Source organism: Lepidochelys kempii, chromosome 11 (genome assembly GCF_965140265.1).
Source record: "Lepidochelys kempii isolate rLepKem1 chromosome 11, rLepKem1.hap2, whole genome shotgun sequence".
NCBI classification, from domain to species: domain Eukaryota; kingdom Metazoa; phylum Chordata; order Testudines; family Cheloniidae; genus Lepidochelys; species Lepidochelys kempii.
This window is the reverse complement of record NC_133266.1, coordinates 16,841,167-17,778,046: the sequence shown is the minus strand read 5'-3', so window position 1 is coordinate 17,778,046 and position 936,880 is coordinate 16,841,167. Positions and strand designations below refer to the sequence as shown.

General features: G+C 41.2%; 3 protein-coding genes across 26 annotated transcripts; 2 read left to right on the top strand and 1 right to left on the bottom strand.

Moving 5' to 3' along the window:
• The first annotated feature begins 133,905 nt into the window (after positions 1-133,905).
• Positions 133,906-758,424, top strand: NCKAP5 (NCK associated protein 5). 22 transcript variants are annotated; one of them, XM_073305275.1, is made up of 21 exons: positions 180,043-180,240; positions 206,368-206,483; positions 211,738-211,866; positions 359,023-359,096; positions 433,566-433,629; positions 469,769-469,902; positions 545,930-546,020; positions 571,377-571,526; positions 616,489-616,557; positions 623,876-623,914; positions 635,351-635,470; positions 661,943-662,047; positions 665,142-665,333; positions 669,645-673,495; positions 674,394-674,571; positions 679,535-679,613; positions 714,103-714,417; positions 717,808-717,947; positions 719,987-720,116; positions 723,111-723,298; positions 756,917-758,424. In XM_073305275.1, exons 3-21 carry the CDS (start codon positions 211,798-211,800, stop codon positions 757,196-757,198), a joined length of 6,270 nt encoding a protein of 2,089 aa, XP_073161376.1. In that variant the 5' UTR covers positions 180,043-180,240; positions 206,368-206,483; positions 211,738-211,797; the 3' UTR covers positions 757,199-758,424. The 22 variants fall into 22 exon arrangements, 21 of the variants coding, with proteins under 21 accessions (XP_073161378.1, XP_073161376.1, XP_073161379.1 ...); XM_073305276.1 differs by lacking the exon at positions 180,043-180,240 and adding an exon at positions 197,766-197,864; XM_073305277.1 differs by lacking the exons at positions 180,043-180,240; positions 206,368-206,483 and adding an exon at positions 133,906-133,968.
• A 1,974-nt stretch (positions 758,425-760,398) lies between these two features.
• Positions 760,399-786,443, top strand: LYPD1 (LY6/PLAUR domain containing 1). 2 transcript variants are annotated; one of them, XM_073305273.1, is made up of 3 exons: positions 760,399-760,692; positions 762,276-762,413; positions 783,810-786,443. In XM_073305273.1, the coding sequence occupies exons 1-3, from the start codon at positions 760,593-760,595 to the stop codon at positions 784,046-784,048; spliced, it is 477 nt and encodes a 158-aa protein (XP_073161374.1). In that variant the 5' UTR covers positions 760,399-760,592; the 3' UTR covers positions 784,049-786,443. The 2 variants fall into 2 exon arrangements, 1 of the variants encoding a protein (XP_073161374.1); XR_012154213.1 differs by lacking the exons at positions 760,399-760,692; positions 783,810-786,443 and adding an exon at positions 760,881-761,724 and having other exon boundaries at positions 762,276-762,347.
• On the bottom strand, positions 783,037-908,685 carry GPR39 (G protein-coupled receptor 39). Of its 2 annotated transcripts, none has more exons than XM_073305271.1 (2): positions 907,347-908,685; positions 783,037-784,925 (listed from the first exon to the last, which is right to left on the bottom strand). In XM_073305271.1, exons 1-2 carry the CDS (start codon positions 908,212-908,214, stop codon positions 784,420-784,422), a joined length of 1,374 nt encoding a protein of 457 aa, XP_073161372.1. In that variant the 5' UTR covers positions 908,215-908,685; the 3' UTR covers positions 783,037-784,419. The 2 variants fall into 2 exon arrangements, 1 of the variants encoding a protein (XP_073161372.1); XR_012154212.1 differs by lacking the exon at positions 907,347-908,685 and adding an exon at positions 823,824-823,877 and having other exon boundaries at positions 784,838-784,925.
• Positions 908,686-936,880: the final 28,195 nt, after the last annotated feature.

Below are 936,880 nucleotides of genomic sequence, written 5' to 3'. Positions count from 1 at the left end.
CAGAGAACATCAAGTTACCAACACGGCCAAAGATTGCTCGCAAACTGCGAGTATAAGTACTGTCGGGGAGAGTGCACAGCCATCAAGCCTAAGAAACAAACATCTGCAAAGTATCAGGCTGCCTGATTGTATCATGTACAATAATCTAGTCCAACTAGACATGGTCCACCAATTGCCAGATCAATAAAGGACTGTGTCCAATAAGGGTGTAACTAGAAGCCATCTGCAAATTCACATCTCCACCACAGACTGCACAAAAGCAGAGACTGTCTGCAAGCTTCTCACCTTATCTTGTCTCAAATGCTCCCCTTAACACATGCTGGCTCTGGGGATGCATACATGAATAGGTTTGGCCCACTGGGATACTAGGAGGCCAAATCCTCAACTGGTGTAATCCACTGAAGCTGGGGGGAGAGTTGGCTCAGGGCACTCTGCTGCTACCATGTTTCCCATCCTTCGGAGGCTCCCCAGCCTTTCATTAGCTGAAGCATCTCTTGCAATGGATTTGTGTATTGGCAACTCCCAAATTCACTCAAGCCACCTTCCATCTTAGAATTTTAAGGCACTTTCACTTTCCTGAGATGTAAAGATTACACTCTCCCTTTTACAGATGAGGTGCAGAGATGTGACATGACTTGCTCAAGTTCATACGCTGAGTTGGTGTTAGCTCTCCCAATATCTTGGAATAGCCACAAGCCCCTTCTTGCCCTCTTTTTCTGTCTTCCTTTTCTCCTCTCGTTGCCAGTCTCTCCCCTCTTCTTTATTTTCTCCACCATTTTCTTCCTTTTTGGTCAACCCTTGATCCTTTCTGCCTGCACTTTCCAGTGGTCCTCTACTCTTCTTATGTTCCAGTCTCCTCTCTCAATCCTTTTCCTCCTCTGCATTCCTTTCTCACCCATCTGGTCTTTCACCATCATCCTGTTCTCACACCCAATATTCTACACCCGCATCATGTCTTATCTTCCCTATTGACATATGCACATGACCCCTTCCAGGGATGACAAGGGCCACTGCAGCTGCTGCTCAGAGCCTGGTAGTATGAGCATGAGGCTGCAAGTTCTGGCCTCTTCTGCTTCCCCATTCTCTGTCTCTCTTCTTTGCTGCATGAGCCACTTTCCATGCTGCATGAGAGCTACCAAGAGATTAAGGAAACCAGAAAGTGACAAAGACAGGATGGAAGCAGTTTCCCCTCGTGTTTGTTAGAAGGACCTACATGAGAACCTTGTTCCCTTGCTACAGCCATGAGTTATGAGTTATATTTCAGCTAGGATGCATGATAGTGGGGCAAATTTTTGACTGTCACACTGGGGGAGTGATAGTTGGCAGATATAGACTTACTACCACTATCTGCTAAAGGTATCACTTTAAATTCATTTGTGTTTGGAGATGGAGATGTCTCCCAAAATGTGTGTGATAGTGGTTGGGACAAGATTTTGCCTGTGATAGTAATCGTGTCTTTTGTTTGCAGGATGTGGATTAATTACATCAGCTAACTTTTTCTAAACATTACATAATGAAGAAATATTTACAGCACAGTATATTTGTCTGATTTTTCATTTATTAAGTTGTTTATAAAATACTGTTTTTAAATTACTAAAGTGCCTAGTCTAAGCTGCAGTGTTTGGGTCCATTAGTGCAAAATGCTGTAGTATATTTTTATAAGGGAGGAAATGAATAAATTGTGAGTGGCTTGACAGACTCTATTTAATGCAGCCATTAGAGGAGTGTATCTGCATGCACATATCTTAAGGGAAAGCAAATAGAAAATGAGTGACATCTGGTGGCCAATATCACTCAAATGTTTCATAGGAATCATATGCCCTTTAATAAGGAGTCTAATGTAAAGTTTCTAATTCTGGTTAATAACTGTACAAGCTAACATAAGACTACAAGAAGAATTTGTACAGTTTATACGTTCTGCACACTAAAATTCATACTCTTGTGTAGAGGTCTTCATGTACTGTGAACTATCAGAGACTAACCACAGAAATTAAACAAAATTAAATCACATGCAAATGGGTGTCTTTTTGATTACAATACAAAAAGTCTTTGCTAGTATTTAATACTATCCAATATTTTTTCCAAGAGATAGAAAATTGTTGTTCACACAATGCATGCTGAAGGGCACTTGTTTATAACCACAAGCATCAGAGCCATCATCAACAATGATGCTGTCCGACATGGAGTTTTACATTTTATTGAGTATTATTCTGCGATCATGTGTTGCCAGTTGGAAAATCTCACTGAGATTTAATGAGAGGTTTGGGATTTGAAATTTTCCTAGGCATCCAGTGATCAAAGCCCTGGACTTCTTCCTGTGCAAAAGATGAGTAGGCTTCTGAAAAGTTCCACGATGATTTGCACTGAGGCTCTCATGACAAAGAAACAAAATAGGTAAAATAATGATGTCTGAAACTCTTTGATTTTCTTCTGTTTGTTATGCTTGTAAATTAGGAAACTCACATCAACTGGCTGACCCCAGATTAGTCACTTTCATGGCAGAGATGAATCCGATAAAGTGAGCTGTAGCTCACGAAAGCTTACGCTCAAATATATTTGTTAGTCTCTAAGGTGCCACAAGTACTCCTTTTCTTTTTGTGAATACAGACTAGCACGGCTGCCACTCTGAAACCTGTCAGATATTAAAATACCATTTCATCGAACTGCCCATAGCTGCTTAAAACAAAACTCCCAGTAAACCTGTTACAGAGGGCAAGGGAAGATCCAGTGGCCCCTTGTTTATACAATACAATTTATGAACCAGCTTTATCATCCATCTGTAGAAAATACATTACAATACAACTTCATACTGTAGAGTGTGTATATCTCAAAATGTTTTACAAAGCTAAATAAAAGAATAAAGTAATAACAGAGAATTAACTAGGCAGATGAGAGTTGGGTGGGTTGCTCAGCCATTACCAAAATAGGGGAAAACTGGAGAGAGTGAGAAGGGAAGAGAGAAGATGAAGGTAGAAAGTTAGAGTCAAAGGGAGAGTTAAAGGATGGGGAGGGTTAAGGATGGGGAATGTTGCAGGGCAAGCTTCCCCTTTTATTTGTTTATTTTTTATTGGCATGTATAATAAACATTCAAATATAGATTTTTCATGGTGCTACATGCAGTAATTTCCAAGCATTTTTTAACCTTTGTTTTCTTGTTCCCTTGAGTTTCTTTGGCACATTCTTTCCTGTTCTATTGCTGGGAAATTTCTGAAACTTAAATAAATTTCTGAATCAAATAATTTCAGATACAATTGTCATTTCTTTACATTGTAATAATTTAAAAACAATGTAAAAACCTACACGTAAATCTAAGACTGAGGGAATGGAAACATATGACTTCAATGGAATTACCTCAATTTACACCAGCTGAGGATCTGGCCCAGTAAATGCAAGCAACAAGAATCTTATGTAGTGGCATAGTCACACATTAAAAGTTTCCATAAACTGGTGCTGTTTTTCTGTTTAATTATTTTTCTGCTCCCCTGAAGTTGCTGATACAGTCTTGTCATTGATGGATCATAAAAAGTCCTGTGTGTCAAATCATCAAGGGATGGCATTTCCTTGCCAAGGTCAGCCTCAGGTTCATGGTGGAGACAAGCAGCCAGGATAACAGTGTCACATCCTCATTAACCTGCATGGGCTTATGATGATGAAGTTCTGGCTCATTTAGCATAAAGGACAGAAGTACTTGCACATCTGTGGGCTAAGAGTAGATGCTGGAGCAGATATGGACTCTCTATGGTGTTGTTAAATAGAATGGGCCTTCATCAGCTTTTCAGATCTAAGTGGCTTGATTCTCCATTTCATCTTTTGTAATCATTAACTAATCAGAATGGTAATGTTTTACACCCACTTTACACAGGTGTGCACAAGGCACACTGTATTTTTAAATTTGAATACAAACTAAAATTGCATTTTTATCATGAAACAAGATAACATTCACAACAGATTCAGGTTCAGCTGAAGCAACGGCAGGTTTTAGTCCAGGATCACAACACAGAACCTAGCAGATAAGGAGTCAGGCACCCATAGCAATGAGCAGACAATGACCATTACTTGCTGGGTTCATATATAGCTGGCATGGGCAGTCTCTGGTGAGCAGTGACTAATAGGGAGTAAGCTATATTCATTTAATCACATGACCTACACAGGCTGCATGAGTTCTTTACAGCTTGTGTTGTTTTATTTGGGTTTCTTTTTAAAAAAAATCTCTTTGGCCCAAGAGGAATTAGGCCTCACTTGAAGTCATGACTCAGCTTGCATTGAAGACAATGGAAAGACTCCCATTTATTACTGTGAGAGTTGGAGATGAGGCCCTGTGAATGTGCAAGTCTGAGTTTAGGAGCGGGTATACATTTTCCACCCTGGTTGGCAAAATGGTGAAGGTTGCTCCTGGGTCCTATCCTTTCAGTTCTTTCACGGCCTCCCATGCAGCTCAGGGTTTAACTCCACAGCTCTTAATGTTCTCATTGGTTCAACCATTCTGGAACTTATCATCTGCTTATTTAAAAACAATGAGTGTGAGCTTCTCCCTTGCACTGGTCCTGCTGTACAGAATTGACAAAGCTCCTGCACACTGACTTCTAACACTATGAATACTCTAGGATTTTACCTCAGCATCTGAGGGACACAGTCCCCTTATGCAGTAACTCCCTCATTTTCTGTAGTTTTGTGCTCCCTATGTCTGTTGTCCATTTCTCATGTTGTTGGTCTAACTTTAGATTGTAAGCTCTAAGGGGAAGGCCTTATCTTTCTCTTTTGCTGTAGAATTCCATGAACATCTATGATGCTATACAAAAAAGAACAATAAATGATGTTAAGCTTGTGAAATGGTATCAAATACTCATTTAACCTCAATGAAAATCACAGCAGTAATCGCAGCACATCTCGTAGATGTGCTGGAAAATCCTGACTCAGGGAAATCAAATTCCACTTTTATTTACTACTGTGCAAGCTCAATGATGTCAGTGGTGTTGTACCAGTGTAACAGACAGCAGAATTTAGCCCGGGATGTCTAATTAAATCTCTGTGACAATATTACCAGTACATCAACGATCTCTAGCCTGATGTTCTAATCAACAACATGCTCTCTTCTAAGGCAAGTTTGGGAAATAAAAAAGAAAGTCTTGAATACTACGGTCTATTCAGTAAATCTCTGTACTCCTAATGTTCTTTGAGATGCACAAAACCCTGAATGCTGGAGTGGATGCTGGAATCTGAATTTGGGTGCAGATCCAAATTTTAGGGCCAGCCAGTCCCTATTGCTATAATTAGCCAAACCAAAATCCAAGCGCCTATTAATCCCCTGAACTTTGACGGGGTTCAAAATCTGAACGTGAAAGTTGTGCCCATCTATAATTATTATTAAGCTGCTGCTTTTTTTTTTTTTTTTAATCTATTTGATGAATGTCACAATTTACAGTGTAGACTCTAGGAAATATAAGACAGGTAGGAGCAACTTTCACTCATGCTAAATGCATTGCCAGCAACAAAAGGTTAAGAAAACATGTCATATTTCGAATAATTGCAATTGACATGTTCTCTTCTTCAGAATAGCCAAGTGACGTATGACTTATAGTAGGCATTAGGTTCTGGGTTTAAAGACTGATTTGTTTTACTTCAAGCCTCCTTAAAAAGGAACTGCTGTTACTATTTTGACAGGTTTCAGAGTAGCAGCCGTGTTAGTCTGTATTCGCAAAAAGAAAAGGAGGACTTGTGGCACCTTAGCGACTAACCAATTTATTTGAGCATACTCTTTCGTGAGTTGCATCAGATGAAGTGAGCTGTAGCTCACGAAAGCTTATGCTCAAATAAATTGATTAGTCTCTAGGGTGCCACAAGTCCTCCTTTTCTGGTTACTATTTTGGTAATTAAAGTTTTAAAATGGAGGCATTTGATTTATAGCACCAGAGACTACTTTTTAAGCTAAAAAGGACTGATCCCAGAACTTCTCAGAAGGGAACTGATGCTTTCTACTGTAATCAATGGCAAAACAAGAGCTTCACTGGGAGCAGGAGTGGGATCCTGTTATGGCTGAAGATGAGCAGAAGTTGCAAGTTTTGGATCAGAAGATCTTAACATCTCCAAAAGAAGAGGTATTTTATTCTGAGATTTTGGTTTGGGTCCATCTCTGATTATAATCTAACTCCATGTCTGCAATGCTTGAATGGGAGTATGGGAGATAATAAATCTATGTCTGTTGGTTATAAGGTGGTACACAGTGACAAGGTATCTGGCCCTAGGACCCTGCATAGAAGTGCAGAGCTGTTCATTTGACTCAATCTGCAAGCAGACCAGATGAGTCCCATTAGCTCCAAGACAGAAGTAGACAAGATTGAGAATCCCTAGGAAAGTTAAGATCACGATAAGGATTAAGTTTGTTGTTATTTAATTTAATAATAAAGGAAAATACCAGGATGGGAGTAAGTTTGGACAATATCTGGCATATGTTTGCACTGTTGAGAGTTGGGTGGAAATGATACCAGCATACAGGCAACTGTGGAGTTTATGCCTTACAATCATCTTTCTAGTTTACCCTGAATTACATCTCAGATATGAGAGAGAGAAGATAGGGGAAGTAATAATTTTTATTGGACCAGCTTCTGCTGGTGAAAGCAATAAGCTTTTGAGTTTACACAGAGCTTTTTTCAGGCCTGGGAAAGGTACACAGAGTGTCACAACTAAATACAGGTCAATAGTCAAGGCAACCTAAAACAATAAGCTACACACTGGTAAGGCAGTAACTTTGTTACCAAATAAAGCAGCTATTGTGCACTCAACAAAACACTTGGCCTTATGCATTGGTAGTTACCTGCCAAACCCAAACAGAGGTGCAAAGGGAGACACCAGGAGCAAAAAGAACTTATGAAAGCTTATGCTCAAATAAATTTGTTCGTCTTTAAGGTGCCACAAGTACTCCTTTTCTTTTTGCGAATACAGACTAACACGGCTGCTACTCTGGAACCAGGAGCAAAGGCATTTATAGCTGCTGACAAGACAGGCTGTATTGCAGTGGGTGCTCAGACAAAACAAAATAAAACAACAGCAACAACAAAAAGCCACCATCGGCATTGCATGAGCTTCCTCTTAGTAAAGGAAAATGGTTTATCATATTTGATAGTCTGAGGAAATCTCTATCCTGCACTCCCCGGTAGATAGACATAGCTCTAACTGGAGCCCTGGGTGATGTTTTATTTACTTAGAAATGCCTACCACTTACAAATCTTCAAAAAACTAAAACAATTGCCATCAAATGGGCAGACAGATGACCTGTCTCTACTACCATCCAACCTCACTCTTGCCCACTGACAATAAGTACGCTTCTAGACATAGAACTTAAAGGCAAAAGCAAAAATCATTATATTAATCTTGCATTGTATCCTAAGGGCTGCCAAACTCTGACTATGCTGGATCACAAGAGGGAGTTAATTGCATATCTGAAGACCTTTTGCAGAGAATCCTCCCACCCCCTCCCCGCCGCCTTCTGGAAGAAATGTAGCACTGTGGACAGATAGAAAAAACATTCATCTCAATGGCAGATTCTGTGATAGAGCTCACAGGACAAGGATGAGCTCTAAGATAACTAGATCTAAGATAACGCTTTATATGTGATAAATAACTACCTTGAATTGAATTCAGAAGGGAACTGGCAGCCAGTGCAGGTCATGTTATGTGCTCATGGCAGCCTGCTCAGTTTAATGGACATTATTTCACACAAGAAAAGGCTAGTAGGAGACTGAGCATATATTATTTGTGCATGAAATTCACATATTGTAGTCTATGGATTGTAGAAAACAAAGGTGAGGGTAAGAATTTTTTTAAAAAGCTATAACTTTATTTTATCTTGCTCTTTGCCATTGTCATATGATGGATCAGCAATGACTGACATAGCACACTCTTGGTGTCATCTCTAAATCCAGCTCCAATGTGGCAATGTCACTAAATTAAAGCGGAAGTTGAGTTCAGCCTTCAGTATGTCTGGCTTTTCTTTCTGCTAGCATTGTCTCCCTCAGTTCTGGAAATCCAGGCTGCTCCCCTCCTCTTTGCAGCTCATGGAGGTGGATCAAAGTTTTAGCACCACACACTGTGGCCACACCTCCTCTGCTCCCTCTTGTTGTCAGATAACAGCTGCAAAACTTGTAAAACAATATTAGTAACATACTCCAGACCAACTATGTATGGTGGACCTCCTCCTAGGCCCCCACAAAATCACATGGTAAAGTTCCCACTCATCATCGGACCCTTGGGCCATTCAGGGAGTTGTGGAACACTTTGCTAGCAGAAAGGAAATTATAGGTAAGAAATTTTCTGTTCTGCCTCCCAGTGTCTCCCACATTCTGTCTTTCTGGGAAGTAACAAGCAGTAAACAGATGTAGGGAGGGTTATAGAAAAGATCAGAAAGAAGAGAGAAAAAAGATGTTGTCCCTCCCTGTTTATAGGATTTGCTCAAAAGGCAAAATTATTTTTGGGCGACTGCCTGCAGCACCTTGCTGCCAAAGAAAGCCTGACAGGGAGGCCACCTGTGAAGACCAAGACTATAACAGGGTAAAAAAAGAACTAGATAAGTTCATGGAGAATAGGTCCATCAATGGCTATTAGCCAGGATGGGCAGGGATGGTGTCCCTAGCCTCTGTTTGCCAGAAATTGAGAATGGGCGACAGGGGATGGATCACTTGATGATTACCTGTTCTGTTCATTCCCTCTGGCATTGGCCACTGGTGGAAGACAGGATACTGGGCTAGTTGGACCTTTGGTCCTATACAGTATGGCCATTCTTATGTCCTCATGTTCTCATAGTGCTTGATAAACGTAGTAGCTGTTGACCAGGTGGCTGCCTTGCACATTTATAATGCGGATGCACTTGCTTTTTTGTGCCCATAACACTTCTAGGGATCATGTGCAGTGTAGGGTGAGTCCCTCTGGGACTGGAATCAGTGATGCCTTGGATGCAGTCACAATGCATAGCCCAATCCATCTAGCAATGGAAGACTTGGAAGCTTTGAGTCTTTGGCATTTTGGGTGAAAAAATATGCAAGGTGGGAGGGTATCAAAGCCTGAGTCTGAACATCTACACAACAATTAAGCAGCCCTTTATCCTGAGCCCCCCAAGCCCTAGTCAGCTGGCATGAGCCAGCTGTGGGTGTATAATTGCAGTGTAGACATACCCTCAGCCAATGCTACACAACACAGAAGCACCCACAGTTACATCGCAGGTGGTGACACAACCCCTCACTGGTCTGAGTGAACCCCAAAGCATCACACTTAGAATGTACAAGTAGAAAATTGCTTAATGGACCAGGCAGACTGCAGAATCCAGCCTTCTGTATATAGCAATAGATTACTATTAACTTAGTCACGGTTTGTCATAACATTAAAGAGCCTTTCTCTAGGCTGACTAAGTAATTCAGCAGTTTAGCAGGCTATGCAGCAAAAGGCAGAAATTTAAGTAGACCAAGTGCTTCTTTGTTAAATATGATGTAGATTTGTGGCTTACTGAATTGGTCCTTTAAAGCGTCATTGGGGACCAGAATCAATGGCAAGCAGAAAAGGCAAACTTCTGGACAGAAGAGTCAGAACTTAGAGCATTGTGATTTTTTTTTTGTTAGTGTTGGTAGAACAGGGCGTTAGATCACACCATTGTTGGATGGTGCCAGAAAAGAGAATATTGTGCATATGATTTAACACTAGTCATTGTCCTCAAAGTAGTGAGTATTGAGTTACATAGGTATGTCAAATCACACAGTAAGATAAAATGTCAACAACCTGCTTTCAGCAGGTCTAAACTTGCTCTTGCCTGCTAAAGCTGAAGCTGGAGATGGAGAAGAAGGGTCGTGTCAGTGGTGCAGTCATTTTTAGAACTGTCCTACCAGCAGTACCAAGTTTACTGCCGGACCCACACTGGGAAGGGGCCCATTACAGACCTGTCTAACCCATCCACACAGGTAGGTCTGGCCCCTCTTTTGGGGCAGTCCAGCACCCAGGCTTTGGTGTGTGAGCGGCTCCAAGATAGCAGTCCCGCTCACCTTTAGGGGGCTCGCTGCCCAGCAGCTAGACTCTGCCATATGGGCTGGGCAGGGCTGCTGGCCGCGGTGCTGGTGGGCGTGGCCAGGGCAGGTGAGCTCTCGGAGGTCACGTCCCAAGGATCTGCCCTGCTCCCAAATGCAGCTCCAACTCCAAGAAGTCTCTGCTGCCTGGCACCTGTGGGGCCCCGCCCACCTCCCAGGGGCCAAGCCACCTGGGACTGGTGCAGAGGTCAGGCCAATCTAAGCCAGTGGAAGGGGGGAAGCAGGGCAGGGGGGAGTTCAGATGGGCCTCACCAGGCAAGTGGGCCCTGAGGGAGCCCAGCTCAGGAAGGCCCTGATCCTGCTCCGACCTGGTTGATCATGCCACTCCCAAGGGGCCGGAGAGATCTCTGCCTTGGTGCCAGCCCCGGCCACGCTGCCAGCTCAGCCTGGCAGACACAGTCACCTTCCAGTGGGGCCATTGAGTGCGGCCTTGGGGCAAGGCGTGGAGAAGTGGGTCTATGGGAGAAGTCTGTGGGGGCCACTGGGCTGTGGGGGATTGGGGAGGTCCATGTGGGTTGGGGTCCTGGGCAGTGGGTGTCTGTGGGTGGGGGAGCTGGGCAGGGGAGGGTTATGTGGATGGGGGGCACTTGGCGGGTGTGATGGTGTGCAGGATGCTGTGCAGTTGTGGTGGAGGGTCTGTGTGTGGGGGGTCTCTAGGAGGGGATGCGCTGGACATAGTGAGTCTGAGGGGTGCTGGACATAGGGGTCTGTGGGGGTCTCAGTAGGGAGGCACTGTGCAGTTGTGGTGGGGGGCCTGTAGGAGGGATGCGTGGGTGGGGAGGGCTCTGGGTATAGGGGTTGGTGGTGCACTGGGTGGTGTGGTGCTGCCCGTGGCACAGGTCTACCCCTCAGGGGAAGGGGCATGCTGGGAGCACAGGGCCGGATGGGCCAGGGTGCATCTGGCAGCTGCCGGTTTGTAAACAGTGCCTTGAGCTGGGCTGGGCAGAGCGGTGCCTCCACACCGTGCCCCATTGCCTCCAGCCGGCCCCTGGCTCTAGGGACTAACCCCCCCATCTGCACCATGCCTCATAGCCCCCCCGGGGGGGCCCACAAATATGTTTGGTGCTGGGCCCACAAAAGGTTAATCTGGCCAGGCCTACCAGGTGGGGCAGGGTGAGTAGAAGTGTTCAGGGAGGAATGCATGGGAGGGTTCACTCTGCTGTTCCTTAAAAAAGAATAAGTGAAAAGACCACACCCCAGGCAATAGATTTAGAAGTTATGATGTGTTGGTGGGTGTGGTCGCAGGGCTCCCTCCTAGCTCTCTCTTGAGTTCCTGATTCCTCTGTTGTTGCATGGATGCCCACAATTGACTCACTCACCTTTTAGTGCACCCACATAACCCAGGCACTGACCCGCCATATAGCTGTCTATTTTATTTTGATATTGACATATCTGGATTTCTTTTGCTGTGTCAGAAAACTCAAGAATAAAACCAGAGATGTCTGGTTAAAATGTCCCTTGTATAACCAACAACAAAAATGGGGACACAACTTACATCAAACTCTCTTCCTGAGGGTCCCTGCATGTTACCTGGTCATTGTGGGTCAAGTCCTGCAGACCTGGGGTATTTTTCCCTTCATAAGGACTGAGTAAGGATTACAATATTTGTCTGTATATTTGTATATAAAAGTGTTTTTGAAGGGTCCACTTCAATTCCCATTGACCATAAGGTCACTGGTCGTGCCTGTCACCTTGCATGATCAGATCCTCATTTAGATCCATGGGCCAGCTTAATGCTTCATTGAATTAAAGCACACATGTTGTATACCCTAAAGAAAGCAACTCAAATGATTTCACACTTTGTTTCTTCTCTTCATGTATTCCTTCTTGCTTACAGAAGGAAATACTCTGGGGGAAAAGAATCCAGCACCAACATTTAAAAAACAAACAAACAAACAAACAACTGAATAGGGAACGTAGCAAACCAGCACCAAATCTTACATTCCTTAAAACATCAAAACTCCTGCTGACTGTATGATTTGGCACCAAACATCAAGCCTGACGTAGCCAGCATGAGCCTTTGAGAGTGATATTTGAAAAAATGATATTAAAATGCTGGCTAAAGTTCATTATGAAATTTGTAGTATGAAATTATTATGATGACAAGCATATGTAGCCTGTCATCTCTTTCAGGTAGAGACAGTTATAGTAATCCCATACTCATACAAAACGTAGTATGTGTGTGAAGCATCTAGCACAGTGGAGTGTCAATCCTTGATTGGGGCTGGCAGGTGCTGCCACAGTCCAAATTAATGTTAAATAACAAAATAACTACCTCAAAAGCATATAATACAGTTTTAAAGAATGGGAAGAAAAACACAGATTAAAAATCTCTTTAAGGACATAGGGAAATAATAAAGGGAAGGGTAAACCCCTTTGAAATCCCTCCTGGCCAGGGGAAAGCTCCTCTCACCTGTAAAGGGTTAAGAAGCTAAAGGTAACCTCGCTGGCACCTGACCAAAATGACCAATGAGGAGACAAGATACTTTCAAAAGCTGGGAGGAGGGAGAGAAAGAAAGGGTCTGTGTCTGTCTGTAGTCGTCTTGGCCGGGGATAGACCAGGAATGGAGTCTTAGAACTTTTAGTAAGTAATCTAGCTAGGTATGTGTTAGATTATGATTTCTTTAAATGGCTGAGAAAAGAATTGTGCTGAATAGAATAACTATTTCTGTCTGTGTATCTTTTTTGTAACTTAAGGTTTTGCCTAGAGGGGTTCTCTATGTTTTTGAATCTAATTACCCTGTAAGATATCTACCATCCTGATTTTACAGGGGGGATTTCTTTATTTCTATTTACTTCTATTTTTTTATTAAAAGTCTTCTTGTAAAAAAACTGAATGCTTTTTCATTGTTCTCAGATCCAAGGGTTTGGGTCTGTGGTCACCTATGCAAATTGGTGAGGCTTTTTATCCAACATTTCCCAGGAAAGGGGGGGTGCAAGTGTTGGGAGGATGGTTCATTGTTCTTAAGATCCAAGGGTCTGGGTCTGTAGTCACCTAGGCAAATTGGTGAGGCTTTTTACCAAACCTTGTCCAGGAAGTGGGGTGCAGGGTTTTGGGAAGTATTTTGGGGGGAAAGACGTGTCCAAACAGCTCTTCCCCAGTAACCAGTATTAGTTTGGTGGTGGTAGTGGCCAGTCCAAGGACAACGGGGGGAATATTTTGTACCTTGGGGAAGTTTTGACCTAAGCTGGTAAAGATAAGCTTAGGAGGTTTTTTCATGCAGGTCCCCACATCTGTACCCTAGAGTTCAGAGTGGGGGAGGAACCTTGACACACAGGGAAATATTTAAGAACTGGGTTCCTTCTTTCAATTACTAGGACTCTTGGATAGTCAACCTGGTTACAGGGCACTGTCTGTTATTCACTTTGCAAATATTCACCATGTTTTAAAACTTCTATTGATGCAATTTGCCACAAGCATTTGATGGAGATATTTCCTATCTGATGCAACTGCTTGTTATTCCCTTTTACATTTTAGCTGACTCAGTCATGGCTTCATGTCAGATTGCTCATGTTACACCGTGACTTCTTGTCCGATCACATGAGCTGAGATGTTTTCATGTATGCCGCATAAGATCGCCTGTTTTGGGGAAGAATATATATGAAAATCCTGTTGAAGAGTAGGATTTGATTTGAACTTGTTCTGGCAGATATTTGGCTTCAATAAGAAACAAAAAAACCTGTAGCTTTCATCCCTGTGTTATAGAATATGATAATATTGAATCTAGATGTAAATGTGTTTAGAACAATAATAAATTTGAAAAAGAATGGTATGGCATGTTTTAAATGGATTAGATATGTGAAAAATATATCACACTATAGCACAAATGTATCATGTAATCTGGTGTGATTTGTATTATTCTTTCCAGTACTTTTATTTCTTCATCACTTTTGTTTGCACAAAAAGATCCACCACTTAGATATTGTTTTTGATTCTTACCAATAAAAATAAAATACTTTTTTACATAGCACCTCAAATATCCATAATGCATTATTGTATGGATTTGTGACACCAGGAATGATCATTTCGGGCTAAATTCTGGAAAAGATGGACTGTGGTTAAGGCATTGGCCTGGGTCTTAGAAGACTTGGGGTCAATTTCTGTGGTCTTGGGCAAGTCACTTAGCTCCCGATTCAGCAAGATACTTAAGTAGATGTGTAACATTTAAGCTAATGGATCTACTCATGTGCTTATACTTATGCATATGCTTACATACTCTCCTGAGTCAGGGTTTTATTCACTCAGTACCTCAGTTTTCCCTTTCTTTTACCCTTTGAGCACACCTTTCTGTGTGTCTGAACAGCACCTAGCACAATGGAGCCTTGGTCTCAGATGATCACTGTAAAGTGCTACTGTAATACTAATAAAAACTCATAACAAATCCTCCTGAGCTTATTCAGATTGATGGCAATTGGACCACTTCCCCAAATAAAGTGACCTTTGTAATGCTTATGGAAAAATGGTAGTGTTCAAGGAAACATGGCCTGGTGCAATGAGAAAGACATAGGTTTGTTCTTGAGTGTGGTTTCTTGTTCCTGACTTCTGCATGAAAGGACATCCATTTTTTCAAATGTCTCATGCCTCCACTACAAATGAGAGAAAGTAAAATAAAGAGATTCAGAGCTGTATTAGAAACTGCAGAAACAATTCACGGAGATATCCATTGCTTTAAACAACTGTGTAAGCAGAGTAATTGGCCACCAGGCCTTTAATGACCTCCTTTAAAAGTAAAATCAGTTACAGTAGTGATGTCTTTTGTTTGTTTTTGCTACCTCGTTATCTGAATCACTAAAATGTCCACCAAGCGGGAGGAGAGTATTTTAGTGCATTTTATTTTATTGATGTATGTGCACTATAGAGCACCACAGAGCTTGCAGAATCAAAGCATCCTCAGCTAATGAATGAATGTGCAGCATTTTGAGCAGGTACTATAGAGCAGTGCTACTCAAAGTGGTGGTCCGCGGACCGGTGCCGGTCTGTGAGCCATTGGCTGCGGGTCTGCGCACACACTGGGAAAAAAAATTGCCGGTCCCCCACATCAGATAGCTTGAGAAGCACTGCTCTAGAGCATGTGTACATGTTATGTCATAGTAGTATTAATGCAAAAGCAGAAGGAAAATCAGGAGTTACAGAGCAATTTCAGACTCCATTAAAATTAGAGACTGGTTGAATTCCAAATGTTAAGACGTGTTTGAAATCTGAGCCCAAACACAGATCTGAGTTCTATTAATGGTTTCTACCCCTTTCTTATCATCCAGCCTGAAACTCTGTATGAGAAAACCCTCCTAATTTTGGAGAGGTCAGCAGCACCTGTAGCCTGAGCCCATCTTGATTAAAAGCACCGATTAGTAAAAATTCTTTGCACATCTATCTGTCTAATCTAATCTATGTAATAGAATAAATATGGGTTGTGCCTTTGGAATGAATAGTGGATGGAACCTAACTAAATTCCCTTTATTTTCTCTGTGGCTAGGAGAAAGGCACCCATCCTTCCTACCTCAGCAGGTAATTTGTCTTTGTCTAGTGACACTTCACCTCTGCCTTTTTCCTCCTTCCCTGGTCCCCTTTTTAAAATAGTTCTGTAACCAGCTGGGATTTTTGCCTAAACCACTCCACTCTGCTATCTGGTGTGGATTCTGCTGGGAAAAGTTAAATGGGCTCTTCTGACTCACTAAGGCAGGTCATTCATTGTTCCAGCTGGATGTGGATATGAGAGGTATGAATGGTTCTCTAGGGTGGAGAATGAGTACTTTGGGGAACTGTACGGGCAGTCAAGACTGGGGAGAAGATTTGAAGTGATGAAGCCAAGCCCCAGAAAAAGGGGTTGAGTATAGACTTTACCTATGGTGTTTGTAAAGCAGTGTGGGACATGTGCCTGCTTGTAGATTCTTCATAGCAATATAACCAGCTTTATTGCCTTTAATATATTCTTGGCTTTAAAAGAAAACAAAAGTACAGTAAGTCCTGATTCTGCAAGACCTATGTGCACTAAATGTTAATTGAATTCGGTAAAGTTGTGTTGTCAAGGACTTGCAGGATTGTGACCATACATACAAAAAAACAAAAACAAAACCATAACAGCACAAAAGAGAGAGACACCAGACAGAAGCACTCGCTTCAAAGCTTACAGAATATTTTTATTTTGCAAACAGAAAATTCTTGCCACTCTTTTTTTGGGTTGTTAATATATTAAGCAACCTTGAAAGATCAGACTCTTCAGGCTTCAGTACAAAAACATTTCTAACTGGAATATTTCATTCATCAAGAGTACTGTAGTTTAACCTTGTGATAATGTATTTGTTGTTATAAGTGACTGAACTGCACAGTAGAAAAAAGGAAGGGATGCAATTAAGACTTAGAAACACAGAGGAATTGAAAAAAAATTAGACAAGTTTTCTGGCATTCTCCTGACACTGTAGCAATGTTTACAGTACATTTTTGCTACTATTATGGCTGACCAAGGTAACATCATTCTGTGTTTCCTTACAGGCCCTGTATATAATCATATGCCTATCAGGGACCTCATCAACCATGCCATTTTTATCTAGGAATTTTAATCCATTAACATTAGGAGTTCTTTCTGCCATTGGATCATCTGTTCTTGTCCATACCACGGATGGATACTAATATTTCAATCTTGTTTGGTGGATCAGACCCTTAACTCCCTTTATTTTTCTCTATAGTTCTTCTCCCATCCCCTGCCTCAACACAGGAGCCAGGTACAATCTCAGTCTTTGTGCGCCCTTGAATATAAGGAATGTTCCCAGGTAGTACCATTTTCAGCATGAGCTTCTCTATACGGGACAGGGCCATAACCCAGGCCTTCTTCTTGCCACCTAGCTCCATGAAGGAATGGATCCAGCACCCTGTGAAAGGGTGTCAGAGCAGTTGCACTCCCCTGGTCTCCTGAGGCCAAAATGCCTCTAGGAGGTGGGGTAGCTCACAACTGACCCTACTGCAGACTGCAATTTTAAGACACAACTAAGCCCTGAGCCTATTGTGCCACAAATGCAGCCCTAAATGAAGCACTGTTTCTTTCATATACGAAGATAAATTCTACTTGGCCAGCCATAGCTCTTTTTCCTTCCCATACTATGCTGGTGCTGCTAATCCTAATCATTGTGAATTTTTCAAAATGCAGTTTTGGTTGATACAGATCCCTTAATTAATTAAACTCTGACAAACTTTAATTCTCTCCTTCACACGTTGGCAGTATTGACATAGAGAAGTCACCCTGCTGTCCTTAAAAGCATCATGAACAACATATAAATGAGAACCTTCTCATCTCTGAAAAGCCTGTAGTTAGGTGACTCAATGTGGATTTGTGTACCTAGTTTGAAAATTTTGGCTATTGCTTCTAGAAAATAAAAAGGGAGGGGGGGAACTCCTCACTCCAAGAGTCTAGCTTTTGCCTGGCATATGGTCACTTTATTTTAAGTTTCATTTATAGAGTGGAGTTCTACACAGGATATCTAATCAGATAACTTACTGTAGGAAAGCTTCAGTCAGTTCTGACTGAAGTACTAAGTATTCACAAAAAGGGCTTTATTATGGCCTGTGGCAGACCTTCAAGGTTTATGAGGGGAAGGTTTTTGGACCAGTCTTACCCTGTTTGTGGAAAAAACAAAAAACTGTGGGTCAGAATACGAGGTCACTGAGTGGGGAGGAGGTAATCTCCAGGAATCAATCTGGTAGATGCAAAGTACTCTTGATTCTGGTTTTCGGGTCCAAAGCTGGAGCTCCATGAGTGGAATGGGCTGGAACTCTTCTTTCTCCTCAATATTGAGGGAAAAGTCCTGGCTCAGGTTGGTTCGTAGCCATTCTTTTTTAGACCCAGGAGAGCAGCATTGCTGGGAATTATCGTCTCTCTTTGCAACCATTTTTGCAGTCCTGGGTTCCAGCAAAGCCCTACTGGAAAATGGGGGCAGATATATATTTATATGTTACCCTTTTCCCACTCCAACCCAGCCTGCTTGTTCAGCTCATCCACCTGTTTATGTTTTGTCTGTAACTCTTTGGGGCAGGGAATGTCATTCATTGTACAGCAGTCAGCACAACGTTGCCCTGGCTTATTGTGGCCTTTAGACACTACAGTAATAAAAATATTAAATAGTAATAATAATGTAAGAACTACACCCTCCCCAAAGACCAGGGAGAGGCCTGATAAAAAGCAGAGATTGATTGGTTTCTCCTGGATGTCATAGGCAGATAAGCACACTGGCTTAGCAGCATGGCAACAGCTAATGCTCTCACAGAGAGCTGTCCTACGGCCAGTGTTACCCAGATGATACAGTTCAGCACAGTAGCAGGCTTAAAAATGGCAATTGTAATTTTAAACTTTGTCATAAGGCAATTCTGAATTTGTCCCTGGTGGGAAGCATCTTCAGAGTTCTTAAAATTTTGGCCTGCCCATTTCTTCTGGCAGCCTGGGAAATAGTCCCAATGAAGACCTTTTTCATTGCCTTCTATGGCTCCCCAGAGGACATGCAGTCTATATATATATATATATATATATATATATATATATATATAAGATGATAGAGGCAGCTTTTTCTTGCAACTTTCTATTCAGGTTTCTTTTATTTCCCACGTATCTTGGCTAGGTGCAACCCCACCCAGGAAACACAAAATAGGTACCAAATGTGTGAAGAACCTGACTTTTATGTCTGTCTCTACTGTAGCAGAGCTCTTCATACCATCAGACGCTACTGTGCCTAGTGTCACTGTCATCTGAACCCTACAGAGATGGGTATTAATAAATCACAAAAAATATCTAAGAGCTAAGATGGATAGACAGACCAATGCTTATTTGGTACTGTGCTATATCTATATCTACATACTGTGCTAGGTCACTTCTGTTGAGTGCCTTGTAGAAAATAGCCTTTTATGGACATCTTCAATCTGAAAGAGTGAATTCCAGAACAGACAGCACAGCCATTGATAAATACTAGGTCAAGTGGACCATGGAGTATCTTTAAAAGTATCGTCATCTGTTATGCTGATAGATCTGGGAGGGATACCTGTGTTATCAGTGGATGAAACACATGCACCATCATCACTCACAAGACGAAGAGTGGCAGCTGCATGTCATTGGGAGGCCACATCTCAAATTATTTATTATTGTATTGTAATAGAGCTTTGAGGTCCCAGTCAGAGATTAGGACCCATTCAGAGACTCCAAACCCAGGATGGCCCATATGATATTCTAGTCTGACCTCCTGTATAACACAGGCCATAGAACTTTCCCAGAATAATTCCTAGGGCAGAGCTTTTAGAAAAACATCCAATCTTGATTTAAAAATGGCCAGTAATAGAGACTCCACCATGATGCATGGTAAATTGTTCCGGAGGTTAATTACTCTCACTGTTAAAAACTTACACCTTGTTTCTAGTTTGAATTTGTCTAGCTTCAACTTCCAGCAATTGGATCATGTTATGCCTTTCTCTGCTTGATTGAAGAGCCCATTATTATGTGCTTATTATCCACATAGGCACTTACAGACTGTGATCAAATCACCCCTTAACCTTCTCTTTGTTAAATAGAGATTGAGCTCTAAATAGATTGAGCTCCGAGAGTCTATCACTATAAGGCATGTTTTCTAATCCTATAAGCATTCTCATGGCTGTTTGGTGTTGGTGTTCAAGTGGTGTTGGTGCTCAAGTGGCTCAAAGTCAGATTTCCAGGTCATGTCTGGAGTGAGGGTCAGACTCCAAATCAGAGAGCCAAAGTCAATGCCAGGAGTTCAGGAGTAGGAAGCAGAATCAGTCATGGTAGCTCGCTGGGGATCTACATAATTGCCTGAAATCTGCCTGGCCTTATATGAGGTCAAGGGGCTGTGATGTTGCACCCATAATGCTTTATAGAAATATGCTTATGAGTGTAAATATGACATAACTGGAATATGTTTTATGCTAGATATATCACATAACATATCTTTGCAAATGGTATGATCTATTGAATATATGCATCCTATTTGTTTGCATGTATATTTTAATATCTGAAGTTATCAATATTGGCTATGTCCTTGTTTGATTCTAAGTAGCCTCAGTGAAGCATTTGGTCTGCTTGAGAAAGGACTATTCTCAGTAAGTGCCCAGTCAAGAAACACTGAACTGACAATGGTCTTTGGGAGATGCCAATCCACATCTGAGCTTTCCTGGGAATGTTCAAACTAACATATAAACAATGGCATCGGCCTGGAAAAGCTGAATCATTCATAGACATGTGACTTGCCCAGGTGACTGCAAACTCCATCTTGTTGAGGGGATTTTACACAGGAGTACAAAGGAGTTTCCACCCACAAGAGAGAGACAATATAAGGCCCTGGAAACCCCTCCTTTTTGTCTTCAGCTGGCTCAAGAGATAGCCTCTCCACCTCAAAGAGATGCCTGAAAGAAACTGGAACAAAGGACAGTAACTACAGGGGTATGAGTGATTGTTGGACCCAGACTAGGAAGGAGTCTAGTCTGTCAAAGAAGCTTATTGGAACATCTCTGAGGGTGAGATTTACCTGCATTTAGTTTCCTGCTGTACTGGGATTAGACTTGCATGTTTTTGTTTTATTTTTCTTGGTAATTTACTCTGTTCTGTCTGCTATTACTTGGAACCACTTAAATCCTACTTTTTATATTTAATAAAATCACTTTTTACTTATTAATTAACCCAGAGCAAGTAATTTAATTCCTAGCAAACAGCTGTGCATATCTCTCTATCAGTGTTATAGAGGGTGAACAATTTATGAGTTTACTCATATAAAGCTTATACAGGGTAGAACGGATTTATTTGGGGTTTGGATCCCATTTGGAACTGGGTATCTGGGTGCTAGAGACAGGAGCACTTCTTAAGCTATTTTCAGTTAAGCCTGCAGCTTTTGGGGGAGGTGCTCCAGACCTGGGCCTGTTTGTAGCAGGCTAGCATGTCTGGCTCAACAAGGCAGGGTACTGAAGTCCCCAGCTGGCAGGGAAGATGGGCTCAGAGGTAGTCCCAGTACATCAGGTGGCAGTTCCACGGGCATCTCTGTGACCCAACCCATCACAAGGGCCAATTGGGAACCTCCAGGGTGGCTGCCAATTCCATCTTTTGAGTGGAACATCCCATAGTGTATGTCTGCTGTAGTTTGCAGGGAGCAGCCTATTCATAGATGATGCCAAGTGGTGACGTCTGTGGCCTGGTGACTCTGTTGATGCAGGTTCAAGTTCTGCTGATCCTTACAGTGGCTCTTCTCCAAACCTTCTCCAGTTTTTCAACATCCTTCTTGAATTGTGGACACAGAACTGGACACACTATTCCAGTAATGGTCGCACCAATGCCAAATACATAGGCAAAGTATTCACTCTCTTCCTACTTGAGGTTCTCCTGTTTATGCATACATGGATTGCATTAACCCTTTTGTCACAATGGGAGCTCATGTTCAGCTGATTATCCACCATACTCAAATCTTCTTCAGAGTCACTGCTTCCCAGGACAGAGTCCCCCATTCTGTAAATATGGCCAACATTCTAGTTCCTAGACGTATACATTTACATTTAGCCATATTAAAACATATATTGGTTGCTTGCGCTCACCTTACCAAGCAATCCAGAGCACTCTGAATCACTGACCTGTCCTCTTAATTATTTACCACTTCCCCAATCTTTGTGTTGCCTGTAAATTTATCCATAATAATTTTATGTTCTCCTCCAGGTCACTGATAAAAATGTTAAATAGTGTAGAGCCAAGACCTGATCTCTGCAGGACCCCACTAGAAACACACCCCACTTAATGATGACCTCTCATTTACAATTACATTTTGAGACCTATCAGGTAGCCAGCTTTTACTACATTTAATGTGTGCTATGTTAATTTTATATCATTCTGTTTTTTTTAATCAAAATGTTGTGTGTTACCAAGTCAAATGCCTTACAGAAGTCTAAGTTTATTACACCAACACTATTATCTTTATTAACTAAACTCAAAATCTCATAAAAAAAGACATCAGGTTAGTTTGACAGGATCTATTTTGATTAGCATTTATTGTATTACCTCCTTTTATTCTTTGAGCCCCTGCCAACTGCTCTTGGCGCAATCTCTCTAGGTGTCCCAGCTTTCTCCAAACTGGTCCCCGTCAATTCACCTACATTTAGACTAGTCCATACATTCTTAACCTAAATTGAATTTCAGCCCTTAATCTCCAGGGCTTGCAGTCTTCTTTTGTCTCCTTGTCAGTTTCTTAAGAGAGAAGCCTGACACAGGGCTGTTCTACCCCAGGTCCTTCTGCCTCCCTTTTCCTCTCTGTTTTCCCTCCTTTATAGCTGGGCTTGTTTTCTTTAATGGTCACAGCTGTGGGTGCTTGCCTCCATGATTGGCAGTTCTAGAAGCTGTGCAGGGATGTTATCAGCCTGTTTGCCTGTGAGCAAGGAAGACTCTCCTCTCCCTTCTGTCCATGTTCAGTATGGGGTCTGTAAACACATTACAGTTGCGTAACAGCTGCTCCATTATCATGGCTGGGATTGATGTCAGTCTGACAGACCTATGATTATCCAGGTCATCCCATTTACCCTTTTTAAATATTGGCACAACTTGAGCTTTCTTCCAGTTTTCTGGAAGTTGCCCAGTGTTCCAAGACTTGTTGAAAATTAACATTAATGGTCCAGTGAGTTCCTCAGCCAGCTCTTTTAAAACTCTTTGTTGCAAGTTATCTGGGCATCCCAATTTAAAAATGTACTAGGCGCTGTACAAACAAAATGGGCCATTCCCCAATAGCTTGCAATCTAAGTATAAGATGAGAGACGACCAATGAATACAACAACGAGACAAAGGGAGCACAAGGTAACAGTGAGAACCTCAAGTTTATAGATTTAGACTTTTAAAGACAAAATTGTTCAGCTTAGAACATTTACAGTTCCAGAGCCTTAAAATTCCACTTGTCCTGATGGTGGAAGGTGTCTTTGCCTTACAGGAATTCAATGTGTTTCAATGGAATATATCCAGAAGGACCAGTTGTCTCATGCAAGATGGGAGAAGTTTTAAGGTGCAGGCATCCATAGAACTTTTGTTGTTGTTTTTAGGTCTGATTTATTAAATGATAAAACTTCATGTCTATCTGCTTCATTATCTGGATATTTAGCATGTTTGCTAGGGTCCTTGTGTCCTGATCTTACTAGGTTGCATGGATGTTCTCTTAAGAATTGCCACTGAGGTCTGGCAGCCAAAGAGGTCGAGTCTTATAGTTCATTTTGTGGCTTGTTGGATGTTGAAAGGACAGGGGAAAATAGACATGAAAGCTCTGTTTGTTTTTTATTCCTTTCAGTTACAGTTGTAAATACCTGGATATCCAGTCTACAGAGCTTCAACATGGAATTCCAAAATCTCTCCTTTTCAGCAGATATACAAGGTGGATGGAAAGACAGAGAATGCAAATGATAAATGTAATGCATCACCTAATCTTGTCACATAATCATTCATCAGAGGAAAAATACAAAGAACTTAATTCTGTTGTCTCTGTTTTGCCCTGGATTTTTTGCAATCCTAGACAAGACAAAAACATAATCTCTCAACTCATTGTTTCCTTCTAGAATGGACTTTAATAGATAGCAACTTGAGCATGATTTGAAATGACTAAAACAAATAAAGCAGAGAAACAATGCTATCTGCACAAACAGTTCAGGCTGGAGACTGAAGTGAAGCTTGCATTGCTATAGATTAATGGGATATACCTGAATAGGTAAAGAGATTTAGAACGGAAATACACTCCCTCCTTTGTGAAAGAAAATATACAGTGCACAATACAATATGGCATTAATGTTCCTGCCCTTGAATGGCTCTGAGTGCATGGATTACCTAGATAGGAAAACAAAATCCTGCATGTATTGCTGCACGTAGCATCTCTTTTGGGCCTTTATTACACTAGAAAATATTAATCAGAATCCTGGAAATACAGACATAAGCAAATCCCTAAAGACTTATTTATGTTGTTGTTGTGGATGGTACTTTCCTCAGTAAATGGAGGGTGAGGAGGGAAAGAGAGACTGAGTGAAACACTGGATGGCTATTCAGTACACCTATCTGTTCCTTATCTATGCCAAGAAGACAATTGTTAGGAATTACTGTGCACAGCTGAATTGGCAACTGTCAGAAGGACGTGGCTATTCAGGAATGTGACCAGTGTAGGAAGCAGTGCTGAACACTGATCACTTAAGTATCAGCTAGCCTGTTTGTTTGTGTTGGTTATACATAGAGATTGGGAAAACAAAGACAAAGTTAGTTTTTCAGCACAGAGCTGAAGGATAATTAACACAAATGTTCAAGATTCACTGTCTAAACCCAAAATTTTACTGCTTTAGAACTCTGCACATTTGTATAGAGGAACTCTGAGTAATCCTGAGCCCACCTAAGTTCAACCTGGTTAGCAGATCACTAACATTGGTACCAGGCTGTGTTCTGATGTAGGATCCTAACAACTAAGAGTTGGCTCCCTTGCCATTATACCATTTCCAGGCTGTAGTGTTGTTTGGCCAAGTAGTTTTCAATATTTTTTCATTTGTGAACCCCTACAAGGCTTCAAATGGAGGCATGGACCCCTTTGGAAATCTTAGACATAGTCTGTGGACCCCCAGAGGTCTGCAGACCATAGGTTAAAAACCATTAGACCAGTGGTCCAGGTAGCCTGGTAATCTGCCTTTGGGAGTGAGCAATGCTAGGTGCTTTAGAAGAAGACCTGAAAACCCTTTAATGAATCTCATTATGCTATACTAAATATATCATGGAGGGTAATGTCCTCCTGTCCTCACTTGGTGTTCATAATTTCATTCCCTGATGTCCTAGTAAATTTATCGTAGCACAACTGAAGATACTATTCTTATATGTAACAGTGTTTAAATCTTACTATGCTTTAGTTCAGACATGGGATGACCCGTGGTATCCAGCTCATGAACCTGTGTTTTCCTCCAAGCTCTCTAAAACATGCTTTGCTTTCAGCTATTCTGAGCCCTTGGACTTTTGAACACATTCTAGGTTATGTCTCAGTTCCTTACTAAAACAGTCTAATTTACACAGTGATCAGGATAGGATGTTTTGAGGTGCTGCAGATATATATTAGCACACTTCATAAGCTTTAGCTTTAGATGTCTAAACAATTACAATTGTTATCACTGGTTCAAAGGGCAAATCCTGACCTACCACAGTATAAAAATATTGAACATGTTACCAGGCATTTATACCATAAATATCCATGCTAATTAGTAAATATAGAGCCCTGCCTTGAGGCATTTATGATTTCACAATGCTGACAAGACAAATTACAGGATTACAGACAGGTAAGGAATGGAATACAAAGACCATAAAGGAGGAGCTTAATTTAGGAAAGAGCCTTGACAAAAATGAGTTTGAAGGAGCTATTTTAAATGGATATTAAGGAGGAGAAAGAGATCACATGGCAGAAAAGAAGTGTGAGATTGTTCTAACTGTGGGGTAGAAGAATGACATGAAAGAAAGCACAAAACCAAGTGTAAGAGAGAGACTGGGGATTAAATGAGCTGTAAAAAGAGAGGACTGAGAGGAGCACAGTGTGTGAGAAGGGGAGTGCAAGAAAATGAGAACAGAGCTGTAGATAAAGAAAATATTTCATAGGGCCTTGAAGGGGAGGGCAGGGAGCATGACATAAAAACAGTGAAGGAATTACAGAAAGTAGTTGATGTGGTTGAAGGGAAGGGAAGGGAAAGAAAGATGACTTTTGTAGTAGTATTTTCCAGAGTGTATTGGAAAGAAATGAGAAATGGGAGATCCTGAGAAAAGGATATCAGGTAAACTTTTCAAACACGTCTAAGTACTTTAATCACTTTTGAAAATGGAACTTAGGGACGTTTGAAAAGTATGCCCTGAATGCATAGGTTGATTGAAATAGTTTACTAAATGTATTTAGTTTATAAGCATATTGCACAATCGAGTTGACAATTTCTCCTGTAGGCACCTTCCAAAATTCCAGCCTAAATTCTTAGTATGCTCATACTTACTGCGGCATATTGTGCAGAAATGCATTTTTATGTCAAATGACGTGTGAAATCAGTCTTCATATTGTTTGTACTGTGCACTATAAACTTTTTTCCAATTGCATCATGAAACACAGTTTAATTTTTTTGTGTGGTACAGGACAGGTCATGTTTTTCCCCCTCAATCTTAGCCGCAGATGGAGGCACATGTCCCCAAGCAGTCTGGTTCATAATGCCAGTGGCTCACACAATGCAGTGAATTGTTTGACTTAACAAAGAATCTCTAGCCTGTGTGTGTGCTGGCAGCTATATCTGATTGGCTAGGTGAAAGGTAGTGAATTGATAGGTTCAGATGTTCTCTGATTATTTCTCATTTGGAAACAGACATTGCTTATGCCTGCATATGTCTGCAGAAGTTGCTTTCAGCTGTATAAGAGAATCGGGTGCTTTGAACCCAATCTTTATAAAAATGAATTCCAATTAAAATAAAAACAAACAAACACAAAAATACCCTAGTACACTTTCCAGGTTTTGTGCTGTAACTATAGTGAGGCCATCTGTTGTTTTCAGAAACGCACTTAATGTTAGTATATGCTGAGCTATTACCAGTTCCTGTTGGGATAAGAGGGATGTTTAAATTTCTTTTTTTTTTTGGCATTTGAAGAGGGCTATAATACCTGTCTTTTGGCTTTAAGCATATGTGATGAGTCACTGCTGGTGGTCATTTTAGTTGCATCTAGAAAAGGACATAGGCATGAGACAGATTAAAAGAAAAGCAATATTACGTAGTAGCTATTCTGGACTCTAAGTCTCCAGTCAATGGATATTTCTTGCCTATTATACTCATAGTAAATGTTACTTTACAAATACTCTGTCCTTTGAAAGCACAGTAGTTTATTTTGAGTTAATGGGTTGGTGGAAGTGTCAGTCGAAATGGTGCAACGTGATTAGAGAAGACATTCTTCACACAAAAAGAAAAGGAGGACTTGTGGCACCTTAGAGACTAACCAATTTATTAGAGCATAAGCTTTCGTGAGCTACAGCTCAGCTGTAGCTCACGAAAGCTTATGCTCTAATAAATTGGTTAGTCTCTAAGGTGCCACAAGTCCTCCTTTTCTTTTTGCGAATACAGACTAACACGGCTGTTACTCTGAAACAATTCTTCACACAGAAGCATCAATGATTCACAGTGTACTCACACCTTGGGAAATGAAGAAGAATGGACTAATTTGATAGGAAGCTAGTGTACACAGTCAACAGGAGCAAGAAGGGGAAGGAAAACACGCACAACCTATATCTATAAAAATGTACGTGCTTGTGCCTACTGTGCTACAATGACTATAGCACTGCACAGAAATCATTTGCAACCTACACTCGACAGAGAAGCCTTGGAGAACAATTATACATTCTATGGGCTAGATGTCAGACAGTATTGCTAAAAGACCTGAAACAATTTATATAATTCTGTAGACTAAAAAGCAGCAATGAGAACTTTGATAATATCACACTACAAAAACTTACAGCACAGTGGGGGGAAGGAAAAATTCTTCCATTCAAAACCCATAGGATAGATCACTGTAAAGATGCATGACATGCATTTTCAGAACACTGATCAGAAAAGGAATCAAAGAAAGAGTTTTATGACTCCTTCAGTAATTTGCTACCAGTCTTTTTAAAGTTTTGAAGTAGGGCAGTCAATTAATCAGTTAACTTATGCAATTAACTCAAAAATATTAATTGTGATTTAAAATATTAATAAAGATTAATCACAGTTTTAATCACACTGTTAAACAATGGAATACCAATTAAAATGTATTAAATATTTTGGATGTTTTTCTTTACTTTCATATATATTCTGTATTGTAATTGAAATCAAAGTATATTATTTTTGATTACAAATATTTGCACTGTAAAAATGAAAAATGAAAAATAGTATTTTTCAGTTCACCTCATACAGGTAGTGTAGTGCAATCTCTTTATCGTTAAAGTGCAACTTACAAATGTAGAATTTTTTTTTGTTACATAACTGCACTCAGAACCAAAAGAATGTAAAACTTCAGAGCGTACAAGTCCACTCAGTCCTACTTTTTGTTCAGCCAGTCGCTAAGACAAACAAGTTTGTTTACATTTACAGGAGATAATGCTGCCCTCTTCATATTTACAATGTCACCAGAAAGTGAGAACAGGCATTTGCATGGCACTTTTGTAGCTGATATTGCAAGGTATTTACGTGCCAGATATGCTAAACATTCATATGCCCCTTCATGCTTTCACCACAATTCCAGAGGACAAGCTTCAATGTTGATGACACTCGTTAAAAAAATAACGTGTTAATTAAATTTGTGACTGAACTCCTTGGGGGAGAATTGGATGTCACCATCCCTGTTTTACCAGTATTCTGCCATATATTTAATATTATAGCAGTCTTGGATGATGACCCAGCACATTGTTCATTTTAAGAACACTTTCACCACAGATTTGATAAAACAAAAAGTACCAAAGTGAGATTTCTAAAGATAGCTACAGCACTCATCCCAAGGTTTAAGACTCTGAAGTGCCTTCCAAAATCTGATCGGGACGAGGTGTGGAGCATGCTTTCAGAAGTAAGTCTTAAAAGAGAAACTACAGAACCCGAACCACCAAAAAAGAAAATTAACCTTCTGCTGGTGGCATCTGACTCAGATGATGAAAATGAATATGCATCAGTCCACTCTGCTTTGGATTGTTATTGAGCAGAACCCGTCATCAGCATGGACGCATGTCTTCTGGAATGGTGGTTGAAGCATGAAGGGACATATGAATCTTTAGTGCATCTGGCACATAAATATCTTGCAACTCCAGCTACAGCAGTGCCATGTCAATGCCTATTCTTACTTTCAGGTGATATTGTAAACAAGAAGCAGACAGCATTATCTCCTGAAAATGTAAACAAACTTGTTTGTCTGAGCGATTGGCTGAACAAGAAGTAGGACAGAGTGGACTTGCAGGTTCTAAAATTTTACATGGTTTTATTTTTAACGCAGGTTTTTTTGTATATTATTCTACATTTGTAAGTTCAACTTTCATGATAAAGAGAATTCACTACAGTACTTGTATTAGGTGAATTAAAAATCCTATTTCTTTTTTTTACAGTGCAAATACTTGTAATCAAATATAAATACAAAGTGAGCACTGTACACTTTGTATTCTGTGCTGTAATTGAAATCAATATATTTGAAAAAATAGAAAATATCCAAAAATATTTAAATAAATGGTATTCTATTATTAACAGTGTGATTAATCGCATGATTAATCACGATTAATTTTTTGAATCCCTTGGCAGCCCTACTTTGAACAGATTTATTCACTCTTCAAAGACAGTCAGTGGCAGTACAGTATGTCAGAGCAACACTGTAAATTAGCAAGCCTATACAACTAATTACTAGAAAGCTACAGTCCAAAACACTTTATCAGTCAGTTTTACAACACTTGCATACAAGAAAATGGGTGAGCACCCTCAGCTTTCACTGAAGTCAATGCAACTTGAGAATGCTTAGCACCTGCCATGGTTTTATATTGCTACCTAATCACAACAATATCTAAATGTCTTCTGTGGAAATTAGATAGCAATCCTGAAGTCCTAGTGGACTTCACGGAGTCACGGGAACTTCTCCTTTTTCGGGGTCAAAACTCTGCTTGGGTTGGGGTTTGTGTTTTTGATTGTATGTTTTTGTTTGAGGTTAATTTGCTTCAAGGTTTTGGTTGTTTAGTTTTTTTCTTCTTGGCTGAGATTTGTCCTATAGAACGATTGTCAGAATTGGGGTTAAGAGGTAGCAGAGTGTCACTGTTGTGAGCATCATTCTTATGATGGAAAGGCATTTTTGTTGTTGTTGAAAAGAAAGGTTTTGCCATGTTTCTAAGGATGGCAAGATTTTACATTCATCTGATCTGCTTTAAAAGTTTGTTGCATAGTTGGAACCCCTTAACCGAGAATGCTTTATCTCCAGTTCTCATTCGCTTTCTCTTGACTTTTTGATATGCATTGTCCCAGAGAAGCACAGGTGTCTCAGTGGTTCATATAACAAAATCTGGTCTTTAATGTAGCCAGGGCTTGACCCATTAATTATGTTGAAGATTAGTTAGGCTAAGATTTGAAAAACTGGGGTGCTTATTGAAACGTAGTAGGCCTTTTTTATGTCTTTCTTCTTTCTCTTCTCCACCTGTGTTGCCACCCTCCCTCTTTTCCACTCAGCCAGGTACCACTCTGTTACTCTTCCTCTCTCCACCCATTCTTCTTCGGCTAACACCAGGGCCAATCAGAGGGGGGCCAGGAGGGCCATTTGGCCTGGTCCTCAAGCTCAAAGGAGGCCTTAAATTTAGACACTTGTTAATTTTTTGGCATTTGATAAGTTTCACAACTTGTTTTTGTGCACATCCATATCAGACCAAAATGTGATACACTCTCTCAGCTTAGAGCTGCAAATTTAAGCAAGTAAGAGATGTGATTTGGTAAAAGACATAATTTTTTTGTTAACTTATTTTGTTTTCATGTATCATTTTTTATTATAGCTAGGGGCCTCAAAAGCTGGAAGTGACCCAGGCCTCTCTGGACCTCTGAGAGGGCTTGGCTATCACCAACTTCTTTCCTCTGATCCACCTCCTTTCCCCTAGCCACAGAAAGTTTATTTGATGGAGAACACTCAACAGGAGTCCTTCATTCCAGTGGCCACTCCTTGTTAAAGGTTACAAAAGTACCAATCTGGTCCTGGAAATTATGAGCCAAACACTGTGGCTGTGGCCTTAAGCAGGACCCATGCCCTTCTTGGTGATTAAAAAGCAATCAAGGAAGTACTGCGTCCATTGTTTGAGATATAATAAAGACTCCCAAAGGGAGGGCAAGTGCCAGCTTCCTTGAAACAAGAAGCTGATAATCTCTTGTTTGATAAAGAACTTCCTAAACTAGCCAACTCCAACCCTTTTTGTCTCCAACTGTACTTTTTTACAGCAGGAAAATAAACAATTGTGTTTGCTGAAGCCAATGAAGTTGTCAGCAGTGTCAGGTTAGCACAGGACCAAAGGAGACAGGTTGACTAGCTGCAGCAGGAAATGTGGAGGGGCTAAGGATGTATGAGGGAAGATGGCATATTGCTACACCAGGCCTGGAGACTTAGGGCCAGATTTTGTCCTCATGAACATTTCTAGCTCCCATTAACTTCAGTAGAAGCAATGCATGTGTCTGACAGGGCAGACTTTGGACTGAAGAATGTAGGTACAATGATGAAGCCAAGTGCTAATGCAGAGTTTACATTTCACCATTGTGTTGCCTTGCTTTGTGTTTGTGGCTATGCAGCTCATTGTACTAAATTATCATACTTATTAATGGTGTGTATGGATGACCGTGAATAGCAGACTATCACGGTCTCCTGGAGAGACTAGAATATTAACTACTAGAATGGTGCATCTTAATAATTTCAAATTTATAACAATTTGCTTTCTGTGGCACCTGCCACTCAGTGATGTCAAAGTGCCTTTAAAGCAGTAGTGAATTAAGACAAGGACAGTAGTGTATAAGACTTTCATATAAGAAAAGATTGAAAAGCGTAGTATGATTCAATTTAGAAAGGAGATGAATAAGGAGAATGATAAGAAACAACGAATGGTATAGAGATGGTAAATCAAGAGCACATATATATCCTCTCACAATACAGGAACAAGGCGATAACCAATGAATTTGAAAGGCAACCAATTTAAAACCAACAAAAAGAAAAAAATATTTAACCATTGCATAATTAACCAGTGGAAATCACAGCCACAAATATCAACAAGGTCCATTGTTTCCAAAAAGGAATTAGGTATGTGTCATGGGGCAAGTACACCCCATCATCCTTTGGGATGGGGGAAAGGGGCATAGCCCTGTGGTTGAGTCCAAATGACCACCCTTAGCCTCAGGGTAGTAAGGTCTAATGGCCAGAGTCAATAAAGCCGCTCTCCCTCACAGGGCCACGCTGCTTAATGGCAGGAGTCAATATGGAAACCCTCCCTGGCAGGGCCACATGGCCTAGTGGCTGGAGTCAAAATGGCAACCCTCCCTTGCCACTAGGTCAGTGGGAATCTGTCTAAAACATGGTGCCTTTGTTCTGGTTCCACAACTGGACCAATGTCTAGCTCCCCTGGGTTATTTCCTACCCTGATTTCCAGCGTCGATATCCACAAGTTTTTTGGGCCTCTAGGGTCGTCAGCCTGCAAATCTCCTGACAGCTCCATACCCTTTTGTGCTTCCACAGGTGGCTGGGTATCTGCCTAGGTCTCAGCATGTTTGGGCTCCATGGTTTGCAGGTCCAGCAGCTCCTGGGAGGGAGCCTGCAATGTGTGTCATCTCTTCTCGGCTGTCAGCCCCTATGGAGCTGGGCTGCTCCCTTTTATACTGAGGCTCCAGTTCAAGCATGCCCAGCAATGGCAAGGGAAAATGGCTTCCTCTGCCCTCAATATGGGGTTAACCACTTCTTGTCCAGAGTGGGGCAAGTACACCTTGTTACAGTATGTCACACTGACTTGAGTGGCTGACGACCATGAGTGCCTACCTCAGGGCAGATTGTCAAATAAGGCAGACACCCCAAACTAGTGATGTGTCCTATAATTAGATTTCATCAAGCCAGTGATAAAGGTCAACTCCTGGATCACTATAACAGTCTTACCCTAGAGTCACAAACAGTCCCTTTAGACCTTCCAATCTATCTTGCCACCCAGACAAACTGGACTTGGTGATAAATGGCCACTTACACCAAAAATCACACCACATTCAGGTTGCTTCCAGTCCCAAGAAACCAGTCACTTATCCCGATCAATTGGCACCTTAGATCTTACACCAAAGACAACGTTTTTAGCCAATCCTGTAATAAACTATTAAAGGTTTATTAATTAGGAAAAAGGAATAAGAAAGTTATTTACAGGTTAAAGCAAGCAATCATATAAAGTAAACACTAATGAGTTACCATCTAAATCCTAAGAGTCATCTGTCAATTCAAAGTGTCTTTCAGGGTGGACCCAGAAGGAAGCCCCTGGGGATCTCTGGCTTCAGTTTAGAGTCTCTGGCCCTTCAGAGGTCAAACAGCCAAAAAGATGGAAACATTTCCTGTGGCTTTGTTCTACTTCTTTAATTCAGCTTCCAAGCCCATGAAATGCACTTCCTTGCATGTAGCATTTCCCAGGTGCGATAGGGCCATTAACCAATCCTTTGCATTGTGATGATCCTTGATGACCCATCTGATTTTGATAGTCCTTTTGGGTGGGCAGGGGCAAAAATTTCCATGCCCAACTTCACAAGTTCAGAACAAACATTTTCAAAGTTATAAAGCAAAACTTACATATTTTCTTACAGCATGGAATATAGACATTGCAATGAATGCAGCAACTTAAAAGCATGTCATAGTCTAAACACTGACTATATTCTTATAAGACTAATACCTAGTTTGAGCAAAACTAATATACAGGTGAACTGGTCTGGGCTCTAGCTATGAGTTTGTTAGTTCTTAATTATGGTATAATTAGGAATTAAGTTGGGAAATAAATATTTGATAATGGGTTCTTCAATCTAGCACAGAAAGGTATAACATGATCCACTGGCTGGAAGTTGAAGGTAGACAAATTCAGACTGGAAATAAAGTGTAAATTTATAACAATGAGAGTAATTAACTAATGGAACAATTTACCAAGGGTTGTTGTGGGTTCTCCATCACAGGCAATTTTTAAATCAAGGTAGGATGTTTTCCTAAAAGATCTGCTCTAGGAATTTTTTCAGGAAAATTCTATGGCCTATTTATATAGGAGATCAGACTAGATGATCACAATAGTCCCTTCTGGCCTTGGAATCTATAGAAAAAGTGTTTGTCTAGAATGATACTCCTGGGGGAATTCTGCACCACTGCGCAAGTGCAGAATTCATGTGCCGCACAGAATTTTTTTTTCTCAGTCTTACCCAGCACTAACTTGCAAAGAAGCAGGCAAGCCTTCTTAACTGGCCTGCTGGCTCTTGATTGGTCAGTAAGTCCTCCTGGCCCTTTTAGGCCACTAGTGAACTGTTTTGTTGGTAACCTGGTCTAAATGGGTTTTCCTTAACCAGGGGTGTCAGGGCTCTGATGCCTCCACCAGGTGGCAGAGATAGACCCCACCACAGTGATACATACCATCCTTCCAAACTAAACCACTAGGATCTGGGCTACAGCTTCCTTTACATACATTCTCCCTGGAACCAGCACTAGGGTCAGCGACAATTGCAGCAGGGACTGTTCCCTCAGAACACTTCTGTGACTGCAAATTGTCATGGTCCCTCTTCCTGGCTTGGAAAGGCCCCTGGCATGAACTGCACACACTTGGGAGAGCAGAGTCTATATATCTGAAGGAATGGTTGTGCACTTGGGGGAGGTACAGTGCCTCCTGACACACACAACTGGGACTGTGCAACAAGGTATAATTTATTCCCTCTCTCCCATTTTTTATGCTACTTCCTTACAACACATGAGGGTTCTGTGGAAGTGTCCCATTCAACTACTAAACAGGCCCAACTCTGCTTAGCGTTTTTGAAATCACAGCTCAAGGAGAAAGGCTTGAATTAACTTAAATTTCATTTCATGGGGTTTACTCTCAGAGTAAGGTGAGGACAGGCATCAGAATCTGTCCTTATGTAAGTAACCCATGTGACATCAATGGGAGTGAGTAAGGCAAGTAGGATTTGCCCCACATGATCAGCTTCACATGCCAATTTGGTTTATTTACCATGGGTGCGCTGTGAGGATTGTCCGCTGAGAGAGCATGTGTGAGGGAGAGTCCACAAAAATCATGAGGTTTTCTCTATATTTTTATTGCCTCTCTATGCCTTTGGGATCCTTTTACTATTTTCCATTCTGCTTCTGCTGCAGTTGCTGAATGCTAGGCCATTACTGCAACTAGAGGCATTTATGCTGAGGAAAAAGTCTGATTATTCATTGTGAGTTTCCTAAGAGAATATGGGGGAAGCCACTCACCAGTCCTGAGTCTATGGATTAAGGTAAATAATGTTGCATACTATTTTTAGTAGATGTCCTTACAAACCAATATCAATAGAGGAGGAGAACATATATTCCCTGGCCGGGAAATTAAAATTACTGAACAGGACATTTCCTTGGTTCCCCCTTTATACATAAATCAGTATCAAACAACTAACACTCTTTTTTGCTAGACATTTACCCATCGGATATGTCAGTCCCTCTACTTGTCTGATCAAAATACATTATGAGTAGGGCTCTGCCAAATTCATGGTCCATTTTTGTAAATTTCACAGTGATAGCATTTTAAAGTTTTCAGTTTTATGGTTTCACATATTTAAATCTTAAATTTCACGGTGTTGTAACAAATCATGAATATGTATTTAAAAACAGCAAAATATAAACATGTAAAGCCCTTAAGACTCAGCATTTCTCAAGCTGGGGTCCTGACCCAAAAAGGGATTGCAAAGCTATTGTAGGGGGGCTGTAGTATTGTCACTCTTCTGCACTGCCTTCAGAGCGGGGTGGCTGGAGAGTAGTGGCTGCTGGCCAGGTGCCCAGCTCTGAAGGCAGCACCCACACCAGCAGCAGTGCAGAAGTAAGGGTGGCATGGTATAGTGGCAGCAGTATCTGAGGTGCTATCCAGCAGCTGCTGCTCTCCAGCCCTCCAGCTTTGAAGGATAGGGTAAAAATAGACAAGAAAACAGATTTCATAGCGGAGACTAGATTTCACGGTCTGTGACGTGTTTTTCACGGCCACTAATTTGGTGGGGCCCTAGTTATGACATAGGGCTATACCCAAAGCTGTGCATCTGCACACCTGCAAATTCTGGGTGTGGTCAGACCGAGAGCTGCAAAGTTTAGACCACATCTACTTTCAATTTACACAAATGATCCTGCTCCCACTGGTATCAATGGCTAATTTATTGGTTTCAGTACTGCATATCAAGTCAAGTCTGTTGACTTTAATCAGAGCAGGACTGAACCCACAGTGCTGTGCTGTGCTATTTAGTAACTGTGCTATGTTTTTATGGAGTATTATCCATTGCATTTTTAAAGATCTGCAAGAATTGATCTTTCAAGCAACACGACTGGGAACTAAAATAATCTTTTCAGTATCCCTCACTTCTCCTCCTCCCCCCTTCCACTCAAGATTCAAATCAACAGTGGAGTTCAAATATCAGTACTCTTTGCCCTGCCTTGCCTCTTTGCCTTAGATCTCCCTGCTCTAGAAGTCAGGACAACATGAACCCATAAAAGCCAGGAACAAAGTACATGAGTCTGGAAAAACAAGCTTATACATTAATGATCAATTATAGTGATAAAGCCTAAGGGAGATAAAAAGGAAAGTGCTTTTTCCTGCACATTTTAAAATAGTATACAAAGCACATCAAAGTTCTTAGGTGTAATTAAAACCATTGTTTTAGAACTTAATGTTTTAGCTTAATGTTTGAGCCTTTCTCCTCCTCCCCCCCATTAAAGACAATGGGGCTTGGCAAAACTTTGGATCTTTTGCTTTGTAACTTTTTTGTGTCTAAACTGAAACTGCTAGTGAGGCTTGATTATTTCGTGATGATTTTTACACAGAAGAATTTTTCTCATCTTCCTGAGGACTAAATCCATTGTCATTCATTGGCCCCACTAAAAAGGCTGAGTAAGGACTACAGGGTCAGCCCCTACCTATATTCAATATTTTTAATACAGTAATAGATTGCACTACTGAGTTTTATGTAATTTAACAATCATTTCTGTTAACTTTATGAATAAAAGAGCAGCAACTGCCTTTTGCTTATAGCAACCCCCTTCAAAATTGCTACTGGGAGGAGTATTTCTTAAAAGCTTATCTGTGTTGTGCATTTAAAACAAGAAAATGATCACCAGTAACTTGGGTCTTTTACTCAGAACTAATCTCTTCATGCAACAGCTCTAAAAGCTTTTCCCTAACATTTCCCAAAAATCATTACATAATAGCAGTAAGATTTTAAAGAGACAGTACTTCTTTTAAAGGGAGACCAATTGCATGAATTTTGCATCAAAAATCAGTATTGGGTGTGTTGAGGGATATATTGATTCCTTCCACACTGAAGATACACCAGACTAGAGCATGTCACATTGTTTTTGAGTTGAAAGATACCCAGAGGACTTTGTCCATGTGTGCAAAAGAAAATTTATAATATTTAAAAATTACAATAAATAATATTGTTCCGCATTCAGACTCTAGATCCTCTAAGTCTAAGCACGAGAGCAGTCCTACTGACTTCAACGTGCTTAAATTACCCACACACTTAAATATCTTGCTGAACTGGAACCTACTGGTTTTATGGCATTTATTATCTTATGCACTAATACTGTTGATGAATTGGGTGAAACTTTGTTATAGGTTGAGTTAAAACCTCCTTAAACATTGATGTGTGAACACAGCCTTCATTTAAGAGAGTATTAAGAAACACTTAAAAGGCCACATGCAAACCAAGGCCTAATATAATCTGCCAAGAAACTAGCACCATGTGTACAGGGGATTCCAGTGAGTATTATGACCAGGTGTGTGTGCGGGAAGCCATACACATAGTAACTACAAACAGTCAAGAACAGAGAGACTTGAGAGAGGCAGAGGCAAAAAGCAATAAAGCCAAGTAGTAGCTGGTGAGCACAGTATGACCCTGTAAAAAGCTAGAGACAAAGTTTTTGGGTCTGTTGGCCAAAGAGACTTGGGACTGTAAACTAAGAAACTGCTCCTTTTGTTCCTGGTTCCTCCTATGCTCAGAGAAGCAGGGCTTCATACATTCCTTGTAAATAAAACTGCATCAGAGAAATACCTCACTGTGATGGGGTGGATCACAGAAACCCCCTTGGGGCTACCAATTGATGTGCCAAGACTACTTCTGCCCTGCCTTCCATGCCAGCTTGGGACTCCAGCACCCTGTCTTGCTGAGCCAGACATGCCAGTCTGCTCCAACACAGACCCAGGGTCTGAACCACTTGCCCCAAAGCTGCAGACTTGACTGAAAGCAGCTTACAGAAGTGTTCCTGTCTTTAACACTCAGACGCCCAACTCCTAATGGGGTTCAAAGCCCAAATAAATCCATTTTACCATGTATAAAGAGTATACAAGATAAACTCATAAATTGTTAACCCTCTATAACACCAATAGAGAGATATGCACAGCTGTTTGCCCCCCCAGGTATTAATATATACTCTGGGTTAATTTATAAGTAAAAAGAGATTAAATATAGAAAGTAGGATTTAAGTGTTTCCAAGTAGTGACAGACAGAACAAAGTGAATTACCAAGCAACATAAATTAAAACACACAAGTTTAAGTCTAGTACAGTAATAAAACTGAATACAGATAAAATCCTCACCCAGTAACCTTCCTTTTACAGACTAGTCTCCTTCTACTCTGGGTCCAGCAATCACTCACACCCCCTGTAGTTACTGTCCTTCGTTCCAGTTTCTTTCAGGTTTCCTTGGGGGGTGGAGAGGCTCTCTCTTTAGCCAGCTGAAGACAAAATGGAGGGGTCTCCCACAGGCTTAAATAGACTTTCTCTTGTGGGTGGAGACCCCCTCCTCTCTCCTATGCAAAGTCCACGTACAAAATGGAGTTTTGGAGTCACCTGGGTAAGTCACATGTCTATGCATGACTGAGTTCCTTACTAGCCAAGCCACATTCCTGGGAAAGCCCAGATGTGGATTGGCATCTCCAAGTTCATCGTTGGCTTAAGGGCTTCTTGATTGGGCACTTACTGAGAATAGTCTTTTCTCAGGAAGCTGACCAACTGCGTCACTAAAACCTACTTAGAATCAAACAAGTATGCAGCCAATATTCGTAACTTCGAATACAAAAATGATACATGCATAAAATAGGATTAATAGATTCAGTAGATCATAACCTTTACAGAGATATGTTACATGGCATATGTAGCATAAAACACATTCTAGTTATGTCATATATACATTCATAAGTATATTTCCATAAAGCCTTATGGGGGGGAACCGTCACACTGACCATCATCAATTTCTACTCCAGTCTGGAACATCCCCAGAACCCCAAACTTTCACTGGCCGCTCAGGTTAAAAAGGGGCAATGATACTATATATAACATATAGTTTAGTTCTTCAGTATTGTCACTTATCTCTTCCTTCTAGCTAGATTTGGAGAGGAAACTACTGCAGTACTACTTAAATCTCTCTAATCTTTTGGCACTAAAACAATTATATATCGGGCATGGCATGGATTTCTTCCCTATGACTTTTATATAAAGACCTTAGTGCACTTTTCAATTAGTAGAAGATAGAATGCCTATATTTAACCTATCTATTCTATAAAAGCAGTGTTAAACTCATAACAGTGACCCATCTGAAAGTGGTACTGTGTGGTTTCATGTTTATCCTTCAATAATTTCATATTCGGTTTGCTCAGTATACAAACTGTTATGGAGCCACAGGATCAGTGCCCCCAGCTTTGGAACAGTCTCTAGGAAGAAAGGTGCTAGACCTGCAACAGGTTTGATTCTTCCTGCACCAGCTAGGCCATGTGGCCTCACTGCCTCCTTAGGCTGAACCTCTGGGCTCCAGCACTCCTTTTTCATACCATAAGCTCTGTTCACTGAGTCCAACTGAGGTGTACTCCTAATAGAGACCTGTACACTCCTCAGGGATTAATGCACCTCATCAAGCATTTGCAGTGACACTCAAAAAGCATTGCCCAAATAGTAGGGTTTGTTAGTCAACTGGAACACAGCATAGGAAGTCCTTAGGTTAGCATAGCGATAGGAAGGTTAAAGCATAGAACATTCTGGTAAGCCCAGAGCCCAGCCAAGCTGTGGTAAACCCCATTGTTCAAGCTCTGTCTGTATTTCAGTCTGATCTTCTTTGTCAGATCCTGGGTGAAAGCCCTGAATCCTTCCAGCAGCCAACTCTTATCCCCCCACCTCATGCCTTCCCAGTCCTCTGTTCATGAGCTGGGAAATATTGCTCAGCTTCCCTTCTGAGAGGTGGGGAAATCATCTCCCTCTGGGTGGTTGGTTGCTAGGTGTCAGTGTCCCAGTAATTGGATTTGCCATTGTCTTCTTGGATTCTCCACTGACATGAGATTGACCTCAGCCAGTCTTTTTCCAGTGACCCGTGTTGGGAGCACTGCAAGAACGTCCCACCCCAGCTAGAGATACAGCAACCATCATGACTAACTTGAACATGATGCTTCCGAAAAGGTTGGGGGAATATGTCCTCTGCATTCACCCTTTTAGAGGCTGCCGTGGGGTGGGACTGGTGTAGGGAACATAATCTTTTCCTCTCTGGAGAGTACAGTGCTGCTGCAGGTACTAGCCTGGCATAGTCCCTGTGCTTAAGGGAACATAAGGTCAGCAGCTGTGCACAGCTCTTTCTGGGCCCTTTCCTTCTTTCTTGTGCATCTGTGTAGCAGCAGGCACAATCTGATTTGTCTTTTGTAGGTCCTCTATACAATAGTGAAGTTGTTCTCCAATGATAGGCACAAGACCATCCTTCCTAAGACAGTGGCCTCAGACTCAGCAGAAATATTCCCAGTCACTCTCTGTGAGATCTTGGGTAAATCACTTAGGCCTAATTTTTTTAAAGGTGTTTAAACATTGCTGCACCCAGTCTTGCAATGCTCAAAGAATTTAGGATCCTGACTGTCAACAGGATTTAGGCTCCTAAGTGCCCAAATCCCATTTGAAAATGAAATTTAGGCTGTACGTCAGTTAAGCGTTGTGACACTGAGCACAGCAGTACTTAAATACCTTAAAAATCTAAGTCTTAATCTCTGTACCTCAGTTCCCCATCCCTGAAATAGGGCTTAATACATTTCTGTACCTCATATGCATATTATGAGAATATATTCATTTAAGGTTTGTGATCTGCTCAGATACCATGCTAATGAGTGCCACAGAGAAGTCTATAAATGAGAAACTGATTTACACATGATGTCCTTTTTAATGGGAAATTGGAACCCAATGTTTTAAACGGTGTAAGTGTGAAATGGAAACTTAAGGTATTCACAATTATTTCTTATTGTGTGTCTAATCCTGAATCCCTTACAGCAGAACTCACATCAACTTCTAATGGGATCGAGAATTTTCAGTGCTATTCAAATTTGCCATGGCTATAAGGGTATACCATATCATTTTAAGCCCATGGTTTTCAGAAGGAAAGGGGAAAGAAGGAGGCATTCATGCTTGATGCTGACTGCAAGCCTGTGGGAGCTTAATGACACTTTGAAGTGATTGTTCGAGGAAAGATGAGAAAAAAAGGAATGTAAAAAATGCCTGGAGAGATTGATGTTCTCCCATAATTGGAATAAATAGAGCCAGTGTGGTTTGTGTGACCTTGGTGAGACCTGTCAGAGGTGCTAATAAAGGATTTCAGTGAGCAGGAAAATGTAGCTGGAATCACAAGACTACTCATTAAATCCAGTATGAATCAATAGATAAATCACAACTGATTGATATAAATTGTTTGAAGGGACACTATTAAATAGTTGGGCTCCTAATCTTTCCTACCTTAAAATTCTTCTACTCTAGAGTAAGGTGGATGACACCTAGAAACTGAGGATCCGCTTCTCTTGTCATGCCAGTAAAATGACAGTGGGTGAAATCCTAGCTTTGTTGAAGTCAATGGAAATTTAGCTGTTTACTTCAATGGGGCTAGGATTTCACCCATTGACTCTAATGCATTAATTCCTGATTTATAACATGGTGAGAGAAACATCAGGCCCTGAGGGTCCTGAAGGACGGTTGGGATCAGTCACAAGAGTGAAATACCTGCAAACTGCGTGGAAACTTTTTTTTTAAAAAAACCACCACAATAGTGACTCAAAATAAATGTTTACCTCCAAATTTAAAAAAATAGTAGCACGATGAAAAAAAGATGCCACCATGGCTAAACAGAGTAAAAGGCAGTTAGAGGCAAAAAGGCATCCTTTAAAAATTGGAAATCAAATTCCACTGAGGAAAATAGAAAGGACTATAAACTCTGGCAAGTCAAGTATAACAGTATAATTAAGCAGGCCAAAAAAGAATCTGAAGAGCAACTAACAGAAGACACAAAGTAACAGCAAAATTAAGTACATCAGAAGCAGGAAGCCTGCCAAACAATCAGTGGGACCCTGGATGATTGGGGTGCTAAAGTAGCACTCAAGGAAGACAAGGTCCTTGCAGAGAGGCTAAATGAATTCTTTGCATCGGTCTTCACTGCAGAGGAAGTGAGGGACATTGTTGATAAATGCAAATCAATACACAACAGAAAACATAATCCCAACTATACAAGCAAAATTATGGGTTCTAAATTAGCTGTTCTTTCTCAAGAAAGAGATTGTGGAGTCGTGGATATTTCTCTGAAAACATCTGAGTAATGTGCAGTGGCAGTCAAAAAAGCTAACAGAATATTAGGAACCACTAGGAAAGGGGTAGATAAGACAGAAAATATCATAATGCTACTATATAAATCCAAGTTACACCCTGACCCAATATAGTGGTTTCCCTTTAACTATCACAAAGTTTATCAATTTTATTTGATCTTCTACCTCTCTTCCACCAGCATAATTAAAGCACCCCAATGAGCGGTGGTAGCTATGTTGGTGGAAGACACACTCCCCCACCAACATAGCGCTGGCCACACCAGTGCTTTTTTTGGGGAAAATGTCGGTCGGGGTGCGTGCTTTTCACACCCTTGACTGACAAAAGTTTTGCGGACAAAAGTGCTAGTGTAGACAAAGCCTTAGTTGCATGCTATTAAAGACGTCAACTGCCTCAAGTCCTGCAATGTTTGAGGCCTGGTCTACACTTGAAAATTAAGTTGGCTTAACTATGTCATTCAGGGGTGTGAAGAATCCATACTCCTGAGCAGCGTGGTTAAGCTGACCTATCCGCCAGTGTAGACAGTGCTAGGTCTTCCATTGACCTAGCTACCGCCTCTCATGGAGGTGGATTATCTGCATGGGTGGGAGAATCCCTCCCATCGGCATAGGTAGTGTCTACACTGATGCAGTGCAGGTGTGCTGCTGTAACATTTTAACTGTAGATACACCCCATGATTACTATTTTCTGCTGCTCTTCTTTCTCACCAAAGCCAGCTGCTTGCTTATATACATTAAAACTGTTTGAATCGCTTCCAGGAGTCTGTTGCATTACTTGAGAATTTCAGTTTCTTCGTAGCTTTCAGTTGTTTCATCTCCAAGATGACTCCTTTACTGCTTCACCACAGTCCTCTTTTCTCTGTCCTCACTTCTACCTCACTCTGGTACCATATGTTGTCTCGTGGATTCATAGGAAGGAGGCATAGTCTGGACTCTTAGAAGTTAGGCTTTATTTGAACTCAAAGAGTTACATAAGACAAAGGAGAGCCATGTTCTTCTAGCTGTGTATCTGGTAAAGCTGACTTTAGACTGCTTCCAGATAGTTCTTCCTAGCATGTACTTTGCTCTTAAAGTAAACCTGGTTATGTTAGGAGTACGTACTGTGCCTTTATTTGAGTCCCAATAAGCTCAAAAATAAAGTCTCTTCCTTCTTGCTGCTCAGCTTCTGGCTGTCACTCAAGCTCCTCACCACTCCTGCCCCTGAGTTAGGAATCCTCAGACCTCCCTCCCAGAGCTGGGGCTCAGTTTGGTCTTTACTTATATTCCCTGCAAACACTTTCTCCAGCCAGCTGTAGTTCCCCAGGCTTCTGTCATTTCTTGGAGTTCCACTCTCTTAGGGGAGTTCTTCTTTCCAGGAACACACCTTCCAGGCTCCTTGCTCTAATGAGCTTCCTGGCTTTAGGCTCTCCTCCTGCTCCTTCCCATGTAAGCTCTGGTAACCCTTTATCAGGCTCCTTAGCTAATTACCTGCCACCAGTCACCTAGGAATTTAATTACTTCCAAGTGTGTCTGAGTTGGCTCATTCTTCCTCACAGGTAGGCTGGTCCCTCACTGCCTTAAAGGGCCAGCACCTGTGATAGAGTGAAAATTGGCACCTGGAGAGAGAAGTAGGATACAAAGAAGGCCTTTTGGATTTTTTTCTCAGATGGTTTTTCTTCATCTTTGTTTTTACCTTGATTCATCCAGAATATCTAGCTTTGGGTTCTCTACTTGTGCTGACCGTCTTAAAAACTAAAGTGGGAGCTTTGTGGGCCCTCAATTTAAGAGGTAGGTGCGTGTATAAACTCTTACGAAGAAAGCTTTTATCCCAAGTGTGTGGTAGGAGTGTGAGCTGCATAGGTGTTTAAAACAACAGCCCTGGAGTTTTAGACAGCGACTAAAAATCCAGTTTCCAGAACCTGCTGGAAAGACTCCCATTGACTTGAATGGACATAAGAACAGGCCCTGAGTGGCTCACATTTCCGTCGCTTATGATGCCTTAGTTACACCTGTCCGCCAAGGAATCTTCCAGCAAAAACATAGACGGTAAGGCCTTTTATTTCTAATGTGCAAATAAATAAATTGAAAAAGCAGAAAAATAAATTGATTTGCTTAAAAAAACCACCAAGTTTTATTTTCTTTTGTCAATAACCTTCAAGTTCTGTAAAAAGTGTGTGTCAGAGCAATTAAAAAAAATAATCAGGTGTTTGCTAGATGGGCAATGGAAATATTGAGGGAGAGGGGAACTGTAGTTTCCAGCTTCTCAGAAGAGGTTAAAAACAATGCTGAGTATCATCAATGTTAAACCAGTAAAAATACTTCACTTTTCTAACCATGATAAAATATTCTCTCACATCCTGATATCTCAGGAATCCTCTCTAAAAGCTGTTTGAAAATATTTTCACTCACAGCAAAAGAATTTTTTTTTGTCTCATAAGATGAAAAATATTTTTCATTTAATAACTCCATGATATGCATATTATGGTAATTACAGTACATTTACAGATGAAACCACATGCTTTTGCTAAGAGGCAGGTTAATCATTTAAGAACTCCCAGTTTCAACAAAGGCTTTTATGGTGTTTAGAATCGGATGAAATACACCTGGGAAGAAAGGGGCTGTCTGTTCTTGGCAATAAATCTGTGATCAATATCTCTGTCGGCAATATTACAGCAGCTTTTGTACATTTTGGCCTTGATGTCTGGCACCCACACTTTTAAAACACTGGCTAGTTTGCTATTTGTAATCAACATGAAGGAGACTTGCTAATCAAGCTACCTAAGAGATTGGGGTTTTTTTAGATTGTTTATCCTGCTGTATAAGACTTGAAATTTCTCAATGCCTAGTACTAAATACTGAATGTATTACAGCTTATAGTTTGGAGCTCCTGAGTGGTTGTGTCCATATTTATTGGCAAATAAATGCTCTTTTCTCTTTTTTATGACACATTTTACAGTGACATCTAGTGGTTAGTTGGGTGAATCACAAACATGTATTGGAAATATATTCTCTTCTGCTCGTACCTCAATTTCTGTCATTCATTTGGACTTAAATGAACTCTGTCACACACAGAACAGATGAGTTGGTTTTAGTTATTGTTCTAAATTCTATACTTCACATATAGACTCACGAAACAAGAAACCGAAGTCAACACTTTCAAATTGGGTCCATATCTAGAGTAGGGTTGCCAGGCATCTGTTTTTTGAGCGGAATGCCCGGTCGAAAAAGGGACTCTGGTGGCTCTGGTTGGCACTACCAACTGGGCCGTTAAAAGTCCACTCGGTGGGGCAGCGGGCAACCAGGGCTGAGGCAGGCTTCCTGCCTGCCCTAGCTCCACGCAGCTCTTGGAAGTGGCCACCAGGTCCTTGCAGCCCCTCGACGCATGGGTGGCCTGGGAGGCTCCGTTCGCTGCTCCCGCCCCGAGGACCAGCTCTGCAACTCCCATTGGCCATGAACTGTGACCAATGGGAGCTGTGGGACGCTGCCCGAGGGCAGCGCCTGGAGCTTCCCTGGATGCCCACGTGTTTAGGGATTGCAGGGACCTGATGGCTGCTACCTGGGAGCTGCGGTAAGCGCTGCCAGGACCCTGAACCCTCTCCCGCACCCCTGCCCCAGCCCTGAGTCTCCTCCTGCACCCAAATACCCCCCCCCAACAGCCGAACACCACACTCTCAGCTGGATCCTTCCCCTCCCCCCCCGCATCCTAATCCCCTGCCTCTGCCCGGAGTCCTCTCCTGCACCCTGAACCCCTAATTTCTGGTCCTACCTGGAGCCTCAGCCCAGAGCCCATACCCCCACACCAAAATCCCCAGCCCAGAGCCCTCTCCTGCACCCCAATCATCTGCCCCAGCCTGGTGAAAGTGAGTGAGGGTTGGGGAGAGCGAGTGATGTAGGGAGGGAAGATGGAGCAAGCAGGGGCAGGGCCTCAGAGAAGGGGTGGGGCATGGGTGTAGGGTTTTGTGTGATTAGAAAGTTGGCAACCCTAGAGCCATATCTATGAACCCAAGTTAAAAAAATTTGGTTTGAGGTGATAGGAGTTATCAATTTCTTAAGCACTTATGACCCCATACCACGTTAACATTCCTTCTATAGTATTCTTTATTTTGGGACTGAGTAAGCAAGCAAGTTGTATCTGTGTATATGAGATATATAGAAGTTCTCTTAGGCCTGAGTGACATAAGTTACACCGACAGAAGTGCTGGTGTGGATAGCGCTATGTCAGCAGGAGAGCGTCTCCCACCGACATAGCTACCACCGTTTATTGGGGGTGGTTTAATTATGTTGATGGGAAAGCTCTCTCCAGTTGGCATACAGCAGCTACCCAGGAGATCTGACAGTAGCACAGCTGCATTGGTACAGCTGTGCCCTAGTAAGCTCTCTAGTGTAGACATGGCCTTAGACAGAGAGGCTGTCACTTCCCTGAGGCCACAGACAACGTCAGTTCTTAAGAGCCAGGTTTTTGAACTTGGGACTTCCTGCTGACCGCCAGCTCCATGCAAAAACAACCAGTCAACACTGTATCCAGTGGAGAATTTAATGAGACAGAATGTAATTCCCGGTATCATGCTTTGCCCAGGACTCTAGGGTTAACTTGAAGTGTGAATTTCATGAGATCTTAAATGACTGCAAGCTGTGAAGTACGTAGCTCTACTGATGATCCTGAAGACTGCACTAGCAGCACCAGTGAAGAATGGGCCCCCATTGTACAGTGCCTAGCACAAACACAGAGAAGTGGACTGTTCCTGTAAATAAGAGCTCATAATCTAAACAGATACAGCAGACATAGGATGAAGAAAGAAGTAGAACATACAAGCTGAGTAAACTGTGATGTTGGCAAACGTTACGTTAGTTCCATGATTTATTTTTTGGGTGGGTCTAGTTAGAAGAGAATTGGCTGAATGGAAAGGGAAGGGAAGGGGTGAAGCAGACAGGACAGGGGAGGAGGAGCAGGTGCAGAGTGAAGCTGAGGTGAAAAGACTTGAGGGAGGGGGAGAGAGGTTTTGGAGCAAACAGCCAAACAGCACAGGGCAGACAAAGTCCAGGTAAACTGTAGAAAGTTGTCTGAATGTCCGGGGGTCCCTGCTTAGGGTTGCCAACTCTGACTGAAGCTATTCCGGGAGATTTTTTTCCCCCCAACATGATGTAATGTTATTTTCTTTAAATATCCTATTAAAATCTCCTGGACTGCTTTCAGTAGTCACCGGGAGATTGATGCCGATTCCAGGAGACCCAAGGCCAATCCAGGAGGGTTGGCAACCGTATCCCTACTTTGGCTGCTTCTGCTCCTACCAGTTGCTGTCTCTCTGGCTTTTCTCTGCAGTTCTTTCTCAAGGCCACATTTGAGGTCCCATCTGGGTCCTAGTGCCCACAGAGTGTTGGAGTCTTTCACAAATTTCTATGTCCAGGTGGTGCTGGAGACAGAGGTGGACCTGGCCAGACCCCATTTTACCCCTTCCCCTCCAATGCCACAGTCCCTGCTTTGGCCGCTTCTGCTCCTGCCTGCTGGAATCTCTACTGGATCAGAACTGATGCAGAGAAAAGACTGCCACCTACTGAATCACCAAGAGTCATTCTGGAATTTCCTTGAAGTTTCCCCATCCAAGTTTTGACTGGAACTAACCCTGCTTTGTTCTGTTTTGAGATTAGGGTGCTAAGCAGAAAGGGTATGTTTTGTCTTTAGATATCAGATATCCTGGGCTGTAATTACATCTGTCACACTGAAGATGCTAGGCCAAATTCAACAGTCTTTAATAAGAATAAAACTCCCACTAACTTCACTGGAAGCAGGATAGAGCCTGGCGTAATGACTATATAAGGCAGGGGTGAGCAACCTTTCAGAAGTGTTGCGCCAAGTCTTCATTTATTCACTGTAATTTAAGGTTTTGCGTGCCAGTGATACATTTTAATGTTTTTAGAAGGTCTCTCTCTATAAGTCTATATTATACAACTAAACTATTGTTGTAAGTAAAGTAAATAAGGTTTTAAAAATGTTTAAGAAGCTTCATTTAAAATTAAATTAGCATGCAGATCTCGTCAGTTTAGTGTGATCTTTGCCCTTGCTTTTCCTTGCCGAATTTTGCAATGTCTAGCATGTACTTTAAGCTGCACATAGACTTTTGAGTGATCAGTTGTTAACCAGCTCCGAGAGGGACAGAGGACAGGTTTCATGTGTGAAAATATCTATTCACACAGGTATGTGGATTCAAATGCTGAAAACATTGCAAATGCAATTTTCTTCAAACAGTTAAATTTCATTGGCAGGGATGTCCAGCAGGTCAGAATAGAGGCCCTATGATCTCTCTCGGTAGCTTCAAGTGCACGCCACAGATCTCCAAACTTTGATGCCCACAATTCTGAGCTTTTTAACTGAATGAGCTGCAATTTGAAATCTTCAACACCCATCCACTGAAATACAGACAAATCCAAGTCGCTTTCGTTGAACTTTTCAGGTTTAATTAGAAAATAAAGCATTGGGCCAAATCTCTGGAAATCTTGAAATCTGTCAGAAAATTCTGATTCCAGTTCTTGCATGTACATTCCAATTTCATCGACACTGATAGTGCAATGTGTCGATAGCTCTTTTATGTGTTGGAAGTAGCGGAAAGTCAAAGTTCAACTATCCCAAGAAAAAACTGCTAGTTTTACAATAAATGCCTTCCAGGAAGATCCAGAACCATTTGCCCTGGAGACAGAGGTTGAGTTCATTTAGGTGAGCGGTGATGTCAGTTAGAAACATGAGCTGACACATCCATTTGTCATCATCCAGTTCGGGGTAGTTTTGTCCTTTTTCTGACAAAGGCCTTGATTGCATCAAAACAATTTAAAAAGTACACCAAAACCTTGCCACAACTTAGCCACCCAATGTTGCTGTGAAGTGGAATGTCGTTATAAGCACTGTCCATCTCTTCTAGCAGTGCTTGAAACTGTCTGTGAGTCAAAGCAGATCAAGCAACAAGGAAATTCACAATTTGCACCACTGTATTCATCACATTATTAAGCTCTGAATTAGAAATTTTAGCACACAGGTTTTCTTGATGGATAATACAGTGAAATTTGACTGTCAGGCAACTAATTTGATCTTCAAGTAACTTTACAAATCCCTTCTGTTTTCCGACCATGGCAGGAGCACCATCTATTGTCACACAAAATATTTTTTTGATGTCAACGCCTCATTCTTCAAAATGGTTTACAAAACTTTCCACTATATCTTCCCCTTTTGTTGTGCCATGCAGGGGTTTTAGGCAACAAAGTTCCTCTTGGATTCCATCGGAAGCACAATATCTTGCAACAACTGCCAAATGTGGAACGTTGTTTATATCCATGCTCTCATCAGCTGCAACGCTAAACACTGCTGTGTCTTTTAATGCAGTCGTCTGCTTTTCGTTAATGTTTTCTGCCATTTCGCTTATGTGTCTCTCAACTGTTCTGGCAGAGACAGGCAGTTCTTTTATTCTAGATATGATTGTATCTTTATTTGGCAAATCATTGAACAAAACCTCCGAACTGAGAAAAACTTCTTTTATATATTCCCCATCTGTAAACAGCTTTCTGTTTTTTGTAATGCACTGTGCAATCTTGTAACTTCCTTCTGTACCTTGATTTTTACTTACACTTAAGCATTTAAAAACACTGCTTTCCTGCTACTGCCTTTTTGATTGATTCAGTCTTGTCTGCTTCATCAAGAAAGGTTTTCTCATGCTTCGTTTCAAAATGTCGTCAAACACTTGATGTGCGACAAACACCACTTTCACAACAGAAAGCACAAACAGCATGGTCCTTCTTTTGAATAATGTCTGAGAAGGCTGAAATGAACGGACATCTAATTTTGCTTTCTTAGGAGCTGCCATTTAGTACCCCTCAACTCACAGTGGGGGAAAATGGGGACAGAGGGCACGCACAATGACAAACACAGTGTGCTGTTCCACGCGGCCTGATATAAGCAGCAAATCAGGACTTAAAAATATCCCAGTGGTGCTGGAACAATTTTGAAGGTGGGGTTGCTGAGCTGTGCCCCCTCTTGCCCCTGTCTTCACCCCTCACTGCCCCAGGCTGGGGCCAGTGGACCACAGCTGGGGGTGGCTGCAGAGTGCCAGGTTAAGGCCATGAGCAGAGCCCCGGGCCAGTGGCCAGGACCTCAGGCCATCAGCAGAGCCCCCTGGACCGGTGGCCGGGACCGGCAGTGGGATGAGTGGGGCCAGCGGCCGGGACTCCAGGCTGACAGCAGAGTGCCACTGAAAATCAGCCTGGATGCTACCTTTGGCACACGTGCCAGAGGTTGCTGACCCCTGATATAAGGTGTAGTCTGTTGTTCCTTTAAGAAGCAACTTGTCCTTCTCCAGCTCCCTCTGCATGGGAGAGAGTCTTGTGAGGGTAGAGAATCAGGAGATGGCTTTCAAGTTGAGCAGAACTCTGTGTAGTCTACTTCTTTCAAACCTGAGCCTGACCCCCCAGAGACACTGTAAGTATATGGTTTTGTGTGGCATGTCTCCTATAAGTAAGGGGTGGCTGTGTCCAAGTGTAATTCACATGCCTCATGGGGAGATATCTCTTTAAGAGATCTATTGGGGGTGGGTGGGTAGGAATGAGTTGTGTCTGGGTTGTTGTTGCTAGGCAGATTTAGCACTTCACATCTAGAAGTTTCTGGAATTGGATGTGATAGTTTTGGGTATGCTCAGTAGGTTCCCGGTTGTTGGACTCAGACTCCATGAGGGCAAGTAGTCAAGGCAGCTGCTTTGCAAAAGCCCACATGCACTGTGTGTGTTGGGAGAAGCTGAGCACCAGGAGCAGAAAGTGGGCTGTTTTCCCTAACTCTGAAGCATTTTTACTCCTTGGGGAATTCTGCACCACTGCCCATGCTCAGAATTCATGCTCCCCCCCACCCGTAGAAAATACATTCTGCCGAAGAGGTGCTACAGTTATGCCTTTTGCCCACCAGGGGCTGCTGTGGGGCCAGAACATAGGGTAGCCAGTCACCAGAGGTTGCAGTCAGCAGCCAATAGGGAGGGGTCAGAGCAGGTGTGGGCAAACTTTTTGGCCTGAGGGCCACATCTGGGTATGGAAATTGTGTGGTGGGCCATAAATGCTCACGAAATTGGGGGTTGGGTGCAGGAGGGGGTGAGGGCTCTGGCTGGGGATGCGGGCTCAGGGGTAGGGCTGAGGATGAGGGGGTAGGGGTGCAGGAGGGTGCTCCGGGCTGGGACTGAGGGGTTTGGAGGGCGGGAGGGGGATCAGGGTTGGGGTGTGGGAGGGAGTTAGGGGTGCAGGCTCTGGGCAATTCTTACCTCAAGCAGCTCCTAGAAGCAGCAGCATGTCCCCCCTCCGGCTCCTACGCGGAGGTGAGGCCATGTGTCTCTGTGTGCCACCCTGTCCGCAGGCGCGCTTCCCGGCGGGAGCTCCGGGGCTGGAGCACCCAAGGAGAAAAAGTGGGTCCTGAGCACCCACCAGCAGCCCCCATATCATCTTCTCCCCTACCTCCCGGCACCTCCCTCCCACTGGCGGGCCCTGCTGATCAGCACTCCCCCTCCTTCCTCCATCTCTGCGCCTCCTGTCTACCGCAAACCGCTATTTTGCAGCATGCAGGAGGGACGGGGAGAAGTGAGGATGCGGTACACTCGGGGGAGGGGTTGAGAAGGGGGTGTAGTGGGTCGGGAAGAGGCAGGGTGGGGCCTTGGGAGAAGGGGGGGAGTGGGGGCAGAGCGGGGGGTCAAGCACCCCCTGGCACTTTGGAACGTTGGTGCCTGTGGGGACGGGGCAGATGTGCCTGACTGAATGGGAGAGGCTAGAGGTCAGCCAGGGTCTGCATGCAGGAGGCTTCCCAACTCCCTAACAATTCCTTCCCCCTCCAAAAAGCCTATTGTATACCTTTCTCACAACCCTCCAGGTTTGCTCCCAGGCTCCTTCCCAGAAATTACTTCCCTCTTCCTCAGCTCCTTCATTGCTCCTGACTCCCCCCAAGCCTTTGCACTGCTTCTGAGGGCTGCTGGAAAAATAGGTTTCTGTATTGTAGTTTAAATGAATTATTATTCAAAGTTCTGTATTCATTTAACCCTCCAATAAGGAAGCTAATTACAGGAAGGGAAAATTGGGAGGGAAAAATACTTTGAATGTTGCTTGATTTTAGCCAGATTGTTTTAGATAAATTGTCTCAACTAGTATGATTCATAAACTTTTCTTTTATTAAATGTGATAATGCAGGGGAAGTCATTTATTTTGCTATTCTCAGTTTTGTATTTTTCTTGTAACAGGGTTTTAAAAACATCTATATACTTAGCTGAGTGGCTGGTTAATTGCTTAGCTGGCGAGCTAACTGAGTGATTTCAGCTGGAATCAATGCAGACTCTTCCTCCTCGGCTGAAAATTTCTACAAGCAAGTGGAGGGAAGATGTTGCTTTTGACTCAACAGACTGTAAATATTTGGTGATCAGAGACTAACTGGGACTCAGGTGAACTCAATCTAAGCTTTTGGAAACTTGAGTTTCTTCTCACTGTATTTCTGTGGGGACTGACCTGTTTAGATTTAATGTGTTTCCTTTATTTATGTTTAGGTATAAATGTGAAGATAATGTATGTGGATTACAAAGTAGACAGGTTATGTTGTAAAAATTAAGTTGTCGTGATTTCTTTCTTTATCATAAAATTTTATAAAGTTGGTACTTAAGAATTAAGTTAATTCCTTTTGTTCTTTTGGACTTGAATGAGATTGACCCTGTGCAATCCTTACTGAAAATCCTTAGAGATTGAATTCTGGGTTTCTCTTTCCAGGTGCTTTTCTATGGGAGTTGGGCTTTCTTTAGGCACTGGAGAAGGGCAATGAAGTAAACTCTAGCCCACCCAAAGGTTACACAGGGAACCCTGTAAATGGTAAATCTGCCAACCAGCTACCTTTTTTGGTCTTATTTAAGCTTTGTAGTCATTTATTTATTAGAATATGTTTTAAAATGACTATCCAGTCCTATTTGTGGTACCACTGAGGGGCTCATAGAATCATAGAATATCAGGGTTGGAAGGGACCCCAGAAGGTCATCTAGTCCAACCCCCTGCTCGAAGCAGGACCAATTCCCAGTTAAATCATCCCAGCCAGGGCTTTGTCAAGCCTGACCTTAAAAACCTCTAAGGAAGGAGATTCTACCACCTCCCTAGGTAACGCATTCCAGTGTTTCACCACACTCATAGTGAAAAAGTTTTTCCTAATATCCAATCTAAACCTCCCCCACTGCAACTTGAGACCATTACTCCTCATTCTGTCATCTGCTACCATTGAGAACAGTCTAGAGCCATCCTCTTTGGAACCCCCTTTCAGGCAGTTGAAAGCAGCTATCAAATCCCCCCTCATTCTTCTCTTCTGCAGACTAAACAATCCCAGCTCCCTCAGCCTCTCCTCATAAGTCATGTGTTCCAGACCTCTAATCATTTTTGTTGCCCTTCGCTGGACTCTCTCCAATTTATCCACATCCTTCTTGAAGTGTGGGGCCCAAAACTGGACACAGTACTCCAGATGAGGCCTCACCAATGTCGAATAGAGGGGAACGACACTTATCCTTATTGAACCTCATCAGATTTCTTTTGGCCCAATCCTCCAATTTGTCTAGGTCCTTCTGTATCCTATCCCTCCCCTCCAGCGTATCTACCACTCCTCCCAGTTTAGTATCATCTGCAAATTTGCTGAGAGTGCAATCTACACCATCCTCCAAATCATTTATGAAGATATTGAACAAAACCGGCCCCAGGACCGACCCTGGGGCACTCCACTTGACACCAGCTGCCAACTAGACATGGAGCCATTGATCACTACCCGTTGAGCCCGACAATCTAGCCAGCTTTCTACCCACCTTATAGTGCATTTGTACATACATTTGTACAATAGGCAGCATGTTCAATCATGTCTCTGTGGACAGAGATGTATGTGAAATTCAGTAGAAATATAAAGCAAATGTAGAAAAAAATAGCAGGAAATATAATCTAGGCAACTATTCAAGCTTCATCAAATTTGCTTCACTGAAAATCTTCAGGCCTAATACAAATTAGGGTAATGCACTGCAGGTTTTGACAAATATTGATCTTTCAAAATAGATAAGAATGGAGGCAACTGATCAGAGACTTTTTCCAATACTGTATCAGCTTATGAATCTTCTGACCATTGGTTATAGAACTAGTGACTTGAAAGACTAGCTGTGAGATATTTACTAAAGAACATGAAAAGACAAATGCTATGTATCAGAACAGAGTGGAACGTACCCCTAGCAGCGGGTTAATTTCTGTTTCTTAATGTTCCTGAACATGTAGCTTATTTTTGCAATATGCAGAATTTGAAAGGCATGAAATAGTCCTGATCTAAAAGAGCTTAAAAATAATTAACAGTTAAATTTCATATTTTACTTTTCATTTTTTTATAATATTTCTCCAAACTACAGCATTTTCTCCTGGCAATTTTCATTGTAACTATTTAGCAAGCACTATTTTTTCTTTTCCTTGACTTTTCAATGAAGTTGATTTAACTTTTATAAAACAATGATTTGTTAACTTTATATATAGTTAGAGGAGACTGTAATGAAACCATGTGTTGTAGAAAACTAACAAAGTTACTAGTTAAATCACATCGGTACCTGCAGAGGAGCATACTTAAAAGGGAAAACACAAAGTAAAAGGGTAGATTATTAGCACGTAGGCACCCATTTCTGCAGAGACATGTTAAAAACAATGGGACTATTCAAAATTTAAGCATGTGTGTTAGTCTGACTGGGGCCTTAAATACAATGATTCTATGAATGTACCACCCTTCTGATAATTGAAAGTACTGCCTGCTTGAACCAGACTTCAGATGACCCATCAAGAGCTCTGTAATTGGGTAGTCTGCCCCTTAAGGGTAGGATCAATCCCCCCTACCATATGGTCTGACCCTTTAAGGTTTTGAAAAGTCTGATATATACAAGAACCTAGGAAATCTTGGTGAGAGGAAGTGGTCCCAGGAACAAGTGGTGTTTGGGAGAAAATCCCATCACTGGTTCTTTAAGGGCCCTGGGACCAGAAGCCTTGCAGAATGGGTAGGGCAAGGCTCCCTTCTCACCCAACCAATTGCGTGAGCTTTGGGAAGGGGACCAGCACGTATGCTGCCTTCTCCTTCAGAGCAGAAAACCACTAGCAGGAAAAGGACTAACTGCTGCACCTTCCTAGCTGGAGGGTGAAAGAAAGGACTAATTGCAGGAAAGGCACTGTTAGACGGGAAATTGTCTGAGGCTCTGCTTTGGGCTTGAATTATAACTCCAGCTGGAGGACAAGGAGGACAGCTGGAGCCTCCTGTTGTAAGGAGGGACAAAGGAACTGTGGGAAGTACAATCCAGCTCTTGCAGAAGGGCTGGGCCCCCTGAATAAAGGTAAGGAAAAGCTACCTGGATTCTTATAGGGACCCAGAGTGGGCATTAACTTGAGCAGCTAAAGAAAGTAAGTTTACTCTGTAGAAACAGTTAATAAACCAGACCCTGTGAAGGCGATATATGTTTTTGTAACCCCTTTGGGGGTTAGAGAGCATGGCCCCTTTAAATCTTTTTCCTGAGGGGGGAAGTGCTAATTGTTCCAGAAGGAGAATCATAGAATATTAGGGTTGGAAGAGACCTCAGGAGGTCATCTAGTCCAGCCCCCTGCTCAAAGCAAGATCAATACCAACTAAATCATTCCAGCCAGGGCTTTGTCAAGCCGGGCCTTAAAAACCTCTAAGGGTGGAGGAAGTGCTGTTGGGGGGAGGGAAGCAGAGAGACAGGTGAGAGAACAGGGTGTGTGTCTGGTGCTCCAGACAGAAAGGCTACAGTAAGCAGGTCCTCACAAAGTGAAGCAGCCAAGAACTCACCTGAAGCCAGAGAGGGACAGAGCAGCTGACTGGGGACATCCCAGGACAGAAGCCAGGAGGAGCACTGTGCCAGGGAGGAATCGCCCGAGAAACTGGAGCTGGACCCAGTATCACTGCGGCCCAGAGCTGCACGGGGCTGTGAATACCGGGGCTTGTGACTTTGTATTGGGAATAAGGAGGGAGGCTGCAGCTATTTAAGTGGGGAGGTTGTCGCTGTGTGTGGCTTTGCAGAGAGCGGCAGAAGAGGGCACTGGAGGGGTTTGTTGGGGAAAATTTACTGGTGCCAAAGATGACCAAGAGCACCCAAGAGTCACCATTGGACTGGAACTTTGGCCAGGACTTCTGAACTCTTTGCAGAGACATTGCTCGGTATCTGCCCTTTTAGACTGGTACCACCATACCTGTGGTGGGGCCTTGTGTTGAATGTAACCCTGTTTTACTGCTCCCACTATCTTCCCCCCTGTTGTTTTTCCTCCATTCATCACTCTGTGAATAAATATTTCCCTTTCCTATATTAATTGTATTCTTCCTCTGTGTGTGTGTGTGTGTGTGTTCGTTCACTCTAGGGGGCTTGAAACAGGTGCCCCTGGGGTGGAAGGGACTTTCACCGCTGAGTTCCTGGGCGCGCCTTCTCTTGGCCAGAGCTGCCTGCAGAGCAGACTCCATCTTGGCCATCAGGGTGCTAAAGTTACATTTTGAACTAATATAGTCTGGGTAGTTGAATGAAAGATCCAGAGTGGGTGCTGTGAGGAATGTACCTGCAGGGCCACAAGGGGGTGTGCTCAGTGACCACACCCCATTACGATCTCCAATAACTAATGCATTCGGTAATGCTGATTGCATTAGGTCATGCTGAAACAGAAGGACACCCCAGGACACAGGTATTCTGTCCCAAATATGGCAACTTGGTGACGATAGCTTTCATCATGATAATCAGCACGTCACATCCAGTATGCATAGTTAGTGTTGGAGTAATGTCCTGTGTTGTGACAGATGCCTTCGTTCTCAGGAACTGCTGTAAGCATAACATGAGTGCAACCTCATACCAAAGGGAAATCCAGCCAGAGAGAGTTGTTCCAGCATTCCATCACTTACAGTTTAGTGGTTTTACTGCAAAGTGTCTGGAGGTGATGTACGTATATAGATAATTGGGTAGGCTAATGTCAAACAGGAATTGTATGAAGCATGCTTGAATGAGGCTAGTGCTAACACATGCCACACAGAGAGAAGGCACTGGTTATAAGAAGGCCAAACGGTCTCTTCAGTTTATCCTCTAGTTATATGACAACAATGATCAGATGACAACGCATGGCTGCATTCTATTTGTGAAATGCACTCTTGCCTATTACTTTGCTAAACCACATTATAGTAACACCATTCACAAGTTGGCCAAGACAATAGTTTTAGTCTGAAACATATTATACTTGCCAGTGTGAGAAACAATCAGGACAGCATTGTGTTGACTTCCCCACTGACAGCTGCTTACTGTACTCAGTTTAGGGTCATGATCTTAGAATAGGATATAATGACAAGTGAGCAATACTTCTGGTATTTAAAGATTAAAAATACAAACTAATAGCTTTATTGACTGTAAAATCTCAGAAAACAGCAGGAGGCTATGTAGGGAAGTATACTTATTTATCTCTTCAAATTTATAAATTATAACTAGAGATGCCCAGCCCAGGCCTTGGATGCCATTCTCATCAATGAAAAATCACATCTATGGATCCCATTACAATAGTAGCAGAGTATCACACAATCTTTAATACCCCTTTGAAGTAGGATTGTCTCCATTTTACAGATGAGCGCAGAGTCACAAAGAGGCCAAGGCCTAAATTTTGAAAGGTATTTAGGGATTTTGGAGCCAAAGTGCCTACGTCACTTTTGAAAATGAGACCTAGGCTCCTAAGTCAGTTAGGCTAGGGGATGCTGTACTGCTCAGCTTTTTGGTGGTGATTAGCCAGCTTTTTCTTTTCCCTGCCTTGGCTGGTGAAACTGCTAGGGCTGTTCTGTCTGTGACTTGCCCAAGGTCATGCAGGAAGTCTGTGGTTGATCAAGGAACTGAACCCAAGTTTTTTGCAAAACTCTAGGCTAGTGTCCCAACCAATGGATCATCCTTTTCTGGAAAAAAGATCATCAGCAGAGGACTGTCCATAAACATTCTCAGCAGTCTTTGAGAAAAAAGATGTACTTTGCCAAATGCCTGAAAACTAACAGATGTGGTGAATCAAGGTGGGGAGTGATTTCCAAAACTGAGGACCTTATACAGAGAATGCCCTGCCAGCGGCTATCTCTTGTTGATGCTGAGGTAGTTCCAACTTGAGGACCTGTGATGGGGTGTACTTGCCCCACACTGGCCCTGCAGGAGTTAACCCCACCCTGTGGTCTGAGGAGGCCATGACTCTCCCCCTTGGTGGACATGCTCCAACTGGAGGCAGACTATAAAGAGGGTGTCCCAGCTCAAGTCAGGGCTAACTGGGGAGGAGAGTGGATGTGTGTTGGAGGCTCACACCCAGAAGCTGTCAGAACTCCAGGCTGCAGAGACCAGCCAAGTCAAGACCCCGGCAAGTACCCGGCTGTCTACGGAGGCCCATGGTGGGAAGGAGTTGCTGGAAACCACACTTGCTGAGTCCCACAAGGAGTCGTCGGACCTACAAACTATGGAGTGGAGAGACCAGGGTAGGAAGTAGTCTGGGGGACTCAGACATCGATCCGGTTGTGGTACCGAGAATGGAGTGAGCGTGTTTTTGTGGGATTCCCACTGACCCAGCACAACTCGCCACTGATAGCCCTCTGGACTGGGACCTGATGGAGTAGGGAGGACCTGGATCCTTCTACACCTGGCCACCAAACCCAACACTGGATGGCAGCCTGCTTCCCTTTGGGCCACAAGGCTCAAGTGTTCCCCAGCCAGGAGGCTGTGGGATCCTAGATGGTGTGGGCTGCCTGCCCTGCTCTATTGACTTGGGCCGCTAGGCCACGCTGCCCAGCACCAAAAGGGTAGCCACCTTGATGCCGTCCCGACACCCCGTGACAGGGTGTACTTACTCCACAACAATTCCTCTGCTGATCTTGCCTGTGGTAGTGTATAGGACAGTAGTGTATATCTACAGATATATCCATCTCTCCTTTTCCCCAGTAACAAAAGGCTGAAGAGTACCGTGAGTATGAGATTAGCTGCAATTACATTTACATGCAGTTTTCACTGTGAGCTACTCTGCAACATGTAGAATCTGTACCTTCACATTGTGACATTGTTTTCTATTGAAATATTATGGGATCTGTGGTGCTGGTGTAACCTCTGCAGAGTGGAGGTAAGTCAATTTATTTAGCAATTCTGTGCTACAGAATTCCTCTATCTGACTTAAAGTATTTGCACAAACCATGAATTCCTATCCCTGCAAGAGACTACAGCTGGATTTTCTATAGGAACCCTCTAAATACTAAAAGTGGAAATTATAATAGGATTCACTTTCTTCCTCTCCTTAAGAATCTAATACCAGGGTTTAACCAAAGACAGTTACGTGTACACACAGTTAATAATTTGAAATTCCTTTTTATGAATAACACTCAACCCCCGCCTCTTACAGCACAGCAGTTACAATGGACCCTAACTAGACTAACATCACTAACTAGAAATATATTTCCCTTTAAAATGAAGAATATAACACAGGGCCTGGACACCAAAATATATATATTACCTTACAAAATAGATACAGGGATTGGGGCTTCTGACAATGGGAGAACTTCTGTTTTCAGATAGGTGCGCCCTGGGTGTTATATTAACAAGTATATAAAACATTTAGTTGTGTAACATACTCAATTGTTTCAGCATCCACACTATTAAGCACCTACCCAACTTCAAATAAGATTTTAAAAAAAAACTTGACAGTGACTGTAGCTGTTTAACTCACACAGTATCTTTTGGGTCAATGGTGTAATATACCTCCCGAAGGCATTTAGCCTCCAGTCTGCGAATCTTCATTTGATGGTGTTTTCCCAGTCTCAATCCCAATGATTTCTTTGTCTTCTCCCTACAGGATTGGGCTGGATCTAGTGCTAAACATGGCTGTTAGTTTGTACCCTGACAGATCTCACTACTGGTTGGCCAGGAGCTTCCAGCTTCTAACTAAGGGGCAGGGAGGGGGAAGTGTTCCCATGCAGGAATGTTTTCCCTAAATGTAGCCTTTCTTACAGCTTCAAAACAGCTACTGAGCATGGCTAAAAACTTCCAGCACACTACAGAGAGTGCAGGATTAGCAACTACTTCTTTGCAGTCACTCAAGGTTCTATACTGCCATCTTGTCTGGAACTATTTCCATATCAACCCCCAGAGTAAATAGAAACAGCAGCTGTAATTATAGCAAAATGTGTTTGTGGCTAAACTAGGGTGACTATATTTCCCAAAGGGCAAATGGGATGCTGTGTAGGGCTAGCCTGAGTCTCCCCCCCCCCGCCCCTGCCCGCCATAGGGCTGGAACTGGCATCATTGCTTGCCCGAGGCCTACCTGCCCCCACATGCGAGACTGAGCTGCCATTGCAGCTTGTTCAAGCCCTACCTCCCCCCTATGCACAGGGCTGGCATCATAGCTCACCTTCCCCCTCCCCGAGATGTTCCTCTGCACCCCACGTTTTTTTTACGAAAGGAATGCCCATTTTTGTCAAAAATATTGGGACATCCTGGATAGGTCTTAAAAAAAGGGACTCTCCTGGCCAAAACGGGACGTATGGTCACCCTAGTCTAAACACCATGAAATAAGAAAAAGTAAAGGGGGTTACACAGGAGTGGGTAGTGTTCCTGTTGAATCAAAGTAAATAGAAAATATAAAGTTTGCATGTATACAATCTGGGTGTGCGCTCTTAAATTGCTGTAGGATGATGTCAGTTCGGGGCATAAAAGTGGTAATCTCTCCCAGTATATTCACTGGAAGTGGAGATTTCATCTTCAGTCATCCTCACTTTGCCTCAGTGGTAATTGCTAAGAGCTACCTGGCTACTACTGGAGCTGGGTGAAACATTTTGGATGGAACATTGTTCTGCTAGAGAATCCTGATCTGATTTAAATCAAAATATTTCAATGAGGTTTGAAGCATGATAAAGTCTAATGTAATTATAAAAGTGGAAATGATAAAGTTGTAACAAAATGTTTTAACCTTGTTGAAACAAAATGTATCAACAAGGCCAAAATGAAATTTCATCCTGATTCAGGATGACACCGAATTTTGAAGGCTTAGAATTTCCTATGGGATGGAAATTCCACTTTTCAACCTGCTCTATCTATCGCTGTTATCTGTGTGATTAAACAATCAGTCAGCTGGGGTTGCTGCCACAGAGAATATTGGCTTCACCCCAGCTATATCTCTGCTCTCTGTAGAGATCAATCCCTGTAAAGGTGCTGTGGTACTAGAATGCTGAGACATTTTTGTGACATCTCTAATTTTGAGAGATGTAGGTTGTCAAGTTTGTTTTGCAACAAAATATTCAATTTGCACCTTTTTAACCCCAAATGGAATTTTTAGTGACTTGCTAAGTTCAGGCCAAGTTCTTCATGTAAATGTCTCCGCATAGGCTGACATTGTTCCAGTTAAGTAGCTAAAAATACTGTATCAATCCTGTCATTCCCTCCATCCAGTCACCAAGAGATTTCAACTTTGACACTAGTTTAGATCCAGCTCCTTCTCATGCCAAGCTTTACACATAATTTCAGAAGGAAACTTCAACTTCACTATTACTTTTAAGACGTGACCATGGAATCCAATCTCTCTGAGTTAATGTCTTTGCTGATATTGTCATTCTCTGAGATGTATCAGTCTATTTAATTATCTGTCTACTCCTATGTCAATGTCTGGGTGTCAGGACATAGCAGAAGAGTACAAACACTCAGTCACCTGTCAGCTCTGTTGGCTGATGCTGTAACATGCATTTTGTATATATCGTGGGCTACATTGTGCCTGCTCCTTTTGTGGGAGTGATTGTAAATGTGTGTGGCGTCAAAGGCAAGGCACACTCAGTCCCTTTGCTTAGAAGAGCACAGGAACTATTCCCGCTTACTGACCTCAGAGGCACAATCTACTTGAAAGGCAGCAGGAAAGTGGGACAGCCCTGGCTCCTGTACATCCAGCTAGCACTCTGGCTAGGTGTGGAGAACAGCTCATGTAGAATAGTGCCTACTGGTCTGGGAGCTGTGCTGCCCCAACAGCAGGGACATATAGCAAGTGCACAAAAAAAATCATGAATTTTCTGGTGAATATTACAAACCAAGAACCCTTGCTAGGGCAGACATGGCACAAGCAGGTGCAGTGCAAACACCCTCACCCCCCAGCAGTTTCTCAGCACCTAGACTCTAGGTGTTTTCCAGGGAGTTTTCTAATTGTTTTACAGTGAGAGCTGATGTCCCTAATGCATCGAAGTAGCTCCCCATACAATTCCATAAAACCACTTTTCATGGTCTCTGTGTGTATATAATGTCTACTGCAGTTTCCACGGTATGCATCCGATGAAGTGAGCTGTAGCTCACGAAAGCTCATGCTCAAATAAATTGGTTAGTCTCTAAGGTGCCACAAGTACTCCTTTTCTTTTTGCAAAGACAGACTAACACGGCTGTTACTCTGAAACGTGTCATAAAACCACTGTTATCCTTCTTAAAACATACCTCTGTCATCAAATGTCTCCAAAGTACTTGACTGTGTCTAAGCAGCTGGTACACTGTAATTGCTCTTTGTTACACTGACGGTAATTAGGGTTGTCTGGAAACAAGAATTTCAGTTTGCAAAATAACTTGATGTTTTGAATTTTGTTTTTGTGCTCCATCAGAATGAAACTGAGACCTTTCAGAGTTTTTTGTGGGGAAGAAAATAAGGCACCCCTCCCCCACCACCCAAAAAAGCCCATAGACTGCTGGTTAGGGCACTCAGCTGGGATGTGGGAGATCCAGGTTCATGTCCTTGACCTGCCTGTTTTTTCCCTCTGTTTCTTCTGGCCCAGTGAATATTTAATTACTTATACAAAACCAAACAGCTCAAACTGACTCAGGTAGAACAGCGACTTAAACCTGGGTCACCTACATCCCAGACAAATGCCCTAACCACGGCGCTATGACATCAGTTTTTTCCTGCATCTGTTTGTACCCACCTGATGTCTCTCATCATATACTTACTGTATGAATATTCTGAAGCGTTTTTCATTGTGTTGAATGCCTTGTCCAATGGGGACCCAATACCTGACAGGGCCACTAGATATGGCTGCAGTACAAATAATAACTGGGGTCAAATTAATGCCTAGTGTAACTCTATCAATGACAAGGGATATATTTTGCCTCAGATGACTGCTTTGTGTTTTGTGGCCCGTATTTCCCTAGTCTTGGGAAACTCAGCACAGATTAACCAAGGCTGTTGGAGAGGTTAGAACTTCTTTCCACCAGTTTTCTAGCTGGTTGGAAAGAGGTCAATGGAGGGTAAGTGGCTCCCTTTCTTTCAAGCATAGATTTGGGCTAGATGAGAACCAAGGCTTTTCTTGGCTTGGACTTCTTTACTTTAGCCCAACAAATATGGATGGCCCTGGTCTGGCCTGAACTGAGTTATGTGAGGCACCAGTGAATGAATTTCTAGGGTTTATTTTTTTCATCCCAACATGTTCCTTTCTCCATCTTGTCTGGTTTTCTTTTCTTCCAGCTTCATGGAAATGTTCTTTTTTGGCAAAAGAAATGTACTTTCTAAAACAGTGACTAGCTGTTTTCCCCCCACCCTTGTCATTAAATAGGTGCTGAGATAATACTGCTGTCAATAACCCAGTGCCCAAAGAAATACAACATGTAATAAATCCATTGCACACTACGTTGCATGGAGACATCTGTTAAACCACACCCCAGTGGCTTTTGGATATGGAACTCATGTTCTTCTGCTCCAAGTGTACATTCGTTTCTGTTGCTCTTACTAAATGAGAGTCCCAACTAGCTGACATAGCAAGGCTCTCATCCTTTTTGCACGTCACCCACTTAAGCAGGCAGGATCGCACACAACTAGGCAAGTCTCAGGCCACCCAGCAAAGAGAGCTGATACCAATACTCAGTAGCCGGACATTGCAACAGCTGGAAAGTCAGCCCCATTTACCTGCTGGCAATCGTTCTAAACAGGAAGGGCCACCATTCTTTGATATCCGTACCAAAAGCAGCAGCTTCCAAAGATGGCAGCAGCAGCAGTTAATTAATATCTTCTGCTGTAGGGTGCAGAGTGATGAAAAACCATTAGTTTATTATTTATGTAGTACTAACAGTTTGCTCAAACAAAGAGTAAGTAAAAGACTACAGCCCTGGCCTCAAGGAGTTTTACATCTCTTACTATTTATTTATTTATTTATCAACTAGTTAAATTGGTCCATAGATGTACATGGTTCTTGGGTTGTGACAAACACGAAAAGACAAAAGGCAATATCCTGGCCCGATTTAAGTCAATGGCAAAACTCCTACTGAATTCCACGGGCCCAGGGTTTCATCCAAGATCTCTACCCCAAGGAGTTTATAATCTAAGGATTGGAGTGTGATTGGCCCTTACACAGGTCGGCAGGGGACAGGGTATGAAGCCAAGTCCCTCCCTCTTTGCAAAGCTCATGCTAGGGCTAGTCATATCACACCCGTGCCTTATGTGCACCATAGATGATGCATGTTGCCTCCTAAGGGGGCAGAGAGGAAGGAGGACAATGGCCTTGCCCTCTCCATACTAGCTCCCATTCTAATGCACAGCCTGTGCAGTGCCGTGGCCCTGTGCCCCAGGAAGCTTGTCCCTTCCTCACCACTCCTGGCATGGCTCAGTTCTATAACCCTCTGCTCAGAGCTGTGCCTTAAAGGCACAGTCCATACTAAATTAGGCCAATTGTTGGGATGCAGGAACCACAGAATGGCAAAAATAGGAGGAGAGACAGGGGATACGCTGGGGTATGCAGGGTTGTGAAGTCCCTCACCACTACCTGCCCTTAGTGGGAAGCAGTGTTGTGTGTGATGTTACTGAAAGGCTGGCTGGAAAGACCAAATATCTTACTGGAAGGCAATTGCTTCAGCCTCTGAAGAGCCTTTCCTCATGTTGAAGGTGCTTGGAATGGCTGAGACAGTCACTGATGAGGTAATACATGTGCTACAGGCATTCATATGCTAATTTTACCACTTGAAGATTAACATTATGACACTCGCAGAACTATGTTTGTGGATCTTTTCCGAGAAGCAGATAAATGGAGAAAAATTGCCACCAACAAGGGGTGCATTTATTCCTGATATCAAGAGGGCAAATGAGCAAGTAATGGAATGGTTTCAGGATGACTGAGTGCATCCAAAACTATCCTCTCCTGTCAGGCATGATGGGTCTTGGAGAATGGACTTATCACATCATTTGTGTGTGAAATACTAGGCACTCCCGAATCAATCCTTCAGGTAATCAAATACTTGTGTGCAAAGTGCAGATGCTTGCGACCCTGCACGTTTTGCCAGAAGCCTGCCTTGTACAGAGATGTGCGAGTGCGACTTGAACAAGGATCAGTATGACAATGTGTCTAGCAGTGGTGCCCTAGACTGAGATGACACTGATGAGGACTTTGATGAATACATGTTTTCAGGCCTATGTGTCAAGGCTAACTTTCCTAGGATTTCAAAGACCAATGGCTTTTTTCAATGTAAGCAATGCATTCATGTGTTTAAAGTATAATTCAAACACATTGTTTTTTTAAAACTTTCTCTAACATATATCTACATAATTGTTCTAGGTTTGCTATGCTTAGTACCTTTGTATTTGTGGGAGAAGGGGCTTTTGAGTGATACCCAACTTGACCCATCAGGATGTATTATCAAAATTCAACCAACTGGAGGGTCTGGAGCTGGGTGCTTGGGGATGGAGAGACACTAGCGAGTCCCCTGTTGCATGCTGCAGAGGGTGACAGCATGGAAATTACGATTCTGTAATCAGATGACACCTCCCTTACCTTTCTATCACTAACTTGCCCACGGAATGAGATTTTACTACATTGGGCTCCCAGACTAGTAACTCAGATTCCTGAAACCAACAGCCTCTGGTCACACAAGTACTTCCAGGTGTCTGCAGACCTTGCTGTCCCTCTGCCGGCTATTGATATGCACACATTAACCTCTGGTCCTCGGGGTGCTCTCTGAGTGTCTAGCTCTTAACTACTGGGCACACAGAGAAATTACCAGGTAAGCTGCTCCCAAAGAAAGAGTGCACACACCAGTTTGATTGATTTAACCTAGGATCAGCTCCAACATAACATCACAGCACTGAGATATATTTATAGGTTTATTATCCAAGGCTAAGATTTAAGAGATGACGACTAAGGATAATGATGGAAATAGAAATGGTTACATATAAAACAAGAAGTATAACACACTTCTCAGAATCTAAACTTAGCTTTAACAGGCTAAAACCCTTTGTCTAAAGCAGCTTATCTCACCTAAAGCAATCTCCTAGCATTTCCAACCAACATGGCTGGGATCTTCCTTTCATTAACAGAGAGCGCTGTCCTTTTTGCTTCTTCTGTGCAGGATAAAATGATGCACTTTTTGCCTTATTATACCCCCAAAGTTCATTGTTTTGTCCCCAGAGTCAGGATTATCCCCCTGGGGTTTATCATCTGGTGTCTTCTTTCCTGCTGACTTCCCAACCGCCTCTTGAATCAGTGGTTAATTTGTGCTGGGGCTTTCCAGGGCTGAACCCTGGCACCTCTCGGCTTAGCAGTTCATAGCCCTGGCACCTCTGTGCTTGCTGTGTCAGTTATGAAAGTATTGCATGAGTCCCGACACCTCTTTCATTACAAATTAAGCACTGTGTTGAATCATATGCAAATAGGGAGGGACAGGTGAATCAACAGCTTCTGTCTGCCCCATAAGATGTTTGTCAGCTCTTTCTGAGACACAGATTTAAAAAGATATTTTCAGTATTTATACACAACTTCTTAAATATCATCCGTACCTACAGTTTGCAGTGATTATGAGAATCAGTATGACATAACCTTTTATTAGCTATGTCACTTGACCCTCTTTGGATCACTATATGCGATGCACATGTGAGAGAGAGGCCCTCTTTGGATAAATACTATGAAAGCAATGCATTGGGTGTCATGAATTTGTCTGGCGTGTTAGGAGTTACTGATACAGAACAGTGAATCATTTGCCAATTGGCATTGAGGAGTTCTTAGGGGTCACAGATTTTACTTTATTTCCCTTTATCACTAAATGTTTGTCATTTAATTATTGCTTTGTGCTGAATTTGCCCTCCTCCCCCTACCTGTAAATATAGGTCTGTTAATCATGGACAAGCATGGGAGTGTCATTAGGAAGTACTCAAACAGTGGAAATCCAGCCAGAAGAAGCGAGTTTTGAGAATGGATATAACGAAGGAGAGGAAGAATGCATGATTATAAAAGGAAAGGTACTACAGGGGCAGGGAGCTGCACAGAATCATGAATTGGGGAAAGAAGACAAATGGAAAATGTAGGTGAATGATGCAGAGGCATAAACAAAATAGTCCAGGCACATATAGTACAACACCTTCTGCTTCTGTGAGTTTGGAATCTGTGGTGGTAGATATGGAAAGGCTTTTTTGGTGGAAGAAACCAAGGAAAATATAGAAAACAGTTCTGAAGAGCGATCTGAATAAGGAGATGGAATTTGTTTGGCTCATAAGAAGGAAACAGTATTCCCGGTCGTAAAGGGCAATGTGGAGGGTGGCACCAAAATGAGAGTAGAAGCAGGGAAAGCAAGAAAGAAAGAGTGCTCCTTCTATTTAGTGTGGATAAAAATATACCTGACCAACTGGTAGGTCTAGCCACCCCACCTCTTATTCTGAAATAACTGGTTTCTGTCGACTTGGCTTGCCTTAAATCTAATTGTTCCTCTTATTTTGTGTTTCAGAAATTACCTTTTAGTAGTTTACTCTGACATACCTATTGGAAATTGAGCTATTCCATTCTTTTGTACTGCATTCACAGAGAGAGTTACATACTCGGGCATGAACGCTGGCAGAAAACAGGAAGTGAAACAGCATTAAGCTGCTGCAAAGACTCAAATGTGTAATACAGACCAAAAAGGAAGATCACAACATTTTAACGCAGGAAACTTAAAATGCTGTGGGATGTAGCCTCTTGCTGTAACTCAGTCTTTCTGGCACCTCCATTTCTTGACTTTATTTCTGATGTAAATATTCTTCAGTGGTAAAAAGGAAGGGAGGGCAACAAATTCATGTGCAGCATAGGTAACTTTGGGCATAAAAAGAAAGGCATGACCAGCTTAACTAGCTCGATGTATTTGCCTGGACTTTAAAACTCATAGAGAGCTAGAGCAAACTCAGACTTTTACAATGGGACTCTCTCTACCACCTTTACTTTTTCCTGTCACTCCTTTGGCTAAAGCCATAGAAGCTCAGCAAAAGACAGCTGTTCAGATCTCTTAGCTGGGAATCTCAGTGAAGGCGTATCTGTAGTCTTTTGCGTGAGTTCAGTCATGCCCATCAGGTGCAATGATATGGTGCCAGTTTCCCAGTTGGTTGGATATTTACCCTAGAGCACAAGTGCCAAGAAATAATGGGTTTAGACAGGAAACTTGTAAAACACTGTAGTGCCATTTCTCCTACAGGTTTCAGAGTAGCAGCCGTGTTAGTCTGTATCCGCAAAAAGAACAGGATTACTTGTGGCACCTTAGAGACTAAGAAATTCATTTGAGCATAAGCTTTCGTGAGCTTCAGCTCACTTCATCGGATAGTGAGTCCTGACTTTGTTCCAACATTCCTATGTTGTAGCTACTTGCATCCTTGCACTTGATGATTTTTAAATGTATTCATCAGGAACAACTGAAGGTAGAGCTGGTCAAACATGTTCCGTCAAAACCTTTTTTAGTGGAAAATGGCCTTTTTTTTTTTTTTTCAAAATAAAAACTTCTATGGAAAATTTTTGTTTAATGTGAAATGCTCTTGTTTTTAAGGGGAAAAAAAAGAAACACTTTAGTTTTTTAAAAAACTAAAATTCTTCAAAATTTCTTGCAAAAGAAACAGGTGGCATTTTTTGACTAGCTTTCCATTAAGTATTTTGGTTAAGGAGGTTGTTTAACAAAACAAGTTGTCCTGCAGCAGATGCCTTAGAAAATCATGATTTAGGAGAATACAGGGTACAGAAACCACAGGGCTGATTCTGGCTCCAGGTGACAAACCATACCACAAAGTGAATGAAGCAGATCTCAAAATACAAGTTGAACATTTGGCTTAGGGGACTGGCAGTGAGATGTGCAACCTTTCACTTCTGGATAAAAGGGCTATGTCTGGCACATACTGAAATAAACCATAAATCCATTAAAGTGCTACAGTATTTGGTATCAATATAAAATGCGTTTTGTGGTTTCTGTCCAATTCCTACTGCACAGATGACCACATTACAAAATCACCTTCACAAATGGCACCATCACCAGCAGTCTCAAAAAGTGAGAACAAAAAATGGTGTGATCTGGATTGAGAAATACATCTCAGAGTTAATTCTTTAATAGTCTATACACCAATGCTAGGAGACGGGGTAAAAAAGAAGGGGAATTGGAATTGTTCACTTATGAAGCCTGGTGGGATGATTCGCCCAACTTGAATGTTAAAATCAACCTATTTAGGAAAGACTGAGTGGACAAAAAGGGAGGGGGAGTGGCAGTCTATGTCAAAAATGGTATAATGTGTTTCTGAGTCACTGAGAACTTGGAAAAAATTATCTTGAATGCTTACAGATCAATGTCCTAACAGATAAAGCACAAGATGGGGCACTAGTTGGTATCTGCTATGGACCACCAAATCCCGCTAGGGCACGGGATGACTGGCTCCTTATGCATCTATCGATAAAGTGTAGGAGAAAAAGCTGTGTGATAATGGGGGATTTCAATTTGAGTGACATATGCTGGAGATCTCATACTGCCAGTATTAAAACATCCTTGGAATTTCTAAATGTTATAGATGACAATTTAACTCAAAATGTGTATCAAGTAACCAGGGGGGAAGTCTATGTTAGACCTAGTCTTCTCAGATAAAGAGAAACGGATCACAGAACTAAAAGTTAATGGTAGCTTAGATACAAATGGTCATGACTTTATCACATTTATAAAGTCCAAACCAGTAATATGTATACTTGGTGCCTTAAAAAGAACAATTTCACAAACCTGAAAACAGTTATGAGCCAAATCAGCTGAAAAGAAGAATTTAATCAGAAAACGGTGAATGATAATTGGGAATTGTTTAAAACACTTTACTAGATTCCCCAAAAGCCACAAATGAAGAAGGCCATATGGGTTACAAAAAAAAAATTGACCTTGTTTAGAGGGGAAGTGAAGGAAGCCAATAAAAATGAAAAAGGGGTATAGCAAATGGAATAAAGGGGAGGTTGATGATGAAGAATATAAATTAGATGTTAGGAACTGTAGAAAATTGTCAAGGGAAGCAAAGAGATGCAAGGAGACATCTAAAGACAGCAGAATTAAGGAAAATAAGGAGTTTTTTAAGTATATCGGAAAAAAGTATCCTGACAATGGTATTGGTTCATTACTAGATGGAAATGGTAAAATTATTAATAATTCAGAAAAGGCAGAAGTTTTCAATAAATATTTCTGTTCTGTGTTTGGGGGAAAAACAGATAATATGATGATTGTTGATGATAACATTCTTTCCATTCCACTAATATCTGTGTAGGATGTTAAATAGCAGTTACTGAAGTCAGATGTTTTAAAATCAGCAGGTCCAAATAATTTGCATCTATGAGTTTTAAACAGCTGGCTGAAGAGCTCATTAATGTTGGACCATTAATGTTGATTTTCAATAAGTCTTGGAGCACTGGGGAAGTTCCAGAAGACTGGAAGAAAGCTAATGTGCCAATATTTTAAAAAAAAGGGTAAATGGGATGATCTAGGTAATTGTAGGCCTGTCAGTCTGACATTGATCCCAGGCAAGATAATGGAGCCACTGCTATGGGACTTGATTAATAAAGAATTAAAGGAGGGTAATATAATTAATGTCAACCAGCATAAGTTTATGGGAAATAGTTTGATGGGATCTAACTTGATATCTTTTTTGATGATATTGCAGGTTCGTTTAATAAAGGTAATAGTGTTGATCTAATATACTTAGATGTCGGTAAGGCATTTGACTTAGTACCACATGACAGTTTGATTAAGAAACGAGAAAGATATAAATGAACATGGCACACAGTAAATGGATTAAAAGCTGGTTAACTGATTGGTCTCAAAATTTGTAAATGGGGAGTCATCATTGAACAGGTGTGTTTCCAGTGGAATCTCGTATGGATTGGTTCTTGGCCCTATGCTATTTTACACTTTTTTATCAATGATTTGGAAGAAAACATAACATCATCACTGATAAAGTTTGCAGATGACCTGAGATTGGGGAGTGGTAAATAATGAAGAGGGATATGTTACTGATATACAGAGTGATCTGGATTGCTTGGTAAGCTGGGCGGAAGAAAACAATTGTCATTTTAAAACTACATCTAGGAACAGGATCGGGGACTATATTTGAGGAGGCAGTGACTCTGACAAAGATTTGAGGATTATGGTGGATGATCAAATGAACATGAGCTTCCAGTGTGAGACTATGGCCAAAAGGGCTAATGCAATCCATGGATGCATAAGTAAGGGAGTCTCAAGGAGGAGGAGACAGCTTACGGTACCTCTGTATTGGCACTGCTACAACTACTGCTGGAATACTGTGCCCTGGTTGGATGTCCACAGTTTAAGAAGGATGTTGATACATTAGAGAGGGTTCCAAGAAAAAGCCTCGGGAATGATTAAGGGATTAGAAAACCTGTCTTAGAGTGATAGACTCAAGTTGCTCAGTCTGTTTATCTTAACAAAGAGAAGGTTAAGGGGTGACTTGATTACAGCCTAAAAGTAACTACATGGGGAATAAATATTTAATATTGGGCTCTTCAATCCAGCAGAAAAAGGTGGAACACCATTAAATGGCTGGAAGTTGAAGCTAGACAAACTGACTGGAAATAAGGTATTCATTTTTAACTGTGAGAGTAATTAATCATTGGAAGAACTTACTAAAGGTCATGGTGGAGTCTCTATTCCAGGCAATTTTTAAATCAAGATGAGATGTTTTTGTAAAAGATATGCTCTAGGAATTTTTGGGGGGAAGTTCTGTGGCCTGTGCTATACAGAAGGTTAGACTAGATGTTCACAATGGACCCTTCTGGTCTTGGAATCTATGAACCTGTAAAGAAGGTTGAATCTGCAAGATACAGAGTACTCTTGGCCCTGATCCAGCAAAGTACTCAAGCAGGTATTTAACTTCAGGCATCTGAGTAGTCCCACTGATTTCAGTGAGACTACTTGTGCGTAGAGCTGAGCAAAATTTGAAATATCTGTCTCATAGGAAATTCCAACATTTTAACATTTGTTTTTAACCCTGAAAGGGGATGAAAAGTTGATATTTCAAAATATCATCAAATGGAAATTAAAAAAAAATCCATTTGGAAATGTCAAAACATTTTATTTCAACACTTTCAAAGACTGAGACATTCTTGAAACAAACAATTGTTGAAATGACTTGAAACACTTGGTTTCAAGCCATTTTCACATGAAACTGCATTTTTCTATCTTCACTCATTGCCATATGGATGTTGAAGTTGGGGAGCCTGATGCCCCCAGTCTTCCCTATGGGCCAGGTTTATTCGTCCAGGTTTGATGCACCCAGAGTCATGTAATTTCCATGATACACCACACAACTCAGTCAGAGGATAATCAGCACATTGCCTTATGAGAGATGTAGTACTTCAAGGAGCCTGGCTCACAGGAGAGAATTGGGGTCAGAACTACAACTCCCATAAGACAATGTCATAGGGAAGTGCAGTTTAATGTTTTGTTGTTCTGATTCAAAACTAAATATTTCAAGTCATTTCAAAAATCAAAATAGTCCAATTTGGGTCAAACTGACCCACAATGAGATTTGGGGAAATCAGTTTTTTTTTATGGCAAACTAAAAAGTTTTAGTTTTCAGAAAATTTTGAATTTTGTGGAAACTGGATTTTCCATTGGATAATCACACCAATGGAAAATTCTTGATCAGACGAATTTTTGCTGGAATGGGGCCCAGATTTCTTTGTCGCCTTTCATTTGCACTAAATTTACTCAAAAATTAACACTTCTAGATTACCCAAAATAGATACATTTTAAATGATTTTGCCCATTTTTTGGTGCTTAGGGATGCGCCCTGATTGCGTTATATGTGGTATAGCCAAAGGAACAGTAGAAACAGAACACAGAACCCCTGATCATCATTCTGCTCTCACTTACTAGTGTAATTCCCTCTACTTTGTCAGCGCTACTCCTGATTTACCCAGGGTTAATGAGAGCACAGTCAAGCCCTCTGACTGCAAGTCAGTCAGATGGTAGTTAGTAACTCACTGGGCCAATTTATTCGTGTGTGAAGCAATTATGGTGAACATGTAAAAGCCTCTTAGTAAACTCCTGGCATTTTTCATTCAGGATCAGAAAAGAGACTGAAAGTAAAATTAGCTAGTTACATTGTATGTTCCATACATACAAGAGAAGAAAAATTTAAAACAAAGAGATCCATACTATAGACGGGCAAAGTGTGAGGGAGGTAGAAATTGCGGTTGCTGCCTTGAAATGAAAGAAGTGGTAGAATTCTATTCTTACCCATTTGCGTATCTGAAAAGAAGGGTTTGTAAGTGGAAAATAGCTAATAGTCACTGTCCACTGTGTAATTCAACAGATACAAAGAACCATAAGATCTAATCAAAGGCTCTGAGCTAAATTCAACCCTAATGTAACTCCACCTGAATGACTTGGGATACATTAAGCCCTGTCTTCTCTTGCTTCCAAGCTCTTCAGATCTGGTGGTGATGCCAGTCTGCCTCTGACAACCCACAGTTTGATAGCACTTTCTCTTTCAGTAAAGCACCTGATATCACCAAGATGCACCACACAACTGTGGTGTGGCTTTGTACTAGTTGGGTTGGGGGTTTCCCAGCCTTGCACTTAGAGTAGCATAGGAGCAGTCCAGAAAAAAAATAATAAACAATCAAGACTAGACTTAATGGCAGCTGCATGTATAAAAAACCTGCGTGAATCTTGCTTGCCCAAACTGTGGAAGTCTAATTACTGTATATCACAATAGACCCTGTATTTACTAAGGAGCCTTATTAACATGGATGCATTTCTAACATTGTATTATAAATTATTTAGTTAGGGTTCCAATGTATTCTCTTCTCCCTGAACATGTGTAGCTTCTATTGATGGAAGTAAAACATACTTATCAAGAGGGGAACAGGCCCTCTTGAACAGCCGAACATTTAGTGTTTAAGGAAATATCAAAATTGTGTCATGATCATTATTTTCCAGCAGATGGCAGTACATGGCCTCTGAACGGCAGCAGTAGGAGGTAAACATATTCACTGTTAAGACACAGAACAACATAAATGTGATGGAGATGATACCAGTCTTATTAAAACACAGATTCTAAAGTATTTATCATCTACTTCCCATTTTAAAATACATGAATACCTATCTCTGCATGTATTCAGTGATAATATTTTTATTTCTGCTTTAAATGCAAGTGGAGTATTATAAGATTTGTGGGTTTTGGGAACAAAGAAAATAGGTTGTGCAGTGTGGTAACCCTGTGTTTTACATTATAAGTTTAATGAAAGCTTATGCTCAAATAAATTGGTTAGTCTCTAAGGTGCCACAAGTCCTCCTTTTCTTTTTATTATAAGTTTAAGTTATACAAACTTTCTATACAGGTACTATTCTATAGTAATCCAAACAGGTTCTTGCTGCTTGACAAGGAGAAGAAGGAGCTGGATCAACTGGTACTGAATAATTGCAATGGAATAAAGTACATTTAATAACCTACCAACGCAGCTGTAATGAGTTAAACCTATGGAATGACTTCACTACTACGTTAGGGCTCCTCTGTTCAAGTCATAAAAGAGAAGCCACACAGTGATCTTTAAAATCTGCCTAGTAAACTTCCTAATGCTATTTCAAATACTGGAAACTCTTACTTAAAAGGTCACAGGTGGCTGTTTAATACCCCCCTTCCCATCATTTTTAATGAAATGCAGGTCCCTTCTCTCCGTATTAAAATAACATTGAGGTTTGTTGTGACCCAAAGCAAGAAAAGGTAGAATGGCAAATGCTCGCCTTGTGTCAATAACTCACTTGGTTGTAAAACTCAAGGTACAACTGTGCAAAGGAGCGTCATGATATCACCTTTGCTATGAGATTCTTGGCTATTGTCGGCCTCTGTCCAAACATTAATGGTAGTATATTTATATATAGTTTATATATTTAATTTCCACATTAAAGAGGAAATCTATTCGTGGAAAATTAGAAACTGCTCACTATTTACCCCTGGGCTCAAACCTGCTCTCCCACAGCTGTTCCAGTCCCTGTGTAAATTTATACTGAACCTTTTAAAAAATTACATAGCTAGCTAGCAACACAGTCAGTCAAATTGACAGGTGCTTCTCTGGAGCAATTCTGAGTATACTTGTGTATTCAAGCTAGAATGCAATTGAGAAATGGCCTTGTAAGAGCTGTTCTAGCCTACAGGGTGAACATGTATTTACAAATATGCAATTTTTTAACCAACAGGCCATAGTGACTTTCAGAAATAAGTAATACAAATAATCAGAAAGTTATTACTCTGCAGCTAGCATTCTAAAAGTTTCCGCAGCATTCACAGCAAATAGTCATATTAGTGGACATGAGTGATAACCAATACACAATGCATATCCACTTATGTACTGGATCAACTTTCATTCAAGGATCTCAAGGCACTTTACAAACATACATTAATTAAGAATCACACTCCTATGAAGTTATATCCATTTTACAGATGGGTAAGGAGAGAGAAATTACTTATGCCAGTGAAAGAGTTCGTAATAGAACACAGGAATCCCACCTCCCAGTTCTCTGCTTTAGACACTAGGATTTAGACACTCATCCTCTCCCTGTTGACATCAATGGTATTTACTTCAACTTCATTACATTTTTCTAAAAAGATTTTTAAAAAAACCCAACCTCAACAGAAACATTTTGTTTTTCCCGAAATGAACTTTTTTCAATTTTTTAGGTTTGCCAAAGATTTGTTTTAAAAATTGTTTTGGGTTGACCTGAAACAATTTTAAAAAAATAACTTATTTTAAAGTTCATCCACTTAACCAAAAAATTAACCAACAGCTCTACTTGGGACTATAGAATGCCCTGGTCTGGAGTTAGATGTATGAATCAAGCACTGTTTTTATGCCTTGGAGTCCAATGTTGCGCCTTTCATGTTGTGCACAATTGTCTTACTTAATGAGTGACTTTCCAGCTGGGGAAACTTTCAAGAGTAATAATAAGATCTGGCTCTGATCTAGTGATTTTTCATCCATAAATCTCTAAGTGCTTTAATAAAGGAAGATCAGTATCTTCCCCACTTTACAGATGGGGGGACAAATCACAGAGAGGAAAATGAGTTGCCCAAGGTCACCAGCAGAGATTGGAATAGAACCCAAGCCTCCCAGGTCCCAGTCCAGTTGTCTAGCCACTAGACTTCAGGCAAAAGCTCATTTACCTCACTCATATTTTTCAGGATTTTTATCAAGTTTACTAATCACTGGAGATATTTGTATTTAAACAGGAACTCATGCTTCATTGGACCCTGCAACTGACCTTTTCCTAAAGAGATTTTTGACAATAAACAAGAATTAATGGAGTCACAACTTAAATTTTTTCTTTGGTTTCAATTTTAAACCTCTAATAGCTTTAAGGCCCTGGGAAGAAGGCTGATTATAACAGGGTTGTAGGGGCAAGTTCTTCCTATTTTTCCCATAATCTCTCTTCCTCTTGTTTCTATTTTTTCCCTTTGCATTGACCTCATGAAGATTCCCATGTGCAAGCTTCTGTCTAACATCCATTTCAGTTACAATGTAAGTGAGACGGCCAGTTCAAGTGGTTCCCTTGCTTAAGGCACTTATGGTATGAAGTGCCAAGCAATCTTAACTCTATCTTCTGGTACAGGGAGCCCAGGCAGGCACATGTAACTTCTGCAGGGGTAAGTCCTTTATTAGGGCTCAATTGTGAATAAGGGCAAACACCCCCTGACCTCTCTTTATTATTTCTTATTTGTATTACCATAGCTCCTATGAGCTCTGGCCATGGACCAGGACCCGATTGTGCTAGGCATTGTACAAACACAGCCAAAAAGATGGTCCCTGCCCTAAAGAGCTTACAATTTATAATCCTTTGTGAATTGTCCACATCAGTCTATGTGAGGGACTGCTACTCCTCTTCCTGTGCAGGTGAATGGGTGGAGTCTTGGCTGCGTCATGACAGAGGGGCAACCAAGCCAACCCTGGGTGATTGGCACTGTTACCTGGAGCTTGCCACTTCCCCTGCTTTTACCATAACCACCAAACTATCAGAAGGCTGTCTACAACCTTCCAGAAAGTCCAACATTTCCCTCTCCATCCCAGGTTGAGAACCTCTGTTCTAGATAAGGGAGGGGACATACTGAAGTTTTGCCTCTGGTGATAATTTTCTTGTATATCACATGCTCTGTCTAGTCCAAGGAAGGTGGGGTTGTCCACAATTTCTGTATTGCACAGGGCACCAAAATCTTTAATCTGGGACTGATTGACACTGATGCCAAGAAGAGGTTTAGGGCACCCAACATTTCACAAGATTGGCTCTATAATCATCCAAGACAGATTTGTTCTGGCCATTCAACTGAGGAATAAAATAAATTCTAGCTGCCCATCTCTGATAAGAAGGACCTGTGGAAAATTGTATACAGAATTGCTGTGGTCATGTCATACTGTTGAAATTTGTGGTAAATTGCAGGGGACTTTTTGTAGGCTATTTCATTTTACAATTTTGCAACTTACTGTAATGGTCACTAACTACTAAATCTGTCACTGTTGCTTTACAATGATATTAAATTGTATTCTCAGGCAAATAAGGGCTTGGCGAAGTAGCAGCTAGGGGTCTCTGTGTAGCTGTAGCAGGCAACAAAATAGGAGGCCTAGATGTATATGAGGTTCTGCATTTTACGCTGAAAGTTTGTAAACACTCTACTTTGCAAAGGTATTTGCTGTTAATCCAGGCTTTGTGATTCCACAGCACCTCCTGCTCTCCTGCTGCTGTTCTCCCATTGACTCCTTTCCTTTTGTGTTTCCCACTCTCACATCTCCTAGAAAATGCACATCAATGATAGGAATATGATACTTTTCCCTTTTTCCCTTGGGGTTTAAAATGCTGCTGCACAGATTGCTTAACAAAGTGGGTCAGGGTCCTGATATATATGTGTCTCCTATTTTTCTGCCTGCAACAGCTACTCAGAGACCCCTAGATCTGTTTTACCTGAGAATACTATTTAATACTCCATGAGGACTCAGAATTTGGCCCAATATTAATGCTTTGCAATACTCCAGCCCCTTCTGGTGCTTTCAAATCATTTGAGGTAAAATCACAGCACCCTGAGAGATAGGTAAACGTTGTTAATTCCATTTCACAGGTGGAGAACTGAAGCCTTGTGATAAGGTGTCCACCCCACACAGGACTGACAGGGGTTAAGATGGCCAGATAGGCCAATTAACTCCACAGGCTGCACCTGGAGAAGGAGCCTGGTAGCAAGGAGCTAATTGAAATCAGGATCAGCTGGGCAGGAAGGCCGGGGGGGCGGGGGTTGCCTATAAAGCCAGGTAGTTGGCAACAGGAAGGGCTGCTGCTGGGAAAGGCTATAGTTGTTCCCTGGGAAGAGGGCGGTGTGTTTGAAGGCGTCAGAGACAAGTTGCCTTAAGTCCCTCCCTGGAAGGAGGGAGAGAAGAGACTGGCTAACTCAGACGTGTGGGGAAGGCCAGGAGGTATGGAAGCAGCTCAGGGAAAAGCAGCAGCGTACAGGGAATGCCTCTTGGCTGTTGTGTAGAGAGTCTCTGATCCAGAAGCTGGAGTAGATGGTGGGCCTGGGTTCCCTACTAGCCTGTGCAGCAGTGATACAGTGAAGCAGACCTGCCTGATGGTGCTGGAGAACAGGAATTTTGATGCACTTCCCTTCCCTTCCCTCCCCCGCCAAAAGGTGAAATCATAATGGGGACCTGGCTGGACAGCAGAGTCATGAATAGGACAGCAGAGGCTCCTGAGAGTGAGATAGGATGACTTGCTTATGTCATGGTGCAGTGCTGTAGTACATGAGTAGCCCCACTTTCTTCAGTGGGACTGTTCATGGAGTATAACTCCTCCTGTATAGCAGTGGAATAGTTTGGCCTTATGTAACTTGTTCACATACTATTTCTGTGGCAGAGCCACAAACAGAACCCAGTTCTCTGAAGCCCCAGTTCTGAGCTTTAAACAGACAATGGTTCCTTTCCTCTAATGGACTTGACATAATAATTGGTTATATTTTCTTAATTTTAAGTAAATTGCACAAGAAACTGTGATGTTAATAAACTGTCAGAAGACAGAGGCATTCTGCCCAGAGTGGGTAAGGGGGCCATATCAGTCTGATGGACTGGTTCAGTTCCCTATGGCCAGAAACTTTTAGGTCAAAGAAGTGGACGAAGTTATACAACTAGAAACATGACCTCTCCAAAACGCAAGTTGTTTGATTTTATTCATTTACAGGGTAGCTGACTCACAAGGGAGTGAATGATGTGGGGGTTTCTTTGTTTAGAGCTGAAGATCACCAAAGTATCTCTTTGAAGAATTTGCTTTAGTTAAGGTTATTGATAAGCAGCAGGTGGCTTGTGGATGCTGATGTGGTAATGATAATTCTTTAGGGTACTTTTTGCCAACTTAGAGTATGGGGTGGCAGTTTATAAATCTGCTTAGTTGATTAAAGCACAATTTTACCCCCTTAGTCTATGCACTGATACAGCTGTGAGCTCTCTAGTGTAGCAGCTCTAAGCAGACAGGAGAGAGCTGTCCTGTCAACTTAATTAATCCACCCCCAATAAGCAGCTATGCCACTTCTCCTGCCAACATAGTGCTGTCCACTCCGTGCTTAGGTCTGTGTAATTTATGTCACTCGAGGGTGGCTTATTCACAGCTCGGGGCACTGTAAGTTATACTGACTTAAGTGGTAGTGTAGACATAGCCACTGACTTCTGGCCTTTATAGATAAGGGACCACCATGACCAGCTAGTCTGACTTCCTGCACATTGCAGGCCACAGAACCTCACCCACCCACTCACCTAATACTTCAAATACAGTCTGAATATTTTGATCTAGTTTAGAAATTAATTCTGAGGCTGTATCAAAATGTGCGTGACAATATGAAGAAGCAGCCCACTTGCATGCTCTGTGCTCATAGTCTACTGTATATAAACCACAGGATGTGGCAGAAATGGCAATCTATCATTCTAAAATTAACTACTTTGGGCTTTGTCCACAAAGACAGCCACATCAACAACCAAAAATGTTTTCAGTGTTATGTATGGCAGAACTGATGATCTGTACAGAAGCTGTATGTAAAATGATCATTGTTAAGGAATTTTAGCCTCTGGTTGCCGGAAGCTGGGAATGAATGATAGAGGATGGATCACTTGATTACCTGTTCTGTTCATTCCCTCTGAAGCAGCTGGCATTGGCCACTGTCGGAAGACAGGATACTGGGCTAGATGAACCTGGGGGGTCTGGCCCAGTATGGCCATTCTTATGAATTGTCATCTTGGCATCCATTATGTACCTGAGGAAAACACGCCTGTTGTAACAGGACAATCTAGATAAGGGTCAGAGCCTGCAAGGAGTTGAGCAACTCCTACAAAGTGCCAAGTACTCCTCAGTCAGTCTGTGGAGTCAATGGGATTTGAAGACACACCACACCAAGAATTTAGCATGTCTAATCAAATATTTTTAATGTACCCATTGCTCTGCAGGACCATTTTTTATAGGGAAAAAGAGCAGTGATGACTGACATTTTACATGCAAAGATAGTTTCCATAGCAATGTAGCCTGGTTGCTTTGAGCATCAGGAAGCATTCACTCCCTTATGGCTCTTGATAGGAAATAAGTCAGAGAAGTGCGCAAATGTTGCTCTTCCACGTACAGAAGACCATAGAACACATAATGCTAACCCTTAATGTTGGTAAGCAACCTACCAGAGTGGGAGGATCCAGAGGTCTAGAACTTAAGTCTACTGGTTCTTGAATGAGTGCCACATCCATCCTGCCTTTTGACTGATCTAGTAGACCAGTGATTGACAGGCTGTGAGCTTTGTGGGCCTGAGCACCACAGGTTGTGCTGCCCACAGAGGGCCTGATGTCAATGCTCCTAGACCCCTGATTGGTCCAGGTTCACTACTTAAACCTGGAGGGAACACGTGGGAGTTGTCTGTGTAATGAGGTGGATACTCAGCTGGCTGCTATGATGGACCCTACTTCTTTTCCTTGTTCTGATCTGAGTTCAGCTCTGACCCTGAGTTCCTGATCGCTGGCTCCACCCGCTAGGCCTGGCTTCGGCCTCCCCTACTAGGGCTGACTACCCATGCCAAGGCTGTGACGCAGTTTGCTGTGGAGCTCCCAATATTTTTTTTTTAGTTCTGATTAGACACGAGTAGGCCTTACCATTCTCCCACCAAAGTTAACAGAATTTTTGTTGCCTTTGGTGGGATTGAGTCCAGTATCTGATATTTTATGAGATTCAGTGAGAGACGCAGATTTTAAGGCTAGAAGGGACCACTATGATTATCAAGTCTGCCCTCCTGCATTACACAGGCCAAAGGTGTACAAGTACATATACGGTACCATCTCTGATCAGTGGCAAACTCTGCTATCCCTGTTAATCTCCACCAGTGGGACCTGTGTATGTGGCTCAAGGACATTGTGCATCTCTGAATGCTCTCATTAACTGCAGTCCAAAAGCTTCCCCCACTGTTGTGTTGCTTGGGAGAAGCAGATGGCAACCTGAGTGCCAATGACCACCCTCCCCCTTCCTTCTCCTTTAGTACTCAGGGCCCCACCCAGAAGCCAACTGGTGCAAACCTGTCTTCCCCATCCTTTGTCCATTGGAGGATTGGGGCTCTCCCTGCATTAGCAGCTGAGATTGTGATCCTTCCCTGACACGCAAGTTGGCTTGACAGAGAAGACACAGGAGACGTTTTCTTCTAGCCCAGACCAGCAAAGTCACAGCTTCCACATTTGCCTGGAAATCCTAGCAAGGCACATCAAAGTAAATATGATTTTATGACTCTGTAATTATCAAAATAGCCACTGCAGCACATGTGGCCAGACTAAATCCACTGACTGCGGGGTGATATTACAGCAGGGATGAATTTGGCTCACTGTATCATTCCTTTTTGATACACCAGGTAAACCGTATCAACTCTATGTTCATCTCAATATAATTACAAAAGTGAGCAATACACTGTGCACTGAATTCTCCTTGCTCAGGATTCACATTGGGTACAAAGAATATTTTACTGCATCCAGGGAGCACAGAATGCTGTGGCTGTTTGTAACATAGTAAAATGAAGCCGCCTAGGTGCCCTGTAAAAAAAACAAAACAAAACCAAAAAAAAACCCCAAAGTCTCACTGGTCATAACAAAAACTACCCATCACATCCTTAAGGTTAAATTGGAGAACATATTGTGAATGTTGAATATATAGCAATTTACATGTGTGTAGACATCCAGCACTAATCCTTCTAGAATAAATACACAATGGATTCTGAGGGTTTAGAAGCAAGAGATTAGAAAAGTCACATGCAGAGAGTGAGAGGGAAACAGACCATTTATACAGTGTCTGAGACAGAGTAGTATTTATTAATAAAAAGAGACATGCATACAGTGCTAACTGCTAGCAAGTAGGCACTCCCATGGAGTGGGTGCAAGTTTCCCATGGAATTAATTAAATTATGTTTAATCCCATTTATTATTAAACTAAATGGCAGAGTAGTGGGAAACCCGCATTATCTCCATAGGGGCCCTTCACTTTTTAGTGTTTGGCACTATATCATGGGCTGTGAGTTAGGCAGAAAAAATCCGCACAAACGTTATCCTGTGTTTTAGGGCACAATTGCACCACTGTACATTCCTTGTAAGAGAGCCTACTATTGCCTATTGTTGCTTTATTCGCTCTGCTCAAGAGAGGAAAGGAGCGAAGGCAGACAAAGGACTTTTAGGCGAGATGGACAGACAATACTACCAATAATTCCATCAGTATTGGAGGGCCGCTTTCAAAGATTTCTCATCTCGGAGAAGGAGGGTAATAACCTACAAAGCCCTCCTTTTCTGGACTTACACAAAGGTAGGAACTAAGCACTGGTACAGATTTGGCTCCCGCTGTGCCATGCTCTAGATCGGGGTGGGCAAACTTTTTGGCCCGAGGGCCACATCTGGGAATAGAAATTGTATGGCGGGCCATGAATGCTCACAAAATTGGGGTTGGGGTGTGGGAGGGAGTGAGGACTCTGGCTGGGGGTGCGGGCTCCAGCGTAGGGCCAGAAATGAGGAGTTCAGGGTGCGGGAGGGGGCGCTGGGCTGGCCTGGGGAAGTGGGGTGCAAGGGGGGAGGGATGGGAGTGCTGGTTCTGGGGTGGGGCTGGGGATGAGGGGTTTGGGGTGCAGGAGGGTGCTCTGGGCTTGGATCGAGGGGTTCAGAGGGTGGGAGGGGGATCAGGGCTGGGGCAGGTGGTTGGGGTGCATGAAGGGGTGCAGACTCTGGCTGGGGGAGCTGGCTCTTGGGTGGGGCTGCATATGAGGGGTTTGGGGTGTAAGAGGGTGCTCCGGACTGCGATCGAGGAGTTCAGAGAGTGGGAGGGAGATTGGGGCATGGGGAGAGGCTCAGGGGTGCAGGCTCCCAGTGGGGTGGCGCTTACCTCAAGGGGCTCCCGGAATCAGCAGCATGTCCCTTCTCTGGCTCCTACGTGGAGGCGTGGCCAGGTGACTCTGCACGCTGCCCCATCTGCAGGCACTGCCCCTGCAGCTCCCATTGTCTGTGGTTCCTGGCCAATGGGAGCTGCAGGGGCAGTGTGTAGAGTGGAGTCCCCTGGCTGTCCCTACGCATAGAAGCCAGAGGGGGGCCATGCCGCTGCTTCCGGGAGCCATGTGGATCGGGCCCCAGCCCTGCTTCCCGGCTGGAGTGGGGCAAGCCCCAGACCACGCTCCCCAGCGGAAGCTCGAGGGCCAGATTTAAATGACTGGCCAGGCCAGATCCAGCCTGCGGGCCATAGTTTGTCCACCCCTACTCTAGATCTTCTCAGGGTGTGTTAAATGATGTGATAAAGACCACATTAGAAGCTTGTAATAGGGTGTCTACCCCACATGAGGCCTGAAGGGGTGAATTAGGCCAATTAACCTATAGGCTGCACCTAGAGGAAAACCAGGGAGTGCCAAGACCTACTTTGGTGATGAAGTCCAGCTGGGAGAGGAGTTGTGCTGGGCTTATCAAGCCAGGAAGCTGGCATCAGAGAGGAGCTACAGGGAAGTAGGCTGTATTAAGTCCCTGTGAGTTGGGAGGGGTGTTTGAGGCTATCGGGTTTAGTTATCCCCTGTGAGGAGGGAGTTTGAGCTGGTACATGCAGGGGTGGAACGGGGAGCTGTAGGAAAGAGAAATGGGGTCTGAGCAAAAGCCGCAATTGCCAGGTACAGGGCCCCTGAACTAGAATCTGGAGTAGTGGGTGGGCCCAGGTTCCCCTACTGGCCACTGGGGAAGTGGTACTATCAGGGCACTGCCAGAAAAGACTGCCTGAGACCAGTCATGTGGAAGGTCTTTGGTACACTGGCAGGGGGATACATGGTGAGTCACCTGGCTGGAAGGCTGAGTCACGAAGCGAAGGCTGCAGCTTGTGGAGAGATAGAGAGAGAGAAGTGGAGAAATGGCTTGCAACTGGGGATAGGGGTGTTGAGCTATTCCCCAGAGTGACCAGGAGGAGGCACCATCCTAGCGGTCAGCGGAACACTCTGTCAGACGGCTAACGTCTGCTCTTGGCGATAATCATGTAAACTCAAAGTAATTCTTTTTGACTTGAATAAAGTTATTCAGGGTTTACAGTGATATGACTGAGAGTGGAAACTGGCCCTAGATCCTTTCACTAGTGATAAAAGTACAGTATATAAATATTGCACTATATAAAGATAAGGAGGCATCATGCTTATATTTATTCTTACTATCTCCCTCACTCCACAAGGGGCAAAAATAAGAAGTGTTTATCTTCTGAAATAAGGTTTCATAAGAAATCAGGGGTCCTAACAAGGTCTAGTGAATAGAATCAATAAACAGGACCTCCGTATGCAGGTTGTCTGTAAAGTTCGCACCACCACCATGAACACCTTAGTACAGCAACCTTTAATTAGTTTTACAGGTTTTCAACATAGGTAGTTGAATATTCTCTTCTGTTCCCCCTTCTCTTCAATGTGAAGGCCAGCTGTTTGGGACAATGACCAACTTTCACTGGGATGAGGGTATGGTGAAAAGTGCACAGTAGAATGGGACCCCAATTCCTGATTGGAGCTTTTAGGTGGTATTGTAATGCAAATAGCAATAATAGGCCATAGGAGATACTGAGATACCTGGGCTGCACTGCCATGTACATGTTGGGGACACTCAGCTCTACCATTCCTTACCACAGGATAGGCGCAACAAAGAACATAACAGAATGCCACTAGCTGACACCTTCAGCCCCCAACTAAAACCTCTCTAGTGCATCATCAAAGATTGGACAACCTATTCTGAAAAATGATCCCTCACTCTCACAGATCTTGGGAGACAGACCAGTCCTCGTTTACAGACAACCCCCCCCAACCTGAAGCAAATACTCTCACCAGCAACCACACAACAAAAACACTAACCCAGGAACCTATCCTTGCAACAAAGCCCGATGCCAACTCTGTCCACATAATGACAGGTTTCAGAGTAACAGCCGTGTTAGTCTGTATTCGCAAAAAGAAAAGGAGTACTTGTGGCACCTTAGAGACTAACCAATTTATTTGAGCATGAGCTTTCGTGAGCTACAGCTCACTTCATCGGATGCATGCCGTGGAAACTGTAGCAGACTTTATATATACACAGAGAATATGAAAAAATACCTCCTCCCACCCCACTGTCCAGCAGTGTGGTGGGAGGAGGTATTTTTTCATATTCTCTGTGTATATATAAAGTCTGCTACAGTTTCCACGGCATGCATCCGATGAAGTGAGCTGTAGCTCACGAAAGCTCATGCTCAAATAAATTGGTTAGTCTCTAAGGTGCCACAAGTACTCCTTTTCTTTCTGTCCACATATTTATTCAAGTGACACCATCATAGGACCTAATCACATTAGCCACGCCATCAGGGGCTCGTTCACCTGCACATCTACCAATGTGATATATGCCATCATGTGCCAGCAATGCCCCTCTGCCATGTACATTGGCCAAACTGGACAGTCTCTATGCAAAAGAATAAATGGACACAAATCTGACATCAGGAATCATAACATTCAAAAACCGGTAGGAGAACACTTCAACCTCTGTGGCCACTCAGTAAAAGACTTAAGGGCGGCAATTTTGCAACACAAAAGCTTCAAAAACAGACTCCAAGGAGAAACTGCTGAGCTTAAATTAATATGCAAACTAGATACCATTAACTTGGGTTTGAATAGAGACCGGGACTGGCTGGGTCATTACACATATTGAATCTATTTCGCCACGTTAAGTATTCTCAGACCTTCTTGTCAACTGTCTAAATGGGCCATCTTGATTATCACTACAAAAGTTTTTTTCTCCTGCCAATAATAGCTCATCTTCATTAATTAGCCTCTTACAGTTTGTATGGCAACCTCCACCTTCTCTGTATGTGTATACATCTTACTATATGTTCCATTCTATGCATCCGATGAAGTGGGCTGTAGCCCACGAAAGCTTATGCTCTAATAAATTTGTTAGTCTCTAAGGTGCCACAAGTACTCCTTTTCTTTTTGCTTTCTCAGTTCTTGGTAAATTGTCTGTCTGGCAATTAATCTGGACAACATTTAGGTGATGATGGTAGTGGTGCTGGAATAGTTTTTAAAGTGGGGGTGCTGTGCCCCTCTCTTACTCTTCTCCATGCCCCCTGCTGCCCCCAGAGCTCTGTAAAACCTGGGGGTGCTGCAGAAGCAGGGGGGCACAGATGGGGCATGGGCCGGGGCCTGGGCCAGTTCCTGGGGTGGGGAGGGAGAGCCACCCAGCTCCACTCCTAGCCCTGACTCTGGCTGCTGGCCCCAGCCGAGGCTCCGTTACACCCTGAGCTATGACCCTAGCCTCAGCCTCCTTATTCCTGTCCACATCCACCTGTCCCAGAGCCATGGCCCCACTCCTGGCTTCAGCTCTGCAGGGGGAGGGCCTGGACAGAGGTAAGGGGGTTGTGAGGTGTAGTTTGGGGACCTTTATGTCCTAGGTTATTTCTGGTTTCCCAGGTAGCAGGAGTAGTTAGGAGTGCTGTTTTCTGTCTGTGTCTGGTTAGGAAGTTGCAAGTTTTTATCTTGAATGTATATCATGCCACAGTTATCCTTGATTTTTTTAACCTCAGAATTGGAGGTAATCCTGAAGGTAACTTTTGCATGGTACATTCTGTTCTCTGTGTATTGCACCAGCTTTCTTTTTTGTTTCCAAGTAAAATTCTAAGTACTGAATTTGTAAAGCCTGTAGCATTAGAATTCTGGCTACCTTAGAGGATGTCTCTCTCCTTTTACCATCTCAACAGAACATCTGTGAGTTCTCTGCTAACAGGCCTTTGATTTGAACTCCGGAAGGAGGGGAGGTAGGGCCAGGCACAGGGAGCAGGATGTTCTCAATGAAATAATCCTAACTCCTTGTTGGTCTGACCAACCAAAACCCATGTTTGTTGACCTTTGTTTTCAAGGGGTCAACACATACGTGGGCAAGGGATATAGTACACTTAGATATCCAGTGAATATAGTAGACTTAGATTTTTCCGAAAGCCTTTAACAAGGTCCCTCACCAAAGGCTCTTAAGCAAAGTAAGCAGTCATGGGATAACAAAGGTTGACGTGTGGATCAGTAACTGGTTACAAGATAGGAAATAAAGGGTAGGAATAAATGATCCATTTTCAGAATGGAGAGAGGTAAATAGTGGTGGTTTCAGGGGTCTGTTCAACATATTCTTACTTGGTCTGAACAAAGGGGTGAACAGTGAGGTGGCAAAATTTTGCAGATAGTTAAGTCCAAAGCAGTCTGGGAGTGGATGACAGAGGATGGATCTCTCAACAATTGCCTTTTCTGTTCATTCCCTCTGAAGCCGCTGGCACTGGCCACTGTCAGAAGACAGGATACTGGGTTAGATGGACCATTGGTCTGATGCAGTATGGCCATTCTTATGTTCTTAAGGCTTGTCGGTTTGTTCAATATTTTTCCGTAGTCAGGACAGGGAAGAGATGTGGGCATCCATGTTTGCACTGGAAAATATTCATGCTTTTGTTCACTCAAACGGGGAGGCACTTTATGCTTGTCTTCTTACATGGATAGTACAAGAACAAATTGCCTGTATTTCCATAGCTGCTGCTGCATTGCCATGGAAACAGATATGGTGTGTTGCATCAATTAAGTGACTTAATGGATAAATGGCACCTCTAGTCCATTTAAACAACACTCCTGGCATATCTGTAAGTCTGTTCACACTCCTTTACAGTTGGTACTCAGTTGCTCTTTTCCAATGTAAATATCAGACTATGCTTTTTGTTCATTTTGAGGCTGGTGTCTGGGCATAGAATGGTAAATAAGACTTTACTGTAATACTACACTTCAACTGTAATTCTTTTACTAACAATGACTATTTCTTATGCACAGAACAGTTTGTGCTGGCCAAGGCACAAAAAGAAGACAGTCTTTGTCCTGAAGAACTTAAAATCTAAATGCTCTCAGAGTCTACACTGTGTAGTTCTTAATTTGTCAGAGTTGAATAAATATATATTAGTATGAGAATGATCAAAACTCCCAGGGCATTGAGCCAGTCTTGCATTGTATTGTTTTGTTCTTCTAAAATCTGTTCATCTTTAAAGAGCAAGAAATAGGGCATTCTTGATGTCTTTTTGGCAATGGCTTCTGTGTAGAAGGAACTATATTCGTAGCTTAAGCACTGACCTTCCCGTGGAGCATGTTAAGGTTCCATCAGGCTTGTAGGCTGCTATCAAATGTCAGGTGGGAGTTAGTTTGCCAAAAGGGTATGGCAGAGGCAGAGAACTAAGTTGGATCATGATTCTGAAAGAGTCTATAGGTCAAAATGAGCATCTTGTTCAAGTCATATGCTGCTCAGAATCCTCAAAGCATCATGTTCTCTCTCTCTTACCTGTGACCTCATCTTATCTTATTTTTTTCCTAGTGCTCTTCTGTCTAGTTAGGGTGACCAGATAGCAAGGGTGTGAAAAATCAGGACAAGGGTGGGGTGGGGGTAATAGGAGCCAATATTAAAAAAAAAAAGCCCCAAATATTGGGACTGTCCCTATAAAATCAGGACATCTGGTCACCCTATGTCTAGTTTCCCTTCTTTTCTACCTTTTTAGCTTCTTTCTAGCATCCTCCTCTTTCCCCAATCCTTTTTTTTTTTTTTTTTTAAGTCTGGATTCTGCCAGTTGGACCATTCATTTTCCTGCAATGTGCAGAATTTCTGCTACCAAGCCAATTTCCTGTGCTGCCATTGCACTGTGGTGGGGCCAGGAGCAGTTCTTTCAATAGCAGTAGACAAAATAACTGGTTTCAGAGTAACAGCCGTGTTAGTCTGTATTCGCAAAAAGAAAAGGAGTACTTGTGGCACCTTAGAGACTAACCAATTTATTTGAGCATGAGCTTTCGTGAGCTAGCTCACGAAAGCTCATGCTCAAATAAATTGGTTAGTCTCTAAGGTGCCACAAGTACTCCTTTTCTTTTTACAAAATAACTGGTTAGTCCTGTAAGTCAATATTAGGTAAGAAAACAGAATGCAAAATGCTATCCTTACTCTCTGCATTGGTAAGGTTGCCATGTACTCTTTTTAAATGATCACACACAGTCTGAGTAACTTGAGGAGGAAATGTATAGCAATTCCTTGCAAGTTTTTTCCATGTAACCATACTATGTATTTCTCAAACAGTGCTCTGAAGAGGTGTCCACAGTGTAAGATAGATGTGCTTTTATTTTATAAATTGGACTTATAATTCATAATATCTGTAATATTCAGGCACTACCTAATTTAAATTTATGTACTTAAAGTGAAAAAGGTCCTTGAAAGTGTTTAGTTTATGCATATATTTTAGTCTCATTTACCTCTACCTCTAGGCTAGGTAGACTATTACTGTTATCTGAAATGTTACCATGGCAACAGTTTTATACTGTCCTTCCTCTTCCTCATTATTTCTCCTAGACAGCGTCTGTCTTTTTAAAATCTTGGCATTGCTGAAATAGGAGTAAAACCTTAATTATTGAAGACTGATGGCTTTATCCTGTAAAGTGGAGTAGCGCTGAAGTCAAGGGAGCTTATGCCAGTTCGCAAGCAGGAGAGGATCTAGCCCTGAATGTTCATCCTTTTTTCTCCCCAAAATTAAATATAAAACTGCTTCAGGTTCAAAACTGCATTTGTGAAGCACAGGTTTCCAAAACAATGGACTCTTTTCAGCCATGACTGATGCATTTTTTTCACCTTATTATTGTCCCCGGATAGTGTTATTGGTTTGTGCAAACAAAGAACTGACGGGAGGTATTAATGATTTAATTTATCAAGAGACTTTTTTTTTCCTTTGAAGATTTCATCAAAAGTTCTAGCTCATGCAGTAGTGAAGTGCCTGCATGTATACACCCTCTCCATCATGGCACTGAAGTATGAAGGTCACTCACTGAATTGAAAATATATCAGAAACATGGGTACATAATTTGAAGACATCAAAGAAATAATAGATGGCAAAACTCATTGAAGGGGAAGCGTCCTGTCACATTATTACAGCTCAGATTTCAATGAGGAAATAGGCTGGAGCTAAAATGAAAGAATCAAGAAAGATTGTGTTCATATGATCTTTTATCTTGCAGGTGAACTTTCATCAATGTCTGAGAGCTATACGGTGACACATCAGGAAAAGGTAGGGATTATATGTTAGCAAAGTGAACTGCTAACTTTTAAGACTATTTGACAGAAAGGAGCTGTAGTCAAGGTGACAGAACAGAAAATGACTGTTATCAGTTCAATATTCGATCCTCTCAGGAGGAGCAATATCCTTCTCTTGTAATGACTGATCAGGCAGCAGCACCTGTGGTAGAAAGTGCAATCATGGTATTCTAAAAGCTATTTGTTTTATATTGATCCAGTACTGACTGAATTGCTATATCAACATAATTTTCAAATAACTCGCCAAACACTAAACGCATGACTTGAGGATATATATATTATGTCACCACTCTTCTTGACTGAATTTAATCCAGTTTCATGCTTACAGAGGTCTGCTCAACCAAAGTGATGTGGTCCAGTGTTTGGAGCCCATGGACTGGGAGTCAGGAGACCCGAATTCTAATATTAGCTTTGCTACTGACTTAGTGTGCAGGTTGCTTAACCTCTCTGTCTACTTTCGTCATCTGTAAAATGGGGATAATACCAACTCCCCTGTTATAAAATCCACCCTTTTAAAAGCACTTTCCAAGTGCTCTATACATTTTATTAAAGTTTTATATCCTGTGGGATAGATTCATCCTTCTTGTTGTGAAGGGCCTAGGCCCCTTGCTGATGAAAACTGTTACCCTGCAAATGGAATGCATTGCATTGGTGACCTTTAAAAGCATGCTTAAGACTTGAAACTCCCCAGAGTACATAGCCCACCATGTTTGAAGGGGGAGGGGAGGAATATTTTTTAATTATGTAAATAGCACCCATCTTGCTTCAGTACCTTATAAATGCATAGAATAGCTACAAAATGAATAATTGCATCCTATGGGAAACTGAATAGGATGCTTGATGTGACTAGTATATTTGCCCCATCTCATGACTGACTGGGAACGCCCCTGGCTTTTGAAGGACCACAGCTCCCTAATCTCTTATTTGTGTATGAGAGAGGACTTTGGGCCTCCTTTTCTCTCCGTTTTCAAATACTTATGAGTATCAATTTTTTTAAGCAAACACATCTCACACTGCCTCATGTGTGGGCCAAATCCTGTGGCCCTTCCTCAGGTAAAAGTCAATGGGGATCAAATGACAGCCACATTTGGCCCATGTTCTTCAAGATTCTCTCATAAAGCTTCCTAGGCATGTGTGTTTCAAGAAATTAAATAGGATCCAATTCTGCCTTCAGCTATGTATTTATTAGTTTTATTTTCTTTACTGACACTAATAATTTCTGCGGTAAGTATGGGCTGCATGTGCATGTGAGGGTCCCGTTTGGCCTGAAATCTCCTGTTTATTTAGGCTTATAGCAATAGCTGACACACAATGTTTACCAAAAACATTGCACTACCGCACCACGTCTATAGTGGGGTTGCAAAAAAGTTAGCTTTTACCATTATTCTCTCCCCACACATATGTTAGATTTGTGCTGGAATTGAATGGAAATATTATAAATACAGTTTTGGTGGGGCCAATTTTAAGACAATGCTTTGAAATTTTTTTCAAAAGAAAATTAATCCCGAGCAGTGCAATTAAAGTTAGCCAAAATAATTAAAATATAGATGACAGTATGGGGCTATATCCACTCATGCACAATATTAAATGACAAGAATATGTAAGAAATCAGCAAATTCAAGGATTAGGAAAATAATATTCTAAAAATTCAGCAAATCAGTCATTAAGGTAAGTTTCTTTCATCTTTTTCTGGCTATGCCTATTCATTTAAGCCCCTATCATATATTACAAACTTATTTGTATGGTTCAGCATGCCTCAATTAAGGTTTTACTGGCCCATCATAAAGCTTATCACAGACTAAGTTTTTTCTTTTCTTCTTCTTTCTGTGATGTATGCCAGGTTCTGTACCAGCTGTCAGTCAGTGCATTATGCTTAGTGCCTGAATAGACACTTGTTCAAAATCAATTTGTTCCCAAATTTCCCAGAGTTTTCAGACCTTTTACAACCTCGGCTATCTTTTAAAATCCCAACACAGAGCTTTTCAGTCAGAACTGATATTGCCACTGTGCACTGAAACATCATCTGACAATGGACAGCCAAAGAAAGGGGAAGTACATCTGACTATGGTGCTTATCAGAAATACCTATCATTTAATAGGTATACCTAGTCCAGTGTGTGGTGGGGTGTGGTTTTTTTTTTTTAATAACCATTAACAGCTTGAATGCACAGACCATCGTTCTCATCCCTCCCGCAGCACAGCTCAAGTTTTTACTTTTAAAATACACACATTATTTAAAAACTGGATGGATAGGGCCTGATTCACCATTGCCAGCCATACGTATAACAAAAGTGTGACACACAGGAGTGCAAGTTAAGTGTGGCTGAACTCTCTCTGTCTTGGCCCCAGTGACCTGCATGTGTCAGAGTTACAAAAGGTCATGTGACACTAGTCAGGATCAGATGTGGGAGACTGACCCAAAATAAAGGACACACAGGCATTCTTGCAGGAAACATAAAATGATGCAGGATTCTCTCCGTTAGAGTAAATAACTGCCTGTAACTTGAGTTGCATAATTCTCTCTTTCAGGTGCCAATAATTTTCAACAATAAAAGAGGAGGAACACCAAATTTTTGAGGCTCATAGGTTTCTTTGCAACTTAACTGTGTGATGTCCCTGAACCAGGGAGGCCGTTGAGAGGTGTGCATGGAGAGTTTGCAGGATCAAGCACCTTATTTATAGAAATGTCTGCACATGGAGCTAGGGGTGTGACTAGCAGCTCACGTAGACCTACTCATGCTAGCTCTCATGGAGTTAGTATGCTAACGGCAGTGGTGTCGCCTAGCCACCCTGAATATGTACACAAGTGGCCAAAAGACTTTGTACTCAGGGAGGATTGCCTGTGCTACCACTCACCATTGCCCACTGTACTGTGCCTACCCTACTATTTTCAGTACACTAGCTTGATAAAAGCTAGCACAAGGGTGTCCACTGGAACTGGGAATCACACCCCAGTCTCCAAGCATAGAAGTAGCCTAAGATTAGAGGGGAGGTTTTCAAAAGCCCAAAGGGCAGTGAGATGCCTAAATCCCATTCCTGCCTTTGGAAATCGCTGCCTGAAAGACTTTTTAAAAAAACAAAAACAAAAACCCAATAACGGTTTAGGTTTAAAATAATGTGGTGTACCATGGAACCATTCAGCATTCTGGGAGAAATGACTTGTGAAGGCAGAATTCAAACCTCTTCTGTACTGTGCAAGAATCTTAAAATGATTAGAAAATGAGGAGTAAAATGATTCAGTTCCTTAGGAGGAAGAATGGGGTCTGTATTAATTCTTCTGATGAACCGACAATAATTTTCTCAACCCTTTCTCCCGAGATATGATATTGCTACATGGACAAACAATGTCTCTGAACCCAATTTTTCTGTGTGTGGGTGCTAATGGGTACTACCAACCAAATGACATGGGCTTAATTTAATACCTATGCAGTTGAAATAAATTAAGCAATTTTAAAGTACTTCTCTTCATTATTTCCTTTTTGTCTGCAATAAATCTAGTCATACAAAATACTTGGTTCTGGAATACATTTCATCTTGGTTACAAAAGAAGGAATTTCAATATGAAAAATGTTTTTCTTGTAATTGAGGTGACAAATTGGGCTTAAGAAGGTTAAGCAGTGAGACAGGAAAGAAAGGACACTTCACTGTGAATTGTTCACACTCTCTGAAGCCTCCATGGTATCAGTGTCTTGCCTGGATTGGATATTTTGATTTCATGTTTTGTGTCTGATACACTCCAGGTGAAAATCAACTTCATTTTAAATACTGTAGATCAACAAAAAATTAAAACCTTGCTTGGCTTTTTGGTCACCGTCTCAATGAGAGATTCACGATGGCTCTATTGAAGTCAAATGGGAGTTTCTGCCACAGACTTAAGTGGGCAAGGATTTCACCCATAGTGTTTTACAACTTTTTACTAGTCTTGTCAGCTAAACAAATTCAGATGTGGGGTAAGAAGGTGCACCACTATACGTATACAATTGTGTATGTACACAAATACTTCACCTGTTTTATAGATTGTTCTTGGGGTACCCAGGGACCACAATTATACCTGGCCCTGTATGAGAGCATAAAAGATAAGACTCCTTGTGCCATGCCCTTTTTGGGCACCTGCATGAGGATCTGTCTGAACGTGCTTACCAAGTGGCAGAGGAAACAACGGATATTCATGTGACAATGACAAGAAATATGAAATAATCATTACAAAATTTCTCCAAGTCACCCTATAAGGCTGTGATCCCTGCTCTCACATTCCACACTCAGATAAAGGAAAGAAAAGTCCACCAAAATTCGTAGAATGGGTTTCATATCTCATGATCGCATTGAACAAATATTCTTCACTTAAGTGTCCCATTTAAAAAGGAAAGCAGCCAATGGTAACATTCTCACCCTCTTCCAAAACAAAACCATTTCCCCACTAAACTGCATCTCCAAGTTTCAAATTCTTCATTCTCTTCTGTCTCTGGATCTCTAGCAGAGGAATTATTAGACAGTTTATCATTCTTATGTTTCCCTATGAAAAATCAAAGGACTGATCAGGGCCAAAAGACATCAATGCCACCTTATGAAAAACAACTTGACATTTACAAGGGGACAGGAGTTTGAAATCACCCTAAGAGAGAATTCTACTTGGCTATAGGCACCTCCTAAACCCTGTACTGAGTTGTGTGTGGAGATTATAGCAGTGCATGCTGGGAACCCTCCACAGTTCATGTGAAACAACGAGGGGATGTCCCCATATGGGCCAAGGAAAAGGTGGCAATTTTGATGGGTGGCTGGGCTGAAGGGATCCAGAAAAAGAACCAAAGGATTTATGATTGTGTATCCATATTCCAGCACTCTGAGCAAGTGACATGGAGGGGCAATGGCAGGTATTCTCAGTCATAAACTGGAATAGTAGCTGCTGATGAGCTGCATGGCCACAGGTTGGGTTGCATTCTACTCCCCCGACTCCTGCATCCTTCTTCCAATTACAAGGGCTTTATATTGGTGCAGTGAATCCTACGCTTAATACAGTGAAGCCACAGGACTAAGGGGAGAGCTTTACCCTTCTTTTTCTTAACCTCTTACACTTTTGTTTTAAATCATGAGTAGTATTGAAATATCTTGCATAAAGTTGCAATGCAGTTCCATTCAGTCGCTGGTAACTAGAGTTGTTTTAAATTTTTCAAATGGGGCAAACATGTTTTCACTGAAAACACTTTTTTCAAAAACAAACGTTTTGGTGAAAAATTGCTGACGTTTCATTTTGAAAAAAATGTCTTTTATTTTTCAAAAACACCAAAACATTATTGAAAATGTTACAGAAATATTTCATTTGTTTAAAATGTTCTTGATTTTGATAGTTTTTTTTCTTTTTCTTCTTTTGTTAGCCTTTTCAATAAAATATTGGGGAGAAAATCTGCCACAGCTGTGTGGTTTTTTTTTAAAAAAAACAAACAAAAAACAAAAACAAAAATACAACCCCTGAAAAAACGTACTTTTCATTCTGAACACTTCAAAGTGAAAGCAGCTTTGATATTTTAAGGTTTTTCATGAAAATGTCCCCCCCCACTTTTTTTTTGACCAGCTTTCATACTAACAAATCAGATTTTATTAGACTAGACCATATCCTAATATAACTCAGTGGTAGACGGGGATGGATTTATCTTATACATTTACAGACTTCACTTACAAATCCAAATGCAGTTCTGAAAGTGTTTACATCTCTGTAATATCAACAATAGATCATCCCAGCAGTTTGGAACATGTAATGGATGATGAAGAATTTGAGGTGCTGGTATGAGATGAATATCCTTGATTGGACAATTTCTGTCTACATTTTTTTGAATCCTAATGCATGAAAATGACTAAAGTTTGCATTTGACGATTTGAGGCATGCTTTATTTTTATATTATAAATTAGCTGAGGATTTTAGATGCAGTCTCTAAAGATTAATGTGAATAGGTTTTTAATGTCTAGTGCTATATTTTAAAAACTTTGGGATGGGAAAGTAGATGTATCTTAAATGGCTTAGAGAACATCTTGTGCAGTTAGGCTGTGTGACTAGTGTGCATAAATCTTATATTTCCTTTTGCCAATAATTTTTATATATTGGCTGATTCACACTGTAAAACAGATGCCAAGACATTAGTAACATAAATCATGATAATGGAAAAGCTGCATATGTGATAAGTATTTACACAAGTTATATTTAACTATAGAAGAATATATGTGACTAACAAAGTGCAGACTTCAGAAGGTGATAGTAGATTAACTCATTCTAGTCTTCTGCATATAGAGACTTCTATTTAATAAATTAGGTTTAATTAATAACTTAGGTGAAAGACCGTTTGATCACATTTCTGTCAGTGGATAGTCTACATGTCAGAGATAATGCTGTCTGTACATACAATAAAAAGAAAAGGAGTACTTGTGGCACCTTAGTCTCTAAGGTGCCACAAGTACTCCTTTTCTTTTTGCGAATACAGACTAACACGGCTGCTACTCTGAAACCTGTACATACAATAATCATTGGATTCAATCTCATTAGAACCTTACAGCTACACTAGCTTGTTTGATATGGGTAAGAACTAGACTAAGGCAGAGCTGTATGGGGAAGTTCGCATAACACTTGCCTGGACTACAGATAAAATCTAGCCACTTTTAACCAGACCTAACCTTGAATTTCCTTCTTATTGCACACCAATGAGCAGAAACAGGACCACCCTTATGAAGAAGGAAAATATGCAGTCAAGGGACTGGCTGGATTATGTGTTGGGTGAGAAGAAGGGAAAAGGGAGAGGGAATATTATGACCATGAAGGAGGGAGAAGGTATGAGGAATATCATGTAGGAGGAGCTGGCGTCAAATCCTGATTTCAGCTAAGGTGCCAATACACCAAAGACTGTCCATGGTTCTGGGGGGTTCTCCCCCACACACATTGTATCTATCAGAAACAAACTGATCTTTGACTAGTTGGGCAAAGAACCTGAGTGCTTATGAGACTGTTTGGATAACTCTTGCCTTCATTATCATAAAGTCAGAGATATGGCTATAGAATGCTAATCATACTTCACAAACTGTACACACAGCACTTTGCATCTGATGCCTGTCACATAAAGGTTTGGGCTAATTACTGACCCTATCATTGGAGTTGACTGTGAGTCATGTAGCTTTAAAATGGAATTTCCTCCTTTTAAGCAAACATTCCTGTCATGGTGACCTTTATCTGCTTTGTTTAATATTGTATATTGATGAACCCAGACCAGAAACCATCTCTCATTTAAAAAATATTTTGCAAACATTTGTAGGATCACATTTTGGCTTGAGACTATTTCAAGAATGGCTTGAATTAGCCAAGACCGCTTCCTGCATGTATCAGCTGTGAATCAATGGGGGTGGGGTGGGGGAATGTTTTAGTTCACCTGGTGTAAAGTTTAAAGAGTGAATAATTACAAATTTGTAAGTAACAAAATAAAGCAGAATATTTGCCACCAGGATGTTTATAAATAAATGTTACTATTATATAATATATATTTTTAGTAAAACAAATAAGAACTAGACCATTTCAAACTGGAAAGAAGGAGCAAACTTTTAACAGTGAGGGTAATTAACCACTGGAACAGTTTACCAAGGGATATGGGGGATTCTCTATCACATGAAGTCTTTAAATCAAGATTGGATGTCTTGCTAAAAGATATACTTGACCACAAGCAATTGGGCTTGATGTGGGAGTTACTGAGTGAAATTAAGTGGTCTTTGTTATGCAGGACACCAGACTAAATGATCATAATGGTTCCTTGTGACCTTACTATCTGTGGGTAAAATCCTAGCTCCACTGATGTTAATGGAAACTTTGCCAATGACTTCAATGGATCTAGGATTTCACATTAGATCACACTCCCTCTCAGTAAACTCAGTGTTTGCTTGATTTTTCTTTTTTGGGCTTAATCTAATGAATCTATGAATTCAATCTATTTAACTTGTTCATGCAACTAGTTCCATTAAAGTCAATAACAGGATGGATTCTGATCTCACTTACACCAGTGTAATTCCAGAGTAACTCCCTTACTTTGGTGTAACTACTCTGGATTTAAATTGATATAACTGAGATCACAATCTGGTCCAATTAAACTACTTGTAGGAGTAAGGCAAAAAGTATTTGGGCCTAAAATTTGTAAGAGAAATATTGATGATATGATCACCACATTTTCTAAATAACTAGAAGCTAATAGACAGGGCCTCCAGCCACTCTACCTTTCTTTGGTTTTGGAAACCTAGAGAAAGAACATGTTTAGTATTGAATGGGGGCTTGTGATGTTTATTCCTTGTTCCTGCTACCCTTTCCTAGTTGGTATGTTGGTATTTCCTTTTTGAGTGGAAAGGGAACCCTCCTTATCAGGTTGCAGTTGTCCTGGCTCAGTCTCTCTCTTTCTCTCTATTCATACCTCAGTTTTCTTTCCCTCAAGGACATCAACTCTGATTGTGGCTCCTATAAACACATTTAATATGCTCTGTGTCGCTAGTAAAATTTCAAAGTATGCAGCAGAACAAAAACAGAACTATTAAACCCTGACTCTCCCACGTACACTCCCTGTACAGTGCACAGGAATCGCACTGAAAGAACTATTATTAAAAGAATAATTGCATGTGTTGTGCAAAGTTAAAAATACATATATCAGAGAAGGTGTATGCACAACACCTGTTATGGTCTCATCTGACCGTTTATTAGCTTCAGACATTAGCTGGTAAGTATTGGAGATGGGTAATTGTATCCATATGTGCATATTGCCAAACTTTCACAAATCGTGTAAGTTCTACAGTGTATTTGAGAATTTTGGCCTCTCCTGGGTGAAAATTTTTTCAAGTAGTTTGGTGTGATGAATAGCAAGGACCTTTATACTCCCCTTCTCCCAAAGGTTCCTACTGATAAATCTCCTGTTCTCTGAGACCACTGGGCCAAACACAGAGATCATGTGTCAGTGCCCTGACTTACATGCTGTTAAGCAGGTATAGTGAGGCATAAAGGAGTATAAGTTGGTGTAGCTTAAGTGCTGAGGAGCAAGAAGATATATATTAAGCCAACTTAGTTTCCCTTAAACTCACCTCTGAATATGTCCTATTGAGTCTAAGTGAAATGCCAAAAAACTAATATTGACAGACATGGCAAATGATTAAATTCTATAGTGCACAAAATACTCATATATCCACCGTACTTGCCATATGTAATACATTAAAGCTCAGTGCCATTCATCAGAGGGTGTCACTCAGGATGTGCTCTGATACTAGTAATGCGGGCGATACAAGTTCTAGGTGTATTCATCATGCTCCATGAGTTCTCTCTTTGGGTTTCCAAAACTACCTGACAGCAGCTGGGCTGTGGGCCTTTGCATATATAGGCTTGCCTGGTTAGAGAGGTACTTTAAATCTAAAGGAGAATGGATACATATTCAAAAGTGCCTAGGTGCCTGACTACCATTTAAAATTATGTCTCATCTGCCATTGGTTTCAATTGGAGTTAGGCACCAAAATATCTTTAAAAATCAGTTGAAGGCCCATTAAAATTACCACTGAAGCACCTTAGGGATTTTTGGCTCCTAAATCACGTACCTGCTTTTGAAATTTTTCCCAATTTCTGTTTCTTTAAATAAAGTAGGTTTCCAGTCCTTGTGCGAATGGCCTTGCGTATGTAAATGGATCTCTGGAATTGAAAGGAACATGCTTACTAACCCCAAACCTTTTGGCTTTCCTCTTGTGTAGTGGTGGTACCATGGTGGACAGAAACTGTCTATACGTGGAAGGAGGAGGGTAACAAAAATGGTTTTCTAGACCTGCCCAAAACAGTTGAGTTGTGACTGACAGGTCCCTTCTGTGGACTGAATGGGGACTCGCTTTCATTCATTGTCTGATCCAAGTTGTTTAAAAAGAACCATGTGAAACGTAAACATTTGCTAATAACAGCAGAGCTAGTTAGTCTAAAATCTCCTGTTATATCTGGTTTCAGGAATATATTTTTTCAGGGGATAATTTACCCTTAATCTTTCTCCTGTTGATATAAAAATGTATGCTTACATAGCATCTTTCAGTCTAAAGGATATAAAAGCGGAACAAACTGCATACTTGTCATCATTGAAATGCAGCCATCTCCCATGGAGCAAAAGATGATATGCCAAGGATACTGCTATTATGAAAAGGGATATGAGATCCTTAACGCCCACACATCACTGACAGGACTTGAATGTTTAAGATCTGTGTCCAGAAGCCCTGATAGATTATACTCACACCAAGGCTGTCCCAATTCTATACTGGGCAAATTGTACCTTTTGGGTGCTGCCAGCTCTCTTGTTACACCTTACTCTTTCCTGAATTTCTAGTTCATTGCACTGAGAGAGAGCAGGACATAACCAGAAAACTAACGGCAACTCAAATTACACTGGACATGGAAGTGCATTTGTGTGAGAGAAGAAATATTTCCTCCTAATGATGAGATCTCAAAGGGTAGGTGTGGGAAAGATTTACCATTCTGTTTTGTAAATAACCATTTTATGAGCTCCTCTCCAACTGTACTTCACAATTGACTCTGTGGAACTTGCCCAGTAGAACACTTTTATTCGGTATAAATGGTTTCAAATATCTTGAATACTAAATGAATCAAACAGCACTGAATATTACTTGTGAGCAGCTAGATGCTTGCATGCTCTCTCTCTCTCTCTCTCTCTGTGTGTGTGTGTGGTTCTCTCTGGCTGAACTTGCTGATAGGGGCCTGTTAGTCAGCTGGGGAGCCATTCAGAGGGGCAAGAGACAAAAAATTGTAGACCAGTGAGCCTAACCTTTATGGTAGGCAAGGTTCTAGACATTAATAATGGATGAGATCACAAAACATCTGGAGAAATATGAGCTTACAAAAACTAGCCATCTTGGATTTATAAAGGCTAAATCTTGTATGACAAAGCTGATAGATTTTTAAAGGAGATAATGCAGAGGGGAATGAGGCAGTGGACAAAATCTAATGCTCTCTGAAAGGCATTTGACCTAGCATTGTAAAGGAAACTTATGCATAAGGTTAACAAGCACAACAGTAGAAACAACTTCACAGTCATGTTCAAAGAGAACTGGACAGGCACATTAATAAACCACCCATTCATTAGTTAGCTGCTGTAGCAGCTTTGGACCTAGTGGGCTGCTAAGCCTTCTTTGAATTGATAATATTCCTCTCTCCTACAGTAATTTCCTAGGATACCCATATAGAAGAAAATAAATATTGAAATAGCATGAGAACAACAAGCCCTTGATTACTCAGTTGAATGGAGGAAAAATTGTCCTGACAGGGAACTTTTGGGGTGGTGGTTTCATTTTTTATTTAGGTCTGTTTCCCCATGTATGGCACTATATTAAGATTGAGTAACTCCCTGGGCCCCAAACTACAAACAAACAAAACCTTTTGGACATGGCCACATCACAGAGGAAAATAAAATACTGAGACACACAAGCACCAGTCTTCAGAGGAGATCATTTCTCCTCCCTGACAATGCAATGCACTGCGAGACCCTGTCGGTTGCCAGTGCCATCCTGGCAATATCAAACTTGTCCTCTTCTCTCTATCCTGACTTCCCATCAAATTTCAATTTAAATTCAAAGTCTCAGTTCTTATCTTCAAAGCTCTCCATGGCCTGGGCCCAAGATAAAAGATTGTCTGATGCTCTGGGATGAAGACCATGGTTGACAACTTTGATCCTCTGGCAATATGGCATTCTCTACAATAAAAGTAAAATTTGTCTGTGATGGAAATGACACTTTCTCTAGGGGCTGGTCTGAAACCATGGAATGAACTAAGGACTATCACAAATCTCACCACTTTCTGCTCCAAGTGCCAGGCATGGTTTTTTGACCTGGAGTTCTCTAACATCGACATATAGAAATACGTATATTTAAAAAACAAAACAAAAACAACCCTATATTCTACCAACACAATACACTTGACTGCACATACTTCTCTCACTAGAGACAGGATGAAAGAACAAACAACACCTGACAGTTGTGTAGTCAAGTTCCTTAATACGCTACAGGAAGGTGCGCAGATATTGTAGGTATGACCATGGTATAAGAATTTATATAGAATAGAAAATATATTAACTCTCTCTTCATCTTGCAGTTGCTCTCAATGGAAGGCAGAGAGGCTTGAATTATTGTCTGATGCATAAAACAATGAAATATCAATACAGAGTTCTGTTTATAGAACAGGTACAGGAACGATCTTTTAGAATCATTAGAGAAACCACAGTGTCTCTCAACAGCTTTGCCCAGGTGGAGTATTCACCTGTTTTCTTCCTGGCTGGCACATAGTTTAGACCAGGCTGCACAGAGGTTTTGAGGAGGTCCAAGGCAAAATCTGAAACTGATGCCCCCTGACCTTCCAAAAAAATTACCACTGAGGGGAGGCCAGGAGAAAGCGGGTGTTGGAGAGTGAACCTGCATCACACTCTCCCCACAGTAGTTCCTCAACTCCTATTCCGAAGGACTGTACCCAGCTCCCTGCTCCAGGCATTATGACCTGGCGTGTGGGGTCACAGTGCCGCTCAGGTATAGCCCAGCTGCCCCTCTTTCATGACAGAACTGCCAGGCCAAATTTAAGTGGTTGGGTCGCAGTACCACTTGGTTTCGGGGACCATCTGAAAAGGGGGTCTGGGGCAAACTGCCTTCATCTCCCGCAGGCAGCTTTAAATTTAGAACTAGACTGACTAGGCCCAGAAGGATCTGAATAGGGTCTGCCAGCTGGGTAGTTTCCTGATTCTTGAGACTGGATTGGCCCCCAGATAGAGCAGACTCATGCCATAGGAATTCTCAGAGATTCAGTAAAGCTCTTAAGTGTGTTTATATGGCCTTCTAAATAGCTTTTCTGAACCAGGACCTTAGGACAATTTAATGGGCCTACAGTTCTGGCCCACTGTATTCACTTGAAATTACTGGAAGAGACTGGACTCTCTCGTTACTGGAGGTATGCAGACATGCACCTTATCTAAAATCTAAAGGACACGTCTCAATGGGATTGTGCCTGAAAACACAGTTGCAGATTTTTTTTCTAATTATGCAGTAGTGTGACTTCAGTGAAAACAGAGCCACTTCTAGATGAAAAAGTAAATAAATAAAAATTAATTAAAACCCAGCCTATTGCAGTGGGCCTCACAGAGCCTTCTGCATCAAAAGGAAGTCCATGGTGATGCTATGCAGAGAATAGGGGAACTGCTGGGTACTGTTGAAAAGCTGCTTTCCCTCTCCTCAAAAAAGCCTGCATATATCAATGGTGGACAAACAATCTTTTTATATCCCTTACCTACCTCAGAAGGGTGTTATGAGCCTGAATTTATTTGCTCATGTTATTAAGAGTCAATGTTTGCAAAGTGTTTTGATATCCTTGCGCGAACAGTGCCATAGAAGGTCAAAATACTAATAATTTTTGTTTAATATGGAATTTTTAGAATTAACTATGTACACAGGCAACATAATATCACCATGTGTCACCCCTATTCTTCAGGCAACGATGCAACTTCAGGAAGATTTATCCTGGTGTTCTTGTACTTTTTCTGGCATGAACAATTAGAGTAGATACAATATGATATTACATAACACAGATATGTACATAATTTCAACATATGAAAGTACTTAAGGGCCCGATCCTGCAAACACTTATTACAAAGCATAGTGTGATTTCTGTGAATACTAATTCCAATTGATAGGAAGTGTTTGCAGGATCAGGCCCTTAGTGCTGTTGGACACAACCTAAAAGGGTTGGATTGTGCTCCATTGAAGTCAATGGCAAAACTCTAATTGAGGCCATTGGGACAGGATCAGGCCATACTGAGCACTGACTTTAATTTTAAGACTAATTGGCAGCATTTAGAAAATGGGACCAAATCTAAACACCATGTCCCTGAACAGTGGAGGAGTTTGGATCTGGATCCAAAGCTTCATGGCTTAAGCCCATCTCTAATTAACTTGTTGCTTATCTTGTTTGCTTTGGCTGAATCCATTTTTCACTAGATATGGCAGTGGGTGTAATTCCTTGTCTTTATTAAACTTTTCCCTCAGAGAGGCAAAAGCCTGAGCATTCTAAATTGTCCTCTTATTTATACTACAGGAAACCAACATAGTTATGCAAAGCCATAGCCAAAATAATCATGCGCTGATGTATAGAGATCTAAACTACCTCATGGACAAATAACTCCAATCTGGAATTCTTCCCAAAAGTGGGATTCTTAATGTTCCGGCAACTGAGGGTAGACAAAAATCATGTCACAAGATATACATTTGAACTGATGGTAAACCCTTTGGTAATGTGATATCATGTAAAATATGTAAGACATTAACATAAATGCTCTTTTAAAATATTATGCCTTGGTCACAACTACAGAATAGATAAATTAAAATGAAATTTGATTATAAATTTAAAATGTTCTATAGTTTGATAAATAAAATACAGCCAAAATATGTTTTCTTAACCTTGTTCTCCCTTGCATTTTAAAATATTTTTCTGAGTACTTTAGAATGATCACACTCAAGAAAGATGCCATGGATGTTGTGTACACCAGAATGCACAGTGCATAAATTCTGCACAGACTGACATATTAATAGCCTAGGATGGGAATCAAGATCCAAATACTTAACTGAAATTATGTCAAAAGATAATTTGGTGTGAAACAACATAGCTCATTGAAGGAGGATCTGGCCCCTGGATTCATATGTTAAAGTGTGTGATATGGACACACTTTTGTGGTTAACTGCTAGGTGTCAGCAATTCTTGTCAGGCCTAATATTCTCCTAACACACAGTTGTCATGATATATACTCAAAAGGTGGCATGTAATATATCACTGGAACACTAATAGCTCACCGATCATGAATATTATTGCCTGATGTATGTACAGGGCAAGTACATAGAGTTATGGATATGTGCTAAATTATGTTGTTAAAATGTATTTGGCAAGTAATACATAAGCCCAGTCTGCCTTAGACAGGTTTTCCCCCACAAAGGATGGAAGGGAGTTATCTTCCTTTCTCCAATGACCTTAAGCAAAGTGTGAACAAAAACAATGGAAGACCCATTTACATATGAATGAGCAAGGGGTTGGGAAGTCCAGAAGAAGGGAAGAACAGCATGAGGTTATCCTGACACTGGGGACAAAACAGTGAGTTTGGGAACATATAAAGGGAGAGAAGAAGCTATCTTAGCATCTAACACTGGACAGACACAAGGGGCCAGAGATTTTGCAAGCTGAGAAAGATGGGCCCTTCAGGCAAAGTGGTTAAAGTCTTTGGGAAGTGAATATAAGTGAAAAATCTGCTTAGGCAATGATCTTTTACCTAGGAAGACAAGGGAAACTTCTGCGGAAGATCCTGACTAAGAGAACTTCGGCTATGGCTGGAAAGAAAAAGATTGATAAGAAATCCACCTTAAACTAAGGCTGTAGCTTGTTGAGTTAAGTCTTAGCCACTAAAAAGCGTATTTTACTTTTATTTGGTTGTAGCCATTTGGTCTTTATCCCTTGTACTTGAACTCACTTAAAGCTGATTTCTTTTTGTTAAAAACTTTTTACTTTTAATCTAAAACAACTTAGTGCTGTGTTTGAATTGAAGTGATTAACTCCAGTTGAAGCAACTCGCTGTTGTGGCTTTAAAGCAACCAGCTGTTGTCCCTTTAAAGGAGCAGTGGACTTGATTGTACCTTTGAATGTTCCAGGAGAGGACTGGACATTTCAGGGCAGATGGTTTTGGGGAAATTCAGGACTGGGAGTTTGTTGGGGTCCTTTGGCTAGTAATAACCTACGCTGGTGGAGACCAGAGTGTGACTATGGTATAACAAGCAGGTTGCTGGTATCAGAGTTGCTGAAACAGGGCTGCTCAACACAAAACACTCAGCGCATGCTTAGATGCTGTCTGGGAGCATTGACAAGGGGAGGTATAGCAGCAGAGCATTTTAAGATACCCAGGGTTACAGGATGAGCAGTGATGCAAGCTCTCACTAGTCTGAATTGCATCCCAAAATCTAACTGGGTGACACTGTGCCTAATTACAAATTCAACTCAGTATGGGCATCTGGGATCAGATTCTCAGCTGTATACTGTGGAGCTATTACAATTTATACCAGCTGCAGATCTCTCCCTAAGTTTAAAAATATACCTTGCACAATGAACACCACCATTGGCACCTAAATTGCAAACACATCCTACTTATGGCAAACAGTCCCAAGTTAGGAAGAGGTGTTGTGACAGTACCGAAAGACACACTTATTAGCACCAGAATATGGATTGGTCTTTTCACAGTAGTCTTTGTTGTGCTCTACAGCCTAATCTTTCTAGACAGATAAAAGAGAAGGGCTTGGTGGTAGAACACTACTAAGTGGAGCAATACATTCTCTCTCTCTTGATGTCTCACGATCAAGACCGAATGCCTTTCTGGATGATATGTTTTAGTTAAACACAAGTTACTGAGCTCAATGCAGGGGTGAGTGAAAGCCTGTTAGTTGAACCATCTTTTAAAATTTTGTTATAGGTACCTGTATGCCAACTGTATGGCAACTTCTTTGTATATTTTGTATGTTATATGTGAACATGGATAGCTATTTTTTCACAGTAGGGGAAGTGGGAATGCTTGTATTCCTGCACTGCTGAGGTAACCTTTGACTTTATATTTGCATGTCTTATGAAAAGATACTAGGGAGATGGGACTAACATCTGTCTTATGTCACCTTTCTTGGAATCAATGGTTTCCAGCTAATTTGAATTCATTCATCTCGTCAGCAAAACTTTCACACATGGAGGAAGTCAAAGTTGCACTTTTGATATCTCTGGTTCATACTGGAGGATTGTTGACTGTTCACTTTTGGAGATCATCACCCTTATTAAGAACAGGCCTAGAAACATTTATAAAAGTAGCACAGCATAATGGTGTGATTTGTAACCATGGATAAATCATCAAATATATGCTTGCCAGATAACAAGTATTACACAATACATTGTATATGCTTGGCACAGGAGCCAGCTGGCATTGTATCTGCAAAGCAATCTGGAAAATGTAGGACAGCTTGTGGGTAACAACGCTGACATTTGAAAGGTTTGTAAACCTCCTACTCAGTTTTAACCATTTATTATTTATAGTTGATAATAGCTTTCTGGAAAATACTTTGCTTATGAGCCGGTCCACTGATTATGATACATCAGCTCTGCATGAGACAGTACAATGTGGCATGCTGTGTCATTCAATCTGTCACTGAGCTCTATGAATAGTCTGCTTTTTCTCCTTCGTACAACAGATAGGATCGGGTCTCCAGTGTATAGGTGCTGCTGAGCGAGACTGTCCTTCTTAGAGACAGATGCCATTAAGGTATGATATACAGCATGCAATATGGCTTGTTGGGATTACAACTGCGGCAACATTCAAAGGCTATGTATAGTGATCTCATTAGTCTCTAGATTGCCTCCTGCACAGTCTGTTGGAAATCTTTACAAGGGCAAGCTCATAAGGAAAAGTAACATGTCACGTTTTTATATGCTACTCCAGTCTTGAAAAACAAGCAGAAGATCGGCTGTCTGGGGGAGCTACCAATTTAAAAGAATAGGGAATGTCTCAAATTGCAGGTCTACTAAATAGCTTAAACTTACAATGGACACTTGGTATAATCTTCTCAAGGTCCAGAGCGTCCAGATAGGGACTGAAGACATCTGGAATCTCTGGATTTTTTCAGCCTGAGATGTTTATCTCCTTGCTTCATAATCAGCCCCCAACAGATGTTCATCTTCTGTCAGGAATCCAAATGGAACATCTGCAGAGTTCTTAGGACTTTCAGTTCAAGATATATCTGTGAGGGAAAACATATGACATGGATGATATTCTGTTGTATTCATTTCAGCTTTATATCCCCTCTTTTGGTTGAGGTTTGCAAATATTATTAGCACAGTGACATTCTGAATGAACTAGGAGCATTTTCTAATGAGGATCAGTTATGGGGAAACCTTCTTTTAATCACTGCATTCAAGTGACCATTACATTGAGCTCTATAAGAAAGCAAATTTGTCTGGTCTAGACATCTGCATGGAAGCAACGTCCTCATTTTCACAAGGACAGAATGAGTTGTGTTTGACAGTTTTTGAAGACTTGGTAGAGTTTGAAGCCTGTAGTTTTAATTGTTCTGGCCTAGTATACGTTACCAAGTTAGAGCAATGCAGTGTGAGTGTAGACACTGCATTACTTATGTCAACCCTAATTGTCCTCCAGCAGCTGTCCCACAATGTCCCCTACTGATCACTCTGGTCATCATTGTGAACTCCACTGCTCAGGTCACTGAGACTGGAAGCCCCCCTCCAATGTTTCCTCTAATTTTTGACAGGTCGTGTGCACAAAAAATTTCTTCTGTGCAAATTATTGTGCTTCTGTGCAAATTTTTGTGCATGTGGTGTTTCGCCGTGTGTGCGGGGTTTAGGATCTGTGTGCGTGTGCACACGCGCACAGCATAGAGGGAACAGTGCCCCCCTCCCCTTAACGCCCTCTGAATTTTTGAAATCCTTTTCCTGTGCCCAGCTTGGCGAGCACCCTTAGCAGCTCTCCATTGTTGAGTGCAAGTGCCCAGCTGACCATGTCAGACGTGCTTCTGCTAGGAGTAGACAGGAGATACTGGATCTCCTGGGAATGTGGAGAGAAGAGGCTGTGCAGGTCCAGCTCCAAAACCGCCTTAGAAACATTGACATCTACGGGCAGATTGCTCAGGAGATACAGGAAAAGGGATACCAGCGTGAACAGTGAGAGGAGAAGGTGGTGGATGGGGGACTGGCAACCGGGGGATCCAGCAGTGCCGTGAGCCAGGACCTGTTTTTGACTCTACAGCAATCCAGCCAGTTGAGCATGGATGAGGCTGATGCAGGGGAAGAACCTCGGGTGAGGGTGCGTGTTAGGGGGCTTATTCCTTCACCCACTTACTTCCCTGGTCCTTCTCGCATGAACAGAGAGCAACAATACCCGAAGTCCAAAGGTGCAAACAATTCGATGTTTATTGGGGTGAACTTCCAGCAAGCATGATTCCAGTTTCCTTCCTTAGTATCCTCCTTCCCAGCTCTGACACCACAGAGCCTTACACCTGTGTCCCTGTTCCCATTCCTACCCTTAGCCAAACATGATTCCAACTTCCTTACTCCCATTCCCTGTTCCCATTTCCCCCTTTAGCAAAACATGATTCCAATTTTCTTACCCCCATTCCCTGCTCCCATTTCCCTCACCCCCATCCCCATGCCCATGCCCACCCCCACCCCCACCCAGTCACTTCCTCATTGACTACAGATTATATAGTAAAACTTGAGTTCTGCTTAGCTATACCTTAACCAATCATTTTCCTGAAATTTAACTAACCAATCCTAACATATTGTAACATGATTATGTAACCAATTATATCCCACCACCTTAATTAGTTTACACCCAGCAAAATTAATTATACAGCAGACAGGAACAATCACTGAACCAGACAGAGATTATACAGACAAACAATAGCAAAGTGGGAACTACAATGACAAGACAACACAGAAGCGAGGATTTCACATCCCAGCTATTGATAAGTGAGTTCTTGCCAGACAGGATGCTATCAAACTAAGTTTCCTTTTACATTTTCTAGGCACTTCCCTTTCTCTGGAGGTGATAGGAATACAATCCTGTCCTGATAGTGCCTAACAGCCCAATAGCACCTTATTTCAATGTGACTAGTTTGGAATGTGAGGATGTGACTGTTCGCTTCCTAGCTTATGGCTGCCTCTGCTGCTTAGCCAAAGGCCTGAGCCTAAGCACAGGGCCACAAACTGTCACACTAAGAGAAGGCCCTTACACCAGCAGACAGTGATTTCTTTCTTTTATACCTCTAGAACTAGCCAAGCGATAAGAATACACCTAAATTCTTAAAGTACAGGCCTTTGCAGACAGGCCTGAATATCTATATCCTAACAGTGCGGATAGATTTTCAGTTACAGGAATGGCACCCCCAAAGTAGCAGGCCATATCTTTTGACTTTTCATTAATTTACTCACACTAGAAAACATAATGGTACAACCAGAAGACAGAGAGTTTCTATCTGCTTTTCATTCCCCTCTAGAGCTAGGCAGGGGGTAGGGGGCCTGCGGAGCACTTTGTTTATGTATACAGGGATGTCTTATTTCTTCTTCCGCAGTGGGTCACTTTCCCATGCCACTCAGCGATAACTTTAGCAGGCACCATTGCAGTATACAAGCTAGCAGCATATGGGCCCGGGTCGTGTCAGGACACCAGCAGCAGCTGTGCTCTCTGCCTCTGTTACCCTCAGGAGTGAGATCCCCTGAAATCACTACCACCTGTGGAAAATGGTGCCAGTATTCAGTCCCAATGCTCTATACTACTAGAATCCATGCAACCAAGCAATTCCCTCCTCATTTCTCCCACAGGTCATACTCCCCTTGGCCAGTGTTGTGACGGCAGTGCACAAGCAATCCCAAGCAGAAGTGAGAATGTAGTGCTTAAAACTTTAGGGGAGCAAGGGGAGTGAGTTCAGCATCTTGTTTTGCTTTCTGTAGTGAATGCGCCGACAGGGATACCACCGTGTATTTTATCTTCAGATGCTGCCTTTGCAGCCTTCAGGGTCTCCTCCTCCACACCTGTGGAATGCCTGATCCAGATAAGGAGGACAAAGAGGAGGACTTGGAATGGCATGTTCAATGAGATCCTGCAAGCCAGTGCTGCATCAGACTGTGAGCACAGGGCCTGGAGGGTGAACACTGCAGACAGCCTCGAGAAGAGTGAAGAGGAAAAAGTCCCAGCAGGAAAAGGAGAGGAAGATGCACCACGACATAATGGGGCTTCTCAGGCAACAAACACAGATGCTGCAGACTCTGGTGGACCTGCAAGTTCAACAATCCCAGGCTCCGCTCCTTCTGCAGCCATTGAAAACTCAATATGGGGACCTCCTTGTACCTTCCCCCGCAACATTCCACAGGGCATCAGGAGTATTTTCACTACCCCTGCCATTTCACCCCACGGAACATTAAAGACAATCACAACTTTATATACGCTGACCTGTGAGAGCCGTGGTTGGAGTATGTATAGTATATATAGACATGAATGTTCTTTTGCGTAAATTCTGTTCTCTTAATGAATTAAGTTTTTAATGTATTTGTTTTAAATTGCATGGATTTTTTTTTTGTACACTGATTTTGTTACAGAATAAAATTCTATTATGGAACATAATTCATCTTTATTAGTTCACAACATATGCTGCTGAGTACTCAGCAGTTCTGAAAGCAACCAATTACCGCACAATGTCATACAACTCATAGGATCTTTCACTAACAAAATTAGCAAATGCATTGAAAATGTTATATTCCTACATGTACCACAACCACCACACGATTCCTACCAGGCCTCTAAAGAGCAAGGACAGGTACAGCACTCTACAACAACACACACAATACTCTGGCTCTCTGTTAAAATTGTCTTTCAAAGTCACCCTTAGCCATATAGTCTACAATGAGCTCTTCTAACAGCCCTTGTATCTGGCTAGTCAAATTCAGTAGACAGCCTCTGCACCTCCGCCCTCCACCCTGGTGGAAACTTTCCCCCCATTGTTTCACAGATATTATGCAGGACCCAGCAAGCAGCTATAGCCATTGGGATCTCTTTCTCACTGAGGTCTAATCTTGTGAGTAAACAAAGCAAGTGACCTTTCCGATAACCAAAAGCATATTCAACTGTCATTCTGCACCTCTGAGCTGGTAGTTGAATCATTTCTTGGTGCTGTTGGGGTGGCTGATGTACAACTTCATGAGCCAGAGGAGCAAGGGATAGGCTGGGGCCCCCAGGATAACTACTGGCATTTCAACATTCCCAATAGTAATCAGCAGTTGGGAAATAAAGTCCCTCCTTGTAGCTCTCGGAACAGTCCTGTGTTCTTAAAGATGTGAGTGTCATGCCCTTCCTTGACTGGCCCATGTTGATGGCAGGGAAGCGCCCCCAGTAATCCACCAGTGCTTGCATAACCATAGAAAAGTAGCCTTTCTGTTGATGTTCGCACCAGCAGGGTTTCTGGTGCCAAAATAGGGATATGCATGCTATTTGGGAGCCCCATTGCTGCAAATCGATGCACTATGTCCTGCACATTGCTCAGAGTCACAATCCTGCATAGCAGGAAGTGATTAATGGCCCTGCATACTTGCATGACATTGGCCCCCATGGTGCATTTCCAGACTCCAAATTGATTCCCCTTCTCACCGGTAGCAATCTGGTGTTGCAAGTTTCCATAGTACGATCGCCACTTGCTTCCCTATGGTCAGTGCAGTGCTCATTTTGGTGTCCCTCTGCTGGAGGCCTGGTGTGAGCTGAGTGCACAGATCCAGGAACATGGCCTTGCAAATCTGAAAATTCTGCGGCCACTGCTCATCACCCCAAACCAGCATCATGATGTGATCCCACCAGTCAGTGCTTGTTTCTCAGGCCCAGAAGTAGTGCTCCATCATCTGGAGCTGCTCTGTGAATGCCCCTAATATCCTTGCATTGATTCTCACTGTTTCCCACAGCAGTCTGTCCTCCAAGGAATCATTATGCTTCCCACTCATTCAGTGCTACTTGTAGCTCTGCAAATACTCCAGGATCATGCGTCCTGTGCTTGCAATTCTCATAATAGTGCAGAGCTGTGCAGGCTCCATGCTTCTGTGAAGATGGCAGACAGCGAGAAGGGCTGCACGCGTCTGTGGGATTTGGAGAAAAAAGGCATGAACTTTATGGGATAGAGATAGTTGCAAACCGCTGACCCCATGTGCCCAGTCACCCCTCTGTGCCTTGTTTTGGCCCCATCATGCATTGCCAAAACTTCCCAAAAGACAGTGCATCTGACAGCGGTGAGTTGCGCAGTGGGATATCTACTTGTGGTGCACCACACCCTGCATCGATACAAGCAATCATAGTGCACATGCACACTGCTGACACAAGAAGCCAAGTATGCATGCACACAAGCAATATACTAACTGTAACTAACTGTATGATGACATAACTTGAGTTGACTTAAGTCTGTAGTGTAGACATGGCCTAACACTGTGACTGCTTACCTGCAGCTGGGTAGCACTCAAATTATGCAGAGCAAAATTGTCCCCTGTTTTTGAAAAACCAAAGCAGCAATAAAATCACGTCTAATCTGATTGCTGCAGAATAAGTTACGAGCAAACATTTGGGCACAAATGAAAACTGGTGTAGGAAAGTAAGATTATATACGCATCGTCCACTGATAACTACAGACAATAATCAGTAGAACCAAACACCACCATGTAGGGAATCTATCCTGTTTATTTCTACTATCCTGCTGTGTCTTTTCCTGACGTGAGATGATAACTTTCCTACCTGCTCTAAAACTCTGTCTGCAAACCCTGTGAAGGGCTGAAAACTCACCCCCTTCCTTGGGGCTTGAATTTATTAATGAACAAATAAGACAACGTATGGTCCAGCCCAAAAGTTCTCCTTCAGTTTGGCTGCTCCCAGGGTTTCTAGTTCAGCCCTCCATGCAAGATCTTCTCTACTTCAGACATAAGATCTCTCTATCAGGGCAGCATAGCTAGGAAGCCTGCTTCTCCTTTTTCACTTTCTCCAGCACAAGGGCCTTCTCTCCAGGCCTTTTATTGCTGGTGAATGCACTTTTAGACCATCTCCAGGGCAGATCATTAATCCCTTCAGCCCTTGTTTCAGGGTAGAATGTCTACACTCAAATGCACTGTCCCTATTCCTTAATTTGGGGGTTCTCCAACTGTGGTTCACGAGGTTATTACATGGGAGGTTGCAAGCTGTCAGCCTCCACCTACAAACCGCAGTTTGCCTCCAGCATTTATAATAGTGTTAAATATTTTTTTAAAATGTTTTTAATTTAGAAGCGTGGTCACACTCAGAGGCTTGCTGTGTGAAAGGGGTCATCAACACAAAAGTTTGAGAACCACTGCTAAATGAAAACTTCTCAGTCGCCTGAACTTAGGCACTCAGTACAGGAAAAGGGCGTGGATATGCCCCCAAAAGTCTTAGTGTCACTGACATGAGTGCAGCACCAATGTGGATGTAGTAATTTGCCGTGTGGCTGCTCTCACTCAAGCTAGGCTAACTCAGAGAAGTAACTAGAATGTAGATCACTGCAGAGTTAACCTGAGTTAAGACATAGCCTTACACAATGCAGCTTAAGCAAAGCAGTTTCCCTGGCTTACCTCCTCTGGCCTGTGCATGACCACAGCCTTGCCCATCCCATTCCTGAAGGCTAGAATCATTGTATATTCTAGCCTCCAGCGATTGTTAGTCATTTATATTACCTCATTATTTCTTTATTAGGACAGAGAATACCATAAATTCCATTGTAATAAGGAAATAGGCAAAAATTGTAAAAATTGACATGGTGATGACACGCTAGTTTTTAATCAGTCTGAAAAACATTTTGGCTGGGGAACAACTAGATATGTGATCCTGCTCCCATTGAAAGTCAATGGAAAGACTCCCATTGAAGGACAATGAGAGTGGAATTGGGCACTAAAAGATGTAAAGGTGAGCAAGACCTGCCATTAATTGTTATAACTTTCAGGACTATTCAGTGTAAAGATTTAAAAATAAACAAAAAATGTATGACATGTAGGCTGATTTTTGTTTTCTCTTTACAAATTGTTTGCATGGGCTTGGTATGCATGAGAAGTGCCATTTATGGTAAGCGGTTGTGGTACTCCCCCCCCCCACTCCCCATGATTATAAATAAGCTATATACTGACATTTAAACAACTATAGTATTTCTATAACCAAATGAATATAATATGCACTCTGATAGCGTCATGTTTCAGGTCTCTTAAATCACCACTGCATCTTGTTATGAGGCCTAGGGGAAAGTCAAAGGTTGTGTTCTTTGCTTTCTTTTATAAATATGTTACAGTCCATTTCATCCAGAGTCTGGCTCTTTTCACAGCTGGTTGTAGAGTCAGATCTATAGCCTTTATTATGGTTTAAATCGCTTAACATCATACTTTGTTTTGTTTTCTGAAATGTGAAGAACTCTGGCCTGTAATATATATAAAAGTACTGTTTGTTTGACTGGACACCTAAATCATTGTTGTTTTTCCTTTTTGTAACTCACATATGTAAAGGGAAAATGTTTTTGTTCAGATCCATGTATTTTAAAAAGTTTTTAATAATGATTAAATGAAATAATTCCATGATTGTTTATTTTGTATCAACATATATTTCTTACTTGCATAGACTCTCTTTTTACCTGATGGATGCTGGATGCAGTATTATGAGAAGTCAAGTATGACAAGCTTTGCTGATTTCAGAGGAATAAATGTCAGACTACTTTTCCTGTCCTGTGATATCCATACTATTAGATTATTCCTGTTATGTAGTGTCCCTCAGTGGAATCTAGGAGACCTGGACACTCACTTTGTAATTAAACCACCTTGTAGAGACCCACAAAATAACAGCAGAGAGTGACCTTGACAATAACATCCTATATTGGTGCAAACTTCATTATTTAAGCTGGTTGGGAATTTTATGTCAAAATATTTTTAATGAAAATTTTGTTTCCATAGAATTAAAATTTTCCATGGGAAAACGTAGGTTTTTCAAAAAGTTTTTGCTTTTCTGTTGGGAAAGTCAAAATGAAATATTTTGTTTTAGGTCAGATCAACTTGAATTGAAACATTTTGTTTTGCTGAATTGCATTAAATGTGTTTTTGTTTCAAGTCCTTCTGACACTAATCAGTGTCTGCCTGAGCTACCACAGTGTCTCAGGGGGATTGTAGTTCAGATGTCTCCAGGGGTGTTTGCAGAAATTTAACATTGACCCCTTTGGGGTTGGGGAAGCATGTTCGGTGTCCGCCCTGGCCTTAGGAGGAGCTTGCTCTTCCCTCCTCCCCATCGCCCAGTAGGAATTCTCTCTACCCTCCTTCTCTCCCGCACCCTGGCTTCAGCAGGAGCTCGCACTTCCTTCCCCCATCCTGGCCCAGCAGGAGCTCACTCCCTCCCCTGTGGCTCCAGGGCTGGGAGGACCTTGCTCTCCTCCTGTCCCTACAGCTGGAGGAGTTCTGTGCCCCCCCTGCTTCTACCCCCTTGTCCCCGCCCTTGGTTGCCTCATTCCTCCATTCTTCCCAATGGCTAGACTCCCTACTTAGAAGATTTAGTCTATGTATTGCTGTCTCCTTGGTTGCTGATCCACTGTAGTGTATGATGGGAGTTCTATAATTACAGTGCTGTCAAGCTGTCCTACATGAAACTTTGGGCAGACTGTTAAGAAACAGGGCACAGATTTCACATTGGTTGTGGGTTCTAGACTTATTTTCACCAACCAAGTGTCAACTTCTCCAACACTGTAACAGCCTTAACATGAAGTCAGACAGTCCTCATAGGTCCTTCAATCTATCTTGACACCTGGATAAGATAAGATGTCATACCAAAGACATTGCTTATAACCTATTCTATAATAATCTATCTAAAGATTTATTAACTAGGAAAAGGACATAAGAGCGTTATTTACAAGGTTAAGGCAGGTAAACATATATACACACAGATAAGTTCCAATCTTAAGTTTCAAAAAGTGATAAGTTTCTATAATAAGCAACATCTATATGTCCTTTAGAACTAACCAAGCCAAGCACTGTGAATCTTTTGCTTATGCTTAGTAATTCTTGCCCCTCAGAGTTCAAGCAGCATACAAGATACAGTTCCATCTTCTTACGGCTTTTTATTCCTTCCCTTCTTTAGCTTTCAGTTGCAAATTCAGCTGTGGGGAGGAATTCACTTGTCTCCTCATCATGTCCAGGGCAGAGCAAACTACAGTCCCCTAATGTTCCACAATATTTTGTCTGGTGTTGATGGCCTCCTTTGTTGGGCATGAGATAACACCTGTTGGAAATTAGTATTTCAAACTTGCTAATGCTTCTCTATGTGGTGATTTACAGAGCAAACACTTAATTACTACTGTATAATATGGGATACAGGTATTTTAAATGAGATAAATACATGCAGCACCTTTCAAGCATTTCATAAACACTAAACATATTCTTATGTGTTTCTAACACCTATTTTAACAATACCAACACATAGGTGAGCCCAACTGGTTCCTGCTATGTATTTGTCAGTGTTCAGTTGAGATCTAGGGGCCTTTGCATAAGATGGCACTTGGTTTGCTGGCATCACAGGTGCATCATAGGAAAATGGTGGATGTGAGGCAACCAAACTACAACTCTCATGAGGCGATATGGTGGCTCAAGCAGAAGCAGAGATTAATATTAAACTGAGCTGAAACTAAGTATTTTGATTTGTCATGACAAACAAATGAAACATTTCCATTTGGAAAGTCAAAAACACCATTTAAATAAAAATAGCAGAAAATAAATATTTAGACATTTCTGAATTAAATGTTTGGACACTTTCATTTGATGAAAAATGATGATATTCTGACTTTTTGTCCCAATTCAGGATGCAAACAAATATCTAAATATTGGAATTTCCCACAAGATGGAAATTCTGATTTTTGATCATCTCTATTCACAATGCAATATCATGACATTCTGCTATGCTTATTTTGTCTCTGTGGCTCTATTTAATAATTATCTCCTCTCCCTTTCCTTTCTTCCTCCTTCCTCTAAGCTATCACTGTGTCTGTCTCTCTTACCTTCTCCACTTTCAGGCACTTGAAGGGGTGGAAAAAGTTTCCAATAGCATCATTCCATTTATTTGGATTTCCTTTACATATATGAAGCTCATATGGAAGCATTCTTGGTAATTTTCAGTCTCACTACACCTGCAGCAAGGTATTGGAGTCTTGGACCAGATTCTGATCTCATTCACATGTGAGTAACTCCATTGTTCACTAGTGAAAATTCTTTTTTTCCTTACTTTGTTATGGCAGGTTCCTGCAACTGTGGTAAGTGTCTCCCAAAACAAATGACAACAAAATCCTTGCTGTGAAGAGGACAGTCTAATTTTGACACAAGACAACCAGAAGGTAGAGGGGAAGAGGAAAGGAAGTACAAGGGTGGCATAATTAACTCACCTAGTAAGTCACAGACATCTTGAAGTTTTAAGTCAGCTTTCTTCCTCCTCTCTTTTCACAGACTTCATGGCAAAAGTGAGTTTCTGGAAGGGATTTGAATGAGGTGTGGGACGTGTCTTGACAAATGTGTCTGGGGAAGATGTTCCAACCCTAGGAGGATCATAGAAAGGGCATGGAGACACCTGTCAGAGGAAACCTACATAGTGTCAAGGCTGCATCATTTAAAAAGTGGAGAAGATGAGAGGGAATATGAAAGGAAAATAGTTTAGTGAAGTAGACAATGCCTGATGTATTGGCATGAAGGCAAAGATAGTAAGTTTAAATTCGATCCATGGCACAATGGGGAATCAGTGAAGTGACTCAGAGAAGGGTCTGACTGCTACAGCAATAACTGTTATTCTGGAGGGACTGGAGGAGGGTTAGGCAGCATAAAGAAGAGGATATTGCAGTAGTCAAGAAAGGTGATACAGGGGATTCATACAGGGAAGTCAGAGTAGACAATCACAATGGTCTCTCTCGGCTTAAAAAAAAATCTATGACCCTATGATGAACAATTTAGTCATCGAGATACAGATTTTAGAAGTGTTTTGTAGGTAGAAGTGGCCACCCTTGGTCATGGGTTGCATGTGGGAGTAGAAGGAGAGGGAGGAGTCAGAGAGGACCCCCAGGTTATAGGCCTACGTGACATGGATGAAGATGTCATAACTGATTATTACAGAGACTGGAGATTAAGGAGAAGGTTTGGGAGGTAGGATTTTTAGTTCAGCTTTGGTCATGTGGAGTCTGAGGTGACAACTTGCTATTCAACATGAGACAGGGAAAGCTGAAAGGTTGCCCTAAAAAGTGATGTTTCTGCTCTTTTATGAAACATGGCAAAAATTAACAACAAAAAACATACATGTTGAAAAACATCCTGGCTTTACTTGTGAGATTTCACAAAGGTTTTGGAAATGAGCCCAACTCGAGATGCTATGGGTTTTTGCAAATTAGGGCCCTATTTTATCCAAACACCAAAACTGCAGGTGTTTAGAAGGAGGAGAGAAGATAAAAGCTTTTTGTTTTGGCCCCCCTCTAGCTGTTTTTCAGTGCCTGAGCCTAAATATGCAGCATGTGCCCTTCCTCTCCACTGGTGCAAGTTCATTCTTGATTTCTTTCTTCTTTCATTTTCTTGCCTGTGGGGTAGGTGGATCTGCTGCATTGAGGAAAGATGAGTAAACTTCACCTGAAACGTAACAGATGGTAAATGTTCTGGTTGCAATTGAATACTTAGACTTCAGTTCTAATTATTAAACCACATCTGTCAACAAATCTGCAGTGACCCACATAAACTTCATGGACTGCATTGGGAAGTGAGTGGGAATGGACCAGTATATGAAGCCAGTCACTTCATCATGAAGCCATTGTTAAAGAGCTTATGTTCCTTCCCAACTCATCTAACATAGGTGAGTTTCTTCTGAGACCACAGCTTACTCCATTTTGTTGGTGGGTGTCACTTGGCCCATTCTTCTCTGATGGCACTTCCTCCTGGTCACTTTGGGGATAAGCTCTGGCCAGATGTGCTCTCCTCTGGCAGTTTCTCTCCCATTATCCTCTTGGCCTGCAGACCCCTTTTGCTCTGCAGCCTCCTCTTTGTGACTCAGCCCTCTGGCCAGGTCGCTGCATGGTTTCCCCTTCCAGGAGTAGGGGAGGGGTACCAAGGTCTCCATGGAACAAAAAGTCCCAGGCAATCCACTGTCCTTTACCTGCTCTATGCCATGTCCGCAGTGACTGGTAGGGGAACCTAGGTCCACTCTCTACTCCAGGTTCCAGCTCAAGTGCCCTCCACTCAGCAGCCAAGGCCTGCACAGTCTGAATGGAGAGCCATCTGAATGGAGAGCCAGTAGACTCTAAAGTTTTGCCACTTTCACCATGTTTATTGTATGAATCTTGCTTTTTTTAAACTCACATTTCTGATTTCTAAATCCTGAACAGCTTTTCTGCCTCTTGTTCTTCTATAAAATCATAATATAATGAGTTTCATGACATGAATAAACACTTGGGTGAAATTCATCTCCTTTTCTTCCATTCTGCACAGTCTGAATAAACAGATATCATGTGGGAAACTACATGGTGGATGGAATCCATCCCCCTAACGTGACAAGCATGAAGACAGTCCATAGATCCTCCCTGGCCAATATTCCAGCTCTATCTGCAATAAAGTTGCAAGATCTGCACTACGTACTTGGTGGTTTGTAGCCCCTAGATCTCCATAAGCATGGACCCAGTGGCAAGATCCCACTTCCAAACCCTCTCTGTCCTATATAGAGCTGATATGGAACATGGCTTCTCCACACACAAGGGTTGCTCAATCCTGCATTCACACTGTTCAGCTGCTCAGAGCTCTGCTATACCTTGGGCCTTCTGTAGCCCCTTCCCCACTGTAGGAGAAACCTCCTTTGCCTTCTACAGTCTGATTTACTGACATTACCAAGGTGGATTCCCTCTACGTTTTAGTATAGTTTGCCCTTTGGAGTTCAGAGGGTTGTGTCAGGACTTCCTCTCAGTGCTCATGTGGAGATTTTTAACTGGGGAAAAGTCTTTCTTATTATTTCATTGACAAGTTACAGCATGGCTCTAAAATCACAATAGGACACCAAATATTTCAAACTTGCTAGGAGTCTTCGGGCTGGTAGCCAAGAGCTTTGTTTTTAATCATTCTCTGTGTGATGAAAGATGGGAGGGTTTTGTTATTGTTTTGGGGTTTTTTGCTATTCCTTGCAAAAATGGCATCAGAGCATTAACCTAATTTTTGGAAGTTCAGAAATTAAGCATCCTGGTTTTAGGATGCTTTTCTTTGGACTTGTACACCACCCATCTACCTGCAGGTGTGGGTGGTGTACAGGTCCAAAGAAAAGAGTCAGCAGCAAAAGAACAATGACATGCCCCCCATGTGCTTCTGTGGTATTAGATGAGTCAATCCATCAAGAACAATCCATCTAGCATCAGGGAGACCCAGAGGGATCACGTTGTGGTTTTCCTGGATCAGCAGTAGTGTTTCTATTGTTGCTTTTTTTAAAGTTATCTTCAAGTGAGGCCTAGTGCATGGATTGAAATGCTAGTTATTGCAGTTGCTGCGGAACAATCAATCATCATGAGTGATTCGAGGCAAGCCTGATTCTGGGCTCTTTTGACATTTTCCGTTGACTGATAGTAATTGTTAGGACTATACTCAGTGTTTTAAGAGCTAACAGGATGATTGTTTGCTATTTCTTTATGAGAATCATTTACTGAATGGTAGAGAGAGAAATTTCATTGTGATTGTAATTGCTCAGTGTGGAAATGTTTGTTCTTAACCAACTAATTCCCAGGCATTCCTTCATCCTAGTTAGTTTGTGGTTGATCCCTTTGCAAATATAAATTCTTATGGATTGTTTTTCAAGGGCATCATTGGGTGTGTTGAGCATTCAAGCATCCATGCAAAGTTACTGCACATGTATCACCATAATTGTGATGAATCATCATTCCTGTTGTTAAAGTTTTACAGCAAGACTTTAGGCCAAACAAGAGTGGGAGAGATTTATTTAGAAGTCAGAAAAACAACACCCTGAATGTGTTACACAGGTGGGTTCTTTGCCTCAAATATGCAGTTCATTTAATTTTAATAAGACCTAGTAGGAGAGTACATTTCAAATGCTAAATGATGGTGATAGTCCAAAGGTCTATGAAAACACATAGGGCGATATTCACTGTGAGTCTGTGCCAGCGTAAGACTCCTGCATTAGCAAGTCTTCTGAAGCAATAGTTTGCAGCCGTACACAGCACTCTCAAACACTGCAAAAAATTCCTCAGAACCTGGGGATTACCACACTTCAATCATTCCACTTGCATCTGTAACGCTGAAACACAAACCATTCCACCCCCCCCAACTCAAACTTTTTCAAACTTTTCTTCTTGCTTGCAACATTTTTCTCCTCCACCCTACCTCCCTTGTTCAGTTCTAAGGTGACCAAAATTCCCTTATTCTGGGTGGCTTGCCCTACTTTTCCCAATCCCTAATCTATACACGTGTTCATTATCACTTACTTGCGTAACTGTAACTACCTCTGTTCTGCTGCATCCTAGCTATGCTCTCAGCTTGTACAAAATTCAGCCACTTAATTATTCACTTGATGCAGGATAATTGACCATATCACTGTCTTCTGTACTGAAAGAGCTTTACAGGCTTCTGGTAAAAGAGCGGATCAATTGGAAGATCCTGCAGCTTATGTCTGGCTGTGCCCTGCTTTATCTTCATGACCTTAGCTCAACTCCAACTTGCTTCACCAATAACACTGTAACCCTTGGTCCCTTTCATATCTCCACATACATTACAAACAAAGACAATACTGTTGAAACATTACTTAAGTTCAATAAAATGTAGTATATTTAGTGCCCTTAGTACATATTTTCATAATGACATTTAATATAGTAATGCACTTTTTCACTTCTATAGTGACATCCATCTCTGGCATCTCAAAGCTCATTATTAATATTAATTAAGCTTCACTACTATGTACTGTAACCCTGTAAGGTAGGTGGCATGATACCCATTTTACAGACCGCGAAACTAATGCATAAATGGGATTAAGTGATTTTCCCTACTTCTGGAGAACAATTAGAGCTAGCCATGATCTGATTCTTGGAAATTTAACCTCTAAAACAAGAGCTTTCTGGGACAAGCAGCTCATTCTTCAATCTACCTTTGGTGGCCTGAACCTGTCATCGTGCCTCTGCCTGGGAGTAGCAGAGCTCTTTGCTGTGGTAAAACTGGGACAGGGAGTGTCGTGGCCACCAGAGGGACCTTTCTAATGGCAGCAGCTGTTCAGCTCCTCGTAGGTAAGTTTGAGATTCTGAATAGCAAAGGCTGTACATTTTCTCTAAACTGTTTGATTAGTTATCTATTATTGACTTATTACCAGTGCTGAAAACACTAGTTGGTAGCTCCTCTCCCTGAATTCTTTATTTTTAGTTGACACATGAAAAAAACAAAGTACAGGGTTGTTTCCCCCACCCATCCTGTAAATTTGCTTATCAGTGTACAAAACAGAGTCAGACACAGTCTCTGACTCAAGAGCCCACATTCTAAATCATACAGATGTTAGGCAATGGGTGTTATACCCCTTTTACAAGTAAGCAAGTGTGACTGAGAGAAGTTACGTGACTTGGCCAAGGTCACATGATCCTGCTGTTGGTGCTGTGCAGATGGATCGTTGTGTCTATGCAAAACTACATTACAGTCAACATAGATCTATGTGGGCTCACGGATCTGTCCATGCTAATTTGATTGTAGGATTAGGGCTGGTATTTCTGGAGAAAAATGGGATTCTTGACTCCCAGTCCTCTGATCTAACCAACAGGCCATGGTTTGTTCTTGGTTATACCAGAGTAAATCCTGACTAACTCAGCTTAAATAAATTCAAATAGCTGGATTCATAGTGGTGTAAATGCAGAATTTGGCCCCACATGTGCTAATTGAAATGTACTCTTTCTAGTCAGAGTAATAATAGATATTAGTCTTTTGAAAGACATTACTAAAAGTATTTCCTTTTCTCTCTTCTGCCGTACAGTGATATTAAGTTGTGCAATCTTAAAGTAAAGACAATTTTAGACTCCTTTGTACTCAGGCTTAAGTGTACAGTAAGTTATGTTTTACCTGTCTATCTCTGTGGAAGAAAAGCTTTAATTTACATCTCAGTTTAATTATGTCCCATGCACACTGTACCTCAAAATGCAGGATGAGATGATAACATTTCTTACTTATCATGCTTACCTGCTTTATGGGAGGAGTTAGAGGCTGGATCTGCTAATGTCTGTATGGAATTTTGAATACCATTATTAAAAGAAAATGTGAAACAAATTTTTTAATAAATACATTGTAATAATAATTGCTGAGCAATTATCGTTAAAAGAAGGATAGTGTACACAGGCAGAATTTAAACCCCAACCTGAAAATGGAACCCCTGTGTCCACGTAGAATTCAACTGACATAAATGGTGCTCTGTGGCGGGATCTGGCCACATGTATCACTATACTATTGTTAGCAAAAATCAAACTTTAATCTGCACTGTCTCATGGGTAGTGTTAGGCAGTACAGACAGTACAGTGACGATCTAAAAGGTTACTGAAAACCAAGTGCGTGAGAGTTGTCATGAGTTTCATTAAACTAATGGCAATTCCATGGTTATACGTTATAATTGGTAATGCTGTCCTTGCAGTGACTTCCCAGGAGGGCTTTCTTACAGGCTCTGGGTGCCCAATAGATTGAATGGAATCTGAATAAACAAAATACTCAGCTTTATCACAGGCCCCAAGGCTCTGGCTCCACTGGTATCCCTGGTTTCCTTGCTTGATCCAGTCCTTGTTGCATGCACAGCTGAAACCTTAACAACTACAGTAGGATGGGAAAACGAAGCTATAGAATCTGCAGAGCTCACACTGAGTTCCCTTAACAGACTATTTATTTATTTTACTTCCACTCTCTCCCAGATAAGCGAGACTGTGTGAGTGGTATGAAATATTTTAAAATTGCTACATGAAGATACAACACCTTAGCTACATGTTCTGGAAAAGACTGGCACAACATCACGTTTTTATCTCCCTTTTTTTTTTTTTTTAAAGAATGCATGCTTTAGAGTTGTTACCGCATGACACACAAATCATATACTGTCCAGTTATATGTCATCTCATCAGACTGGCCATAAGTATGTAGCAACTGAAAATGACATATTTGTCCTGGTGCATCCAAGTGCTCATTTGAAGCTGAAAACATCACCTCAGGGTAGCAAGTTCTGAGTCACATGAGGGGTGATGTTTATCTTGTGCAGGTAGATGATTTTAGACTATTTTGATTCCACCCTTGATTTCTTGTTTTTATGTTGTCTGGATGGGTTCCCTAGCTGATTCATTCTCCTGTAATCTTCAGTGCCCTCTGCGTGTTTACTAATCCTTCGTCTTCTGCCCTGAAAACTTGATCCCTCATTTATGTAAATTTCTACCCTCCTCATTTGTTAGTTCAGCAAAGCAAAACAATTGGTAAGCTATTTTCTTCCATCTTGGTGGACACTGTCAGTCTGATGCAGTTATTCCAGCAGAGCGTGACTGAAGTGAGACTCCCTCTGCAAATTATACACCCACCAGGGTGAAAAAACATGAATGGTATGCATCAGGGTCTTTAGTGTAAAAATCCAGGAGCAGAACTAGTGCATTCATGGATGTGTGGAGCCCAATTGGCATTATGTGCCACACAGAAGGTACTTCTAAGGACCATTCCTCAGGCTTGGCCAGGAGTTACTATGCAGCTGTGGAAGGATAATGTTGCTGATAATAGGGACATATGGCATGTGTCCTGGCCATTCCACTTCTCAGGCAGATTACTATTGACCCTGGCAGAAATAATCGGCATAGGAGAGAGTACTTGGGGTTGCAGCCAATCTGAATACAGATCCCTATTTAAAACTGCTTTTCCCCTTTTTGATCTGATTTGAGGAAAAGGAAAAACAATGCCAGTGCAAATTTATGGACATAATATCTGATGAGAGAAATTGCAAACTGATGTTAATAAGTCCGAGGGCATTATACCCCAGTGAACTTGCAAATTGATGTTAATGCAGATTAATGTGCTCTCATGCCTGAGCTAAATCTGCTCAGGGCATGAATTTGGCCTTAAACTCAGACTATACTCATTTATTTTTTGAAAAGGTTTCTCCTCCATAAAGATGTTAGTGTTGTGTGGCCTACTCATAAAGAATCATATGCCACTGCAAATACCAGAAGAACAGGAAGGTATGTGATAGATAATGGTACAACATGTCAAAGAACGTCTATCGGCTTTGGTATTTCAGTAACGTGTCCTATGCGGCAGCCCTGTATTCAGAGACATTGCTCCAGGAAGGTAGGTCCAGGAAAGCGATACTTCAGGGGGTGATATTTGAACTCTCAATGGAATTGACTGACGTGGAGACATATTTCTCAGGGTGCTGTTTCTTGTCAGACGGTTTGGAGCTAACTAGAAGGAAGCAACATGAGACACTAGATAAAATGGGGTATTTGGGAAATACTTCTCAGGCCCAGCTCCAGTGTCTAAGGAAGGCTAGCGTCTTCCTTGGCAATCCCACCATTGTTCAGTGTAACTGTAAATTATGAATCATTATATTAGATTCAGACATCTTGTTTCTGCATATTATTGCATACAAGTCCTTGTGCTTCCCACAAATGAGTGTTTATCAAACGATAGCTATCATGCTTGGCAACCTTGCTTAGGACTAGATTGCTGTGGGTAGCCACAGCATGGGGAGGGGGTGCAGAGGCAAACTTCTATAAGTAGGGCCTTACCAAATTCATAGCCAAGAAAAATGCGTCAAGGACCCTGAAATCTGGCAGATTTCACGGGGGATACTAGGATTTCTCAAATTGGGGGTCCTGAAATCAAAATGTTTTGCAGAAACATCTGTTTTGATGATCATTTTGTTGGGAAGTTTGAGAGAGACCAATTCATCCACCCCAGACTAGCAGAGTTTGGACTTGAACCCAACTTTCCCATGTGTCACATGAGTGCCTTAACTACTGGGCTATCGTCTATTCTGTGCATCTGTGTCTGTCTGTCTGTCTCCTGCCAACAGCAGGAAGGCAGTGAAGAATTCCCATTAGAGTTGGAGGAAGTATTCTTTGCTTGTTGCTGTTGTTGCTTTTGAAAGATTGATTATCTTTTCTTTGATAATGCCCATATTTCTTTCTCTCTGTTTTTGAAGTAATGCTTTTCCTTCTCACTGTGCTCAGGGCTATTAACTGGCTTAATAGGAAGCGTTTCAAATGCTTACATTTTGTCAGTGCAAAGATTCTTCTTGTGTAATAGCTATCAGAAAATCAGTTAGCATAGAGCTTTTCTGAGGCTTATTGGGGCTGTGACTTGAATCTCCCATAAGGCTCGTGAATAAACCAGACCCTTCTGTGAAAGTTTGTTCTTACTGTTCCTTTGGAAATTTTAGCCAGTGCCTTAAATTTAATTCATTTTAAAGGCAGCTATTGAATGGAAATAAAGGCTGATTGTCCCCAATGTCCTGTAACAAATCAGAGGTTACTTAGGACTTCAGGTTATCATTCATGACACTGCGCACCGTGATCCCAGGAACAGCAGACATTAGAACTCTGATCTTCCTTCTGCTAAAGCACAGGCCTTGACGACTTGAGCTAAAGGTAGGGCTGAACTGGGGTGCTGTGCAACCTGCCATTAGCTATCTTCAACCCCCCTCCTCCAAGCCTTCTCACCCAGCCACCCACTTCATATTTTGCTGATAAGATTAGTTTTTCCCCAGTAGAAGGTTACAGTGCAACAGTTCCACCAGGGAGTTTTCCCATTTTACAAAAAAATCCCACAAACAAACTACAAGCTTGGTGTGAATAATGATATTCACAGTGCATCCAGGGTACTTGTGATGGTTTAGGAATATCCTCTCACTTACAGTATGGATGCCAAAAAAAGCTATGCTGCTCTCTCTTACGTATACCACTCATGAGATGACCCATTAAAGGCCTTGGGAGTTTTGTCATGCATTTCAGTAGGAGAATGGATGACATTGAAGGTCTCAGGAATTTTGTCATGCATTTCAGTAGGCTGCAATGTAGGGACAGCGGGTGGGACAAATGTTGCTTTATGTAACCTTTTCTGCTGCCTGTGTTTTCAGGATGTTGAATGATCTTGCCTCGCCCTTGCCAATCATCAGCGAGACAAGTCTCAGAACTGCTCTAAGTGATGTTCTGGTAGCAACAGTGGCTTAGTGTGATGGTCAGAGTAATGCCGACAGACCCCAGTTGTCGGCAGGCAGGATCGAACCTGGGATCTCTGGAGCTTACTGCATGAGCTAAAAGCCACCTGCATATTAGCTAAGGCTGTAGAGCAGACTCAATCTCTCTCTCTCTCTCACTTTCTAAGTGGTCTTGGTGACACAAGATGGGACAGAACACCACACCTGGAAGGTGTGTGGGTTACATACTTCCCCTAGCTGAGGAAGCACATCCCGAGCTTCAGAGACTTCCCAGTTGAAATCCCCAACGAGACCCCACTTGTAACGCTGACAGACCTCAGTCGTCAGCAGGCAGGATCAAATCCGGGGCCTCTGGAACTAAGTGCATGAGCCAACTGGCTCTTAGTTAAGGCTGCAGAGCAGATTCATTAATCTCTCTCTAAGTGGTCTCGGTGCTACTATCTGGGACAGAACACCACCCCCAGGAGATGTCTGGGTTGCAATGGGACTTAGGAAGGTCTGGTTTCAAGTCCCAGGTTGGTCACAGACACCCTCTTTAAGCAAGTAGCTCAGCTCCCTTTTGGTTTTATGAAAACAAAACAAACAAGAAACAATTTCTCTCTTTACAGACATGCTGTGAGGGTAAAATACATGAGTGATAGTGATGCACTCAGATACTGTGATGATGAGCGCTGTATTCGCACCTAGATAGGGTTTGTCAACCAGCCCAGGATAGATCGGCTGCAGCTTACTTGGCTAAGCCTCTCTAATGTATACCTCTTTTTGTGCGGACTAGGAGGGGGCCAGGGTAGAGCTGTGTTGGCAGCTTTCTGCTGTTCAGGGAAGGTCCCTTGATAGGAGTAAACCTCAGGGGCAGTTTCTATCCCTTTTGGATTCCTTTACACCTCTGGAGGACATAAGGGGCTGAGGTGGAACAAAAAATTGGGCACAATATTTGGAGTATCATTAAGAGCTCAAATCTACATTCCCTCTGAATGTGGTACTTCCACTGAATTCCATAGAAGTTCAGGGCACTGAGGGCTGGCAGGCCAAGGCCCTCTGTCCTTACAGATTTAGGGTACAGAGGTGCACATTTCCAAAATGTTGTATGGAGTCAAAATATGAAACCATGTGACTCATGGTTGGTATAATTAGTCCTTCTCCTTTTCAGATGGTGCTCTTGAAATGCTGTTTTTTCTCTGTAGGTGGCAATTATTATCATCATTCCTCTGAGAACTGTTCACCTTTAAACAGTCTTCATTATTCTCCTGCTCGAGAATAATCCTCTTTATCCTGACTGATACATTGGTGATAAGCAAACTGTTAGCAGTTACAATTTCATAGGCGCTTTCCGAGGCTGCAGAACACTGAGTTTCTCAGATGCCATGTGTTCAGTCAGACAGAGTTTGGAAGTGTCTCAGTGCTTTTAAACCTGACTTATTAATGTTTCTACATTAAGTCTAAATATTGTATTTTACTGTGTGAATTCTTGTGGGTTTTTAATGTCTTCCCATTTTTCCATGCTGCTGTGAGCCCTTAAATCTCTATATTACAGAATTAGAAAATACACGCTGCACAATTAGATATGGGATGAACTTACTCATTTAAATAAAACTGCAGAGTCCACTTATTATGTACATATTTAACCTCTTAGGCCTGGTCTACGCTATGCGGTAGGTTGAATTTAGCTGCGTTAGGTCGATTTAAAAATGACTGCATCCACACAACCAACCCTGTTCCGTCGACCTAAAGGGCTCTTAAAATTGACTTCTGTACTCCTCCCCAACGAGGGGAGTAGTGCTAAAATCAACCTTGCTGTGTTGAATTTGGGGTAGTTCAGATGCAAATTGATGGTATTGGCCTCCAGGAGCTATCCCAGAGTGCTCCATTGTGACCACTCTGGACAGCACTTTGAACTCCGATGCACTAGCCAGGTACACAGGAAAAACCCCGGGAACTTTTGAATTTCATTTCCTGTTTTGTCAGTGTGGCGAACTCAGCAGCGCAGGTGACCATGCAGTACCCCCAGAATCGTAAAGCATAGAATGTTTCTACGCTCCCCCTATCATCTCCGTCCCTGAGGTTATTGCAGATTAGAAGGCGAAAAAAATGCACTTGCAATGACATGTTTTCTGAGCTCATGCAGTCCTCCCACACTGATAGGGCACAGCTTAATGCATGGAGGTATTCAGTGGTAGAGGCCAGGAAAGAATTAAGTGAGCACAAAGAGTGGAAGCAGGATGTGATGCTGAGGCTAATGAGGGAGCAAACAGACATGATGAAGCATCTGTTGGAGCTGCAGGAAAGCCAAGAAGAGCACAGACCCCCACTGCATCCACTGTATAACTGCCTCCCCTCCTCCCCATGTTCCATAGCCTCCTCACCCAGACGCCCGAGAACGCGGAGTGGATGGCTCCGAGCACCCAGACACTCCACTCCAGAGGATGGCCGAAGCAACAGAAGGCTGTCAGTCAAACAGTTTGATTTTTAGTGTGGCTACAATAAGCAATGTGGCCTTGTCCTTCCCTCCTTCCCTACCCCACCTGGGCTACCTTGTCTGTTAACTCATATGTTTTTTAATTAATAAAGAAAGAATGCATGGTTTCAAAACAATAGTTACTTTATTTTGAATTGGGAGGGTGGTTGGCTTACAGGGAATTAAAATCAACAAACAGGGTGGGTTTGCATCAAGGAGAAAAACACACAACTGTCACACCGAAGCCTGGCCAGTCATGAAACTGGTTTTCAAAGCCTCTCTGATGTGCAGTGCACCTTCCTGTGCTCTTCTAATCGCCCTGATGTCTGGCTGCTCAAAATCAGGTGCCAGGCAATTTGCCTCAACTTTCCACCCTGCGATAAACATCTCCCCCTTACTCTTACAGATATTATGGAGCACACAGCAAGCAGCAATAACAATGGGAATGTTGGTTGCGCTGAGGTCTGACCTAGTTAGCAAACAGCGCCAGTGAGCTTTTAAACATCCAAAGGTACATGCTATCACCATTCTGCACTTGCTCAGCCTATAGTTGAACTGCTCCTTACTACTGTCCAGGCTTCATGAGAGCATGGGAGCAAGGGGTAGGCTGGGATAGGTACGACCACATGGTGCTGCCAGCTGGGAGAGCAGCCTTAGGCAGAAGCCTCCAGCTCACATGATATTCCAGGCAGGACTGAATCTCCATGAGATGAAACTTAAAGAAGAGAATGACGTGGAGTCTCTGGCTCCCATTCGGTGCCCTAAGAGGAGAATAGCCATGTCTGTCCAGGCACCCCTGATTGACCTCACCGAAGTCTGCCAGGAGCACCCAGGAGACTTACGATGGCTATTAGTCCTATTGCACCATCTGCAGTGAAGGCAAGGAGCTGCTGCTGTGTAGCAATGCAGTACCGTGTCTGCCAGCAGCACCCAGGAGACATACAGTGACGGTGAGCTGAGTGGGCTCCATGCTTGCAGTGGTATGGCATCTGCACGGTAACCCAGGAAAAAAGGTGCTAAACAACCATCTGCCATTACTTTCATGGAGGGAGGGGGGCCTGATGACATGTACTCAAAATCACCCGCGACAATGTTTTTGTCCCATCAGGCATTGGGAGCTTAACTCAGAATTCCAATGGGCAACGGAGACTGCAGGAACTGTGGGATAGCTACCCACAGTGCACCGCTCTGTAAGTCGATGCTAGCCATGGTAGTGAGGACACACTTTGCCGACTTAATGCGCTTAGTGTGGACATACGAAATCAACTGGATAAAATTGGTTTCTAAAAATCGACTTTTATAAAATCGACCTAATTTCATAGTGTAGACATACCCTTAGGTAACAAAACATAAAGAAAAGGAGAAAAATAAGCAAATGTTAACAACACTAATGGAGACTCAAACTTTTGTTTTTTACTATAGACTTGTATTCTGTAGTATCTCACACACTAGGTACTAGAGTATATCATACCAAAATTCAAATGGATAAGTCTTGTTTGATCGTAAATATGCACAGAATCGCACAAGTGACTCACAAAAGAACTTAAAAATGGGGAGACAGTCAGTTTCTAAGCACCTCATCATAGCACCTCTTGAAATCTCCAAAAATCGAATTGTCTTTGAAAACAAGAAGTGTAAAGCTACAGCCCTTTCAGTAAATTTGTTTCCAGATGAGGACTTTTTTTGCTTCCAGATTAATTAAGACCTTTAACAGAAAATTATTAATTACATCATCACATCTATATAATAGAGTTCACTGTAGTAATGTAGGAGTCAATGGTATTCAAACGACATCTTTTGATGAAGTAATCGGGCTGCTTCTGGGGCCTGTTTCAGCTGCTATGGGCGTGCTTCAAATGCAAATTACTGCCAAATGCATTCTTTCTAAATTCCAGCCAATTAAAATACATTTAAAGTGCAGCTGGTGGAAAGCAAAAGACCTACAATTGTGCAAGAAACTTTAGGGCACTGAGATAAAATCCCCAAGTTTGGCTAACAAGATTATTAAATTATGCATTTTTGTAGAAGTGGAGAAACCAAACAAAGAGCTCTCCTAAGGTCCAGTCAGAAGCAACGATGACACTTTTAGCACTACCTTAAAAGAGACAAAGCAGGGAGTGTGTTTGTTAGGGTGTCAGTTTTCTACTCGTGGCTCTTTAAACCATGTAAGTTTGGCAGCTTGCCCTATGTGGTGCTGCATACAAATATTGACAGAACACAGTGGTATTTGTTAAACCCGTTCTTGAGAAGCGAGTGATTAAAACTCTGAAGGAAGATCTGAGAACCTCAGACATTTTTTGTCCTCAATAAAGTTATAACATTTACAGAATGAAAGAGAAAATACTGAGTTTGGTAAATTGAAAACATTGACCTTCAATTTCTGCTTTGCCTTGTAGGTAAGGACAGATTTTTGTTTCTTTTAAATCTTTTTATAAAAAAAGCTTACATTTAGCACACTGAAAGGTGCTGTTAGCACTTTTAATTTAATCCTGTGATTTGGGACGAAGCTGTGAGACAGTATGTGTAAACAGAAGATGTTACCTAGTAACTACGTACCATCAGCATTCATGTTACCTTTTTCTCAGTACTGTTCCAGTGTCTTAAAGGTGCTTGAATCTTTACAGACATCTTTATATACATTTATAGTTTAATGTCTGGTACTTTCCTGACAAGTTCCCAGCTGCATTCTCTCTAGTTGTATTAATAGGGGGATTTCAGAATTTGCTGCATGTACCGTACTTTTGAAAAGTTATTCTCTCTGCTATGTAACTGATCATTGTCATTCTAGTTTTCAAATGCAAACCAAGGACTTCTAAAACTGTGTCACGTGCTCTTTCTTTTAACTTTAATGAGTTGTTTTATCTGAGAATATCGTCTTCATCTTTTCTGGTATTTTAAAAGAAACAGCTGAAGTTGCATTAATGAAAAGTGTATATTACACAATTTAAGATGTGTAAATCATAATACATCATATCTGATTTCATTTATTACATTCTGATGTATTGTAAAGATGAATGTCTTCAAGTTCCTGCAGACAGTATTGGTTTATACCCATCATTTCATCTCGGCACTTTAAATCATCTGAAATTACAGATTGATGATTCCTATTTCAACACATTGTGGTCAGTACTCTTTGGCTTCGCTGTTGCTAACTATGAGCAAAGAATCTTGCACATTTCATGGTACGGAATCATATTTCAGCAATAGGGATTCGTTAAATGTGCCTTGTTAATTGCTAATGTGCAAGTAGCGCTGAGCACATGCCAAGCTGAGACTTTAAGAAAAGCTTCATGTGCCTACTGACAAAATAAATGCTGGTTAGTCTATGGAATAATAGTTTAAATGTATTTTGCAACAAACTTCAATGTATGAGTTCAGCTATCACAGGAAAATAAGTCTGGTGAAGTAAAAATCAAGTACATTCAAGAAATACATATTCAAATTCCCTACATTAAGGGCCTTGTTTTTTCAAGCTTTACTTATGAAACTAGTCCCATTGAAGTGGATGGAACTATTTATTTGGCAAGGTACAACACATCATTAATAACTACTACAGAATTGGGGTTCAAAGCATGTGTGTAAATAATAGTAGTTATGGGCTATAGTGCGATGTAGAAATATATACTATTAAAAAAACCCACAAGGCCCCACATCCTGCAAAGACTAGTGCACATGTTTAACTTTAGGCAAGTCTTTGCGGGATTGAGTGAAAGTCTTTTTGAAGATAAAATGCAATTGAAAAGCCTTGAGAGAGATGGAAGGGTCGGTGGGGGAATGGGTCAGCAGCTCATTTTTTAAAACAAAAACCCAAACCCACCTCTGGTAGCACCAGCATACCCAGATCTCTAATACCACAGCAAAAGCCACTACATGCTGCCATCTTCCATATTTACCCACCTCCCTAGAGTCTACTGAGATGCTAAATATGATTATGGTTATTGTTAAAGGACAAATTGAAAAAGCAACTTTTTAGGGGGGTTATGAAGGATAGTTAGGAAAGATGCTGAGAAGCTAGTACATGGATACCTGAAAAATGGGTTAATTCCTCTGACACTTGGATTGTCATTATTCTCTTTACTAGGAGTCTCAGAAAAGACTTGTTTCAAACTGAGAATTTGTCCCAGAAAAAGAGGCTTGATCCAGTTAGCATAAACCAAGAACTGAATTTAGCCCTTTCTATGTAAATGCTTTTCTTGTCCTGGACTTTTCTGTAAATTTCCCTTACACATATGAAGTCATTGGTGTCTCTGGCTTTGATTCTGTATACTATATTTTTTCCTTCAAGGGGAAAACAGAAAGAGTTGGTTAGACAGTGTAGAGACAAACAGGTAAGAGAGATCTATTGCTACTTCTACATTCCCTGCTCTACCTTCATATTATACTAGCCATTGGCCATGGTATTAGTATCAGAGATCAGAGCCCCTGTCAAGGTTCCTCCCCCACTCTGAACTCTAGGGTACAGATGTGGGGACCTGCATGAAAAACCTCCTAAGCTTATCTTTACCAGCTTAGGTCAAAACTTCCCCAAGGTACAAAATATTCCACCCGTTGTCCTTGGATTGGCTGCTACCACCACCAAACTAATACTGGTTACTGGGGAAGAGCTGTTTGGACGCGTCTTTCCCCCCAAAATACTTCCCAAAACCTTGCACCCCACTTCCTGGACAAGGTTTGGTAAAAAGCCTCACCAATTTGCCTAAGTGACTACAGACCCAGACCCTTGGATCTTAAGAACAATGAACAATCCTCCCAACACTTGCACCCCCCCCTTTCCTGGGAAATGTTGGATAAAAAGCCTCACCAATTTGCATAGGTGACCACAGACCCAAACCCTTGGATCTGAGAACAATGAAAAAGCATTCAGTTTTCTTACAAGAAGACTTTTAATAAAAATAGAAGTAAATAGAAATAAAGAAATCCCCCCTGTAAAATCAGTATGGTAGATATCTTACAGGGTAATTAGATTCAAAAACATAGAGAACCCCTCTAGGCAAAACCTTAAGTTACAAAAAAGATACACAGACAGAAATAGTTATTCTATTCAGCACAATTCTTTTCTCAGCCATTTAAAGAAATCATAATCTAACACGTACCTAGCTAGATTACTTACTAAAAGTTCTAAGACTCCATTCCTGGTCTATCCCCGGTAAAGACTAGCATATAGACAGACACACAGACCCTTTGTTTCTCTCCCTCCTCCCAGCTTTTGAAAGTATCTTGTCTCCCCATTGGTCATTTTGGTCAGGTGCCAGCAAGGTTACCTTTAGCTTCTTAACCCTTTACAGGTGAGAGGAGCTTTCCCCTGGCCAGGAGGGATTTCAAAGGGGTTTACCCTTCCCTTATATTTATGACAGCCCCATTGTACTGTGTACTGTACAAATACAAAGTGCAAGTCAGTCCCTGCTCTGAAGAGCTTACAGTCTAAACTTATTCTGAACTCAAGAGTGCATGTTGTAATTTTGAGGGGGACACAGTGTAACTTTGTGCATAACTTAGGCGCTGAATCCCTGCTTTACATGCAAAACACAGCTCATCCTTAACTATGGAGTCATGACTGGCACCATCTTAATACACAAGACAGACACAGAGCAGAAGGAGAAGCAGAGGCATGAAGAGGTACAGAGAAGCAGAAGTTGGTAGATGCTAGTATTGATCCTGCACCTCAGACTTGGTCCAACTCCAATAGGAATTTGGACTGTGGAATCAGATCTTATGTTTATAATAGCAAGCAGATGTGATCTTACTCCTTTCTGGAGCTTATCCACTACTTCTTCATGTCTTTGACAGACCAAACATGAAAGCCCTCATGTGCGAACATATCTTCCTTTCCTTTATCAAAAGACTAGAGCTATGAAAAAATGGTCACGTTGCAGCAGGACAGATGCACTGCTTTTCATAATTATGAAAAGGAAAACATTATTCAGAATCAAGAGTTATTATTTTATTTTATCATCTGTTTAGTATTTCAATGCTGACAATATTCTTGGTATTGTACAGCACACAGATAAACAGGCCCTGCACCAAAGATCTTATGTAAAACAATGCACTATGGGCGTCATATCCCCTTCTAATGGCTGGTCCATGTTAGAGGATAAGGGTGAAATCAATGGCAAAACACACATTAACTTTGGTGAAGGAGGATTTCACCTTAACTGCTAGTAGTTAACGGAGTTGCTTCTTTAGCTCTAGTGATTGAGGCCTATGCTTTTATTGTTGAATGTGCTAGGTTCAAAACCCTGCAGATGACTCATGCTGAAGGTCCATACACTTATAGGTTCAAAGCCAGAAACAAATAAACTGAGATGAAATGGGAGACCCAGAAGATGATATTAATTTGGAATACATTTTGGGATTTTTTAATGGACTTTTGTTTACTTTCTTTAGTGCTTAGGATTCTGTTTTATAACGAGGAAAGAGGATGGTGTTGAGAGCAGAAAAGCTATTGTTAGAGTAAAATTTCCCACCATAACTGGCCAGGTTTTGCTATATTTTTTTCTAAAGTAAAGGTGTAAAAATCTGTGGTGTTTGGTGAAAGATGGCAAAATTCTACTTTGTAACAAAGGCTTACTTCATGAGAATTCGATACTTCTGGAAACTCAGAATTGAAACAAAGTGCAACTGCTGAATTGTACATTCTAGAGGGATAGATTGCTAGAAAAACTTTTGGATGTGATTTCACTTACAGCACCGCTAGGATACAGCATTTCATAAAGATAGGTTATGTGCATAGATCGCCTTAGTTGTGCACCAGTACTAACCTATAATCGACACATTGATGTATCCAACATTTTTCTTGTAAACGGAGCATTTTAGTTTTGAGTACCTCTTAGTCCCCTGACAATCCTGCTCTCTACTGAATTTTTGGTAGCTGCTTCAGATCCTCCCATATTTTTCAAATTGTTCTGTTAGGACACTGTGGCTTAGGTTGTGGTAGAAGTTATAAAGGCAAGGCAGTCACCATTTCAAATTCAGGGAACCAATGAGCACATGGCCTCCTATGGAAATACAAGCAATTTGAAATGCAGTTTTACTCCGAAAAATGGCTATATGAAATGTCGCCTCCTTTGTCTAGGCCCATCCCCGTGTGGTATTGAGTCCAAAATTCTGACTCTAGTAACACGTATATTATCACTAAGGAGCCAATATATCTATGTGAGATAAAACTGTGTTCCTGTTCACACATAATCAATTACATTTCACACAGCCTAGGTGTGAATGGCAGTATCATTTGACCTATAGAACCTTTACTACTGGTAGTTCTGAGGAATAAGGAAAGAACCTGGCTTGCTTTTCATATTCAGGGTGTTTTTTCCAGAAGTCTGGAAAAATATATTTTTGGTTTTAAATGGAGCAAATTGTGTATGGAATCACAGTGAGATACAAAGGGTTTGTCTACACTAGAAAATCTTGTGGTTTAAACAATACAGGTGTACTGAAATTTCAGTATTTTCCGGTAGCAGTAACAAACACTGATGTATGAGAGGGCATATCAATTAAAGGAATGTGAAAAGCTTTGGCAATCAGTGCACATTACTGTGGTTTGCTAAACGATACTCACGCTTTAATGAAATTACTGTTTTTACTCTGTGTGCCCTGCCCACACTGCCATAGTTATTTTCCTACCCAAAGCCAAAAAGTTTTTCTTTTCTCTGTGGTGGGAACCACAAAATAGGGATACAGAATCTTTTTAAAATGACTACTTCCGCGGTAACCCACATGAATGTTGGGTTTGTCACTTTATCCCAAATGAATCCACACTCGATCTTGCAGCTGGCCACATTACGGTGAGCTTTGTTTCCCCCAGGCTTTAGCCCCGTGCCCCAGCAGGTACTGTCACACAGGGCATGTTGTGTGTGTCTTGCTCAGAGGGTCAGTAAGTTTGGCCGCCCCTGATCTAAGTGATGTCTGTAGCTGCATTGCCCCAGACGGAGCCCCAGCAAAGAACTGCTACCCCCTGCCCCATGTTCTCAATGGGGAAGTAATCTGCTACTGGCCCTTACCAGATTATCTTCTCTCCATCCTCTCACCCATGCTGGCCCAGCTATGCTAGCCAGTTTGTTAAGGAGGAAGAGGCAAAGATCCACCTGTTTGTTGCTCATTACCTTCCCACCTTCATGGGAGGGGATACCAGCTGTGCCACCCCTGCTTTCCCCCAACATATCAGTAGCTGAGATATGGGAACACAATACAGGGAATTGTGTGTACATAGAGTCTTACCACTCTTTTGCCCTTGTAAGGCTGTGTAAGGCCAGGCCACAAGTTGACCCCTTGCAAATAGCAATACTTGGTTGTTGAAACAAGGAACAAAATGTGTTGTCAGCATTGTGTGCTCTTCCAGTAACGATGCTCTTAACCTGTGTGACCACTTTATGTCATGGCAAAGTATAAGGAGCAGCAGCTGTTAACTTTGAGCTGCATCTGCATTTGGAGCTGAGGGTGTGATTCCCAGCCTGAGCTAGCGTGCTAAAATAGTACTGGCAGCCACAGCAGCGTGGGTAGCGGCAAGTGGCAGCAGAGGCTAATTGCTCTGAGGACATGGCCTACAGGGGCTGGGCAGGCGGTCAGGCCATGCCACTGCTTGCCATTGCCTGTGCTACTGTGGCTGGGCTACTATTTCTGTAGCCTTTCAGCTCAAAGAGAGCTAATGTTCTGTCTGCTCAAGCAGGGAATCACATCGTCAGCTCCAAGTATAGATGTAGCCTTGGTTTATACAGACTAGCTTTTAAGGATCAGAGGGGTTGCCATGTTAGTCTGGATCTGTAAAAGTGGCAAAGAATCCTGTGGCACCTTATCGAGTAACAGACGTATTGGAGCATAGGCTTTCGCGGGTGAATACCCACTTCGTCGGATGCATGTAGTGGAAATGCCCAGAGGCAGGTATAAATATGCAAGCAAGAATCAGGCTAGGGACAACGAGGTTAGTTCAACCAGGGGGGATGAGGCCCTCTTCTAGCAGTTGAGATGTGAACACCAAGGGAGGAGAAACTGCTTTTGTAGTTGGTGAGCCAGTCATAGTCTTTGTTTAATCCTGAGCTGATGGTGTCAAATTTTCAAATGAACTGAAGCTCAGCATTCAGAGTAGCAGCCGTGTTAGTCTGTATCTGCAAAAAGAAAAGGAGGACTTGTGGCACCGTAGAGACTAACAAATTTATTTGAGCATCAGCTTTCGTGAGCTACAGCTCACTTCATCGGATGCATGCAGTGGAAAATACAGTAGGGGGATTTTATATACACAGAGAACATGAAATAGTGGGTTTCAGAGGAACAGCCGTGTTAGTCTGTATTCGCAAAAAGAAAAGGAGTACTTGTGGCACCTTAGAGACTAACCAATTTATTTGAGCATGAGCTTTCGTGAGCTACAGCTCACTTCATCAGATGAAGTGAGCTGTAGCTCACGAAAGCTCATGCTCAAATAAATTGGTTAGTCTCTAAGGTGCCACAAGTACTCCTTTTCTTTTTATGAAATAGTGGGTGTTACCATACACACTGTAACGAGAGTGATCAGGTAAGGTGAGCTATTACCAGCAGGAGTAAAACTATTTCCCCATGTTTATTTTTCCCCCCTACTGTTCCTCACACGTTCTTGTCAACTGCTGGAAATGGCCCACCTTGATTATCACTACAAAAGGTTTTTTGTTTGTTTGTTTTTCTCTCCTGCTGGTAATAGCTCAACTTACCTGATCACTCTGATTACAGTGTGTATGGTAACACCCTTGTTTCATGTTCTCTGTGTATATAAAATCCCCCTACTGTATTTTCCACTGAATGCATCTGATGAAGTGAGCTGTAGCTTACTAAAGCTGATGCTCAAATAAATTGGTTAGTCTCTAAGGTGCCACAAGTCCTCCTTTTCTTGAAGCTCAGCAGTTTCTCTTTGAAGTCTGGTCCTGAAGATTTTTTGCTGCAGGATGGCTACCTTTAAATCTGCTATAGTGTGTCCAGGGAGGTTGAAGTGTTCTCCTACAGGTTTTTGTATATTGCCATTCCTAATATCTGATTTGGGTCCATTTATCCTTTTACGTAGGGCCTGTCCAGTTTGGCCGATGTACATAGCAGCGGGGCATTGCTGGCACATGATGGCGTATATTACATTGGTGGATGTGCAGGTGAATGAACCGGTGATGGTGTGGCTGATCTGGTTAGGTCCTGTGATGGTGTTGCTGGTGTAGATATGTGGGTAGAGTTGACATCGAGGTTTGTTACATGGATTGGTTCCTGAGTTAGAGTTACCTAACTATGGTGCACTATGGTACGGTGTATAGTTGTTGGTGAGAATATGCTTCAGGTTGGCGGGTTGTCTGTGCGCGAGGACTGGCCTGCTTCCCAAGGCCTGTGAAAGTGTGGGATTGTTGTCTTTTAAAAAGAGTTATTCACGTGTTAGTGCTATGGTGAAATGCACCAGCACTGTTTAGTCTCTTCTGTATTCTGCTAATTTTATCATTTGTATATAGAAAACAATGTACAATGGCTTTTAAATAAGGGCTGGGTTCTGGTTTTGAATGTGTATCTATAGCACAGGTATTTTTAAGCCCAAAGCATGGGATTTCCTGGTTTAAAAAAGCTTGTAGCAATATTGTTTTGTGTTGTAATCAGACCTGATCTCACAAGCTAAATTGCGGTGGTTGTGGTCTGTAACGGGAGGTTCCAAGGATTACCTAGGATGCTAAGAGTAATGGTGTTTGCGATTCAGGGCGAGGCACTTTTCCCTCCAACTCAGTGTGGTATATGGGGGCATGTATATACAGCTGTATATAAAGTATGTGTTTTAAAGTGCTTTGTGATCCTCTGGCAAGAAATGTGCAATGCAGACATAAGGTATCACAATTAATAGTAACAATTGAGTGGATATTTTATTAGCTGTAGCTCTGAACCATAGAACAATAAGAGAGCTGAAAGTGGCAAATCGCCCTGTACCCTACTTGGCTGCTGAGGAAAGCACGAACAAGAGCCATATGTGAGTAATTTTGAAACTAAGTGTCTGTAAATGGGTTCTTTGTTTATTAAAAGGAGACAGAGGGGAAAAATCTATAGGCTAGATCTGACATGTCATGGCTTTGTGTAACACAAGGACTGTGCAGGGGTCTCATGTACTAGAAAAGGATCTTGGTAGAAGTACCCACCATTACAGGTCTCCACTAGAAGTTCTCCAAGAACACATCAAACTGAGGGGCTATAATTTCCTTCCAGCCTCATTCTTCAAGATAACCATTTCCATCTGCCTACAGGAAATTGTTAATGAGAGGCAACCCTTTCCTCTGCCTCGTGAGAGTTTTACATATTTGTACCCAGACTGAAGAAACAGTTTCTTTATTGGTAAAACTGGGGCCTACTGAGAGTGATGCTGGCCCTACCCTTCAGCAGTAGAATAGTCTGTTGAACATGACTTTCCACTTGTGATTGTTCAAAACAGCTTCCTTATGCACCCATTTAAAAAAAAAATCACATAGAACAAATGTGAGCCTCCCACAATATTTGCCATTTTTATGCTTTTAATTTAGTGCTCACCTTACTCACTTTGAGTAGTGCTTTCGTCTTCAAATAGACTCACTAGGGCAGATCCTCCGGTGTTGTAAATTGTCATCACTCTATTAAAATCAATTTTTGAACTTCAGTGAACTATGACAATTTTCATAATCTGAGGATCTGCCCCTCTGGTTTTAATGAGAAATAGGGTACTACTCAGTTAATATTAGGGTGTCTGACTCAAGCCACAGAGATTGTTGTTCCTTTTTTTGGGCGGGCAGGGGAGGAGGGGGTGGGGATCATGGTAGCACCAAGATCAGGGCCCCATTCAGTAGGTCCTGTACAGACACATAGGACCCATTCTGATATTCTTCCTCAATTAGTACCTCAATCCTCAAATAGTCCTGTTCATTCCAATAGCACCATTATACCTGGTGGAAGGGAATTGGAATCTGACCCATAGTTATAGATAGTCCCTGTCCCAAAGAACTTACAGTTGAAATAGACAAAATGGGCAAAGGGTCCTCAGAAAAGGAGCATTTTTGCAATTAACAGATGGTGAACGGAAATGCAGACAAGTGATTTACCCAAGATGTCACAGGGAAGCAGTGGCAGAGCCAGATACCAAACCCAGATCTTCTGAGCTCTAGTCTAGTGTCTTAATAACCACAGAACAATCCTTGCCCTGGTTGTGAAGGCTCTTAACTAATCTTTAACATGCAGGTGACAGATGTTGTCCTGGATCTTTTTAAAAAGATGAGCATGATCTTGTCTTTTGAGAGTTGGGTAGATTTTTTTTTCTTTTCGATAAGATTCATGGAAATTGCTCTGTAAAGACCTTTGCTTTCCAAAATAAGAATTTCAAGAAGGGAATGCTGGTTGCATGCTGGGTATAGTTGTATGCCTCTGATTAAACCAGTCAAGCTAAAAGTAGTGGACAATGAAGTTTAAATAACCAGGACCCAGATTTCAGAGTAACAGCCGTGTTAGTTTGTATTCGCAAAAAGAAAAGGAGTACTTGTGGCACCTTAGAGACTAACCAATTTATTTGAGTATAAGCTTTCGTGAGCTACAGCTCACTTCATCGGATGCATACTGTGGAAACTGCAGAAGACATTATATACACAAAGACCATGAAACAATACCTCCTCCCACCCCACTCTTCTGCTGGTAATAGCTTATCTAAAGTGATCACTCTCCTTACAATGTGTATGATAACCAAGGTGGGCCATTTCCAGCACAAATCCAGGTTTTCTCACCTTCCGCCCCGCCCCACACAAACTCACTCTCCTGCTGGTAATAGCCCATCCAAAGTGACCACTCTCTTTACAATATGTATGATAATCACGGTGGGCCATTTCCAGCACAAATCCAGGTTTTCTCACCCCCACACCCGTTAATGTGCTCTGTCAAGCACTTCTTTTTTAAGGAAAAAAATGTTCATTCAGTCTGGCATTTGCCACAGTGCAAACAGCCCATATAACTTATTTTGCGCCATGGAATTCCTATTTACGCCCCGTGGTAAGTGATTAAGTAATTTGGGGTTAATTTCACCTTTGAGAAGAGATTTATGCTTTCAATTTTGGAGGGAAATGATCACAACTTTCAGGACCAGGGGTGTGTTATTCCCATTGACTTCAGTGTGGCCAGGATTTCACCGCAGATGCAAAACTAATGCCAGTCTGAGTGGATACTTACTGAAGAAACAGAATACCCCATAGCACTTGGCTGAAGACCACTCTGTCAACAAAATGAGTTTTGAGAACCAAACTCTGTGAGATCTATTGCTGAGAACACATGGTTGTTGGACTCTCCCTACACTACTATCACCTAATATCTTTTTGCAAAGCAAAGGTGCTAAGATACTATGGTGATGAGGTCATATAATTACCTGCATAGATCAATAGACAGTGCCATTTTGGTATCCTTTATTATGAAGAAACGTGTATAAAGCCCAAACTCTTCTGTAAATATAGTAGAGTTGTATAAACACAGAACCTACTGTTGTACTGCTACCAGTATAGAAAAATTGACAAAAAAAACTATTAATATTATTAGAACTGAATATTTGGATAAGGTTTAAAAGTAAGGGCTAGGTCCTCAGTTGGTGTAACTTGCCATCACTCCATCGAAGTGCGTACGGAGCAGTGCTGATTTTTCTTAACATTCTTTATTATAAAAAGGAAACCTATCTTGTAAAGAAATGAGCCACTCGTCTGGATTAGATGTCTTTTCATTGAAAAATACTGGAAGAATCTTCTGTGATAATATTTCTGACTCATCTTAAAATGTAATTTCTTTTAGCTTGGTATTCCTGTCAGAGAATTATGTACGGCACATAGGACCGTCTGAGCTGTAAAATATAATGCTTTTGAAGCAATTATTTGTTTGGAATGATACAGCGGTCTTGCAGGATTGGGTCCTTACCTATACAAGTAGTCCCAGTGAAGTCAATGGATCTACCCACATGAGGAAGGGCTTTCAGCAGTGGGCCCAAATCATAGCTTTTTGGATCCATTTCACTATATGGTATCTTACTGACAATGTGACATCAGTTTGTATTAGCTCACCAGCTTCATAATGTGGTAGTGTTCCTGTTCCCCCTGAAGTTAATGGCAAAACTTCCTGGAACCCCGCTTTTGATTCACATAGATTAATTAAGAAAATGCTGTATTGACAAACCACTATACACAAAAATCCAGATTGTGGCATGAGGTTTTATCTGCATAAATTCCATTGATATTAGTAAGAGCTGAATATAAATTCTTGTTACTGAGTGAAGAGTGTTTTTCTAAATATTTGGCATAGCTTCAGTGTCCCACTGAGGTATATTCCCCAGAACTTCTACCAGTGCAGTCCAAAGCTGACCTTATTTAATAACATGGAAGATGAGAACCAATGGAGTCTCCTACAGGATCCAATTTAGAATATTCCATCTTTGTCCAAGCATATTGGCTTTTTGGATCAGGGATTCTATACACTTTGTGTGCTGCAAGCCACTTCATTAGACAGATTCTCATAGATGATTCTCATCCTCCAATGCCCCAATACTTGTTACTTAAAAAAGACAGTTCTGTTTGCCACCAAGAAGGGATCTTTGGACCGTTGTTGGACTACAATCTGAGAACTGTTGAGACAGAATATTACATATTTTGACTTGTTTCCAGAAGCTGCTTTATGTGCAGGCTTCAAGTCCTTTGCAAATGCTCACAACAAAGCTAAGTTGATAGTTTGCGTACTCCTGCTTTAGAGAGACAACAGTTCAATAATTATTCAGAAAAAATATCTGAGATTTTTGAGACGCTCTTTCATATATATTTTTAAATATAGCTACCAGTTATACAACTTGCCAGACAATAAACAACAGGAAAGTTTGTCTCCATAACCAAACTAACCAGAGTGGAAAAAGATGGAATTCTTTCAACAAAATAAATTCTGTTCTTCTCAGATGTCACGAAAATTGATGTCACTTCTAATTCTTCTGCAAAAATTGCTACAGTTTGCAGCCAGTCAATGCAGTCCTTTTCTCCCTGACCAATCTATAAAAAGACATTGTATACAAACTTCTATTTTCTGTGCCAGAAATGCATTCCTAGAATATAATGGTGGCCTTTTTGTTTTGTTTTTTGTTTAGAAATGTGGATAATACTTTCTCCATGAACTTTGATAACATTTATTTACTACTATAAACAACTAAACTGAGCTCTTTTGGCAACCCAAAGTGGAATCCCTCAGCAATAAACTTCTCATTATTTATTCTGTAAATATTATGCTGAAAATAGTCTTGCCTGACAGCTTTACATGAGTAGCATAAAGCTTCATATCTATGAATTCTAAGGGCTCTGTCTATAAAGTGAGGGAGGCTTTTAATGGACTGAACAAGAAGAACCCTTTCTAGGTTCAGATGGCAATCCAACCTTTACAAGTATGTATTATTCCGACTGACATGATTGCAGTGGTTCAGACCATAAGCTCTTCTTTGCTGATGAGATCAGCTTTACTGCTGTGGTGTCCAGGAAGAGTCTGCTTCCATGGAGCTTACATCCAAGATTCTGGAAATCCCTTTCAGACTACAGGAAGTAAAAAGCCATAATTCACTGAGATGACTGTGAATGAACAGTGGTGCACACTATGAGTGTTAAGCTTACCTGATAAAATAAAAAGATTAGAAACGTTGGCATATGAGTGACAGCTCTGAGTCAGATGGACTCTACTCTTGCACAGCCATTCAACCTTCCGGCTAAACACACTCATTTTTGGTTTGTGTGTGTCTGCTCTGCTAATTGCCATTGATAGACCTATTTGCAGTCAGCTGTGCCAGCCCTTGTTTGTTTAACACGACTGGCTTGGTGAGTAATGCTCTATTCTCTTGTCTGCAACCATACCTACAACGCAATGCATCTCCTAAGCTGGCCATCTCTCTCTCTCAAGAAAAAGTGCATGGATGTGTCTTGCTCAGCTGGATATTTTTTTCTTTCCTTTTTTTGATTTCTTTTGTTCCCCTGGTGTCTTGCCTTTGCTCCATGGCTGCAGAGTGTACTCTTCTGGTTACTGACAGCAAGTCATGAATGCTGAAGGTGATCAATGCAGTTCAAGTTGCGTGGTTTATTTTTAATGATCTTCTCTACCATATAATGGTGAGGTATATCATTGTGTTAAAATCAGTGTGGGGGCTGGAGGAGGAAGAGAAAGACAAGACAATGCTCAGTTGCTCTGAAAATCAAACCACTTCTGCTTAGTTGCCTAAGTATGGATTTAGTCGCCTGACTTCTTTTTTCTTTTCTTTTTTTTTTTTTTTTTGGCAGCAGTGCTGTGCACATACAACTCCCGTTGAAGCCAATGGCAGAGTGGGAGTGGTCAGCACCTCTGAATCTGGCCACTCAGCTCAACTTTACGTACCATAGAATCATAGAATATCAGGGTTGGAAGGGACCCCAGAAGGTCATCTAGTCCAACCCCCTGCTCAAAGCAGGACCAATTCCCAGTTAAATCATCCCAGCCAGGGCTTTGTCAAGCCTGACCTTAAAAACCTCTAAGGAAGGAGATTCTACCACCTCCCTAGGTAACGCATTCCAGTGTTTCACCACCCTCTTAGTGAAAAAGTTTTTCCTAATATCCAATCTAAACCTCCCCCACTGCAACTTGAGACCATTACTCCTCGTTCTGTCATCTGCTACCATTGAGAACAGTCTAGAGCCATCCTCTTTGGAACCCCCTTTCAGGTAGTTGAAAGCAGCTATCAAATCCCCCCTCATTCTTCTCTTCTGCAGGCTAAACAATCCCAGCTCCCTCAGCCTCTCCTCATAACTCATGTGTTCCAGTCCCCTAATCATTTTCGTTGCCCTTCGCTGGACTCTCTCCAATTTATCCACATCCTTCTTGAAGTGTGGGGCCCAAAACTGGACACACTACTCCAGATGAGGCCTCACCAATGTTGAATAGAGGGGAACGATCACGTCCCTCGATCTGCTCGCTATGCCCCTACTTATACATCCCAAAATGCCATTGGCCTTCTTGGCAACAAGGGCACACTGCTGACTCATATCCAGCTTCTCGTCCACTGTCACCCCTAGGTCCTTTTCTGCAGAACTGCTGCCTAGCCATTCGGTCCCTAGTCTGTAGCTGTGCATTGGTTTCTTCCGTCTTAAGTGCAGGACCCTGCACTTATCCTTATTGAACCTCATCAGATTCCTTTTGGCCCAATCTTCCAATTGGTCTAGGTCCTTCTGTATCCTATCCCTCCCCTCCAGCGTATCTACCACTCCTCCCAGTTTAGTATCATCCGCAAATTTGCTGAGAGTGCAATCCACACCATCCTCCAGATCATTTATGAAGATATTGAATAAAACCGGCCCCAGGACCGACCCTTGGGGCACTCCACTTGATACCGGCTGCCAACTAGACATGGAGCCATTGATCACTACCCGTTGAGCCCGACAATTTAGCCAGCTTTCTACCCACCTTATAGTGCATTCATCCAGCCCATACTTCCTTAACTTGCTGACAAGAATACTATGGGAGACCGTGTCAAAAGCTTTGCTAAAGTCAAGAAACGATACATCCACTGCTTTCCCTTCATCCACAGAACCAGTAATCTCATCATAAAAGGCGATTAGATTAGTCAGGCATGACCTTCCCTTGGTGAATCCATGCTGGCTGTTCCTGATCACTTTCCTCTCATGCAAGTGCTTCAGGATTGATTCTTTGAGGACCTGCTCCATGATTTTTCCAGGGACTGAGGTGAGGCTGACTGGCCTGTAGTTCCCAGGATCTTCCTTCTTCCCTTTTTTAAAGATTGGCACTACATTAGCCTTTTTCCAGTCATCCGGGACTTCCCCGGTTCGCCACGAGTTTTCAAAGATAATGGCCAGTGGCTCTGCAATCACAGCCGCCAATTCCTTCAGCACTCTCGGATGCAACTCGTCCGGCCCCATGGACTTGTGCACGTCCAGCTTTTCTAAATAGTCCCTAACCGCCTCTATCTCCACAGAGGGCTGGCCATCTCTTCCCCATTTTGTGATGCCCAGCGCAGCAGTCTGGGAGCTGACCTTGTTAGTGAAAACAGAGGCAAAAAAAGCATTGAGTACATTAGCTTTTTCCACATCCTCTGTCACTAGGTTGCCTCCCTCATTCAGTAAGGGGCCCACACATTCCTTGGCTTTCTTCTTGTTGCCAACATACCTGAAGAAACCCTTCTTGTTACTCTTGACATCTCTGGCTAGCTGCAGCTCCAGGTGCGATTTGGCCCTCCTGATAACATTCCTACATGCCCGAGCAATATTTTTATACTCTTCCCTGGTCATATGTCCAACCTTCCACTTCTTGTAAGCTTCTTTTTTATGTTTAAGATCTGCTAGGATTTCACCATTAAGCCAAGCTGGTCGCCTGCCATATTTACTATTCTTTCGACTCATCGGGATGGTTTGTCCCTGTAACCTCAACAGGGATTCCTTGAAATACAGCCAGCTCTCCTGGACTCCTTTCCCCTTCAAGTTAGTCCCCCAGGGGATCCTGGCCATCCGTTCCCTGAGGGAGTCGAAGTCTGCTTTCCTGAAGTCCAGGGTCCGTATCCTGCTGCTTACCTTTCTTCCCTGCGTCAGGATCCTGAACTCAACCAACTCATGGTCATTGCCTCCCAGATTCCCATCCACTTTTGCTTCCCCCACTAATTCTACCCGGTTTGTGAGCAGCAGGTCAAGAAAAGCACCCCCCCTAGTTGGCTCCTCTAGCACTTGCGCCAGGAAATTGTCCCCTACGCTTTCCAAAAACTTCCTGGATTGTCTATGCATCGCTGTATTGCTCTCCCAGCAGATATCAGGAAAATTAAAGTCACCCATGAGAATCAGGGCATGCGATCTAGTAGCTTCCGTGAGCTGCCGGAAGAAAGCCTCATCCACCTCATCCCCCTGGTCCGGTGGTCTATAGCAGACTCCCACCACTACATCACTCTTGTTGCACACACTTCTAAACTTAATCCAGAGACACTCAGGTTTTTCTGCAGTTTCGTACCGGAGCTCTGAGCAGTCATACTGCTCCCTTACATACAGTGCTACTCCCCCACCTTTTCTGCCCTGCCTGTCCTTCCTGAACAGTTTATAACCATCCATGACAGTACTCCAGTCATATGAGTTATCCCACCAAGTCTCTGTTATTCCGATCACGTCATAGTTCCTTGACATCACCAGGACCTCCAGTTCTCCCTGCTTGTTTCCAAGGCTTTGTGCATTTGTATATAAGCACTTGAGATAACCTGTTGATCGCCCCTCATTGCCAGTATGAGGCAGGAGCCCTCCCCTCACAGACATTCCTGCCTGTGCTTCCTCCCGGTATCCCGCTTTCCCACTTACCTCAGGGCTTTGGTCTCCTTCCCCCGGTGAACCTAGTTTAAAGCCCTCCTCACTAGGTTAGCCAGCCTGCTGGCAAAGATGCTCTTCCCTCTCTTCGTAAGATGGAGCCCGTCTCTGCCCAGCACTCCTCCTTCATGGAACACCATCCCATGGTCAAAGAAACCAAAGCCTTCTCTCCGATACCACCTGCGTAGCCATTCGTTGACTTCCACGATTCGACGCTCCCTACCTAGGCCTTTTCCTTCCACGGGGAGGATGGACGAGAACACCACTTGCGCCTCCAACTCCTTTATTCTTCTTCCTAGAGCCACATAGACCGCAGTGATCCGCTCAAGGTCATTCTTGGCAGTATCATTGGTGCCCACGTGGAGAAGCAGGAAGGGGTAGCGATCCGAGGGCTTGATGAGTCTCGGCAGTCTCTCCGTCACATCACGAATCTTAGCCCCTGGCAAGCAGCAGACTTCTCGGTTTTCCCGGTCAGGGCGGCAGATAGATGACTCAGTCCCCCGGAGGAGAGAGTCCCTGACCACCACCACCCACCTTCTCCTCTTGGGGGTGGTGGTCGTGGAACCCCCAACCTCAGGACAGCGCATCTCATGCCTTCCAACCAGCGGAGTCTCCTTCTGCTTTCTCGCCCCAGACATATCATCTGGTCCACTCTCCGCAACGATACCTGTGGAGAGAACATGAAAGCGGTTAGTTACCTGTGTCTGTGTTACTGGAACCCGGACATTCCGCTTACCTCTTCTGGAGGTCACATGTTGCCAAGCTTCTTCACTGGCCTCTTGGCTCCTCTGTGCAACCTGCTCTATATCTGTAGAGCTTACCCAGCTTTGGCAATCTTGGCCTTCGATATTAGAGAAGGACAGCAGAAACAGTCTATGTAGATACAGTGTGGTTGATGGTAATGTGTATCTAGAAATGGAAATGACCACATCTGAAGTGGAAGAAAAACATAAAGGGCTTAATGTGCTCAGATCAGAGGAATCAGATCACTTCCACCCCAGAATGCTGAAAGACATGGCCCATGAGACTTCCAGTCTGGAAGCAAGGATTTTTAATAAAACTATTTATTCGGGGGTAGTACCATATGAATGGAGAATAGTTAATGCCGTACCTATATTTAAGAAAGGGGGAAATTATAGACCCATTAGTCTGATCTCACTAGTATGCAAGGTTTTAGAACAAATTGTGAAGGAAAGAACAATTAAATTCAGAGACGTAAATGGTAAAGGGGGATGCAATGAAACATTGGTTTACAAAAGGTAGAACGTGCCAGACTGATTTCCTTCTTTGAGAACAGACTTTTTTAGACAAGAGAAATGCAGTAGATGTAATATTCTTGGACTTCAGTAAAACCTTTGACATAGTGCCAAATGGGAAATTATTAGGTAAATTAGGAAAGATGGGGATCAATACAAGCATTGTACGGTGGATAAGGAATTGGCTAAAGGGGCGAAGGCAGCAGGTTGTGCTGATAGGTGAATTATCAGAATGGAGGGAGGTTATTAGTGAAGTTCCTTGAGAATCAGTCCTAGGCCCAGTCGTAGTGACAGAAGAGGAGAGAGACCTGGGTGTGGGTCAATCACTATGAATCACCAACGTGATGTGACTGTGAAGAAGGCAAATGTGAACCTAAGCTGTTTTAGGTGAGGTATTTCTAGTAGGGATAGAGGTGTATTAATGCTATTGTGCAATGCACTGGTAAAACCTTATTTGGAGTACGGTGTACAATTCTGGTAATCTTTGTTCAGGAAAGATTAATTTAAACTGGAACAGGTGCAGAGAAGAGCTATTAGGATGATGAGCGGAAAGGAGGGATTCTTTTACGGGACGAGACTAGAAGAGCAAAAAGGAAGCGGAGAGGGGATATGATTGCTCTCTATAAATATATCCGGGGTTAAATACCTGGGAGAGTGAAGAGTGATTTAACCTACAGGACAATGTTGGCACAAGAACAAATGGATCTCAACTGGCCACGAACCAATTCAGGCTGGACAGTAGAAGAAGGTTTCTAACAACCGGAAGGGTGACGTTCTGGAACAGCCTCCCAATAGGAGTCATAGGGGGGCAAATAACTTACTTGGTTTTAAGAGAGCTGGACAAATATTATGAGTGCAAGTGTATGACAGGATTGTTTGTGATGCTAGGCGGCGGGCCGCAACAGCCCTGGGGCTCATTTCAGGTTTATGTCCTAAGTGCATGCTTCAAGGTTTCAGCTGGCCACTGGCAGGGGTCAGGGTGGGATTTTCTGCCTCTGAAGCACCAGGAGATGGCCATGGCTGGAGATGATACATTGTGGGGGTGGGCCAGTGCTCTTTGGTGGCACCAGGCATTCTCTCTCTCAGGTGCTTGGCTGGCTGGTTCTTGCTCACGCACTCAGGGTCTAATTGATCGCCAGGGGTCAGGAAGGAATTTTCCCCCAGGCCAGATTGGCAGTGACCTTGGTGGGTGGGGGGGACTGATGAGACCTGCCTTCCTGTGCAGCATTTCGGTGCGAGTCACTTACCAGCATCATCTGGATATATCTCACTTAATTATTTCACAGTCACTGAGGGGGGCCTCAAGCACTGGTGCATCTTGGTTCCTTCTAGTCACTGTCTGTGGCACATAATAGTCTAATCTCTGGTGGGTGAAATACTTTGTTTTCATTTTGATTGTTGGGTTTAGTGTGTGGATGTGGGTGTGTTTGTGGGGGGTTATTGGCCTGTGCTATACAGGAGGTCAGACTAAGCGCAAGTCTACACAAGGCTGTCCCTAGCTATTCTGGGGCCCTCCGCAGCCCCTCCATGGGGGGAGGTACGGGGGGCAGGCCTCTGCAGGGCGGGGAGGGGCTGGCCCCAGGCCTCCGCTGGGGGGGGCTGGCTTGGGGGGCAGGGGGGATCTGTCCCCCAGCACTCACCAGCAGCACAGCTGAGCACGGGTGAGTGCAGGCCCAGTCCTGCTGCAGTCCTCAGGGGCGGGAAGAGGCGGGGCTAGGGCGGAGCAGGGCGGGGGCTTTGGGGAAGGGGTGGAGTGGGGGCAGGGCTGGGGCAGAACAGGGGTGGGAAGAGGCGGGGTGGAGGCGGAGCAGGGGCCCTGGGGAAGAGGCAGGAGCAGCACGCAGCAGTGCAGGTGCCCCAAATTTCCTGGTGCCCTGTGCAGCTGTGTACTTTGCGTATGGGTAGGGATGGCCCTGAGTCTACACTTAAAATACTGCATCAGCGCTGCTGCAGCACTTTAATGAAGACACTCTATGCCGACAGGACAGAGCTCTCCCATTGGTGTAGGTAATCCAGCTCCCCGAGAGGCGGTAGCTATGTCGGCGGGAAAAGTGCTGTCTACATAGGAGGTTAGGTCGGTATAACTAAGTTGCTCAGGGGTCTGCATTTTTCACACCTCTGAGCGACGTAGTTAAACCACTATAGGTCTGTAGTGTAGACCAGACCTAAATGATCCAGTGGTTCCTTTTGGCCTTAAAGTTTATGACATTAAGTGATCAGCAAGCACCAAGATCACAGAGAGTTGCACATATTAAGGTGATGATTTTAAAAGGTATTGTATACTTGCCAAGGGCATCCAGTGTAAGAGCAGGGGAAGAAGTTAAGAGTAAGGAAAAAAAATTTAAAAGCCTCTTTTACTGATAAGAATCGTGTGAGGCTTCAAGTATGATTAAAATATTGATTCAAGGATCTCAAGACTTGGAACTTCATTGCCATCCTACAACTGCTGTGTAATTAAAGTTCAAATAGACAAGAGTAAACCAGATTTCTGAGTTAGTTTAATTCTTATTTTTCCAAATGCCTCATATAATCTTTAGCTAGAAGTACCATGAGTATTATCACCTATCGCTTATACTTACAGCACTTTTGGCTGGAAGCATGACTGATTTTGATATGATCAGAGGATGAAAGCATTATTTCAAGTGTTTTGAATGAAATTCTTTGTTTATCATAAAAAGAAAAGGAGTACTTGGGCACCTTAGAGACTAACCAATTAATTTGAGCATAAGCTTTCGTGAGCTACAGCTCACTTCATCGGATGCATACTGTGGAAAATACAGAAGATGTTTGTTTTTATACACACAAATCATGAAAAAATGGGTGTTTATCACTACAAAAGGTTTTCTCTCTCCCCACCCCACTCTCCTGCTGGTAATAGCTTATGTAAAGTGATCACTCTCCTTACAATGTGTATGATAATCAAGGTGGGCCATTTCCAGCAGAAATCCAGGTTTTCATAAGCTATTACCAGCAGGAGAGTGGGGTGGGGGGAGAGAAAACCTTTTGTAGTGATAAACACCCATTTTTTCATGATTTGTGTGTATAAAAACAAACATCTTCTGTATTTTCCACAGTATGCATCCGATGAAGTGAGCTGTAGCTCACGAAAGCTTATGCTCAAATAAATTGGTTAGTCTCTAAGGTGCCACAAGTCCTCCTTTTCTTTTTGCGAATACAGACTAACACGGCTGTTACTCTGAAACCTGTCCTTGTTTATCATCAAATGCAATTTATAGCTGCTTTTGCTTTTGCTTTATGAGTTAGTTCCGTAGCTCTGTAATATGGTCCCCCAAAGAACTTGCCTTTTCTCTTTTAGGCTCAAAGTTTGATTTAATTGAATTGAAGTTTTCCATTTACTTCAGCAAGACATGCGGTCCTTAGGGTCTGATCCAAACTCCATTGAAATCAATGGGAGTCTTTCCACTGACATCAGTAAGGCCCTTGAAGCAAAATTCTCTCCCTCTGCCCTGAAAGTACATTACATTAAGCTGGGATTTTCAAACATACCTAAGGGAGTAAAATGTCCAGATCCCAATGAATTCCCATTCAGTACATAACCCCTTTAGAATCTAGTGGAAACAAAACAGAGGGTAGGTAATTCCAGTAAATGTCAGAATGTCAGCTTGAGCCCTTGCTAGAAGTAGAAGATGTTCAATAATACTCCTATGAACATCTAATTCTTCTCACTTTAGCACTCTCAGACTACTAGGAAATCAGCAAGGAAGGTTATTGTCCACAGAAGAAATCACAACTGTACCAGCTAGGAGCCCACTCTAATATCCTGCACGGAAAACATCATGTACTGTAACTTCTCATGACATTGATGGGGAGAGGAATGACCTACAACACTTCTCGCAGCATGGGAACAGGCATGAGTTTGTCCTGCTAAAATCAATGAAGCTTATTAGCGCCCAGTGGTGGAAGAGCTTAGAAAAACAGGAAGGTGTATTTTTTTCATTCGGTGGTATTGCATGTAATGAGAAAAGTGACTTTTCAGATTAAAAGAGACAACTGTCTTCAGGGAAAAAAAGGCGCCAGAATAAAAACGGCTAAGAAATTATTCAGCATGTTTGAGGATTTAGATTCAGTTAGGGCACTGATCACAAGCCGATTGAATGCAATAGAAGGATCCTCATTGATTTCATTCGGCTTTGGATTGGGCCCTTACTACCTGAGTTAAAAGTATGTAGGCCCAAATCTTCAAAGGTATTTAGAAACCTAACTCCCTTTGAAATCTTTGGGGATCCTAGGCTGTAGCTCATTTGTTCCTCTAATCAATTTGTATTTAAGGACATGAAAAAACATTAACCTCTCATTCACCATAGTTCCTTGCCTTTCAGAGGGAGGTGTACAATTTTAAGCATTGAAACTGAACTGTGGGGATTGTTTTGGTGCATATCCCATTCTGATGTTCTTATTGCATCCAATGACCCATGGGGCCAGCTGTGTAGCTGTCAACTTACCTGTGCTCCTTTTATCTCTGAGCTTTATCTTTTCAATCCAGGATCTCTCTCTACTGATTTATAATAGTCTTGAAGCACTGAGAGCCCTGGAGGAGTGCTATTCTACATTTAAATACACACATCTGTATGTGTTGTATGTTACTTCGTACTGCACTGCTAAAATGATGCTATGAATTTTTTTTTAATTACAAGTTATATAAAATACACATATTTATTTTTAGGGAGATTGGTCACCAGGGCTTGAAAAAAAATCTGCCATCTCCAGTGGGCCCAAACTACTAGCCAGGGAAATATCTTTGGCCTATTGTTCCTCACAAAGGCTGGACCCTATTTCCTCTGAGGCCATGGCCCCTGCATTTCAAAGAATGATAGTTGCGTACTGTATATAATTGTAATGTATTATCAATCTGTTTCTTGTAAGATAATTTACTACTGGGGCCAGTAAAATAGCAGAAAAAATAGTCATTTAATGTAATTGATGAATTCTACTAGTAGTAATCTAATAATATATGTGCTGAATAAGATCTGACTGACTGTAGAACTGGGTGACTATAAAATAAGTGTTAATATGCTACTTTCTCTGTCAAGCTGTCTCAAGTGGTTCAGGACTGTGACTACCAAGTTCAGGGAAGACTGTCAAGAAACGGGGCATACACCCAAATTGGTTGTGAGTTCTATAGTTAGATTTCACCAACCAAGTATCAAGTCTGAACTCCTCAGGCACTAAAACAGCTGTAATATGGAGTCACAGAGTCCCCTTGGGTACTGTGATCTACTTTGCAACCCAGGCAAGTTTGGCTTTGTGATAGATAGTCCCTTACATCAAAAATCACAATTACTTCCAGTCTCAAAAGACCAGTCACTTACCCATTGTACCTTAGATCCTGTACCAAAGACACCGCTTGTAGCCAATCCTGAAATAAGTGAACTAAAGATTTATTAACTAAGAAAAAGAAATAAGAATTATTCACAAGGATAAAGCAGGTAAACATACACACACACAAATGAGTCATGGTCTTAAATTCCTAAAGGTAATAGAAGTTTCTATAATAAGCAAGCTCTATATGTCCTTTAGGATTAACCAAGGCCAAGCAAGGGGATCTTCTGCTTATGCTTAATAATTCTTGCCCTTCAGAGTCCAAGCAGCATAAAGATGCCGTTTCTTCCTGTCAGAGAATTTTATTCCCTTCCCCCAGAGTTCAAACAGATGAGACAAGTCTCCATGAAGATCTCCTCGTCATGTGTGCAGGGGAACAATCAATAAAATCTTTTGTCCTCTGATGTTCCACAATGGTTTGTCTGGTGTCTATGGGCCTTCTTTTGCTGGGCAAGAGAGAACACCCCCTGTGGTAAACTATTATTTCACACTTGCTTAATACTTCTGTCCTGACTGGGCGGGGGAGGGTTACAGTTTCAAAGCAAAAACTTTTATAGTGCAAAAACTTAAATATTACCTTTATAATGTGGGATACAGATATAGTGAAATTACTGCATGTAGCAACTTAAAAGCATTTGATAAAATCTAAACGCATTTTCATAAACCTAATATCTGTTTTAACAATACCAACACACAGGTGAAACCAGACTGGTTTCCAGCTATGTATTTGTCAGTGTTCAGTTGAGGCCTACAGGCCTTGGCATGAGCTGGCCCGTGGTCCACTAGCATCACAAATATATTTGCTGAATATTGTCTGACTAGCTATAGAACTGGTTGACTGTCCAATAAGTGTTAATACACAACAATCTCTAATGAATACCGGAGACAGGGGATTCAGTTTGCTGACTACCATCTAACCAAAAGGTTTGTCAGGCTGTTCTCAATAGGAGCTGCTGAATGATGAGATTTTTTTGAAAAATCTGGCTCTTCATGTCCCATCTAGTCTCTTGTGTGCCCTAAGTGCAAGGTAACATGAATGTTCGTCGGTTCCTTTATAACTGGATGTCACAGCATCTGGGAAAGTTAAATGGCAGCTTAATTTTCATATTTAGAGGCTTCTCATTAGCACAGCTTCCCATAACATCAGTTTAATCTGTGTATTGTTCTATTGCATTATGGAAAATCATAGAAATACATATCTGCTAGAACTAAGCATATACGTTTTTGTAATCAATCCCTGACAGCATCTGTCTAAACAATGCAGGAAAATCCTTGGGCTTGGTTTGTTATTAGAGAATGGGACTGTTTGTTTATTCAGTAGAAGGAATAAAACACATTGAGAAGAAGCCAACAGAGAGACACTGACTCAGTTATAAAAACTTCCAACTTGCAGCTACAGGATATTTCAGTTCCAGCATTTCACATCAATAATAAACAATCTTCATGGGAATCATGAAATAAGAAAATGAATTGAGGGCTAGGATCTATATATTTTTTAATTTTGTGCTTGCTGTAGTTACATTAGGTTCGATTTGGAGATTGTAAAGAAACATGTTCCATATCACAAAAGCCTGAATTTAAAATGGTTTCAGAGTAGCAGCCATGTTAGTCTGTATTCTCAAAAAGAAAAGGAGTACTTGTGGCACCTTAGAGACTACGTGAGGCATTATCAATAATTCATCATCCTAATTCTTCTGAGATGATCTGTTGATGCAAACCGTTGGCGCACATGGTACTAATATGAGCATTTATGTGATTTACAGAGCTACAAAATAGCAAATAACTAGAAATTTCTTTAAGTGACAGCCTGGATAGGCTCTTGAACATCAGAAATGGTGTTTGTGACTGCCTCAGTGTAGTATAAATCATGCTTGTCTTTTCTAAGTGGCCTCTAGTGGTCTCAGGGTATAAGTAAATGCACTTAGACTGGCATCTTCATAGTCCATGTCCAATACCTGATTGACAGGTTATATTTTATATTATTATGTGTTTTTTTTTTTTTTTTTAGATCTTTAATAACTCCTTAGTCCCCTGGATGTTTGGTGCTCACAGCAGGACATCTTGGAAAGGGGTGTTAATGTACTCTATAAGGTGTGTCCTGACACTCACTGTGTATTGGGCCTGTTTTTTCTTAGAAAGGTGTGCCTCGCGCAGCATGCAGCCAGTTGTGTTACAGAAGGAGATAATGTAAAATCTTTCTCAACCCTCTGTTGGGTAGTAAACCTAGAGTAAACATACCAATCCCACAGCTGCAGCTGTGATTTGCCCTCATGTTTTGCAAATTTAGGTGACAGCCATTCTTTGTTAAACATAGGTTTATTTTAACTCCTTGTCCAGTATCTATGACAGTGCTTATGTATGTATGTATGACATATGCACGCATGCTCACCCACACATCTGTACAACACATACCCATTTTAAAGGGTGTTTTTGAAGATTTATTTACTTCAAAATTGATGGGATTTGTAGATTTTTGGGTGTATTGTCAATGTTATGCACCCTCATGTGTAGTCTGAGAGTCAAGCTTGGTTCATTGCTCCAGTGCCATTAGGAGCTGGGAGAGCTGAAAGCTCATCCTTAGCCCTGGAGAGCTGGGTGTGTTTCATATAATTGTCCGGGAGCCAGTCTGTTAAAGGAGCAGTCTTGCTGTCTGCTAGAAGTCCCTGCCAACCTTCCTCTGTTGGAGGGATGTTTGCCATGATGTACCACCTTGAGGGGGATGAAAGAAAGAAGAAAAATAAGGTAAATCATCAGAATTTGGTTGACCTGGGAGAAGCATAGATGGGATTAAATACAGTGTTTACTGCATGTATCTGCAGTCCTTTCTGTAAATCAATGCATTCTCTCAGGGGTCTTTTGTGTGATTTAAGAGTGTTGGAGAGTAGTAAAGGGAGGCTGGGTGGATTTGTCACAGTAGATGTAAGAAGTGTCCTAGTTTATAAGCCAGAATATGCAAAATACATGCCTAATGTAACTCTCTTGACTTCAGTGGAGTTAAACCAGGGATGAATTTGATTCCATGTATAAAACAGAAGTACATACAATTATTTTGGACTCAAAAAAGAAGATAATTTTATTTTTCTCGTAGCTTACAGTGTGGAAGAGGAATTAAAACTTGATAGTTCCTATTCACAAATGTATTTCTGTCCCTTCTAAGAGAATGATGTAGACTGGCACTCATTTTGCATCATTTTATGGGCAACAGTTGGCATCCCCTAGCTGAAACTCAGTCAGCTCCATGAGTGACTGAGGATTTGAATAAGCACTGCCACAGTTCATTGGTTTTGTGGTTTTGTCCTGAGACAAAACGGATTTTGTGTGCGTTCTGCAATATGCCATCACTAAAATGTTTGTCTGCTTTTCCGCAGAGGCTGAGAGGCTTGCTGTCTGAGGCACAGCTGTGTGCAATGGATTAGCCACAAGCAGGGAAGAACTGGTCCTTGTGGTTTTTGGTCTTGGTTTTGGATACTTGATGTAGGAACTCTCTCTTGGAAGCTTTCAGCACAATGGACCCCACTTCTGGCCTTATCCAAAGTCTACTAAAGTCATTAGAAAGATTCTCATTGACATTAATGATGTTTGGATTAGGCCCTGAATCTGGACCTGGACTATATGGACAAATGCTAGTTTCTGAATAATTATGATGTCACACATTGATAAACAAGTCTCTGTGTACTTCTCTGAAGCTTGATTTCAGTTCTGTGGCAAGGCTCTTGCATTTTGTGGTACTCCACTACAGCAGTTTGGCTATTCTGTGGCAACTTCAGATTATTGAAAACTTTCGTTTTTTAAAATTTATTTAGATATAAAAATAAATACCATCAAGAATGATAACGTAAGAAAGCTGTTTCAGGTACCACATGCTAGGTAATGATAATAATAATAATAAAAAGAACCCCAGGCTTGTAAATTTAAACTGGTTCTTTATTAAGAGAACAATTTACAGGGATGCCGCAACTGCAGCCAGCATTCTAGTCATGTGCACACAGATTGACTTCCTGATGCCTCTTCCAAACTCTTCCCTCCTGCAACCTGTGCTCCTCTCTCCTGTTTCCATGATTTCTGAAAAACTCATCTTATAAATTGATATTACATTACATTTATTTTATGCTGTCACTACATGTTAAATTTTCAAAATGTCTCAGAATTTTGTATCGAGAATACATACATTCAGTTTCAGAGTTGCTGGCTAGCACTAATAGTAGGAAAGTTGGCATTCCAAAATGTAATTATTAAATTTCAGAGTTAACATCCCATTGAGAAGAATAGGGGCATCCCCACAGAGCTTTGTCTCGGAGCTATTTTCTCAAGTTTTGTGCAGATTCAAGAAGAAAACATTTCATTGGCTAATATTTTCTGTTCAATGTTAGGCAAATTTTCTTCTCAAGCATAATAGCTAGAAATGTATTTTTTGTTTGTTTTGTTTTTTAATGTAAGCTTAAATTGTGGAGCACAGCTCTGTAACAAGGGGTGGACATTCAACAGTTGTGCAATTCCAGCGTATAAGAGGCCCAGTTTATGAAGTGATCATCAAACTAATGCTCACGTGAGTGACCCATTAGGCTTCTCTGTGGCTTATGCTATCATTTCAATAGGGTAGAAAATCCATGTTAGACTCACATTTATTCCCTGATAGCCTCTCTGACCTTCTCCTATTCCTTAAACCTGCTTTGCTCTGCCCACACAGACTTCCCAGCCAGTTCCCTACAAGACAAAGATTCTCCAATTTTTGCCCACATAGAACAGATACAGAGTAACTTGAACAAATTGGGCTGATGGCCTATTTGCACTATTGCTGATGGAAAGTGAGTCAGCTTCACAACTGCAGCTGGGTTGATTTGCATAAGCATCCCCATAATGCCTGGTTTTGCCTAAGGGAGAAGAAACCTTTGAGGAACACTAGAGCACCACTGAAAATACACTCATGTATGTGCATGATGCATGACCTTTATTTTGTGTAATTTTAAAACTGTACTGACTGGAAAAGCTTTAGGACACACACACATCTCCCTTATATGATGGTCTGATGTGGATGGCAATCATACAATCATATCCCAGCATACCTATGTACAATACGAATAACATAACGCAAGTTGGGTGTTGACTCTAACTCAGCGGACAAGAATAATGACTAGTCAGATTCAGTTCATTTTTTGAGCATTTCTTAAAACCAAACCAAGTATGTAGGTGCCTGCTTCAGTGGAACAGGCAGCTTGTCCCAGGTCTTTGGAGTGGTAATTTTAAAAGTTTGCCTGCCTTTTGTAAGGTCTGATCCTACTCTTCTGACTTTAGTGAGAATTTAGTCTGAGTCAGGACTGTAGGGAAGGGCCTGTGGGTATAAGGCTGCTGTCGCTGCAGGGGAAATATTGGAGGAATGAGAATAAGTGTAGATTAGAGAAAAAAGAAAAGGAGTACTTGTGGCACCTTAGAGACTAACCAATTTATTAGAGCATAAGCTTTCGTGAGCCACAGATCACTTTTGGCAGGAAGAAAGAGCAGTTTGCCTATAACACCTAGTCAGGGGTGCTCTGTGGGGGGGTGGGGGGGGAGGGGGATCAGGAAGGGTGGGAGGCCTCCCCCTGCCCCTGAGTTTTGTACAGGAGGTGTGCAAGCTCCCAGGTAGAGCTCTTAACTACAGCCCAGCATTAGTGTGAAATGTAAGTTCTGCAGAGAAGAGGTGCCCCTGGGGCGGGAATCAGTATTTTGTTTACAAACAGAGGCAGGGTGAGTAAGATAAGAAAGGGTTGGTGATTAAGTATCTGGAAGTCTAGCCTGTAAAACAGGAATCCCTGAGGGGTAGGGTGGGGGGTGGGGTTATTTTAGAGAGAACATAGGGGACTCAAAAAATACAGCCAAGCCCTGTGAGCCAAGGTTACATTCAGAAAAGGGGGAGGTTTGGGGGTATAGGTGAAAAGAAGGGGTCAAAACCCAGGGAAGGGATAGCAGTGGTACAGAGAAGTTCCCACTCTACTGTGGTACTTATGTGGCCCCATCAGCATAGTATCTGTGCACCTCACAAGGTCTAAACCAGGGGTAGGCAACCTACGGCACGCGTGCCAAAGGCGGCATGTGAGGCGATTTTCAGTGGCACTCACACTGCCCGGCTCCTGGCCACCGGTCCAGGGGGCTCTGCATTTTAATTTAATTTTAAATGAAGCTTCTTAAACATTTTAAAAACCTTATTTACTTTACATAAAACAATAGTTTAATTATATATTAAAGACTTATAGAAAGAGACCTTCTAAAAATGTTAAAATGTATTACTGGTACGCGAAACCTTAAATTAGAGTGAATAAATGAAGACTCGGCACACCACTGCTGAAAGGTTGCCGACACCTGGTCTAAACTATTTCTCCTCACAGCCCCTTGCTGAGGTAGAGCAGGGCTGTTGTCCACAATGTACAGTGGGGGCACTGAGGCACACACAGACTAAAGGCCAGATTTTCAAAGGTATTTAGGCACCGAGTGGGATTTTCAAAACTGCCAAGAAGGTTAGATGCTTTGTAAACCCCATTAGATGCCTAGCTGCATCTTTGGGTGCCTAAAAGATTTTGAAATTCTGTCCATAAGGCAATGGCTTGAGGTCAGACAGGAAGTCCATGGGGGGCAGTGCGGGGGGAGTGAGTAGAACACAGGTCTCTCATGGCTAGCTTCCTATCCAACAGACCAGCTTCTCTCTCTGCTGCATGCTGGGGGAAAAAAAAGAACACTCTGATAGATGGGAGCAAAACCAAGGTGGCTAGGTCTCTGAGATGCCAGCAAACAGTCCCAGGAAGTTGGGATGCATGCCATGGTTGACTGTATGAAAAGCAGCACAGAAGTCAGGAAGGATGGAGAATGAGAGTCAGATGAGAAGACATCACTTAATTCCCTAGGGGTGGCAGGTTCTGCCCCAGGCTGGGTTGTACAGCAATAGCTGCTGTGCAATTTTACATCATTTTTGTTCTGAGTTCTAGAAAAGGAAGGAACGAGAAAGTGTCATATGAGTATCAGATGTGTTTATGCCTCAAATTCTCAGGATTTCATCTGTATCCAGGCCAATTCCAGAACAAAGAATAGAAATTGCATCCACCGAGTCCATAGAGTCAACGATTATTGACATTATATGTATTTGTCACTGGGCACCATCTGTGTGCTCAGCACTGTTCAGAATATGGCAGAGAATGTAGTTCCTGGGCCAATGTGTATAAAATGTGTAGCCCTGGATAGGATGGCTCAGATATTTAAGTATGAAGTGTATAGTTATTGACCACACATGTTATCACGTGTTCACTGTGATGTTAATATCTATCACTAATGGCGATAGAAGTTTTACTTAATTAAGAACTAGAAGATTTGACCCTCCAACTCTCTTTCAAGAGGAAAAACTGCTCAGAGCTCCTGTGCCTGTTTATTTTCCTTTCCTGCCTGCAGTGGCCCTGATATACCTCAGAAGTCTCTGTTTTTTTCCTCGGCTTTAAAATGTGGAATTTTTTTGATGTTTGGTTTTAAATATTTTCCTGTGAGAACTGCAACTCAATCGCTGTAGTGTTGTGTTTAGGAGCTTTCTGGAAAGTAACTAGCCTTTAAATAGAACTAAAAGCAATGTTGCCAACTCTCATGATTTTGTCATGTGTTTCATGATGATCATTGTTTTCCTTAAAGCCCCAGCTCCTGGAGTCAAGTGGATACATGATGATTTCAGCCTTCATTCTTAAAGAAAAATGAAGTTTCTAGCCCTAGTGGCTGTGGAGAAAGCTTCAAAATGTGACTCCAGTGTACCCTAAAGGCTCAAAAAGCAGAATGCAAATAAAAAGATTACCAAATCAATTATTTTTACATAATCTCATGAGTTTAAAGCCAATCTCATGATTTTTGGTGAGCCTGATTCATGGTTTTTGAACATTTGGGATTGGCAATACTGTGAAAGTGACTTTAAAGTGTCACTTTCACTCTTGTTTAATGTCAGTTTCTAGTCTATTTTTTGTAGTGGGGTAACACCCCTACAGCCCCAGACAGTTGCAGTATAAACTCATGGGGCCTTGCCCTAGTAGGATGTTTCCAGAAGTTAAATGATCTATTCCAAGCTTGGTGAACTGCAAAAAAGTGATAGAAAGTAATCGAGATTTTTCTACAAGTATTTCAATTGTGGTATTCAAGAGTTAGTAACAAAATAAGAACATATATTAAAATTTTAAATCTAACCAGTATCCCTTAAGTGACTTGACACAAGATGTGAGAACATGTTAGTATTAGAGCTGAGTGGGTCTAACATTTATTTAATTCTCTTTTTTAATATAGAAATTAGATACAGTGCTCCTATCAGCTAATTTCTGAGTTATTATCTGCAAAAAAACCCCTAAAGTTTTCAGGTGCCTAAGTAGCCCTTGGAATCACGATTAAAGTTGCCCCCCTGACCCAAAATCTGAAATGGCGCCCCTGCTAGGTGTACTTGAATGTAATTACATTTAATTTTAATTTTCTAGTGTTTACAGCCTTTGGTGTCTATTCTGCCCTTGATACATTTGTACAACTCCCATTAATGCAATGGCAGTTCTTTATGTGCTGAGGGAAGTGCAGACCCTAATGCAAACAGTTATAGTGAATACATTCTTGGAGTTATCCGTCATTCCAAAAAAAACCCCAACAAAATTCAACTTCCCACCCTCTCTTTTATTTAATTACTGTTGTCAGAAATCGCATTATCTTTAAAAAAAGTTATAATATTTAACTATAAACCAACATCTGGCACTATATGGACCACTTCTGCTTTCTGTGTACATAATCCACATCAAATTACAGTTATAATTACTGTTTATCTTGCCAGCTACTGTGAACCATTGAATCTTTTTAAAGAAAGCAAATAAGGAGCTCGCTTGCTTACAGTTCACCAGTGTTGTCTTTACCACACATTAATAGCTACTGACTCAGCTTATTCCTGTTTGGAAAATATTTCTAGTCTGTTATCTGTGTTTCGACAGATGCTTATTAGAATGACTACAAGTGAAATTTGGGGCCTGATTCTGAACTCTGTTACACGAGGGGTAGAATCAAATATTTAATCATGGTGTTAAATGTTGTAGATTGGTCCCCAAGTCTTTACTGCTAGAAGCAGAGTATTCAGGTCCTGGCCCCTAATTAACATTATCTCATTGAACACAAATCTCCTATCTTTTATTTCTTTCGAGATTTAAAAGACATGTGTTAAAGAAACCTCTATAACCTTCCCCATATTGCCATTGTCAAGAAATCCTTAACTGAATACATCTGTAGCCTAAACATTAATATATTTTCAAGGAAATTAAAATATATTTCTTAAGTCTGCACAGATCTGATTTTCTCTTGTAAATCACTGTTTGTGGTTCGTAGGTGCTCCCATAATAAAATCAAGGATTGGGTCTCATTGTGCCAGGCACTATACAGAAAAATCACAGAGGATGGTCCCTGCTCCAGAGAGTCCAACAGTCAGACAGGTTGCAATCGAGGGACTAAATAGATAAACATGGTGGGACTCTTTTGGAGGAAATCTCAGGTCACCACCTGCCCACTCAAAATCATTTAAAATATCAAATATTTTCTACAAACAATTCATGAATAAGTCACAGTCCAAGAATTATCACAAACACCTAAAGCACTTAATGGAGTGGACCTGCTTTAGGTGGTTTGAGATGTTACCTTTCTTCCATTTTCACATGAGTAGCCATATTGAATTAATGGGATATCTGAGTAGGCTGAGCTTGACTCATGTTGCTTCATAAAAAATAAATAAAATGTTACTCTAAAATAAAAGCCATCTTCAAAAAATGAGGTTGCTAAAGGCACAGACACCTAGTGCAGGAACGTTACTCTGGTTTGAAAAATATGGGGGTCTTGGTGTTGTCACTGAACATGTAAGGTAAAACAGGTTATAGGAATACATGAGATTTTAATACACTACAAAAAACCAAGAACCTTATTCAATACACCAGAATGGCTCACTTAATGTATTTTTGGATAGATTATGTTACATTCAGTATACAGTTATATTCAGATTAGGTTGTAAATGAGCAAATCAACACCATGTTTCTGGCTCCAGTCCCAATATTTTAAAAGTCTTTCAGTGGCAGAAAAAACACTGCTATTAATTGGATGTCATTGCAGAAGAAACAAGAGCTCTTGAGTTATTTAGATATCCTAAGGCTGCAAAACAGTAAATTGCATTTGTTTTATTACACATGCCAAAGTCAGGGACACTGGAGAAATAAACTACTTTCAAATTGTTGGGATGGTTGGAAGAGGTGGTAGAGACTTAATACCTTGCACGTCTAGAGACATGGATTCATACAGTACTACTCTAAGCAGCAAACAAAATGTGTTTGGCCTCATTCAGATCCCTAGGGGGCATTCATACCCCTATGGCACCATATAAATATAACATGAATTAATAATTCGCATCGTACACAATACAAAACATTTCAGCATGATGGAAATTCTCTTCTCTGAAGAATCCTAGTGCTAGCAAAGCGGAAAAGGTGCAGTGCAGAGGTCAGGGACATTTGCAGAGGTGTGCTGGAAAGATTGCAGCATGCTTGGGTTATTTTAGTCAACCAGGGATTGAGCACAAGGAGTTCCAGAGCTAAAAGCATCAACTCTACAGCTTGAATTAAAGAACCAGGCTCGCTCTGAATCTGGGGCCTTTAATAGACTCACATTCTCTGTGGATCAGGATGTGTAAAAAACACTGACCAGTGGGTTATACTTGGTTCTAGCCAATGATATCCAATCCCTACTTTCATGAACATCTACATACAATACAAAGGGGAGAGTGTGTGCATGTGTGTTTAAAGAGTGCGAAGAAGAAAAAATCCCATTGGTTGAACTAAGGTGGAAGTAGCACAATGAACATTCATGTGACTTTTTAAGATCAAAGGAAAGTGGGGTGGGCTGCACTGCTCAGTGTGTACTTGAAAAGGTTTTTGATATTTAGCAGATATAACAACAGTCAGTTAACTAGCCTGAGACTTAAATCTTCAGTTAATTACAAAACATGTTATTATTCAATGTTTCAAACACATTCAGTGATCATAGAATCATAGAATTGGAAGGGACCTTGAGAGGTCATCTAGTCCAGTCCCCTGCACTCATGGCAGGACTAATTATCTCTAGACCATTCCTGACAGGTATTTATCTAACCTGCTCTTAAAAGTCTCCAGTGATGGAGATTCCGCAACCTCCATAGACAATTTATTCCAGTGCTTAACCACCCTGACACTTAGGAAGTTTTTCCTAATGTCCAAGCTAAATATGCTTTGCTGCAATTTAAACCCATTGCTTCTTGTCCTATCCTCAGAGGTTAAGAAAAACAATTTTTCTTCCTCCTCCTTGTAACAACCTTTTACATACATGAAAACTGTTATCATGTCCAGACTAAACAAATCCAATTTTTTCAATCTTCCCTCCTAAGTCATATTTTCTAGACCTTTAATAACTTTTGTTGTTCTTCTCTGGACTCTCTCCAATTTGTCCACATCCTTCCTGAAATGTGACACCCAGAACTGGACACAATACTCCAGTTGAAGCCTAATCAGTGCAGAATAGAGCGGAATAATTACTTCTCATGTCTTGCTTACAACACTCCTGCTAATACATCCCAGAATGATGTTCAATTTTTTTGCAACAGTGTTACACTGTTGACTCATATTTAGCTTGTGGTCCACTAAGACCCCCAGATCCCTTTCCACAGTACTCCTTCGTAGGCAGTCATTTCCCATTTTGTGTGTGTGCAACTGATTGCTCCTTCCAAAATGGAGTACTTTGCATTTGTCCTTATTCAATTTCATCCTATTTACTTCAGACCATTTCTCCAGTTTGTCCACATCATTTTGAATTTTAATCCTATCCTCCAAAGCACTTGCAACCCCTCCCATCTTGGTATCATCCACAATCTTTATAAGTGTACTCTCTATGCCATTATCTAAATCATTGATGAAGATATTGAACAGAACCAGACCCAGAACTGATCCCTGTGGGACCTCACTTGTTATGCCCTTCCAGCATGACTGTGAACCACTGATAACTACTCTCTGGGAATGGTTTTCAACCAGTTTTGCACCCATCTTGTAGTAGGTCCATCTAGGTTGCACTTCCCTAGTTTGTTTATGAGAAGGTCATATGATACAATATCAAAAGCTTTACTAAAGTCAAGATATGCCACGTCTATTGCTTCCTCCCATCCCCAAGACTTGTTATCCTGTCAAAGAAAGCTATCAGGTTAGTTTGACATGATTTGTTTTTGACAAATCTATGTGACTGTTACTTATCACCTTATTATCTTCTAGATGTTTGCAAATTGATTGCTTAATTATTTGGTCCATTATCTTTCCAAGTACAGAAGTTAAACTGACTGGTCTGTAATTCCCTGGGTTGTCCTTATTTCCATTTTTATAGATGGGCACTCTATTTGCCCTTTTCCAGTCTTCTGGAATCTCTCCCGTCTTCCTTGATTTCTCATAATTGGAGATGCTGGGTAATATACCGGTAACTTCTTTTTATTTATAATGTGTGTTAAGGATTTTGTTTAGCTTGAATTGAGTGGGTTATATTAGGCTTTCATCCATATGATTTTGCCAGCTTGTTCTGGTTTTCCCTTACAATATAAAGATAAAGCATTCTCTTCCTTCCTCTTTCTCCAAGCAATGCCTTGCATGCTGAGTAATCAATTAAACTCATGATAACTGGCTGTAAAATGTTACCATTCTGATTTGGTAGCAGTTTATACCCATTTTACACGTGTAAGTGCAGGGCAGTGCAGAATAGAGCCACAGGATATTATTCTGGTCTCCGTTACACTGATGTACATCTAATATAATGCCTTTGATGTCACTTAAGTTATATTGTATTTGCACTAGAATAACCAAGCAAAATTTGAACCGTGGGCTCAAAGTGTTCTCTGAAAGACATGCACACAACTGCCATTGGCTGCAGTGGAATAATTTCAGGGGAGGACTTTGGTGGAAAATATGTGCATACATCAGAACAAAAGTTTGGTCAGTAATTTTATTTTGATCTAATAAATTATTGTGGAGCCAACTACATCTACATATATTTTTCTCTTTTGTTTTTTGTTTAATACCTATTCATGGATTAAAGAAACAAAACAAAAAACAAGAACATTCTGGCAGCAGAATTGTTCAGTGGTGTTTTTTAATGTACAACTTTATGTAAGCGGGGGGGGGGGGGGGCAAATTGTCCTCTCAAGCAGATTGACTCACTTTACATGTGGGGAAGAGACAGCTGAACAGCCAGGAGGGAAATCTGCCAATTCAGAAAAAGTATTGTAATAAATCTACACTGAGACTGCGTGGTTTGTTTTGAATGTTAGTTTGCGTTTGATGGTTCTAATCTAACTGAAGTCTTTATCATGTTGTTTGAAATTGTATCTTCAGGGCTGAGATGATCACTGAAACTTGCAAAGGCATTTGATGTTTATTCCGTGTTGCTCAGTGCATTTATATCGCTGCACAAGGAGTTTCTCTTTCTTTATAGTGTTCAGTAAAATCTTCAAGAAATATAGCAGAGAACAGTATGATAAGCCAGAACAGACCATCTCTTCACTGGGTACTTTCTACCAAGACAAGAGGAGGGGAGATTCTTTGAACCTTTTGAAGTAGGATGACTAGGGAAGTTTTCTCTTCACAAAAATAATAATTTCAGAGCTGTTTTAACATTGTTTCAAAGGTACAGGTCAATTTTCCCTTTTTGATGAAGAGTCTCTAACCAGCTGCTGTGAGGAGTGTTTATATATATATATATATATAATCAATCAGATACAAAATAATTAGGCCATATGGTTGAAATTCTGTTGTGTGCATAGGCACTGACTCTGTGGGTGCTCCAGGGCTGGAGCACCCACGGGAAAAAAATAGTGGATGCTCAGCACCCACCGGCAGCCCAGCTGATCAGAACTTCCCCCTTCCTCCCTCCCACTGCAACCAGCTGTTCAGCAGCATGCAGGAGGCACTGGGGAAGGGGGAGAGTGAGAGCAGGGCGCGCTATGGAGAGGTGGCAGAATGGGGGTGGGAAGAGGCAGGGTGGGGCCTTGGGGGAATGGGTGCAGTGGGGCAGGGCCTGGGACAGAGTGGGGGGTTGAGCACCTCCCAGGGAAGTGGACTGTCAGTGGTTGTGTGCAAAAATTTATCACTGCATTTCCATGACACTGTGACACTTTCCAAGAGGACTGCAGGGTGGATCCCTGGAGACTTGCTCTGAAGAGCCTGTTTTTTAAGCATTTGAGAAAATGGTGTTCCCCAGTTGTTGAGACTGGGAGTAGGAATTCCTGGACTTTAATCTACCACTGACTCCTTCTCTGGCCTTGGGCAGGTAACTTAACCTCTATGTGTCTTAGATTTGTAGCATGGAGCAAAGTCATCCCTATATCTTAGGGCTGTTATGAGAATAACATATTCATGTCTGTGAAGTACCTTGAGAGGCTCTCAGAGGTGTTATAGGGTGCTGTATAAGTGGACATGAAGTAAAATGGGAAGCTTTGACTGCAACAAGAATACATTACGGAAGAGAGGCTCTGGATATTTCTAAAATGATGCATATTATTATTTTTGATCACTTAAATAGTGTCAGCAAGGTGGTAGATGCTTCACAGGTATTGGCTCTTCACTAATCTTGGTGAAGATAGGAGAAAGCTGGGAGATAGGAGGAGGAGCACAAGTGACTTTAGTCTCTGTCAATGGCTCTAGGGCTGTTTAACATGCCCTATTTGTAGAGCCTTGGGAAAGGATGGCTCTGATTTTTGATTGCTGATGCAATCATTTACTTTTGCTGGTGTATAGTGATCTGAATCAGGCCCAATGCTTCTTGACTGCTGCGGGAATGAGTAGCTGTAGTGACAATTTCCAATGGATGCAGTGGTTCTTCTCTGGGACTACTGCAGTCAGCAGCCACAATGTTGCAAAATGTCATAGCTGCTGCTGGATCTTGATTGAATCTGTGTGGGTGTGTGTGTGGGTGTGTGGGTGTGTGTGTGTGGGTGGGTGGGTGTGTGGGTGGGTGTGTGTGGGTGGGTGTGTGTGGGTGTGTGGGTGTGGGTGTGGGTGGGTGTGTTCTCGTGCGTTAATGAGATTGCCTGCGTACTGTGACTGATCAAACAGTAACCTGATCGTACAAACACAGAAGCTAATGAGAACAAGTACCATGGCAGGTTGTCCTTGGTCAGGATCATGGTGGAGTGATTGTGTTAGGAAATCCACATTGTGGCTGGAACAAGAGTGGGCAGAATAGGAAGCACTGAACAAATGGGCCTGGAGATGTGAAAGTCACTGGCTCCTTCCCGAGGGAAGATGCTGCATGGTGAAATAGGCAGGCTGTGAGGTTTGTGAAGGAGCCAAATGGAGTACAAGTCCAGCAAGGGAGAAATTAAACATGTATAGTTGGCAACAACAGTTTTCCCCTCCTGCACAGAGAGAGAGAGAGAGACACCTCATCCCTTTATGATGGATGACAAAAGAGGGAGGGAGGAAGAGGGAAGAAACCGTTCTTCCTCCAAGCAGTGAAGGGAAGAATAGAGGAAGAGAGAGGCTCACAGGTGGATGGAGACGGGAGGTTAGTAACACTGATGGCTTTATCTTTTCTTTAGTCTTCTATGAGAGGCTCGTTCTTCCACTGTGCTATGCCAGTGTATGTATGTGGATGGTTTTGGGAAGGAATCAGTGCCTTTAAATATTATGTAAATACATACATAAAATAAACCAATCTAAGCAAAATTAATTCTTATTAGCATAATCCACTTTCCTCTGGAGAAATATTTTTTTAATGAGTTGATATGGAATTATGTCTCTGAAACACATTGTAAGGCTGCATTTTCCACCCTGATGCTCATCTCCATCTGGTGTGTGCGTGTGGGAAGACACTGTGCATAAAGCTGTCTGAATAAAATAAATTCCTTGTTTGCTGTGAGCGGCTCTAATCACTCTCTTTTAATAATGAAGGAGCAGTGAAGTTTCCAATGGACAGACACGGAAAGATGTTATAGCAAATATTCCCAATTTGGGTGGATGGCCCTTCCCACCACTACAGGCGATTGTTGGGGTCCGTGAGCTTTGCCTACATAAGGGTGTCAGGATTGGGTTGAGCATGTTAAACAATGAGTTTGATGTGTAGGGATGTGGGGTGGGAGGACCATGTGTAAGAATCTGCTCTCAGACACATAGAGAAATGCAAGTGATTAACTCCATTCCAATGTCCAGTTCATTGAGTAAAAAGGTAAATGGGCTCTCATCCAGGAATACAGGGTAGTCCAGACAGCAAGACCATTTAGTCACCTGAAAGAACAGAGAGCCATCACAGCTGCTGTGGAACCTGTCACAACCGGGTTGCCAAGAAGCCAGATGCCTGCATCTGGAGGAATGTGGGTTTTGCACTGTAACACCTATGCTTTTTGACAGAGAGCGATATATCCAGAAGGGAGGAGTGTGAGCTCAGATCAGTCAGTGTTCTCATTAAGGCCTCAGTTGTGCTGTCACTTAAACACATGCTGAGCTGTAGGCATCTCAGCACTCCCATTGGAAACAGACTGTGCGGGTACCATTCTAAGACTCATGGCTTACTAGAGACCAGTTACAACAGCCCCACTGGGACTGCTCCTGTGTGTGACAGATGTCAAGCTCTGCCTAACTCATTTTAGGACTGGAGCCAGGGTCCTGAACCTTCAAAGACTTTCACGTGTGCTTAACTTTGCACCTGGGCATAAACCTTTGCAGGATTTGGGCCTTGGAATGTTCTTTCTTTGGGCCTGACCCAAAGCCTAATGAAGTCATTGCCATTAAGTTCAATGAGCTGTGGATCAGGCCCTTGGTGTCTGAATAATTGTAATAGTTCCAGGGACAATGGGGCGGAAAGGAAAAGAAGAGGGTTTAAACCTTTAAATTACCCCAAACCAGTTTTGTATGTTACCTGCATTTAATTAAACATTAACATGAAAAAAAAAAGTTTTTGATTGCTGTTGGGTGTGGAGGGGGGAATTGAAAGTTCCACTCACTGCCACTGTCATGAACCATGACACAAATAGAACTCTCAAGCTTGGCTTAAAACTTGCATATTCTTGTTGTGAGTTTACAATGAGGCAGCTTCACAAAAAATCTTATTGTGAAAGCAAATGTTCTTTAAGGGTAATGGTCATGATATTCTGAGCCAGACGATCCCTGTCACAAACAGGAAGGCTCTCAGCACAATACTATGGTAGCAGTGGTGAGGGAGCCTCACAGAAGTGTTTGAAATTGGTTGCATATCACTGTTGTAGCTGGCAGAACTAATAGGTTCATTTTAGATTCCCTAACGGCTAAAAATATTGGAGGAAATCTTTCATATTAGCCCTTTATGTTTCATGACAGTATCTGCTTTCAAGGCTTCATCTTTGTAATTAAGGATAAGATTTTGGATGGTGCAGGAATTGAGTTGGAGGAGATATTCTTGCACAAATGCACCTTTGCATGATGCACTTTATGCTGAATCACCTTCTAAGGTACTAGAGAGGTTAATAAAGATCTGGGGAATGCACAGGTCATCCCATAAAGCTGTCAATCAAGTACTGGAAAGACTGTGGAGATGCCATTCTAAGTGCATGTACTTATCCCCCGAGTTCACTTTGAGACCATTTACCACAGACAAGCTAGATTTATGCTGCACTATGACTCCATTAGATTGTGGAATAGCCAATCAGAGGGCAGTTTACTGTTATTAAATATTGTTAGCGGCTTTCTCTGCAGTCTGAGGAGAAATCTATTGTTTGTTACAGCAAGAAAGCATTGCCTTGCTAAAGACGTCTCTTACCTCTTCACTTTCCTTGGCATGCAAGGGAGGTAGAGTGAGCTTTGAAAAATCACCCAGCAGGGAAAACAACAAAACTGTCCTGGTGATCAAAAGCTTCCAAGGCTGATCATACTGTTTCAAGTGAAGATCAGGTGTTAACAATGAGAATTTAAGGAGATGCATATCCTACTCCCACATACCTTTTTCACATATTTTCACTCCCTTGTTTGTCCTGTCTGCTTGCTACACCCCAGCTAGTAGGCTCCGAAAATATTTACTGTGCGAACGTGCTAGGAACCAAGGTATGTTTAGGCATTTGTATTGTCATGCTGTTCAGGACTTATTTATGTTGGCTAAAGTGAGTGTTCAAAAGGTTTTAAAATGTAGGACCAAATTCTGGCCTCGGATGCTACCATGTAAATCTGGGGAAAGTTCTTTGATTTCCAGGAGGCACTCCAGGTTTCCACCAGTGTATGAGAGAGCCGAATTTGACATATTCAGGAGAATCCTTTTGTCAATTAAGAAAGAAGCACCACCCATTCAGTGGTCTCGGTAAATGTACATTTTGTATGCAGCCAGTTAGGAATAATGCAGCCAGTTAGGAATAATGTCCAGCAGCGTAGCCCTCTGAAACGTAACTGCTGCTACTGCATCCACTGATCTGCTTGTCCTGCCTCACCCCCAGGAATAGCCTGGGGAACAAATAAGGGCTTGTCTTTACTACCACACTGAATCAGCACTGCTGTATCAATGCAGCCGTGTCAATTTAGCATGTCCGGTGAAGATATGCTATGTTGATGGGAGAGCATCTCCCACCAACATAGCATGACGTAGACACCGCTTTAAGTTGATGTAAGTTACGTCACTCACCGGGTGGTTTTTTCATTCCTGAGTGATGTAACTTACTTGGACTTAGGTAGTACTGTAGTCAAGCCCTAAGATTCTCAGTGTGACCTAAAGGTCAACAAATTTAGGCTTTAATGAACCAAAGCAGGATGCATGTGCCATGGTTGAGGATACCTCACTGAAAATGCTCTCTGTCCAGTCTTCTTACTGGTGGTTTGACCACCAGGGAATCTCAGCTGTCAGGGTACTGCACTGGGAGAAAAGATGGATACCTAACTAACCATTGGGGATGACGTGTTGGTAGAAAATGGGTGTATGTATGGAATTTAGTACTGATGTGTTAGGTATCTGGGCCTTTTAAATGTGTATGTGGTTACATGGACCTTTCATAATGCCTCAGGAGCTTTTTGTGGTGCTAAAACATCTTGATCTGCTCTTCTCATGGTATTCCAGTCCCTGAATGGTGGCAATACAATGTGAAGACCAGCTTTTGCTTTATTTTGGCTTCATAAAGGGCTTCCTGAATTTAAAACTAACACAGTCAGTGAGATATAAGGGCTTATCAGAACACACATGGGTTGTAACAGAAGCTGAGTATACTGTGATAGGGAAACATAATTGATGAGGAGTGCCTAATACCTGTGTGAATTGAGTAATTTTGTTGTCTCACCAGTTTTTTGTACATAAATCCCCCATTTCCACTGGCTCCCTACAAAGCAAGCTATAATAAATTTGCTTCTTAGATGTGTGGATAGAGTCTGCCTACGGTGTATTGGTTCCAGTAGGGACCACTATTTTTTAACGACCTTAAGTATTTCATCTTCTGGTAGCCAATGTTTAGTTAGTGATTGAATTTTAATCTGTGAATCTTGTTCTCTAACAAATCCTGCTGCCTTTGCACCCAAACAAGCTTAGATGGCTGTGTCTTGTGGCGTCATAGAACAGAAATTAAATTGATAAATGCTGTGACAGTGCAAAATGATTTTTAATGGTTACTCCCCTAGAAAGAGGTCTAGCTTGTCTCCCCTGGAGCAGAAACATGCACAACCCTAACTTACATGGAAAATCTCTTCCTGGTCTATTTAGAAAGGATAGTCTGGTAGCTGAGCACAGGAATAAAGAAATCTATGTTCAGGCTTCACCTCTGCTGTTGGCTTTTATCTTGGGCAAGTCAAGTAGTGTCCAGTTGTGAAAGATGTTGAGGTGGAGGGTCTAAAAAAATTGGGGTCCTGTTCTGCCAGGGCCAACCTATTCCTGTGGAACGGGGAGGATCTGACCAATGGATCCTCTGCACTGCTCTAGTTGGGGAAGTGATCTGGTCATGTGTGCCAGTATCTGACTTAGAAATGCTCTAAAATTTCCTAGTGAGTTGCAAATTTCCATACTGTAAAATGTACAAGAACTAGGTTGAGCAACATAAATATTCATTGGGAACAGAGTCTTGTTCTGTAAGTGCTGCCTTTTGTGTGTGTGTGTGGTTTTTTGTTTGTTTCATGAGATTGTAACTGTATCGTGAAAATATAATGACAGGTTTCAGAGTAGCAGCCGTGTTAGTCTGTATCCGTTAGTCTCTAAGGTGCCACAAGTACTCCTTTTCTTTTTGAGAAAATATAAGTTTTTGATCATTTCATTTAGATGAATAAGCATTTGAAAATTATTAGTCTTAATTTATGAAATGCTGATTCCCTCTTTTTTCTATTGGTCCCCCTTTGTGTCAGTTTACAAACTGATTTTGTTTTCAAATGTGTAGGAATTTAACATGTGTTTTACAATTTTATTAATGCATATAAATCTTTGCAACGGAAGGGCCAAGTAACGGAGAAAATCACATTGTAAATTAGCATCAGATTTACAGTAAATCTAACCCCTCCAGATTACGGATGGGTTTGTTCCTGTTAGAACAACATAAGGCCTTGATTAACAGACCCATGCAGCCGTACAGAGTCCTATTAACATATGCTTCAGTGGAATTCTTTGCTATACCACCTGCAGGCAGGGCTGGGGTGTAAAGTTGTCTTAGGAGTTGAAATCCATGTACTTTAATTATGTTGTGTTGTAACACTTCTCATTGAAGCACATTCATCTTCAAAGTGCTTTGCAAATATTATGAGTCAGATTGCGGGCTTTGCACTGGTGAGCACTTGCAAATTGTTCCATTGGCTTCAGTGGGACTACTCGTGTAACTCCCTGCCCACTATTTCAAATTGGGACCCGCCCTCCTTCCATTAAAGTCAATGGGAATTTTGCTCCCTGACTTTAATGGAAGCAGGCTTGCAATGACACCACTGTGAGGTAGGCAGTAAGTAATACCATTGTAGTAGAACTGCTAGTGCCTTGAATGGTAAGGAGCTGTACAGACACACATGGAGAAATTCTAGAGAGACTTTACATCAATCACCTCCATTTTCAGGAGGAGACCACCCTGTCTTCTTGTTCCAGATCTTCTGTCCTAGGTAAAACGGTGCATTAGAACAGACAACAGAGCTTACCAGGTGTAGTCCTTACCTCTGTGAGCAGTCCCTTTGACTTCTACTCAAGATAGCAAGATACACTGCTGTTGTGTAATCACTAAACCCAGGGGTAAATATTGGCAAGAGAGAGCCCTTTCATCATTAAGGCAGGCCAGGGGCCAGATCTTTAGCTGGTATAAATTGGCATATCTTCTCTTAGCTGGTGTAAATTGATATAGTTATACCAACTACCACCAGCTGAGGATCTGACCCAAGTTTTAGTCTCTGAAGAGATGCAGGAGTGTAGGATGATTGCTCTACTAATCATGGCTGAGAAATTTGCAAACAAAAATACTACTTTAATTTGGTTCTAAACAGTTCTTCAATCTTTCAGTCTGTGGTTGAATCTGCATTTTTGTTTTCTGAAGAAGAATCAATGTATACTTCCAAATATTGAAGTTCCTCCCTGTTGAAACCTAAACAGATTGCAGATATAGTGTAGACAGATGCAGTTCTTACACAGTGCCCTTCCTGTGTCCTAAGTTCTGACGTGAAAAGATCAACTTCTGAGAAACAGGAGTCAAGGTCCAAACTTCCTGCCAGTCCTGTTCTAGACTTCCCCTTTAGCAGGAATTCCCAAGGAAAAGGCGTTTGGCCAAAGTAACGTCAGTGCTAGTTTTGTGATGTGTGTTCTACAGACTGGGGGGGACTGACTAGAATCTGTCGCACTCATTTCACTTTTAAAACACTGTTTTGTTCCAAACCACAGTCCCCAGAGAGAAAGGTCAGTACTTTAGGTCCTTACCACCTAGTATTGACAGACTAGCTGCCTTTGCCATTCAACTTCCTTGCTCTTTATATTTTCACCTTTTAAAAGTGAGGGATTAAATAGGATTTTATGAAGTCTTTAAAAAAGTCAATGAAACTACAAATGAAACTATCTTGTAAGTCATGGTGTGATCAAAATAAGTGATAAATAAAGGAAAACATCAGGGCTGACTATGAAAGTTATTTTTCTACAATGAGAGTTTAGCTGAATATTCGATTTCAGCCCAGTACTGACATGGACTCTAGGTTTCCTTTTATATGTGTGCCTGTGTGTAATTATATATGCACACACATACTAGAAGTAAATCCTGATAAAGTACTGCTTTCATTTAAATCTCTCTCTTTCCATTGTGTAAGTTGATTAGGATGTACTCAGTTTTCTGTTTTTCATGCACACACTGACTACTGGTCATAAGAAATCGTAATTTGGGTAACTAGAAGTATTTACTTATGTAGAACTGAAGCTCCTACTAAGATGCAAATTGTGCTGCAGGGGAGATAGTTGTGCTTTTTTCCCTCCCCTTCTCTTTTCTTTTTTGACAGTCAGTTAATAAAGACTCAACAATAAGCAGCTGCCAGTGATGTCATTTGGGACTTTGTCCACAGAGCTTGTATTTACAAGTACCGAGCAACTACATAACAGCAGAAAAACCAACTACCAGCAAACTTCATGTCTGCAGTTACTGTAGGACTTTGTGGATAGTCTAGAAAGCTAACCCTGTTCTTCTGACCACAGAGTTTTAAAGCTTGGTAAATAACCACTGGATAAACTCAAGAGAATTTCTGGACTGCAAAGACTTCTTATGGTTCTCATTTCTCTAGGACTGTGGCATGTTTTAATTGAACAACTGCAAGTAAGGCTTTTGCTGTTTTAGTGTTTTATCATATCTGCAAAGCTTCTTTTCTTTTAAAAAATATTGCATTGTGTTTCAGTATTACTAGTTGTGGTAAAGGATTCCTTATAACAGCAGCAAGTACGCAGTTAATAGCAGGAATTACAGTCAGACATCTGAATCCGTTTCAAGTGTGGCTAATAGTCCCATATAGCAAGGGTAATAGAAAAATCACAACTTTAATTCTAAATTTTATGTTTGCATGTGATGGTTATGCTAACTTGACTTTTTTCAGTGTAACTGCAAAATTACACTCGGATTAGAAAACAAAGAAAAATCATAAATATTTTTCATCAGTTGGCTGATGAAGTTTTTATGGTGGTTCCCAAGTTAGTGTCATTTTAGGACAATCAAAATTCATTCAAATAGTTAACATAGTTTCCTTATGAAGTTGTATTTCCTGCTCATCTATACTTACATTGAGGGCAAAATTAGTCTGGTTTGACTTTTAATCTCTGTAATGGCTCTGGAAGCATAGAAAGTTTAAAAGTTTGTAAATCATCCATTGAAACCATTCATGTAAAATGAGATGTATTCTACTACAACAGGGACAGTAGCATTTTTATTTTATTTATTTCTGTTAGCTGTAAACAACGAATGATAAATAACTGAACCGCTACTGAAAGGGGCTGCCCTATTAAGTGCTATTAATAATACATTATATTTCTTTAGTGCCTTCCATCCAAGGATCAGAGTGTGCTTTACAATCACTACTGAACTCAGCTTCAAACAACCCTGTGAGTTGGGAATTGCATTGTCCCCATTTTACAGAGGAGGGACTGATGCACAGAGGTGACCTTCCAAAGACTGCGCAGGTGCTCTGTTGAAAGGCTTGGAACACATCCCAGATGTTCAAGTTCCCTGTCCCCTGCCTTAAGCAGAAGACCACCCTATTTAGTGTAATTTCAGATATACTGTCTATTCTCCAGAAGAGCCACCTGATCACAATACTGGCCATAAAAAGCTGGAGACATCTTTTTTTTATTACTACCTTCCTCTACTTAATGATGTATCTCCGTTGGGAAAACAAAGCACTCTTCCTGCAGGAGGAGGCGGAAGGAAGCTCCTGCTGTTAAACATCTGAGGGTAGGTCAGCATATACCACATCTGGTAGCAGCAGCGGGGGCCGGAGCCCCGGGCCCTTTTAAATTGCCTGCCCTGGGGCAGCTGCTCCTTTTGCCTGCCCGCCCCCGTTTGGCGGCCGGGGTTTGGGGGCAAAAGGGGCAACGACATTAAAGCGCTGCCATGGCAGTGCTTTAACATTGCTGCCCCTTTCGTGCCCCCACCGCCACCCCCCGTCGGTGGCCCTGGCCTGTACCGGTACACTGTACTGGTATGCTGTACTGACCCATTCCAACTTACTTTCACCCCTGCTGGCTGGATCCATGCTCAGGATTGTTATCCTAGGGCTAGATTTAAAGGAGGCTATAGGCATTGCAGCACTAAGCACCGCAGGACCTAAGTTTTGTGGTGCTTTGCCACCTACTGGAATGTATAGCCCTAAGTTAGACATCCAGGCTCCCTAGCACTTTTAGAAGGACGACGCCTAAACTAGACGGTAGGAAATATGGAGGAGAGGGGTATGGCCTACACCACAACCCTCAGAAAGAGTTAGGCATCTACATCTGATTTGGAGGGAGGCACCTATCTGCAGTCATGATTCACAGCCATGGGTCCTCTCCTGCAGATAAGCACCTAAGCACTTCCTTATGTTTATTAAAAACAAGCAAACAGACTCCAGGAAGAAGCAAGTGGTAACTTCCCCTCCCTTTATAACAGTTAGCCCAGTGGTTACAGTTCTCACTCAGGATGTGGGAGAACCAGTTTAAATTCCTCCCTCTGCCTGATGTGGAGAAGAGATTTTAATATGGGTCCCTCCCTCACTGGAGAGTGCCCTAACTACTCAGTTTTGGGGTATTTTGGGACAGGTGCTCTAACCCAGTGTTTCTCAACGACCAGTCCATGGTCACTGAGATCTCCTTGACACAGTTTAGGAACTCAGCAAGCTGTTCCCTGGTATCAAAGAGGTTGAGAAACACTGCTCTCTAAACATTGGGCTAAAAGCTACAAGGGGGTACCACCAGCCCCCTCTTCCTCTGGCTCTTTTGTGTGGGTTTATGCATAAGTGCACATGAAAAGCCCCATTGATTTCTATGGGGCTACTCACCCACATAAAATCACTCCTATGTGCAAGTGTTTAGACGATTGGAGTTTAAATGAGCAGAAACTGAGACTCATCAACACTTACGAGAGGTCCAATCCTATTTCCATTGTAGTCAATTGCAGAACTCTTAACTGATTTAAACAGGAGCGGGATCAGACGCTAAAAGCCTTGAGAATTTGGGGCCATTTTTCTTTCATTTTCCTTACCTTAGGTTGGCAACATAATATACGGTCCTATTTTATATTTCATTAAACCAAATTAGGATACACAAGAGACTCCCAATCGTGTAGATACAACTTTAGTTGGATTTTTGCCTTGGTAAGGACTGCAGGGTTGGCCCCTGAAAATGTGCCCGGGGATGCCATATGCATAATCATCTATCATTTTAGTATGGTGTGAAAGTGGACAATTGCCAGCAACATTTCTATTCTTCAGGCTCTTTTTCAATTTGAAAAGAAATGCAGTAAGTGCAGACTTCAGCCAGTCAACCTGACAGGAGGGACTAATTTTGGACAAAAACACTGTACAGTTCTGCAAAGGGAGCAGCAGAATTATCTAAAGACTTAAGCACTCTTGTTACAGGGACTGGTGCTGCAAGATGCTCCACAACTCCCACTGATTTCAGTGGGGGTTCAGGGAGTTCTGCACCTTGCTGGATTAGGACCACGGTAAAACAAAAATGCTAATCTGTCTGTGGAAGTGTTGAGCTTCTAAAATGCAGTTTTATTGTAAGCTCTGCTGACTTTATTACATAGAATAAAATACTTTTACAATAGAAATAGGACATTAGTCATAATGCCTACAATACCCTGATCCACACGTGTCTAATGATGTGTGGTATGCAGAAACCTTGATTACTTTAGATATTTCCTGGTGGTTGAGTAAATTAATCAAGGTATTTTCAGGATGAGGAACGGGCTCGCTATAATCTGAAAATTACCTAGAAATCTCACTGCGATTTCTTTGACTGGCATTCAGTGAGTCATGCTAATATGGTTTGTATCGCAGCAGAAGGTGCTAATAGTTGTCAGTAAAATTGTCTATAGGCTATGGATGATGTGAACTCTGTGAAAAGCAGCTTGGATACTAAAACAGTGGATAAACATTATGTTGCTGAAAGATGGGCTATTAGCATTGAGACGCTGAGAGAACAAATGCTGTTGTTGAACGGCATGTTTGATAGGCTTGCCATGAAATGATACTGTTTGTTTTTCCAGAGCCAGCCTAGTTTTGGATGGTGTGCACATACAATAGGTCTGTGCAGCATCAAATACATCACCCATTATTTTCTTTGATCACACTAATTGATTATAATAGTTCATCCTTATCTAAATTGTTAAATACAACAGTTCACCGTGTCCTTTTCTTTCTTTGTCACTCACACATAATACAAATAGGAAGACTTAATTACTGCATGCAACAATAGAGGCAAATTTTATTGCTTGCCTTATTTTGATTGCAGCAGCACTGAACTGAGAGTGTGGATATTCGGGAAAGGAGAGAGGCAGAAACAGCTCTGCTTAGCTGATTGTTGTTAGTAATTAGCATTCATACTTTGCCTTTCTCATACTTAGGGACAGATTGATATCCTTACCCATGCTAAGTAATACTATACTCCACGAATAGTCTCACTGAAATCAGTGGGACTACTTGCGGAGTAAGGTACTTCTCAAAATGAATAAGGGTCTCACAATTTGGCCCTCGATGAATTGTTCTATTCAATTAGTCTTTATCTTCAGTGCAGAACTGATATCCAGAGTTGCATTTGCAGAGTAAAGAAAGTAGTATTCCTGGCAAAGCAACTTTTGGATGGGATAAAATAATGACCCAATTTCTTCTCCTTCATTATTTTCTTTTTGCTAGTTTCCAGAGCTCCCAGGTGTATCTTTTTAAGATATGAAATAACTTGGCTATAACATGTGCTTATAATAAATACTCAGTTCCTGGAATCTTACAAAATGGTTCACACTGATAATTTTTTGGGGGGGGGGGGCGGTGTTTTTGCCAGTAGAGGGCCCTCTTAAACGGAATAAAATAATTGCTTGCTGGACTGACATTTTCACTGAGTAATGCTGCTTAAAACATGTGGACATTTTCAAGGGCAAAATTTGGGGTTTATTTTGGAAGCTACTGAATGATTAATTTTTTAAAATAAGACTCACTTCCCTCTAACAGCACAATGCAGTTATATATGGGACTAATTAGACTGAAATTCTTCCCTTTTTTTAAAAAATCAACATGTGGATAAAATGTATTTGAGACTGTTCTAAATTTATAGATACAGCTTCAATAAGTCATTAAGTGGCTGTGATATACAGCAATAGCATGTGATTTCAAGACAATGAGACAAATGAGAAAAATATTGTTTTTCAGAGGTACAATTATGCTTGCATTTGATTTGGGGTCCAAAACTTGCAGTCATGATATAGGCAAAACTCCAGGATGCCCCAGTGGGAATATTGCCTGAATAAGTGCAGCAGGAATTGACTCTTGGCAAAATACTTTGTCCTCAATCTTTTATATGCAGCTTGTGTGAACTCTGCACAGCTCATGTTTTGCTGATTGCATTTAGAGGGTCATTCATTGTGCAGTGTTGTCTGTCCTTACAGCAGATGTTAAAGGATCCCCCTTTAAAGGCTACTCCTCCACAGCATCTAATTATAACCTACACAAAAGCTTAACAGATGTTATAATTGTCTTTGCTCTTTGATTAAATAGTTTCTGCATGATTTGCTTAGAAACCCCTCCCCAGTTTCTAAGTCTTTCTGGACAATTCACGTGTGTCTTCAGTTTGTTGGCAGTGGTTGTTGTTTTTTTTGTTTTTTTTTACAAATTTGTGATTTTTGTTTTTATTGTTAATATTTAACACATTTTTATGTACTGTTGGGCCAAGAGAAAGGAACAAAAACACTGTGATTAGCAAATGTACGCTTGAATGAATTTGCCTCTTGCACTTAGAATCTACTGTTTCTAATGCACAATAACTGAGGTTATTCAACAGCATATGCATTAGCACATATCATGTGCCATGAGTGCAAAAGAAATTACCAGTTGAGAAAAACAGTTCAGTTAAATTCCCATCTGATTTTATCTGTGTGATTTTTGTCCTCTGTCTTGCAAATTTTACTGATTTCTTCAGGGGGGATTGAACAATTTTGGTTGTATTCTTAGGGCTGCATTGGGCCCAATAGACACAAGTCTACACTGATAGTGGTGTGATGTCAGGGTGAGCTCAAAGAAGGATTATGTCTTGGAAAGGACACATTTTCACCCAGATCCCCTGCCTGCAGAAGGGCACTCTTGGTAAACCGTGAGATGCTGGGACCTGTCCTTCCTTCATGGCATGCCCAGTCAGTGTCATGGACTAATGTGCGGGGGGAAGTGGCCATGATCCCACCTTTTCTCATCCCTTCTGGAGCAATTTGCACTCATGGGGGCACTGAATGGATTTCTCACCCTGCTTTACTGGAGGAAAGATGATAGAGCTCTGGAATCACTGAAAGGAATGATCATCTATGGCTCTTTGGTGATCATGAAATAAATTTGCATAAAATTCATTTCATGCGTATGTATTTCACAGCGGGTATGGAGAGAGTAGAATTTATTCGCTAGCCAGCAGCTGTAGTGGCATCTGCAGTTGGGGGTTGGGTCAGTAGATGCTGTAATTGCAAACCCCTCTGGTCTCTCATCCAGTCTACCCCGATCCTTCCTTCTTACTGCTGGCACGGGGGGCGGGGGTGGGGTGGGGGGTGCCCAGCCCTTTTTGCTCCCTCACCCTGTCAGGTGTCTCTCTAGCCTCTACTCCCCCTCCCCCACATGGTCGACCCATATATCCAGCCCACGTGTGGACTTTTTGGAGGGGTTTTTGACCAACATACATTTTGAAAACAGGCAATAAGGAGGAAACAATGGTTTGCTGCCCTCCCATCCCCCTTTATGAAACCAACGTACAACCCCAAATAGGGCTTGATGGAGCCAATGAGTAGTATGTAGGAAGCCAAGACTATGGAAATCTGTGTTGAGACCAAAAGGGTGAAATCCAACGAGGTTTTATTTAGACAGCCAGCAGGCAGCTCCAGAAGCAGCTGCAGTAGTAGTCCCTGACTCCAGCCATGACACACACTCACACACTTACACTTCTTGCTTCCTGTTAAGAAAAAATTAACTCAAAGACTATAACTCCCAGCATGCAATACTGGATCTATCAATACCACATTTCCCCCATCTTAAGAACTAACCCTATCTTACAACAACAGTAATAGTGCAATAGCTTGTTACTATATTAATAAACACCAATTCAGTAATTAGCAAATAAATAAACAATAGCTAAGAATAAATGGTTAGGTAACTTGAATTAATCTTCTAATTATAACTGAGTACTAGTCTCCTTTTTCAGTAGTAATTACATAACATAGTCTTTAGTCCATGCAGGTAGCTGTCTGACTCTGATAGCACGTCTGTCAGGCCCAATGGTCTGTCAGTTATCCTGTACTGTCCGTGGCAAAGTAGAATCATCGGCCCCACTTAGATGGTCTGAAACATCTTTGCTTTGCTCTTTGCACAGGTGCAAGATGAATAAACAGCATTTCATACCTGACCATCTGACAGTTTGTAAGTGTAAAGTCCTTTCCTCCGCCCTCCTCCCCACCCCGCAACAATTTTCAGTGGAAACATGAACCTGGTTTCTTCTTTTCATAAGATTCCAGGTTTTCATACTCTTACAAATGAACCAAATTAAATTTTTGGTTCCTGGGCCCCACAATGTTTCTGTATAGATTTATATATTTGCTGTTTCTCTTCTATCCAGCAACACAGCTATATCAGATGTAGGTCCCTATAATCGATGCAGTAATTCAGCAGATGACCTTTGTGTTGTGGCCTGGTGCATAGCCCTATAGACTTGTAAGAAATCTGTAGTGAAAGTCACCCGAGCTTTTCTTGCCAACATAAGCTGTTTGCAGATGGTCTTTCAAACATCTGTTGAATTGTTCAGTGTCTCCGTTTGTTTGAGGGTGATACATGGATGATCTTCTATGTCTAATATGCCTCTCTGCCAGAAAAGTTTGACATTCCAGTGAGGCAAATTGCATTCTGTCATCCAATACTAATTCTTTCAGGTTCCCTTTCTTGCTAAAGGGAAGAACTTGACAAGAACTTGATCACTGTGGCAGAGGTGACTTGTGACATAAATGCCACTTCTAGCCATTTACTGAAGTAGTTGATATAGGTGACATAGCATCAATCAGTTGGTGCATTGTCTGATGGCAACCTTTTCCCTCACTGAATCTAGAAGAGGAACAGATTGTAATGGGGGCACATGCATGACCACCATCTTGTCATGTAATTGGCAAGTAATGCATGTTTTTGTACGTGCTTCAGCTTGAGCATCCATTCTCAGACACCAATACGTAGGTGCTGCTTTACTGAATTAAAGATGATGTGTCATGTGCCAGGTGTATGAATTTTGGCTGCAGTTCACCTGGCACAACCAGCTGGAAAGTACCTTGTATCATGCATCCATCTTGAAGAGAAAGTTTGTTGCATGCTCTAAAGCAAGATAGCAAAGATGGATCAAGGCATTTGGAATTTTGTAACCATTTTGTCATCAGCAGTTCCTGCAATTTTTGTTGAATTGGGCATGCTAAACAAGTAGATTTGAATTGTTATGGCTGTGAGAGTACCTGTTGTAGGTGCAACTACTTCTTCATCGTCCCGAATCTGGATGTCAGATGAAGGCAAGGGCACGTGGCACAAGCAATCAGCCATCACATTTTTAATTCCCAGCCAGTCTGTGTCATATGTGAAAGACAGGAGTCTCGCTGACCATCTAGCAATTCAGCTTCCTGCTCATTTACATCTTTTAGGTGTTAATAGTGTCATCAAAGAGCTGTGATCTGTAGGCAATGTGAAAGTACGGCTCCAAAGGTAAGTTCTCCATTTTTCTGTAGCGCATATGCAAGTAAATGCCTCCTTTTCAACAGCTGAATGCTTTCTCTCAGCTTCTGTAAGTGTTCTCAAAGGAAATGCAACTGTCTTCTTGATGTTGTCATCATGGATTTATGTAAGAATTGTCCCGAGTCCACAGTCTGAGGCATCCATCATCACAGTTGTGGGTAACCATGCAAGTGCTGGGCTGTTTAATCAAATCTTCACTGCTTTGAAACTAACTTGAGGTTCCCCGGAGTAGTGTTTGTAACAGTTCTATGACTGAAGCATAGTTTGGAATAAATTTGATATATCATGTCATAAGACCTAGGAGAGCACATGAGCTCTGTGAGCCTCTCTGACGTGGTGCTTTTGTAACTGCCATGACATGGTTCAGGTCAGATTTCAGTCCAGTTTGCAAAATTATATGCCCCAGAAATAACAAGTCAGCCTCTCTGAAGTGGCATTTGGCCAAATTCTGTTTCAGCCCTGCTGATTCAGGAGATATTTTTCATGTTCCTCAGGAGTCTTCCTGAATACAATAATATCATCCAAATAACTGTGGACTCCAGGCTGGTTCTTTAGAATCAATGAAAACATTCTTTGGAAAGTGCTGGGTGCTGATACAAGTCAGTATGGTAAAGGTGTAAAGCAGAATAATTCAGCATATAGAATTAAATGTTGTGAGATCTCTGCTGTCCTCCTGTCTTATAACTTGGTGATATGCACTCTGTAGATCAAGAGTAGAAAAGATCTTTGTGCCATGAAGTTGCACGAACACTTCTGTTTGTGAGAGCGGATGGCTGTCAGTCACAATGGCTTTAGTAGGATTCTTTAAGTCTACACAAAGATGAATACTTCCAGCCTTTTCCTTTGTCACCACTAACAGAACTATTCATAGAATCACACAAGATTAGGGTTGGAAGAGACCTCAGGAGGTCATCTAGTCCAACCCCCTGCTCAAAGCAGGACCAACCCCAACTAAATCATCCCAGCCAGGGCTTTGTCACGCCAGGCCATCATTCAGATGATGCAGGGTCTTCAATAATACAATTCTGTACTAATTTTTTAAGCTCTTGTGATACAGCATCCCGGGCTGAGAATGGTAGATGGTACAACTTCTGTTGCACAGGTGTCATATTAGGTCGAAGTGTAATTTTGTGAACAAATCCAAATATACAGCCAAGGGCCTCCTCTGAACTATCCTTGTTAAGAGCAGAGGCTGGAGTTTGTGGTTTTAGTGGTGTCAGGTGGGGCAGAAGCAACGCTCATTGACTATCCATGCACGTTTAGTGCAGCAAACAAATCTGCCTACAATAGGAGTACCCCATGGATGATATAGAATTTCACTGGTACAGAGTATGTATCAAAAGAGTACAGGAATGTGATTCATCAAGTTCCACACTAAACATAAGCTTGGTTCAACATGTGGCACATGTCCAAAATATTGCAAATAAATCAATTCAGGTCGTATTGAAACTGTTGAGCTAGTGTCCAGCATTAATTCCACCACCTGGGGCTTCCCTCATGCTATAGCAGAACCATGAACAGTACATACTATTTTATGCAATACTCCAGATGCGGCCTTACCAGTGACAAATAGAGGGGAATAATCACTTCCCTCTATCTGCTGGCAACAATCCTACTAATGCAGCCCAATATGCCGTTAGCCTTCTTGGCAGCAAGGGCACACTGTTGACTCATATCCAGCTTCTTGTCCACTGTAATCCTCAGTTCCTTTTATGCAGAACTGCTGCTTAGCCAGTAGGCCCCCAGCCTGTAGCGGTGCATGGGATTGTTCCGTCCTAAGTCAGGACTCTGCACTTGTCCTTGTTGAACCTCATCAGCTTTCTTTTGGCCAAATCCTCCAATTTGTCTAGGTCCTTCTGTATCTTATCCCTACCCTCCAGCGTATCTACCTCTCCCCCCAGCTTAGTGTCATCCGCGACCTTGCTGAGGGTGGAATCCATCCCGTCATCCAGATCATTAATGAAGTGTTGAACAAAGCCAGCCCCAGGACCGACCTGTGGGGCACTCCACTTGATGCCAGCTGCCAACTAGACATTGAGCCGTTGATCACTACCTGTTGAGCCCGACGATCTAGCCAGCTTTCTATCCACCTTACAGTCCATTCATCCAATTCATACTTCTTTAACTTGCTGGCAAAAATACTGTGGGAGACCATATCAAAAGCTTTGCTAAAGTCAAGGTATATCATGTCTGCCACTTTCCCCATATCCATAGAGCCAGTTATCTCATCATAGAAAGCAATCAGGTTGGTCAGGCATGACTTGCCCTTGGTGAATCCATGCTGACTGTTCGTGACCACCTTCCTCTCCTCTAAGTGCTTCAAAATGGATTCATTGAGGACCTGCTCCATGATTATTCTGGGAACTGAGATGAGGCTGACCAATCTGTAGTTCTCTGGATTCTCCTTCTTCCCTTTTTTAAAGATGGACACTATAATTGCCTTTTTCCAATCATCCAGGACCTTCCCTCGATCACCATGAGTTTTCAAAGATAATGGCCAATGGCTCTGCAATCACATCAGCCAACTCCCTCACCACCCTCAGATACGTTTCATCCTGCCCCATGGACTTGTGTATGTCCAGCTTTTCTAAATAGTCCTTAACATGTTCTTTCACCACTGAGGGCTGCTTGCCTCTGCCCCATACTGTGCTGCCCAGTGCAGCAGTCTGGGACCTTGTCTGTGAAGACTGAGGCAAAAAAAGCATTGAGTACTTCAGCTTTTTCTACATCATTTGTCACTAGGTTGCCTCCCCCATTCATGGTCACTAGTCCTAGCCCATCTGGAAATTTAGACTTTATAATGCCAGTTTTGTACTGTTCCTGCAACTTTACTCTAGTGAGACACCTCCTATTATTCTGGAATATCTTACAGTATCTGTGGAGTCTAGTTCATAACATTTGCTGTAATCTTGACACTGAACTCGCCTAATATGGCCCACATCAGTGTAGGTTTTATCAAATACTGCTCTGAACATATTTGTATTGATCTGGACTATAATACTTTGCCTTGGCAATGTACAATACCATTTGTCTGGGGATCTCAAAGTGCTTTACAAACCGGGGTATGTTGTTTATGGATTTACTAAGAGTACTGTATCCTTCCAGTTCTTACATCTGAAATCTCATTACTTCTGAATACTTTCCATTTATAAACTGGAGGTTTAGATGAGTTAAAAAAAATTGTAGCGTGCCAACTGTGCTTGTGCAGAGTATTTTAATTCCCCAGACACCTGTCCACTACCAACTTATAGTGTTTCCTATAGGTCACTGAGCAGCCAGATGATGGTAATCACTTTCATTCACTATCATCCTGGTGTGAATTTGAAACCATGATCCAGAGGTGAAAGGCTAAAATTTCAATTACCAATACTCCGAGCCTTCCAATTCCCCCTATTACTCTGGTGCTAGAAGTCCTAAATTTCATATCTGTGGAACATTTATAAATTATGACATATTAAAAGATCAGCTTAAATCACTAACTCCCTTAAGTCACCGTTTTGAATGTTCGGAATCATTCTGTTCCAAGATGTTTCATAACTATGTCCTAAAACTGCACAAGCAAAGGAAAATGCAAAATGGACTGGACAAGGAAAAACAACAATAGAACACCATGAAAAGTCTCAGTCTGGCCATTCTCCTTGTCATTCCACTCAAGAATCCTTACAGTTCTCTTATATTAAACTAAGTTCACCCAAAGCTCAAATTCTGTCATGTTTTTATTGGTTGTGTATCTAACATCATGATGTTTATGGGAAACAATTTCCTCAGTTCCATTTACCAGTCTTTAATCAAGTGAATTGTGTTTCTTCTCCATCGTCACAAAAAAACCCAGCTTTAACCAGCCAGTACTGAAAATTTGTGGGCTAGATTCTGACTTTAGGCACAGCCCTCGGCAAGGTATAGTGCATAAGCTGTACTGCTCCAGGGGTAGCCATGGGAAGCATTGTGACTCAGACACACCTTTGGGTCACAATTCCTCCCTAGCTTCCTCCTTGCTCTCTTGGGTGTGTGCGGGGGAGAGGGGAGGAAAAGGAATTTTACAGCTGGTCCATACTACTAGTAAGTTACTACAGTCTCTCTGTCCCCTACTGGCTCAGCTACTCTGGCCAGTGAATAGTGTGGAGCCAAGGTCCTGCCCCATGCTCCACCCACCTGCTTTGGGAGGGGAGTAAGCAGGCAAGTAGCTCTGCTTATTTTTGTGTGCTCAGACTCAAGGTCTAAGTTGCCTACATATGGGACACGGGAGGATTCTTGCTCCCTTGCATGGCTGTGTTGTCCAAGTCATAATCTAACCGTTTGGTTGTATCTTTTGTTACTGAGAGATCCTATAACCAACCATTTAAAATAATGATGAGCAAGTGCTCTTTATTGTGCCATATTATTTGTATGTGAAATTTTCCTTGAGTGGAAAATCTAGAAGAGTCTTTATGTACACTATGTATTGGGTCAATTTCTGTTCCCAGTTACATCCATGCAACCTCATTTACTTCAGTGGAATGGCATAGGTATAAATTAGGGTTGAGTTTGGCCTGCTATCTACTTTGTATGAAATCTGGAGGCAGAATCATAGTAGAATATCAGGGTTGGAAGGGACCTCAGGAGGTCATCTAGTCCAACCCCCTGCTCAAAGCAGGACCAATCCCCAACTAAATCATCCCAGCCAGGGCTTTGTCAAGCCTGACCTTAAAAATATCTAAGGAAGGAGATTCCACCACCTCCCTAGGTAACGCATTCCAGTGTTTCACCACCCTCCTAGTGAAAAAGTTTTTCCTAATATCCAACCTAAACTCCCCCACTGCAACTTGAGACCATTACTCCTTGTTCTGTCATCAGCTACCACTGAGAACAATCTAGATCCATCCTCTTTGGAACCCCCTTTCAGGTAGTTGAAAACAGCTACCAAATCCCCCCTCATTCTTCTCTTCCACAGACTAAACAATCCCAGTTCCCTCAGCCTCTCCTCATAAGTCACGTGTTCCAGACCCCTAATCATTTTTGTTGCCCTTCGCTGGACTCTCTCCAATTTATCCACATCCTTCTTGTAGTGTGGGGCCCAAAACTGGACACAGTACTCCAGATGAGGCCTCACCAATGTTGAATAGAGGGGAACAATCACGTCCCTCGATCTGCTGGCAATGTCCCTACGTATACATCCAAAATGCCATTGGCCTTCTTGGCAACAAGGGCACAGTGTTGACTCATATCCAGCTTCTTGTCCACTGTAACCCTGAGGTCCTTTTCTGCAGAGCTGCTGCCAAGCCATTCAGTCCCTAGTCTGTAGCTGTGCATGGGGTTCTTCCGTCCTAAGTGCAGGACTCTGCACTTGTCCTTGTTGAACCTCATCAGATTTCTTTTGGCCCAATCCTCTAATTTGTCTAGGTCCCTCTGAATTGTATCCCTACCCTCCAGTGTATCTACCTCTCCGCCCAGTTTAGTGTCATCTGCAAACTTGCTGAGGGTGCAATCCACACCATCCTCCAGATCATTTATGAAGATATTGAACAAAACCGGCCCGAGGACTGACCCTTGGGGCACTCCACTTGATACCGGCTGCCAACTAGACATGGAGCCATTGATCACTACCCGTTGAGCCCGACAATCTAGCAACTTTCTATCCACCTTATAGTCCATTCATCCAGCCCATACTTCTTTAACTTGCTGGCAAGAATACTGTGGGAGACCATGTCAAAAGCTTTGCTAAAGTCAAGGAACAACACGTCCACCGCTTTCCCCTCATCCACAGAGCCAGTTATCTTGTCATAGAAGGCAATTAGATTAGTCAGGCATGACTTGCCCTTGGTGAATCCATGCTGACTGTTCCTGATCACTTTCCTCTCCTCTAAGTGCTTCAGAATTGATTCCTTGAGGACCTGCTCCATGATTTTTCCAGGGACTGAGGTGAGGCTGATTGGTCTGTAGTTCCCAGGATCCTCCTCCTTCCCTTTTTTAAAGATGGGCACTACATTAGCCTTTTTCCAGTCATCTGCGACTTCCCCGGTTTGCCATGAGTTTTCAAAGATAATGGCCAATGGCTCTGCAATCACATCCACCAACTCCTTTAGTACTCTTGGATGCAACGCATCCGGCCCCATGGACATGTGCACATCCAGCTTTTCTAAATAGTCCCGAACCACTTCTTTCTCCACAGAGGACTGGTTGCCTTCTCCCCATGCTATGTTGCTCCCTGCAGTACTCTGGGAGCTGACCTTGTTCGTGAAGATAGAGGCAAAAAAAGCATCGAGTACATTAGCTTTTTCCACATCCTCTATCACTAGGTTGCCTCCATCATTCAGTAAGGGGCCCACACTTTCCTTGACTTTCTTCTTGTTGCTAACATACCTGAAGAAACCCTTCTTGTTACTCTTAACATCTCTTGCTAGCTGCAACTCTAGGTGTGATTTGGCCTTCCTGATTTCACTCCTGCATCCCCGAGCAATATTTTCATACTCTTCCCTGGTCATTTGTCCAATCTTCCACTTCTTGTAAGCTTCTTTTTTGTGTTTAAGATAAGCAAGGATTTCACTGTTAAGCTAAGCTGGTCGCCTGCCATATTTACTATTCTTTCTGCGTATTGGGGTGGTTTGTTCCTGTAACCTCAATAAAGATTCTTTAAAATACAGCCAGCTCTCCTGGACTCCTTTCCCCCTCGTTATTCTCCCAGGGGATCCTGCCCATCAGTTCCCTGAGGGAGTCAAAGTCTGCTTTTCTGAAGTCCAGGGTCCGTATTCTGCTGCTCTCCTTTCTTCCCTGTGTCAGGATCCTGTACTCAACCATCTCGTGGTCACTGCCTCCCAGGTTCCCATCCACTTTAGCTTCCCCTACTAATTCTTCCCGGTTTGTGAGCAGCAGGTCAAGAAGAGTTCTGCCCCTAGTTGGTTCCTCCAGCACTTGCACCAGGAAATTGTCCCCTACCCTTTCCAGAATCATACCTATAGCTGGGAAAAAAGACAGTGGGGAAGCCAAATGGTGGCTAGATAAGAATAACAATACCTTATTTTGTAGAAGTCCTATGGCCTGTGTTATACCGGAGGTCAGTCTAGATGATCACAAAAAGTCACTTCTGGCCTTGGAATCTATGATGTAGTAACAGCATTTGCAGAGCATATTTCATCAAAGCCACTGACAAAAATGAACTAATCCTTAAACCACCCTATATGAGATGTATTATTATCCTCACAGTACAGGAAAGGAAACTGAGGCAGGGAAAAATAAGTGACTTGCCCTAGGTAACACATTTAGTTTGTCAGAGCTGGGATAAGAACTTGGGGTCCTGATCATCTGGTCAGTTACGGGCGAGTGGCTTCAACAGTTAGTGTGATCAAGTCCAAGGAGTTTTTGACTTTCATGCTGATAGCACACTTTTCCCTTTCCACCTTCCTAAGAAAAAGAAGATTACCATTATACTTCATGTAGATTTGTGTATGTTGTTGTTTTCCTGATCGTGTGTTGTAGGGTGTAGTTCTACCCCTGAAAAATCACCTTGGAAAACAGTCACATCAGACTGGCAGCCACTGCTTCCACACTAAAGAGAGACTGCATTATCTCATGCTAATATGCCCACCACCACAAGACATACAAATGTCCCTCAAACATCAGTGGGTGAGTGACCTTTGAAATTTAAAATAAATAAAAACTTAATCTTTGTTTACCTCTGTCCCCTCTCTCTCCATTACCTTAGTGTTATTGTTAATGGTAGTCTGCCATATAGTCTACATGTCTGTTTTGTGTCATTTGAAATAACTGAGTGCAGACTCGTGAAAGGGATCAGTAGGATGACATAAACAAGGAAGAGTTATCAGCCTCTAACTAGGAGTTTCATGAGCGTTTTAAAATTTACATTTTTATTAAGTTTCTGGCAGATGGCAAGAATGGAAGTCAGTCTGTGACAGCCAGTGCTCTCACAGAGAAGTTGAAGTAAGGCACTGGCAGCAGCTGACTGCTGGAGGGAAAGGGAGGGGCTGTTATTTATATTTTTCCAAAGCTAAGCTCTCACTGTAATATAGATCAGCCAGTACAACGTAGAAAAAGAGAATCATAGAAGAAAGAAATGGAAAAATCCTATCAGGCTCTGTCATCCACCCTGTCACTGTAACATTGTTCCCGATAGTATATTTAATTGTCTCTTATCCTGTCTCGTTTTTAGTATCACAAGCATTTGACCAATTTCCTTGGAAGATGATACCATAGTCTATACTGGATTTCACTATAGGTAGTTTTCTCCAACTACTCAGTGTCTTTCCCCCCCTTTTTTTTCTGTTTAATCTCAGTGTACGAACCCTAATCAATTCCTCATTGTCTTTGATGTTTGTATACCTCTCTCAAATATGTGTAGATAGTTATGCTCTCCCATCCCGTCCTCCTCTCGTAATTGTTTAAAACAATGATGTACAGTTTTGTTAACCTTTCTCCACATAAGCCAGAGCCTTAATCATTTTTATTGCTGTACAAAAGCCCAGTGAACGCAATCAGCAGTATTTTGGTTTCTAAGGGTAACATCCTGGCCCTGTTGATGGGAGTTTTGACCTTGATGTTGATTGGGCCAGGATTCCATCCTAAATTCAGAGGAATTATTGCATCATGTAAGATATGATGATTCCCTTCTTCCTCTACTCCAGCCTCTCAAACCTTTTAATTTGATTAATAGATAAATGTTATAAATACATTGGAGTGTACATTTGCTTTTGAAACTATTGTGCATTTCAGATTTGTATCAAAAGTAGGTGGATCTGAGTCACTTCTTGGGTTCTCTGGGCAAGTGCCCACATCTCACCTAAAAGATTGATTGGTAATGTGATTTGGTAAAGGGCACCCCATAATGCTTTATAGAAATATGCTTATGAGTGTAAATATGATATAACTGGAATATGTTTTATGCTAGATATGCCATGTAACACATCTTTGGAAAGGTTATGATCTACTGAATATATTCATCCTATTTATATGCATGTATCATTTTTATATCTGAAGTTATGAGCGTTGGCTCTATGCTTGTATTTAAAGTGTTTGCTGTAGGAAGCACATAAGGCAGATTTGGTCAACATAGTGTGAAGGGGTTATTCAAGTAATTGGGAGTGCTTAACTAGCAATGGACTTTGGGAGACGCTAGTCCACATCTGAGCTTTCCTGGGAACATTCAAACTAACATGTAAACAATGGTGTCAGCCTGCAAAAAGCTGAATCGTTCATAGACATGTGACTTGCCCAGGTGGCTACAGACTCCATCTTGTTACTGTGATTTTGCATAGGAGAACAAAGGGGTTTCCTCCCACAAAAGAGAGAATATAAAAGGCCCTGGAAACCCATTCATTTTGTCTTTAGCTGGCTCAGAAGATAGCCTCTCCACCCAAAAGAGATGCCTGAAAGAAACTGGAACAAAGGACAGTAACTATGGGGGTGCGAGTGATTGCTGGACCCAGACTAGGAAGGAGTCTTGTCTTGAAAGAAGCTTATTGGAACATCTCTGAGGGTGAGATTTACCTGCATTTAATTTCCTACTCTATTAGGCTTAGACTTGTGTGTTTTTGTTTTATTTTGCTTGGCAACTTACTTTGTTCTGTTATTATTTGGAACCACTTAAATCCTACTTTTTATATTTAATAAAATCACTTTTTACTTATTAATTAACCCAGAGCAAGTAATTTAATTCCTAGGGGAGCAAACAGCTGTGCATATCTCTCTATCAGTGTTATAGAGGGTGAACAATTTATGAGTTTACCCTGTATAAGCTTTATACAGAGTAAAACAGATTTATTTGGGGTTTGGACCCCATTGGGAACTGGGTATCTGGGTGCTAGAGACAGGAGTACTTTCTAAGCCATTTTCAGTTTAGCCTGCACCTTTTGGGGGATATGGTCCAGACCTGGATCTGTGTTTGCAGCAGGCTAGTGTGTCTGGCTCACCAAGGCACGGTACTGAAGTCCCAAGCAGCCAGGGAAAACAGGCTCAGAGGTAGTCTCAGCACATCAGGTGGCAGTCCCAAGGGGGTTTCTGTGACCCAACCTGTCACAGACTCCAACTAGGTAGGGCTAGGAGTGGCCTGCTAAAGCAGCAAAGTGCTCTGGGCAGGAGGACACGGGAGAGGCTTGAAAGACTTTCAAGAGTCTGAGCAAGGCTTGATGAAGGATAAATAACTGAATTTTGAACTTGAAGGACTTTATTTTGGAACTGTTTATTATAATAAACCAGCCCAAATAGGAGCATTGTTGGCTGGCAGGAAACCTTTGTGAAATTCCCAAGAAACCCTAAAGAGAAGGAAACTGAGGCAGGGATACTGCAAGGTATCTCCAGGCCATGAGGTGGTGCTTTGGAGGCACTGACCCGGGTACTGTTGGGTTTCTGTTTTTGTTTTAATGTTGCAGACTTCAAGCAGTTACAAGGGAATAATAATTGCTGCAAACTATATTGCAGAGGTAAGATTTTTTTAAAAATAAAAGCTGATACAGGAGCAGAAACTGAACAATTCTTATTAATTCCATATATTGCTTGAAGAGTGGCTAAACATATCAATATTTTATAATAAAATAAAACTTCTTTACATTCCAGATGTCTCTTTCTCTTCTTATCTTTTTCATATTCTAGAAATGATATCTAGACTTGTAAGACTATCATATAGAGACCAAATCTGCATCTCAGATCATTCATGAGCTTTTCCATCATAAGATTATCCCATCCTCTCCTGAATCACAAAGATGAACAACTCTATTTTCTAATCGTCCTGTATTTACTTCTAAAATATTGTATTTTTTCCTGTGATTTTGTGTGTGTTTATGCAAAAACATTTTTTGATTGTGGTGGTGTTGAGTTTGTTGCAAAACTTAGGGCACAGACTTTAAGCACAGACTAAAACAGTATCTTTCTAAAAATAGGTCCAAGAGAAAATGTGACTCAAAGAGACACCTGAGATGCAAGTCTCCCCCTGCTTAATCTGGGTTGGTAGTGATGCCAGCAGTAAATTACTACCTTCCCCAACCTGCATTTGATCATTTTTATGGTTTGGGCCACTGAGTAAGTGGGTAGAGTTAACTCCTTACCCTGCCTCAGTCCTGCCTCAGCTGCTCTGGGGAGGGAGAATACAGGTGAATGGCTACATTTACTCCTGTGAGGGAGTGGGGTGTTCTTCCTGGCCCCCTTCCCTCTCTTGTCTGTGTGTGCATAGTCCAAGACACAATCTACCCCTTAATTTCTTCACTGCAATTTTCTTGACCATAAACTAAACTGAAGTTGGACGAATGTGAAAAGAATTTTTCCCTATTTTCATTGATTGCCCTGTCATTCTATCATCTAAGCATATATTAAAAAAATTGATACAAACAACTGTGTTCAACATGTCTCCAAAATCACACCCATCAATTTTTAACATTTTTTCATCTTTAATAAGGACGAACCAGGTTGTGCCACTCTTGTTCACATGGGGCCAGATTTTCCAGTCAACTAAATTCAATTTACACTGCATAAGAAGCACAAAGTAAATTTTTAAAGCAGCTGAAGAATGCCACTGGAGAATTTTCACTGTTTAGAGGGAATCCCTGCTGGTGTATAGCTGGAGAAGATCAGTTAGCTGCCTCCTATGCTAGCAAGCTATATTTCTACCACCAATGAGTGTCAGAGGTGTGGGAGGTGGAGCCAGGTTCTACTCTGACTGATCCCTTGGTGGTATAAGCTTGGCAAAAGCAAGATTAGACCTCTTCTGCTCTAACTTCTGCTAGGGCCAAATAGTCAGGAATCAAGGAGTCACAGCTGACTCCCTGTGGCTGCCACTGTTGGCTATGACTGAGCACATATTGGAAATAATGGAGAATGGGGCAACTGAGTGATAATTTACCCCTCAAGTGGTCCACTGAAATGAATGAATGTACTTGTGGAGTAAATTACTATGAAATGTGAGTAAGGATGGCAGAATCTGGCCTGTAATAAAGTGTCCAGTGCCGTCTAGGGGTTGGAATGAGAACTATTCAACTGTGTGTTACAGGCTGTAAGGTGTAGCAGCCCAAAAGTGGTAGGGGCTTGTCCTTTGAAGCTGGAGAAGCTGAGTTCTTTCTCTGGTGCCATTGGATGAGATTACCCAGACCTTTCTCCCCTTCTGAGCCCTTCAAATTGTGACTTTAGCTATGGGGTTTCAATAGGGGCTATTCACTCAACCCTCTGCACTGTGAGCAAGTAGATGGGAAGTGGGCAGGAAGTGGGAGAAGCCCTTGTTCTGCCTCTTCTTACTTGCTGGCTAGGTACACAGTGGAGAATAAGTTTCTCCACAAAAAGGGGCAAAGCAGCTATCATCTTCCTCAGAGTCTGGGGATTATGACTCAGAATCACAGGTTGTTAGATGCATGTGTGACATTGCATTCCATATGATTTTATGAAAATATGGTAATGAATATGAATATAATGTAACTGGAATATGCTTCATGCAGAAGGTATCTTGTAGGGTATCATTACAAAGCTTGTAATTTACTGAGTGTGGTCATCCTAGTTGTATAAATGTATCATTCTTGTATCTGAAACTAGAAATATGAAATATAACTCTGAGGTCCTATTGTAATTATGCAACGTGTGGACCATTAATGGTGGTTTGGAATCTTGATGGCTCCCATCAACTAAGACAATTTGTTGTAAATGGCTGTTTACTTGCAAACCCTCCTGTGAGTCAGGCCAGGAAGAATGAAGGCTTGGGGTCTCACAGGAATGTGACCATGTCACCTGGTACTGGAATCCATCTTAAACCTGGTGCTTTTCCATTTAGAAGGAGGGGTGAGGACTCAGAGAGACAAAAGATTCCCACCTTGTGCCAAAGCTATATAAGGGGGTGGAACAGAACAAAGGAGTTTCCAGTCATGCAAAATCCCCTAGTTACCACCTGAGCTGGAGCTAACAAGAAAGGATTGGGCCCAGATTAGGAAGGAGTCCAGTCTGTGAAAGAAGCTTATTGGAACATCTCTGAGGATGAGATTTAATCTGTAATCAATTTCTTAATGTATTAGGCTTAGACTTGTGTGCTTTGTTTTATTTTGCTTGGTGATTTACTTTGTTTTGTCTGTTATTACTTGGAACCACTTAAATCCTAGTTTTTGTGCTTGATAAAATCACTGTTGCTTATTAATTAACCCAGAGTAAGTAATTAATACCTGGGGGAGTAAACAGCTGTGCATATTTCTCTATTGGTGTCACAGAAGGCGGACAATTTATGAGTTTACCCTGTATAAGCTTTATACAGAGTAAAATGGATTTATTTGTGGTTTGGATCCCATTGGGAGCTGGGTGTCTGGGTGCTGGAGACAGGAACACTTGTTAAGCTGTTTTCAGTTAAGTGTGCAGCTTTGGGGCGCGTGGTTCAGACCCTTGGTCTGTGTTGGAGCAGACTCGCATGTCTGTCTCAACAAGGCAGGGTTCTAGAGGCCCAAACTGGCAGAGAAAATGGGCTTAGAGGAAGTCTCAACACATCAGGTGACAGTCCCAAGGGGGTCTCTGTGACTGAACCCATCACAGCGTGCTCCGTGGGTGGAACAATTTCCTGAGGCCACTTACTGTAAAGTTCCAGTCTAGTCTATTGTGAGGGTCAAAATGACAAAGTAACAGCTGTGCAAAATGCAGGTGACCATGACATCCTCCGTGGTCATAGAATTGTTCGAGTAATTTAGGAACAAATTGTGCTGTCCTTATTCATGAAAATGGAAAATTCTCATTTAAGTCAGCGGATTGTTACTTTGTCTAAGCAGGCAATGTGAGGTTCGTCCCTTATAGTGTTATTAGTTAGCAGAGGAAAAGATTTTTCAAGATATGACTTTTATCTTGAAAATTTTCCTTTAGGCCACATAATATTTTATAACTTCCCAGCATGCTTCATAGAATGAAATCAGATGTTCAAAAACTATGAATAAATTAAGACTGGGTTATAATTTCTCATGTCCATGAGTTAGAATTCACCAGTAAATAATCATTCACTCTCCTGGGCTCTGCTATTGATAAAACCAAATCAAGTTGTGCTCTTACAGGTCATATGGGGGGAGGGATAGCTCAGTGGTTTGAGCATTGGCCTCAAAGGGTTGTGAGTTCAATCCTTGAGGGGGCCATTTAGGGATCTGGGGCAAATATTGGGGATTGGTCCTTCTCTGAGCAGGGGGTTGGACTAGATGACCTCCTGAGGTCCCTTCTAACTCTGATATTCTATGATTCTAAGATGGCACTTCATCTAGCAAAACCTTGCTTGGATTCACTAAATTTTTGTCATAAAAAATGTGCATAGCGACATGTTTCTTTTTGTGTCTCTAGAACATGGGTGGGCAAACTTTTTGGCCTGAGGGCCACATTGGGGTGCGAAACTTGGAGGGCCGGGTAGGGAAGGCTGTGCCCCCAAACAGCCCGGCCCCTGCCCCCTATTCGCCCCCTCCCACTTCCCTTCCCCTGACTGTCCCCCTCAGAACTCCCGACCTATCCAATCCCCCCTGCTCCTTGTTTCCTGACTGCTCTCTCCTGGGAACCCCTGCTCCAAACCACCCGCCCAGGTATCCCACCCTCTATCCAACCCCCTCTGCTCCTTGTGCCCTGACTTCCCTGACCTATCCACACCCCCGCCCCCTGACAGGCCCTCCAGGACTCCCATGCCCTATCCAACCCCTTGTTCCCCGACTCCTGACTGCCCCAGAACCTCCACCCCATCCAACTGTCCCCTGCTCCCTGTCCCCTGAGTGCTCCCGGGACCCCCCGACCCTAACCGCCCCCTGCTCCCTGACTAGCCCCCGGGACCCCCTACCTACCCAACCCCCTCACTGCTGCATGCGTGCGAGCACTGCTGCCACCCCCTTACCATGCCACTCAGAGCGGAAGGAGCTCGCAGCCCCGCTGCCCCCATGGCTGCGTGGCTACGGGGGAGGGGAACAGCGGGGGAGGGACCGGGGGCGAGCCTCCCGGGCCAGGAGCTCAGGGGCTGGGCAGGAGGGTCCCACGGGCCATAGTTTGCCCACCTCTGCTCTAGAAAGAAGTGGGCAAAAACTGTGCCATTAAAATAGTCAATTTTTGCCAAACTGATGTAAAGATAAAATTTGTCAGAAGACTGAATTGCTCAGGGGTTTGGCAATGAGGTATTTCTGTCTGGGTGATAGTGACCTAAAATTGTTATAGGACCATCAGGAACTAGACTGAGATTACAAAGCCAACACTGTAACAAACACTAGCCGTTATTTTTGTTGGCTGCCACAGTAGAGCTAGAAAAGGTTGAAGATTCATGGAGAATTAATGCCTTTTGGCAATCTCGCTGGAACAGGATTGGCAGGGAGGCAGAGAGGATGCTGCCTGTGTTACATCTATTCTAGGGAAAAACACAGGTCTTCTGTCATTAGGATCGTCTATGTGGTATCTTTCACAAGCACTAAATTCAGTCTTCAAAAACTTTAATTGGTACAGCCCATTGACCAATCACATTTTGCTTACTATGGAGAGTCAAGACCTGACTCTTATCGTTCACTGGTTTCATACTTCATTGACTTTCATAAATATACTCCTGATTGATGCTGATGCAAGAGAAATGAGAATCGGTCCGAAAGATCCAGACTTGGTGGTTATGAAGAACGCTTGATTAGTTTATTGTACACATCTTCCTTTTGCCGAAACAAGTTTTACCAACTGGCACTCTTTCAGACCTACTCACATTCACTTATCTGTGAATTGCATCACATTACACAGCTCCTTTGGATTTGGCCTGCTATCTTCAGTGGCTTCCTAAGAAAGATGTCTCTTTCTGATAAAGCCTTTGAATTAGGCCAAGTAGAGACTTGATCTCTGGGTCTGACACATGCACGTCTGTTTCTGTAATCACTAGGCTACTGGATATATCAGGATGGGTATCTCTAATTTTGACCCGAAATTCCATCCTGGACCTGAGACACTTTCCCAACAGAAATCCATGTTTAAACCCAGGTGTTCCTGAGAAAAGTTTCGGGTTTGAGAAACTGGCATTTTCCAGAGAGAAAATACTTCATCAAAAAATCCTGACAAGCTCTAATACCAACTGTCTTCAAATCCCTTTTGACTTCTGTGGAGGAGCTAAGAATGCTCATGCAACATCATCTTGCAGGATCAGTCTTCTGAGGATCAGAACACTGCAACAGATCCCTCTCACTACTCTCATCAGTCATTGTCTCAACAACCCATTCATGCTTTCCTACTTTTTATCTGTTATCATCTTTGTCCAAATAATTTAGTTTCACAGTTTAAATGCCTCATATATTCCATAAAAGCAAACAACAAAGTGTAATCCTTTGACCTTTTCAGTGTTCTTTGGTGTAATTTACTGACTGCTCACTTTCTCCCTACAGCATGGCCCTTATAATCACGATAAAAATGGACAGACAGTCCAAATATGAAATGCTGGAAAGGTTACAGCCTTTGGATTGGTTATAAGTCTATTAACTGTTCAGAGTATTTTTACGAGGAAAGATTTTAACAAGAACAGAAAATGGCATCAGATGAATCACAGTTGTTATGGAATAGGGAAATGATATAAACATAACCCATTCTCCTTAACACATTAACACGGTAATCTTGTGGCCTCTCATTTTATGTCATTGCAACCAACCCTTTTCTCTTTAAATGCATCCAGTTATCCATGTAAAATTAACCTGATAAGATATTGAGATGCAAATCTTTTAAACTTTTCTCATCTGTTTCATCTTGACATCTGTCATTACTGAAACATCTTTAATGCCATATTCTGTATTTTATGGTTTATTGAATTCCTTGTATTATTTTGAGTACATTAGTAGGTTTGTTTGCTTTAATCCCCCAATCCTTACTTGCTTGGCTCTTAGAAGTGGTCTTGTAAGGCAGGTTTCTAGATGTTTGGTTTGACAAGCAGGGGGAGAATGCTTTGTGTGAAGAAAGCTTAAAGGTAGATGGCAAAATTGTGTTGCGGACAGGGTGAAAGTTCAGTAGCTGTGCAGATTTGTTTCATTCTCTCTCTGGGATACATTGCGTAGGAGTCTGCCTGCCTGAACCAAACTCTTCAATGCCGCTGGGATAATTTCTCCAAGGCAGGCGATGCATAGAGCTATTCTAGACTCTAAATTGGTCACTTCACAAGCCAGGGGACTTGCTGGGACAGATTAGGAATGTAGATGGGGATGCTCCAGGCTGCAGAGCAACTCAGAGGCGGCCCTTGGGGCTGCTGCACACCTACCACTACTCCTAAATGCCCCAGGAGCAGCAGTAGGGGGTTTTAAGCCAGGTCAGAATCTGGCAAAACGAGTTACACTGCTGAAAGTCTGGTGTAAGGGAGATCAGATTCAGGATCCTTTTTTGTCAGTAGTTCCTGACTGACTTTCTCGAAATTGGATTTTTTGTTTTGATGTAACTTTCCAGAGCCAATCAGAAAAAAATTAGATGTAGGGGCAGCAGGCATGGAGTAGTGCCGTGTTTGCTTCCTTTTCATTCCCATAGCATTCAATTTAGCTAGGTGTTTTAGTGTCTGGCACTAGACTTTCTCTGATTTAATTAATTCACTCATATTAGCACATGACCCAGGCTAAGACTCTTCTCTTTCTCTCTGCAAAAATGCAGCTTGCTTATCCAAATAGTCTCCTAATCCAGTGTGTGTGTGTGTGTGTGGACAATGTGTACCCTCGTGCTAGCAAACTACTGACCAGTCTACTCAAATGCCTGGGTGTGTTGAGCTTTATCTGGCTGATCTGTGCTCATAGAGTTGCTGTGGAGCATATTGCCGGTGAAACAGAAAGTGTGTAATTTCATGATGCATAAACACAGGTGCCAATGCAGTCTTCTGTTTCCCTAATCACTAGTATTGAAGACAGCTGTTTGATACGTCCGCTCAGAAGAGAATTCCAGAATGATTTTTCCTTGTCAGTATTTAAATCCTCAACATCAGCCTGCTGAACACCATTGGAGGGAAGGAGGAGGGTGTGTTAATGAAACCATTTTAATGACCTGCTTTTAATCATAATGGAAAATTTTTTAATGCTTTGCAGAGGTGGAGTTCTGTGGTGATCCCAGTCTGAAGTGTTTGGAAGGACAGAAAAAGGACACAGAATCAGTGTAAGGGTTTCTGATTGATGCAGACCTAGGAATATAACAGCACTGTTTGGTGTGTAATGAATATTCTTCATTATATTGAATATTTGTAGTAATAAGCTCTACGATTTTGAATGCTTTCTTTTTTCCACCTCATGTCTGTTTTGCAAAGGCTCATGCAATTCTTCATAATACTTAAGTTTGAAATGCTTCTGTGTTCATTTGTCTTAGAGAAACCACATGCAAAGCCAACCCATAAACTTCAGTGTCACCAGCACAAGCTGCAAAAGCAACCCTACTGTACTATAGCAGACTAGTGTGTATGATAAATTGGAAGATAAAATTTCAGTTAGAAAACCGATTCCAGGGGGATTGAGTGACTCAAAGGATTCACAATGAGATAGAGAGACTTTCACCTCTAGGTCACCTGTTTAATTCTAGTCAACGTCTACACTGACTGAAAGTTTTTCCTATCTGATGGCTTTTTGATGTCCTATCCTAGTGACAGCACTTAAAACATTTTCCCCCCAATTTTCAGAGATATTACCAGTTCCAGCTGTGTTCTCCATTTCAGGTATGAAGGATAGCTCTCAAACTGAATTTTTCTAGATGGAAGAAACTTTTAAAATGTGACCAATATATAATCTTTGGCAATTTTATTCTAGTCTCTAGTAGGCTCATGATCCTATCACAAAAAAATCCCCATAATTAGCACTCTTGTTGACAATCTCAGTAGAGGAGGCCAAAGAATGAATGAGCTATGGAGACTGAACTATCCTGTTGCCCCAGGGATGCTTGCCCTGTTGGTACTGAGGTATGTGGAGTGGTGGGAATGTTTGAATTGTACCTGTTCTGAGGATAAACAGGAAGACTTCAGTCTCTAGAATTGTCAATCTGACACTTATCACAGTTGCTATGTTCATATACATTTTTAAAAAAGACAAATATAATCAGTTTCACGTTTCCAAAATATATGATTCTGGGCCAAATCCTTGGTTAGCAAAAATTGGCATAGCTCTATTGAACTCTGACCCTGTACCCTTAAACTGTATGAAGAGATCTTGGATGTTTATCTTGGTAAAATAATCTTACACTTTTCCAGCAGTCATGATATATACATCAAAGTATAACCTTCTCTCTGAAGGAGACAATATGAATCAGAAAATGTCATATGTGGATTACAGGTGGAATTTCTGCATGTTAATAACAATACCTTGGTTCTCCTGGATGCGGATTATTAGGTCCATCTCCCGGTGTACCGAACATTTCTTTCCATTATAAAATTAGTGTATTTTCAAAGTGTGTAATACCTCTGGACTGAAGATTGCTTTTACCCTGAAAATTCCTAAATCCAAAGGTATGGCTTCATTGCGCAGTTAATCCAGGCTCTTTCATGGGTGTTGCACCATATCCACCTCTATCCACACACACAACCCTCTCTCCCAAATTTAGTGGTACTTTCAGCCAAAGCTAGCTGGCCTGCTTTGGACTGCCAGCTAAAATACAGGTTCCACAGTTACTCAGGCTGGTAACCTACTGACTTTGCAGTGAGGATAGGGGCTAAACCACTCAAGTGCTGATAGTCCGACAGTGCTTTCCCACAATTTCCCCGTTGTGCCCAGAAAAACAAACAAACACTTCCACAATTCATTGGTAAGGCTATGGTTTTATCACGGAGGTCACGGAAGTCACAGAATCCATGACTTCCAAAGACCTCCGTAACTTCAGCCCTGGCAGCTGGGAGCTGCAGGGTTCTGCTGCCTCCCGCAGTGGCAGGGAGCTGTATCATACCCCCACTGCCTGAGGTAGCGAGCCCCAAAGCTCTTAGCCGACATAAGCAGCAGAGGTTCCCCCAGCACCCAGTCGCTGCAGGCATGGGGAGTACCCCGCAGTTCCCCGGCCTCCGCCATGGGAGGGCAGGGGGACCCCTGGCAGCTCCCTGGCTGCTGCCACAGGAGGGCGGGGGACCCCGGCAGCTTCCCGCCCACACCACAGGAGGGCAGGGGGACCCCAGCAGCTCCCCGCAGCCACCACAGGGCAGGGGGCATGGGGACCCTGCAGCTCCCCACCAGGGAGGTGGGGACCTGGAGCTCCCAGCCACCCCACAGCTTCCCATTTTATCATGGATATTTTTAGTAAAAGTCATGGACAGGTCACAGGCTTCCGTGAATTTTCTTTATTGCCTGTGACCTCTCCGTGACTTTTCCTAAAAATATCCATAACAAAATCTTAGCCTTATTCATTGGTAAAGAATCATAAAGCAGCTCAGCTTACTGCAGCACAAAGAATCCTGGGCCCTTCGCCAGAAGTCCTAGTGTCACCAGTAGGTGAGTGCAGCACCAGTGAGGACACATGGAGTTGGGTATGGTTTTGCAGTGTGGCTGCTCACACCTGGCCTAGGCTAACCTTGGTGCTGATCACCTGAGTTAATTCTGCAATGAAGAAATCCCCTCAGGAGCATCAGGCAGCAGATGATAAACTGAAAAGAGAAGGCTGGTAAATTGTTTTATCCTGATATGTAGGTACAGTATTCCTCATGACGTGGGCAAACTGTTAGTGAGTGGTACAACACTTAAGGTCTATTCCTGCTAGACAGCCACTCTCTCAGAAGGTGGAATCTCTCAGGAGGTGCATTTCTTCCCATTTGAATTACTGTAGGTCTCTTAGCTGGCCTGTAGGTTGATCACTAGGAGATAGAAGCCTACCAGATAAAGCTCTTTCTTTGGGACAGGAAATATGTTGCACAGAAATATCTGTTCAGAGATAAAAGCTTGTTTTTCAACATTTTAGCCAATGTTTTTATCTTTAGTTTGAAGAGAGAGTCTGATTTTGAGGTTCAAACTGGCCTTTGGCTTGTCTGAATTAGAATATTTTTGTTTGTTAAGATTCATGGGCAAGATTTTCAAAAGTGACTAGTAATTGTAGGTGCCTCAGTTGAGGGTGCCCAGCTGGAGGCAAAATAAAGGGAAGAGATATTCAGAATGTATATTTCAGAAGGTACTTGCTTTCTGGAAATCAGGCTTCTTTAAGGTGTCATGAGTTGCACACCCAAGAACTGAGGTACCCACAATCACTAATCACTTTTGAAAACTCAACCCATGTGTCATGGGCTATTATTTCCTAGTTGGAAAAGGGTAGGGCTAGACCTAGATTTGTAACTGTTGATAAATCTAGACTATAACATTTTTGGGAGCCTTGTCCTCACATATATGTGTAAAATGTCCATAGTAGCTCAGTGTCAGTACTGTACAAATAATTGATAGATAGTCTTACATTCATTATTTGTGTAGTGGATTTGGGAATGGTTTCTGCTAAGTGTCTGCAGACAGGACAATCAAAGCACTTACTCAAATGAAATCATGCCCTTCCACTGGGGTGGTTGCCTCCAAACTATGACTACCTCTAGCTCACGCCAAGGTGAGCCTATTGGTCAATAGAAATGTATTTTAGGGAAGGTTATGCTTGGCTGGTATGATGATGAATGGATAGAGATACTGTGCAAAGATGACAAAAGTTAACCCTTTCTTTCTCATGTCTGGCATTTTATAAAGAGGAGAACAGCATTGTATTGAGTTGCCGTTGCACCTTTAATAATATCCATTGTGGTATTTCACGTGAACTGTGATAATTCATCTGGAAACAGTGTTAACTACGTAGTAACTCACCGTTGTGCTCCCTCGTTATCTCAAGTGAATAACACATTTAACATTTTAATTGGTAGCAAAGGAAGCAGAGGTTTACTGTAAACAGCACTGCACAAAATGGAAAAAGAAAGTGATTGGAGCAATAATTGAGATTTCTTCACTGATTAATTGCCACGCACATTTAAATATTCTCTCACTGAGCTCATTTATAGCGATTAATCTCTCTACAGACTAATTTACAGGTATTATATAGAAAACTGGCTGAATTTTGATCTCACACCAGAACAAAACCAGTATAAGTGAGGTCAGATAGGTCTGAAGTTGGGTAGAATGGGAAACCTGACACTGGATATATTGCTATCAGGACAGATTGTGATTCCCCTTAGTCACCTTGAATAGCTTCTTACAATAGTAATCCCACTGAAGTCATAGGGCTATTTGTGGTTCAAGGTACTATTCAAAATAAGTAAAAGGAGTTAGAAACTGGTTCTTATACATGTAGGGTCAGATTCTGCTCTATTTTAGTCTGGTTTTCCACTAAATAGAATGGATTTGGCACTGAGTGAAACTAGGAGGATTGCAACCTTGCTGAAACCATTATTTTTTTAATGGTTTTCTTTCTAAAACTGGTCTTGACTAAAGATTTTGGACCAAATCCTCCAATCTTTGTTCAGGGAAAGCTCCCTTTGGCCTTGCTGGAAGTTAGCCCAGAGTAAGAGCTGCAGACATTGCCCTTTGACATTTACAGATGCACTCAATGTTGGTTGCAGTAGAAGTTTCTTATACTTGGCTCTACATTTATGTGCATACTTATTTGCCTCTATTTGGGTCAGATTTTGATCACAGTTACGTAGTTATAAATCCAGAACATCCTCATTAACATCAAAGACATTATTTCAGATTTACACAAGTGCAGCTGAGAGAAAAATCTGACCTACATTTCCAAAGCACACTAGACAAACCATTGCATGCACAATATACCTCTCTTAGAAATGTGAACCTTTTAAGACATTTTCCGTTATCCTGGACACTTGGAAATTTTTTTTTACGTGATGCAAGTTATGTCTTAGAATTAATAGAAAAGGTCACCAATAATGACACCACTAATTTCCTCCACTGCAGAAGTACCAGAATTTCACAGGATTAAATTCTATGGCCTGTATTATGCAGGAGGTCAGACTGGATGATCATAGTGGTACCATCTGGCCTTAAAAATCTATGAAAGGTGCTCAGGGTTTTCAACTCCCAGAACATTGCAGGATTGGGCTCAATATTTGTGCCTCATAAATATAAAAAGGAGTTATGCCTGTAAACATGGTTTACTGGGGAGTGTGAGCAAAATGAACTGTTTATTTTTTCAGACAGCTTACTAGCTCTGCAAACCCATTTCCCAGATCTGTTAGTAAAAGACTATACAAACACAGGGGGCCCTGATAAAGCCAACCAAGGACAGTATCAACAGCTGGGTGGTGGTGGTTTATTTTTTGTTTTTAAGATATCACCTCAATATATTCAGTTTACATTTCTCTCTGGACAGATCAACTTTTTTGGAACAGAAAACTTGTTCCTGGAACACAGCCTACTCGATTCACAAAGTTATTAACTGCTGGATTATTAGAAAGTTAACGATGAAAGACAGAAACTGTTAACTTGAATATTGAAATGTGCATTTATTTATTTCAGTGACACTGGAAACAGCCTGATATTTCTAGTAGATTGCAAGGAAAACAAACCACCAAAGCCATGGAGAGAAAAAAACAACTGCAGAAAAGGGAATTTGGGAAAAGACTTTCTCTGGACAGCAGTCTTGTGGTAAGGACTAAAATATTCATTTACTGTTGTGTGTTTTGGCATTAAAAGTATTGCTCTTTAATTTAAGGAAGCATCATCTGGCACATGCTCTGGATGAATTATTATTGATATACCAAGGACCTGATCCTGAATTTAATGAGAGCATGATCTTGGCCCCAAATCTGCGTTCAAAAAGTAATGTTTTAGCTGCTGAGTGGAATAAACAAAGAATTCTTTTACAGACATATCATGGATGCCCAGATTGGAAAATACTTGAAATATGTGTTTACAACTAGTATGCTGAAACTGAATAAACTGAGAGGTCTCATCCTGCCCACATTCACCACTGTGACTTTTGCAGAGGCTACTCCTTATTCTGAGAAGGGAACTTTTTCCTTGGAGGTGATCGCAGATCTGCCGCCTTCTCAGAGTAATGAGACTCCTGGGAATGATGCTTGGGGAAGTGGCTGGCATGCTTAGTGAGTCTCCTCCATTGTATAAATGCAGAAAAGGATGGGTCTTGCTTGACTGGTAATGTCAGCTGTTCAGGGAAACAAATGTAGAAAGGGGACATGTCTGTGGGAGCAACAACAACAAACAATGAACAACAACAAACAATGAAGTAGTGACAAATGACACATGCACATAACACTCTTCCTCATAGCACAGAACAGAGTCGCTTCTTCTTGGATCCCCTGAATGAAGGGGAAAAATCAAATGTATTTAAGCCCCGCTAGAGCTGAGCAAATTTTTTCAGACAAATAGCTTAGTTGACAAAAAATGCAGTTTCAGGTCAACCTGAAACTATGTATGGATTTGACACCAATAGTTCTGGCCAGTCACAAAATGGCTAGAGGAGGAGGCGAAGGAGGTGGGGATAGTGGTGGTACCTGCTTTCCGCCTCCATGCCATAACCTTTAGCACAGCTGAAAACCCTTAGGGAAAGAGCTTGAAAATGAGGCCAGGTAAGCTTTTCTCAAAGAAAAAATGTAGACACAAAAATATGAGGATGATTCATACTGTGAAGCATCATGAGATTTTCTACTAATTAAAAAGTTCGAATGAATATTTTTCTGAATACTTTACCAAAAGCAGATATATTTTAATCCGTTTATTTCTGCGGAGACTAAGAATCCTCTTGCCCTTAGTACCAGCAAAATATCCACTGAGGGCCCTGTTCAACTCTTGTTAGATCAAGAGAAGTCTTACAATTGACCTCAAGGGAACTGGATCACTTTTAGGTTAAATGGTCATATGATTACTGCTATTATTGTAACAACTAGAGGTCTCCACTATTGCCAACAACTGAGAATTTCAATGCACAGGCTATTAATTAATATTTATAGACAAAGCATGCAAACCTTTAGAGCAATGACAATGATATTTATAGTTCCATGATCAGGTGAAATGAATGACAAAATATTTAACTTGATGTAACAACCCTTATAGAAAATCCCTATACGACTTCAGAATAATACCACCCTTTTCAGTGTTCTATCTGATGGTTGACCTTCCCCACCCACCTGTAATAAGGATATAGTTTTTGTATAGGAATTTAGAATAATTTCTATAACCTGTATTGGTTTCATCCCTATTAAGCTCTTGGGAAGCTTTCTATTATGAAAATCTGTGTTTATATGTTACAGATAAGACATGATTATTATTTAAATCAGAGACACATGTGGGGAGCTAGGATTAGAACTCTTGATTTTCATCTTAAAAAAAAACAGGCCTCTGTCACTTCAGATAAAGGAAAGCTCCTTTAGATGACCTTATTAATAGGGGTCCTCTGTTCTGTCTGTGGGCCAGTCAATAGATGGAAACAACACAAACTCTCTCAGACATCTTAGACAAAGTCCATCCACCTACATGGAACTAGAGCCCTATATTTTTCACAAATTCATGATGATGGAGGGGCAGATGGGCCAAAGCTGATCGGTATTGCAAACCTGGGTGCCAGGTGCCTGGAATGGAGAGCTGGAGTCAGCCTCACAGGTCAGAAACCACTGCTGCATGGTGAGTGAGGGGCAGGCTCACTCTGCAAACCCCATCACCCAGAGAGTCTTTCACATGTTGTGGGCAGGATGCAATACTTGTGGATAAAATGAATAAAATAAAATAACATGAAATTCACAAAAAATTATAACAAAAATATGTTTACTGAGCTCTTACATCACTGTGAATTGCTTTTGTAGGATGGGGGTCACAGTCACATCAGGGTTATGCTGTGATTACTGAAGGTACTTCAATTTAGAACTAAAATAAAATGCAAAAGAAATAATGTCAATGGAATAAGGTTCTTTGCGATATATTATTCAGCCATTCGGTATTTCTCTGTGTTGTACAGTTTTTCAGGCAGGATATGATCCCTGGTAAACAAAGGAGACAGAACTGGGACTCAAGCTTTGTAGAAGTCTGTTGGTTTGGTCTGCAGTTTGTAGTTTTCTACAATAAACTTTATAAGATTGATTCAATATAAAATGAAAATCAAGTAGCTTAGGCCTTAAATTTAAGTTCTGTTAAGTTTTACAAATCTAATATTAGAAATGTTTCATGATTTTTAGTTTTTTCAAAAAGCTTTTTGCTCCTTCTGACATTTGGAACCAAAACATTGTATTGGTAAATGACAACCAGCAAATGAAAAATGCAAGGAGAAAAAAATAAAAGGAAAACTTGCTATTCTGTATTTTTTTCCAATCTGAGTTAGAATGCAAAACAGAACTAAAGAGCAGACTATGAAGAATACATTAGCTTTTAAATAATTCTTTCAGTTTGGAATAAGGGAAAGATATTATTAGCATCAGTGTACTTTTTAATAGGGTATTTTTAACCTGGCAAGATCCCTTTTATCCAATAATAATTACCAACTTATTTTGTAGGTGCTGGAACTAAGAGTACTGCCGCAACCCCTGGCTTGAAGTGGTTTCCATCAGATACAGGGTTTGCAGTTTGGTTCAATGGCTCTCAGCACCCCCACCATACAAATTGTTCCAGCACCTCTGACTTATTTTGTTAGTGGTGAGGGATGTTGGCCCTGAGGATGCTATTAAAACAGCTAATGAAAGGATTGATTGTATTTCAAGTTGTCCTAAGAGAACTTCTTCCCAAAGTAAGTAAATAAAACAACTTTTCAAGAAGCATCTGTGAGATAGAGAGACTATTAGAATGTGTCATTATCACTTTGAATACAACTAGCTGTGTATTCACGAGGTCTAATACTCTGTGAAAATAATAAAAGGCTCACCAGAAGTCTAGCCTTTGCCTGATCCAAACTGTTCAGTTGTCCCCAGGACACTTTCTGATCAAAAAAAGTCAATGTTACAAGCTGTGCTCTTTATTTATGTGAATAATTCACAAGCCGGCTGTGTGCTTGGTTAGCATTTGCAGCTGTGATGGCATTTAGCTGAGCAGGAAGTTTGAGAATAGTTTCTTTTCAAGCAAGCCAGCATTTACAAAATAAGTTTTTTACTTACTTTAAAAAGGAGGCTTTTACTTTTAAGAGCAAACTGCAGTAAATGGTTTCTTTGGTGGCTCGTGAACTGTGAGCTGATACTTTCAACCTAGTCATACACTGCTGTGATTCTCAATTGGATTAACTTCAATGACACCACTACACTGTAATGAGGGTAGCACTATAATATAATAAATTGCACTTCACAATGAGAGTAATAGCTATACCCACCCACCCCTCCTCAGATTGTATTACAGTCAAACACTAGGTAAAGGCCAGTCTAGTCAATAGTCGGTTAGGAGACCTACTGGGAAGGAACATTGTGTTTTCTAATGATTAGAGCACAGGACTCAAAGTCAGATGTTCTGGGTTCAAATCCTGGCTCTGTGTCCTTGATCAAATCTCTCTCAAATTCTATTCCTCAATTTTCTCACAGTAAAATGGAGATGATAATACTTCCCTATGTCACTAAATGTTGTGAGCCTTGAGTTTCTAGTGTGTGCTTGTAAAGTGTTTTGAGACCTTTGATGAAAGGTGTCATATACAAAGTATTATAAAAACCTCCACAGAAAGCAGTGTTGGTGAATCTGGAAGGGGATTCTTCCTACTGTGTGAGAATTCAACCAATGTCCCAAGCTGTTAGCACTGTATTGTTCAAAGTATTATCTTTTACCTGATATGTACAACCAGTTGAAAACTTGTGAAGTTTAAGGATCATGCCACTTTTCACTTGTCATTTAGCAGATAAAGGGCGACATAATCCAGTTTGGGTTGCTACATTGTGTCGCTATGAATCTCCATACTGCAGTCCAGCTGAATATGGTATTCTTTCAAATTTTCTGTCCTGATATGTTGGATAGTGTTGCATCACAGAGCAGTGTATATTTCAGTGGTGGATGCAGATTCTATTTTGAATGTGTGTTTGTGCACACACACAAATGAGAAAATACCTGTGGAAAAGTTCTAGATAGTTAGAACCAGAAAGATTCATTTCATAAATAGCTGGGGTTGAAAGAAAAGCTTCTTTAGAGTTTTTGACTTTATTTATTCTAACTTGGGTCTCAAAATGAAAGTAGCATCTGGTGTCACAAACTGTATTTTAGAGCTGGTTAAAAATAGAATTTCCATCCTGTGAGAAATTCTGAGATTTAAAAATTGGAAAACTTTCAACCAACTCTGCTGTAATCTGCCTTATGCTGTTAGTAGTCCTAGTCAAAATTATACAGCTTACATGGAACATACTTATCGACTAAGACTCATGTGAGCCAGGGGTCTTTGGGATACCAGACAGATTACTTTTGTAGGTTTCCTTAAAATGCTTGTCAAGGCCCATTTACTTTGAATAACTGACAGTTGCCTTCTCTCTGACCCTCACAAGCTGGTCATCCATGCTCCTTTTAGGGGTCCATTTGACCCAGATAAGAAATGAATCAGGATAATTATGAAGCATTCAGATTCCCCAGTAGCAACAGCAACTGGCTTTCTGGTCAACTGTCTCTATAAATCCAGGCAGTCTTCATGACACCAATGAATGTTTTCCCTGGTGTAGAAACAGTGCAGGGTAATTTGGCCTGAGACAGTTTCCAAGTTGTTTTCCAAAGAGCTTGTTTTCACTGTCATACCTTAGAGATTTTCTTAAAAGTGAAAATCTTTGGTAGGGCTGAGGGAAAACTACCTCTTACTGTTTATGAGCACACAGTATATTTTTTCCTAATTTGAAACTCTAGTTTGACAAAGATAACTGACAATGTGATCACATTTCAGGGTTAATGGCTTCTCTGACTGAATCCAAAACCATCTCATAACTGTTCATTGCACTCCTATGTGTCTTCAGCGATATATATATATATATATATATATATATATATATATATATACCAAGAGAAATCCTTCCACTCTGTCCCTCCAGGCAGTGGTAATACAATGTAATATTGTTTATACTGAAATAATAAGACAGTCCCAGTTTTTTGCAAAGGCTTGCATCATGCAAACTGCAGTTCCAGTTGTAAGGATTCTCCTCGTACTAGGACAAATCTTTCCAGTTTTATTCATTGTGGACTGAATTCAGTGGGATGACTTGTGTAAGTAAGTGGAGCAAGATTTGGCCCTTAACAAAGTTGTTCTGTGAACAAATTGTACCGCGTTATTAGAAGGTTGAAATGTCCATGTTAATTAAAGCACTCTAATGAATAACAGACTATGATGCCTCTGTGGCTCCATTTAGGTGTTTTGTGAAGTTCCTTGGAGATTTAAACCCTAGAGCTGGACAAAAATGAGAATTTCCATCCTGTGGGGAATTCTGATATTTTGAGATTTCTTTTAATTTGTTGGGATGAAATGACAAAAATGTTCATAGAATTGAAAGTTGAATAAAAAAATTTCAGTTTAGAAATGTTGAGACATTTCATTTTGTTGAAGTGAATTGAGTCTTTTTGGTTTGAATCGGTTCCTATGAGTTGCTGTGATGCCCATGGGAGTCGTAGTTTGAGTACCTCATGCCCCCATTTTCCTCAGTGGTCAAGCTCTCTGGTGGGACTACATCTCACATGATCCACCAAGGTGGCTCAACCAGGGAAACTGTGGGGCATCCAGGGAAATATCCAGCTAGGGAGCTTGGCTGGCAGATGAGAATGGGGGCACCCAGACAATAACTCCCACTGAGGCATCATGGCAATTCAGCGGGACACAGATTAATGTCAAACTGACCCAAAACAAAACATTTTAATTTGTTTTGATGACTTGAAACTTTGCTATATAGGGCAACTTGACCTGAAATGAACTATTTTGTTTAAACTTTGCCAGTGAAATACTGAATTTTTTTTGGCAAAACTGAAATTTTCCTATGGAAAACTCTGATTTTTGCAGAAACTGCATTTTCCATAGACAATCTATTCAAATGGCAAACTCATGACAAGCTCTACTAAAGATAGTGGGCTGGAATTTTCCACCTTTACTCACGCTTTGTAGTACCTTACTCCATGAGTAGTCCCAATAACTTCAATGAGACTGATCATGCAGAAAGGTACTGCTCGACATAAGTAAAAGTGGCAGAATCTGACCATTGTGATGGCTTGAATCTGATCTCATTTGCTCGTTTTACACCAGTTAAACTCCATTGACTTTAATCAAGTAGTTCCTGATTTACACCAGTGTAACTTATATCAGAAACAGATACCAAGTGTACGCCCATTCTGTAGGTACTTTGTCACATATGCATTCGGTTACCAACAAATACCTGTTCCTCCTCCTGTTGTTATACGTGCTTAGGGTTGAGTATAATTCTTCCCACATGTTCTGTTTTGTAATATGGGTTGCACTGTGATACTGACTCTTTGGCTGAATTTTGAATAATTTTGAATTATAGTTGGCTCCCATCACTGGCTGAGAAGCATTTTTTTCATTTATGGTTCCATTTGATGGGACTGTTATTTACTTTCTAACCAGCTTGTAATCTTGGTTTCATCTGTGACTTGAAGCTTTCCTTTGAGTGCCACATCAACCACATTGTCAAGACTTTATTATCAGCACAGGAATTTAGCAAAGCTCAGGCCACTGCTGCCTCAGCAAGCTGCAGAGGTTTTGATTTATGCCTGGATAACAGCACGGTTGAATTATTGCCATATCTGGTTCACAGACCTCCCAAAGTGGCTGTTACTTCTCCAGCTTGTGTGAAATTCAGCAGCTAGAGGACACACAGCTCAATGTTTCCAGCAATCAACATACCACACCTGTACTAGGAATTATATGCTGAATTCCTTTCAAATATGATATTCATTTTATCGCACTTAAACCTATAAAGCTCTGAATTTGCTTGTTTCTCCACATCTTCATGAAGTATCAGTTTCTCATGTTCTAGGACTGTCCCACTGCTTGTATGCTTACAACATATATTGTTCAAGAGTGTGTGTCTTTGTTTGGTTGTGATCTGTATTCACCACTTGCCCTTGAAAGGTAGGGAATCTGACACAATAGGAGTTCCTTGGTCTCCTCTTCCTTCAATAATAGAAAATTGATATTTATATATAATTTCAAGTTAACTTATATCAAATGATCCGAAATATTGCTTTATTAAGGACACTATGTAACCAAAAGCTGATGAAGTGATTAATATACTTTACATTAATTTTTTTATGTCTAGGCTTGGCAGAGTTCATTTTTTTTTATAATGTTGATGGATAATATCAATGTTTATTTAAGCACATTTTAGATTTTTATCAATTTAAATGTTCACAGTTATGGGAAATTATAGGGGGACCCGTTTAATGACAGTGGACTTTAAGACTCAAAAAGTTAAAGGTTTGTAACCATTAAAGCACAAATCGTCAACATCACATATCAACATATACAAAGTAAATATCCTTAAATCAAACTCTAAGTTCTTAGCAGCATTTTTCTTATGTTTCCTAACTGTAAATTTTGATTATTGTCACTGGAAATGTTTTGATTGGCTTGTGTGTGTAGAGTATAATCAGTGCTTACTGACATTTACAGATAAAAATCTAATCCTTACAAACCTATTTATATCCCATCTTTAAAACCCACAAGCCAAGATTTTCAAGTGTTTGTGGATTCTGAGTGGCTCATTTTTAGGGTGCCCAACTTTGGGCATCCGAGTAGGACCTCATTTCCAAACGTGTTGAAATTCCTTCTGAAAACCAAGCCCCTTTAAGGAGTCTTAAATTGAGCATTCAAAGAGTGAGGCATCCAGAATCACTGTTCACTTTGCAAATCTTGGCCATTTGCCAACTTCATCGCTGGTGTCATTCCATTCATTTCAAGGATGTATTCAAAACTGTGAATTGAACACTGCAGAAAGACAAGCCATACTTACCGTGCCATTGCTGAATTTCATATCTATATTTTGATCAAGAAAAACAAATATTAAGGTAGTGCTACTTGTGGTTCATAGTTAGGGGTTAGTTGAGTTTTCGCATTGACAGCAGAGATTCACCCATTGGATTATGTATCAAGAATACAGTGTATCTTTCCCCAGAACTACCGAACTCACTCTTTGAGTACAGAATGAATCTCTGCAAATTTGCAAGTATATTAGTTAATTAATTTGAGTTAAAATTAATTTTAAAATTAGTCTTTTAAGAAATTTAGCACCATGTGTGCGGCTATTTCTTTGTCCTGAATTATCTTAATACTGGAATAATGCAAACTCTTCAAACTTTCCTTATACTTAAACTAACTAAAATATCTGATTACTTAAAAATTTTTGGTAGGATTAATGGTATTTTTTGCCATTTTTCTACATAGTGGAAAGTTTCTTCTTCAGCAGAGACTTATTATAGAAGGACATTATTAGAAAAGTCTACAACGGACCTCCCCCTTTTAAAATCTCTGTCATTTCCAATTGTTTTTAATAGGACTGAGACCACAGGTGCCTTTGATTAAGATGCCCTCTTTCAAAATGGCCACTGCATTCTATTGGGAATATAAGAATGAAGCAAAGCTGCCTTCAAAGAAGATGGTGGCCCCTGACAGCACAATGTCCTGACCTACAGGGACATGATGAGAGGGGAAAATGGGAAAAAAATCAAATGTGGCTTTTTAACCTGGGGCTACAGATGGTTTACTGCTAACCATAAACATATGATTTATGCACGGTGTCATTGCAAGGCAAAGTTAAGGTGTTTTTTTGTGCCTAGGAATTTTATACATCTGTTTGTATGAGTATTAGTAGCCATGCTGCTATGTCAGTTGTGGTATGGGAGATCTCTAAGCAACAAGTTTTGCGGGAAGTGTGTTGGTGATAAAGTAAATGGTCAGCTTCTCTCTCAATCAATACTGAACCAATGCACCAGCTTCAATGGGATTGCTGCTCTTAACTCACAGAGGTGCTTTTGAAATTCCCATCAGAGCCCTCAGTTTAGCTTGCAGAGATGCAAGTACTAGACGCAGTAAAATTTACAAAGACAGTCTCCATAAATTATCTCAAAGATCTTCTGCAGTCCTGAGGCAGTAGGTATAATCAGTTGAAGTTAATGGCACTACGCACAACTTTAAGCATGTGTTTTAGTGTTATGAAAACAAAATGGGTAGACAGTTGTTAAAGCTAAAGAACTAATAAGAAATAGAGACAGGAAAACCCAGAACCCTGGATCCAAACATTCCTCAATGTTTTGGCTTGAGGCCCATCTTTAATAAGAGGCAATAATGAAGACACAATGTATTGTCAGCCGGTGAAAATCAGGATTGCACAAGGTCATTGTGATAAATACTGTGGCTGGATTTGTAAAAGGGCTGGGTAATTTTATGACCTCTAATGTTTGTAGCTTTGCAAGCTAAAGTAATGATGAGTGTAATCTGATCTCTTGCTTCAGGGGATAAAGTAATCACCTGTAGAGCAAGGACAGACTTCATACCCGCCCCAGATGGATTACACAGTTGGTTGGGCAGGATAGAAAAGCGCCTGCCTTTCTCTGATGAGGTGCTGTCCATTACCAGAGAGAGGATTGCCAGCTGACTAAAAGGACCAATAGTCTGATCTGGTTTGGCAAATCATACGGTATGTTGGTATGGAATGAATACTGAAGCAAGGGTTCGAGAAGAGTTTGGGGATGTCTGGGTTTAGTATTTAAAATAGAATTACTTGAATTTATAACACTACTCTATTCTATCCCTTAGTTGCTATTTTCAATGTTAAGGATAATAACCATACAGCTCTGTCTTGAGAGATTTTTTTTTTCACTGAAGCCTTGATGGATGTTTCAAATATCAAAACAACAGAAGAAACAGAATCTGCATTGAAAACGGAGTGGAAAATATCTTCTAACTCCTGTTTACCTTGTTTTGAGTGTTTAGGTTTGAGATTTCTGCCCCTTTATTCCACTGGAAATGTTGACTGATAAAGCCACCTATCATGGCTTGTCACACTAGTTAAAATAGAAAGTCCAATGTTTATATAGTAGCACAGTCAGCTTAGCTTTGAACTCTGTCTTATTTTCTTTCATATATAATAATATGTAACATTTCTGGAAAGTAGAAATCCCTAGAGGCAAGATTATTTCTTTTAAAGTTTAAACCATTTTAATGTGATTATTGAGCACCCAGAAGCAACTGTAAGAGGGAAATATGCTCACTGAACCGGTTCTTGTTTATTTAGAGTAGGTTAAATTATATGGTGGATGAAGACAAGTCTAAGGAATGGGATCCAGTTAGCCCAGTTGAATGCTATTTACTGCTCACTTTCTGCCTCACTAAACTGTATATTACAGTGGCACTTTTCTGTGACCACTTCCTTTAGAATGCCTTAATCTTGCAATGTTTCGTATATACCTCATGATGGGAATAATTACTTCAGCTTGAATTTTGACATAGAGAAGACACAAGGCCTGACTCTGCTCTCACCTGCACCAGCGTAAATCAGGAATAACTGAAGTCGATGGGATAAATTGGAATTACCGTGGTGCAAAAGTCAGGTAAGATTAGAATCAGGTCCACAGACTAGAAGCACAGAAACATGGTGCTTAACCTGTCTTTAAACTGCATGTTAACTCCAGTGAAGTTACTCCAGGTTTACACTGATGTAAATCGGAGGAGAGTCTTGGCCTTGTAGCCCAATAATGCCACTTTCTTCTTGAGGTGAAATCTTGGCAGTGTCCCTCTGTCTGTGGTTATTTTATCCTTATAAGATAAATAAATAAAGGCTTGAGCATTTAATACTAACTTTTGAAAACAGGTTACTGTGCTTGTTGAGTATCTTTTTTTAAAAATGTCTTCAGCTTATATATGCCTCTACCTACCATAGGGATTCAAAGTACAGGTGCAGGTTATAGTATTTGTTACGGGAAATTATTCCTCTCCTGTAGAAAAACACTGGTGGATTTACTGTTGCCGTGTCTTGGAGGAAAAGGGTTTTTTGTTTTGTGCAGTATTCAAACTCCACAGCGCCTGAAGTTCCATCATGAAAATGCAAGCGATTCCTAACTCCTATCTGTTGGGAGCAGAAGGTGCAGAGATGGAGACAGCATTCACTAAAATGGGTTACAACTTGGAATCTGGAGGGGCATGTACCTACAGCATGCCACCTTCCCCTTCAGGCTGGAACTGACAGAGCCCTATTTGCACGGCGGGGCTTCCTCAGACTCCTAGTGATGGGGAAAGAAAGCTGTGGTGCTGCCTCCCTGACTTGCCACTGGATTGTGTGTGTGTGTTGCGGGAGAGGGTTCTGCCTCCGTATTCCTGGTCCATGCAGAGGGAGACTCTGGCTCAAATGTTCACAGGAAGCAGTGGGGACCTAAACAGACATCATGACCTGTTTTTTGTAAAATATAGATTTCATCCCGGGTTTACATGGGAGAGGAGCTGCTTTATAGTTCTTAGAGGAGTAATACGTGTCTTTGCACTTCCCACAATGTGTTTCTTTTTTAAAGGAGAGAAAGAGAGAGAAATAACACCAATGACAGGACCAAATTCAGCGGTGACATAAATGATGGTTCAATTTTATTTGGCGGGTATAAGTATTAAAGTAGTGTAACTAGCACAGATCTGTTGTTCAGTGGGTGTTAAACATGCAGATAGGTTTGTGAAATGTCCATGTCAAAGGCAAGTAGAGGGAAAAGTCCTGGAGATTGAGATTAACAGCAAACTGCACTTATTTTGCATACTCAAGAAATGTCAAGGCAGTGCAAGTTACACTACTTTGCCACATACAGTAGTTTTCAAACCCAGTCATGCCTGACATGTAGCTTACATCACCACTGAATTTAACCCAGAAATTTTCTTGGGAAGTGCACCTACTTACACAAAGTCTACATGTGGCTCATTACGTTGAAATAATGTTCGGCATGCGATAGAAACAACAAAGAGCAGGACATGGCTGGGTCCACCAGACACAAATCTGCTACAACGGATACAGCATCGTAAGCATACGCTACATATTATATAATGTAAAATGTGCTAAATTAAAAACTAACCACTGCCCTAAGGAGCTTATAGACATAAGGGCCTGAATATGATACAGTGAATAAACAGAATGATGGGTGGCCTTTCTAGCTGGAATGCTTTGTGGAACAGGTGGGCCTTCAGAAGTTAGTTTTGTGTCAAGGAGAAGAAGGTGTGTAGGTGGGAGCTACGTGCATGCAATTACTGAGAGAAGAACAAATGCCTCCAGCTTCACCTTGCACCATTGCTGGCAAAGAAAACCAACCAACAGTTGATTAAGGTTGGAGATGTCACTGTTAATTTGAATTTCCTAGCTGCAGCTGGCTTATTTTATGGTCTTGGCATTATTTAAATGTACATTTTTACACTAAATTCACTTTGCATTTTACACCTTTAAGAAATGTCAGGTTGCTACAAGTTCCAGAAAAAAAATGAACAAGCATTTCCTTACAAGTCAGGTACTGTTATTTCTCAATGTGACTTTGAACTAAGTTCATTAACTTTTCCCACCTGAGACTTTTCTCCTCAATATCTGTGTATTGCCTTTAGCTGCTCCTTTGGAACTCTTTGCCTGCTATAGGCTCCCAATGCTGGGTCTGATTCTGCAGCTGTTTCATGTGTACAACTCCCAGTGACTTCATTGGAAGCTTAACATGCAGAACTGCTGCAGACTGGGTCAAACTGTAAGGCCACATTCTGTGCCCATGTATACCTGTGCAACCCCACTGAAACCCTACTGGGTTGCCTGGGTGTACCTTTGGGTAGGCGGAGAACCTCATGACCATACTGGATCAGATCCATCTAGCCCATTATCCTCTCTCCCAACAGTGGCCAATGCCAGATGCTTCAAAGGGAATAAATAAAACAGGGCAATCATCAAGTAATCCATCCCCTGTCATCCAGTCCCAGCATGTGGCAATCAGAGGCTCAGGGACACCCAGAGCATGGGGTTGCATCCCTGACCATCTTGGCTAATACCATTGATGGACTTGTCCTCCATGAACTTACCTAGTTCTTTTTTTAATCCATTCATAGATTTGACCTTCACAACATCCCCGGCAACGAGTTCCACATGTTGACTGTGCATTGTGTGAAGTACTTCCTTTTGTTTGTTTTAAACCCACTTCTATTAATTTCACTGGGTGACCACTGATTCTTCTGTTATGTGAAGGGATAAATAACACTTCCTTATTCACTTCTTCCACTCCACTCATGATTTTATAGACCTCTATCATACTCCCCTTTAGTCATTTCCTTTCTAAGATGAACAGTCCCAGTCTTTTTAATCTCTCCTCAGATAGAAGCTGTTCCATGGCCTTAATCCTTTTGATTGCCTTTCTCTCTACCTTTTCCATTTCTGATCTATCTTTTTCAGGATGGGGTCACCAAAACTGGACACACTAGTCAAAGTGTGGACCTACCATAGGTTTATATAATGGCATTGTAATATTTACTGTCTTATTATCTATCCCTTCCTAATGATTCCTAACATTTTGTTAGCTTTTTTGACTGCCACTGCACATTGAGTAGATGTTTTCAGAGAACTATCCACAATGACTCCAAGATCTCTTTCTTGAGTGATAACAGCTAATTTAGAACCCATCATTTTGTATGTATAGTTGGGATTACATTTTCCAATGTCCTTTACTTTGCATTGTCAACATTGAATTTCATCTGCCATTTTCTTGCCAAGTAACCCAGTTTTGTGAGATCCTTTTGTAACTCTTCACAGTCTGCTTTGGCCTTGACTATCCCGAATAATTTTGTTTTATCTGCAAACTTTGCAATCTCACTGTTTTACCCCTTTTTCCAGATCACTTATGAGTATGGTGAACAATACTGGTCCCAGTACAGATCCCTGTGGGATACTGCTGTTTATTTCTCTCCATTCTCAAAACTGACCATTTATTCCTACCCTTTTTCTGCTGTCTTTTAACCAGTTACTGATCCATAAGAGGACCTTCCCTCTTATCCCATGACTGCTTACTTTGCATAAGAGTCTTGGTGAGGTACCTTGTCAAAGGCATTCTGAAAATTCAAGTACACTATATCCACTGGATCACCCTTGTTCACATATTTCTTGATCCCCTGAAAGAATTCTAATAGATTGATGAGGAATGATTTCCTTTTACAAAAGCCTTCCCCAACTCTTGACTCTTCCCAAACACATTAAATTCATCTATGAATCTGATAACTTTATTCTTTACTATAGTTTCAACCAATTTGCCTGGTATTGAATTTAGGCTTACTAGCCTGTACTCACCTCTGAGGGCTTGTTTAAAAATTGGTGTCACATTAGCTATCTGGTATAGAGGCTGCTTTAAGCATTAGGTTACATACCACAGTTAGTTCTGCTGTTTCATATCTGAGTTCCTTCAGAACTCTCGGGTGAATACCATTTGGTCCCGATGACTTATTACTGTTTAATTTGTCAATTTGCTCCCAAACCACCTCTACTGACACCTCAATCTGGGACAGGTCCTCATATCTTGCACCTAAAAAGAATGACTCAGTTCTGGAAATCACTCTCACATCCTGTGCTGTGAAGACCAATGCAAAGAAGTATTTAGCTTCTCCACAATGGCCGTATCTTCCTTGAATGCTCCTTTAGCACCCTGATTGTCCATTGGCCCCAGTGATTGTTTGGCAGGCTTCCTGCTTCTAATGTACGTAGACGTTTTTTTTGCTGTTAGTGTTTGAGTCTTTTGCTAGTTGCTCTTCAAGTTCTTTTTTGCCTACCTAATTATACTTTTACACTTAACTTGCTAGAGTTTATGCTTCTGTCTATTTTCCTCAGAAGTATTTGACTTCCAATTTTTAAAGGATCCCTTTTTGCCTCTAACTGCTTCTTTTACTCTGTTTAGCCATGGTGGCATTTTTTTGCTCCCTTTACTGTTCTTTATAATTTGCAGGTATACATTTAATTTGAGCCTCTTTTTGTGGTGTTTTTAAAATGTTTCCATGCAGCTTGCAGGCATTTCACTCTTGTGACTGTTCCTTTCAATTTCCTTTTAACTAGCCTTATTATTTTTGTGTAGCTCCCCTTTCTGAAGCTAAATGCTACTGTAGTGTGCTTCGTTGGTATCCCCTCCCACCCCCAACAAGGATCTTATATTTAATTATATTATGGTCTGTATTAAAACGCAGTTCAGCTATAATCACCTCTTGGGCCAGATCCTGTGCTCCACTTCTGGGGTCTAGGACTAGCTGCTTCGAAAAGCAGACATTAATGATGTCTAGTGCTTCCAGTGCTTCACCACCCTCCTAGTGAAATAGTTTTTTTTAAATATTAGGTGAAAAAATTTCACTAGGAGTGTGGCGAAGCACTGGAATGGATTACCTAGGGAGGTGGTGGAATCTCCACCCTTAGAGGTTTTTAAGGTCTCGCTCGACAAAGCCCCGGCTGGGATGGTTTAGTTGGGGTTGATTCTGCTTTGCACAGGGGGTTGGACTAGATGACCTTGTGAGATCTCTGCCAACCCTAATCTTCTATGATTCTATGATTTCTATGTCTGGAAACTTTATTTCTGTATCATGTCCTGAGGTGACATGGATCCAGTCAATTTGGGGATCATTGAAATCCCCCATTATTATTAAGTTGTCTATTTTTATAGTCTCTCTGATTTCCCTGAGCATTTCACAATCACTGTCCTGGTCAGGTGGTCAGTAGTATATTCCTACTGCTATCCTTTTATTAATCAAACTTGGATTTTTTGTCCATAGAGAGTCTATGGTACTGTTTGGTCAGTTGTAAGTAACAAGTAAATACAACTGATTGTTTTAATGTTTGTTGTTGAAGCAAGGATGACTATGTCCATTGAGGCTCATCCTATATAGGATGTTAGAGGTCAAGGAAGGAGGGATCAAGGAGAGGAGTCGAATATTTAATTTTCAATCAGAAGCTTCAACTCTGCTCTGGTTAACTCTATTGGGAACACATAGCAATGATCCTGCTCCCATGGAGGTCAGTGTGTGTTTTGGGGAAGTTATCATTCATCAATAAATAAGTGAATTAAATTACAAGAACAATTCATTCAAGTTTAATTTGTATGCTTCTGAGCCTCTTCTCTGTTCTCCTCCAGAGCCAGGCAAGGAAATTCAGTTTCTAATAGATAATTAACTTCTCTGCATCCATGTAGAATCTCCTGGCTGTTTAAATTTTCTATTTTTCTTCCCTACTTTAGTGTGGGCAAGAGATGCCACAAAGAGAAGCTATTTTCATACTGCATGGTGCATCAGTATTTGGGTAAAGGCCAGCGATTAGCTTTTAGCTCTTTGAATATGCAGAGTCTAAAGGTTGAAATCTTGCCACATACCATACATAATATTTACCATTAAATGCATTTTCCTCTCTGGAACCGGTCTTATCTTTTCAACATAACATTCCATTACAATGTTGAATGATGGTGAGTATAATAAGTCTCACAGCTGCTTTTTCCCTAAATGATCTGAACAACTTGACTATGGATGTCAGCAACTTGACCTTGTTCCCTAATCCTGCTGTTTTGAGAGAGCACTTTGAGGGATATGTCTGAACGCAGCATTTCTTTATCCTTCAATGTGGTCAAATTTACAATATAATCCTGGTTTCTGTAAACTTTCAATTAACAATATTGACTGTCAAAGCAAAGAGTATTGTTGAGTTCTGTGCAGTTGTTGGGATACAATGAAATGATGGAGTCAAGAAGATTCAAGCCTTTCTTTAGACATCCTAAAACACTGGCAGAAAATAGATAAGATCCAGTGTTTGTTAGTGAACTGAAGCTTTCTTCTGGGGAGCGTGACTTCAGAATTTTGTTTTATCAAATGCTCACTCCAGATGTAGCATTCCATATAAAGCAATCAAAAACATATTGAATGTTCTGGTTCCCTTGCAATTTTCTTTGCTGCAGTCTTGTCCATTCTAGCAAATATTTCTGAGACAAACAAGTAACAAAGCTGTCAATGCCTGAATTCTGAGTTTTTCAAAAATGTAATCATACTTGATGCAAAAGCTATAGCTCAAACTTCACAAAAGATGAAATAGCAAAAGGAAGAATCACACCGAACATATGACTCCATGAGCAGCTGTCTTTGAAATGTATGTTTTTGGCAAAATATATTCAAGAAAAATACTGTTTATTTTTAAAATAGTTTTTTGCCTCTGAAGATCAAATCAATGCCCAAGTTAAATTTTAAACTTGGTTGAGAAAAAGAAAAATTCTTCACAAATGCACAAGTACTCAAACTTCCAGTTAAAACAATTTAATTCTGTGTGGAAAATAGAATTTGTGAACTTTGGATTTAAAAGGCTTATAACTAAAGCCTATAACACTTGATTTAAAGGAGTTCTTCTCATGTTGTCAGTAACAGGACTTGTAGTCTCTATGTACCTCAGCCACTAGAGGGCAAGAGAATAATAATAATGATAATAATAATAATAATGAATAATAATAAATCTTGTATGTCTGCATCCATCCAGTAGAGGGCAGTAATGCACATTCATGTAACATGCCATTAAAATTTATAAATTTCAAGAGGAAAAAGTTCTTGCCTTGCAATATTTCCCCATTTTCTTGATATTTTATGAAACTTAAGTTCCAGGTTAAGTAGTTTGTTCAAAAAAGGCCTTTGCCTGATTCTGAAAGGGAAAGGATGTGAATGGGTGAAGATTTGGCACTTTAAAGCATGTACTATTTTGCATTGCATACTAGCGGAAATAACAGAGATGAAAGAGGTGCAAGCAATAGTACCAAAGCAACCAATTATGTGAACGCATCTGTGGGGTGGCTAGACAGGAACTTAGCTTTGTCCCATCTTCATTTTATAATTCAGCATGTCACTGCCAGCCTTGTGGTCCCACATGTGTAAATTGTCAGGGAAAAAATACCATAAGTTATTTTAAAAAACAAACAGATGACTAAATGGATCATTGAATTGGATTGAACAGTGCCAAATGGACACCAGCATCATCAGATGTAGTATATCCCTGCTCTTCAACCTACACCACCTTCCAGGTGCATCCAAAGTAAAGTCACTGCTCAGTGGTATTTATGATATCACAACAGTTCCCTACACTGTGATCAGGGAATAACTGTAGTATCTCGGTGTTGTAATTTTTGGGACATGTACATTTCAGGGTAACAGCTCTGCTACATAGTCAATGAATGACTCATCACATGTGACTGTACAATGGGAGGTAGCAATATATCAGTCAGATCAGGAGGTCTGAGAGGTGGAGGTGAGCATGACTAATGACCAGCCATCATGGAGGCCTTTCTTTGGGGTCAGGGTTCTGCAACTTTGGGAGTGGAAAACAAACATGGAGCAGCTACTTTCTGTGGCATATTCCTTCAGACATGTATGGATTTCCAGTTGAAAACACATCTGGATGTCAGGTGTGCAGTATATTTCTTGTATGGTACTTTGAGAAGGTAGGGGTGGTAGACAGGTTTGATATAGTCAATGGAAGGTGGTGCTGCAAGAAAGCACAGCTTCTCTGGGAGCCTTTATACTGTGAGGGGAAGAGGAACCAAGGGTGCTGTGTGGAGGTATTTGGCTTCCAATAGGATGCTCTGCTAAATGCAGGGGTCCCAAGATCTTTGTAGAAGTTGGCTATCCACAGGTTAGGAAATGGAATCCCCTTCCACTCCAATAAAAGCAAATCCTACCAGCCCTTCCCACCAAGAAGTGATTCAGAGGAAATTCCAAAGTGGAAATTAGCAGAATTTTCCTGCCTCCTATGGGAGGTTTCTTTCACATACAATCCAATGTGGCAGGGGGCTGAGCTTAATTTATTTATGGGAGCAAGAGATAAATATGAACAGTCATTAGGACTGATCAGGTTTTGGAATGTATAGTGTATGTGCTTCTGCATACACACTTGCCTAATGAAAGAAAATGAAACTGTGGCATTTTAAGTGTGAGAGTAATTAACCACTGGAACAGTGTAACATGGCTTGTGGTGGATTCTCCATCCTTGGCAAATTTTAAATTAATATTGGATGTTCTAAAAGACATCTAATTCAAACAGAAATTATTTCAGGAAGTTCTACGGCCTGTGTTATTCAGGAGGTCAAACTAAGTGATCACAGTGATCCCTTTCAGCTTTGGAATCTATTAATTGTTCTCTGTGACTTCTGCTTCTTGCTTTTTGTAAATTTGATGCCAGTAGTAGTATCTTATTTTCTTATTCTGCCATTACGCCGTTGAATGATCCTTTATAAAGCAGGGCTAAAAGTAATCACTAGAGCAGGTGCAGTAGGGTTAGTAGGATACATGCTTTCCTCCAGCAGTTAGAGAGGGAGATGCCACTATGAACTTGATTTACATCTTTACATTAGAGATGGGACTGTTCAGTACCCAGAATTTCAAATGCTCCAGAATGGTCCTCATCAGTATGCAAGGCTAAAACAAAACCCTGGACAAGCAGCTTCATCTCTGTTTCTCAGGGTATTCTACACTGCAGCTGGAAGGACACTTACTGATGAGGGTAGACAGACATGTGCTAGCTCTGTCTGACCCCCACGAATGTAATTGGGCAGCTAGCCCAAGTGGCTGGCCATGCTACCCCAGCTATACTGCTATTATTAGTGTCCTGGCTCAAGCAGAGCTTGTGTGTGTTGGTCTACCCGTGCTGAGAAGCACACACTCAGCTGCAGCACAGACATATCCTCAGTTTCACCATTTTCCTAAAATGCTTTGCAATCTTGAGTGAGATAATCAGAGCTTTCTAAGGACAAAGTAGTATTATGTTATCTCACATCTATCTTCTGGGCAGACCTGACTAGCAGGCAGGTAATTTAATACCAGGGTAACCTCTCCTCAGCTCCACTGGGAGAAGCACGTGGAGAGGTACAGCAAGGTTAGAGACATGGCAATGTCACAGGTGATTTGCCATCTTCTAATGCTCAGTGCATCCAGCGGCCAATTGCCTTGTGCTTTTCTTCTGTCACTGACGTTCTGAGAACAGCAGATGAGCGAGTGCCTCTGCTTTAAATAGAAACAGGCTAGATTTCGAATTCTTCTGACCCTTTGGCTCGAGGAAACGGCTCCATTTTATAAACTAATTTAACACCAAGAATTATCTAAGAAAGTATAAATAGCAGCCAGCTAGTGAAATATTTTCTGAGTAAGGGGACCTTCTCAGAAAATGATGCTGTGTTAGACTGGTTTTGCAGAAAGATATGTCTCTTCCTATTTTCTCTGTGCCGACACATCAGGTTGTGACTTGTCATGTCTGCTTGCATTAATAGTGTTGGATTATGCTAAATGAGGTAACTTAATGTGACTTGTCTTGCTTCTCTCATGCTCTTAGTGTAGGACTGACCTAATGAAATCTTTAGGAATGTGTGTCTTTCTGTTCACCACTTGATCACGACTATGCTGATCCTGTAGCATTTGCTAGAGCCATGTTATTAACTTTGCTTTTGCTATTTGATGTGTGTCTAGGCCTGGATCTGCCTTACTCTATTGATTTTTTTATTTGCTTTTCCAATATACAGTCCTGTCAAAGAATTTAGTAGTAGGGACCAGTATATCATCCTTTAAAGTAGCCAAGAGCATAAATTCCAACAGAAACAATAGCTGGCAATTAGAACTAGGTTGGGAATTTTTTGCTGAAATGTTTTTTTGTAGAAACATGCCAATTTGTCAAAACCTAAACTTTTTGCAGGGAGGTTTATCAGGAATATTTCTCATGTTTAAGGATGGAATTTCTTGTCAAAACGAGACAAAACGAGAGGGAGAAAGAGAGAACACACATCACCCCAGAGTATTCAAAAGCCCAGCATTTATGATGCTTTCCTAAGTTGTGGGGGACCCAGGTTCAAGTCTTTGCTCTGAGTAAGGCAAAATAAGGATTTAAACCCACGTCTCCCATATCCCAGGTGAGTTCCCAAACCATTGGGCTATTGCCTATTCTGGAGTGATGTGTATTCTGTCTGATTTGTATGAAACATTTTGAAAAGTCTTGGTTTAGTCCTAATGCATAATGGGAAAAGTTGTTCAAATCTCGAAAATTTTCATGGGGTATGTCAAGGTTCCTTCCCCTCTCTGAACTCTAGGGTACAGATGTGGGGACCTGCATGAAAAAACCCCTAAGCATATTTTTACCAGCCTAGGTTAAAACTTCCCCAAGGTACAAACTATTTTACCTTTTGTCCCTGGACCTTATTGCTGCTACCACCAAGCGTCTAACAAATATAACAGGGAAAGAGCCCACTTGGAAATGTTTTTTTCCCCCAAAGTCCCCCCAAGCCCTACATAGAGAATACCTCTAGGTTAAACCTTAAGTTACAAAAAGACACAAAAACAGGAATATACATTCCATTCAGCACAACTTATTTTATCAGCCATTTAAACAAAACAGAATCTAACGCATATCTAACTAGATTGCTTACTAACTCTTTACAGGAGTTCTGACCTGCATTCCTGCTCTGGTCCCGGCAAAAGCAACACACAGACAGAGAGAACCCTTTGTTCCCCCCGCCCCCGCGCACCCCTTCCAGCTTTGAAAGTATCTTGTCTCCTCATTGGTCATTTTGGGTCAGGTGCCAGCGAGGTTGTCTTAGCTTCTTAACCCTTTACAGGTGAAAGGGTTTTTCCTCTGGCCAGGAGGGATTTAAAGGTGCTTACTCCTCCCTTTATATGTATGACAGGGCATAAGAGCTATTTTCCTCCCAGCAGTACAGTCAACACCTGCATCGGTTGTAAGATTTTAACTTGTGTCACTGATGTGAGATGGGATGGAAAAGAGTTTTTAACTGGAATGAAACTGTTGTGCGATGAGAAAATATGGATATGAATCATGTGATTGCATTCTGAATTGGGAGATTTATACAAATATAGATTATAGCCCTGTGTTCTTATGAGCACAGAAATGAGAACCAGGCCTAACCCCAGTCTGACATTGAGTCCTTTGTCGCTTTGGGTTTGCTGTCTCATTTTTCCTTTGAGTAAAATGGGAATAATGCTACTTACTCCACCAGAATTTAAAAATCATTTTGGAATGAAAATTTGCTTTGCAAAATGATTGCTATGTTTTATTATTAGGTTTATTCTAGGTTTCTTTTAGCATTTTTGAAGTGATAAATGATCTGTGATCTGAAATTAGCTAAAAATAGGCCCAAATCTCCTTGCTGACTACTTTATTTCATTTGTTTTTGGCAGCTAGAGCTGGTTGACAAAAAAAAAATTGTGTAAAAAAATGTTTGAGGGGGAAAAAAAGGAACAAAATTTTCATAAAAAAATCATTCTGTTTTTCAACCAACTTTGTTGACAACACTTATTGTAACATTTAAAAACAAACACATGCATTCACACACCCTTTTTAATACTAAAGGACTAAATTATCCCTTCAGTTACACCCACATAATTATAGATGACACACCATTATCTGAGGGCAGAATTTGGCTGCGAGTTAGGTATAGTATGTCTGTGAAACTAATCGCTATAACATTTTGTAAACACTGTATTTTTTCCCCCTCTGGCAGAACATAGACATTTACATTCTTGCATCCTTAAATGAGACGTGACTGAAGTGACTGTATCAATTAGGAAAGCTGAAGGCTTAGAAATTTAAAATCATAGTTTAGATTATCCTTCACTCACCAGTCAGGGTGCACACTGTTGACAAAGCAAAAGGCACTGACAAACCAAAAGCCAGAAGGAGATGTATGTATTTTCGTTCAGCAGCTCGAATGTGACATTTATGTACAAAAATGTGTATTAAAAGGTTTTACTTTAATGCACAAAAGCAAGGAAATTCTGCCACCAAATCCTTACCTTGGGTCTGTGTGACAAGAGATTGTTGCTCACACAGTTTACCTAACAGACCGTTCTGTAACACGGGGCAGTGTTGAACAATCTAAGGGATGGCACATCGTGCAAACCTACCTATCTGGTTAGATACATATAAACATATACAACTACAGGTATCTTTAAAGATATAGTCATATCTTGCATACTGGGAAATTACCATACAGATTCTCCCTAGTATTACTGAAAATTGTCCAGCATCCCCTATGCAGCATGGTCTAAAATAATGTTTCTCAAACTTTTGTATTGGTGACCCCTTTCACACAGCAAACCTATGAGTGTCAGCCCCATGCCCCCTTATAAATTAAAAACACTTTTTATGTATTTAACACTATTATCATAGAATCATAGGACTGGAAGGGACCTCGAGAGGTCATCTAGTCCAGGCCCCTGCACTCATGGCAGGACTAAGTATTAGCTAGACCATCCCTGAAACGTGTTTATCTAACCTATTCTTAAAATTCTGCAATGACAGAGATTCCACAACCTCCCTAGGCAATTTTATTCCAGTGCTTAACCACCCTGAAAGTTAGGAAGTTTTTCCTAATGTTCAGCCTAAACCTCCCTTGCTTAAGCCCATTGTTTCTTGTCCTATCCTCAGAGGTTAATGAGAACAATTTACCTCCCTCCTCCTTATAATAACTGATCATGTACTTGAAAACTTTTATCATGTCCCCTCTCAGTCTTCTTGTCTCCAGACTAAAGAAACCCAGTTTTTCAATCTTCCCTTATAGGTCATATTTTATAGACCTTTAATCATTTTTATTGCTCTTCTCTGGACTTTCTCCAAATGGTCCACATCTTTCCTGCAACGTGGCACCCAGAACTGGGCACAATACTCCAGTTGAGGCCTAATCAGCACGAAGTAGAGCAAAAGAATTACTTCTTGTGTCTCGCTTACAACACTGCTGCTATAAATCCCAGACTGAAGTTTGCTTTTTTTGTAACAGTGTTAAGATTATTGACTCATATTTAGCTTGTGATTCACTATGACCCCCAGATCCCTTTCCACTGTACTCCTTCCTAGCAGTCATTGGCACTATCTTTCCTCTTAGTGTCCATTCTCCTACCCTCTGCAGTTCCTTTCTCCATTGCTATACATTGTCTTTCTTGATTTTCCTCCCAGTCAATGTTAGAATCAGGCATGGAGATTACATGAAAATCTCCCAACCGTCGCCCCCGACTTCCTAGTTTAAAGCTCTTTTAATCAGTTGTGCCAACCTCCATGCCAAAAATCTTCTGGAGGCAAAGCGGGGCTTGGGGGTAGAGGCTGACAGCTCAAGACCCCCATGTAATAACCTTGTGATCCCCCTGAAAGGTCACAACCCCCAGTTTGAGAACCCCTGGTCTAAAATGTATAGATAAAAGGAGATTTCAAAGAGATTATAGCAGCTTTAATTGAGAATTTTCTTGGTTTTTATGTCCTTTATGTTGTCTTTCAGGATAAGAATGTGCAGAGGGCGACACACTGATACCAAGCCCATGTGGGTTTTGATGTGTGGCCAATGGGTTCCGTACTTCTCCCTGTGCAAGGGACTGTTGGGAATATGGTGACAGTAGAGTAAAGCAAACCTAGGGAATGTCAGGGCTCTGTGTGAAATTCTGGCTTCAGTCTCACAGATCCTTGGTCATGAACACAGAGGGAACTCCTTCTGTGTTACTTCTTGCCCAGACCGGATAGTGCAGTTGATGAAGAACACAGGTAAATGGAGTTTATCCACTTCTCATTTAGGAAATATGGAGTTGAGTTTAGTTTAGTTCACCCATTTCTATTTCTACCACTATGCCACTGACCTCCCCCCATCCAAACTCTGACAGCATACTTATCTAGCTGTGCTGCCTTTCAGTTGCAGAGCTTCAGGCTGAGAGTCTGAGATGGCAGCTGAGAGGAGTCTGAGTGCTGCTTCAGCATTAACTAATCCTGTTTCTCAGGTGACATTCAGTCCACATGGAGTTCAGAGCCGCTTAGAGCTGCTCTCCCCTGCTCTTCTCTGTCTGGATTACATATCTTTTTCCCAAACATTTGTGGAGGGGACAAATACAGCATCATAAGATAGAGGACCATTGTACATATCGCTGCTTCAATATGTCCTCCCCACCATGGTCCAGCAAAGGAGCATAGGTAGCATGTATTTATCTGCCCCCTTAGCATTGCTTTAATATCACTTTTATTTTTATCATTATATCAGTTAAAATGATACTATCTTATTGTACTCTTTGTGCTTCAGTTACAGTCATGTCTAAAGTGCTAAGGACCAGGTCCTAAGTCCATTAAAGTCAGTGAAAAGCCTCCCATTGACTGTGAGCTTTGGATCAAGCCTAAATCCACATGTTATATTTGTTATGCATTCTTTATAATACACAGAGCATAAGGTACCACTTGGGGTTCTCTATGGTTCTCTAATGATCTTTAATCTAGTAAGGATCCAGCAACCATTGCATGGAAAGTAAAGGGTGTCAAAAGGCACTGAAGAGGCACAAGTGTTTAGACTACATTCCTCAGGCTGCACAGGTGACAGGTGGTGCTCTGTACTGCCAGCTGCCTGAGTGTCTAAAACTGGGTCAAACACTTACAGGCCATGAGAAGGCTTGGGAGGATATTGATACAATAATTGAAGTTTGCTATCTGAGTTTGTAATGACTCCCTACATGACTATAACTTATATCAGGCTGTTCATCTTCGAAGCTTAAGTGATCCAGAAGGCCTGGCATGTGTAACCCACACACCTTCTGGGTGTGGTGTTCTGTCCCATCTAGTGGCACCAAGACCACTTAGGGAAATTAATGAGTCTGCTCTACAGCCTTAGCTAAGGGCCAGATGGTTTTTGGCTCATGCAGTAAAGGCTCATACACTAAGCTCCAGAGGCCCCAACTTCAATCCTGCCCACCAATGACTGGGGTCTGTCAGTGTTACACATGGACATTTTGTACTTGGGTAAATCTAGCCCTTAGGTACCCTCCACCCCGCAGTTGGTGTCATATCTTCCAAGTGGTTAAGAAAGACTGGACTCCAGGAGTGGGTGATTTGCTTGCTGGGAATGAAATGAGTGGACACACTGTATCTTACCCTATGATGACATATCCTAGGTTCGCTCATTTCCCATGGGACCTCAGATCCTAAGACATTCAGACCCTTTTGAAAATTTTACTCACCATCTACATTTGTTTACATTCTGCACAGTGCAGAGTACAACTCCTATTGACTCCAACAAGACAAAACTCCCCTCCACCAGCCAGGTGGTCAACCCCTGATTTGCTGCCAGTGTTTCTAGGTTTTCCTTGTTAGGGGAAATGGAGCAATCTGCAGAGCTGAAGGGTCCCATTCTAAGTCTCAGCATTTCAGAGGCAATCTGTGCTGTGAATATTAGGGAGGTAAACTTGGTCTAAACTCTTAATTGAAGTGCCTGTGAGTACTCCTGAACATGACTGTTTTACTATTGGTTTAAGTTTAACCCTCTTTATGGAAAACTTTTCTATATCGGATACACATAATTTTTTAAAATGTTTTGTTGTTGCCGCCTCTGTCCCCTACTCTTGCCACCATGGTGTAAGCTAAATGCAATAAATGTACCATTTTAATTTCCAACACAAAATGTGGGTGGATAAAGCAAGTTACTGCCCTAGCATTCCATGAGCCTCTGAAATAAATCCTTTTGATTAGAAAGATGTTCCTAGTTTGCAGACGAGTTAACGTCCCCTTGGCAATTTTCTCTGATTTGTTTGTTTGCTTCAAAATATGGAGACAAATTCTGAGGTTCTTACTGCATTCTCACTCAGTCTTTCCTCAGGAAATCTCTCACGGATTTCAGGACTTGGCCTCTGTAGTATACAGATTTCTCAATGGCATTGATAAGCAAAGCCATGAGAGGACAAGGTTTTGTTTTCTAAATGGGTTTTTATATCCCAGAGGAAAGGCTTTCCAGTCAAGCTTGAGATTTCATAAACGTATTGAATAAACACAAACCATCTCCTAATGATGTTCTTTTCTTGTACACTGTTACATAACTCACATCCTATGAAATTAATTATGAATCTATTAGTGATTCCTGGAGTACGCATCATATGATTTCGTTTTTACAGAAGAATATAGTGATTAACCCTCTGAAAACTGCTAGCATATACAGTGAAACATACAGTCTGGTCTGCTATCCAGGAAGCAGCTCCCTTTTTTAAGTAACACATTTGTCCCAAAGGTTCCCAGTACTATTTTTTACAACTGTATTTAATGTCTAGACAAAAAATGTTGTTGATCCCTTGAGTTGTCACAAAAGAGAGATTTCACTGGATATCCTCCTAAGCACTGATTTTGGCCACAGGCCTAGAAAGTGACAGTGGTTTATAGGTTATGAGGACAGACAAGTTTCTGCACTCAAGCATAGTGATATTGGGTAAATAATTTCTTCATGAGCGTGCTAGTTCAATGCAGAGTTATGGCTGCAAGCCTCCATATGATGTGTAGCATTGGTTTGGTCTGCCACTAAGAGTAGAGGATCTCTCTAAAAAGCCATGTTTCTGCAGATGTAGTGACGCTCAGATAGGACTTTCTGTCTTTTCCACCCCTTCTTTTATCTTGAGATTCAGGATGGGAGTCTGGCCCTCTGTAACTATGCAATATAGATAATGTCTTTCAAAGGAATTAGTGCAATATCTCTCCTTAAAATTCATGAAAACTTCTATTCATTGTGGCAAAGAGCACTTTTAGGTCTTTATAAATGACCGTTGGTCTAATTGAATATAACAGTGACGAGGCAAACGCAGAATCTCAGACAAGTGATTTCAGAACCTGGTTGCAAGAAATGAAAATGAAAAATATTCACTGCATATTTCTTATTCAAGAAACCTAGAATTATAGATGTTAGATACCAAAAGGCCTGTTTGGATCATCCAGTTCATTGGCCTGCCATTGCAGGATTGTTCCCTATGGTGTGTTTCCTAAGGGTCCCCAGCAATAGGGTTTGTTTCTGGTGCCCCATTTTCTCAGTGAAGGGACTGTAAGTTCAGTATTTCTGTAAAGCTTCTCTGGATGATCCTTTAGTTAACATCCCTGTGTTCTGTCTGTTTTACACTGTAAGGTCTCCAGTTCTGGTTCTACAAGTGTATGTGTGCTCAGCTGCTACTGTACTTTAAATCAGGTGCCCCGTACAGTACTACCACATGCATTATTTTCTTTATAAATATATACAGCACGCCACAGGAAGGGGGAAGATTGATGTGCAACTTGAAAAATTAATTTAGAAAATTCAAGCTACAACTGGAATTTGAGACTGTAAGTTCTCTAAGACCAAGAAACAGCTCTGCTACAACAGACCATAAGAACAGCCATTCTGGGTCAGACCAAAGGTCCATCTAGGCTAGTATCCTGTATTCTGACAGTGGCCAATGCCAGATACCCAAGAGGGAATGAACAGAATAGGTAATCATCAAGTGATCCATGCCCTGTCACCCATTCCCAGCTTCTGGTTAGGGACACCATCCCTGCCCATCCTGGCTAATAGCCATTGATGGACCTATACTCCATGAACTTATCTAGTTCTTTTTTGAATCCTGTTATAGTCTTGGCCTTCACAACATCCTCTGGCAAGGAGTTCCACAGGTTGACCGTGCGTTGTGTGAAAAAATACTTTCTTTGGTTGTTTGTTTTAAATCTGCTGCCTATTAATTTCATTTGGTGACTCCTAGTTCTTGTGTTATGAGAAGGAATAAATAACACTTCCTTATTCACTTTCTCTACACCAGTCATGATTTTATAGACCTCTATCAGATCCCCCCTTAGTTGTCTCTTTTCCAAGCTAAAAAGTCCCACTCTTACTAATCTCTCCTCATACGGAAGCTGTTCCATATTTGTAATATTTTTTGTTGCCCTTTTCAGAACCTTTTCCAATTCCAGTATATATTTTTTGAGATAGGGCGACCACATCTGCATGCAGTATTCAAGATGTGGGTGTACCATGGATTTCTATAGAGGCAATATGATATGTTCGGTCTCATTCTGTTCGCTTTTTTGACAGCCGCTGCACATTGAGTGGATGTTTTCAGAGAACAATTCACAAAGACTCCAAGGTCTCTTTCTTGAGTGGTAACAGCTAATTTAGACCCCGTCATTTTATATGTATAGTTAGGATTATGTTTTCCAATATGCATTACTTTGCATTTATCAACATTGAATTTCATCTGCCATTTTCTTGCCCAGTCACGTGAGATCCTTTTGTAGCTCTTTACAGTCTGCTTGGGACTTAACTATCTTGAGAAGACCAGAAGATTTGACATGTTATTCTCCCAAGTATCCTTTGTTAAATCATGATGGCTCATCTCAGGATTATTTACCCAGAGGCTGATAAGCTAAGATCACAAGCTGAGTGCTAAATATGACATTTTCCATGCGAATGTAAACACATGTAAATTGTTAAAAAAAATCTTGCTAATTGAAAAAAACAGGCACAGTTAAAATAAGTAGATCAGCACTGCAGCGAATCACTTTGTTTAACAAGAGTGTTAGCACTTTGTCCTCGATCAGATATATCAGGGCTGGATTGTGATGCCCTTACTCACGTAAAGTAGTACTCTACTTCTCAAGTGTTCTCATTGAAATCAGCAGGAGTAGTTGAGGAATAATGTACATTCCAACATGATTAAAGGGAACCACAATCTTGCCCTTAGAATCTAGAAATATTGATTTTAATGGGACTTATTGTGGCATAAATTGCCACTCAAGATTATCAGAATCTGTCTCTAAGTGCGCACATCTACCAACCATTAATACAAATGCACTTATTTTAAAATTTCAGCTTTCAACTAGCAAATAGAGATTTTTAGATTCTCCATAGCCCTTCAAACTTTTTTGAATGTTTCCGAGACTATTAGATCACTTCTGAGAACTCTTAAGACTTCAGTGGGTGTTACAACTGCAGGAACACAACCTTAGAACTGATTGCAGCAAAACCCAGGGAAATACTCTCCTGTCATTTACCACATTTTCAAATCAAAGCCTTTAAAAAGCATTGTGTTTTATAATTTAAAAGATAACAAATCAGATGGATAATATAATTCTTGGACTCACTGCAATTTCCTCCTCCCTTTAGTCATTAGAAAAATATTTTGTCTGACTATGATCATGCTGTAAAGCGTATAATTCCAAAGCATAGATATTGACAATTAATATAACGGGAACTGAGCAAGACTAATTAAAATCTAATCAAAAGTGCAAGTCAGAGCACATAGTAACCTTACCCTATTTTGCTCTCAAATACCCTGATATTTTGTTTTCAGTGCTAGTGAATTCAGTTATCATGTAATTTCTAAGAACCAATTGAGGATGGGAAAATTTCAAGCAAATAGATATTTTGTGTTTATTTCCTATTTAAAATGTATGTTAAGTTGACAAGAAGAAATTAAGCACTAGAGTAGGACTAGAGATTTTCATTCTTTTTCTGACTGTCATAGGCTTGGTCTGCTCTTTTTAATGTTTCAGTCCATGCCTCAGTTCCCCACCTGTAAAATGGGGATAATACTACTTTTTTTCTTCTTCGTCGTCTGTCTTGTCTATTTAGCTTGTAAGATCTTCAAGACAGGGACTGTTCTCAGTAGTTGTGTGTACAAGGCTCAGTACAATAGGGCCTGATCTTGGATGGGAACATCTGGCTCTACTGTAATGCAAATAATTAATCATGATAAAATGCAAATCAGTTGTGGCACCTTGGACTTCTGGCAAATTACCACAGTGGATCTTATCATTTCTGTTTGGACATCATGGTTTACAAGGAGCCAATCATCCCTGACCTATACTTGGAAATATATATTCCAGCAAATATTGAGATCCTGCTTGAGTTGAACGACACTCCTGTAGGCCCCGATCCGGAAAATATTTGTGTATATACATAATGTTACATAACGTGTGTAGTCCCATTACATTGTCTTTGCAAGATCAAGGCCTTACTGACTTCGGTGCAGGTGTGCAGGTATAACTGAGAGCAGGATTTGGCCCTGGGTCAAAGAGAACTTTATGAATCACTTCCTAATCTAAGGGGGGGGGGGGAAATGACTCTACAGCGTCTTTTTTTCTCCATGTATCTACCAAATAGGCCTTAAATAATCCAACAGAGGCTTTCAGTAGGGGTTTCACCATCCTTTAACAATTAATTGTTGAAAAAATTATATACAATTATATATTTGTTATATATATTAAATCCTGCCATTCCTATTCCAACACAGACTCGCACTGATGGCAAGTGGGGACTGAGTAAGGACAGCAGGATTTGGCTCTGAATTAATATTTACTAAAATGGAGAGAATAATTTGCAACAGTGCTCTATCTGATTAATTTTGCCTCTTTTCTGCCTATGGAATGTCTGCAAGCAAATTGAGCGTTCCTCAAAGGTATTTGTTATTCAGATACACTCGGTTAATTTTTTCACTTTGTTTTTGTTATGTGGACTGCCAATTTGACATGGATATTCGACAGGCAGTATTTATTTGGAAATCTAGTTGTCTTTTCTAATTAGCTTTTGGACAGTAATCAGATATTCTAAATTGTTCTAATCACATGTACTAAGATTTGCTCCTGCAACTCATTTAATTCAGTACAAAAATGCTAGCACCTGACCCACTAAAATGTCTAAAAATTTACTCCTAAGGATACCATGACAATTTTAGAAAGAGTAGGGACAGAACATGATATCTTCAGCAAAAATTTCCCTTTCCTACCACTGTTGACCAGTGTGTCATATGTTTGTTTCCCTTCACACCTGAGCTAGGTGCATGATTCTTCGGATCCAGTAGGAGTTTTGCATGAATGAGGAGTTTTGAATGGGTTTCCAAGCCCCTCACCTTCCTCAGTTCTGCAAACACTTAGACGTGTGAGCACTTTACTCACATGCATACACCTGTTGAACCCAATAAGACTATTCCTGTGCATAAAGTTAGGCACATGCTTAAGTGTTTGCATGATCTTGGCCAGAGTTTGTGAAATGCTTTGTGACTGTTCTGGGAAAAGGTGCTATACCTCTACAACATATACTATTTTATTTTATTTGTGCTTGTAAAGTGGAGAGTAGATAAATGAATTAATCATGCCGGATTTCCTGCACTACAAGTTGAAATCTTTAGCAGGCATATTATCACTTTAATACTTTGGAATTTCTTCAGTGAGAAGGATCTTCTGAACAAATTATTGAACTAGTATCATTGAGTCTCCACCTATCCACAACACAAAATCCATATGGTAGAGTAATAAGGAATGTGTTTTCAGGGGTCAGACAAAGTACCCTTGAAGATTATAATCTTAATTATTAAAAGGCTTGATTAAAGAGGATTATTAATTCTCCTTGGAGTCTTGTATGTATTATTCACTATGATAACATACCACATGTGACTTTGAACTTCCTGGTCTAGCCCAAAAGCTTAAAGAATGAGTACATATTTGAAAATTAATTTCTCCAGTAAAGCCAGTTAAGGCATTAATGTGATAGTACTGTATCTGAGAAATCAGTGCGATACCAAATTAGTATCTAACATTGACAACTGCTCTTGTAACTTAAGAAATCTGTCAGCAAAATTGTCAACTTCAATTATATTGGCTTGCCTAGCTGAAATATTTGAGTGCCAAATAATTACAACTGATGAACCTTTGTTAATGAAAAGCTGTACAGGTTAGTAAGTTGCATTATATAATTGAAGAGAATCTCAATTAACTGATAACAGGTTTCTTAAATTTTATTTTATTACTCAGTTAAAGATCAAAGTGCAGTATCCTTTTGCCTTCCATCCAGTGAAGAGGGTTTTTTTTAGACAATCAGTGAAGTAAGGGGCAAATTTGAAAGCATTTTCACTTCTTCAACCATTCATTATAATAAGCAGAATTATGCCCTCATTTACATCCCATACCATCCCATTGATTTCAGTGGAGTTACATAACTGCAAATAAAGAAATAATTTGGCAGTAATATATAGCTTTGTGCACCATCATTAGTTTATGGATAGATGAATGCCAAAGCATTCAGGTCGACAGGCAAGTGTTTAAATTTCATTGAGTCAATTCCAGTAGCAGAAAGGGCCAAATATGAATACAACAGTTGATGGGCCTGGATTCAAAGTATTTTGCAAAATGTATTTGTGTCTATTTAATCAAAACATATACAAGGTGTTGTTATCTCTGAATGCTAAACATGGTGATTAATTACACTGACACAAAAGAAAACAAGATTACCTGGAATTTGTGATAAGAAAATGCTAATTCTCTTAGTCACAGTAATGAATCACTATGTCTCTCCTTTCCTTCCCTGTTCGCAGATGTGTCAATATAATACAAATTGTATTGGAGTAAACCAAGAATATTTCTGAACAAATGTATAGATTCCAAAGCATTGCTATTTACACTGCATCTGAAAGTGGGAATTTAGGGCTATAAACCCAGATGCATCAAGTCAAAGAATAAGGTGTGATAGCCCTTGCTTCATATGGCTATAGTAAGACTGCTCCTGGAATACTATATTCAGGTCTGGAAACTTCGATATGAGAAAAAAAGGGATGCACTGGAGGGAACTCAGAGAAGAGCAAGCCGGTCAAGTAAACTACATGACTTGAGTATCCCAACAGTTGGTCCTGAAAAACTTGGGTACATAGAATTGCATCTGCAATTTTAGAATCCCATAAGGCCTCACTGGTTTTTTTTTAATTTCAACAAAACCTTTATTGTGTTTGGATTAATCCTGTGGGGAAATATCACTCCCCATGGGTTGTATAGTGCTAAAATGGACACACATGAGGATGGCTGGCATGAGGATTATTGACTAGTTTGTCTCGCATGGATGGGTCAGGGGCCATGCTGAATTTTAATGTGGTCCCAATAAAGTGTTACTTTATATCTTAGTTCTTTGTTGAAACCTTACAGGATGACTGCTAAAGTCCAGGTTGAAATCTGGGTCCCACTGAAGTCCAATGCAGAACTCCCACTGATTTCACGAGGTGAGGGCTTGGCCCTAGTTCTCCTGCTCTTGCACACTTTCTCACATGGAAGAGGGAGAGAGGATTTAAATTAGTCTCAAACCCAATCCTTGTGACATAACATATTTTGGGTAAAAGAATTCAAAGAAAAGAAAAGAGCAAGATATGCCAGAAAACAATAGGATTGCAAGCAACATGAGCGTATGGTGGAAGGGGACTGTCTTGGTTTGCTCCAGCATAATGTCAAAGAGAGACTGATACATGACAAGAGCCTAAAAGGGGAATTATAGATGGTGGTTTGGGCGCCAGATGTGTAATTAGCATGTTCAAGTTCATACACTGACTATGTTGTGCAGTGGGGCTGGTCTTTGGTGAGAATGTACTTAAAGCTGTTCCGCAGTACAGTCGTGTGTTCCTTGCAAGATACATTAGTCCATTTCCTAGGGGACAGCCAGTATTTGGTTTATTCATTAGTTGCACGTGAACCATTGAGGGCTGATGTTTCTTTAGTAAATGGACATTTCAGATTGTATTGGTATATTTAGAGACAACTGTTTTCAGGTATCATTCAAATCTGTTGCAAAGGAACTTTAAATCAGCACTTATTTGTTTATTGTGAAAATATATCTAGCAAGTGCGGAAAAAACCGAGAAGCGTAATGTAAGGGAAAAAACCACACCCACACTGTAAGATGCAAACAGGCTGTAGTGTTGTCTATGTAACATGAAGCTGTTTTGCAGTCTACTGAATGCATATATTACAGCCTGACTTTTTGGAAAATAATTCTCCTTAAAAGGAAAATATGTAAATTAAGTGTATTAGAGAGGTGAATAGCTATCTCATGCACATTTTTTTAATTTGCCATAATATATACATGCATTTGCAATAACAAATATAGTGGCCTGGAAGATGACTGGAAAAAGAACAATATGATTAGGGAAGTTAAAGCCTGATTTGCATCTAAAAAATGTAGCGTATGCTCATTTATGTGCAAATGCAATGGAAAAAGGCTGCAGGTAAAGTGGCTAAAGCCTAAACAAAATAAACACTTAATTTTCTTTTATTGTACTCTGTGACTATTAATAATATTATTGTACTAAGGCAGGAACATTAAACTAAGCAGGGGAGCAATAAATGTTCCTAGACTGTGCAATGCTGTTGATATTAGTGGCTAATAGCTCCAGAGTTCACATAAAATGCAGATTGAAGTACAAAGATGTTTAGTGGAGTCAGCAGTGCCAGTGAACTGTTTACAGGTGAAACCAATAAGCAGAGGGCAAACACAGCAGGAGCAGTTTCTGTAAAAAATATCCAGAAAGGAACTTTGTGAAGCGCTTAAGCAGAATGTCGCTATCCTCAGGGAAGAGATTTGATAATCCCAGTTTATTTCTCTTCAAAACTAACTTTTGAAATGATTCATTATAATAGGCTGTATTTCCATTTACAAATGCCAGGGAACCAGTATATACGTGTATGCCTACATAAAAAATAAGATTTAGGGAAATCATCCAAGGGTTATGACAGATGACTTGATGTAAGCCCATTGGGTATAGGGGATGAGAAATTGAGTTTGGGGTTAATGAACCATAAATAAACTTGCTCACTGTGACTTACAGAAGAATGTAACACTTCACAGCCAAAGGTAGAATACTGGTTGGATGTATTTCTCATAACTGGACCCTTGCTGTTTGCCTCAGCTTTCTATGAAACAGAGAAAATATTGATTTACAAGAAAACTAAATAGTGATTTACCTAATTAAAGGGAGAACATTGGTATCCCACCAGATAAAGTTTCCTGGGTCTGAAAATTGCATTTCTTTGTTACTTTTTTGGGTAAATGTTCAAAACATTAAAATCTATATTTAAGGGTTGGATTCAACTGAGACAGTTGTGAAAAAGAGTAATGTGTCTGAAAAGACTGAATTGTCTAGCCAGCAATTTTAAATCATGATTTTTTAAAAAGAATTATACATTTACTATAATATATGCCACTTAATTGAGAGGACCGCTTTACTGAGAGATTTCCCATGAACAAATTTAGGATTGTACAGCACCTACCACAATGGGAACCCAGTTTGGTTGTCCTCTAGGTGCTCTTATGTGTTGTTATTAATAATTATCATCACAGTTTAGCCTAGTGGTAGTGGATGAACATTGCTGAACTGGGACACAGTGAGCAAAAGTTCTTCCTTATAGTGATGCATTTCACGAGAACCAAGTAGATAGCTGGTGCTTGACGAGGTATAAAATAGGTATGAAATTAAGATCATTTAATGCAGAAATGATCAAACTCAGATTAAGAGACCAAATAACGATACAGGCACAAAAGGGGTTAGGTGTTGTGATGTTGAGAGTCACAGCGCCTAACTTTTAGGTGCCTAGAAAATCACTACGATTGATTGAGTGAATGAATGGTGAGAGAGAGACAGGGCTTCACAAAAGCCAGCATGTTAGGCAGTGAGCTGCCTAAACAGTGGGAAATGCCAATGAGAAAGATTTCAAAGTAGCAGCCGTGTTAGTCTGTATCCGCAAAAAGAACAGGAGGACTTGTGGCACCTCAGAGACTAACAAATTTATTAGAGCATAAGTTTCCGTGGGCTACAGCCCACTTCACTGGATGCATAGAATGGAACATATAGTAAGATAGATAGATAGATAGATAGATACACATACACATACAGATAAGTTGGAAGTTACCATACAAACTGTTAGAGGCTAATTAGTTAAGATGAGCTATTATCAGCAGGAGAAAAAAAAACTTTTGTAGTAGCATTGTGCATGCCCAGAGGCAGAAACTTAGATGCCTACAGTGTTCAGTAGCAGTTATGTGAATTGCATTGGAGCCTAAAACTGGGATTTAGGTAGCTAAATTAGGTATCTAAATCTGGGGTTTAGGTGCCTAAGTACTTTTGTGAATGTAGCTCATAGTGAAGGTTATGTTACTCTTGCATTTTTATTCAGTGTGCTATTTCATTTTATGTCTTTTCAGACATTTGAATAAACAATAGAATTTTCACCTAATTTGGCCAATAGACTGTCAATTAGGATACTTCTGCGTTATTAATATCTTTGCTCCACATACCCACTTTTTTAGTTCTTTTGGTTTTTTGTTTGTGTTTGCCGTAGGAGTGGTATTGTAAGTAACCCCTGTCATTAAAATGCTGTGTCTCACAGTAGGTGTTCACTGATTGGGGCATCTCTGTTAAAACATACGTTTCTGCAAGACAAAGAGAAAAAGACTTTAGAGCAAATGGAGCCTTAGGCTATTGAAGAGCATTAAAAACAGAATGCGGCAACAGAAAATGTACAGCTTACATGTGCCTGTGTCCAAGTGTGGGATGAGCTCCTCTGACTCTTTCTCTGGGCAAACAGGAAGAACAGGCTCAAACATGACAATTCTTCTGAGAACATATAGATACCGATGGTACTGTTATCCTTTAAAGCACCTTTGCCAGCCTTCATGTAAACATCAGGGAGGAGTGGGGAGAGAGGGAGTTGCTAGTGCTAGGTGTATGATTTAAATCAAAGTTTAATTGATGCCAGAATGTTTAGAAATGGATAGAAGCCTGCTAATAAATAGTATGGTTAATTTAATCATTTAATTCAATAACTTGGGATTTATTACATTGCTGCAAGTTTGCTAAAGCATTTCAAACTATTTCCGCTATGTGCTCTAATGCTTAGGCTTGTGCTGAAATGCCATACAATTTACCCCCAGAAGTTATTCTCAGCATGCTAATTTGTTAGCAATCTGTGAATTGACTTTTAAACAGTAGTAGTCTCATTTGGAAGTCATAAGGGTTTTTATTGGTCCACAAGGATCAGATATCATGGTAGACTGTTACCAATTGTCTGTAATCCTGAACAAGAAAGAGTAAAGTAGATAAACTTGACTGCGACAATGTTTTTTCCCTTTAAATTTACTGAAGGATATAGTCCAAGTCAACAGGGGTCAGTGCCATACTTTTCTCTTCTTTGGTCATTTATTAGCCATCCATTAGAGTTGAAAGAATTATTTTAAGCTTGGGCATATGAACAAGAGAATGTAGGGTGATTTTACGGAAGGCAGTTTCAGTTTTCACAGTGCAAAAATATTTGGGGTTTGAATTAAAAATAGTCGCATTTTTTCAAAACATTCAAGATCTGGCCTATAACTTCTTGAAATTGGTGGGGGTGTCTTGGAAATATGGGGTTTTGCTTTTGGTGTGTATAGGTATTCCCACCCACCACAGACCTAGTGATTTAATGTGGTTATTATTTATGTGTATAACAGGGTCTAGAAATCTCATTGTGCTAAGCTCTCTACAGTCACGTAGTAAGTCTCTGCCCCAAAGAGATTACACCCTAAATAGTCAAAGGATGTATTATTATGTTCAGATTATGGTAAGGTACTGAGAAATTTAAGTAATTTACACAATGTCATGAATGAAGTCTGGGGCAAAGCAGAAAATTGAACCAAAATCTACTGAGTGCCTTAACCACAAGACCCATTCTTCCACTCTAGCCAGCTGATTTCTTCCCTGCATGCTAGCAGGTTTCAGCAAAGCTACAGGATGTGACCAAATGCTACTATACTCTTATCAAACTGAGCTCAGATAGTAAGGTCACATAGGATGAAACCTATGGGATTTTTCCAAATACTTTAACTGTTGGAGTCATCTAATCTATTCAGAAACTTCTTGGAAGTTTTGATGCTCGTGTTGGAATAGCAAGCATTGCTAGTATGACACAACATAATATGTAAAATATTCAAAATACCTGGAGGATGAAGTGGTGATCACTAGCAGCCAGCATGGATTTACTAAGAACAAATCATGCCAAACCAGCTTGATTTCCTTCTTTGAAAAGGTAACTAGTTTGGCGGATAGGAGGACATAATATACCTGGACTTTAGCAAGGCTTTTGACACAGTCCTACTTGACATTTTCATAAGTAAACCGGAGAAATGCGGGTATAAGTGGGTACATAATTGGTCAAACAACTGCAAACACAGAGTAACTATTAATGGAATTATATCATATTAGATGGAGGCCTCAAGTAGGGATCTGTTTTGGGTTCGGTGTTGTTTAACTCTTTCTTAATGACCTGGATGTAGGAGTAGAGAGCATACTGGTCAAATTTGCAGATGACACAAAGCGAGGGGAGGGAGAGAGGAGGGATTGCAAACACTTTGGAGGTAGAGTTAAAATTCAAAGGAATCTTGACAAATTGGAGAAGTGGGCTTTAGACAACAAAATGAAATTCGACAAAGAGAAATATAAGGTGCTACACTTAGGGAAGAAAAACCAAATGCACAATGGGGGATAACTGGCTTGGCAGCAGCACTGCAGAGAAGGATCTTGGAGTTGCGGTGAATCACAACCTCAACATGAATCAACAATGTAATGCTGTTGCAAACAAAGCATCCTTTCTATACAGCGATGATAGTACTGCTCTACTTGGTGCTGGTTAGGCCTCAGCTGGAGTACTGTGTCCAGTTTTGGTCACCACTATATAGAAAGGATGTAGAGAAAGTAGAAAGGTTCCAGAGCAATGTAGATGATCAAAGGGATGGAATGCAAGCCATATGAGCAAAGGCTGATGGAACTGGGTGTGTTTAGTTTGGAAAAGAGGAGATTAAGGAGGGACATGATAACGGTTTTCAAATACTTGAAGGCTGCCATAAAAAAGATGGAGAAAAGTTGTTCTCTCTTGCCACAGAGGGCAGTACAACAGCATAGCAGATTTGAATTAAATCTCAGGAAAAAACTTCTTAACTCAAAGAACAGTTGGACTGTGGAACAGACTGCCTAAGGAAGTCATGGAAGCTCCTTCACTGGAGGTTTTCAAGAAGAGACTGGATAGCCATGTGTCTTGGATGGACAACAAGTCCTGCCTCTTGGCAGGGAGTTAAACTAGATGACTCCTGTGGTGCTTTCTAACCCCATGGTTCTATGATTTGATGACACAAAGATATAGTGATTGCAAGAAATTGATGCTCAGTGAGACCATGGACAATGGATTACTCTTAATCTTTTAGGCTTTGACTTCACTGACCCAAAGTTTTTTTTTTATTGTGAAATGAACATGCCAATTGCTATCTCCCTGTGAAATCCCAAGTGGAGACAAGTCACTTCCAGTGTTAGCCATGATGTCGGTAAGCACTATACTCCCCCACTCATGGTAGACCGGGCCTACTTTACTTCATGCAAAAACTACAGTGCCTTGTCTCCACTATATGTTTTTTCAGCAGAATTGCTAAAGCTTCTCTGGTAAAACACATGGTTAAAAACATACTTATTTTTTTGTCAGTGAAGGCACAGACTTAGAATCCTGTAAACGTAAAGGCTTAATAAAGGAATAACTCATATAGATGTGTCCATCTGCAATAACATTTAAGCCCTGGAAAAAGTAATGTTACCATAATATTTGACACTCCTCCAACTCCTTTCATCTGAGGCTCTCAAAGTGCTTTAATTAATTTTCACAACACACTGTGGAATTAAGCAAACATTGTTAGGAGATTCATTTCACAGATTGATAAAGTGAAAGAGAGGTTAAGTGTCCTTTAGAGTTGCACATCAAGTAGGTTGCAGTGCTGAGAATACAACTCAGGTGTTCTGATGTTGAGTTCTTTGCTCTCATGAAACATCTTTGTATTCAAACATATGCATGTATATTTAGAACCAAAATAGAAATGCTTTCCAAACACAGGTAAAGACAAAAACCAAATTCTAGTGGAGGTGTAATGTTGAACCAATATTATAAAAATCTGCATAACACTATATAATGCCTCACTAGCAATTAATAACATATTTTAGGTATGGTCAACATTATACAGAAACATTCCCCAATAAGACTCAATGCACTGGTTCAGATCCCAAAATATGATTTATTTGAATAATCTGAACCCTAATTTATACAACAATTTGTAGTTTTGGAACTGGGATTTTCATCCTTGCAAATCTATGGATGCTTCAGAGTTTTGGAAATTATTATTCCCCCCTCTCCCACCCATGCACAATCTAAATGCAATCTTCCCCTTTGTCTAATGTGCACATTCAGAAAATTGCCATTGTACAATGTATGGAATGAACAGGCTTTTTTCTTTCTAAGCTCTCAGGTTTCTGGTTTGCTGTATTTCACGGCTTTGTTTTTCAAATGTCATATTGTACTGGAAACATGAGAACACTTGAATTGCAGGTTGTATTTATGAAAACAGGAAGCATTTCAAGACGAATAGCTGTCATTTAATAGGTTGCAGGTTTCAGACCTTGATGTCAAGCCAAACCCTTGTTATTTTTGGCTAACATATTTTCCTCTGAAGCTGATGCAGTTTAATATTAATGCTGTGGAGTTAAGTAAGTCGTTCCAGCTCAAGAGACTATTTAGTCTGATCACCTGCTTTCAAGAGAACGAAATGGGGGTCTTTTCTTTGCAGTTAAGTCTTCTACTTCATTAGCGATGATGGGGTTTTATCCACTCAATAAGAGATGACTTTATCCACCTTGTACTATGTTTTGCCCTCAAATAAAAACCTGGAATTCCTATGGACTTTAATGGAAGCTATATAGCTGAGTGTAGAATTTGGTATGCTATGTTCAGAAGTGAATGGGAAAGTTGCTGATCCAATTAGTTGGGTTCTGACCACAATACTTCGGTGCTTGCTAGACCCTGTAGTACATTACACTCAGAAACGCAATTTGTAAAAATGTCAGGTTCCATATTTATTCTGTCACTCACTCCTTTTTTCCTTTGATTCTTCTAACAACCAGCAATGAAAAACCCATGCTGGTCGCTAAAAATCAAAAACGTGATTATCTTTCTATTCCTTGCATCACCACCAGGAGTCTGCAATTAGAATTTAGCTGACACATTAGTTAATAATGTGCAAGGCACTGTAGGAAGCAGCTTGCTCTGCCATAGTGTTCTTGAGAATTAATTGTAGTTAAAAAAAAATTGTTTTTGTCAGTGAAGAAAGCAGACCTGACCTTAAAATACTGGATGAGTAGATACACTGAATAAGAAGGTGGCACCTTGTAGTGTCCTGTTTCTGAGTATAACCACACATCTAGTATAAACTGGTATCTTGGGCAACTTGTTAGTGAATTTAGCAGTTGGGATTATTTAAATTATTTTTGTAGTTACTGAATTTCTGGCTAACTTTGATAAGTTACAGAAAGAACAATATTTTATTTATATGTATCAATATCTCTATCTATATAAAATATGTATTACCGCTGCATCTAGGAACCCTAGTCATGGACCAGGATACCATTTTGCTAGACACTGAACAAACATAGAACAAAAAAAGCCCCCTGTTCCAGACAGTATACAAATATATTATAATTGAGCAGGTACTCTGCAGTAGCTCTGTATATTTTGCTTTTTTTCTTTTGCTAAAGTCCATTTTGAGTGTTTATTACATGATCGTACATATTAGGAATACTTAGCATCATGACATTTACTATGATACAGTACCTATTATTTATGAGTTACGGAGCTGTGTTTGAGAATTTGCAGAAATATATTGTGGTATATCTAAAAGAGCCTCAGCCTACAAAATGTAGATTAGCTGACTATATGATGTTCTGCACCAGCTGAAATTTGACCCATTGAGAGGGCCAGTGCAAAGCCTGTGAACCACTTAAATTCCACTAATACCCAGTTTTAATGGATTAAGTGGAATTTAAATAGTGCACAGGCCTCCAACTGGCTTTCTGCATAGAGGTGACTTTCACCCTACTGCGAGCTCTAATCTGACCGTTTTCAGAGCCCAGTTTTCTGCAGAAGCCTTCTCAGAATAACAGGAGCCAAAGAACACAAATGGAGGGGTTGGATGGCAAAGGGAAAAAGGAAAAGAAGCAGGAAGGAAGGGAAGAAATAGCTGCAAGTATAAATGGCTGAACCTATGGATGTCGAGAGACTGTATACGTAGATGGAATTCTGAGCTAGAACAGGTTGGAAAGAAAATGTACAGTGTAGCATTTCTAGTTATGTGAATATTTTAGAGGCTCTGCTATCACTGGTAGGCATTGGTGCAAGTAGAAATCATTTCTTGCCGGTACTGCACTTATGAGAGGGATGCAAGGGGGGAGCACATCACCTCCCCACATGACCCTCCATGTGACTCCTTCCAGTGCCGCCTCCAGCCTGGAGCCCCCACGCTCTCCCCATCTCCTCCGACACCCCCCTTTGAATATCCAAACATCAACATGCGTAACTACTCACTTTCCCTCCACATATGTAGTATTCAGTCTGCTTATATGGAATATGGCAGTTGGGTGAGGAGCCAGTTCAGCATATATTTGACTTATTAAAAGAGAAATTTTAAGTAGAACTGTATCCTAAACTGCTTTATGGTATTGTACCCAAACATTGCATTTCAATGGGGGATTCAACTTCCTTTATAGGAACAGACTCCTGAAACTCTTACTAGTCCACAAAAATGATCCATAGTCATGCAAATAGTTCCATTGTCTTCAATTGGATTGATCAAATGATTAATGGTTTACAGGATTAGGTTTCAAGTTTGTAAATTGTTCTGGATGAAACTGACAATCTCTGAGCTGTTAGATCAGAAGGAGTTTCGTTCGAATAAAGGTGGGCAGACGAGGAACATATTTAAAAGTGCAAAAATAAGGAACATATTTTCAGCTAAGTTCTTGGCAGATTCCTGAGGCAGCTGGTTTAAGGCCATCAGTGTCTGGCATTATAATCTTCACTTATAGTTCTCTCACCGACAAAGCAGCAAAATGAGACATTTGTTTTCTTTGTTTTGCTGCTCCAGTTCCAGTTAACAAAATGCATGTTAGACTAGTTTGGCTGCAAGGAATAATTCTGTGTACACTGGGGACACAATCTGATTCCTGTAAGGCTGCAGAACTGGCCTGACGTCAAAATCCAAACATCCTCTGGTCAGTGCAAGCAGAGGCATTCCTCTAATGATTTGGACTTGATGTGATGCAGTATGAATGTCATGGATAATTCAGACCAATGTGGAGAAACAGAATCAAAAACACTTCCATCCGCGCCACCCTTCCCCTTCTTGAGGACTCCTGACCAAACAGCACAATACATGTGCTAACAAATTTAAACAAAGCCTTTGTTTAAGTTTGTTAGCGCATGTATTGTGCTGTTAAAGCCATTTAAAGAATGAATGCTCTCCCTAGCTGCGTTCTGCTCCATTAAGGAGCAGAGTGCAGGCCCACACCCCCCCCGGGTGGGGAGGGGGCTAGCCCCAAGTTTTTCCGGTATCCCGTACTCACTAAAAATCTCTTGCCGGTACTGCATACTGGCGGGTACCGCCCTACTAGCACTCCTGCTGGAAGTGGGGACAGAATCTGGCCCTTTACTACCAGAGCATAGGATTAACTTTCTATCGGAGTGAATTAATTCTATTTGTTAGAGCAGGGGGCTGGTTGTCAGGCCTCCATAGGTTCTTGTCTTGCTCTTCCACTGACCTTATGAACCACATGTCATTTATGAGCCTTACTTTACAGGTCTGGGAGAAAGGGGCTAACCGCATTTACCTGCCTCACAGATAAAGGCTTAATGTTTGTGAAGCACTGACAGATCCTCCGATGAGAAGGAGTGTATCAATATCCATTCTGCCTTCTCCCCTCATATGCCTTCTAATGAATTCTTCTTTAATACTCTGTAAATGTTATGGGAAAAGGTTATGACTTTCCATTAATATAGATTATGTACAGTTCAAGATGGTAGAAAACATACCATTGTTTGGGGAACGTGTCTTAACTTGTGGCCTCACCAATTTAAACTGTTTTGCAATGTCTGACTTTACTAACCCGCAAAGCATGTCCTATCATACATACTACTTATTCCACAGCTCTTTGGAAATCAAAACACATACTTCAGCAAACACGCCCTTGTCAAGAGAAGGCTGAAACATTGGCAGTGGTTTAAAGAAAAATGGCATATTTTTAAAAGGTTAAAATTTTTCCTTAGATTTTGCTGCTCATTCTTTTAAATGTTGGGCAAAATTTTCAAAAGTGCTTACATCCCATTAATTTCCAATGGAACAGACTCTAAAGTCACTTTTGGAAATGACACTTAGGCTATGTCTACTCGCCTCCACAGTTCAGACTATGGGGCTGTGAATAGCAGTATGCCCCAGAGTGCTGCACTGTAACTTCCCCATAGTGACACCAGGGCAGCAAACTGAAGGGTTCCTAGTTTGTGTTAACGTAGTCCCCTTCAAACAGCACCACATTAACCAGCCCAAGGAACCTTTTAGTTGGCACCCGTGGCATCCACATGGGGGAGTTACAGCACATCATTTTGGTGTGCACTGCTCTTCAAACTCCAGTTTTCCAAACTGTGGGATTGCATAGACAACACTATGATGAAATGCTCCATGAAATCAGTGGACCAGTGTCACTAAAGTTAGTGTAAGGAAGTGTTAATCACATCTTTGCACAGCACTGGGGCACCTTGTGCCCAGTTGGATTCAAATGGAGGGCAGGCAGATGCTGGCTACTGCCATTCTTTCCTGGAGCCTTGGAAGAAGTCTCTAACTCATGCTGGAGCTCAACAGCAGTTCTACAGGTAGGAACTGCTGAAGGGAGACATTAAATTAATGCACTTCTCAGCCACCCTGGCTGCACCCCTTCTGTTCACTTTTAGCGGCACAGTTGTCCCTTATGATTCTCCACCCACTAGGGAGATAGCAGCCTCTCTCTGGTGCTGCACCTTCCTCCCATGGTGGACTTGATGCCATCAAGGGTTATTACGGAAAGCATCTGAATCCCTGATAAACAACTAGTAGCTCTGCTTTGCACGGTTCCATTAGAAGATACTAAAAGAATAAATATTCTGTCTGTTGCTCATTATACAACAATAATAATCCAAAGAAATCACATGGGCACAGTTACGTTCCAAGTAATCCTGTTTACTAACTATACACTAACACGCAAGGCTTGGCTTTATAGATTCTGCTGCTCTGTTTGGTTTCTGGCAGCGTAACAACATAGAACACAATGAGCCGCACTGGAAGGCTCACAAACTATTTAAAGACATACCGACCTATTCCTATACACTACAGTAAAAAATCCAGGACGTGCTCAAGGTTAATATTTTTCTGAGAGAAAACTTGTTGTGCAAGGTGGGAAGGTGAATACTTGGACAGTGTATGATGTGACCGTTTTCTTTGTCCCAGTATTTCCTGGGTGTCATGGGGAAGCTGTCTCATTTTAGGGTAGTATGGACAAAGTCAGGCAATCCCTACTCCAGGTCATGTCTCTATAGATTCATAGACTGTAAAGTCAAAAGGAACCATCATGATCGTCTAGTCTGATCTCCTGTATGTCACAGCCACAGAACTTTGCCTGCTCACTCCTGTAATAGGTCATAATCTCTGGCTTTAAGGCTCCTGGACTTCAGGAGTGGACACAGATCTAGGAAACAGCAAGAGGCAGGTACTGGAAGAGAGGAAGTGGGTCCCAGGGCATAGTCAATGTGTGGTGAAAACCAAGACTACTATCTTTAAGATCCCAGGAATAGGAGTCATGTAGCATAGGGTGGGTCAGGGCTCCTCTCTCATCCAGCTAAGCAGAACAAGCTCTGGGAAAGAAGGCAGTGTATATTCTGCCTCTTCCCTCATAACGGAGGAGACACCAGCAAGGAAGGACTACTGCCCTCTCTCCTACCAGGGAGGAAAAGGTCTAAGTAAAAAGGGGCCACCTGGGAGAAACCAATTTAGGGCTTCAGCTAGCCTGAACCAACAGAGCCCCAAGAAGGATGCTATGGAACCCTGGGCTGGGAAGAGGACACCTGTTTGAATTGCCACACAACTCCCAGAAGGAGGGTTTGGAGACTTCTGAACTAGGGAGAAGAAGGGTTTGGCCTGAGATACCAAAAAACTCTGTGGCAGGGCAGAGAAGCATCATACCAGCAAAGAGGGGTTAAGGAGAGCCATTGAGCCCCACCCCACTATACATGCAGCCAATGTCAAGCCTGGAGGGGGAATACAAGGAGAGAGCCTGACTCAGTTCAAGGCTTACTGTCTGGGAAGGAGAATGGGACTCTGGCTCTCTGCCTGAAGAGAGCGTCTCTTGTAGAGTTGCAGAGACAGGCCTGCTAGCTGGAACAGCCAGTGGGGGAACAACTAAACCCCAAGGAGTGAACAGTGCTATAGTCAGAGACTGTTTGGGAACCAAACCCAAAGGAAAGGACAGGAATGTCCCACCTCAGAAGACTGGGGATGGCCTAATATTGAGTTATGTTTGCTTTTTGTTGTAGAACATTTGGGGCAGAGCCCCTCAAACCCACCCAGAAGAGGATAAAACTGATGGGAAAATTAATCAGTAGGTGAGAGTCCTGCCTCAGTGGACACTGGAAAAAGAGACTTCTTTCCTCCCCTACCTGAGAGACCTTGGCTGCCTCAGGGTGCCAGAAGGGGAGCTGCTCCAGCCACACCACTACAGACCTATATTTGGGAGAGGACTAAATAAAACCACACAAAGGCAGGGGAGGGGGAAACTTATTTTAAGTATTCTGATCTGAGTATAAATGACAGTAAAGAACTAAGAGGGATCTGAGGGCAGGGTGCTGGCAGGGCTACCTCAGGCCACAAAGGTTGGCATTTCTGCATACTAGGGTATAGCAGAATAGTGACTGTCATTCAAATGAAGACCCAACATGGGTAAATTCCACCTGCAAACACTAGAACTATTGCCACAGGGAAGAGCAACAACTGTAAATAGTGCTATAATTCCCCAAAATGGGGAATTCCAGGCATTTTGAGATAGAAGCAACACATTTATTGTCCTTTGTTAAAATCTTCAAGAGACTTTCAAAACAGATGAAAGACAACAAGAAAGATGTAGACAGGAGGTGACACTTGGATGGGATATACTGCAGCACAAAAGCCTTTTAGCAGAGGAGTGAGAGATCCTTTATAGGAGCAGAGTCCAACATAGAAAAGTATCTTACATAAATCAAGGGCCAATCAAAATGGCTATTGTAGAAGGGCACACGATCACATGAGTACTGCAGTTTAGGACAGTATTACAATGCTTCATTCATTAAGGGCTGAATTCTGCATCCTTTCAGTATCCAAAACTCCCACTGCAATCAGTGTGCCAGGAATGCAGGCTCTGGCCCAAAGTGAAGACATGCAAAGAAAGTAACCCACATTTCCAGCAGCTGTTCAGATGAAAAGTAAATTCAGTGATCCAGATCTCACTTACACTAATCTCTATTTATACCACTCTTCAGTGTAAAGAGACCAGGCCTTAATGTAAATCAGGATCTGACACAATGAGCTAAATTCTGCAGCCAGATATAAAGAAAGCAGAATTTGGCCTTTTCTGCCTTGATTACAAATAGGAATTTAACAATTTTCAAGTGCAAACCTTGTGAGCTTTTTGTGTCTACTTGGAAAAATTTGAGTCTTGTAATGCTTGTAATCTGTCGACAGCTTTTATCTGGTCAGAAAAACCCTACAAAATGTTGCTAATCAAGCATAGGGCAGTGGATAATGAGATTCTGGTGCGATATAGCAAAATGTTTGCCCTTATTAGGGTGAAAGGGCAATCCTCAGCTGCCACTTTCCACGGGTGAAGGCTGATTTTCAAGACTGAAAAACCCACCTTTCCTTTTCCTGAATCCTTTCAGAAAATCACCCATCAAAGTGTAACTTTTTCACCCCTCCCAAAAGCATGAAACATTTGTTTTGAGCATCCTAAGACTCTGACATCCATAGGGCAGGGACTGGTCCTTCTGGAATGCATGGATAGCACCCAGTGTATTGTTGATGCAACCACAAACAAATAAATTAATTAAAATGTCTTCCACCAGGTGAGAATATTTACACTGTGTTGAAGGCCTGAGTCAATCTAAAAAGTCTTTCAGGTTTCTGCGTCATGAGAGCCCAAGCACAGCCATGAGTCGCAAACCACTGAAACTCAATTGGGTTGAGGACCCCACTGCCAGAATGTGTTCAGAGCAGGTTTCTTTCAAACCACTCCTGACCAATATTTAGAGTGAGGGCCAGATCCTCAGCTAGTGTAAATCAGTGTAGCTCCTTTGATGTTGGGAGACATCACAATCCAGAAGATTGGAATATTATACAGAATGATCTAGATGACCTTGAAGATGGTTGTGAGAGAAATGGGATGAAATTCAGTCGTACAAAGTGCAGGATCATGCACTTAGGGTCTAGTAATAAGAATTTCTGCTCAGGAGTTGGAAACAACAGAGAAGGCTAGAGATCTAGATTTATGGGTAGATCACAGGATGACTGAGCCACCAGTGTGATGCGGCTGTGAAAAAGGCAAATGCGATCCTAGGATGTATTAGGCGAGGCATTTCCAGTAGAAAGAGAGAAGTATTAATGCCATTGTACAAGACACTGATAAGACTGCACTCAGAATACTGTCCACAGTTCTGTTACCTGTGTTAAAGAAAGATGATATAAACTGAAACAGGTGCAGAGAAGAGCAACTAGGATGATCAGAGGGCCTATCTTATGAGAAGAGACTGGAATAGCTTGGCTTGTTTAGTCTAGCAAAAAAAGGCAGGAAGGGGATATGATTGCTCTGGATAAATACATCAGGGACGTAAATTCCAGGGAGGATGAAGAGCTATTTAAGCTAAAGGGCAGTGTTGGCACAAGAACAAATGGATATAATGTGGGCATGTACAAATTCAGACTAGAAATTAGAAGAACGTTTCTAAACATCAGAGGAGTGAGGTTCTGGAACAGCCTCCCATCAAGAGTTGTGGGGGCAAACAACTTAATAAGTTTTAAAGAGAGAGTTGGACAATTTTTTAATATGATTGTATGACAGGATTGCTTGTGATAGTAGGGGACAGGGCTCACTTCTGGTTTATGTCTTATATTCCTAAAAGCTCATGCTTCAAGGTTTCAGCAAGGCACCTGCAGGCGTCAGGAAGGGATTCCACCCCCAATCCCTCCCAACCTCTCACCACACAATGTATTCTGGGGCTGGGATTTTTTTAATCTCCTTCCTCTGAAGTATCATGGATGGCCATGGCTGGAGATGGGACATTGGACAGGCTGGGCCATGGCTCTGAGGTGGCACTGAGGTTTGTCTCTCTCTGGTGGTTGTCTAGCTGGTTCTTGCTCACATGCTCAGGATCTAAATGATCGCCATATATGGGGTTGGAAAAGAATTTTCCCCAGGTTAGATTGGCAGTGGCTGTGGGGGGTTTTCAACTTTGTCTGCAGTGTGTGGGTGCAGGTCACTTGCCAGGACTATTCAGGTATAGTCATTTAATCATTTCCTTGCCATTTCATGGTCCTCAGGTATTGGTGCACCTTGATCCCTCCTATTGTCTGCCTGTGGCACATAAGAATGGCCACAGTGGGTCCAACCAATGGTCCATCTTTAGCCCGGTATCCTGTCTTCCAACAGTGGCCAATGCCAGATATTTCAGAGAGAATAAACAGAACAGGGCAATCGTCAAATGATATATCCCCTGTCATCCAGTCCCAACTTCCGGCAGTTGGAGGTTCAGGGGCACCCAGAGCATTGGGTTGTGTCCTTGACAATCTTGGCTAACAGCCATGATGGACCTGTCCTCCATGAACGTATCTAATTATTTTTTGAACAAGTTATACTTTTTGGCCTTCACAATATCTCCTGGCAACGAGTCCCATGGGTTGACTATGCATTGTGTGAAGAAGTGCTTCATTTTGTTTGTTTTACACCTGCTCCCTATTAAGTTCATTGGGTGAACCCTGGTTCTTGTGTTATATGAAGGATAAATAACACTTTCTTATTCACTGTCTCCACACCATTCATAATTGTATAGACCTCTATCATATCCCCCTAAATCATCTCTTTTTTAAAGTTGAACAGTCCCAGTCTTTTTAATCTCTCCTGTTATGGAAGATGTTCCATACCCATATTCATTTTTGTTGCCCTCCTGCATAATTTTTCCTGTTCTAATATATCTTTTCTGAGATGTACTACCATGGATTTATATAGTGGCATTATTATATTTTATGTCTTCTTATCTATCCCTTTGTACTTCTTAATAATGTTCTGTTAGATTTTTTGACTGCTGCTGCACACTGAGCAGTTGTTTTCAGAAAATTATCTACAATGACTCCAAGATCTCTTTCCTGAATGATAACAGCTAATTTAGACTGCACCATTTTGTATGTATAGTTGGGATTATGTTTTCCAATGTACATTACTTTGGATTTATCAACATTGTATTTCATCTGTCATTTTCTTGCCTAGTTATCCAATTTTCTGAGCTCCCTTTGTAACTCTTTGCAGTCAGCTTTGGACTTAACTACCTTGAGTAATTTAGTATCATCTGCAAACTTTACTACCTCATTGTTTACCCCTTTTTCAAGATCATTTATGAATGTGTTGAACAGCACTGGTCTCAGTACAGCTCCTTGGCGCACACCACTATTAATCTCTCTCCTCTGTGAAAACTGACCATTTATTCTTACTTTTTGTTTCCTATATTTAATCAGTTACTGATCCATGAGAGGAACTTCCTGTTATCCATGACTGCTTACTGTCCTTAAGAGCTTTGAGTTTGGGACTTTGTCAAAGGCTCTCTAAAAGTCCAAGCTCATTCTGCCAACTGGGTCATCCTCCTGGCATGATTTCCCTTTTCAAAAGCCGTGTTGACTCTTCTTCAACATATTGTGTTCCTCTATGTGTCTGATAATTCTGTTCTTTACTACAGTTTCAACCAGTTTGCCTGGTGCTGAAGTTAGGCTTACAAGCCTGTAATTGCCAGGACTGCCCCTGGAGCCTTTTTAAAAATCAATGTTACATTAGCTATCCTCCAGTCATCTATTACAGAGTCTGATTCAAATGATAGGTTACATATCACAGTTAGTAGTTCCACAATTTCATATCTGAGTTCCTTCAGAACTCTTGAGAGAATACCATCTGGTCCTGGTGACCTTTTTGCTGTTTAATTTATCAATTTGTTCCAAAATTTGTTTTATTGACTACTCAGTCTAGGATAGTTCCTCAGATTTGTTACCAGGTGTGGGAATCTCCCTCATGTCCTGTGCATAGTAAAGACTTAACTTAGTTTCTCCACAATAGCCTTGTCTTTCTTGAGTGGTCTTTTAGCACCTTGATCATCCAGTGGTCCCAACGATTGATTGCCAGGCTTCCTTTTTCTGCTGTACCTAAACATGTTTTTGCTGTTAATTTTTGTATCTTTTGCTAGTTGCTCTTCAAATTCTTTTTTGGTCTGCCTCAATAGAGTCTGAAACTTGACTCCCAGAGTTTATGCTCCTTTCTCTTTTCCTCAGTAGGTTTTGACTTTAAATTTTTAAAGGATGTCTTTTTTACCTCTAACTGACTCTTCTTCTCTACTGTTTAACTAGGTGGCAGTGTTTTGGTCCTCTTACTGTTTTTCTGGTGGGGGGAGCACTGTCAATAATATACTGTGTAATACTTTAGTCTAATTTTGGTTGTTGGGCTTAGTGTGCGGGTGCTGAGTGGTGTTGGAGGCCTGTGATATACAGGTCAAACTAGGTGATCTGGTGAGTCCTTCTAGCCTTAAACTCTGATGTTGTCGGTTGGAGCTATTTTGATTTTTACCAGCGAGACTCTGACTTGGAATATTAGTCAGAGGGAGTGAAATAAACTCTTTCTTTATCTAAATCATACAGTGGTTTCCTTTTTGAGCTGTCTGTTTCTGTGGGGATTGACAATCTCTGGTGCATGCTCCTCTTATTTTCTTTTTGTCTCCGATGACTGTTTTCCAATTCAGTTCTGCAGGACACTCAGTTAACAGATCATGACTCACTACACACAGACTTGCTTTGAGTAAAAAATGCCCCGTTGCCCATTTATTTTGGAGCAAGTTTTGGCAATTGAAGCTGCCAAGAGGCAGTTTTCATGAACCTTGGAGCAGCTGCAGTACTGGGAGGAGAATAAATATTTTCTTTTACTCACAAACAAAACACTCTCTCCTACTTGTACCCTTGTGCCAATGCCTTGACTATATGGAAGTCTAGCAAAATGATCAGCCTTAACCCAATGGCAGCTCTTGAAGCTGTGATTTGTACAACTCAGGTCTCTGAGGTGGCCAAGTCAGTGCCTCTTTGTACCATCTTGCTCTTGAAATTTGTTACTAAACTTGTTACCTTTCCACTCCATTTCATAGATGTTGGAGGTCTGAAGCTGTGCTAAGAAACACAGGTGCAACTTCTACTAAGAAATGGTACATTTAAAGAGTACAGACATACTGCATCATACATGCCACTGCCATGTTGGCTGGCATAAAAGGCCTCCAGCATATAGTGCAACTTCATTAAATATCTGCCTGAAAACAGGGTACCACAACAGTCAACACCTATCTTCAGGCAGGTCTAAGGCATTGTGTCCTGTTTTATATGTTCTCAATAGTTAGATAGACGCCCAGGGAAATATATAGTATCACCTCAGGTGGCCTGACTTTGAAATATTCTTCTGTTTAAATTGTGTGATGCATGTAACATTCCCCCCAGTTTAAACATATTTTGGGGATGAGAATGTGGTTTCTGATTAAATGGATATCAGCAGATGCAAATCTATATAAGAATGAGCATAAACATGGTAAAATAGATTGCTCTGAGTAAGATCACTACATTCCCGAATTTAAATCTACTCAAGGCACCCAGATTCCATGGTATGTAGTAAGTAATTGTCAATATAATAATAATAAAGAACTGATTTTCAGTGTAAGGTATTTCTCCTCTCTGCCAGGCTCTCCATGCAGAGCCAGCGGGCTCATGAGAATACAGCCCCACTTTCAACACTGACCCAAGGAGAAAAATTGTGCCCAAGGCACTGGCTTTGTGTCCAGTTGGCATAGCTATAAAACTCTTTTGTGACATAATGGTAATGGGGCACTGAAAGAATAACGATTCTTTCCTTTAACATTGAACAAGGAACTTTATTAGAATAAGGCAAAAATTAATAGCCCCAAAGCTTCTCTGCCTCTCTCTCCCTGGAACCAGCCTTCGTCTCCCTGACTTTAGCCTGTCTTCCTTCTCCAGATTTAAAGAAACAGTATACATATCCTAACACCTCTTTACAAAGTAGTCACAGGAAAACTGGAAAAGGTCACCAGAGCCGCTAGAATGAATCAAAAGTCAGAAGTTTTCCTCAAGTGACAGGGAGTGTGTGTGGAAGTTGGGGAGGGGGTGGTATTAACAGGCTGAAGAGAAGCAGCACTGAAATTTGGGAGAGTTGGATGGGTTGCTCTGAGGGGCTGGAAGGCCCAGCCAGAGATCTCAGCTTTGCATCTGCAAGTGTCTATCCCTGCTTCTGGTACAAGGGTTCTAAACTGGTGTATACCAGTTATGTGGTCTTCAGAGATGAAGAAAAGAGAGACTTCTGTCAGGCCAGGCAGACTGTCTGATCATATCAGAGGGGTAGCCATGTTAGTCTGTCTCCACAGAAACAACAAGGGAGTCCGGTGGCGCCTTAAAGACTAACAGATTTATTTGGGCATAAACTTTTGTGGGTAAAAAACCCCACTTCTTCAGATGCCTAATCGTGTCCTCCTCAGATGTGCCAGGATCCTGAGCTTAGCTAGGAGGGTAGAAACCATGAGTGGCTCTGGGTAGCCATCTGGGTAGAGTAGGCTTCACAACCTCATCCTATCACAGAGACTTAGTGGGTCCTACGTCCACTCTATCTGCTTGCAGCTCTGTGCTGTTTCTCTCCTACCCCATTCAATGAAGCCCTTTACCCACAATGGATTGTCAGCATTTATGCACTTCGGAGTGATATTTTGTAGACTTGGCAGTAGACTGTCATACAGAACTGGCACGACTGAGGCTGAATTCCTTGTGCAAGTTTATCCTCATCCCTTCAATATTAATTCTAACCTACAGCTTCAATCCACTCCCGTGGAGAGGGTAGAAGTGTGAAGCTATGGACTGAGGAACCAGTGTGGTAAGGCCACTGAGCAGGGTCTGCAGCCACCGAGCAGGGCAGCCAAGGACAATATCTGGGATAGCTATGCATGCTTGTCCTAAGTTCCAATATATCAGGGGTGTATTCCCTGAAATTTCCTCAAACCCTGTGAAACTAGAAGGCTGTGTTCCCTGCCCCTTCTATGTCACTATGAAACCTCTTTCCTAGAGGAGATAAAGCATTGATTTTTCTACAGTCAAAAGTTAGATTTCCTTCCTTTATGTGGCTCAGTGTTACACAGAATTAGCTAAAGCAGTATTCCCAGCTCCAAATGTTCAAGCATCATGAGTCAGGCCCAGAAAATGAGGAGATTGGTTTAAAAATTATGAGATTAAAAAAGACATTTGCAGTCTGATGTGTTTGTCTTCTGATTTTAGATCTTTTATAGGTCTTCCTTGGGTAACATTCTCAAGTTTTTCTACTCAATCCTGCGGGCTAGAAATGTACTTTTTTAAACAATATTGAAAACTGAGATTCTCACCTAAACCCAGTAATCCAGGAGGTGGGGCTTTAAGGAAAACACCAAATATTGTGAGACTCTCAGTGCAACAGTGAGAGTTGGCAGCAATGTGAAGAGAAAGATTTACCATCATAGTGAATATGCTGTAGCACTGTGATTGCAGGAATAGAGTATGCATCAATAGTGAGACTGTTGAAGTACGAGTAGGGCTATCAAACCTTTCTTTTTTAATGAATTTTTCTTATCTATCTTGTCTCCACCACACAGATCTATTGTGCGGACACACTGGCAGGCAGCATGCTTACCTCAGTTAATTCACTTTCAGACTAAGAATAATAACGTATCTGAACTGTGTGCTTAGCATTCTTTGGAAAATGCCTTGGATCCAAAGCCTGTTAAGTCTTCCAAGTGGTCTTTCATTACATTGTGCTAGCCTGTCAGCTAGAATTGTTTTTATTTTTAGATACAGAATACCCTAACTTGGAGACTCTTCAAAAACTCTATGTAATGTAAGGCTACAGAGTCCTGACTCCACGTCCCCAGAAGCAAATTTCATACAGTTGTTTACACAGCCTCTTGATTCTCTCCCTCCCAAGGGCAGTCTAATGGGGAATCTGAAGTGTATCATAATGGATATTTTCCCTCAAACCCTTTAACTTTAACTCCTTCCTTCTAATTCTAGTGCTAGTTAATCTCACTGCTTCTTTTTTGTGTTATCTGCTGTCTGAAGAGACTTGGATTTGATCTAATAAGAAATTGGTGTGTGTGACACCACAAATACTTTATATCTGCAGAAGATTTCTATTTAATAATAAATGGATAAATATTGGCAAGGTCTGAAAAACAAAAGTGGAAGAAGCAGAATGTGAGGTTAGCCCCATTTGATAAGAAACCAAAGACCCTGGACTTCAGGAAAGCAGACTTCGACTCCCTCAGGGAACGGATGGCTAGGATCCCCTGGGGGACTAACTTGAAGGGGAAAGGAGTCCAGGAGAGCTGGCTGTATTTCAAGGAATCCCTGTTGAGGTTACAGGGACAAACCATCCCAATGAGTCGAAAGAATAGTAAATATGGCAGGCGACCAGCTTGGCTTAATGGTGAAATCCTAGCGGATCTTAAACATAAAAAAGAAGCTTACAAGAAGTGGAAGGTTGGACATATGACCAGGGAAGAGTATAAAAATATTGCTCGGGCATGTAGGGATGTTATCAGGAGGGCCAAATCGCACCTGGAGCTGCAGCTAGCCAGAAATGTTAAGAGTAACAAGAAGGGTTTCTTCAGGTATGTTGGCAACAAGAAGAAAGCTAAGGAATGTGTGGGCCCCTTACTGAATGAGGGAGGCAACCTAGTGACAGAGGATGTGGAAAAAGCTAATGTACTCAATGATTTTTTGCCTCTGTTTTCACTAACAAGGTCAGCTCCCAGACTGCTGCGCTGGGCATCACAAAATGGGGAAGAGATGGCCAGCCCTCTGTGGAGATAGAGGTGGTTAGGGACTATTTAGAAAAGCTGGACGTGCACAAGTCCATGGGGCCGGACGAGTTGCATCCGAGAGTGCTGAAGGAATTGGCGGCTGTGATTGCAGAGCCATTGGCCATTATCTTTGAAAACTCGTGGCGAACCGGGGAAGTCCCGGATGACTGGAAAAAGGCTAATGTAGTGCCAATCTTTAAAAAAGGGAAGAAGGAGGATCCTGGGAACCACAGGCCAGTCAGCCTCACTTCAGTCCCTGGAAAAATCATGGAGCAGGTCCTCAAAGAATCAATCCTGAAGCACTTGCATGAGAGGAAAGTGATCAGGAACAGCCAGCATGGATTCACCAAGGGAAGGTCATGCCTGACTAATCTAATCGCCTTTTATGATGAGATTACTGGTTCTGTGGATGAAGGGAAAGCAGTGGATGTATTGTTTCTTGACTTTAGCAAAGCTTTTGACACGGTCTCCCACAGTATTCTTGTCAGCAAGTTAAGGAAGTATAGGCTGGATGAATGCACTACAAGGTGGGTAGAAAGCTGGCTAGATTGTCGGGCTCAACGGGTAGTGATCAATGGCTCCATATCTAGTTGGCAGCCGGTATCAAGTGGAGTACCCCAAGGGTCGGTCCTGGGGCCAGTTTTGTTCAATATCTTCATAAATGATCTGGAGGATGGTGTGGATTGCACTCTCAGCAAATTTGCGGATGATACTAAACTGGGAAGAGTGGTAGATACGCTGGAGGGGAGGGATAGGATACAGAAAGACCTAGACAAATTGGAGGATTGGGCCAAAAGAAATCTGATGAGGTTCAATAAGGATAAGTGCAGGGTCCTGCACTTGGGACGGAAGAACCCAATGCACAGCTACAGACTAGGGACCGAATGGCTAGGCAGCAGTTCTGTGGAAAAGGACCTAGGGGTGACAGTGGACGAGAAGCTGGATATGAGTCAGCAGTGTGCCCTTGTTGCCAAGAAGGCCAATGGCATTTTGGGATGTATAAGTAGGGGCATAGCGAGCAGATCGAGGGACGTGATCGTTCCCCTCTATTCGACATTGGTGAGGCCTCATCTGGAGTACTGTGTCCAGTTTTGGGCCCCACACTTCAAGAAGGATGTGGATAAATTGGAGAGAGTCCAGCGAAGGGCAACAAAAATGATTAGGGGACTGGAACACATGAGTTATGAGGAGAGGCTGAGGGAGCTGGGATTGTTTAGCCTGCAGAAGAGAAGAATGAGGGGGGATTTGATAGCTGCTTTCAACTACCTGAAAGGGGGTTCCAAAGAGGATGGCTCTAGACTGTTCTCAATGGTAGCAGATGACAGAACGAGGAGTAATGGTCTCAAGTTGCAGTGGGGGAGGTTTAGATTGGCTATTAGGAAAAACTTTTTCACTAAGAGGGTGGTGAAACACTGGAATGCGTTACCTAGGGAGGTGGTAGAATCTCCTTCCTTAGAGGTTTTTAAGGTCAGGCTTGACAAAGCCTGGAGTAATAGGAATAGGATGAAATTTAATAGTGAGAAGTGTAAGGTCATGCATTTAGGGATTAATAACAAGAATTTTAGTTATAAGCTAGGGACGCATCAACTAGAAGTAACGGAGGAGGAAAAGGACCTTGGAGTATTGGTTGATCATAGGTTGACTATGAGCTGCCAATGTGATATGGCTGTGAAAAAAGCTAATGTCGTCTTGGGATGCATCAGGAGAGGTATTTCCAGTAGGGATAAGGAGGTTTTAGTACCGTTATATAAGGCACTGGTGAGACCTCACCTGGAATACTGTGTGCAGTTCTGGTCTCCCATGTTTAAGAAGGATGAATTCAAACTGGAACAGGTACAGAGAAGGGCTACTAGGATGATCCGAGGAATGGAAAACTTGTCTTATGAAAGGAGACTCAAGGAGCTTGGCTTGTTTAGCCTAACTAAAAGAAGGTTGAGGGGAGATATGATTGCTCTCTATAAATATATCAGAGGGATAAATACCAGAGAGGGAGAGGAATTATTTAAACTCAATACCAATGTGGACACAAGAACAAATGGATATAAACTGGCCACTAGGAAATTTAGATTAGAAATTAGACGAAGGTTTCTAACCATCAGAGGAGTGAAGTTTTGGAATAGCCTTCCGAGGGAAGTAGTGGGGGCAAAAGATCTATCTTGCTTTAAGATTAAACTCGATAAGTTTATGGAGGAGATGGTATGATGGGATAACATGGTTTTGGTAATTAAATATTCATGGTAAATAGGCCCAATGGCCTGTGATGGGTTTTTAGATGGGGTAAGATCCAAGTTACCCGGGAAAGAATTTTCTGTAGTATCTGGCTGATGAATCTTGCCCATATGCTCAGGGTTTAGCTGATCGCCATATTTGGGGTCGGGAAGGAATTTTCCTCCAGGGCAGATTGGAAGGCCCTGGAGGTTTTTCGCCTTCCTCTGTAGCATGGGGCACGGGTCACTTGCTGGAGGATTCTCTGCTCCTTGAGGTCTTCAAACTACAATTTGAGGACTTCAATAGCACAGATATAGGTGTGAGGTCTTTTTTAGGAGTGGTGGGTGAAATTCTGTGGCCTGCATTGTGCAGGAGGTCAGACTAGATGATCATAATGGTCCCTTCTGACCTAAATATCTATGAAAGCCCTGGCTGGGATGATTTAACTGGGAATTGGTCCTGCTTTGAGCAGGGGGTTGGACTAGATGACCTTCTGGGGTCCCTTCCAACCCTGATACTCTATGATTCTATGATTCTAAGTAATTTAATCATAATTTATTTTCATTATGAAGTTAAGCAAGTTTTTTAAAAAAATACTTTTTACATGAATGTACTGAATTTTATAATTTTAGTGTAAGGTTTCAGTTCTATTGATCTCTTTCATATGTTTTGCAGTAATATGCCTGGATCAGCAGTAAAACAGCCTCTCAGCTGTCAGTTCTGGATTCCTATTGATACTATCCGTTGTTTTTGCTTTAGAGTAAATGGGTCCTCTAACTTTGCACAAATCAAAGTATTCAAATGACAAATAGTCATAAGATCAGACACCATCCAAACAAGTTAGCTTGCCTTCCAGCTATTTGAATATTCATCAGAGTTTCATTTCCCATAGCCATTTTATTGATCATGCAACTCTGATTACAACTTTACCATGCTGAAACCAATTTAAATATTTTTGCATTTCTTAAATGTACTGGTTGGTTAAAACATCCATTTCGTTTACGATGTTGTGAAATGATTTGATATAGACACAGAAGACATCACTCCATTCGCATTTCTGCCCAAGATTAACAGTCAGATTCTTCAACTGGTGTAAATCCAGAGTAACTTCACTGGATTCAATAAAACAATAGAGATGAGATGAAAAAATCTAGCCTTATGCCTGTGGATGACATCGACACTGTTGGCAACTACAGTAGAAATGTCGTCAAGAATCTGAAAATATGGTGCAATCTAAAGCTATTTTGCATAATAGTGGCATGGTGTATTGCAGAGTTTATCGTAAAACCGTTTAGCTATGCCAAGCCTTTAATGCTGCTTTGAGGAGCTTTGCTTTACAGTATCATTCAAACAGCAGCGCTCGAGTCCCCTGATATTGCTGGTAAAAAGTAATTATTTGCAGTGAATAGACTGCCTCCACAGTGCACTCATTTGACAGTATGTACATTCACTTTTTTTCCCTAACCATACTTGTCAGAGTTAGCAAACCATCCACAGCAATGACAGAAGTGTAGGCTTTTGTAACATTGATGTTTTTAGTGTTCCTTTAAAAGTGTGAAGTGATAGGTATTAATAATCTTTATTTAAGATTAACAAATGTTTGTTTGTTTGTTTAGTTGGTTGGTGATTTTGCCTGGAAATTTATGAATTGTTACTGCTTTGCCTGCACAAGCTACACCCAACATAGCATTTCAGAGTTGCCCTATCTCTTCGCTTAGTTTTGCAATAATAACCTTTTATTTTAAAAAGCATCACTATGTGCTTTCCTAGTCTCTGTGACCCCCAGCGATTGATATTTGGTCTTTGTGTACTGGATAAAAGAGAACGGTTGGGGTGAATGACCTTTAACTGTCCCCAAAGTTTGGTTTCAGTTTTATGGGCATAACATTGTTGATCCCACATCCATTAATATTTATAGCCTGCAGCCATACTTCCTTGGGCTGTGATCTCTTTTGCTCCCATAAACAAAGCAAAATTTGGGTTTGGCCAGTATTTGAATGTGCGCTCTCCAAGGAAATCCCCACCACTGTAAAAATTGTTGTTGGTAATTCATTAGGTAGCACTCTTTCTTTCGATCAGTGCTGAACAAACTCCCCAGAATAGTGCATGAGGACCCTGTGCCATTTTAGGTGCCATCTCTCAGAGGAGATGAGAATAAGCCCTTTAAGGAAAGTGTGGAATGTGTAGGGGTAAAGCAGTACTGCGTTAAGGGCATCTGAAGCTTTTCTTGGCCATGAAGATCTTGTTGTCTCCTGTCTCCTTCTCCAGCTCCATGGCAGCTCCACTTGTGTGCCACCTCCGGGGCACCTGGGATCCCGGCTGCCACCCCATGCCCTGAGCTCTGCGGGCTCCGCTGCTGCCCCACTGGCTGGCCCCGAGAAGTGGGCAGAGACCCGTGTGGGCTGAACACCCACCTGAAGGTGGGGAGGGGGGGAACGGCTCCATCGGCAGCCACCTGGGCGACCCGCTGCCTCCACGTGCTGATCTCTGCTCGCCTCCCCTGGCTGCTGGGTCCTTGTGGTCCCCCTTAGCCACTGCGGCCGTGCTGCAGCCCCCATGGCCAGGCTCGGGTACCTCCCTGTCTCCTCAGGAGCCCGGGCGGTTCTGTGCTCCTAATGATATGTTCTAACATAAGTGGCACGGGGCGGCAGCAGAGCCCTGCATTAAACGTGGGGGGTGCTGCAGCACCCCCTGCACCCAGGACCGCCGACAGGAGGAGGGGCAAAAGGGGCAGGTGCCCCAGGGCCTGGCAATTTAACAGGGCCCAGGGCTCCCGGCTGCGGCTGCTGCTACCGCAACAGCATCAGCAGCTGGAACCTCAGGCTGAAATCACCACTGGAGCCACGGGCGCTGTGGCTCAGGCAGCACTGAAGGGCTGGCTGGGGGAGGCTAGCCCCCAGCCCCACCCCTTCTGCCCGAGGCCCTTCCCCTTCTGGGGGCCCAGAGCTGACCTCCCCACCTTGCCCAGGGGCCCGGCAATTCAGTCGGCAGCCCAGCCCACACGCCTAGTTCCCGCACCTATAGTCCTGGCTGCTGCCCCACAGCCCACGCCCAGGTCTGGACCCACTTCTGGGATGAACAGGGATCTGGCTTTCTTTTTCTTGGCTGGGTTCTGGGTGTGGGCGTGGGGGGGGGAAATGAAGCTGTGCACAGGGCCCCACTAACTATAAATCTACCACTGTGTAGAGTCAGTGTTGATGTAGTTAGGTCAAGGCAGTGTCAGTGCAGACACTTTGTTGCTTACGTCAACTGTTACGGGCTTTCAGAAGCCATCCCCCAATGCCCGACACTGACAGTATAATCAGTACAAGTGCTCCTGATGAGGATGCACACTGCTCACACGAAGCACAAAGTATAGACACACACTAGCGATGTAAATACTGTGGCAGCTGAATGCTGCCGTAAGTTAAGTCAACTTAATTTTGTGGTGTAGACATGCCCTGAGTACCTTTCCCAGGCCTGAAGAAGAGCTCTGTGTAGCTTGAAAGCGTGAGTCTCTCACCGACAGAAGCTGGTCCAATAAAAGATATTACTTCACCCACCTTGTCTTTGAAAAGAAGGAATGACAGAGGAGGAGTTTCCTCTTTAGTCCTAGAGATGCTATGCACTGTATTAATTTCTGTGAGGGGATGAATGATAGAGGAGGAATTTCCTCTTTATTCCTCAAGATGTTAAGAACTGTTCTAGTTTCTCAAGCCTGTGAAGTGGACTTAATTACATGTTTGATAGCAAATGTAGTAGGAAGAGGGCCTGAAAGATAAGCCCATGTATCAGAGGGGCTAAAGTAGTTAAAACCTTACTGATATGAAGCAAGGTCAAGTTGTGAGCAAAAGGCAGGCCCTGCTCACCTAATTTGGCAAGCATAAGGTTGATATTGCAAAACAATATTCCTAAGAGATGCTAGGCTCAAAATACTCATGCAAGCACATTCCAGACGGGTGGTACCAGAGCACCCCAATAAACACATTCCTCAAAGATAACAGGAACATGCTGACCCATCTTAAGGATAAGGTCAGGATGAAAGGATGATGAATAGAGATGTTTTGATCACACCTGCAGGTACAAGGCAATGGGTGCCGCCCTAATACTTTAGAGGGTGGCACCCTGATACATCACGGATGACATGTAACTTATTTGTATTGCTGTATAAAGGTATTGCTCAGAGGGAGTGTCTTTGTCTGGCATAGGGGATAGTGGAAAGTCCCTCCACTAACTGAGACGGTCCATTGTCATGAGCATACATGTGTTAGTGTACCTGTAACCATTGAGCCAGGGCATTAGCGCCATGCTTTGTCGGCAATAAACCTGACCAAGTGCCTTCACTATGAGCCAAGTCTGTGGATTTATTGGGTGGTTCACTCGAGGTCTGCTGTGCCAGCTGTCTGAGCAGAGCTGGGACAGCACACAGTAGAACACATGGCAGAACACACACACAGCCAAACATCTGACGACAGCAATGTGTGTTCCTAATATTCTGAACAATGTGCCTAAACAAAGTAAAACATGGATACCTATCAATGCATTAAACAATACATCATATTACTATAGCTGGGTCTATTGTAAGAAATTATTTAGTATGTATGCAGGTGAGGCATTTCCTTTTCATTTATGCATTTTTTCAGCCTTATATGATGAAAAGAGAACTTTAATAATTGATTAAAATTTTTTATTGTTTCTCATGAAAAAGTAATGCTGTTCAGTTTGTTGCATGATGTAAATAATGTGGGGATACTAATCTTGCAATTATACTGGATATTGTGTGATGTACAGTATTCAAAGTTTAATGAGCACACACGAAGATGAAGGACAGCTTTGTGAGTGTAACACAAATTGGCTTTCCTTACTTAGCCCATGGCATTATAGGCCATTATTAAAAGCAAGTACCAAAAACAATTACGTATATTCAGCATCTTTTGACATCCACTTACTGCACAGGAACTTAGTGCAATAGATTTGTCGTTCAAAATGATGCAAGGGAAGGTTTGTACTTTGTAGTCTAACAAATAAAGACTGTGCAGCCTGTTTTAGGGATTTGAATCTAAGGGATTGTATTTTTCAAAGTGCTGAACACGAGCTTAACTTTGATCCCTCTGAAGACAATCAAAGTCTTATCTCTGATTGACTTCAGTGGGAGCAGAGTTTGGCCAACTCTGAGTGTTTTTGAAAATCCAACCCAATGTTTTCTGGCCCACAAATGAGTACCATCAGCACCATTCATTTTCCTTCCTACACTGTGACACAAGACCTGATCCAAGCCTTTCTTACTCTTTCAGGCCAAGCTCCCATTGATAACAATAGGCATTTGACCTGTGTAAGGAAGTTGGGATTAGGCCCATTATATCTAGCAAATAGCTCAGCAGAGAAAATTGAAGTCAGTGAGAGCAACAAGTGCAGCTGAGGGTAAAATTTGGGAGTGTTATGTACCGAGAGACTGACGGCCATTATGTGCATGTGAAAGAATGGGTATGTGCACATAAGAAAAAGGTCAAAATTCTCCTCTCATATTGACCAGATTGTACTCAATTGTGGTGATATATTTTTTTCTACCTATGTGGAATTCCAACTGATACAAAAACAGCCTTTATGGTTCACCTTTCAGTTAAATATATAAAATATACTTTTTAAAAAAGGGATTTATAATTGCAGTGCTGAAAACTGTTAACTATACCCCCTTGGCCTAGATGCTGTAATATACATGTGATCTGTTATTGAGGTCCTCCATATTTCATGAATGTTTAGAAACAATGCAGACTTTGGAAACTAACTCCACAAAGCCATACAACAGGTTTTTGGTTTTTTTCATTGTTTCTTTTTCAGAAGACTGAAATCAGTCTGCACGCTTAGCTGAAGAGCTACTTCTCACTATCTGAAACTTTGGTAATCAGCTCTGAACACCATTGGGGATACATTAATTGGCAGCAGCTGTGGAAAGCTATTCAAATTAGTTTCCCCAGCCAAGCTGTTTGGGTTACATACAGGGAGCAGGGGGGAAAGAGATAGAGATTGAGAGAGAGAGAGAGAGAGAATTACATTAAGTGCGCTCAGGTTTTTTGGACCAGACCTTGTAGTATGTCATTCTAAGGCTTATGGTATTTTGCATAAGTTAAAATATTAGGCAATATTCCTGTGTATGAGAGACTTGTCTCGTATTTTTTTCCCTTTGTGTGCAAATTGTGAATCAAATTCTGTAGTATCAAAAAACAAAATTTGAAATAACTAACTATGAAGCATTCTCCTGGCTTTGGGACATCCCTATTGGAAATGTGCACTCTAGGCTCAGATCTGTTCTTCCTTCTAAGGATATTTTTAAATGTTTTGTTTGTTTTTTATGTTTAGCATTCGCATTATTAGGGGGAGGGATAGCTCAGTGGAGGGGGAGGGGTAGCTCAGTGGGTTGAGCATTGGCCTGCTAAACCCAGGGTTTTGAGTTCAATCTGTGAGGGGGCCATTTCTGTGTGACAGTTGTTTTTAGGGGGGAGGGATAGCTCAGTGGTTTGAGCATTGACCTGTTAAACCCAGGGTTGTGAGTTCAATACTTGAGGGGGGCATTTAGGGATCCGGGGCAAAAATTGGGGATTTGAGCTTTGAGCAGGGGGTTGGACTAGATGACCTCCTGAGGTCCCTTCCAACCCCGATATTCTAGGATTATTGTCTAGCACAAGTCTTGTATTTGTGTCACTGCTTGCCTATGAGCTTCCCCCCGCCCCCATTAATAACAATGGTTACAGTCTTTATCTGTGGATTGTTAGGAATCGGATCTTAGATTATCATGACCAGTGTTATATTCACTGATGGAATTTGAAAGTATCAACTGAAATTCACTAAAAAAAATGCCTGGTTGACAAAATGACATGTGGCATCTTGTAATCCTAATGGATAGATTATATCAACAACACAATTATCCTTCATAATTAGACAAAAAATCCGCTGCCATGTTGTGATTAATAGAAGCAGTTCTATAGCGTTAGTGATGAGACCACTCATTTACCCCAATCAAAAATATGTTACTAAGTAGATTATTCGTGGGAATTCCTGTCTCTTTAACAAAGAATGAACAAAAATTAAACTATTCCTGCCACCTGTTCTCTGTTCCATTTCATTGTATTCATTCCACATGTAGTAAACTTGTATCCCACAATCAGAAATCAAGCCTTGCTTAGGGACCCAGCTTATAGCAACTAAGTGTTCTGGTTTTCGTGATAGTGTCAAAGAAACCTCCCTTGTTTCAGACTTTCAATAGTTGTGAAATATGGGTCAGCTCTTTTTACTATGGCATATCAGTTAACATTTATCAAAGACAAAAATATCTTCTTGTAATATTTGTCCACTGGTCTCAGCTAGAGAAACACTATGTGAAGCATGTTACAAAATAGCCCTTAAATAGTCAAAAGCTAACATTTATTTCTGCAGCGTCTCAGAACCTCAGAAAGCAGCAAAAATCCAGATGGAGGGGACTAGATGGCTCAAAGGATTGGAAGTAGGCTGTAAAGCCCTTTATATCTGGAATATCCATTTGTATCCCACCCAGATTTGCATTGACCTGACAACCTTGATAGTGATCTTATGGTAGTGGCCATTTGTTGGCATATACGAGATAAGTTTGGTGATATCAAGTTAGTTCATGATGGATAAAAGGGCCCACACCTGGAAAACTGCCACCACAATGTTCACCACAAATCTGAGGTTGGCCCATTGAGGTCAGAGGTATGGTAAGTTAGCACTGCAACTGAGTTTGTATGGAGCATGCCCTCTTTTACCAGAACACAAAGTTCAGCATAGTCAATAGAAAAGTTTGCAGGGACCATACAGAGCTCATATAGAGGTCTCCAGTGTTTTGAGTTGAGCTCCTATCACAATCAAAATTACACACACACACACACACACACACACACACACACACACACACACACACACACGCAGTTCGGTTAAGAGTTAAATACTCCTGGTCTCTTATACATGGGAAGTCCTGCTGAAGTGAAAGGCAGGCAGGATTTGGTCCTAATTATTCTAACTTCAGAGTTATCTAAAAATGTATATATAGTCCCTTTTATATGCCCAGACATGAGGCTTGCCCAATGGTCATAAACTCAAGGAAATTAGAAATGGGAAATACCATTAGGTCATTCAGTCTGTCTCCTTGCCTTCAACACTTTGTGGGGTTTAGTTTTAAATGTCCCTAAGCAATGAGACTTTCATCACTTCCAACATGTGGCCTGACTGATATAACTGACTTTAAGCATCATCCTCTATGAAAATGCCCAGCAACCCAGACAGACTGGGCTGAGAAGGTACTTGCAGAGTTTTCCCCAAAGCATTTTGGATTTCCCCTCCCCATACACATCCCATCCTCTGTGGGAACACACAGTGTTTATTATTAACAGGTCAACTTTTAATGAGAGTTCCCTCCAGGTGGTATCTGAGATACTGTTATATTTCCATAAAAACGTTGTTATCTATTGTAAGGAAATATTAGTCTCTCAGATACAGCTGGTTGGTAACAGTTGACTTTTTAATTGTAACAGCTGACCTTTGAAATACCGTATGGGTTTAGCATAATAATTTTTGCTAGCTGAAATCATTTGTCCATTTAAACCTGCAGTGAAAACTTTGCACCTTTGAGGGCTGCATTGGAAAATTGCCTGGAGCCTGAGGGACACACATACTTTGCATATAAATGTACATAAAATGTATCAAAAGATAAATTCACACAAGCCTAACAGTAGCTTACACTTGCATCTTCATTGAGGGTCAAATGGAAATTGCTTGTTTGCAATCCCCAGAAATAAAGGCCAGCAGTTGATCAGCTTTGTCATTGCCATGTATTTACAAGGAAAGGGCATCCATAGGCCACATTCTAAGACTTTTTGATGGCTACAGTTGGCCCTTAAACTGTGTTTTCTTTGACCTTTAAACCCAAACTATGTAAAACCTTGTTATAATGTTACTTTAAACATAATCTGTAGAAGAGCCTGCTCATTTTTAAATTTCTAGTTATTGGTGCTATTTTCATCCTTTTAATGGTATCTTTATATTTATTAAATGCTATAATAAGTAATCATCAAGGGGCATCAGAACGCCATCTAACTACAGATTTTACTTTCATGTTGCCATGGAACATAGATAAGCATTGTGGTTAATTTACACACTGTTTGCTTTTCTCCCCTCAAATGGTTCACAAAATATAAGATATATTCTGCATGTGATAGTGTGCGCAGGAAGAAATCTCTGTTCCTTTTAGGTCAAACAAATATTGTGAGTCCTGGTAATGTTTCGATAGGATTTTAATATTTGCCTAAGATGCAATACTAGAAGCACACCCAAGCTGGAGCTACAAGAGTAAGATTTAGAACAGGTGATATAATCTAACTTGACAAACTAGTTAAATATTGACAAGAAGCGGAAGAGCAGCAGCACTCAGGCTGAAGGAGAAAAGTAAGGTCTGGCATTTGTGATTCAACATATCCAGGATTTTTCAGTCCAAAATGAACAGCTGGAGTGGTCCTAATGATTCACCTGGGTATAGTCTTCTGCATAGTTTACCTTTTCTTCAGTTGTTAAAGGTAGGTCTGTTTGCTCGGAAGAAATTATTCTGGTTGGTACAGCACATTAGCAGTAAATTGTGCAGATGCCTCGAAGATGGTTTAACTTCAGGGAGATCATTTTATTGTTGATTGCGCAGTTACATACAGGCTTATACTGTTCAAAATTTAATGAATGAAAAATAAGCAAAGTCCTTTAGTGACACAAAAAATTGCATGTTTTATAGCTTGTAAATTGACCTTTTGCAATGATGATTTTTGTGTCCATTTAAAAATGTTTATCTTGTTGATAGTATTTCCATAAGACTGCATCTAAAAAGGGCTATTTACTAATGGAGAGACATGTATGTTAAGAGTATTATGAGATTATTATTTCATTTAAAATAATGCACAGAGGTAGTCAAAGGATACAGTGTGTTGCTTTTTTTAAAAAATGGTGTGGCATTCTATTATTGCACCAAATCCTTTTATAAGCTGGCAGACTGGGTAGAGAAGCTGTCCCAGAAGGATAACTGAAGAGCTACATAAATAAAAACTGACATATTAACTGCTTTAGGTTTTGGTAGTTCCACATTTGGAAATTAGAAAACATAGAAGAGACTCAGGAAACTACCATATTTGCTTTTCAGAAAAGGTGATTAAATAATCAGCACTGGAATTTACACACTACCTTTTAAAACTAAATAACAATGGCCAGTCACCTTCAGTCTTATTTCCAGAATAGTACAGAAAACATTCAATCTTCTGGATTATTCTTCATAAATTATTTTTTAAAAGAAAAAGGAGAAATAAAAAAGAATAGGAAGAAAATATTAGAGTGAGCAATAAAACCCTCATAGTTTATTTCAACAGGACTATTCTTGGGAAGCATCCTCTTAAAATATGATGTTCATATAATGCATTGTTGGTTATATGTTCCTTTCCAGAAAGCACTGTGTTGTGTAATTCCAATGTGTCATATGGCCTATACATACCATGCACTTCTTGGCAAACATTTTTTGATGTATGGAACCTTATTGAAATATGGAAACACGAATGTAAAGCTCATGGACAGTAGCTTGTTGGCTCATTTGCGAAAAGCTTTATAGAGAATTGTGAAATGCATATTAAATTTGATGTCTCTATATGTTTTAGAGCCAGCAGTTTCCCTGTGTCCTTTTTGGCTAACAATCCTCGTTTATAGAATGTGATGCTCTTAGTTGTTTAGAGGTAACAGTTTTTTAGCCACTTGGAACATTGTCCATTCTGGCGGAGATCTGGGAGCGTTTTATGCATGGCCAACCCCTAAAGTTCTTAGTTCTTGTTTAGGCAATTTTCTCATCGAAATCACTTATGTTTTTTGAGTGAGGACTGAGTAAGACTCAGGATTTTGCCCACAATAATTACCCTAAGGTGTGCAATGTATGATAATAAAAACATATATGGTATATCCTGCTTTGGTAGTGATATGCTGTACCTTCATTTGATACAGAAGCAGTTGATGAATTACCAAAGCTATATTCTTGGAAAAATATGTAATTTATGTGGTGTAAGATATGCAAGATTAATTGGAGAATAAACCAACCAACTAGCAGAAGAAAAGGGATTATATACAAAGCTGGCTAAATATTTTTAGTTGATAATGGCATGAAGCTAGCTCTGTTCCCAAATTACAGTCTTGCTGTAGGCTAGCTTGATTACCTTACTCTTCTGATTAGTTTTAGGTCTTGGAAATGTACATCACTAAGGACACAACATCCTGAGCTTTTTGTTTGTTTGTGAAGGTGTTTGTAAATTCCTTTAAAAGTGTTCCTTGGTGTTATGAAATGTGTTCTAATTAAACCGGTATCACTTTGTGAGTAATGAAAAATTGTCACTAATTATTGTTTGGACCCTGCCTGGAATTCATCCACATGCAGAATTTGCTGGGTATGTATCATCACTGTCATCCAGTATCATGCTGATGAAACTCCATTTATATCAATGGAGTTACACCAGCTTAAAAGAAAGTTACATACAGTTGAATCAGGCCCTCTTGGTTATGTGGGAATTCTGCACAAGGAAAGGCTGCAAGATTGGACATACAATTTAAGAAAGGAAATATGAGGGCAGGGATCCAGTGCAATAAAAGGAAATGAGGTTAGCTAGCACGCACATCATCTTATATGGTAGGGAAGGGAATTGTATCTGTTACACTGAAAAATCTGTGATGCAATTCATGCTCGCCATACAAAACCCACTGCAAAGAACAACTAAGTATATAAAATCTTCTTTATAAAGTGGAAATCATCTCCAGGTATCTTATAATGAGAAAAAGCAAGGTTGTAAACTTAGCCCAAGCTACATAAGAGAGAGGATTTTAATTTTAATGTTGAGAAGACCTGTAATTTTCTGCTGTGCCTAAAGAAAAGATTTCAAGAAGACAGTACGTAAATCTTAGCCAAACCACGGCATATCAAGGGGAATATAAAGACATTTTCATGTGAATTGAGTTGTAAAAATTCTGTTAAAAATTAAGACTCAGATTGAATTTGATCCCTCTGGGCCAAATGTCCACTGGGTCCTGTCCACACTTTAGATGAAGTTAATGATAATGGCCCATATGCTCCCACTTTGTGGTAATGTTCAGACAGAGGGCAATAAAACTATGAAGATCACACTTGAGAATGTTAATAGGGACAATGACTTTGTGGAACAACACACAGGCTATATCTGCTCTCCCAGTTTTTCGTTTGGATGTCACTTTCCCTTGTTCAGAAGCTTCCTGTGGGTCAAGCCGGGGAAAGAAATTTAGGAATATCCTCAGGTTCCCACCTCTAAACTTCTGGAAGGAGGAGCGTTGAGCAGAAAATCTGCAGGTGCAGGCTGAAGTAGAATTATGTGCTCTGAGACTCCCTATTGCTACAGTCCCAGGGCAGAGTGAGACAGTTAATGGCCGTACGACTGCTAAACTCTTCTACTAGTGCTGAGGAGTGAGGTACTGGTAGAATACTGACATAGAGAGATAGGGCCTCTAGTGTGTATTCTTGTGCAGCTAAGCCCTATACCCAGTTTTGAGTCCTTGAGGCCCACTTGCACTGCAGTTTCCCCAGCTCAGCCTATCAACAGAAGTTGTGATGAATCTGTGGGAGTGATTGTTTCTCTCCCCAGTAGAACCCACCCCAGAGATGTAACATATCCAACATAACACAGGAGCACCACACAACAGCTGAACTATACTGTGATCAGATGAAAATGCAGGGGGAATTGTATATAGACCTTGGCCTGTAATGACTTAGGTTGGCATTTGGCCAGGAGACCAGATTTAACCAAGTGCTTACATATTTTTAATCATCACAGTGGATGATTTGTGATGTCAGCTTTACTTCTCATCTAAAGACAGCATCTCTAGCAGCATGATGCCCCTTAACACCACACTAGCACCTTATTTCATGATTAACTCAGAAGGAAAGTGATATCTAACGATTCACAAATACCACTTTCTATGGCATCTATTTTCCCTGGAGTTCTCCCACCCAAATACTGCTCAATCCTATTAGATACAAGACGAAAATAGAACATCAAATCCAGACTCCCTTGGAAAATGCAGGATTAGGATTAGAATCCCTGAATCCAAAACTAGAAAGAGTCAAAAATCTCACAAGAACACTGCCAGCAAGACATTGGCCAAAACCAAGCAGAAACATCAAGAGACTTGTGTCCTTTGGGGCTGAAATCTTGCAGTAACAGCATTGTAAGATTTTGGTGCCACCTGTATCTGAAAGCTAACCCTAGTTTGGCTTTGAACCTGAACACTATCCTAAATCTAATCCAGATCCCAAGATTGCCTCCTTCATCCCATCTTCATTCCTAGCCCTCTTTTGCTACTAAATTCTGAGCGGATCACTATCCTTTTGACACCTTTATGGACATACCTGTTTGAAGTGTCACCCCGCTGTGCAGGGTCATGGTAAGCAGGAGTTTAAAGGAAATTACCATTTGTTGTTCACAAATCATATGGTGCTAAATTATATAAAACCTCTGTCTATCCAGTGTAACCTTGTATAGGCTACTGTGGAACATAATCATCCAGAGCTTTTATTGCATTTGGCCCTGAAGTTGTAAATCAAAATAAATTAAATGGAATTGAGTCAGTCCTTCTGTTTGCTTCACTCTAGTCACAGAAAATACTTGCTTACATAGGCACTTGAAATATTTTGAACAAATAAAGAAATATATATAATATACATCTCTGAAACTAGTAAGGAAGTATTGTGGTTCAGTGGGAAAAATAACTTTAAATAATCAAATTTAACATTTATTTTCTAGTCACTTGTCAGTGAGTATCATATTCCTGTTCCTTTCTGTAGTCCTGAAAACCCTGAAGCTATTCCATCTGATTTATCTAAAGCAAATGTTTGGCAGAGAAGTAGAGTTTTCAAAATTAAAAGATGTTCCTTTTTGAGTCTGGTTTTGTTTAACTTTGGAAACGGAAGCTTGTGTTGAACAGTGTTTTACTTCATGATTTAATGGATGAAAAGTACAGTTTGCAATATAAAGCAGAGCTGGTAACTTCTGGCTTTTTGGGTGCGGGTTTGATAAAAGCACACAAAAACATCCCTGGTGATTATTCTCAAGGTTTTGTCATAAACACAGGACAAATTAGAACACTTAAAATGTTATAAAAACAGATTTTTGGGCTTAATCCACAAAGATGACTTGAAAAACGATTGATTGTTAACAACCATTCACCAAACCAGGCAAAATAACATAATCAAATTTTGCCCAAGTGCAAGAAGTTTCACCCATCTCTCCTCAGTGTGTTACAGAAAAGAATCTTTGGCAATTTTGGATCAAATTATGTGTTTCTTAATCCAGTAAAATTCCCATAAAAATCAATAAGGATTTTGCTGAATAAAGAACTGCAGAATTTGGCTCTTTTGTCATTAATAAAGTGTGCTATTCTCATACAGATTAGAACTAGTCTCCTCTCAATGCACACATATTAATGTTCTGCATTCTGCCATTGGAATACAATATTGACCCGACTTTCAGGGATACTGACCACCTGCAGCTCCATGTACCTAAATATGAATCTTGATATTCCAGTAACACTCTAGAATTTTCTTTATGTAATCAGAATGTTCATCGGTTATATAACATTTCAAACTAACACTATGAATTTTTGCAAAATTAACCTTCACAATTAGACCTGAATCAAATTCCACTTTTACTTGCAAAGCCTTTAGGTTTATTTGGATTGGGAACCAGATTTGGATCTGAACTACACCCCTTGGACCTATTTTAAGGCCAGACTATTATCCCAGATACAATTTGGGGATTTTAATTTTGAAATGAGCACTGATCCTTTTTAAAAATTCAAGCCATTTATTATGTCCATTTCAGCTAATCTCACCCTTCCATCTTTAACACAGAATTATAAGTTTAAAAGTTGGGGTTTTTTTTTAAGAAGTATATTAGATAGAAAATATTGAATGTTTTGACAAGAAAAAATAAGCCCTGGAAAGTGTCTTTGTTCTCTGAGGGCAAGAGGTTAGTAAAGGAAATTTACTGCGCAACAATAAAGAAGAATGGAAGATTTGAACAAATGATTTTGGTGGTGAATAAATCAAATTTATTGTTCGAGGGTTCTGCTCTTTTGTGTTTAACGAAAAGGTAAACACTGGATCTGTAAATTATTTGCATGTTTTATTGCAAACAATCAAAGAGCCCCCTGCAGGTAAAATTCTCTTCTTGTAAATAGTAGCCAAAGCCCCTTTGACCTTTCAATGTATCATCCAAGATAGTAATGGCCATTTGGCTATCATAGTTTGCTGTGACTCCATCTGGTCTACCAGCTGGCTGCCAGACATATGGGAAAGAAATACTGAGAATCAGGCACAATGACAGGCCAGCTAGAGTCGTTAGATCCACTGCAGTGGTGTCCAGTTGTTTCAAAAGGGCTGAAAGCTGTTTCAGTGTTCTTTGCCTCAAGTTTGCTTTTGACAATCTGCACATTCATCAATATAGGAATTTACTATCCTTATCTCTAAATACTGCTCATCTATTATTTTACATACAAAAACATTCAAAACCAGAAATGGTTTACAGGGTACAGAATGCAAAGCACAGAAATCACCATATTTTCATATAATTATAAACTAGATAAACATCTGTTTGGCTAAATATTTATTAGGCAGTGCCAATACTGAAAACTGATTAGTTAACAGAAAAGGATGCTTGAGTAAAGCGCTTGAGTAATGTGTGCAACTGCTAGCATGTGGGTTTTTCCATTAACCATTTGAACAGCCCAGCTGAATTTAAGTGAATTGTTGGATTGAGGCCTAACACCAGTGAAAAATCAAGAGTAACTCAGAGGAAGTCTAATGCAATTATACTAGTATAAGTGATACCAGAATTGGGCCTAGTGTATGTACATAAGTGCATCTACATTTGAGCTCTGTGTCATCCTTTACTCAAAACTGAATACTCTCAAAATTTGCTTGTATGTGTTTGTGTAGCATTTCCTACATCACTTTTGAATTAGTGAAAATTTAGACAAATTTGGACAAGGCGTGATTTTTATTTTCTGGATATCTGTACAAAAGTCACTGCAGTTTTGTTGCTCTATTTTTCAGTTTCAGTCTGAGTAGTTGGGTTTTATCGCATGGTATCCTAAAACAGAGAGGAATATTTGTGAAGTTTAAAGATCTCTATACAGGAAAACTGACAATACAGAGAACAAAGTGACCTTTAACCTAAGAATTTAAAAAGTACAAAAAGAATAGATTGAATTAAAAATGAAAGTGCTGCATTTCTCTCACTTGCCTTTTGCTTGTTGTTTTTCTGTTGTCTAGAAAGGTCTGAGTCACTTGAAGAAGGGACCTGTCTTCTCACATGTCTGTAAAATGCTTAGCACACTTTTAGGCATATGAATAATAAGTAGTGGTAGCTTAGGTTTTGGTAGTAGTCAGATCCGAGGTTGGGAGGGTTCTATTTTTCAGGTCCAGCTTCAGTGTGGTCAAATGTGAGATCAGGACTTTTTGAGAGATTACGGATCAAACTGGTAAAAATCTCATGGGAACAGCTGCTTATTTTCCCCCAGAGAACCCAGACTGTGGGTAGAAGCAGTGCAGAAAATATATTTTGAGTTACCTAGAAAACACAGAGGACCAAATGTTGTTGGTGACATCAGTGGACATAAGAGTTGCTTGACTAAGAACCACAGAATTTGGATCCATGTAATTTGCAAGTCGAAGGGGAGTGATGAGAAACAAATCCCCTATTCAGAAGTCTTAGAAATTGCTTTGGAAACACCTATCACTTGATGCAAGCTGCTGTATTCCAAAATATCCCCAATAAATATGTTTATTATGAGCTAGGAATAAAAGTTCTTGCTGACAAATATTATAGTGCAACACACAGCATGGGGATAAAGTCCATTGCAGACAGGGCAATCTCTCCTTCCCTGTCTCCAGGTCTGGTACTGACATACAAGCATATATTCTTCATGGGAAAAGCGAACCACGGCCACTAGGAGCTGCAGGCGGTCACGCCTGAGAATGATCAATGTAAACACTGTCTTGCGGCCCGGCAGCAGATTACCCTGATGGGCTGCAGGTTGCTCACTACTGTTCTGTCTGTTGAGTTAGTGTGAAGGAATGGAAAGATACAAGCTCTCCTTTGTTTAAAGTATCACCAGATTCAGTGATCACTGGGCCTTGAGAGAACCCAATGGAATGCAGGGGTCCACAGATTCTGGGGAGACTGGAATATGACAGTTGATCAGAGAAGTGGAAGTAATGGCTATGGGGGCTAACAAAAGTGGTTGTGCTTCCAATCAAGGGACAATGGTGTGCACAAATTTTGGGGAACAAATACAAACAGGAGCAGTTCTCACTACAGAACGACACATGGAAACAAGAGCTCCCATTTTCAGCTTTTTGACACAGATGCCTTTACAAATTCTGCTCATGCGACAGCACTGGCTTTCAGCTACTACTACTGTATAATAATAATAATATAGGGTTCAATTATGGCTTGAAGTCAGCTTCTATTTAGAAGTCACCAAAATGTTTGTGCACAACTTGTCTTGCTGTATGCCTTGTTCTGGTAATTACACATCATTTCCTTCTCCAAAAAGAAATTGCAAAACCTAGTAAATCTGGTAAGGTCTGGCCATTGTATTGTCTGTCTGAATGATGAATTTATGCAATGGCATTTTAGATGTAATGACCATCTATACTCTTTCAGCTGACTAAGGTAAATAGACAATTAATTACATTGCTGTTTATACTTCATTGTGTGATTTTTATATTGAGAGATTCTTAGTGATAGATACAGACTTCAGATTAATTAATACTTGTAATTATTTCTTTTTAATCAAGTGTCCTCATTAGAATTTGATTAACTTGAGAAAATCTACTTGATAATTGAACTAGGATATTTTGTGGGAGAGGATGGGGGGAGAGTAAACGCAAAGTTCTCCAAACTCTCAAGCCTATAACACACAGTCCGAGGAAAAACATGTTAAGCACCGTGCGTCCCAATGCTTCTGCTGGGGCAATACTAATTTACATCCTTACTTAGAGCTGTGCCTTTATAATGCCACCACCATTCAGTGTGTGTTACACAGCCTCTTTTGTGCCTTGTCCTCAAAGGATCTGGGCTCTGCTACAGCTCCTAGGTAAGGGACTAAGCTCAAGTAATAGAGAATTGTGCTTTTTGTCGTGGAGGTCTCTGGTTTGATCCCCGGTGGTAGCTGCGATGATGATAGTTATGAAAGTGGTGGCTTCTTTAGGATTAGAATTATTGTGGGTCTGACATGTGGGGTGAGCATCCCAGGGGAAGTATGTAACTCATGGCTTGTGACTCTTTTACAACTTGTAGCTAGGAAATTTAGATCAAATTTGAAAAGTATTGCAACACTCTCAGACAGAGACAAACACCTACAACTTCTCTATCAAGCCCTGCTGTACAATACCCACCTGCTGAAGTAAAAAAACAGATTGACAGAGCCAGAAGAGTACCCAGAAGTCACCTACTACAGGACAGGCCCAACAAAGAAAATAACAGAACGCCACTAGCCATCACCTTCAGCCCCCAACTAAAACCTCTCCAGCTCATCATCAAAGATCTACAACCTATCCTGAAAAATGATCCCTCACTCTCACAGATCTTGGGAAACAGACCAGCCCTCGCTTACAGACAGCCCCCCAACCTGAAGCAAATACTCTCCAGCAACTACACACCACACCACAGAAACACTAACCCAGGAATCCTTGCAACAAAGCCCGATGCCAACTCTGTCCACATATTTATTCAAGTGACACCATCATAGGACCTAATCACATTAGTCACACCATCAGGGGCTCTTTCACCTGCACATCTACCAATGCGATATATGCCATCATGTGCCAGCAATGCCCCTCTGCCATGTACATTGGCCAAACTGGACAGTCTCTATGCAAAAGAATAAATGGACACAAATCTGACATCAGGAATCATAACATTCAAAAACCGGTTGGAGAACACTTCAACCTCTCTGGCTACTCCGTAAAAGATTTAAGGGTGGCAATTTTGCAACAGAAAAGCTTCAAAAACAGACTCCACCGAGAAACTGCTGAGCTTGAATTAATATGCAAACTAGATACCATTAACTTGGGTTTGAATAGAGACTGGGAGTGGTTGGGTCATTGCACATATTGAATCTATTTCCACATGTCAAGTATCCTCACACCTTCTTGTCAACTGTCTAAATGGGCCATCTTGATGATCACTACAAAAGCTTTTTTCTCCTGCTGATAATAGCTCATCTTAATTAATTAGCCTCTTACAGTTTGTATGGCAACTTCCACCTTCTCTGTATATATATATATATATATATATCCAGTGATGAGCTGCCAAAATCTTAACAACCGGTTCCCTATAAAATGTTCTGATTTAAGGGATGTGCCCCAGTATGTATTTTTTGTACCTACAGGGTTACCATACGTCCGTATTTTCCCGGGAGGAATTTTAAAATTTAAAAATTCCTCCCGGACGGCAATTTAAGAACCAAAAAGCCTGACCTGTCCAGGAAAATACGGATGTGTGTTAACCCTGCCTAACTTCTTTTTTAAAAAGATGGGCCTGAACTAGAAATAAGCTCCGTTTCACGTGTGTGGGTCCCCGCCACACCCTGGGGGTGTGCTAGGGTGACCAGATGTCCCGATTTTATAGGGACAGTCCCGGTTTTGGGGTCTTTTTCTTATATAGGCTCCTATTACCCCCCACGCCCTGTCCTGATTTTTCACACTTGCTGTCTGGTCACCCTAGGGTGTGCACATGTGTGGGTCCCAGCTGCTCCCTGCCCCCCCTCATTGAAGCAGGTGTGCAGGGTTATTGCCCTGGGAACTGCAGGGCACCAGTGGACGTGGGGCCAGCTGCAGATAGGGGCATGGGCAGGGCTAGCTGGAGGCAGGGGGTGCAGGGCTGGCTGTGGGCAGGGCAGGGGGTGCAGGGCTGGCTGGAGACAGGGGCTGGCTGCAGGCAGGGCAGGGGGTGCGGCAGGGGCTGGTGTGGGCAGGGCAGGGGGTGCGGCAGAGGCTGGCTGAGGGCAGGGGGTGCGGGGGTGGCTGGAGACGGGCTGGCTGTGGGCAGGGCAGGGGGTGCGTGCGGCAGGGGTTGGCTGGATATAGGGCATGGGGTGCAGCAGGGGCTGACTGCAGGCAGGGGGTGCAGGGCTGGCTGGAGATAGGGCAGCAGGTGCGTGCAGCAGGGGCTGGCTGCGGGCAGGGCAGGGGGTGCGGCAGGGGCTGGCTGCAGGCAGGGGCTAGCTGGAGACAGGGCAGCAGGTGCGGCAGGGGCTGGCTGCGGGCAACGGGGGTGGGGGTGGCTGGAGGCAGGGCAGGGGGTGACTGGAGACAGGCTGGCTGCGGGCAGAGGGTGCGAGGGTGGCTGGAGACGGGGGCTGGCTGCAGGCAGGGGGTGCGGGGGTGGCTGGAGGCAGGGCAGGGGGTGGCTGGAGATGGGCTGGCTGCGGGCAGAGGGTGCGGGGGTGGCTGGAGGCAGGGGCTGGCTGTGGGCAGGGGGTTGGGGGTGGCTGGAGGCAGGGGCTGGCTGCAGGCAGGGGGTGTGGGGGTGGCTGGCGGCAGGGCAGGGGGTACAGGGGTGGCTGGCGGCAGGGCAGGGGGTACAGGGGTGGCTGGAGGCAGGGCAGGGGGTGGCTGGAGATGGGCTGGCTGCGGGCAGAGGGTGCGGGGGTGGCTGGAGGCAGGGGCTGGCTGTGGGCAGGGGGTTGGGGGTGGCTGGAGGCAGGGGCTGGCTGCAGGCAGGGGGTGTGGGGGTGGCTGGCGGCAGGGGCTGGCTGCAGGCAGGGGGTGTGGGGCTGGCTGCAGGCAGGGGGTGTGGGGGTGGCTGGCGGCAGGGCAGGGGGTACAGGGGTGGCTGGAGGCAGGGCAGGGGGTACAGGGGTGGCTGGAGGCAGGGCAGGGGGTGGCTGGAGATGGGCTGGCTGCGGGCAGAGGGTGCGGGGGTGGCTGGAGGCAGGGGCTGGCTGTGGGCAGGGGGTTGGGGGTGGCTGGAGGCAGGGGCTGGCTGCAGGCAGGGGGTGTGGGGGTGGCTGGCGGCAGGGGCTGGCTGCAGGCAGGGGGTGTGGGGCTGGCTGCAGGCAGGGGGTGTGGGGGTGGCTGGCGGCAGGGCAGGGGGTACAGGGGTGGCTGGAGGCAGGGCAGGGGGTGGCTGGAGATGGGCTGGCTGCGGGCAGAGGGTGCGGGGGTGGCTGGAGGCAGGGGCTGGCTGTGGGCAGGGGGTTGGGGGTGGCTGGAGGCAGGGGCTGGCTGCAGGCAGGGGGTGTGGGGGTGGCTGGCGGCAGGAGCTGGCTGCAGGCAGGGGGTGTGGGGGTGGCTGGCGGCAGGGCAGGGGGTACAGGGGTGGCTGGAGGCAGGGCAGGAGCTGGCTGCAGGCAGGGGATGGGGGTGGCTGGAGGCAGGGCAGGAGCTGGCTGCAGGCAGGGGATGGGGGTGGCTGGAGGCAGGGGTGCGGGGGTGACTGGCGGCAGGGGGTGCGGCAGGGGCTGGCTGCAGGCAGAGGGTGCGGGGGTGGCTGGAGGCAGGGCAGGGCAGGGGGTGCGGCAGGGGGTGGCTGCGGGCAGGGTGGTGGGTACTCACGGGGAGAGCAGCAGGACGCAGCCCAGGCCCAGCAGAGCAGCCGGGGACCCACCAGGCAGCATCGGGAGCCCCAGGGCCGGGGAGCAGCAGCAGCAACAGGGCTCGTGCCCAGGGCCAGGCGGCAGCCCACGTGGCTCCCGCAGCGCAGCGCCCCCGGCGGCCGGAGAAGGAATTACATCGCTTCCCGGCCGGAGCCCATCAAAGCCTCAGCGCCCCCTGCAGGGAAGCGGGTTAACACCCGGTTCTCAAACTGCTTCAAAATTTAACAACCGGTTCGCGCGAACCAGTGCGAACCGGCTCCAGCTCACCACTGTATATATCTATCTTCCTACTATATGTTCCATTCTATGCATCCGATGAATCATAGAATCATAGAATATCAGGGTTGGAAGGGACCCCAGAAGGTCATCTAGTCCAACCCCCTGCTCAAAGCAGGACCAATTCCCAGTTAAATCATCCCAGCCAGGGCTTTGTCAAGCCTGACCTTAAAAACCTCTAAGGAAGGAGATTCTACCACCTCCCTAGGTAACACATTCCAGTGTTTCACCACCCTCTTAGTGAAAAAGTTTTTCCTAATAGCCAATCTAAACCTCCCCCACTGCAACTTGAGACCATTACTCCTCGTTCTGTCATCTGCTACCATTGAGAACAGTCTAGAGCCATCCTCTTTGGAACCCCCTTTCAGGTAGTTGAAAGCAGCTATCAAATCCCCCCTCATTCTTCTCTTCTGCAGGCTAAACAATCCCAGCTCCCTCAGCCTCTCCTCATAACTCATGTGTTCCAGTCCCCTAATCATTTTTGTTGCCCTTCGCTGGACTCTCTCCAATTTATCCACATCCTTCTTGAAGTGTGGGGCCCAAAACTGGACACAGTACTCCAGATGAGGCCTCACCAATGTCGAATAGATGAAGGGGGCTGTAGCCCACAGAAGCTTATGCTCTAATAAATTTGTTAGTCTCTAAGGTGCCACAAGTCCTCCTGTTCTTTTTGCAGATACAGACTAACACGGCTGCTACTCTGAAATCTAGCTGCTTTTGGAAAATCCCACTAGGCACCTATCTACAGATGTGGATGCCTAAATATCTTTAAAAATGTGGCCCTGCATCCTTTAGCTCAAACTACAGAAGCTTATGCTTTAGCTGGGGAAGTCAAGTTCAGTTTAAGCCATCTTGTGTCCCCCTATTCCTGGAATGACTGTGTGACAAGCTTCAGGGCTGCCTGAAGAACCAGACTGGCAGTGGCCTAAGGGGAAAGTATAACCTTACGGGGAGAGTATAACCCATTGTTCTGTGATATTAACTTTAACCATTTTCAAGATGTTTCTGCAGTATGGTGTTCAGCAATACAAACCGATCATGCAACAAGTCTTTGCTACAAGAGGAATCATTTCTACCTTCATTGCCAACTGAGTTGAATAATTTCTTGTAACACCCAGCTAAAGATTTAGCAGTGAGTTCTAGATCTAGTTGCTGCATAAATGGACAAAAATAATTGATGGATTCATTTTGCCAGCAATCTTGCTTCATTAAGCTACAATGCACGGGCAGATTAATGAATGGCATCACTTAGAATGCAGTGAATGGAGACATGCATTATGCACTAAATTCTTATCCCAGTTATACAGATGCAACTCCCACTAAGGCACTACAGTCTGTGCCTCTATCCTGCAGCTTCTGTGAAGGCAAATTGCCCATTGACTTCAGTGGGAGAGCAGCTTGTGTAAGACAGAGTCGGGTCCCTTATAATAGGAATTGTTGTGGAGTAGAAAGAAAGGGGATTTCAAAAAAGGATAAGGGAACACAAAACTAAAGCGAATACAAAGCATTTATTGAACTATCCATCATAAAATCATGTTTTATAGGACAGATGTGATTGTTGTAAGAAGGAAGAGTGAAGAGATTTTAATTGGAAATCTTTTGTTTGGCAAAACTGTGTATTTTGTAGATGTGTTGTACAATGGTTTCATATTCTTGTATAGATTTAATAGGAACAGAAATTCTGGTTAATATCACTGGAACTTTTCCATTCTTGGCCGGCATTAATTTACACTTTACATAGGTTTGCTGTTGTTAGTTTCTCAATTATTTTTGTGTGCTTGAATTTTGAGATCAAATGAGACAAATCTTGTATATTTAAGAAGCAGAATGCAGACTGGTTATGGAACATCTTGCTGGCAAAATGAATCCATAAATAGTTTTTGAACCATTTATATAGCAGCTCCACGTCTCAATATCTTCAAGTGCTATGCAGTGTTGAAGATATTGCCTGTTTTAATGCAAGGAGTATTGTTGTTAATAATACATGTGTTTTAAACATTATTAATAGTTTCCTCAGTTCTGCTTTAATTATTTAAAATAATCACAGCGCTTCAACTTTTCTCCCCCCCACCCCCCAACAATGTAATTTGGGCCTTTACAAGCATATGCACTTTCAGAATAAACTCTGAAGTGCCGGTAAATACATTTGGTGGTAAATCTTATTAAAATTTTGGACAGGGTTTCCAGCAGGTAGAAGCTCTGTTTATCCAGGATTCAGAATGCACAGACATTATTTTCATGATAGAATTCCACTAAAGCTATCCACCAAGGGGCTGCTCTTTGAGATTCCATTCATTAGCTCTGAAATTTTTGTCTCTTGTACGCTGGCTTCAGGAAGAACAGGGCAAGCACCTCTAATGAAGGACTTTGGATTTTCCATCTTGATCCATTTAAGTCAGAGTTTGATATTATCTTGTGGATAGCTAACAAATATAGTTTAAAGTAGAGCTGCCCTCAATTGTTTGCCCTCAATTGTTTGTCAGTAAGTCCTTCAAAGCTTTCCACTGTAGTGCTGTTCACCCAGTAGAATAACGCGTCAGTGCAAATTTACATGTGTCCAGTAAATTGTAATGAAGAGGAAGTTAAAACACAAACAAAATTGTAAAAACAGTATAACCAGCACAGCAAGCTAAGAGGAAACGAAAGCATTAGCAAGGAAGGTGCAAAAAGGAGATCCATGGGCCAGGCCAAAATAGCATGTTAAAGGACACATGCTCTCATGCAAAAAGGGTGATGGGATGAGGGTTGGGTGGGAATTCTCCCTCTAAAGCAATGCTTCCTCCTTCCCTACACATTCTCACTTTGAGTTTCTGGGTGCTGTGTAATTTTGGAAATTTGTCTCCAAATGATTGCTTGTAAGGATTTTTGTTACCACATGTCTGACATTTTTCAGGAGTTGTTCTTTTCCTTGACCTCTCCCTAGTAGCCTTGAGAAGCCCAAGTAGAGCTTGTAGAAAAGAACTCTAGCTTGCACTGAGATTACAGAAGCACTTGGATCCATAATAGTGGTGTGACAAACATTTTCTTTGGTAAAAACAACGAGGAGTCCTTGTGGCACCTTAGAGACTAACAAATTTATTGGGGCATAAACTTTTGTCGGCTAAAACCCACTTCATCAGATGCATGTACAGTAAAAATACAGTAAGCATTATATGTATGTTACAGCACATGAAAAGATGGGAGCTACCTTTCCAAGGGGGGGGTCAGTGCTAACGAGGCCAATTCAATCAAGGTGGACGTCGCCCATTCCCAACAATTGACAAGAAGGTGTGAGTATCAACAGAGGGACTTTTTGTAGTGACCCCGACACTCCGAGTCTTTAATCAGACCTAATTTGATGGTGTCCAGTTTGCAAATTAATTCCAGTTCTGCAGTTTCTTGTTGAAGTCTGGTTTTGAAGTTTTTTGTTGAAGAAGGTCAAAACAAGAGACTGGATTTCTACATAGAGTGCTTCTGCCGACATGCATGGGCTGAAATTGTGGAAAAGCAGCATCACTTGCCCCATAACCTCAGTTGTGCAGAACACAATGCCATCCACAGCCTCAGAAACAACTCTGACATTACAATCAAAAAGGCTGACAAAGGAGGTGCTGTAGTCATCATGAATAGGATGGAGTATGAACGAGAGGCTGCTAGGCAACTTTCTGACACCACATTCTACAGGCCATTATCCTCTGATACCACTGAAGGTTACCAAAAGAAACTACACCATATGCTCAGGAAACTCCCTGAAGTAGCACAGGAACAAATCTGCACAGACACACCCCTAGAGCCCTGACCAGGGGTATTCTATCTGCTACCCAAGATCCATAAAACTGGGAATCATCTCAGGCATTGGCACCCTGACAGCAGGATTGTCTGGCTATGTAGACTCCCTCCTCAGGCCCTATGCTACCAGCACTCCCAGCTACCTTTGAGACACCACTGACTTCTTGAGGAAACTACAGTCCTTTGGTGATCTTCCAGAAAACACCATCCTAATCACTATGGATGTAGAAGCCCTCTGCACCAACATTCCACACAAAGATGGACTACAAGCTGTCAGGAACAGTGTCCCTGATAATGTCATGACAAACCTGGTGGCTGAACTTTGTGACTTTGTCCTCACCCACAACCATTTCACTACAGTGCAAATAAACAATGGTCACATAAACACCACCCTATACCGGAAATTTACTGACCGCTTTACATGGTATTGTATTGGAAGAAATACAATACCATGTGCCATGAAGCCAAAATAATGAATAATATTCACTTTGGGATTCAAATAAAACTTTAAGATTTTCATTTGTTTGGATATTTTAAGCAATGGTGAAAGAACTCTATTACAGGACAAATTCTCCTGCAACTTGGATTCAAATGAATATTATGTTAATCCATTATGGCATTTTTAATATTATAGTCAGGAGTGCTTCAACTCCAAACTACGAAAACTACACCTTGATGCACTATCAGAAACAGCTAGCAAGTGAACAGTAGTGTCTGTAAAGCTATTAAATTTCTCTTCTTTCGAGCAGGAGCCTGAGGCCTAACAGTATATCTGAGGGTGCATAGGAAGCAGATTTTGCTTGGAAGATTTTCTTCTTTAGCTCAGAAATTTGAGGTAAATATACATATTTCTGGATTCTTTGGCACACTTATACAGTATATTGTTATGTTTGGATACAGACACAGAGAGGCTACAGAAGTGGGCCCTTATTATAAATAACTGTTTACTGCAGAAGTTCCCATAAGTGTACATTACTGAACAGCATAGGATGTTTTGGACACAATCCAAAGTTTTTCAACTGACTTCTTCAGCTTGGTCCCTTTATTTTCTTTTTTATTACTAACCATAGAACATTGCTATGTATTACTTTAACTGCTAATTCCACTTGGTCTACTGTTATCTTGTGCTTCCGCCCCCCCCACCATCTATTTGTTGTATCCACCCTTTGACTTTTGTCTCATATTTAGACTGTGCAGGGACCACAGTTTCCAACATATATATGTAGGGCATCACACACAATGGGGCCCTCATCCTCATCTGGAGTCTCCATGTGCTACTGTAATACCAACAATGAATAAATAAGAATCAAATCTCTGTGAACTTTAAAACTTGAGGATAATTACAAAATAACAGTCTGACACGAAGCAGGGGCCAGAAGCAGCATGCTCAACTCCAAGACAAAAAGCAACTTGTGTCATTGAATAGTCCTTTATGGTGTCAGCCCAGGAGTGGCATTGATGGACTTGAGAAGTAACCACATGTAGGCCTTAGTGGCCAGAAGGAAGGATCAGCTGAATGGGGGAATGTTTGAAATCCTTCCTGATCTGGTCCAAGAATGGATGTTTGCTAACTGCTTTTGAGCACTTGTGGATTCTTTGGTCAAAAAAATTATGTAATACAATTAATAATAGGAGAGAACATGGTCAATATACAAGGTTATTTCTATCTCTTTACCTTTGTGTGCAATCTTCCAAACATACGTAAATGGCTGTAATCTGTGTTACTGGGTCAGCCATTGTAGATTATCTCTAGAATAAATAGATTAGATTAAGATGCTCTGTAACTGAATTGTCATTCTGAGGCTATACTGGTACAATCTAAGCCAAATGCTATAATGAATAGCCCCAGAAGTCTGCCATAACCTACATTAGAGTTTGTGACAATCAGATGCACATTGCATTAGACTTACAAAGTTATATTTGAGTCCACTTTAACTAAAGATAAATTGGGTATTTGGTGAATAGATTTCAACTCCTGTTTCCATATTCTGCTCACAGTCATACTACATTACTAATTCAGAAAAGATGTAATATGCCTTATAAACAAAGATATTTTGTTATATTTTAATCACTGAAATTTGCTCTCAGAAAGGCAAAGGGTCCTAAATCTACACTACAACTGTGTTAAATATGTGGATTTAATTAGCAGAGATTCTTGTGAACTTTTTCCTTGTTTCTTAAGTGTTTCACTTTGCTTTTCGGGTTTGGACAAGTCCAATAACATTGCAAAGCTCAGCCAAGCCCACAAAGTTCTCCCTGGTTTAGGATTGGCTGAAATTATTTGAAGCCACCAAAATTCACATGGGTTCCATCCATAACCATACTGTAACTCAGTCCGGATTTCTTTGGAATCCAACATAGTTTTTAATGAAGCTTAGGCAGTGTTCTCAAAAATGTTTGTGAACTTCAGTGATCCAGCACTGAGTCTGGTTTCGAGTTTTTGATTATATAAATTTCAAGCAGTCGTAATCTACAGTGCACTTGCACTGAGATAAACTACATATTTCCTCAGAGTTAAGGAAGAAAGTAACAAAATGTGGATTGGCTGCCAAAACTCTTAAGTAGTCTATATTCACTATATGAAGGGCAAAGAGAATGTTGGCCCTCTCTTCATACTGAAATTGCAAAAAAATAATTGGATCAATCCTAAAATCACCTCACTCTTTCTGACTATTTCCAACATCTGTGCCACTGTGTGCTAGATGCCCGCACAGAAAACCTATAAACGGTGTGCCTGTGTAAGCACATTTTTGGTGACTGGAGCTTCCTGCATTTTCAACTGAAGGTCAAATAATTATAACAAGCAGTCAGTACCTGGTCCTAGAAATCCTGCTGAAAACCAAGATTTAACATCCTTCAGACATTTGTGAGATTGAATTTATTACAAAAGAGCTCCACAGTAATAATCAAATCTCTCTGAACTAAAGAAAATGGAGTTTTTCTAGTTCTTCATCTTCTGATAAAATATATCTATTCTCAGGGATTCTGAGTATAGTGCTAGGCTGCATTCTTTAGCTCTTTTCTGTTTATTAAAAGATTTGAGAGTTTGTGTGTGTTGTGCCTAAAGGCCATGGTAATGCGTGCACTGTAAATTATTAGAATAAATGAATAAATATATACAGTTTTTCCTTTAGTGCCAGTGGTTACTTCCTGATTCTGACTACTGAAGCTGACATCTACTGCAATGGTTCTTGCACCTTTTTAATATTGTGGACTGCTTTTTAATGCCAGTCTTTTCATGGACACCTGACGCAATATCCCAAGTCCACACCTTGCCTGCAGCAATTGTAGTACTTGGCTTTGTAGAAATACGTAATATTTGGACAATATAACAAAGACAGGATACAGCTAAACTCATTGTCATGCAGTGGATTATGATTCCTTAGTTACATTCCCCCATCAATTTTGTATCTGTTAATTTACTCCCCTGAGTGTAAGGCTCTACATTTATTAATAGGAAAGCTCCCTGCATTATCTGATGCCCCCCGTGCTCTAATCACTTCCTGTAACATTGCAGTTTTGTTCCCTTCTCCTGTGTGTTTATGAACCCTTCAGCTTTGGTGTTGTCGGCAAATTTGATATTGGTTGAATTTATGCACCTGACAAAGAAATACTTGTTAGCAGACTTAAGTTCCATGCAGCAATCCAAATACACAGAAGTATACAAGGAAGCTCTGGCAGGGTTCTGTTTGAAGACTGATGAATGCATAATTGATACTTTCTAGGACAGTATGACTGCTACTTACTTCAATTGCATATGCTTCTTCACTTTAATGGAAGCAGCTCTGTGCATCAGCTGGAAGAGCCCTGTGAGTGACAGCAAAAAACTTCAATGGCAATTGGCCAGAACATTGCACCCCAGATTTCTGGACATGGAGTTGGCCTTGGAGAGCAACACATTCAGGATGCCCAGCCTTGATTATTACTGATCATTATACCTAGGAATTAAGCCACATGCCCTAAGAAGCTCCAATTGGTAGCTTCAGTCTGGTAACACAGATCACTGTAATCACGTCATCCTTGTGCCCCGTTCTCTGCATTGGCTCCTCATTGAATACAGAGTTTAGTTCAAGATCTCTGTCCTCATAATCAAAGTCCTTGCTACCTGAGAGATCACCTCTCCTTCTATAATAATCCTGGTTGTCTGCAACTGCTACATTGCAACAAAGTAATGAAACTGCCTATGAATACAGGAGGTTCCTGAGTGCAGGTTACAGAATTATTTCAGGAGCCAAATTTAGACTATAGAGCTCACTCCTAAAAGATATAAGGATGACCCCAAAACTATCTGTTCTCAGAACAAAAAGCAAAACTCATTTCTTTTATAATAGTTTTCTCTCAGTAATTTCTTTCCACTCATCACCCCCACTCACGCACACACACAAACATAAGCAAATTAGAAGAGTATAAACGAATGAGGCTGTTTTTCCTATGGGCTGGGAAGAAAAGAAAGAGAGACATGTATTGCTTCTATTTTTAAAAACTTGGGAAATGCTCAGTTACTACAGTGGAGGGGGTCATATAAGTACCTTGAAAACTACTAATCTAAAGTATTGTGGTTTGGCGAGCCCTCCCACCTCCCCCATGCTTCATTTGTCAAAGTGTGTCTGTGTAGGTACACGTACATGAATAGGAAGGGTGGGACATTGCTAATGATGCTCAACTGTGCAGTCATTTTCTTTTTCATTTTAACCTGTCTTGGTTGCATCACTGAGTCAAAGACAGAAACACTGGAGCCAAAGACAGAAACACTAAGCTTTACAAATGAATGAGAAAATCCCTTAATAGATATAGTCACTGAATATTACTACTTGTTCTGACAGACAGAAATAAGGAATGACAGTATTTTATTTCCTGGTGGCATTCAGCTTAGAATACTCAATAAACAGACACTCCATGGGGCTGAGCAGTAAAAAAACCCAAACCCCTCACAGTCATTTAGAGCATGTTTAATATAGATAGCCTCAATGAGATATTATATGTTCATTATCCTGAATACTTCTGGTCTAGGAATCTATAAAACAGGGAGCAGGTCTGTTATTTCCTGGATGATGGTGCCAGATATTATGAGCGAAAAATGGTTCTAGGCACTTAATACCAGACATGAACCTCCGCTCCATCATGGACCTGGGCTTTGGAGAAGTCTGCCTGCTAAACCTCATGTTGGGGTGGGGGAGGGGGGAAGAGGAGAGATTGAAGAGGGAGAGTTAAGTGTTAAATGGATTAAGAGAGCTTTCCATAGAATGGATATATCCGGATAAGTGAGAGAGGCACAAGAATCAAAATTTGGGTATGCATATCAAGCACTGCAAACTTCAGAGGAAGCAAACTTCAGTTCAGCAAACTTCAGTTTGGGTATGCATATCAAGCACTGCAAACTTCAGTTCAGAACTGGGTTGCAAGGAGAGGAGCCATTTGCAGAATTCAGACATGAGTTCAGATTTTGGACACGCCTCAGGTTTGAGGGGAAGAGGTTTGTGTGATCCAGGTTGTCCCCATTTCTGCACATATACTGAATCTTTTTTGTGCCCACTTTTGTCCATTGAGAGATATCTGAGACATTGGGGGGAAGAAGTTGCATCCCAAAGTGATTTCCCTTCTCTACTGTAATCTAAGTAATTCAGAAGTTGCATAGTATGATTCAGACAATGTATTACTTACCAGTGCAATATGAACACACAGTTGAAATGACAGTAAAGCCTGCAAGTTCCTCCTTTTTTTGTGCAAAACACTCATGTGAAATAATATTTAAAGGCCGATCACAGATGCATAACACAATCCAGATAAAGGGACAAAAGTATTTTTCAGAATAAGATACAATATACATAGAATGCAAATAGCAACTGTATGATGGGTGTACGTTATAAATTGCATAATGAAATAAATGCTCATTATTACTCAAGTGCTCTGTGTTATTCACAAGGTACCATAGGTCTTAATAGCATAATGACAGTATCTGGAACTGGAGAATACTATAACTTACTTTTTTTTTCCATTTTGGCATAAATTGCTTGATTATCGGAATTTCCTGCAAAGCTCATTTATTGAAATAATTAGAAACAAATTGCTCAGATCCACTTTGCCAAACTAATCTCCTTTACAAATTGCCACTCTAATGTCATTCCAGCTCTCTATCCTGAAAAACTTTATCATGAAGAAGAAATGGTTTTTAAAATTAATACACGATAATCTTCTGATGAATGTTGGACAGCACATAATGAGCTTAACTACCATAGCTTTCAGAGGCAACTGACAGAGAAAATATATCTGAAATGAAGGTTTTCTTTGCATATTGGCATGATACTGAATGATGAAATTTTCATTCTTTGAAGTAACTTCCGTAGTACAGGACATTTTGGCCACTGTAATATCAAGTTCACAACTGAACAAAGCAACAATTTAGCCTGTGCTCCAACCCTTTGCAAAGGGCTATTCAGCAAGTCTCTTGTAAACTGCGTTGAGCAGAGACCGACAGAAACAAGATTTGTTACAAAGACCTACAAAAATACTCAGTAGAGAAAACCTTGCTAGACACTGTGGGCCCAGACATGCAAGGAGTTGAGTATCTCAGAAAGTTGCTGACCTCTTTCATGGCTTATGGTATGACAATGCAATGGACTAGGGACTAACTAGTTGCAGTGCAGCATCTTTGCAAGCCATGTTACTGACTCTAGGAATAGGGATGCTGCAGAAACACACTGTAATGGTAGGATCATCCCTGGTCATTCCTATGGCTGCCCAGCCATTTCAATTATTGGTGACCAGCCTCTTATTTTTCTTCAGGGGTCAGAGCTCCACTTCTGAAGGTGGAGAGCCACAGGCACTAAAGTGGACAGTCTGTAGGATTGGGTTCTTTTTGAGCAAAGATATGTGTAATGATCTAATATGGTTGGTGCAAATCCACACAGGAATATTTTAATTAGAAAAGTTCCTATTCCACATAGCACAGGTGAATTCTGTCTATCTGGCAATTTCAATATGTGGTAAAGACTCTCTGACCTAGACAAGGGGGTCACACACTTCGTAATGTCCATAGGCCAAGTTAATTGCACACACCACAGCTCTTTGCATCCCTCCAGTTCCCCTCAATAAGCTCCCTGTATGCCACTCTCCCATCACTCTCTATTTCAGGGACTGTCTGCAATCACCCCTTCCCCATCCTCCCTTATGCCCATTCATCCTTCCCCCCATGCCAGGGCCTCTGTGTGTCTCCTCATTCACCATTTCCCACCCTCCCCTCATGCCAGGGACTCTATGTTTGTCCCAAGTCTACTCCCCCATACCATCATCCTCCATTCTCTCCCCTATGGCAGGGACTCTCAGTGCCCACATAATTCCTCCTCCATCACATGCTAGAGGCTCTGTATGTCCCCCATGTCCTCTCCTCCCTTGCCAGGGATTTTTTATGTCACCGATTCCCTCCTTTCTCCTCCATATCAGGCTCCCCCATTTCCCCACTGACCAGGGGTTCTGTGTTCCTGCATTCTCCCTTTTCTCCATACCAGGGTTTTCCACCCTCTCCCCTACCATTCCAGGGGCTCTGTGTGTCCCCCATCCCCAAGCATTTCCCTATTTCTCTCCACCATGAACAGAGAAATGCCATCAAGTTGAGAGCAGGACCTTACTGTCTTAACCAATTATTATACTGTCTTAGACCAGTGTTACATTTTAAGGCTTTCTCCTCATTGACCTAGCAGCTGGCCATGATTATTCAGCCAAAATTTTATTGGAAGTGTGTTTTTCTTGGAAATCAATGTGTTTCACAAATATAGTTCAGTTTTATTACAGAATTTTCAATTTTTAATGAAAAATTCAAAATGAATGGATCACTGTCCTCTTTATAACAGCCCTTCACATATTTGAAGACTATAACCTGGTCCCCCCTTGGTCTTCTTTTCTTAAGACTAAACATGCCCATTTTTTTAATCTTTCCTCAGAGATCAGGTTTCTAAACCTTTTAGCATTTTTGTTGCTGTGCTCTAGACTCTTCAAATTTGTCCACATCTTTCCTAAATTGTGGTGCCCTGAATTGGACACAGTCCTCCAGCTGAGGCCTCACCAGTGCTGAGTAGGAAGGGACAGTTACCTCCAATGTCTTACATACAACACTTCTGTTACAAAACCGCAGAATCATATTAGCCTCTTTTGCAGCTGCGTCACATGGATGATTCATATTCAGTTTGTGGTCCAATATAATCCCCAGATGCTTTTCAGCAGTGCTACCATCTAGACAGTTATTCTCCATTTTGAAGTTGTGCATTTGATTTTTCCTTCCTAAGTAAAGTACTTTGCACTCCTCTTTACTGAATTTCATCTTGTTCAATTCAGACTAATTCTCCAATTTGTCAAGGTCATTTTGAATTTTAAACCTGTCCTCCAAAATGCTTGCAACCCATTTCAGCTTGATGTTATCTGCAGATTTTATAACCATATTATCTACTCCATAATCCTAGTCATTTAATGAAAATGTTGAATAGTACCAGACCCAGGACTAACCCCTGAAGTACCCCACTAGATATGCCCTCCCAATTTGACAGCAAACGATTAATAGCTACTCTTTCAGCCAACTGAGTGTGGTCTTTCAACCAGTTGTGCACCCACCTTATAGTAATTTCATGTAGACCACATTTCCCTAGTTTGCTTAAGAACATAAGAACAGCTATACTGGATCAGACCAAAGGTCCACCTAGCTCAGTACCCTGTCTTCCAACAGTGGCCAATGCTAGGTGCCCCAGGAGGAATGAACAGAACAGGCAATCACCAAGTGATCCATCCCCTCCCACCAACTCCCAGCCTCTGACAAACAGGCTAGGGACACCATCCCTGCCCGTCCTGGCTAATAGCCATTGATGGAACTATCCTCCATGAATTTATCTAGTTCTTTTTTGAACCCTGTTATAGTCTTGGTCTTCACAACATACTCTGGCAAAGAGTTCCACAGGTTGACTGTGTTTGTGAGAATGTCATGCAGAACTGTGTCAAAAGCCTTACTAAAATCAAAGTATAACACATCTAGTGTTTCCCTCCAATTCACTAAGTCAGTAATCCTACCAAAAGAAGGAAATAAAGTTTGTTTGATATGATTTGTTCTTGACAAATCCTTACTGGCTATTCCTTATAACCCTATTATCCTCCAAGTGTTTATACATGGATTGTTTAATAATTGTGCGAGTGTCTTTCCAGGTATTGAAGTTAGGCTGACTGGTCTATAATTCCTGGGTCCTCCTTGTTCTCCTTTTTAAAGATAGGTACTGTGTTTGCCCTTCTCCAGTCTTCCTGTCATCCTCCAGGAGTTCTCAGAGATAATTGCTAATGGCTCTGAAATTGCTTCAGCTAGTTCCTTTAGTATCCTAACATGAATTTCATCAGGCCCTGCTGACTTGAATACAACTAACTTATCTAAATATTCTTTAACTTTTCTTTCCTTGTGATGGCTTGCATTCCTTCCCCCTGGTTGTCAGTATTAATTGTGTTGAATATCTGGTCATCATTAACCTTTTCAGTGAAGACTGAAGCAAAATCAGCATTAAGCACCTCAATTTTCTTGATGTCATCAATTATTAGCTCCCTTCCCCTTTAAATAAAGGACCTACACTTCTCTTCATCTTTCTCTTGTTTCTAATATATTAAAAGAACTGCTTCTTATTTTCTTTGTCTCTTGCCAGGTGTAACTCATTTTGTGCCTTAGCTTTTCTGATTTTGCCCTTACATACTTGTGCTGTTCTTTTGTATTCCTCCTTATCAATTTGACTGTGTTTCCACTCTTTGTAGGATTTATTTTTTATTTTCAGGTTATTAAAGAGCTCTTGATGGAATCACATTTAGCTTCTTACTATTCTTTGTATCTTTCCTTTGCATTGGAATAGTTTGCAGTGGTACCTTTAATCTTGTCTCCTTAAGGAACTGCCAGCTCTCCAGAACTCCTTTTTCCCTTATATTTTCTTCCCAAGGGATCTTACCTACCAATTCTGAGTTTGTTAAAGTCCGGTTTTTTGAAGTCCATTATCCTTATTCTGCTGCTCTCATTCCTTCCTTCCCTTAGAATCATGAAATCTATCATTTAATGATCACTTTCATCCGAATCACCTTTCACCTTCAGATTCCCTACCAATTCCTCCCTGTTGGTCAGAATCAAGTCTAAAATGGCTGTTCCCCTGGTTATTTCCTGGAACAAAAAGTTGTCCCTGATACATTCCAAGAACTTATTGAAGATTTATATTGCTCTACAGCTTTGCTAAACAACTCCACCCTTCCAACACTTTCCATTCTATTTTAGCACACTGTATTTCCAAATCATATGATTCTAGGTTGGTTCTAGGTGTTTGGACAATGTGCTCTGGAAAGTCAGATTCTCACATAGTATTTCCAAAGCATTGTCTACCTCATTTTTAATTAATTGTTTCTATAGTAGTATTTTTGCTGAAATTGTAAATGTAAATAGACGGCCTACTCTAATCAGCAGATGCTCATACTATTCTGTATTTATTTTAATTGTCCTTTTTGGGGTGGTCTTTATCAGCCAAAGGGAAAGGATGTGATACATTACTGAAGTGGAACATAAGCGTTTCCAACTACTAGTTAGTACTGCCACTTGAAAAAAAGTCAGGTCTACAGTTCCATTGGTAATACAGTTTCAAAAGGAACTGTAACTGTGAATCCTTCAGCCAGTAGAATTTAAATGTATGATTGATATCAGCTGTTATCATCACTGCCAACTGCACTGTAACTTTTAAAGTAAACAGACTTCATTAGCAGCTTTCAAATGTCTTTTTTTTTTTTTTTTTTTTTTTTACTGCTGTCATTTCATGAAGCCTAGTGAATCACAGAATAAAATGCTGCTTTCTTAATTCACCACAGGCACTCTTCCAGCGTAGCTCTTGGAAATCTTAGGCAGTTAAAATCTGACTTCCTTATTCAAACCATACACACTTATAGAATGGTAAATAAAAGATATACATGTCACACACAATAAATTTCTTAGGCACAGGTACCCAAAATTACTTTGCTTAAAAAAAAGATCCTTTGATGAATTTAGTGCTCTTGAAAGTTGCCAGAGGGACTGCTCTGAAGATTGAACTTCCTTGTTCAGAGAAGAGGTAAACACTGAGCTTATGAGCATGGTATAAATACCTAGATGATGGTGCAGGAACTGTCTCAACACTGGCTATCCTCAATCTTGCCTTGGAGGGACCAGGCAAAGATAAGGACTATTGTCTGGACAGAGCCAGGGCCAGATTTAGGGGCAGGTGACCCAGGCAACTGCCTGGAATGCTGGGCTTGGGGAGCACCAGGCTCTGGGGGCTGTTTTTGTTGTTAGCAACAAAAGGGAAAATAGAATGTTTGAAGTAAAATGTTTCAGGTATTCTGTATGTGGATTCATTTTTCACTAACTCCTAGAATGTTCCGGACCTTTGTAGAATCTCATGGAACCTTTCAGACTTTCTAAAAACTATATTTTCCTTGAACCTCCTAGAATGTTGTCAGCCATGCCTAAGCATGGCCAGCCAGTCAGTGAGATATAAAAATGAAGTGAAAGCCTAGCTGCGATATACTGAGCCTTGTTTTATTGTGTAATTATGAAAGTGTACTTGTGTTTTAAGACTTGAAGTGTGTAAGTAGCAACTAATAAAGGACGTATTTAATGAGATGCCAAAGATCGATTGAACCCCTATCTACGTAACAATATAAAAGAAATACTGTTATTTCTTTTGACTTGCAAAGAATAATTTGGCTTTCTGGGGCTTGTCAGATAAATTGTTCACTGAACATAATGGTAATTTCCTCAGCTTTGGTACAGCTCCTTGGGAAATAAGACAATGTCATGCGTAAGCACCTATGTCGGATAGTTCGTAAAGAAGCTGTGTACCATTACTGCAGCAAAACAACTCAAAACAAATTGATTGACCGTATGGCAAGGAAGGTGCTTGATAACATATTGATGTGCCTCAGCAAAGTGAAGCACTACGGAGTAATAATGAACTGGACTCCCAACATTAGTCACGGTGTGAAAAGATGTCATTTACAGTAAGATTTTTTTTGTTGATGAGGATTGCTACATCCAAGTAAAAGAACACTTTATCTCTTTCTGGTCTGTGAATGACTGTACTGGGAAAGGCCTAACAGAACTATCTGTGAACATCTTGAATGAAAATAAAATAAAGTTTCAGGACTGCCACAGCCAAGACTACAACAACAGTGCAAACATGAAGGGAAGAAACCGTGGCATCCAGGCAAGGATTCTTGCACTGAATCCAAGAGCTTTCTTCATGCCTTGTGGCTGCCATTCCCTCAACCTCTTTATGTCAGATGCAGCGTCATCTGCTTTAGATTCAATATCTCTCTTTGGAGTATTGCAAAGGAGATACATCCTGTTTTCAGCATCAGCTCTCAGAAGATCCTCCCGGACAATGTTACAAATCTGACCATGAAGCCACTAAGTGACACTTGCTGGGAGAGCAGCATTGACTGCTTGGGGCCAGTGAAGTACCAAGTGGCTGAGGTTTACCATGCCCTGATGAAACTGACACAGCCAAGTAAAACTGAGGCCAGAATCTGACAGAAGGCACAAAGCCTGGCAAAGCAGATCACTGACTTCAAATTTCTGGACTCAGTTGTGGTTTGGCATGATATTCTGTTCCAAGTAAACATGATAAGTGAGACTTTACAAATGTAGTCAATGGAAATCGTGACATCTACTACTTTGATGAGAAGCTGACTTGATTTCATTGGTGCCTACAGAGACAATGAATTTGAAGATGCTATCACTGCTGCCAAAGAAATGGTAGAAAACTTAGCTAAAGAAAGCTCATATCCTTTGGAAGACGAGACAGTTTTGTTGTGAGGGTAGAGATGAGGTGATGGGAAGCTCGGAAGAAAAAATTCAAGAGGGGGTTTTTTTGCTTGCTCATTGACACTGCTTGAGTGTCCATCAAACAAAGGTGTGGACAAATGAAGTATCACAAAAAAACTCTGGGGAGTGGGGTGTACGACCTGGCAACAGAAAAACATACTTGAACAATAGTATAGACCTTCACCGGATGCTGACACATGGGGAATGTTCAAATATCAATGATAAAGACCTCTATGTCAAATTGGACATCATCTGTTACATTTTTCAACATGGGAAGCACTCTCCACTCTAAGTTCTCCAACTCATTCATGATGCATAGCTTAAGGACACATTTCCTAATGTGTGAATAGCTTTGAGGATTGTGCTTATGCTGCTGGTCATAGTCCCAAGTGGTGAGCACAGCTTTTCAAAGCTCGGGCTCATTAAAACATCTCTTCAATTGACAAGAGACTGACATTACTTGCTATTTTATTGCTTGAAAATGTCATTGGACACTCTTTGGATCTCTCTGACACTGTGCTTCAGTTTGCAAGAGCAAAGTCAAGAAAAAGGACCTTTTGAACCAAAGGACTAGAATTAATATTCTAAGGCTGTCACTTACTGTAACACTATTTAATACTGGTCCACCCAGTGTTGGGGCACAGTTTAATTTCTTAGTACGTTTCAGTTTTTCTTAAAATTAAAAAGTTTCTATAAGCTTAGAGAAAATAATTTTTTAATTTGCTTATATATGGCATGAATAAACACAGATTTACAGATCCTAGCATGCAGATTTATCATCTTAGGTGACAGGGATAAATCATGCATGCATATTGTGCATCAGAGTAGTGAAATGGGCTACAAATGCCATAAAAATAAGGTATTCAAAAATTTAACAAATGTAGGGAGGGCACTGGAGATGGTCCTCACCTGGGGTGCCATGCCCTTCACTCTGCAAGTTGGGTTTAGTGAGGATATACAATAAAATATAGCATATGCATACTCCCATCAGCAGTGCAGCCATTGGCAGTGATCACTCCCCTGCAGTATACCCAATCTGCTGGGTGCTCTATTGAATGAAAGTGATATTATAAAAAGAGGCCTTGGAATGGTCAGCAAGTTGAGCCACCTGATTGGCAGGGGCCCTTAAAATGTTGGGGTGAAATCCTGGTCTCATTTGGGCATGTCTACGCTGCAGCTGGCCCCATGCCTCCCAACCAGGGCAGACAGACTCACATTAGTTCTGCTTAAACTAGTGTGCTTAGCCACCCAACCCTTCTGGGTCCATCCTCAGGTGGCCAGCCCCAGCTGTTGCCTGTGCCATAACATCCACACTGCTATTTTTGCATGCTAGTTTGAGTCTATCTACCTGGGCTGGGAGGCATGCTGCCAACTGTGGTGTAGTCATATCCACTGAAGTTAATGGGAGTTTTGCCACTGATTTCACTGGGGTCAGGATTTCACCCTGAGGTATGTCCTTTGCTTTTGAACAGCAGGGTGGCTCTCAGTAGTTCATAATGGTCATGGAACTATGAGTGGTGACTCCCTGGTACTCTTTGGAATTTGGACAAACATACCTTTTCCACAACCAGTGTATGGAAAGTAATTTAGTTTGTTTTTAATAAATTACTAATGGTATGTTCCGCTGAAAGATTGATTGAATACAGCAGATTCTTCTCATTAGAATACCATAGATTTAGTCAAGGGGATTTGAACATCTTTGCTTCCAAAAATTTGTAGATGTTTCTTAGTCATGTCTTTAATTCCTTGATCACTTCTTATTGTTGTTAAAAACCAGAAGACTCATGATTTTAACCATAAACTGACTGAAGACTGGTTGTCTCTCATGGCCTCACAATTACTATTCACTTTTACAAGGATGCAATAGAATTTAATTTACAATCTCATTTGTTCATTTCGGATCAACAAAGATCTGATTTTATATATTCAGCTGCTAATTTGTAACAGTATTTTCTTTGGAACATATATTATGATTTAAAAATGTGATCCTTTATGTACATACTTGACCAAATATGACAGTTTTCCTCATGTATACAAACTTAATAAAATTTTATTGAAATTACTCTCAGATCTTACAGAATGTAATAAAGAATTATATCCCTTTAATAGGGTATTTATGGAACTCTATAGCAAAATAGAATTCATATTAAATTCTTTCAGATTAGAAAGAATATCATAGTCCATTACATTCTATAGAATTTTTTATAGTAGTTTCATTCTTTAAATAGAGGGTGGGGAGAAATGGAGAGGGGAAAGGAACATTAAGATCTGTATAAGACGTCAGGGGTTTTTGGGTTGGTTTTTCTTTTTACTACTAAGTATACCTTAGTAAAACTTAAAATTGATTTCATTAACTTCTCTAAATTATGTAGACATTAATAGCATTCTTATTATTAATTCCTTCAATTTGTTTATATGAGTATTTGATAGGATACTTATTATATTTTTTGCTATTCTAGCTATGTATTAATGAGATTCATTAAACATAATAGAATTTGACAATTTATCACACAGATTAAAAGCCCTTTTCACATCACCTCCACTCACCCTTTATGTTTGGAGAACGTCTTTGGCATAAATCAGGGACAGAGTGCAATTTCCCAGGTTTTCTTAGACAGAAAATCACAGAAGCTCTATGCATGAGTTCCCTTGATTCCCCTATGTACCTCAGTGTTTGGCAACCATTCTTTCCCCTTCACTTATTAAAACAAAGGCTTTTACAGGTGCTAAATTCATATTGCAAAAAAGTTTTAAAACTTCATAGTGTAATACAATAATCCTGTTGAGGGCAATAGTTGGCTTCATCTGACCATATTTCATCAACTACCTCCAGAAGGACCATAGAGGTGCTTTACAAACACTGTAAAGCTCTATTTCTCAGTACAAATTTAACATTAGCAATATAAAGAATAATGTATCTCCAGCTGTGCATAATGGGGTTGTAAATTCCATCAAGGGTTCTGGCAATATTATAAACCATGAGAGCAAACTCAAGTGGTTTTTGATGTCTCCAAAGCCACACAATCAAATTATATAGCCTTAGGGGCAGATCATCCTTTCCAGTGTGTAGCAGGGGCCAGGAGGGGGTTGGGGGTGAGGAGGAAGAGAGTCAAAGCAATTCAAATGTCAGCTAACCTGGATGGTAATTGCTTAGTATGGTGGAAATGGAAACTATGGAAGCATAATTCAGAGTCTACAGACACTATGTGATTGGTGCTCTCTGTGTTATTTTTTGTGGAGTGGCTGACTGGAAAGGAATGGAGCTGAGGGTATGTGTATAGTAACATCTTCCATCAACTATCAAGGAGACTCCCATAAATTCAACCAAGTGTACTGTTTAAAGGCTACAGATCTATATCAAGAATATTGATCCGAAGGTGAACATATGACTCTGTGTGTTGCGATGACAGACCTCTATCTATATTATTCACCCCAAGGTGCACCTGTCCATGGTTACACTGTATGATTCTTTTACTTTTAATGGTGGTTTCAGGGATATTTAAGCAAAGCAAGGATCCCTAAAAATATAAATGGTAAAAGTGCTCTGAAGTAGCATAATAAAGTGATGAGGCATGCTTACATGAGGAATAAAAGAGGTGATGTAAGATACAGAAATGGAGCTGGAATCTTTAGAGATGATCTCATTGTTCTTCCGAATCTGCACTTCTTTTCTGCCCTTTCCCACCAGTAATATGTGGATGCTAAGGATAGCACCTCTGCATTATCTTTGATAGCAGCCACATGATCCATGAACCACGCTACAGATTATATCTTTGCAGAGCTTTATAACTTTGTAGTTGACTTTGGAGCTATCACATAGGCTTCTGACTGAGATTGAGCTTTCTGAGCTATATTAACCTGATGGACACACATTTCCTCCTAGCTAACTTTTTCATTCCCAGGAATTCTCACACTTTCATTCTATCTCCTCCACTTGACATGAGCATTGGGTCCCCTTTCCCCCTCCCCCCCCCAAAATAATCTCTGTTGAATTCTTTAGTCAGATCTTCCATGGTGGAAAAGTTTGATTCTGTGTTCTCATGGACGCTTTCTGTGTAAATATGCATGCTCCCTTGGATTGTCCTGAGTCCGAGGAAGTTGTTAGGTGGGATGAAGAAGGAATAAACCCATGACCTTGCTGGGAGCTAAAGCTAGACCTACAGCTATTGTACAGACAGAACTGGATAGCCTGAATTGCTTGTGACTGACATGCAGTAATCAACCACATGCTTTTTCTGCTATAAAAAGATACACAAGTAGCAAAGAAGACAAGTAACTTGTTTCAGAGCACTGCTGATTTGATATTTTTCAAGAGCTCTTCAATAAAGTGTGTCTAGTTTGATCTATCCCTTCATCAGAAATATATTTTTAAAAAATAGATAATGTCAGATCGTGGGCATTATTTGAAGACATTTCAGTCAGGGAAAATAATGAGTTGTGTAGACACTTGTTATATTTAATATGAGATGCTGGTGTCTAAATTTTGCATAATTATTATGTAGTATAATCATTATCTTATACAAGTTCACATCCTATCTGTTTAAAATGAAGGGAAGTTCTTGGCCTCTGAGCTGAAGTCAATAACACTAACTTTGCTGTTTATAAAATTTATTTTGTTGCTAGCTAGCTAGCTATGCAGCTAGTTTCTTCTAATCCCTGAGGGAGAAAGAAAAAAGATTCTAAGGTCATTAGTGTGCAGAATTATCTCAAACACAATAGATTTTCCTCATGAGAAATCACACATAATCTCCATAGCAACCTCACATAATTATGCATAAGATTTCAATGTAGTAACAAAAATATGCATGACAGGAATTGTAAAGAATAGCTATATAGGGTGAGACAGATGTGGGGGTAGATGGTGTATAGAAAGATTGAAAAGCAACTGTTCTAAGATTGAAAATGAACAAAAGACAAAAAAGATTGCCTGCTTTGTGTTTTGGAGAGTGGTGTCATTAAGTCAGTACATTATCTGGGAATTGGATACCAAGGGCTGAAATACCTGCTAGTAATACAGAGGTTCCTGCTAGTGCCACGAGAGTTAGTGCAATGGCACCAGCCTTTTATTATAAATACTACTTTCACGGAGTTATGATGCTATAAAAATTTTCTCCAGGTTGTAACTTGGCATCCAAGATCTAAACACAGCAGCAGTTTTATATTTTCAAATCTTGTTTCAATCTGTTTGGAAATCTTTGACTAATGGGAGTGCAAAAATAATATGTATAATTTTGTTGTCTTTTTTTTTTAAAGACTTCAGAATTCAAAGACCGTTTGTAACTAAAACATGTACGTTGTGCAGAGTGGTAGCTCAAAAAGAAGACTAGAACCTTTCAGTAGTCTCTCTCCTCCAAACCCAGCTTGCACAAAAAAGTGACATATCTAAAGGTTAAAAGTAACTACTCTTCATTCACAAAATGTACAGTAATACTTCAAAGCATGCAAGTGGGATTTCATTGCCCAGTGCCGTGTATTAATATCCAGTCCTCATGTGGGGCGTGGTTAGTGTGTGTAGGTGTTGTGCATTAGCAATACAGATAAAAACGTAGATTACACAGAATCTGCTTGCAGGTTCCAATACTCGTGACACAATGAACCCAATATAGGAACAAATCCTTGAGGGATTTGTCTTTGTGAGGTGCTAAGCCTCTCAACTTTCATTTACTTCTATAGCAGTTGAGAATTTTCAATAGTTTTGAGGATCAAAGTGGCACTCAAAAGGCTAATGCTCCTATATTAATACATTGCTATGATTTAAAAATTATCTATCGTCTCAAGGATTTAATCATGCTGGGTCTGATCCAAAATTCAGTGTCTAATCTGGCAAGCTGGTTGAGTTCTAAACTGAAGATAGTGCGAGCTTTGGCACTGACTTAAAATGTAGAGCTGGAAGGGACCTGTAGAAGTCATTTAATCCATCTCCTGCACTGAGGCAGGACTGAGTATACAGCCATCCCTGACAGGTATTTGTCTCACCTGTCTTTAAAAATCTGAAATGATAGGGTTCCACAATCTCTTTTAGTAATTTATTTCAGTACTTAAGTATCCTTATAGTTAGAAATTTTTCCTGATATTTAACCTAAATCTCCCTTCCTGCAGATTAAACCCATTACTTCTTGTCCTACCTTCAGTGGCCTCAGAGAACAACTGATCACCGTCCTCGTTATAACAGCCTTAACATTTTGAAAGATCAGATCCCCTCTCAGTCTTCTTTTCTCAAAACTAAACATAACCAGTTTTTGTAACCTTTCCTCCTAGGTAACCTCATAGGTCAGGTTTTCTAAATCTTGGAGCACTTTTGTTGTTCTCCTCTGGTCCAATCTGTCCACATCTTTCCGAAAGTGTGGCACCCAAAACTGGACACAGTTCTCCTGCTAAGCCCTCACCAGTGCTGAGTAAAGTTGGACACTTAACTTCTGTGTCTTACACATGATACTCCTATTAATATACTCCAGCTAGATGTTTGCCTTTTTTGCAACTGTATCAGATGGTTAGCTCATATTCAATTTGTGATCCATTATAACTCCCAGATCTTTTTCAGAAATAGTACTGCCTAGTCAGTTATTCCATGTTTTGTATTTGTGCATTCTGTTTTCCCTTCCTAAGTGTAGTACCTTGCACCTGTCTTTATTGAATTTCATCTTGTAGATTTCAGACTAATTCTCCAGTGGGGCTTCAGTGGCCTCTGGGTCAAACCCTATCAGAATGTTGCAATTAACTCCAATTAACATCTTGGTGGTGTTGTTTTTAAAAAAGTTAAAACGACAAAATAAACTAATGCATAAAAACTACTTTCAGCTACTGCTGCATACTTGATTTAAACTTAAGAATGCAAGAAAATTCAGAGGTAAAGAATCCAGCAAAATTTAAGTCCTGATGGAAGTGGATAAAACTGCATAAATTCCAGTGTAGATAGACATATTTATGCCATGTTTCAATTTCCTCCCCATCTATAATTTTATTCATTGTGACCATGTGTTAAGGTGGGGGTGTGGGACAGGTAAGTGTGCTATTCTCGCATTGTGGGCTCTGTTTTTGTGTGTGAGACACCCACTGACAAAAAGGGACATTAAGCTAGGTTATCGAAGCACCTCCATTTTGGTCCACAGGTGAACAAAAACTAGCAGTTTACCAGCATACTTAGCCATTTTGGTTTTCTTTAAGTTACTTGTTCATACACTATGAACCCAAAGACTCTATGGCCATGTCTACACTACCCACCAGATCGGTGGTTAGTGATCGATCCCCGATCGCTCTGCCATCGACTCTGGAATTCCACCACGGCGAGAGGCGGAAGTGGAGTCGACGGGGGAGCAGCCGCCGTCGATCCCGTGCCGCAAGGATGCGAAGTAAGTGATTCTAAGTCGATCTAAGATACCTCGACTTCAGCTACGCTATTCTTGTAGCTGAAGTTGCGTATATTAGATCGATACCCCTCCTCCCCCAGTGTAGACCAGGCTTATGTGAAACTTCAAGCAAACTTGATGAGAATCACCAGTTTCATCAACAAACTGGCAAATTACTCCAACCTCCCCATCTCAAAGCCTACCTGGAACGTACCTTTCTCCCCCCATAGGTTCTCTGGTTCTTTCTCCAACAGGCCTTAGAACTCTCCCCATTCTTTACCTCTTAGTGTTTCAGGGGGCTTGTAAACCTGAAAACTCCTCTCTCGTCTCTCCCTACATCTGATGACGGACAGTTGGCCTAGTCCTACATCTGCTGCATTGTGGGCATCAGAAAGGAGGATCACTACACCGCAAACACCACAGCATATTCTTGGGGACTGGCAACCTGCCCAGCACTCCACCCTTTTTGAGTAGGAATGGGGCAGGAAAGAGGATGCCTTAGGAGACTGATTTCAGTGAGACTCCTTGATGTCCCCTGGAAAATAGCAAAAAGAAGTTTCTAGGACCCTATCTCTTACCTCCTTTCATTAGCTTTACACCAGTATAATTCCATTGACTTCTTTGGGGTCGCTCCTGATTTATATGGATAAAGTGGGTCAGGTCCATAGTAGTCTTGGTTCTAGATGAGTCAGAAAGAATCCACTTTCACACTGTATTTCAGTTACTTTTGCTACCAGTCCCTGCCAAAACCAGAGAGGAGTGAATTGTGTGAAAACAAAACAAACAAATGAACAAACTTTCTAGTCTGTCATAAAAGGGGTGGGTAGAGTTCATGTTCAATTCTGAGTGAAGGATTAGGTGGTTTCTTATTTCATTTGAACTGTTTCAAATATCCTTAGTTTATTACCTTGTGGCTATCATCAGATCCATTATATCACGCATTAGCCAATGCTTAGGCACAATAAGTAATATTGAGGACAAAGCTTAAGCCTGGATTTTGTACTTCCTTCATGAATTTAAATACAGTTGATGACCAATGTGTATTGTGCTAAATAATGTGGGATATCCTCTGACATATCATAATGAATTATGTGAACCACAATCCAATTTTCTCCTGAGATATAATAGCTTTTGATTCTGAGAACTTGTCCTAAAATGCACTAATGGTTTTGAATTATCTTTCGTAAAAGTCTCAGCATTATTTTAGTATACTCTTATTTTTTTGTTCAGATAATGATCATCATTCAAAATGTTTACAAATAGCGGACATTATTAATACATGGTTGCAAAATCTACATATTTTCATGTATGAAATGTAATAGATTGAACTACATTATTAAAATTCCCTTCCAAATAAAACAAATGTAGTTAAGAAAAATAAAAGAAATGAAGCTATGACTAAGATTTCATAGAAACAAGGAAGCAAATATTGCATCCTGTTGAACTCTATTAACATTTCATATCACAAGATGTTCTCTCTGCTAATATAGAACATAATAAGATAATTTGTCAGTAGATATATGCTGAACTTTTTATTCAACTCTCAGTATATTTTATTTGCATATAAAGTGGCACATTTATGCTCCACAATAACTAGCCCTGAAGGAGCAATATTTAATAGGAGAATATAATTATTCTACTCCGGTTATAAATATTTTCTTTGGGGCAGTGGGCAACCATTTAGGACAAGCTTCATAATCATTCATGTACATTATCTTAATATTACAAAACGGAGCCAGGAAATACTTAAGTTGCAAAAAATTTGTGATTTTATTTTAATGAAAGGTCTATATTTTCCTTGTATGACAAAATGGATGATGTAATATATTTTATTGGACCAGCTTCTGTTGGTGAGAGAGACAAGCTTTTGAGGTTATACAGGTCTGGGAAATGTACTCAGAGTGTCACAACTAAATACAAGGTGGAACAGATTGTTTAGCATAAGTAGTAAACACATATTTCAAGGGACCACTCTAGGTGAAGTGACCAGTTAACACATTTCTAGCGTTGAGGGAGGAAAAGGTCGGGGGGAAAGCTGGGGGAAGAGGGGTAGTGGGTTATAGATTGTTGTAATAAGCCATAAATCCAGTGTCTTTATTCAGTCCATAATTTTTACTGTTTAGCAAAGTTATGAATATAAACTCCCAAGCTCATCTTTTCCGTATCAACCATTTTAGAAATCATGTTAATAAAGGTCAGTGTGCTCTCTACCTTTTTATGCCTGACTATGCATCATGGTTCTATGTTTTAAGGATACATATATTATGTTTGTGATAATATTATGTCATATACTGTGTGAACCACAGAGAAATTGCTATATTTTTCAAATATAATGACTGCATTATATAGAAACTGATTATAATAAAGCTAATTAATTATTCTAATGTTTCTAAAGGGCTTTTAGTAGGTCTGACCAAATACGTAGCATGTTCCTAAGGCATTTTCATGATGTTTTATTTTTTTATTACACTGTTTCTTGTAAAGTTTTATGATCTCAATATTTTTCAGAATTTTCATATGTGACCCCAGGGTGAAAGAGGGAGAAGAAACAATGAAGTTAATTGGATTGGGCAATGTGTAATTAAGAATAGAATTTGGCCCATTGTAATGCCTTAACCTCTTCTTGTGTGGTGTGGAATTTTCCTTTCTTCCTTAGCAGATACATCATAACATGTGATGCTGTGGGCTGGATACTGATTGCACTTACACAGTCTGGATGAACTTCATTGATTTTTAGATGAATTGCTCCAGATATATATCAGCATAAATGAGATCTGAATCTGATTGATTGTCTCAATATCACATTTTCCATGTTTGCTAAGAGGAGGGGTGCTTTATTCTGAGCCCTGATTTTAACTTCTGACCCTTTACCTAATCCCCAGCACCTTGATCTACAACCAGTAATTTAACTTCTGGTAGGAAAGGGAAGAAGAGTGACAGGCTCTGAGGGTCATGCAGTTCTCTGAAGGTCAGCCAACTTGCTCTTTAATCCACAAGGCTGCTATCTCTCCAAATGGTGATAGAGCACATCCTTCCTGTTCTGCTTTCACTTTCTATCAGTCATAAGAACAAGAATCCAATGCAGGTCTCCCACAATGAAATACAATGCATGGCCACTGCAACAAAATGTATGATCTTTGGAAAGCCTGCATTAGACTGCCCTGAGTTGATCTTTGTTAATTATTTATTTGTGGTGGTGGTGTTACCAAATTTGTACCAGACACTTCCCAAAAGACCCAGTCCCTGTGCTGAAGAGTTTACAACTTGATGACCATGGAAGGCAGGGGACAGGCTGAGTAAAGACAATATTATAGCAGGGCAATCATATGCAACTCAATTTATGCATACACATATCTTGGCAATTCGGTAATATTTTGACTTGGAAGATAATAGAGATAGTACTATTGACTCACAAAGGCCCCAGCAGAGCAAAGTACTTAAGCACAGGCTTAAAGTAGTTTGTTGAATAGGGAGGGATTTAAGCATGTGCTTGATGTTGACATTAATGACAATAATGTCATTTTATCCCTTGTTTGGACTTAGAATTCTGTTTTCACTTAGAAACTAGGGGGCAAACTACCCTTCACTCAATTCTCATAAAATTCAATAAGTGATATTTATGATGGCACAATCTGGCCATAGGTAATTGTTAGTTTCGTAAATGTTATATTTAAAAAGTACTATATAAATATTTTGATTTTTATTCTTAATTCCACAGTACTTTAAATGAAAGTGGTCAAAGGGGAAAATAGCAATTTAAGAAATGCCAGATCTCCAGCAAGTACAATGACTTTGAACATGCTTTTGTACTATGATGATGTTTGTACTATGACATGATGACATATTGTGTATTGAAAAAGACATAGACCAATACTGATCACAAAGGTAACATTTAAAAAACAATGGGAAATCACCAATCTGCATTACTATGCAAATCTTTCATAGTAAGACAAATGGAAGAGAGAGAGACAAAAAGAGTATCATACTTTTTAATTAGTGTTTATTTCTGTAAGTAGCTGAAGAAAATAAATACATATATTTTTCTTATTGTCAATTTTCCATTCAAAAATGAAAATCATGCGGATGTTACAGCTACAGAAAGCTGTTCATCAGAGTTTCAAACTCGGATATCTAAACTTAGGATCAAAGTGGTTTTAATCTCATGCTGCCTGAATATTCAAACTGTTCCAAGTGCAGGAGTCAAAGGACTTGCTGAAGAAGAAGATCAATTTGTCACGCTCTCATTATCAATGCACTTCAGCTTTGGGGAAAGCAGGACTCAGTTAAAGCTTGAGAGACAGAGAGGAAGATTCACGAATGGTTGTGTGCCTATGTGAGTGTGTAGAGGAGTGATTTGTTACGTAGTGGTCAGGCTTTTGATCAGTGAAAGAGGGGATTTCATAAAGAGAGAGGAGAAGAATTAGGGGAGAAAAAGGTTGGAATGAGACTGCACTTTTTAAATCTATGTGTCTGATGGGTGGATCCATTGTCTTTGAAAAAGTGTTTTATTTTATCAGACTTAGCAGCAGGGAAAGAACTTTTGATCCTAAACCAAAAGGAAAGGACACCTTGATTGTGTATTTACATTGGATATTGGTTTCAAGTTCTTAAGTTATAAAAGCTTTTTTTTAAAATGTAATTTTGTTTACCCTGTGAGATTTTCAGGCTCTCGCAACTCTAAAGAAGTTTGTCCTAGGACTGTATGTATACCTCAAAAGATGGTGGAAATAAATATTCATCATGCTTGATTGAAAAACAGGTATGCTGCCATGATATAGCTCTTGATTCTACTATTCTGGTATGATGATTAAAGCTCATTACAGCCTCTTTAGTTCTCTATTCTGGTAGAGCAACATTTTACCTGCCTATTCCACAGGTCCTGGACATATCTGGGACATAGCTGGAATGCAGTGGTGGAAGCTATTAGAAGACCACAGGGTGGAAAGTAACTGAGTTTTCGGTTAGCCCCATCTCTCCATCTCAGTGGAAGTTCGAGCAAAAGTCAAATTCGTTGTACTGATAATGCTGTCTCAGAAGGAGGCTTTCTGTCTGCGGTATGACAGGAGCAGCAGTGGCCTAATGGTCACCGGGAAAAATCAATGACTTGGCAATTGTGACCAGAAAGCTGCTTCTGTTAAATGCAAACTTATTGATATCCCAGGCAGGTAATAAGAACTGCTCCATTCAAATGGCAGAGAACTCTTTCAAGATAGCAGTAGAGCTGTAATCATGGACTTTGTTTCTGGAACTAACAGTACATTGTTTAGGTGATCTTCAGCGAAGAGAAAGATTTGAAGTTAGCAAACACTGTTCCAAGGACTTCTACTTTTTTTTTTAATTTCTTATGAAAGGTCCTACGGTCTCTGAAATATATGAAGCGTTCTCAGTCACACACAGCCACCACAAACAGTGTGTGCCAGTGGTTCAACTACCTATTCACAGACAAGGAAAAGGAAAGGAAGAAAACCAAAGGAAGAAAAAAATCCCAAGCAACTCCACTCCATGATCAAAAAGTGAAAACCTGCCTGTGGGGTAGGCATCTCATTTAAATGAGCCTTCTGCTCATTGTCGGCCCCATTTCTCCCTCCCACCACAGCCATGTAACCAGCGGCAGATACTACAGCCCTAAGGAAGATGAGACATGCCCACTTGTTGCCTGGTTCAGGTTTCTTATTAAAAAAAATTAATATATAATAACATGATTCTATCTCTGGAGAATGACTCCTGCCCAGATTACAGGATAGGGAATTCTGAGGGTCTTATCCCTGGTGATGGTCCACCCCATTACTTTGTGTATATGAGTGACTCATCATGAATAAGTCAGTATGACGTATTTGGCTAGGTTCCTGATGCCAGCTGACATCAGGGTGGGTTCAGATGCTACCTGTGAAAAATTGGATCCGAATTTTGTCCAATACAGCTGGCTCAAATGTAGGCCCCCACTCCCATCCTTTGCTAAAAATGCCCTCTCACTCCAGGATCCTCCCAAACTTTCCTTAGTTGTTCTCTTGTGAGGTGGAATTATGGCCTGATCCCAAATCATTCCCTCCTGAAACTAACTGTCCCCATCAGGCAGAACTTAGACTGCTGTCCATGTCCTTTACCTTCTTGGAGCTCCAGGAAACAAAGGGCCAATGACTCTGAAATCCACATAGGAATTTGGCGAGAGAAAACCGTCTGACATCTTCTCCCATAAAGCAGCAGGAACTGAGAATAATTCCTTGTAATGTAGTTGCTACACCGCCTGCAGGGACTAGGTGCTCCATAAGACTTGGTGAAGTAGCTAGGGAACTTTGCGGGGTTCTTAGCAATTGTGTGTTAGGAATTACATGCCATACCTGCTAGCGTGTGGTTGCTAAAGGACCCTAGGGGTTTCCCTAGCTACAGTACTAAGACTTATGAGTCTCTCTGTGAGCCCTAGAGTCAGTGTAACCATGCTGATCAGAAAGATTGTCAGGTTACTCCCCAAAAAGAAAATAAATGAAAATTTTGGGGCATCCTGGCATTAAGGGCTGCTCAGAGAAACAAAGCCTGAAGGGTGCACCCACCTCTCCTGGATAATCATTAAAAGTTCTCCCTGAGATCTTGGCTGATCTGCTTTCAGTGTTTTTACCAAGTGCTTGCCCTGTATCACCTTCCTATGATGCTCCCAAGGCTCACAGTGAAATTTATTCAACTGTTTGCAATCACACCAACCCGCCCATCCATCTCCATGCAGTCATGCAGAAAAATTCCAAAATGTCAAAAGTCATGGATATTTTTCATTAGCTTCAGAATCCAGAACTCCTATGCTAGCCCTGGTCTTATTTATAACTTATAAGGAGAGCAGTATATTCATTTTTTTTTATACTTGAAAGCTTGTTAGATCAGTTTTAAAACAAAACCTAAAAAATGCACAGGAGCCAAAATATCTATCATTTCTGTACTGTTAGAGGACTCTCCTATGTTGCACTATTGATGGTACGTGTTAAACATGTCAAGCAAGTTAAAGGTGGCTTGTTAATTCACTTTTATCCAACCTTTTCTCATCAGTGATCTCATACACTCACTTGAACTATAATAATGATGAATTGTGTGGTTACTTTTTAAAAAAAATGAAACTACTTTTCATTAATCAAGGGTTTTCTCTTTGCACAGTAGATTTTTGAAATATTTATGGCACAGATGGATACTGAAACTGTTGCTACTGTGCTTGCTACTTCAGCCATGGTGTGGAACGACTCTTAGTGTACTGGAAGTTAATGACCAGATTTTCTACCAACAAAATGCAAAACACAGACCCTTGATTTCTTACTATTAATTATGTCATTACTACTTTTCTATGTAGTTTTGCTTAAAACATTTGTACTTAGTCTTTATTTAACATATTTAACATAGCACAAGAAACGACCATGGTAAAATGAATTTAGTTTTCCTTCAGCTTTTGGTTGATAGGCTTTATAACCCACATTACCACTTTCATATATTTAATGTTTATTGTCACAAAATGTGTTTAAAATAGAGGGAAATCAGCAGTATATCCAAAGTGTTTGAAAACATTTAAGTCTTCAGGAAAATTTTCCAAGGGACTTCTAAATTTGCACCCATCCTGCAATTGGATGCCCATGGATGGTCCCCTGTATCTGTGCAGACTCCACTGACTTTAGTGGGACGTCACACAAGGATCCATCTGCATGGATTCATTTTGAGGATCGGGGGTAAATTTGTGAATCAACCATATTATTGTAACCCTCCACGTCTCCCCTATCTCCTCCATCCTCTACCTTTCTGGCTCTATGAACTGAGGTTGTGCATTCCTCAGGGCAGTGACCAGGGCCAAGAATCTAAAAAGTGACTAGTCATTTTGGATGCCCAAACTGAGACCCCTTTATGATTTTCATAAAGTGCTGATAACCATCATCTAAAAATAAGATGCAATTAAGGTGTACCAAGCTGAGCACCCAAAAATGGAGACATCAAAATCCCCAGTCACTTCTAAAAATCACTACTGCAACTTGCTCAAACAAAAACCTGCATTTTCACTAGCAGATATGCACAATTGCACATACAAATCCCTCATTAATGAATTAAAATATTTGTTTACTTATTCAAATGCAAGGATTCTCTGCACAGAGTTGGTACATAGGCAAATTTTGCTGGCTTGGTTTGAAAATGTGATGTTTGGTAGGTTGCAGACGTTTGCATAGTAAAATGATCTTATGAACACTTGCAGAATACAACAGAAAGAAAATCTACAGAAAATACAAATCTTCCTGCAAAACACTTTGTTTTTGTATTTTTGCACAGAACTTGTCAATGGGTTTCAAAGAAAACCAGGTTCCACACAGACTAAAAAGAAACACTCTCTGAAGGATGTCAGTATGAGGAAGGATCTTTATGTTTATTCCTCCAATTTGCCTTTTAACCTTTAGTAATAACAGATTATCCTTATACTTGTCACAGTAGGTGAAAACCATGGTATGCTGACACTATGGCATCTGCATTTAATTCAAACTTTAGCCAGATTGAGTGTCTCCAAAGGATAAATAAAGTCCTTCAACTGCAGCCATGTGCAGTAATAGATCTTTGAAGAGATTTATTTACACTTATTAGCATAAGGTTTACAGTTTTCCTTATTTAATTGAAAGGTTCTTCCAAACCCATAATGAAAATGACAGAAATTATACTCCTGTGACAATGTCATATACAGTCTAGCAACATGTGTTGAATAACACACAACATTTAACAAAGAATTTGAAGTTGAGCATCCCATTTATTTTTTAAATAGATTTCTATCCTGTTTTTCACAACCCCCAGGAGCCATTATTGTCATTGAACTAGAAATATTTCTTATAATTACTAAACTTAGCAAAGAAGGTCTTAGAGTTTTCAATAATTTTCATGACTGGTAAAACATTGGTTACATAAATAATAGAAATAAGCAAGATATTATTTATATCAATTTAGATTTCAGGCTGGCAAATGCTTAGGCACCTGAATACCTTTATTAATCTGAGTTCAATCGAAGACATATTTAAAAAATCAGTTTTTTCTGGCATATAGACTTACAAGATGGCTGCAGTCTGAACAAGCATAATATGACTATTATCAAGGTGTACTCCTGCTACTGTACTTCATCAAAATAGGGCATAGCCCTTATGACTGTGGAACTAAGCAAGCTCAGGGGCAGAGCCGGGGGGGAATGAATTTCAAATTTTTGCTTCATTCTGCAGACGGACAGAGCTGACATCTTTCAAAAATTTTAATAAAAAATGTATGAGAGAGGCCTGCCCACCCACTAGTGGGGTAGTCAGGGCACTTACCTGTGTTATGAGAAAGGGAGGTTCTGCTTTGTCAGAGGCCTGCTCTGACTTGGGCTGAACAGAACTTGAACCCAGGTGTCTGCTCTTTGCTGCTCTGGGGGAGGGCACCCTCTCTCTCAAAAATTCCATCCAGGACCCTGAGAAATGTGTAGCGGAAACTGATGGTGTCCTGTGAACAGTTTGTTTTGACGAATGAGGATTTTCAGAAAAAAAAAAAAAACCATTTTGTCAAAAAAATTCCTAACCATGTCTACTCAGGGAACTTTTGCGGCCAGTAGCCCTTCATTGGACCCTCTCGCTGTGCTTTTGGCATGAGACATGTTTAGTTCCCTATGGAAAGGATTGTCTATTATAGATGTTACATATTTCTGTGGACTGCCATATATAAAAGGGGCCACTTACATTGTAGTTTGGTTTTGAGTGTTATTGTACAAGTCCAATATATAAAACATATGCCATTCAAAATATATAGAATTGACAGTTGCCATATATTTTTGTTCTGCATGGAGTGGAGAAAGTTGCCGCATATAGAAGGCCTGTTCAGCAGGCTGTAACTGTGTTGGACAAATTCCATGTTTTCCACCTCCTGCGAAATTGCAGTCATATAGATTTCATGTCATTGACTTTCCCTCTCTCTTCCAAAACTAATGGCTGACCCAGGAGTGACAAAAACTATCCCTCAGCAGCAGCTCGACACAGTTTTATCAGCAGAAAGTTAATCCATCTCTAAATCCACTCCCCACAGATGCAGATTGCCAGCTGGATGCCTGAATCCAGCTGATAACATTCGCATTGCATTACAGTATTATATGGACTTTAGTGCTTCTCTTCTTGATCAAAGCCTTTACTAGTATGTCTCTGATTTCAGACTTTAACATTCAGTTGATGTGGGTGAATTTATTTGAGCAATTTCTGTTGACTTAATCTGACATCATTACTCATGGCCATTGTGTGTATTAGGTGAGTCTAGAAGTCCTGCACAGAGGGGGAAAGGGGTCTGAGCTATGTAGCCTAAGGAAGTGAACCTTTTCTATTTGTACAGTTACAGACTTAATTTAACCCTGAGTTCTGTTAGCATAAGCCAGCAAATGCCAGGCTGCAGATCCCTGGCAGCAGTAAGTCTGTATGTAGAGAGGGTGCAGCAGTCCAAGTTGCCCATGTCCCATTCCTATTGGAGGTCTTTGGTTGGTGCAACTCCCAAAAGTATGTGGAGCCATCCTTAGTGGGGGCCTGGTGCAAGATGCACCAATTCAGTGCCTCTGCTGGGCAACCTTCACTAGAGGGTCTTGTAGTCCCTGTCCAGGAGGAGCTCTAGTGGAATCCTGAGAGGAGGGCAGCAGTGATACATGCTCAGTGGTAACTCTCATCTGTGGCTCAGCTGCTCCCCCACACACAAGGCAGGGAGGGTACAAATTATACACCTCGCTGTCCAAAGGAGTGAGTCTGAATTTATGGAGCTGAAATTCAGAAAACTGCAATAGGTGATGCTCATCCCATGTAAATCCTGATTTTTGCTTCTTGATGGTGTCATTAGGGAGAAGCATGCACTATACTTTAGCATATTTAGACTGAGAACCAGAAACTCCTAGATTCCTGCCCTGGTTCTGACACTGACTCACTTCGGGTCATTGGGCAAATCACTTAACTGTTCTCTGTCTTAGTTTCCTCACCTATAAATTGGGGATAATATTACTTATGAGGATTAATTAGTTGTTGAGCCATATTGTGCCAGTGATTTTTTATTTTTTTAAAGCAGACGTTGTTTCCAATGAGGGAGTTCTGCTTAGAAATCAATGGCTTGATGGTGGCGTGAGGTTTATAAAGCAATTTAAAAATGTGAAGAGCTGTATAAGTACTTAGCATTGTTATTCATAAGAAATCAGCTGTTCAACTGAAAGTATAATAGGATTCCTCTTACTTACACTTTTGATTTTAAATGAATAGAGGCCAAAATTACAAATCTATAGAAATTGTGCATTTCATCTGGGAGCAACTATATGAGAAAAGCAGCCAGCCAAGGTTAGACTAATGGTATCAGTACAGAAAGGGCTAGTGGCCTGATGCCATTTGTCATCCGCTGCTAGGAAAAGAAGCAAATTACAATAATTTCTTTCTATAGTCTCCCAATCACAATTGTCATGGGTATTATAGTGATATCTGTTCTGATTTGTTATGAGGTATGCCTCTAAGAGACTACAAAGCAAAAGGTACAGTGGTATTTGTAAGAGTTATAGTGAAAATAGTAAAGTTATAGTGAAAATAGTGAAATTTTCAATCCAATTACCAAAGTGCCTAGAATTCTCATTTCAGAGCAGGTAAAGCTATAATGAATATTGGATGATAAACTTTATCCAGAGCATTTTAATGAAAGAAAAAGCAAATGAAAGAAATGAAAGAAAAAGCAAAACAATAAATTGGCTACTCTTGTTACAAAATGAAGGGGGGTGAAGTGCCCAAACTGGTCATGTTTGTATTACCACTGAACCTTTTGGTATGTCTCAACTAAGACCATATGTTCTACTTATTTTCAAAGTCATGGTTTAAGAAAGGAAAAGAGTTTATGGATCAAGCTGCAGAATAGTGCTTTAGTTCATAGGCTGTAGCCTTGGACAGCTACCAATGCATATGCCAGAATGGTTGAAATTGGCAAAATGCTAAAAGCCCTTGTCTCTAGCAGATCATGTGAAAAAATGAAGTGTGGTAGGTATGTAGACTATGTTTCTACTGATCTGTTTCTGGCCGCCTGAGCAGTAATTTTTTAGGAAACTAGATGACAATCACTGAAACAGAAGAGAGGCAAATGTATTGAAGAACATGAGGTTGCTCTTCAACATGGCAATTTGCCAACCTTCTGTCCTAACAGCTCCACAGAAAATAAAATGCATTGCAGCATAGATGCTTGTTTTTGCCAGGAAGAATTTCTCTTTATGCAAGGATGTATCTCAGAAAGTTGCTAAATTATTAAAATAATGTTTCAGAAATATTTTCTAACGATAAGCATCGCTGATTCATCTGGGGGTCTGAATTCATTCTAATTCTGAGACAAAAGAAAGAGGCATCAGGAGATGTGGAGAGCTTAATGAAAATCTTTGCTTACTGTGTAACGATGGTCAAAAAACAGTGAAAAAAATTAGGATGAAAGCCTGTTGGGAAAAAATTGTGGAAAATTTAGACTTTTTGTCAAAAAACGTTGAAAGCTCAATTATTCATTGAAAAACAGTTTTGACTGACATTTTTCAACCCGTCCTAGTTAGGCTCTATAAAGAATGGGGTCGAAAATCATTCTGAAAACGTTATAATGCTTTCTTACAACACGTAATTAGCCTGTTGAATTAATTGCCACAAAATATCACTGAGGCCAGGAACTTTATATGATTTAGATATTTATATGGATAGTAAGTACATCTACAATTACATTAGGTAGGATAAAAAAATTTGAGGACTAAACATAAACTCTCATTCTTTAGGCATAAGCCAAAAGAAAACTTCTCTGTGAGCAGATAATTCTATAGTTATCCAGTTTTGGGGTTCTTGTACATTCCTCTGAAGCAACTGGTTTTGGCTACCAAAGACAGAGACAGGATATAGGATTAAATGGGCCAGTGGTTTGATCCAGTATGACAGTTCCTATATTCCTCTGATGCTGATTTTTAAAGAACTTATTTACTGAAGACAATGAAAATATCCATATGATGATCCATACATACAGAATTTTGCAGTCCACCCAACATCAGTACATAGATTCCACAGGGAAATGCTTTAGAAATGCCTCTAAATAGATAGTCCTCTATAAATACACTCTTTGTATTTACCATTACTTTATATATTACAAATGAGGTGCTGGAACTAGGGGTGCTGGCGGTGCTGCCACACCCCCTGGCTTGAAGTGGTTTACCCCCTGGCTTGAAGTGGTCTCCATCATATACAGGGTGTACAGTTTGGTTCACTGGCTCTCAGCAGCCCTACCATAAAAGTTGTTCCAGCACCACTTCAAAAGAGCACCATTTATGATTATCTATTCACATTTTTATTGTTAGTATTGTCCCTGGTGCTGTGTTGGGAGTGTGTGTGTAACTAGAGAGTATTTATTTGCAGTTTCCTACTGTGTCTCAGGCAGAGTGTTCTAGATATATTTGTAGGTTACCATTTGTAATAGAGTGTACTATTTTAAACTTTAAAATCTTTTTAGTTGTGATTGGGACAAGTACCTCTTTTCTGTCAATAGGGGTATTTTTAGGTCATTTTATAGAAAGGGTAGGTATTTTTTCTCCTGAGCTCCAAAAGACCTTTTGAAGATGAATGCTGTTTAATGTTATAAATGTCCTTTCATGGATAGCCTAGAGGTGATCTTTCTCATATTCAGACATTCTATCTTTTTTTATTTCCCTGTCCTGTATTCATGTGTGTCCTCTTGTGTGCATAAATATGCACAATTCATACTTTTATTTGCATACTGCTTTGCTGTTAAAGTGCATTGTGACATATGTATATACTGAAATCTGACTTCCTTTGTACATATATCCATATACTTTTTCATTTGTGTGCATGCCAATCCACACATTTAAATATGCCTTTGGTTCTTTTATTGCTTCTTGCTGCCTGAGGGATCTTGCCACTACCAGCAAATGTAAACTTTCATGTTGTGTTAAGTCCCAGTTTGATTATGAGTTGTTTTGTTTGACAATAGTAGATTCCATTGAGTAATAATATCTGACCCAATGTGCAAATAAAATACCTGTTCTTCTGTCAGCCAGGTTTACAGTCATAGGGAAAAAAAACACATAAAAGCAAGAAACAAACAAAAAAAATCAGGGCAGACACAAATCTTGCTTGAGTAAGAGTAAAAAATATAATCTGATTGGAGGAGAAAGAGGAGGAATCTAATTTTTTAGAGCACGAAGTCAGATATGCAGAAGCTGAGTGCACATCATTCACGTTTACTTTTGATTGATTAGTCATAGTTACTGGAAGGGTGTGCAAGTTTGGCATCTCTCTCTACTCTTAATAGGCACCTAAGGTGACACCCACTGGTATCCCAGCTGGTGTTTCCACCTGTTTAACCTCTTAAAACTGGCACAGAGCATGATGTTTATATATTTAAGTAGTAAAGTGTACAGAAATAGGGCCAAGGTTTAGTGAGAACACAATAATTGCTTTCCTTTTAACAGCAGGTGATGCATTTCCCACTGAGGAAAATATAATCCTGCTGCTTTAAGTCATAGTAGGAGCAACAGGAGAAAAAAACATGAGGAAACAGGAAATGTCACAGAGCTAGGTATTTGGAATTCCATTTGCAGATCCATGAAGCTCTGTATGTAAAATGAAACTGTTAATTCACAGATTTAGTAAAGCTGCCAGGAAAGTCATTAGATCATGTTTAATCACTAATTCAAAATTTTCAAAGTACCCAAAGTGGAAACAACTGTTCACTGTTCTGTCTTCTCATGTCTGTTCCCTGGCAGCTGTACGTACAGTTGGCAGTGAAAAGGTTGAAATTATGAATACTTATAACAGCTTTGAGGGGCTAATCCTTACAGCATAAATGCGTCAGTTACAGTATTAACATCAATTACATTCTGCAAGGACAACTAGCATATGTGCTATTCTGTAATTTTAATACAGTTGAATAATAACTTCTCCTAATTAATATATTCACATGTGCATACACTGTTAATAGTAATGACAGAAAATTGCAAATGTATATAGAACATTTGCACGACCCTCAAGTCTTGCTGTCTAAGGCCCTGATCTTGTAATCAGACTTTTGAACTCATATGGGGCTTTGATTATGTTAATGGGGCTTTTCATGGATGTAGGTGATCTGACTGCAGGATCAGGGCCTTGTAAGTTCATAAGAGCAAGGACTATGCCATCGTACTATATGTTTATACAGTGCCTAGCACAATGGGACCCCAAATCTAATCAGGCTTCTGGAAACTAGTATAATATAAATATTTAATAATAATGATGTATATGGATGGTACAAATAGGTTAATTCTCGATGAAGTCTGATCTTCTGAGACTATTACATGAGTAAGAATGATGCATCACAATGTTACCATTCCACTGGAATTACAGTGTTGCCTTTTGGAAGACTATATATATTATGAACTTTCCAAAAACTTTACCAGAATGCAAATAATAATCATGGCACTAGTTAGTCCTTCTCTAAAGATTACATGTCCGTAAATTCCCTTTGTGTTTTGTAAGAATGTGAGTGCCAGGAGGGTTTCGTTTAGGTGATTATTGGAATGTGTACTGAAACACGGGTGCATGTAACCAAAGGCTATTTTTCACATAAAGACATTATGGGGTGTAAATACTGGCAATATTTGACAGGTTTCAGAGTAACAGCCGTGTTAGTCTGTATTCGCAAAAAGAAAAGGAGTACTTGTGGCACCTTAGAGACTAACCAATTTATGCTCAAATAAATTGGTTAGTCTCTAAGGTGCCACAAGTACTCCTTTTCTTTTTGCGAATACTGGCAATAGATTCTCACAACTCTCAACAAAATAGTACATCTCAGCATTACTCCAACTCCCAAATTAAGTTTAGGATGTACTGTATCAGTTCAGGTCTGAATGCTGACTTTCTTAAACAGTGCTTTCACCATGTAGCACTGATCATAGTTAAGAGACTAATTACATTACTGTTGAAAGCAGAAATCTCAGCCTTGATTAATAGCTCGGCATAGATCTGAAAGAAGTAGCTTCAATCAAAAAAGCCTGATAGGGGACAATCTGGAGAATCTAGGCACCCATATGTAAAAGATACAGAAGCCACAAAAAGAGTTTAGATCTGTCAGTAAACTAATAATTGGCAGAAAACTCATTAGTATCTGAAACTTGTGTAAACTAAGCTGGCTATGTAACTCTGTGTTGTAGAGGAAGGATCATTCTGGCTCCCCTGAATATAATTTTGCTACTAAGGTGAACATTAAAGATAAACAAGTGTTTTCTGAATTATTTTCATTGGTTTATGTTCTCTATAATATTACACAAATATATCTGTTTTTTTTATATCTGTTTAAGGGGAAGAATGGTGCTGTAGTTTAGGCACTAGACCAAGTTTCAGGAGATCTGGGGTTCTAGTGTTGGCTTTGCCCAAGTCTTCCTGGGTGATCTCAGCCAAGTTACTTTGTGGCTCTGTGCTTTCCCATTTGTAAGGATAAAATAATTTGTCTTTCTGAGGTGCTTGGAAACTATGGTGTCACAGGTTTCAGAGTAGGAGCCGTGTTAGTCTGTATCCACAAAAAGAACAGGAGTCCTTGCGGCACCTTAGAGACTAACAAATGTATTTGAGCATAAGCTTTCATGAGCTACAGCTCACTTCATCAGATGCAGCATCCATAGCTCACGAAAGCTTATGCTCAAATACATTTGTTAGTCTCTAAGGTGCCACAAGTACTCCTGTTCTTTTTATGGTGTCACAGAAGATCTTATCAATAAGCATTTGTGAACTTTTGTAAAGCTAGGGTGTGCATTGTTCACGGATAGTTTGAGGATTCCATTTGCCTTCTTTTTTATCCTCTTCTTCCTCCATATTTTCTTTGTGGCTAGACAGACACCTGCATATTCAGCATGCCTTTCTGGCCCCAGACGTCTGATGCATGAGCGCATGCTAGCATGGGGGTGGAATTCAGTCATCCACATAAATGATCATGATTTTCAAATATGTGCTTAGGATGTTTTGTTTTACCATACAAGGTAGAAATGTAAATAACAAAGAAAAAGAATTTGCATGTTGCCCTCCTCTATTCCCCTCCAACCCTTGAAATCAAAGAAAAAGTGTCTGACACACAAGAAGTAGCAATGGGCCAGATTTTTAAAGGTATTTAGGTGCCTAAAGATACAAACAGTGCCTAAAAATACTTTTAACAATCTGGTCCTGTGTTCTTTTGGTTCCTTCTTGATGTAGGGATGCCTAGCAAGGGAACCTGTGTTAATAGTCTCACTCCATGGTGACCTCTATGGGAGACTTGCCTGAGTAAGAAGTGCAGGGTCAAGCACAGTAGGAACAATAACTGTCAGAAAGCTCATTGTTACAGAGACTTAGGGCCTGATTCTCATTTAGACTGAGGCCATTTTAGCACCACTCTGGCACTATAAAGCGGCCTTAACGTGTGCATCAGTTATTTTTGCACCCTTCTTAAGGTCCTTTTCCACGGCTACAGCTGTGTAAAATGTTCTTAGGATAAGTGAGAGACAGGGCCATAATGTTTGGAAGAAAGTAGGGAGAGACAAAGACAAGTGACTGCTCAACTGCAATTCTTCTCTAGGGCTCAGGCCCTAGAGAACATTGTGGCCCATTTCCTTTCTAAGGAAGGACTTTGACTTCATAGTTGACTGCTGACTCCATTTAAAGGTCCAAATCTTGCTTCCATTGACAAAAATCCCTTTGACTCCAATAAGAGCAGGAGTTGGCACTATGGGTCATGAGCATATTACATCCTGAAACCAATGCGTTGTTTTGGCGGGGAGTTATTGAGGCAGACTCTGAAACATGCATGACATGCATTTATGTAGAAATATGTAATAATTAGAAAGTCTTTATACTGACTAGCCTGGATTTTCTCTTGAAGCTTCTGCATGTAATTTATGAAAAAGTGTTATTTCATTACTCAGACATATATACAAGGAAGCAAATTATCTTATTACATTCTGTGGCCAGTCAAAGGAAGAGTTAAGTGGACCATACCCAGTTCTCTTAAAACATTAATTTCCTGTGTTGTCTTTAATTTCCATGATAATGAAATGTTGAAATAGCCACTGGGTATTATTGTATGAAAGATAAATTAGATTATTCCAGTTAGATAGAAGTCCTCTCTTGGGGTTGTCATCAGGACATGATTACTGTAAATTTTTCTATACATGAGAAATGCCAATCTTTAAAAACATTTCCTGCTTGAAAACAAGCAGTGATTTTTCAGGATCTTTTCATTTAAATACTGTCAAGCTGATGACAATGGAAGTGCTTTTTAAACAAATGATTAAGTACTATATTTAATGTTTAAAAATGGCTTTTTCCCCCAACTGGGCTTAATTGTAAGAGATAGATGATGCAGATAGATGTTTAGCACTTTGCAGAATCAAGCCATATAAGATTCCATGGACATCTGGGCAAGTGCAACTGGGCAAGTGCAATGGCTTCACTTGTATAGTTACCCATAGGTCTGTTGTGCAGTAGGCTTTTGCTTTATAGGTAAGAGGTGAGACTTTGATAAAGGGCTAACCTCCCTGTGGCTTTTAGTGGGAATTGGATAAATAACTCCCTTTGGTGGGAGTAGAATCCTATCCATGGTGCACAGTGTATATTTGTGGGGGGGAGAGGTGGTAAAAGGATCCTTCTGTCTCCTCTTATCTCTGCCCTGCAATTGTAGTGTTTTCATCTACCTGAGTGCAAGAATTATACATAGTTTGTGGTGTGGGCCATCCCAAAAGGGAATCTGCAGAGGGGACCATACTCCCTATGTCCTGGCACAGACCACATTCTCCTTGTGTGCTAGGGAACGCCATTGTACACAATGGCTCCTTGAGCACCTGCTAGGGCACTGAGGTACTCTTCCAGCCACAATGCAGGGCAGAGCCTGTAAGATACAAGCCAGCCCTTTCTATAGAAATATATAATGCATAGTAGCAAGTTTTTTGAGGGTAAGGGGAGGTTTAAATCTCCACCATTTTCTAGGAGGGAATCTTTTGGAAATTTCTGAAATATTTGGAAAAAAGTATGTTTCACTTTGGAGTTTCTCACTAAAGCTAATTTAAGCCTCAGAATGTTCATGTAATTTGCATATGCATCTGATCTTCAAACCTTTTGAGGACCATACGGTATATTGCCCATGATCCAGGCACGGGATATATGTGTGGATCAAATACATTTCATTGACCTCACATATGCAACTTGTTAGTTACCATTATTTTTGAGTGCTCAAAAGCACAAGAGTAGCTTTACAAATGCTAGATGCTTCTAATGGACCACTGTCCAAAGAATGGTTATGTACAATAAACAGTACACTAAAAATAATTTAAAATCAATATTTACTGTAAAGTTCTGCCATTAAAACTACAGAAGGAAACTGGCAATTTCAGATACCCCAGAAGTCTTTCCTCATGTTGGAGTGATATCTGAGTAATTTGGTCAAGAGTAAAATGACTTCAAGGTGAAACTGAGTAGTAATTCTCTTGCCCACACTCAGCATATGGCATCACTCTGATGTGGAAAAAGAGGCTTTGGGGCACATGGTTAATGTATTCTAAAACAGTTTCAGGGTTGTTGTTTTTTAAGTGTCCCTTTTTTTCCTCTCCGTCTCTGAACAGTGAGAACCACAGCTGCTGCAGAAAAGTCTGATGGTATTCCCACACTAGAACAATTCAAGTGACTAAAACTTCTCGAAGTCTATAATAGAGCCTCCAGTTCAGTAACATGACTCATAACCTATAGCCCTAGATTTTCCAGTTGATCATGATAAAGATCTTTAAAATGTTTGTGCTGTAATTCAGGTAAATATTATACAAGCATTTTTTCCAGTGAGTCAGATCCAGTGATGAGAACAAGTCTAGTGGAAGCCTAAAGGCTAATGCTTGCTCGCTCACTGTTTAAATAAATCACGTTAAGTCAGAATTAAATCTCCTGCAGACTGAAAGGATCATATTTAAGACAAATGGACAGTAAGTATTATACTGATGTATTTTAGACATAACGTAGAAGGGATACTCATTGTAAAGATATATTTTTGGAATGTTCACTTGCAATATGTATTATAAAAATGAAAAGCTAACATGTAAGGATAATCTGAATTGTCACCATATATCTTGAATTGCAGTCAGTTCACAAATACTCATCTAAGCCTATATTTCTGAATATTTTGAGCCTTCTTTTCTACAGTTTTATGTATGGTTCAGTCTTATTAGAATAAACAGAATATTTTGCAATACCTTCTTAAAGAATATTTCTAGGCATGTAGCTTTTAGGGGTGTGTTTTCAACTCAGTATGCGGGGATTTAACTACACAATTTTCATTAGTATTACTAAGAGATGAACAGCTAGAATTTCATGATTTCAGCTGAGAATGTATCCTCTTACTATGTACTAGTCCTATACCTTACTGCATCTGTGGATACAAAAATGCTGAGCTACATTAAAATTTTCAGTTTACGATTTTTAAAGAGGAAACAAAATTAATTTAACTTGTGTAACATTATTACTTTTTATGACTTGTTCAGTATCTACAATATGTGTAATGAAAACCACCTGTAGAAGTTGCAAGGCTGCACTGGGGATAAGTAATGCATTGGTCCTTTTCTGTATAAAATTACATGACGATAATGATTAATAATACAACCCTCATGTGCAAGCAGTGAGGGGGGAACTGTGTGATTTATTTAACTATCAACCAGAGAGAAAAATTACTCATTTCCACTTTTTTCTACAATGACATGTAAAACCTGATTAAGCTTTTTGTAAGTGTTCTAGGGGAGATCTATCAAAAGCCATCTTGACCCCATCCTACCACAGGGGAGGATGTGGAGCTGCAGTGTAGCTCCTCTTCATCCATTACTTTTGACTATAGGCTGATAATAGTGTTTGCTGCCCCTCTGCACCTCTTCTACGTTCCAAGCCACTGTCTATTGTCGTCATAAGCATGGATCAAACTGTCCCTCTCCTGGTTTACCACCAAAGCAACCTTTCACAATTACCTATCATGAAGTGGTTCATAGTCACCTCACCAGCACACAGAAATATATCCCGGCATGGCTCCTTGCAACACATCTATCCCTTATTCAGTGCTGTTCGAGTGCTGTAGCAGCACAGTGTCTTGTGTAAGACCCATGCAATGGGGTGAATTGTATCCCAGTGACACATCCCAGTGCCCGCTGTTTATACTCATTGAGTTTAGCGGGATTGAATTGGTGTAACAAAGAGCACAGTTTGACCTATTAAGTGTTTAATAGGCACATAGGCACAAATATTTCAGTTTTAATTTCAGATCTGTCTGGGATTTTGTTGAACTTTCTTATTATAGCTTGACATTAAAATTTGGCATATTCCTTTTGCTAAATCTGTCCTAAATCTGTCCTAAATCAGCCAAGGCCACATGATGCTGTCTAGCCTATACAATCTTTAGGAATTGCCAGACTTCAGATGATTAATCCCATGAATAGAGAGGGTTAGATTACACTGGTACATGCTATTGTCTCATGCTGGAAATGTAAACTATTTCTTTATAACGTGGAGTCCAGGGTTAGTTTATTGGCTATACTGCAGTGTGTTGCTATTAGAGCTGGTTATCAGATATGTGATTTGTAAACCTGTTCTGCAACAAGTATTAAAATTTGTTTCCTCACCCAGATGCATAATTTAGTTGCTGTCTATAAGAAAGTGCATTATAGGTTGCAGTATTTTTTTCCATTTGTGGGAAACAAATAAAACACGGATCAATCCTGTGATCTTTACTGGGTTTTATTCACTTAAAACTATCACTGAAGTTAGTGGGAATTCTGAATTAATAAGGAGAGTATGATTTGGCCCACATTTTAGCACTGATCCTTTCTTTAGGCTCAGTCATATCCCATAGTCACTAGCCTGTGTTGAGTGCATTGAAGAACTCCAGCACTCCCGGGTGACATTTGGGAGTAAGGTCTACACTAAAAACTTAGGTCAATTTACAGCCACCACACTGGTTCATTTCCACACTACCCTTCTTCTGTCTGTGGTGCACATCCTCACTAGGACTGCTGCTTCCACCTTCTTTAGCGGGGCAGCGTGGGGGTCTGAGAGCCCGGGCTGTCAGTTCCATGCAGCTCTCCACCAGGAGCTTGGCTCCCATCCCCGCTTTCAGCTCCCAGCTCCCCACCAGGGCGCAGCCTGGCTCCAAGCAGGGAGGTGGGAGCAGAGGCAGGATGCAGCAGCCCAATGGGGAGCCAGGAGTCGGGGGAAGAGGGGCAGCTGACACCAATGTTAGCCAATAGCCGATGTAAGTAACCCACGGTGTTTACACAGACACTGCGTTGCTCTAACTAAACCGACATAAGCCCTATGCCTCTTGTGGAGGTGCTGTTATTATGTTGGTATAGTAGGGCACTTACAAAGGCGGAAGCAAGGCTATAGTGGTACACTGACATAATTAGGTCAATGTAAATTGCCTTATGTTGACCTAACTCTGTAGTGTAGACCAGGGCTTAATCTTCCTGTGGAAGAAAGATACCTCTCAGAGCTCCTTGAAGGCAGGGTAAATACACATTACTGCATTCCTTTGTGTCTCCAGCCAGATCAGCTGGCCAGGAAAGAATAGAGGACATGGCTCTATCTTCACCTAACAACTCCCCACAGCTATTAAAGTGCTTCCACTGTCAGGGTGCTAGTGGGGAGCATTCCTGCTCTCCGAGGTGTGGCTAGAATGCAGGGACACAGAGTGGGGTGTTTCTTACATGACTTCCTTCAACTTGAGCACCCTCGGGGCAGCTGGATTTAATATGGCCCTTTGCTTTAGAGCCGAATCCTGCTCCCATTTAAATTAGGGGTTTTCAGTGGACCCTATTAGGAGCAGAACCAAAGTCATGGTGTGTTTGTGTGTGCATGTGCATGTAAATAAAATAAATTCTAGGAGAAATTTGACATTTTTTTTTACTTATTAGGATTTTATTGTTCTATTTTTAATAGATTGTAAAGTGTAAAGAAAATATTTTTTTAGGACACTCCCTTTGGATTATATTGCTTTTTTACTCTTTGTTTCTCTCTCTCTCTCTCTGTGTATACTGTATCTAATATATGTACAGTGGAATATATAGTAGGTTACACTGGGGGGGGGGGGCAAATTTTCTGCAGATGCAAATTGATGTAGCTGTGCTGAAGTCAATATTTATAAAATAACTGGAGTGCTATTATGCATGTGCAAGCCATTCCAGCCGAGCTGGCCACAGTTAAGCAGATGTTACTTCAAAAACCTGCCTTAACAAGTTCAGTTCGCCAATCAAAAAGTTTGTGGCTAGAGCAAAGCGTCCTGTCAGACAGGCGAAAGAAAGACAGAGTGACGGCAAGAAACAATGAAAGGAAGATTCCTTTCAGCAGTCTCAGCAAAAGGGAGGCAAGGGGGGGAGGATGTCTGGAGTCAAGGAAACCTCACCGCTGCACTCACATTGCCCTTTCATTGCTAGTCTTTCACTTCTCTGTTTTTATGACAGGCCAAAACATCCAGTAGCTACTGTATATGGCTTTGCAGCTGTTTTTTATCAGTATTGCTTTTGTTAGATAACAGACTAACCTAGTGATTAGAGCTGAGTGGCTGAAAGCTGGGAATCCTGGCTGGTTTTTCATGCTTTGCCACTCTGGCAACCTTGGGTATTACACTTAAAATCTTGGTACCTCAGTTATTATGGATAACATAATGGTACTTATCTCCTTCACAGGACTGTTGTGATTATGCATATGTAGCATTTCTAAAGCATGTTGTAAGCTTCACATTAAAGGCACTATAAAGTATTTTAAATATATTTCTATAATGTAGCACTCTGCCAGGAATTGCAATGTGTATGTGAGGATGGTCATGGTAGTGAGAGGAAGGAAAGGGGACAAAAATATCCAGTTTGGGATTTACATGTTTCTCACATGGATGACAATTTTAAGCTATACACTGCGGTTATTTTGAGTGAATACACAGGTTAAGTAGCCCTCTATATGTATGCAACCAGAGTAGTCTTTGCAAATGAACACTCCACATCTGTGACAGCCACAGAAACTCTTCACTGGATTTCCCCAAACCTTCAGATGGATTCTATGAATGCTTTTCCATCCATGTTATAGCTCCCTGTCTCCTTCAATCCATCACTTCCATGAGTCACATGCAAGTACCATATGTATAAACAAATCTGATGCTTCCAACCAATACCTACTTTCAGTGTGTTCTGGTTGATTTATTCTCATAAAAACAATGAAAAATTATTCAGAAATTGTAATTATCTGAGAAAGTCAGAAGTTGATTAATTAAAGGCTTCAATTTTTATGTTGCATTTCTCTGATTGTTAACATTTCTGGACATATGGCATCAGTACTTATACTGTGTGATGTTTGTTAATGTAAATTGGATTTGACAGACAAGATTATAGCTAATTATTTCATTTAAAATATATATATATTGTGTAAGATAAATTCATAAACATGTTGCACAGTATTTATTTTACAGCTTTATTTACTTGACTGTCTGCTTTTGCTATCTAGTAAACTTCTTTCAGTTTCAGTGGCTACCTTTTCACCTATGACATCTTTAAGATACAAAGGTTTCTGTCAGATAGTTCTCCCCTTCCAAAATTACACTTAGTCATTAGCAATTTAGAAATATCTGAATGTTTCCTTAGCTCCTAAAACTAAGATCATTCAAAAAAAAAATGATGCCAGATTCAGTTGGACTGTATTGTTTATGTAGAGATCTCGTACAAAGGACCAGGTTCTCTCCTCTGTCTGACCACTTTACACCACAACTCAGCACAAAAAAGCCAACCTGGCATGACTGAACTATCTTGCTGTAAGGGAACCCTATGGTGACATAGAGACAGCACAGTAGTTCCTAGACCAGCACCTATTGCCATTCCTTTGGCTGGCACTAAGAGTATGTTCAGAACTTCCCTCACCCAGCTATCTGTGGCTGCTGTAATGGCCTTTGGGATCTTTGGCAGTTGGTGCAGATTTAAGGTGATGAGATGTCCCGATTTTATAGGGACAGTCCTGATTTTGGGCTTATATAGGCTCCTATTACCCCCCACCCTTTGTCCCGATTTTTCACATTTGCTGTCTCGTCACCCAATGCAGATTAGAAGAGCCCTAGAACTACTACTTTCACTTATACCGGAGATCAGCCCAAATAAGGGGAAATGCTTAAAGCTGCCTTTGCAAACCTCCTTCCCCACCTATGTTGCATTTTATACTCTTTGGCTACAACAGAGGATCAGGGCAAAAAAACTCTGCTTAAACTTAATTCATAACAGGCCACATCCTGATTTACTTATTATTCTGTTCTTATTCAGAGAAATCTCATATTAGTATCAGTGGGAGTTTCGTCTGAATAAGGACTGAATACAAAGTGAGAGAGGATGTCCAGTTTTGACCTCTAATAATAATGAAAAATGGATATCCACTTCTATAAAGGAGACGTGATTATGATGCTGTCAATACTATTTATCTTCATAAGGTCTAGTTTTGATAATCACATTGACAGCATATATATCTGATACACTGTTCTCCTAAACTGGGCTACTAATACTCAGCAACTAACTCATTTAGAATTCAAAATTCAAACTTTCTGGCATTATATCGATCATTCTGTCTCATCTCAGGTTAATTCCAGTAAAGGCTTAAAGTACTCTATTTTTCTTATTAGCCATACTCTCCCTGATGTATTTCATCCGCAAGAAAAGCAAGCAAGCAAGCAAGCAGCTCTGTGTCTTGAATTAAATACAGTTGGTATCTCATCTCAAGACAAAACACATTTACTTCATTTTTTTATTCATGCAGCCAAACAGAATAGCTTGCTCAAGATTTAAGAGGAAGAGATACCACTCCCGCAAGCAACCACCACCAGGGAGATTTGTGGCCCAGAAGGAGTGCTGACTGCTAACTTTTTTAGATGCTTGTGCCAGCAAGAAAACTAAGTTCTAGACACATTCATTTAGCTTTTTCATTCCTGTTTTCCTCCCCACCCTTTGTTATCCCTTCCATTGGGAATTGATCCCCCCCCCCCTTCTCCTTTCATTCATATCCCCTCTATCTGTCCACTTCTTCTGCAAAATCTTCCACTAATAATCCATCAGATAAACATATTAAAATAGTTATGTACATTTTTAAATGGACTATGGGCATATTGTGCCCCCCCCCCAGCATCTTGCTTCTAAAATTGTTCTGTCTGTCCAGCTCAGTCATTTTGGGATTTTATACTGCCACCCACCACCATAGTATCTGAGCACCTTCCACCTAAATCAATAGCAAGAGTAAAGTCCCTAGTGGACTCTATGGAGTCTGTTTCCTGCTTGGGATCAAAACTCTGCTCTTTGTTTGTTTTCTGAGGAGGGGGCAGCTGGTAGTGGTTTGGGAATAGAAGAGATGTTACACTGTGAGCATCACTTATGGAGGAAAGGCTTTCTCAAAGAGGAAGGTTTTGCAACATTTCCTAAAGACGGACAATCTGAATTCACCTTATCGCCTATGTGAAATGGTTCCACAGTCCTTGACCAAGGATGCTTTCTTTGTCCCCAGCTCTCAGGTGCTTCATTGTGAGCTTTGTGATCTGTATGTTCCAGAGGAGTGCAACTGTCACAATGGTTCATAGATTGAAATTTGGTCTTTGATGTAGTGGGGAGTTGATCCATTAGTTGCTTTGAAAATTAGGATCAAGGCATTATACTGGCATCAAACGCTGACGAGGAGCCAGCGGAGGGATTTGAGCACATCAGGCGATGCTCACAAAAGCTTAAGCCAGGGAGAAGAAGGCTGTACCAGCTGGAGCCAGTGCATTGTCTTCACATTCAGCTTCAGATACCATGAGTTGCAGCAATCCAGAGTGGGGATGACACATGCATGGATCAGTGTGGCCACTACTTGGTCCTCCAGATTTAGCGAGGAATAAAAAACCAGAACTTTAAATAGGGCTGTAACACTTCAATGGAAGGCATGAACAATGTCTTGGTCAGCTCTTACAGGGAAGTTCTTAGAGGCAACATGTTCATTTTATTGTTCTATGTTTGTGCAGCACCATGCAAACTTATAGCACTCAATAAATAACAATTAAAATAGTTATGACTTGAAGTCAAGGGAGATATGCTTATTTAGCGCAGCTGAAGAGCTGGCCCTCTGTTTTTCATCTGGATGAGCCATGGAAACAGGATTCCCCTGGGGATGCTGAAATGTTTCTATTCCTTCCTCTTTAGCTTCTCCCTTTCACACTGTAGTGCCAGTAGGGAAACTCTGTTCTGTGTCTTACGTAAATGCTTTTTATGAGGTTTTTTTAAATCACACTCTTTGATGATTAGGATGAGGGCAAGAAGGGATTTGTAAGGTAAAGCATCAAGTTGAAATTAATTTGGTGAATGTGAGCAGAATAAATTGGCAAATTATGTTACCTTTTTGGCTACCTTCTCCTCCTCCATTTTCAGATCATCTTACTCCTACACCAGTGCTATCCAGCTACCTCCTGTGGTTTTTCTTTCATGACAAGGCCCATCTCAGAGACATATTATCTAGAGATGAAGCCTGTGAGGAAGAGAAAAAAAAACCCTGGCAGTGTCCCTTAATAAAAAAAGCATGTTCATTCTCCAACAACTTTCCTCCAGGTGAGAGAGCTGGATAGAATTTGTCATGATCACTCCTAGATTAGCCAGTGCATAGCCATATGCTGCTCACCTGCCTCATTACTTCTGCACATGAGGACAAAGTGCCTCTAGAAAATGCCCAGTCTCCACCAGCCCTGGAAGCAAGAGTCCAGGCTTGAGCTACCTTGCCCAATTTGTTACCCTTAGCTGATGTAGACTGGCATAAATCCACAGAACTGTTTTACCCCAGCTGAGAATCTGGCCCCTGTCTTGCAACCCTAATTCATGCTGAGTTGTAGTTCCATGAGTAGATCCACTGAGTTCACTGTGTCTACTCATCAAGACTGAGGGTTGCAGGATCAGTCTCTTTAACTGTCTTGTGCTGTTTCAGGCTTTATTAAACTCTACTCTCATATATGTGGATAGTGACATTTGAATGGGTGCAAAGCCAAAACTAGGCAGCAGCAGAAATGAGACCCAGCTGATTTTTATGAAAATAACTGGCTTCAGAAGAGTTGGTAAATCAGCTTTAATCACTTCAGCTGAGATGTAATATGAACTGTTCACTCAGGCTTAAGTAATTCTGAACAATTAAGAAATCTGCTCAACATATTTGTTAAAGCCATCATTACTGTTTTCACCAGAATGTTCATAATGCACACAGCATGAGAAGAAGGCTCTTGCCAATTTTTTGCTCCATTGAAAGAGTTTTAAAATGTGCAGTTTGATTTTAATTGCTAATAAAATTAACAATGAAACTACCATGTTGAAATCATGTAAGAAAATAGTAAATTGGTGAAAAGAGCTGTTTTAAAAGACCTTCCTTTCATTGGCTTGCATTGTTTAGCAATAGCAGTTATTTAACTCTAAAGGTGGGCAGTCTGGCACCAGATGCAGTGCTGAAGGAAGTGACAGAAATACCTAATACAAGGAGCTTTTATATTTTTCCATGTGTTTTATTTTTAGTGCACTGCTGAATAATATTGGATAACAGATAGCTCACTTAAATCCCCAATTCTCCTAACACTTGGATACATGTAAAATACACAGTTCAGACAGGGCTATGTACTATGTAATATATATATATATATAATCTCCCCGGGGGCTGTTGGAAAAAGCTTGTTCCATCAGAAGGTTATGTAGCAGGATGATAATGAAAAATAAATATTTTTTAAACATTATAATATTCTCCAGAGGAGCTCTCTCCAGAACTAAAGCTTAACCCCAGGGCAGCTTTCCAAAGTCCTTCAAAGATAAACTAGTGCCTCCCCACATGGGATCATAGCTTAGGTCTTCATCTCTCTGGTCAGCGTCACTAGCTACTTCTGGTCTCTGCTACTGTAGGTTGCTAGTTTCAACAGAGTTTACTGACTAACTTTATTATTATTTTTTTAAAATATTTCCCTAAGGCTATGTCTACACTACGAAATTAGGTTGAATTTATAGAAGTCAGTTTTTTAGAAATCGTTTTTATATAGTCGACTGTGTGTGTTCCCACACTAAATGCTTTAAGTGCATTAACTCGGCGGAGTGCTTCCACAGTACCGAGGCTAGTGTTGACTTCCGGAGCGTTGCACTGTGGGTAGCTATCCCACAGTTCCCGCAGTCTCTGCCGCTCATTAGAATTCTGGGTTGAGATCCCAATGCCTAATGGGGCAAAAACATTGTCGTGGGTGGTTCTGGGTACATGTCATCAGGCCCTCCTTCCCTCCCTCCCTCTGTGAAAGCAACAGCAGACAATCGTTTTGCGCCTTTTTTCCTGAGTTACCTGTGCAGACGCCGTACCACAGCAAGCATGGAGCCCGCTCAGCTCACTGTCACCCTACGTCTCCTGGGTGCTGGCAAATACGGTACTGCATTGCTACACAGCAGCAGCTCATTGCCTTGTGGCAGCAGACAGTGCAATAGGCCTGAAAACCATTGTCATCATGTCCGAGGTGCTCCTGGCCCCCTCAGTAAGGTTGGTCGGGAGCGCCTGGGCAGATATGGGCACAGGGACTGAAATAGGAGTGACTCGACCAGGTCATTCGCTTTAGTCCTGCCGGCAGTCCTATTGCACCATCTTCTGCCGAGCAGGCAGGAGAGGAGGATGGCTAGCAGTCCTATTGCACCGTCTGCTGCCAGCCAAAGATGTAAAAGATAGATGGCGTGGATCAAAACAAGAAATAGACCAGATTTGTTTTGTATTCATTTGCTCCCCCTTCCCTTCCTCCCTCCCTCTGTGAAATCAACGGCCGACAATCGTTTCAGTGAGGTCTCAGTGAGGGGCACCTTGAAAAGTTTAATGGAGATTCAGTCCTGCCTGAAATACTGGGGGGAGGGATAGCTCAGTGGGTTGAGCATTAGCTTGCTAAACCTAGGGTTTTGAGTTCAATCCTCGAGGGGGCCATTCTGTGTGACAGTTGTTTTTGTGTCCCCTTGATATAAAGCCACCCCCTTTGTTGATTTTAATTCCCTGTAAGCCAACCCTGTTTGCCATGTTGTCAGTCGCCCCTCCCTCCATCAGAGCAACGGCAGACAATCGTTCCGCACCTTTTTTCTGTGCAGACGCCATACCATGGCAAGCATGGAGCCCGCTCAGATCACTTTGGCAATTAGGAGCACATTAAACATCACGCACATTATCCAGCACTATATTTGCAGCACCAGAACCTGGCAAAGCAAAACTGGGCGAGTAGGCGACATCAGCGCGGTGACGAGAGTGATGAGGACATGGATACAGACTTCTCTCAAAGCACGGGCCCTGGTAATGTGGGGATCATGGTGCTAATGGGGCAGGTTCATGCCATGGAATGCCGATTCTGGGCCCACGAAACAAGCACAAACTGGTGGGTCCGCATAGTGTTGCATGTCTGGGATGATTCCCAGTGGCTGCGAAACTTTCCCATGCATAAGGGCAACTTTCATGGAACTTTGTGACTTGCTATTCCCTGCCCTGAGGTGCAAGAATACCAAGATGAGAGCAGCCCTCACAGTTGAGAAGCGAGTGGCAATAGCCCTGTGGAAGCTTGCAACGCCAGACAGCTGCTGGACAGTTGGGAATCAATTTGGAGTGGGCAAATCTACTGTGGGGGCTGCTGTGATGCAAGTAGCCAACGCAATCAAAGATCTGCTGATATCAAGGGTAGTGACCCTGGGAAATGTGCAGGTCATAGTGGATGGCTTTGCTGCAATGGGATTCCCTAACTGTGGTGGGGCCATAGACGGAACCCATATCCCCATCTTGGCACCGGAGCACCAAGCTGGCGAGTACATAAACCGCAAGGGGTACTTTTCAATAGTGCTGCAAGCACTGGTGGATCACAAGGGATGTTTCACCAACATCAGCGTGGGATGGCCAGGAAAGGTACATGACGCTCGCATCTTCAGGAACTCTGGTCTGTTTCAAAAGCTGCAGGAAGGGACTTTATTCCCAGACCAGAAAATAATTATTGGGGATGTTGAAATGCTGATAGTTATCCTTGAGGACCCAGCCTACCCCTTAATGCCATGGCTCATGAAGCAATACAGTCAGGAGCTGTTCAACTACAGGCGGAGCAAGTGCAGAATGGTGGTAGAATGTGCATTTGGACGTTTAAAGGCGCGCTGGCGCAGTTTACTGACTCAGACCTCAGCGAAACCAATATTCTCATTGTTATTACTGCTTGCTGTGTGTGCCACAATATCTGCGAGAATAAGGGGGAGACGTTTATGGCAGGGTGGGAGGTTAAGGCAAATCGCCTGGCCGCTGGTTACGTGCAGCCAGACACCAGGGTGGTTAGAAGAGCACAGGAGGGCGCGGTATGCATCAGAGAAGCTTTGAAAACCAGTTTAAAGTTTAAAACTTTAAAACTTATTGAATGCCAGCCTTCTGTTGCTTGGGCAATCCTCTGGGGTGGAGTGGCTGGGTGGCCGGAGGCCCCCCCCACCGCGTTCTTGGGCGTCTGGGTGAGGAGGCTATGGAACTTGGGGAGGAGGGCGGTTGGTTACACAGGGGCTGTAGCGGCGGTCCGTGCTCCAGCTGCCTTTCCTGCAGCTCAACAATATGGTGGAGCATATTAGTTTGATCCTCCAGCAGCCTCAGCATTGAATCCTGCCTGCTCTCATCATGCTGCCGCCACCTATCAGCTTCAGCTCATCACTTACTCTCTTCAGCCCGCCACCTCTCCTCCCGGTCATTTTGTGCTTTCCTGCACTCTGACATTGTCTGCCTCCATGCATTCGTTTGTGCTCTGTCAGTGTGGGAGGACAGCATGAGCTCAGAGAACATTTCATCGCGAGTGGGTTTTTTCATCTTCTAATCTTCACTAGCCTCTGGGAAGGAGAAGATCCTGTGATCCTTGAAACACATGCAGCTGGTGGAGAAAAAAAAGGGACAGTGGTATTTAAAAAGACACATTTTATAGAACAATGGGTACACTCTTTCACGGTAAACCTTGCTGTTAACGTTACATACATAGCACATGTGCTTTCGTTACAAGGTTGTATTTTGCCTCCCCGCACCGCGTAGCTAACCCCTCTCCCCTCCCCGTGGCTAACAGCGGGGAACATTTCTGTTCAGCCACAGGCAAACAGCCCAGCAGGAATGGGCACCTCTGAATGTCCCCTTAAGAAAAGCACCCTATTTCAACCAGGTGACCATGAATGATATCACTCTCCTGAGGGTAACACAGAGAGATAAAGAATGGATGTTGTTTGAATGCCAGCAAACATACGCTGCAATGCTTTGTTCTGCAATGATTCCCGACTACATGCTACTGGCCTGGTATGGTAAAGTGTCCTACCATGGTGGACGAAATAAGGCTGCCCTCCCCAGAAACCTTTTGCAAAGGCTTTGGGAGTACATCCAGAAGAGCTTTATGGAGTCTCTGGAGGATTTCTGCTCCATCCCCAGACACAATAACAGACTTTTCCAGTAGCTGTACTGGCCGCGAATGCCAGGGCAAATTAATTATTAAACATGCTTGTTTTAAACCATGTATGCTATTTAAAAACGTACGCTCACCAGAGGTCCCTTTTCTACCTGGCAGGTCCGGGAGGCAGCCTTGGGTGGGTTCGGGGGGTACTGGCTCCAGGTCCAGGGTGAGAAACAGTTCCTGGCTGTCAGGAAAACCGGTTTCTCCGCTTGCTTGCTGTGAGTTGTCTACAATCTCATCATCATCATCTTCCTCATTCCCCAAACCTGCTTCCATGTTGCCTCCCTCTCCATTGAAGGAGTCAAAGCACAGGTTTGGGGTAGTGGTGGCTGACCCCCCTAAAATGCAGCTCATCATAGAAGCGGCATGTTTGGGGCTCTGACCCAGAGCAGCCGTTTGCCTCTCTGGTTTTCTGGTAGGCTTGCCTCAGCTCCTTAAGTTTCACGCAGCACTGCTTCGGGTCCCTGTTATGACCTCTGTCCTTCATGCCCTGGGAGATTTTGACAAATGTTTTGGCATTTCGAAAACTGGAACGGAGTTCTGATAGCACTGACTCCTCTCCCCATACAGCGATCAGATCCCGTACCTCCCGTTCGGTCCATGCTGGAGCTCTTTTGCGATTCTGGGACTCCATCATGTTCACCTCTGCTGCTGATCTCTGCATGGTCACCTCTGCTGAAGAGCTCTGCACTCACCTGCAGCTTGCCACGCTGGCCAAACAGGAAATGAAATTCAAAAGTTCGTGGACCTTTTTCTGTCTACCTGGCCAGTGCATCTGAGTTTAGGGTGCTCTCCAGAGCGGTCACAATGGAGCACTCTGGGATAGCTCCCGTAGGCCAATACCGTCTAATTGCCAAATTCGATCTGGCAAGGCAGATTTCAGTGCTAATCCCCTTGTCGGGGGTGGAGTAAAGAAATCGATTTTAAGAGGCCTTTAAGTTGAGAAAAAGGGCTTTGTTGTGTGGATGGGTGCAGAGTTAAATCGATTTAATGCTGCTAAATTCGACCTCAACTCCTAGTGTAAGAAAATAGGACTTTTAGGACTTGCCATGTTGGAATAGGCCACTAGTGTGTCTAGTGTAGGACCATGTATTTGATAATGGACAATTGCCTGACAGTTCAGAGGAAAATGAAGCCACCAGTCTTCTGGACAATTGTTGATTATGTAACTTTCCCACACCCAGGTGACAAACATCTTATACCCTGAGGCATGAAGGTCTGGATCGACTGTGAAGTTATCCTAGTTTGTTTAAAAGGCAATGTTACTGGGTGAAATTCACCCTGCTGCAGAGTACCAACACAAGGCTGTCTGCACTACTTATGCTCCTGGTGGAGTTATTGGTGGAGCAGCTATGTTGGAGGGGCCATTCTGGCCCAGCTTAGGGCTGCTCTGGAGGGCAGTGATGGGGCCATGCCTGAAACCCCAGAGGGGACAATCACAGTTTTGAGTCCTTGTGCTCAGGTGGGTGCACAGGGAAATAAATGGCATGAGATTAGTCACAACAAGTCGTTTAGGAAGCATGGAGAAGACGGAGTTATATCCTTGTTCCCTTCTTCACTGGTGAGCACAGCTGTGGCCTGCCACAGCTGAAGTACACACTGCACTACTTTAAAGAGTGTAGCTAGGCCAGATTGCTTCTGGACGGCAGAGTTCCTGACTGAGTGGGATGGCTCAACCCCAACTGCCACATTGGTCAGAGCCCACTGGCCCTACTCTAGCAAAGCACTTAAGCATGAGCTTAACTTTTAGCACATGAGTAGTTCCATTTGTGAGGCAAACTCACAGCCAAACCAGGGCTCCTCACTCAGCTGCTGTGGTGAGACCACGTCTCCAGGGCAGAGTTCCTCTGGGCCATATCTACTGCATGAATGGTGGGCAGATCCTCCCTTCTGGGAGTCTAGGCCCCGGCTCTGCCCCTTCCACCTCCGTCTCCCATCCCTCCCGTGGCCAGAGCCCTAGCCTCCCCCTACCACCTCTGCCTTGTGGCTGGAGCCCCGAGACCCCACCCCTGCCCAGAGGAGCCTCAAGCCTGCCCCCATTTAGCCAGAGGAGCCCCCAGCCAGCCGGAAGCCTCCCCACAGCCACGCCACAGGAAAAGCTCTTGTTTCTTCTTTTCTGGGAGAAGAACCTGAGCTTTTGATATCCACCTTGCAGGTTCCAGGATGGCGGAGGAGGTGGTATGTGTTACGCAGCTTCCTGGGTTCTCAGTAATCTCCCTGGACTCCAGGGAGAAGTAATCTCCCTGGACTCCAGGGAGATTACTGATAAACCTGGGAAGCTGAATAGCACATACTGCCTCCTCAGCTGCCCCAGAACCTGCATGAGAAATCACAGAATCATAGAATATAAGAAATAAGAAATAAGCATAAGAAATCAAAAACTTCACCCCAAAATCCCACAAGTGGGAGTCCAGTGGCTGTGGCAGCACCAGGGGAGGCTTAGCCTACCCTGGCCTATTATACCCGCTGCCCATGGTCCACTGGCTCCCTGAAGGCCTTTGAGGAGCAGCGGGCACTGTCCAGAGATCTTTGCTCATTGTCCCGCTCTGACTCCCCGCTTTTGACCCTATGACCCTCACTCCCATTCCTGTTTTATCTTTTGTTGTCCCCCATATTTACTTGAGACCTGGTCCCAGTAGCTCCTACCCTTAGGCTGAGTGGCGGGACCTTTAGATGTGGGCGGGCCTGTGCCCGCCCATCCCCAGACTCTCAGTAGGTGCTGCGGTGAGTCAGCACTCAGGCAGCAACAACCCAGCGGCACTGACTTACCACTTCAACAGAGTCTGCGGTGACTCAGCCCTCTGGCAAGCAACAGCAACCTATCACTAAGCAGAGCCTGAGTCACATGACGCTAGGCTCAGCTACTTCCACAACCCCACCAGAGCTGTTGATCAGTCTGAGCAACAGCACTATCTGGCCAGGAACTGTCCCGCTGCCTTGCCACGCCCCAGACTCCAGAGACTCCCAGCCTGCCCCTACCTTTACCCAAGACCCAGTATTTTCCTTCCCCTGCTCCAACCTCATCACTGACCCGCTCCAGCCTCATCTCTGCTTCCTGATTCTTCCCAAAACCTTGGACTCTGACTACCCAGCTTTGGCCTTTGGCCTGTATCTGGACTCCAGCTTGAATACTGACTTGGCTTGTCTTTGGACTGTGACCACCCAGCTTTGACCTCTGGCTACAGTTCTGATTCTGGTTTACAGACTCTGACTTAGGTTTTGACCCAAGCCTGTCCTGGTTCTTGATTCCAGCACCACCCGTGGCCCAGGCCCAACCCCCTGCCTCGCTGTGACTTACACTCCAACCACTAGGCCTGATTATTGATACCACTGATTTAAAGCTAAGCATGTAATTAGTAATTTGCAGGATCAGGACCTATAATCTTAATCCTTTTCTCAATTTTGCAAAGATCATTAATATATTTGACTGTGACCTCTACAAACTTATTAAATGATCCATAGAATATATTTCATTTTGCCAATTTTAGTTTCTAACCTCTAGCTTTCACTCTTTGTATTCTGGGACCAGGATGTCCTACGTTTGCTGCATTACAATAAGTGGGAAAGTGTTCACAGTGTCCTGTGTTCCTGATGTTTTTTGTTTTGTTTATGTCCTAGCTAGCACAACGCAAATACACATCTGGTATATCAAAACACTGGATGGTGGATCCGAGTTCGCATGTGAGATACTAATTTCTATTTTCTTAAAAAAGGAATGTTTTAGATGGCTTTGCTATCTAACAACCATTTAATTATCATTTTTACAGGAAAACAGCTGCACAGTAGGAATTTTCATATTTTGTTCTATGAACAAACATGCTTAGATTCATTTATAGGCTTATGTGGCAACACAACAAAATTACAGGCTTTTATAGAACTGTGCATTAGTGCCTATATGGGTTTGGTATACTTCCCTTTGATGAGTTTACAAAAACCACACGGAGAGCATGGGGTTAAGGAGCAGCCCTGGGTGCAGGCAGCCCCACCCAGTCACACCTGCAGGGCTTTAAAAAGGAGAGGAGAGCAGCTCAAAGGGAAGTAATGAAAGGGAGCAGACAGCTACCTTGAGCTCTGAGGGGGGATGTACTGCCCAGGAGCTCCCTGCCTGAGGCCTGACTTCACAGATCAGTGAAAAGCTACAAAGGAGAGAGAGAAGCCAAGTGAATGAGCGTGCAGGTCAGAGAGTTGGTAGAAGTAGTATAGTCTCTGAAACTAAAGTCGATGAGTAGGAAGTGATCCAGGGAGGGTGCCAGCTTAGCACCCTAATGTGTCAAGGGTAGCTGCCCACTATTGGGCCCTGGACCAGAGCCTGGTGGAGAGGGCAGGCCTGGGGCTCCCCTACCCTCTCCCAGAGGACATTACAATGCTATGGGCCTTCACCTAAGCTGAGAGGTCTGCTGGAATAGACTTTGACTGTTCTGGGATCCTGTGCAGAAGGGGAGGACTGGAAATCTTTGGGGTCAGTGGTGCTGAAGGGCAGGATCCAGTTTCCAATGAGATGACCTGCTGATTCCTGCCTGACCACAAGGCATCATTGTGGGTGGCTGTGCACTTTCTACACCCCTTTCTCCCAATTACCCACATAATCTAGACTAGATAATGGGAAGTTTTATTTGGATTTTCTATTATTTTTACACAATTAGTGAAAGTGTTACCTTAAAATGAAGTGATTTTGTGCCATCATATGAGAATTTACTCAGTGAGTGAAATCCTGGCTCTATCATGCTTCAAATAAGCAAAAATTTCCTTCCAACAAAGTTGTGATATAACACTACTAGATAGGTTGCCAGCTTTAGACAGTTAATAACTGAATTTCAAAAGTACTGAGCAGCTACTGATCCCATTGACTCAGTTTAAAGTTGGGGTGTTTAGCATCTCTGAAATGCAGTTGGACAGCTTACTTTTTAAAAATTAAATCAAAGTGCTACAGGCCATTCTCTACTATCTATTCCACTTTTCTAAAATGGTTATCAATAGTATTTGTAGCAGTAATGTTAATCTAAATGGTTCTTGTCGCTACTCAGTAACTGGATGTTCCTTCTCTAGTGTTTATGGGAAGGATATTTTTCGCAGGGTCTGAGCCTTATTGCTGTGCAGCGTAGACGCAGCCCCACTTGACTCACTTCCTGGGAGTCATCTGGAAGTATCCCACAATTCCGTGGAATAACTTCCTTAGTCCTCTCTATCCCAACAATTTGCTGTCCACTCTATTGAAAATGGAAGCCACATCCCCTTTGCAAACGGCAGCAACTCAGGTCTGTGTTAACTCCTTCTGTTCTGATCACCGATCTGCAAGCACACTATCAGAGACCCTCTCGCAATGGAGAACGAGCTGATCAAGCCTTTTGCAAAGCAAGCTGATTCCTGGTAATGTGCAGGGTGGGCAGTAAAGTTTTCTCACAGAGCACTATGATCTTAGGGCTAGAGTGGCCACATTTTGAGAGTGGGGCGCTAGGGACTCTGAAATATGGTTGCTTTGACTTGGGTCTGTGCACTGCAGTGTGGATGCCAGAGCCCTAGGTTAGAGCATGAGTCAAAAAATTCTAGGGTTAAAATACAATGTAGTCGCTCAAGCCCAGGGTTCCCTAACACAGGTAGGCTGACTCAAGTCCCACTAATCCTGGGCTTCTATTACAGTATAGACATATCCTCAGAGTTCAAACAACCAAAAAAAAATGGGAAATTTTCCTGTGGCTTTGTTTTATTTCCTTCATTCAGCCTTCAAGCCTACAGGACTCAGCTTTCTTGCACGCAGGTGCAGATGGGTCTGTTAACCAATCCTTTTTATTACGATGTTCCTTGATGGCCCGTCTGACATTGATAGTCCTGGATTGGTGGGGATGGGTTGGTGGAAACTATTCCCATGCCTGATTTCACAAGTTTGGAGCAAACATTTTCAAAGTTGTAAAGCAAAACATATATTTTCTTATACTATGGAATAGAGACATTGCAAGTGAGCTTAATGCATTCAGCAACCTACAAGCATTTCATAAAATCGAAACAGTAAATACATTCTTATAAAAATAATAATAAAGGACTATTCAAGGTAGAGAGGCCTGTTAACACGTCTGCAGTAATAAACCAAAAAAGAAGGGGTTAGTGCGTTATGTATCGTTGTAATAAACCATAAATCCAGTGTCTCTGTTCAATCCATGATTTTTAGTGTCTAGCAGAGTTATGTATTTAAGCTTCCAGGTTCATCTTTTGAAGGTGTTATGCACACCATTATTTATACCTGTGTGCTGACTACTTATGCTAAACAATCTGTTCCACCTTTCATTTCGCTGTGATATTTGGAGTACCTTTCCCAGACAGGAAGAAGAAGAGCTCTTTGTGGCTCGAAAGCTCTTCTCTCTCACCAACAGAAGTTGGTCTAATAAAAGATATTACCTCACCCACCTTGTCTCTCTAATGTCCTGGGTCCAAAACAGCTACAATTACACTGCATAAATAGATTATGGCATTTGGAAATTATTCCCTTTCAAGTGAAACCTTTTTAAAGGCTGACTCCTACTGCTATCCCAGAGCAGTTCAGAGGGGTTAGATGGATTAGTACTAGATAGGGATCAAATCCAGCTGCTTTCACATGTGCAGGTAGGAAAGTGGGCAAGGTCTGGAAGTACAGTACTTGAGCTTTTGAAACAGCAAATCTTGCATTGTACCTTTTAGTCACAGCACAGATGAGATGTTTGTGCTAACAACAAAATTTATATTTGAGTTGTGCTTGATCTTCACGCCACACTGACAAATCATCTGCTGCTGGCTTGCAGACCTCTAAGTAGAAATTGAATCATTTGTCAGGTTTGCCATGGGAAGAACTTGACATTAAGGCAGAAAATATACAAAATAAATATATATTTTCTTTTTCCCAATTGACTTTGTGCACTTGACCATATTTTTCACAAAAATAGCTATAAAATTAACTGTTCACATTATTGCAGTAGAATTGTGTGTAATAAAACTATTGACTCTCTTGGCTGCAGGGCAAAGTGCACTCAAGTATAAACCAGGAGTGATTCATATTACAGTAAAATAAGATATAAAGGGGTTATTAATACTAATTTCTGCTATATGTGAAATAGTAAAAGCTATTCATTACAAGGAAGTTTGTTTCAAACAACTTGGTACCACAAGTAATCATTATGCAATTGTATAGTGTAGCTTTTCTAAGCCATAATATACCCATTCTACACAATGATTTTTCTCAGTTTAGCTTCAGAAAAGCTCACTATCTAATTTACATGATTTAAAATTTAACTCAATCTATTAAAACAGACACTTTACGGACCCAAGATAAAGCCAACGGGTCAGATTCTGATTTCCATTGCAGTGATGTAAAACCCAGATTAATGCCACTGAAGTTGATGGAGTTTCTCCAGTTTTATATTATTGTAACAAAGCACAAAATCTGGTTCACGGGAAGTTTGGTTAAGTAAAGACTGCATAATCTGTCCTTATATTTGGAATCTACTACTGGGGTTTGGGAAAGATAAGGAAACTACTGGAAAGCTTCATAATATTCAGTTCCTTACAAACAATGCTAACTTTCAACAAAATATTACTGAGATTATTTCCATTTGCATGGAACAGGTGTCTACTACTACCTACTTCAGAGAATTTCTATAAGAGGAATTTTTGTGGTTTTATCAACCAATCTCTGAAGAGTGAATGTAGCTTTTTATTAGAACAACAAAATAATTAGCATGGGCAGAAACATATGCTAGAACATTTCATCATATCCTCATTGTAGAAATCCTGCCAATAATACTATTCCAATTGACTTAACCATCAGGCCCACTCTATGTTGTAGTGTTGCCAGAGGTGCAATTGAAGAAACCTCCTTTACTGTAGACATAATTGCAGTTAAAAATGTACAGTAGTGTGTGCAAAATTTATTTTGGTAATCACATGATTATCTTTTTGATTGTATGTTACTCAGTTTTTCACAAGCAGAAATAGGTGTTTGTGGATCATGATTTTTATACTTACATAGCTGTAATTGTATATTAAGTTGTTTTTAGTTTAATTTATTTCTTTTGTTGTCATTTAAATCCATAAATTATTAAAAGCTTAGCTGTATTCCTGAGAACAGTCTATTCTCACCCAACGCTAAGCCCTCTAATGTTACACAATTGCTTAGAATAATTTCAGTCCTGGAAAATAAAAACTACATTAGATACATAAAATATGATGGTTGAGTTTTTGTGACATTTATTGTCACCTTGTGGAGAGATGGGATAATGTACTGTCCCCATTGTAATACCACCTTCCATTCCTGAATTATTAAGATAAATGGCTGAACAAAGACCAGCCATTAGGCAACAGACACACACAAGCAAATAATACTGGACAAGCAACCATAGTACACAAGGATATAGTCTAGGATGGGGCTTGCCAGTGAGTCCATAAAAAGAAGAACCTTTGTCTCCAGAAACCCAAGTTGGAATTTTCATTAGATGTTGCCCGTGAATCATAATGTTGATAAAAACAATGAGGAGTCTGGTGGCACCTTAAAGACTAACAGATTTATTAGGGCACAAGCTTTCGTGGGTAAAAAACCACTTGTTCAGAGGTGTGGAGTGAAAATTACAAAAACCAAATCACTCCATGCCTCTGAAGAAGTGTTTTTTTACTCACAAAAATTTATGTAAAAACCAAGTAAATCTGTAAGTCTTTAAGGTGCCACCAGACTCCTCATTGTTTTTGTGGATACAGACTAACATGGTTACACCTCTGATATTGTTGATAGTCTGTTAAATTAAAAGTACTATGGCTGTACTGAAGCCACTGCCATAATAACACAGCATATTATGCTATATGTTATTCTGTGGGATCTTTCTGAAACATTTTATATAAGTATCACTCTAGAGTTACTTTCATCCTGGAAAGTTATTTTTCTATTGCTGAAGTAAGTGTTTCTCTAGAGAAATAAATTATTTCTTTAAAGAACAGACAAGATTCTTTCAGCAATAGAAAAATAATTGATCAGTGATTTTTGTTCTGTATCTGAAATTCCACCTGATGAAAAGTACAGTAGCTTTCGTGTGGCTGATAATATCATACTGTTACTGCACCTGAAAAAGTTGAGCTGAAAAAGGATCCTGGAGCTGAATTGTTTTGATATTCAAATTCAGTTTTTGAGGTAATATTTTTCCAAACTGTGATGCAAGCAACAAAATAAACATTTGGGTCAAATCATGGTTGCCCAGCAGACATAGATTTATGCCAGAAACCACAAGACCTGAAGTGATAACATTATCCACCCCCACTCTGACCAAAAATCTACCACCAAGAGACCTGGAGGAGAATTCTGGACATAGTGTGCAGGTGCATGCATATACATACCATGGCCTACCATGACACCTATGCATCTTCCCCAATAATTTCTGCATGTAACAATTGGCTTTATAAAGGCTGGCTCGAATATAAACTATATATTCTGGCTCGAATATAAACCTCCATTAATGTTGCTTTTTTATGTCAATGTAAGTTTTATGTGTTGTAGGTTTCCATTTGGTCCTTAACCCTCACATAATATCTGTTAGTTAATCAACATTTTACAAATGTTATAATAAATAAATAAATATAAATATGAAAAAATATTTTGATCCTTTTCTTTTTAGGAATATATGGACTCAAATAAATACATAGAGCATTTATTAACTCAGCTAGAAGAGCAACGCTGGAACCTATGGAGGCAAGTGCAATTTATATGCATATATTTGTTTTGGAAAGAGATATGATATTCCATAGTTTTTGCTGCTGACTTTAGATAAGATGGACAGGTGTTGAACTTCCAAATCTGCACTTCTGTTGAGACGTAACCCAAAAATACCCACCCATAAATATTAAACTCTCACATGACTTTTACCACAGATGAAATAACTCAACAGTGCACCACACAGAAAGTCAGGTTTCAGAGTAACAGCCGTGTTAGTCTGCCTTCGCAAAAAGAAAAGGAGTACTTGTGGCACCTTAGAGACTAACCAATTTATTTGAGCATAAGCTTTCATGAGCTACAGCTCACTTCATTGGATGCATCGGATGCTGTAGCTCACGAAAGCTTATGCTCAAATAAATTGGTTAGTCTCTAAGGTGCCACAAGTACTCCTTTTCTCTTCACACAGAAAGTCGTCACTCTAGCAGTGGAATCATAGCCGTGGCCTGTCAAGATTGTTAAATATGTCTGCAGGTATCCCTGTGTGTGGAAATACTCTGTTTTTCAAGCATTTGCTACGCTTATCCCTGCTTAGAATTATTGTCAGTTTCACTGGAGTGGGTGAACCAGGCAGTTTGGTCTCCTTGAATATAGGGGTCTCTTTCAAATAGAATGTGAAAGGAAGAAACATAAGTGACCATGAAGTGGTGATAACATGGCAACATATGACATTCAGAGTTTTAAAACCCAAACTAGCAATGGTTAACAAGCCTGCTGCAATGAAAGGTTGTCTCTCTCACCAACAGCAGTTGGTCCTATAGAAGATATTACCTCACCCAACTTGTCTCTTCAATGAAAAAGAGGCAGTCTTGATGCTCTAGTAAGTATTTTTCATATCTCCTGCTTTCACATCATTACCACTGGATGTCCAGACCCAATTTGCATATCTATAAAGTGATTATTTACATATGCTAATATATACCTAGCGGGGATTTCTGCTCTACCTTTATCAACTGAGAAATGTACACGAGCACTTGAAAATCCCATTGAATTCTGTGTTCTTAGGCAAGTTGGATGCAGAACTTTGAAAATTCCCTTGCATGTGTTTGCCTTATCAAATGTAATCTACTCATAAGTTATCAGTTCACCTAGTCCTGCTGCAATAAAGTAGCTATTCAATTCTAAATACATTTTCCCTATGTGTGCCTGCAACTTGATTAGATAGCTTTACTTGGATGGTTTTACTGAAGCATTCCCAATGATGCCAGATTCCATGGCCCATCCCCATTATGTAAGCCGTACTACTGTGCATTTTTTGCATCTCTCTAAAGTTATGGAAATGTCATTCATAAAAGTGACAACTTGCAACATGAATGGTTCTGGTGCTGTATTGTTGTTTCTGAAGAATTGTGCTCTGCAGGTTGTCCCAGGGCTGCTCTGGTAAGAAATGGTACAAACATCTCAAAAGGCTTTTTCTCTGATTTTTTTTTTTTTTTTGGTCTCAACAAATCCTATTTAACTTTAGATGACTTATTCCCTCTATAAATGGATAACTTATTTGATCAGATTTTTATTAGTCTGTGAAATTACACCAGTTTTTTTATTTATGTAGATTTGTAGTTGTTACACATTACATGCAATAACTAAGTAGCTATAGGAAAACACTTTGCAGTTCACTGTACAGTTTTTGAGCATACATTATCTCACATTTTTATAGGTATAGGGGCCAAATTTAATATCTGACGTAACTCTACTGGGAAGCCACTGGAATTATACCAGGGATGAAACTGATGGAATATTTACCTTCCGTATATTTTTGTATGCAATATTTGATTATTTTTTCTTGCTGCATATAGAAGGTTCGTGAATCTGAGAAGTCCTCCATTAAGTTTGCAGACAAGTATAATTTAATTTTCTCAAATTAGTTAAACCAATGCACCTCAGATCTGATCTCAGGAGAGGAATAATTAAGTTCTTATGATTTTTCAGTTGAATACCCTGTATACTCAAAAAAGATGGATTTTCACATTGCTTGATATAGCTCTGATGAACATTCCTGTCCTCTGGGATATAAAATTGGATTAAAATAACATTTTTGACATGGGTTTAGCCTCATTTAAAGGTAGACTACAAAAGTTTATGGACATTTAGTTCCCATTTTCTTTTAAAATTGAATTATTATACCAGAAGAAACAAGGGTTTTCATGTAAAATTACAGTATTCAGTAAAATGCATTTGATTAAGAATGAAGGTTAATAGTAGCATTATATCTGAATAATAATATGGTGAATAAATGGAAATGAATAGTAGAATAAAGAAAATGGAAAAACTCCTTGAAAACCAGCAAATATATAAGGACTTTACTGAATTGTGAACTGACATTCAGCTAGTACTGAAAACTGAATGTTCTTTGCAGAGTTAAAGTCAGCACTTTCTTTTTATTATTATTTACAGAGTAACATTGGGATAAAAACTTAAGAATGACAATGAATACTATAAAAAAATCCTCTCTGGTTTCAATAGACTATCTTGAATGCCTTTATTATAGTTTTAAAAGAGAGAAATCTGTAATATGCTCAGGATCATGGGAATAGCTCATGCTATATAAGAGCAGTACTAGATTGTCTAGAGTCAGACAGATGCCCTAATAAATCAGCACAGACCACTTCTTAGACTTCATTATGCCCTTGATTTGTGGCTGCCACAATTTTAACCTATTGGGTCATTGGGCATTGAACCTGACATTGAACAATAGCCCCCAGTTTACTCTAGGCTAGCTAATAAAAAAGACAGATACAAATTCTGAACATTTAGCTCCTTCAACATTACTTACAGCCTGGGCTAATTTATAGCAACCAGTCTGAGACAGAAGAGACTAAAACTGATGGTACGGTGCTCCTATAGAATGTCTACGGTACCACATGTACAACAGCAAACTAAAAGGCACTTAATTAGATGTGGGAGCAGAAATTTCTTTTTCTTCTCATTTTACAGAGCTTGATATATTTTACTTTCTTCATGTGGCACAGCCATCTGTTGTGGAACATAGAAATTTATTGCTGTAATCATACTCCCAAGAGGACCGGTTATGTTTAGGTCATGTTTCATAGCATGCTACTACAATAGACCTCCAGATTTTCAGTTTCTAAAGAACTTCAGAAGCATAAGCACAGCTACCACAGCAGTGTCTGAAAGTACAGCTGTTTTTGACCACCACGGTTTTCTTACACTAAGAACCTTAGACGGCTTATTGTTATATGAAGAATTAAGACAGCAATAAAGGTAGAAATTCACTGTCTGAAGCAAGATACATACACACACTCACACACTAGTAGCTGAAAGCCCGCGCTGTCACTCAGGTGTAATTTGTAAAGTCACGTGCGTAAAAAAAGACAAAAATATCTGGGAACTTAAAAATTACACAGTAACAGGCTGTGAATCCAAGTCATGATTGAACCTGGTGATATTCTGAACAAAAACTACCATCCTTGTAGCTGTTTCCAGCTCTTCACACTGACTCAGACATTCTTCAGTGTGATGCTTGAGGTTTCTGTGTGTGCTGATTGTGTTGTTGTGCTGGGAGAGTTGTGTTGATTTGTGCAGGTGCTGAATGAGCAGTATATGCTGCGGAGAGGAGCTATGTATGTATGGGCTTATAGTGTCTGCTGCTTGCAGTGGTAGCGGGTGAACTTTGGGGCAAGTGGGCCTGAGAAGGGGGGAAAAAATAGAAAATGCCTGGTCATCTGGGTAATCCACCTGGGCCCTGGAGTCGGGGGCAGTTGCGCCGCTGGGGTATGTGAAAACTGGTCCCTGAACTCTGAGCCTGGACTGAAAGGGTGGGACGAGTAGAGTCCTCTAAAGAGCTGTGCACTCACTGCCTCCTGTAGGCCCTGTTGGCGTGCTCTAAAAGACACCTAGGGTGCGTAAACACAGTCCTTTTTGAAACGGGACTACATCAACTGCATAGGTGTAATTCATAAATCAGAAGGACTGAGAACTTAAAAATTGGATGGTAACAGATCGCAAAACCCGGTGACGATTCAGTCTGGTGGTGTGCTGAACAAAAAAAGCCCTCCACCATGCTTATCGCTGATTCCATGGCTTCACAGTGATGCTACAGACATCATAGTCTTCAGAGTGACACACACAACGACAACCCTGGAATCTTATTTTTTGAGGTGGGGTTTCTTTTTCTTTTCTTTTTTTTAAATCTTTATGGTTTTTTGTTTTGTTTTTGCTTTTCTCTGGCTTATTTGGGAAAAGAACAGACAGTAAGGCAAATTCAACGCTGATGTAACTCCATTGAAGCTATTTTAGTGGTTACACGGTAATGAATTTGTCTCAGTAGATCAACATGCACTGGAACATTTGGGATTATTTTAGGGTTTATTCCCCCCCCCCACTCCGTCATGGTCCTATAAATAGTATCAAAAGTTTGGACAGAAAAGATTTTTTTCTCTGCACTGGTATTTTCTCACGTAGTCAACCAGTGCTGTTTCATATTTGGCTAAATTTTATTTACTCTATATAATTTTAAGGGCAGAATAATATGAAGAAATAATTGGAAAAGTAAGGGTTTGCTCCTGCAGTCTTTGCTCAGTGACCTCAGTGGGGAGGTTTGCCTCAGTAACATCAATGTAATGATTGCAACAGTAGATCTTAATTTTAAATTATTGACATTGTAATTCACTTTTTCCCTTAACAGAAAAAAGAATTGGTATTGAAGCATAGTATGCTTTTCCAGGTATAAAAGGGTCTGCTCCTGTTCCTGCTAACGTCCCGGAGAATTTTATTATTGACTTCAATGGAACCAGGATTGGACCTTGGTCCTGGAATTTTTGGTAGTGTTGGAATGTTCTAGACTTCAGAGAGTACAATCAGGAAACAAAACAAAAGCCAAACATATATACTACAGTGATGTAAAACCCTGAGAGATGGAGAGACAGACAGTATATGGACTCCATGACATTTTTCTAAGTACAAGTTTTTAAAAAAAGGCTTTCTTAAATAACTTTGCTATGCTTTCATCTAAAGTATTAGCACGTCTCTGTGCTCATGGGTTGAATGCTTGTAAACTAAGGAGGTGCCAAGTATTCATCAGGTTGCTTTTGCTGTAATCATAAACTTCCACTGGGAGATCTTAATTGGTAACAAGTAAAATTGCTCTGCAAGAATTCTTAATGGTGAATACAGATTAAAATAACAACCGTGATTCGTTTTAAACTGCTTGACTAGAAAAGGACTAATCTTTTGGGAATATAATGCATGGCAAACAAATGGAAAACCCTGTGTACTGTCTGATGTTAAGGCAGGGCAGGCTTTGACAAAAATATCTAATGCTGTAGCAACGGAACAAAGGCATACTCCGCACACATTTCTTTTCCTGTGGGGTCTCCCTATAGCTTGGCTGAGTAGAACTAACATTAAAGCAGACAAAATCTTGGGGATCTTCATAATTTTAATTCCACTTTAACTCTTCCTGTAAGATTTCCAAATGATAGCTATATCTTCCAGCCAGTGATGTTGAATGGGATTTCCTCTGGAATCCATCATTGTTGCCCCTTGGTCATCTGGCAGAGATCTTCCATATGAGGAGAGATTAAAAAGACTGGGATTGTTCACCTTAGTAAAAAGATGACTAAGGGGGGGATATGATAGAGGTCTACAAAACCATGAATGGTGAGGAGAAATTGAATAAGGAAGTGTTTTTTACCTCTTCTTTTAACACAAGACCTAGGGGTCACCAGGGCTTGATTAATGCAGGGGCTTTAGGGGCTGCAGCCCAGGGCGGCGGGCTAAGGGGACTGGGGAATGAGGCCCGCTGCTTCTTTTTGTCTGTGCCATGGGCTGGACACTGGTCTCTGAGCCTCCGAGCCCCACCCCCCGGGGGGATGGAGCCACGAGTGCCAGCTCGCTGATATGCTCCTGTGGCCCCTAGGCGAGGGGCATTCAGGGAATCTATGAGCACTGTCCCCGCCCCTGGCACCAGCTCCACAGGTCCCATTGGCCAGGTATCTCTGCCTAGGGGCTGCGCATGCTGGCCACACTGGGGAGCAGAGCAACGTGGAGCCAGGGCAGGCAAGGATCCTGTGCCGCCGACCAGGAGCCACCTGAGGTAAGCGCCTCCCAGCTGGAGCCTGCACCCCGCACCCCCTCCTGCATCCCAACCCCCTACCTAGCCTGTAGCTCCCTCCTGCACCCAAACTCCCTCCCAGACTCCACACCCCCACCTGCACCCCAACCCCCGTCCCAGCCCTGAGTGCCTCCTGTACCCAAACTCCCACCCAGAGCCCACACCCCGAACCTCCTGCTGCACCCCAACCCCCTGTCCCATCCCTGTCCCCACCCCAGAGGCCCCCCCCAGATGAAGCTGCACCCCCTCCTCCACCCCAATCCCCTGCCACAGCCCTGAGCCCACTCCCCCACTTCAAACTCCCAGAGGCCCCACAAAATCTATTAGCCCCGAGCCCACAGGACAGTTAATCCGGCCCTAGGAGTCACCCAATGAAATTAATAGGCAGCAGCTTTAAAACAAACGTAAGTAAGTACTTCTTCACAAAACACACAGGCAACCTGTGAAACTCATTGCCGGGGATGTTGAGAAGGCCAAAAGTATAACTGGGTTCAAAAAGAATTAGATAAGTTCATGGAAGATAGGTCCATTAATGGCTATTAGCCAAGATGTTCAGGGACACAACACCGTGCTCGGTGTGTTCCTAAACCTCTGACTGCCAGAAGCTGGGAATGGACAACAGGGGATGGATCATTCAATAAATAGCTCTGTTCTGTTCATTCCCTATGAAGCACCTGGCGTTGGCTATTGTCAGAAGACAGGATACCGGGCTAGATGGACCATTGGTCTGACCCATTATGGCCATTTTTGTTCTTATGTGTTAGTGGCTCAGTATTCTACCTACTCATGCTTCCAACACCTGCCAGTGGATAAAGACAGAATAAAATGAAATTTTAAGATGCCAGGCACATATACCTAAGTTGCTTGTTTTTGTCAAATTATTTAATAGCCATGTTCCTTCAAGTCCAGGACAGTGCTAAATCTGAGAACGCATTAGATTTGTAAATCTGAAGATCATGTGGTACAAACACTGACACATTCCTTTTTTTTAAGGGAAACCTTTACAATCCTGCAGTGAGGTGTGAGACTGTAACTGAGGGAAGAATTTGGCTCTTGGTATTCATTTGCATTATCTGGGTAGCTGCCAATTAAAATAACATTTTTTTCTATTTACATTTTGTGTGGTTTCTGTGGTTCATTATAGTAATGAACTAACAGAACTTGATTGAATGAAACTTACAAAGCAGACAAATCTTGCAGTTTTTTTCCAACACAGCTGATAATGCCTCAGTCCTAAAATACACCATATGCTTCATTTATTATGTGAACTCATTTCTTCCATGAACCAGCATTTGAAATGTGGGCTTGAGAGGGAAAGTCTTTTGAGAACATGTCTAATATTTGATCAAATGTATATTTCTCTAGATCAGAGTAAATTTGGATGATTCAATGAACAGGGAATATGTAGCCACTAGGTCATTAAAAAGCACTACTATTGCATTATCTGTGAATTAAGCAGGCGTTCTTCCTTTCAATCTCTGGTACAAAGCCCTGTGTCATACCATAGTTTTAAAAAGGGTCTTCTCCATGATTTTAAACTAGTTAGGTCGGTATTGTGGATAACTGGCAGATAGAAAAAGGAGGCATTTTATTGGCTACATCTTATTGTATGACCTAAGAGATCACAGAATGCAGTGAGATAATCCATTCTCCTACAGAGATATACATTAAAGGGGACAGCTCTCTGAAAAGCAAGACACACAATAGGAGACTGTAAAAATAAATTCAGTGACCGCACTAAATAGGTAATGGGTTAAAGATTACAAATGTACCAAACTACACAGATCCTATACAGTACATAAACATGAACTCTTTAAACAACATTAGTCTGATGAAGACGACTAGAATGCTTACGTATTGGCTAAAGGGGGTAAGGAAAAACAGTTCAGTGCTTGTTTAATATTAATATTATTTGTCTCAAAGTACCGCTTAAATCACATTTAAACTAACAACATTACAGTGGATACCTTTTGAAAAGTTAGCACCTATTCAAAAGATGTTACTATTGTATCAGTGTTCCTTCGTGTACTGTATATAGAGGAAATATCTCACAAACTGATAAAAAATTGCTACCGGGTTAGTCATTTACTTAAGTGCAACTACTGTATCAGATTAAGAAATTAATATCTCTCTTTAAACCAACAAGAAATTGTTACAGTAAATTATACTGGTTTTGAGGGAGCGTTTTCTAAATTAATTTTACTTATTTTAACAAAGCACAGCTTGATGTTCTGTAGTACATAAGAAATATGAGGCAGTGGCTATGATCATTACACAATACATGCAAAGCAAATATTAATTTCTAAAAGACTGTAGATCTTGTCCAGCACTCCTCACTCAGGGAAGGCTAATAGCAGTGTCAACTAGAGTTTTGCCTGAATAAGGAGTGAAGTATTTAAGTCATTAAGAAAGGGATTTTGAGCTTTCTCTGTACAAAATATTTTCCATATCATCAAATTGCTCTGTATGTATACTATACAATCCCAGTTTAAAATGTTAAATTTGACAGAAAGATCTTAAGAACACTATGTAATTGTTCCATATGTTCACAATTCTAAAACTAAAGAAATTAGCCAGTGCTTAATCCAAAAATATTTTAAGAAAATTGTATAATGAATTAGGTTGGGGTTTTTTGCACAGACGTATGGCTGTCTTAATAACAAGACTGCCTGAACCATGAATTGATTCGTTTATGAAATTAAAAAATAGAGGCCTTGAGCAAAATATATTCCTTAGATTTATTTGGCGGAATAAAGATCATAAATGTTCCCTACTCAGTTGAAAGAAGAAAACTCCAGCCGGGAAGAGTGTGGAAGGTCTACTTGACATATGGATGTTTGTTAAATGTAAAATGTATGAACAGCCCAGAGTGAATGCTCCCCATTTATATGCTGAGAAATGAAATGTATAATCTTGGAATGGTTCACTATTTATTTTACATTTTTATAAAAATGAACTTTTTGTGTATTCAGATGGGCTTCTTTCTTTAGTTGGTATTTAGGGTTAGAAGAATTTGGGAATTCATTTTACCTGATCCCATCTGTTTAAGGCAGATGGTTATTGTCTGGGTCTCCTGAACTATGCACTGTGGTTCAGTTGGAGGGCACTAGGCACAGCATGTATATATATATAACTGTATCACTGCATGGGTGAAATGTAGGTCTACAAAGAGGAATGTCCCCTTTGGAAAAATATTGGAGCACATGCTAATCTGAAAATCTGTCTCAGCTTTGGGTTCTGGTACTGAATCAGGTCATTAACGACAATTTACAATACATGTAGATGCTGCATTACATGTTGAGCTTGTGAGGCTTCTGTCAGGTTAGCAAGCTCTTTTTTTAAAAAATAAAATGCTCTCCAAACTTATTTCAAGGCAAGTGGAAATTAAATACAAAATAGCACATAGAAATGTTTGTTTCTCCATTCTCACTAATGGCTATCTTCTGCCATACTTTTTTTATGCTGAACTGTACTTTACTCCTCAAATAGTCCCATTGATCAAGGAACAGTGAGTGACAGGACCTGACCCAAGATCTTGCCTAATTATGTAGTCTGAGCCTCAGATTAAACAAGTGTATCTTTAAACATACAGGTTTCAGAGTAGCAGCTGTGTTAGTCTGTATTCGCAAAAAGAAAAGGAGTACTTGTGGCACCTTCAAGACTAACCAATTTATTTGAGCATAAGCTTTCGTGAGCTACAGATGAAGTGAGCTACCGATGAAGTGAGCTGTAGCTCACGAAAGCTTATGCTCAAATAAATTGGTTAGTCTCTAAGGTGCCACAAATATTCCTTTTCTTTAAACGTACATACTCTCTCTTACATATAAAGCATGTGGGATGGATTCTGGTCTCAGTTATGCTGGTGTAAATCTGAATAATTCCATTAAACCCAGTGGAATTACCCTAGATTTATAAGTGTAAAAGAATCAGAATCTGGACCTATCTAAACAGCCTATTATATTGTAGTATAGTATAGAAATAGGTGTGGCAGATAGGCTAAGTCTGTGGAAACTTCAGTGACAGGTTTACCTCAAGTGGCTTTTTTTTCTCCTTTCTTGTCATGTGGGGAGAGAATACATAAAAGTGAGAATAGGATTGCAGAAAAGCACGTGTATTGTCTACCGTGAATTTAGATGTGTTGTTTTCTTTGGAATTCTTTGAGGAAATATCCTAAATTAGTCATTTTACTCAAGAAACTTATGAAATAAGTTGAAGAGCCCAGTGCAGCCCAGTTTTCCCTCTGCAAGCTATAAGTCATTAACACTAATTCAATAGGATCTACAAGGCCGCCTTTCTGGTCACCATCAAATTTTGCACTGCCTCATGGCACCCTTTTTCGCCATTTCAGAAGGAGGCCAATGACTGAACGAGCATGGAGGGAGAATAATTCAATCATCTCTAGGAGGAGAAGGACCCAGAAAGCCCTTCCAAGGCTATATTGAATCACACTCTCTGAGCTATGTGGACAAGCTAGCACTGCTGCTACCAGGCCATTGGGTAAACAGGACTTTGATCTACCCATCTTTCCCTGCAAACTGGCTTCATTTATAGAAGATAAATTCAATAACCTAGCTTAGCATATCTGTTTGATTTTATATTGCACCAGCATTGATAAAGTTTGCTCCATCATTATTATTGATTATCATTTACATGAAAGTAGCACCTAGAGATCACAGCTGAGATCAGGGTCCCATTGTGCTAGGCCATGTCCATACTTACAGAGAGAGACAGTGTATGTCCCCTGGCCCCAAAGATCTCACAAGCTAGATAGGCAAAGGGCAGGAGGAAGGGAATAGTAGTATGCCTATTTTTACAGATGAGCAACTAAGTCATATAAAGAGAATAGGTGACCGAATTCATGCAGAAAATCTGTGGCTAAATCAAGAATTGAACTCAGAACTCCTGGATTTCAGTCCAGTGTTTTAACCTCAAGAACATCCCTTCCTTCAAGTCACAGTGTTGTGCCCTGTCTGCCTCATCTTAGAGGATGTGGTTAGTTATCAGCTACACTGATAATATGTAGCTGTCAAGGTTCCTCCCCCACTCTGAACGCTAGGGTACAGATGTGGGGACCTGCATGAAAACCTCCTAAGCTTATCTTTACCAGCTTAGGTCAAAACTTCCCCAAGGTACAAAATATTCCACCCTTTGTCCTTGGATTGGCCGCTACCACCACCAAACAAATACTGGTTACTGGGGAAGAGCTGTTTGGAAACGTCTTTCCCCCCAAATACTTCCCAAAACCTTGCACCCCACTTCCGGGACAAGGTTTGGTAAAAAGCCTCACCAATTTGCCTAGGTGACTACAGGCCCAGACCCTTGGATCTTAAGAACAATGAACAATCCTCCCAACACTTGCACCCCCCCTTTCCTGGGAAATGTTGGATAAAAAACCTCACCAATTTGCATAGGTGACCACAGACCCAAACCCTTGGATCTGAGAACAATGAAAAAGCATTCAGTTTTCTTACAAGAAGACTTTTAATAGAAATAGGAGTAAATAGAAGTAAAGAAATCCCCTCTGTAAAATCAGGATGGTAGATACCTTACAGGGTAATTAGATTCAAAACATAGAGAACCCCTCTAGGCAAAACCTTAAGTTACAAAAAAGATACACAGACAGAAATAGTTATTCTATTCAGCACAATTCTTTTCTCAGCCATTTAAAGAAATCATAAACTAACACATACCTAGCTAGATTACTTACTAAAAGTTCTAAGACTCCATTCCTGGTCTATCCCTCGCAGAAAACCAGCATATAGACAGACACACAGACCCTTTGTTTCTCTCCCTCCTCCCAGCTTTTGAAAGTATCTTGTCTCCTCATTGGTCATTTTGGTCAGGTGCCAGCGAGGTTACCTTTAGCTTCTTAACCGTTTACAGGTGAGAGGAGTTTTCCTCTGGCCAGAAGGGATTTTAAAGGGGTTTACCCTTCCCTTTATATTTATGACAGTAGCACTTTTAAATTTTCTAGGCCTAAGGGTATGTTTATACTTCATTTTACAACACACAGCAGGAAGTCTCAGAGCCCAGATCTACAGACTAGGGCTCACACTACAGTGCTAAAAACAGTGGTGTATGTAGACATTGCACCTTGAGCTGGGTCATGGGTTCTGAAGACTACCCTGTGCTCAGGCTTCAGAGCCTGAGCTCCAGCTCAAGCCTGAATGCCTACACTGCTATTTTTAGTGTCATAGTGCTAGCCTGTAGGGATTTCCCAACACCCCCCACACCCAGTGGTCAACCAGTTACATACAGTATTGCCAATTTAGTCGTTGGTTGGAAATTTGAATAGAAATTGAAACATTAATACACACTTTGAAAGCATATACAGTAGTGGTGGGCAACTTGTGGCCCGCAGGCCACACACGGCCCATCAGGGTAATCTACTGGCGGGCCACAAGACATTTTGTTTACATTGACGGTCTGCATTATGGCCGCCCACAGCTCCCAGTGGCCGCGGTTCACCATTTCTGGCCAATGGAAGCTGTGGGAAGCGGCATGGGCTGGCCACTGCTTCCTGCAGCTTCCATTGGCTGGGAATGGTGAACCGCGGCCACTGGGAGCTGCGGGTGGCTGTGCCTGTGGATGGTCAATGTAAACAAACTGTCTCATGGCCCGCCAGTGGATTAGCCTAATGGGCCGCATCCACCACTGATATACAGCATATGATAAAATATGTGTACCTGAGAAAGCATAATGTGTTTGAAAAGTATGAACAAAGACTAGCTTTCTCATACAGCTGTTGTTTATGACAATGTCAGTGCATTTGTTTCAGCTACATTGTCCAACCTAATAATTTCAAATTACGATTTGTAAGCAAGGTCTGAATGAGCTCTCCCCTGATAGCTAGTGATGAGCAAGGGGGTAGGTGGAAAGGCTTCAGGACCTGACTGTATTTACATGAACACACCTACTCTTCCTAGATATCCGGCAGACAGAGCTGTGTTGTCTAAGTGATCAATTTTGGCTGGTGCCAGGTTACAAATCACTTTAGTATTGAATGCTGGGGTAATCAAATGTTATCCTTATTTCAGAACTGTGCTTAGCCTGCCTGAATGGCGGGGGAGGGAGTGGGTGTCTCCCTCAGTGCTTAATTTGTGCTACGACTTGCCAGAGCTGAGCCCTGGGACCTCTGGGCTTGCCACATCAGTTATGAAAGTAACAAATTTGCTTGAGTTCCTGTACCTCTTTCATTACAAAATAAGCAATGGTCACCCTCAACTGAACTCCCCTCACTAAGCAGGGGGGTTGGATGCCAGATCCCAGTGGGGAGAGAGAGGGTGGGGCACAGGTGTTTTGGTTGGTGGTGTGGGCTCTGCCTAAGAGTCACAGGCACTATTTGATCTGCCTCTCTCCCCTGTTTAAAGATAGAGCTGATTAGGCTCCATAGGGAGTCTTTTGGTTTAAGTGACCACTAGAGCTGAACTCACTGATAATCAGGTCTAAGTACTTAGACCTGCTGTGGGACAGTGTTTCTGTTGAAGAAACTGCCCAGCCTGCAGTAGCAGTGAGGTTCCTCACTGAGAGCTGGGTGGAACCTCAAGAGACCAACTTGCAGAGGTCACAGTGGCAGGTGATAGCAGGAGGTGATGGTGCAGGGCCATTGGGGACAGAGCAGTAGAGTAAATGGTGGGACGACAAACAACATCAGCCAGAGTGAGCAGCCAGAGTGAGTGGTGAGCGGTTGGAGGAACGAGCAAGATGCCTTCTTCCTTGCCCCTCCCCACCACCCACAGCTTCCAACTATGAGTACAGTGTGGTGGAGGGAGAAGGGAGGGACACATCAAAGGAGCATTTGTTTGTTGGATTATATTTTAGTGACTTTGCTCCAGAATGCTAGATTTGTGATTGGGAAACTTATATAAATGTATGTTTCCTAGGGGGCTAACATTTTAAAAACGCATTATTTGCCAATGATGTTATCTCACATTGCCACTAGCGCAAGAGGTTGTTATCTTGGGGAGTTTCTGTACTAAACTTTTTTATTATTATAATTCATTTTTATGTAAGAACAGCCATATTGGGTTAGACCAGTGGTCCATCTACCCCGGTATCCTGTCTGCCAGGTGCTCCAGAGGAAATGAACAGAACAGGCAATCATTGAGCGATCCATCCCCTGTCGCCCATTCCCAGCTTCTGGTGAACAGAGCATGGTGTTGCATCCCTGCTCATCCTAATAGCCATTGATGGACCTATCCTCCATGAACTTATCTAGTTCTTTTTTTGAACCCTGTTATAATTTTGGCCTGCACAACATCCCTGGAAAAAAGTTCCACAGGTTGACTGTACATTGTGTGAAGAAGTACTTCCTTTTGTTTGTTTTAAACCTGCTGCCTATTAATGTCATTGGGTGACCTCTGGTTCTTGTGTTAAGTGAAGGGGTAAATAACACTTCCTTATTAACTTTCTCCACATCAGTCAAGATTTTATAGGCCTCTATCATATCCCCTCTTAGTCGTCTCTTTTCCAAGCTGAAAAGTCTCAGTCTTTTTAATCCCTACCCCTAATCATTGTTGTTGCCCTTCTCTGTACCTTTTCCAATTCCAATATATCTTTTTTGATATGGGGTGACCAGAAATGAACACAGTATTCAAGATGTGGGCATATCATGGATTTATATAGTAAAAGTGGAGGAGCTTGATTTGCCAGACTGATCAGCCAAGCCAATACTGACAACCTACATGAAAAGGCTTCAAAGCACCATGCCTCTGGACAGCATCAACATGCAGAAAGTCTTATAAGCCAGTCACTGCCAAAGCAAATTTTAGAAGTACTTAATGAGGCTGTTAAGAATGCTGGAGATATAACTCAGTTTATGTGAACCAACATGGCTGTCGCATCATACTTTCTGTTTAAGCAAGAGATACCACACACTACAAACTGGAGGCCAATGTTAAGTGCATGGTCACTTGTTAATCCTGAAGTTGGACACTGATTCCAAACAAGACCGGCAAATGCTCCCTGTCTTTCTGCAAGAAACTCAACTGACTGGCTAGACGCATGTGGCACAACAGTGAAAGACTCAGCAGTCGAGAAAGCAACTCTCTCACCACATTCAAAAAATGTGCATGCGTGGCTGATGAATGTACTAGTGCAAATAGACATCAAGTATTAAGTCACTGAGTATGTTATTTTGATGTCCGTGATAGGCCAGTAAATGTCCGTGGTAGGCCAGCATTCTAGATGTTCAGGTTATAGAAGACACATCAGATGCATCTGTGATATCTTAGAAGAGTTAAATGCTTGAAAATTGAACCCCAAACAGATGGCCACTTGTGCATTTGATGGAGCTGCAAACTTCTCTGGAAGACATAGTGGAGTACAAACTTTCCTCAGAGAAAAGTGTAACCTTATCTCTCCTAAACACACTGCAGAGACCATTTACTCCAACTAGCACTAATATGAGCTGCAGAATCTTCAAAAGACATTTAAAAACCGATAAATTGAATGGCTTTTTTATACTCTTTTTTCAGCAAGAGTCCAAAAGGACTGAATGTCTTGAAAACAAACAGAAGATACACTGGGACTGAAGTTCAAATTAGTCCAACCTGGGAAAACTTGCTGGCTTTCTCATGAGTGATTTTTGGCTGTTGTCTCAAAATTACTGCACCATTATTACTGGCTTTAGAAAATATCTACGGAGATAGGACAGATCTAAGTAGTGCAGCTGGTTGACTACTTTTGCTACAAAGTTCAGAGAAGACTATTGCCATTCTCTCTCTTGCAAGTCTACCGTTAAAACCACTTGGGTCATTAAACAATGCCATCCAAAAATCTGCTATAACAGTAGTAGATCTTTGTCCAGCAATAAAAGCTACCCTTGGATCAATCAGAGAGATATCCAATGAAAACGTACTGGAAGAAGCAAAGACTTCAACCCAGAGGTTGACAAATGAAGGCACTTATACTGAATCCTTAAGTGGAGAGGACAAGAAGAGTTTGTTAAGCCAGCTGAAAAAGTACACAGACTTGATGCTTATAAATCTACAATAGCGATTTCTGGGTTCTACTCAACCACTACGTCTTATAAAACACCTACAGTTGAGTAGAATGAGGCACTACCAGCAATGGAGCTGCTATGTGATCAGGAGAGAGTAGAGAATTTTGAATACAGAGTGGAATATCCTACCACGAACGGATGAAGATTTAATTCTACTTCTTCTTTATCATCACTCGTGGTTCGATCCAATCTTTGTTCTGTGTTTCCTAGGATGAAAGAAATAGGAATTCATCTATTGCTACTCCCAGTCATAGCAGCTACAGTTGAGTGTTCTTTTTCCTCATTGAATAGAATTTTGTGCTCTGAAATAAGTCATCTTCTGCTTGATCATGAACATACCATGAAGGACTGGAAGTAACAGACACACAAGAAGCCACCAAATATGAATGCACTGCATTCGAGAAGTTCATTAACAGAGTTGTGCAAAATTATAACAAGAAACCATGAAGGATGTAGTGTACCAATGTACTTCATGGTAGGCTTGAGTAGCCAACTTTAATTTGTGTGATGAGTTAAAAACATAAGTTAAATCTAATAAAATGGTCATAAAACATTTTTCAGTTTTTACTGTGGAGCCACACAGTCTCACCCCGTTGGCCCTCACCCCCTCTGTAAATTTGAACACCCCCACTAATTTCAATTCCTGGGGGAAACACTGCTAGCTTGAATCTGTAACCTGGACTCTGAGAGTCTCTGCAACAGGTTTTAAAACACAATGTAGCCATACCCTAAGGTATGTCTACACTGCAATTGAACACCTGCAGGTGGCCCATGTCAGCTGAGCCAGGCTTGTGGTGCTGAGGCTATGAGGCTGTAAAATTGTGATTTAGATGTTTGGGCTCAGGCTGGAGCCTGAGCTCTGGGACTCTGAGAGGGGGCAGAATCCCAGAGCCCAGACTGAGCCTGAATGTCTACGTTGCAATTTTGGAGCTCTGTAGCCCAAGCCAGCTGACAAGGGCCAGCTGTGAGTGTTTAATTAAAGTGTAGACATACCCTCTGATCTGTTGCTAGCTTCATCCAGGTCACTCATCTGGTGTCTTGTTTAGCTTCGCTGCTGGGTGTAATGGGAGATAGGAGAATTTGGGGATAGGAGAACTTGGCTCAGGATGATTTAAGATCATTATCCTATTCTGGATACAAGTTTCCTTTAATTCTGAAGAATTTGGCTGACTTCCTGCCTCCACATGTTAAATATTTAGACCCAAGGTACATCTTCTATAAGTTGTGTGTGTTGTATGAGGCCTTTTTATGTTAAGGAATGATATTTGTCATGACTGTGCTTAATATTAAAATGGTGTTGTCATGCATGTGGCAACTCATACCAGGGTATAGGCTCCATTTGCTATTCAAGTTTTTAAAATCAGGAATAAATTCCAACAGATTCTGCTTCAGGGGGAAAAATTCATGGACTGATAGTGCAAACATGTGTAAACATTCTTGAAATTGATCCCACAAGGGGCAAGGTTTCAATTATAAAGCCGTATTCATCAGGGTGTTAACAACGTGAGCAATTTTTTTTCTGTTTGATTCACCTTGGTCCTGAATTTGCAAACCTTTGCTCATGTGAACAGGGGTGCTGGATCAATTTTTATAGTGGGGGTGCTGAAAACCATTGAATCAAACTGTAAACCCCGTATATAATGGAAACCACAGACTCATGCTAGCTCAGCTCCAGCTAGCGTGCTAAAAATAGCAGTGTGGACATTGCAGTTCCTGAGTCCAAGCCCACCCAGCCACTTGGGTCCAAGCTCAGGTGGCTAGCCTGAGCCGCTGCCAGTGTCATAATGTTAACATTGCTAGTTTTAACATGTTAGCTCAAGCTGAGCCAGCACAAGTCTATCTACCAGGGCTAGGAATCACACCTCCCAGCTGCAATGCAGACATATCCTAATAAGTCCCTGCTCATGCAATGCAAGATTGTCCTAAGTGCTTCTAAGGTAAATTAAATCTGTGTAGTGAGGTCCCGCATAGACTTGATGGATTCCACTCTGGGGTGACCAGAAATGATTCCACTCTGGGTAGCTAGGGAGGGGAGATCTCCCAACACATGCCCTCTGAGGCTATATCCACACTGCAAATGGGGATGTAATTTGCAGCTTGTGTAGAAATATCCACCATGCCTGCTCACTAAAAATAGCAGTGAGGATGTGGAGGCATGTGGCACATCCCAGGCAATGCAAATACATACCCAGTAGGCGTGGCATGCTTGTAAAGTTTGCGCCAAAGCCAGTGTTGTTAGGTCCTCACTGCTATTTTTAGCAAGCTAGCATGGGTATGTCTACATGAACTGCAAATTGCTCCCCAGGTTCAGATGTAGTCTGAGAACCAGATCCATTAACAAAGTTTCAAGCACTTTGAAACTCTCCTTTCCTTTCCGCAAAGAATACTTCGTTAAAATGCCTGAGTTATTGGCCAAATGCTTCTATTCTAGTAGACATGGACATGCAGAATTTCCCTTCACTTATATTCTCTGAATGTGGATCTTGGCAGGATTTGGGCCATTACTGAGACATTTTTTGAAAATACAATTGGAACCCACTTGTAGGGTCTGCTCCAACTCCCAATAAAATCAATATAAAAACTCCCATTGACTTAAATGGGAGCAGGATAGTGCCTATTGGCTTGATCCAATGTCCACTGAAATCAATAGGAAGATTTCAAATCCTTGCAATTCTAGTTATATATGGCCTTGTCTATACTGGGAAATTGACCTCCATAGCTATAGCAGAATAAGGTATTCCACAGCATCTATTCTGGAATAGCTCTCCCTATGGACACTTTATAAAAGTGACTTTTATTCCAGAACAGAGTCTCCACAGTGGGACCTATTCCAAAATAGCTATTATAGAATAGCTTATTCTGCAATAGGTATGCTGGTCAATTCCCCTGTGTAGACAAGTCCATAGCGAACCTGTGCATATGAGGTCTGAACCAAGAGAGTGCTCTGTTCTCCAAGTTCCCACTAAATGAGTGGTAAGGACTTCCTACATATCTCAGGTTCAGACTCAGAGTGAAAATAATTTATTTCCCCAATGACTTCACTATATGAGATTTCTAATCTACTCCAATATAATTAATTTTTGGAGTTCTAGGAATTAACTGTTAGTAACCTGTGGGCATAATACCTGAAAGTCCAGTAAACGAAAATTCTGTTTCACTCCTGTGTAAGTAGAGTATATAAATCATTGTTAAAAAGGACAAGGAGTGTGTTAAATTTAGTAACTGTTTGTTAGTTTTTTCAGACTTTTAATAAAAGTATGTTTCAGCTGCCCCTCTCTTCCCCCCCCCCCCTCCGTGCAGCCTTTCTTCATGATTAAATAGTTATAGTGATATTATTAATTACAACTGAACTATTTCATTCCTGATCTGGCTGCCTATTGGATTTATTTTCAAAGTATTTCTACTTTGAAAGAGGTATGGAATGAGTTGTGGATGACAGTTAGCTGAATTTAAAAACACCAGGCCTGATTCCAATCTCACTGATGCTGATTTCACACTGGGGAAATTTAGGAACATAGTGGTGGGCCACACTGGAACTGACCCATGGTCCATCTAAGTCCAATGTCCTGTCTTCAATGGTGACCTGGTGCTTCAGAGGAAGGAACAAAAATCCTAAACTGGACAATTATTGAATATATCCTTATCAACAGTTGTATCTTTCTATGTGAAATCTTTCTTATTCCTTATATGTTAAACTAGAGTTACTTGGTTTTACATTTAGTCTAAAGGGTTCTGAAATATGAGCTTTGCCATCAATGTTCTTAAAAAGTGTGCTCTATGATCTACTAAACATTTATGTTAGATAATAAATTGATTCAGGGGCAAGAACCAATTCAAGATGTGGTATATGCATCTATATGCCCTAAAGTCACAAACTCATATACACATGAAACTCAGATAAACTATTAGTCTTGCAAACAGAAGAGGCAGACAAGGAAGAACAGCAGCTCAGTGATCAGGAGCAAAGTAGTTTAATTTGCAGAAAAATATTTTTGAGTTATTGTTGTAAGTTGTAGAAAAATAATGTAGTTCTGTTTTTAGTTATGAAATGTTGTGGTCATAGATTAACAGCCCATTCCTCCTCTATTGACTTCAGTGGATGCAGGATTGGGCTCTAAATAGTTAAACACTTAGCAAAGATTTATTTAGATTTTTATTGTGGATGGCAATACTGTAAGATTATCCAAATACTGGTATGAACTACCAGTATATAGAAGCTTCACTGGAATTTTGGGAAAGCAGGATTGGGCAAATGTAGGCAGAGCTTGGAAAGAAATGCAAACTAAGAAAGTTCCATGCTCTATGACACTGTATTTAACAATCCATAATTTAGAGATAAAGTCAGTGGACTAGTACAGCAGTTCTCTCACACACATCTTGCATACACATCTAAACCTCCAAAAGTAATTGGGCTTTGTAATTTTAATCAATGCAGTTATACAGGAATCTTTTGCTGATACTATAGTTTAAATGAACATATATACTAGCCACCTGACTTCAAAGGATTAGATTTTTATCAGTAAATGGCAGTAAAAGTCTACTTCACCACACACACACACACACACAAAGTGATGGAAAAATATTTACATTGATAATAATCAAAATTTACAGATAGGCAAAGTAAGAAAAATGCTGCTCGACTACCTGTTGAGTTTGAGTGAAGGATGTTTACTTTGTATATTTTGATGTGATGTTGACAATTTATGTGTTAACATTTTATAGAGCTTTAATTTTTTAAATCTGAATTTCTCCTGTTATTGTTTGAGCCCCTGATAATTTCCCAGACCTGTGAAAATTTAAATAAATATTAAAAATCATTTAAAATAAACATTGATCTTATTTGCTAAAATTATATATAAAAATGTAAAAATCGAATGCTACCAAGATGAGTATATGGTCTTCTGCTGTCACTTACATGCTGAGATGAAACCATATGTGGCAAGTATAATGTCAAGGTGAAACTGAAATGCTTATTTTCAAGCAAGGGACATTGGTAACTGTGATAGCATTTTATTGCAGTGATGTTATTTCTATTATATCAAAAGCTTAAGATACTTTATGTTCAGTCATTAAAATTGATGGTTACTGACTGAATACAGGGAAAGTTGTTCACTGTGATTCCGCTCGCAATTAAGCAACTGCATGACTTCAGTGTGGGTACCTAGGTCTTAACTTCAATGGGACTACTCATGTACTTACAATTATGTATATGCTTACATGTTCTGCTGAATAGTGGCTGTCTGGGACATTACAGACTAGCAAACACATACAGTATGTATGTCTCTAAACCAATTAGAATGTAGTAAACCAGAACTTGCTTCCTTATCTTTTTAATGGTCCTTTGCCATTTCCTTTCTGACTTCAAATTTGGGATTCTGTTCAGTTTATACCTACATTTCTGTCCCCTTCATTCTGGTAGCCCTTTCCTCACATTCTGTTACTGCTTCATTAACTTTTGCTTGCATCATAGCTTTCTTCATCTTAGTATATCCAAAAAAGGATATCTTTCTAATTTGTAAGGAAAGCAGCCTTTACCAAAATGCCAAAACCATGAGTTCCATTGTGATGATATATGAGATACTGACCGCTAAGCTCACCAAACCAGGGGTTTGGCTAGAACAGCTTCCCTGTCTCATTGTGTTTGATCATCTTAATTAATTAGCCTCTTACAGTTTGTATGGCAACTTCCACCTTCTCTGTATGTGTATGTATATATATATCTTCTTACTATATGTTCCATTTTATGCATCCGATGAAGTAGGCTGTAGCCCACGAAAGCTTATGCTCTAATAAATTTGTTAGTCTCTAAGGTGCCACAAGTACCATTCTTTTTGCCTCTCTAGTTGTTTTCTGATTATCTCGAGCTCCATCAGTTCTCCCTGTTTTGTGACACCTAACACTTTAGCTAATTAAACTGTAGAAAATCTACCCCACTTCTCCTGCTTTCCCTACAATCAGTCTTTCTCCCTGAAATTTGACCATTGTGCCTTTTGTACTGCGATATACCACATCTACCTTAAATAACTTTTAGAATTTATTCATAAAAGTTGGAGTTTTAAACATATATTGGAGTTGTCTGCGTATTACAATAGTCTAAAGTTTTTTTGTTGTCTAAATTTTGTAAGGGAGTAACTCATCCATCCAGTAGTGTGACTGGCACAGATCCCATCTGGCATAATTGTAACCATTTATCACTTTTCTGATAAATAATTCCAGCAGAATGGGCCAAGAACTTTCTACCTGGGTGAGTGTTTGCCAACTTTTCAGAATATTTTGAAAGGCATCTATTTATTCATTATATATTTCTGAATATTTAAGACTACATTTTTTTATTCTTTGCACTTGTATAGTTACAAAGTAGTTTAACAAAACAACCAAACTGACAAACTGTGTAGCTCTCTTTTTTAAGAAGTACAGAAGCACAATAGTTTGCACCATTGATTTCCCCCTTTAAGCCTGAAGATACTGGACTTGTTTTATATTCTTTATTAAGAAAATATTGGCTTTGCAAGTGTATTTCGAGTGTATATACTAAAGTGCTTCTTCAAAGAAATTACATCTTCCCCAACTTTAACACTGTAGCCAAAGTCACCCATTAAAGCCTTGACTACCCAAACGAAACATATTGATTTAAAAAAAAATGCACCGACTTGAAGCTAGTTCTGAGTGTCACTGATCTGTTGACAGTTTTAATGTGTAACTTGCCACTTACAACACTTTTGGTTTTCTCCGAGGGGAGGGAGGGAATGGCACATCGCACGCTGGCCTGCTCGTTCAGGGCGAACTGATAATCAGGTTAAGGCAACTGCGTGTTTAGTTGATTAGCAGCAAGCGTTTGGCCAGGGGGACCAAGGGCAAGGGTGGGCTCCCTTGTCGTACACCGCGGGATGGGCAGGGCTCCCAGCTCCCCCGGAGCCTGCCTGTCCAAGTGTCTTGCCTGTCAGGCACCCAGTTCGCAGCAGACAATAGAAGCCCGCACTCTTCCCTGCCTCCCTCCCCTCCCCGGGCTCGCCTAACCCCTGCTGCAGGCGCGGATTTGTCAGAGCCATTCAGTTGAGACTGATTATGATTGCAGCAGATGGGCTGGATCTGACAGCCCCGATCCGAAGCAGTTCCGCGGGGGCCGGGGGAATTAGCAGGCCCCGGCCGCGCCGCGGGGTCGCACACAGCGCCCCGGCCGCGCGCGCGCTACTCTCCCCGCGGAGCCTCGCGCCGCCCCCGCGGCCCGGCCCGGCCCGGCCCGCCCCGGGCACATGCGGCGCGTCCCGCCGCCCCGCCGGGGAGCCAGCAGGGAAGGAGCCGCGGGAGCGCAACCGAGCGGGCGAGGCGCGGGGCTCCCCGGCAGCGGCGGGGGAGAGCGGCTCGGGGCCGCGCGGGCGGGCCATGGAAAGTTTATCGGCTCGGGGGACCCCGGCCGGCTCCTCGCCCCGGTAAGGTGGTAGCGGCCCCGCCCCGCTCCAGCATGTGCCGCCGCAGGCCAGGTAAGGAGCCGAGCCCCCCACCCCGCCGCCGCCGCCGCCGCCGCCCTGTCTCCTCACCTGCTCCCCGCCCCTGGCCCCGCGCCCGGCTCTGCGGGCGGCCCGTGCGCGCTCCGGGGGCCACGCGCAGGGGCGGGAGCAACAGCGGCGCGCGGCGGAGCAGCCCCGGTCCCCACGCGGGGCAGGGGAGGGCGGGCAGCCAGCTGCTGCCGCCCCGCGGGCTGGGGGAGGGGGTCCGGCTGGGGAGGCGTGTTTGTGCCGTGAAGGGGACACCTGCTCCTCTCTTGTCTCCGCGGCTGCCCCGGTGAGAGGTCTTGCTTCCGCTTCTGCTGCCCCTTCTTCCCCTGTCTCTCTTGCTGCCAGTTCCCTGCAGCCCCAGGCTCCCTGTCCCTCCTGATGCTGCCGCGGCCTCCGTCCCCTGCTGCTCTCCCTGCCCCGGCCCTTGGCTCCTTCGCCCGTCTGGACCCTGCCCCTACTCTGCTGTCCCTTCTGCTTCTGCTCCTGCCCCTGCCCCCTCTCCTGCCGCTGCTCCTCCCTCGGCTGCTGCTGCTGCTGTTGCTCCTGTGTGAGGGAGGAAAGCTGCACAATTGTGTGCCCTGTTGCTACTGGCAACTACATGTACCGAATTGCTACGCATCCATAAGCTGCTTAATTCTGATTGATGGCCCAGAAATATGATATTTTAAAGATGACCAGTGAGAGTGAGAAACCTAAGCTTTCTATGCACCCTGTATGTGTGTGTATACATAGATATGGGGGTGCCTGTGTATTTTAGAATGATTAGAATTTTTAATCTTTAAAATTAATCCTGGTGCCTTCCCTCTTGTGATCTGGCTGGTTTATCTAGGCTTTCTGTGTGACTGCTGCAGAGCTTTCATTCCTACCCTTCATTATGTATGCTTCTGTTGATTCAGATAAACGAAGCTTTTCATGTAATTTTACTTCAGTGCCTGATCATTTGAAACAGACCTGTCCTACTGACCCAGAATGATTCTTGAAAGCTCTCCGGAAACAATTTGTTAAAGAAATCAATTCGGTGCAGAGAATAGAAATATCTATTTTCCCTTCTTCCATTCCCCCCCCCCCTCCCTTCTATAAAAGCTGGTCACTCTCTTACGTCTTCCTAAGCAGAGGAGTACAGTACAGGTAACAAACTAAAAGGGAAGAATGCTCTGTATTTTCTGTGTGTGGCTGTGCACTTAATATGAACAAAAACTGTTTTACCTAATGATCCAAAAATTGTCTGGTTGGCTGAGATTGGAATCACTTCCAATGCTCTGGGTGAGAAACCTAGCCTAATCAAATATTTAGTTTAGTGTTTATGCTAATTTGTGCTGAGCAGTTCTTTCCTTCCTTGTAAAGTGTTTACAAATACTTTACATAAAGTCTATAAACATTATGTTTCCTTAGGAAAAAATCCTCTGAATCTTGACTATACGAATTATAAGAGGCTGTGCATTTTTGAGGGATGGGGGTGGGAAGTCTAATGAACGTAATATGCTTAGCATTTTGTCTTGAGCAGCAATATGATAAACAATATGATGTTTGCTTTTTATGCTGTATGCTTTTAATGTTTAATGCTTCATTAGAGTAAACATTTCAACCCTGTTGCTTCAGAGGAGCCAGGTTTTCTCTCTTGTTATATTTTGATTCATTAAGAAGCACCCTAAGTGTTTGTTCATGTTGAAGTGAAGAGGTTTAAAAAACAAACAGACACAAAACTTGGCATAAGTAATCACATCATATATTGATGGAGAGAAACTAATTCAGAAGGAAATGAACTAGAGCTACACTTAGTTTATATTCAAATACATAAGGACAGGAGAATGTAAAATAAACTGAAAAATAAAGTGTGAAATCATGAGTTGCTGTTCATCATATTCCAAAAAACCTTTCAGTTGTATTAGACCTATCATCCAATATGTGAGTTGCTCCTGAAGTGAAAGTTTTCCTGAAAACTTAAAGTACACAAAGTAAGAAATTGACCTTGCAGCTTGCTTTAAGAATCATCCACTTGAATCAAACATAGTTTATAACAACTTTCTGAGGGAGGCCTCACAGTTGACACATTGTTGCTAACTTCATATTCTACTTTCAGCATGTATTTTAGGTAATCCTTTTGTTCTCATAACTGTATGTAATACTTATGGGCTAATTGTTGAAATGGTTTGAAGCCTAGTCATTGTAGACGTGTGCTTTAAAAAGAATGATATTCAAGATAAAACCATTGTTTATCATTGTAAAATTTGCTAAGTTTTTAACAAGCAAGGTAACATTTCATAGGCAAGTGATTTACATCTGAGGGATTGATTGTATACATTTCTGGATTGTAGATAAGCTATGTAAGTAAACAAAAGTGCAGTGATCTGTTATTCTGCATGAGTGTGGAGATATCACAGGACCTTTTCACAAGTTAATATAACAAGGCATCGTGGGAACTGTTTGATCTGCAGGACTTTTGCTTGGCAGTAGTTTACTTAAGGTTATTACACTTTGTTTGGAGACTTGTATTTGCTAGCCATTATTGCATTTTTAGTTCAAGGCTTCCCAGAGTTACAGGTTAGTAGGTCAATAAAATTTACTTTGAGATGTCAGAGCTGACAAGTTCTGTTTTTAAATGTAGTTGGGAATATACCATCTAATATTCAAAACTTGTAGGATTATTTTAGTAGAAATTTTAATGCAGGTGATAATGATGTAACAATGAAATCAAAACATTTCTTCTGACCTGAGTATCTAGACTGCTGTCCTTATTTTCCTTGGTTAATTGAGAAAACAAATTACAGAAATTAAATAAATTTCCTACTGTTAGCTTTTGGATCAAGTGCACAGAACTTCTAATCTAGTCATTGAGCTAGAATCTGATCTCAGTTCTATCAATGTAAATCTGGAGTAACTCTACTGGAGTTTTACTTCCTTTGCCTCCATTGAGGTTTCTCTGGATTGTCTGTGATGGAACTGAGGTCATCATCTGCCCCAGAGATAGACTTTTCTTTTAAAAGGTAACTATTTTACAACTACAGATTGTAAGTGCATGAAAAGCATCGTCCAGCATACCCAGCACTTTATGAAATGTCCCATGAACTTGGAAGACTCAAGATTTTAAAGTAGTTCTAGAATTTGTTTGTGGGCTATTGGATTTTCAGAGGTGCCTTCGTAAAGTGGTGCACTTCGCTTGCTGTGGGATTGGCTCTGCAGCCCCTACTGAAATACAGTATTGTAGTACTCATTCGCTTAACTAGACTCATGAGTTCAAAGATCCTGATTTAGGAAAGCACTTCCAGGACTTGTTTGTACATCATAAAGAAGCAAAAAAGGGCATAAACTCCTCTTCTTCCTCTCTGTTCTAGGTCACCTTTTAAATCTGTGCACTCCCTGACTATTCCAACCAAATTAAATGCCTGCCAATTGTTTTCCTTACTTGTCTTTGTTCAGTCTTATAATAATTTTTCTTATATTGTTTATAGTATCCCTTTTGATGGACTCTCAGATCCTGCTGGCCTTTCTTGTTCTAATTGGACAATACCTACATTTCTTCAATATGCAAACTTGAATCCCTAAAACCCTTTCAATGGCAGTGCATTCCAGGATTTTATTAAGTAATGTATATTGTTCTGGGCTATTGAAACACACATGATAAACAAATAAATAAATAAAATCACTATACGTTTGCTAAGGTGAAACCCTACCAGCCATTATATATGCCACTTCTGTAGTGTACTTTTTTTTTTTTTTTTTTTTTTTGAAGATGAGGTATGTCACTTAAGGCTTGAATAACAATTCTAGCTTTGCTGTCATCATCAAATATAGTAAATGTAGGCACAGCTTTGCTACAGGTCATAATAATCAAACCAATTGAAAAGCAGCATCCACTGATCTTTCCCACTATTTGCGTCTCTGTATTTTCAGCTACTGCCATATACAATGACCTTTTGCTTATGCCCAGTTGAAATGCCTATGTACGTTAGCCAGCCTCGGAATTAAAAGCCAAATTGTGCTTTGTTAAACAAGTGTGGGCCACACTGACTTCAATAGGGTTCCATGCATGTATGTTTTCTTTTCCGCTTGGTACATCTTGCTTCACTGAAGGCATCCTGGAATGTGACATTGCAAATACCAGAAGTCTCATTACAATTCAGGGTGTTTTTGTCATGTAGAGCTGTATGAATTGTTTTGAATTAATACATTTGTTCACAGAAAAATGCAGTTTTTGCCAACCCAAACTATTCGCGAATTTGACACCAATTCACTGAATAGTTTTTGGCCTTTCCTCTCCCTCCCCCCCCCCCCCCCGATTTAGGCACCACTCACAAATCAGTGATGGTGACGGGGACCTTTAAACTCTTTGCCTGGTGGTAATCACCTATGATGGGGGACTTGGGTTCAGTTCCCCCCTCTGCTAGATGTGAAAAAGAAATTTGAACTTGAGTCTCCCACATTGTAACAGAGATACCTGGACATGGGGCAGTGGGATATTCTGGTGTGATTGTAGGAGTGGTGTGTCTCAAACTCTCCTGTTGAAGATGTTCTAGTCTATATTAATAGTCATTGGAGCAGGGATTTGCACGTGGGTCTCCCATGGCCCAGGTGAGTGCCCTAACTATCACGCTGTCTGGAGTGGCTCATGAGTGCCAAGCTGAGGGCAGTCTGTCAGGAATGTACACCATCATAGGGCCTAATCACATCAACCACACTATCAGAGGCTCGTTCACCTGCACATCTGCCAATGTGCCAGCAATGCCCCTCTGCCATGTACATTGGTCAAACTGGACAGTCTCTACGTAAAAGAATAAATGGACACAAATCAGATGTCAAGAATTATAACATTCATAAACCAGTCGGAGAACACTTCAGTCTCTCTGGTCACTCGATTACAGACCTAAAAGTTGCAATATTACAACAAAAAGACTTCAAAAATAGACTCCAACGAGAGACTGCTGAATTGGAATTAATTTGCAAACTGGATGCAATTAACTTAGGCTTGAATAAAGACTGGGAGTGGATGGGTCATTACAAAAAGTAAAACTTGTTCCCCATGTTTATTCTCCCCCCCGCCCACTGTTCCTCAGACTTTCTTGTCAATTGCTGGAAATGGCCCACCTTGATTATCACTACAAAAGGTTTTCTTCCCCCTCCCCCCCCTCCTGCTGGTATTAGCTCATCTTAAGTGATCACTCTCCTTACAGTGTGTATGATAACACCCATTGTTTCATGTTCTCTGTGAATATAAATCTCCCCACTGTATTTTCCACTGAATGCATCCGATGAAGTGAGCTGTAGCTCACGAAAGCTTATGCTCAAATAAATTTGTTAGTCTCTAAGGTGCCACAAGTACTCCTTTTCTTTTTGTCAGGAAGTAGTGACCCCAAACAGGTGGTATGTTCTATAATTAGATTTCACCAACCCAGTAACAAGTGTGTACTCCTAAACTAACAGCAGCCTTACCAGAGAGTCACAGACAGTGCCCGTGAGCATTCCAGTTTATCTTGCCACTCAGGGAAACTGGACTTGGTGATAGATGGTTTCTATACTCCAAAGATCACAATACATTCAGATTGTTCCCAGTCCCAAAGGAACAGCCACTTACCCAGGTTAATTTGTATCTTAGATCTCTCTCCAAAGACAACTCTTGTAGTCAGTCCTGTACTAAACTATCTATCTAAGGGCTAGTCTACACTGGCAATGTTAACACGCTGCCGTGGCAGCGCTTTAACATGGCTTGTGTGGTCGCGGCAGAGAGCTCTCCCAGCGCTTTAAAAACACCACCTCCATGAGGGGCGTAGCTCCCAGCGCTGGTGCACTGTCTACACTGGCACTTTACAGCACTAAAACTTGCTGCGCTCATGGGTGTGTTTTTTCACACCCGAGTGAGAAAGTCGCAGTGCTGTAAATTGCCAGTGTAGACAAGCGCTAAGAAAATAAATGAGAGAGTTATTACAAGGTTAAAGCAGGCATGCATATATACACAAAGGAGAGATAGTCTATGGTTTTAAAAGGTGACAGAGTTGTAGTAATCTGTCACCTCTGAATGTCTTTTAGGGATAATCCAGGTTGACCGTGGGGATCTCTGCTTCCGTTTCGTAGTTCTGGCCCTGTGAGAGTCCACAGAGCAAAAGAGATTAAAAGTTTTCTTTCAGAATCTTCCCGTATTCAAGTTGATGGAAGGAGCCCTTTTGCTGGGTGTATAGGAGCAATTAACAAAGTCTTTGTGATGTCCCACAATGACCCATTTAATTTTGATAGGCCTTCCTGATGGACAGGGGATGGATCTTGGGTTCACAGTTTGAGAGCAAACATTTTTTTAGCAGGTAAAAAGCAAAAAATTAAATATTACCTTATAGCAGGTGATAAAGATATTATAAGTGAGATTAATGCATGAAGCAATTTACAAGCATTTTATAAAGTCTAAACTCACAGTTATAAGTCCAATACCCATCTTAACTATACTAACACACAGGTAAAACTGGCTGGTTTCCAGTAATTAATTTGTCACTAATGAATTTGTCAGTGCTCGGCTGAGGCCTAAAGCCTTGGCATGAGCTGGCACCTGCTCTGCCAGTGTCACACTAACCACCAGGCCATAGTGTCATTTCTCTTTGTACTTTCTCTCTCTGACTATTAAAGTATTGTATAGAATGTAGGGTTGCCAATTTTGATTGGGACATATTCCTGGAGGTTTCATCACGTGACATAATCTTTAATTAAAGATTAATATTCTGGAGACTTCAGGACAATTGTGGAGGGTTGGCAGCTCTGAGGGCAGGTCTACGCTACAGCGGGCATCAACACTCTGAGATTGATCCACCAGCTGTCCATTTAGCGGGTCCAGTAAAGACCTGCCAAATTGACAACAGATTGCTCTCCAGTTAACCCTGGGACTCCACCACTTATGAGAAGAGTAAGGTAAGTTCACGGGAGATTTTCTCCTGTCGAAACCCCGTGGTGTAGACCCCGGGGTAACTCAACCTAAGGTATGTTGACTCCAGCTACGTTATTCATGTAGCTGGAGTTGCATAGCGTAGGTCGACTTACTGTGGTGGTGTAGACATAGCCTAAGAGAAAGTGGAACAGCTTCAACAGGAGAGACTGAGAAAGCCCGACCTCAGTCTACCTTCTAGCCTGGTGGCAAGGGTGCTGTCCTGCAGTCTGGGAGATCCAAGGATGACTCTTTAGGGCATACTACACCAAAAAATTAATAATTCTGTATACAATATTTTAAAATTCTGCAAATTTTATTTGTCAAATAAATGTGGAGGCTCAGGCATGGTAGTGGGGAGCACAGGCCACTGGCTTAACGGAGGTGGGAGATCACTGTGCAGCTCCCCCACAGAACATGGACTCAGTGGTGAGGCTGCACCCAACCCTGACACAGCGCAAGGAACAGACCTGCCCCAGAAACACCCCAGGGCCCTACCTCTCCATGCCAGGTGCACCAGGTGTGGGCAGGCTGGCTCAGCAAGGCAGGATCCAAGTGTGTGCATGGGATTTGTGGGGAAGGGGGTGGGAAATCCAGGTTGGGTTGAGAGAGTTCTGTGCAGGGCAGTCTGGGTGCGGGCAGCTCAGTGGGGGATCTGGATGCAGGGGGCTTGTTGGGGGGGGGGGGTTTGGGTGCAATGGTAATGGAATTCTGCACGGGGGTTCAGGTGAAGGTGGTTGGGGCTCAGCGGAGGGGTGTGGGGAATAGAGCTTGGCAGAGAGGTTTGGGGGAGTGGGGCTCGGTGAGGTGGGGATCCAAGTGTGCATGGCTAGTTGGGGTAGTCCAGGTGCAGGGGGAATAGGGATCATTGTGTGGGGGTTCTGAGTGTGTGTGTGTGTGGGGGGGTGAGGCTCAGCAGGAGGGTCTGGGTATGAGGGGGTCTGGATGCATGGGAGTTGGACAGATTGGGGAGCAGGTCCCTCTACAGGGATCCCTCCCCCTGTAGCTGAGGAGCAATGGGTGCAGGAAGCAGGTGGTGGGCAAGAGAGTTTTCAGATATTCCTACAGTTGGGAGAGAAATCTGAGAGGATGGGCCTGGCATGGTCCCAGATGCCATGCAGGGAAAGGGGAATTCCCATCCTCCCCAGCCCAGCTGGGACTAGCAGCTGAGCCTGGTACAGGATAGAAGCCACTAGCTGGGTCTTCCTCAGTCCCACCCTCTGCCCCACAGTGATTTACCTCTCTGCCAGCTGCCCTGGGCACCTGAAACATACTGCTGGGGAGGGTCGCATGACTGTTCTTGTGGCTTCTCTTTGCTTCCCTGTCAGAAATTTATTTTTCTGCGGGGAAGCAAAGAAATCTGTGGGGGAAATAAATTCTGCACACGTGCAGTGGCGCAGAATTCTCCCAGATGTAAAGTACAAATCCCTTCTCCACATCAAGCAGAGGAGAGAATTAAAGTGGCTGGGTGCCCTAACCACTAAGCTAAAAGCTTATAAAATGGGCATCATGACCTCCTCCTCTCTCTCTCTCTCTCTCTCTCCATATTTTGTGAATCTAGCCCTTCATTTCCTTTGCTTTTATGTTTAAGAAGTGCCTGGAAAGAAATTGAAATGAAACAGTTCATTCAACCATTCAAAGAACTTTTTGTTAACTTTTTCAATTTACTGAAATTTTTCTGAATTTTCAGATTCAGATTGAACCAATCCCGCCCTCCCCCTCCCCCCGAACTGCCAGCAAACTGAAGAAAAAAAAAAAGTTATTAGCCCAGTTCTAGTGTCATGTGTAAGTATATAACAATACATACAACTTCCTACATGTAGGGCTGACCCAAAGCCCTGAGGAGTAAGTGACTCTTTCCTGTTGACATTTTATCAAAGCCACACCTATCAACTGAGCCATAGTCAAAACACACTGTGCCTGGCTTTTATGTCACACCAGTAGAACTCCACTGCAGCAATTCCTGATTTCTACTGAATGTGAGATCAGAATCATGCCCATTGATGATAATGGGATTTTGCAGGCCAGCATACACACAGATAAATGTATATAAAAAGATTGTACACTTAAAAAATATAAATAGCATGTGTACATGGGAATGTTAGGATTGCCTCTGATCTTGGCTGCTCAAATTCAGCATATGTAGCTTATGAAGCAGAGCTCTTAGTTTCATTTCATAAAAAGAAAAGGAGTACTTGTGGCACCTTAGAGACTAACCAATTTATTTGAGCATGAGCTTTCGTGAGCTTTCGTGATGTATGCATCCAATGAAGTGAGCTGTAGCTCACGAAAGCTTATGCTCAAATAAATTGGTTAGTCTCTAAGGTGCCACAAGTACTCCTTTTCTTTTTGCGAATACAGACTAACACGGCTGTTACTCTGAAACCTTTCATTTCATAGTGTACGCTTGACTAGCCAGTTCTTTCATGTGATATTGGCTTTGCTTGTGTTGCCATGGATAGTCTTTTGTAGATGGTTACAGAGTGAGATGTAACAATTTAATACTCAGTGGTTATTGATGAGTAAAGTAGTAGCTGCCAAAAGAAAACTGAATTTTTATCATGCTCACATACCACACACTACTGTATTTATGTCAAGCTTTACACTTGTCAAAACAAACAAATTATCACTGTTATTGGTATTTTCCTGCAAAACTTCTGAAATTACTATATATTATATACTTCCTAATATTTCATATGGAAAAACGAGCTCTTCTTGACTTGCATTGTATTCTTGACACATATTGCATACAATGGGTGGCCAGAACATTTTTTCCAAGGATTATTTATGTGAGTGAAGTCATATATGTTAAACAAATCATCAAACTCTTCATCATTTTCGTGTTCTGAATTTTTTAAATTTACTATCTATCATACTGCAATCCATCACTTTATGTGCAGAGAGCTCATATACTACAATCTAAATAGCAAGAGTGAGATCCCCTGTGGACTTCATGGAGTATTGTGCTCTTCTCCCTTTGTGGGGTAAAAAATCTGCGTGGGGTAATTTTCGGAGTGTTTTTTCTTTTTGGTTGATGGCTTGTTAGACATCTTTATTTTTATTTTTTGGGGGTGGGAATGTTATTTGGGTAGATGGATGTCATTGTTGTGATTGGTTTCACAGTAACAGCCGTGTTAGTCTGTATTCGCAAAAAGAAAAGGAGTACTTGTGGCACCTTAGAGACTAACCAATTTATTTGAGCATAAGCTTTCGTGAGCTACAGCTCACTTCATCGGATGCATACTGTGGAAACTGCAGAAGACATTATATACACAAAGACCATGAAACAATACCTCCTCCCACCCCACTCTCATGCTGGTAATAGCTTATCGAAAGTGATCACTCTCCTTACAATGTGTATGATAATCAAGTTGGGCCATTTCCAGCACAAATCCAGGTTTTCTCTCCCCCCCCCCCCCCGCCCCACATACACAAACTCACTCTCCTGCTGGTAATAGCTTGTCCAGAGTGACCACTCTCCTTACAATGTGTATGATAATCAAGGTGGGCCATTTCCAGCATAAATCCAAGTTTAACCAGAACGCCTGGGGAGGGGGGGAGAGTGGGGGGTAGGAAAAAACAAGGGGAAATAGGCTACCTTGTATAATGACTTAGCCACTCCCAGTCTCTATTTAAGCCTAAATTAATAGTATCCAATTTGCAAATGAATTCCAATTCAGCAGTTTCTCGCTGGAGTCTGGATCCTATTACCAGCAGGAGAGTGGGTTGGGAGGAGGTATTTGTTTCATCGTCTCTGTGTATATAATGTCTTCTGCAGTTTCCACAGTATGCATCCTATGAAGTGAGCTGTAGCTCACGAAAGCTTATGCTCAAATAAATTGGTTAGTCTCTAAGGTGCCACAAGTACTCCTTTTCTTATTGTTGTGATTGTTGTTATTACTATGGTGGAAAGACTTTTTCTAAGAGAGCGGCTTCACAATGTTACCTAAAGGTGCTCAGACATTGGGTTTGCTTGATCTCTTTTGGAAGGTCATTCCATTACCACATCCCCTTGATGAAGAACGCTTTGACCCCAGCTCTCATGTCCTGTATTTGGGCTTTGTGATCTGCATTGTCCCAGAGGCAATGTGGATGTTGCCTCCCAATTCAATGGATGCACTATACCAGGGATCAGCAACTTCTGGCAGGTGGCCCGCCAGCGAAATCCGCTGGTGGGCTGGGACGGTTTGTTTACCTGCAGCGTCCGCAAGTTTGGCCAATTGCAGCTCCCACTGGCTGTGGTTCGCCGTGACAGGCCAATGGGGGCTGTAGGAAGTAACGGCCAGCACATCCCTCAGCCTGCACCGCTGGTGTCAAGGGGGCACCTGTATTGCATCCCTAATCCTGGCCTGGTGAGGAGTGGGTGGCCACTGCCGCATTCCCAGAATACTGGACATTCTGGTACTTTCGGGAACGGCATGAGCCTGCCTCTGCCAGCATGACCTCATGTGCACCATGTGTGCGAGGTCATGCCGCATGGAGGATATCTTTTTGAAAAGTGTGCTGCACCGCCCCCAATAGCATGACTTGCATGACAGTGGATGCCATTTTGAAGAACGTCCCACTCCCGCTGGTGTGACTTTCTAATTATACTGTGAAATATATTAACTGGGAAGAGATATGAGCTTTTGATATATAACCTATATAATGAAACTGATATGCCTGTTTTAATGTCTTTAAAAAGACTTGCCACATCCACAGTTATTTCAGGATAGATATAAATGTACATCACCTTGGAGTCAGATCCTACTGTCCTGCTCATGTAAATAGTAGCAGGGCTGTTCATGCAAGCCAGGTGAGCTGGATTTGGCCCACTAGTTTTGATCATTAACACGTTTTAGAAGTCAGTGTGACTCGGAAACCTGTGAAACATTTCTGATTTTAAAAAGCAAATTATTTGTTAAGATCTTAAATCATTCATCAGTTTTAATATGTACTGCAATTAAGTACATGTTTCTGAGAAATTGCATCAAATATTTTGATAGAGAAAGTTACTTGACTCAACATGCTAATTTATAAATAAATAAGGAAATGTATTCAGTATTAGAACCGTTAGTAAATTTAGCTCGAAGCTCTCCTTTTTATATTGAGAAGGAGGCTTCACAGGGACATTTTAGTTGGGGAAAATGATGTATTATGAGAAGTCCACCTGGAAGTTCATTGAAGGTCACGGATAAGAGTGTGAAAAGGCAGGCTGGTGTGGCTGGACACTGTGTTGTAGTAGCCCGGCAAAGTACTAACAAACTTCAACAGGACTTTATTTTTTAAAGTGGAAACCTCTTTTTCCCAGCTGCTGCTGCACGCTCAGTAGCTTTCCCTCGGCCTCTTCAACTCCTCCCCCCTCCTTCCTGTTTCCTGTCCTTTCAGACTCCCAACAGCCAGTGCTTCCAATTCTAATAGTTACAAGCAACATCTAAACACCACACACTGCTACAGGGCTTTTATCATGGTCTCAATAGCTGCTATGTGACAGCGACTAGGAATCAATACAGAGGCACTCCAATCAAGAAGTTTCCTAGCAGCTGTCCTTATTCACAGGAAGGGGATGGGTTTAACTTCCAGACGTGGAATATACAAAAGTAGTAATTTGCTCATTTGCTTCTGAGGCAAAAGAAAACATGTGGCAGGCTAAGGGCCTGATCCGACACCCATTTAAGTTAATGGCAAAATTCCTGTAGACTTAATGGAATAAAAATGACACACCGTTTAAACTGTTTAAAATGAGTCCAGATTCTCAAGTGTGTGCAAATCAGCATAACTGCATTGATCAAAATGGAGCTGCACCAATTTATGACAGCTGAGAAACTAGCCCATATGCTTTTACTACAGCTCATCTTGAAGTAACAGAAGGATATGATGTGCAGTTTTCTATGAAACCAGCATGTTAGAGTTAAGGACATACGCTATGATCCCAGTCCTTAGAGTCAGCTTTAGCAGTCCATACACACCAAATGTAAGTGTAAGGTTGCCAGTTTTGGTTGGACATATTCCTGGAGATGTACTCACATGATATGATCTTTAATTAAAGATTAATCTTTAAATCCTGGAGACTCCAGGCCAATCCTGGAGGGTTGGTAACCCTGTGTAAGTGTTATGTTTTGAGCACACAGCTTACTTGTCAATTTTGGTCTGCCAAATAGACAAATGTTTTTTGGACACAAATCCTCAACTGTGCTTGGGTACCTTAACAGAAATATAATTAATCAGTTATTTACAGTTATTGATATGCAGCCTCATTGGCACACAGAATTAACGTACCTATAAATCTTTATCAACTCTCAGCCTTCATGCCGTGTTTTTAGTGACCTTAAAAAGTGCTACTGATTGAGGGTCAAATTCTGTAAAGTGCTGAATGCCACTGAGCTCACTGGGGTTGGTTGCACACAACACCTAGCATAGGTCATTTAGCAGCTGGTAGGACTGGGACCTTAATTTATGTAGACTTGATCATGCAAGTCTGTCTTAGATTACAGAGGAACAGCCGTGTTAGTCTGTATTCGCAAAAAGAAAAGGAGTACTTGTGGCACCTTAGAGACTAACCAATTTATTTGAGCATGAGCTTTCGTGAGCTACAGCTCACTTCATCAGATGTTTACCGTGGAAACTGCAGCAGACTTTATATACACACAGAAATCATGAAACAATACCTCCTCCCACCCCACTGTCCTGCTGGTAATAGCTTATCTAAAGTGATCAACAGGTGGGACATTTCCAGCACAAATCCAGGTTTTCTCACCCTCCACCCCCCCACACAAATTCACTCTCCTGCTGGTGCTAGCCCATCCAAAGTGACAACTCTTTACATAATCAAGTCGGGCTATTTCCTGCATAGATCAAGGTTTTCTCACATCCCCCCCACCCCCATACACACACAAACTCACTCTCCTGCTGGTAATAGCTCATCTAAACTGACCATTCTCCAGGTTTAAATCCAAGTTAAACCAGAACATCTGGGGGGGGGGGGTAGGAAAAAACAAGAGGAAACAGGCTACCTTGCATAATGACTTAGCCACTCCCAGTCTCTATTTAAGCCTAAATTAATAGTATCCAATTTGCAAATGAATTCCAATTCAGCAGTTTCTCGCTGGAGTCTGGATTTGAACAACCACATACCACACAACAGAACCACTAACCCAGGAACTTATCCTTGCAACAAAGCCCGTTGCCAATTGTGCCCACATATCTATTCAGGGGACACCATCACAGGGCCTAATAACATCAGCCACACTATCAGAGGCTCGTTCACCTGCACATCCACCAATGTGATCTATGCCATCATGTGCCAGCAATGCCCCTCTGCCATGTACATTGGTCAAACTGGACAGTCTCTACGTAAAAGAATAAATGGACACAAATCAGATGTCAAGAATTATAACATTCATAAACCAGTCGGAGAACACTTCAATCTCTCTGGTCACGCAATCACAGACATGAAGGTCGCTATCTTAAAACAAAAAAACTTCAAATCCAGACTCCAGCGAGAAACTGCTGAATTGGAATTCATTTGCAAATTGGATACTATTAATTTAGGCTTAAATAGAGACTGGGAGTGGCTAAGTCATTATGCAAGGTAGCCTGTTTCCTCTTGTTTTTTCCTACCCCCCCCCCCCCAGATGTTCTGGTTTAACTTGGATTTAAACCTGGAGAATGGTCAGTTTAGATGAGCTATTACCAGCAGGAGAGTGAGTTTGTGTGTGTATGGGGGTGGGGGGGATGTGAGAAAACCTTGATCTATGCAGGAAATAGCCCGACTTGATTATGTAAAGAGTTGTCACTTTGGATGGGCTAGCACCAGCAGGAGAGTGAATTTGTGTGGGGGGGTGGAGGGTGAGAAAACCTGGATTTGTGCTGGAAATGTCCCACCTGTTGATCACTTTAGATAAGCTATTACCAGCAGGACAGTGGGGTGGGAGGAGGTATTGTTTCATGATTTCTGTGTGTATATAAAGTCTGCTGCAGTTTCCACGGTAAACATCTGATGAAGTGAGCTGTAGCTCACGAAAGCTCATGCTCAAATAAATTGGTTAGTCTCTAAGGTGCCACAAGTACTCCTTTTCTTTTTGTCTTAGATTAGTAGTCCAAGTGAAGCCACTTAGGATGGCTTAGGCCTTGCAATGGTCAGTATCACAGTGCATAGAAAGTCACAGGAATAGGTCTGCAATCAAAGCTGAGTTAGGAGCCTCGGCTCCCTATACGATGAAAGCGGGGAGAGAGAGGTGCCTAAGAACACGATCTACAAAAGCCAGGGTGTTTGGCAGGGAGCCACGTAAACTAGCCAATGGAAGACGCTAAGGAGAAGGATATGTGTTAAGCCGCCCCTCTCCCAGAGATAGGTGCCTAAGTCTGGGGGAATTAGTTATAAGGTTAGAGCACTCACCTGGGATGTGAGAGACCCAGGTACAATTTCCACATCTCTGCTGGAGGTGGGGAGAGGATTTGAACAGGTGTCTCCCTCCTTTAATCACTAAGCTATGGAATATTCTGATATGGGGTTCCCTCAGTCTCTCCTTTTGAAGCTGCTCCTCTTGAGATAAGTGGCTTATTATAATAAATTATAATTATAATAAATCCAAAGAGGATGGAGCTAGGCTGTTCTCAGTGGTGGCAGATGACAGAACAAGAAGCAATGGTCTCAAGTTGCAGTGGGGGAGGTCTAGGTTGGATATTAGGAAACACTATTTCAGTAGGAGGGTGGTGAAGCACTGGAATGGGTTACCTAAGGTGGTGGTGGAATCTCCATCCTTAGAGGTTTTTAAGGCCCTGCTTGACAAAGCCCTGGCTGGGATGATTTATTTGGGGTTGGTCCTGCTTTGAGCAGGGGATTGGATTAGATGACCTCCTGAGGTCCCTTCCAACCCTGATATTCTATGATTCTATGGCTGAATGTCTATCTTTGTCTAGTTTGTGATTTGTTTTGGGGCTTAAGCAGGAGATAGGTATTGGGATACATAGAGGGAGGTAGCATAACATGTGCTTAGGCAGAAACTTAGGCACCTATAGAATTTTGTGGGTGTTTTGTGGATTGCAGTGGAGGCAAAGCAAGGTTTGCAGGATTGGGCCGAAACATTAAAAATACAAAAAACACGTAGCAGGTGTTGCACAGAGTGTCTGAGATGGAAAATAGTATTTGAATACCACAATGTCGGAAGACAGTACAGTTTAGTGAAATACAAAGGAAGAAACGTATGTATACTTGAAGCATTCCACTCCTGCCTACTTCCAGGTTGCTAGGCTTCTTAACGAATGAAATCTTTCACTACTTTCAAAATACCATTCTACAAGGAAAACATCTTTCTTTAAAAGTTTAAGTGGATCATTAATCGTTTACAATTACTGTCCTACAATAACTGTTTTGTGGGCAGATTGGGGTTCACAGATACATTTGCCTCAATAAATCTCTGGTACAGATTATCTGTGTTTTATTTTATGTCTAATTTTCCAAAGGTAGGCCATCACCATTTGGAAAAGCTATGGTTCTGTCAGACTAGTAATTGATATTACAGCATTTGTGCAGCAGGTTGGGTTCTGATGGGATTATAGCAGAAAAACTGTTCTTAGGGGATCAGTGGAAGTATATTCATTTATAAAACAAATGTGACAAGTAGAGAATTAAGTGAGATTGGATTTTTCGTTTTCATTGGTTGAAAGTATCAGCACTCAGGATAAGATGAAAACATTTAGATTATTTAGTGATTAGTAAAATACATTTTCAGTTAAGAATCTATATACTGATTATTTTTTAGATTGTATCTGATGGTTTTACAATCTCTTATGTACTCCCTGATATCAGGTCATTGTAATAAATAGAAACATGAAAGCATCTTCATGTATGTTTTATGTTGTTTAAATATGTAAGATATCTACTATGGCAGATTATAATTCTAATTAAACCTTTGAAGATTTAGTTTCAACTAATATTTAGTAAGGTTGGAATGGTTGAAAATTAAGGCTGCTGCCACTGACTGAGTGTAAGTAGCATTTTTATTTTATATGTTGTGTTGGGATGAAGGCCAGTTGGCCTCTAAAGATAGTTTCCATAGCTACTGTCCTGCTCAGACAGAAAATGCTGCCTCAGCATTTTTCCTTTGTACCTTTACAGTTTTTATGCTAGCTGTCAAGACAATTAATTTTCATCAGATTTATTAGTTATTAGGTTGTTGAAAGCAGGCAGCATGGGTGGGCACAAAACTGTGAGAAATGCTTTAAACTGATTTTTTAAAATTAAATGTAAGATAGAAAATTTCTCTTTCCTCAAAACACATCAATGTATTTCAAATTTATTAATCTTTTCCCTGCAGCCATCTGTACTGAACCAGACTACAATCTGTGCTAAAAAGATAAGTTTCTAAAATTTGAGGTTTCCTCTAACTTTTTCCCAAAGAATAAGCAAATCTGACAATGGATTTCAGTGTTGGTACATGTTGAATACTATAGCTTAGGTTTTAAGGTTTTTTTTTTTTTTTTTAAACTTGCTTTCACTAGTTCAAAACTTTCCAAAAACTTCTTTTCGTGCTTCTCAAAGCATGGGACTTGAAACTTGTATCTAGGAGTAAATAAATAAATGACAATACTGCAGTATATTGTTCACTTAAAAAAGTTTTCAGTACAGCATGCAGTATGCAACTCTTCATTCTGGGGAAATGAACAGGTGTTACATAAACTACTGAGGCAGCAGTAATGTGGAGGTCTTCCCACTATTCTGAATTTACCCTTGAATACTGTACATTTAACCTTGAATACTGTACATAGAGATGCAGTTTGTCCCATAACTGTGACAGAGTTTTCCTTTCCTTTCCTTTCCTTTCCTTTCCTTTCCTTCACCTTCTAGTGAAAATTCTAGTTGCAAACGGTCAGCCGGTTGCAGCTGGCTATCTAGGTTTAGGGGCAAGCAAAGGGTTTATGATGTTACTATTGCTAATGGTGAAATGGACAGAGGCCATTAGCAAGCAACAGATACTAGTAGTAATCAAGATTCAGCTGGAGGAATCTAATAGCTCAAGATCATGTGCTCAGATTGCCCTACTCACCCATTCTGCAGTACTGGGCCCAAAATCTTAGGCCAAATGTTGGTGATTGATAATGGTAAGTCATTTCTGAAGTCATTGATCTCCAATGATGTAATTAATTTTGTGAAACTTTCCCTTTTAAGATTTTGGGCTAGATCTTTGGCTGGTGTAAATCGATTGATTAAATTGATTTCAATGGAGCTATGTTGACTTATACCAGCTGAAGATCTGGCCTTCTATTTAAAATGCTAGATGTCTTTGACACAGTTTTCGAGCATTTATTTTTTCCCATCTTACTGTTTGTTCTTCCTGAATGACGTGCCCTGGGTCCCTTGCATAAAATTGCAGTTCTTAGAGATGTATAAAGTAGAAATCACTGCTTATAAACAACTATGGGAGGAGAGGAAGGTGATTAGGAACAGTCAAGATGGATTCACCAAGGGCAAGTCATGCCTGACCAACCTGATTGCCTTCTGTGATGAGGTAACTGGCTCTGTGGATGTGGGGAAAGTGGTGGGCGTGATATATCTTGACTTTAGCAAAGCTTTTGATATGATCTCCCACAGTATTCTTGCCAGCAAGTTAAAGAAGTATGGATTGGATGAATGGACTATAAAGTGGATAGAAAGCTGGCTAGATCGTCCGGCTCAGTGGTTAGTGATCAGCGGCTCAATGTCTAGTTGGCAGCCGGTATCAAGCGGAGTGCCCCAGGGGTCGGTCCTGGGGCCGGTTTTGTTCAACATCTTCATTAATGATCTGGATGACGGGATGGATTGCACCCTCAGCAAGTTTGCAGATGACACTAAGCTGTGGGGAGACGCAGATATGCTGGAGGGTAGGGATAGGGTCCAAAGAAATCTGATGAGGTTCAACAAGGGCAAGTGCAGAGTCATACACTTAGGACGGAAGAATCCCATGCACTGCTACAGATTGGGGACCGACTGGCTAAGTGGCAGTTCTGCAGAAAAGTACCTGGGGATTACATTGGACGAGAAGCTGGATCTGAGTCAACAGTTTGCCCTTGTTACCAAGAAAGCTAACGGCATATTGGGCTGCATTAGTAGGAGCATTGCCAAGGGAAGCGATTATTCCTCTCTATTCAGCACTGGTGAGGCCATATCTGGAGTATTGTGTCCAGTTTTGGGTACCTTTCTACAGAAAGGAAGTGGGCAAATTGGAGAGAGCCCAGTGGAGGGCAACGAAAATGATTAGCGGACTGGGGAACATGACTTCTGAGGAGAGGCTGAGGGAACTGGGCTTATTTAGTCTGCAGAAGAGAAGAGTGAGAGGGGATTTGATAGCAGTCTTCAATTACCTGAAGGGGGGTTCCAAAGAGGATGGAGCTAGGCTGTTTTCAGTGGTAGCTGATGACAGAACAAGGAGTAATGGTCTCAAGTTGCAGTGGGGGAAGTCTAGGTTGGATATTAGGAAACACTGTTTCAGTAGGAGGGTAGTGAAGCACTGGAATGGGTTACCTCGGGAAGTGGAGGAATCTCCTTCCTTAGCGGTTTCTAAGGCCCAGCTTGACAGCCGGCCGTGGCTGGGATGATTTAGATGGTGTTGGTCCTGCTTTGCAGGAGTTTGGACTACATGATCTCCTGAGGTCTCTTCCAACCCTAATTTTCTATGATTCTATGATAAAGGATGAAAAATGCTATATTTCCAGGGTGATATTTTGGGAGAAGGGAAAAGAGCAAAACAGTCTGAAAATGTTCAAAATGGAACTGTAATTTCAAGAACATAATGGAAGCTTTATGTTCTGTGAGTTTACTTTTTAATGGTCTTACATCCAAAAATGAATTAGAACACAAAATATATTAACTAGAAATACAGCTAAAAGTTGTTGAAATGAAATAATTATAAAAGTTAATGTATAGTCCACAGTAAAGAGAACTAGTTTATAAAGCCCTAGGTTAACAATATGCTTGTTAGCCAATTGTGCAGAAAAAGAATTTTTGCATTCTGGTCATGCATTCATCTACCATATTCATGAAGGGCATATTTTATACTTCTGAGTGGATAAAAACATCTCATTTCCACATGAAATTAGATAATAATAGCTTTCATTCTGAACTGTGAAAACTTGTTTTATAGTATTTGCTGTAATGAAAGGGGCAATATGCAATCTGAAAGCATTTTTTTTATTTTACAATCAAATTTTAGTCTTTAATAGAAGTCTTTTATGTTTGTTGGTTATTGCAAGGTGATCTGTCTTACTTTGTTGGCAAAGGGGATTTAGAAAAATGTGTCAACATTCATATATTTCAGTGTATCAAAAATAGATTGTTTTTGCAAAATAATTAAAGCTATTGTGTGCAGATCAACACCCCCTTCCTCCCCTCTTCCATGGGGGGGGAAAAAAGAAAGAAAAAAAGAAATCTGCCATCAGGCTTTTCAAAAGGGAAACCAGATGTGAACATCCCTTAGGTATTTTTCTTTCTCAGTTTGGAAAAGTTCCAAGATACTATATAATGACTTCATGACATTTAAAGCCAGAATTCATACATGTTACTAAATTAATACCAAAGTACTGAATAGTTTCTTTTGCATTCCTTTAAAACAGTATGTCACCTACTGATGCAGCTTTTGTTGGTAATGGACTATGGATGTACAGTAAATTACACTTATGTCCAGTTTCCTTTTAGGAAATTGTTATTTATTGGTGGTGTTTGGCTTAAAGATAGTTTGGTTGGTAATTTATTTAAGTTGGTGATTATTAAAGGCCTTATTGAGATCCTTTGAGTCTAGGCAGTGGTTCTCAAACTGTTGGGTTGGGACCCCAAAGTGGGTCATGACCCCATTTTAATTGGGTAGCCAGGGTTGGTGTTAGACTTGCTGGGGCCCGGGGCCAAAGCCAAAGCCTTCAGCCCTGGGTAGCTGGGCTCAGGTTACAGGCCCTGCCACTTGGGACTGAAGCCCTTGGGCTTCAGGTTTGGCCCCCCAGCCTGGGGCAGTGGGGCTTGGGGTTTGGCCCCCCAACCCAGGACAGTAGGGGTCAGGTGAGCTCAGGTTTTGTTCTCCCCTCCTCGGGTCATGTAGTAATTTTTGTTGTCAGAAGGGGGTTGCGGAGCAATGAAGTTTGAGAACCCATGCAAGAGTAAACATGAGTATTTTGGATTAAGCAGCAAATCTCCTAAATGGCTTGAAGTGTGTATTTTCTGGCTGCAATTTTGACCTCAGTGAATTTAAAGGCATGGCTGTGTAACAGTTCTGGTTCAGTGCCCCCTGCTCGAAGCTTAGCAGATTGCTGTGAGGGGACCCAGCTGCTGGATCCTGTTTTAAGTCTCCATATCCTGAACAAAGTCAGTCTCAGCCTGAACAGAGCCCAGACATTGTCCCTATCTTGAAGTCTGTAGGCACACTGGGTTACAGATCTTCTAGAACCTTGTCCGGAGAGCTTAGACCATGTGGTCTGTCAGCTTATCCTCTGGAAGCCCGCTCTGGACATATGTCCATTTAAAAGCAATCCTTTCCCTCTCCTCTGTCTTAGGTCTGTAGAGACATAGTGGGCTTGAGCTTGATGGTTCTAGTAATCATCTAATTTCTCAAAACATATAATCAGCCATGGGCCACTGGCTTTGACTTCAGCTGGTCTGTCTTTTTAGCTAGAGTGATGGGAGAAACAATTATGTCATTAAAATGTAATTGATTTTAATGCTTTAAGGCTGTATGAATATGAATTTACCAGCTAGGTGGCAGAGGGACACTTCAGAGTGAGCCTCAGCAGTCAGTATTTCAGTTTTTTTCCCCCAAATCTTCTTATGTAGTTTAGAAAACGATATTTTGTTTGAGGCATCAGTTAGCATGGTCTCAAGCCCACGGAAGAAAATTCTAACTGCTGATGAATTTTCCTAAAGCTCAGTTAAAATGTCTCCTTTCAGAACTCTGACCTGTGTTCACTGCCTTTTAAACTTGGCTTCTTATATGATACAATATGTAGCTATTTACAGTGATTTATAGAAAGTATAGAATTAGCCTCTTTCAATTACTCCCATTGAAGTAATTAATGCAGGATCAGACCCTTTTTGTTTAATAATAAATACTGTAGGCATACAGGGCTTGATCATGCTCCCATTCATGTCATTGAAAAAAACGCCTATTGTGAATGGTGCAGAATTGAGCCCATAGAAAATGACTTTTATTTTGTGATTTAGCAGTTACACAGCTCTCCTCCTTGAAAACTGCGGTCTCTAGGAGTTCCTCTCTGTTAAGCAAGTTTTTCTTTCTGTGAGCACCACCCTGCAACTGAGCCCTGTTGTCATTTAATCAGGCCTAGGTGCTCATTATTCAATTAAGTACATCTATGTACTTAAATTAGCTTGTCACTGGTAGCCTGGGCCCAAACACCCCTTAATGTGGCTGACTATCTCATGATAGCAGTGTTCTGTCTTTCCCACTGATTATTTCTTCAATATGTACTCGGAAAAGAGTTCTATTTGTCTCAACCTGTTACGCATCCATCTACTTAGTTCTAAATCCTGTTCTCTCACTTGTGCGTGCGCTCTCTCAGCACTCAGAATTTCCATTGTATCATCTTAATACCACATAATTAAGCCTTGATATATGTAGGTAAACCCCACTGAAGTCAATGGAGTTATGCTATTACTATTTTACAGTGCTCAAAAGTGTGCTCAGTACAGATAGATTACACCTGATCTCTGCCACAGGTTATTTTTTAATTTCACACATGACACAACAAAGGGGCAAAAAAAGAAAAGCCTCAGCTGAACAAGTTTAGGATTAAAAAAAAAAAAAGGGGGTCATGGCAATAAGATAGGGTTGCCAGGCATCTGGTTTTCGACTGGAATGCCCAGTTTTAAAGGGACCTCAGCAGCTCTGGTCAGCACTGCTGACCAAACAGTTAAAAGTCTGCCTGGCTCCTGGGAAGTGGCCGGTATGCTCCTCCGGCTCCAAGGCATAGGGGTGGCTGGGGTTTCTGCGTGCTGCTCTTGCCTGCAGGCATTGCCCCAAGCATCAGCTCTGTAGCTCCCATTGGCTGGGAACCATGGCCAATAGGAGCTGCATGGCGGCGCCTGTGGATGAGGGCAGCACGTGGAGCCCCCTGGTCAGCCCTCCACCTCGGAGCTGGAGAGTCAGGTTGCTGCTTCCCAGGAGCCACCTGGGTCAGTGCCATCCAGAGCCCACACCCTGAACCCCTTTCCACACCCCAGTCCCAGCTCAGAACCCCCTCCCACACTCAGATTCCCTCCCGGAGTCTGCACACCCTCCTGCACCCCAATCCCCTGTCCTGACTTTGAGCCCATTCCTGCACTCTGAACCCCTCATTTCTGGTCCCACCCCCAGCCCAGAGCCCGAACCCCCTGCCACACCCCAAGCCCCTGCCCCAGCCTGGAGCCCCCTCCCACAGTCCAAATCCCTCTTCCCCAAGCCAGAACCCCCTCCTGCACTCCAAACCCCTCATCCCTGGCCCCACCTCAGAGCCCGAACCCCCAGCTGGAGCTCACTCTCTCCTGCACCCCAACTCTCTTCCCCAGCCCAGTGAAAATGAGGGAGTGATTTAGGGTGGGGGACAGTGAGCGATGGAGTGAGAGGGGGATAGGGCAGGGCAGGGGCAGGGCCTCGGGAAGGGGTGGAAAGAGGGCGGGGCAAGGGTGTTCGGTTTTCTGCAACTAGAAAGTTGGCAACCCTACAATGAAAATAACACTCTTAAGGCCTAGTCCAAATCCAATTGGAAAGACTCCCATTGACTTCAATGGGCTTTAAGATCGGGCCCGTGCTCAGCAATGGTATGCACACAGCATGGTTGAATGTTATTTTCATATTTATAAATTTTATTAAAAGTACATCTAAAATAAAAAAAATGATTTGGATGGCTCATTTCTAGTGGGAGTCCCAGCCAAAGTCACAGGCGCTGACCTTTATTGTTCTTGGTGTTCTTGTTCTTCACTCCCTCTGCACCCTGAGGCTGCGCCCCCACTCCGCCCCTTCTGCCAAGGCCCCATCCTTGCTCCGCCTGCTCCCTCCATCCAGCACCTCCTGCCACCACCGAACTGCTGAGTGGTGGGTGGCTGGTAGGTGCTGAGCACCCACTATTTTTTTTTCCCCATGGTGTTCCAGCTGCGGAGCACCCACAGAGTCTGCGCCTATGGTAGAAGAAGTTTGTTCAGCAATGGCTAGGTTTGGTCCTTGGGTCTTCTTTGCACCCGATATTTGTGAGTTTGCACCTTTTCTTTCTTGTGATTGAACAACTTTTCATCTTCTAGCAACACCAGCCTTTAATATTAGTGTGTGTGTGTGCTCAGCTTTAATATTAGTGTGTGTGTCACTCAGCTATAAGCAGCTAAATATCTCCGAACGCTTTTCATTTCTCTTCTATATTCTTTCTCTTCACTGATTGAAGAGAGAGTGCAAATTGCTAGCATAGTATATAAGGCATGAACACTTTGTACAAGAAAAAATAGTTCGGAAAGTGGATGCAGGTGTCAAGAGTGAACAAAGAGTGAAACCATCTATTCACTCTGTCCCCTGTCCACCTTTACAAAGAAAAAAAATGAAATTTTTTTTGAAGGCATTGTAGTGTTCAATTAAAACAAGACTTGAATGAGAGCCGGAAGGCAACAAAGCACACAATATCTGAAACTTCAGAAGGAAAAAGGCATGATGTTTGGCAGGCAAGACTCTATAAGAAAGACAAAGGTCTTGATGCTGGAGAGTTTATAGGTGGATGAAAACACATTTCATTGTGTGAGAAGCTGAAAATAAAGATTGCAAAGAGTATCAAAAACATGTTGTAATGATCCAGGATATTCTCAAGGAAAATAGGAGTTTAAGGAAATGAAAAGGTCAATTAGTAATGAAATGAGCAGCTATTTTCTTTGGACACTAACAACACAGCAGATACAGTATATAGAGTTAGCAAAAATCTGCAGTAGTATGTCTAAGCAGTCCTGAAAACACTAGTTGGTTCCAGGGGTATTAGAAACAGAAAACAAACAGGCAGATCAATATACCTTTTGTAAACTCAAAATAGAAGTAAAATAAGATGCAAAGAGCCCTTGGTCCATGAAGGCTGGATATAACAATTTGGCTGAGATTGGGCTCTCTCTCCAAAGCACCTAATTTATTCTGCTTTTTAAACCCTACTTTCCTTTCTTCCCCTACCCTCCTAGAAATTTGCAAGTATGTTTGGGGTCTTCTTTCCAAAGAGGCCTACAAATTTTGCCACTCCATTCCCTTAGAAATATGGGAGTCGATTTAGGGCCTGGTGTTTCCAAAAAGACCCCCAAATTTTGCTATGTCATGACCGCCCACTTTGCCCTCCCCCATATACCCTGGAAATACATGAATGGGTTTAGCGACCAACATTTTTGGTAGCTTCAGATGATCTTTAATCTCGGTGACTCTCTGCAAATATTATGAGGAGGACAAAAGTTTCAAAACTTGATGACATATTGGAAACATATGGAATTACACACTGACCAGCATCAAACCTAAATTTTAACTGAGGAGCTAAAGAGCCGACTGATCTAAAAAATGGATTATAACTAAGCAAAAGATCAGATATCGATCAGAGGTTACCATAAGAGAGAATGAATGCTACAGGCAGCCTGTCATTGCCTTTCACCAGTAGCTTATATCTGACTGATTTCAACTGTGGCAAAGTCATAGTTCACAGATCTCTGAAATTAGTGGTCTGATTCTATTTTTTAGTGGACAAGATTATAAATTTTAATTAGCACCTGTGCAGGCAGCCTCAGTAGAGAGTACGACCTTGGCCGAGTCTGTATTGTCTTTTGAGCTTGGATTGAAACACACTACTTGGGAAAATTACACTGTTGCTAACCATGCTGCACGTTATATTAATAGAGGACTGGAGATTCCAGTGCTGTCAATCTTGAATCTTTCAGGAGCACTAAATTCTCATTAGTAATCCTTTAGGGAAATGCAAAAGAGTTTTTCAAAAGATTTTCCACTAAACATCTTGTCCATATGACAAATCTCCAGAGAAAATACATATAAACTATCGTTAGTCGAGGGATTTATTAACTGAACTTTCAACTTCGGCTGTTTTTTTAAAAGAGAAATTCTCAACATTTCTTCACAGCTTGTCTCAAAATTGTCTTCTAGTGACTAGACTGTGAAGAAAAAGAATTCACTACTACTGGCTAATGGCTGAACTATCCCAGATTGACAGCTTGTACTGTCTTGATCAGAATCTTCAAAAGTCCTCATGTGTTTTCTGTGATCTTTTGGCTTTCAAACTTTTCTTGTGTTTAAATCTAAGGGAAGAAATAGGAATCAGTAGGAAAAAAAAAGTTATGATAAACCTATACACAACACAGTTGTGATACTCTAAAGCTTCACAAAAGAAACAGATAATCAGAGATAGGCACATCATTAAAGAAGTTGAATCCATTTTGTATGGAGAACTGCTCTGTCAAGCTTAGAAATAAACACACACACCAGATAAGAGGTCAGAAGCTGAATTACATTCGTTAGATGAAAGAAACTGTTAAGAGCAATCTCTACTAAACCAAGGAGAAACATCTACAATTACCCATGTAATGATAGTAATACTCAGTCTGCAAATATGGCCTCTTCCACTAAGTATAGAGTAAAGTAGAATTGCTGGATGTGACAACATGCTGAAATAACACCATATGAAAAATATAAACACTTCAACTGCAAATTACAGTAGCAAACAGTAACTAGAAGGAAAATTCCTAAGGACTGAGCATAAAAAATTAATCAGAAAAGATTTTGATTTCTTACGCTGATTATCAATCCAGAATAGCTCTATTCACTTCACTTGAGTTACTTTTGGATTTAGACAGGAGTAGGTGAGATCAGAACCTTACTCTGTGTGTACTAAAACTGATATGAGGGCTTTAGCAATGTCACAGTCATTTATCAACTCCCTCTGGTGCATAGGCGGGACCTCATAAGTATCCCCATTGCACTCTGTGAGCGAGAGTGGGAAAATGGTTGAGGAGTGGTCCCCATAAGCATTCTGTGCTGATATGTGGCAATGAGATGCTATTTCATATGGTGGGAAATGAGGGTTGGAGATAAAAAGTGACAACTTAAAATGTCCCCTCCCTGTAAGGGCCACATTGCCGCTTTAGCAGCTGTTTGTGGCCCTTTCCTCCACTTTTAACCTGCTTTCTGTGCAAAAGCTAAACAGAGACTTTAACAGCCCAAATGATATTTCATAAAAGAGATCAAGTTGTTGGACCATGAACTACTACTGAAAGAGCAGATGGGTTTCTGGGGACTGGAAGAGAAAGGTAATGGTCTGGAAAGCAAATTTTATATTGGCACTCAATGGGGAAGGTGCAGAACACAGGAAGGTCACGAGTTTGATACAGGGGCTCTGGGCCTTTTGTTGGTCAAAAAGTTTAGAGAACCTAGGATTTGTTTTGTTTTTTAAATTAAGGGGCCTATACTGCAAGGTGCTGTGAACTTTCAACTCCTATTGACTTCAATGGATCTTAAGGGTGCTCAGCTCCTTGCAGCATTGTTGGAGATGGTCCCAATCTTCCAAAGGTTTATGAATCTGATTAATTTTACAGTACAGTGAGTAGTTTCACTGAGGGGTGTGTGTGTGTGTGTTTGCAGGTTTGGATCTTATGGGCTAGATCCTGCAAATAGATCTGCCCCAAAACATCCCTGTGCCTATTCAGAGACCATTGAAGTCAGTGAACAACCATTCACAAAGAGAAGGTGCTGGATTTACATGGACCCCCTGCCTCATTGTTATCTAAACCTTCCTGTGCTTAGTTAGTATTCCAAAATGACTTCTCTTAGTCCTTCAATTCTTTTTTCTTGTTCATTTTAACGTTGAGGTTTCCCATGATGATGATGGTGATGATGATGATAATAGAGTCTTTGAACATTTGGCAGCTTGCCTCATTGTATAAATTCCTTCCAGATGCTTTTTGGATTGCAGATAGAACACAATATTAAATGCAAATATTAATGTTAATGCAGCATCGAGAAAGATAAATCAATCACCTAAGTCAGGAAATTCTGAAGGTTCCTGACACAATGTTGAACTCTGCCAAATTGCTCTTCCTGTATATTTTATGGTATACATTGCACAACAGAAGCATTAAGGTTTACATTTAACAAGGGCTGAGGAATTGAAAATACAACATGTGCAATATAGATGTCTTAATATTGCAGTAAAACTGATGGCCTAAATTCCATGCTGATTTATACTCACTGTGCTTCAGTACTGTGGGGGCTAAGCAGGGTGTACATTAGCTAAGAATTTGGCCCAAGGTTTCTACTAAAATGTTAACTCAACCATATTGAGTCTTCATTAAATGTAGAGCTTACTTAAGGTTCATAACATTTCATATGTAGGCACGATTTGTCAGAGTTTGGTACTACTGTAGAACACTTGATATTTCCTGACATTTAAGTACTTGAATTCTCACACTTGACATTGTATTAATGTGAGTACTTGGATGTGATTTCGCTGTGAGGAGTGGTGCTTTGTTATGTTTATTTTTTAAACTAAGCCTCCTTAAAGATGCTGTGGTGCCACATAATGTACTTTAGAAATGATTCAGTATTGGTAAAGTTTTTAGAGCTACCATAGTGCTCATAGGTCACTTCAGCAACACAGCTTTAACTGGGGTGCCCTTAATCAATATTCTAAACTACTCCAATGCCCTGATTCAGGAAGGTACTCAAGACATGCTTGACTTTAAGCACATGAGTTGTCCATTGAAGTCAATGAGAGTACTGAGTTAAAAGTTAGACACGTGCTCACGTACTTTCATCAATCAGGACCTACAATAAAAAACACTTGAACTTATGTTGTAAATTGCATGTGAGAGAACAGTGACCTAAAAAATTGACATGGCATATTCTGGTTTTGAAACATAATAGCAAAACACCTTAAGTGACTTAAGTGGGATCAAGATTTGGGACTGAAAACTTTAAGAATACTGATACGGTTTTCTTTAGACTTGATTGTTTATCCTCCCTCAATTACAACTATCAAACAGCCAAGCTGGAAATGTCTTGGTTTGCTGTTTGTTATGTAGGCACAAACACTTATGTAGACTACATATACATAATACATAATTTATATGTACGCATGCACCTGGGGGACCAGGAAGGGGAAGATGAGAATGGGTGTGGTTTATGTTTCTAACACTTTTATAACTCAAAAAACTGCTCATTTGCTTTTGCTTTTGCTGAACAGTTCCTCTTCTCTTTCCCCACTCCCCCATGTATTGTCTTTGGTCCTAAAATAAGTATGAAAGGCATGTATTTGAGAGAATTATGAGCAACTAAAAATAGCATGGAGGAGAGGAGGAAAGTAGAACGGAAACTGCATCTCAATCTTAACTTCAGCATTTACTTATGTTGAATGTTAAAAAATACATTTGCATATTGAGCAAAATGACCTACTGTGAAAGTAGAACATGCTGAGTAAAGGGGTTTAAAACTTTGATTTTAGACAGACGTCCATTCGCTCCATAGGTGTCAAACCTTATTGTTTGTTACCCTGGTTTTTGGTTTGGGTCTTGTCTGAGGCTACTATAGTAAGAACACTTTGCATAGTATTAACCAAACTTTTCATGATCATGAATTAAACTTTTTTCCAGCCTCAGAGTTTTCCTGATTTTTCAACTGTGGATAAAATAATCACTGTAATTATATGACCTTATACTGCTCCACTTGACTTACCTTTTCATCCTACCTGATCTGCTAGATCTATTAGTTCTAATAGAAGTGTTAATACCTGTATCAAACCAGTCATTTTGTTAAGATAGCTGGTCTGAGCCGACTTATTACTATTCCAAATTCTTTTCCCCCCGTCATATTGGGTTTAAAGAACCACTGGCAACTGAAGACCATGGCTCTTGATTAGTGGCCATAATAGAGAAGTTGTCACAGGTTTGTAAAAAGAAAAGGAGGATCTGTGGCACCTTAGAGATGTCACGGTTCCTCCCCCACTCTGAACTCTAGGGTACAGATGTGGGGACCTGCATGAAAAACCTCCTAAGCTTATCTTTACCAGCTTAGGTCAAAAACTTCCCCAAGGTACAAAATATTACCCCCGTTATCCTTGGACTGGCCGCTACCACCACCAAACTAATACTGGTTACTGGGGAAGAGCTGTTTGGACGCGTCCTTCCCCCCAAAATACTTCCCAAAACCTTGCACCCCACTTCCTGGACAAGGTTTGGTAAAAAGCCTCACCAATTTGCCTAGGTGACTACAGACCCAGACCCTTGGATCTTAAGAACAATGAACAATCCTCCCAACACTTGCACCCCCCCTTTCCTGGGAAATGTTGGATAAAAAGCCTCACCAATTTGCATAGGTGACCACAGACCCAAACCCTTGGATCTGAGAACAATGAAAAAGCATTCAGTGTTTTACAAGAAGACTTTTAATAAAAAATAGAAGTAAATAGAAATAAAGAAATCCCCCCTGTAAAATCAGGATGGTAGATATCTTACAGGGTAATTAGATTCAAAAACATAGAGAACCCCTCTAGGCAAAACCTTAAGTTACAAAAAAGATACACAGACAGAAATAGTTATTCTATTCAGCACAATTCTTTTCTCAGCCATTTAAAGAAATCATAATCTAACACATACCTAGCTAGATTACTTACTAAAAGTTCTAAAACTCCATTCCTGTTCTGTCCCTGGCCAAGACGACTACAGACAGACACACAAACCCTTTTTTTCTCTCCCTCCTCCCAGCTTTTGAAAGTATCTTGTCTCCTCATTGGTCATTTTGGTCAGGTGCCAGCGAGGTTACCTTTAGCTTCTTAACCCTTTACAGGTGAGAGGAGCTTTCCCCTGGCCAGGAGGGATTTCAAAGGGGTTTACCCTTCCCTTTATATTTATGACACGCCCCCCAAATCTCAGCTAGGGTGAAACACTGGCTGGGATTTCTTCCTGGAGCTCTAGGAAAACAGAGTTAATAAGACACATGCATCTCTAAATATACTACCAAGTACATAAAGACTAACAATATTTTCCACATCTCAAGGACGATTTTAACCAGTTGATTCTGGGAAACTTTCACGGGAGAGTGCATCAGCCACTTTGTTAGAAGCTCCTGAGATGTGTTGGATGTCGAAATCAAAATCTTGGAGAGCTAAACTCCACCGAAGAAGTTTTCTGTTAGTTTCTTTGACGGTGTGAAGCCACTTTAGTGCAGCATGGTCGGTTTGCAGGTGGAAACGCCGTCCCCAAACATATGGGCGTAGCTTTTCCAGAGCGTAGACAATGGCATAACATTCTTTTTCAGTGACTGACCACTTGCTTTCCCTCTCAGACAGTTTTTTGCTGAGAAACACTACAGGGTGGAATTCTTGATCAGGTCCTTTCTGCATTAAAACTGCTCCCACACCACGCTCGGATGCATCTGTGGTTACTAGGAACGGTTTGTCAAAGTCTGGGGCCCTTAGTACAGGGTCAGACATGAGTGTCGCTTTAAGCTTGTTAAAGGCCTTCTGACACCTTCCGGTCCACTGAACAGCATTTGGCTGTTTCTTTTTGGTTAGGTCTGTCAGTGGGGCAGCGATTTGGCTGTAGTGCGGTACAAATCGTCTGTAATAACCGGCCAAGCCTAAGAAGGATTGAACCTGTTTCTTTGACTTTGGGACAGGCCACTTTTGGATAGCATCCACTTTGGCCTGTAGGGGGCTGATAGTTCCTTGACCCACCTGGTGTCCAAGGTAAGTCACTCTGTTTAGGCCTATTTGACACTTCTTAGCCTTAACAGTTAGTCCTGCCTCCCTTATGCGCTCAAGGACTTTTTGTAGATGTTCCAGGTGGTCTGCCCAGGAATCCGAAAATATGGCCACATCGTCAAGGTAGGCGACTGCATATTCTCCTAATCCCGCTAGGAGACCATCTACAAGTCTTTGGAAAGTGACGGGTGCATTTCGCAGCCCGAAAGGGAGTACATTAAATTCATACAGCCCGAGATGTGTGATGAAGGCTGACCTTTCCTTGGCAGATTCATCTAGCGGTACCTGCCAGTACCCCTTGGTTAAGTCCAAGGTAGAGATGAACTGGGCCCTTCCCAGTTTCTCTAATAGTTCATCTGTGCGTGGCATGGGATAGTTGTCTGGGCGAGTTACAGCATTTAGCTTACGGTAGTCCACGCAAAAACGTATTTCCCCATCTGGTTTGGGAACTAGAACCACTGGAGATGCCCATGCACTTTCAGAGGGGCGGATTACACCCATCTGTAACATATCCTGGATCTCCCGTTCTATAGCAGTTTTAGCTTGAGGAGACACCCGGTAAGGGTGGACCCTAATTGGGTGAGCATTACCTGTGTCAATGGAGTGGTATGCCCGTTCAGTCAGTCCTGGGGTGGCTGAGAACGTTGGCGCGTAGCTAGTGCACAGCTCCTGGATCTGCTGTCGCTGCATACGCCCAAGGGTCATGGAGAGGTTCACCTCTTCCACACCACCAGCACATTTCCCTTCGTAGTAAACACCTTCAGGCCACTCAGCGTCGTCTCCTCCCTGGGCTGTAAACTGACAAACCTTTAATTCTCTGGAATAAAAGGGCTTTAGAGAATTAATATGGTACACCTTAGGCTTTCGGTTGGAGGTGGGGAATGCTATGAGATAATTAACAGCTCCCAGGCGCTCCTGGACCACGAATGGCCCTTCCCACGATGCTTCCATTTTATGGGCCTGGAGCGCCTTTAAGACCATGACCTGGTCTCCTACTTTGAAGGAATGCTCTCTGGCATGTTTATCATACCAGGCTTTTTGCTCTTTTTGAGCATCCTGTAAGTTTTCTCTAGCAAGGGCTAAAGAGGTTCGGAGGGTGTTTTGTAGGTTGGTTACAAAGTCCAGAATGTTAGTTCCTGGAGAAGGTGTAAATCCCTCCCATTGCTGCTTCACCAACTGCAATGGCCCCTTAACCTCACGGCCATATACAAGTTCAAATGGGGAAAACCCTAAACTGGGATGTGGTACAGCTCTGTAGGCAAAGAGCAACTGCTGCAATACTAGGTCCCAATCATTGGAGTGCTCATTTACGAATTTACGTATCATGGCCCCCAAAGTTCCATTAAACTTCTCCACCATGCCATTTGTTTGATGATGGTAAGGAGTGGCAACCAAGTGATTTACCCCATGAGCTTCCCAAAGGTTTTTCATAGTTCCTGCCAGGAAATTAGTCCCTGCATCTGTGAGGATGTCGGAGGGCCAACCTACCCTGGCAAAAATGTCTGCTAGTGCCTGGCACACACTTTTAGCCCTGGTGTTGCTTAGAGCTACTGCTTCCGGCCATCGGGTGGCAAAATCCATGAAAGTCAGTATGTACTGCTTTCCTCGGGGTGTCTTTTTCGGAAAAGGACCCAGAATATCCACAGCTACTCGCTGAAATGGAACTTCAATGATGGGGAGTGGCTGGAGAGGAGCTTTGACCTGGTCTTGGGGTTTTCCCACTCTTTGGCACACCTCACAAGACTGGACATAGGTAGAAACATCCTTGCCCATTCCCTCCCAGTGGAATGACCCCCCCAAACGGTCTTTGGTCCTGTTCACCCCAGCATGGCCACTAGGGTGATCATGGGCTAAGCTCAAGAGCTTGGCCCGGTATTTAGTTGGAACTACCAACTGTCTCTGAGGATGCCAGTCTTCCTGGTGTCCCCCAGAAAGAGTTTCCTTGTATAAAAGTCCTCTTTCTACAACAAACCTGGATCGATTAGAAGAGCTGAGAGGCGGTGGGTTGCTCCGTGCCGCCGTCCAAGCTCTCTGGAGGCTTTCATCTGCTTCCTGTTCGGTCTGGAACTGTTCCCTTGATGCTGGAGACATCAGTTCCTCATGGGATTGTGGACCTAGGCTTGGTCCCTCTGGAAGCGATATAGGGGATGGAGCTGTTTCTGTTGACTGTGAACCGCTCTCCGCTGGTGCACTATGTTGGGATTCAGGCTCCGGCTGAGCCTCTTGTGTAGGGTTATCGGCTGCTGCCAGTTCAGGTTCGGTGGGGCCCTCTGGTGTTGAGGTTGCAAGTACTGGATTCAGTGCTGACACGGGGTCTGGTGTTGGTTGTTCGGCTGGTTCCGGTTCTGGGACTGGTTCCGTCTGGGTCTCTGGGACTGGATCCACTACTGCTGTTGCAGACATTGGCCTGGGGTCCAGGTCCATCACCTCTGACTGGGTCCTGATAGAAGTTTCCGGAACAGAGCTAGGCCTCACGGCTTGTTTAGCCTGGTTGCGGGTGACCATTCCCACCCTCTTGGCCTGCTTCACATGATTGGCCAAGTCTTCCCCCAACAGCATGGGGATGGGATAATCATCATAGACTGCAAAAGTCCACATTCCTGACCAGCCCTTGTACTGGACAGGCAACTTGGCTGTAGGCAAATTGAAAGAGTTGGACTTGAAGGGTTGAATCGTCACTTGGATCTCTGGGTTGATTAAATTGGGGTCCACTAAGGAAGCATGGATAGCTGACACTTGTGCTCCGGTGTCCCTCCACGCGGTGACCTTCTTCCCGCCCACACTCACAGTTTCCCTCCGCTCCAAGGGTATCTGGGAGGTATCTGGGCCTGTGGACCTCTGGTGTGATTCCGGTGCAATGAACTGTAATCTGTTGGGGTTCTTGGGGCAGTTGGCCTTTACATGCCCCAGCTCGTTACACTTAAAACATCGTCCAGCTGACGGGTCACTGGGACGAGGAGGGTTGCTGGAGAACGGGGTGGTGGGACGATAAGGGGTCTGGAGGGTTCTTTGGGAGGTAGGTGGGGCTTTGGGCGGCCCCCGGTAATAGGGTGTGGTCTGGGGTGGTCCCTTCTGGTCTCCGCTCCAACTGCGACCAGTTTTCTTCTTCTCTGCCACCTCCACCCATCTGGCTCCAATCTCTCCTGCCTCGATTACAGTTTTGGGTTTCCCATCTAGGATGTATCTTTCTATTTCCTCAGGAACACCCTCTAAGAATTGTTCCATTTGCATTAGGAAGGGCAAATTTACTGGAGATTCAACACTTGCTCCTGATATCCAGGCATCCCAATGTTTCACAATGTGGTAGGCATGTCGGGTAAATGACATGTCTGGTTTCCACCTTAGGGCTCTGAACCTCCGACGAGACTGCTCGGGTGTTATCCCCATTCTGACTCTCGCCTTGGATTTAAACAGTTCATACTTGTTCATGTGTTCTTTAGGCATTTCAGCTGCCACCTCAGCTAAGGGTCCACTGAGCTGCGGCCTCAGCTCTACCATGTATTGGTCAGTAGAGATGCTGTACCCAAGGCAGGCCCTTTCGAAGTTTTCTAAGAAGGCCTCAGTATCATCACCTGCCTTGTAGGTGGGGAACTTTCTGGGATGGGAAGTGGTACCTGGAGAAGGATTGCTAGGGTTTGTTGGTATATTCTGCTGGGCCTTTATCCTCTCCATCTCCTCCACATGCTTCCTTGCCTCCATTTCCCTCTTGTGGGCAGCCTCCTGTACCTCCTTCTCCAGCCGCATGAGTTCTATCTGTCTTTCATGTTCCCTTTGTTTTTCCTCAGCCTGAAATTTGGCTAATTCCAGCTGTAGTCGAGCTGAGGATTTGGTCATTCTAACCTCTCTGTTTTTAACTAACTTTACACCTGAGGTTTAGAAATAAACAAACAAAACTTGGCTGTAAAATTTTGCTGTGCTGGAATAGAATACCTATTCTCTGATAGTGATTGTCAGCCTACAGAAAAAGACAATTCCCTTGTCTCTGCTCTGGGCCCAAATTAAAGCAAAAAACCTCCAACTACTTGGAAACCTGCTTACCCAGCCCAACGAAGAAAAAAAAAAAATTTCTTTTCAAACCTGTGCTCCTTGTAAAACAAAAAAAAAATCAAAATCCTAAAAAAAACCCTGCCACTTTTGTCTCCAGGCAAATGGGTAGAGCACACACCCCCTATTTACTTTTAGGAAGAAAAGAAAAAAAAAAACAAACCTCTGGGTTGGAAGACTGTGAATTTCCCTGCAGGAGTTAAGTACCCTGCCTCCAGGCAAATGAAACCTGCAATTCACAAGATAATCCCCTTTTGTCTCTGCTTGGCCACAAAGCAGAGAGAAACCAAGCTGCTTTCAGTTTCAAAGCTGCCTTCTGGACTTCCTAAAAATTCCTTTTTAAAATCTGTATTTCTAGTTCAAAAAATCTCAACTGGATCTCAAAATGATTTCAGGTTAATCCCACCACTGTGCCACCATGTCAAGGTTCCTCCCCCACTCTGAACTCTAGGGTACAGATGTGGGGACCTGCATGAAAAACCTCCTAAGCTTATCTTTACCAGCTTAGGTCAAAAACTTCCCCAAGGTACAAAATATTACCCCCGTTATCCTTGGACTGGCCGCTACCACCACCAAACTAATACTGGTTACTGGGGAAGAGCTGTTTGGACGCGTCCTTCCCCCCAAAATACTTCCCAAAACCTTGCACCCCACTTCCTGGACAAGGTTTGGTAAAAAGCCTCACCAATTTGCCTAGGTGACTACAGACCCAGACCCTTGGATCTTAAGAACAATGAACAATCCTCCCAACACTTGCACCCCCCCTTTCCTGGGAAATGTTGGATAAAAAGCCTCACCAATTTGCATAGGTGACCACAGACCCAAACCCTTGGATCTGAGAACAATGAAAAAGCATTCAGTGTTTTACAAGAAGACTTTTAATAAAAAATAGAAGTAAATAGAAATAAAGAAATCCCCCCTGTAAAATCAGGATGGTAGATATCTTACAGGGTAATTAGATTCAAAAACATAGAGAACCCCTCTAGGCAAAACCTTAAGTTACAAAAAAGATACACAGACAGAAATAGTTATTCTATTCAGCACAATTCTTTTCTCAGCCATTTAAAGAAATCATAATCTAACACATACCTAGCTAGATTACTTACTAAAAGTTCTAAAACTCCATTCCTGTTCTGTCCCTGGCCAAGACGACTACAGACAGACACACAAACCCTTTTTTTCTCTCCCTCCTCCCAGCTTTTGAAAGTATCTTGTCTCCTCATTGGTCATTTTGGTCAGGTGCCAGCGAGGTTACCTTTAGCTTCTTAACCCTTTACAGGTGAGAGGAGCTTTCCCCTGGCCAGGAGGGATTTCAAAGGGGTTTACCCTTCCCTTTATATTTATGACAAGAGACTAAGAAATTTATTCGAGCATAAGCTTTCATGAGCTACAGCTCACTTCATCGGATGCATTCAGTGGAAAATACAGTGCGGAGATTGATATACACAGAGAACATGAAACAATGGGTGTTACCATACACACTGTAACAAGAGTGATCAGGTAAGGTAAGCTATTACCAGCAGGAGAGTGGGTGGGGGGGCGGGAACCTTTTGTACTGATAATCAAGGTGGGCCATTTCTAGCAGTTGACAAGAATGCCTGAGGAACAGCGGGGGAGGGGGGAAGGAATAAACATGGGGAAATAGTTTTACTTTGTAGTTTTACTTTACCATCCACTCCCAGTCTTTAATCAAGCCTAAGTTAATTGTATCCAATTTGCACATTAATTCCAATTCAGCAGTCTCTCGTTGGAGTCTGTTTTTGAAGTCTTTTTGTTGAAGAATTGCCACTTTTAGGTCTGTAATCGAGTGACCAAAGAGATTGAAGTGTTCTCCGACTGGTTTTTGAGTGTTATAATTCTTGACGTCTGATTTGTGTCCATTTATTCTTTTATGTAGAGACTGTCCAGTTTGGCCAATGTACACGGCAGAGGGGCATTGCTGGCACATGATGGCATATATCACATTGGTAGATGTGCAGGTGAATGAGCCTCTGATAGTGTGGCTGATGTGATTAGGCCCTATGATGGTGTCCCCTGAATAGATATGTGGACACAGTTGGCAACGGGCTTTGTTGCAAGGATAGGTTCCTGGGTTAGTGGTTCTGTTGTGTGGTGTGTGGTTGCTGGTGAGTATTTGCTTCAGGTTGGGGGGCTGTCTGTAAGCAAGGACTGGCCTGTCTCCCAAGACCTGTGAGAGTGATGGGTTGTCCTTCAGGATAGGTTGTAGATCCTTAATGATGCGTTGGAGAGGTTTTAGTTGGGGGCTGAAGGTGATGGCTAGTCGCGTTCTGTTATTTTCTTTGTTGGGCCTGTCCTGTAGTAGGTAACTTCTGGGTACTCTTCTGGCTCTGTCAATCTGTTTCTTCACTTCAGCAGGTGGGTATTGTAGTTGTAAGAATGCTTGATAGAGCCTTGTAGGTGTTTGTCTCTGTCTGAGGGGTTGGAGCAAATGCGGTTGTATCGTAGAGCTTGGCTGTAGACAATGGATCGTGTGGTGTGGTCAGGGTGAAAGCTGTAGGCATGTAGGTAGGCATAGCGGTCAGTAGGTTTCCGGTATAGGGTGGTGTTTATGTGACCATTGCTTATTAGCAGCGTAGTGTCCAGGAAGTGGATCTCTTGTGTGGACTGGTCCAGGCTGAGGTTGATGGTGGGATGGAAATTGTTGAAATCATGGTGGAATTCCTCAAGGGCTTCTTTTCCATGGGTCCAGATGATGAAGATGTCATCAATGTAGCGCAAGTAGAGTAGGGGCATTAGGGGATGAGAGCTGAGGAAGCGTTGTTCTAAGTCAGCCATAAAAATGTTGGCATACTGTGGGGCCATGTGGGTACCCATAGCAGTGCCGCTGATCTGAAGGTATACATTGTCCCCAAATGTGAAATAGTTGTGGGTGAGGACCAAGTCACCAAGTTCAGCCACCAGGTTTGCCGTGGCATTATTGGGGATACTGTTCCTGACAGCTTGTAGTCCATCTTTGTGTGGAATGTTGGTGTAGAGGGCTTCTACATCCATAGTAGCTAGGATGGTGTTTTCAGGAAGATCACCGGTGGATTGTAGTTTCCTCAGGAAGTCAGTGGTGTCTCGAAGATAGCTGGGAGTGCTGGTAGCGTAGGGCCTGAGGAGGGAGTCTACATAGCCAGACAATCCTACTGTCAGGGTGCCAATGCCTGAGATGATGGGGCATCCAGGATTTCCAGGTTTATGGATCTTGGGTAGCAGATAGAATATCCCTGGTCAGGGTTCCAGGGGAGTGTCTGTGCGGATTTGTTCTTGTGCTTTTTCAGGGAGTTTCTTGAGCAAATACTGTAGTTTCTTTTGGTAACCCTTAGTGGGATCAGCGGGTAATGGCTTGTAGAAAGTGGTGTTGGAGAGCTGCCGAGCAGCCTCTTGTTCATACTCCTACCTATTCATGATGACGACAGCACCTCCTTTGTCAACCTTTTTGATTATGATGTCAGAGTTGTTTCTGAGGCTGTGGATGGCATTGTGTTCTGCACGGCTGAGGTTATGGGGCAAGTGATGCTGCTTTTCCACAATTTCAGCCCGTGCACTTTGGCGGAAGCACTCTATGTAGAAGTCCAGTCTGCTGTTTCGACCTTCAGGAGGAGTCCACCCAGAATCCTTCTTTTTGGAGTGTTGGTAGGAAGGTCTCTGTGGGTTAGTATGTTGTTCAGAGGTGTGTTGGAAATATTCCTTGAATCGGAGACGTCGAAAATAGGATTCTAGGTCACCCCAGAACTATATCATGTTCGAGGGGATGGAGGGGCAGAAGGAGAGGCCCCGAGATAGGACAGATTCTTCTGCTGGGCTAAGAATATAGTTGGATAGATTAACAATATTGCTGGGTGGGTTAAGGGAACCACGGTTGTGGCCCCTTGTGGCATGTAGTAGTTTAGATAGTTTAGTGTCTTTTTTCTTTGTAGAGAAGCAAAGTGTGTGTTCTAACCACTGGAAATGGCCCACCTTGATTATCACTACAAAAGGTTTACCCCCCGCTCTCCTGCTGGTAATAGCTCACCTTACCTGAGCACTCTCATTACAGTGTGTATGGTAACACCCATTTTTTCATGATCTGTGTGTATAAAAACACCCTCACTGCGTTTTCCACTTTTATGCGTCCGAGGAAGTGAGCTGTAGCTCACGAAAGCTTATGCTCAAATAACTTGGTTAGTCTCTAAGATGCCACAAGTACTCCTTGTCTTTTTGCGGATACAGACTCACACGGCGGCTACTCTGAAACCTGTCACAGGTTTGTAAATCCTTGCTCAATCCTGACGATTCAACATTATGCCATACAAGATTTTCCTTATGTTACAATTGAAGGCAAGTTTGGTGATGAAGTGTCAGTGTCTCTTCTCCTGATAGAGAGACATCACTAGCTGTGAAAAGTTTGATGGCCCAACGTCACTAGCTTTCTTGAAAAAAAGCAGCCTCATCAATAATTTTATGCATTTTGGAACATGATGGCTCTTACAGCACACTGCCTGCTACTCCCTTTATCTCTGCTTAATCAGGGGAATAACAAGTACAGGTACACTTCATGAGAGCAGCAGGCTGCGTATGCCATCCTTTTTGGTATCCTGCTGACTATTGGCTATTGCTGAGGAAAACTGTTTAATGGTCAACCGTTTAAAAAGCACTGACTCTTGACCTAGTTATCCTGAAATCATGTGATAAAATCAGAGCTCAAAATTGTAAACTTTGTGACTAACTTTCAATAGGTTATGATTTGAGATACATTTTTTGGCATGAGCATAAAGATGCTGCTTTTCTTAGTGCTATGGAATCAACCCAAGTTTAAAGCAGTTTTTCCCCTAAATGACAAAAGGTGTAAAAGTTGTCTGTAAACTAAAACCACAGCAGGTCATTAAGATCTGAATCCTGCATTGAGAATTGCTCAGAGGACCCGTACAGACCCTACTGAACTCATAGGGATAGTGAATTTGAGTCAAGAGACCACATCTGAAAATCTACTGCTGCTGGCACCCAGATGTTTAAATCAAGGGGCTTTTAGCTGAATTCCTCCAGTTGGTCTCAGCTACCATGGCAGCAGCTCAGGTGAATAATTGTCTCCCAGAAAAATTATCCTCTCATAATCTGTTCTATAGTCCTTACCATGCTACCCTTTCTCTTTCAACCTTTTTACAGACTCTCCCTCCTTCTCTGCATCAGATTCAACCTTTTTGTCATCACCTTTTCATGATTCTGCCTCACCATACATACCTGTTCCTGAATCTTTTGGGGGGTGTTCCATGTCTCCTCTATTACACCAGCGATGCTTGCCTCAAACACTCATTTGTCATTCACAATGACCTTTGATGCTCTCTCCCCTTCACCCTCCTCCCCCATTCCTTCTGTATCTTGTCTAAACTATTCTGTACAGCAGTTACCCTGTCCTGTTTCCAATTTTTCCTAAGGACTTTCATATGATGTCTGTGGGAAATTGCCAACTGATTGCTAGGTAGAGAGTCATTGGGGACTGCTGATATCCATCCTTTCTCCAACCCTTTTGTTTGTCTTGTCTTTTTAGATTGTGAACTCTTCAGGGCATGGACTCTCAGTGTGTCTGGGGAGTGCCTAACACAATAGGGCCCTGATCTCAGTTATACTTACTTCTGTTATGTAAATTCTATTCAATTATAATATAGACAAGTATTCACAATTACAGATAAATAGAAAACTATGCATTACTGGTGCCATTTTCTATATATGAATTATTCTGATGGTTTTTTAACAGGGTTAATACACCAAAAATGACTGCAGACGATGTAAATTAAAGTATTCCTTTAAATAAAGCTTCTTCTACTGTGTCTAGCCATCATATTTATATTTTCATTTAGTTTTTCCATGCAAGTTAAATTTCTCTATTGCCAGATCCAATTAAAATGGTCATGATTCCAAAATAATGATTCAAAAATTCAGTTTGGAACTGCCATTTTAATAGTATCAAATCCATTATACATAATCTCCTACAATAGAAAGCAAGTATTCAGCACTGCTAACCGCAGTGATCACAACACCAGTTAAAACTGAGTTAAATTAATTCACTACAGCCAATCACCTTGGGCCTGTGCTCTTGTCAGATCACATAAACTAAATGGGGTCAAGCCTGGTTAGTACTTGGTTGGGAAACCTCCATGGAAAACAAGGGTGTGGAAGGAAGTGGTGCTTGTAATTCTGTGCATAGTACACCTCACCATAAGTCTGTATTGGCACCATGCTGGAGCATTGGTTTAGTGGATTTTAGAGACTGATTTTCTGGATCATTGGAAGAACAAGGTCCTAGTTAACATCCCACAGCTTTTTTGGAAGTGAGGGTAAGTGTTTTGAAAGAGTTAATGATACATGTGCGCTTTTGAAATTCAGATTTCGAATCCTGCCTGCTTAAATATTTATTGCCTTTTCAGTTGGGTACTCTTCACTTCCTGTCTTTCTACTGTGTAATGTTGCTGTCAAGATGTTTTTATTTTCCTGTGGCAAAGGAATCTGCACTTGTATGGACTGATACACCCATACGATAATAAAACAGTGCTCGCTAACATACAGTTTGGCTAGTGTGGTGTGGTCTCACTGTTTGAAATAATTTTTTTACAAAGCATGGTTTTCAATCTGCCAAGTCATCTCTTGTATTTTTACAGGAAGACAAGAGCTCAGTGTTACAAATGGTTCACTACATGAAGGAAAATACTAGATTTTTAAGTAATACTTCTTTTGTGCAGAACTGTGCAAGTTCAACACAGTGTGAAAGTTACAAAGCTAAGTGTGAAACATACATGAAAAAACAGTCTCTCTTTTTTGTTGTTCTCAGGTTAAGATTGGTTTATAGAAAAACTAGTGTCTGGATAACATGAGCACTGACTCTTAAGAGGAATTAAATAAAGAAGAGGTACAGCTGTATCGGAAAATGATCATTTCAGTATGAAAGGGAAACTCTGGAAGCTGCTTAAGTGTTAAGAGTGTAAGACACACATTCTGCGCACACATGGTGGGTGTACTGATGTGTGATTAAGACTGGAAAAAAGGGCTTTGTCCGGTTTTTTTATGGGTATTGTGTTCTCTGTGGAACCTGGGCAACTGGATTCAGTGAAGCATTACATCAAGTTTTAGGTGCAGTACCCAGACATTTCAAATCTCCTTGAGTTTTGATTGATGCCAAAGTACTTTTCTATTACAAAGCTTTTTTTAAAAAAATTATTTCTTAGCACTGAAAATGTGTCCTAATCTACTTGTGCATGCCTAAACCTTCTTTGAAAATTAGGATGAGATTCCATCTGAGACAATTTTGGTTGAACATATTCCTGAAGGTTTCATCACATGACATAATCTTTAATTAAAGATTAATCTTTAATTCCTGGAGACTCCAGGACAACCCAGGAGGGTTGGCAACCCTAGCCTGAACTCTTATGCTGGAAAGGTATATCATCATTTCACCTATGTAGGAGGCTGAACCAAGATTATTTATCTAAAAACTCCAGAATTTGAGATTTCAAAATATGGATCAGAATCTTAACATAACGTTTGGGAGGTTCAGGTTCAGTGTTAGGGTTTGGCCCATTATAGAGAGAGTTTGGAGCTATGACTGTTTAAAATTAGGACATAGGATTAGAAAATATATACTTGGATTTTTAAATGAATAATTTACACAACAAAGATAGCATCTTTTTTGTGTGTCTGGAATGTCTCTGAGCAGACCATGACATACACTAACATTCTTGTTCAAAGTTGTGGTGTTTTTTATAAAAAAAAAAAAATCAGTCCAGTTATTTTTGTCTCTCTGAATTTTGAAAAGTTAGTGTTTGATATTGAAAATCCGAGCTCTGGCAGTTAGTTGTGACTGGTCACATGGCATAGTTTCTTTTCAGTCTAACTCATGAGGAAGATGGCTTGAAGGAGTAGTAGTAGTTAGGGGGACATTAGAATGTAGGCAGGATTATTTAGAACATCCTTTGTGGGCCAAATATGCCTTACTTGGCCCATCCCATCATTACACAGAAAGGTAGACTATTGTGAGAGATATTAGTGGTGGGAAGAGTTTTAAATGTATTTTCCTCTCATAGTATTCACACAAAGCAATTGCATGTGTATGTTTGGTCCTGTCTGCCAAGGGTATATGTTCAGATCTTTATCGGGCTCCCTCAGTTACCTCTATAAAGGGTCTCTGGCTAGGCATTTTGGGAACACTGTCCCCTGTTGTATTTACGGCCTGTGACCCATCTTCTACAACATATACTTACAGTGCAAATCAATTTCAAAAGCACAAAATATGCTTTCTAACAGCATTTTGTAAACCTCTTATCATTTGATGTTTTTTCCAAAAGTACCAACAAGTGCATCTGAAGTGAATTTATTTTAATATTTTGTCCAGTCCTTGCAGAAATTTTTTTTTGTCTGGTTCAGGTCTGCTGTAGTAACTATAGGGATAAAATATACTTGATTTAAAAATTAGTAAAACCGTGTAACTTCACAGCGAAGCTAAGCATATTTCCTATTAAAAATATTAAAACCAAAAGTTAACTTTGAAGGCTCATCACAATATTCTTACACATTCAAAACATCTGAAAGGCTAAAGCAGCTGAAAACCTATTCTATTCTCCAGCTCTGTCATAATAAAAAATCTTATCCAACTGACACTGTGTTGATTAAAAAAAAAAAAATCTGGGCTGAGAACTGTTACAGGTTATATCTTAATCAGACTTGTCAATGATTAACTTCGTCAGACACTGGCTTTTAATGGATAGTCTTATTTGGTCACAGTTAAACACAATGGACCTCATTCCCCTTTGCTATACAGCTTGTATAATAATTTACGATAATTCAAACTGTGTGCAAAAATGCTACCAACTCAGAATGGTAGCACTTTGTATGCACTTTGCAATCATTTTGCTGGTGTATATGATTACATGTGGTGCAAAACAATGTATTACCATACCCAATGGGTCAAATTAATCCCTGATGGAATGCCATGAAATTACACCATGGACTGATTTGGTCCAGGGGCACTGCTGTGCCTCACTAATGTGTCCTAGTAAGTGAAGGTAACAATCTGCTTGGAGTGAAGTACACAATTTCTTCATTTCTAGGAGCGGGGCCTATTTAAAATAGAAACATAAACTTGGGTTGCCTCCAGATAAACGTTCTTTTAGACACCCATGCAACAAATGGCTGTGCAGTGCTCTTAACCTTTTTTTTTGGTGATACATAACAAGCTACTTTTTGTTTTTGTGTTTTGTTTTCATTGCAGAATTTTTCAAATATTACATCTTTTATCTTGCATCATGCAGATTCTTTAAGGGTGACCATCCTGGCTTTGTTTCCTTAGGAAATCCCTCAAGGAAGCTCTCTTTCTAATATTTCTCCAAGACTCTTGCTGGTAGTACTCAGAAGATTCATGTACCAGAAAGAGAAATCTTTTTATTAGTGAAAGCATAGATGGGATTTTTGGGTTCTCAAGGTCTTCAGGAACTTATAGCTTGTTCTGCATTCAGATGTAAGATTGAATAGGGAGAGAAAATTTCTTTTTTTTGCAGACAGCTGAAGTAGATACAGGGGGGGCCCATGTTGTTTCATTGTGTATTTTAATGTTGATTTTTCTAGCAGACTGTAAATATGGATAAACAGCTCTTATGTGCTTTGCTCATGAAATATCCTTAAGCATTTGTTTTGCAATTAAAAAGTCAAAACCCCTCAAAGCATATGTTAGCTTTTCCACTAAAGCATATTGAGGCAGTGAAGCAATGCAAACAAGCAACTGACTATTTCCAGTGGATGAGCTAAATCCTTAAAACAGGATTAACCAATTTTGTAATTTGATTATGGTAGGATCCTGCCCACCAACGACAGGGGTCTGTCGGTGTTACAGTAGCATCTACGCAAAGGGCCTTAAAAAAAGGGCTGTGTTTAAAAGCTACATATTTGCACGAAAGGTGCTATTAGTGTATTTGTTCTACCTGTGCATTTTCAATAGATGTTTAGAGCTCTGATAGTCAAGTTGGAAAACAAAAACAAATAAAACAAACAAAAATTTGATTAGATTAAATGCAAGATCCAAATTGTTTTGATATACTTTACTTAGGTTTTGCTAATATTAGCTATATGAAAGTACTCTAAAAAATATGAATGCTTGATTAGTAATACCTTAAGTTATTTGATAGGTAGGTACCATAACGAATGGAAATTGAGTGAAGTTAAATTGATTAAATTTGTGAATGGTAAATAGTTTAGGAACATGGCAAAAATGCCTATGATTATAAATGCTTAAGTAAAAGCTGGATTGCAATAGGTTAGAGGTAATCCTGTAACTTCTCTGGTAGGAGTCACTTTCTGTACAGAGTTCTTGAAAATTAGTGCTATGTAAATAATGGAAATTCTGTTTCACACAGGATTTCAAGATTTAGAAACTGTTTTTATTCCAATCCAGAATAAAACCTGAAAATTTTGAAATTTTCTGAAAAAATATTCCTAAAAAAATTATTGGGATTGTTTGAAATATTTCATTTCAATTTTGACTTTTTAAAAAATTTAAATTATATTATAACACAAAATAAAACAATCAAACAAAAAGTTGTTTTGGAGGAAAAATTAAGACATCATCTGAAAATGTAGAAACAGTTTTGTTCAGAGTTTCGATTTTGATGGAACTGCACTTTCCAATGAAAACCTGTTCTGCAGAGGTTTTTTCTGATCGGCTCTACTCCAAACCTTGATTTGCCCTGATTCCCCTTTGTGTTTTGCTTCTCTAACTCCACAACAACTTACCCACGAAAAGAGAGGAGTCCCCCAGTCAAGTTGAAGGGACCCTTTCACATCTGTACTTTCTTGCTTAGTCCTTTTTATTTTATTTCTTTCTGAGCCAGCTTTTCCTCTCATATACTGTACTTCCCAAAGCGGTGGCATTGGTCTGCTACAGGTGTCTCAAACTCAATTTACCTTAGGGCCAGTGCCAGTCCTCAAATCCTACCAGTGGGCCAGTAATGTCACTCATGCCGCCCAGAACCCGTCCCCAAAACGCCGCACCCCACCTGCCTAAGGCTCTGGGAGGGAGTTTGGATGGGGGAGGAGGTCTGCGGTAGTGGGTTGGGGTGCAGGCTCTGGGAGGGAGTTTGGGTGCAGAAGGGGTGAGAGGTTGGGTTCTGGGAGGGGGTCTGGGGTGCAGGCTCTGGGATGGAGTTTGGGTGCGGGGGCAGGCTCTGGGCTGGGGCTAGGGGAGGGGTGCAGGCTCTGGGAGGGAGTTTGGGGATGGGAGGGGGTGTGGGAAAGGGGTGGGGGTGCAGGTTCTGGGAGGGCGTCAGGAGGTGCAGTGCTTACCTGGGGCTCCAAGGTGGGGTGGGCCAGGGGGCCTCCACACACTGCTGCCCCCAGACACCGCCCCTGTAGCTTCCCATTGGCTGCAGGGGCGCTCGGGGCGGGGGCAGTGTGCAGCGGCACAGCCCTGCCGTGCCCTGCCTCGACCTGGGGCCGGCAGACATGTGGAGTGAGCACGCAGAAGCCGCTCAGCTCCTCTGTGCTGCCGGTGGTGGGCAGGATCCTGGGCCATTGTAAATCGCCTGGGGGACACGTGGGGGCGGGGAGCGCCCAGACGCAGCAGACAGGGCCAAGGGAGAGATCTGGCCCCAAAATTGCTGGAGCCCTGTGGGCCACATTGGGGAGGTTCTGGGGCTGCAGATGGCCCACAGGCCGGGAGTTTGAGACCCCTGGTCTGCTAGATGAGAGCCACAATGAGTTACCTTAATGGCCCAATTTGGAAGTACACTTCCCAATTTAACTTTCCCTTTGAACAAATCCTGTTTGTTTAAGTTCTTATATGGCTCTGCTCCCTGTAGTATCTGAGCATCTCTCAAGCATTAGTGGATTTTATCCACAATACATGTGAAACAGGAAGGTATCATCCCCATTTTACTGGTTGGGAACTGAGGCACACGGTAGACTAAGAGATTTGCCCAGCATTCCATAGGGAGTCTCTGACGAGCCAGGAACCAAATGCAGGTCTCTTGACTCCCAGTCCAGCATCCTATCTTTTAGACCATTCTTCTGTTTAACATTGTTTTAAATGTGCTTCTCGGATATGACTTTCATCATCAGACAGACGCCAGTACAGAAAAATGACCTCATTGTTCCGTGGGCCTACAGTAATATAAAGCATTTGCAGCATATTAACCTTTAAGAGATAACCCATTTTTGAACAGTACAAAGTAACTTGAGATGGAACGTAACACAATATGATTTGAAAGTAGCTTCCGTCTACAGACGAGCACACACAAACACACAGGGATGTAAGAACAGACAATTTTCAACTTTCATATAATATTAGAGATTTTTAAAAGCTATATAGGTCAGGTTATGCTTTGCCATGGCAATATCCGTGTCTGGGCAGATTTAAGCAGAAAACTCAGTCTCAACTTAAGTTTCCCGACTAATTATCCCATCATTGAGAGGGGAGAGGGCTAATTTGCTGGCCCAAGATATGTGTGTGGTTTGGGGCCATCCAAGCCAGTGCCATAAACCCTTGTGGAATCCTACAGATACTCACACATCTATGGTGGGCCACTCTGAAACATCTCCTGGTCCTGGCAGAATTGTTCTGAAAATAACTTTGCTGCCACAGTCTTCTCATTTGTGCCTGGGCCAGCCCTTCTCAATGGCATGGAGTAGGCTCTCCAGGGAGCTGATGCTGACTGTGTCAGCATTGTTTTCTGCGGAAAGAATTCCCCAGGGCTAGACAGAGCATTTCCGTCTCCCTTCTCATCTGTGGGAGCCTTGACAGGACAGAGATTCCACAGGTTTAGGGAAATAGAGAATACTTCCTCTTAGATTTCTCTCATCTCCTTTCTCACCTGCCCCCACCGTCATGTTTTTACCAGTCAATCTTGTCTTCCCTTTTAGGCTGGCGATTGACCAAATGAAATGATGCAGTCTGAGTTTCAGCCTTTGTTCTGGAGTTGGAAAACATGTTTTTCAGGGTAGCCAGTCATTGGTGAGGATGGAGAGTTGAAGTATCTGTCTGTTTCCAGCTTCTTCCGTGAGCCTTGGTCTATGCACTTGCGACGCTTACTGTTTTAACGAATCCTCCATTGCTTCTTAAATTGGTAGGAGATTGGGACTTTACTTTGATGGGCTCATGGGTACTGAATTATTTCGCTCTCCCTCTTTTCTAAATTCATCTTGATCTGTCTCTGCCCATGCTGAAACTCAACCTCTAAAAAAAGTTTTGTTTCATACAACATGTGTATTCACACACGTGTGTATTTGTGTACACACACACACATATGAATTGAGCATTATTAGTTTTCATATTTGCCTACTCTTACTGCCTTTTACCCCTTCTTTTTCACCCCTTGACTGATTTAATTTGTTAAATTTTTAAAAAGTGAACTTTTATTTTCGTGATTTTTAAAAAGCATATTTTAAACAGTTTGTATTATGCTGTGCAACACAGTGCTTCAGGTGTGCAAAGGAGGTGGGAGAGGTGTTGGAGTTGAATAATTGATAAATGTTTTTTACTTAAGCAAAGGAAGTAAGGCATCTTTCAGCAAGCTAAAAGAAAAGGAGTACTAGTGGCACCTTAGAGACTAACCAATTTATTTGAGCATAAGCTTTTGTGAGCTACAGATCACTTCATCGGATGCATTCAGTGGAAAATACAGTGAGGAGATTTATCTATCATGATGGCTTTAGTTGCTCAAAACTGCTCATGTATTGTAAAGCAGATCAAGAAAGGGGGACAAGTGATATCTGCTGTGGAATTACTATGGGGATGGTGTGTCTATTGTTGGTGCCATTTATTTAATTGCAGATAAAGTTCTTGGACTGATGTGTGAACTGAAACTGTGGTCAGGGAATTACATTAACTACTACTCCCTCCTCAGGATTATCACTGTATGTATTTTTAGGTCTAGATTGTGTTTGCTGAATGGAAGTGAATAAATTAAGTGAGTAGAACTCTCTAAGTGAGAGCGTTGTTGTGGGGTGTATGATATGTGTTATTGTTCTCTCACCATTTGCATGGAATTTTTTGTGACAATCTAGGTTTCTTGAAATTCTGTTCCTCATAGGTTTAAGCATTAGGTGCAAGGGGGGTCATATGCTTCCCCTCTCCTAAAGTTTTACTGTCCTTTTGATGTTGCCCCTCAGGGTGGATATATGAATAGTGTGTTCTCCTCTCCACACATTTTTTTGTTTTAATGTGGTTGTATCACGAATATTCCCCAATAATTATTGGACCCAATTGAAAAATGCCCATCTTGCCTTTCTTAAAATAATTTTAAAAGGTTATTTCCTGTCTCTTTATTCCTCTCTCTGCTCACTCTATTTAACTAGCACTGGTGTCTTTTGTTTCCCTTTACACTGTTCCCTTTACACTTCTCTTCTGTACCTCCTGCATACTATGTCTCTCCGCTCCAGGGCCTTCCAGGATCTTTCCACTCCATGATCTTTTAGGACAACATCCTCAGCTGGTGTAAACTGGCATTGCTCCAGCTGAAGTCAGTGGTGCTACACCAGAGTACACCAACTGACAATCTGCTGCCCAATCTCTCTTCAAATCTTCTAAAACCATATATTTTATCCCTTGCATAAACTCTCGGGGAGAAACTCTCTCTGTTGTTGTTTACTGTACACAATAAGAGCTTGATTTACCACCACCCCCTGCCCCTTTAATAAAGCAAATAGGCCTACATGAAGTCAAGCTAAGGATCTGAATGAGGATTTCATGTGACTGAGGGTTTCAGGACTGGGGTCTAAAATTGTAAGTAATACTGAATTACAAAATGCTACAGAATGTGTTTATGAATACGGTTGGTAATGGGTTCTCAGCTTCTTCTGTTAGTTTATAAAGTTCAAATATAGTAACAAATGTTTTTAAATATTCCAACCTTCTAACCAGAGCTGCCATATAGTAGAATAAAGTTGATATGCAAGGTTACAGAAAAATGATGGACAACATAATTTAGGTGAAGTTTTCCCATAAAGCCAAGATCATGGGCTACTTTGCTACTTGTTTCAATGGGACAATTGATGCATAGGTTGATTTGATTCACTGACACGGTGTCAGGCTGTCATGAAATGCAACAATAAAGCTCAACTCCTTTAAACATTTTAGGAAATATGGCAGAGAGAGAGAGAGAGCTCTGCCAAGACGGTTACCACGGCAATGTCGAAGAATGCTGCAGTGACATGCGAGCAGAGCATTCTCCCAACTAGTGAAAAATGATCTGCTTTTCATGTGCTTCTCTTTCCATAGGGAGAAGTTGTCTGTGGCTCAGCTGCAGCGGGAAGTTGCGCGAAGTGAGAGTGAAGGGACAATGGTAAGTGTTGGATAATATCTGTTTTGCAATTCCAGTTATACCCTTTCTATTCAGGCCTTAGACACATTTCACCTTCCGGAGGGTGGCCACTGAAATATTAGTCTTGCATTACGATTAATGATGTTTTTGCCAGTGATGATTTTGGAAAAACTCAGTTATACCAGAAACACCATTGTCTTGGAAATACTTGTGTTAGGCAGAGAAATAGTCTCCTTTTCCCTGGTGATGGGAATTCACCCTGAAACTCAGGCAAGCATCACTCTGAACCAAAATAGCCAATATCAGATTGAGATATTAGAATCATAGAATATCAGGGTTGGAAGGGACCTCAGGAGGTCATCTAGTCCAACCCCCTGCTCAAAGCAGGACCAATCCCCAACTAAATCATCCCAGCCAGGGCTTTGTCAAACCTGACCTCAAAAACTTCTAAGGAAGGAGATTCCACCACCTCCCTAGGTACCGCATTCCAGTGTTTCACCACCCTCCTAGTGAAAAAGTTTTTCCTAATATCCAACCTAAACCCCCGCCCCACTGCAACTTGAGACCATTACTTATTGTTCTGTCATCTGCTACCACTGAGAACAGTCTAGATCCATTCTCTTTGCAACCCCCTTTCAGGTAGTTGAAAGCAGCTATCAAATCCCCCCTCATTCTTCTCTTTCGCAGACTAAACAATCCCAGTTCCCTCAGCCTCTCCTCATAAGTCATGTGCTCCAGTCCCCTAATCATTTTTGTTGCCCTCCGCTGGACTCTTTCCAATTTTTCCATATCCTTCTTGTAGTGGCGGGGGGGCCCAAAACTGGACACAGTACTCCAGATGAGGCCTCACCAATGTCGAATAGAGGGGAACAATCACATCCCTCAATCTGCTGGCAATGCCCCTACTTATACATCCCAAAATGCCATTGGCCTTCTTGGCAACAAGGGCACAATGTTGACTCATATCCAGCTTCTCGTCCACTGTAACCCCTAGGTCCTTTTCTGCAGAACTGCTGCCTAGCCATTCAGTCCCTAGTCTGTAGCGGTGCATGGGATTCTTCTGTCCGAAGTTCAGGACTCTGCACTTGTCCTTGTTGAACCTCATCAGATTTCTTTTGGCCCAGTCTTCTAATTTGTGTAGGGCCTTCTGTATCCTATCCCTACCCTCCAGCATATCTACCTCTCATCCCAGTTTAGTGTCATCTGCAAACTTTCTGAGGGTGCAATCCACACCATCCTCCAGATCATTTATGAAGATATTGAACAAAACCGGCCCGAGGACCGACCCTTGGGTCACTCCACTTGATACCGGCTGCCAAATAGACATGGAACCATTTATCAATACCCATTGAGCCCAACAATCTAGCCAGTTTTCTGTCCACCTTGTCGTCCATTCATCCAGCCCATACTTCTTTAACTTACTGGCAAGAATACCGTGGGAGACCGTGTCAAAAGCTTTGCTAAAGTCAAGGAACAACACGTCCACTGCTTTCCCCTCATCCACAGAGCCAGTTATCTCGTCATAGAAGGCAATTAGATTAGTCAGGCATGACTTGCCCTTGGTGAATGCATGCTGACTGTTCCTGATCACTTCCCTCTCCTCTAAGTGCTTCAGAATTGATTCCTTGAGGACCTGCTCCATGATTTTTCCAGGGACTGAGGTGAGGCTGACTGGTCTGTAGTTCCTAGGATCCTCCTCCTTCCCTTTTTTAAAGATGGGCACTACATTAGCCTTTTTCCAGTCGTCCAGGACCTCCCCCAATCGCCATGAGTTTTCAAAGATAATGGTCAATGGCTCTGCAATCACATCTGCTAACTCCTTTAGCACTCTCGGATGCAGCGCATCCAGCCCCATGGACTTGTGCTCGTCCAGCTTTTCTAAATAGTCCCAAACCACTTCTTTCTTCACAGAGGGCTGGTCACCTCCTCCCCATGCTGTGTTGCCCAGTGCAGCAGTCTGGGAGCTGACCTTGTTTGTGAAGACAGAGGCAAAAAAAGCATTGAGTACATTAGCTTTTTCCACATCCTCTGTCACTAGGTTGCCTCCCTCATTCAGTAAGGGGTCCACACTTTCCTTGACTTTCTTCTTGTTGCTAACATACCTGAAGAAACCCTTCTTGTTACTCTTAACATCTCTTGCTAGCTGCAACTCCAGGTGTGATTTGGCCTTCCTGATTTCACTCCTGCATGCCTGAGCAATATTTTTATACTCTTCCCTGGTCATTTGTCCAATCTTCCACTTCTTGTAAGCTTCTTTTTTGTGTTTAAGATCAGGAAGGATTTCACTGTTAAGCCAAGCTGGTTGCCTGCCATATTTACTATTCTTTCTACACATTGGGATGGTTTGTCCTTGTAACCTCAATAAGGATTCCTTAAAATTAGGTTTGTTTAGTCAAAAGTTGCCCCTCCCAAGCTGTAAAAAATGGAAAAATTAAAGTAAGGAAGCTTAAAGAAAGAAAAGAAGACCAGTTCGATAACTGTATAAATTTTAAGCTCTTAATTTATTTTTTGCTTTCCATTGGTTGTCTGTTTTCCATGTATCAAGCTTGTGGGATGAAGATTGTGAGTTAAAAACTGGCATGGCTGGTTTTAGTTAACTATAACTTCAATTGATAGCATGCCTTATTGTAACCCACGCATCTCCTGGGTGTGGTGTTCTGTGCCATCTAGTGGCACGGAGACCATTGAGAGAGAGAGAGAGAGAGAGAGATTTACAAGTCTGCTCTACAGCCTTAGCAAGGAGCCATATGGCTTTTAACTCATGCTATAGAGGCTCATGCACTAAGCTCCAGAGGTCCTAGGTTCTATCCCACCTGCCGATGGCCAGGGTCTGTCGGCGTTACATTATCACACTAAAACAACATTATTTTTTCCCAACCATTTATTAACACTGCCTAATTTATTTGAAATCCAGAGGACTTTTCCCATCTGAGAAGGATTCTATTTATCCCTTTCTTCACCTGAAAAGTCTGGGGGATGCAAGGGATAAAGCGGATATGTTCAGAATTACTAAAACAAAACCCAGTTCCCGTGGACATGTGCGTGAGGCTGCCATTGACTAAAATGGAGTCATCTAGTTGAATCTGAAGGCATAATTTGGCCCATAGTTTGTTAAACTAAGTGGAGAGAGTCTGAAATAGTGACCATATGAGGAGTGCATGTGAGCATGTAAAAACTCCATTAGTCTTGTGATGCAAAGTCTTGAAAACCTTAAAATTTCAACAGTTCCCTTTTAAAAATATATGTAAGCCACATTTAATGACTAGTATAATAAAATGAGAGATTTGGAAGGCATAATTGGCAGCATGCAGATAAAGATGAGTTTGATTCTGAAGCTACAGCTTTTAATGGAAAGCTGAAGCTAGACAAATTCTAACTGGAAACAAGGAGCAAATTTTTAACAGTGTAACTGACACTGCAATTAACCACTGAAAAAACTTACCAAATTGTTGTGGTGGATTCTCCGTCACTGGCAATTTGTTGATCAAGATTGGGCTAGATTGTATTGTTTAGAAAAAAACATCGAAACAGGAATTCATTCATGGAATTCCAGTGTCCTGTGTTATGCAGACAGTCAGACTAGATGGTCACAATGGTCCCTTCTGTCCTTATAAATTATGACTCTACTGTATGTATTGGAGCAGAGCTCATATACAAGGTGAGAAAAAAAATGTCCAGTGTTAAATCATAATCTAGGAGTCTGTAACTCAGGCAAAACTTCCACTGGCTTCAGAGAGAGTTTTGTCTGAGGAAAGATGGCAAAGATCAGGCCTCAGGTTTGCCACTGTGTGTATTACTTTTCAGTATAAATAATTTAAAAAAAGTACAAAGTGCTGTTACCTTGATTGAAATGTTTCCTTTAATTTTATGAACTAGTTTTCCTTGTAGGCATAGAACTAATACAGTTTCTTAAATGTGAAGTCCTTCTTGTGGGATAATTCAAGGCTCTTTAAATAAATAATATTAACCTTCTAGACCAGAGGTGGGCAAACTACTGCCCACGGGCCACATCCGGACCGCGAGACCATCCTGCCTGGCCCCTGAGCTCCTGGCCCAGGAGGCTAGCCCCTGGCCCGTCCCCTGCTTTCCCACCTCCCCCGCAGCCACACCACCGTGGGGCGCAATGCTCTGAGTGGCGGCGCTGCAGAGCCCGGCCTGACCCAGTGCTCTGTGCTGTGCGGCACGGCGCGGCTGCCTGTCCTGGTGCAGCTGCGCTGTCAGCCACTGGTGCTCCAGGCAGCGCGGTAAGGGGGCAGAGAGCGGGGCGGAGTTGGATAGAGGGCAGGGAAGTTCGGGGTGGTGGTCAGAGGGAGGGGGTGTGGATAGGGTTTGGGACGGTCAGAGGGCGGAGAACTGGGGTTGAATGGGGGCAGGGGTCTCGGGGAGGCAGTCAGAAAGGAGAGGAGGGGTTGGATGGGGTAGTGGGGGGCAGTTAGGGGCAGGGGGCAGTTAGGGGCGAGGAGTTCGGGGGCAGTCAGGGAGAAGGGGTGGTTGGATGGGGCATGGATCCCGGGGGGGGGGGGGGGGCAGTCAGGAAGGAGGGGGGGTTGGATGGGGTGGCCGGGGGCAGTTAGGGGCAGGGGGTCCGGGGGTGGTCAGGGGACCGAGAGCAGGAGGGGTGGATGGGGCAGGGGTTCCCGGGGGGCTCTCAGGGAACTGGGGGTTTGGATTGGGCAGGAGTCCTGGGCGGGCTTTCAGGGGGCAAGAAGCGGGGGGTTGGATAGGGGTTGGGGGGCCGGGCCATGCCTGGCTGTTTGGGGAGGCACAGCCTCCCCTAACTGGCCCTCCATACAATTTCAGAAACCCGATGTGGCCCTCAGGCCAAAAAGTTTGCCCGCCCCAGTTCTTGACATACATAGCTTTTGTGTACATGTGATTCCAGAGCATGCCTATCCTACATCAGGTAGAAAATCTACACTATTTAGGATTTGCTTCCCTACACAGGGGGATGCTAGTTAATTGCAGCCATAACTTATGACCAGCTGTTGTCTCCTATGTACGGCCCAAGGAATTATAGACAGGAAAGACCTGTTGCGCTATCTCGTCCACCCACCGTTGCAGGAATCGCTGCAGTGGGGATTATTCAGACAGAGCAATAATTAAAAGTAAACATTAAGCATGTGTTTTAGATCCGATTTAAGCTGTGATATCTTTGCTCAAAATATGAGTTATACACATCTGTATAAATAACACATGTGGTAAGCAATAATGAAATGCATCTTTACGAGGAGAGAATGTTGAGTGCCACTCACGGTGAGGTATCCCATCTTTTTGCAGGAGAAGAGATCAGGAGGAAACAGTATATGATATCAAACTATCAGACCCACATAGAAAATGCATTTTTTGTAAGTCTTTGGCTCCCAGAGTTACACTATCTCAGTGTTCAATTTATTCCTGGCAGTAGATATAGCAGGAAATGCTGAGGTGAAAGGATTAAAATGAAGATTTTTTTTCTCACAAGATAAATCGTCTCTACCAAAAAATACATTTTACTGATATAACAAATAAGTTTTTAAACAATTTTATAAAAACTTGTGTGTCACAACTAGAGTTCAGATAATGTAGGGAATAAATTATTATGTGGCGGGGGAGGGATAGCTCAGTGGTTTGAGCATTGGCCTGCTAAACCCGGGGTTGTGAGTTCAATCCTTGAGGGGGCCATTTGGGGATCTGGGGCAAAAACTGGGGATTGGTCCTGCTTTGAGTAGGGGGTTGGACTAGATGACCTCCTGAGGTCCCTTCCAACCCTGAGATTCTATGATTCTATGATACATATGAAACGGAAAAATAGGCTAAACTTATCTGTGAACAGTTTGATTTGCTTAGATTTATTTATTATTCACAGTTTTTTACTGGACCATCTTCACAAATAATTTCTGATTTGTAGAACTGTCAAATTGCACAGAGACTTTATTATTAATTATGTTTATTACAATAATGTCTCAGGGACAACCAAGAAAGGAGGCCCCATTGTGCTAAGCTCTGTACAAACAGTATAGTGGATGGTCCCATCCCAGAAGAGCTTACAGTTTAAACAGACAAGACAGACGCAGGTTAGGGTAGGGGAAAGGGTGGAACACAGAAGCAGAGTGAACTACTTGATGGTAGCAAACATTAATTCCATGTGTTGGTTTGTTTGAGGTGGGTGGGTTTACGTAAGAGGGGATAAACTAAACGGAAAGGGAAGGGAGTGAGGAGGACCGGGCAAGGGAGAAGTGGGGCAGGTGTGGTGTGAAGCGAAGATGAAAAGACTGAGGGACAGGGAGCAAGAGAGTAGAAACAAACAGCTAGTCAGCATAGGGCAGAGAAATCCAGGCAGAGCTGTGAAAAGTTGTCTGAATGTCCAGAGATCCTCTAGAAAGGACCCTAGAAATGTATCTAGAAATTGAAAACATGAATATATATCCAGGCTGCACTTTGACCCTTACTGCATAATTTTTAACCATGCACATTTGAAGTTTTGAGTTAAAAAATTAGGATATCAAAGGCATTTTCCTTCACCAAAGACAAAAAGCTACATTATACCCTCAAGTATGTGCATCTCTGTCTGAAGCCAATGAGAAATGTGTAAATATCTGTGATGGCAGAATTTTTATTTTCAAATGTACGAACTTTAAAAATAATCCAAGTAAGAGTTTATTCCAGAACACAGAAGTATATAGAAACATCTGAAATAATCAAAGAAGTAGTTTCCTCAGACTCATGTAACTTAAAAATAACCAAATAATATTTTACCAAACTTTCATCAAACACCAAAAATAAGAAAACATCTCTTTGGGCTCAGCACAAGACTAAATTTCTTGAACACTGAGTTCTAGAATCAGGAATTTACAATGACAATGCATTCTCAGCTGTGTGTGTCACTGCAGCAATGTTCTAATTATAAAACAGTTGTTTTGGAATTGAAAACCTAGAGTGTACTAAAACTATACAAAATGCACCACAGTCCCGTTCATATTCAAAGACAAGTAAAACTTCAAACACTTTTGCATCTGTTTATATATACATGCACTATAATATATTTGTTTACTAGTCATTTTTATTAGTTTCCTGCATCTAAGTACTATAATTTTAACCAACTTTTCTTTAGTTCATTGATCAGTAACCCACACAGAATAAATCCTAATACTCAATGTATTTATGAAAGTTAAAGTGGTACGATACTGTCTTTTATGTCTACATGGGTCTCACTAAGGGTGGGCCTTAGGCGCTGATTTACCATGTTTCCTGCTGTGGATTTAAGTAATGCAAAGTGATTATCATGGCTTCTTCCTTGTATCCATCTATTTCACACCTGCACCCTTTTGTTAGAAACACACCATGTTAACTGAATATGAGGTCCCCACTGAATAGGTTTCCACTCTTCTGTAATCCTCCTGCATTAGATTGATTTATGAATGTATCAGATTCTTTGTTAGCATGTAAACCACTAATTAATTTAAAGCCCTCTGTGGAGAAATTAAAGCCCTGGTTAAGACTTTCAACAGGCTCAGATGGTGCTAATAATGGAAAAACAAGTTATATTAATGAGTTTTTGTGTGATCCATGCTATTATTGCTTTACAATGAATTTTTAGCATAAACTAGTAGACACTGTAAGTTTAAAAAAAGGGGGGGGGGGAGGGGTGAACTACCAGAAAACAATTCATTTGTTATCCTAAACTGAGTTGAATTTTATCTTTCTTGTTACAACTTCCTTGCATTAGTTCTTTGTGTGTACACAGGAGTCACGGATGAGAGAAAAAGGATAAAATATAAAACAAACTGGATCTTTGCCTAAAACTCAAACCAAATCTTTTAATTACTTATTCAAGTTTGAAAAAGTTTGACTAACTCTGTGAAATCTTTGTCATTTTCATGTGACTCTGAACCTGTCTGTTCCATTTGGAGGCAGAAGTGCTGAAGTACAGAGAGCGGTTATGATCCAAAGCCTACTGAAATCAGTGGGATGTCTCCATGGTTTGAACTCCCTCATATTTCAGGGAGAGGTTGGTTGCGTCCATGCTAGCTCAGATCTGTGTTCAAACTCTGTGTTCATTTGAAAATTCAAAACAAAACAGATAATGCTGTATACTTTTTTTAGGTTCATTCAGGACCAATAACAGTAGCAGGGAATAAAACTGGAAATTTAAAGTAAATTCCAGAAAAGGTCCCCTGTAAACATTTTTTAAAATTCGGCATTTCTTGTTCCCTAACTATAGAGAGACACTTATTGCTCCAAGACATTACAGTATGGACTAAACTCACTCCATCATTATGGAGGCTCCTGTTTTTACTCCTCCTCCTTCCTCTCCCTGCTGCCTGTGCCTCTCTCCAGCTGTTATCACTATACTGGCTCCAGCTAGGGAACTGAATATGTGGCCTTCACCAAGGCTGATATTAATGCTGCTCCATTAATCAACTAGCAGGTAATGCTTCTAAAACCTGTGTGGTCAGCATTTCCAGATAGCCAGCATGTGACATCTGCAATGTGCCTGGTGCTTACCAAGGAGTGGGAGTCCTGAGTTTGCACTTGAACTTGGGTCTTTTACACATGGCAGCGTAATGTGCTGCCTCCAGCTTGGAAACACTTTTCTACCAAAGAAGTGATAAATCTGTGCAATAGCCTTGAGCTACTGGAAAGTCTGTTGATGCAGAAGCATTGAGGTCATTCAAATATAGATGTTGTTTAGCAGTAAATGAAGTGTTAAAAGATGAGCTAAAAGAGGCTAAATTATCTTTTTGCAATACCAACATTTATGTCCTTGCATCCAGTAACCCAGCTATCTGTGCTTTAATTAAAAAAGTAGCACATAATGAGGCAGACTCACTATTTCCGTTGAAGTTCCCTGTCTTGAAATTGAGCTATATTCACTATTCATCTATTCTTTCAGGTTTCAGCATGTTGTATTTTGTCAGGGAATAGCTGCATATTTAAATGTATCCCTTTGAACATTAAACACCCTAAAAACAAGATGAAACCTGCTCATCCATCCATCTTGCTCTTTTTTTCCTCTGTTAGATGGTCTATTTACACTACTTCCTACCTCCTCATTAGAGCTACATCACATAGTCCTCATGCATGTAGAAACTCAGTGACTTTAATGATAGTTATTATCACTGATAATGACTGACCAGTTTCTTTAGAAGTTTAGCCTAATGCACCTGGACCTCATTAAATTCTATCCTTCAGTGGGCCAAATGTCCTAATTTACAACTTTGCAACCTTATTGTTGTTAGTGAGGTTTCAAATATGTTTACCGAGAGAAGGATTTGGCCCCTTAATTCTTCATGTTAAATATGTTCCTTTTTATTTGTACATCTGAATATTTGGAGCAGACATTTTGTTATTACTGGTAGTTTCTTAAGAAGAATATTCTTCATAATTTAAAACAGAATGTTTCTGGCATTTCAGCACTCATTTGACAACAGCAACAACATAAAATAAAATAGCCACAGTTTTCTGAGTTTTCCTGACACTAACCTATTGGACACTTGATAGTTGTGTAGTCTCTGAGTTCCTCTGCTCTTCAAAGCCAATTTTAGCTTTTCCTAGTTAATTAACTTCAGAATTTGATTTACTCATCAAATTCTTCTATAAGAATGTGAGGATTATGCTGATTATAAATTAATTTACTTTCAATCTATTATTGTTTTAAGTGTAATAGGAATTATGTGAGCACATATGGGAAGGAAAATATCCCTGTTGTTTTTTTTTTCAGTTCCTACAGTTACTGATTCTGGCTTTCAACCAGAAGAGGGAGCTACATTCATTTAAAATAACATCCATAACCAAAGCTCAGTTTAAACTACAAACCTTCTTCAGCATATTCAAGGTTGAGTATTGGTGACATTGTAGTTCAAAACACCGTAGGACAAATCCTAGTCACATTTGACTTCAATGGGACTTAGATTTGGCCTTGTATTGTTAGCAGATCAAAGTCCCAATATTTAAAGATCTGTTTTCAACATTCCCAATTGTAGAGCATAAAACACTATCCTCATTTTCAGTCTTGGTTAGGGAAACGGAGGTGGTAGGTAATAGGATTATTCAAAATATAGTACTGAAAAAGGAAAAACAAGCTTTGGTATAAAAGATCATGTTTTATAAGGCCTGAATGGAAAACAGTCAATTTGTAAAAGTACAGTATGTAAAGTAAATTGCTCTTGGGTGGAAACTGGCATTTACACATTAGATAACCCATGCAGGAGCCAATCCAGGCAGTGCATCAAAAGTGCAGGAAGTCTCTCACTGTCCAATGAAGTGAGCTGTAGCTCACGAAAGCTTATGCTCAAATAAATTGGTTAGTCTCTAAGGTGCCACAAGTACTCCTTTTCTTTTTGCGAATACAGACTAACACGGCTGCTACTCTGAAAACTATCCATTGGGTATGTTTAATATCAGAGTAGAAGTTGTCTTTAGCATGGAGCAAATCCCATTTTATGGCTAGAAACAGATGTATGCTGCTCTAGGCAATACCTCACTGGCTAATACACACTAATAGTGAACTGTGGCCACTTTAATATTTTAAAGGTTAAGCTCTGCAATCTGGAGCACCCTCAGGCAATGCAATGGATTGGCGATGGGGCCCATCAGCATTATTGGGTTAATATTCTTACAAAGGATGACCTGAAAATAGCCACTATTTTGAAATCTAAGGAGAAAGTAAATGTATAAGCATGTTTTTGATAGAATACTAGGGTATTGTGCTGCTAATGGAACTCTATTAATCAGAAGATTTCTTGAAATTCTTAAAAAAACAATGTATAAATTGCATAACAATTTGAATTTGATGCAAAATATAAAGAGAAATCTACTGATAAATAGTGAAATTGCTATGGCATATTTGGGATTACTTTTTTTAGATCTTCTAGGAAAATTCTTATACTTTTAATATGATAAATTAACCAGTTTGTTCTCTTGGTTAATTGCCAGAATATTTCTGTAGCATTTATATTAATACAGTAGCATTGCTTTAATCAGAATAATGTGTCCACTGTTTTAATGCTGAGAACACAGAAAATCAGTTAAATTTATAGTTTTAGCTAAGGGTTCATTCATTTTATTTATTTTAAAACAAACCTTTTTACAGGTACTGTTAATTTCTTGTTTTTTAGCCTTCACACACTCTTTGAGCTAAATAGATGCTGGTGTAAGTCTGTGTAGCTCTGTTGACTTAAAGCTCTGTAAATCAGTGAAGATATCCTGATTTATATCAGCTGAAGATCTGGCCCTTAATGTCCTGGTAGCTTCTATCTCAGCGAATGCAAGACCTTTTGATTATCACAATAATATATGTACTAACACTTGTCATATTTGTGTTTTTTATATCAGTACTACTTCATAGTGAGTTGAATTGGTTACTGATTTATCATATAATGCATGACAAGAGCAACACAGAGAAGAGGACAATGGAATAAATCCTGCTCTACAAACTAAGCAAGAGGTCCCATTGAAATCTGGTTAGGTGAGCAGGATTTGCTCCAGTATAGGAAACAAGATCTTTTGTTTCCTTTCCATGCCTGTCAGCTAAAGGTGAACCAAACTTGTTTTGCTGACTATTTATTTAATATGTGCTTGCAAACCTAACCTAATGCTCACTCTCCCAAAGAGGTAACCTTTAGTCTTATAAATGTGACCCAAAAAGAGAAGATATTGAACAGTATGGAGGAAGTGGGGTGTGGAAGAACAAAGGTCAGAGTAAGAAGATTATTCAGTCTTGGTGTTGGCACACCTTGTTGGTTCAATTAAATGTATAAATCCAAACCTATATCTTTAAATGAATGGAGCATTGTTAAAAAGTGCCAGATTAACAGAAAGTCTGTGTTTTACCCAAGAACAAGTGAAGCACAAACAGTGGAAATAAAAGCTTTATCACACTGCCCTGTCCAAGGCTCAGCTCTGCAGCTCTCTGTACGGAGAGAGGGTAGTTCATGTTCCATGGCCCATTAAATCTCGGCCTCTCCAGTAAATGTGATAATGCATCCTTTGGTATTCCACTGAATATGTTACAATGAAGATTTCATCACATAGTTTCCAGGTCTGGAATTGGGACAGAGGCATTCTGGTGTGCCCTGTGGGATGACATTGATTATGTTTAGACTGTGGGAATGACTCTCTGATGTTTGAATTGTATTATTTCCATATTGCTTGTCGTGATGCACTGTGCTTTTGTAATTCTTCTGAACTCTAATAAAAAGTAAAGTACCATGTTACATACGTCTAATTCCCAGTGCCTTACCCGGCTGTAATCTGCCACCACAGTGACTTCCTCCCTCATTCCAAACCATAGCAACAAGCAATGCTTTGTGTGTACAATATAATGGCATATGTCTTAACATGTCTTAGACATCTACCAAAAATGTTTTTTAAATAGTAGTGTTTTTAGTCTCTTATCAAAAAGTCACAATGGGGTATAGTTTTACCACCCCTTTGGGGTACAGAGGGCTTGGGAACACCACTAGGTGGGAGCACACATGCTGCACGATTGTCCCTTTCCGTGCTGTCATGCGAGGTTGGGATGCTGAGCATTTGGCAGGGTTGGGAAGAAAGTCCGCAGCCTCAGGAAAAGATTCCTCCCTCTCCCTTCTTCCCAGTTTGTTGCTTGTTTGTACCTCATTCAGGAGTTCTGGGTTCAGCTTTCAGCTCTGCCACAGATTTCCTGAGGGATCTTGGCAAGTCATTTAATCTTCATGCCTCAGCTCCCCCCTCTGTAAGTCAGGGATAATGATACTCCCTTTCTGCCACCATTTGTATGTCTTGTCTGTTTAGACTATAAGCTTTCTGGGGCAAAGATTGTCTCTTACTAGGCTTTTATACAGTGCCTAGAACAACTGAGCTTAATTTCATTTGGGGCCATTAGGTGATACTGTAATATAGATGGTTGTAGCCCAGTTATTAAGGTTGGGCATTGCAGAGTGGATATGACTCAATATGCATAGCCTTCATAAGAACAGGTTTGTAATGGCTGTTTATACTCTGAGTTTGTGAATAGCATTACAGTGTGATCCTACCTATTTAGAAGCTATGCCTCAAGGTAGGAGAGAAGTTATCCTCCTTCGGGAGCATTCTAAGTTTGGCACCTATTTACCTCAGCCCTGGACCAGTGACTGGCCTAGTTTCCCATTTAAGCAACTTCGTTCTTGACTTCACAATGAGAGCCAGACCTAATCGTGTGATTGTCTCTGGAAATGTAGTGGTATGTAAGGTTCCTTATGCTGTTGATGATAAACTACAGCAAAAGAGAAAATATGTGCAGTTTACTGCCAGAGATTTCATGGGGGTTGCGGGGGGGAATATATGTCTTAACTCAAAAGCTGAAGAATCTCTGATTTAATAATTTTATTAAGATAATGTTGAAGTAAAAAGAAAATGGTACAGAGTTTAAGCATAGAAATTTCTGGTTATCAGGGAATAAGGTACAGATTAACTACATCTTGAATCTTGCAGGTATTTTAAATTAATTTCTTTCATGTACTGGATGTAACATATTAGACTACAAGAAAAATAAGTGTTCACATTAAATAATTTGTAGGAGTGGGAATAAAGCTCTTGCTGTAGGACATTTTTTTGGCTAATACCTACCATTTGGGTGCAATCTGTCTCTTCAAAAGGTACAGAAAAACTTAGTCAAAATGAGCCTCCAGAAAAATCATGACTATATCATAGTCTCCTGAGATAAGGGAGGAGGTGCAGCCCAGAGGCCAATACAGCAAGAAAGCAGAGTTTTCTTAGCCCCAGTGCACGTATTAGATGACTAGAAATGAGCATACTTTTTGGTCCTTGATTTTTCAAAGATTTAAATAAATGGGCTAAATGCTTCCTGGACATATATCTGGTATTTCTCTGTTGACTTGACTTTTTGCTAGGATTGATACAGGGAAGAATTTGACAAAATTTCTGTTAAGTTATTGTCTTAAGAAAAATCTATTTAATATTTCAGTTATTTTCTCACTATAGGGGTTTGCTATCAGATTTGAGATCTGGGTTGTTATGTATTACAGCAGCTGAGTTCAAACCCCCATTGTGCTAGGCAATGTACAGACACACAGTAAGAGATATTCCCTGCCCCAAAGAGCTTACAATTTCAAATAAAGACAGATGCAGTGACTTGCCCAAGGTTATACAGGAAATCTGTGGCAGAGCCAGTAATGGAACCCAGATCTCCTGAAACCCATGCCTATGTTTTAATCACTAGGCCAGGGGTCAGCAACCTATGGCACGCGAGCCCATTTTTAATGGCACGCTGCTGCCTGCCGGGGCAGCAGCAGCATGCCATTAAAAATCCTGCCCTGCCTGGCCTGGTCTGGCCCACTCTTCTCCGCCCCCTTCCTTCCGCAGGGGCAGGGGCAGAAGCTTGGTCCTGCCGGCTCCCCTGCCTTTTCCTGCAGTGTGCTGGGTTCCGCCCCTCCACCTCCTCTCTGTCCCTCCCTGCCAGCCGATCAGCTGATGGCCCTTGCAAGGGGGTGGGTGAGGAGTGGGGTCAGCGTGCTCGCTGCTCCCGGCGGAGGCAGAGAAGAAGTGGGTGCGGGGCCTTGGAGAGGAGGGATGGTGGAAGCGGGGAATACCCCCTCCAGTCCCCTGCCGTGAGCACTCCACGACCCCAGCCCTCTGCCCTGACACCCCTCACACACACCCCTGAAAGTCAAGCTCTATTCTTTCTGATGCATGCATCTTCAGCAATAGTAAAGATTCTGCAATAGGAACTCTGTTAAAAAATCCTGTTGAAGATGCACAAGAAAATAATCTTTCACATTTCCCCATTGTCCATAGCTGCGATGGCTCTGCAGTGCTCACAGGAGTGAAAAACTGTAAAATGGTGGGTTTTTTTCCCAGAAAATTAAGTAGATAGTACTGTTGAATCCATAAATGGATCAGTTGAGTAAATATGGTGCCATTTTTTACAATTACTTTTTTAAGCCTAAAAGGACTCTACAAATGAACACAGGAAAAAATTAATAAACTGACAGTATCATGAAGCAGTACCATGAAGAGCCTGTAAGAGGCTATGTGAGGAGGTGGCAGGTAGCAAACTATCGTTTGATATATCATCTGAGTATGATGCATAGAAATGTAAATGTGAAATCTGTGATATTAGACTACCTCAAAATCTTTTGTCTCTGATAGCATTGGAAATCATTTTAGGTTTTTTTTTCTTGTGATTGGCACAATAACCTCAGAACTGCTTGATGCTTGCATAGCGTTATAGCTCAGTTATCTGCTTGGTAGTGTCTCTATTGGCAGGATTTGCATGTGTTTATATTAAAAGGAAATAACTCCAAAAATTGCATTACATCTATTTCTGTGTGGCATCAGGGCAGCAAACATATGCTGCTTTTACTCTGTAAGAATCTCTATTCATCAATCTCCCTGTCAGAATGATGCAGAATTCTACACGTCCACCCTTTTAAATAAACTAGAATCCTTATAATATTCCTGATGTCGTTCCCATTGTGTGCATACCACACACAGTGTGTTGCCAGCTCCCATCTCACCTGTACAGATCCCAAGAATAAAGGAATCTGTACTAACCACAACCTCATTTATGTAATCAACATCATATAAGGGTTACTTTTGTTTGTACTGAGTGCAAATGGAACGAGGAAATAATCATAGGATTATTCAGGACATGGAACTATTTTGGTTTATCTAAAGTATCTTGTACCAGCAAGAAGGAATGCCTGCAGTATTGTCCTATATATGACCTGTAAGCTGCAGCTGAGACAAGGTAGTGAGGCAATTTGAAGGGGAATGCTCCTTTTGGAGATCTCTTGCATTTTACTCTGCAACGGTTCAGCCCAAATACAGTTATCTGATCTAAGAGATATGCCAACTGGTTATGGCAAAACCATTCACTTTATGCTATCATGGTAGGAGAACATGTTTGTTCATTGCATATGTCAGACAACATGATATGAAAATACAGTGTGTATACGTAGAGGGGGATACACTGTCTTGCATGATGCACCTTGAAGGGGCTCATGTTTACTGTTTATTCCAGGTAGTGGTTGTAACAGAGTGGTCTGCCCCTCTGTGTGCCAGACAGCCCTAGTGGATTATCAGACCCAGCTGGGAGGGGGGGTCAAGTGATTCCTATAAAGGGCTGGGAAAGCTCAGTTGGAGGGGGAGCTGTGGAAGGAAAGCTGGCTTCTGTGACTGGCCCTCTGGGAGGCCAAGGCTTCTGGGCCTCTTCAGCCTGTGTTGGTCAGGGGAATAGGTTTGTTTTGTCTTCCTTGGCGTGTTTTTGAATTAATAAACCATGGTCTGAGGGAGGGACCTGAAAATGACTTGGGCATGGTGTTAGTCCTTCCTGGGCTTGAGGGGACAGGCCAGGAGCCTATGCTGCATTTAATATTCATGTTGTGGTAGCTCCCAAAGGCTCAGTCAAGCTAAATGCATCTTCTTGCTAGAGTGCTTGGTCATGTCTGTTCCACGTTAGGTGTGAACATGCTGCGTGCACTGTTGCCTGAGACTTTTCCCTCAGTGGTGTCCCTTGGGCCATCTCTAGCACCCTTTTGTGCTGCATGCTTATGCACTGGTATAAGGTGCACTGCCGCCCTGCACCCTCTCAGTTCTTTCTTACCATCCTTGACGCGCTCAAACAGCTCCTCTTGCTTCTGCAAGGCGTTATTCAGTGGTTTTCTATTCAGCTTAGTTTTATTAGTCATAGTCAGTAGTAGTGTAAATAGCTAGTTAGTCCCCCTCTCTTAGCATAGGGGGGCACCCTTTACCCCTCGGTCTGAGCATGCCCTGGTCCTTGGGCTTCAAACCTTGTGACTCTTGCAGCAAGCCTATGCCAGTGAGTGACCCACACACCAGTTGTCTGAAATGTCTGGGAGAGGCTCACATGGCACCCGAGGGTGCTAGAGCTGGCCCGATGGATACCACTATGTGAAAAATCTCCGGAGACACTGCATGCGGTGCGCGCACACCTAACATGGAATGGACATAAGCAGCACATCTTGAAGAATAACCATTACGGAAAGGTTTGTAACTGTTTTTTCTTCTTCCTTCCTTTCCCACTCCACTTTTTTCCAAACCGTCGTCCTCCTTCTAGTGTCTTGTGAGAGCAGGTGCACTGGACAGCCATATCGGTCCTAATGGACCTTTTGGAAGGTGGCATTATCCCATTAGAGAAGTTAAATGAAATTCCACCTTGAGGCAATAGGCACTGAAGGATCAGAAATCAGAATCAAGCCCTAAATATCTACAGAAACCGTGGTTTCTTCCTCCTGCCCTTCCTCCACATTTGATGCCTGTACTGCAAGCACACTAAGAAATACTGTTTTGCTGTAATGAGTATATAGAAGGTACCAATGTGACAGCCTACCTAAAATCAGTCTGAATAATTTCCACACTTCAGAATTGTGCTGCCCTGGCTAGCGGGCTTATTTTTGAATAGTATGATTAACTGCTAGGAGAATAACTCTCAAGTTCTGGAAATACTCTGCCTCTTAAATTCACATTTTGAAAACATATCTTGCATGAGAGAAGAATACTGGCTGCGATACTGAGTGACTGTACAGCAGCTTGAGGAATCTTTTTTCCCCTATCTTTCCTTCTGATAACATTTTTACGCCAGATGGGCCTCTCTGAGCTTAGTCTTACAGGTTTAGTTTATCCAAGCAGCATGAATGTAAACGCCATTGGATTTAGTGCTCAAACATTACATTTTAAATAAAAATATTTGTCAGTCAGAGTTGGCTACAGTTTGCATTCTGAGCTGTAGGCTGAAATACTTATATAGTAAGTTCAAGTCAGAATTGTACCAGTGAAGACTACATGTATAAAGCTGTATAATTGAGGTGATATAAACAGTTGAGTAACCGCAATGAGTACTGCTCTCCCTTCCCGGGCAAATATTTTGCTATACTAGAAGAGCAAGGCCCAACACAGTGGGGCCTCAGTTTTGATTAGGGCCTTGAGGCTTTACTATAATATGAAAAGTAAGAGCTATTTATATAGAATCTGGAACAAAGAGGAAGAAATGAAACAGACTTACATGGGCGATATACTGCTTTTGTCCACTACTTGCAGAAATTCCCCTGATATCAGATGGCCTGTAAAATTTGCTGCCAAATGCATATCTAATGAAAGTAAATATATAATGAACATGATTTAAATTAGCCTTTTTAAAGTTTTTTCTTTTACTCTTCACTGCAACTCTTCGCTTGGCCATGTTTATTTCCTGCAGTTTTTCTTATGTTGACTAAAGTTCTATCCAGACTTGTAGCAGATATCTATTCCTCTCTTGCTCTGTTAAGGGCTGAATCAGGGGTGGGCAAACTTTTTGGCCTGAGGGCCACATCTGAGTATAGAAATTGTATGGCGGGCCATGAATACTCAGAAAATTGGGGTTGGGGTGTGGGAGGGAGTGAGGGCTCTGGCTGGGGGTGCAGGCTCTGGGGTGGGGCTGGGAATGAGGGGGTTGGAGTGTCGGAGGGTGCTCCAAGCTGGGATTGAGAGGTTCGGAGGGCGGCAGGGGGATCAGAGCTGGGGCAGGGGGTTGGAGTGTGGGGGGTGGCTCAGGGTTGCAGGCTCCAGGTGGTGCTTACCTCAGGCACCTCTCGGAAGCAGCAGCATGTCCGCCGCTCCAGCTCCTACTCGGAGGCACGGCCAGGCGGCTCTGCTGCACAGTGTACTGTCCGCAGGTGCCACCCCTGCAACTCCCATTGGTTGCGGTTCCCAGTGGGAGGCCCTTGGGGTGGAGGTGGTATGCGGAGCAGAGCCCCCTGACTGCCCCTACATGTAGGAGCCGGAGGGGGGACGTGCTGCTGCTTCCGGGAGCCACACGGAGAGGCCCCCGACCATGATCCCCGGCGGGAGCAGGGTGAGCCCCAGACCCTGCTCCCCAGCGGGAGCTCAAGGGCTGGATTATAGTTTGCCCACCCCTGGGCTAAATTCTACTATGTGGATCTTTGTGCAGAAGTGAGATATGTGAAATCAATTTGAATCCTTCTGTGCCTATCACATGGATCTCATTGTGAAGATACACCAGTTAGAGAATTTCAGGACCAACCCTCCATTCATGCTTGGATAGTGTCCAAACAATATCTCCATGTCTGGCTTTTATTGCTGTGTGCAAGGAGAGCCCACCTCCCTTGCCCTCCTTCCCATATTGGGTGATGGAAAAAGAGCGGGTGAGGCTACATTACTCCCTTGATCTCATCATCTCTTTATTCTGTACGCTGCTTCCCTCTTCAGAAGCAGAGTGAGACTGTAAAAAGTCAGATCACTTTAATTGGTGGCACCTACGGCTCTGAGCAGCAATGACACCAACCAGATTCTTACAAGCTTTACTGGGCTTCTCAGGGGCACTGTGTGCAGCAATAGGTGTAGCGGACGTGGCTGGGATCTCTTCATCTCCAGAAGGGAAGACTGAGTTTCTGCTGCTGCAGCTGCTGCATAATAGTGTTCCTGAGCAGCACAGTGAAACTCTCAAAAATTGGGTGAGAAAAGGAGGCAGCAGCAAAGAAACATCTTAAGTTTGATTCATTCCTTTGCCACCAGCATTGGCTCACTTGCCAAAGAATGACAGGTTTCAGAGGAACAGCCGTGTTAGTCTGTATTCGCAAAAAGAAAAGGAGTACTTGTGGCACCTTAGAGACTAACCAATTTATTTGAGCATATCAGGTGATTCCGCAGTTTCTTTGAGAGCGTGAGGCACAAGCTGTCAGCATAGTCTGTGTGGTATGTAGATTGTAATGGATTTTTGACCCTCAGTCCTTTTGGTACGATGTCCATCTGTTTGCATTTGGAAAGGAAGATGATGTCTGTCTGTATCTGTACAAGTTTCTTCATGCAGTTGATAGATTTCCACTCCATACGGCTAATTGGTTAGTCTCTAAGGTGCCACAAGTACTCCTTTTCTTTTTGCCAAAGAATGTATTCCATTAGTGGATGGAAGAGTCCTTTTACTGTTCAATCCTTGTTCATGGTGGATTATTCCAGACAATTTATGTGGCAAATGATTCACCTATCTCAAAAAGTCCAGAGATCCTGTAATTCCTCAGCTGACCCCTTGGACACATCAGATTTGCTATGAACAAGCGGTTAGGTTTGCTGTAATTGGATGCTAACTATGGTGTTGAGCATGGTTTAAATGTCTAGACCGAGAGAGGAATACAGTAGATGTTACAGAGTTTTGTGGATTGCTGCATTACTGTCAGTGAAGGGAAAAGTATGTCTGTCACATTTACTTTTTTTGTGGGCATCAGCCCGATATCAGAGATGTTCCAGTGTTAGCAGAAACTAGAAGGACTCCCAGGCATGTAGCTGATGACACTGGAAACATGGAGTCCTTTTATGTTATTACCCAGCAAGTGGTAAATGAAACACATCAATACCCCATCTCGGTCAAACCATCCCTTTTGGGAAATCTTAGTGTTTGTTTTATACCAGATCTGCAACTCATTCTCTGAGGTATAGAAGAATTCTGTGTATCACCCAATAACATTTGTCAGCCCAAGGAGTGGTTTAACCACCAAGTTATTGGTGCTGTGCTGGTACACCACAGTTTGGCTCTTAAGACAGTGATTTGCTGGGCTGTACTGAGTCATGAGTTGTTAATTAAATGCCAGTATGTCGCAATTCCTTTGTTCTCATTGTAAATTCTCTAAAATCAGACAAATGGGAAATAAAAAACTTTTTAACACTGAATGGATTTTTGCACGTGAATTCAGAATTCATAAACCTGCCATGGAAACAGGTTATGTTAGTTAAATGAAAACTCACTTTTTTAAATTGAAAAAGGGGTAAGTGATTAGTTTTAAGGAATTGTTGTGCTTGCTTAGCTGTCTTAATGTGAAACAAGTCACCTCCCAATCACGATGTCTGGTGAAGCGATTAGAGTAATCATCAGCAAATAAAAGCTAACATGATGCAGGGAAAAAGGGTTTACGCATTACTTATTACAGTTACTCATTTTGCTATTGATTTAGGCTTATTCTGAACAACTTTTGAATACTAGATTTTCATACAAATTATCTCTGCCCTAATATCATTCCTAAGTTTTTATTTGATCTCGCAAAACATTTCATTATGTTTAATTTAAGGAAATGAGATTTCCTTTATTACTGTCTGTAGAAGCTATTAGAAGCTCAATTACATTTTCAAATTCGTTTTTGAAAAGCTTTATGGTTTTAAGATAAAAATCCCACGATCTGACTATATGGGACTTTCTTGTTTACTAAGAAGTTCCCCCCACCCTCCCCCAATGGTGTTCACACATCAAGGAAAAAATGTACTGCTCTGAATGCAAAATTAATTATGCTAGAAACTGAAGATCAATTCAAGACTTAAAACTTTACTCTGAGCTACACTGAACAATAAATATTTCCACAAAGAGAAAGGGCTGACAAATATATTTATTGTTTTCCTTCATTCAGTGTTGAAAATACAATATTTAGACAGATTTTGAAAAGTTCAGTAAGTGAAAATGAGAGGATGGCTACCCAGGGATTCCGATGTTTTGTTTTGTGTACATATTGCATACCTGTAAATGGTTTATATTTCTGTAGTGGATTATATATTACCACTAGTATGTCTAGAGCAGTGTCTCCAAGAAAGATTGTAAAAGAAGTCCACATAATAACTTCCAGTTTATTAGTCTTTGGAAGACTGAGTGGTTTCAGTGGTGACTCCAATTTTATGTGACCTGCATTGCCTGTTTCACATTATTAAATGGCTATTTGGCAGTAAGAGCTATCCCCTTTCCTCCTCCACCAACCTGAGTTTTGGCTGTATACCACAGTTGTAGAGAGAGACGGGAAGAAAATAGTGTTAACTGCCTAGCTCTTTCCTGAAAGTTTGTTTTTAATTATTTAAAATATTTTTCACTTTTAAAACAAATGCTGCCACAAGCCCAATTGTATATACAGTACTGCATATGTAGCAGCCTTCTAAATTTCTAAATACAGATTAATTGTACAATTATAATGAAAAAGGAGCTTCTGAACAGCAGTTATTTTGTTGCAGAGATACAATTAAAATTATACCAGTGCTGTATAAATACAGCTAAATTAAGTTGCTGTCCTGCCACTTGGTGGCAATTTTGAGCTATTGCCTAGTGAGAGCTAGTATGCTATTTTATACAGAAGTAGTAACTGTAGCAAGAAAACCCTTTAAATTTACTTGAATTGGTTTGTAATAATGCCATTTTGTAAGAATATAAACCTTGCAATCTATAGTCTAATGTCACTAAAATATCAACCAGTAATAATAAAAGTTCTACATTCCTCTTACTATTCAAAACTTAGAGTTTGTAACTACTAGTCACTGAACAAATGTATTTGGTGTTTGCTAATAAACAGAAGATGGAGATATGTTTTAGCTTATCCAAATTTAAAACAAAAAAATTGAAACCATTTGTTCTGATTTATTAGTCATTTATAGGCGTGACACTCCCTGGGGATACCCAAGGTTGTAAAGCACCTTGCTACCATCTGCTCTTAGCATGAGGGAGCCTTATCTGTGCCTACCAGGGGTCAGCTCCCTGATTTTCCCAGCCACAGGCAATGCCAGCACTCCCCTCTCAGCCTGTGCATGCTTCGCTGGCCCTCATGCAGGCTAGCAATAGACACAATCTAACTCCCGCGTGCTCTGATCACCCTCTGAGGGGTCCAGCCCCTTATCTACTGGACACTCACAGAATTACCAGATCCTCTGTTCCCAAAGGAACAGTACACCACAGCTCACGAGGTACACCTGAGAACACAGTTCCACTTTACACTTAGCACTTTGATTTGTTTATAGAGAAAGCAAGTGTATGTTTATTTAACAAAGAGCAGAGATTCAAATGATAGTAAACAGAACTATTGGAAATAAGGCTTACATATAGAATAAAATAATGCATTCTAGAGCTTAAACTTAACTCACAGTATGCCCTCTTGTCTTATAAGGTTCTGCGTACCCCAAAGTCCTTCTCTCAGTGTTGTTCAGCTAAGACTGTAGAGACTCTCCTTTCATGAGATCAAGCCTGCTGGCAATTTATCTCCCCAGTTGAAGAAAGGCACGGTGTCCTTCTTCACCTTTAGATACACTAAACCAGTCGTTTGTTCTTCATCTCTTAAAAAAAAAAAAGTCTAAAAAAGTCTCTCCTCAACCCCCCCCTTTGTTTACCTCTTCCTGTTAATTTTCCTTCTGAAGTTCCCACAATCCCTTCATTAGTATTTAACTCAGCGTGCAAAGAGATTTCCATTGTAAGACACACAATATGCAATGGGCAGCCAGAGAGATAAATGTCTCCCATATCCTGTCTGGTGAAACCTGACATAAGGCATGCTATGACTGGGTGATCCGCCTTTAGTGTAAGCAGGGGAATGGTTCCACTATTGTGGGAAATTTTCTTGCTTTCTTTTCTACCCCCACTGGAATCAGATCATGAAAAGATCCAAATCCCTGTTCCAGCTCTCTTTACCTGGATGCCTTCCTGACCTCAAGGACTCCTCTTTCTCTCTTCCATGCAGCAGAATCCTCATAACTCTGATAAGGCTGGGTGCAGGATCCCTGGGGAGCTCAACCCCAAGTCTCATTATGAACCGCTCAGGATGAGGGCTACGGTGTTCCCACTCCGTGGCACACTCTCTCATCACTGGCCACTTCCCTGACCCAGTGATCACTACATGAAGTTTAAACTGCATGCTATTTATTAAACAGCAACTGTAAACAAATAAGGGAAAAACTGAAAAGATTGAAAGATCATGGAACCCTGCACTGTGGGCATAAGGAACACCATAAACAGTGGTCTCTGGAACTCAGACTATTCCTCACACGTCCCAGGCCTCCTTCCCAGGACCTGGATGTGCAGTGGTGATACCATGAGTAAGATACCTATTCTGGTGGTGGCTACACACCCTCAGACTCAACATGGAGGGTCCCTTCTCCCCAGTATTGGCCCTCTTGTTGGGTTTGCATCTCCTCCTCCGAGTCTAGCCTTGTCTGGTGAAGTCTCCCTCTGTTGGGGCCCCCTTTGCCCAGGATCCCCACCTTGTTCTCTTTAGCCACTTACAGCTCTCAGCTCCAGTTTACCTGAGGCATGGTAGACCTTCCACTATCCCGGTTCTGGTTCTGCGGCTCCACACTGAAGCTCGGTCCTGGCTCACCGTCAGCATGGTTGCTCTCCGCTGCTCAGCTCCCTGGCTCTGGACTGCTGCTCTGGCTTCACTGCCTCTGGGCTGCTGCACTCTCCCTGGCTCAGCTCTGGGGTCCTAGGATCTTGACTCCTCTTAAACCCTTCCCCTTTCTCATGGAATTAGGAGAGGGCCAACCAAAAAACCCACTATATTTCAGTAAGGGGCCAAGAGCCCGCTTACATTAGGAACACAGTGTCCAATATATATGTATATATATCTCCTTACATATTATCCACACATACATTTTGCAAAGATTATGATATCAGTGTGATATAGGCTTTCAGCAGAAACCTTAAAGGACACTTTTTGTTGAGCTAGAATGTAAATACCAGATCCAGGGGATCCCTGTGACAATTATGCACCCTAGTCCTCAGGTCATAATAGGGCGGTACTGGAAAATACTTTTTGACCATTCAAACGGTTTAGGACGTTCTAGGTTTTCCCGGTATTCATGGAGGAGACAGAAGATTGTTCTTTAGAACTTTCCCCTTTTGGAATAAAGGGATTAGGGTGAGATAGAAGGCATCAGCCACTGGTAATCTTGTTTATATTCTCATGTTCTGCTCTCTATGCTGTAGTTATAGATCCTGCTGTTCTGGAGCCTTAAAGGGAATAGATTTTCGGAGAGATTATCACTTTAAGAAATAATGTTAAAAGTTAAGAAAAAAGCTAGAATGAAGGAGGAAACACTCTCCTTGAGCCTTACTAGGGTACATCTGTATCAGATAAAGGCCTACTTCACGTTGATGGCAAAGCAACCACACAAAATTAAAAAGTCTCATTTTTAAAGATATATAGCACTATATATAACATGTTACTCCCCCGATTTCCAAGACTAAATTCCTGAAGAACTTGGTTGTTACTGTCTCTATCCTACAGCGTCACACTGATATAAATATATCTATAACTTCATCACTGGAAAAGCTTCAAAAATACTACCAACATTAGTAGTACAGTTTAAAACCGTAATACAGAACAAAGGCATATTAATCACTAGTCGGTAAATTCAAGACTTAACAGTTGTCTAATTTAATATTCTTGTTACAGGAAAATTACTCAGATGTAAGCAGCTTGTGAAAACAAAACCCAGTGCATATCTTTTTTTAATTCATTGGGGGTAGTAGTTTTTTATACTGTCAAAATCCACTACCAGGAAAGCTGCAATAAGCTGCATAGCTGTTTGTCAGTGCCTGGGTTTATTTTCGTAAAGAAGTATTGATTACAGAATGAGAAACATTTAGTTTAACAGCAATCGATGAGGAACAGACAAAGGACATTCTGAAGTCTGAATCATTTTAAATTTAAACTAAAACACACAACCCAGAGTAATTTATGATTAAATAATAAAATGAGATATATTTTTGTAAGGTCACAGTGTTTTCCCCCATTATTTGAGACACAGACACTTAACAGTGTGCTTAATACAGACACAATATACACAATTACTATTATTATTCAAGCTGTGTAAATAATTGATTTTTGGTTCATTGGCTGAAACTAATGAACCCAAAATAAATTTTTTGTTGTTGTCTTGGAAAAAATACAAAACAAAACACTCCTCCCATGTGCAAAAAAAAAGGTCAAACATAATATTTCATTCAACCTGAAAATAAATGTTTCATTTAGTTTTTGAGCATGTTTAACTGATTTTTTTTTTTTTAAATTACAAGTCAAGGACATTTGGAAACACCATTGCCAAACTAGTGTAGTGGTGGTAGCAGTGGCTGCCGCCTCTTTATACTCTATTGCTCTGTCATTGAAGCACTCAGCTGGGATATGGGAAACTCATCTTCAAGTTCTCACTCTGCCTGATTTGGGTCTATCACATTGTGGGTGATTGTCCTAGCCACTATTCAGGGGTAAATCTCTCTCAGTCTCTCCTGTGGAAGCTGTTTCAGTTTGTGTAAAATACTTTAATAGTCATTGGAGCGGGGACTGGAACCGGGAGGGGGGGGTCTCCTCCCAGGTGAATCCCATAACCATTATGCGCTATAGAATGTGTAGGACAGGTGTAGGTAAAGATCTTCTGTTCAATCATTCCTGGCTGCCTTCATAACTAATATCTGCTTCTAATCTAATTTTTAATGTGGCTCTTGTATTTTCTCCAGTATAAACCAACCTCCTTGCAACCCCCTTCCCATACATTCTGTGGTCTAAATTGTCCAAACAAAAGCTACATTTGTACATACACAAATTTGTTTGCAAATTTCTTGCTATGTATTTGTGTAATTCTACCACTTTTGCATATAAAGCATAGAATTTACACAGTCAAACGTTCCCCATGCAAATCTAGCACAATTGACTGCAAGCTGTTTTTGTGCATGTACATTTTATCATTTGTGTGCACAAGTGATATTGCACAAAGAAGTATGTCCAGTGATTTGAATGTGCATTCTTGTGTGTGTGCACAAATGGCAATCTGGTTGAGGTCAATTTGAAAATTTGACCGAGGACATTTGAAAGTGCTCCTGGAGGTTACTAAAAGCAAGAATCTAATATTCACTCTTCAGTGTGAATCTTCTGGTTGTTAGGCTATTATGCTCTTAACCACTACTTCAGGCAATGTTTTTATTATGGCATGGTTATTATGGAGAATTGTTAAATGCATAACTTCAGAAATTCTTTAACATATGTACACACTGAATATACACTACTATAAACAACTTTTAATTTGGAATTGCAATGACTTAAAAAAACCCTTTTTTATACATAGACAAATAGTTTTGAGAGACAATTATCTTCTTGCCTTAGTTTAAAACCTTTAGAAAAGCTTTAGCTAGAAATCAGTATTACTTGCAAAGAAATTGTGGCCTTGTTTTCAAAATGCTTAAAAACATGTCAACAATTAAGATTAATTAAGTAGGGTTAGTAGCCTTATCAAACAACCTTAACTTGTGTTTTAATACTTCACAGGCTATTGCTGACATAATTATTCTTGTATTTAGGAGAATTAATAGTTACCATAGCTAATCCACTGTCTAATTTCTCCTTCAGGTTACACATATTCAGAAAAGAAATAAACACAGGAAAACAAACGACTGAATTCTCATATATACTGAGCCCCTCTTTCCCTACTCTAGTAGGGTAAATTACACTTATGCCCACTTTAAAGCCCCTTTACGTTTACCTAGAGATGTCCAACAGAGCCTTATTGTACAAGGGATAAAGATTAAAATAGTAGATTTAAACAAGATGGGGTAGTGGTAGAAGCAGTGTGACAGGTAAGGAAACCATAGAGAACAATTTATTGTCTTAACTCCCATTGAGCTCAGTGGGATTTGAGAAGTTGAGCACTTTTTGGGAGACACACCATCATCTCACTGGATTGGGTCTTTGGTCATTAATACAACTGAGAACATAATAGTCAGTCAATAACTTACACAACAAATTTAGCCTGTCTTTCTCTTTGTGGGATATCAAAAAGGAGGTCAGAATTTCTGCAAATGTATTCACCATTTGAATGTAGTCAATAAACATTTTTCTCAAATTTTGTATTGATCATGAATATTCCAGATTGGAATTATGTTGCTTAGATGTGATTGGTCACATAGGATTGTTTCTATTCCTGGACTGGAAGAGAACAGGAGGACTTCTGGCAAGAATGTTTACACATGCAAATTTAAAATAGGATTTTTTGCAAATATTCATGCATGTAGTTCTTCAGTTTTGTTCACAACATCTAGCCCGTAAAACTAGATCACTCAAACATTCACAGAGCGTGAATACAAACAGTGCCAAGAACATGTGCAAAATAAATTCACTTTAAAATTCTGACTCATAGTTGGGAAATAGTTGTGGTACTTGATCAACCAGTCTCTAAACACATGAAAAAGAGCAAATTCTTTTTGGGTCCAAAACCAGACTGAAAACCATGGAGGTGAATTTGCAAGAAGAAATGATCAAAGATGAGTCAGAACACTTTCTTCAGAAGCTTGCTGATGACAGGGAAGCTGGAGATGGAATAGACATTAGAAAGCAAGTAGGTGAAGTGAGGATTATTTTTAAAGAGGGGGTGATAGCACATTCTTGAGTGCAGAGAAGAGGAACCCCCGATAATGAGGAAAATAGTAAGAAGAGAAGGCAGGAAAGCTACAACTAGAGAAAAATGTGGCAAGAGTTTGTGCAGATAACTTCATTGACAAGATAACCGTGGTTGCCTGGTGTTTAAGAAAAAATATGACTTTTGTTTCTATTTTCATTTTTCTTAACTTTCCTTCAAACCTGTTGCACTCACGTATCCTCCTTCATTAAGTTTATACCCACTATGGAACCTTAAACATGCAACTGGCTAATGCTTTTCTGTTCTCACCCAATCACTTTGCTTAGTAGTAAATTTTAAAAAGAGAGCTACAAACACCAGAATTTGTAGGTGATTCAGGAATTCTGACTCTATTTTCATCACAAACAAACCTCTTTATCTTGTCCTAGCCTTTCTGTGGGATGGGTTTGCTTCTTCTGTCTCACCATTTGTTGTCTTTTTGTTTAGAATGAAAATATTGTCCTTATTTTTGTAGGTGAGATTAGTATTGCTGTATACTGCACATAAGTGATTTTATATCCTGAATTCTGCAGACTCCTTAGCTGTGGGAGTTTCACATTCATACTCTTATTTTTGTCTCCAGAGTCCTTTGCGTCTCTAATTTTGGATAAACTACACACACACACACACACACGCACCCGCGTGCACCCCCCCTCCCCAATAAAATAACACTAAAATTGCAAAGTCAAGCACTCATAATTTAGGAAATGCTGGAATTAAGGTTGGTAGTGCAACCTTAGGTTTCAGAGGAACAGCCGTGTTAGTCTGTATTCGCAAAAAGAAAAGGAGTACTTGTGGCACCTTAGAGACTAACCAATTTATTTGAGCATGAGCTTTCGTGAGCTATAGCTCACTTCATCAGATGTTTACCGTGGAAACTGCAGCAGACTTTATATACACACAGAAATCATGAAACAATACCTCCTCCCACCCCACTGTCCTGCTGGTAATAGCTTATCTAAAGTGATCAACAGGTGGGCCATTTCCATTTCCAGTGCTGGAAATGGCCCACCTGTTGATCACTTTAGATAAGCTATTACCAGCAGGACAGTGGGGTGGGAGGAGGTATTGTTTCATGATTTCTGTGTGTATATAAAGTCTGCTGCAGTTTCCACGGTAAACATCTGATGAAGTGAGCTGTAGCTCACGAAAGCTCATGCTCAAATAAAGTGCAACCTTAGTTCAGCCTGCTTGCATATATGCATTTATAAAGTCTTGTCCAACATCCCATAAGATCTGTGGTAAAGTCAGGAAAAGAACTCAGCTGTTTAGGATCCCAGTCCAGTGCTTTGCATACAAAAGAACAACCTTTCTGTGCTTGTATTCCTCTGCCTCATTCGCTGTCCATCATGTGCACTGAAGTAAGTACGTGTCCTGCACAACTAATAGTACGTAATCATGTAATTAAAAACTATATCATAATGTATACTCACAATGGAGCTGAATTAAGTTTGCTCTGGAAATCTTCAGTATGATGGTTCCTAACTTTGTGCATTTTCATTGCAACCTCATTGTTCTTTTAATGTATTTTTTAAGGTACTTTCATAGTTTAAAAGTTTTTTTTTTAAAAAAGCACGCTGACAAAACAGAAATTCTGTCATGCCGAGCCATACTGATCCTCAGGTATTGGTCATCAGCAGGATATGAACCTTTAGTTCCATAATACATACTTCTACTACATGAGTTAAAGGATCCTGTATGAGTCCCAGCCATTTGTGGGGGACATGACACACGTTGCCCGTGGCTTACAGAACTCTTCATTGGACAGTAGAGGAATGCTTGCAATCAGGAATCTTGGGCTCTATTCTTTGCTGTGGAAGGGGGAGTATGATTTGGTGATTAGTGGAAGCATAGCCACATATATGGACCCGACACAATCATTCTGTAAGGCAGTGTGGCTGAGTAGCCGAAACCTGGGTTATATTCTTTGCTTTGCCTGAAGCGATCTCGTGGAACCTATCAATTATCAAATCTGTAAAATGGAGGGAATGATACTTACTCGTCTACTACCTAATGAAGGGGTATGAGGCTTTGATCAATAATAAAAGCTTTAAAGCGCACAGAATTATTGATACCAATCAGGAGGGAGGGGCTCAGACCACCAGGAAAGCTGGATTTCCAGACAGAAAACCTTGCACAAACATGGAAGCCAGAATTGAATCTATATTCAGAGCTTAATGTGGGGAATAAAGATGAGAAGATGAAGGTAAAGCTTTTTTACTGTCTCATTGGGGAGGGGGGAGTTGGGAAAAGGATGAGATGTAGCCAGCAAAACACTGGAACAGCTGTTGAGTGTTTTGATGAGTACTGTGACCCCAGATGGAATGAGACAGTAGAGAGAGACTGGATTTTTTTAACCCACTTCCAAGATGTAGAAGTAGGAATGTACTAACTTTACAGACCTGGGAATTCTGACATCCACATGCAACTTGGGAGACATTAAAGATTCCTTAATTAGAGACAGGAGCCTTTGTGGGAAATGTGATTCCAGCTTACAAGAGTGATTGTTGAGAGTAACAGATCTGACAGCAAAGGACTCCAAATAGCAAGGAAAGCTAAACCATCCAAGCAAAGGATCAAAACAATAACAGCCACTGGTTGAAAACAAGTTTAGAGGCTCAAGCTAAAGGAACCCAGGAATCAGGAGAGAGACAGACCGATCATGAATGCAGATGACATGATTCAGTGTAAATACTGTGGAAAGCAACACTGATGCAAAGCCAGCAGCCCGTACATGTACTCAGATAGAAAAGAAGCTGCTGGCTGTTGTCTTTGGAATGGAACAATTCTATCAGTTCACCCTTGGGCACGAGGTAGATGAGCAGGCGGACCACCAGCCACTAGAAAGCAGCATGAACCACTCCTGAATACACCAAAGTGACACCAATGCATATTACTGGATCAGTGCTATGAGGTGAGGATAAGGTACTGCCCAGGAAAGTCATGACTGGTGGCAAATACAGTGATCAGGGCTACCTTCCGAAGTACAACAGAGATGGATCTGTGGAGCAGGTTGATAGACTACCGTCATATCTCTGAGGGGAGGCTCCAGGCAATGCAAAAACAGCACCCCCCAGGCTGGGATGCTACAGGCAGAAAAACATTCATACTGAAGAGCTGGGCAGATCTCAAGGAGGAGATCCCACAGGAGGTTGCCCTATGTTACCAGATCAGAGATAAGCTGTGTGCACAAGATGGGGATTTTGTTTAAAAGGAACTGAGCAGTAATCTGAGCAGATTTAAAAATTGACATCATGAGATGGATACACACTTCACACCTGGGGATAGAAGTGTGCATGATATGAACCAGGGAGTGTACCTGTTTGTAGCCCCCCTTTCCTTCCTGGGTTGCTCAGGAGCAGGCAACACTCACCTGTGTGCCTGGGTGCCTGATGTTCAGTGGCCCCTCTAGTAAAGGGTGTATACATGTTTGACGAAGTGGGGCTGTTCTTAATGTTTCCTCTGAATAGTGTGGGGGTGCCTCAGTTTCCCCTATGCAGTTCATAAGTATCTAGGGGGTGGGATAAGAGTGTATGGTCATTGCAGAGCCTTAGAGGGCAGGTGTGTGCAGGGGTCCGGACATAAGGAATGGCTGACATCCTGTTTCCTGGCAACTGATGGCCTGGGCCCTTCCCCCCTGCAAGGTGAGAGCTGAAGGGTTGGAGAACAAAGGAATCAGGTGACCTCCTGGCCCCGGGGAAAGGGACAAAGCCCAGAGGAGGCGGGGCTGGAGGGAGTTTCAGTTTGGGGTTGGCTGGGACATGGAGTGAAGTGCAGACGTGGTTGTCTGGCTCACTGCCCCCCCAAAATGGACCCAGCTGAGGGGTCCTGTTCTCTGCACTGCAAGCTCTGTTTTAGACCATGTTCCTGTCGTCTAATAAACCTCTGTTTTACTGGCTGGCTGAGAGTCACGTCTGACTGCGAAGTTGGGATGCAGGACCCTCTGGCTTCCCCAGGAGCCCCGCCTGGACTGACTCGCTGTGGGAAGCGCACAGAGGGGCAGAGGATGCTGAATGCTCCGAGGTCAGACCCAGGAAGGTGGAAGCTGTGTGAGCTGTGTGTCCTGAAGAGAGGCTGCTCACAGGAAGGCAACTGCCCCAGAGTCCTGACTGGCTTCATGGGGAGCAGTTCCAGAGCATCGCCTGGGGACTCTGTGACAACATGTAGGGTAGGCATAAATGCCCAGTTGAGAGTGACATGGAACAGGGCGAGGGGAGAAAAGAGTGCAGGGATCAACCACAGAAGGAGACTCTACTGCATCATGAAATCTGAACCTGACCCTGGAAAAAGGCTGGATTGCAGATCTATTCACTGTTAGTAGCAGGAAATACATGGTTACATTAAGTTACTACTCCATTTTCTGGGAGAAGGACTGTATGGAGGACACTCAGGCAAGAACTGTGATCTGGAAACTGATGGTGCATTTGGTAAGATATGGCATACCCAACATGCTATACTTAGACAATGAGCCACAGTACTCTGCATCAGAATTAGAATGATTCAGCATCAAATTGGAATTTTAACACAAGATCTCTTCCTCTGGGTAACCAAAAAGCAATGGGAAGGCAGAGTCAGTAGTAAAGTTAGCCAAGAGACTGAACAGACTGACTTAACAGACAGAAATTGCTGACAATGTTGGACCATCGCGATACACCCTTTTAGGGACTAGGTATAAGCCTAGCACAGGGACTGATGGGTATGGGGCCAGAGAACCAAGACTGCTTCCCGTGAGGGGTAGTCTGTTGCAGCAGACTGTGGAGACATACAAAGGAATAATGGACAAGACACAGATGCAGTTAGGAGAATGCCACGATAAGCTTACAACTTGCTCCTACAGTGGAGTCAAGACCTGAGTCCACTGTACAGAGGTGATCAGGTCTGACTCCAACCTTCAAATAGCCACATAAAGCAATTGCAAAAGCAGCAGTGCAAATTGCAGTGGGTCACAGGTCACGTGATGTGGCTATGTACTCAGGACAGCAGTGAAGACAAAACCGAAGACCCACTGCAGAGTAGCAGCAGACAGCTGGTACACCCAGACAAACAGGACCAAGGTCAAGACCAGAAAGACTCAGAAAGGGCCTCAGCTGTCCTAATGTAGAAGTCAGAAGAAACAAGGTATATGGACAACACAGGGACAACAGGATGCCACCCATCAGAATGAAGGCAGCAATGGAGAGGAAGCAAGTCCCACACCAACAGTGATAACACAAACAAGAAGTGGGAGACTTGTTAGAGGAATAGCACACCAGGACTACGGTTGGTGGCAAAGGCCATGTCTCTGTGGTAAGCTATATACTAGTCACCTCTGGCCCCACCAAGTCAGCAAATGCTTGCACATGATACACAATAAAATTGTTAAAAGGAAAGATGCTGCTTGGAACTTGGAGGGAGGAGCACAGATTTCAGGGGGGAAGAGTTTGGAGAAGGGACCAGATAGTCAGTAGGTGTACACACGGCTGGAATTCTAGCTGCAGTTGCAGTATTTCTGTAAATAGTTTTCCTAATAAAGAACCAGTTTAATTTTAGAAACATGGAATTCTTTTATGTTACAGTATTACTCTGCATGCAATACATGAAATGCACCCCATTCTGCTGGAGTTAACTCCCTTAACTTTGCCTGAACCATGTGCTTGCTTGGGTTGAATGTGCTTGCCTTGTACGGGCATGACAGTTCAGCTCTTCACCCAATAATTTCTCCTTTTCTCTGGATGAGCCCCCACTGGGTATTTGGGTCTTAAGCATGCAGATTAAGCAGCCAGACATTTCTCTTTCATTTCATTTTCACAGCTGCCTTCTGGCTCCTGGAGTTGCCTCTCTTAAGCCCCCCATATGGCAAGGGATCTACATCTATAATTCAGGCTATCGTCAAAAGAATTCAGCATTGGCCAAGCTCTTCTCCTATTGGAATCATTGGACATTTCCCCATTGACTTCAACAAGAACAGTTAGGCAAATACCGAGCACTTTTGAAAATCCCACTCAGTATTTTTAAGCGTGAATTACTCCTCCATGTTCTCCTATATTCAGGATTCTTGTAGTGTGAGGTGCTGAGCACCTTCTACCAGATGTTGGGCACTCTCAACTCCCAATGGAGTCAGATGAGAGTATGGTACCATTCAGCATCTTGGAGAACTGGGGTCTGTGGCAGAATATTAATTGGATAATTTAATTAGAACAATAATTTATTTTCCAATAATTTATTTCCTATTTTGAAAATTTCCATCTTTGAGATACTAGGTATAGCTAGCTAGACAGAAGTTCTGTATTCTCTCTACAATTCCCCATATTTTCCCACAAGTATATAGATATTTCATTTAATTCCTTGCCAGCCTTCCTTTGTGGCATCTGCTTATTTATCACTGTCTTTAAGATCCCTTATCCACTTGGTAATGCCCATATTTTTGGTCCCTTGGTTATTGCTATTATAAATTATTATCCAGTAAGATTTATAGCTGTGAGACTTGTATAAATAATCTCCTCTGTTTAATGACTTAACAGTAAGAAACCTTTGTTATTTTGTAACGAAACCATATGTATAATTTCTTGATACATTTTTTGCAGGTATGTCAAAAAAATTAGGTCAGTAGCAGACCTACATCAAAATCTTTGACAGGCCACAAATTGCACCACATCATGTTTACAGTGATTTTCAAAATATATAAATGGTGTACGTAATGTAATTTTATGATGCTTTAGCCTTTTCATAGTCAACTGATGCCTGAGCTCTTTCTCTGTCTAGTAGAACATTGATCAGTTGTTCAGTTTCTTATTGACCTGTTTGATGCTGTCTCATTTAGATGCTTGTAGTATAATCAAATACAATTAGAATTTAATTTCTGTGTTTGTAGGATCTCATGGATAGCGTATGTATTTTATGGTTCAAACAGTGGGTTTTGAAGCTGCTGCTTGTGTTTTTTTTTTTTTGTTTGTTTTTTTTTTTGCAAGTCATGTGTAACCTTTTGTTTGAAATAGGCTTTTGAATTCACTAATTTTTGGAGCTGAGGTTAAGAGGCTTATAAGAATTAGCATAAAGAAAAGGAGTACTTGTGGCACCTGTAGCTCACGAAAGCTCATGCTCAAATAAATTGGTTAGTCTCTAAGGTGCCACAAGTCCTCCTTTTCTTTTTGCGAATACAGACTAACCCGGCTGTTACTCTGAAACAAGAATTAGCATGTCATAATTGACATGTACAGTAGGTACAGTATGCTGGAGGTGCTCTGTTTTTAGTCTGTGTTTCCAAAACTCTTTACCTAAATATGTCTTTATAGGGGAGGGTGTTCTTATTAAATTTCTGAAACTTCTCTCTCTTTCTTTTTGGCTGGGTACCTGGATTTTTAAAGCTAGATTCTTATTATTGTATTTTATAAAAATAAAATAAACTTTGCTGCATTGATGTAAAGGTGAGGGCTTCAAATGGAGGAGGAGGAGAGAGACTTTTAATTTTAAAGGCCTGTTTTGTTGATTTCAATGAGTCTGTGAGCCAAAGTAGAGCAGCTCAGATAGGGATACTTTACAGCAGTCTTATACAGATTTGTGACCCTACCAAATCCTAAAATCTGCTGTCTCTATAGTAATTTGCATTAACAAACTGAACACACAGAACAAGTGGAAAAATTAGACATTTTTTTTCTTTTATCCTTTTGTGTGTGGATGTGCATTCAGTGTAGGATATTGGATATGGAATGTGGAACAGTGGAAAAGTAAAAGTTCATATTGCTTGGGAAGTTTAACACACAAGTAGGAACTTAGAAATCATATTATAGGGAATATCCCTTTACTAGAAGGGGAATGGACTAGATAACTTACTGTGTTAGGTCTTTTCCATCTCTAATTTATATTATTCTAATTGTCGTATTGATTTGATTACATATCAGAATCAAACACACTTGACATTTTTCTTATGGCATTTCATAAGTTTTGCTATCTTTATCTTCAAAAGGAAGCACCTTTATTTTTCAAATGTGGACACATACAACTAATATATAACCTCTGGTGATATATTTTTCAGCGCGAGAAGCTGATACATGAGTTGGAGGAAGAAAGACATTTGAGACTTGAGAGTGAAAAAAGATTACGGGAGGTGACGTTGGAGTCGGAGCGTAGCAGAGCTCAAATGCGTGGATTGCAGGAGCAGTTTTCGAGGTACGCTGTGTTTGTAAACTTTATTCACAATATAGAAAGAATGCTTTGATACAAAAGTGCCTGAAACCCTCTGGCAGCATGGTCAGCATGAAAGGAGGAAAACCTCTCATATAATTAATTGGGAAAACCCATTATGCTTCTGGGTAAATGATTTATACAGCCTATAGAATTTAAGAGGATTATACCTTGTTGTAGAATTCCATAGGATGGTGTAAACAAAATCTGTGGAAATGCAATTACTATCTGTTATATTTCCCTACTATTTTTCTGGAAGATCACAGGGCTTCACATTTCTCAAGAAATGCATGCCATGGCCAAATCAAGGTTACATTTTCTTTATTCTTCGATATGATGAAAAAACACTGTGCCTTCATCACCAATTGAAAATAATGCTTTTTAAATAATTTAATAAAATGTTCTACTTGTTTATGATCCATTGTCAAATATATAATATCCTAAAGGGTGCAGGCTATTTTCCTGTTTCAGCATGCTTTAGGACTGTTTCTGCATTGACTTTAATGGAATATGGTGCTATGGATGTCATTACAGGATTGGGTCCTTAAGTTATTTCCATAGTCAAATACTTAAATGAAATGGCTGAGACATGGAATAGAGTGCTGTATGGTTTTTGTAATGCACAGTGACATCTTTTACTGCAATTCTGAGTGGCTTCTATTCACATGGAGAAGAGCAAGCAGAATCAGAACTGAAAACGGAGTTTCACATTGTATGGTGTCCAATGAGACAGTGTCTGAGTATTAACTGTTTCTCTCGCAAAGTTCCATTTTGTTCATACAATAAAAGTGAGCTCTCTTTTTGTTTAGCACCTAGCAGAATGGAGTCTCGGTCCATGACTGAGGCAATACAAATAAATAATACAATTATAGATGGCCAAAATTTTGGAAATGCTCGGAAAATAAATTTCTGTTTTTGTCAAAAATTGACGACAACTTTTCATGAAAAATATTGAAAACACGTCTCACCTTTTTTGAGGTTCCAGCATGATGTTCTCTTTAGATGAGTCCCATTGAATGATTCACAATAACTCAAATCCATCCACTGAACGTAGTTGGTTGGGATATTTTTTTCCTGTTACATTTTAATCATTTTAGTTTCTGGAAAAAGTGCTTAAGCTCCTGATTATAAAACAATAATTTTGTTAAATTTAAATCTTCCTGAATTATTTAAACTGATGCAGTACTGCTAGCTTGTTTTGTGTCTTTTTGCTATAAATTTGTAACTGGATGTTGTGACTGAAATTTTCCAGTGTTTCATGCACAGATCTCTTTACCATTCCTGCAAAAATATTTGACTAAATCTCCAATAGCTCAACAAAATGACTACCTTTGCTGTTAATGAAAATCCATGTTTGTATGGCAAATTAATCTATTTCTTTCCTTCCCATTTCTTTTCACAATGTCCTCTTCATCACAGTGTAGCTGTCTTAAAACTGATTTAGTTAAACTGGTGCAAACCTTTGTCTGGACACATTTATATTGGTTTAAAAGTGGTTAAATTTGCTTTGGACGTATTCATTTTCCAATGCAAGCTAAACCAATATAAACCTGTATTAAACTGTTTTAAGAGCATCAACACATAGTCTTGTACCAGTTTAACTAAAACACACCTTGTGTTAAACTAGTGTGAATTTGGGTGAAATCCCTTGCCCCGTTTTAGTCAACAACAAAACTCCCACTGATTTCATTGGCCAGGATTTTATCACTTGTATGTAGACCAGCTCTTTGGAAGACAGCACTACACTGTTTTAAACTCCATTTCCATTTGGAATGTCACCTTTGTAACTATGAGGGCTGAGAACTTCCCTCTTTTTTAGTGACAGTTTTCTTGCTGCAGAAGATTATGGTGCTCACAGGTTATGGTACTCACATCATATAGATTTATCTCTGGACAAGTGAATTTTTCAGCCCCATGTTAAGAAATAAGAAGACTGATGCTGGTAAAATCCTGTGCCCCAGGGCAGTTGTATAGTTGAGAGGAAACTCAGGTAAATGGAGATTATCTACTTCTCATTTGAGGAATATGAAGTTTAGTTTAGGTTAGTTTACCCATTTCTTTTTTTCCTAACTATGCTACTGTTCCACAGTGATACTGTGTCAGCTGAGGAACTGAAGGAAAGGAAAACAAATTACACTGGACCAAAAAAGAGTGTGTAGTGATGGGGGCAGAAAGTGAAGGGGAAAAGGAAAGCACTTTTATCAGTACATACATGCGAACTGGGAAAGGATTTTCTGCACCCAAATCTTCTGGCTTTCAAAAGAGAACAGAAAATCTGAGAGAAAAGCAGGTAGCACATCATAGCTTTGGAAGTCTGCATATCTCTGTTACTGAGTCAGTGTATACATTCGTGCATATGCACTCCATGCAATACAGTAACTTAAACAGAGATTTGGAGCAGGTGCTCAATCTGTCTGTCTCCCTCTCATAAAAATATTTTCTCCTCATCTTTAGAAGAATGAAACATGACACTGTAAACTGACCTTTTGTAATCAGCGTCAAAAAGCTGTGCTCATATCTTAAATTATGTGAAAACTTTAACCTGCCTTATAAGCATTCAATTTTGAGTGCACAGTCCTCTGTGCGTGACTCCAGAAGCAGGCTTTCTTTTGTATTGATTAAGTCCTAACACCTACTCAGTCAGCAATATTTCTGGCTGAGATTCCCCCGCAAATCAAAGTCCTCCTTTTTAACATCTGTAAAAATCTAGACCCTTAAAATGATACAGTGGCTACAGTTTTAATGTAAATGTTTGACAGTTACTGTGGAAGAAGGAAAAGATTTTTAACAAAACGTATGTTCTGTACCTGGATTATATAGTGTACTGTGCAGATAGGAGCAATTTTACTATTAGATGTAGTATGTGTTTAAAGTATTCAGAGTGCCGCAGAAAAACACTTTAGTCTTAAATCCAAAATCTTTACATTGGAGTCGTGTACAATGATTCTTGTGTTGTTTTACAAAGCATAACATACTGTACTCTCACCTTCAACTCCATTGAAGTCTGTTGCTTGTTCGTAACAATTAAATTCCACGAGACTTTATTGGCATGATTAACCATACAAGTGTTACTAGAGTGCATAAAAGAGACTGAGCCTTCAGGTATCTATCAGAGTTGGGTAATATCCATCCAGGATATGGGTAAACGTGTTTAGGATTTATTTCCTGTTTCAGCAATGGCCATTCCTGATCCACTGGCAGATTGCTACATCGTGTGAAGCCATCTCTGCTGTCTTTCCTTTCTTCCAGAGTTAGATACAGTTTTCATTACTCCTTTTTGCTTAAATGACTTTTATGATTACTTACAATTTGAGATTTCTTTCATGTATTTCCTTGTATTTTGGACATTGGAGTAGAAAGTGCAGTCTCTTCTTGGCTGCTCTGAGCTTGGACTGTGCTTTATGTCTGATAGTTTCATCAACTTCTTGTAGCAATATGTGCAGTGATCCCAAGAAAAATCAAAACAGTAGGTGTGATTTATAGTATCATTCCAGAAGATACATTAAGTAGTGTACAGAATATAAATTGATCGCACTGTCTTCTCTACATCATCATATTGTACCAAATGTTGCTTGAGTGCATGCAGTACATAGGAATCCATGCTGGGATTAAATGTTGAAGCAGTAATAGAAGTAGATCTGTCTTAAGTTATTTTGATTACTATGTAATCTACAGAAAACAAGTTTAATAAAACACACGATTGTATAGTGAATCTGTTAAGAGTAACTGAAGCTGCAAGAATCAGTTCTTTAAAATTACTTTATTTACATTGCACAACATATTTCACCTTAAGATGGCCTTGGTTACAGATGTCTACATCTGTTGCTGCAAAACTGACGCTGACTTTTAAGAACACATGCTGCTGGAAAAGTAGGAAGTTTATCCAGGTTGGGGCTCTAGGAATCTGACAAATTAGATGTCTTATAATTCTCATTGCATTGTTTCAGTATTCCCCTCATGCTAATATTGACGATAGGGTTATATCTGTCACTTCTAACAGGTGGAACATGACCATGACAAATCCAATAACACTTTGCATAAGATGACAGTATGTCTCTCTAGTGGGTACAAACATGTATTCTTTAGCTTGCTCCTGGTGTTTTTGATTCCTCCTGCTGTATTCTATTTGGTGATGTTGGTGATGTGTTGTCAGAAGAGCAGACCAGAATTGATAAATAATTGCCTACCACTGGGGATAAAGGGATATTTTGCATTTAATCACGTCAAACTGACCTAGAGATTGCAACCTGCTTACTCCCCAGAGAAGCTTTATTGCAGTGCACAACAATCCACTATGGCACAGACTGAATCTTGGGTAGAATGGCTTAGAGATTTATAAGCCTTGGGACACCTGTATAGCCTAAAGTGGTGGGGTCATTTTGTCTAATGTCCATTTAACACCAGTCAGACTATTAATCTTATTTCTAAACCATCTTTGGATGTTAAAATGTAGATACATTCTCCTGCTCATGGAGAAGAGGTTGTAAATTTGCTTCCCCTTCTCCATTTATCATTAATCTGAGGTTAGAATCTCTTGGTCAACAGATTACCAAATAGCTAAAACTGCTTTAAGTATACATCTCTGATGGAGCCATATGAACATAATAATGATAAGGGGAAGGGCTTTTCCTCTGAGTTTAAGCCATCAGATTTCTGAGTTACTGCAATCTCCTCTCCTTCTGTATGTTTGAATGGAACCTCCATGGCTTCCTTGCATCTTTAGGAAGGAGCAGTACTATCATAAAGGAGTACTTGTAAAGGTTTTACCTTTTTCAAAACTAACATGATTAATCTGATCAAGTCAGTCAGTCTTCGAACCTTTTCTAGGATCAGGCACTCTTTGTGTCAGAACCATTTTTAGATTTAAGTTGCAAGCCTGCTAAGATGTTTTCTGTGTACTCAGCGATTTAGAATTCCTTCTCTTGAATTACTTAATGGAAAAATAAGATGTTTAGTAAAGTTCAAACATGCATGAAGTAAAATGAGCATAATGAAAAATCAGTAGCTATTTCATGAGCAATGGTCAAAGCCTAAAAGCTGTTTTTTGCACTGCTGTAAATATCTTTCTAGGATATATAAACAGTCCAGAGACTATGTAGGACCCTGCGTTGTAGCTCCATTACCATTTTAGTTCTCTGGAGTAACAATTCCAATAGATTTTTCTCTCTTCAACCACTGTGGAGACAAAGGGCACTTCCCCTGTTTAAGACTATCTAGATAATAAATATGACTCCTCCAAAGCTCAGACAATTTTCCCCCTTTGGAGAGGATGTGGCAGTTCTTGTTTTCAGAGGGTCCTATCCTTTCCAGGCCAAATGGATCTGCAGGTTAATCCCATGGAACAGCAAGATTCTTTGGCTTGGTACTTAGAGACAGTTTGGTGAACATTCCTAAACCTCCAAATCCACAAAAAGGAAACAGAGGAAGGGAGAGGCCATGGTGACCAAACTGTCCTTTTGGGTCAGGATTGTTGAGAAGGTGGGAGGTGGGAAAAATTGGCATCATTACTTACTTCATTCTTTTCAACTGGGTTACTGGCTTAGTGGGTGGGGGAAACAGTAGATATAATACATCTTGATTTTACTCAGGCTTTTGACACAGCCTCACATGATATTCCCATAAGCAAACTAGGCAAATGTGGTCTAGATGAAATTACTATAAGGTGGCTGCACAACTGCTTGAAAGACCATATTCAAAGAGTAGTTATTAATGGTTCACTGTGAAAGTGTGAGGACATATCTGGTGGAGTCCCAAAAGGGTCAGTTCTGGGTCTGATACTAGTCAATATTTTCATTTAATGACTTGGATAACAAAAAGGAGAGTACGCTTATAAAGTTTGCAGATGACACCAAGCTGGGAGGGGTTGCAAGCACTTTGGAGGAGAGGATTATAATTCAAAATGACCTTGACAAATTGGAGAATTGGTCTGAATTCAACAAGATGAAATTCAGTAAAGACAAGTGCAAAGTACTTAGGAAGGTAAAATCAAATGCACAACTACAAAATGAGGAATAACTGGCTAGCTAACAGTACTGCTGAAAAGTATCTGGGGGTTGTTGTGGATCACAAATTGAATATGAACCAACAATGTGATGCAGCTGTGAAAAAAGCTAATATCATTCTGGAGTGTATTCACAGGAGTCCCATATGTAAGACATGAGGGGTAATTATCCCACTCTATTCAGCACTGGTGAGGCCTCAGCTACAGTATTGTATTAGGAAAGATGTGGATAAAACAGAGACAGTCCAGAGCAGAGCAACAAAAAGGAAAAAAAGGTTAAAAAAACTGGGCATGTTTAGTCTTGAAAAAAGAAGACTGATGGGGAACCTAATAACAGTCTGCAAATATATTAAGGGCTGTTATAAGGAGGCTAGTGATCCATTGTTCTCCATATCCACTGAAGGTAGGAAAAGAAGTAACAGGTTTAATCTGCAGCAAGGGAGATTTAAGTTAGATATTAGGAAAAACTTTCTAACTATAACGATAGTTAAACTCTGGATCACGCTTCCAACAGAGGTTGTGGAATCCCCATCACTGGAGGTTTTTAAAAACAGGTTGGACAAACACCTGTCAGGGATGGTCTAGGTTTACTTCGTGCTGCCGCAGTGCAAGGAGCTGGACTTGATGACTTCTCAAGGTCTCTTCCAGACTTACATTTCTATGACTCTATGATTTGGCTGGTTCAGGTGTAGGGGCTTCACCAGGCTCATTTGCAGATTATCTCTTCCTAGTGATAGAGCAAAAAAATCAGCTATGTCTGTCGGCAACCTCTCATATAATTGACAATATAACTTTGTTGACTCTACTGCAGACCCTAGTGGGGAGAGGGAGACAAAACTGCATGTATTCCTGCCTTTCAGAGAGATTTCAGATGGTGTCTGTTTATGATTTTTCCTTTCTCCCCAAGGGCTGTCTTTTGCACAGATCTTCAGGGACCCATCCTAACACCTTTTGTGTTCAACCTGCATGTGATGTCCCTGTGGGAGGCAGCTTGTTGTAAGAATGGAGAGAACTTGTATCTGAAGCTGACCTTGAAACACGTATCCATGGTTGAGTTACCTCCAGATTTAATTACTTGGGGCTAAAACCACTTAGAAGCCACAGACCTGGTGCAGAATGCAATGGCCCGTTTACTTAGAAGTGCTGACTGAATGGTGCACATGGTGCTTGTGTGCTAAAGACTACACTGGCTTCTTCTTTGCTTCCAGCTACAGTCTGAAATGTTGATTTTGATCTTGAAAGCCCTAAATGATTTGAGTGGTAACTACCTTAGAGACATTGGGGGCCAGCCGATGGGCAAAAGCTCATAGCACTTAATTTGGCTATTTGGGTCCTGGGGGCAGTGTTTTCAGTGAACGGTTGCAGAACCCACTTTTCCCATTGGTCTGACAGGAGTCAAGTTTCTGAGCTTCAGGGCACAGTGTGAAGCCCATCTGCTTATTGGGTCTTTGGCCTGAATGGGGGGTGGGTGTCTGTTTGCTTAGAGCTGACAGTGGAGAGATGAGGTTTGTTTTAGTTTTAGTTACAGTGGTCAGTGGAACATAGTATTGTTCTTATTTATTTACATACATGTGCATATGGACAATGTGACTGGCATATTTAAACAACACAACATAAGAACGGCCACACTGGTTCGGACCAGTGGTCCATCTAGCCCAGTATCCAACAGTGGCCAGTGTCAGATGTGTCAAAGAAAATGAACTGAATAGGAAAATTATTGAGTGATCCATCCCCTGTCATCCAGTCCCAGCTTCTGGAAGGCAGAGGATTAGGGACACCCAGAGTATGGGGTTGCTTCTCTGACCACCGTGGCTAATAGCCATTAATGGATCTATCCCCCATGAACTTATGTAATTCTTTGTTTCAGTTATACTTTTGACCTTCACAACATCCACTGGTGATGAGTTCCACAGATTGACTGTGCATTGTGTGAAGAAGTACTTCCTTATATTTGTTTAAAACCTGCTGCCTATTAAATAAATAAATAGATAAAAGTCAGGAGGAGGATGTGTGAATATGATTGGGCACCACCACTACTGTGACTTACCTAAATAAACAAAGGTGAAACTGAAATGGCAGATAGCATGTTAAGGAAGACCAAACAGGTTCTATTTTGAACAGCTCCATACCCTACCTCTTGGAGTCTTATCCAGCAGGACAGAGGAATTTTTTCTTAAGTAACTGTGGTCCAGACTCCTAGAAGGAAGTTCCCCAAGGATGAAATTTGATTTAACAGTATTATTTCTCTCAATTCATGTGCTAGTCTGGACCAGCCTTCTAGGCTCTGAGCTATATTCTAATAAGGAAAAAATAGAGAAAGATGGCCTCTTTATATCCGGCTTAAATTTATCAGTTTTTCCATTCCAGATGTGAATGTGGTTCGCATAAATTGTGTTTCTTTTGTAGTTCAGAAATAATTTCTTTGTATTAGAGAGTACTCATGCCTAAATACCTTAAATGTGGGTTTTCTTAAAAACCGGACTTTCTCTCCATGGTCTTTTTTCTGTTATGGTGTAGGGGATTCATCGGCATTGGTGAAAAGAGAGATTGCATATTGTCATTATCAAAATATACCTCACTGTTGTCGCTGCTTAAAGTGACTATAGAATCAGTGTACACTCCAAAACAGTGTCAGAAGTTATTCAGTGAAGAGAGGTTATAACTGGCTACATTCGTATGACACCTGTTGGTTTATGTAACACTTGTAGAGAACACTGAATTGACTAGCCCCAGGCATTATTAAGGATGCATATCTTTCCTGAACACCTGTAAGTTGTTGAGGCACTAAAGCTGCAGTAATAGTCAAACCTGTCTCAATATCCTGACATACTTGTGAATAATGTGCATTGCTGTTCTGTTGAATCTCTTATTTGCTGTGAATACTTCTTTTAAGAGGTCCAGGAAATGAGTAATTTGTGTCTGCCATGGCAAAATCAGACTTATTTATTTATTCTGATGCTCACAGTTTTACTTTGTGTGTATGTATTGGCTATTTTGTAATTCTATATGTGCCTCGACCACATACGTGCATTTCTGGCAGGCTTGATCTATAACATGCCCATCATCTTTGTATCAGAACACTAACCAGCACAGAGCTCTCTCAGGTCTCTTGGCTAACATTACAATGTGGTGGTTCTTTTCCTTTGTTTAATATAATTCAATAACCTTAGAATTAGTCTATGCTCATTTTGGCTGCGCTTTCTTTGAGCACATACAAAATGGTGCTTAAGTTACTTACAGGTTCTGGGTACGTCAAAAATACAGACAAATCCCAGCTTAGGTTCCCATACTGCCCTTTGGGTATATGCACAGAGCATACTCCTGTTTAGGGGACATGGTGTGGGGAAGTTATCTCTTCCAGAAAGGCTCCACAAAGTTTGGCTTCTGTCAGTCAGGAGAGGGTAGGGATGGGAAAGTAGTTCTGGCTGGTCTACAATGAATCCTACACACACATAACAGGTCTTGGGAGCAAAATGTTTCAATTTACACTAGACTGTGAACTACTTACACTTCTCCTCCATCTGTAGTTTGGTGCATTTCCTTCACCAAATTGGGTTCCAGATGATGCCAGAGAAACTCCAGACAGCATATCTCCGGCAGGAGTTCTGCAGTGTGGGGAGGCAAGCAGTAAGGGCTGCTTTGCAGGGTTCAGGTGGCATTGTGGACACAAATTCTCCATGCACAAGCAGTGGAGAGGGTGGAATTCTTCACCACTGCCACAGAACAGTGAAAAAAACTCCATGAGCTGGAATTTGCAGTTCCTCCACTGCCCTATCTGTGTTATTGCTAGCAAAGGAGACTGGGGCCCTTGTACTGAATGTGACAGTACACAGTACTATGACATGTTACACCAATCAAAATTCAAGGCATTTTGCAATTTATTTTGCACTCTAAAATAGGCACATTGTCAGAGCTAATATCATTTACTTTCCCTAACCACAAATCAACTTTTCTTCACCCTTCTTTGTAAAGTACCTTGAAAATCAGGGACAGAAAAGTGCTAATAGAAGAACTAAGTATTATGGATCCCTTTGAAAAAACACACACCTGCCTTGACATTTTACAATCCTTCATTTTGAGATACTTTTACAGGAAGTATGTCCTTCAGTCATAAGGATACATTTCTGTTGCTTCTTATTGGTGTACCAGTCTCATAGATATATTTTTAAAAAATGGTATTTGTAATGTGGAAAATAAAAGAAATACTGACAATATTTCTTTCCTGTGGAATTTGTCATAGTTTGGTTTCTTTGGTTTCTCCACTTTACAGATAGGAAAAGTACGGGTCTGAAGTTGACAGGGTCACAGCAGTCCGGGGGTGGTGGGAGCAAGCAGCAATGCCAGCTGCTCTGTCTGCATCCAAGTCAGTTTTCCCATGTGGGTGCAGGAGGGGGATGCAGAGGTTAGGGGCACAGGAGGGGAAGCAGTAGTGGGGGTGAAGAGGGCACAGTGCAGGGGTTAGGGTGCAGGAGGGGAGTGAAAGGGTTGGGGTGCAGGAGTTGGGGCACAGGAGGGGGAAGGGGTTAGAATGAAGGGGCGTAGGAGGGAGGTGCAAGGTGTAGGAGTGAAGGGGGTGCAGGGATTAGGTGAAGAGGACATAGTGCAGGGGTTAGGGGTCAAGGGAGGGTGGGGAGCCCATGGGTGCCAGGCGCTATGGGGGGGTATACCGCACCCATGGGAGCTAGGAGCACCAAAATGCAAGTTCACTCAGGGTGCCATTTTCCCTAAGGCTGGCCCTGTGCCCAAGGACTTTCTGAATTGAGGTCTGGTTACATCACAGGACTGTAGTAATATTTACATGAAAAAAGAAAAAAATACAGGAAAAAAATGGATGAAAAACTGAGAGGATAATAGTAATAAAATGATGATACTAAAAAGAGTGTTGTAGCCATGAGAGTCCCAGGAGGAAGAGCTCTATGTGGTTTAAAAGCTTGTGTCTCTATCACCCACAGAAGTTGGTTCAGTAAAAGGTATTACTTTGCTCACCTTGTCTCTCAATAGTAATAAGAGTGAGACATGGGGTATGGGCAAAGGCAGAAATGCAAAGGCACAAACAGATGTTCTGCTGGGAGAGAAGCAGTGTGGCCTAGGGTTTGAGCGCTGTGACTGTGACTCAGATCTGTGTTCTGTTCCTGGATCTGCCACTGACTGCCAAGGGACCACCCAACAGATCAGAAGGCTGAAATGCTTAATTGCTGCTTTGCTTCAATCTTCCCTAAAAGGATGATTGTGATAGGATGCTTAATGCAATAATAATTAACAAGGAAAGGATGAGGTCATAAGGCAGAAGAACGAGACTGAAATCACCAAGGCTGAAGTACTCAAAATGGCTGGCTGAAGTAGTAGCAGAACCACTGGCAATTTTATGTGCAGGCTACATGGAGGATGAGTGAGGTCCCAGAGGAGTGGAACATGGCAAACATGATGCCTGTTTTTAGATGGCTGAGAAATAAGACCCAGAAGATTTACAGAGCAGTAAGTCTAACTTCAGAACCTGGTAAATTGTTAAAGATTGATAAAAGAGTTGATTTGCAATTACCTAGAGGAAAATAAGATGAATAGTAAGAGGCAATATGGATTTGTCAAAAACAAATCATGCCAAACCAGCTTAATCGCTTTGATAGGATAACAAGCTTAATGGATAAAGGAAATGTGATGGGTTTAGGATATCGTGCTTTATTAATGAATTTGATACAGTTCCACTTTACATTCTCATGGGGAAACAGGGAAATCTGAATATGTTGAAACTACTGCAAAAGTAGATGCGCTGTAGACACTTGCAGCCATTTCTGTAGAGTACATTTCATAAAGGCAGGTGGAAGGAGGGTGAAGAATAATCCTATCAAATCTGCAGGTGATGCAAATCTGGAAGGGAATGCAAACACTCCAGAGTTTTGGATGGTCAGAAACAGCATGTTCTTCAGAAATCGGGTAAAATCAATCATATATGATGCAGTGAAAACCAGTGTCAAGTGGTTCACATAGGAAATAATATTTTTGCTCTGCTTAGCTCTGGATAGGTTTCAGACCTTGAGTGTTACAGATTAGAAAAGACACATAAGCCCAAACTGTTCCCTCCGCTTCTATGGATCCCCAGTCAGGAGGCATTGAAATGGGGAGAGTGCTGTCGCTAAGGCCCCTTCCCTTGAGAGCATTGCGAGTGGGCCAGAATCAAGGTTACTTGCTTGCATCAATCATCTCCCCCACTGAGTGAATATTAACTGTTCGTAACAAGGAGGGGCTTCTCCCCAGCTTGCTAAAGACTCACTGCCACACCCACAGTCTCTCTTCCAGGCAGTGTATCTGTCCACATGCAGGGCAGATCAGCAAAAGCACAGTGCCTCAACTCACCTTGGACTAGGGTGACCAGACAGCAAGTGTGAACAATCGGGACAGAGGGTGCGGGGTAATACAAGCCATATAAGAACAAGACCCAAAAACCAGGACTGTCCCTATAAAATAGGGACATTTGGCCACCCTACCTTGGGCTACAACTCCCAGGAGGTTTTACGCCTTTATTTCTCAGGGTGTGACTGCCTCCCCTCCCAGGGGACTTTGGCGGTCCTAGCTCTACAGGGCTCCCTGTTCCCAAAGAGAAGGCAGTGAGAGCCCCCTGTCCACTCTCTCTCCCCCTCTAATGAATGGCTCTCAGCCTGACTCACCCTGGCTTCCCCTCACCAAGTCTTTCTCTCTCTGTGTAAGCCCAGGTGCCCTCTTTGAAAGCTCAACTGAGATCAGCTGACAATCACAGATGCACTAGCCCTGCTCCCTTTTAAAGTGTACTTCTGTGACACTATCATTGTATGCTTCCCCCCTGTGCACTGTGAGGAAAAACCCCTTTCATGGGGTGATGTAGGGACAATGGCATTAGTCATCCATAGAGTGGGGTTCCAGGGAAACTCATGAGCAATGTGGAGGTACATTGCATCTGCCCACATGGCCCTGGCCTCCAACAGATCTCAGGTGTCAGCATAGATCTTTGGGAAATCCTTCTGGTTTAGGTGCTTTAACCTCCTGCCTACTCTGACTCCTCATAGAGAGAATTTCAGAAGAAACATGATAAGGTTTTCCTGTATAAGAGATGCTTGATTTGAGAGGGCCATAGTTTGGGGAGAGTTCACAGACCAGAAGCAAAAATAATCCAAAATTTGAAAAATATGATTTAGGAAGAAAAGTTAAGAGGATGGGGAACGTTTAGTCTGCATTGAAGATGACTGAGAAAAGCCATAATTACAAACAAAAATGTAAGGGAAGGGAAGTTATAGGTGGGACAATGTTTCTCAGGGACAGAGCAAGAGACATTATCATAGCCTGGTTGATTAATCTGACACTCAGTAACTGCTAACAGAATAAGTAATGGACATAAACTGCAGCAGGGTTAATTTAGGTTTAAATACAAAGATGAAATGTAAAAGGACTGTTAAACAAATGAGAGAATAATTACAAGGGAGACTGTGCAATTACCATCAATGGAGGTGTTATAATAAATTGACTATGTAACACCTTCAATCTGAAGGTCTCAAAGTGCTTTGCAGAGACGTGGGGTGAAGTCATCCCAATGCAGAGAGCTAGTACTAGACTTTTGAACTACTTAGGTATCAGTTGAGCTCTGTTTTGACAACCTAAGTAGAACATAAGAACAGCCATACTGGGTCTGACCAGTGGTCCATCTAGCCCAGTATCCTGTCTTCCAACAGTGGCTAGTGCCAGATACGTCAAAGGGAATGAAAAGAACAGGGCAATTATTAAGTGATCCATCCTCTGTCATCCAGTCCCAGAATCTGGCAGTCACAGGCTTAGGGACACCCAGAGCATGGAGTTGCATCCCTGACCATCTTGGCTAATAGCCATTGATGGACCTGTCCTCCATGAATTTATCTAATTCTTTTTTTAACCCAGTTATACTTTTGGCCATCACAATATCCCCTGGCAATGAGTTCCACAGGTTGACTGTGCATTGTGTAAAGAAGTACTTCCTTTTATTTGTTTTAAACTTGCTACCTATTAATTTCATTGGATGATCCCTGGTTCTTGTATTATGAGAAGGGATAAATAACCTTTTCTTGTTCACTTTCTTCTCACCATTCATGATTTTGTAGACCTCTATCATATCTCCCTTTAGTCATCTCCTTTCTAAGATGAACAGTCCTATTCTTTTTAACCTCTCCTCAGACGGAAGCTGTTCCATACTCTTAATCAGTTTTGTTGCCCTTCTCTGTACATTTTCCATTTCTAATATATCTTTTTTGAGATGGTGCAACCAACACTGCATCCTATATATATACATATATATACTGCACACAATTATATATTAGTAGGATTTAAATGGTGTTTAGGCTTTTGGCTGGTCAGCTGCACAGGAGTGAATTGTATTCTTACGGAATTAGCCTCAGGACACCTCTCTGAGGGAAGTATTATTACTATCATTTTACAGATGGGAGGGGTGGGAAATGAAGCATGGAGAGATTAAAGGGCTTGTCTACATGAGTAACTTACATTATTGTTTTTCATCAATATAAGTAAACTGGTGCAAAAGGCTGTGTGAACAATCTTATTTGGTTTGAGTGGGTTATTTGGTTTAGTTTAATACTGTTCCTATTCAAATGAAACAAAACTCCATGTAGTTAGTGGCTTGTTTATGCCCTGAGGCTTGAGGGAGTTTATGCCTTATTTGACCCACTAGTGGCTCCTTCCAACACAGTTTATTATACGAATTTTACAGTAAATGTCTTGCAGAAATTAAGACAATTTATTTAAATGTAACATTCTTGTGTTTAGAGTGTAATTGTACTATTTTAAAACCGATTTAAGATATACAAACACATGTTAAATATTCACAGACTTTTAAAAAGACTTAAAACTAGAAGTTTAATTTATAAGATTTGGTAGCTCTTTTCCAACTATTTTTACCATCTGTTGTCTCACTAATAGCCTCTGACTCTCACATAAATCAGGGAATCTTTATATTTAACTGTTACTCTATCATTCTGAAAATTCTTGGCTTCCAGAAAAGATTGTTACTATTCATGTCATTGCCTATTTTTGAAAAAAAATGTTAAAAACTACTCCCTCATTCCAGCCTTTGTTCAACATTGAAAATAAAGTGGTGGAAATAGTCTCCTTTTCCTTTAAATTTCTTTAGGGTCCACAGTGATGTGGATTTTTTTGAAAGCTTACTCTATTTATCACTTCAGAGTCAGATATATCCCTCTACCAGAGCTTGTGAATATGGCACAAGTCTCTTCAGATTTAAATACGTACCTCTGTTATTTTAAAAGATTTTCTTTGTTATATGATAGCTGTAAAACAAATGACCAAAAAAAAAAAAGAGGGGGTGGGGGAACCTGGAAGGAACACCTACGAGACGAAGGCAATGTGATGATAAAGGTCTTGAATCTTTACAGTGAAACATATTACGAAGAATCACCTTTTAGACAGCCTTGTCAACTATATCTCTGAATCCAAAAATACAAAGGGATCTGTCTAAATGGAAATGATGTCACACTAAAATGCTTAGAGAAACAGAAATAAGATTGGGAGAACAGGAAAAAAGATAGGAGAAAACAGATGTGATTTAAAGATTTGCCCACAGACCACTGAGATGAGTTTAATGCTCCCACTTCCCTCCCCCCTCCAAATGTCCAATTGGTTTAAGATACAACAGTGGTTGTTTCCCAGACCATTAAGGGGACCAGATAACTTTCTTTTAAGTCTTCCATCCCGCTAGTAATCCTGCACAGTGGTCACCTTTAAAATTTTGTTCCAATTTGAAAGATTCTATCTTTCCAATGGAATTCCCTCTTATATAGTGGAGGAATGTTACTGAAAATGGCAGAAAAAATGAGATCCCCCCCTCTGTGTATAAACCTTTCAAAGGTGGTTATGCTCCAGGCCAGTCCTCCTACTTCAGCAGTGCTTTGTTTTCCTACTGTTACATATTTGAGATACAGTACAAACAAATAAAATACAAAGTCCAACACTATGTAGTAATCTGTTAATACTGGTCTTGCAATTGCGCAAAAGTTGTGAATCCAGTTTCCTTTGCAAGATACTTTGTGGATTTGCCTCCCTGTTTACTTTTTGGATTATGCTATACTTGTGACTCCTTTTGTCAGGTACAGGTAAATGTTGAAGACCAACTGTAGCTGACAGTCTTCTGTGAAACCCTCAGATGCATAGATTTATTCCACTTTTCTATGTAGTGTGGATATGAATATCTGAGTTTAGGATCAGGAATTTTTCTGTTTGTAAAGACAATTTTTCTGTATAGTGGTTGTAGTAGTGTGCTGAAGTTCATATTAATAATTCCCATATACTGTATACTTTGTATTACAACTGTAAAGGTATCATTAAAAACACTACTATATATTCAGATTGACTGTAATAGGTATAGATTAAAGTAAATAATAAGGAAATATTATGATTAAAAAGGTGACATTACAAAACTAAACCTATTTAGTTTGGGACACAAAGTTGCTTTTCTTTTATGAGCTGTGATCATAATCTTAAAGGGATACTGATAAGACTGACAGGTCCTAAATTTTGCATACTTTTAAAAAACACTTTTTAATTGCAAGGGAATATAAATATGATCCACCGAAGTGCTGACCCCCTTTTGAGGTGACAGAGTGCCCTCTACTTCCATTAAAATCAGTAGGATTTGAGGGTGCTCAGCACCTTGCAAGACTGAGCCCATAAAGAGTACAGATACATCTCACAAGGAATAAAAACCATATAATCCTGAGTGTTGGCTGCCACGGTATGATTGTAGGTGTGCACAGTGCTTTATCTAGCTCTTTGAAGGTTTCCTCCTAGTTTTTTTTCCCAAAGAATTTAACAGTAAACAAATGCAAAAGTGAGGGAAAAGGATAATATGACAATAAACAGCTTATGCATGAACATAGATTTACTGTACTTATTACTGTAGCAATGCTCTCATTTCCTGATAAGGAGCTCTGATAGTCTCTCCAAAAGGAAGAGGAATATGAAATGTGTGACTTGTTTATCCATCACCTTTTAAACTCCCAGCTGATAGAGCGCTGCCTCCCATTTATCCAACTATTTGCCTGGACTGGTTTCAGGGTCCATGTAGTAATGAGATAATACTGCATAAGGTATTCGAGGCATAATTTAGGCCTGGGGACACATGCTTTTATCCAGTGAAATTATATCATCCTACAAAAATGTATAATAAAATAACGGCAGCAAATTTAAGAGAAATATGATTTTTTTCTGTTAGGTGTCATTTCTACAACAAACCCAGGGAATGTAATTTATTTCATGCTTGCCCATATTGCTGATCCTCCTCTCTGTTGTCATCTTTTCAAGAGCAAAATCTCGGAGGTCAGGATTCTAATATCCTGCTTTCACCTGCTCACCAGTTAGTGAAAGAATAGGGGAAAGTACAGTATGCACACAGCTAGCAGTTGGGGCAGACTTGCTGATGTCTTTATATATACACGTTCTGGGTTGGACCAAGAAATGTTCATTTTGGATTTAATGAAACATTTTGTTTGACAAAATTGAACTGTTCCTTTTTCATTTTGACCACTTTTTGAACATTTTTGAATTTTCAAAAGGAAAATTATAGAACACTTTGAAACTAAATTGTTGCAAATCAAAAAATCAAAACGTTTAATTTGAAAACTGTTGAAATGTAATGTTTCCTTTTTTCAGAAATTTTTTAGTTTTTTAAAAACTTTGAAAAGTTTGAGTCTGAATCTTCTCTTTTTTCTCTTGAAAAATTTCAGCTGAAAAATTTTGTTTAGCTCTGGTGATGGCAGATGCCAAAATAACAAGTGGACCTTGGGGTATGACCCAATAGACATGACTGATACAAGGTTCAACGATGAAACGAGTGTTTTCTAGCAAATGGAAGATGGGGCTGGAAGTCAGGATGCCTGAGTTATGTTCCCACTTGCATTTCTGCCTTGTATGACCATGGGCAAACCACATAGGACCACATGGGCGTGTAGGGTCAGGGAGGGCCAAGGAGTCCCTCCATGCTCCTTGCTGCACAAATGCCAGTCAACCTGAGGACACTGGGTTTCCAGGTCTAAGATCTGCCACCTGCTCATGCCCACTGGAGTTCCAGCCGTCCCACAGGGGACTGTGGCACTGGGACTTTCTGCAGCCCACAGAACCTTCCTTCGGATGTATTTTTCTTTTAAAAATCAGTTGGACGCTATTATAAAAGTTGGTCTTTGGTCACATTTTTGCCTTGTTTGCTTTCTGATACCAGAGGGCAAATAAAAGAGCTGGTCCCTAAATGTAACGGTACATAAGTTGTAAATATAATTTGTTTATCATTTTAGACTGCATAACCTCTTAAATAGCTACAATAACTAATGGAAATTGAATAATATTTCTGCTTAACCTGAGGTCGTAATATATATTTTTTCAACCTAGTAGCAATTTGTAGACTGCATAGATCAGATTGTTTCACAGAATAATTATTATGGTAATTTTAATATTATCTAGGAACTTGCAATTATTCCATACTGTTGTTTTAATGTAATGGACTACACAGCAGTTCATTTGTTGTCTCTGCTCAAATTTGGACAGTGCAATTTAGAAAATTTAGATAACCTTTTTTCTCATAGCAAAATGTTTTGGATTTTTTTTCTTACAGGAATATTTTAAATATATTTTTAATTAAAAGTTGCAATGCACATATATAAAGCTTGGAGGCCATCAGCAGGGAGACTTATTCAAAATTTTGCATATAGAGTAATTGTGAAACAGAGTAAAGCAAAAGGATGGCACCTTCCCTACTCACTCAGGCAGCACTACCCTTGGGCCAAGTTCTTCTTCTTCTCTCTCATTTATATTGTGGTAGAACCCAGAGGCCTCAGTCAAGCTGAGGTCCCATTATACTAGAGACTGTTCAGACATATAGAACATGAATCTCTGCTCCAAAGTGAGAGGACAAGACATAACAGATACACAAAACTGACAAATGGATGGGAGAGCAGGGAGGATGGGGTAACAAAAGTAACAGGATGATGGAGCACAATTTTTAGCTAATCCATAGGAGTAATGACAACTCCCAAGGTTCTTATTCAGTTTTTACACAGTCCTAGCTCAGATAAGTTCCCACTAAAGCCAATGGGAGTTTCTCTCCGTAAGGGTGGAGAAAAACAATTAAGGGTCCCATGCTGCTTTACAATTTAAGTAAGCTGATGTGAATGGAACTACTTGTATGTGTAAGGACTAACCATGGGCCAGATCCTGCAGGGTTCTAAGCATTCCCTGAAAAATGGTGAATATTCTCAATGACCAATTAAGTTAATGAGTGTTGAGCATTCTTGGAACCCTTCAGGGATTCCTCGGAGTGAGGGTTTGCAGGATCAGGCCCTGAATAAGTACCATATGCTTTGACCAATGGACTTAAATGAGAATATTACCCAAATAAAGAGTACAACATCTAGCCTTAAGTGGCTAATCATTTAAATGCCCTTGATATTTGTTGCAGTGTCATTAACCATCCTGAAGTCACTTGATCCTAATATGGACGTAATATCTAATTCCATAGAGATTCTGCTGAAATTTAGCAACAATTACTGTTCACTTATTATAAATTTTGCCAAAAAACACTAATGTGATTAGATTTGGTCACACAATACAGTGTATTCCAGTTTGCAGATATTGCAAAAAATGTAGATTGATGTGAGTGATTAAAACTATATTACATGGGAAACAATTTCATTTGTACCACTTGTGGTGCTCTCTCTGTAGTCAGAAACAATACAAATGAGGGCATGTTATTCGCTATTATAATGTTTCATTAAATAGCATTAATTAAATATTAAATTGTTAGGTTATCCATCAAGCATGCAGTATAGTAACTTCTGGGTACTGCAAATATATCCTTAAGGATGTCAGGAGTATGTTGCTTTGCCCAAAGTCTTGGAGCTTGTCCTTAGAGAATACAATACCAAAGTGTATGCTGCAAATGGATGTAGAAGAAACTAAATTTAACCCACAGAGAGTGTTGATTATATGAGTTGCCAGATAAATTCTTAGTTTGCATGTGCCGCAAAAGAGATTTTCTGTGGTTTATTTTCAGTTCATGATAAACAAATATCTAAATTGTAATTTAATCATTTTAAAGATAAGGGATACATACTGCATTAAATCTTGGAATGTGATGTGTTTGGCCCTTTGATCTCTACCTCTGAGGAACCCAGCAAAGTCCTCGATCCATTGTTTGCATCAGCTGTTGGTTTACAGTGCTGAGCAGTAAGTTTCCATATTTGTAACCATTTATTTTTGAGTAGGAAGGGGGAAAGAAAGTGAAGAACCCTTCACTTCAGACACAGGGTATTGAGCCACATAGCTTAGGCACCATGTTGAATATTATCTAAACCACCAGAACAATGGTGACTTCATTAGGGTGTTTGGCAGCAAGCCAGTCAAAACCACTAATCTCAAGAATGGAAAAAAAAATCTTACATGATCAGAGATTGCTTAGAATTGCAGGGCACAGTGGGACATAAAGTTCAGGGTTCCAATACAACTTAGAAAGGCAGATAAATAAGCAAAGAAGTTATTGGGTCCCTCTGCACTTGAATGATCTCTCTAGCCTCCCAGTGAAGAGAAAACCAGGTAAGAGAAGTAGCGGTGTCCTTCCATTCCATCACCAGAACACAACACAGCAATTAGCACAGAGTAGAGTCTAATGGTAGGGAAGTTAGTTGGGTGGAGGCAGAAGATGGTTAAGCCGGTGGATACAAGGCAACAAATATTTCTGCTGTGTCTCATTTACTTTCCTGAGAAAGTGTTTTCAATCATCTTCTGTTAATGTAGCTCATACTAATTTAGACACCAGTAGAATTCATTTATGTTTGCATAGTATTTCTGAGTGGTACTGCATGTTATATTTAGCATCAGAGGTCTTCATCTTGCCATACTAGCAAAATAAACTGTTGAAGCATTCTGAAGCATCATTCTCTGGGAAATCCCAGTGAGCTGTTTGTGTGTAGCTCAGTCTGCATTCTCTGAGAATACAGATTAGATCATTAAGGAGTAGCACATTTTGCCAATTTATCAACGTTTGCAGCAGTCTGTTAATTGAATGAGGATGGTGAATGCTGACATACCATCTCACTCGACAGAGGGTTACTTTTCTGTCTCTACCAGGGGGTTTCATCCTTAATCATGAAGACTGAAAAGGCAGAAGTGGCTGGTTTTGTGCATGTGTGCCCGTGCCTTTTATCTTCAGTTTACTTGTCAGCTAATTTGCAGACTCTTTCAGCAGTCTTTTGCTTTACACCTATAAAATATACAAGTGCTAATCATGGTCGTGTGGTAGACAAACTAAGTAACTGTGGTGTTTAGATGCTGCTTGTAATTATTAGAACTGGGAGCACTGGCTGTTGGGAGTCTGAAAGGACAGGAAACAGGAATGGGGGGAGAGTTGAAGAGGCGGAGTGAGAGCTACTGAGGGTGCAGCAGCAGCTTGGTAAAGAGGTTTCCACTTTAAAAAATAAAGTCGTGTTGAAGTTTGTTAGTACCTTGCCTGGTTGCTACAACAGTAACAATAACAACAAGCCCTTGTGCACGATCCTTTCTACTTGACTAGCTAAAAATTAGCATACAACTGGCAAGCTTTGAGCACTTGCACTCTCTCCAGCAGACCAGCCAAAACAGAGTGAGGTAAAGCACCAGATATGGAAGCAGAGTATCGATTCAGACTTAAAATAATTAAAGTCAGAGTTCTAATAGATCTAAGTGGAGCTGTGTTAAATAATGGTATGTATCCCTGACTTGCTTGTCAGTCACATTATTATGTAGTTCAAGAATAAACACTTTCTACTTAAGACCAGCAAAATATTTTGTAGTCAATATATTGCACAGGAACTCTTGAAATATACTCACATTCACAGATAAGACGCTAACAATCAAGCTCCTTTTTGCTGTGTCATTATTAAAGATCTCTCAGCATTTTTCATAAGAGTTAGGGTTTGCCCCTGTATTCTGGCTGGTATATCTCCTCTCTGTTTTATCTGGTATGCTGGCAGTTTACTTAACAGCAGCACTCTACCTTGACACCAATGGTGTAGTATGTAGGAGGTGCATTCTTTAAGTGCCCGGTATTCTATGAATCACCAGGTCTTTCAATACAATGTGCTGTAACATGTGTTTTGTGACATGTGCTATTCAGGCAGACTGTTAGAAAATTATCCAGTGAATGAAATCAATTCCAAGAAATTGTTAAGCAATGCAGAGTTAAGGGTGAATCTAAGATGGGGTTGCTGTTATGGATTTTCAACCTCATGGGCACGATCCTGCTGTTTACTTGGGCAAAACACCTACTGACGTCAGTGCGGGTTTTGCCTGAATAAAGACAATAGAATCAGAAACACAATCTGAATTTCTTCCTGTTTTGTAAAGTGTAAGAAACTCTTCATGTTACTTTAAGTTAGATTAATGGCTTGATAAAATGCATAAGATCACCTACTGTTCAAGAACTACTTGATAAAGGACCATATATAGTAATGCGATATCCACGTATAATGGTCCTCAGAATATTTGGAAGTGGTTGTAGAAGTCTTAGTTTGCTGTCCTGATGATTTATTTCTAAATAGCCCTAAAGTGTTATCTGGGATATGCTAGTGATAAGATTGCTTTTCAATTAGCTCTAGCGAGCTTTGTTCAATTAAGACTTTTTCCTAACAAAATACTATATTAGCCTTAAGGGACTTTTGGAATGAACTGGTCATTTTATAAATAATCTCCTCTAATCCCATCTGTTGCTCCTAAAAATGTTAACAATTGATTTAATAATATTACTCCTGGGTGTTATTTTGCTCATCAAAATTTTATAGTCAGTAGAGATTAATGCCAACATTTGATTCTCTGTTGGAAAACAGTGGGCATCAACTAGCAGAGTGGCATATGGTACTGTGACACTGCTGTTTCTTACTAGTGCTACCGGATTCAATGATCATATCTTGATCTAAGTCCCTCTCAGAGAGAAAAATAAAAGCTACATTTGCCCAAGGCCAATTTAATACTCTGTGAGTACTGACCATGTGGAATACATTGTAGTGCTTGGTCTGAACGGCTCCATCACCCAGAATATTTTCTAAAAATTTCTTTATAGATACATGTCTACTTAAAATGTGTATGTTTGATTGCAGCTCTTTTGTTTAAATTTTTGGAATATTTCTTTGAGGTAATGCTAAAGGATACAAAAAAGGAAACTCTTTTTGTTTTATATTTTAACTAGAGAGCATTCTTATTAAAAATTACATGAAATATTCAGCCTTTTGTTCCGCTCTTGAATTGCTGCAGTTTATGGTACGGTAAAATAATGAGCCATATTTTCTCATTCCAGACCTGCCCACTGTTCATTCTGAACATCAAATTGCATATTTCCTGACACAGTTAGCGTTTATTTCAATATTTCTCAATCAGTGAGCTTGTAATGGGACAGTTATACGGGGCAACTGGTATGTAGAACACACACATCACGGTCCCTTGCAGCATTGGTGGAGTGAGAAACGTCAATTGAGGTGGTTGCAAGAGGTTTCCTAATCCTGCGGAACTAAGGAAAGAGATTCTTCCTGAACCATTGCCATCTGGAGAACATCAAGATGTGGAACAACCTTTTGTCATTAGGTTGGCATGTTAGTGGAACAGTGCTGACATTGGAAAAATTCTAATGAAGAGAAATATTATGCACAGGAACAGAAAAACTCAATACTTTAGTTTTTTTAATCTATCTGAAGGTATTTAGCAAAATAACAATGAAAGATACTGAAAAGTTAACGATTTTTGTAACTAAAATATGTAGTTTTAAAATTTGAAATAATTATAGTGATCTGACACAATAAAATGTATATGATATGTGTGCTTTTACAATACAAAGATTCATATGTGTGTATATTGGGCAAACAATTTGTAATGCATACTACTGTCAATGATTTTAGATTCTTTATTTTGGTTTGCTATTTGTATTTGTTTGACAGCTGTGTTTTACTCAAAAATTGAAATTGTGGATTGCTTGCAAACAGTGTGTATTCATTGTGAGTGTTCTGTATTCATGATTCACTCTTTGAACTGTGTGACCGATCGCTTAAGTCATATGGTATTCTCTGTTCTCTACTTAAATGGAAGCAGGTATTACTACGTTTTTACTCTGGCACTCTAGTATGTACTCAGTGATATTAACTGTGGGAAAGATGCTAATGGGCTGGGTGAGACAAGCTGACAGAAGGTGTGGAGAAGGACGTAGGCTCAGGGAAGACCCATCTCCCACAGCCACTTATAAAAGGCTCCATGTGACTTCTGTTTTCATCTGCACTGCCAGGATCTACCTCTCCTCCATGCTGTTCTCCGCTATCACATTGCAGGTATGGGTGGATCAACAGTTCTGGAGGCCTTAAAGAAAAGCAGTATGTCCTACTCCATGGACATAGAAGTCTGCAATGGATTGCTACAGGCTACTCTCCATCCTGCTGCCCCTTCCTCTGGGGCAGATACTGCTTCCCCAGCTTGTACAATTACCCACTGCTGACAACAGGATATGGAGCTGGACTCTGTGGTAGACCTTCAGGTGAGCCCATGGAACTAAAGTGCATCTGTTCTTAGATGCACTTTAGCTTACCTGATGCTCTCCTGGATTGCTGGGGGCAGAGGTCATGTTCCCAGAAACCTCAATGAAGTTGATCCCCATAGGTGAAGAGTTGTCCCAGCACTGTGCCCTGTCTCCCTTTCTTCTCCCTCTTTCTCATCCTTATTGCACCTCATCCTTCTGCTCTCCTGATCCTTCTCCATATGTCTTGTCTTGTTCATCCTCTCCTCCATCTTTTGCCGACCCTGATCTTCTCTTTCATTCACAAACACCAGAATGAATTTCTAGGCTGTCCAATATGGTACTTCTGTTTCCAGATTAAACAAATGTAGTTCTGTAAGAAAAGAGATTTCAGATATGATCCTGAATTCATTTTCTTCTAACACCCACATGACCAAAACTTCATTCGTACAAGTGTTTGCATCAAAGTAAATAAACAGTTTTGTTAGTTAAAATAATGCAAGGAGTCAGATGTGGGGTCTTGTGCCAGGGTGCTAAGCAGAAAACTGCTTAGCCAGCCCTCTGTCACTCCAGCTCCAATTAAGGGAGGTGAATTGGAGCTGGGTAGATCACCTGGGCCTGATTGGGGAAGCTGGAACAGCTGCTGCCTCATCAGGCTGGGGCTGGATAAAAGCCCTAGGGGAAGGAAGCTGGGGTGGGAGCTGGATAGGCTGTAAGCTGCATTAGAGGAAAGGCAGTGAGGGGAAGTGCAGAGAGAGAGAGAGCACGAGCGCCCGCCCGCCCGCCCTCTCTCCTGCTGGTGGACTGTAAGAAGGGGACCATGTGCATGGTAGAAAGGTGATGGGAACGCAACCTGTAAATAAAAGTAACAGGTGAGCACTGCACCAAGGTCTCTGCAGGACTTTCTCAGCCCAGCAGGGGCAATAGCAAGGAGGGCCCTGTAGGGACCCCATTACAGGTCCTAATTGCTTTGAGTCTTCAATCTGCATCTTACTTTTTCATGTTGCAAGAGTGAGTTATCATGGAGTTGAGAGAACTGGATGACAGTTCTGCTTATTCTTCAGATTAAACAATCTACTGCATCAAAGGTAGAGTTGGATTTAGAAGATGAAGGATTAGGACTGTTTTTAACTAATTCCTTTGAGAACGCAAATTCATCTCCTCTTGTTTAAATTCCAGTTGTCCAATGTTTTTGTGATCCTATAAATATAGTAAATAAGAGTTTATTTTATTCTGATCATCTTGCCTTGCCTCCAGCTTTATTACCATTTTCCAGTCACTAGCATAAATTTATCTCTGCCATATTGAGCTTAATTAGATATTTGAAAAATGCTACCTACATATTATCGTTGTTATGGTAATGGCTAATTATTCTTATTTCTGCTATAGAACCATGGGGGAACTTATGTCAAGGTATACATAACATACAAGAATATACATGTTTTCTTGCTGTTCTCAGAGTCTAATCTCTCATTGCTGTACATGCAAGCACCTGGTAAAGTGAATGGGGTCAGGCATGCATAACTCCTGTTAACCTGAATGTGGTTATGTAAGAACTTCTGAATTACGAGGATCCAGTTTTTGGCCTTCTGATTTGTAGAGCCATCTTCCAGTGGATGGGAACAGGAACAGTTGTATTTTTTCAATTGTGTTTTGTGGTTCTACATATTTCACAGCAATATTGGTTTAGTAAATCAATTAGTAAGGGACAATCTTCACTCATTGTTATATTTGCTTTCCACAACCAACTCTCTGTACAACTTTTCATGAGTGATGTATCCGAATACTTGGATGTAAATATCTAAACTGTATTCTTGAATTTATTCACCAGAATTGGGGTTATTGCTGATTGTGCACTATATGTATCTTATGACTTTAGAAATAAACTTTATATTTGTGGATAATCTAAGTACTATAACCAGATGTAAAGATGCTCTTTTCTTAACCTGTGTACTATATAATTTTTTAACGTAAGCTTTAATAATTTTTTTCTCTCTGCTCACTTTGCTGTACATCATCATCATTAACATTTAATAGCCAACACAGTAAGCAGAGTAAATAAGAGTATTCTGTTTTGTAATTCATGATTTTAAAACTTCTAATTTAGATTGTGTGGTTCAATCCCAGATTCTTATTTATTTGTCCTTTCAATTTAATTTTCTGAATGTTGCTTTGACAGATACTAAACTGTTAAACACCTTTGTGAAGGTTTGTTCGATACATGTATATAGCTCTCGTTATTGCTGTTACTCACAGACACTGAAGAGATCAAAGTCTTCTTAGCAAACCACAAAATAGCAGGTAAATCTTGCTGTGTTATGATACAATATACTTTTAGGTTGCTTAGGTCTTCCTTGGGTACACGTGTGTAACTTGCATTGCCGCTAGTGGGATTAATGTGTACACATCGCACATAATGTTGATGACAGAGGCATTCAGATGCTGTAGTGTTGGGAACCAGTACGAACCCTAAGAAACATACACAGATTAAAAAAATAAGTTGATGTTATCACTGAAATATGTTATAATGTGTATATTATTTGTACACTTATGTTCTCTAAGCATCTTCTACATGCTTTACTTTCTGGGAGGGGAGAGAGAGAGATGCCTTTTTGATTTAATTCAAGGAAAGATGTGAACTTTAAAAGAATAGAGCGAGAATAACACATCAAAGTGACAAAGAAGATGAAGAAACAACAACAAAAAAATTATAGTTGTAGGAATAGGTATGACAATTATACATGAAGGTTTGTGGTGGGGAAGAGAGCAATATTTCTAAATATCAAGGAATTGTTGACTTTACTTCTGTATTTCCAAGCTATTTGGTCTAACCATCAATATGTTGCCTCTATTAAAATAATTCTTCTTTTACAGAAAGAAAAATATATATGCCTTAACTGATAAATATTTTAATGTGAATCACAATTGTAGTCAAACATTGTTCTCCCTCTACTTCAATACATGAAAACCCTGGCTACTTGTCGTTTAACAGTCTGTGGATTCCCAATCAGTTTAACATTAAAACGTTGGTAGAAGAAAAAGAATCCATTCTTCAGTAGTGTTTTTCAGCAGTTGAAATTGTGTAAATTAAACTAATATATTAATGAATAACACAAATAGTAAGTACAGTATAATACATTATTCATTATAAGCACCTTATAATTGCCCTTTATCAAAACTGATTATAAAGGTTTATTGTGTATGTGTGTGTATATATATATATACATGTATTTTATTTATATATATATAAATAATACGTGTGTGTGTGTATGTATATATATATATAAATAAATTAAAAAAGACAGTATCTTTCATCAAACTATATTCCAGAGATGAACCCATGTTTTAAATTTGTAAATTATGCATCTGTTGGATTATTATAAATTCAAAGAATTCTTTCACATGGTGAAATAACTTTGCAGGGAGAACAATTAACATTTAAAAAAAAAAAAAGAAAACTGCTGCTTGTCATGTGACTGGCTTTCCTGTTTGGGGTTTTAAGAGTTGAAAGTCTGGCTATTATGGTGTGGATTAGTAGGAGATTCAGTCATCTTCATGATGTAGGTCAGACACCAGCAACATGTGGCGAGAAAGAAAGGTCGCTCTTCCCAGTAGTATGTGGAAAGTGTAACTGTAAGGATTTTAAATAGAGGACTGGACAAAATGATAATCTGATATCCCATGTACTGTGCAACAGATTTGAAACGTATGAGTAATGAAGGGTTCATGCAGAAGAGCCTTTGACAACAGTGTGGGGCCAAGCTAATGCTTTTTTAAGAAGCAGCCCAGTTCCTGAGTAGCCTTTTGAGAGAAGTCATTTATCCTAGTCAGAAAGAGGAACTATAACTGACAATGTCCCAGAACACACACAAGAGGAGTATCACTCTGAGATCCTATTCAGAAGACCCTGAATTTAATCTGATGCTAAGAGAGGCTGTTTGCAGGTACTAAGTCCTTTTGGAGAAAGTTTTCCTATTGCCTAACTTATATCTGGAAGAATTTAAATATGAACAATAGTATAACATATTTAAAGAAGACTATATACCTAATAGTTTATTAGCTTTAGCTTTGTGAGGATCAGTTTGAAGATATCTGAAGCAGTAGCTTTAGAAGGACTGTGTGCTATTTAAATTTTGATCTGAGGAATTGTTTTCTTTCAGTGTTTTATGTAAAATCTAATTGTTCCTTATATCACATTAAATATGTGCACTGTAACAATGTGTGACTTATGCAAGCCACAATTGTAAGTGTCCTTATTTACCAGTTGAGAAGTTTTTGTTATGTTTGCAGCAGTTTTGTATATTCATCAGGTATTTGAGCTAGTTCTCTTGCAATAAAAGTGTTTAGTAATCTTTCTTAATCTATTTTTACAGTTCTGAAAATGGCACTATCATTTTAGAAATTCATTTCAGTTCTGCAGACTCTTTTTCTTTCACTCCACAATTTTTTTTCCACTTTTCGTATAACTGTCCTGCCCGTGACCACTGAGAGGAACTGTCTATACATAAAAGCCATTCAGTTTCTCTTGCATCTTTTGACTTCCTGTAGCTCTTTTATTTTTTTAAGTGTTGCTTTTCATAGGCAAAATTAGCCAGGCATTAAAGCATTTCTAAAGTTTCAACTTCTTGTACTTGCATGGTTAATTTTTACATTGCACATATGTTTCTTGATAACTTTTTTTTTCTTTTGGGGACTAGCAGTCAGAACTGTGATAAAAGGAAATTAGAGTTGTATACAGTTAGAAAGAGTAGGCATCTTTTCTTTAATTCCTTCCATTTACTGTCTGAAGTTGTTCAAAAGCTATAAGTAAGTCGTCAAAAGCTATAAAAGAAAAATGAAAAATAATTCTTTGCTATTAAGCTTGTATATATAGAAAGAGCCTTGTTGGCAAAGAACAGACATTACAAAGGTTTGTGAAGCATGGAAGAGTTTCCCAGAGTATAAGTTTGTATATACTGCACTGTACAGTGTATCCAGTAGGCAGAAAAGAACTGCTGAAAATTTGTCAAATTATAGATCTTGAAGATTTTCTCTTTACACTAAAGTGTCAGCAGCTTAAAAAAACTACCTCTAACATCCCCTCATGTTATAGGCCTTAAGTTTCATGAACAATTGAAAGCATAACCAGGGCCAGAGACTCAGAAGATGGCATGCATTTTGCTCATCATTTTTTTTTTTATTTGGCCATGGATGCATGACTAAATCAGTGGCATAGTTTCTGAAGGGTCTAAGAGGTATGAAGTGAGTGGTGAAAATGGTTATTGAGCTAAATGCACAGCCAACTGCATTAGAAATCATGTTATTATTGTGCAAGTAGTTTTAGGAATCTTGAAAAACTTAGTTTTAGTTATACATCATTGTGGCTTTTAGATGGAGCTTTATAGGGTGCTCATTTGCAGATAATAAAAATCTTTTGCAAGTCTTTTGGTGTTTTGAGGCACTTTGTATGGTATATAACTTCTGCTTAAGGTGACCAGACAGCAAATGTGAAAAATCAGGACTGGGTGGGGGGTAATAGGAGCCTACATAAGAAAGACCCAAAAATTGGGACTGTCCGTATAAAATTGGGACATCTGGTCACCCTACTTCTACTAAGAGAGAACAACCAATATGTATGTGTTCTAATGTAATTTTCTATATAGGTTTAGGTGAACCTACAGAAATTACAATGGGCAACATTCATATCTGTGAAGACACTTATTGTGGATGTTTGGACAATGGAAATATTGATTATATGCCCAAATTATGACATTTGGAATCACATTTTCATTTCATTCTTGAGGAATAAAATGATTGTTCTATTCCCTCGAGGCATTTTAGCAACTAATCTGGATGAATCAAGTCATTCTGGCTAAGTGTAATTAATTTTGAGGCCAATCTAATATTTCTTAGTACTTGGTGTAGATTTACCTGATTATAGTGATCCTTGCATAGATGAAAATTATTTGAAGATTAGATTTACATTCTTCAGGCTAAATTCTGCTTTGGATGGATGGATTTATTTTTCCCATTGCGTTGACCTCATTGGGAGTCACACACGTGCAGGCTGGTGCAGAATATGGCTCCTCATTGATATCTCCTCCTCCCATTAGAACTCTGATGGGAACGAAAAGATTTGAGCTCTGCACCTAGCTGTTGCCTTTGAAGCGAGCAGTTACCAGGCATTGGTTTTGTTTTTATTTTTTTGATCTAGTTATGACAGTTTTCTTTATGAATAAAAGTTAACAGAACAAATTCAACCATATGTAATGAAAGTGTGGCGAGGGATACAGTAAATTTCATGCCAAGTGTTCTGAAGTACTCTCCAGTGTTCTGTTGTATAATGTTGCCAGCCATCTTGTCTCATATACATTTAATAGTGATCATTTGATCATAGATTTATTTAGATTGTAAGCTCTTTGGGGCACTGTGTTTGTACTGTGCCTAGCACAATGGGGCCCTGAGCTCTGGCTGGGTCTCTTAGCTGCTACCATGATACAAAAAATAATGATAATAGAGTCTGTTTCTCAAATGGGTGTTCCCCTTCATCAATACTTTTAGGTCCTGATCCTGTAGCTGGACCCCAGCAGCAGATACCTAGTAATGCCCCTCTGCATGGGCTCCAATAGTGCTTCCTCAGTCAGGCATAAACATCCTCCCATGTGGATGGATACAGTTGCAAGATTGGAACCTTCATTTGTAAACACACTTCTGACCTGGCTGCTTTCTACATATCTCAGCTTTGCACGAAAGCCTTGCAGAAAAATCACATAAGTGTGTAACTCTTCTTGAGTATCGGTGAATTACATTCTCTGAGACTATTTCATCTATAACAGTGGGTTGTTTTTTTTTCTGTGTGAAATTAATGCTTCCTGACAGGATTTGCCATGTAGGTTTGTTTTCTTCAGACTGAGCATTTATGTACTAAGCCTTTGTATGCAGGAATTGCAGGTCTGAAGGAAATTAACTTATCCTTATTTACAACTCAAACAATCATAAATAATACAGCCTTTTGATATCCCCCCACATTCTAAAATATCACATGAATTTCCTGTGCTTGAGTTGTTGAGTTTAAATTTCACAGCTTGCGAGTGTTCTCTGAATCATAATTTAACATTTCAGTCAAAGGAACTCATTTGTCTGACTGAAACTTATCACTTGTAGAATTCCCCAGCACTGATAGAGTTACTAATTTCGAAGTGCAGTTAATGAATTTCATTCTTAAAGGCACAGTTGCCTGAATATATTCTGGTCTACAAAGTTGTTACACTACAACTACAAATGTAGGAGATTGGCTGTTGACTTTACAGCTAATTCCAAACTGTTGGTCTTCCATTGATACAAGGGGAGTTCTATGCAGGTAATCTCCATTACTGCTAATCAAAGTTACTTGTATAAATACTTTGCTGACTGATTTAGAAATCTGTCTAAGTGCGCAAATATAGTATGTGTAACCAGGTGTTGGAGACATTTCGGGAGGTATGTTAATTGTATGGGAAAACTTGCACAAGTAAAGGAAGTCCTCACATCCATGTCAGAGGGCTATTCCGTGTAGCAAAACGTCGCTGATTTGCCCCAATGATCCAGAGACCTATTGCAATTTGAATTATGCAAATTAAAAAATAAGAAAAAGGCATAACAGAATATCTTTTGTTTATATAACTGACCATTTAGTTTCAGTTATTTATGCTAAGTGATAATGCATAATGTTTTGTAATACATTTGTAAATGTAATGAAGTCTCAACATTAAGACCTCACATGGCACTCTGCAATTAAATCTTTGCTCAGAACTGCGCATACACCATTTCTATATGTGTGCAAATTATGGATTATTAAGTTTAGCACTGTGTGAATTAGCAAGGTTCTAAGGAATTTGGATTTCATGTATGATTATAATCTCAGCCAAAGACAGACAGATGTCTGGACTCTTAAATCTCCAGGAAGGGGAAATAATGGAACTGATGAGAACAAAAAGAACACTCAATAAATGTGCAAAAAAGTCAGATGCAGGAAAATATTTGTCTGAAAGACTGTTTAAGTATTGCTACGGAATTCTTAAACCAAGGCAATTAAGCAGTAAGCACAAATAATACAACTTCACATTTATATAGCAACTTTAATATTTGGTGTTTGATTTTCAGAGTGCATTATACACATTAATTACATTTCACAGCCCCCACCACGAGACAGGGTAATGATATTACGTCTGTTCTACCAATGGATATGGAAACCAGAGACTACAGTTACTTTCCTACCGTCAGAAAGTAAGCCACAGCTGGGACCCAGGAGTTCTGACTCTAAACCCCTGGCCATGAGACTACACTGTTGGAAAACAAATGCAGACACAGATATGTACATGGATAGGCAGTCGATACTGTATGGTATGTTTATGGATATGCATTAGGGGCTTTCCTGAGAGCTTACAGAATGGTTAGAAGTGCCTCCAAAATCAATCCCATTAAATAAGATCCTGCATGATACTTTAGAATCCTGTCTGTATACTAAAAAAAAATGCATGAGTATGGATTGTAATAATCTGTGGTGCTGTGACTAAGGGGAGGAAACTGTAGGCGGGGAAAATACACGTCCATCCTACTTTGGGCTAGTGAGTAGGCTAGGGCTGGAGTAGGTGATGCTATATAAACAGCTAGCATTTAATTTGCCATCTAGTGTCCGCCCAGTTAATGTTCCTACACAAAAGTTTTACAATATGCAAGAAAAAATCATTTCTGAAGAATCATTTCTATATTCTTACAATAGTCCAGATTCTGATAGCCTCACTCAGTTTCTACTCCATTCTTACTGTACCCAGGAAAACCTCCTATTGACTTGAATGGGTTTTGTTTTGTTTTTTTCCCCTGAGTAATAGTTTCAGATTTCTTTGATGTACTTTATTTCTTTGGCTTATCTTAATTTTAGTGTTTATGACATTGCAGGTAGAGCTATTTAAGTTTATTTTACCCAAACTGCCTTTACTTTATTGATCAAGTAAATATTTTCCAACACCTCATTGATCTAATGCATCACTGAGGATTTTCAAAGTGTTTGTGTCTAAATAAAAGCTCTTTTCCAATCAGCCAGATTTGTTCAGTGATGCCTTGCTCTAGTGTTTGTGATATTACAGTCATTTTCAAGCCGGGAATGTCAAACTCTGGATTGAAGGAAATAAGTGAGAGGAACAAGTTGATATATCAGCAAAGGCCCCAATCCAGCAGACACTTATGTGCAGACGTTGCTTTACTCCCATTAATAATCTCATTGGCTTGCAAGCATTAGCACCAACACTACAGAAATCAGTAGCAATGATTCTTTAAGGATCGTTCAGTTTTTCCATTAAATTCCACAGTTTTCAAGGATTGATAATTCAACTGCTTTAAATTACATCTGGCTTCAACTTTGCATGAATATGGTCAACCTACATGTGCCTTTATTTCTAATAAAAATAGTTGAAAGGATACTGCTGAGATATTATCTATAATTTTTAAACTCATTATTTTACTTGCTGTTGTTTTATAATAACTCTTTGAAAGCATAAGGCAGAATTCTGCTTCTTTACTAATTTTTCCTCCATTGTGCATGTTCACTGCTTTGTTATAGGCTGCTCATGTGCACAGGGCAACTGATAGCTTTGAAAAAATGTAATCCAGATTCTTGGCTGGTGTAAATCCACTTGAGGATATGGGTTAATACATGTATTTTTCAAGCCGATATACGGATAGGAAGAAAAATATAGGGTCACATTTTGGGTCTAACAGTCTTGATTGTGTCCATGGCTTTCATTTATAGATCAGTCCCATAACAGTAGGTTTTTTTAGTTTCAGACGCTTCCTTTCATTCTAACAAAGACAACCCAGTTTCAAAAGGTTCTGTCTACGCCTAGTATCTCTTTAGCAAATAGTGTTTTAAGCATGGTTCACTGAAGAAAAGCAATCGGGACAAATGTCTCTATTATCTAATTTTTTTTCTTGCCCTATAAAATAGGTATATCCACCGATCCTCTTTGTTCTATACAAGGAATAGGTTGGTTGAGTGAGAAACCTTCTGGAAAGTATCCTCAGGAAATATTATGTATATAGTTCAGGGCACTCAGTTATGTTATATATTTCTCTTGTTAATGTATTCATTAGTAATTTTATATAGGGAAGAATTTCTTCTGGAGAGGTGAGTTGAGAGATGAGTTTTTGTTCCTTGGTTGGCCCTGTTTGATAGCTCTAGCTACCTCTGAAACAGCAGTGGAAGGGGGTTGACTGATCATTAAGTGTCAGGAGATATGCCTTTATTTGGGAGGAAAAACTAACAGCTAAGACAGATTTTATACTCACATCTGAAAAATTTATTTGGACTCTCTAGTAACTACTTGTATTAATATGTTTGTTGCTATAATTGACATTACTAATGTGATGTAATTGAACTGCAGTATTCAGCTGTATGCTTTCTAAAGTTTTGCTAGACGTTTCTAATACATTTGATATATGGTGACTTTTAATGGCACCATACAAGCTTGGTATTAGGTCTGAAGGAGCTTCAGACTTGATACAATGTCACTGTCAAAGTCTTGTACCGATTTCATTCCCATTAGTATTTCACAAACTGGAAAAGGTGACATTAGCAGGGAACAAAATTTATTTTCTAGTTTATCATAGTTGGGAGAGAATAATGAAATTACCATCTATTACCAGAACACTTTAATAATTTTAATGCCCTTGTCTGGTTGCTACTGTATAAACAAAAGATAAGGGCATTATATGAGTGTTCATTGACTTACTTTAAAGAGCATTTGGACCTAGTTTCACCTTTTCTGATCAATGCCTATCTGATATACCGTATGGAATATAGTGTGGATAACTGGAAAAAGTGTTGTTCTTAATGTGAATATTATGCCAGTTCACTATTTTTTGTTGTTGTTTTATTGTAGAAATGAGTATCATTATTTCAAATTCCACACGAGTGGATCTGATTGCAAGCTTATATAAAGTGTTGTAAATATCCAAAAACATAAATAGAAGGTCTTGTTTCCATGCCATTGAATTCTGATAATGGGAAAATTCATTCCTGACATACTCCCACTACTGGCCCCATGAGTCAAAAGTTATTGCTGACATAAATATTTCACCTTTCTTTATCTCTCCGTACTGTATTATACAAGGAAACCCCTTGTAACTTAATTTCTGATGGGAAGGCATACAAATTCCTAAGTTTATGTTATGCAGTTATTCATTCAGTTGTCACTTAGGTACTTAGCAAACATGTCTCATATTGTTTGCTTTTGTAGCTTAAATGGATTATTTAAGAATTAGGAGAAAGGGAATTAAAAGATTATACTGAGCAATGAAAAAATGAGTTTCCCTAGTAACTAAAACCAAAGCATAAGGGAGGGACCTTGAAACTGGAACTTTACTTTGAAATCTTACCCTGTAGGCAGCTTATATAGCAAAAATGAAATACAGTTCAGCCAAGGAGAGCTTAAATAGTAAGGGAAACTGAGATAAGATTTACCAGTCAAATGATGGTCATGCATGATGCTATGTGATCCTGACAAAATGTACAATTAACCTTTTGTTTTATCAGAACTGTTTCAAATGCCTTCCAGGTTGTAATGTTCCTCTATGAAAAGAAATTTAAACAAGTTAGAGCTAAGTAATGATGGGAATAGTAACAAGTGAAGATTAGTGCAGTGAAAAGATAAGTGAGTCTTGCTTAACCATTGAACCTGATTGACTGTGAATGTTAGTCTATTTAGCTCAAGTACATGGTTAACATTTATTTTCCAGTAATGATTTACTTGGAGTAATACTAATGCTTCATAAAATACTCTTTGAACATGCTTAGATATTATGGAACAAAATTAAAGGTGTTCAACTCTTGTATTCTATTAAAAATACATTGTTTTCTAAAACTACTAAAAATATTCAGATTTAACAGTTAGTATGTATACAGACGTGGGAATATTTTCTACATCCTTTTTTGGGTTATCTAGGATATCTGGCTAAGGTGCAGCATTGATATTTGAATTCATAATGTATTGCAATTGGAAAGCTTCAAGTAAATATGATGACACTCTAGAAAATTTTATTGCAGTATTATAATACAGACAGTATAGAGGTAACCTCATATTTTTTTCTCTCCTCTTCTCACAATATTGCCAGAAACTTGTTTGAATAAATATATATGCCACTGAATTTCCTTTTTGCCCACTCCCAATCCTTTCCCACAGAGCTCACTCATATACTGTACATTTTCTTCAGCTGATATCAGCAGTATCAGTCTTGCTTTCTGGACAGCTATCTTCACAGACACGAAATAAACTCCCTGACATATAGCTTAGGATGAGTGGCAAAAATGGACTTCAAAAATTACTTCTAGACAATGAATCTATTAATAAAAGATGAATATTGAGAACATGAAAATGAGCTGGAGTATTTTCAAGCAGGAACTTGCCAAAATGAGATCCAGGGGTTGGATTTCACTATTTCTGGCTCGTTAAGTTTTTGTATGCTTATGGAGCTAATGAGTTGGAGACACCAATGGTAGGCTGTAGCACCAAAATCCATATCAATAGCTTCACTTTAGTAGTGCTCCATAACATATAGTTTGAGATTTAAATAACAAATGTCTTCTTACAGTACAATTTCATTAAAATTAAAGAAATATGTTCTAAATAATGTTTTAGGAAATGAGTGTGGCCAATAATCAGATGTTCTGAATTATATTTTAATATAAATAACAAAGGGTCTTATTTCAGACTTGCTGTATGAAGGTAGGTTTATTCTACAGAGAGGTGAGTTATATGTGTGGTTTTAAGGTGAATGTACCCGTTGGCAATAACTGAGTTCACATTAACATATTTAGGTTTGGCTGGGTCAACCACACATTTAAATAAGGATTTCAAAGAAAAGTAAATCTGTCTGTCTTCATATGGACTGGAAATGCCCTTATCTTTTGTTTATACAGGACTGTATATTGACCTACCAACTCAGAATTTGGCATGGGTTGGCTTCACATAAGAACTTCCTTATAATATGCTCCAATTGTTATCACTCCTGTTGCTTTAAATCCTGCTGACTCTAATATGCTGCTGATTTTGGGTCCAATGCATATTCTTAGGTAGTGGGAAGTACTTTTTGCCTCTCCAGATGACAAGGTTAGAAAACTGTTTTTACTGCTCAAACTAAGTAACCACAATTACAGAATGTCACTAAAACCTGCCATTTTCTCTGTGGAAACATGTTTACAACAGATCTTGTAGTTTGCTTCTGTCTTGCAATATTGTAAGAATGGCCTAGTGAAACCTGTTATAAATGGGAGTAAAGAGAGAAGAAGGAGAATTTTGAGGTGGGGAGAAATGGAAAGAGAACAAAAAAAGAAACAATTCAGAAGAACTTTATAAAATGTTGCAGTAGGATGAAGTCAGAGAAGAATGGACACTGAATGTGGTATTTTACCAGTTGACTTTTTTAAAACTTGTTTTAAATTTCATTTAAAATTGCTCTGTCCAAACTCATAGTGACCTCATGTAAGGACCTTGGATTTAGGAGGACTTCTTAGGAAAACTCGAATAGAAAATTACTATGTTATTATTATTCAGATGTTTATACAATACAGTGTGGGCTTGGTTATGATCTTTAAATCTGGGCATTTGTGGCCTGTTGGGTGGTGTAGAATATCCATGATAGAATTTTTGTTTAGTGAGTAATATTTCTTTTTGGGATTGAATCATAGACGTGTAGGACTGGAAGAGACCTTGATACATCATCGAGTCTAGTGCTCTGCACTCAAGGCAGGACTAAGTAATAACTAGATCATACCTGACAGGTGTTTGTCCTGTTAAAAACCTCCAACGATGGAGATTCAACAACCTCCCTGGGCAGTTTGTTCCAGAGTTTAACTATCCTGTCAGTTAGGAAGTTTTTCCTAATGTCCAACCTAAATCTGCCTTGCTGCAATTTGAGCCCACTGCTTCTTGTCCTAACCTCAGAGGTTAAGGAGAACAGTTTTTCACCCTCGTCTTTGTCACAACCTTTTATGTACTTGAAAACTGTTCTCGAACCGCCCCCCCCAACCCCCAGTCTTCTCTTCTCCAGGTTAAATAAATCCAATTTTTTCAATCTTTTTTCATAGGCCAGGTTGTCTAGATTTTTAATAATTTTCATTGCTGCCCTCTGGACTTTTCCAGTTTGTCCACATCTTTCCTGTGATACACAGAACTGGACACAGTATTGCAGTTGAGGCCTTATCAGCTCAGAGTTCAGTGGAAAAATTACTTTTCATATCTTTCAGAGTAACAGCCGTGTTAGTCTGTATTCGCAAAAAGAAAAGGAGTACTTGTGGCACCTTAGAGACTAACCAATTTATTTGAGCATAAGCTTTCGTGAGCTTTCTGATGAAGTGAGCCATAGCTCACAAAAGCTTATGCTCAAATAAATTGGTTAGTCTCTAAGGTGCCACAAGTACTCCTTTTCTTTTTTCGTATCTTGGGACTGGTCCACACTACACAGTTAGGTCAACATAAGGCAGTTTACATCGACCTAATTATGTCAGCTTTTCTCTGGCCAATGTAAGTGCCCTACTACACCGACATCGTAACTCCACCTCCACGAGAGGTGTAAGGCTTATGTCAGTGTAGTTAGGGAAGTGCAGTGTCTGTGTAGACACTGCCTTACTTTCATCACCTGTTGACTGTCTTGTCAATTTCACAGCAGGAGCTATGAAATTAACAAGAAAGCTGGGTGACTAGAGCTCAGCTGCACCTCGCTTCCCTGGACAGCTGTCTGCCAGAATGAGAATGGACCCTCTCTAGGCTGGGAGCTAGGGTGAGAAACCTGGGTGGCTGTATCCTATGGCTCTGAGCTGTGAAATTGACAAGGCTGCCCAACTCCTGATGGGGAGGGCTGAAAAGCCTCTTGTGGCTTCCTTTCCCCTCTCCCAGCGGGGAACAGGGAGGTGAGAAGCCTGGGGTGGCTTCCCCTGGCTTATGGTGGGGGTTGGGGAGGTGAGAAGTCCTGGAGAGCTTCCCATCCACCCAGCTTCCGGTGGGGAATGTGGAGCGAGGAGAGTGGGGGGCAGCTGGTGTCCCAGTAGGGAGCTGCCAGCGGAGTTGAGTTGCCAGCTTCCCACACTGCCTCTTTTATGTCAGTGGAAGCACTCCTGGTGAGGATGAGCACCACTGACCCAAGGAGGGTAGTGTAGACATGAAGCACCTCAGTAATTACTGCGGTGGCTATAAGTCAACCTTATATAGGTCAGTTTATGTTTCTAGTGTAGAAATACCCTTGCTTACAACACTCCTGCTGATATATCCCAGAATGTTGTTTGCTTCTTTTTTTTTTTTTTTGCAAGTGTTACACTATTGATTCATATTTAGCTTGTGATCCACTATGACCATCAGATCCCTTTCTGCAGTGCTCCTTCATAGGCAGTCATTTCCCATTTTGTATGTGTGTAACTGATTTTTCCTTCCTATGTGGAGTACTTTGCATCTGTCCTTATTTAATTTCATCCTATTTATATCAGACCATTCCTCCAGTTTCGGTGGATCATTTTGAATTTTAAGCCTATCCTCCAAAGCACTTGCGACCCCTCCCAGCTTGGTATCATCCTCAAACTTCATAAATGTACTCTCTATGCCATTATCTAAATCATTGGATGAAGATATTGAACAGAACTGGCCTAGGACCAAACCCTGTGAAACCCCCAACTCGATATGCCTTCGAGCTTGACTGTGAACCACAAATAACTACACTCTGGGAACTTTGTTCCAACCTATTATACATCCACCTTATAGTAGCTCCATCTAGGCCTTATTTTCCTAGTTTGTTTATGAGAAGGTCAGTAAAATAGTATTGAAAGCTGTCTTTGGTCTTCCTCTTGCTTCTAATGTATTTGTAGAATGTTTTCTTGTTACCCTTTCTCTTGCTAGTTTAATCTCATTTTATAATTTGACCTAGTTTCTAGTTTTTTGTAGGACCTTTTTGATTTTCAGTTCATTGAAGATCTCCTGGTAAAGCCAGGGTGGTCTTTTTGCCATAATTCCTGTCTTTCCTATGCAGTGGTCTTAATAATGTCTCTTTGAAAAACTTGCAACTCTCTTGAACTGTTTTTCCTCTTAGATTTGATTCTCATGGGATCTTATCTACCAACTCCCTGAGTTTGCTGAAGTCTGCCTTCTTGAAATCCATTATCTTTATTCTACTTTTTTCCCTCGTACTGTTCCTTAGAATCATGAACTCTGTCATTTCATGATCACTTTCACCTAATCTGCCTTCCACTTTCAAATTCTTAACCAGTTCATCCATATTTGTCAAAATCAAATCTACAAAGCCCCTCCCCTGAAAAAAAAAGTGGTCCCCAATGCATTCCAAGAATGTATTAGGTAATCTGTGTTCTGCTGTATTTTCCCAACAGATGTCTGAGTGCTTGAAATCCCCCATCACCACCAAGTCCTGTGCTTTGGATGATTTTGTTAGTTGTTTAAAAGCCTCATCCACCTCTTCTTCCTGGTTAGGTGGTCTGTAGTAGACCCCTACCATGACATCACCCTTGTTTTTACCCCTTTTATCCTTACCTAGATATTTCCGACAAGTCTGTCTCCTATTTACATCTCAACCTCAGTGCAACTGTATACATCTTTGATATACAAGGCAATACCTCCTCCCTTTTAGTCTGTCCTTCCTGAGCAAGCTGTACCCTTCTATACCAATATTCCAGTCATGTGAGTTAGTGGTGATTATTCACTAGTATTTCTAGTTCTTCTGGTTTATTCCCCATACTTCTTGCATTACTATTCAGACCTCTAAGATACTGATTTGATTTCTGCTCTGTGTTTCCTCTTGTCTCTCCTTTGTCCTTGCTATAATTGCCTATGTTCCCCCTGGATTCCAGCCCTTCACCCAGGTCTCCATGTTTTTGACTTATCTGTGGACTTTTGTCTCCTGTCCCCATTGAGCCTAGTTTAAAGCTAGCCTCGCTAGGTTAGCCAGTCTATGTCCAAAGATCCTCTTCCCCTTGCTCGATAAGAGGACTCCATCTTTGCTCAGCAGTCCTTCTTCCCAGAACAGCACCCTGTGGTCAAGGAAGCCGAAGCTCTTCTGGAGACACCATCCATACAGCCATGCGTTCACCTCCAGGATGCATCTATCTCTGCCTGGACCCCTACCCTTGATGGGAAGGATTAAAGAGAACATCACCTGTGCTCTCAGCTCCTTCACCCTTACTCCCAGAGACCATTACTCACTTCTGATCTGCTCAGGGTCATAGCTTGCAGTATCATATTAGTGCCGAAATGGATGAGAAGCATTAGTGCCCACATGGATGAGAAGTAGTCAGAGGGCTGGATGATCCTTGACTATTCCTTCCGTAACATCTTGGATACGGACCCCCCAGCAGGCAGCACACCTCCTGCGATGCCATGTCAGGCTGACAGATTGGTGCTTCTGTCCCCTTCAGAAGGGAGTCATCGACCACCACTATGCTATATTTCCTCTTGGGAGTGGTGGCTGCAATCCTCCCAGCCTTGGAGGCACATGGCTTCTCCTCCTCCACCTTTTGGGGGAGATTTCTCATCCCTTGTTGCCAAGGCAGCATAATAGTTCTTCATCACTATTACCAGTGAGTTGGGACCAGAGGTGGAGCACTGCCTACCACCCTGTGACAGAGCCATATCCTCCTTCTCCTGGTGGTTTGACAACTGTCCTCTAGCTAGATAGTTTCCTCAGCCTTGGAGGTTACAATATGAATACTCTAGATGAATTCCTTGTGTTCATGGATGCTTCTCAGCCTAGCCACCTCCTCCTCGTAGCTCTCCTACTGGCTTCCTGAGAGATTCCACCAGCAGATCCCTTTCACACTGGACAGTCTCCCCAGTGTGGCTTTGTGGCCTGCATTTCCCTTTCACCAGGACGTGAGAAGATGCATCCATGGTTAGGTTCTCTGTCTGGATACAGGCGCAGCGCAGGCAATACAGCCTTTCCTAACCATGGTGATTATATTACATCGCCCTCCCATAAACACCATCTCAAACTCCCCTGTTTGCTGTCCCCTGTTTGGTAGCTCCCCTTGGTTTCTTAGCCTCTGGCTTTTAAACCCTTCTCTCCTAAATCAGCTCTACCCCCTCATTAATGAAACAGGGGAGGGTGATCTCAAGGCTGATTGAGGCTTATCAAAGATGATCAAGGGAACAAAGGCTCAAACAGTCCCCAACTGCACAATCCCAGCTGATGCTGTAACTTCAAGTAACCTGAAAGAAAGAGGAAAAAAACAAACAGCCAAACAAGCTCACTCATCCTAGGATTAAAACTTGCACCTCTTACAGTAGGGTCAGTACATATTTCAGAAGAAAATTTCTGAAAATTTAGTGGATACTACCCTCTGTGCACTCCTTTTTTGGGCAGCTAGATCCCAGAATCAGTGTGTGGGATCCTTAATAAAATTGTGCTCTGTCTTTGCACATGGACTCTAAAGAGTGTGGATGCTCTTACATGGGGCCAGGCACAACTGATTCTTACCCGAAGAAACTATTAAACTGCATTTGCTTTTATATTTGCTGTGGGTTCAGTTAAGTAAGAATATCACCACTGCCTGATGTGCCATGTGCTAAAATAGATTTATTGCCATTAAAATTAATTTAACAGCATCGTGTTACTACTTTATTACATTGCTGCACTTTTGGTAGTGGTCCAAAGTACTTACGATCTGTGTTGTTTCAGTAAACCGCAGAGTGATCATTCTTTATATTGAGAGGAATGCTTGTTGTAAACTGAAAGTTTGTTTTATTAGAATAAGAAAGGTCAGCTGTTTATGTACCAACAGCCTGAAGTTTTCAGTTATTTGAATCACATCTTCCTTGTACAACTATAAAATGATTTTATCCACCATTACGTACTTGCTTGAATTGATTAATCAGAATCGTTAGAGTGAATGAATGAATATTGTAATGGATGATGGTAAATGTTGACTCTCAGGTCCCACTTGAAAACAAACTGGCTGATCCAGCTTAATGAGGTTTTTCTGGAGTGTGTACAAATTTTAAATTAAATTCAATCAGAGTCCACTGTAATTACAACTGAAATTACACAGTTATCCTTGCAAGGCGGAGAGAGAAGGAAGTTCAGTTATTTTAAATATTGGTGGGGTTTTTAATCTCAGACTGTACATCTCTATGAATGGTCTCTTTGCAAGAGTTCATGACATGAGAGGTACCATCCAGAGTGTTGACATTCACCTCTGTTACAGTGTTCACCAATACCCAGTTAACTCCAGCTTAGCTTTACCCTCTCTTTGCTCTGATGTTCACAGGAAGGGCCCTAAGGATTGGCTGGTTGGGAGAGAGAAGTAGATATTTTGGGGAAGGTTGGATTCCACCTATGTGATAGGCCTGGGATGGATCCGTATCTGTGGGATTTTATTGTTTCCTTGTTTAATAACACAATGCACTGTGCTAAATTTATATAGATTTGTTCATGCAAATTCAGTATTTTATATGAAGTCACAAAGAGCTTTGAAGATCCAGCATCATTTAAGCTTAAAGCCAGTAGGAAAAGAGTTTTTATTTTATCTTAAAATCAGCAAATCTGTGTTTCTGATGAATGTGGAAGTTGTGTGTGTGATAATCCTTAGCATCTTATTTATTTATAGTCATTTTGGTGGTGCTCATCACCATACGACTTGAGTGCATCTATCCATAATGGAACTTATGGGGGTGAAAAAGTCAACAATATAAGGAAAACGGTGCTATGAATGCCCTAAAATGTAGTAAATTATTGTTAAAATCAATTGGTCTGAGCATGCAGCTATTGGGTAGCCAATGGGAATTTTGCTTGAGAGTTCAATGTTTGAAGGATTGGGCCTGTCATGATGCACTACTCAACACACTAGTAATCAAAATAAATCTCTAGGATAGTGCAGAATAGGCTGACTGGACATTGCTGGGAGAATTTTGTGTTGGTTGAATCTTACAAATAGACTTTTATTGGGTGTGTTTAAATAGAATGAATTTCTATTATCTAGACTAAAAGTTACAACAGCACACGTTCAAGTCCTCAAATTTATTCTTTAAAAACACACTTCAGAAATGTTCCTTAGATGAGACAAAAAACAGTTACGTGTTCCTAATTCCAGGATAATGTACGTTTTCTTAACTAAAAAAATAGAAGCAAACAAAATATTTAAAGGAAATTGCCCATCAAACTATATACGTTTCCATTTCTGGTGGAACATAAAATATTTCTTCTTTGTCACTTATTCCTTCAGCTGAACATTGTGTTCATTTTCAAATTCAAGGCATTAAGGATATGACTAAAATAAATCTGAATATCCTGCCCATAACAGCAGCAACAAAAAACATTGCAGTCAAATATTGGGATTAAGTTTTCAGCAAAACTGAAAACAATAGTACTAAGAAGAGAGCTCCAGAGCAAACTCCATAAAACACAAGTGTAATGATATAAATAATTTTCAGCCAAAAAGGCAGTGAAACTTTAAGTAAAATATGGATGGATAAAATGACTGCCATTTAATGTGTCAGCATCTGCCAATAGTCACCAAACCACGGTATTTGAGCCACAGCAGTTTTTTCTTCATATTCAAAATAGAGGAGGTATCTGAGGTACAACTGAGACTGTGTTTTGATAACTCTTGGTGAGTGCTGCCTTTACAGTGACAACGCCTATATCATTTATTTCTTTGAGATGATCCTGTCACTAGCACTAACAAATATAATGAGGGTCCCTTTTTTAGAAAGTTTGGGTCCACATCTGAACACCTCCGAAGTGTAGATGTATAAAAGCCATCTGCCCTATCTAATTTGTAATTCAAACTCCTGTAACAAGAGGGACAAGAGAATAAGTAACTTCTCTAACTTTATAGTATGTTCCGGAGTACAAAGAGAGATGCACAATTAAAAAAAAAAAACAACATTAAAATGTATTCCACTAAATGCTCAGCTCTTTCTATTTATATTGACATATTAGATTATCAATAATAAGAAACATGTTTAATTTTCAGAATATCACAGCTCTTTCATTTTAATATTTAACTACAGTACACAGCAAACAGCATTATTTGGTGGTTAAAGAAAAGAATACCTTTCCATGGTGTTATGCACTGTTGTGCTTAGTTAAAATTGTGGTCTTCATCAGATTAATTTTTGCAGAGAGATCATATGAAAAAGTGTGTTTACAGTAAATGATAAAAACAAAAAACAACTCCCCCCACCTCTTTGGGCCAAACAATGGCTTTGCGACTATTTTGAGTACTGGAATATTACTCTAGTGCTCCAGCAGTAGAAGAGAGAAGTGTTAGGCCTCTATAAGACATAATGCCTCCAGGAGCCCTTGAGGAAGTCCAGATAGGAGCAAATTGCTAGGCTTTTAACAATATGTAGCTCGGATTCTCCAGCTGATGCTTGCTAGTTAGTTGCAATTTGCAACACTTCCCAAGTTGTGAGTTTATTTTTATATAAGTAAGGCACTGCTGACCTTGTTTTTGTTGTTCACATATCTATAGCTATCATTACATTGCATATACAGCACGAAAAGAGTTCATTGTAAATGTATGCAAAGTGTAGTCCCAAATATGTACATTTTGTACAACATGCCTTTTCCTTAGTGTGTGGTATACATTTGATTGTTTACATGAAGTATCAGTGTTGTAGTTCAATTCTATTTCTGCAGTTTATAGAGTATGTGATTCAAATGAAGATCTCAAGAAAATGTGGATATTCAAAAGTTAACAGTAAAATTAATAACAACAAATATCTATAACATTTCTTCCATACTGTATTAAAAAGAATGAATAGCTAGCACACTGTATTCTTCTGCAAGGCTTCAGTTCAAACTGATTAACCTCAGATGGTTTTCAAAAGATTTTCAAATCAGTTTCAGCAAAATTAGTGAGTTACTAGCGTTTCATACTGGATTTTCATTGTTGTCATGAATAATTACGAAACTCTTCTATAATTTGCCATGTATGTGTAATGTACTAATGATATTTGTGTACCTGATTTTAAGGTAAATTTTAATGCAACTGATTTTAATTTGGATCAGCTTGACTTCTGCATTTCAAATGTTTCGGGGTGTGTGTGTGTGTACGTGTAAGTACATAAACTGCAAGGGTATCTTGCTATTTACCCTGTCCTTAATCTGTCTTTCCATTAACTTCATTGGGTTTTGGATTAAGCCCCTACTAATTAATTTATGTCCAAAAGCTTGAAAGTTGATTTCCCTTATAAAGTTTTTGAGATGAGGTAACAAAAACTGAACTTGGTATTCAACTTGAGGTCCTACCATTGATTTCTGTAATGGAATTATTATCATTTCTGTATTTTTTTCTCTAGTCTTTTCTTAATATAGCCTAATACCTTGTTTGCTTCTTTTACCACCAGACTTTTGATCAGATGTTTTCAATGAGCTGTTTAAAAGGACACCTTTTTTTCTGAGAGGCCATGGTTGATGATTATAAATTAATATGTAGATTTGATTTATATGTATGAGCAGTTCACATTGTTTTGTTCTTTTGTGCATTGCAGCACAATACACTGACTATTATGTGGCAGTGGGTGACCTTGTAGCTTTGTTTGCGAGTTCCTTCGGAAGGTCCTCAAAATCCTCTTTAGACTTGATTAATTGAAACAATGTTGTATCATTTCCAAAGAGGGTTTTTGTGCCTTTTAAGGTACCGAGTGCTGTGGAATCAAGTTGGAACTCAGCTGAGACTTTTATCCAAGCCAGTTAGTATCAAAGCAGGTGATCCCAGATCAACTACTGGTACTGTTTGTTTATGAAGCAGTATAGCAGTCTAAGGTTGGGCCTATGACAAAGTTAAGGAACTGCTTTAAACACCAATGCAGTGAAACAGATTTCGAACATGCTTTCACCAGCCATTGAAAGCATGGCCAAATGATATTAGAACTGTGTTTTAAAGCCATGAATGAATATTTCATAATAAATGAGAAAATGTTTACATTTGATTCCCATGAAAATGAATTATAATGTAGTAGACTATCTTCTCCCAGCAAACAAGTATGTTTTCAATTTGAAACTATGGTACTGCAACCCTGAGCAGCACCAACTTGACACTCCATGGCTTTTCTGCAACATCGACAGGGTGTAGGCAGACCACTGTCTGATGATAGGCCATTGGCAGCACAACATAAAAACGGTGTTCTCATTCCCATGGCAAAACTAAGCCCTGGTCTTCACTACACAGGTCGATGTAAGGCAGCTAATGTAGTGTCTACACTACAGCCTTGTCCCGCCGATGTAAATGCCCTTCTTCACCAACATAGTAACTCCACGTCCATGAGAGGCATAGGGTTTATGTCAGTGTAGTTAGGATAAGGCAGTGTCTGTGTAACACTGTGTGTTTACTTACATTGGTGGTTGGCTGTCTTGTTAATTTTCAGGGCTCCCTGCTGAGCTGTGAAATTGACAAGAAACCTAGGCAGCTAGAGCCAACTGGCCGGGCTCCCCACTCCCCACTCAGGAAGCTGAGAAGCCAGAGTGGCTGCCCCCCCTCCACCCTCCCCAGCGGGGAGCAGGGAGGTGAGAAGCCCAGATGGCTAGCAGCTCGGCTCTTGGCGGGGAGCTGCGTGGGGCTGAGAGCCTGGGCTCTCAGGCCCCGACTTGGGTTGCCAACATTTTAACTGCAGAAAACCGAACACCCTTGCCCTACCTCCTGCCTTAGCCCTGCCCCCCGCTCACTCAGTCCGCCCTCCCTCTGTTGTTCGCTTTCCCCCACGCTCTTTCAGTCATTCATTTTCATAGGGTTGGGGCAGGGGGTTGGGGTAAGGGAGGGGATGAGGGCTCTGGCTGGGGGTGTGGGCTCTGGGGTGGGGTCAGAGGGGTTCGAAGTATGGGGGGGCTCCTAGCAGGGTGTTGGGGTGCATGGGGGGTGAGGGCTCTGGCTGGGGTGTGGGCTCTGTTATAGGGCTGGGATGAGAGGTTTGGGGTGTAGGAGGGAGCTCTGGGATGGGGACAAGCAGTTCAGAGTGCGGGAGGGGGTGGGGGGTGCGGGCTCTGGGAGGGAGTTCAGGACTGGGGCAGGGGGTTGGGGTGCGGGAGAGGGCTCCAGGCTGGAATGGGGTTGGGGTGTTGGATGGGAATCCAGGTTGGGGCTGAGGGATTCAGAGTGCAGGAAGGGGTTCAGGGCTGGGGTTGGGGTGCAGGAGCCTGGTTTAGCCCCACTGTGCTGTCAACTGGATTTTTAACAGCCTGGTCAGCAGTGCTGACCGGAGCTGCCAGAGTCCATTTTCGACTGGGTGTTCTGGTCAAAAACTAGATGCCTGGCAACCCTAGCCCCACACTTGTTCCTCTTCAGTTGGAAGTGTTCCTGGTGAGTACGCCCACCACCGACAGAAGGGGTGTAGTGTGGACACACACTGTGGTGGCTGTAAGTTGACTTAACAAAGGTTGACTTAAGTCTGTAGTATAGACATGCTTCGTATGCAGGCACAAGCTAGGATCCTTTGGACGGGCATGTTCCAGAGATTTTGGCCTGCCTACAAGGAAAGGCAGCCCCCATCACTTGCAAAGGGTGAAGCTGAATGCCGGTTAAGTTGAACAAGTGGAACTTCATTAAACCCTGTGTACTACTTTAGCTGATTTTTTTTCCTAGTCTAATTTCCCTGTTTCCATGGTATTCGCTCAATAACAGTCCGTCCAGGGAATATGGGCCCTCTGACTTCTGTATGATGATGCATTCTGCAGCCTGGTCCACTTCTAGAAGAGTATGATGCATGTAAGTTTCTGTGACCTAGAAATTGCATATTTGTCCTCCCTGCTATCCTTTTAACATGCGAAGGGGATGATATGCACTACAGTTGGGAAGTACCGTAACTTCTTAGAACTCCTTTGTTAGTTCGTTTTTCCTCTACAGATTTGGTGTGGTGTTAACTCATATTGAATACACTGTACAAACTCTAGATCTGGAAACCATTGAAATGAACAGGAAGAAAATCCAGTGTATTTTCTAATTAATTCTGAAGTGTCAGAAGAAATACAGAAAGCAGTACTTTCATTCTTGTTTCGCATTCAGTAGATGTATTGTATATTCCCAAAGTGTTAGAATAGCCCAAGGGACAGTTGGCAAGAGTGACGGTGAAGATGAAGACAACTCTTGCTGCCACCCAGTGTGAAGGGATCGAAACCATTATTAATTCCTCACTATATTTCTTTAAATCACTTTACGAAGCAGCTATGCTTAGCACCTTTTGGAGGAGACATTCCTGCTTCACTTGCAGAAGATGCTAATCATTCCTACAAAAATTAGAATGTTAACGATTCAGATATACGTTTGTTATACTCCTCTGCATTGTGTTTTTTTTTAATGAGAGGACATACTGAGTCTCCATCAATGAGCCATCCTTATGTCATATAACCCTTTCCAAGTGGATTAGTGTTTTAAGAATAAGGAAATGTACAAATGATTTAGTAAGAATTTATGTAATGAAAAGTACATCTGATGATCTGCCTTGTGTCCAGAGTTTTCTTATTATGAATTTTTAATGTCCCTTGAATTGTCCCTTTGATCTTATTCTTAAAATAATTCCATAATGAACAATAATGGTAACCACCTTCTCTTTTTTTTGTTTTGTGCAGTAGCATGTCCTCTAAAACAGCATGCACTAAATCTCTGCTCTCTCTCTTTTTTCCCCTCATAAATCACTTACAACAACAACATCAAAAACCAAGTTCTTGTGCTATTAGTAATCTCATGACTCTGGAAATTATATGTTCTTGATCTTTTAGTATCTCATCCAGATGAGGGTCATCCAATAGAACTTTCCATACAATTGCTGGCTCAATACTTTCTGCAGTTTTCTATATGTTACACAGACAGGACTTTAGGCAGTTTTTATTCTTGTTTTGAATATGGATCCCAGTTGTGAATAATATAAGTGTAGATGAGTGCTTGTTGGTTTAATTTTCAAATGGGTTTAAGAATTCTATCCATTAATATTTTCCCTTCCAAAAAAATAAGTGAAAAAAAATGTTCTGTATGCCACTAGTTAAAAATTTGTCAGGTTTATAAGGCCCATTTATGAACAAAGCCATTTCACAGAATATAGTTCTCAAATTTTGGGCCTCCACTCTTTTTCTAATGCTTTATTTACAATAATACAATTTACCCTGTGCTAGTTTGCGCTAATGATTGGGAGACCCATAGCCTGTTACCGCACATTGTGAATTTATAAGTGAGAAAACTGAATAAGAATGCATCACAAAATACATTTTTTAGTTTTAATTATTTATGAGAATGCTTCATAATATACTAATCTAATCTAAAATATATTGTAAAAATAATGAATTTTTGAGAATATTAGACCTCACTGCTGAAATCTTAGCTGAGAAGAAAGACTACTATTTTTGTGTGCATATTACATGGCATGGGAAATTAGTGAATCACAGTTTAGTGAAGTTATACATTTGTTGCAGTTTAATGTGATTATACATTTTATATAATTTTCATTCCAGAGGACGCCAAATCAATTTACTGACATCAACTGATCATTCTGTTCATACACAGGGATCGTTCCATTTACCAAACAAATGCAGCAACCCCTGAATAAAATACAGAAGCTGTTTAACAGCTCTTAGCAACATTCAACAAGTTAGATTAGGTAGTGAAAAATATCATCACCAATTGAAACTGCAAATATAAAATAATTACCCAGTAGCAGATTATATGGAAGCCTTTATAACTGTAATAACATGGAGTGAAAACCTTCTTTTATGTCTTGCCAAAAATGGTGCCTCCTAATGTCATGCTGGGTTTTGGTTCAGAATAAGCGTAAGGGGAGGGTTTTGGAAGGAACTGACAGAAAGAAGGGAATTGACATTGTGAATCTCCAGCACCAATCTCTGTAGAACGTAGGTGTCCCTACATCTGCCGTTCATGTGGTACAAGACCCACTTCTTTCTCTGGGATGTGCTGGGGTAACACACTTAAGCACCTCCCTTTAATCAGGGCAAAAGTTAAAAGGACAGTCTAGCCATCGTATATGTGCTCAGTGGAGCCCAGGATTTGGCTCCAGAGATTTAATTACCTTCCCTTAGTTACTGGCAGCTAGACTGTGAACTCCTTACTCTCATTGGTAAGCAGACGCTGGCTGGTAAGAAGTTAATCTGTCCCTATATGATTTAAATTATCTTTTTTAATTTCACCTGATTTTTATCACTACAAAGATAAACTACGAAACAATATTATTACATACAAAGAAAAAGGGGGCATTTATCATTAGGGTGATATAGAAACTGAAGAACTCCCAGAAAGATATGTATTAAAGAAAACTAGACTAAAACAAGACTTAGCTGTTTTTCAGACCCCATGATCATTTTTTATGTGAAGTGTAGTCAAATAATCTTATCACTTTAAGAAGATGTATGCTTGATCTGTCTAGTATTGTTCGTGGATCCATGAATAATAATACAAAACATCTGTATGGAATGATATCCGAAAACAGAGAAAATGATCATAAAGTTATCTTTATAAATTATGAGGATTTGTACTCATGAAAAGCTCATCATGAAGATAGAAAAATCGGCAGCTTGAAACAAAAGAGAATCCTTAATGTGTTCAAGTCAGAAACAGACACACAAAAACACACACTTGCTTACATATTTCAGAACCAGTTAGATGTAGTAAATCATGTTAATTACTCATGCACATCTGTTTTCAGTGCTCAGAAAACTATATTTAAAATAAAGAAGAATACAAGTTTATTACATACCAGTTACTGCATATAAAGATTTTTTTTTACTTGTAAAGGATGTTTCTGTAGTAATTTTTTTTTTTATTTGAAGAAAGAGGTATATCTTTTATACATTGGAAATTATATCCAATACTACACTTTTTTACATAATTTTCAAGCAAATTATCAATGTGATTCCAATTCTGTTATGTGACACTGAATACATATTGAATACTGAATATAGACACATTTTCATATCATTCCTCGAAAAATAATGTAAATTATATCAAGTCATTCTACAAGGATTAGTTAAAAGTAAACAATACCTTTTGTAATTTGTTGTCTTTCTCAAATTGCATTAGTAGAAAACCTGCTTCCTTTGGGTAGCCATTTTGTACACTATTGGTTCAAAGGTAAATATTTTTACAGTTAGTTAACAGACCTCCTTAAAATTGGTTTTCCCCCTTAAAACTATGAAAATCTGTAAATTATGGAGTGAACCATGAGAATATGCATGCTTCACATTTCAGTCATTTTTCACATTTTGCTTGTGTAATCACTGGTCAGAATCTGTGTTATGGGCTGTATTCTGTGACCAATCCACAGAGGATGCCTCAAAGTGTCTGTGACAATTCTTAGCTTGAGAGTCTGGCTCTTTAGCACAAACTCTAAAGACTCATTCTTTTAGTGCTAGAGGTCATTGATGTTGACCAAGGTGGTGGCCTTCACACTTACAGATGTCTCACATTGACATGGAACAGTACAGTTCGTAATGACAGAAGCAGAAGCAGTAGGCAAATCTACTTGTGTAACGCAGGCACACCCTGCTATGGCACCTGATTGTGGCTGTGTCCAATTTCTGGAGGCTCATGAGAGACTATCAAGAGTTTTGGACTCCTTCTGAGAAGTTCTGTCTAGCTGACAGGTCATCACTGGTAAACATAGAGGGTTTGCTGTTGCTGTACGTAATGAAAGTATGCTTTAAATAGGGATAAAATGTTACACGAAGCACATCCTGTTTACAGAAGCACGTCACAGCTTCTCACACTTTTCAGCAGGATTGACATATTCAGGAGAAGTTTCCACATCCCAGTTGCTCTGTATGATTCCCAGGCAGGTGCAGATTCTTGTCTCCCTGACTCTGGGGTGCAATATAGTGAAGAACATAAAAGCTATGTAAACCCCTAGGAAATTAGTACTGTAATGTGAAACCTTAGCACTGACTTTAGCAGTGTGAAGGCAAAATAACTTCCTAACTACATAGAAGTTCTTGTGTTCTGATCTGTTGATTTAAAAGCATATATGCGTCCTGTGTTAAGGTTTTGTATTAGAGTGCAAGTGTGATGAAATGAGGGTATGTTTATCTGTTGGAGATGGAACTGAAAACCTTCTGGATAGAGCTGATCAGAAATTTTCCCACTGAACAGGTTCCCATAGGAAAATGCTGATTTGACAGAATTGAAATGTTCCACAAGAATGTGTCTTTCTTTGAAATTCTGATGGAAGCCAGGTAGGTTCCCAATGAAAACCTACAAACCTGCCTGTTACCCTGTCAGTTTGCCCAGGATCCTGGCACCTTGGCTTCTGAGATAAGTCTCTCTGGCTCTTTGGCAGCCTGCTTGGCGCAGAGCTGGGGCTATCAGAGATTCCAGGCTCCCAGATTCTTTGAAGCCTGATAGTTCTGTTGGAAAAAATTTCAACCACCTCTAATTACTACTGTCTTTGTAGGGCTGCAGTATATTCCCTTTCCTCTTCCTCTGCTCCATACCAGTGAATTGGCTCAGTTGGAAGGAAGACTGGGCTCCTGTTCCTAACTTTGCCTTACTATAGCAGTGTTTCTAGGAGTGGCACCAGATTCATCCAGGAGCACAAGGACTGGCATGGAATCCTGCCTCTTTCATTCTGGCCACTGGGGTGATGTCTGGCACTGTGTGATACAGCTGTATATTTTGGCTTATCTCTACGCTTTTATACTGCCGCTCATCATTACCTTCCACATAAAACCATTAGTGAAGTTGCTAGGTTTACTATTCGGATATATTTTTAATACTAAATATAACAGAGATACCAGGTTTGCAAATAAATCAGGCAATTAAAGCTGCAGCCAAACCTCACATCGAGCTGTAGTTTCTCTTCCTCTGTGTAACAGGAATTCTACAGTACTATGCAATATAAAGACAAGGAGAGATAGGATTTGAGCTGCATACTCACACTGAGGCAAGCTTCAGTTGGAGGAGTAACTAGCCAGATTCATGTGTGTAAAAAGGCTATTAATATTTCAGCGGATTATCACACTTGTTTGTGGATATAATTGAAAAAATGAATTTTAGAAGTAGAATATTTTTGTGTTAACTGGTTCCTATGTTTTAATTTACATAATTTTTTTCTTTCTATTGTGATTGTATGTTTAGCTTAGTAACAAGGCATATCAAATAGGAGCCAAAAAGAGACACTCTTCTTTTGGTTATTCTTTCTGACCCTTGCCAGGGCACAAAAATATGCTCTTCAGACATTTAGAAAAGCTAGAGGAGAAACATTTAACATTTACCCCCAAATGTATAAAATAATAGTATTGTTTTGTATTGTTCCTTTAATATTAGAGTTACAGTAAAACAGCAATTAAAAACTCTCAGTATTTAGGTCTAAGTTCTTAAGGAACACATTTTAAGTCAACAAGTGGGGGCAATAGAGTGCTAAATGATGCACAAAAATGACAGAAGTAGTTGGTGTGATGTTTGTGGTTAGAGCAGGTGAATAAGCCAGGACAGGTGGGTTTTGTCTGTGGCTTTATCAGTTAACCAACCAGTTCCTGCTCCCATTGAAGTAATTGAAGCAGTTGTGGGCTTTCACTGTGTGACCCTGGATAAGTCAATTAACTTTTCCAGTCCTCAGTTTACCTATTTTTAAAATGGGTGTGGTAACCTGTCAGATGGGGGTGTTTGGGGTTTAGTGGCCAAGATTTTTCAAAATGACTAGTGATTGTGGTTGTCTCTGTTTTTGAGTGTCTAATATGAGATGTTAAAGCAAGCTATGTTCAGAAGGTGGGAGTACAAGGTGGGCTCTCTTGAAGTGTCTCACTGTAGATGCTCAAAAAATTAAGGCACCTAAAATTACTAGTCACTTCTGACAATTTTGGCTAATGTGTGTAAGTTAAAGTGGGTGGAAGGTGCAGTATAAATGCAAACGCTTGTCACTATATATTGGCTCCTAGAGCAACAGAAAAATGGTGGTTTGGCTTTCTAACTGCACACTTAAGTTAGAGACGTCATGTGTGTGCATTAAGGATCATCAGATTTAAAAAAAATACAAATCAGTAAGTGTGTTTTTGTATTCAGAATTGCAGGCACAATGACTTGCTCGTTAATATACATACCCCTCCATGTTGTACTCACCTTTTCATTATGTGTAAAGAAGATACTTAAAACATCTCACTCATCCTGTTGATTAAACAGCAATCTTAAACCTAGAGAAAAATTAGTAGTAGGCAATTGCTTATATTTTAAGTTAATAAGCTTTTTTCTCCAAATCCTCTGTAATTCCTCATCAGTTGCAGTTTGAAATACTTGCCCCTGAGGGAGTTAAAAAAACTAAATCCAGGAGCATTCCATTTGCCCAAAGGCCTATGGATATATCTGCAAGATTAAACCTACAGGTATTTATTCAAATTAGAAAGATTCAAATTATTGTCAAATAGTTTTAAGAGTCACAATTGAAAATGAACATTCAGTACATTAGATACAGATATCTCTCCTGCTAATGGATTCATTTCCAATTGGACACCTCTTGATTTAGTAAACGATACTTGTGTTTCATCTTACAAGGTGTCAAGGTTCCTTCCCCACTCTGAACTGTAGGGTACAGATGTGGGGACTTGCATGAAAAACCCCCTAAATTTATATTTACCAGTTTAGGTTAAAAACTTCCCCAAGGTACAAACTATTTTACCTTTTGCCCCGGACTTTATTGCTGCCACCACCAAGCGTCTAACAAATATACAACAGGGAAAGAGCCCACTTGGAAATGTCTTTCCCCCCTCCCCCTCCAATCCTCCCAAACCCTACACCCCCTTTCCTAGGGAAGGCTTGATAAAAATCCTCACCAATTTGCATAGGTGAACACAGACCCAAACCCTTGGATCTTAAGAACAATGAAAAAGCAATCAGGTTCTTAAAAGAAGAATTTTAATTGAAGAAAAAGTAAAAGAATCACCTCTGTAATCAGGATGTTAAATACCTTACAGGGTAATCAGATTCAAAACATAGAGAATCCCTCTAGGCAAAACCTTAAATTACAAAAAGACACAAAAACAGGAATATGCATTCCATTCAGCACAGCTTATTTTATCAGCCATTTAAACAAAACATAATCTAATGCATATCTAACTAGATTGCTTATTAGCCCTTCACAGGAGTTCCGACCTGCATTCCTGCTCTGGTCCCGGCAAAGGCAACACACAGACACAGACCCTTTGTTTTTCCCCCCCTCCAGCTCTGAAAGTATCTTGTCTCCTCATTGGTCATTTTGGTCAGGTGCCAGCGAGGATATCCTAGCTTCTTAACCCTTTACAGGTGAAAGGATTTTTCCTCTGACCAGGAGGGATTTAAAGGTGTTTACCCTTCCCTTTATATTTATGACACAAGGATACATAGCCTTAATCAAAAAATGAGTTACCCACAAACCTCCAGCAATCTCAGACTGCACAGTGGTATATTTTAAAATGCAAAAATCTTACATTTCCAAAACAATGACCGTTTATTTTGTTGAACAGGATTAGAAACTCAGTCTACATGCCAAGGGATTTCTCCAAGCACATGATATGTTAGAGGAATGCAGAGAGGAATGTATAAAAAGGTTTAGGATAGCTAGGATTAAGAAAATGTATGACAGTTGCACTCAGTAAACTGATAGGCTGGAAGAAATTGCTTTTGAAATGAGACACTAACAGATGGCTTAACATAGGTTGAAGCGTATTATGCTAGTACTTTGTTATAAAAATACTGCAAACAGCTTCATTTTATGTTGGTATTGAAATGTTATCATAAGTACAAAAATATGCTTGCTATATGGAAGAAAGCTAATAAAGCAGTGGCGATAATTTGGAGCGAATATGAACTTTAAATTTGAATGATAAAATAATGCATTTTCCTGTATTTGTCTTTTGATATTACAGTTAGTCACAATATCAGACTTTATTCGCAAGATGGCACAATTCATATGTGTATCCAGTAAAAAGAAAAGGAGGACTTGTGGCAACTTAGAGACTAACAAATTTATTAGAGCATAAGCTTTCGTGAGCTACGGCTCACTTCATCGGATGCATAAAGTGGAAAATATAGTGGGGAGATTTTATATATCCAGAGTGTTTTTAATTGTCTTGAAGTCTACAAACATTCTGGCCAGGTCTAAACTAAGAGTGCTTTGCTGGTCGAACTATACTTGTGTTTGGATGCATAACTGGCAAAAGCACAATTTTGCTGATATAACTACATCCATACTGGAGGCTTTTGCTGGTACAGCTATGTCAGTCACAAATGGCATCTCCTCACTGACAGCTATTCTGTCAAAAGTTTGTAGTCTATACCTAGCCTCTATCTGTCTCTGTAATGAACTTGATTCCCCCGACCCCCACAGATAACACTGAGACCTGATTAAATATATTCCACAATTTGCAAGCCTTAGCTTAAATTGATTATACAGAAAGATAATTAGACAGGGAGTCTTAGGGCTTGTATTACTTTAATTATACTGGTCTAGTTACAGATGTAAACACCCCCTAATGTGGACATCATTATACTGGTATAAAGGTGCTTGTATAACTTATTCCCATATGGGAAGGATAATAAGCTACACTGGTATTAGGCACCTTTAACACCAGTATAATCACATCCACGCTAGGGGTATGCCAGTATAAGTAAATCAGTTAAAAATCAAACCCCTAACCAATATAGATATATGAATACAAAAATGGTGTGTAGACCAGGCCTTAGAACTCCATCTGCCCTGCATGGGTTCACCTGGCCTGCAAGCTAATTCCAGTGTATAACCCTGAGTTCCTGTTGAAGACACAGCATACTCCCTTCCTGCAGAACAGGTAGAACTTTTAATATTCCAGAACTGTGGGTTACTGCTGTTCAGTAGTTATTCTTAGATACAAAAGCATCTGTCATACACAGGTACTCTTTCAGGGAGTTTTTTTGTTGTTGTTGCCCTTCTTCCTTGCTGGACATTGATATCTAAATTGGGTTCTTCAGAATTCGGGGCTTTGCATTGTAATGAAGTAGTATCAGGCAATGATTGCTTCTTTTCAGCTTTTGTAATATTTAATTAAGATTTTTAAAGGATCAATTTCTTTGTGTTGATACTTGCTTACAGAACAACAAACTGAGTTCTTGCTAAATTATTTCTTAGGTTAGGACAGGGGTGGCCAACCTGTAGCTCCGGAGCCACAGCTCTTCAGAAGTTAATATGCAGCTCCTTGTATAGGCACCGATTCGGGCTGGAGTTACAAGCCAATGTGCTGAGGGGTGCTCGCTGCTCAAGTCCCCATTCCATCTCTTCCCGCCCCCTCCCCTCAGCCTTCTGTGCCCAACCTTTCCCCTCCCCTCGAGAGCTTCCTGCACGCCACGAAACAGCTGATCGGGAGGTGCAGGGAAGGAGAGGGAGGCGCTGATCGGTGGAGCTGCTGGTGGGTGGGAGGTGCTGGGAACAGGAGGGGGGAGCTGATGGGGAGATGCTGACATATTACTGTGGCTCTTTGGCAATGTACATTGGTAAATTCTGACTCCTTCTTAGGCTCAGGTTGGCCACCCCTGGGTTAGGAGGCTCGTCTGAGGCTTTGTTTCCACCAGATTTGGGTAAAATACATGCTATCTGTTCACTAAGTAACTTACCAAGGTCCTGATTCTGCAGACATTTTAAGATGTGGATAATCCTATTGAAGTCAGTGGTACTACTTTGCACTAAGTTACTCATGTGGAAGAGTTTGCAGGGTTGGGGCCCAAAGCAGGTGGCTATGTCGCTTTTTTAGTCTTTCTATTTCCCATTTGCCTAGATTCAGAATCTTTTGAAATATTGTATCTACCATACAACAATAGAGGTATGAAGTAATATCCAAATAGTGGTTTGTTAAAGCTTAAAAAACCAAAACCAGTAATGGTTTAAGGGTTTTGCTTGCTAAGCCTAATTTTCAGAGTCATCTAAGCACAGGTATTGGCATAAATCTAGACATGCCCAAAGGTATTCCCATATTTTCATGATAGCATAAGTTACGTAAGTAAGACGTGAACTGTATAAGTATGTGGGGAACTCGCTGAGATAGTTGTATCAATCCCATTGTCTGCCAGCAGTCTAGTGAAATGGCTCCAATGTAAGCCAATTTCCTTTTTTCTTTTTCTTTTTTTTCCCCAGACGTTCATGGGCTGGACTCTTACCTGGTGTAAATTGGCATAGCTCCATTGCCTGCAATAGAGGATCTGGCCCCACATAAATGCCATTTCACTCATTTTCTTCATTGGCATACTAATTGGGGGCCACCCTCTAATAATGCTTACTGGTGCTGAATAATACCTTAATTCACAAGTAATGGAGTATCAGAATATGATCATCAACTACGTGGACATGTAAACATCAGAAAAAATTGTACCTGCTTAGATTTATTTTGAATAATCTTCTAGTATTCCTGAAAGATGACTGTATTAGAGACTGTCTTCTGTTTGTAGAACAGGAAGAACATGGGCAGTGGTGGTTTAAATTATCCAGGACTACCTCACGTATGTTTTTCAGTCCCAGGCATGAGGAAGACCCCCTCCTACAGAGGGAAGAAAATGAAAGCATTTTGCTTGGCAAGTGAATGCCCCTGCATTCTTGCCATATCTGAATAAATTTACCTCAGGTATATCTATGGCCTTCATTACCTTTAGTATCTGAGTACCTCAAATATTAAATTTATTTATCCTCACAATACCCCTAGGAGGTAGGCACCTATGACCATCTACAGTTTACGGATGGGAAACTGAGGCAAAGGGAGCCTAAATAACTTCCCAAGGTCACAGAGGAAGTCTGTGGCAGAGCAGAGACTTGAGCAGAGGTCTCCCAAGTCCTAGACTAGTGCCTTAACCACTGGACCATCTTTCCTCTGTGAGAGACATGCAGCATGGGTTGATTTATGTTCCCCATTTAAAAACACATGCGAGTAATTTATTTTAATCATTATGAAAACTAAATCCTAGAGGTTGATAAGCTTGTGTTAAATATTTATATGGAGAAAGATCCCCTTTTGACTAAACCCTGGTGAGCTTCCCAATACATATTGCAAAACAGAATAATATAACTTTAAAAATCCTTCTGTCCTTGTTTTACTTCACTACTATCATATGAAAAGGTAACAAGTTAATGTTCAAATAGTACGTTATTTAGACATTTTGGAGTACAATTTGAAAACCTCAAATGAGGGCTCATCCACAGGACTCCCATTAAACTCAATGGGAGCTGCATGGCTAAAAACCCACACAGCAGTTTGAAAATGTACCTCGTGCTGTGCTGAAGATAGATGCTTAAAGAGTAAGTGCTTGAAGAGGGGGGAGTAAGTGATGGAATGGCTTTCACTCTTCAATCAGGCCAAAAATCCTCTTCCACCTAAATGATTTTCCATTGGAGTGGAGTCCTCAGCCTTATGACTCTCCCTTTCCTGCAAAGGAAGTATAATAAAACATGCTGAAAATAAATAAAACAACCATAAAGGTGTCTGTCTTCATTTCTTACTTCCTTGTTTTAATTCTCTTTCTATTCCTTTTCTTTCCTGGCATCTCATTTGTACCATCATATTCTCTTCTTTCAGTTCTCCCATCTCATTTCCACTTTCCTTCTCTTCTCTCTCCCTTTTTTCTGTTCTCTTCCCTGGTCTCCAAGTTGTTTTCTCTCCACCTCTTCTCAGTATTCTCACCTTCCCCTTCATTCTCTCTCTCAATCCCTTTCACACTAGTATATCTCTTTGTCTTCCTCTTTTATTCCCCGCCGAATGTCTGTCTCTTCCCCCACCCTGCCCTATCCTGGTCTGCCTTGTTGCTGTGCTTCTGGGTGGGCCTGATCCATGGAGTGTGATTCTTCCGGGCCTCTCACCTTTCCCTCTCTTCTTCTTTCTCTTGCATTTTGGCCACTAGTTACCTCTGACAGAGCTCCCTCATCCCATCCCCATCTGCTTACTGGCCTCATACTACTGGCCCTGGTAATCAGTGGGTGGGTGTGGGCTGGACCTGATGTCTGTGAGAGGGGAAGTGTTCTGCACAGCTTCAGCAACAAAGGAGAGAGCTGGAATAGTTGGTATAGGAGACAGAAATAAAGTGCTAGTATCCTTTCTATAGCATCTCAATTCAAGCCTTGTGAAGACCACCACATAGTCTGGTTTCCCCTCTTTCTGTGTTTTAACCATTATAAGCCCTGTAATATACAGGGATACTCCCAGAGTAAGGCACTATTCATTGTAAGAGCAATAGCATCTGGCCCATCATTACCAATTACTAGATATTTGTCATTAATTTTTCAAGTGTCTCAATCAAACACGCCACACACTTGTAGAGAATATTATACTAAAGAGCAATTGCTTTTTAATTATAATGGTAAATATTTTTAAAGCACTGAGTCCAATTGTTCCCCAGGGAAATGTCATAAAAGCCAATGGGGTTACCACCTGGATGAATTTGGCCCTTAAAGCTTAATGTGGGTTTTCTTTTTTCCATTGTTGCCTGATAAAATAGGATAATGGCTGTGGTACAGCAGCATAATTAGGAAGATATGAGCAACAATGTATAACATAATTTTTCCTGGTCTGAGTGATTGGAATGTGCAGCATTAAAACTGTTAATGACAAAATATTGTCTACAAAATTCTTTTGTAGTCAATTTCACAAACAGTGAAATTCTACACCTACTGTATATCAATGTCCAGACCTGTATGATCTATTTAAGGCTTTTTCAGCCATCTTTAGGGCATGCTCAGTTATGATGTATAGAAGCTGTATTTTTACTGCCTCTGTCATAAATATAAAGGGAAGGGTAAACCCCTTTGAAATCCCTCCTGGCCAGGGGAAAACTCCTCTCACCTGTAAAGGGTTAAGAAGCTAAAGGTAACCTTGCTGGCACCTGACCAAAATGACCAATGAGGAGACAAGATACTTTCAAAAGCTGGGAGGAGGGAGAGAAACAAAGGGTCTCTGTCTTTATGCTGTCTTTGCCAGGGATAGACCAGGAATGGAGTCTTAGAACTTTTAGTAAGTAATCTAGCTAGGTATGCGTTAGATTATGATTTCTTTAAATGGCTGAGAAAAGAATTTTGCTGAATAGAATAACTATTTCTGTCTGTGTATCTTTTTTGTAACTTAAGGTTTTGCCTAGAGGGGTTCTCTATGTTTTGAATCTAATTACCCTGTAAGGTATCTACCATCCTGATTTTACAGAGGTGATTTATTTACTTCTATTTACTTCTATTTCTATTAAAAGTTTTGTAAGAAAACTGAATGCTTTTTCATTGTTCTCAGATCCAAGGGTCTGGGTCTGTAGTCACCTAGGCAAATTGGTGAGGCTTTTTACCAAACCTTGTCCAGGAAGTGGGGTGCAAGGTTTTGGAAAGTATTTTGGGGGGAAAGACGTTTCCAAACAGCTCTTCCCCAGTAACCAGTATTTGGTGGTGGTAGCGGCCAATCCAAGGACAAAGGGTGGAATATTTTGTACCTTGGGGAAGTTTTGACCTAAGCTGGTAAAGATAAGTTTAGGAAGTTTTTCATGCAGGTCCCCACATCTGTACCCTAGAGTTCAGGGTGCGGGAGGAACCTTGACATGGTGGCAGCGGTGGGATTAACCTGAAATCATTTTGAGATCCAGTTGAGATTTTTTGAACTAGAAATACAGATTTTAAAAAAGGAAATTTTTTTTCCTTTGGAAAGGAAGTCCAAAAAGCAGCTGAAACTGAAAGCAGCTTGTTTTTTCTCTTCTTTGTGGCCAAGCAGAGACAAAAGGGGATTAACTTTGTGAATTACAGATTTTCTTTGCCTGGAGGCAGGGTACTTAACTCCTGCAGGGAAATTCACAGTCTTCCAACCCAAAGTCTTTGTTTCCCTAAAAGTAAATAGCAAGGGGGGGGGGGATTTCTACCCATTTGCCTGGAGACAAAAGTGGCAGGGGTGGTTTTTTTTGGATTTTGATTTTTTACAAGGAGCACAAGTTTGAAAAGGAAATTTTTTTTTCCTTTGGGCTGCTGGTAAGCAGGTTTCCAAGTACTTGGAGGTTTTTTGCTTTGATTTTGGCCCAGAGCAGAGACAAGGGAATTGTCTTTTTCTGTAGGCTGACAATCACTATCAGAGAATAAGTATTCTATTCCAGCACAGCAAAATTTTACAGCCAAGTTATGTTTGTTTATTTCTAAACCTTGGGTGTAAAGTTAGTTAAAAACAGAGAGGTAAAGATGTCAGGCACCAAGGCACTACACAAATTGGAGTTAGCCAAACTGGAGACATTGAAAGAAACTGAAAAAGCTCTAGAAGCTGCTCACAGGAGAGCAATGGAGGCAAAGGGGAAAGAAAGGGAGGCAGCGAAAGAGGCAGAACAACACCAAGCGGCTGCTCACAGGAGAGCTATGGAAGCAAGGGACAAAGAACTGGAAGAGAAGGAAAAAGAGGAAACATGTGGAGGAGATGGAGAAGATAAAGGCTCAGCAGAATATCCCAACAAACCCTAGCAATCCTTCTCCAGGTACCATTTCCCATCCCAGAAAGTTCCCCACCTACAAGGCAGGTGATGATACTGAGGCTTTCTTAGAAAACTTCGAAAGGGCCTGCCTTGGGCACAACATCTCTACTGACCAATACATGGTAGAGCTGAGGCCGCAGCTCAGTGGACCCATAGCTGAGGTGGCAGCTGAAATGCCTAAAGAACACATGAACAAGTATGAACTGTTTAAATCCAAGGCGAGAGTCAGAATGGGGATAACACCCGAACAGTCTCGTCGGAGGTTCAGAGCCCTTAGGTGGAAACCAGACGTGTCATTTACCTGACATGCCTACCACATTGTGAAACATTGGGATGCCTGGATATCAGGAGCAAGTGTTGAATCTCCAGTAAATTTGCCCTTCCTAATGCAAATGGAACAATTCTTAGAGGGTGTTCCTGAGGAAATAGAAAGATACATCCTAGATGGGAAGCCCAAAACTGTAATCGAGGCAGGAGAGATTGGAGCCAGATGGGTGGAGGTGGCAGAGAAGAAGAAAACTGGTCGCAGTTGGAGTGGAGACCAGAAGGGACAACCCCAGACCACACCCTATTACCAGGGGCCGCCCAAGGCCCCACCTACCTCCCAAAGAACCCTCCAGACACCTTATCATCCGACCACCCCATTCTCCAGCAACCCACCTCGCCCAAGTGACCCATCAGCTGGACGATGTTTTAAATGTAACAAGCTGGGGCATGTAAAGGCCAACTGCCCCAAGAACCCCAACACATTACAGTTCATTGCATCGGAATCACACCAGAGGTCCGCAGGCCCAGTTAGCTCCCAGATACCCTTGGAGCGGAGGGAAGCTGTGAGTGTAGGTGGGAAGAAGGTCACCGCTTGGAGGGACACCGGAGCACAAGTGTCAGCTATCCATGCTTCCTTAGTGGACCCCAATTTAATCAACCCAGAGATCCAAGTGACGATTCAACCCTTCAAGTCCAACTCTTTCAATTTGCCTACAGCCAAGTTGCCTGTCCAGTACAAGGGCTGGTCTGAAACGTGGACTTTTGCAGTCTATGATGATTATCCCATCCCCATGCTGTTGGGGGAAGACTTGGCCAATCATGTGAAGCAGGCCAAGAGGGTGGGAATGGTCACCCGCAACCAGGCTAAACAAGCCGTGAGGCCTAGCTCTGTTCCGGAAACTTCTATCAGGACCCGGTCAGAGGTGATGGACCCGGACTCCAGGCCAATGTCTGCAACAGCAGTAGTGGATCCAGTCCCAGAGACCCAGACGGAACCAATCCCAGAACCGGAACCAGCTGAACAGCCAACACCAGACCCATTGCCAGCACTGAATCCAGTACTTGCAACCTCAGCACCAGAGGGCCCCACCGAACCTGAACTGGCAGCAGCCCATAACCCTACACAAGAGGCTCAGCCGGAGCCTGAATCCCAACATAGTGCACCAGCGGAGAGCGGTTCACAGTCAACTGAAACAGCCCCATCCCCTACATCCCTTCCAGAGGGACAAGTATAGGTCCACAATCCAATGAGGAACTGATGTCTCCAGCATCAAGGGAACAGTTCCAGACCGAACAGGAAGCAGATGAAAGCCTCCAGAGAGCTTGGACGGTGGCACGGAGCAACCCACCGCCTCTCAGCTTTTCTAATCGATCCAGATTTGTTGTAGAAAGAGGACTTTCATACAAGGAAACTCTTTCTGGTGGACACCAGGAAGACTGGCATCCTCAGAGACAGTTGGTAGTTCCAACTAAATACCAGGCCAAGTTCTTGAGCTTAGCCCATGATCACCCTAGTGGCCATGCTGGGGTGAACAGGACCAAAGACCGTTTGGGGGGGTCATTCCACTGGGAGGGAATGGGCAAGGATGTTTCTACCTATGTCTGGTCTTGTGAGGTGTGCCAAAGAGTGGGAAAACCCCAAGACCAGGTCAAAGCTGCTCTCCAGCCACTCCCCATCATTGAAGTTCCATTTCAGCGAGTAGCTGTGGATATTCTGGGTCCTTTTCCGAAAAAGACAGCCAGAGGAAAGCAGTACATACTGACTTTCATGGATTTTGCCACCCGATGGTTGGAAGCAGTAGCTCTAAGCAACACCAGGGCTAAAAGTGTGTGCCAGGCACTAGCAGACACTTTTGCCAGGGTAGGTTGGCCCTCCAACATCCTCACAGATGCAGGGACTAATTTCCTGGCAGGAACTATGGAAAACCTTTGGGAAGCTCATGGGGTAAATCACTTGGTTGCCACTCCTTACCACCATCAAACAAATGGCATGGTGGAGAAGTTTAATGGGACTTTGGAGGCCACGATACGTAAATTCGTAAATGAGCACTCCAATGATTGGGACCTAGTGTTGCAGCAGTTGCTCTTTGCCTACAGAGCTGTACCACACCCCAGTTTAGGGTTTTCCCCATTTGAACTTGTATATGGCCGTGAGGTTAAGGGGCCATTGCAGTTGGTGAAACAGCAATGGCAGGGATTTACACCTTCTCCAGGAACTAACATTCTGGACTTTGTAACCAACCTACAAAACACCCTCCGAATCTCTTTAGCCCTTGCTAGAGAAAACTTACAGGATGCTCAAAAAGAGCAAAAAGCCTGGTATGATAAACATGCCAGAGAGCGTTCCTTCAAAGTAGGAGACCAGGTCATGGTCTTAAAGGCGCTCCAGGCCCATAAAATGGAAGCGTCGTGGAAAGGGCCATTCACGGTCCAGGAGCGCCTGGGAGCTGTTAATTATCTCATAGCATTCCCTACCTCCAACCGAAAGCCTAAGGTGTACCATATTAATTCTCTAAAGCCCTTTTATTCCAGAGAATTAAAGGTTTGTCAGTTTACAGCCCACGGAGGAGATGACACTGAGTGGCCCGAAGGTGTCTACTACGAAGGGAAATGTGCTGGTGGTGTGGAAGAGGTGAACCTCTCCATGACCCTTGGGCGTATGCTGCGACAGCAGATCAAGGAGCTGTGCACTAGCTATGCGCCAACGTTCTCAGCCACCCCAGGACTGACTGAACGGGCATACCAGTCCATTGACACAGGTAATGCTCACCCAATTAGGGTCCAACCTTACCAGGTGTCTCCTCAAGCTAAAACTGCTATAGAACTGGAGATCCAGGATATGTTACAGATGGGTGTAATCTGCCCCTCTGGAAGTGCATGGGCACCTCCAGTGGTTCTAGTTCCCAAACCAGATGGGGAAATACGTTTTTGCGTGGACTACCGTAAGCTAAATGCTGTAACTCGCCCAGACAACTATCCAATGCCACGCACAGATGAACTATTAGAGAAACTGGGACGGGCCCAGTTCATCTCTACCTTGGACTTAACCAAGGGGTACTGGCAGGTACCGCTAGATGAATCTGCCAAGGAAAGGTCAGCCTTCACCACACATCTCGGGCTGTATGTACTCCCTTTCGGGCTGCGAAATGCACCCGCCACCTTCCAAAGACTTGTAGATGGTCTCCTAGCGGGATTAGGAGAATATGCAGTCGCCTACCTTGACGATGTGGCCATATTTTCGGATTCCTGGGCAGACCACCTGGAACATCTACAAAAAGTCCTTGAGCGCATAAGGAGCGCACACCTACAAGATCTCTATCAAGCATTCTTACAACTACAATACCCACCTGCGGAAGTGAAGAAACAGATTGATAGAGCCAGAAGAGTTCCCAGAAGTCACCTACTACAGGACAGGCCTAACAAAGAAAATAACAGAATGCCACTAGCCATCACCTTCAGCCCCCAACTAAAACTAAGGATCTACAACCTATCCTGAAGGATTACCCAACACTCTCACAAATCTTGGGAGACAGGCCAGTGCTTGCCTACAGACAGCCCCCCGACCTGAAGCAAATACTCACCAGCAACCACATACCTCACAACAGAACCACTAACCCAGGAACCTATCCTTGCAACAAAGCCCGTTGCCAACTGTGCCCACATATCTATTCAGGGGACACCATCACAGGGCCTAATAACATCAGCCACACTATCAGAGGCTCGTTCACCTGCACATCTACCAATGTGATATATGCCATCATGTGCCAGCAATGCCCCTCTGCCATGTACATTGGTCAAACTGGACAGTCTCTACGTAAAAGAATAAATGGACACAAATCAGATGTCAAGAATTATAACATTCATAAACCAGTCGGAGAACACTTCAATCTCTCTGGTCACACGATTACAGACATGAAAGTTGCAATATTACAACAAGAAAACTTCAAATCCAGACTCCAGCGAGAGACTGCTGAATTGGAATTCATTTGCAAATTGGATACAATCAACTTAGGCTTTTGAATAGAGACTGGGAGTGGCTAAGTCATTATGCAAGGTAACCTATTTCCCCTTGTTTTTTCCTACCTCCCACCCCCACTGTTCCTCAGACGTTCTTGTTAAACCCTAGATTTGTGCTGGAAATGGCCCACCTTGATTATCATACACATTGTAAGGAGAGTGATCACTTTAGATAAGCTATTACCAGCAGGAGAGTGGGGTGTGGGGAGGTATTTTTTCATGCTTTGTGTGTATAAAAAGATCTTCTACACTTTCCACAGTATGCATCCGATGAAGTGAGCTGTAGATCACGAAAGCTTATGCTCAAATAAATTGGTTAGTCTCTAAGGTGCCACAAATACGCTTTTTGTTACTGTAGAACTCATTTGGAATATTTATTCATTATTCATGCAGTGTTGTTGGCTCATGAGACTTTGTGTGTCTCATGATATTTGATTTTCTGAAAGCCCCCAGCTCCTGGAGTCATGTGATTACATGAGAATCTCAGTTTTCATTTAAAAAAAATGCTTATCCCTCATATTTTCAGAGAAAAGCTGGAAAAGATGAACCTTAAAGGATCAAAAATCATAAAATACAAATCCCCCACTTTATTATTTTAAAACTTATTTTAAGCCAAACTCATGATATTCTGCAATGTTTTGGGTCCTGAGTCATGATTTTTGGACTCCCAGGTTTGTGGATGTTACAGAGGGCCTAAAGAGCGCCCTTTTCTTGGGTTTAGTGGGGAGACGAGCTCAGTGTGGGGGAAACTTCCACCCCACACTCCTATTTGTACAGACTGTATGACAGGCCTTATGTGCAGTGCACTGCAGAGGTTTGGCCTTAGGGGTATGCGTACAATACATGGCTCTGGGGTGTCACGACACCAGCCCTTTATTGAGAATTATATTTTTAACAAAGAACTTTTTTTATGGGACCAAATCCTGAGGTCCTTATTCACTAAATAGCTAGTTAGCACAATTAGCACCTTACTTTTATGGACATTAAAATCACAAGTAAAAATTAAAGGAGAAACAATGAAATGTAATACTTTTTAGTTCTGGAGGAGTTAGGGTATTTTATGTAGACTTTAATATAATAAAACTTCCATTAAATATTAATAATATGCATAGTAGCCACTTAATCAAAATAATTCTATATTTTAACTATTACTTTTGTATTGCAAAATAACTATAAAATGTGGAAATATTTTTTTCTTTTTAACCCCACAAACATTTGCCAGGTACCTTTTTAAACTCTGAGTCCATAGTATGAGTAGTAAACTGTCCAAACTAGTAAAAAGACAGAACTAAGATCTTCAATACCATTCTTCATTCCAAATCAAATGGTCTGTTTTTAAAATTATGTGAGCAGGATCATATGCTATTGATATGAAATGTACATCAAATGTATTGGCAGCTCTCCGGTCTCTATACTGTTATGATACTATGAAGTTATTTAGATATGTATTACTGTATGCAACTTAGTCCGATAACTCATGGAAACAGCATTAGGTCTGCTCAGTCACAGTAATGAAACGATATAAAATAGAAACAGAGAATATGTCTTGCCATGTATTGCTTAGACCGAGGATTCGTGACTGATAGCTTCTGTTCCTTTGTCAAGTCACTTACTACTTCGAGCCTCAGTTTTCAAATGTAAAATGAGTATACAGTAGAATTATACTAACCTCCCCAATCATAATTGTATGCCCAAAACCCCATCATTCTCTGATCACTTCTTAGCAAAAGCTTTAATACATGCTTGCTTACATACATATCACTTGCTGATGTTTACAAACTGTACATCATATTTCCTAGTATACAATGAATTATTATAGTTATTGATACACTGCATTTGAATGAACAAAGTATATTTTGTGGTGCGTAATCTTCATCTCCGCTTCTTTGTTTATGCACATACTAATTTGCAAAATTCTGTAATTTTGGGTCTCTCAGTCTCTCAGTCATTTGTGTGAATTACAAAAGTTCTGGTATAATAGTAATCAAAGGGATGTTGTGATTAATTGAGGGCGAATCTGTCATCAGATACACAGGCAACTCCTACTGTTCTCTGTTACATGAGTATAACCTGGGAGAATTTAGTCTTTAATGACTGTAAAGCACTTTGAAATCCCTGGATGAAAGGCACCATAGAAAAATACTGTTAGTAATAGTATTAATTATTGGCCAGTTGCTGAAGTCTGTCCTACTCAAGCAAAACTATATATAGCCAACTTCAAAGGGCTCTAGGGAATTTCTAAAGCCCTTAAAACTACCTCAAAAATCACAGGACTTTTGGAAGTGTTGATGCCATGATAAGAGGAAGTTATTACTGGAATAGAGATGGTTCCAGATAAAGAATAATTCTTGAGTACATAATCATCAGGAATCAAACAAATGTAGGTGATGTAATCTCCGTTATGAGATGAGAAACCTTTTGATAGACTCAGAAAACTCTGCAGGAAACCTGTAGACTGAAAACAAATAATGGTAATTCCTCATAGAATAAAATACCCTTTCTGTTCTTTACTTTGCTCCACCTGCCATCAGTTCTGCGGATAGCACTCTTGTGTGTCTACTAGAAAACTATAGAGTATGAGCCTGAAAATGTCATGATGCATGCAGTGTGGTGTGAAAACACATGAGAACAGTTTGTTAACTTTCAGGAAATTTCCACAAATAGTCATCGATGACAGACCTAGTTTTCACCTTGCACTTCTCTGTATTCACTTCATCCTTTCACAAGTTGTTGTGTCCCACACACCATCACTATTAATAGTAAACGCATAGATGTTTCTGTGTCCACACATACAGATGTTCTTGGAATGGCTATGAAACTTCACTCAAAATGAGACTAACACTTTTGGTTGGTTTTAAATGGCATAACATACCCACAAGTGAATTAAAGCCTGCAGTCAGTCAGTCAGTCTCTCTCTCTGCCAAAGTAGTTTTACCAAATTAAAGACTCTGTCATATATTGTGGGGTGTGTGCGCGCACGCACATATCTGTGTTTAAAAATTAGAAATCTACTTTTACAGCAAGGATGTATAGTTTGTTTCAGTGTTATTGATGTTTTGAGATATCTGACCTACTGTGTAATTTTATGTGATGCATGGGGTAGGAGTACAGATAAAACTTAAGACCATAAACTAAATCTGACCTGAGGACAAGCTTTCTTTACACGTGTATTTGTATTTCATTATAAAAAATGAGAGTGTACGTTTTTTTAAAATCTGTAACACATTAATGGGGGGGAAATAGCTCCCTCCAATATACAATGCATTAGACTGGAGCTGAGTCAGTAGAGTTTTTTGCCATTAACTTCAGTGGGGCCAGAATTTCACCCCTGAGTTCTACTCCCAGCATTACCTGGGATCTTGGGCAAGTTACTTTACATTGCTGTTTCTCTGCTTCCTGTCTCATCCTTTGCTGTTTTGTCTACTTCATTGCAATAGCATGATTGGACCCTAATCTCAGTTCGGACATCTAGGTACTACTATAATACAAATAATAAATGAATGCATCCTCCTATTACTACTTTATTGGGGGGGCGGTGTTGGTTAGGGTGATGCAAAAGAGGATTTAAGTGCTAGACCAGAATGGATACTAAGGTCTATTCTATTTTTTGGGGAATGCTGCAGGGCTGAATTATTTGCTCAGAGCCATGTATGGAATGTTATGAGTGGTGATGCAGCGAACTCTGACCTGGCATTTCCCAGTTGGCAAGCATTAGTACCGATGAACCGAATAGAAGACATTTTGTATCTGTGTGCACACGTGCGCTCTCTCTCTCTCTCTCTTTATGAGATTTGTTTCCAGAAATGTTGAATGGGTTTGTGTATATGTGGACTTTGTCCCATATGGTGCTGTAATGCACATATTTTTAGCAACATAGGGCTCTGAAAAGAAAGTGAAACTTACAGGAAAATACAAGGATAGGGAAGGTTAATGCTTTCATCAGAAAAATGAAAATCCTTGGCATAAGCGTACTTGGACTGAGTGGCTAACATAAACAATTCAAAGACATCCTTAAGCAGAATCTCAACTCATGCAGCATAAATATCGATCACTTAGAAGACACAGCCACAGGCAGACTTGAATGGAGAGCAACTAATTTGGAGAGCAAAGTGTTTGTGAACACTTTGAGAAAGAAAAATTGGTTGAAAAAAGGGTCGAGCATCATGCCATGTTTTCAATGGGAGACATTTCTGTGTGACACCTACCATGACCGTGCTCCTTGCAGATTGGACTGTACAGCCACAAGAGCACACACAAGATGCCGTGATGTGATCATCAGACACGACTGACTACTATATAGTTCATCAATGTCACTTTGGTTCAAAATTTATATGCTATCTCCCAGATAAAGTCTGCCAGGGGAAGGCTTCACCAGAGGACTAATTCCTGGGGGCAAGAGGCTATTTCTCAAACTGGATTGGGGGGAGGGCCTGGCCAAACTTTAAAATAGTGTATTAAATTTTACTGGTATATACTTTAATTGAGCAGACTAATGTAGATTATAATATAACAATTAAATTTTATTAATGCTCTCATAAATTAGAAGCACTGAATGCTGATTTAATGAGGAAGCAGATTAAATTATTGTGGTACAGCATGTTTGGTTAAACAGTTCCTCCTAAAATGGAAGACCGGGATTCAAATAAAAAAGGAATGCTAGCAATAGCAGTCTATAAACCACAATGGCAGCGCCTGACAAACTTTGTTAAAGCTGAATCTAAGGGCATTTGACTTGCCTTTTTGGCAGATGTCTATTTATTCTTTCTCCTTGTTGTACTCTTCCACTGATACCTGATTAAAGGGAAATCAGGACCTTTGGAAATCTAAAGTAAATTTCATTGTACATGCTGAATCAGCTTGTCTTTATACATTTCTTTAATATCAACAAACAAAAAAAATATATTTAACCTCCAGTTAGAACAACTCTGCCTGTCGTCTGGGTGAGTTTGTCACATTCTGTATTTTGTTTTGCCAGTGTAAACTGGAGTTTTGCTAGAAGGAGTATCTGATCACTATACTCCATGTAGAACAGTGTACAATCAATCCCTACAAAGCTCTTAGACAAAATGAGTTTCTGCTTCACACGCACACACGCAATCCAGGAAGTCAACCTAATTGTGCACAGAAAATAGGCTAAGAGAAGCTATCATGCAACTAATGATCTCTATTATAGGGCTTTTCACAATTCTTTTTCATAGGTGGCTTAGTTTTTTGCACCTACGTTGTTTTTCATTCATATTATTGTCCTTGATCCTGCTAACACAGAATTCAATGACAAAACTCCCATTAACTTCAGTGAGAGGTGGATCTGTTCCTCATTTTCTTTCCTGATTTAAGTATGTTTATTCATTTGCATGGGCTTTTCATAATATTATAGATATATATCAGTAGAAAGAGACCCTGCTATATTAATAACTTTAAAAATTAGGGGTTCACATTTTAGGCATTAAAATATATGTCGTCTTTTATGGATTATATTCTGAAGCAAAAGGATTTTGCCTCCTGAGTAAAAAGGCTCTGATTAAGGTCAGCCGATGAGCAGAAATAGTTTTTCAGTGGCAGACTGGAACCATGTACCACTGTCTGCACTGGAGATTAGAGCTGGCTTATTCTTATTCACATTTGGTCAACAGATGGTCCAACTATTCCGTGTGTATTCTGGTAATGCAAAAACATGCACATCAACTAAAAAAATATAATAAAAATAAGGGAAATGTCACTGGGCATCTGACTAGGATGAATGCCTCACAATGCCTGCTTCTCAGGAAGTAGGATGTTGCTGGCTGACTATAAAAGAGAGAACTAAGCAAGCAGGAATGTTGTCATTAGATTAGTAACTACTGATTCTGATCAGACTGAAAGACTCGAATGACAACCAGATGCACAAAGGTTATGTAAGGATGGTACCGTTGCCCCTTGTCCGGTGTGGGTAGCTAACATTTGGGGCCTTACTGGGTTGTTTCCATTTGGAGTAAAAATTGATTAAGAGAATCAGGTATTTCTTTGGTGCAGTCCTCTTTATTTATAAAAAAGGTTCACAACGTCCTGTTTCTGTGAACTTAGTAGGAACAAACAGTAGCAGGTGGTTTCCTTACTCACAATCTCCAAGCCTGCTTTTCTAGCCAGTCTTGTACTCCAGTGAGCTCTGTCTACTCCCTATCAAGGTCACTCTCATGACAGCTTCTCTGGCTCTCTGGTTGTTTCTGCTTCTGACACACCTGGACAAACACAGCTTCAACCAATCAAAGCCCTAGCCCCTGCACTAGCAATCAGTCCCCATGGAACCCATTTACCCATATGGCTTGATTTTTTGATTAGCCCTGCATGTGGCCTAGTGCCTTGGACAGTGGCTTCCATTATCTAATGCTATCTTACTCAATAAAGGAGCCAAATTGCTTCTTCCATTCAGCCTGAATTAAGAGTAGCTAGCATGCCCATCAGCTTTAACAAGCTCTGTGATTGCAGATCCATCAAAGGCATGCTTGATGGCAGCCATTAATACCTACCAGCGTAATAGCACAAACATTCTTTCTTTTTTAATGTCTGAGCTGAGATTAACTAAACTCTCATGATGTTACAGTGCCAGATTGTGGCCAGCCCTGCATGGGATGTAAGTGGGGAAAAGGTTACCAGGCAGTGCACTTGTGCCTCTATAGCAGAATGAACCATGATCCCAGTCTTTGCACTCTTACCTCCCTCCACACTAGCTAGCATTGCTGTGCTAGGAGGGAGCACATAATGGACCCATTCACAGAACTGTGTCTGAATTAGCCTCTCCACATTCTGGTTGAGTTGGCTAGAACTTCTTCAGGCACTCCTGCTGCAGCGCAGCTCATCCTCGACCCTGAGTGCCAGGAGGAAGTCAAGCTGGAAATCAAGTTGGCTGTTACTTTATTCCAAACACCTCAAAAGCCTTCGAGGTCAACTAGTTTGCTCCCCACTCCTACATCTTGATCTCTTCGCTACATTGGTGATATTTTATGAGTGACAGCTCACCTCAACCCCATTTTGCAGCAGGACCGTAAAGGATCCTGCTCCCACTGCTACTGCATTAACATTCAACTTTTAATTTGGTGGCCACAGATTGTACTGGACTGAAGTGAAGAGGGGGAAAAACAGAGCAATTAGGTATGCACACTTTCTCAATCCTTCAGAAGGCGAGTCATCATCACAGTTGTAAATTTTAGGCACATTTTCACAGAGTTCTAGTTGTGATGTTTTCTTTGAATACAAACCAAACATACATGGAGTGGGAAAATTATAAGACATTTTATTTCAATTATCCTGGAACATACCTGGGGAATAAAGGAGTCAAGCCAGGAATTTTCTTTGGGGATGAACTGTCCACATTATACACTACTGATTAGAAATGCAATGGTACTCAAAAGAAGTTATGGTATTACACTTTTCTGGAAAATTATGAATGTTTTTTTTAAATGGTGTTAATTTTATCATTCTGCTGCTGCTACAACACTGACATCAAGAAGATGCCTGCTAGCTGCATATGTTGTCTGACGTTTATTAAACTCCCTTTGTAGCGCAGATAAAAAGGAAGCTCTCACTACCCTACATGTGTAAAAGGTAAAGAAGTGCTTTAAATGTGTTAATCATAGGCTTATGTATAGAAGCGAAGAAAGTTCCAAGCCCAGGATATCCTATGAATATTCATTTGCTAGTAGCCAGTAGAATTATGTATTTTGTTCTTTAAATGACTCTAAGACTACATGTCTTATCCACATACAGAGATTTCTGACCTTTAAAATGTTTTTGTATTTTCATCCTCCAGGATGGAGGAGACGGTGAGAAATCTTCTGCAGAATCAAGGATCCCCAGACCAGAATGGAGCGGGAACAGTTAATATCATGAAGGTGTATCAGGTATTGGTAGCTTTTCTATTGTTTACATATTTAAAAAAATCTAACCAGTGCTCTATATTTCCGACATCCATGTCCAAGTATTTTTGTTCTGTCTTTGAATTATGAATGCTGGTAATCTATTATTATTAAATAATTCAACATACCTGTTCCTCCTTCCTTTCTCCATGTATTCTCCCCCTACTGCTTAAGGTTTTCCACTTCCATAATTACATTTTTATCTTCTTGCTCCTTCCCAAGAAACTCTTCGCTTTATTATTTTGATTGTTGCATCTACCTTTCAGAAGGGAAACATGAACCAAATTTTAAGCCTTATTAAAGAACATGAAATTTATGGTAAAATATTCCAAAGTGCCAAAGTCACAAGATTTTACCAGAAGACTGTCACAGCAATGTTCTGTCAACCCATATTTTCAGAGGTAAAAGAACCCTGTAGAAAGCTGCAAAAATTCGTCTGACTTGTGTGGTAGGTGTGCTTTGTCACTTGAACCTAGAATACAGGGAAGGTGAGCATCCCATTGAACAGAGAGTACTAAGGGTCTAGAACAGAGTTGGTTCTGGAAAGAAAAACTGAGGGAGAACCAAGTTGAGGGAGGAAGCTTATATTGTGGTTTATGATTTATTAGAATTTTCCTTTACCCAAGAAGAGCATGAGATTTGAGCTAAGTGAGGGCCTTTACATTCTGTTGAGGATGTTGAGATATATTCTGCCCATTTACAGTGACATTCTGAAAATTCACTTATTTAAATATTTAATGAGGACAGTCCCAATGATTCTAAAAGTTGCATTTCCTTGGTCAGACAGAGAAGGCCTAAGTGCGTATTCATACCTTTACTAACAATCCTACAAGAAATAAAATATTGAAATGTGACCTACTTTGCAGTTCTCCAGATAACGAGACACTTGTGAAAAAAGTGTATACTTTCATGTCCCTTCTTACAACCAGAGCATGAGGACAGACTAAAATGCAAAGCCAAACAACAGTTACATTTGATCAGAGCTTCAGAATCGTAGGCAGTTAAGACTTTAGATTATGTATATGTTCAAGTAACTGACGTGGAAATAAATGTGAAGGTGATTCACTGTGTGATTTGGTTGTTAAGGTACATGACTAAGAGTCACAGCTGTCATGGATTCTATTTTTTGGATCTGCTGCTATCATGTCTGATCTTGGACAAGCCACTTAATGTCCCTGTTAACCTGTCTGGGCTCTAGTTTCCCTGTCTGTAAACTGGGGATACTAATAGTAGCTAACCTCACACAGTGCTGTTCTGCTACTTAAATAATTTAACACTGGGATTCTTCTATGGGAAGTCCTGTATAATTACAACATGCATTTAATTGTTCAATTTGTTTATTATACAAAAAATGTGCTCAAAGCAGTTTCTTCTTTACTGAAAGAATGGCCAGCCTACTGCATCATATGACAGTGATGAACAGAGGGAGTGAGAAATGAGGAAAATTGTTCTTGAACATTTTACTTATTCTGAATTGCTTTTCAGTTCAGCCATGTTGTCAGGGTTCCCCCCCACACTCTGAACTCTGGGGTACAGAGGTGGGGACCCACATAAAAGACCCCCTACGCTTATATTCCACCAGCTTAGGTTAAAACTTCCCCAGGGCACAAATTCCTTTCCTTGTCCTTGGATGGTATTGTTACCATCACCAAGTGGTTTACACAAAAATTCAGGGAAGGGTCACTTGGAATCCCTATCCCCCCCAAGCAGTTGCCTTAGCAATGTGAGCACAGACCAGACCCTTTGTCTTCAGGACACTGAAATCAATCAGGTTCTTTTTTAAAAAAGGAACTTTATTTATAAAGAAAAAAGTAAAAGAATCACACCTGCAAAATCAGGATGGAAGGTAACTTTACAAGGTAATAAAGAGATTTAAAACACAGGATTCCCCTCTGGGCTCAGCTTCACAGTTACAAAAACAGGAATAAAACTACCTCTGTAGCACAGGAAAATTCACAAGTCAAAACAAAAGATAACCTAACGCATTTCCTTGCCCTACTTACAATTTCTGTGGTTTTAGATGGATTATTCCAGGTATATTTTCAGGAGATTTTGTACCTGCTTGGCTTCTCCCTCTGTCCAGAGAGGGAACAACCAAAGAGAACAACAGCAAATCCTTCCCCCCTCAGATTTGGTCTGTGCTCACATTGCTAAGGCAACTGCTTGGGGGGATATAGTAAACTAACTAAAGCTTTATTAGCTAAGAAAAGGAAATGAGAGTTATTGAAACCTTAAAGCAGGTAAAATATATGCACAGGTGAGTCAGTGTATAAATTTAAATGGTAGCAGTGATGTAATAAACTGTCAGTTTCCCAAAAGTCTTTTCAGGATATCTAGATTGTCTCTGGGGATCTCCGCTTTGCATCTGGCATACTTCCCTGTAAGAGTCCAAACAGGCCGGAGACGAAGGATCTTTCATTGAATCCATATTTATATCTTCTCACAGAAAACAAGCTGACAGAGTCAATACTTACATAAGCTTTTCCTTTGATGACAGAGAGAGAGGAATCCATTTTGAGTCTTTGACCTCCAGTCATCACTCACTGTGAGCATTTGCTTTGCAATTAGCTCTTTTCTGTTAGAGTTCTTCATTGCATCCTACAAGCTTCTTTCTCCTTTGATGGGTTATTTAATTATAATATAAATGTTTGCTATTACATTATAAGAGGATACATATAAGTAAAACAATGCAAGTAACATTCCATTAGTTTTCATTAACTTTAAACACCAAATACACTCTGATACATTTAACACTCACTTTCATCTATACAAATCCACAAGTGAATTGGCTTGGGGCTTTGGCATGAGCTGACACTTGGTCTGCCAGTGTCACACTTACTGTACATTCCAAATAAACTGGGGGAAAGTTTTAGTTCGAAACATGCTTTGGCGAAGAATGAAAATGTAGTGATACCGAAATGTTTCATGAGTTTGTGTCAGTTTTGCCAAATTGTTTAAGTTGAAGGGGGGAAAAAACCCAAAATTCCAAAAGAGTTGCAACATTTCATTTAGACATTTATGAACAAAAGTTTCAATTTCTAAAATTTGAAATGACTTTTCATTTTGAAGTTTCCTTCAATTTTATTTTTTAAAATGTAAAAAGAGCTCAAAATTTAATTGAAATATTTCATTTTGGGTTGAACAAACCAATTTGTTCAACGTGAAAAGATTTTTGCACCCATTTTTTGGAATTGCTAGTAGGCTGAAAATTCAGTTAGTCACATAGCTCTCATTCCTAATGCTTTATTGAGTGCAATTTTCAAATGTGTAAGTACAGTTGGTACTATTTTTCTAAAGCAGAACACACCTGTGAGTTTAATTATCAATTATCCAGAAATTTTTTTGGCACAATAAAATCCTATATTTTGGAACAAATCAGAAAATATAGAAGGAGATCTCTAGAGTGGCTCTTTAACAGGAATTGTTGATACCATGTCCCATATTCCCTGACACCTATGGTAAGTTAGTTTCACTGTGTGCAGCCTGTTCAAATTAATATTTGAGTAGTCATAAAACAGTGTGCACTAAAGACTTTTGATCTATTGACTATTGGACACATTTGTTTTTTGCAAACCTAATGATTGTTGTGGGACATATAAAACTGAGTATTTATTACAATACCAATATGCCTGACTCCAGAATAAATATTGCTGTTAATTAACTTCAGATCATAGAATCATGGAAATGTAGGGATGGAAGGGTCTTGGAGAAGTCATCAAGTCCAGCTCCCTGAGCTGAGGCAGGACCCAGTAACTGTAGAGCATCCATGACAGGTGTTTGTCCAATGGGTTCTTAAAAACCTCTAATGATGGGGATTCCACAGCCTTCCTTGAAACCTATTCCAGAAGCTACCCTTTTAGCTGGAATGTTTTTCCTAATATCTAACCTAAATCTGCTTTGCTACAGATTAAGCCCATTACTTTTTGTCCTACTTTCAGTGGATGTGGAGAACAATTGACCACAGTCCTCTTTATAACAGCCCTTAACGTGTTTGGAGACTATCAGCCCCTCCCCCCATCTTCCTTTCTCAAGACAGGTCAGGTTTTCTAAACCTTTTAGCATTTTTGTTGCTCTCCTCTGGACTCTCCAATTTATCCACATCTTTCCTAAAGTGTGGCACCCAGAATTGGACACAGTACTCCAGCTGAGGCCTCACCAGTGCCGAGTAGAGCAGGACAATTACTTCCCATGACTTACATGAAACACTCCTGTTAGAATAGCTGTCATAGGGCATCTCTCTCGAACACACCCCCTTGTGCCCCGTTGTGGCCCTGCAGGCATGCTGCACTTAGTGTCCTTTGGGTCTTTTTAGACAATCACCCACACCAGGTTAGTCCAATGCCTCTTTGCAGTATCTGGACTTGCAGTTTATTTATTCTAAAGAAGGTAACTCACTTATTTAGCTGTACAAGTTCATGCCCACTCTGGATCCATGTAAGAGTCCTGGTCAGTTTTCTCCCCTGTCCCAAATCTTCTTCCAGAGCTGGGTTGTACTTTGGACAATCCCTCTGTCCCTCTCCTTAGGATAGGAGCTCTCTATTTCTCTTCCTTGGAGCTGGAGTTACACTTTATAGCTGTAGAGCCTCAGGCAGCTTCTCCTGCAGCTGGCCCTTTTCACGATCAGTCCTTCAGCTGGTTGTGGGGGTTCAGCCTAGGAGAGTTCAGCAGGCAGACCTTCTCCGGCTGCTGTCTTCTTTCTGCTAACACAGGGCCCTTCAGGAGCTGTCATACTCCCTGTGGTGTCTACAGGCATCTGCCCAGCTATGGGGGAGGAGACTGCATTTATGCTGGTGCCCTTCTTGATAGAGAAGAAAGCTTTGCCCCAACTTCTCTGAGCTCCGGTCCCTTAAAGAAGCAGTACCAGGGTTTCCTCCCAAATCCTACTTACTCCTGGAACTGCTTCTTCTCTCCTGATAACTCCCAGGTATCTTGCATCTATATTCAGACATTTCAACTCAAAAGAGTCATGTCAGGTGATGGGGTGGACTGACGAGTACTCGGGGCAACCCTTAATGAGCAGACTGCCCTGTCACTACCCCCCAGAATGATATTAGCCTTGTTTGCAGCTGCATCACACTGTTGATACATACTCAATTTGTAATCCATTATAACCCCAGATCCTTTTAAGCAGTACCAGTGCCAACTATTCCCCATTTTGTAGTTATGCATTTGACTTTTCCTTTCTAAATGTAGTACATTGCACTTGTTTTTATTGAATTTCATTTTGTCGATTTCAGACCAATTCTCTAATTTTGGAAAGTCATTTTGAATTCTAATCCCATCCTCCAAAGCACTCCCATCTTGGTGTAATCTGCAGATGTTATAAGCATAGTCTCCACTCCATTATCCAAGTCGTTACTGAAAACATCGAAAAGTACAGGACCCAGGACTGACCCCTGTGGGGCGTCACTAGATACACCCTCCCAGTTTGACAGTGAACCATTGATAACTAGTCTTTAAGTACAGTTGTGAACCCACCTCATAGTAATTTTATCTCGACCACATTTTCCTAGTTTGAGCATGAAAATGTCATGTAGGATAGTATCAAAAACCTTACTACATAAAGATTAATCACATCTACTGCTCCCCCCGCTATCCACTAGGCCACTTATCCTGTCAGAGAAGGAAATAAATTTGGTTTGGCATGATTTGTTCTGGACAAATCCATGCTGGCTATTCCTTATAACCCCATTATCTTCTAGGTGCTTACAAACTGATAGTTTTAATAATTTGTTCCAGTATCTTTCCAGGTATCAAAGTTAGGCTGTCTGGTCTATAATTCCCCAGGTCTTCATTCCCCTTTTTAAATATAGGGACTATGTTTGCCCTTCTCCAGTCCTCTGGGACGTCACCCATCCTCCAAGAGTTCTCAAAGATAATTGCTAACGGTTCTGAGATTGCTTCAGCTAGTTCCTTATGTATCCTAAGATGAATTTCATCAAACTCTGCTGACTTGAATAGACCTAACTTGTCTAAATATTCTTTAACTTGTTCTTTGCCTATTTTATCTTACATTCATTCCCCCTTGATGTTAATATTAATGTTGTTGAGTATCTAGTCACCAGGAACTATTTTAGAGAAGACAGACGCAAAATAGGCAGTAAAGACTTCTGTCTTCTTGATGTCATCAGTTATTGGCTCTCCTTCCCTGCTAAGGAGAGAACCTACATTTTCTTTCATCTTTCTCTTGCTCCTAATATATTAATAGAACCCATTCTTATTGCCTTATATCCATTGCTTGGTGTAACTCACTTTGTGCCTTAGCCTTTCTGATTTTGTCTCTATATGCTTATGCTATTCTTTTGTACTCCTCCTTAGCAATGTGTCCATATTTCCGCATTTTGTGGGATTCCTTTTTGATTTCCAGGTCATTAATGATGGCAACATATTGTTTTCTTACTGTTCTTCCTGTATTTCCTTCACATTGGGATAGTATGCAGTTGTGCCTTTAATATTGTCTTCTTGAGATAGGGTTTCCAATTTTGGTTGGAGGTATTCCGGCAGGTTTCGTCACACAAAATAATCTTTAATTCCTGGAGTCGTATGACAGGGTGCTGGGCAAAGGGTTGCTGATTCAGCCCTCTGTCATGCCAGCTCCCATTTAGGCGAATACATTAGAGCTGGCCAGAGAGAACCTGGCCCTAATAGGGGGGAAAGAGACAGCTGCCACCCAGTTAGCCTAGGGCTGTATAAAAGGGGAAGAAAGCTAAGGGAGGAGTTGAAAGAAAGTGGAAAAAGTAGGGAGTGGAAGCAGGGAGGTAACTCCTTCCTCCCACCTGCCTGCAGACGGTGATGGGCCAAATGTACATGGTAAAATGGTGGTTGGAACAAGCCTATGAATAAACTTCACCAGTGGTTACTAACCTCAGAGTGACCTTGTGGACCTAGCAGAGGCAGGAACCAAGGGGCCCCTGCCGTGCCCTGCTATAAGACCCTAGGACAGTCCTGGAGGGTTGGCAACCCTACCGTGAGAGTCTTCCAGGTCTCCTGAACTCCTTTAGCCCTTAAATTTTCTGCCTTGGGACTTTACATACCAGTTCTCAGAGTGTTTTAAAGCCTGATTTTTTTGAAGTCCATTGTCCTTATTCTGCTGCTCTCATTCCTTCCTTTCCTTAGAATCATGAAATCTATCATTTCATGTTCAGTTTCACCCAAATTGCTTTCCACCTTTAGATTCACAAGCAGTTCCACCCTGTTGGTCAGAATCTAGTCTAAAATGGCTGTCCCCTGGTTACTTCCTCCACTTTCTGAAACAAAAAGTTGGCACCAATACATTCCAATAACTTATTGGACATTTTGTGTTTTGCTGTATTACTTTTCCAACAAATGACTGGGTAAAGCCCCCCTGCTGCTACTGGGGGTTATATTTTGGATATTTCTGTTATTTGTTCTAGAAATGGCTCATTTACGTAGTCCTCCTAATTTGGTGATCTATAGTAGACCTTTACCATGATGTCACTCCTGGTTTTTTTCCCTTACTTTTAGTGACTTTCAACTGGTCTGCCTTTCATCTCCTTCTGGACTTCAATAGAATGTAATGTAATTTGATGTATAATGCAGCACCTACTCCTTCCTGCCAGGAATACCAGTACTCCAGTCATAAGATTAATTCCACCAAGTATCTGTGATGCCAAATGTCATAATTTATCTTATGTACTAATACAATACACTGTAATCTTCCAGTTTATTCCCATACTCCTTGCATTTGTATATTGAGATCTCAGAGGTTGAGCAGATTCCCTTATTGCTTTCCCATTGTTGCTTCTGTGGCCCCACTGTAATTTTCCATGTCCTCACCAACATCTAGTCCTTTGTTAAGGTCGCTTTTTTATTTCTTCTGCCCCTTTTGAACATAGTTTAAAGGCTCAGTAGGCTGGTGACTCTTCCACTTCTTGGTCAGGTGAACCCCATCTCAGGTGAACCCCCAGTAGAACCTTCTTCCCAGAATAGCATCCCATGGTAGAGGAAACCAAAACCCTCCCGTTGACACCATCTGTCCAGCCATGCATTAATCTAGAGGATGCACGTATCCCTGCCTTGGCCCTTACCCTCAACTGGGAGGTTGGACAAGAACCCAACTTGCACCCGTGACTCCTTTATCCTCACTCCGAGTCCTGTAGTCACTGGTGATCGGTTCGAGTCATACCTGGTCGTTTTGGTGGAATAGTAATATGGTACAGCACACAGCTTGCGTTATTATTATTAAACTGTGTTAGGCCTTGTCAAAATTCTCACTTGAAATGAAGATTCTGCACCCTTATAGTAGAGGGAACTGCCTTGGGGGAATTCAGTAAATTGGGCTTAAGTACCTTCTACAGTGTAACTGAATTTAGATGCTGGAATGCAAATAAAATTATGTTCAATTATAGTGCATGGTTTTTACATAATAATAACTGAGGCTATGAGTATGAATATTCACATAAATTGAGACCATAATACAGAATAAAGAATGTGTGTTTTAAATGATGAGGGATGGCACTCAAAGGAGCTGGAAGTTAAGTTTTGTTAAAGACTGCAGAATTCTGAAGCTTATCTGAAGTTTATTGGGGTTATGAGCCACTTAAGCCTAAGTATATTAAAGGCCAAACAAAGGCTTGCCCATTCAAGATGCCTCATTTATGGGAAATGGGAAATGGTCACTGTGAATAATCAGGAGAAATGGATGAATCCAGTTTGTAAAAGCAAGGACTCTGCACGCCATTTTCCATATGTTTATTCCTGTGATCCACAAATCTGCAAATAGATTCTTTCTTATTCGCTTGATCCTTTTACTGCATATATGCCACAGGGAGAGCATCATCTGATTAAAGATCACACAGGCAAATAGAGTCTTTCAGGTTTCCTTCAAGCTTATTTTGACTTTATCTGCCAGTTTGGCAATCAGAATAGATAAAGAAGACAAAGAGTTTGCTGTAAAATCCCAGTTGATCACAGTTCAGAATTTGCCAGACAAGTACTCTGAAGTGCAGTACAGACAAACATAAACTTGTTTGAATACATTATGTAGGTTATCAGAGAGGAAGGATTATTTTGTGTTTAAGGCAGTAGGACTGAGAAGACCAGAGTTCAGTTCCTGTCTCTGCCACAGACTTCCTGTGTGACCTTGGGCAAGTCACTTAATTTGTTTCAGTTTTTCATCTGTAAAATGAGGATAATAATACTTCCCTATCTCACATTCACATTAAAGATAAACTCCTCAGTGCTTGTGAGCTGCTCAGAAACCACAGTGATGGGAGCCATAAAAGTACTGATATGGACAGATAAAATATAGACATAGGTTATGTCTACACTGCATCGGGTAGCATGCTTCCCAGTGCAGATAGATAAACACATAGTAGGTCTGCTTAAGCATCACCTGTGCTACCTGTGTACCCTCGGCTACATGGTTATTTTTAGCACACTAACTCTGCTAAAGCTAGCAGGAGTCTGTTTACCCATTCTGAAAAGCATGATCTCAACTGCACTGTAGACATGAAAAATACAAGGCTTTTCACATTTCTTTATGTACTAGAAAATAGGCTCATTTTCACAAAAGAGTTTGCTAAATATACAATTTTAAAAAAATAGGACCAAATTTCAAGTGCAAATGGGACAGTTTTCAAGGAAAAGCTATTCTTTCATATATAAAAAATGGGGAAATTACCTCCTGTGCCAGTTTCTGTGGTTCTTTGAGATGTGTTCTCTACATGGATCCCACTGTCTGTTCACAAGCATCCCATGTGTGCGAGATGAGATTCTTTTGCTAGCAGCGTCCACTGGAACTGTGCCTATGTCCTAGATGCCTTTGCCCCTTCCTCTTGAATAAAGGGTAGTGCAGTCCCAATTGTCCCTCCATTCCTTTGCCAACACAGAATCTGAGATGACTAGGTCTGTGTAGTAATGGAGTGGGAGAAAAGGTCCTGGAACGTATGTGGACAACACATCTCGAAGAACCACAGTTACTGTAAGGTGAGTGTTCTTTCTTCTTAAAGTGATATTCTGCATAAATTCCACTCATGATGACTAATAAAGTGGCTGTCTGTTTTCTTGGAAGTGGATAGTAGGAGTATAAATTCTACTTAACCAGTGACTGCAGGACCACTTTACCAAAGCAGGCATCCAATCTGAAGCTTCTACCAAAGAGTAGGATGTTATGAGTGAGCGGATTGAGCTCCACGCAGCTGACCTACGGGTTTCAGAAATAGGGACATTCTCCAAACAGGCAGTAGAAGCTGCCTGAACTTGAGTGGAATGAGCTCGATGTGGCTAGGTGGATCTAACCTGGCCAATTCATAACATGACTTATACAGTTGGAGACCCACTTAAATTGTCTCTGTGAGGTCATTGCCAGACCCTTAGCCCTCACGGCAAAGGCCACCTTTTAGGTGTGTTCCTGAATATGTTTTTCCTGTCAGTGTAAAAGGACAGTGCCCTTACTATGTCCTGTGTGTGAAGTTTATCTTCCCTCAAGTTTACATGGAACAGCTGTAGGCAGGAACTTGGGATGAGGCCTGACAGTGACCCTGTCCTTCTGAAACACTATGTAGGGGGAACCAACCATGAGGGCCTGAATCTCCCTACCCTTCAAGGTGATGTAATGGCCACTAAAAGGCAGCCTTCATGGATCAGTAGTATAGAGAACAGTTTGCGAAGGGCTTAAAGGGAGGACCCATCAACTCTGCCAATACTATATTGATGTTCCAAGTGGGGTGGGGCTCCCAAACTGTGGGAAAACATAAATAAGGCCCTCAAGGAATCTAGCCATGGTAGAGAGGGAAAAATAGACTGTGGGCCTGAATAGGAGAGTGGTGTGCAGATATTGCTTTTAGATGGGCCCCTGTGGAACTGATACAAAATCCAGATTGCTTGTGGACTAACAGATAGTTCAGTATTGCTGAAATGGGAACTGTCAAGGGAGACAGCTGGTGCTGAGATGCCCAAATAGCAAACCTCTTCCATTTAGCTTTAAAAATCTGTCTGTGTGGGGTTTTCCTGCTTGGAGCAGAATGTTCTTAACTTCAGCTGAATGGTTTCTTTCAGTGGACATCATCCAGACAGCATTTAGACTGTCAGCTGTAACACAGTTGAGGGCAAGTAAGGCGGTGGGGGAGGGGGGGCCCTGTGATGAGAGAGAACAGAACTGCCTGGTCCATGCTGGGAGTATCATAATCATCAGTTCTGCATCTTGCCTTGGTTTCCTCAGAAGCCTTGGTATCATGGGGATCAGCGGAAAGGCATGCATCAGTTTTGAGGAAGAGGAAGGCATCTGTCAGGAAGCGTGGGCTGGAGACCCACTGGAATAGAATGTCTGGCAGTTGTTGTTCTAGTCAAACAGGTTGAATCTGGGAATCCCCACTTGCAAAAAGAAATATTCTGTAGGACTCAGTCTTTGATAGCGCACTCATGATTGTCTGGGAACTGTCTGGTGAGTTGATCTGCCAGGGTGTTTAGAAGGCCAGGAAGGTGCAGAGACACAGGCATGATTTGATTCAGAATGCACCAATTCCAGAGCCACAAGGCCTCCTGGCAGAGCAGAGATGATCTTGCTCCCTCTGGTCTGTCACATCATGCTTGGCTGTGGTGTTGTCTTTGAATACTTGGATTATGGATCCCTAGAAAAGTGGTAAAAATTCCTTGCAGGCCAGGTGGATGGCTTTGAGCTCTAGAACATTTATGTGGAGACAGACTTCCTGAGAGAACCATAAGCTCTGAAATGGAAGGTAATGTAGATGAACCTGCCATCCCTGAGAGGAGGTGTCTGTCACTAGTGTCTTGGTAGCTAGAGGGGCAGAGATAGATACTCCATTGCACACCTGCAGAAGGCCTTTCCACCAGTTTAATGAGGACTACTTGTGGGACTGACCATTATGCCTATGTGATGTCTGGTGAGTAAATACACTGATTTCAACCACTCTTTCATGAGTGTAGGTGAAGTCTGGCAAAGTGTCATCATATAGGTGCATGAGACCATGTGTCCCAAGAGTCTGTGAGGTGTATTTTAACTGATTTCTTTGGTTGGGCTTGAAGTTGGTTGAGAAAGTTCAATATAATTTGTAACCCTTCTTGTGGAAAGTAAGCGTTTGCTCATCTGGAATCTCACTGTTCCTATGAACTCTGTGCTCTGAGACAGAATCAGTGTGGATTTCTCTCTGTTGATTTTGAGGCTCAGAGTGACAAAGAGTTTTAAGGTTATATGAATTGAGTTGGTCACCTGTTGGGGTGATCCTCCCTGGATTAGCCAGCTATCAAGTTATGGATAGACCTGGATTCTCTGTGTCATTGGATGAGCTACCACAAATACCAAGCACTTGGTGAATACCTTCATTGTTGTGGGAAGACCAAATGCTGTTCCCACTAGGAATCTTGTGGGTTGGATTAATAAATGCATGGAAATAGGTATCATGTAGGTCAATAGCTGTGAACCAGTCTTGAGATGCTAATGAGGGAGTTATGAAAGCCAGAGTCACCAGCCTGGACTTGAAACGGTAGATGAATTTTTTGAGATGTCAAAGATCCATAATGGGACATCACACCCTTTCTTCTTTGTAATGAGAACATAATGGGAATAAGCCTCCCTTCCCCTGAACTCTAAAGGAACATCTTCTACTGCTGTGAGTTATACGAGGAAGTGAACCTCTTATTTCAACAGTATCTTTTGAGAAGATTCCCTAAAAAGCGTTGGGAATGGGGGGAAATGTAGGAAAGAACTGGAACTGGATAGAAGTGCTTATAATCCTAGGGTGGTTCTATTGGGCTCTTGATACTGGTGTCAAATCTGCTGCCTGGCAGAAGACCTGGACCCTGGAGAAGCAGAGGAAGAGGTGGAGGGTCATTGTCTTCGACTTGGGTGAAAGCAGCTGTTGAAATAGATTATGATGTTGAAAAAAGGCTTCTAGTTAAATTTAAAAGTCTAAACCTGCCCTGGAATGAAACAGGATTTTTTTTTAATGCAGTAACTTTGGTCTGAGCTGCCTCTGATTCAAAGGCATTCACCCCAGCTAGGGGTCAGGTCATCCAATTGATCAAAAAATAAACTTGTCTCCATCCTTTTTTGTATAGTGTCATATCTATATAAAATTATGGCGTGACATTAAATTATAATGTTTCAGTAACAGAGCTCCTGAAATGCTTTGATTTCAAAGGGAAGCTATGATTAGAAATGGATTGCTGGTAGGGCAACGTAGATATTGAGGGCTTTAAAGGCACTGAAGAAAGCACCTGGTTTTGACTTCTTCCTGGAAACACACCTGAGACAATGGTACAGCATTGTAACTTTCATATATTAAAGGAATATGCACATATTTAAACTGGTTTCATTTATAAGGTCAAGATAGCATGAAGTGTCAGAAACATCTTTTTATTTCATCCTGGCTCTTTTCACATGTTTGGACTGGGGTAAGGTGTGTCATAGGGTCTATATCAGATGATAGAGAAAGATAAAGTCCCAGAATTACTCCTGATGCAGTGAGGAGCTGAACCAACCTGACCAGCTGTTCCACAGAGCAGATTCACAGTAGGGGAGGCCTAGTGGTGTTTTCCCTGCCACCTCCTTCCTGAGGAGGATGGAGAGAGCAACTTTACATTCTGCTGGCAGCTCCACAGGAGATCCCGGATTGCCCTGGCTAACTCTGTCCACTTTTGGAGCTACCCTGACTCCACTAAGCAGAATAGAAACCTGTGTCTTCCTCTGCCACAAATATCCCTTGGGGTAATTTCTGCTACTGGGAGCCCTTTATCAGTTTCTGTTCTAGCTTCTGGTGCAGGCTTTGTGTAATCTGTCCTTACATTTACATACCTAGAGGTTAGTTTCCTGTATCTAAAAGGGAGAATGATGATGCTGATGTACATAATTCAAAACTAAATTTTCATATCAAAGAACATACCTGCACAAGCGTTCCAGTTTCATTGCTCTTGTCTGCTTATCATTCAGTATCATAGAGCAACAACCATGTAGAGTTACATACAACAGTGAAGTCTAACAGCATACGCCTATCTCTGTATTAAAAATATGCAGTTTATATGCCTGTTTCTTAGAAAATAAATTATTCTCTTATTCCCAAAACATTCAATCTACACATTCCAAGTAACATGTTGTTGTAGCACTATATTGGACAGATCTGACTCCCACATCTACTTTTCCTCTAAACCGTCTTGATATTTCCTTTCAATCATACCGTCTTTCTGTATCTTTTCTGTGGAATCATTCAAAAAAAAAAAAAGATAGCCTATCCATGTTTCTTGGTACCTATGAATATCATACAGGCATAACACAGAGATGTTGACACAAGAGCTTAGAAAAATTCTACAGCCAGATTCACAGTCTGCCTAGGGTGATTCATGCTGCCCTAATGCCTGCAGATATTATTCCTGTGTGCAGGGATAGCCTACAGATTCTGGAGTGAGGGTCATGTCCCCAAATGCTGGTGATAAATCAAGTCCAGATATGGTAATCAGCTGTCTGCCTTTCCCAGGCTGCAGTCTTGTTCCCTTATATCATTCAACATCTGTGTCTTACATCCCTTGTTTCCACCCTAGCTGAAAAGCAGCGATGTTCCTGAAGCGCTTCTAAGCTGTGAAGGATGGATTGTCTTATTGCCAAAGCATGAGAGTGGGAATCTGGTAGAACCTGGGTTCTGTTCCTAGGTATGGATTCTTAATATGGGTTTCCTTTATGGTCAAGTCACTTAACCTCTCTGTTCAGAATTTTCTCCATTTGTACCATCAACTAAATGATACTACCCTTTCTATGTTTTTGAGGTATGATTTATTGAGGTTTGTAAAGCACTTTGAGATCATTGGATGGAAGGTGCTATAGAAGTATAAAATATTATTATTTGTAAATATATAATATTTTAACAAGTTTACAAAGTTATGCTATACATTTTTTGTTTAGCAAAATAGCAAGAAGCGATATATACATCAATTTTTTTTATTTGGTATATTATCATTTTACAGGCTGAACATCCCTATACTGATATTATTTGTTCTGAAAATAATTTGTTGCCATTTGCATTACAGATCTATTGTTCATGATAAGGGAATTTGCAGGATTTTATTTTAAAATAAAGGCTGTAATATGAACTAGAACCACTGCCATAAAATTAATCCACATATTTCTTAAAGACCTGTCTCAAGGCTCACGGTTGTCATTCTGATTTTCATCTACAGTTCTCGACCATATTTCTGAAGCAGCCAAATTAGATTTAGGTTTCCCCCCTTTCTTAGTTACTGCTTCTGAGATAAAACAGCAGCCAAGAGATAAGGGAAGAACAAAGATTTATTTACAAGTGAGATGGTATAGTGAGTCAGATATCTACAATACAGCCATAAAAACATAACCAAGCTTTCTAAGGTAATTATCAACATCCCAGATTAGAATCACAGATTTGGATCTGAAGTCTCAGCTCATACTTATCACTCAAATTGGGAAGGTTCCAATCAGGATACTGAACTCTCAAATTTGAGAATATTCAGATTTAGGTTAGGCCCTTTATAGAGCTGTATACTTCAGAGTGAGATCGAGAGTTTGTTTCAGGCTCATCTCTAACCAAAATTATGACAAACAACATTTCTATATGCAGGAAAAGTAAGTAACTTGTAGTTAGTAAAAGTAACTAACTAAATGCAGGAAATGTAAAAAATCCTATCCTCTTATCACTCATAGACAAATTCTTATTGTGTTAGCTAGATTTCTATGTATGAAATCTACAACCACTTTCTCCTAATAGCCATCTACCCCTGCAGCCTAGCAAAACCAACAAAGCAACCTCTAGTTCCTGCATCTCTTGGTTAAGACAAATGGAATGCTTAGATCTAGCTAGTCTAGCAAATCTTTGAAGCCATATCACTGATAGATTCCATCCACGAAATGGTGTTGACAGTTGAGAATCCCATCCAAAAAATACATTCCATGCTTGCATCTCTGGTTGGTTCTACAGCCAACTAAATATTTCATGGCATCTGCCAAAGAGAACCTCAGTTATAGTACTATACTTGCTTTGTAGCTAAATTCCACATGAGGCATAGTTGGCTCTGGTCTCTGTGCTTGCACCGACATTGTCTCCAATGAGAGCTAATCAGCTAATATGCTGGCATTCCAAAATACTAGTTAATGCCTTTCTTGAGCTATGTTCTTTGTAGCTTCTTTGTAGTAATCCCTAGAAAGGGAAGAACAGGCAGAATAAATTGAGTAGCACAGCTCTGTGAAGCTTGAGTAAGGACCTTTAATACATTGGTTTCAGAGTAACAGCCGTGTTAGTCTGTATTCGCAAAAAGAAAAGGAGTACTTGTGGCACCTTAGAGACTAACCAATTTATTTGAGCATAAGCTTTCGTGAGCTACAGCTCACTTCATCGGATGCATACTGTGGAAAGTATGTTCCACAGTATGCATCCGATGAAGTGAGCTGTAGCTCACGAAAGCTTATGCTCAGATAAATTGGTTAGTCTCTAAGGTGCCACAAGTACTCCTTTTCTTTAATACATTGGTGTTTCTGATCACCAACAATGAGGTTCATGGCAGGGAAACTTTTTATCTTAAAGTTCTTTAATTGATCAAAATGAGCATTTTCACCTCCTTTATCTGGGAAGTGAGAATACAGTCTTTTTTTTTTAAATAGGGCCAAATTCTGCCAAAGTAAATCTGGAGTAATTGCATTGACTTCACTGCAGTTTCATCAAATAAACCCCAAATTTAAATCCGAGCAGAATTTGTCTTATCTTGCTTCAGTTAACTGTAGATATTTTAATACTCTCAAATTCCTATAGCCACATTAAATGCTGTGTTTCCTTTTAGGTTAAGATAGGTTTCCTTGTGAGAAAAGAAAAATGCTTTAATTTTTCAGTAGTGTAATGAACCATTTCATATTAGATTACAATGTACATGAGAAAATGCAGTGGATATTTTGCCCATGTATACATGCATGCAACATCAATAGGAACCACGGAATGCAATTTGCCCCTTAGTATCATTTTACTGTGCAAATTCCATAGCCACAGAATGAATTTGAAATTTTCCATTTTATCAACACACTACGCACATCACTATAATACCAGATGCCGCAAGCTACTCCCTTCCTGCCCTGCCAGCATGTCGCAGTCCTGATTTGAAAGGGTCACCTACCTTCAAAGCTGAAAGGGTCATTCAGTTCCCTTGTTTATGCAGTCCTTGATATCAATGCAGACAACAAAAGTCCTAGATACAGTGGCGGTGTTTGCAATGTAGATATCTGTTTACTGTGGACTGGATGAGACCAACGGCAACTCATTTCATATGTGTCACTGGACAGCTATTCTACTTGTTGGTCATTACAGACTACATTACTAGTGGCAAAAGACTCCATATTCCATTATCCATCTAATAAGCTATTTTCTCCGCTTTAGCCATTTAATTAGGATTAGTCTTAAGTTTTTCTCCATTTTTCATTTCACTATGCAGTTTCCTTTTACTTTACATGCCTTCTAAATCAGAACTTTTTCAAAAGAAATAAATGTTTGCTGATAGATGGAACAGGCAATAAAAGCATAATCAGAAAATATATTAATGTAACTCTGCAGAAATGTTCAATAAGGATGAAAGCTTGCAACATTTAGGAGTATTTTGAGTGAAGAATAATGTGTAGTAGATTTAGATTGATATGCGAGTGGTCGTGGGCTCATATTAGAGGCATAAAGAAAACACCTTTGTTCTCTTATCCATCATACACATTTAATCTAGGGGATTCTACTGCTCACTCTCTTCGCTTTGTAAGTCAAATCCAGAGATGAAAAAGAGGAATTTTATATGTTTTGCCTGACAGCAGTAATGTTAAACTATGAACAGTTTGGGATGTTTCTGCTTCTGATTTATGTGAATTCTTTTCTTTTCCTTCAAATTTGGTCAGCTTGTACTGAAGAAAAAACGTTAGCTATACAAGAAAACATTATTATTGCATTTGTTAATATGATGTCTAAAGCAATGATTCTATTCCACCCCACTGCCACCAGAAAATAAAACAAGTGAATAAATATATTTCAAATCAAGAAAAAACTATAGGAGTCCATGTGGCACCTTAGAGACTAACCAATTTATTTGGGCATAAGCTTTCGTGTGCTAAAACTCACTTCATCAGATGCATGGAGTGGAAAATACAGTAGGCAGGTACAAATACACAGCACATGAAAAGATGGGAGTTGCCTTACCAAGTGGGGGGGGGGAGCGGTCAGTGCTAACGAGCCAATTCAATTAAGGTGGAAGTGGCCTAGTCTCAACAGTTGACAAGAAGGGTGAATACCAAGAGAGAATCACTTTTGTAGTGCTAATGAGGCCAATGCAATCAAGGTGGCCCATTTCAAACGGTTGATAAGAAGGTGTGAGTATCAGCAGAGGGAAATTAGTTTTTATAGTGACCCGCCCGCCCAAATAATGTCCAAATAAATAATACTTATGCCCAAATAAATTTGTTATCCTCTAAGGTGCCACAAGGACTCCTCTTTGTTTTTGCTGATACAGACTAACACGGCTACCACTCTGAAACCTATAGGAGGTATGTGTTGGTTTCAAAGCTGATAGCTAATTTATACTGAACCTCTCGTTTTCTCGTTATACTTTTTTGCATTCTACATTGATTGCTTAGTTACTTTTTCATAGTTACTTTCGCCTAGTACAGTAAGCTGTCCAGAGCTGGGTCACAGAGCTTAATAGCCTGAAAGGATTCCCATTAACAAATAAAGAGAGTTTAAAAAAATTCCACTTAGAGAGCAGAAAAGTTGATGTCACTAGGACCTCATCATCTGCCCCTCTAAAAAGCCATCTCCGTGGAGGTACGTCTTTAATTCACCAGATCCTCACTGTCCTGAGGGTTGGACTTAGTATATAAATGCCTTGATGCACTTCAAGTTCTGTTGGGTATAATAGGTTCCAAAAAATACATGAGGTTGTTATTAAAATTCAAAAGGCACATTTAAGAGTGACTGAGCTAGAAAATGTTGTAGCAAGCTAGGATGAAAGAATCTCATCCTATGATTAGGACAATAAGGCCTGGGGAAAAACTGGATGCCACTGAGAATGAGATGAGATTGTTGAATCCTCAAGCTTGTTGGAATTTCTAAGCAAATATCATTGGGAGCATTTGCTGCGTTTTTTCTACTTGTCTAGTCATATTACTTGAGTGAGTTGTGCACAGCCCTGACTGTCTGTGTCATGCCAGCATGAAGACTTCCTGTGAAGAAACTCCAGGTACATTCACTATCCATATCTACAGCGTGAAAATTCTTCTTTCATGTCACGCACTCATGATGAGGGATAGTGCTGAACACTAGGAGTTCTGCAGAGAAAATAGCATTTAATGTACTTTGTATAGGAATATATCAAGACTGTATAGCGACATTGCAAGAAACAACTTTCAGAATTTATTATTGCATCAGTTATCTTGTATATTGTTTTGTAAACTGAAATGTAGAGAGTACTGAGGTCAAGTTTATGCATTTAGAATAGCAGAGAAGGCTCAAGGAGAGCTGAACCTATGGAAGCCTCAGAGGCATATCAGTGCATTTTGATAGCTTCCAGAGAAGAAATTTGCAGTTTAACTAATTGGGGGCAAATACCCACTAGGAGCTAGTATTAATGTTACTTTACAATATATACACCTTTGCTGACTATGCGTTTATAAATACGGCATGGAGGTTTGTTCGTTTTTTTGTTTTTTAATTGGAGCTGTGTGTATGAATGATTATAACATAGCAGAGGTACTTTTCTGCCTCACAAATAATGTTGAAGTTATCCCATGCCATGTGCTTTTTTGTCTGTTTTATTCCTGGGTTCCTGCTTTTTTGTCTGTTTCATTCTAGGTTTCATACTAAGCAGAGATCTGATGTGGGAATACTGCTTTCCAAAGCAGTATTCCCACATCAGATCTCTGCTTAGCATGAGTTTACATCAGTGATCAATCTACTATTTTTAACAAAGTCCAGTGACTTAAAAATTAAAGAGACTATAACCAAAAAAGGAGAAGCTGACATTTCATAGTCCAACAGCTGAAGCTGATATAAGGACATGGTCTGCATCTGCAGAACCCTCACTGTGTCTGAAAATGAAACTGGTTTGGTTTTCCACATAAATGCATATTAAGCACAATCTGGCTGTGATAATCATGGAGATAAGCTCCAACTTCTGTGAGTGAGGGGGTAATTTTTCTAATGATTCCTTATTAGTAGCCAGAACAACAAGTACCAGAAATGGACTATTGCTTTTTCTTTGTGTTTCTGAATGTTACCTGGTGGGAGGAGGTGAGACATCTATCTAGTAAGCTGGTTTTCCCCAGCATGAGTGCTGGCAAAATTAGCACCTGTATTACAAGCAGCAGCCGCCAACAATGGTGCAGTAACTATAGACAGGGCTCTGGCATTTTTACCACTTAAGCAGATGTGCATGACTGAGTGTTTAAAACACCCACGACTGCCTGTTTTAGCACTTACAGCATTGTAGCACTGGGGTAGCTGTAAAACAGGTACTTTTTTTTTTTTAGTGCAGTCAGGGCCAAGAGTGGGTCATATCACCAACCATTGCTAATAAAGAAACCAGCCATTCCAGTTACACAAACAGCTTTGACCCCCTTTAAATGACTTTTATTGTTTCAGACGGGCCTCTGTCACAAGACACGCTGATAGCTGTTGGTTACTGCTAACAGCTCTTATCCTGGAAAGTACTATGATGTTCATGGTTCTTCATATGTTTCATGTGGCTTAATGTTAAGACAGGCAAGTGCTCTATTTATTAATGCCTGACAGCTGAGCAGTGACGCTAATGGATTGTGTTCTGTTAACAGACAAAAAGATTCCCAGTCAGTGCAAGTGACACTTAGGTTGTAAACTGCCAAATTAGGTCATAAGATCCCAAATTGGACCTTAAGCCTCATGGAGTAGGGACCATTTCATGGCATATATTTGTAGGGTGACCAGATAGCAAATATGAAAAATCATGACAGGGTGGGGAGTAATAGGCACCTATGTAAGACAAAGCTCTGAATATCGGGGCTGTCCCTATAAAATCAAGACATCTGATCACCCTATATGTTTGTACACCATGTGGTACAGTGGAGCCCCAGTTCTGTTAGGCACTAGTGTAATATAAATAATAACAGCGGGAAATCAAGCATTTGTTTCCTTGCCAGGCATTCTTTTTCAATCTGGGCATGTTTCGTCTCAGGCTTCAGAGACTGGAAGAAACCTGTCACCTGTGGCTACTTCAGAGCCTCTAGGGGCTGTTCTTAACTGAATTTGCTACTATGTGTCTTCTAACCATTCACTCCTTTTGTTTAATTGTTTTGAAATGTCTTTGTAATTAAATGAAATATTTTAATAGTAACTTGATTATTTTCCAAATGTTTTTCATGAAATTGTATAATTCCTAGATGTGATCTTTTCCAGTGCCATACCAAAAAAGGAAGTATGACCTTTTGAAAATGTCCCTTAGGTTTCCTTCTCTAGATATTGTTACTGTTGTTTTATTTATAATTATGATTGTGAATGCCTCTTTGTTAATGAGAATATTCTCACAGGGAATACTAGGAAGGAAAGCGGCTTTTCACCATAATGAAAATAATGGAATTTCAACAAGATTGCATCCCATGTCAGTTTGTCATTTTCATCTAAATGTATTGGTGGGGAGGGGAAATTAAATTGCTCCCTCTTAGTTCATCTTTTTGAAATCCAGCTTTCAGACAAATCTCAGTGAGGTTGTTGCATTGTGAAGTTTCACAGATCAGCATTTTCAGTGATTTATATCTTCACATTAATTCAAGAGCTCTTACCACTTTGAGGCTGCACTGGGTCTAGCTTCAGCTGTTGGCTCTATTGGCAATAGGAATTGAGGTAATAGACCAAAAGATGCATCATTAGTGTACTACTTATGTCTTTTTTTTTAATAGAACATACTGTATATGTAGAGATAGTAGGCCAGATCATTAACGATTTTAAATGTGTATAGCCTCATTGACTTCAGTGGAGCTACATTGATTTACACCAGTTTGAGAATCTGATACAGTGGGCCAATCCTGCTAAATTCCCAGTGACTTCAGTGGGAGCAGGAGACCTAGTTTCTTTATAATGGGATTTGATCTTTGACTGTATTCTGTTTAGCATGTATATATTGTTACAGGGTAACATTATTAAGCATCTTTGTTTGAGGCTTCATTTTTGAGCAAACAATGCTCAAATATGTAATTCTATTTTAGTTGACAGTGTGAATTTTCGGTAATGCAACCTTGTCTCCCAACGACTTCAAATTTTGTAATTCACAGAAGAGTGAGAAGTTGATCTTTGTTCTCAGCATTGTATTAGATAGAGTCATTGATTTCTGCAATTTACTTTGAGAGGAATCACATTGTTTCCACCTTTGTGGTGAAGTGTCTGGGGTCATGCTTTCCTATATAATCTCCTGTAACAAGCTTATGAAGTTGGCAGTTAGGATGCCCTTGTATGGGTGTTAAGATGTCCTTCCATTACTAGACTTCATTCATTTGTGTTGTATTTTTGTCTTTAAAAGAGTCATTCATGCTGGCATTGCATCAAAGATGAGTCATTATAATAAACTGTTCTCTGAATTGGTTGATAAAGTTTTACATGGATTTCCTGATTGGACAACTTGAAAAGGGAAAATGGTTTGAATGCATTGTTCAAACCATTAAATCATTACAGAGCATGTGCTATATATTAGAAATAACAACGTACCTCTCATACTATAGGCTGGTACAAAATACCTGTAAGTGTGCAAATATATGCAATTGTATATCAGAACTATCATGAAGTGCACATTACATATCCAAGTGATTTTATATATCTGTCTAGATTTTTGTAAGGTCACCCATCCCCATCTTACCTTTTTATAGTTGTTGTCCTTCCTTTCTTCCTATTTCCCATTCCTATGGACACCATTGTTACTTTCACTCTTCGTATCATTTTCACAATTAAATTGCAAGCTCTTCAGGGTAGGGACAGTGTATTTTTTATTGTCTGTGTTGAGGGTGGAATCTACAAAGCAACTTAGGTGCCTAGATAGAAGTTAGGACCTTAACTTCCATTGATTTCAGTGACTGATTTCAGTAGAAGTTAGGAGAATACATTGATTTGTGGAATCCACCATGAGTGTCTTATGAATAATAACATTGTATGTGTGCGTGTGTCTGTTTTTCCTTACTCCTTTCCTCCTTTTGCACAATATCTCACATGCAGTATACTTTTCCTTTGGATTTGTTGCTCTCAGTTCATTTTTGCCACCCTGTTTGTCTCTAATTGTAGAATGAGATCCATAACTTACTGAGTTAGTACAGTTCAACATTCAAACTCATGTTTTCTACAGGTCTCTTGTGAAACTCACCAACCTTAATCACTTAACAAAAACAACATTTAAATAAAATAAAATTTCTGAGTCACCCACTGATACTTCCACTCTCAGTAAAATGTATGTGTGCATCATTTTATTCATCTATTTAGGTGCTAATCCTCAAAACCCTTCTGCATATGCATATGTAACCCACATTCCTCCTGGGTGTGGTGTTCTGTCCCCTCTAGTGGCACCAAGACCACTTAGAAAGAGAAATGAATGAGTCTGCTCTACCACCTTGGCTAACAGTCATATGGCTTTTAGCTCATGCAGTAGAGGCTCATGCACTAAGCTCCAGAGGTCCCAGGTTTGATCCCGCTCGCCGACAACCAGGGTCCATTGGTGTTACACATATATTTAACACATGTGAACAATCCCAGTAATCTCAATGGGATTGTCTTTATGTGTAAAGTTATACATGTGGAGAAGTCTTTGTGGGGCCTTAGATTTTAAATTTCTTGAGGTGATAATCCTTGCCCTCTGTTTCTTATTTACATCATAGAGTACACTATTTACTCTCAACAAGCAATTAGTGCCAGTTGTGGTCTTGCCTACATGACTGCACAGGGGCCCGATGGGGAGAAAAGTTCCCTCCTCCCCATACTCCTCCATGGCTTGTCCACTTTTCTGCTACATGTATTTGGAGAAGCAGGGCCACATGCCTGGTATTTTCTTCCATCTGCCTTCCTCCACCATGCAGTTGGGCAGATTAAGTTGATAGGGTCATGGAATGGGTGGAGCCTTGGCTCTGTATCTAAATGTGTCAACCAGCACAGCTGACCCAGTATGAAGGGAGTAGTAATCTGCGAGCGGTAAAGATTGGTATCCAGTTACTACTTCCTGGGAACAGAGTGGAAGAGCAGGAGAGGAACTGTAGCACAGTTCCTTCCCTACATTGCTCCTAGGGCAGCTCAGCTACATGCAATCCTTTTCTCTAGGCTAGAAGTAATAGGCAATCTAGCCCTAAATAATGATGATGCCATTCAGTGGGACTTGAAATTAAGCAAAAATGAGTCTGCCTATCAAAAGCTATAACCGCAAAACACATGTATCAAGTTAAGTTAATTGAATGCAAAATTTCTGGATTATGAACAAAATTTTAAAAAGCTCCTTTGTCACTTCGGAGCCTAAGCCTCACTTATTTTCAAAAGAAACTTTTGAAAACTTCTTGTTACTTTGGTTATCTCTAGTTATACATTAGTTTATATCCTGCGCTGAAATCAATATCCAAGTAGTAGTCACATAATAGGTTCTGAGCCTACTAAATGATAGTTCATGAATAAGCGCTAGATGAAGAAGGATGTCATATATTAAGTATAAGTCTCTATGTTGGTTGTCCCAAGGTAAACTGTCTTTTTATGTCAGTGGCAGAGCACTTGTATTGGAAGCCAAGTTTTTGTTGCAACAACTTTTAAAGAAAATGCAAAAGTTGTTTTGTTAATGATAATCCAGGTCTCTAACCTGCAAAAGACAGACTCTTACACCTGCACAGAATCCCATTAAATTCACTGGGAATTCAGGAAGGATATAAAGGTTCACCCATGCACACCCTTTTGTGAGACTGAGGCCATAATATGTTCAGCAGAATCTTCATGAGTCCTGTGATCACAAACAAGGTACATGTTCTCTTTTTCGCATGTGCAAAGGAGATTCCTATGTTGTTTGCAATGTTGTTGTAGCCGTGTTGGTCCCAGGATATTAGAGAAACAAGGTAGGTGAGCTAATATATTTTATTGGACCATATTCTTTTGGTGAAAGATACAAGCTTTTGAGCTACATAAAGCTCTTCTTCGGGTCTTCTGTGAAAGAGGTAGCTTTTGAGAAGACCTGAAGAAGAGCTCTGTGTAGGTCGCAAGCTTGTCTCTTTCACCAACAGAAGTTGGTCCAATAAAAGATATCACTTCACCCGCATTCTCTCTCAAAGGAGATTCCTAGGCATTTATTGTTACATAGTTAATTTCATCTACTCTTGTGTGTAATGAAAAAAATTCTTAATCGTTTTAGGAAAAACTGTCAGAAGAGGACAGAAAATGCAATGAAACTATGGAACACATTCATATGGCAGTAGACGAAGATTCAAGAAGTGAAAGTAGCAGTACTGAAGAGGAAAAAGAAAAGACAAAATTGCTAGTAGAACGATTGAAAGCTCTGGAGGTAAGAAATAAAATAACTTTACACATAAAAGTATACCACTTCTTGTAGTGGTACTGAATCAGTGTGGTATAAATCCTGTCTTTCTCAGTTCACTTAGACTCATGTAACTGTATTTTTTATCATGATTCATTTATCAAGGATGAGCAAAAAGTTCCATCTTGGAACAACTCTCTTTAATGTCAAGGATCATTTATCCTTAAAAAGTACTTCATAAATAATTTTAATTCAGTTCAAGCTATAGGCTCAATGACACCCACTGACACTATCTGATAAAACTTGTGTCATTCTGACTTTGTTTCAAGTGTTAATTTTTTAAATCGTGTGATTTAATAACTATCATAAAAATGGCATTACTTCACTCTGGTGTTTACTGCTGAAGTTGCAGTATTTGGTGTACTTATTGTGGAAAATCTCACAGTCCTTAACAGACCCCCAGGGAGAATGCACCTGAGTAACTGCACTGAGTTCAATGTGTATGTACTTAAGCATGCCGTAATAACATCAAGGATCAGAACCAAAGACTGGACCAACATAGAATCAAATTCTGAAGTTCTTATTCGGTGCTCAGTTCATTGTAGTCTGTTCAGGTTTTTATATAGTGGTTCAGCAGTACCGTATAAAAATGCTTTCTAGTGATCTCAGCAGGAGTTTTGCCTGAGTAAAGATTGAGAAAAACAAGGAATAAAGATTCAGTCACTAGGGCTATAGATTTCTGGTTTAAGCAAACAGGAAAATTCTCCTTCTGCTTCATAATCACTTGGTTTGTACTCCAATTCAATTAAAAATCAAATTCAATATTAGTGTCCTGGAAGATTTTGTAAACCAAAAAGAAAACAAAAAGTGGTAGGTGTGTTCAGATCTAAGCACAGGCCTCACCTAAAATGATACGAGGTCTTTATAATTGTCTGTAAATATATTTTCCTTTTAAAGACCCACACAAATATCACTAAAATAAACATATTAAATGTTAATTCTCACTAATCCTACATAGAACAATTGCTTCATAATGTGTAAGCATTTTACCTAGGTCTTTAGAACTTGAAATAAACAAAAGCTCTTACTCAGTTTTAATTTTATCATTGATGTTGAGTGAGTTGAGGTTACTTGTACATTTCTTTTTCCAAATATGCATAATTTGAGCTCCCTTGGCCTTGTTTTTAGTCAATCTACATGACTGTTTCAGTCCTTTATGGCCTTTCAGCTGATAAGAAGTCATTCAATAAAGTCATAACCTTTTATCAATTATGGCAAACTGCCTAGAAAGAAGAAAACATAACATTATGGACAGACAGGCTCTGTCTCTGGGAGGTCAGTCAATAGGTTTCCTCACTGATGTCAGTTTTGTGCAGTAGCTTGTAAAAAACCATGTATTAGCAAATGCCAATACTTCAAGAATTAATCTACATAAATAGTCTAATGAGCAGTCAAAGAAGAAAAATGAACTGCAGGGCCAACATTAATTGCGCGCAAAGATAATTAAAACAAAGTGTTGTTAATTGTGTGTTGGTTTAATGGTATATATCCTTGCCCTTGTTTTTTCTTGGAGGGTATAAATTTTTATGTCAAAGGGTGAAAGCTCTTTGGTTTATTAATCAAGAGACATACATTTTCTCGGTTACTTGCAATTAGCAGTTCTCATCCTTTAGTATTCTGAGAGTAATTAATCTTAGTATTTCATTAATGTATTTAAAAAAACAGAAAATGGGTATTTGACATTAAATCCACAGTAAAGCAATTAGCAGATTCCTTCATCTTGAGTATTCAAATTATTACAATTATCAGACATGATTCATAAAATTAACAAGTCTAATAAAGCACATATGAAAGTTAGTCCATCCATCTGTGCAGTGTTGTGCATTAAGATTATGCCTTTAAGCAAAACTCGTGAATAAAACTCATGAATGTCTCAGGACCACATTGTGCTATCATTAGCATTTGCATGGAGGTAACTGACAGCAAGATTTGGCCCACTGTATGGTGACCAATGCAGAGCTGTTTGGAAATTTTTTCCTCCTCTGGATAGATTTGGAAAAACTGGAACTGGAAAATTTTCAGCCAGCCAAAACCCAAATGTTTTTGGCTGAAAAGTTTGCAATTTTGGCCGAAGTGTTTAAGATGAAAATTCAAAATTTTCTGCAGAAAGCAGACTCTTTTAATGAAAAATGTTATTTCATTGGAAACTCAATTTTTCACTGAGACAGTTTTGTTGGAAATGTTTTGACCAGCCTTTGATCAATGGAAGACCATTTGGAGGAGCTGATTCCTTTTTAAAAATTATTTGTTGGCCCAGTGCATGTTTTTAGCAGTAGTATTTTTTGGGGGAAACAAATTGTTACAAGAAAATATTTTCATTATATATTTATCTCTACAAGTAGTGGATTGCTGGTATTAGCATACATTAATATCAGAAGAAGGCATCAAGAAATAATGTAATATATAGTTAGATGTAACATAGCATATCATGCAATGAACCCCAGCACAATGGGACACATGTCACATTCAGTCTGTGATTTAAAAACCATGGTAAACCCCTAAGTGTAAACACTGCCATGAGTAGTAAGCACACTATTTATATGCTAGAGAGTATTTCCATTCACCAACTATCCAAAAAAATTAATTTTTTTCTCAGTTATTTCTCTTTCCAAGTCTTAATACTTACTTTTGATTAAATTAATTGCATGTATAACATTTCTGTTAGTAAAGTATATCGTTTGGGTTGTGTGGAAGTAATATCATTTCCTGCTTCCTTTGTGAGCAGGATACATTGTTCTAAACAAAACTGCTTGTTACTTGTAGTAGAGAATTAGGACTAAGGCCTCCATTCAGGAAAGCATTTGCTTAAGTGGTTAAGTTCCAGTGGCTCTGCCCAAGGACTTTCCCGAATAGGGATGCATTTCCAAATATAAGGAACATAAAGGCCCTCAACACTCATTTCAAATAGAACTGGTACTTTAAAATAGCCTTATAGATTAATACAATAGACAGAGATACTAAGTATATGTATCAGAGGGGTTGCCGTGTTAGTCTGGATCTGTAAAAGCGGCAAAGAGTCCTGTGGCACCTTATAGACTAACAGATGTATTGGAGCATAAGTTTTTGTGGGTAAATACCCACTTCGTCGGATGGATGGAGTGTATATTACACCAGAGGCAGGTGTAAATATACAAGCAAGAATCAGGCTAGGGATAACGAGGTTAGATCAATCAGGGAGGATGAGGCCCTCTTGTAGCAGTTGAGGTGTGAACACCAAGGGAGGAGAACTGCTTTTGTAGTTGGCTAGCCATTCACAGTCTTTGTTTGATCCTGAGCTGAGGGTGTCAAATTTGCAAATGAACTGAAACTCAGCAAAAAGAAAAGGAGTACTTGTGGCACCTTAGAGACTAACCAATTTATTTGAGCATGAGCTTTCGTGAGCTACAGTTTCTCTTTGAAGTCTGGTCCTGAAGTTTTTTTGCTGCAGGATGGCTACCTTTAAATCTGCTATTGTGTGTCCAGGAAAGTTGAAGTGTTCTCCTACAGGTTTTTGTATGTTGCCATTTCTAATATCTGATTTGTGTCCATTTATCCTTTTACGTAGACATATGTATGTGTAGACATATGTATATGTATACCAGGTAGTAAAATAAGAGCAGATAATCTTGGACACAGTTTGAGATGGGAATTTGCAAGATGCACCTAGTCTCATCAAACTAATAAAAGCTGAAATAAAGCATCTGATTATAAATAATTTTGTATCACAGACTTGTAATGTCTTTTCAAGCCTTGTGTATCTGCCCAACTGTATTACTTCCTTTGGAAGCCATCCTAGTCATAACACCAACTCTTAAAAATCCTAGTCAAAATTGTTGGCCCCCAGTTGAAATTTAATTTTAAAAGTTGGCAGAAATATATCATACGTGTGTGATTTAAAAATATTTTCAGTATATAAATATTTTCACAAATATTGCTAATTTATGTCTGTGTAAATATGTATGTACACATGTATGTATGTACTGCCGGGAGCTGGGCTTACCGGTGGCATCATCTAGTAGTTAGGTCATTGGGCCCTCAATTTCCCCCTCCCTGTCTCTGGTGCTTCCTGTCAGCAACTCCTCCAGAACTGGGCTGACCTGCCTTTTGGTGTGTATCAACTCAGTCCTCTAGCTGGGTCACCACTTTAGCTCGTCCCCCCTTTTGGGGCAGCAGCGTTCAACAAACTGTAGAGGGTCCCATGTCCTTCTGACAGGAGAGGATCCTCAGTTTATCTCCTGGCCCCTGCAGATGGATGGTCCTTCCCATGAGGCTTTCAGCATCTCCATCTTCTTCTTACTTCTGGGAGGGGTGGAAGTGACAGTTATATCCCTGTGTGACAAGGGCATTTGATAAAGGAGCCTGGACCTTTCCACTCCACTGAGCTCTTACTCTGGGCCCTATGAGAGGAAAACAAAGTCAGGCACCAGGGTTTGCCTCAAGACTGCCTCCTTCGACCACTTCCTACTATCCACCCCCTTCTACAGTCTCAAAGTCCAACTTACTATAGCAAAGGGGGGAAAAAGGGGTAACTGAACCTTCAGCCTGGCTAGAGACACCTGATAGTCCTTTCCTCCCCAGCAGAGGCTTTTGTGGCAGCTTTGGACTGGAGCACTCAGGGTAGATCTCCCCTGTTCCCCCATCTGAGTTGTCTGGCTCCCTTTAAAGTCCTTCCTCCAGCTGGAGCATGCTCTGTAGGTTTGGGGAAAAGAGGGGGTGCAGAGTTACCGCGGCCCAGAACTGCTCTTTAACCCTTTCCACTCTAGTGTGGGATTTATACTCCTCATCACGCTTCCCTCCTCCCCCACACACATGTTCGTTCTATGAATATTTGACACTGACTCACGAATTCAGCACATATTTTAAGAGAAGAGATCATTTGCATCAAGAAAGTTTTCACATATTTAGCCAAATATACAATTTCAACACCTAAGAGATTCCCAGGGTACACAGGTTTCAGAGTAGCAGCCGTGTTAGTCTGTATTCGCAAAAAGAAAAGGAGGACTTGTGGCACCTTAGAGACTAATCAATTATTTGAGCATAAGCTTTCGTGAAGTGAGCTGTAGCTCACGAAAGCTTATGCTCAGATAAATTTGTTAGTCTCTAAGGTGCCACAAGTACTCCTTTTCCAGGGTACACAGAGTCCTTCCTTTCTCTTCCGAGCCCTTCCTCATCATCCTATTGCGGGAGTGTGCTGTCCCTGCACTAAAGACAGTAATATATTTATCATTAATCTAGGGAAGAATTTGATCTAGTAGAAAAAAAAAAAGGTTTTGCTATATACTAAATGTCTTTGAGGAACAGCAGACTAAAGCAGAGGAGTTACCCACTATCAAAACCCTAGCCCCAAAGAAGCATACCAACGGGTTATTCAGCTTATATTTTTATGCTACCTATATAGGAAAAAATAATCTTATGTTCTAGCTCCATAACAGGAAGAGAATTCTTTGGATGCTAATAGTATTTGGAATACTGAACATCACCGCATTAGCTGGGAGGCAAGTAATAGATTTCTGCACGAATAGTCTGGTGCAAAAATGGCAAATATGATGAAGCTAGTACAAACTGATGCTGAACTGAATGTTGCACAGTATCCATTCTAGAGTAAAAACAGTAATACATTTTATTCTCAAGTAATACATTGTTAAAAGGGAGAAAATGACTTTAACAGTGCAGTTGTTTTTAGCACTATTTTTCTCATTAACTGTTGAGTACTTTGCCAAATAAACCACCACACTGCATCTTAGTATAGATGGTTTCTCAGTGAACAATGAAGAGCAATTTAGTAAAGTGTTTTTACTGTCAGCCTACTGAAAAATTTTTTTTCCCCGATGAGGTGTTCTGTGCCCTTTGACAAAGTTTAGTATTCCCTCATTTGCCCTTTTAATGATGATCTTTCTACATCCTTTATCAGTCATAGCAATTCTCTTTCCAACGTACTGACTGATAAATACTCTTAGGTGTGGCAGAATTCAATTTTTATTATTTTCTAATTGTGATGGAGAATATGAATTTTAAGCATGTTTTTATTTTTAATTATTTTAATTTTCTTAGGTGCATGAAGGTGGCAGGCAATAATTATTTAATGGTAGTAGATGTTGAGATTAAAAAAGTTAAAGCTTTATTTATTTGTACAAGCCTAATTCAAAAGTGTAAATTATAGAATTTTACCCATAAAGTCTTCAGTTCTCACAGCTAGGAGGTTGAAGCTCAAACAAACAAAGATCTCAGGCCTTTTTGTGTGTGGGAGGCTGCGATCAGGCACATGACGGGGAAGCCACCTCACTGCTGAACATCTCCAGCCCATGGTAACCCCCCCATTCTTGGCCAGTGAATGAGTCAGCAGGGCCATGACAGCAGGGAAACGGGCGTCCTGCGTGGCTGAGGTCCTGTGATACCAGATCCTTGAAGCTGCTAAGTGTTGGGGAGGCTGCACTCACTGACTGCTTTCAGTGGACATTTTTTTCCCTCACTTTGTGTGTCAGGTGAAATTGACATTTACTGACGAGTCATGATTTAAATTGAATCTTTCCAAGCCTATAAATACCACACATTTGTAATCAAATGAAACAGATGACAAATAACAAATGGTTCAAAATCTATTATATCCCACTCTATAGGAATTGATATAAAATTGTGATCTCTTGGATATCAAAACTCCCTTGTAGCATCAGCATTCTTAGTTGGCTGCTCATGAAATCCACTTAATTTACTCCAGCGGTTATGATCAAACACCTTATAGCTCTTACGAAGCAAAAGTGATTCCACTGGTAAATTCATTGTGTATGTGGACTTCTGAAAAAGATAAAAGATTAATGATGTAAGGAGAATAGTGCAACTCTTTGGTTGGTTTTCATTTTCATGTCTGCTTTCAGCACAAGAGTGATTGGAGAGAGAGATTTTTAAAGGCAGTCAGGAAAACCTGCACAACATAGTATGTTTTGAAAATGCATCAACCCCCAGTATAGCTACATATTACACAGACTATGTGAAAAAGGCTGAAAAGTCAAACACTCAGAAGTTAGGAAATGCCAGAATTAAGGTTGCCTTTGCAACCTTAATTTGACTCCCTGGTGTGTATGCATTAAGATACAGTCTCTAATTACATGATCACATACTGTTTATTTCAACAGAACCCCTGACTACTTCTCCACTGCCTCACTGATTCTAAGTCTGAATTTCTTTATGTAGGCAGTCCCAGTCATGAACCCTGTTAGCCTCCCTAACTCCCAGTTCCAGTCTCCTTGCCCAGCCAGTCCCAGTCTCCCCCCTACTCTAACTCTAACTCCCAGGCCCAGTTTCCCTCTCCCCACCACCAGCCTTCAGTCCCACATCCTCTCCGGCTCTTTGACCCAATCTACTTGTCCCACTCTCCTCACATCCAGCTATTGTCCTCTCCCCATTCAAATAAAGCAGCTTCCTTCTCCATGCTTCCTGGGCCTAGCTGAAGGGTCACACTGAAAGCACAGGGGAGAGAAGCTTCCTGCTGTCAGTTTTGGTGCCTGGCCCTGGCTCGCAGCATCTCTAAATTGCAATTGCAGGGAAAATCCTGCTTAACCCCAAGCATGGGCCATGCCCAGTGTCGATGGAATTTGGGGGGAATTTAGCTGCAAAGTACTATCATGTCTCTACTGACCAAAATCTAAACTGTGATTTTCAAAGGGCTTCTAACTTGGCCAGATTTGGGTGAAATTTTACAGGGATGACAAAAAGCACACTTCAGCCCAGAAAGTTAGTTTGGCAAAGTGAAGAGCAACTGAAAACTAGGTCTTATCACTGGAAGTCTCAGGCAACCTTAATAACAGACAGTGCTAACAACCCCACATAAAATGCTAAAGAGCAGCAAAGGATTCTCATTATGTATTACTACTGAATCACTTGGATTACTTGTGAATTTCACTTTTGTGTTCACTTTAAGTCCTTTGAGGCTTTATTTAGCAAGTATATCTTCCCTGGCCATGCAGGAATACCAAAAAGGTCTTAGTCTTGTGAGGGCTTGGCCTACCCATCAAGCAAGAAGTTTCTGTTCCAACTATGCAGCAAGGAAAGGCTTCCTACAGTAGCAATTCCTTTGCTCTGGGGAACCCTAGGACTGCTTGCTTCTCACAACCTCCCCTGACCAAAGAGAAAGTCCCCCAAAAAGGGGCAGGGGACAGTCTAGTTCATAGCTCTGTCCCCTCTATACCAGCCTGTGGATGGAGTGGGGAGGGGTGGGGTGATATGTGAATAGAGCAGTTTTTTCACTCTTCCTGTGTATACAGGGATCACCTGGGAGGGAGTGTTCCTATCTGTCCAAAGTACAATCTCTTTGGTGGTCCTCCCGGAATGGTGCAGCTCTTCACTACGCTACACAGGGCTCGGTCCCTAATCTAGCCCTAAAAGCAATAGTCATTTTGATTTAAAAAAATTAAATTAACAAATCAGTGATAAATACTGTGTCAGCTTTTAAAGGCTTATTAAAATCTGTCCGATAGACAGACATTTACACATTGTGGAGAATTCAGCATGAAATAATTAGGTCTGACGGTATTAAGTGTTCTGTCCCTTTTTTTTTTTTTTTTTTTTTTTTAAGTTTTCTCATTGCAACTCTCTAAAAACCATTTGCTTTTGACTAAGCAGTCAGGAAGAAAGCAACCTTTCTGTCAAATGGTGTTAGCCTGAGGGAATAAACCAAAGGATGCTGAATGAAAGACAATTTTTTTTAAAACAGTAAACATAGATTTTATTAAAAGGTTTCTGTAAAATACTCAAATCATTGTGTGTGATGGCCTTCTTTCATGCACTAGGCTCTGGGTCCTCACATTTCCTTGAAGAGGAATGAGGTTGTGGTTAGGGGTTGGATTGAGACTCAGAAAATCCGGGTTCAGTTCCCAGCTCAGCTACAGACCTCCTGTATCTTGTACAAGTAATTTAATTTCTCAGTGCTTCAATTCTTCATCTGTAAAGAACGGGGATGTGAGAGGGCAGTCAAGTACCTTGGGGAGAGGGTGCCTGGGTTTGGCTTGCTGGCTTTCTTTCCTCAGGATTCATTTTACAGATTTGACCCAGAAACACAAATCAGGGAACCACTGGGACACAAGGATCACAATTGGGAAAATAGAGACTTATAGTTCAGTGGATTATCTCATTAAGGTACCTGAAAATGGTGCATATTGGCTAAGAGGAGACAAAGGTCAGAGAGGAGATGGGAGACTAGTTACTAAGTACTGTCTTAGACTTGGCTATTCTAGCTATTAATATTGATAGCCCCTTTATGTGTTTTGTTTGTTTGTCTGTTGTCTTGGCCAAAAGAAATCTGATGAGGTTCAATAAGGATAAGTGCAGGGTCCTGCACTTAGGACGGAAGAACCCAATGCACAGCTACAGACTAGGGACCGAATGGCGAGGCAGCAGTTCTGCGGAAAAGGACCTAGGGGTGACAGTGGACGAGAAGCTGGATATGAGTCAGCAGTGTGCCCTTGTTGCCAAGAAGGCCAATGGCATTTTGGGATGTATAAGTAGGGGCATAGCAAGCAGATCGAGGGACGTGATCGTCCCCCTCTATTCGACATTGATGAGGCCTCATCTGGAGTACTGTGTCCAGTTTTGGGCCCCACACTACAAGAAGGATGTGGATAAATTGGAGAGAGTCCAGCGAAGGGCAACAAAAATGATTAGGGGTCTGGAACACATGACTTATGAGGAGAGGCTGAGGGAACTGGGATTGTTTAGTCTGCAGAAGAGAAGAATGAGGGGGGATTTGATAGCTGCTTTCAACTACCTGAGAGGTGGTTCCAGAGAGGATGGTTCTAGACTATTCTCAGTGGTAGAAGAGGACAGGACAAGGAGTAATGGTCTCAAGTTGCAGTGGGGGAGGTTTAGGTTGGATATTAGGAAAAACTCTTTCACTAGGAGGGTGGTGAAACACTGGAATGCGTTACCTAGGGAGGTGGTAGAATCTCCTTCCTTATAAGTTTTTAAGGTCAGGCTTGACAAAGCCCTGGCTGGGATGATTTAATTGGGGATTGGCCCTGCTTTGACCTCCTGAGGTCCCTTCCAACCCTGATATTCTATGATTCATCTCCAAAACGGGCAAGGAAAAAATAAATAAAATGGGGCTTTGATTTTTCATCTAACCATCCGGAGTGTGATACTTACAAACTAATATGCCTGTTGAGGCTCTGTGACAGATGGTAATACATCCTGTTTCTGTCTTGTCTACTTAGACTGTAAGTTGTTCAGGGCAGGAGCTGCCTCTTTCTGTGTGTCTGCAGAGTGCCTAGAATGTTGGAAGCTGGAGCTTGAAGGGGCTACTGTAATACAAATAATAAATACTACTACTTGGCCCTGCCCCTGAATGAAAGTCAGTTCATTCCCAAAGCCACCATTTTATTTTTTTCTACCTCTAACCCACATTCTGTATTAAATGTACAACATAACTTCCAGTTAAGATGGATATTGGTAACCAATCAGTGATTCCTACAGGTTGTTACATACCTAGATAGCAGGCAACCAGCCCTTCTGCCTCAAGCGCCTAAATTCTGCAGTTTGCATCAGTTCCACGAGCTGGGGAAATTGGTGACTGTAGGCTGCTGTCAGCCTTGCTTTCTTGCACCAAAACAGCAAGCGACTGAGGTAGCATAAAATTGTGATCTTGAAGTTTTCCAATGAAAGGCCTAATTCATGTGTGAAAATCTCATTGCTCGCGGGTGAGTGAAACTCAATGAAAGTTTCAGTAAACTGAACTATAGTAGACTTAGTTTCTATTTGAGAAGAGAAGAGTCACAAAAAGCCTTCCCCTTGATTCTAATTATAGTGTTTTTCACTCTCACTCTTTGCAATTTATCATGGGAAAATGTATTTTGTTTTAATAAATTGAGCTTATGGGATAAGGTTCACTTAGGATCATAAGCTAAATGTTCCAGTGTATTAAAAGGGTAATTTCCCCCATATCATCACCATTAAACAAATGAGGAAGTATGTCAAATACTTCCTATATTATGCTTTTATTACTCTATGGAGAGAGACTATTTGATAACCAAATAGCTGAGAGAGAGAGTGTTTATGAAGACACTTATTTCCTTTGGGTGAACTGAAATTTCAAAGAGAAAGCAACTTCATTTTAATCTTTAATGTTGCAGTTTATAGATTCTGGGCTTCCTTTTTTAACAGATAATTCCATATGGATTATGATGTATATTGAATAAATTTTTTGTTTGTTAGAAGATAGAAGTTTTTCACCCATGAAAGTGTCAAGCATCAAGGAGTCTAAAATCCCTTTAGTAACAAGGAGAAGAAACTTCTTACATACTAGAAGTGAACTGCTTCATCTGCAGTTGTTGCCTACAAGAAAGTTTAATCCCATTACTTAAAATTGTGACATAATCACTAAATTGCCTAAAAATAATCTACAGCAAATAGTCCCCCTTCAGTCACCACTTTTTTAATTTGATTCATCCATAAACAGCCTCTCTCCCCAATTCCCTGGCCACTCGTGTGTGTGTAGTCTGTCGGTTCAACGATGACATTTTCATGCTCTCCCTCTTTTTGTGGATTCTGGAGTGACTCTGAAGTCCAAAGCGTGACACACATGCTCATGAGCAGATCGGGCAGAGAAAGTCATTGGTGAGCATCTTGGTAGCTATAGCAGTAGTATGACGCTTTTTCCTTGCAGCTAACAATTGATTATTGCTGTCCTCTTCAAAGGCTTGAAAAGCTCTGAGTGTTGTGTGTTGCCATGCTGATCTATTTAATGCAGCTTTCTCAAGATCATCTGGTTTTATTGCACCAAAGTATGTACTGTCCTTGATGCTGTCCTTGTAGCACTATCTGGGGTGGACTTGGTTCCAGTGTCCTTGTGCCAATTCTCCATAGAAAATTTTTCTGGGGAGTCGATGTTCAGGCATCCCAATGATGTGTTCAGCCCAGCGTAGCTTATGGCATTTGACTTTTGGAGAACCTCCAGGATGGTAATTTTGTCCTGCCAGCGGATCCCCATAATGGTACACAGAGACCACATATGGAAGGCCTCTAGCTGTTTGATATGCCATTTGTATGGTATCCAGGTCTCACAGCCGTAGAGAAAAGATGTGAGCACAAGAGCATTAGAAAGTTTTATTTTTGCTGAGAGGGTTATTGTTATGGGATTTCAGGACTTTGTTATGTAACTTTCCTAATGACTGAGAAGCTTTCTGTATCCTGTTTGTGATCTCTTTGTCAAGAGATCCATCATGGGAGATGTTGCTGCTGAGATAGGTAAAACTGCCAACTTGCTTTAGCTGGATTCCACTCATGGAGGTGCCCGGGAATAGGGCACAGAGCGGTGAAGATGGTTGGTGCAACACCACAGTTTTCTCCAGGTTGATTGAGACGTCAAACAATTTTGATGCTTCAACAAAGCGATCTAGGATGCACTGGGGAGTTCCCTCTATGTGTGCTAGGAGGGCACAATCATCCGCAAAGAGCGCTTCTCTTATTAGTAGTTCTGTTACTTTTGTTTTTGCTTTAATCCTTGTAAGATTGAAGACTGAGCTGTCGTGTCTGTGTCTGATGTATGTGCCTCTCTTGAGCCCATCTGTAGCATGGTTGAGAACTTGGGTGAAGAAGAGGTTGAAGAGTACAGAGGCAAGGACACAGCCTTGTTTGACTCCATTTGAAATGGGAAAGGAGTCAGTGAGATCTCCATTAAAAAGTATCTGACCTTGCATCCCCTCATGAAATAAACAAATGATCTTTACCAGTTTTGGTGGGCAACCAAGTTTGCTGAGGATCATCCATAATCCTTCTCTATTGACTGTATCAAATGCTTTTGTCAGATTGATGAAAACACTGAACAGGTTCATGTTTTGTTCAATACATTTTTCTCACTCACATGACCAGATTTATTATCTAATTAGTCACCGTAGGTCAAGCTAGTTAATCCAAATTATCTGACCCCTTTACTGTCAAACCTTCTTCTCCCAAGGAGATTTTACCATTCAATTCTGAGCCATGTGGAAGAACCAGATCCCTTACAGTCATGGGGCGGGGGGTGGCTGAATGAGTCCAAATTCCATAATATGGACCAATGCCTGATATTTAACCAACATTTTCACATACCATGGATTTCACAAACTCTCCAGTTTGTTGCCCTTACATTGAAGACAGCATGCTGTCTCCAAACTACAATGTTGTTTGCTTGTAATAATGATGATAAACTTTTACTTCTCAGGATTTAAGCAAGTTTTCAAATAAAAAATCTACTGTAATTGATACCATTATGGCTAATACATTTCAAAATCTATTCCCCCACACACACCAAATTAATTAATGGATAAAACTGCTAGATTACATAACCATTACAAGAACTACATGTCAGTTATTTTAGTTACTGAAAACTAAGTATTAAAAGTATTATTATTTTCTTACTAAAAGTATGAAAATGTAAATAGAATGTGAATAAAGGTTATATATTCACTTGAAAGAACCTGGACTACTGAAAATATCTGTTGGACTGTGATGGTGTATACCAAGGTTTACTGCCCCTTACTGGAAGTCCCACTGCCTTGATGCACCTTGTCCAAGGAAGATTTCCTTTTAGAGAAAAAAGAAGTGAGTTTAGATCTCCAAGAGCTGCATAGAGAGGTCACCCAGGGTCAGCTGCAGGCAGTACCAATGAGAATAGTTCTTTGGTGGCTAGAAAGGTTGGGAGCAGACAAAAAGCCAATCAGAGCCCAACAGGTGATGTAAAAAGGGTTGGATGCTTCCTCCCAGGGACGGTTCTAGGTGAAGTTAGGGGAGGAAGGATCTACACCTCTCTTAACCCCGAAGCCCAGTCTCGTCATTGGCTAACTCCGCATGTTTCTGATTGAGTCAATGAAAGATTGTTTTATGCTGTGGAATATAAAACTGAGGTGTCCACCTTGAGCTGAACATCAGTTGACTGCTGTAAAATTATAGGGCTCTTCCTTGTGAGTCCCTTGGCTCTGGTGAACCTGTGACATGAACATATTGGCTACATTCAAAGTTAATAAAGTATATTTCAGTATATAAGGCTAGAAAATGACATGGAGAAGGTACAAGATCTTTTCTATCCAGCATCTTCCCTTTTTGTAGTCCTGCAGAGAAGCCAGGGCTCTTGGCATGCAAAGGCAAAGAATGTCTAGTGTGGACATTAGTCTCCCTAAAGGTGATGAAGATAGTCCTGCCCCTCCCCTCTGGATACAGGAGGAACTACTTGGGTTTCACTCCCCTATCACTGCTGAAACCATTGTGCTCATCTTTGGGACTGGCTGGAGGTGCACAGTCCACCGCACAGCCTTCCCCTCAAATGGAACAGTGTCTTAATATAAATACGCATAAATAGCCATCACCTGGTGGAAGGTGACGTGGGGACATACATCTGTCTATGGATATGTATTTTTTTTGCTTCAGATTTTTAAATTAAACCCCTTTCCTGTTACAAGAGCTTTTTAAAAAGTGTTAAATATTAAAAAGTGGGGGGAATAAGAATGAGTGATGGAAATGCCCCGTATGGCATTGAAAATGTACTTAACAATACAAAGCTATCATAAAGCCATATTTAAGGATAATAAATGCTGTTAAAATGAAACTGCACACCGCCAAATATGCACACCATTGAAAACACTTCCTTTCTCCCGGCAGACTCCTTGTAATGAGTTTGGACTAAACATGCATCTGTGTCCTAAATATTTACACCTTAAAATTGTTTTAGAAAGAACTGACATTTTAATCAGATTAAAATTATTTTGCTCCCCTGAAGAGCATAAGAAATTTAATGAAAACCATGTCCATACTTAGTGGCATTTTCATGATCTCCAGATTTCTTGATATCTGGAAAAAGTAATGCTGTATACAGTATCTCAATTTATTTTTCTTACAGTTTTAAATTGAGTGCAATTATTTTCAGTTGGGATGTTGGGAGTTTGGGGGATATAATAGGTTAATAATAGTAATAGGTAAATCCCTTCACCTCTAGGTCACTGCTGAATGCAATCTGTGCTGGATAGCTGAATGTTACACTTAACAGACTGTTCAACAGTCAATCGATATCAGTCGGGCTTCTGGTAAAGAAACGTTCATATCTACAAATGGCTTTATCAAGCACAATTAGTACTAAATAGCTCCTTTATTGCTACACTCAGAAAAGAAGTCAAGGATTGAATTGGCATGTAACACATGCTACCGCCTTAGGTATGCTCTTGAGGGCTGGTAGAAAAATTTTGCTGAAACTGTTTTTGATGAAAAATTGGAGGGGTTTTGACTAAATGAAAATTTTGATAGATAAATTGAGTGCCAAATTTTAAAATTTCAAAATATTTAAATTCCAAAATGCTGCCATAGTTTCTCAGGGTACTTGTAGTTCAGGTGACTCATGCTCCCACTCTTCACTATAGGTCGGACTCTCCAGGTTGACTTCACGTCCCATTATGCACTGTGGCCTGTGACTGCACTCCCTTCCTTCACCAAGATGGGAGATCATTTTTGCATAAGCCAGAATTCTCCTTGTTCAACCTTCTCATGCAATTAATATAGTTTTTAATAGCGTTTTTGTTCACTTGCTGGTTTGGTTTCAGATTCTTGCATGCTCTTACTACAAACATAACACTGTCCAGGTCAGGTTAAGGCTCATTGATAAGGCAGATAACCTACACTGTTACCTATTTATGTCTACTCAAGGTAGATTGACATGGGGTTTGATTTTTCAGTGCTGTCAGTTCAGCTCCTTTTATGTGCACTAAATGTCCTTTTTAAAAATATTATTTTTATTTTTCTACTAATGTTTTAGCTTGTTATAATGCAGACAAACAATGGAAACTGTATTTGAACTTGAGGATCTCCTAAACAATGTGTTGAGTTACTGAATTTACAGAAAAACTTGGAGAACAGAGATTAACATTTTCTGTATTGTCTGCAACACAACTAAATATAATAGTTTATAACTAAATATAAAGGCGTCCATTTTGCAGGCCTTCCATAACAACTATTTCATATTCCACCCCATGAATCCTTGCTGGGTTGTAAATAATCTCATATTTTGAATCTCAAGTGCTTTTGCTTAAGTGTTTAAAAGACTTTTATAATTCCATTGTTAATCACTTTAAGTATCATTGGATCACACTGTGTACAATACCTCACTGCATATCATCAGTAAGTAATGTAACTTAGCTTCTTAACAATCAAAAATGCAAAAAAATTGAAAATGCAGTATCCTATTCAAATGAGACAAAATTTTGCCAAACAAAGCTCTGTGCTTTCACTTACTGTACCACTCTCTTATTTGTAATTTTAAAATAGTAAGTCGTAATAATTTTTTTATGTATATATAATTTCTATTAGATAAATTCTGAAATTGATTCTGCAAACCATTGGTTAAGTGAAAAGAAAAGGAGTACTTGTGGCACCTTAGAGACTAACCAATTTATTTGAGCATAAGCTTTCATGAGCTACAGCTTATGCTCAAATAAATTGGTTAGTCTCTAAGGTGCCACAAGTACTCCTTTTCTTTTTGTGAATACAAACTAACACGGCTGTTACTCTGAAACCTGTCATTGGTTAAGTGAGTCTGCAAGGGACTTCTTATGGAGCAAGGGCTTTTTGTCTGAGAGAGGTTTTGCAGGATCAGGCCCTACATTTCTAATTTACATACTAATGCAATGCTTTTTGTGATCCAATGAAGCAAGTCTCCAATAATAAATAGTTCATAGACTTAAAATAGTAAGTAGCTGGAATTCATGTCAAATTGATCTAAATAGGAAAATCCCATATGCCATCAGCATTCTTTGTTGGCTGCAGAGGAAATCCCATTAATTTACTTTAGCAGTTAGAGTTGCAAGGTATTTGATTCTCACATAGCAAAAATAATTTCTCTCAATTCATTTTCTTCTATGGGCTTTGGAAGATGATGAAACATGAATGAGGTTAGGAGAGTAACACAACTTTAAAAAATGATATAATGATTTTCTTTTTGTTAAACTTGCAGAACACCACAAACTAGACACCCACATCCCAGATCTGGCCCAGCTGGCCCAGATCCTTAGCTGACTTAGGTCAACTGAGGTTCTTGACCCCAGTATTTGGGGTGGTGGGGGAGTACACACACACACACATATATACACACACATGCACATATTTGCATAATCAGAAGATCGTTGTTTCAGTATCCTTGTTTTATAAAGTTCTTTGTTGGTCCACAGCAGTTAAAACCTAAATATTTATTCTAATTTTTAAAAGTCAGTTTAACATGTCAGTGTGGTACTTGCAGACTTTAAGATTAGTTATAATTTCAATAATATGTGTAAAAACATAAATAGAATGAATAAATCAAGCATGTATTATGCAACAAATACCTGCTTTCAATTGAACAGTAAAACCAAAAAAAGCCACAAAATATATGTATATTTTATGTCAGTATATATTTGCCTGATTAAGATTTGCAATGGTATTAAACAGCATGTAGAAGGAAGAGTTTGATTTTTACAGAAAAAGACAACTATTTTTGCAGACATTTCCCCCCATTTTTCGTAATGCCTGAGATTTGTTATATTTATGTTTGTTCTCGTGCTTTGATATCTCATCTCATCCATCCTTGGCACGCTATCAAGTCTGGTTACCCTTAATGAATCTGCCCAGATGGTGTCTTGGAGATCCTCAGTCATTTTTGTCCTGAGATTTTGGAGCATCCTTTCTTCACCTCCTTGCACCTGGAGTACTAATCAAATGGCCAGGAAAGTGGCTTTCTCCCAGGACAGCAACCTTTCTGCATTTTAACAGAGAGCAGCTGTCTCCATCCCATAGAGACCAAAAGCGGCCATCTGATCTTTTTGACTTACGTACACAAATTTCCTACATAGGTGGAAGGGTAAATAGTGTGCCTGACATTCTGAGCCATTAAAATCTGAAATATGCAGGTTCATAATGCCATCTAGAGGGCATAGTCCCTTCCTTTTCTGCATAAGGACATGAGATAACACTCCCTTTCCATTGTATATCATAATGGTGCTTATACACTTTTGCAATTCAATATCTCCATATTCCTGTCCTCATTAATACACACTGCATGCAAGGCCCAAACTGGAAAACCATTTCAGAAAAGAAGATAGAAATGCCCATTTATTGAGAGTGACAACTCTCCCTATTTAATTAATATGTAAACTCCTTGTTATCCCCAGTCAAGCCCTCAGTCAGTGCTTCCAAAACAGTCTTTGCTGACTTTAACACTCATTCACTTCATCTGAAATTTTAATGAGAGACAAGATTCTTTTCCGGAAAGAGTAACGACAAGAGCTTTTAGTTTTTTCACTCCACTTTGCTGCAATCTGCTGAAAAAGAAGGGGTCTTACAGGTTAGTTGTTTTGCTATGTAAAATTCTCTGATGAGGTTATTCCAACAGCAGTTTAGGGTCAGATGAAAAACTGAGTCTGACAGTTGAGCATCATGTCCAAAAATTAAAGAGCACACGAAATGTAATATCATCATGCTTCTTAATCAGGCAAATACATGAGTCCCCCTGTCTTCTCAGTCAAGCCTGCCTCTCTCATTTCCAAGTGCTCAATGACAGTCATCCTCACAGTTTCTCTCAAAGCACCTCTGTACCTCTAGAATCCCCCACTTAATCTAACTCTACCCTCATATCCTTGAAATTGTTGTCTTCTTCATGCTTAGGTTAAACCTCTGAGGACTCTGCCTGCACTTTATATTCTCTGTCTATTCAACAGTCAAATCTAATCTTTCATCCTGGCCTTATATTGAACTCATCCCTGAAATTCAACTCCCAAAACACCTCTTGTCACCCTAACACCTCCTTAAGCAGTAGAGTCTTGCTCATTTGTGGCACTTCTATTTGAAATGCACAGTTAGCATTTCTCTTAACAGTCTGTGGCAATCTGGAAATCAGTTGGAAGAGGTTTTCCCTGAAAAACTGACCTGGTTGGAGTGCAAAAAATTTCTCCCTGCCATTTCTCTAGAGTAGCGGCTCTCGACCAGAGGTACGTGGTCCCCTGAGGGGTCATGAGCAGGTTTTAGGAGAGCTGCCAAAATAAACCAGAGAGCAGGGCCGGCGTTCGACTCTCTGGGGCCCAGGGCAGAAAGCTGAAGCCAGAGCCCTGCTGCCTGGGGATGAAGTTAAAGCCCAAGCCCTGCCGCCTGGGGCTGAAGCCAAAGACCGAGCAACTTAGTTTTGTGGGGCCCCAGGCAATTGACTTGCTTGCTACCCTCAAATGACAGCCCTGGCTTTTACTGGATATGCAGAAAAACTGTTGTGGCCCAGGTGGGCCATGGAATTTTTATAGCATGGGGGGGGGGTGCTCAGAAAGAAAATGGTTGAGAATCCCTGCTCTAGAGGTTCATCAAAGGCTGTTTTTATTCTTATGGAATCTTTCTGTTCTGCAGTTGAAACATGCCTACGTGTTTGCTCTCCATTCTGCTGCATGCAGAGTTCTCCGTCCCCAGCAATATCCAGACCTCTTTCGACTTTTGTGCACAAGCTCAGTAAACTCCTCCTCTCAGCAAAAATCCATTGCCTGTTGCTTAGCACTATCACAGAGGGTTTTGTCATTTCATTTTATGGCCTTGTCTACACTGCCAATTTACAGAGCTGCAACTTTCTCCCTCAGGGGTGTGAAAAAACACCCCCCTGAGTGCTGCAAGTTTCAGCGCTGTCATGTGCCAGTGTAGACAGTGCACCAGCACTGGGAGCTGCTCCCCTCGTGGGAGTGGTTTTTTTTACAGCCACAACTGTGTGGTGCTGTGACTACATAGCCACACGGCAGCGCTTTAACGTTGCTAGTGAAGACATACCTTATTTCACGACATTTTAATCACTACCATCTCTGATCGGAACAATGGAAGTTATATTCTTCATTTTCTTAAATAAACAATGTCAATTCTTCCTTAAATCCAACCTACATCGTCACAATAGTAATTATTTTGCTATGTCTCTAAATTTCTATAAAATAAATCCAAGCTCTAGGGACACCGCCATGTTCTTTAATCAATCCTGTTTTCATTTTTAAAATGTAATTGCCCATTTATTTTAAGACCAACCAATAAATTTATCAGACAGACATTAAAATAATGCTGAATATTTTGCCAGAATAACACTTCTGTTTTGAGATAACTTCCCTGATTTCAATAACTTCACTTAAATACCCACTGACTCTGTAGTGTGAGAGGAACTGGAGAAAGGGGGGTCAGGTTTCAGAAAGGACGTACTTTGCTGTTACAGAAGGGTCTTGAGAATTCAATCTGGGGCCATGTTCCTGCCAGACAGACAGGCCAGTGTAACGTAGCCTCCATGCATGATCACTGAATCATGTCTTTCCTACAACTTAGCCTCTTTGCTGCATCACTTATTGCTTATGAAACAGACTGTGTCTTTCTCTCACTTACCCTTTATTTATCAAAACTATTTTTCTTTTCATTTTCGTGATTCTTTCTATCCCTCACCCATCTCTTTTGCCCTCCCCAGGAGAAATAGGGTATGCATAAAACGATGAAAATTTCTTTTGTTAAGCACCCAATTTGCCCTGCTGGTGACCTCTTGTGAGCAGGACTATTTCTCAGTTGCAGGCCTATCAGAGTGAGCAGTAATATGATCGATCCCAGGTATATATTACATTGCATAGTGTTTCACACATTGATTTATTTGTGTTCTCTTGTACACATTTTCCCCCTAGGCCAATCAATTAATCATTGATATTGCTCTTGAGTAGCAGTTGGGATTAAGATAACGGCAACATTTCCTCATGGCCAATAGTAATGTTTGTGTATTTGACTTCCCTGGGATCAATTCGAACTTGGTATAAGTGGGTGTAATTCCACTGACTGCAGTGGAGTTGCACATACCACTAGTCTGGATTTTGCCCATTATTTGCGGTTACTTATATAAATCAGATAACAGGATGCATTCTGCTCTCCTTTTCATAGGTGCATCTCATGTGAAATCAATGTAAATAGCACCAAGGTATCTCACAGAATTTAGCCTAACACATGTGATTAGAGCTAGGCACATAACTCAAAACACTTCATTTTCTTTCTTCTGTTTTTGATTTAGTCACAGATAGTTTGAGAAATCTGTGAGCGTTCTCTTTCTTTGAAATTGGTCATCAAATCCTTCAGCAATTATTGCTCGCCGAAGCTTTGTTGCTAATTTTTAGAATGCGGAATCTCGCTAGGTTGGTTAGATACAAGATATCAAGTGGCATCGTTTTTGTTCCATAGTTGCATCCCTGACATGTGTAACTAACAATCTCAGTGCGAACTGGGGATGTTTTTGTCACATGTGGAATCCAAAATTTATATTGTGTCCTTCAACACGGGGCATGCTAAAAAAATAAAGATACTTATTGTGGTACTATACTGATTCCAAAAAATGACTATGTCAAATAAACATATACTTTTCACACACAGTTAGTTTCCTTTTATACACTTTTTGTGATATTGTTGCACATTTTCTGTTTTCCATTAAATGTAAATTCACAACATTTACCCTGTAAAAGCTTTTGAAAATTCTCTTTTTTAATCATTTGTCACAGAAGGCCTCTGGATTGATTCTAAGCTATACAGAAGAATGCCATTCTGTGTTTTAAACAAGGCTTTCTATCCTATTTGTCCTATCTTTCAGTTTGGGTTTATGGGAAGTTACCTTGATGTAGGTGATGACTCCATAGGGGCAAGCCCCTGGTAAGTAAGTTGCAGCTGCATCAGGCATACCTCAAGGAGGGTTTAGAATAACCATGGTATGCTGCCATGATAGACTGCTTCTAAGGCCACCATCGCCCAGCAAAGGGCATCCATCCCTTCTGAAGGTAGCACAACTTGGGAAAAGGCAGCTTCAGATTGTAAAAGATACTAAATTTCAGATGCTTTTGTTCTGTTATGGGTGAAGTAAAATTGCACTGAAAAAGCAACTTCATTTTTAATTTAACCTATTGTGTATCATGATGTAAACAGAGTGACTTACAGGATGTTATTTGCTGCGTATTGTGTCTGTAAGAAGAAAAATAGATGAAATTCAAAAGGGAAAGAAAGATGTTTGTCACTGGAGTTTTATTTCATTTGGCAGCAAGTAAACAATACTTTGCTGGTTCACTTATGAGAAGTTAGCTATTGGCTATGAAAAAACTTCATCGCATTATGTGGCATTGTGTCATGTCTAGTGCACAATGGACCAAATACCTACCGTGCTTGGTTGTGAGTTGTGGTGGTGTTTTTTTAACTCCTCGCCTGGAGGGGAGAGGGAAGCAAATGAAATCCTTGAGAAGAAGGTCATTTTGAAATCCCTGGGGACAGTTGACTTATGGATGCACTTCTATGGAATTGAATAAAATGAAATTGCAGCTAACACTGCCTTTCAGGAACCTCTGTGTGGTTAAATATAGAGAAACATGTTAGAAGTTTCTTTTAGGAATTGTGAAACAGTTGACGTTAATAGCTTAAATTGTGATGAAAGTCAATAATTTTAAGGTGTGGAATAAAACAAAGTTTATACACTGTAGGGGAAGGAAGGTAAATAGATTTTAGCTTTCATGAAAAAATTAATATTCTGTGATACAATTAAAGTATAATATTATGGCACCATACTATACTTAAAATGTTTCTATTGTACAACACAGCAAAGCAAAAGAGATTATTCCATTTTCACATATACAAACACAAAAGGACAATAAACTAAAAAGGAGATTTGCAAATTTTTTTTAAAAAGTGTGTGTGGGGAGGAGGGAGGGAAGATGTCTTATTTGTTTCTTTAAGATGTTTAAAAAAGGCCTCAACATTTTGGGGAGGTGAAAAGTTCCTGCTTATTTTTACCTGTACATTCCAGTGTAGTGTATCACCTTTCACCATGAAAACTCCATGGATGTCTGGAAATTTCTGAGGATTGTTACATCAGACATACCAAGGATGTGAAATTTGAGCAATTAAGAAAAGAAGCAATATTTGGTCAGGCTGTGTGTGTGTTAAAGACTTTTTATTTTTTGTTTGTTTTTTAAAACACCTATTTATTCCAAACACTGGATAAATGGTTGGGGGAAAAGATCACTGTTAAAGATTCAACACCCTACTTCTTCAATTAAGGATAGAGAAAGCATCTATTCCAGTTCTCTAGCCTTCCAGTGACACAGCCAGCAAAACCAGGGAGGAGAAGACTTGACAATAGTCATATTTCTAAGCTAAAAGACAGACAGGGAAAAATAAATTTGGGAGGGACAAGGTAAAATATCAAGCTTTATGTCATAAACAAAAGTATTATCTGTTTTTGTTTGTTTTTGTGTTTTGGGGAGTTGTGGGGGGAAAGGGTCCCTACAAGTCCCCTCTAGACTCCACTGCAGGTTCTTGTACTCTCCCCCTTTCCAGCAGATGCCCAAGAGGTTCTTGGAGCAAACAAAAGAAAAGTCCTCTCCCCCTCTTTTGTACCCTGTGGGAGAGGGGACCACATGGGAAATCAAACAGACGCAAGGCAAAACAATTCAGGCAGTCTTCCTGGGTCAGCCCTTTGGGCTTAATCTACACAAGGTCCACCTCCAGCCACTCCTCATGAGGCGTGTTGCTCTGAGGCTGGATTGTCCAGCTTTGGGAGCAGTGCGGCTTGTTGCTGTCTCTTCTCCGTGGGCCTGTCTCACTGTCTGAGGCAGGGCAGCCTTCTCCTTGTTCACTGCCCCTTCCTGTGATAGGTTTTCCCTTTTAAGCTCCCTGTTCTCCAGGCAGAACAAGCCTTGAAGGTGCACCTTATTAGTGCTGGACAGGCCCATAGGCGCTCAATAGTGTCCTCAATGTCAGTATGAGGCTATGTCCCTTTACGTACCTCACCTCTCAACCTGAAGAAGCCATACTGGGGCAGTTTGTTACCATCCCCGATCTCCCATGAAAAGAAATCGGTGTTATGGTCCCTTCCTACCTAGTGCTGTACTCTGAAACTGTAGGGTTGTAGCACAAGTTACCATCTCATTATATGTGGGTTTTTTTGTCTTTCATGGTGTGAATCCAATGTAGGGGGGCATGTTCTGTGACCAGAGAGAGGGGCTTCCCTCTCAGACAATACCCAAAGGAAAACATGGTCCATTAATCGCCAATGCCTCCTTTTCAAGAATGGAGTAAGCCTTTTCTCTGGGAAAGATCTTCCTACTCAGGAATAGGACTGGGTGTTCTTCTCCTTCAACGTTTTGCAAGAGTATATGTTATACCAATAAAATAAAAACCAGCAGGATCTTATTAAAGGGGAAAAGGCAAAATGCCACATTTATTGTGAATACAGAAAGAATCATAGTAAGCAGTTAGTTATCGCTATGACATTCCATTCAATTTCATATTTATTCACACATTCATTCATACACACACAGGTTCTGCAAGGTTGTTATCATACTTACCAGCCTTAGAATTGCTCATGCCAAGCCACTGGCCAGGTGGCCTGGACATGAGGAGGGAGCAGGGCCTTGTCAGATGCTCATCTGATGCTCCTGGAAGTTGGTTTGCAGAATCAGACACCAAAGTTCTCACTTTCTAGAGTTCATTTTTATAGGAATTTCTTCCTATGCCAGTCTATGGGAATTGCTTCATCATGCTGTTGCTGAATCAATCAGCAGATGGCACATTCCTGACGGCTCCGTGCTGCCAGATATTATCTTGTTTGTTGGTTCTTGAGGCTGTTGGGTGGATTCCAGTCTGCCCTCCGCGGGTCCTCTGGTTATTTCCACTTGACGCCTTCTTCAGCCGATGGACACTGGATTCTTAGGCTGCCACCTCCCTGATCATTCAGTTATTATCCACACCAAGCATCCATCCACATACATCCTCTAACTCTATTTTAATCACAATTGTTAACAAAGCGAGATGAATACAACAAAAGGGTGGGGAGTCTCTGGATGCTGTTTCTGTTGTTACAAAGTATTGCTTTGAGTCTCTCTCTGTGTGAGTAGTTGTTGTTACAAAAAATTGCTTTGAGAACAGACTCTGTCTTAGAATGTACTAACACAATTTAGCAGCTTGCAAGTTTCACACATAGAGGGAGAGAAACAGTACCAAAAACCAAGAGACCTCTTGATCAGTAATACCCTGGAATTTAAACTATGGGGAATCAAACTCATTTGTGATTTTAATACAGAACTTCTTTAATATGATCCAACATATAGTGCTGAGCTTGATATCTGAGGCTTCCCATGCGCAGCATGAACTCCCAGGAGAAATCAAGGTTGAAGAGCATGGGTGTGCCTGGCACAGTTGTGTTTTCAGCTCATTAAAACTGACTTTGCATTTCTCATCCCATTGGATCTTTTTGTGTTGTTGCCTTTTAAGTCTGTAAGGGTGGCCGCAATTGAGGCAAAACCAGGTATAAACCTCCAGTAATAACTGACCAGGCCGAGAAAACACCTTACATGCCTATTTGTCTTGGGAATGGAACATACTGCTAGGGCCTGTATCTTGTTGACCACTGGTTTCATCAGACCACCTCCTATGCAGTATCCAAGTAGGCTACATCATTTATGGCTAACTTACATTTTACTGGGTTGGCTGTAAGCCCCGCATCCCATAGGGCTTTTAGCATCGCCTTTAGGTGCAGTAGGTGGTCTTCCCAGGTAGGACTATAGACAATGATGCTGTCTGTGTAGGCCACAGCATACTGATGGTGGGGCCTGAGGATCCTATTCATAAGCCTTTGGAAAGTCATGGCAGCTCCAAGGAAATTGAAAGGAATAGTCTTGAACTGGAAGTGCCCAAAAGGGATGTAGAAAGCTGTTTTCTCTTGCAAAGAAGGGGATAAAGGAATCTCCCAGTACTTTTTTGTTAAGTCAGTAGTGCTCAGGTATTTCTCTGGTCTCAGCTGCTCCAGTAACTCATCTACGCTTGGTATTGGGTAAGTGTTGAATTTCGAGATGGCATTAACCTTTCTAAAGTCAGTGCAGAACTGAATTGTCCAGTTTGGGAACGAGAATTATGGAGCTTGTCCATTCACTGTTGGATGGGACAATTACTCCCATATCCACATCACCCGTACTTCCCCTCAGACTATATCCCACATCATCCATGGCAATGACCTAGCATTCTTCCTGACCAGCTGGCCCAGGTTGGTCTCCAGATGGTGTTGAACCAACTGCATTCTCCCTGTGTGGATGGAGAATACAATTGCAAAGTTCTTAATCAATTGGTGGAGCTGCTTTCTTTGCCCAGGGGAGAGCCCTCACCCTCCTATACTGTTGTCAGTTCTTGGCTGCTGAGTAGTTGGGGTCCTAATTCAGGTTCTGGAAGATGGGGAGTTATCATCAGGGCCTCCCATGTCTTCCAAGGTTTGAGAAGATTCATGTGATAGATCTTGATTTCCTTTCTCCTCCCTGGCAGTTTTATCTCACAAACCATTAGCCCAACCTGCCTCACCACTGCAAAGTCCCAGTCTTATTAATCTCTCCTCATATGGAAGCTGTTCTGTACCCCTAATAATTTTTGTTGCCCTTTTCCGAACCTTTTCCAGTTCTAATATATCTTTTTTGAGATGGGGTGACCACATCTGCATGCGGTATTCAAGATGTGGGCGTACCATGGATTTATATAGAGGCAATATGATATTTTCTGTCATCTTATCTATCCCTTTCTTAATGATTCCCAAAGTTCTGTTTGCTTTTTTGACTGCCGCTGCACACTGAGTGGATGTTTTCAGAGAACTATCCACAATGACTCCACAATCTCTTTCTTAAGTGGTAGCAGCTAATTTAGACCCCATCATTTGATATATATAGTTGGGATTATGTTTTTCAATGTGCATTACTTTGCATTTATCAACATTTAATTTCATCTGCCATTTTGTTGCCATTTTGAGAGATCCTTTTTTAGCTCTCCACAGTCTGCCTGGGACTTAACTATCTTGAGTAGTTTGAGGGAGGAGGTATTGTTTCATATTCTCTGTGTATATATTTAGTCTGCTGCAGTTTCCACGATATGCATCTGATGAAGTGAGCTGTAGCTCACGAAAGCTTATGCTCTAATAAATTGGTTAGTCTCTAAGGTGCCACAAGTACTCCTTTTCTTTTTGAGTAGTTTTGTATCATCTGAAAATTTTGCCACTTCACTGTTTATCCCTTTTTCCAGATCATTTATGAATGTGTTGCATAGAACTGGTCCTAGTACAGACCCCTGGGGGACACCACTATTTACCTCTCTCCATTCTGAAAACTGACCGTTTATTCCTACCCTTTGTTTCCTATCTTTTAACCAGTTACCGGTCCATGAGAGGACCTTCCCTCTTATCCCATGACAGCTTAAAGAGCAATTGGTGAGGGACCTTGTCAAAGGCTTTCTGAAAATCTAAATCTGAAAATCTATCCACTGGATTCCCCTTGTCCACATGCTTGTTAACCCTTTCAAAGAATTCTAGTAGATTGGTGAGGCATGATTTCCCTTTACAAAAACCGTGTTGACACGTCCCCAACAAACTTTGTTCATCTATGTGTCTGACAATTTTGTTCTTTACTATAGTTTCAACCAGTTTACCTGGTACTGAAGTCAGGCTTACCAGCCTGTAATTGCTGGGATCACCTCTGGAGCCCTTTTTAAAAATTGGCATCACATTGGCTATCCTCCGGTCATTTGGTTTAGAAGCTGATTTAAATGATAGGTTACAGACTACATTTAGGACAGTAGGACATGGTCACCATAGTTCGCCCACCACTGCCTTAGTTGCAAGACGTATTGGGTCATGCTTAAGGCACTACCTACGTCTTGTTCCTCCCACCCTTCACAGAGCAAATACAAAATTCCCCGTGGTTGACGACCATAAAGCAATTCAAATGGAGATAACCCCAAAGAGTCTTGCAGTACTTCTCATGGCAAACAGGAGTGATGGGTGTAGCTGGTCCCACTGTTTGGAGTAGTCACTGGCAAAGCATTTCAACATTCCTTTCAGTATCTTATTAAATCACTCTATTAGGCCATCAATCTATGGTTGTTCCACCAAGGTTTTTAGGAACATAACCTTTAGAAGGTAGAATAGTTTACTCATCAGCTGGGAGGTGAAGTTAGTTCCTTGATTTGTTAATATTTCCTGGGGGAAATCCCATGCATGAAAAGAGCTTCAGGAACTCTGGAGCTATTGCCATAGCTTTCGTGGAGCAGCCTCTGGGTACCTGATTGCATAGTCAACAATCTCTACTATGCACTGATGCACCGAGGTAGTTTTTGCTAGGGGTCCAACCATGTCCACACCAATTCTCTTGAAGGTCATCTTGATCAAAGGCAGAGGGATCAAGGGTGCCTTGGGGCCCCTTTGCTGCTGGCCAACTGACATTTTGGTCAGGGGGAACAGTATTCTCTTATCTTATGATGCACACCTGGCCAGTAGAATCGGGCTAGTATTCGAGATAAAGTCTTCTCCCTCCCTGAGGTGCTCATCACTACAGAAGTTTGAGGGAAAGGATGTTATAACTTGATTTCAACTTGAGATTCCTCCCACCTTACAAAAACTTGCATGCATGCTTAACTTTAAGCATATGAGTAGTTTCTGTCATGTTATGAATTTTTTAAAAATCCTACAATATTCTACTTTCAAAAAACAAAATTGCTGATTCGTCACACTCATCATTTTCAAAAAGCTCTTAAGTACCAGATCCCAAGCCCACTGAAGTCATAGGAGCACTTCCAGCTGACCTCAGTGGACTTCGCATCAGGTTCTAAGTCATAATGGGATGGTTAGAGTTCATTAGAAAATGGAATTTTCATCCTGAGGAAATTCAGACATTTCAAAAATTTTTTCATCCTGATTGGAATGAAAATTTGAAATTTAAAATTGGCTGAAGATTCCAAAATACTTAGTTTCTGAAACATGTAAATGATCTTATCAAAACATTTTTTAGATGTCAAAATGTTTTATTTTCATAAAGTTGAAACATTAAAATATATTCAATAATATGTGTATAAATATTAAATATATATATAAGAAAATACACATTTAAAAATTGTCAAATTGAAACAAGGAAGTCAGAAAGAAATACTCCATTTTGATTAGAACCATTTTGAAATTTTCATCTACATTTACACGTTCCCATGAATGTTTTGATTTTGACAAAACTGCATTTTCTGACAGAAAAGTGTTCCACAGAAAAATTTTCAACCAGCTCTAGTTATCACTGTACATATTGGCACAAAGCTGCCAAACAGTCATAGTGAACACTTTATTGAATTCCTGAAAAATTGGTCTCAGGGATTTTCTCTGGAGATTTTGTTGCTTGAAGCAGAGAAAAAGAGTGAAAGCAAATGCAGCTAGCCAAACAAATAAAGAAGTCTGTAAACCAAAATGACAAAAAAAATCCATTTCAGTGGTGAGTGAAGTGAATCCTTTGTGTGTTTATAAGTGAGTGTGTTTATGTATATTTAAATAATATGCAAATGTGTGCGGGGGGGGGAGAAAATGTTCTTAAAGATGTGTCTAGTTGGCATTAGGATTGCATTTCTTATTTATGGCCTTTCCTTAGTTCATAACAATTACAATTTCAGTACTGCTGGACTGATTAATGTTTATTTCCTTGAGAAAGATGCAAATATTTGTTAATACCAGGTAGGAGAAGCAAAATAAATACACCAAGATGAGAAGCTCTGTTGGATACCAATTGGAGAGAGTGTCATTATGGCATCAGCTCATTTACAGGATTGGACAAGGAGATGAAACATAGCAGAGATTGGGGAGGTGCTTCACAATTTGCAAAGAGATGGATTGCCAAACCCAAGTTTTTGAATACAAGAAAGCAAAGATACACCAGTAATTACAGTTGCCTTTTTGGGGTGACATGCACAAATGTTCCCTTGCAGGAGCATTCAGGATTCTGCCCTGCATTTGTGTTTTGGCACCACTGCCTGTAGCATCATGTCCGGAATAGAACAAGAAGCATATGCGGTAATAGAATCATAGAATATCAGGGTTGGAAGGGACCTCAGGAGGTCATCTAGTCCAACCCCCTGCTCAAAGCAGGACCAATCCCCAATTAAATCATCCCAGCCAGGGCTTTGTCAAGCCTGACCTTAAAAACTTCTAAGGAAGGAGATTCTACCACCTCCCTAGGTAACGCATTCCAGTGTTTCACCACCCTCCTAGTGAAAAAGTTTTTCCTAATATCCAACCTAAATCTCCCCCACTGCAACTTGAGACCATTACTCCTTGTCCTGTCCTCTTCCACCACTGAGAATAGTCTAGAACCATCCTCTCTGGAACCAACTCTCAGGTAGTTGAAAGCAGCTATCAAATCCCCCCTCATTCTTCTCTTCTGCAGGCTAAACAATCCCAGCTCCCTCAGCCTCTCCTCATAACTCATGTGTTCCAGACCCCTAATCATTTTTGTTGCCCTTCGCTGGACTCTCTCCAATTTATCCACATCCTTCTTGTAGTGCGGGGCCCAAAACTGGACACAGTACTCCAGATGAGGCCTCACCAATGTCGAATAGAGGGGGACGATCACGTCCCTCAATCTGTTCGCTATGCCACTACTTATACATCCCAAAATGCCATTGGCCTTCTTGGCAACAAGGGCACACTGCTGACTCATATCCAGCTTCTCGTCCACTGTCACCCCTAGGTCCTTCTCCGCAGAACTGCTGCCTAGCCATTCGGTCCCTAGTCTTTAGCTGTGCATTGGGTTCTTCCGTCCTAAGTGCAGGACCCTGCACTTATCTTTATTGAACCTCATCAGATTTCTTTTGGCCCAATCCTCCAATTTGTCTAGGTCCCTCTGTATCCTATCCCTGCCCTCCAGCGTATCTACCGCTCCTCCCAGTTTAGTATCATCTGCAAATTTGCTGAGAGTGCAATCCACACCATCCTCCAGATCATTTATGAAGATATTGAACAAAACCGGCCCTAGGACCGACCCCTGGGGCACTCCACTTGACACCGGCTGCCAACTAGACATGGAGCCATTGATCACTACCCGACAATCTAGCCAACTTTCTACCCACCTTATAGTGCATTCATCCAGCCCATACTTCTTTAACTTGCTGACAAGAACACTGTGGGAGACCATGTCAAAGGCTTTGCTAAAGTCAAGAAACAATACATCCACTGTTTTCCCTTCATCCACAGAACCAGTAATCTCATCATAGAAGGCGATTAGATTAGTCAGGCATGACCTTCCCTTGGTGAATCCATGCTGACTGTTCCTGATCACTTTCCTCTCATGTAAGTGCTTCAGGATTGATTCTTTGAGGACCTGCTCCATGATTTTTCCGGGGACTGAGGTGAGGCTGACTGGCCTGTAGTTCCCAGGATCCTCCTTCTTCCCTTTTTTAAAGATTGGCACTACATTAGCCTTTTTCCGGTCATCCGGGACTTCCCCCGTTCACCACGAGTTTTCAAAGATAATGGCCAATGGCTCTGCAATCACAGCCGCCAATTCCTTTAGTACTCTTGGATGCAACTCGTCCGGCCCTATGGACTTGTGCACGTCCAGCTTTTCTAAATAGTCCCTAACCACCTCTTTCTCCACAGAGGGCTGGCCATCTATTCCCATGTTGTTATGCCCAGCACAGCAGTCTGGGAGCTGACCTTGTTAGTGAAGACAGAGGCAAAATAAGCATTGAGTACATTAGCTTTTCCACATCCTCTGTCACTAGGTTGCCTCCCTCATTCAGTAAGGGGCCCACACTTTCCTTGGCTTTCTTCTTGTTGCCAACATACCTGAAGAAACCCTTCTTGTTACTCTTGACATCTCTCGCTAGCTGCAGCTCCAGGTGCGATTTGGCCCTCCTGATTTCATTCCTACATGCCCGAGCAATATTTTTATACTCTTCCCTGGTCATATGTCCAACCTTCCACTTCTTGTAAGCTTCTTTTTTATGTTTAAGATCCGCTAGGATTTCACCGTTAAGCCAAGCTGGTCGCCTGCCATATTTACTATTCTTTCGACACATCGGGATGGTTTGTCCCTGTAACCTCAACAGGGATTCCTTGAAATACAGCCAGCTCTCCTGGACTCCTTTCCCCTTCATGTTAGTCCCCCAAGGGATCCTACCCATCCGTTCCCTGAGAGAGTCGAAGTCTGCTTTCCTGAGGTCCAGGGTCCGTATCCTGCTGCTTACCTTTCTTCCCTGTGTCAGGATCCTGAACTCAACCAACTCATGGTCACTGCCTCCCAGATTCCCATCCACTTTTGCTTCCCCTACTAATTCTTCCCAGTTTGTGAGCAGCAGGTCAAGAAAAGCTCCCCCCCTAGTTGGCTTCTCTAGCAGTTGCACCAGGAAATTGTCCCCTACGCTTTCCATACTGTATGGTGGTGGCTCTGAAGTCAGTGGGAAAACATTCTCTCGGATTTGGCTACATCAGTTCCCCTCACTAGCAGTGGCCCCTTTCTTTAGGCAATGTCAGAGCTTTGATATTTTGTTAGATCTGTGACCCCCAGAGACAACACATATGATGTACAGCACTGTCGGTTTGTCCAATTTATTGTCACCGTTCTCCTCTTCTCCAAAAGTATACTGTCTGACCATGTCAAAAAATGATGGAATAGAGACCCTTTACATCTGACATATAGAGATGTATAATTGTATCCTACATATGCTTGTATGTGTGATTATATTGTAAGTACATTATACTCTGTGTGTGTATGTATACAAAGAGTATATGTCAGAGATGCTGAAATTTTCCGTACACCAGAATTTGCTAAAAAATGGCTATTACTGATATATCTGTTTATAGCCTGGGTATTTATTTGCTGGAAGATAAGTCTTGTGTTATAGTGTATTCTGTTGTGCTAGAGCCTGTTCCTAAGCTTCTTTTAAAATGTCAGCTCCAGACATTTCTATGGTATCAGGAGGGAAAATGTTGAAGGTTTTAAAGGCTTGTTGTTCTTAACTACCATATAGTCAACAGAAATAAGAAAGAGGAATATTGTGACTCTTGAGCCAGTTAAAAATATCAGGCCATAGCTTCTCTGGAAAAATCCTAAGAAAACGCAGCAAAGATAGTTTGCAAAGCCCCGGAAAAATTGATTTATATTTTATATTTAAGAAGCAGCCTCATCTCTAGTAAAATGTGTGAACCTCAGATAGTTTGGGTTTGTTTGGCTTAGCCTTGTGAAGGTCAGTTTCTTATCCAACATAAGTAGAAGGTTAAAAGGTTAAAAGTCATGTTATCCCACTCATTCACCAGTTTGCGAAAAGAAATGAATAACGACAAAACAAGGCAGAACTCCAACTTTAACCAGAAAATAAAAAATGTATCTAATTGTCTTGGGGCATTTTGAGAAGCCTAGTTGAAGTCTGAGTTATGCCTGATTTTTTGCTAACAGATGAATGAGTGGGATAACTTGACTTCATCATTAGTTATTCTCGGTAGCAGTCAGAGACTGTGACTCAGTAGAGAGAGTTAGAACTACATGGACCATGAAAATTATGCTACCTTTGTTGGCGCCTAGGGGCAGTCTATGATAGATCAGTGGAGGTATATTGGCAGGGCAATGCGTGAGGGTAACAACTTCCCCTGTTCTCTTGCTGGATTGTGGATAAATGGAGGACTTCCTTACTCCAGTCTTTCTCCAGCACTAAATCCACACAATTTTTTAAAGCTAAAGTTTAGGTCCACATACAAATAATGTGCACATATGCAGTTTAGAATCATAGAATATCAGGGTTGGAAGGGACCTCAGGAGGTCATCTAGTCCAACCCCCTGCTCAAAGCAGGACCGAACCCGAACTAAATCATCCCAGCCAGGGCTTTGTCAAGCCTGACCTTAAAAACCTCTAAGGAAGGAGATGGGCTGTGGGGGGGAAGGGCAAGAGACAGTAAAAGAACGTTAAGTTTGCACAGTCAAGCACTCAAAAGTAAGGAAATACCCATGTTAATATTGTCTTTGCAACCTCTGTTTGGTCATAGAATATCAGGGTTAGAAGGGACCTTAGGAGTTCATCTAGTCCAACCCCCTGCTCAAAGCAGGACCAATCCCCAAGTTTTGCCCCAGATCCCTAAATGACCCCCTCAAGGATTGAACTCACAACCCTGGGTTTAGCAAGCCAATACTCAAATCACTGAGCTATCCCTCCCTCTCCCCCACATTATACATACGCACAAGTGATCTCCTTGTATGTATGTATTATAGTAGTTTTAAACTACATGGACGCATACTGTTGTTTCTGCCGGACTCCTGCCTCATTCAGGGTATAGATGAACAGTGCTTATGGAATGAATCAAGGCTGTGTAGTGAATGAAGCTGCTGAACGTAGGACCCCTGCCTCATTTGTTGCAGAAGTCAGAAGCTGTGTAGTGAATGAGGCTGGGATTGAAGAAAGAGAAAGAATTGTATTGGTGAATGACACTCTGGAGATGCAGTTATAGCAGTATAATTCCTACATTGAAGCATTTATATCAATATAAAAGGAAACATGGAACCAGCAAAAGTTATACCAGTATAAACAGTTTTATAGTGATGTAACTATGTCTACACTAGGGCTTTTACTAGAATAGTTTTATCATTACAAATATCACACCCCTTAACCAACGTAACTATGCCAGTAAAACTTTTATGTAATTCCTTACTTTCAAAAGGTATGTTGTCTCTGTCTCATCAAGACATGCAGAAAAAGATGGAGGTAAACAGTTCACCAGGGTCAAAGGCATGGAGTTGGCAGGCTCCTTCTAGAGCAGTAGCTTGGAAAAAATCCCAAAGGACATAAGGGATCCAGGAACCATTACCTACATCTACACAGTCTACAAACTTCTTCTTAGGTTCAAACCAGCCCCTTCTGGATAGCTATAAATGGTGGAATCTATACAGCTCTGCGCACAAAATGTGTGAAATCATAGATTAAAAACATGAAAAAAAAATTGCTGAGTGCATTTGAAGTACTTGGGCAGCTCTTAATGTACTATACAGGGTTTACACAAATGAGTGTCTGTGTAAATCAATAAACTTTTCTATAAAGGGACTACTGGTTTATTATGAATAACAAGGAAATGCACAGAGTAACCAGTGTTCTAGCATTCTGTCAGTGCTTTTAAAGTTCACTGTCATAACTCTGTTCCCCTTGACCTTTATCAATGATACCTTCAAAGAATTTTGAGTTGCTAACTTGACATACAACCTTTAAACCCTCATTTCCTTTCGCCTTAGTGCCAAATACATGTCTGCTATCCTGCCCTCCATATCCCTTTGCTTTATATCTTGACTCTGCAATAATTGGTTCTTGAAAGAAAATCAGTCTTTTGGGGGAAAATTCAGTGGGTTTTGTTTTTTTTCTTCCATCGTATTTATAAAAGTGTTGAAGACTTTCTCCAATCAGTATACAGTATCACACTTTTCTTTTGAAGATCTCAAAGTACTTATCATGAACTAATTCATTATGTTTCATAAGACCCTTGTCGGCGTGGGAGTGGGAAAGATTGTTATCCCAGCTCTAACGTGTCCTGAAAATATTTATAACTTTGCTGGAGATATAATCTGCCTTTTCCACCCTGAAAACTGGATCAAACTAAGAAACAAATAAGTATCTAGTAATGACTGTATCTTGGTGATGGTGTCAATGCCAGAAAACCCTATTTTATACAAAGTAATCTTAAATTTTCATTTTCTAATTGATTTTCCATAAATTCAGTCTTACGGTTTAGAACAAAGTTGTCTCTAATTAAGGCAGCTGAAAGCTGCTTAGCATTATCCAGTTACTGATTTAAAACCTTATATTTCTCACTAACTGTTTGGAGAGTCTCTTCTACAGTAGAAACCTTTCATTCCAATTTGAAGATATGAAGCACATAAGCCTCTATCTTGGCATCAGCATGATAGTGCCTTAATAGCATGCAAAGCAGTATGTAATGACTCATCTAATGGCAAGCTTTATGTTGCAACATGTGTTCAACTGACTGAATGATACTATAGGAGGAGGGCTGAGACCCTAGCAGAGAAATACTTACCGACAGTCTGAGCTGCTGAAACACTAGTGACAGACCAAACATATCCATGGTCCCCGGGACTGTTTACCATGCTTAGACTGCTTTGGCTTTTAGGTTGTTTTGTTTAGTTTTTTACGTTCTGTGTGTGTATTGGGACATAAGAAAACACAGAAGAAAAAAGATGCGCACAGATCCATTAGAATTAGAATAAAAGTACAACTGTATCTAAAACCAGAATGACTGCAGAAACCATACAGTTGATAGTTAAGAAAGTGTCGTCATCAATAATCTTCCAGCTTTCTTCCTTTTGATTTATGGACTCACCTCCTAGGTTATGTCAGGTGTGTAACTTCTATTTCTCTATTATGCCTCTGAGGGTCAGTAAACATGATACAGCTTGGAGTATACTGTCCTCCCACTTCCCACAAAAAATGTGTAACAGAGGGACAGTTTCTCAGAGTACCTATTTTGCTTAACAGCCACCTTTTCAAATAATTATAAGGAGTGATACTTTTTAACTCCATGCAAATCCCGCAAGAGTTTCCCAATCAGAAGATGGCTGGAATCTGAATTCTTGGGGGTAGAGGAAACAAGGATCATTAGGATTCCCAACAGAGAACACCATGAGGTAAAAAGTCTGGGTGATAAGAGTGGTGAAAGACTTCCACAATTCTCTACCATTCTGGTCTTCCAAAGAGAAAAAGCACATTCATAGATTCATAGATATTAAGGTCAGAAGGGACCATTATGATCATCTAGTCTGACCTTCTACACAATGCAGGCCACAGAATCTCACCCACCCACTCCTGCGATAAACCTCTCACCTATGTCTGAGCTATTGAAGTCCTCAAATCATGGTTTAAAGACTTCAAGGAGCAGAGAATCCTCCAGCAAGTGACCCGTGCCCCATGCTACAGAAGAAGATGAAAAACCTCCAGGGCCTCTTCCAATCTGCCCTGGAGGAAAATTCCTTCCCAACCCCAAATACGGCGATCAGCTGAACCCTGAGCATATGGGCAAGATTAAACAGCCAGATACCCAGGAAAGAATTCTTTGTAGTAACTCAGATCCCACCCCATCTAACATCCCATCACAGGCCATTGGGCCTATTTACCATGAATATTTAAAGACCAATTAATTGTCAAAATCATATTATCCCATCATACCAACTCCTTTAAGAGTTTAATCTTAAAGCCAGATAGGTCTTTTGCCCCCACTGCTTCCCTTGGAAGATTATTCCAAAACTTCACTCCTCTGAGGGTTAGAAATTTTTGTCTAATTTCAAGTGTAAACTTCCCGATGACCAGTTTATATCCATTTGTTCTTGTGTCCACATTGGTACTAAGCTTAAATAATTCTCCTCCCTCTCCGGTATTTATCCCTCTGATATATTTATAGAGAGCAATCGTATCTCCTCTCAACCTTCTTTTGGTTAGGCTAAACAAGCCAAGCTCCTTGAGTCTCCTTTCATAAGACAGGTTTTCCATTCCTCAGATCATCCTAGTAGCCCTTCTCTGTACCTTCTCTGTTCCAGTTTGAATTCATCCTTCTTAAACATGGGAGACCAGAACTGCACACAGTATTCCAGGTGAGGTCTCACCAGTGCCTTGTATAACGGTACTAAAACCTCCTTATCTCTACTGGAAATACCTTGCCTAATGCATCCCAAGACCACATTCGCTTTTTTCACAGCGATATCACATTGGCGGCTCATAGTCATCCTGTGATCAACCAATACTCCAAGGTCCTTCTCCTCCTCCGTTACTTCTAATTGATGTGTCCCCAGTTTATAACTAAATTTCTTGTTATTAATCCCTAATTTCATGACCTTGCACTTTTCACTATTAAATTTCATCCTATTACTATTACTCCAGTTTACAAGGTCATCCAGATCTTCCTGTATGATATCCCGGTCTCTCTCTAAATTGGCAATACCTCCCAGCTTTGTATCATCTGCAAATTTTATTAGCACACTCCCACTTTTTGTGCCGAGGTCAGTAATAAAAAGATTGGTCCCAAAACCGATCTCTGAGGAACTCCACTGGTAACCTCCCTCCAGCCTGACGGTTCACCTTTCAGTATGACCCTCTGTGATAGTCTCCCCTTTAACCAATTCCTTATCCACCTTTCAATTTTCATATTGATCCCCATCTTTTCCAGTTTAACTAATAATTCCCCATGTGGCACAGTATCAAACGCCTTACTGGAATCTAGGTAAATTAGATCCACTGCATTTCCTTTGTCTAAAAAATCTGTTACTTTCTCAAAGAAGGAGATCAGATTGGTTTGGCACGATCTACCTTTTGATAAACCATGTTGTATTTTGTCCCATTTACCATTGACCTCGATGTCCTTAACTACTTCTCCTTCAAAAATTTTTTCAAGACCTTGCATACTACAGATGTCAAACTAACAGGCCTGTAGTTACCCAGGTCAATTTTTTTCCCTTTCTTAAAAATAAGAACTATGTTAGCAATTCTCCAATCATACGGTACAACCCATGAGTTTACAGATTCATTAAAAATTCTTGCTAATGGACTTGCAATTTCTTGTGCCAATTCCTTTAATATTCTTGGATGAAGATTACCTGGGCCCCCCGATTTAGGCCCATTAAGCTGTTCGAGTTTCGCTTCTACCTCAGATATGGTAATATCTACCTCCATATCCTTATTCCCATTTGTCATGCTACTAAGATCCTCATTAGCCTTATTAAAGACTGAGGCAAAGTATTTGTTTAGTTATTGGGCCATGCCTAGATTATCCTTTACCTCCACTCCATCCTCAGTGTTTAGCTGTCCCACTTCTTCTTTCTTTGTTTTCTTCTTATTTATATGGCTATAGAACCTTTTACTGTTGGTTTTAATTCCCTTTGCAAGGTCCAACTCTACTTGACTTTTAGCCTGTCTCACTTATCCCTACTTTGGTTTCCCTCTTTTAAAGAAAGGTGTTTTTTTTTTAAACTACAACACTGTTCCCAAGTTTATATATATGTAAATATTATGGGGGTGATTGTGGTTTACTGTAAGTGTTCTTTTGCAATATGGGGTGACATACTGATCCCTGTATAGGTCTGTCAACCTTTCAGGGATTGGCACCGGGGTCTTAAATGAAGTCTGTGAAGTGTTCCCTTCCTTGCTCAGTCCCCATTTCAAAAATACCAAATAAATGGGCATGATTTGCTCAGCAATCAAGAAGCAAGCTAGCATAGACTGGATTATATCCTTTCTGTACACATTCAAAGCCACTGGTGTGAAAAAGTTTGTATTATACAGCTATTTCCACTGTGGCAGACAATGAGGGAAAATGTACTATTTATTATTAATGCTGTCACGCTCAGATTTCCTAATTTTGGCAGTGTATTCACCAAGGAATAGCTTGCTGAAGTCATATATTAGGCAATAAAACACATGCAGTTTTAGATTCGGCTTCCATTTTATTACTACATCACAGCAGTCAAAATAAGACAGACTGCAAGAAATGTAGGACTCAAGTTTGATATTTTGTAGTTGTGTGTTTACTAAATGACCATATATTGTTAGCAGATCTTTTAGGCATTTGGACATGGGAGCAGGCTGTATCATATATATTTTTCAAGCTTACTATTTTAGGGCTAGATTGTACAATACCTATTCACATTGGTGAGTACTGACTCAGAAATAAAACTGTAATTGCAAATTCACATAAACAGATTCAACACTGCTCAATACATTCAAATATATCACATCCATCCTCTCCCTGAAATCAAATGGGCACAAAACCTTCAGAAGTGTTTGGGGGGGAACAACCAAAGGTTCAGTTACAAGTCAGATCTTTTAGGTGGTTTGTATTTTGCATCTGTCAGCATTTTGAACATTTCCCTGAGGAAGTGGTGTGTCCGCAGTAATGTCTGAATCGGATGTCGCTCAGATGATGCTGATGGTTCAATGCAGCTGTTTTCTGGTTTAAAGTTATTGCTTCTTGTTGGGGCACCAGTGTCGGAACAATTGATGGCTTCCCAAGTTTGCTTCTTTTGTCAGTCATGGAGTCACCCCCAAATCTTGAAGTGGGTCAGTGTGGCAGTGTCAGAATATATTGGGTGCCACGTGTACTCGATAGGACAAAGTACCCATTTGTGTGCTAGAGATTGCTGTTTGATCCATTTGTAGCTTACAAGGTGCGCTCTCTCCAATTGCTTAACTTATTTGACTATTTCTGACTTGTAGACATAGATCTTGCTTTAATAAGTCCAAGCATGACCTGAGATTTCAGTCCATAAACAGAATTTCAGATGTTTGGTTCATCATGGCATGTTATGCATTTTGATATGCTAGTAAGAAGCATGCCAACTTCTGCTATAATGACCCCTTCTCATCTGTTATGGATCACAGAGCTTGTATAGAAGTTTGTACAAGTCTTTCAACCAAACCATTTGTGGCTCCATGGCATAGTGCTGAGATAACATGTCTAACACCATTTTTCTTCATGAACGACTGAAACCCTTCTGAACTTAGCTGAAAGCTGTTGTCACTCACAGCTTGTTCCTGCTGCCCAGTTCTTGCAAACAAAATTCAAAGATTTTTCTACCATCTGTGCAGCTGTGGTGGTTTTCATGCAAAAAATATGTGACCATTTGGAATGGGCATCCACCACTACTCGATACATTATTCCCCAAAATGGTTCTGCAAAATCAATATGCAGACCCTGCCACGGTGCTGAGGGCCATTCTCAGGGGTGTAATGGTGCTGGTTTAGGCATGTCTGGTACCTGTTGGCATCCTAAACATTCCTTAGCAAGTGGCTCTATTTGTTAGTCAATGCCTGACCACAATACAAAATTTCTGGCAAATGCCTTCATTTGTACTACTCCTAGGTGACTTACGTGGATCTTTTCTAAGACTCTTATATGCAGTTTGCTAGGTATAATAACATGAATTCCTGGATGTAACATAAATTCAACTTTGCCAGTGTAAAAGGGTGCCAGATTAGGGTGCTCAGTGTATTTCCAGCCCTTCAGAGTGGCTTCATAAACCTCTTGGTTTCTTGCTCGAACAAACTACAAGTCACTGGGGCACACTCAGTTTGTAACAAGTTTACAAATATAATAGATTTTGTTTTTGTTACAGGTTACCCTTCAACTAGCATGGGCAGACAGGGGAGCCTATCTTGGTTTGCGTGAGCATCTGTTCTTTTGAATTCGATGCTATAGATATAACCTGCCAAGAAGAGGGCCAAGCATTGCATACATGCTGCAGTTGTCACAGGAACTCCCTTCCTCAGATGCAAGATTGATACTAGGGCTTGGTGCTCTATGACAGGTGTGAATTTCTTTGCACCCAATACCAGACTTAAAGCGTCTTTGTCTATTTGTGCATAGTTACATATTGGCACTGTGAGAGACTGGAGGCGAATGCTATGGATCTCTCTCTGCCATCTGGCATTGTGTGCAATATAACTGCCCCCATTCCATGTAAAGAAGCATCACATGCTAACTTGACAGGCAACAGTGGGTTAAAATGCATTAGCTCACTGTCTGATATGACCAATTGTTTTGCTTCCAGGAAAGCTTTTTGACGCTTACATGACTATACCCACTTTTGACCAGTCTGCAGCAAACAGTTCAGCAGATGTAATACAGTTGCTAGGTGTGGTCAAATCGGCTATAGTAGTTAATAAATCCTAGAAATGTTCTACATTATGACACATTCTTTGTCAGAAGAGGAGTACTTGTGGCACCTTAGAGACTAACCAATTTATTTGAGCATAAGCTTTCGTGAGAGTCTCTAAGGTGCCACAAGTACTCCTTTTCTTTTTGCGAGTACAGACTAACACGGCTGTTACTCTGAAACCATTCTTTGTCAGAAGAGCTTCCAGCACTGCTTTAATCTTCTCCTGAGATTTATGTAGGCCGTGTACATCAGTAACGTGCACGCAATAAGCTATTGAGCCCTTGAAAAGTTCACATTTTATGCAATTGGCTTGTAACCCAGATTCTTTTAGACACTTCACTATCCCCTTCCAGGATGCCAGATGTTCCTCTACTGGTCACAGTCATGTCATCCAGATACCACTGTGTGCTCAGAATACCTTGCAAAACTTGATCCATTGCCATATAGCAGGAGCTGAAGCAATGCTACACACTAGCCTGCTGTATTGGTAGAGAGCCTTTTGTGTGTTGATTGTGAGGTTTGCTTTAGACTCTTCCTGAACTTCCATGTGTAAGTGTTTTCAGACTGACCTTAAAATATCCACAAACCCTTACTGCAGCACATTTTTCACAGCTGGGCTGATAGGAGTTCCCCTCTTGCTCCAGGCCCCTGTTGAAAGCATGCTCTCTCTTTCTGGGCATTCCAATTCAGCGTCTACCTTTGAGCGACTACTGTAAGGTATAGGTTGAGTTTTGTGAAACTTGGGTTGTGCCTTCTCGGCTAGGATCATTTTAGCCTTCATGTGGTTTAGAGTTCCTGTGCCCCCCTTGATTATTCCCAATGCCTGACATAATATCCCTTCCAGCTGCTGTTCAGCTGTTTTAGTGGGGTATACTGAAAGTGACTTTAGAGATCTTTATAGATTTCCAATCCAGAGGAACATTGTATAACCATTCATCGCCCCAGAGGGCTTTGCCCCCCTTCTCAATGATATGAGAGTCTAATAAACATTGCTTATTGTTATACTCCACATTCACTTGTTTTACTCCAGTTGGTGCTATCTTTTCTCCCGTATATGTTTTAGTAACATCAGTGTCTCCCTCAGTTAGTTATTTTTTAAAGTTTTCATATATTCTGAACATGAGACTATGGAGCCAGTGTCCACTTCCATTTCAAGTATTTTTCCCTCCACCTGGGGTGTCAACCCGATTGCTGACTTGTGATTTTGGCTTACACTATATCCACAGCTGGCTATCCACTCTCACAGTCTGTGTCACCATTGCCTCTGTCTGCAGAAAGAAAAGGAGTACTTGTGGCACCTTAGAGACTAACCAATTTATTTGAGCATAAGCTTTCGTGAGCTACAGCTGAATTCCACTGAATGCATCCGATGAAGTGAGCTATAGCTCACGAAAGCTTATGCTCAAATAAATTGGTTAGTCTCTAAGGTGCCACAAGTACTCCTTTTCTTTTTGCGAATACAGACTAACACGGCTGCTACTCTGAAATCTGTCTACAGAGTGTACCTTGATATTCCTTTTTCTATATCCTAATTTGGTCTCTTCCTTATTTCTTATAGCGTGACAAACTGTTTGGCTATGACCTTTTTTATTACAGCTTCTGCAATGTGCATCTTTAAATCAGCAATCACCAGGAGCATGGAATGCTTTTCCAAACTGATAACAAGTGTCTGTTTCCTGAGTGGACTGGCACTTTCCTTGGGTTACAGATACTTTACGTGCTCCTACTTCTGTTTTAGCTCCGGTGCAAGTGTGCAAGTATGATGTCCTCTTGGATATTTGAGCATCCAGCTCCCAAACTCTTACTGCTGCTTTTGTTATTCTGACCTCTGTTTCTATCTTTGCTTCTGCTTTGAATTTACTACTGCACCTTTACCTTTTCCTGCAATATGTTCTGCCACTTTGCTGGGACACTTAGAAACTCTCTTGTAACCAAATGTTGAATCTATGGGTGTGCTGTATGGCGCAGATATGATGCAGAGAAATTCATAACATTTGCTGATAGATATCTCTGGAGTGTACTGCTGACTTTATAAAACTGTTTGTTTAGAAAGGTAAGTAATCTCCATATGTTGCTCTCGTCTCCCTTTGACTTGTCTCTATACTTCTTAAATACTGGCTAATTATGGGCATATTTCCCTTTCTCCTCCCAACACATTATTTTTAGGTTAATCTTGAATTTGAAATAAAGGTCAGTGAATTAACTAATTGCAATTTTGCTCAGGTTTCTTTCTTTTCTTTTCTTTTCTTTTTTTTTTTTTAACTATAAAGAGATAACTGTTGCTCTCTCCAGGCAAAATCTTCCCTTAGGACGTGTTTGATTACACCAATAAACTTTTCGGTCTGGAATTGCAAACATTAACCATACATGTGACCATTGTTCCAAAAAATAATTGTGGTTAAAAGACCTCATTTATTAAGCTTTTATGGATGGTCAGTGCAGTAAAAGGGAGGTGAGTAATGTAAACTTTTTAATGGTTGTAATTATCTGAATGTATTGATTGTGATGTTATGGTTGCATGATGTGAAGGGTCTGAGTGGGGAGCAGGGACAACACATAGATTCCCAAGGCCAGCTTTAATTTGCACATTTTTATATTTTGTTTTATTTTTTCAGTCTTTGAGAGGAATATAGGTGAAACTTGCTCTTATTTGAAAATGATGTATTTGTTTCTGTTATATTTTGGGGAATTTCTGCAACAAAGGAGCTTCCCAAGGCAAAGGCAAAATTATATAGAAGAGTACAGTGATTTAACACAATTTAAATTTTAATACCAGCTTGTGCTATTTTTTTCATGTGCATTATGCAAAAATCTCAGAACAGTGGATAATTAAGGACAGATTAAAGCCATTAGTATACAGGAAAATATTAATTTTTAAACTGACATTTGTTAGAATGAAATTTACTATTTGACTTTAAGATTTTATTTAGGTGTTGTAAAATATAATTCCTTTTCACTCTTGAAATGGTAGACTTTGGCATGTGTTTTTAATGTGGTGGATTAAGAAAATACTTTTTATGATTAGAGTGTAATGTACCCATCAATTATTGTGTGGCCACTATATCCACGGTTACTCAATTCCAGTGCCCTGGAATGACTTATTGTTGCTTTAAGCTTGGGATAGATTCCGTTTCCACCAGATACTTTCTCTATGCAGGTTGGGTGTCAGTTTCAATGTACAGTACCAGGAATAAAATTGACATGCAAACTATCTTTGCACCTGACAAGACTAGGTTACAGATATACTTAGAATGTCAATGCTTGTATTTCTCTAAATTGTAATGTATTTTGTGGATAACTTCATAAAACTGATGACATTTCAGTTTTGTTTATAACAGTAACTTAAAGGAAATATGTTTTGTGTATTTTTAAGAAATTATTTTGGATCCTGAGAAGGTATGTGCAGTAAATTCATTGAATAAGTTGTCATGTAGCACAAAATACCCAATGATTCATTTGCATTATATATTTGCATCTTACTGCAGGCAGAGAATTCAGCATTGGCTCTGGAAAATGAAAATCAAAGAGAACAGTATGAAAGGTGCCTCGATGAGGTAATGTAGATTTAAGAAAGGTTCTGTGACTGAGTTTTGCTGACTGTAATGAACAACGAACAGGCAGTTTCCCCAAGCCTGCCTTTCCAGTAGGTTCCCAGCCCTGGAAGCTCTGTTGTTCTGCTTTCAGGGTCACCCTCATGACTGTATCTCTCACTGTCTGCTAACTTTCCCTCCTCTAGCACATACTCAGCTTGCCAAACAATCCTTTAGTGCTTTGTTTACAATCAGGGAGCCCTCAGCTCACATGCTTAGTTTAGCATCTGCTCAGGCCTCGCCATGCAGCCCATTGCCTTGGGTGATGGCTTCTGTTGTTTTCAGTGATTTCATTACATAAAAGGACTTAACGGCTCCTTCCATTTAGCTCGAAAGAAGGGTGCTTAGCACCAGACCCAGCTTAACCAATGTGCACTCTGTGCCCTTGCACAGGGCCACCGTCTCAGGAGGGCTGGAGGGAAAGGGGAGAAGGGCTGGTGACCACTGGGGGAAAAAAAACGGGATGGGTAACTGGCCTGTCAGCATTTTATTTTGCCCACTACATTAATCCTTGTGCTGAAAGGGAGGATGCCCTCCCCAAATTCCTGATCTCACTGCAGTGCTGTGACCTGCTGCTGGCCACAGAAGGCATGCTGCCACCGCTGCTGTGAGAGTGCTCTGTTGTGCCTATAGTGGATGGCATGGGCTAGCCGCGCTGGGATCTTTTTACTTGGAAGCAAAGCATGCTCAGGCTATTGCCGCTGCCTAACTCATGTAAGAGCTGGTGTTACTGGTTGTTGCCCTATGGAAGGGTATGTAGCCTTTTTGAAACACAAACAAATAAATAAAATATGGCCCACCCAAAGGTTTTAGTGGATTCTGTGGCTGTCTGCACCCACCATCGCATGCTCTGTCTAGTTTGGCTTGAACCAGATCTGTGGTTGCTATATATATAACTATAACTCAGATAAACGGCAGCCTTTACACCTTGCAGCATAGCAACACACAGCAGCCTGTGCATTTAAAAAAGCAAAACACTACACTACACACAGAATTCTCCCCTTGGAGAAAGGACAAGACAGAAAGAACAAATCGCATATGACAGATACTAGTCACGTCACTTAACGCACTGGTGGAAGGTGCTCAGATACTATGGTGGTGTAAGAACCTAGTTAGGATAGAATATAAGAATTAATTACGTTTAATAGGAAATTGTGAAGTTATTTGTTTTTTATTATCTGCTTGTCTTGGATATGATGTGGCCATAGAAGTCATTTCAGCACTGGGTTAAGTGAGACAGTTACCCACCATTGAGAAAATAAAAGGGGTCCACATATTTAGACTGTAAGCATTTGGGGGAAGGAACCCTCTTTTTGGTGTGTATTTGTACAGTGCCTAGCACAAAGGGGTCCTAGTCCATGACTGTGGCTCCTACGTGCTACTGCAATACAAATAATAGTCATTTTAAAACTGTGCTCCAGATTTTATTTTCTCAGTGCTTCAGTCAGGTGATTCAGGTCTTCCGCTGGCATATCTGTTCCTTCCCATTCTGTGAATGCTCTCCTGGAGGCAATGTTTCTTGTCTGTAAGTGACAAGGGCTGCTGTTTCCAGTAAGGTACATTGTCTTGTGTCTTGCCTCTCATTTTTTCTGTGTTCCCTTCTTTTTTTCTTATACCTCTGTTATTTCTAATCACCTCTCTTCTTCTTTGCCTCACCTGTTACCCACTATATTTCTCATCTCTTTCCCCACCTCCAATGCCTTGACCTCTCTCTTCCTAGTGATATTGTAACCTGCCCTATCTCAGCCGAAATAGGCCTGGACCTATGTGAGCAATGATGCACATAAATTGGTTTCAGCAGCCATGACAACCTCACCACAAACCCGGAGACAAGCACTGTGAGTTCCAACTATGACAGCCACATGGGCATCTAACACTGAGTGGGCTCACACAGGAATGTCACTCACAGGAAGGGTTCACAAAATAAACAGGGACCTTTACTTCCACTCTGCTGAGATAATCTCAGTGAATTCAGTAAAGAAACAATAAACAGAATTAATGATCTGACATAAACACAATTAAGAAATAATCCATTAATGCCCTTGGGACCCTGTGGCTCCAATTGCCTTGAATCGCATGGATCCCTCTGGAGCAAGCATACCCTGATACAAAGTTATTCCTAACCAGGGATTCTCAGCAGAGCTGGTCAAAAAATAAAAACATTTTAAAAAATTATGAAAAATTGTCCATTTTTTGGTTAGAAAACTTTTGTTCTTTAAGACTCTAGGCCCAAGGTACAAGCTCCACTTCTCCCAGGCAGGAGCTCCTTCCCTGGTCCTTTTCTTGTTTGATCCAGATTTTAGGAGTTTCCTATGCAATCTTCAGGACCAGAGACCAGCTGCCTCATTCTCTTTCCTTCCAGGATGTCTCACATGTTCACTTCTGCCACCAAAATGACCTGGTTGGCTGAGGGGAAGGGACTCAGTTGTCCCTCAGAACAGCAGGCTCTGATCAGTCCCCGAGTTGCAGTAGATCAGCCCTCTAAAAGAGAGTTTCAGGGTCCATTACAATAATTATTTTTAATTTCCGACCAGCAATCAAATCAATCATGAATCATGATCTTTGGACCCCACACAAAAGGGGGTGTCCCATCCCTGTCAGACTGCAGAGGAAGCCATACAAGGTCACAGCATCAGCCAGAGATGATCAATATTATGCATGGTCACGTCATGTTCTGACCTCTGTTGATTAAGGGGAATGCTATGAACCAAGGGTGCATTTCATCCTCTTCATGTCTTGCACACCCAAGAGCTGGATTCAAGGCAGTTCATAATTCCTGGGCCCCTGTGCTCCTGTGACGCCACCCTGCCTCTAGTTGGGGTAATGATGGTTGTAGGGTTGAGGGAATCTGCCACTGTCCTGTGGGCCTTCATTCCCAAACCGCGGCTCCCTGTCCAGGAAGGCCAGGGTCTGTCCCAAGCAGAGGGTAAACCTGCCACCCCATAAGTGGATTCTGTGCTTGGCCATACATGCCACCTCAGCAAAACTTTCATGGTGGGTGGGGCTCCTACCTGGGGAAGAAGTTCCAGCATCATCCCAGCCTAGCCATGATGGGTTGGCAACAACATCTCATCACTTCCCACCCCTCCACCCCGCCCCGCAACATGCACAAACTAAAGCGGTGAAGGTATGAAAGTTCCCTCTTATTTCCTTTCTTTGAGGAGCAAATAGCTGTTTGAGCTCATGTTTGACACCTATGAGTACAGCCTCTCTCACTTCCATTTCCTCCTCCTTTCTTTGTCTCCTTCTTCATTCCATCATTCCTTGTACTTCCTTCTTCCTCATTCATTCCATGCCCATCCGTCACTATTCAAGAGTGAATACTGTACCTCTGACTTAAAATTTCATGTTCTCCAATCATTTTCACCAGTAAAACTCAATCAAACTCAAATATTCATAGACAGAAAACATACAAGGGATATGAACATGACTGAAGCAAAATCCTTTATGAAGTCTATTAATATATTCACAGATTTTTAAAATTAATTGCCCGTCTCTATTATTTTATCTGAAGTTGACATATGAACATCTCTGGAATAATATTTGGAAGTAAATAGCACTGAACTGCCCAATCCTACACAAACCAGAAAAAGAGCTCATTTATTTAAAATTCAAAAATATACTGTAAACCTATCTCTCTGTCTAGAAAACATAATGCAAGAAACAGGATTATCTTCCTGTACCTTATGGGCTTGAGGTTACATGCTTAATCCTAGTTTCCTATTCAGGAATTTGACTGTCAGTTTATTGGCAAGAAGTGGTATAATGTTTATTCACGTTATTGTGCCAGCTAAGATTTCTGTCAAGCTTGACTGTACTGATATAGAGGAAAATGTACAAATGACTGCTTCAGTGATAGATGAAATCTTAAAATGATTGCATCTTAATATTACTATAATACATTTCCAATTAGCACCCCCAACATATAAAGGCTTCTTCAATATGCATTTTACTTTTTAAAAAAATGAAAGAAAAATATCTCTCAGAGCTTCTGTTTAATTAATTAGAAAATCCTAAATGTTACACAAAGCCATATGTTAAAGATACAGTTCTGTAAAAAAATACTTCACATACAGAACTCAAGTATCTAGGCCAAATTTTAGTGAGAGGCGTTGCAGTCTGGTTCAGGATATCCAGCACCACTCAGGTTTGGCAATGCCCCCCGCCCCGCCCCCTCTCCCCCCCATTAATAGTGTGGGGAGTGACTCAGATTTCAGAGTGGCTGCTGCTGGCATCATTGCACTGGGCCTGAGGTGACCCACCAGGCTGAGAACCTGGAGTTAGGAGCAGAATCAGGGAAAATTCTCCCACCACTAGCGTGCCTGGAACTCAGGGAGAGGCAGGATCAGGAGTGGCCTTCCAGCTGTATGCGGGGCAGAGCCTCCCTAGCTCCTCAGGGAAGGCAGTGACTCCAACCACCTGGGCCCTCAATGTCTTCCCCATCCCCTCTCTAGCCCCCCAGGCAGCACAAGGCAGGCAGCGACCCCAAAGACCTGGCTCTCTCTAACCTCCTTCAATCCTTCTCCTCTTCTTAAACTCTTTTGTCTCCATGATAATTTTTTAGAAGGATGATGAGGGGCCTCACCTTCAGATTTTTTTCTGGGTCCCAAAAAACATCTGTGTGGTCCTTGCCCTCTAGCCTGTAAGACGAACCAGGAACGCTCTTACAATGTAAAGTGTTCAGCTTGCAATTTTAACACAGTTTTCAATACACCACAGACAATGCCTACCACACAGGAGTGTTGTGTGGCTTAATGTCTGAAAGCCTTTTGACATCCTCAGGTGAGTGGCATGGTATAGGTGTAAAGTAGTCTTAGTTAGCAGTTACTTCACTTTCCCACAAACAGGAACAGGAATGTTAACCACAGGAATGAATTTCCCATAATTATGACCACCTTTAAGCTGAGGGGGTCTGGATGTGACTCCATTTGGTGATTCCCTTCTGTGTGAAGCCTAAATGAACCACCATTACTCCAAATACTATCCTGCAGGCTTCCTGCTCAGTCTGAATTCTCAGTTTTCTCTGGACATGCCAGTCAAGGGACTGGATTTGAAAATCTCAGGACAGGAGACATAATTTTCAGACTTGGGTACCTAAAACTACTGGGGTCAATGGGAGCTTTGGTCATTAGCATCTGTGAAAATCAAGCAGCATTCATTTAGGGCTTGTCTATGCTGGGACATCCAGGAAAATTAATCCAAATTAACTAAATGTGTGAATTTGAAGTGGATTAGTTAAACCACAGTAAATGCCTATATGGAAGATGTTGTTCAAAATTAAAGTGGCCTTAATTTGATATAGTTTAAATCACTTTGGAAGTGAATGAAACTAAACTGAATTAAGGCCACTTTGATTCTGAATGAAGATGTTCACACAGGCTTTTCATGTAATTTAACTAAACCACTTCACTTCAAATTCACACCTTTAAATAATAATAAATAATTCAGATTAACTTTCCTGTGTCCCTGTGTAGACAAACCCTTAAGTACCTACCTTCATGCAACCCCAAGTTAGAAAATTTGTCCAGTGTGCATCAGCAAGTTCTTCCCTCACCCCTCCACCTCAATGGGCAGATTATTCCATTTACACTTCTTTGTACAGTCTATAAAGCTGTAAGAATAATTTTACAGGTAATGCTGTTGCAAGTGCTTTGTACACATTGCAAAGAACCCTTTAGTCCTTGGTAAAGTAACTGTATGTCAGGAAGTAAAGAAATAATGTATTAGATGTGATTTGTTCAATTTTCAGGTAGAGCAAACAGACGTTAAAAGTACATGCCAGAAGGAACACTGTCAGATGTAGATTCTAAAAGCCTGTGGGGCAACACATGGATTTCAGAAATATAACATATTTACTCCTGTGGGTTATTACAGTTCCAGTATTAGTCTGTCTTCTGTTAAATCATGTATAGAGCTATTTTATGTGACCACTGTTCCATAGGCTGCCTTAAATTAGGGACCAGTTTGGGGGAAAAAATAGATACTAGGCAATTTTATGAGAATATGAATCAAATCAAAGTTTTGGGTTTTAGAGAATTGAATTATTTGCCGAAATGAATTAGCTTCAGCTCTTTGCTCATGACTTAGTTCACTTGAACGCTCTGTTTTTTTTAATTTTTATTTTAAATTCACTAACAGTAAAGAGAGGCAAGGCAGATTTGTACTTCCAAATGACAGCCTCACGTATTGTTTAACTTTTAGAAAGCTAAAATGAACTCGAACTCGTAACTAGACTCTGTGCACAGAGAGTTGAGCCTAAGATTGTTATTTATACAGAATGGAATCAGGACAAACCCACTGAAAATGTGACAGTTCATGTATAGTTTCAAAAATGACATTTGATTATGGTAATACATTTTTTTAATGAAACATTTGTCAAAAACATTCTAAAGTATCACCAGCAGAAAATACTTACTTTTCCCCCATGTCAAAAATGTAACTAAGGAGAGGACACTTATATAAAATAAATTTAAAAATTCCCTCCCACGTATTCAGTTCCTCTAATCAATGGTGTGTAATCTGATTCAAGGCAATTACACATTATTGTGTGAATGCTTCCAACCATATTTTGCAAAAAGAAAAGGAGGACTTGTGGCACCTTAGAGACTAACCAATTTATTTGAGCATGAGCTTTCGTGAGCTACAGCTCACTTCATCAGATCTGATTAAATGAGCTGTAGCTCACGAAAGCTTATGCTCAAATAAATTGGTTAGTCTCTAAGGTGCCACAAGTACTCCTTTTCTTTTTGCGAATACAGACTAACACGGCTGCTGCTCTGAAACCAACCATATTTTGATTACTCTAGGTATTTTAATTTTCTGTGGCACTTTATTGTTGCCTGCCTATCATGATAGATGTACCATTTGCCAGCATTGAATCAAGAAACAACTAAGCTTCATCAAAACATTCAGGATCATGTCCTCAGCAGTGTAGCGGTACTGAAGTCAGTTCAACTATAGTGATTTACATCAGTGAGAGATCTGACCCTTACATTGTATTCTGTTTGATTGTATTAGACTAGAAGACCAAAACAAAGATTTGTAATGTCATACTAAAGTTATTAGGGTGTATATGTTTGGTATGAAATTGGGAACCGGTCAAAAGTTAGAACCTAGATTGTATGTACGCTCGTTATGTCACTATCTGATTTAGGGAGTGGGTTCGGGGAGTTACTCCAGGGGGGAAATAGCTTATAGTGGGATCCCTCAGAAAAGGGTCTCCTCTGCCAAAAAAAATCAATATAATACACTGCTCAGTTATTTTATTATTTATTTCTTACAGGTAGCCAACCAGGTTGTTCAAGCTCTACTTACTCAAAAGGTAAGATTGTTTCTCTGATTTTTGGCATATTTTTAAAGGCTATAAATGCAAACCATTGAATTAGAAAATGTATGTTTTTATGTGTGATACGTTTTTTCAAATGCTGTGCACACATTTCACTAACGCAACCACAAAATGTCAAAATATGACAAGTGTTTTACCAATAACAGAAATGAAAAATAATTTCTGGACACCTCAGAGGATTGGTAATGGAATATATAGCCTCATCCCATTTGATACTTAGGGTAGGCCTGGCTAAGGTAAATAATGCCTGACAGTCCATTCCATCTCTTGGCTTTTTTGTGTCCTATCCAAAATTAGTTGGTTCTGTCTCCCAATCCGGTTCCTGTTGGACATCAGAAAACACCGTCACACTTGGCACTCTTGTTGGCTGACAGCAGAATATAAGGGTTATAGGTGAAAGCCTTTGCCTCCCTGAGTGGCAATGGAAGGCTCCCATATACACAGCGGAGGAATGGATATTCTAAGGCTGAGTAGTGAAGATGATGTAAGGGGGACACTTCAGCCCCATGCTATGGAACTTTGCTCTTTAACACCTCTGTGCTATATGACAGCTGTGTAGAGAGGGATTTGTAGGTAGGCAATGCAGGAATATCCTGGAGTGTAGCCACCACATTCACGTACTGTGAAGATCTGTGGAGGGAGCATATAGAGGGGGCAATTAATGTTTTCTAAAGCCCTATGCTCAGTAATTGTGGCCACAAAATGGCTCCACAGATGCCACTGTCACTTGGGGATGAATATTCCATTCCTCACCTCCACATCTTCAGAACACTATCTTTGTCTCTGTACCCACAATTCCACCCTGCATAGGTCTGGAAATGACACAGCACACTCAAGCCTAGTGGTGGTCCACGCAGATCAGACATGAGGCAAGGCAGTGTGGGGAAGCTTGCACTGTTGCTGTTCTTGTTATATCTATTCTACATATAATCAGAGAACTGGTCCTTGAGTACATAAAGCAAATTCACATCTTATAATGGTAACATATTTGCTAGAGTTTCAGTCTCCATATTTTAGGCTATAATTCGGGAAATGTTGTGATTGTTTTCCAAAAGCAGAGAGAAGCTCTCTGAATCCTTTTGCACTGAGAGTCAGATTTTTTTATGACAATATACTTTCCCAATCATGGACCCACCCAAACTTGTAGGAACTGTGGAGTTTGTACAGATATAATAAAAATGGATTTCAATACATTTAATAAAGTAATTTGCTGAGTATTGATGGGATTTAACAGCTGCTTACCAACTGCTGAGTAATACCAGCTAATTTAATGTCCATGAAATGGAGAGGGTACTCTTCTAAATGCTAATGAATGTTAACTGTTACAGTACTCCTACCTCTGTTCATACTGAGATCATTTATAAGAAAGAAGAGGGAAACAATAGTGTAGGAAATTGGACTCTTCAGGTCAATCACAAAAGGTAGTAGTTATACAAATCCAGGTAATAACTAGTAAACAGATAAATCTACCATACTGCAGCTAAGCAGCAAGACACATCAAGTCATGCCACAGTGAGATAACACACCTCTGGGGCATAGTGAGGCATGAAGACAAGCTGAGAGCTTTCAAAGATTCAAGAAGAGTAATATTGCACAGTAACCTATATTGGGTATGTTTTATTGTGAATTTGAAATTGCTCAGCAAGGGCTAATTTTTGTTCAAATTAAGTACATGCTGTAACGTAAGGGATAAATTACTGTATACCCACCAGTATATGAGAAGACTGTGATTCCACTGAGGAATTCTGATGAGATAAACTGAGAGAGCAAAGCTTGAGTGATTTATCAATGTCATTGAAACCTTGAGATGGAATTACAGTCTTAAATGTACACTTTTGGAGTATATCATTTGTTATAATACATATTGAATTACTCTGATATGGCCGGCTTTTTACCAAGCGCTTGCAGAAAATATGTGAAATTGGGATTTTTCCTGAATTAGCCCCAGAGCAAAATTTCATCTTTTTATGCAGAAAATTTGTTTGCGTTTTCTCCCCACTTACAAACAGCAGGTTTTACCTCTGGAAAATCTGAGAAGTCAGATAATCAGCAAATGATTTTGAGACAAACCCACAAAATATGTTTTGTGTGTTTGTTGCACAGTCCCATTGATTTCTGTGTAGATCATCAACCATCATTCTTCATGTATCCATGGATGGCTTAACTCTATGTGGCAGAATTAAACCTGGGTAATTCCCCTGGGTAAAGAGGGAGGCAGTATTTTGAAGCTCCACACAGGAGGTGACATCCCCTGCACTGCTTGTAACCTACCACTGCTGGGGTTTGCTTTGTGGCAACACATGGGAAGGGGCCTGGGGAAAAGGTAGGCAGTGGGGAACTGCTGCTAGAGAGCGTTTCCGTTCAATTGGTTGTGCTAACACCCTAGAAGCAGGCTCCAGACAGAAGGCTGGAATAAACTGCATGGAATATCTCTGCAGCCAGTGTGAGGTTTCCATCGCCTCTCCAGAGATCCCTAGTGCCCAGTTGAGAAAGTGCAGCTGCGTGCTTGGGTCTAAGTTTTCCTTAAGATCTGGATCAACATTGTAACATCGGAGTTATAGTGCATAATGGAATTGCTGAGTGATCCATAGATCTGACCTTTGCTTGTCACCCTGCTACACTTGAGTCCTTTCAGGAAAGTGCTGACCCACATTCTCTGCTCTAGGATCCGTGTGATCATTTAATTTTTCCCTTTCTGATTTTTTAAATCTTGCCACCTGTTATCTGGTGCTACAGGTGATCTTCAGTGCTGTGTATGGTGAATGTGTGGACAGGAACTGAGCATTACAACAGAGGAAATGGATTCAAAGGAAAGGCAGTGGATTTCCAGAATTTAAAGGAAAGGCATCATTTCCCAGCTGGGGGAAAAATAGTTCTGGTATCGAGGAATAGTGCAGTGGGTGTTGTCAGGATAAACACCTTAGATTGTGAGACACTCAGATACTACAGTCCTGAGATAGATATTTGTGGTATGGCTTTTTTAATACCCATTAGTCCTACATTCAGGAATGTGCATAATGAGATACTTCAGGTTTTGTTAATTATTACACAACATGCCTACTGATCATTTTACTATTTTGATTTAATATAACCAGGCATTGCTACTTTACATAAATATTCTTATGTTAATTTCCTGTTAGTGCTTTTTTTCACCTTACTGTGAATGGCATTAGTGTTGGAACAGTTTACTGCATCTTGGTTGGTAACATGCGAGAATTTTACTCTTGCTCTTGAGCAAAAAGTCTGAAGTTTGAGGGATATAAAATTCCAGTGTTTAGCTCTTAAAAGGAAAGGTTTGCGAGGCAATATTGCTATGTCTGCAATGTTGTTTTAAATTGTCAGTTCCCATGAAGCGTTTTTCCTCTTCAGTGAACTCAGTATTTAAACTTCATTGTAGCAGCTAGGTCTCAGTTTTAATTTCTTTGATAATTTGTGAAAGCCATGTAAAGAGGAGCTTTGGTGTTGTGCTTCCCCTGCCGAGAAACACTGTCCCATATAAGGTAATAGATGAGAGTTTTTAGCAGGGGTTTTCACTCAGAGAATTAAAGCTTTAGGATTTCACTACACCTCAAATAGATATCATTGCCTCGTCATTTCAGAAGGCACCACATATAGAACTTGGACAGCTTTAGAACCACTTAAAATAAGCACTATCCTGGTAATGTATCCAGGGGAAATAACTTCATAATTCATCCAGTGATACCTCTGTAACTAAAGATATTTCAGCATGTTTGCAATGGTCTTGGGGCAAGATTTTCTCATTGTGTGGTGACCTCTTTTGTATTTTCTGTGCTGGCTACAGTACACTCTAGATAAGAACTGGCACTGATGTAGACAGGCACTTTGGTTACTTCTGACTATAATTTCCCACTCTGAGCTGCTACTTCATCAGGTTCATGCACCTTTGCAGGTCAATACATTGTTAATGATTGTCAAGGTTCCTCCCCCACTCTGAACGCTAGGGTACAGATGTGGGGACCTGCATGAAAACCTCCTAAGCTTATCTTTACCAGCTTAGGTCAAAACTTCCCCAAGGTACAAAATATTCCACCCTTTGTCCTTGGATTGGCCGCTACCACCACCAAACTAATACTGGTTACTGGGGAAGAGCTGTTTGGACACGTCTTTCCCCCCAAAATACTTCCCAAAACCTTGCACCCCACTTCCCGGACAAGGTTTAGTAAAAAGCCTCACCAATTTGCCTAAGTGACTACAGACCCAGACCCTTGGATCTTAAGAACAATGAACAATCCTCCCAACACTTGCACCCCCCCTTTCCTGGGAAATGTTGGATAAAAAGCCTCACCAATTTGCATAGGTGACTACAGACCCAAACCCTTGGATAAGAGAACAATGAAAAAGCATTCAGTTTTCTTACAAGAAGACTTTTAATAGAAATAGGAGTAAATAGAAGTAAAGAAATCCCCTCTGTAAAATCAGGATGGTAGATATCTTACAGGGTAATTAGATTCAAAACATAGAGAACCCCTCTAGGCAAAACCTTAAGTTACAAAAAAGATACACAGACAGAAATAGTTATTCTATTCAGCACAATTCCTTTCTCAGCCATTTAAAGAAATCATAATCTAACACATACCTAGCTAGATTACTTACTAAAAGTTCTAAGACTCCATTCCTGGTCTATCCCCGGCAAAGACAGCATAAAGACAGACAGAGACCCTTTGTTTCTCTCCCTCCTCCCAGCTTTTGAAAGTATCTTGTCTCCTCATTGGTCATTTTGGTCAGGTGCCAGCGAGGTTACCTTTAGCTTCTTAACCCTTTACAGGTGAGAGGAGTTTTCCCCTAGCCAGGAGGGATTTCAAAGGGGTTTACCCTTCTCTTAATATTTATGACAATGATATTGATGGACAAAGCGTATTGGGAGCAAGAGGCCAGTTTCTCCACCAGTTAGGCAGTGCCAGTGGGTAGCAGCTGTTCTAAATTTAAAAAAAACTGAGAAGAGTGGTTATGCTTTTTGTGGGAATAAATGTGCCTGCATTGATTCCCCCGACCCTTGTAATTGTGGTGGAATAACCACCAAGATGGCTAACGTTTATTTCATGGATTGTGTACCACCAGCATCAAAGATGCCACTGTAGCTCTGAGAATAAAGCATTCATTAGGTTATGTTCCTTTAGCTATCTGGGTAGCAGGCATAAAACAGTTCTTACATAAACACTGGGTATTGTTGAGTGCTTTATTTTGATTAATATTTTGCTAGCAGAATGGTGACTGCAAAAAAACCCAAACTTTTAGGATCTGCACTTAGGCCTGAGTCCAGCAAAGCACTTAAGCACATGCTTAATTTCGGTAGGCCTACTCATGTATTTAAACTTAAGCAATGCTTGAAGTGCTTTGCTGGGGTCTTAGATGCTGAGGTGATAGACATTTTCTAAAAATCTTAAGACTATAACAATTCCCATTAGACTATAACAATTGTAAAGTAGATAAAATTATTGGGCTAAATTACACAGCAGCTTCTCTTTAAAAAGTTATCATAGGTCCCTTCAGTTACAAAACTGCATCATCAAATTTGACAGCTGAAATAGTGTATGGTATGGAATCATGCTGGGTATATTAAAAAAAAAAAAACCATACTCGGCTTCAGTTTATCAGACCTCTGTTCACTCTGTTCTGAACTGTGATTTGGACTTTGTGGCCGCCTAAGGGGATAAAGGGGAATGAGAATCATTTTTACAACCCTGTGCGAGCCCTTGGGAATGGGTGTAGCCCACACAAATTGGCACTCTGTCCCCTTCTACAGGAGACTGGGCGAAAGGTAAAGGTTAATGAACCTGCAACCTTTGGCTAATTGACCTGGACAGAAGGGCTTCATGCTTTAAGAACCAGAGATCCTAAGTACAATCTCAGCTGCAGACAACCCATCCAGGGTCATAAGGTTACAAGTGGTAGCCCTTATTGGCAACTGAACTAGGTAAACCTTTAAAACTTGGGATGAGCTTCCTCAGCCAAGGCTGTAGTAGGCTCATCAACCTCTGTCTGTGGCCAAACCACCCCAAGCCCTGGTCTACACTAGGACTTTAGATCGAATTTAGCAGCATTAAATCGATGTAAACCTGCACCCATCCACACGATGAAGCCCTTTATTTTGACTTAAAGGGCTCTTAAAATCGATTTCCTTACTCCACCCCTGACAAGTGGATTAGCGCTTAAATCGGCCTTGCCGGCTCGAATTTGGGGTACTGTGGACACAATTTGACGGTATTGGCCTCCAGGAGCTATCCCAGAGTGCTCCATTGTGACCGCTCTGGACAGCACTCTCAACTCAGATGCACTGGCCAGGTAGACGGGAAAAGAACCGAGAACTTTTGAATCTCATTTCCTGTTTGGCCAGCGTGGCAAGCTGCAGGTGACCATGCAGAGCTCATCAGCAGAGGTGATCATGATGGAGTCCCAGAATCGCAAAAGAGCTCCAGCATGGACCGAACGGGAGGTACGGGATCTGATCGTTGTATGGGGAGAGGAATCCATGCTATCAGAACTCCGTTCCAGTTTTCGAAATGCCAAAACCTTTGTCAAAATCTCCCAGGGCATGAAGGACAGAGGCCATAACAGGGACCCAAAGCAGTGCCGTGTGAAACTGAAGGAGCTGAGGCAAGCCTACGAGAAAACCAGAGAGGCGAATGGCCACTCCGGGTCAGAGCCCCAAACATGCCGCTTCTATGATGAGCTGCATGCCATTTTAGGGGGTTCAGCCACCACTACCCCAGCCGTGTTGTTTGACTCCTTCAATGGAGATGGAGGCAATACGGAAGCAGGTTTTGGGGACGAAGAAGATGATGATGAGGTTGTAGGTGGCTCACAACAAGCAAGCGGAGAAACCGGTTTTCCCGACAGCCAGGAACTGTTTCTCACCCTGGACCTGGAGCCAGTACCCCCCGAACCCACCCAAGGCTGCCTCCTGGATCCAGCAGGCGGAGAAGGGACCTCCGGTGAGTGTACCTTTTAAAATACTATACGTGGTTTAAAAGCAAGCATGTGAAAGGATTACTTTGCCCTGGCATTCGCGGCTCTCCTGGGTGTACTCCCAAAGCCTTTGCAAAAGGTTTCTGGGGAGGGCAGCCTTCTTGCGTCCTTCATGGTAGGACACTTTACCACTCCAGGCCAGTAACACGTACTCGGGAATCATTGTACAACAAAGCATTGCAGTGTATGTTTGCTGGCGTTCAAACAACATCCGTTCTTTATCTCTCTGTGTCATCCTCAGGAGAATGAGATATAATTCATGGTCACCTGGTTGAAACAGAGTGCTTTTCTTCAGGGGACACTCAGAGGAGCCCATTCCTGCTGGGCTGTTTGCCTGTGGCTAAACAGAAATGTTCCCCGCTGTTAGCCACAGGGAGGGGGGAGGGTTGAGGGTTGAGGGGGGTAGCCACGCGGTGGGGGGAGGCAAAATGCGACCTTGTAACGAAAGCACATGTGCTATGTATGTAATGTTAACAGCAAGGTTTACCCTGAAAGAGTGTAGCCACTGTTTTATAAAATGTGTCTTTTTAAATACCACTGTCCCTTTTTTTACTCCGCCAGCTGTATGTGTTTCAATGATCACAGGATCTTCTCCTTCCCAGAGGCTAGTGAAGCTTAGAAAGAAAAAAAAACGCACTCGAGATGAAATGTTCTCCGAGCTAATGCTGTCCTCCCACACTGACAGAGCACAGACGAATGCGTGGAGGCAAATAATGTCAGAGTGCAGGAAAGCACAAAATAACCGGGAGGAGAGGTGGCGGGCTGAAGAGAGTAAGTGGCGGGCTGAAGAGAGGGCTGAAGCTCAAATGTGGCGGCAGCGTGATGAGAGGAGGCAGGATTCAATGCTGAGGCTGCTGGAGGACCAAACCAGTATGCTCCAGTGTATGGTTGAGCTGCAGCAAAGGCAGCTGGAGCACAGACTGCCACTACAGCCCCTGTGTAACCAACCGCCCTCCTCCCCAAGTTCCATAGCCTCCACACCCAGACGCCCAAGAACGCGGTGGGGGGGCCACCGGCCAACCAGCCACTCCACCACAGAGGATTGCCCCCAAAAAAGAAGGCTGGCATTCAATAAATTTTAAAGTTGTAAACTTTTAAAGTGCTGTATGGCATTTTCCTTCCCCCCTCCACCACCCCTCCTGGTCTACCTTGGTAGTCATCCCCCTATTTGTGTGATGAGTGAATAAAGAATGCATAAATGTGAAGCAACAATGACTTTATTGCCTCTGCAAGCGGTGATCGAAGGGAGGAGGGGAGGGTGGTTAGCTTACAGGGAAGTAGAGTGAACCAAGGGGCGGGGGGGTTTCATCAAGGAGAAACAAACAGAACTTTCACAACGTAGCCTGACCAGTCATGAAACTGGTTTTCAAAGCTTCTCTGATGCGTACCGCGCCCTCCTGGGCTCTTCTAACCGCCCTGGTGTCTGGCTGCGCGTAACCAGCAGCCAGGCGGTTTGCCTCAACCTCCCACCCCGCCATAAACGTCTCCCCCTTACTCTCACAGATATTGTGGAGCACACAGCAAGCAGTAATAACAGTGGAAATATTGGTTTCGCTGAGGTCTAAGTGAGTCAGTAAACTGCGCCAGCGCGCCTTTAAACGTCCAAATGCACATTCTACCACCATTCTGCACTTGCTCAGCCTGTAGTTGAACAGCTCCTGACTACTGTCCAGGCTGCTTGTGTACGGCTTCATGAGCCATGGCATTAAGGGGTAGGCTGGGTCCCCAAGGATAACTATAGGCATTTCAACATCCCCAACAGTTACTTTCCTGTCTGGGAATAAAGTCCCTTCCTGCAGCTTTTGAAACAGACCAGAGTTCCTGAAGATGCGAGCGTCATGTACCTTTCCCGGCCATCCCACACTGATGTTGGTGAAACGTCCCTTGTGATCCACCAGAGCTTGCAGCACTATTGAAAAGTACCCCTTGAGGTTTATGTACTCGGCGGCATGGTGCTCCGGTGCCAAGATAGGGATATGGGTTCCGTCTATGGCCCCACCACAGTTAGGGAATCCCATTGCAGCAAAGCCATCCACTATGACCTGCACATTTCCCAGGGTCACTACCCTTGATATCAGCAGATCTTTGATTGCGTGGGCTACTTGCATCACAGCAGCCCCCACAGTAGATTTGCCCACTCCAAATTGATTCCCAACTGACCGGTAGCTGTCCAGCGTTGCAAGCTTCCACAGGGCTATCGCCACTCGTTTCTCAACTGTGAGGGCTGCTCTCATCTTGGTATTCATGCGCCTCAGGGCAGGGGAAAGCAAGTCACAAAGTTCCATGAAAGTGCCCTTACGCATGCGAAAGTTTCGCAGCCACTGGGAATCGTCCCAGACCTGCAACACTATGCGGTCCCACCAGTCTGTGCTTGTTTCCCGAGCCCAGAATTGGTGTTCCACAGTATGAACCTGCCCCATTAGCACCATGATGCATGCATTGGCAGGGCCCATGCTTTCAGAGAAATCTGTGTCCATGTCCTGATCACTCACGGGACCGCACTGACGTCGCCTCCTCGCCCGGTATCGCTCTGGCAGGTTCTGGTGCTGCATATACTGCTGGATAACTCGTGTGGTGTTTAATGTGCTCCTAATTGCTAACGTGAGCTGAGCGGCCTCCATGCTTGCCTTGGTATGGCATCCACACAGAAAAAAGGCGCGGAACGATTGTCTGCCATTGCTCTGATGGAGGGAGGGGCAACTGACGACACGGCTTACAGGGTTGGCTTCAGGGAGCTAAAATCAACAAAGGGGGTGGCTTTACATCAAGGAGTATTTCAGGCAGGACTTCATGGAGGGTTCCAATAAGAAATGGTGCACCTAAATTATTGTTCTTATTGGAACAAGGAGGTTAGCCTGGCCTCTGATTGATATATGGCTAGATTTACCTCGCTGCACCTTCTCTGTGAGTGACTGCAGTGTGACCCAGAGGAATGAGTCCCCTAGACAGGGGAGGGGGGAAGCAAATGAGTACAAAACAAATCTGGTCTATTTCTTGTTTTGATCCACTCCATCTATCTTTTACATCTTTGGCTGGCAACAGATGGTGCAGAAGGACTGCATGCCATCCACATCTCTTGCCTGCCCGGCAGAAGATGGTACAATATGACTGCTAGCAATCCGAATCGCCTGCCTGCTCACCATAAGACAGTTCAATAGGACTGACTGCAGGACTAAAGAGAATGACCTGGTCAAGTCACTCCAAATTTAGTCCCTGCACCCATGTCTGCCCAGGCGCTCCCAGCCGACATGGCCAGGAGCACCTCGGACACGACGAGAACGGCTACCAGTCGTACTGCACCGTCTGCTGCCAGAAGGCAATGGGTTGCTGCTACTGTGTAGCAATGCCGTACCGCGTCTGCCAGCACCCAGGAGACATACGGTGACGGTTACCTGAGCGGGCTCCATGCTTGCTGTGGTATGGCGTCTGCACAGGTAACTCAGGAAAAAAGGCGCGAAACGATTGTCTGCCCTTGCTTTCACGGAGGGAGGGAGGGAAGGGGGGCCTGACGATATGTACCCAGAACCACCCACGACAATGTTTTAGCCCCATCAGGCATTGGGATCTCAACCCAGAATTCCAATGGGCAGCGGAGACTGCGGGAACTGTGGGATAGCTACCCACAGTGCAACGCTCCGGAAGTCGACACTAGCCTCGGTACTGTGGAAGCACTCCGCCGAGTTAATGCACTTAATGCACTTCGAGCATTTTCTGTGGGGACACACACACTCGAATATATAAAACCGATTTCTAAAAAACTGACTTCTATAAATTCGACCTTATTCTGTATTGTAGACATACCCCTAGAGTAGCTAGTCCAGAGCTTGTGGACAGGAAGAGGAATGGAAAGTGAAGAGCCAAGCTTCCCCCCCTTCCTGATGCAACAGTCAGCACAGCTGAGCCAGTATGCGTGGTGGTATACTTTGCTCTTGGTACTACTCCAGAGCAAGCAGAAACAGGGAAGGGAGGGGATTTTGGAGGAGCATCTCCAAGGTATAATGCCTCCTTGGTCTACTTCTATAATGGTGTAGCTTACAAAGCACTGCATGTATTAAGCACTTTGTATTTTAGGGCTGTGCTTAAAGACACAGTCCAGCTCTATGAAAACATAATTATTCTTATGTTTTCTGATTGATTTTATGACCATATCGATACACTGAATCACACTGCTGCTAAGGCTTAACTGACATCGCACTCCAAAAGTATATGTACCGTAATTAATATTTCTGATTTCATGCATTTTAAATATTATCTTTTGATGAGCAAATAATCAGGGAAATGGCATAGTATCTTTTTTTCTGATTTATTTGTGCTATTTTGAAAATTTTGCTCATTTTTCTCTTCTGAAGCCTCCTATTCCATAAAGCATTTTCAAGAGTTTCATTGCATTTTTCCTCAATCCTCCTATTTTCTCCTGTGCTGTAGGATCTGAGGGAAGAATGTGTAAAGCTGAAAACAAGAGTTTTTGATTTGGAACAACAGAATCGAATGCTAAGTATGCTTTTCCAACAAAGGGTCAAACCAGCTTCTGACCTCCTTCTCCAGGTAGGAAGAAACCTTTGCCTCTAGAATCTGCTAAATTTAAGTTCAGTACATTTACATAATATTAATCTTCTTAAGAAAATGTTAGCAAGCAAGAAGTGACAACTGATAGACATAATATATTAGAAGAAAATCTATCTATCATCTGGTGGCATTGAAATTGAAAGTGTACACCACCAAACTTTAGCTGCGCATTATGTGCAGATGTGGAGAGAGAAGTTTATCTGAGGAATAAGTTACTTTTTGAGGTGCCTCCTCAGGATGATAAATGGGATCACATATGGGTTCATTATTCCTCTTGGGGGGCAAAAATTGTGGATACATAATTCCATAATATTCCATTTGATGGTAAACAAAGCATAATTTTCTGTGAGAAGGAAAACAGTCTATTTAGCTTTCTCCATGTTTGCTGCAATATATTACATAGACCCAGAGCAATATTTTTTTTACCTTTTCTGGGACAAGACAGTCAAGAACTCAGATGTAGAGTGACCTGTTTCCCATTCTTCCTTGTTATTTTGGAAAAATCAGGAAGGCTTCAGATTTTCTTTTGATGTGGCATTTCCCTTAATATGAATTTATTTTTATCTTCCCTATTATTCTTTGTTCCCCTTCCCATTAGAAGTGCCTAGCAGCAAAAATCTGACCATGAGCTGGGATGAAATTAAATGAAGGTAACTTTAGGTTGAGATTGAGAAGCTGCTTAAAGATGGTCCAAATTCTGCCCTTTGTGTGTATACAGTTGCCACTGAGATCAAAGAAAGGTACATGAGAGTACGGAATTTGGCCTATGTAAGAGCATGAATGAAACTCTTATGGAAATCACCAGGTGTTCCACACATGTATATGATGGTGAAATTTGGCCCTTAGGATGTCGTATATCTTCTCAAAGGAACTGGTGTCAGTCCTATGATTAAAGTTATTTGAAACTGGACTGCACCAAGTGCTATGGAATATACTGAAAAGAATGAACTTGCATTGGTAGCAGGAAGGAGTCGATCTAGTAAGTCTTTTTATTTCCAGCTTGTATGAATTTGTAACATTTATCTTTGTTGCCTCTCCATGGTTTAGCAGGCAGGCTCTTCATATCTGCAGAATTTTTCTGACTTCACTGCTTAGTCTTTATTGGCCAAGTGAGAAGGGGAATCACTGTTATTCCTAAACTCCATGTCGCCAATCTGACAGCAAAATGTACTGCTGATGTGCAACTGAACTAGCTCATCAACGTATTTTGAGCCCTTGTGAAAAATCAAAAGAAGAGTGTCACTGTATTTCAGACAATGATGGACTTCTGATAAAGATGATCAGTGTCAAATATTTTTTTGCAGAAAAACAGAACAGTAAATTTGAGAATTACCAAAATTTAACTCATTTTCTAAATTAATTTGCCCAATGGAATCTAATTCATCATCTGAGACTTTTAAGATTTTCAAAGAGATATTTCCAAATGATATTACTGAATTCTGCTAGATTAGGCAACTAATAATATGTCTGCCATCGGGGTTGCCACATTAATGGACACTTTGGATTATACTCTTAAACCCAGATGCAGAAAAGCTCTTAAGCACTTGTTTAAGTTACCCCTATTCAGGAATGTACTCAAGTGTGTACTTAAATACATGCCTGAATCACAATGCTTTCTTGAGTTGGGGCCAAACACCATAATTATTTGAAAGGGTGGTTGCTTAAATGTTCTGATGGTCCCTTCTACATACACAGGCAACCAGGAGACCACAACTCTCTCAAAACTTGTGGAGTTGACACTTTGCAGCTTCCAAGTGGAATCTCTGCACATTTAGCTGCACCTGGACGTTCTAAGGCAGTGGTTTCTGTTGATAAATTGTATAATCAATTCTTTGACCACATTTTGGTTCATTATGAAATATACTCAATAGACCAAATAACCAATGTCAGTCAGGTTTATTGCTATAAGCCAGTAATAATATAGTACAGGAAATAGTTTTTATACAATACCAGTCTCTGGAAAGCTGTCTTATGCACCGTTGTCACATTCACCTTACACGGACGGTGTGCTCCCAAAGTTACACATTTCAGCTGGTAGTATTTATCAGATGATTTTACAAGGTACACATTTCTTTACATGTTACTAAAATTCAGCCCATCAGTTTGTCCCAGTTCATTAACTTGTTCTGTTCCTTTCCTTATCTTTGTTTTGGATACTAGCATTCCAGGTACTGGTGTTTGAAGGTACCTTCTAGGTTTGTACCAGGTCAGAACAATCATATCTTGTTGTCTTCCTTTGGGATATTCCAGTACTGGCCTATGGGAATAACTCCCTATCTCTTGCTAGGGTAAAATACACATATGTCCTTATCCTGACAACTTTCCTATCTACTTAAGCCAAAGCTTACTTCAACTAACGCACGATGTTATGGGATACCAGCATAAGTGAATAGGCAGGATTATAGTAAAGGTCTAGGCTAGTTTAGTCTGTATAACTGCTATAATATTTGTGCTTAATGCTATTTGTGCTTAATGCATAGTAATATATATCTATGGTGTGGATAATATACATACGACTAATATGATATATGTACATGCTAGCCAGCATATATTGGTCAACATTCCAAAACATTTTACTAAAGCAACCTATCAACTGCATTTTGTGTTTTTTTGGTGACCCACCATAATGTACATGCACCCTCCACCCTGACACCGCAACCCTAATCCTGGCCTAATGCGGAGGGGTGACCCTTGGGGGATAGGTAGGGGATGGTGGAAAGTGATCTGCCGTCTGTGACCCATTTGGAACCTTCGCATGGTAGGTCGAGACCCACCCTTTGGGGGACACTGTTCTAAGGCAGGGTGTGTGACTGTGTGTTTTAGAATGGAGTCCCAGATCCACCTTCATTTACTAAGAACTATTCCCCAGTTGAATTATTCTCTAAAGATATAGTTGAGTTTAGAGAAATTATATGGTCAATAACTGTATTTGCTTTACATGTTGTGTACCCAGTTATAAATTCTGAAAAGCATCTAAATGACTTAGGAACATGAGTCCTATAATTTAGGGATGGGATTTTCAAAGGAGACTAACTCTGAGAATTTTGAAAATGGCAGCCAAGGCTCATAAGCCCTATTCAAAGTCAGTTGTACTTGTGCTACTCATTTACTTAAACATGTGTGAAAATATCATCATTTATTTATTGTTGATTTATACAATGCAGTACAATGTTATTTTCATACAAATCTCATCCTAAAATTCTGTGTACAATTAAATAGTTACAAATTTGAAATAAGTGAGTGCAGAGGAAGAAGAAAATTGAGTTAATCTTAGTTGTTTTCTTCTGTAGTTATCATGTATACCATTATCACCAGTGACTTGATTGCATGTTACCAGCAGATTATTCTGCAACCAGACATGAGTAAATTCTTTTACCTAAATTTAAATGTACTTTAAAAACTATATATGAATTTCTTGACCTACCAAATTTGTATTAAAGTATGGATTTCTTCCATTTCAGTGGTGTTGAAATCTTGCCTCAGTGAGCTTAAATGCTTTTCAAAATAATGAATCACCAGTATCACAGGTTATTTTAGTGCATTTGACTTTAAACAAAGCCTTCACAATCTGTTTGGTTTATAAACAAAAGGAGAACATAACACACTGTGATCATTTAAGGATGTGATTTAAATTAGAGTGCAGAACATGTTCCTTATATAATACTGAATGCACTATGCTGTTTTCCCTCATGTTTCGCACACAGATCAAAAAGAAAAACTGATTACTCCAGATTTAGCAAATTTCATGCAAGGGAGGTTTAAAAGACAACTATAAGAAGCCTTCACTGTAAAACAGTTATTAAGTATTACATTTTCATGAATTTTGGATAAATATAAGTATCCATTAAATCCAAGGGACTGATAGTACTGAACAAGAAATTACTGTGTTTATCTGGGGGATTTGATTATGCAGATTGCTACATTAATTCTTTGGCACTTGAAATTTCGGTGCGTCCATTGCTGGCAGTATATGTCACACGGGGGAAATCTCATTCCTATCTTGAAAAGATTAAGTAACCCAAACCCTGACATAAAAGACCAGAGTTTCCGGGAGCCGGAGGTAATTCAGTCTCTGCTCCGTCACCAATTTGTATGGAAGGTGAGTTTGTTTTGAGATTCTCTAGAGACATGCTTTCTTGTTGCTGGAAGTCATGTATAGAGTTGGCATTAGGTGTAGGCTAAATAAGCAAGTGTCTAAGGCACCTAATTTTTGCTGTTATCTAACCATCCTTCTCCTTGACCCACTGGGACAGTTTTGTGGAGGAGATCTTGTGGAGGTGCCTTCAACTCAATACCACCTGAAAAGCAGCAACAGCCAAGGCCAGGATCTGTGGCACTAATGGAGCTCCTGTCCAGTTGACCCCCTGCGGGAGGGTGGGGGTGGAGGAGAAATAAAGTACCTGCCCTTTTGGGAAGAGTATAGAAAGAAAGATCGGGAGCTCAGTTTTAGCTAGCCATGTTACATATATTCTGTCAGTGAGCCACACACCAGGAGGGAATGTTAGACAGGCTGAGATTTGAGCTTGGATGAAAAGGAGCACTCAAGGAAGACAAAGCCAGTGCATAGAAACTAAATGAGTGGAGAGGCAGGTACGTGAGTGTTTGGTATAAAGATGACAGGTTTCAGAGTAACAGCCGTGTTAGTCTGTATTCGCAAAAAGAAAAGGAGTACTTGTGGCACCTTAGAGACTAACCAATTTATTTGAGCATAAGCTTTCGTGAGCTACAGCTCACTTCATCGGATGCATACTGTGGAAAGTACAGAAGATCTTCTTATACACACAAACCATGAAAAAATGGGTGTTTACCACTACAAAAGGTTTTCTCTCCCCCCACCCCACTCTCCTGCTGGTAATAGCTTATCTAAAGTGATCACTCTCCTTACAATGTGTATGATAGTCAAGTTGGGCCATTTCCAGCACAAATCCAGGTTTCCCCCCCCACACGCAAACCCACTCTCCTGTTGGAAATACCATGAAAATCAAGTAAAGGCATAAATAAATAACAATTTTAAATGAGAAGGTGCATATATATAAATTCGTTAGCTGAATTCTCTCAAGAATGTTGTTCTATCTCTTCATAAACAGAGTTACTATCATTGATGTAATTAAAGCACTTTGAGATCCTTGGGTGAAAGGTGTTAAATAAGTGCAAAGTGGTAGTAGTATTGTTCATTGATTTGATTTATTTCATCATACTACATCAACTACATAGTGAAATTTGCATAGAGTGTGGGAAGTATAAAATAATATTACTAATCGTAAGACCGAGGGCATCTCTGTTCCCAAACTCTCTTTTAATTGTCATTTTATCACTATCTCTACAAATATCACTTTAGCAGCTCTAGAACAAAGCAGGAAGTCTTTTGAAATGTCTAATTATGCCTTGTGTACATTTGGCTGGATTAGTATAATTCATTTTCCATGGATCTCCAGTATTGCTTAATTGTGTACCTAAAATTTGTCCATACTGCTGTGGCCAGATTGCTAAATTCTCATCTTAATGTAGGTATTAACTATTTTTGTATTGACTTCTATAACTATTTGAAGAGTGTGCTCTAAAATATGTATTTGAAGGGAAATACACTTACTTAGATGGAAATAGTTATCAACCTAGCAGAAAGGGGTAAATTGCTCCAACAACATTATTATACATGTGAAGAAAGATAGGACAATTAATTATTTAAGCCCTGACAGAAGTGGATGAAATGAATGGTCCAGAATCTGACCTTACTTTCAGATATCTTGAGACATCATGATGTTCTGAATACAGATGGTTAAAAGAGACATTACGTTGGCTTCTACCAGTTGAATATGCAGAATTAGTAGGTACTCCAAAAAGTAAGCAATTGCGGAGGAGAAAACAAACCCAAAGATCATCTTATATTGGTAGAAAAGGATGTCAACAGTTAACCATTCATTTAAATAACTGTACCAATATGTGCTGAAAGCTGCATAATTCAGACTGGATAGCATGCCAACTGTCTAGACCACACCTCATGCATATCTGCACTCTAAAGGCATATTTAGGAACAAGATCAGTAACTTTAAGTTTCAGCCATTTCAAGGCTCTGAAATTCCTGCAGTATAACCCCGCTGTTCACCTCTCTCTACTGTGAAAACCAACCATTTATTCCTTCCCTTTGTTTCCTATCTTTCACCTATTTACTGATCCATGAGAGGAACTTCCCTGTTATCCATGACTGCTTACTTTTCTTAAGAGGCTTTGGTGTGGGACTTAGTCAAAGGCTTTCTAAAAGTCCAAATACACTACATCCACTGGATCACTCTTGTCCACCATGTTTGTTGACCTCCTCAAAGAATTCTAATAGATTAGTAAGGCCTCTTCTCTCATAGCTACTTGGTTTCCTTAGAAGCCTTTGCCGAAGGACCTTGTTAAGGCTTTTTGAAAATCTAAGTACACTTTATCACCTTGATCATCTGGTCCTGGTGACTTATTACTGTTTAGTTTATAATTTTTTTTTCCTAAAATCTCTTCTATTGACACATCAGTTTGGGCGAGTACTTCAACTTTGTCACCCAAAAAGAATCACTCTGATGTTGGTATCTCCCCCACATCACCTGCAGTGAAGACTGATGCAAAGAATTCATTTAGCTTCTCTGTATTGGCCTTGTCTTTATTGAGTGCACCTTTAACACATTTGTAGTCTAGTGGCCCCACTGCCTGCTTGGCAGACTTCCTGCTTCTGATGTACTTAAAAAGAATTACTGTTAGTTTTTGCATCTTTAACAAGTTTCTTCTTAAATTCGTTTTTGACTTTCCTTAATATACTTGACAGGTTTCAGAGGAACAGCCGTGTTAGTCTGTATTCGCAAAAAGAAAAGGAGTACTTGTGGCACCTTAGAGACTAACCAATTTATTTGAGCATGAGCTTTCGTGAGCTACAGCTCACTTCATCAGATGTTTACATTTCACTTGCCAGAGTTTGTGCTCCATCCTATTTTCCTCAATAGGATTTGACTTCCAAGTTTTGAAGGATGCCTTTTTGCCACTAGCAGCCTCCATTTTTTTGCATTATTTTGTTTATGCATCATGGAATTCTTGTAGTCCTCCCACTGTCTTTTTTGATTTGGGGTATACATTTAGTCTGAGTCCCTATTATGGTGTTTTTCAGTGCTCTCCATGCTGCTTGCAGCGTTTTACCCTTCTGACTGCTCTTTTTAATTTCTGTCTACCTAGCATCTTCATTCTTGTACAGTTACCCTTTTTAAAGTTAAATGTTATTGTGGTGGATTGAGCTGGTATTTTCCCTTCTACAAGGATGCTAAATTTAATTACTTTATGGTCACTGTTACCGAGTGGTTCAACTATAGTTACCTCTTAGACCAGGTCCTGTGCTCTACTTAGGACTAAATTAAGAATTTCTGTTCTCTTGTGGGTTCTAGGACAAGCTTCTCCAAGAATAAATCATTCATGGTGTCTGTAAATTTTATCTCTGCATCATGCCCTTAGATGACATTTACCCAGTAAATATAAGGATAGTTGAAATCACCCTTTATTATTGTGTTTTCTAGTTCTGTAGCCTCTCTTACCTCTCTCAGCATTTCGCAATCACCGTCAGCATCCTGGGCAGGTGGTTGGCAGTATATTTCTGCTGCTATACTCTTATTATTGAAGCACAGAATTTCTATCCCTAGAGATTTGTGATATAGTTTGATTCATTTAAGATTTTCACCTTATTTGACTATGTTTTTTTAAAACCTATAATACCACTCCCCCACCAACAATACCTACTGTGTCAGTCCTATATATTTTGTGCCCAAGTATTACCATGTCCCTTTGAGTATCCTTATTCCACCAAGCTTCTGAAATGACTGTTATATCAAAATCCTCATTTAATGCTAAGGTCTCTAGTTCACCCTCTTCGTATTTAGATTTCTTGCATTTATATATAAGCACTTGTGCATTTTGTCCATATTTAGTTGCATGCCTTCATGTGTTATGCTTAAATGGGATTTAACATGTGATTGTTCCTTATTAGCTCTTACCTGTACTTTACCTACTTCTTTCCTACCTTCTCTACTATACTGTGTTCCCCCCCGTTAATAAATTCATCCCCAAGGGATGTCTGTGCCCAAAGCAGGTGGTCCTCCTCACCTGTCAATTTTCCCCCAGTTCCCATAATCTCTAATCCTCAGTAATCTTTTTTATTTTATGTGCAAGCAGTCTGGTGGTTCCATTTTGGATAGTTGAACCCCATCCCTCCTGTATAGGCCACTGCTTCCCCCAAAAGTTCCTCAGTTCCTTATAAACCTAAATCCTTCCTCCCTATACCATGCCCTCATCCTTACATTTAGACCTTGAAGTGCTTTCTGTCTTGGTGTCCCTGCACATGGAACAGGAAGGATTTCAAAGAATGCTACCATGGAGGTTCTGGACTTTAATCTCTTACCTAGTACCATTTCCTCCCCATCACTGCCTATAAAGCTGTCTAGATCAGTGGTTCTCAAAGCCGGTTCGCTGCTTGTTCAGGGAAAGCCCCTGGTGGGCCAGACTGGTTTGTTTACCTGCTGCATCCGCAGGTTCAGCCAATCGCGGCTCCCACTGGCTGCGGTTCGCCGCTCCCGGCCAATGGGGGCTGCGGGAAGCGGCACGGGCGAAGGGACGTGCTGGCTGCCCTTCCCACAGCCTCCATTGGCCTGGAGCAGCAAACCGCAGCCAGTGGGAGCCGCGATTGGCTGAACCTGCAGACACGGCAGGTAAACAAACCAGTCCAGCCTGCCAGGGGCTTTCCCTGAACAAGCAGCGGACCGGCTTTGAGAACCACTGGTCTAGATCTCTTGTGAGATCTGCTACCTTCGTGCCTGGCAGCCAGTTCTCCATGCCATTCTCACAGTTCTCACATATCCAGCTGTCTATGTTTCTAATAATCAAATCCCCTACTACTATTGCCCATCCCTTCATAATAACTGGAGTCCCCATGGCTGGAGGGATATCCTCAAAGCAAGAGGATATCATGACTTCATCTGGAAGGTGGGTCCCAACTATAGGATTGTTTCCCTCTGCTCCAGCTTGATGGTCTCCTGCCTTGAAACTTTCATCCTCCTTGCAATACAGCCCACTAATCAGATGAACAACTGACCAATTCAATCCTGAGAGATCTCTCAGATAAAAAGGAACAGATTAGAGAGTCAATGACCAACTTCTCCAGCAGCAGTATCCTGCCCACTCACTGTTGACTGTTACTAGTCACACTTCTGGGCATTTGAACCCAGTGAATCTTCCTCATAGGCTTAAAATTAAGTACTTGAGTACCTAAAATTAAGTGCCCTGCTGGATCAGAGTCATATTCACATTGATATAGGCATATGCTCAGTATTAGGAAAACCTTCCTGATAATGAGTTGTGTTACACTGTGAAATAGTTTCCCCTGGGAAGAGATGGAAGCCTCATCATTTGGGACATTGAAAACTAAACTGGATATAGCACAATTGTGAACAATCTTTCATCAGCAGTATGATGGACTAACTGACCTAATAGATCAGTTCCATCTCTAATATGTTTCTATGATCTCCTACTTGTCATGTCTGGCTTCTCCTAGTTCAGCATCTGGAGTCTTTCTGATCTCCCCCTCCCACCCCTTCAAAATGAACAAAGCTCACCAAGCATATAATCCTGGTGAACATGACAAATCTTTTAAGTGAAAATAACCCTCAGCAGCCAGCACTTCTCAAGTCCTTATAACACAGATTATTAGCCTTTAGGACTGCCAAATAAAAGCATTAAAAGGCTTTTCCATGTCTATACAAACATGAGGTTCTGTGATATTTTATGGAGGCACTTTTCACATCCAACCTCTGAAAGCAAGATTTGTCCTCTGCTCAACTGACAATAAATTGCCAGGGAAAGACTACCAACAGTAAACTGAGTAAATGGTTTTGAGGCAAAATATAAATGGTCTTTAGTGTAATATTTATAAATTATTTTGAAATAGGAAAACAATCTGTTATAACAGTTGAAAGATATATGTGGGCATCGTCCTGATGAATGAAGATGGATGTTACTCAGGGGAAGTGTGGATCAAGAGAACACTTACGCCAGGCTCTTAGTGACAAAAATAAAAATACATACAGCTGAGACTGAGTGAGCTGTAGGTTCTGTTCCATCTTATGCGTCATCATCCTCACCAGAATTGTTCACTAAGTTCCATGGGGGCAAATTGTTGTCAGTGAGGATACACTGAGGCCATAGCATGTAGACAATGGGGTTGCCTGGGTGTAAGGACCTTTATTACTGATGGGGATGTGCGCAATGGAAAAAATCCAATTTTGCTTTTGTAGATCAAGGTGAGTATGCAGAGATAATCATTGGGAAAAAATATCATTATACTTGTAAACTGAACACTTTAAATGTAGGAATCAGTGAAAGGCAAGAAACAAGGAAGCCTACGCTACCATTTTTACAGTTGCTTTTCAGAGGAGCCCTACACTTTAAACTTTTTATAAAAGCATTAAAAAGATACACTTTTCTTTGTTGTCCACTGTTGTATTTTGTTCCTCATAATCACACCTTCCTTAAAGAGAAGCAACCACTTGACTCAGGGGCACCTTGGTTTTTCAACCTGCTGTATTTACTGAACATAAATATAAGATGTCAGCTTGTCATGTAAATCCCTGGGTAAATTGTCAAAGTATAAGTGAGAGCTGTTTATAGGTAGCCTTTATTCTACGCTCTGAACTGTGTGAAAATTCTGTGAGCTCTGTTTGTATTTTTTATTACCAGCTCCAGACCATTTATTTACTCTTTGGGGATGTGGTACTGAATTAGCTCTTTGTTTGGAGTAGGGTGGGGTGGGGTAGGGTTTAATTAAATAGAAAGCAGTGGCATTTACTTGTTTACTTTTTTTTTAAGTTTACATAAAGTGCACATGAACAGTGTGGGGAATTTTCTTAATGAATGCAGCCTAGATGATACAAAGATTTATCACCATCAATTTTATGACAGGGACAGTATCAAAGATTCAGTAGATGTAAATATATTGCAGTTGATGCATTTCTGTGTTCAGTGTATATTATCCTGTTTGTTATATAACTTGTATATTTAGGCCAAGACTCCTTCAATTTCCCATTAAAACTGAGAAATCTTTCTCACTGGAGTGCAGACTGGAAAATTAGTTTGACTTGGAAAACAGACATCATTCTAGTGTTATCACAATGGGCAAAGCACTAGCCATGTGTTACATATAAAAGTGTAATTTCATGTCATCGGATCAACTTTTAAAGCCCCCTCATTGAAATTATGCAGTGGAATAAAATAATAGCCATTGCAGGACTGTCGTAAACACAATGTGCATAAGCAACAGGTGTGCTAGATAATTGTTTTCTCATCATGGTGAATATTTCACACTCCATAACTCCCAAATGAAATTCCAAAAGAATGCATAAGATTAAATTATTCAAAGATTTAGAGGGTTTCTGTTCTTTATTGTAAAAGAGAAATCTACTGAAATTCTAAAACGGTATGGAAGTATAAACATTATTATTAATGTTGCTAAATATGAAGTATTTATTTTGGTTATCTTAAAAGACTGAAATTTAGACAAAGGTCTACTGCTCAAAAAATAGTATGTAATAAGTGTGTATATGTATTTATATGAAATTAATGGCTGATGTAATAAAAATAGAGGATTAATTTACCTGTAGCATCACTAAAATGAATATGTGAAACTCCCTGAAAATTTCACTTATTTTATCATCTCTTTTTTCCCATTACTACTTTATATAGCATGGTGATAGAACTTTGGGTTGTGAAACAAAATCAAACCTATGGCTCTATTATCTAAAACTGTCTATGCCTGTAAAGGTTATACTTGATTACATTGTAAGATTTTTAAACTTTTATCAAGTCAGTGTGATTTGTAAGTGATTTTAAATTAAACTTCATGGACTCTCACCAGATGACTCCAACTAAAGTTATGTTAAGTGATTTTAACAAACAAGGTTATTCTATAAGATTTTGTGCTACCATCTATTACAAAACAAATAATTTCCCTGGCATATATTCTGGTATACTATTGGTATATATACTTTGTATACTATTATATATATATTGCACAGTAGTAAGAGGAGATGGGGTAGTAGTTAAAGTGAAATGTGATCCATAATGAGTCATGAAACAGCTAGTCAAACAACCCAATCTTTTTGTATCGAATTTTACTAATGTGCTCCTTTCTTTCCCATATGACCTATCTTCTGCAATGATGGTTTGATACTGGTAAAATTCAGATCCTCATCCAAAGGCTGTGACACTATTGACTAAATCTCTATTGACTTTGCTGAGGATGTGAAATACTGTATTGCAAGATAAAATCAGCACATAGATGCTCAATGAAACTGAAGAGTCCATTAGTGCTTTAACTCTTAAATTACCATCTGTCTTCTTTCTTGATAAAAGCAGGCTGAAGTGAAAAGTTACCTTTGTTGTTAAACATTTTGCAGCATATTGCTAGACTTAACTCTAATTCTTTTGCATTTTTAGATGGTATTAAAATTAATTTGTCTCTAAACGTGAGCAAGCCATGTTTCATTAGTCACTCACCTTTTTCAGGATACTGGGAGGAGTGGTGATTTGTCTGTGTCCTGTGTGGAATACAAGGGCATCTTTAACGTTATGAATTAAACTCTCGCTGACTGCATTTGAAGTATGGAAACCAGCATATCAGGATAATGACATCTTGAATTAATAACAGTACTTTAGAAATCTCAAAGAGATGCCCACTCTTTAGTCTTTCTCAACTACAAAGTCATTGATGTGAATCGTTTTTATTCTACACCCATTTTGTAGAGTTTGAATTTTAAACTTTAATATTCTATTGTTTTAAAAACTGATACATACTCTTTTCAGGTTTCCTCTTATGTTCTGTTGACTAAAATTCTTCCTGATATGTCCACCTCCAGTGTACATAAGACTTGTGCATACTGTACATTTGTCTATGGACTTCAGATATTGTACATGAACCTGAGGAAGATTATAACCTTGTTTTTTTAAAGGACGCCTTAAATGCTGTTCTGTAAACCAGTCCTTGGGAGTTACTTGACAGTAACCTGACATATGGCCTTCCTTAAGGGACAGAGCTTGCCTCTGCAATATTACGAGTCATTCCCAGCCCATGAGGGAATAACTAATAGAAATAACCTTTAATTTTGATCTTCCATATAATAGCACGTAGGACCAGATTTTCAAAAGAGCTCAGGGCCAGATTTTCAAGTCCTCAGTCAATATGCTGAGCACCTTTGGAATTCTGGACACTTATTTGATCCCAAAATGGGAGCTGATCTTTTCTGAAAATCTAGTCAACATAATATTATTTCGTGGACCAAATCTTGGCCCTGCTTTTCTCTACAGAGAAGAGTTAGCTAGAGGTACAAGGCCACAGAATCCTAAGCAAAACCTGGCACTTTTTCCTCCCATTCAAGAATAGATTCATAAGGCTCCACAACCATAGGCAGGTTTGTGACTCCCTTAAGCCCTAAGGTGGCTGTGGAGGGACACTGCTTCTCTGCTGCCCCAGCTATCAAAACACTGTGAAATTGAATAGGCCGCATACCTGGAGATGGTTATCTCACAACAGCTCCAAAATGGGATCAGTCATCTAGAAGCACAGTGTGAGGGAGAAAGGGAAAACACCTGACTCCTGTAACACTATCCTCTTTCTGTGCCAAGATATCAGTTTTAGGAACTAATCCTGGTCCTTCTGTCTACTCCCAAGCCAAGTCTATGGCAGATCTGCAACTTTAGTATCGCATTGACTTCTGCAAGCCCAGCACAAAGAGACAGGGGAGACAGGAACAGCACAAAGCTCCTCACTGTGGGTGGTGAGCACAGGTCCAAACCACCACGTAGGCAGAGAGACTGTCTTCCCCTTTCCCTTACACACCTGGCCTGGCTGTTCTCAGGAATGTCAAGGTCCATGTCTGTGCAGCTGATTGCCATGCTACTGCAAGACCACAGTTTGACTCAATAACAGTGCTTAACACTTGTCTTCAGATCACCATGAAAAACCATTTAGTTAATCCTCCCAATAGATCTGGTCACACTATTATGATCAATTCATTGTCTGATTTGGTGCCTTTTCGTTGTCAGGGAACAGGTTTTGATTTGTACTGTTCATAATTCAGAATTGTTTTGTAAATAGTTTTTAAGGAACCTATTTTGTGCTGTGGGTTGTTTTTTTTTTGTGAACTCTTCCATGTCAATGGTCCCTTGAGTATTTGATATATGGGGGTTTGTGTTCAGTCTGTGTGATTGGCCAACTATGGTATGCTGTCTGTTCTCTGATTGAATGACCTAGTCATCCATAAATAAGAACCTGGACAAATGACTTGAGGGTGCTGAGTTTCTCAGGTAGGGAGTGGAGAGTGTTTTTTAGTGAGAAAAGCAGAGTAGAAAATAAATATATCTTGTTTGAATATTTTCCTTTTTTCTTTACAAAACATAGATGATTGTTTTTGTCTGCTTACATGGACTCAGATTTAAAAATATCTAGAATCTTTCCTGAGTGAAGATGGGGAAGACAAGTCAGATGTATTGGCTGTTCAGCAGATTTTAGATTCAGTATTCTCTTGTCACAATCATACCGAGTAATTGCGGTGGCTAATCTTTGGCTTTCCCTTCTACACCAAGTGGTACCCCTGCTTACTCGTCCCCCATTCCCTCCTGAGAGCAGGAGTGGGTCTGGATAGCCCTTTCTTGATCAGCAGACCCACCCAATCATGCCAAGGAGCTTCCATATGACTCCAGTAAAATATACAAGATCTTATGCTTTGTACAGTTGTAGTTCCTTAGAATAATTGTTCCACCTCAGTAGCTAGTCACACTGCACAATCTCTGTTCCAGAATCTGAAACATGTTCAGAATCTCCAGGCAAGTTTAAAGAGAGCAGCAGAGGAGGAAATAAGATTTCAGAAAACAAAAAATAAACCTGCTGTTTAGATTATGCCCCTTTATGCTTTTCTTCATCCTTCTCCTTTTGCTAGGTGATTACGCTCTTTATTAAAAATGATTGGTTTGGCTTTCTCACTCTCCCAGGCCTGGTCTACACTAGTAACTTACATCGGTATCGCTACATCTCTCAGGGGTGTGAAAAATCCACACCCCTGCAGGAGGAAGCTATATCAAACTAGCCCTTGGTGTAAATAGTGCTAGGTCAATGGAAGAATTCTTCCATCAACCTCACGACCACCTCTCGGGCAGGTAGATTACCTACACGAACTGGAGAAGCCCTCCTGTCAGCATAGGTAGTGTCTCCACTGAGACACTGCTGCAGCATTCTAAATGTAGACATAACCCCCAGTCTCTTCCTTCTAATACTCTCGTGCCCAAAACCTCAAAGCCAGTTTTTATACATGGGGTCATCAAGCAAAGACTTCTGGTGTGAGTGTGCATATCTGCATCTGAATACACTTGTGGACACGAACAGAAACTCCATCGTTAAGCTGAGGGGGGAAAAACCCCAGCTATTTGGATGTTCATGGAAAAGGGAATTTTAAAAAGACACCTTGCTTCGTTGAATCAGATTTAGGGAACAAGTTAGAAAATCGTTTTTTTTCCACTATTTTCCCAGCTCTACTTACAGCACTCCTTTGTGATAAGTATCACTATATTTGTTTTACAGATGGGAAAGCAGAGAGTTAAGTGACATACTCATGTCCATACAGCAGCCTGAAACAAGGGTAGCCTAAACATCAAGAATTCCTGAGTCCCAGTTCTTTGCTTAATCCAGTAGACCTGTAATCTATAGAATAAATCTCTCGTTAGAACCACTGGAACAGGACAATTAAATCTTAAAGATGCTGAATTTGGGTCTGGCTCAGATAAACAGCCAAAATTGGGGTGCTTATTCAAGGCTTTGGGTTTGCAAAGTTATGGTTCAACCCTGCACATGTTTATTGTCCTGTAATTTTGGGAAAGTGTGTAAGTGTTTTCATGAGGTAGTTAGCCTTGGGCTGGAAATTCCACAAGATTAGGTTTTCTCACTCTATGTTGGGACTTCAAGGACATTAACAAAAAGTTGGGGAGAAAAGAGTTAATTGAATACTTCAGAATCTTCATTTATAGAAATAAACAAAAAGATTCAGAAGCAGTGAAGCTGACAATTTACACCAGCTGGGTGACTGCCCTTGATTATTTCCAAACCAGTTTGCCCATCCTCCAAAAGACGCTTTAAAGAAAAAGTGTTCAATAAAACACCTTCCGTCCAGACCACTAAGGCTTTTTAACAGAACCTTTATAAATGTACAAAATTTGGAATTGCTTTTCCAGAGCAGAAAACATTGCATTTTGATCAGTGTTGGAGAAAGAACTTTTATTAAAAAGTTATGAAAGTCTTGAAAGTAGGAATGAGGACATTTTGTGTAAATCCTGCTACTACTCTGCCTTCCACCCCCAACCTGCCCCACCATCTGTGACATTTCTATAAGATACACAAAAACATCTTTCAAAATACAGAACATTTTGGGAAAGGAAAAGATGGCTTGTTCAACATTAACGCTGACAAATTCATGTTCTTGTCATGTAAATAAATTAATCTTTTCAGTGTCTAACATGCTGGACTTTGAGAAACTGCAGTGAAAGAAGATTATAGAAAATGATGCTTATCTCTTCTGGTTTTTTATAGAATAAATGAATTATTTCAGCTAAAACTATGCAAGAAGGAATCTATTGAAAATATGTAATATAATGCTTATTTGGGACACCAGCTTGTTGCCTCTGAAATTCCTAGCAAAGCAGTGCTTACCTTCCTCTGTTGCCATGTATTGATCTAAAATATCTTCCATGAGCCTTGTCTCTCCTTTTCCTCCTACAGGCAAAAGGTTAGAGTTAGATAATAGTATTAATTTTCCAGACATCTGCACATGTTTTAGTAGCCTTTGGAAGGCTTGAAATAGTTTCTGTTTGCCCACCACAGGGCTAAAATACCATTAAGGCCTGGATTGAAGTAATACATAACAATCATAGTCTCATAGTTTAACCCTACAATAAAAAAGCTAATTTATTTTATCAGAGATTTAAATTAATGTGAGGAACTCCTCTCTTAACAGGAGCTGGAATGCCATTCCTGCAGAGCCACATGTGCATTTTGTATAATTATCCTTACAAATTTTAAAGACGTAAAACTGCAACAATCCTTGTATATACATTTTGTCCTGTGCTCTGTTTGTGTGGGTGAGAGAGAAAGAGAATTATGTGCTTCTTTTCATTCCAGACATCAGAGTTTTTGTTCCTGATATCTCTCCTGAAAATTCCTTCATTCCTAGGCTCACTTACTGCCTTGACTCAAAATACAGAAGAGGAGGTGGGGAGATTTGTGCCAGTCTCTAAGCCCTTATTATTTAACCTTTTTCCCCCTTGGAAATAAGTTGGAATTTTAGCATGGGAAATAATTTTGTGGGGGTCATGTGAATTTAGTTTAAATTAACTTTTAAAATATACACAATGATTAGGATATTTCTGAACACTTGAATAAGTGATCTTGAGATTCAAGACCGTTTTCATTTCTAACTCTAGGCTGGAGGAAAGCTTTAGCTTATCCCATTATAAAGTGATAAAACAGCATCTGATAGCAGCAGCTTGTGTGATAAAATGATCATGGCAGCAGTGAGAAAGAATCTAATAAGAGAATTGATCTGCAGATTCCAATTCTGTAAGAGCCAACATCGATCAACATAAATGTCAATAACAAGATCGTATTGAGGTCTGCCTAATTCCTTTAGATGATTTTTGGTTCTAGTGACAGAGTCAGGAAGTGAATGTGAAAAGAAGTTTAAAACAATAAGAATCACGAAGACAGAGGCCAACACTACATTATACTATAAATGATATATTACTGGCTATCCTGATATAAGCTACCTAATCACATGATGAAATTAATTAATAGTATGTAATCAAATAACTTCTATATTATACAGTGCATATTTTATAGATGGAACCTAAGCAATAGCATAGCTGTTCACATTCATATGTTAAAGTACTGCACTTGGGCACCCTGACAGAATAAAAGGCAGGCCTGCCTTTTTGTGTTAAAGTACAAATATCTTCTGTGAGGCAGGTCATAAAAGATAAATGGTATAGATTTTCCTTGTCATAAAAGTTAGAAGTATAAAATGATATTCTGGAGTGATTCTGACCATGCTGAAATGTAAATGAAAAGTCTTTGAAACTGACTAATAAAAAAGATAAGGTGTCATAACTTGCAGAATTCTGTGTTACAATTTTTCATATACACATAACTTGCTGTATCTGTGTGATTTTGGCCATCCCATAGTAAAGTGGGAGGAAAATTTACTTCATTCATTTTAGATCAATAGAAAAGTATTTATGAAAAGTATTTACTGCTTTTTATGTGAAACAAATGAGCACAGAAAGTGAAGATTGATATTTAATAGGAGGGTTGAACACCTCAGAATGCATTTTGCAGGAAAGATGGTGTCATGAAATACGCAAGGAGTCTTCAGTGAGCTTAATGAAATAATTAATTGCATTAATCATTTACCTTCTGGCTAGCTGATTACCAGGTTATTGGTGTAAAATGTTGACTCTACAATAATTATAAACCATAGGGAACTTTATACATATTTTTCCCAAAAAAACAAATTAGTTGATTTTATCGTTGCTGCAGTATTTACACACTCCTAACTTAATGCTATTAAAATAAGAACTAATATTTTGGAGTTCTCAAGACTTGAAAACACTGATATAGTTATAAAATGAAAGCAAGGATCAGAGAGGATTACATTAAATCTGTCAGTGTAGCTTTTATTTAAAGCAGTTTATAAAAATTAATAAAACTAGGAGGACTTGAAAGAGGAATAATTTTAGTTTTATAGTAACTGAAGAATACAGAGAGATTATGCTATTTATGTTTATGCATCAAATATGTGCTTAATACCTCACAATTTACACTCTAGGACATTTAGGAATTTTTGCTTTCAACTTTCTCAGTACTTTTGGAATCTAATTCACTGCTTCTGCCTATCTTTGAAAGGCTTGATTACAACAAAGTGTAACAAGCCTGTAGAATCTGAAGCAGACACAAAACTATTGTTTTATATTTTGTGGTGGATTTGCTTTGTTAACAAGATTTTCTGATGTAGCTGTAACTCCCTAATCTTCCATACAAACGTTTGTAATATCACATCCTTGTACTTTGTCTTGAATGTTGTCAGTTAAGTCTCAGTAAACTCGCCTGTAGGATTTGCCAGCAAAGCTGACAAGCCACTATTAAGGGTGGGTTTGAATTTAAAGTCTGGCATCTTTTGTATCTCCTGACTTAGCTTTTAACAGCTTTATCCTGACAGGAGGGGGAAAAAATCAGAAATAAACAAATTAAAACTTGACCAGGGAAATACTTTTGCTAGATTAATAGAAAATCAAAATAAAATCCACTTGACTGAATGAATTCTCTGTAATAGCTAGAAGCTCTTTTTTATACTAAGAAATTATTTGGCTTACTGAACTATGTTTTAGAGTTAATCCTTTACTATTTATTTTGTGTATAACTTTCCCCACTGTTAATACTGAGCAATATTGTAAGCTTGTAATTTTGTTCCTTACATTTCAAACAGCTATTTGTAAGACCAATAAATAACAATCCCCAACTGCTTGCTTTTATCACTATGAGGCATTTCATATCTTGGGATTCATTTACTGTAGGATAGAAAACAAAACAGCAACTATAAGGTTGAAGCTTCGGGAAAATAAGGATGCAACTCTGCAGATACAAACTGTAAGGCAAGCTAATTTTATTAAATCTACCAGTTAGGTTATAGAGAAGAACAAAGTAATAAACCTGAATCACTGATAAGGTGGATGTTAGTATTAAATATCATGGGAGGTAAGGCTACAGACATTCATTGCATTTTCAAGACACAGATTCCACATAATAGACCTTTAGAAGTATCACCAAATATTGTCATTAGCTACTTGTCCTGTTGGAACCAATACTCAGAGCAGCAGAAAGAACAAAAGATTGTACATTATGGAGCTAATTTTCATCAATTTTTTCTTGTATTTTGCATTCCCTTTATGATCAGTTTTATGGTGCCTTTGAGTCATACAAGATTACGAAAGTTTGCATGCCCAAAAATGGGGACTCAGAGTAAAGGTTTATTAATGGCTTTTAATGATCTAAAGGTTTAGTCAGCCTTACAAATACTATAAGGTGTTATTGTTAAACAGTCACAAGCAAATATTAGAATTGTTTTAAGATAGCATAAGGTTCCTACTCTATTTTTTACTGTACTTGCTTAAACCTGGGCCTGCTATGCACGTGTGAGCTGAAGAAGTTATCCACTTGAGCCCCTGGTGGATCTACTACCTATCATATGTTCTGTCAGCTGCCTCAGGTGAGTAGCTTGTCATTCTTTTTCAGCCCCATGGTTGTTCTGCACCCAAATAGGGGGCCAGGATAGGGTTTGGCTCAGCACTTCTCTGGCCATGGCCTCTAACTACAAGTACCCCATCCTCTTTTTTCCCCTGGCAATCGATGGGTGCAAGATGGGGATGGACAGGGAGACTTCTGCAGATTGACTGGTTGGCATCCGGCTCTGTCTTGTGTGTCCTCAGGACCAAGGTGCTGTGTGTGTCCAAATGTTTGTTACAAAGTATTCTATGCCATTTGAAGGGTGTCTGTAGACAATATTCCACCCAGCCAGCCAACATTTAAAAGCAAAGATCTAACTCCAATTATGCAGAATTCAGAGGTTCATGGTTTATTTCCAGTAAATATGGGCTGGAAACTATCCTAAATGTGGACACTTACTCAGAATGCAACAGGCACCTAACAGAGAAGATCAGGAGAAAAGTTAGTTTCCAATCCTCATGTTCATTCTCCTGAAAATGCTTTTTCTTTTTTTTTAAACTGAACTCCTTTTTCTGCTACTGAGAGCCATGCTGTTATTTCCTCATCCTCTACTGATGGTCTCGTTACACAGAAACTAGGGAGATATAGCTTTGGACCTTTTCTGTGCAGCCTACAAGATAGGACCAAATTTTATTCCGCAGAAATTGGAACTACTTGTCGCATTACTTCAGTCTCCACTTTGGAGCAAAAGCAGATGAGGCATCTTATGAAATAGACATGCATGTGCCATTAATACTCTTTGGGGAGCTTCAACTCTTGTAAAGAGATCTCTGAAAAGTGGTAAAGAGGACAGTGGACACTCTGGCATCTGGAAAAGGGCCTCTACAAAGCTGGACCCTTCACAGATCCAAATCATTAAGAGGTATGGCATATGTCGGAGGTAAGGGTAGATTGTCAGGATAAATAATAAAGAAGTTGTTAGGGAATTGGGAGGAAAAGAACTTTGAAAATTTGGACCAAGCATTGCCCTTGAAACGACACTAGGTAATATCAGTAGTCAGTATGAAAAGAATGGTGAAAAGGCATATGCAAACGTAACAGCATTTCTGTGACACTGCATTTCCTGGCAATTCATAAACAGCGAGAGGAGGTGAATGCAAATCCTTAACCCACCTGATTAACTAGGGGGAAATTCATGGAGGTCAGTATTGCCATTATAAACTATGAAAATAGGAAATAAATAAATATTGTTGTTTGTGTGTTGAAAAGTTAGATTAAACAGTATTTTGCAATGGATATAAAGTTCTGTTTATAGCACAGTAATTAATTAGTAGAAAAGCAGGAGTTTAATTCTCAATGTTCCATTATATTTATACCTTCCAAGATCTGAAATAAGTAAGTATAGCTAACAATTATACATAATAATAAATTCATACATTTTTGTAGATAAAAAAGAGTACAGTTCTCAGAAATGTTCCAACATTTTATAATATTATAATTAAGTACAGTGAGATCTGCAGTAAGAACCATTTCCAATAGCATCACTTCGTAAGAAAACACTTTAAAGCATCTTTGAGGTTTTCAGTGCACTTTCTTTGCTCTTTAGTTAAAGCCCACTTCCAATACATGACCAATTTTGCAGGTCTCTTTGGAAGGCAATCTTCACCATATGCCAGTGTTTGTAAACTCTAATTTGTGTAAAGCTGAAATCCATGTTACATTTTTTATTTTCAGTGTTTCCATACACATAATTTGCCCCTTCATTCTGAGAATTAAGCATATGAAGAATACATGCTTAATATATTGGTTGTGTAGTATTTAGCTTGAATTAGAACTCTCACCAATCTTGCAAGAAACAGGTATAAGATGTCCCCTGTCTCCCTGAAAACATTTCTGTGCATTCTGTTCAATGCCCAGAAGACGACAGGATCCAATTCCATAATGGAGACATTATCTTTAGAAACTCCTATTAAATAAACTAGATACCAAATCATAGTGTTTATTGGGGGGCGGGGTTGGGGGGGTTATAACATTATCTGGTATGGGGCAATAGAACTGTTTCACAGTGTATTATTTCTATAGGCTTTTTGGAACCAAAAAGAGAAAAACTTCTGAAAAAATGATACAGCCTAGGCTGTATTAACTTTCCTGAGTGTTCTGCATGGGGGCTGGTGAGAGGATAACATGTATTTCCCCAGCTCAGGACTGCTCCATTCTCATGCACATGTGCCTTGATCCACAGCAGTTCAAGGACAATAAGGGTTATGCCATGTGTACACCTGATGGCCTCTTCTGTTCAGGCAAGGGAAGTTCATGCATGGAAGTTATCCACATTACACAAACTTCAAGAAGAATAATCTCCTTCTGTACTCTATTTTGCTCTGCTGAACCCCAAGGGCATCAACAATATTTTAAAAACCAAATTATTTTCAGCACAGAGGTATCATTACACAGATGCTGTGATGTAAACAAGTGTGTCATGTGAGAACATCTGTGATCAGTACAGTATAGTTTACATCATGTCATTGGAGCTTCTGTGAGATAAAGTCATCGGTGGGGGGGGATGTCACATTTTGTAGAATATTTTTTCATTTTGTAAATGTATTGACATTTTTAATAAGCAACATTATACTTCTTTATTTTTTGACTTTATCACTTAGAGAAAATAAATGAATGTGGGGGGAAATTATTTTCCTGTCAATTTTACTTTATAATTTCTGTTTCATTGCTGTGTGGCTCTGTTTCCTTAATTATCTTAATCCAAACTTTCTTCTGTTTCTTTAAACTTTGCTAATGTAGGTCATTCTGCTGGATATGTATCTGTTACAGCTGATTTCATAGAATCCTACAAATGTAGGACTGGAAGGGCCCTCAAGAGGTCGTCTAGTCAAGCTTCCTTTCTGTGTACACTAGACCATCCCTGACAGGCATTTGTAATTGGTTTTTCAAAACCCCCAATGAGAGGGATTCCACAACTCCCTTGGAAACCTACTCCAGTGCTTAACTAGTCTGATAGTTGGAAAGCTTTTCCTAATATCCAACCTATAACTCCCTTGCTGCAGATTAAGCCCATTACTTCTTGTCCTACCTTCAATGGATATGGAGAACAATTGATCACCATCCTTTTTATAACAGCTCTTAGCATATATGAAGATTGTTACCCCCTCAGTCTTCTTTTCTCAAAACTAAACGTACCTAGTTTTTTAACCTTTCTTCACAAGTCAGGTTTTGTAAACCTTGCATCATTTTTGTTGCTCTCCTCTGACTCTCTCAATTTCTCTTCATCTGTCTTAAAGTGTGGCGCCCTGAACTGGAAACATACTCCAGCTGAGAAGAGTGAGACAGTTACCCACTGTGTCTTACATACAACATTCCTGTTAGTACCCTCCAGTGTGATATTGGCCTTTTTCACTACTCAATCACATTGATGACTCATATTCAATTTGTGATCCATTATAACCCCCACATCCTTTTGTGATTTGTATGATGGTGAACGTTTCCAGTATGATGATTACTTAATTGGTCTATTGGATACAGATATGTAATGGTATTATAGATCTTGAGATATTATAGATCTTCCTTTCTTCTCTATTATTCTTATTATATTTTGCTGATTTACTTTTATTATTTATAGGCTCATAGAGTTTAAGGCAGAAGGATTCATTAGATCACCTAGTCTGACCTCCTGTATATCACAGGCCATTAAATGTCATCCATTTACCCCTGTATTGAGCCCAATAATATATAACTTTTAACAATTTACTATTTTTAATTAATTTTAGGTTGTTATTTGGGAGATTATTTCTTTCTCCTTCCTGATTTTATTTTCTTCTTGCTGACTCAGTATGCTGAGTGAGCTGGCATTATGTTTCACAAGGATGATATAGCAGTGTACTTAGTTTCATGTAACTGTTATTGTTATAACAAATTATATTGTTCACTTCTTTATTTACGGCCATCTATATTGCTAACTCCTGTACAATAAAATAGTATTTTCAAAACATTTTTAGGGACTGACAAACTCTGAAGCAAGTCTTCAAGATGTAAAACTCCTGAAGTAATATTTCCAGTATGTTTTCTTGGGAAATAAACGTTAGTGTCTATTCCCTTCACACTTCTTCAATTTTCCAGTCTAATGCATGGCTTAAGTACAGAAACTTGCACTAAAAATCCTCTGCAAGGAGAGAGCAGGAAGTTGGTCTTTTTGGGGGAAAGACCGTCCTTTTCAAAGGGCCCTTCCTAACAACGCCTTTGCATCGCATCAAAGATTCCTGTGTCTGAATCAATTTGAATTTTCTGGTGGCTCAACTATACAGTTGGGAGACTTTCAGTTAAAGGCTAATTTTGAGTTCATTGTAAACCTGTGAGCTTGGAAAGGTGTAATTAGGCAGTATTTAAATTTTGGGCAAACATCAGCCTGCAATTACAATAACAATATTTTAAATGGTTCACATTCAATAACTGGAGAATAGATATAACTGACACTGTGTTAAAAGACATGTACACTCGGTGTAGTAAATATTTATAATGAAAACTATACTGAATGCAAAGTGTATGTGGCATCTATTCAACATTGTGTTATAGGAAATATGATTATACAGAGCATTCATCATTCAAACAGTTTCCCCTAGTCTTATTGAAACAGGATAGCACAGGTTAAAACAAAACACTGAATGAAAACTAGATGAATATGTAACTCCTGCAAAATTATTCCCCAATTAATAATTAATGGTTAAAAGTACTAAATTGCCTGCAATAGAAGTCAGTCTGCAATTCTGGATGTGACCAGCAAAGGCTGGAAGAAGAGATGTCTATTTCTGGATGATTCATTCTCCAGAGGAAGACATTGTAGAGGTGAGTGCCTGATAAGCAGGCTGAGCACTCACTGCATGTAGTGCTGAGCTGAAGCCTCAGTCCCAGCTTGCAGAAGCCTGCGGTAAGATTAGCGGTTGCAAGCTATTGCTTCCCCCTCACACTAATATTTGTGGACAAATGGATAAACAGTTTCCGGGCCCACTGCCTTGCCCCACTGCATCGTCTCCACATTCCTATAGGGTGTGTCCTGCACAGTGTAACCCAGGGTTCCAAGTTTTCTTGGCAGGTTTGCTTCCTTCCCCTTCACCCCTTTCCGACACCCACAGCCATGCACAACATGAACTGAGCAGTTCCAGTGTCTTGATTCTTCTGTGGTTGCAGGGAGGGTGGCAGGATCTTACCAGAGGGCCTGACCCAAAGCTCATTGAAGTCAACAGGAACCTTTTCATATATTTCAGTGGACTGCGGATCAGATCCCAAATATCTGTAATCAAAAAGCTTAGCTCACATGACCAGCTGGAGAGCAGATATAGCTATTTTTTTCTTTTGAAGTCATTGGTCAAGAAACAGCATTCAAATAAATCATACGTTTGAAATTAAAACAGGTCAGACTTATTCTATACAGAAAGCCTTGGTAATTAGTGTACAGATTAATATGGGGGAAATGGCATCAGGTTAGCAGGCCTTCCAAGCAAAACTGAAATAAGGGACTGAGTGTGTAATTGAACAGCATGTGAATATTAATGCACAAAATCCTCTGAGTCCCTTGCTCCCTGGTGCAATTATTTTCTATTCATATTAATTGTTCCTAACAGATGACATTAATGACTTTGAGTTAAAATGTGTGCAAGGCAGGGCTTCACAAGATCAATGCCGTTTAGAAATAGGGTCACTTTTATAATCATTCACTCAAGCTGTAGCAACTGCTAAATAAAACAAGGTTAATGTGTTGATTGCTTTATAAATGTTAATTTCATCATTCATTTTTATACTTCTTTAATGCAAACTTGCCAAACTCTATGGATAAATATGATTGGGGTCATATTACTTTGTCATTATTACATGTGAAATCATGATAAGTTGTGAAACAGTCGCAGGGAGAAAAAGTTCAGTTTTCTTTGGATGAAAAATTTTCATGCATCAAGTCCTGTACTCAGTAAGCAGTAAAATGGAAAACTTTCAAATTAGGACAAGTGCTCTTTTACCACAGGGTTTTATTCTCCTTTGAAATTTAACTGCACGGTTTGGAATTTTTAAAATGCTGATCTGTTGCATATTTGTCAAATGTTTATGCTTTGGTCATTCTCTTCTGCCAGAAACTGCATTCACGCATCTTAGATCTCTCGTCTGGGGATTTGCTTTCAGATGTAGAAAGGAACAGAAGTTTGATACAATCACGAACTACTGGTGTTCAGATTCATGTGAGTCTTTGTGCGGTCTTTAAGTGCCTCATTTGGAGCGCTCATTTTTGTCTGTGAAGTGCGATGTCATGGGTGAACAATTGTTGAGACAGATAACAATACTTTCCTTTCTTCTGGTCTCTGAAATTCAATATCATGTCTCTGGTTGATATAGTACACAGAAAGTGTCACTCTGTGCAAAAAAAGCATAAATCTTGACAATGTCCCCAATATACCTTCTTGGGTATTGATTACATCTCAAAATCTCTGAGAAATGGTCAAGGAGCTTTTTATTAAAGGAGCTTTTTATTAAAGCCCATGTACCATGTTATTCTTCCTACTTTTATGATATATTATGTATGAACTTTTAAAAATTCATGGTCTCTGCAGTTTTTTGTTTTTTTTTAATTAAAGTTGGGGGTTAGCTTTGTGCTTATTTGGCAAAACTGTAACCAGTAGGGCTTTCATGTTTCATTGACGGAGAGAAAAGTAGCTTTAAAAACAAAAGTCACATGAAGATAGAGAGAAATAAAGCAGATGAGAACAGAAAACTGAGCCTTTCTATGCCTTTCATCTTAAAGTATAAAAGTGTCATCAGAAATGTAATCCGCTTTATAATGATACATATTTTAGTGGAAAGCCATTGTTTCAAAGGTTCAAAAAGATGTTAATGACCCTCTATACAATCTGTAATTTAGCTTTCAGGTTAGATTTTTCTAAGTATGCAGTTTTCTCTCTGCAATTGTTTGATTCAGTCAGTTGTCTTTTCTTCCTAACAACAATTACATGTTTAAATTATACTCATACAGACAGCTTTTGTACTCTAATTTCATTAAAGGTGATGGTTTAGAAGTCATGATTAGGGGAAAAAACTCAGATTATGCAATTCAAATTAATTAACCAGTGTGCAAGTTAACTATATATAATTAATGCGTCATAAATATAATCTTTAAAGGTTTTTTAAACAGAATTTAAAAAAAAAATTAGACAACTCCTAGAAGAAAAACCCAGCCTCCTTTTAAAATTGAGGAAGTTGAGAGAACGTTCTGTTCAGAGAGAATTCTCGGGATGCACACTATATTTTCCATGTTTTCTTACTTGCTGTAAATATTAATAGTATTTACATGAAAATACTTTTTGCTTAGATGTCCATTTGCTTCTTATTCTGAAATCATAGGACCTGATGTCCCTCTCCTCCTTAAGGCACAACGGGGAAAAGGGGATGGGATGGGAAGGCTCCCAAAGCAGCAGAAGGTGGGGGGAGGGGAGTGAGGGCTCTGCACCATGCTATGTGCTCTCCTTCCCCAGAATCTACAGCAGTCCTTCCAGGCAGGCACTAGGCACTTTGGACATGTCTGGCCTGTTATGTGGGGTGGAACCCAGAGTGCAGTCACCGAACATTGTATGTTTATCTAGCTCCACAGCTGAAATACCATAATAAGCAGAAGTCAATGCTACTGTTGGCCTCCATGCCTTCTACCTGCAGGGGAGGACACAGGCATAGCAGGGGGAACTAGTGACAGCAGAGGGAGTGAATGATGCCAGTGATGAAAGCCAAGGGACTCTATTGCAGAAATGCTGAAGCCTGTGCTCTGTGTATTACCTGGCACTCCAGAGGGTTTGGAGACCAGTTCTTCTACACCCCTTTCACTGCTTAGGAGGACATGAGGTGAAACTCTCTGTTGCTACTGCTGACTGATTTTTCTGATCATGGGGTTTTGTCCATGACAGGGAGCGATGATTTGCCCTGTAATTAGGTTTGTTACAGACAGAGTATTATGATGTCACTTGAGGAATGAGCAGCAGTCGCTGAGGAACTCCTCAGCAATAAAAATCCTGTTCTCAGCCAAACAACCTTTGTAGTAATAAATGGGGGGAAATCACACACACAAAAAGCAACCCAGCATGGAACAGAGTATATGGAGAATGGTCTCTAAATTGAGTATTTTCCAAAGATTTCCATGAAACATTTTATACATCCATTGAATCTATTTGACAGTTTTGCCAGCCGCTCATGTATTATATAACCTTAGATTTGTTTGTATCCTATTGGGATATAAATGTGAAAACACCCATCTAAGCAAAACTACATCAGGCTATAAACAAGAATGGAAATCAATAAATATTGCTTAAGGCTTGGTTGTGAGGTTATTTTCTAGTTTTAATGAAATTCTAAGCCATCTTTCAGAAAAATGTAGTCATGTTGCTCTTTGGTATTCCTGGTAATTAAAAAAGTTTCTGATTCTATATGGCAGACAAGGATATCATCATAACAGCATAACAGTACAGGCACTTAACGTTAAAGAAAGTCTAGCATTGTTAGGCACAAGAGAACTAGTTTGAATATAAATTACACACATCCTAGATACTCCTACAAAGGTTTAATATTTTACCTAACGTGCTATCTGCTCTTCATTACTCTCTTCCTCAAAGCTGGCATTTAGTCACAGTCAGCTGAAATTGCATTTGGAGAGGGGCGATAACTACCCAAGTACTAAAGGCAGCCATAAAGTGTCAATAAATTGCATAAGTAAGAGGCTTCAGCTGTCTGAGAGTGACACAAAGATGGATTGTCCTGCATCCGAGAGTTTCTTAGACAAAGGTTTGGACTAGATAGGAAACCAGAATTAGACTGTAATGGAGAGATTCCATTCTCAATGGACATTCTGTTTGGGACACTAAATTAATTTACCTTGTCCAGTTGGTGGAGCCTCATCTGTTACATTGTGGGGCTATAATGCAGTTGTCAAGATGTACTTGTACTCTTATAACTTAGTTTGTGATATCTTACTGGAGCATGCTGCTAATATCTACAGCATAATTCACACAGATTCAAAATACTCTTGCAGAAAGACCAGCAGAATGCTGAAGCCATAGCAAGTAAATAAAAATAATTGGAGGGATTGAGATTTTTTTCTGTTCTAATAAAGCTAAACATTAAATTGTTTTTTTTATTTTATATCTATTCATTAATATTACCAGATCCTAATGGAATATTATGCAAGTATAAATGGCACACTTGCATTAACTAAACTAATTAACTAAATCAATCAGGTAGAAGAGAAAGTGATCTGGTTTTACCCATAAGATTGTTGCATTTCTTCTTGTGTCTTAGGAATGCCAGCAGAATGTGAAATCCAGTATACCTGCCTTGAAATGCCAGAGTCAAATAAATATGACAGGGCCCAGTCGCCTATATCCCCGGAGCAGTTGCAGTAGCAGTGAACTCTCTCTATCAAGTGCTTGCAGTGAATATTCCAGTGGCTCCTCCTACACTTGGAATGATGGAAAGACGTGCAGTAAAAGGGTAAAGCAAATTGATTTGTTTCATTTATTAACTCAATTCATCTGAAACAAGATGGAGCAGTCAGAAATTTCTGAACAATTTGCCTTTCTTCTTCTTCTCCCCCCATCCCTTTAAATGATTATCGAACTTGCTAGAGTCTGGTGGGGGCAAATGTGCAGATGTGAGAGGTCCGAACAAACTTCAGGCCTCCTTAACTCTTTAAGCTATCTGGCACAAGGGCCTACAGAGTGCAACATGCAAAACCAGTCTATGCATTTACACATGAGGCCAAGCTGTACCACACTGGCTTCATTTGGGTTGCCTTGGTTTAATCAAGGGTAAAATTTGGTAGATTTAGCAGATTTAAAAAAAAATGTTGTTATGGTTTAGGAGGCAGGAGGCTTATGAACTGAAAGTGTTTGCTTCTGCAATGCATAGAAAAAAAATACATCGGAAAGGAGGTCTCATGCGATCTAATGGCCTTAAATAGAAGAGTTGGAGAGATTTCAGCTTGAATCATATAGGGAAGTTTAGCCCCATGACGCTAATTGTTGAATTACCTCAATGCAAAGTCCTAATGCATGATGAATTAGCACACAACACTGGGAGCATCACCACCACCAGTGCCAAAGGGTTAAGCAAGTTGAGCTCATATTGTTTTTAATCGTTTTCTATTCTCCCTGTCTCTGTATTAACTGAGCATACTGAATGGTAAGCTTCTTCTCTGAACAGCAACTTCTTGGCAGTTTTGGATTTTCTCCAGGTTTCTTCTCAGAAAGAATGTTTCATTTAGTTTCCTTTTGTAAGCATGCTAACTTTAAAGTAGGCTTTTTGAGCGGCGCTAGAATAGGGAGGTAAAGGGTGAAGGATTTGGGAAATGGAAACTTTCAACTCTTAGGTTCAGATATCACTAGGGCCCTACCAAATTCATGGCCATGAAAAACGCATCACAGACCGTAAAAATCTAGTCTCCCCCCATGAAATCTGGTCTTTTGTGTGCTTTTACCCTACACTGTACAGATTTCACAGGGGAGACCAGCATTTCTCAACTTGGGGGTCCTGACCCAAAAGGGAGTTCCAGGTGGTGGGGCTGCAAGGGTATTTTAGGGGTGTCGCAGTATTGCCACCCTTACTTCTGCACTGCCTTCAGAGCTGGGCAGCCAGAGAGCGGCGGCTGTTGGCCAGACGCCCAGCTCTGAAGGCAGTGCCCCGCCAGCAGCAGCGCAGAAGGAAGGGTGGCAATACCATACCAGGGCACCCTTACTTCTGCGCTGCTGCCTTCAGTGCTGGGCGGCCAGAGAGTGGCAGCTGCTGACCAAGGACCAGGGGTGAAAGTAACTTAAATGACTTACTGGTATGCAGGGTGGCTGGGGTCCTGGGCAAGGTGGGGCGGGGGCAGCTCTGGGCCCTGGGAGGGGCAGGGCCTCTGGCAGAAGGGGCGGGGCAGGGGCCAAAATCCCCTAGCCAGCCCTTCAGCGCTGCCCACCCCCACTGCCTGGGGCATCCGTGGTGATTTAAAGGGCCCGGGGCTCCAGCCACAGGAGCAGTGGTGGCCGGGAGCCGCAGGCCCTTTAAATCACTGCTGGAGCCCCAGGGTAGCAGCCCCTTTTTCCCCCTGCCGTTATCAGCGGCTTTCTTACCAGTACACCATGTCGGACTGGACCGGCTTACTTTCACCTCTGTCAAGGGCCCAATTCTGAAGTCAGGGTGACAATACCATACCGTGACATCCTCACTTCTGTGTTGCTACTGGCAGCAGCTCTGCCATTAGAGCTGAGCTCCCGGCCAGCAGCCGCCACCCTCCGGCCGCCCAGCCCTGAAGTAAGGGTGGCAATCCCATACCATGCCATCCTTACTTATGCATTGCTGCTACTGGCAGCTCTGCCTTCAGAGCTGGGCTCCCGGTCAGCAGCTGCCGCTCTCCGGCCGCCCATCTCTGATGACAGGGCCATCGCCAGCAGCAGCACAGAAGTAAGGGTAGCAATACCGCAACCCCCTCTACAACAACCTTGCGACCCGCCCCTCCCCCCCACACACACACAACTCCTTTTTGGGTCAGGACCCCTACAATTACAACACCTTGAAATTTCAGATTTAAATATCTGAAATCATGAAATTTACGATTTTTAAAATCCTCTGACCATGAAATTGACCAAAATGGACCCTGAATTTGGTAGGACCCTAGATATAACCCTGGTAAATAGTGACTGAAAGTTACCATCAGACATATGTTCAGTGGAAGAAGTTTGTGGTGTGAGTAAAGTACCCAGTAGACAGTTGATCATCTCAGAAAAACCACCAACATACTTAACATTCTAGAGTTCAAAGACTGCGAGGTAGATTCTCAGTCCTGCTCTGCTAATTTTATGCTACTCAAGCAGCACAAAAGGAGCATCACCCTAGCTATTTACCTTTGCTGAAGGCTCCTCAATGCCAACAAAAACAGTATAGCTGGCTCCTATGCTCCCCTCCCTGCAGCCCCCTACTCAGGGAGGTTAGAAAGGATGTGGTGTTGGCGGGGAAAAGGTATGGCTGGACCACTCTACGTTTTGGCTATCCTCAGCTGGCAAATCATTTCCCGCTGATAGATCTTAGAGCAACACTGCTCTAAACTGTGCCCTGGGTTGGGGCCAGGCAGAGAAGCTAGACACAGAAGAGAATCTGGCCCAGAATTACCTGCTCGTTCTTTGAGATGGTCCTTCTCGATGTGGCCTTGAGGCACAAAGATGCTCACATTGCCACTGCCTCTACCACTGTTAAATGGATTGTTTTATTTTCTCAGGACATTCACTCCAGCACTTTTCGCAAGCATCACAGTCATTTAAAACCATGCAAAACATTTTAACAAGAACTATTCCAAGCAAGTTTTGCAAATCACATCAAGGTTTGGCCTTCGCTGTGAATATGGTTTATATTTAGAATCGTAGAATCCATACACTCTTGTGAAGTCACAACTAGTCCATCAACTTGCTGGAGGAAGATATTTCCCTATAGTATATTTTTCAATAATTTTTCCAATTATATTTTAGAAATGTGGCTTTGACACAGGGAGCACAGTCAAAGCAATCAGAAGGGTAGGAAATTTCTGTAATATTTAACGTAAAGATACATTTGCTATAATTTAGTAAAGTACCACAGTCACACTGTCTCACCGTAAGAAAATTGCCTTTTCTTTTCTAGCTATGCCTATCTCTAGCTCTTCTTTGCAAATCACAGTTTGCTCAATTTGCACTTTTGTTTGCTGTTCATACTCAAGCATTTTCTGTTGTATTGTGCTTCCTATCCTTTCAAAAAGGCAAGTTGAAAAAGGCAAAAAGAGGAGATTTCCATGTAGAAAACTATTGGGGACTGTATGGGAGCTCAAGGATTTCCCTCAGTAATAGACACCGAACTCTCTGGTTAACAAAAATAAAATCTTTTTCTGGGTTGCTATATTTATTTTTGGTTGTTAGCATATTAAACCAAACAATAAACATAAGACCTACTATAGACTTCTCCTATCTCAAATCCAAGCATCAGTTATAAGAAAAGACCCATAAATGGTCCATAATGCAGAAGAATCACCTTTCCTAGCTGTCTTCTGGGCTGCTTGGTGGGTCTCTAAGCTGCCTGAGTCACATCCAGGCAAGAAGAGCTGCTAATACAGTTCTTATCTGCAGGATACAAAGCCCACTTGCCTAACAACCCCACTTCTTTACTACTACTAATAACAATAGTAACAAACCTCTGTCTTAGGTACTATATAGGGCCCCATTACCTCACAGACTTCAATGTAGAAGTAGGGTTCATGGGGTTTCCTCCCAGGGCCCAGCATGTCATAGTGGTGCTGGAGTTCATGTAAATATGCAGTATTTACTATATATGCTGTGTAGTCTTCCCTTTATTTTTTTCCCTCATATGTGAAATGGCAGATCACCTGACCATAAGTTTGCATGCATGAGTGCAGCCCCTTCACTATCCTCTGTTCTCACTCTTTATTCACTTACCTCATTGATTCCCGTTTCCTCTTTCCCCTAAATCAGGTCAACTATCCTCATTATCTCCCTCTGCTTTCCCAATCTCTCTCTCATTCAGACATTCCCTTTCTCTTTCACACTCAAATTTCTTCTGCTCTCTTTCTGTCTTACTCATTACCCACATTCTCTCTTACACACGCCAATCACACTCCCCATTTCACACTACTATGAAATACTGTATTAAGAAATAATATTAGCATCCATTCCAAAGATAGCAGTTTGTCTAGATGAGACTTAATACTATATGCAATTTATAACCAATTAAATAAAAGGTGTTACTTTTTTTCTTACCAGCATATTCTTATTTTTTTAACAGTCATCTGTAAGCTGGGATAAAAGAATAAGCATTGGTTCTTCACTACCGAGCGACCTCTCTAGTCCTATAGATGATCCACCTCCAACTCGTATCAAGGAAAACCACATTTTGGAAGGGCTGAAGAAGTTACAGAAACGAAAAATATTATTTGAACCATCTTCAGTAATATCAAAATGGGGTTACAAAGATTGCATGAACTCCAATGAAGGAATATATTCCCCTGGAATTAAGTGTGGCAGCCATGAAGAACAAACTCATTGTAAGCCAATGGAAATAGGGAGCGTTTGCATCGAGCACAACAAAACTTTCACTTATGATTCAGATTCACATGATGATGCAGATGATGAATCTTCATCTTTAGTATTGCTGCATGAAGTACCAAGCAAAGGTGGCAGGCTCTATTGTAATAAATTAACCCACAGTATTTCTGACAGTCTATTTGGTTGGGAGCCTAACGGGAAACGTTTACCAGAAAAAGGTTCATATTTTAATTCAAAGGAAAGACCTGAAAAACTAACTAGTTTTGTCAATGATTTTCAGTCAGAGGTAAAATCATGCACAAATGTTAAACTGCCTGTACTACAGCTAGATCAAAGCACTGCTAATCTGGGTTGGAAGGACCTTAATTTACAGTTTTCAGATACTGATGACAATGAAGTCATGGATGAATTACATATAGAAAGCAGTGATGAAAAAAGTTCATCAGAGTTGTTATTAACTCCCTTTACTGACAAGCATACAAAGAGCTCTGACATGCTTGCAGGGATGGAGAATTCTCAGTTTGTATCTACTGATGGAGAGGAAAAACAAGTATCTGCTCAGTCAGATATTGGGCCAAAGACATGTAATTTTATTAAACAACAAAAGCTTATTAAAAAGACTTCTTCTGAAGAATGCACTACTGTAATATTTGATGCTGAGGATGGTGAGCCTATTGAATTCAGTTCACATCAAACTGGAGTAGTCACTGTGACTAGAAATGAACTTTCCATCAACCGACCACAAAGTGGGCGCAATGCAGAATACACTGAATTTATACCTCAGGGAATAACTAATTCGCAGACAGGAACTGATGCTAGAAACTACACTGTTTTAGAAACACCTGAAGATGAAATAGAGAAAAAGACTCTTCAGAACAATGTAGGGAATGAAAATACAGTTGTCCCCATGACATGCAGTGAATCTTTACACTTTGAAAGAGCATTGTTGCAAAATACTCTACGACAAAAGCTAGTGAAGCCAGTGTACAATGTAACATATAAGGCCAATTCCATCTCCACTGTTCATGCAGGTATCAATCAAAAGCAAAACTTGACTAAAATACCCAGCAGAAATAAGTTTTCACCACAGAAAATTAAGATGACAGATAGTGAGTCTGCTGCAGCCTCATCATCTGGCCCAACAACCCTAGAAAAATCACCAGCTTTGCCGCCTATGAAACTGTCAAGATTCAAAAAGGCACAAAGTCCAACTCATAATTTGGATTCGAAAATAGACATACAAATTCCAAAGCACCATCTTCCTCAAAATTCTAAAAATCCAGGCAGAAGTGAGTGGAGAAAGAATCCAAAGAGTCAAGTTCCAGGATCGCCATTATTGCCTCAGCACCTTATAGAACACAGTGACTATGGAGAGCCCCCAACTAGAGATATTCATTGTGATTTAGCAACTGTAGAAACCCAATCCCCATCACCACCCCCTCCTCCAGGCCGGTCAACTTCACTGTTGATAAAACCAAATTATGAACATTCTCCACCTTTATCCATAAAGCCAGGAGCAACTGTTCCCAATGAAACAGCAAGAAATATTCTTAAATCATCATCCTTAAAAGGAACTGCAAACCCTATTGCTTTTCATAATCAATCTAATCGTGAAATGCTAACAAAAAATACACCTCTCATGGCCAAAATTGAATTAGTTCACCTTCAAGAGAATGGACAAATGAGCACACAAAACATGCTTCAAAAGTCCCACAGCTCCCCTGGAAACTCTCCGGGGCCTTCCAAAGTTTTCACAAAAAGAGCTAGCCCAAAAACCTCTAATCAGGCAGTATTCTGCAGCAATCAGGAGTTTTCTAACCCAGGATTACGGACAGCTAAGACTTTCTCTCTCGCTTGTGTGTCACTGGAAACGGTTTCCTCACAAAGCACGTATTCAGGCAAAAAAGGACTATACAATGGCAGTGGAGTGCCTCAGCCACAAAAAATGCCAAACAGTCTGCCCACATCTCCACAATGTCACACAGCAAGTAGTAGCGAGCCTCTTCTATCTCATGTTAACCGTTCCTCATTGCCACTATCGTTTCATGGCAGTGACATGACAAATGCTGTCCAAAACTCTCATGAGAAAGGACTGAAAACCCGTCTCCCTGTAGGACCGAAACAACTTGTAAAATCTCCCCAACTCCTCAGGAAGAGTTCTACTGTACCAGGAAAACAAGAAAAAGACAGTATAAATGCAGCTTCCAAAAGCAATGTGAGTTCATGTAAGTACAAGCAGGATGAATCCATGTGTCTAACCACCATGGAAACAATGGGTACGGAATTAAGAGTCACTAAGGCCGATCCTGAAATAAAAGATATTTTTTCCATGGGACTTACTATGGATACAGCATCTCCTCACTCACCTGAAAACTGCAGCATTATGGTAGACCGAGGAGATGGATTAGAAAACAAATTAGTTAAGAGATCTGTTTCTTCAAGTAACAAAGCATACTTAAAACCGGCTCTGGGAATGAATGGAGCAAAGGCCCGTAGTCAAAGTTTCAGCATTCATACAGGGGAAAAGCCAGCTATCCCTGTGACAGAAGGTCTAGGAAAAGTACGGACTCAGATTATTACTAACACTTCTGAAAGAGGAAATTCTTTAACAAGACAGAACTCTACCATGGAAGGATTCCAAATCAAGGCCACTCCTGGGTTAGCAATGGCATCAGAGACCCTTTCAGATACTTCAAAAGTCCCAGAAAATTTATATTCTAGACAAGTTTCTGATGGAAGCATGAGTAGTTCCAATAGTCAGCATGGTAGCCCAAGCAGACTACCATTCAGAACATCTCCAAAAGTGGACTTGTTTCACAGCATTTCAAAATGTGAGGGAAACGAATCACCTTCTCAGAAAGATACACCAAGTATATTTGTCCACAATGAAAAAAGCAGTGAGAATTCTAAACAGCATCCACTAAACAAAAAAAGTATCATGCAAGCAGAATTGGAGTTGGAGTCATCACCAACTATTCCAACAGAACAAATTTCATCATTTCAAAACTTGGATGGAATACAATATCCTCGTAAACTTGAAGCAAGCAAGTCACAGAGACAAGAAACCTCTTTAAAGATATCAGAAAACTGTGAGGTTCCCAGTGCTTTAAGTTCATCTGTTGTACAACCTACAATAGAAGAAAAAGTCATGTTGTGTATCCAGGAAAATGTGCAGAAGGGTCAAGGGCAAAACAAGCCTCCCACTGCTGAGATGAAGCAAAAGACTGGGCCCTCTATAGCTAGCTGGTTTGGTTTTCGTAAGAGTAAACTCCCAGCCCTGAATGGTAGAAAAACTGATGTTCCTAAAACAAAGGTAGAAAAGAAAGAAGCAAAAGGTTCAGGTTTTGGAAATAAGCAGGCAAAGTCAGAGAAAAAAAAAGATAAAAAGAAAACTGACCAACACCATGAAGCAGAAAATGAATTTAATAAGAAAACCGAAAATGGTGACATTTTAGATGATGTTTTGAAAGGCAAAAAGAATACAAGAGCTTCACAAGACATCCCTGGCCAGATTAGGTATTATCAAAAGAGTGGTTCCTCCACCATCACATATTCAGCAAAAGAGAGTTTTATGAAAGAACTTTTAAACAGGTAATTACTTTATGAAACAATTTGGGATGTGCAGTTTTTTTTTCTCTGCAGCTTTATGTGCATTCTCAGTATTAAACAAAATGCAAGCATGTTTCTTCTAGATAGGAATGCATAGTGTAACTCATGCACCTCCTGGGTGTGTTCTGTCCCATGTAGTAGCCCCAAGACCACTTAGAGAGGGAAAGAGAGAGATATTATGAGTCTGCTCTGTAGCCTTTTAGGTCATGCGGTTCAAGCTCATGTACTAAGCTCCAGAGGTCGCAGGTTCGATCCCACCCGATGACGACCGGGCCCTGTCAGTGTTACAGTAGCAGCATTTGTTTTGTACATATCAAGATTTTAATCTCTGGGGGAAAATGCTAGCAATAAAACAATAATCTGGTTCATGTTAGTTTGTTAACCAAACCAATGGTCTTTGAAATTAAAGAATGGTAAATTTGATCAAAGATTATAGGAATTCAAACTATTCCAGAAACCAGGAATGTAGGCATCTGGTGTGACACAGAGGAAAATTATGTACGTGTTTTTTATTTCTGCCATTCTCAGTGATTGTAACCAGCAAATGTGCATTTGGTAACTAGCCAGAATTAATTACATTTACAGCTACCATAACCTTAGGCCACAAAGACACTCAACAATCATTGTACAGTGATTCCCAGTTTGCCGCACAGCAATTTCAAATATAAAATAAATCCTTGTATGTGAAAGACTAAATTGATACACTACCTGAAATTGCAAGTGACAGATTTGATCAAGACTAGTTAGAAACATTTATCACTCAAAGGTCTAGAGACAGAAAGATACAGAGAGGTTACTTTAAACATTAAAGGGATGGGAAAAGTAGAGTGATTGAAGAAGGGCAATGTAATTTATTAGAGGAATCACTTTCTACCTGCAGAGTTGATAAGAAAGCAGCTCAGCAGACAGAAAGTGGATCAAATAATGTTTCCTACAGGAGTGTGTCGAAGGGCAGCTCCCAGGGCTCCTGTCTTCCCAGCAACTCTATCAGCACTCAAGGAAGCCACAAGAAAAATAGCAAAACAAAAGCTGATATGGAAATGCAGCATGAGACACTGGTAAGTTCTTTAGTGCACAAAAACGTTATTTCCTTTTTATTAATATCTGGATGTGCTTTGTTCCTTATTTTCAGTACAGACAAACAAGACAATAATTGTTTATATATAGTAGAAAGAATTTTGTAACTAGAGAACTATGAATTAATGCCAAATCTGACAGTTTGATTATGGGCCAGATTGTACGACTATTCATGAAGATAGTACTGCTTTTACCGACAACTGTATTTCTGTAAATATATTTGCACGATGATGCCATAATCACAGTGCAGCACGATGAAATAATGAGATCATTTTATTTTCTTCTTTACTTTCCCCTGAAAATTATACACTTGTGTCAAACATTCTTCTGATATGATTGAAATCAGTAAAAAGTAAAAAGTGTAAAACTCAATGGAAAAAAAAAAGCAAAGCACTGAACCACATTTAGGGATGTTTGTCACTATCAAATACACAAGTGGGAATTGGATACTTGACTTTCCATGAGAATTAAGCCCCTTAGATTCCCTTTGAAAATTTCCCCCTTGGAGTGAATTTTGTGCTTCTCTACAGTTTTGACTGGATCTGATACTTTAATTTAGCCAGAGAGCAGAAGCATTACAATTCCTAAGGAAAATTGTTTTAAGCACTGTCAGCTCTTAGGCCCTGATGTGCAAAGGTAATACATGTATGTGCTTAGCTTTACACATTGTGAGTAGTGTTTGCTGTGCAGCAAATGAATAAAGCTAAGAATGTGTAAATCTTTGCAGAATTGTGACCTAAGATCTTACTCTAAAGATACCCTTAATTGTGAAGTTTTTAATAATTAATCTTAGAACTCAGCTGACAGTGATTTCTCCTTTGGAGTGGGCTTCTCCCAGGATGTTATAAAGTTCAAATACCAGTGGCATACAGATGTTTGAACTCTGACAGCATTTAATTTTGTATCATAAAAACTTTCTACACTCTCCATAGTTGTGTTAACCATATTATTTTCCCTTTTTGCAAAATAATTTGAATGCTTGCACCAAATGTGTACACTATACAGCATTAATTTAAGCATACCATTTTCGTTCTGACAAAATGGGTTATTAAAATACAGCACATGCTGCCATTTTGTATGAGAAAATTTGAAATATGAAATAATTAAATATTTCTCTGGGTTATGTTTGAAGGGTAAAGCAAGTTTCAAAAGGCTTCATAAGGGAAATTGGAAAAGCTCTTAGTTTACTATTGATGTTAGAGTGCTTAAGGTTACAGTTATCACAGACACACTTTCAAGTCCAGGCAAATGTGTATTTTTATTTTCATGCAAATAATGTCTTTACTAAAAGGATATACAAGGTCATTTTGTAAACTCTCTCAGAAAGCGTTGGCAGAACGAATGCTTTGGAAAACTTTTTGCTCCTGGCTTCTGTGGTATCATCTCTTCTCTGAAAATGTAGATGTCCCCTGAATTATAAAACCACAAATTATAAGCATATCTAAGGCTGCCCTTGTAATGTCACTGAAAGGAAAGAGAGAGAATGAAAGTCTGGAAATGTGCAATATGCAGGAAATTCAATCCAAGTGATCTAGAACTTTGATAGCAAAGCGGAGCCCCTTATCAGAGCCACTCAATTTAACGATGTCCCATTTAATATGGTCCTGACAGCATAGAGTATATCGTCACTGTACAGAAGTACAAAAAGCTCTGAACCATTGCTTCTACAATTTCTTTTTTGCTTTCTTATTATTTTCTAATGCTGCAATAATTTGCTGTGCTTTTTGTGTCTCATTTTGTAAAGTCTTTTAAAATGTAACAATAACAGTCATTTAGGACTTTAAGTATATCTTCAAGAAACACACTTCATTTTATCAGTGAAGTACAAAGATTGTCCTTAATATACATAAATAATGGAGAAATGCTAATTATCCTATTTAGCTTCTAAGGACAAATTAGTCATGGTGAAAAGACATTACCTATCTTATACCATACATCCCTTTTGTTAAGCTGGAAATCAAAGTATTGTAACTATATTGTTTTTGAAGATTCAAGTTGCTTCAGCTGTGAATTCCTTATTATGAATTTTGTTGAGTTTAATTCCTACATGAAATAACTAGTGCCAACATGTTGAGAACATTTAGAATAAAGAGAATGAAAGCACATACTTTGTGCTCTTAAATCTAATTTTTGAAAGAAATATGGTGTTAAATAGGATTTATAAATTAAGTGGAATTTCAGCTTGTCCTCCAAATTCACACAAGAGAAACAATTGACACTCTTTAAATTCAGAGTTCATGCATCTTATTTCTAGCTCTTTCCATTATTCTTTGGTGCCTGCTTTCTCTGAAGAAGATTGCAACGGATTCTCTTTGGAGAGATATCTATGATTGAAAACACTAGCATGTGGGAGCATAGACCATTGTGTATTTTTTATAAAAAGGAAAAATAAATGCTTTTTGAGAAAACAGAATAAATCTTTTAAAAAACCTTAAACTAAGAGGATTATTCTTTTCTTAACAATGTAAAGTACATTCAGTAATGAGGGTCAACACTGAAACTGACACTTGTTCTTCAAACCTCATATCGTATGTACCGCTTTTTTAAAACCTGACAGTAACGTGAGGCTCTTTTAAACATTAACATTCTAGAAAGCGTTTTTTTTCAAGTCTTTTTTCTTATACTTCATAGAATTAAATCTTTTCTCTTTCCAAGTTCTGATTAAAGGTATGGGGGCCTATTATGCCATCCCTTATGCAGCACTTATCCCTAATTTTTGTGCAACTTATACTAGAGAACACCATTACTTGGCTCTCATATTTAAAAGATATAAAACTAGCATCTCATTAACAGTAAGCTTGGGCATACACCTTTGGGAGGGATACACAGCCACCAAATGCATTATGATTAAGTTAATCAAAAGAGGTACCTTTTGGGCCAAATGCTGCTCACTCACACATGTACTCCCATAGGCACAAAACAATAACACCCCACATGTTCTCTTCTGACACAGACCTCAACTTATTCAGACCATTGGCCATTACTTCAGGTCAGGTGCAACAGTGTGAGGGGAGAAGTGGACAGAGTAGCACTAGAATCAGGGCAATGCAAGTGAGAAATTTGAGCCAGATTTGCATACAGCTCCTTGAATTGCACTCTGTGCATTTTGGAATACCCAAGGACATAGACTTCTATCATGAAGTTTAATAAAATTAGCAGGACACATACAATCCCTCATGACCTATGGGTCTTGAACCCAGCTTGCTGACAAGGACCTACCTGGGACCCATGAAGCCCAGATACAGTGTAAGGCTCCACCCCTGAGGTCCAATTGTTGGAGCCCCAGGGTGGCTGGTTGATCCACTGGCCCTACTTAAGCCAGTAGCAGGAACAGGAAGCTGTTGAAACAGCTCTGCTCCACTCCTGCTCCCTCTCTGCTCCTTTATTTCCTGGCATCCAAGTTTTGGGTCCAGACCTCCAGTTTGTTTCCTGCCTCTGACCTCCTGCTATTCTGACGCAGCCTGACCCTGATTCTAACTTGTGGTGCTGATCTCCAGTTTGTCTTCTGCTTCTCATCTCCTAATATCCTGACCCAGCTGACTTCTGTCTCATCACTGTGGAATCTGGTTCAGATTGCTGTGTCAGGCTGCCCATGTCCTGGCTGTGGTACAATCCCTAAATGTGAAAATATTACTTTATCAGTCAGTTAAGTCAAACCATGCACATATTCTTCTCTTATTCCGCATGCCCTAAAGAGTTCTGTTCCCCAAAAAAAGGTCCATATAAAATCTTTCCGCTTCAAAGAATATGTGACTTCTGCAAATTTGTAGAGCCAAATCCTTGACTTACTAATGGTAGTTATGAGAAGTCAGTGGAACTACCTGTGTGAGTAAGACCAGCAGAATCTGGCCTATGATAATTTTTTTTAAAAAAATTAATAGTTTTGCAAATAATAATCCTAAGATTTTAGATTGGGAAGCATATTTAATACTTCTTTGAATGTATATAAAATACAATAGATCCTGGAAGTGGCTTTGGCCAACGGAGGTCAGTTAACAAGTATTAATAAGAGCACTAAGCAGTGAAAGAGTGAATTTTTCTTCAGGGCTTGTTCTCTTTCAGGACAGCCTGAGGAAGTATTTTCCTTTGTTTGACTTATACGTATTAGCATGGTGTAAGAAAAAACATATGCCCTTGGATCTGAATTATAGCCACACATGGTACACACTGAAGAGGTTTTTCTCTGTACGTGTAAGAAGCAGGTTGACAGAATGCATGCGAGGAAGAAGCTTAACTATTTGTGCACCCATTTTTGGGAATAGGAGAGAAGAAAAAGTGTGAATTGTGCAGTCCTCTCAAGCATCACCTAGAAAATCCATGAGGCTAGAATCACACATTTTAACTACAGTGCTATAGAAAAGATCAGTATAGGGATCTTGGTGCATGATGCATTTTTAAAAATTATGATTGGCTTTCTAGCTAGCCTTTTAACAGGTGGAAAAGAAGACACCAGAGTTAAATGATTGCAAATTGAATGAGGAGATACCAGGTCACACATTAAGTTCACCTCATATTTTCCTTAGCATAAAGAATGACATGTGGTATTCCTGGAGAGAAACAAATACACTCAGGTCTCATGACCCTGTATTTCTGTATTCTTATTAAAATGGATAGTAGCAGAAGTAATTTCCTCTTGAGGAATTACATGCCCCCAAGTCTTAATTTTTCTTGACAGCCACATATCATGGCTTTTATTAGGGGATTTAGAATCAAAGCTGTTATCTTTAGACATCTTTCATGGAATGAGACATACTATATATTCCTACTTTTGATACGTGAGCAGCTAAACATTTCTGAAAGGATATTAGGATAATTAAAGTAAATAATCAGCTAAAACAATAAAACAAAAGTGCTGTGGCTTCACACCATTTTTGGTCTATGCTACCAAAAGCAGACACGTGAAGAATATTTTCTTTACTTTGATTTTTGTTGTACTATGTGCAGACTAAAGTGGTCACAGAAAGCCAGCAAGAAGATGAAGAGGACACCATCACAAGCACTACATGTCAGAGTCACGTAATAGGTACAAAACTATATTTTATATGGGTGTTAATGATGCATTTTTCCCCTGGTAAAACAATGTTTAATCTCAGTAGCTAACCTAGCTACTAAATTGTCCTTTTTAAAAAAGGACTTTTTCTGCTTTGGTTTGCCAGTCCAGAGGTACAGATACTGACACCGTGCTCTACCATGCTGACGCCAATTGTGGAGCAAGGTGCTATTCGATGTGAGTAAGGGTGTTACAACCTGGCCCAGAGGTTACAACTGGAGTATTCCATGTACTATGTCCTGGTCTTGTAGTAGTTGTTCATGCAAAACTGCCCTGGCTTTTCTCAGGAGTTCAACCCATGTACAATCTGTAACTATACACGCTGCCTTGAATAAGGGATGGCAGATAGCTGTGTCACCTCAGGAGCAGAGCAAGGATCGAGTTATGACTCAGGGTCACAGTTCCTCATCTACTCCTCTCTTGCTCTGGTAGAGAAAATTACTTCATCTCTTTTTGTGGAGCAGCTTACTCCCATCTCAGCACCCAGCTATCTATTCTGGCCAGTGAGTAGAAGTAGCAAATCCATGGCTCCTCCCACTCTGCTCCTCTTTCCTTCCTCCCTAACCATTTGCTCACAGCAGGGATTATCAGATGAGTAGACCCTGCTCTTCTCACCACAGCCAGAGTAGCAAAGTCATACTCTGTGCGGCAGAGTAATAGCTGTGACAATCTAGCACAGACTGAGTGCCAGATACTGCCCCTATTTAAGGAAAGGTACTAAAAGGTTTTACTAAATGAATAAGAAAAGAATTACCTCCACTATGTGTTCTTCAGTGGACTAGCACAATTCCTCCTGCTTGCGATTTGATTAGCATGTACTACTTTTTAATTTGAAATACATGGTCAACATTTCTTAAACTATTTGTTCCCATAAGCTCTGATGCAATAAGGGACAAAATATGGCCCTGTGAAAGGGGATGTCAAAGAGCCATTATGTTCGCTTTATGTGGGACAGGAGGATTCTGCAGTGGCCATTTCAACCCCCTGTGTTGCCAGAGACCACAGCATAGGGTAGAATCTGACTTAGTCTTTCCAGTGTACTGTTGGGGATTATGCCAGGAGGAAGCACTTTTCAAGTTGCTCTGTCACGCTCTTCCTGCAGTAGCTCAAGAGCATGAGGACCAGCCTCAAGGCAGACTGTGAAGAAGCGGGGCACAAACTCCAATTCGTCTGTGAGTTCTATCGTTAGATTTCACCAACCAAGGATCACGTGCAGACTCCCCAAGCACTACAACAGCCTTAACATGGAGTCACAGACAGTCCCCTGGGGCACTCCTATGAATCTTGTCACCTAGGCAAGCCTGCCTTTGTGATAAATAGTCCCTTACACCAAAAATCACCACTTACTGCCGGTTAATTGCACTTGAGATCTCACACCAAAGACAATACTTGTAGCTAATCTTGTAATAAACTATCTAAAGATTTATTAACTAAGAAAAGGAAATAAGAACATTATTTACAAGGTTAAAGCAGGTAAACATATATACACAAAAATGAGTTCCAGTCTTAACTTTCAAAACATAATAGAAGCTTCTATAATAAGCAAGCTTTATATGTCCTTTAGGGCTAACCCAGGCCAACTTTTGGGGAGCTTTTGCTTATGCTTAGTAATCCTTGCCCTTCAGAGTCCAAACAGCATAAAAGATACAGTTTCTCCTTGTTACAGCTTTTTATTCCTTCCCCTCTGCTTTGAGTTACAAGTTCAGCTGCTGAGAGGAATTCAATTGCACATCTCCTCTTTGTGGGGGTGGAGGGGGAAGCAATCAATAAAGTCTTTTGTCCTCTGATGTTCCACAACAATTTGTCTGGTGTTGGTGGACCTTCTTTTGTTGGGCATGAGATAACACCTCCTGTGGCAAACTAGTATTTTACATTTGCCTAATACTTCTCTCCTGTTGGATGATTTACAGTGACAGACCAAACATTTAAATATTACTTTATAACATGGGACACTGTAAGTGAGATTAATGCATACAGCAATTTACAAGCATTTCATGAACTCTGAACACTAAACACATTTGTATAACCCTAATACTTGTTGTAACCACACCAACACACAGGTGAGCCAGATTGGTTCCAGTTATATATTAGTCAGTGTTCAGCTGACACCTAGGGGCCTTGGCATGAGCTGGCACCTGGTCCGCCAATGTCACAGCTCCCATTCCCCACAAAGTTTAGAGCCTGGGGGGTGACAAAGTCATCAGATCATGCCATGCTGTAACACTAATTCTAAACTGTCTGTCTTCTCTGCAGCTATGCTGGGGTGGGCAGAAGGGGCTCTTTAAACTCTCACCTCTCTAATGCACGCCTGCAGGGCCAGCCATAATTTGGCCCTGATTGTAACACAGTTTGGCCCTGAGACTAATACTTAAGAGACTCCAAGACTCCCTTGGCTCTTGCAGGTGTAGATTACAACCATTAATGGCAGAGGACCAATTGGTTGTGGTTTCTTTAAAAATGTTTTTTTTTATCATCACTATGATATGTGGATTCTAATGATAATGATAATTCATGCTGCTAGGTTTGTGGGATTAAATATTGTGACTCTCTACTTGTTTGCAAGGCTGTGAGCTTGGTGGTTACTAAACAAAATTGTAATAACTCTTGAGATCAGACTTCAATCAACTGCATTTGGCCCATGGGCAGGGACAGATTAAGGCAACCTGGGGTCTTAGGCACACCACAACCTGTCCCCTATGACTTTACCCATCAGGCCCCAGCTCCCCCTGCCCAGTGGTTCTCATCCCCACTCCATGGAGTGATAGTGTTGGGGAAGGGGAGGCTCCTTTCCCTTTCAGAGAAGCAGGTTCCACACAAGGATGGCAGCAGTGGTCCCTCAGCATCCTGGAAGAGGCAGGTGTGGCAGCAGGGGGCACCCCTGTGTTTACTCCAGCTCCTAGTTATATTACTTTTTAACCCTTACATGCATTGGCTGGGCCTGCTGCTCAACTTTCCTGCCATATGCACAATTCTCTGTTAAGGTGGTTTTTGGGGGGGGCTCCCAGAGAAGTTAGTTAACACCTCATTGAGATGCATGGGGATGTTCGCACCTCTGAGCTATTTTTTCAAGCTACCTGCAGACTTCGGCAGATGTCCTTGCATCGTTTACATATCGATCACATTTTCAAGCTTTTTCTCACAACTATGTGCACTAGAAATCTATTTCTATTTGTTAATGAAAGATGAGATCATGCATTCACCAAGTGACTCCAGGGCCTAGGTGTGGGCCTATAGTGCCTCTGCCTTGATTAGTCCCAGGTCTTGGACATTCATCTGTGGGAGTCCTATAAAGTAGGCTTTATCTCTTTCTGGGTGTTTTGTTATACAAAGTGGCCATAAAAGTTACATTAGATAGAATTCTGGACTATAAGGTGGATAGAAAGCTGGCTAGATTGTCGGGCTCAATGGGTAGTGATCAATGGCTCAATGTCTAGTTTGCAGCCGGTATCAATCCTGGGTCCAGTTTTGTTGAACATCTTTGTTAATGATCTGAATGATGGGATGAATTGCACCCTCAGCAAATTCGCAGATGACACTAAACTTGGGGGAAGAGGTAGATACGCTGGAGGGTAGGGATAGGGTCCAGAGTGACCTAGACAAATTGGAGGATTGGGCCAAAAGAAATCTGATGAGGTTCAACAAGGACAAGTGCAGAATCCTGCACTTAGGAAGGAAGAATCAAATACACTGCTACAGGCTGGGGACTGACTAGCTAAGGAGCAGTTCTGCAGAAAAGGACCTGGGGATTACAGTGGATGAGAAGTTGGTTATGAGTCAACAGTGTGCCCTTGTTGCTAAGAAGGCCAACAGTATATTCGGCTGTATTAGTAGGAGCATTGACAGCAGATCGAGGGAAGTGATTATTCACCTCTATTCTGCACTGGTGAGGCTACACCTGGAGTATTGTGTCCAGTTTTGGTCCCCCCACTACATAAGGGATGTGGACACATTGGAGAGAGTCCAGCGGAGGGCAACGAAAATGATTTGGGAGCTGGGGTACATGATTTACGAGGAGAGGCTGAGGGACCTGGGGTTATTTAGTCTGCAGAAGAGAAGAGTGAGGGGGGATTTGGTAGGAACCTTCAACTATCTGAAGGGGGGTTCCAAAGAGGATGGAGCTCAGCTGTTCTCAGTGGTGTCAGATGACAGAACAAGGAGCAATGGTCTCAAGTTGCAGTGGGGGAGGTCTAGGTTGGATATTAGGAAACACTATTCCACTAGGAGGGTGGTGAAGCACTGGAATGGGTTACCTAGGGAGGTGGTGGAATCTCCATCCTTAGAGGTTTTTAAAAGCCCTGGCTGGGATGATTTAGTTGGTGTTGGTCCTGCTTTGAGCAGGGGATTGGACTAGATGACCTCCTGAGGTCTCTTCCAACCCTAATATTCTATGATTCTATGAAAATGGGGAATAACTGGCTAGACAGTAGGACTGCTGAAAAGGATCTGGGGGGTTATAGTGAATTACAAATTGATTACGCATCAACAGTGTGATGCAGTTGTGAAAAAAGACTAATGTCATTGTGGGGTGTATTAACAGGAGCATCGTATGTAAGACATGGAGGTAATTGTCCTGCCGTACTTGGCACTGGTGAGGCTTTAATTGGAGTACTGTGTCCAGTTCTGGGTGCCAAACTTCAGAAAGCAAATGGACAAATTGAGAAACTCCAGAGGGAAACAACAAAAATGATAAACGGTTTAAAAAGTCTTGCTTCTGAGGAAAGATTAAAAAAATTAGTCATGTTTAGTCTTAAGAAAAGACTGACTCACAGGTCAAATGGTTCATTGTAGTGCCCACGCGCCAACACTCCACCTGAAAGTCTGCTGACAACTGCTTACCTGTGACCCATGGAGCCCAGCCCCAATATGAGGCTTTGCCCCCTGAGATCAAATTGGCACAGTCCCAGAGCCTGCTGGCTATACATAAGCCACCAGCAGGAACAGGAAGCTGTCCAAACCACTGGGATGCATCCTGCTCTGGACTGTGTGCCTTGTACTTCCTGTGCCTGCACCTGCCCCTCCCACCCCCCCGCCCGCCCGCTCCTCCTGCTAGACTTCCTGGCATCCAAACCTGGCAAGACTCCAAGCACATGACTCATGGTGTTGATCTCATTTGTCTCCTGCTTCTGACTTCTCGGTATCCCAATCCAGCCAACTCTTGGCTCCTGTCTCACGACTGCAGACCCTGGCTCTGACTACTAGGTTTGGCTGCCCACAGCCTGGCTGTGAGAGCTTGTTTGGACCATAGTAGTCCTGCGAGACTGAGACTGATGTGAGAAGGATGGACCCAGCAACACTACTGTGGCCACCAGAAGCATCAAACTCACCCAAATGAGCCCTCCACCTCCAGGAGGCTAGTCAAGTCCTGCAGGCCCAAGTTGTGCAGCTGACCTTAGACAATCAATGGCTGCAGGAGCAAGTGAGGCAGCTCACAGCTGAGAACACAGTGCTGCGAAGATGGCCTGCAGTGTCTTACCCTGAACATGGACCGGGAATACCTTTGCCTGAATGGTTCAATGGGAACATTCCGTTTCTGATGTGTCCCCAAACCTATGTGTACTGGGGCGGTTGCCCCACACCAGGAAGAGGGAGGGTTAAAGCAGGCCAGAGGGAGCCTGCACAGAACCCTCTAATTAGAGGAGGGCTCACTAAGCGAGCCAATTGGAGGTGCCTTGTTGCAGCAGCCCATCAGGGCCAGCAGGGGCCATATATAAAGGGCTGCTCAACAAAGCAGAGGGAAGTCTCTCCCTGGCCTGCTAGGGAGAAGGACTGGCTGCCTAGGAGCACCAGGGCTAGAGAAGTGCTGGGCAGAGCAGAAGGAGCGTCTGGCTGACCGCTGCCAGACTGAGGCCCTGGAGGAAGGGCAGATTTAGATGCTAGCACTGCCCCCATTTGCCCTGAAGGAAGTGGCCAGCACAGACTTGAAGTTTGCCCCTGGAGCAAGGGACTAGACTGGTGACTGCAGCAGGCCACTGAGGCGAGTGACTGGACTATAGACTACCAGTTCCCTCAAAAGCAGGGGAGACAGCGGAGTGAGGCACAGCCAGAGAGCATGGCTTACAATGTTTTTTAGGCCTTGCAAACATCTACCAAAAGTTCATTTCAAATTTTTCAAACAAACCAACCCCCTCACTCCAGAAAAACGCCAAGTTCTATTGGTTGCACGAGATCCAGTACACATTTGAGGAGCTGAAGCTTGCCTTCACCACTGCTCCAATATTGGCCCGTCCTGACAAGATGCAAGCTTTCGTTGTTGAAGTCGATGCCTCTAGTACGATGATTGGGGCAGTCCTGTCCCAAAGGCAGGGACCTGAGCAAATACTGCACCTCATTGCCTACTACTCAAGGAAGCTTACAGCTGCTGAGTGAAAATATGAGATCTTGGACAAGCTGGTCCTGGCAGTTAAGACTGCCTTTGAAGAGTAGTGACACTTCATGGAAGGGACCTGTCATCTGGTCCAAGTGTTTACTGATCACAAGAACCTGGAATACTTGTGCAGGGCTAAGGCCCTGAACTATCAACAACTCCAGTGGGTCCTATTCTTCTCCCAATTCAACTTTACCTTGACCTACTGCCCTAGAACCAGAAACAGCAAGGCTGATGTCTTGACCCAAAGATATGCTTCTGATTCACAAGGCCCCAGGCTGGAATCAGCCCATATTCTCAAGACCCATGGATTTCCTTCATGCAGCTAGCCACCAAGACCTGCTTGAGGTCATCCACTCTGCCTCTGTCTATAGAATTCCACCCAACCAGCTGGCCATTATCAGCTGAGAACCGCATGACACCCAGCAGGGGATTTTATTTCTGAGGGACCCCATCTGTGTTCCCCAAGGATCAGCAAGAGGGCGGTTCTTCAACTGTGCCATAACTCCACCTTGGCAGGACACTTAGGGCAATACAAAATCAAACCGATTAATGTCCCATTTCTTCTGGTGGCCCCAAATGCACCCCACAATAAAGACCTTTGTAGGTGTTTTCCTGCACCAGCATTCCTCACCAGAAACTCTATGGTCTCATCCAACGTCTGGACACCCCATCTCAGCCCTGGGAGGCCATTTCCTTGGATTACCAGAATCCAGTTGTTTCACAAGCATCCTGACAGTGGTAGATCACATTTCTAAGATGGCTCACTTCATTCCCTGCACAGGTTTACCCTCCTCAGAGGAAACCACCCAGCTCTGGATAAACAACGTAGTCCATCTTCATGGCCTCCCAGATCATGTCATCTCCAACTGGGAGGACACAATTTACTGCCTGCTTCTGGCATGAGGCCCTGTGTTATTAGGAGTTCACATGCAGCTGTCCTTTGTTTACCATCCTCAGCCAAACAATACTTAAGATGCTTAATCAGCCATCACTAGGGTCACTGCTACTATATGCAGAGTTCTTGTACAATAGTGCAGACCATGCATCCACTGGCCACAACCCTTTCTTTATCAACCATGGGTACCACCCACAACTACCTACATCCTCACCCAACCCATCTGCCTCAGACCTAATACAATGTATCCATCACATTCAAGAGGACATGAAGGGACACCTTGAGAAGGCGAAGGAGGTCTACAAAAGACATGTGGAGAAGCGTCAGCAACAGGGCCCTTCCTACTCCATAGACGAAAAGGTTTTGCTTTCAACAGAATACCTCCACACAGATAGACCATGCCAGAAACTAGACTATCATCTCCTTGGCTGGTACTGGGTTTGGCAACTAATCAACCTGATCACGTTGCAGCTCCAGCTCCCTCAGTCTCTTAGAGTCCACCCGGTATTCCATGTCTCACTTCTAAAACCATACATCAGAAACACATTTCCACATACAGACTATGCAACGCCCCCACTGGGTCACAAGAGAAATCCATTGCTCATGAAGTCAAGTAGGAAAAATTATGGGTACCTGATTGACAGGAAAGGTTATAGTCCAGAGGAACACACTTGAGAGCCAGCTGAAAACATTCGTGCTCCGGCCCTGTTTCGGGCCTTTCATAGTACAGGGGTAGGCAAACTTTTTGGCTCGAGGGCCACATCTGGGTATGAAAATTGTATGGCAGGCCATGAATGCTCAAGAAATTGGAGTTGGGGTGCAGGAGGGGGTGAGGGCTCTGGCTGGAGCTGAGGCTCTGGGGTGGGGCTGGTGATGAGGGATTTGGGATCTAGGAGGGTGCTCCACCCTGGGACTGAGGGGTTCAGAGGGCAGGAGGGGGACCAGGGCTGGGGCAGGGAGTTGGGAAATGGGGGCTGTCATAAATATAAAGGGAAGGGTAAACCCCTTTGAAATCCCTCCTGGCCAGGGGAAAGCTCCTCCCACCTGTAAAGGGTTAAGAAGCTAAAGGTAACCTCGCTGGCACCTGACCAAAATGACCAATGAGGAGACAAGATACTTTCAAAAGCTGGGAGGAGGGAGAGAAACAAAGGGTCTGTGTCTGTCTGTAGTCGTCTTGGCCGGGGACAGAACAGGAATGGAGTCTTAAAACTTTTAGTAAGTAATCTAGCTAGGTATGTGTTAGATTATGATTTCTTTAAATGGCTGAGAAAAGAATTGTGCTGAATAGAATAACTATTTCTGTCTGTGTATCTTTTTTGTAACTTAAGGTTTTGCCTAGAGGGGTTCTCTATGTTTTTGAATCTAATTACCCTGTAAGATATATACCATCCTGATTTTACAGGGGGGATTTCTTTATTTCTATTTACTTCTATTTTTTATTAAAAGTCTTCTTGTAAAACACTGAATGCTTTTTCATTGTTCTCAGATCCAAGGGTTTGGGTTTGTGGTCACCTATGCAATTTGGTGAGGCTTTCTATCCAACATTTCCCAGGAAAGGGGGGGGTGCAAGTGTTGGGAGGATTGTTCATTGTTCTTAAGATCCAAGGGTCTGGGTCTGTAGTCACCTAGGCAAATTGGTGAGGCTTTTTACCAAACCTTGTCCAGGAAGTGGGGTGCAAGGTTTTGGGAAGTATTTTGGGGGGAAGGACGCGTCCAAACAGCTCTTCCCCAGTAACCAGTATTAGTTTGGTGGTGGTAGCGGCCAGTCTAAGGATAACGGGGGTAATATTTTGTACCTTGGGGAAGTTTTGACCTAAGCTGGTAAAGATAAGCTTAGGAGGTTTTTCATGCAGGTCCCCACATCTGTACCCTAGAGTTCAGAGTGGGGGAGGAACCTTGACATGGTGGCACAGTGGTGGGATTAACCTGAAATCATTTTGAGATCCAGTTGAGATTTTTTGAACTAGAAATACAGATTTTAAAAAGGAATTTTTAGGAAGTCCAGGAAGCAGCTTTGAAACTGAAAGCAGCTTGGTTTCTCTCTGCTTTGTGGCCAAGCAGAGACAAAAGGGGATTATCTTGTGAATTGCAGGTTTTCTTTGCCTGGAGGCAGGGTACTTAACTCCTGCAGGGAAATTCACAGTCTTCCAACCCAGAGGTTTTTTTTTCTTTTCTTCCTAAAAGTAAATAGGGGGTGTGTGCTCTACCCATTTGCCTGGAGACAAAAGTGGCAGGGTTTTTTTAGGATTTTGATTTTTTTTTTGTTTTACAAGGAGCACAGGTTTGAAAAGAAATTTTTTTTCTTCTTTGGGCTGGGTAAGCAGGTTTCCAAGTAGTTGGAGGTTTTTTGCTTTAATTTGGGCCCAGAGCAGAGACAAGGGAATTGTCTTTTTCTGTAGGCTGACAATCACTATCAGAGAATAGGTATTCTATTCCAGCACAGCAAAATTTTACAGCCAAGTTTTGTTTGTTTATTTCTAAACCTCGGGTGTAAAGTTAGTTAAAAACAGAGAGGTTAGAATGGCCAAATCCTCAGCTCGACTACAGCTGGAATTAGCCAAATTTCAGGCTGAGGAAAAACAAAGGGAACATGAAAGACAGATAGAACTCATGCGGCTGAAGGAGGAGGAGAAGGAAAAAGAGAGGAAGCATGTGGAGGAGATGGAGAGGATAAAGGCCCAGCAGAATATACCAACAAACCCTAGCAATCCTTCTCCAGGTACCACTTCCCATCCCAGAAAGTTCCCCACCTACAAGGCAGGTGATGATACTGAGGCCTTCTTAGAAAACTTCGAAAGGGCCTGCCTTGGGTACAACATCTCTACTGACCAATACATGGTAGAGCTGAGGCCGCAGCTCAGTGGACCCTTAGCTGAGGTGGCAGCTGAAATGCCTAAAGAACACATGAACAAGTATGAACTGTTTAAATCCAAGGCGAGAGTCAGAATGGGGATAACACCCGAGCAGTCTCGTCGGAGGTTCAGAGCCCTAAGGTGGAAACCAGACATGTCATTTACCCGACATGCTATCCTAATATTGTAAAACATTGGGATGCCTGGATATCAGGAGCAAGTGTTGAATCTCCAGTAAATTTGCCCTTCCTAATGCAAATGGAACAATTCTTAGAGGGTGTTCCTGAGGAAATAGAAAGATACATCCTAGATGGGAAACCCAAAACTGTAATTGAGGCAGGAGAGATTGGAGCCAGATGGGTGGAGGTGGCAGAGAAGAAGAAAACTGGTCGCAGTTGGAGCGGAGACCAGAAGGGACCACCCCAGACCACACCCTATTACCGGGGGCCGCCCAAAGCCCCACCTACCTCCCAAAGAACCCTCCAGACCCCTTATCGTCCCACCACCCCGTTCTCCAGCAACCCTCCTCGCCCCAGTGACCCGTCAGCTGGACGATGTTTTAAGTGTAACGAGCTGGGGCATGTAAAGGCCAACTGCCCCAAGAACCCCAACAGATTACAGTTCATTGCACCGGAATCACACCAGAGGTCCACAGGCCCAGATACCTCCCAGATACCCTTGGAGCGGAGGGAAACTGTGAGTGTGGGTGGGAAGAAGGTCACCGCGTGGAGGGACACCGGAGCACAAGTGTCAGCTATCCATGCTTCCTTAGTGGACCCCAATTTAATCAACCCAGAGATCCAAGTGACGATTCAACCCTTCAAGTCCAACTCTTTCAATTTGCCTACAGCCAAGTTGCCTGTCCAGTACAAGGGCTGGTCAGGAATGTGGACTTTTGCAGTCTATGATGATTATCCCATCCCCATGCTGTTGGGAGAAGACTTGGCCAATCATGTGAAGCAGGCCAAGAGGGTGGGAATGGTCACCCGCAACCAGGCTAAACAAGCCGTGAGGCCTAGCTCTGTTCCGGAAACTTCTATCAGGACCCAGTCAGAGGTGATGGACCTGGACCCCAGGCCAATGTCTGCAACAGCAGTAGTGGATCCAGTCCCAGAGACCCAGACGGAACCAGTCCCAGAACCGGAACCAGCCAAACAACCAACACCAGACCCCGTGTCAGCACTGAATCCAGTACTTGCAACCTCAACACCAGAGGGCCCCACCGAACCTGAACTGGCAGCAGCCGATAACCCTACACAAGAGGCTCAGCCGGAGCCTGAATCCCAACATAGTGCACCAGCGGAGAGCGGTTCACAGTCAACAGAAACAGCTCCATCCCCTATATCGCTTCCAGAGGGACCAAGCCTAGGTCCACAATCCCATGAGGAACTGATGTCTCCAGCATCAAGGGAACAGTTCCAGACCGAACAGGAAGCAGATGAAAGCCTCCAGAGAGCTTGGACGGCGGCACGGAGCAACCCACCGCCTCTCAGCTCTTCTAATCGATCCAGAGAATTAAAGGTTTGTCAGTTTACAGCCCAGGGAGGAGACGACGCTGAGTGGCCTGAAGGTGTCTACTACGAAGGGAAATGTGCTGGTGGTGTGGAAGAGGTGAACCTCTCCATGACCCTTGGGCGTATGCAGCGACAGCAGATCCAGGAGCTGTGCACTAGCTACGCGCCAACGTTCTCAGCCACCCCAGGACTGACTGAACGGGCATACCACTCCATTGACACAGGTAATGCTCACCCAATTAGGGTCCAACCTTACCGGGTGTCTCCTCAAGCTAAAACTGCTATAGAACGGGAGATCCAGGATATGTTACAGATAGGTGTAATCCGCCCCTCTGAAAGTGCATGGGCATCTCCAGTGGTTCTAGTTCCCAAACCAGATGGGGAAATACGTTTTTGCGTGGACTACCGTAAGCTAAATGCTGTAACTCGCCCAGACAACTATCCCATGCCACGCACAGATGAACTATTAGAGAAACTGGGAAGGGCCCAGTTCATCTCTACCTTGGACTTAACCAAGGGGTACTGGCAGGTACCGCTAGATGAATCTGCCAAGGAAAGGTCAGCCTTCATCACACATCTCGGGCTGTATGAATTTAATGTACTCCCTTTCGGGCTGCGAAATGCACCCGCCACTTTCCAAAGACTTGTAGATGGTCTCCTAGCGGGATTAGGAGAATATGCAGTCGCCTACCTTGACGATGTGGCCATATTTTCGGATTCCTGGGCAGACCACCTGGAACATCTACAAAAAGTCCTTGAGCGCATAAGGGAGGCAGGACTAACTGTTAAGGCTAAGAAGTGTCAAATAGGCCTAAACAGAGTGACTTACCTTGGACACCAGGTGGGTCAAGGAACTATCAGCCCCCTACAGGCCAAAGTGGATGCTATCCAAAAGTGGCCTGTCCCAAAGTCAAAGAAACAGGTTCAATCCTTCTTAGGCTTGGCCGGTTATTACAGACGATTTGTACCGCACTACAGCCAAATCGCTGCCCCACTGACAGACCTAACCAAAAAGAAACAGCCAAATGCTGTTCAGTGGACCGGAAAGTGTCAGAAGGACTTTAACAAGCTTAAAGCGACACTCATGTCTGACCCTGTACTAAGGGCCCCAGACTTTGACAAACCGTTCCTAGTAACCACAGATGCATCCGAGCGTGGTGTGGGAGCAGTTTTAATTCAGAAAGGACCTGATCAAGAATTCCACCCTGTAGTGTTTCTCAGCAAAAAACTGTCTGAGAGGGAAAGCAACTGGTCAGTCACTGAAAAAGAATGTTATGCCATTGTCTACGCTCTGGAAAAGCTACGCCCATATGTTTGGGGACGGCGTTTCCACCTGCAAACCGACCATGCTGCACTAAAGTGGCTTCACACCGTCAAAGAAACTAACAAAAAACTTCTTCGGTGGAGTTTAGCTCTCCAAGATTTTGATTTCGACATCCAACACATCTCAGGAGCTTCTAACAAAGTGGCTGATGCACTCTCCCGTGAAAGTTTCCCAGAATCAACTGGTTAAAATCGTCCTTGAGATGTGGAAAATATTGTTAGTCTTTATGTACTTGGTAGTATATTTAGAGATGCATGTGTCTTATTAACTCTGTTTTCCTAGAGCTCCAGGAAGAAATCCCAGCCAGTGTTTCACCCTAGCTGAGATTTGGGGGGCGTGTCATAAATATAAAGGGAAGGGTAAACCCCTTTGAAATCCCTCCTGGCCAGGGGAAAGCTCCTCCCACCTGTAAAGGGTTAAGAAGCTAAAGGTAACCTCGCTGGCACCTGACCAAAATGACCAATGAGGAGACAAGATACTTTCAAAAGCTGGGAGGAGGGAGAGAAACAAAGGGTCTGTGTCTGTCTGTAGTCGTCTTGGCCGGGGACAGAACAGGAATGGAGTCTTAAAACTTTTAGTAAGTAATCTAGCTAGGTATGTGTTAGATTATGATTTCTTTAAATGGCTGAGAAAAGAATTGTGCTGAATAGAATAACTATTTCTGTCTGTGTATCTTTTTTGTAACTTAAGGTTTTGCCTAGAGGGGTTCTCTATGTTTTTGAATCTAATTACCCTGTAAGATATATACCATCCTGATTTTACAGGGGGGATTTCTTTATTTCTATTTACTTCTATTTTTTATTAAAAGTCTTCTTGTAAAACACTGAATGCTTTTTCATTGTTCTCAGATCCAAGGGTTTGGGTTTGTGGTCACCTATGCAATTTGGTGAGGCTTTCTATCCAACATTTCCCAGGAAAGGGGGGGGTGCAAGTGTTGGGAGGATTGTTCATTGTTCTTAAGATCCAAGGGTCTGGGTCTGTAGTCACCTAGGCAAATTGGTGAGGCTTTTTACCAAACCTTGTCCAGGAAGTGGGGTGCAAGGTTTTGGGAAGTATTTTGGGGGGAAGGACGCGTCCAAACAGCTCTTCCCCAGTAACCAGTATTAGTTTGGTGGTGGTAGCGGCCAGTCTAAGGATAACGGGGGTAATATTTTGTACCTTGGGGAAGTTTTGACCTAAGCTGGTAAAGATAAGCTTAGGAGGTTTTTCATGCAGGTCCCCACATCTGTACCCTAGAGTTCAGAGTGGGGGAGGAACCTTGACAGGGGCGTGAGGATCTGGCTGGGGGAGCAGGCTCTGGGATGGGGCTAGAAATGAGTTCAGGGTGCAGGAGGGGGCTCCAGGCTGGGATAGGAGCTTGAGGTGTGTGTGGGGGGGTGAGGGCTCCAGCTGGGGGTACAGGCTCTGGGGTGGGGCTGGGGATGAGGGGCTTTGGCTGAAGGAGGGTACTCAGGGCTGGGATCAAGGCGTTTGGAGGATGGGAGAGGGATCAGGGCTGGAGCAGGGGGTGGGAGCATGGAAGGGGCTCAGGGGTGCAGGCTCCGGGCAGAGCTCACCTCAAGCAGCTCCCGGAAGCAACAGCATGTCCCCCGTGGCTCCTACACGGAGGCACAGCCAGACAGCTCTGCGTGCTGCCCCATCTGCAGGCAGTTCCCGCCAATGAGAGCTGCGGGGGCAATGCTTGGGGCAGAGGCAGCACGTGGAGCCCCCTGGTTGCCCCTAAACATAGGAGTTGGACGGGGGACATGCTGCTGCTTCTGGGAGCCATGTGGAGCTGAAGCACACATATGTGGAGTGGCTCCTAACTCGGCTCCCCGGCTGGGGCACGGGAGCAGGGCAAGACCCAGACCCCGCTCCTCAGCAGGACCTCGAGGGCCAGATTAAATCGGCTGGCGGGCCATAGTTTGCCACCCCTGCCATAGGAGATACCCTGAAAAACCTGGACCACACCTGTAGGGAAGGGGGCTATGTCGTACCCCACAGGTCTCAAACCTGAGCCAATGAGGCTTATGGGAGCAGTCATGCTCCAACCCTCCACCAGGAAGACCGCTGACAATTGCTTACCTGGGACCAATGACACCCAGACCCAGTGTGAGGCTCCACCAATGAGGTCCAACTGGCAGAGTCCCAGATCAGCAGATTGGCCCGCTGGCCCTATTTAAGCCAGCAGCAAGAACAGGAAAGTGTTTGAACCACTGGCCTCTATGCTTCTCTGGACTTGTATGCTTTGCGCTTCCTGCTGCTGCTCCCCTGGCTTGGTTTCCTGGCATCCCAACTCCATGTGACTCCTGGCATCTATCTTGTGGTGTTGATCTCCAGTTGTCTCTTGCCTCTGACCTCCTGGTATACTGACCCAGCTGACTCTTGACCCCTGTCTCATGACTGTGGACTCTGGCTCAGACTACTAGGGCTGGCTGCTCATGAGATGGCAATGACAAAGAAGACCAGTTAACAGTCTTCCAATATGCTAATGGCTGTTATAAAGAGGATGGTGATCAATTGTTCACTGTGCCCATAGAAGTTAAGAACAAGAACTAATGGAACTAATGCAGCAGGAAAGATTTAGGTGTGATATAGGTAGAAAGTTTTTTCCTGATAAGGGTAGTTAAGTTCTGGACTAGGCTTCCAAGGGAGTTTGTGGAATCCCTGTCATTGGCGGTTTGTAAGAACAGATTGAAACAAACACCTGTTAGGGATGGCCTATGTTTACTTGGTCCTACCTCAGCACAGAGGGCTACACTTGATGCCGTCTTGAGATCCCTTCTGGCCCTACATTTCTATGAGTCTGAGAATTTGTTTTATTTTTTTCCATATAAACTGAAGGTTATGTGAAGGCACTGCAGCTGGGAAGTGTTATTCCCAGTGTGGGGAGAGAGATACATGCTAGCTCTATTTGAGCAAGTTTCAGAGTAGCAGCCATGTTAGTCTGTATTCGCAAAAAGAAAAGGAGGACTTGTGGCACCTTAGAGACTAACCAATTTATTTGCGCATGAGCTTTCGTGAGCTACAGCTCACTTCATCGGATGCAAGTGAGCTAAAACTAGCTGTGCGGCTGCAGCAGCTCATGCTAGACACCCAAGTCTGTACCCTAGAGGCTGCCAGTGTTCCACTGTGGCTACACTGCTATTTTTAACAAGCTAGCTTGAGCAGATGTAGGATGTATCCATCTACCCATGCTGGAAATCAAACTTCCCAGTTGCAGCGAAGATACACCTTATATGTAAATAAGCTGCTGACGGTATATAGGCGGCATGGGACTCCGTCTCAAGGCACTCCTGAACGGGAAGCCTGGCTCTGCCTCAGTTTCATGGTATAGCCATGAGTAAGCCACTTAAATTATCTGGGTGACATCGGCACCCCTGCTCTGGTCCTTCAGTGCTGGGTAAAAGCACCAGAGCAGCATAAAGGGGCTCTAAAAAACCCAGATCTGCCCCAGGGGAGGATTTTCTCAATACAGGCACTGTGGTGGTCAATGGTAAGGCAGCCTTCTGAGGACCTCTTCATAGGCTCTGGTATAGGGGGTATGTCAAGAGTGACAGAGGGCTTGTCTGTATGTGGTGCTGTGGAGATTCCAGGCAGCACTGCAGTGATTCCAAGCCAATCCTGCATTTCATAGAGCACTCCTGGGAATCTGTCGTAAATGAGGCTCCTGACACAGCTGAGGATCCAGGTGTGCAAAGGTGGCTTAAAGCCACCTTAGCACCTCCTCCCCTTGGGCTGAGAGTTCTGGCACAGAATCTACCCTCTGTCTGTTCCCTGTTGTTAAAATGTACAGACCTTTCTTTCAGGGTTTGTTGTGAGGCTTCATCACTTAATGTCATAGAGGTCTTAGAAGATGCACGGCAGTGCACTGTATAGGTGTCATTGTTACATAAAAGATGGAGTACATAGAAGGGCCCTAAGCAATGTTTTTGTTTTTTAGTGTTAGCAAGCTGGCCCCAATTCAGGAAAGAACGTAAACATGCTACGTTTCATTTACTTCGTAGGAATTAAGCCCAACTGAAAGACATGTTCAAACATCCTTCCTGAACAGAGATGCTTTTACCTGAATCAGGCTTTGCTGTGTTTTATGCTCCTCTTATGCTAGTCTGCTCCCATGTTGGTATTTTTGCTGCCAGCACTCAGCATGACTCTCTATGGACACCAGACTCCAGCCGGTCTGCGTTAAATACATTCTATTTCTGACTTTCTCAGCAGTCATTTCAAAACCATAATTTAAAGTTTATTATGGTGAGTTGTTGTGTAGCTACATTGTAATGAACCTGGCATACTGTCATTTTTCTTCTGTGCTCTAACTGAAGGAACTAAAATCTTACAAAACAGAACTGAATGAGTTGAAGAAAAAAGACATTCTTGACTATAGTTGTCAATGTAAAATGCCTAAATTGGTATCAGTTCTGCACAATTAGCTAATATGTAAGTCAGATAGTATTTTACAGCCTTTAAACTTGGCACCATGTAAGACAACTCTGATTCATCATTTTTCAATAATTACATCCTCCTGAATCTGTTAAACAAATAACGTGTAAACTATCAGTTGCTAATGTTTTATTATTAAGCATTTGATCTAAATAGATTTAAAGATATTATAGACTCTTTGGGTTAGCCAAAAAAGAGACGAATGTTAGAACATTTTCTCTTTATATTGCACCTGCATCCAAGGACCATTCAGTGCTTTACATACATTAATTAAGACTCTTAACACTTCTTTTGGGTAGATAAGTATTATTATGCCTATTTTATTAATTGGGTAATTTGCAAGACAGGCATAAGATATAATAAAGCTATGGTCAGTCTGCTGGTGATTAACAGAGCACAGAATAGAATCCAGAACTCTTAGCGCTCAATCCCCTTCTCTAACTAGGAGTTCTTGCGCCTTCTCTTAAGTTAACTAAAGCACAGCACCTCACAAGCCTGCATAATGTAATTGTTTCTGTGTTTTATTTCCAGTGTGCCATTGCTTGGGCTAAATCATTGCGGGACAAAGGCTGCTGTCAAATGAAAGCATACAGTGACTTGAAATCAGTGAGAGCACTGTGTGCAGAGTTTGGGCCCAAGAAATGCTGGTAAAATGAGTTAAAAATCAGTTCATATTAACTGCACTGTAATTAGTTTCAGCACTGTGGATGGCATGCTAAGCAAATTATTGATAGGACAGGGATTAGGATAGTGATCCAAAATGTTTCAGGATTTACTGTTGGAGTTAGACGTTTAGCTGGTCTTTTGAAAGCATAAGATACTACCAGGTGGGATGTATGGGTTTGATATTTGTGTTCAGGGCTTAATTTCCCCAGGTGAGCAGGGGTTTGAAGTGCCACAGAGATAATAGTCAAGCTCTTGGGGAGGCATTATCCTACTACAGCAGTGGCCCTTATTGTTTATGTTGAGTATTTGATCTGAAGTGCAGAACCATGCAAAAATAAAGAAGATAAAAGTTTTGGCGAAAGGCTCAGGTCAGTTTCCTAGATAAATTCATCCAGTGTTAACTGGCAGACTCTAGAGATGTTGATTTGTCAATAATGCAGAGGGGGGAAAAGCTAACAAATGATTGAAAGGGGCTTAAGGAAGTCTCAAAATAGACAGAGGGTCAGGCATCCAAACTGTTAAGTAATATTAAAAATGCATTGTAGACTTAGGTTTTTTGTGACAGAATAAAAATATACTCAGGTCAAGGTTTCTTTTATAGTTCTGCTGTACTATGGTGCTCAATTCCATTAAAGTTCTCGATAATCATCTCTACCTTATAGGAGACACTTTCCTATACCATCGTTTTTTGCTTTCCAAGAACAACCTTGCAGAAAGGTTCTGCAGTTTAATTTAAAGGCAATCTGATCCAAAAAGGAAGGTCTGTTTTTCACATAGCTTTTTTGTAGATTTCCTTATTTTAAAAGAATGTTTGGTTGAATTCAGTGGCATTTTTAATGCTCCTGAAATTTTGGGCTATTGGTCTTTTGCAGCAAGGATTGTATTTATAGGTGTACACCTTTAAGTTTTACACAAAAGAAACAAGACAAGTGATCAAAATTAAATTTCAGTGGGAAACAGGAATGCTCTGGATAGCAAGTTTAACAGATAAATTGATAGCAAATTAGCTAGATGTAAAATACTGTTGACGGTGAATAGGGTTGACTTATAAAGTGAAGTGTCAGCATTAAAAGTTTTTGTTGTGGTATCAAAAATCTACGCATAATATCCTTATCCAAAACTGCATCCAAATATTGTCTGATTCAGTACTTACAATAGCTTTATACACTATATAAAATGAGGGGCAGATGAGTGCTATAAATGAATGCATTAGTTTTTTTACCTACAGTATCCATCTATTTAGGGTATTTATAAGTCACCAATCACCTTGGTATTTAAGTGTTGTATCTCACAGACTTACTTTCTGCTGTAGGACAAAGCTTTGGCTTATTTCTTTGAGCAGATTTCTCCTGATAAATGTGCATTCACATCACCTAAATAGAAAGCCACTTTGGTAAAAATGGCAATCACTGTAAGCTTCACTGAGGTGCAAGGACAAAGTGGTGTGGGGAGACAGTGCCATAACTCCTGACCAGGGTCATCTTAAAAATTCTTAGGTTATCAATCAAATGTGCCTAAGTGCCACAGACAACCTGTGGAACTCTTTGACAGAGGATGTTGTGAAGGCCAAGACTATGACAGGGTTCAAAAAAGAGCTAGATAAGTTCAGGGAGGATAGGTCCATCAATGGCTATTAGCCAGGATGAGCAGGAATGGTGTCCCTAGCCTCTGTTTGCCAGAAGCTGGGACTGGGTGACAGGAGATGGATCACTTGATAATTACCTGTTCTGTTCATTCCGTCTGAAGCACCTGGCATTGGCCACTGTTGGAAGACAGGATCCTGGGCTAGATGGACTTTGGTCTGACCCAGTATAGCTGTTATGTTTTTATGTAATAACCAAATGTTGGCGGTAGGAGGGATCAATTTTCTCCCTCCCTATTCCTCCCATCACCTCCCCTGCCCCAAATTGTCTGTCAAATCCCACCTTCACTCTCATCAAAAGAACCCCAAACCTGCTCTTTACTCTTGATCAGACCATGGGTTTGAGCATACATTTTATGTGGCTCCACAGATATTGTTTCTGCTGCTTCTTTTCAATGTGCCTTTGTTCCAGACGCTAGGTTTCCTTCTGGAATCTAGGCCTTTAAAACAGTCTTACTCTCCAATTCAGTCTCTTGACATTCAAACTGCATCTCTGTAAAGCCTCTATTCAGAACTGCTCCTCCAATGGATCCTTCTTATCCAGCAAGAGAAGCATAAGTCCTCAGATCATTTCTCATCAGCTGCCTCCATCAGTGAACCTAGTTGGTTTCCTGCTCACATTGCCCTGAAACCTAATATATACTGAGCAGGTTCCCAAGAATAGCTCCTGCTCTGCCCATTTTCCCAACTGAGCCCTTTAAGTCACTAGAGGCTGCTTTTTCATGGCTTGTAGGTCTTTAAGTGCCTTCAGCAGTTAGGCAAATTCCCAGAACTCAATATGGATCATTTTGTAGGTAGGCTGGGAGATATGCTTTCCTTTCTAGTGTTATTCCATCCTCATACCTAATGGTACTATCAAGGTCTCTCTGTCATAATTAGTAAATATGCATGAAATTATCCCACTATTCTCTTTTCCTACCAAGCAAATCATTAATTAACATTACAACATTCACCATTTTTAAAAATGCTGCAGCTGGGTAGTTTGTTATGTTGATATTAAGTAAGTTGTAACTGTCTGGTTTCATGTTTTTCCATTCTGAGAATATGAAGATAGACATGATGGAAACAAACTCAATTAATGTGGTCTATGTATTAAGTCTGACACATGTCATGCTGTAATATGCCCATTATGTCTGACATATTTGAGTAAATACATTTACTTTAGAGAGTCCTGAAAAACTGTGGGCAGATTAGGTGAGGGCAATAATGAATTATCAAGATAAAATGAAATCACATAACAAAACAAATGACAGTGAACAAATTGAGGCTGTCCATTTAGTAAAGAAAGGTGATTGAAATTAAAATGTGGTTAGGAATAGGTACAGTCATTCAGAAGTTGTTCAAATTTGGGGAAGATCCTGGGACTCCTCTGCTAAGGTGTGTGTTGGGCTCTAAAGAAATCCTCTCGTCATGAAACCTCCATGCCTGAGAAAGTAACTTATCAATGTCAGTCTTAATTTTTTTCGTCAGTCCATTGATAGAATTTGAGAAGAATCATTTAGCAATCATCTTATCACAGACAGTGGTTGGTTGATTCATTTTACACATGATCAGATAAAGGAATGATATTTGCTTTATCTTCCCTTTCAGCACTCAAGTAAGGCGATTGAATACCTAAAAGTCTCTACAGATGAGAGAGCGCTAGGTTACTGGCTGTAACAACACTGGTAGCATTGAATCAATTTCCAATCTGTTTCTGATGTATTTGGAATCTGTACTCTGAAGGTGTTATGTTTAATGTGAGAAATAGTAAGGGGTCACATGTTCAATGAGTCATTTATATGTGAACAGTGGTACCTGTAGTCATGTACTTATTTGCACACCCAGAATGCAACCTGTTTTCAAAAGCCCTAAGGGCGCACACATGGTTGACAATTAAGCCTTACAAGAACCCAACCATTGTGAGTTTGTACACAGGTTTTAATGCGAGTGCTCGCTGAACTGAGACTTTGTAATGGGGCTACAGCTTATCAGCCACATTTGCAGCCTACTCGGCCACTGTACCTCAGCAGGTTGAGTATTAATAAATGTTAAAAATAAACTATTTACCTCTTGCAACATCAAAGCCTACCAGACCTACATACGTTCTAGATGATGTGGCAGGGTGCCTCATGCTCTCTCAGTCATTTGGCATAGTACGAAAGGGTAGCCCTATGGACTCATGCACAGATTTACAGAAAGGACAGAACTAATTACAGGAAGAAGCCATTCAGACTAGTACCTTCACCTGCTACTATACTACAAAAGCAACTACTGTCCCTGCCAATTCCTTTGCTCTGTGTTCCCCCATGAGAGGGCACTTTTCAAAATCTCTGCACCACTCAGTCTACAGGCACAGAATTTTTTGGCTATGCAGACAGGTGGGGAGCTGTCATGTTCCATATGCTAATAATAACATATGCTAATTATGTGCCAAGCAGCAGTGCAAAATATGCCACGCAAAAGGGATGGGTGTGCAGACAGTTGGTGGATTCCAGTGGTCTCTCTGTAGTTTTTTTCCTCCCTCTCAGATCCATCCCAGAACAGGTTTAATATTATCTCAGTGCCTGTTGCTCTTCATGCCCCCCCCCCACAAGTGTCTTATATTCTCACCCAGCCAGCATTCCCTGTATTTCCCCCTTTCTTCCTGTCTCCAAAATCTCCTTTATCTCCCTCTCTGTCATGCATGTGACCAGTGTACAAGGGATCTCTGCCTATCCATGACTCCCCTGCCCATGTGAGTGTTCCCATCCTTGGGATCAACATGCAATTTGCAGAGCCTTTAGAAAGTGTGTCTGCAGATACTGTGTGCTGCCTAGGCCATTAACTATTGTTTGGTTATTGAGTGTCTTCTGAAAAGTATTTCTGAAGTGATGGTATGAAGGAGTCTGCAATAATGGAATGTAATTTTATGTGTACATTTGAAGATGGTGGAGAATCTTTTATTGTGAATAAGAAACTAGCATGAATTTGTATCTCCTAATTTATGTCAACTTACCTTCTTCACAGTCTGGCAAAGACAAATAATTTATTCCTACTTCAAACGGATAATACACATAACAGCTCATAATTGCCAAGTCTCCTGCAGCAACGCTATGGTATACTGTTTAGCTCTCCTTTCTGTGGAGAATATTAATATCTTGGATCAACATTTCCGTGTTAGTCACAATGATTTGCTGTTCATTTTATTTTTTGTCATTACATTTATCCACCTGGAAGTACTAAATTATGTAATTGGAATGATAGAAAACCTGATGTTTCCTACAGTTATATGCAGGTAATACCCTGATTAGTATTCTGGATACTTAAAATCTACTATTCTTCAGGATTTAAAATACCATTTAAACACATTGGCCCAGAGCCATAGTTCAGAAGTCACTGGAGCTATATTGATTTACATCAGCTTAAGATCTGGCCCGATTTATCCTACTTTATATCATGCATATAGAGAATACAGTACTTATCCCAATTAGTTGGCGTAGTATAAGACATTATTCTCCATATAAATATGATTTCCTTATATTTTAGACTTTTCACTTTAGAGATTATTGCTTTTGGTTAGTACATATTTTGGTTAAAACCACTTGTGGACGGACACATCTTCGTCTCTCTGTATGGAGCTTTGGTCATGCGTTTCCCATTAACGCTACTTCACATGTCTGTAGTGGAGCAGAGGGAATATTACAAAACATTTTCTATTGATGTTTGTTCGGGTTTTTTTCCAATTCACTTCACTTGTGCACACACTGATTTTCTGTTCTGTTTGTACAAATGGTGGAATGGGTTTTAGGAGCATGTATGTTCCTGAAAAACAAATTTTAATCTTGAATGCTGAAATATGCTTGAAGTGCAAAAAATGAATTTCAAATTTTTATTTTTTTATTTTTTATTTTAATATGTAATTCAAAATTCACATTCTTACCAGTTAGTTACATAACTCATTCAAGCCTGTCCAAAGCCTATTGAAATCAGTAGCTGTCTTTTCATTGACTTTAATCAGCATAGCACAATTTCAACAGTAATCTCCACGAGCATGAAATATTCGCTGAAGAAATTCATGCGTCACTTTGAATATTAAATATATCTGAGAATTTCACAATCTGAGGACCATTCATAAACAGAAAAAAAATCAAATTTATTTTTCATTAATTATTTGTCTCTCTCCAGCCTCTAGCAGGCAGAGTGGTACAGTATGCTGTTCCCAACCACTCATGTTAATGATGTTTTTGAAACACCACCTAGCATATATATTACAGACATTTGTTATGGGGAAAACACTTTCTGAAAGAAATCAGTATTCATTGTTTTGGCTTTAGATCATGACAATTTGTCACCAACTGCTGCTTTCTGTTTACACACAGTTAGCTTTCAGATACAGTGATTAGAATATCATCTGGTCTGGAGGAACTGAACTTGTGTGCTGAAATAAGAAAGATTATAGCTCAACTGAAAGTCACCCAGAAAAGTCTGTTAACAGGTTTTCACTACATTAATTGGGAAATAAAGCCATTTAGTTGCACGTGTGTGTGTGTGTGTGTGTATATATATAGTTATTACATTACGGTTAAGTAAAATCACCCTCTGGGCATAACTAATAAATTATTTAAAGCCTCATTTAATATTTATATAGCTTTTATTTTAGCACTGTTTTGTGCTATTAAAAACAAATCGGTGATGTTACTAAAATAAATATAGTACATTCTCTTTTGCATTTGCAATATACAGAGCTTCTTGTGCACATCTTTTATAAATGACTTCATAGTGCCTGAGACAAAATGTATGGACTCAGAGCTCTGTCACTGCTCTTGTCTGTTCACTAGCAGAAAAGTGAAGGAGGCTCTCCTAACGTGAATGAGACCACGCGCCAGTTACACAAGGTTCCTGCAAGAGCATGTTATCAGTGGCTCCCAACCTTTTCAGTCAAGTTTCCTGGTTTATCCTAGACTAAGACTTCAGCAATACCAGTCAGTGAACTCTGACTTCCACCCTCAGTGGTACTAGGGTTGAGACTGAGGTTTGAACTGGTCACAACTGAATGTGAGTAAAACCAGAAAACATTTGCTAGGATTCAGTTCATGGCCTCTATGTCTGTGGCGCTCTGTTTATCTATGTAGATATGGCCCCATCACTATTGTATCTGAGTGCTAAACGTGAATGGCTTTATTCTTACAACTCTCTTGGGAAGTAGGGGAGTATTGATAGTCTCATTTTTAAGATGGAGAACTGAGGCACAAAGGGCAAGATTTTTTTAAGGTGTTTAGGGGCCTAACTCCCATTGAAACCAATGGCACAGAACTCAATGAGAGTTAGGGGCCTAAATAGCTTTAGAAATCTGAGCCAGAGAAATTAAGTCCCAGATTGTAAAGGTATTGAGGCATTGCTCCACTTGGCGTTGCCATGCCTAAGTCTCATTTTCAAAAGTGACTTAGGTTCCTAAGTCTCAGGCTCTTTATAGAACAGATTTTAAAGGTATTTAGGCACCTAAGTATACAGTTAGGTGCCTAGTGGATTTTCAAAAGCACCTAGTGCCCATGTCGCATTGATTTCAATGGAAGTTAGAGGCCCAGGTGCTTTTGAAAGTCCCACTAGGCGCCTATGTGCATCTTTAAGTGACTAAATCCCTTAAAATTCCTGGCCTAAGTGACTAGCCCAAGGTCACATGCAAAGCCTGTGGCTGAGCCCCAATCTCCTGAGTCCCAGTTTAGTACCTACATACGCTGACTATCCTTTCTCAGGCTGCGGTACTACACGTTTGAACTATGGAAGCATCAGGAATAGCCACACTTCTGCATTGCTACAGCAATAATTTATCATTTCTTTTGCTTAACTTGGATTCATCCTGTACATTTGATTTGAGGATTTCACCTTCTCTTCATCTATTATTCATCAGTTGGGAGAGCCTAAGCACACTTGCAAATCATTAATGCTGATTGGCAGGTGAGAATGTACAGCCAAAATTATGTATAGTCAAAAAGGAGGAGTCTGATCCCTTCCAAAACAAACCCATTTCTACCCTGACCCTGTTCACATCCTGTAGGTGCAATTCAATTTTGTTAAAAATTCACAATGAGTCTTACACACAGAGCTAGAATTTTCACCTTACATCAATTAAAGGCCCTACTATTCCTGTTAAGGCATATCAAACTTGTTATCCTAATGTCTAATTTTCTTGGATAAAATGTAAATCTTTTCCCAGTAAATAATTATAACAAATTGGAGGAACAACTAATGTTTTGGGAAAGATAAGGAACAAGTGCAAGTGTCCATAAATAATTTTGTTTTTACAACTTTTGTTCTTAAAAATAATTGACATTGCCCAAAAATGCCCTAGGTAAATCACAAATGAGAATACATGTGATGAAATCCTAACAAAACTTCTGTTGATTTGAATAGGGACAAGGATTTCACCCATGATCCCTGTCCCAAAAAGCTTACAATCTGTCTTGTCATAATGCAGGAAGAGAGATAACAAAATGGGAGAGGGAAGATGGACAGGAATAACAGTATATGGTAAAAGTCAGCATACAATATGGTAGAGCAGAAGATTATTATTATTACTTGCTATCAATATTCCAAATAAATGTGTCTGACTTATTGTTGTAGGCAGAAGTGTGTCTTTGGAGAGGTAGGTGAACAAAGAGAGGGTAGTGGTCTGGTATTTCCACTCAGACTGGAAGTTCCATGGATAGGGGTGTCATGGGAAAGAGCATGCAGATATTTGTGGGAGAATTGTACAGTAAGGGTATTGAAGTTGGATGAAATGCAGAAAGGCAGGAGAAGGGGTGAGACAATAAGAGGCATGGTTGGATAAGTGGGGAAGGACAAATAAGGACCACAACATAGTTTTATAGAAAAATTTTAATTATAATTGGATCTGAACTGCAACCCTGATTTGAGCAACCCTGAGTCTGGGCAAAGCTCATATTTAGATTAATCAGTTTGAAGATACAGGGCCTGATTCTTCTCATGTTCCCTGGTATAAATTAGGAAAAACTCCATTGCAATTAATAGGATTACATCAGTGTAAAACTACTGTAAGTGAGAAGAGAATCATGTTCATACAAATCGTTACCTCTAATTCTCCTCTGATTTTTACCTACAGTAGGCTTAGCTTCTTCAGGTGTGCATATTGGTCATGCTTCTAATCCAGACAGTAAACAACTGATGCATTCATCTTTGACTAATTATATCAAATGGTAGTATAAGCCCAAAAGGAATAATCTGCTTGAAAACTGACATCAGTTTGGCAGAATTATGTACATTTTTTTTGTAGTTACGTTAGCACTGCAGATGAAGAGAAGGATGTGCAAATAAAGAGATCTGTTCTGCCATCTGTAGTTTAAATTCTTCTTGCCAATACCACATGTAGTTTAAAGATGTTTATTAACTGGTAAAGCAGTTTTGCAGAGATCTATTTACACTGGAGATATTATTATGAAAGAAGAAAGAGTGATAATTAATAATCTGGCATGTTTCAAAATACCAAAAAAATTAGTTGTGCTCATATCTGGCTCAAAAGCCACATCATATCATCTGCTGCATATGCCAGTGTAACTTTTAGAGACAGGATGAATTTCTCATGCAAAGAAAGAGCACTTGCAGAATATTTTGGGGGGCTTCATTTTAGTGGTTTGAATATGTCTCCTTCATTTTCAGTGCAGTCATTCACCCCTGTGAAGACAGCCCACACAAGAGTTATGTATCACTTTAAACACTATTTTGAGGGCTAAGTGGTGAGCAGAATGGGTCAAGAATTTTCCATAAACTGTTTTTCAGTGGTAATTTAGGTTTTTAACTAAATGAATTTGATTATGAAAAGTGTCTGCTTTCTGTGAAAAATTTTGGGTTTCTTGTCAAAACATTTCAGCCAAAAACCAAAGGATTTCCACCAAACACTTTTGGGTTTTTGGCCAAAAATTCAAAAATGTCTGTGTGATTTTTTCCCCACTAGTTCTAGTGATGTGTGCCCTCTACTCAAGGGTAAATGTAACCTTTTTTACATAAAGCGAACCATTAATATGAAAGAAATTAAGACCCTGTGGGCCAAGGATAGTTGTGGTTACACTATCCAGGAAGCCAGGTTTAATGAGAGCTCCCTATATACTGTTTGAACACAGATTCTCTATGTCCCTAAAAACATTTTGTTATTTTTTAAGTTTAGATAGCCAATGTGACAATCTACATGACTTGCCATTAAAATTAGCTCTGGTAGCCAGTATAGTATACACTTTTCCTAGTTCTACTACAGTTATAACTGTTAAAGGAATTCTGTGCTTTGAAATAGAAGTAATGTTGTTTGTTTACATTAAGGTAACCAGCAAAAATGTTTGTGTTAACCTTGTGATGCCCTCTGATTCAGAGCTGTTGTGATTAGCAAAGTTTCCAGAAATCCTGACATGTTTGGAGAAGTGGGATTGACTTTTGACCATCCTCTGTCAATCTTAGCACAGGTCAATACAAGACAATGCTTTGATTAGGGCATGCTGGAATCTAAAACTAGAGAGATATAACTCCTTGTCTGCACACATGTCCAGAAACATATATTTTGTTTATCCAGCAAACACACAGACATACACTTACCCTCAAGCACATAAATAGTCCCATTATTTTGAATATGGCTATGTACTTAATTGCTTTGCTGATCAGGGGCTCATTCATTTTATTTCAAATGTAAGGCACTCTAAGGATTATTTAATCATTATTATATATGCATGCATGTAAATGCATCCCCAAACTTGGTAATATTTAGAACTTACACTGCTTTATATTTTAAAAACCCTACAAATATTTTTAATTAATTGGAATTAGACTCCTATTTAAGGAATAATTGAGATCTGTTCAGATTATTGGCTAACTCCTCAATAAACCAAACATCTGGTAAGAATTTATGAGTGGAAAGTGAGTCTTTGATCCACTATTTTCACAAATCAGATGTTTTGGAAAGCTCTACCAAGAATCCAGAAGAAGAGAATACATTGCCAATGCCTTTTTTTTTCTGAATAAGAATATTTTTGTAAATTATTGGAGCAGTGCATCTAAGAAGCTGTACTGAAAGGCTATGTCATCACTTCCATTATAAAATCCTATTTTCAGAGATTCACGCCTTCTCTAAGGTTGAACTCTGGTTTGTGGAAGCTCAACCCAAGAGTGCTTCTTTGTACCTAATCTCAAAGTTATGTAGGCCCTGATTTTGCCTCATTACTCACATTAAATAGTACTTTACTTTGCAGGCAGCCTCATTGAAATCAGTACTTGCAGAGTAAGGTACTATTCATATGGATAAGAGTGACAAAGCCAAGCCTTGTGAAGAGGCTCCTCCATGTACATGCTTTATTTATTTTTTTTTTTCATTTAGGAGTCCTTATTTGGGCTAAACTCCCCTATTTACATCAATGTGGTATTTTAACCTGAGAAAGGACAGAAGCATCAGGCACTCTGGGTTTCTTGTTGTACTGTTCATCTTGTCTTCTTTTTTCAAATAATGATTTCCCAAATTGCACATTATCTGAAACCGGAAACAAGAGGTGTCTTATGTAAGAACCTTCTTTTATGTAATGTGATTATTTTAAAACAACCCAGGAATTTGGCCAGTGATGAGTTCTGTGAATGTGTTGCTGGTATTTTAAAGAGAAAAAATCTAATCATTTTAATGTATCCTACACCAGGCCTCATTTCTATACCAGGATGAGGTGTCCTAACAAGATGAAATATTTGTCCATGGTTGCCAACCTACCCTGACTAATCCTTACTTAGGGAGATGCATGGATTCTACCGTCTGATTTTTAAGTAAGCAGTGTACGGGGCATACCATAGGAACACAGGACTTGTCAGACTGGCTCCAACCCGACATCCATCTACTTCAGTAACTTATCTCTGACAGTGACCGGATGCTTCAGAGGAAGTTGAAGGACTCCATAGAAGGTAGATGTGGGATAATTTGCCCCCATGAAGGTCTCATTTTAATAGCAAGAGATTGGTGTAAATCCTGAAGCATGTTTTATATCCCTTACAAAATTTTTCTATTAACATTAACATTAGAACTCTAGATATTCTTGTTTATCAATATAGTCATCCAGTCCCTCTTTAAATCTTGCTAAGTTTTCAGAGACCTATTTCAGACTATAAAATATGCAGTTGCTTTTTGTCTGCAGAGGTCTCAATGCTGTTACCACAGGACACTAAAGTCCAAGGTTTGTCAGACTACAGTACCATGATGTCTACCTTACCAGACTAGGGGAATCCAGACCAGACTGGATGATCATCTTATCTATGAAAATGTGGAAGTTAGACTGAAATTCCTACACATGCATAACTGTTCAGTCAATTCTTAGATCAGAGAGCATAATGGCCAATGCCTTATGTAGAAGTAACAGCTTGTGGGAGGAAGCCTCGCTAAACCCAGAGGTATTCCTCAAGTTGTGCCATCCATAGGGAAATATGGAGATAGTATTGTTTGCTGCCTGTCACAAGGTGTCAGAAGGTCCCCTTCTGGAGTGAGGAGGTTTGTGATCTCCTGTAAATGTCTCAAAGTCATGGGCCTATTTCTGTTTTCAGTTTGGAAGAATGCATCTGCACAGGAGTTATAGTGACTTTTGTTTTGTAGGCAGAATCAACTCCAGGCAAAGGAAAAATTCTTTCGGTATTTCAGAGACTGATTCTTGACTATTTGGTCAGTAGTATGGCAGATGGTAAGTCTGTGATCACTATAACAAAGTCATGCCTGTGGAATAGTGCCTCTCTTCCCTGAGGCAAAAAATACAAATAAAACAAACCACCACCGCCTCCCTGGCAAGTATGCCAAATTCCTTAGAGGGGAAGACTCCCTAACCATAGCAATTAAGCTCAAATATGACTCCTTTTGGCACATGAATGTTCTGCTGAGTCATTTTATATCTTTGAGTTTGATTATGTAACCTTACACATACTGACCAGCACTTAGTAATGCAAGTAGTCCAACTGAAACCCCAGTACAGGGCTAAGAGAACCTAAAGGAGTCATATTTGTGCTTAAGCAGTTTGGCTTGGGAGCCATCCCTGATGAGTGTTCCACATACTTTGATTTGGCAGTTGCCTCATAGAAGTTAAAATCCAGCACACAGGAATACTTAATACTCATTCACTTAATAATGCAAATCATTCTTCGGGAAAAAACCCACACATCTATGAACAATAGTTTATTTGTATTAATAAAATAAGCTTTCAGGTATAAAGCAGTAATGCACATTGAAAAGTTAGCACACTACATAGGAAGTTGTGATGTTCATTGTGTTTAGATCTAGGGACAGATTATAGCTTGTTGAGTTCACATCTTTTTGGAAAATCTTGCCACCAGTGTCACAGTGGGAGCTTCTGAATACTGAGCCCTTTTGAAAACCAAGATCCTGTGGTGGGTGCTCTGCACTAAAAACCTGGCACTGAGCTCCTTTGAAAATCTGTTTTACAACATAGCATCTTTTCCTTTTACAAAGATGGTTAGCCAGATACAGCATTCTACAGAAGATTTTATTTTGGTTAAAAGTATTTGTTTATTAAGTGAGACTTACTTTGTGCTCCCAGGTCACTCTCTCATCTAATCAATTATTTTAGAAACAGTTGGGGACTTCCACTTTTCAAGAATCTTTTTTGGCAATCAGCACAGTCCTTACTAGTCATTTATCTTGATTATGAGCTCTATCTTTCATGGATGTTAGATTTCCTAGGATTTGTAAAGATGAGTCATGAGGAAGAGGGATTCTCTGGCACGAGTTGTGTTCTTTCTTGAAGCTATTCCAAAAAGAGTTGATAGTCTTTCACTTCCAATTTTCCTGTGTTGAAGGCCACTGCTACTTTCTTGCATGATCAGCATCCGTTGTTTGATTTGAGTCAAGTACCAGACATCGGTGTGTTGTAATTAGGAAGGACTGACTGTTGTTTCTAATATAGAATATTTTTAAAACAACGTGATGGAAAAGAATGGCTGTAAATGGAAAAGACGTTACAAGATGTGTGCTTGATCTTACAAGCTCTTCTTTTGCAGAATTCCCAATGAAATTGGAATGCAGGATCAGGCCCGATAATAACACTGCAGACCATAAAAGGCATGCTGTTAAGATATTTAGGGTCCAAAATATGGTCTTCTTTTTATCCCTCCTAGTTTATCCCATGTCTTTGCTGAAGCCCTGGAATTCTTTCCATTGTTATCTGATCTATACCTCTCCAAACTAAGATGCCTACATTAGTCACCATCCTTCCAGCTAAGTAGAAATTAATGGAAATCGCTTCTTCACTCCTGTTTTTCTTTAGTTGGTAGGAGACCTGTCAGTAAATGATGTCTGCTTATTATCCATGGGGTTTCTAACCCCTGCTAGTCCATGTAGCATGTTACCAGGATTGACTCATTGAATGTAACTTACCTGAACACTGTTACAATCTGATAGGAACAGTCCACAGAATTCTAAGTAGCTATGTTATTGTGGCTTTAAAAAAAAAACAGAGCAATTAAAACTAAAAAAGAGGGAGGATGGATCAATTGTTAAGGCTCTTGCCTGCCTTGTCACAGGCTTCCTGTTTGATTCTGGGCAAGTCACTAAGGCCTGGTCTGCACTAGGAAAAGAGGTCAGTATAACTACGTTGCAGATGGGTGTGAAAGATCCACACCCCTGAACAATGCAGTTAAAACGACCTAACCCCAGTGTTGACAGTGCTAGGTCGACAGGATAATTCTCGCTTCAACCTAGCTACCTCCTTTCAGAGGGGTGGAGTACCTACACCAATGGGAAAACCCCTTCAGTCTGCATATATAGCATCTTCACCGAAGGACTACAGAGGTGTAGCTACTCCGCTGTAGCATTTTAAGTGTAGACAAGTCCTAAGTCTCTCTCTGTGCCTCAAATCCCCATCTGTAAAGTGCGGATAATGATACTTCCTTTCTTCACAGTGGTGTTCTGAGGGTAAATGCATTCAAGACTGTGATGCACTCATATACTACAGTAATTAGCGGGCATATAAGTACCTGAGACAGATAGATAAAACTACTACTTCTCTGACAAGAAACTGAAAAAATAAATAGCCACCTAACAATTTTTGGGGGAGTGGAGGGGAGGTGAAGATAAGTTCTTATACCAATATCAAGTTAAGATAAAAATAGTAAATGAAAACAGCCATTATTGCAGAAGCAGACAGGCAAAATGTGTAAGGGAGAAATGTTTTCAAATAGTAGAAATGCTGCAGAGGAAAAATAACAGAACATGACTTGACAGAGCACTGCTAACTATGATGGTGTTAAATAGCAAATAGGAATATCATAAAAAGATCAGTATATAGGAGCATAGAAAACAGAGATGGAGAAGATCTATTAAGTCATATTCTCAGGTTTCAGAGTAACAGCCGTGTTAGTCTGTATTCGCAAAAAGAAAAGGAGTACTTGTGGCACCTTAGAGACTAACCAATTTATTAGAGCATAAGCTTTCGTGAGCTACACGAAAGCTTATGCTCTAATAAATTGGTTAGTCTCTAAGGTGCCACAAGTACTCCTTTTCTTTTTAAGTCATATTCTGTGTGTCCTACCAGAGCACAATTGCTTGCTACCATATACTCTCAAGTCCCTTTTCCAGTATTGGTTTTAAATTGCTCAAGCAATGGGACTTCCACCACTTCTTTGGGGAGTATCTGCAACAGCCTGATAGATCTTGCTGTCAGAATATGTTTCCAGATATTTAACCTAAATTTTGCTTAGTTTCAAGCCATTAGTCCTAAAGCTTCCTCCTCGGTATTTACGCTCTTAAAATATAGGTCAATTGCCATAATACCCTCTCAGGATTGTTTGGCCAAGCTAGGTATGTCAGAGGGGAAGACTATGTGAGTGAATAGAGAGGGAGGGGATAGGATTATGCAGCTGCATCCCATCCACCACGTAGGGGAGCCACAGTTGCATCCCTTATCTCCACTCCATGACTGCTATGGTGGAGCCGAACACCACTCATTTGAGAAGACACAGGGGGAGGGATTTAGTGTGAGGCTTTGAGTCATGTCCCCCTGTCAGGAATTTACCAACTAAAACACTTGCTTCCCTGATCAGCAGTAACTGCTCCTCTGCAATTTGAATAAACAGTGCATAGGGCATGTGTGACTAGATAACATCAGCTGAGCCAAAGTGTAAGAAGGCAGGGATGTGAGCTGTCTTGTCATTGCTATGGGAGGCCTGTGGGGGAACCCTCAGAGGCTGATATCTCCAGGTAACCCTGTAGATCTTGGTCATCTGCAAGAATTGGTGGTATGACTTCTGGCAGTGGCACATTAGCACCCCTTTCCTTCCTCGCGGAAGAACAAGCTCCTGTTGTACATGTTGCACATGGGAAGGAGAGCACGGCACTCTTAATTCTTTTACTTTTTCCTGTAAGCCTACCCCCAGCCCTTAATCATGTTAATGGTCTTCTCTGAATTCTCTCCAAACTGTTAAAATATAATGTAGCTCAAAGAAATTCGTATCAACCATTAAGAGCAGTAATTAGTTTCTAGTACATGCCTTTTTAGCCATTGTCATAACAAGAGTTTAAGTCATGCAACTTAGAATGTCTTGTCTTTTATCTTTTTGTTGTGGTTTACTGTATTTGAATGTGATGTTTTGTTGTGTTTAATGAAAAAGATGTTTCACGTGAAATATTAGAAGTTGCAATTGCAATTGACACTTGCTAAATGTGAAATGTTTTTCTTTCCTTAAAACCTTCCTTTCAAGGTACCCTCTTTCCCCATAGACCCTTTCACTGTCTTTAAATACTAGTGATTCCTTTAGCTCCACTCCCATCACACAATCTTCCTGTATCTCAGAGTCTTGCTGCCAGATGAGAACATTGGACAGTGGGATAGGAACCTTCCCTCTCCCAGACTCAGGAAACCGGTCAACTGGACGATATGTTTCTAAGCAAGAATCAAGTTTAGAAACTGAAGTCTTCATGTCTCCTGAGCAAGCCCTTCCTTCACCTCCTTCAATAAAAGCCAAAACTCTTGAGCGAGAAGTGCCTTCAACAGCTAAGAGCCCAGAATCTGTGGAAAGCATGATTAGTCATTCAACATCTGATCCTGCCATGACTGCCAAAGTTGTACAACCTTTTCAAAGTCGCCTTCCAAAACCAGTCTCCTCAGGTAAAGTGCCAATTACACTGGAAATTAGATTCTTTCTGCCCTAATGTCTGTTTCCATTAACAGAAGCCCTGTAATAATGACGTTAGATAACGAGAACGCTAAGCATGTAGCAGAAAAGATTCCTTATGTGAATATATAAGGTTATCAAGTTGGTGACGTGAGTCAAATGGAAATTTGGTTGCTCATAATGCATATCTGTATCTCAAAAAAATTGTGCAAAATATTAAATCCATTCCTCAAGAAACAGTATTTGAGAGAAAAGTAGGGCCAGCCCTGAGAAATGCTGAACACTGTTGATTCCCATTGACTTGAATAAGAGTTGCATGTGCTCAGCAACTTTCAGGATCAGGCTCTCAATTTGCTGTCAGTGGCCTTATTGTGATATTAAATGTTAAAATGACATATTCATAAACACTTGCTTTCAGAACTGAACTTGGAATACAAAGTAATTTGGACTCGGTGCATAAATTCTATACCAATGAATATTTTGCCTCAACTGTAAACATAAGTCTTTTGATATGTTACTGCACTGTACAAATGTACTTATAGACAGTAGTAAAAAACACTTATTTTGATGGATCAGCAGAATGTGCATTAACTATCACATATGAAACAAGAGCTCACAAAGGAATGAAAGACGTATGCTAAGGCCCCAATCCAGCAAACACACACATGAGTATCTTTATATATACAAACTGAATTGAATATAGTCCCACTGAGTTCAATGGGACTGCCAGTGTGTAAAGGTATGTGTGTATATGCGTGTTTGCAGGCTTGTGGCCTAAAAGTACAAGTGCCAGTAAAAAAAAAAAAGGATGTTAATTGCACCACAGCATTTATCTTTATCATGGAGTAATTTCTGTACTTAAAATGGGAAATATTGCAAATCACACAATAAATTAAACTGATTTGGGTGGTGTACAAATTTTAATTGTTCCTACTTCAATATTATGTATTCTTTGTATTATGGGAATGCCCCAAAGCCCCTATTAGGATTGGTGGTCTTTGCTGTTAAAAACTGTGCACTTAGATCCACAAAGGGCAGACAGACATCTAATGTTTAGGCTCCTTGATGCACAGTGGAATCCACAGCCCTGAGTTGGAGACCCAGGCTCACTGTACAATGCTTGAGTAGAGTTAGGTGCCTAAGAATGGGAGTCACTGAGCAGGGAACTGCCTAAGCTAGTGCCAAGGACAGGGGTGTGGCCTGAGCTCCACCTCTCCAACGGAGTCCGCCACCTCCCTCCACTTGGGATTCACAGCCATGAAACCTCTTCTGGCACCTAAATCAGCTCAGCCCTTTCTCTCAAAAAAAATGGGGGCAGCTATTCCACCCCTTGTATAGCTTATAGCCCAATGGGAGATGCAGCTTCAAATCTGTCCTGCCCGATTTGGAGAAAGGACTTGAATCCAGGTCTCCCACTTCTTATGTGACTATCCTAACCACTGGGCTACATAGTATTCTGGTTGCAGCTTTAAATCTCTCCTGTTGAAGCTGTTCCACTTTGTATGAAATTTTTAAATATTCATTGGGCCAGAGAGAGTGAGTGTGAGAGAGTGACTCTGTAGCCCAGTGGTTAGTGCACTCACCTGGGATGTGGGAGAGTCTGGGCCAAGCCCCTATTCCAATGACCACATCCCAGGTAAGTGCTTTAGCCACTAGGGCTACACTACCACTTTCTTCTGTGTTAGTAGGTATCCTCTGAGAATGCCCACTTGATCGGGCTCTGAAGGTGAGCTAGGCGGGGGAACATCTAGTTTGAGGATCCCACTGCAGTTTAAGTAGGAGCTAGCTGAGGGTGTCAGGACTTAGGCAGCTTTGTGCATGCTCACCAGCAGAAGTGTAGGTGCCATGGGGTCTTTCCAGTGGAAATGTGGGCTTCTACATGGTTAGGTAGCCTTTGAGCAGCAGCATTGAGGGATCTACATTTTGGGTTTAGGTGCCCAAAGTGACAATTAAATGTTTAAATCCCTTTGTGGATCTAGCCTTAGATTAACACATATAAACACATACTAAGAGACAGTCCCTGCCCCAAAGAGTTTACTTTCTAAAAAGAGAGCTATTAAAAAACCAGCAAAAAATCTACAGGCTGAAACTTTTTTGCTAACACTTTGTCAAGGTAGAATATTTATTGCAACTAAAAAAATGACACTGATTTATTTAACTTGCATGACTCTGTACCACATTGCCCTCATACAAGAAATCCCATGTAATGGGATTTAGAGCTAGACATCAGGTTTAAATTTAGGGTAAGGCCACCAAAGTATGTTTTGCCAAATTGCTGTTATTTAAATTGAACCTAAGACTGGTGTTTCATCAGAATGTATATGAGAAGGTTTTTAATTAAACATATTGGAATGTGGTTGATTTACCCATATTCCCAGTACAGTATATTAGAGTACAAACACATATTGTGGCCTTTATTGCAAACTCCCCTGCAGGTTTTGAATCAAAACTAAATAAAATATATATTAATACATATTATTTTCAAAAGAAATGTATTGTTAATTAATGGCACAGCTAAGAGATTCAGAAGAGAGATCTTAGTTATAGATTATATGCTACATGCTTGAATAGCCACATGTGTGACCTCAATTCAGCAGTGTGCTATAGAGTAGACTCCATGATTAAACACTGTCATTATAACAAATTGAATAGAAACTGCAAGCATTGAATTGCTTCATAAGAAGTTGGTAGCAGTAAGATTGCACTGATTTTAATCGTAATATTCACTGCACCAATCTTGTAAGGTTTGTATCTTAATTAAATTGTCATGAAGAGATGCAAAAAAAGTAGAATACATCAGATTGTGAGGTCAACTCATTCTTTCCTGGAATATTTTCATCTGACCCTTCTTCTTTACCCTACTTCACCAAAAACACAACTTTCATTTTATTCTACAAAGCACTGTTTATTTTCTTAGATTTTGGTTTTACATAACATACATGTAGTAAATAAATAGAACTATTTGATCTAAAACATTTCTGGAGTAAGATATAATTTCCTATTTATGTCTTTGTCAACAAACTGAGTTTGCTATGTTTCTCTCCACCAGAATATAAAATAACAGTACAGCTTTTCTAACTGCTTCCTAAAAATCATTTTTAACCTTTTGTTTCTCATTTGCAAAGAGTTTACATTTTAAGAGTCAAAGACTGATTTTAAATTGTGCCTTGGGAAGTACTTTGGGCAAGATTCTCTCCCCCTTATGTTGAACAGCACCTTACTATACAAGTCGTTCCATTGAAGAATGGGATTCTTTGACGTGAAAAGAAGTATAAGAATCGACCCATAACTGAACACTGGATTACTCCTAAACACAATCAAAAGCTGTTGTTAGTGTAATGATGATGAGATCCATAAATTGCATAATCTCTTTCTGAATTCAGGAATAATTAACCCTCCAAAGCAAAGTGGGCATGAACAAGTTCTGGTGACTTCTGTTTCATTAGAGCATACTGAAAAAAATGTGGAAAACAAGAAGATTCTTCCAGACTGGGGCAGCAAGAAAGCCACTAAAAAAACAAAGGTATAAATTGAAAGAAAAATGCCGGTGGTGTAACTAGGATATATATTTAGTCTAAAGACCATACTTAACTGTAAAGAGTCAAAATTGCTAAATGTCCTAACTTTAATGAAAAGAATAATTAACAATCTAATGCATAATTATTTGTGATTACTGGATAACATTCATTGACAAAAGGTATGTTATTATTTATTAATAATACAGTGCCCACAGGTATGCTTGGTACTTTGTCTCATGCTTTACAGACATTAATTACTTAAATATTATTATCTCCAGGCATTTTATAGATGAGGAAATTGAGTTGCTGTTACCTGATGGTCTTTCTTTACAAGAGATTTGGGATTTTTGTTGTTTTTTCCCTTTGGAGATACAGTTCTTTCCTGATCTAGGTTTTGCTGTTGGTGTGGTATGTGTGAGTGGATGTAATATAATTTTAATGTAAAAGGTAAAATAATCTTCTTTTGGTTTGTGTCATTTTGTTAATCCCTACAATGATCTGTCTCTCTTTCAATCCTTCCGTGAAAACAATGAAAAGGACAAATAGGCAAATGCATACACCTGTGTAAAAGCTACTGTTGATGGTTGGAGGGCTATGAATGATTAGAAGTGCAAGATGAGTCAAGCCCTGCTGGAAGAACAGGTGCAGCAGGTTAGCAAATGGGAACCCTTGAGATATAGGATACATAGGGTGATTAAAAAAATAACCTCCTCAAGAAAGGGGGTGGTTTAACGAGGAAACTGATCTACAGCTAGCACATAAGCCTCACACTATTGTGAGCTAAGATCTTTACGTTGCTAATGCTGTAATTTATGCTAATCTTTTTGTTTTATGCTTTTTTTTTAAACTGGTGCAGGGCTGTTCCCTTATAAAGTTGGCCCAGACTCTTGTTCTCCATGGTGCACACAGATAAGTTAAGTGGCTTGCCTAATGTCACATTGGCAAGTCTGTGGCAGATCCTGATTAGAGTACTGCTGCCTCTCGCTCCCATACTCCTGTTGTTGGAATATGCCTCTTACCCAATAAGCAGCTGTCATTTTAAATCTCTGATGAATTGAGGAATACAAGGGGAAAAACCAGCATCTCCAAAACTGCTGTAAGAATTTCTCATATTAAAAAAAGTTTAAAAGTGGGTCCAGGTGATAATTGTACTTGTGGACCTTGCTATCTGGTTGATAATCTGAACACCAAGTACAAATACCACCCTATTCTGAATATCAGATGTTACTTCCTCCCCTCTCCTTTCTGCTGCCACTGAACTCCTAAATCTTCATTGCGTCCATGGAGTGGGGTATCAGGACCAGGGCTGCTCTTTACTAGGGATTTTCACTTCCAGAGGAAGGGATGAATTTGTCTGTGCCCCTCCCCATGGAGTCCAGAGGAGAAGGAGCCAGTTGTGGAGTGTATTGCTTCCCTACCACTCTGCCGAAAGATAGGAAGGGGGGCATGACATTAAAATGGCTGAATTGCTCACAGATGGTAAAGCCATGAGTGTTTTATGCTAGTCATTCCAACCAAGTGTTGATAAAACCTTTACACAGCCCTACACATCATTTGTTGTGTGAATGCCCTACATGCTATCTTAGGAATACTTGAGAGGTTTGAAAATTGTATATGAAGGGTACTTTATACATGCAAATAAATAAATAAATATTACCTGAGGAAAGTGTGCAACCTTAAAGTAGTTTTACAGAGGGAAAGAGGCTGGATTCTCCCACTCTTACTGATGTTAAGCTGTTATTCACTCACGGAGTCCTGTTTAAACCAGTGGGACTAAGTGAGGAGTATGGTACTACACAATGTGAATAAAGTTGCAGAATCTGGCCCAGTATAAGCAGGACTAACTCCTGGGACACATCTGGACAATAAACAGTGGCTGTTTCCCATACTGTCAAACTTATGATTAGAAGCTGAATGATAATTGCTGTAGTTCAATTAGTAAATCCAAGGTTTTCTTTGATGAATGCAAAATGTTTTATACCCTAATAAAATATTCTGCCCTAGTGTATGAGTCATTCTCATTGTGCTGTTGTTACTGGTGTAGGACAAGGCACTGCGAGTGTGCACGTATTCTGCTAGCAGCAGTAGCGACACTGAGGTGGAGCCAGAGTATGAAACAAACGACTTTGGAACTGCAGGGGAAAAGTTAGTAGATCTAACAAAGACCAAACAAGGTAATTGAAAATGTGTACGTGGTAATGTATAGTTCCCATCTCCATCCTGACAGCCGCTGATTGTGTCTTTCATTGTGGGATTATTTCCACTTTTTAACTCTATCTTTCTTCGATATAATTTTCCATTATGTATCTTTTATTATATATCCGCGTCATTGTTTTCTGGAACACCATTCTTGCCACTATGGGCATAACTCTAAGGCTTTTATTCATAAATCCCCATGGTGAACTAAAAAGTCTTTAGCTGCATTATTGCAGCAATAAAAAGGTGATTATAAAGATAACTTTTTTTTTAATTACATAGTATAGTAGTAGGTTAAAATAACCCAATGAGCCATGGCCATAGCTTTCTAACTGTCTTATGACAGTGGTACTGTTCACACGGCTACAGTTAAGGGTCTGTCAGCCTTCCCAGTGTATATTGCCACTTTTCTGAGGATCAAATTAGGTCACAAGAATCGACTCTGAATTGAAATCTAGTATGAAAGCTCAACAGTGAATTCCTTGGGGTAATTTTTCTAAATTTTGAGGTAACTGACCGCTGGATTGGTGGTCCAGAAGATTGCTGTCCGCATTTGAACACCAGAATAGGTAATTCATGAGCAGTGGCAACAGTGAAAACCATCCTGCAATGTATGTTAGCTGTGTTATGGAGAAGACTGTCTGCAGTGGGAAAGTCCAGGCCCATTCCATCCTTGGCTTCCCTGCTACAAATGATTCAAGGGAGTGTATAGGCCAGCACAAGAGCTGTGCACCAATGAACCCACTCAAGCCCTGAGGCCCTGTGCATTTCATGAGAATTTAAGGGAGACTTCAGTGATGCATAGACTTTATGCCAGCCCTTTGCACAGTGGGTGAACTTGACCCAGCACATACAGTAGAAACTACAGTGATAAGTGCCTAAAAATGCCACAGGCAGATAGATACTGCAGATAGACACCCAGGTGCCATTAGTGTCTACCAGGAGCTAGACTGAATGTTTGGCATTTGCAAGGATAATCCATTTGGGTGTTTTTCAGCAGCAAGAGTAGGGTTGCCAATTTTGGTTGGATATATTCCTGGAGTTTTCATCACGTGATATAATCTTTAATTAAAGATTAATCTTTAATTCCTGGAGAGTCCAGGACAATGCGGGAGAGTTGGCAACCCAAAGCGAGAGTGTGGGAGGTTGATTATTTTATTTAGGGCATGCTCCTATTTTTTTAATCTTTGGTTATATATGAAATGTTGCAAGTGATTAAATCAAAGAGACATTTGATATTTTTCTAAAATGATTTTGTAACAGGAGAGAATTGTACTTTCTTAAATAGGTGTTGCCATATGTGCAATGATTTCTTTATCCATAACAAATGTTTTAAAGGATTTTATCATGTGTAAGCGCATTAAATAACAGCAGCCTTCAAATTTTGTGACATCTACTGTGAATTAAAACCACCACTTTACTTAGTAAGCTGTTACTTTTACATAGCTGGCTCATTGGGGTTGGGACAGAGAGAACCAAAATGGATGCAAAAATTCTGGTCTGCAATTGAGGCAAACAAAAAAAATCCTAAAATGTTGGTATAGCGAGTGGTTGTTTTTTCTCCTATGGATCAACATTTCAGCCTTGGTCACTTTAAATACAGTTGCCCAGATCAGGTAAGTAATAACGCTATGCTTCTATTGCAACTTGCATCCAAAGAGCTCGACACACCTGACTGACATTAACTGATTTAGCCTCACAACACTTGTGTGGGGGTGAGGTATTATCCCCGTTTTACAAATGAGCAAACTGAGGCACAGAGATGATCTAGATACTTATATGGCCCCATTACTGTATTACCTCAGAGCCTCACAAACATTAATGAACTTATCCTGACTACACTCCATGAGGTAGGGGAGTATTTTAATTCCCATTGTACAGGCAAGGAACTGAAGCACAAGGAGACTAAAGGTCTGGTGCAAAGCCCATTGATGTCAATGGAATGGCTCATTGATTCAATGGGCTTTGGATCAGGCTATTAATGAGTTGTCTAGTCACATAGGAAGTCTGTGGCACACTAGGAATTAAACCCAGGTATTCTGAGCCTTCGCCCCATGCCTCAAGTACCAGACCACCCTAATTTTGATCTCAACTGGATTTTACATCAGTGTAACTCTGTTGAAGGCAGTGGAGACAGTGTTTTTTCAAAAGGTACTGGATATACAGTGCTTCTGTCAGGTAGCGTTCAAATGTGTGTAACAGCAAGAGCCAGTAGAGAAACAAATGCCCAATCTAGAACATCCTTCCCTTGTGCTGTCTCACAATGTTACAGAGGGGGTTTCTTTGCTTTTTTTTTTTTTTTTTTTAACATGGGTTTCAGGTCTAGGAGTAGGGAGTCCTGAGGTCCATTCCTAACACTGTCCTGTTAGGACACTGTTCCTGTATGATCTTTAACAAGTTAATAGAGCTTGATCCTGATCTCACAAACATAGGTTCTACACCACTCTATTCACTGCCAGCCAGTCAGGATTTAAGATTTATAAAACAAATGAAAAAGTAGATAAAAGAAAAAATATGTTCAGAAGCAAGCCAACCGAAAGATAGGCATGTGCCCAAGGAAGTTCAGGCTTGAAGGCTATTAACAGCTGAAGATAAAAACTTAAACTAAAAATATTAAAAAAAAAAAATTCTACACTGAAGTCAAATTAACAATCTCATCTAAAGTCACAAAAGAAAGGAAATTAAAAATCTGGGATTTGCCCCTCTGTTTATCTCAGACCATTGTATCTTCTTTAAGGATGGAAAGTCATCCTGAATTTTAAGTATTAACTTTGAATGTCCTTTTTCAGTAGTTTTAAATCATACCCTTAACTTTCACATAGTTTTTGTTATGCTTTTATTACCAACCACTGACCTTTCCAGTTGTCTTAAAGTATCTGTATTGCTATTAAAAATTACACTGTCATCCATTTAAGCTGGACATGAACTTTCTCTCAAATAAATGTGCAATGTTTTTAAAAATCTTTCCATAGCTGAGCAAGAAGAAAATACTGTGAGAAAGTCCTTTATGGGGAGCCCTATGTCAATCTTGGATTTATATCAACACAGTCTCTATGGCCATTATGGAGAGGATGGGCCTGAACAATTAACACATTACAGTTTTATTGAGCAACTGAGTGGAGCTTCCAGTAAAGAAGGCAAGAGCAAAGAGATCCCTAGTGTGAGTTATCTTGCTTTTTATGATATTCCTCTTACTTAACCCAGGAATATATCTGTCTCATTTATATTCATTTTCTGCATTCATCATTAGTATTTACAGAAACCAAAAAGACACCTGAAAATATGGCATGGGTTGCTAGGGGGAGTAAAGCAAACTAAGCACCTTTTTAAAGGAGGTTGCATAAGTGTGGTGATCTTGTCGTCAGCTCTAGCTTACAACAGACTTCCAAAACTTACCATTAGAGACAATCTGGAGCCCTAAGATTCATGGCAAACTTCTGTTTAAGAATAGCAGTAAAACCCGTGATATCTCTTTGGAAATGCCTGCGCTGCAGCGGGGAGTGTCTCCCAGCCCAGGTAGATAGACACAGGCCAGCGCTGCTCGAGCCAGTGCTCTAAAAATAGCAGGGTGGACATTGAGGCACAAGCAATGGCTCGGGCTAGTCACCTACGCTCAGACCCCCAGGGAGTCAGGCAGGCTTAGACTTGGGCATCGAGCCCAAGCTGCCTCCCCTGCTGCGACATCCACACTGCTGTTTTTAGCATGCTAGCTTGAGCAGAGACAAGTCCGTCTACCCACGCTCCAAGCTGCAGTGTAGACATAACATTTGTGGCTGCTGCTCCACGCTGAGTCAGCTTACAAGAGGTTGCATTTTATTTAGTGCAGCATAGGCCTATTACATGGTATTTAAAAAACAATTGAAGTGGAAGTCTGCTGTGGTTACCAACTGTTTTGTGGGCTCCCCAAAATACCATCATATAGTCAGACACAGTTCTGTTAAGACTAGGTCTGTCTTACCACCAATTTCTGTGCAAACTTCATTTGACTTAATCAAGAGTTCCACAAAGAGATTAGTAGCAGAGTATGACCCTTACTATGGGAGTCTCTACCACCTTGAACGCACAGTACTTCTGAAATAATGTACTCTACCACATTCTTTCGCTTTCTCTCCCTCCCACACACACATTCTTGTTTTCTGTCCATTCCCCCCTTCCCCCACCACCACCAATATTCTCTCTTTCTCTTTCTCAGTGAGGTACACAATTCCAAGTATTAAAAGGGAAAATACATTCTATAGCAAGCAGTCACAGGTGCAATACATTTTTAATGCCTGTTTTACGGAGAATCTTTTCTTATGTGTAAACTTAAAAAAAAAAACCAAAATCTGTTTCTGTAAGTATAAATTTTATTAAAAGAACCTAGAATTAGATTTAAGGAAGAAACTGAGAGGTGACTTGTATCCAAGGCTGCTGGAGTATATGTCATTTCTGCTCTGGGGATGCAGCAAATGATGGCTTCAAACACACTGATCAAGGTCCCACACAACTCTCATCTCTGAACCTCAGTGCTTTATGGACAGAAAATTGCATGTTCCCCATAGTAGATATAAACCTGCTTGCTAATTTATATCATCCATAAACGATGGACTTTTGCACCACTTAATACCTAAGATACCATATCTCTGAGAAGTGCAGACAGAGCGTATGGGAGGGTCCACATTAGCCCTGAAGTAGGTGGTATAGAGAGGCCATTGGTGGCTGCTTAAAGGATGGACTATTGGATCCATGATTACATGGATCTAGTTCCTCCAAATCTCTGCCTATGGGTGCACAGGTAAACTGGCAGATATTTCAGACTATAGTCCTGGAATAGTAGCTGTAGTGGACCTACAGTGCTACCCACAGCCTGTTTCATACCACCTCCCCCACCATCCCTGAAAAGTTCCCTGCAGGAAGGTGGATTACTTGGATTTTGTGTGTGAAGAGGTGAAGTATTTTTTGCTAAACCCTGCCCATTGCCCCTTAAAATACTACGGGTGAGCATGTGCTTTCATTCTCCCACCTCTTCTCCTGCTGGGGCTTTTTTACCTCTATTTCTGAAATGCAGTGAATCACAAATAGAAGTAGTTTCTTAACAGAGAATCAGTGGCTAGAACCTGGAGCTAATGATCCCAAAGCAGACAGCACCAGCTGTCAAGTCCAGGACTTCCAGCCTTGCTTCTACCCTGCCTGCCAGACCCACAGCAACCAGGCCCAGAAATTCCACTTGAGCAGTAGCTGCCTCACGGAGTTTGGAGGGGACATGCTTAGGAAAATTTCTCAACCCTCAGGGTTCCTTCTCTAAAGAAGCCAGCACCAGCTACAGCTGAGGGCACAGAGTGCAAATCAGGGTCCTTCAGGCCCAGTGCCCCTTAATCTCAACCATACCCTCCTGGGACACTGGTCCTAGTGGCTGTCAAATGAGGAGCAGCAATAGCCAAGAAGCACTTGCAGGGGTCAGACTTTGGCAAGCATCCAGGTTCAGCTTTAGCTGGTGCTGCAGAAGATTAGCCTCCAGCTTGCATGCCTCCTCTTTGCTATCTATCCATTTGCTTCCCTCCATGGGGCTCGGTGCCACTTGACATCATTGTGTTCGCTAACCTCTGAGATCTGGACTTGGACACATTATCTTCTCATTAGTTGAATTGTCATTGGTGGTTGGTCCATCTTCTTCCCCCATTGCCCTTGTCTCTGCCACCCTTCATCTGCCAAATCCCTCATTCACATCCTATTGTGCTTCTCTCCCCTTACTCTCCTCCTCTTCCTCTTCTCAGTCCTACAATCCCTTCCCACCATTCCTCTCCCTCACTTCAACCCTGACTGCCCCTTTGAAAAAACAGCTAAAACTAAAAGATTATAGCAGAAATTAAGTGAACATATTCATTTAAAAAAAACTGAACTAACAAAACCTGTCCCATGTCATTGCTCTGTTAATTTTGCATATTGAATCTCTTCTCTGCAGCCATTCTCTTTTTGATTGTAAGCTCTTCTCAGCAGGGGCTGCATTCTATTCTGTCGCTGTACAGCACCTAGCACATTTTGAGCACAATATTGTAAATATACAGGAGGACGATAATAGATGATAATGCAAGGGCTGTTGTGTGTGGCACAGTGGGTTAGATCACAAGAGAAAAAAATGCATTTTTCATCTTGACCCCACTTGTGCACTTAAGAAAATCACTATACAGTTCCACAGAGTTGGCAATATCTGTTAAATAGCAGAGAGCATTGGAGGTTAGGACCAAAGTGCACAGTCGGAATGACATGGAAGAAGCTTTCACATCTATTACTTATACTGTGCCTTCACGGCAGTGCTCGGAAACCTGGACTTTACTGAACACTACATTCACTCACAAATTTAGAAAGAAAAATCCTGACATGTACCTACTTTGTTTCACCATCTACCAACATTTATCTAATGACTAGACTATGCTCTGGCTTTACAATTAGAAAAACACGAGGAAAAGAAAATGACACTAGAACTATACTAAAAAGGATAAATGAAGGGAAACAACCATTTAATTCCTCACCTTAAACATTTAGAGATTCACAATTGAATTATGTAGAGATAATGAATTGTCTCAAAACAAATATTACAATTCTGCCTTTGCCAGGGCCAAGGTCTTTTGCTATTAATCGAGCAATCAGATTTGGTTGTATTAATTAAATGGGCTAAAAAAGGTAGCATTTGCACTTAATTAATTTTTACTGGTATATTATAGTTTTTTCATGTTTAAATAATGTGCAAAATCAGCAGTGGGTTAAAAATAAACAAAACTCTTTGACATGGCCTTAAGAACCTTGTAACACTGCATCATTAAACTAGAAAACAGCAGGTGTATCTGAGCCCCAGCATTTATCATGCATTAATTTGGGGGGGGGGGTTAAGATGACTTTTTGAAGATTTGAAACAGTGCTCAAAACCAGTGTTACCTCTTGGTGAACAGTGAAAGCTCAATAAAACACAAGGGATTTGCCTATTAGTATTAAACTTTTCAGAATGACAAATGAGGAGCAGTGACCATGAAAAGCAGGTTGCCCCTGAACTCCTTGTTTGAACCAGCGCAGCAATTTTTTTCTCAGCTGTAATTTGTCCGCCACAAGAAGATCCATAGTCTGTTTAAATTAGACTTGTGTGGCTTGGAACATTACTCACAAAAAATGGGGAATCCTGGCAACGAGGACTGTGTCAACGATTCTGAAAAATCAGGCAAATTTTGGAAAGGAACTGTGATCTATAATGTGGCCTTCTAAAAAGAAGATGGTACGTGCCTTGAATTTAATTCTTGAATGATGTATGTCAAGTTTTTTTTTTAAAGTGTCATGATGGACAGAATGAGTTTACTATGCTTGTCAAAAGAGCAGTGTGCCGTGGCAGTACCTTAGCTCAATTAAATTGGACTGTAAGGCACCACTAGTAAGATGGTGGTTACAGGCTCAGTGCTGTAATGAGACATTTTGGAAGGAAGCTCTGCTAATCTGGCACTATTGTAGTTTGATTTGTCTCTCCTCCCCCAGTACACATTCACCAGTGCTACCCCCAAAATACACACACACAAATACATTCAGTCACCAAAAGGCTTCAAAGCAAGGCTTCAGAATAGACAAAATACCTTTCTTATAGAAGAGAAAGTAAACAGAATGTTTGAGAAATTATACATTGTTTCTGAGGATGTAAAATACATTTTTAATGTTCCTCGATCCCATCTTTGATCTGAGATATCCTAAACTTTCTGTTTTGGAAACTATTTTTAATATCCTCAAATTTCTGCTCACCAGTAAGAGATCGTTTTAAATCAACTAGGAAAATGTAGGCATGCCAGGAAATTCTGAAATACTCAGATTCTTCAGTAAGTCTCCATTTTTATACAAAGAAAACATGATTTCAAATAGAAGATAATTGAAGTGAACTGAAGGATGTGGATAAAACAATCATCTAAATTAATAGGATTAATATATTTTTCTAACATGATTTTTGCTAATTGCAGTATTTTAAAATTGGGAACACAATTATTTTTATATGCAGCAGTTAAATTTGATTTTAATTACACAATAACTGATGTAATTTAATGAACTCCTACTGGGCCTGTACCAAAGACCATCAAAATCAATAGAAAAACACCCATTGATTTCGCAAACTTTAGATTAGGCCCATAGTATACCGAATATTGCTTCTATTGCCTGTGGCAATAACTGATAATGCCCTAAACCACTTGCTGACATCATGATCTGTGCTCCAGTTACACAGAAATCTGAATCATGACAAGTCAGAGATGGAAATATTATTTCACAATTTGCATTATCTCAGTGGGTTTTTTATAAAAATTAATAAATCACAGCATGTTTTAAAGAACTCAGAAAACAAGACATCTGTTCATCACTTTCCCATGTTGTTTGTACAGCACCTAGCACAAGGTGGTCCTGGTCCATGACTAGGGCTCAGGTGCTATGGCAATACATCTAATAAATAATTATTTTTACTGCCTTCTTTCTGGCTGCAGAAAAGCATGCCAGTTAGTTCATCATCCTTATGACCCCAAAGCTTCATGAAAAATATATGCTCCTCTCTGTCTCTATGTAATGGAGTCACATGTTTTTATTAAATAAAGTCATTCTTCTTTCCTTTCCTCCCTATATGTAGTTCAGTTAGAATTCTCAAGATTTTTTTCTTGCTTATATTTCAAGGTATGACTTGGTGAGGGCAGAAAGGATAGGCTCCTTTGTAGAAGAAGAGTAGTGAAATGTTTGTATCCATTGCAAGCTTGGAAATCTGTTTTTCCTCAATTACAATGATTTACATGTAAACACTGACTTTTCACCTCACATTACAGTGTTTACTACATCAATGATTTAATTATAGACCCAATTAACTAAAGAGGCTTATTTGTGCATAAGTGAAGTTATACCCTTTTTTCTATGCAGCAGAGTGCCTGTGTATTGTACAGCTGATTCATGAAGGAGATTTGATGCTCAAATCACCATGTCTTGCCATTCAAATAGGTTTTAGAGCTAGCTGGAAAATATGGGCAGAGGAAAAACAAATATATCAACAGAGAAACCAGTGCTGTTTTGGCTATGTTTATGAAGGGAATCAACATGGTGACATTCCCAGATAAACTCAAGAATTTTTACAAGTGAGTGAGTTGATGGGAATTAATGTATGCCTCATTGTACTTGTGAGTCTTCTAAAGTATCATATTAGCACAATGGAGTATCCAAACAAGGACTTACAAAATGATGATAATTAGTAATTATACAATGCCTGCCATCCTCAAAGAGCCAAAAGCATTTTACGAGCAATGCATAAGATAATCCAGTGCCTCTTAATTGCAGCCGTACCTGGTCGTGCGATCCAGCATGTAGGCGGGAAACCACTGCAAAGCATACTGTAGAAGCAAAAGTAGAGGGAGAGGACAGTTTGTCCAAGGACTCGGAGGCAAATGCCTCCTCTTATTAAAAGTGTCATTAGATCTTTCACATCCATGTTGAGTTGACATGACTTCAGTTTTTAAGATCTGAAAGAGACAAACACAGTAAACTTCATTAAACTCAATTTCTCTGACTCATGAGGATGCAAGGTTGAGCTGATTCTGATGGGACTGGAATCTGTGGTTCTAGGGAACCTAGCTATTTCACACCAGACATTTAGATCAATAAGCTATCCCTTCTGGCAGCCTTGATGATGAGATATCAACTTCATCTATTTTTTTTAATGAATGTATTTATTTTAAAATATTCAGTGCTTGTGAAAGGAACTGGGTTGACTCTGGAGGCTCATTACCTATCCACAGAATGGTACAGTATGGGAAGTGGTAGTACCAACTTTCCCCCACCCTGACCCATTCCAGTCTTGTCATTTCTAGGAAGGAGAGCATAATTCATTTTCCATGGCCATTCAATCCCTATCCTATCTCCTGAGACTGGCAATCATGGTGGTGGTGTTCTCACATGGATACTTAGGAACTAACTCTCACCACCAGTTCAAGTAGTCCTTAAACAATCATGGGACAAAGCATCCACTGCTCATTACTGACTTGAACTGGATTTGAACCAGCAACCTAGTAGTTGTATCCTCTTAACAATCCCCTGAACCATCCAGCCTCTCTTCCCTCCTTTTCTCATTGTTTTATATTAGTGTCTTTTAAAGGTAGCTTTAGTTAGGAAATACTTCATAATGCCTGTGGAAATAGAAAGTGCTTGCTGTACAACTCGGTGTGCAGCAATTTGCTGTTCCTTAATATGGTAAAAATTTTAAGATAGGGCTCAGTTCAGCCCTGCAGGCACATGGAGGTACAATTTGCACTTCTGCAAATCTGAGTGATAGCTGTGCCACTAGAGACATTCATTACTAAGGAAGGGGGGGGGGCAAATGGGGTACCGTGGTTGCCTGCCCTAGCAGCCCTCGAGAGGTAGCAGCTTTAGGTTCTAGCCAGGGATCCATCCGAGTCTAATTGGTGGAGACTTCACTGAATCATCACATCTCCCAGGTCCCCTGGCATCTAGGCCTGTTCACTTTCTTAGCAGCCCCAACTGCCTCCAGACCGACCTTTGGAGCTGTATTTGCAAGCAGCTTGTGCAGCTAGTGCTGGCCCTGCCCAGGCAGACTTTACTGCTCTGGCAGTTCACAGCCCGAGTTCCTCCTCTGGAACCCACAGAGAACATCAGGCCTGTAATGTCTTATAATGGTAGTCTGGTTCATCACAGCCAAAAATAGGCTTACAAAAATGTAGCTTAATTTCAGCATTGGTGCTTGTCTGATCATTTTATCATTGTCTTTGCCATTGTCACACCTGTGTTATCTTAGTCAGGTCACTTAATCTATATCTGCTTCTACTTAATAAAATGGGTATAATTTCAGTTACTTACCTCACTGGAGAGTGTGAGGTGTAATTTATGTTTAACGAGTGTGTTGAGAATCTCAGATGAATAATGTAATATTTGTTCCATCAAGGAACAATAGAGTCTGGATAATTACACAATTTAATGTCCAGTCTACTGTCCTGGGAGTCTCATAAGAGTGACAACTTCAATGAAAAAAACACAGGAGCATGATCCAGTAAGATAATGGACTTTATTGTACCACCCATGGGAGTACTGCAGAATTTAAAAATGTGTCATCTAGCCTCAAATTTAATTTGTTTGAGAATGAGGAAACATTAAATTAGAAATAAATTAGGAGGTCTCTGGACATCAACAAATTCGACATCTCACATGTTTAATAGGGTGAGTTCCCATTTCAATATCCCTCCTATGCTACTCAGTCTTTTATCCCTAATCAGATCCAGAAACCGCTTAAAATATGGGAATTGTTTAAGAACACTTTACCAGATGCCCAAAAGCCACAATTGAGAAGGAGACATATTGGTTAAAAAAATGTGGTTTAGAGGGGAAGTGAACACAGCTATAAAACAATACTATAAATAAATAGAAGAAAGGGGAAGTTGATTGTAATGAGTATAAGTCAGAAGGTAGGAATTGTAGACAAGTGATAAGGGAAGCAAAGGGGCAGAAGGAGAAATTATGGTCAGCAGAATTAAGGACTATAAGAAAGAGGCTTTTTAAGTGTATTAACAATTACTCTGGTCCATTACTATATTGAAATGGTAGAATTATCTATAATAATGCAGAAAAGGCAGACATTTTGAATAAATATTTATACTATATTTGGGAAAAACAGATGATGTAATCATATCATATGATAACACTCTGTCCATTCCACTAGTATCTCAGGAGAATGTTAAACAGCGGCTATTAAAGTTAAACATTTTGAAATCAGCAGTACTAGATAATCTTACGTCCAAGATACAAGAGCTGGCTGAGAACAAACTGGACCATTAATGTTGATTTTCAATAAGTCTTGGAGCATTGGAGAAGTTCCAGAAGGCTGGAAGAAAGTGAACATTGTCCCAATATTTTAAAAGGGCAAATTCAATTACCTGGATACTTATAAGCCTGTCAGCCTGTCCTTGATCCTGATAAAATAATGGAGCACCTGATATGGTACTTGATTAATAAATAATTAAAGCAAGGTAATATAATTAAGGCAAATTGACATGTTTATGGAAAATAGATCCTATGAAGCTAACTCGATATCCTTTTTTGATGAAATTACAAATTAGCTTGATAAAGGTAATAGTTTTGGTAAGGCATTTGATTTGGTGCTATGTGACATTTTGATTAAAAAATAGAAATATATAAAATTAACAGTGCACACATGAAATGGAGTAAAAACCAGCTAACTGATAGGTCTCAATTCTAAAGCACTTAGAGGAGAGGAAAGTGATCAGGAACAGTCAGCATGCATTCACCAAGGGCAAGTCATGCCTGACTAATCTAATTGCCTTCTGTGATGAGATAACTGGCTCTGTGGATGAAGGGAAAGCAGTGGACATGTTATTCCTTGATTTTAGCAAAGCTTTTGACACAGTCTCCCACAGTATTCTTGCCAGCAAGTTAAAGAAGTATGGGCTGGATGAATGGACTATAAGGTGGATAGAAAGCTGGCTAGATTGTCGGGCTCAACGGGTAGTGATCAATGGCTCCATGTCTAGTTGGCAGCCAATATCAAGTGGAGTGCCCCAAGGGTCGGTCCTGGGGCCGGTTTAGTTCAATATCATCATTAATGATCTGGAGGAGGGCATGGATTGCACCCTCAGCAAGTTTGCAGATGACACTAAACTAGGAGGAGAGGTAGATACACTGGAGGGTAGGGATAGGATAAAAAGGGCCCTAGACAAATTAGAGGATTGGTCCAAAAGAAATCTGATGAGGTTCAACAAAGAAAAGTTCAGAGTCCTGCATTTAGGATGGAAGAATCTCACACACTGCTACAGACTAGGGACCGAATGGCTCGGCAGCAGTTCTGCAGAAAAGGACCTAGGGGTTACAGTGGACGGGAAGCTGGATATGAGTCAACAGTGTGCCCTTGTTGCCAAGAAGGCCAATGGCATTTTGGGCTGTATAAGTAGGGGTATTGCCAGCAGATCAAGGGACATGATCGTTCCCTTTTATTCGACATTGGTGAGGCCTCATCTGGAGTACTGTGTCCAGTTTTGGGCCCCCCCGCCACTACAAGAAGGATGTGGAAAAATTGGAAAACATCCAGCAGAGGGCAACAACAATGATTAGGGGACTGGAATACACGAGTTATTCCAGGAGGAGAGGAGAGGCTGAGGGAACTGGGATTGTTTAGTCTGCAGAAGAGAAGAATGAGGGGGGATTTGATAGCTGCTTTCAACTACCTGAAAGGGGGTTCCAAAGAGGATGGATCTAGACTGTTCTCAGTGGTAGCAGATGACAGAACGAGGAGTAATGGTCTCAAGTTTCAGTGTGGGAGGTTTAGGTTGGATATTAGGAAAAACTTTTTCATTAGAAGGGTGGTGAAACACTGGAATGTGTTACCTAGGGAGGTGGTGGAATCTCCTTCCTTTTAAGTTTTTAAGGTCAGGCTTGACAAAGCTCTGGCTGGGATGATTTAGTTGCGGATTGGTCCTGCTTTGATCAGGGGATTAGACTAGATGACCTCCTGAGGTCCCTTCCAACCCTAATATTCTATGATTCTATGATTCAATTGTAAATAGGGAATCATTGCTAAATGGGTATATTTCTAGTGCAGGCTGTCATTGATCAGTTTTTGGCCCTATGCCATTTAACATTTTTATTAATGAGCTAGAAGAAAACATAAAATCATCAATGATAAAGATGACAGATGACCCAGAAATTGGGAGAGTGGTAAATAATTAAGAGGACAGGTCACTGATACAGAGCAATATGGACCTCTTGGTAAGCAGAGCACAAGTAAACAATATGTGTTTTAATATAGCTAAATGTAAATATAGTCAAAGAATGTAGTCCATAATTATAGGATGGGGGACTCTGTCCTGGAAGCAGTGACCCTGAAAAAGATTTGGGAGTTATGCTGTATAATCAGCTGAACATGAGTTCACAGTGAGACGCTGTGGCCGAAAGGGCTAATGTGCCACTGTGGCCAAAAGGGCTAATGTGAGCCTTTGATGCATAAACGGGAATCTTAAATACAATGAAGAAGTTATTTTACCTTTGCATTTGACACTGGTATGACTGCTGCTGGAATACTGTGTCAAGTTCTGGTGTCAACAATGTGAGGAGGATGTTGACAAATTGGAGAGAGTTCAGAGAAGAGCCATAAGAATGATTAAAGGATTATAAAACATGTCTTATAGTAATAGACTCGAGGAGCTCAATCTATTTAGCTTAACAAAGAAAAGTAAAGAGGTGACTTGATTACAGTCTTGCATAAACCTAAATGGGTAATAACTATTTAATAATAGGCTCTTCAGCCTAGCAGAAAAAGGTGTACTATGATCCAATGGCTGGAAGCTGAAATCAGATAAAATCAGACTGTAAATTAGGTGTAAATTTTTAACCATGAGGGTAATTAAGCATTGGAATAATTTGCCAAGAGTCATGGTGGATTTTCTATCATGATCCAGATAGCTAGAAAGGTACAGCAACAACAACAAAAATCCGTCACTAAACAAGCTTTTTCTCCAAGGCTTAATTAAGAGGGAACCAGTTATAATAGGAAAGAAACAAAAGATTTTTCACAAACATAGGGTCCAACAGAAAAAAAACTGTTGCTACAACCTAGTTCTCTAGCAGCTAGTGTAAAGCTTCATGTCCAGAGACCTTCTCTACATGGGGAAGACTGAGACTTGCGATCCTCCACAGCAGTGGCAGCCATGATGAAGGCTGTAGTGTAGACAGAACTCTGGCGTTTTCACTAGCATGTCACAGCTTTGACTGGCCCTCCATGCTGTATAAATGTTCTCTTTATTTTATATTTGCTCCAATGTACCTGTCCCAATATAAAGTTGGAGTGGTAGGTGGCGTGTTACTTTGAGCAAACCAAATGTTTTTCATCCAAGGTTCACTAGATTTTTCAGAAACATTTGAGGAGTTGGTGAGGGGTAAGAGGAGGTTTGGATTATGGGAAGGGGCTGTGACTAGCAGGCAGGGAGACAGCTCCCTGCTTAGTTGTGGTGAGTGAAATAACAGAGCAAGAGAACTTAATTTCTATGTTAACTGAGAGAAGAGGCAGAGGAAATGAAAGGCTCTATCTAAATTAGGAAAACTGGAATCTCTGGTTTTCCACAGGTGGAGACCGTGGTATAGATGGGACTTTGGCATTTTTGCCAGGGTGCCATCTAATCCTACTCAGAGCAAATCTCCAAACGATTCACACCATCAGAGCTGTGCTTCAACTATTAGGGTGAGATTGTTTGCTGTGCCTGTGCAGTGTGGGGGCCTGCCTAAATTATGGCCATTTCTTTGGGTTGCCCTGAGCTTCAGCACTGTATGCTGTGGCCCCACCCAGGGCCCAATCCTTCTGTCAGGGCTTGCAAGAGGATCCTTGAGGGCAGCCTTAGAGCTGTCTCCTCAACTCCTGCACTTGCAGAATTTTACCCAGTCCAAATAAGAGGCTTTTCATTTTACACCACTCCAACCCTTGTACATGGCATAAAAGGACTGGAGCTGAGGATGTCACCCTTCTTTTTTCTACTCCCTTTGATATTTCTTCATGTGTGTTCCTTAATAAGAATTGTCTTTGTTGCCGTGTTGACGGAAGGGTAAGGACAGGAAATGGGAGTGTAGAGGGGTGGGGGGAAGGTCTAACAAAGGAATGCAGGTGACGGAGTGTTTATGGGAAGGCTGAAGACAAGAGGGCTGTAGGTGTGTGTAAGGGGCTAGAACTTGACAGGACTGGCTGAATGGTTGAAAAATATCCTGGACCTGATTACCCTCTCACTTTACATCCATTTTACACCGCTGTAGCCCATGGATTGCAGTAGTTACTCCTGTCCTATGCTGGTGTAACTGAGAGGAGACTCAGGCCCTCTCTTTCCTGTAAGCCACATTCTGCCACCCTTACTCACACTGAGCAATGTCTTGCTCCATAAGATGCCCCACTGATTTCAATGGGACTGCTCACTGAGCTCTTAGCCATTCCTCTCCGTCAGGGTGAAAGAATCTGGCCCTTTTTGACTAAGGAAAACTTGCCCACTGGAGCAGAAGCATTCCCTATTTTGTCTAATGTAGCCCAGACCCCTACTGGTCTTAATTTACATTATTTTCCCACCCAAGGAGCATTTTTTAAACTATTTGAATCACACAACCACGGTACTTTTGGTGTATACAAGTTATATAACTGTATCTTTCATTGGTCCAAATATAAAATGTCTTGGCGCTCATATCATTTTGGAGTCCTTAGAGATACAGCACATGTCTGTTAGTGATAGTAAATGTTTATTTCCCTATATAACTGAAGAATATTTAAGAATTAAATAGATTCCATGGTGAATAGGCATAAGCAGATAGATCCTTCAGTCAACAGATAGCTAGAACCAAGAGCATACACTGAATAAAAATATAATTTACTAGCTGATTCCCTTAATTGGAGAACATTCTAAGCCGTTTGTCAAAAAACTTGACAGATGTAGCCATTGCGATTTGCACCATGACTCAAAGTGCAATAATGTTTCTGCCATTTGTCATCTTACACTCTTCAATCTTGCAACTTTGGAAATGAAGCTTTTGGTTTTATTTCCCTTTGCTTTCATATTGTTGCCATGAATTGGAATATTATAATCTAATACAATAATCCAACATGGAATTCAGTAGACATTAACAGCAACAAATGACAAATATTATTAGGAAGTTTGTAAGATCATGTAATTGTTATAATGGTGGAAATGTTATTAGTAATAAAAGAAACAGATAAAAATAAATTGAATACAATAAACACTGAGTTGACTCAATTCACAATAAGAGGAATAGGAGCAGAGAGCTGTTCAAAAGAGCTCTTTGTTTTGTGAGTCTGGAAAATATTTTGACTCCAGAGGAGCATCTGATTAGCAAAGTTAAATGAGATGAATAATAGGACAGCATTTTTGCAAATTGTTTTTCTAGCTGAAATTTGCCTCCACCATCTATAACAGTGATATGCTTGCATAAAAGCAGTTGAATATCATGAAGGGAGGGGCAGGAAATGACTGATATTTTAATATCAGAGTTATGTTCTCAGCACGATGCATGAGGAATAAGTTTCGTAGCTCACGTTAATAGGGGCTATGCACTGCATACAAAATGTACTGCCAAGCCATTTCTTTTTTTAGGAGAGCCCTGTAGCCTGCTTCTTTCTTTTCCTTCATATGTAGACAGGAAGAAATGCTCCATCACCCTTTTTTTTTTTTAAGAGGACAGAAAGTTCTTGCTAATATCTTTTTAAAATTACATGTTAAAATCTTTTTGAAGACTGTTTTTTATCTTATAGTCTGCTCCAGTCCAGCCATTTACTAAGTCTGCGTGTTTCATCTCCCAAAAATTTCAACTTTTATTTAAATGAAAAGTCATCTGCAACCTGACAAAAACACTGACTATGTCCTGTGAGTAGAGGTAGGAGAAAATGCCACTGTAAGTACACTGCTTTTAATTAGGGAATTGGAAGTGCACCCATCCTGTTAATTTTTGATTGGCCCCAGCCCCAAAATAAAATATTTGTCTTCTAACAAATTTTTTAAGACCTTGGATTTCAGTCCCCATGCAGCACTCATGAAAAGCAATAGTTGTATCTAGTATAATAAATCAACAGGGGACTCAGCAAACTTAATAGCAATGAGTGACAAAGATTATATGAGAAGTTTGTAAGATACACCTGAGTAATTTAAATGTATTTAATAACATTTCACAAAAGCTCAGAAGAGTGATGTAAACTTTAGTGGCACATATCTGAGTCCTCCCAGCCTGAACTACCCTCTATTCGTCACTGAGAGGCATCCTGACAGCTGAGCTCCAAGTACTGCCGCCTTCTGTGGATTACTCCATTCTTTGCTTAATCATTAATAAAGGTTGCTAAAACTTCTCTAATTATAAAATGCCTATAGCCGCAGGGATTTTTTTTAACTACTCTGTTATTCTTAGTAAACAAGAAACCAGGTGGTTGTTTGAAGAATTATTTGAATAATTGCTATGCATTTAAAAGTGATCCCTCTGATATCCTGTTAAACATGAACTCATCTTGTCTGTAAAATTAAATACACTATTAGCCATACTATAAAACAAGGCCTCAAATGAATTTCAGTGGATGTCGAATAAAACACAAGTGGGTGGCAATGAGGAAATTAAATATGAATAAATTATATTGCAGAGTATTTTAAAATTAAAATGTTAACCATGCATTAATAGTACATGACTTTTTATGGCAGGAGTGTTTAAACTTCACTGAGACACTGAATCTGCAGCAAAGTTAGCGGGTATGGCTGTCAGAGAGGGAGAGGTTACACGTGCACAAAGCCACAAAATGGATTTGAAATGCAAGAGGTACGTTTATTAGGCTGCCTGACACTGATGAGTAGAACCAAATAAGCATACCATACTTTGTTCGTGGTCATTTTTGCAAGAGTTATATAACACTGCAAAGCCTAACCGTAGTGTCCTGTTCATGGGCCCTCATCGGTAAAAACACTGGCCAGTTTTTTCAAGCTTGGGTTCTTAATGTTAGGCACCTAAACTCATGTTTAGACATTTAAACAAATGCCTTGATTTTCAGAGGTGCTGAAACATCCAAGAGAGTTCTACGTATTCAGCTCCTCTGAAAATCAGGTCTCTTATTTAGGTGCCCAAATATGGATTTATGTACTCACCTTTAGGTGAACTTAACCTATAATTTAACCTATAATGTCTAACTCTTGTACTGGGGTAGTGTGAGTGACATCACAGAAGCCTCAAAAGGCATTTTTCTATGGTTTCCACCAAAAGGAAGACTAAATACTGTGTTTTTGAAAGAGAACCTATGATTCTACACAAAAGGTTGTATCATAATAAAACTCCTGTTAATTTGAAGCTAATTTTTATAGCATTTTCCATTACCATTATAACACTGGCAACCAGCAAAGGCCAGAACCAGATCTGTCATTTACAGGCTTTTTTTATATTAAATTTCCTCTTTCTTTTTTTCGTGACACTGAAAACCTGCCACACCAAACAGTAGCACTAAAGACTCCAGTGTTACCAATCGAGTATTCCTATAAATGTTAGGTACAGAAAGGGAATCTGTACTGTGCCAGCATATGCTGGGTTTTAGTAGCACAACAGTGAACCAGAAGGAACACTGAGGCAGGGTAGTAAGTCAAAGAGCAGTAGTAACCATCCAAAATAGCTGAGTAACATGGAGGATGATGGTTGTTCCAGCTATCTGATAAGGACCAAAACTCTGTTAGTTGTTAATGATTACGTCTATCATTTGGGGTAGGGCTGGTGGTAGTGGTGTCTGGTTAGGGAGAAACTTAAAATATGAAGGCATAATTTATAGTCTACTCTATTGCTCCATGGTGAAAATTATGTTCCTTCCTCTGTGGGGCAGAAAGGGGGCAGAACTGGTGCTTTGGTGGAGCCATGCAGTGATGCAGGCACCTTGGGTGGCTCACACCTCAGCTCTGTAGGGCTTTTGTGCCATTGTGTGGGGAGCAGAACCACATGTCTTCCATCACTGTCTTCCTATTGGGGTGCCTTAAGGCAGGCTGGGGAGAATGCTGCAGACTCAGTCAGGGCTACAGTAGTGATCCTGAAATGGCTTCCCATCCTGAGGGGGAAAGGGGAAACGAATCTGAGCTGTGTGCCAAATGGGAGGACTTGGATCATTTACTGGATAACCAACAGCCATATATGCTCAGAGACAGTAATTGCCTCCACAGCTCCCAGTACACAGTGTGTGTGTGTAGAAAATGACCAAACCTTTACACAGGGCAAACCAATAAGATTAAAATGTTGGACAGCTCCAAATGATACATCAGAATCTGGTTTACAGTTGCTGGTGACACCAGTGTTTGCTAACCTGAGTTAAGTCAACTTTTATGAAGCAGTCGGGAGTATAACAAAAACCATTTCAAACTTTATTTTGAAAGAATCTCAAGCATTTGGGAACTGGTCATGTTCTGTTCATTGCAGCAGATGGCATTCCATTTGGTATTTTTTAGCTTTAGTTTGCAGCTCAAAATTTTGTTTCTAGGGGAGTTGGGTAAATTAACCTATTTATATCTCTAACATACCATGGTCCTGATCCAAAGTTCACCGAAGTCAATGGAAACTATGCCATTAGCTTCAATCAATTTTGGATCAGATTGTAGGTCTGCTGTTCTGACATAGCATTTCAGGATCTCTTCTAATGAGGAGTACAATCCAGTCCTTAATGTCTGTATAGAGAATTTCCTCGCTGAAGGAGAAAAATTCTCTAATATTTCTACATGGGCTAGTAGTTAAAGCACAGCACTGTGGAATCAAGAGAGTAGGATTTTACTCCCAGTTCTGCTGCTGGCTTTTTGGGTGACATATCGGACAAATCACTTAATCTCTTGTTGCCTCACTTTCCACATCAGTGAAACTAAGGATAAAAATAATACCTCCCTGGTGTATTTGGGGTTTAATTCATAAAAAGTTGCTATAGCAGTGCTAAGTAAATAATCATTATTATTATTAGTTAATTTTATGGTAGCATCCACAGAGCCCTACATACTTCAGTGGGGCTTCATGCCAGCTCGGGAATCCTGCTGTGTTGATCTCATTGCAGTGTCTGTGCACTGGGGCAATTTTAATTAAATCCTCATAAGCATTTGATTGGTTCAAAACATGGAACCTGTTAATATTTTAAAGATTTACTTAGGCTCCAATATTTATCAAACATAGATTTGTTTTGTTTTTCAACAAAACTTTTCAAACTGTTCATTTCCTAATATAACTTAAGTTACTGATTTTTATTATTTCCCAATGAGTTTGTTGTTGTGCATCATCTGGCATGTATCTGATCACTCAAAAAAATTGATGCACATTAACGAATAGGCTACAGTATGTGTGCACGTATTCCAGTTGTATTATAGCCCTCCTAGTGGCCTTGTATAATAACAATAATGTCCCCTTTATTTTATATACAGGAATATGAGGCATATAACACATCTCAGAACAGCTGACAGAATTAATAATGCAGTAACATTTCTAAAACACATAAGACAAGACAAAAAATCTTAAACATATTTCTCCTACACGTTCACTGCAGTGTCGGGTCACCCCACCAATTACACATCACTAAATACACACACTATGAGTTGCATCATTCTGTCACTGGAGAAAACCCACAGGGAGGACAAGAAATTTCACAAGGTTCCCCTCAGTGAGTCTGTCACATACAACATCTAACAGCTATTTTAGGTATCATAGCTTTCTAGCTGTGTAACCTGCAGTCCACTTCTCGGTGCCAACATACTCTGCTTATTCCTACTGATATTTCTTTATGATGATTCTCCACAGCAGAGAGTGAAGGGTGTCCTCTGCCATTTGGTTTTGTGTCTGACATGACTCACCTATTTCCTGTATGTCTCTGTCATTTCCTTGTGGAGTAAGCCAGATGAGTCACACATCACAGGACTAGATCCTTGAGTTTCCTGGCAAATATTAGATTAGTCTATGATCTATATTTGTATATGCCCAGATGTATTTTAGGCCACAGACTACACTACTCAGTTTTATTTTACCTTGTTACTACCCTAACCAACGCCACCACAAATACACTCCATTTTTCTACTGGACTGCTATGTGGAAGGAGTCCAGAAACACATTGCTTCTCTTCTGCAACATGCATAAAGTATGCCTTAGCATCCAGAGATGTGCTAGATACTGTACAGATTAAATGAAGAGACATGGTCCCTGACCCAAGCATTTTGCATTCTAATATTGGAGATGATACTGTGAGCGATAGCAGCTAATGAGAGCAGGGATTGGGGAAGAAACCACAAGGGTTATGGTGATGTGGTTACAATGCATGCACACCTGGATGGTTTCTCTAAAGTAAAACTTGGTTTTGTCTGTTTAGATCAAATCACCTGTTGTAGAGGGCCTGGAAGAAATGATTGTTTAGGGGAGATTGGAATGAGTAGAAGGTAATGAATTGGTGGACCAGGTTTGGAAAGGGTTTTTGTTGCGTGAGAAAAGGCATGGAGATGATATTGAGAAAAGGAAATCAAGGGGACATTAGGACAGGCATTACTGACGTTCCATTGATTTCAGCAGCATATCAGTGAGACATAACACAGGAGAAACAGCAGTGGGAGTCCAGGACATGTCAAAGTTATAACAGAAAATCATTAAAGCAGCAATGATTTATAGATAAGGCTGAAATGTGGCTCCTGCCAGGAACTCTCCTTGACTGGTCTCTGATGTTTCCAGTGTGCCTAGGAAAACATATCAGAATGGTTCCCCATCCACCTTTTTTGGAGTTTGTGACAGGTTGGTGTGTTCTTACCCTCCTCTTTTGTAACCTCTTGTGCCATGCCCGACCACAGTGGCAGGGTTTCTAATTGTTGCTCTCTCCTCTCTCTCTCTTCCCCCACAAACACATTCTTAGCCACCTCACCCTCCACCTGATTATTTCTCTTTTTTTAAATTTTGATTTCAAAGGGTTTTTTCCTCTTTCCTTTTTTCCATTCCCCTCACCTGATTGAGCCCTATGCTCCTTTCCTCATTCTTCATCAAGTTACATGGTTCTCTTTCTTCTTCTGGTGGGAGGTGTCCAGAATGGAGCTGGAACACATCCTTTGGCAGCTGACCTCTCTGGTGTTGTGAGTGCGAAACAAACTTTGGGTAGGGGAGCTACTTCCTGAGATGGTACCACTATACACTTAAGCTGCTTCTGTGGCAATGGCATTCAGGGTTACTGCAGGTGCAGGGAGGGAAGATGGGTTCCAAGGAGCTCCCCACGGTGCCAAGTCAGAGTGGGTGCAGTTTCCCACACCCACTCCCATACTTGTCTGGCACCACTAATGGAGCCCAGGCCCAAGATGAGAAACACGCTTATGGAAAATTTCAACCTTAACCATGAATTTCTTGGCATTTAAATTATGAATTTTCTTGTCTTGATTGTTTTTCATCAGTGCCATAATTCTTAATGTAAATCTTGGTGCGTGACTTAATAATACATTGTTTTACTTAACTAGTTCAGATAGAGATTTATATGATTATTTCCTGAGTATAAAGTCTTTTTCAATAGGAGGGTTGTGGGGTTTTTGTTTGCTTCCTGTTTGCTAGAATAACAAGTTACTTTATTATTCAACCCGGACTTGCTTCATGCTGTTTTCAATAAGATATTTAATAGATATGTAAATTTAAAAATTAATTTACTGCATACGTTTGGCAGTGTGACTTTTGAACTGACAAAAGTTTGATGGATTGTAAAATTATCCCCCTAAAAATCATCAGACATAGTAAACAGAATTTATCAACCTCTGTTAATTTTACAGCTTTTTCTTCATCTTGTCTTCTGTTAGGATCTCACTTAATATTGATTATAATCAGTGTATTTCTAGAGCCGTAATTCATTCATAGATTAATTAGATTTTAGGTTAATATCCCATCAGAGTATGGGACATGAGCCAGCAGAGTGTTTTCCAGTTGTTACAGAGCTGCAGTAGAGAAACCTTGATTATTGTTCCCATGTGACTTAAACCACCAAGACTAATCACTAATCAAATTCAAACCACATAAAATGGAACATCCTTCATAGCATTTATTTTCTAGCTGGCTTATACTATGAGCTCTTTATTGACACAACCAACTAGACTGAAATATACTTTAAAAATTGCAAGAGTAATTCTCCCCTTACTTAAATCTGGGTATTTTTTCCCAGCCTTGACTGTTCTGATTTTTGTATGTGTGCTGTTCTGTTTTTTGTGTGTGTGCCTTTGTGGCTTCTGCCCCTCCCTTCCTACAAAATTTCTGGGCTAAAGAACAAGTAAATTGGTTGCAGGGAATTTTAAAAAGTGTATGTGAAATATACTTATGTACAGGGTTTGATTGCTGATGGATGAAACATAAGTTTCAATACAGACAGATTGATTCCTGTTTTTGTTTGGTTTCAGTCATTTCTAAAAAATGATCTGATCTTAATGCCAGTTGAAGTGGCAAGAAAAGCCACTGAACCAACATCACTATTTAGGTCTCAGTCTTTCCCTGACCCGTTGTGGATGAACATAAGAATGGCCATGCTGGGTCAAACCAAAGGTCCATCTAGTCCAGTATCGTGTCTACTGACACTGGCCAATGCCAGATGCCTCAGAGGGAATGAACAGAACCAAGTAAACATTAAGTGATCCATCCCCTGTTGCCTATTCCCAGCTTCTGGCAGAGACTAGGGACACCATCCCTGCCCATCCTGGCTAATAGCCATTGATGGACCTATCCTCAATGAATTTATTCTCAGTGCTGCCACTTGAAAACTGATATTTCTACTTCTGCTGCTTCTGCCCCTTTCCCATTGGGTCAGGTGGTGCACTCTGGATGTTCACAGGCTAACAAGAACTAGAGTTTGTTATTTTTGAACCCTGTTATAGTCTTGGCCTTCACAACTTCCTCTGGCAAGGAGTTCCACAGGTTGACTGTGCGTTGCATGAAAAAAAATACTTCCTTTAATTTGTTTTAAACCTGCTACCTCTTAATTTCATTTGGTGGCCCCTAGTTCTTGTGTTATGAGAAGGAGTAAATAACACTTTCTTATTTACTTTCTCCACACCCATCATGATTTTATAGACCTCTAACATATCCTCCCATAACATAACATAGTCGTCTCTTTTCCAAGCTGAAAAGTCCCAGTCTTACTAATCTCTCCTCAATGTTGCCTTTCCATTGCACAGATCAGGACAAGTTTTAAGAGAGTGCATATGCTGAGGGGATACACCTCCATTGAGGTTTTGGTGTAGCCAGTTGGGGGAGATATGGGAACCTGGCCAATGGAACCATGAGTATGCAGACTTTACCTGAACATTGTAACTTTAAGACCTGAGGTGGAGAGGAAGTGAGGAGATTATTGCTCCTATGAACAACCCACACAAAAAGCCTCTTAATTTTGACTTAGTAGTCCTTACTGGCAAATCCTGCTTCCACAAGTGCAGGTGTGAAAGGCCTGCTGGCAGTGAAACCAGTGTAATTCTGCTGCCCAAGGAAGGTAGGATTTGTTAGGGAAGCCGTGTTGTATATGCATACTGCCTGTATGACATGGAGTCTCATTCTGCAGCGGTTTCCTGTGCAGCAGTACACAAGAAGGTGTTTGGAAATGAAGTAGGGGGAACTGGTGGATATGAACAGACCCTGTGTTCCCTCCCCACTCCCCTTAGACAGAGAGCATGCAAGGACCCTAGAGGCAGTTCCTAGGGTTGCCAGGTGTCTGGTTTTCAACCGGAACACCCAGTCAAAAAGGGACCCTGGCAGCTCTGGTCAGCACTGCTGACTGGGCCATTAAAAGTCCTGTTGGCAGCACTGGCAAGCTCTGTCCCCAGCTCCTGGGAAGCAACCGGCATGTCCCTCCAGCTCCTAGGTGGAGGTGTGGCCATGGGGGCTTCGTGTGCTGCCTCCATCCCGAGCACTGGCTCCACAGTTCCCATTGGCCGGGAACTGCAGCCAATGGGAGCTGCAGGATCAGTGCCTGTGGGCGCACAGAGCCCCCTGGTCGTGCCTCCACCTAGGAGCCAGAGAGACATGTGGCCACTTCCCGGGAGCCGCCTGAGGTAAGTTCCACCCAGAGCCCGAACCCCCTCCTGTACTCCAACCCCCGTCCCAGCCCTGAGCCTCTACTAGGAGCTCACACCTCCTCCCACACCCCAACCTCCTGCCCAGCCCTGAGCCCCCTCCTGCACCCAAACTCCCTTCCGGAGTACACACCCCGCACCCCTCCCAAATCCCATCCCGGAGCCCCCTTCCACATCCTGAATCCCTCATTTCTGGTCCCACCCTGGATCCCTCACCCCCCATCCCAGAGCCTGTACCCCCTCACACATCCCAACCCACTGCCCCAGCCCTGAGCCCCACACTCCGAACCCCTCACCCCAGCTGGGAGCCCCCTTCTGCACTCCAAGCCCCTCATCCCCAGCCCAACCCCAGACACCACACCCCCAGCCAGAGCCCTCACCCTCACCCTCTCCTGCACCCCAACCCAGTGAAAGAGAGCAAGGGTGAGGAAGAGTGAGTGATGGAGTGAGCAGAAGCGGGGCCTTAGAGAAGGGGTGGGGCCTTGGGGCCACAGGCAGGGCAACGGTGTTCGGTTTTCTGCAATTACAAAGTTGGCAACCCTAGCTATTCCAGCAATTTAAATGCAGTATCTCCTGCGAACCGTCTCTACAGCCATGTGAGGAAGGATGTTCTCTTTCTTCCCTTTACAAATCTCCCAACCTAGTCAAGCTACTTGTGCTGGATACTGGGGTGGGGATGTCCCCCTGTGTGTATAAACACCTGCTGCTCTTCATAGCAGGGAGAAGAGGGTTTTTTCGTTGTGCTGACTGCTACTGATGCTGCCACTTGAAAATGCTATTTCTACCTCATCTGCTTCTGCCCTTTTCCCGTTGGGTCAGGTGGTGCACTCTGGGTGTTCACAGGCTAACATGAAGAGAATCTAGTTCAGATGCCCAATAGGGAGGGTTACTAGAGCAGAAAATCATTATCTACCCCCCAGTTACTCTCCACTACTGAGTCTTGAAGGAGACATTGTGCACTGGAATCCCATTTTCCATCAGTACACTGCGTTACTAACTCTGAGACAGTAAGGGACTCGGACATAACTGGAGAGTGAGGGGAGAAATTTCTTTGTAATTACCAAAATAAATAGAAAGTCAAAGGTAGAACATGAAGACAGGCAAGTGTGTGACTAATGCTTATGAAAAATCATTTGAGAACAGGTCAGCCTTATGGAAAGATGACTACTCTCATGGTGAGAGTCATTAAAGATTATATGTTGTATGTGCCTGATCCTGCCTCCATTGGATTCCATGGGAGTTTTGCCATTGGTGTCTATGTGGCAGAATCAGGCTCCCTAAGAGCCGCATTGTGAATTATCTTGTGAAAATAACTTGGTTGTTTGAACTAGTTTTTACAGTTTCATTCCTCATTCTGTTCTAACTGATCTCCAGGTTTTAAAAAGAAATCAATTTTAACAAATGCTAATTTTGGATTAAATAGCCAGGATATCCCCATTTTATCCCTTCCCTGTTTAAACTACCAAACAAACAAACAGACTTTCATGGCATATCCACCTCTACAGAAAAGAACCCTGGATATTTAAATACTGTACATTGAATAAAAAACTGATTAAGAAGGTAAAGAGTAAAAGCATTTAGTTTAAGTGTGCATGGTTTTCACTAAAATGGTGTTCAGTGGGTTATCATTGGCAACGTAAGGCTAACGTTTAGAGGCAGTATTAAACTTTATATGGTTTTGTAGAGTAAGATAACTGTCAGCAACTTAGTTTGGCCTTTCAGTCTGAAATGTTTTACTGTAATTTTTCCCTTTACTAGAAAATCAGAATAATTTTATTACTTAATTCTCCCCATGAGTAACAACAGTAAATTGATTTCTGAAATGCAAAGTTTACCCTGTGTGTCTCGTATTAATTGTCATTCTCTCCAACGCTAAAATCTAAAGTTTCAGCCTCCTTTTCCTTCAATCACAGACTCATCACCAGAATTAAAGAACAAATATTTATTGAAGTTATTGTGATTGTGAAGTGATTGAAGTTAGCAATTGTCTACTGGATTTCTTCCATGAGAAGCAGAATTGGTGATTCCATGTCTGCTGACAGTTTGTGGCCTTGCTTACTCTCTGGAGAAAGCAGGAGTGTTTAGCTTTTTTAACTTCTCTGGTCACAGTTGTCTGGTTGTTGTTATGTTGTTGCTGCCATCTTTTTCTACTAAATTCCACTCAAATTATTCTCTCCTCAACCACTGTCAAACACACTTTGTTCATGTACAGTTCATGCATCCAATAGCCATTATAGAATTGGAAGGGACCTCAAGAGGTCATCTAGTCGAGTCCCCTGCACTCATGGCAGGACTAAGTATTATCTAAACCATTCCTGACAGGTGTTTGTCTAGCCTGCTCTTAAAAATCTCCAGTGATGGAGATTCCACAACCTCCCTAGGCAATTTATTCCAGTGCTTAACTACCCTGACAGTTAGGAAGTTTTTCCTAATATCCAACCTAAACTGCCCTTACTGCAATTTAATACCATTGCTTATTGTACTATCCCCAGAGGTTAAGGAGAACAATATTTCTCCCTCCCCCTTGTAACAACTTTTTCTAAACTTGAAAACTGTTATCACGTCCCCTCTCAGTCATCATATGGTGCCATGGGAAAACAGCCATCCTTATAATACTTTGGCACACCCAGTTTCTTACCTGATCAGGAACATTTCAGAATTTGAAAATCTTGGGTACTAAAAATGGGCAAAACTTTGAGGCAAGAATGAAAGGTTGAGAATATCTAATCTAGTGTATATGTAAACAGTCTGGTGTATCACCAAAGGGATAATATTGCGTGCTAAACTGTGAGGGTAATACTGGTATGTAATTATTGCTGTTATAATGCCTATATTTCTAGGTGCAACATCATACTGGGCACAGTATTCATTTTGAGTAACTGAATCCACTTAATCCCTTCTTAAAAGCAGATATATATCTAGCCATATTATGAAAATTGTGCTTTTAGACACATAAAGCTCTATTCACTAGGCAGTGTCTTTTACTTTCCACATCATACGAGAATTCAAACCATCGATAATACAGCTCTCAGCTCCACAGCAAGCTATTTATTCATCAATAGCCATTTTGTCCAGGTCTGCAGGTGTGAGTCATGCAGAACTCATGCTAATGAGCTTTATTTCCCCTTAGGTAATTTATTTACAATTTAGAAGGGCCAAAAATATTCTCCTTGTCACGAAAAATTAAATATTTATGTAGAACGTTACTCCCCTGTCCTAGAAATGGCATGCAAGTTTCTGGTTCTGTTGACAGTATCATCAAGCTACACATAATACCATATGTAGATTACTTTCACCTAAGTGTATATTGTTTTCTCATAAAATGATGAACAGATCAATAATTTCACAAATACTCTATGTCAAAGCAATTTTTCCTGGAGGCAGGAAATAGAAGGCTTCTTTATTATTTATCTTGAAAGTCTGATGGGGTTCCTTTGAGAAGGTCATTGTCTGCTACAGCAAAATAATCATGGGATTTCTGTTCAAGCAGGAAAAAGAAAAATGATTCATTATTTCAAAAATTATTTTACCGTCCGTCTAGAAAATAGATGAAAGTCTCTGACAGTATATAAGGGAGAACAAGGCTTAACTTATTATTTAAGGTTACACTTTAAAGAGAAAAAAGTTCAAACATTACATTTTTAGCTCTGCTGTAATATAACAGAGGTCATGCAGTTACAGCTTTCACCTTTGTAGTTTCCTGGATGTGATTGTACCACTATTTTCACCGTAGAGCTTTACCTGTCCACCTAATGTTCTCATCCATTTGGCTAAATGAGATCTGGAGACTGTTCACTTTCTGTTGAGAAACTACCACTGCATTCTGTCCCTTTCTGTCTGTCTAATGGAAAACTACTGTACCTCAGCTCAAAGCTATACTGAACCTTTTCATACCACGCTTGGCTCTGCAACACAAAATGCTACGGCCCTGAACCCGATCTCACTTACCAGGGTGTTACAGTAGTGTGACTCCATCGACGTCAGTGGAGTTACTTCTGATTTACATCAGTGTAACTTTGATCAGAATCCAGCCCTGTGTCTGCAAAACGCCTTTTTTATAAGAGGACACTGCATATATATTAAAGGTGTCCTACTGAGCATGCAATATGGTAGTTTGTAACAAATACAGTAGTGCATCTGTGTCTTTTACTGCTTAATCCTAGTGTGTAATAAATGCAAAGCAGTTATTTTAACAACTACGGGACATCTAGATTGATAAAACTCTGAATTTAAAATGATAAAACAGTTACAGACTGTGAGATCAATATGACCTTGGATACACACAGGCGAAGTAACTTATGGAATTAAAAAATGTAAAAAGCTAGAAAATTGTTTTGCCTTGTGGTGTAGTTTTAAATAATAATTTTTAAAAAAAAATTAAAAGCAAGCATACTTGATATCTCCTATTAGGGATTAGATCTGAAATGAAAGACCTTGAGTTATACAATTAAGTATTGATTTTGTTGATCTATATTTAATTCTCATAGCAATTTAGTTGTTTTTACACAGGAGTGTTTTGCAGCTGTACTTCACTTGGAGCAATGTTCCTTTTACTTTTGTGATAATCTAAAAACTAAATTGCTCAGTGCATGCGAGACAAAATTATTTTATTCTAGTGTGTAACTGACCCTGAGCCCCTTAAACTACTGTTTAACTAAACGTAGAAGAATGCAAAATGCATTTACACTACAGTATTTTCCTTGCTAATTTGGGGCTCAGGTGTACCTTACAGGCTCAGTCTGGCTAGGAGGCAGTGTCTCGCTACATTACACAATGGTAGCGCCACCAGTATATGGTAGGAATGGACATGCGGCTACAGTCCTTAAGGGGGTTCAGCATGAATTCTCCTCAGCAGCCATAGCTCTGCCGTCACCCCACCCTTCCCTGTCCCTGTTTGCTAGCCCTAGTCCTGGTGCTGTTCAGGTTAGCACTAGGACTGCAATTGTGGCTTGTCCCTGAGCATATCAGACACAAGGAGAAGAGGCTCCTTGCACCACTGCCCACCCATAATCTGGCCCTGTGACTTTTTAATTAGAAAGTGCATCATAAATTCTTTGTTAGTAAAGTAGAAATATTCAATGTGTATGTCCAATTCTTAAAAATGTGCATGTAGGTTAGCTTTGTTTTCTGAATTTGTTGCACTAAGGTATTTTATTACATTAGTTCTGGTCTTAACTAAACCCATTAGAATGTTGCCAACATGAAAAAGTATTCTGATTTATGACTTCAGTATATCTCCATATAGACTCATAGACTTTAAGGTCAGAAGGGAGCATCATGGTCATTTAATCAGACCTCCTGCACATTGCAGGCCACAGAACCTCACCCACCCACCCACTCCTGTAATAGACCCCTAGCCTCTGGCTGAGTTACTGAAGTCCTCAATCATGATTTGAAGACTTCTAGTTACAGAGAATCCACCATTTACGCTAGTTAAAACCTGCAAGTGACCCATGCCCCATGCTGCAGAGGATCAATGTAAATTGCAATCAATGTAAATTGATTCCTAATTAATGTGTGTAGTATCTGGACTAGATTCTCTCCTCCTCCTCCTCTGGCAACTGTATACCACTCTCAGGTGGTGGCCGCCTAAGGATTCCTGCAGACTGGGGGAGCACTCAGCTGATGTAAAGTGGAAAAGCCATCTCCTGTGGCAATTGCCCCCCCTACACACACACACACACTAATATGGGGTGTTCCTGGGGTGGAGCATAGCATGCATGCACAACACCAATTCACAACTGTAGTATGGTCCCATTGAGTTCATAGCCAGTTGGCATTAATTAGAGGAGCCTTGAGCCTTGGTGCTGCAGAGGTACCATAAGAATCAAGAAGGCTTAAATTGCTCCCTGATGGCACCTTCTGTACTGATTGTATCTTGGCTCAGGACATAATCTGTACTTGTATTTTCATCTGGGTGAATTTAATGTTTGTGAAAAGGTGCTGAGTTGACCACCTTGAAGGATAGACCAGTCCGTCTACCTCAGAATAGGTATGGCATGGTCAGCAGCAGTTCTCCCCACTGAACCTGCCTTGTGCCTTGGCCCCCAGCAAGGAATCATAGAATCATAGAATATCAGGGTTGGAAGGGACCTCAGGAGGTCATCTAGTCCAACCCCCTGCTCAAAAGCAGGACCCATCCCCAATTAAATCATCCCAGCCAGGGCTTTGTCAAGCCTGACCTTAAAAACTTCCAAGGAAGGAGATTCCACCACCTCCCTAGGCAACGTATTCCAGTGTTTCACCACCCTCCTAGTGAAAAAGTTTTTCCTAATATCCAACCTAAACCTCCCCCACTGCAGCTTGAGACCATTACTCCTTGTCCTGTCCTCTTCCACCACTGAGAATAGTCTAGAACCATCCTCTCTGGAACCACCTCTCAGGTAGTTGAAAGCAGCTACCAAATCCCCCCTCATTCTTCTCTTCCACAGACTAAACAATCCCAGTTCCCTCAGCCTCTCCTCATAAGTCATGTGTTCCAGACCCCTAATCATTTTTGTTGCCCTTCGCTGGACTCTTTCCAATTTATCCACATCCTTCTTGTAGTGTGGGGCCCAAAACTGGACACAGTACTCCAGATGAGGCCTCACCAATGTTGAATAGAGGGGGACGATCACATCCCTCGATCTGCTCGCTATGCCCCTACTTATACATCCCAAAATGCCATTGGCCTTCTTGGCAACAAGGGCACACTGCTCCTGTGGAACCATGTTTTAAATGAGAATGCAGTTCAGTTTCCATTTCCATTCCTCTGCTCATATTGCCAACTGTGGTGATAGGAATGCTTGTTCCCTGACAGTTAGGTTGACCACAGTTAGGTTGACATGTTTCTGATAGTAATGACTTTCAGTCACTACTGACCTGGACCAGATTTGATACGAACTAATATACCATTACCAAATCCCTGAGCCATCCAATTTCCCAATATACTATATCCCACTGAAGGGCCTTATAGTCAGGAGAAGATACTGATTCTTTCATGTGAGAATTGACACTAAAAGTGCATTAGTAAATTAATGACTTAAACATGAGTAAAGCTAACATCTTTGAGGCAAAGTCTGTTCCTTGTTACACCTGTGCTACTCCACTGAAGTCAGTAATAGATCTAAATGCATGTAACTGAGAACAGAATTTGACCAACTATGTCTATAATTTATCAACATATCCTAATAATATTTATTATTTTGTGATTTCCTTTTGTTTCATACAGCAGCTTTTGTAAACTGCCATGAAAACCAAGAAATATAATGTATTCTGTATCCAAATAGTCTATATTTTGTATCCTACTGGTATTCACCTTCCATAACTACTGAATAGGTTGTTAAAGAACAAAGGGGATTCTTTCTTGATAATAAAATAATGCATGTTAGCCTTTACGAAGTGGATATGTAAGTTATTTCATTATCATGCGACAGGAACGGTGCATTGTCTGTAGAGATCCTCACAGAAATTATTGTGCTTAAACCTTTTCTGTGTGGAGGAGTTTTGAATGTAATTGAATTTACTTCCAGAATTATAATTAAGGAAATATCATATTGTAACTTTTTGCCCACATGTATTAAGAATTATATTACATGACTTATTCCAAGGTCAGCATAATGTATTAATATGATATGCAAACACAATTCTCTTGCAAATTAAACTGTGGGGGGAAGTTCTTCTTAATGAATTTGTCTAATACATTAGTATGATTCCCTTAATTGTTCCTACTCCCCCTCCCAAACCTCCCAATTTACATTTCCTTTATATACTTGCTGTTACCTGAAGATTGTCTTAGGAGACTGGGGATATCTGGTGTTTTTCCTTAAAGCTCCAGCTCCTGGAGCAATGGTATGACATGAGAATCTCTCCTCTCTCTTTTCTAAAAATGTTTCTAGCCCTCATGGTTACAGAGTGAGGCTTGTAAACATGAACCCTAATAGCACAAAATCCAGAGACAAATAAAAATAACACAAAACGTATTATTGTTAAAAAAAAAAAAAGGGGGGGAGGGGGCTTTTTTTAAGCCAGTCTCATGATTTTTGGAGTCTGACTCATGATTGTTGACTGCTTGGGGTTGGCAATCCTGAACACTGTTCAAAGGAGAAAGAAACCCAGAAAAGGGGGACATTATGTATCATATGAAATGAAAACCGTACATCAGCAGCAGCTGAAAAGGAAAAGGAAAAAAATATTTTGCATCTCACCCCAACACTATCAATAAATCACACATCTTTGCTCATACAGTATTGTAGTAGTGTGTTAGAGAAAAGAAAACCCAGACCATCTTCTGTCTTTTACCAGATGAAACCATTGACCTTGGCATTAATACGTATATGAAAAGGCAATCATATATCATAAAATATCTTTAACTTATTCCTGAAAACAAATGCCTTTGCCTCAGGTTCAGTCATACACATTAAGTGCGGCAATGATGACCTCCCATTCCTTTTGATCACACGTGTTCCCACTGCCAGGAACACATGAAACACCGTTTCCACCCTTCCTACTTCCCGTTGTAGGAGAGCAGGTACTGTATCCACATAAGACTTATGTGTATCAAATTTAGAATTATGAGCATCCATCCATTGCAGTGTTTACTACGCAGTATATTCAGTTTTCAATGCTGGACACTTCAGTTTCATTTGGTTCAGTGATTTTAGTTAAAATTTGGTGTGGATACCTTTCGTCCCAATAATTTCTTTAGTATAGTTTATTTCCTGTAACCCCCATATTAAATACCTTAACAAGGGTGTGATTATATCGATGTACTATTTTATATTGGACTTGCATGAGGTTATACGCTATTGAGGTTCCAGGTACATAGAATATACTAGTCAGCTAACTGCGTGTCCACCCCTGTGACTTACACTGTCTTTCAGCCCAGCCAGAGTTTTTGTTGTTATTTTAACAGTGTACAATATACTATCAGAAATAGCCCTGTGCAGTCAGTCCATACATACATTCTAGCTCTTGTCAGAAAATAAAGGATGAAATCCCCCATTAAAACCAATGGAAGTTTTGCCATTTACATAACAGATCCAGGATTTCACCCAAAACCCCATGTTTATCCCTCCATGTCTATGCCCAAACATCCCCATTTTATTTATCCAAAGCAAAGCTGAAAGTTGGAAGAAAAAAACCCCAAAGAAAAGCCATGTGACTCAAATTAAAAATCAATAGTTCATTTAATAAAATATTTAAGATTTTGCTAGTCTGTAGGATAAAAGGCACTATGTAAGTGTTTTAAAGATGTTACGCATACGGATCATTTCATTCAGCCTACACTGAAATATGGCATCTGTTCTGTGTCAGGTTTCAGAGTAGCAACCATGTTAGTCTGTATTCGCAAAAAGAACAGGAGTACTTGTGGCACCTTAGAGACTAACAAATTTATTTGAGCATAAGCTTTCGTGAGCTACAGCTCACTTCATCGGAAGTAGCTCACGAAAGCTTATGCTCAAATATATTTGTTAGTCTCTAAGGTGCCACAAGTACTCCTGTTCTGTGTCAGTATACACTATACAGCATTGTTTAAGGGAAGGGAAGAACTTCGAAAACTGAAATTACAGGGAATTTTAAGTGGGTGGACTGTCAACTGTAACTTCCAAAATTTGAATTTGTCTGGAATACTGGGGATTACATCCCTCCTCTTTCAGAAAGTACTGTGAGATCAGTGGTAAGGATCACAGTTTTGTCTCATCTAGAAAAATGGCACTTGCAATAATATAATTCCCCCTTGAAATATGTCGGGGCATGCGTTCACTATTGGACCAAAGAGAAGAGTCTCACCTACTGTGTCACCAACATTACTTCTAGTGTCATTTAAAGTTTTCCGAAAGGTTTCATCCAAGTTCTAACCTGGGCAGCCACATTAAGCCTGTAAGATCTAACAAGTTCACAATCTAAGGTGGCATGGCTTCATGCCCCCCCCTTTTTTACATATTTAGCCTTAAAAAATAAGCACCCTCCTTTACCTAATCTGTCTTCCCATTGCCCAAGATCTCTAGGGTTAAATAAACATGGCAGAAAGAAAGCCTGATATATTTTTAACCTTAATATTTTCCACAAACCCTGATGACTAGTTAAAATTGTGTGTTTAATCACTCAGGATCTCCTGGTTCTGGTTGAGCTGTACTCTTGGGTGGGCCTAAACTATCCATCGAAACCAAGTAACACTGTTCTTGGATTGCCAATAGTATATTGATCCAGTCATTGCTGCTTAATACTATTACTAAAAATACGGAATGACCCTAACTGGGATAGCACACCTCATTTACCAATACGTATTTAAAAAACTTGGCTCCCTAGGTCTCCGTGCCCATCAAATGTGGAATGTTATTTTTTGATAATATTATCTGTAATATGAGTTGGTAACATGATAAAAAAAAAAAGACTATGTGAAAGACAGGTCATTTTTATTGAACTTCTCCCTAAACAGCTGATAAACTGGTCTTGAAAAGATCTTTGTAGCCAACAAAGGGATGCAATTACACTTGTTTAATACTACTGTGATTTTTTTTTAATATAATGTGCTAATACATTGTCCAGTGTTTCATTTGGTGCAGTTTCAACAGAATTACAACACTTCCCAAAGTAGATCTAGCCAATATCTGATTGATTCTGGTCTGTGGGGATTGGATCAGTTCAGTGTAATTTCCTCTCTTGTTGCTTTCATTTCTATTAGGGAGGCTTTTGGTTCATGGAAATCGATAACCTTATACATGCAAAATGTTAGGTTATTTTTTAGTAAGTTTCATTTGTGCCTGTATCATACAGAAAATATATTTTCCCCCTCAGAATATGTGCACTGCATGTTAGTTATTTGGCAGACTCCAAAGTCAACTCATAGACAAATATTCATTTACCCTTACAATAAATAAATAAATAGTGACGAGGGAAAATTTAAATTACTATGAAGAGGCTGAAGATATTTTACACATACAAATTCCAGAATCTGCCACTTAAAATGTAAATGGGACTTAACTGTTTTGCAAATTGAGTCCTATTTGTCTCAGCAGAATCATTAAAGCTATGATTTAACCCAAAAATGGGCTTTATTATTCCATTTAATTATACTGGAGGATTTAGGTACAAGCCTCTACCAATTTATTCCTTTAACACTGTGAATGTTGGACAAACAAATATTTGACTATATACGTAGGATAGCTTTATTTTTGTAAGAAATATGTTTCTAATATTTTCCTTACTTATTACAGAAATTGAAACAAGCTGAAAAAACAAGGGAAGATTCTGAGAATAGATTATCTAAAATTTCCCTGGAGTCTCTCAATAAATTTAACAGCAATAATGTCATTTTATTAGAAAAAGAGAAGAATTGTCTGAACAAGGTTGAAGGACAAAAGGAAGAAAATGGAAAGAATGAAGAAGCTTCTTTAAATAGCTCTGATAGTCATGTTGTAGACAATTTAGAATCCTTGAGTGATTCTTTATATGATAGCTTCTCATCCTGTGCCAGCCAAGGCTCTAATGATGTATAAAGAGACTTTCTAGTGGGTTGTGAATGGAGCACTTAACGAACTGAGGGGAAAAAAAGAAAGGAACAACTGCTGAAAAACTTCATCCTAAATTGTTGGATTCACAGCAGGGTATTTCCTGACTTATTTTCATGACACAGCAATAAGGAAAGACAAGACTGCATTTATTGTGATGCATGAGACTGAAAATTGAACACAATAGCTGTTATACAAAATGTCTTAATTTTGCACTTTTATGAATACTTGTACAGAAGTTGTAAAAATTTTTGAAAAAATATATTTGTAGAAAAAAAGCAATAAATATTAAATGGTGCCATGCTCCTGAAATGACAGATTACTAACTTTTAAAAGTTGATGTTAATATTAACAAGCAGAGTTAGTGCATTTTTTAAAGAAAGATTTATAATTGTACTAGTCTTAAAACTGTATGTAGAAACACTGCTTTAACATAAACTTGAGCCCGCCAAATTGTCTGAAATAAACCTTCTTGGACCACATTTTACAACGTACACTTTGTAATTTTTTTTTTATTTTAGTGCAATTTCACATAAGATTCTCCAGGGGTATGTGCATTTTAGTAGGTGTAATTCCTTAACATGTATCTGTTGATACTTCAAGAGGGTTTTGATGTTTGAGACAGTATTGGAATCAAATCCCAGATCCTACTACTACTTGTGCATCTGAGCAGCCCCACTGAGTTCATAAACCATGTGCATAAAAGTGTTTGGAAGATCAGGGTCAAAGTGATTTGCCATTTGACTTCAATGGGAGTTTTGCCTGAGTAAAGGATTGCGGGATCTGGCCTTTATTGCTCACTGCAGTATTTACTTTTATAGTTTACCTACTTCTCCTTCCTCTTTAATCATTTAATATGAATTTCTGAATGTGGTATGTTGATTTTTCCCCTTCAGACCACCTTGGTTTTAACTCCATCTAGGAATCCTGGAAAACTGAAATAAAATTCATATTTGTGATAAACTTTTTTAAACTAAAAAAAAAAAGTTTTTGGTGCTAACTCTTAATTCAACATATCTTTTTCCTATAAAGACTTTATATGTAAGGGGAAGTCTATTTATGTGTATTTTTGCTAGTTGTGAAGTATTTATAACTGCTTTTGTACAGCAATCTATCTGTAAACTAGGTATATTTGGGATATTTCTAGGGTCTACTGTTTCTTTAGCAAATACCTGTTAATCTTTATGATATTGTATGATCAGTGTTATTTTGTTAATACTTTGTGCAATTTGTTACATTTTAATTTTGTTATTTTAAGTAATGATGTCAGATTTAAACTTGCATTGTCTTTTTGAAACTTATTTCTAAATAAAGTTCATATCACATTTATAGGAATGGTTAAAGATATATATTTTCCCAAGGACAAGTCGTCCATGTTGGAGTTAATTGGTTTAATGAGATGGATTTAGGAATTAATTGTCCAAGAAAATATCAAAGAAGAGAGGGGAAGCAAATAAAATAATGTAAAACTATTTTAAAGAACCATCTCTATGATACCATATGCATGCAAAACACTGTGCAAACCATTTCCCTTCTCCAGTCAACTAGCCCTGGGTGCCCCAGAAATAATAAACGTGCAGATGGAATTCAATCATTCAAATGAATTCTCGACATGGCAACTAAAAAGTAATTTAAGCTTAATTCAAACCCCTCTGCTTGCAGACAAGAGTGTGACTGATCAAAGGGAAGCCTGTGGGTTGCCGAAAGATGAGGCTGGGGATGGAGTTGTAATAGGCTGTACAATGAAAACCATCATTTTCCTTCAGCTAGTTCTTCATCTCACAAATGAAGGCCGCAGCGGCTTGCAGGAATGAAAAGCACCGTGATGTGGGGTGGCCCCAGTAGCCTCCACTCGCTTCCACACTGGGCCAGACGAGAGCCAGGCCCCGCACGGCGGGGACAGCCACGGAAACGCTCCTAGCTGCGGCCCGCGTGGCGGCGCCTTTAGGGGGGTGCTGCAGGGAATGGGTCCTGCCCCCGGCAGCGCTTCCCAGGGAGTCAACACGCGCCCACCGTGGCATGGGAAGGACTGTGCGGGGGCACCGCCCCGGGGGGAGGGCGAGCCTCCCCCTGCGCCGAGCGAGCCGCGGGCTGGGTCACAGCTCCGCAAGCCAGCAATGAGCGTGCGCTCGCCTCCCACCCGGCCGAGGCCTCCTGCACCTTCTCGACGGGCACGCTGCTGTGTGCCCCCCGGGCCATTAGCGAGGGCGAGACTAACCCGGACCAACGCCCTGCGGCGGGGGAGCGTCCCTGCAAACAGCGCAGAGGCGCCCCTTCCTCCCACACACACGTGGATGGGTTAAGGGCAGCGCGCCGCCCCCTCCGTTAAAACACAGGTTGGGGGGGGGTTAAGGGCAGCGCCTTCTACAGCCCCTTCCCCCAATACACACTAGGGGAGGTTAGAGTTAACCCCCCCCACACACACCACACACACACTGGGGGTTTAGGGTCAGCCCCACCCAAGACACACAGGTGGGTGGATAAGGTCAGAGCCCCCCCCCCCCCCACATAAAGGGTTACAGTCAGACCCCCCCCCCGGCTCATACTCTCACCCCTAGGTAACTTAGGGATCGAGGCCCCCCCCCACACACAGGTACCCTCCCCCATGCCGGGGGAAGAGTTGGGGGTGAGACGCTGAAGGTTCGTGACCGCTCCGCCCGGGCAGGGTCGGGGTCACTGCCCGCCCGTCTGTCCCCACGGGTCCCCGCTGTGTGGGGAGCCCTTCGGCCCCTGCCGGCCCGGGAGGTGCGTGCCGGTTAAGGACAGAGCCCTGCCTGCAGACACACACCGGAGGGGGGGGGGGGGCTCTCCCTACCCTTCCCAGACCGCGTCGGGCTGCCGTGCACGGACAAAGCCCCGCAGCCCGGGATGGGGTTAGGGGCAGAGCCCGACTCACCGGCCACTGTGTAGCAGTAGCTCAGCGCCTGAGCCCCCACCGCCTTGGGGAGGGAGGGTCTCGGCTCGCCAGCGACCCCCCACCCCACACACTGGGAGCAGGCGAGGGAGCCCCGGGAGAGGGGCGGCTGGGTTAACTTGGGAAGCCCGCCCAGCTTTACTGCCTGGCCGGAGGCGGCGGGGGGAGGGGAGGAAAGGGGGGGGTCTCCCTCCCTCCCCCACCCCCACGAACTTTCTCCCTTCCCCGAGTGTGCCGGGAGGGGTCCCTCTCCCCTCCCCTGTCACATGGTGCGAGGGAGGGGGGGGGCAGAGGGAGACTTTTCTCTCGCCGACTCTCCCCCAGCGCCGGCCAGTCTCCGCTCCCAACTCCTGGAGGCTGGAGGGAGCGCGGAGCCGGGAGGGCGATGCGGGCTCCGGGAGCTGCTCGCCGCAGCGGTGCGGGGAAGAGGCTCGGCGGCACCGCGCCTCTGCTGCCCGGCTGCTTCTGATGCGCCGCGGCGGGCGCCGCGCAGCCCGGGGCCCCGGCTCCACGAGGATGTGGCTCCTCTTCGGCGCGGCAACTTTCTGGGGATTGGTCCTGGCTCCAGGTAGGCGACGCGGGGCAGCGCGCCCCTGGGGGGCCGGGGCAGGGCGCGGCGCCGGCAGCGCCCGGCTCTTGCACCTGCCGCTTCCCGCGCCGCTCTCCCGGCCGGCGCCCGCAGCAGCTCCCCGCTGCCACCCGCTCCCCGCCACTCTGCAAAGTTCGCGCTGCTATTCAACAGCTGCTGGCGGGGCGGCCCCTTCCCCCGGCACTGCGCCCAGCGCTCCCGAGGGGAGCCTCTGCCCAGCCCGTGCCCCGCTGGCCGCCCTCCCCCGGGCAATGCACCAGCCCGGCTCCTCTCGCCGGCGGGTGCGCGAGGATCAGCTCAGCTGTGGGGCATCGCTCGCTGAGCGCAGTCTCCAGCACTGAGCCAGGTCCCTGCGCAGCGCTCGCCTCCCTGTCCCCGCGATCCTAACACTGGCTGAGGCCAGCGTCTGTGGGCGATTGCCTGGAGAACAGCATCGCTCAGCTCAGGTCTGGGTCCCTTCGACCAGCCTCCGTCCTGGGAGCAGCGCCGGTGTGAACTGAATCGGCATCGTCAGCCAGGCTCGGGGTCCCCGCTGGCATTTTGCTGCTCCCTGTGAGATGCACAAGGGACCAGCTCTGCCAGGGGTCCCCAGCGAGCTGCATAGGGAACAGCCGGGCTCTCTTCGTGCAGCGCCCAGTTCCCTGACATGCCCGGGGACAGCTCCTCTGGGTGACGACGTAGTGGAGAAGCGGCTCACCTCGAGCAGTGCCCGCCCCCCGCCCAGCATGGAGGGCCTGTGACAGTTTCCTGCACTTCGTGTTGGAGAAGGACCTAATTTACATGATAAAAGAGGGAAGCGAAGACGGCTTTGCAGCTGTAATTGTGCATGGCAAAATAGTAATTAAATCATTTGTAATTAATTAGTAGTTAAGTAAACCCGACGGCACAGATAAGAGCTGAAGCGCATCTGTTAGCCCGGATACTGTCCCCCAAGCACGGATAGTGCTTATCCCACTGCTTTAAGGGGACTCCAGCTCGGTAGAGGGGGAGCTGAGAGTGCCGGGTCGGTGGGTAAGTGGTATCAGTTTTGTTTCAGTCCTGTTCTTTGTACTCTGCCCCCTGCTGGCTGCAGCGTTTGCTGTTGCTCCCCAGGGAATTCGGATAATTCAAAAAAGTTGAGTAGCTGGCTAGGGATTGCTTCGCTGATGTAGACTCCCCGTTTGTACCTAGTTAGCTAATTATAAGAATCTGGGTAATTATGAGGGGAGAGCGATAGCTCAGTGGTTTGAGCATTCACCTGCTAAACCTAGGGTTGTGAGTTCAATCCTTCAGGGGGCCGTTTGGGATCTGGGACAAATATTGGGGATTGGTCCTGCTTTGAGCAGGGGGTTGGACTAGATGTGACACCCCCCCCACCCCCCGAGGTCCCTTCCAACCCTGATATTCTATGATCCTATAAGGAGTAGCCTCAGCTAAATGGGCCAGAGTTGTAGACAAATCTTTTGACAAAACCCATATTTTTGCTTTGCTGGTAAATAGATAGGAACAGCAGAGTGAAGAAAAAATAAGTAGCATTTTTGGCATATGCAGATCTATTCTGAGCAAAACTCTGTCTGTTCCAGGAATTGGTCTGCAAATACAGTGTTACCAGTGTGAAGAATTCCAGCTAAATAATGACTGCTCTGCTCCAGAGTTCATTGTGAACTGCACAGTGAATGTTCAAGACATGTGCCAGAAAGAAGTAATGGAAAAAAGTTCTGGTAAGAACTTAATAATTACACTCTTCCAGGTTTATTTGGTATTGTTTGGTGCTCTTAGCTGCATTTGTTCATTTTTCTCTACTATGAATTTTTAGCTTAAGGCATATTATATTATTACCAAATTTGTTATCTCAAATTTATTGTATTTTTCAGATACTTTAGGTTAATAATTTTCCTTTAAAATGGAAAATATTGAAACTTACAAGACAAATGTTAATAAAGATGTTAAAATATGGTCTTATGGTCAAATTTAGTTTCACAGCACTGGAAAATTAATAACAAGTTAGTTTAATCTCATTATAGTTAATTAGTTGGGCCTTTCCCAAGAGATGGAGGAAAAGTGCATTAAATTAGTAATTCCTTCTTTTCTTTATTTACTCCAGCAATTCACATAAAGTAAAGGTTGATCGCGTGGGATAGGAAGCTGAGCTATGGGATTTCATCCAGAAGACAGTGAGCAGGGAAAGATATTGGAATTCAAGTGGGCATGGCTGAAAGAATGTATTGGGCATATGGATGTTATCTCTGAAAATTCTTTAGGGGTTCTGTCACTGCTCTAATTAATTTTAGAATACAGTGCACTGCTTTTAGTTTTTTATTCAAAGATCACTAATATTTTCAAGAGGAAGCCAGCCATGTTTGTTCTTTTCTCCCTAAATCATCTCTGGGCTGGGCTGTAAATCAATCCATTACATCAAATACTTCAAGATATTTTTAGAGATTTTGGGAGCAGGTGTTTTGTATGTTAAACTTCAGGACCCATCATAGTCATCTAACTGGATTAAACGTTCCAGCTTTATCAGAGACTTTTGGGTTGGGCTCTGTGCTAGAGGAAAAGTGTTTGGCTGTTTGCTATTTCATATAGCCTCCTGCTCCTATCATAGCCTCCACCTGTGATGTTTGCAGGGGCAGAAGGAGTTAGGATAGTACTGGCTCTCAGGAGTTCCTCAAATTAGATATGATCTGCACACTGATGAGTGGTGTTTCCGATTGAAAAACTCATCTACAAGAGGCAGGAATCCAGAAGATGTACATAGATGGGAGTATGTAGTACCACTGGTTTGGAGGGAAAGGATCTTGGATGGATATAGTGGCTCACAGCTGAGGGCAACAATTTATACATGCCTGTTGATTAAGGATGGTATATAGGACTGTTTGGGTGTTTATGCAAATAAAGCCACAGCCTGTCTCCTTCCAACAATACCAGATTCCCTCTGTTAATGGGAAATATAAGTATAGCTACAGGACTTGAAATGTTTCCACATAAACAAAAATGATTAATACTATTAAAATCTTCTACAGACCTAAATGATATTTACCAAGGTATTTATCAGCAACTCTGATCTTACAGCTAACCATAGATTAACGCCCTGCAAATCATGAGAAAGTGGTAAAATTGCCTCTTTAGTAAATAGAGAATGCATTGTTGGCATTTGTCCTCAATACAGATAACACCATACACACAGTACTGCACTTATAACTACTTTGTAAAGTATTTGGGATTTGTTCTGAACAGACAGAAAAAGATATATACTTAAGGGAAGATTAGTCGCCATTCAGTAAGAGAATTCAACTTTAAAATGTGAACATATTTTGGGTAAAAACACGTTTTTCTCTTTATTTCAAACACAGTATCTTCTTTCAAGAAAGGAGTATTTACTCAGAGAAGATGGTGGAGGTTTGAGACAGTTATGGGTTGTGAGGTGCTTTGAACCTATGCATAATTTTAGACAAATATTTGAAATGCAGTTTGAAGGCTTTGTCACATGCACCCCAAATATTCTATAAGCTTTTAAATAGGTTTGAATGAATGATGTGGAGTGCTATAAAAATCCTATATAGTCAAATCAGATCCCTCCCAGTAAAACATGTAAATTATCCTAATTTAACTCTTGCTACTTTCTTTCCTTTTATCCCCTTCCCTTTGCACAATATTTTTATTCTAATGTACAATTTCAAACTATAACAGCCTTCAAAGAAACATCTGTAATCTTGTTTTCCGGATGAATGTTAGACAAAGAAGTGTTTGCAGTCAGACCTCCTTACACAAGGAATGGTTTACTTAAGTGTATAGGTATCCAAAAGATTTAAGTGGAAGCCACTCACATAGCATGTATGTACAACTGACTTGTTCAGATTAAAAAAAATCAGATTAACAACTGAGTTTGCAAACTGGTTGATTAAGCTTTTGTGACTATGTTATATTGAAAATATGAATGATTGTGATTGGGTATTAAAAATATATGGCTGCATAAACTTGTCTTCACCATTACAAAGAAACTGGTTTGCAATAGACTAAATAAAGGTAGAGAAACATTTTTATGAAATGTTCTATTTTTTTACCTGGGCAATATTACATTGCCTATAATGAAAGTCTCTGGACTGACGTTTGAATTTTCCCATAGATACCTATCATGCAGTGCATAGCAGACTACAGTTCAGTCTTATTTGGCTTTGTTCTGTAAATGCAGTTCTTATTAGTTTTAAGTTAGAGAGTTACAAGTTCCCGTAAAGAAGTAAATTTTATTTTTAACTTAACTATTCCAAATTGAGTGAGATTTGCAGTACAAGTTAAGCTTCTTTCCTATTTCCTCAGTCAGTTCGAGAAAAGGGTGGTAGTAAAGCAAGGAGGATTCAGTAAATCATCTCTTATTGGGGTTTTTTCTTGTTTAAATGTGTGTAAAATAAAATGGCTCATTCTCAAAAAATTCATTTAATAATTCAACCTTTATTTTATCAGGCCATTTTAAAACTCAGTTTTATGTGCTTATCATTGAAAACTGAAAAGTATTTCAAATATTGATTTTCATTTTATAATAATATTTGAGTTTGAATTTTAACCCAGTATATAAAGAATATGCATTTGCATTTACTTGTCAGTGTGATCTTGTAATTAGTTTTTTCCTCGACTCGATACAGTAAAAGGAGTATAATTTAATTTTTATAGGCTAGCCAAATTCTGCCTCTAGTAAAATATAGCTCTGTCAGTAAGCAAAATGTTTCATGTTCTCCTAAACCTTATTTAAAAGTTAAATGCAGTATATTGAGATAAAGTTCATGGTCTGAATCAGTAACCTAATGAACCTTGTCACCCGTCCTATGCAACATACATTAATCTAGTTGTCTATTTTGCAGTCAAGGGGGTCACTGATTTACATGCTTGTATACATTTTACTCATGAGCATGTAGGCAATGGCTATTTTCTTACATATTTGTTAGTGGTCATTAAGTTTAACAATGACAGTTCAGTGGTTCAATTTTATTTCTATACTAAGCTCTCTCCTCAATAATACAAAGGAGAACTGCAATTCTAAGCTTTGTTCATTTATATTGTAAATACTTCTTAAGCCTTACTTTAGTCAAGACAAACCATTCGTGTTTAATTAAGGTAAAGTGAAGCTTAAGCTATGTTTTAAACCTTACTCTACTCAGTCAAAGCATTCGCAGAATTTGGGTCTAGAACCAGTTTTCTGAAATGTATTTCATCCCTACACAAGACATTCTAACAATCCTATGTAAAATATGAAATTTTACAAAAATCCAAGTTAAAAAAGCACAGTTATGAGTATCTTGGATTTTCAAAATAGATATTGAAATCATTCATATTTAAATCAGATCAACTTAAGCAGTACCAATCAGATGGTTCGACTAATGTCACAAATAGTCTATTTCCTAATTAAAACAATAATAATAAAAGTGGGATGTATTTGGGTGGGGGAAGCAGTTAAGCATGTACCAAGATGGGCGACTATACTGAGCGAATATACCCTCTTCTCCCACCCGCCCCCCAACACACATGTTCTCTTATTATATCAGTTTGTATTACAATAGAACCTAGATAACCCATCCAAAATGTACAGAATTGGAGACCTCATGAAGTAAATGACAAAAATGTTCCAAGTTTCAGTACCATTATTTATGCATTTTTCAAGACTAAGTTTTAGGTAGTAATGGGAGATGGCTTCCAACGGGAGATGCAAAAGAACCATATTTCACTACAAGGAATGCACTTTGCCAACTAATTACGTAACCTAGTTTTTAAAAAGCATCAATACTTCTCTTCTTTATAGGGAAGAACTGTGAGCTCTGGAGGAGGCACTGAAGCCCATATCAAATACTTTTGGTGCCATAGAAATTAACATAAGGGATAGGTTTTTAAGGTTAGCCTTCTAGCTGAAGAAGCAGCTGATGTTTGCAAGCAGATTACATAGATGAAATGTTTGATGAATGAGAAGCGTTCTTCATTATATTAATTCCATTTGCAACTATTTCAGGAAAACATTGGTAACTGATTTTTTTTTATTATTATTATTTATTTTTTTTTGCTGATTTTTGAGCACTGAATCTACAAAGCTGCTGCTTGTCAGAGTGAAAGTGAATACAAGAACAAAGAAACCTAAATGCACACTTCTCTTCTTTGGACTGATGTTTCGGCTATTCGTGTGTTTGTTATATTTAAATAAAACAAATTCTAAGAAATACAACTTTTCTTCTATTGGTGACGAGTGACCTGACCACTTGGGACTTGATGCAAAACCCACTGAATGCAAGGGGAGTTGGTCTTTCCACTGACTTTGATGGGCTTTGGATCAGGCCCATAGTCTGCAGAAAGATACAGAAATGCAGCAAATACAGAACCCAATCTATCTCCAAATGGAGAAAACCGTACAACCATCATCAAAAAATGGTACAAGGCAATTTCTTATCACTATAAATAACGGTGTTTTTAAAAATAGAATAAACCCAGAAAATGAACAGAGTAGACGGAAACCAAGTGTGACGGGAGAAAAATCAAAGGACAGAGTTGGAAAATGTAAAATTCTTAGACTATCTCAATGCTCAGTAGCTGTAACAGGCTATTGAATTTTTAAAACAAGGCTTCATGCTCTTACTACTCCTCTGTTATGTAGCTTGTAAATCTTTTTTTCACCATCTCTGTTACCATTCACCGAGTATCTGCATTAGAAATGCCGTTTGGCAAAAGGCAAAAAGAGTTTTGCAATAGGCATTCCAAAAAAAGTTTCTAAAAACTCATCTCGCTATCTAGAGAAAATTAGGTTATTTATAAAGTTTCCCTGTAAATGAAGTCACCTACAACCTCATCAATTCAATACACCTGCAATAAAAGGTTCTCTCTTTTTTTTTTTTTTCAATTTACAGTGGCATTTCCCATGCATGCACTTGTATAGAATACTGCAGTATAATTAAAGCAATTCCTGTAATTGTACTTAAAGTAGTGCCTAGGAACATGATAATCATTTCACTGGTGAATTTTAATTGCTGTTTCTAAGGATCCTCATGATACTGATTTCCAACTCCCTCCTTTTATGAAGCAGAGAGAAGCAGATGTTAAACTTCTACCACAACTAGTCCTACATTAACACCTTCACCTCTGATTTCTTTGCTGCCACATTCAAGTTGCACCATATATGTCGTTCTTAAGGGCTAAACAAGTATATACTCCTCTCCTGCACATGCATAACTGTCACAACCTCAGGGGTTCCCCTGGGGAAGGCAGATCAGCACTGCATGTTGCTAACGCTGTTGCAAGCATCGCAAAGCATTTTGGGGAGGGTCAAAAGTGTGAGTGGGGAGTAGAAGATTCATTTTCAGGCTACAAGAGGCCAAAGAGGGAAGGAGAAAAAAAGCAGAGAATGGGTTAACTCAACACTGCAGCTAGCAAGCTCAGTCCGATGATAAGAGCTGGCCCCAGTCCAAGGTCACGGCGCTAGATGAAAAATTATCTCACCCAGCCACAGCCAGCCATGAGAAAGAAAAAGTACACTGAACCAGGGCTGCAGAGATGGAAAACACAGGCGAGACAATGGGGGGGGGGAGCAGAGCTTCACGTCCCTGGAGCCGTTGTGTTTTGGTAAAGCGAAGACCACCACAGAAAGCCGGTTTGGACTGCCACAAGAGCACCAGAAACAGAGGTCACGGAATGGAACACCCCCAAAGGAAACCAGGACTTAAAAGCCTCCTGAGAGCTGGAGTAATTCGGAGATCATAGCGGACCCCGGGACAACCTGGGCCCAGGACAGAACTCCCGTCCACCCTTCCTTCTCTTCTGCTCACATTACACCCAGGCTTGGCCAGCCTCAGGTAGAATGTGTGCGAGTATGAAAGTGGGTTAGGGCTGGAGCACTAACGCTTTCTTCCTTCCTCTGAGTGATGTAGGGAGCACCCATCACTCTCCGCTGTTGTTTTATTATTTTATCAATAAACTTTTAAAATTTAGGCACTTGGTGTGTTACATCATCTCCTCCCTTAATGATCCTGTGGCCTCAGCCTGATCACGTGATGCCTCAGGCAGATTGACAGATTTCTGTTACCGCATAACTCCCATTGACTCAAGCAGCAGTTACACATTGGCATCAAGGGGACAGTGTGCCCTGCATATATTTATTGACAAAAGATTACCATAGCCAACAAAGTTTAACACCTTCGGAATCTCTCTAGACATTACGGTTTTATAGATAATAGCTATAAATCTTCAACTTCATCTTTATCACTTAAAAATTTACAGAAAGGAATATGTACCAATTCAGGGTGTGGGGGTTGTTTTTTCTGTTGTGGGTTTTATTTTTTGTTTAAGAACAATGTCAAAAGTCTTTTTGTTTTAATAACTCAGTGGAGTTGGGAATAAGGAGGGGAATGAAGAGATGCACATATCTATTTTGATCATTTTCAAAACTAATATAACACTTAAGACAATATATTTTATTAGTATTTTTCAAGTGTATAAAGTAACTTAGTGCATGACATTGTTAGCAAATAGCATCTTGTTCTGCACTGTTAGATGCTGAACAGAATCAAAGCATAGTAACCAATATTCACAACACCTGGATGCTTTTTGTTGGGGTGTGAATAAAAGCTTGCATATGAATAAAAGAATTATAGTATATGTCATTAACTTTCACTATATGCTGTAAACTTCGAGGGGTGGATATATTACCATTCAGAAACTGTTTTCAGATGCCGAAACTGTAGGGCATGTTCTCTTATTAATAAATCGCTTTCTGTCAGTTACCTACAACACTACAAAACAAGCAGGAGATAAACTGAATTAAGTGCATTAGATAAGATGAAAGCATGGAGAGTTTATAATAAATTGCTTTGTGTGTGTGTGTGTTTTAAATACAGTAAAGTAATGGTGGAGCTAGTTGTGGACTTCAAGTAGTTGATGACTTGAAAACCATGAAAAGGATCCAAACGCAAAAGTGATGAAGTGTTGTATTATTTTAAGGAGGTTGTGATATCTGGTCCAGTGAATTTCATTTCTCACAGGACATGGACAATAGCTTTTTATGTTTTTCTATTTCTGGGCTTGTCTGAAAAATATGTGTACAATGATAGGATATGGTGCCCATAGGCTGGTATCTCTGAACTCTGTCCCTTATCGAGTACGATATCATGCCCCACATTTCACATATAAATGAATTTGAATTTCAAAAACAATTTCCAGTGACCTGCCCAGATTTTTCTCTAACTCCTGGGGAGCTAAACACAAGCAAGTATATTTAATTACAACAATATAGTTATTTTCGTTTTATAGCATCCGTTGGCGAAATTGAGAGTAATCACAAATGCTGCATCCATAGTACGTGGCGTTCTAATGATGGTATTACCAGTGACACTTTCAATGTGAACTAAAAATCATTTTAAAACCCCCAAACCAATGGCCTCATCCTGCTCACATTGAAGTCAAGGACAGCAGGATCGGGTTCTAAAGTGTTAAATATCCAAAATCAATAGCAGAATATATATTTAGATTTAAACCATAAATATATACTTTAAACAACAAAATACTAATAAATTAGGTCCTTCTTTATTCCATCAAGACTTGAATGTAGGTTTCTATGTTAAACTTGCAAGAGCTGACGACGTTAGCCCCAGTCCTGCAAATATGTATACTGGCAAATAGCTGTACACATGCAAATAGATGCACTGAACTCAATAAGGCTCTTGAAAAATATGTGGACTATTCACATGCGTAAAGTTATTTATGTGTGTAAATGTTTGCAGGATTGGGGCGATTTAACACTCAAAATAGCATAAGGACTATGGCTCCCTAATTCATTTCAGGGAATTACTACTATAATCAATACCTGCAAGTAAAATACTAAAGTCTGATGCTGAAAGGTCAGAAGCCTGAGTAAATGTCCAGTACTGGAAACTGGAATACATTTTGATCTCAATATCCATGACACTTCCCTACCATGTAGAAAGAAAGGACAGCTGACAACTGCACAAGCCAACTGTACTTGAAAAGTTGTACAATTTACTACTTTACTGCTAGTGCACAGCAAATTGTAAAGACGAAATAGATACAACAGCAGAAAATAAAAGGTTAAGATTGGAAAATGAAAGCTGAGGTTTGACTGGAATGCAATCGTTTTTAATCCATACTTGGCATTTACTAAAAAAAAAAACTGTCTGGTAATACAGAAAAACCAGATGCTGCTCTTAGACTTTGATAATCAATGCATATTTTTAGTAGTTTAATGCCTCACTTGTGCTTTGTGAAGCTGCAAGCAATAGGATGGATTTTCCTGGGTCATTATTTAAAACAATATTAACAAGCATGTTTTGCTTTAGACTTCCAGTGCCATAATTGGAAGGCACAATTTGATGCCATGTTCTTCTTCAGTATTGTAAAATAAATCACAGTAATCCAGTCCCTTGTTCACTGTATCCAGCAATTATCCTGTTTTCATCTAAGAACACTTTCAGCCCTACATGACATGGTCATGGCAGAGAGGTCAGAAAGCAGGTAATCAAGCATCTTTTTTAAAAAAGATGTGTTGTTCAAAACCACCTATTACTGTATTTGCCCAAAGGATTTAAAAACCAAGGCCGTGATTAAAAGAATTTTTAAAATTGTTGCTGCAATCATTCTAAGCATAAATTGAAATTGTATATGAAGAACTATTTAGTGCTTGTCTACACCCGGAGTTATTCAGGACACAGTCAAGAATAAGTCTGGAATGAGTGTCCACACTTGGAGTTATTCAGAAATAGCTATTGCTCTTTAAATTCATACCCTGCCTTAATCCAAATTAACACTCAAGTCATGCAAGCTCGTAGGAAGAAAACACTAAGAAAATGGATGTAGTTTTCATAACTATACTACACTATCTCAGAATCTAATTGTCATGGATATACTTGCTCCTTAATATATTTATAGGGTCCAATTCTGGAATCCTTACGAGTGTAATGAAAGGGGGGATGCAGGGCCTTGGTTCTAAAGCATAGGTCTTGGCGATAGAAGAGTTGAGTTCTGTCTCTGGTTATGCTGCACACTTCAGATCATTTACCCTCGTGCCTCAGGTGCCTCCTTATAAATTGAGGATCACAATTAAATATAGTGAAGATTAATTAGACGTTTATTAAATCACTTTGAGATTCTCTCATGGAAGGTAGTACATAAGTACAATTGTTATTGAAACCTAATTAACTTCAGTGTGAGTTTTGAGAGAGTAGGGACAGCAAAATTAGTTTAAAATGAAACAGCACAATTTAAAGAGCCTGTGTGTAAAATTAAAAGCATGCCCAGTTTTCATCTCTTCCAAGCAGGTTATTCTTTATTAGAAACAAAACAAGAGCACAGGTTTGAGTCTTTCATATGAAGTTATTGTAACAACTTCAGCTTCTTGAATATTAGTCTAGTTCCACATAAGCAAGTTTTGAATACATGATTTCTTTTTCAAAGCATAATGCAAGGAAACATTCCTTTTCCACCTGCAAGATGCGTCACATTCTAATACGTGTAGGACCTTATTGGATCAAATATTCATAAAGACTTTTTCTATAAATCGGAGAGCAAAATCTCAAAAAGACTTGTGGCATCAAATCGCTGCATAATGAATCCTGTGAACAAATACTAGATAAACAGGGATGCTTATGTGACTAATACCTGCTGGGTGTGGTGTTCTGTCCTCTTCCAGTGGCACTTAAACCACCTAGAGAGTAATGAGTCTGCTACAGCCTTGACTAAGTGGCATGTGGCTTTTAGCTCATGCAGCAGAGAATCATGCACTAAGCTTCAGAGATCCCAGGTTCGATCGCTCCCGCTGATGACCAGGGTTTGTTGGTGTTACACTTAGCTTTACAATCTAGTGAGTGGAGGAAAAGGCACATGTCAAAGCCACTTAGTCTGTTGCAAAGGCTGTCCTAATTAATCTGTACCAGATCCTCCACTAGAACAAGATAATCCTATACCCTAATCCTTTTGTGGCTTTGTAGTCTGTTTTTGACCATCTGTGGATGTATCAAAAAATCTGAACTCAAGTCCTATATTTCAAATAAATCAAAAATCATATTTAATTAAATGATATACATCAAAGATTATATTTAATTATTCTGGCATTACAAGAAGGGTGAGATTCACAAGGAGGGGGTGCATAGGCTGAGTGTTGCTATGCCTATCTTTTAGGTTCCCTGCCATCGAATGGAATTCATCACCCTGACTTAGGTGCCCAGGGTCCCTATACAATGCATGGGGAGAGTTAGGTGTCTAAAAAAGAGATTCACAGAAGTCAGTACACTGAGCAGGGAGCTGCCTAAACCCAGCCCTCAAAGGATCTTGGATGCCTAACTCCCCCCACTCGAAAGTCACAGTCATGGACTGTCTCCTGGCGTTCAGGGCCTAAGCCAGTTCGGCCCTTTTTCAAGAACCACTCCGGCAGTAGGGCCTTCATACCCATTGGGCCTGCAGGTAGAGCACTTACTTAGGATATGGTGATGGGCTCCCTTAATACCTAGTGTAAATCTGCATTCTACGTGAGCAAAGCAGGGACCTGAAGACAGTCTCCTAGTGAGTGCTATGGCTAGTGTGGGCAGGGTCTTGCCTGTGGAAGTTGTTTCACTTTACATACATTACTTAAATGGTCAGTAGGTCAGAGCGGGACATTGACTCCATAGCCCAGTGGTTAGGGCACTTAGCTAGGCTATGGAAGACCAATATTTACTGCAATAATTACTCAAGAGTTGTATATTCCGAAATGCAGCCGACACTAGGCTGAAACGCAGGAGCTGTTTAGCAGGGGTCACGCAATGTAGGGCAAGAACTAAAGAATACCATATATACAGTTAAAACTGCAGAGAAAGTGTAGGTAGAAAGACAAGACATCAAGCCTGAGTGCTTCAAAAAAGCATGACCGTACAGATTTCCCAAGACCCCCAAAATTAAAAAATTCAGAGGAACAAGAGGTGAGGCCATTTAGGAGGCTGGTATAACAAAGGTGACAGAAGAATGCTTTATCAACTTGTATACACTGTGTTAAATCTTGTCTTTATGAACAAATGCAATAACATCCAAGACAGACTTAATTAATCATGAATGTGCGTCATTAAAGTGAGGCTAATTATTATTACCGGTTTCACACAGTGTGTGCGCGTGCAGCTGATTCAGATGAGCTTGACTGAAGCAGTAACTAATTTGCAGCCTTTTTGGTAAGCACCAAATGCAAGAATATGGCAGCAACTTTCCATGTGTTGCTTCCTTGTGTCTTCTTTTCTTTACAAAAGCCTATTGGAGGAATAGTTATCTCGGGCCATGGAGAAGTTTTTATACTATACTATTTGATAGCCCAGCAATCAGAAACATTATGATGCAAAACATGAATTGGAATGATAGAAGTGTCTCTTTTAGGACATATTTAATCTAGGGCCATTTCATCTTTGTTTTTAGGCCACATTCCCAAAGGGACTTAAGACCACAAACTCCCACTTCAGGTGCCTAAGACCAGTGTTTAGTCACCACTGGCATTTACAAACCCCTCACTCAGCTGCCATCTAAGTTTTGATGTATCAGTTTCTGCATAAATTCTTTAAGTACCAAAAATGTTTCCTGTAAAAGTGCCTTAGATGCCTAGATTCCAGCCGCTGGGCATGCACACTGCATCTTAGACAGGTGCCTGCATATCTAACTATTGCCGAAGCCCCTGCAGGATTCTCAAATTAGGCATTACCATGCAGCACCTGATCAGGTAGGTGTGCTCAGTGCCTGCCTAACTCTGCGTAGAACAGCCTTCTTGCTGGGGAAGGAGGGAAAGAGCCTCTCCTGTATACCCATCAGCCTAGTGGTTACAGCATTCATCTGGGAGACCCCAGTTTCAGTCCTTCTTCTGTTTAATGAGCCGGGATTTAAACATGGGTGCTCTAATCACTGGACTATAGTTATTTCATGCTTCCTCTCTCTGACCCAATGGCTATTTAATTATTTATAACCGTGAAACAGCTTCAGCCGAAGAGCTCCACATCAGATTAGCCCGTAGTCCAATGGTTAGGGCACTCACCTGAGTGATGGATGCCCCTTCTCATCAGGCAGAAGGGGAAATTAAATCAGGATCTCTTACATAGAATATCAGGGTTGGAAAGGACCTCAGGCGGTCATCTAGTCCAATGCCCTGCTCAAAGCAGGACCAATCCCAAACTAAATCATCCCAGCCTGAGCTTTGTTAAGCCTGACCTTTAACATTTCTAAGGAAGGAGATTCCACCACCTCCCTAGGTAACGCATTCCAGTGTTTCACCACCCGCCTAGTGAAAAAGTTTTTCCTAATATCCACCCTAAACCTCCCCCACTGCAACTTGAGACCATTACTCCTTGTTCTGTCTTCTGATACCATTGAGAACAGTCTAGATCCATCCTCTCTGGAACCCCCTTTCAGGAAGTTGAAAGCAGCTATCAAATCCCCCTTCATTCTTCTCTTCCGCAGATTAAACAATCCCAGTTCCCTCAACCTCTCCTCATGTGTTCCAGTCCCCTAATCATTGTTGTTGCCCTCCGCTGGACGTTTTCCAATTTTTCCACATCCTTCTTGCAATGTGGGGCCCAAGACTGGACACAGTACTCCAGATGAGGCCTCACCAATGTTGAATAGAGGGGAACGATCACGTCCCTTGATCTGCTGGCAATGACCCTACTTATACATCCCAAAATGCCATTGGCCTTCTTGGCAACAACAGCACACCGTTGACTCATATGCAGCTTCTCGTCCACTGAAACCCCTAGGTCCTTTTCTGCAGAACTGCTGCCGAGCCATTCGGTCCCTAGGCCGTAGCAGTGCATGGGATTCTTCCGTCCTAAGTGCAGGACTCTGCACTTGTCCTTGTTGAACCTCATCAGATTTCTTTTGGCCCAATCCTCCGATTTGTCTAGGGCCCTCTGTATCCTATCCCTACCCTCCAGCATATCTACCACTCCTCCCAGTTTAGTGTCATCTGCAAACTTGCTGAGGGTGCAATCCACACCATCCTCCAGATCATTTATGAAGATATTGAACAAAACCGGCCCGAGGACCGACCCCTGGGTCACTCCACTTGATACCAGCTGCCAACTAGACATGGAGCCATTGATCACTACCCGTTGAGCCCGACAATCTAGCCAACTTTCTATCCACCTTATAGTCCATTCATCCCGCCCATACTTCTTTAACTTGACTGTGGGAGACCATGTCAAAAGCTTTGCTAAAGTCAAGGAACAACACGTCCACTGCTTTCCCCTCATCCACAGAGCCAGTTATCTCATCATAGAAGGCAATTAGATTAGTCAGGCCTGACTTGCCCTTGGTGAATCCATGCTGACTGTTCCTGATCACTTTCCTCTCCTCTAGGTGCTTCAGAATTGATTCCTTGAGGACCTGCTCCATGATTATTCCAGGAACTGAGGTGAGGCTGACTGGCCTGTAGTTCCCAGCATCCTCCATCTTCCCTTTTTTAAAAGATGGGCACTACATTAGCCTTCTTCCAGTCGTCCAGGACTTCCCCCCGATTGCCATGAGTTTTCAAAGATAATGGCCAATGGCTCTGCAATCACATCCGCCAACTCCTTTAGCACTCTCGGGCGCAGCGCATGCGGCCCCATGGACTTGTGCTCATCCAGCTTTTCTAAATAGTCCCGAATCACTTCTTTCTCCACAGAGGGCTAGTCACCTCCTCCCCATGCTATGTTGCCCCGTGCAGTAGTCTGGGAGCGGACCTTGTTCGTGAAGACAGAGGCAAAAAAAGCATTGAGTACATTAGCTTTTTCCACATCCTCTGTCACTAGGTTGCCTCCCTCATTCAGTAAGGGGCCCACACTTTCCTTGACTTTCTTCTTGTTGCTAATATACCTGAAGAAACCCTTCTTGTTACTCTTAGCATCTCATCCCATGTGAGTGTCCTAATCACTTGGCTAATGAGCATCCAGCCCAGATTTAGGCATCTAATTCCCTTTGAGGGGCAGGGCTCATGACACACCCCTCTCCTTGGCATTTGCTACTGACAGTGGGCTCTATTACTCTATTGGCTAGTTTAGGCAACTCCTAGCTCAGCATGCTGTGTTTTGTGGACCCCATTTTGAGGTATCTAATTCTCCCCACACAGTGTAGAGGGCACATGGGCCCCTAACTCAGGGTTTGTGAATTCCACTGGTATCAGCACACCTGAAAGTTAGGAATTGCTTTGCTTAATCCCCTTTGTGAATCTAACACTGTGTTTCTTGAAACCGTTCTGAATCATTGCTATTCAGTAGGCTAAAATGAACACACGTTTGGGCCCAACTGTGCTCTCAGAATGCTGTGTGGTGGTAGAATGCTGGATTGTTTTAAATTCAATGTTATAACTGGTCTTCTTCTATACTTGAATGGTTCCCAATTTTTGGTTGTCCTGTTGCTACTTTCTGTTATTGAGTATGAGCTTTTCTTTATGCTGTGACTGAGCTGGTCTGCCATAAGCTCTTTAGGCAGGAGCCTTAACTTCTATTATGTATCAAAAGACTAGCATATTCTGGGCTGTGCCAGACAAATAAATATAAGAAAGGTACATTAAAGGCCCACAGAAACTAGTGATACAGCAAAGAACAAGACATAGAAAGCTTCCTTCTGTGCTCCTGCAGATGCAAAGTACTTTTTGTTATGCTGGCTTGTGTTTGATAGTTTATTTTTAATATAATAGCAGTACTAAAAAAATGCCTCCACAGAGCTGGAATATACTATATTTTTTGCTCTATGTTGCTCACTGGGTGCTTCATATGCAGCATATGAAGTCCTTAGGGTAGACATGTTTTGCTTACCTTATTTTGCGGCAAGAAAAGTAGCATCTTTACTCAGTCATAAAATGTGGTCGTGCAGCTACTGTGGTATAATAGGCATTCATTTATTTCAGTGATAGGGGAGACAGTCCAATTTATGCAATGTAGTTAGGCTAAGATGTGTATAGGGCATGAAATAGCCTCCCTGTGGAAATTCCCCTTGCTGTATGAAAGGACGACAGGAACACCATGCTCTAGAGACCAGAAGAAGATTGCATTACCACATATGGCATTCCATGATTGCCAAAACCCCCAACTAGTTCATAGTCTACTATATGAATGGTACATGCAACATTGATGTATGCAAAGGTTTGTTTGAATGGGTTTTCCCCTCTACATTTTATTGTGTTGTTGGACCTGGAAACTAACCTTTCTGGAGGAGGGTTATAATTTTTCCTTGAATCAAAGTTTGGAGGCAATCATTTGTTCTATATTCATTCTACTACCTCAAGAAACCAGGACCAAAGAGGTATGAGCTAGTCTTCTATAATAACCATCTCTAAGATTTCTGTGATTCAGGCCTTCATAGCTTTTGCCCCAACTTGAACCAAAAAGGTATGGGGAAATAAGAGTCGTATTTGACTAGAAGTTGAGCAAGAAGAAAGTAAATCGCCTCGATTGGCATCAATTTTTCCTATTTTTCAGCCTGCTTGCTTATCTTTATTGTACCTTGTGAAGAAGGATTACAGCATGCCAACCACAGTAAAAACCTTTTTCCATGCAAGTTGAGTTGCTACCTGACAACTCCTAGAGTCATCTTGAAAATGCAGATAATTTCTATGTAACAACAGGTCCTTTGAACGCAGATCCATCTGTACTTTTTTGATTATAAAAAGATATCTTGGATGTGGAGAGTTCTAAGAAAGCCAAAGAACTGCCACAAACCCAACTATAAGAATGCTGCACAGTTTTAATTATCTAAAGAAGAATCTGAGTCTAATTCAGATTACTGCTACTGCAGCTGGAAATGGGAATAAACACTCATTGGGGAATGGAATTTTCTATTGGAAGAAACAATCATGAAGACACTACAAGAGATGAATGTTACAATGAGGTTTTATTGCCAGTCAGATCATTCGTTCTACTTAAGCATGAATGTGTTCCATCTGTGCATGAAACTACAGTACTAGAGTTTAAAATTCCACCTTCCCTGCAGGAATTTAGGGTTTGTTTTTACAGGAACTCTATTATGCAACTGAAATCATGCTGGAGATAAGAAAGCCATTGATGGCAGTTGAAATTAAGGCTGTAGGCGTATATGATCATCATGATTGAGGTCTTCAGAGTTCCCTGGTGAAAATCAGGATGCTTCCATTTGAGGCTATGAACAAACTGTTCACAGTAATGTACACAGTCCTTCAGTTAAAGCAACACGGCTTGGAGGCTCCGTCACATCAGATACCTAAACCATAAATCACTGTGGATGCAAATCACATGAAATGGGGAGAACCATCTCAGTCAAAGAAAAATGCTCAGCAGCGAAAGAAAAACTATATATAAACAGAACAAAATCATGCACCTCTGTTACTAACATTCTAGAAGCTTAATAGTTAGGCAGGGAAAAATCAGCTTCAATGTTCTTGACATGTTCTAAATAGAGATGATTGGATGAGCCAGAAGCCTGCAGAGGAGGAAGAGGACTCATCACCGAGGTCTGATCTTCTGGAATAGAAATGGGAAACACTCAGCATGGTTGTTCTCATTTAACTCTTATACAAAAGCAGTGATTTCTCAAGAACTAGAGAAAATTAGCTCTAGCAATGGCCATGCAAGTAGCAAGGCTGGGACAGGGCTTTTGCCCTTCAAATGCTGGAGAATAAATTTGGACAAAGCAACCCAGACATTGGGATGCCAGCATCACGAACCTATCAGGGGTAACACTGTTAGAGCTCCTGGACCGGAATAGTCTATTTCCAGGGTCACCCGAATGCAAACTTTGACATCAGTTTGTGAAAGGAAAAAAAAGCCCTTGTTAACAAAGTTTACCCAAAATAAGGTGGATCAACGTCTGTCCTTAAGGTAAGATACCATGGCAGCATCAATAGTCAAAGATGAACCCAACATAGTGGGTGAAATCTTGGCTCCAAGCAGGTCATTGATTTAATTAAGATCAGGATAAGAAGATAAGAATTTTCTGTAGATAACTCTATATTGGCGTCGATTCTGAAAGTTCCACAACACTAGAACAGTACCAGTTTTGGGGCAACATGCAGGGAATTGATTAAAAAAGACCAACAGCTGCTTTTCCTCTCTAAGCAATATTGCTGAGCATAGGAAATTTCCCCCAGGGCACAAACCAAATAGACTGTGCACTGGGGGAGGTTCACAGCAAGTGGGGGGGGGGGAAGATGGCTTTGTTCTGCCGTAGCTATTACTGCTTAAGGTCTCTACTAGACCGTAGAACTAGTGCACTGCTCTCTTCCCCCCGTTCAAAGGGGATTTAGCCAGTGGACCTACATATCATAGCTGGCTTTCCACAAGCCACACCCCCACCTCTTTGGCCTCCTCCCCAAACTTCTGCTCTCCTAGTGCTCGGCCCCAAGGAGCCCTTGTTGAGCTGTGATTCATAGTGTACGTGGGCACATAATTCTTCCAGTGAATCCTCATATCCTTATCTCAGCTCACCTAAGAAGGAACTTCCCCACAACTATTAGTGACCCACCCACAGGGGCCGGGATTTAGAGAGGGTTAAAGATGAAGGCATTTAATTTTAAAACTATGCTTAATTCCTTTCAAGTCAGTGGAAGTTAAGTATCACTTAAGTGCTTTCCTGTCAGCTTATTTGGTGTGGCCTGCGTTGTGCAGGAGGTCAGACTAGATGATCATAATGGTCCCTTCTGACCTTAGTATCTATGAATCTACACATAAAGGTTTATGCTTCAGAACTGTACATTATGGTTAGCACAAAAGCTTAATAATGAGCATTCTGTCATTCTAGTATTACTGAGGGGGCCTTGGGTAGGCAAGGCTAAGCAACAACCCAGAGACACAGCTTTGACATCTTCAGTTTCTGTGCTGGGAAGCAGCATGGTCAACTCCATAGGAGACCTGAATTTTAACCACAGCTGTCACTGACCTGCTCTGTGAACCTTAGCAGGTCACTTCACCTCTCTGTGGATCATCTGGAAAGTGGGGATGCTGATACTTACTTGCCTTTGTAAAGTGCTTTGAGTTTTACCGACTAATGCATAATATTTTAAAAAAACCTCTTAGAAGTAGGGCAGTCAAGTGATTAAAAAATTAATTGTGATTAATTGCACTGTTAAACAATAGAATACCATTTATATAAATATTTTTGAATGTTTTCTACATTTTCAAATATATTGATTTCAATTACAACACAGAATGCAAATTGTACAGTGCTCACTTTATTTTTTTGATTACAAGTATTTGCACTGTAAAAAAATAGTATTTCAATTCACCTAATACAAGTACTGTATTGCAATTTTTGTCATGAAAGTTGAACCTACAAATATAGAATTATGTACAGAAAGACTGCATTCAAAAACAAAACAATGTAAAATTTTAGAGCCTGCGAGTCTACTCAGTCCTACTTCTTGTTCAGCCAATTGCTAAGGCCTGGGCTACACTGGGGGCAGGGTTCGAACTAAGATACACAAGTTCAGCTACATTATTCACATAGCTGAAGTTGAAGCATCTTAGTTCAACTTATCTGGCTGTACTCAGGGTGGTGAGTCAATGGCGGCGGCTCCCCCATCAACTCCGCTTACTCCTCCTGCCGAGGTGGACTACAGGCGTCGATTTGGAGATCGATTTATTGCATCTAGACAAGACACCATAAATCAATCCCTGATAGATAGATCACTACCCGCCGATCCAGTCGGTAGTGAAGACGTACCCTAAGACAAAACAAGTTTGTTTACAATTGCAGGAGATAATGCTGCCCTCTTCTTGTTTATGTCACCTGAAAGGGAGAATAGGCATTTGCATGGCACTGTTGTAGCTGGCATCGCAAGATATTTACATGCCAGATGCGCTAAAGACTCATACGTCCCTTCATGCTTCAACCCCCACTCCAGGGGACGTGCGCACATGCTGATGACGGGTTCTGCTCAATAACAATCCAAAGCAGTGCAGACCAACGCAAGTTCGTTTTCATTATCTGAGTCAGATGCCACCAGCAAAAGGTCGATTTTCTTTTTTGGTGATTCGGGTTCTGTAGTTTCCGCATTGAAGTACTGGTCTTTTAAGACTTCTGAAAGCATGCGCCACACCTCGTCCCTCTCAGATTTTGGAAGGCACTTCAGATGCTTAAACCTTGGGTCCAGTGCTGTAGCTATCTTTAGAAATCTCACATTGGTACCTTCGTTGTGTTTTCTCAAATTTGCAGTGAACGTGTTCTTAAAACGAACAACATGTACTGGGTCATCATCAGAGACTATTATAACATGAAATATATGGCAGAATGTGGGTAAAACCGAGCAGGGGGATATACAATTCTCCCCCAAGGAGTTCAGTGACAAATTTAATTACTGCATTATTTTTTTTTACAAGTGTCATCAGTATGGAAGCATGTCCTCTGGAATGGTGACCGAAGCATGAAGGGGCATATGGATGTATAGCAATGCCGGCGATGAAAGTGTCATGCAAATGCCTTTTCTCACTTTCTGGTGACATTGTAAATAAGAAGTGGGCAACATTATCTCCTGTAAATGGAAACAAACTTGTTTGTCTTAGCGATTGGCTGAACAAGAAGTAGGACTGGGTGGACTTGTAGGCTCTGAAGTTTTACATTGTTTTGTTTTTGAGTGCAGCTATGTAACAAAAAAAACCCTACATTTGTAAGTTGCACTTTCACGACAAAGAGATTGCACTACAGTACTTGTATGAGGTGAAAAATACTATTTCTTTTATCATTTTTACAGTGCAATATTTCTAATAAAAAATAATATTCACTTTGATTTCAATTACAAAACAGAATACAATATATATGAAAATGTTGAAAAACATCCAAAATATTTAATAAATTTCAGTTGGTATTTTATTAACAGTGCAATTAAAACTGCGATTAATCACAATTAATTTTTTTGAGTTAATCACATGAGTTAACTGCGATTAATCAACAGCCCTACTTAGAAGCCAACACACTATACTGGTGGGCATGTTATTTCAGAGTAAAGAAACTAAGAAGTAAGCAGTTGAATGCGCGTTCGGGGCATTTTCTTCTTTGGCTAGGGCATCCCCTTTCCTCTCAGACAGGCAGTCTTGGCCTATTAGCGTGAACATAAAAATCAAAAGGTTATGGGTGGGATTTTAAAAAGCACTCATCAGTGGCCTCACTTTGTTCCTACTGACATGAGCACTTTTTAAAATCCTACTCATGATATCTATAAAGGAATGAGGTTTTTATTAATCTTGAATGCATGTAACACTTACTAAGCATTTACTATACTTCCACCCCTCCCTCTCCCTAATCTTCCCCCAGGTAAATTGGGCAAAAAAAACAAAAAACCCAAGGATTCACGGCTGTATTATGTGCCCTATCCAAATTTCTGTCATATCACGTAAAGGAAAGACCCTTGAAGTATTGAGTGGTAATAACTGTTTATTTTACAACCTTATAAAATTTTTAAAATTTAGGATTGTGTACATTAGAATGCAGAGTGCACTGCGTTTTATTCCGTTAAAAACAGTTCGAGATACTAGCTTTTAAACGAACACCTTCAACTTTAAAAAAAATTTCTCTTCAAATTGTTTTTACCCTCTCCTAAAACAACAACAAGAACTGAACAAAACTAGAGAAATCTATTTGTTGGTTTTCCTTGTGCATTGAACAGTGCTTTGTGTTTAGTCATTTCCCCCTCCCAAAGTCAGTCACTTACCCATCTTTGCATATTTTTTCCCCACAAAGCAACAAGCAAAAGCAACATTTTTAAAACATTGGAAAAAAAAAAAGTAATTCTAAAGCTACAAAAATTGTGCCAGACGACTCAGGCCAGTAAAGTATCTGAAACTCGAGTGCCTTTTGAAATTGACTAGATTTCCTTTTCAAACCTTTTAACAGGCACTCCATCGGATTACATTTTTGGTTGTAAAATGTATGGCTTTAAAATGCATATTGTATATTTTACAACATTAAAACAAATCTAAAACAATGGCTGAGATTTTCATAGCAATGCAGGGATTTTAGTCACACATCTGTTATTCTAACTTATGGAAGTGATGAGACTAAATCCCCAATATTGATTTGAAAATTTTAACCAGCATTCCCAATTGTCTGTCAGAATCTTCAAACAGGATTCTAACATACACCAAAAGCACGTTCATATTAAGCTAAGTAACTTTTGTTCTGTGTCACAGGAATCCTCTATCGCAAGTCCTGCGCATCCTCTGCAGCCTGTCTCATAGCCTCTGCTGGATACCAGTCTTTCTGCTCCCCAGGGAAAATGAACTCTGTTTGTATCAGCTGCTGCAATACTCCACTCTGCAATGGACCCCGGCCCAAGAAGAGGGGGAATTCTGGCACAGTGCCCAAGGCAGGCATATTAACTACTATTTTGCTCTTAAAATTGGCTCTTTTATCATCAGTGCATTGCTAAACTTAAAGGATTTTTTTTTGTCCTGGTATTATTTGTTCCATATCCCGATATCCCACTTTATTCAAAGACACCGCTGTTCTTTTGCTGCCACCCTGCTAAAGAAGAGTTTGGTCCAAGAACCATCTTCCTCTCCCTGTTTTTTTTTCTTTTGGTCAGCAAGTAATAAATTCAGTTGTCTGATTGAATTTCTAGTGTGCACTTTAAAAAACAAATGGCGCACAAACTCATGCTCCATTTGTGCAACTGGAAACAAGTCCATCAGAAACAGCACTCAAAGAAGGTATAGTTGATTGTTCAGTTTCTAGATCCTCAGTTATTTTAATTTCCTTGTTATGTTTATTGCTAATCATCTAACTTTGCCTTACACGGAGTCACATTTCATGTTCATGAAGGCCATTCTGTGCAGCTGGACTGGACTCTAAATTAGTCTCCAGTGGCATTATTTCCAAGTTGGTCTCCAGTGATTCAAGATTCAATTTTGATGGACTGGTCTCATTCTGAAAAGTACTTAAGAAAACAGGGCTCTTTCTAGAAGAATTGCGCTTAGATGAAAGGAAGATCAATGGACGCATAAAATGGCCGGTGCTGGTTCGAGAATTCAAATTGGCTCGCAGAAGCTTCTGTTTATTGGCATGTTCTATCGTCAGATGGCAACGGAGGACCTGTCGAAATACGGTTCGGAACTGCTGAGAAGAGATGTTGTACAGGAGTGGGTTTACCACAGAACTGAAGTAAAAGAAGGTGTCTGCAATGGGAAGAAGGATCATATACGCTCTGAAGTAGGGCACAGTCCAGTCCTGCTTAGGTTTAGCAGCAGCCATGATCCTTCGAATCTGATTTGGAACCCAACATATTGCCAGAGTGGCAACAATCAGTCCTGTGAGCAAAGGGGGAGAAAGAGAAAACATGTGAAACAAATCATACAATATTTAGTCTCTCAGTTTTGCACTTACTGGGTAGGAAATGGTACTGATTTTTCACTGTTTTGCACGACAGCTTTTTCTGCCAGTAGCAAATATTTTAACAGGTTCAAAGTCATTGCCGTATATGATTGGATAAAGATTGTGTAAGATTGTATTTATTTCTACCTGTTGGCACTTGTTAATTTTCAGATGTTCTCTCATTGATATTTGTATCTTTAGAAAGAATGGGAATTTTTTTGTTCCTACATTTGTGTTTTCCCTTTTCTTCCTTTTTTTAAAAAAATATAGCCATATTAGTGCAGGCAATACCCAGAAGAGAGATCAGACTGTTTGTATTTTACCAAAAAAAAAAAAAAAAAGAATGCATAATAGTATATTAGGCATTATTTTTGGTAACTTTCCTCTTACAGAAGATATTTTTAAGTAAAGTATGTATGGATCTTTTTAGGGTAATTAAGAAGATATATGTTGGGAATTAAATTCATGAATGTAAATGGCACAGGAAAGACAGAAATGTAAGCAGTTTGAGATAATACAAAATGTGTTCCAAAATGTGGTATCTGATCATTCTATATTTACATATAATGTGTCGCTGCATCACGCTACCTTATCGACATTTTTTTTAAAGGAAAACATGATCTAAAGAGACATCTGAGGATTCTGTCTTTATGGAGAAGCTTTCAATAGAGAAACAGCAATAATGGAGTCTCTCTTGTGACAGTAGCATTAGAACACATCTATCAGAGTACTTTTCACACAGTGGTAGCACAAGGATATGGAGGCAGGGAAGGGAATGCAGTCTGAGTTTTGAAACTACTAACCTCTAGCTAATATGGAAACAAATGCTGGAAATCCTAACTTCTCATTTGACGATGAAACAAATTCAAATATAAATACTCCAAGAAAATGTACTAAAAATTGAAAACTTTACAGTTTCCACTATATTTTTCCCTTTTCATCAAAGGTGCCTTGTATTAAAACACAATGGTAGCAGCAGAGTCTGCCTCCCCTACAGTTAGAATAGTCTTGTAGAGCTCTGTAGTGCAAGGCAGCACATTTTACCAGATTTTTTCTACCTTTGATTTTATAGTTCTGAAATCCAACCTGCTTCTCAACAGAAACAAGAATTCTGCTGCTGCCTTTCAGTAAATTTGGTTTCATAACTACACCCCACGTCTTGTTAATTCTAAAACATAGAAAGCAAAAGAGAATAATTGACTGGAAAGGATGAGATCACTTTAGGGAGACATGGAATTCTAAAACAGTGCATTAGATAACATTTGTTGGCTTGAAAACCAGTATTTTACTAGAGTCAAAATTATGAATGTAAAGAAAAAGATATGAGGCTTTCACCACTTTGGAAGTGCCAGGACTCAGAAACAAGCAGTGTGTGTATTCAGTGTTCCAAGAACTGCAGTTTTCACATTTTAATTTTATTTTTTCCAGATTCTTTAATAAAGAGATTCATTTTCTTAATGGGAGACCAGTTTCCCTTCTGTTGTACAAGGACTGTACAAATTTCTTCTCTCATTGACACATACTGATCAATTGAAAACCCTCTTTTCTGAGAATTTCCCCCCCCAAAAAACATTTTAATTAAATTTAATTTTCAAGGACACTGCTGCCCTGAAGGATTGGGGGGGGGGAAGAGGGGTTGGTATCTCACATATCAACATTACTGTATTTATAGAGGCTGGGAAAAGGAGAAATAGGAACTTGCTTGATTAGGTAAGTGACCAGAGGAGACAGTGTGGCCTCATCTTTTGCTTCTCCGCACATCACCTTTCATTCTGTTCTCTGCTATCTCAATACCTCACCCACCAGTCTCTCTGTAGATGTCCTGTAACATTTTTGTACTGCATGTCCCTCACCTCACATTTGTGTTTCAGTATTTGTGTTGCATTTCTGTGCCATGACATGAGCTTTGTGCAGAGCTCCAGACTTTAATGGTTTTCTTTGCTGCCAGCACTATAAATGTCAAAGAGCCATGGCAGAGAGAAGCAAAACAAGCATCCTGGGTAAGAACTTTTCTGATGGATCATTTACTTAATTAGCACCTTTTATAGAATAGCAAAGGTAGGTTATTGGGCTGATTTTTGCACTCTGCAATCTAAGTACTTATATGGCCCTCATTACCATATGTAAGCAGGGGAATAGTCCTGCTATTGTGGGGAACTTTCCTGGCTTCTGCACTACCCCGGTGAAGTGGGCTAGTGAAAGGATCCGAGTCCTCACTCCCACTTCCTTTAGTCAGTGGCTTCCCTGCCCTTGAGGACTCCCCTTCCACTCTCCTGTCTGGCAGAGTCCTCATAACCCAGTGGTGAGCTGGAACTGGTTGTTTAATTTAGAAGCCCTTTTAGAACCGGTTGTCCCTCGTGGGACAACCGGTTCTAAAAGGGCTTCTAAATTTAACAACCAGCCAAAAGTGGCACCTTATGCACCGACTCCATGGGTGCTCCGGAGCTGGAGCACCCACAGGAAAAATTTGGTGGGTGCAGAGCACCCACTGGCAGCTCCCCACCCCCAGCCCCAGCTCACCTCGGCTCCACCTCTGACCCTGAATTACGCTCTGACCTGTTCTGCTTCTCCCCTCCCCCCCCCCCCCCCCCCCCCCCCCCGGCTTCCTGCGAACCAGCTGTTTGTGCGGGAAGCCTGGGAGGGCTGAGAAGCAAGCAGCAGCTTCGTGCTCAGGCCTAGGGAGGCAGAGCGGAGGTGAGCTGGGGTGGGCGAGCGCGAGGAGGGCCGCCCGCGCCACAGCAGGTAACCCGGGGGGCACGCAGGGGAACTGCTCCCCGCCCCAGCTCACCTCCACCACCCTCGGCCTGAGTGCGAAGCCACCGCCTGCTTCTCAGCCCTCCCAGGCTTCCTGCGCGAACAGCTGATTCGCGGGAAGCCGGGGGGGGGGGGCAGGGGGGGTAGAGAAGCACAGCGGGGTGGCTCGTTCAGGGGAGGAGGCGGAGCAGAGGTGAGCTGGGGCCGGGCACGGAGCTGCTGGTGCGTGCTCTGCACCCACCAAATTCTCCCCCTGGGTGTGCTCCAGCCCCGGAGCGCCCATGGAGTCAATGCCTCAGACGGCCACTTTTTATGTGATCAGTGGGGGGAGAGGCCGCTCCCCCTGCTCCCCCCCAGCTACGCTACCCCACCCCAGGAGCCAGAGGGACCTGCTGGATGCTTCCCGAGAGCCGCCCCAGGTAAGCACCAGGACTCCCCACCTCACTCCCTGGCAGGTCCCTCTGGCTCTTAGGGGTGGGCACCCACTACGGTGGCCCATGAGACCCTCCTGACCAGTTCCAGGGGGAGTCAGGGGACAGGGGAGGGGTGTGGATGGGGCGGAGGGGGGCTTCAAGGAACGTGGGGGGTTGGATGGGGCAGGAGTCCTGGGGGGGCGGGGGCGAGCCACGACCCCCTCATGGGGTATGGAGGGAACTGGTTGTTAAGATTTTGGCAGCTCATCACTGCTCGTAACCCCAACAAGGCTAGGCCCAGGATTCCTGGGGAGCTCAACCCCCAACCCTGCTGTGGTCACCTAAGACAGGGGCTAGGGTGTTCCCACTCTGGGGTACTTTCTCTGCACTGGGCACTTCTCTGACCCACTGATCATTAAATAACTTGCATTTGCTTAAAATTGTACGTAATCAACAATTAATTTTAAAAAGAATAAGGGAAAATGGGAAAGGTTAAAGGAAACACATCACCCCGCTCTGTGGCAGGGAACATCACAAACAGTGTCTCTGGAATGTCAGGGCGTTCACAGTCTGGTCCTGGTAAGTCCCAGGCCCTGGCTGTGCTGCAGGGATGCTGTGGGTTGGACACTCGCTCTGGCGGTGGCCACACGCTCTCAGGCTCTAGGTGGCAGGGCCCTTCTTCCCAGCGTTGCCCCCGCCCTGTCAGGGTTACCAATCCCCCTCCGACTCTGGCCTGCAGAACCTCCTGGCTGAGGCGTCTCCCTGTGCTGGGCCCATTGCCCAGGGTCCCCCCTTGCTCTCCCCAGCTGCTCACGACACCCGGCTCCGGACTGCTCCAGCTCCACTCTGCCTCAGCACGGCTGCTGCTCCGCCTCCAGCTCCCTGGGCTGCTTCTCTGGCTCTGGTTGCTGCATCTCTGCTCCCAGGACAGGTCTGCTCTGCAGGCCGCTTCTGTGACTCTGCTCCCAGCACTGAGCTGCTTCGTGGGCTGCTTCTCTGCCCCCCTGGCTCTGGTTGCTGCAGCTCTGCTCCCAGGACAAGTCTGCTCTCTCTGGGCTGTGCCTCTGGCTTTGGGGCTGCAGCTCTGCTCCCAGGACAGGGTCTGCTCTCTGGGCTGCTTTTCTGGTCTCTCTGGATCTGGCACAGCTCTGCTCCCCAGCTCAGCTTGGGCCCCTGCTTTCTCCTTAGCTTGGTCCAACTCTGTCTGACCCAGTCAAATCCAGCTCACACAGAGGACGGGACCTCCCTGGCCTCCTGACTCCCCGATTAGCCTGCCGCCCTGTCATTCAGGCTGACCTGGAGCATAGGCCTCTCCCCATTGTTCCTAGGGACTGTCAGTCTCAGGGTCCTTATTTCACCATCAACCCTTCCCCCTTTTAGTACTGGGAGCTAGCAACTAAAACACCCCCACTGAATGCTAGTAAGGCGGCAACAGTCCCCTTACACATAGTATCTGCAACCAAATTCTTATCACGCTACGAAAGCTTGTTTACTATAGAGTAAATCAATTTGTGTTTCATTTTTTTAAATTACAAGTTATTTTATCTTGCCAGATTATATAAAGACCAAGGATGGAAATTCTACTGTGAAGATCTCATCTTCTAAAACCAGTGTTTTAGTTCCATTTTTAAAGCTCTAACATAATGCCCTGAGTGTTCACATTTTTATCTTGCATCCTTTGACATTGACCTTTATTTTGAATCTAAACAGCCAAGTGTGTAAGATTCCTCCCTATATTCTTCAGACATGTCTGTTCTGGGGGAATTGACTATTTGGGCATGTGTACAGCAAGTGAAAAATGAGCTGTTTGTGCTCTTGTGCAGTACCACGGTGGTTAGTCTTTTTAGGGGGAGGAGAGTAATTTCTCTGTAAACTTTGTCATTTTTAGAAGAACAAGTAATTATTCATTTTTACACTTAAAAAAAGAGTCATTGTTTTAGCAGAGAAGCACCACGTGAATAAATATACTGACAAAAAAATCGTGTTTTATTCTAGCTGTTTGCATTTTGTTCAGATACACTTAGAGTTACTTCATACCTCCAAGGAAAAGCTTTACATTCTCATTCAGGCCTTAATATAATGTATTAAATATGTTGACTGAGTTACTGCTGCAATCAATCTGAACTTGTACACAGGCTCGGGGTGAAGGAGGGCATAGTATTTGATATGTAATGTGCAGAATGCACATACATTTGTGTATGAACTTTAATGAAGATCAGTGAAAATAACTCACATGTAAAACAAACTGTATTTTATACCAGAATTGATACATCTTTTCCCTGTGACTTCTATGCACACAGATCAGTTACCTGCTGTCTATTATAACCTTACATGTTTCACCTGATCTGCAAGCCCCCTAAGTCATTTTTCCTCGATTACTGTACTAAAATGACAAAAGACATTAGCACAGGACACAGATTTATCCTCTCAGTATTGTTTAAAAACAAAGTAATGCAGATGTCCAACAAACTGTAGCACTTGATGCTTGAAATTTCCAACAACATTAGAATCATTATGCATGGTTTAATATTCAAAAGTTCATTAAGCCATGCAATCAGAGGCTTGGAGGCTTAGCACTAGCTGGTTGAATGCATACTAGTGAATACATGCCAGTTTTTAAGTAAGAGTAACTACATTGACTCAGTTATTTCAGCAAACTTAACAAAACTCATGTAACTCAAGTGCTTTGAGATCCTTGGATGAAAGGCAAATAAATTTAAACATTAAGCAAACTACACAACACTTTGCCCCAACCAAAAGTGGCCCATTCTGCTAGAAATTTAGTTTTAAAATGTAACCCTCCTTTTTAAAAATTGTGCATTTCATTGTACGTATCTTGACAAATGGTTGCTAGTTTAAATTAAAATAATTGTGAGTATAAAGCTTCTTTCGGGAAGCTACAATATCTAATCTTCATAAGTGATAAAGGATGGTCTTTGTAATAAAGCAAACCTAATGCCTAAGAGCTAATGACATAAATATGCATCATTGGCACAGAATAGAGTGAGTTTGGCAGTCATTTCTCTTAACTATACTTTTTATGACTCAAAACATTCCCCTGAGCTATAGAATGCTAAATTAAATTCATTACTGTCTTTACTAGGTGATTTTAAATACATTCCAGCTAGCAGGGTCCAAAGTCTGGGGGAGCACACTGGGATTTTCTACAGGTTTTACTTGTTTCAATGTTGAAAAGACCAGAATGTGCCTGATGGCTCCTTCCCCCTTTTCTTTGTTGTCAAAGTATGTTATTTCCACCCTACGACTAGGCGCTGCCAGACCAATCCACAGAACCTGGAGTCATCTAATGAAATTATAAAACACAGTCAGTAGGATGCTCCAATGCATTTTTTTATTTTGATGCCCTATTCTATTAACCACTTCCGTGGTCATTGTCACATCAAGTACGTTCTCCTTGTCTATTCCAATTATACTATTTGCCCTGATGATTAATAGTATATAGGAATCTGCTCCTAGGCTGGCTCACAGTTGGCAGCAGCAGGGTTAAAACCTAAACTTTATTTTTCTGTGATTAAATTAATGGTACAAAAGAGGGTTCTCAACATCTGCTTGTAAACTGACATTTAAATGGCAATTGTCAGTAGACTACAAGCATATGGTTAGCTGAGTTATGAGTCAAGTGCAGACAGAAATGCACTTGGTTCAGTAGGACATTCTTAGCTTTCTATATTTTATATTTTCACACTAGACCTGGTTTTATACTCCAATTCAGGGTATAATGTGACATTAGTGCCCTACTTTGTACCCGGGATGCAGACCCTTCCCACAACCCACCAGATTTAAATCATCTTTTTGTAAAGCTAGCTACATCAGATTCTAGAAGAGGAAAATATTCAGTAAAACCTGTATCTTACAAATTCTAAATTCACTGCCATGGGCCCACAGTCTTGCAGATCAGACTTTGCCTTGGTTAAAAAAATATATATCTTTGCCACTTTTGTCCCCACTAATCCTACTTTTTTGGCAGAGGAGTCAAGTTAACTGCCCAAGTTAATGCTAACTGGTTGTGAAACCTTTCACAGTTAACCCTTGTGAAAAAAATCTCACATTTTAAAAACCACATACCTAGCAGTAATTTCATACAACGCCACCTTCAGTTTATGTTTTTAAATTGATTTAATATGGGCTTGAAAACCTACTTGTTTTCTGGGAATCTAAGCCATCAGTTTGCAGAGTTTAAGGTTTTATTAAGAAAACAAAATATTGCTTTCTCACTCTTACGATTGCCAAGATGATCAATGTTTGGAAGGATAATGCAGTGCTGTCTCCCAGAATCTGCAGGCAGCTCCCATGTCTCCTCTACTGCCCATTACTTTGAAAGCAACCAACAAAAAACCTTCAAAAACAGACTCCAACGAGAAACTGCTGAATTGAAATTAATTTGCAAACTGAACACCATTAAATTAGGTTTGAATAAAGACTGGGAGTGGATGGGTCATTACACAAAGTAAAACTATTTCCCCATGTTTGTTTTTTCCCCTACTGTTACTCACACCTGAAGGTCTGAATTTGCATTCTGTAGTCAGCTCTGTGTCTAAGCTTCAGTGTACTGTCAAACACACACTGTTACCATAAATCAGAAGGCAACTGTAGTCTGCACAATGGAAAAGATGGATACTATGGCCCTTTTTGCTAGTGGTAATTAACTTTATATTTCCCAATAATCAATTGCCCAACCCTGAATTACTTAGTACAGAAAGTATCATAGACATCAATAAGAGTTTTGTTGAATACGGACTGTACAATTACGCTCCAGGTACAACATAAAGTATCAAGTGAAATCAAAGCATGGGGAGCATACAAATCATCTCTCCCATTCCCTCCCCCACATGTAAGCTTTCTTTGCAGAAGGACAAACACCATAATATATAATAATAAGCAGATATTGATGTCTCTTGAGGTGAAAATAAAAGCTTGTTAATCCAAGAGATAATATATTGATCTCTGCCTTGGCTGTGTCAATATTTAGTTCAGAGGACAATATATTTTGATGTTCACTGAAACATGTAAATATATGCATTGCTACATACACAGAGCCCTGCATGGATACAACATTTATATCTGAGAACATAAAATGGATATCCGTGGATTTGCAGGCTCTGGCGACAAGGAGCGAGACCATCAGGGCCCTGGCCAGCAACCAGGCAGCGGTGTTCATCTCCTGTCTGGGAGCACATGAGCCACTTGCACATACTGGGGTGACCAGGTAAGCTGCTGGTGAGCCTGCTGCCCACCCCAGTGGGCAGGGCTGGAGGTGGTACAGCCATGCTGGAGGAGGTGCCCGGGCTGGGCGCTGGCTCTTGCAAGTGGCGGCCAGACATGCTGCTGCTTTTGCCACTGCCGTTTCTGGCGTGGTTGCTGGCTGTGGCCCTGCTGGTCTCGCTCGTTGTTGCTAGAGCCCTGCAAATCTGCAGCTATCCACTTTATATCCATGGATATTCGCATCTGTAGATATACATTTTGTATCTGGGCAGGGCTCTATAAAGTCCATACATACAGTTTGAATGAGCTCATCAAGTTTTTCGGCAAATCTCTTCCAAGCCCCAAGGTTCAGAAGCACTCTTTCCCCTTAAAACAGCAGCAACAACAAAATAACCCTAATGTTCTAGAATAAATTTATTAGTCTCTAAGGTGCCACAAGGACTCCTTGTTTTGTTTTGTTTTGGCTGATACGGACCAACACGGCTACCACTCTCAATCGTGTAATCTTGGCACTGACTTGTAAAGTGACGTTGTAGGGGTGGGATGACTGTGCTAATGACTTCCATATCAAAATGTGCTCCATTCACACCAGCCAGCTCTGCAAACTTAACGTGGGAACTGAAAATCAGGTTAGACTGGCTGCTAACTGTGCACCATCTCCAGTGAACAGATTCCACGAGCCAGTTCCTCCCCATCTGCGCAGCCCCGTTATTTGTCACCGTTGCCATCGGTGGGTTTCCACACATGTAACATTATAATTGGAATGGAGCAAACAAGTCTGCTGATCACATGCAAGGGTGAATAGAATCCAGCTCCCTCTCTTAGCTGTGCTGGCTCTGCGGGGCTAATAGGAATAAAAAGGTAGCAAAAGCATATTTTGGTAGTAATGCAGGCAGGCATGTCTGAATACACACAAGGGGCTGCCCTGCTGAACAAGAAACTGTCCTTTTTTACCCAGCAGTTCAGAGCAGAACTTATCAGTTATTTTCATATGCAGTCTAATTGGTTAACATTTTTTCAGGCCACATGGTTAATTTTGGGTAAACAATTATTATTGTTGATGGCATCAGGCACATGTGAGGCAGCCTCCTGTGAAGTACTGAGCACTGTTAACTCCCATAGCTGTCACTGGGAGCTGAGTACATTTAGCACTTCGTAGGCTAGTGTCCCATATGACTGTCCTGGGCTAATTGTGCATTAGGATTTCTCTCATGTATGTAGCGATGGAATGTAGCCATTTGACATTTCACTGCTTGATGTTCAAAGCAAAATGAATATGGCCTCAGCAAAGGGATCACAGTCCCGGACAAGGAGTGCAGTAATTATATTGCATAGCAGCAGCTGAGTCAGGATCATGGACCCAGTGGGCTAGTTACAAGAAAAGCTTTAGGCAGGGTTCTTGCTCCAGAGAGCTTACTGTTAAATATAACAGCTAAATAGGGTGTGTGCGCATTGTGCATGCTTGTGAGAGACAAATTGCACACACACATACACACAGCTGTGTGCCTTACTGTGCCACTGATGTGTTATCAAGCATTTTAGGCAATCTCTTATCATTAAATTCACCTGTGATGTCAATCTGAAGAGCTCTAACAGTTTATAGGTGAATCGAAGTCTTCTTGCACAGTCAGGTGTACAGAAAGCAACAGGTGTTGTGTATTACAAAGATGTCAGGTGCGCCTAACTGTTCTGTCACTGAGCACAGGAAATGGGAGGCTCAACTACAAAGTTTTAATAGCTAAATACCCGAATACACTGTTCTAGAACAACTTGCCTTTTTCTCCATCAGAGAAGCTATTACTGTCTTAAGTAAATCACAGATGTTAATGCAGTTAGTGCAGTCTGCTTACAAATTACACATTTAGTGCTTCCGGCAGTTCCTCTCTCAAAGCTGAAGTATGTCTAGTATGGAATTACTGGCAAACTTGAATTTATGTTTACCCCTTTAAAAAGGGATCCTGGGTGATTTCAATGGCAGTGAGAGAGATAAATGGCATCAGTGAGCACAAGGCCTATGTACAAGATTCTCCACATCTCACTGCCAATGCACCTCTAGTTCTGAGCACAGAAGGACTGGAAGAGTTTGAATGATTGGCCACACACACAAATGAGGCCACCTTCTCTTCTCTTTTGCTCCCAGGTGGTCATTTGTAGCAATATGGTGATCAGGGGTTTGACAAGTTTGGATGAAACCAATGATGCAAGGTAACAGAGTGCAGGTGACTCCAGTTCCCTCCTCCCTCATTGAAAAGTCTGATTGTTCTGCTGCTCTCCCATGTCTGCTCTATTGCATGCGGCGTGTCTCCCTTACTGGCATGGAAGTGCTGCTACAAAATTCCATTAATTTGCCATACAAGCACTGCATAAACCTTTGTTTAGAATCCCTTGGATACTATATATTGCAATTTCTTCTACCTGTGGCCTGTACAAGAAAGATGCACAGTAAAAGTACAGTTATTCAACAAGAGCAACCTTCTTTCAACAAACAAGTGGTGGTCAGCTTCTAAATGAAAAACTACATATTATATAAGTCCCATTCATATCTCACCAGTGGAGAGAAGTGCTTATAATTTAACATTTTTAAAATGCCTAACTTTTAGAAATAACTATGAGGAATATTTTCAAAGGCACAAGTTGGCACTTAACTCCCATTTGGTCTTTGAAAATCTTCCCAAAATTTCTCCTATATAATTCCATCTAAAAGTTTAAAAAAGAAATTACTCCTCTTCACTTTTTCCTATTCAGATACACATAGAACTTTACTTATCTGTCTAGTACAAGTGATTCTACTTTAATGTCTTAGATTCACTGCCATTGACTGCAAACTTATTCATGATTCTCATCATTCAACCATATTCATTTTAATCATGCACATATCTATCAAATTTTTTCCATATGAAGGATGCATGAATACTTTGTGAACCAGGCCATAACTATGGAGCCTTGAGGAGAAAGAACTGACTGCTTAATCCTTGATGTTTTATTTTTACTCCTGTGATGGGATTCTGGGGTTGCAACCTGGAACTAGGGTACGGCTGTGCCCCTTAACTCTCCAGCTTGGGCTGTCTCTCACAATGCTTTGCTAGTGACAAGTAGCAAACCCTTCCAGGTGCTGTTATCACTCAGTACAACAGCATATGGAGCCCCACACCCAGCTAGGTTGCATGAATGATCCCCGAGCCACTCATGAATCACACAGAGAAAGGCACCAGCAAATCTCCCAAGCCCCTAGCTTTGCACCCCCAGACTATACTGTCTTGCCCTGGTCAGAAGGCTGACCACTGTAAGTTCATCACCTATTCACCCCTCCTATGATTTGGAAAGGACACACACTAGACTTTTCAACCTGAGCTGAGATGCACTTCAACCAAAACATACTGTTTTAGATAAAATATAAAAACAGATTTATTAACTACAGAAAGATATATATTTAAGTGATTATAAGTGGTAGGCATAAAGGGTCAGAGATAGTTACCAAAAAAAAAAAAAAAAAAAAAAAAAAACCCACGGTAAGTCCACAGTCTAAACCCTAAACTCTCTTACATTAGGCAGTATTTGGATCAAGCAGTTTCTCACCCCACTGGATGTTGCAGGTAGGTTATAGTTAATAATACACAGCCTTCTCCTTTAAGCCTGGGACCAGTCTCCTCAATTCAAGTCTGTCTTCCCAGCATTCCTGTAACTTCCAGTATAGGTTGTGGAGGAGAAAGGCAAAGGCATGATATCAGTGTCCCGTATTTTATGCCCTCAGTCCATGTGCTTGGAAAATTCTATCTCAGACACATCCTGGTGGGCTTTGCCGAGTCACAGAATTGAGCAATTTCCCACTGTGTGACGCTTATGCAGCCCTCTTACAGCATTGTACAGAATCCCTTGTTCACAACTCCCCTGCTGATTAATGGTCACTTGACACCCTCCTGGGAGTGGATCTCCACCTTTGTCGTCACTGAGGAACTAGCAGAGATTCTCAAACTTACAACATATTTCAGTAACAACCATACAGCAAAATCTCATAACTTCACACACACTAATGATATACATATTTGGACAGAATAATGGGTTTCAGCAGATCATGACCTTTCATATGATATCTTACATGGCATGTTTTGTATGAAATATATCATAATTCTATGACAAGGGTGAATATGGGGGTTCCAGAGTGCTGCTTTGAGATACAGAGTGCCACAACTACATAATTCTCTTTCACAATCTAGAATCAGGCTCGTAGCACTGGACTGATGTCTTGTTTTCCACACAACATGCAACAGTTCAGCCCTCCCACAATGCTATGCCAACCTGCCTCAACACCTCTCTGGAAGGGATCACACCTCTCTGGATGAGACAGTAGTTCATTCTCCATGACCATTCCACCCTTGGCAGTCTCAGGAAAATTGGTAGGAAGGGTGAGAATTAATGGGGCATTTGATGTGTATGCTTGTCCAGTCTGATACCGGACGTAAACCTGTCTCATTTCATATAAGCTAGTAAACAGTCATTGTCTGGCTATGCTGGATGACAGACAGGAGACACTGGATGTGGTTTAATTAGGCTACAGCTTCATTCCTAGGTGTCGGAGTAATAGGCAGATAAAAGTCTACAGTGCAAGTAATTCCCTAATCATTTACATATACCAGGGCAGGGGTGGAGGGAGCTGCTGTCAGCCCTGCCCCTTTACTCTCCCCTCTCCCCCACTTTCCAATGAGAGTTAAGGGGGAGGCTGTAAAAAAATGGGGGGTTGGCTTCCAGGCCTACAAGTCATAGAAGCTCCAACCCTCACATTTCTGCTTCTTTAAAAAAATGCCGCCTTTAAATGCTTTCCCAATCAATTTTATCTGATCACTGTATCCCTTCCCTATGGTATCTCCATGCTCACTTGATCTGAACCTGTCACAGCAAGTCACTCTGACTCTCTAGCCCTTAAAAGAGCCACACACCTTTCCCTACAAGCCAGACAATTATCCCCACACCACTTAGTATGCAGTGAGGTCATTATTAGATAGTGATGACATATAGTACTTGACACTAGTACTTATTTGAACCAGGGATTGACAGTTCTTTTTAGATTCACATACTACTGTACTTAGCCTAGAGATGAAACGCTATAAATTGGATTGGACTGGATTGGACTAGATGACCTCTTAAGATCTCTTCCAACCCTAATATTCTATGATTCATCATCAGTTCTCAGAGGTGTCCACTCCCAATCAGTACAAAAAATGCTGATAATATATACTAATCATAGAATTGTCATCAATCAAATTGTAATTCAAGACTACTTTAAAAAAAACAACCCACTGCACTTCCATATTCAGCTAATATGAAAGAGGAATGGTCTAAAATTTATTAATTAGATTTTCCACAGTGGTCTCATTTCAGATTTATTTTATTATAAAATAAAATAAATTATAAAATAAAACAGCTGTCAAATAATATAGTCTTTTATAATGTACATATCACACAAAAAAAGTCTTCATTTAAAAAGTAGTTTAAACGCTGGAGTGTAAACAAACTTGGGAGGAGGAGGAGTACAGGAAAAAAAATGGAATCTTTTATTAATGTTTCTCCCTTTCAGAACAATTTCTCTGGAATGGTTCCCTTTGATTTCCTTTTACAAAGAATGAAGACTTGTTTCTTTATGTGTTAGAGAGCCACTGAAAAATTCAGTTTCCATAGAACTCTCATTTAAATTCAATGTTGCAACCAGCAAACGCAATTTGGAATTTAGATTTTTCAAAAAAATTACAGAATTAGCCATTGCAGCTTTAGACACCTATACCAGGAGTCTCATCTAGCACAAGCTAGCTGCTGAATTCATTGAACAGTTAACAGCTGAATATAAATCCAGGGAGGCAAAATATTAGATCAGCAGATATGAGAGATACTGAAGAGCTCTGCCAGAAAGACAAGTCTGAACTATATTTTATACAGAACCAATTGTCACAGTGGGAATCAGCAAAGCTCTCCCAAACTGGAGAGATATGATCAGGCTCCTAAGATGGCTTTTGCATTCAAAACCATCAGACGAAGAAAACCTACTGCTCTGTAGTTAACAAGCTGGAAATGAAATCATAGCAAAAAACATGACTGCCAGCTGATTTTCAGGGGCAAGTGGAGTTTATGTACAACAGACTGTGTGAGAAGAGAAACCAGAGCAAGCTCCATTAAAAAAGTGGTGTGCAGCCATTTAAATCTTGCATCCAAGTGCACAGCAGTAACAATGTCCAAACGAAGAGGAGAAAAGAACAGAAATTCAATGTGCCATTCACAAATTTGGTGGAAAAAAGTGGATAATTTGGTTGCTTATGTGTAGAACTAGAAGTCTGACTTTAGTTCTAGTCCCAGCTCCGTCACTGACCCACTGTAACTTTAGGAAAGTCATTCAAAATATCAACAAGGAATACTATGAGGTTTAATTCAGTAATACGTGAAGTGCTTGGAGATGAAATGAAAATGAGATTAAAATACCAAGTGCAAAATTCAAAACCATTTAGCTCAAGGAAGAAATAATTCACACACAGTTGCTGAGAGGAAACTATTGCAAAGTTTATGAGAAGAAATGCAATACTATAGCACCAAGTTAAGGGAGAAATGAACTCTGACTTGTTTTCATAAATTAATACTACAAACACAAAAATCAGCAGCCTGCTCCTGCTCCCATTGTGTGGTGTCCACAATTAGAGTGATAATGTGCATGAAACGAGACAGAAGGATTAATAACCCCTCTAGTGAGAAAGGAACCAGGGCATTCCGTGGCTGTCTCTTGATAGGAAATGAAGTCCAATATACCTCAGCAGTTAGGCTCATGCAGAAGAGACTCAGCCTTCTCAACACCTTAATGCAGGAATGGGCTCTTCCCCATTTGGTTAACCAAGTCAGTCAACTACAGAAAAATTTTGAAAGACCGTCCATGCAGTCCAAACATTATTTTTCACCCACTGAGAACCTGTAGGGAAGGGAAGGAAAGATTCAGTAGAGATGGGTAAATTCAACTCATCTCCATTGAGTTCTTCTCCTCTGTACAGTCTAGAAATGCTCCCACAAGGGTCAGGTGGAAGAGTTCCTGTGACTTCTTGCAGCCGGAGTGCTACAATTACTCACCAGATGTGCAGCCCCATGTGGAAAGCGTACTTGTCCAGAGAATATACAGTAGCAAAAATTTTCCACCTCTGTCAGAAGGAGCTTTAGAGCTGCATGGAAGTGAGGGGTTTGGGTATTTTGGATTCCACAATGTATCCAAGTTCTCCTGGAAACGTTAGCCTGATGCTGAGCCAGCTTCCTTAGCACTTTGGCCTGAAGAGAATGGATATTCTTCTGTTAGATTAGTCGCTATGAGGGGAAGGGAAACAAAATGTGGCCAAAAAAGTGTGGAAAAAAATTTATAAAGCCAGATGTTTCAGGTTTTTCCTCCAGGACTAATTTTTAAGATCCAGAAGTTTATAACCCGTCTGGGAGTTTTCAGAAGAAAGAGTGCTTGCTTGGAAATACCATAATCAATCATAATCAGTCAAGATAAAGAAAGTGAAATATTTCATATTGCAGCTGCCTCTTTCCAGAAAGAAGAGTAGAATCTTCATTTTAGGTGACCTCTAATAGCGTTTGTTAGTTAAAGTAATGAACCCAGAAAATTACAGGAGAATACAGACTCAAATCTACCCTCAAACCTCCTTGAAAAGGATTACTTTAAGGTGTGTTTGTGTAGGGGAAGGTAGAAGAGATACAGAATACCGAAACTGTCTCATTAAAAACAGACCATTGATCCAATTTTTTTCTTCTGGCAGTGGCTAATACCCAGTGCTTTAGAAGAAGGTGAAGAGACCCTTTAACACACCTGGCTAGTTTACGAGATATATGCATGCCATATATGTATACATGAAATTAAATTTCCTGTGCAACCACTGCAAGTGATTTACTGAAACATGAGGTTTGAATACCCTTCTGCCATACCTTCGATTTTCACTTCAAATTACAGTTTTACCTAATTAATGTTACCACAATATTCAGTGGGTAAAATTTTCAAAATCACTTAGGCTCCAAAATGCCTAAATCATTTTTGAAAGTGGGACTTCGGTGTTTTTGAAAATTTAATCCCATAATCCTTAATGTATATTTAACCAGGAATAGTGTGGTAACATTATCTGCTTGCACACAACAGCTGTAGACTTTACTGGCAATCGCTAACAGTGTCCGCTTACACAGAGGCAGATATGTCTTCATTATTTGCTGAGGAATTCAGCAAAATCAGAGAGGGGTTTGCTGAGACACAGAGCCATAGGTGCAGACTCCGTGGGTGCTCCGTGGCTGGAGCACCCATGGGGAAAAGTTAGTGGTTGCTCTGCACCCACCAGCAGCCAAGCTCCCCTTCCTCCCACTGCCCCCTCCTCCCCGAGTGTTCCATGTCCCCACTCCTCCGCCTACTGCCCGGCGGCCACCAAACAGCTGTTTAGCATCATTAGCATGTTCCTGAAGGGAGGGGGAGGAGCAGGAACATGGCGCACTCAGGGGAGGAGGCGGGGAAGAGGCTGGAATGGGGGCAGGACAGGGATGAGGCGGGGCAGGGGCGGGGCCTCATGGAAGGGATGGAGTGGGGGCGGGGGAAGAGTGGGGAGTCGAGCACCCAGGGGAAAGAGGGGAAGTCAGCGCCTATGCATAGAGCTACCCCAGAATCAGGAACGGACACCATCCTGTCTGAAGACAGACTGTCCATCACCTGTAACAACATCCCCTGCCCTTCACGCCTGATGTATTCCACTAAAGATGTGCTGACCCCTGTGATAACTCAGATGAAAGTCTTCTTCAAAGCAGTCAAGCTACCATACGCATATTTAAACAAGAACCATCTGGTTAATCATTCCCCAGTTTTCAGCCTCCCTTTCCTGGGCAAGGTCACTGAGAAAGTGGTGACATCTGAACTCCAACAGAACCCATCTTCTCTTAACATCCTGTATCCTTCCTAATCAATGTTTCAGAGCTGGACTTGCCACAGAAATGGCCCACATGGTGCTAATGAATGTCACTTTTTTCAAGCCTTTCCTAAGGAATCCTGCAAATAAGGATAGGATTTTCAAAAGCTGTGGGCACTGGCCTAACTCCACTCCCATTGATGTTAATAGGAGTCTGATAATAGACAAAAGTGTGACCATTAGACCAATACAGAGTGCTTTGGAAAAACAGTACCCTAAAGAGACTTTATTATGGATGCACTCTCCCTTCTAATTCAAGAGAGAAGAGAGAGAGTAAATACCATTTGCTCTAAAGTCTTTTGCTTCTTCATATTACATACTTTCAGCAATGAGATAACAAGGTATTAGATCCCTTATAAATATCTCAGCTACCCAGCGTACAGCAATATCTACAGATTGAATATACATCTCATAAATGAGCATTTTCTCTTGCCATCAAGTATCAACTTCATACCATCAGATTAGGCTCTAAAGGAAAGAGTCTGATCAGTTTGACAATTTCCTTCATAATTTGTTTTTACAAGAGTCAATCAAATCCCTTTTACTGTTTTACAGACTAAACAATTGAAGCAATTTCACTCCTTTCTATGCAAGTCTCACCAGGTTCAAACATTTGTTAGCCTTCTGATTCTCAGTTATACCCTTGAGTAGAGACCAAAACTAACTACAGTATTCCAGGTGGAGCTGGACCATGCAGTTTTCTCTATCTTTTTTAGCACCTTTCTGATGAATACCAAGTGCAATGAGATGATAATGGAAACTTGAGAAAAGTAATTAAACCAGAGCCCCCGCTATCTGCCACGTTTCTCCACTCAGTGTAACTAATTCCAGGCTAAGAAAGACAGGAACCAGACAGTGATGTTCAGAACAAAATTATATTAATGAGCAAGAGAAGATCAGGAATGATTCTAATTATATGATAGTGCATCTGATCTAATTATGCAAACATATTACAATTCTTAAGTGGAAAATCAGGAATCCAGTGTCGGGCAGGATTTTTTGGGGGGGAGGGATGGGGAGCACAGGGAGGTCATGCATGATGTCTGACATTTAAATGAGGTCACCTACCTTCTCCAGATTCTCTTCATTCTGAATCACTGTAAATGACACTACTTTCCTAAACACGTCTTCTCTCATAGGTGGGTGCAGCCCCAGGCCCAAACTTGGTGCACAAGATACTGCAAATTAGGGAGGGTGAAGACCACCACCACATCTTCTCCCTCAAATCACCATCCTAATAGTAATCCTAGTCATGCATAAGAAACACACTTTATACATAACCTAATAGGATGGCTTGTTGAATTTTTTGGTTATGGATCTATGTTCTAAATCTACAACATGCATAACCAGCAACTTAAAATTAGACAGATAAAAAGATGGGAGAGGGAACTGGACAAAGAAATTGACCTGGATGAGTGGGTCTTCATATGGGAAAGAGTATATACATCTTCAATTTGCATAGCTCAAATACATTTTTTTAATCAATTATTGCATTTGACTCCAGTTAAGATCCATCATGTTTTTGCTACTATATAGGCATTCTGTTGGAGGGATTGCAGGGAAAGGGGAAGATACTTCCACATGGGGTGGTTGTGTCCAGGAGGAAATTATACTTCCACATCTGGTGGCTTTGGGAGGAAATTATTAAAGGGATTCATCTTATAACAAAACTCTGGCTTCCTAAAGAACCTCTGACCTCTTTACTTACCACTTCAGTAAAGGATCTGCATTTTAAACAGAAAAACAAATTGTTATTTTTTTATTGTTTGCAGCTAGAGTCTGTATTGCACACTATTGGGAAAATGTGATGATGACTCCTATGGAATTGTGATATAGTAAAATACGGACTGTTCTTGTAATGGAAAAGCTTTCACAGCAACTATGTACACAAGAAAAGCTCCACAAGAAGGATGCACTATGAAATCAATATTTTACACCTGTGATACATGCCTGATATTTTCATCCTCTGGACCAGAGGTGGGCAAACTACGGCCCGCAGGCCACATCTGGCCCATGGGACCCTCCTGCCCAGCCCCTGAGCTCCTGGCCCAGGAGGCTCGCCCCCAACCCCTCCCCTACTGGCCCCCCTCCCCCGCAGCCTCAGCATGCCATGCTGCTGGTGTAGTGTATTAAACTGCTCTGCGTAGGAATGTGCTACTGGTAGCAGTTACGGAGAGCAATTTACTACACTACACCGGCGCAACGCTCTGGGCGGCTGGGCAGTGCTCTGGGTGGCATGGCTATAGCACTGCCAGCCACTGGTGGTCTGTGCTGCGTGGTAAGGGGGCAGGGAGCAGTGGGGGTTGCATAGAGGGCAGGGGAGTTCGGGGTGTGGTCAGGGGGTGGGGGTGTGGATGGGGTTGGGGCGGTCAGAGGGCAGGGAACGGGGGGAGGGGGTTGAATGGAGGCAAGGGTCCTGGGGAGGAGCAGTCAGGAAGCAGAGATGGTTGGATGGGGTGGTGGGGGCGGTCAAGGGACAAAGAGCAGGAGGGGGGCTGGATGGGGCAGGAATCCTGGGGGGGGGGGCACAGCCTGGCACAGCCTCCCCTAACCAGCCCTCCATACAATTTCTGAAACCCGATGTGGCCCTCAGGCCAAAAAGTTTGCCCGCCCCTGCTCTGGACAGATGACCTAAAACTCTGTCATAGATTTGCACCACCAGTTCAACCACCATCCATCCAAGGAACTATCTCTAGAACTCTCCCACACCAGCATGAGCTTCCTGGACACCACGATCATCTTCAGCAATCAAACTCTACAGACAACCCTGGATCACCACACATGTGCCTTCACAGATCTAGTAACCACACCAAACATCCCAACAAATCCGTTATCTACAGCCAGGCACTCAGGTACCACAGAATATGCTGCAAGAAAAATATCCGGGATACACAACCACCTTAAGGACACTGCCTCCACCAACCAAGGACACTCTACCAGAGAAGTAGATCGCATCATGGAACCAAATACCCCAGGAGAAACTGCATCAATACAGGGAAAAAACCTGAACAAACCACAAGTCTGACCACATACCCCTATTTGTCACCTACCACCCTACACTAGAAACCATATGGGATATCATTAAACAATTACAACCAATACTCAATGAGGGACCTACTTCACCTTGAATGATCTCTTCCATGGTAGCTCCTTATGCTAAACAATCTGTTCCACCTTGAATGTGGAGGTGGCACAGAGTATATTTCCCCTTTTTTCAAAGCTCTCATTTTTGCTTATTCCTTTTCTCTCTTTAATTACCTTTTCACTTTAGCCTTCCCATGCCTCCATATGCCTTGTCAGAGTTTTTACAGTCTCTAATCCCACACATACTCCCATCTATTGAACAGGGTGAAATGGCTCATGGTCCCCAAGTAAGCTCTTCAAATAGGGATATTTTTTCTTTCCAGCAGTCACAATACAAGCAACTCCCACCTCCTTGTTCAGAGGAATTTGAAGTCTACAGGGGCATGTGCAAGGAGGGGCAAGCAGGGGCAGGGGCGGGGCATGGGTCATCCCCTCCCACCCCCATGATACAGTATGCCCCCAGCCCTGGGGCTACGGCGGGGAGACAGCTGCAGCCCCGGAACTGGGGGAGTCCTCTCCCTCCGGGAGTTGCGGGGGGTGGGGTGGGGAGGGGGGGTGCAGCAAGCTCCTCTCCAGGGTGGGGAGGGGGAGCAGCGAGCTACTCATGGGACTGGGGGTGGGAAGGGGAAGAGTGAGCTTCTGTGCCCCTTAAAAAAGGGGTCAAATTTAAATTCCTGCACATGACCCTGGAACTCTACCATAGCCAATCTCTGGACACCGGAAGTTATACGGCAGACACATTTCTTCAGAAGGATAACACAATAGCAATATTAAGCCAGCCTTTTATCAGCATGCAGAATTGTTCTGCTTTTGGTAAGTGGGCTGCAAGAGACCTCTTAGTTCATAATTAAATCTAGCTTCCAAAGAAGATGTATTGTGAGAGTCAGTGGAGCCTCCACTTCAGCAATTGCAGCACTGCTCCAACCCAAGAAGGAAAGTGATCCCTTCTTAACATGTTACAAATCTTACATTAGGAAGGCAAATGGAAGCCATGGGTCCATAATTTGGCTATGTTATGTTATGTACAGCGGCGTATTATCACCTAGGCTGACAAGGCCCAGGCCTAGGGCGGCAAATTTGCAGGGGCGGCAAATTTATAAAGGCAGCATTTTTGTAATTGCAGCACCAGTGACGCACGCCGCGATTCTACCAATCACAGCGCGTACTGAAACCACCCATGATGGCGCAACACCATTTAGTAAAGAACATGCTCGCGACAATCCTAAGCATTAACACTATGACCGGAAGAAAGAAATTAAACGGTTCTCAGTTTAAAAAAAATGCTATACAAAAGAAAGGGAAAATGAAATGATAGGAAAAATGCGCAAAATTGATTCCTTTGTTGTATCAGTTAGTGCCGACAGTGAGACAGAAAAAAATAGTTGAAAGAAGTAGTGAAGTGAAAACATTGGTGTTGGTATTGAAAATATTGATGTAATTAAAAGTACATATTGAAACTTAATGAGGAAATTCCGGCTGCAGTAAGTGTTGAAGAAAATGCTCCAAATACTAGCATATCAGAGACTACCGGGAATCATGTTGATCTGGATACCTTTGACAATACTGCAGAGATCTGGGAATCATGTCAATAGAAATTCAATCTGACATTGAAATATCTACCATAAGTGACAACCCGGCCCAATGCATATTGAATAAAGAAAAGGAGGACTTGTGACACCTTAGAGACTAACCAATTTATGCGAGCATAAGCTTTTGAGAACTACAGCTCACTTCATCGGATGTAAATTGGTTAGTCTCTAAGGTGCCACAAGTACTCCTTTTCTTTTTGCGAATACAGACTAACACGGCTGCTACTCTGAAACCTGGATACTGAATGATACTACAATTGAGTATTTATCAATGCATGGTATTAAACAAAATATTGATAGTGATTTTACTAACTCAAAAAGACAATATACTGATAAAATGCATGTTCTAACAAAAAATGTGTTTGAACGACATCTTTTAAACGGTGAAGGAAAGCCACGGCAATATCTTGTATATTCGGAGAGCAAAGGAGCCAGGTATTGTGCCCCATGTCAGTTATTCGGAGGGATCTCTAGTCTGGTGATGAGTGGATACCATGAAGGAAAAACATATCAGCTCAACTACGTGAACATGAAAATTCAACTGAACATAAAACGTGTGAACTGACAATGGTGAAGAGGGGCGAGATATCCGGAAGAATGGATACGAATTTAAAATTTCAAAAGGAAGATGACATTATTTATTGGAGAAATGTGTTGAAGAGGATTGTAGCAGTGGTAAAGAAACTTTCAAGCAGAGGACTTGCATTTAGGGGTAAGGTGGAAAAATTTGGATCACCTTATAACGGCAATTATATGATGGCCCTTGAGCTTGTCACAGAATTCGATCCATTTTTAGCAAATTACATTGCATGTTACGGAAATGAAGGTTGAGGTAACATATCTTATCTTTCATCCTATCTAGTAATTAATTTAGAAAATTGATGGCTTCAAATGTGATCTCAAATATTATTAAAGAAGTAAAAAAAGCCAAATATTTCTCGATAAGCATTGGCTCAACTCTTGACATATCTCATGTTGATCAATTGGCTTTTATACTGAGAAATGTAAACGATGATGGCATACCAGTAGAGAGTTCCTTTGTTTTTTTACCAAATACTGGCCACAAATCAGAACAGTTAGCGATGCTGTACTTTCAACTTTGAATTGTTACGGATTAGATATCGCAAACTGCCATGGACAGTCGTACGACAATGCCACTAATATGTCTGGTGTATATAGCGGGTTGCAAGCAAGAATAAAGAATAGAAATCCTTATGCTGTGTATGTCTTGCTCTGCATATTCTTTAAATCTGGTTGGAGTATGTGCAGCAGAAAGTTGTCAAGAAGCATGTTCATTTTTCTCAACTGTCCAACATCTTTATTCATTTTTTTCTGCCTCTACTCACCAGTGGGAGATTTTACTATCTAATTTGAAGCCAGGCAGTAAAGCAACAAAAAGACTTTCCGAGACCCAATGGTCATCGAGTGGAAGCTTGTCATAATTTGAGTGAAAACTGGAATGCTATAATTAAAGCCTTAAATACAATAAAGGAGGAGGCTACTGAGAAACCTGTTACACATAATGAAGCTGCAGGCCTGCAGCGAAAACTCCATCTACTTGAGGCAGCTTTTATGGCTGTATTTTGGAGCTCACTCTTGGAAAGATTTCATGTAACTAGCCAAAAACTGCAAAATGTTTATATTGATATACAGACAGTTGTAGAACTCTACAACTCACAAAGAGGATACATTAACTCTACACGGGACTTGTTTGATATGTACGAAGAGACAGCCAAAGAAAAATCTGAAACTGAAGACTACAAATTTGACACAAGGCGAAAAAGAAAGCGTAAACTTCAATCTGATGAGACACGCGAAGTTGAAGTGGAAATGTGTGGTAGAGATTAAATTTAAAGTAGATACCTTTTTAACAATACTAGACCTTGTATGCTCCGAATTGAAACGCAGAAGTAACGTGTATCAAGAAATTTATGGCAGATTTCAGTTTCTCTCTAACATTACCAATACTTCAACAACAGATATAACAGTTCACTCTAAAAAATTACAGCTATGCTACCAAAGAGAGTGAGAAGAATCATTCGTGAATGAGTGTCTACATTTTCAATTGTATTTGGAAGATGTCGAAATTCCTGAAAATGAAAAGAAGTCAATTTTAAGATATTGCAGCCTTCTTCGAAATCAAAACATTCATTCAGTATATCCAAATATTGATATTGCCTTCCAAATGTTGGTTTGCACACCTGCTACAAACTGTTCAGCGGAACCATCATTTTCGGCATTAAAAAGGGTGAAAAACTATCTGAGAGCTAATCTCAGTGAAGAAAAAGTAAACTCACTTTCTCTCCTGACAATTGAAAAGGTTCTAACAACTTCTCTGGATTATACAGAATTAATTAATAAGTTTGCCGGTCAAAGGTGTAGGCGTAAACAAATGTAATTACTTACTATTCACATACTTTTATTTCTTTTATTGTATCTACATAAAATAAAAAATAAATATTTGATATACACCGGACCCCCGCTTGAACGTGGGGTTTTGGATCCATGCACGGTCCCGCACTATAAGCGAAATCGTGCTGTACAGACACGCGTTCAAGGGAGGGCCCGCTGTGTAATTTTATTTATAATAACACTTGTAAATGTTCAATTATTTTAATGATATTTAGATTCATTTTAGTTCAAATGAATTTGTAAAGAAACTAAAACAAGTTCATATGGGGTGGGCAATTATTTCAGGGCCTAGGAGTGGCAAAATCATTAATCTGCCACTGGTTATGTACTAGGCAAATATCTTCCTCCCATTTACCACAATGGTCCCCAGGGTTTGTTTGTTTTTTTCCCTTCAGAACATCTTACAAGTTCAGAGACAGTGTGTATGGAAAGCTTAGACTGTTTTCCCCCTACTGTCTTACATTTATCCAAGTTAACTTTATATGACAGAAAACTTGTAAGTGAAACATATAAGGCAGTAATCCACCTAAAGTGGAAAACATCTTGTACTGTACAACGGGCAGTAACAAATCGAAGGAATTATTTTCAAAAATGCAGATTAGTGGAATATTAAAATTGCTGCTTTCTGTTTTTATCTCATTCCCTTAGCGAATATAATAATCTCATAATAAATTAATTTAGAACATTATACCAGAGTCAGATCTTGAATGCTATTAAAGATTTACTTAATTAGTGGCTGATCAACAAGACCAAACATGTTTCTGATTACATCTCTTGATGGTATGAAATATAGTTTCATTCCTCACTAACACCTGTATTTCTACAATATATTTTATTATTCTAAATGCAGTAAATCCTATTACTACACACCATAGGAGGTTCTTTCCCAAAGGACTTTCTCTTTCAAATCCATGCAGTACACAGGGGCATCGCAACATATTACTGAGTGTCACAGTTAATTTTACATTTTTCATATTTGGTCAAAATAGCAATTGTTCTGAACTCAAACTCATATTTGTGATAAGACACACACACTCGCTCCTACAGTAAAGAAGAAATTCATGACTGAATAATGTATCAATTCAAAAACAATCTCTTAGCTACAGGAAGCCTCTTGAGCTGCTAGTCTGAACAAAACAGGGCTTCAACAGAATGAACCACCTTGAAACTAAATGAAAATTGAGCAAGTTGAGCTAAAACAGGAAAACGTTATGTACAATGTAATATTTTAGCCACAATGGAGAACCTTGTAACAGATCAATTCAATAAAAAAACCTCACCAATAAAACAAAAAGGTAGACTTAATTGTGTTTGTTCTTTTAAGGCAGAATACTTCATTTTCATTATACTAAATACATATACAGATTTGGGGTTTGGATTTAAACAAAAACTGACAATTTTTAAACCAAGGTTGAATGTGTTTTTAAAAGATATGATCTAGTAATTATTTTGGGGGAGTTTCTGGCCTGTGTTACACAGGAGGTCAGACTAGATGATCCCCTCTGGTCCTAGAATCTATGGAAGAGCAACTGACAAAAATGCAGAATTTTTTTTTTTTTTTTTGAGAAAAAAAGAGAAAATAATATTCCTTTAAGAAGAATTTCATTACCATTCATTTTCTACTGAACATTTCCATTTCACACCTTGGTAGATGTAGCAATGTGGGAAGCACAGTGTGCTCCAGAGATGCTGGAGGGCCAGAACTTGAGTGGATGTTTCCAGTATTATTGCTCTGGAGCAAGTTTAGTTCCCTTGATATGCTAATGTAGCAAAAAGATTTCAGTTCAAAATTATGAAACTATGGGAGAACTTTAGGTCACCATGAGGGAGAGGGAGACGGATACAGGGAATAGGGTTCTAAAGGTACCAGAGGAGCAGCTGTTAATGCAAAATGATGACGGTGCAGTCAGCTAGATTAGGAGAACCAGGAGCAAAAGTGGAAGAGTAAGAATGAACCGCACTGTTCAAGGTAGCAGATGCTTCAACCTGAATTCTTTTCTATTTAACTAGGAGAAGGCCATTAGTGAAGTTAGCCCAGACAATTTCAGTGGACTGGAGAGGGTAGATATGGGATTGGACGGGGGTTAAGTAGAGAGCTGGACGTAGGAAAACTGGGCACATAAAAGCAATCCTAGACTTGAAGTAAGTTCTGGGGCAGACAACTAGTTGGAGTACAAGCATACCCAGACTGTCACCTGCAACTACTGTGATTGAACAGAGAAGAGATAATTGCAGTAGTAGAGATACTAAGTGATTGCAATAAAAATATTAGCAGGGCAGGGTCAAATTAAAGATGCATTCTTGCAACTTTATGTTCTGACAAGGGCAATAGGCAGATCTACAGACAGACACCTATGAGGAACAAATTAGTCTGGGATCCAAGAGGACTTAATTTTGCTCCCAAGGCCAGAAATCTTAAACTAAATATTTTATCAATTTAAAGGCCAGAATAATAGTAGCGCAAGAAACATGGGGCCAAAAGGACATTTTACCCATAAGGTCTGAAGAATTCAGGAGAAGGATTTTGCATAGTATATTTACATGGGAATTTTTTTTAATTGAGTGGTATTGAAATATATAAATTGTGCACTCTTCTCCTATTACTTGAGTTAGTGATTTACAATGACAGTTTACATTTAGTTCCACACATAGAAATAAGAGATAAATTAACTGATCAAGTGATTACACAAAAGAGCTAATTTCAGCTTGCTGAGCTGGCACTAAATTATAGCAGATCTGGCAAGATTATGAATTAATGACAGTGGCGAAAGCTGGACAAGACATTTTGCCAAATTTTGTTGGCATAAGCACTGAGTCCATAAACTTTTAAAGGAGGAAAAAAACAATGGCTTTAGTTGGTAACACTGCAACGGCTTAACAGTGGCATCAAGTTTTACTGGGGCATTGAGCACATCTTGCATAAAGAGAAGCCCTCTTTAGCAATGGAGAGTCACATGGCTGTGCTAAATGCCAAAAGAATTCACAATAGAACAACAACCCTGCTCTTAACAGCTTAACTAAGACTGCAAAATTAACATAACACATTGTCCTTGCCACTGAAGCCAGCTGAGAAGGTTTGAGCTTTGTATGCCTCCAACCACCAGAGAGAAGACTTCTTCTAAGGACATGCAATGGAAAGGACAGCTGTCAAAAACTGAAAAAGACAATTTAGATCCACAGTCAATCATTCACTTTAGTGCATCTTAAAGGCAAGACATAAAGCTGAGGAACCACAGAGATCTTAGAAATGTAGGACTGGAAGGCACCTTGATAGGTCATCTGGTCCAGTCCCCAGCACTGAGGCAGGACTGAGTATTATCTAGACCTTCCCTGGCAGCGGTTTGTCTAACCCGCTCTTAAAAATCTCCAGTGACTGCAATTCCACAACTCCCCTAGGTAATTTGTTCCAGTGCTTAACTACCCTGAGGGTTAGAAAGTTTTTCCTTGCTGCAATTTAAGCCCATACTACTACTTATGCAGTCCTCCGTGGTTAAAGAGAACAATTTATCACCCTCCTCTTTATAACAGCCTTTTATGTACTTGAGAACTGCTATGTCCCCCTCAGTCTTCTCTTCCCCAGACTAACAAACCAAATCTGTCCTTGAAAGTCACGTTTTCTAGACCTCTAATTAATTTTTGTTGCTCTTGACTGGACTTACTCCAATTTGTCCAGATCTTTTCTGAAGTGTGGTGCCCAGAACTGGACACAGATCATCCTCAGCAACCAGAGACAAGCACAGAATAGACCACTCTGAATACAGAATTGACAAAGCACAAGTCTGCATACAACGTTTCTCCTTTTTATTGCTTTTGAGGCACTGTTTTGACATGGATAGCCCCAGGCCTGAACCACATCCTCCTGGAAGTAGGGTGAGGAAGGAAGCGTTAGGAAAGGACTCTGCATTCTCCCCCTGCAGCTTATTGCCCGTCTCACTTTTGTCAAAGAGAGTACAAGACAGGTTTGCCAGCATGGTGGTTGCATATTATCAGACTTGGCTCACACATTTTACCTTCCATACAGGTTCTGAAACAAAGCTCCAAGTTCCAAGCATCTTTTTGAATAAAAGGCATCTAAAGCTGCTTCAAATACAATTCACATAAGTCACCAAAATATCATGCTGGACATTCCTGTGGTAAGAGCCATTGGCGGGGTGGGGAAGAGAGGGAGAGGACTGCAGATACTTCAGGTGAACATTGTATATTTTCTGCTGCATGTTCTCTGGGACTGAGGGATGCAGGGAGGAGGGGAAGGGGAGAAGGGAGCTTGTGTCCTAATGGAGGAGGTAAGATCTCCAAATTGATTAATACACTCCCTGTCACCATCTCGTCCTCTTCCCTAGCATGATGGCTCTCCTACCTTGCACTTGAAGTTAGTGCTGCTTGTGGCATTATTAGCTTCTGCCTAAAAGCCCAGCAGAAATACCACCTGTTTCACAGGAGAACATGCTATTCAGAAGAGCTGCTCCCCATCTGAAGCCTATCAAGCCTACACTGCATGGTGTTCATGGGTATGGGGTGTGGGGGGTTGCAGATGCAAGAATGGAAAGGTGATTGTATGGGTCTGCTGCCCTCTTCCTTAGGCATGAAATTGCTTTAAACCCTTTCCCCTGCTCTCTAGAGCAGAAGGGAATCAGAGCCAGAGGCTGTGGAAGACAGTTAAAATTTGAAAACCATCACAGGGTAAGTAGTCAAAGTAGCAAAGATTGAGCTCTGTCTCCTAGTAATGATTCCAGGAAAATGCCACATCTACCGTATGTTAATTTAATCTCCTTCCCCCCCAAGTCAATCTGGCCAAGTGTTTTCAGTATGTGCCATTGTTTTTCAAAGTAATGTGACTGGGAAATCTAATTGTTTTTTAAAGGCTTTCCAGCTTCTGAAGTCCTTCCGAGCTGCAGTGCTCCGTAGAAATCAAAATGTCTAAAAAAATAAATAGATTAAAGGTCTTTTCCAGCTAGAAAGCTTTCCAAGACACCAGACTATTTTCTCCATTTAGCAAAGTTCAGAGAAGTATACACTTTTTACGTTTTTTATAAGCCTGAACTCACTTAGATTTGAAACAGAACAATGTGAAGTTGTGTACTTGAATGGTATGTGAATTGCAAAAACTAAACTAAACAAACAAAAAACCATTTTCTTTACATTGGAAAAGAAGCCTCAAAGTGGGGTGGGAATCAGCATGGAAGGTTTGACTAACTGGGATTTAGAATGAAAACTGTTACATAGCCTGAAATAGAGAAGTCACTGCCACTCCTGACACATGTAAAGGTCTTCTCAGTGAACACTATATGATGAGATATGTAATTCTGTTTTACCATAAACTGGTCCTAGATCCATAAAGGAATGTGAGTTATGCCAGGGCTAATTGTAACTGTGGTTTATTGTACAAAGTTGGTTAAAAATGTAATTAAATTATTTCAAGGTACAGCACTAGAGGCCTTTGGTATTGTTCAGTTTCTCCAGTTCTCAGTTGCTAGTTCAAACCCAATCCTTGTTGTTAGTCTTTGGAAGTGGCACCAAACAGATGACTGTTTATATGCCCTGTGCTAAATGAGTTTGGTTGCCTCTGTCCAGTCCCACATTACAAAAACCACTGCCACAACTGGAACCTTTGGCAGAGGCACCAAGGGCAAATCATTATTAGTTATATTGTGCCTAAGTACATCAACAGAGATCAGTGCGTGCACACACATACCCTAAAGAGCTTACCCTGTAATTAAACAAGACAGAAAAGGGGAGCATTATGGTCTCCATTTTACAGACAGGGAACTGAAGCACTAGCTATATTAAAGGGACTTGTCCACGGTCACACAGAGTGTGTGGCAGAGCAGAGAAGTATACCCAGGTCTCCTCAGTTACCCTTTTCCCCACCAAGAAGTTGTCCTTCAGCTCAGTGTTCAAGCTCATTGGCGGGTCGGTGTGGGGAAGATTGGGCTATCATTGCCCAAGCTGTGCCTGCTCTGTAGTTAAAACACTTACCTACCTGTACTGTAATTGTTGTTCTTTGAAATGTGGGTGCCAATGTGTATGCACTCCCAGAGCATCAAAGCTGGAGAACTTTTCTTAGCAGTACCAGTAGGGCAGCACTTGCACCCTCTGGCCCTTAGCCTCTCTCCTGGCTATTTAAGGGCAACATCCTCAGTTCCTTTGCACCAGATGTTGAGAGTAGAGATGGATGCAGAGGGAACAGAGGGTGGGTCATGGAATACACATCTGGACGCACCTCTCAAAGAACAACAGTTGCAGTACAGGTACGTAACCATTTTTTCTTCGAGTGGTTGCAGATGAGTATTCTTTTCAGATGGCTCTGAAGCAGTCCTCAAAGGAGGTGGGACTCAGAGCCCACTTAACAGGCTACAGAACTGCCTTCCTAAAGTTTATATCTGACCTAAATGCAGCATCGTGGTAGCAGCATAGTGCTTGGGACAGAAGACCAGGTAGCAGCCCTGCAAATGTCCAACATCAAAACATCAGCATAGTTTGGGCCCTTGTCAAATGAACCTATAATCTCTGCAGAGTTGATGGCTGAGCTTCTTCATATGCGGTCATAATGCAGGAAGTTATCCACCTGGAAATCAGGCATGCAGAGACTGCCTGACCCATCATTCAATTTGCACAGGAGACAAAAGGCGAAGCGATGAACAGAAAGGCTTAAGTTCTCCCCAGGTAAAACACCGAGCATCATCTCACATCCAATGAATGAAGTGGCTGTTCATCTGCATTTGACTGCAGTTTACGAAAGAACACTGGTAAGTATATTACTTGGTTCAGGTGGGAAATCACTTTCGACAAGAGTTTTGAATGACGTTGTAGGGCCACTTTGTCTTTGGAAAAACTGCATATACGGGGGCTCGGCCATTAAGGCCTACAGCACTTGCTCTCCTTGCAGATGTTATAGAAACAAGGAAGTCTACTACTGTGTCTTCTGTGTCAGAACAGGTTGCCAGGGGCTCAGACACAGGCCCCATACGGGAAGCTAACAGTATTAAGGTCACACAAGGGAACCAGCTCTTTCACAGGGGGGTGGAGAGGAGTAATCCTCTTAGAAATTTTGCTATAATACAGTTTGAGAAAAATTTACTTCCTTTGGATTAGAGGATGAAACTCCAAGGTCACGGAGGAGCTGAGAGACAGGCAAGAGGATTGAAACTGTAGCAGGTCCTCCAAAGTTTTTTGAATGCAGGCTAGCCTGGGTTGAAGTCCCCAGGCTAGCGACCAAATCAAAAGCTGCTTCCACTTGGCTGAATAGGTAGCTCTGTTATTGAGTTGTATTTGCCTAACAGCTCCCAAAGAGCATTCCTCCTCAGCTAGCCATGCAGCATCTATGCCAGAGTGCTGAGCACTGGGTGCAAAACTCATCATCATGCTGAGTCAGTACATCAAGATAGAGAGGAAGAGATATGGGTGTTCAAACTGATAGACTGAGTAGGTCAGAGAACAAACATTGTGTTGGCCACACTGGAGTGGCAAGAATCAGTTTGGCATGATCCAACTTCAATGTGAGGATGACTTGTGGGTTGACTGGGATCAGAGGGAAGCTTTATATCACCACCAATCCCCAATTCAGATGGAAGGTGTTGGTTCAGGAGCCTGGACTGAGACCTACTTGAGAGCAAAACTGATGGAACTTCTTGCCATCTCTCATTACAAAACATGTCTGTTGTCAGGATGCCCCATTCTGTAAGATGGACCTTAGGACTTGGGTCTTGAAAGAGCACTCATGGTCCTAGGAGATGATTGGTCAAGTGATTTTGGACCCCAGGTAAATGAGCAGCTGTGGGAACCATGCTGTCCTTAATGGAGAACTGCCAAAATTTTGTTGCCTCTTGACAAAGCTGGTTAGAGCAGGCACCTCCCTGCTTATTCACAATACATGGAGGTGGTATTGTCAGTAAGTATACGAACTGCTGCACCACTCGTGATCGCAAAAGGCTTGCCAGGCTTTGAAAGTGGCTCAAAGCTCCAGAACGTTGATATGAAAGGAAGCCGCCTGTTCTGACCACAAGCCCTAAATTTTCAGTGTTCCCCAACCTATTGGAGCAGCATCAGTAACAATAGAAGGTTGAGCAAAGGGAACACCCCGAGATATATTTATCTGAACTGCCCATCACTATAGGGAGTCCAGGATCTCTAGAGACACTCAGACAAACCTGTCTAATGATTGACAATTCGGGTGACTGACCAACTTCAACCCCATGCTTCAAGAGGATGAAGGTACAATCTCACATGCTGGACTACGGAAGTGCATGCAGCCATATGGCCTAATAACTCCATGCATACAAGGACCATAGCTGAAAGTTGAGATTGTTATGCCAGACAGAGGTGACTAATTGCATGAAATAATTTGTTCAGCAGAAACACCCTTGAACACGTTTTTTTTATTTGGTATTAATGTCAACTTTTTTTTTCCAAAATCAGGCCTAGATGATTGAAGAGACGTAATGTGAATTGGACATAACAGAGGACTTGCTTCTTGCTAACCAATTGTCCAGATATTGGAAGACATTAATTACTCTTTTTCTGAAATATGCTGCTATTAGTTATGTTTGGTAAATAACCACAGAGCGCAGGGCAGGCCAAAGGGAAGCACAGTGTATTGATAATGCTGACCTGCTACTACAAATTTCAGAAGCTTCCTGGGACTTGGGAGAAATCACCACATGAAAGTAAGCATCCTGAAGACTGAGGAGAGCAAACCAGTCACTGTGATTCAAAGCAGGCAGAATAGTCACTAGTGTAACCATGTGGAATCTCATGTATTTGATGAACTTGTTGAGAATGTAGAGATTAAGGATAGGTTTAATCTTTTCCTTGGGCTTGAGAATCAGGAAGTACCATGAATGGAATCCCTTTCCCCAATTCTGAATAGGAACCTCCTCTATCACCCCAGAAGCCCAGAGAGTCTGCACCTGCTGAAGTAGCATAGACTCATCAGAGGGGTCCCTAGAAAGGAACAGAGTAGGAGGTTGGGAAGGGGGAAATGGACAGTAATTGAATGGCATAACCTTGTCCCATAGTGCTTAAGACCCACTTGTCTATCCTTGTTGACTCCCAAGACCTGTAGAAGTGGAATAGCCTGTCCCAGAATGGAGAAGAAATGGCTTGAAGTGCGATGACTGGAATGCCAAACTCAGAGAGAGTCAGATTGGATGCTTACCCAAAGCTGATGAAGGATGGGCTGACTGGTTGAAACTGGGACCAGAAGACTTCTCTTATGAGACTTGTACCCCTTTCTAGAGAAGTCCTGCTGTCTAGCGGGATAATTCAAATGAAAGAAGTGCTGAGGGCAATATCGCTGCTCTTGTCACCTGCCCCAAGTGAAGCCTCTTTATCACCAAGGTAAAAATCTCTAAATGCAACATAGTACGAGTCTTTAAAGGCATGTAACGTTTTGCAGGTTTTCTCTGAAAACAAAAACTGACTGTCAAAGGGTAGGGCCTCAGTTGTCTGTTGGGCCTCAGGAGCTAGACCAGAGTTCTGCACCCATGAAGCCCTTCTCATTGTTACAGCAGCAGCCATAACTCTAGAGGAAGTGTCAGCCATGTCCTAAGTTCACTGCAGTGACTTTTTGCTCCTAGGCCTGTCTCTCTCAAATGCGGCCACCATGACTGCACGTGGCCATCACCTTTTCTTGATGCCACAGCCTCCTGGGTGGTATTTTTGGGGGTGGAGGGAGGAAGAGAGCAAAGCTGCAGCCCCTCCCCTGGGGCTGCCAGGAGGGGTTGGGCCCTGTCCCCCTCTGGAGACACAAACACTGGAGGAGCAGGCAACCAGTGAATTCCCCACCTTCCCAAGGGCGGTAGGGTCAGGTTTCAGTTCTGGGGTGGTAGATGCCAGCTGTGGGACTTTGTGCTCCGTCCCGCCAGCCACATGGTGGTGGCTCTGTCTGCAGGCTCACCCTCTCTCCTCATTACTCCTGACCCCTGCTCCCTCCTCCGGCCCTGGGCTTCATCCCCCGGGCTCCAGCCCCAGGATCCAGCTCCCATCGCCCCTGGCCCCCCGCTGCCTCCCTCGGCCCCCTATCAATTCTTCCCATCTCCCCTGGTCCCCAGTGCCTTCCTATCGAGGGCTGAATTTTTCCCCAGGCTTGCAGGGGCTGAGTAAGTCTGCTGTGAAAAGTGATATTTGTATGTTTGTTCATGTCACTTTTTACAGTAAACTTAGTAGCTAGTCTGGAGGCAATGATAAGTGATCTTAACAAACAAGTATCGCTTTTCACAGCAGCAGACTTACTAGCTAGCAAGTCTAAAAAAAGCAACCAAAAAACAAACAAAAAGACAAAAACATGCAAAGTGCCGTCTTTGTGTTTGTATTCTATTTAGATCCAGTAAAGAATAGAGACAACTGTATGTTTTTTTAATCGAGTCTGCAAAAAAACACCCCTGATTAATAAATTACAATGATTTGGACCTATATATGTGCATTTTTTTTTGGTTTGTTTTTCCAAAAGTTAAATAAGTATTTTAGGAAAAACCGTTCAAGCGGCCAACAGCAAGAGTTGGTGGCCGCACTCTGAAGCCATCAAAAAAATTGTTGAGAGCGCCCCTGCACTAGATCGCCTTCCACAATGAAAGTCAAACTCTTCTCTGGAGGATGCGAACAACCGATCCATAAATATTACTATTGTTTCCCAATTTAGAAAGTCATACATTGGTAAAAGCACCTGCTCACTGGCAATGTGCATTTGTAAGGATGAGGTAGAATAAATTTTCTAGTTAGCCTCATGGCCTGCCCCAGAAGTTGTTGCTTCAAAATGCAAGTCCCTTGCCACCCAAGTTCTTTTCCTGAATGATTTGCCACTGTGCGTGGGGGATCAATTCTGGGGATAGCCCCTCCCCCACTCCCGAGGTTTAAACCCGGGATAGGGCATCACCCAGGATAACTACATATCTCAACTAACTACTATAAACTAAACCTCTGGGTAATACTAAACTTAATTATATAGTAAAATCCCAGAAAAAGACAGACAGAACTATGAGGTAAAAATACCACACAGAATGCTCTGACTCTTGCTACAGGAGGCCAGGAGGAACTGACGGGGGGGTCAGGGCAGCCCTTAAACAGCCAGGGGATGGGCCAGAGGGCTCAGAAGCTGACACACCTATGTGTACTGCTAGCCAAAGCTCTGTGGCTTTGGTGTGCTGAGCACCTGCGCACCTATGTGGAAAACACATTTACAACCACTTGAAGATGGCTTACAGTCTCTAGGGCTATCAGACAGACACTCTTACCTAAATTCACACCAATATTTTTAAAAATAGTTCAACAATTCAAAATACTGTTTCAAAGTATTGAAGAATATCACTTTGCTAGTTAAATAGGCTAAATGCTTCACCATGACAATTGTTAGGATATAGATATTCGGGCCTGTCTGTAAAGGCCTATACGCTAAGAATTTAGGTGTATTCTTATCACTTAGCTAGTTACAGAGGTATAAAAGAAAGAATCAAAATCACTGTCTGCCGGTGTAAGGGCCTTCTCTTACTGTGATAGCCTAAGCACAGGGCCTCAGACTAAGATCTTTGGCTAAGCAGCAGAGGCGGCCATAAGCTGGGAAGCGAATGATCAGTTCCGCACATTCCAAACTAGTCACATTGAAATAAGGTGCTATTGGGCTGTTAGGATACAATCCTGTCCTGATAATGCCTATCGCCTCCAGAGAAAGGGAAGTGCCTAGAAGATGTAAAAGGAAACTTAGTCTGAGAGCATTCTGTCTGGCAAGAACTCACTTATCAATAGCTGGGCTGTGAAATCCTCGCTTCTGTATTGTTTTGTCATTATAGTTCCCATTTTGCTATTGTTTATTTGCATGGTCTCTGTCTGGTTCTGTGATTATTTCTGTCTGCTGTATAATTAATTTTGCTGGGTGTAAACTAATTAAGGTGGTGGGATATAATTGGTTACATAATCATGTTACAATATGTTAGGATTGGTTAATTAAATTTCAGGAAAATGATTGGTTAAGGTATAGCGAAGCAGAACTCAAGTTTTACTGTATAGTCTGCAGTCAATCAGGAAGTGAGTGGTGGTGGGGGAAATGGAACAGGGAATGGGGGTGGGGAGATTTGAATCATGTTTGGCTAAGGGTAGGAATGGGAACAGAGACACAGGTAAGGCTCTGTGGTGTCAGAGCTGGGAAGGGGGACACTAAGGAAGGAAACTGGAATCATGCTTGCTGGAAGTTCACACCTATAAACATCGAATTGTTTGCACCTTTGGACTTTGGGTATTGTTGCTCTCTGTTCATGCGAGAAGGACCAGGGAAGTAAGCGGGTGAAGGAATAAGCCCCCTAACAACAATTAAAAAGAAAAGGAGGACTTGTGGCACCTTAGAGACTAACAAATTTATTAGAGCATAAGCTTTCATGAGCTACAGCTCACAAGTGACTTAAAATAAAATGAAGTGACAGTTCCTCTCCTCCCCCAAGATCTATTATCTTTCAACTGGGAGAAGGGGGGAAATCCAGATTCAATTGCATGAAACTGCATATCATATTTCTCTTCCCTTGAGATTTCATTATGGGCATGAAACCAGAGAATTTCGTTGCCAGCTCATGCCCGCTCTTCCAGTTACTTCTGGTTTTTTAATCATTATTCATTAATTGCACACTGATAAGATCCTCACTGTTTTGAAACATTTTCCCTCTGGCCCCCATACTATTAAAGACCCTGATTGCCTGCCAAAAGCATAACATTAAAAATCAAAGCGCTACCTCTGAAAGGTTTAATATGTGCCACATAGAAAAAGTTTCTATAGCTCACAGTCATGTAATTGCATCACCGGCTAACAGCACCATCTCTCTCAGCATTTGAAAAGCTTTCCTTTGAAACACAAGCCAGCTGAGAGCAGGATTTACAGTCCATGCGTGCCAGTGCTTTGCATGCCTTCCGTGTCCTTCCCCCTTTAATCTCTGCTTCTTTCCAGCAGGTGAGAGCCCCTGGTCATCTTAATGTAGATTCTCTCATCCCACCCACTCGAGGATGCAGCAGAGAGAGGAAGAGTTGCCAGTTCAAGCAGGAGATTTTATAAATGCGTTTTCATTCAATTTAATCCTATCCCCTTCCCCCCCCCCATGCCTTCTCATTTATTCCTACATCCCTTCCAATATTACAGCTTTACCTGCTCTGCTCAAAGAGGTACACTTGCCCTACAACTGGGAAGCCAAACAATCTCTTCCAGCCAACCACTAAATGGTTTGAAGAGTCCCATGCATCTTGCACTTGGCTAGAAGGATCGCGACAGTCTATAGAAGCAAAGGGTTTTTCTGATCCATTAACCTGTTGCATTCTATAGTGCACATCCAGAGCCCCAGCTTTCTCCTTTACCCCCTAACCTCCAAATGCACAGCCTTCTTCATTCTGTTCTTTCATTGTTTAATTTTGGAAACTGGATGAAGTTTTAGTATGGTCAGTTCTTGTGTAAGAGAGTGAGGTCCTGACAGCATGGGTTAGAGTCTTTGCAGTCGATCCTGACCTGCTGCCTCCACCCACACATTCTTACGCTGCAGTTTCATGGTGAAGTCTCCCCCAAAAGGGATGACTGTTGTAGGCTGTGATCAAACGTCCACTGGTGTGGGGAAAGGGACTAGATCACAGTGCTTCAAATCTTCCCACTATGAGGCGGGTTAAAGAAATGCTGTCATCCAGTTGGTCAAAAACAGTTTAGAGAAAGAACTATAGTTACACAACACAAATCTCTTGTGTTTATAAAGGTGAGCTACAAAACTATTTCCCTTTGCAGATCATGTTTAAAATTAGTTTAGTCACCCATTTTTCCCCTTTAATCACGTTTTAAGGGTGCCCTCATAGGTGCTGACTCCATGGGTGCTCCGGGGCTGGAGCACCCATGGGGAAAAATTAGTGGGTGCTCTGCACCCACAGGCAGCCAAGCTCCCCTCAAGCATGCTCTGGGAGGATGGGAAGGAGCGGGAATGTGGCAGGGATTTGGGGAAGGAGTTGAAATAGGGGCAGGGAGGGGGTGGAGTTGGGGTGGGGACTTTGGGAAAGGGGTTGAAATGGGGGCAGGGCCTCTTGGAAGGGATGGGCCGGGGGAGGTCGAGCACTCAGGGGAAAGAGGGGAAGTCAGCACCCGTGGGTGCCCTCAGGGCCGGCACTAGGCACAAGCAAAACAAGCAGGTGCTTGGAGCGGCACATTTCTCGGGGCGGCATTCCGGCGCTGGCCATGCCACCCCTAGAAATGTGCCCCCACCGTCCCAGCTCGTCTCCGCCTGCTCCCACCACTCCACTTCTCCCCCCTCCCTCCCAGGCTTGCCAGGCGCGAAACAGCTGTTTCATGAGGCAAGCCTGGGAGGGAGGGAGAAGCTGAGTGGCGGCGTGCTCGGGGGAGGCAGTTCCTCTACCCCCCCCGTAACTTCCCGCGCTCCCCCCCCACCCTCACTCACCTCCACTCCGCCTGCTCCCCTGAACGCGCTGCCTCTCCTCTCCTGGGGGGGGGCGGGGGGGGGAGAAGCGGAGCGGCGGCGTGTTCACGGAAGCAGGCGGAGCGGATGTGAGCTAGGGCGGGGGGGAAGCCACAGGAAGCAATGGGGGAGGGGAATGCGGCATGCCCGGGGGAGGAGGCAGGGGCAGGGATTTGGGAAAGGGGTTGGGAAGGGGCAGAGCCGGGGGGCGGGGGGGGCACAAAAAAAAGTGGGGGCGGGCAAAAAAATTTTTGCTTGGGGCGGCAAAAATCCTGGAGCCGGCCCTGGGTTCCCTGTAAGGTTCGACACCTCTCCTTCCCAAAAGATGGTTATTTTCCATCTTGTTTTTTATTTTTTAAACTTTGCTAATATCAGCAATGTCGTGTCAAACTGGGCTTCTTTTTTGTTGGGCCCAGGCATGGGGGCTGGGAGCTCTGTCAGCCCTGAACTGAAGAGGCAGGGATGACTCATCTTTACAGACAGAATGAAAGCATTTTTGTTTTGTTTTGTGTCTAACTCAAATGCCTAAACAAGGACTTGAATCACTATTACAGACAAAAACAAAAACAAAATATAAACTGCTGGAATAAGGATCACTTCCCCTCCCAGCATGGTTTCTCTGAACTTACAATTTTTTCAGCCATCCATATTCTCTCCCTGGAAAATACTGCAAAATACTTGAGTTCCAAAGTCTTAAGAAAGCTGAAACACCTCACACTCACGCTCCTCTGACATTTTTCTATTTCTCCCATTTTATCACTGAAGTTAAAAATTCAATGCCCAGTAAGTACATCCCCTCCTAAGGGCTTCAGGGAGTCTTTAAATATCTATTTTAGAAATCCAAGTGGAGGCCAGATTATTTTTAAAGAGAGTCATAATATAATAGGCACATTCCATTAGGGAATTTAAGGCCTCGCTGGCCCCAGAGCCTTGTTGCCTAACTTTAAAATGGGAATAACGCTAGAACCGGTGATCTCTCTAGAACCTGTAAGCGCGCCCTCTACAAGTGGCCTGACTTTCAAGATTAATGGCACCCATCAGCTGTTATTAAAGTCAATGGGAGCTGAAAACATGAAAATATTTAGGATTCTAAATAAGGATTTAGGAGCCTAACTTTAGGCATCCATATTTTAAAAACCCTTGGGCTGATACTGCTCTTGAGTTTAAGGGAGAAAAGTAAATCCTGCTATTGGTAGGTGTCTTTGGAAAGAAACAAAAAGCATTCAGCTGCTGACTCTCCCAAAGGGGTATGATACCACAGTATATTTCTAGCCAGTACTTAGGGGGTCTGTGCAAACAGGTCCTCCATAAAAAGAGTCGGAACAATCAAGTTGAAGATGATGAAGCAAAACTGAGTAGTTCCATGCCAATGGCAAATTATAAAGGAGAAATCCTCTAACAAACACAGAAGAGTCCAAGACCATCTTGCATTTGTAATCAATGCAACTATGTACAGTACCAATTTATACTTTTAGAAAAAATATCCCCAGTGCAAAAACCTGGTTTTCACACAACTCATTGCAATGTACCAGAACACTTTTTGATTAAAATGTGAGTATGGATAGGGGAAAAAAAAAAAAACTCATGCAAAAGTTGCAAGAAAATGTTTGAGGTCCTTTTCTTGAGTACATCACATGGGGTCTTTTCCTAGAGTATACTGATGGCCAATTCTTCTCTTAATGCCTCCATCTTGCTTCACTCCCCTCATTATCTGTCAAATTATACTCTCACATTTTGCACAATTAGTACTCTTGGAACGATGCCATACACTGCTTACTGCCTGCCTGTGGGCTGAAAAGCTTCCCTGATCCCGTATGCCATGCAACACCCATCCAAGCTCTCCTCCGAACAGATTTCTTGTGACTGTGCTGGACCACTAACCCATGTCAACCTAGTATATTTAGAAAGAATTCCACTTCTAAGACTACACATACAATGCAAACAAGTTGCTTTATGCTATATAAGCCTCCATCTAGTTCCCACCCCAACCCATTCTCTCTCCATGTCCTCACATCATACATAACCTAGATCCTCAAACCTGCAACTGGATTCACACAAGCGCACATCTGCATTAATGTGATCTTCCATGAAGTCCTGGGGCTTTGCATGGTCAGAAGAATTCACACCCACAGCCATCAAACTGTACGACAAGGGCCCTAGATTGGAAGCTTCTCAGGGAACGGGGCCGTGTTCATCCATGGTGCGGTTTAAATACAATATATATATTGAACATGAAGTATGAATTGTCAAGGAGCAGCAACTTTCGTATTTCCTCCTGGAGCCACAGTCAGTTCTTTATTTAGAAAGATTTACAAACAGGATTTTGCCATTCACAGGGCTCTAGCAACCACCAAAAAAAAGGTTCCCCTGGTCCTCTTTGGCCTGGGTTATGCACAGCATCCTTCTTTGTTCGGAATTTAGTGTGGCTATCAGTTATATAAATGTTCTCAAATCTCAGAGTCACGTTTCATTCATTCACTGCTATCAGTGCTGGTTTGAGATAAGCGGCCATTTTTGCAGCCAGGAAAGCTCTGTCTTACCTCCGCCTACTGCCTGCATTTGCGACCCAGCTTCCTTTCCCTGGGCTCAAGTCTCCATTGCCCTTGTAGTTTGTGTAGTCCATCCAAACTCACACCACAACTCTGCCATGTTGCTCAATTGAAAATCTTATTACTTGGGTAGTTGAGAATAAAGAATCTGTGTGCTGCTTAAAGTTTCTAGCTTACACTATGTTTATTTCACAGCAAGATATTCAGAATGCATTAACCACATTTCCCTCTCTTGCCCTCCCCCTCCGCCCCCGTCCCCTAAAAAAACCACAGTCAAGGTAACAGCCAAATTTTCTTCCAAGGTATTCTGGGAATCAAAGAAGCTTTGAGCTGTTGGACAACCAAATTTATGCCGATCATGTCAAAAGGAGCAGAGCACTCCAATGCCTTTCACCATCTTGTTACTGGAATTCCAGAAGTGAAAAGGGTTTTCCCTCAGCCCTCATAATTTTTGAGTTTACATCACTGGAGTTCCAAGTTCTTGGAAGTCCTTAGATTATCTTTTGATTCTGGGGTATCACTGGAAGAGTTCCTTGCCTCTTACAAACACGCCCTTTATGTTACAAAGGGGAATGAGGCCTTAGTCCAATTTGTAAAGTTGACTTTTCTTTACTGCAACCTGGTGTTGTGCGCCCAGAGAAACTGGACTTACAGCAATAAAGCTAAGGAGAGAAAAACGAAGCTCCCAGGAGGTGTCTGAGTTCAGGTTAAATTTAAAGGCATGTTGTACAGGCAGGAGAGGCTTAAGCAGTACCCAGGAATCCTATACTTTCCACTCTCAAGAACGGTAATTGCTTTTTGGGGCTATTTTAAAGTAAGAACATGGGCCTTTGCTAGGCCTCCTACACAGGAGCTATCTTTTAAAGTCAATTGTGAAGAATGTCTACCAACTTTTTAGTGCTATAATAATAGGGAGGCCTCTCACCTCCCCATTAGCCAGCAGTCTCAGGAAGTTTGGGCTGCCTTTCAAATTTTACAGAAGTTACATATTGAGGAACACAGACTTCAATTCTAAAGCATGGCATTCAAGAGAGTGCTTTTCTGAACAGAATTGTTCTCATTTATATAACATCAAAGCCTCTGAATGGTTTATTTGGATTTCTACAGTAATAAAAAGGGGCACCTGTCCAAAAGTTCTTAAGTGTCCCCAGCACCAGTTACACAGATAAAAACTAAAACCAGCAGCTTTCACATCAACAGCACTGGACCCTCTACAAAGCTTCACACATATCTCCTCCTCACCTGCACCCTGTGCAAATAAATGTCTTTCAGAATTCCAGTGTGGGGAACTAGTTCCAGAACTGAGCCTTCCCCCTCTCGCTCACACAGAAAAAACACTTTTGCCAGTTGCCTCTCTTTTATATGAGAGGTACGCAACTTGAGTGCCTCTGCTGACCACAGTGTGGCACTACGGCACGAAAAGGGCGGTGGTCTCAAGTTACTTGGGACCTTCCTACTGAGGGCATGATGTCAAAAGCCAACACCTTAGATTTAAATTGAGAAACCAATAAGCAGCCAGTCTCAAGCATGGCAAACAGATGTGGAGGGCTACCATAAAAAAGAACTGATCGATAAGCAGGCTGACACATTCAGTACCATCTTAAGTTTCTGGATTGATTTAAGGCATAGCCTCGCCTAGAGGTACTGTAATGGAAGCTAAGGCCATGTGCACACTACTGGATAAATTGGCACTGCTGTGATTAATGCAGTGGTCTCAGTTTAGCAGGCTGGGTGAAGATACACTAAGTCGATGGGACAGCGCTCTTCCATCGACATCTGTAGTCCACCTCCCCGAGAGGCGGAAGCTATGCTGATGGGAGAGCATCTCCTGTTGACATAGTGCGGTGTAGATACCCCCTGTAAGTCAACCTAAGTTACGTCAACTGTTATGTAACTGAACTAGCTTAAACTTCGATTGACTTACAATGTTAGTGCAGACCAGGCCTAATGCAATAACTCATTTGCTTAAAAACAAACATGTGAGTAAGCAGTTGCAGGATCAGGGACTAGGAGACTATGCAAACAAAGGGGGAGGGAGGAAAGAGCACTGCAGTTGTTGCCCCAGGAGTCAGAGAACTCCATACATAGCACAGGAACAGAGCTCATTCAATATACTGTGTATTATCTGACTAGTGGTTTATAAAAGCTCTAATATAGTGTGGCAACTTGAAAGTGGATACAACATTTTACATTAAACAAACCTGTCCCCTCTTATATGGAAAAAAGCAAAAAAGTGCTCTTGTTTTGCCCAAATCCTTCTTTCCACTTTATAAATTGAAGGCCTATTTATTCTTCTCTGGCCACATCTCCAGCTAGTGGTAATGAGATTTTGATAAACCCACAAAATAGAAGCTATTGTAACAGTTTTGGTCACATGTGAAACCCAGGTTGCGTTTTGCTTTGATTTTTTACTCCTGGAAGAGAGGAGTAAAAGATGTCACTATCTCAGTGGAAAAGATCTAATGGGACATGTATACTCAGGGACTCGACTAGCCCGGTTAGAATTAAAGTTTCATTATAATTTTCATTAGAAACTGGTTTCTAAGGGGTTTGACTCAACTGTAAATTTTCACTCTGCACTGATATTTTCCACGCAATAACTCTGTAGGTGTCAAAAATAGCTTTGACTTCAAACCAACGCTAGGCCATTCATAATACTGTACAATTGCTGTTGATTTTATTAACAATTCAGCCAAAAGTATACACATATTAAGAACCTGATTCAGAAAAAAAATTAATGCATTTGGCATCTATAATACTTAGTAGTGGGTATTGTATAATGTTAAGATTCTAACAGGAACTGGAACTACTGTTCCCAGTTCTTGTAGTTTTGACATGATGAACAGGTCCAGAACCCCTAAATACCAAGGGCCAATATACACTGTACAAACCACAATGTCATGAATGTGGTTACAAAGTTGGTGTCTCCAATATTGTTAATCTAGCATGCAGAGAGTGGATGGGTCTGAACCATCTTTTAGCTGGTTATCTATTCTTGACTTAGAGCCAGAGAAAGGAAACAAAATCAACGGTTTATAAGAAAAAGAACCCATGCAATGATTTTCTATCCAGCCAAATGTGAACGTTTATAAAAAGGGCAGACCTGGCACGTAAATACTATTTCCAGGCTTCCAATTAAGGCACAGTGGGAAGATGTCAGAATAAGTCTGAGGAGGAAGAATGCCACTTAGAGATACTGGGTAGCATTTTCTAAAGCACCCAAGGGATTATATCACAGCATTGCCTGCGATAGCAGGGGATTGGACTCAATGACCCAGGGAGTCTCAGTGGGGCTTCATTTGGGACTTGAGTGTCATAGTCACTTTTGAAAGTTGTACCCAGTAGTCTTACATGTTGATACAGACATTTAGAATTGCTTGATTTGTACTACTTCGGGTTCCAGTTATTAATTATCCACGTTACCACTGAATGGAAATTGTTTATCACCTAGGAGTAACCCATTATCACCAGATTTCATTACATTCAAAACAATGGGTGCTTTCCCATTGACTTAATTGGGAGAAGACACTTTCTCCATAAAGATTAAAACCAGAATATATCTGTACTGTAAAATATTTACAGCATACAGAATGGGTTTATCATCTTTCCACTTGTTATCCTGTGGCAGGAAAGTGGTGGGGGCGGAACTCAAAACAATTATTCTCCCCCCATTACAGCCAAGTTTTGCTCCTTTTGTTGGTTCTCATTATGGCTTTTACTTGTATATTACGGTCTGCAGACAATGATCTCCTTTTTAGCCTTTCCTCTTGTGATATATGCAAAATCCTACTGAAAAGGTTAATATTATTTGAAGAAGTAACTCCAAATATCTTAGTATGTAAAATGTTGACACTAAACAGAATGGGGTTTTTGTTAATTGCCGTTTCTACTTTTTCCAGTAATGAAGAATATCAGTTCTACTACAAAAATGTTAGTCTTTAACACTTCACCTGCCTCTCTCCTGTAGAGGCAGAATAAATGGATGTTAAAAGTTATCAAAGGCTCAAGTTTGAATACTGTTTAAGTATTTGGAGTAACCTCAGAACAGACTTTACAAGAGAGCTTTTTTTTTTAAATGTATAAATCAATAGAGGCAAGTTGCCATAATAGCTAGGATGAAGGTAAGGTGCGGGGTCTCTGTGGGGAACTGTGACTCTCCCTCATCTTGAGACTTGGTATCCTTTGCCGTCTCATCCCTCCCCCACCGGGACTGCGAGCCTGGGCTGCTGTCGGGCTTAGGGGCACCAGTTTAATAATACTGCGTACGGCCCCCTAAATCCAAAGATTTTGATCACACTAGTTCACGTCCTGGATTTTAATTGTCTATCTTTATTTCTTATTTTTATCATGATGTGCATATGGGTCGGGGGTGTGAGAGAAGTAATGTATGGGCCACATGCTTTTTGTTCAGATAAAGGGCAAGCTTTTCTTACCTTGATGATTTATTCTTATTTTTTAGACAGAATAAACTAAAGTGCTTAGAGCTGAGTGTGAGAAAATGCCTTATTAAGATAAACAGGCAATATCTATTAAATTAAAATATAAAGATATTGCCAGAAAAAGAGCCACTCAGTGTCAGGCCAATTTTTTTTTCAAATTTGCAAATGAGTTGCAATAGCATGTTCTGCACTAGTTCAATGTACAGAACTTCTATTGATGTGCAAAATGTAGAGTGCCCAATGAAGCTGTGGACTCCAGATAAAAGTTCTGAAATACAGTTTAGAGGGAAGGAAAATTGCTTATTAGCTTAAGTGAAATTAGCTGCAACCTGTATCAGATTGAAATTGCATCACCACTTAGCAGATATTATGTACAGGAAAACAAAATTCAGATATAAAATGTGACAACCTCACAAATCCAAAAATCCAAATCCAAATTTGCCATCCTTATTCACATCAAATGGAAATGGACTCAATGAGATCACTTACCTAGGAAGGTACTACTCAGTGTGAATAAGGAGGAGAGAATTGGGCTCCTGGGTGTCACCAGGATCAGAAGGGGAACCAGATGGCAGAGGTGGGGAGACCAGACTAGATTATGGCACCAGTTGACATTTGAAACATTTGAAGGCTAGGAATAGTGAAAAACATTTGAAGGCTAGGAATAGTGAAAAACCTTTACTGTGGCTTTAAGTAGCCCATGAGGAATTATTTTGTGGTCTCAGCTCCTCTTTGGGAAGTTTCACATTAATACGGTTCCAGCTGTGGTGGATTTTGCAAAGAGATCACACACTGAGGCTGCCTTATCACTAGAGATAGCTCTTCCACATCAGGACTGAGGTACATTAGTGGGACAGTGTGTGGTAGATGCCTGGACTGTATCTACTTTTCCATCCCTGTTGATCCAGTACCTTTCATAAGAAGTCCCTATCAGCGTCTGCATCACTATTTCAGAGTAGCAGCCGTGTTAGTCTGTATTCACAAAGAGAAAAAGGAGTACTTGTGGCACCTTAGAGACTAACCAATTTATTTGAGCATAAGCTTTCGTGAGCTACAGCTCACTTCATCCGATGCAGTGAGCTGTAGCTCATGAAAGCTTATGCTCAAATAAATTGGTTAGTCTCTAAGGTGCCACAAGTACTCCTTTTCTCTTTGCATCACTATTGACAGTCCTCTTTAATACTGTACAATTGCATACATAGTACTTTAATATAGTATCGATGTATTATAGCTAACTTATGTTTTACTAAGAGAAAGCCAAAAATGAAGATACCAGCAGCAGTTCCTGACACCAAAGATGTAGACTCTTCTATGACATTTTCAAGAGCGTAGACAAGGGATGCAAATCAACAGGCATGGCACATGAATGCTAATCAGAGAATACAGTCACCTTTACTTTTGCTTTCACTTTGACCCTTTCAGCATCACTCATGTTAGAAATACTGAAGTTCATGGCACACAGGGCCTAAAAAGGCACAAATTAGATACCTGAAATTAGTTATCTTGAAATGTCTAATTAGTAGCTAGAGGAGTACTGCAGTGCTGCTGAAATATGGACCAGGTTGCTCATTTTACCTAATTCAACTACTCCTTGTGTAGCGCGAACTGACTAATCTCTACCCTTGAAGCAACGAAGTGAAGTTGCTAATTTGTTTGATTATACTCAAGACTTTCACTGTGGGGTTTCAGTGGAACTTGAGACAGTGGAGCATTCTGTGTGCCACTAAAAATTATGAACATAAAGCAGATGGAGTACTAAGTTTATGCTGGCAGAGGTCTATCGACTACGCAGGGCTGGAGAGTCATACGTGGCAGACTCATTTCAACTTACTGAAACATTAGTTTGTTTTCCTTGTCAGTAGACCAGTTTACAATAGATCTTGCTGAATAATTCATTGCATGGGTCTTTGTGTGGGTATTTTACTGTCGGATATCTAACATACTGCACTAATCTATAAATACGGACTATAAATGTTCCTAGAGGATAGCTTTATTTTATGCTGCACTGGTCTTTTTCTTTTTTTCTTTTTAAGTGTAGGGGACAGCATAGATATTTTACTGTCTCTCTTTTAGCAACACCAAATGCTACAACATTAGTGTTATTAACATATGCATTAGCTCAAGCTGATTTGCTCTTCCAGCTGCTGTTCCAAACTCCCAAGGAGAGGCTACAGCAGTGAATCAGATAACACTAATGAGTGTGTTAATGAAGTTCCTGCAGCGGAATGTGTAGCTTGGAGACCGGCATTAAAAGCATATTCCTCTACCCTTGAAAACTAAGATGGTTCATAGCTGTTGATTTTTATTTATTTATTTACTCGCTCACTGCTCAGCGTAAATTCCTACTCAAAAGGGGGATTCAGCAAGAGGAATGCCCAGGATGGAGAAATGACAACACAGCAATCCAGTCTGAATCCAAAAGCAGAGAATCAGAGTTAATTAGGAAACATATTCCAGCTGGACTTTTGCCAGCTCCACTCTGCCCTGTAAAGTGCTGCCAAGCCCTTGCTCGCCTTTCATTAACTGTCTGCTCTTGCTTTCCTGAGTTTGTCCTCAATAAATTGTTTCTTCCCCTTTTATTACTTTAATAATGTAGTCTCTCTCTGTTAGTACCAGAGACGAGATTCTGTTTCTGCAATTTAATTAAACTAAATTTCATAAATCAAATGCTGTCTCTTTTGGTGCAGGGGAGAAAAAATATATATATATTTATAAAGCAAACTGACTGGGGATGAAGAGGGAAAGTCATTTTAAAAATTCCTCTGGTTGCAGCAGGCATTTTTTTTCCACAGAACTCAAACACAAACTCGAAATATGAACCCACATGGAGTCTTGGAAACCAAGCTAGTTACAGCTTCATTTGTGTTTTGAAAATATATGTAATAAGTGGTATCACACATACACACATCAAAAAAAATCAATCAAAATATCATAAATAAATAGGATAGCTAGCATCGCTATAGAAGCCTACTAATAGAAAAACCCTGCAGGCTTTCAGCACTACAGCCGTCAGGTTAATAAACTCAGGTTTCCCCCCATTCCTTGATACAGCGTCATCCAACAGAGAAGTCATTGCTTTTCACAGTTATTCCTCTCGTCTCTCCCTGGGAAACCAAATGGTATAGAGTTAGTTTGGCAGCACTTAGTCAGTACTGCACTTCAGCCTGATTATATGGGTTCATATACTGGATGAAACTGTGGCAGCAGCAAGGGGACCGACCTCTGGATGGACCAGCGCCTTGTGGCCAATCCAAATGAGGATGTTGGAATAAAGGAATAGGGGCAGAGGGAGAACCTTAACCAATATTTTATTTCCTGTTTTTCTCTGGCAGGATGATTTGCACGCAGACATCTGGGTTTCTAGGCCTTGTTTGCTTCTAAGAAATAGCTCTGAAAAGGTTGTAAAGTGGCCTGTTCCAAAGTCAAAGAACCAGGTTCAATCCTTCTTAGGCTTGGCTGGTTATTACAGACGATTTGTACCGCAATACATTGCTCACAAAAGCTTATGCTCAAATAAATTTGTTAGTCTCTAAGGTGCCACAAGTACTCCTTTTCTTTTTGTGGATACAGACTAACATGGCTGCTACTCTGAAACTGGAGAAAAATTGTTGTTCTTAACCTCTGAGGATAGGACAAGAAGCAATGGGCTTAAATTGCAGCAAGGGCAGTTTAGGTTGGACATTAGGAAAAACTTCCTAACTGTCAGGGTGGTTAAGCACTGGAATAAATTGCCTAGGGAGGTGGTGGAATCTCCATCATTGGGGATTTTTCAGAGCAGGTTGGACAAACACCATCAGGGATGGTCTAGATAATACTTAGTCCTGCCATGAGTGCAGGGGACTAGACTAGATGACCTCTCGAGGTCCCTTCCAGTCCTATGATTCTATATATCTCAGCTTGTAACAGATGATCTGCTTAGAGTTGAAGGACCAAGGAGATCTGTTGCTTTAAAGAGGAACTTACATAAGGCTGAGACATTTAGCCTGGGTCTACATTAGAGAGAGTTAGGTTGACGTAAGCTACCTAACGTCAACCTAACTCTGTAAGCATCTACGCTGAAGCGTAGCTCCCACCGATGTAACTCGCCCACTGCCCTGACTTAACTCCACTTCTGTGAGAGGCGTAGTGCTTAGGTCGATACAGTTGGGTCGACACAGTGTCCACATAGGCACTGCATTGCTTACATTGACTGTTGCTGCCTTTCAGAAGCCGCCCTACACTGTCCCACGCTGACAGTTTAAATCAGCGCAAGCGAGCCTGGTGAGGACACGCACTGCCGACACAAGAAGCATAGTGTGGACATGCAAAAACAAGTTAAGCATGGTACTGGCTGCAAATTGACATAACTTAGGTCGATTCAATTTTGTAGGACCAACTTTCCCTCGGAGTGGGATGCATAAAAGGACTTAGGCATTGCTGCGCTAACTTTTAAACACCACCACCAAAAAAAAAAAAAAAACCAAAACACAAGAACACCACCGTGATCCACGAAGCCAAGTTAGACACCTAAGCTCCTTATACAATGAATGGGGAGAGATAGGCACCTAGAATGTAATGTACAAAAGCCAGCATGCTAGGCAAAGAGCTGCCTACACTAGTCAATGGGAGATGCCCGTGAGAGGAGTGTCTGGTAATCCCCAGCCCTCTCTCTTGTACATCAGACACTCCCTGCAGCCCAGACATATGCCCCATCTGTGCTAGCAATCCATGAATGGGAACCTATCTCCTGGAGTCAGGTGGCTTAGGCACCCAACTAGTTTCTTAAAGGGATACATTAGGTGCCTAGCTCATTCTACACAAAGTTGCTTGTCATAACTTTTAACCCAGTGGTGAGAACATTTTGCCTAAGATACGGGACACCCAGGTTCATCTCCCCTCCTGCTTCCAAGAGAAAGGATCTGAACAGGGGTCTGCCACCTCTTAGGAGAGGGCTCTAACCACTAAGCTATGGGAGATTCTGGTGGGGGCTCCCTCAGTCTCTCCTGTTGAGCTGTGCTGCTGTGGATACGTAACGAAAGAGTGACTGGAGCAAGGGGATTGGATGACTGCTCTTCCACCTCTCTGGCAGGTGCCCTGAACACCAGGCTACATCCTTACGCTTCCTCTGGCCCAATAATTGTTCCACGGTGGGTAAATACTTAAACAGTCATATGGTTGGAGGGGCTGGGGTGGGGGGAGGGAGGTGGAGAGAGAGTGTGATTCTGTAGCAATGGATTTGAATAGGGCCCAATCCAATAGGCCAGCTCACAGGCCACCTGACTTGCATGCAACATTGGCTGATGCATCCCTCTTTCACCGGTTCGTGAATTGCCCGGGGGCTGACGCAGGGGATAGGCATCTGGATGCCTAGAAGGAGGCAGCAGTGCATATACCCTGAGGTCTAAAATTTAGGTGCCCAGGAGACTTTTACAGAGGAAACTTAGGGGCCAAGTGAGTTTAGGCACCTACAGGGTTAGGAAGCAGCCAAATGGCATTTCAGGGATTGCAGTGGTACCACACATAGGGACTTAGGAGGGTAACTTGCTTTGTGGATTCCACCCGCAGTCTCTGGCAGGAAAAGTGACTATTGGAGAGAGCACCTATCACTTCTGAACTGTGCGGCGGTCCAAGAGCCTTGTCTAGGAATTCATCCTCAGCCTCCACTTACTTTTCTCAGTCTCCAATACTCCACATTTAGTCTGTAGCAGGAAGTGCCACCATGCAGTCTCAGTGAAAGGCAAAGGACAATATCTTATCATATCCATTCAACTCCGTTATTCTCCTCTTCCCGCCCCCCAGTGATCATAAATGGTTTGGGGTCTGCACCAACATTTAAGCCCTAAAGCAGCTCTCCTTGCTGCAGAAAGACAAAAAGAAGGGAGTGATTTAGCCAGAACCAATTATGCCCTTAAGATTTCAGGCTTGTCACATCCATAATACATCTGTCACTTAATCACCACTGGCTCAGGGAGCACCATCATCAAGGCTGCTGCCAGATGCATGCATTCTGCAAAGGAAAGCACCCAACTGCCTTCTGGCCAGCAGGCCATCTGCATTACGCTGGTTTAATAATTTTTGAGTAATTTATCACAACTGTATAAAAGTAAAAAAAAAAAAAAAAGGCATGGAGTAAATAGAGTTTGCACAATGCAGGCTGTCACTGGCCTTTGGGAAACTTCATGTGAACAAAATGAAATCCTCTCTCACCAGGGAAACCCAGCCACCAGTCAGTCCCATTGCTTGGGGATTTTCTGCACACCAACAGGGCAGTGAATATTTCTTTGAATTCCTACTCGAGCCATCATATGAATTGGAGCATTGTGACTCTCACTGTAAGAAGGGTCTCAGAGACACAGAATTAAAAAAAAAACAAACACCCATGATCAGTATCCAGTCAATATGAAGGCAGACTTGAGATCATGTTGTTGGTTCACGTATTTAGAAATTTGCCTGTTGAATTTACACAGAATTGTAGCAGCTGAATATTACACACAGCATGAAAGCTGTATAGCTACCTTGTCCTCTCCCCATTTGTCTGCCTCTTATTTTATTTGTGTAGACAGCCCGGCATGGTATCACTGTGTCCTGATTTGGCCTTCTGAGGCTACCAAGGATGTGTCTACAATGCCGTAAAAAAAAAAAAAAAAAAACATGGCACCAAGTCTCAGAGCCTAGGTCAGCTGACAGAGGCTCAGAGGACTTAGGCTGGGGGCTGAGGGTATAAGATTGCAGTATAGACTTTAGAACCAGGGCTCCACCCTGAACCCGACACTGCAATTATATAACCCTGCAGCCAGAGCCCACAACAGCTAACTTGGGCCAGCCCTAGCCATACGACAGGTCTTTTATCAGAGTGTAGAGATACCCTAAAAAACAAATAAGTGATAATCTTATCCTGGCTTGGACTAACCAGATATGAAGCATACTTATGCTGCTTTCTGGAAGGTCAATGTTACATTAGTTAATACTATAGCAACAAGATTATCTGAATGAACAAGGCACTCTCCCAATTCTCATAAACCTCAGGATATTTGGTGCTTTTATTAAAGTCCTAGCTTCTGGAAGCATGTGACTAGGTGAGAATCTCAGCTTCCCTTCCCTAAAGGGAGAAAGTGTCTAGCCCTTGTAGTTGTGGGGAAAATCTTGAGACCATGAACAGAGCAAACAGTAAAGTGGCAGAAACCAGGAGGCCAATAAAACCCCAAGTTGTTATTTTTTTAAATTTCATGATTTTGGGGGTCCTGACTCATGATTTTTGAGCACTCGGGTGCCAATATTAGCAAGGTAAGACCACAGCACACTTTTCCTGCAGTCAAAGCCACCCCACCAGTACCTTTTCAACCTAGAGCTGACTACGCCAGCTGTACCACATGCCAGAACACTTTCAAATCCCCTGGCTCTCTCCTAATTGCACCTCCCTACAATCCAGATTGTGGGAAAGGGGAAATCCAATACAATGTAAAAGATTGTTTTTGGAGATCATCATCCACCTCGGAGCATCCTCTTGCATCAGAATTCCTCTGCTGGATCCTTTTACAATGCCAGTTTATCATCATCAAGCGGTGACTGTGAGGCTTCACAGAGCACAAAGTAGATATTAAAGAATCTGAGAGTCCACTACCAGCATTGCCAACCCAAATCAAAAATCATGAGTTGGCCTCGAAAAAAAGTGACGAGATTGGCTTAAAAATCCTGGGATTTAAGAGAAAGATTCATTTTGAGGCTTTATTTGCCTTCTGGATTTGGAGCTTTTCAGGTACACTGGGATCAGAATTACACTTTTTCTCCACAGCCAGGAGAACTAGAAATATTCTTCCCTTGTCCTCCTGACTATGGATAAAAAAAAAAAAATAATGAAACCACATAAACAACAACAGATAACAAAAAATACTTGGAGATCATCAGATGAAAGGCAGTTTACACAAGTGCAAAGTACTGTACAAACACTGATGAATTAAACCTCTACAGACTTAACCACATGATTAGTGTGTTATCTTCATTTCAGATGTGGAAACAGATAAAGGTTAAGTGACTTGCCCAATGTCACCTGAGTTATGGGTGAGGAGTCAGGAATACCACACAGATATCCTGGCTCCCAGCCCCCTCCTCTAGCCACTAGACCTGCTTCTTTCCTGTATGCTTATTTGAGTAATTCAAAATACAGAATCTAGTGCTCAAGATACAGAAAAACAGATCACATTCAGTCTTGCAAAACATCATTAATATGAACCTGCACCATGTTAAAACACATTTCATTTCTGCAGACACTTTCAGCATTCTGTTTTATTTATTTATTCAGTGTTTCCCTCTCCTCCCTCCACTCCACTCCATATGCTTTTTCATTTAATGTGCTCTTTTGATTAACACACCTTGGAAATAAAATAAAATAGTATTGAGACCAAGCAGGCACAGATCAGATTCTGTCCTCTTTTACATTCATGCAACTTCATTTACTGCTGTTGCTTTATTTAAATTGAATGAAGGAAGAACGTGTCTCAGAGTCTGCATAGCGTACGGCTACACTGCAATTAGTCACCCGCGGCTGGCCCGTGCCAGCTGACTCAGGCTTGCAGGGCTCGGGCTCAGGGCTGTTTAATTGTGGTGTAGATGTTCAGGCTGGGGCTTTAGCCCAGGCTCTGGAACCCTGTAAGGTGAGAGCATCACAGAGCTCAGGCTGCATCCTGAACCCAAACTCCTACACCACAGTTAAACAGCTCCTTAGCCCGAGCCCCATGAGTGAGACTCAGCTGGCATGTGCTAGCTGTGGGGGTTTAACTGCAGTGTAGACACACCTATAGTGACCACTAGGAAGTCTAGGTTTCATTAGGTTTATAACCGATTTAAATTTCCTGAGTGCTCTCAACTTGGAAAGAATGCATTTTTAATGTGCTTTTTAGATTTTCAAATGGCCAGGAGAATCGGACCTTGTTTGCCGTTATCTGACTATTGCTGTGCACTCTAAAAGATGATGAATGAAGGAGAAAGAAGCAGCTTTTTACCAGATATTGGTTTTCTCTAAGCATCTGATACCCACGAGTCCAGAATGTCGGTCTTTTCCTCTTTTCACTGTATCAGTGGCAGATGCCAATCGTGTTCAATTAGTCTCACAGAATTCCTTTTACAAAGCTCACATTCTCAAGTATAAAACTAGAGTGTTTCTTTAGCAGTCAACTGCTTTTTCCATTGAAACTGTCAATCAATCAATAAGAAAGGAGGGACCTTAGACTGATGGGTCTAGATGTTCAAAAGAAAAGAGAAAAACAATTTATAGGTAAGAAATTGCTTTCTTTACTGCTTCAAGCGTCTACCACTATGGGAAGTGGGAAACAGCAATGATTAGCTTCTTGTCACTTTGTGGGTAAGGGTATGCTAGCCAGCATACCCACTATGTGTAATGTGCTGTCTTTAATCATACAACTGTCCTGAATATTCCAACACTCCCAAACATTTCAAATTGTGTCTAGAAACAAAAGATTAAAGTGGGGGGGAGGGGCGAGTGATGTGTTAGTACAAGTCATCTTGGAGACTAACTCATTTAGCCCTAAGACTTTTTTTTTTTAAGTATGTTAAAATAAGAGGGTGACTAGCACTAAACTGGCCTCATTGAAGTCTGCCTAAGATCGGACATGCTGTTTGAAATATGACTTAAAAATTGGTATCTCTCTGTCCTCATAGTACTTCAAGGCATTCAAAGTGTTAATCAGTGATAAACAGAACACATTGAAAACCAAGCTAAATATCCCAAATGGAACAGATTGCAGGCTCCCTGACCAAAAAAAACAACAACAAAAAAAATCAGTGAAATCTAAAAGGGTTCTCTCCTTTTTCCTAGTTCTTATTCAGAAAGTCCAAAACGTGTAACTCTCACATGTCCTGATACAAAAGGATGAGGACAATAAAACTTTTGAGAAATTTATCTTTGTACTTTTATTGCCCAATTGCTTCAAAGCAGAGATAAAATAGGAAGAAAACTGACTCTCTGTACTGCACAGATCTACAAAACCTTTAGCATCTTGTCAGTTTCCCACTTTTCTAACCCCTTAACTTTTATATTCAGAAACAGCAGAGCAAGGCCCAGGTCAAATAAGACCAATCAAGACAAAGGATAATACACAGTTTAGAATCACTCTTCTCCTCCTCCAGATAGTGATAGTTTAGGAGCCTGGCAGCAGACTTAACAAAAACCCTGACTACAGTCTCACTACCAGATACTGTAAAAAAGAGACTGAGTGAACGGCTTTATGGGTTCTGGGTTCAAGAAGTCAACTTTGCACACTGAAATATTGGCTAAACTCTACTTGGACTGACCATAGCATGTATTGCTGACCAAGGGTCATCTATACAGCTCTATACCTAGATAGCAGAGCTACCTGCTGGCATAAAAAATTCCTTAATACCCTCAACTCTCTTTCTCACCTCTGTTGGTTACTTATATTATTAGTTATACAGCTCTGTGAAACGTGTCTGGACAAGGAGCCCTATTTTGCCCAGCTCTGCAGACCATGTTTCCTTTTCTTCATCTTTCCTGCATTTAAGCTTCTCCTCCCTTTATCTGTCAGGAAAATTTAAATCACCCCGTGACAGGGTACTATTAGCAACACCCCCCATCACTGAGGCCATCTACGCTGCAATTAGACAGTAGGGTGGCCAACTTTCTAATTGCACAAAACTGAACGCACTTGCCCCACCCCTTTCACGTCTCCCCTGTGCCCTGCTCATTTCATCCCCTCTCCCTCTGTCACTCGTTCTCCCCCACCCTCACTCAATTTCAACGGACTGGGGAAGGGGCAGAAATTCAGGGTGCAGGAGGGGGCTCCAAGCTGGGGCAGGGTGTTGGGTGTGGGACAGAGTGAGGGCTCCAGCTGGAGGTGCGGGCTCCAGGGTGGGGCCAGAAATGAGTGGTTCAGGGTGCGGAGGGGGCTCTAGGCTGAGGCAGGAGGTTGGGCTGTGGGAGGAGGTGAGGGCTCCGGTTGGGGCTGGGTATGAGGGATTTGGGGTGCAAGAGCAGGTTCCAGGCTGGGGCCAATGGGTTTGGGTGCAGGCTCTGGCTGGGGTGTGGGCTCTGGGGTGAGGTCGGGGATGAGGGGTTTGGGGCACAAGAGGGGGCTCAGGTCTGGGGTAGGGGCTGGGGTGTGGGAGGGGGCTTGGGGTACGTGCTCCAGCTGTGTGGCACTTACCTCACGCGGTCAGCATGTCGACTCCTAGGCGCAAGGGCGGCCAGGTGGCTCTGCACACTGCCCGTGCCTGTAGGTGCCGTCCCCGCAGCTGCAGCCAATAGGAGCTGTGGAGCCGGTGCTCAGGGCAGGGCAACACACAGAGCCCCTGTGCACAGGAGCCAGACATACCAGCTGCTTCTGGGAGCCGCATGGAGCCAGGGCAGGCAGGGAGCCTGCCTTAGCCCCACTGCACTGCTAACCAGACTTTTAGCAGCCCGGTGAGCAGAGCTAACCAGAGCTATCAGGGTCACTTTTCGACTGGGCGTTCCAGTTGAAAACCAGACACCTGGCAACCCTATTAGACAGCCACGTCTGGCCCATGCCAGTTGACTTGGGCTCATGGGGCAATGCCCCTCTGCCACGTACACTGGCCAAACTGGACAGTCTCTACGTAAAAGAATAAATGGACACACATCAGACGTCAAGAATTATAACATTATAAATCTCTCCACTGTATTTTCCACTGAATGCATCCGATGAAGTGAGCTGTAGCTCACGAAAGCTTATGCTCAAATAAATTTGTTCGTCTAAGGTGCCACAAGTCCTCCTTTTCTTTTTGTGGATACAGACCAACATGGCTGCTACTTTGAAACCTGAAGTCAATTTATCAGCCTCTGCTGAGGATTACTGACACAGGTGGCAATTGCTGGGCTAATGAGACAACTGGGAGAATGCAAGTGGGAGGAACAGGAAGCAGGGGAGAAGCTCAGAAGGTGAGCCTGGGCTGAGGATAAAAGGCTGCATGGAAGTCACCTGCTGCTGTTATTCCATTATACTTTGTATATATTTCTAAAATAGTCGATTCGTCATATACTTGTTCCTTAAAAAAAAAAAAAAAGAGTGATATTTCAGAGATTTGTAATTGGGTGAACAGAGCACTGATCTGATTGCTAAAAAAGCAACACAACGGTTGGTGACAGAGTCCTTTTGTCCACTTTGAGACACAACTCAGGGTGTCTCAATGGGATCAGAGCCGAAGAGAATCCGACATTGTGACTTGTTCTCCCGGCCAACGCTGTCTTGTAATGAAGATTCTCCTAAGCATTGCATGCTTTTATGCTCTTTAGAGCTTTCATTTTCTAAGCTACAGGAACGTTTGGTGGATTTAAAATAAAGCATGTGTAAGCAGTCTTGTCTGTGCTAATCAGATATCACTCACTACGGTTTTATTGACATCAGATATATCATGCTGCCACGCAGCAAGCTAGACCTGTCTGCAGAGGTCTTCTACTTGGAATGATCATCTCTCTCTCTTCCTGAGGTTAGCTGTTGCCTCTGAATACTAATAACCCAACCATAGCATTCTCTTTGCTTTTGAATAAAGTAATGTACTGCCCTTGCATTCTGTTTTGCCCTCCACTTCACTGAAACCTCTTGTATCATTTGCAAAGACGGGAGAACCTTAGCATCTAATTCTTAACCTGATTTTTAGAATATTTTTGTTTTATGGGCAACAAATGTCACTTTTAACATAATTTTGTTTCAGAGGCTCAATTCCAGCATTAATTTTATGTGCCCCCCTCCGCCAAGCTATGCAGATTCTCCAGTCAGTCCGCTTGCACTTTGCAATGCAAGGGAGGCGAGTTACGCACCAGAACTGCAGCTGGTGCAAGTTTCTGGGACAAACCCTTAGACACGTCCATATTGTGGTCATTAAGACAGAGATAAATATTTTCATTAATCGGTGTTATTTCTAGGTATTTAGGAGACCGTTCTAAACATCTCCAAATTAAAGCCAACAAGCCATCCATTTTCACAACAGCAAAAGTTGTTAAACTGGATCTGAACTTAAATCAGAATGTTGGCCTTATCATACAATAAGTGAAATGCTCTTCTGAAGAGTTTAAAGCTGTTGAAGCATCCACATTAGCTGCAATTAAACATTTAGATTTTAATACTAGACACACATTAAAAAAAAAAAAAGTTGAAAACTGGCTCCTTTTCTTACATTACCACTGGTCTTCCCCTAGAGGTGGCTCAATCAAGTCCTCACAGAGGCCTTGATCAGCAAAGCACTTAAATTACATACCTAGCATTGGACATTGGAATAATGGAACTACTCACATGCTTAACTGTACATGCTTATGTGGTTTGGGAGATTGGAGCAAGGGTGAGGGTCCCTAGCTTTGCTACCCCAGCACAAACAAGATACGTGATTACTTTTGTGGTCCATTCTCTTCAAGGTTTTGTCTACTAAGTTCTTCAATATATGTCTACCGTTTCAGCAACTCATGCCCAGATTCCACCCCCCAACTAGGTTCTGAAACCAGAACAGCAAGTATTTCACAGGCTGACCTAGGGTTGCCAGGTGTCCGTTTTTCTACTGGAATGCACAGTCGAAAAAGGACCCTGGCAGCTCCAGTCAGCACTGCTGACTGGGCCGTTAAAAATCCAGTCGGTGGTGCAGTGGAGCTAAGGCAGGCTCCCTGCCTGCCGTGGCTTCATGCACCTCCCAGAGGCAGTGACATGTCCCACCTCCGGCTCCTACATGTAGGGGCAGCCAGAGGGCTCTGCATGCTGCCCTTGCCCCAAGCACCAGCTCTGCAGCTCCCATTGGCCAGGAACCACAGCCAATGGGAGCTGCAGGGGTGGTGCCTGCAGACTGGGCAGTGTGCAGAGCCACCTGGCCGCAGCTCCGCATAGGAGCCGGAGCGGGGACATGCTGCTGCTTCTGGGAGCTGCTTGAGGTAAGTGCCACCTGGAGCCTGCACCCCAACTCCCATCCCACGCTCCACACCCCTCCGAACCCCTCAGTGCCAGCCCAGAGCACCCTCCTGCACCCCAAACCCCTCACCCCAGCCTCACTTCAGAGTCTGCACCGCCAGCCAGAGCCCTCACACACCCCCACACCCCAAACCCTGCCCCAGCCCAAAGTCCCCTCCTGCACCCCAAATCACTCATCCCCAGCTCCACACCAGAGCCCACACCCCTAGCCAGAGCCCTCATCCCCTCCGGTATCCAAAACAGACAAACAAAAAAAGCATTAGCCACATACAGAAGCCCTAATGTGCAAGCACTCTTTCTTTCTTTCTTTTTTTAATACCCCTAATTGGCCTAAAATGCCTTTGATGGCCCAACAAAAACAACTGCAACTCTTGCTAGATCTAAATTGTCAGCACTATTGTACAAATGAACCCATTGATATAAATGGCCAGATTTGGGGTTTGTTTTTTTCCCCATTTTTAAATCCTAACTCCTTCCATCAAGCAATTAAAGCCATTTGTAAATGTGAAAAGTTACTTTACAAATTATAAAATTAAGGCTAATGGACTCAATTATAATAAACGTATGGGTCAGTGCCTGTGGCAATTTCTCTACCCCTTCTTTATTTCAAGGATCAACATGATAATGAACTCCATTTCACGTTACTATTAGCAATGTAAATCCTGAGTTTATATTTCCTGCTCATTTATGAACTGCTGTTGGGAGGAGGGGCTGTTTCCTTCATCCAGTGGGAGGGATGCATTTCTGTTTCAAGTTTCACACCAAAATAGGTTCCTTTACATGTTCCATAACATAAGGCGTCCCTTACCTAAAATATCCCACCCTGTTAGCAGGTGGTGTTTCAGCTGAGAAAGGATTAAGTGCATTCTCCTCACAGTGAGGCAGGTGGCTCATTATCCCACCCATGTATGACACACATGGAAGCACCTTAAACAAAATAATCTAGAGTCTTGAGGGAGGAACCCTATGAGCACCCAAGTCTGAAGACAAGATCTGAGCCAAATGTTGTTGTTCGTTTGTGTGCTAAACCCAAATCCCTGTACAAGTGAGACAGGTGGATAGGATTTTTGTTTCCCCACGTGTTATATTTTCCAGTCCAAAAGAACAAGCTTTAAGAAGCTGCTCAATGCCTGATAAAGACTTTGAGAAACCTCTTGACTTATCTACATAGACTCTAAAGTCTGTATCTAACAGATCATTGGAAAACAACAATACAACATCCACGATTGAAAAAAGAAAAAAAACCCGGCCATTCTTCCCCTAAAAACACACACTCAGGTGGTCTTCATGGAAGAAGGACAAGGAGGAGGAAGAGAGACTGGATTACCCATTCCCCCCAGACACCAGGCAAGTAGCTTTCCATACATCATAGAACTGGAAGGGACCTCGAGAGGTCATCAAATCCAGTCCCCTGTACTGGTGGCAGGACTAATTATCTAGACCATTCCTGACAGGTGTTTGTCTAACCTGCTCTTAAAAATCTCCAATGATGGAGATTCCACAACCTCCCTAGGCAATTTATTCCAGTGCTTAACCACCTTGACAGTTAGGAAGTTTTTCCTAATGTCCAACCTAAACCTCCCTTGCTGCAATTTAAGCCCATTGCTTCTTGTCCTATCCTCAGAGGTTATGAAAAACAATTTTTCTTCCTCCTCCTTATAACAACCTTTTATATTCTTGAAAAACTGTTATATCCCCTCTCAGTCTTCTCTTTTCTAGACTAAACAGACCCAATTTTTTCAATCTTCCCTCATAGGTCATGTTTTCTAGACCTTTCATTATTTGTGTTGCTCTTCTCTGGATTCTCTCCAATTTGTCCACATCCTTCCTGAAATGTGGTGCCCAGAACTGAACACAATACACTAGTGAGGCCTAATCAGAGTGGAAGAATTACTTCTCCTGGATATCTAGGGAAATCAAAAACAGTGGGTTAGATACTGGCTTCATTGAAACCAATGGCATGTACTTCAATGGATCCAGATTCCACCTACTAGTTCAAGCCTTGTACCCGAGTCTCTGTTCCCTAGGGAATTTAGAGAGCTACCAATGTCTCACCATTGAGCGTAGTACAAGCAGTGCAGCATGTTTTAGATCAAAAGATCTTCCCTCCCCAACTGTCCCCTTTTCTTTTTCTTATTTCATTGGCTTCAGCCAAAAATACTTAAATTACACAGGCACTTCCTTAAGATATGGTCAGATGACCCAATTATCTCTGTATGCAAAAGGCTCACTCCTATCAACTGCCAAGAGATCAGTGTCAGCAGCAGTATCAGCAAACTAGCCTGTTGTGTCCTCAATAAAAGTGCTGCAATAGCTGACCGACTGTAATATAATGCAACTACATGGAATTAATCACATTTTATCCTGGAAAGAAGCAGGTTGTCGGGGGGGAAGGAGTGTAAATAAATATTTGCCTGGCTCATATTAGAGAATTTGACTCAATTGCCACCCTGGAATCAAACTGAAGTTGCTGTAGGTGAAATTGGTAAGAAACATAGCAAAGAGGACATTATTACATGTTTGTGCCAATATAGGACCAAAACTCAACACCTGGAAAGCATCCGTTCAGCAAGGAAAGAGTACAAGAGGGGTGTCACCTCAGACTGATGCTAGGATCCCAGACTACCAGTGAACAACTCAGACAAGATACCTACATATATACTGATGGTCTGGGCATAAAACAATTAGTCTTATCATAGACTACCAGGGTTGGAAGGGAACTCAGGAGGTCATCTAGTCCAACCCCCTGCTCAAAGCAGGACCAATCCCCAATTTTTGCCCCAGATCCCTAAATGGCCCTCTCAAGGATTGAACTTACAACCCTGGGTTTAGCAGGCCAATGCTCAAACCACTGATACCTGCTAGAAATCTAGTGCTATAAAGATCAGCCTAGAGCCAAATTAAAAATGGTATCTCAAAGGCAAAACCCAACACAGAATAACGCTGTAGTATGGTAATATGGAAACTGAGCACACAACCATCCTTGGGTTCACAAGATGACAATCTGGGAGCTTCAGGATAGCTATTAAAACACTACAAGAAAAAGCTAAGAATCTTCTACACCATATAAAGCCACTAGGATAGATTCACCCATCTAGTTCACAGTAGTGAAGCGTGCAAGATTAAGTGAGACTGTCACCAAAGAGACAGAGTCAATGATCATAGAGTAAAAGTGGAATGTGGAAGATAAAAAGCAAGGTCTAATCCAGAGAGAAGTGACCATGTAACCAACATGATCTAGAAGAGAAGGCAAGATGGAGATAGACATGCACTTCCTACTTCAAAAATGTCCAAAAATCCTTGAAAGGCCAAGAAATATTTTCCCAAATTATCAGGAATGAGAAAACACTTTTTTTTTTTTTGATTAAGAGAGAGAAGGAGAGAGAGGAAAAACTGTGCCTAACCCTATGAGAAAGGTCAGATATGGGATCATACTATTTAGTAGCCAGCAATTAGCTCAGGAATGGAAGACAATGACATATGGGCATATTGGGTAAAACTTCACACACGCTAAAACCCCATCCTGGGTAGACTGTCCCTACCTCTGACAAAGAGCTGAAGTATGTGTCATGTTTATACTTTGGCAACATCTATAGAGTTTAATGGTAGTTTGACATGTGAAACTGTAACTCTTCACCCCTTTCTTTCTCAGCTATCCAGTCTTTTCTGCAGCACAAGAATGTACTGCATATGCCTGTCCCCAAGTAGCTTAAATTTGTCCAGGTCAAGATTGATGGTCATTGGCTGGCAGATTTGAAATTAATTTTAACAGGCCAAAATTTTCTTTCTGAAGCTTGCTTAGCCTTAAAAACACCCAGCACAAGAGTACAAATAGCAGAGCTTTCATCCCTGCGTCTACATATTCTTTAGATTGTAGTACACTGTTCTACTGGCCAGATAAAAGAGACTTTGCTGTAGCTTTTGAAAAAGGAAGGAAGCATGTACAATTCTTAATAAGGCTCTTCAGGGTCTAGGTTGAGTAGGTATCTGGCATGCCAAAAAACCCACCTTGTAGCCATGTCAGTCCCAGGATATTAGCGAGAAAAGGTGGGAGAGGCAATATTGGACTAGCTTCTGTTGGGGAGAGAGACAAGCTTTCAAGCTTACACACAACTCTGTCTCTCTCCCCAACAGAAGCTGGTCCAGTAAAAGATATTATCTCACTCACCTTGTCTCAAAGAGCCATCAGACCATTTTTGTTTCTCCTTCTACATAACTCATATACTCCCATACTCTATGTAATAATCACAGCTAAACATCTTCACAAGATAACTCATGAGCGCAGACTCCCAGGACATTCTGCTCTTCTATGAGGCATCACAACAGGGACAAGAAACCAAGCAGCTGGTGCTGTACAGCTCCCTTTTTTAATTGTTCAACAGTACACATATATTTAGTATTGACACAAAAGTTTTGGAACCCTTCAAGCTTAATGATCAAGAAACAACCCCTGGAATCTGCCAGGAGGCATTCAGGGCACCCACCTGGAAGCACGTATCATTAACTTTTATTTAAAATAATGCCTAGCGCTGAAATGTGAATGCGATGGGAGTAGGGGCTCAATTATTTGTATTATGGAACATAAGCAACATACAACACAGCATATACAGAGAGCTTCATGCTGTGGCATGCTAATTGTAAATCCAAGAAAAACAAACTATTCCTATCTTTTCAACTGTATTTATTGTTTAGTTATTCCTGTTCAGATATATCATGGGTCTGTTATCTAGGGGAAAATCAAGGTTAAGATGATTAAGTAATTTAGTTAATGATGATTAATATGCCATGGAATGGGACTTTGGATAAATTTGCCTAGCAGAAGGGTATGCTAACGGACTAATATATCCTGCATTAATAAAACCATGTAACTTAAAAGCGTTCTAGAGCTATTGGTTTTACATGCTATATGGATATAACACAATCTCGTGTAAAAGGCAAAATGTAGAGAGATCACATCACTAACCACTCAAATGCAGCAACCTGCAGGGCCGAACAGTACAACTGTTTCACAGTGCACAGAAGCTTAGGGATGACAAATGAAGAATTCTATATCCAATTGATACTAAAGCAGGAACGTATGGACTTTGCATGCATAGTAGTCAAACAAAGGCATGCATACAACATGCAAAAAAATTAAACTTGGTCCTCCAAGACATGCCATGTGTGTTGGAGGGGTTTATTTGCTTTCTTCCCCTCACTCTCCTTATTTTCCCTCCCCTAGCTCTAAAAATAAAAAACTCTAATATGCAGTTTTGGTAAGCCCAAGCACTGAAAAATCATGACCTAGGCCCATATTATCATGATTGGATAAAAAAAAATCCATTAGATTAAAAATAAATTTGGGTTCTTTGCCTTCTGAGCCATTAGGGTGCACTTATGTCAGGTTTTAAGCTTTCTGCTGCATTAATGAGTGCTAGAAACATACTTTTTAAAAAATGAAAGCAGAGATTCTCACTTAATCACATGCATCCAGGAGCTGGGTCTTTAAGAATCATGAGAGTCTGGTTAAAATACTGAGCATTGGCAACACTAGGTAAATTGAGTACAAAATCATACTGACAGAATGATAAAATTGCACAATTCAAGTTCAAAAGAAAGAACAAACAAACAAAAGAAACCCAGAAATTAAGGTTTCTGGAGCAACTTGGCCATGCTGCAGCTATTCTGTATTTTCTGATATTTGGTAAAGGAAGCCTTCAGCCATTAAAAAGGTTGGTATTATATAAGGATACTGGAGTAGAAAATAGTATATATACATATCATGACATGCAGCTGAATTGCCATAATGTTGTGTTAAGAATCTAAGAGCCATAATTCTAAAAATTAAGGATTTGATTTCCCAGTCTTAACATTGCATTACATACTAGTCTTGCATTATTTAAGATTCCCTGCTGTATTTTGGTTCATGTGTTTGTTTAAAAGAAATAAAGGAAAAGATGCTGTTTCATACTTAAGATTCATCTACGTATGATCGAAGTACTTTAGCAGAGCAACCTTAACTGAAAGAAAGGCTTCTCAGCCAATGCATCCTTAAATCCTCTAAGCTGATCTACGTTAAAAGCACTGGAAACATAATTCTAGCGTGCATGCATGAAAATGCTGACTTGCTAAACATTCAGAACTTAAAACACTAAACCTTTTTTCCCCCAACTAGGAACTCCCCAGTGAGAACTATAAACAAGCTAATTTGACATAGCTAGCTTCAGCCAGCTTTGAGTTACGTGTGCATGAACTGAGGCGGGGTGGGATATAATTTAGACTCTGAAGATATGGGAGAATTGTATTTTCCCCATGCTTGCATAAATCAAAAACAGCCAAACCAATTTTGTTTAAAATTAAAGAGAGAGAGAGAGAGACCGACCGACCAACCAGGCATGGGGAAATACAGCCCACAAAGAATGAGAAATTAATGAGCAACTAGGAAAAAAAAGTTAGAATGGAAACCCTCTCTCAGCCTTAACCAGAGCCTCCACTACCAGTGAATATTATCCATATACACTATTTTAACATGGTCTTTATTTAGGAATGAATCTAAAACTCAAAGTCAATGTAAAGGTTTCCGATGACTCCAATGAGAGTTGAAGGGGCACGTTCTGCCCCATCTTAGAATGATGGGGCACATTCTGTAACAATTAGTTAGTTGGAAATGGGAGAGGAAATAGGAACACCTTCTCGTTCTATCTATTTCTTTTTCTCCTTTATGCTCTCCTCCTACTTCACCTATGTTCTTCCAATCTTGTTTCCCTTTCCCTCTAGACCAGGGGCAGGCAAACTTTTTGGCCTGATGGCCGCATCAGAATTCTGAAATTGCTACTCTGAAACCTGAAATTATATGGAGGGCCAGTTAGGGGAGGCCGTGCATCCACAAACAGCCAGGCATGGCCCGACCCCCCCACTTCTCACCCCCTGACAGCCCCCCCAGGACTCCTGCCCAATCCAACCCCTCCTTTTCCCCGATGGCCCCATCCATCCCCCTGCTCTCAGTCCCCGACCGCCCCCAGACCCCCACCCCTAACTGCCCCCCACCATCCCATCCAACCCCTCCTCTCCTTCCTGACTGCCCCCCCACCCCCATTCAACCCTCATTCCCTGCCCTCTGACTGCTCCAACCGCTATCCACACCCCCATCCCCTGACCACCACCCCAAACTCTCCTGCCCTCTATCCAACTGCTCCCTGCCCCCTTAGAGGACAGGTAGCCATGCCACACAGCACAGAGCACCGGGTCAGACTGGGCTCTGCAGCCCCGCTGTTCAGAGTGTTGCGCTGCACGGCAGCATGGCTGCAGGGGAAAGGGAACAGCGAGGGAGGGGCCGCGGGCTAGCCTCCTGGGCCAGGAGCTCAGGAGCTGGGCAGGATGGTCCCATGGGCTGGATGTGGCCCGCGGGCTGTAGTTTTCCCACCTCTGCTCTAGACCTCTTCATCTTCATAAATTCCTCCCTCCTTTCTTCTCTCCCCATTCCCAATTCCCTTCCTACTCACCTAGCACGCAGCCCTCAGCCTTCTACTCCCCTAGCAACCAGGAACTGGCTACGAGGAAAATTTAACCAACAAAGATGAGGCACAGAAAAAAGCGACTGGAAAGGGTTTTAAGCAGGAAGTTAAGCAGAAGGTCCTCCCACTTTTTTAAAATTTATTTATTTAAGTCTGGGCTGAACAAAATGATGAAAATAGATAACAAGGAACTTTGGAAAGGATCCAAATAAGCTTAGATGGTATAGAGCAGTTGACCCCTGAGCAGTGAATGGAAAACTTGACAGCGTCAACACACTTTCTCTTTTCCCAACTCCTACTGACTGGAGGAGCTCTTCATGAGAGTCTGCAAGACCAGTCCATTGCTCTCCTCCTAACCTTACCTTACCTTAAAATCTCTCCCCAGTACTTTGGAGTCACGTGACAATGGGTAGGCTGATGGTCTTGTGACCATTGTTTAGGACTCTTACAATCGTCTTATTTTAATACTCTGGCACACCTGCTGGTGTTTGTCCTATCCACCTGTAGTGTCTCACCTTATACAGAAATCATAATTTGTGGAGCAAGGATGTGTGCATGTACAGTGTCTAGCAGAGAGAGTTTAGATGGTCCAGCCCCAATCGCAATACAAACAATAGATGACCTAGTAGGGTTTTCATGATCTCTAATTAATATGGTTATGTCTATACATGTATTTCTTGGTATTTGTTTTGCAGATGAACTTGCAAATGAATTCAAAATGTCCAAGACGTTACAATATCTGGCTAGATTTCAAGTACTACAAAGCCCAACTAATTTTATTTAAAAACTTAAGTGAAAGGAAAACTAACCAAATGACAATTAAAAATAGTCTACCATCAAAAGCCAATTTTCATAATGAGGATCATAATCCTGGTTTATACGTAATTTTCTGCAGGGCTGTGTAATTTACAAGTTACACAAAGCAACAGAGAGATTAAAGAACTCAGTATACCTCAACAGCAATCATTTATTATATCCGTGGTAGCATTTAGGATGCTGAAGAAAGTATGCATGCAGGGAACAGTAAGAGGCATTTCCAATACATTTCCTTTGAGAAATCCCAGGTAAAGATTATAAAATCTTCCTAGCCTACCCTGGATATTTCTTGGCCTTCTCTAAATGTATGTTTCGCAAGAACCTTGCTACTTTTGTACATTGCTGCCCCCTTCTGTTTGAAGGGATTTCTAACCTTCAAAGATTCTAGAAATGAACTCCAGGCCCTCTCATTCTAAATTATATCCCACCCCGCCTCAGTTATAGTTCATGCTATCTTACGAGAGGAGCCGACTAAGTATCCCTTGGAGTACATGTATTTTATCATCCTTTCTAACAACTCTCAAGCTAGTAAACACACCAAAATGTGGCATACTGAAAACAGCTATATAAATAAAACAAAGTCATGGCCATTAAGTGAAAGCATAAAAAATATGCACCAGAGGCCCAATTTAATAACCTACTCCTACCATAGACCACTAAATCTTCAGGGAAAGCTGCTCTCGAAAAATGAAGCAGCTGCCAAAACACAAGCATGCTACGGACTTTTGCAGTTCAAAAAACTATCCCTCTTGCATGCATATTACCTGCACACACAGCTCAGCTTTAAAGATGCTAAACAAATCTATGAGTCAACTAGAAATGGTCATGCTCTCATTGCAAATATTAATACAGTATTTTCTGATACTGAAAAGGAGAGTAAAACGGCATTCACTCAGGCTTCTACAATTTCTATGGGATGGCAACTCTTAATTTGATTAATACTTCATATACAAAGAACAGCAAACATAAATAATAAAGCAACACAGACAGCAAACAGAGCCACAAACAAACAAGTGACAACACTGAAAATAGGAAGGGAAGTAAAACATCAAGTGGTTGGTTACAGGTATTTTAAAGGAGCGTTTAGGACCCACACTATGCAAGTCCAACAGAGCCCTGTAGAAACAGGCACAGTTCTCCTGGTTTCACATTGTGTCACCAACTCAAAAACTCAGAGTAGCTTCATTAAGTTTTTACAATCCCCTTAAGTAAACGGAGCACATCAACAGATGGCTTTGGCGTTGCAGACACATCCCTGTTTCAAAGAGCTTGCAAATAAGGTCTTCATGCTACAAAATGCCTAGCACCAAACCTAGTGCTTGGTACATGAGATTCAATGGGAGTACTCTGAGGAGCCAGAACTATGCCAGATGGCAAAGATCTGGCCTTAGTGGTTTCCAATAGATATCCAAATGAGTGATTTCCATTAATTTTAGAATTTGTTCTAACTGAAGACTCAAAAAATACAGGAATTTGGGGGTGAAGAGGCACAAACACACCAACCAAAATCAATGTAGTGAAGCCATTGACTTTTGTATAGCTCTACTTAGGAATCATCTTTTAGTTCCTTTAAATAAGATTTCTGGTTCTTGTGTCTTGTACAGTCTTGTGGCAACACTACTGGAACCAGATATATGCCACTAGGAATGGATGTACTGTACTCAATAGATTTTAAAGGCCAGAAGGGACCAGTGTGATCATCTACTTTGATATCCTGCAGAAATACAGACCATAAGGTTTCCCTGTATTGATCCCTGCTTCAAGTTAATAGCTATACTTGAGCTAGGGCATATCTTTCAGAAAAACAGACAATTTTAAAGTTTCCAGTGGTGGAGAATCTACCACAACCCTTGGTAAATTGTTCCAATGGTTAATTAACCTCAATGTTCAAAAATGTTTGTCTTATTTCTAATCTAAAATTTGCATAGCTTCAACTTCCAGCCACTGGTTCCTGTTTTGTATGTGCAGTATGTCCCCACACAAGTATACGGTTGAATATATATATATATTACACACACACACACACACACACCCCATTTTATTCTTCCATTAGTATATGTTTTGCCAGGAGTAATTTGCATAGGAACCTGTGCAATAAATGGTCTTTAGGCTGCTCGTGACAAAAGTCAGGGTTTTTCTTTCCTATCTACACCATTTTAAAGCACTCTCCATTACAATTCACACACACACATTCAATATTTAATAACATTGCCACTTAATCAAAAAGTGGTTTGCTTTTACAGCAACATTTTCTCTAAAATGTAGCATGTTTTGGGGAAGTCTAATAAAACAGAAGTCTATACACCACCCTTCCTTACAACATGTGTGTCAAGGTTCCTTCCCCACTCTGAACTCTAGGGTACAGATGTGGGGACCTGCATGAAAACCTCCTAAGCTTACTTTTACCAGCTTAGGTTAAAACTTCCCCAAGGTACAAGCTATTTTACCCTTTGCCCTTGGACGACTTCCACTGCCACCACCAAACGTTTATCTGGGTTTATTTTTATTTTTATTAGGAAAGCGTTGTTTGGAAACAGTGTGTTAGACGGGCATGGAAAATTGCATTTAAACATGGTGTGAACTGACAATCAGACAGCTCTCTGCAGACATTCTTCTACCTTGAGAGCACAGTAAAACTTTGATGGCTTAATGCACAGTGGGTAGTAAAATAATGTGCAGGTGCATTATGTTGACTACACAAGCTAGTCCTAATGCATGTAATGGTAAGGTTTCCCTGGTGCTTTTTTAAAATCTAGTTTTAACTGTACAGTCGTGCATTCCTGTGATGGGGTGTGTACCCTGGCCACTGGCTCTGAATCGGTTAATGTGGGCATGAGAGGACAATTAACATACCAGGCTGCACCTGGAGGAAGAGGTAGGCTAGCCCAGTTGGACTGGAGCTGGTTAGTTAGTGTGAAGTCTGTAGCAGAAAGGGGCTGCCAAAATAGAGGACAAGGTGCTAGCCCAAATTTATGGAAGGATCAGTGAAGTGGATCATATTTAGATTGTTAACTGGCCTCTGTGGTTTGAAAATAATAATTTATATTTAGTGAATAGACAAAGCTGGGTTATATAACATACGTGAGGTTAAAGAGACTGTTGATCATCTAATACAGGGAGTGCTCTTTGGAAAAACAGATGATAAAAAACCATGATAGAAAAACCATGATAGAGTGAGGAGGAACTGTCCTGGGAGAGCCTGGGAGTGGGGCAAACAACATGCGGAGGATTGGTTCTGAGAAGGATAAGTTTTGTTCCTTTGAGTTGGGACATTATTACCATAAAAGGGGACTGAACTTTATGACTTGGCCAGGAGGAGCAAGGCACGGAAAACCCAGTGAGTAGCAGAGGGCCAACAGGAGGTGCTGGAGAGGAGGACCCCCAGGCAGCACCTCACCCTGACATGAGGAGGTGCTACGGATGGTGAGGACACTGCCTTACAATTCCACTCTGTCCTAAGCCAGGTTTGACTAAATGTTTGGAGTTCAGGGACAGAACAAAGTTATCAGAGGTCTGCAAAGTCAGTCATGCTATTTTAAGTTTGCATTACATGAGCCTGACTGACTCAACATTAGTCATTATAGCACTTCAAATAAAAGTGGATGATCTTCCCTGAATGTACCATACTGGTAGTAACAAGAAGAATTGCCAGTTCTGAGTCAAGCGTACGTTCCTTTTCTCTTACTCACCTATCTGTACACAGCTCTCTAGTCACCTTCCAACTTCCCTTCCCATCCGTCTTGCATTCAGGGCTTTCTGTTCTGACTTTATAAACAAATCAGATTCAATCCTGCAAGGGGTTGGGGTTGGTTTGTATCCCAGGGCAGCTTTTCAATGTTTGCGGTCCCTTCCTAATACACTTTCGCCCAAGTCATACTGTCACCATAAGCGTCTTAAAATCAGTTCTCATCAGTGATTATGCATTTCCATGCATCCAGTGGATCAAGGCCCAGCAAGCATAATGCCAACAAACTCCAGTCGGCAGAAGCTGAGATCAAACCTGTTACCTCTGGAGCTTAATGCATGAGCCTCTACTGCATGAGCGAAAATGCATGTGTCTCTTAGCCAAGGCTGTAGCAGGTTCATCAATCGCTAGATAGTCTAGCCGCCACAAGAGGGGGACAGAGTGCCACTCCAAGCAGGCCTGGCTTACACAAGCACAACACCTTGTGGGAGAGGACTCCTTACTGCACCCTCTTGACAGACTCACTTGGGGCATGCTCCAGATGCCCTTCATTTGGGACTTTATCTTAGAGGCTGAAGCTTATTCCATCTCTAGACGATCTGCACAAAATTCTCAAACTGCTTAAACACTCATCTGACATTTTTTTTTTAAAAGGAGAGCAAGTAAATCAAAATCAAGACAAAAAAAGGAAGGATATAATATAGCCTGAAACTCTGCAAGAGCTCAGACAGGTACATAAACCTTGGAGTAGGTGCAGTAAAGACACAAAAAAGGTATTCCACTCTAGAAAGCACTTTCTATTTCCCCCAGCTTGTCCCTTTAGTCTCTCTGCCCCTTTGGCAACACGTTAGAGTACTGGTGGGCAACCTGCGGCCCACACACAACCCGTGGGGGTAATCCACTGGCAGGCTACTAGACAGTTTGTTTACATTGACCGTCCACAGGCACGGCGACCCGCAGCTCCCAGGGGCCGTGGTTCACCGTTCCCGGTGCGGCCACTGGGAGCTGCGGATGGCTGTGCCTGCGGACAGTCAGTGTAAACAACTGTCTCATGGCCCACCAGCGGATTACCCTAACGGGACGCAGGTTGCCCACCACTGCATTAGAGAGACAGCCTCTAGTTTCTTGGGTAGGTGTCCTCCCACTTCCCCAGAGTGCCCTCAGATATATTTTCCAGGGTACTTTGATCTACCCCTCCAGTCCCACCCATGAGAGGGTTTACCCAGCAGCACTCTCAAGGAGAAGATGACAGTCTTCTGAAATGGCCATTGCATGTCCAAAATCAATTCAGCGTTGCATTTCTTCCTTCGAACAAACAATATGCTTTCCATTTATCCCCAACAGAGTTTAACTTGACCTGCTGAAAACATGTATGTGCACACACTCCTATTTCCCAGCACATTTTGCATTCTACTTTCAGTAACATGGTCCACAACACCAGCACCTCTTACTGGGTGCCCCAAGTCTCCTACGGCATTAGTGCATGCTCTTTTCAGTGAGAGTCCCATGTCGGACAGGCTCCACCCATCCTTCCTTCCCAACCCTATCTCCTGCATAATTTCAGGGATTACTGGGGAAGGGTCTAGCCAAACCCAGCACTGTTGCTGCTGCAGTCTGACCCAGCTGTATTCCATTGTCTCAGTGTCTACAACTCAGGAAGTACGATGCTCACTAATACTCTGCATTGCAGGATGCATGGCAGCTTTAAACTTCCTCCTAGATGCTGCTGGAAACCAGCACAGCTAGGGGATCCAGTCAGACACCTCCCACACCTAAGTGCAGACCCCTGCCTTACATGCTCAGAGCGGTTTCTAGCCCATGTGTAAGCTCATTCCCGCCTGGAGGGGTTACTGCGCCTTCAGTATCCTTCTGTGGCTGAGGGTCCCTGGAGACTGGCAGCTGATGTGGTTGGCCTGCGCTCAGGCTCTCCAGGAACATAACAGTTTCATTCTCTTTTCACGCCTTCATGGAGGAGGCCAGGATGGCCCCTGCTGAAAGACACTGTTCTCTTCAGGTGGTTTATTCTGTATAAAGACTTGTATATACATGTAAATGCTATTTTGTACAGAACCGTGCAGATCAAACAGCAATACCCGGTTACCACTGTGGGGGCAGGGGGGAAGGAAGAGACTTATTTTTCCATATTTTGTACTGGTTATTTGTAGCATCTGGCTTACAAGTTTGTGTACTTATTAAAGTTAATTTACCACATTTCTCTGTTATTAGTCCATAAAGTGTAATTAATTTACTATCAGTACAATTGCCATTTCACTGCTACGGAGCTGAATGTCACCCTAGAAAAAAATAAATATTTTTAATGGAAGAGCGTGCTACAATTTAACGCTGCTTATTGCAGGTCACATATGCTTCTTCCTTTGGAAACCTTCCACCCCGCCCCACAGCTGTAGGCTGACCCAAAAGCAGCACTTCACATGATGAATTTCCATTTGAAGTAGCTGGCTACTTCAGGAATTGAGAAGGTGGTGGAGGGGAGAACCCAAGCCTTGAAGCATGATTTCCACAACCTGCTGGTCTCTTTCTCTAGCTCTGCACAGATATTGCTGGTACCTCCTTCAGCACCTCTGAGAGGCCTGATGATTAGTTTTCAGGAACTCCAGTAGCAAGTGTTTGAGCAAAGGGTAAACTCCAATCAATACTTCTTGGACATACTTGCAAAATTGAGACCAGAAGTAGCTGAGCTTCCCAGGAGTTTGTCCCCCTTCAGGATCCAAAAAGCCCTTTCCAAATCTCCCACAGGCCACTATTCAAGGAGTGGTTATGAAGGTTTGTGAGATAGGCACACAGAGCGTAGTTCAATTATAACACTTAGACTGGAGTACGAGGGTGCCATGTGCAGATGCAGAATGGAAATATACTCAAAGTAGGAGAGCTGCTGCAGACAAACTGCATTGTTGGGGGTCTACCCCAGCAAAGTCCCACCTGTTCCTTTCTCTAGTGCTGATGGAGCCAGAGATCTGGTTATAAAAAAAAGTTTTACTCAGCACAATCATTTAAAAATGCTGCTTGGTCACAGCATTGTTAATCTTCTATTTACTTAGCAGGGACACCCACATTTTTCATGATTTAAAAAAAAACCACTGAGACACATTTCAGGAAGGATGGTTCTCAGGCTTCTATCATTTAGTTACACAATGGCAAAAACCATAGAATAATGGAAAATGAACAGATTTTCTTGTGTTAACCAAAACACTTGGGGTGTTTATTTTTAAACAGATTGTTTTAAAAAAATCCTTTTGGTTAATACATAATAGCAGGAAACCTATCCTAAGAGAGAAACCATGAGACATTCCTTGATTTAAAAAAAAAAAAAAAACCACACACACACACACACGCTTTTTAGTATTCATAATTTTTAGGAAAAAAAATCCATTCTATTATACATGTACACAGAGGAGTAAAACCAGTAATGTGAATGAGGACACAGAACATTAAAAATGTAAATTAAGAATTACATAGCAAAACAATGGACTTCTGCCAATATTTTTATAACCATACAAATTGTGAATCAGTATCCAGTGTCATGTTGGCAGATTTTGTTCAACAGGGAGTACAAAGCAGGAAACAAGATGACAAACTACCCTTTCTAAAAGGATGTAAACTCAGCTCCACATGCCGGGGATTGCACATTTATATCCTTTTGAATAGAGAAGCTCACACACATTCAACACTTCAGTAAGGTTACCAAAGGAAGTTTTAGAAATTTGTGAGTTGTGCATAACCATAGACCAATTTTTCACATCAATCTGTAAGCTTTTTATCATCAAAAAGGACAGCAGTCCCTCCCTGATATGAACTGCCCCAGAATGCACTACACAGCCAAATATTTACTACATGTTCAGTCCTTGTTTATTTCAAACAGCATGGAAATTAATGGAGAAAATATTTCTATGCTATCACCATAGGATAGATGAATCAAGGATCCTACATCAAAAGATAAGTTAGCCAACACCACACACACGTCAAGCCTGTGTACTTCCAGGTCTCTCAGAGAAGTCCATCTAGCCTAAGACTCTGGCACTTGAAGTGTTCTCAAAAATTTCCACCCTGACTGTGACCTGAATAGGACTAAAAATTACTCTATTTCAGTCTATGTGGAAAGCAAGTCAACAGTCCAATTACATCTGCTTAGACTTCTCGCCGATAGATGCTACTAGTTTATCCAAAGCTAAGATATAAAACCTTTGAAACTGGCACCTTCAAGGAAACAGAGAAAAAGGTTTAAAGACTCCTGTAATTGATTTCTCCCCCGAAATCATGTTTCCTGCGATGAAGATATGAAAATCCAATCTCTGGGACAAGAGAGTATAAAATACTTAGCTGTACGAATGAGTCTCTGAATGTTTTCCTCCTGCATATACGTATCCTTCTTCCTTCCCCAACATTATGCAGATCCCCATAGTAGAGGACAATTCTATTATGTCAACTTTGTGCCTCACTTTCCTGATCTGTTAGAACAGGAATAATAGTACTTACCTCCTTCATGGAGTGAGGCAAGGCTTAGCAATTTGTGAAGTTCCTCAAGAGCTTTGCCACAAAAGCATAAAAGAGTATCATGATTATACTATTCAGCTCAAGTATTTTAAATAAATATAAACGTGGCCCCCTGATCTCCAAAAACCACAGAGCTGAAGGATTAGCAGATAACTGCGTTTTAAATCATTTGCTGTCTTAGTTTATCCTATCAGTTGTCCACAGCAGCCTTCAGAAATTTCCTGTTTAACACTATGTCTTTCCACCATCTCACTGAGCCGTGTTCAATTGTTCCCATCATACCAGTGCACAGAGAGCGCGCTCTCTCTCTAGTCTTTTCACTAGCTTTCAGTTCCTGCTATTTATTTTGAAAATAATAAATTAACAGTTTTCTACCAGCTTCCATACATCAGTTAGCGAGTTATCACTCCTTTGTCTACATTGGAAGCCTCTAATAGTCACTTTAAAAAGAGTAGCAGCCATGTTATTTTTATTTTCCACTGCATGCATCCGATGAAGCGAGCTGTAGCTCACAAAAGCTTAGAGACTAACAAATTTATTTGAGCTTAAGGTGCCACAAGTACTCCTTTTCTTTTTAATAGTCACTAGTTTACACTTCCAGACTACTACTTTGGCATGAAAGGATTCAGCCCCAGGCTTCTTGTTTGCTACAGCTGTACTTGGAATGAAGGGACTGTACTTCATTCAGCGTATGGAAAAAATGCAGACCTCAAGGGAGAGGGGTACCTTTACCACTTCTCCCCACTGATTGCTTCTTCCCTTGAGAACTTTTGATTATTATAATGTTGGTCACAGAGAGTGACAGAAGGGAGTGTCTTTGTTGTAGAGACCTTCATAAAGATAATGACACTAGCAGAAACAGCCAACCAAAAGTCCACTCAGTCTACTATAGTGTTTCATGCCCTCCTACCTACCCCAATCCAACCCTCCCCTCAACTTACACAGCACCTAATGAGGAGCATTCATTGTGGTCAGTGTATTCACACGTTGGCATATACAGGGAAAGAACAAAGATCTATCCAAATACTTATTCCAGTGATGAGGGACATATATCTGAGTGCCTCACTCATGAGTAGATTTTATCTAGGATAAGGGCACCCTTGTGAAGCAGAGAAGTACTAATATGCCCATTTTACTGATCGGTAATGGAGGCACAAAGGAGCTTAAGTAGCCTGCCTAAAGTCACATAGGAGATCTGTAGCTGAGTTATGAATTGAACCCAGGTCTCTGAAGTCCCAGTCTAGTGCCCTAACTAGCACGTGATTCTTTCTACCCTAGTGGAACTATAGACCCCATAAGCCTCTGATTTCCATAATCTAGCGTGCAAAATAAACAGTGGTAGCCTTATCTAGGCTTACCGTATGTACCATGAGAGTTATGGAGCAGAATACCAATTGCTGCCTGTAAGTGTCTTGTGGATACAAGCACAAAGGCAAGCACGAAGCCAAAAACCCATATTCATAGATTCCAAGGACTGTAGGGACCATTGTGATCATCTAGTCTGACCTATATAGAACAGACCATAGAATTTTCCCCAAATTATTCCAAGAGCAGAGTTTCACAAACTGGGATCCGCTGGCCCCTGGTGGTCCCCAAGGGTACTCTGGGGGGTCCTTGGGCCCCGCTGATAAACTCCTCCCCCTCTGGAGGTACAGCAGGGCTCAGGCAGGGTCCTGCCTGCCCTGGCTCTGTGCTGCTCCCGGAAACGGGCCGCACGTCCCTGCAGCCCCTGCATGGGGGCAAGGGTGTCTCTTCACACTGCCCCAACCAGAAGCTGACTCTGCAACTCCCATTGGACGGGCTGATGCAGGGAGTTGGGGGTGAGGGCTCCGGCTGGGGGTGTGGGCTCTGGGGTGGGGAGCCAAGGGATTTGGAGTGCGGGAGTAGGCTGCGTGTTGAGGAAGTGGGTTAGGGTGTGGCAGGGGGTCAGGGCTCTGGGCTGGGGGTGTGGACTCTGGTATGGGGGAAATGAGGGGTTTGGGTGTACGGGGGGGCTACGGGTTTGGGGGGGGCTCAGGGTTGGGGCATGGGCTTACCTCAGGTAGCTCCTGGTCAGCAGTGCAGCAGGGTTAAGGCAGGCTCCCTGCCTGTCCTGGCTCCGTGCTGTGCCCTAGAAGTGGCCAGCAGGTTCGGCTCCTAGGCATGGGGGCCAGGAGGCTCCACATGATGCTTTCGCCCACAGGCGCCACGCCCACCCCCCAGCTCCCAATGGCCACAGTTCCCGACCAATGGGAGTACAGAACTGATGATTGGGGTAGGGGTAGCCCGTGGCTCCCCACGCCTAGGAGCCAGACCTCTGTCCGCTTCCAGGGTGCGGCACAGCACCAGGACAGGTAGGAACTAGCCTGCCTTAGCCTTGCAGCACCACTGACCGGACTTTTAACGGCTCAGTCGGTGGTGCTGACCAGAGCCCCTACAGTCCCTTTTCAACTGGGCATTCCGGTCGAAAACCTGGCAACCCTAGGTTAACTAGATAGACTCAAGGACCTCAATCATAAGACAAGACATTTTCTGATCCTTTAATCATTCTCATGGATCTTTTTAGCCCTCTCCAATTTATTAGAATCCTTCTTCAATTGTTGACGCTGGAACCGGACACAGTATTTCCAAAGTGGTCATACCAGTAACAAATACAAAGGTAAAATAACTTCTCTGCCTACTCAAGATTCCTCCATTTATGCACCCAGGAATTGCATTAGCCTTTTTGTCACGGCATTGTACTGGGAAATCTTGTTCAGCTGATTATCCATCATGACCCCCCAAATCTTTTTCAGCATCCCTACTTCCCAGGATAGAGTTCCCTGGCCTGAAAGTATGGCCTACATTCTTTGTTCATAAATGTATACATTGGATTTAATCATATTCAAATGCATATTGTTTGCTTCAGCCCAGCTTCCCAAGCAATCCAGACAGCTCTGTATCTACAACTTGTCCTCTTCATGTACCACCCCCACAGTTTATGTCACTAGCAAACTTCATCAGAAAGGATTTTATGTTTTCTTCCAGGTCATTAATAAAAATGTTAAATAGCACCAGGCCCAAGAACAGACTCCTGTGGGTACCCACTAAAAACACTGCTCAATGATTCCCCATTTACAATTACTTTTTTAGATCTATCGCTTAATATGTGCCATGTTAATAATATATCATTCTGGTTTTTTAATCAAAGTGTAATGCAATACTAAATCAAATGCCTTACAGAAGTCTAAGTATATTTTATCAAAACTATTACCGTTATCAACCAAATTTGTAGGCTCATAAAATCAACCAACTTGGTTTGACAGGGTCTGTTTTCCATAAACCCACATTGATTGGCATTAGTTACCCTCCTTTAATTCTTTAATAATTGAGTTCTGTATCAGCCACTCCGTAATCTTGCCCAGGATCAATGTCAAACTGACAGGCCTAGAATTTTTCAGGTCATCCCATTTACCCTTTTTAACTATTGGCACAACATTTTCTTCCAGTCTTCCTAAACTTGCCTGGTATTCTGAAAACTTATTGAAAATCAACTTTAACAGTCTAGCGAGCTCATCAGCCAGCTCTTTTAAAACTCTTGGATGCAATTTATCCGGGCCTGCTGATTTAAAAATGTTGAACTTGAGTAGCAAGGGAGGAGACTGGGGAAGTCACCACATGGGGTTGGACCTCCCTTTGTGCCAGAGAGAGAGAAAAATCTGTGCAGACTTCATGCAGATGAGAAGAGTCACCATCTGATAAAAACAGCTGCTGTCACTTGCTGCCCCCCATGCCATTCTTCTTACCCAGGGGTTGGAGTAGCAGCTGTGGAGAAATAGAGCCCGAGGAGATGGGGCAGAATTCCATTTTATGGCCCCTCTCCTGAATTCCTTGCACAAATCTCAGTCTACAATTAAACAGGACCATACCTAAAAAACAGATTTGTACAAAACCACCATCCATGATATGTGTCACTCGCCAAAACAGCCAGCTGATCTCATCCTGCAGACTCACTCTTTATCTTTTCTTTAATGAGCCATTCACACTCATTGGTTGAGGCAATAGAGTTGGATGCAACAAATGTGGGTTCGGTTTCGAGCCCTGCCCCAAACTCCTTGTTTCACATTGGGAAACTCCCTTGATCCACCCTGTGCCTCAATTCCACCAAGTATTTCCTCTCATTTTTCTAGTTCGATTGCAGGGACTGACTCTTAATACAAGTTTCTACGGTACCTAGCTCAGCGAGTTCCCACTACTGACTGAGCCGCCTACCATAATACACAAAAAATCCGCCCCCCCGGCAAACAAAAACAAAACTGGAACTTTATGTGCACAACCTCAGTGTAATTTTCACTTTTTAAAGAATATTATAATGAACTGAAAATACTTCTTGTTTAATACAGAAATGAGCCAATAAGGTGCTGTTCACATCCACATTAGATTTAATGCTTTGGCTCATATTAGAAGACATTGAAATGTTCCAAGATTCCCTCCTCAGGTCTGAATTCAACCCAGAACCAGAACTCTAGGCTCAAGATCAGAGAAAGAGGATTCAAATTGTAACACCCCACTAATTCAAATTAGTTTGGATCCCAGGTTCTGACCTATCTTGGCTAGAATGATTTGTTGTTAAAAGAAATGGAAGTCTGCAAAGCAAGACTGCCAAACAATTCTTAGAAATAGAGAGCAATGACATTTTAAACTCCATAATTTATGCTATTCACTACACCTAAACACACTGTAAAATGGATGTGTTGCATTTCTCTCGAGAACTCAGATTTCTATATTATTAAAACAGTTTGGGAGGAAGAATCTGATAGATTTAAGGTTTATACTTTTTCTCCAAGTACCTTGCCAGCAAGATGAAATATTTAGTGGCTTCATATTCCCTAACCATATGCTTCATGCACTATTTGCCACCAAAGTTGTGACACTGCAGTCAGCCTTCAACGAATGAAGCATGCATTTTTCATGGCAAAAGATTTTTTTTAAATTTTATTTTATTACACTGCCATTGGTTAAGTCAAGCTCTGATAATTAGGATATTGGATATTTATGAGGCGCTATTCTGCCTTTATTTTTGCTTTAGGTGCCTGTTGACAGATGCAGCAAGATAATTTACATTGACGCATGAAGTAGAAATTATTGCTGAAATACTGGCAGTCTATTAGGGGGAAAAAAGGTACATTCTCACTCTTGGAATTACTTCTGCTTTGGAGCATTCCCTCCTGGCATATTGGAACTCAGTGTTCAACACTTCATTTGGACAAGTCCTTGATCTGGGTGCAGACGAAGTTTCAGAGGTACATTTACTGCTTCTCCTGGAAGCAGTGATTAAGGGTTCTGCAAATTGCCACGAATCCACTCCATCCTTCCTAACAGGAGGAGGGACAAAAAACTGCCTTCAAAGCAATCTCCATAGACTGACCAGTGGGAGGCACTCCCGTAGCATGCAGATCTCACTGCTCTCCCCTGCCTAGAACCTAGGCTGCATTAATCACTGTAGTGCAACTGGGAGTGATGGGAATTTTTCAACAAAACCAAAACTTTTCACTGAACCATATCAGTTTCCGTTAAACTTTTGTTGGGCAGGTGTCTTAGATACAAGACAGAATCTCTGTGCAAAACGAGAGAGACCCCCGACCCTCCCCCACCCACCAAAATAGTCAGTGGTGGTTACGGCACTTGCCTGGGATGTAAGAAACCAAGTTTCAAGGCCCTGCTCCAAATCCTGCAAAAAAATTTTGAAAAAGTCTCATTTTTGTTCTGATGTCTAATTCTTTTTGTTTTTTAAACACAAAATCTGAAAAACTTATGCTTAGGGCTAGCTAGGAAACAACTGATGCCCGCAGTGGTCAGAGAAGTGATAGGTTGATTCTTAAGGAAGTCTTTTACAGATAATATGGACAGCTGGAATATCCAGACTATGGAATCAATTTTATAAATGCTACATGGGCATGATTGTATTCTGGCTCTATAGGGGAGTGTTACCCAAGTTTCCCGCAGGAACTAACATCAGTGGGGAAGATGATTAAAGCAAATCCCTAGGTCGGTAACTAGTCTGGAGAAGCTTGCATATATTTATTTGACCTGGTGAAAAAAGGCTACTAAACACAGCACTGAATGAAGTGGCCAGGCTGACAAAAGATAGGAGGTCACTCTCACATGATCCAAGAACTGCCATGACACCGAGATCAAGAGGGACAGACCCTGTGGGAAGGAGTTGAAAGACTTCTCTCCCTGTCTCAGGGTCTCCATGTAGAAGATGAATGACTACCTGATAAGCTAAGACCTGCATGTAAACAGTGTACTGTTTTCAAGAAATGTTTCCTCTGTAATGTTTTTGTTCTTAATAATGATTACATTACAATACTTTACGAAGGCTGGCTAGGCACTGACTAACCCTGTCATTGTCTCTGAGGCAACATCATTTCAGGTGCCAAACTAAAAATCTTAGACATGCTGGACTAACCACAGTGAATTGCAGCCTAAATCCTCAGTTTAGAAGGAGAGTTGCAGAACACCATAAGAAAGATGACCGGGCTCAGGCCTCTAGCTAAGTCGGGTGCTCTGAAGGAGGCCACACATGGGCACGAGATGCAATTACTTGGGGAACTAGGACATGGTCCTCCTCCCACTAAACACTGCAGACCGGCACACCAAGCCAACCCCTGCCTTTCCTTCTGCATTCTGTACTTCACAAACTTTCAATAAAAGTTAGGAGCCAGGTTTAAGCAAGACAGAAACATGAATTTCCATTGAGGACATTTCCACACAGGATCGGAAACCCCACTTCCCAAGAATTTCTCTATTGCCTGATTTTTAGCCATTTTAATACCACCTTCCCTCCACCCCAGAAATCCTTCTGTCTTTCAATTGATGGCATGTGGTAAAAGTGCACTGGTCCATCCCCGGTTAATCTATACCTATCCTACAAGTAAATGGCTCAATACTTCCTCTTACGATCCGTACATGTTAGATTTACTTATAGCTGAATAAGCTCCAGCAGAGTTTATATGTGCAGAACCATAACTAAGCATAGAGCAATATTTAACTGCAGCACACTTGAACCACAGATTTAAGCAGAACTAAAAGCTGAATACCTTCAATTACAGCACATTTAAAGCGTCTGGGCTGTCTCAAATATTGGCTTCCAAGGAGAGAGGGAGGGACGAGACAAAGAAACCCAGGATTATCACAGACTGGAATCTAGGCCAAAGCACCAGGCAACACTCATTTTCCAGTCATTGCCAACAACAGGTCAATGACTTCTGGTCGTGCTATTTGCAGGATGATGGAAAGCAGATTGGAGTGTCATGATACTGGTGAATCACAGGCCCATGTACTGTGCAAACCTGGCTCTCCGTTAGACTGGGAAATCACTACAGGTGGTTTCTCAGCGCTAAATTATATAGTGTTAGTACCCTGTCTTTTAATGCAGACAGCTCAGTACAGTTCATCTGAGCAACAGTTTCCATTGCCACTTCCCCCCTTTGTCATCTCACCATTTATCAGCCAGGTTGTACAGAGCAAGAATCTCTCCAGCCTCCTTATTCAAGGTGACAGCAAAACACACATTCTTTGTTTAATGTGACAAATTACTGTTAACTGCTCTAACCAATCCTGTATTATTATTATAAATAGGGGGTTTATGGCAGCGGACGATACTCTGGCATTTTGCCTTAATGGCAAAACATTTTTGTAGCACAACTGAAATATTCAGTACAACTCATTTTGTAATATGTGCTGGCTTCCACCTGGAATCCTTTTCTGCTGGGCCGGAGAACTTTTGAGTTGCATTTATTACATGAGTGGGTAGAAAGGAGCTTGAAGAAAGTAATTAAGTAGACAAAGAGCAATCCCAATTCATAGTTTATCTTCCACACAGTTTCAGTCTGCCTAACATATACAATGTCTAAAATCAGGTAGCAACCATGGTTCTTTGGCCTAATTTACATTCACACACACACAAAAATCTTCTGCTATATTTGTCCCAAATACCAGGATCCAGGTTTAGTGGACATGAAGATGAATGGGAGAGCACACAAGGAATTTTAACTCTAACATACAAATTACATTCACTTAAGCATAGATGCACATGCTCCATGCATTACATGTCTCTGGGGCTCTCCATAAACAAAAGGAAAAACAAACAGGAGAAGAGAGAGACTAAGTGGCAGGGGAACAGGCAGGCAAGCATAACTAATCTGAAGCCTTTTATTTAGTTTGCAGTGGATTATTTATAACAGCCATCTATGAAGAATGATGTAAAGGGTTCATTATTTACTCCCCCCCCTCCCCATTCTTGGAAGGTTTTACTTTACATGACTATTAAACTTCATACTGGTGGAACTTAAGCAAAGAACATTTTTGCTTTAGGTTATTTTTTTCCTGCCTCTTTGTGGAGATGAGTTGGGCAGATAGGAGGCTGCGGGAAGTGTCAGAGGGTTTCATTTACACCTGTCTGATTGTTTGACTCAGAACAAGCCCAACTCATTTCCTCGCAACTGGATTATTCAATCTTAATCCTTCCTCCAGAGTAGGACTGATGTCTGATCATTATTACAGTACGGAGATCAAGAAATGCAATACAGATGTATATTTACTCTCAATACAAATCATCAACAAAAATCTTTAGAGAAATTCCATCACCAGTGAGAAGCCAGGAGGATTTTCAGGTGAGAAAGTGACACATCAGGAAAGAGGAACAGAAAGAATTCAAGTTATATTGGGAAAAAGGCTAAAAGAGCTATGATCAAAGGGAGGAACAGTGGCAGGGCAAGACTAGACGCTCAGAGCAAGAGGGATTGTGAAGTAGGTGGGACATGCTCACCAAAGCCGAAATCCTTGCCCCATTGAAGTTAATGGCAAAACTCCCATTGACTTCAGTGGAGAGAGAATTTCACCCCAAGAAAACAGGCTGACAAGCAGCCAATAAAGGAGCATGGAACTGAAGTGGCACCTCAAGAGGGGGTGATCTGGATATAGGATTCAAACATTTAGCAAGTTACAGAAGAGTTCATGGAGATGCCTGGTAGCTTCATTCTGGATGTTGTAAACTTGCAAGATTATGAACACAGCATGTCACAGCTCCACCACGCCACGCATTAAACGCCTGGCATTCTAAAGTCTTCCGGGCATCCGCATTTCATTCTGTGCCATGCTATGCCTATCCATAAACATGGAGACACAATAGAAGTAGTATAAATAGTTTTCACATATAGTTTTGTTGTAACAGGTGCTTTTACAGACACACTGCATGCAGGAAGATGAGACTTAGCAGGTCCCTATTTTAACCATTGTGTTTTTCCTAGCACAAGAAAAGTCTGCACAATGTACATTTTGAGTAAGTTAAAATTAGCCTGTTCCCTCTTACACCAGAAAAGCTGTATTTCAAAGGCAGCTTTACTGCCTTCAGTCATCTCCAGCTGTTTACATGTGCCATCTATGTCAAGCAGAGGTGTAAATTGAAAAACTAAAGACAAAATGACTAATTAAAAGAAGACGCACTTTGTGAATCCTAACAATAATAAGCAACCAATGGAGAGGAATTTCCATAAACACACAGTAAGAAGAGGGAGTGTGTGCTATATGATCTTGCTATGCCTGGATAGAGCAAAACTTCTACAGGAAGACAGGGCTAATCCCCAGTGTGAATCAAGCCAAGATCTCCACTTTCAAAACTGATTTCAGCCAGCCATCAGATGTGAGTAGTATGATACAATTACGAATTGCTATAAAAGTGTAACCTACTGGTCAGTGTGTGTTATGTGTTACCAATCCACAGAGGATAAGAGTCTGTTAAACCTCTGTAGCCTCCAATTCTGTCTCTGTAGCTCAAGCTGTACACACTTGTGCATTTAGGTGTGGAGATCCCTGGTGCTGGCCAATATGGTGACTGCCACGTAAGCACACCAATGGATGGTATTACAGATGGTTAGAAGCAGGCTGCTGACTTGTTAGATTAAAGCTTAACCATTTATAAAAGTCCTTTATAAGCTAATTATAGGTGTACCCTTAATAAAAAAATGTGGCCTTTGTCTCTAGCCCTTTCAATTGCAAAGATTACCTTCAGAATGAGAATTAAACACCTGAGTCTGCAAAGAGTCTGAACCAATAGCTCAGTGTGACCTGCACCAATTCATATTGAGGGGTGTCAGCTCTGAAACCTAACAACAACAACTTTAATGCCACCAGTAGCCATTTAACTGATGATCAAAGCATGCAAGAAAGACGACAGTCATATGATGATGATGATGATCTGAATTTTGGTCTCCCTAGTTTTGGTCTCCTTGCTTAGGAGACAGTAACCACCACTTACTGTTTACCCCTCTTCTGACCGATATGTAAAACGGAGATGCCTGGAAGCAGACCAGAAAGAACAGTAATGAAACAGCTCAAAGCATGCTGCTCAACATGAGAGGACTTCAGAAAAACTTTCATTAAAGAAGCTACCAACTACAGTCAGATCAGTCTATTTGATGTTTGAATTGGAAGCTAAGCGTGGAGGTGAATTTCACTGCCTATGATGAAACTCATCATTCTCCCCATCTGGATACCACTAAGACAACTCTGGCAGGGATGGACTTCTATCCCTAGATCCAACTTCTGAAGAGCAAACCCTTTTTGCATTTGAATGTAGCACATGGCATGTGTCTTATAAAACTGTTCCCTCAGGAGGATACCTCTGAGCCCCCATGCATGGGCTTTGTCCCCCGCTCTCCACAAATTACTCAGATCAAACACTATTTAACACAGAAGAGAAACATATGCCTTTCCTTTGGCAAATGCATTGGGTTATGCCGTTAAGAAGCATGCCAGATCTGGCTTCTCCTTCTCTTCAGTATATTGTACTAGTACTGGATTGATGTATACCTCAGACAAAATAGTTCTGCATGGCCTACGCTTGGGTAATTGGATTACACTGATGCGAAACCCAAAATGCTACACATTCTCAGGGGAGAATCTCTTTCTTTTGCAGACTGCCATTAGAATCCCATGGAAATGAAGGACAAAAAAAACCCTACACTAATCTCACTTTAAGCAGGATATTTTTCATCAAACTGTCGAGGGGCTGATTTTCCATAGGCATTTTGCAGCTAAAAATCTCACACACCACTTTGAAAAATTTACTCCTAAGGGCACGACTTCAAAGAGAAGCAAGGAAATCCATGCTAATGCCCGTGTGTGCGCTCAAGTGCGCCCTGCTCTATTGCCACACTTGTAGTTCGCAATAAGTCACTCCATTGTATCAAATAAATGCTAAGCGCTTTACAAAGGAGCCAGAAATCCCCTCTCTGCAGGTGTGGAAGCAGAGGCACAGTGAGGCTAGGGACCTACCCAAGGACTCACAGCAGACCAGTGGCAGAGCTAGGGACAGAACCCAGGTCTCCTCAGTCCCAGTCTAATGCCCTATCCACTGGGCCACACTACCTCAGGATGATAAGCTGGGAAAGGCAGAAAAAATTACGGTCTTATCTACACTTAAAGTTTCATAGTTCAAGTGGCAAAAAGCCCAGTGTAGACAGTTATATCAGTGTCAGAGTGCTTATACTGGAACCAACCTAGCTGTGTTGGTAAAAGAGATTCACACTTGCTGCCATAACAATGCCTGTAAAACTTACATGTAGCCCAAGCCTAAGTATGTCACTTAACACCCATAATTAAAAGTAGCCCTCATAGAAAAAAGCACTAAGATGCTATTGTGATGGTCCTCATAGAAAGAGGATTTGATGGTGTGTAATTAAGGCCGGAGTGGGGGGGGGAGAAATCAGATTACCTTTGTTCCACTTTGTCTGCCTGGAAATGAAGGTAACCAGCACAGTACAGGATTTGCTGCACTTGTGAAAAATTGTGTCTGAAATAAGATGGATACAATAGTAGCTAAAAACAATTTAGGTAAGACCATGGACAAGCCATTTAGCCTCTTGCAATTCAGTTTACATGTCAGATGGGTCTAGTACTAAATAATACAGCTGGTCAGCAATTATTCAGAGTACATCTACACAGCAAGGAAAAACCCGCAGCGGGGCCATGCCAGCCAACTAGGGGCCAGCATCCTAGAGCATCCTCACAGCATCCTAGAGCTCAGGCTCCAGCCAGAGCCTGGAAGTCTACACAGCAATGAAACAGCCCCGCAGCTCAAGCCCCCGGAGCCCGAGTCAGTTGGTACGGGCCAGCTGTGGGTTTTTCTGTGCTGTGTAGAAATCTCAAAGTGTTTTTGCCGTTGGATAATATGGATTCATGTTGGATAATATGGATTCACAACCAGACGCTTTCATGGAAATATATTTTAGGCCCAGGAAGGAATTGTGGGAAGAAGGGAAGGGCGAGGAAGACTGAAAGAGAGGGAGTGTAAACAATACTTTGTTATATGGTTCCCTAGCTGTATTACCACATCTCATTATTAAACATGACGTTTGCTGCTCCCCACCCACATGGGCTTTTGGCTGTGTTAATAAATAGAGAGATAGTGTAGCAGCCCCATCGTGGTCAGACCTTTCTGGAGCAGTTCAACTGTGAGTGTCAACCTCAAGGCAGACTGTCAAAAAGCAGGGCAGACCCCCCAAACTAATTGGAACATACCAGCAGATTTCACCAACACAGTAACAAATGCAAACTTCTGAAGCCCTATAACAGTCATAGCAGGGAAGTCACAGACTCTCTCTCCAACACTCCAGTTTATCTTGCCACTCAGGCAAGCTGGACTTTGTGATAAATGGTCACTTACACCAAAGATCACAAAAAAATTCAGGTTGCTTCCAGTACCAAAAGACCAGTCACTCACCCTTGTCAATGTGTACCTCAGATCTCACATCAAAGGCAACACTTGTATTTAATTGTATAATAAACTAACAAAGGATTTATTAACTAGGTGAAAAAAATGAGACACCTATTTACAGGTTAAAGCAGGCAGCCCGTGTGCACAAATGAGTTACAGTCTATGGTTCCAAATGGTGACTGATGTGGTAATCTGTCAGTACTGACTGTCTTTTAGTGCAAACCCAGTTTATCCTGAGGATCTCTGCTTTTATTTCATAGCTCCAGCCCTGCGAGAGTCCAAACAGCAAAGGGATGAAGAATTTTCATGTCAGCTATCTTTATTGCCTTCTTCCAGAATTCAGGCTGAAGGGATGAGCTCCCTTGCACGTAGCATCTTCACGGGTGTGCGACGGCCATTAACTCAGTCTTTGTACCGTGATGTTTCACAATGGCCCACTTCATTTTGCTTGTCCTTCTTGATGGGCAGGGGAACTACTCCTGCCTGGGTTCACAAGTTCAGAGCAGGTATTTTTACAGTTATAACGCAGGGCCAGCCTGAGCAGCAGGACAAGAACCTGGTAGACTTCAGATGAGCTGGACAGGTAGAGGAATGCACCCAATGGTGCCCTGCTCACCATCCACTGCTCTGGGCAGTCTCCAGGGATGGGACTGGGAGGTGCTCATTAGAAAAGGAATTAGTGTCTTGATAGGATATCTGGGCCAAAGCAGGGCAGCTCCAGAGCTGGGCGTGGCTTTTTGGAAAAAGAGAAAGAGAGAGGGACACCCAGCCCTGAAGAGCCAATCGCATGTGTGTCACATTGGTCTGTAAAAATCCAAACAGTCCAGAGATACAGCAGCTCTCCCTGAGTCCATACTTAGAGCTTCTCATAGAAAACAAGCTGAGAGGGTCACCACCCACGTGGGCTCTTTTTGTGACTGGTGGATAGAAAGGAGCGTGTTTAGAGTCTTGGATCTCTGATAATCTCACACAATGACCACCTGCCTTCCAATCCATATGAATTAGCACTTTCCTGCTAAAGATCTTCATTTGCAACTTCTGGGGGAATTCTGTGCCACTGCACACATGCAGAATTCATACACCATGCACATTTTTTTTCCTCAGCAGAAAATACATTCTGTCGAGAAGTGCTGCAGTTACGTCTTTCACCCACAGAAGGTCACTATGGCGCCAGAACAGCCCCAGCTGTGGATGGGGAAGAGCAGGCTGCATTCCTCACAGTGCCCTGCCTGTGGTACGAGGTCAGGAGGCACAGGGTATGGGGAAGGAGGGGGGAACAGTGTGAGGCACATGAGGCTTCTGGGCAGGGTCACAGACTAGGGTTCAGAAGGGCTAGTGGGGGGGGGGACAGACTGGAGTGGGGGCTGAATGGCAGTGGGGGTGCAGAGACTATTGGGTTAGCAGGACGGCTCAGTGGGAGTGCATCCCAGCCAGGCCTTTGTCAAGCCTGACCTCAAAAAGGAAGGAGATTCCACCACCTCTCCAGGTAACGCATTCCAGTGCTTCACCACCCTCCTAGTGAAAAAGTTTTTCCTAATATCCAACCTAAACCTCCCCCACTGCAACTTGAGACCATTACTCCTTGTTCTGTCATCTGATACCACTGAGAACAGTCTAGAGCCAACCTCTTTGGAACCCCCTTTGGGTAGTTGAAAGCAGCTATCAAATCCCCCCTCATTCTTTTCTTCTGCAGACTAAACAATCCCAGTTCCCTCAGCCTCTCCTCATAAATTATGTGATCGAATCCCCTAATCATTTTTGTTGTCCTCCGCTGGACGCTTTCCAATTTTTCCACATCCTTCTTTTAATGTGGGGCCCAAAACTGGACACAGAACTCCAGATGAGGGGAATAATCATATCCCTCGATCCACTGGCAATGCCCCTACTTACACAGCCCAAAATGCCATTCGCCTTCTTGGCAACAAGGGCACACTGTTGACTCATATCCAGCTACTCATCCACTGTAACCTGTAGGTCCTTTTCTGCAGAACTGCTGCCTAGCCATTCGGTCCCTAGTCTCTAGTGGTGCATGGGATTCTTCCATCCTAAGTGCAGGACTCTGCACTTGCCTTTCTTGAACCTCATCAGATTTCTTTTGGACCAATCCTCTAATTTGTCTAGGTCCCTCTGTATCCTATCCCTACCCTCCAGCGTATCTACCACTCCTCCCAGTTTAGTGTCATCTGCAAACTTGCTGAGGGTGCAGTCCACGCCATCCTCCAGATCATTAAATGAAGATATTGAACAAAACCAGCCCCAGGACTAACCCTTGGGGCACTCCGCTTGATACTGACTGCCAACTAGACATGGAGCCATTGATCACTACCCGTTGAGCCAGACGATCTAGCCAGGTATCTATCCACCATATAGTCCATTCATCCAGCCCATACTTCTTTAACTTGCTGGCAAGAATACTGTGGGAGACCAAATCAAAAGCTTTGCTAAAATCAAGGAATAACACGTCCACTGCTTTCCCCTCATCCACAGACCCAGTTATCTCGTCATAGAAGGCAATTAGATTAGTCAGGCCTGACTTGCCCTTGGTGAATCCATGCTGACTATTTCTGATCACTTTCCTCTCCTCTAAGTGCTTCAGAATTGATTCCTTGAGGACCTGCTCCATGATTTTTCCAGGGACAGAGGTGAGGCTGACTGGCCTGTAATTCCAGGATCCTCAATCTTCCCTTTTTTAAAAGATGGGCACTACATTAGCCTTTTTCCAGTCGTCCAGGACTTCCCCCCGATTGCCATGAGTTTTCAAAGATAATGGCCAATGGCTCAGCAATCACATCCGCCAACTTCTTTAGCACTCTCGGGTGCAGCGCATCCGGCCCCATGGAGTTGTGCATGTCCAGCTTTTCTAAATAGTCCCGAATCACTTCTTTCTCCACAGAGGGCTGGTCACCTCCTCCCCGTGCTATGTTGCCCCGTGCAGTAGTCTGGGAGCGGACCTTGTTCGTGAAGACAGAGGCAAAAAAAGCATTGAGTACATTAGCTTTTTCCACATCCTCTGTCACTACTTTGCCTCCCTCATTCAGTAAGAGGCCCACACTTTCCTTGACTTTCTTCTTGTTGCTAACATACCTGAAGAAACCCTTCTTGTTACTCTTAACATCTCTTGATAGCTGCAACTCCAGGTGTGATTTGGCCTTCCTGATTTCACTGCTGCATGCCTGAGCAATACTTTTATACTCCTCCCTGGTCATTTGTCCAATCTTCCACTTCTTGTAAGCTTCTTTTTTGTGTTTAAGATCAGCAAGGATTTCACTGTTAAGCCAAGCTGGTCGCCTGCCATATTTACTATTCTTCCTCCACATCGGGATGGTTTATCCCTGTAATCTCAATAAGGATTCTTTGAGAAACAGCCAGCTCTCCTGGACTCCTTTCCCCCTCATGTTATTCTCCCAGAGGATCCTGCCCATCAGTTCCCTGAGAGAATCAAAGTCTTCCCTTCTGAAGTCCAGGGTCTGTATTCTGCTGCTCTCCTTTCTTCCTTGTGTCAGGATCCTGAACTCAACCATCTCATGGTCACTGTCTCCCAAGTTCCCATCCACTTTAGCTTCCCCTACTAATTCTTCCCAGTTTGTGAGCAGCAGGTCAAGAAGAGCTCTGCCCGTAGTTGGTTCCTCCAGCACTTGTGCCAGGAAATTGTCCCCTACACTTTCTAAAAACTTCCTGGATTGTCTGTGCACCGCTGTATTGCTCTCCCAGCGGATATCAGGGTGATTGAAGTCTCCCATGAGAACCAGGGCCTGCAATGTAGTAACTTCCGTTAGTTACCGGAAGAAAGCCTCATCTACCTCATCCCCCTGGTCTGGTGGTCTATAGCAGAATCCCACCATGACATCATCTTTGTTGCTCACACTTCTAAACTTAATCCAGAGACTCAGGTTTTTCTGCAGTTTCATACTGGAGCTCTGAGCAGTCACACTGCTCTTACATAAAATGCAACTCCCCCACCTTTTCTGCCCTGCCTGTCCTTCCCGAACAGTTTATATCCATCCATGACAGTACTCCAGTCATGCAAGTTATCCCACCAAATCTCTGTTATTCCAATCACATAATTCCTTGACTGTGCCAGGACTTCCAGTTCTCCCTGCTTGTTTCCCAGGCTTCTTGCATTTGTGTATAGGCACTTAAGATAACTCGCTGATCGTCCCGCTTTCTCATTATGAGGCAGGAGCCCTCCCCTCTTGTGCTCTCTTAATATGCCTAGTGAGGAATCTATTTATCAAAAAACATTTCCTGAATCTTTCTGTTGTTGTCTGTATTGTTACAGACATACTTGCTGACAGGTATTTTGAAATAAAAGTATTAAAATAATTGAAGTTGGCATGATTATGCAGAATTTTGCATATTTTAAAAATATTTTGCACATAATTTAATTATTTGGTGCAGAACTCTCCCAGGAGTAATTTGCATTACACAAGGCTTCTTTCTCATTTGATGGCTTATTTAGTTATAGGGGTATGTACAATGTAAATGTTTGCTACTATGTTATAATGGGATACAGGTAAATGAAAACAATGCACGTAACATCCCATTACTTTTCATGATCGTGCACTCAGCTGAGATGTGGGAGACAAGAATCAGGCAGAGCAGGGACTTCAAACTGGGTCTCTGCATTGACCAGCTATTCTGGGTGGCTGGATTTCTCTCCCCAGAAGTTCTGATGTGGAACAAAACCTAAAATTTCAAGACCTTGAAATTATTCACAAAACTGAATTCTTGTTTTCTAGCCAAATTAACCTTAATCCATGGAATTACTTCTGAGCCAGGGTACCACTCAGCATGAGTAAAGATGTCAGGATCTCTCCCTGGGCAAGATCTCGCAGGTTGTGAAATAAACCGATGGGAGCAGAATTCCCATCATCCTGAGATATTTAAGGCTTGATCTTGCAAAGTGCGGCGCAGAAAAGGTCACTTTTCATTCCCAAATACTTTCAGTGAAAAGTGATTTTTTTGGGAGCACAGTTCATTTTTGGACTTTCTGACTTTTGAGGAAAAATGGAAAGTGTTTCAGTTTTGAAAGCACAAATGAAAAAAAAAATTGCTTTTTCAGTTTATTTGTCCACCCCTCCCATCCCTCCTTATGCCGCAAAATGGAAAAAAGAAATAAAGAAGGGAAAAGGGGGAAAAGAGTCAAGATTTTGTTCTTTTAATCAAAAAGAAAAAAAAAAAAAAAAGGAAGAGATTTTGATTTTTCTTCCCCACCAAAAAAAAAGTTATTTTTCAAAAGCTCTAGAGCTGAGCATCCCCTCACTTTTGTGCTTATGAATGCCAAATATCCTCATTTCCCATTGACTTCATTCCAGGATGAGGCCCATAAAACCAGACTAGACAACATGTCATAGAGAATAACCTTGCATCGGAAGGGAGATGCCCTGCATGATTCAGTAGGTCTTTTCCATGCCTTATTAGCAAAGGGAATATAGAAAGTGACTAGCCCAGTAAATTGCTTTAGGTTTAAGTGCTGTCTTTCCAAGTTTGCTCCAAAATGAAAGAACGTCTTAAATAACATGTCCTCCTTTCAATGGAGCAATAAAATGAACTCAGACCTAATGTATTAAAGATAGTCGACTTGATAGCGATCATTAACGAAGAATGTTTTCCATGAGAAATATTGCTTTACAGAACTGTCATTGCTTTTTAATGCATTTACCTATAGATTTCTATTACTCAAGCATATCAATCAATCTGTGCAGCAGCACGGATAGATAGGCCTGCTCACACAAATTTGTCTCTTAAAACCTATTATAAAAAGAAGTCAAAAAACATTTTATAGTAATTTTGAAATGTACATCTTAAAGTATTTGTTGTTTTAATGGTATCTGTACTGTTGCTGCTTTGAAAAACTAATGCTCCTGAAAGAAGCTTCCTGCACACCATCATAAGAAAATAAGAATTGCCCTACTGGGTCAGACCAAAGGTCCATCTAGCCCAGTGGCCAGTGCCAGGTGCCCCAGAGGGAATGAACAGAACAGGTAATCAAGTGATCCATCCCCTGTATCCCATTCCCAGCTTGTGGCAAACAGAGGCTAGGGACACCATTCCTGTCTATCTTGGCTAATAGCCATTGATGGAGCTATCCTCCATGAATTTATCTAGTTCCTTTTTGAACCCTGTTATGGTCTTGGCCTTCACAACATCCTCCGGCAAGGAGTTCCACAAGTTGACTGTGCATTCTGTGAAGAAATACTTCCTTTTATTTTTTTTAAACCTGCTGTCTATTAATTTTATTTGGTGACCCCTAGTTCTTGTGTTATGAGGAGTAAATAACACTTCCTTATCTACTTTTTCTACACCAGTCATGAGTTTTATAGACCTCAAATCATATCTCCCCTTGGTCGTCTCTTTTCCAAGCTGAAAAGTCACAGTCTTATTAATCTCTCCTCATACAGAAGCCGTTCCATACCCCTAATCACTTTTATTGCCCTTTTATGAACCTTTTCCAATTCCAATGTATCTTTTTTGAGGTGGGGAAACTACATCTACACACAGTATTCAAGATATGGGTGTACCATGGATTTATAGAGGCACAACAGGATATTTTCTGTTCTATTATCTAACCCTTTCTTAATGATTCCCAATATTCTGTTCGCTTTTTTGACTGCCGCTGCACATTGAGTGGATGTTTTCAGAGAACTATCCACAATGACACCAAGATCTCTTTCTTGAGTGGTAACAGCTCGTTTAGACCCCATCATTTTATACATATAGTTGGGATTATGCCTTCCAATGTGCATTACTTTGCATTTATCAACATGAAATTTCATCTGCCAACAATATCAGTTGAACTTGCAATTTATTTTTTAATCTTACAAATGAACGCCTTATTAATAAATTTATATTTTGATAGCACCTAGGAGCCCTGGTCATGGAGTAGGACCCATTGTGTTAAGGGCTGTCATTGCTGCCTCCTGTGATTGCTTTTCCCCTCCAGCCTGAAGTCTGTGTATTTTTTACCGCATCAACAGAGGAAAAATTCTTTCAGCTACTCACAAAGCAGGTGGCAGCTTTGCCACGACAAGCGAACATTTCAAGAGGTACAAGGAATCAATCTTGTTACACAAAGTCACTATAATTATGCCACTGAACTGCAGGCAAACTGAAGCCAAATTTTTCAAAAAAGCAGGTGGCCGGTTTTCACAAAACGTTGAGCTACTGCAACGGAACTGGTTGCTCAGTACTTCTGAAAACACTCAAGCCCACCCACCCGTTCGTTTATTTAGGAACCTAGCTGCAGGCTACTTTTTGAAAATCTTAATGTGTGTGTAAAAAACTGTGTGTGTTTAATCTAAAGCAAGGAAAAGAATTTTCACAACTGAAAGCAGAACTGGCTGACCACAAAAGAAACCTGGATGGACAGCTAGACAGAAAGTTCAGCAGAGTTTAAACCACATTATAAAATTTGGGTGTGTCATAGCCAGTAAATACAAGACCCCACCACCAATCACGAACTAATTCTGAAAAGGCAACTTTCTACATAGTTCCTCCAAACCACCCTAATGTCTTTTTGGCATCAATAGTTATTTTGCAGCTCATGTTCACACACAACATTAGTCAAGTAATGCATCTTTCTGATGCTGCCAGCTCCTCCCGGAGCTGGGGAGCTTAAAGTTCTCTCACGGGCCAGTGGTTCCCAAACCGGGGTTCACGAACCCCTGGGGGTTTGCAGAACGTTACAGGGGGTTCACCAGAAAAATTTCACTCGTGGCAGCCAGAGGACCCCAGGCATTGGAGGTAGCAGGTGGGACCCGGTTGCAGGGCAGGGCAGTGGGAGCTGGCAGCCCGAGTCCTGCCCCCGTGAATGGGGGAGCTGGCAGCCCGAACCCCAACGCTCCATGCGGGGCTGGCAGCCCAAGCCCCAGGGAGAGCGGGGCCGGGCAGTTGGGGCTGGCAGCCCGAGCCTCGGCGGTCAGCAGGACGAGCAGCCCAAGCTCAGGGGAGCTCAGTTGACCAGAGCGGTCAACGGGATCCAGCAGCAGGAGCCCCACGGAGTGCGGAGAAAATTTAAACTTAAATCCTTGGAAATATTCATTTTTAGGAGGGGGTTCACGAGATTTCACAGATTTAGTGAAAGGGGTTTGCGGGCTGTTAAAGTTTGGGAACCACTGCACTAGGCCAATCTCCTAAGTAAAGCAGTAGGTAACATGAGCTGGTCCTCAATTATGCTATTCAAGTGCCTCCTGATGATAAATTTGCTGCTGGCCTAGGAGACAATTGTCCTCCCTAACTGAGCCGATTATGGCTAGGGTACAAGGGAGTGATGCAGCTTGTGTGAACATGAGACAAACAAGCACTTCAGGCTTATCAATGTAAAGAAGTTATGAAAGAGCACTATAAACTGTAGTGGTCTTAAGAGGGTAAAACAATGAGGATACTCACAATTGCCTCTGGACTAAGTAAAGTCTTGAGGACATGCAAGGGAAAAAACAACCCACGTTAAAAACCCTACATATATTTATCCTTTGCCTGCCCTTTGAAATTAACACCCACGCATAGTTAGACTTTTGGAAATTTAGGCCTTATTTATCAGATGGATCCAAACCAGAGTCCCAGATTGGAGCAGCCCTGAAACTTGGATCTGGATTGAACTTTTCAGCATGCTCTCTCACGCCAGACACATATCAGAGGACTTCAGGCTGCACAGACTGAAAGGGTTGAGTAATTTATTTATTTTTTTAAAAAGCACAACTTCACTTCCTCGTTCCTACAATTTCCTCCCTGATGCAAGCAATGAAAATCTATCTGGATATCAGTGACTTCAGAAAAGTCTGCAAAATTGTATCCCATTATCAGCATTAGCTATCGGTCTTTGAAAATGTCCAAAATGTTTGCTTGTTTGTGTGTTCAGCAGGCATTAAAAATGACACTTCTGTCACTCGGATGATAATTCTTGTGGACTGAGCTGTGCCTGAATTAAATTGTACAGCTTCATTGCTCTCTGTCTTTCCATACTCCATATAATTCTTTTGCCCATGATATTGCAGATTCATTAGAAATTATAAACCTTCGTCATACATATCACCGGAAACCTGCCATCCTGAATGCATGAAGTGCAGGAACTGATGCACCAGCTGTCTCTGAATGCTCAGGGCTACAAAGAAATCACTACAGGCTCTTGTTCCAATGCACTAAAATAAATCAAACAACAAACAAAGAACCCCATGCACCCTTCTTCCCCATAGGGAAGTTTTATTCAGTTTATTTGGAGATACAGCTACACATGAATGATAAAAGAAAACATTGCATCAAAGCAAACCAGTTAGACTACCAGCAGCAACAGTCTCCCAAGATGAAAAATGTGTTTAAATGAAGCCGTGGAAAGGGAAGAAGGTTGAGAGGGCGAGAGAATGAAAAGCAGCATAGAATCTTAACCGAAGAGCAACTGAAAGAACTAAATATAAAAAGAATTCAACAAGGTTTCAAAAGATAGACCAGGGAGTTACGATATTTAAATGCTGTCAAGGGGAAAATAAATACTGAAAAGCAGTCTAAGTTGTATTCCTGTCAAATTTAAGTTAAATAGCTTTCCACAGCCTGATCCTAGTTTATTTTACAAGTAGGAAGAGGTACATTTCCCTCTGAGCAGCTACTAACACATTTAAATATCCACTTCAGTTTCTATTACTAACTGAATGTGTGTCTCACAATTCGAGTCTGCAAGCAATATTTCTACTTAGATGAGACAGGGGGGAGGGGAGCCACCAATTGAATGCACTTCATTTTCTTCCGCTAATCTGCGCTGAAAATGGAAAAAAAATTAAACAGTTGAAGGAGCTCTTGCTAGGAAACAGTGATAGATGAACTCCTAAAGAAAAGTCAGTCATTTAAAGGAAAATTTTGAAACATGCATTTTAAAAAAAGAGATATACAATATTTCATAATCTGTTAGGTAAAATGTTATATAGTTCTCAGATGAAGTTAACCCACTATACTTCAATGAACGAGGACATTTCTTACATAGACAGTTATTTTAATACGCAATAGCTGTCTTATTAAAGCTAAGAGAAGATCAGTTTCCCCATCTGGAAAACGGTAATAATACTTCATTTTTCCCATTCTTTGCTTGTCTTGTCGATTTAGATGGTAAATTCTTTAGGGCAGGGACTGTTTCTTATCCTCTTTGAAACAGGACTAGATCAAAGCGCACTAATGAATATTAATCTGTGTCAGCAGGGTTCAGAGGGACAGTTAGAGCATGGGAGGCTAGTGTGAGTTAGATTCACACCCCAGCTTACTGTAAACCAATTGTTTGTGTCAACAACTCATATGTGTCTATACAGTGCATAACACAACAAGGTCCTGATTTCAGGATCCAAGGCTCTACTGGAATACAATAATATTTTGGGTTGTGAATTCACAGTCCAGCATCTGGTATGTCCAACTGCCAATGGTCTTTTCAATTGTGAGACCCTCAGTAGAAATTCGTAATCCTAACTGAGCAGTATACATACGTTTTGGATATTTTTCTATTAATACAGCCATCCAATAAGTTACTCACAGAATCAAATTTTGAGTCATGAATTGTCACAGGACTTTCAGAGTGCAAGGGATTTTTTAAAGTGTCTTTTTATAGCTGCACTGATTATGAAAAGTAACTTTGCCATAAAGTTAATCATATGCATAACTTTTTTCTGGCCCATAATAAGTTAAATTGCTTGAAGGGGGAAATTTCAAATGCAAGAGCTTTTTGATTTTCCTCAACTTGTTTTTAAATAGCATATGTTCGCCTATTACCGTGCACAGAGAATTCAAAATATTAATGAAAGTTACACATATGCTCCAATGGAAGGACAGCCCTAAAACAGAAACTCTCTGGTCTGCTTGAAATCATGTTGATAGTTTCATTTATACTGGCTAGAGAGGCGTATCACTTATCATTTTGTCCTTAAATATTTTCATATGCAATCGGGAGTTAAAACTGTCTCTTTACCTCTAAATTATGTTAAGTGTTTAAGAATTTTGGTATTACTACAATTCTGACATCATATACAGTTTTACATGGCCTGGTGAGGCAACAATAGGCAAAGGGAATAAAAGCATTCCAAATACATAAACAGACTCCAGTGGGTAATGCTGTAATACGCTAACCACAAATAAGGATATCTTAAATCATGAAGATCTATGGGCAAAATTATAGATAAGTTTAAAAGGCAATTTTGTAGGCTGGTGGAGGGGAGAAAACCATTCATGTGCCATAGAGGGCAATTCAGATCCATGTCTGCTAAACATCTCCTGATACACAAGACCAGCAGAACTCTGATAGGAGCGCAATTGTGGTGGGAGATAAAAAACTTCTGATGGCCTCCCGAGAGGCCAATTTTCATTCACCAGTTAAAACATGGCTACATCATTGGGGAGAAAGTTAGATATTTCAAATCCAGGGAATTCCTTTAAGCAGGTCATAACTGTTTATAGAGCATCAAGTTTGGAGCCTTAACACACACACACACACACCCCACCTCACTTAATTACTAAAAAATTTGAGACAGAAAAAAAAAATTAGTCTTGACCCTCAACATTTAAAAACTAAGGGCAATCTTCTTATAGCAAGAAGTACCTTAACCCACAGGTAGTCTCACTGAAGTCAGTCTGGCCCTAACTCAGAAAGAATCACAATAAAAATGTAGCAAGTTAACTTATTTTAAATATTCTAATGGAAGAGTTATTGTTCTGTTGTGATGAAACTATACCAGTTTGTCTAATTTAATGTGTGCTGGATATAGAATTCCATTTATGTTAAGCAAGATTGTAGATACCTGAATTCACTCAAGAGCAGTTCTAATTCTTACCGCGAAGCCAAACAATTCACCACAATTTCTTTAATTTGTATAATGTTACTCATGTTTGCCTCTCTCCTTCTGTGATAAAACTACTTCTTGTAAAACTCTGCCAAAGACAAACCCATGGACTCACTGTGATTTCAAGGACATTCAAAAATCAGAAAAAAGAAAAGGAGTACTTGTGGCACCTTAGAGACTAACCAATTTATTTGAGCATAAGCTTTCGCTCAAATAAACCAACACGGCTGCTACTCTGAAACCTGTCAAAAATCAGAGTAATAAATAAATTGCATGTTCTTGGGATAGGAATCAGAACAATTACTCAACTTCTTTAAACAAATTTGTGGTACCTAACGTTAATCAGCTTTAGTAACCTCATAAAAATGGAAGTGAATGTAAATTCATTTATATTCATTAACTAGGGAGCTTTTCTATTTTAAGCTACCATAGGGGTTATCGTGAGATTATTGTTTCAACTATTCCTGTAGAACATCAGCCCTCAGATCAAAAACCATCAACATTCACTTGAAAACAAAAGACTCTTCTCCTGGCTCTTCTTAATTTTCATAAAAAATAGATTGGACAAAAGTGATCTGAAAGTACTTTATTAAAAATAAGAAAACCAAGCCAAGTAGTTACTAAAGAGCATTTGCAGCTCCGGGAGACTGGATTTCTCAGGGATAGATAAAAGGATATGGAGCCTATTTCAATTATTTCTGACCCCGGATGGCTTGAGAGTCATTATGGTTTAAATTGCTGTTCAAATGCGTTGAAGAACTAATTCCACTTCCTAGTGGGCATTATAATAAGATATCCACTATAAGTGCCATCTTTGCACCTTGATTCACTCTCCGGATCTGTTTAATTCTTGGTACCTTCATTGAATGAAGCTGCCATTGCTAGAGGGTCAGAGCTGAGTCACCTTTGAATCCTCAAGCAGGTTCAGCAAACACAAATTTCCAGGAACATGAAGACATGGTGGTCTCCTTGTAACAGGGCAATTTCCTGCAATATCCTGGACAAACTTTATGTAATTCTGTGGGAGAAGGGGGACAACAGCCTTCCTGGACCTAAACAACAGTGTGTGGGGGGGGCAGGAGTAGTTAGGCTAATTCACTCAGGCTGTAACAGTTCTGGAGAGTACCATTCACACATACGGATTCAAACTGGATTCTCTACAGCCAACAAAAACTTTTTGTTAAACAGCTTGAATTCAAACTGACTCAGGGTCTTTGTTCTGATCCCGCAAGAGCCAAGACATTCTTCCAAAGGGAGAGCCCCAATCCTTAGGGAAGAGTTAGAAGGACTGACACCAACCAGAGGCTTTACAGAGTAGGGGGGAGGGTTGATCTCTGATAAGCTTATTAGTAGGCATTCATTCTTTCATTGTTCAAAATTCATTTTCTTTGTAGCGCTTTGCCCTTAAAATTAACTGTGCTTGCTTATGAGTTACCACACAGCTCTTTATAACTGTGGGCAGTTACGCTATTTATAGCCTTTAAGTTGAAAAGTAGAGCAGGCAAGTTTAGGCACTCTGATTTTGCTGGGGACTTGAGTGTTAGGCAGGGAGCTGTAAATACCCAGTCAGGAGGGAGAGCCACTTGTCTCTCCACCCAAGAAAGGTGATGGCTAGGGAACCAGAAGTCTAGAGCAGGTGCCCTTGCTGGACCATAAAGGGGGAAATACAGGTGCAGTTGCCCTGAACTGTGACACTTGTGGATAAATGAACTGGTACTCATGAGGCAAAATGCAACACGTTGCCTTCTCATAGGGCTCCGAGCTGCCATGTGACCAGACTCTCAGTTCCTAAAGCAACAGGAATTGGAGTGCAGCATAAAGTGCTCACCCTCCCCCAGATGAGTTAGGAGTAGTTACATTACTCAGCAAAGTGGTCACTGCTAACTAGCCAGTACCATTAAGGGAATTTCATCTCTTCCTCTTATGATTTGAGGATGGTGGAGTCGATACATAAGAAGAGAAAGAAGGAGAATGAGGAAGAATGGTCCCAATTCAGGAAAGCGTCTCTTAACATGCTTTTCTGAATTGCAGCCCATGGAATAATGCTCAGGACACCAGTTAGAATGATAGAAGACTTGCCCCTTGCCTCCAGATTAATTTTCACATACACACACACACACACACTCTGCATCCCAAAGCATCTTAACAGACACGGGGAGCACAGTATTGCCATTCATTCCTACCCATGAATTGTTCCTCCATGAAGCCCAGCCTAGTCACGTCCCTGTGTCTGATGTCCCACCATCTTGTCAGTGGTTGGCTTCTAGAGTCTGACTGACCCTGGCTGCATTTACATTCTCATCTTTGGCATCCTATCAGCTGTTTGTCTTCTACAGTGTCCACGCCATCATAATCTTTTTTAACTGCAGCCAATCCTGTACCCTGATTTCACATTCTATTCTCCTAACACTATCTATCTGTCTTTAAATCATTCCACTTTACACTTGTCATCTTCCAAGGAACTCTTATCTCTAACTGTCTCCAGCCTTCTGGAGCAGTCTGTTTCATTTAAGGCAGCTTCTTCCAGACCAGATTGTAATTCTGTTAGTACACTGGTTAGACAAATTTTCACTTTGGTACCAAACAATGTTTTTATCTATCCATATTGTCACCAACTTCTGTGCAGCACATATAGCTAAAGCACATCTTATTTTAATCTTATCCTTGATGGACCCATTGGCACCAATCAAACTTCCTAGGTACACAAGATTTTACTTGTTCTGGGACTTCCCCACTGCTTCATTTCAATACTCTATCTATTGTCCCTTTTCCAAGATGCAACTACTTTGTCTTCTTGGCATTTATTGTAAGTCTAAGTTGACTACACCAATTTTTCAAGGTAGCAAAGGGTATCATAATTAATTCAAATATGTCTATGATGTAGCTTATGCATATCTATAGGTCAAATTCTGCATCCCTACTCAGATGATCTCTGCAAGGAGATAGAATCTTCCATCAAGGCACAGAGTGCCAAGCAGCTACTGTTTGACCTCCTGTCCATAAATGGGCATTAGGATCGGGGTGTCTGCCTCTGTGGATAATGTTTCCCACACTCACAACCACCTTTTTCCACTGCCATTGAAAAGCCCACAGCAAGCAGATGTATAAAATCTTCCTTTATAGTGCCTTCAGAGCCTGGTCTGAGACTTACTAATTGAATGTAGGTACTTCCATATCTACAGGGAGTAGATGACTCAAGAGTGAGAAGGGGAAGTACAGGATTTAACCTTACGTGAGTAAGTTGTTTCTTAGAGCTGCTTCATTAACAGCAATCGAGAGCCATATTGCCGAACTAGAAGCCTTCTTTGAGCAGGCTAGTAAAAGGTAGCCAACAACGGATATTGAAATGGGGACAGTAAGGCAAGCATAGTGTCTTGCAGGGGAAATGCCAAGAAATGTATGCTTTTTTTTTATTAAAAAAAAGTCACTTAATATATACAATCAATAATAGAGACACCTTCATTTCCAGAGGTCAAACCCCAACATTCCGAGTACCCTTGAGAGTTCTCCTCAAAAAAAGTTGTGACTTTCTTTTGGCAGGGAAGCTGACAGGAAATAGAGGCAGAGAGCACTTCTTAAATTCATTAGTGACCTGAAGAAAGAAACCCTCACCATGAATGCTTTGTGTTCTAAAACAGAGGCAGAAAAGTGAAATAAGTGTTTCGACTCAGCTCTAGAAAAAATATATAGATATTAAAATATAGAGGCTCAGCTCTCCATGAGAATGTAGAGAGTGCTCTGGTTTTGATGAAGCTCAGGGGAATGTTTCTGAGAAGCAGAAACAGGTAAGAGGTCAGGTTACCCGGATATAAGAAAATGGAAAATGAAAACATATTTGAAGGGGAGAGAATGAACTCCAAAGCTTTGATACAGAGACGGCACGTTTGGATATAAAACAAAAACCACCATCACACATTCGCCCGCACACATGAGGGTTTGTCTGACAATGGGGAGAAAGTGGGGAGGATTCACCCCAGCACCAGAGCTCCGCTCAGTGCAGGGAATGAGAGGAAGACAAGGCACCTGGCTGTAGTTCCTGATTCTGAAGTCCAGCCACACCACCACTTAGAGCTATCACCAGATACCTCTAACTTGCCTCTCTGACACAGGAACCTCAATGGACCAGTAGAAGACTGGTATGGTGGAGCTTTGCCATGCCCTGACACATGCCTTCACCCGAAGGGCAATGGCATGGATGCACAAACATGGAGGACCCCTCCTCTGTGGAATTTTTGTGCTACAGAGTTGAGGGTGGAATATTGCCCCTTTACACTACTTGTGTTGTACAGAGAGGCTGTAGCCAAGCTTGAGAATCTGGCCCAATAACTCCCTTCCCTCCACCCGGGGGTTGCAACATTGAGAAAAGAGTTAAAGGAAGTTATAATTACTTACCTAAGAGACAGGTTTTCTACCAAAGAGTGGGTGTCACAAGTTACAGTGCTCAACACCTTCTAGAGGGAGATTAAAAAAATCTAGGGCCAAATCATCAGTGGATGTCAGTGGGCATAGTTCCAATGAAATCAGTGTATAACTAGGCAGAGCGCCACTGAGGATCTAGCTTCTCCTGTTTGCAAACCATACACATTGCACAGGTTTTCAAAGGGTTGTAGCAGAATGTATTAACTCCCCCTCCCCCTCCAGCTAATTTGTAACACAAAGAAGGATTGACCTTACATGTAACCCAAAAGGTGTCTGTACTATTCAGTCTGAGGAAAAGATAAGCCAATTTCAGGTTCCCTTGGGTAAGATTTTGTTGCCTGATTAAAGAAAAAAGTAAATCTTTAAGTATACTTACAGTAAAGGTATTTGCCATTTGCCTGAGACTGGGAATGGCAGTGCCCTGAGTTAATTAAATCAAGTCTTCTGTGGTTGTTAGAGGATTTCATGTTTGAATTATGCAAATATCAAAATCTCTTCATTATAGAAGATTTCAAAATGAGAATGCTCTGCATAAGGCCAAGGCAGCTCAACCACCACCTTGTTGCCAAAGCTTCATGTGGTTTGACTGAAGCCTAACAAAGGGTTATGATTTGGTTTCACAGCACTTTGTTCACACTGTGACAGTCTAGAGGACATCATCTGCCTGTCAGCAAACAAACATCCAGTCATTTTAAAACTTCACTTCAGTCTGATAAGGTTAGACCAATTCTCTCTTGGAAGAAAGCATTCACAACACAGGCTTTTAAGTACCAGACACTGGGCACAAGGAGACTCACAACTGAGTAGGTCATGGATTAGTACATCCAAGGCATAGACTGAGCTGGGACACTAGGGAAGTAGAAAATAAATGAACACTTTATGGTGGGTCTTGGATCCAGGATGCAGACAAATTGAGTCGAGTGCACATCAAACAGGGATTGCAGCACATCAAACTTCGTGTACCCTTGGTCTTTTGGTGAACGTTTCCTACTCTTCTCAGGACACAAAGCAACTTGTATGGGAAGCAGCTCATAGGCAGAGAACCATTTGTGTGTGTATTTCAGCTGGAAATAGATCTCTTCCTATCCTGACTTCTGAAAACTTGAGCTATTTGCCTGCCAGGTAGTGTCACTGGAGAGAGTCTGCTGCACCTTCACTGGCTCCAGCACTCTCCCACCGCAGGGGTTCGTGCAGTCACATAGTGCTCATAAAATGACATATATAAGCCAGTTCACCTCAATAGTCAACTGTTTCTGCTAGTATAAAAAACACCCACACTGCACACACCGTCCCCAGTCAGAGGAAACAACCTCATTGCTGGGTCAGCCATAAAAAAAACTGACACAATGCCATAATCAAAGAGCAATAAACTCCAATCCTTCCTAGAGGCAGCTTCTAAGTTTTCATACCATACTCATCATAATGGTATCCGAGGGCCTTTAAGCCCTGAGCTTCAATTGCTTTGTGAAACATCTGACTATAGTCAGATAGAAATGGTCTAGTTTAAGAAACCTGAATGTGTAGCTTAGGTTTTCAATACAAACAATGCAATTGCATAGGGCTGGGTTATTCACATTGGTGAGCCATTACCTTTTTTTTAAAAAAAAAAAGTCTGTATTCAGGCATCTAAAGATGCAGGCAGATAATTCTGAAAATTCTATTAGACACCATCTGCATTTTTAGGTACCTAAATACCTTTGAAAATCTGGCACCATGAGACAACTCCTTTGTTTAACTGCTCACCAATGCAAGTAAAAGCAGCTCATAATCTAACCCACAGTAATTATGACCAAATAAGAATTCTATTAGCTATTCAAATAGGAGTTAAGCACCAACTCCCCGGCTTTCAATAGAATCTGGGTACCTAAATGCCCTTTGTGTTTCTGAAAAATCTGCCCTAAATCTATTTTAGAGGTCTCATTGGACAAAAATCAAGAAAATAAAGCTGTGTTGTGAAAAAGTCTAAAGACCATTTGATGCTATTTCAGAGTCTTAAGCCTAATCTAATCAATTCAGCTGGGCAACTGCACTTGCCCTTGACTTCTATTTATCCTTGACAAACCACCAAGGATTTGGTTCTTATTTGACACATTAGAAGCCACAGTCAACCTGCTTTGATACATGAACAATGTAGCCTAGTACTAAGCTAGCATTATGTGGTTTGGACCCATTCACAGAATGGGGCAAAGGAAGAATTTTATAAACAGTCTCACTATTTTAATTATCTAAGATTAAGATTTTTCAATAGTAATTAGTAATTTTTGGTGCTTCTACTGTATTCAGTATGGGTTCTGATATTCTGCTCATTACCATGGTATCTGAGCACCTCAATTCTTACATGCCCAACTTCAGATATTTTAAGAGTTTGGTTTTCAGAGGAACATTTTCTGAAAGTTAGGCCCTTCAAAAGGTGTCTCAATTGGGCATCCAAGAATTGAAGCATTTTTAAAAAAAAAAAATGCGTCACTAGAGCTGGGTGGAAAAATGTTGTTTTGGTCCTGCAAAAATATTTGATGACCGTGAATTTTGTTTTCTCTATTTTTTTTCCCCAAAAGGTTGTTTGTTTGTTTTTTTTATTTTGGCCCAAATTTTTCTGGTTTCAGTTTTTGGTGGGAGGAGGGAGGGGGACAAAAAAATCTAGAATTAATTGAGAAAAAAAAAACACACATTACCCATGGAAGATTCCATTTTGACAAAAACATGCCTTAAACAAAACAAACAAACAAAAAAAACCACTATTTCAAATTACAAATAAATAATAATTGAAAAGTGCCAACCAGCTTTTCACTTTTGAAAATGTTTACCCATGTTTGTATACCATCCAATGTCTTTAGCTGAGCTCCGGTGTAGAATTTGACCAATAACACAATGCTAATAACAAAGGAATTATATCCACCATTTAATAGAGGTGAGAGGAAAGGCTGTGTATTGAGGATGCAAAATATGATACAAGTATTTATCTTTTATGGATGATCATTTAAACCCTCAGAAAAAGTTAGTTGGACTCTTGTTGAACATATATATTTAGACACACTAGTACTTGCTAGAGATTAGATGGTTTACATTTTTATGGGTTTTTTAGGCTTTCCACGCTATAATTTAAAGCTGAAATAAGCAGAATCCAGTGTAATTTTTTCCCTGTTGTACAGCAAGCAGTTTACCAACTATTGCAGATACTGTCACTTTTAATTGGCCTCTCAAGTGATTGAAGGTTTTACTTTTAGCATAATTAGACTGCTTTTCCTACACTGGGAATGGAAAAGTGGAACCCAGAAAACAAGATTAGATAGATTAGAGTCTAAAGGAGGCCAAAGGTCACCGAAGTGTTAAAGGGGTTATTACATTTTCATTAAAACATGCAAAATGTAATTACACTGCAATAGAGTGCTTAAAGTTGTTTCAAGTGAAAAGTTCAGGGTATTAAAAGTAATGTAGCCCAAAAAATATTTAGCCAGAAAGCTAGAGTCATCACTAATTTACATCCTCTGCCATCCCAACAAAGTGGCGTCAGCTCAAAATGTGATGATGGTGAAACTATTTTTGTCTTTATGTGCATACACTAATAGGGCTCATAAGAATTTGGATGTTGTTCTAAAACAGTATGATCTAGGAATTATTTTGGGGCAATTCTCTGACAATTCTAATTCCACAGGAGATCAGACCAGATAATCACAATGGTCCCTTCTAGCCGTGGAATCTGTGAATTTCTAAAGAATGCTTTATCCTCCGTTCATTTCACCGGTCCTCGGTTTAGTGAGAATCCAGACACAATTGCCCTCCAATTGATACACAAAAGGAAACAGCAGTTACAGCAGAAGAAAGAGTACATGTTGAGGACACCTATATCAGCCTGACCTTTTCTCCCACCCAGACAAACAGCTCTAGGATATGCCCACCTCTTCCCCTCCATGCTGTAACACTAACATCACAAGGAAGCCCTCAGTTGCACTACAGAGATTTCTTTGGTGCTCTGGCTCTCTCCCAATCCAAAGCCCCTCAGAATGCCAGCAGCATTAAGAATACTCTTAGCACTGGCCTTAAAACCTCAGCCTCTTATTCCCCACTCTTACATAGGAGAAAAAAAAATAGCAACAAGGCGGTCTCATTACCCTCCTCTCCATCTCCCTTTAGCTGAGAGGTCAGTGCGCCTGCTGGTACCCAGAACTTTTCCCTCAGTATGTTCTTTAACAGAGAGGAGGAGAGAAAGAGCCCACCCAACATCCATCTCTGAAGCTTACCCCTGCTCAAGTGTTGTGGGTAGACAGAAATCTTCCAATCTTGTGTCACTCTCTCCAAAGATAGCTCCTGAGAGCAAGGAAAAAAGGCCTCAAGGACTTCTTCCAAGGAGCTGGTAGCTTAGGGTCAATCTGGGGGTGTGTGTGGAGCTGAGGAAGGTTAATAATAAAACACAGTGCCTCCAGTAATAACCTAGCGCACTCAGATTAAGTAAGACAACCTCTAGAATTTTGGAATACCATTCTCTTCCTAGGGACAATATACCATGATCCCAGGCATTAGTATTCCCTTCTGGCAATATTTTCTCGCTGTCACCCCCCGAGCCAGGCTCCAAGTCATGTATAGATTGTTCACATCTCTCTCCCAGTTTCAATAGATAAGACTCATTTGTGGCAAGTTCACAGATTATTTATTAAAGTCTTCACCTGTGAAAATTAAGTGCATTATCTATTCTTCTATTGTTTTGAATTCCGATTATACCACATTTCACAAAATTAAATCTTTTGTTTTCTAGCTGATGTCAAGACCATTATCTTTAAACAATAATTGCTAGTCTGTGAATTTTAATGAAAGAGCTCTAATATCAGAGAATTTATGAGTCATTTGGAGCTTTCAATTTGATCGTACATAACTCCTTGACTTCCTAAAGGCAGCTATTAGAATCTCAGCACTAAATGCACAGCAACAACCAGCAGGCTAAAGCTTATATTCTTCTTCTTCCATTATGACAAGTGGATTCCTAGACTTGCAGTCTTACTGGGCAGCTAATACCATTGCAGAACTAGTCAGGAGAAATTTCAAAACAATGATCTCCACTGCAGACCACCAGTTTAGATTTCAATATGTAACTGTGCCACAGCCCCCTCCTTCTAGACAAAAACAGTTCTAACATGTCCCTTCAGACTTTCCTCAAGGGTAACCCAAGCAATTTACACTGCTAGGCTTCATCTGCATGGTTACCAAGAGGGAAAGAGATAATCTTTCTGATCCTTTAAATCAGACGCAAGAGTAACATATCATCAAGGTCAACTGACTATTAGACTAAACCTGCCTGCTGATAGTTTCTTACTTGTATAAATAACCATTTACAAAGGAAGGAGGAACTGAGAAAAAGCATAGATTTAGCATTATTTCTGAACGTGAAATCCATGGGCCAACTTTTTCGCTCCCCCCAAAGTTGGGTTTTAGAATGCTCTCTCTGGCCCCATGTTTAACACTTTTCGCTCACCCCTTTTTTATTATTAAAGCCATTCTCATTCACATTGTCCATATGAATTTTTAAAGGAGGTGAGTGTTAATTTTATGAATGATTATTATTACACAATATTTATTCGGGATTTCACACACACTGTATTCTTCCTCCCACACAAAATGTGCACTTGTTGGTTATAAAAGGAAAGATTACTAATTACTAATCTTTAGTAATCTAAAAATTAATCTCCCAAAATCATGCTGTATGTAGTAGCATGAAACAGTTTACAGGCTGCCACATGAACGCTGAGACATCTCAGACAAGATACATTTCTTAACATCCCAACAATTATCTCCCAGGCACATCTGCTTGGCTCCATATTGGGAATAAAATTCCCTTCTGGTGCTGTCCTAGGACGCTTTATTCTACCTTTTCTAGAGTTTTAAGAGGCAATTTCTGCACAGATCTTTCAGTCACCATCCCCACTCTAATCTCCAACCGAAAACTGTCATTGCACTGCGACCCCCTTCTGACAACAAAAATTACTACATGACCTCACACCACAGGGGTCCCCATGAAGGCGAGTTGCTTGACCTTGGGCTTCAGCCCCACATGGTGGGGCTCAGGCTTCGGCAAGGCCGGCATTAGACTCGCAGGGGCCAAAGGCAGAAAGCCCAAGCCCAAGCCCCGTGGGGACGAAACCCTTGGGCTTTGGCTTCGGCCCCTCATGGTGGGGCTCGGGCTTCAGTTTACTGCCCTGAGCCCCATTACAGTGGTGCTAGAACTGGGAAAGGGGGGAGGAACATGGTCCTCCCACTTTTTGAAAGTGGACGGGACAGGCCAGTACACTTTTTGCCCGGCTGGACCCCACTCCCTTTCCTCCTCTCCCCCTCCTCCCAACCAAGGCCCCATCCTCCAGCCAGGCCAGCTTGGAGGCCGGACAGGGAGCCGCATGGACCCTCCATCTGCCTGCGGTGTGTGGGGGCTGAGAGCAGTGCCCAGCCCATATCCCCGCCCAGGGCAGGTGGAGTTCTAGGGTCCACAACTCCATGCCGGCTCTGTCCCTGACCTGCCTCTAGTTGTGGGGTGGGGCGGGGGGGAGGAAGAGAGGAGGGCCCTCAAAGCCACAGCCAAGCCATAATAAGAGCCATGCAGGCAGCTGTGGGGAGTCATGGACCCTCCCTCTGCCCTGGTCAGGGAGTCCGGGGGGCAGGGACACTGGCAGGGGTCTGCTCTAATGCCAGCCCTGGCAACCCCGTTAAAACAAACTTGCGACCCATTTGGGGTTCCGACTAACAGTAAGAGGTATTTGCATTCCAGATTTCCAGTGTGTTGCTGTGGGTGGCTATAGTTTCCCCCTGTATGGTTAAGATTCCAAAGTTTGTTCCCATTTGTGTGTTATTACCACAGATCTACCTTTCTCTCTCCTAAACACTATATTATTAAATTCCCATTTGTTGAGGTTTGTGCAATAAAATTATTACATCTAGCACCGTAACAAAAGGAGGCTCATATAAAAAGGTGTAATCGTCCCTTTTGGCTAGTGGTGTGCCCAGCACTGCGCTGCTGGAAATGCTCCTTTGTGTTGTTGTTGAGGTTTTTTTTTTAAAAAAAGGCTTTGACTACTCCTGGCCAGTAAACACATCCAGATCAGTATATTTAGCAGCACTGTGAATATGTCAACCCCGATTCTCCCACCCACTGCCAACCCAAATTCAACCCTGGGAAACAACATTCTATCCAGCAAAAGTTCATGCTGTAGTTTTGTTTGGAGATGTTAAATCACTTCCCATCATTAACGTGGAGCTCTGATGATACAGAATGGATGATACATTCCAACCCAGAGGTAGCTGTATTTCAGTGGAGGGTGATTGATGGTTCCTTTAATATTTTATCTAAAGACTTTCACCTAAAATGACCACAGTGTCTCAGGAACTGTTTAGGAGTCAACCACCCTCCAATGAGATGCAGCTACCTCTGGGTGAAATCCAGTATTGTGTGACAGAACATGGCAATACTACAGAACTATTTGGGACAGAAGTGAAGGAACCATATTCATCTGAACACATGGGGGAGTTTTCGATAATCAGAATGCAATTACCCAGATTTGGGCAGGGCACCAGGGTTAACACCCCCTACTCTTGTGGAATGAATGAAGGCATTTTTAGCGATAACAAGCAGGCAAGACATTTGCTTTTATGTCTTATTCAAAAGACAGCATCAATACAGTGAGTCAATGCCACAGCAAAGTGGATGCCACCAGCACAACTTCCTGGATTATCCAGGTGTTCCCTTAAATTCTCCAGCCAAACACTCATCCAGCTGCCCCTGCTAAATTTATGAGATCTGACAATATCTAAGCACCAGGTGTTACTGATACATATAGTTTATTGACTTGTGTAATCATAGCCCTCTCCAAAGAAGGCCCCATCAGGAAATATATGGTTAAGGGGAACTATATAACAAGCACACATGAAAATAACCACCAATCTACAACATATTCATCTTTAAGCACATGTCCAATAAAGTCTAAGGGGACTATAACCTAATCAACCAAGTTGTTCTTTCAGTTTTTGTTCTGTCTCCAAGCTGAACCTTTTGCTGTAAGGAAAAGAAGCAGACAATTTCCAGCCCATGAGGAAATGTCTAATTATTCTGTAACAGAAGTCCTACCATTGTCAAGTTTTGCAGCACCTGAGTCATCTCTAGATGACAACCACATATTTTTAGCAGAGTACTTGAAGTAATCGGTTCTCCTGAAAATCCATTTGCCAAGTGCCTTACAAAATATATTTCCTTGGTGATCTTTTGAAAGGCGATTTCTATACACAGTATCTTTATTTTGAGCTACACATTAATCTGCCAACACTAGATGGTTCATAAACGGGGGGTGGAGGGGAGGAAATCAGGTGCCCTTTTCCAGTTTTGGGGGGCATTTTTTAATTTCCGATTTAAAGAAAAGTGCTAGCATTGGTCACTGTAGTTATATTTAGCTTTAATTGACTGTTTAGGTCAGCTCACACGCCTGTTTGTTTAAAACTGGCATTGTGTAGAATTAAAAGATTAACGACTGCCAAGCTAATGAGTCGTGAACATGGGCCGCAGTATGTTTTGTGATTATTTTAATTAACACAGTGGAGCTAGGCATCTGTGTGTCCCCACTGAGTATTGAGTTTTACAGTAGGTATCAAAGAGGCAGTGTTTTTCAGGGGACAGGACACTGGTGTGATATTCAAGAGACTTGTGTTCAATTAATTCCTGGCTCTGCCACTGATTTGGGTGACGTTTGGGAAGTTGCCTCTGCTCTCAGTGCCTGTTTCTTCTCCCACCCCTTCCCCTGTCTTGTGTATATGGATTGTGAGCTCTTTGGGGAAGGGACTGTCTCTTCCTATACAGCACAATCTTGGTGCTGCTGGAATACAAATAAGATCAAAGTGAACTCTATCTTGTGGCGGAACACTAAATCTGGTACATTGTAAAGTGCTGAGTAGAGAGACCTCTCCATATTTGAAGAGGACAGGACAAGGAGTAATGGTCTCAAGTTGCAGTGGGGGAGGTTTAGGTTGGATATTAGGAAAAACTTTTTCACTATGAGGGTGGTGAAACACTGGAATGCGTTACCTAGGGAGGTGGTAGAATCTCCTTCCTTAGAAGTTTTTAAGGTCAGGCTTGACAAAGCCCTGGCTGGGATGATTTAATTGGGGATTGGTCCTGCTTTGAGCAGGGGGTTGGACTAGATGACCTCCTGAGGTCCCTTCCAACCCTGATATTCTATGATTCTATTTGTGTAAGCACTATGACAAATTAACCCTAAAAATGCCACCAAATTGTAACTGCTTTTAATAGAGAAGCTACACAAAGCTTGTATGAAAAGTTCCTATTCCTGCTTATTTGACACTACGGTTCTTCTGCCAAAGCGGGAGACAGCCGAGCTGTCAGCCTGCCAGGGGCACTGTATCCTGTGCATACAGCAGACCTGGCTGTGTTGAGTTGGGAGAGGGGCAGGGTAAACACAGATCCTTTTACAGTCAGGGAGGGAGAGCTGCAGCCCCTACTCCAGCCAAACAACTGGGAGCAGCAGCTACCGAGGGTATGTCTACACTGCAATTAGACACCGGCTGATCGGCTATGCCAGCTGACTTGGGCTCACGGGGTTCAGTCTGCAGGACTGTTCAAATGCAGTGTAGATGTCCAGGCATGGGTTGAAGCTGGGGCTCTGTGACCCTCTTACCTGACAGGATCCTAGAGCTCAGGCTCCAGGTGGAACCTGAATATCTACACTGTAATTAAACAGCCCCTTAGCCTGAACCCGGCATGCCTGAGTCAGATACCTGCTGCTGGCCCACGTCAACTAACTGCAGTGTAGACATACTCTGAGAATCATAGAATCATAGAATATCAGGGTTGGAAGGGACCCCAGAAGGTCATCTAGTCCAACCCCCTGCTCAAAGCAGGACCAATTCCCAGTTAAATCATCCCAGCCAGGGCTTTGTCAAGCCTGACCTTAAAAACCTCTAAGGAAGGAGATTCTACCACCTCCCTAGGTAACGCATTCCAGTGTTTCACCACCCTCTTAGTGAAAAAGTTTTTCCTAATATCCAATCTAAACCTCCCCCACTGCAACTTGAGACCATTACTCCTCGTTCTGTCATCTGCTACCATTGAGAACAGTCTAGAGCCATCCTCTTTGGAACCCCCTTTCAGGTAGTTGAAAGCAGCTATCAAATCCCCCCTCATTCTTCTCTTCTGCAGGCTAAACAATCCCAGCTCCCTCAGCCTCTCCTCATAACTCATGTGTTCCAGTCCACTAATCATTTTTGTTGCCCTTCGCTGGACTCTCTCCAATTTATCCACATCCTTCTTGAAGTGTGGGGCCCAAAACTGGACACAGTACTCCAGATGAGGCCTCACCAATGTCGAATAGAGGGGAACGATCACGTCCCTCGATCTGCTCGCTATGCCCCTACTTATACATCCCAAAATGCCATTGGCCTTCTTGGCAACAAGGGCACACTGCTGACTCATATCCAGCTTCTCGTCCACTGTCACCCCTAGGTCCTTTTCTGCAGAACTGCTGCCTAGCCATTCGGTCCCTAGTCTGTAGCTGTGCATTGGGTTCTTCCGTCCTAAGTGCAGGACCCTGCACTTATCCTTATTGAACCTCATCAGATTCCTTTTGGCCCAATCTTCCAATTGGTCTAGGTCCTTCTGTATCCTATCCCTCCCCTCCAGCGTATCTACCACTCCTCCCAGTTTAGTATCATCCGCAAATTTGCTGAGAGTGCAATCCACACCATCTTCCAGATCATTTATGAAGATATTGAATAAAACCGGCCCCAGGACCGACCCTTGGGGCACTCCACTTGATACCGGCTGCCAACTAGACATGGAGCCATTGATCACTACCCGTTGAGCCCGACAATTTAGCCAGCTTTCTACCCACCTTATAGTGCATTCATCCAGCCCATACTTCCTTAACTTGCTGACAAGAATACTATGGGAGACCGTGTCAAAAGCTTTGCTAAAGTCAAGAAACAATACATCCACTGCTTTCCCTTCATCCACAGAACCAGTAATCTCATCATAAAAGGCGATTAGATTAGTCAGGCATGACCTTCCCTTGGTGAATCCATGCTGGCTGTTCCTGATCACTTTCCTCTCATGCAAGTGCTTCAGGATTGATTCTTTGAGGACCTGCTCCATGATTTTTCCAGGGACTGAGGTGAGGCTGACTGGCCTGTAGTTCCCAGGATCTTCCTTCTTCCCTTTTTTAAAGATTGGCACTACATTAGCCTTTTTCCAGTCATCCGGGACTTCCCCGGTTCGCCACGAGTTTTCAAAGATAATGGCCAGTGGCTCTGCAATCACAGCCGCCAATTCCTTCAGCACTCTCGGATGCAACTCGTCCGGCCCCAGGGACTTGTGCACGTCCAGCTTTTCTAAATAGTCCCTAACCGCCTCTATCTCCACAGAGGGCTGGCCATCTCTTCCGCATTTTGTGATGCCCAGCGCAGCAGTCTGGGAGCTGACCTTGTTAGTGAAAACAGAGGCAAAAGAAGCTACATAGCTGATTCATGCTTCAAACAGGGGATACAGATTTCTCAGCAGCTGGCCCATCACTTCGATACTCCTTTCCACAGTAGATAAGAGGTTAGGATGACCACAGATCTCAACGTTTTCAGGACAAAGACAGACAGAGTGTATACTGACAAGTGTACAATAAATGCCCACAAGTCCATGCAGTGCAAAGCCACCCTTGGCATCTACCTGGGTCTTTTATCACCATTTTAGCTTTTGGCAGAAAGGCCAGGAGCTGAACAAGCTAGATCCCCACTTTCAGGGTCAATCCCACCTGATCACAGAAGGACTGAGTATTGTGGGGAAGCTTGCACTGCTGTTGCCCAGGTTTATCCTCCATTTATCCAAGTTCTACCAGTCCAGCACTTTTCCTGGGCACAGGTCTGAAAATGTAACACTTCACTAACTTCTGCTGCTGTAGATGAAGCAAGAAGTTTAAACAGAAAATACTGCACAAGCGTGAATCATACAATATTACACTGACAAAATGACAATAGATAGATTTGCCTTACTGCTCATAACACCAGCCTGAGATAACAGCCCCAATATACATTTTATCACAGAATATCAGGGTTGGAAGGGAGCTCAGGAGGGCATCTAGTCCAACCCCCCACCCAAAGCAGGACCAATCCCTAACTTTTTTCCCCAGATCCCTAAATGGCCCCCTTAAGGATTAAACTCACAACCCTGGGGTTAGCAAGTCAATGCTCAAACCACTGAGCTATCCCTCCCCCATAGAATGATGTTTGCAATGAACAAGGAAGCACAGTCAATTATGAGTCATTTAAGCAAATCCCACCCCATATCAAACCAAATTCTACTTGCTTTACTCACACAAGCAGTCCCATTGCAGGGAATGCAGTTTCCCATACGACTAAGAAGAGCAGGTTCAGTTTCCAAGTGATAAACACACACTGAGGCAAGGACAAGAAAAGTTGCTTGCAAAAACCCCTAAAGTGTGTCTATCTGAAGTGCAAGACACTTAAATTTGAGCTGTGTAAGCAATGAGGTACAACAGCACTTATATCCACTGTAACATATGAAAGGAACAGCACTGTGCTACTTAGAAGGGCATTAGACTTAACAGTTACAAGTCAATCTCCCAATAAACTGGGGCAACTTTGCACAGCTCCACTGGTGTAGAGCTACCGTAAATCTGGCTTGCCCAGATATCGAAGGATTTCACCAGCACTATGGGTCCAGCATTGCTGTTGTGGTTCCCACACCTCTCCCCTCCAGGCTGCCAGCATAGTTCTTGGGTCTGGAGGAAGAGGAGTGTGGCCAGATATCTCTGCACCCCAGCAATTTCCAAATGCCTGAGCAGCCCCTTTGGATCTTAAAGTAAATTAAAGCAGTCTGAAGAACTGGGGTTCAGACTAGCCCAGCTAGGGACTAGACCAGCACCACAAGAACTGGGGAAGTGGTTTAAATACACCTTTATACCATCTATTCCCCCCGCCACCACCACCACCACCCCCAAGAGCTGCATCAAGTGTTCCTCAGTCACAGTCCAGAATCTGGTCCATTACATTAGTATATTATAGACTATCAGACTGGAAATCAGATGAGCATCTTGACAATATGAACCAAATTTCTGCTCTCCGTTATGCTAACAGAAGAATTTGGTTCTGTACATATTTCAGTAGTATCTACCTTTGTATTCTCCCTCAAACACATGCTCTCTCTACGCTATGACTGTCCATTCCCATCTGCATCTTGATTACTTCCCGTAAACTATCTACTGAATTCTGAAATGATGCAGGAAATATTTTCTCACTGTCAACTTTCCCAATTTGTTTTCATTATTCCCAAACATGGCACAATAATAAGGCACTAAAAAACAAAACAAAAAAAAACCAAACAAACAAACCATCAGTTTCTACTTCTGTGTTTTTCTACTTACATTCTTCTCATCTTTGGTAGATTTATGAATTTCTGTTTTGTAGAAGTTATCACTTAACAACTGGAGGAAGAAAATGCTAGATTGTTTTTATTGCTGTTAGATGCTCAAAGACATCTTGCTATACGCCGTCATTTACATTTCACATTTAATGTGAAATATGTTGGAAATAAGCAAATATCTGTTTTAATTTGACCCATCTGTTAAATGAAATACAAAGAGGGCTGCTAAATCAACATATTTAAATTAAGCAATTTGTAAACAATTTATATGTTTGTTTCTTCTTGGTTAAAATTGCCTTCAAGCATAATTCTTATGAAATCCGCATATTAAATTGCATTGTATTATTCTCATGGATGCAGGCCATGATTTTTTCCTCTTCAGTTCATTAATTTATTTCCTAACCCAAGTTAATTAGTGAGACTCATATTTTTAAGAGCCATTTGAAATACATTGTAAAAATCGTTTCAGGAAATTCATGAAAGCATTTTCCAACACTGTCAGCATGCTGGTCGCACACAGAAAATGTTAGATATCAGTGGCAAATTCCTTTAATATTAAGCACCAGACAATTGCTTTCATTTAGCTTTTAGCATTGGTCCTGACCCACTTCCAACTGGGCAGTCAAAGGAAAATTAAGAAGTGGAGATATGGGCTGTGAGGCTGGCAAACCAGGTGCCAGCTCTTACCAAGGCTTTAGGCCTTGGCCAAGCACTGACAAATTCATTGCTGGAACAGTGTCTGTTTCAGCTGTGTATCAGCATGGTTAAGATGGGCATTGAGCTTATAACCATGGGTTTAGTGTTTAGACTTTATGAAATGCTTGTAAATTGCTGCATGCATTAATCTCAGTAATATCTGTATCACCTGCTATAAGGCAATATTTAAGTTTTTGCTTCATAACTGTAAAAAAAGTATTTGCTATGAAACCGTGAGCCCTGTCAGGAGGGATTGTCTCCTGTTCATCAAGGCTACCAAAACTAAAGGGGCCATTGTGGGATATTACAATACAAAGACTTTGTTAATTGCCCCTTCACAACCACAAAGAGGCTATATACAAAAGAGCTCATTTTGAATTCTGAAAGAAGGAACTAAAAATAGCTAAGAAGGAAGTTTTTCATCTCTCTTTTGCTGTTGAGACCCTCAGAGGGCTAGAGTTATGAAACAGAAACAGAGATCCCCAGGGTCGACCTGGGTTAGCCCTAAAAGACATTCAGTGCTGACAGATTACTACAACCTGGTCATCTTTTGGCACTATACACTAATTCATTTGTGTGTATATATATTTGCCTACTTTAACCTGGAATAAAGTTCTCATTTCTTTTCTTAATCCTTAGCTAGTGTACTATAGGATTGGCTAAATGTGTTGTCTTCGGTGTGAGATTAGAGGTAAAATTTGACATGGGGGTGAGTGACTGGTCTCTTGGGACTGGCAGCAACCTGAATATTGTGTGACCTTTGGTGTACACCAATGAACCATTGCTAAGTCCAGCTTGCCTTGATGGCAAGATAGACTGGAGTGTCCAATGGGATTGTTTGCGATTCCATAGTAAGGTTGTTATGGCGCTTTAGAAGGACACACTTGTTACTGAGTTGGTGAAATCTAATAATAGAACATACCACCCATTTGAGGCATCTGCCCTGCCTTCTTGACAGTCTGCCCTGAGGTTGGCACTCAAGGTTGTAAGCCACTCCAGACAGAGTGACAGGAGATAAATGGGAAGAAAAAGCACAGTAATGTAGTTTCCCCTCTGCACCCACATAGAGTGCATTGCAGGATTGGGGCCTTAAGCTGGATTTGAATGTAGATGTGGACAATTTGTGAGGGGAGCAAGTTACACAGATATCTGAAAGGTCCCACTGTAGCAAAGACCTTAAACAGCAAAACAGTCTCTCTCCCTTGCTCTATGCAAAGTGCATTAGTCATTGCCTTCCATCCCAGAAGGCAATTCAGATACAGTGCCACTGAAATGTAAATCATCATATTTATACAGTGCCTTTCATTCCAAATGATCTCAAAATGGTTTGCAGTATCATTAGAGAACCACAGTAACCAGAGTGTTTCTTCTCAAAAAATGCACTTTAGACACAAGGACCAGACAAGTGTTTTGACAAAGTAAAGCGTATGACCTGAACCTTCAGTTCTCACCTTTGAATCCTGCAGAACACTTTATGCATGTATTTGGCCACATCTGTTATCCAACACTTTTAATCTGGTTACTGAGACATAATTACAGGAGTAAGGTTAGATCTTGTCCACATGGTATCTTTTAACTGGGTCCGCAATTCTGACCCAGACATAATGCAGAAGAGGCCAGAGAAAGACCAGGTCTCTTTTCACTATAGCTAGAATTCCTGGTTCAGGAATCCATTTCTTTCCCCCTATTCCATAGGCCTCTAGAAAAGGTTTGGTGGGTTGCAGATAATAGTAAGAATATGACTAGCTAGGAGAATATGGGACAGTTAGCGTTAATCTCTGCAAGGTTTTTTAAGTGGAAGAGCCTATTTGTGTCAACCCCTTCCCTGAGGTATCGAAGTGCCAAAAAGCTGCACTGAAATCCTATTTTGTCTATGCATTCATCCACTAGCTTGTTCATTTACCGTAGCCACTACTGTATTAAGCAAGCCAGCAAAACAAGGATTTGCTGTAATTCAAGCAAGACATGATTAAGAGCACCTCTAAGACCCTCAACTGGAGGTGGAGGCTACATGGATCACAGCCTGGAAAGATTCCGGGTTGGTGAAATGACAACTTGATTAGTTTTAGTCTGACAAATGTGGTGAGAGAGATCAGAATCAGACATAATTCCAAGGTTATGGGCCTTCAAATAAGACCAGAGGAAAAAACAAACAAACATGGGCAAGAGCAACCTGTGAGACCAAATGAACTCTCCAGCCCAGTTTCAATCAATCATTCAACTTAAATATAGCAACAATTGACATAGTTCAGCACAGGACACTTGCTAGGTAACATTCTGAATAGGACATGGATCAGAACTGGCTGAGATTTAGATCTTGTGAGACAACAAATTTTTGCAACTGCCACATAGTCAGGAATTTAAGGGAAAAAATGCCAGCAGGAACAGTTTGACACCAAGTCACTCTCTCTTTGCCCTGCCTACCAGACTAACACTGTATGCCACAGTGAGGCCAGCTTCATTTGTCCACAGGGAAAGAAACACAGAGTGTAACCAGGCAGCATAAATAACAAAGTAAACTGGATTTTACTTAGTGACCTCCCTCCCCATTGCTTTAACATGGTAGAATGTTAATAAGACACAGCTCAGGTAATCAGATTTTTTAAAATATATTTTTTAAAATTTAAAGGGTCCCTTTAAAAAAATGGCGGGGGGGGGGATGACTGGAATGAAACTAAAAAAACCCAGCCTTCGCCTTTGTGTAGAAAGCCAGAGGATGCAGATGGTATGAGAACAGTTCCTCTGGGCGTGGCCCTCAGCTGTGCCATTTGAGAGACGCTATTCATTTTCAGTCCCACATTCCACACCACTTTAATTGTTAAAAAGTTATTGTCATCAAGAATGAAGAACCACAAAAGTGAGGAAAGAGAGAGAATTATTTAGTTGTATGAATAATTTTCTTAAATTCCAGGGCCTCCCTCATTTTGGACCTGCATCCCATACTGCAACACATGGGCCTAAGCAGGGTGAACGAGATACCTCTAAGTTTCTTCCCAACCCCTACAAATAAAACATGCCCTTACCTAGGAAGATGATGGTCTGTTTCCTGGAGTTCTTGCCCTCCATACTCTGATTTTTCCTTAGATACTGCTCCTGGTGACTTTGTACCCCTTGAACCATCACAGTCCCTTTCTTGAGGATCATCAGAGTTTTCATCATGCTGCGGCACATGAAGGCCACTGATGTCAGCACCAAAATGTACACAATGAAGGCGCTGAAGATGCTGGACTGGAAGACAATCCACTTGGAAGAAAGATTTGTACATATAGTGACATTGCTCATCAGGTTAGGCCAGTGGTATCTGGAGGTAGGCGTGATGCAGGGAGTCACTCCTCGGTGACCCTGGACAACTTCTAGGGGGTATTCAGTGCCCATTGCAAAGAGCAGGGGAAGGGCCACCAGGATGGAGATGACCCAGACAAAGGCAATGAGTATCTTGGCCTTATGGGGTCCAGAGGCAGCCTTGAATTTGAAAGGGTGGCAGATAGCAATGTACCTCTCGAAGCTGAGGGTGGCTACGTGAAGTATGGTGGCATAGCTGCAGGCCTCGAAGACGAAGCAGTACAGCTTGCAGGCCACGTTGCCATTTGGGGTAGAGAAGGGGATCCAGATAATGCTGAAGAACTCCACAGGCATACCCAGCAGGATGACTAGCAGGTCCGAACAGGCCAAGCTCACCATATGGTCAGTGACCTCCTTCTGCAGATAGCCTTTCCTCTGCAGCACTTTGGTGGTCTGGATAGTGATACTGTTGCCCACGATCCCTGCAACAAAGATAAAGATGTAGACGAAGGCAAGAGTGATCTTGATCCACAGCGCAACCTCGAACTCTGGGACATGACTGTGATCAATCACATGAGAGCAATTTGCCTGGCCACTTTGCTGAGCCATGACCAAGTCCACAGAAAAACAAGGAAGAAGACTCTGCTTACCAACTCCCTCCAATATTCTAAGTAAAGAAGTAAATAGATCCCGCTTCCTCCCTTCACAGTCACAAGCTTGTACAAACAGGCTGCAGTGAAAGGGACTCTACAAGGCACACCTGACCTGAATCAAAGCTGGTTTGTTAGTTACAGAGAGTGCGTCCATAATTCAGCACAGGCGTGGTGGGAAGGAGATAGGGTAGTTCTCAGCATACGTTCCCCTTTTCTTATGATGGATGAAACAAATTTCTTTTCATTGTTCCTTCTCTCTTCTCTGCTGAAATCAGTTCTGTTTTCTCAGACACTCCAGGCAATGAACTGCAGAGCTGTACCTCTTCCATTCACTGCTGCTATCTACTGCTTTGCAGCACACCTTGCACCCAAGCTTTCACTGCCGCAAACTTGGGGATGAGATAAGAGTTTGTGCAGCTGCTCTCGTTTAACATTAACTGGCTGAGGCAGAGACAGGATATGGTCACTGACCAGCAGTCAGGTGGGTAGGGGAAAAAGTGCAATAGCTTTTCAAAACAAACAGCCTCCACTTCCTGAAATCAGATACCTACTGTTGTAAGAGGCCTTTACCCTGAACCTGCCAGCCAGTAGACAAATAAAGGTGGGGTTGGTGTGGAAGGCAGATACTGGAGAGAGATGATTCATTCAGTAGCTTTCCTTTGAGCAGGATTCAGGCTTTTGCTCTATGCTGACTTTAACCTCCTTTGTTGCTCTGTTTTTATACTACCTTTAATCAGCACATTCCTCATGCATGGTTGTGATGCAGCAGAGCAAAATAAAGTGGGCCTAAGCCTTGCTTCAGATATAATTTGATTGACTTCAAGGGGGCTGGCTTGATTTATGCTAGCTGAGAAGCCAGTCCAATATTTTGATTGCAGCCCTATATGGACAAATAGGTTTCTTAATGTAAATAAATTATTGTTGATGAGCTGATGGACATATAAAATACATATTTAGAATGTAAAGGGTATTCTAACAAGTTTTAAAGTAAGTCAGACTCTGAGCATAAACAGATTAAAAGTATCTCTTTACTTTTCCATTTTTTCCCCTGCTAGATAAAAATAATACAGATAGCAATCCTAATCACGCTCATTCCTTCCAATAATCATGACTGGCAGGGATTAGACTGTATTTCCCTCTTCCCTGCCTCATTCCAGAGGGACTGAATTTAATACTCTCTTTAGTTTTAGTTTCACACCAGGACACTAAAGGCTCCTGAAGTAATCCCTGGGCCCATTGATTTAGGGGGGTTGTATGGGTTAGGAGAACTTCACAGTACAATGCAAGTTGTTTTTCCCCAAATGGCAGAATAACTTTAGCAGCTGTAATCATGCTAGGTCCTGTATGATGAGCTGTTCTAATACTAAATCCAAGAAAAGTGGGTTCAAACAGTAATTTTTATTAACTAGAAAAGTTCAGGTCACATTTTATCTCAAGATAAGAGGAGCATTAGAAAAATATTATTAAGCAGCCTCCTCATATTCAGTGGTTATCTCTACACCTAGGCAGCCCAAGTACATAATGAACAAAGAATGCCAATAACTGGATAATCAGCACCTGTTTCAATGGATTATTTATGCAGTTCTGTTTCAGAGAAACCACCTCAAACCTTGCAGAACTTCAAGCCCTGTAGCCCCAGTCATCTTTCCTTATGCTTGATAATTCAAATTTGTTCTGCTCAGACAAGCTTTCTATTATTACCCAATTTCTTTCACTTAATTTTACTTTATAAAAGTGTGAACAAAGATTACATATGCATGACTGAATCATGGAATTGAAGCTAATTAAAATTTGCTGCTTGCTATCAAAGGGAAGAAAGGGGGGGGTCCAATAGGATTAGATCTCCCCCTTTTTCCACACCAATTATAAAATGCATATGCAATTTTGCAGCTTTCAATATTATCTTTAGAATATACACAATGTTTATTAACTCCCTTTATTAGAGTTGTAGTACCACAGGGGGAATAAGAGTGGAAAGAGAATATTTCAGTGCCCATAAACTGAGATCATAAAAAAGAAGGTACATAGGAACTGCCATATCAGATCAGAATGATTGTCCATCTAGTCCAGGATCCTCTCAGGAAGGTCTGAAATATCCATCGTGGGTAATTATGCAATAATATACCTATATGGGAAGATTCTTCCTAACCACAGATAGTTAATGGTTGACTGCAGTATGAAGGTTGAAGGCTCTCATATATTTTATCCTAATTAGTGTAACACTAGATTATATTATTATTATTCACATGAATGTCTAATCTTTTGGAGGATCTTATTAAGCTCTTTGCCTTACAAATATCTTGTGGCAATGAGTTCCACCGGTCAATTTTTTATTGTATTCCAAATTTTCTATTATTTTTAAATTAATTTCCATGGATGGACCCTTGCTCTTGTATAAGAAGAAATGGTTCTTTACAGCACCCAGTTGATCTATGGGTTGGTCACCAAGAGTTCACCAACTCTTGCAATTTTATTATAACTCTTATGCTTTTGGGGTAGGGGAGTTGGGGTTTTTTTTTACCTGTCTAATGAAAACATGATGAAAGGCTGAAACTCATGAATCTTCCCTTACACAAAATGGCCACAATTTTCTGTTACTGTCAATGGGACTGAGGCCAGCAAGATGGTCACCATTTCCTTACAGTCTATCTGCAAAGGGAAGTGAGGCTGCCCTTAATAAAGAAATTGTCTGCCACCTCCCACTGTTTTCAATAAGGTTGACTTTTCAATCTGAAATTGTAACGCATGCTTTGGCAAATGAATAGAGGGGAGTTACAAAGTCAAAAGACAGACTACAAATATTTGATTTTTTTTGGTCATGATTTTTTTGGGCTAATCTGATTATTTTTGAGGGTCTTACTCATGATTTTTGATGTCTTGAGTTTGATCATACTGGGGGCCAGTCATCAGTGTTGTGGAGAAGCCCACATATGTAAGATAGCACACAGCAGTGCTGGCAGGCTGCAGTCAGCACTTTATCAACCAGACAATGACGGTAATGCAAAAAAGCTCAAAAAAAAAATATTAAGTGCAGGCAAGGTAGATGCAGATCTGACATTCTACCTGCAGCCTGCTCTCTCCATTGGCCAGGTAACATTAACTCCTGCAATGTTCAGAGGTGACACATGGGGAAGGTGCAGGGAAAGAAAGACAGAGTCCCAGTTCCCCCCGCCCCCCACAGGCAATGTGGGGCAGGGACAGAGTGGTAGCCCCAGGCTGGGAGCTGGAGGAGGTGTGTCACTGGGCAGGGAAGACACATGGGGTGGTCACATGTCCTCCCCTTTAGATTCTGCCTCCCCCCACTATGGGGAGGCACAAGTCATCTATCATGGATTTGTTTGATAAGATACTACGAGTAATGGGCGGGGCGGGGGCATACAAATACATAGATAGGTAATACAGATTATTGTGGCTGGAGTAATGCTTATGTAAATAGTTCTTCTATGGTTAGCTTTCTGCTTTAATCTCTGTGTGACTCTGTGTGCAAGTCTACACTGCAAAATTAAGTCGACCTAGGTTACATCAATGTACCACCACCCCAATAATTACATCGCTTTTGCAAATCCACACTATGCTCCTCGTATTGGTGGTGCACTCTTCACCAGGAGCGTGTGCACCAATTTAACAGTCAGTGTGGGGCATTGTGGGACAACTCCTAAAAGGCAGCAACAGTTGATGTAAGCAATGCAATGTCCACGCTGACACTGCATCGACCTAACTACATCAAGGCTACACCTCTTGCAGAGGTGAAATTATCAAGTTGGTGTAGTGGGTGTGATAGGTTCCCCCCAGGGTGCTACCTGGAACCGGGGTACCACTGAGTCCACCTGACCCACCAGCCTGGGCTCCCTTTACACTGTACTGCTATGACCAGCCTGCCACGCCCTCTCCCAGGCTCCAGTCTGCACCTTCACCAGCACACATACGGGTAGGGACACATCCAGCTGAAGAAACATACAGATGCTGTGATCAGCTCTGTGTGGAAAGGCTTCAGCTAAGGAACTTCCCAGCCACTTAGACACTCACCCCACTCTGGAGTGTAAACCCAAAATTATACCCTCTTGCACCGCACAGGAAACTGAACAGCATAAGCTCATGAAATTCGCCTCCTCCCTCAATGTGAAGAGGAATATACAACAGCTTTCTGCCCCAAGTTATAACTCCCACACACTGGGTTGTGATAAAGCAAAAACACATTTATTAATTACAAAAGATAGATTTTAAGTGATTATAAGGAATAGCAACCAGATCAAAACAGATTACCTAGCAAATAAACAAAACACAATCTAAGCTTAATATACTAAAGAGATTGAATATGAGTAGCATCTTCTCACCCTAAATGATGATTTAAGCAGGTTGCAGAGATTCTAAAGGGGCCAGCTGACCTTGCTTGCAGCTTAAAAACCCCAGGTATTCCTCTCACAGGCTAGAAACCCCTCTAGCCTGGGTCTAGCACTTCCCCCCAGTTCACTCCTTGTTCCTCATGTGTTTCCAAGAGTCTCCTTTGGGCGGGAAGTCAGTGAAGAACCTCAGTGATGTCACTCCCCTGCCTTAAATAGCTATTGCATATGGCGGGAACCCTTTGTCTCCAAGCTTCCCACACCTTTTAGTGGAAAAACACTTGTGTTCCAAGATGGAGTCCAGTACCAGGTGATCTGGTCACATGCCCCTGTAGTATTATAGCAGCCGTGACTTGAAGGCTGTTTGTAGCATCCTCAGGAAGGCTCCCCAGTGGGAGATTAACTTCTTCGAAGGCCTATTGTTTTCTGTAATGGCCCTTCCCAGCCAGCCATCTAGACTGATTGAATTCTGCCTAGTGGACATTCCCCAGGTGTAAGCACATTTGTAATAGATGCACAGACAATATTCCTAACTTCAGATACCAAAATGCTACATGCATACAAAGAGGATAATCATATTCAGTAGATCATAACCTTTTTAATGATATCTCACATGACCTATCTTGTATAAAATACATCATAGTTATGCATATCAATCATATCATAACAATATCTCTATGAAGAATATGGGATTTGGTGTCACAGTGGGTGAGTTACATCAATGGGAGCTACATTCGAGTGTAGACATTTAATGAGTTATGTCAACATAAACTACTTGATGTCAACCTAACTGTCGTGTAGAGCAGGGCGTAGTTCTGGAGAAAGTTGAGTGACTGATAGTTCGGGTAAGCAAAGTCTTCTCTCCCACATAACAGGTATTGCACAGGTAGTTGCAGTGCAACCTTTCCCCCATGCTGCCTTGGCAACGCATCTAAGAGGTGCAAGGACAGAGCAGTTTCCATGCCATTCAGTTCTTGGCCAATCTGCTGTCTTGTTAAGGGGCCATCCTACAAAGTGTTCACAGGATCAGACCTCTCAGTGTGGTAGCTGGTAAAAATTGTAAATGGGAACTGATCTAGGAACAACAAACTCATCTGACAGATGCCATCACATTTTATGTAAATTATTTGTAGATTATCCTCTTTCAGTGTGCAGAGATACCATATAGTTACTGACTCATAAGTACATTTTTTCCCAGCTGTGTAATTCCAGGCACACTGATTGGTTATGGGTGCCCAATTTGCATAATAATTATATGGTTATTTCTCAATTACCATACACTATGCTAATCACTGTGTTCTGAATGGCTGACAGCCATTATTAGATTTGCAATCTCTCTGTAGAATTCTTCTCAATAGCCATGTTGTGAATATGCAAATCTGCCCTAAATGACTCTAATAACTCTGCTATGATTGGTTCCCATGTTCAAGGTGCTTGGCAGAAACACCTCATCTCCTCACTTCGTCTGGCTGAAAAACTCCAAAACTTGAATGAAAGCTCAAAAGCAAAGAAAGTGAGGGTGTGAAAGTCTTTTTGTTTATTTAAGTTAGAAATATTTCTGACCCATGTCCCTCTCCCACCACATGTTTTCTCTCCACATCACAGCAGGCCTCTTGTCCTCCAGTATAATTGTCATGCATTTGTCTCTCGTTTGTTTGCAGAGGCAGAATCTCAGCCTTCCCCAGTTCACCTCTGAAACAGAAGGTAAACAAATTGATACTAGAGTTAATCTGAAGGCAAGTCATAGGCCATGTCTACATTAAGAGGACTATAGCATAGTGTAGATGCAGCCTACACTGAAGGAAGGAGTTTTTTTGTCACTGTAGGAACAGCACCTCACTGAGCAATGATAGCTAGGTTGACAGAAACATTCTTCCATTGACCTAACTGCATCTACACTGGGGGGGGGTTAGACTGGCTTTCCTTAACTACAGCACTCAAGTGCGTGGATTTTTTATACCCATCAGCACTAGTTATGTTGACCTAAGTTTTAAGTGTAGACCAGGTCTTAGTGGCTTGTCTAGGCAGGAAATGGGGGTGTGGTATTAGGGACTATGCCTTTAAGGGCTAAGGCTCCCAGAAAGATTCTGGATGGGGTGCTATAAAGCTCTTGTTGTTATGCACAGCCAGTTGGAGCCAGACACAGAATAAACTAAATCTCTCCTGCAAATAACTTGAGCGCTGAGTAATTACTGCCTACATGGCACCAGGAGTAAAAAGAAATTAAGAGCATACTCTGAGTGGAAAAATTGAGCAGTTAAAAGCTCCAACAAAGCTGAAACTCTCAGGACACGTGGAAGACAATTGGAGAAAGTTCAAACAGCACTTCACTCTGTATCTGCAAACCAGGGGTGCCAGAAAAAGGAAGACATTCAGAAAGAAGTTTATTATTGACAGTGTCTGGTTCTGAAGCATTTGTTGTGTTTAAATAGTTATCAGTTAATTCAGGCAGGGGATGGACCTGTAGTACAGAAATGTGAGGTGTATTGAAAAATGAGACATATAATTTTTAATCGCAGGGTACCACAGGAAGGTGAAACTATAGTACAGCATGTGACTGATCTGGGGGTGAAAAAAAAAATCTTGCAATGGGTGGGAGGCGGTAACTCTGTCCCTGATAAGAGACTAGCTCATGACCAGATTCTAGAACAAAACAAACAAATTTAGAGGGAGACTACTGGAAGACATAGAATTAACCCTTAGCAAAGCATTTATAATTTGTCTACAAAAGCCATCCTGTCCAAAATAAAGCTTCTGAACGGTGGACAGTGCTCTCACACGGGAGCCATGATTGAGAATCCAAAATACTACAAGAAAAGAGATGCGAGGCAGAAAGGTATGCAGAGCTTAAAGTCAGAGTCCAGCAAAAACAGTACATGGACCTGCGCCCACTGTGGCAACCCACACAAGCCACGATAGTGCCCAGCATATGAGAAAAAACTGCAAGAAAAGTAGGGCTGTCAAGCGATTAAAAAAATGAGTCGTGATTAATCGCGTGATTAAAAAAATGAATCGTGCTTTTAAACAATAATAGAATACCATTTATTTAAATATTTGTGGATGTTTTCTACATTTTCAAATATATTGATTTCAATTACAACACAGAATACAAAGTTTACAGTGATCATTTTATATTTATTTTTTATTATAAGTATTTGCACTGTAAAAAACAAAAGAAATAGTATTTTTCACCTAATACAAGTGCTGTAGTGCAATCTCTTTATCATGAAAGTTGAACTTACAAATGTAGAATTATGTACAAAAAAACTGCATTAAAAAATAAAACAGTGTAAAATTTTAGAGCCTGCAAGTCCACTCAGTCCTACTTCTTGTTCAGCCAATCGCTCAGACAAACAAGTTTGTTTACATTTGCACAAGATAATGCTGCCCGCTTCTTGTTTATACTGTCACCTGAAAGTGAGAACAGGTGTTTGCATAGAACTATATGTGCCAGATGCGCTAAAGATTCATATGTCCTTTCATGGAAAAAGGCTAATGTAGTGCCCATCTTTAAAAAAGGGAAGAAGGAGGATCCGGGGAACTACAGGCCAGTCAGCCTCACCTCAGTCCCTGGAAAAATCATGGAGCAGGTTCTCAAGGAATCCATTCTGAAGCACTTAGAGGAGAGGAAAGTGATCAGAACAGTCAGCATGGATTCACCAAGGGCAAGTCATGCCTGACTAATCTAATTGCCTTCTATGATGAGATAACTGGCTCTGTGGATGAAGGGAAAGCAGTGGACGTGTTGTTCCTTGACTTTAGCAAAGCTTTTGACACAGTATTCTTGCCAGCAAGTTAAAGAAGTATGGGCTGGATGAATGGACTATAAGGTGGATAGAAAGCTGGCTAGATTGTCGGGCTCAATGGGTAATGATCAATGGCTCCATATCTAGTTGGCAGCCGGTATCAAGTGGAGTGCCCCAAGGGTCGGTCCTGGGGCCAGTTTTGTTCAATATCTTCATTAATGATCTGGAGGATGGTGTGGATTGCACCCTCAGCAAGTTTGCAGATGACACTAAACTGGGAGGAGAGGTAGATACGCTGGAGGGTAGGGATAGGATACAGAGGGACCTAGACAAATCAGAGGATTGGGCCAAAAGAAATCTGATGAGGTTCAACTAGGACAAGTGCAGAGTCCTGCACTTAGGACGGAAGAATCCAATGCATCGCTACAGACTAGGGACCGAATGGCTAGGCAGCAGTTCTGCAGAAAAGGACCTAGGGGTTACAGTGGTTACAGAGAAGCTGGATATGAGTCAACAGTGTGCCCTTGTTGCTAAGAAGGCCAATTGCATTTTGGGATGTATAAGCAAGGGCATTGCCAGCAGATCGAGGGACGTGATCATTCCCCTCTATTCGACATTGGTGAGGCCTCACCTGATACTGTGTCCAGTTTTGGGCCCCACACTACAAGAAGGATGTAGAAAAATTGGAAAACGTCCAGCGGAGGGCAACAAAAATGATTAGGGGACTGGAACACATGACTTATGAGGAGAGGCTGAGGGAACTGGGGATGTTTAGTCTTCAGAAGAGAAGAATGAGGGGGGATTTGATAGCTGCTTTCAACTACCTGAAAGGGGGTTCCAAAGAGGTTGGCTCTAGACTGTTCTCAGTGGTAGCAGATGACAGAACAAGGAGTAACTGTCTCAAGTTGCAGTGGCGGAGATTTAGGTTGGATATTAGGAAAAACTTTTTCACTAGGAGGGTGGTGAAACACTGGAATGTGTTACCTAGGGAGGTGGTGGAATCTCCTTCCTTAGAAGTTTTTAAGGTCAGGCTTGACAAAGCCCTGGCTGGGATGATTTAATTGGCGATCGCTCCTGCTTTGAGCAGGGGGTTGAACTAGATGACCTCCTGAGGTCCCTTCCAACCCTGATATTCTATGATTCTATGCTTCAACCACCAGTCCAGAGGACATACATCCATGCTGATGACGGGTTCTGCTAGATAACAATCCAAAGCAGCGCAGACTGACGCGTGTTCATTTTCATTATCTGAATCAGATGCCACCAGCAGAAGGTTGATTTTCTTTTTTGGTGGTTCGGGTTCTGTAGTTTCCACATCAAAGCATTGCTCTTTTAAGACTTCTGCTCCACACCTCATCCCTCTCAGATTTTGGAAGGCACTTCAGATTCTTAAATCTTGGGTTGAGTGCTGTAGCTATCTTTAGAAATCTCCCATTGGTACCTTTTTTGTGTTTTGTGAAATCTGCAGTGAAAGTGTTCTTAAAATGAACAACATATCCTGGGTCATCATCCAAGACTGCTATAACATGAAATATATGTCAAAATGCAGCTAAAACAGAGCAGGGGATGTACAATTCTCCCTCAAGAAGTTCAGTCACAAATTTAATTAACGCGTTTTTTTTTAACGAGCATCATCAGCGTGGATGAAATGGTGGTCGAAGCATGAAGGGGCATACGAATGTTTAGTATATCTGGCATGTAAATGCTTTGCAATGCCAGCTACAAAAGTGCCATGCAAATGCCTGTTCTCACTTTCAGGTAACATTGTAAATAAGAAGTGGACAGCATTATCTCCCGTAAATGTAAACAAACTTGTTTGTCTTAGGGATTGGCTGAACAAGAAGTAGGACTGAGTGGACTTGTAGGCTCTGAAGTTTTACATTGTTTTGTTTTTGATTGCAGTTATGTAACAAAAAAAATCTACATTTGTAAGTTGCACTTTAATGACAAAGAGATTGCACTGCAGTACTTGTATGAGGTGAATTGAAAAATACTATTTATTTTGTTTATCATTTTTACAGTGCAAATATTTATAATAAAAAATAATATATACTTTGATTTCAATTACAATTTGAATACAATATATATGAAAATGTAGAAAAACATCCAAAATATTTCATAATTTTAAATTGGTATTTTATTGTTTAACATTGTGATTAACACTGCGATTAATTTAATTAATCGCGTGAGTTAACTGCAATTAATCAACAGCCCTAAAGAAAGTGCAATAGATTACATCACTTTGCAAGAGTTTGCACATACCAGCGTAGTGTGCACAGCATGGACAAAGAGGACCACAACAGCACCACTACCCCAGAAGAATTCTTCTTAGGAGCAGCGGACAACATGGCAATAGAGGATGATTGGACTATTAATCTGAAAGCAAATGGGACATTTATTGATTTTAGATTGTACACCAGTGCACAAGCCAATGTGCTGCCAGAAACGCTGTTAGTAACACTAAAAGAAATGCCACGGGTAGAAGAAGGTAAATGGATAAAACTCAGGGCTTATAGAGGTGAGTGTATCCTCACTAAGAGAGTATGTGAACAGAATGTATAGGTAATAAATTGGAAAAGATACAATTTGTAATCGTACCAGGGGAAAAAACAACAATTACTGAGTTAAAAGTGTGGCAAGCCCTTGATGTTATCAAGGTGGTACATTCATTGGAGGGACTGGGGAATCAAATCAGTCAAGGAAGAGTTTCAGGATGTCTTCCAGGGAATAGGGAAACTCTCAGAGTACAGAATAGAGGTGAAAGAGACAAACCACACCACTATTCATGACTCTAGGAAAGTTCCTCTGTGCCCTAAAAGATTGAGCTGGATAGGCCCACTGCTCAGGGAATCATAGGGCAAGTTGAAGGACCAACAGAGTGGGTATCCTTGTTGGTCACTGTATGGGACTGGGGGAGAATAGAACTCTTTGCTTATTTAATTCCTTTTTTGTATACGCATATGTAAAAAGGGAACATTTCCCACGATCTACAAAGGGAGAAATTTTGGGGGAAATGGCTGATGCATCATTGGAGTTGATGCATCACAGGTGCCCTTAGGAAAATAGAGCACACATCTGCGTATATTCAAAATACAACATTTTTTGATGGCACAGGGGGCACTAAGGTTTTACATACATGATGTTTTGATTTAGTGGAAAAACAGTAGAAGAACACGACCAGAGGCTCCGTGCAGCTTTGGAAAGAAGCAGAGGGGCTGGGCTAAAGCGAAACAAACAAAAATGTAAATACCGTGTAATGGAAATAACATACCTGGGAGAGAAGTTAACACTGCAATGCGTACAGGTAGAGCGCAGTAAGTTTGAGGCCACTGGCAACATTCCTACCCCAGCAGACAAGGAATGGGTACAAAGATTCCTTGGCATGGTGAATTACGTAAGGAAATTTCCACCCAGTCTAGCCTCCCAAACCAGCAAGGTGAGAGTGCTACTGTGCAAAGATGCCTAATGGTCCTGGGATGGAAATCTTAATCAGGAGCTTGAGAAACTGAAGCAGTTAATTAAAGAGCCCAAGTACTATGACAATAAGTGCAATACTAAGTTGTTCACAGTGCATCCCAGGAACGTATTAGCGCAGTCCTCTTAAAGCAATATGGTCAAAATTGGAGACCAACAGCTAACAAAAACCAAGTGCCAATACACTCAGAAAGAGGCTTTGGTCTTAGTCTAAGGATGTCAAAAGTGTCACGTCTTCATTTATGAGATTCGTGTGTTAACTGCCACCGACCATAAGCCACTTATTGTCATTGTCGTAAGAAAGCTCCCCTCACTCACCTGCCCCCTAACAATACAGAGGATATGCATGACCTGAAAATTGAACACAACCTGGGAGAGATTTGGTGGCCTGAGATGCTGGAACAATTTTTATAGAGGGGGTGCTGAGAGCTATTGAACCAAACTGTAAACCCTGTATATGATGGAAACCACTTCAAGCCAGGGGGTGCAGCAGCACTCCCCAGCATCCCTAGTTTCAGCACCTATGTTGGTGGTTGTAAATACACAGTCTAGAGCGTTTGACCAAAGTGCAGTGGAGCAAAGTCCAAAAATAGATGTTGTACATATCAATCTGATTTAAAAAACAAAAAAACAGAGACCTCTCTGGTCTCAGAGAAAATTTGGACAGTGATTCCGAGAGTTACTGCCCAAGAGGAGACCCTGCAGAAAGTAATTAAGACTGTTAGCACAGTGCCACTCGGATGGCATATTCCCCGTTTACAGTACAATCAATAGAAGAGGGAGTTCTCAGTCCTAGATGAAAGGCACCAAGATGGTGTTTCCTAAGCTGCTACACAAAAATATGTAACAAAGAATACAGGAAGATGTTTAGGGATTGAAAAATCTAAGAGACGGGCCAGCAGTATTTTACACTGGTATAAAATAAACAGTGACACTGAAGAAGCTGTTAATGCTTGTTGCAAATGACAAACATACAGGCCAAAACAAGTGAAAGAGCCCTGTTGGTGGCACAGGAAAAATTGCTCCCCTGGAGCAAAATAGTGGAGCGCTGTGAAGCTCTTGATGTTCTGCACAGCCAGCTGGAATCAGACATAGTATAAAACAGAGCTTTTGCAAGAACATAAAGCACTGAGTGGAACACCAGAGAGGGTTCAGGGGGAATAAAGAAATAATGGCAAAGAAAATGGGGGAAAGACCAAAAGGCTTTCAAATATTTTTAAAAATCAAATTGATTTCAACAATTCATGTTGGTTTTTGTAGTTATTTTTCATTAACAATTCAAATATCTACTAAAAATTTTACTCAGTAACTGGAGGGGGCTTCCAGTTTTCTCAGATCTAATAACCTCATTCCTTACTGGTTTTGACCTCAGTTTATTTAGTCCTCCTTAATGTTATTGTGTCAATAAAAAAAAAAGTTATAGTAAACAATAGAAAATAGATATTTAATAAATCATTAAGATTCCTCCCCTCCCCCCCAAACAATTAAAACTGTATGTTTGCTTTTTAAATACCCTTTTGGCTAGGTCTTCCATAATATATTACAACTGCTCTGCCATTGACTACTAGATGATTTCCTTTCTGGAAATAGGCTAGACATGGGAAGCATAATATAACCAATTTACTCAGTGTTTTCTGGGGTGGTGCCATCAGGTCAGAGTATCACATGCAATATCAATCTCGTGAATGCCGTATTATAATTATTATTTTATTTTTTTCTCATCAGGAAACCCCATTCAAGATTGTATGTTGCATAATAAAAGACAGCACCTGCCCCAAATTACTTAGTCTTCATAGACAAGACAGAAAAGGGAATAACAAAACTTCTTTTCTCCCAAACTGTTTTATAGATTGGGCAGTAATAAATTTACACAAGGTCACATAGGAAATCTATGGAAGACCTGAGAACTGAACACAGATCTTCTGAGTTCCAGCCAGCTGCCTGTCCTATAAGATTATTCTTTCTCCTACTCTCACATTAGCAACAGAATAACCTGTAGCTTTACAAACTCAAGAGGAACAAGCTCACCCCTCCACAGAAGTTGCCTTGACTGTTATATTTATTATTAATTAATAAGAGTTGAAATACAATTATGGCTGCAAAACACATTCACATTTTACTCTGACTCAAATTTTACTCTGGTTTATAGCTGTCAGGAATTATGTTTTTAAAAAAGCAAATCCTGCTCTCTGACCACATGTGAGAACATTAAATATTCTTGTTCTATATACAGCCTCCTTTTTCATAGTCAGTGTTGCCCGGGGCACACCCAGTGTGTTTATCCCTGACAAGAGGAGTGAGTTAGGCATCATTGTGACAGGCTGTGTGTGCCTTTCCCTCATCGGTGTGTAAAAGGGTTAAGCTCCTTCACTGGAGCAAGGAAAGAGAATTGTGTCATCTCGCAGAGACTGCAGTAGTTGCTATGTATGGAAGGAAGGGCATTCAGCTATGACTTATTAAAGAGAAAACCTGAAACAAGATGGGTTGGGTTTGGTGGTTGAGACAGGCAAGAAGCAGTCTCTCTATTGGACTAGAGAGGACTTTTTACCCCCTAACATCAAGGGACCATGTTTATTTATATCCTTCCTCTAGATAAAGGAAATATTTATAACTTAAAAACAATACTCCCCCCACCCCCACTAGTCCCATATAACTGTGAGCTGGCCGCACAGAGAGTGTTTGTTCTGAAATCATCTGTATGGAATCCCAAGTGTCTTTAAACACAGTGTCATGAGAGTACAGAAAATTACCACCTTTAGCCTTGGAACACAAACTTAGGCACACCCATGCAGGACACATTTATCACTGCCTGTTTTCTGAACTGTCTGTCAAGATGAATATTTAATGGCTTTCAAATACAAGGCTTTTTGTCAGTTTTTTAACCCATCAGTTAGCTGTGCCTGTAACATCCCCTATCTGAGCATGCGGCAGGTCTTGCATTAAAATACTGGTTTTGGCCAGTGTTTATAACAGAGTTTCATCCTTTTGCATATAGCACTATAGCTCTATGCAGGACTTCAGAATTTTTTTCCTCTGACTGGCTTCAGCTTACAAGACATAATAGAACCATTGCAAAAATGCATCATTGCAGGACGTAGCATCTCCACAGCTTGCATTTATGAAACTACAGGATTAATGTTCCAATTCCTTGGAAGATCCATGGATACAAGCCTCCCAGCCATGTTGCCAAAATGTTCCAATTCATACAATTGCCAATGGTTCTGTTTTTTAGTGATATGACTGTGCAACTTCTGGAAATTGTCCACTTTGATCTCTGCTTTTTTGGGGGGAAATAATAGCTGCAGTGTTAAGTTGGCTTTCTGCCACAGGAAGCAATGAAATCCTTGCTAAGTCCATCTCATATTTGTCCTCTTGTCATCTTCAGTACTTGAATTCATGTGCCCAGCTGAGTAGTTATACAGCCATTTTGCATACATTTCAATACTCAGCTGATAAGGTTTATTCTGAAGGATGCTCTTTAGCCCACTTGAAAGCGAATCATGTCAGCTGTGTCACTTTAACAGGGACATTTCATCTTACCTGTTTCTCATTTACAATAAATATCAGATCTCTACACTCAAAATATTCTGCCACTCATTTAAATGAAATGCTTTACAGTTTTATAGCATCTTTCCTTTCAAGAGGTTTAACAACCATTGACTAATTCAAACATTAAATTCTCCTATGAAATAAGTAAGGGATATATAGGGACTGCTTCACCTGCCGCAGAAATAATGCAGCCACTTTTGGGGTATAGTACAGCAGCTGTTTAACACAGCAATTCTACACATGTAGAGGATACCATATCCAACCGAACTGTTGGGGAAACTTAAGTAGAAGAATGTAAATATCTGAGGTGAAATTTGGCCAGAACAAAGAAGGTACAACCCTTCTTGTAAAAAGCACAATGGGATTATTAATGATGTCTTAGTCCAAAGACAAACCCTCCAGGGTCTGTCTTCACTGCAGACTTAATCCTGGTGCTCATCACCCAGGTCTAAGCACTCAGGTTAGTTTAGCCTGGGTGTTAACAACCACATTGCAAAGCCTCGCCCTACTTACTGTGTCCTTACTGATGCTATACTCACCCACATATGTTGCTAGAACTTCTGAAAACATAACCCATGGCTCATTGTGCTGTTGTAAGTTGAGCCACACTATGATTCTTTCCCAGTGAATTGTGGGGGGACTTGTCTGTCTTTTTGGGAACACAGGAGGAATTGTGGGAAGACACTGGAGGACTATCAGGGCTCAAATGGTTTAGCCTGTGTCCTCTATGCAAAGTGGGGCAAGGAGGGTGCCCAGCCTGAATGAAAGCTGTACCCAAGCTCTCGTCTACAACATAAGACCGGCCACACTGTGTCAGACCAAAGGTCCATCTAGTCCAGTATCCTGTCTTCTGACAGTGGCCAATGCCCCAGAGGGAATAAACAGAACAGGTGATCATCAAGTGATCCATCCCCTGTCGCTCATTCCCAACTTCTGGCAAACAGAGGTTAGGGACACCATCCCTGCCCATCCTGGCTAATAGCCATTGATGGATCTATCCTCCATGAATGTACCTAGTTCTTTCTGAACCTAGTTATTGTTTTGGGCTTCACAACATCCTCAGGCAAGGAGTTCCACAGGTTGACTGTGTGTTGTGTGAAAAAAATACTTCCCTTTGTTTGTTTTAAACCTGCTGCCTATTAGACACACAGTCCCAGAAAAGCCAGATACCCTGGTCTGAAAGCATCACTCAACTTGGGTGACAGATTTTTTATGTGTGAATGGGAGGGGAGTTAGGGGTAACACTTGAGTAAGAACCTGAGTTAACTCTGAATTGAAGATGTATCTCCCACTGTCAAACTGGAACATTGGTTCAGTTCTGGTGTAACAGGAGTAGTGCCCTTTCCTTCCTTGCAACACTGAAGTGTTCCATGGAGATTTCTCAGAGAAGCCTGACTAGCTTGTGAGAATCATAGTACAGAAAGGGGAATGGTCATTGGCCCCATCATAAGCAGCTTTTAAAAAAGAATCCCTCTATTTATGTATGTTGTAAAACTATAGTTATACTAGAGTTGTAGGAAGACAGTTAAGAAGGCAGTTGAGTACATAGCCTATATTTAAGGTTATTCAGGTAAATGATGCAAACATTAACATGGACTATACATGTAGTTGTAGAAGCAAATGTTATTAATGGAAAATGACAGGCTTGACTCCTAATTACCAATTACACTGGTAATTGGGAGTCAAGTCAGTACAGGTAAATTAATAGCAGGCAGACATGTAAGTAAGCCAGTCTATACTCAGAGCACTGTGTGTCTTCATTATCTAGGAGCTGACACTTAAGATGTTTGGTGTAGGTATGTCATATTTCCCTGGAAAGCCTCTGCTTCTGACTGGTGGCTAATCACACTTTCTCTGCCTGCAGAGACCTTAGGTGCCTAACAGGCATTTATGCCTTTGAAAATCTCCCCCTAAATGTTGATTCAGTAAGCTGGTTACTGTACTAGCCTACTAAACTGACCCTTGAATAAGCTGAAGCCCCACACAACCAGTGACTGGGTATGTAACCCTACATTGCTTTTATACGTACTTATATTTGATACCATTTCCAGGCCTGGTAGTTACTGGAATAAAAATAGCACGCTTTTGCTGTTGGGGCAGATTCTGGGATTGGCAAGGTGTAGTAATTTCACGTACCATGGAAGTGGAGCTCTTTTACCATATGTAGGAATGATACAGAAACTGACACCAGCTGTAGCAAAACCATTAGGACTGTATAACTTCTGTAGGATAAATTGCACAGGGTTCATGTGGAAATCCTCTACGTTATCTCTGTTCTCACTTTCTGCTCTCTGTGCCTCTTGCTTTCTCTCAATTGTTTCTGTCTTTGTTATTTATTGTTTGTATAATGACAATCCAACAGTATACTATATGCGTTAGACAGCTATAAGGACAAGGTCACTGCTCCCAGGAACTTATGGTGAGATTTACAAAGGCATTTACATGCCTAAAGATGCAGATAAGTGCCCAATGGGATTTCCACAAGCACTTAAGTAGGTTAAGGCTTTGGGGCAGGGACTGTCTTTTTATTCTGTGTTTGTACAGCGCCTAGCACAAAGGGGTCCTGGTTCATGACTGGGGCTTCCAGGTGCTACAACAATAGCAATAATAAATAATAAGAGATAAAAAATCATGAGTCAGATCCTAAAAACCATGAGATATTTTAAAAACATTAAAAAGACAGACAATGCCCTCCCTCTCGAATGTTTGACCTCCCCCTGCCCATTGTGTGTGTGCGCGCGTGCGAGAGAGAGACTTCGTGTTGTCCAGCCTCCCGAATGTATTGGCTGAGGTGATTTCGGCCCCTGTTGAAGGAGTTCTCACCTCCACATCTGCCCATCCCCTCTCCAGCAATGAATTCCAACCCCCCACTCTACAAATCTATCCTGTCCCCACATCAATTTGACACCCCCCCACACCAGTTCAGGCTCAGCCCCAGCCCCTCCAGCCTCCCCTCTGCTTCTCCTTGTGTTCTTCACCACACCCAAGCCTGCAGGGGGGCTGAGCCCCCTCTCCCGCTTCCCAAGTTAAATGCTTCAGGAAGGGAGGGAGAGGAGCAGAGGAGCTGTCCCCATTGCTCCTACGAGGGGAGGGGAGGGGAGGGGAGGGTAAATGGAGCCTCCTGGAGCTGCTGGGTTCTTCCTGCCATGGGTGGCAGGTGAAACTTCCCCTCGGGGAGGCTAGCACCCTGTCCTGCCTCTTCCGCCCACGGTCCTGCCCATACTCCACCCTCGCTCCGCCCCGGGTCCCGCCCCTACTCCCGTTTGGCCCCCTCGACTCTTCCCTTCCCCTGCAACGCCCCCGCTGCCCGCCACTCCCCACGTCCCTCCGCTCCACCACGCACCCCTTCCCCCGAGGCGCCCGCCGCTTCTGCCCTCCGCGTCCCTTCTCTCCTCCCCCCCGACACCCCCACCCCCCCACAGAGGGAGCAGTGGGTGGGAGCGGCCTCGTGGGTGGGGGGGGGAGGAGAGGAGGTACGCGGTGAGCAGTGAGGACCTCCAGAAACGGGGCGGGGGGTGGATTGGAGGAGAGGAGAGGAGCGGAGGGACTCCGCCAGGCAGCGGCAGGCGGTGGAGGTTTAGGGAAGGGGAAGACCAGGGACAGGAAGAGGCAGAGTGCAGACAGGGCCACCACGGCCCAGCTGTGTGTCGGCGGCGGCTGCTCCAGGGGAGGCTTAGTCTCCCCTGGCCTATTAAACCCACCACCTCTGCGGCTCCCTCCTCTCCTCTCCTCTCCCCCCACCCCCGGTCCTGTAAGAGTGGCTTCAGGGTGCTGAGGAAGAGGGAGAGAGCTCTTCAGACAGCAGCTCTGATTGGTTGCTCAGCCCCGGATGGTAGGCTTGGGGGGCAAGCAGCCAAACAAGAGGGAGTTCTGCCCCGACAGGGCTCAGATTCCTATGAGGGGAGAGCTTCTTGCATCATCATAAGGCTGGCTCTAGCCCAGCCAAAATTCGGTTACAAGAAAATCGTGAGAAGTGACAACACTAATAATAATAATTAATAATTCTATTGAAAGTCAACATCAGATTGAGATTGGGTAGGTCCTTGGATATGGCTGCAAAGACCGACAGTCATCCTCCAATTTGGCAAGGGGGGGGACTCAAGACAGCAGGGAGCTACAGGCTGCAGTTAACATCAAGCTGTGGTTGCTGTGTCAGCATTATGCAACGTTTAAGTAAAAATAAATTTTAAGTGCTAGACATAAGCTCTTCAATCCTTATGGAGAAAAACACCACAGTAAAAAGCCAGTGGAGGATTGTGAACTGTGATTGAATGTGGTCAGAGCAGCCAATTCCTCTTGCAAAGTGAAATTATGAAGTTTCATTTGCTCACTTTGCTGTGACTGAGGTAACATGCCTCCCACATGGAAACGCTTCAGAATACAGTGTTGTGACTCTACCCTTCTCCATTACCACAACGTGCAAAGCAGCACTGTTTCATTTCTCTTTTGATTGCTGCAGTGCTCATGAGCTTGCTGTCCCCTACATCATTTGAGCCTTTTGTTCTAAGCCAGGGGCAGGCAAACTTTTTGGCCTGAGGGCCACATTGGGTTTCCAAAATTGTATGGAGGGCCGGTTAGGGAAGGCTGTGCCTCCCCAAACAGCCAGGCGTGGCCTGACCCCACCCTGCTTCTCACCCCCTGACGGCTCCCCCCAGGACCCCTGCCCCATCCACCCCTCCCTGTCTCTTGACTGCCCCCCCCCGCAGCCCCATCTAATCCCTCCTCTTATTCCTGACTGCCCCCCGCTGGGAACAGCAGGGGAGGGGAGGGGCTGGGGGCTAGCCTCCCGGGCCAGGAGCTCAGGAGTCAGGCAGGAGGGTCCCGTGGGCCGGATGTGGCCTATGGGCCGTAGTTTGCCCACCTCTGTTCTAAGCTGTAAAACCAGAGTGCCCAAGCTGGGACTGACAAGCAGTCGCCTTCCTGCGGCTGCTTTAGGTAGCATACTCCTGCCCCGACTGAAGTCAATAGGAGCTTTGCCAAGGACTTCCATCAGAGCAGGATCGTACCTCAAAGGAGTCCCTGTGCAAGAAGGGCCCCGTGTGCTATTGCTTTTTGTTAGCTAACATTGTCCCTCTTTAAAAAAAAACCACCAGGGCCATTTCCTGTGGAAAAATTCAAACATTGGAAATTACTGCTCACTTCTACAGATGGGATTCTTTTCACAAAATTGCCCTTCTCTTGTTTAAATCAAAAGCTTTTGTAGCACCAGATCTGTCTTCAGTGTTTACTATTTTGTACTCTAATAAAGATTTAATGTTGCAGGTGACACTCTGGTGAGGAGAGAAGAAATTCTTCCCCACGTACAGTGAGTGCTGAATAGCTCAATGATTCTCAAAAATTGTCCCTACTAGAATCCCCTGTGGAACATAAATGGATGAAACCAATACACCAGGATTAGAAATGACATGCATTTCCATGGAAATTACTCTAAAAACCTATTGCAGAAAATAGAGATTGAAATCCTTTTGTAGAATTTTAAACCGATGGAATTTAACAGAGACGTATACACCTGCCACAGAATTCCACATGTTGTTTTGAAGTTCTATAGCATGAATGTAATTGCCTATTAAATTCCATAAGATTCTTCCCATAAAGGTTTGTCTAATTTTCTCTCTTTTTCTTCCATATTGTGGTTTCATAATGTGAAATAGTGCACTAATAAGGATTAAATAGCTTGCGAATTATATGATGCATGTACACAGCAACACCTGAGGGCAGGATTTGTACCAGAAAGCAAGAACAATATATATCCTGTTACATACACAAAGCCAAATGCTGCAGATGTCACTCAAGTAGTATCTAAACTGTTTTCAAAGGACGTTTTACTTTTTCATTCATAGGATTTAAGGCTAGAAGGGACTGTTACATCTAAAACAGTCTTGATTTGAAAACATTAAGAAATGAAGAATCCACAGCTTCCCTTGGTAGTTTGTTCTAATAGTTAATCACCCTCATTGTTCATGTTAGAATTTAGGTGTACACTTTTAATTTGTCTGCCTTCAGTTTTCAACATTTGATTCTAGTTATACCTTCCCCCACCATGAAGGTACTTATAAATTGTAATCAACTAACCTCCCAATCTTCTTTTCAATAAAATAAACAAATTTAGCTCTTTAAGCCTCTCACTGTAAGGCATGTCCTCCAGTCATTTTTTGTGGCTCTTCATGAATTCTCCCAATTTTTCAACAGCCTTTTTAAAAATGTTGACACCAGAAATAGGTGGAGCATTCTAGTATTGGTATCTCACCAGTGCCATACACAGAGGTAAAATCTGCTTCTTACTCATACTCCTTTCTTTATACATTCAGGAATCACATTGGCCCTTTTTGACACATCGTCACCCTGGAAGTTCAGTTGCTTGTCCACTTTGACTCAAAAATCTTTTGATATTGTATAGTACTAGGTTTTTAAATTAAAATATTGTGTGATACTAAATCAAATGTCTCATAAAAGTTAAGTATGTTACATGTATGCAATTACCTTTATCAGCCACACTTCTAATCTCATCAAAGAATGAAATCAGGTGTGTCTGACAAGACCTATTTCCCAAAAAACCATGTTGACTGGCATCAGTTATATCCCTATCTGTATCCGCTGAATTCCATATCAGCTTTTCCATTATTCTGCCTGGGACTGATGTCAGGTTAACCAGCCAGTAGTTACCTGGATGAATACACGTGCCTTTTTTGAATATTGGCACAACATTAACAGACCAGGGAGCTCCTCAGTACTTTTAGGAATTTTTTTGTTAGCTAACATTGTCCCACTTAAAAAAGAATCACTTTAAAAAAAAACCTCAAGGGTCATTTCCTATGGAATGGTAGACCTACTGATTTAAAAATATTCATCCCTAATAGATGTTGTCTAACAGCTTCCTCAGGTGCTAGTGGGACTGGAAAGTACTTCATCATCTTCCTGTGAAAAGAGTACAGCATCCTGCTTCTTTCCAAATACAAAATGTAAGTATTTATCAAACACTTCTGACTTTTCTGCATTATTATTAAGAATTTTACCATCTCCCTAGTAATGGGCCTAATGCTTGAAAAAGATCTGTAAGCTTTAGTTCATGCTTCAACTGGAAAATTAATTGCTATCAAATAGATCAGTGTTACATTTCTATGTTCCTTTTTCTCCATCTCTATAGAAATTGTGTATAGTATGAGTTTCATCAACAGTCATTGAAGTCAATGAGAATCTTTCCATAGTCTTCACTGGGCTTTGGATCTGACCCCCCGTTGAATTACGGATTACCCTGAGGAGCTTTTTCAGATGCTCCTACCCTCCCCACCTTCATCACTCTTCTAAAGTGATTAATTAAAGACAACAAATCACTCCAGTAAGTAGACATCTGATCCATATTTTTGCAGGTAATTCCAAGTAGGGAGCTGGTACCTCCAAGAACTGAATCACTTCCATTTGCCATCCTATCATTTTACTATAATCATTAATGTTGTCTTGGTAGTATGCAAGACGTTGCATATTCCGTATCAGTATTGATCTTGAACCACTGGAATGCCCGAAGCATGACAAACAAGAGTCTCTCATATTGATGCTAATGAAGTTGTTAATGCAAATTCTGAAACAATAACAAAATGGGATTTCAAATTGTGTAGCAGAATTCCAAACAGTATACTTTTTACTATGGTCATCTTTCAGTGCAGAGTTGTAGATAAGACTTTTCCGATAGACACTGTTGCAAACTGTCAGATTACTGTGAACTTTGGACATTGGTTGACCTTATTATTAAAGTGTTTTTGAGTATAACACAGTGCTAAGGTGATGTGACAAAACTCTGGAAACAAAGCCAATTGTGTTTGAGCATTTTGGCTAGAAAAGGCAGATAGTGATGCTGGAAAAGTCATGGCAGCAAAATATTGTTCAAATGAAGAGAACATTTGAAACTATGACTGTGGTAGGAAAGGTCTGCAACAAAAACACAAACCTAGTCCAGTAGTGATTGAAAGTTGCTCCCACTGAGGACTGCTGTGGAGGCTCTATGAAGTAAATCATTGGTCTCAGCCCAGTCTCTAGTTGACAGGACTCTGCTTTGCAATGGATACCCTAGTTGGTAAATGGCAGGAGGGGCCAAGAATTGAATTGACAAAGAGACTGAGCTACTATCACTCCCTTAGATTGGTCCCTGAGAGTCAAGATTAAAGGCACACCAGCAGACCTAGAAGTTTGCCCTGACTCTTACCATGCTGTCCCTGTCCTCTGATTAGAGAACTTACTACACCCTCAAGGTCTCCAGACCTGTTGATCAAACATTTTATGAGCAGTAAATTAACTAAAGAAAATCTTGAACCAGATCCTTTGTCCTTGGTCAGTCCCCTTTGCACCACTGCAGCAACAAAAGTGGACTGAAAATGGTAGTCATGGAGGATTCAGCAGGTGTAAGGCTGGCATAGCCGCCACCCCACATCAGTCTAGGTGGTGATTGGGGGTAAGCTTGGTTTGTGGAGCAGCTCGCTGGGAGCTTCTATCCATCAGTGCATGTCAAAGCGGCCTTGAGCCTGTTCTAAATGGCATCATGGGCTGGTTCATTCTTTGGCAGCCCCCAGAATCTTAGGGTCAGACAGGTGGCATAAAGCCATCTGTGCTGGTCCATTTCTCCAGGTGTGCCAAGCACTGCCCTGGCTCCTTGGGGAATCTGCCCCCTTATTTCTTGTCCTCATGATCTGAAAACATGGGTATAAGATTACATTTTATTTATTTGCATTACCATAGCCCCTAAAGGCTCCTGTCATGGACCAGAACCGCATTGTGCTAGGTTCTGTGTTGTTTGGCTGGGAAAATACTCTACCTGATTCGGGACGAGGATTTGGATCTGGGGTGCCTACATCCTAAGTGAGTGTGCAAACCACTGAGCTATTTGTGTTTAAGAAGGGCATCTCCATCATTATCAGTTCCTCCTCAATTGTCTTCTATGGAGAGTTGGCATAATCTGAGCACGCCTACTTTGTGAATCCCCCTGGAGTTTAAACATGAGTTATGTGTCAAGCAGGTCAACGATCGGCCAGTGGCATCTAAATGTTGGAGTTAAGTGCCCAACAGTGAGCCATCTGAATCCCCTTGTGAATCTAGTCCTCTGGACCCAAGGCTGATCGCATTTAAACAGTCTGATCAGCAGTAACTTCAGTGAAGCCCATGGGGATATACTTATCTAAAAGTGAGAAGAGAATCAGGTACTGTAAAACAGAGCATCCCTAGCCCGCAAGAGTTGTACTACTTAGGGAAATACCATGGCCCAATGACACTTTCCCTCCTTTGAATATTAAAGGGACAATTCATGCAGCAGAGTTAATTATTAACCAGAAAGAGAAGATTCAGTAGCAGATAATAGTTTGACAATAGTTCCTATTTACAGTTTTCCTTTGCAGCGCTTCCTTTGTACACTTGTTTTTCCTGAAGCAGCTCAAGAGTATGATTTACTTGTTGAGTGACAGGGTGACCTTGAGTGAGAATATGCAGATTCAATTTAATAATCTGCTAGCAAAATACTTCCTGTGTGTATCTGAAATTGGGTTCATATGGCCAATGAAGATTTTATCAAATCCCTTCTTTCACTTTTGTGGGGGAGCGTATTGACGATCAACTCAGTGGGCATTTGGCAAGACTGCTGTTCATTTTAGATAGCTCCTGCCATTTCCGCTCCTGAGAGATCTGGTTTTTTGTATCCCAATGAAGTAATTATTTAAAGTCAAAGACTTCTGGTTACCTGGCAACCTATAAATGAACTGTTTTGGAAAAGGATAAACCTATTGAATGTCTTTCACAGTGTTCTCGCTCCATTATAAAAGAGATTATTTGTTGAATGATCTGTTGAATATAAATGGCTTTTCCCTTCTGGAATTTTTCTGTAGTCAGAAAAGTTAGTAAAATCTATATATAATTAAAATGGTAACAAACATTCTCTCAATCCTGTCAACTCACACTACTTGCTCGGGAGCTTCACTTCTCTTTAACAGACTAACAATATTTTCTATCTTCCTTCAGTGAATTCAGTGCTTATTAAAAGTAGTAGAGAAGCTAGCCTGACAATTCTGGAAAAGCGAAGACAGAATAGGCAGTGACAGTGCAAGCTTCTCTACTTCATACCTCACCTATGTGACTCAACCCTGCTCTGGAGCGATCAGCATAAAGTTTGGCATTGCAGGACTTGGTCCCAAAATCATGGTCCCTCATGGCCACACACCAGAGACCTGTCAGAACTTTGGTGTCAGCCTTGGGCCAGATGACAGTGTGCTGAGATGTCTTTTCCTGGTCTCCCTTCTCAAACAGAATCAGACAGAGCTCTGTGGCAGAGTTGGAGAATGTTGTTGCTGGTCTCGGAAGTTGAGTGTAAACATTAGGTTCAAATGCCAAACTGGCCTATATGAATTGCTAGAGGACTTCCAGTCCAGCAAGCAGGGAACTGGTAGATGACAAGATGAGACAGCCTAGGGGGAATTGTGGATGGCATTGGAGACCTAGCGGTACTGAAACGTTACTAGTCTTTGTCCACCCTACAATGCGGTCATGTTAGCAGCTGATGATTTATGTTCCCGGGTCAAGTCAACAGGATCAACTGAGCTATACCCTGAGTTACCTTTGCAGTGAAAACCGCCATAGCAGTTCAATGACCATAGTAGTTCAGGCCGCCTATCCGACTTTTTCTGCAGTAATACAGAGTGTGTGGATTGTGGTGATATGTACTCATCCCATAACAATAGGCTTGAGACCACCAAACAGCCACTGAATTTTGACAACTGTACTACAGGAAGTAAGGCTTTAGGTAGGACCTTGTGTTTGTGTGGTTACTTCCCATTGCTCGAGCCCTGGTCAAGCTGGGACCCAGGCCCTATTGCTTTGCAGTGTAGATGCAGCCCCACCCCGACTTGGGTCCTGGGATTCCGCCAGAACTATCCCATGGGCCAACTTCTTTTGTCCTCTCCATCCCATGAATCACTAATCGACTCCAGGAAAATGGAATTAACTGACCTTGTAGCCCAGCAATGCAGCGAATGAGAGTTTAACCCTTCCATTGTTTTCGACCGGTGAGCTGCAAACGCGCCTTTGGAGAACCTTCTGCATTTCTAGTGGAGATGTACCAGAAGAAGTCCTTTACAAAGAGCATTGCTTCACGGACACAAAAGCACAGCCAGATTTTGGTTAATCTCTGGTGCAATGCCAGCAAAACTGTGGATTTTAGTAAGAGGATCAGGAATGACCATGCATTCCAGCAAATAGAGAAGAAGATGGCAGCCCTGGAAATTTACCAGACTGGGGACCAGTGTAGGGAGTGGCTTAAGCAGCTCAAGACCGAGTACAGGAAAACCAGGGACCAGAACCTCACCTCAGGCAACTCTCCAGCATCATGGCCATTTTATGAGGAGTTTGACCGGGTGCTGGGTACTGCACTGAGCATGGGGCCAACGATGGTGCATGATGATCTGGTCAGCTGAAATGGAACCAGCTGGCCCCAGAGTCCAGTTGAGATCTGACAGAAGACACTAGTCCCAGCTTTGTCACTAGCTTTGGAGCCGGACAGCAGCAGTACATCGTGGGGCATACTTGAAGGAGCTTTTTGATGCCCCCCTCCTACTCCTGAACAGCCCACCATGGAACTGGCAGCAGAAACGGAAGGCACGGAAGTGCCCTAGAGACTAGTAAGTTTCTGGATCCATTTTAATGTTCATTAATATAGGAATGGGAGGGAATTCCATTCTATGAACCAGTGCCAAAGTTATTAGAAGCCCTGGCTAGCGGTATGCGTCCACTAATGGCAGATTGTATGCCAGCACCTTGACATCCTGCTCCTCCCCTTCCTGCCCCCCCACGCCCCCATGCATGTGGAGTGAAGTTCAAAATGGCAACCAGGAAATGCAAACAGTAAAAAAGCTCCTTGAAAAGCAAATATTTATGGGAAAGGTGCCGATTTTTTTAGGGCATTCCTGTTACTTAAAAATAATAACCTTCCATTGCCATCGCTGTAAGTACTCTGCTGTTTTAACCACTCAGCGGTGTAACAAGCCACCTGGAAACAGTGAACTAGGGAGTGAGCAAGCAGGTGAAAATACGCTCCATTTACACATCTAGTCCATTTCAGTCTAAGGCTATGTAGTTAAGGCTATGTTTTAGTCAATCAACTTCGTGAAAAAACTCGTACAGATACAGACAGACATCATCTTCCTTTCCAAATGAAAACAGATGGACATCGTACCAAAAGGACTAAAGGTAAAAAATCCATTACAATCTACATACCACACAGACTATGCTGACAGCTTGTGCTACACGCTCTCAAAGAAACTACAGAACCACCTGATCAACATCCTCTACAGCAAACAGGGAAAGATTAAGAATGAGCTCTCAAAACTGGAAGGAATTCATCCGATGAAGTGAGCTGTAGCTCATGAAAGCTTATGCTCAAATAAATTGGTTAGTCTCTAAGGTGCCACAAGTACTCCTTTTCTCTTTGCGAATACAGACTAACACGGCTGCTACTCTGAAACCTTCTTTTACTGCAATTAATCCTGCTATGTCCAGGGAGCTTCTGGAGTCTGAAACATTGCTTTCAATATAAGTTCAGTTTGGAAAAGTAAAACTTGATGTCCTTGAAATTCCACAAAGATTTTTTTCTGTACTCCTGCACTGAGCTATTTGAGCGACTAACCCTGTGTCTTGTCCTGTTCCAGGCCCCTTGTCCTCTAAAGGTTACAGTACCTTCACAGCTCACCCACATTGTAGTAGAATCCTGGGCCAACAGACCATTCCAAGAGGAAGCATTTCTGTGATGAACTTATGGTTGAAGTTCTGGACACAGCCAACCAGCAGGTCTAGTACCAAAGACAGATGGACTTCTGGCTAGAGGAAAGAAAGAGGAAAGGCTCCAACTGGCTGCACAGCATGAAGACAAGGTTTCAGAGTTGGAGCAGGCACTTGCTTCGCAGTTCCTGGAACAGGAACAGCAGCTAAGGCAGGAGCACAGAGCTCAGCAGAAAGAACTGTTTGAGCAGCTGCTACCTCTAATTGCCACAAGAGTACCGGCTCCTGATGAACCCACATTACAGCCTGACTCCATGGCTGGGTGGCCCATGCAATCAGGCCCATGAGCAGCTGAGTAAAGTAACTTTGCCCCATGCAGTCTTCCATACTGACCGCTTCCCACATGGATGCCTCCGTCCCCGTGCCCCAGTACCAAGTGCTCAGCAAACATGGAAAAAAGGGAAAGGAGAATGGGGAGCCTGGGGACATGCAACAGTAGGGGATGTCTGTCTTGTACATAGTTTCACTGTTGGCATTTCTTCATGCCCTTTGAGGTTTGTTTTTTTTAAGGTTCTCTTGTGGTAATGGCTGCTGGCCTGTCTGGAAATGGATTAATGTTGTAGTTTTCTAATAAGTGTCAGCAATCAACTTTCTGGATAAAAGAAAGTGATTTATTTATAATCACTGATTCCTATCACACAATCTGTATTTCAAATAGTAAAGGTAAACACATGATCAGGGACAATGGGGAATTTGTATGCAAACACTA

Bases quoted from the DNA above. Each gene is read 5' to 3' on its own strand.
- LYPD1 (XM_073305273.1), top strand. From the start codon at position 760,593: ATGCGCCGCGGCGGGCGCCGCGCAGCCCGGGGCCCCGGCTCCACGAGG. The intron at 760,693-762,275 runs GTAGGCGACGCG...TGTCTGTTCCAG, and splicing joins GGGATTGGTCCTGGCTCCAG to GAATTGGTCTGCAAATACAG. The intron at 762,414-783,809 runs GTAAGAACTTAA...TCTGTGTCACAG, and splicing joins AGTAATGGAAAAAAGTTCTG to GAATCCTCTATCGCAAGTCC.
- NCKAP5 (XM_073305274.1), top strand. From the start codon at position 280,465: ATGAACAGCTGGAGTGGTCCTAATGATTCACCTGGGTATAGTCTTCTG. The intron at 359,097-433,565 runs GCAAGTGCAATT...CTCTTTCCATAG, and splicing joins CAACGCTGGAACCTATGGAG to GGAGAAGTTGTCTGTGGCTC. The intron at 665,334-669,644 runs GTAAAGCAAATT...TTTTTTTAACAG, and splicing joins GAAAGACGTGCAGTAAAAGG to TCATCTGTAAGCTGGGATAA.
- GPR39 (XM_073305271.1), bottom strand. From the start codon at position 908,214: ATGGCTCAGCAAAGTGGCCAGGCAAATTGCTCTCATGTGATTGATCAC. The intron at 784,926-907,346 runs GTAAGGGCATGT...CTTTGCTCACAG, and splicing joins ACAGACCATCATCTTCCTAG to GACTGATTGTTGCCACTCTG.